Genomic DNA, 1,153,433 nt, shown 5'->3' on the forward strand with positions numbered 1-1,153,433 from the left:
GAAGGTTGTGGAGAATGGCCACAGAGGGGAAGGGAGAATGTTCTAGTTTGCTGATATCAGATGGTTAATATGACTAGTTTCATATATTTTTGTATTTAAGAAAACAGCAGCAATTCTTTGCAGTGTTGAAGAGCTGTACAGGGTATGCCCCTCAGCACTTCTGGGTTGGTAATTTCCAGGAAGACATTATGGATTTCTCTTGACCTGTTTGGGACCTTACTGATGGGTTTGAAAAGGCAGACATTATTGCTCTTCTATGAACTTCAGAGTAATCACTTAAGAATCTTCTCTACATAACCATGATAGACTTAGATGGCAGTTTACACCATTCCACTCTGTTTTCTTAGATTCAGCATTTCATTTATATTGCTGCCATCTCACTACAGAACCCTTTATTGTTGTCCTGGGTCGCCTCCATAAGTTTCTTCATTTTGCAGAGGGCCATCCTGAGAAATGTGAATGTGAATTTCTGACAGATGCCTCCTAATATGTCTGTTAGATTGCAACTTGTTAGATACAATTTCACTTGTATGTTGTCAATTTGTATCAAAGGTTTCATGTTGTAACTGGCATGAGCTTAATTCTGCCATGGTATAGTAATTTGACAGATGAAGTGTGATGACATGGACTGACCATTTCTCACTCTGCACCGGACGTTAGATTATGCAGTGCATAAGCTATGAAATGCAAATTCATTCTGCTAAATGTATTGAACCATTTTTGCAAACCACAGTACATTCTGCATTTAAACCAGGTCTGCTGCAGGTTTTTCTACTTTCATGTTGAGCTTACCTGTTTCTACGATTTTTGCTGATAAGACTCCCAGCGGCAGAGCAAGCCCTAGAATTTCATTGAGAAATTTGGAGTTCTTTTGGTTTGTCAAACACCTTAGGACCAAGTAGTTGTGGTAAGTATAAGCTAGGATTTTCTATTCAGTGCAGATCAAGAATTTTCTGCACAGAGTAATGTAACCCCAACCACTCTTCTGACATGTCTATTTTTGTGCATATGAATTTGAAGCATCAAGGAGTCTGGACATTAATGACAGTTGTCAAATTATCTTCAAAAGAGGTTTCTCTCTGGCCAGGTGCATTGCATGCTGGGATAGGGTTGGAGTAGTCATGACATAAGTGGAGGCAGCATGAAGGTTTAGGAGGAAAAACTACTTTTTCAATGCAAGAATTTTTTGAGAGCCCGAAAAAGATGAGGAATCATTTGAACATACCATTTACTGCCAGACTGAGAAGAAACAAAGAAGCTGAGAGAACTAAAAAACTCAATAGAATCATCATCTCCAAAGGAAGTACAAAAGGGCTCTGCATATATGATGTGCAAATCTGAATGGGTGAGAAAACACTTTTTCCCATTGTCTTTTTGGTATCCACCGATCTAATCAGATCAGCAAACTCAAAAGATCTAATTGTTAGGGCATGTTTGAAAAATGTTATAGGTGCCACTATTACAAGATGAGAATGATTGAGAGCTATTCAAAAATCTCTCTTCACAGAAATAAAATTGGAGGAGTCATGGGGGAGAGGAGGATTGCCTGAACCTAGGGTCAATTCAGGGGGATAAATGGCCGTGCACAGTGGGTTCTAAGCAAAGTTGATTGGGTGCAAAGCTTGCCAGAATGCTGTGCTTAGTATGGTCTGTGAGCAGAGAGGCTAGCTGCTCGATGCTGCAGAGGTCCACATCACGTGTCCTGATTTACTGTGTGATGCTGACGGTCGCACACAATGCTTTGCCAAATGTACGTTATAAATCCTTAATAAAACATGGTCTTGTGGACAGAGCAAGATGGCCCACGAATGAGACGCTGGGTTACTTGCCGCTCCCCCTACCTTCCATCAATCCGTAAGTGCACCCGCAGCCATCTGGAGTATGCACCTAGGCTCCGGCACTGGAGGTCATTCCCTGTTGAGCGGACGTGGAAGATATACTTGCGGCAACCGAAGCCTGTTTTTTTGCTTTGTGATTACCGTTGTCGCAAAGCCAATCCGCCGCCTTGCAAGGTCTTTCTCTCCTGTTTCGGCAGCCCCGAATGCCAAGGACTGAAGAGACCAACACCGGTGAATATATATGACAGCTGCTCCTACCCTCTCGACCGCATGCTGTGAACCCGGGAAGCAGGTGAGGGGAGGAGGAAAGGAGTGCATAGGCAAGGCTAAAGAAAAGCCAGACAAATGTGAAGTTGGGCTGAAAGGGGCAAAATGGCCGGTAAAGAGTGGAGTTCACAGGGACTCTGGGTTATCGCAACCCTTGATTACAAGTCTGCTCCCCCAAATTGGTAACAAGGTGCTATTGTCCGAGTTGGGAGGGACAAGTACTATCAGTCCCGAAGCAGGCACTGGGGAAGGAGCATTGGGTAGGAACCCTCTGAGTGGGGAGAAAACTCCTCCAATGGCTCCCCTCTCAACCTTGACTAAGATGGAAGAAGGGTGGAGGGATATAACCAAAACCCCAGAATAGCAGCAGCAGTTGAATCAGGCAAGCACTTGTTACAAATCCATAGAGAATGTACCGACAGCGGTACTAGAACATCAGGATACAACTCGCTGTAGTGAAGGTCTGGCAGGTGATTTGGCACATGAACCAATCAAGGAATGTCAATGGTTGGTGCACAAAGCTGGAATTCAGATAGGGGTGATTTACAAGCTGCTGCCAGGTTCCCCGATGCAGGGGAGAAGTTTTTTTTCCTTGACCGATTCTTTGTAATATTTGTAATACCTCATCATCTTCGACTGATGACCCAGCACCTGACTCCTTCTCTAATAGTACCCCGATAACTCTGAGTTTTTAACCCAGCACAAAATGTTGAAGCAAAAGAAGAAAAGAGAGAAGAGTTTCCAAGAGGATAGAGGCAAGAGTAATGGGGGGACGTCAATGGTTAATCTGCAATGGGATTATTCCGCAACCCACATGGTATATTCAGTGGAGAAAGAGAAGGAGGACTTGAATGAAAATACAAAACTCTCTGAGAGCATTGCAGACAGCTCCTCAATTGTAGAATCAACAGTGGTAGTAATAATTCAATCCATAAAACAACTGCAGGGAGAAATGTGGAGTGCAAGTCGCTGTGCGCGACTGTACACAAGAAAGTTACATGGAACAATCAAGAAAGTAAATAAAACCTATTCGGACATTGCAGAAAGAATTACTGTTGTGGAGGAGCGGACAGAGTGTTTATAAACTGAAATGAACACACTAAGATCCCAGACATCCTCTCAAGAAGCAGTTAAGATGGATGTCCTATGGAAACTTGAGGATCAAGAAAACAGAAAACAAAGGAACAATCTGAGATTTTGGGGATCCCAGAGGGGCAGGATACAAGAGCTTACATTGTCAATTTATTGAAAGAAGCATTCCCCGTAAAGACCAACTGGAGCTGGGACTTGGAAATTCAACTGGCTCATAGATTTCCGCCAATGCAGAAGATGCAACAATCTAATGAACTGGAGAGGACCTGGGATATGCTAGTTTACTTTGGGTACTTTCTGTTACACCAAGAAATATATGATTTGGCTTGCCCTAATGCAAAGAGAGAGTTTGAGGGGGTCTCTGTTTTTTGTCAGTCCCAACGTTGTGCATGCCACTGTAGAAAGGCGATGGCAGCTCTCTAGCCCATTCCAGAAAATAGGTGCCGAAGTATTCCTTCAAAATCCTGCCTGGTTAAAAGTTATTTTATAAGGGCTCTGCTCTTAGCTTCATCTCAGAGATTCAGGCCTAGGAATACTTGAAAGACCTTAGCGTAGGGTCGGGTTCTGCTTCTAACAAGTAGAAACATAAGCTTTCAGGGAGTGTATTTCATATACTAATGGATTTTCTTCCTTCTATGATAGAGGGTTTGGGGATAAAAGTGTACTTTATACAAAGGCTTTTTTTCTCTTCCCCTTGCTTTTTAAAAATTTTCTCCAGGCATCTTCTTTTTCTTGATGGGAGGGCGAGGCAGGGGGTGGCAGGAGGTATCAGCACTCTATGGTACGCTGCCTGATTGCTCATGTTGTGGTAGGGGCGGGAGGGGTGCCGTGGGTGGCTTGGGTTCAGGGGGTGGGTGGGTTTCGTGCTCGGAGAGAGAGGTGGGGGCACTACACAAGTAAACAGACTAATATTGCAGAAAATTGTCATTAAGGGGACAGGCATGTATCCGCTAGAGTTTAGGTGTCCTGAGGGGGCAAAAATCAACTGGATGGTAAAAATTAAGCTTAGAAAGGAGTAAACTGAGAATTGCGGCTATTAATATATGTGGCCTGAATGATAGGAAAAAGAGGTCCAGAATTTCTTTTGAATTACAAATGTTAAATGCCGATATTGTCTGTTTTCAGGAGACGCTTATTAAAGGGTCACAATTACAGCTGTTAGATACACTTGGGTTTAAGCTAATTAGAGGAACAACACAAGGGATGGAGTGGCAATTGTAGCTCGTAAGTCATCTGAGCTATTTAAGCAAGTTCACACAGATAAATAGAGGAGGCGGGTTATTGTGGAATATCAATTCTCTGGAAAAAAGCTAACCTTGTGCTCTACTTATGGGTGTATCTCAGATGACCATGTATTGTTTGATTGGCTTTCTAATGAACTCACACTTTGGCCTTTATCCATTATTTTGTGCGGAGATCTGAATATTAACCTGCCTGTGAATTGATCTAGTGAGGATCAATATAGATATACCGGGAGGTTATCTAAAGTATTCCAGTCTCTGAGAGTGCTCTACAAAGATCATGGGCGGACAGATGTATGGCAGTCAAAGAGACAAACGGAATGTGGATTTACTTTGTTTTCAGAACTACATCAAACGAATGCACGATTAGACTTCTTTCTTGTCTCCCACACAGCTGTGTAAGAGTGCGATATTGAAAGTTTCCCAAGGGTCATGTATGATCATAACCCCATTGTACTGGAAATAAAGAGCAGGGAATTTGTTAAGAAAGGAACTTATTGACGCTTCGAACATACTCTTTTAATTTATGAAGAACATCTGTTACATATGAGGAAATAGATTCAGATATTCCTTAAAGAGAACATAGGGAGTGCCCCGCCAATAGTAGTCTGGGACACCGTGAAAGCAGGGATACGGGGAAGACTTTGCAGTTTTTTATTAAATATTGGAAAGAAAGAGAAACAAAGAATGCAAGATCTCTTTACAGCACTGGCTGCAGAAGAAAGGAATTTAATTTAGGCCAGTAATCCCAGCAATCTATGGATTGCCTAAGATACACAAGGATGTGTCAAACCCACCCATGAGACCAATAGTGAGCAGTTTGGGGTCTTTGCTAGAACCACTCAGCAAATATGCTGATTTCTTCTTGCGCCCCTTAGTCCAGAAACAGAGATCTTATTTAAAAGATACGGCCCATACTATTTCCATCTTTGAAGGGCTGGGGTTCAATGGGGTGACCCAGATTTTGGTCACCCTTGACATTGAATCCCTTTATACAAATATCCCCCAGGATGATACTATCAATGTAGTGTCATCCATTCTTGCTCAAGAAGATCTACAGGGAGGCAATAGAGAATTTATCATGGAGTGTGTTAGATTGGTCTTAAAAAATAACATCTTCCTTTTCAAGGATGAACTGTTCAAACAGACAAAAGGCACCAGCATGGGAGCCACATGTGCCCCAAGTCTGGCTTGTCTTTATGTCAGCAACTTCGAAGATAAACATATCTATAACGAGTTGGCACCGTTTTATGAAAATATATCATGCTGGCATCGTTACATAGACGATATCATCTTCATATGGAACGGTGCCAGCAGTGATCTGGACTCGTTTTTAGAATGGCTTAACCTAGGGGATGACAATTTGAGGTTTACAGCCCACTACAGTACCTCAAGTGTGGATTTTTTAGACATTAAAATTAAAAATGTAGAAAATGTATTGAATGTTGAATTGTTTACCAAAACAACAGATAAAAATACGTTACTACAATACGGTAGTAATCATCCTAAATCCCAGAAGGACAATATTCCCTTTGGGGAATTTTTAAGATTGCGCCGAAATTGTACCACTCTCAAAGACTTTTATCACCATGCTGAAAATATGGAGAGTAAATTGAAAGCAAGAGGCTATCCCAAAAAATTAATTAAACATTCATTCAAAAGGGCACGATTTTATGATCGTGACCATTTAATAAACAATACGAGAGAAAAAAACAGTAAAATTAAGGATAAAATTGTATTTGTTAGCCAATTCTCCAGTCTCAGCAATAAAATAAAGAATATAGTCAACCGAAATTGGAAAATTTTGAATTTTGAAGAGGAAAACAAATTAGAAAAACCTTTGTTTTCATACAGACGCAACAAGACAATACGTAACTGTCTGGTCCATACCTATAAAACTGAGTCTGTAAGTCAAACTACACTCTATGGACAGAGGGCAATAGGCAATTACAGATGCGGAACATGCTCAATATGCCCGCATTGTATAGAAACCAAAAACATGACGTTTAATGGTAAAACATTAACGTCAAAAACTCTCAATAACTGTCGCAGCAAGAATATAATTTACCTACTTATCTGTCCTTGCGGATTAGGTTATGTAGGGGAGACCAGTAGAGAAATGCGCATACGTTTGTTAGAACACAAATCGGCAGTAAGAACTAAAAAAGAAAACGCACCATTGACCAGTCATTTCATTGAGTCCAATCATGATTGCAATGAGATCAAATGGTTTATTTTAGAAAAAATAAGTCTGAGTAGGAGAGGTGGTAATCTAGAAGCAATAAGGAAAAACCGAGAACAGTGGTTCATGTGTTACCTGAATACTGTAAACAAAGGTCTAAACTCAAGAGAAGACTGGATGAAGATTATCAGTTATAGTTAGACACTGATCAGTCTACATATGTAGCATTTCTATACTCGTACAAGCAGGTTCACGGCATGAATCCCCATACTAACAAAGACTATTGTATTACTTCTGGGCAAAGGTTTCTATAACAAGGAGAAACCATTGGGTATTTATCACCCAGTAGGAAATTTCGAAACACCCCAGGGGGATAGTCTATCAGCCCTAAATGCGTTTTCTAGATTCGCTATCATCTAGTTCTAAAATCAACTTAGATGGAGCTAAAACTCAAAATTTAGTTGAAGTGGTTAACGAGTGGAATGCCAGTTAGGTTATATTTCAATAACTGTAAGGACGATAGTAGCATTAATAATAATATAAAAAAACATTTTTTCCGATCATGTTATGTAAATCAATCCCCTTAGTAACAATATATGGCAGTAAATTGACAAATTTAATCTGAGCACATACTGCCATATATATTTGCAGACTTACGGAGTGTTCTGAATCATGTAAGTGGGGCTTAGTAGAGGCGCAATTAGGTACATTCGGCCTATTGGCGAATCATAATAATGTATGTAACTTCCTGGCCAAAAAGAGGAGTGCCAGTTACAATAGGGAATAGGACCAGAATGCACCCAACAAGGAGTGAAATGTGGCAGCGTCAGCGCGTAGTACGATCGCACGCAGTAGCGGGTATCTACTACTTCCGGGTCAACAATAGGAGAACGAGATAGACAATAACAATATTTGTCACACATACGGAATTTTGAACTATTATTTCTCCGTAGAGTGTAGATAATAAAATGCGCCCATACCGCGTGAAAAACGAGGGGCTGTAGCGTTTAATTTTAAATCAGTAAGCAGAGGTGCTTTTATAACTTCCGGGTCAACGTAAGGAGAGTTAGCACGGATAGGAAACGCTTAATTTACACAAGCCAAATAGGTAATTAACAATTACCCCTAGACCAATCACTTCGCCGACCAGGGTATTTAAAACAGGCTCCTGTCTGACTCTTTGTCATCGTACGGACGCGAGGAGACGTATGCAGCACTGCGCCGTTTTTCTTCATACTTGAAGGTGAGCAAAGAAGCAGTTAGAGGATTCTTATGACAGCGTAGGAATCTGTAATAACACCTCTTGCCAGTAGCAAGTTTTACTTAGATATATTTTTTCACTTCCTCTTTAATAGTTTATGAACTGAAGAGAACTAAGGGGAGGAGCTTCGTTTGATTTCATAGAAGCTGCAGAATCTTCATAAGAAAAAGAGATTTATTCCTTCTCCATTATATCCAAAACAAAAAGGTACGATAGAAGTCCTTCCATTACAAGAGTTTCCTTCATCTAAATAATGTGCGTAATAATCATGGACGCATTCATTTTATTCTTGCTGGCATACCTGCGCGTACAACTTGTACGTTTATTAAAAGGAAATTAAATAGATGGATTATTAAAACATCTCTCCACAACAAATGGAAATTTGAGGAGCATCACTGAAAGGTATAAATGACGTTTATTGCGCAAATTAAAGCCAGAAGGGTTAGGAACATCCTAATAGCAGTATTGTTTTCCATTGCTGTCTCTCTAGGTTACCCAAGAGGTGGGAAGCAAGTGTATACCAACATCAATTATCTTAAAGAAATAAAAGTTACAATCTATAATTACAGGTGAGATAGAATAACAAATGGTATGAAGATGATACTATAAGATATCATAATGAGAATTATGAAATGGGTTGTTAAGAAAAGAACAAGATATAGGATAACACATATGTATTAGATTAGTTAGACAAAATACAATGCGAATTGATAACATTACCCTTGTATTTTGTTTGTGTATAATGGTGATTTTTCTGTATCTGTTTATAATGCAGGGTAGCTGTAATAACCAATCAAGTGACTAACAGAGAGATTCAAATTGCTAGTCTTGATAAAGATGGAACAATAATTCAATACCATCGAAACGCGTCGACGCCCTTTTTTTCTGTGCGGCAGAATCTGTGGAACCACTCTGACCTGCAGTTGAAATTATAGAACTCATCCAGGTCGAGTGTATATACCTTTCCATGTGATCTGTCGAATTGATGACAAATTATAGTGTCTTTTCTCATAGGTTTTTCTCTGTGTTTAATTTGTGACTATCGAATAATATTGTAATGTTTTTATACTATTGATGTAGTGTTTTTAATGAAAAATTAATTTTTTGGTTTTAAAGAAAATTGTACCACATGTGTATGTGATTAGGTTTTTAATGAAAAAATGCAATAAAAATATTTTTTGATATAAATGTTGGCTGTGATAAAAAGAATGTTTTTAACCTAGCATAGTACAATATGTGCAGATAACATTGTTTCGCGCTCTAGCACACAAGGGATACCTTTACTCAAACTATGCAATTGAGGCCACAAACATTTGGTACATTCCTTCATGACTCACTCGCAAAGAGGAGGGGGACGCCTATTTCACACCCGTTCCTGTTTGTCATTCAGAAAGGGTCTAAAAAACCTGCTCTTTTCAGACTCATGAAATATGTTTTGTACACTGTGAAAAGGTATATTGTGATTGCAAAGCCTGGTACACATGGCCTATACTGGCACATGCATCAAGATATGCTTTAGCGAGTCCTTAATTGCGATTATTAAGGAATCGCTACTAAGGACTCCTATGCATGTAGGAATCGCTACTAAAATAGCAATTCCTAAACATTCCTTAATTGCGACTCGCACATTGCGAGTCGCAATTAAGGAATGGCTTCTCATTCATTCCTATGGGCCTACAAGCCCATAGGAATGAATGGGAAATTACATGCGCAGTTTACGAGTACCAATAGGTACTTGCAAATTGCGCATGCAATTTCAAGGGTGCAAGGGTGTCAAAAGGACACCCTGTTTCACCCCTGTAATTGTGATGTGCACCCATGCTGTACATACACATGCCTCAAGGGCATGTGTGTGTAACCTGAAACTTTGTAAAAAAGCACTTTAGTGCATTTTTCAAAGTTTTCGCTCAATACCATCAGGTTGAAATAATCAGTATTTAGGGGTCCATAATAGCGATATCGCTATTTTAAATGCAATCTTGTGATTTTTGCATTTAGGATGATGTACCCTAAATGCAAAAATTGCGGTCGCAAAGGGGCAGATTCTGTGAATATGCCCCTTTGCGACCGCAATTTCCAATGATGCATGTGCCCCCATAGTTTTTTATTTTAAATGTAGGCCATGAAAAGAATGGCTACCATCAAATTATGACAAGTGAAATGATTCAGATTACGAATATAAAATTATCTTGTGTTTAATACACAACTCAGAAACCAAATAATACATTCAATACACAAAATTTGTCATTATGGCATAACTTGTTACATTATGTAAACGATTAGCCAATATGTTTTTTACAAAGAATTTATGAAAACTTGACACACAATTTATTTTTTGCCAAACTATTGTCTGTATATTGAGAGCAATAGTGAGCAATAGTGAGCAAATGAAGTCCTGTTTTGATCTGAAGGTCTGCCAAATGCAAGTTGGAGTGCTGCCCAATCCGTACACGGTTTGCATGAGTAGTGTCTACTCAGAGAGACCATTGTACTCACACATCAAACTCAATATTTTATGTGACTTTTCCTTTTTTAATCCTTTTTTTCCAGTAATGTTTTACTTTATTTGGCCTTGAAAAAGCTTGAGGAAAGATTGCTCTTGAGGGTTAAAACACTTGCTGGTAGAGTGAAACATTATTTTATGTTAAAACCAACAAATGCTTGAAGTTATTTCAGAGTGTGTTAATTTAGCCTTATAGCCCACTACCGAGGGATATACCAGTTGTTAAAGGCCCTGACGCAGAGTTTTAGGCCCAAGCTGCAGACGAGGGCCTATAACACGGGAGTGGGCCCTTAACAAATGGTATAGCCAAAGGCACAAGAGCTTTAAGGCTATTAGCACTTTCCACCAACTAAGGGTAGAATGTTCTGAATTAAAAAAGGAAAAATATGAAGAGAAACATTGGAATGTTGGAGCTCCGGGCTTATACCAGCCATTAAAAGCTTGGAGTTACTCCATTGTCTTCAATGTAGCTCTCAACATTCCAATGTTCTAATGAGTACGTGCTTCAGATTACGTGGTTGAACCCCTTTGAAAGTGTTATGTTTATGAAGTTACTCATGACAGTGCTAACCGTTAGGATTAGCTGTTTCTTATTGACTTCAGGCAAGGTTCTGCAGGGGATGTATGATGGAACCACACATGCGAATACCTCGCATTCCTTTACCATGCGGTGGTTACAAAGCAGGTACCATTATCACAAGTTACCTTTACTACGCAGAATTCTACAATGTTTATGCCCTTACCATGCATGCCTTTACAACAAATTTTGTTGTAAAGGCATGAATGTTAAAAGCATATGGTAAAGGTTTTTCCTCAAAATCAAAAACCACCTCTCTAGATCCCAGCCCTGAGCCCTAAAACCGGCCCCTAGTGATACCCACCCGGCCCTTTCCATAAAGAAAACCACCCTGAGCCCTAAGTATGGACACACCACTGCACCAGCCCTAAAAACCCTCCCACTCCAGGCCTAAAAACCCTCCCACCCCAGCCTTAAAAACGACTTCTGATCCCAATCCCAGCCCTGTGCCCTAAAATGCCCTTGTGTGCAGGCCCCGAAACTCATGGCAGGAAATGGGGGGACGAGGCTGTAAAAGTTCTGCTTGGTCGGTTTATGTTTTTTTACACGGAAGGTTGACGTCTATCCCTTTGCCATTTTCGGTGCCTGCAGATGGTCTCTTCATCTTCTGAGGTAAAGACGCTGATTGCCTTTACCACAGATATGCCCTTCCCACCTATACCACACTTATGCCCATACAATTCATACCTTTACAATGTAATTCGTTGTAAAGGCGTGCTTGGCAAAGGCATACTAATAAAATAATGTATGGTAAAGGCTATGGGTGTTAACGGTAGTTGCGTTGTAAGTCCTGCATGGTAAAGGCTATGCGTGGTAACAGCTGGGTTGTAATGGCTGTTTCCCTTCTGCTGGCATATCTGATAATTTTCACTATGAGATGAGAATTGTACTCTCCTCCACTTCCATTCAGTTGAAGGTTGTGGAGAATGGCCACAGAGGGGAAGGGAGAATGTTCTAGTTTGCTGATATCAGATGGTTAATATGACTAGTTTCATATATTTTTGTATTTAAGAAAACAGCAGCAATTCTTTGCAGTGTTGAAGAGCTGTACAGGGTATGCCCCTCAGCACTTCTGGGTTGGTAATTTCCAGGAAGACATTATGGATTTCTCTTGACCTGTTTGGGACCTTACTGATGGGTTTGAAAAGGCAGACATTATTGCTCTTCTATGAACTTCAGAGTAATCACTTAAGAATCTTCTCTACATAACCATGATAGACTTAGATGGCAGTTTACACCATTCCACTCTGTTTTCTTAGATTCAGCATTTCATTTATATTGCTGCCATCTCACTACAGAACCCTTTATTGTTGTCCTGGGTCGCCTCCATAAGTTTCTTCATTTTGCAGAGGGCCATCCTGAGAAATGTGAATGTGAATTTCTGACAGATGCCTCCTAATATGTCTGTTAGATTGCAACTTGTTAGATACAATTTCACTTGTATGTTGTCAATTTGTATCAAAGGTTTCATGTTGTAACTGGCATGAGCTTAATTCTGCCATGGTATAGTAATTTGACAGATGAAGTGTGATGACATGGACTGACCATTTCTCACTCTGCACCGGACGTTAGATTATGCAGTGCATAAGCTATGAAATGCAAATTCATTCTGCTAAATGTATTGAACCATTTTTGCAAACCACAGTACATTCTGCATTTAAACCAGGTCTGCTGCAGGTTTTTCTACTTTCATGTTGAGCTTACCTGTTTCTACGATTTTTGCTGATAAGACTCCCAGCGGCAGAGCAAGCCCTAGAATTTCATTGAGAAATTTGGAGTTCTTTTGGTTTGTCAAACACCTTAGGACCAAGTAGTTGTGGTAAGTATAAGCTAGGATTTTCTATTCAGTGCAGATCAAGAATTTTCTGCACAGAGTAATGTAACCCCAACCACTCTTCTGACATGTCTATTTTTGTGCATATGAATTTGAAGCATCAAGGAGTCTGGACATTAATGACAGTTGTCAAATTATCTTCAAAAGAGGTTTCTCTCTGGCCAGGTGCATTGCATGCTGGGATAGGGTTGGAGTAGTCATGACATAAGTGGAGGCAGCATGAAGGTTTAGGAGGAAAAACTACTTTTTCAATGCAAGAATTTTTTGAGAGCCCGAAAAAGATGAGGAATCATTTGAACATACCATTTACTGCCAGACTGAGAAGAAACAAAGAAGCTGAGAGAACTAAAAAACTCAATAGAATCATCATCTCCAAAGGAAGTACAAAAGGGCTCTGCATATATGATGTGCAAATCTGAATGGGTGAGAAAACACTTTTTCCCATTGTCTTTTTGGTATCCACCGATCTAATCAGATCAGCAAACTCAAAAGATCTAATTGTTAGGGCATGTTTGAAAAATGTTATAGGTGCCACTATTACAAGATGAGAATGATTGAGAGCTATTCAAAAATCTCTCTTCACAGAAATAAAATTGGAGGAGTCATGGGGGAGAGGAGGATTGCCTGAACCTAGGGTCAATTCAGGGGGATAAATGGCCGTGCACAGTGGGTTCTAAGCAAAGTTGATTGGGTGCAAAGCTTGCCAGAATGCTGTGCTTAGTATGGTCTGTGAGCAGAGAGGCTAGCTGCTCGATGCTGCAGAGGTCCACATCACGTGTCCTGATTTACTGTGTGATGCTGACGGTCGCACACAATGCTTTGCCAAATGTACGTTATAAATCCTTAATAAAACATGGTCTTGTGGACAGAGCAAGATGGCCCACGAATGAGACGCTGGGTTACTTGCCGCTCCCCCTACCTTCCATCAATCCGTAAGTGCACCCGCAGCCATCTGGAGTATGCACCTAGGCTCCGGCACTGGAGGTCATTCCCTGTTGAGCGGACGTGGAAGATATACTTGCGGCAACCGAAGCCTGTTTTTTTGCTTTGTGATTACCGTGGTCGCAAAGCCAATCCGCCGCCTTGCAAGGTCTTTCTCTCCTGTTTCGGCAGCCCCGAATGCCAAGGACTGAAGAGACCAACACCGGTGAATATATATGACAGCTGCTCCTACCCTCTCGACCGCATGCTGTGAACCCGGGAAGCAGGTGAGGGGAGGAGGAAAGGAGTGCATAGGCAAGGCTAAAGAAAAGCCAGACAAATGTGAAGTTGGGCTGAAAGGGGCAAAATGGCCGGTAAAGAGTGGAGTTCACAGGGACTCTGGGTTATCGCAACCCTTGATTACAAGTCTGCTCCCCCAAATTGGTAACAAGGTGCTATTGTCCGAGTTGGGAGGGACAAGTACTATCAGTCCCGAAGCAGGCACTGGGGAAGGAGCATTGGGTAGGAACCCTCTGAGTGGGGAGAAAACTCCTCCAATGGCTCCCCTCTCAACCTTGACTAAGATGGAAGAAGGGTGGAGGGATATAACCAAAACCCCAGAATAGCAGCAGCAGTTGAATCAGGCAAGCACTTGTTACAAATCCATAGAGAATGTACCGACAGCGGTACTAGAACATCAGGATACAACTCGCTGTAGTGAAGGTCTGGCAGGTGATTTGGCACATGAACCAATCAAGGAATGTCAATGGTTGGTGCACAAAGCTGGAATTCAGATAGGGGTGATTTACAAGCTGCTGCCAGTTTTTTTTCCTTGACCGATTCTTTGTAATATTTGTAATACCTCATCATCTTCGACTGATGACCCAGCACCTGACTCCTTCTCTAATAGTACCCCGATAACTCTGAGTTTTTAACCCAGCACAAAATGTTGAAGCAAAAGAAGAAAAGAGAGAAGAGTTTCCAAGAGGATAGAGGCAAGAGTAATGGGGGGACGTCAATGGTTAATCTGCAATGGGATTATTCCGCAACCCACATGGTATATTCAGTGGAGAAAGAGAAGGAGGACTTGAATGAAAATACAAAACTCTCTGAGAGCATTGCAGACAGCTCCTCAATTGTAGAATCAACAGTGGTAGTAATAATTCAATCCATAAAACAACTGCAGGGAGAAATGTGGAGTGCAAGTCGCTGTGCGCGACTGTACACAAGAAAGTTACATGGAACAATCAAGAAAGTAAATAAAACCTATTCGGACATTGCAGAAAGAATTACTGTTGTGGAGGAGCGGACAGAGTGTTTATAAACTGAAATGAACACACTAAGATCCCAGACATCCTCTCAAGAAGCAGTTAAGATGGATGTCCTATGGAAACTTGAGGATCAAGAAAACAGAAAACAAAGGAACAATCTGAGATTTTGGGGATCCCAGAGGGGCAGGATACAAGAGCTTACATTGTCAATTTATTGAAAGAAGCATTCCCCGTAAAGACCAACTGGAGCTGGGACTTGGAAATTCAACTGGCTCATAGATTTCCGCCAATGCAGAAGATGCAACAATCTAATGAACTGGAGAGGACCTGGGATATGCTAGTTTACTTTGGGTACTTTCTGTTACACCAAGAAATATATGATTTGGCTTGCCCTAATGCAAAGAGAGAGTTTGAGGGGGTCTCTGTTTTTTGTCAGTCCCAACGTTGTGCATGCCACTGTAGAAAGGCGATGGCAGCTCTCTAGCCCATTCCAGAAAATAGGTGCCGAAGTATTCCTTCAAAATCCTGCCTGGTTAAAAGTTATTTTATAAGGGCTCTGCTCTTAGCTTCATCTCAGAGATTCAGGCCTAGGAATACTTGAAAGACCTTAGCGTAGGGTCGGGTTCTGCTTCTAACAAGTAGAAACATAAGCTTTCAGGGAGTGTATTTCATATACTAATGGATTTTCTTCCTTCTATGATAGAGGGTTTGGGGATAAAAGTGTACTTTATACAAAGGCTTTTTTTCTCTTCCCCTTGCTTTTTAAAAATTTTCTCCAGGCATCTTCTTTTTCTTGATGGGAGGGCGAGGCAGGGGGTGGCAGGAGGTATCAGCACTCTATGGTACGCTGCCTGATTGCTCATGTTGTGGTAGGGGCGGGAGGGGTGCCGTGGGTGGCTTGGGTTCAGGGGGTGGGTGGGTTTCGTGCTCGGAGAGAGAGGTGGGGGCACTACACAAGTAAACAGACTAATATTGCAGAAAATTGTCATTAAGGGGACAGGCATGTATCCGCTAGAGTTTAGGTGTCCTGAGGGGGCAAAAATCAACTGGATGGTAAAAATTAAGCTTAGAAAGGAGTAAACTGAGAATTGCGGCTATTAATATATGTGGCCTGAATGATAGGAAAAAGAGGTCCAGAATTTCTTTTGAATTACAAATGTTAAATGCCGATATTGTCTGTTTTCAGGAGACGCTTATTAAAGGGTCACAATTACAGCTGTTAGATACACTTGGGTTTAAGCTAATTAGAGGAACAACACAAGGGATGGAGTGGCAATTGTAGCTCGTAAGTCATCTGAGCTATTTAAGCAAGTTCACACAGATAAATAGAGGAGGCGGGTTATTGTGGAATATCAATTCTCTGGAAAAAAGCTAACCTTGTGCTCTACTTATGGGTGTATCTCAGATGACCATGTATTGTTTGATTGGCTTTCTAATGAACTCACACTTTGGCCTTTATCCATTATTTTGTGCGGAGATCTGAATATTAACCTGCCTGTGAATTGATCTAGTGAGGATCAATATAGATATACCGGGAGGTTATCTAAAGTATTCCAGTCTCTGAGAGTGCTCTACAAAGATCATGGGCGGACAGATGTATGGCAGTCAAAGAGACAAACGGAATGTGGATTTACTTTGTTTTCAGAGCTACATCAAACGAATGCACGATTAGACTTCTTTCTTGTCTCCCACACAGCTGTGTAAGAGTGCGATATTGAAAGTTTCCCAAGGGTCATGTATGATCATAACCCCATTGTACTGGAAATAAAGAGCAGGGAATTTGTTAAGAAAGGAACTTATTGACGCTTCGAACATACTCTTTTAATTTATGAAGAACATCTGTTACATATGAGGAAATAGATTCAGATATTCCTTAAAGAGAACATAGGGAGTGCCCCGCCAATAGTAGTCTGGGACACCGTGAAAGCAGGGATACGGGGAAGACTTTGCAGTTTTTTATTAAATATTGGAAAGAAAGAGAAACAAAGAATGCAAGATCTCTTTACAGCACTGGCTGCAGAAGAAAGGAATTTAATTTAGGCCACACAGCACAGCAGAGAGATAATGTACCCGAGGCTCAAATGGGGGCATATCTTGCCAAAGCAGCGATTAATGAAATTACAGCAATAAACACAGCTGATAATTTATCGTATGGAGGAAGAAAGTTTATAAATGTAGTGAGCAGATATGACGTCATCTGGTTGCTAGAGCTAGGGAGAAGGGTGGTCAATGTGAAGTGCGAGAAATAAGAGATCCTATCTGGGGTATGGTCTATGACCCAGCAGGTATTAGTACGGCATTTCAGACATATTATCAAAACCTATACACAGAAAGCATTAAAGGAGGGGAATCAAATGTATATTCCTATCTGGGCTCTATTTCATCTACCAAATTTAGTGAAGAACGAGAGGTATTGGAGGGGTCTCTGTCATGGGAAAAAATCTTGGGTAGCCTCCCCGACAGAAACGCCGTTGGTACAGCCTGCATAACCACTGAATTTTATAAAGTGTTTGCCCCAGAGCTTTAAGAGAGTTTAATTAATATGTTTTCACAACTATTTAATGGAATTAGTCCACCAAGTTCTTGATCACTTGTGAAGATAGTTGTTTTTCCAAAGAAAAATAAGCCTGTAACTGTGCTCGGATCTTACCAGCCAATTTATTTGATTAATACGGATTCTAAGGTTTACTCAAAAATCCTGGCCTCTTGTTTATCACAAATAATAAGCAAGGTGGTATCTGGATGACAGCACAGGTTTATACCCGGGAGAGGTACAGCAGATCATACCAGAAGGGTAATTACCATCTTTGAAGCTGCCCAGGTTGCAGAAGATCTGATGGCTTTCATTCTGCTTGATGCAGAAAAAGCCTTCGATAAGGTCTCCTGGCAATTTCTGTGGGCCGTAATGCAGAGTGCGGATTTTGGACCTAGGTTATAAACAAGCAGTTAAGGCTTTATATAACAGTCGAGAAACCAGAGTGTTTGTAGCCGGGGATCTGTATGAGCCGTTTAAGATCACTAGGGGGACAAGGCAAGGATGTACTTGTTCCGCACTTTTGTTTGCAATGTACATCGACCCCTTTATAGGCAGGCTTGAGCATAATATCTTAATTCCACCAATGCCATTTAGGGAATGGGACACTAAGACCTTAGCATGCGCGGATGATACAGCACTTGTAACACCGGGTCTAGCGACTGCACTTTTAGAGGTAGAGAGAGGGGGGTCAGCTGAAGGAATATTTCAGGATAATCTTTGAATAAGGAAAAAAACAGTAATTGCCATCAAAAAGGGAATTATGTTATCAGGCTAACGTGTAGTAAAGAGTGCAGTGTACTTAAGAGTAAATATCTCTTCAGATCATGACATAATAGTTAAAGAGAATCTTGACCCCTGTATAGAAAAGGCAAAGGGAGATTTGTGCAGATGAAATAATTTACACTTGTCCCTAGCAGGGAGGTGTAATATAATAAAATATTTTTCCCCTAAATTCTGTACTTTTTCCGTGCCATTCCTGTGGAATTCGAGAATATGTGATTCAAAAAATTGGATGTTCTAATCTCTCTATTTGTCTGGGTGCATGCCAAACACAGAAGGGCTTTTAAATACCTGGCACTGCCAAGGGATAGAAGGGGTGGGGTTTACCAAACCTTAAATTGTACTATTGGGCTACCATGCTTTGAAACTGTCTTGCCCTATTGCAAGAAACACTACAGGATCAGTTAGGGGATGACTTCCCCACTCCCTTTGAAATATTGAATGGTAAAGATACCTGGGGATGCCTTTGGAGACAACTTGAGTTCAATTGCTTTAAAAGAGTTTGTTTTAAAACTCTTCAGAGCTCCTTTAAAGTCTGGTTGGCCATACGCAGGATATTGGGGATTGAAAGATTGAATTATTATACTCCTTTAGGTAATAACGGGAATTTATCAGATATTTTTGCTGATTTACGTTGGGTGAGTACCGGGTTAAATGGGGTAGGGCATTTTTTTCTCTAACAGGGATCATTTTGTTTGAAGAGCTTAGAAATGATTTTAACATTGGTAAAAGGGATGTTTTTAAGTACTTCCAAATACGGGATTTTTGATATGCAATGGTGGAGGCCTTGTGGGGTTCCTAAGGTCTGACCTTGTGGATTTATTAATCAGCGGACAATAATGTCCCATTGGGGTTATTTGCAGCTTTTTGAAAAAGTTAATGAAAAATGACCTAGATAAACACTCTCGCAAATGGCAGGAGAAACTGGCTATACCAGAATCTAGCTTTCTGGAATCTTTTTTAATGGCAAGAACTATACTTTTGTCCTCAAAGCTGCACGTGCAATATTCTAAGACATGTTTTAATCTTTATTATACACCCATTAGGATTACTAAAGGGGGAATGGTAAGGGATCACGATTCCAGAGATGCCAGCTGTACGGAGCAGACATTGTACATATATTCGCTACCTGTGGACATTGCACATATATTCGCTATCTGTGGAGTGCTATCAGTTATAAAGGAAGACATTGTTACATTTCTTAATGATAAGTTGAGGAAAAAAAAGCTTTATCCCCAGCTGTAATCTTGCTGGGGGTACAAGAAAGGGAGAGGTGCGACAGAGGTAGAGCGCTTCTTTTTATTTCTATGACTATATTTCGAAGGTGTATTGGCTCGGCTTGGTTGGATGCAAACCTACCCGTGTTTCAGCAATGGTTAGGCCTGGTACTCGCAGTGTACAATCTAGAAAAAGCTATTTATTCAAAGAAAGGTGTACGAGGCAGGAAAAAATATTTGGGTAAGTGGGCTCCTTTGACAGATTGGACTGCGTTGGGCGGATGAGGTGGCAGGCCTGAGTGATCCCGTATTATGAAAAGAATGTATTACAATCATAAAAGTCTTACACTATGCACTTTAGATGATAAAGGTCTTTATATTTTATACTGATCTGGGGTCTCTCACTGCATTCTTAATGCTCCCCTTAATGAAATGTGTTCTTTTTTTAATTAAATGGCTGTAATGTGTAATAATGAAATTATTTGAGATTGCTGTTAATTGTATGGTGTGAGTGGGGGTGGGTGGTTCGGGGGCTGCTGTCTGGGTGTGTATTATCTTGTTTCTTGTAACAGGAATAAACTATAATAATATAAAAAATATATTTAAAAAAATATCCTTAATAATTCATTTACAATATGACAACCCTGATTGAGGTGCAAGGCCAGATGAGGGCCAAGCTGACATCCTTAGCACCCTACAATAAGCCAAAGTCATGACCAGTAAGCTCTCTGATATGTAGAAAGCGTTACTCCTGTTGTGCCGCCACCTAACATATATATTTAGCTTGTACCTCAAATATATTGATTGGGCAAGGCGCTGTGGAGCAAAGCATTTAATAAATCCGATATTGCATGGGCAACCATTGTCTGTTAAACAGAACAAGAGAGATATGGTTCAACATATATGAACAAGAAATAAAATTTGAGGTCGTTGAAGTATTAAATGAAAAGTGGAAGCTACATTACAAAGTCAGACACCAAGAAGAACATTCCTTCAATCTAGGGAAAGATAACAGGGGTCAATTATTGGAGAGCTTTGATGCATCACTGTTTGAATGGATAGGTATAATATTTATTGTACGCTAATGGGGTTCCTACTGAAATATGACATTGAGAAAGTTTTTATTTTTCTTAGTAAAGACAGTTTGTTGTGAGGCAGTCCCTTATGTGATGAACATTCTCTACAGAAGACACCCCGAGATAGAGCTGAGTACTGTTAGTGTACTGGTAGGCAGAGCTAACAAAGATGACTTACACATCATTCAGGCAGTCGGACCATGATGCTAAGCATCATGTCAACAAGGCCAAAGCTCTGGGGGTTTATGGAGCACCTTCTAAAGTGGTCAGACCCCCTAGACACCTTTGAGGACAAACTGGCAAGAAGCAAACCAATCGAGAACTCAGATACCCTCCACTGAATATGAAGAATAGAGTAAAAAATCACTGGAGAGCGATTGAGGATGAGAAACAAACAGTCATCCATGTCATCCAGCGCACTAATGACCCCATCCATGAACTGCAGGATAGCAGTTTGAGTGCGAAATCAAAGCTAAAAATAGGATTTATGAGAAAGGTGAGTAGTGGAATAGCAGTGGTATAGTCCAAGAGATGTTTTATATTGTAGATCATGGAGAGCATATAGCAGTACAATAGTAACATTTAATTTTTATCAACATATTTAAATGAAGCAGTAATGTTTCAAAGGATGTTCAAACTTGATGCTTCTTGATTGACTGCTATCCTATCCAGTAAGGAAGCAGCATGCTACCCAATGTCTGCTTTTCTCTAGCTTGAAGTCTGAGGCAAACTGTTAGTGGTAAGTGATGGAATGTGCACTGAACTTTATCTCCACTCTTTGTTTCAGATTTAGAGTCGAGAAAATGCTATGATTTGTGGTGGTAGATTCAAATCCTCAGCTAGATTATTCTAAGATGGTAGCATATTCTCATAATTATCAACACGCTACAGTCCATAAGCAGCAGGAGGTAATTTCACCCAATGTTTCTCCTCCCGAGTAGAATCCTTTGAGGAAGGATTTACCACTGCCTCCTAAAATCACAGGATTTCCTTCCAACCCAAAACAAAATGCTTACCTCAGTCTAACACACAGCAGACGTGTTGTTAAAGACAGAGATTGTTGAAGGCTATGGTATGCTTTAATAAATGAACCGTAAAACTCAACTCAGTGTTACTATTCATTAAATAATAAACTTGCTGCTGTATTATATTTTTGATGTAACTTTTCTATTGAACAATAAAGGAAGATTATTTTTGTTATTGATTGCACACAGATTAATTTTGTATGTTCAAAATGATGAATAAAAGCTCTTTGACAGTTGTGCTGAGGCAGCTGAAGGCAAGCATCTATGAGAAATTAGAGATAGTTCTGTGGAGTGCTAGACATTGTGGTTTGAAGCCATTGATGTTGAACAGCATGTCCATGAAGAAAATATCCTAGTGAAGTGGCTTAATCAGATAAATAAATAACATGTATGCACTCTTTCACTGTAGGCTTAGCTAGGCTTAGCTAAGAATACTTCTAGTTGATGATTTATTGAATTCTAGAATAAAATGTCTGTGGCCTCTCGTGCTTATTAGACCTGGGTAAATCAGATTTCTGGCTCATCATCTAAGTAAAGTATTTTACGTCAAAGTTCAACAAATGTTGCTGTCCGGGATTATGCAGCGCTAATCCTTTTCCGGAAATTGTACATTTGGAATGAGCCATTTGCCCCACACAAGTTAGAAAAACAGTTTCCAAACATGTACGTGTGCTGGATAGCTTTTAATCTGCTTCTCTAAAATAAAGGTCATCTGATTGGCTGGAATATTTTAAATCAGTCATATTAGGGTTTCATAAAAGTGAAACAGTAAAGTACCAATAAGTTCCACGAAAAAGTCATATTTTAAAGTCAGTTTGTGATAACCCTTGGCTGTCTGAGATTCATGTTGTGGTTCCCTGTTTCAATGCAAATTGGACTAAAATGATATCCAAACAATTTTGATTTATTGCTCCTGTGTCTATGAATGCACAAGGTGCCTATCACTAAAAATATTTGAAAGCAGAATCTTTGTTCACCCTTCAATTTTATCATGTATTTTATCGCCAGTTAAAGAAGGATCTAATCTAAGAAAAATCTTATTTATAGACTCACTGACTGTTGAAGCTTTAATAATATATGTAATGGCCCTGCAGCATTCTTCCCAAATTTCTAGGATCTATCTTCCTTGATCAAGTGCAACAGAGACAATTTACACAGACACAAGAAGCATCTCTTGAGTATGGTTTGCTGTTCCTACAATGCAATGATGTAGCCGTAAATCTAGGTGAAATTTACTCACCTTCATCAGTATATTAAACCAATCATTGTAATTCATATATTTAATAAATAGTTTTATAAATCGCTGCATGTCTTTTTAGTTAATTCACAGTGGTGTGTGGACTACACAGTATGATTGGAAGTTTGGATCTAGCTAGATGGGTGATTAAGCATATCAAAATTATTGAATGAGGTATTCTCATCTGTGTTGAATTCAACTTAATGTAAGGCCTGAACAGTTCAGTTTTCACACTTCCTGAACTCCATGTAGAATGATTTAGATCTTAAATTCATTCTAGAGAATTCTAGAGTCTTGGGGCCAGGTGTATGACCTGTTTTTGCATGCGCAAATGGGTTTGCGAACCCGTTTGTGCGTGCAAAACCATATTGGGCCATGTACATAGCCTACTTAGAGAGTCGCAATTTTTTTGTGACTTGCTAAATAGGTTTAGTGACTCGCTATTTGGTAGGGGCGTTCCCTTCCAAATTGCGAATCTCAAAACAAAGTACTAATGTTTTGCGACCATACTCGCAATCACCACCTACTTCAAGTAGGTGCTAATGCATTTGAAAATGGGAAGGGGTCACCAGGGGACCCCTTCCCCTCTGCAAATGCATGAAAAGTATTTTTTTAAGACCACTGCCAGCCCTTAAAAAATGAAACAAAACGTTTTTTTTTTTTTTAAATGCATCCCGTTTTCCTTTAAGGAAAATGGGCTGCATTTAAGAAAGAAAAGCTGCTTTATTAAAAAGCAGTCCCAGACATGGTGGTCAGCTGAGCCCAGCAGGCCACCATCCCTTGGCGGGCTGGCATTCACAATGGGCTCGCAAATTGTGAGAGGCTCATTAATGTTAATGAGCCTCGCAATTTGCAACCCCATTGGGAATCGCAAAACAATGTAAACACACTTGTACATTTCATTTAGCGCCTCGCAATTTGCGACTCGCAATGTGTCCCAAATTGCAAGGCGCTAAATAAAAGGGTCGGTCATCTGGCCCTTGATTCTTGCACACCAAGTGGTATTCCTCCAAGTTAAATGTTGTTAATTTTTTATTTATTGATTTTTGTGTTGTCATCACATACAACAACTTGACTGCATCAGTCCCCATCAGCAGGAACTCTCATTATAGATTGTTTATATTCCACAGCCTCTTTCCTAATCCATAGAGGTCACATTTTATAAGGCATCATTCCTCACCTCCTGAACCCTATTCTATATTGTCCTTCTCCCGTAGTCTTTCAAAGGATCCCAAATGGTTCTGGGCCCAGATGTTTGTGGAAGTTCTTTGGCATGCAGTTGCAGATTTGTTTTGCAGTACACCATATCTCTCAACCATTGCTCATATTTAGGTGACATTCTTTTCCTCCAGTGCATTGCTACTCAGCGCTTGGGTAGTAGTAGAACTTTGGCCACAAACTTACGTCTTTCGTGTTTCAATTGTTGAACCAGGCCCAACAGGCACATGTGTGGAGTGCAAAGAACCATTTTCGGGCACCATATTCTTCATAGCTAGCACCCCTTCCCCCGAAAACTCCTGCCCGTGCCAGATGCACATAATCTGCATCCCTCTCCCCACATCTTAAACAATGGTCACTATCCCTCAGCCCATATCTGTACAGTTTTGCAGGTGTATAATACATTTGCTACATAAATTTGAAATGCATTATGCGTAAGTTACAGTTCGATGTGAGCATCCCTGTTAATGTACAGCTGTACTCCCACTCATTCCTGTGTTAATTGTGGGTCTAGAGAAGCATTCCACCTTTCCATCAATTTATTAGATGCCTTATGCCTTTACTCAAGGGCTGATGTATATAGGTTTGTAACCAGGTGACATCTCATAGGGCTAGTAAGCAATGTCTGGGGGATATTGAATGTAGTGGGTTCATCTGGAAACGTTCTGTATAGGTCCTGTATTACCTTCTTGAGTTTACAGTATATAAATATAAAGAGTGGCATTTTGTTTTGTATAAATTGCAAATCTTCTAGTGTGAAGAATTCACCCGTTGGATATATGTCACCCATTTGCTCTAGCCCTTTCATGTGTGGCGCTGCTAGCGCTCCTGGTTCCTGCATGACAGATAGCACCGGATGATATCCTACGGGGAGTGCTGGAGTGTATAGTGGCGATTTGTTCACACTCGTGCCTAAGGCTTGCGATGCCGAGGCCGAGCAGAGTACAGTGCTAATCGCAGAACACGGTATAGTCGTACATCCATGTGGTAACATGTATCGGAGAGGGACAGGATGGGCCTCTCCTTCCTCAACCGCCAGATGGGTCATGTACATATGTGGTCTATACCAGTAATGCACAAAACTGCCCCTGTGCACATAAGTAGTATAGGTACAGGTCCGGTGCGCCATACCCTCCCTGTTTATAGGGCATCGTCATCACATCCCAGCAAATATGGGTCTGTTTTCCGACCAATGCATGCCTTATTATTAGCATGAGGAGGGCATGAAACAAGGTTTTAGGTAGCACAATAGGTATGCTAGTAAATAAGTAGAAGAGCCGCCGCAATATTATGATTTTCATGATAGCTATCCTATCTGGCAGTGAGAGCGGCATCTTTATCCATCTTGTCGCCTGTCCCTCCAGTTTCTCTATCGCTTTACCGGAGTTTTCCTTAATCACCGAATCTGGATCCCTGTGTATCCATACTCCCAGGTATTTCACTTGATCTATGGACCATTTCCGGGGGTATTACTAGTTATGTGGCACTGTGGAGTCTGTCAATGGGATTATCACAGATTCTGACCAGTTTATATTGAGTCCTGAGTAGCGTTCAAATCGGACATATTCGCAAAGCATGGGCTGCCTAACTATGCAGGCCAGTGACTCTAGTGCCATCCCTGCCACGTTCCTCTGTGTATAGAGATTGGCTCTGATGTATTTCCATTTACACGTATTCTAGCCCTTGTGTCCGTGTATAGTAGACTTATCACACAAAGTGTACAGGAAAGGCCATTCTGTTCAACATACTTAACATGTACCGCCACTCTATTGAATGAAATGCTTTGGCAACATCCAGTAGGACTGCTGCCGCTTTTAGGTCCGGGTTTAGATGATGAAATAACGCAAATATTGTGCGTAAATTATTCATAGTGGATCTAGTCGGTATAAATCCTGACTGATCTGGCAGTATCATGCCCGGCAACAGTGGCTGCAGCCTTGTGGCTATTACCCTCGCTATTATCTTAGCATCTGTGTTATTGAGGGATAGGGGACGATAGGACCTGCAGTATTGCAGTTGTTTCAATAATGCAATAATAAGGGCTTCACATACCATAGGGCAGTGTACCTTCGATATATGCATGTGCATGCATCTCTAGAAGATGTGGCGTTAGTATGTCTATACATTCTTTGTAAAACTCCCCTGTCAGTCCATCCTGCCCCAGCACTTTTCCATTTGGCAGAGCTTGTATGGCCTCCCGTATCTCTGCCTCCTCTATGGGCTGTGTCAGGTATTCCCTCCGAAAACCATGGTAGCACTATATTGGCAAGGTATGCGCTGATCTCTTGTTATGTTGCTAAGTTGCGGAATTCATATATTTCCGTATAGAAACGTTTGAAGGCTTTCAGTATCTCTAAAAGGGTCATAGTGGTCTGACCCGTCCTCTTCCATGATCTTCAGTACATAGGTTTGTTCTCTACCAGGGGTTAGTTTTGTGGCCAGTGCATGCTCCGGTCTTCCCCCTCACCATACGCCCTGGCAATGTACCTGTGGGACATGAAGTGTATTTCCCTCTGTGCCATATCATTTAATTACGTGACCTGCACCCTTATCTTTGCTAATGTGGACGTTCTCGACCTGGCCTCATAGTACTTCTCCAGGTTTTACAGTGTGCGTTCTATATTACCTAATTGTGTACATACGTCTTTCAGTATGCCTGCATTTGTGCTTATGCATATGCCCCGTATCGTGGCCTTAAAGGCTTCTCATAGGGTACCTGTCTCACTGACCATGCCCTCATTCAGCTTGAAGTAATCCAGTATGGCTTGCTTTATGGTATTCTCGTATACTGGATCCTGTAGGGTCTCAGCTCTAAAGCGCCATGTGAAATGCCTTGCTCTCTGTGTGGGTATCCTTATATCTGGTATTCCAGTCTTCTGGCCTGATAGTGTTCTCTCCATATGTGTCACCTCAACCGTCCAGGCGTGCACTCCTGTGGTAGTCTGCCAGTAGTCTAACCTACACCAGGGTGTATGTACCTTCATATTTATCTGGGTTTCTCATTCTCCATATGTCTATTATACCAAACTCCTCCATTACTTCCCATATGACAAGAGCTGATTGCCTACATTGGCTTCCTGCCTGCGTCGATCCGTCTTTTAACAGGTCAAGATACGTATCATACCAGAGTACGCAGTACATTCCAGATGTGTGTATAAAATTCTGGATCATCTATATTTGGCCCATAGGTGTTCATTATGGTGACTAAAGTGCTAGACAGCATGCAATGTAGGATAGCTTATCCTCCTTGTTCATCAAGTGTACGTATTGGTATATGGGGTACCCTTTTTGATTAAATTCAATACCCCCTAGAGTATGATGAGTAGGAGGAAGCTAATTGTACCCCTGCCCACCATCTCCCCACATTATCTTCTATTCGCTTCAATAAGTGTGTCTCTTGTAGGAGACCAATCTGTCCATGTAGGCCATAACCTGTTGTGTTTTGCGGGGATTGTTAAGTTCTCTAACATTGTCAAAAGACGGAGTTTAGTTGCACTCTGGCGTTCTGTCCTACTTGTCGTGGAGGCGTATGGAAACGCTGCTGTCTGGATGATACTGCTGTGTTTGTCATGTGCGCTCCTAAGGGACATGCTGAGGTTATAACTGCAGAACACAAATATATCTCTCCCACCTCCCACCTCAGCATCCCAAACATTCTAAAGACATAGTACCTCTTAAGCTTCCCCAACCCTTAGCTATCCAGAATTTCAACATTAACAACATTTGCAGTATTCTTATCGCCCTGCTGTCGGGTGCACCCTATCAGATGCCGCCAGAGGCCCGGTGTGCATCTGTTGTTACAGAGGTGGTCGGGTGGCAGCATAGTCCATTTGCAACCAATATTGGTGTCCAAATGTAACTCCAACCAGCTCCGGCTCTCAGCCTTTAGACATAGTGTGCGCTTCTGCGTACGATATTCTTCATTGTATCTGAGTAGATGTCATGCACCTTAGTCCATGTTCTCGTCTTCGCTGTTTATTGTCTGGGATGCTCTTCTCTCTTTTGTGAGTGTTTTCATATAGTCTGTAGCTGCTATCAGGGTTGTGAAGATCTTTTGTTGCCCTTTGTGGTCAATGCGTAGCCTGGGTAGAGGCAAGCATACGCTATACCAGCTTTTTGAAGTTGGCGCTTTATGGGTAGAAACTCCCTTCTTGCTGCTTGCACCGCAACAGTAAAGTCTGGGAAGAAGGATATCTGGTATCCCTGATCATTCAAGTCTTTCTTCTCCCATGCCAATCATAGCACTGTGTCTCTGTCTCGATATTAGGTAATTTGGAGATTGTAGGGAGCAGCGCCACTCCCGGTGGGAGTCTCGTCATCAGTGACCAGTGTGCCCTTTCCATCACCAGCAGACTAGACAGGTTCTCCAGGCCAAAGAGGGTGGTTATAGAGTTTCATTCACCCTGTGTTGGGTGATTCTGGTACGCCAGTGATGTGCAGGTTATTGCGCCTCGAGAGCACCTCCAGGTCCTCATTTTTGGCCTGTATCACCTCTAAGACTTTTTCCATGCCAGAGCATTTCTCAGTTACTGTGTGCAGCATGTCTTCAGTTGTAGAGATTCTTTGTTCAGTCTCTGTAATTCTCCACGTTTGTTTATCAAATTTATCAGCCATATACTGGCACATGCATCAAGCCAAAATCCCCTCGGTAAAATAGCGATTCGGTAAAACAGGCCGTTACCGACCGCAAAACATCATATCCCAATGCATCAACCCCAATAACTAAAAAATCCAATAATAGCAAAATAACCCACGCGGTAAATTACAGAATCGCAAAATAGCGATTTGATAATAGCGATATATTCAATTGCTCCCGGATATAGCGAGTCGCAAATAACTAATCGCAATGGAATGCATTAAAATCGCAAATACCGAAAATCAGCAAAATCGCTATTTAGCATGAGCAGATTAAGGGGAATCTTAACCAGGAGGTAAAGTTGATGAAAGTAAAAAAAAAAAAAAAAAAAGGAAAAACATTATTTGAAACAGGTCGAGACAATTAGAAACCCTTCTAAAATGGCACAGGAGACCCCGTATTTTCTCCAAAATGGCAGCCCTCTACGTGCTTGCAAGGAGGAGGAGAATAAATGCAGCAGCACAGCGCAGGAGGAGGATCCAGGAGAGGGTATTCAGGGTGCGCATCACATTGCTGGGCCAAAATGACGACGAAATCTATGACAAGTACCGACTGAATCGTGCCATGATTATGCGCCTAATTGCTGACCTGGAACCACTACTGCAGCACCAGACCCGTAGGACCAATGCCATTCCTGCGCACGTCCAGGTCCTATGCAGCCTGCATCTGCTGGTGTCTGGAAGTTTCCAGGGGGTCGTAGCGGTTGCTGGAGGCGTATCACAAAGCGCACTTTCACGCTTCTTCCATAACTTCATTGATGCCATGCTGACAATGATACACACCCACATCACCTTCCCCACAATCCCACAGCAGTTGAACCGGACCAAACAGGACTTCTACCAGGTGGCACAATTTCCCCACGTCATAGGATGCATTGACTGCACGCATGTCCCCATCTGTCCCCCCTCAGCCAATGAGTACTCATTCCGTAACAGGAAGTCCTATCACTCAATAAATGTGCAGGCCGTGTGCAATGCCAAGCACATCATTACGGACATTGTTGCACAATTTCCCGGCAGCACACACGACTCCTACATATTCAGACATAACGGCATCCACAGGCGTCTGCTCAACAGGAATTTGGAGAGGGACACCTACTTGGTACATACATATTCCTATTTGTTACATCTTCATCACATATGTAATTGTATTGCTGCCGCTAACCATTTGCTTCCCACCCTGTAGGTGACAGCGCATACGCCTTGCGTTAATATCTCCTCACTCTCTATCTCAACCCAGCAACACCTCTGGAGCAGCGCTACAACGCGGCACATATCAGTACCAGAAATGTGGTTGAGCGAACATTTGGTATCCTTAAAAGTAGCTTCAGGATCTTACATAAGACAGGAGGTGCATTGCAGTATAACCCTGAAACCTGCTGCAGGATAATAGCAGTGTGTGCAATGCTGCACAACATTGCGACAAGAAGGGGGATACAAATAGAGATGAACGGTGTTGACAACTTCTGGGATGACCAACCCCCCCCCCCCGCACACGTGCCAAACACAACTGAAGGTCAAAGGAGGCGGACATACATCACACAACATCACTTCCGAGCCAGGTAAGAATGAGCCATCACAACCTGTTGTGGAGTGCAAATGTTTACTTCACATGAGCACTTGTCAAAGTGAATATACATGATTAGAAAACATGACTGTGATTCTGCGCATTGTGGAAAATAAACAGATCCATTGGCAGCGGACGCGCTAGAGGACATTAGTCTGGCAATTACTAAGTGAACGGAGCGCCTGGCAAAGGGCTCCTAACTTTGTTATACGCACGTTTTTTGCTCAAACCTATGTGATGCTCATTGCCTGAAATTCTTTTTAAAATATCACCAACTGTTTTTTAAATTCGTCGTTGTTTAATCCTGCCTCACTTGGTTTTTAAAAAACTTACCCAGCAATCACCTTCACTTGCACACTAGCACCAGGTCAGCGTCTTCCCTGGTCTACCACGGATTGTTCCGGTTGAGTGGAGGGAAGGCTGACGCAGACCGGAAATGCTTCAACAGCATAAAACCCCATGCACGCCTCGACACGCAGCGGAGGCGCGCAGCGGGCGCGCTGCTGGCATGCCGAAGGCAAGCCCGTCTGCGCCCGTCCGTGCCAGACCTGGCCCAGGGCCCAGAACCCATGCCCCTACTCCCTCAGCCCCTCCCCGATACTCTAGGGAAAATGTACTCCATATAATGAAAACCCCAAAGCCATCATGCTCCCACTCCATCTCCATCGAGAAACTGCAAATCAAATGCGCCCACTGCCCATACAAACTTCCTTCAAGGACAAACCACCACTCAACAGGGAATCCATTCAAAATGGCTCTGCTGAACTGCAGATCCCTACCAAAACACACATCAGAAATCTCCATGCTTTTACAAGACACAGACCTAGATGTTCTGTTCCTCACGGAATCCTGGCTATCCCCAAGCTCAGACCCTGACGTCGTTCAGGCTCTACCGCCTGGATACCTGATTCAGAGCCTAGATAGAACAAGCGGCAAGGGCGGCGGGATAGCAATCATCTATAAAGATCACTTAATCTGCCGCATCCTGGATAGCCCCCTCCCAGACTGTGAAAACGCTCACTTCGTCATTGAATTCACCTCCTCACTTTCTTTTTCTGGCATCCTCATATACCATCCCCCAGGAGCACAGGGACAATTCCGTGCCTCTCTACTGCAATCTGTCTTCTCCCTGGCCAGTGTCTCACCTAATTTCAACCTTCTCGGAGATTTAAATTTCCATTTTGAGAACCTGCTAGCTATAGCGGCTGACGACCTTGCACAGGATCTCGCAGCCTACCAGCTACACCTTAAGATCCATCAAGTTGCACACATCAAAGGTCACCTCCTCGACCCAATTTTTTCCAATATAACAGAATTAGAAAGCAGGGAACCCATCCCCCTCCCTTGGTCAGACCATTTTTTAGTTCCGTTCCTCTGGCATCCACTCATTACAGGCCCCATACGCCAGCAACACGCATCCAAGCTCGCCCCTGGCCAAAACTGATCATAGAAGACTGGATGCACGTACTAGGATCAACCGAACCCACCTATGACTCCAACCCCTCAGTAGCAAACAAAAAGTTTTCCTCATGGATCGAGAATGCGCTGGACTTAGTACTACAAAAAAAAAACATACTAAATAAAGCAGACAGAATAAATCCCCCTGGTTCACCCCAGAACTTCGCAAATTAAAACAACAATGCAAAAAGCTAGTAAGAGCATGGAGGAAAGACTTTGCCAGTGAGAAAAAATCTGAATATAGGTCATCCATTGCCTCTTACAAAGCGGCACTAAAACCAACCCAAGCTGCATACTATGAGAAAAAAATAATATCCTCATCCAACTCTTCCAGAAAAACCTTCCGCATTGTAAAAAAACTCATGAAAGTTCCCGACCCTCCACCAGCCCCCGACTCATCTGTCCAGCGATGCGATGAATTAGCAGGTTTCTTCTCTACCAAAATTTAAAAAATCCTCAAACACCTCCCACTCAATAATAATGAACACCACCTTGAACCCCACACATCAGAGCCTCAGTATACTGCCCATCGCCTAGAATCATTTGATCCACTCACAGAGGAACTTCTCCTCCCTATCCTAGATTCAATCAAGAGTGGTTCCCCGCTCGACACCGCTCCACTTGACATCTCGAAGTTAGCAGCACCAACCATTATCCCTCCCATCACCAAGCTAATCAATGCCTCTCTAACATGAGGGCTAGTTCCACAGGAGTGGAAAAAAGCCATGGTAAAAGCACTACTAAAAAACCCCCACCTAGATCCCACAGAGATGGGCAACTACCGCCCCATATCCCTACTCCTTGGAAACAGTAAGGTTGCAGAGAAGTACGTCAATCGGCTACTCTCAGCACACCTCGAGTCTTCTGGACTGCTCCACCCCTCTCAGACTGGCTTCCGCCCCGGCCAGGGCTTGGAGACCGCGCTGATAGCGGTAGTGGAGGAGGCCAGAAAGATTCTAGACTCCGGAGGATCCACAGCCATTATCCTCTTGGACCTAAGCGCAGCATTTGACACGGAGAACCACTGCACTCTGGTACACCCTCTCAAAAAGGTAGGAGTGACAGACATGGCCCTAGCCTGGCTGAAATCGTTCCTGGAAGAAAGAACCTTCCAGGTGTTTGAAGGTAACACTCAATCCCAGCCAGTGCTGCTTCAATGTGGGGTTTCCCAGGGCTCGTCTCTGAGCCCCACACTTTTCAATGTGTACATGTCTCCTCTGGCAGAGATAGTAACCCCCTTCGGAGTCAAAATAGCTACTTACACGGATGACACCCAACTAATCGTGTCACTTAACCCGGCGGAACAGTCCTCGGTGGACCTGTGCACCTGCCTCAAAGAAGTAGCTAGCTGGAGGAGTGCATCACACCTTAAACTCAACAGCGAAAAGACGGAGCTCATGCTGCTGGGCAACCAAGCAACTTTCAACCCCAACACTCTGTGGCCGACCTGCATGGGACCCGCCCCTACGTCAAAAAAAGAAATAAAAAGCTTGGGCATCTGGCTCGACCATGACCTTACCTTCAAAACTCAAGCTAGGAAAACCGCCGCTACCTGCTATGGTCTGCTTCGAACCACACTTAAAATATTGTCTCCCCTACCCTACAACTCAAGAAAGCTCTTGATTCAGGTGCTTATCCTCTCCCGACTGGACTACGGCAATTAGGCCTGGGCAAAAATTTCGTTCCGTTCGCGGAAATTGCGATAATTTGACATTTTTGCGTTCCGCGGAGAGCGCGAAAATGTCAAAAATTCCGGTTTCCGCAGCTTGGCGATAATTTGTTTCTTGCTCGCGCTGTAAAATGATACATTCTCGCGCGCGCGCGATCGCCTTACCTGAATCCCTGCGTTCGCCGACAAGTTTTCTTGATCCGGTCGCGTTCTCCATGAGATGTTGTATTGTTTTTAGCCATTTGCGCTGTCTCGCGACAGTTCGCGCCCGCAGTGACGTCATGCGTCGCGCGATCACGTCTTTCTTCTCGCGATCATGCACCGCGAGAACAACTCAAAACAAGATGGCCGCGCCCCCAAGCAACCACATGGGTAAGTTGGCGACCCGCAACCATGCAGAAAATCTCGCGAACATGCCGGAAAAAAACTTCCGCATCTTCGCGATATTTCTGCTTGTTTGCGATAATTTTAAACATTCTCGCGATAATTTGCGAAGGTTAATTCCGCAAATTCCGCCCACCCCTAACGGCAATGCCCTATATCTGGACGCCCCCAAATCGGTCATGCTAAGTTCCAAGTGGTCCAAAACTCGGCGTCAAGACTCCTCACGAACACAAAAAAACGCTGCTCCGCCAAGCCCGCCCTAAAATCACTCCATTAGCTCCTGATACAGGAGAGAATACATTTTTAAGCCCTGTGCATTACACACAAAAACCTGCAGGGCAAGAGACCCCCGATCATTAAGAACCTGATCAAACCAAACAAAGCCACTAGAAATCTGCGCTCAGATGATCTCTATCTGACCGACACCCCCAGAATCAAGAAGGCGCGGACAGGCGGACACCTCTTCTCATATAACGCCTCGAAGCTCTGGAACTCCCTTCCTCTCTTTATCCGTAAGGAATCCAACCTCCTGACATTCCGTAAACACCTGAAGACATGGCTATTCCCGTAATTACATCCTGCCCTCTAGCCACCCTCCGCAGCGCTGGGATGCTTCCGGGTAGCCATGTGCTATATAAAAAACATTTTCATTTCATTTCGTCACGGGAATACAATCACGATATGCAAGTGGCCCATGGTTACACCACCATGGACAAATAGGCGGGACTGAATGTCTAGTGCCACTTACCACGTACCCCGAGCCTCCTGTCGCATGTCTCCTTAACATAACCATGATGTGTCTGTGGCTGTAGAGCTGCACTAACTTTGCCTCCTGTTACTGGTCTCCGGCACGGACACGCTACTCACGCTCGATGCCGCCTCACTGCCCTCCTCCCCTCCCAAGTTGCTGGCACTAAATGTGCCAGACTGTAGATGTTCAACTGCAGTGGTCACCTGGCCTAAGGCCTTCACTACATCCCCGCAGTAATGCCCTAGGTCTACCTGCAGTGACACAGAGCGGCGTGACAAAACTGCAGTGCTGTTGCAGAGCTTGGTGATGGCCCTGGTAGATGCAGTGGAACAGAGCAAGTTCTGCCAATGCCTCCTACGCTCGCTGTGTTTTCCTGCTAGGATGGCATGGGTGAGCTCCTGTAGGGTCTTGTTGATGTCACGATTCCCCTCTGCTACAACTGTGGTCATGTGACGCACAGCGTCTGTCAACGTGCACATGTATTTAGCCAGTTTTGAGAGGTTGAGGTTAATTGTTTCCATATGTCTCCCTTGCAGGCACTGAACACGCAGCATCTGGGACTCTACACCACCATAGACGTTTGTAGGCTGTTCGGATACCTCAGCAATACTGCGCATGGCCCTGCGCTGCTGTCTGACTCGGCCACGTGCTGGTGTTGGAGCTGGCGGAGTGACACGTGTCTGACTGGGGACACTTGTGGGCGCTGGGCTCGGCTCTGTATCCATTACCTGCAGGGAGGGGACATGTGCCCTGCATCTTGGTGGTGTTGTCGGTGGAGGTGGTGTTGTCGGTGGTGGTGGTGATGTCGGTGGTGGTGGTGGTGGTGCTGGTGTGGATTGACGTTCCTGCGGAGTTTCCCCATCGGTCTCTGCTGGTGTCTCGGAAATGATGAGGCGCTCGCTGTCATCAGAGTCCACCGGAGATGCATCTGTGTGTGAAACAGTGCATTGTTATTTTATTTTGTAACTATATCTGTTTAACATTTTGCATACTTTCAATACAATAAATTACATATATAGACACACTCTTGGGCCTGTACTGCTGGTCTCATTTCTTGTGCATTGGTGATCATACATGCACACTTGGCTAACATGACTACAACTCCCATGATGCAATACTAATGTGAGGGTATGTGTGTTATGCACTTCTCCCTGCACACTGTGATTAGCCTGGGGGGATGGGCATGGGTATACAATACGCAGCGTATCAGCACAGGCATGCATCTTACCTCGTTCTATAGTTGATGCGCCGGAAGTGTCCATTTGGGTGACTCCGACAACTGCCTCTGGCTCAATGGTCCCCTCAACGAGGTCGTCTAGGGCTGTGTTGGCAGGTACTCGGGCTGCCCCCCCCCCTCCTGTGCCAGCTGCTTCTTTCACCCTTTCGGCAATGTGCTCCTTTGCCCTTTTCCTGGGGTCATACCACCTCTTCTTCAGGTTGTCTATGCTGCGGTGCGTGACTCCAACAGCATTCACCCTCTCCCTAACGCACAGCCATATCTTGCGCTTCTCGGCTTCGAGCACCTTGAGTGACAGCTTTCCAAAAAGCTTATCATGCTTGCTGCTCACCCCCTCTATCAAATGTTTCAGTTCCCTGTCAGAGAACTTTCTCTTCCTCTTCCTGGGCGTGGCTGATGGATTAGATACATTCTTGTCCATCCTGGATAGCTGTAGTGTGGCTGGGTTGTGAGGGTGAAGTCTCTTAGCTCAGCTTCTATGCTCGGTCTCCTCCTCTGAGCTCCTCAGGGCACTGAATGAAGCATGGGCTGGATGACTTCCTGGTTGTGATGTCATCAGTCTGCCTCCAGTCCGACCCGTTTTTTGCGAATTCGCTATTTCCAAAATCGCTATTACTGAATTCGGTAATACCGAATTAGGTAATTGCTATTCTTTCTTTTAAGGAATCGCTATAGTTTTTTCGCTTTGTTTTAGCGATTTTTAAGGACTCTGTAAATTTTACCGAATCTGTACATGCATCCCGAAAAACGAATCCTTATTAGCGATTCCTTATTTATCGCTAAAAAGGACTTGCTTTTCCGAATTTTGATGCATGTGCACCATAGTCTTTTCTCAGGTTCGATCTTGCCAGCAATAGATTGCAGACTATGCTGCATCGCTAGCAGCGTGTTCTCGAGCACTTCTGTTCCAATCGATTCCGCATCTTGGTCAAGGTCTTTTTGTGTTTCTTGTAGTGCCCTGGCTGTTTTTATTGCCTCAAATGTGAGGGGTGGCTGATTTTTCTCTGCTTTCCCCATTTTGCCTCAGTTGTGTGCCACCTGCTTTCCCTTATTGCCCCTGTAGGTCTTCTCTGGAGGCCTCTTGCCACTCTGTGACCTTTACGGCATCTGTGTGCCTGGTCCCACACCACTGTGATGCTGCACCGTGTACCTTAACTCTACTTGTCTCTATATAGTGCAGCTTGTTCCTTACTGCAGGCTTATGTCTCTTTTGTCAAGTTCCTCGCTGTTATTAAACCATTTGCCTCTGCAGCTGATTTGAATGTATCAACTCCTCCCATGTGTTGCCTCATTAATGTATATTGCCTTGCACTGTTCCCGGTATCTTTGGTGGTGTCACTCCCTGTGCCTCAGATATTGTATTATCCTGCCCCACTTTATTTGCCTGAGGTCGGGCATGTTCTCCGGGCATCCAGCTATTGAGTAAGCAAGTTGCTCCCTTCCCACTGCCCTCTACTCAATTTCACTATGGGTCGTACGAGCTGGTCAAGGCTTGTTCCTGCTTTGTCTGTAGCCCCCTGCCTCATATATCGCAATGCCGGCCTTTATCTTTTACACTCTTCCATGGGCCAGTCTAATCCCTGGATGCCCTCCTTTGGCATCTCACCAGACCTCGGTGTGTCTTATTGGTCTTCTGCCCCCCCCAGCCTCTCTTCGCCAACTTCTCTGCGGTGTTGTGGTGGGCCACACATGGGGCCTTGTTTCTTCCACGCCCCTCTTATTCTTTGGGTCAGGAAATCTCACTACAATTCACTCTCCAGTTTCACTCAGGCCCTCTCGCAATCCCTCCCACACCTGGTGCTGCACGTGCGTACCATTACCGGCCCTCTACTGGTACCGTCACTCTTCAGTGCTATCATGTGTCTTCGAGCCAGCTCGGTCTGCATTTCCCACGTCACAGGGGCCTGACTGGAGCACAATGTGTGCCTCGGAGCCCCAGCGTCCACGAGCTGTGGCTCACCGTCAACTTCCTTGCTCCCCTGCAGGCCGAGTGTATCTTCTCCGGCATTGTCGGCGGCACTGGATCTGAAAGTCTGCCCTCAGTGTTGTGTGTGCCCCATGTACTGGCAGCACCAAGGCACCGTCTCCAACTTTAGACTTGGTAGGTTAGTCTCACAGCGTCTCGCTGCCACAGTTCGCAATTTTGGTGGCTCTTCTACCATTTCCAGCCTGTTTTTTCTTCAGCCCAGTCATCTTATATCTCATATCTCAGCTCATATCAGGCATGTGCAGTTTCAGTGGCAATTCATGGTCTTCTGTGAAAAATATGGGTGTCTGTGACTGTATTGTGTTTCCTCCAAGCCTCCGTCCCTTTTTTACTGACTTTATGGTTGCAAATGGGAGGGTTAATGTGAATTATTATGCCAGACTGGCAGAGCCTCACGCAAGTGGGGCCATCTTACCGTGGGATCTCTAGCACCCCCTCCCAAGTTAATTTTTCATTAATAATCTTTTGGTATTTGGATGGGTAGACATTGAGAGAATGGATCTGGATAGGACTTAGTGATGCACAGTTTTTGTTTTAGATATATATAGCTTTTTCTTCCATATGCTTTATGGACAGTGTACATAGCTTAACATTTCATCCAGGTATTTACTGGGAAGCTAGTGGAGTGCTTTGAGGACAAGTCTGATGTGGTCCCACTTACAAATGTTATGGTGAAATCTGCCTTCTTGCTTCTGGAGTCTTTTGAGTCTTACAATGAGACTTTTTGCGAAGCTGTAGTAGATAAAGTAAAGGTACACAAGAGGTGCCAGGACAAGTGCTTTTGACACCTTGTGGGCAAGAGGATTGCAAAGGAGAAAGAGGTGCATATTTGCATCCTTTGCCACATCATCGACCTAGGACTGAAAGAAAGGTTGGTATTAAAAACAATCCCATGGATCATTACTTTTGACGAGGTGGAGGGCAGGGTGCCACGTCTTGAAGGTCAGCTAATGGGTGTCAATAAAATTCAGTGACAGTGGTTATTAGTTTCTCACTTTTGGTACCATTCTTTCAGAGGTAGCGCGCCTTCATCTGGTGAAACTCATGGTTCAGGAATAAAGAAGTGTTATGCAATTTCTCTGATCTGGTATTCAACCATAAGTGGATTTGTGAATCATAAGCAGACTTTTGAAATATCACCTGATACTGCTCAAGAAGCTGATCCAGAATTCAAATGTGAATGCTGAAGAGAGGGGTGTGGCCTTCAGAAACACTTTAAGAGATAGGGTGATGATTGGATGACTCTGATGGTCCAATTCCGTCATCCATATGAATATCACGTTCTGCCCCTCTATATTGTTTATTCTTTCAAATTATAGGTGGAAATGTAATTAAAAGACCTTTATGAATTATAGATACTCTGTTACAGATTTTGGGGGCGGACAAAGGCATTCAGATAAGGCTCGGCTTGCTTTCGTGGACGTTCGGTGATGGGCAGAAGGAATAGGACTCGGGCAATGTCCTCTTCTTTTTTGTGCTGGCAGCTGTCCCCCCCTCTCTTCCTATTATTCCCTCTTTTTCTGTCTTGCTTCTCACTTACTGAAATCCGTAACTTGTAGAAACGGTTGACAACCTCTTTCCTTCTTTCATTTAGTTGCTTCCCTGTGAAATGGATCCAAAAAGGAAAAACACTCTTGCAGGAAATGCCCTTTTTCTGACATTTTTCTATTCCAAAGTGCAGCGGGATGGAGAGAAATGGAAGGTTTTAAATATGAAAAATAAATACATAACTAAATAAAGCAAGACAGAGTGGTTGCAAAGTGGCCAGATTGGTTTTATTGACATCCAAACACATCAGCTTCACTTTACAGACTTTGCAGTGAAGCGCTACTTTTGTTTTCTCGTCTTTCTTTGAACAGCATTGTTGTCCCCAGGTGGGGAAGTGCACCATTCCTGGAGGTACTGCAATACCTGGTTGATGGATGGATTGGAAAACAAAATGTGTACCATGGCTCTGTTTATGGATGTGGTCTTTTTAAACCATACTGCTTACGTTTATTAAGGATATAAGCAATGGACATTGAAACGGTTCCCTTCAAGGCCCTGTAGTCATGTCCTTAACTTTTCAGGTAAAACCACTCGCTGATTTCTGATTAGTGAGTGAGAGATCGTTAAGGTAACCATGTTGTTTCTGCTTATATTTCACATGCTTTACTTAATCTTGCATTCCCTATGAGTGTTTGCTTTTAATTTTTTTTTTTTAGGCAGCATATTACTCTTATCAAGTGCATAATTTGAATTGAGCCACATCCAAGTGTTTATAGCAGGCACAATTAGGTTGTAGCTGAAGGCAGTGAGAGTTTCTCTCAGTGGGGCAGTATGGTGTTCAGTGGGGGAGAGGATGTGGCACTATGGCCAGAGCTGTCGAATTTGGAACTGGGGAACTGGGTTCAGCCTTCATGACCAGTCCACCAGACCACACTACTGAGGGAGCATATTCCCATGCTAGACCTTACAAGGCCCCACTAGACCTTAGAAGGCTTGATGTCTTAGCACAAGCAGGTGTACCCTAGTGGTGTCAATTGTGAGTTAACCTTGAAGGCCTGTCCACCACAATCCATACTGAAGTTAATCTCCAGTCTTGCGGGCAGGCCTACAAAGCACCACACCCTAGAGCAACAGTGATCCAGTCACTCCTGGAAAGGTAGCAGAGTGGGTTAATGTGCCTGCTGCAAAGAACATGTACCATGCAGATCACAAAGTGCACTGCTTTAATGGGGGGACCGTGATGCATGGTCATTTAATGTCAGCTGTAGATGATGGATCCCTGAACAGTGTCATGTATGTGCATGTTTGCATTGTACTGAGGGGATTACCAGGTAATTGTTCACGCAGCTCTCTGATGGATGTCACATGCGGTTTTGCTGAGTCCCAAGATAGATCATGCAGTCTGTGTGTTCCCTTTTGTACTGCCAGTCACTGCCAGTCACCGGTGTATTCAACTGTGTAGCCTTGGACCGTGTCATGTATGTGCATGTAACTTGCATGATCGAGGTAACTATTAGCGGCGATACTACATGTCTCTCGGTCCTCTTTCAAGTGCTTGCCGTCCTTTTTCCCCAGCAACCCCCCGCCCCCCGGGGCGGCAATCTGAGGGATAGCCCCGGGCGCTACAAGCTCTAGCTACGCCTCTTATTTGCCCAACAGTATTTTCAATGTATTCTCCTCTCTTTGCAGACTATTTGGGAGCTATGCTGGTGAGATACCTAAATCTTTGTGCTCCTTCGTTTAGAGACACTCTTTTACTAATTGGTGAGTAACTAGATTTTTGTCATGTGACTATGTGATGTGTTCCACTTTATACATTAATTGTGCTGATGATATTGCAGGACTCTTGCCCATCAAATTATCAGAGCTAGAGAATCCATTAGACGTTTCCTGAAAAGAAGCTACTCCCCTTTCTCTGTGAGTACTACCGTTAATGTTTACCCGTTTTTGGCTCATTATCATATTATGGCACTGATAGCTCTATGTATTTTTTTGACTCATGCTTCAGGCAGATGCATTTCATCTTGAATAGACTTGTGGATTTCGTCCATCAAGAGCCAAAGCGTCCTCTGTAGTCACCGGACAAGACCACCTCTAAGAGACATTGTAGATTTTCTAGTGGGGTTGCAGTAATTTTGCACTTACAAATTGTTGTGCAGTGTGCACCACCACGTCAGAACAATATTTTAAATGTACATTGCATTTGTTCAATTAATTTTTTGTTGACAATTAGCTGAACTTGTCTCTTTATTGTATATTGGAGCCAGCTCACATGCGTCCAATGTCCATTGCTTATATCCTTAATAAACGTAAACAGTATGGTTTAAAAAGACCACATCCATAAACAGAGCCATGGTACACATTTTGTTTTCCAATCCATCCATCAACCAGGTATTGCAGTACCTCCAGGAATGGTGCACTTCCTCACCTGGGGACAACAATGCTGTTCAAAGAAAGTCGAGAAAACATAAGTAGCGCTTCACTGCAAAGTCTGTAAAGTGAGGCCGATGTGTTTGGATGTGAATAAAACCAATCTGGCCACTTTGCAACCACTCTGTCTTGCTTTATTTAGTTATGTATTTATATTTCATATTTAAAACCTTCTATTTCTCTCCATCCCGCTGCACTTTGGAATAGAAAAATGTCAGAAAAAGGGCATTTCCCGCAAGAGTGTTTTTCCTTTTTGGATCCATTTCACAGGGAAGCAACTAAATGAAAGAAGGAAAGAGGTTGTGAACCATTTCTACAAGTTACGGTTTTCAGTAAGTGAGAAGCAAGACAGAGAGAGAGGGAATAATAGGAAGAGAGGGGGGGGGGACAGCTGCCAGCACAAAAAAGAAGAGGACATTGCCCGAGTCCTATTCCTTCTGCCCGTCACCGAACGTCCACGAAAGCAAGCCGAGCCTTATCTGAATGCCTTTGTCCGCCCCCAAAATAGTGCCGCCTGGGGCGGACCGCCCCCACCGCCCCCTCCTAGCTACGCCACTGGGGCAAATCGATAAACCTCAAATCCCAACGTTATACACAGTTACCAAACTGTTAAATATGCATAGCAGTGTGAATAATTCTAAAGCCCGCAGAGGCAGCAGCAGGAAACTGTCATCAAATCAAATAGGCCACCAAATCAATGGGATTAAGCCACGGCCTATCAAAGGTTTGAAAAAAGGTATGCTTCTAAAAATATGGCCGCCAAAACGGGAGACTATGCAGCCATGTTTCCCAACAGGTGCCATTTTGGAAGGAGAGCACAGTGAAGCTCCACTATTGTTTAAGGGAACAATTAATTGTGAAAAAGGTCAATTAAGGGGTAGGAGAGAGTAACAATTGTACAAGTGGAATTGATGAAAGGTGGAGAATAAAATATATCCCCAGGAATGTTAGTATTCATCAATCAACGGCAAATAGGTAATTATAGAGTGTCACTGTTGTGAATAACTCATGAATGCAAAGGGATTATGGAGTGTGTCTCAAAACATTTTAAAATATTCACGGACAGTCAAAAGAGGTGACTACAGAGCATGAGCAATATTGCATCTCATGTATCAAAGAACATATGTAAAAACAAATATCAATAAATGTTATAAATCCATTAATCTACAGTAAAACACGTAATCAGTGTTAAAGCATAGCCCAATTGGTCCAACTGTATCAGGGGTAATCCTTTGCGGATTGTAATAGTGCCCTGGGGAGTTTGAATTGTGCTTATTAGTTTAATGGCATATCAGTGTGTTTTGCCCACTTGGGCTTTATTGTTCCAGTCTATAGTCAGTTCTTTAGTCCTTGTGATAAGTAGTAGTACTTTTTCCTTTGAACTAAATATGAGCTGCTTTTTTAGACCCCTGGATTGCACCTGACGTATGTTTGGCCCACTCGGGCTATTTATTTATGCTTTAACATTAGTTACATATTATATTTATTTGCGATCCCTTGACTTTCTTGTAAATGGTTTATCCAAATATGGCACCCAACCTGGATCTATCATAATGGGACCCGCACACTAAAATATGCCATTTTGAGCGTTATTCTTCCGTGCAATAGACAAAATAGGCCCTTGGAAAGTTTGATAACGCGTATTGGTATACATTTGATTTTTGTGAAGATTCCATTGTGAATTGGGATTTAATACACAGCCTATACTGTATTGTGTAACAATTACTAGGTTGTATTATGAGTTGTACAGTCAAATCTTGCCTGTTTCTCCACAAAATCTGCCGGAGAGTTCTCAGAGTCTTTTCTTAATTTCTGTGACACGTTGTATTTAGTCCAGTGATGTGTGTGTTGAGCCTCTTGAGATGGTGACAAGGCAATGCCAATTGAACCGCTCAAACACTTGTCTGCAGGCATAGAATAAAGCTAAAGGAAAGAAGAAACACAATTCATATTGAATGAACAAAAACGCATTATATGAACGAGAACAAGCTCTAATCAGTAAAAACTAACTACCAATATTGCAACATATTATAAAATTGAAAAGTAGAATTTACAAACCAAAACAGTGATACATAAATGATAGAAACAAATATCGACAAAGAACAACAAAGGCTCTAACAAACAGCAAGACATCAAAAATGAACAACAAAACATAAAACAAAAACTGTAAGACTGTAGGGACAACAAAATAGAAACAGGAAAAGAACATTGCCGTGAATGAACATGGACAAAAGTCTTATCAAACAGTCAAGGCCGACAAAGGCCCTAAAATGGGGGAGCTGGAGGGAAACTCCATGTATTATACCTGTGTATTATCTTATGAACACATATTAAAATTGAACTGTTCATCTAGCAGTGATTTATTTATGGGCTAAGACCTTATTTTTTCTAGTTATTTTAGAGGTGTAGAAAAAGTGCTGTTGTCTATTTACATAAAATGATATATAAATATGGGAGTATGGGATGATGATGTAGTTAGGAACTGACTTGTTAATGGAGCTAAGGGAGGAACTTGCAAACTAAGAGTGGACTACAGAAAACATTATTAAAAGGTATAAAAAGAGCATGATAACATCGTTTTATACCATTCAGAATGTCCTATACATGACTAAAACAGTCCGTTTATGACACAATCAGTACAAGGTATTAAACATGTTTGTAAGATCTGGAAATTAGCTCAAGAAATATTCTCGTTATATACTTGCAACTCATCTCCATTATTATTATGCATAAAAATGTTTGCATGTGCCCCCATATTTCAAATGTGACAGAACTCTAATTAATATGGATTTTGGTATTGGAAAGTAAATGTGTTCTTTTCTGTACATTACATGAAGATTTTGCTAAACAGATTTCTTAGTTGTCATGCAACCCCTATCTTTTTCAGTGGAAATGAAGTTAGCAAAAGGGCCAAGTAGAATTATGTATTACATAAGTCTCTCAAGATCCCAAAAATAAAATCTTACACCCAATCTTCATGTGGCTCTGCATGGCAAATAGAGAAACGGCTCACCTACCATTCCTACTCCAACAAAATCAAACGTCAAATCAAAGCTAAAATCAAGGTTTTGCAATGCCAACCTAAAAATACCTCTTTTCATGCCTTCTTGCTTAGAAATGCCCAATCCCATCATCAAGTGGGCAGAAAAACACAGTGTATTCATTGTATTATATAGTTCTCTTTGTTACCTAGCAGTTACTTTGAAGAACTTGAAGAACCAACAAGAAGCAGTTTATGTACAAGGCAAGAAACAAAGATGAAGTCCTATCAGATGGGCAGCACCTTAAACTGATTTTCATTGATTGAGTCCCATGCTCAATGAGACATGTAGAAAGCAAATCTTATGGGTCTTTTTAAGAGTTTTCCAAATAATATGCAATTTGGTTGAGATCTCAGGGAGGGGTTGAAAACATTTTACAATTATGGGCCCTGCAAGCCTATTGATTTACCTCCATATTTAGACCTTTTGAAGGATTATTAATAGATCAGGTAGCCAACCAGAGTTTCCTCCTGGGACACAGTGAGTGGTAACGTCTACTGGTATCCTGGGCTTTTGCCACAGGACACTTTGTTGACATTGAGAGAATCTTAAATGGTATCCTAGTTTTTACTGGAAGCCAGTGGAAAACCCTCAGCGCAAGCTTAATATGATGGCATTTATAGAAATTCATGCACAGCCTGGATGCATGCATCTGCATTATTTGCAGGCTTACAGTTGGGTTATTTGGTAAATTGTCAACTCCACCTAGTAATTTCTTTGGTACAATGGAAGGATTTTGTAGAGTATGGAGAGCTGGGGATAGTTACATTCTATTACTTTGTTGACTGGGGGAGCAAAGAAAAGTTTGGAATCAGAAAGTATGCCCATGTTCCTGGATTTCCCAATCAATGAAAGAGATGAAAGATATAGGGAAGATTTGTTTTGCCCTGACAAGGATTTCAGTTTGCTTCTGTTCGCACAAAATACTTGTTGATACAGTGGAGCACTTGATATAACTATGAGGTAATGTTGAAAGGAAGTGGCTTGAGGTGGATTTGTAAGTAATAAACATATGTTTGGAAGCTGACAAGTTGTTACTCTAGTAGCTGAGTTAGAAAGCAAATGCTCCTGTTGATTAGCACACAGGAGAGTAACAATCCTTGGGAAATTCTGCACTCTTCAATCCTGACATTTTGGCTGCTGTTATAAACAAAAGATCTAATCCATGATATGGCAGAATCAAGTATTCACATCCACCATTTCAGCCTGTGCAACTGTATTTAGTGATCAACGAGAACAGAGGAGGTCCACCCATATATACTGGCATTGGCTAATTTGGTGCCCTCATAGGGTTTAAATCTTGCCTGTTGATCATGGAGAAGCCAAGATGCCTCAAAGTGCTCTTGGAGTTGTACTGTTATCTCTCCTTGCATAATATTGCTGTGAAAATGGAGGTTGGAGATTCAGTTGTAGGAATATAGTGTCATTTGTTCTTAAAAGGGGATGATGATAGCAGAGCGGGCAGACATAAATTCACAGCTCAGGATAGCTTTTATCAAGGTACTCATATCTGTTGGGAGGGAGAGGAGAAATTGCTCGTCTCAGGCACTGAAGCAGAGGTCAATTGATTTTAATTCAGCATATTAGTTCTGTGGTCTATAAATAAATAAACAGAAAGCAGATAGGAGAATAGGTGAGGGAATAGTACGTTTTAGAGTGTCGGCCAGTGGCTCAGAACATTTTGCAGTTTTGGATTTTATGAGCTCAATTCCATTTTGCAGTTTGTTTTGATTAGGCCTGGGCTAAATTTCCGTTCCGCTCGCGGAAATTGCGATAATTTGACATTTTCGCGTTCCGCGGAGAGCGCGAAAATGTCAAAATTTCCGCATTCCGCAGCTTAGCGATAATTTGGTTCTTGCTCGCGCTGTAAAATAATACATTCTGGCACGCGCGCGATCGCCTTACCTGAATCCCCGCGTTCGCCGACAAGTTTTCCCGATCCGGTCGTGTTCTCCACGAGATGTTGGATTGTTGGTAGCCATTTGCGCTGTCTCGCGACAGTTCGCGCCCGCAGTAACGTCATGCGTCGCGCGATCACGTCTTTCTTCTCGCGATCATGCACCGCGAGAAGAGTGAAAACAAGATGGCCGCGCCCGCAAGCAACCGCATGGGTAAGTTGGCGAGCCGCGAACACGCAGAAAATACCGCAAACGGGCGGGAAAAAAACTTCCGCATCTTCGCGATATTTCTGCGTGTTTGCGGAGATTTTAAACATTTTCGCGATAATTTGCGAAAGTCGCTTTCGCAAATTCCGCCCACCCCTAGTTTTGATGCATATAGGTTCTCATTCAGGGTATTCCTGGCAAATGCGAAATATTTCCTGGTTTGAATGAATGCTTCATAGATCTATATGGTAAAATAATCATAACATAAGTGCTATGTCATAGCCTCTGCACTGTATCCAAAATTGAGGTTTATCTTTTTCAAACTTAGTTTATCAACACTGCCTCACTAGGTTTTAGTTATCGCATTTTAGTTAAGCTAGTTCACATGTAAATCACTTATTGGATGCTTTGATACCTTGCTTGGATTTCTGTGGTTTGATTGGAACTGGGATGTCAGGGACCTAATATACTGTGATAGAGATGGTTGAGAATGGACATAGGGCATTTTGGGTTGCATTGCTTGCGCTACACGTTGCTGCAGGTCGGTTATAGTATTCATTGATGATGTTCATGAAGCAGTTTTGAGGGATAGAAGGATTGGAGTGGTTGTTGTGTAAAATGTCATATGGAAAGTGAAGGAAAAGCCTTTCAAGATCATGGTATCACTGCAGCCCACCACCCTTCACCAGTCTCACCACCATTCATCAATGTGGGATTGTTTTTTCTTCCTTTAATTTGGTTACTGTGCTTTACTTGTATTCTGGATTTTGTATAGGAGTATCTTGACTTTCTTCAGCTCCAGCCTCATTTGATGTTATATTGCCAGAGTAATAGACCTATTAATGTGAATTGTGATGTACTAATCAAGATGCAAACATATATTTGTTCGCCTTTATGAATTGTCACGTCTCACAAAAAGATGACATAAATGACTATTTTTCACTATTTTTAGCCCTCATCAGCTTAGAAATGCTTCTTTAACAGGATCCTCTGCAGCTGACAACTGATATTACCTAAATATTATGACTGGAAATTAAGGTTTGAAATACAAAAAGAGCTGAGATTATTGAAACCTGACAACAATTGATAAATGTGTTAAAAGAAAATAATCAACAAAGCGACAAAAATATCCCTACAAGATTATAGATAGAATACCCCAAATAATTACCTTAAAATATCTTAAGCATATTATCTATCTTAACTCCTATCCAATTTAAAGACTAACCAACGTCATGAATGGAATTAATTCTTCGCACACAGTTCATTCCATGTGACTCATATATTTGTCAAACAATTAGAATAAGACAACAGACAAACAAAATATGTTTATTTATTTGAAATCTGATTAAATGCTTTGTTGTTGGGTCATAATACTGCTGAATTCTTGAAAAAGAAGCATACAATTTAGGGTGGTTTGTCCATTGATTTCAAGTCTGAAGGACTGGAAAATATGGAGCACCAGATCCACGGCCCTATAGAAAGCCTTTTTAAAGTATTTGCCACAGTGTCCCTAAAGTTCCTCTGTAAAGAATGCAGAAGCTGTTTGTTATAGACTGCACGCAATTTTTTAGCACGATCAAGCTCCAAGTACTACAGCCTGTTGGGGGTGGAGCTTCTTCGCGCATTCCATGGAATGTGCAATGCATGGGATTCTAAGAATGTCTTAGTTGACAGTTGGTTGGAGTGAGGTTGCTCGTGGTCGCCTACCTTGATGCTCTCCACGTGAATAAAGAGTTGTGCCTCTCTGTCCGGCTCCCACACTTCCTTTCACAACCATAATCAGTAAGGGTTGTTTTTTAAAAACAGGAGCAGAATTCATTCAATAGGGTGATTTTTGGAACAAACTAAAATCTAGGAATGATTGTAAGGTAGCTAACTTGAAGGAGAAAATCCAGTTGCAAAATCCACCAAGGTGCCTGAAAGAAGAAACGTGAACTGCATTTCAAGTTTTCAAAGTTGATTGTTTTCCATTTGATTTGGTTTTGGCTTTTTGTATGCAAATATAAAAATGCAACAATTCAGAATATTCCAGGCACTCAAAGCCTTAAGAATGGCTTGGGCAGCAGGTATTTGTCAGTTTAAATATAGTTTGAATTAACAAACAACAGTTGTTTTGCTCTAAATTAGACAAAAAGCGCCACCATGTGGAAGACTGTCAAAAGTATTTCTGTGTTGACAAATAATTGCTGGTGCTGAGCACTGGAAGCCACTGGGTCAAATTAAGCACTGCATAGAGTAGAAGTAAAGAAGCAAAATAATATACGGAAAGATCAAAAGAGGTTAAACCGCATTATAAGAATGACATTTGTAGCTGGTTTAAATGTAATATAGAAGTAGAGAATGGCATCCTGCCCATATAAAGCTCGTGAATTTCCCTTCCACCCTCTTAAACAATACTGTGTGAGAAGATGTAATACAGTAAAGGAAAAATGCAAATGGGCAGTAGGTATTTTCTTAGCAGTACAGCCTAATAACTACAAAGGACAACAAAGTCCAGCAGCTGAAGAGTGTATCTATTTTGACATGAATGTGGAAAATTTAAATCAAACAAATCTGCGAGATGGTCAGTGTAAGAAATTGGGTTATTGGTTGCAGAGCATGTGAGTGCTTCACAAGTAAAATAAAGTCAGCAATAGTCTTTTTAGTAGGAATGTATCAGGGTAGTAAAGCAGAGTATTGCAAGGACTTCTCAGGGAAAGTGGTGGGGGCTAGTAACCCCAGTTTGCAGGTATACAACAACAAACATCAATAAATTATTGTCCAATGAGGATCTTTTCTTTTTTTAAAGAAAACTACTTTGAATACACACACACTACTATTTTATATACCTTACATTACAAACATATACAATCAGGTAAATAGAAAAAACCTTTGGTGATGTTCCCATATCATGTTCCACCTCTTGTGGGTCCTGACCCTCTAATCACACTTCCTCATCTATACTAGATACTATAGTCTGGTAAAGATGGGGAATTGTGGTTACTTTATTTACTGAATAAATTGATAAGCTCTTCAGCCGCTGGATTTTGTTGCCTTTGTAATTATTAGGCTGTACTGCCCTTAAGAAAATGTACATTCTAGAACGGGGTATCATGATCAATAAAACCGACCAACTAGCTTTTTCATCATATCACCACATCAGTAAAAGTTATATTTGACAATAGTATCACCATTACAATCAATGGAGAGTACTGGTATGCGTTACCTTATAACTCACCATTGAAGTCAATAGGTGCAATATCAATATTCAGTAGCATTATTACACCATGGAACCTTCCTTTGTCAATCGCCAACATAGTCAAGAAAGCACTGTGGTTCAAAACTTATGTCTGTGAGCCTTTCTTCTACTTTTATTAAACTGCTACTGCTTTCATAGTACCACTCACAAGGAGTTCTCACACTCCAGGGCCCAAGAGTAAAAGCTCCAGGAGTATTTGCATCAATTGAGAGCCTATAACAAGGCCCCAGGATACTCAGGGTCGATTTTTGAATCATTTATGATATGGGGGTTGCTGCATTCCATATAGCCCCCAAAAATATGCTTTGCAGATATTGGTGCCGCCTTGGCCCCTCCCTTGGGCACCACAAGGCACAAATGTAAATTTGAGGATCAATACACACTCAGGCGCTTATAGGGCGTTCCTCCCCTAAGGCCTTGAATATTCAATGAGTGGCCAATCTCACTGTTCACAGGCTCATGTTGCTCCTAGTGCCCATTTCCAAAAACCAGGAGCATTTTTGTGAGGCCTCCTGGTCTCCAAGATGATGCTTTTTGGGGGAGTTGGATTTGAGTGCTCCCTGTGCCAGATCTCTCCTCTGCCTGCACTGCCGAGGCTATCTCTTGCTTGGGGGTGTTTCCCACAGCCCCCCCACAGCCAACAAACAGAACACCCTCTCTGCCATGCGTCCCAGGCCCCATGGCCCTGTGAGAGCCAAACCCAAATAATCATTTTAACCCCAATGTTTTAAACACCCCGATTCTTAGCCAATTAATTTGAGTATGAAATCTCCAATAGATCTAGCTGGTAGAGACTACACTCCTCATGGGAACACGTACATTTCAGCAGCATAAAACAGAATAAATGGAGAAACACTACTAACTGAGTTCTAGATAAAAAATATGTCAAAAATAGATTTTTTTACATAATATTTAGCAACTGCTACAAAGGAAAATGCCATGAAGGTTCAATTACAGAAATACAGAATCATAAAACATAACCCTAACTAAACAAGTTTGGGCAAAACTCCAAAGGCTCAAACTCATTAAGTGTGCTGGTAACATCCCCAAAAGAAAATCTAAGGCAAACTGACAGTCTCTGGACAAAAATATCACCCAATAGCAGCTGATGGAGAAATGAAAAATAGCGTCCCACGATACTAAAGCCCAAGAGATTTTAAGCACTAATCACGCATTCTATTAATAGAATCTGCAAATTCAGGATGACGTGATCATAGTTTGGGTCGCATTGGGAAATCAGAAACAGCAACGTAATATTTTAAATCTTTGACACTATCTTGGGGGCATATTATCAAGCACGGTGTTAAAATTATCGCCGCTTTAGCAGCAGAAAACTGCCGCTAAAGCGGCGATAATCGGCTTGATAATATGCCTCAGAGAATTCCAATAGAAGCCCATGTTCACACCAGAACATGGGCTTCTATAGGAATTCTCAAGGGCATATTATCAAGCCCATTATCGCCACTTTAGCGGCAGTTTTCTGCCGCTAAAGCGGCGATAATTTTAATGCCGTTTCTTGATAATATACCCCTTGATCTTTAACACTAACCCATTTCTTAAGGTCAGATAAATCTTCCACCTACTCTCCCAGCAACTGCACTCAGGAGATGATAAGCACAAACATTTCTCAAACAATGACTGATAGAATTAACATGCCTTAAGCGGAACTTCCGGGGGAAGTCTTTCAATATGATAATTTGAGTACATGATGAAAGCTTCATTCACAATACACACTTCCTAACACAATATTCTATTTTAAATCTTTAACATCATTGATTTGATGCTCCGTTGAAATGAGAGGAGAGATAGTTTGCAGCGGTACACTGATTGGGAGAGGAAATGAGCAGGAGTGAGATAAACAGAACACCCGAATCTGCATCTATATTGAAATATATGGCATCTCAGGTGAAAATGTGGCATAACTAGTTCACAGTATTAATTACATTTCAAAGTGACTCAGTATACTAACTTCAAGTGCAACATCATTAATTCATCGATTATGACTCTATGAATCATTAAAAAGTTAGAATTTTAGAAATAATTTTTACCCTACATTACACAATTTCACATTTTAAAAAGTTATTACCACCATCTTGCCAACTTACAGGCACCTGTGTATCAGCAGCATAGTCAAAGGCCAGTCAACAGATGTTTCAGGGGAATCATCCATGGTCCGCTAGAAAGATCATTCCAGCAATTGTCCTCAGGGGTCATGAGGAGGCCAGTGACACTGTCCTGGGATAGCCTCATCCTAGTCCTGGGGGTCAACTAGTATCTAGGTCCATCCTTGGTTGGTCATTCCAGCTGGTCTTTCTTTCACTGTCATCGCTCCCAGGTCCAGTGTCTTCTCATCTGTTTATTCCTTGTGTGGTAGTCAAAGTGGGGGTGGAAAATTCTAGAACCCAGCCACTCCTGGCCAATCCTATGGTGCCACGTCATCACTCAACTCTTGTCCCAACCCACCTGCAGAGCATTCAGGGACAATCCAATATGGTGACTTCAAGTTGTCTGTGGTAAGAGCTTCCCTGAGAGCTTCAGCTCAGCCACTGGCTGACTAAACTGTCTGATCCCTTCCTACCAAAACGTCAAAGATATTTCCCGCCTGTATTGGCTACACAGGTCACGGTCTCCTCCTTTATTTCTTTGGGCATGCAATCTCCCAGCCCAGGAGTAGTGCTGCAAGCTAATTAACAGACAACGTTTCCTCCCCATCCTTTCCTTTCCCATGAACTAAGTGAAGCACTGTTAATTGTGTAGTTAGGCTTTTAATTCTCCTAGTGGGGAGCAGAGTAAATAATGTGGCCCAGGAGAGAGGGGCGGGGGGCACAGGACAGGAATATGATTATGAGCTCTGCCAGGGAAATATGGCAATTCTTAAAGTGGCAAAAGGAGTGTAGAGATGATGTTAGGGACTGTAAATCTACATGCAGGGTGCATGCTTACCAATAGACTGGTACCTTGCTGGACTCTGTAGGCCTAAGTGGAGACAAACTGTTCCTTAGTACTGATTTTGTCTATAATGTGTAATACAGTGCAAGCACCACAGATCTTCAGTAAGTACTATAGACCTACACTGTGAATACCCGCTCACATTAAAGAGGCTAACCAGGGTCAGTACCAATCCTCGAAGAGTCCCTCCTGCAACAGGCTATCTGTGCGCAGATACCGAGCTGCACAAGACATAGTCACACATGTATGTGCTCATGTATTCACATATAACAAGCCCACAGCATCTTATCCTAGCTCTGTAACAGTTTCCTTATCTTTAAAAGTGAACCCTGCTGGTTAGCACTCTGTCCATTTACCATGGATTTATCGACTCAGGTAATGAGACCCACTGACAGTAACAGTCCAAAACCTGGGTAGTCAAATTTTAAATTTTCTGGGGGACTAAAGGGAGGGAAACCATTTGCTACACTCCGAAACTATCACCCAATTATATGTTTTTATGTTGGCATACACATTTGATGCCCCAATTGATCAGAAAGACAACATGAATTCATTTAAACCCCATGATCTCAATTTTTTTGTGGTTCTCTTTATCGCCCCCTAAATTAGAAAATACCTGAATGATATTAAAGACAGTAGCAATTGTCTCCCGATTAGCTTTTAAAAAAGATAGTGATGTCATCCACCTATATTTCTACTGGTGTAATATGAGCACCTGGTGGTTGACTCAAAACTTAAATCAATACCACCAGGGGCTTGATACATTATGCAAGGTTTGTCAACCTTGATGGGTAGCCCAGCCACTAAAATCTCTTACTGACTTGACCATTATTGATAATAATAATAATACTCAGATAAAGAGAGGCCAAAAAGGCAGTGAGCTGGGATGGGAAGTTGAATGCTTTTAATGTGGTAAAAAGAATAACCCAGCTCACAACATCTAAGTCCTTTACTGTATCAAGTAAAAGAATCACCGTTGGCAACTCATGGCCTATAAAAAACTAAATAACTCAATGGCATGGGTGGTATTGGAAGCAAGGCAATGCCCTGGTTTGAACCTAGTCTAATCAAATGAATGAGCTGCATGCAGTGGTACAATAATCAATTTGCAACAATTCTTGCTAATATATTCTAATTGGAATTTAATAGAGTTTTAGATATAGTAGGAAAGTTCATTTGAAGGGTTATTCAGTTAAAATAATAAAAACAAATTAATCTTTCCTCCAATAATATTCTTGGCTATAGAAATCAAACGTACAGCTAAATTGTGCAATTACAATGGTTCAACTGGTACAGGGAAGAACAATAGACTTGAGATACCTCATGTTGATGGGGTAATTTTCACATAACAAGTGGTTCCTCTCTTCAGAATATAGCGCTTTCTCAGATGAATAGTAAAACACATGAATCCTTCTCAGACTTTAATCCAGTGGGATATGAGCACAACTTCGTCCACTCTTCTAGAGACTTAGCAAATTCTGCCATCTCAATTGTTTCACTTTAGACTCTGCTGATTCAGGAAGACCTGAATGTATTTGCCCTATTGCCCAGAAGACTTAAACGTAACCCTATGCCTACAGTGTATTTTTCAAAGATTTCTCATAAATGTAAACATGCATTTTGCAAAGAAAACTTTGAGCCATTAAATAGATTGACAGCACCATATAACTTTGTATTTTTTGCTACGATTGTCACTTTATATAGTATTATCAGCTAGGAGATTTACTATTGATCACAAATATAAACCACAAAAGACAAGGAAATAATTCAGGGTCTTTGTCAAATCACACCACCTGTCACTTGCCTTGCTGCAGCTGATCTGGTGTGCCTTTCCTGCCCAGATAAAGTTGATGAACTTTTTATTTAATTTATTTTAAAACAGTTAATTTAAACTCATGACTTAAAACAAGAACAAACATTATATTGCCATATTTAGAGGAACCTTTTTGACAGAATACATGTGGCCTTACAGCCATATTTTTCTCAAATGCCCTTAAGATTCTAGTTCCGCTTATCCTGTTCTCTATTTCTCTTGATACATAAAGCCCCAAAAAACAATTTTCTTTTGATACATCTGCTAGTTGTTGGATACTTTATTGATCAACTTTACCCTCTGAATTTGATATATGTATCTATTAATCTGTAGTTGCAGCTGAATTTGCATACAAATCAATCATTTTGTCATGTTTCCCCTTTCTCATTTTGAAGAAATTGCAACATTATCTGCATTCAGATAGATTGTGGAGGCCTCTACAATATCAGGTCCATCCCATATCTGTATACCTTATTTTTTTACTTGAAAATTAAAAAATGGTAAAAAGTCCCAACTAGCGTGGATGCTGCTGAAGAAGGTTATAATATACTTGAGGATGGCTCAGTGAGTTGGATCCCTGTTGCTGAAACAAGGGGGGATCTGAGGGTCAAAAGTTGAATCCTTACAAAGATGACTCAGCGTCCCATCTTTTTTTTAAACGTTTTATTGATTTTCATGGTTAACAAAACAACACGGCAGTGAAACATTACTATAATCATATAGGTGCCTTATACTGTAATCACAGGGCGACCCTTATTATTTACATATACCCTACAACAAGGTGTATACACAGTAGGAGCAGTGGTAGTAGGGTTATAAATCACAATAACTGTAATTGAGTCTAAAATGTATCAAAAAATCCTATGCCAATTAAACAATACACTCCCACCTCCCTGAAACATATAATTTAGAATTCCTTCCTCCCTCCCTTTCCCAGATTCACTCCAGTAGTAACATAGGCCAATTAATCGATGGTAAATTCTCTGCTCTCGCATGTGTTCCTAAAAACATGGTTAACAGGTGTATTCACCTCTGCTTAGTTAGTACCTGGAGGGATCTGTTACTTATTACTTTGTCTAATCTGGTAGGTAAGTATCTATATTACAGAGTCTCAGTATAGTGAAGGTTCTGAGGATATAAAAAGTTCTAGCATTGCATCCCATTCTAGTGAAATTGGGGTCTTTCGCAAACACTCAGCGTCCCATCTTTCTAAGGTGCCTAAATTGAGTTCCATGAAATTGGAAATAGCAACACATGATATTAGAAACGGCGGAAATGTACAACAAATGCCAATATTTTTTTTTTAAATGCCTGTTTGTGGCCTGCAGTTTGTGAAGCTGGCTTTGATATAGATGTTGGAGAAGGCAAGTTGTTTGGTATTAATACCTGACTAGAAACTATCCCAAAATGACAAGGAATATCCAGCTGATGCCGGTCACAGCTCTCAGCAATATCTAGAATCATGACATATTGAACCTAAATAACTTACCACAGCTGTTGGATATTCTGTAAAAAGGACCACAGCCAAGACCCTACTACTTGCTCTATTTTAGTGATCATAATACCACCCAAGTATATGCCACATTTGGCAGTTTTCTTGGACCCAATTGTGTTTCCTCAAAATGAAGCTGTCCAATTAGTTAAGTTTACCCTCTCTATTATCACAATGTGATTCTTCTGGCCCAGATTGCAAAACCATTTTTTAGTGTAATTTTAACAAATGGCCTGATTTAATACTGCAAGATATTCAGAAAAGGTGACCTTGCTCCTGCATATGCATTTACTCTTGTGTGATATCACCATACAATGGGACAAGGTGTGGATGTTCCAGGGTAAGATGTCTGAAATGTTTGGGAATATCAAAGATTCTGAGTGCTTGTGAGCATTAATAAACATTTTCCTGACTCTTTTCTTAAATGGCAATGAGCAGAGATTTATTTCTGTCCCGTGCTGGAATTATTGCACTTTGTTGGGTGCAATGAGCTCAGAACACCCTGAAAACTAGTGAGGACTGAAGATCAAGGGTTTCTCCACTTAGAATTTTTTTTCTCATATGGAAAAAAAGAGTACAATAAAATAAAAGGTAAGAAAAGAAAAGAAAAGAAAAGAAAAAATAAATAAACAATGCCTTTGCACAAATTTGATCAAATTTCTCTCTGACCAATTTTGAACTATTCACAGGTGTACAAGTAGAAATGTTTCACATAGTCTCAATTAAGAATTCACAAATGCTTCCCATGAGTATGCTGGAAACCTGTGACTAGAAAAATCGTTGTGAATTCCCCAGATTTTGAAATAAGCACTAAAGCAAGGTCATAGCCCTGCAGGTTTAGATATCTGTATGTTTTTTGTGAGTAGGACTGATTGTGTTTATGGGCTTTTGTTTTCCTTAATCTGTACCTTCACTTCTTCTTTAAAACATGTGTTGCTCCTGTAGATGCTACTGAATTGTTTACCATTTTTTGCAAACTGGAAAAAATGTAGCCGGGATGAGTAGATTTGAAGTACTCCCTCAAGAATGTTTTTACTTTGTTTTTAAATATTGTGGTACATTCGTAAGCATTCAAGGCTGCAGTGGCAGCCCCTCAATGTAGGCACTGGGGCTCTGCCCGTCCCATTTTCCAGTGCATGATGAGTGTTTGACAAACTAAGCAAAGGTCATCCAAACAGACACTTGTCATCTTCAAGTCAGCAGCTAGGTGCTGTACTTGTATTAATGCACAGGTGCTATGCAGCAACGGTTTGCCAGCCAAAAGTACTCAGCGCCCTGAGGGCAGTGACATCATCAGCCTGGAAAAGGTCTTTGAGGGTCCTCCCTCTATGATGAGGGAGAGTATTTTTGATAGAGTCACTTTATATTTAAGGCTGGAAATGCCCAGGGCTGACCATTCATAAATGAAGCCTCACACTACCCTTTCACAACTCATCCCAGAGTGGGGAGGGTTCAGCAAGTTTCACTGACCCCACTCCACCATGCGATGAATTAGGGAAGGTCCTCCATTCACTGACAGACTCTTGTCAAGGTTAGAGGAAGCAGTGGGATCTTCTGGTTTTTTATTACACCTGAAGCCTCCATCTTCTGGGACCATTGTAATTATTCCTTCCGCTGTCCACTGATTAAGGTGCGTGTATGTATGAATGTATGTGTGTGTTTCTTAATAGGGGGTGTAAGTTTGCGTGTATGTGCTTGTGAATGGATGGGTGTTAGTATGTGTGCTTGTGTGTACTTGTGAATGGATGGGTGTGAGTATGTGCACTTGTGTGTGCTTGAGGATGAGTGGAAGTGGATATATGCATGCGTACCCCCATCATAACTCCTAAACAGCTAGGCTGATAACTTTGGCGAACATCAAATACAATTTATTGAATCTTTGCTTGGAGTTGGAGATTCTCAAGCAAGGGATCCTTTCGAAAAAGTTGTACTGAATGATGTATTGAATGTAGCACACATGGGGCCCTGTTCACAAAGAGCCTCCGCAGTTGTGGCAGAGGCTCTGCAGTCGTGGTGGAGTTCCACACTTATGAGGGAATCTCCGCAGTGAGAAAACGCAAAGCGGAGATTCCAACACGAGTTCAGAGACTCCGCCACAACTGCGGTGGCTCTTTGTGAATCGGGCCCATGACCAGTAACAGAAACCATACCTGGAAACAATTTAAAGTCAATTTTAGAAGGCATGTTGTTGGAACTTCCTTTAGAAGTTTCAGAAGAGTTTGTAGCAAACGGATGAATTTACGTTGTGGTTTCTTTAATTGGATATTATTTGAATAGTAGTGTATAGCAGAGATCCGTCTTCCACCAATTTTTTGGGTGAAACTTAGTACCAAATGAGAAATTTAGAAGTGCATATGCCCAAATCCCAGATAATAGGGATTGTTTCAAAATAATTTCTAAAATTGATCTCAGTCTGAAACTCAGACAATGTTTACAACTGTAACACATCATAGCTGACTCATTAGTGCTTTAATGGTCACTTGTACCTGTATGAGATTCAGATATTTGCAATAAATGTCCACAATGATATAGTAAAAGGTTAGCTAATTACTACAATGCAGTAGTAATATACACTTTCATAATGCAACTACCATGTTAATTTTTTCCCAGTTTCTACAGTCCAGCCTTTATCCATAATTCTGTTCAAACTTCACAATGACATACTGCTGCACATATTTATCCAATTGCTACTACTGCAGCAGTGCCCAATTTAACCAGTTTCAATAATTACATAGTTATACCCATTTTCTGCAGTCCTGCTGTAAGTCACATTTGAGGCACTTTTCTGCTCAATTTCAACAATGTTCCAGTGCAGTAATCCAATTTACAATTTTCCACAATGGAACAGTAATGCACACATTTATGCAGATTCTACAGTGCTGCAGAATTCCACTACTGACTATGAATACTTATTGCACAAATTCTGCAGTTTTGCAAATATGTCCTAGTTCCCAAAATGTCAGACTGAAAGACAGACCAGCTAGCAAACCAACACAGGCCATTGTGCAGATACACACATAGGGCCTTATTACAAGTACATAATTGTGGTGGCAGTCCGACCACTGCCACCACTGTGGGCCCACACACAGTATTCTGAGTGTGCTGGTCAGACCGCCACAAGACCGCAGTGTCTGCGTGGATCCAGGATGGTGGTGCAGTGGTCAGTAGCAATAATATGCTGGTGTGCCGCTGCGGCACCGCTGAGCATATTGAGTTGCCTGTCCACTGCCCATTTCATGGTTGTGAGCCTGCCATGAAAAGAGTGATGCAGAGGCAACAAAGGGATGCTCCTGGGGCACGGGTTTATGCAGGGGGGCACATGTTTTGCCCTCCTGGAATTGCACCTGAGTTCCTGCACATGATGGCATGCACAACATGGTGCTTATCAGACAGATGCTGTCACCGCAGCTGTCTGCTGTTACGGCTCTCCTATGAGCCTTAAACAGCTGCCACTGTGAGACCGCTGCAGTACTGGCCGCCCGCCTTGGATAACACTCATAATCCAGTGAGAGGGCGCACAACGTTTTTGGTGGTTCTCCTGTCAGCGCAGCAGTGGCGGGCCGACAGGAGGACTTCCAAACTCATAATAAGGCCCATAGACTAAGAAGGAGTCAGGTACATAAATGGAGGTGCTGCCAGACTAGATAACAGAAGTGCACGCAAGTCATATGCATTCAGAGCCTCACCAGAAAGGAAGGTAAAGAGCGAAATATGTAGCATTACATACACATAAATGCATGAAATAAAAGGCTGACAAATGATGACACAGTTAGGCAAATAGGTGGCCAGCCAAGGAAAACAGGCATACACAATACACTGACAAGCACCACGAAGACGCTCAAAAAGAGTGTGCATGCATTCTTAAATACACACCTCACAAAGAAGTTACAGTCACCAGCCATTCCCTTATCTCAGTCACCGAGTCACCAAGTTTATACCAACTCCCTACATCAGATGATCCCACAGCAAGTCAACCCAGCCCAGCTGCACATACATACACTTGTACACTCCCTACAGAGACCTTGGACCTGAGTTTTGACATGTATCCTCGCTTGCTCTGTGTGAGGTGTCAAGGATGGAGGCAAAATGCCAAAAGCCAGGGGTGGACTGACCTACCACTGAAACATAATCTGAACTCAGCTGCAACATGGCAATGATTTCCACTGGCAGCAGTTTTGGGTGCGTGTGAAGCCCTGAGAGGCACTTGAATAACACATACAGAGGTCTTGCCTGTGTAGTTACCGAGGCGGGCAGGTCCAGGCTGTGCATGTCTGGAGTACAGGCTCACATCATCTGCATCTGTGCATTCTGCCACCTGCACATCCCTCTTCAGTTTTAGGTACTTCAGGCAAATGAGACAGAACTGAGCCTGAAGAAGCAGCTAATTCTGAGCCATTGATAGACAGCACAGCCGATGCAGTGGCGACCCTCATAGCTCTAAAACACTGCACTGGCTGCACCATTGATGGCTTCGCCAGTGCAGCATACCAACCCTGAGCTACTCGTACCGGCTTCCGGATCTCTGCCCACCACCAAACATAGACTGCATGGCCAGGCTGCAAAGGAGGTCGCTCTCTTCTAGGGGACCCATACTCTGAATATTTGTTTTCCAAATTCTGAAGGCCAAATCATCATTTAATCCAGAAGGTATCTGTAAAATGGTCTTTGATGAAAATGTACAGCTTTTAATAACGTGTGTCAGCCTTTTTGGCCCACCTCCCTCACAGTTCTAACATTTCTCCTCCTGGTCTCTTCTCATCCCCACTTTCCTGTATGCGTTTACTCTTGGCTTCTCCATATTACTCAGCTCGTCTCCCTGGAAGTCAATTTGAATCCCTGGATGTCACGTTAAATCATGCCTAAACGCCTAATTTATTTTACTATACAGACATGCTAACATAATTCAATAAATAATCCGTGGAATGGGTCTGATCACCGTGTTTCCACGAATGCTACTCGGTCAGGGATGAACCTCCAGTGCGGTGCCTAAGGCGCAGCCTATTATTGGCTAACATCCTTCAGTGATCAAAACCAGCAGTACATAAAACTGAGCTGCACTGAGCTGTGTGCTCACGGGGACTCCAGCCCGCCCAGCCGATGTTAGGAGACAAAAGTCTTTTGTGCGAAATTAATAAGCTTTCGGCGCTCCTTTGCCAAGCTCCTTGTCGTCAAAATAAGCCATGTGCATCACAAGCCCCGATATGAGAACGTTTGTTTTCATGTATGCTTTACGAGCCTGGTGTTTCAGCTCTTTGTGGAGTGTAATGAAAGTGTCCGTTCTCTTTTTTCGTAACACCAGGCTGTGGCGCAGAAACACACAGCGCCTCCTACGAAGCCTTGCTTTAGACGCAGTGCTTGCATAGGGGCTTTCTTCTTTGCTCTTGTTCTCCGAGCTGCCGACTGGTTTTCTTGTTTTGTTTCTGTGAAAATGAGAGAGTGCTTTAAATGATGCGGCTCCGGCCTCTAAATAAGGGCAGTGAGACAGGCATACTGCCTGGAGCAGGCATTAGCCCAGATCGAGGCTGCTCTGATTGGCACAGTCCGTGCTCACGCGTGCATAACGCGCAGCGCGCGCCCGGGCATGAGCACAGGACTATTTATTTAGAAAGAGAAAGTCTCTCTCGGCGGACCCGTTATCAGGGGCTCCACCGTGGAATTCTTTTTAAATAAAAATGATAATAATAATCATAGTAGTTTTGTTATTCATAATAGTAGAAATCATATTAATAATCTACAAGTACCACTAGTAATATCAATACATATCAGTAGTGTCATTATTATTATCATATATATATATATATATATATATACACACATATATTTATACATATATAGATACATATATGTATATATACATATATGTGTATATATTACTACTGTAATAATAGTAATGATAATGAATATAGTTGTTTTGTTATTCATATTATCAATAGTAATAATATTAATAATAATCTACTAGTAATAATCATACATATCATATAATAAGAATAAGAATAGACTCATTGTGCTTATTTTCTCAATCATAATAAAATGTTGTCCTACTTCTATTACAACTACTACACTACTACTAAATAATAATAACAAATGTGGCAGAGTCAGAAAAGCAGAGCACAGTTAAATTGCATTGAGGTGCACACAATCCATCTGTATATGCAAATGAGAGATCGTGATTTATGGGTTCAGTTCTTTAAGTTTGCAGAGGTAACCTGCTGCTTCTATGGAAACTCCGCTGTAATGACAATTTTCCTGCAGTCACTAATTAGGAGTGGAAGTGGGGATGTGGATGTAATTTCCCTGGGAAGAGGAACTGGGTGATTATTCAGTTGTGGTGAACAACCACAAAGTTAAGACTTTGTGAATATTCACAGACATTTCCAATGGTTTTTCACATGTAATTTGCGCCCTTCACTTTAACATTATTATGACTGGAGTAAGCGTGCAAGTTGGGTGTAGAAAATCTTCAACGCTATAATTAAGGATAATGTAAAGATATTTTCCAAGTGGAGCAAGCACAATAAATAGCCTATGCGTGAAAATAAATATTTCTGCGATATTTACACCACATTTTCTCCTGTCAATTTTGTGAATGACAAGAAGTGCGGACATCTATGCAAATGACAGACTTTACAAATTTCGTGAATTGCATTCATCTATTTACTTATTTATTTTTACTTCAATTTTAATGATTTTTAAGACTCTCAGACTGTAAATGAACATCTGGAAGAGCTGTGAAGCGGGCTACATTGAAGAGCAGCAGATAGGCGCTTTACCAGAAGTGCCACGGAAAAGGGAGATATGGTATAGTATGTCAGAAGGATGTCTTAAAACTTCTCCGGTGGTGGAAAACCGTCAAGGACTAAGCATGAGTTTGCCAGTTTTAGGCATCCAATTGGTAAAGTACTATTCATTTCACCTGATAAATAACGTAGCCTGTGGTATTGTTATATATCAGGTGCGCGAAATAGCACCTACATTTATAGTCAGTGACTTAATCAGTGGTGGCTCGCAGAGGTAATGCTGTGGGGCGGTGAGGTGGGCGGGGCTGGGTATGGGGGTAGTGGAGTCGGACATACGACGGCAAAGGTGAAAGTAAATAAATAAATAAACATCTGCCGTCTTATGTCGGACTCCACTACCCCCCCACCCAGCCCCGCCCAGCATTACCTCTGCGAGCCGCCACTGGACTTAAACCTATCTGGGAAACCTTATTAGGTCTGGCATTAGCCAAGACTTTTTGATTTTACTAAAATTATATGCATAATATAATTGCTGTAATTCATCCTTTGTTCTGCTGTTGTGCCATTCACATTTTTCTTCTGCCTACTGGAGCGTTACAGCATGGGGGCAATGGGTCAGCCCACATCAGCTACTGGCTACTTTCACTGTGAGTGACAGCATTCTGCTCTTTCTCAAGGAGCACATCCAAACACATGGTGTTTCCTTCAGTGTCAAGGACTATTACGGAAATGTGAATTTATGAGACCAAAAAATAATGTTTCCTTTAGTCACTTTTTTTTAGATGAGATTGAAGAAGGCCCAGCAGCTTCCCCACTTCCCCAACAATAATGATTTGAAAAACCCATGACAAAACAAAACAAGCATTGGCAAACCCAACAGGTTGGCAGTTAACACAAGACTTTTTGGTGTTACCCATACTTGTTGTAGGTATCAATATGGAACTTACCAGTGCATATTTTGTGCATTCTTAGGTAAACGTGTACACATGCAACCAATACCTCAAATGTGTATTGTAGCTTTGTGAATTGCACCATTACATTTGTGTGATGTATGACAGGATGTAAATCAAAAATGTTGAAAAGCATTATGATTCAGTTTAATTGCAAGCTAGATATAATTAAAATAACATTGCCAGAACTCTTATGAATACTAATACAGGGACAAATGTATACGCTGTTGAGAAACAGTTTTGAGTGTAAGGCAGCTAGTCTACCTCAATATTTACTTCAACTAAGTATTGTCTGTGCATGTAAAGTTCTTGAATGAAGACAATAAAAAACTGGGGGGGAAAAATCAAGCACTTCAATTATGGGTTGCCAGAGTCTGCAAATCCACATTTGACTTTTCCTTTGCTATCACTGGCACCACCATGTGATCCATGGCTCAAAGGTCACAGAGGTACCACCAAAGACAAGATAATTTACATGGCAATCAGTGGTGACACCCAGCACACATGGTGACCATGATCAAGACACCCCAAGCGCTAGGAAAGACTCTCTTAGTATTGTGAGAATGGAATTTAGGAAAGGTAGGAAGGAACACAATCCACTCCATGCACGCTCATGATATATTGTAAGGGTATGAAAAATCCTCTTAGAAAAAAATAAGTCTGTGTAAAGTGAAAGGCGTGCATCTTCATGCAATGTAAAAAAATACTAGATCATTAAATGCAAAGCTGCAAACATATTTTCCAAAGGAAATAAAGCAAAAAAAGAGACCCTACACTATAGTCTGAATTTTTACTACTGCTGCGAAGGCCTGAGAGCAGCATATGCCAGCTATGTTTTAGTCATGAACCTTCTACCTTCTCCCTTCTCCCATCCTATAAGCCTTTTAGGAGACTTTCAAAGTCCCCTGGGGGACTTCTAGGTCCCACTGGGGGGAGATATGGGGGGAGAAGGTTATTGGGGTGGAGGGATTCAGATTTATGTATGGGCAGTGGAATTGTGAGTGATGCAACCTGGTGCCCCATCAGCGTTGAACAGGACATCAGGCTGTAGGGATTGGGTGAAATGTGACAACGCCTCATGGAACAAATTCAGGAAGTTTGTAGTTCTATGTAAAGGGCACACTTCGCATAATTCACCTACCTACGGAGGTGTCATTAAAACTGAAAAACTTTGGAAGACGCAACTCATTCTGCTGTGGGGATTGAAATTTTGACCTGCTTAGCTACATATTGTTGGCACATCAATGCAATGAGCTCATCTGTGAACACCTGAACTCTGCCATAAAACTGTGTATTATTAACTTTTGTATTTCTTGTTTACATCTCTCTGACAGCTGCATATGTTCACTTCTTTGCTGCACTATTGCTTTGCTTTGTCTTGTCTTCACTGAATTAAAAATTAACTCATTTAATTGCTATAAATTTCTTTGATAATTTTTCCTTTTATTGAAATGTATGAACATTTATTGTATTATTAGGAAACGTATTTCTGTTTAAGAAACTTTTTTTAATCCATTTACAAATATTTCCCAAGTGTAAATTATCGCTTAACTGACCTTACTGATGTGCAATCCTTAAACAGCTCACAGGTATTTGCTTAAGTTTTAGTTATAGGTATTCCTAAGGGTAGCGCCAGAAAAGTGGTCAGGAAAATATCTTGCAAATGAGCTCGGTGCCGTGGTGGGTATATAACACTATTTGCAAATTAATTTCACTCACATATTGGAATAGATATGTTACAATTGGCAGCCCAGAATTAAGTGCACTGGAAAGTTTTGGAGGGCGTACCACGTAGCCCAATTTTCACAGGAGACGTAAAGGACGAAATTACGTGATACGAATAAATCGAAGTGAGAAAGAAATGGGTTTCTGGAGATAATATAAACATGTGCCTCATTTCCTAACAGCAAACTAGCATATTTATTACTACGTGACACATATGCAAGCATTTGGCAAGGAAAACAGGAGTGATTCCGTACTTTAGAAGTTCTTTTACTTTCATGCAGAGCCTACTCTGGATGAAGAAAGCCAGACTATGATTGCAGTGGTTGAAGCTACTGGGTCTTACACTTTGCCCTTTAACAGACCCCTAATTTTTGCTCCCCCTTCCCGTGGTGTAAGAAGGGGGTTGCCGTGAATGCGGGCCGCCCCAGGTGTCATCACTGAGGCGGGTGACAAAATTGCAAAAATATGTGTTTTAAACACATACTTTTGCCATTTGGTCAAGCCGTGGGTGACACTTGTCATCACTGAGGGGGGTGACAAAATGGCAAAAATATGTGTTTTAAACACAGATTTTTGCCATTTCGTCAAGCCGGGGGTGACAAGAAATTTGCCGCACCGTGTACCACCTGACCTTGCTACGCCACTGCCCCCTTCCACCTTCAACCTCTCTGAAAATAAGGAGTCTGATGTTACTGTGACTTTAAGTCTCGTTTTCTCCACAGTTTAGCACAATCTCTAAGGCTATTAATCACTGGCTCTCTTTTCTCCGAAAAATGCTATTTCCTGTCCAAAACAACTTCCTTCTCCACTTTCAAAGAAAAGTACTATCTCTTCTCCAAAAGGACTACCGGGTAGAGCGAATAAGTGTTCGTCATGACTTTCCTTGACTACTACACCATTTATACTGATCTCCCAATGAAACTCATTGCCAGGGGCTGCCGCAAACTTAGTCGTTTGCAAAATGCTTTATTAAAAATAATGTGCAAAGTTTAAGTCCAAAAATAAAAGGTGCTAAATACAAAACCTGTAGTAGGCAACCATATTTATAAACCATAGGTCTCTGCATTGAAATGAAGCCTGAATTCTTAACTTGACAGAACCTATGATGTCATGAATGAATTAGAAATTATATGATCACTGAAAGGCTTGTTTTTCGCATTGAACAACCATTGTGCAAAATGTTTCTATCCTTTGCTGCAGACGTTGCAATTTCTGAAGCTACTCTTTATTAGGTAGTGAATAGATACTTGGTTTGCATAAGACGACTGATAGTAAGGTTCTCACTGCAAAAGATACAGCCGACAGGGAGTTTGATTCATAGGAAGTCGTTTTTGGAAAATAAGAAAGATTTGCCGCAACATTCAACGACAGATGTTTGAAAGATGATTGTACTTTGGTGAGAACATGGGGGCTAAACCTGTTCCCAGGAGCGAGCTGAAATCCTATTGATCAACATGGAAAAGAAAAAGTATTAATGTTGCAACATAGAAAATGTGCATGTATATTAGTTTGTGTTCTTAAAACTAGTGAGAGGAGTAGGTGTCCCTTATCCCAGACTCTCTGAGAATAGATTCTTTCTTAGTTTCTTAGACATCTCTTCATGGGCAGTTTTAGCTTCTTCCTTGATCTGCTGTTATTTTAGCTCAGAATACTTTCAAGCTTATTGTGTCAAAGCTTAATGCTTATGCATGACTTTTTCATCAGAACCCTTCATGAATATCTGAACTTACACCGCTTCCTTCTTACATTTAATCTTGAATTAATTAGAATAGGGAGTTTCTTTACGAAACATGTTTGTTGTATTATTATTGTATCATTTGCATTATAGATTAATACATTAATTTACCTTATTATCAAATATTGATGCATTGCTTCTATAAAGCTTTGATGATGAGACTTGGAAAATAATACTTTAATAAAGATAATAAACTTAAAGAGCTAAAATAAAACCCTTTAAACTCACACAAAATATTTTCATCAACTGAATTAAAAGAAATGCTAGATTGATAAAGTTTATATTGATTACAGCTCCTCACATCTTTTTGTCGATATCAAAGTTTCATCAACCTGTTATGTAGGGTTTAAATTTCTGATTATTATTAAGGTCAAGAGAAACCCATATGTTACAGAACCAGGCAGCCAGAATATGCTTACCCCACTGTGCGCTGGACCATTGCAGACAGGCACTTAAGGTTTTCCACTGGCTTGCCAGGTTCAAATTTAAGGTTCTCTTAATCATCCACAAGACATATAGAAAAAGACCCAGAATTCCTGCCGAGACTTGCACCAGAACAGGCTCCGAAAATGCTTATCCAAGGAGAACGAACCTCAAAGCAGATTCCTGGAAGTTTAAGGCTCAAGAATGTAGAATACCATTGACCCTATACTGAGATCGCAAGCCAGTCAACAAATAGTTCAGGAAACTTTTGAAAACTAAACAATTATAGCATGCTTTACACTAGAGATGGACGAGCCAACAAATTAACAGGGCAAGCCGAGCCAGGGTCTGGTTTGGCTCTTAGAACCTGTGTACCAGCCAAGACATGAAATTGTTTGCATATAAATCAGAAAACAAACATTGTGTAAAATATGATAGTGTCTCTTCAAAATACAAAAAAATTCAGTCATTTACTATGGTGCTTAGACATTAATATGTCATATTATAGCACTGCAAAGTCTCTTTAAAATAAAAAAAAGTGCATTCATTAACATGTGAAAGCTTTGACATTATTATGCTACACTATAGCTCTGCACTGAGAAGTTCTTATAAAGGTGATAGTTTTTAAACATGAAATTGGAACCATTCCTGCCCTGCCCCGCCCTGGCGACAGTGCCTTTAGTGTAGCAAAAGGCAAGACATTTGTCGTGGAAACCCTGTAAGTGGCCCTGATTCTTACAAATACAGCAAAATTATAGTCTGTAAAATCAAACACAATAGGTTTTTGCAGAGCTGGCATTCTCATACTTTAAGGTGGTTTCATGTGCGATGGTGAAGAAAAAGGAGGATCTGTAAGATACAATATTATCTTAAGATCTCGCAATTTGGTTAAACGGAAAAGCCAAGATTAATCCAGGTTTTCTGGCTTCACTTTGAACAAATCGGCCACTAAACGGGTATCTATTTGTCTATACTTTTTACCTCAAATGTTAATGCTTTATTTTTACATCTTTCTGCATGAGGGTAGATGGGGGGGTAGCAGGCAGAAGCCACATGAACCCTCAGCTTGTTAAGAGCTCGAGGTTGCAACAAGATATCGAGCTGAGCCACAGCCAGGGTTCAGGTTGGAGTCTGGCTCAAGCTTTCAGTGGCTCGCCCACCCTTATTTTGGACTGAACTCTGCTCAGGTCAGGAGTCGTGACTTAACATCAAACATAGTTACTGGCCCATCCAATTGGACTCTTAGCATTCCATTCGGTTCACCTGTATCTGTATGTCTGTTTCTGCTGTGCTACAAAGAAAGTGAAAGTCTACTTGAAGCGCTGTAGAAAATTTCTAAGCAAGTCTCATAAACATTAAAGTCCATGCACTTGCACATGTAACCAGGGCTTTAAGTGGGCCGGGTCCTGCACCAGAAGTTCTAAGAAGTAGATGCTGAGACGGGTCTCTATCAGGCTCTCAATTTTTGCCCTCAGGGTAAAAAAAAACGTATCTCCACAGCACCACCCTTTACTGCCTTTGAGGTAACTGCAAAGAGACTTGCTATAGTTCTTTCAGTCTGATCATTTCAGAACTGAACCATTTTCAATATTCTGTACAACTAAGCCGTAGTTGTTGCTTATTCATCTTACACAACTAACAACCATTGGCAAAGCCAATAGCCCTGACTTGCTTGTTGTAGGTGTAATGTTATTTGTTGTATTGTATATCTGTATGCAATGACCGAAGCAGCAAAATACCAGTCTGGCGGCACACTATTCTGAGCACATATTTTTAGCCTGCGTATTTTTAGGCCACACCCTTAATTACATTGGCCACACCCCTTTGAGAGACTCCCTACATTTTTCATTCTACTTAAAGCCCTGCATGTGAAATATGGTTACATTTCTGCAGCTAGTGAGGGTTAGTACGTGCTCAGGTGCAACTCGTAGACATAATTTACAAAAGCTGCGAGTTACACCTGCTTTAAATAATCAGAGGCGGAACCAAATATAAAAATAAAAGGCTTTGACTTCTCTCCAATACTGCAACACCAGCTTTCAAGAGTGCTGCTTGTGTTTGACGCACAAGCTATTTTCTTTGTTCTTGCTCGCTTCTACCACAAGTTCAACTCTGGAAATGACATGCCCTCGGGGTCGGACTGGGACAGAAAATAAACCTGGGGACAAAAATAAAAGTTAATTAAATATTGAAAAAAGTGAGTCCCCTTTGCACATCGGAGCAGTTTTGAACTAGTAAAGACACGTTGGATAGGTGTTTTTCAAGTTACGGGACACTGCATGCATTTGTGCTTGCTGCAGGCAATGTTTATGGTAATAGCAGAAAAAGCCGGTCTACAGACCATAATGCAGGGTCACAAGCAGCGTAAAAGCCCAGTCTACAAGCTTACCTGTTTGACACTCCCAGGTTGCCCTATCGGCCAGTTACCCTGAAAGCGCTTTATCAACACTTATTTATCCGATTTGAGTGCCTGACACAAGTTTTAGTTCGCGAGTTTTTTCGCCCTTTGTGAGCATTTCGAAGCTACATAAATAAAAAAAGTTAGAAAGCCCACGGGCTTGGGGTTGAATTAGTGCATGTCTATCCCTTATCTTCGCGTACCCCGCCGGACAAAGGCGGGGTCTGCTGCGCGCTGACCCCCATCTGACCTTTCGGTAACTCAAACTCACCGAAGGTGTGGAATTAAGAGGAAAACCAGCTTTCAGAATATACCGCTCTCTGGAGGCAGGCGATACCGAGGTCTTTTAGGGAGGACTGGAAGGGGATTTACTGTAATTTCCCTAAAACGCGAAGCATTCCCATTAATCAAAAGTCTTGTCCGCCAGCGCGGAAACAGTCTGCGGATCTTTTTTTGATAAAGGATACCTTGAGATTTCCAGGCAGGCTTTCACGCACACTCTGTCAACATCTGGCCAGAAAGAAGACTGTGCTTTATTAATTATTTCGGAGGCTGCAGGGGCTGCTTGACAGTTATATCGAACTTAAAGGTATTATATTGTGCTATATTGTGTTTGCTGGTAGACTAACCACATTTTTCTTTGGCCGTGTGCGCGTCCTTGAAGGTTTCAAGTGCTTTAAGCTTTAAGGCAGAACTAGGCACACACAACAAAGTACGTCTCAAACATAAGGCTGAAACACGGAGACACCGGGTAAAATATATCTCAAACATAATAAGATAGAAACCAAACAAACAGCTGTATGGTTGTTGGTGTGCGTCCCTTGAGCCATACGGTACTGACGTCATTTGAAGGGGCCCTTCAAAAGAAGAGGGAAGAAATACTTCTCTTCACCCGCCTCGTTAATAAAAGTCACCTGTAACAGATATTCTAGAATACACCATAGTTTGATGATGTCACTTGGGTTTTGGGGCATGGTGTGAAATCATTCACTTGGTGGTTCCTTGAAGGTCTTTCAGTTTGGAACCTAAGGCTGGCGAATCTTCACAAGGTTATATCTGACAAACAATGCGCAGTACCCGTAAATTGAACACTCGCTGCTGACACACGCAGTGATCTGCGGGTCACTAGTCCGAACGTTGGCAATGTTGGCTTTAGCCCTTAGCCCTCTCAAGTATGTTTAAACTGGAGAATAGTGGCACCTATTATTAACAGCGCTAGGAAATGTCCGAAGCGCTCTATAAAAAGACAAGGCGTTATTAATAATTAAAAAGATTACATTTGAAGGATCTTGACTTGAACATTGAGCATCCTTTTCCGTTACTTTAAAATTAAACTAGGGTGTTAAAAATGTGATTGAGCACTTGCATTAACTTGATGAAAAACGACAAACATTTTTATTTGTTAATGTTCTGCTGATTTAAAAGTGACACCTCGAAAACGACATTAACACACTGCAAACAATGTTTATTCATGGAAATATGTTACTTTCACATGTAATGCTTTGATGGACTTGCGATCGAGCGGTAGAAAATTGTTAAAATACTAAAATATACGCCCATGCAGAATCTCTTGTGGGTAATTAGTACCTGATGTGTGACACTTCCGCATCTTCAACATGCCTTCTTCATTGGCATAGATTAGACAGAAATTAGACTAGTTTAGCGGTTATTTTTACACCTTTGAGCAAACCTGGTGAACAAGCCTGTAGAGGGCAGTGTCAGCCCATTTTTGAAGTGCTCTACTGCATGGAAAGAGCTCCTGTTACCGTTTGCCACGTGAAAAGAGATTTACAGTTGACAATTTTAGAACACAGAATAGGGCAAGCTGCTCCACTGAACTGTCACCAGATACTCTCATTGCAGTTAACTGAACCTTTTTTTTCACAAGTTTTCCTTCTCAGTTCCAAAACAGCGGGAGGCACAATTGGCTGATATGCAGGTTGTAACACTGGAATTAGTCAGCAAGGAGAGCAAGCAAGTAGTTTAAATCCGTGTGTTGACAGCAAAGGTGATTGTGCTCGGCTATTCCTTCTGAAGGTTTGGAGTAAGTATAATATGAATTAGCAGGTATTTTTTTGTAACAAAGAGCTTCCCAGGGGATCGAGAAGGCAGTCTGCAAGCCAACTCCTCTCCAAGATAGACTGTGATATGTGAAAGCAACGTTGTGGAAAACGCTACTGATTAAAGGCAATGTTCTACTGATTCGAACATGTAAGGGTACATTTACTAACATTTGAGCTTAGGCTTGCGTGTTGCAACGGAATTTTGCTCGGCGCTTCCAGGCCTTAATACTGTATAGTAAATAGGCGCTGCCAGTGCTTAATTTGAGCCTGCGGTTTCCGGTGCTCAGCACCGGCACCAAATTGTGAACACCGGCACTTATTACAGTCGGCACATGTTTTTTAAGTTTAGAGATGAGGATCAGAACAGTTGTTTATTTCTACAATATACATTAGAAATGTCTAATACCCGCGGCCCAAACCAATCTTATAGCTTTGGGGGCCTGGAACAGTCTGAATGTCACACTTGTAGCAGTGCGATGGTTAGTAGTTGTGTTGTTACTGTCATTGGCAGTGCTGGCAGGGGTAATTGGTGGTTCAAGCTGCAGTACCCCCCTGACGAAGCCCCAGGCATTTTTTTTTTGCAAATTAAGAACTGGGCGCTGCTTTGTGTCAACTTGCGCCACATGAGTACCCGCACAAACCCCTAGTAAATTAATTTACCCTTTAGAATCTGAACAATGAATAGAGGCCTCACTGAACTGTTCATATATTACGATCAGGATCTAAATCACTCAATTCGTTTTTCGTTAGTAAATAGTTTCCTATACAAGCTAGTGTTCAAGTTCATGAAGATCTGTATCATGTCCCCCTGGTACAAGATACAAATCTAAAGAAAATCATGCAGCACTCTGGATTCAGGCAACACAGGGAGAGGATGCCTTTTGGGCGAAAGGGCACAGCAGAGACCACTGACAACTTGTAGTGTGAAAAAGGCCACTTTAATGAAGCAGGTGCACATCACAGGCACAAATGCCCTAAGCAAATTGCCTTCCAAAACTATCAGCCTCACTGTGCATTAATAACCACCTACTGGTTGGCCTACCTACAACCCCTAATCCACCTCCCCGCAATCCCCTCAACTCAACTGCTTTTCATCACTTTTTACTCTTCATCCAAACTAACTTTACTTCTTAAAAGTGTAACCTTTAACTTCCTGAATTCTGAAATTCAATTCTGCAAGAGCTTACCCATACCCTCCCCTTCAAACTACTCCACCCTCCAAAGTAGCAATAAAACTGATTCAAACCATGAAAACATCTCGACAAATCACCCCTAGAGCACCTGTAGCATCAGTGGTAACTCCCTTACAATAAACCCCCCAAGTTCACCTGGTCCATACAAGCGACCTTCATAATTAAACCCTCCCAACCCATATTAAAGAGAGTTGGGTGGGTGGGCCAAAACCTGACCTACTCTGGGCTACCAGTCACCATGTCTCCTTATAACAAAATGGTGTTTGGTAGCCCAAACCCCTCTAACATAGGGGCTGATTACGATGCCAGTAGGACCACCTACCGTGGTCCTGTCTGAGGCGGTCAGACCGTCGAAAGTCTCTTCGGAAGTGGTCGGTCCAACCGCCGGATTACGATGCATGCATTGTGTAGTCCAACCGACCGCTGAAAGACCGCTAACCGCTTTTCTCTGACTGCCGAGATGGCGGTTGGAGACAAACTGCATTCATAGAGCTGTACAGGGATCTCTGACCGCCGTCCAGATTACGATGTGGGTTTTTAACAACCCGACTGTGGCAGTCCGACCGGTTGCCTTAAGTCATTGGAAATGAAGGATTTGGGGTGCATACTCACCCCAATCCGCTTCTCTTCAGCAGTCTCTGCCGTGGATCCTTTACTCCAGGTCCCCCTACACCTCGCGAGCTGAACCCTGAAGACAACGATCCTGTGGGAACCGAAATCAAGGTAAGTCTTTCTGCTGTATGTATCCTCCATTGACTGGTCTGTGCACATTCTGCCACACTCCAGCAATGGGATACGGAGTGCACAAGAAATAACCCCACATGTCATGCATGTGTGTGCATATCACATGTTTTCTGTGAGTGTTGTATACATTTGCAGTGACATATTCAGGAATATGTGCTTTGCAGTAGCCGTGACTGCCGCAGTAGCAGCAGTTGCATCTTAATACGGGGGGGGGGTATCTTGACCTAGGTTATCAGAACAGTCTCATGGAGACGGCGGGTGGACAGTCAGTCTGACCGGCATCATAATGAGTTGAGTATCAATGGGGTTACCCGAAATCCTACCTGACCCGGGTCGGACCGGGGATCAATATAAAGGCGCCTTTATATTGCTCCCCAGTCCGACCCGGTCCTGCTTACAGTCCTGGACTGAAGAAGGAAGAATGAGGAGCTTTTTGGAGCCCACTCACCTTTGACTTCACATCCTCATTCCATCTCAGATCGGGTGCTCTTTCACACTGTCCTGACGAAGACCCAACACTAAGGACTGAATCACCTTGAACTTTTAAGGGGTCGAAACGTTGACTACTACATCTCATTATACAAGCTCTGACGACTGAAATTTATTATCAGTGTCTCTATAGTGCTATGTGTACCTGCTGAATTGTTTGGCTTGTGATAGGCCGGACAGGTTCCACTATGTAAATGTAATGTATATATGTCACATTACCTCTCCCTTTTCTACTACCCTCACTCACTCCCTTTGATCCATTACACCTCCACACTTGCCCCACACCTGAGCACCTTTGTTGCATATACAATAATGTTCCACATGTATGAACAACTGCGTTGTCTCTAAGAAGTGATTTATGCCTTGAAAATAAATCGCATCTACTGCAAATTTAGTGTTGTGGATGCTATTATATATTATATATTTTTTTTGTATTGTTGCTACTGTGACAAACTGTTTATTATATTGCGGCATCATAATGAGGCCTTTAATTTCTCTGCCCCCCGCTTACTAGAGTAGCACAAAACCTACATGAGAGTCCTCTGGACTGTACAACCACAGAAAAAACTCCCATGGAACACACCTCCCTATGTCGCCTCCCCCCAATCCCTCATTCTCCTCGATGGCCAAATCAAACCGGTAACAAAGGCAGTGGACCTGTTCATTCAAAGGTATGCTGGAGATATCCACAAAGCCGTCAAGACTCTGCACCAGTGGTTGTACGTCAGAGTATCATCAGCAAATATATAGTCTGATCGAAATATTTTGTATACAGTTTCCAAAGCTATTACCCCACTGGGTGTGGACTTCCTATTGTTAACTCCAATAGGATGATATTTTTTAACCAATATGTATGACACAAAGACCTTGCTTGATTATGATTTTACATCATGATTGTGCCACACACACAAGAAGAGTTGACAAATTCGTATCACCTAAGTAGTGTAAAATATAATTCATGCTGTTTTTTGACTAGTGAAGGGTGCTGAAATTGCATTATGCTGTGCTACATGAAAATATTTTGTAATGTATACAAAGTGGGTGTGTAAGGGCAGAACCATTGCAAAATCTGCTCACAGCCCACACAAACCCATCTACTATTTTGTAGCAGCAACACAATGTAGCACAAATGCTTTTTTGTATTGAAAATAATGTAAAGTCAGAGCAGAGGCAAAATGTCAGATAAAAAATCTAGCACATAAAAAGAAGCAGCACACAACACGCCTAACATGCATATAACCATGGAGATAGTTATCCTGATACACACTCAGTGCCAACATCAACATGCTAGGAGATGTCAGAGAAAGTAGAGGATCTTCTACCAGAGAGACAAACTCCTTGGCTAAAGAGATGAGAACATTACCAAGTTTTATAGACTAAATTAGGACTTCAAGCATTTGTTGGACAAAATAGGATTTACTTTGGTGGTGCACCATCCACTTGCTTCTGGGCCATTCCAGAGCACATGCGCCAAAGTGGCAGGCATATCATCATAGAGTGACCTCTCTGCATTCCTGCCATCTGTCGTAGGTGCCATTTTGAAATTCACATAGGAGCACCTGTACACCCTAAACTCTGGGCATGAACTGCTGCAGGTGAACAAAAGCTTCTATCACATAGTCCAGTGTTCACCTGTACTATGTGAAATGGACTGTGCCTATGTATCTGGCGTTTCACCACCAGACATTACTCCTCTCTATAGGAATGGCAAGCATACCTACTTTATCAATGTTAAGGCCATATTGAATGACCTGGATTCCTGCACCAATGTAGTCGCAAAATATCTGAGGAGGCTCCTACCCATGCATCAAGCACTCCACTCTTTATTGCTGCTTTGGGAGTGGTATTTATGGTGGCTCTCCCGTGCTGCTGCACCGCTCTGCTTCCTCCACATTTTCTGAGTGCTTTCTCCTGCTTTTGCCTAGTTTTTTACCGCTTTCCACTTCCTTTCCCCCATTCGTCTGAGTGCTTTTTTCTGCTTTTGCCTTGTTTTTTACTGCTTTCTCCTCCCTCCCCCATTTTTTCTTTTTTATAAACTTCCTTTTTATTAAAGGTAGGGCATAACAAAGTCTTACAAATCCCCCCCATTTTTGAGTGATTTCTCCTGCTTTTGCCTCTTTTTTTTCTGTTTTCGCCTTCCTATTCCCTGTTTTTCTGAGTGCTTTCTCCTGATTGTGTCTGTTTTTTTTTACTGCTTTCTTTGTCCTTTCCCCCGTTTTTCTGAGTGCTTTCTCCTTCTTTTGCTTCATGTTTTACTGCTTTCTCCTTCCTCTCCCCCGTTTTTCTGAGTTGCTTCTCTTGCTTTTGCCACATTTCTACTGTTTTTTTCTGTGAAGCAGCTAGCAGCTCCATTGCCTTGTGACCCTCACAGGTGGTTTGTTGCGCTATATGAATCCAGATTGATTGATGGAGATCATCTACTACTTGGTAAGTGAATTTTCCATGTTCACCTTACACACATAGTTCCTATTGTAGCTGTGTCATGCTAATTTGTGTTAGTCATGTTGGTGTCTGTAAATGAGTAGATATGCTTATGTTATCAGACATAAGAGGCTATAAAAATGTAGTATTGAGTTGTACTCTTTCTCAAATAACAATGATATTATTTATAAAGAATTGTGAAAAAGAACATCATGACAGAATACAAAATACAAATAAAATGGATTTATTCTAAAATCTGATCAAAATCTGACCAACCTAAAACATATTAATGTATGGGTAGTTTTATTTAAAATAAAAAAAAATCTCAAAATATAATTTGTCAAATTTATAAAATTTATGTCCATGGTAATGAGGCAAAAATAAAAGTTACAAACATGTTTTATATCTGTATGTCACCATTGGTGTTTACAGAATTTAACATATATTTTGTTTGCTCGCTAATGTAATGAAGTAATTAAAGTATGAAAACTTGGTAATGTAATTTTAGCATATGTAGTTGCATCATTGGCTCAGAAATTAACAAAATAATGCATGTTACACATATAATCCACCCATTTATGCATTGTAATAAAGAAAATTAATATTGAATTTCTTAATATAAATTAAATATATGTATATTTATTTTTAATAAAAATGTAAACTTTTATGTTGGACCTGCGATGGGCAAGCCCAGTACAAAGGGGGGTAGCTTGGCTCGAGTGACAAGGCGGTAGAAGGCTGTTGTGTTACGCCGGCTATGACCAAATAATAACTCCCTGCACACCACATAAAAAGAAGGACACCACACCACTGTTATAGAAAAATACGTTTCGTTTATGTAAAAGTTCTCTGGGTTGGAAGAAGTTCAATTAGTTAATCACATTCACCTTTCTTACATGGGTTTGATTAGCTGTGTACTGGTTGCGTAGGAATAAATGGTTGGACTCTAATAAATAAATATACTGGATAAATATCAGGATTCAATACATTTGGAATAAATATCAGCAATGACTGGAATAAATATCAGCAAAACATCACAGTTGCATAGCAAGTTAGATACCGATCGTTTCACATAAATATCTCCGGGTCATACTGGTATCGCTGCCACCAATTAATCACTTTCAGGGTAAACACATTTAGATTGCCATTTAATGCGGAATGCGCGCTCTTACAGTTTTTGAAGTGTTCACGGGTTCGGGCTCTCTGGGCACAAGATACTCGTGATAATCCTTTAGTTGCACTTAAGCATATTGCGCGTGTATCTGGAAGATAAAGACATACAATGACTACGGCAATTACACTCCGCGGCCAGCCGGTTTAATACTACTGCGGCCGGAGGAGTCTGTGCGCTTCTGTCAACGCAGGCGGGGTCTCCGAAGGCGGCTTCATTTCACGAGTCCTCAGACCGTTGAACGGGCTGCTGGAGGGGTCAAACTACCTGCGCGCACAGTTAAAAATTGGAGCCGCACCTCAGTCCCGGAACAATGCGGCAACTTCAGGGGAAGAGACGGTCCCACCTCACTTTAGCTGCGCCGGTAAGCGCTCCAGTCAGTATGGCCCTTCTCCCAAGGGCGAAGGGGGGTTCCAGGGGCTCCGCGATCCTCCCTCCGATCTCACTCACGGGGGGGCTCCCGCCCACAACAACAGTCCCCAAGTCACTCGGGCAGGGCAGAGACGGTACTCTCGCCCAAATGAAGGCCAGCCTTTCCCCGCCCCAGCGCAGCACCTCACCTTCTGTCCACGATCAGCGCTTCGACGGCGGTGGGTTCGGAGACGTCCGAACGCCCGCCAGGAGGCACTTAAGTTGAAGGGGCCCTGTCAAGGGTCGCAGTCGCGATCTCACCACTGGGGGAGGCGGGGAGGCTCTAACTATGGCCAAAGTCTCAGAGGGGCAATTGGGCACTCGCTGGCCAGGCGCTGAAGGCGAGAGGTCACTGCTCGCGCTTCTGACTGGAACGCCAGTCAGGGTCCACGCCAACAACCTCGGCTGTACTTCTGCCTGCGCTATCAGCTGCCTCAGGGGGGGGGAACAGGGCAGGTGTCAATCTGGTGTCAAGTCCTCTTCTATGTTTGTTCTCTTCTCCACTTTTTCTCATCATGGCCGCCAGGGACTGGGCCTTTTATAGCCAGTGCCCTGGGGTGCCAGCATGAGCCAGAAGGTTCTAGAACCTTCCCTGGCTGTGTCAATGACATGGCCCTTCCAAGGTGTCTTTTTGGTCATTAGGAGCCACCATACTGGGCTTCCTAAGGCAGCCATTTTGTGTACTTGTAACTTCTGAGGGGATTCCTGTCAGGTTTGCAGGTTACACAAAGTGCGCCAAAACCTCCAAAGGGTCAGAGGTCAGAAGGACTCCAATGGGAGTCACTCTCATAGGGGACAATGGTGTCCACCATTTTAGGGTTGACAACCTCAGTGTGTAATGCCACCGGTTCCGTCAGGCGCCTTGTACATAGGTGCCAGGAACTTGGTGAGCAACTGAGCGTCAAGGAGCATCTAACCCCATGGGACAACACACAAAAAGGTCCTGGTAGACAAATAAAAAGCGACAAATTTTAGGAGGCACGGGGGAACAAAATAAATCATGGTGTGAGGGGACTCTCAGAAGCAGACAGGTCTAACACGCGTCCCCCCCCAGCTGAAAGTGGGGAGAGCTACCCAACCCCTTGGGAGTCCTCAACACTAAGGCGGAAATACCTGGAGAGACCGTCTGCATTGGCGTGGTCAGCTCCAGGCCGATGTTCCACCCGAAAGTCCATTCCCTGTAGGGAGATAGACCACCTCAACAGTTTTGGGTTTTCCCCCTTCATCTGCATGAGCCAACGAAGGAGTCGGTGGTCTGTCTGAACCAGGAAGTGCGAACCAAACAGGTATGGTCGCAGCTTCTTCAGTGCCCAGACCACCGCAAAGGCTTCCCGCTCAATGGTACTCCATCTCTGTTCCCGGGGAAGTAGTCTCCGTGACAGGAAGATCACGGGCTGATCCAGACCCTCTTCATTGAGTTGCGATAGCACCGCCCCAATGCCAATGTCGGATGCGTCTGTCTGGACAATGAATTCCTTCGAGAAGTCTGGAGCCTTCAAAACTGGAGCGTTGCACAATGCCTGTTTCAGAGTGTCGAAGGCTCGTTGGCAAGCCTCGGTCCAGATGACTCTCCTGGGTTGCTTCTTGGCCGTGAGTTCAGTAAGGGGAGCCACGATAGTGCCATACCCCTTCACGAACCGTCTGTAGTAACCGGTGAGGCCCAGGAAGGCTCGGACCTCAGTCTGGGTCTTGGGGGGTTCCCAGGCCACGATTGCCTCAATCTTTGCCTGAAGGGGTTGCACCGTTCCCCGGCCCACCAAGTGACCTAAGTACACCACCGACCCTGCCCAATCTGACACTTGCTGGCCTTGATCGTCAGACCAGCTTGTTCCAGGGCCTGGAGAACGTCTTGCAGGTGCTGCTAGTGATCCTCCCAACTGCTACTGAAGACAGCAATGTCGTCAAGGTAAGCAGCAGAGAAGGATTCCTTCCCAGTGAGGATCATGTTCACCAGCCGCTGGAAGGTTGCAGGAGCGTTCTTGAGCCCAAAGGGCATCACACAGAACTGGTAGTGTCCATCAGGTGTGGAGAAGGCTGACCTTTCCCTCGCTCCACCAGTCATAGGAATCTGCCAGTACCCTGCTGTGAGGTCAATGGTACTCAGATATTGGGCAGCTCCCAACCGGTCAATTAGTTCATCCGCCCGAGGGATCGGATGAGCATCGGTCTTCGTGACCGAATTAAGTCCTCGATAGTCCACGCAGAATCGCAATTCTGGCGAGGTGCCAGGTGGTGCAGCTTTAGGAACTAAAACCACCGGGCTAGACCAAGGGCTATTTGAAGGTTCAATAACTGCGAGCTCCAGCATCTTAGCTACTTCACTTCGGATGCTGGCCTTCACCTTGTCCGACAGCCGGTAAGACTTAGACTTCACAGGTGGGCTGTTGCCGGTGTCCACGTCATGAACACACAGATGGGTCTTACCCGGGACAAGGTAGAACAGAGGAGAGAATGACCCCAGGACCTGGCGGCATTCCTCCTGCTGCTCCGGAGTTAGGGATGGTGAGAGTTTCACTCCCTCCAATGACCCATCCTTTTCTTGAGACGCCAACAGGTCGGGGAGAGGCTCAGTGTCCTCTTCCTCCGATCCATCAGTCACCAGGATCAACATGACTTCGGGCCTCTCATAGTGGGGCTTGAGGCGATTGGCATGCAGCACCCGACGTGGATGCCGTGGGGTCTTGACGTCCACCAGGTAGGTAGACTTGCCCATCTTTTCCAATACCTCATATGGGCCTGTCCAACGGTCCTGAAGAGCGCTTAGCTCTCCCGGTTCCATTACCCACACCTTCTGTCCAGGCTCCAGCTCCACTGGGTGAGCGTTGTGGTCATACCACGATTTCATCACTGCCTGGCTGGCTTCCAAGTTGTCAGAAGCTTGCTTCCACAACTTAGCCATTTGGCTCCGGAAGGCCAGCATATAGCTCACCACGTCCTGGGGAACTTTCCGGGGAGACTTTTCCCATGAGTCCCTCACCAGGCTGAGAGGTCCACGTACAGGGTGCCCATACAGAAGCTCGAAGGGGCTAAAGCCCACTCCCTTCTGTGGCACTTCCCTGTAGGAAAAAAGTAAGCAGGGTAGGAGGACGTCCCATTTCCTCCGCAGGCTTTCGGGTAGACTTCTGATCATACCCTTCAACGTCTTGTTGAACCTTTCCACAAGGCCATTGGCCTGTGGGTGATAAGGAGTGGTGAACCGGTAGGTCACTCCACACTCCTTCCACATTGCCCGCATGTATGCTGACATGAAGTTGGTCCCCCTATCAGACACAACTTCCTTGGGGAAACCCACTCGGGTAAAGATCCCCATCAGGGCCTTTGCCACCACCGGTGCAGTGATGGTTCTCAGAGGAATTGCCTCTGGATACCTTGTGGCATGATCCACCAGTACCAGGATAAACCTGTGACCGGATGTTGTCGGTGGATCTAAGGGCCCAGCAATGTCGATGCCCACCCTTTCAAAGGGGGTGCCAACGACGGGAAGTGGTTCCAGGGGAGCCTTCAGCTTCGTCCCTGTTTTCCCACTGGCTTGGCATGACACACACGACCGACAATATGCGTCGGACGCCACCCTCATTCGAGGCCAATAAAAGTGGGGGACAAGCCTGGCAAAGGTCTTGTCCTGACCCAAGTGTCCTGCCAAGGGAATCTCATGAGCCAACTCTAACAGGAAGGCTCGGTAACACTGTGGGACTACCAGGGCCCGTGACAATCCGTGCACTGGCGCCCTGGGTTCACTGTAGAGGAGGCCATCCTCCCAGTAAATACAATAGTTCCCAGACTCGTTACCCGCTGCTTGGGCTTCAGCCTGTTGCCTCAGACCCTTGAGGGTGGGACATTCCCTTTGTCCCCTGCTCAGTTCCTCCCTGGACGGACCTCCCTCCACTCGCCAATCAGCGGGGATAGGTAATTTCTCCAACGGAACCATGTCCTCCTCCGTGGACTCCGGGTCCACCTCCGTAGGTGGCCTATCCGTCTCACGGGGCACGGACGTCGAGGCAGGCTCCTCCTGTCCTCGGCATGCTCCCTCATCAGCAGCTACGGGGTGGGCCATTGTTCCAGACTCCGACCCCTGCGACTTCTCCTCCCGAGCAGTCGCCGACCTGGTACTCACACAGGCCCAATCAGGTGTACCCAGCATCTCCGAATGAGTACGGTATTCCACCTCCTTCCAAGCATTGTGCTCCATATCATTGCCCAGCAAACAATCGACTGGCACGGCGGGGCTTACGGCGACTCGAAGTGGACCTGCAACCCCTCCCCACTCAAAGGGAACCTCGGCCACAGGATAGTGGCCCATCCTGCCGTCAGCCAGTGCGGCTGGATGAAGTATGCCCGGAACCACCTGCTCCGAGGACACCAGATGACTCCTTACCATAGTCATACTGGCTCCTGTATCTCTCAGAGCTTCCCCTCTATGGCCATTGATGGTGACCCACTGCCCATACTTGGTAGTATTCGAGGGCACCTGGATCTTTGGAACCATCTCCCGATCACCCAGGGACACTAAGGTGACTCCCGCCCACTCCCTTTCCTCACTTAAGGGCATCTCCTCCCCGAGCGCTACACTAGCGACTCCCGGGGCCTTTCCTCCAGCGGGAGGGGGTGGTCTCTTTGGGCATTTCAGGTCTCCTTTGTAATGTCCAATACCACCGCACTCAAAGCAATGGACAACCCTTGGCTGCTGACTCTGGCCAGGGTTAGTGTTCTTCTGCGGGTTAGCCTTAGAGTTGGAATAGGTGTTTTTCCCCTTAAAGTTTTTTTGGGGGCCTTTGGAGAACTCCTGTTTCTTGTTATCTCCCCCCTCTTTCCTTAGGGGAGCGCCCTGTCCGGACTTCTGAGAATCTCCTCCAGTCCCCTTCGTGGACACTCGGGTACTTGCCCAAATGTCCGCCTCCTCAGCAAGCTTACGGGGGCAAGTAAGTTTGCTGTCTACCAGGTGTTGCCTCAGCTCGGGAAGGCATTTCTCGAGTAGATGCTCCTTGAGGATTAAGTCATACAACCCTTGATAGTCCTCCACCTCACTACCTTGGACCCACCCTTCCAGGGCTTTCTTGGCAAAATCCAGGAAGTCAACCCAATTTTGTGAGCTCAGCTTGTGGCTACCCCTAAACCTTTGCGGGTATTTCTCCGGGGTCAACCCAAACTTCCTAATGAGCGCCACCTTCATGGCGGGGTAGTCTACCTGTTCCTCCCGGTCTAGGGCCAATCGGGCATCCCTTCCTGTCGGAGGCATGTACCGGTATAATCCACCACCCCAGTGCTTCTCATGGATCCCATGGGCTCTTAAGGAGACCTCATAGGCTGCCAGCCACTTGGCTGTGTCGTCCCCAGCGGAATAACTGGCGACTACGTCCTTTGGTTAATGGGGCCTGGGCTCCCTGGCAATTTCCTTGGACTCGACACCCCCCGGAGTATTGTTAATGGTCTTGAGGTCGAGTTCTCGTAACTTGAACTCATGTTCCATCCTCCTCCCTTCCATCTCCAGCTTGGCCAACTCCCACCTTAACTGTCTTTCCTCTCTCCTGTCGGCTAACTCGGTTTCTGATAACCCTCTTGATGACACACTACTGCCCTCCCGTGAGGCTACCTTGGGGCTGATAGACATCGCACCCACCCCCAGGGGACATTCTGTAATCATCTCCATGACAGTTTCCCTGTCTGATTCCTCCTCCTCTACCGTTCCCTCCGTGTGTGCTTCCACCCAGGCTCGCAGACTAGTACGGAGCTCCTCTCTCTTGGCTCCTCGCCTAACGAACACTCCCCTTTCCTGACAGAACTCCCTGAGCTGTGCCACAGTATAGGTCTCCAGCTCTGACATTTTGAATTCCATTTTTGTCAGTTGAAAGTGTGGACCACCACCCCGAAGTAGGTTATGAAGATAGGAACTTTCTCTGAGGATCACCTCCACCCACCTCCAGGAAAGAATTTAAAAAAAACAAAATCACAGAATTAGAAGGCCGCTGGGAGAATACTCCGGGTGTGTACCTGTGATGCACACTGAATTATTATGAGGTTCACAATAGCACGGCTCGTAATCCCAACCGCTGCCACCAATTTTATGTTGGACCTGCGATGGGCAAGCCCAGCACAAAGGGGGGTAGCTTGGCTCGAGTGACAAGGCGGTAGAAGGCTGTTGTGTTAAGCCGGCTATGACCAAATAATAACTCCCTGCACACCACATAATAAGAAGGACACCACACCACTGTTATAGAAAAATACGTTTAGTTTATGTAAAAGTTCTCTGGGTTGGAAGAAGTTCAATTAGTTAATCACATTCACCTTTCTTACATGGGTTTGATTAGCTGTGTACTGGTTGCGTAGGAATAAATGGTTGGACTCAAATAAATATACTGGATAAATATCAGGATTCAATACATTTGGAATAAATATCAGCAATGACTGGAATAAATATCAGCAAAACATCACAGTTGCATAGCAAGTTAGATACCGATCGTTTCACATAAATATCTCCGGGTCATACTGGTATCGCTGCCACCAATTAATCACTTTCAGGGTAAACACATTTAGATTGCCATTTAATGCGGAATGCGCGCTCTTACAGTTTTTGAAGTGTTCACGGGTTCGGGCTCTCTGGGCACAAGATACTCGTGATAATCCTTTAGTTGCACTTAAGCATATTGCGCGTGTATCTGGAAGATAAAGACATACAATGACTACGGCAATTACACTCCGCGGCCAGCCGGTTTAATACTACTGCGGCCGGAGGAGTCTGTGCGCTTCTGTCAACGCAGGCGGGGTCTCCGAAGGCGGCTTCAGTTCACGAGTCCTCAGTCCGTTGAACGGGCTGCTGGAGGGGTCAAACTACCTGCGCGCACAGTTCAAAATTGGAGCCGCACCTCAGTCCCGGAACAATGCGGCAACTTCAGGGGAAGAGACGGTCCCACCTCACTTTAGCTGCGCCGGTAAGCGCTCCAGTCAGTATAGCCCTTCTCCCAAGGGCGAAGGGGGGTTCCAGGGGCTCCGCGATCCTCCCCCCGATCTCACTCACGGGGGGCTCCCGCCCACAACAACAGTCCCCAAGTCACTCGGGCAGGGCAGAGACGGTACTCTCGCCCAAATGAAGGCCAGCCTTTCCCCGCCCCAGCGCAGCACCTCACCTTCTGTCCACGATCAGCGCTTCGACGGCGGTGTGTTCGGAGACGTCCGAACGCCCGCCAGGAGGCACTTAAGTTGAAGGGGCCCTGTCAAGGGTCGCAGTCGCGATCTCACCACTGGGGGAGGCGGGGAGGCTCTAACTATGGCCAAAGTCTCTGAGGGGCAATTGGGCACTCGCTGGCCAGGCGCTGAAGGCGAGAGGTCACTGCTCGCGCTTCTGACTGGAACGCCAGTCAGGGTCCACGCCAACAACCTCGGCTGTACTTCTGCCTGCGCTATCAGCTGCCTCAGGGGGGGGAACAGGGCAGGTGTCAATCTGTTGTCAAGTCCTCTTCTATGTTTCTTCTCTTCTCCACTTTTTCTCATCATGGCCGCCAGGGACTGGGCCTTTTATAGCCAGTGCCCTGGGGTGCCAGCACGAGCCAGAAGGTTCTAGAACCTTCCCTGGCTGTGTCAATGACATGGCCCTTCCAAGGTGTCTTTTTGGTCATTAGGAGCCACCATACTGGGCTTCCTAAGGCACCCATTTTGTGTACTTGTAACTTCTGAGGGATTCCTGTCAGGTTTGCAGGTTACACAAAGTGCGCCAAAACCTCCAAAGGGTCAGAGGTCAGAAGGACTCCAATGGGAGTCACTCTCATAGGGGACAATGGTGTCCACCATTTTAGGGTTGACAACCTCAGTGTGTAAGGCCACCGGTTCCGTCAGGCGCCTTGTACATAGGTGCCAGGAACTTGGTGAGCAACTGAGCGTCAAGGAGCATCTAACCCCATGGGACAACACACAAAAAGGTCCTGGTAGACAAATAAAAAGCGACAAATTTTAGGAGGCACGGGGGAACAAAATAAATCATGGTGTGAGGGGACTCTCAGAAGCAGACAGGTCTAACACTGTCATTTTAATTTTGTTTAAGATTACCAGGGCTATACATTAAACAATGGCATAGGGTATCATTTGGAAATCCCAAGACTGCAGCAAAGGTCTTTCACAATTTAGCACAACAGAAAACTAGATCTAATATTGATAGAAAATTTGGCATACTCAGTTCTCATTTTGTTGTTTCGATCTCTCTGGTGGAAGCTGTTGTACCTTCCAAGGCCAATTTGTAAGATGATAGTTCTCCATGCAATTATACAAAATATTTTCATGAGAGGAAAACTGCTACTTGAGGAAGATACAGAAAATTACATTGAGGATAATTCTTTTCAGATGTAATTTCATGTGGAATCTGTCACAATGGAAGGCCAAAGTAGAAGAGAAGAAGTTGTTAATATTGTTTTTCTTTAAAAATGTGGTAATTTAATCAAGTTTATGCCTTGCAGTGAAATATAAAAATATGTAAGTTACATATTTTGTAAAATTATTATTCAAATACACCAAATAAATGTTTCATTTAATGGAGAATGTATATGGTGTTTATTTTATTTATTTTCAATTGAACATTTTAACATTAGATATAATGTTAATTGTTCTATTGAGTAAAGACACATTTCATAAAATATTTAATTTGAACTAATTTTTCAACTATGTTAATCTGTATGAAATATCATGATATTCATGTAATTTGCAAGGAAGACAAAGCATCCAATTTATTATGCACTTAGCAACATGTCTTGTCAAACTCAAACCATACTTTCATGTTAGCTACTTCTACGGGCTCCGTGTCACACAGAAAGTGTTAATCGAGTAGTGTATATGCATATTAAATGATGTATGTATTACAAATTAATATGCATGCATTATTTTTATGTTTATAACCTCTTAATCTTTATCTATTATACTATAGTGTGCATCATATTATGCCAAATGAAAGAATGTGATTAAGAATGCTAGTAAAGTGTTAATGTATATTTAAACATTCAGGACATCTGAATGTATATGCACGGTTTAATAATTTTATAAAGTAATTTGCATTTTTACTAAGATGTAAAACAAAGCAATTATAGTTTTGGTCTTCAGTCCAATTCCAGCTACTTCAACACATTTAGCATACAGTTGAATAATTATAAAGCAATTTGTATTTTTTCTAGGATGTAAAAAAAAAGTGATTGCAGTTTTGTTTTTCATTCCAATTCTAGCTATTTTAACATATTTAACATATATATGACACTGTGGCCAAATCAACGCTATGCACAGCTGGGGTGGCATTTCGTATGGTAATAAAATATTACTCATAATAAACTTATATTAGAAAAACTCTAGAAATTCACCAAAAATAAACAGAGTTTAAAGTGAGGTTATAGTTAAGTATGGTAATCTTACTTTGCACTAAACAAATCTTAGAAATTCATTGATAAAACCAAAGGTGAAAGAGATGTTATAGTTAGGTGAAAATGTCAGTTAAAACATACAGTTTTAAACAAAACTATTGATATTCACCAGTTATAGTTATCTCAAGTAACTATAACTCGTGCCTTAAGGTATCTATCACTCACATCCTCAACATGCACTGCTTATTACCCCACATATTCTCATCACTCATGGCACGATCTATGACATCATTGATAACATCACTGTAACATCTGAAGTTATATTATTGATGACAAGACTATGTATGGCGGGCGTACGAATTACAGTTACCTTGGACCATGAGTTATAGTTACTTGAGATAAATTTAACTGCTACTAACTTTGCACATTGATACAATTTCACTAATAATACTATATAGCACACAAAGGATAGTCTGTGGAGATCAGGTTTCTGGGAATATTTTTCATTTGTTTATCACCAAGTAAAGTGTCTTTATTTGTTTTGCTAGTATTAGTTCCCAGCACACCTTCAAAATTACAAAAGGATTGTGTTTCATTTTGCTTTCCTAACTGCTGAATGCATACAGTTCATTTACAGGTATTTGCATTTAGTTGTAATTTGCAAAAAAAATGAAAGACTTTCCTTTCATTTGCCCTGTACTTTTGCAAGATTGTCACATAATTCACTTTAAAAACTCTTCTCACTGTGCTGTCACAGAAAGAAAAGTGAACACCAATCTCGCAGCAATTTGTCAGAAGACAGCCTGACATTGGACCTCTGCCTTTCAAGCACCACCAAATGTGAAAAGTTAAACAAAAAATTTGAAGGAATCTTTAGTTATAGCTTGGACTTTCCCAACCACCAAAAATTTCCTCACGATGGTGCAACCAGGAGTTTGGGAATCTCTAGGTTCGACTATTTGCAAGCATCACCTTTTATGTTTATTTATTTATTGATTGATCGATTGATTGACTGACAATTATAGAAGGACTTAATAGTTTCTGCAGGGTTTAGAGCACATGGCCTGTTTGCTGCCCACACATTTCTGAAGTTGCTGTAGTAACCTAATAAGCTGTCTTAGTGGTATTTCAAATTGAGACCATCCGAATACGCTCACACACAAACACAGCTCTCTAGTGGGCATTCAACTCAGTGAGCCACAAGATAGGAGGTAGACCCTGTGACTCTCAAATTATAAACATATCTCCTCAAGCTACTGCCTTAATCCACTTAATTCTTTTGTAGAATGGACCTTTTTACCAGTGCTGGTCACATAATTCAAACCGTGAGTATCTATAAGGAAGAGCTTGAAGGATTGTAAAGATCAGTCCATGATCCTTCACCAGTTTTTCTAGAGAAGGCTAAAAATACAGGTTCGAGAGGGTAAGGGGCATCGGAGCTGGTACAAGAGGTAAAGGAATTCCTCTTGTTGCTTCTTCTCTGCTTGCCAGCTACATGAGTTGTGATAACCTCCTTCTGTGTGGTTATCTGTGCACAATAGAAATATGATAAGAAGTGAATCATGACCAGCACTTTAAAAACTCTTCTTTTGTCTCTACCTACCTAAGCATTCATTAGTATTCATTTAGTTAGAGTTTTTTTCCAGTAATTGTCTCTTTTGCTGAACACTAATTATTATTAATTCTATAATTTTTAATATATATTTCTTTTTTGTGTTATTTTGGATGTATTTTTTATGTATCTATTGAAAATTATTGTTGTTTAATGTTGATATGTTACTGCTTATAAATATATTAAAAAATAATATTTTGACGTATTGAAGTGTATAATGTTTTGGGGATGTTTCACATTTTTATTAGTGATATAAAATTGTTATGATGTTGTTAGAATATTTATATTTTTTAAAGTTTACTTTTATTTATGGCTAACGCGATATGCTGTTATTTTGAAGTTTAGTAACTAAATGTTTTTATTTTTGCCGATAATAATGTAGTCTGTTCAGCTCTTAAGGGCCTATTAGCATGATGGGCGGATCGCCACCGCCCAACCGACAGTGGCGATCCGCCCGATAAAGACACCCCACCGAACAGCCTTTTACCCCCGCCACATTAGCATGGCGGAGAGTACTGCGGAAGACAGAAACACTGTCCGCCGCTTTTCCACCGGTAGGCAATCGTCATGATTGCCTACCGGGCGGAAAAGGTCTATAATATGGTGGCAGTGCCTTGCAGGCACCGCCATCCATATTATGATGTGGGCGGTGTCATGCCTTTCCATGGTGAAGACTACGCCATGGAAAGGCATGTGGGAATCGCTTTGGGGGCCCGTTGTGGGCCACCAGTGGGGTGAGGGGCTGCACTTGGGGGGTACCCATGGTACCCCCTATATTGGCATACACAAGGTGGCAAGCACCTCGTGGTACCTGTCATGTTGTGCATGCCAATGCACAATATGCGTTTCTACATTGTGGCGGGTGCTGCTCACAGCACCGCCTGCCACAATGTTGAATATGTGGGAGGCGACCGCCACTGTGGCGGTCGCATCCTAATTGGTGGTGCGGGACCGTCGCACAACTGGCGGCAGGTCCCAGCACCGCTAGGGTGGCGGGTGGAAGTCCGCCCGCCATTCTAATGGACCCTTAGTCTTTATTCGATCTCTTGTAAAAACAGATCATTAAAGCAACAGTCCATCAGGTAAATCACACAACAATGTTATAAAAGGGTCTACATAAAACGATAGTTTTAAAACAGTTAAAATCAATTTGGAAAGCTTAATTTCACAAGTGAGCTCTATCAGTACAAAAATTACTAATAGTCATGTATGGGCCAAACGTACGCAATAGACAATTCTAACAGCTAGGGCCCCCACCCTTTGACTACAAACAGATTTTTAGTTGTTCCAACTTATTAATTGAGGGATTCCCAGATCTTCCGCCTTCTCATGCATGCCCACAAGAAACAGGCTACTGAGAAGCTCACAAAGGGGTCATAAAGTGCTTTTAAGAAATACAGTGCCACCCTACAAATACAGAGAACAAAAGTTTTCCTTTCATTGTAATACAACTTGCAAAAAAAAATATGTGTAGGCCCGATTGGGGGGAATGCTTGTCGCAAGGGCAGAGGGGCAGATCTGAGTGTTTAACCTTCCTCACTGGAAGGGCTTACATCAGAGGGATATAATTCAGACGGAAACGTAATAAAATTAATCTGTGGTGAGCAGGATTAATGCGCGAAAGATATGCAAAATCGTCACTTGATCTTGCGGGTATGAGATTATAAACAACTACCGCCCTTTGTTTGTAAGTTTTTTTCTCGCCTAAGAAAGTCGGCCCTTTGGGAGTATAGTTCAGTGATTTGCCTCTTCAAAGCCTTTGTGCATCCCCCCCATCTCTTCCAGCATAAGCCACAACCTTTGGTGGGAAACACAATTGAAAGCCGCAGAAAGGTCCTAAACGCCATATAGATTTTTCCCCCTTTCACTTTTGTGTACTTGTCAATACAGAGTTACAGAGTTTTTTTTTTATAACACTTTTTATTAAACAAGAAAGACTTGACATTGTAGATTACAAGACTTTGGCAGGATTGCCAAGGTGACAGGAAGTTGCATTGGTCGTGACAATTCCATACAGAGATTCGCATCAATGAGGTTCGGCTTTTGGAAGGACAACAAATGGATTACATATGCACCACAAAAGAGAATTGACATAGTAGATGACTAAACATTTGAGGGATAGCCTAATTGACAGGGAGTTACATTGGCAGTGACAATTCCCTACAGAGATCCGCATCAGAGAGGTACTGCATTACAATAAATCAGGTTCGGCATGTGGAGGGACAACAGGTGCATCACATATGTACCCTCGGTAGGCATTCCATTTATCCCATATAGAGGTCCATTTTTTGGGGCACCCACGTGCTGCGTACACCGTTTTTTTCCCTGGTCATGCACCAGTCCATGTCCGTTTTCAAGGCTGCAACCTTGGATGGCATCTCTACACCCCACAACTGGGCAATGTTCTGTTTTGCCACCATAAGGCCCAGTGTGACCCATATGACTCCTGTGCTAGACAAGTTGGTAGGTTCCCACACATTTAACAGGCATCTCTTTGCTTCAAGACCAACAACACTCTTCAGGACCTCCCCCACACATTTATGTATGTCTGCCCAGTATTTCTGAATGTGTATGCATTCCCGTAGTATATGCATGAAAGTACCCATTTGTCCACAGTTCCTTCTGCACTGTCCCTCTTCAGTGTCTCCCATGCGGACCAGTTGGGCCCCATACACATACACCCTGTGAAGGATCTTAAGCTAAACCAAGCGCAGTCTGGCAGAGATTGCCACCTCACTCGAGGAAGCAACCGCCTCCTGCCATTCCTCGTCGTCAAGTTCGAGTCCATCACTGGCCCAGCGTTCCCTGATCGATCGGAGAGGGTCCGGTGCGTTATTAATCACTTTTTTATACATCAGGGATATCCCCTTGTCGGGCAGATATCCGTCTAGCAGTCTGTCCTCCAGTGGCGAGGATTTGGGGGGAGAGGCACCCTTGGATATACAGGACCGGAGAGCGTGGCACACCTGCAAGTAACGGAAATATTCAGTGTCTGCTAGCTCAAATTCTTGCTTCAGGAAATCAAATGTGACAACGTCTCTATTTTTCCATAGATCTCCAGTATTTGATATTCCTATAAGGTCCCATTTATTGAATCCCTTTGAGGTCCACAATGTGCCTAGCAGTTCTGTGTCCCACAGGGGGGCAGCTAGCGTGAGATTTTGGTCCCACCCCAGGCTGCGGTTTTCAGCATGCCACACCTGCACCGAGTGCTTAGTTGGGCCTGTTAGGAGAGTCTTATGGGGCCTCGAATATAGGGCTGCATTATAGTTGCCCCCTGGCAGTAACCATCTGTCCATCCTGTAGCCTGGGTCGTCAGCTTGCCAATAGGTGCCGTGATTAATAGCTGCCATTTGGGTCGCCCAGTAATATCTCTTAATGTCAGGAAGGCCAATCCCTCCGTCGTACCAGCCCAACACTAGTTTCTGCAAGGCAATACGGGGTCTACCCTCCCAGAGCAATTCCCTTTGGAGGCCCTCTATCTCTTTAAAATACTGCTCTGGGACCAGGTCCGGGCAGTTCTGCAGTGCATACAGAAAATGCAGTAGTGCCATCATTTGAAAAGGGCCGCTTTTCCCAACATGGAGAGTGGGAGCGCCTTCCAGCTCGCCACGTTGCTCCTCGACCGCCGCAGTGGGGGTAGCAAGTTATGATCGTATCGGGTTTTTGGGTCCGTAGTGACAAAGATCCCCTAGTACCGAAAGCCCTCCCTCGCCACCTGGATTGGGCACCCTTTGGGTGGGGGAGGTGGCTCTCCACTGAGAACATACAGTGAGTATTTGCTCCAATTTATCTTGTACTCCGAGTAGTTCCCAAAGTTAGTGAATATATTGAGTACTCTAAGGAGTGATGACCTAGGGGAGGCCAGATAGAGAAGAACATCATCCGCGTATAGAGATATGCGGTCCTCCCAACCCTCAGTCCACTTCAGTCCGCGGATTATTGGATCTCTACAGATCCACGCTGCCAGGGGCTCCAGGGAGAGAGAGAAAAACAGGGGAGATTATGGACAGCCCTGGCGTGTCCCTCGGCTCAGCTCAAACACCTCCGATTCCTATTGTTAACCACCACCTGCGCCAGGGGAGCAGTTTAGAGGAGCCACACCCACTCAATGAAGTTGGGCCCAAACCCATTTTAGCCACGACTGCAAACAGGTATGGCCACTCAATGGAGTCAAACGCCATTGCGGCATCTAGCGACACCACCACTGCTGGTTCTTGGATTGTGTCTATGTGCCCCAAAATGCTGTGGCACTGTCTATTATGTCTTTTCCCTCTCCCAACAAAGTCGGGAGCTGGATGTATGAAAGTAAGGCCTGTGAGTCATCTTCTGTGAGGGTGGAGGAAGGGCGATATATTGATATGTAGTATGCAGCAAACTTGTCCGTGATCACATGTGGGTCTGTTCTTATCTCATCCAAGTCACCCAGCAACTCAGGGAACTAGTCTGTTGGCTAATTCTTTCTTATCCAACCAGGTGATTTAACTTCCCTGCTTTATCTCCCAGGTCATATAGCCGGCCGTCTTTGTCCCTGCCCAATGTTTTGGCCATATCGGTCGCTATTGGTTTATATTCGTTCCTCTTGAGCTTAAGGATATGCTGGTTTTCTTGTGTCATCTCCTCCCCCTCCCCTTCTTCCAGACGCTGGATTTCGTGTTCCAGTGGGCGCAGATCTTTCAATTTCTCTTTTTGCACTCCTGCAATAGCCGACAGTGCCTGCCCCCTTAGCACAGTCTTAAATGCTTCCCATATGGTTTGGGATGAGGAAACCGAGCCGGCATTTTCTGGGAAGTACGTATCGATGACCTTCGTGAGCGATTTCTTGACCATTGGGTTACAAAGATACCAGGAGTTGATTGGAGCAACTCTCCCCACTCTACCCTTACCCAAAGCCATCACTGCCCACAGAGGAGAGTGATCTGAGATCCCCCGTGCCATGTGTGTGATTTCTCGAACTTTGTCTATCTGTGTTGCCGGGACCAAAATGTAATCAATGCGGGAATAACTGTTGTGAGCTCCCGAGTGGAACGTGTGTTGGACACTGTCGGGGTGATATGTCCTCCATGTATCTAAGAGGCCAAGAGCCTCCAGAAAGTCTTGCAGCGACCTATGTGAGGAACCTATTTCTCTGGGGGGGTTGCGGTCAAGGGATACCGACACTACCGCATTGAAGTCCCCGCCCGCGACCAGATAGCCCTCTGGGAATGATAAGATAATGTTACCTAAGTCTTTGAATGTATGACCCTGGAGGCCCGGCGGGACATAGACTGTCATCAGTGTGAGAGTTTTCCCCTCCCACTGCCCTAAAATCACGGTGCAACGACCCAACTCATCCGTCCATGTGTTCTGCAGTGAGAACGGGAATTAGTTCTTTAGCATAATCCCCACCCCCCTGGAGCTCGTGGTAAAGCCTGCATGAGCCACCAGTTTGTAACCCCATCTGTTCAATGCCCTGCAAGAATTGCGGATCAGGTGTGACTCCTGCAGGAACACAAATGTCCGGGGCATGTTGCTTGATATACTGTAAGACAATGCTGCATTTGAGCTTATCCCCCAGCCCGTTGACATTCCAGCTAAGGAGTTTTAGGCTTTTGTCCCAATGCGTAGTCATTGCTATGTGTGCTGTCCATGTGTCCCTCTTCCTGTCTGCGGAGAAACAATGTCACTTTCTCAAAACAATAGAAAAACAACATTTCCCCCTCCCAACAACCCCCCACCCTGCTCCCCTGCACTCTGGGCTTTTAATTGCCCATCACACTTAAATGTTCCTGTCGCCCAAATTGAAACTAAAGGTAATTTACCCTGGGGGTGAAAAGCTCCGCTGCCCCTGTCCCCCCTTGGATTCCTTGACTAATGAGCACCCAATACAGGAGCTAAACACAGTATTAATTTACCAGATGGTACAAGAGTCCGCAGTCTGGGTGATGTGCTTCATATTAGGCCCCTGGATTCCCATGGGTCCCAGCGGTCGCTCAAACTTGGAATTGGAAGGAGTCCGGGGGTCACCTCTCTTTCGGCCCAAGGTGATACTCTCTTTTCCGGGTCACAGCTCACCGTGCATTATGTTCTTTCGCCCCTCTCCAACCCTCCAGCCAATCCGCGGCTGCTTCTGGATGATCAAAAAACCAGGCCTTGCCCTCCGCCTCCACACGCAGCCGGGCCGGAAACAACATAGCATACTTCACGCCCCTGTCCCATAGCTTCTTTTTCACCTCGAGGAAAGAATCGTTGCTATTTCTGGATCTGGAGGGTGAAGTCCAGGAAGAATGAGACTTCGGTGTTCTCATAACGCGAAGGCAGAGCCACCTTTGTGCTCTGCAGAATTACATCTCTGTCTCGGAAGTTCAACAGTTTCACCAGTATTGGACAAGTGGGTGCGCAGGTCTCAGTCACCCACCCGGGGCGCTATGTGCCCTCTCAATCACGAAGAATTTAGATAGTCATTTGGGTTGCAGATGGTTAAGTATTAGGTCCTCTACGAGTATGTCGACCGCAGGTCCCTCCGCTTTTTCCGGCATGCCTATAATCCGCACGTTATTGCGCCTGGCGCGTCCCTCATTGTCGTCGAGCTTCTGGAAAGCTTGCAAATCTTTAATGTCCTGTTGCAGCTGGGACGTGTCTCACACCAGGCCGGACGTGACGATCTCCATCTGTTTCACCTTTTCCCCGATTTTAGTGAGGTCCGCCCTGATGAGTGTTACTTCCGTCGTGATGGTGTCCATTCTTCGTTCAAGGGATGTACGCACCCCCATTATGGCATCCATGTCATCGTTTAAAGTGAGATTGGGCGTTCGCCTTCTGGACCAGGTGCCGGTTTAGTCTTGGTCTGATAATCTGAGTCAGATGATCTTGTATAGGCATATTTATTGAGCTTTAGCTGTGGGAGTGCTTTGGTGCCTTTCGCACCCGCCATTGCTTACCGTGTCCCAGAGACCACTATTTCATGCGAATCCGCAACCCCCAGTTCAGTGTAGGCTGAGAGGCAGGTGGTTGTGGATAGGCAGGTCTGGGGAGTCGCAATATCACACTGCCGCAGCAATGGGCTGTCGCCTTTGCCCCGATCACTTCGAGTAGCTGCACGACTGTTAGGATCTTCGTGTTTATTCTCTGGGCCCAGGCCTGACTGCCACTGTAGTATCCCTGGTAGTGTCCTCTAGTATCCGGGCTCTGGTCCCACCCGAGTGCCCTGGTGTTGTGCAAGATGTCTGAGCGCGTGGGATTATGTGCTGTGTTGGTGTCACTCTTCACCTCCCACCACAGTGCAAAGCAGTCCCCAGCCCCACACTCACTTTTCAGGGGGGGTCCACAGGTATCGCCGAGCCTCCACACGCTCTTGTATATCGGCTGAGCACGTCACCTTTACACGTGGAGGCACTGGCTGCGTCTATCGGCCCTCCGGAATTCTGGCCGCTCGCCAAAAGCCTTGTCCTAGCTTCCACTCGATGAGCGCTGCACACTGCAGCGCACCCGCAGAGCTGACTGCATGTGTCTCCCCGCTTCTCGACCACCGGTGATGGTGTCCGGCATCTTCTCCTTTACTATGGGCTGCCTTACTGCAATGCCGCCACCAGGGAACGTGCCAGGCTCCAACCACGGCTCTGTGCAGCTCCCAAGCCAGAGGCACGGCGACGTCACACCCAGCGCGAGACCACTGGAGCTCCCGGCATCTGCTGCCGCAACAGCCCTGCAGTGTTTCCTGATGTTTCAAGGGACCCTAGCGGCCCCCAGAGTCGGCACTGGTGTCGATCTCTCTCCCAGCTGCTTCGGCATCACACCCACTGCTCGGGAGCCGGATAGGTGTGTCAGATAGTGGGTAGGAAACAGGTTTATGCAGAGCTAATCTAGCTCACGGCCATCTCTGGTGATGGCAAAGCCACACCCCCAGAGTGACAGATTTAAACATTCCCTGTCCCCTCTGGAACCCATATTGCGCTTGAATCAGTATGTTATTTTCTTCGGCCCAGTTCTCCAGTCTGGCTAATAAAAGCCGGCCCATAAGCTTTGCAGTGGTATCCAGGAGGGAGATGGGGCGGTAGTTCTTAGGGGAGCCCCAATCCCACTTCTTGAATATAGGGACAATTACACTCTGGTTCCAAGATGGTGGAGGACCCTCTACTGTTATTCTAATAAACACATTTGTTAGTAGGGAGACCCACAAGTCATACTTCTGTTGAAAAAGATCGATTGGGATCCCATCAGGGCCCGGAGCTTTCCCTGGTGGACAAGACTCCAACCATCTTCTAACTTCTGGTATTGAGAATTTTAGGGAGCCTGATGGCTTTTCTTCAGGATCAGTCAGAGGTAGGGGTGAAGTGTTTTTGAGACCAAAAATACTTTGGAAATGGGTCACCCACTCTTCCTCGCCCACACGGGATGCCAATGAAGTGAGGGACGTTTATGACTCTCCAAAAGTCACTACTGCTCCCCGAGGTCGCAGCTTGCTCCAGGTCACTCCAGGCCTTTTTCCTTATCTCCTTTTTCCCTGACCTGTTTATAATTTATAGCAGTGATTTAAGCTCTGCAGGATCTCTGTGCTGGGCTTTAAGAGCCATCTTGAGCGCTGCCCTAGCTATTGAACTTTCGTGATCAAACCAACCTCTTTTTCGGTTCGGATTCAATTATTTAGTGCGAGTAAGTGCCATTTTTATTTTTGAGAAGAGTTCTATAAAGTGGGTGACTAAGTGTGGAGACATAGTACCCTCAACCAGACAATGCATGATGTCTTCCCTTACTTGCTCTATTATCTTATTGCCCAAGTTTAGCTTCTCTACCTGTGCCCATTTTGGCTGATATGCATTTTTCCTGGATAACAATAAGTTATCTGCTACCTGTTGGTGTTCTTTTGCCTTACAAGGAAGGTCTAAGGAGCTGAGGAGGATAGCATGGTCACTGTACAGTGTAAACAGATTGTCTAAGTGGACCACTTTATTACTTGGTATGGTATAAACTAAAATAAAGTTGATTGTTGATACCTATGAACCCCGCCTGAAAGTTGTCCCCATCTGGCCGGATTTGGTGTTGTTAATTATACCCAGGTCCCCTTAAACGTTGTGCAAAAAGTGAGTAAGGGGGTTATTCTGGGGGTTTGTAAACCCACACACATTAGAGTCAGGATATTTACATAAATGAGTGTTAAAATCCCCCACCCAGATAATATGTGGTATGCCTATTATTTTAGTTCAAATTATTTTCCCTAGCTACCTGATTAGATCTTCGGCTACATTAGTCCTATTTTCCCCGAATTTGTTTTTATAAAAATGTATTAGGATCCACGGTCCCTCCTTTTGGAATTCAAGTAAAAAGACCTGGAAGTGGATACTTGGGGGACCAGCCTGTCTAATTTGGACTGAGAAAGTATTAGAGATCACTGTTAATAGTCCCCCCCCCCCCTTTGCACTGCCTGATGAAGAGGGCACTGCAGGAGTATGAAAGGTGCGAAAACCAGGGAAGAAAACTGGCTCCTTGGCCCAGGTCTCCTGGAAACAAATGATCTTCAGGGAGTACCATATGTTGCCTGTGTTCCAATTGGTGGACCAGCTAGCATGGCTGTCCTACCAGGGAGCGGTGGTGGTCAATCACAGGATTCTAAGTCAGAGAGAGGAGCGAATCTGTTAAATAACCTTGCCCCTTGGGGGATGATGGGGCCATCCACGTATAATGGGGGAACGGCCTGGCCTTAACCCACCCTTGTTCCCTGCTCCTGGATTTACGACCTGTTTATAAAAATGGTGCATTGGTAAAGGTGTAATTTAAGTACTCCCCGACGAAGGCCTGTGGAGGTTGGCTCACACGAGGTGGGCCACCTGAGGGTTGTTGAAATTTATCACCACACAATCCCCCCCGATTGCCTTTGGGCAACTACCCACCCACCACACTCTTCTGGCCATGATGATTTTATTTTCCAGGTAGTGATTACTCATTTCTGAGTACCTCAAATTATATGAGAGCCAGTGGAGGCATTTGCCCATGAGTTGTGGCATTGATTCCAGCTGGTTTTCCCGGAGTGGTGGTAGATTTGCCAAAACCAATACCAGAGGGGAGGCCTTCGGAGCGAGGTGGAGTGCTGTTGGGGTACCAGCATCTGTACGGACTTCATCAAGGATGGGAAGACAGCTACATATTCCCAGAGAATAATGTAGTCAGCATTGTGCGTTCCAACAGCTTTGACAATTTATATGTTTATTTAAAGATAACTATATTTATGTTACTGATATTTTTGTTATTTATATAAGTAAAAATATCTATTTTACCTGCAATATTTTGGTTATTAATATTTGAGTTTTTATTGGGTAAGTATAGGAAGGTGATATTTTTGTGAACAATATTTATTTTCCAATATTTTTGTGAATCAATATATTTGCTATTGATATTATGACATTGATCTGATCGACCTACCACATTTTACACCCCCCCCCCCTTCAACCTGAATGGTCAGATTATGTTCTAGTCTCTTTCCAAATGTCTAACTCAATGTTTCCCTTGCATGCCACATCGGAAACCAGAAAGTTAAACCTTAGAGCCCTCAAACACATGGTCAAGAAGAAGACCCTGGGCTCTCTCATTTATTCTGCCAAACTACCAACAGAGCTCAATACTGACACCGCCAAACCAGTAGAGCGATATGACTGAGATTCGTGTAATCAAGGACAATTAAGATCTTGCCATCTAAAATATAAAAAGTACCTGCAAGCCTCAGACGGGTATAATGATGAAAGAAACAAGATTCAGAAATATTATAAGAGAGAATAAAAGGAGGTAGAAAAATATCCCACCTCCAGCCAACACCTCATGCTCAATTTGTCTAGGAAACATTATAAACTAACCATATACCATGCAACATCTGAATCAATGAGGTTGGAACATATACTTTCTTCAATCCATTTATACAGAAAATGTTTCCAGCTCATTCAGCAAAAGTACACAGAGGATATCTTCCCTCTTATTGCAAAATTCAAAACCAATGATCTATCCCCCACTTCACAAGTCAAACCATGAGGATCAGCAGTGATATTTCCAACAGTCACTTTCCTCTGACACAGCAAACCCAATGTTTCATCAACAACAATCATGTGGCCTCTTGGAATGTCTTGTCCCCCATGTCTCCAAATATTCTGAAAACAGCCATTGCAAACACAAAGCCATCAGAGAATGTCCCAGATCCCATGCCACCAACCCAAGCTAAAGATCCCTCTGATGCTGTGTATTCTCTCTGGTTCCAAATAATCAATTCCTCTGGAAGTCAGAGCTCCCTCCTGGTTTTCCTTAAGATAGGGCAAGTTTGTCATCTGCTTAAGAAGTCAAGCAGCCCAGGATGTTCTCAAAAACTACAAGCCCATCAAAGACCTGCCTTGAAAGATATGTAGCCAGCCAATTGGAAAAATGCACCAGTAGTGTACATCTCCTAGGTGATTTCCAGTCTGTTTTGTGTAGGTCACAGTACTGCAACCTCCATACTCAAAGTTGGGTATGATGCTCTTTGACTCTTTGATAAAGGAAATTCCAGCCTCCTAGCTCTGCTTGATGTATTATCAGGGTTAAAGTCCCATGTGGAGTACTTCAGAGCTCCAAGCTCATTCCCCTCCTCTTCAGTCTTTATGTGGTGTCACTGGGTGATGCACAAACAAAACATTTGATATCTTTTCCAAAATCTACTGATGATAATCACATTTGTATTAAAATTGAATGCTGCATTAGCCTGAAGAACCAGATCTTAAACATCAAACTATAGGTAAACCCTCAAAAGACTGAATTTATCCCTCTCTCCACAAAGTACAGGGACTGTCTACCAAACAGTCACAGCAACTGAAGAACACGAGCCTCATGCCAAAGACTATAACTTCAGTTAACTCACTTAGCATCAAGGTTCACGAAACTACTCCACCTTGACCAAAACATTAAAGAGATAGCTTGAGAAGTTATATTCTTCTAAAGCTTCTCCATAGTTTCAAGCCTTTCCTGCTAAAACAAGACCCCAGGTCAGTCATCTATGCCCTACCCACCTCACGAATAGACTACATTGAATTTCTGCTTACTGGGTTTTCTGAATGTTGCTTAGCTCACCTCAGAGCAGTCCTCGACTCAGCAGTTTAAATGGTTTTTAATACAAAAATATCACAGGCCACCACACCTGTACTTTCCTAACCAGGGTAGCTTTCCATGGGCCGTGGCTCTGCCTCTGAGCCTGCAACATTTGGTAAAAGGTAATTCATTTAAACAAATCTGGATACTTATCTCAGAAATGTCGGTTCTTTAGTGGAAACAGAACTTAGATTAAATAAATGTTCCATGCTAAAACAGTCATACTGTGAAAATGCTCCAAGGATTTGAAATGATATAGCAACAGATATTCAACAGGCCACTTTAATCTCTGCTCTTAAAAGGGACCTGAAACAATATTTCATAAAATGCTTTTTGTCATTTCTTACCATTTACTCTGATTGATCTTATGAAATTCTGTACTGAAAAAGGTAAGACCTTCTTTTAGAAGACCTGTTTTCTCTTTCTGTTGACAAGCACCTGAGATCTTCCGAAGCATGTGGAAGCTGGAAGATGAGACTGCATTGATTTGGCGGTTCATTGAGAGCAAGGAGTCGAGGATGATGCAGCGGTTACATGCATGGTCATTGGGTTAGGGGGTTCTGAGTGCTGCTGGCCACCTGGAGTCATCCCAGGCAAAGGGGGTGGTGCACAGGATAAGGACTTTGGTTTTGTCAGACTTGAGTTTGAGGCAGTTCTCTTTCATCCAGGTGGCTACTGCCTTCATTCTATAGTAAAAGTTGCTCTTAGCCGCTGTAGGTTCATCGGTGAGTGAGAGGATCAGCTGGGTGTTGTTGGCATAGGAGACAATGTCGAGTCCGTGGTTTCTGATGATGGCTGTAAGTGGCACCATGTAGATGTTGAAGAGGGTGGGCCTCAGTTAGGAGCCATGGGTAACTCCTCAGCTGATCTCTACAGGTTCCAAGGAGAACAGTGGGAACACGACAATCTGGATTGGGTTGGGCTGGCAAGGAAAGAGCGGATCCACTGGAAAGCTTTGCTGCGGATGCTGAATGTTGTCAGTTGTGGCAAGGAGTCCAGTCTCGGTGCTGTGGTTGCTTCTGAAGCTTGATTGAGAGAGGTTCAGGGTGTGGTTTGTTTCAATGAATTTGGTGAGTTGACTTTGGCAAGAAAGATTAAGGACAGTTCATCTCACTGACTGAAATGTTCCACGAGGAAAATCAGAAGAATCTATGTTCTGTTAAGCTCTTTATCACTGGAGCTCAAAAGGAGCCTGATGTGCAAAGCTTCAAATAATGATTTGCAATTTGCAATTCTGTTTTAGAAATCCACTAAAAATGATTTGGTAGTCGGGGCAATTTTCACACCGACTTCTACCGAATACATTGGTATTTTGTGAACAAATCTATGTATTAATAGGTTGGTTCATGATATTAGTGGGTCACAATTCAACTTGCTCCATTAATATTCATGCAGTAGGTCGCAAATTGAGACTCACTATGATTGGGTAGAGTCATAGTCATGGTGGCCTGTTGGGGTCAGCAGACCACCATGTCTATCATAGCTTTTAAATAAGCATTTTTTTTTCTTTTAAATGCAGTCCATTTCCCTAAAAGGAAAAATGGATGTGTTTAAAAATTAAAATGAAACTTTTACAAACTTTTTAGGAGCAGGCAGCGGTCCCTGGGACCACTGCTTGCTCCTAAAAAATGTTTTAGTCGACATTCAAGGAAGGGAGAGAGTGCCTTAGCAAATGGTTACTACCAATTTTGAATTGGTGCTCAAATATTAATGTTTTGCAGCTGGAATACAATTGGACCTGATATCCAAAAGCTGAAAGCCATTTAAGAAGTTAACCTACCCAACAAATATATATGAGAGTTGGCTGCTGTCTTACCTTCAAAATCTGTTCACCTCAATAGTAACATAAAGCAAAATCACTAATTTTAATTAAGAGAAAGCACCAATGCAAGAGGATAAGTTATTCCCAAATGTTTATTATGGTTATGGCTTATAACTGAAAGATATAATCAAAATAATAAATGTGTCAATAGTGACACACCTAGATTTAGAACCCTATCATTCCTAGCTTTTTGGTTAAAGGTGCATCACATAGACATCCCCATCTAAATATGCACCAATGCAAAGTTGAATCTACACACATTAACACTTATCATAAGGCTATTACCAAACAAGAAAACAAAAGACAACATAAGGGTTTTTCATATGCATGACCAAATGTAACACAATATAAAATACATTGTGAAATTAGAGGGGACAAAGAGCTAGGTGCTTACGACGATGAGTACATAGATAACACAATAGCAACTCACCAGAACAGAATTCACCAAATAGCGGGCCACACAATCTCATGTAAGTGTGATAATGTTGGTGCTGACTTGGAAGCCCAAAACTGTTACTCATTGTTCACGTATCAGAGAAAGCACTAGTTCTACATAATTGAAGGTCATTGTGAGCAGTGTCTAACCCCCAAAGGTAACATACCTACAGCCACTCACAAACTCAATGATAATGAAATATTTGTGGGAAATTTATCTTTTTTTAAATAGAACTCTCTAATTAGTTATTCATAAAAATAAGAAGTCACTCCAACCATTGGAGCAAAAATGTTTCGGTTTTTTAAACAGAAGTAATTCCAAAGTTGAACATAATGATCAAATCTTGAGATCCTGACCATCAAAGGTCAGTATCCAAAAGCACTGTGTGGGTTATGCGTGGCCCATTGAGAAGACCAAAGAATAAGATTCAAAGACTGAAAATAAAGCAGTTTCTATTGTTAGAAAAATATAACATAGGATAGAAAAATATCAGTCACTAGCACAGTTATTCAATCCCTATGCCCAAACATTTAAATGTGAGAGACCAGTGACCCCATTTGAGGGATACATAGCTCCACAGCTATAATGCTTTAGATTGAGATTCAAAGTGTTATTTAAATCAGCACATAATCTTCATTGATGTCACCATTACAGTGTATATGTGTGCCTGAAAAAGTAAGAATGCAAAAAAAAATATTGGAAGTTCTAATCCATGATCCGGGAAATGTAGGGCACACCATATCAACATCATGTATAGAAACCTGAAACCAACACCAGGGCAATTGAGAAAAATAAATCATGGGAGATATATATTTAGGGACTAATTACAAGTTTGGCGGTGTGGCAGTGGGCTGCCATGCCAGCGTCCCACTGCCACCCTTCCAAACTCAGCTGCACACAGCCCGCCAGATTGCAATTTAATTCGTGGTGTGGCGGACAGTGCTTTGGCGGTCCCACGGCGATGCCTTTCAAAGGTTCATATCTGAGCCTTAGAAAGGCATTGCAATGGGAGCGCCAATACATTTTTGTGCATGAAATGGACTGCACAGTCCACGCCATGCAGGAACAGGGGGTGCATACTGACTAGGCGGCAGAACATGTGACCCCCTGCATGGACCATCAGGCCCTGAGGCAACATGGGGCCCTGTAGAGCCCCCTTAATTTCCTCACTGTGCCACTTTTCATGGTGGATTCACTGCCATGAAAACTGTGGCAGTGAGGAAATTCGTAATATGCCTGGTGGTGCTGCTGGGGCACCGCCAGTATAGTGCAGCCTCCTACCACTGCACAACTGCCGCAAGATCACAGATCCACGGTGGTTACTGCGGTCCAACACCCAAGTCATAATAGGGCGGGTGGACCGCCAGTCTGGCAGTCCACGGACTGCCACCACAAAGACGGGGGTCCTGTGGACTGCCATAGCCGTAGTAAGTCCCTTAATTTAAAAATATAACGAACTCTTAGTTATGTGATTTGGGCTTCAATTGTCTGTTGGTCAGCGACGTAGGGCCTCAGCAACCGACAGACAAATTGACAATAAATGCTATGAGACAGTAATGTGAATTACAGGTTGTTCACTACCATGGTTTGACAACAGGTATCGGTAACGCCCATGGATGGTACTAACACAATATCTGCCACTTTGATTTGCATTCAGAGTAGTTCCAATTGACAGGATCTGACGAGACCAAGTTTGAGCACAATTGCTTGACTGTTATGCTTTGCCAATTTATTGGGAAGTACAGGTGCCAGGTCTGCTGTACTGAAACAATACATTTGTTATAGCATAGCACATCTACATATTTATTTGAATCACTGCTGTTGAGGCTTAGAGGCCACAGTAGTAACTGCATTTATATTCGGTGTGCTAGTGCATGCCTATTTAATGAAACATAGTTTTAAATTATTTACAACACAATTTAAAAAAAGTGTAACCATGTAAGTCTGTCCAACTCTGTACAATCTAAATAAACCAAGATATATAACTATGAAGAGTCCCTCTGGTACACCTTAGATTGACCACTTGTGTTGTCCATGCGATAAAGGTTTGATACAAGCCATCTAAAAATGTAAAAACTCTGAAAATAATATTTTTATCAGCATGAAAAAATCTCTACTGCATTGTTTGTAGACCAAGTATGAATTTAAATAAATGTAGATTGTAATGACGTCTTCCTCTAGGAATGATGTACTGGACAAAAGCAGTATGTATTTTATGGCTCATCCCAACGAAATTATCTAGGTGGTTCATGTTTTTTCATTGGGTATTTGTGCCCTTTACACCAGTATGGGAACATTTTTGAACAGCCAATTCAAATAAGAATTCAAGTAGGTTTATCTGGCCATTTCTTTAAAGGAGCTGATTGTATTCTTATTTATTTTATGAACTTTAGGTTTGTATAAATTGGGATTATATATGAGATACATTTTGTTTGTGTTTGCATCTCTCCTCAACGTTTTGGAAGACACTTGGAATCTGATTCTTCAAAGAAGCTGATATTAAGTACGTCTAGGGGACGATTTGAGGCAAATTTACATGTAAATATTTGTGTCTTATTCCAGCCGTTCCCTACTTGAAGGCTATAAATCCAAGTAAATTAATATTTATCACATTACAAGAGTCCACAGATTATGAGACAAACAAAACTACCTAGTTGCATGGATGGGTCTTCAAATTGCAGAGCTAATTTTCATAAATGAGTACGTTTCAAGACTGGGAAATGAAAATATCTGTACCCCCTACACAACACTATCCATGTGGCCCTCTCATAAGCTTTTGAGTACATTAAAACATTCAGATACAGGCTCAGTCTTAGGGTTCCCTAGTGGTGACCCATGGAAAATCTACTGGCCACCCAGTTGTTATAGTTGCCCTGTAGCCACCAAGGGGTCATTGTTATTTTTCACATGCAGAGTCTAAGCAAATATTTGCAAACTGAAGTTGGGGGGAGGTAGCTGATGCTCCTGAAGAGTGATCCTACCCCAAGCCATATAGTTGGGCAGCCGCGGTCCGTGCAGGTAATGGTGGTGGGGTGGTGGGGCCGTGTAAGGGGTGATTTCGAGGGACGATGCAGAGGGAAAACTTAATAAATAATTAATTTTCCTTCTACATCGTCCCTTGAAATCCCCCCTTACACGGCCCCACCCCCCACCACTGTTACCTGCACAGAGCGCAGATGGAGTGGCTTGAGGCATGTGAAAGAAGAAGTGACAATAGTCTAGCCGTCCTCTCAAGGAATGTGCCTAGCATCTAATTTAATCTTGGACCCTGACATTTTTGATTTCTAAATGCAACATAAAATAATTTCTCATCAGAAAACTAGGATTCGGGCCCTGCCCCAATACCAGGGTATATTCTGTTTTCAGTGGCAACACCAAAAAAAATTAAAATATGGAAGAGTGGCTGGAGCAAATGCCATTGCCATTGCAGTCAGGGTTAAAGCAGTGGTCACTTAGCTTGTGTGATTCCCAAGTCAAATAGTTAGTTGGAAGTAGGTGGTGATGGGGAAGTAAGGAAACCAATTTCTGCACCAACAAGTATCTTCTTGGCTCACCCAGGTACTGTGAAGGACGAACAGAAAGCATTTTTGCTTCTCAAAAGCCACTGCTCGAATTTGTCCAAGTGAAGCAAAAGCCTGCATCATTCATCAATTCATGCCGCCACATGAGGCAGGGCAAGAGTGACTCATTAAAACACCACCTGTGTGAGACAGTGGCATTTTGTGAAGAGGGTCAAGCCACCTCTGTACTGTTTACTTAAATGCTTTGGCAAAGTTACATTCTAGAGTTCTTTTGGGGTAGTATCTTATCCATGGATGCTTTTAATGTTAGAGAGTTTGAGGAATATGAAAATGAAATCCCATGGTTTAGGTATTAGTAACTTTGCAAGAAAGAAACTTTCCCATTATATATTCATGACACATGGGAAGGCCAGGCCAGTGCCCCACCTGTCTCTGCCACCATCTAACATGCAACAGAAACGTTTCCCATGTTACATTTATTAACACCAAATAGATCGGCAGTTATTTTTGGCACATATTAGGTGTATGCCCTGCCCTGCCTGTAGCTCAAAGAGTTTGGTTAAAGTTTAACTTTAATAAGGAGAAACGCCATAGCTGCGAGGAAGCACCACTGAGAATTTGTTAAGGGTGGACAAGATGCAGTTTTTGGTCTTTTGCTAGGTTTATGAGGAAGGTGGAGAACTCTCTACTGTGAAAGAGAAATTAGTCTAAAAATGTGCATGTATTTTTTAACTGGTAATACGTGATATAATATTGTGATCTGTGTATTCACTATTCGTTTAATGGTGGCTAGATCGTTTTTTTACTGTTTTGAAAAAAAATGCACATCAGTATAATTTATTAGTTGCCCTTTCATTGGCATCTGCAATGGCCTCTTTTTTTAGTGTTTATGCTCTAGGGACCAGAGGGTATTTGAAAGCACTTCATTTTTAAATGCATATTGAGATTGTTTTATGTAACTGTGAATACATTCGAAATTACTTTACATAAGCATTTAAGTTTATAACACAAGATTAGCAAAACAAGATGAACAGATTAAACCAAACTGCAAGAATGTCTAGCAGCGTACCTTTTCAATGTTTAAAGATTCCACGAACACAGTTAAAAATTATCAAGCTATGCATTTATATTTCTGGAAATAATTGTCAGGACTTACTTGGGTTTGCCGATAAGGGCTGTGTATATTTGGGATCTGTAACATTGAAAGTGGGATCATGGTGGAGTCCAGATATGGCAGGGCAGATGTGGTTGTGGTCTGGGTTTGGCTTGGTCGAGTACTTCATGTGGCAAATATCTGACCAGTATCATTCTGAATTGCCAGAGGAACAGGCAATATAATTGAATGCGAAATTGTACTGGGATATGAAAAAATCCCACTTAGCTTTTGGTAATTCCTGCCCATCAAAAATGTCTCTGTTTGTTAAAGCCCATGTTCATTGCTTAGGTCCTTATTATGACTTTGGCAGTCTTCCAGCAGTGCCGCCACCACAATGTCCTCTGGAGGACTGCCAAGGCTGTGATGGGCCCGCCCGCCAGATTACAATTGTAATCCATGGCTGGCGGTATGGTGCAGCAGCGGTTTGACGGCGGTTGTCTGTGAGGGCCTAATATGCAGACCGCCACCATGAGAGCACTGACTGCACGTTCCTGCACAGCGTAGCATGAATGACACACTGTGTAGGAACTGGGGGTGCAAATCCTGGTGGGCACAACAGATGCCCCCCTTCGTGCATCTCTAGGCCGAGGAGCAGCAGGGGGCACTGTTAGGGTTTTGTTAGTTGCCTCTCAGCCACCCTTTTGTTGGCAGACTCACTGCCATGAAAGGGGTGGTGGATAGGCAACTCATAATGTGTTTGGCGGTGCCGTAGTGGCACTGCCAGCATATTGTAGCTCCCTGATCACTGCGCAATCACAGTGGGATCCTGGATCCCCGGCGGATGCAGCGATTCTGTGGCGGTCTGACCGTCATACTCTTAATACTGCAGGCAGACCCACAGTGTGGTGGTGGTTGGACTGCCACCGTGAATACAGCTGTCCTATGGACCGTCATACTCGTAATAGGCCCCTTAATCTTATCTTTCTAGAAGTGAATAATTGCATTCAAAATCTGGAAAAACGTGATAGAAAGAATACAGAATATTCCACTCCATCTTTGCCTTGTCTTTGTAACAAAATTGACCCATCAGCTCTTTAAAAGGTGTCTGTCTCAACAATGTACTCCTTAGAAGTTCAAGGGTGACATATAATTGGTGTATGATCAATCATCCTCTTAAGAGTCTAAGGGCCACATGTTTCATTTTACGATTTCTTATTAGCAAAGTTTTGCGAATTGCTTTTGGGACATTGCAAACACCAATGTACAAATGTGTCTTTCACACATTTAGCGATTGCTAATGCGGTCGCAATTGACCTACCTCATTAATACTCATATGGTAGGTAGCAATTTGCAACCCATTGGGAATCGCTAAAAACACAGTGATGGTGGCCTGCTGGGGACAGCAAACCATCATGTCTGTATTTGCTTTTAAATAAGCAACTTTTTTTTTTTAATGCAGCCTGTTTTCCTTAAAGGAAAACAGGATGTGTTTCAAAAAGAAAAATGAAACGTTTCAGTTTAATTTTCTAAGAGTAAACAGTGGTCCGTGGGACCACTGCTTGCTATGAAAAAACGTTTATGCATGCATTTACAAAGTGGAAGGAGTCCCATGGGGACTCGTTCCCGTTTGCGAATGGATTACCACCTACTTGAAGTAGGCAGTATAATGTGAATGTTTTGCAACCGCATTTTGGTCGCAAAACATTTGTACAAAACACTGCAAGTCGCTATTAGTAAGGGACACCCTTAAAATGCCCCTTCCTAATACCTAATTGCTAACTCATTTTGCCATTAGGTAATAGGCTAATGATTCGCAAAATGGGTTTGGTACATAGGAAAATGCATTTTTCCCTCTCAAACGGCCCAATTCTGTGAATTGGGCCATTTGCACTTGGCAAAAAACCTACATACATGTGACCCTATATGGCTCTTTCAGCTTGTCATCCTAGGAAAAAAGTATTTTTAAAATTATCCAATTTTACAACACAAATTATGCCACTAGTTATCTCTGCAAAGTTCTTAAAAAGTTATGGATAAATGTTTGAAAATCCAAGGAATCTTTGAGTCTCCTTGGCATTAATATGTGAAGGCCATTTGGAAATTGCTGAAACCTTCTTAAGATCATCTGGAAGACAAGTAGCATTCTAACTGAATCCAAGATTCTCTATCTCATCTTCCTTGAATTCCCACTTCTCAGATTAACTTGTTCTTGTAGTTCCTCTAGAGTGTTAGAAAACACCAGGATAGCATCCAGGTAGAGCAATACAAAGTGATTCGGAACATCCCAAAAAATGAATCGATGAAATCTTAAAAAAATAGCTGGGAATTGCACAATCCAAATGTAATTTCAGAATATTTAAAATGCCCAAATGGAATGTGAGGAGCCGTCTTCCAGTATTTGCACTCCTTTATGTGAAGAAGGTAATAAGCACCTCGCAAATCAAGGTTACTAGAGACTTCTGCTCCTTGTACAGACTGCAATACATTCATTATTAGGGGTAAAGGATATTGATCCATAATCATAATTTAATTTAGAAATCTAATCAATGCAAGGATGGAGGTCTTGATCTTTCTTGGTTCCGAAAAGCTGGTGCAGAAGATAGCTCAACTAATACATTTGTAAATTCTCAATCAGTAAACCTTTAGCATCTACTTTTCTTTGTTTTCAGTTTAGGAATAAGTGCATCCAAATGGGATACAAAAAACTTTTGAGACAAAAGTGAGGTGAGCTTAGCCTGGAGAAAAAGTCTATTAATAAAGTGACACTAAAGAAAGGTTAGCCACAATCAAATTTGAGGTGAACTCACTTATCTCGTCATTGGGAGACCAATGACTTCCTGAAGTCTAACAAAAATATGATAACAAAGATATTGCTCTGGTACAAACATTTGCGTATAAGTTATGCCTCTTTTTATCAAGGAATACCAAAGAGAGCAGCCTTATTATGAGTGTAATAATGCCAAACAATTGCACTTCAGCATGCTCTCTAAAGGTGACTTGTAATGGCAATGAGGCTTCCTGAATCAGGCCTGAATTCAATAAAGAACCTTCAACTCTTTGAATAACTTCAGCATTCTTCTTACTTTTTTTGGGATGTTACAGTGGCCTAATAGAGTTCAATACACATTCCACAGGCACCACTTAAATAATGTAGAGGCTTTAATGACTTTCCCTTCTTCCATTCACAAAATATTAATTGAAAAGAAGGAGTGATAATCAGCATTATTTAAAAATGATCCAATGTAAGGAAACCAATGCACTTCTGTTTCTCAGGAGATGATAAGACACTTCCAAAATTCGTATGAGGTTTTTTTTGCACAACTGCAAGCATTACCTCAGTATAAACATAAGACTGCATTTCACTCTCAGTCAAATCACCCCTCAGTTACCCTATTTATAGGGGTTCATCTTGAGGCAAATATTCCACCAGAAGCTCTGACCCACCAATTTAGGTAAATAACCATAAGTTAGAAATGTTATTTTAAGACCTCTTTTATGTTATCTTTCTTGTAAGTTATGTTCATTTATCAAGTGCTTGACAAGTAAATTCAGAAAAAGAAATAAGATGTTGTGAATGAACCAATTCTTTCTTAATCTCCTCTTTCAACTCTCATTTTGTAATGTAAAAATATATATATATATATATGAGAACAAAAATACAGAAGAACACTAATCAACGAATTACCGCAAAGTAAACATAAACCGACTTTTCCTTGTCATGGCACCAATAAATTTGCAAAAGAAAAATGAAAATTTTAGACAGGGCAAAAACAGACAACTGCAAACACATATCATATACAAATAGAGGGTATCAAAGCACCGATAATTATTGTTAAATTCATCCTAAATTTGAGGCTAGCTCATCTAGGTTAATCCCTCCACCCAATCTGTGAGCAGGTTCCATATTTTTAGGCCTTTAGCTCTTCCTTTCCTTCCTTTTAGTTCGTAAAGTGCTTTTTCCAAGTTTAAAAAATGTAAAAGCCGAGCTTTCCATTGCCCAAAGGTTGGAGATAGAGGATCTAGCCAAGCTGAGGCGATACATAATCTCTGGGGTGGCAGAGTGGGCTAAAGAACAGTGATGGATTAAACCCAGATCTGTTGACTGGGTGCGAGTGTTTGATTGGTTCTGATGCTCCGTCCATCACCACCCCCTTTTGTACCGCTTTGTTCGCCATAAGTTGGCAGGGTATGCTCAGACGTTAAGTCCCTTGCTCACTTTGCCACTGGATTCAAGCAAGCCTGGCTGAAGATGGCTGAAATGCCAGAAACCGGTCCTAGAAAGCTTGTTTTCGGTCCAGGGAAGGCATGGCTTGGCAGTTCGGGCTGGACTGTTCCCATGAGGCACAGGGTCAGACTGATTTGCATATGGCCATGTCTGAACTGGGGTGGCAGAGTGGGCTAAAGAACGGTGATGGATTAAACCCAGATCTGTTGACTGGGTGTGAGTGTTTGATTGGTTCTGATGCTCCGTCCATCACCACCCCCCTTTTGTACCGCTTTGTTCGCCATAAGTTGGCAGGGTATGCTCAGACGTTGAGTCCCTTGCTCACTTTGCCACTGGATTCAAGCAAGCCTGGCTGAAGACGGCTGAAATGCCAGAAACTGGTCCTAGGAAGCTTGTTTCCGGTCCAGGGAAGGCATGGCTTGGCAGTTCGGGCTGGACTGTTCCCATGAGGCACAGGGTCAGACTGATTTGCATATGACCATGTCTGAACTGGGGGGGCAGAGTGGGCTAAAGAACGGTGATGGATTAAACCCAGATCTGTTGACTGGGTGTGAGTGTTTGATTGGTTCTGATGCTCCGTCCATCACCACCCCCTTTTGTACCACTTTGTTTGCCATAAGTTGGCAGGTTATGCTCAGACGTTGAGTCCCTTGCTCACTTTGCCACTGGATTCAAGCAAGCCTGGCTGAAGACGGCTGAAATGCCAGAAACCGGTCCTAGGAAGCTTGTTTCTGGTCCAGGGAAGGCATGGCTTGGCAGTTCGGGCTGGACTGTTCCCATGAGGCACAGGGTCAGACTGATTTGCATATGGCCATGTCTGAACTCGGGTGGCAGAGTGGGCTAAAGAACGGTGATCGATTAAACCCAGATCTGTTGACTGGGTGTGAGTGTTTGATTGGTTCTGATGCTCCGTCCATCACCACCCCCTTTTGTACCTCTTTGTTTGCCATAAGTTGGCAGGGTATGCTCAGACGTTGAGTCCCTTGCTTACTTTGCCACTGGATTCAAGCAAGCCTGGCTGAAGACGGCTGAAATGCCAGAAACCGGTCCTAGGAAGCTTGTTTCCGGTCCAGGGAAGGCATGGCTTGGCAGTTCTGGCTGGACTGTTCTCATGAGGCACAGGGTCAGACTGATTTGCATATGGCCATGTCTGAACTGGGGTGGAAGAGTGGCTAAAGAACGGTGATGGATTAAACCCAGATCTGTTGACTGGGTGTGAGTGTTTAATTGGTTCTGATGCTCCGTCCATCACCACCCCCTTTTGTACTGCGATACATAATCTAAGCACAGACATAGCTATAAATATAAATTCCCTGCTAGAGTCATCTTGAGCGATTACCCCTAATAACATTAGCTGAGGAGTCAGCTGAACTTCACTTTTTAAAACATATTGCAAAAAACCAGAGACCTTGCCTCTTAATATATCTAGTTTAGAACATGTGGAGAAAATGTAGGTCATATCCGCCGCATGCTTATTACACCTAAAGCAGTGGGCCCCTTCCGTACCACCCCATTTAACGATTTTTGCAGGGGTGATATATAAACCATAAAGAGTCTTAAAATGTTGAGCCCGTAGACTAGCCGTGCATAGCACAGCATTCGCCATTTCTATTGATTTATAAAGACACGGGTCTGCGACATCCACCCTGGCCTGCCATTTCACAGAGTGCTTTTCAATATCATCTGTTACCCCTCCAACAGTATGGTATACACCAATGAAATTGACGGACCAGATATACCAGTGAGGATATCCAGCAATGGAGTCACTGAAAACCCCAATGTCCCCCCCGCTTTCTTGAGAAGGAAATCCCTTATCTGTAAGAACTTAAAAAAGACCCGGCGGTTAATATTAAATCTAGCCATAAATATATCAAAAGAAGCAATATATTCCCCAGCCAATAAGTCGCCTAGCCTAAAAACCCCTGCTTTCCCCCACCTCTGTAAGTACTCGTCTGCCAATGTCGCCGGTATCTGATTATTGTCCAATAATGGGGTATATCTACTAAATCTACCAAGCCCTATTTTCTTTCTGATCCATGCCCAGCTTGGATATGCTGCTATAAGAGTCTTAAAACGAGTCTTTTTAAAATAATTGGGCTCATATATTTTCAACAAACAGCCATTAGCACGTGGACCAATCAAGTTTTCAAATATAGAGGGCATATAATTGGAGACGGTATCCCCATTTTCCGTAATTCCGAATAAAGGCCGATAGTATTTTAGAGATGCTGCTAAGTAATATAATTGAAAATTAGGTAAGCCAAGACCACCCCTTTCCTTTGGAAGAGATAGAAATATATTCAATCTGCGTGCGTGTCCGCTTGTAAGCCCATATAAATCTGGCTACCTCCCTTTCAATCTGCCTAAACCATGCATTATGTATTTCTAAAGGAATCATACGAAAGATATATAACAGTTTAGGCAGAATCATCATCTTGATCAGATTACATCTGCCGATTATAGATAGCTTTAGATTGTCCCAGCGGCACACATCGTTCTTCATTTTGCCGATTATGGGGGGTAAGATTTATCTCTATATTATCTTCGACCTTAGCTCTTACTCATATACCCAGATATGTAGCCTCTTCCACAATCCTACTATCTACTACAGAGATATGCCTATTAACTAAAATCTGGGTTTTTGCCCTGTTAAGTCGATAGCCAGAAAATGACCCAAACTGCTCAGCCAGTGTCCCAACTTCAAACATTGCGCCCCCCAGATCGGAGGTGATAATGGCCACGTCATCGGCATATGCCAATAATGTTGTATCTCTACCGTGTAGGCGAAGCGGGGAGATATTCATGAAAGCCTCAAGACGCCTAAGAAAGGTATCCATATATATCGCAAATAACAAGGTGGGAAGATGGACACCCCTGTCTTGTGCCCCTAGCAATCACAAAAGACTCTTACTCACCTCCCATAATCCTTAGCCGAGCTGTGGGTTTATTATATAAAACCTGCATAGCCTTGATGAACCCTAAGCCTATTGGCCTCCAGACACCTCCACAGATAACTTCATGACACGCGGTCGAACGCCTTTCCGGCATCTAAAAAGGCCGCCGCCAAGGGTTTCCTTAGAACCTCTGCTGTGTCGAATAGTGACATAAGCCGCCTAATGTGGTCGTCTGTCCCCTACCATGAATAAAGCCATGCTGCCATACTGAAACTAGCCAAACTGAAACCTTATTCAATCGTGATGCAAAAATCTTTGAATACAATTTTACGTCACTATTTAACAATGTTATTGGTCTATAAGACCCCCATATTCAAAGAATCCTTCCCTTTCTTTAAAAAAATAACAATATTTGCAGTCTCCCATGAGGCCGGAGGACTAGCCCCCACTCTTAACTTCTTTGAACAGATCCAAAATCTGGATGACCTCTTTCACAAAAACTTTATAAAATTCAAGCGGTATAGCGTCTGTGCCAGTGGCCTTACCAGAAGGAAGGTCTTACAGTGCCCCCTGAAGCTCTTCCTGAGAAATTTCGCTGCCCAAAAAAAGAGCCTCCTGCTGTGATAGCCTCGCCTTACGTGGAAAGTCAGATTCATGAGTGATGTCATCTTCAACAGGTGGATCTGCCGCAGTATAAAGTACCCCATAATATTCTTTGAAGGCTTCTCTAATCTCGGTAGCATCAGACAATATATCCCCCTGCATATTCCTAATTTGTTTTATATACCCCGCCGCTGTCTGTTGCCTGGTCCTGACTGCCAATAGTCGACCTACTGTCTCGCTATATTCATAACACTGTTGTTTTTTAGCGAGGCACTTGCCGGCTATTTTGTCTGCATAAAAATCATTTAAGGCAGCTTTAGTCACCATAATTGAGTCTGTGATTATAGAAAAGTCCCCACCATTATTCACAGCAAATATTAATTCAGTCTCCAAATGAGCTAGTTTCTGAAAGTAACATTTAATTTTTTCAGTACTTTTCTTTTGTTTATTAAGGCTAAATCTCAAGGTCTCCCCTCTGACTGATGCTTTGAAGGCATCCCATGCCATTCCTGGGGATGCGCTATCTTTGTTAAACGTGAAGAATTCGCAGATCCACCCTCTCATGTAGTTTAGGTACTCCTGATCAGAGAGGAGAGCTCTCTCAAAAGTCCATTTTTTCCGTGTCCTTGTTAGACTGGCTAGAGAAAATTCATACACTACCGGGTTGTGTTCCGACATTACCCTAGGAAATAATTATATTCAAGCATCCTTCGAAAGAGACGGTGAGATCAAGAAATAATCTAGCCTAGCAAATTTCTGGTGGGGGGCCGAATAATATGTATATCCCTGTTCATTGCCCCTCAGGTAAGACCATGCATCAATCAAACCTACATCTCTTAATAAATCTTTCAAAGCCCTGCAGACTTGAGGCTTGCGAGTTGTGCTTACTGCCCCGACTACCCCCCTGGATCCATTCACATTTAAATACCCACATACTAAATAGTGGGAGGGCCAGGAGGGGAGCTCAATGGATAGGTAGGTCAGTACTGAGGGATCATCTAAGACGGAAGCATATACTGAGCATAAAGTGAATGCCCCAACCCCACACTTAATTTCCAAAACTATCCACCTTCCATGCGTGTCAACAATCTTTCTCTCACAGATAATATTTTTATCTCTAGACAAGACTGCAACTCCCTTAGTCCTGGCATCCTGAGTCGTATGCGCAATCAGCTTAAACCCTAGAGTATCGAGTATTTTCAAATCTTTGCAAGCTACATGCGTCTCTTGTAAACACACCAGATCCGCTCGAAGAACTTTAAGATCTTCTTGTATCCTTCTTCTTTTGCTCCCATCGTTGAGGCCGCAGATATTTATAGTGGCAAAGCGAATATTAGCCATTATTCATTAAAAACATCCCTTCAAAAAATCCCCAACCAAATTAAACAAAGACTTCGGACACAACAGCACACCATGCCTATCAGATTTCCAAAAGAGCCCTGGATACTTATTCTGGCAGATTCGACATTTTTACCCATCAAATACAAAAAAATCTAATTAGACAATATAGCCTTATTCAACTGTAGTTTGTTCTCAACTCTAAGACCAAAAGAGCCACCACACCCCCCACAACCCCCCACCCCTCCCACCTCCACCCTCCCCGAAGCCCGAACCCTCCCCACCCTGTGAAAGCTAGCAGACCTCCCAGGTCTGAGTAATGGAGAAAGCAAACAGCGCCACGGCATCGCCTTCCGCCCCACACGGAACAACAACAAAGAAAAAAGCCATATCAAGACTAAGGAGAAAAAGCCTGGAGCAACACTGTATGAATGCAGAGCTATTCATAATCATTCTTATTCTTTTCGTTTCTCCCCGTGAACCTGATCAAGCTACTCCCTAGCTTGAATTTCAGAAGTAAAAAATCTGATGGCCCCTTTGACAATCGTTTTAAGCCTCGCTGGAGCCAGTAGGTATGCCTCAAACCCTGCATCCTGAAATGGTTTTATTAGTTGCCGCAAACGCCACCCCCTCTCCACAGTTATATGACAGAAGTCGGGGCGTACAAAAAAAGAAACATCTTTAAACTGCCTTCTGGCTTCAGGGCGCGCTTTTTCAAAAATGGACTACCTAAGTGCAAAGTTCCCAAAAAATACCAGAATTGCCCTAGGTTGACTGGTATCTCTATTTGACACCTTCTGGCGGGCAAAGGGGAATCTATGAACCCTCTGGATTTCTCACTCCCAGTCCCACCCGTTAAGCTCCGGAAAGGATTCCCTGAAAAGACTAAGCATAAAGCCCCAAATGTCATCTCCTTCTATGCCTTCCTTAACTCCCAAAACTCTGAGATTATTTCTACGTTGACGTTCTCTATGTCCTCCAATTTCCACATTACATCCGATAGTTGGGCTTCATGAGTCTTTGTCTGCTCCTTCACCACTTCCAAATCTTTCTCAACTGCCATGGTTCTAACTTCCATAGCGTCCAGCCTTTCACAAATTTCTCCACATGTGCGTCCTACTTTCCGGATAGCTACCTCCAATTTTTGGGTGCCTTGTCTAGTATTTTTCCCATCGGCTCTGGTTTATGCACGATGCTCCTTAATGGTCTCCAAGATAAGACTCGCCAATGACTTTTCCTTTGGGGCAGGACCGCCGAGATGTTCCGACAGAGAAGGATCTGCGAAAACTGAAGCTGATCCTAAAGGGGCCGCAATCCCAGTATCTGAGTAGTCCCATTTCAGGCCAGCGGCTCCACTATTCTTTTTCTTCCGAATTTCTTAAGGCCCCTTCGAGCCTTTAGAGGTCCTCCGAGATTTTTTATTTTGCCTTCGAGCTGTATCTGGGGCTTCCAATGTACTTGACCCCGAGGTAGTATCGATTTGGTTAGAGTCACTGTTTTCAATGTTCGAATCCTGAGTGGGAATCTTCTGTCAGAGAAAATAATTTGTCCGGCCCATCCGAGATAGCTTCTGAAATATTCTCTGTAGGAGGTGGCTTATTTATGTCCCTGTCAATTCCTTGACCTGAAAGTTTACATGATGCATCGGGTGGGGAGATAGACCGCTCATTAATTGAGGATAGGGCTCTTTCAACTCTCATTGAAATAAAGTTGTTTGAGTTATCTCAATAGATGTAGGTTTGCCTGTCAATTGATGAAAATAAGTCAAATAAGTTAAAACATGCATTGGACCTTGCTGAATTTTAATCAAGGCTTCCTCAAAAGAATACAGTCAGGACATTCAAACAAGCTAGTATGATGATAGCATAAGACTGCAAACAAGCATGTGATTTTTTTTATCCTGTGATCCTTCCAAGGCAAATAAAATCCAATAAGGTAACCCACTTGTATTTGATTATAATTAAGCCATGCAGTGTAAAAAGCAAAAATCTGAGATTCTCTTACCTTCACTATAACCCCAGGTAATGAGGGGCACTGGAAGGGAGTACTAGGATGTCAGTAGACCTAGAAACCAACCTCTGCTTTATCACAGAAATATTACAGGTTAATTGTTGTAATGCTTAGGGCCTAATTACGAGTTTAGTGGTGCATACGGCCGCCAAACTCACGGTGGAGGTGCAGTGGTGGTCAGGGACAGCTTCACCAGTGGTCGGACTGCATTAGGACCACCACAGCCACCAGGGATCCATAATCCTTGGCCCTGGTGTGACGGTCTTAGTCCGCAATATGATTCTGGTGACTCTGTGGCACCAGCAAGCATATTACGAGTTGGCTATCAGCACCTTTTCACTGCCATGAAAAGGGTGGCGGAGATTCAACGTAGAGCCCCCTGTTGTCTCAGAGCCTTTCGGATGCATGCACCCCCTGTTCCAGTACGGCATGAAATTTACAGTCCATGCCGTGCTGGAATGCGCTGTGGCTGACCCACTGTGCTGCTTTTCTAAGGCTCTCCTATGAGTCTTTTGAAAGGCAGTGCCTCACCACCAAAGTCAAATAATCTGTCCTTTAGTCTTTACAGGGATCCCTCAATTGAGTAAACTTAAATATTCATGTGGTTGAAAACTGTCATGGAATGTCTCACCAGTTTATTTTTTCCGGAAAGGTGACTCCACCTAGCAGCACAGTGTCACCCTACACAAAATATAACATTTGAAAGATGTCAAGTGTCTCCTTAAGAGTGTCCAAGTTAGGAGGAAAAAAGTAAAAGATCCTCCTTGGCAATCTGATAGTGCTTTAGTGGATATAAAGATTATGTTGTAGTAAAACAGCCAGACAGCAAACTCTCCCTGTTTTCCACACACGGAGAGTGAGAGAATGAAAACAACCCAGTTGCGTTCTCCCAATCAAAACTTTTTTATCACAATCAGCAACTGTTGTTAAAGAAATAGACACACACGGTCTTCAGCTATAATGGAGTGTTACTCCGATATCTACTCTGTCAGGTGGAATATCAAAGATATTGAAGTAAAAGCCTCCCTCACATAATCGTGACATGCTTCATCATAGGCAAATACTCCACACCCAGATTAGATGGTACTATCTGGGCGGACTCAACCACAGATATAATGGGAGTACTTAGATAAATGAGTAACTGCTTAAGCAGGGAACCAGATTAAAAATACCCACGAGTACACCCCTACTTGGTCCTTTATTCTGGGGTACTCTTGGTATCATTAAAAACTTTGTGTTGGGGTTATTTTGAACGCAATTTCCTTCAAATGTACCCTCATATAAGTGCCAACATGTTTCGGCCCATGTTGATAGCCCAATCGGGTCTGGGGGCCTTCGCCAGGGCGATATATTTCTGTTCCTTATCTTTAAGGTCCCTGCCGGGTATAAGCGCATGTGCTACATGCAACCCAAACGTGAGGCCTAATGCACTCACCTGTACGTATTTGTACTCCAAATCCAGTAGATTTTCTATGAAGAATTTTGAGAGACAAAAAGACAAATATACTTTTGTGTACCTTAGTGAGTCTCAATTGCTATAGTGCCTATATCGTGCTCATACTTGCTATAAGAGTGTTGGAGTATCAGTGCACCACCTGACTAAGTGCTCACTATTTAAGAGTTTGTACATTTGTCTACGTAGTACAACAAATATGCCAGTTCACTGAATTCTATTCACCACACTTAGTGATCTGTGAGGAAAGATTTCGTCTTTTTAATAATCATTTCATTGTACATCACATCATCCACAACAGTCTATAATATCCCAAAGAACATGCTGAACGTGAAGCTATGGGCTCATTCGTTCAATACTGCTCTTTTCTGTGATATATAGTGTTTCATGGACCACCTCAAGGCATTGTGTGTTTAACAACCCAATTACTCACGAAGAGAAAGAATTATTTATGACATTGTCGCTTTATATAGACGAATCATAGCGTTTCTCACCTACTGGTCGATGCCTACTGGCATCATGCAGCTCTCATGTGTTAGGGTGATGTCCTGTAGTCAAACACTGTATTGAATAAATGGTATTAGTTACATGGCACCTACTCAGTTGTGGAACTCATAGCGCCATTTTTATAACATATCTCTCACCTAAGGTTTTGTATGTCTGAGGTTCTGATCTGTATTATTCAGTCTTTGTTTTTGTTGGGGCCCCACGGATAATGGTAACATTATTCTCAACTATTTGTACTGTGCTCAAATGCTTTTACTCTCGTAAGTTCAAAATAGGGGGGACACCCTGGACTTCCTGTCCTAGCCCTGGGTCATAATGTAGTCACATTTTAATGCTCTCTTCTTGAACTCAACCGGCCCGTAATTTATGGTAGATTGTACACGGGGTTGTGTCCATATTTCTGTTAGTACTTATAGTTCTTTCTGTCATTACCGTATATCGGGTCTAGTTACAGTGCAGTAAAAGAATTTTTGTATATATTTTTTGACAAAACGAGTCTGAGGAGAAATTAATTATATGACTGCTCACCTCCGCCACGGAACCGTTACGACCTTTCTAGTTCCCACATCTCACTGCTTAAAGCGCACTGGAAGGGCTTTCATATTTTCCCACTAGCTCCGCAAGAGTACAGGACTCTGTAGTTTCTCCAGTATGTCTCGTGCGATTCTATCGATCGACCCGAGACACGCGAGCCCCTATTGACACTTTCTTCGTCAAGGAAGCAACACCGTTGATCCACCTATTGGGACACATCGTCTGCCGTCGAGGGAGTTGTACCATTCCTGGGTCTCTTAAGTAGTGGTTTTACCTTTCGCTGGTTGGTTTTTCTGTCCCATTTTGCGAGTTCTCTATGGTTGGAACAGGGGATGCTGGGTGTGTGATGACGTATGTGTTGTCACTCGACAGGGTTTCTGGGTAATGTAGTTCTGTGATAGTACGTGTTGGTTCTACGTTCCTATCTATTAACATTGGCTTTCTTTTTTATGTGCGTCCAACTTTATTAAACTTTACAGTCTATAAGTTTGCGTTCGGGGTTGAGCACCACCATGTTTTTTATGATGATAAATATAGAAGGACAGGATCATTGACGGGCTAAATTGCGATGTCATTTTTGGTGTATTAGTGACGATCTCGTCACTATCCCCAAGTTCGATTTGACACCGGTATGCTTGTAATTGTGCATCAAATATATGACGCCCCGAGTAGTCATGCCTTCTACACACATTGTGGGATATTCATTCATGTCGGATGGCTGTTTCCTTTTTTAATTTTTAATTTTTTGTCCTAGTTCCTTCTATATGCAAAGGTATTTGTTAATTGCAAGTAATGTGTGTTACCCCACATTCGTATGTATCATTGTTTCCATATGATTAGTTCGATATATTCAAGATTTTCAGTTTGTTTAAGCGCAGCGGGTGGTCATATTGTCATAGTGTCTCAAACACTAATTCCAAATATGTGCTATGACACTTGTAATTACTCATATTTGAAACCTAGAGCTTAGGGCTCTCTTTTGGTGGCTTATTCGGATCCTTATGCTACCTTTTTCCTGTTTATCTTGTAGCACTGACCTGAATTGACACAATATGCTCACTAGTATATTTTGGTTTGAATTATGTCAATGAAGTCCACGGGATTTCCTCATTCAACCCTAGTGTCGTACTTGACAAACGGTATATCCATCTTTGCTCTAATTTTAGTAGTTGTCCTTCATTACAACTATTGGGTAGTTTTTCAATTACAGTCCAAGAAAAATCATTCTCGTTATGTTTCTGGGTTTGAAAATGCCGCATCATCTTTGTAATTGTTTTACCACATCTGAATGTACTTCGATGTTCGTTGATTCTCACCTTCACTTTTCGTGTGGTCATGCCGATGTATATCTTGTTACATGTACATGTCATCAAGTAGACTACATTTTGGCTATTGCAATTGCTAAAGGTTCGTTGTTCCCAGGGGGTTCTTAAACCCACGTCAATCTTTTTGCTAGTTTTTGTTAGTCTACATACATTGCAAGACCCACATGGGAAGTGTCCGATCACCTCTGGTAGATTCCATAGAGTGTTTTGTTGTCCTGTTTTGATCTGTTTCTTTTTTGGACGTGTGTGGACAACGGAGTCCTTTATTGATTTTCCTCTCTTAAAGGCAAATAATGGTTTATCCAATCTTAAACCACCAGAGTTTAACGTTTTCCAATGTCGTAGGACAATTCCTTTTATTTTATTAGATTCTGTTCCAAAGGTGGTAACACACACCATTCTTTTATTCTCAGGTTTCTTTGAAGGTTCCAAAAGTCACTCTCGATTGTTGTTCTTTGCCCTTTTGTACGCTTGTTTGATTAATCTTTTCGGATATGATTTGGTCTTCAATTTTTGTGATAGCTTTTCAGCATGGATTTCATACTTCGCTTTGTCTGTACAATTTCTTCTCAACCTTAGAAATTGACCGACTGGCAAATTATCTCTTAGTGCCTTGGGGTGGAAGCTATCGTACCTCAGTAAGTTGTTTGCGTCTGTAGGTTTGTAAAACACTTGCGTTTTTAGTATCCCCTCTGTTGGCCAGATTCTTAGGTCCAGGAAAGTTATTGAATCTCTTGCTGAGGTCATTGTGAACTTCAGGTATTCTTCCCTAGAGTTCAACCATTCTAGAAAATCTTGTGCTCTGTTGGCATCTCCTTTCCAGATTATGAAAATGTCATCTATAAAGTGTTTCCAAACCCACAAGTTGGTGTGGTATGGGTTTGTCTCATTATAGATGAAAGTCATTTCAAAATCATGCACGTAGAGGCAAGCTACGCTGGGAGCGCAGGTCATGCCCATTGAAGTACCATGGGTTTGCAAAAAGTACTCTCCTTCAAATTCAAAGTAATTTCTAGTCAAGGCTAATCTTACACAGTCGACCACACATTTTATTGGTGTTATTGATGTCCAATTTTCAGACCTTAGCAGTTTCTCTATAACTGTTTGGGAAGCCTCTTGTGGAATGCTTGTATATAGCGCGTCCACATCCAAGGTCATTAGGTAATCGGTGGTTGGATCAAACTTCAATGGTTGAAGTTTCAACAGGATGTCTTGTGTGTCCTTCAAGTATGAGGGCATTTTTTGTACCATCGGTCTTAAAAAGTGGTCTGCAAATTTCGAGAGTGGTTCCAGTGCTGAACCAATGCCTGATACAATTGGTCGTCCAGGTGGCGAATGTATGTTCTTGTGTACTTTTGGGAGAATGTAAAAGTACGGTATCTTTGGATCCATTTCTTTTAAAAAATTCTCCTCTGCGGAGGTAACCCATCCTTCTTCCGCTGCCTTTGTTACCATCTCGTGTATTTCTCGTTTCAGGTTTTCAGTAGGATCTTGTTGTAATCGAGAGTAATTTCGAGGGTCATTTAATAGTTTAAGACATTCGTTCTTGTACATTTCGATGGGCAAGATCACGGTTGCTCCTCCCTTATCCGCTGGTTTGATTATGCATCTTATCAGATTCCGCCAAAGTGCGCCGCTCGATAGATGAAAAGTTATTGAACGTTCTGTTGTTACTGCCTTTTAGTTGGTCAACTTCCAATGTTACCGCCTTTTCAAACGCTAGTAACGCTGGTGGCATGGTGTGGTTTGGTGGGACAAATTTTGATTTCTTTTTTAAGCCAGTGTTTTTATCTGCATTATCAACAATTTCTTCCGGTCCCTCTATTTCTGAAAAGAACACTGATAATCGAAGTCTACGAAAAAATTCCGCTAGTTCGATTCTTATATTAAAGAGGTTGGACCTATTCATTGGGACAAAACCGAGTCCTTTCTGTAGCACTTCTTCTTGTGTTTTTGAGAGGACTCTGGTGCTCAGGTTTAATATTCCCGAGTGTTCTTGCTCGTGCTGGGTCTGGGTTCCTGTGCCGTTAGATCTTCTCTGTTCGTTTCCCACTGTACTCTGGGTCCTCTCCGATTGCCTCCTCCTCGTGGACGGCCTCTCCCTAAAAAAGGTTGTTGATAGGGTTGCCATTGGTATCCAAACTGTGGTGGTTGAAAGGGAGCTTGCATAAATGGATTCCATCCGAAGGGTGGTTGTTGGTATGAACCAACTTGTTGGTATGTTCCCCTGTTTCTTCTGGAGCGATTCCCCCTTCTACTGTAGTTACCTTTTTGGCCATCAAATGATGAGTCATTGGAGTTGTTCCCAGAGCCTGTGCTATCTGTATCAGTGACATCGGAGTTGTCCTTTTCTGTTGGAGTATAATCCTCTTTGGAATATGGAAATATGTTTTCAAACTTGAATTTTTTCAGGTCTTTTTGAAATTTTGTGATTTTAGCTTGGGTAAGATATTCTTTATATTCATTAATTATTTTATTGTTTTCTTCTAATATCTTCTTAAATTGTTCAAATGTGATTTGAGTTTTCAATCCATTTTCTAATGTTTTTATTTCAATGAGAAGGGCGTCTGAAAGTCTTTTTGCAGTTTTGATAATTAAGACGAGCCAATCTCTACTGCATTTCCATGCAATCAAGGACCAGCTGCGTCTAAATACAGGGTCAATATGCATGGGGAGTTTGCTACGATCAGACCGTTGGGCGCTATATTGCCTCTTAAATATTCGGTCATGATCGCTCCATGCAACAAGGTTTTTAATTGGGTCCATTTTAATTCAGTTAAAGAGTCCCAATCGCCGTTATTTTGGCTTATATACGTGAGTGTAGTATCAGAAATCAGTGATGGCAAAGCTAAAATAGATGATATTTCATCCTCGTCATAGGCAATCCTTCTGCCATTCTGAAGGATTTCTAAGAAAACAAAATGGGGGTGTACAAACCACCGTCAATTTGTTGTGGGTACTCCCAAGACAAAATCTGTCTGGTGTCCCTTTACCCCTCTTGGGGATTGTGTTTTGAAGCTCTCAGGGCTATGGAGGCCCCTCTAAACTTGTTTTCCACACACAGAGAGTGAGAGAATGAAAACAACCCAGTTGCGTTCTCCCAATCAAAACTTTTTTATCACAATCCGCAACTGTTGTTAAAGAAATAGACACACACGGTCTTCAGCTATAACGGAGTGTTACTCCGATATCTACTCTGTCAGGTGGAATATCAAAGATATTGAAGTAAAAGCCTCACTCACATAATCGTGACATGCTTCATCATAGGCAAATACTCCACACCCAGATTAGATGGTACTATCTGGGCGGACTCAACCACAGATATAATGGGAGTACTTAGATAAATGAGTAACTGGTCAAGCAGGGAAACAGATTTTAATTAAAAATACCTACGAGTATACCCCTACTTGGTCCTTTATTCTGGGGTACTCTTGGTATCATTAAGAACTTTGTGTTGGGGTTATTTTGAACGCAATTTCATTCAAATGTACCCTCATATAAGTGCCAACATGTTTCGGCCCATGTTGATAGCCCAATCGGGTCTGGGGGCCTTCGTCAGGGCGATATATTTCTGTTCCTTATCTTTAAGGTCCCTGCCGTGTATAAGCGCATGTGCTACATGCAACCCAAACGTGAGGCCTAATGCACTCACCTGTACGTATTTGTACTCCAAATCCAGTAGATTTTCTATGAAGAATTTTGAGAGACAATAAGACAAATATACTTTTGTGTACCTTAGTGAGTCTCAATTGCTATAGTGCCTATATCGTGCTCATACTTGCTATAAGAGTGTTGGAGTATCAGTGCACCACCTGACTAAGTGCTCACTATTTAAGAGTTTGTACATTTGTCAACAAATATGCCATGTATGTCCTTATGTCGATATAAGGCATTTTAATAGAGCAAAGCTAGCTAAAAGGCAGTAAACCGCTGTATATGGTCAAGGCAAGCATAAAGTCAACAAGTAATCGAGGAAGATGGGTTGTGGATGGTTAATGCATTGTGATCGAGTGTTTTTTTAGAAATTTGAGTCTTCAACTCTTTCCTAAATTGGAGCAGCGCTGGGGAAACCCTGATGGATATGGGGATGTTGTTTCAGATCCGGTGTGCGTAGATTGAAAAGGCCTGGGGTGTTGATTTTCCTTTATCTTTTACACTTCTTAGTTTGCAGTCTGAAAGTGTCCTGGCCGTGGGTGTGCTGAGAACCAACAGTAATGGGGAGCTTGTCTGCAAGATAGGTGGAGGTGCTGGTTGGGATGGCTTTGCAAATGATGCAGCTGGTTTTCATGATGGTGTGGGCTGACAAAGGGAGCAGATGGAGCTCCATCGGGATGGGCGTTATGTGATCATATTTCTTTAGGCTCTGAATGAGATGTGTTGTAGTACGTAGGAGTCCCCTAATCTAAATGGATTACAGCTGAAAGAAGCAACAATTTAGAACAAAAACAGATAAGTGGTGGATCAACTCAACAAAACATCAGCAAGTGATACATTGCAACACATCTTTTTCCCCTGATTGCCTCTTTTATATATGATTCACATAGGAATGACATCATAGGAAAGACTCATGCCTCATCTTGGACATGAAACTTCTAATACAGTTCTCTAGACAATCCTCACCTTAAGAAGGTTAGTTCATAGGCTTGACCATGCCTCTTCCTTCAGAATCATGGCAACGGCTAAACATGTGAAAAAGAAAACCAACCTTTCTGCTGCCGGATTCTGCAGCTCTACTGCTTCCTATGCCAAAAAAAGGCCATCCAGCAGATCATGTAACCCCCTTTCAAGTGACTATAATCACGGAATCATCATCAGCAAGGCCCATGGTACCATGACAACCAGCAAAATGATGTGCATTCAGAAACATACTGTCTCAGTGTGTGCGGTGAGCGTGCAATCTCCCTATGACTTCAGAAAGCCTCTGGAAAGTCATAGGCACAGATGCGAAGGACATTTGGCCTTGCAAGCAGTCTCTATTGAGGTTGTTGCATGGTCATCCTTTTCAGAACAAGATGGTGGCCAGGAGCTTCCAGGGCATAGAAGGCATCCCATGCTTACCACCAGCTCAAGAATTGTGGTTCTGCTCAAGGTGAGGAAAGACCGCATGAGGTAGGTTGTTCACTTCTTTCCTAACATCATGTTGATAGGCATATTTGCTCTCACACCACTTCGCAACTGGCTCGCCTCCATTTGCACTTTTCTTATGTTCTTGCATTCCTCTTTCTTTGTGTTCCCTCTTTATTGAACTAATTTCTGTGGAATCCTTTTTGTGCCTGGTTTGGAACTACTTGAATCTACTTCTCCTCCTCCTATGTTCTACGTGGCACAGAGATTCCTGTATTCCAGATCTGCATCTTCAGCAACCACCTTTACCATCAAGCAAAATGGTGGGGGATGGCATTATACTAGTTATTGTTACATTTTATAGATATTCCAGTATTATTGCCTTACTGCTTATCAATAAAGTTTTCTTAAAATACACCACAAACATTATTAGCGATTCTGGTGTAATGTCCTGTTTCTAAAGCCTTCCTCTTTTCCCTATAACGCTGTTTCGCCAGAAGGCTGTCTATGCACTATTAGAACATTGGAATGTTGTGAGCTACATTGAAAACAATGGAATGCTCTGGGCTTCTAATGACCAGTAGAAACCCGGAGCATCAACATTCCAATGTTTAACAAAGGCCTCACGGAGCCCAAGGGGATTTCAACCCCCTCGGTCCACATGGGGCCTTTGTTTTACAAATTAGAACATTCTACTCTCTAGGGGCAGCATGTTCTGATAGCCTTGAAACCCTCCGTAGCGGGCTCTGCCTGCCATGAAAGGCCCAATCCCCTAAGGAGGGCTCTAAGGCTATATTATAGCACACCATTGTTAATTGTCACTTCAGGGAAGCAGGGAGCTTGTTAACTTGTGTCCAGACTAGAGCCTTTAGTCACTGACATTCTATATACACTATACAGCCAATCAATTTAAATTTATTATTTCTGTTAATGCTGAATTATTGACATTGAGTTAAAGATTTTGACAGAGTAAGCTGAGTCTAGACCTTTTGTTAAGATATCTTCATGCTCGAAATTCAGCTCATGGTTCACTCCCGTTTATTTTACCCCAGAGTTATTGCAATGTATCATCACAGTACATTTTGTGTTTCCCTTTCATCAATGAAATGAAGTAAGACCCTTATAAACACCATTCATTTAGTTTAATTACGGTACACCTTCAGAAAGTTATTTCAATAGTAGGCTTTTAATCTGTTTGAAGTCTTTGGGACCAGTTATTGATCACGATAACTCACAGTAAACCTGTCCAAACACGTGGATAACTAATTGCCTTTTCCCATAATTATTTGTCTGTCATGAGCATTTAAGTGTTAAGGGTACCCTACCAAGATGCACCCTGGTCTAAACCAGCTAGTCCCTCATTTCACTGACTACAGTAATCCTGACCATTTGAGCCAAAAGCGGCATTAAAGCTTCTGTGAAAATACTACACTGTTTCCTAGAAGATATTTTGCCAGTTAAAACCAGACAGAATTTGCACTGGTAAACACAGCAACATTTGACATGTTAGCTTGAGGGCAATCATGAGGTATGATTGAGTTTCCCCTATTTCGAGGTACAGAACTCAGAATGTCACAAACATTCATTAGTTAATTTCCAGTCCAACACACTGTTCGCATTGCTGAGAGATGGGTGCAAGGGCTGTGGCAGAGACAAGTAGGAAGGACAAAGTTAAATGTTATTAATAGGGAATCAAAGAATTACTGTATTATCGTTCTTTTTCTCCAAAACTCTGGAAAAACTAACACGAGCAAAACTAAACTAGCACAAACAAATTCAGACCACACATGCAAACGTATAAATGTTTTTTAGTTATTTAAATGAACCTAATAGTCTAATACCAGTAGACCTTCTTCTGACAATGCCTGCCTTTCCATTATCAACCAAAAATGTGTGGTAAAGGCATGAGAAGAGGATCAGGTTTCAATGATTGTAAAAACAAAACATTCTACTGCTCTGCCCAAGATGCATCTATGACTCTTGTGGACCATCCATTTAGCCCCCTTAAAGGGTCTTGGAACACTAAATGACAACCTCTTGAAATCAATAGCACATTCCAACAAACCAGGATCACACTACAAGTTTTTGTGCCTTTTCTTGATGGTCAAAAAGAAAAACAAAATAAATCAAAAGAGACCAGGTCAGAATCATTTTATTCAGCACAGCATTATTATGACACCACAGATCTGGAGGTAACATTGGTAGAACAATATACTGGTTGACATGAATTAAAAAATTAAAATGAAAGAGTGACTTTGTCACATAATAACTGTAAAATTAAAGGAAGATTACCCCAATATAGCTGATATGTCTTTTGACATTTTTACTGTGGTAAAACTATTCACACAGCCCCCAACTCTACTGGAGTACTGGGGCACACAGAGGCATGAAAGAATACACCCAAAAAATACAGTACAGAGTCTGCGTTACTGCTCACCTCTGTGTCCATCCCCTAAATTGTTGATAGGGGCAGCAATGCAGCATTACTAATGTTGGACCTCAGTGCAGCCTTTGATACTGTATCTCAGAGCCTTCTACTTGAATGGCTGTGGAGATGACGTATCGATTACAAGGCCCTGCAGTGGTTTGCTGCTTTTTTGCAGCACTGCACCTTTCAGGTGGCACAAACGCATTTTACATCTCAGAATATTCCACTGCAGCAGGGGTGCCTCAGGGCTCCTCCTTAAGCCCTGCTTTATTCAATCTTTATATGCGCCCTCTTGCTGATATCGAATATCACGGTTTTAATATCGTATTGTATGCCGATGATAAGCAGCTGATATCACCTTGTCACATGATGAAGCCAGCACAGCGGTTCTGCTAAGGACCTGTTTGTCAGAGGTGGCTGTGTGGATGGATCTCAGTTACCTTAAGCTGAATGCCGGGAAAATTGAGGTCCTTATACTAGGCCAGCAGCCTTTGATGTGGTCCTCTGTTTGGTGGTCTGACTCGCTTGGACCCTTAGTTGTACCTTAGCCAAAAGTTAAGAACCTTGGCATCTGGTTCAATGTGAAGCTCTCATTTGACTGTCAGATTACGATTCTAGCAGAAAAGTGTTTTGGAATCTTAAAAACTTTAAAAAAGATCCACAGACTTCACCCGGATGCCGCTAGAAAGACAGTATTCCAGGCCCTGGTCACTTCCAGGCTGGACTACTGTAATGTCTTGTGTCTGGGAGTCTCATATTCTTGACTGATGAGACTCCAGCTTGTGCAGAATGTGACAGCTAGCTCGCTACTAAATCCTCAGAGGCAGTCTCCCACGGGCCCCACACTCGCTAAACTGCGCTTGCTACCTCTGAAGAAAATAATCTTCTTTAAAGCTGTGTGCTACTGCTATAGGGCCCTTAACAGTATCAATATCTAAATTCTTTTGTTGAGCTCCACTTTACTAGCAGGAATTTAAGATCAGCAGGAGCTCTACTGGCTTGTAGTCCTGCTGTAAAAAGAGCATGCATTAGAGGATACTCCTTTAGTTTTCTAGCACTTCTTGGCAAGTGATCCAGCAAAGTAATCTTGTCTTCAAAAATCCTAATTGAACTTTACATTTTCTGAGTTGTTGATGAATGTTTATCTTATCTATAATTTCCATGTTTACCATTAATGGGTACTTATTTTTCTAACTCACTTCTCGTTTATATTTTTGATTGTTCCCTATTTGACATAGTTTAGCACTCATGTGCCATAAATATGAAGAGGGATGGTAGTAAAAGGTGAGAGATGCTTTGTTAAAATGTCCTCAGCAATAACGGGGGAGATTGCAAAATGGAGTAGGATGTCGGTGAGGCAAAGCAGAAATAGCACCATAGCTGTGATGACAGAGTACAGGTAGAAGAGATACACACACTGATTTTCAGTTAGAGAAAAAGAAAGGTAAAAGGAGACAATTTAAAAACAAGAAGAGATAAGGTAGGAGAGAGAAACAGATAAAGAAGGGGAGACATGAATCAATTGGGAAAAAGCAGGAAAGGAAAAGATAATGTGAAAGATTGGGTACGATGGACGTTAAAAAAGAGAGAAAGTGATGGAGAATAAAGGAGAACGAAACATATAGACTGCATATGAGAGCATTGAAGACTCAAGTAGAACAAAAGATTGTGTTACAGAGTAAGGGAGGTGAATGCAGGAATAGAGAGGGTGATTGAGGGCAGTACACTGCGAAATACAGGAAATGTTTGAGAATGAGAGAAATTGGAAGCGTCAGACTAAATAAGAGTGAAGAAAACACAAAGCAGTAAGAAACTGATAGTTTCTGTGATGATGACAAAGATATACAGACAGAGGAGAAGGATAAGAGAGTGTGAGAGCTAGATATATAACAATATAAAGTGGTGGAGTCAAATGGATATCGTGTGCTAGGAAGCCAGTAGGAACCAGAGGTAGTGTTGGAAAGAGTTGGAAAGAGATTGGGATACTAAGAGAGAATCTTGGTTATGGTGAAAGAGGGCTATGACTAGGTTTGGAGAACTTTAATCTGTAAGGCTTTAAAATGATAGCAATTATCATGATGAATGCGTCATTAATATAACATTTTATGATACAACATTTAATTCTACATCCTTTATTTTGATTTCTAAAATTGTGTTAGGTAGCAATAATTCCTAGCACTAGACACTTTTAATACCATTATTGAACTTCACTTTACCATCTTTAGAGGATAGTATTTAATTTTGCTCTAAGAGCTAACATAAAACTGTGAGAGAATAATGTGTGTGGTGACCAGACGTGTGGCAAGATAGTAACATAAAGAGACCACAGGAAAAATAGATTTCCTTTTTTTAGATCACAATGATGTCACAATGTATCACTATAACACCGTGGTGAGTGCAATACCAGATGTTATGGGCCTTGAACCCAAGTGACAGCCCAACACAGAGACATGGGCCTATAATATGTGTGTGGTGACCAGACGTGTGGCAAGATAGTAACATAAAGAGACCACAGGAAAAATAGATTTCCTTTTTTTAGATCACAATGATGTCACAATGTATCACTATAACACCGTGGTGAGTGCAATACCAGATGTTACGGGCCTTGAACCCAAGTGACAGCCCAACACAGAGACATGGGCCTATAATATGGGTGAGGACCTATAACGACTGGTACAGCCAAAAGCCAGTTGCGATATTAAGCTCATACATTATTTCAGTCACTAAGAGTTAAAATATGTTAACTTTCAAAATGCAAGAAGCAGAAACATAATGACAAGCATTCGAAATTTTGATCTGAAGACCCATGCAAGTGATTTTGGGTTTGTGCAAAATATTAACATTAAGAATGAAAGAATCTGTATAATTAAGAAATGTACAGAGTAGAGGCAATGAGAGAAATAGAGAAAGAGTGAGGATGGAAGAGAGGGCCATCGTTGGGCAGGTAAGCTGGTGTGCTGCAGGGAATACGATGCAGCAGAAGAAACCAGTAAATGATAGAGACAGAGATACAGCATGAGCAGTAGATGTTGCAAGACATATGTGAAAGAAAGCCGACACCAGTAAGTTAACCAGTTTATTAGTACACCCAGCAACACCGAGCCTCAGGCAGCAACTGCCGGCCTAAGAATCCCCCCATACATTACACACTCCCTACATTGCAGTGTTGAAGACACACGCTGAAATGTACAATACAAACCCCACATATCTCCTTCTCTTACAATACAAAAATATAAAGTAATAACCAAATACAACTGACACTGTTAACATGCCTAGTAGAACTTCCATATTGAAGTGGGTAATTATTCGATTCATACCATATTCATGTGATAACTTAAGGACCTAATTCATTGATACACAGTAATTCATGGTAATTAAAATAAAAATAAATAAATTACAATTTCATATATACAGCTACGCAAAGCATAAATTAGTTTGCTTAATTTGTATCTGTTGTGAATTAAAGTTATTTTCCACTGAGATCAAATTCAAGTGAGCAAATCCTCTATTCTCTGTAGTACTTGAAATGTACAGCGGTGCGTCCATTAGGGCGCTGGGGCGTTGCCCCACAAGCCGCCCGCGACCGCAGCTCCGAGTCCCGACATTAAGATAATGAAATGCATGGATGTCAGTCAGGTGAATCAGCATGTTGCCGGACCGCCCACCCCCTTCAGAGTCTGAAGGGGGTGGGCGGTCTGGCATCATGCTGACTCACCTGACTGACAAGCGCACAGCAGGCACAGGCAGCAGCACAAGTGCGCATGTTGGGCTTAGGTCAGAGAATGTTTCTGACCAGCCCAGTCATGCGCACTAGTGTTGAGTCTGGCTGGTGGCTGCGCATTAAGAGAGCGAGGGTTGAGCAATTCCGCAACTCTCAGTCTCCTAATGGGCAGGCGGGCGGTGAGTACCCCTGCTAAGCCAATCCTGGTGCTGCTGGAGCAGCCTCAGTATTGGCTGAGAGGGGTTGACACTCCAGTCAGTGAGGCGAAAACCTTGAAGGCGCCAACGCGGGAGTCGGACGGTGGACCCCGTCCCAGGAACAGAGGCGTACGTTTTTTGCTTTATTTTAATCTTCCCCACGCGACCACCCCGAGTATTGCGAGCGTGAGCCGCGAGTGCGACTGATCATGTTTAAGAAAATCGGAATGAATCTTGGCAATATGAGATAAAAAAATAGCGATGTGTGCACAATTAGCTAAAGTGTAAGTCATCTGGTGGTTCTAACGTACATCTGGGGTGCCCGGAGAGTGTGTAAAAATCTTAAAACACCAAGGGCCAGATGTAGGTAAATCTGAAATACCGATTTCTTAATAGTGAATTTTACCGATTCACTATTAAGAAATCGGTATTTCCTATGTAGGTAAAGATTCGGTAAAAAATACCGAATCCTTAATATTCCTTATTACCGAATCGGTAATTGAGATTCGGTAATAAGGAATACCTACCCATTCATTTCTATTGGCCTGGAGGCCCATAGGAATGAATGTGAAGACATTCACTATTAGCGATTCGGTATTGCCAAATCGCTAATAGTGGGAGCACTTTCAAGGGTGCCAGGGTGTCAAAAGGACACCCTGTTGCACCCCTGAAATATGCATGTGTGCACATGTGGAACATATACATGCCCTACGGGCATGAATGTGTGCCACATGGCACTTAACAAAAAACTAAAAAGTGCTTTTTTGAAGGAAATCTGTAATTACCACCAACTTGAAGTTGGTGGTAATTACCGATTTCTTAAGGCTCAAAAGCGCTCTTTAATGTGCTTCCTACATTGCATTCAAGGAATCACTATTACCGATTCCTTAAATGCAAGAGCAATAAGGAATCAGTATTTACCGATTTCTTATTTACCGATTCCTTACCTACATTAGGAATGGCTAAATACCTGTTGGTAACGCTGAAATTTACCGAATTTCGGCATTACCGACCGGTATTTAGCCACCTACATTAGGCTCCAATAATGTGTTTAAACATAATACAAGCAATTATTGCATGTATACTGCTGCTCGTTTAAATTACCACATTTAATTTATAATGTCCATTACTGATTGCCTTTAACTTGTCCCGAGTGGTAGATTTCTCCGATTTGTCAAGACGAGGGTTACCATCACCATATTTCATGTACATGAACAGGAAAATAATTATTAATGGCCCATCTCCTCCAAGATGCGACCTCGTTTCTCGTGTCATCTTGTATAAACAAAAGAGATGGTTTAGAAAGGTGTTTTTAATGTGTCATGAAAAATACATATGCGGGTGTTTGAGTGCACATTTACCTTTTGTGAACTGGCCCCTGGGTAAGCAAGTGTTAACTAATCCCCTACTAGCTCATTTCGATGTCTGTTGATAGGCAGCCTCTTTTATGGCGTCATTTAGAAATCTTCATTTTCAGTGCATGGAGGGTGGATAGCAAGTAATAGTGTGCAATGTTAAGGATATTGGAGATGCAGCCCCTTCCTGCGAAGGGAATCTGGCTGCTTCTTTATGAAATTCAATTACCATAATTTTTTAAACGAGGTTTAGCGTGAGACTGATTTAATAATATACCCAGAGATCCTTTTTTGTGTGTTAAATTTGCATCAATGCTTTCACATCAGAAATAACCAGTTTGGCGGTGAGTGTACTTACCATTGGCGCAGCGGGTGCAGGTGCACGGGGCCAGAACACGGGGGAGAGGGCAGGGGCTTGAACCCCGCTAGTTGCTGTATTTTACTACCCTAACAGCAATCCCAGGGGCCATGTTTCTTGTTTGCGCTGCTCCCCAGTGCATTCTTGCTACGCTGCTGTGTGGCGAGTATTGGTATTATCAACTTACCTTTTCCAGAGTTTTCTTCTTTTTTGCTGGTTTCCCACCCTTAGATTTGGGGGGGCCTGGGGAGAATCGCTTCCAATTGTGTGTCGCTGTTACCTCCTGTTAGCCGACACATGCTGATTACAAGTAAATTTGGTTCTAATCTAACAGTTGGACTTGGGTCTAAAAATAAAAATTTGCTTCTGAGCCAGAAAGTAGTGCAATAATTTTGTTTGTGGTTGGAGGTGTTCTTTTTAGAACACAAGAATTCTTAATGTGCATAAATGTGTCACGAGATCCTTTATCAGAAATATTATGGATATATATGCCAGCCTCGTCGGATAAACGGCACCCACCTTCAAGCATGTATACTCCAGGCCTGGAGGTGTGCCCATGTAGAAGTCAGTGTGCCGGTTGCACCCTTTAAACTGCCTTTTCTTTGGTGCTTAACCTTGCAACAGACTCCAGGCCTGGAGGTGCGCCCACGTAGTAGTCAGCGTGCCAGGGGCATCCTTTAAACTGCCTTTTTTGGTGCTTAAACTTACCACGAACTCAAGGCCTGTATGTGTGCCCACGCTGTAGACAGCCTGCTAGGGGCACCCTTTAAACTACCTTTTCTTTGGTGCTTAAACTTGCCATAGGCCTGCAGCATCATGATATGAACCAGGGATAAGCCAGGCACCGGCTGCATAGATTTAAGTTGGGTTTAGGGTATGCAGCCTGCGAATTGAATATTTAAAAAAGGGCATGGTCCTCAAATCCCCCCTGTAAGACAGCTATATCTTGACTGCCGGGAGCTGAAAGCTTGATAGTGGAACCCCACCTCTTTCTGACCTGCTCTAAATGCATAATGACTGGCTTTACACCCTTCAAGCCTTGGAAAGCTCGGTGGTAAAGCCTTGTGGAAATGTCTGCCCCTGTAAAGCGTTACAATCAATACCCAGGATGAACAGGGAGAGAGATGCCGAATGTGGACACAGGAGAACTGGATCTATGTTAGATTTTCAGGATAGCCAAGTAAGATAAATTTACATACATTTATCTATTTTAAACGGAACTGGTTTACATAGTCAGTCATTGGTTCTCCTTCTAAATTGGTGTGGGCCCAGCCCCCCTGGACCTATTCTGGACATCCCTGAGAGAGTAATATTAGGCATGAGGAGCGAAGCAGTGGGGTTTGAGTCTGAAGCTCAGTGGCCTACAAGCGTTTTCTGGTAGGTGCCTCAGAAAGCCACTTGGGCTGGGTCATAGTCGGTAACTTGTGAGGCTTGATAGGCTCCCTTGCCGGCCCGCAATATTTCACAGAGTTACTAGCCACATGTCCCAGAAGGAGGTCTTTCTTCCTCAAACATGGCAGAGGGTTGAATAAACAGTCTTCCTTTTGGAGTGCATTTAAGTTTATTAATTAATTTAATTGTTACTTAAAACCATTGCAATAAATCAACAGTTTTTAAAATACATGGTACATTTTGTTCCTTAAAATTATACAAGAATAAATAATTTTGAAGTAAAGGTAAACAAATGGGCGCTGCAGGAAAAGAAAGCAATTTAAAGGATGCTTCCCAGCATGCCTGCCGATATCAGTGCTTAACAGGGGCAGGACTGTTGAATTCCAGCACCTCACTTTTAATAAAGTCAGGGAATGGCACCCCTTCCAAGAAGGGCTGCTATGTATTGTATGTTGTGTTAAAGGGTTGCTCAAAGCATCCTGTTGTTCTGAAGCCCCTGGTTTTGTTGTCCTAGCTAGTAGTAGGAGTCCCATAGATGGGTGATATTAGTTGGGCGAGCGCAAGCAGTTGCATTGTCACTCCACTTTTCTAGAGTTGTCAGAATGTCTGAGATGGTCCGAAATGCAATCAAAATGTGGTAACAAAATGTGGCTTTTAATTTGGCACTTAAGGCTTTGAAATAAAAAATGGACAGTTACATTGTAATTGTGTCCCATTAAAGATCGCGTGATACGTAATATAATAGTGTGTTCCCTTTTGCAGTGTATCTTTTAGAGACAGAGCATATAAGTTCAGGAAAAGTGTTTTTAAAGATTCACATGTCTAAACAGAGTTCCTGCTTCCTCAAATTTGCTTAAAAATGCACCGTTTGTCCACTCTTTTTTCAATTTTTTTTTGGGGGGAGAACCCCCACTAAACCCCCCCGTGGGTTGTTTGAGCTCACTCGCTACGCTCGCTCGCCACAATGCAATACGACAATAATGTTACGCCACACCACTTTCAATTGTCACCAGCCGCCACTAATACATACCACCTCCCAATCCCTTCAGATTCTTTTTCTCAAGCTATCCCCACTATGTCTTATGAAAGAATCTTACTACCCAAATATTCCCTCTTTCTACTGATGCTAAAATTAAGTGAAATTTCATAAAAGGCTGGTATCCACACAATGTAGCAGCGGAATTACATTATCCCAGACAAGTGTTTCATTCTTCGTCAACATTTAACCCGAAAGGTATTGCACTATCCATATCTACAATAAATTTAGTTTCAAGTCTACAAAGTTGCTTCTTTCTATCACCTCCTCTGATATTTCTAGGTACATGGGCTATACAGCTATATGTCAGAAGGCTTGAATAGCCACTATGGACTGCTTCAAAATGTCGAGCTACTGGGTATGTCCGATCTTTGTTCTTTATAACCCTCATATGTTGTAAAATAAGTTTTATGTGCTTGAAGTGTGGTGCTACCCAAACATGTCTAAGGGCATTGGCATCTCAGGACATACACAGTGTACTCGCTTCTGCATGTGATCATCCCCTTAATTTTGAGTTTTTGTTAAAGTGAGTAACCAGCTCACTTATGTTGACTCCCTTCTGACATGCCTTGCATTTAACCCATTTCTTAAATCCATTTCTTTGAGTGAGCCAATTTACCTTCTTCACTATACTCCTGACATCACTTTTGACTAGTTGGTCTCTCATAGAAACTGATCTTCTAAAACAAACTGAGGGTTGTTTGGGCAGCATAGATCCTATAACTAAATCTCTTTTAATCAGTGCCCAATGCTTAGTAAGTGCTGCTCGTACCAGTTGATCTGCTTTGCTGTAGGTGGTGATAAATCTATGAGCATCATCTTTCTTGCTTTTTGTATTAGGAAAGAAAAGCCGCTTATCCTTCTCCAACCTTCTAGCTTTCTTAGCTGAAGCATTTTGGATAGTTTGGGAGTACACTCATGATTGAAATCTTGTTTTCATTTCATTTTTTATTTTTCACATGCTCTTCTCTGGAGCTGCATATTCTTCTTGCCCTGGAGAATTCACCAAAAGGTATACTCCTTTGTTATGAGCCCCAATGTATCCCAATATAGGCCTAGATAGTTGCACAACCTTTTACCTACATTTGTCCTACCTTGCTCTGCATAACGGCTCTGGTGCTGACCTTTTACCTGGTTAGGTGCAGAATAAATATTTTGTGGTTTTCTTCAAAAACTAGCCTCATTTATAATGCATGAGGATTCTTGGTATCACAACAGGATGACCATCTTCTGCATAATAACTCTGTACAAGTCATCACTAGCGTCATCCTTGGCCGACAGACCCACAGTACCATGACACATCTAGGTAGAACCCCTGAGGGTACCTTTCGGGTATACAAGTCCCACATCTTTGCTGGGCAAACGAGAGGAGAAAATTTCACGCTGACACAAGAGACACTGAAGTCCCTGCCCGCAGACACTCCAGCATGCAGTGGTCTGACATCCTTCGTGGGGTGTCCAACTCGAGACCAAGACAGGGTCCTTCATTCTTTCCCATCAGGTAATGGGGTTGGCTCTTTCCTAGGGGGTTATTGGCTATACACCTACATACATGCTGGGTGCACATAGATACATTTAGTTGTGGGTTGCATTTTAGGATACTCATGATTACTGCCATGTATCTATATGCCTGCATATATTCACTGTTTTAGCACCATGGTAGAATTCTAACTTTTATTCACTCTATTGGTGCTTATAAATCGTATATCTGTTTCTGTCTAATGGTTGTTGCAGCACAGGTATTTTATACTAGAATGTAGGGGTGGGCGGAATTTGCGTAATTGCGTTACGCAAATCTCCGCGAAACGGTAAAAAATCTCCGCGAACACGCAGAAATTCCGCGAACACGCGGAATTGCTTGTTCGCGATGCTTTTTTCCTGTTCGCAATTGCTGTTTGCGTGCTCGAGGAGAAATATCTCGCGAACATGCATTCTGAGAACGCGAACAAGCAAAAATTTTGCGAAATCGCGGAAAGCAGACTTTTGAGCAATTTCGCGTTCTCCGCGGAGCGCGAAATTACGCAAATTCCGCAAATTCCGCGAGCGGAACGGAATTTGCCGCCCAGGCCTACTAGAATGACGCTCATTCAATAAATGCTTATTGAAAAATGTCCACATCATTTATTCTGTATATTCCTCTGAGAAGAAGTAAGCAAAAGTGACTGAGCGAAAAGTACTCTGCTGTTTCCACGATCCCTGAGGGGTCAGGGTTGTCATTTTCTATAGTTGCCAGAAACTATGCGCTCCTTGGTAAGGTTGTGGGGGCTTATAGTGGCACTATGAGCTAGCTGTTCTACAGACTAACATATCCTTTGGGGGTGTCTGGAATCAGTCTGGACACCAATCCCATAGTTTATGTTGTCTAAATGTGCAGATCCTTTATAGATTTGTAGGAACTACACAACACCTTATTAGCGGGGAGCGGTGGGCATTTTGGGCATGCAATAAACTATTCCCTGCCATGGGTTTTCGGAAGATAGTAGTTCCTAATTTGTTGCCCTTCACCTTGACTAGAACATCTACAAACTCTATCTCTTTCTTTCTTATTTATTTTACTTGTGAAAGTTGGATTGAGATCACTACAATTTAGTTAATCTGCAAAGTTTCTAGCTTCTTTATCAGTGCCATTCCACAGTATAAATTGATCATCTAAAAATCGTACCCAAAGCAAAACCTTACCCAGCCATTTTTCCATAGATCTTCCACCGACCACCTGCTCCTCTCACCAGCCCATATGCAAATTTCCTCAACTGGGGGCGAAGCAGGTGCCCATTGTTGTCCCTCTGATTTGCTGGAAAACCTCCCCATTAAACATACAAATGTGTTGCGTTAAGCACCACGAGACCATTTTCCAGTAGTATATCATTATGCTGTAGATATTTTATAGGTCGAGCTCTTAGAAAATGTTCAATGGCAAGTAGCCCGTCTCTGTGACGTATGCTCGTGTATAGTAAGTTAGCATCCATTGTCATCAAGAGCATACCCTCTTCCATGAGATATCAAAGATTCTGCTAAACATATCTGCTGTATCTTTTATATAAGAAGGTAAAGTTGCCACTAAATGGTTTAAGAAATAATCAATATATTTGGATACATTTTCTAATAAGCTTTCCTCCGCTGCTATTATAGGGCGCCCAGGTGAAGGGGGTTCTCATGCTCTTATGTACTTTGGGTATGAGATAAAATAGAGGAAGTTTGGGGTTGTGATGACTGAGATAACCAAATTCATCCCAACTTTATTTTTTTTTTATCTCTTCAACCTTTAAAAACTTCACCATATTTTGCCTTCACAGAAGCATATTCCAACATACTGATCTTTTTATAACATTCTCTGTCATTAAACTGTTGATAAGCTTCTTTATATAGTCATCCAAATTCCATAAAAAAACATTCCCACCTTTATCAGAATTTCTTACCACCACATTATCTAGAATTTCAATTTTTTTACAGTGTCAGTATACATGTTGTTTCTTTCACAGTTTTTTTGCCAGTATTGCTTAATTCAATAGATCTTAACTCTTCGATCATAACATCTGAAACTAAATCAATGTTATAATGTACTGTCTGGGAAGATACTTAAATTTGGGTCTGAATATAGTTTTTCCCCCTTCTGATGTACAAATGTTGGGATGTTTCTCTTGGATAGGTTCATGATAGTTTTGTTTACAGTATGCATATCATTATTCCGCTGATGTGGATTTTTTTGCCTGTTGTCCCATGTGCCCCCTTCCACTGCCTCTTTGTCCACCTCTGTTGGATTCGTTTTCATCTTTCTTTGCTGCGCCTCTTCCTCTTCCTTGTCCTCTTTGTGTTTTCGGCTTGGTTGTCAGTGGCCCTCTTGGGGTTTTGCGGCCCCTCCGTAGATTCCTGTATTCGATTAAAAAAGATTCTGGACGGTGTCCTACTCCTCGTTCTGGTGAAAACAATTTCCCAATTTCTCACTTTTGGTACCCCATTTGTAATCTACTGTTTGGTATGTCCGTGCAATCTAAAGTACATTGGCAGCACTGTCCATCCAGTAAAGAAATGGGTGTTAGAACATCTACGGGCCATCACCAATCAAGACCAACAGTACCCCGTAGCCCGCCACTTCCAACAACATCACTTTACCAACAGTGCCCTACTCAGCTATTTTGCAACAGAACACATCCCACGTTCACCTAGGGGAGGCAATAGAGCACCGAGACACAGACAGAGAGAATCTAGGTACATTATAGATCTCCAGACCAAATCCCCGGGAGGGCTTAATCTTGACGAAGAACTAAGAATACACTTATATGAAACGTAGTGGTTTTTAGCTCTTGCACTGGCTCTCATCCTAGGGCTTCTTTAGGGAGCATGTACTGTTGAATGAATGCATATGTATCATGTGCGTTATTGTTTTTAATTCAGGATATCTGCATGTAACGTTTATATTGTTGTGTTTCTATTTTCTTTCTCCCTTCACTGCAGGAGGAAAGGAAGGGACCCACTCTACTCCGGTAGTGCCACATTCACAGGTTCTCTAACCTTTTTTCCAAAGGCACTCGGTAGCACCGATCCACGTCAATCAACATTGATCACCTGGGTTTGATCTTTTTCACTTTTTTAATTGCACTTTATTATTGTTCTCCTGATCCCCAGCCTCAATACTGTATTTACTCATTGACTGCACAGCTTTGGCACCAGCCTATAACATCATTTGACCTTGGGAGGTATACCAAACGTACTCCCGGGCACATGCCCAAGATTGTAAACATGGACCGTATGACATTTTTATTGACAGTAGGAGTATGTAATTACACCCTACCACAGGCATCTCAGGTCAAGCACTTGTTATTTCCAATTGGGTTGGTAAACTGATTGGTTTCCAGGGCACTTGCTCATGATTGTGAACATGGAGTATATGTGAATTTGCACTATGTATTTACCTTATAATTAGGACTGTTGGGTTTATTACACATTTTCCAACCTTTACTTTAATCTGAATTGTGTCAACTGAGGCGTTTACATGAGGTACCTACCTATAAGAGTGTACAATGTCGTAATATATTGGTTGACACTGCCTTTCCATTAATACAGTCACTATCATGATAGAGGCTAAGAGGGGTTTCACTAGCACATAACGTTATTGACACATTTCTAAGCACATGTCATGTGACCGCCGCAACTTGATTTCAATGGCTTATTACAACAGAGACATGCAGACACTGCAATGTAGTAATCCGGCCTGATTTACAATAATGTATTGCATATTGTTAATTTATATTAGTATTATCGTATGATTTGCCCATATTATGAAGCTCTAATATTGAGCAGTAGAATTTATTATTTCTCTTTTGAACATAGCGTTATTAATTACATTGATTAGAAAATGATGCTTATACAACAGGGCAACGCAATGTAAGTTTTTCCACATGCCAAACACTTGGAACATGTCTCGTATTGGGTGATTTCTTTCCCTTTCTAATATGGCCGCTATACAACATGACTCTGTATTTTCCTGCAAGTCCTCTGTTTATTACAATGATGTACGTGGCGATCACTGTGTTTATTACATATGGGTGATTTCAATCACACTTCCATTATGCGAGCAAGGTGTAACTGCCAAAACGCGTAGCGTGGAAGCAAAATAGAATTCCTGTTCTACTTGTCGTTGTTTCCTGAGAGTGCTTTTACCTCGCTTTGCGATACGTATTTTTGGGAATATATATATATATATATATATTTTTTTTTTACATTGATTCCTTTTTAGCACCTCTAGTCAGGGATCTGGCTTCCTATGTCGAGGACACTCAGGACTTCTTGAGACAAATTGAGGGTATCACGTGGGACAAAGTTATGTTTCTTATAACTTTGGACATTACAAGTCTATCACGTGTATATAACATGAGGATGGTCTCAAGGCTGTGGATTGGTTTCTCAAGAAAAGAGAATTGAAATTTCGAAAACACAATGAGATGCTCCTTGACATGATCACTTTTTGTTTGAACAATAACATTTGCAGGCCAACTTTACCAGCAACAGCGCGGAACTGCGATGGGCACGTGCTTCGCACCCAGCTACACAAATGTATTCGTGGGCTGGTGGGAGAGGCATGTGGCCTGGGGGAGATCAATGATTTGTGGATGGACAAAATAACGTTGTGGGCTAGGTATATTCAATATCTTTTTGTTGTTTGGCGTGGCAGCCGCTCCTCGGCTGAGGATTATGTTGCCTCGCTTAACAACAACTAATTGAATCTTAAATTTACCAGCAATATTAGCGATAGATCAGTCACTTTCCTAGATTTGGAAGCATACATAGAAAATAGCACCATATTAACCCGACTATATAGGAAACGGACAGCGGGAAATGGGGTTTTGCATGCAGGTAGCCATCACCCGTTGAGCCTAATAAAAAATACACCTTTCGGAGAGCTATTGTGTTTAAAACGCAATTGCACCACGATACAGAGCTATAATAATGCTAAAGAGGAAGCTCTGCAAAGGTTCAAAGAGAGGAGTTAGACTAGGGTAGATCTAGCACAGGCAGAAAACAGGGTGGAGAAAATCAATAGAATAGACCTACTGGTAGCAAAAGGCCCAAAAAATCCATAGAAAATGGCCCGGTAAGAATGATAACTAGCTACAATGAAAGATCAAGCAGTATAGTACAGATTTTCAGAAATAATTGGCATATTCTACAAACGGATAACATCTTAAAAACAAAACTTCCCGAACGCCCGCTAATAACATACAAACGATGTCCCTCAGTAGGAGATCATCTCATCCACAGTCATTTAAATGTAACCCAGAGAATTCAAAATTGTTTGAATATTGCTGGATTTTTTCCGTGCAAACGTTGTAAAGCCTGTAAATTCAGCGGCAAAGTAACCGCATATCAGGGTAGACCAGGGGATCCTAGGCCTGTACATACGATTAAAAGATTCTTGAATTGCAATTCAGAATATACTGTGTATTGTCTGATATGCCCATGCCAAGAATGCTATATCGGTAGCACCATGCATCCGACAAAGAAGTGCATCCTTGAGCACATGCGTGCAATTGCAAACAAGGATGCGACTTACCCTGTTGCTCGTCATTTTGAAAAATTCCATCAGAGCAACTGGGATCTCCTCCAATTCTACTGCATAGACCAAATGGAAAAACAAGAGAGAGGAGGGGACAGGGTGGGCAAGCTTCGGGCTCTAGAGTCTAAATACATCATAGACCTTCAAACCACAGCTCCGATAGGATTGAACAATGACGAAGAGATGTGCGTGCATCGAGAGTAAATAAGATTAAAAAAGATAATCAACAATTTGCTTCCATCTAAACTTTGAACTCTAGAGATAGCTTAATACATCCCATCCTCAGTAAGACTTGACATTCTTTGAAAGCCCATTCAGAGCACAGTTGTGGTAACAACAAAATGACACAGACAACTTTGTGCACATTAGGAATTTTACTAATTGGGTTTTAGGATACATTCCTAAATTATGAAATACATTGATTTTTTAAGAACTGAAAATGACTTATAAATCTATAAAAATGAACTTATTTGCCAATTTTGCACATGGACTTAACCGTAGATATAAGGTGGTTTAGAATTGTTCTTACGCTAAACTTTGGTCTTCATGTGTAAATAGTAAAATAATGTGTCTTTGTTGTTACAAAAAACAAAAAAGTTTTTAAGCACAGCACTGAGCACTTTGTTTGATAGCACTTTATGTACCTAACACGTTTTAAGATGGCCGCCATGTATTTTAGTAAGTCCTATCTTTATGTCTAGAAAAAAATCAAGTGAGGTATGAGAATTTTAAATACTCGCGCGAAAACCAAAGAAACTGACATTGAGGAAGCCGAAAGGTAAAACGCGTCTGTCGGGGGGGGGGGGGGGGGGGGGCTGCACAATAAAACCTCAGCGCAGAATTTATCTGTGTGTGCTCTCAGTTTTTTGGTTGCGGAAAGGCTGCAGAGTTCTGGAATATATATATATATATGGTGGTGGTGTTTGGTAGCGATTATATGCTTAAATAAATAAGCTTCACTAAACTTGCTGTGTCCTGGAGTGTGACATATATATATATATATATAACGTGGATTCCGCTGCAGGTTTTCTTTCACCAAATGACGGACACGGACCCAAAACTGGTGCTAGCAAGTGTTTATTCCACCGTCGCCATAACGCGTTTCAGCTCCGTAGAGCCTTGATCACAAGATATATATATATATTCCAAAAGTCTCAAACTAAGGCCCCAATTCCGATCTCGTTCGGAAAGCATACCGAACAACTTGGGTCCGGAATGCTTTCTGGACGACTCGGATTGGGGGAATCTGACCGAACAAGTACGATCCATTTGAATGCATCCAGACACGATTCGATCGAGCTCCCATTGGCTTCAATGGGAGCCTGTGCTCTGAACGCGAAAACAGGCTTGCATTGACAAAAGGGGGGATTGGGGATAATCATGCACCCTGTGGCATGCATCTCATGGTGCCTGCCACATTATACATGGTCTGAAAGGGGGGACCCATGGGTACCTTCATGGGCACGATTCGGAGGGCTGCTGGTGAAGAGGGCCCGGCTACGGGTCTCCAAAGCCCTATTCTGGCAGCTTTTCCAATTTGGGCAAACTGAATCGGAAAGGCTGTCTGAATCGTTCATCGTACTTGCTAGCTCGAAAACCGAGTCCATAGAGCTGTACGAATCGGATCCGGAAAGGCTCTATCGGAACTGATTCGGTCAGCGCTAAGAGTTTCCAGGCATCATACTTGGTAGTTCGGAATTGGGAACAAGTCGGTCGGAAACAAGGGCTCCGGGTCGGTTTAGGTAAAGCCGAATCTGATTCGGAGCCCTTCCGACCAAGATCAGAATAGACCCCTTAATCCTCGAAAGAGCACAGCTCTCAGGGTGCTTTTTAAAATCCTGATTTATTTATGGCTGATGAGTTACATCAACATGTTTCGGTAGTCACAGCTACCATGGTCACGATGAGGAAAAATAACTCTGCATGGTGAGGAATCTAATCTAATATCTATCTAGCTATCCTATCTATCTATCTATCTATCTATCTATCTATCTATCTATCTATCTATCTATCTATCTATCTATCTATCTATCTATCTATCTATCTATCTATCTATCTATTCACTGAAAAAACCATTGGTTTCAGAGACGTTATAGTTAGAAATTAGCATTTAAAAAACCTTAGAAGTTCACAGAAAAAAACATAGGTTTCAGCGGTGTTATAGTTAGCTGGCCATTTCACTCGTACAAAAACATGGAAATTCCTCCGTTATAGTTAGTTCTGCTAACTATAACACGCGCACCCGCAATGCACTGCTGATGATGTCACATATTGCATCATTCATGACATGGTCAGTGACATCACTGATGACATCACTGATGACATCTCAAATGACATCACTGATGACATCATCCCGTGAATGTGGTTTAGTTTGAAATTTAAATATGTATTATATATATATACCAATCTGTATTGAAGATTGAGTGGATATATAACTGTCTTGATGGAGGATTTGGTAGCTGTCTGACTCTGTTTAAGTGAGTAATTAAAAGTGTCTCACTTAATACATTGATTAGTAACTAAACTATGTGAATGTGTGCATCACTGTCTCTGTTGTTGTATAACATGCTGCATCAGTTGATCACTAGCTACATGAGTGTGTATATTAGTTATTGATTGGTTGGGTGAGTATTTGTATGGGACACTGAGTTTGTGTGTTGTTGGATGGGGTGTGTGTAACTCTATGCATAGATGTGTGAATGGTTGATTGACTAGGTGTACAGGTTTAAGAGTGCATGTGGAAACAGTTGTTTGGGTGACTGAGTGTATTTATTTGTGTGTTGGTGAGCGAATATATGTTTTAGTTGTACATCTTCAACAAAGCAAAAAAATAAAAGGCACTGTATGTGAGAGTTGGTGTATATAAATAAGTATGTGTAAGAGTCAGTGATTGTGAGAGTAACTATATGAATGAGCGTATAATTGAAATGGTGATTTTTTAACATATTAACTATGAGTTACTATGTGAATGAATAAATGAGGTGTTGTTGGATAATTGTGTAAGTGAGTAAAAGTAAGTGTAATAAAAAAATTTCATGAGTGAGTAGGATGACTGCATAACCGACTAAGATGACTGCTGATGTGTCAATGTCTATATATGTGTATAAGCCCATTTGATAGTGTTCTATCAATTAGTGACTGCATGTATAAATGATTCTGTTGTTGAATGGGTAGTTGTGTGTGTAGACTTAGGAATCAGTGAGTGGGTATGTAGTAACTGGTATTGGTGTGTCAATGGTTTCAAATATGGTACTCTGTATTTTACAGTGAGTGATGAAAGGTTATTCTAGTGTATGATGAGGTGTATCAGATTGTCAAGTGGATGATGTCATCAGTGATGTCATCAGTGATGTCATTTGAGATGTCATCAGTGATGTCATCAGTGATGTCACTGACCATGTCATGAATGATGCAATATGTGACATCATCAGCAGTGCATTGCGGGCACGCGAGTTATAGTTAGCAGAACTAACTATAATGGAAGAATTTCTATGGTTTTATACGAGTGAAATGGCCAGCTAACTATAACACCCCTGAAACCTAAGGTTTTTTCTGTGAATTTCTAAGGTTTTTTAAATACTAATTTCTAACTATAGCATCTCTGAAACCTATGGTTTTGTTCAGTGAATTTCAAAGGTTTTTTAAATGCTAATTTTTAAGTGTGATAGTAGTTATACCTATTTTTTGTACTGATTTTCTACAGTTTTTTAACTGTTTATTCATAAATATTTTGTTCATTGAATAACATTATATATTTTTCTGAAAATTGCAACAACAAAAAATTCAAACTGAAATATTGATACATTTTTTTGTTTCCATTTTTTATTTTAATATATTTATATTATTTTCTTTTTTCGCGCACTCAAAGCGTACACATCACGGTAGGTGCGCGGATTCTAGCCGCTATTTTAGAAAAGTCGTGAAGGATCCGCGTACGGTGTGCGACAGCTGCGTGTTTTTCAGTTACATCATATACATTTAATATTACGTGATGTGCGCGATTGGTATGCGACCAGTCCGCGACTCCTGCTCCCGCACATTCATGACACATGCGGATTACGGTACGAGATGCTTGCACGGTGGCGGGTCCCGCGTGACGTCATATACGTGCTGGGGCGCGCTGGGTGGGCGACTCCCGCAAAAACAATTTGTGTTGCAAAATGATATGTATGTGTCTTTAATATACATATTAGTGCAGGAGATTATCTAAGATAGTCATAAAAATAGCATTTGTACTTATAATAAACTTATATTATTTTTAAATATATTTTCACGAAGTCGGGTGCCTGCATCGTGAGTGCAGAGAACCTGGTCAGCAGAGGTGCTGTAGAGCCAGAGAAACCAGGTCAGCAGAGCTGCTCTAGAGCCAGAGAACTAGGTCAGCAGAGCTGCTTTAGCCAGAGACCTAGGTTGGCAGAGTTGATCTAGAGGCCGAGAACCAGGTCAGCAGAGCTGCTGTAGAGCCAGAGAAACCAGGTCAGCAGAGCTGCTCTAGAACCATAGATCCAGGTCAACAGAGCTACTGTAGAGCCAGAGAAACCAGGTCAGTGGAGCTGCTTTAGAGGGAGAGAACCAGGTTAGCAGAGCTGCTTTAGAGCCAAGGGACCAGGTCAGCAGAGCTGCTCTAGAGCCAGAGAACCAGGTCAGCAGACTTGCTTTAGAGCCATAGAACCGGGTCAGCAGAGCTGCTTTAGAGCCAGAGGACCAGGTCAGTAGAGCTGTTGTAGAACCAGAGAACCAGGTCAGCAGAGCTGCTCTAGAGCCTAAGAACTAGGTCAGTAGAGCTGCTCTAGAGCCAGAGAACCAGGTCAGCAGAGCTGCTGTAGAGCCAGAAACCTAGGCCAGCAGAGCTGCTGTAGAGCCAGAGAAACCAGGTCAGTAGAGCTGATTTAGAGCAAGAGAACCAGGTCAGCAGAGCTGCTGTAGAGCCAGAGAAACCAGGTCAGCAGAGCTGCTCTAGAGCCAGAGAACCAGGTCAGCAGAGCTACTGTAGAGCCAGAGAACCAGGTCAGCAGACTTGCTTTAGAGACATAGAACCGGGTCAGCAGAGCTGCTTTAGAGCCAGAGAACCAGGTCAGCAGAGCTGCTTTAGAGCCAGGGAACCAGGTCGGCAGAGTTGATCTAGAGGCCGAGAACCAGGTCAGCAGAGCTGCTGTAGAGCCAGAGAAATCAGGTCAGCAGAGCTGCTCTAGTGCCAGAGAACCAGGTCAGCAGAGCTACTGTAGAGCCAGAGAAACCAGGTCAGTAGAGCTGCTTTAGAGCAAGAGAACCAGGTCAGCAGAGCTGCTTTAGAGGGAGAGAACCAGGTTAGCAGAGCTGCTTTAGAGCCAAGGGACCAGGTCAGCAGAGCTGCTCTAGAGCCAGAGAACCATGTCAGCAGACTTGCTTTAGAGCCATAGAACCGGGTCAGCAGAGCTGCTTTAGAGCCAGAGAACCAGGTCAGAAGAGCTGTTGTAGAGCCAGAGAACCAGGTCAGCAGAGCTGCTCTAGAGCCTAAGAACTAGGTCAGCACAACTGCTCTAGAGCCAGAGAACCAGGTCAGCAGAGCTGCTGTAGAGCCAGAGAACCAGGTCAGCAGAGCTGCTTTAGAGCCATAGAACCAGGTCAGCAGAGCTGCTCTAGAGCCATAGAACCTAGTCAGCAGAGCTGCTTTAGAGCCATAGAACCAGGTCAGCAGAGCTGCTTTAGAGCCAGAGAACCAGGTCAGCAGAGCTGCTCTAGAGCCTAAGAACCAGGTCAGCAGAGCTGCTCTAGAGCCAGAGAACAAGGTCAGCAGAGCTGCTGTAGTGCCAGAGAACCAGGTCAGCAGAGCTGCTTTAGAGCCAGAGAACCAGGTCAGCAGAGTTGCTCTAGAGGCCGAGAACCAGGTCAGCAGAGCTGCTGTAGAGCCAGAGAAACCAGGTCAGCAGAGCTGCTCTAGAGCCAGAGAACCAGGTCAGCAGAGCTACTGTAGAGCCAGAGAAACCAGGTCAGTAGAGCTGCTCTAGAGCCAGAGAACCAGGTCAGCAGAGCTGCTGTAGAGCCAGAGAAACCAGGTCAGTAGAGCTGCTTTAGAGCAAGAGAACCAGGTAAGCAGAGCTGCTTTAGAGGGAGAGAACCAGGTTAGCAGAGCTGCTTTAGAGCCAAGGGACCAGGTCGGCAGAGTTGATCTAGAGGCCGAGAACCAGGTCAGCAGAGCTACTGTAGAGCCAGAGAAACCAGGTCAGTAGAGCTGCTTTAGAGCAAGAGAACCAGGTAAGCAGAGCTGCTTTAGAGGGAGAGAACCAGGTTAGCAGAGCTGCTTTAGAGCCAAGGGACCAGGTCGGCAGAGTTGATCTAGAGGCCGAGAACCAGGTCAGCAGAGCTACTGTAGAGCCAGAGAAACCAGGTCAGCAGAGCTGCTCTAGAGCCAGAGAACCAGGTCAGCAGAGCTACTGTAGAGCCAGAGAAACCAGGTCAGTAGAGCTGCTATAGAGCAAGAGCTGCTTTAGAGGGAGAGAACCAGGTTAGCAGAGCTGTTTTAGACCCAAGGGACCAGGTCAGCAGACTTGCTTTAGAGCCATAGAACCGGGTCAGTAGAGCTGTTGTAGAGCCAGAGAACCAGGTAAGCAGAGCTGCTCTAGAGCCTAAGAGCTAGGTCAGCAGAGCGTCTCTAGAGCCAGAGAACCAGGTCAGCAGAGCTGCTGTAGAGCCAGAGAACCAGGCCAGCAGAGCTGCTTTAGAGCCAGAGAACTAGGTCAGCAGAGCTGCTGTAGAGCCATAGAACCAGGTCAGCAGAGCTGCTCTAGAGCCATAGAACCAAGTTAGCAGAGCTGCTTTAGAGCCATAGAACCAGGTCAGCAGAGCTGCTTTAGAGCCAGAGAACCAGGTCAGCAGAGCTGCTCTAGAGCCTAAGAACCAGGTCAGCAGAGCTGCTCTAGAGCCAGAGAACAAGGTCAGCAGAGCTGCTGTAGTGCCAGAGAAACCAGGTCAGTAGAGCTGCTTTAGAGGGAGAGAACCAGGTCAGCAGAGCTGCTCTAGAGCCAGAGAACCATGTCAGCATAACTGCTTTAGAGCCATAGAACCGAGTCAGCAGAGCTGCTTTAGAGCCAGAGAACCAGGTCAGCAGAGCTGTTGTAGAGCCAGAGAACCAGATCAGCAGAGCTGCTCTAGCTGACACTGACTGACTGACACTGACTGACACTGACTGGCTGACACTGACTGACTGACACTGACAGATTGACACTGACTGACACTGATTGACTGACACTGACTGACACTGACTGACACCGATTGACACTGACTGACTGACTGACATTGACTGACTGACACTGACTGACACTGACTGACTGACACTGACTGACACTGATTGACTGACACTGACTGACTGACTGACACTGACTGACACTGACTGACACGAACTGACTACTCTCTACTACTCTACTACTCACTCTCTACTACTCTCTCTCTACTACTCACTCTCTACTACTCACTCTACTACTCTCTACTACTCACTCTCTACTACTCTACTACTCACTCTCTACTACTCTACTACTCACTCTCTACTACTCACTCTCTATTACTCTCTACTACTCTCTCTACTACGCACTCTCTACTACTCACTCTCTACTACTCTCTACTATTCACTCTCTACTACTCACTCTCCACTACTCTCTACTACTCTCTCTCTACTACTCACTCTCTACTACTCACTCGCTACTCACTCTCTACTACTCACTCTCTACTACTCACTCTACTACTCTCTACTACTCACTACTACTCTCTACTACTAACTCTCTACTATTCTCTACAACTCACTCTCTACTACTCTCTTTACTACTCACTCTCTACTACTCTCCGCTACTCACTCTGTACTACTCTCTCTACTACTACTCTCTACTACTCTACTACTCACTCTCTACTACTCACTCTACTACTCTCTACTACTCACTCTCTACTATTCACTCTCTACTATTCACTCTCTACTACTCACTCTCTACTACTCACTCTACTACTCTCTACTACTACTCACTCTCTACTACTCACTCTACTACTCTCTACTACTCACTCTCTATTACTCTCTACTACTCACTCTCTACGATTCACTCTCTACTACTCACTCTCTACTACTCACTCTCTACTACTCACTCTCTACTACTCTCTACTACTCACTCTCCGCTACTCACTATCTACTACTCGCTCTCTACTACTCTCTACTACTCACTCTCTACTACTCACTCTCTACTACTCTACTACTCTCTCTACTACTCCCTCTCTACTACTCTACTACTCTCTACTACTCTCTCTACCACTCACTCTCTACTACTCTCTACTACTCACTCTCTAATACTCACTCTCTAATACTCACTCTCTACTACTCACTCTCTACTACTCTACTACTCTCTACTACTCACTCTCTACTACTCACTCTCTAATACTCACTCTCTAGTACTCACTCTCTACTACTCTACTACTCACTCTCTACTACTCACTCTACTACTCTCTACTACTCACTCTCTACAACTCTCTCTCTGCTTCTTACAACTACTCACTCTCTACTACTCACTCTCTACTACTCACTCTCTAATACTTGCTCTCTACTACTCGCTCTCTACTACTCTCTACTACTCACTCTACTATTCACTCTCTGCTACTCTCTACTACTCACTCTCTACTACTCCACTACTCTCTACTACTCACTTTCTACTACTCACTCTCTACTACTCTACTACTCTCTCTCTACTACTCACTCTCTACTACTTACTCTCTACTACTCTCTACTATTAACTCTCTACCACTCTCTACAACTCACTCTCTACTACTCACTCTCTTCTACTCACTCTCTACTACTCACTCTCTACTACTCACTCTCTACTACTCACTCTACTACTCACTCTCTGCTACTCTTTCTACTACTCTCTACTACTCTCTACTACTCACTCTCTACTCTCTATTACTCACTCTCTACTCTCTACCTCTCTACCTCACTCTACCTCTCTCTCTACTACTCTCTACCTCTCTACCTCTAACTCTCTACCTCTACACCTCTACATCTACACCTCTACCTCTCTACCTCTCTCTACACGCACACATGTGCACATATATATATGCATATATATGCATATGCATTTATATATATGTATGTGTATATATATACTTACATATATAAACATATATATAATCTGCATATCTATATAAATTCAAATATAAATGCATGCATACATATACATATACATATATGCATGTTATGTACATGAAAGTTTGAAAAACACTAATACAAGCAAATCTAAAAAGCCACCTAATTACAAACAGAATTGCTTTAACTTAAACGAGGGTGAGACCTATTGCATTTTCAATGTTTGTTTACTTTGGTTCCATCTCGAAGGCATTCAGATGTATCACACATTTGCCATACATTGTGAATGGTAGCACTCTAGTTGCTCATTAGATCACTGTAGTAAAGCTACTGCTCACCAGGGAAGTCTGCTGCTGGTATTCAAAGTGCATGTTTCAGTCTGCATGTCAGAATTTTTTAATGAAATAGAAGAGGATTTGAGAAGTCAAAATGTGCCCTAATTTTTCTTTCTGCAGCACTAATCATAATTTCTATGGCAAAATGAACCCCTTCATTTTGTTCCTTTGCAAATTAAATGTTTTAAATGTTACCACTTTATTCCACTCAAGATGGCTTCAGGTGTGCCATACTTTTGTAATAAGTAAGACTGTTAGCGCTCCTGTTGTTCTTTAGAACACTCTGGGACGTTCTGTCATTGGGCTATACTTGGGCTACATCTCGGTGATATTTGTGCTACATTTGGGCTCTTTTGTCTCTGGTGGAGACTTACTTGTTATGACGTTTCCTAATTTCCTCATTTACTACAGTCTCCTCAGTAGGAATACTTTCAGTTTTTTACTTTGATTCCATCAAGAAGGCATTCAGATGTATCACACATTTGCCATACATTGTGAATGGTAGCACTCTAGTTGCTCATTAGATCACTGTAGTAAAGCTACTGCTCAACAGGGAAGTCTGCTGCTGGTATTGAAAGTGCATGTTTCAGTCTGCATGTCAGAATTTTTTAATGAAATAGAAGAAGATTTGAGAAGTCACTCAAAATGTGACCTAATTTTTCTTTCTGCAGCACTAATCATACTTTCTATGGCAAAATGAACCCCCTCATTTTGTTCCTTTTTAAATTAAATGTTTTATGAGTTACCACTTTATTCCAATCAAGATGGCTTCAGGTGTGCCATGCTTTTTAGGACTGTTAGCGCTCTAGTTGTTCTTTAGAACACTCTGGGAAGCTGCAGTAGAACACAAAGGAATCAACTGACAGTCTCTGCCCTTGTTGGGTGTACATGTTTTACTAAGAATGTCAGACTTCATTCTGAAATGACTGAGAAAGATAATGTGAATTCACAGAAAACATGCTCTCAGTTTAGCTTATAGATCACCTTCCAAACCTCTGTGGGAAAAGCATGAGAAAATAGTTTTCTCTCAAACATGATTCATGATATCCCAGAAGAAGGCTTTTTCACATGGTAAAATCACCTTAGAACACACCACAATTCCTAAAATGAGTATGGTACCATCAACACATGATTTATAATGTAACTAAAGCCTTAAAACCTTCTATTAACTGCAATACTTTTTAATGAGGTGCTATCATGTATATTGGTCACAAGATGGCTGCCAACACTTCTTGGATGAAGTGCTGACAGCCAATCAGATCTCACGATGAGATGTGTGGTTAGGCTCCGCCCAGATATATATGTGATTTTGATTTTCTCAGGAACTACTGAACTGATTTACACCATTTAAGCAAAAGGCACGACTCTGAACCAAGGTCTACCTTTCTGCCAAATTTGGTGTAATTCCGTTCAGCAGTTCGGGCTGTAGCTGCAACTAAAGATCCCTATGGAAAATTGCATGGGGAAAACACGTTTTGGGACCCCCCTTTTTTCTCGGCCTCCGCTTGACGAATCACCCCGAGACTTTCAGGATAGGAGCGGACCTGAGCGGGCCATGAGTTTTGAACATTTGCGAAGATTCGTCAACCGGCGCCAAAGTTATTCCAAATAGAATGTTGTGGATTTCCCATGGATAATAGGTCCTAACTATAACTACCTACTGGCGACCGCCAGTAGGTAATATATGTATATATAGATATATGTATATATATATGTATCACGTGTATATATATATATATATATATATATATATATATATATATATATATATATATATATATTACCTACTGGCGGTCGCCAGTAGGTAGTTATAGTTAGGACCACGTTTCCATAGGAAATCCGCAACATTCTATTTTGAATAACTTTGGCGCCGGTCGACGAATCCTCGCGAATTTTTCAAAATAGGTGGGGCGCTACGCTCCGCTCCTACCCTGAAAGTCTCGGGGGGATTCGTCAAGCGGGGGATGAGATAAAAGGGGGGTCCCAAAACGCGTTTTTCCCATGCATTTTTCCATAGGACCTTTAGACAGGGCTACAGCCCGAACGGCTGAACAGAATTACTAGAAATTTGGCAGAGAGGTAGTCCTCAGGTCAAGGAAGTGCCTTTTGTAGGTTTGGTGTAAATCTGTTCAGTAGATTCTGAGAAAATAGCCTTTAAATCAATATATATATCTGAGCCAGCTTACGGTGCGCTTACGGTACGCTTACCGTACGCGTACGGTGGCGTGCGCGAGCGCGATTCTGATTGGCTCTTAGATCTTAGTAAACATTCGAATCGGCCGAAACCAGGAAGCGGCGGCCGCCATTTTCTCTCTCGCACTGAGAGTGATTTCTAAAATATAAAGCCCAAAAACATGTAAAGGGGCTGTTTAGACAGCTCCCACACACATAGCCATGTTGAGGGAGTCCCCAAAGATCCCCCAAGGCCAAAAACGGAATTTTTATTTTTTCGGTAATTTCGCCGATTATGCTTACCGTACGCGTACGGTAATAAATGTAAAAAAAAAAAAAATTATCCACACTCTCTCCACCCCTTGTGCAATTGGTGCCCGCAGTGCACCAATTGTGAATGGCTTATTTATCGATGAGATAAACTAAAATATTAAAAAAAAAAATAATTAAAAAAAAAATTATCCACACTCTCTCCACCCCGTGTGCAAATGGTGCCCGAAGGGCACCATTTGTGCATGGCTTATAAAATATACGAAAAATTAAAATATTACCTTTCAAAACGAAGTGCACGTAACGTGGGCACGCGGTGCGCGTAGCGCACCGCGTGCCCACCGTGCGTGCACGGCACTAACTGCGTATAGTGGGCGCGCGGTGCGCGAAGCGCACCGCGTGCTCACCGTGCGCGCACGGAACGAACTGCGTAAAGCTACTGCGTAAAGCTACTGCTCACCAGGGAAGTCTGCTGCTGGTATTCAAAGTGCATGTTTCAGTCTGCATGTCAGAATTTTTTAATGAAATAGAAGAGGATTTGAGAAGTCAAAATGTGCCCTAATTTTTCTTTCTGCAGCACTAATCATAATTTCTATGGCAAAATGAACCCCTTCATTTTGTTCCTTTCCAAATTAAATGTTTTAAATGTTACCACTTTATTCCACTCAAGATGGCTTCAGGTGTGCCATACTTTTGTAATAAGTAAGACTGTTAGCGCTCTAGTTGTTCTTTAGAACACTCTGGGACGTTCTGTCATTGGGCTATACTTGGGCTACATCTAGGTGATATTTGTGCTACATTTGGGCTCTTTTGTCTCTGGTGGAGACTTACTTGTTATGACGTTTCCTAATTTCCTCATTTACTACAGTCTCCTCAGTAGGAATACTTTCAGTTTTTTACTTTGATTCCATCAAGAAGGCATTCAGACGTATCACACATTTGCCATACATTGTGAATGGTAGCACTCTAGTTGCTCATTAGATCACTGTAGTAAAGCTACTGCTCAACAGGGAAGTCTGCTGCTGGTATTGAAAGTGCATGTTTCAGTCTGCATGTCAGAATTTTTTAATGAAATAGAAGAAGATTTGAGAAGTCACTCAAAATGTGACCTAATTTTTCTTTCTTCAGCACTAATCATACTTTCTATGGCAAAATGAACCCCCTCATTTTGTTCCTTTTTAAATTAAATGTTTTATGAGTTACCACTTTATTCCAATCAAGATGGCTTCAGGTGTGCCATGCTTTTTAGGACTGTTAGCGCTCTAGTTGTTCTTTAGAACACTCTGGGAAGCTGCAGTAGAACACAAAGGAATCAACTGACAGTCTCTGCCCTTGTTGGGTGTACATGTTTTACTGAGAATGTCAGACTTCATTCTGAAATGACTGAGAAAGATAATGTGAATTCACAGAAAACATGCTCTCAGTTTAGCTTATAGATCACCTTCCAAACCTCTGTGGGAAAAGCATGAGAAAATAGTTTTCTCTCAAACATGATTCATGATATCCCAGCAGAAGGCTTTTTCACATGGTAAAATCACCTTAGAACACACCACAATTCCTAAAATGAGTATGGTACCATCAACACATGATTTATAATGTAACTAAAGCCTTAAAACCTTCTATTAACTGCAATACTTTTTAATGAGGTGCTATCATGTATATTGGTCACAAGATGGCTGCCAACACTTCTTGGATGAAGTGCTGACAGCCAATCAGATCTCACGATGAGATGTGTGGTTAGGCTCCGCCCAGATATATATGTGATTTTGATTTTCTCAGGAACTACTGAACTGATTTACACCATTTAAGCAAAAGGCACGACTCTGAACCAAGGTCTACCTTTCTGCCAAATTTGGTGTAATTCCGTTCAGCAGTTCGGGCTGTAGCTGCAACTAAAGATCCCTATGGAAAATTGCATGGGGAAAACACGTTTTGGGACCCCCCTTTTTTCTCGGCCTCCGCTTGACGAATCACCCCGAGACTTTCAGGATAGGAGCGGACCTGAGCGGGCCATGAGTTTTGAACATTTGCGAAGATTCGTCAACCGGCGCCAAAGTTATTCCAAATAGAATGTTGTGGATTTCCCATGGATAATAGGTCCTAACTATAACTACCTACTGGCGACCGCCAGTAGGTAATATATGTATATATAGATATATGTATATATATATGTATATATACACACACACACGTGTATATATATATATATATATATATATATATAAATATATTACCTACTGGCGGTCGCCAGTAGGTAGTTATAGTTAGGACCACGTTTCCATTGGAAATCCGCAACATTCTATTTTGAATAACTTTGGCGCCGGTCGACGAATCCTCGCAAATTTTTCAAAATAGGTGGGGCGCTACGCTCCGCTCCTACCCTGAAAGTCTCGGGGGGATTCGTCAAGCGGGGGCTGAGATAAAAGGGGGGTCCCAAAACGCATTTTTCCCATGCATTTTTCCATAGGACCTTTAGACAGGGCTACAGCCCGAACGGCTGAACAGAATTACTAGAAATTTGGCAGAGAGGTAGTCCTCAGGTCAAGGAAGTGCCTTTTGTAGGTTTGGTGTAAATCTGTTCAGTAGATTCTGAGAAAATAGCCTTTAAATCAATATATATATCTGAGCCAGCTTACGGTGCGCTTACGGTACGCTTACCGTACGCGTACGGTGGCGTGCGCGAGCGCGATTCTGATTGGCTCTTAGATCTTAGTAAACATTCGAATCGGCCGAAACCAGGAAGCGGCGGCCGCCATTTTCTCTCTCGCACTGAGAGTGATTTCTAAAATATAAAGCCCAAAAACATGTAAAGGGGCTGTTTAGACAGCTCCCACACACATAGCCATGTTGAGGGAGTCCCCAAAGATCCCCCAAGGCCAAAAACGGAATTTTTATTTTTTCGGTAATTTCGCCGATTATGCTTACCGTACGCGTACGGTAAAAAATTAAAAAAAAAAAAAAATTATCCACACTCTCTCCACCCCTTGTGCAATTGGTGCCCGCAGTGCACCAATTGTGAATGGCTTATTTATCGATGAGATAAACTAAAATATTTAAAAAAAGAATAATAAAAAAAAAAATTATCCACACTCTCTCCACCCCGTGTGCAAATGGTGCCCGAAGGGCGCCATTTGTGCATGGCTTATAAAATATACGAAAAATTAAAATATTACCTTTCAAAACGAAGTGCATCATATGTCCTCCATGTGCGCATGGTGCGCGAAGCGCATCGTGCGTACATGGCCCATCTAGCGTAACGTGGGCACGCGGTGCGCGTAGCGCACCGCGTGCCCACCGTGCGTGCACGGCACTAACTGCGTAAAGTGGGCGCGCACGCCACGAATGGTGTAAAGTAACTTAGCATTTAAAAAACCGTACAAATTCACTGAAAAATCCATAGGTTTCACACACGTTATAGTTAGGAATTAGCATTTAAAAAACCTTGCAAATTCACTGAAAAAACCATAGGTTTCACACATGTTATAGTTAGCGGAAATTTTACTGATAAAAAACCAATGAAATTCCCCCGTTATAGTTAGTGCAGGCAACTATAACTCACGCGACCGCAATCTTCTGCTGATGACATATGTGTCTTTATGAAAAAAAAATATTTTAATATATGTATAGCTAAAAATGTATGGAAGAAGACATGGGCAAATAAGTGTCTAAATACAGTATTAGCATCAGCAGAGGATTGCGGTCGCGTGAGTTATAGTTGCCTGCACTAACTATAACGGGGGAATTTCATTGGTTTTTTATCAGTAAAATTTCCTCTAACTATAACATGTGTGAAACCTATGGTTTTTTCAGTGAATATATATATATATATATATAGGTGTATATGTATATATATATATTCACTGAAAAAACCATAGGTTTCATACACGTTATAGTTAGGAATTTGCATTTAAAAAAGCTTGCAAATTCAATTAAAAAACCATAGGTTTCACACATGTTATAGTTAGCTGGACATTTCACTCGTGAAAAACCATTGAAATTCCCCCGTTATAGTTAGTGCAGGCAACTATAACTCACGCGACCGCAATCCTCTGCTGATGACGTCAGATATTACATTGCGGATTGCGGTTGCGTGAGTTATAGTTGCCTGCACTAACTATAACGGGGGAATTTCAATGGTTTTTCACGAGTGAAATTTCCAGCTAACTATAACATGTGTGAAACCTATGGTTTTTTAAGTGAATTTGCAAGGTTTTTTAAATGCTAATTCCTAACTATAACGTGTGTGAAACCTATGGTTTTTTCAGTGAATTTGTACGGTTTTTTAAATGCTAAGTTATGTATTTTTTTTTTTAAGGTTTTTCACCGTGCGTGTACCATGCTGCTGTGGGCGCTGTGGGCGCACGGTGCGCTTCGCGCACCGCACGCCCACGTTACGCAGTTCGCAGAATTTTTCCGTTTCTACCGTATGCGCACGCTACGCATACTCCGCGATTTTTCGCAAAAAAATTAAAGGAAATTTTGGCCCTTGGGGGTCCTTCTGGGACCCCCTGACAAAGGCTAGGGGGTCAGGAACTGTCCACCCTGCCCCCTTTTCACGTTCTCCACCTTTGTTTTTCACCCCCTCAGACTGCGAGAGACAAAATGGCGGCCGACACTTCCTGGTTTCGACCGATTCGAATGTTTACTAAGATCTAACAACCAATTAGAATCGCGCTCGCGCGCGGCAGCGTGCGCGTACGGTAAGTTTTACCGTACGCGCACGGTGCGCGCTTATAGATATATATATGCTTTTAAATGCTATTTTCTCAGGAAATACTGAACAGATTTACACCAGACCTGCAAAAGGCACATCCCTGACCTGAGGACTACCTCTCTGCCAAATTTTAAGTAATTCTGTTCAGCCGTTCGGGCTGTAGCTTGGACTAAAGGTCCTATGGAAAAATGCATGGGGAAAATGCGTTTTGGGACCCCCCTTTTTCTCAGCCCCCGCTTGACGAATCCCCCCGAGACTTTCAGGGAAGGAGCGGAGCAGAGCGCCCCACCTATTTTGAAAGTTTTGCGAGGATTCGTCAATCGGCGCCAAAGTTATTCCAAATAGAATGTTGCGGATTTCCTATGGAAACACGATCCTAACTATAACTATCTACTGGCGACCGCCAGTAGATAATATATATATATATATATAAGAAAGAAGTGACTCAAACAGATAGATTCACCAAAGAACAAAAATATATTTCCACTACAACGTTTCAGCTTCCGCCTTCCTCAGGTAGTTTTGCCCTGGCTGGCTGTTGTTTTCTTGTGATCCTTCATCTTCAAGTATATATATATATATATATGTATATGGAGGGAAACTACCCTGAAGGCTTCTTTTTTTAACTCCTAACCTACCTTTACCTCTTTTTCCCCTGAACCCTAAATTCACCATTACTTTCCTTTACCTCTGACCACCCCTAAACCCTAAAATTACTCATACCTCCCATTACTTCCACTCACACCTAAACTCTAAATTTGCCCTTTCCTCCTTTTAACTCTACCCACCCATAAATACTACATTTACTTTTACCTCCCATTTCCTCTATGCTCTCCTTGACCATAAAGTTACCCTTACTTTCCTTTACCACTACTCACCCCTGAACCCTTAAATACCCATACCTCCCTTTACCTCTACACCCCCCAAAACTGCTACAATTGCCCTTACCTCCTCCTTTTACCTCCACCCACCCCTTAACTATAAAAGTACCCTTACCTCCTTACACCTCTACCAACCACTACAGCCTACAATTAACCTTACCTCCCTTTTTCAGTACCCACACCTCTATCCCCTTTAAAGAAACATACCATTATTATAAATGATGATATTTACCTGTGTGTTAAAGTACCACATGCTAACAATAAAAAACATTATACCCTGTACTTTCCTGTATGGTAAACACTGCACGGTAAAGGTCATGCACGATAATGACAGCATTTAAGGCTGTTTACTCAATGAAAGTAAACTTTGTTAACATGGTTGATGAGAGCTATGTCAAAAGGTCACCTCACAAGTTCACTGTTATCTAACTCTTGTTGGTTGAGCTTCATTGATTACCTTGCTATGCTCCAAGGCAGCAATGTTTTTTTTACCCACACCTTTTTTACTTTCTCCATGCAGTTAGTCAGCTAGTCTTTTTATTAAGACATCTTCCTGGCTGATCTTGCCTTTCTTTGCATCACTCCCTTTAAAATGTTTCCCTCCCCTTTCTAATGTCACTTACTTCTGGCTAGCTGCTTCTGAGTAACTCCTCTACTTGCCATGGTTTCTAAGAATACTTTTGTGAGGTTGTTTGGTTTGATCTAGTGACTTCAGGTTTTTACTGAAAGTAGTGGTATTGGTTCTTCTTTGGACTTTTCTAATGTGCACATTATTTAGATTTGTGTAAAATGGATGAAATGGTGTGATGATTTAGGAGAGATAGAAAACATGTCAGCCATCTGATGTTCTCCTGATTCACTGTGGTGGGAACCAGTTAGGTCTCTGCATTCTTCTGCCCAAATAGGTCCCCACTGCCAGCTCCCTCTTGCTGCCTGGGTGCTGTGATTCACTGGCTACCCGCTTGCCTGCTGTTTCCTTGTGTGGGTCATTGCCATTGTTCCTTCCTTTTTACTGTAACCTCATGCCTGTTACTTTTGTTGCCTTCTTTTAACTTTGCCTTCATGCCTGTTGCTTTTGCCTTTGCCTTTATTGGCTGTAATTCATGCCTGTTGTCCTGTACTGGTGCTTCCAGCTAGGTCCCCAATTGTGCCTGTTATTTTGTTGTTGTACAGCATCCAACTCTCACTTTACTGCCCCTCACACTCTTAGGACCTACTTAATGAAGGCAACAGCAGGTCCCCGTTACCATCTCCCCCTTGCTGTCTGGGGCAGTGTGATTCAGTGGCTGAACACTTGCCCCCTGTTTTCTTGTACAGTCATTGCCACTGTTCCTACCTTTTAACTGTAACTTGGTGCCTGTTATTTTTGTTGCCTTCGTGCCTGCTGCTTTTGCCGTTTATAAAATGTACTTTTGCTTCATGCCTGTTCTATTTTGCCTTTATTGGCAGTAAATTGTGCCTGTTGTGCTGCACTTGTGCTTCTGGCTAGTTTCCCCATTGTGCCAGTTATTTTGTTGTTGTGCTCAGCAACACCCGCCACTCGCTGCTCCAGAGCACCAAAGGCTAGCCCATCTGCGCCCGAACATGCCTGGACTGCACCCAGCACCAGGAACCCTAGTTTCCCAACCCACGCAGCTACACCGCCGCTGAGCTCCAAGCCCCAGGGCACATCGGCAAAACCAACTGCTGCCCCACATCTCCACGCACCACCTGAGGACCATTCTCCTGCCAGCACTGCCGCTGTACCTGTAACACTAAAGCAACCAACAACGCCCGAGACACCACAAACATGACCACGTCCAACACACCGACCGGTACTGCCACAGCACAAATCCAGTGCATTCTACTCAACGCAAGATCACTCAGCAAACAGGACATGGAGATCTGGAACACAACTTCATCCCTCACCAAAGACGTCTTCTTCCTTACAGAGATCTGGCTGAACCCCACCTCCGCACCAGACATCGCAATCACTACCCCCGAAGGTTACAAGATAGCACACAGGGACTGAACCAACAAGCCCAGAGGTGGAATTGCCATCATCTCAAGGACACCATCTGCTTCATGACCCTATCAGATGACTCGACTCCAATAATAGGGCATCTCAACTTCCAACTCAACACAGACGGAAAAAGCACCATCAGATGCACCCTCACCCACAGACGACCAGGACCATGCCCCAGTTTTTGCAATGCCATTCCTGACCTCATTGCACCGATCACCATCGACTCCTAGCACTACATCTTTCCAGGGGATCTTAACTTCCACCTCAACGACTACAGCGACATCAACCAAAACAACCTCCTGGAAAGAATGAGCAACATCGGCCTCAAGCAACTCATCACCAACCCTATCCACATCACAGGAACCCGCTCAACCCCATTTTCACATCCAGCAACATAATCAAGTACATCCACGTCTCACAGCTCACCTGGACTAACCACTACAGCATCCACTTCACCAGCTCCACACAGAAACTGGAAAAAAATATCAGAAGACCAGTGGAACAATGCTGTCACCTCCCACCTCTCAGACACATCATCCATCCCAGAACAGGCTGCGAAAAACTTCCCCCAGTGGATAACAGAATGCACCAACACAATTGTCCCCGCCAAACCAGCCAAGTCCAAAGTGGCACACCAGCAAAGAGACAGTGGACCACACCACCTTCAAGACAGCACTCAACCAGTATCACTGCCTCCTCAAAGAAACAAAGAAGAAGGACCTAGCAGACCGCATAGAAGCCAGCACAAACTGCAGCAAGGAGCTCTTCACCATTGTCAAGGAGTTCTCCAATACCGCAGCCGCCAGAACAAAAATCACCCCCTCCTAAGAACTGTGTAACCCTCTAGCAGACTTTTTACACAACAAGATCTCAGTCATCTACGAAAAATTTGAACCTCAACCCTCCGCCCCTCAAAGCATCAGCCTGCTCACACCCACAAACACAAAACACCTGCTCACCCATTGGGACCCTCTTACGACTCAAACCACAATCTCCATCATGAGCTTTGTGCACTCAGGAGCACCCATTCACCTTTTCCCTACCATATCTTCAAGACGATTGGCGACGAGTTAAAGAAAGTCCTGAACACATCCGTAAGTTTCTGCCTTATTCCCTGAGGACTGGAAATATGCTGGAGTGAGGCCCCTCCTGAAGAAACCATATGCCGACCTAACAGAATGGAAGAATTACTGGCTCTTCTCCCTGCTCTCCTTTCCAGCAAAGGTTCTAGAGAAGGGTATCAGCCAGCAACTCACCAATCAGTTTATCAGCAGGTCCTGTTCCTCCATAAAAGAGGCAACGGAGTTAAGCAGCGTTTGTAGCCCTCTTGCGGTCTAGGCCATGAGGACCGCATCGTCTGCGTACAGTGGTACGGGCAAACCACGCCGACCAACCTGGGGATAATCTGCCTTACAATCCACTAGTATCTTCTCCAGATTGTTAATGTATAAGTTCAACAAAAAGGGGGCTAGGATAAATCCCTAACAAACTCCTCTCTGTATTGAAAACTGGCGGGTTACCTTGAAATCTTGGGTGTATCAGACCTCCGCCTTTGTGTCTCTGTGCAGGTCCCGAAGTTAGACGACAATATCTCTATCCACACCCACGGACAACATGGTCTGCCAAAGTTTTGTTCTAGTAACGTGGTCAAACGTGGATGACACGCCAATAAAAGCCAGGTAAATAAAACCTGGGTGAGAAACCATGTACTTGTTGAGAATCATAAATAAATTTAAACATTGGTCCATGGTCGACCGTCCCGGATGAAAACTAAACTGGGCATCTACTAGTATGTTGTTATCTTCTGCCCAGCATGCCAGTCTATCCAGAAGAACGCGTCTGACCACCTTGACCACCGATTCCAACAAGGAGAGAGGCCTGTAACAATGGGTGCAGTCTCTATTTCCCTTTTTAAATACTAGAAGAATGATGGATATGGCCCAAGAACCAGGTAGGCCAGCCCTCACAGCTGCGTTAATGACAGCCGTAAGGGCCGGTACCCACGGGTTCAAGTTGGATTTATAAAAATCGGGGTGGTTCCCGCCTGGTTCTGGAGACTTATTTTTAGAAAACACAATGATACCCTTTCTGACTTCTTCAGTTGAAAATACCAGGTTAGATTTCACTTCACCCAATCCGATGTCTGTGATCTTCCTAGAAGGGGCACTGAAACATGTAATCGAAATGGTGCACCCTTTCATCCTCTGTTATGTGAGCCCCAAGGACATTACCAACATCCTCAGCTAAGAAGGGAATATTTACAATGCTCCAAAACTTGGAGCTTCTTTTTAGGGTACTTGCCTCAATGAGCTCACTTCATGCCTATTCCTTCAACCCAGCCGTACGTCTTGCTAGTTCAGCTTTATATGTCTTTCAACAGGACTTTATTAAAACGGGGTCCCTCGGTATGTGTCCTAGCACCTCCTTCAACTTCCTTGACGCATGAGAACAGGCAGAGTCAAACGATCTAATGGATCGAGGATAGAGGATTGCCGATCTGGGGCGTTAAGAAAATCAGTTTTTTTTTTCATTTGTCCTCATTTTGCCAGATATCTTGATGGGTTAATATTCTTGTCTTTCTATGTCTTGTAGTGGAAGACCTGACCAGAGACCATAGAACCAGGCCCTTGCATATTTACCCACAAGTATACAACTGTTTCCAATTACATATCCACACTCACTAGACCGACCCTGGAAGATAGGGAGATAATGTGGCCAATAGAGTGGATGGCATAATCATCGGACTCATGTTTCTTTTTCTCTCCACTTTATCAACGGAGCCCAAACTCTCTGTCTGCTTTTTTTGTCACTCGCCATATCGGATTCACAGACAAAAATAACACTCTTCAAGTATTCAGAAAAAATCGGAGAATTCCCAGATTTCCATAATTTACAAATTTCCCGTTGTGCGAGCAAAACAACATAAAAAAACAAGAAATTGGATTCTAAAGCAGACATTTTCATTTCTTGATCCAAACTAGATCCCCAAAAAATTAGACTAGTTCCAATGATTTTTTCTAAGAAAGCATTAATCTCATTCCAAAAGGAAACGACTTTTGAACATGACATAAACATATGTATATCGTCAGCCTCCATCTGCGCACACCTGGGACATGTGTATACCTTACCAGTAGCCTTCGAGAGCTTTTTAGGGGACCAATATGCCCGATAAGTACTAAACAGATGATTTTGTTTTAATGGTGCGGGCTTTACTACTTTACACAATGTAACATATGATTTACTCCACATTTGCATCAGGTCTCGAGTATCAAAATCTTTATCCCACAATTTGTGGACTTCAGTTTCAATATTTCCGTCTACCTCCACAAAAGCCCAGTACCAATATGATATTTCCTTAGGCCACTGTCCGGTTCTCATTACTTGATCAGAGTTATCATCTTCCGTCTCTGCTCAAGCTTGCCTTGCCCACCAGGCACTGAGTTGATAATATTTGAACCTAGTCAATGAGCCATTGGTACAATTACTCAAAGCTTCCCAGCTGCTCAGGTTATTGCCAACCTTAAGGTCTGCCCAGCGAAAAAAAACACCACTTATCAAAGGTTGACTCAGTTGATCCCTTAAGCACTCAGGCGTGCGGGGAGAGTCCCAAATTGGTGCCCATGGTGAAAAATATGAGATTCTTAACGCTTTTCGAACGTACATCCATGTTTTCAGGGCGGACGTTAAAATCTTAAACCGCACTTTTAAAAAAAAATGTGGGTCTCCGTACTTAAAAAGAAAACCAATTAAACAATCCGGTACGTCAGATAATAATGCCTCGGAGAGTGTGCCTATCAAAGAATTGTCCACTTTATTGGCCAACATGCGGGCATTCTTGAATTGGAAAGCGTAGCAATATACAAGAATATCTGGTAATGCCAACCCTCCATTGTCTAATCTCCTGCATAGTTTTTTCCAGGAAATCCTCAGACCTTTGGATGCCCAGATAAAGCTCCCTATTCTCCCCTGGAGTTTTGCTATGTCTTTCTTTTGAAACGTCAATGGGATGCAATTAAACAAAAATGTCACTTTTGGCAGGATAATCCTTTCTATATGGTTGACCCTACCATAGATGTTAAGGGGTAAGATCGCCCACTTAGAAAGTAAACCTATTACATCGTGGCTAACTTTCTTCCAGTTTACTTTTATAATATCTTCCATCTTATGGGTGTTTTGGACTCCTAGATATCTTATTTTATTCTTCGCCTCACAAGTTACAACCCCCTGGTTCTAATCTATAATCTCCTTTTTCCCCGGGTTAACTTTGTACCCTGAAATGTGACCAAAAACCTCCACCTTCCTCATCAGAGTGGGGATTTCCTCCTGTGGATTACTGGAATAGAGCAACAGGTCATCCGCATAGAGCCCTAACTTAACTTCATAAGTGTTGGATTTAAAAGGAGTAATAGCCATGTCAGACCTAATCAGATTTGCCAGAGGCTTAATATATATATTAAAAAGAAGTGGGGAAAGAGGACAACCCTGTTCTTGTGCCTCTGAAAATTTTGAACCATTCTGACAACCTCCCATTAATTAGGACTTTAGCTTTAGAGCCATGATATAAGGTCTGAAATGCCGATACCATATTTGTTGGGAAGCCAAAACTTCGCAAGGCCACCCATAAATAGGGCCAATGTACCTGGTCAAAGGCCTTGGCTGCGTCCACTGCCACTATAGTCAGAGGCAGTGTCCGAGCCTCAGCTAAGTCAATAGCTCCCAACAACTGAAATGTCAACTCATTCAATTGCCTCCCAGGAATAAAACCCCTTTGATTGGGGTGAATAACCTCATGTATTACTCTAATCAACCGAGCTGCAATAATCCCAGAGAAGATCTTATAGTCTGTGTTTAACAGCGAAATCGGCATGTACGAGTCTATCTTTCGTGGATCCTTATTAGGTTTCTGGATCATAGTAACTGTAGCTTCCAGCCAGGATTTAGGGACCCTCTTTCCAACCACATATACCTTGTTAAATAAAATCTGAAGGACAGGGACTATAATATCCATAATGCAAAGAAATACTTCTACAGGGAGGCCGTTCGGCCCTGCTGCCTTTCCCTTAGCCATTTTTTTGCACTGGGCCCTTATTGCCCCCTATTTATTCTCTCCTTCTAGAATCCTTATTTGCTCAGAAGATAGCCGAGGGAGGGTTGTTAACCTGAGCCACTCTTTTATTTCCTCTTGACTAGGTGCGATATCTTCTTTATACAGCTCCTGCATATCTCTACATGCCTCCTTACACATGTCTAAATTAGTATACAAAAGGTTTCCCGTTTCACCACTAATAAGCTCTCATATTGTATTCCTGGCCCTATCTGCTTTAGTTTTCCAGGCTAACAGTAAGCCGCACATTTCACCATACGCAAAGTGTTGGAGTTTGCTCGCCTTCCACCTATCCAAAGATTTTTTATCCATTTTTGCCCTGAATGCAGCTTGTAGCACTTCCAGCTCTTTATTTAAAGCCCCCACACTATTCAAATCCTCAATGGACGCCTTTTGTAGCTCACCCTCTTTATTCTTAATGTCTTGGATAGCCCTTTCCCTATCCTGCTTCTCTGAGCAATATTTCCCTATCATATTGGACGTTAGGAGCCCCCTCAAATGCGCTTTAAAAGCATCCCAGACTACATCCTCTTCTGCTGACCCATTATTGATACTAAAAAAACTCTCTGATTTTTCCCTTAAATCTTAAATAACCCTCTCGTCTAAAAGGATTACTCTATCAAAGGTCCACCTTCTAGACTCCGCGGGTAGGTGATACTTTAAAGATAGTACAACCTTAGAGTGATCTGATATTATTGCCGGAATATGAGTCACCTCCTTCACCTGTCCACACAACTCCTGATCAACAAAAAATAGTCTAAACAAGAGTGGTGTCTATATTTTTTACTATAAAAGGTAAATTCTCATTTTTCCTTCCTAATATCCGCCATATGTCCACTAAATTAAATTCCCTCATTATGCTTGTAAGCCTAGAAAAGGATTTCGGCTGACTATAATATTTGGCTTTTGACGTCCTGTCTAGTCACTTGTTTAGTACCAAGTTAAAATCTCTGCCTAGAACAATCAGAGCTGTTATCTCCAGTAGACAAGACTCCAATTTTTCCAGAAACTGTTTGGCCCATAATATACGGCACATACCAGGGGCCTACCATATACTAAAAGAGTAGGTACTAACCACCTACTTGATCAATCCAACACATATTTAAGAAGTCTTATATCGTGGTTAGTTTTCACAATTATAGCAACTCCCCTAGAACTACCAGTCTGATCAGAACATATCACCTCCTGTATCCATCTAAATTTTGTAAAACACTGCCTACACTCCGTCCTTTCTAGATGACTTTCTTGAAGTAGTATTATTTGGGCTACACTATCCCTACAAACTTCTGCTACTCGTGACACTTTTTTCCTAGATCTTAGGCCATTTATGTTCCACGTTAGTATATTGATTATCTTAGCTTTATCTATGCTCATTTTCCTGAACAGAGTCGGTCTTTACCGCTAGCGATGGCAACCCCATCATGTTCTTACAAAAAGGAAAATCGCAGCCTACATCAATGAGGAGAATTTTTTTTATTTTTTTCTCCCTCTGATTCCCACACCCAGTGCCCCACATCCCCCCTCCCCCACAGGAAACCCCCCTTCTACCTCTTGGGCGATACACTCCGCCCTTTGAGAGCCCCATTTCCAAGGACAAGGCCAAGAGGAGGCAGACAACAAAGAAAAAAGAAGCAAACAAACAGAAAATAGAAGCATGCGGGCCCCCCACAAACCCCTACTTCTTGACCTTTTAAGGTTATTTTTCATCAGACATTGTCAGATCAATGGAACGACTTCCCCAGGAGCAGATGACAGGTCCTCAACTCCCTCTCATCCAAGCCAGTGACAGATGGAATAAACAACTGCCTCTGGACTTAGCCAAGGGGGAAAGGGGAAGTGGATGACAAATAAAAGAGAGACTGCCTCCGGACACTGGAACTGCTAATGGTATCTTCTGTTCTTATGAAGACTCCTAAAAAACATAACACACAAATTAAGTCTTCCCTAACTCTATAGGTAGTTTTAAGCTTTCTTCACTGGAACTACTTTTACCTTTTGTGTCGGAGAACTAAGCCACTCTCTATGCTTGTTTGTCTATTGATTACTTGATCAGCTTTCTGAGGCTGTTGGTCTTTTAAGCCCACTAGTGGTATTACTCCGTGAACTTGTGTGCCCCACAGGTGAAAAAGCTGAAATCTCAATGTCTTTATTCTGGATAAAATTATTGTAGAAGAAATTGCTTCGCTGCTTGCCTTTGATATTTGTCTGAAGTCACTTCACAGTTCAAAACTCCCTCTTTGAGAGCTACTCTGAGTCAATAAGTTCTAATTTGTACTTCAGCAGATTATTTCTTCTCCTTGCTTGCATAAGCTTTTAGATGATAAAAACAACACTCTTACTTGACTGAGGAGAAGGTCTCTCTTCACAGAGACGCTTCTCCGAAATATTGCTGGTGACGTAGTATCTCCTTCTGAATTCACTACAAGGATTCTCTTGTCAATTCTGTCGACTTGCTGACTGAATTTTAACTGAAAAAATAATAAATACCAGAAAGCACGTGAGAAAATATTTCCCGTGCAACACAAACTGTTCTGTGAATACTTTCCTTTGAAAAAAAAGGAACCTGGAACCCACGAAGATAACTCTCTCAAAAGATTTTCTCTGAAGGAACGAGCCTCGAAAGATAAGGCAACCGTTATCTTGAAATTCTACAGTTGAAGTGCGCCGCGCGAACCTCGCGCATGCGCATTGAGACTTGTGAAGAGTCTCGCGCCTATAACAACTAGACCGAGTACTCTTCCAGGAAATGATCTACAGAATTTAACTGGAAGTGGAAGGGAATCGCAATCCAAGCAGAATGGATCTAAGCGATGTCTTCCAAGTGGGAGTCAATCTTCTCCAGAGCGGGTATTTCCAAGGACACTGTCTTTTAGAGTGCAAACGTACATTCGCAGAATCATCTTTCAGTCTGTTTCGCTGCATCGTGACAGTACCCCCCACCAAAAGACGTCCCTTCAACCTTGGCTTAGTAGGATGTTTCTGGTGAAAGTCTCGAATGAGCTTGGGAGCGTGAACATTAGAATGTGGCTCCCAAGATCTTTCTTCAGGACCAAAACCCTTCCAACTGATCAAGTAATACAATTTACCTTTTCTAAAGGTTGAGTCTAGAATCTTATGGACCTCAAACTCCTCCACTGAACCTACATTAATGGGTTTAGGGGTAGATCGGTACCTCAAATTTGGTGGACTTTTCTTTAACAAAGAAACGTGGAACACTGGGTGAATCTTTAGATAGGGTGGCAACTGGATCTTAACTGACACTGGATTTATCATCTTCTTTACCTTAAATGGGCCAATGAACCTGGGTTGGAATTTACGGTTTTCTTTTAGTTTTAGATTTTTGGTGGACAACCAAATCTTGTCTCCTGGTTTAAAAGCGGGACTCTCTCTTCTCTTTTTGTCAGCCTGAAATTTATAAGAGTCTTTAGCCTTTTTGATATTTTCACCTGCCTGACGCAATGAATCTTGAACCTTATTTACCAATTCTTCTACTGCAGGTACTGATCCCTCATCTTTTTCAAAAATTAAACTCGGGTGCCTACCATAGTTTAAATAGAAGGGGGAGTAACCAGTAGTGAAATGTTTGGCATTGTTATAGGCAAACTCAGCAGACCAAATTAATTCAGACCACCCAGCTTTCTGATCCATCAAATAGAGCCTGAGATACTGTTCTAAGTCTTGATTGACTCTTTCGGTTTGACCATCAGTTTCGGGATGGAAACTGGTGGAATAGCGTGCATCAATGCCTAGCCTCTTCGTGAAGGCCCTCCAAAAGTGGGAGACAAATTGAGAGCCTCGATCAGAGACTACAACCTTTGGAATCCCATGCAGTCTCACTATGTGTTGAGTAAACAATTGAGCTAATTGAGGAGCCCTGGGGATTTCCTTCAAAGGGACAAAATGTGCCATCTTAGTGAATGTGTCTACCATAACTAGAATGGTGTTAAAACCCTGACTTGGAGGGAGGTCTACAATCAAATCCATCGAAACAGTGTGCCAAGGGTGAGGTGGGGTAGGCATTGGCATCAACAACCCTTGAGGAGCCCTTCGATCTGATTTCCCCTGCAGGCATCTCTCGCAGGTGGAAACATACTGTCGTATTTGTGATTTCATCTTTGGCCACCAAAAATTTCTTTCAACCAACTCCAAGGTCTTTTGAACTCCTTTATGACCAGCTAGAGATTCGTCATGGCATAGTTTCAAGGCTCGATCTTGCAGTCTTTTAGTCGGAAGATACAAACAATTTCGGAAATAAGGCAGTCCATCTCTGATTTCTCTCTCTGATTCTTCATTTGCCCACTGAATCATTTCTTCAAATGGCATGGCCCTTTGGATTTCACTTGAAAAATCTGTGTTGAGAGAGGCTACAATGATCTTCTCTTCCGGAATTATAGCCTGTTTCCTTTGATCAGTTTCTAAATGATCAGTATTTATTCTGGAAAGAGCATCTGCTTTAACATTACTGGTCCCAGGTCTGAAGGTGATTACAAAATCGAAATCTGCAAAAAATAATGACCAACGTAACTGCCTGGCCGTCAATGTCCTGGCAGACTTAAGGAATTGAAGGTTACGATGATCGGTGTAAACAGTGACCTTATGCAAGGCCCCTAGCAAATAATGCCTCCATTCCAAAAAGGCACTCTTGACTGCTAACAATTCCTTGTCTGCAATTGAATAGTTGCATTCAGGAGGAGATAACTTCCTGGAGTAGTAGGCCACTGGGTGTAATTGACCTGTATCCTTATGACGTTGGGACAGTATTCCTCCTATGGCAACATCTGAGGCGTCCGCTTCGACATAGAATGGTTCATCAGTTCTTGGATGCAGCAGGATTGGGGCTTGAGTAAAAGATCTCTTTAGGAATTGAAAAGCCTCTTCTGCTTCCTCATCCCAAACAAACTTGACTCCTTTTCTTAACAAACGTGTGATTGGACTTACTTTGTGGGAAAAATTTGAAATGAACCTCCTGTAAAAATTTGAAAAACCGATTAAACTTTGGATTTCTTTTACACTTTTGGGAGATGGCCAATCTTGTACAGCTTTCACCTTAGTCTTATCCATGCTTACTCCTTCAGGGGATAGCACAAACCCAAGGAATTCCACCTTATTCACATGAAAGGCGCACTTCTCCAGTTTCACATAGAGATGATTTTCCAGCAATCTAGTTAAAATCAATCTGACATGGGTTACATGCTCTTCCAGACTGTCAGAGAAGATCAATATGTCGTCGATATAAACAACGGCAATTCTGTCCAAAAACTCCCTGAGAACGTCATTCACAAAATGCTGGAACGCCGCTGGAGCGTTACATAACCCGTATGGCATCACCAAATATTCAAATAAGCCATGACGGGTACGAAATGCTGTCTTCCACTCATCTCCGGGGGCAATACCAATCAAATGGTAAGCCCCACGTAAATCCAATTTTGTGTAGACCTTTGCATTTTTCACTTGATCCAACAAAACTGAAATTAGCGGGAGTGGATAACGATTTTTGATTGTCACTTGATTCAGGGCTCTGTAATCGATGCAAGTTCGAAGTTCTCCATCTTTCTTCGGAATGAAAAATAAGGGAGACGATACTGGAGATTTAGAGGGACGAATAAATCCATTTTCCAAGTGTTTGTCCAAATAACTTTTAAGATATTGATTTTCAGTTTCAGTCAATGCATAGATTCTACTGCAAGGCAACACGGCCCCTGGCTCAATGTCAATTTTGCAATCGTAGGGGCGATGGGGGGGTAGCCTTTCTGCCTCTTTTACATCGAACACTGAAGACAAATCCTTGTATTCTTCGGGAATTTCCTTGGTTTCCAAAGAGCAAATTAAAGCAGGACGACCAGCTAACTTCCCGGCAGGAGAATCTTCCGTTTGATGGGATTGCTCACAAAAACAGTTTTCCTTGCAAAAGGTTGAATCCATGGTAATGGTTCTCCTAGCCCAATCTATGCGTGGATTGTGTTCAGTTAACCAGGGAAGGCCCAAAATTAATTCAAATTGAGGAGCATCAATCAAGTTAAATGTCAACAATTCCGAATGTCCATTCAATCCAGTCAATTGGATTAATTCTGTTTCATGAGTGATAGGTCCCGAAGATAGGTTAGTTCCATCAACAGCTGTGACCACTTCCAAAACCTGCTTTTCAACAAATCTTATCCCCTTGCGACGGGCATACTTGATGTCACAAAAATTTCCAGTTGCCCCAGAATCTATCATCACTGAGACTCCGCTAATCTCCTGATTTCGAAATCTAGCCGTAAAGGAAACTACCACATGAGGTGAGGATGATTGTAAAGTATTTACCACTTGCTGCAAATTTGGAGTTGACTTTGAATCTGCTTCACCCTGGGCAACTCTCTTCACAGGTGAAGCTGACCTTTTCCCGGCAGAGAATTCTTTGGTTTTTTCGGACAATCCTTGACAAAGTGACCAGAGAGGCCACAATACAAACACAGGTGACTAGATCTTCGCCTTTCCTTTTCTTCTTTGGATAAGGGTCCTCGTATTGACCCTATCTGCATAGGTTCCTCGGTCTGGGAGTTTTCTACTGACTTGTGACCTTCCGTCTTCATTCGATCAAAACGTGGTGGAAGCGGGCGAACATCTCTTCTTTTTTCATTTCGACGCTCACTCAAACGATGGTCTATCTGCAACACCAAATCGATTAATTCAGATATTTCGGTGGGCCTCCTAGGAATCTGAGCCAAAGCATCTTTTAGGTCATCCTTTAACCCTCTATAAAAAATTGCAGCTCTTTTGTCTTCAGGCCACTTGGATTCCACCACTAATTTATTGAATTGGGCCAAGTAGGCAACTAAATCTCGATTCCCCTGCTTGAGCTCCAATAACTCGTTGTCTGTGGCTTGGGAGGCTGAACGTCGATCAAATATTCGTAAGAATTCTATCTTGAAATCGTTAAAGTTGTATAACATTGGATCATTCTGTGAGACTAACGACATGGACCAAGCTGCAGCATCACCATTCAAATACGACAGTATGAAAGCCACCTTTGATTGATCCTCTGCAAAGATGACTGGCCGACACAAAAAATGCAGGGAACACTGAGTTAAGAATATTTGTGCTCTTTGTGGATCCCCACCAAATCTTTCTGGGGGCGCCAGTGGAATAATTGGTGAAACTGCATGAATAACTTGAGTTGAAATATCTGAAGGAGATAGATTGCCTGATAATCCTTGAGATCCCTTAGATCCTGAACCTGATGCAACTAACTCGTCTAATCTTTGCCTAGTCTGAATTGATTCCTGACTCGACCTTCTAACTTCCTCTCTCAATGATTTATTATCTTCTAGGGCACAATTAAGTTGCTTCTGCATGCCTTCTAAAACTGAAGCTAGGGTCTTTAAATCTATCCCTTCCGCCATACTGCTCGGGGGGAAATCTAAACCCTCAAAAATGAGGTTTTTCGGGCACTTCAATCTGTCAGATCAATGGAACGACTTCCCCAGGAGCAGATGACAGGTCCTCAACTCCCTCTCATCCAAGCCAGTGACAGATGGAATAAACAACTGCCTCTGGACTTAGCCAAGGGGGAAAGGGGAAGTGGATGACAAACAAAAGAGAGACTGCCTCCGGACACTGGAACTGCTAATGGTATCTTCTGTTCTTATGAAGACTCCTAAAAAACATAACACACAAATTAAGTCTTCCCTAACTCTATAGGTAGTTTTAAGCTTTCTTCACTGGAACTACTTTTACCTTTTGTGTCGGAGAACTAAGCCACTCTCTATGCTTGTTTGTCTATTGATTACTTGATCAGCTTTCTGAGGCTGTTGGTCTTTTAAGCCCACTAGTGGTATTACTCCGTGAACTTGTGTGCCCCACAGGTGAAAAAGCTGAAATCTCAATGTCTTTATTCTGGATAAAATTATTGTAGAAGAAATTGCTTCGCTGCTTGCCTTTGATATTTGTCTGAAGTCACTTCACAGTTCAAAACTCCCTCTTTGAGAGCTACTCTGAGTCAATAAGTTCTAATTTGTACTTCAGCAGATTATTTCTTCTCCTTGCTTGCATAAGCTTTTAGATGATAAAAACAACACTCTTACTTGACTGAGGAGAAGGTCTCTCTTCACAGAGACGCTTCTCCGAAATATTGCTGGTGACGTAGTATCTCCTTCTGAATTCACTACAAGGATTCTCTTGTCAATTCTGTCGACTTGCTGACTGAATTTTAACTGAAAAAATAATAAATACCAGAAAGCACGTGAGAAAATATTTCCCGTGCAACACAAACTGTTCTGTGAATACTTTCCTTTGAAAAAAAAGGAACCTGGAACCCACGAAGATAACTCTCTCAAAAGATTTTCTCTGAAGGAACGAGCCTCGAAAGATAAGGCAACCGTTATCTTGAAATTCTACAGTTGAAGTGCGCCGCGCGAACCTCGCGCATGCGCATTGAGACCTGTGAAGAGTCTCGCGCCTATAACAACTAGACCGAGTACTCTTCCAGGAAATGATCTACAGAATTTAACTGGAAGTGGAAGGGAATCGCAATCCAAGCAGAATGGATCTAAGCGATGTCTTCCAAGTGGGAGTCAATCTTCTCCAGAGCGGGTATTTCCAAGGACACAGTCTTTTAGAGTGCAAACGTACATTCGCAGAATCATCTTTCAGTCTGTTTCGCTGCATCGTGACAGACATGCTACAACTCACATATATCTAATTTATCTTTTTATTTGTTCATCTGTTGTATGAATACATCTCCCTCCTCGGGGTCGCTAATTTTGTGCATCTTATTCTTCCACATAATTTTTAGCATAGCAGGGAATTTTAGTTGCACCTGTGCTCCCTTTTCTCGGAGCTGACTCATCCTAGTACCTAGTTCTCACTGCCGCTGGACGGTTCTCTTGCTAAGATCAGAAATCATCATGAGTAATGGAACCCTCTTCAGGAAATTATTCAAAATTTTTCTTGTGGTTTTCCTCCCTGGATTTAACGTGAAAGGGTCCCGATGTGCCCTCTGAATTTCTCTCTCCCAATCAATATCAGACCTATCAGGCATGATCTCTCTAAGTAGGGCACAGATAAAGATTTTGACATCCCCCTTTTCCGACCCCTCTGGGATTTGAAGAAATCTCAAATTATTGTGACGAGATTGGGTTTTCAATCTCTCTAGATCATCTTGTAGCCCTTTATTCTGTTTCCTTAGCCAGTCAATATCTTTTGAATTTTCCAGAACATTTCCTGCCAACGTTTTAACTTCCCCCTCCAAAGTACAAGTACATGCCATTATATCATCCAATTTTCTTCTAGTGCGTCACATTTATCCTGTATCCCACTTTGGTTGGACTCCGATATTTTAAATTTATCAAAAAGGTCTAGCCTTAAGTTCAAAAACAATTTATCTATGGAATTCTCATCACCTCCGCCTCTTTGGTCAGTTATACGCCCCTGGCCTTCCCCCTCCAGGTTTAAGTGGACAGATCCACTTCGGGAAGATTCTAGGCTTATATGCGCCAGGATGGGGGGACTAGAAATGGTTCCCAGATTGAGATTAGTAGAAAGACTGGGGCTAAAGATGGTACTGTTTGGGCCAGCAAGTACCACGAGCCCAGCGTCAGCCTTTGCGCTACCATTATTTATAACCCTTGCTTCCACAAGCTGTTGCCCTTCACCCGAAGAAGAAAGCCCAGTCAATGCAGAAAACCTATTCTCCACCGGAAGTGGAGCAGGGGTTGTTTGAGTCGTGTGATTTTCTTTCCCTTAATTTGCGTGGTTTGTGCTAATAGTGCACTTTCAGAGAAGGAGGTGGTTTTACTAAAACGCATACCTTCTTTTGACCACACCGCCGAGATTTTCCAGAGCCCTTTAAGACTTTCTTTTTAGGGGAGACTGGGGCGACGACAGTAGCTTCCTTGGGTGGCGGCTCCCAATTTGCCTCTCCCTTTCCCCCTCTGCCTTTCTTTCTTCCTTCAGGGAGGGATCTCAGCTGGTACCAGTTTCTCACCCGACCCTTCAGCGCTGGCTCACTTTCTGTTGGGTGCACCACCGGATCTTGCTCACTTAGAGGGGACAGTAATGTGGAATTGGCTACTACTCCTATACACTGCCCAATACCCACAGAAGCCCCCCCCCACAACTAAGGTTGTGACCAGCCTCTGGAGCCTCTGAATCGATAGGGGAAAGCTCTTCCATCATCCTCTGCACATCCAAACCCCCCTCCAGTAGTTATATAGTCTCCACCGCTTTACCCCCTCCAGCTTGCCACCATTGGGGAGTCAGTCTAAAACTCTGAAAATCAAAAGCGGACTTAACTTCTTTTCCGACACTGTCTCCAGAGTATCTTCTATGTCCGCTACATCTGCTGCCTCTAGTGAACGCAATTAATGCCTCAGCGTCCTTCTCCTCGCCTCTCAGGTTCGCCGTACTTCCACCGCTGACCCGCAAGTCAACTGCGAAAATCGCCGCTCCAGTCTTCCTCCATGCTGCGGCCACCCGACGCCAAGCGCCGTATCCTCTCACCCCGATGCACTCATATGCGTGGAAACACGGTACCGTAATTTTAGGTATTTAAGGTATTAATCAACAAAACTACCGCACGTCCTGCATTACACCATCCGTGCGGGTTTACCCGACTTTTTTTTGCAGTTTTCAGCATTTTCAGCGCTTGCATGACTCCTCTCCTCCCTGCCTTGTCTGGGAGCTCCCGCGACAGACGTCAGCCTGCCGCCATGTTTCCTCTCCAAGCGTAATGCCAAGAAAATCAGTTATGGTGCTAGAGATTACTTTAAAGGCCTCTAAGATATTATTTGGTTCTGTCTGTGGGGCTATGCAGTGGCTAGCTCCTTCTGACACTGGGCAGATGATGTGTAAAAAAGATCAGGGGTTATCCAAGTCCATTTTAGCCTTCTACCTCCACCTGTGGCTTTCAGTATCCCTCTCTTACCTGCTCCCTCCAAAGGCGCTAATAGGGGCCAGGCGATTGAGTCGCAAAGTGGATTATGGTCACTGTATCGATCGAGAAGTCCGAAATCAAATAAAAAAGAGGGGTTCATACAAGAATAAAAACAATAAATGAACCACAACTCCTCCCTGAAAAAGATGGGTTAATATCCTTCCTCCCGGGGTCTATTTTACACATGGTTGAGGTTAGGTCAAATTCATTCACTAGGGCATTAAGGGAATCTCCCTGGGGATTATCCTCGAAATGGATACCCTTCTGGTGAGGGCAGCCCAGGTCACTACGATCTGTTACTCTGGGGTCCCCACACAAATTAATGCTAAAATCTACAACAATCATTAGGTTGTTATAATCTAGGGAGATCCGGTTTCTTAAGAAGGAGCCCAGTAAAGATATATTATAGACATCTGAGGAAGACGAAATAGCATTTTAAAAGTTCAAAAGTACCAATTTACAGGAGCCACTACTAACTATCAAAGTTTACAAACAGGGATTATCCGTGAGCAACACGGTGACTCTACATACCAATGTCAAAGAGACATAAACAACTAAACCCCCTTGTTGGACTTGGCCCTTTTTGCAGGGTCATCCCTACACTTTTTGCCTTCCTCCTGCATTTTTTCTGACCTGTGGTTGGCTGTTTTATGACTCTGGGCACTTTATCACTGCTGTTCAGTGCTAAAGTGCATATGCTCTACCCATTGTAAATGTATATGTTGGTTGGATTCCATGATTGGCTTATTTGGTTTACTATCAGACCCCAGTAAAGTGCACCAGGAGTGCCAGGGCGTGTAAATACAAATACCGCTGGTGGGCTTGCAGCACTGGTTGTGCCACCCACAGAAGCGGCCTAGTAAAATGTGTCTAGGTCTGCCATTGCAGAACCTGCGTGCAGTCTGGTACTGACATGCTGACTGGCAAGTGCACCCACTTGCCAGTCCCTAAACCTTCCCTTAACTTCATGTTAGTCACCCCTATGGTAGGCCCAAGGGCAGGGTGCATTGTAGCATAAGGTAGGACAAGCCCTGATGTGTGTGGCATGTCCTAATAGTGAATTACAGCCATTTTCGTTTTTCACTATTGTAAGGCTACCCTGTTCTCATAGACCAGAATGGGCTGTTAGGATTGTTATATCCTATGATCCTAACAGACCCAGAGAACGTGGTAGAAAATCGAGTTTAGTATGCCTAAACTCAGAATATTAAGGTACATCTTTTAGTAAGGTTTATTTTAATATTCTGCGTTTGCAAATGCCACTTCTAGAAAGTTGGCCTTTGCTTGCCTAACCATTTCAGCCCGCCTCTGCGTGATGTGTATCTTCTGTCTGGCTTGTGTGAGTGACAGGGCTGGTAGTGCGGGGTAGTGGGGGGTAGGTCGACGGGCGACACGGACTCGGCGTGTCAAACGCAAGGAACTCCTTGCGCAGCCTACCAGGGACTGCAGTGGTTTATCCTATGGAGTATATAGGGTAGACCGAGCCGCAGGTAACAATACCAGCTGTATATATGAACGCTTATTGTCTATCATACAACCCATTCGGTATATACTTGTAGATAGAATTTTTTAGGTCCTGACGAATCACTTGAGCACACCTCAGTTATAGTGAGAAACATGTTGACCATGACGAGGCAGTGTAGACGACCCAGAACATAGACCTGAGTTACTAACACTTTACCTCATATTTTTAATTAGGTGAGGAGACATCATAATAAAATTGTTGAGATAGTACTTCCTCCCCTATTTTTTAATATTCATCTACATTATCATCGAGCCCCACATTTCCATTTGAACTATCGGCTGTCTTGGATATAAAAGATCTCCACAAGAGTGCTCTCTAAACAAGAGCCCGTCGGGTATTGCACCAGCCGACTCGACGTAGGAGCAGCCCGATGATGTTACATTACATCCTGAAGGGTATGTGATTCACAATATCCTGATGGCTGTGTGAGGGCTCCAATATCCATAACAGACTTCTCTTTACATGGTACGTCCTCTTCCCATATCCCCTAGGAACAGCTTTGTCACTTTCATATTGTATACTTTGGGCACACTTAGCTGGACCTTTCCAAAAGCCCATTTGCCCCCCCCCCCCCCCTTCTTTGTTGATTCATTTTTTTTTTTTTTTGGCTTGTGTGAGCGACAGGGCTGGGGAAACCCAGATGGGCAGGGCTAGGTAGCCTGGTGGAGAATAGAAAGATTGACCTGTAGATGGGTGGGAGGAGTACACCTGGACTCTGAATAGGGCTGTGCTCTGCCACCACAATGCTGGCTCCGCCCCTGTGGAGCGTCTGATAGCTCTGCCCTGCACCCTGAAAGAAGAAGCCTGCATCGCATCAACAAAGTGCTCCAGTACTGGACTGAACTAGGCAAGGGCCCCCCTGGCATGAGAGAGCAAAGGATTTGTGGTATAAATGTAGGAGCCCTGCTCCTAAGAAACTAGATCCTGTCCTGCCAAGAAGAAACCTCTGTCCGACCTGAAGGAACTTGAAAAGCTGCATGGAGGAGTACTGTCCCTGACCTGGGGGATTGGCCTGAAGTGGTTGCCTTGCTGCTGAAGAAGAGGAAGAAAAGACTCAAGAAACTTTTGTTTGACTTGTGCTGAGAGATCTCCAAGGGCTTGTGAGTGAGCTTGCCCCCTGAACGAAGTCCCAGGACCAGTGGACTTCACCGCCGTGAGATCGCCTTGGAAAACGGACCGTTTTCCCCGCATCTTCGACTCGAACTGCTGCGTACATCTCGCTGATCGCAGCGTACCCCCTGAAAGCTGGTATCCCGCTGTCCGGTCCAAACAACGTGACTAAGGCCCCTCTACGAGCCGTAGCTCGCACCGCAAAGGAAGGTATCTTCCGGCCTGAGCAAAGTGACTAACAGGCCCCTACGAGCCGTAGCTCGCACCGTAACGGAAGGATTGCGAACCGTACTTGCTACTATCCCCTACTATCCCGTACTGCCGGCGTGCGCTCCTTTCCCCTGCTTTGGAAAGGTTGCTGCGCGTACGGTAGTTGAGTACGTCTCTCCTGTGCGGAGCGTACTGTTCGCTTGTATCCAGCACTTCGAATCAAGATTGCTGATCTCATGGTACGGCACGAACGCTGTGACGGATTTTGAACGCACCGTACCTACGCATCGTCCCCTAAAGCCCTGCACGCCCATGGTCTAACGTACCGTAGTACGCATCGCACCAGGAGGACAACGCACCGTACATCGCGCTTGATGTCAGCGCAGCATCCGTGACAAACTCACCAAGTAAAGGTACTGTGCCTGTTCGCACCGTAAGGTGTACGCTTCATCCCGAAGCGCCTACAGTGCGTGTGAGACCCGTTCCAAGCAGTTTTTACCGCGCATGAAGCGTACGGACAGGAACGAAGTGCACAGAACTTTAAAACTACACTAAAACCAGGAACTCTTTGTCTAATAAGTATTGTGGGCCGTTTAAACGTTATGTGGTCTTGTGCTAAGCCTAAACTATATATATAAAGTATTATTTTCTATATCCCAGTGTGGAGTCCATTTGTGGGGTTGTCACTGAGTTACTGTGTGTGTGTTCACAAATGCTTAACCTGAACGCTCTGAGATAGGCCTTGTCTGCTTGCGCCAAGCTACCTAGAGGGTGAGCAAGGGTTATTGTTGGAGTGTACCCCCCTACCCTGACTAGAGGAAAGGTTCCCTGCTTGACACAAGTACCTACCTGTGCCAACCAGAGAACCCAGAATCTAACACCCCTTTAGATCTTTCTAACCTCGGAGAGATAGCTGGTATAAACAGGCATTGGCATATCCAATAGGTCACGCCTTTGGGACCTTAGAAGTGTTTAGCCATGCAACAGTTGATGTTGTTGCACCAAGGATATTGTGCTGGATAGCTAAACACTTATATAAGGTCCTAAGGCTCGACCTATTGGCTATGCCAAAGCTTTTTATTTTGGTAGGGTACATTAAGTGATTTGTCCAGAATCACAGGATGTAGAGTGGACTCCGAGGCTTGAACCTTGGTTTCCCAGCTCCAATGTCAGCAGTCTAGCGGTGAGACCACATACTCTCCCGTTGTCTCCTGTACACCCAGCAACTAGTGATTGGGCACAAGGGGAAGCCTAGACAAATGGTGCCAGGGCACAGGGCCCCAGCAGCCTCCTCTAAAGAGGCCACTGACTGGGGCCACGGATACAAACCTCATTGCAGTTCCCAGCCTCCGTGACTGTTTGGCGTACCATACAAGGTAGAAGGATGCTTGCCTTGGTAAAAGAATGGAACTCTGCTTGGGACTTCCCCCTGCCACCCAAAAGCACGGGTTCGTACTATGGTAACATCCCATCTCTGAAGTAACGAGTTCCTGCTAAGCCAGGAGGTTTCATTCTTAGCCTGCCAACGCGCTGCACCTCACCTAGTCCAACAAGACAAGTGCTGAAAGCCAAGCGCGGCCCTGCGGCCGCGAAAGTTAAAGAGTACTCGTGCAAGCAGAGTGTTTGCCTTGCGGGAGCGAGCAGCGGCAGGCGTGATAATTGCAAACAGATGGCGCCGCTGCTTGCTCTCGCAAGGCAAACGCTCTGCATGCACGAGTACACATTGGAAACAGTGCAAAACATGCAAGAGTTTCCAAGAAAGTACAGAGTGATTCCAAGAGGTCCCTCTTAAGCAGCCCTTGCAAAGGTGCGAAACTGTTGAAGAGGGGGGTATGAGAGGTGGCCATCTGCCCCCCTTGCTGGACCTACATGCGATGCTCCATGACGCTCCATCCGGAAGACGGAGGTCTATAGAAGAAACCCAGCGGGAGGGCCACAATGGACGAATAAGGACCAAGGGGGCAACTAGAGGTGGTAGAAAATAGAATCCTTTCCACCACATGAGGTCTATTAAAATTGATGATGACGCAATCTGCAGTACAAGTCTTTTTAGACTTCCCTACCCAGTTAACTCTGCGCACCATATTGATGAATTTTTACACCCTGAATCCCGATGGCATGTTACAAGTCAGCCAGTGCAATACTTTGTTCTTCAGCTGAGAATAATCTTCTGGGACACCTGGTGAAAGCACTGGTACGTTCCCCAAGACCACTGCATATGATGTTGACTCTGGTGAGAGATGCAAGGTAACTGGTTTCTGCTTGGGGCAACCCCAAACCCCCCCCGGCTTAAACTTTCCTCCCTCTTATTAGATGTTACTCCCTAATTGTGATTGCTTAAACTCCGCTGCTCAGATGAAGAAGCCCCTCCTTCTGACCCTGCTAATAGAGCCTCAGAGTTCCGTGGGGGTTGTGAAAGCCGTAAAGACTGTGGGGAATGGGTAGCACTTTCCATTTTAGGGTTGTGTATGGGTGGCACCTCCATTCTCCTTGTGCATTGATTACAAGGGCCAGGAGCCTCAATGCTGGCTCAACCAAAATGTCCCGCAGGTTAGGCGTGAGGCGCGAGGCGCTTTTTCCCTTGAAGACATGCGCTGATTGAGATTAGAAAGTTCCAATTCTATTGATGTTAAACTCTGCATGAGTGGGTCTAATTTCAAGTCCAGTACGGTCTGTAAGGAGCCCAAAAAAGATTCCAACATAGCCATCATGTTCGCCTTTCCAAAAACGTGCACGTTGTGTGCCTTTAGCTGCATGCCCTTAGCTCTAGACTGCTTGGGTTTACCCCTAGTTGAAGAACACTTTCTTTTTGCACCAGTACCCACCCCAGCCCTTCCTTTGTTCTCCCCGATCAGAGTTGCTGGGTGAGTGGACGAAGACTTAACAGGGCTACCATAATCTTGTGCTTGAGGAAAAGAAGATTCAGACATGGGGACACAGACAGGAGGTGTAGGTAAGCGGGTCAATACCGGAGACAAGCCTAAGATAGGCTCAGGATGCTTTAACGCTCTCGAAGGGATGGTGAAAAGGCGATTGATGGGGTTGCGCGAAAGACGCCGAGTCACTAACTCAATTTTTTTTATTGAGAGCCCCGGCTGCCCTTTGCGAAAAGGGATCCATGGTAATTACAGTGCCTGCGGGGACCTTGGGGGTCAGTGTGCCTGCGTTTTCCCATGTCTGACCAGAGCTGTTCTTATTCATACATACAAATGTGAGTCACTATTAGGAAGGGACGTCCTTGACACACCCCTTCTTAATAACGAGTTGCAAACCTCATTTTGCAAATCAGTAACATTTAAGGTCACAAACGGGCCAATTGCCCATTTGCAACCGCAATTTAGGGTTGTACGTCTGGCCCTAAATCTCATATTTGGAAATTTGAGGATAAGACCAGTTTCCCCTACCTTGAAATGAAATGTTGAAATACTGCCCTTAAATGCTATTGGCAGTTTTTAATTCAAGAGTTTTTATTGGTTGTTTTCAGAAAAATCAAAACACATAATAAACACATACAATAGGACATAAGCATATAACCAATCTGAAATCAAGAAAGACATAATACAATGACGATTGAGTGTGAGGTGGTAACATGACAATCTAGGTAATGCAGTCCGAGTTACAAGTCAAATACTTTGTTAGAGTAAATGTAGGGCTGTAGGAGTCACCTTAGATAAACCTCTGACATACAATAACATACAAAACAAATTCTGTGAAGGGGAGATAAAAAGAATACAATAATACAAAATATACAACTACCGGTATGCATCTATTGACCTAAAATATGATGGCAGTAACTGTCTACTATTGTGGTACAGCGACCTGGTGGAGGGCGTCTCATTTATGGAACTAGTTAGTCAAGCCTCCAAGATTCGTGTTTATGTGTATTGAAATATAGATCGAGGCTATCCCACGTGTGTCTGAGGGAGGGTTTCCAAGGCTAAACTACTGCCCTTACCCCCTTCCCTACCACAATCGATAGCTATTGGCAGTTTTAAGGGCTTTTCTTTACTAGGCAGCATGCTATGATCCTGACGTGATGAAGAAAAAGTCACATTCTATAGTGAACCCTATACGGAATAGCTTGCAGTGAATGACACATGCCATTTGTGCCCTTTTAAAAACATGAATTGACAATGCCAAAAGTCTTTTAATTGATCATGGTTTTTGCAAAACTCTATTGTCGGCAACGCTGCTAGACCCACATCAATCTTAAAAAAAGCAAACATTGGCTAAAAGCAAAAACATATAAGGGAACTACTTCGCATGTGGATGTGTGCCTTGTGAAAGAGCAGAATGCTGTCACTCACAGTGAAGTTAGCTAATGGCTGAGGTCAGCCGGCCCCCGGCCCATGCAGGATCCTGTGATGGGTGGAAGAAAAGTTTCAATGACACTAAAACAGACCAATGGATTGGGAGGATTAGCTGAAACCCCTTAGAGAGATATTATGTACATAATTTTAGTTAAACCAGTAGGTCTTGGCTAACGCCAGTACTAAAAATAGACAACTGTGACATAAAGGGGCAGATTTACAAGCCCATTGCGACACATTCACCCCGCCGTTGCGTCACTTCTGTAACGCACAGGCGGTGTAAACCATGCGCCATGTTGCGCCTTATTACAACGTGACGCATCTAGGGAGATGTGTCACGTTGTAAAGCCCTGCACTACATTAAACCTGCGTCAGGTTTAATGTATTCAGGGTGGGCGTCCCGTCGGAAAAAGCCTCGGAAAAGTGACGCAGTGAAATCTACAAGATTTCACTGAGTCACTTTTCCGACGCGGCTGCGTCAAAACCCTGCGCCTGCCTGAAGCAGGCGTAAGGCGTGACGCAGCATGTTAGGTATGGGCAGCCCCTGAGTATTGCTGGAGTTGCGTCACGCTTGCGACACGAATCCTGCAATGCGCCACCCTTACGCCATCAGATGCGTCACGCATCTGTGGTGGCGCGAGGGTAAACTTGCGTGACGCCTCTTACCTGGCGCATCCCTGCTGATATGCAGGGATGCGCCAGTCCTTGTAAATCTGCCCCAAAGTGTTTAGTGCATCTGCAACAGGCTGGAAAAGTAAATTCAAAACCATAAAAAATCAGCTCAGAAAACGAGTAATGATGGTGCACTTCCAGCATAGCAAAATAACCACTTCTAAAATTAAACTTTAAGTCTGTGTGAGAAAGCTTTTAGATTGATTAAGCAGTGACAACTACAAGCAAAAGATGTCACCTTGCTCCAGGTTTTTTCCTTTTTAACAAGATGGAGGCCACCATCTGGTGTACAGACGTGTTCTTTCCCAATGGCGCCTGGTAGGGAATGTCCAAAAGTAGCTTTTTCGAGCCGCCGAGATACAGACACATGTTCCCCTGACTTTTACACCTCACACTACATTATTTCACTGGCCCGGGGAGCCAGACCTTAGCATGGTTAAGAACCTTCTGCGACTGGAAGAATAATTCCATCATATCACGCCCTTGATGATTTGTTCTCCCTGCGACAAGGACAACAATTACAATTTGTTAGAAAGGAAGTCAAGATGATGTACTGCTGGGCCCGGCGCTTAGCCTCCTCTTCTCGCCGTCGTCTCGAGAGCACACACACATCTAATTTCACTTAGAATTAGCACTTGCACTTTGAGATGGAGCGGCGGTCCCTCTGCAGGAAGGAAAGGTCAGAGCAAGTGAGGTGCAGACATAATGACTAAAGGGAGAAAAGATCGGTAGTCAGCAGCACTTTTAATTTTGGTGATAACACTGACATTTTGTTCGATTAAAGAATACCAAATGGCAAATGCTAGGCTATAAAATACGGTTAAGGGTCGGTTACAAGCTGACAAATCCAAACAAGTTGACATTAATGCCCAGGTGAGGTCACTTCTCCACTGCTGAGATTCTGAAAGCAGAGGCACAGAACCTCATGGTAACAGCCTGGTGTTTCACAGCTGGCTAGTACTGTACTTCTTTATGTCTGTAATTTCATCACATCCTTTCTGACTAACACTTCATAGTTTTGCTTAATTTTTACATTTACTGCTTACCGCAGTGTAGCTGGATCTGTAACTAAACATATTCTGATAATGTACTTATGATTTCATTGTTTATTGCTTTAGGCTTTAGCATTTTCGAACACAAAATAACTTGAACATTAAAATGTACTGTTGCAAGCAAGCAAATAAATAAATATTATTTAGGTTATTTGTAAAACATCAGAGGAGCAGAACTGCAAATGCATATTTTGCCACTTGAAAATCTGCATGTTTTTTGTAAGATCAAATATTTTAACCCCAAGGAGGTCGGCAGTGGGTGAGAGGAAAAAGAAGCAAATAAGCAAGTGAGAGAGGCCACTGTACATGTTGTCTAATGGTTCCACTGGTATGATGTGGAAGTGTTGCCAAAGTCTTTAGTAAGGAGAATTCTGAAGACCAAGTTAAAGGGGGCAGACCAGACTTAGGTCCCTGGTCCGTGGGACTGGGTAAAGTCAGCCATCCACTACAACTCGAACAACTAGTCCAGACAAGTGCCATTCTAAAGAGATGTGTCTTCAATGATTACCTGAATTTAGTATAGTCCCTTTCAAGTCTCTGATTGGAGATCGTTTCATAGGGAAGGGCCTGGTGGCGCAGAGAACTGCCTCCAAATCTTTTGCATATGACTTGATGGGGAGGCAACAGACCATATCTGGGGTTCCAGGACAGATGATATGGCACCAAAAAGTTAGAGATGTATTTTGGAGTCAGATCATGTACTAAATTCGGAAGGAAATGCCTTCCTCCACACGGCGCTGAGGGCGAGGTAATAAGATCATGGTGTTTTAATCCCAAAACAATATGAGCACCCAGGTTCTGTACTTGTTGCAGCCTGGCAAGGGTTGGGTTGGGGAGGCCAATATAGACACTGTTACAGTAATCCAGTCAGGACTGAAGAACTGCCAGTACCATAGCGATTTTTGCGGGAAATTGAAATAATGGAAACATCCCTTTCAGTTGTGGCAAGTGTTAAAATGAAGATTTGCAAGTCAAATTTATATGCAATGAGAATGAGTGATCCCTGCGGAAGGTCTCACCAAGACTGCAAGAGTTAGGAGATGGCCTATGTCCTTGGCCACTTTAGGGAGAAGGAGGATAGGCTGACCATACCCAAAATCAGTATTTCCATTTATAGGCATTGAGGCAAATTCAGTTGTGCTGATACCAGCAATTGAGATGAAACAAGCATTGAGAAAACCTGGTTAGGAAGCCCTGATCATTGCTTTAGATGGAGCATGATGTTGTATGCACAACAGAGGTACACAATATCATAGGAATCCAAGATGAATGTCAATGGTGCCATATATAAGGTGAATAGTATTGGAGGCAAAGCCTAGAGTACACTAAGGTGGATATTGGAAATTGTAGAATAGAAAGGGGCCCATCTTCATTTTCTAGGTGTGGTTGTGAAGAAATCCAGTGAGCCATGCTAGTACCATGACATTAACACTCACTGTCATTGCTAACTTTTCGATAAACATTTCCTGGTCTATGGTGTTGAATGTAGCAGAGAGATCCGAAGTATGAGGGCATAGGGATGTTCTTGGTCATGGACCATGCAGAGTTCCTCTCATGTTTCGTAGCTGGTTTTGGTACTTCTTCTTGGCCTAAAGCCTTACTGGAGTTCAATGAAGAGGCCGTTGATCTCAAGATGATGGGAGAGTTGTCTGGAAACAAGTATATTGATACCCTTGGTATCGAAGGTTGGTCCACATTCACTCATTTGCTGGGATCTTCAGTTGGTTTCTTTAGAATGGGGATAATAATTGCATGTTTGAGGTCCAGGGAGCTATATACAAGTTTGGTGATGATCGGTATGAGTGCAAGTAGGCACAGGTTGATGACTTTGTCATTGGTTGCTTCTCACGATGGGGGTGACTTCTTGAAGGAGGACAAAAATATTTTAATTTGCAACTCAAACACTGGTGCAAGGTCAAATAGTATAATCTTATTCAGTTTAATGCATTTAGTTGGCTTGTGTTGTGTGGACAATAATTTCTAGGGTATTGAAGTCATTTGCTGAGGGTCTCACACTGGAGTCAGGTAAACATGCCCCAAGGGTGTCAATATATATGTGAAATATTACAGGAGTGTAGGAGAATAGGATCTGCCTCTTATGTTGCCCCCACTTTTTTTCTGATGTTTACACTGGTTTCTGGCTTTAGTCTGGCTGGGACCCTGCTAACCAGGGCCCCAGCCTCTCTGTTCTCTCTAAACGACATGGAGTGCATAGTAGGTGCACTAGTGATTGGATACTGTGGTGCCTTATGAGTCCCTAGTGTATGGTACCTTAGGTACCAAGGGCATAGGTACTTCACAGGCCTACCAGGGGCTGAAGCATGTATTATGCCACCCCTGGGAAGCAAACTAAATCTGACACCACAGGCCTGCTACTGCAGCCTGGGTGAGGTGGTGCTAGCACTCCTCACTGAGATATAGGTTCCCTATATCTCTCCTGCACACACATTTAAACCTATCAGTCACCCCTAAAGCAGGCCCTATCAATCCTGAGGGTAGGGTGCCTGATTTCCATGTGAGGGGGTGCCTCTGCCTGAGCGGGGCCCCTCTGCAGCTCTCAGAGTCCATTCACTGGGGCTGTTTGTGAATGCGGTCAAACAATATACTCTTAAGTGCATTATGACCTTGCGGTATATGCTAACTTTGGAATGGCTGCATCGAAACGTGTCGTGTTTGGTGTCAAACGCTTTGGAATTATACCCCCACACCAGTAACTGGTGTGGGAGTATGATTCCACCCTTCTAGAGGGATAGACATGTACCTACTGTGGAAACGTGGTAGAATCCTGAAGAGCCCTGGCATCACAAAATGGATGCCACCAGTCACAGACACTGGGCTGCCCTCCTGCTGATGACCGAAACTCGCAGTGGAGGAGCCCAACAATAGGTATCCTGTCACAAGGTGGTGTGACCACCTCCCAGACAGGGTTTAGTGTATTAGGGCTGGGTGGGTGCACTCTTAGAGTGCTTTGAAGTCCTGCACTGGGGGAGCAGTAGGCTCCTCTGTGCATACACCAGTTCAAACCGGCTCAGGGGCTACTTGCCCCTGCTCTGGCGTGAAACTGGACAAAGGGAAGTGGGTGTAGCCACCCACTCCCCTGACCCTCCCATAGGTGGGGTCATAGAGCTAGTCCCTCCCTTCCTGCTAGTATAAGTTAGGGAACCCTTGCCATTGCAAACTAGATATCCCTGGATGACGCTCTGAAGAATAATCCCGGACCTTAGACGTTCCACTACCTCTGGAAGACTGAAGAATCTCCCTTGGAGTCAAGAAGTGACTCCCCTGCTTGACAGGCACCAAAAACTGCAACAATGGTCGCAAACTCCACCGCTCCCACCGTAGCCCGAAGTCCCTGCAGCCCAGGAAGAGGATTTTCTGACTTCTCCAAGGCCATCGTGAGTCCCCAGTGAAGCTGAGGCAAGTGGGTCCCACGAGCGACGAAGAACCGCAATCCCTGGGTACCATGCACTATTGTCAAATGCAACCCCTTCAAGACATTCTATGAACCTGTGCTTTGGGCCACGTATGGTCCGAGCCTCTAGCAGAGATCCCTCTGAAGATCAGCGGCCTACACTGTCCCGAGTGACTGTGGGCCCCTGTTGAGTGGATCCTCCTGAGGCATCTTTGAGATCCCTTGCCGGCTGGCTTGTGGGTCCCCTGAAGACTTTTCTACAAAACCCAAGGGCTCCCATGGCTGCTCCAGGCCTGCCCTGACTTACCCTCTCTGAGTGAGTCACCCAGACCTTGCTGGTCTGCACTGCTGACTTTTGTCCCTTTCCACAAGACTTGCTGTTGCCAAGGCTTGTTGGCTCCAATCTGGTCGCTGACACCGCAGTAAGCTGCAGACTTTGTGGGACACGCCGAAACCAGCTCCTGGTTGTCGTCGACGCCTCCTGGACCTCGTGGCTGAAGAGTCAAGACACCTGTGATCTACCTGAAAACACCCGACGACGGTGGGCATTCATCTTCCTTGCCCCGGGTCACTGCCAAGTGACTTTGAACATTGTCCCCTCTGCTTTCAGGTCTTCCTTCTTCTGAATCCAGGCTTGGATTCCACCGGACACTTCTTCTTTCTTCACAAGCAGCAAGTCTTCGCTGGCTCCCTTTGAAAACGACGCCACGGCCCGACACCTAAAGACACCTATGCACCCGGCTTCCCTGGGTGAGGTAACTCCAGCAGTACGGTGCTCCTGTGGGTGTTGGCCCTAGAACTACTTACCCTGTAAGTGACTTGCTTGTAGACTCTCCCGAAGTGCCCTTAAACTCTTAATTTCTAACCACGACTTGCCCCATTGAAGTCTACAGAGATTCGTGCCTGTGTTCCCACAGTGCACGCGTCCCCCGTGGGTCCTTTACTTACCTGCCTTGGGTGGTTTCGTGAGGCCCTAACACTTCTAAAGGCCCAAGGCCTTGCCCCTTTGCAGGTCGTTGATCTTAAGTCTCATTTTTAGTATATGGTCTGGTACGCCCCTAGGGCCCCAGCCATATTTGTGCTTAATTTATTGTGAAACGTTGATTAGTGCATATGTTCCTGACTTCTAATCTCATAAAGAGATTAGTAGAGAGTTGTTTAGTAATAAATACATATATATTTGATATATATACCTGTGTGGAGCCCTTTCATTTGGTGATTCAGGAGATAATGTGGTAAAACAAGCTGCTTTACATTCCTCCAAGACTTAGCCTGAAGGCTGCTCTCCACAGCTACCACTAGGATAGCTTTCTTTAAAGGTTGTCTTAAACCTTTCTACCATAAGCGTCGAATTTTACTGGTGCAAGGTGTCCACTTTAACTAGTGAACAGCATATACCAGGCCAACTTCTCACAAGGAGGATACCACAGAGTTCAGGAGAAGGGGCAGTGGCAGGCCTGTGCCATGTGTAAATGGCTACTGAAGTGTGTGGCACAATCAGTGCTGTGGGCCCACTAGTAGCAATTGACAGGCCCTGGGGACATATAGTGCACTTTACTGAGGACTTATAAGTAAATTTAATATGCTAATTGTAGCTAAGCCAATGTTGCTATGTTTTAAGTACAGAGCATATGCACTTTAGCACTGGTTAGCAGTGGTAAAGGGCCCAGAATCCTAAAGCCAGCATAAATAAGGTTAGCAAAACAAGATGTCAGAAGGCAAAACTTCAGGGGAACCACACCAAGGATGCCAGGTCTAACACTAGCTTTATCTGTTTTTGGCTGTCCAGAATCAGTCCGTCTCTCACAAGGAGAAATGTCTTTTCACACTACCTTTCCTTGTAATCTTCCTCAAGTTCATTCTGTAAACAGGCCTGTAAATCTTGTTCTTATCTTGTCACATTTGCTGTTCATTCAAAGACAGAGGTCAAATGTTTTCTGGGATGCTTGGTGTTTGGTTTTCTTTCTCCAATTTAAAATTGAGAAGAAAAGGTTTGCTTTCTAGCACACAACAACATTTAAATGAATTGTGAAAGTATTTCAGAATATATCAGAATTAGCAAAGCACAAAGGAAGCACATTTTTTCATAATTCTGAAGTGTGTTGGAAATAAATATTTTAATATGATCAAAACAAATCAATACACTAGGTGATGCCATTGCCACATATTATCATTTGTGCACTGTATAGTTTTATTAGTAAATCTGCATGTCTGTGAAAATGTAATGGTCATTTCAATTGAAAATGTGTTGTCTGCATTGGCAGTGTGCTCCCTCACCATGTATACTCCACTCTACTCTGCATGACTCCACACCACTGCACTCTACTCTGCACCAATCCACTTTACACCATGCCACTGCACTCTGCACTACTGAACTCTATTCCACTCTGCACCACTCCACTCTGCACCACTGCACTCTATGCCACTTCACTTCACTCCACTTCTCTCTGCTCTACTCTGCACCACTCTACTCTATGCTGATGCACTCTACTCTGACCCACTCTACTCTACACCACTCCAGTTTAGGTCACACCACTCTTCTCTCCACAACTCCACTCTACGCCAATCAACTCTACACCACTCTGCTACACTGCACTCTACGCCCCTACACTCAATGCCAATACACTCTACTTTGTACCACTCCACTTTATGCTCATGCACTCTATGCCACTGCACTCTACAACACTTTATGCCATTATGCTACACCACTGCACTCTACCCTGTACCCCTCCACTCTACACCATTTCGCTCTGCCCTGCAGCACTCCACTCTATGCCACTTCATTCTAGTCTGAAACAATCTACTGTACACCACTGCACTCTATACCACTGAACTCTAGGCCACTCCGCTCTATGCCATTGCACTCTATGCCACTCTACTCTATGCCACTCTACTCTAAACCAATGCACTCTACGCCAATGCACTCTACACCAATGCACTTTATGCCAATACACTCTACTCTACACTGCTGTAGTCTATGCCACTGCTCTCTACACCACTCTGCTCTACTGCACTGTATGCCAATGCACCTTATGCTACTCTCCACCACTGCACTCTACAACACTCTCCTCTGCAACACTGTACTCTCCACCACTGAACTCTATGCCACTCTAGTCTGTACTGCTGCACTCTACGCTACTGCACTTTGCAGCACTCCACACCACTGCACTCTATGCCACTCTACTCTAAACCAATGCACTCTACGCCAATGCACTCTACACCAAATGCACTTTATGCCAATACACTCTACTCTACACTGCTGTAGTCTATGCCACTGCTCTCTACACCACTCTGCTCTACTGCACTGTATGCCAATGCACCTTATGCTACTCTCCACCACTGCACTCTACAACACTCTCCTCTGCAACACTGTACTCTCCACCACTGAACTCTATGCCACTCTAGTCTGTACTGCTGCACTCTACGCTACTGCACTTTGCAGCACTCCACACCACTGCACTCTATGCCACTCTACTCTGCACCACTGCACTCTATGGTACTGTAGTTTATGACACTGTACTGTATGCCGCTCTGCATCTACTCTGAACCACTTCATACCACTGCTCTCTATGCCACTGCACTCTACTATGCACCACTTTAATCTACGCCACTGCATTCTATAATTCTGTATTGTATGCTGCTGCACTTTACGTCACTATACTATGCAGCACTCTACGCCAATGCACTCTACACCAGTCCTCTCTACTCTACACCGCTCCACTGTACACCAGAGCACTCACTGCAGTCTACTCCATACCACTCTACTCTAAACCAGTGAATTTTATGCCACTGCACTCTGCACCACTCAGCTCTACGCCATTGCAACCTACACTGCACCACTGTACTCAAAGCCACTACACACTACGCTGGTCTGTGTGATGAAGCACAAAGGTTTGCGTGCTGCTCAAAACGATTGAAAAGGTGTTATAATCATATATGCTTACTATACCCAGAATCAGAGTGAAACAGAAAGAAAGTGTGCCCCTGATATTTCCGGTCATTGCACCACGCAGAGAGACGGACGCTCTTCTGCTTTACTCACCAGCGGGGATCCCAGTCTTCGGTATTATCGTATGACAACGTAAAACCAAATAGGTGCGCATTAAGAGGCGTAATCACATATTTTGGGTACCTTCACCAAATAAAGCCCTCCAACTTCCCTGCCAACAGAGCGTTATCCCACGCGCTTTGTTTCACTACATTACATCCATGAACGCAACGGAGACTCAACATTAGTTCCCTGATCTCACTACCTGACAACACCCTCATAAGGGCACCCGGACGGGTACCCTGTGAGTTCCCTTTCTTTCACTAGACTCACGGTGTCACTAATAATTTTTTCTACATCAGGTGGTGCATTCAACTATTCAGGTGTCCCTACATCTTAAGGCCCTGAAGAGACCCTACATCCAATATAGGGTTGAAACGCCGTCGACAATTGACCAGGGCGAATCACTATACAACACCTATGACTAAGAAGTGTTGTGAATTATATTGCTTTATTCCAGATGGTCGCTCTTATGTTTAAATTGAAACCTTGTATATATGTCACAGTAAATGTCACCTTCAGTTTAGATTCAATCACTTTTTCACTGGGACACCTTTTTATGATCTTTCTTATATGATGAATTGTTAAGCTTGTTAAGTGCAATTAATTGTGTATTTATACACTGTTTATCTGTTGCCTATTTAAAAAACATAAAATAATATTATCATGCATTGTCTTGTCTGATATGTATAGCAAAATTTCTTTCTGACATCAAGTTGAACCTTTTATATCACCATTGTGCCTTTGTGTATCAAATAAGTTGTCACAAGATTTTTTCCATAGGAGTCGTTGTTTTTTGTCTAGCCTGATATTTCCGTGACATGACTGTACTATTTTGTGGACTGCCCCTAAATATAGTGCCGCATACACATTCATTAACTTTGGCAACGCTTATAGCTTGTGGATTGACACAACCTGTTGGCTTTGCCAATGCTTGTCTTCACATGCTGCAAAGTTATCAGTCAACCCACATTGTGGAGCTCTCTGCACTACAAAAACATCCTGAAACAAAAGAAAAATAAGTTATTTATATAAATGTATTCACGTGTTATGGGTTGTGCTTTTAAACCGTGGTATGAATGTATCTGTGTAAATACCATAGAATACAGCAATCTCCCTCAAGTCTCCTAATACTAATATAAAAATACCACATACCTTTTTTGGTTGAGATTTTGAATATGTGAATATGTATCGAATAGATAATGTCGAGAGTAGACAAGTGTAGAAAAGTCATGAAACACTTATGCAAGTAAAGAGATGCAATGAAACATTAAAAAACACAACTAACAAAAGTAGCAGAACGTGGAAACACATCCAAATTAGACACCTGAGCAGAATGGAATCAGAGATTGCCATGTTATGGCATGTCTGCGCAGAATTATAAAACATGGTTTTGCCTTGACCTTCCCAACAAATGTTGAGTACATTAATAGATATAATAATTCACGGCTATGTGGCCTTCAATCTGATGCAAACTCAAACATATATTGATGTTTAATACTCAAACCCAAGGATGAGAGTAGTTTTTAAGTGGAGACTTCCTGTAGATTTATTTACATGAACATTTATCCCAGGGTCCTGCAAAGATTACAACTGTTACCAACACATGCCAAAGTTATGATCATGACAAATAATGTCTTAAACATGGGCTTGTGATAATTGTACCTTGAGTGAAAATTAGATTCTATAAATCCAGGCACAAATCCAAAACTACTCATGGAGATTTGGTTTGCTGAGATAAAAGTGTAGGAAAATGTCTCTTCAGCTCTTATTAAAGCACTTAAATCATGTTACTAGAAGTGAAATGTGCCAGTATACCTTCAATCTTTGAATATGGCTGAGCAACACATATGGGACTTACTAAAATATTTCGAAACTAGCTTCCTTTCTCGGAATCCTTTTCAAGTGTTTTTGCAAAGGCGTGGGGTGAAAAATGTGAAGTCATCTTACCACAGCTGTTCCCGGGATGTATCAAATTGTTTTATACGTTATGCTCCGTATTCTTCTAAAAACACTTTCAAAGGTCACTGAAATGAGAATTTCGCACAGTGCGGAGGACAGCTGGACGCTAATTGCACGGCCTCTCCGGCAGCAAACCACAGCTTAGATTTTAATAAGCGGAGTGTCCCCAAGTCATGGCATGTTCTGGACTCGGCCTCGGAAATGGCGGGCCGCGGGTTTCTTGCTGCCTTCCATGGCTTCCGTCCTGCAGACGCTCCAGGAAGTCAGTGGGAGTCGTTTTCCTAGTGTGCGAGCATATAAGAGCGGCAAAGATACTTTCCACCTAGAATGAGAAGTGTCACGCGCTCTATATGACAAGTTTCCCTTTGTGCAGCTATTCCTTTTATATCTGTGTTTCTATTTTCACCTCTGTCTTTGCAGATAACCGCTCCCCAACTTGTTGTTGATACATCGAGCTCAACGACGAGAGTGGATTGCTATTTTGCACACAGACAGGTATTGTAAATACGTATTAGTCCAATTTTTTTTTAACTGAGGTGTATTTCTAAGGATTGTTTTTTTATTTCTATACAATTAGTTTTTATTAAGGTGTTTTCAATTTTTTACAGTCATATGACAAATCTTTATGAGAAGCATTTCAAAGGAGAATCACACCGCGTCATAGAGACTTCATACAGTATTGAACTTTTAGTAGCTAGTGGATGAAGCGTCCGATTAACAGGTTATCAAGAAATAGATATTGAAATAAGGTCCTCTACTAACTTGGGGGCATATTATCAAGACAGGCGATAAAATAAACGGCGATAATGGGCTTGATAATATGCTCTATGGAATTCCAATTGAAGCCCATGTTAGATGTGAAGGACATCTAACATGGGCTTCAATTGGAATTCCATAGAGCATATTATCAAGCCCATTATCGCCGTTTTAGAGGCAGTTTTCTGCCGCTAAAGCGGCGATAATTTTATCACCTGTCTTGATAATATGCCCCATGGGGGCATATTATTAAGAAACGGCGTTAAAATTATCGTCGCTTTAGCGGCAGAAAACTGCCACTAAAGCGGCGATAATGGGCTTGATAATATGCTGCAGAGAATGCCAATAGAAGCCCATGTTCTGGTGTCAACATGGGCTTCTATTGGAATTCTCCAGGGCATATTATCAAGCCCATTATCACCGCTTTAGTGGCAGTTCTCTGCCACTAAAGCGGCGATAATTTTAACGCCGTGCTTGATAATATGCCCCTTGATACGGTAGTTTAAGGTTTGTTTTAATAGAAACAGACGTCTATCTCCTATCATGGGAATGAAGTGTAACTCATATTTCCACCGACTGCGATATGTTGATGATGGAGTTGGAGGAACCTAAGGGCAGCCCACCTTTCAAGGCAGACTATGGCTCAAATATTCAAATTTGGGGTAAACCAACGTATTGTAACTGAATTTTCTTTAGAAACGTAGGCCCAGATTTTCAAGAAAGTCACCAATGCAGCGCAGTAGCCAAAAATGCAGCGCGTCGTTGCGTGACAGGGAGGGTGCAGGACAGTACCATACAGAGATATTGCATCTCCTCTCCCTTGTACCGATGCAGCTTTTAGCTGCCGTGCGCCAGACACACACATTAGCAACATAATGCTTGGGTGTGTGCTTGAGTCTACCATAGGTTTTGTACTGGAAGGGTAGTCATCCAGTACAAAATACTATGCGTAGACACACTTTCAACGTTTCCTACTTTGCAAGTGCGCTGCACAGTGCCGCACGCATGCAAAGTCGGAAAAGAAAACAGAACTATAAACATTTCTCCTCTTAATGCCTGCTTTCTAATGACGTTAACCTTTGGCTCTAAACCCTGTCTACTATTGTTTGTAGGTAGGGTTTTGCTTCGAAAGGCATAGGTGATAGCATGGGAACACCAATGCACTACCCATGTAAAGCCCCCTTGGCACTAAGTAATGCATAGCAGTGTTTCATGCTGCTTTGCGTTCCTTTCAGGGTACAAGTTTTGCATTGGAAAGTAAGGCCCAGATTTTCAAGGAAAGTCACGGAATGCAGCGCAGCAGCCAAAAATGCTGCTCTGCATAGCTGGACAGCGAGGGAGCAGGAGAGGGCCATATCGACATAGATATGGCATCTCCTCTCCCAAGCGCAGGCGCAGATTTTAGCTGCCGTGCGCCAGACACACACACCTTAGTGCCATAGTGCTACGGTATGTGCCCGAGTCTACCATAGGTTTTGTTTTGGAAGCGTAGCCTTCCAGTACAAAATACTATACGTAGACACACTTTAAAACTTTTCCTAATTTGTATGTGTGCTGCACAGTGCAGCACGCATGCAAAATTGCAAAAGAAAGTAGAAATATAACATATCTTCTCTTAACGCCGTCTTTGAAATGGTGTTAACTTTTAGGGCTAAACCTTGTCTGCTATTGTTTGTAGATGGGTTTTGTGTCAAAAGGCATGGGTGGTAGCATGGAAACACCCATGCACCACCCGTGTAACCCCTCTTGGTACTAAATAACTCAAACCAGTGCTTTGTGCTGCTTACCTTCAGGGTATTTTGGAGTGCAAAATAAGTTATGCTCTGGAAAGTAAATTGGGAATAAACACTTTGTGCTGGTTAGTGTCACTTTTGTGATGCGAACCCCATGCAAAATGTTTGTAAATCTACTCCTAACTTAGGAAAAAAACACTTTGTGCTGGTTAGAGTCACTTTTGAGATGCGAACCCAGCGCAAAATGTTTGTAAATCTACCCCGTAGTATACTATAACTCTGTAATGCCATTGGCGCTTCGGGTTTAATTAGCTCAGAAACTGACCTTCTCTCGGCCAGAGATCCCCCTGCGCGACAAGGTTTTGATGAAAGCTAAAAGGGCGGGATAGCAAAACATCGACTTGTGCTATTTCATGTCTATGGTGGCAAATTAAGGAAGTGCTTGCTCCAAACCCTTTTTACCACTGTCTTATGGGAACGGGATTCTGGGGGTTGTAATTTGTGACAAGATTGTTTGTGCTCATTTGTTTTGAGGCATTTTGTTGTGATGGAGAAGTGCCTGTTGTTTTTTATGCTACTGTGCTTTTATGCTGCGTTATTGGAAAACAATTTTGTTGTGCTGCAGTTGTAGTTTTGCGTTCTGTTTTGACTTTTGTTGTGATATACTGTTATGTTTTTATTGTGTTTTTACATCACTTTAAGTATGTTATTTTGTTATGATCAGTTGTTTACTTTAGATATGTCAACAAATGTTATGTTTCCAGCCAAATACATCACCTCCCTTGAAAATTCCCGTGACAAGCAACCATTAACACTGCCTAAGTTGCTGAAAAAGCACTGCTGAAGCTCTTTAACTAGGTAAGACACTGGTCAGTCCAAAACTGTGACTTTTTGCATTCTTTGATCTCAGTCTTTAAAAAGAATTTTAATTGGCAAATCTTTAGATAACATTTCCAGCGCTCTGACGCCACATGGGTCTTAGCTCACACTAAGCAAAACTGCAACAGAAAAACCTACACACAGTGTTTTAATGCTGATTTAATGGTATAAAAGGCATTAATTGATTGTAAAAAACATTCTTTTATTTTAGATTTCTTCTTCTTCATGTTTGTACATCTTCTGAATACATTGGAAGAAAATGGGATAGGCGTTCTCCATGCCTGCTACATACAAAAATAATCATATTTTACGTGAGATAGGAATTACCAACCTCTAGTGAAGATGGAAACTCCGCATTCATTTTCACAGCCTGCTTTAAAGAATTGACCTCTGGATTTGACTTCATATTGATTGTGTGTGCACACAGTGTAAAGCACTGTCTTCCTGTTGCTCAGTAGAGGTGTGTAAAGCCTTTCCACTGAAAAATATGTGGAGTTGGTTTCATAACTTGGCACACTTTGCAACATTTGTTCAGGTTTAAATAGCAAAATACAAATTATGTAAAATTATTTTTGATAAAAAAAATAACAAAAAAACACTTGTTATAGACAAAGCGTTTGTTACAAGACCTTTCCCTGCTGGTTAAGTTTAGCAGCTTCTTCAAAACTTCGTAACATTCACAAGTTTATAAACTTTGCAGAACTCCACTTAAAAGTTTACATTTTACCCCCTTTTATCAATCGATCCCATTGTATACTTCTTTGCAAAAAATACTTTCCTAGGGATTATTTCCTTTTGACACTTTAAATGGCCTTGTAAGAATATTTCCCTAAACTCCAGGTTACTCTGGACAGCATAATAGGAACAAGAAAATATGAACATTGATGTTGTCAAAGCAGCAGTGGCTGGCAGGGAACAGGGGTGGCGGGGAGGCAAAATAGAAAAAATAGAAAATAGTTGCCTCTCTCCACAACATCGCTGTCGCCGTCTCTCCTTCGTTGCTTCGACCCGGAACCAGAAGGCAGCAGGAAGCACCCGGGCCCCCAGGCTCCCCTAAGCCAATCACAATGCTGCAATACAGAGTTGTGATTGGTCTGAGCGCCGTGATTTGGCACTCAGATGAGGACAGGGAGCCTGGGCATGTTCCCCACCAGGCTGTGTAATGCAGCCTAATGGGGAACATGCTAAGTGGGCATTACTGTTTCCCAGACGGCCGGCCAAGGAGTCATGTGCACTTAGTGTGCACAAACCACTCCTCCGCCGGTTCCACCAGCCCACCCCGCCCTGCCCTAACCCAGCCCCAAACCTACAAAAAATAAAATAATAATTGTATTATTATCACTTTATTTTTCCTGCTCTGAGAGCAGTGGGGCGAAGCTCCTCTGACTTAGGGGAGGAGCCGCCCTGGTGTGAAAGAGTTTCTGATTATCATGTGTTTGCCGTTGCTTGGATGGACTGTCCATCTGGGCCAAGGCATTTCATTGATGGTTAGGCTGTCACATTTGTGGTCCCATTAGATTGATGTTTACCTTTATGTCATGGTATTACGTTGGATTTCAAACAATTTTGATCACAAAGTGAAGATATACGGCACAAAGGCTTTCTTTTTTCTTGAAGCTATTCTGTATTGTTTATTGCAATAGAGAGGAATTCAAGGTAAAACATCTGGGTCATAAACAAATTTACATAACATAGTTTTACAATGTGAATCTGAAATGATTCCTGACAGTTGCAAGGCCTCCACATTGGCATAGATTCAGATAATGATCCACATCACGCTATGGTCCAAGCTATTAATGAGATTCTGAGTGATAAGGGATTTACTCGCCAAGAGAGAGCCCTCCTGTTAAATTGGATTAATCTCTTTTGCCAAATCTATTGATTCAGACTGCTGAAAATACTTTCTTGGAGGCAGGAGAAAATGTAGTAGGGATGTGTGAAATTCGCATGGTTTGCTGTTGCATAATTTTGAAGCAAGGATGCATTGCGCATGGAATAATTTAACAAAAAATAATGGCAGCAAACAACAGCCATCTGCATTCTTGTTGTTTGCTTTGTTCTCATGCTCTTGGTCAATAATTGTGCATGAACAGCAGCATGATTACTCAACGCAGAATACATTTTTGGAATTTCTGACTACAAACATTGTGAATTTCCTGAAATTAGTCAAATTACACCATAATAATTTAAATTTAACCTGAGCATATATAAATTACAGACAAGGCCTGCTTCCTCTAACACTCGTCATCACTTTGGACAAACAAGACAAACGTTCAGGAGGTATTCGAAAATTTCAATATTTTTTTGCCCAGTTCCTTTTTCTAGTCTGGGAGGTCTGGCACCATATCACAAAAGGAATGTTGTCCAGATTCAAATATTACCAGCTCTCCTATTGGTGTAGTTCCCAAAACTGGCTGTCTTGTGAGGAAAACTTCATGGAAAGTGACTTGCAAACTCAGACTCCGAGGAAGAAAGAAGTTGCTTTATGGTACAACTATTTTCTGGCTGCACTAGAATGGGGCTCGGTAAAGCCTTACCAGGTGTGGGAGAACTACTTGCCAAGCGAGGACTGGAAAGAGTTATGGCAAGTATCTATTGATCTGCTTTATTCCGTGGGTAAATCTGCTGCACTCAGAAGGAATCATTTCTTCACACTCCACAGGATATACTGGACCCCCTCTAAAATTTCTAAACTGAAGGGTGGAGGAGAAGCCAAATGCTGGAGGTGTGGATTTCAGAAGGCGGATGATGTCCACATATTTGTATCCTGCCCTAAGATCCTTGAATTCTGGTCAGATGTGGGTAAGACTATTTCCAGGGTCATGGGTGCGGAAGTGGAGGTAAGCCCAATTCTCATTCTTTTTGGTTCTGTGCCAGAGTTGGGTGAGTCTCGAGATCACCTTGGACCCCAACATAAATTGATATTCTATTTGACTTTACTGGCCAGGAGAGAGATCTGTTTGCTGTGGCGTCAGGAATCCCCCCCTAGATGGAATGCTTGGTGGAACTCTGTCAAGTATTACCGAGCTATAGATCAGAGGGTTAACGTTTTCAGGGCAAGGCCCGACAACGGCTCATTTTGGAACTGTCTGGATGACCTCTCCTGAGTGCTTCTGGGACAACCAAGGTCTGTAGTTTCTATAGATACTTCCAATGATTAACACCTCTGGGTCAGCTCATGTTGAGTATAAACGGGTATCCCCCTGTTTGGAATACTTCAGCTGAAGACTAAGTACCACTAAATAGTCATCTGTGGTGGTGGGACAGGTCGAGAGGCGACAGTTGCTATGGAGGTTATATGAGGGAAAAAAATATATATCTATATATATATTTTTTGCCCAGTGTAAATTGCATTTTTTAAATAAACCCCATCCATTTCAAACAGATCAACCAAAGGTTATGTTAATCCTTTCCCCAAATGATTCAAGATGCACTTGCCTTGACCACACTTTTAATAAAATGAGATTACTAAAACAATATTCATATTTTCTTCAACGGTTCACCACTATATTTTGGAGACAAGAGACACTGTGGGAACATTTATCAATTAAAGTCAGAGACTGGGTGGGCTGATAACGTCACCACATTTTACAATGCCTTATGGGAAGAATTGGAAGATGTTTTGTCATTTATGGTACATTAAGCCACCATGAATGAGGTTTGATTGAACTGGTGCTTCAGATTCAGGCCCAGCAGCAATACCATAAGAAAAGAAGAAGAGGGTAGCTGTTTTCACCAAATCCCAAGAAAATAGAAGTTACCCCCACATCAGAGGGTAAAACAGAGCAACCTATGCAGATTGGTAATTTGAGAAGTTCCTTGGCAAAGGAAGAGAATAATTACCAATGTAAAGGAGGGCTTTGCCTCGAGCATGGGAAACAGCCATTTTGTAAGAAGCTGTCCATGTTACGGTGCCTGTCCCTGACCAACAAACCTCAGACAGGCTTCTTTTAATCCAAAGAGTTTACACCTTCAAGAGTGCATTATTACTTACCAGTTAAAGATAAGACACCTAATGAAATGTGTGTACTTTTGGCTTTAATCAACTGTGGAGCTTCTCACTCTTTTATGGGCTTTACATTTCAAATGATAGATGAAATGACTGTGAAGAGAAAGAGCTAGTCAGAACCCATTCAAAGTGTTGATGGGAAATCTCTAATCTCTGGCTACATCTTGTAAATTCCCTTACCCATTTTAATGGTCACTTCAAGTGGGCATCTTTGACCTTTGATTTAATAGACACTCCTTCTTTTCCTTATGTGTTTCAAATATCATGTCTGTGACTTCATCATTCCATCATCAGATGCCAAGAAAGGTGTTTTCCAAGCGTAGGACTTCAGAAAGAAGCAGTACCCCATTTCTCTTGCGTTGTAGCAGCAAGAGCAATCATTGTCTCCAGTCCCTGAGGTCTATCAAGAATTTGCTTATCGCTTTGGTAAAGCTCATGCTGACTCCCTACCACTTCAAAGAGGGTATGAATATCCCATTGATCCTGCTCCTGCTGTTGTGATCCCCCTGGGAAAATGTATCCTTTGACTATAGAGGAATATCAGGTACAAAAGGAACATCTTGACAAAAACATAAAGAAAGGGTTCAATTAGTATTCAACATCTCTTATTGGGGCACCCATATTTTTCATTCCTGGACCAGATGGGAATTACAGGCCATGTAGTGACATCACTGTGTGCAACAGATATGATTTGCCCATGATTTCCATCTTAAAGCACCAAATAAAATCTGCCAAGGTCTTCAAAAAGCTAAATTTGCATGGAACATGCAATCTGACTTGGATCAGAGATGTTGATGCAGTCACGGCTGGCGTGACTCGCGGGTGGGGTGGCTGGGGGTTGTGCAGGGAGGGGGGTCGCATGGGGGGGTAATGTTAAATTTAAAAAAATAAAGTTAACTTACCCTCGTCTGCCTGGTCTGGTCCAGCGTTGTCCTGGTTGTCTCTGCTCCTCACAGGAAGCAGGCAGCCTCCCTCCCCTCCCCAATCCAATCACAGCCCTGCAATGGCAGCGTTGTGATTGGCTGGGACGCCGACCAGACAGTTGTCTATGGGGAGGCCATTTTCTCCATGTAGGCTGCATGCAGCCTACATGGAGAAAATGGAGAGTGCATATGACTGGTTTGGTCAGCCCCGGGGCCGACCAACCAGTCAGCGCCCTCAGAGTGGGCAAGCTACTCCTCCCCTGCCCTAGAGCAGGACCGCCCACCCGCCCACCCCCAATCAAACCCTTCTGCTTTCTCGCAGTGTGAGAAGCAGAAACCTAAAATGGTATTTATAATACCATTTTATGTTTCTGCTACTCGCACTGCGAGAAAGCAGTAGGATGCCGCTTCTCCGCCCACATGGAGGAGCCCCCCCCTGTGTTGATGAATGGAAGAATGGCTTTATCATCTGGTATAGCCATTTTCAGTATTTGGTCATGACTTTCGGTTTACCGCCATTCAAACACTTGGTAAGTAATATCTTTAGGGATAAACTGGACCAGTATATTGTGAATTACCTGGATGACACCTTAGTGTTCTCTACTTTAATAGAAGAACTCTGGGTACAGGTTAAAAAAGTTCTGTTTTAAATCAGGAAGCAATTGCTACATGTGAAATTTGAGAAATGTGAATTTGAGAAATCTCAAGCAAATGTTTTGGGTTTTGTTTTCTCTGAAAAAACCTTTCAAATGGATGCCTTCAAAATCAAAGCATGAAGAGGGTAAAAGGGATCCAAAAATTCTTGGACTTTGCTAATTTTTATAGACAATTGTGAGACATGACAGCCTAAGGGTGGTTTTCCCAAATGTTTTGCCAGCTTACCTCTAACATTTTACTGCATTATTTTTGTTGGCCTTAGGACACTGAGCACTTAAACATGGCTTCTTTGACTTATCCACAATTTGTATATTTAATGTATCTGTAAGTCCCTGGTAGAGTGCGCTACTGTTCCCTGGGCCTGTAAATTAAATGCTACTAGTGGGCCTGCAGCACTGGTTGTGCCACCCACACAAATAGCTTTCGAAAACCTGTCTCAGGCCTGCCACTACAGAGCTTGCATGTGCAGTTTACACTGCCATGTCAACTGGACATTTAAAACCCCTTGCCAAGAATAAAACTCCCCTTCTACTACATATAGGTCACCCCTAAGGTAGGCCATTGGTAGGCCATAGAGCAGAGTGCTGTATAAGTAAAATGTAGGACATGTACTTTTAAATTGTATATGTCCTGGTAGTGAAAAACACCTACATTCATTTTTTTCTACTGTGAGTTTTGAGTTGTATTTGTGAATCTATGTCCTTACTTTTGCGAATTGATCTATCCCTTGTCATCTCTCCCTGTACATGTCTCTCCCAGCTACCTATAATATCTGTGCCAAAGTGACCGACCCCTCATTCTCTTCCAGGTAAGTTATCAAAAAAGATCATCAGTGGTGTTTCTTATCTTTGGGTATTTTGTAATGTAATGTATTTACCCGCCCCAAGCATAGGCACTAGTAGACCAACGTCCATTGGCAACTAGATCATACAATGATCGGATACACTGTTCAGAATTGTGGCGTTTGAAATTCTTTTAAAAATTGATAGGAAAATATCTATATGGGAACGTGTCCTGTGGATGCATGAGGTGACTGTGTAATACCTTTTTACAGAATAGATAAGTCTCCTCAGAAGGATTAAAGTGCGTTCCGTCAAGTTATCACCCAAAATTATCTGTCTCTGACCCTTCTTATGACCGGATTACCATATCATCTAAACTGGGTCAGTTACCAGGTTCCAGTCACCCCCTATCAGCATCTTTGCTGTTCCCAAAGCAACCAATATCAAAGAAACATCAGAGAGGAGACTACTCTCATCATCCTTCGGGCATGAATTGAGCCTATCAGAAGTGTCTTATGTTGTTAGTTTGGCAAGTACAAAATGGCCATTAATTAGGATCTGAACATTTATTTGGGATTCACAAGTGTAGCCCTCTCCTAATCAAAATTACAATGCCACCTTTTTGATAAGATCTTCTAGAGGGCTGATCAAAGACTGAGAGTCAGTACTTTCTGGCATTGAACATCCTTGTTAGACTTGGCATCTTTTGGCGTGTTTCCCCTGAGTTTTTTGCTTTCTGACCTCCCGGTTCTGACTCTGTTTGTGCTGGTTTAGTGTTTCTGTGCACTTTTCTCACTGCTAATCAGCGGTGAAGTGCAAGTGCTCCTGTGGTAAAATGTCTTATGGATTGGTGTTTCCATGATTGGCCTGTTTTTTTTATGTGTCAGTCCCTAGTAAAGTGCACTGCTTGTGCCAGGGCCTGTGAATCAAATGCTGTTGGTGGGCTGTAGCACGAGATTGTGCCACCCACACGAACGGCCCGTAAAAAGTAACTCAGACCCGCCATTGCGGAGTCTGCGCGCAGTTGGTAACTGCCATGTCGACTTGGCCAGTGCACACACTTGCCACTCCCTCACCTTCCCTTTTCCTACATGTCAGGCACCCCTAAGGTAGGCCTAAGGTATCCCTGTGGGCCGGGTGCAGTGTATGTGAAAGGCAGGACATGCCCTGGTGTGTGTGGCATGTCCTGATAGTGAACTACGGCCAATTTCGTTTTTCTCTATTGCAAGACAACCTGTTCCCCATAGGACGGAATGGAGAGTTTGTTTATAATATCTTATAAACATAACTGACCCGGGGAATTAGGCACGAAAATAAAGTTTGGTATGCCTGAACTCAGAATCTAAAGATGCATATTTTAGTGAAGGTGATTTTTACATTCTGTCTTTGAAAATACCACTTTTAGAAAGTAGGTCTTTTCTTGCTCAGTCATCCCGTGTGCCTCTGCTGGAATGTGGATTGCCTGTCTGGGTTTTGAATGACAGAAGACTGGGGAGCAAGAGTGGCTCCAGATAGTCTAGGTGTGTCAGGAAAGGGCTGAATAGACCTGGGCTGCGCAATTGTGGACAGGGGAGGAGATTTCCTTGCACCTCAAAGGGCCTGGTCTGCCTCTGACCATGCTGTCTCCACCTCCTGCCAGGAAGTCACACCAGAGAAGGCAGAACTGGTTCTGGCTGGGCACAGACACTCTCTGCCTAAGAGATCAAAGGATTTGGGGATATAAATATTGGGGCCCAGACCCCTGACTTTTAGAACTCTTTTGGATCAAGAAGACTGCCAAGAAGAAGACCTGGAGAAGCTGTGAGGAGGAACTACCACTTTGCTGTATGCTTTGCTGTGTTAGCCTGCAGGGGCTGCTTCTGTCTTGGGCAGTGAAAGGACTTGACTGAACTTTCTGCAATCTACTTTTGTGAGTTTCTCCAAGGGCTTGAGGTAGAGCTTGCCCCCTGTTCAAGAAGTCTCAGGAACAGCAAAGACTTCAAGCTCTTCTGCCCTCAGCACTGAGGACTGTGTGTTTTGTGCTGCAACAGAGGAAAAAGCAACCCAACGCCGTCTATGACGCCACTGCTGACTCCGTGTCCTGAAGGTACCGCAGAGGGCACCGCTGCAATGCCAAGCCACAACCCTGTTCTCCCCGACGACGCCTGCTGACACTGCCACCGAGCCGCTGCTTGCACTGAGACCTGTGGGCACCGCACACCGCACTGCCTCGCTTCACTATGATACCTTGGTATCCCCAGCGACGCCGCTCCATGCCGAAATCTACGCCGCTGCTTGCACTGTGGTTCGAGGGCACTGCTTGTAAAGTTACACGATGCACCGGCCTCATCCCGCACCACAGCCTTGGCCTACCGATGCCAGCACCCTCCAGTTCGTCAGCCGACGACAGTGCTTCAGCCACGGCGACACCGCTGCTTGCACCGTGACCTGCCAGCACAGTGACGAGCACCGCCTTCACCTTGCACCGTGACCCTCGTCTCACCGACGACACCATCTGACGCCGCCACCGAGCCGCTGCTCGCACCGCGACCTGAGGGCACTGCACGCTGCACCGCTGCACTTCGCACCGTGGCATCCGATGCCTGCCGACACCAGCGCTCCTGACTTCAACAGAGAGGAGTTTGACCTGCAACGCGTGTGACTTCAAGGGCCCCGACGACTCCTGCACTGACCTCCGGAACCAACGCCTGCAGACACCGTGCTTTCAGAAGCTCAATGAGAGGTCGCCGACACCCTGCATTTCTAAAAGGTACTGTTTGCGGGTCTTCCCGACACGTAGCTGGCCTGCGACGCTGTGGTCAGCCAGAACTGTTTGGATTTGTTTGCTTATGATGCCGTGATAGCCCCAGACGGAGCTATGGACATCAAGGAACTATTTTTCAAGCATATTTTGATAGTTGAAGATTTTTAAGTACTGTATTGTGGATTTTTTATCGTTTTTGGTCTTGTCTTAAATATATAAAAATATTGGATATTTTTCTAGACGGGTGTGGTGTCCTTTTGTAGTGCTTACACTGGATTACTGTTGGTTATGTGCAAATGCTTTACACACTGCCTTTAAAATAAGCCTGACTGCTCGTGCCAAGCTACTAACGGGGTGGGCAGGAGTTATTTTAGGAGTGTAACTCCCTTATCCTGACTAGAGTGGTGGTTTCTGCCCGACTTTGGCACATGCCCTAGCCGACCAAAAATCCAATTTCTAACAATCCTACTTACCCAAACCTGCTGCAGTTTGTCACTTTCCTTGGGGAAAATATGCATTTCTTGAAGCAATGCTATATCCCGATGTTTGGGGCCAAGAAATTATAGTATCTTGTTTTGTTTTATAAAATGGGCAAGGCTATTTAAATTCGACTATAGGATTGAGAGGTGTTTAGGTTTGATCGTTGTCATAAATGGATCTTACCGAAGGTAGAAGGTATTACGAGTTTTCTCTTGTCGCATGTTCCAAGGTTCAGCCTAAGTGGAAGTGAATTCTGCTTTAGAAGGGTATGACTACAATAGCATTCCAGACAGTAGTAAGAGGGAGCTTCCACAATGAAAAATAACAGTAGAATCAGCTGTACAACCATTGCACTCACATGTTAATGCCCTGGAAGGTTTTTGTGAGGAGAGAGGAGGTGTGTACAAGTAATCACAACAATTCCAGTAATCACAGTGCATGCTGCTCCTCATCCTAACTATCCAATGTCAATTGAATGGGGGTGCAGCTATTTGGATGTGGGTAAAGAAATGGAGATCAAAAGAGAAATGAGCGAAACTATGTGAACCGTAGGCAGCATAAGCCTTGGCCGGATTAGCGATAGACAACCAAGGCCATGGACCTATGTACCACAAATCACTATCATTAACACTCATGTTATTAAAACATCAGGTGTGAAATCTGCCCCATGCAGCCTTTAGGGAAATAGCCCTTATGTGATGATTCCTCTGGTTAACAAAACACATGTTCATTCAGGTCTCCAGCTAAACGTTCAGTGACAAAACTGTTCTCTGCCAGTGCTTTAAAGAGAGAGAAGGGAACGTCCAACCCCTATCCAGGGGAAATACCTAAGGTGGTTAGAGAGGGTTCCCCGTATAATGTGATGACCTGCGATCAATGAAATGCACATGTCGACCATAGCAAGGTGACGCCTGTCCTAAGATGTCTAGAGAGTGGAGAATTGTGTGAAAGCATCCCATTCACAATTGCATAGAAATCATTTCAATATATGCAAAAAATTTAAAAGTATTGATAACATATTTCTTACAGTGCTCAAACTTGAAAAACAGAAGAGGAAGGAACCTTAATATTAATCGGGAAACTCATTTGCTAGCTTCTTCAGGAGTCTTTGAAGTGTAACTTCAATTTGTCTCTGGGTCCTATGTTTCTGAGACCTGTTCTGGTCACCCAGGGGCTTGTGAAAACTGTAGGAAGTTGGCTCTGTATATATACTATACCAAAGTAAGGTATACTGTGCACAGAGTCTAGTGAAACCCAGAGACTTTACAGAAGCTAAAGTAGATAATACCTTACTCTCTTTTGTGTTAGTGTGGTCAAGCAGTTAGGCTTATCAGGGGGTTGTATTAAGCATTTGTTTTACATTCACAGTCAAGAAATGAGGCACACACTCAATGACTAATGCTAAGTCCAAAGTTTGTGTAAAAAATATTACTTTGTTACTTTTATTTTAGAACCAAGAACAACTCAGTTACAGGTCAGTTTTAAAATAGAAATAGTTTCAGGTACAGTAAGAATGTGTTCCAAATAGCAATAGGAATACTTTACAGTAGTATTGGAAATACTTAATGGTGTCAATCAACAGTAGCAATAACTTAGCAATGTAGAAAATAGGCACTTAGTGTAAATAGCAAGAAATACGATGTAGTACTACGAAAATGAAAACAGTTATGCACAGGTAGTGTAGTGACAGGATCTGGGGATGTGCATTCACTGTAGACAGCCACAAGGGGGGTTGGGGTGTGCCCTGCCTTTCCTGGGTGACACATAGCTGAGCTGAATAGATCTTGTCTGTGTTTAGAGTGGTAGGAGGAGTTTCACTTGCACCTGTGTCTCCTTTGACAATGCTGTCTCCACCTCCTGTGGCCATCCTGCACCAGAGGACAGAACTGGTTTGGATTGGGCTCATACAAGCTTACCACAAAGAGAACAAAGGGAAACTGGGGCATAAGTATTGGTCATTAAACCCCAGGGAATTAGATCCCTTCTGGACTCAAGAGAAACCTCTACCAAGGAATAGAGCTGAAAAGCTGTAAGGAGCAGTACTGCCCCTTTGTGTGTGTGCTTTGCTGGGTTGGCCTGCAGTTGCTGCTTTTGCCAAGTAGAGAAGAAATACTGGAACTTTGCTGTGAACCTGCTTGAAGAAAAATCACCAAGGACTTGTGTGTGACTGCCTGCTGTTCTGAAGTCTCAGGGCCACAAAGACGCCACCTGCAATCTGCTGACCAGCACCTGGACTCTGCAGTGGACTCCTGCATTCAAAAGGGTGCCAATTCCAGTTCCTGGGCCTAGAGAATAGTGTGGTTGGTGCTGTAAAGCAAGAAAAACAACTCCAATGCCATCAGTGATGCCCTCAGTGGCGCTGCCAGTGATACTGCGACCTGCACGGAGGTTGGGGAAACTGCTTGTGAAGTGCATGGCGCACCGCCCGGCCTGCACCGCAGCTCTGACGCCAGCCAAAGCCTGAAGTTATCGGCCTTCCCAATGCCAGTGCTTACAAGAATGCAGTCAACACCAGCATCCTGTTATCATGGAGTCGATAACTGACGAGGGTGACTTCACAAACTCTTTGACGTTGCATCCCCTCACCGGAACCAATGCCTCACCCCTGACGCTGCTTAACTTTCCCTTTCCTGGGTTAGACGCCTCGCCTCCTCACAGACTCAACACCTCACCAGCCCCATGGCAACCAGGGAACCGGATTCGCCTAGGCACTGATGCCTCACCTCCACCATGCCGTGCATTGTCCATAGACTTAGTTTCCAAGGTACTGTTCTTTAGAGGTCCTTGCAACTCGGTGTCTGACCCCGCACGCCTTGTAGTCAGCGCTGTACTTTGGATTTATTCCTGTCATGATGTCGTAATAGCCCCAGGTGGAGCTTTTTTGTAACTGTTCTAAAAGCACCTTGCTTTTGGGATAAGCCTGTCTGCTCGTGCCAAGGTACCAAGGGGATGAGCAGGGGTTATCTAAAGTGTGTAACAAGTGTCCCTACTTGGACAAAGGTTCATACCTTTGCCAATTAGAGACCCTCATTTCTAACAAAACCATATCTCAACATTATTGACAACCACATTATAACTTAATCCAAGACCTCAAATAATGTAAGGTTGATGCAATGGTCGTCATATCCCTAATCTCCAAGAAGTAAAAAATTAAATCTACTGTCAACGGCTCATGTGGAAGGAACAACATGTTGGGAATCAAGAGTCATGATAAACTCTAGTAAACCCTAATAGGTCAGTGGATTTTATTGCAACAATCTATCCACTAAGTGGAATGAAGGAATCAAAAGCGCGTTCGAAAGTTACAGGTAAAGGCAGCAAATGACCTCTGTAGGAGCAATAAAGAAAAATGTAAAACCAAGTCGAGAAGGGAGAATCATGGTGTATATTTTCAGAAAAATAATATTCTCCAAACTTTAAACCCAAGCCTGATGCCAGAAGGGCAAAATCTGAGGCAATTACGGACATTACCCAAAATTCCATGTGCTCCGAGTTATCATTAGAGACACCAGTATACCCCATGTGTAGGCAAAAGGGGAAAAGAACTTAAGATAGTGATGTGCAAATGTAAGAACTTGGTAGAGTAGCTTTGCACAAATGTGAAAAATGGTCTTAATTGTGAGAAAAACATTAAGGAGGAGAGCTCATAGATATAATAAAAAGCTGCCACAAGCCACCATGAGAGAGAATACTGCCAAGGCACCAACCACAACATGGAGCCTCCAGATCTAACCCTGCTGAGCTACCTTTTTGTGAACAAATGAGACTGTCTCCTGCGGTAAAATCTGATATTCCTGTTAATCCTTTGGCAGCCTCCTACACTTCTGAGAATCCAGGTACTTCTCCAAAAGAGGCACCCCTGATTGTACCAATCACAGGCGTTCATCTAGATATGCTTTTCTTTGTTTTTATAGATCTACTTCCCAATGCGCATTCACTGAACTCCCTCACAGATCACAACTACTCAATATGGGGCATATTATCAAGACAGGCGATAAAAGTATTGCCGCTTTAGCGGCAGAAAACTGCTAGCTAAAATGGTGATAATGGGCTTGATAATATGCTCTATGGAATTCCAATTGAAGCCCATGTTAGATGTGAAGCGCAAAGCCTAGGTGAGATTTATTAAGCCACACAACTCCACCTTGCATGGCCCAACATTGCTCGATAAGTCTACAATAACGCAAGGCAGAGCTACGTTACTCTGCGGCAGGGAGGTGTTCCATGTGGGTGTTCCTGCGCATCCACACATGGATTTTGGTGCATTCTGAGAGTTACCAATAATGGTAGACCTGGAAATGTGTCGGAAAGCTGAGTCTCCCCAGGTTATGTTATGTTATAGAAATGTATTAAGCACTCGATTACCCATGAGGGTGTCTTGGCACTATTCTCTGTATGGCAGTGTTGTACAGGGTTGAGAACTCTTATAGTGGAGAGTTAAGGAGCCAAGCTTTATGGGATTCTCTGAAACCTAAGAGGTGGGAAGAAGCTTTAATGTGAAACTGAAGTTCATTCCAGGTACGAGCGGCAGCCCACAAAAAGCTGTGGCCACCTCAAGTAGCTCGTTTAAAACACATATAGAAAGAGGGACATGCCTCTCAGGATTGTTTTTGTGCAGGAGGGTGTGCCTTCCTGCACAAAAACAATCCTGATAACAAAGCAGGCACCCTTGCACCATGGTGCAAGGGTGTCTGCATTGACACTAGGCAACCAAAAGTGCACAAGTGCTAGGAAAGGACAGAAATGTGCAGTTTAATGGTAAATGCAGCACATTCCTGCAATTTACCTTTCACACGGTGCAGCAAGATGGCTTGCTTTGTTGTGTTACGAGAAAACTTGATAAATATGGGCCGTGGCTTCCAAGAAATCACTGTGAAATAGCACATGAGCTATTGCTCGAAGCTTCATGGGCATGGCTCCTGGCAACCTTGGACAGTATAACAAAGTTGAATGCAGTTGCAAAGTCTGAAGAACAGTCTTGACAGCCCCATCTCCTAAAATGCAACATGACTGTTGAGTAGGAGAGAACAGTATGGAACAAACTTCCAGCTATTTGCCATTCCTGTCTTGGAACACTGCAGATCTAAGTACCAAGATAGATGACCCTGATCTGCAATCCTTTGTAAAGTCAAACGATAATGTTGCTTTAGGAGACATGGGCACTATAAACGCTTGTACTAGATTACTCCCTAGAAAGTTTTATTTTAGCACATAAACAATCCTGATAACAAAGCAGGCACCCTTGCACCGCGGTGCAAGGGTGCCTGCATTGGCGCTAGTGAGTCATGGATAGGCGCCATATTGGGGGCTCGCAGTATTGATGGCTCACCGAATTACATTGTAAACAGCCCAGGGGCGTGGCTTCAGGGGAGTGTTAGGGGTGTTACAACCCCACCCCCCTAATAAATGTATTTTCAGAACAATATTGGGGTACAGGTGCCTTCAGTCGGGTATGGTGAGGTCTGTCAGATTTCACCTGTGAATTTTGCATACACACACTGACAACAACACACACACACTCGCTCATATCTGTTTTGAAATCCCTAAAAAATGAATATTTGACAAAATATTGTGTTTATCTCATTTAGTCCTCCTATTAATCCATTTTCCTCTCCATTCCCACTGCCTCTTAAGACCCTCCTATGTTGTCTGCTTGTCATAGAATGTATTTTAACATTATATGCCAGCATGATGGTCGGGAAATCTGGGTGCTCACACCTCCCCAAGCTTTCTGACCAAGCTACGCCCCTGCACCAGCGGCTCCCATTCCTAATGCGCCAATGAGTGTTCTGCGTGTAAGACTGATTGCAATACCGATGGAGACTGTCGACATTTTGAATTTCTACATCCCACCAGGGTGCCAGTCCAACAAGCCGTTGATTCTGGAAGCATTAGAAGGAGATGTACGGCAACTAAGAAATGTTGCAAGTGCTTCTGAACATCCCGGATAATTTGATCTGTGGTGTTTTTAAGACTCAAAGGGAATTTTTGGAAATGTGGTAAATGAAGAAGATGAGGGGTGGGATGTCCTAAAACCGTTTTTGCATGAGAGGAGAAACCCATAAGAGCAAAGGGGTTTCACTCCACTGCTACTGAATTGTGAACTATGTTAATAAAAAGTCAGCCCTTGCCTTTCGCGACCCTGCTCAACACGCTTATAGTACTGGGAAGAGGGTGAGTTTGATAGTCTACATCCTAATGCCGAGACTTTGAAGTGAGTCATGGAAACAGAGCATTCAAACAATTAGAGAGTGATAATGATCCATTGGTGGCTAGACTGACTGTGAAATACTCCACCATAAAAGCTATGCATGTGGATGTAAATAATAACCTTCTAAGAATAGTCCCATCTTGCAAGAAAAGGGTTATAAAAAGGAACTGGGAGAAGTATTGTAGCCAGTCTTCACTATTAATACGCATGCTGGCAGATACCTTAAATACAAGTTGAGGAAAGGATAGTCCTTGGACTATTTGATGAAGTGACTACAAAAAGTTGTAATACTATGATCCACCCTAAAGCCACCCAGGGGAAAAATGAATAGCAATTTTGAATGGTTTTCTGAGGAATGCTGGGAAATGAAATGTGAGATTTCACTTGCTCTGGCAACAGACCATTTATCTCCTAGTAGTGAGTTTTACTTTAGTGAAGTGAGGAAAATGCTAAGAAGTTACTAAGCAGCAAAAAACATGAAGCCCATCTGAGGTTATGGAACAAGCTGAGACAACAATGGCTGACAGTGCAGTATATTTACTTCTTCTGAGTTGGAGCTTTTGTCAAACGTAATGGTGCAGTGGGAATGGAATGGACTAGTTTCCATCTGATCGAGGTTATTTTTCAGTTTGAGTACTGTGTGTAGTCACCCATCTGGTTTCTGGTTCATCTGTGAACAGAGGAGCTGCTGAGGTGGGTGGCTCCAGGCATGACTCTCTTGTAGAGAGTTGTACTGAAAGTGCCCTCCAGCGAGAAGCCTTCTGGTGCACAGAGCTACCACCTGCAGCCTTCCAGGCACAGAGAGGATGATGCATTCTCAGCACTGCACATACAGTCCACAGCTCAGGTGGGACTCACAGCTTCTTGTGGAGCTGCACTAGGAACTAGTGTGACTTCTAACACAGCAAGATGATTGAATAGGTTCAAGGTTTTCCGGTAGTGGGTGGGGAGGGTTGACTGCCAGACTGGCAGTCTCTCCCTACACCTATATGTAGTGTTTGTGTCTGGATTTGCTAATGAAATTTTGAAGCCCTGCCAATACACAAAATGTCTCATATCAGCTACTGCTTTTTTATGCAGTCACTGAGGTCCACACTCATTGAATAGCCTGTTAAAATGATGATAGTGAAGACGGGCATGTGCATGCAAAAATAATCAACAATATGAAATTTAAGGTGGGGGTAAAGGGATGTGTTGTTGGAACTGGTCTTGCAATATTCAGATTTTTAACCAGAAAAATTTAAATCTATTATAGAAAAATGTGCGCCATCAATAGGACCCTCCCTTGAAGTACAAAAAAAATAATGAGTATGGATCGCTAGAGCAGAATACCCCTTACAAGTAGCTAATGTGCATCAGTATGCTTAAAACTGCTAAGTTTTAACCAGTTTGGATGGGCCTGTTCTGCCTTTCATCTTTCAAGGTCCGCATCATAAGTACAATTAAGTCCAATAATAGCATCAGTCATTTGCAGCACTGCAAATCAACCTGGTCATGATAGCAAGCACTACACAAAACACAAGCCAATTATTTTTTCAAGTATAATCTCAGAAAACAACCCAAGGCTATTATAAATAAAGGACTATAGCTCCCAAAGCTGTTGATGCATGCCTGTCAAGATATGAGCGGCTCAGTTCTTTTGAATAAAACATTTTTATTGCTGTTTCCAAAACATCAGAAATTGGAGATTTGGGTGCTGCCTCCAGAGATTGTGGAAGCTGCCACTTCTCCACCCTCATGTGCTGTGACTCCTGATGACTGTAGGTTGTGGCAGATAGTTTGGAATCTGCATGAACTATCAGGCTAAGGTGAAGGGCCTGACTCTTAGCTGTTGCCTGCGATGAAGAAAGATAAGCTGAGGGTATTTGTTAGAAAGGGGGTTTCTGGTTGGCTAGGGTATACACCTAAGCCAGGCAGAACCCACCACTCTAGTCAGGGTAAATCAGATATGCACATAAGATAACCTGTGCTCACCCTCTGGTAGCTTGGCACAGAGCAGGCAAGCATATCAAAGAGGCAATGTGTAAAGTATTTGTACGGTGCAAGCATTACAGCAACACAATTCAACCCTACAAAACACTCCACACCGGGTTAGAAAAATAGGCAAAATGCAAAGATGCATTCCTGTTAGGGTCTTTATGGCAATTCTAGTTCAGGAATAGTTATTTAGAATCTCGTATGCAGTCGACTGTATGTGGGAGTGCCGGTGCGCTTCTATTAGCGTACTTAGGATAATGTGGCACGTGATTTACCCTGACTGTGAGGAGCGCAGAATGGAAATGCTGGGACCACTCAGGTCCGATTCACGTACGTAAAACATGCAGTATGGTAAGCCAAGTTACGGGGCGATGCGTGTTGCCACAGAAGACGTCGTTTGCATGGAAACTGTGTACCCCATGCTAGCAACGTTAGCGAGTGTGCAGTTGAGTGAAAAAAAACAGGAAATCCCAATACTTCTGCATGGAGGGAGCCGGTCGCCAGTCAGCTGCTCTGCTTCCACAGAACCCCATACCTGGCTTGAAAGCAGCCACTCTGGAGGTTGGCGGGCCTCGCACGCAGGCCCGCGTAAGAAGCAGAGGAGTCAAACTGCTATGTGGCTCACAGGAGGAGGCAGGGATGGGGCACAGCTATGTCAGGTGATTTGTGCAGTCCTGCAGCCCTGGGGAGTCTGGCAAGTGCATGCCCAGCATGTTGCGGTCACTAAGCAACTGGGAGGCTCCCAGTGGGGTTGGCAGCAGGAAGCTGTGATCCTCAGCTCTTGGCTCTAAACAGCGGTGTTCCTCCCTGACACTCGGGACATGGGGCACTTCAGTAAGTAGGAAAGAACCACGGCAGGCTTATGGTCGGTAGGTCAGTGCAGGGGTTGTAGGGAAACAATGTACCTGATCCTTTAGCAATGAACCCGGCACACTCTTGAAACTGGGAGTACACTGGGTTCTGGAACACAAGGTCTTTGATGTCCCGAAGACCTCCTAGAGAACCTGAGGAAAGCCGACAAGCCATTGGAGCTTCTTGGGAGTTTGTAGGATGTAGAGGGCAGAGTCAGGTCTCCCTCACTGCAGTGGTAGTAGGCAGCAGACAAACACAACAGAGCACAGTGCAAAGTGGCAGTCCCTCTTGGCAGCACAGTAATCAGCAGGCCAACACAGCAAAGCAAGTGACAAAGTGGTAGTCCCTTCTGGCACCGTAGCACCTCTTGGTTGTTCAGTCTCCTCAGGACCCTCAAGTGAACTAGTTTTGGGGATGTCAGAGGTCCAGTAAGTATACCAAAATGTGTCTTTGAAGTGGGGAGACAACCAAAGAGGCCTTTGAAAATCACAAGGCTCCTGCCCTTCCTTCCCAGGCTCCCGACACACTACAGGGGTGTATGCAGCTCTTTGTGTGGGGACAAGCACAGCCCTATTCAGGTGCAGGTGTCAGCCCCTCCCTCCCAATCTACTACAGGGAGGCCCATGAGCCTGGTGATGGGCCATCAGGATAAAAACGTCACACCCCAGCACCCTTTGTGTGACTGTCACCCTAACCCAGACGTGTATTCAGAGAGAGGCAAAGGCACAGAATGGTTAAAGTAAGAAAATGCCAACTTTCTAAAAGTGGCATTTTCAGATCTGCTATTTAAAACCCAACTTTACTAAAATATGTATTTTTAAATTGTGAGTACAGATACACCAAGCTCCAATCTTCTATCTGCTCCCAATGAGAAGTTACACTTAAAAGATGTTTTAAGGCAATCCCCATGTTAACCTATGGGAGAGATATGCCTTGCAGTAGTGAAAACATGAATTTAGCAGTTTTTCACTACCAGGACATGTAAACCTCAAAGGTACATGCCCTACCTATTAAATGCACTGCACCCTGCCTCTGGGGCTGCCTAGGGCCTATCTTAGGGGTGACTTATATGTAATAAAGGGAAGGTTTGGGCCTGGCAAGTAAGTTAACTTGCCAGGTCAAAATGGCAGTTTGAAACTGTATACACAGTCTCTACAATGGAAGGCCTGGGCCATGGTTTAAAGGATTACTGAGTGGGTGGCACAACCTGTGCTGCAGGACCGCTATTAGCATTTAATTTACAGGCCCTGGGCACACATAGTGTACTTTACTAGGGACTTATACTTACATTAATTATGCCAATCATGGCTAAGCTAATGTTACCATGTTTAGAGTACAGAGCATTTGCACTTTAGCACTGGTTAGCAGTTGTAAAGTGCCCAGAATCCTAGAGACAACAAAAAAGAGGGCCATAGTACACATAGTGTACTTTACTAGGGACTTATACTTACATTAATTATGCCAATCATGGCTATGCCAATGTTACCATGTTTAGAGTACAGAGCATTTGCACTTTAGCACTGGTTATCAGTTGTAAAGTGCCCAGAATCCTAGAGACAACAAAAAAGAGGGCCAGAAAAATAGAGAGGAGGAAGGCAAAATGTTTGGGGACAACCTGCGGAAAGGGCCGGGTCCAACAGTATTATTGAGGAGGGTTTGGCGGATAGTTTGGTGAAGTGTGTAAAAGTGCATTGCCACGAGCTAGATTGTGTCTCTATCACTGGCATAACAATCATGTGCATTAACATGTCCCATTCACACAGCGTGCACTGATGTTGATGCAGCAATTGGCACAGCTTTACATTAAAGTTTGGAACACCCAGCACCAAGAAAATCGGCATTTCCAACTGAGCAATTAAAAATGTACATTTTGCATCAGCAAATCATCAGTCCATTTTTCAATTAAAAATTGCAGTGGTGCCAGTGCAATCTATTGAGCTGGGAATGTAAGCAATCTATGTAATTTGACTCCTTCATATCACAGCAATGTACAGCCACTGTTCTTTTGAACATGAAGCAACCCGATTGTCTACAGCCCCTTTGTACCCAGAAGGGAGCAGGCACAACAGCGGGTTTGTACAATACTTGTTTTCCACCACCTTTATAAATGTACCACAAATACCAAATGTGAAGAAGTCTTTTATAGAGACCCACCTGGTGTGTGCTGTTTTTTGCACAAGCTTGACATATCAGCTGTCTGCAAGGTCCATTGTTACCAATTCTTTAAAACTTACATAAAGTGAGCTTTGACTCCACCGGGAGGAATACTTTTTCTCTCTAACTTCATACTTATGTCTATTTAGTGTACTATTCTGTTATGGAGTATTTGCATTGCAATGATTGGGGGACTATTTTATGTCTCAAAAATACACTGAATAATCACACATTACATTCTTTATTTTGTAGATGCAGTGTGTACAGAAAGCCATCCTTTTTGTATTCTTTACTGCAGCAGTCTGTTTAAAAACATGTTAGTACGAATAGAAGCGAGACCTATTGGCTTGATTTGTTGTCTGTCCTGAGAAAAGTAAAAAATAAATGCAAGTAAATGAATAATAATCTTTTTTTGAAGAAATAGTTACAAGTTCTTCAGCGTGGTAGTTAAAATCTACTGAGTCATTCAAGCAAACACATCTTATTAAGGCGACTACCCTACTAAGAGGAAACAGGTTCTGATGACTTTTGCTTCTCTGCTATTTCTTTCTGTCTGGATAATCATGAGTCATCATCCCGAGTCAGTGAACAAATACTGCGTAATTGAACTCAGGCCCTGCTAATGGCACTTAACAAAGATATACTCTTTTGTCACTCCCAGACATGGAACAATCATTCAGCATATACTGTGTTTCCGTCTTTAATCATCGTATTCAGGTCATTCTAAATTAGATGTGGTGATTGTTAGCACACTACGTTAATGATAAACAACCCCAATGTTAGAGTGATTAAAATATCAAAATAACAGAGCTCTCCACTGTAAACATGTAGTGTACAAAGTTCTTGAGAAAGCAGAGAAGCAGACTGTTTGGTATCAAATTGATCAATAATGGAGCGTTTCTACTGAGTAATCCCAAAATACAAAGTGTTATTAGCGAAAACATCTGGACTTGCTGACTGTGACCCTCGTGATACAGAGGAGGTGGACACTGGCTGCTAAGGAAACACAACCACACAACTATTTCCTATTTCCTCATGTTTGTTTTCGCAAAACACTTTTCCCACTAAGGAAATTAACACAGACTGCAACAATTGGGAAAGGGCACAATGTATAATAGAGACAGCTGATAAGAAGCAAGTATTCTGAGGAGTCCTGCCACTGTAAGGGTGGAATATGTGAAAATATCAATAAAAAGAATCAAGGCAAAGCAATAATTAATATTTAATCATGATAGGTGATCATGAGCAATAATGGAGAAAATCAATTAAACACACCTAACATCCTAAAATTAGGATGGGTTTGAGATCAGCAAGCAAGACTTTGATTTTTCCTCATAAATACATAAGGAAGAGGTTGAGCAGCTGAGCCTTCCTGGCAGTGGCTTTCAGTTAGTTGAACTGTCTATGTAATCATTTAACACATGATGTCCCCTGTTATGATTGGCCGGTTAATGGGTAGAATTTTCCTCACCCCAGAGTTACAGGTACCTGGGATACCGACAAATCTGTTGCTGGGAAAAACCCAGCCCATTATGAATTGAACCCTGAGGGCGCTCTTAGAAATGAGGAATTACTGAAGGAATTAGTAATTTTACTTTCATTTCCCCCAGTTATTCCTGTAAAGCCACTGGCAATTCCTTGTTTCCAATGTAGAAATCACTATTAGGGAATAGCAAGTAAGAAATACCATTGCATTCCCGCCTATGGGCAAAATAGGAAATGGGTTGCATTTCCTAAATTGTGATTTCCTAATAGAAATGCAAAGCCAAGAGTGACTCTGGGCTTAATATCCCCCTGGAGGCATCCCGAATTTCACAGCGCACATGTAAGCACACATATGCCCCAGGGGCGTACGTGCACTTCATGGCACATTAAAAATTTGTTTTTTAATGCATTTTAAATTTTGCACATGGTTACCATGGACTTCAAGTCAATGGTAATAGGATTGTCTAAATGCCCGATTTGCATTTAGGAAATGCTACGTACATGTGCTTTAGGAATTGAAAATAGGTAATCCCTAATTGCGACTGGTTTTGGCCCTTTGCACTACTGTAAAGGCCTTTAGTATTTCTTAACAGGTCGATATAGCGATCCGACCCGTTAATAAATGCTAAATGGCTTCGTACATCTGGGCCCCCCTGTGCTCTCGTGATTCTCATATTTCGATGGGGCCAGGAAAACATAAGATGCTAGTGATAATGAGAGCCATAGACCAACTGTTGCCAATCAGGAACGCTTTGAAAGCCCATCTGCTACAAACAGTTAGGCATTGGGACTGCAGTGGCCGTTAGATGCCTCTGAGTTTTTAATGATTTTAAAATTGAATTGCATTATGTTGATGTGCATTATGTTGTAGTTACGCATTCAAGATTATCGGTAAGGGCTATGAGTTGAAATTGGTTAAAGTTAAAAAAAATTAATGGTTAGTTAAGGTAAATCTAATGCTTGGGTTTACAGTTTGATTGGGAGGTAAGATTAGTGTAATAATAATAATCCACATTTGTAAAGCACGAACAATCACCCGTAAGGGTCTCTAGGCGCTGGGGGCCATCAGAAAGATTAAGCAAGCTATTGCCCAGAGTCACATGGTGCTGGGCTAATCGGCCGCCGGCGATCGAACCGTGATCCCCAGATTCTGGAGTCAGTCGCCCTGGCCGCGGCACCACACCTCTTCCCTAAGGTGTAAGGTGCATGCTTAGTTTAACGTTTGGGCCATGGGGAAGGCGCTAGAGCTGTTACCTGGGATGAGGTTAGGATTCTGATTAGAGCTAAGCAACTATGTTAAGTGCTAGGGAAATGGTTAATTTTAGTGTTACGTTTACCATCAGAATTTGGTGGTATAAGGGATCTTCTTCACTATTTTAGTCACATGGGGTTATTCACAGTCATTTCAATGTATAATTTCTTTGTAATATTTTGGGTTCCTAATGATCACTTTTCTGTGAATATTTCCCTTTAATTTAATTCTTCATTATCACATAAATCCCATGATATTGTTTGCTTCTTGAAATCAACTATTTTTCTTAGCTAGATGCACCTACAATTTCAAGGACAAACTGTGGCAGGGTAGCAGTGTACACATTCATTTCAATGGTTGCATTCTAACACTTTCAAATGAGTGGAATAGTAGGTACATTTCCAAGTAATGATGCACTCATGCATTATTCTTATATCTCAGTCATTGCAAATATTGATCTGAACATGTGTGGTCTCAAAAGAAATGCACCACATGTTTAGTTCAATCGAGTGGGCATGGTATCCCTTTACACTTACGGGTGTGAACAGTGAACTGCACTTTTGATTCACAGAGAAGGGGGGCATGTTACCACTGCCAGCCAGACAAGGACAGTGTAGGACTGAAAGATTGGAAGGGATGTGGAGTGGACTGAACATTAAGTGAATCATACAACCAGGATTGTGTTCCGTTGTGAGACATGTGCATGCTTGGGATGATTTAAAGAATGTTAGCTACTAGCATAGTCTGATGTCAGGTGTGTTACTGTTGGCATACTCTGTGACTTTATGATGCTAAGACATTTTCCTTCTCTGTGAGGTGTAGTATGTGAATGGAGACTCCTCATCAATAGAAATATTTGTGAAGTAATTGGAGTAGCAATATCATTGTAGGAAGCAAATCATGTGTAGGAAAGCAAACTGATTGTATGGGAGTAGTTGGAAGGAAGGAATATGGTTGGTTAGTCAGACAGTACAATGCTTGAATAAGTCTTTGTAGGGATTACTACTCTCATTGTCCTCTTTATCTTTCCTCCATTCAGAAGAATCAAAGACAGCCAAATCGGGCATGAGGGGGAAGGCTGCCAGCATCAGCAGCATGCCCAGGGCCAAAGAAGTAGGCATTGGAGCTGGTGATGCCCCAACCACAGAAGGCCTTTCTACTGGTGCTATTAAGTAATGCTTATTATGTATTTCTTACTTTACCCATTCCCACAAAGTGTGTATTATGGCATTCTATATATTTAATTTTCTCAACTTCTCTTGGTCTTCTTTAAGCTTTATGTTTGTTATCCCCACAAATTTCATTGTGTTTTCTGTACGCCTTGTTTCTGCAGTTGACTTCCTACAGTCTGTAGCTTTTTTCCTCCCCCTCACTGTACAATGACAGAAACCTTTACCACACCCCCTTGTACATATATATGCTCCATCTCTGTGTGGTGCAGTACATGAAGGGAGACTGACTTTCTCCATTGCTTCCAGAGTGTCAAAACATTTTAATACTATATGAAGCAAGTGGGACGGGGGGAATTTACTGTTTTATTTTAGGGTCGAACTGAAGGGAAATAAAGGATTGGCTAGGCATTAGATTTGTTTGCCTCTAAAATAGTCTTCTTTTATTTTTAAAGTGCCGACTGATAAGAAATATTCGGTCTCCTATTCATTTTTCCACTTTTTATGATGGTCCAGCACCACCCCGACCCCACTTTCCCCGTAAGACTGAAGCAGTTTCCACCTCTGCCATTCATGCAGGTGCTGCTGTTAAGTCATGTTGAATATTTTCTGCCTTCAACCCAGTATGCATTAGGGCCTTCTGTATTTTATCCAACTTCCCCCTATTTACTTTAGTCCCTGCTTTAACCACACAAACCTGCCACCTTGTGTTATCTTTTATATTCTCTCTGTACACAATCCTGGGAAGGGGGGTCTGAGGAAAATTCTTAAGACCTGCAAAGTTTGGTTCCCCAAACAATTAACAAAACACACTGAAACAATCTTCGGGTCTAGACTAACAAACAGAGGAAGAATACACACATCCAGAGATTTTCTCTTAAACCCTTTGGGGGAGTCCCTTTGTTAGTCTAGACCCAAAGTTTTGTTCAGTGTGTTTTGTCTTTTATATTCCCCCGGTTTCTGCAGCTGACTTCCTCCTGTCTCTAGCTTTCCTCTCCTGCATTTTAGTAACCTTTCTCTTGTCCCTCTTTTACATGTCTTATGTTAACAGAACAGTGTGGTAATGTATAGGGGAACACAAGTTTCAGTATTCACACTATGTAGGTTGACAGAAGGCTTTCTTAAGCAAACAGTCCATAGAACACAGGTATAGAGATGGTTATCATGGCCCTTAATAGGATATCATGTTATACAAGGTTCCATTCCATGATGCCATCAAGACAACGCAACAGAGCAGGATATCATCATAAGCCCTTTCCACGCCTTCATTCCATCATTTGTTTTCTTGATCCTTTCTGAGCCATGGCCCTACGTTATGATAAAAAAAATATTATATAGAGTTGAATGGTTGTCTACTTACTTGGTCAATTAAACCTTCCAAAGTGAAACTTTCTATAATAGATAAGAATGGACATCTCAACATTAGTGATGTATTGCTTTTGTAATAATGTGATGGCTGCTTACAGCAGGTATCTAAATATGTGTGTTGTATTTTTGTCTAGGACTGCAAGTACTCCGGGTTCTTGCGGAGGAAAGCGGAGAACACCATCCAGGGGAAGGAGAAAGAGTGGCTGCTGGGAAAAGGTGTCAGTCACTTTCCTTTCTCAGTGACAACTACTGCATTTGTTAAGCTATTCCTGCCTTTATTGCAAGCCCACTGAGCCATCCTTTCCAGCCTCCTATGTTTGTCTCATCCTCCCTACCATTCAGTAGTTAGAAGAAAAGGTGCAGTAGCCAAGTGTCTACTCGCCTATGACTTACCCCATGCTTACTGTCCAACCGAGCCTATAAATTGCAATCCCATCACAGTATGTGCCACATTTCTCCCACAGTTCCTGCCTAAATTACTACTTTCATGGCTGCATTACCGTTCAACTTCTACTTCCCGTTAGCCATTCGACTAAGCCTGCTAGTATATGACACCCAGTCCGTCCATGGCCAAATATAAACTAAGCCCAAGGCCTGCTCTTTAACCTTACCTAACCTTACTCTGCACTGTCACTTACTTTCTTCTTCTAGCCAAGGGAAAAATTATTTGTAGAGCAATTTGGGGGTCGTGTGTAGTGTGAATTGGAATGCTCAGGGTGGGATTCAGGAGGGAGTAGGAAGAATAGGAGCAGGGCCATTGGAATTTGATGACATGCTGTCCCAAAAAAAAACACGTGGCCCCTCTAGGATGTCTCCATTAAACTTGCATGTTATAGTCAAGTAAATTGAGCAGCATCAATTAAATGTGACATACTTATCAATGACAAAATATATTTATTTTTGGCAGCTCATTAATTGTTCCATGTGTCACCCTCGCTACATGAGCTAGTTTTCAATTAATCGACTAAGTGATCATGGATTAATTCTTACAACGCAGAGTTATGGCATTGTGAAAAGTATGTGGGGGGAAATGTACCCTTTGACACTCACATCAACAAATTCCAATGGCTCTAGAAGAGCAGCAATGTTGTGGCTACTGTACAATGGGTTGAGTACTACAATTCATGTTTTTTTCTTTGGATCATCTAGCTACTCCTGCCATAGGGTCGACACTGTCCTGGAGATGAAGTCCCGGCAGGGCACAGCCATTTGACTGCGAATCCTGAAAATGAATGCAATTGCCGTAGAGTACCACTGCCTGGTGGTGATTGAGGAGGACGCAGCTGGAGGGACATTGGCAACTTCATAACCGCCACTGCAGGCAACCACCCATGCCACCCCCCAAACCACCACAGCCACCAAAGACTCTTCCATTCTCCAGATAATTGTGCAGGTCCTACAGAAGATTAGGTGTGACCAGCAGGAATGTTTGCAATAGGTGGAGGCTGTGGAGGTCTATTTATTATGAAGACTGGGCTTGTGGGAGGTAAAGGTGGGAAGGACAGTTGGGGTCAAGGTGCTTGGGGGTATGTTCGGTGATGGGTTGGGCCTGTTGTGGGAGGATAGGGTGGGACTTTTATACATTAAATTTTGTTCAATTAAAGATATTTTTGTTTATCATGAATATCTGTCTTTGCAGTTAGAGTAGCCTCGCACACAGTTAAAGAGGAAGCAGTACCAATGCAGTGACGACAGAGCCTGTTCTTCTCCGCACATGTTGCATCGCAAACCAATTGTTCCACTGTGTGCATCACACTTCCCCTTCCAAGTTTTTAATATTTCCCTACTGTTCTCTAGTTTCATGTGTTGCTAACTACTCTACTTACTTTACCTCACCAGTCCTGAAGCCCCTGCATACAGTGTTGTAAAACAGAATATGAGTGACCTGACCATACCCAACCTTCTCACCCTTGCTTGCTGAAGCCATGCACCAGCCACCCTCCTAGTGTCAGTGATATGTTTATGGTATAGCACTTAACTTGACCTGCCCTGCCCTCTGTATCTGGCGAGCACTAACAGGGTCAGTCAAGATACAGAAAATTAACAATCCCTGATTCCTGGGAGCTTCTTTTCTTATTTAAGTAGATACAGCAATGTCTGCTACCTCTCCGATAATCGGTCCACACCTTAGTGCAGGGTTTTGCAAAAATTCATCTTAATACTGGTGGCAGTAGACCACCGGCACTAACCGGTATGAAATCACAGGGATTGCAACAGGACATCGTAATTTAACCTGGTGAGGTGAACTAGTGTATCACAGCCACCAGGTAGACTGAAAGAAAACAGGATGAGTGGAGAATCTAAAACCGAGACTACCATGATAAAACAACAATTAGCATCATAAGGTTGAGTTAATACTACAAATTTAACAACAACTCTGTATTAATAGTGTTGTGAAGTTTAAACTTGGAAATGTAATTTTAAAACTAAAGCTGTTATACTAATTCTACGATTTGTCCAGAACCTAAGCTGCTCCTGCATGATTTGCACATTTCTCATGTGGAACTGCTGAATATAAGCATCAAATTGAATGCTACTCACAGAGCTTATTGTTAATTATTAGTGATATCATCGGTGCTTGGGGCATTTTGACGGGGACAATTTGACTTTCAGTCTCTCGCAATCCCAAAAATGGTCAGCATTTTGGTTGGCGATCTAGTCGCCCATCAAGGCCTCAGTATTTAATGAGGGCTAGAGCACGGATGCGCCACATGCCAAAGGCAAGCCCATCTGCACTGTCCACGTCTGTTCGGGGCCAGTGGCCAGGACCCCTGCCATTTCCGCCGCAGAAAGGACATACTATTTCCCGGCAGCTATGAAATTGAAATTGAATTTATTGTACAGTTAATTAAATCCTTTACAAACGTGCATCTCATCTTGTCATTTTATAGAAACAATTTGAACAAATAAAGCAATAAATCACTGTTAAAATACGATAAAATTGAGATAAAATATATCGCCCCGATACTCCCTAGGGAGTAACTTAAAAATCTTCAAGAGAGAAAGTACGAGTAATCTTTTTTTTTTTTTTAAATCATGAGCTTAGCAGCTTAACTGACAGAGCTATCCTCATTAGTCCAGTGCTTGACAACAAGATTGATTAAACAGCAGAAGACAAAGTGATATGGCATGAAGGTGAAAGTTCAATGTGCAAGACAACAATTTAACCTCTGCAGGGATTATAGTGTGTTTCATGCGTGATCCACGGCATTCATTGTAGACAGGAAATCAGTTCCCTGTGGGTATAATCTTAGCAGCAAAGCGAAAGTATCTGACCTCATAGGTCAAATACTTAGCAGCAAGTTAGGTGAGGTAACAGCAACCAAAGGAGCCTGAGTATGTGAGGAAAGTGTGAGGTGCAAAAGCAGCAGTTTTTACCTCTGCAATTTTCTATTAAAAAATCGTGATTGCCCGCCTAACTTACCGCTGAGAGTGTGCAAAGCAGCTATTTGCAAGAAATCTTGCTATAGAGTAAAACAATGAATACATTAAAAATCATTGGATACTTGGAAGAGAATGATTAGTCAGCATAAAAGTTATTTCTATGTAGCAATCTACCCAGAGCGGGTCTTTTCAAAGTGCATGGTATACCAGTGTTTAGCTGTGCTGAAGTTCTCATTAAATACTTAAGAAACAACGCAATGACCAATACTGATAATGAATAAATTGGTCTTTTCACCCAATCACCCGTGACACTCACAGTGACTGTAAAAAATAAATTTTGATTTTTGTTTCTCGATAATCTTTTTAAAGTTTGAATTTTTCTTTTGTTCATATTATTTCTTCAAAGAATGATTAGACATGAATTCACATGAACCACATGAGAATATTTCACACAATTATACAGGACGAATCAATGATCACGTAAATGACATAACTATAAATCTCACATATGAGAAAGAACAAAATAGAATGATGAACAAGCTCTAGTTCCACAAAAGATAATAACAACACAATTAGGAAAAAGGAAGAAAGGAAGAAAAAGAAGCCCAGACTGGGGAGAGGGGTTTGAAGAGATGTTTTTAACCGTTTTCAAAGTTTTTATACAAACAACATCACCCCACTCAGGGCACATGCCAAACTGTGTACAATTCAGGTAACCAAGATTCATCAAAAATAATTGTTTAGTGTGATTCATAAACAGAAGTTGACCTGATAATTAATTTTCGGATACATTTGTTTGGACAAGAAAAGGTCTACGTGTTTCAAACCCCATTGGGTGCTTTTTAGGTGGGGTTCTACTCAGGACCTGGAACAAGCTAAAAGCAACAAAGAAAACAAAATGGTGCTTGTGTTACCACTTATTCACTCATTTAACCACTCCAACAGTCTTCTTCTGTTTATAGTTGACATTGCGCGGCCTTTCTTTACACCACAAGGTGAATGCCACTTTCATTTTGGACCGGCAAAAGCCGAAAATACTGTAGGCAAAAAACAAGAGAAAAAAAAAAGAAAATAAAAGAGAAAGATGGTCCTTTTAAAGTGCATGGTATACCAGTGTTTAGCTGTACTGAAGTTCTCATTAAATACTTAAGAAACAACACAATGGCCAATACTGATAATTACTAAATTGGTCTTTTCACCCAATCACACGTGACACTCACAGTGACTGTAAAAAATCTATTTTTATTTTTGTTTCTCAATAATCTTTTTAAAGTTTGAATTTTTCTTTTGTTCATATTATTTCTTCAAAGAATGATTAGACATGAATTCACATGAACCACATGAGAATATTTCACACAATTATACAGGACGAATCAATGATCACGTAAATGACATAACAATAAATCTCACATATGAGAGAGAACAAAATAGAATGATGAACAAGCTCTAGTTCCACAAAAGATAATAACAACACAATTAGGAAAAAGGAAGAAAAAGAAGCCCAGACTGGGGAGAGGGGGATTGAAGAGATGTTTTTAACCGTTGTCAAAGTTTTTATACAAACAACATCACCCCACTCAGGGCACATGCCAAACTGTGTACAATTCAGGTAACCAAGATTCATCAAAAATAATTGTTTAGTGTGATTCATAAACAGAAGTTGACCTGATAATTAATTTTCGGATACATTTGTTTGGACAAGAAAAGGTCTACGTGTTTCGAACCCCATTGGGTACTTTTTAGATGCGGTTCTCCTCATGACCTGGAACAAGCTAAAAACAACAAAGGAAACAAAATGGTGCTTGTGTTACCACTTATTCACTCATTTAACCACTCCAACAGTCTTCTTCTGTTTATAGTTTATATTGCGCGACATTTCTTAACACCACAAGGTGTCTGCCACTTTCACTTTGGACCGGCGAAAGCCAATAATACTGTAGGCAAAAAACAAGAGAAAAAGAAAAGAAAAGAGAAAGCAGGGAGAGGACCATGTCAGTGTTTGTGGGGATTAAAATTCAAAATGTTACGGCACAAAGGAAAGGACCTGAGGCCCTTAGTTGGCCTTGATGAAAAATAGAAAAGTCGTGGTTCATGTAACACTTCTCCACTCATAGAGAGTTTCTGCAAGTGTGGGCGGGACTGTTGACATACGTTGCTGCAAAAAAAGGGGAATTGAATTGAAAGAGCGAGGTGAGAAAGGCTCCGTCGGTGTCCAAGATAAATGATAAAGCTTGGCGTTTTTCAAACTGGGGACGCTATATGTTATTACCTGTAGGTGTGGATTCCTTTAAATGGTTTGTGCCGTCCACAGGTATGGGTTCTATTTGGTGCTTTTAGCTGACTGCTTTCTGCCGATAAATTTTCTATTTGCGCTGACGCGTAGTGTGAAAGAAATACAACATAAGCATTTGGCCACAAGCGGTTCCCTACTCTTTAGATGAAGTTGTAAGTTCATTGCTTGAGTCAACATACCTGATTTCTTGTTGCACTGACATCTTCAATCTATTCCGCCCAACATGTCAAGAGCTGTTTAAGAGTATGTTTGACTGCCGCTTAAATATGACGGCAGCAACATACGCGTTTTGCACGGCACACGTGATCTGAGTTTTTCCAAATCCAGCTGAAGGCTTTATTGAGATTGTAATTTTACAAGTATGGGTACGCGCCTTTCTCGCAAATCCGTAACTTAAAAAACTTGTTAACCCAGTTTGCAACTAATTGGGCAGCAGATCTTAAAAAGTCATGTTGCTTTCAATTTAGCAGTTTGGCACTGCGTGCTCTTTTTTCAATGTGACGGCATCAACTTGCGCGTAATTGATGTCTTTTGGATTTCAGCTGTAAACTTTATTGAGATCGTATTTTTCAAATGCAAGTGAGCATCTTTATCGCAACTCAGTCATTTTTAAAAACCAATATTTTTAAAATTAAAAATAAATTGTTGACATCATTTGCAACTAATAGAGGAACAAATCTAGAACGGTCGTATTACTTTCCACTTGGTAGTTGGTCATTTGTGCTCATTTTTCTGGAAGCCAAGGCTGAGGCATACCACCATTTATTCAAAATTTATCCGCATGGAAAAAGACAATTATGTGGCATCTTCAAAAATTATAGATTTCAGATAATTCATTTAACCCATCCACAGCTGAGCTGAATTTGACAATCAACATTGCTTCTTTCTGTAGCAACTGTCTGTCCATATCTTCACCACACGGGTCCTTTTCAGTTCATTAACAGTGTGTTTGTTAAGTATACGATGGTTCACCAATAGTGCGTTTTTTGTTCTTTTACGGATCCTGGACATGTTTTGTAGAAGTCTTTGGCGAACTTCCTGATTGGTCTTACCAATATACAGCTTCTTGCATGGGCATAAAATGCCGTAAACTACATATTTTGTCCTGCAGTTGGAGAATGATCGTGTTTCCATTTTATGATTTTAAAGGAAAACAGCGATCCTTCAATGGTTTGGGAGCGGCACACACAGGTTCCACATTTATGGTGTCCAACTATGGATGGTAAACTGAGTTGTGCTCTTAACGTGCTCTTGGTCTTGCTGCGTGGATAATTACATTGCCCACGCTTTTCTCTTTTTTCAGAGCAAACATAGGCCTGCTGAAGGATTTATGTACATTCTGGACCAAATGCCAGTTTTGATTAATCACTTTCTTCAGGAAGATGGTTCGAGGGCTGAACGTGGTTACACAAATGAGGCGTCCCATGTTCTTCATTCCTCTCCTCTGTAAGAGAATTTCTCTGGGTATCCACCATGCCTGCTTCATTGCATGTTTTAATAGTTTCCTTGGATATCCTTGCGCTTTTAGTTTTTCCAGCAAATTGTTAGCATGGTACATATATTCATTTTTTAATGTACAGTTGTGCTTAATCCTAAGGAACTGTCCATAAGGAAGGTTATCACGCAAACTGCGTGGATGCTGACTCTTGTAATGCAAAGCTCAGTTTCTATCTGTTGGTTTCTTTTGTAAAGTTGTTATGAGTATACCCTCTGAGACATAAATCTCCACATCCAAAAACGTCATCCTGCTGGTACTGTAGTTTAGACTGAATTTGATGTCCGGTGTATGATCATTCAACCATGCGTGAAATACCCCAGGCATTGCGTTTAGGATGTTCTATTAACACTTTATCTGCTACGCCTGGTGTGGCCCAAACTGTTTTAGTTGCTTCTACAACCGGTTGATCTGGAGACTCCACGAATTCAATTGACTCCAGGTCATTAGGTTCTTCAAGCTACTGATGGAGTTTAGTAGACATAAAATGTTTCCCCTATTTAATATATCGACACGTCTCTTTGACTTGTACTCGGGGGGGAACATGATTACTGTAGAGTCCAGATGTGCTGTTTGATCTGTATGCGAATCCTGTTTAACTATTGGAGTATCAGCTGACTCAGGGGATTCACTTGTTATTGTTGTTTCCGTACCATAAGTGTGCCTTCCACAAGTTGGAACTGTCTTGGAGCGAAGGCCTGTTATAAGTGAGCCCCCTTGTGTGCATCCTCTGCCTTTCCAGGATTCGCTTTTGGGGTCATCACCACCGCTTGAGGTTGTGTTAGGGGAGATGCTTCCTTTTGCTTCTGTCCCCTCTTTCCAGGTTGGGCATTCTGATGGCTCTTGGTCAGGTTCTGTCGCATCACCCGCCTGCATTGAAGTGTCTCGGGATCTTCCTTTAGGTTTTTTCCAGAACCATGACTCTTGCCCCTGCAAGGTGAAATAGTCTATATTAGCTTTTGGTTGCGCCCCTTTCTTCTCTGTTTCCTCTGCTTTTTGGATGTTTGCAAGCTAGTTGTTGAAACAATCTTTCCACAAGGATTACTTTTGAATGCAGAATGTCGGCGATTTTTCATCTGTTCTTGTCAGGTCCAAGCCCGCCTTGGGCGATCTTGCTTCCAATGTCAAATCCGGCGTACACTGTGGCAGATCCTGAATTGTTAATTTTATTAGCTGTTTTTCGGCCTTTGCTGTGGTGGCTGTTTTTTTGGGTTGTTTCTGTGTCACAGCATTTCTTATGTCAGGGAGGAGATTGTCCATTACCGTTGAGAGGGTTGCCAGCATGTCTACGATTGTTAGGCAGGTGCAGCTGACCTGTACAATTCGAATCTCCGATTGTGCCCTTCTGATCAGATTGTTGGGATCTGCCAATTTGTCGTCGATGTTTGCGATGAAGTTCGAGAGGGAATTGAAGACTGACAGTTGAATGTCCATTTTGTCAGACTGGTTTTGCATGGTATTTACCGACATTTGCATTTGCATTGTATGCAGCAGTGTGGTCCATATATCTTCTTTTTTCTGCATTTTGACCTGTTTTGTGTTGAGCTTTGGAGAGCTGTTTCTTCCTTGAGGTGCAACTGGAGGCACGAGAGAGTATGAGGCAACCAGTTCCTCCCATTCCTCTGGTGTGAGGTAAGATGATTCTTGTTCAGTTTACCGAGTGGTTGGAATGTATGGCCCTTGTGTTTTTATTTCTTGTTCGACTTGCACAGCACCTGCTATCAGTCGGTCATGATGACCATGCTGTTGTTCCTGGGTTAGTTGGTCCGGCCTTTCCGTTGTCGTCTGGGAAACGTGTTGAATTTTTTCGGCCGCCATTTTGGTTGACATATGTGTGTGTTCTTTCCCGCCCGTCGTGGCCTTCATGGGTTCAAGCGCTGATGGGGACGAGAGGCTGAGTTGCTTTTCTTTATTGGAATCTTTTTCTGAATGTTCCTTTTGTTGTTGGGGGAGTTCGGGAGACCCTGATTCTTCCCTTGAGATGGTGTTATTGTTGGTGTTATTATTGGAAGGAGTTTCACATTCTTGTGACTTCGCCTATCTTTTCCCAGTTGGTGTGGTACCCATTTGACCGTAGTTTCTTCCTTGATGTAACTAGGGGTGATATGATTGTTGGTGCTTTCATCATCTACCTCTTCCATTGCCTCTGTATAAATTATGGCCTGGCCTGGTCCGTCTTTCTCCCTCTTGTTAGGTTTATTGTTGTTTTTTTGTGCGATCAGCTCTTGTTGGTTCCGTGTCACATTGCTTGTTTGTCTGGGTTCCTTGTTCCCTTGTTCCTTGTTACCTTTGATCTTCTCATTTCCATTTTCTACACTTGCATCCCAGAGTCTTGCTGTGCACAAGCTTTCCCCGATGGCTGCAGACTCTCCACAGGCTACCTTCGACTGGTGTTGCACAATCTGGTGCGTTTTAATGGGTTGGAGAGGAGTAACGAGATTGCTTTCTTTGTCGCTGATCATGCCCTCTAGACCAAACCAAATTTCAGGCTGTTAAAGTATTTCATTTTCAGTCAAACTCTCAGACACCTATGCATTCTCGGGGCTACTTGTCTATCTCCGGCCAGGGACTGTGTCAGAGGTCATGCAGTCCATGCTGGACATTCTAGCCACACATAGTCTTCAAACAGTAACATCTTGCTATTAGACAATCTCAATAATCATCTTGAAAACATAGCATGTACCCATGCTGTAAATATCCTTAAGGGCCTATCAGCAATTCAGCTCTCTAAACTGATTACATCCCCTATGTACAATAAGGGCATTTACTGGATCCAATCTATACTAACATTTCTAACATGACAACACACGTCCTCCTACCAGTTTGTTGGTTTGACCAGTTTATGATCCCTTTCTCCATCCCAAAAACAGGAGACAAAAAAGCTAAGATACCTCAATCAAGGATTACCCAGCAGTGGTCTAAATTGGACACCACTATCTGGGAAATGGCCTTGTGTAACTCTTCCCCAGTACCAGCTGGAGATGTCTCCACATCTTACGCATTGAAGGAATGGGTTAACGCCACTCTAAATGTGCTAATCTCTTTAAAATCCAGTAAACATTCCCATACTCAAGATTAACCCTGTGGTTTTCATCACAACTAAGAGACTAAAAATAAAGACTGCAAAAGATGTGAAAGAAAGTGGAGGGATAACTACAATGATACAGGTAAAGAGGTGCACTGTGTGTTACTTGAGAATCACTTATTGGGGAAGGTCAGATTTATCAACGATGCACGGTCAGGACCACTACAACATAATAATAGCCCCAGCAAAAAGTACATAGGCAATAAAACCAAGGACGAGTTCACTACGTTCCCTCAACCAGGTGAAAATGAAATCCTAGTCATTGTTAGCACAGTGAAATCTGACTCTCCGCTCAACCCTGCTCCCCTTGACATCCTTCTGATAGGAGCAGACAAAATTATTTCTGCATTGACAGACATGTAGAATTCCTTCCTCCCTGGACAGCGACACTGTCCCAGATGCATGGAAACATGCCATTATACAACCCTATTAAAGAAACCGTCACTGGAGGAAAACATCCTTTACCGCGCAGTCATTACCACAATTTGCCTTTACAACAAAGTCTCTAAACCGACTGCAACATTACCAGGAGTTCCTTTACCATGCAAGTTGTTACAATGACTTGCTTTAGAAGGCGCGTTGTTGGACATGGTGTTCCATTTAAATCCAATACCTTCCCTACTGTTGCGCAGACTGGAGTTAGAATAGTAAATGATACTATTCCAGAGTCAAGCACCCACCAAGGCAAGTCGTTGTAATGACTTTCATGGTAAAGGGTCACATGGTAATGTCGCAGTCGGGGTAGAGACTGTGTTATTAAGGTATGCATGGTAAATGCATGCGGGGGTTCTGTCATGTATCCATCACCGGATCCTGAGCTGATTTAAATTTATAGACGTATCTCCCTTCTTCCAGGTGTCAGTAAAATCCTAGAGAAGGTGATAAATAGCCTTCTCTGGGAGTTCTTGGATTCCAATAACATGGAATCAGTGCTCCTGATGGCTACAGTGGATCTTAAAAAAGTCTTTGACCAGGGTGAATCAGCTGCGCTCATCCTCCTTGACCTAAGTTTAGCCTTTGCTACAGTCTCCTATCTCACCATACTTTGCAGACTGGGAGAAGTGGGCATCACAGGAAGTGCCTTGAATTGGATATAATCAATCTTAAACAATAGGAGCTTCCAAGTTAGAGAATGGCTTTTTCTCTCTAAGAGTCATCAGCTAAAATGTAGAGTGCCGCAGGGCTCCTCCTTTAGCCCTATGCTTTTCATTTTGTACACTAGCTACCTATCTGACATTATTTGTTCTTTAGGTTTCACCATGGTATCGTATGTGAATGATGCACAGATTGTTGTCTTTCTCTCACCCAAAGCTCCATATCTCAAAAATTAAAACAATGTTTACATCAGATCACTAGCTGGATGGCCACCAGCTACATAAAGTTTAATGGGGACAAAACGGAGAGCTTGGCAGTTGCCAACAATCCATCCATATGGAATCAGCTCAGTTGACCCCAATCCCTAGGCAACTACACAAACCCCAAAACAGAAGTAAAAAGTCTGTATGTCACACAGGATAGATATCTTAGCATGGCCTCTCAAGCGAAGAAGGTTGCTGCCAGTTCCTTCAGCCTCCTTGGAGCCATGAGGAAGACTCTTCAATGGCTTCCCTTGGATTCCCGCAGAATAGTGGTCAAAGTCCTCATACTATGAAACCTTGTCTACAGCAACTCCCTTTATTTAGCAGCTCACTCTGTCACTAAAAAACTGCAGTTCATCCAAATTGCTGCTGCTCGAATACTACTATTCAAAGACAGGGGGTGCTCTCATTAACACTGCTACACTTGGGCTAATAAAATGACCATAACATAATGGGGACTGCAGGAACCAATATGTACCATTTGCTTATGTTTGCAAAACAACATGAATTTGTGTGCCAATCACAAGAATAAATTGTGTCAAACTAAATATATTAGAGTGACTCAACAATACCATATATCTTTGTACAAAACCCTGTGTGCATTTATTTTTGTTTTATGCATTCGGGGATGTATTAGTAATGGAACATTGCAAAAACACATATACACAAACAAAAATGAACAAATTAAATGTTTACAAACAAATTGACATCAAATCACAATTAGCATGGGGTGTGGCCAAGATGGCAGCAATGGCGGTCACGCTACACTGAGCTCCACTCCGGCCCGCCGGAAAAATCCTGCCAACACCTTACCCTGGCTGAGTGAACCCGGCGAAATAGGCAGTGAAAGTCTCCCTGCACTAATTCCTGCATCCGCCTGCACTGACAGGCGACCTGTGAGGCTGTGCGGGCTTCAGTCCTGAGAGGTGCAGCGCTGGGCCCGTGGGGCCTGGGACCTGGACCGGAGACGTTTTGTGGAGGCTGACGATCGCTCGGCCCGCCCATGCACCCAGGCCATTGTTGGTGCCCAAGGAATTGGGATGGCCCGCACCCCTACTTAAGATCTACTGAGGGCCTGGGCTGCACTGCCAATCATCCCGCTACCGCAGTACGCAGTCCCAGAGGTAGCATCGCAGAGCATCACGCATCCCCGGGCACGTTGACCTGTGCAGCCCGCGGCCACGACAGATCGCTCTAGGGCAGGTGAGCCCCTGGGGTGCTGTGGGATTGGAGAGGCCTGAGACCTAGATCGGAGACACAACGGCTCAGTGGAGGCTGGCAATCGCTCGGTCCGCCAATGCACCCAGGCCATTGTTGGTGCCCGAGGGACTGCGATGGCACCTGCCTCTACTCAGGCTCTATTGAAGACCCGGGATGAACCGCCTATGATCCCGCTGCCTCAGTAAGCGACACCAACGGTGAAATAACTACAGAGCGCCATGCATCCCCGAGTACGTTGACCTGTGCAGCCCGCAGCCGTGACAGATTGCCCCTGGGGCGGGTGAGGCCCCGGAGTGCTACAAGACTGAAGAGGCATCGAGAACCCCCATCTTTATAATGACAGCAGTGAACAGAAGGCAGTCCTGAGACCCCCCCCCCCTTTGCTGCATGGAGCAGCCTGGGCATAGACATCTAACAAACAGCAGCAATGTGTCTATGTTCACTTACATGCATTTCTTTGTGGGCAACAGCAGAGTTGACACAGCGCAGGACGGGGCGTATCTGGGGACACCTGCAGTGTGGGCGGGGGGCCCGCAGAGATTCGGGCCTCCTCATCGGCTGATATTTGGGACCCCTTCGCTTGAAGCTTATTGGGGGAGTGCCATCCTTGGCGACCCTAAAATGCTCTGAAAATTGGAGCAGCTCAAAACATGGGGCATCCCCAGAGAAGCTCATTGGACAGCTCAAGAGCACATTTATAACCCTGCTCACTGTGGCACCTGGATTTTATACTTCTATATCCTTGCACGAATAGGCGAAGGTGAGGTACTCTCAAGCAGGTTTGCTCTGCGACCCGAAGGCTCAAGCTGCGTCGATAAGAACCCACGATTTAGCCACATTCACACTCACTCCGAAACCCAGCGCCACTGCTAGACTCCTACACCTGGCCCCTTGTCCCCCTGCCAACACCGACATGGGTGATACCAAAGTAGAGAAACCCCAGGCGCAACCACCGAAGATGGAACCGATGCCTCAGAACGCAGAGTGTGGAACGCCCGGTGCCCTCCACCCTAGGTGACCGCAACGACCACTCGCACAGATTTGATGAGCTGATGGTGGCAATACTCTATATCAAAACCACCCTAGGCACAAAGATTGACTCATTGGATGTAGATATGGGATACCTCTGGGAGGACCTCAAGAAATTGAAAGGCAGTCCGAATCAACTCTGGCATCTCTAAGCCCTACAGTGACCGTAACAACCACCCAGCTACAGCCTCTCAAACAAGAGGTAGACTACGTAAAAGCACATGTGGAGGACCAAGATGGGCACTCATGCCAGAATAATGTCCGCATTGTGGGCCTCCCCAAACATGCAGAGGGCCCTAACATGGAACTCTACTTAGAGGAATGGTTCTTTAAAGACATTTTGCAGGGCAAGGCCTCGAAGTTCTTCTCGATAGAATGTGCTCAGAGGGTGCCAGGGGGCTCCCCACGCCCGGAAGCTCTCCCCAGGGAGGTGGTGCCAAGATTGTTTAACTACCGAGACAGAGACCACATATTGCAAGCTACTCACGCCCGGGGCCCCTGGCAAGTTGATAATACCACGGTCCACATATATCCGGATTCACACTTTAACTGTACAGTGCCACCGTTCCTCTTACCTGGATGTTAAGAAATGTCTGAGGGACCCCGACATCCAGTACTCACTACAATTTCCGGCGTGCCTCCGCATTCGCCACAAAGAAGACACAGTATTCTGTAATACACCTGAAGAGGAGTGGGCTTGGATAGATCATCAGGGCCTGGCACACGCGTCACCCGCATCACCGACAGACTCACACTGGGCCTGGAAGTTGGTGGAACCCCGCAGAGGCCATGACAGGGGAAGGCTACGTCGACCAACGAAAGCCCAGCTGGCTCAAGAGCATGCAAAGGCTATCAAGATAGCAGAGCATATAGGTAGCCCCACATCCTACCAAAGACTGGACTCTGACTCGGATATGGCAATAAATCAAACATCGCCTCTCACGGCCTCACAGCTTGAGGTATTAGCGGGGGATCGACCAGCCCTCACCCTGCAGACCACCGAAGCACTGGGCTGAACACTCCAGAGCACCTACCAGGGCTCCCATTGTAAGGAATGTATGCTATGAACAAACTAATGTTCGACCAGGCTGAACCATGAGAGGCGGCACACCGGAAATGACACTTTGCCCTGCTGTGCCCCCCTTCAGCAAGTGATAAGTAGCTGTTATAGTACCAATTTTGTTTATATTTGTTATGTGTTATTTTTCTGCACGTTTGAATTGCATTTCAATGCGAATGGCCAATTGCCCGTTGGCAAGCCGGTCTAAGGTGGGATGTTGGGGAATCTTTTCCTTCTTCTTTTTAATATGTCTATCTCTCCAATTGTCTATGCAAAGCAGGGAGTGTGGACTACTAATACACTGTTGGCATTATGTGCGGGGGTGGAGTGTGGGGGGTTTGGGGTCTGGGAGATGGGGGGCTGCTATGTGTCGGACATTCTCCTCACCACTAGATAAATGATAATGGAAGACTATACATTGTTGACCTGGAACCTGAGGGGTTTGGCAGGATGTGCTAAGTGACACAAAGTGAAACCAATATCTACGAAGCCACAAGATCATGTTCACACTGATGCAGGAAACACATCTCACCACACAAACACTTGCGTCACTCCGTAAGTATTGGAGGGGTACAGTCCTTAGGGTATGCCAGGGGTGCACTTATATGGGTGGCACCAAGGACCCCGCTGCAGGTCACACACTCCCGAGTGGATACTCCAGACCCAGTGTGAGCTGGGTCTGGTGGCTCAGTGGATTAATGCATCCACTGCAGGGGCCTGTGTTCGACCTCATGGTCACAGGTTCAAATACCGGCGGGTCCACTCAGCCTTTAATCCATCTGAGGTCGATTAAAATGAGTACCATTGAGTTGGGTAACAATAAACATCTGTTATTCAGTGCCAAGAGACCCAGTTGGGGTGAACATGCGCTTTACAAATACACATGTTATGGTATGTTATGTTATACACATGGCCATTATGTTATCATGGAGGGCCAACTGAACGGTTCTTCAATGGCTCTGGTATCTCTGTATGACCCTTATTTAGGTCAATCCTTATTCCTGCAAACACTCATGCCATCCCTGCTCGTGGATCCTATGGTCCCTGTGTACTGGGGTGGAGGTTTTAATGGGGTACACAACCTTGACTTGGACCGTTCCCGCCCCCCTTTCCGGGGCTGCAGTCTATCAAGCTGGCACAACACAAGAAAGAGTGGGTCTCCAACATGTTGCATGGTGCAGCAAGCATCCTCTGACACGCACATACTCGCAGGACATAATTTGTATACTAGAATAGACATTACATATTTTGGAGTTTAAGCACTACGCAGCAAATTACAGGCAGACTACTTGGCACGAGCACGTCTGACCCTAACCCGTTAAAATTAATCCTGTCCTGGGGTGTGAGACGACCTGAAATATCGACCTGGTGACTGCTGTGCGCCGCACTAGCTGACTCATCATACTGTGCTATTGTTTTGAGCTCTATCGATTCGTATTTCTCGACGAATGCTGGCACTGCTGTGTCTATGGGAATAGAATGGGACGCCTTTAAGGCGGTCCTCCGCGGGTATGCATTTAAAACCACATATGGTGTCCTTAAATCACTGACGGACCCACTCCAGACTCATGAATCTGAAGTATGGAGATCTGAGCAATTTATCCCCAACGACCTCCAGATTGGTCTCTCTCTGGCCCAAGCCCACCTGGCATACAAGGGTGCAATGGATAACCTTTGCGCACTGGTCTACAAAACATACTTGGCATGCAGACACAAGGAGGGAGCAAAAGCGGGCAAGCTGCTGGCGTGGCTACTGAAATCTGACGCTTCTCAACCCCCCATTACTGCCATATACAGGTCTGCAGGGACCCTTGATGAGTAGGCAGGAGGCTATTAATCAGTCCTTCTTTGAATACTACACAACGCTGTATGCGACCCCCGTTCTCCAAGACCCTGCCTCCACACAGAGCTTCCTTGCCGGGATTCAACTCCCACAAATTATACAAGCGCATTACGATTCCCTAGAAGACCCCATCATGGTAGATGAGATTGCGGAGGCAATAGGGCAATTAGCAACCACAAGACACCGGGAACAGATGGCTGGCCATCGGAATTTTATACCACCTATTCTAAACAGCTAATGCCACGGTTGGCCAGCATGTACGCTGAAGCCTTTGAGAAGGGTGAATTTCCGTTCACTCTGAGAGATGCAACGCTGGTGGTTCTACCAAAACCAGGCCAAGACCCTCTTCTAATGGCCTCATATCGCCCTTTGCCAATGTTTAACGTTACAAGATCCTCAGAAAGTTACTAGCGAATAGGTTAGTCGCAGCTGTTTCTTTACTTGTTCATGAAGACCAGAATGGTTTTATACCAGGGAGAAACACTGGTTTAAACTTGCGTTGGCTATTTGCAATGGCTTTGGCGGGATGCCAGGAGAATCCTAGCCAGTGAGAAGGACGGTCCATCTTGTTCTCTGTGTCACCACACATGTCCATAGTAGAATACAATTTACACGAGTTGCAAGTACAACGGGAAAATTCTTCCTTATGATACAGATCAATTCCATCATTGAATCACATGCGTGCAACAATGTAAAATAACATGAAAAAGAGAGAACTATAGGTTGATCTGGGTGTGTGGGTACACATCGAAGTGTACCTGTCGGTATAGCATGTTAGTGAGCATCACGTGTGTAATTAGATGTGTGCGGTGGATCACCCAGTGTGGATGAGCCGAGGAAGAGGGCGACGGGGGGAAGGGGAGTGAAAGGTGAGAGAGGGGGAGAAGGTGGGAAAGGGGGCACCTAGGAGGGTGGGCTTGTCTTGGCCAACCTGGTCTCAATTAGTGACAGGTAGTCCCACCATTGAGTAGGATTCTGTCACGGGGGTGCTAACGCCTGCGAAGCCTGCGCCAGCTGGTTCGTATGTTCTGATATCAGTGCCCTTTGTATATCCAACAGCCACGAGTGCATGCTGGGGCCCATCTGGGCTTTCCATGTCATGGCTATTTTGCATTTGGCTAGGCCCAGGGCTAGGTCTAGGATCTTATTCAGGCCTTTGCGCGAAGCGCAGCACTTCTTGACGCCCAGTAGGAAATGGGTGGGCTGCACTATTACCTGGCTGTCAGCCGCCTCTGTGAGTATAGTGGCTATATTGATCCAGCACATTTGAATGCTTGTGCATGTCCATACCATGTGTGTGAATGTGGCCCCGGGTCGCAGCATCCATCACAGTGCAATAAGCACATTGTAGCCTCCCAACATGTGCACGGCTTCAATGTGCTTATTGCACTGTGATGGACTGGCGGCGGCCATTTTAGGGGATGTGTATCTCATAAATAGACTTAAATATTGTATCTGGGGGCAATTTCCATGTTAAAGAGTAAATACAAAAGGCTCAATATCCTGTGAAAACCAGAAAAACACACCGGCTTGATAAAAGACCTGCCTTGGGAAGGGTAAACTCAGTTGCATCATGGAATCAAGTGGAATACACAGCAAGCATCTTTTATTGATCGAGTTTTTTTCATGTTATTACTGCAGAATGTGAAAAGTCTCGATGGGAAGTATTGTAAACAATGCCCATACACAATTGAGTGTCAATGTGTATCTAAAAGGTCATTGTATGTCTTACTGTCTTACTGTTGATGAGGGAGGCTCATGTAGAGAAATATATATATCTCAATTTTTCAAATGAAAAGGTATCTGTGACTGTTCATATATTTCATGAAAGAGGCCTGATGCATGAAAATCTGGTTCTTTCTAGGAACTCTTCTATTCACTGCAGGAGGGGCTTAAAATGGAAGATGGAGGAAAAATGTATAGGATATAGAAATGGATGGTGCATCTGCATTCTTCTGACATTGTCCGTCTAAGGTGGAGGGCTGCCCACAAAGCTGTAGTGTTATGGAGCAATCTTCTTACAGACAAGATGGCCTGTGAAGTGCAAACATAAAATGTCAATATTGAAGAATCAAGTTAAGCATGATGTCTACCGTTCAACAATTGTTCCACCTTTTTTAACTGCTCCTGTGGCAGATGCAACAATGGGATTGCTTGTACGGTGGCACTGTCTTCCTTGCTGACTTCCCCTGTCAAAGTCTCAAAAGGAAGTAGCATTTGTATCTGACACTCCAGTGCCCCCGTTTGCCCACCTCCATTGTCATGGCTTGGGCTGTTGCATCCTCTCTCCTTTGAATTACATTCATTGTTGATAGATTGACACTGCTCAAACAGACGATCTAGCATGTAGTAGGTTGAGTTGCAATGTGTCAGCACTTCCTGTATGAGGGCTTTTGCAGGTAGTTTATTAACACGCTGAAGGATCCTCAACTGCTTCCTCAACTGCTTCTGGGCTTTGAATAAATGACTGACATGAGTGTATATTTTTTGACAGGTTATCAGTATGTTGTCGACTAACTCTTCTTTTTTGAGAGAATTAGATAGATGTACTGAGCTAAACACAGGACTCTTAAATATCCACCATCAGCCATGGCTTTCACTATATTACTGCCATATAAACAAATCAAATTGTGAGACCTCTGGGTTTAAGCCATTCGGAGACCTTGGTATTAAACTATTCCTAGATGTTGGGAGCTGTATGTGATTTTTCCATGGTGAACATTGCAACTGCTGCATGCTGCTGAATGCCCTGAAAATTTGCAATAATACCAGCAGCTTGATTTTTCCTAGCTCCCTGGAAAAAGAGCCAGTGTGCAGTTATGCACATGTAATCTGTTGCTTGACAACTAGTCCACAAGTCCGTCGTGAGGTGGTTGTACTTCACGGTGGTCTGCATCATAGCATTGCCAACCAATTGCTGCTAATCATGATGTAGCGCTGGCACAGCCACTTTGGCAAAAGAGCTCCGGCTGGGAACCTTCCATTTCTGGAAGAGAGCCTCCACAACTTCTGGGAAGCCCATCCCTTCCACAAGAGAAAAATGGAGAATCTCAAGCGCTAACATTTTAGCAAGCTTCCCATTGTAGAAACAGGATCTTTTGTAGTTCCAGTGGAACAATGTCTCCTTGGTAAAAACAGTCTTAATAGTAGACTGGTTTTCTGGTGGTACTACTGCCACAAGTAGCCTACGGGTACCAGCAGTATGTAGGTTGCCTGGGTACTTGGGGTGGTGAGGATTGTATACTATGGGGGAGGCTTACAGGGCTTCTTTGCATGATGATGCTTCTGCCATCTTCTTTCCCTTCTCCTGACCACCTTCTTTTGGCATTTCAGCTGATGGCTCTTACTGACATCCAGTAGCTATGCTCTTCCCAAATGATTGTGTGTTGTTTTTTCAAATGAGCCGGTTGAACTGTCTATGTAATCATTTAACACATGATGTCCCCTGTTATGATTGGCCGGTTAATGGGTAGAATTTTCCTCACCCCAGAGTTACAGGTACCTGGGATACCGACAAATCTGTTGCTGGGAAAAACCCAGCCCATTATGAATTGAACCCTGAGGGCGCTCTTAGAAATGAGGAATTACTGAAGGAATTAGTAATTTTACTTTCATTTCCCCCAGTTATTCCTGTAAAGCCACTGGCAATTCCTTGTTTCCAATGTAGAAATCACTATTAGGGAATAGCAAGTAAGAAATACCATTGCATTCCCGCCTATGGGCAAAATAGGAAATGGGTTGCATTTCCTAAATTGTGATTTCCTAATAGAAATGCAAAGCCAAGAGTGACTCTGGGCTTAATATCCCCCTGGAGGCATCCCGAATTTCACAGCGCACATGTAAGCACACATATGCCCCAGGGGCGTACGTGCACTTCATGGCACATTAAAAATTTGTTTTTTAATGCATTTTAAATTTTGCACATGGTTACCATGGACTTCAAGTCAATGGTAATAGGATTGTCTAAATGCCCGATTTGCATTTAGGAAATGCTACGTACATGTGCTTTAGGAATTGAAAATAGGTAATCCCTAATTGCGACTGGTTTTGGCCCTTTGCACTACTGTAAAGGCCTTTAGTATTTCTTAACAGGTCGATATAGCGATCCGACCCGTTAATAAATGCTAAATGGCTTCGTACATCTGGGCCCCCCTGTGCTCTCGTGATTCTCATATTTCGATGGGGCCAGGAAAACATAAGATGCTAGTGATAATGAGAGCCATAGACCAACTGTTGCCAATCAGGAACGCTTTGAAAGCCCATCTGCTACAAACAGTTAGGCATTGGGACTGCAGTGGCCGTTAGATGCCTCTGAGTTTTTAATGATTTTAAAATTGAATTGCATTATGTTGATGTGCATTATGTTGTAGTTACGCATTCAAGATTATCGGTAAGGGCTATGAGTTGAAATTGGTTAAAGTTAAAAAAAATTAATGGTTAGAGTTAAGGTAAATCTAATGCTTGGGTTTACAGTTTGATTGGGAGGTAAGATTAGTGTAATAATAATAATCCACATTTGTAAAGCACGAACAATCACCCGTAAGGGTCTCTAGGCGCTGGGGGCCATCAGAAAGATTAAGCAAGCTATTGCCCAGAGTCACATGGTGCTGGGCTAATCGGCCGCCGGCGATCGAACCGTGATCCCCAGATTCTGGAGTCAGTCGCCCTGGCCGCGGCACCACACCTCTTCCCTAAGGTGTAAGGTGCATGCTTAGTTTAACGTTTGGGCCATGGGGAAGGCGCTAGAGCTGTTACCTGGGATGAGGTTAGGATTCTGATTAGAGCTAAGCAACTATGTTAAGTGCTAGGGAAATGGTTAATTTTAGTGTTACGTTTACCATCAGAATTTGGTGGTATAAGGGATCTTCTTCACTATTTTAGTCACATGGGGTTATTCACAGTCATTTCAATGTATAATTTCTTTGTAATATTTTGGGTTCCTAATGATCACTTTTCTGTGAATATTTCCCTTTAATTTAATTCTTCATTATCACATAAATCCCATGATATTGTTTGCTTCTTGAAATCAACTATTTTTCTCAGCTAGATGCACCTACAATTTCAAGGACAAACTGTGGCAGGGTAGCAGTGTACACATTCATTTCAATGGTTGCATTCTAACACTTTCAAATGAGTGGAATAGTAGGTACATTTCCAAGTAATGATGCACTCATGCATTATTCTTATATCTCAGTCATTGCAAATATTGATCTGAACATGTGTGGTCTCAAAAGAAATGCACCACATGTTTAGTTCAATCGAGTGGGCATGGTATCCCTTTACACTTACGGGTGTGAACAGTGAACTGCACTTTTGATTCACAGAGAAGGGGGGCATGTTACCACTGCCAGCCAGACAAGGACAGTGTAGGACTGAAAGATTGGAAGGGATGTGGAGTGGACTGAACATTAAGTGAATCATACAACCAGGATTGTGTTCCATTGTGAGACATGTGCATGCTTGGGATGATTTAAAGAATGTTAGCTACTAGCATAGTCTGATGTCAGGTGTGTTACTGTTGGCATACTCTATGACTTTATGATGCTAAGACATTTTCCTTCTCTGTGAGGTGTAGTATGTGAATGGAGACTCCTCATCAATAGAAATATTTGTGAAGTAATTGGAGTAGCAATATCATTGTAGGAAGCAAATCATGTGTAGGAAAGCAAACTGATTGTATGGGAGTAGTTGGAAGGAAGGAATATGGTTGGTTAGTCAGACAGTACAATGCTTGAATAAGTCTTTGTAGGGATTACTACTCTCATTGTCCTCTTTATCTTTCCTCCATTAAGAAGAATCAAAGACAGCCAAATCGGGCATGAGGGGGAAGGCTGCCAGCATCAGCAGCATGCCCAGGGCCAAAGAAGTAGGCATTGGAGCTGGTGATGCCCCAACCACAGAAGGCCTTTCTACTGGTGCTATTAAGTAATGCTTATTATGTATTTCTTACTTTACCCATTCCCACAAAGTGTGTATTATGGCATTCTATATATTTAATTTTCTCAACTTCTCTTGGTCTTCTTTAAGCTTTATGTTTGTTATCCCCACAAATTTCATTGTGTTTTCTGTACGCCTTGTTTCTGCAGTTGACTTCCTACAGTCTGTAGCTTTTTTCCTCCCCCTCACTGTACAATGACAGAAACCTTTACCACACCCCCTTGTACATATCTATGCTCCATCTCTGTGTGGTGCAGTACATGAAGGGAGACTGACTTTCTCCATTGCTTCCAGAGTGTCAAAACATTTTAATACTATATGAAGCAAGTGGGACGGGGGGAATTTACTGTTTTATTTTAGGGTCGAACTGAAGGGAAATAAAGGATTGGCTAGGCATTAGATTTGTTTGCCTCTAAAATAGTCTTCTTTTATTTTTAAAGTGCCGACTGATAAGAAATATTCGGTCTCCTATTCATTTTTCCACTTTTTATGATGGTCCAGCACCACCCCGACCCCACTTTCCCCGTAAGACTGAAGCAGTTTCCACCTCTGCCATTAATGCAGGTGCTGCTGTTAAGTCATGTTGAATATTTTCTGCCTTCAACCCAGTATGCATTAGGGCCTTCTGTATTTTATCCAACTTCCCCCTATTTACTTTAGTCCCTGCTTTAACCACACAAACCTGCCACCTTGTGTTATCTTTTATATTCTCTCTGTACACAATCCTGGGAAGGGGGGTCTGAGGAAAATTCTTAAGACCTGCAAAGTTTGGTTCCCCAAACAATTAACAAAACACACTGAAACAATCTTCGGGTCTAGACTAACAAACAGAGGAAGAATACACACATCCAGAGATTTTCTCTTAAACCCTTTGGGGGAGTCCCTTTGTTAGTCTAGACCCAAAGTTTTGTTCAGTGTGTTTTGTCTTTTATATTCCCCCGGTTTCTGCAGCTGACTTCCTCCTGTCTCTAGCTTTCCTCTCCTGCATTTTAGTAACCTTTCTCTTGTCCCTCTTTTACATGTCTTATGTTAACAGAACAGTGTGGTAATGTATTGGGGAACACAAGTTTCAGTATTCACACTATGTAGGTTGACAGAAGGCTTTCTTAAGCAAACAGTCCATAGAACACAGGTATAGAGATGGTTATCATGGCCCTTAATAGGATATCATGTTATACAAGGTTCCATTCCATGATGCCATCAAGACAACGCAACAGAGCAGGATATCATCATAAGCCCTTTCCACGCCTTCATTCCATCATTTGTTTTCTTGATCCAACATTAGTGATGTATTGCTTTTGTAATAATGTGATGGCTGCTTACAGCAGGTATCTAAATATGTGTGTTGTATTTTTGTCTAGGACTGCAAGTACTCCGGGTTCTTGCGGAGGAAAAGCGGAGAACACCATCCAGGGGAAGGAGAAAGAGTGGCTGCTGGGAAAAGGTGTCAGTCACTTTCCTTTCTCAGTGACAACTACTGCATTTGTTAAGCTATTCCTGCCTTTATTGCAAGCCCACTGAGCCATCCTTTCCAGCCTCCTATGTTTGTCTCATCCTCCCTACCATTCAGTAGTTAGAAGAAAAGGTGCAGTAGCCAAGTGTCTACTCGCCTATGACTTACCCCATGCTTACTGTCCAACCGAGCCTATAAATTGCAATCCCATCACAGTATGTGCCACATTTCTCCCACAGTTCCTGCCTAAATTACTACTTTCATGGCTGCATTACCGTTCAACTTCTACTTCCCGTTAGTCATTCGACTAAGCCTGCTAGTATATGACACCCAGTCCGTCCATGGCCAAATATAAACCAAGCCCAAGGCCTGCTCTTTAACCTTACCTAACCTTACTCTGCACTGTCACTTACTTTCTTCTTCTAGCCAAGGGAAAAATTATTTGTAGAGCAATTTGGGGGTCGTGTGTAGTGTGAATTGGAATGCTCAGGGTGGGATTCAGGAGGGAGTAGGAAGAATAGGAGCAGGGCCATTGGAATTTGATGACATGCTGTCCCAAAAAAAAACACGTGGCCCCTCTAGGATGTCTCCATTAAACTTGCATGTTATAGTCAAGTAAATTGAGCAGCATCAATTAAATGTGACATACTTATCAATGACAAAATATATTTATTTTTGGCAGCTCATTAATTGTTCCATGTGTCACCCTCGCCACATGAGCTAGTTTTCAATTAATCGACTAAGTGATCATGGATTAATTCTTACAACGCAGAGTTATGGCATTGTGAAAAGTATGTGGGGGGAAATGTACCCTTTGACACTCACATCAACAAATTCCAATGGCTCTAGAAGAGCAGCAATGTTGTGGCTACTGTACAATGGGTTGAGTACTACAATTCATGTTTTTTTCTTTGGATCATCTAGCTACTCCTGCCATAGGGTCGACACTGTCCTGGAGATGAAGTCCCGGCAGGGCACAGCCATTTGACTGCGAATCCTGAAAATGAATGCAATTGCCGTAGAGTACCACTGCCTGGTGGTGATTGAGGAGGACGCAGCTGGAGGGACATTGGCAACTTCATAACCGCCACTGCAGGCAACCACCCATGCCACCCCCCAAACCACCACAACCACCAAAGACTCTTCCATTCTCCAGATAATTGTGCAGGTCCTACAGAAGATTAGGTGTGACCAGCAGGAATGTTTGCAATAGGTGGAGGCTGTGGAGGTCTATTTATTATGAAGACTGGGCTTGTGGGAGGTAAAGGTGGGAAGGACAGTTGGGGTCAAGGTGCTTGGGGGTATGTTCGGTGATGGGTTGGGCCTGTTGTGGGAGGATAGGGTGGGACTTTTATACATTAAATTTTGTTCAATTAAAGATATTTTTGTTTATCATGAATATCTGTCTTTGCAGTTAGAGTAGCCTCGCACACAGTTAAAGAGGAAGCAGTACCAATGCAGTGACGACAGAGCCTGTTCTTCTCCGCACATGTTGCATCGCAAACCAATTGTTCCACTGTGTGCATCACACTTCCCCTTCCAAGTTTTTAATATTTCCCTACTGTTCTCTAGTTTCATGTGTTGCTAACTACTCTACTTACTTTACCTCACCAGTCCTGAAGCCCCTGCATACAGTGTTGTAAAACAGAATATGAGTGACCTGACCATACCCAACCTTCTCACCCTTGCTTGCTGAAGCCGTGCACCAGCCACCCTCCTAGTGTCAGTGATATGTTTATGGTATAGCACTTAACTTGACCTGCCCTGCCCTCTGTCTGGCGAGCACTAACAGGGTCAGTCAAGATACAGAAAATTAACAATCCCTGATTCCTGGGAGCTTCTTTTCTTATTTAAGTAGATACAGCAATGTCTGCTACCTCTCCTATAATCGGTCCACACCTTAGTGCAGGGTTTTGCAAAAATTCATCTTAATACTGGTGGCAGTAGACCACCGGCACTAACCGGGATGAAATCACAGGGATTGCAACAGGACATCGTAATTTAACCTGGTGAGGTGAACTAGTGTATCACAGCCACCAGGTAGACTGAAAGAAAACAGGATGAGTGGAGAATCTAAAACCGAGACTACCATGATAAAACAACAATTAGCATCATAAGGTTGAGTTAATACTACAAATTTAACAACAACTCTGTATTAATAGTGTTCTGAAGTTTAAACTTGGAAATGTAATTTTAAAACTAAAGCTGTTATACTAATTCTACGATTTGTCCAGAACCTAAGCTGCTCCTGCATGATTTGCACATTTCTCATGTGGAACTTCTGAATATAAGCATCAAATTGAATGCTGCTCACAGAGCTTATTGTTAATTATTAGTGATATCATCGGTGCTTGGGGCATTTTGACGGGGACAATTTGACTTTCAGTCTCTCGCAATCCCAAAAATGGTCAGCATTTTGGTTGGTGATCTAGTCGCCCATCAAGGCCTCAGTATTTAATGAGGGCTAGAGCACGGATGCGCCACATGCCAAAGGCAAGCCCATCTGCACTGTCCACGTCTGTTCGGGGCCAGTGGCCAGGACCCCTGCCATTTCCGCCGCAGAAAGGACATACTATTTCCCGGCAGCTATGAAATTGAAATTGAATTTATTGTACAGTTAATTAAATCCTTTACAAACGTGCATCTCATCTTGTCATTTTATAGAAACAATTTGAACAAATAAAGCAATAAATCACTGTTAAAATACGATAAAATTGAGATAAAATATATCGCCCCGATACTCCCTAGGGAGTAACTTAAAAATCTTCAAGAGAGAAAGTACGAGTAATCTTTTTTTTTTTTTTAAATCATGAGCTTAGCAGCTTAACTGACAGAGCCATCCTCATTAGTCCAGTGCTTGACAACAAGATCGATTAAACAGCAGAAGACAATGAGATATGGCATGAAGGTGAAAGTTCAATGTGCAAGACAACAATTTAACCTCTGCAGGGATTATAGTGTGTTTCATGCGTGATCCACGGCATTCATTGTAGACAGGAAATCAGTTCCCTGTGGGTATAATCTTAGCAGCAAAGCGAAAGTATCTGACCTCATAGGTCAAATACTTAGCAGCAAGTTAGGTGAGGTAACAGCAACCAAAGGAGCCTGAGTATGTGAGGAAAGTGTGAGGTGCAAAAGCAGCAGTTTTTACCTCTGCAATTTTCTATTAAAAAATCGTGATTGCCCGCCTAACTTACCGCTGAGAAAGTGCAAAGCAGCTATTTGCAAGAAATCTTGCTATAGAGTAAAACAATGAATACATTAAAAATCATTGGATACTTGGAAGAGAATGATTAGTCAGCATAAAAGTTATTTCTATGTAGCAATCTACCCAGAGCGGGTCTTTTCAAAGTGCATGGTATACCAGTGTTTAGCTGTGCTGAAGTTCTCATTAAATACTTAAGAAACAACGCAATGACCAATACTGATAATGAATAAATTGGTCTTTTCACCCAATCACACGTGACACTCACAGTGACTGTAAAAAATAAATTTTGATTTTTGTTTCTCGATAATCTTTTTAAAGTTTGAATTTTTCTTTTGTTCATATTATTTCTTCAAAGAATGATTAGACATGAATTCACATGAACCACATGAGAATATTTCACAAAAATATACAGGACGAATCAATGATCACGTAAATGACATAACTATAAATCTCACATATGAGAAAGAACAAAATAGAATGATGAACAAGCTCTAGTTCCACAAAAGATAATAACAACACAATTAGGAAAAAGGAAGAAAGGAAGAAAAAGAAGCCCAGACTGGGGAGAGGGGTTTGAAGAGATGTTTTTAACCGTTTTCAAAGTTTTTATACAAACAACATCACCCCACTCAGGGCAGATGCCAAACTGTGTACAATTCAGGTAACCAAGATTCATCAAAAATAATTGTTTAGTGTGATTCATAAACAGAAGTTGACCTGATAATTAATTTTCGGATACATTTGTTTGGACAAGAAAAGGTCTACGTGTTTCAAACCCCATTGGGTGCTTTTTAGGTGGGGTTCTACTCAGGACCTGGAACAAGCTAAAAGCAACAAAGAAAACAAAATGGTGCTTGTGTTACCACTTATTCACTCATTTAACCACTCCAACAGTCTTCTTCTGTTTATAGTTTACATTGCGCGGCCTTTCTTTACACCACAAGGTGAATGCCACTTTCATTTTGGACCGGCAAAAGCCGAAAATACTGTAGGCAAAAAACAAGAGAAAAAAAAAAGAAAATAAAAGAGAAAGATGGTCCTTTTAAAGTGCATGGTATACCAGTGTTTAGCTGTACTGAAGTTCTCATTAAATACTTAAGAAACAACACAATGGCCAATACTGATAATTACTAAATTGGTCTTTTCACCCAATCACACGTGACACTCACAGTGACTGTAAAAAATCTATTTTTATTTTTGTTTCTCAATAATCTTTTTAAAGTTTGAATTTTTCTTTTGTTCATATTATTTCTTCAAAGAATGATTAGACATGAATTCACATGAACCACATGAGAATATTTCACACAATTATACAGGACGAATCAATGATCACGTAAATGACATAACAATAAATCTCACATATGAGAGAGAACAAAATAGAATGATGAACAAGCTCTAGTTCCACAAAAGATAATAACAACACAATTAGGAAAAAGGAAGAAAAAGAAGCCCAGACTGGGGAGAGGGGGATTGAAGAGATGTTTTTAACCGTTTTCAAAGTTTTTATACAAACAACATCACCCCACTCAGGGCACATGCCAAACTGTGTACAATTCAGGTAACCAAGATTCATCAAAAATAATTGTTTAGTGTGATTCATAAACAGAAGTTGACCTGATAATTAATTTTCGGATACATTTGTTTGGACAAGAAAAGGTCTACGTGTTTCGAACCCCATTGGGTACTTTTTAGGTGCGGTTCTCCTCATGACCTGGAACAAGCTAAAAACAACAAAGGAAACAAAATGGTGCTTGTGTTACCACTTATTCACTCATTTAACCACTCCAACAGTCTTCTTCTGTTTATAGTTTACATTGCGCGACATTTCTTAACACCACAAGGTGTCTGCCACTTTCACTTTGGACCGGCGAAAGCCAATAATACTGTAGGCAAAAAACAAGAGACAAAGAAAAGAAAAGAGAAAGCAGGGAGAGGACCATGTCAGTGTTTGTGGGGATTAAAATTCAAAATGTTACGGCACAAAGGAAAGGACCTGAGGCCCTTAGTTGGCCTTGATGAAAAATAGAAAAGTCGTGGTTCATGTAACACTTCTCCACTCATAGAGAGTTTCTGCAAGTGTGGGCGGGACTGTTGACATACGTTGCTGCAAAAAAATGGGAATTGAATTGAAAGAGCGAGGTGAGAAAGGCTCCGTCGGTGTCCAAGATAAATGATAAAGCTTGGCGTTTTTCAAACTGGGGACGCTATATGTTATTACCTGTAGGTGTGGATTCCTTTAAATGGTTTGTGCCGTCCACAGGTATGGGTTCTATTTGGTGCTTTTAGCTGACTGCTTTCTGCCGATAAATTTTCTATTTGCGCTGACGCGTAGTGTGAAAGAAATACAACATAAGCATTTGGCCACAAGCGGTTCCCTACTCTTTAGATGAAGTTGTAAGTTCATTGCTTGAGTCAACATACCTGATTTCTTGTTGCACTGACATCTTCAATCTATTCCGCCCAACATGTCAAGAGCTGTTTAAGAGTATGTTTGACTGCCACTTAAATATGACGGCAGCAACATACGCGTTTTGCACGGCACACGTGATCTGAGTTTTTCCAAATCCAGCTGAAGGCTTTATTGAGATTGTAATTTTACAAGTATGGGTACGCGCCTTTCTCGCAAATCCGTAACTTAAAAAACTTGTTAACCTAGTTTGCAACTAATTGGGCAGCAGATCTTAAAAAGTCATGTTGCTTTCAATTTAGCAGTTTGGCACTGCGTGCTCTTTTTTCAATGTGACGGCATCAACTTGCGCGTAATTGATGTCTTTTGGATTTCAGCTGTAAACTTTATTGAGATCGTATTTTTCAAATGCAAGTGAGCATCTTTATCGCAACTCAGTCATTTTTAAAAAACAATATTTTTAAAATTAAAAATAAATTGTTGACATCATTTGCAACTAATAGAGGAACAAATCTAGAACGGTCGTATTACTTTCCACTTGGTAGTTGGTCATATGTGCTCATTTTTCTGGAAGCCAAGGCTGAGGCATACCACCATTTATTCAAAATTTATCCGCATGGAAAAAGACAATTATGTGGCATCTTCAAAAATTATAGATTTCAGATAATTCATTTAACCCATCCACAGCTGAGCTGAATTTGACAATCAACATTGCTTCTTTCTGTAGCAACTGTCTGTCCATATCTTCACCACACGGGTCCTTTTCAGTTCATTAACAGTGTGTTTGTTAAGTATACGATGGTTCACCAATAGTGCGTTTTTTGTTCTTTTACGGATCCTGGACATGTTTTGTAGAAGTCTTTGGCGAACTTCCTGATTGGTCTTACCAATATACAGCTTCTTGCATGGGCATAAAATGCCGTAAACTACATATTTTGTCCTGCAGTTGGAGAATGATCGTGTTTCCATTTTATGATTTTAAAGGAAAACAGCGATCCTTCAATGGTTTGGGAGCGGCACACACAGGTTCCACATTTATGGTGTCCAACTATGGATGGTAAACTGAGTTGTGCTCTTAACGTGCTCTTGGTCTTGCTGCGTGGATAATTACATTGCCCACGCTTTTCTCTTTTTTCAGAGCAAACATAGGTCTGCTGAAGGATTTATGTACATTCTGGACCAAATGCCAGTTTTGATTAATCACTTTCTTCAGGAAGATGGTTCGAGGGCTGAACGTGGTTACACAAATGAGGCGTCCCATGTTCTTCATTCCTCTCCTCTGTAAGAGAATTTCTCTGGGTATCCACCATGCCTGCTTCATTGCATGTTTTAATAGTTTCCTTGGATATCCTTGCGCTTTTAGTTTTTCCAGCAAATTGTTAGCATGGTACATATATTCATTTTTTAATGTACAGTTGTGCTTAATCCTAAGGAACTGTCCATAAGGAAGGTTATCACGCAAACTGCGTGGATGCTGACTCTTGTAATGCAAAGCTCAGTTTCTATCTGTTGGTTTCTTTTGTAAAGTTGTTATGAGTATACCCTCTGAGACATAAATCTCCACATCCAAAAACGTCATCCTGCTGGTACTGTAGTTTAGACTGAATTTGATGTCCGGTGTATGATCATTCAACCATGCGTGAAATACCCCAGGCATTGCGTTTAGGATGTTCTATTAACACTTTATCTGCTACGCCTGGTGTGGCCCAAACTGTTTTAGTTGCTTCTACAACCGGTTGATCTGGAGACTCCACGAATTCAATTGACTCCAGGTCATTAGGTTCTTCAAGCTACTGATGGAGTTTAGTAGACATAAAATGTTTCCCCTATTTAATATATCGACACGTCTCTTTGACTTGTACTCGGGGTGGAACATGATTACTGTAGAGTCCAGATGTGCTGTTTGATCTGTATGCGAATCCTGTTTAACTATTGGAGTATCAGCTGACTCAGGGGATTCACTTGTTATTGTTGTTTCCGTACCATAAGTGTGCCTTCCACAAGTTGGAACTGTCTTGGAGCGAAGGCCTGTTATAAGTGAGCCCCCTTGTGTGCATCCTCTGCCTTTCCAGGATTCGCTTTTGGGGTCATCACCACCGCTTGAGGTTGTGTTAGGGGAGATGCTTCCTTTTGCTTCTGTCCCCTCTTTCCAGGTTGGGCATTCTGATGGCTCTTGGTCAGGTTCTGTCGCATCACCCGCCTGCATTGAAGTGTCTCGGGATCTTCCTTTAGGTTTTTTCCAGAACCATGACTCTTGCCCCTGCAAGGTGAAATAGTCTATATTAGCTTTTGGTTTCGCCCCTTTCTTCTCTGTTTCCTCTGCTTTTTGGATGTTTGCAAGCTAGTTGTTGAAACAATCTTTCCACGAGGATTACTTTTGAATGCAGAATGTCGGCGATTTTTCATCTGTTCTTGTCAGGTCCAAGCCCGCCTTGGGCGATCTTGCTTCCAATGTCAAATCCGGCGTACACTGTGGCAGATCCTGAATTGTTAATTTTATTAGCTGTTTTTCGGCCTTTGCTGTGGTGGCTGTTTTTTTGGGTTGTTTCTGTGTCACAGCATTTCTTATGTCAGGGAGGAGATTGTCCATTACCGTTGAGAGGGTTGCCAGCATGTCTACGATTGTTAGGCAGGTGCAGCTGACCTGTACAATTCGAATCTCCGATTGTGCCCTTCTGATCAGATTGTTGAGATCTGCCAATTTGTCGTCGATGTTTGCGATGAAGTTCGAGAGGGAATTGAAGACTGACAGTTGAATGTCCATTTTGTCAGACTGGTTTTGCATGGTATTTACCGACATTTGCATTTGCATTGTATGCAGCAGTGTGGTCCATATATCTTCTTTTTTCTGCATTTTGACCTGTTTTGTGTTGAGCTTTGGAGAGCTGTTTCTTCCTTGAGGTGCAACTTGAGGCACGAGAGAGTATGAGGCAACCAGTTCCTCCCATTCCTCTGGTGTGAGGTAAGATGATTCTTGTTCAGTTTACCGAGTGGTTGGAATGTATGGCCCTTGTGTTTTTATTTCTTGTTCGACTTGCACAGCACCTGCTATCAGTCGGTCATGATGACCATGCTGTTGTTCCTGGGTTAGTTGGTCCGGCCTTTCCGTCGTCGTCTGGGAAACGTGTTGAATTTTTTCGGCCGCCATTTTGGTTGACATATGTGTGTGTTCTTTCCCGCCCGTCGTGGCCTTCATGGGTTCAAGCGCTGATGGGGACGAGAGGCTGAGTTGCTTTTCTTTATTGGAATCTTTTTCTGAATGTTCCTTTTGTTGTTGGGGGAGTTCGGGAGACCCTGATTCTTCCCTTGAGATGGTGTTATTGTTGGTGTTATTATTGGAAGGAGTTTCACATTCTTGTGACTTCGCCTATCTTTTCCCAGTTGGTGTGGTACCCATTTGACCGTAGTTTCTTCCTTGATGTAACTAGGGGTGATATGATTGTTGGTGCTTTCATCATCTACCTCTTCCATTGCCTCTGTATAAATTATGGCCTGGCCCGTCTTTCTCCCTCTTGTTAGGTTTATTGTTGTTTTTTTGTGCGATCAGCTCTTGTTGGTTCCGTGTCACATTGCTTGTTTGTCTGGGTTCCTTGTTCCCTTGTTCCTTGTTACCTTTGATCTTCTCATTTCCATTTTCTACACTTGCATCCCAGAGTCTTGCTGTGCACAAGCTTTCCCCGATGGCTGCAGACTCTCCACAGGCTACCTTCGACTGGTGTTGCACAATCTGGTGCGTTTTAATGGGTTGGAGAGGAGTAACGAGATTGCTTTCTTTGTCGCTGATCATGCCCTCTAGACCAAACCAAATTTCAGGCTGTTAAAGTATTTCATTTTCAGTCAAACTCTCAGACACCTATGCATTCTCGGGGCTACTTGTCTATCTCCGGCCAGGGACTGTGTCAGAGGTCATGCAGTCCATGCTGGACATTCTAGCCACACATAGTCTTCAAACAGTAACATCTTGCTATTAGACAATCTCAATAATCATCTTGAAAACATAGCATGTACCCATGCTGTAAATATCCTTAAGGGCCTATCAGCAATTCAGCTCTCTAAACTGATTACATCCCCTATGTACAATAAGGGCATTTACTGGATCCAATCTATACTAACATTTCTAACATGACAACACACGTCCTCCTACCAGTTTGTTGGTTTGACCAGTTTATGATCCCTTTCTCCATCCCAAAAACAGGAGACAAAAAAGCTAAGATACCTCAATCAAGGATTACCCAGCAGTGGTCTAAATTGGACACCACTATCTGGGAAATGGCCTTGTGTAACTCTTCCCCAGTACCAGCTGGAGATGTCTCCACATCTTACGCATTGAAGGAATGGGTTAACGCCACTCTAAATGTGCTAATCTCTTTAAAATCCAGTAAACATTCCCATACTCAAGATTAACCCTGTGGTTTTCATCACAACTAAGAGACTAAAAATAAAGACTGCAAAAGATGTGAAAGAAAGTGGAGGGATAACTACAATGACACAGGTAAAGAGGTGCACTGTGTGTTACTTGAGAATCACTTATTGGGGAAGGTCAGATTTATCAACGATGCACGGTCAGGACCACTACAACATAATAATAGCCCCAGCAAAAAGTACATAGGCAATAAAACCAAGGACGAGTTCACTACGTTCCCTCAACTAGGTGAAAATGAAATCCTAGTCATTGTTAGCACAGTGAAATCTGACTCTCCGCTCAACCCTGCTCCCCTTGACATCCTTCTGATAGGAGCAGACAAAATTATTTCTGCATTGACAGACATGTAGAATTCCTTCCTCCCTGGACAGCGACACTGTCCCAGATGCATGGAAACATGCCATTATACAACCCTATTAAAGAAACCGTCACTGGAGGAAAACATCCTTTACCGCGCAGTCATTACCACAATTTGCCTTTACAACAAAGTCTCTAAACTGACTGCAACATTACCAGGAGTTCCTTTACCATGCAAGTTGTTACAATGACTTGCTTTAGAAGGCGCGTTGTTGGACATGGTGTTCCATTTTAAATCCAATACCTTCCCTACTGTTGCGCAGACTGGAGTTAGAATAGTAAATGATACTATTCCAGAGTCAAGCACCCAACAAGGCAAGTCGTTGTAATGACTTTCATGGTAAAGGGTCACATGGTAATGTCGCAGTCGGGGTAGAGACTGTGTTATTAAGGTATGCATGGTAAATGCATGCGGGGGTTCTGTCATGTATCCATCACCGGATCCTGAGCTGATTTAAATTTATAGACGTATCTCCCTTCTTCCAGGTGTCAGTAAAATCCTAGAGAAGGTGATAAATAGCCTTCTCTGGGAGTTCTTGGATTCCAATAACATAGAATCAGTGCTCCTGATGGCTACAGTGGATCTTAAAAAAGTCTTTGACCAGGGTGAATCAGCTGCGCTCATCCTCCTTGACCTAAGTTCAGCCTTTGCTACAGTCTCCTATCTCACCATACTTTGCAGACTGGGAGAAGTGGGCATCACAGGAAGTGCCTTGAATTGGATATAATCAATCTTAAACAATAGGAGCTTCCAAGTTAGAGAATGGCTTTTTCTCTCTAAGAGTCATCAGCTAAAATGTAGAGTGCCGCAGGGCTCCTCCTTTAGCCCTATGCTTTTCATTTTGTACACTAGCTACCTATCTGACATTATTTGTTCTTTAGGTTTCACCATGGTATCGTATGTGAATGATGCACAGATTGTTGTCTTTCTCTCACCCAAAGCTCCATATCTCAAAAATTAAAACAATGTTTACATCAGATCACTAGCTGGATGGCCGCCAGCTGCATAAAGTTTAATGGGGACAAAACGGAGAGCTTGGCAGTTGCCAACAATCCATCCATATGGAATCAGCTCAGTTGACCCCAATCCCTAGGCAACTACACAAACCCCAAAACAGAAGTAAAAAGTCTGTATGTCACACAGGATAGATATCTTAGCATGGCCTCTCAAGCGAAGAAGGTTGCTGCCAGTTCCTTCAGCCTCCTTGGAGCCATGAGGAAGACTCTTCAATGGCTTCCCTTGGATTCCCGCAGAATAGTGGTCAAAGTCTTCATACTATGAAACCTTGTCTACAGCAACTCCCTTTATTTAGCAGCTCACTCTGTCACTAAAAAACTGCAGTTCATCCAAATTGCTGCTGCTCGAATACTACTATTCAAATACAGGGGGTGCTCTCATTAACACTGCTACACTTGGGCTAATAAAATGACCATAACATAATGGGGACTGCAGGAACCAATATGTACCATTTGCTTATGTTTGCAAAACAACATGAATTTGTGTGCCAATCACAAGAATAAATTGTGTCAAACTAAATATATTAGAGTGACTCAACAATACCATATATCTTTGTACAAAACCCTGTGTGCATTTATTTTTGTTTTATGCATTCGGGGATGTATTAGTAATGGAACATTGCAAAAACACATATACACAAACAAAAATGAACAAATTAAATGTTTACAAACAAATTGACATCAAATCACAATTAGCATGGGGTGTGGCCAAGATGGCAGCAATGGCGGTCACGCTACACTGAGCTCCACTCCGGCCCGCCGGAAAAATCCTGCCAACACCTTACCCTGGCTGAGTGAACCCGGCGAAATAGGCAGTGAAAGTCTCCCTGCACTAATTCCTGCATCCGCCTGCACTGACAGGCGACCTGTGAGGCTGTGCGGGCTTCAGTCCTGAGAGGTGCAGCGCTGGGCCCGTGGGGCCTGGGACCTGGACCGGAGACGTTTTGTGGAGGCTGACGATCGCTCGGCCCGCCCATGCACCCAGGCCATTGTTGGTGCCCAAGGAATTGGGATGGCCCGCACCCCTACTTAAGATCTACTGAGGGCCTGGGCTGCACTGCCAATCATCCCGCTACCGCAGTACGCAGTCCCAGAGGTGGCATTGCAGAGCATCACGCATCCCCGGGCACGTTGACCTGTGCAGCCCGCGGCCACGACAGATCGCTCTAGGGCAGGTGAGCCCCTGGGGTGCTGTGGGATTGGAGAGGCCTGAGACCTAGATCGGAGACACAACGGCTCAGTGGAGGCTGGCAATCGCTCGGTCCGCCAATGCACCCAGGCCATTGTTGGTGCCCGAGGGACTGCGATGGCACCTGCCTCTACTCAGGCTCTATTGAAGACCCGGGATGAACCGCCTATGATCCCGCTGCCTCAGTAAGCGACACCAACGGTGAAATAACTACAGAGCGCCATGCATCCCCGAGTACGTTGACCTGTGCAGCCCGCAGCCGTGACAGATTGCCCCTGGGGCGGGTGAGGCCCCGGAGTGCTACAAGACTGAAGAGGCATTGAGAACCCCCATCTTTATAATGACAGCAGTGAACAGAAGGCAGTCCTGAGACCCCCCCCCCCCTTTGCTGCATGGAGCAGCCTGGGCATAGACATCTAACAAACAGCAGCAATGTGTCTATGTTCACTTACATGCATTTCTTTGTGGGCAACAGCAGAGTTGACACAGCGCAGGACGGGGCGTATCTGGGGACACCTGCAGTGTGGGCGGGGGGCCCGCAGAGACTCGGGCCTCCTCATCGGCTGATATTTGGGACCCCTTCGCTTGAAGCTTATTGGGGGAGTGCCATCCTTGGCGACCCTAAAATGCTCTGAAAATTGGAGCAGCTCAAAACATGGGGCATCCCCAGAGAAGCTCATTGGACAGCTCAAGAGCAGATTTATAACCCTGCTCACTGTGGCACCTGGATTTTATACTTCTATATCCTTGCACGAATAGGCGAAGGTGAGGTACTCTCAAGCAGGTTTGCTCTGCGACCCGAAGGCTCAAGCTGCGTCGATAAGAACCCACGATTTAGCCACATTCACACTCACTCCGAAACCCAGCGCCACTGCTAGACTCCTACACCTGGCCCCTTGTCCCCCTGCCAACACCGACATGGGTGATACCAGAGTAGAGAAACCCCAGGCGCAACCACCGAAGATGGAACCGATGCCTCAGAACGCAGAGTGTGGAACGCCCGGTGCCCTCCACCCTAGGTGACCGCAACGACCACTCGCACAGATTTGATGAGCTGATGGTGGCAATACTCTATATCAAAACCACCCTAGGCACAAAGATTGACTCATTGGATGTAGATATGGGATACCTCTGGGAGGACCTCAAGAAATTGAAAGGCAGTCCGAATCAACTCTGGCATCTCTAAGCCCTACAGTGACCGTAACAACCACCCAGCTACAGCCTCTCAAACAAGAGGTAGACTACGTAAAAGCACATGTGGAGGACCAAGATGGGCACTCATGCCAGAATAATATCCGCATTGTGGGCCTCCCCAAACATGCAGAGGGCCCTAACATGGAACTCTACTTAGAGGAATGGTTCTTTAAAGACATTTTGCAGGGCAAGGCCTCGAAGTTCTTCTCGATAGAATGTGCTCAGAGGGTGCCAGGGGGCTCCCCACGCCCGGAAGCTCTCCCCAGGGAGGTGGTGCCAAGATTGTTTAACTACCGAGACAGAGACCACATATTGCAAGCTACTCACGCCCGGGGCCCCTGGCAAGTTGATAATACCACGGTCCACATATATCCGGATTCACACTTTAACTGTACAGTGCCACCGTTCCTCTTACCTGGATGTTAAGAAATGTCTGAGGGACCCCGACATCCAGTACTCACTACAATTTCCGGCGTGCCTCCGCATTCGCCACAAAGAAGACACAGTATTCTGTAATACACCTGAAGAGGAGTGGGCTTGGATAGATCATCAGGGCCTGGCACACGCGGCACCCGCATCACCGACAGACTCACACTGGGCCTGGAAGTTGGTGGAACCCCGCAGAGGCCATGACAGGGGAAGGCTACGTCGACCAACGAAAGCCCAGCTGGCTCAAGAGCATGCAAAGGCTATCAAGATAGCAGAGCATATAGGTAGCCCCACATCCTACCAAAGACTGGACTCTGACTCGGATATGGCAATAAATCAAACATCGCCTCTCACGGCCTCACAGCTTGAGGTATTAGCGGGGGATCGACCAGCCCTCACCCTGCAGACCACCGAAGCACTGGGCTGAACACTCCAGAGCACCTACCAGGGCTCCCATTGTAAGGAATGTATGCTATGAACAAACTAATGTTCGACCAGGCTGAACCATGAGAGGCGGCACACCGGAAATGACACTTTGCCCTGCTGTGCCCCCCTTCAGCAAGTGATAAGTAGCTGTTATAGTACCAATTTTGTTTATATTTGTTATGTGTTATTTTTCTGCACGTTTGAATTGCATTTCAATGCGAATGGCCAATTGCCCGTTGGCAAGCCGGTCTAAGGTGGGATGTTGGGGAATCTTTTCCTTCTTCTTTTTAATATGTCTATCTCTCCAATTGTCTATGCAAAGCAGGGAGTGTGGACTACTAATACACTGTTGGCATTATGTGCGGGGGTGGAGTGTGGGGGGTTTGGGGTCTGGGAGATGGGGGGCTGCTATGTGTCGGACATTCTCCTCACCACTAGATAAATGATAATGGAAGACTATACATTGTTGACCTGGAACGTGAGGGGTTTGGCAGGATGTGCTAAGTGACACAAAGTGAAACCAATATCTACGAAGCCACAAGATCATGTTCACACTGATGCAGGAAACACATCTCACCACACAAACACTTGCGTCACTCCGTAAGTATTGGAGGGGTACAGTCCTTAGGGTATGCCAGGGGTGCACTTATATGGGTGGCACCAAGGACCCCGCTGCAGGTCACACACTCCCGAGTGGATACTCCAGACCCAGTGTGAGCTGGGTCTGGTGGCTCAGTGGATTAATGCATCCACTGCAGGGGCCTGTGTTCGACCTCATGGTCACAGGTTCAAATACCGGCGGGTCCACTCAGCCTTTAATCCATCTGAGGTCGATTAAAATGAGTACCATTGAGTTGGGTAACAATAAACATCTGTTATTCAGTGCCAAGAGACCCAGTTGGGGTGAACATGCGCTTTACAAATACACATGTTATGGTATGTTATGTTATACACATGGCCATTATGTTATCATGGAGGGCCAACTGAACGGTTCTTCAATGGCTCTGGTATCTCTGTATGACCCTTATTTAGGTCAATCCTTATTCCTGCAAACACTCATGCCATCCCTGCTCGTGGATCCTATGGTCCCTGTGTACTGGGGTGGAGGTTTTAATGGGGTACACAACCTTGACTTGGATCGTTCCCGCCCCTCTTTCCGGGGCTGCAGTCTATCAAGCTGGCACAACACAAGAAAGAGTGGGTCTCCAACATGTTGCATGGTGCAGCAAGCATCCTCTGACACGCACATACTCGCAGGACATAATTTGTATACTAGAATAGACATTACATATTTTGGAGTTTAAGCACTACGCAGCAAATTACAGGCAGACTACTTGGCACGAGCACGTCTGACCCTAACCCGTTAAAATTAATCCTGTCCTGGGGTGTGAGACGACCTGAAATATCGACCTGGTGACTGCTGTGCGCCGCACTAGCTGACTCATCATACTGTGCTATTGTTTTGAGCTCTATCGATTCGTATTTCTCGACGAATGCTGGCACTGCTGTGTCTATGGGAATAGAATGGGACGCCTTTAAGGCGGTCCTCCGCGGGTATGCATTTAAAACCACATATGGTGTCCTTAAATCACTGACGGACCCACTCCAGACTCATGAATCTGAAGTATGGAGATCTGAGCAATTTATCCCCAACGACCTCCAGATTGGTCTCTCTCTGGCCCAAGCCCACCTGGCATACAAGGGTGCAATGGATAACCTTTGCGCACTGGTCTACAAAACATACTTGGCATGCAGACACAAGGAGGGAGCAAAAGCGGGCAAGCTGCTGGCGTGGCTACTGAAATCTGACGCTTCTCAACCCCCCATTACTGCCATATACAGGTCTGCAGGGACCCTTGATGAGTAGGCAGGAGGCTATTAATCAGTCCTTCTTTGAATACTACACAACGCTGTATGCGACCCCCGTTCTCCAAGACCCTGCCTCCACACAGAGCTTCCTTGCCGGGATTCAACTCCCACAAATTATACAAGCGCATTACGATTCCCTAGAAGACCCCATCATGGTAGATGAGATTGCGGAGGCAATAGGGCAATTAGCAACCACAAGACACCGGGAACAGATGGCTGGCCATCGGAATTTTATACCACCTATTCTAAACAGCTAATGCCACGGTTGGCCAGCATGTACGCTGAAGCCTTTGAGAAGGGTGAATTTCCGTTCACTCTGAGAGATGCAACGCTGGTGGTTCTACCAAAACCAGGCCAAGACCCTCTTCTAATGGCCTCATATCGCCCTTTGCCAATGTTTAACGTTACAAGATCCTCAGAAAGTTACTAGCGAATAGGTTAGTCGCAGCTGTTTCTTTACTTGTTCATGAAGACCAGAATGGTTTTATACCAGGGAGAAACACTGGTTTAAACTTGCGTTGGCTATTTGCAATGGCTTTGGCGGGATGCCAGGAGAATCCTAGCCAGTGAGAAGGACGGTCCATCTTGTTCTCTGTGTCACCACACATGTCCATAGTAGAATACAATTTACACGAGTTGCAAGTACAACGGGAAAATTCTTCCTTATGATACAGATCAATTCCATCATTGAATCACATGCGTGCAACAATGTAAAATAACATGAAAAAGAGAGAACTATAGGTTGATCTGGGTGTGTGGGTACACATCGAAGTGTACCTGTCGGTATAGCATGTTAGTGAGCATCACGTGTGTAATTAGATGTGTGCGGTGGATCACCCAGTGTGGATGAGCCGAGGGAGAGGGCGACGGGGGGAAGGGGAGTGAAAGGTGAGAGAGGGGGAGAAGGTGGGAAAGGGGGCACCTAGGAGGGTGGGCTTGTCTTGGCCAACCTGGTCTCAATTAGTGACAGGTAGTCCCACCATTGAGTAGGATTCTGTCACGGGGGTGCTAACGCCTGCGAAGCCTGCGCCAGCTGGTTCGTATGTTCTGATATCAGTGCCCTTTGTATATCCAACAGCCACGAGTGCATGCTGGGGCCCATCTGGGCTTTCCATGTCATGGCTATTTTGCATTTGGCTAGGCCCAGGGCTAGGTCTAGGATCTTATTCAGGCCTTTGCGCGAAGCGCAGCACTTCTTGACGCCCAGTAGGAAATGGGTGGGCTGCACTATTACCTGGCTGTCAGCCGCCTCTGTGAGTATAGTGGCTATATTGATCCAGCACATTTGAATGCTTGTGCATGTCCATACCATGTGTGTGAATGTGGCCCCGGGTCGCAGCATCCATCACAGTGCAATAAGCACATTGTAGCCTCCCAACATGTGCACGGCTTCAATGTGCTTATTGCACTGTGATGGACTGGCGGCGGCCATTTTAGGGGATGTGTATCTCATAAATAGACTTAAATATTGTATCTGGGGGCAATTTCCATGTTAAAGAGTAAATACAAAAGGCTCAATATCCTGTGAAAACCAGAAAAACACACCGGCTTGATAAAAGACCTGCCTTGGGAAGGGTAAACTCAGTTGCATCATGGAATCAAGTGGAATACACAGCAAGCATCTTTTATTGATCGAGTTTTTTTCATGTTATTACTGCAGAATGTGAAAAGTCTCGATGGGAAGTATTGTAAACAATGCCCATACACAATTGAGTGTCAATGTGTATCTAAAAGGTCATTGTATGTCTTACTGTCTTACTGTTGATGAGGGAGGCTCATGTAGAGAAATATATATCTCAATTTTTCAAATGAAAAGGTATCTGTGACTGTTCATATATTTCATGAAAGAGGCCTGATGCATGAAAATCTGGTTCTTTCTAGGAACTCTTCTATTCACTGCAGGAGGGGCTTAAAATGGAACATGGAGGAAAAATGTATAGGATATAGAAATGGATGGTGCATCTGCATTCTTCTGACATTGTCCGTCTAAGGTGGAGGGCTGCCCACAAAGCTGTAGTGTTATGGAGCAATCTTCTTACAGACAAGATGGCCTGTGAAGTGCAAACATAAAATGTCAATATTGAAGAATCAAGGTAAGCATGATGTCTACCGTTCAACAATTGTTCCACCTTTTTTAACTGCTCCTGTGGCAGATGCAACAATGGGATTGCTTGTACGGTGGCACTGTCTTCCTTGCTGACTTCCCCTGTCAAAGTCTCAAAAGGAAGTAGAATTTGTATCTGACACTCCAGTGCTCCCGTTTGCCCACCTCCATTGTCATGGCTTGGGCTGTTGCATCCTCTCTCCTTTGAATTACATTCATTGTTGATAGATTGACACTGCTCAAACAGACGATCTAGCATGTAGTAGGTTGAGTTGCAATGTGTCAGCACTTCCTGTATGAGGGCTTTTGCAGGTAGTTTATTAACACGCTGAAGGATCCTCAACTGCTTCCTCAACTGCTTCTGGGCTTTGAATAAATGACTGACATGAGTGTATATTTTTTGACAGGTTATCAGTATGTTGTCGACTAACTCTTCTTTTTGAGAGAATTAGATAGATGTAATGAGCTAAACACAGGACTCTTAAATATCCACCATCAGCCATGGCTTTCACTATATTACTGCCATATAAACAAATCAAATTGTGAGACCTCTGGGTTTAAGCCATTCGGAGACCTTGGTATCAAACTATTCCTAGATGTTGGGAGCTGTATGTGATTTTTCCATGGTGAACATTGCAACTGCTGCATGCTGCTGAATGCCCTGAAAATTTGCAATAATACCAGCAGCTTGATTTTTCCTAGCTCCCTGGAAAAAGAGCCAGTGTGCAGTTATGCACATGTAATCTGTTGCTTGACAACTAGTCCACAAGCCCGTCGTGAGGTGGTTGTACTTCACGGTGGTCTGCATCATAGTATTGCCAACCAATTGCTGCTAATCATGATGTAGCGCTGGCACAGCCACTTTGGCAAAAGAGCTCCGGCTGGGAACCTTCCATTTCTGGAAGAGAGCCTCCACAACTTCTGGGAAGCCCATCCCTTCCACAAGAGAAAAATGGAGAATCTCAAGCGCTAACATTTTAGCAAGCTTCCCATTGTAGAAACAGGATCTTTTGTAGTTCCAGTGGCACAATGTCTCCTTGGTAAAAACAGTCTTAATAGTAGACTGGTTTTCTGGTGGTACTACTGCCACAAGTAGCCTACGGGTACCAGCAGTATGTAGGTTGCCTGGGTACTTGGGGTGGTGAGGATTGTATACTATGGGGGAGGCTTACAGGGCTTCTTTGCATGATGATGCTTCTGCCATCTTCTTTCCCTTCTCCTGACCACCTTCTTTTGGCATTTCAGCTGATGGCTCTTACTGACATCCAGTAGCTATGCTCTTCCCAAATGATTGTGTGTTGTTTTTTCAAATGAGCCGGTTGAACTGTCTATGTAATCATTTAACACATGATGTCCCCTGTTATGATTGGCCGGTTAATGGGTAGAATTTTCCTCACCCCAGAGTTACAGGTACCTTGGATACCGACAAATCTGTTGCTGGGAAAAACCCAGCCCATTATGAATTGAACCCTGAGGGCGCTCTTAGAAATGAGGAATTACTGAAGGAATTAGTAATTTTACTTTCATTTCCCCCAGTTATTCCTGTAAAGCCACTGGCAATTCCTTGTTTCCAATGTAGAAATCACTATTAGGGAATAGCAAGTAAGAAATACCATTGCATTCCCGCCTATGGGCAAAATAGGAAATGGGTTGCATTTCCTAAATTGTGATTTCCTAATAGAAATACAAAGCCAAGAGTGACTCTGGGCTTAATATCCCCCTGGAGGCATCCCGAATTTCACAGCGCACATGTAAGCACACATATGCCCCAGGGGCGTACGTGCACTTCATGGCACATTAAAAATTTGTTTTTTAATGCATTTTAAATTTTGCACATGGTTACCATGGACTTCAAGTCAATGGTAATAGGATTGTCTAAATGCCCGATTTGCATTTAGGAAATGCTACGTACATGTGCTTTAGGAATTGAAAATAGGTAATCCCTAATTGCGACTGGTTTTGGCCCTTTGCACTACTGTAAAGGCCTTTAGTATTTCTTAACAGGTCGATATAGCGATCCGACCCGTTAATAAATGCTAAATGGCTTCGTACATCTGGGCCCCCCTGTGCTCTCGTGATTCTCATATTTCGATGGGGCCAGGAAAACATAAGATGCTAGTGATAATGAGAGCCATAGACCAACTGTTGCCAATCAGGAACGCTTTGAAAGCCCATCTGCTACAAACAGTTAGGCATTGGGACTGCAGTGGCCGTTAGATGCCTCTGAGTTTTTAATGATTTTAAAATTGAATTATATTATGTTGATGTGCATTATGTTGTAGTTACGCATTCAAGATTATCGGTAAGGGCTATGAGTTGAAATTGGTTAAAGTTAAAAAAAATTAATGGTTAGAGTTAAGGTAAATCTAATGCTTGGGTTTACAGTTTGATTGGGAGGTAAGATTAGTGTAATAATAATAATCCACATTTGTAAAGCACGAACAATCACCCGTAAGGGTCTCTAGGCGCTGGGGGCCATCAGAAAGATTAAGCAAGCTATTGCCCAGAGTCACATGGTGCTGGGCTAATCGGCCGCCGGCGATCGAACCGTGATCCCCAGATTCTGGAGTCAGTCGCCCTGGCCGCGGCACCACACCTCTTCCCTAAGGTGTAAGGTGCATGCTTAGTTTAACGTTTGGGCCATGGGGAAGGCGCTAGAGCTGTTACCTGGGATGAGGTTAGGATTCTGATTAGAGCTAAGCAACTATGTTAAGTGCTAGGGAAATGGTTAATTTTAGTGTTACGTTTACCATCAGAATTTGGTGGTATAAGGGATCTTCTTCACTATTTTAGTCACATGGGGTTATTCACAGTCATTTCAATGTATAATTTCTTTGTAATATTTTGGGTTCCTAATGATCACTTTTCTGTGAATATTTCCCTTTAATTTAATTCTTCATTATCACATAAATCCCATGATATTGTTTGCTTCTTGAAATCAACTATTTTTCTCAGCTAGATGCACCTACAATTTCAAGGACAAACTGTGGCAGGGTAGCAGTGTACACATTCATTTCAATGGTTGCATTCTAACACTTTCAAATGAGTGGAATAGTAGGTACATTTCCAAGTAATGATGCACTCATGCATTATTCTTATATCTCAGTCATTGCAAATATTGATCTGAACATGTGTGGTCTCAAAAGAAATGCACCACATGTTTAGTTCAATCGAGTGGGCATGGTATCCCTTTACACTTACGGGTGTGAACAGTGAACTGCACTTTTGATTCACAGAGAAGGGGGGCATGTTACCACTGCCAGCCAGACAAGGACAGTGTAGGACTGAAAGATTGGAAGGGATGTGGAGTGGACTGAACATTAAGTGAATCATACAACCAGGATTGTGTTCCATTGTGAGACATGTGCATGCTTGGGATGATTTAAAGAATGTTAGCTACTAGCATAGTCTGATGTCAGGTGTGTTACTGTTGGCATACTCTGTGACTTTATGATGCTAAGACATTTTCCTTCTCTGTGAGGTGTAGTATGTGAATGGAGACTCCTCATCAATAGAAATATTTGTGAAGTAATTGGAGTAGCAATATCATTGTAGGAAGCAAATCATGTGTAGGAAAGCAAACTGATTGTATGGGAGTAGTTGGAAGGAAGGAATATGGTTGGTTAGTCAGACAGTACAATGCTTGAATAAGTCTTTGTAGGGATTACTACTCTCATTGTCCTCTTTATCTTTCCTCCATTCAGAAGAATCAAAGACAGCCAAATCGGGCATGAGGGGGAAGGCTGCCAGCATCAGCAGCATGCCCAGGGCCAAAGAAGTAGGCATTGGAGCTGGTGATGCCCCAACCACAGAAGGCCTTTCTACTGGTGCTATTAAGTAATGCTTATTATGTATTTCTTACTTTACCCATTCCCACAAAGTGTGTATTATGGCATTCTATATATTTAATTTTCTCAACTTCTCTTGGTCTTCTTTAAGCTTTATGTTTGTTATCCCCACAAATTTCATTGTGTTTTCTGTACGCCTTGTTTCTGCAGTTGACTTCCTACAGTCTGTAGCTTTTTTCCTCCCCCTCACTGTACAATGACAGAAACCTTTACCACACCCCCTTGTACATATCTATGCTCCATCTCTGTGTGGTGCAGTACATGAAGGGAGACTGACTTTCTCCATTGCTTCCAGAGTGTCAAAACATTTTAATACTATATGAAGCAAGTGGGACGGGGGGAATTTACTGTTTTATTTTAGGGTCGAACTGAAGGGAAATAAAGGATTGGCTAGGCATTAGATTTGTTTGCCTCTAAAATAGTCTTCTTTTATTTTTAAAGTGCCGACTGATAAGAAATATTCGGTCTCCTATTCATTTTTCCACTTTTTATGATGGTCCAGCACCACCCCGACCCCACTTTCCCCGTAAGACTGAAGCAGTTTCCACCTCTGCCATTCATGCAGGTGCTGCTGTTAAGTCATGTTGAATATTTTCTGCCTTCAACCCAGTATGCATTAGGGCCTTCTGTATTTTATCCAACTTCCCCCTATTTACTTTAGTCCCTGCTTTAACCACACAAACCTGCCACCTTGTGTTATCTTTTATATTCTCTCTGTACACAATCCTGGGAAGGGGGGTCTGAGGAAAATTCTTAAGACCTGCAAAGTTTGGTTCCCCAAACAATTAACAAAACACACTGAAACAATCTTCGGGTCTAGACTAACAAACAGAGGAAGAATACACACATCCAGAGATTTTCTCTTAAACCCTTTGGGGGAGTCCCTTTGTTAGTCTAGACCCAAAGTTTTGTTCAGTGTGTTTTGTCTTTTATATTCCCCCGGTTTCTGCAGCTGACTTCCTCCTGTCTCTAGCTTTCCTCTCCTGCATTTTAGTAACCTTTCTCTTGTCCCTCTTTTACATGTCTTATGTTAACAGAACAGTGTGGTAATGTATAGGGGAACACAGGTTTCAGTATTCACACTATGTAGGTTGACAGAAGGCTTTCTTAAGCAAACAGTCCATAGAACACAGGTATAGAGATGGTTATCATGGCCCTTAATAGGATATCATGTTATACAAGGTTCCATTCCATGATGCCATCAAGACAACGCAACAGAGCAGGATATCATCATAAGCCCTTTCCACGCCTTCATTCCATCATTTGTTTTCTTGATCCTTTCTGAGCCATGGCCCTACGTTATGATAAAAAAAATATTATATAGAGTTGAATGGTTGTCTACTTACTTGGTCAATTAAACCTTCCAAAGTGAAACTTTCTATAATAGATAAGAATGGACATCTCAACATTAGTGATGTATTGCTTTTGTAATAATGTGATGGCTGCTTACAGCAGGTATCTAAATATGTGTGTTGTATTTTTGTCTAGGACTGCAAGTACTCCGGGTTCTTGCGGAGGAAAGCGGAGAACACCATCCAGGGGAAGGAGAAAGAGTGGCTGCTGGGAAAAGGTGTCAGTCACTTTCCTTTCTCAGTGACAACTACTGCATTTGTTAAGCTATTCCTGCCTTTATTGCAAGCCCACTGAGCCATCCTTTCCAGCCTCCTATGTTTGTCTCATCCTCCCTACCATTCAGTAGTTAGAAGAAAAGGTGCAGTAGCCAAGTGTCTACTCGCCTATGACTTACCCCATGCTTACTGTCCAACCGAGCCTATAAATTGCAATCCCATCACAGTATGTGCCACATTTCTCCCACAGTTCCTGCCTAAATTACTACTTTCATGGCTGCATTACCGTTCAACTTCTACTTCCCGTTAGCCATTCGACTAAGCCTGCTAGTATATGACACCCAGTCCGTCCATGGCCAAATATAAACCAAGCCCAAGGCCTGCTCTTTAACCTTACCTAACCTTACTCTGCACTGTCACTTACTTTCTTCTTCTAGCCAAGGGAAAAATTATTTGTAGAGCAATTTGGGGGTCGTGTGTAGTGTGAATTGGAATGCTCAGGGTGGGATTCAGGAGGGAGTAGGAAGAATAGGAGCAGGGCCATTGGAATTTGATGACATGCTGTCCCAAAAAAAAACACGTGGCCCCTCTAGGATGTCTCCATTAAACTTGCATGTTATAGTCAAGTAAATTGAGCAGCATCAATTAAATGTGACATACTTATCAATGACAAAATATATTTATTTTTGGCAGCTCATTAATTGTTCCATGTGTCACCCTCGCCACATGAGCTAGTTTTCAATTAATCGACTAAGTGATCATGGATTAATTCTTACAACGCAGAGTTATGGCATTGTGAAAAGTATGTGGGGGGAAATGTACCCTTTGACACTCACATCAACAAATTCCAATGGCTCTAGAAGAGCAGCAATGTTGTGGCTACTGTACAATGGGTTGAGTACTACAATTCATGTTTTTTTCTTTGGATCATCTAGCTACTCCTGCCATAGGGCCGACACTGTCCTGGAGATGAAGTCCCGGCAGGGCACAGCCATTTGACTGCGAATCCTGAAAATGAATGCAATTGCCGTAGAGTACCACTGCCTGGTGGTGATTGAGGAGGACGCAGCTGGAGGGACATTGGCAACTTCATAACCGCCACTGCAGGCAACCACCCATGCCACCCCCCAAACCACCACAACCACCAAAGACTCTTCCATTCTCCAGATAATTGTGCAGGTCCTACAGAAGATTAGGTGTGACCAGCAGGAATGTTTGCAATAGGTGGAGGCTGTGGAGGTCTATTTATTATGAAGACTGGGCTTGTGGGAGGTAAAGGTGGGAAGGACAGTTGGGGTCAAGGTGCTTGGGGGTATGTTCGGTGATGGGTTGGGCCTGTTGTGGGAGGATAGGGTGGGACTTTTATACATTAAATTTTGTTCAATTAAAGATATTTTTGTTTATCATGAATATCTGTCTTTGCAGTTAGAGTAGCCTCGCACACAGTTAAAGAGGAAGCAGTACCAATGCAGTGACGACAGAGCCTGTTCTTCTCCGCACATGTTGCATCGCAAACCAATTGTTCCACTGTGTGCATCACACTTCCCCTTCCAAGTTTTTAATATTTCCCTACTGTTCTCTAGTTTCATGTGTTGCTAACTACTCTACTTACTTTACCTCACCAGTCCTGAAGCCCCTGCATACAGTGTTGTAAAACAGAATATGAGTGACCTGACCATACCCAACCTTCTCACCCTTGCTTGCTGAAGCCGTGCACCAGCCACCCTCCTAGTGTCAGTGATATGTTTATGGTATAGCACTTAACTTGACCTGCCCTGCCCTCTGTATCTGGCGAGCACTAACAGGGTCAGTCAAGATACAGAAAATTAACAATCCCTGATTCCTGGGAGCTTCTTTTCTTATTTAAGTAGATACAGCAATGTCTGCTACCTCTCCTATAATCGGTCCACACCTTAGTGCAGGGTTTTGCAAAAATTCATCTTAATACTGGTGGCAGTAGACCACCGGCACTAACCGGGATGAAATCACAGGGATTGCAACAGGACATCGTAATTTAACCTGGTGAGGTGAACTAGTGTATCACAGCCACCAGGTAGACTGAAAGAAAACAGGATGAGTGGAGAATCTAAAACCGAGTCTACCATGATAAAACAACAATTAGCATCATAAGGTTGAGTTAATACTACAAATTTAACAACAACTCTGTATTAATAGTGTTCTGAAGTTTAAACTTGGAAATGTAATGTTAAAACTAAAGCTGTTATACTAATTCTACGATTTGTCCAGAACCTAAGCTGCTCCTGCATGATTTGCACATTTCTCATGTGGAACTGCTGAATATAAGCATCAAATTGAATGCTGCTCACAGAGCTTATTGTTAATTATTAGTGATATCATCGGTGCTTGGGGCATTTTGACGGGGACAATTTGACTTTCAGTCTCTCGCAATCCCAAAAATGGTCAGCATTTTGGTTGGCGATCTAGTCGCCCATCAAGGCCTCAGTATTTAATGAGGGCTAGAGCACGGATGCGCCACATGCCAAAGGCAAGCCCATCTGCACTGTCCACGTCTGTTCGGGGCCAGTGGCCAGGACCCCTGCCATTTCCGCCGCAGAAAGGACATACTATTTCCCGGCAGCTATGAAATTGAAATTGAATTTATTGTACAGTTAATTAAATCCTTTACAAACGTGCATCTCATCTTGTCATTTTATAGAAACAATTTGAACAAATAAAGCAATAAATCACTGTTAAAATACGATAAAATTGAGATAAAATATATCGCCCCGATACTCCCTAGGGAGTAACTTAAAAATCTTCAAGAGAGAAAGTACGAGTAATCTTTTTTTTTTTTAAATCATGAGCTTAGCAGCTTAACTGACAGAGCTATCCTCATTAGTCCAGTGCTTGACAACAAGATCGATTAAACAGCAGAAGACAAAGTGATATGGCATGAAGGTGAAAGTTCAATGTGCAAGACAACAATTTAACCTCTGCAGGGATTATAGTGTGTTTCATGCGTGATCCACGGCATTCATTGTAGACAGGAAATCAGTTCCCTGTGGGTATAATCTTAGCAGCAAAGCGAAAGTATCTGACCTCATAGGTCAAATACTTAGCAGCAAGTTAGGTGAGGTAACAGCAACCAAAGGAGCCTGAGTATGTGAGGAAAGTGTGAGGTGCAAAAGCAGCAGTTTTTACCTCTGCAATTTTCTATTAAAAAATCGTGATTGCCCGCCTAACTTACCGCTGAGAAAGTGCAAAGCAGCTATTTGCAAGAAATCTTGCTATAGAGTAAAACAATGAATACATTAAAAATCATTGGATACTTGGAAGAGAATGATTAGTCAGCATAAAAGTTATTTCTATGTAGCAATCTACCCAGAGCGGGTCTTTTCAAAGTGCATGGTATACCAGTGTTTAGCTGTGCTGAAGTTCTCATTAAATACTTAAGAAACAACGCAATGACCAATACTGATAATGAATAAATTGGTCTTTTCACCCAATCACACGTGACACTCACAGTGACTGTAAAAAATCTATTTTTATTTTTGTTTCTCAATAATCTTTTTAAAGTTTGAATTTTTCTTTTGTTCATATTATTTCTTCAAAGAAAGATTAGACATGAATTCACATGAACCACATGAGAATATTTCACACAATATACAGGACGAATCAATGATCACGTAAATGACATAACTATAAATCTCACATATGAGAAAGAACAAAATAGAATGATGAACAAGCTCTAGTTCCACAAAAGATAATAACAACACAATTAGGAAAAAGGAAGAAAGGAAGAAAAAGAAGCCCAGACTGGGGAGAGGGGGGGTTGAAGAGATGTTTTTAACCGTTTTCAAAGTTTTTATACAAACAACATCACCCCACTCAGGGCAGATGCCAAACTGTGTACAATTCAGGTAACCAAGATTCATCAAAAATAATTGTTTAGTGTGATTCATAAACAGAAGTTGACCTGATAATTAATTTTCGGATACATTTGTTTGGACAAGAAAAGGTCTACGTGTTTCAAACCCCATTGGGTGCTTTTTAGGTGGGGTTCTACTCAGGACCTGGAACAAGCTAAAAGCAACAAAGAAAACAAAATGGTGCTTGTGTTACCACTTATTCACTCATTTAACCACTCCAACAGTCTTCTTCTGTTTATAGTTTACATTGCGCGGCCTTTCTTTACACCACAAGGTGAATGCCACTTTCATTTTGGACCGGCAAAAGCCGAAAATACTGTAGGCAAAAAACAAGAGAAAAAAAAAAGAAAATAAAAGAGAAAGATGGTCCTTTTAAAGTGCATGGTATACCAGTGTTTAGCTGTACTGAAGTTCTCATTAAATACTTAAGAAACAACACAATGGCCAATACTGATAATTACTAAATTGGTCTTTTCACCCAATCACACGTGACACTCACAGTGACTGTAAAAAATCTATTTTTATTTTTGTTTCTCAATAATCTTTTTAAAGTTTGAATTTTTCTTTTGTTCATATTATTTCTTCAAAGAATGATTAGACATGAATTCACATGAACCACATGAGAATATTTCACACAATTATACAGGACGAATCAATGATCACGTAAATGACATAACAATAAATCTCACATATGAGAGAGAACAAAATAGAATGATGAACAAGCTCTAGTTCCACAAAAGATAATAACAACACAATTAGGAAAAAGGAAGAAAAAGAAGCCCAGACTGGGGAGAGGGGGATTGAAGAGATGTTTTTAACCGTTTTCAAAGTTTTTATACAAACAACATCACCCCACTCAGGGCACATGCCAAACTGTGTACAATTCAGGTAACCAAGATTCATCAAAAATAATTGTTTAGTGTGATTCATAAACAGAAGTTGACCTGATAATTAATTTTCGGATACATTTGTTTGGACAAGAAAAGGTCTACGTGTTTCGAACCCCATTGGGTACTTTTTAGGTGCGGTTCTCCTCATGACCTGGAACAAGCTAAAAACAACAAAGGAAACAAAATGGTGCTTGTGTTACCACTTATTCACTCATTTAACCACTCCAACAGTCTTCTTCTGTTTATAGTTTACATTGCGCGACATTTCTTAACACCACAAGGTGTCTGCCACTTTCACTTTGGACCGGCGAAAGCCAATAATACTGTAGGCAAAAAACAAGAGAAAAAGAAAAGAAAAGAGAAAGCAGGGAGAGGACCATGTCAGTGTTTGTGGGGATTAAAATTCAAAATGTTACGGCACAAAGGAAAGGACCTGAGGCCCTTAGTTGGCCTTGATGAAAAATAGAAAAGTCGTGGTTCATGTAACACTTCTCCACTCATAGAGAGTTTCTGCAAGTGTGGGCGGGACTGTTGACATACGTTGCTGCAAAAAAAGGGGAATTGAATTGAAAGAGCGAGGTGAGAAAGGCTCCGTCGGTGTCCAAGATAAATGATAAAGCTTGGCGTTTTTCAAACTGGGGACGCTATATGTTATTACCTGTAGGTGTGGATTCCTTTAAATGGTTTGTGCCGTCCACAGGTATGGGTTCTATTTGGTGCTTTTAGCTGACTGCTTTCTGCCGATAAATTTTCTATTTGCGCTGACGCGTAGTGTGAAAGAAATACAACATAAGCATTTGGCCACAAGCGGTTCCCTACTCTTTAGATGAAGTTGTAAGTTCATTGCTTGAGTCAACATACCTGATTTCTTGTTGCACTGACATCTTCAATCTATTCCGCCCAACATGTCAAGAGCTGTTTAAGAGTATGTTTGACTGCCGCTTAAATATGACGGCAGCAACATACGCGTTTTGCACGGCACACGTGATCTGAGTTTTTCCAAATCCAGCTGAAGGCTTTATTGAGATTGTAATTTTACAAGTATGGGTACGCGCCTTTCTCGCAAATCCGTAACTTAAAAAACTTGTTAACCTAGTTTGCAACTAATTGGGCAGCAGATCTTAAAAAGTCATGTTGCTTTCAATTTAGCAGTTTGGCACTGCGTGCTCTTTTTTCAATGTGACGGCATCAACTTGCGCGTAATTGATGTCTTTTGGATTTCAGCTGTAAACTTTATTGAGATCGTATTTTTCAAATGCAAGTGAGCATCTTTATCGCAACTCAGTCATTTTTAAAAACCAATATTTTTAAAATTAAAAATAAATTGTTGACATCATTTGCAACTAATAGAGGAACAAATCTAGAACGGTCGTATTACTTTCCACTTGGTAGTTGGTCATATGTGCTCATTTTTCTGGAAGCCAAGGCTGAGGCATACCACCATTTATTCAAAATTTATCCGCATGGAAAAAGACAATTATGTGGCATCTTCAAAAATTATAGATTTCAGATAATTCATTTAACCCATCCACAGCTGAGCTGAATTTGACAATCAACATTGCTTCTTTCTGTAGCAACTGTCTGTCCATATCTTCACCACACGGGTCCTTTTCAGTTCATTAACAGTGTGTTTGTTAAGTATACGATGGTTCACCAATAGTGCGTTTTTTGTTCTTTTACGGATCCTGGACATGTTTTGTAGAAGTCTTTGGCGAACTTCCTGATTGGTCTTACCAATATACAGCTTCTTGCATGGGCATAAAATGCCGTAAACTACATATTTTGTCCTGCAGTTGGAGAATGATCGTGTTTCCATTTTATGATTTTAAAGGAAAACAGCGATCCTTCAATGGTTTGGGAGCGGCACACACAGGTTCCACATTTATGGTGTCCAACTATGGATGGTAAACTGAGTTGTGCTCTTAACGTGCTCTTGGTCTTGCTGCGTGGATAATTACATTGCCCACGCTTTTCTCTTTTTTCAGAGCAAACATAGGTCTGCTGAAGGATTTATGTACATTCTGGACCAAATGCCAGTTTTGATTAATCACTTTCTTCAGGAAGATGGTTCGAGGGCTGAACGTGGTTACACAAATGAGGCGTCCCATGTTCTTCATTCCTCTCCTCTGTAAGAGAATTTCTCTGGGTATCCACCATGCCTGCTTCATTGCATGTTTTAATAGTTTCCTTGGATATCCTTGCGCTTTTAGTTTTTCCAGCAAATTGTTAGCATGGTACATATATTCATTTTTTAATGTACAGTTGTGCTTAATCCTAAGGAACTGTCCATAAGGAAGGTTATCACGCAAACTGCGTGGATGCTGACTCTTGTAATGCAAAGCTCAGTTTCTATCTGTTGGTTTCTTTTGTAAAGTTGTTATGAGTATACCCTCTGAGACATAAATCTCCACATCCAAAAACGTCATCCTGCTGGTACTGTAGTTTAGACTGAATTTGATGTCCGGTGTATGATCATTCAACCATGCGTGAAATACCCCAGGCATTGCGTTTAGGATGTTCTATTAACACTTTATCTGCTACGCCTGGTGTGGCCCAAACTGTTTTAGTTGCTTCTACAACCGGTTGATCTGGAGACTCCACGAATTCAATTGACTCCAGGTCATTAGGTTCTTCAAGCTACTGATGGAGTTTAGTAGACATAAAATGTTTCCCCTATTTAATATATCGACACGTCTCTTTGACTTGTACTCGGGGTGGAACATGATTACTGTAGAGTCCAGATGTGCTGTTTGATCTGTATGCGAATCCTGTTTAACTATTGGAGTATCAGCTGACTCAGGGGATTCACTTGTTATTGTTGTTTCCGTACCATAAGTGTGCCTTCCACAAGTTGGAACTGTCTTGGAGCGAAGGCCTGTTATAAGTGAGCCCCCTTGTGTGCATCCTCTGCCTTTCCAGGATTCGCTTTTGGGGTCATCACCACCGCTTGAGGTTGTGTTAGGGGAGATGCTTCCTTTTGCTTCTGTCCCCTCTTTCCAGGTTGGGCATTCTGATGGCTCTTGGTCAGGTTCTGTCGCATCACCCGCCTGCATTGAAGTGTCTCGGGATCTTCCTTTAGGTTTTTTCCAGAACCATGACTCTTGCCCCTGCAAGGTGAAATAGTCTATATTAGCTTTTGGTTTCGCCCCTTTCTTCTCTGTTTCCTCTGCTTTTTGGATGTTTGCAAGCTAGTTGTTGAAACAATCTTTCCACGAGGATTACTTTTGAATGCAGAATGTCGGCGATTTTTCATCTGTTCTTGTCAGGTCCAAGCCCGCCTTGGGCGATCTTGCTTCCAATGTCAAATCCGGCGTACACTGTGGCAGATCCTGAATTGTTAATTTTATTAGCTGTTTTTCGGCCTTTGCTGTGGTGGCTGTTTTTTTGGGTTGTTTCTGTGTCACAGCATTTCTTATGTCAGGGAGGAGATTGTCCATTACCGTTGAGAGGGTTGCCAGCATGTCTACAATTGTTAGGCAGGTGCAGCTGACCTGTACAATTCGAATCTCCGATTGTGCCCTTCTGATCAGATTGTTGAGATCTGCCAATTTGTCGTCGATGTTTGCGATGAAGTTCGAGAGGGAATTGAAGACTGACAGTTGAATGTCCATTTTGTCAGACTGGTTTTGCATGGTATTTACCGACATTTGCATTTGCATTGTATGCAGCAGTGTGGTCCATATATCTTCTTTTTTCTGCATTTTGACCTGTTTTGTGTTGAGCTTTGGAGAGCTGTTTCTTCCTTGAGGTGCAACTTGAGGCACGAGAGAGTATGAGGCAACCAGTTCCTCCCATTCCTCTGGTGTGAGGTAAGATGATTCTTGTTCAGTTTACCGAGTGGTTGGAATGTATGGCCCTTGTGTTTTTATTTCTTGTTCGACTTGCACAGCACCTGCTATCAGTCGGTCATGATGACCATGCTGTTGTTCCTGGGTTAGTTGGTCCGGCCTTTCCGTCGTCGTCTGGGAAACGTGCTGAATTTTTTCGGCCGCCATTTTGGTTGACATATGTGTGTGTTCTTTCCCGCCCGTCGTGGCCTTCATGGGTTCAAGCGCTGATGGGGACGAGAGGCTGAGTTGCTTTTCTTTATTGGAATCTTTTTCTGAATGTTCCTTTTGTTGTTGGGGGAGTTCGGGAGACCCTGATTCTTCCCTTGAGATGGTGTTATTGTTGGTGTTATTATTGGAAGGAGTTTCACATTCTTGTGACTTCGCCTATCTTTTCCCAGTTGGTGTGGTACCCATTTGACCGTAGTTTCTTCCTTGATGTAACTAGGGGTGATATGATTGTTGGTGCTTTCATCATCTACCTCTTCCATTGCCTCTGTATAAATTATGGCCTGGCCTGGTCCGTCTTTCTCCCTCTTGTTAGGTTTATTGTTGTTTTTTTGTGCGATCAGCTCTTGTTGGTTCCGTGTCACATTGCTTGTTTGTCTGGGTTCCTTGTTCCCTTGTTCCTTGTTACCTTTGATCTTCTCATTTCCATTTTCTACACTTGCATCCCAGAGTCTTGCTGTGCACAAGCTTTCCCCGATGGCTGCAGACTCTCCACAGGCTACCTTCGACTGGTGTTGCACAATCTGGTGCGTTTTAATGGGTTGGAGAGGAGTAACAAGATTGCTTTCTTTGTCGCTGATCATGCCCTCTAGACCAAACCAAATTTCAGGCTGTTAAAGTATTTCATTTTCAGTCAAACTCTCAGACACCTATGCATTCTCGGGGCTACTTGTCTATCTCCGGCCAGGGACTGTGTCAGAGGTCATGCAGTCCATGCTGGACATTCTAGCCACACATAGTCTTCAAACAGTAACATCTTGCTATTAGACAATCTCAATAATCATCTTGAAAACATAGCATGTACCCATGCTGTAAATATCCTTAAGGGCCTATCAGTAATTCAGCTCTCTAAACTGATTACATCCCCTATGTACAATAAGGGCATTTACTGGATCCAATCTATACTAACATTTCTAACAAGACAACACACGTCCTCCTACTAGTTTGTTGGTTTGACCAGTTTATGATCCCTTTCTCCATCCCAAAAACAGGAGACAAAAAAGCTAAGATACCTCAATCAAGGATTACCCAGCAGTGGTCTAAATTGGACACCACTATCTGGGAAATGGCCTTGTGTAACTCTTCCCCAGTACCAGCTGGAGATGTCTCCACATCTTACGCATTGAAGGAATGGGTTAACGCCACTCTAAATGTGCTAATCTCTTTAAAATCCAGTAAACATTCCCATACTCAAGATTAACCCTGTGGTTTTCATCACAACTAAGAGACTAAAAATAAAGACTGCAAAAGATGTGAAAGAAAGTGGAGGGATAACTACAATGACACAGGTAAAGAGGTGCACTGTGTGTTACTTGAGAATCACTTATTGGGGAAGGTCAGATTTATCAACGATGCACGGTCAGGACCACTACAACATAATAATAGCCCCAGCAAAAAGTACATAGGCAATAAAACCAAGGACGAGTTCACTACGTTCCCTCAACTAGGTGAAAATGAAATCCTAGTCATTGTTAGCACAGTGAAATCTGACTCTCCGCTCAACCCTGCCCCCCTTGACATCCTTCTGATAGGAGCAGACAAAATTATTTCTGCATTGACAGACATGTAGAATTCCTTCCTCCCTGGACAGCGACACTGTCCCAGATGCATGGAAACATGCCATTATACAACCCTATTAAAGAAACCGTCACTGGAGGAAAACATCCTTTACCGCGCAGTCATTACCACAATTTGCCTTTACAACAAAGTCTCTAAACCGACTGCAACATTACCAGGAGTTCCTTTACCATGCAAGTTGTTACAATGACTTGCTTTAGAAGGCGCGTTGTTGGACATGGTGTTCCATTTTAAATCCAATACCTTCCCTACTGTTGCGCAGACTGGAGTTAGAATAGTAAATGATACTATTCCAGAGTCAAGCACCCACCAAGGCAAGTCGTTGTAATGACTTTCATGGTAAAGGGTCACATGGTAATGTCGCAGTCGGGGTAGAGACTGTGTTATTAAGGTATGCATGGTAAATGCATGCGGGGGTTCTGTCATGTATCCATCACCGGATCCTGAGCTGATTTAAATTTATAGACGTATCTCCCTTCTTCCAGGTGTCAGTAAAATCCTAGAGAAGGTGATAAATAGCCTTCTCTGGGAGTTCTTGGATTCCAATAACATAGAATCAGTGCTCCTGATGGCTACAGTGGATCTTAAAAAAGTCTTTGACCAGGGTGAATCAGCTGCGCTCATCCTCCTTGACCTAAGTTCAGCCTTTGCTACAGTCTCCTATCTCACCATACTTTGCAGACTGGGAGAAGTGGGCATCACAGGAAGTGCCTTGAATTGGATATAATCAATCTTAAACAATAGGAGCTTCCAAGTTAGAGAATGGCTTTTTCTCTCTAAGAGTCATCAGCTAAAATGTAGAGTGCCGCAGGGCTCCTCCTTTAGCCCTATGCTTTTCATTTTGTACACTAGCTACCTATCTGACATTATTTGTTCTTTAGGTTTCACCATGGTATCGTATGTGAATGATGCACAGATTGTTGTCTGTCTCGCACCCAAAGCTCCATATCTCACAAATTAAAACAATGTTTACATCAGATCACTAGCTGGATGGCCGCCAGCTGCATAAAGTTTAATGGGGACAAAACGGAGAGCTTGGCAGTTGCCAACAATCCATCCATATGGAATCAGCTCAGTTGACCCCAATCCCTAGGCAACTACACAAACCCCAAAACAGAAGTAAAAAGTCTGTATGTCACACAGGATAGATATCTTAGCATGGCCTCTCAAGCGAAGAAGGTTGCTGCCAGTTCCTTCAGCCTCCTTGGAGCCATGAGGAAGACTCTTCAATGGCTTCCCTTGGATTCCCGCAGAATAGTGGTCAAAGTCTTCATACTATGAAACCTTGTCTACAGCAACTCCCTTTATTTAGCAGCTCACTCTGTCACTAAAAAACTGCAGTTCATCCAAATTGCTGCTGCTCGAATACTACTATTCAAATACAGGGGGTGCTCTCATTAACACTGCTACACTTGGGCTAATAAAATGACCATAACATAATGGGGACTGCAGGAACCAATATGTACCATTTGCTTATGTTTGCAAAACAACATGAATTTGTGTGCCAATCACAAGAATAAATTGTGTCAAACTAAATATATTAGAGTGACTCAACAATACCATATATCTTTGTACAAAACCCTGTGTGCATTTATTTTTGTTTTATGCATTCGGGGATGTATTAGTAATGGAACATTGCAAAAACACATATACACAAACAAAAATGAACAAATTAAATGTTTACAAACAAATTGACATCAAATCACAATTAGCATGGGGTGTGGCCAAGATGGCAGCAATGGCGGTCACGCTACACTGAGCTCCACTCCGGCCCGCCGGAAAAATCCTGCCAACACCTTACCCTGGCTGAGTGAACCCGGCGAAATAGGCAGTGAAAGTCTCCCTGCACTAATTCCTGCATCCGCCTGCACTGACAGGCGACCTGTGAGGCTGTGCGGGCTTCAGTCCTGAGAGGTGCAGCGCTGGGCCCGTGGGGCCTGGGACCTGGACCGGAGACGTTTTGTGGAGGCTGACGATCGCTCGGCCCGCCCATGCACCCAGGCCATTGTTGGTGCCCAAGGAATTGGGATGGCCCGCACCCCTACTTAAGATCTACTGAGGGCCTGGGCTGCACTGCCAATCATCCCGCTACCGCAGTACGCAGTCCCAGAGGTGGCATTGCAGAGCATCACGCATCCCCGGGCACGTTGACCTGTGCAGCCCGCGGCCACGACAGATCGCTCTAGGGCAGGTGAGCCCCTGGGGTGCTGTGGGATTGGAGAGGCCTGAGACCTAGATCGGAGACACAACGGCTCAGTGGAGGCTGGCAATCGCTCGGTCCGCCAATGCACCCAGGCCATTGTTGGTGCCCGAGGGACTGCGATGGCACCTGCCTCTACTCAGGCTCTATTGAAGACCCGGGATGAACCGCCTATGATCCCGCTGCCTCAGTAAGCGACACCAACGGTGAAATAACTACAGAGCGCCATGCATCCCCGAGTACGTTGACCTGTGCAGCCCGCAGCCGTGACAGATTGCCCCTGGGGCGGGTGAGGCCCCGGAGTGCTACAAGACTGAAGAGGCATCGAGAACCCCCATCTTTATAATGACAGAAGTGAACAGAAGGCAGTCCTGAGACCCCCCCCCTTTGCTGCATGGAGCAGCCTGGGCATAGACATCTAACAAACAGCAGCAATGTGTCTATGTTCACTTACATGCATTTCTTTGTGGGCAACAGCAGAGTTGACACAGCGCAGGACGGGGCGTATCTGGGGACACCTGCAGTGTGGGCGGGGGGCCCGCAGAGACTCGGGCCTCCTCATCGGCTGATATTTGGGACCCCTTCGCTTGAAGCTTATTGGGGGAGTGCCATCCTTGGCGACCCTAAAATGCTCTGAAAATTGGAGCAGCTCAAAACATGGGGCATCCCCAGAGAAGCTCATTGGACAGCTCAAGAGCAGATTTATAACCCTGCTCACTGTGGCACCTGGATTTTATACTTCTATATCCTTGCACGAATAGGCGAAGGTGAGGTACTCTCAAGCAGGTTTGCTCTGCGACCCGAAGGCTCAAGCTGCGTCGATAAGAACCCACGATTTAGCCACATTCACACTCACTCCGAAACCCAGCGCCACTGCTAGACTCCTACACCTGGCCCCTTGTCCCCCTGCCAACACCGACATGGGTGATACCAGAGTAGAGAAACCCCAGGCGCAACCACCGAAGATGGAACCGATGCCTCAGAACGCAGAGTGTGGAACGCCCGGTGCCCTCCACCCTAGGTGACCGCAACGACCACTCGCACAGATTTGATGAGCTGATGGTGGCAATACTCTATATCAAAACCACCCTAGGCACAAAGATTGACTCATTGGATGTAGATATGAGATACCTCTGGGAGGACCTCAAGAAATTGAAAGGCAGTCCGAATCAACTCTGGCATCTCTAAGCCCTACAGTGACCGTAACAACCACCCAGCTACAGCCTCTCAAACAAGAGGTAGACTACGTAAAAGCACATGTGGAGGACCAAGATGGGCACTCATGCCAGAATAATGTCCGCATTGTGGGCCTCCCCAAACATGCAGAGGGCCCTAACATGGAACTCTACTTAGAGGAATGGTTCTTTAAAGACATTTTGCAGGGCAAGGCCTCGAAGTTCTTCTCGATAGAATGTGCTCAGAGGGTGCCAGGGGGCTCCCCACGCCCGGAAGCTCTCCCCAGGGAGGTGGTGCCAAGATTGTTTAACTACCGAGACAGAGACCACATATTGCAAGCTACTCACGCCCGGGGCCCCTGGCAAGTTGATAATACCACGGTCCACATATATCCGGATTCACACTTTAACTGTACAGTGCCACCGTTCCTCTTACCTGGATGTTAAGAAATGTCTGAGGGACCCCGACATCCAGTACTCACTACAATTTCCGGCGTGCCTCCGCATTCGCCACAAAGAAGACACAGTATTCTGTAATACACCTGAAGAGGAGTGGGCTTGGATAGATCATCAGGGCCTGGCACACGCGGCACCCGCATCACCGACAGACTCACACTGGGCCTGGAAGTTGGTGGAACCCCGCAGAGGCCATGACAGGGGAAGGCTACGTCGACCAACGAAAGCCCAGCTGGCTCAAGAGCATGCAAAGGCTATCAAGATAGCAGAGCATATAGGTAGCCCCACATCCTACCAAAGACTGGACTCTGACTCGGATATGGCAATAAATCAAACATCGCCTCTCACGGCCTCACAGCTTGAGGTATTAGCGGGGGATCGACCAGCCCTCACCCTGCAGACCACCGAAGCACTGGGCTGAACACTCCAGAGCACCTACCAGGGCTCCCATTGTAAGGAATGTATGCTATGAACAAACTAATGTTCGACCAGGCTGAACCATGAGAGGCGGCACACCGGAAATGACACTTTGCCCTGCTGTGCCCCCCTTCAGCAAGTGATAAGTAGCTGTTATAGTACCAATTTTGTTTATATTTGTTATGTGTTATTTTTCTGCACGTTTGAATTGCATTTCAATGCGAATGGCCAATTGCCCGTTGGCAAGCCGGTCTAAGGTGGGATGTTGGGGAATCTTTTCCTTCTTCTTTTTAATATGTCTATCTCTCCAATTGTCTATGCAAAGCAGGGAGTGTGGACTACTAATACACTGTTGGCATTATGTGCGGGGGTGGAGTGTGGGGGGTTTGGGGTCTGGGAGATGGGGGGCTGCTATGTGTCGGACATTCTCCTCACCACTAGATAAATGATAATGGAAGACTATACATTGTTGACCTGGAACGTGAGGGGTTTGGCAGGATGTGCTAAGTGACACAAAGTGAAACCAATATCTACGAAGCCACAAGATCATGTTCACACTGATGCAGGAAACACATCTCACCACACAAACACTTGCGTCACTCCGTAAGTATTGGAGGGGTACAGTCCTTAGGGTATGCCAGGGGTGCACTTATATGGGTGGCACCAAGGACCCCGCTGCAGGTCACACACTCCCGAGTGGATACTCCAGACCCAGTGTGAGCTGGGTCTGGTGGCTCAGTGGATTAATGCATCCACTGCAGGGGCCTGTGTTCGACCTCATGGTCACAGGTTCAAATACCGGCGGGTCCACTCAGCCTTTAATCCATCTGAGGTCGATTAAAATGAGTACCATTGAGTTGGGTAACAATAAACATTTGTTATTCAGTGCCAAGAGACGCAGTTGGGGTGAACATGCGCTTTACAAATACACATGTTATGGTATGTTATGTTATACACATGGCCATTATGTTATCATGGAGGGCCAACTGAACGGTTCTTCAATGGCTCTGGTATCTCTGTATGACCCTTATTTAGGTCAATCCTTATTCCTGCAAACACTCATGCCATCCCTGCTCGTGGATCCTATGGTCCCTGTGTACTGGGGTGGAGGTTTTAATGGGGTACACAACCTTGACTTGGACCGTTCCCGCCCCCCTTTCCGGGGCTGCAGTCTATCAAGCTGGCACAACACAAGAAAGAGTGGGTCTCCAACATGTTGCATGGTGCAGCAAGCATCCTCTGACACGCACATACTCGCAGGACATAATTTGTATACTAGAATAGACATTACATATTTTGGAGTTTAAGCACTACGCAGCAAATTACAGGCAGACTACTTGGCACGAGCACGTCTGACCCTAACCTGTTAAAATTAATCCTGTCCTGGGGTGTGAGACGACCTGAAATATCGACCTGGTGACTGCTGTGCGCCGCACTAGCTGACTCATCATACTGTGCTATTGTTTTGAGCTCTATCGATTCGTATTTCTCGACGAATGCTGGCACTGCTGTGTCTATGGGAATAGAATGGGACGCCTTTAAGGCGATCCTCCGCGGGTATGCATTTAAAACCACATATGGTGTCCTTAAATCACTGACGGACCCACTCCAGACTCATGAATCTGAAGTATGGAGATCTGAGCAATTTATCCCCAACGACCTCCAGATTGGTCTCTCTCTGGCCCAAGCCCACCTGGCATACAAGGGTGCAATGGATAACCTTTGCGCACTGGTCTACAAAACATACTTGGCATGCAGACACAAGGAGGGAGCAAAAGCGGGCAAGCTGCTGGCGTGGCTACTGAAATCTGACGCTTCTCAACCCCCCATTACTGCCATATACAGGTCTGCAGGGACCCTTGATGAGTAGGCAGGAGGCTATTAATCAGTCCTTCTTTGAATACTACACAACGCTGTATGCGACCCCCGTTCTCCAAGACCCTGCCTCCACACAGAGCTTCCTTGCCGGGATTCAACTCCCACAAATTATACAAGCGCATTACGATTCCCTAGAAGACCCCATCATGGTAGATGAGATTGCGGAGGCAATAGGGCAATTAGCAACCACAAGACACCGGGAACAGATGGCTGGCCATCGGAATTTTATACCACCTATTCTAAACAGCTAATGCCACGGTTGGCCAGCATGTACGCTGAAGCCTTTGAGAAGGGTGAATTTCCGTTCACTCTAAGAGATGCAACGCTGGTGGTTCTACCAAAACCAGGCCAAGACCCTCTTCTAATGGCCTCATATCGCCCTTTGCCAATGTTTAACGTTACAAGATCCTCAGAAAGTTACTAGCGAATAGGTTAGTCGCAGCTGTTTCTTTACTTGTTCATGAAGACCAGAATGGTTTTATACCAGGGAGAAACACTGGTTTAAACTTGCGTTGGCTATTTGCAATGGCTTTGGCGGGATGCCAGGAGAATCCTAGCCAGTGAGAAGGACGGTCCATCTTGTTCTCTGTGTCACCACACATGTCCATAGTAGAATACAATTTACACGAGTTGCAAGTACAACGGGAAAATTCTTCCTTATGATACAGATCAATTCCATCATTGAATCACATGCGTGCAACAATGTAAAATAACATGAAAAAGAGAGAACTATAGGTTGATCTGGGTGTGTGGGTACACATCGAAGTGTACCTGTCGGTATAGCATGTTAGTGAGCATCACGTGTGTAATTAGATGTGTGCGGTGGATCACCCAGTGTGGATGAGCCGAGGGAGAGGGCGACGGGGGGAAGGGGAGTGAAAGGTGAGAGAGGGGGAGAAGGTGGGAAAGGGGGCACCTAGGAGGGTGGGCTTGTCTTGGCCAACCTGGTCTCAATTAGTGACAGGTAGTCCCACCATTGAGTAGGATTCTGTCACGGGGGTGCTAACGCCTGCGAAGCCTGCGCCAGCTGGTTCGTATGTTCTGATATCAGGGCCCTTTGTATATCCAACAGCCACGAGTGCATGCTGGGGCCCATCTGGGCTTTCCATGTCATGGCTATTTTGCATTTGGCTAGGCCCAGGGCTAGGTCTAGGATCTTATTCAGGCCTTTGCGCGAAGCGCAGCACTTCTTGACGCCCAGTAGGAAATGGGTGGGCTGCACTATTACCTGGCTGTCAGCCGCCTCTGTGAGTATAGTGGCTATATTGATCCAGCACATTTGAATGCTTGTGCATGTCCATACCATGTGTGTGAATGTGGCCCCGGGTCGCAGCATCCATCACAGTGCAATAAGCACATTGTAGCCTCCCAACATGTGCACGGCTTCAATGTGCTTATTGCACTGTGATGGACTGGCGGCGGCCATTTTAGGGGATGTGTATCTCATAAATAGACTTAAATATTGTATCTGGGGGCAATTTCCATGTTAAAGAGTAAATACAAAAGGCTCAATATCCTGTGAAAACCAGAAAAACACACCGGCTTGATAAAAGACCTGCCTTGGGAAGGGTAAACTCAGTTGCATCATGGAATCAAGTGGAATACACAGCAAGCATCTTTTATTGATCGAGTTTTTTTCATGTTATTACTGCAGAATGTGAAAAGTCTCGATGGGAAGTATTGTAAACAATGCCCATACACAATTGAGTGTCAATGTGTATCTAAAAGGTCATTGTATGTCTTACTGTTGATGAGGGAGGCTCATGTAGAGAAACATATATATCTCAATTTTTCAAATGAAAAGGTATCTGTGACTGTTCATATATTTCATGAAAGAGGCCTGATGCATGAAAATCTGGTTCTTTCTAGGAACTCTCCTATTCACTGCAGGAGGGGCTTAAAATGGAAGATGGAGGAAAAATGTATAGGATATAGAAATGGATGGTGCATCTGCATTCTTCTGACATTGTCCGTCTAAGGTGGAGGGCTGCCCACAAAGCTGTAGTGTTATGGAGCAATCTTCTTACAGACAAGATGGCCTGTGAAGTGCAAACATAAAATGTCAATATTGAAGAATCAAGGTAAGCATGATGTCTACCGTTCAACAATTGTTCCACCTTTTTTAACTGCTCCTGTGGCAGATGCAACAATGGGATTGCTTGTACGGTGGCACTGTCTTCCTTGCTGACTTCCCCTGTCAAAGTCTCAAAAGGAAGTAGCATTTGTATCTGACACTCCAGTGCCCCCGTTTGCCCACCTCCATTGTCATGGCTTGGGCTGTTGCATCCTCTCTCCTTTGAATTACATTCATTGTTGATAGATTGACACTGCTCAAACAGACGATCTAGCATGTAGTAGGTTGAGTTGCAATGTGTCAGCACTTCCTGTATGAGGGCTTTTGCAGGTAGTTTATTAACACGCTGAAGGATCCTCAACTGCTTCCTCAACTGCTTCTGGGCTTTGAATAAATGACTGACATGAGTGTATATTTTTTGACAGGTTATCAGTATGTTGTCGACTAACTCTTCTTTTTTGAGAGAATTAGATAGATGTAATGAGCTAAACACAGGACTCTTAAATATCCACCATCAGCCATGGCTTTCACTATATTACTGCCATATAAACAAATCAAATTGTGAGACCTCTGGGTTTAAGCCATTCGGAGACCTTGGTATTAAACTATTCCTAGATGTTGGGAGCTGTATGTGATTTTTCCATGGTGAACATTGCAACTGCTGCATGCTGCTGAATGCCCTGAAAATTTGCAATAATACCAGCAGCTTGATTTTTCCTAGCTCCCTGGAAAAAGAGCCGGTGTGCAGTTATGCACATGTAATCTGTTGCTTGACAACTAGTCCACAAGTCCGTCGTGAGGTGGTTGTACTTCACGGTGGTCTGCATCATAGCATTGCCAACCAATTGCTGCTAATCATGATGTAGCGCTGGCACAGCCACTTTGGCAAAAGAGCTCCGGCTGGGAACCTTCCATTTCTGGAAGAGAGCCTCCACAACTTCTGGGAAGCCCATCCCTTCCACAAGAGAAAAATGGAGAATCTCAAGCGCTAACATTTTAGCAAGCTTCCCATTGTAAAAACAGGATCTTTTGTAGTTCCAGTGGCACAATGTCTCCTTGGTAAAAACAGTCTTAATAGTAGACTGGTTTTCTGGTGGTACTACTGCCACAAGTAGCCTACGGGTACCAGCAGTATGTAGGTTGCCTGGGTACTTGGGGTGGTGAGGATTGTATACTATGGGGGAGGCTTACAGGGCTTCTTTGCATGATGATGCTTCTGCCATCTTCTTTTCCTTCTCCTGACCACCTTCTTTTGGCATTTCAGCTGATGGCTCTTACTGACATCCAGTAGCTATGCTCTTCCCAAATGATTGTGTGTTGTTTTTTCAAATGAGCCGGTTGGCTTCTGGTACCATGGTGCCCACCAGGCTTATCATGAAGAACTTTCATGTGTCAAACGAGCATAGTGCAATGTTGGTTTCATGACAGCTAAGCATAAAGAAGCCCTCAAAGGGGGAGTATAGCATTTTTATTGTGAAGAACTGTAGGTAAAGCTAGGTGGTGGTGTTTTTGTTCGTTGCCTTTCTGTAGGATGTGCTGTTACTGTGGTAGGTGTGTTGGTGGTGGAGGCTGCAGATTTCTGAGGTTTGCAAATATGGGAGTTGGTGGTGTTGCTGGAACCACAATTCTCTGACGGGTTGAATAAAGGTGATCTGTACCTCTTCTGTGCCACTCTCTACACTACTCTGATTATCATTGACTCATCATCACCACCTTCTTCACTTGCAAGGCTTTCAGGACGATTTCTTTTCCCTTGTATCTCGGACTTGGCTGGGGTCCAATCCATGTGCAAATCATCAGAAAGGGGACTTGGAGAAGATGGTGGTGTATTCTTTCTTTTTGTTGCTGGAGATCATGGTGGTGGAAGAACAGACTTCTCAATCATATTTTGTTCAGCTATTAACTCAACCTCTTATTCCGCTTCTATGTCCAGAATATCTGTTGCTGACTGCAAGTCCTGTTGTCCACTTTCCTAACATGATTCGGTTTGTTGCTTAGACGATTCCATTTCAGATTCACCGTTCTCCAAGACTGCAGTCATTGTCGAGTTGAGAGACATGGCCTTAGGTCTTTGTGGGGATGGGAATGGGGCTGTTTATACAGGAGTCTCAGATTTGTTCTTCCCAGAGTTGACTGCAGCAGATACGTCACGATTACTGAAAAAGTATGAAGACTTGTTGATAGTGGTGGCAACCTGCTTCTTCTCCTCTCCAATGGCCACTTTCTTGGCAGGAACCTCCTTCTTTGTGGCCATCTTCTTAGCACTAACAGTTAGCACCTAGAACTCAGAAAAGAAGCACTTAGCAGTGGAGGACTCAGGTGTTACTGCCAGCTAATTTCTTCAGGGTCTTCAATACCATGTGCGATGTCTCCTGCAGCACCTGCAAGCAAAGCGGCAAAAGAAAACATGTGAAACATGGGCAATCCAAAGAATCTGCAATACAGGTGAAGTCTTTTAAAAATATATATTTTTATTTGAGTAAGATAAGAAGCAGCTAATATAGAAAGTAGAATTTATACATCATTCATCAATCAAGTCTATGTCAAATACGACAATCTTGAGATCAATTATTCAAGGCTATCACACCATTCCAAGATATACGACCACATTAAATAAATTCATAGTTTTCTAAATAGCAGTATCAAAATCATTTAAAGTGTCAAAGTGCAATTATAAAAACATATACTGTAGTGTTGATCAAAAAGTATTCTATCCCAAAATATGAACTTGCTTTTTTACCTGTAATGGTATTAAAACTGTACAAGTACATTACTACAATTATACAGGAATATACATTACTTATCTTAGGTAAGCAGTCTACCTTAAATAAGATCTTAGTTTCCTCATAGCAGCAATAATTTTATGAAAGAGCATAGATCTAGTGGACATTGCCAATCGCAACTAGAAAGAAAAAAAGTGGCTCTATTGCAATGGACAGACCTAATCATTTATAAGGATGCCATCAATATTACACATGAAAAAAGATCTTACTACATAGTAGCATTTATACTATTAAAGTGCATGAAAATCCATAAGCTAAACATAGGATGCCAACCACTTCAATAATCGTACAACTAGATCATATACAGATCACTCAATATTTATCAACGATGGAGAAAAAAAATTGTAGGTTGCCTTAAACCTTTTGGAATATGCCTCCTCAAAGGCATCGGTCCAAGACATCTTATTCAACCACTGTCCTTTTGTCAGTACCGTTGTTGTTTTCTAAATCTGTGAAATCAATGACTTGGCCAACGCTGCTGATATTGAAATAAAGTAGTGTTGGAATTTCTTTAGCTGATACACCTCATGTGAGGAAGCAAATAAGACCAACATAGGTAATGGAAAAATCACAGTAGACATGCAACAACTAATAACCTCAAAAACATAATTCCAAAATGTATGTAAATTATTACACGCAAAAAAAGAATGAGCCCATCCACCCACAGCATTCACCTTACACTTAAAACATTGATCGGGGAGTGATGCGAACATCCTGTGTAGTCTATGTGGCATATAGTATGCCATCCGCCTAAATAAAAAGTATGAGAACAGTGGTCCCAGTGTATAGAATCATTCAATACAAAACATTTAGACAAACAATGTACCAAGAAACCTTTTTAAAGGGGTTCAAATGCCTATTTAATCACATTGAACACAAATAATTTGTTATTACTGAGCTCCATAATACAGACAATATTTGAATATCATAACAGTGCCCAGGAAAGAGGAATGGGGGTAGGGAGGTGAGTGATAAAGTGTAGGATTTGGAAGGAAGTGAATACAAAAATTAGATGCATTAAGAACAAAATCAAATTTGTCGGCAAAATTGACTCTCTGCCGTATTTACATTCCGATCAAATCATGAATCTAATATCGACAATTTTTGAAAAAGCCATATATATAAAGAGAATCACAGTACATCCTGAACTGGTGATAATATTGGCAAAGATGTTGTGTCGACGTTTCGACCCCTTAAGGCATGTAGGTACTCATTGCGACCTTACGGGATGGGGTCTTCATCAGGACTGGGGTGCATGTGGAAGGGGGGTGTGTGGGCACCCTATCTGTCAGAAGACAGGATTCTGAGATGTCAGAGGATCATCAAAGGTAGAGGGTAACAGACTCCTCGAGGGTAACGACAGAAGCGGGAAAGGCCGATGTATCCACTGCGTCGCAGAAGAGCTTTTCTGTCGAGTTACATCAGGAGGCTCCTATTAATCAGCACTCCCGGAAAGAAATCCATTGTGAGCAAGGCAAACGGGGATAAGTCACCACTAATTCACCATCAAGGAATTAATCCTGCTTCACGGGACCGGAGAAGCAGGATTAATTCCTTGATGGTGAATTAGTGGTGACTTATCCCCGTTTGCCTTGCTCACAATGGATTTCTTTCCGGGAGTGCTGATTAATAGGAGCCTCCTGATGTAACTCGACAGAAAAGCTCTTCTGCGACGCAGTGGATACATCGGCCTTTCCCGCTTCTGTCGTTACCCTCGAGGAGTCTGTTACCCTCTACCTTTGATGATCCTCTGACATCTCAGAATCCTGTCTTCTGACAGATAGGGTGCCCACACACCCCCCTTCCACATGCACCCCAGTCCTGATGAAGACCCCATCCCGTAAGGTCGCAATGAGTACCTACATGCCTTAAGGGGTCGAAACGTCGACACAACATCTTTGCCAATATTATCACCAGTTCAGGATGTACTGTGATTCTCTTTATATATATGGCTTTTTCAAAAATTGTCGATATTAGATTCATGATTTGATCGGAATGTAAATACGGCAGAGAGTCAATTTTGCCGACAAATTTGATTTTGTTCTTAATGCATCTAATTTTTGTATTCACTTCCTTCCAAATCCTACACTTTATCACTCACCTCCCTACCCCCATTCCTCTTTCCTGGGCACTGTTATGATATTCAAATATTGTCTGTATTATGGAGCTCAGTAATAACAAATTATTTGTGTTCAATGTGATTAAATAGGCATTTGAACCCCTTTAAAAAGGTTTCTTGGTACATTGTTTGTCTAAATGTTTTGTATTGAATGATTCTATACACTGGGACCACTGTTCTCATACTGTTCTATACCCAGGTCCCAGTGACTATATATGGGTTTACCCTTTATTTTGACTAAATAAAAAGGCCATCCTTTTGAAATGTGCTGCTTTTAATGCTCTATATTCTAACTGTCATTGTTTAATATTAAATCTGCATCATGTTTCTTCGAAAAAAAATTGAAGTAGTTTGTCTAATAATTTCTTGTTGACACTCAGGCGAAACAAGCAATACCAGTTCACTACTCCAACCATCTTATTTTCATTGATCCGCCCGATTATTCTCTGTGCAGACTCACTCATCATCACATAGTTGTTTTTAAGAAAGCTTGTCACCGGGTTAAAACTTAAACGTAAAGCTGCATTTTGACTGCCAACTTGCTGAACTATTGATTCCCATGCTATCAAATCTCGTATGATTATAAAAATCCCCCAGTTGTTCACAGTCAAGGTCTCTCCATGACTGCAGGCTCTCCAAGAAAGCTGTAGTCCCCAAATCTCACAGTCTTGCATTGGACTAAATGCATGAAACACTGGTATAGCTCGTGTTTTGAAGGTTAGCTGAATAAAAGATGCTAAAGTCAGTAGATCTTGTTTTCTTAGGAAGCTTCGCAGACCGCAGAAAAACTGGCAGCCTTATTGCACTTTCAGTTAACATACGATTTAACAAACAATTGTCATAGTTTGATGCTGCTGCTGTTAATTGTATCTCAAATTGACTAGTGAGGCTTGATAACATGTTGAAAAATGTGGTAATGCTAAACACTAACCCTGGGTGAGACACTACGCTTCGCCCACGTAGTGTACGTAGCACTGCCTGCTTCGCAGTTTTCGAAGTAGGCGAAGCAGGCAGCGCTACGCACACGCCAGGGCGAAGCGTAGCTGCCTGCCACCCACCACCCACCTCCCGCCCGCCCTCCTTTTTAAAACATACCCTAATTGTAAATTAAATAAAAGTAAAGACTCTTACCTGAAGCGCGGTGTCTCCGGGGCTCCCTCTTCCTGGTTTCCAACTTCTTCTGACAAATGCGCATGCTCCGACGCCCGCGCATGCGCATTTCTTGCGAGAAATGCGCATGCGCGGGCGTCCGCGCATGCGCATTTGTCAGAAGAAGTTGGAAACCAGGAAGAGGGAGCCCCGGAGACGCCGCGCTTCAGGTAAGTGTCTTTACTATTATTTAATTTACAATTAGGGTATGTTTTGAAAGGAGGGCGGGCGGTAGGTGGGTGGCGCATAGTGGGGCTACGCGGAGCACGTAGTGTGCGTAGATTTGGGCACACTACGCGCTGCTTCACGTAGCCCCACTACGCTCACTATGCCCACCCTTACTAAACACCCTATATTGTGTCTAATTGGATGGTAGACATTTTTACCCTTAGTTGTTTATTTGGACAGATAAACTTCCGGATAATCCAAACCAGCTCTTCAAAATATGAATTAGGTACTTTTAGATGAAGATTAAGAAATAAAAATAAAAGCAGAGGTAGGGTTGACATTTTAATTAATTAAAGTCGTCCCATCAATAACAAAGGCAGAAGAGTCCTCCTGTTGAGTAGCTTTGTTACTTTCACAAGGGTATTAACATAATTTAGCTGAAGCAATTGTGCATAATCAGTTGTTACAAAATTTCCCAAATATCTAATGTGCTGTTGCTGTGCGGGCTGTCAACCAGCCAGAAGCTGAGAAATCATTGATTTAAACAAAAGCATTTCTGTTTTGTTCTGATTTACTCTATACCTTCCTACACATGTAAAACCCTGAATTTCATCAAACACGTTCTGTATGTTAGAACCCTCAGCCTGCAAATACAAAATGATATCATCCGCATATAGTTTAGTTTCCCCCATCCCACTTTTAGGGGGTAAAATTAACAGATTGGAGCTGATTTTGACTGCAAGAGGCTCAATAAAAAGAGAAAACAAAAGTAGGAATAGCGGGTATCCCTGCTGAGTGCCCAACTTGATTTTAACTACGACCACCTCTCCATATTAATAATGGTTTTAGCTTCTGCCTCATTGTATAGCTCCTACAGCACCACAATAAATGGAGATGGAAATCCAAATTACACTAAAATAAAAAAACATAGCTTGCCAGTCAACAAGGTCAAAGGCCTTTTCCACATCCATCTTAAGTATTGAAGCATTGTCCTTGTTGACTGACAAGTAGTCAATGGCTTGAGTTAAAAAATAAGCCAAAGACCTTTTTGGCAAGAACCCATTTCGGTCAATATGAAGCACCTGTTAGGGACATGGAGCAATCATAGTCGCCCAAATTTTCATAAATAATTTATAATCCGTATTTAGCAAATTACTCTACCTAATTTTGTACAGTCTTTGTCCAGCTAAAGAGAAAATAGGCCTGAAACCGTGAAATGTGCTAATTGGGTATGTAACTTCAATAGCACATGTCGTAGCTTTCCCTGGTGTTCTACTTTTCCTCCTCCGCACTCCATGTTGCTCTTTTTTTCCCATGTGCTTCTCTTCAGCCCCCTCTGTGATACACTCACCCTTGTGTGCTTCTCCCCAGTGTTGCGTTCTCGCCTTTTTTCTGCTCCCCCAGCTCTACATTGCTCTTTCTCTTGCACGTTTGCTTTTCACTGCCCCAACCCGCATCCTCTGTGTATCTTCTCCGACCAGCACCCTTATGTTGCTTCTGCCGCCAACTCTGTGTTTTGCTTCTCCCTGACACTGTATTGCTTCCACTCGGGTTGCTTCACCCACCCGCTTTAAAAAAACAAAACACTTTCACGCCTGCATCATGTAATAGGCACACGCAAGCATATTGCACATGCCTAAAAAAATATGTTTTCAGCTATGTCATATGCAAAAACAACAGTTGATGGACAGAATGCAGAAGAATGTCATACATTCACCCCAGTACAGAGATCTGGGCCTAAATCCATCGTTTTTTTGCTCACCATGCCATTCCAGTTTGAACCCAGCCATATGCAAATCAGTCTTAACCCTGTGCCTCGTGGGAACAGTCCAGCCCGAACTGCCAAGCCAGGTCCTTCCTGGACTGGAAAAAAGCATCCTAGGACCGGTTTCGGGGTTTCACCCCTCTTCAGCCAGGATAGCTCGATTCTAGTGGCATGGAGAGCACAGGACGCACGTCTGGGCATACCCGTCCCACTCGGGATGACAAATGCAAAAACAACCGTTGATGGACAGAATGCAGAACAATGTCAAGCATTCACCCCAGTACAGAGATCTGGGTCTAAATCCATCGTTTTTTTGCTCACCATGCCATTCCAGTTTGAACCCAGCCATATGTCATAGGCATTTTTTTAGTTCTTCTTTAGACATGCTGCACAGCATTGGGGTTACTATTCAGTATTGCTAAAAATCATTAGCAATGCCAAGAGGTCCCATTGTGTTCCCTCTGGTAGCATGGGGAACAGCCTGGTTTATTTTGTATTATTGCTGGCAAGATAAGAAGCCTTTAGTATGGTTTAAAACTACGTGTTCAGTTAATTTTGAAAAGCACATTCCCGTTACATGAACCTGCTTTTATTTTGAATTGTACAAAGCTGTATCAGAGCAATTTCAATGGGTGCTCATTATTTTAAACCTTTTGCACTCTGACCTTTCTCACTCTCCTGCCTGCTTGATTAAATTAAGCGACGTGAGTCTGTTTTGGGAAAGAGCTGACCACAGGGAATTAAATAGAGCCCAAAGTGAACCAGGTTCTATTTGAAAGCGTTCTCCGAAGGCGTCTGAGCACAACAGGAAGCAGAACATTAAAACGGAAAATGGAGGGCGTGACCTTTGTTGCTTGGTCGATAAAGGGGAATACATACATCAAGGAAATTTCCATGTGCAAGTTCAGGTACAGGCCTTCTCTGTTGGGCTCTGCTATTACTCCAGAAAATGACGAGAGGAGACAAAAAAGCTCTGTTCACTCCCTCGGTTCTCACGTTTTTCGATTTTGGAAAATCATTTGCTTAAAAAAATAGAATACGTGTTTTAAAACGAAAAGCTTTTCTGTAGCTGTCGCATGCATTCGGTTCTGCATTTTCAAAAGCTAGAATAAAGTGGTTCAGGTTTCAAATTTTTTTATCAAGCCAATTTGGAAATTTGCTTGGCTTGCAAAGTACATGGTAAATATTTTCTTATAATGTTATGTGCCCTTATTCAGGGCAAATGCTGAATTTTTAGAACGTTGACACAGCATATGGTCACAGAGAGAAAAGCTTGAGACAAAGTTAAATAAAGTTAAAATTTCAAAATAATTACTACATTATATATCAATAACTAGCTAAAGATACTCGATGACCCTAGGTGGATGATATATAGCTCCTTAACTAGAAACGCTACGCTTGAGCTGCTTATGAAAGATGGTCCCTAATCCACGTTTCACTGTGTATGTAGCTATTTTAACTATTTGAGTCAGGAATTGGTTGGTAAATGCAATATATTTATGCTGCAGCTTCACTATTGGGTTTGCTAATTGTTACCTGAGTTAGTGCTTAAATTGGTCCACCAGGGCCCACCTGTGTAACAGGTTCTCCTTACTATCACTGGAACCTATTGGATGCATAGGTTTTAAGATTGAACCTTAACCCGGGAACGATTGGTTCTTTAGCTCACATGGCCAAGATAGCGAGCTTTAAGCACAATACAGGGCACGAGCACTTTATTACATATTTCAACATATCATTCATAGTTTTCTACCTACGTTGCAATATTAGTACATAGTTATTTTATTCATGTCATTGACTGCATTTGTTGCATTTTAAAGAACTAATGGACTCTGCAAACGTATTCCAGAGCCAGCGAGTCCCGAAAATAATCTATACTGTAGCATTCCATCGGCATCTTATTGTGCACTCCAAAAACCAAGTATTTGTCCTCATCGTATAGAACAAACTTTTAATGTTTAATGTGAAAAACTACGGTTTTTTTTAAATTAGGTATTTTAAATACATTTTTATGATGTCATTATATATTATGTGCTTTGATGATTAATTATTACATCGAATTAAGCTTGCTTGATGATGATGATGGTGCTTAAATTATTATAATTATTAACCTTCACGTGCTTGTGCTCTAGACTATCACCGTGGTTGATTTATGCTACTCCATCACAAAAAATGTAAATACGTTCATCTTTCTATGTCTGCGATATTTCAAAGTTTGTGCAAGTTTGTGTAACTGTAATGGGTTAATGGTTGAAGACCTTAATTAACTTCTTTAAAACCCCTCTGTTATGTAATCAGCCAAGGGAGATTTCCAGTACTCTGCCTTAGTGTATAGTCTGCACTCATAATGAAAAACTTAACCCCAAGATAGTAGTCCAGACCAGTGGCAGCTGGCGACGTTTGAAAGAGGTGAGGCATTTCATGCTCCATGCACAATCGCAACTTGCAACACAGACTGCACTAACCTTTAACCACAATGTTTTATTTAATTTACTTTACCGCCTGCGATCAGCTTAAATAAACTGTACCCTAGCTGTTCTGCTCCACAGCCCACGCTCCCTGCGCCATGCTCGGATGGCTTCACAATTCATGTGTGCATGCCACACTCATACGTAGCCCGTCATCTAAACCAATCACGATGCTGCTTTCATGCTGTTTGCATGAGTTAAAAGTACAACAATTGGTTAGAGCGCGCAGAGACAACGCTCACAGGGAGACCTGTAGGCTGTGTCTATGTTCCCCGAGCTCACTGACACAGCGCTAGTTGCAAGAACTGAAGTACGCATGTTGGGTTAGCCGTAGTTAAAGAACTGACCAAACTGACATGCACACTTCATCTCAGTGACAGGCAGGTTGGTCTGCCAATCAACATGCCTGGGGAGCAGCCCACTTCTCCACCCCAGGTAAAGTTACAGGCAAAGCAGAACAGACAGAGAACATTACCTGACCCGTATGTGATGGCTCACTGGCACATAGCGGGTCAATTTCCCTCGTGCTCCTCAGGCAAGCCACTCCTGGCACTGCTCTCATGCTATGAGAGCAGCATCCTGATTGGAGGGAGCGGCCTCACTCGGCCCTCTACAGCACCCTGGAGGCCTGCACTGACTCTAACCCAGCAGTCTTAAGACAGCTGTGTAAGACATGTTTGAAGTGTCCATGTATGGCTGGCGGTCTCAAGACGGCCAGGCAAAAAGTCATGCACACTTTAAACATAAGTGCATATGTAGCCTACGATCCTTCCTAATGCTGTCACTCAGCAGCAACCCCATCCCTGTCCTGATGCTTGGCCCGGGACAGGAATGAAAAATAAAATGGTACTAAATGACCATTTTATTTTTTAAGGGGTTTTGGGGAAGTTTAAGTAGGGCGACATTCCTCCACTCCAACGGAGGAGCTGCACCTGGTTACAAATGGTTCCTACTGTGCTAAGGACCTGAAATGTGGAGTCTTGGACATCTACTAAGTCAGAATAAATAACATCTCAACTGATTCCGTCAGCATCTTGGATCCATTTGTTAATGTCTTTGTTGTCTTTTGGTTAGAATTTGTTTTGTAATCATTTTGCTGCATGATAAAAAATAGTGCAATGCATATAAAACTATTGCTGGATCATAGACACCAATTGTTCCATGTCAATGTCTTTTTTCAGCATTAACGTAACCGTAAACAAATGGATGCACAGATATAAAGACATACATGTTTCATAAGAACAAACTGTGAAAAATATTTAGTCTAAAGTTGTTCACGAGAGAGAGAGAGCAAGAGAAAAAGAGAGCAAGAGAGAGAGAGAAATAGAGACTATGTCTTGTCTTAATTGCAGGGCAAGGCTGGGAATCAAAAGCAGCCCTGATAACAAGCATTGGCAAAGCCAATAGTTCTCGCCTATGCAAGAGCTAGTGATTTTGCCAATGTCTTATAGCCATGTTGTACAGCAGTGTGGCTGGTGTACAGCACTGCCAAAAGTTAGTGGCATGTCATAGAGTAGCAATGAGTAGAGTGGCATACAGTAGAGTGTAAAAAGAGAGAAATGTTATGTGGCATAGAGTGGAGTGGCATAGATTACCATATAGTGGAGTGCTGGTGGTGTAGAGTGCAGTGGGGTGGGATAAAGTAGATTGTCGTAGAGTATAGTGGAATGATGTGGAGTGGTGTGGAGTAGATTGCATAGAGTGGAGTGGTGTTAAGTAGATTGGCATGGCATAGAGTAGAGTGGCATAGAGTAGGGTTACATATAGTTGAGTGGCATTGAGTGGAGTAGAATGGAGTGGAGTGGAGTAGAGTGGCATAGAGTAGCGTGCATAGAGTGGGGTAGAGTACCATAGAGTGGAGTGGAGTGGTGTAGAATAGTATAGAGTAGAGTGACATAGAGTGGCGTGGCACACAGTGCAGTGGCCTGGAGTGCCATAGAGTATAGTGGCAGAGTAGAGTGGCATAGAGTGGAGCGGAGTGGCATTGAGTGGTGTGCAATGGAGTAGAGTAGAATGGCACAAAACAGAGTGGCATAGAGTGGCTTAGACTAGAGTGCAGTGGTGTAGAGTTACATGGAGTGGAGTGGCATAGAGTGGCATGGTGTAGAGTGCCATGGAGTGCCATAGAGTGGCATGGAGTGGCACAGATCAGAGAGGCGTACAGTGGAGTGGCATAGAGTGGAGTGGCAAGGTGTAGAGTGCCATGGCACAGAATTCTGAAAAGAGGAGTGCCATAGAGTAGAGTGGTATAGAGTGGAGTGGCCTTGGGTGGCATAGAGTGAAGTGGCATAGAGTGGAGTGGTGTAGAGTGGCACAGAATAGAGTGGATCTGCATAGAGTAGAGTGGCGTAGAGTGAAGTGGCACAGAGTAGAGTGGTATAGAGTAGAGGGGAACGGCATAGTGTAGAGTGGAGTGGCATAGGGCAGAAAAGAGTGGCATAGAGAATAGTGGAGTGCCATTGAGTGGTGTAGAGTGGCATTCAGTAAAGTGGCATAGAGAGGAGTGGCATACAGTGGAGTGGTGTAGAGTGGAGTGGATTAGTATGGAGTGGCATAGAATGAAGTGCAGTGGCATAAAGTTCCATACAGTGTTGTGAAGTAGCGTTGAGTGGCATAGAGAGATCTAGAGTGGTGAGGCATAAAGTAGAGTGGTCTGAAGTGTTTGTGGAGTGGAGTAGAGCGGCATAGAGTGGCACAGAATAGAGTGGCATAGACTGGTGGGGGGTGCCGTAGAGTGGTGTAGACTAGAGTGCTATAGAGTAGAGTGGAGTGGCATAGAGTCGAATGGCGTAGAGTAGAGTGACATGGAGTGGAATGGCATTGAGTGGTGTAGAGTGACGTAGAGTGGCATAGAATAGGGTGAAATAGAGGGGAGTACAGTGGAATGGAGTGGCATAGAGTAGAGTTCCAAAGAGTATTGTGCCATAGAGTAAAGTGGTGTTGAATGGAGTGGCATAGAGTAGGGTCGAGTGGCAAAGAGTTGAGTGGCTTAGATTATAGTGGTGTAGAGTGGCATAGAGTAGAGTGGAGTGGTGTAGAGTAGAGTGCATAGAGTGGAGTGGCATAGAATTAAGTGGTGTAGAGTGTCATGGAGTGGCGTAGAGTGGGGTGGAGAGGCATAGAGCAGAGTGGCGTACAGTGGAGTGGCTTGGAGTGGAGTGGCATGGAGTGGAGTGGCGTGGCATAGTGTGGATTGGTGTAGAGTGTTGTGGAGTGGAGTGATGTAGAGTGGCATGGAGTGGCATAGAGCAGAGTGGCATACAGTGAAGTGGCATAGAGTGAAGTGGAGTGGCATAGGTGGAGTGGTGTAGAGTGTCGGAGTGGATTGGTGTAGAGTGATGTGGATTTGCATAGAGCAGAGTGGGGTACAGTGGCGTGGCATAGGGTGGAGTGGCATGGAGGGGTGTGGCACACAGTGCTGAAAAGAGGAGTAGCAAAGAGCAGAGTGGCATTGTTTCGAATAGAGTGCTGTAGAATGGAATTGTGTGGAGTGGTGTAGAGGAGAGAGGTATAGAGTGGAGTGGCATAGAATGGAGTGGTGTAGAGTGGCATATAATAGAGTGGGGCCAGAAAGAGTAGAGTGGCATAGAGTAGAGTGGAACAGCATAGAGTAGAGTGGAATGGTGTAGAGTAGAGTGACATAGAGTAGAGTGGCATACAGTAGAGTGGAGTGGCATAGAATGGAGTGCCATGGAGTGGTGTAGAGTGGAGTGGCATTAACTGGCATAGAGTGGAGTGGTGTAGAGTGGAGTGGCATTAAATGGCTTAGAGTGGAGTGGTGTAGAGTGGTGTTGAGTGGAGTAGCATAAAGCAGAGTAGTATAGAGAACTCAAGATGTGGCTGTAAATAACTTAAACAAGGAACCAATCTTACAATTGATGCATAGGTATGAGCTATAAAGGGGATGTGGACTAAAAGACAACAAAAATAGGTGTGCAGCAGCAAGCAGCATGAAGCATTTCATGCGTTGTTAATGTGACATTTTTACATTATAATGACTTAAACCAACCCAGGTAAAATGTAATATTATTTTAGATGAATGAGTAAGCCAAAAGAAGCAGGCATGGCTAAACAATGTCTAAAAGGTGTTTGAAAACATAATGAATGGAGAAAGCAGCACAAGAACTGGAAACAGAGCAAGTGTCCTGAAACATGTATCACAATCACAAAGAGATTAGTAAATGGACACTAATCTGTGCTTGTTCCATGCTCCACAGTAAGAAAAGGAAGTGACACCCTGCATGCGCTGGCCAATAAGGAGACACCTAAGAAGAGTGACGATTAAGTCAACGGGTAAGCAATGGGTGAGCTTCAAGTCCTTTTTGGTAAATAATATCCTTCCCAAGCGAGAGAGTTTGCAGTGCATGCACTGTTTTAGGCAAAATGTAAACATATTCAAACTGGCCTAATCCCTTTCTCTCTCTATCTCCAATAATTATTTTTTTCTCTCTCTCTCTCTCTCTCTTCTCTTTCCTCCTGCCTCTAGTGTATCTCCTTCCATGAACCCCAGGGACCAGATGGCAGAGGCCAAATAAAGTTTAGGCTCACACTCAAGCCTTGCAAATACATTGCTGTTTTATGTGGTGCAGTAAAAGAAAAACATTTGTGTTCAGTATCTCTTACTGACATAGAGAAATTAATGTGACAAAATGTGTGATGCTGCACTACAGTTTTGAGATGTACAATAGTGCCACAGGTACTGCAAATGACGTAGTCCCTAGGAGTTGGAAAGTTTCAGGCCCAGCTAATCCCACGTGGTGAAAGGTGTTTGCTCCTCTTCAGACTATTATATCTATATTTTTAGACGAGTAATGAAAACATCTCTGGAAAAGCCTTAGCATCTAAGGGTTTAAGGCATGATCTCCTCTACAGGTTTGGGCTGACTCATGTTTTCATAACTTGATAAACTGTAGCAGTGGGATATTGCCACTTGGACTGTGGTACATTGACCTTTGCCACCAAAACGTTCAAAGAATGTGTGGCTCTTGGCTGGAAATGTGGCAGCATTTGTTATTGTTTTAAAAGTATAAATGTAGCATAAATACTCAACAGCAGATAAAACAACATAGCATATCACCACCACAATAAAATGCAACACAAATACAAAAAAGATCACCACCACAACAACCATGCAAGTCAACCTCAAAACACAAAAGAAAACCTCGGCATTGTAGCTCAATGGCAACATAATGGTCTAACACAAAATAACAAGGTAACACACTTTAACAACTGAATTCGGAAGCACAGAAAACAGTGGCACAACAAATACACCACCACAATACAAAATGATACCGGAAAAGAAATGGCACAAACACAACACAAAACACTGCACCACAACAACAGAACACAAGAGCATCACCATCCAACGCAACAGTATACCACTGTTGTATTGTTTTGTGTTGGTGTATTTTCATGTGTTGATATGTAGTGTTGTAGTGATGTATTGCTATGTTATATAGTTGCGGTTTTGTGCTGTCATTTTGTTTTGTTTCCTGTTTTGTGGTGTGCTGTATGCTGTTGTGCCGTATATATTTGTTGCATTATTGATGCATTTCTATGTGGTTATGCTGTGTAGTTGTGCTTTATTGCTGTAATAGTGGGTTATTGTAATACGTTGTTGTGTTAATGTTACGCTACTGTACCTCAATTACCACCTCCAAAAATCCCACACATCCACTTTCAAAAATGGTGGCAAAGAAGGACCCAAGAGATGTAATAACGCCAGTCAAAACATTTTTTGTAATCCAGTCTCCCGTGTTTGAAGTCTGGATCAGCCCTTTATCATCCTGCAGTCGATGAACTTACTGAAAGTGATGGTATAGGCTCATTTTATGTACAGCGCTATGATATGTACAGCGCTATGAATTGATAAGAACTTGCAAAAACAAGGTCAATCGAATTACATTTTAGTCAGTTGTCTTGAATGTTGCAGCAACCTTTTGCTTGCCCCTACAGGAGCTAGCCTCATCATTTGTTCTTTAGCCTAAACCATCCTTTTAATTTCGAACGTATGACGTTAACAGCTAATTACCTAATTGAAACGTTCACCTACCTTGATTGTATCCACCAATAGAAGCCTACATGCAGTACACGGAAGAGGCTAATTAGACCGCAATATACGCAGAAGCACGCGCTTTGCAAACTTCCTTATGCATGCAATGCAATCGAACTTACATCTCTCACATAGGGGAAGCTCACTGGCCTAAAACCCTTTTTTATATCACCTGGCTTCGCAATCTACCTCGGTTCATTTTAATTGACCTGAAGCAAAGGCAACATCATTTGGGATTAACACATCTGCCTGTGCTCATTCAGATTTCCCATTTAAATGTTGGCCGAATAATTGCACAAGGGTACCTCGTATAACGTGTCCTGTCAAGGCATATTTTCATGGGAGACTCATTTGCAAAATATTATGCGTGTTATTAAATAATGTTAGAAGAGTGTCGAGATTGTAAACAATTGAATTTGTCCTGCCCCATGGCATGATTGAGCGTAATCAAGCAAGCTGCCATGACTCCCTTCATAGAGACTTCACACATGGCAAATGTTTAACTTGAAGTGTCCTTCTGTGGTGACCAACTAAAACATTAGGAAAACAAATGTTTTATGGGGAAAATTTGGCAGAAGCCCTGCCACAAACAGGTGGTAGAGGGCCATTTCAATATACTGTAATGATGCAGCCAGGTTTCCATCTGGCCAGCATGTGCTTGAGTCTACTTAGAGATCATCAAGAGCACAATTATGCGCAGGGGACACTGGCAGTGCAAAGACGTGAAGCTCGATGGCTACCTCATAAAATAATAGACAGCATTTTTCGTCCTTTGAGTTAAGTTGTGCATCTGTCAAAATCTGCATTTCTCCATAGGATCTTAAAGAAGAAGCAAATTCTCTGACAAGCAATAGAGAGGGCAATCTTTGCAAGCCTGCTCCTCGAAGCCAATCGCTGTTCACATCCTGCTCCAGCAGGTGATTATTGGAAAGGAGGCCGCTGGGAGCCGGGGTTATGTTTCACATGCAGCCAAAGCACTGCAAGGTTTTTAGTAACATTTGATAGTCCGCAGACCATAGGGCACCATGGGTTTAAAGGCCTTGTCCAATAGGCATGCAATGAATTCAGTTGAGAAGATTTGGAATATCACTTGGATACGGACAGATTGAATGAGAGTATGCAAAATAAGCCTGTTATTCAATTGCCTCAGATATTGGACAATAAAATGCCTTTATTGTATTCACGGAGGATGCTCTTCTGGTGTTTTTACAAAGTGCTGCCTCGGAAATTTCAGGCCTTGTCTGCTTGTTTTTATGCATTAGATTTCGAGAGCATGGATTATATACAAACCTGAACTGCAGCTCGACCCGCAGTCTCCCCAAATGTGAATGGCCAGTAAAGTGCTGAATACTTTGCTGAGGCATCAGGCACTTGGGGAAAATATGAACAAGGCAAAGGGAAGCAAGGGAATCGGTTGGGTCCTTGGGAAGTCTCACAGATGACTCCAAATGATTACTCCAGTTGCTGGGAAGATTGAAACAAGGTGTGAGCTTTAGGGGAAGAGGATAAAACCCATTCCCAATGTTGCCAGCGGAAGAATGACTTTCCATGTGATCTTTTATACTGACTCTGCCTAGCATAACCTAAACGTGATCCCATCACATTCACAGCAAGTTAGGTTTGCACAAGATGCCATAAAGAACAGTGCTCCTCATGAAAGACATCCCAAAGCAATATGGTTGCGACCAACACATTACATCATTGTGCTCGTTCTGTGCAACCCTTTCTCTTACCACTATGGTGATCGCATTTGCAGAGTACAGTTTTTCACAGCATTTCTACTGCACTTGGCACATGCGACCAGGTAATGCCCAGTTCCCACAGCCTCCATTTCCACAACCCTTGCTTGAATTCCTATCTCAGGACCAGCTCTCTGTAAGTAACTGGCTACATGCGGCGAAGCATGATGCAGTGACTGACAATAAATCCCAACTTTAAGACTTTAAGTGTGGAACTCCTCTGTGGATGTGAGTAACTCCATTATGGGTCTGCAAAAAAAGACTACTTGAAGTTCTTATTAATAAAGCAATGTTTACAGTGGGGCATTAGTGACACTGCTCAGATTAAGGGAACAACAATAATGAGGCAGTAAGGTACCGCACTTCAATGAACTGCAGGCGCTTTTCATACATACATTTAAAATTAATCTAGCTCTGTCCGGGAGGCGATTAAAAAACACAACATATACATTCAAGGCACATGTTTAAACATATACTGATTTTGGATTGAGCAACAGTCACATACCTATAATTATTAGTGTAAGTCTGTGAAATTCACTTTGCTTGTGTTCCTAATTCTATTATGGTGATGTGTTTGGTTGGAATGGAACACGAGTCAGGGAAGTTCAGATGCAAAATACTCAAACAATGAAAGTATTTAGCAGTTCACTAAATTAGTTTCTCTGGGGCGTGACCAAGCTCCTGACCGGCCTGTCGCTAAAATCCTGTTTTATCCTTTGCCCGGACACCCACGGCTGCTCTGTGACTGCGGCTGGGGCCCTGCAAGCGGTGGGGGCCCCCTGTAAGGGGGAGAGCCCTATCCACGACCTGCTCCCGGACGCTGGGGCCGAGCTCCCTGGTGAGTGCGTGAAGGGGGCGGACTACGCGAGGCCGGGGATGCGGCCTACACCCGGCTGAGATGCGTCTGGCCTTCTGAGACGGTGGTCCCACCCACGGGTGCTCCGAGGACCCAGACGAGACATAGGAGGTCCCCGTTGCCATTGGGGGCCTCCCAGAGTGCGGTGGGTCTCCTGCATCATCGTTCTTGCGCCTGAGTGTGACTCGAGCCAGGGGGTGAGCCGCGAGACATTTAGGCAACGGAGTGCTGGAGGGGCCTGGATCTGCGGCGGTCATCCTCAGGAGCCAGGCGGATACGGCCTCCTCCCTGTTACTGAGGGGTATACTGTGAGGGCGGACCACGAGGATTGAACACGGCAACCCCTGCTGCAGGCGGCGCAAGGCCGTGGCCTGTGCGCGACTGAGGTGTGACGACGGTGAGCAGCTGGGGATCTCTCCCTATGGAGTTCCTGGGAAGCCTGGTGCCAGCGGTGGGTGGCCCCCTGGGCATTGGGAGCCTCCTGTGTGGTGAATCTGGAGCCATGCTGGGGGAGGGCTATTGTGACACTGATGATCTGGGCCACCCATACTGTTGGAGAAACTACGCCGGCCGCGACCAGCCCCTGGGACGCTCGTTGTAGCTGTCTGCATCACCTGCCTTTGCCCTATTGAATGCCCCGGAGGTACCTGACCTTTGCGGGGACCCTGGAGTTTACTTACTGGCGGCAAAGTTGGAGCGGGAGGCTGCGGCACCCGCGCGCCCGAGGACCACATCTGAGGCGGGCGCCATGCTGGAATGAGCTGTGGGTGCTACTGCCAGCAAGCAGAGTGAACGGATTATGCTCTGTGGTCAGCGGAGCAGAAGTCATATTGAGGTGAGCAGCCCCGGAACTCTCTGGGACCCTTACGTCTGCCTACGCTTTGGGGTGTGCCTGGGCTGGGGTCCCCAAATGCACTGGGCAGGGACAGCTGCTCTCCGGCTGCCGACTAAGCCTGCCACGCTATCTGGACACCTGCGGAGGAGCCGTGGTTCCGCTCCTCCAGTAACTCAGTACGCCATAGAGGGGGAATAAGTAGCGAAACGCCGGCACTCTGGGAGCTTCGGAGAGAGTCCTACAGTCTTGAATCATGGGTAAAGACAAACTGCCCCGCGCCTCCAACCCCAACACAATTACGCACCATACTACCCAGCACCACCCCACGCAATGAATCACCTGTCAAACAGGCCTGGAGGGGGATGGCGACGCCACTAATGAACTATCCCAAGCGGAGCTCCTGGAAGCAATACAGAGGTCCCGAACCGCCTTGGAAAAGCAGATTGAAACTGTTTCCATCGATGTAAATTTGCTGAGGGCGGACCTGAGGAAAGTGGCGGACAGGGTCTCAACGGCGGAGGGGGACATTGTGCAGCTTCAGGGAGAAGTGGAGTCTCTGAGGCAGCAAGTCTCCCAGTTGACTAACACCACCGGAGCGTTGGAGCGCCGAGCAGAGGAAGCAGAAGGAAGAGCCCGCCGCAGCAATATCAGGGTCCTGGGCATTCCGGAGCAGACAGAGCAGGGCAACGTAGAGCGTTTTCTGGAAAACTGGATACGCACCAAGCTTTGTCCCACGGGTCTCTTGGACGTCTTTGTGGTGGAGAGAGCCCATAGGGCGTTGGTCCCTCTGCTGCTGCCGGGGGCGCCCCCCCAGGGCCCTTATAGCCCAAATTCTGAACTATCAGGACAGGGACTGTGTTTTGTAAGCCGCGAGGGAAGCACCAGATCTCACCTATGACAATGCAGAAGTTTCAATATATCTGGACTATACCCACTAGGTACAGGAACACAGGAAATCTTTTCTCAGCATCAAGCAAAAGCTTTGTGAACTACACCTACAGTACATTTTACTATACCTCGCGAAACTACAGGTGACATCCTAGGGAAAAGCCCACTTCTTTGACTCCCCAGAAGAAGTGTGGGAGTGGTTAGAAATCAAAGGAGAGGCGCTCCCCGAGCAGGAGCGGAGGGGCTCCCGAAGCACATGGGTGACCAGGCCCCCGAGGCATCGGAGGGGCGGGCACAGGAACTGGTCTGCCAGCGGTGCCCAAGTGGAAAGACAGAGAATCACGTGGGGGATGATGGAGCCCTGCGAGTGGAATCTTGGGACTCCGGCGACTCTTCACCACAAATTCTGATAGACACTCCAGATGTGGGACTAGTGCCTGAGACTCTGAGTTCGACCAACCATGTGGTCCCGGAAACTGGTATGGACACTTCTACATCCACTCCAGACTTGCCATGAAGGCAATTTTTTTTTGAGGTATGGGAGTTCTAGATTGATAGCCAGGTGGCAATTGACTCTCTGGGACTCTGGTGCTGTGCTTTTTAGATATGTACCTCTGGGGGGGAATCTTGGAGGGAGGTTCGGAGTGGAACAAGTATTTACTCGGATACCCCATACATTCTGCTGGGTTTGGAAGAGGACTGGCTCTGTTGTATCCGAAACATAGAAATGGGTGGTCCAGGGCATTGATGCCTGCTTCGAGGCGACTTAGCTGAGTCGGGAGTTAGAGTTAGTGTTTTCTTTGAGGGTAGTTTTCAGCCTCTGTTGGGCTGATGGGGCAGCTGTGCACGTCCTGGCACCAGCATGGGAAGAGCATTTATGCATGTATAGTTCTAAGTACATTGCTCGTGGGAGGGGGGAGGGTTTTCATGGGGGTCTTTTTTTGGTTTATTTGTGTATTGTTTATGCAGCATGTAGGGTACAGGTTGTATGTCGCTATTCAGGAGGGGAAACACATAGAGGCCAGTTGTTATGCCACCAATGGGGTTTAAATTCTTAAGCTGGAATGTGAGAGGGCTGGGTACATGTACGAAAAGATATAGGGTGCGGTCCTCTCTCCGGAGACATCAGGTCTCAATAGCGTGCCTCTAGGAAACCCATCTCAATGAAGAAGGAGCTCAGAGGCTGGCGAAAAAATGGCGGGGGCAGGATTTCCACTCTTCACTCTCTACTTATGCCAGGGGAGTCCTTGTGTGGGTGGCCCCGGGGACCCCTTTTGCCCTTCAGTATATGGAAGCTGACGTTCATGGGAGATACATACTCTTCAGAGTTAAGTTAGATGGACAAGACATTGCTATATTGAATACTTATGCCCCCAACACGGACGACCCAGACTTTTTTCAGGCCCTGCAGGAGGTCCTGGTGTCGGAACTAGAAGTCCCATTGATCTGGGTGGGAGATTTTAATTGTGTGCTAGATCCTGATATCGACAGGTTCCCACCTTGCAAGGGCATGAAGCTGAGGAGGACAGTGAAGCTCTGGGAGGTTGTGGGGACTATAGGGGCCCAGGACATATGGCATCGGAGACACTCAACCCAGAAAGTGTACACTTCTTTCTCCCCCACTCACAACACTCACAGTCGGCTGGACAGGATTTTAGTGGCGAACCCAGACACTGTTGTGTCCTTAGAGATGACACATCAGGCGCGTTTCCTATCTGATCACTGCCCTGTTTCTTGCGTGGTTGATTGGGTGGCCCCAGCTCATCGCCCCCTGACTTGGAGGTTACCAGCAGAGGTACTTGAGGACCCTATAGGGAAGCAACACATAGAATCTGCAATAAATGATTATATCGACCTAAACTGGGAGGGACCCGATTTGTCGAGAGCCACAAATTGGGAGGCCTTGTAAGTGGTGGTAAGGGGTGCCTGCTTGAGTCTAACATGTGGGGTCCTTAAGCAGCTCCAACGGGAGCTGCGCACAGAGGAGTGAAACCTCCTGGAGGCACAGATTCGAGACGCTCCAGACTAGGAGGACGGGACTAGGGAGCGCGGCATTCAAGAGCGCATTCATGAAATTTGTGACAGGCTCGAAAACGCATCCACAGGGAAGGGGAAAAATCAAGTCGCTTGTTGGCCTGGATTCTCCGATGGGAACAAGTCCCTGCCGCAATCGTGTCTCTGCGGGAGCCCACTGGTGGCCTGATCCACTCTGAGGTGGGGCTACTGCGAGTCTTAAAATCCCATTTGCCGACAGTATATGCTGCGGACCCAGTGGCTAGCGCATCAGCCTATCTCCCTTACCTGCACGACCTGACCCTATGGTCTATCCCTGAATCGGTACTGAAAGAGCTCGAAGAGCCCCTAACACTAGAGGAGGTGCACTCCGCGCTGCAGCACTTACCAAGGGCTAAGTCTCCGGGGAGTGACGGGTGCCCCCCCGAGATTTATCAGGCCTTTACGGGCATACTGCCCCGCCTTCTATTACCGGTGTATCTGGAGGCCTTTTAACGCGGTGATCTTCCACCCAGAAGCAGTGGGAGATATGTATGATTCTGAAGCCGGGAGGGGATGCCCATGGGCTCTCGTCATACTGGCCAATTACTATGATAAATACGGATGCTAAAATTGTGTGTAAGCTCTTGGCCTCCTGTTTAGGGCCATACATGGCGCACTTGGTGCATGAGGACCAATGTGGTTTTATCCCGGGCCGGAACATGGCTATGAATCAATGCCGGCTCAATCATGTAATGCATGAAGTATGTGATCGAGAGGAACAAATGGTACTTGTTTCCATCGACCTTGCCAAGGCATTTGATACGGTAGACTGAGGGTACCTTTTGGAGGTGCTACGGGTCGCGGGGCTGGGACCCAAATTCTGTCGCTGGATTTGCATACTGTACACGGAGCCTCGTGCGAGGGTTAAGCTTGGGGGCACGCGTTCAGAAGAATGGCAGCTGGGTCTGGGCACTCGCCAGGGATGTCCACTTTCGCCCCTATTGTTCGCCCTGGCCATAGAACCATTTGTGGTTCGGGTCAGAGCGGAAATGGATCAGTGGAGAATTAGAGTAGGTGACACGAGCCACGTTATTTCCCTGTATGCCGATGATGCCCTTTTTTATTTGGCCTCCCCCCGGGACTCACTGCCTCAACTGCTGCGTCAATTGGATAGATTTGGAGAGGTATCTGGGTTGCGGCTCAATCGTAATAAGTCACTGATCTTTCCATTGGCGGGACTAGCTTCGGTGCCCCTAGAGGATCTCCCGGACCTGGGACTGCGATGGGAGCGAGCGGGTTTCCGATACTTGGAGATACAGGTTGCGCCAACAGACAAACAAGCGCTGGTCAGGAACATAGACCGGGTACTCACGTCCCTACAGCATTCGGTGACATTTTGGAACACCCTTCCACTGTCATTGATGGGCAGGCTGGCCATCTCCAAGATGATGACGCTTCCCAGGACCCTATATGTCCTCCAGAACTCGCTATGCCTGTTTCCGACGCGCGTCTTCAAGACCCTGAATACGATTCTCACGTCCCTGCTGTGGGCCGGATGGCGAAGTAGGGTAGCCCTAAACACGGTCATACGCAGCTATGAAGTGGGTGTCTTGGAGGCTCCACGCTTTGACCTATACTATTACGCTGCTCGATTGCAACCTGCGGCCCACTGGCTGACTGACGCGGACAATCGGGAAAAACACCTTCTGTCCGGAAGGGCGGATACCCTGACACTTCAGACGGCGCTAATGCAGGGTAGGGGAGTGAAGGCAACTCTCCCCTACGTGGTGGGGCACACGGCCGACATGTGGCAGCGGTTCATTGAGAAGGTCTTAGGGAAAGCACCATTTCATAGGGAGCTACAGATTTGGATACTGGCCCCCTTTACAGACATGGGAATGCATATGTCGTTCCAAACCTGGAGTGAGGGTGGCTGTGAAGTTCTTGCTGATCTTTTCCCCAATGGGACATTTATCACTTATGAACAGGCGGAGGAGAGCTTTGGCCTCGGGCAGGGGCAATTATTACACTACAGAGGTATCCAGGAGGTGGTAAAGGTCACCTGGCCACAATACCCAGACATCCCACATCCGACACAAACATTAGATATCCTGCTTACGTGTGGTGCTGGTTGCAAACTGATCTCTCTCTTCTATAAAGCCATGAAACAGGACTCCACGCCACCAGTACCACCATCCAGGGCTGCCTGGGAGAAGGATCTAGGCGCCCAGTTGGCAGTGAAACAGTGGGCATACATAGGCACCCTTACACGTACTGTCTCCTGCAATGCCAGATTTAAACTGACGCACTTCAATTTATTACATCGTACTTACTTAACCCTGGTAACATTAAAACGCATTTCAGGTGACAGGGATTATAGATGCCCGAGGTGCGCCGTAGAAAAGGCAGACTTTCTGCATCTGGCGTGGGAGTGCTCAGTAGTCAGGCAGTTCTGACGGGGTGGTCAGTAGTGAAGCCACGGGCCTTCAGTTGAGACTAGAGCCTTTGTGTTGTCTACTTGCATCAGTAAGGAAGCCCAAGAAAAGAAAAATTTCATATAAATTGCTACAATTAATGCTAATGCTAGCTAGACATAGGGTGGCCATAACATGGATGGGACAGAGAGGCCCGGAATTGCTGGCTGGCTTAAGGTTGTGCAAGAGTGGTCACTAGCCGAAGAAGCATATATGAAACGTACCCGTAGGGATGAAAAACTACAAGCAGACCGCATGGACTGGCGAGAAATGTGTACTTCAGGACTGACGGAGGGAGAGACCTCTGCCCACAATACTCTAGGGAGCGGGGACAGCAGGTCGGATGAGGAAAACCAGCCTGATAATAATGGGGGGCGAGAGAATTAATTCCAGCAGTGAACAGCCTGTGTGTGTTTGGTATATCCCATGCTTGTACCTCACTGTGTTATACTTACGGATGAATATGTACCCCTATTCTGCCTTTCTATCCCCAATGCTGCCACCTGTACCGAGTGTTACTAACCACATCAAAGGTATGCCCCTATATGCTGTATCTTTGACAATAAGTTTATTTTGTTACAAAATGAAAAATAAAGTTTAAAAAAAAAAGAAATTTGTTTCTTACTCTGAATTTAGTTTTTTTTTATTTCCAATTTTAAAGCGCTCTGACAGTACAAAACAGGGGAGGCAAGATCGAGGGAAGGTATCTTTAAAATAAATTGGTGGGCCTCATAAAAGGTAGGGGACAAGTAAACTCCAAGCTATTCTGATGTTCGTAAAGTGGGATCCTAAAAGAGGTTAGGGAAGTTAGTTTCCAGTTTTACCCATTCATGAGATTAAGGGCACCTAAAGTCCCACTGTAAAGTGGAGGTCATAGGTATTCATCTCTTGTCTATTGACATTAATCAATATACACCAGGATATCTAACAGCAGATCCCATTGAGATGCTGCAATGTACCAAAATAGTGGAGTGAAATTCATTGACATTCTAAAAATTTAAAGTTAACTTGCTCCTAAACTTCAAACCCCTGCCTAGCCAAACAGGACTGGGCACCCAATTTCCTGACAATAAGGGTGGTTCACTCCACCTGCATATCAATCAATCAATGTAAGCTTTATTTAGACAGCTCGTGTCATGAAAGCAAGCTACAGACAGGCGTATGCTGGGATTAAAAGGTATAATAAACAGAATGCACAATGCATAAAACATATGCAAAGGGGGTCCTCTCATATGGGAAAACATGAGCTTCAAAGCTTGAATGCTATTCAGTGTTCATTAGGCATCGGTCACTCATGCAGGTGTAAAAAAAAAAAAAAAAAACATTTATAAAGAGGAATACAAAGAACAGTTCATAGCATATTCCATAAGATTCGCACTGGTTCGCTCTTGAGGAGGAACTGGTCTGAAATGCATGCAGCATGGGGGCTCTTGAATGTTTGGCAGAAATCAGTCCCTCGTTCTGTGACCTCAGAAGTCACCCTGTACCGGTATTGGGAAGAACAGAAAATAAAATTGGCTCAAAATTTGTGCCTTAAAAGGGCCCGCCTGTCCAGATCATTGAAAAACGACAATTCATCGTACAAAGCAATATTACAATAAAAAGGATTGTATTCATAAGAGTTATAATTATTCCAATATACAAGATGGTTAAAAGACAACAATCAGGGTGTTACAATAGTTAAAAAGGGAAGTGTTCCTTGGGGCCCTTGTGATGTGATGCCCTTGGGATGAATGGCTGCATAAACGGTCGAGATCTGGTGTCTGATTTGAGGATATGCAAGGCATCCTGGTAATTCTGTGTACCCATTTGCTGACAAATTGGTTTAATCCATTTGGATCTTGGACGCATGTAAGATGGACATGCGAACAGCACATGGGCAACAGACTCCACTGGTGCCTTGCATCCTGGGTGGTTGCTGGAATTCGGTTAGTTGGTGTGCCACTTAGCTGATGCCTCGTTGACGGGCCTAAATTGCATATAGAGTTTCCTATCCAGCGGAACCTGGATTAGGTCAAGATAGGGTTCCAAAAGTCTGACATGTTTGTACATTTGGAATTCTATGGTGAGTTTCCCCTGGTCGGGCCTGATGGAATCTTGTTGTGCAACCCACTCCCAGTAATATTGTTTTACTGCATCTTTTTGTAGCAGGAGAGAAGCTGGTTGATCCCATCCTTCTCTGAGCCCTACATCAGACACGCTACCTGTGTCCAAACGGGCTACCTCTGTCAGGGCTTCGGCATAAGGCCGGAGCTCCGGGGTCCTCCGAATCCTGGCCCAGAACAACAAGGGGCAGAGCATGACAATATCACTTATGGGACTTTGTCCTATATCTAGCAGGAGAAGCGATAGTAGGGTACTTTGAGGCAGCTTTTCTAAACTCCTTAGGAAATTGTACTCTGATCTGCTGAGTTCAGAAGTGTTATTAAAACCCCATAGCTCAGCCACTTTTAAGGCTGAGCCAACTGTTTTTAGATTGTAAACCTACAGAGCAGCAGCAACAGGTCTGCCTTGGGAGGAGCAAAGTTCTTTCCCTAATGCCCCTGTGACGAGCTTATGAGTCAATACCATCTTTGTAAGGTGGGGATTCCAGGACATTTTGTCAGAGAGTCTAACTCCTAAGTAGTCAAAGATGCTAACTCGCTCCAGGGGGGCCCCTCCTAAAGTAGTTTTACCTTTGTAGGACGTATGGGGATTAAAAGCCATGTATTTGGTTTGTGCGGTGTTTATTTCCAAACCCCTGGTGTTGCAGAAGAGTTTGAATCTATTTAGTAGTAGCTGAAGCCCCGATGGGGTTTTAGACACCAGCAGCATGTCATCTGCAAACAGAAGGGTTACTACCTTTTCCCCACCTAACGATGGAGCGTCAGCAGGCTCCTGTGATAAGAAACTCACCACACCGTTCATGTACAGGGAGAAGAGTGTGGGGCCAGGACACAGCCTTGGCAGACTCCCCTGTTAACTGGGATGCAGTTTGTGAGTGACCCCTGTGAACCCCATCTTATCTGTGCAAAGTTGTCTTCATGCAAACTAATGACCAGGTTAAGAATAGGTGGTGGAATACCTATGTCTGCGAGCACATACCATAGCGTCTGGCTGGGAAATAAATCGAAGGCAGTCTTTAAATCAATAAAGGCTAGATACAGGCTGCCCTGGCTAATCACTATGACTTTCCAGTAGAGAAGCAGGAGGCGAAATACCTGGTCAATGGTCCCTGTCTTTACCTAAAGCCAGTTTGGTATTGTAACAGTTTAGTTTTCTGCCCACTCCTGGACCTTAGGGAGGAGAGCGCTGCAAAACACCTTTTGCAGCACGTCTATCAAACTGATAGGCCTATAACTGCAGGGCTCTTCTTTGTCCCCCTTTTTGAATATAGGAACCACCTTTGCGCCTTTCCAGGACCCGGGAACTGGGGCACTGCTCGCTATGGCATTGGAAAGAAGTAGGACATAACGAGCCCACTTGGCGGTGTCAGAAAGAAAGATATCCCCTGGGATGTCGTCAGGCCCTGAGGCTTTGGAATCTACTATTTGACAAATGGAACCCTCAATCTCGCTCAAGGTGAAGAAACTGCTACTCGAGAACTGAATGGAACATACAGCATTCTCCATCTGGAGCGGATTGGCGGCTTCTGAGTAGAGCTTGTGAAAGTGGTCATGCCAGACTTGAGCTGTAATATAGAGTGTGGATGATTGGGCCCCTGCTTCACAGCCCCAAGTAAGTAAGGACCAGAAGGATTTAAAATCTTTGTCGGCACAAGCTTCCTTGAGTAGCTGCCAATGGGACTCGTTCCACGGCCTTTTTGCATGGAGCAGGGTTATCTTGTACTGCATCTAGAGTCTCTAATTTGGTTACTGTCCTTTGATTTAATTGGCAATACTAGGTTAGAGCATTCGGTTCTGCATTCCCTTGTATACCAAGAAGCTGGCCCCTCTTTTGGTTTACTGATGCTTGAATTACTTCTGGGTATGGTAAAGTAGGAGCTTATTCGATCGAAAAGGCGGGAGTAGGCTGAGTCCACTTCTGCTAATCCTCCTACACTTTGGACAAGGGACTGTAATTTAAGCGTACCTGCTGCCAGGTCTTTCTGTATACCATTGATCTTATCTTCATTAAGCTACCTTTCGCCATTTCAGTCTATGGCAATCGTTAGATGGAAAAACTTCCTTGGGTTGGGTACCATTGGGGAGGCCACCCCACAGAGGCTTCATACTTAAGCAGAGTGGATTGTGGTTACTATCGGTTGTGGCCCCCATAGTCATATCGGCCACACTTCTCCAGCGCCTCAGATCTAGAAGAACGTAGTCGATACGAGATGGGCTACTTATCCTGTTAAAGGTGTTGGCGCCTTGGCTGTCTGTTTGTTCTCTCCCATTCACACCCCTTAGCCCGTACTCTAGGATGAGGGTGTTTACCTAGAGCGCCAACTGCATCCATTTCTTTATTGGTGAAAGAGCTAGGGGAGGAACTGGCCACTTCAGATCATCTTCACATGTCCCCATTATATCTTCTTTATCTAGTGGTTCGAATGTGGTGTTGAAATCGCCTGCTACTATTAATCTAGATTGCGGGGGACTTTTATCCAGTAGCTCCTCTAGTTGTGTAGGTATTGTGGAAGGTCTACCCCCTCTGGTCCCCCTCACATATATGTTGAATAACTTAATGGGATTCTCCAGGGGGGCCTCAATACGAATCCTCAGGATGTCTCGGCTACCAGTGGCAAGGGGGTGTTCGGCCTCCCAAAGCCATATTAACCATTATTATCAAACCCCGTGCCGAACGTCCTATCTCCCCGGTGGTTACTGGAAGCAATAACATGCATTACCCTGGTTTGTGTGGAGGAAGAGGGATTTTGCTACTCAGCCCTGCAACATTCCAGGATACTATATTTAGCTGGCAATTGGGTTCTGGGCATAGATGCTGTGCATTGCCCAAGGTGGCTGGAGGGCAGCTAGTATGAGCCTGGGATGTTGTGCTGGTGCTGGAGCCTGCCCCCCTGTTATTCACTACTCCACACCCTTTTGTATCTTGCTCCCTACCTATCCCCCTCTCATAACTTGGTAGTTGGGTGACCCTTAAGACCACTCTCACAGTGGATTGCATGGTATTGATAGGGGTGTCCTTAGCCTGTTAGTGGTCATTCCCCAAGAGTCAGTCAGTGCCTCCTAGATTTGAACTGCAAGAAATCCTATCTGTTGTGGGGGGGACATTTGTTCTTGGCTGAGCTAAGGGATATGACGTTTGAATTGAATGAGAGATGGATCTGGGGGGCAGCTTCAAAACTCTAAAGCTAGGAGGTTTTCAACTGGTTCTTCCCCTTTGAGGGTTAGTTCGATGCACTCTGTGGGCTGGTCAAGGGCTGAACACCTTTTTGCCCATTCAATATCATCACGGATCACAGAGCGGCATCCCCTGATGTGGCGGATCCAGTGGATCACTTTATTTGTCAGTGAGTCTTCTCCCTCAAACCTCCTCCTCCCCCCAAGTTTGGGGACGTTTACCATATAAATTTTCTGGACAGGCAGAGAAAAAGGGGGAACTAGTGAAGTTTTCTGCATCATGCCTTGACTAATGAGGACTCCTCCCGATGCGTTTTGTTGCTTGTTTCCCAAAAATAGTTGTGGTGAAACCTCCTTGCCAGGATGTTTGAGGGAGAATTGGTTTTGGGTTCCTTGTTTCCAGCCAACACGTAGGTGTTGGAATTAACAGTGGGCTGGAGTTGAGAGCACGTATGTATAGAGGGGACACTACTCTGCATACTGGTTGAACATAGAATTGGGGGGCGTGGCAGGGTTGGCTGGGTATTCTCGAGACGGATTCTGCGAAGGGAAGAGATTGTCGGCCGTTATCCAGCAATTGTTTCAGTAGCCCTGTGAGGTCATTGATCATAGACCTCATAGGCCCCACTTCTGCCCTTAGGTCACTAATGTGCTAAATTGTGCAGCGCCTGTGGTGGCTGGGGGGGTGATGTCATACTTCGGGTCATCTGTTAAATCTAATAGGGGAGTAAACCTATTACTGCAAGGAAGAGCTGGGCGGATTGGCTTGGAGCATAGATGTCTGTAGGGGGAGGATGAACTCTCACAGTATGTGTTGCAGCTCCCTGTTCGCTGGGTGTGCATTATTACTGTTAGGTCTTTTAAACATATCCGGGACAACCAGCGAGCATCTAGGACTGGTGTTACTGAGGGGGATTTGGCTAGCCACAATGCGTGCCACATGGCATGGGGAAGTAGTACAACGTCTAAGATGCCAACACATTCTTCTAGTAAGCAGTCAATATGATCAGAAATACAGCTGCTACCAGCATGTTTTCCCGATTTCTTAGATTTTTACCCCTTCTCTGCTGCCCTACCTCCTGTGCCCTCCACTGCACTCCACTGCTTTCCTTTTCCCCATCACTTAATGTGGTCCAGTCCTGCAATAAGCTGTGGGGGGATGAGGGTGTTTGCGAGCCCATGGCTTATCGCAAATATTGGAACACGATGTGAGTCAGCCACAGAATTCTTGGCTTACTGGATGGCCGTGGCCTGCCTCGACTGGGAAGCAATAGGATACAAGAGGAATTGAACCTCCAGTGGGCACGTGTGTTGGGCTCACAAGCTGAATGGCTTTGGCTAAGTGGCTGCCAGTAATCCCAATATTTGCAAATAGGGAGGTATTTGGAGACAGTAGACCAAGGAAGACTATGGAAGACAAAAGGTGACCAGCAGTCCTTACGCCACGCAGAATAGCAAGTTATGCAAGGGGGCAGGGGCAAAGGGCGTATAACTTCAGAATAATATAATAATTGGTCTGAGGGGATTTAGACCAAAGCCTACACAGGACAATAATGGAGTAACAGTACCTTGTGAAGCAGTGGCAGAGTCCACAGGGCCTCCAGAGGACCAGATGCGAGGGGCAGCAGCAATTGCTGTGCAGGACGCAGGTTGCACCCTGAGACTTGTGGTCCCACCAGAGTATGAGCAGGCTTGTCCGCAATCCAATGGAGGCAATAGTTGAACCCTGGGACAGGGGTCCCACCATGGTGAAGAAGGTCGAGATTGGAGCCCCCAGCAAGACCCCAACAATTCCAGCAGTTTAGCGCATCCCCTGTTGGAGTAAGAGACAGCAGTTCACAGGAGTAAAATGTCAGGGTGTGGCCCAGCCTGTTTTGGGCTATGATGGGCACGGATGGGTCTGCGCTTAGCCTGGGCTTTGCCCGGGCTAGCCCACGTGCATCCCACGCAGCAGGCCTCACGGTCTCCTTAAGCACCCCTGGGTACGAGAAGAATGATGAGGCAGCGCGCGGTGGAGCCTGGGGGCTGTGGTTCCTGCTCGGCTTGTTTGCTGTTGGGAAGGGCAAGGGCTGATCACTCCACCTGCATATGCGCCATGTGCCTCCTGCCACAACTAGCAGGAGCCAGGGCTCAGATCTGCATGTCAAGTCACCTGGTTAGGCGGCAGCCCTGAGCCAATCTGGCAGGTTGAGAATCCCCAACTAGAGGACACCATGCAGGAAAAGAGTTAGGTGTCCCCAACCGACAAACCAACTCACATGACAACCACTGGGGAATATGCATGGAAGCCCAAGCTGCTGGGGCAGCGCCCCTTGTGCCACCTCAAATTATGCAACTTGCAGTCAGTGGGGTTCACATCCCAGCAGAAGAGACAGGGTTTCTTCATAGTGCCTGCTTTTTCCTGTCTAGGTTGCTTTGTTGCCAAGGGTGGACCACTCATACCCTTCAAATCCTAGGGAGGCTTGGATCAAACATTCGGGGCCCAGTTGGTAGGACTTCTTGGGTCCCAGCTCAGGAAGCCACTGCAATTTGGTTACCGGGGACTGTGCTGGATGAGGATGAGCTCCTTTTTAGAAGGGCTTTCTTCTACATTGGACCCCTTCCAGACCTGGTCAGGCCTCCACCACAGACCTCTACTGGCAGACAGCTCTGCCAAGCTCATCTCCTCAACACCCAAAGGAGAATTCCAGCTCACATGTGCCCAGGCCTCCTGGGTGTAGCCTGTCCGCATATCCAGTTCTCACCCAAGCACCCAACAGGCATGGACTGCTCCACCAGCCAGCATGCCCTGTGCGTGTGTTCCATCTGGAAGACAGACAAGTTCAGGCTTGCACCATCTCCCAGGCCTCTTTACCATTAATAATCCTTGTGCAAGATCACCTATGGCAACCTTGTTACAACTTATTCTTCCTATGATCATCTTGCCAGCCTCAGAGGGGTCAACCCAAAAAACGCACTTAACTATTTAACCAGTAATAGCGACAGGCAGTATGTGCAAATGGCAGGGACTTTAAACAATCTTATAACCCACACACACTGATTCATGGGAAATTATTGCGATCCCCAATTACTATCACAAACAGAGTTCAGCAGATTAACCACACCTGTCAACAAAGTGTAGACACACTGACCTGTTCAGTGTAGCACACAGGCAGCAATGGAAAGCTAGGGGCATCACAGACCTGTTATTGCTCGCTTCACATGGGTAAACAAAACGTATCCCTGTAAGAAACTGAACAGTGACCGCTGTGTGCCGCATAACTAGTAAGCATGGAAGAGTCTTGTTTGTAATGGGAATTAACCAGACAAATCACTCCACCAACTTAGAACCACAATGCAAAACTACCCGTAGTATCGAGAAAAAGCTATCAGTCTGTCAGTCCTTTCCATGTCTGGGCCAGGTGAGTTTTCTCATGTTGAGGCAATTTAAGCCGTGGGCTCCACTCCTGCTGATGTACTTCCATTTATTCATTTATGTTTCAGCTTTACAACCCTACTGCCCCTTTCCCTGGAACCCAAATGCATTACTTCCCAGAAATAGCTCAGCACAACATGAAAATAACACCACTTGATCACTAGTCGGCATCACATATGTTAAAAGCTATGATGGTATCTGATCAACTCCGTACCTATTTCCTTCTTGATTAATGACATTCTTGGTAAATGTTTTCACTTTTTTTCATTTTGTACGGGTCAAAGAATTTTATGCCTAGTGGCACCATATGAATACTCATGACTGTCCATCTTAATAATGGTCCTAGTTTTGAAAAAGTACAAAACAGAACTGAAGTCCTATTCCATTATTCCTACCTGAGGCTTTCGGGCAACCAACCTGCTTTGAAAACTCTAATTATTTTTAAAGTAATTACTACAGACCCTCAGATCAATCAACCAACGGGCTACCGAGGATAGGGTGAGGAATAGGTGACAGCTCACCTTGCAGCAGACAGTTGAATCCTGATTCCCTATTACCTGTGGTCACTATGATAAGCACCAAAAGTATCATCAAAAAGTGATAGGGCAGGCAGATGAATGTACTGTCACCATCGCAGATATGTGCCCTCTGCCCAAGGTTATCTACAGATAGGAAAGCTGGCAGCAGAGTTTGTATTGGTCTTGGTCTGATAAATGCACACATCTCTGGAGGTCTTATCGCAGTTATTTAAGAAAAAGATGGAGCGATCATAATAATCAAAACTGATTTAATGAGTTATTCACAGTTTCACCGTACCAACCATGTGTATGGCTTAGTCTTCAAAACAATACATACTACTTGCAGGATCAACCAGGTATCCATGCCTACTGGAAGAGGGAGCCAGAAGCCCATCCTCGACTGACCTTCGCACCTCTGACTGTAGACTAAAGGAGCTGAGTTAATAGGTTGATTTTACAGACTCAGCAATGACAGATGGTAGTGGCAGGTTAACTCGCACGCTGAACAAGACACAGGAGTTTTTACTTCATCACCGACATGAGAGTACCCTACGGAAAGGTCATTATGGGCTGCGGGTGAAATGCACTGGGTGAAGGAGGACAACTGTATTTGCATGCAGGCCTGGACTGCCAGATGTCATCCAGGACTAGCAGTGGGAGAAATATGTAAATATCACATAATATGCTTTTGCGTTATCATGAAACATTTCAGCAAAATTATGGGAAATTACACATATTAGTGCAAAATGCAAATTCATCATTTTTAGCCCAAAATGTGTCCTTGTGGCAATCTTTGGCATAAGGATACATTTAAATCAAAGCATTGTGAACAACATTCACTTGTGTTCTATTATTCCTGTGTGTTTGTGGTAACTTTTTATCATGAATGACAGGTTCTTGGTACATTTTTACTTAGAATATTTTGTAACATACACCAAGGGCCTTGTGGCATAATTTCGGGAATTTTGTGTAACTAGCATAATAAAAACAATCCTAAAAGAATGCTAATTAATCCAGTGTATGGGGTAAATTTCACCCAGGCCTAGGTAACTTATCTTTACCCCATCTACTGTTGTCAATAGAAGCCAAGCTGTCAGGATCAGTGGCATTAGGCCTTGATGCTGATGCTGGACCTCCTATCCCTCCCGAGGACAATGCAAGTCAAGGAACTGAAACCTTAGAGCTCACACTGTCCCCCTGGGGGTAGGGGGTTTGGGTTAAAATAAGAAAAGAGAGACTTGCGGTACTGTATCTGCTCAGCAGCTGTGTAAAACTGCATTACATGATCATCCCTTCTGAAACCTTCAACGTTTGCAAGGTAGATGTGGACTGTACCAGAACCTCTGGCTTTGCAATGATGCAATAGACTAGCAATAACAAGAGGAGGCAGTTACCTTCTGTACAGTAACGGTCTCTAAATACTATGATTATGCATTAACTTCAGTGACATACAAAGCTTCATCAGCAGCCCGGCATGAGAGCAGAATAACCAACATCACAGATTGACGTGTGTCACTCCTAAGACTAAACTTGAAATACACATTGGAGTTATTGACACTCCCAAAGATAACCTCAAATCATAGGTTGGAGTTACTTGCATTCCTTGGGGGCACCCGCAGAGAGAAGGTTGGAGTTACTTGCACTCTTAGGGGCACCCGCAGAGAGAAGGTTGGAGTTACTTGCACTACCGGGTATACAGTCGAACATGGTGTATGCATATATCAAAGGCTCTCATGTGCTTTCTCTTGACACTACTGTTCATCAGAGAAACACAGAAGTAAAGTCTTTAATCCTTGATCGGTGACAGTTCTAGCATCAAGGTTGTGGGGAGGGTCCGGAGGAAAAACATACAAGAAGCGCTGTCTAAAATCACAGAAATGAAATGGAGAAAAAGTCTATGGTCTTTGAAGACAGAGATACTCAGTCATCAGTTAGTGCACACTAATCTGATATCAAATACTTAGCCTAGTTCTTCAACTTGTCTTGATGTTCGAAGATCTCAAAGCCTTGACTCAAGGAAATGCAAGGGTACGGAGTAGCTGTGCAGGAGGGAGTGAGGAGGAAGACGTCGAGAGAGCTGCTGCCACAGGAACCACTGTTTCGGTTGGACTTGAAGGAGACTAGAGCACTTCTTGGTTCTGGCAGGAGTCTTCGGGTGAGTGGGAAGGGTGAAGCTTGTACTGCAGGGAGCGAAGCCAAGCCACGATTCTAGTTTACCCTCTTGAATGCCAGATGGATGTAGCTAGATCCTGTGCAGTACGTGGGAAAAAACGTATTAGTACACTCTCCATGACCTTACAGAATGGGCAGGTGCAACTTGTTGATCGGAACTAAATAACAGGAAATGAATGTATTGTTTTTGCTTGAGTATGCATAGTGGGGAAAAAAACAAGGCCCCTGTAACAGCCAGAGTAAGGCTTGCCATTGGCTCACAAGATTCTGGGGTAAGCAGACAAGGATTTAATGGAATCCTACACCAAGGCCCTAGGAACAGCAAGAGTAGTTAATCTGTTGGTTCACACAATGTGGGGACTGCTTGCTGGGGCTCAAGCATAATGGAAATTATAGGTGTTGGGGAAGCATCTGTCATGAGTGTGCTGGGGAAGCATCAGTTATGAGGGCACCGGGGGAAAACTAGCCATGAGGGATGCTGGGGGTGCATCATTAATGAGGATGCTGGGGGAACACTAGCCATGAGGAATGCTGGGGGCTCATTAGTCATGAGGGTGCTGGGGTGTTACTCTTGGCTTTTTCAGCGGGTTTACCCCCAGACTTTTTTGACCCTGTTTTTTATTGGTTTTAGGACTCTGGGCTCTCTACCACTGCTATTCCGTGCGAAAATGAATATGCTCTCCAGGTAGATTATGTTTATGGATTGTGTTTTTATGTTTGGCTTATTTGATTTACTGCTACGTCCCTAGTATAGTGCACTATGTGTGTCCAGAGCCTGTAAATCAAATGCTGCTATTGGGCCTGCAGCACTGGTTGTGCCACTCATACAAGCAGCTTTTCAAAGGGTTCTCAGACCTGCCATTTTAGTGTCTGCGCGCAGTTGTGACTGCCATGTTGACCTGGCAAGTGCCCCCACTTGCCAGGACCCAAACCTTCCCATTTCTTAAGGCAGGCCCAAGGTACCCCTACGGGCATGGTGCAGTGTATGTGAAAGGTAGGACATGTACTGGTGGGTGTGACATGTCCTGATAGTGAAATACAGTGTATTTCGTTTTTCACTATTGAAAGGCTATCTGTCCCATAGATTGGAATGGCAGGTACTTTGCAACATCTTACAAGTATAACTTCCCATTGGGACAAGATAGACAAAATGGAGTTTAGTATGCCTGAACTCAGAATGTAAAACTGCATCTTTTAGTAAAGATGATTTTTATGTTGTGTGTTTGAAATGACCACTTTTCCTACTTATCCATCCTATTTGCCTCTGCTGGGTTGTGGATTGACTGTCTGGCTTTGGAATGACAGGGGCTGGGGATGTGCATTCTATTCAGAGAGCCACTGGGGGGTTTGAGGTCTGTCCTGCCTCTTCTGAGTGAGTCAGGGCTGGGTTGAATAGACCTGAGCTGAGTTTAGAGTGGTGGGAGGAGATTTCCCTGCACCTGAGTAGGCATGGTCTGCCTTACACAATGCTGTCTCCACCTCTTGCCAGGAAGCTGGGCCAAAGAGGACACAACTGGTTTGGTCTAAGCAGAGAGTCTCTTTGCCACAAGAGAACAAAGGGAAATGTGGTATAAATATTAGGGCCCACACCCCAGAACTTTAGAACTCTTTTGGACTCAGAAAACTGTCAACAAGAAGAGATGGAGAAGCTGTGAGGAGGAACTAACACTTTGCTGTGTGCTTTGCTGTGTTGTCCTGCAGTAGCTGCTTCTGTCTTGGGCGGAGAAAGGACTGGACTGAACTTTTTGCAACTTCTTTGTTTGACTTTCTCCAAAGGCTTGAAGTAGAGCTTGCCCCCTGTTCAAGAAGCCTCCGAAGCAACAAAGACTTCACCTTCCTATGGGTACTGCCTCGCCACCGAGCCGCTGCTTGCACCTCAACCTGTGGGCACCGCACTCAGCATTGCATCGCTTCATTCCACCGCCCGGGTCTCACTGATGGCGCCGTTGCCAGCTGACATTGCCGCCGTGGTCTGCACCATGGTCTGGGGGCACCGCTTCTAAGCTACACAAAGCACCGCCCCGTCCCTCATCGCAGCCCCGGCCCACCAACGCCAGCCTCATCGTCCACCGATCTTCGATGGCTGCTGCCGCTTGCACCGTGAGTGTCAACATCGCAACGAGCACCGCCCCACTGCACACCACAGCCCTGGTCTAAGCTACGCTGCTGGACGACCGTCACCAAGCCGCACCATTTCACCATTTGAATGCAAGTGGCAGTTCCTTTAAAGGGGTGGTAAACAAGCATTTCAGGTAGATGTTTTTAAAACACAAAACTTCAAATCTGAAAGCGAGCGGCAGTGTTGTGATCGTGAGGAAAGGAAAATCAATTTGAAATGACATTTTCGTGTTGAATCTTTACCCAAATAGAACATTTGAGGAATTTATTCAGTGTGCGATGTATTTTACGTGATTATACATAATTTCAGTTAAATGTTTGGTAATTTCACAGATTTACAATACCCCAAATAAAGTGAGTTACGCCCGACATTAGTTGAGGTACCTTTACACTCAGAAATTTAGCTTATCCCTCTTTTCAGGCGGTGAAGACATATAGGTCTACACTTTTGAGTAACTTTACACTCGTAAAAGATGAACAGCCAAAAGAAGTAAAGTTTTTCAAAAATGTAAGTGTGAATTTACATGTGCAGATTTACACACGTGCAAGTTTACCTTCGTGGCTAGGCATCTCTTTGCGCCCAAGCTGTCTTCTGCTTCAAACCTCTTTACCAGAGTATGGGACCCTAGTTAATGGTCGATATTTTTGTAAACGATACTTAAGACATGATATTTTGACAGATGGTAGTTCTGTACATACTGTTCTGAGATACAAAACCTCACCAGAGCTGTTCCAACGCATCTCTACCGTTATCTCTGCTTTAATCTAAGGATAGAGTGGTTCCCAAATCATGTTTTGTTACCTACTACACGTTTATGTTGCTTAAACTAAGAGCGAAGCAGAAAAAGGGAAAAATGAGATGAATCTGCGGTAGTTACGAGTAGTATGAGACAATTGGACAGCCCAGGGATAAGGTAGTAGGGAAGGTATTTAAGAGTCGTGTGCATGTCAAATAATCTCACAGAATAGTAGGGAAGGTGTTTAAGAGTCGCGTGCATGTCAAATAATCTCACAGCATAGTAGGGAAGGTGTTTAAGAGTCGTGTGCATGTCAAATAATCTCACAGAATAGTAGGGAAGGTGTTTAAGAGTCGTGTGCATGTCAAATAATCTCACAGAATAGTAGGGAAGGTGTTTAAGAGTCGTGTGCATGTCAAATAATCTCACAGAATAGTAGGGGAGGTATTTAAGAGTCGCGTGCATGTCAAATAATCTCACAGAATAGTAGGGAAGGTATTCACGAGTTTTATGAATGTCAAATAATCTCACAGAATAAGTGAATGCACCGGCATGCTGAACATTTTCTAGCATAAGAGGGCAGTGTCTTCATAACATGGTTTCCTTCTTGGTATCGAACTGTTTGTAATATCTAAACTATGGATTTTCTTACTATTGCAGCCTCCTTTTCCACGCTCAACGTATTGGCATAATGTGTCCCTCGTTTCCGTCTGCACAGATGAAGTCATTGCATCTGGTTCGATCCTGGATGCAGATATAATACAAATCAGACAAGAATCACCGATATACTGTTTTATGTTAGAAACACTAATTGCTTCAACTGGGTAGGCAGATGTTGGTCTATTTAAGTTAATTATGTGAAATCATCTTTCCATCTAAAGAGGTTAATGGCGCACACAATTCCCTGCTTTACAAGATCACATGATTTTAATTCTTGAAACAAACGCCAGTTCAGCCTTTTATAGAGTTGACTCTAACTAGAATTGGTAGTACTTTATACCAGCAATAAGTGCTCTATAGTTGGTAGTTACCACCCTTAGGCCCCAGTTGCAACTTTCACAGTACCATGAAATTATGAGTTAAACCCCTTGGAATGGGAAATAATTGTGCAGACACAGCATTATCGTGCTGTATTCTAAACAATATTTACTTTTCCAAGGGCTTTAATGCACACATTTACCAACTGCTCAGAACAGCAGGTTGTAAATGTGTGAAGGGACTTATGTATGCACAGGTAAAGGGAGTGGGGTAGAGAAGGTGTGGAAGAAAGGGGAAGATTAGTTCTGGTACTTACCGAAGAAAAAAGTCAGATTGAAGGGGGGCACAAGGTTTGGCGGCTTTTGCAGCCAAAGCCTCATGCATTTCCACCAGTATGTAAAATTGGGGCCTGCGTTTGGTCAGCGAGAGAAAACCAGGTGTGAGAAAACCAAACCACTCATGATCAGACAGTGTCGTATTTTACCAGGTACTACTGCTATGCCTGACTCGTAATTCAGCCCTTCGTGGCTACTATATTAAGGCTGTCTCCGAAGATTATGTTAATTTCATCTTGCTTTTGTATGGGCAGTAGATCACGGGAAACAGCCTTTACTACGTGGTTTGAGCCACACGTACCGTTTCCCCGCAAACTAAACCACGCTCGCCTTAACCACGTATATGCCTCAAACATGCATATGTGTGGTTACGGCAGTGGGTGGTCTAGCTGTCCGGAAGGGGGGGGGGGGGGAGATTGACTGGATGCATCTGAAGAGGACCCATCAGAACGGGAAGAAGACAGGAGCGTGAACAGGTAAATGGGGCTGGGGCCGGGTCAATTTTAAAGGGTTGTGCGTCAGTTTTAGGGCTCAGGTCAGGGTTAGGGTGGTCGGGGTGATTTTTTGAAGGGGGCAGAGTTTCCGATTTAAGGACTCAGGCGGGGGAAGGGGGTTGGGGTAGTTTTAAGGGCTGGATTTGGTGGGTTTAGGAGTGAGGGTAGGTTTTAGGGCTCAGGGTGTGGGGGATCGAGGTAGTTGTAAGGGCTGGGGGGGAAATTTTTAGTCCTCAGAGTGGGGGTAGGAGTAGTTTTGAAGGCAGTGCAGGGGTAGATTTTAGGCCTCAGAGTGGAGGGGGGTTGGGGTCTTTTAAAAAAAAAAAAGGGGGCAGGGTTTTAGGCCTCAGGGGCAGGTAGGGGTAGTTTTAAGGGCAGTAGGCCAAGTAGGTTTTAGGCCTCAGTGCAGGGGGTGGGGAGGCGAGGTAGGGGAGATAGAAGCTTACGGTGGGGGATGGGTCGGGTAGAGGCGAACCTAACAACACACATTCCCTTACCAAACATGCCTCTACAAAGATATAGTCGGATTCGTGGTTCAGGCTGCATTTTAAAGGCATGCGTGGTTTTACCATGCGTGCCTCCGTCATACAACCGAAGATCACAAAGAAACACACAGTACATTGGCACCATTATAAGTGTATGCAAATGTGATGTTTTAGCAGGAATCTGGAAAATATATTTTTTATTTACTCCTGTTCAGTCTCTTTAGTAGGACTTCAGCTTTATTGAGCATTCAAGAGATTCATTAAATTACTTTAGAATATCAGTGATTGACATCACTCTCCTAATGTCTTTTACACTTCTATATTGACAATTTAGTTCTATAGGTACAAAAAATGATTAATGGCATAGCTCTCACCATTAGGGACAGAGGGCCTGATGTATTAAACGGTTGCCAGCAGAAAGACCTACGATTTCCAGTTCACAGGTGTTGGACTTGGCCCTTCTGGCCGGTTCACCCCGAAACTTTTTGCTTAAAATGGTGACTTGGTTTAGTGATTTTAGTGACTTCTGCGCACTTTACCGCTGTGTCCCAGGGTAAAGTGCGTGCGTGTTGTGAGGTTGGCCTGCCCTCCCATAGGAATGCATGGGGGAATGTATGGGTCCCGGTAGTTCCTGATGCGTGGGGTGTGCAGGCCCGTGTTTGGTATGTGCGGACTCGTGGGAGTGAATGCTGCGCGTTGATGTGTGCGGCGTGCATGTACCTGGTGTGGAAGTGCCACTTCTAGAAGTGGGCACTTCAGTGTGCGGTCTGAAATGTGTGGCTTGTCTGGCGATTGGCTGGTGAGGTCAGGTGACGGACTAGGGAATTCCCCAGAGTCAGGAGGAGTCACCCAGTGGTGAATGGGGAGTTAGCATGTTGATGGCTGGGGAGGAGTGTACCTGGGTCCTGAATAGGACAGGGATTCCCCCACACAATGCTGGCACCGGCCCCTGTGGTGCGTCTAATGACCCTAGCCCTGCCAGTGAATAGGGAGAGGGGCTGAGCAAAACAAAGTGCTCAGGAACCTGTTGGAACTGGTTCGCCCCTTCCCTGCACCTTAGACAAAGGATTTGACTGTATAAAAATGGGGCTGTGTCCCCACAGAAGTTGTTCTCTTACAGGATCATCTGAGGGGGGGGCCTGCTGCTGCTGGGCGCCAGGAGAGACCGCCGCTGGGGACTGCCTCCCTGCTGGAGGACCCTGTGTGCTGGCTCTGGGCCCAGCCTTTGCCCCCCTGTTCTTTGAGGACTCTTTGCTGGACCTTTCTGGTGATCCATAGCGCCTGGGAGCGCTTCCTGAACTTTGTAAGCGCTGTGCGCGCTGTTGCCTGGACCTGCTATCTTTCTAGCGCTGGGAGCGCTGTGCGTGACGTTATAGCGCTGTGTGCGCTTTGATCCTGCTAGCGGGTGCCCACCCCGCTGATTTTCGTGCCTCTGGCCGTGAGGACGACCGCGGGTGCCTACCCCGCCTTGTATGATCGTTGGCGGGTGCCCACCCCGCTTATTGCCGATTTAGAGTTGCGGGAGCCTACCCCGGCGAAACAGGAAGTCAGGCGTCCCCTGGGGGGCGTGTCGCGGGACGGAAGCCTCGTCCTACAACCAGGAAGCGGGCGGGAGCCTACCCCGTGCTCCTGGGATCCTGACCGCGAGGGAGGAGAGAAGCGTACGGGAGCGGAGGGGGGCGCGAGGCACATTGTCGGTGCCTGCCCCCTCCACGCAGAGAAGCAGCCCCGGAGTCCGCCGGGACCAAGAGAAGCGGAGTCAGCGCGGGAGTCCCCTGAGAGCAGCCCGGTAAGTGAGGAGGGCTGGGGGACTCCGTGCGTGTGCCTGTAGGTGCCGGTCCCAGACCGGCCTATTCCTCGAGTGGCCCCCCTACCTGGCAGAGCCTCATGAGGCTCAAAGGGGGCAGGCGTGTTTAGAGCGCTAGACGCTCCCACGAATGGGGGCAAGTTGTTTAGAGTCCGGTGAGGCTCCAACGGTCGGCATTACTTGTGCTCGGAAGGCGCATTGGTCGCATAGAGCCCGAGGCTCTAGGGGGCATTTCTTAGTGAGTAGAGCGGCCCCGGAAGGCAGCGGGCCGCTCCTACGTGTCCCAGGGCACCTTGGTGGTGTCCATGCTCAGTTTCCCAGCTGCCCAGCACTTAGTGGGCAGCTGCAACGTTTAGGTTGGGAAGAATTACTTTTTAGCTTGCGCAGCTGGCGCAGCTTGACCGAAGACAGAGTGTCCTAGCTTGGACAAGGCCAGTTGGCCCAGGGACTGCCACAGAGGGTGGCATACGAGTTTTGCGCAATTGTGTTCCTACTTGCACCTCTGAATGTGTTTTGATGCATCATGTGCCATTGCTTTTACACCTCTGAATGTTGTTAGGCATCATGTGTTTTTCCTTCCATACACCTCTGAATGTGATGCATCATGTGTACGTTCTATTACCCCTACAGGTGTTGTGATACGTAGGTGGTTGTTTCTTTCTCCTAGTACAGGTGGTGCTAGTGAGGTTCTAGTTCCCTGCGTGACAGTCTCCTAAAGTAGTTAGGGTTACGTAGGTGGTACTTCCCCGATACCAGTAAGTACTGGTTGTGTGCTATACAGATTATTTTTGTGCTACAGTGATTTTATATATTTTATGTGCTAAATATCTAAAAGTGCTAATTCCTGACAGTGGTCCAGGTGGCCCTGTCTTGTACATAATCCCTTGTAAGTTCTGCCCGTGCCTGTTGGCACATTGTAAAGTGTGTATTTTTATCTAATGTGTTGTGTATAATACAAAGGTTATTTTTATAGAATACCTTGTGTGGAGTTTCCTTTGTGGTGGGCCTTGGGTGTTGTTGCTGGGTGCGCGCGCAAACGCTTTACACATCGCCTCAGAGATAAGCCTGACTGCTCGTGCCAAGCTACCAAGGGGGTGAGCAGGGGTTATCTTTGGCGTGTAACTTCCTTGCCCTGACTAGAGTGGTGGTTTCTGCCTGACTTTGGCGCAAGCCTTAGCCAACCCGAAACCGCCAGGTCTAACATTGGTGATCAGCGGTGGGATTTGGACTTGCGTTTGCGCTGTACCGCAGCAGCGACTGGCTACACCACAAAACTCTGCATTAGATAAATCACATTTTAGGGATTATTGTTTTTGAAGTTCCTTTATTTCTTCTCCTGAAGGTATCATTGTGTAATTGTGTCCAGTACATTTGTCCCCCGCCCTGCGCCCAGAGTTTGGTACCTGTGTCACGTGGTGGTCAGGTTGAGGGATCAGGGGTGGTAGAAACTGCCTTACCAGTCCGAGGGGAGGGTTGTGTGTGGATGGTGTGTGGGGCACTAGACAGTGAGTGTGAGTTCTCCAGGATAGAGAGCTCACTGAAACCTTTTGTGAATTGTGTACTCCTGTGTAGCTCCAGGTTCCTTGTGTTGAACTCTTCTCAGGAACGTCCGCCAAAATGGAGCCTGCTTTTAACTTCTGTAGTCTGTTTAGGTACAGTAGGTTGGAGCTGGTAAGGTTCTGTGAGGAGAGGGACATAGAGGTGGGTGAGTCAGATACCCAGTCCAAACTGAGGGACAACCTGATCCTTTGGCAAAAGGAGGAGTGGGAGCGGGAGCGCAGCGAGGAAGATAGGGCCCGGGCCGCACGCCGAGAGGGTGGTGGGTCTGAGGGGAGCCCTGAGGAATCTGAGGAGGAGGAAGGTTACCTGACAGGGACGTCAGTAGAGAGTGGAGACCCCATAGATAGGGAGTCCCTTGCTGGGTCCAGTGTCAGGAGCAGCACCCCATCCCTTTCCCTGTCCCCAGAGGAGTGGGTAGATAGGAGGGAAGAGAGGGAGCATCAGCTGGCCATGGAGAAGCTCAGGTTAGAGCATGCCTGGGGGATGGCGCAGCTGACTATGGCAGAGAAAAAGCTGGAGACCGAGAGGGTCTTAGTGCAGGAGAGGATGGCGGAGGCTGAGAGGGCCTTCGCCAGGGAGAAATCAGTGCTGGAGAGTAGATTATCGCCTGCGCGCAGTCGTAGTTTTCTGGGCTCCCCAGGGAGGGTTGAGTCCAGTGGTGGCAGCGAAATAGAGTCCCGTGTGACAAGTCCCACTCCCAGTTTCCCCAGTCTGGTACCTGTTTCCCAAGAGGAGGAGTATAGGTTGAAGTTCAGGGGCAGTAGAAAACCGTCTCACCAGTCGTGGGGGTTGTTTGTGGATGACTGTCATGCTGCACTATGGGACTGGCTGGAGGTCAACACGGAAGAGGATTTGGATATAGTGCTCAAAATGATTGTCAAAGAGCAGATGCTCAGTAGTTGTTCTCCAGGGTTGCGCCAGCACCTGGTGAGGTATGACTACTTTTGTCCTTGGGCGCTGGCAGAGGAAGCGGAGCGCTGGGAAAGCGCTAGAGGTTCTATGGAGTCATTAGGGAGTGACTCAAGTTGTGGTTCAGGTACCTTCCAGCCCAGCGTGGTGGAAGAGGCTCCGTGTAGCCCAGCTAGGTCCCAGTGTAGCGAGGAGGGTGTAGGGGCTTACGGCCTGGCTCAGTGGAGCAGGAGTAAGTGGGTGACTGAGGGTCCCCAGACGTACGAAACCCTGCCTCAGGACTTGGGTGGTTTCAGGAGGGAACACCAAGTTGGGGACCTAGGCTGTCCTGTTAGCCCATTTGAGGAGGATCACCTAGTGGGTAGAGGACCTGGAGCGCCTGTAAGCAGGGCTCCTGTGGTTCTAGAGGCTGGCAGTACCGCTCCGGTAGGGAGGGTACAGGAGTCCAGCGAGAGGAGTGGCATGGGGCTGTGTTCCCCGGTGGAGGAGCCAGTGGGTCAGGGACCAGCCGGGAGGGCTGAGTCTCCTAGAAGTGACCATGGCGACTACACGTCTGGCCTGGGGGATCTTCGCGCACTGTCAGGTGGACAGGGGACGGGAGATCTGCGCCAGGCAGACGGTCATGCAACATATGAGGCATATGTTACTCTCGGGGGGATGGTGTGCAAATCCCCAGAAGTCCTGGAGTGCCAGGCAATTATTCCACCGAAGGTTTTAGACCGGAGGTTGGAAGGCCAGGTTCAGGAGCAGCCTGACCTGAAGGGTCTGACTACTGTAACCAGTGTCCTGACCGGTTCTTCTTCCAGAGGGACCGCCCCAGTTGGTAGGGAGCAGGACTCTGGAAGGGGGTGCAGAGGGTGGGAGAGCCCACCTCTGACCCCGGTGCAACCTGAGGGGTTAAACCCTAGGTTGGTAGACCAGCTCTCAGGGAGGGGTCCTGAGCTGGTTGGTGAGGTATGTTACGAGGGTGCCTCTCAAAGGAGGAGAGGGCGGAACCCTAGGAGAAGAGGTAGGGGGAGGAGAGCCTCACCCGTGACTTCTGGTCAGCCTGAGGGTACGGGCCCTAGGCTGGAGGATCAGTGGCAGTTTAGAACTGCCCTGATGAGGGGTAGAGTGGAGAATGGCTGCTATGTGCCAGGGGTTACTACCCCCCACTCTGTGGTTAGGCAAGGACCAGTGGCACCTGGGTGGCCTAGGGCCTGGTCTTGGCCGCGGACAGCTTGGGAGTACCAGTGGGGTAGCCCAGTTGGTCCGGAGAGTGGTTTGAGAAGAAACCCCAGGGGTTCACCGTGGCGTAGAACAGGAGGGTGTCCCGGCAGTGGCGGGCCCGCGTCCGTGTTCTATCGCCCCAAGCAGGGAAGTCCATCACGGTGGTGATTGGTCTACCCTGCGTTTTGGCTGGAAGGGGGTTGTGTTGGACTTGGCCCTTCTGGCCGGTTCACCCCGAAACTTTTTGCTTAAAATGGTGACTTGGTTTAGTGATTTTAGTGACTTCTGCGCACTTTACCGCTGTGTCCCAGGGTAAAGTGCGTGCGTGTTGTGAGGTTGGCCTGCCCTCCCATAGGAATGCATGGGGGAATGTATGGGTCCCGGTAGTTCCTGATGCGTGGGGTGTGCAGGCCCGTGTTTGGTATGTGCGGACTCGTGGGAGTGAATGCTGCGCGTTGATGTGTGCGGCGTGCATGTACCTGGTGTGGAAGTGCCACTTCTAGAAGTGGGCACTTCAGTGTGCGGTCTGAAATGTGTGGCTTGTCTGGCGATTGGCTGGTGAGGTCAGGTGACGGACTAGGGAATTCCCCAGAGTCAGGAGGAGTCACCCAGTGGTGAATGGGGAGTTAGCATGTTGATGGCTGGGGAGGAGTGTACCTGGGTCCTGAATAGGACAGGGATTCCCCCACACAATGCTGGCACCGGCCCCTGTGGTGCGTCTAATGACCCTAGCCCTGCCAGTGAATAGGGAGACGGGCTGAGCAAAACAAAGTGCTCAGGAACCTGTTGGAACTGGTTCGCCCCTTCCCTGCACCTTAGACAAAGGATTTGACTGTATAAAAATGGGGCTGTGTCCCCACAGAAGTTGTTCTCTTACAGGATCATCTGAGGGGGGGGCCTGCTGCTGCTGGGCGCCAGGAGAGACCGCCGCTGGGGACTGCCTCCCTGCTGGAGGACCCTGTGTGCTGGCTCTGGGCCCAGCCTTTGCCCCCCTGTTCTTTGAGGACTCTTTGCTGGACCTTTCTGGTGATCCATAGCGCCTGGGAGCGCTTCCTGAACTTTGTAAGCGCTGTGCGCGCTGTTGCCTGGACCTGCTATCTTTCTAGCGCTGGGAGCGCTGTGCGTGACGTTATAGCGCTGTGTGCGCTTTGATCCTGCTAGCGGGTGCCCACCCCGCTGATTTTCGTGCCTCTGGCCGTGAGGACGACCGCGGGTGCCTACCCCGCCTTGTATGATCGTTGGCGGGTGCCCACCCCGCTTATTGCCGATTTAGAGTTGCGGGAGCCTACCCCGGCGAAACAGGAAGTCAGGCGTCCCCTGGGGGGCGTGTCGCGGGACGGAAGCCTCGTCCTACAACCAGGAAGCGGGCGGGAGCCTACCCCGTGCTCCTGGGATCCTGACCGCGAGGGAGGAGAGAAGCGTACGGGAGCGGAGGGGGGCGCGAGGCACATTGTCGGTGCCTGCCCCCTCCACGCAGAGAAGCAGCCCCGGAGTCCGCCGGGACCAAGAGAAGCGGAGTCAGCGCGGGAGTCCCCTGAGAGCAGCCCGGTAAGTGAGGAGGGCTGGGGGACTCCGTGCGTGTGCCTGTAGGTGCCGGTCCCAGACCGGCCTATTCCTCGAGTGGCCCCCCTACCTGGCAGAGCCCCGTGAGGCTCAAAGGGGGCAGGCGTGTTTAGAGCGCTAGACGCTCCCACGAACGGGGGCAAGTTGTTTAGAGTCCGGTGAGGCTCCAACGGTCGGCATTACTTGTGCTCGGAAGGCGCATTGGTCGCATAGAGCCCGAGGCTCTAGGGGGCATTTCTTAGTGAGTAGAGCGGCCCCGGAAGGCAGCGGGCCGCTCCTACGTGTCCCAGGGCACCTTGGTGGTGTCCATGCTCAGTTTCCCAGCTGCCCAGCACTTAGTGGGCAGCTGCAACGTTTAGGTTGGGAAGAATTACTTTTTAGCTTGCGCAGCTGGCGCAGCTTGACCGAAGACAGAGTGTCCTAGCTTGGACAAGGCCAGTTGGCCCAGGGACTGCCACAGAGGGTGGCATACGAGTTTTGCGCAATTGTGTTCCTACTTGCACCTCTGAATGTGTTTTGATGCATCATGTGCCATTGCTTTTACACCTCTGAATGTTGTTAGGCATCATGTGTTTTTCCTTCCATACACCTCTGAATGTGATGCATCATGTGTACGTTCTATTACCCCTACAGGTGTTGTGATACGTAGGTGGTTGTTTCTTTCTCCTAGTACAGGTGGTGCTAGTGAGGTTCTAGTTCCCTGCGTGACAGTCTCCTAAAGTAGTTAGGGTTACGTAGGTGGTACTTCCCCGATACCAGTAAGTACTGGTTGTGTGCTATACAGATTATTTTTGTGCTACAGTGATTTTATATATTTTATGTGCTAAATATCTAAAAGTGCTAATTCCTGACAGTGGTCCAGGTGGCCCTGTCTTGTACATAATCCCTTGTAAGTTCTGCCCGTGCCTGTTGGCACATTGTAAAGTGTGTATTTTTATCTAATGTGTTGTGTATAATACAAAGGTTATTTTTATAGAATACCTTGTGTGGAGTTTCCTTTGTGGTGGGCCTTGGGTGTTGTTGCTGGGTGCGCGCGCAAACGCTTTACACATCGCCTCAGAGATAAGCCTGACTGCTCGTGCCAAGCTACCAAGGGGGTGAGCAGGGGTTATCTTTGGCGTGTAACTTCCTTGCCCTGACTAGAGTGGTGGTTTCTGCCTGACTTTGGCGCAAGCCTTAGCCAACCCGAAACCGCCAGGTCTAACAACAGGCTTTCTGATTGCAAAACCACAATTTGTAGTGCACCAAAGGCCCACCTATCCTCTCCGCTCTGCAAATGGATTTCGAGCTATAGGGGTTTTCCCCTTTCAGGGCACTAGTTTTCAAAAGTGGTCAGTGTTCCTCGTGGCTCCGTGCTCCTGGCTTGGAAAGTCACGAAAAGAATCTGACGTCAGCACGCTGGAATGGCACCTATATAGGGATGTATGACTTTACAACGCATACTTTTACAACGCATGCACTTACAACGCAATTTTTACAACGCAACATCCACTACAACGCATTCCATTACATCGCATGACACTACAACGCATTTTTAAAAACTACCTTTACAACGCATTCCATTACATCGCATACTACCTTTACAACGCATACCATTACAACGCATAATATTACATTGCATTTAAGGTAAGTATTGAATAGTATAGGGGTAAAAATTACTATTCTAACTCCAGGGGTTGCAACAGTAGGGTAAGTGTTGGATAGTATAGGGGTAAAAATTACTATTCTAACTCCAGGGGGTGCAACAGTAGGGTAAGTGTTGGATAGTATAGGGGTAAAAATTACTATTCTAACTCCAGTATGTGCAACAGTAGGGTAAGTGTTGGATAGTATAGGGGTAAAAATTACTATTCTAACTCCAGGGGGTGCAACAGTAGGGAAAGTGTTGGACAGTATAGGGGTAAAAATTACTATTCTAACTCCAGGGGGTGCAACAGTAGGGTAAGTGTTGGATAGTATAGGGGTAAAAATTACTATTCTTACTCCAGGGGGTGCAACAGTAGAGTAAGTGTTGGATAGTATAGGGGTAAAAATTACTATTCTAACTCCAGGGGGTGCAACAGTAGGGTAAGTGTTGGATAGTATAGGGGTAAAAATTACTATTCTAACTCCAGGGGGTGCAACAGTAGGGTAAGTGTTGGATAGTATAGGGGTAAAAATTACTATTCTAACTCCAGGGGGTGCAATAGTAGGGTAAGTGTTGGATAGTATAGGGGTAAAAATTACTATTCTAACTCCAGGGGGTGCAACAGTAGGGAAAGTGTTGGATAGTATAGGGGTAAAAATTACTATTCTAACTCCAGGGGGTGCAACAGTAGGGTAAGTGTTGGATAGTGTAGTGTAATATTATGTGTTGTAATGGTATGCGTTGTAAAGGTAGTATGCGATGTAATGGAATGCGTTGTAAAGGTAGTTTTTAAAAATGCGTTGTAGTGTCATGCGATGTAATGGAATGCGTTGTAGTGGATGTTGCGTTGTAAAAATTGCGTTGTAAGTGTAGTGCGTTGTAAAAGTTGCGTTGTAAAGGTTGTTCCCCCCTATATAGGCACTACGCTCATCACTTCCAGCGCAGATGACGCCATCTACCGGTGTGCATGGGTACTTCTCACGAAACATTTCTGGATCTAGTCTGACGCCTGGGGATAATTCTAAGATAAAGATCTGCAGCTTCATAGTCTGTACCAGATAAGGAGCTATAGTCCTGTAGTCAGTCAGCTTGACTATTTTCCTGTGGACACAAGGAGTGATGGACGGAGCGCTGAAACTTTTCAAACACTCGCCCCCAGTCACAGATCTGGGTTGAATCCATCATCATTCTTTAGCTCACTTTGCCACCTCAGTTCAGACCCAGCTATATGTAAATCCCTCTTGACCCCGTGCCTCATGGGAACCGTCCAGCCCGAGCTGCCAAGCCAGGTCTTCCCTGAACCAGAAACAAGCATCCTGGGACCTGTTTTGGGGTAACAGCCCTCATCAACCAGGCTAGCTTGAATCCAGTGGCAATGTGAGGAAGGGACCCACATCTGGGCATACCCTGCCAACTTAGGGTGAACAAAGCAAACATAAGGAGATGATGGACTGAGCGCTGAACTTTTCAGACACTCACCCCCAGTCACAGATCTGGGTTGAATCCATCATCCTTTTGACACCTTCATATCTTGGGTCTGCCTAGTCAACTGGTATATTGTATTTATATTGCTCCTAGCTTATTCCTTATGACTTGACTATTATATTGTCTGCTAGGCTAATTGGTACATTGTATTTGTATTGCTCCTTGCTTCTTCATTATGTTATGTTATGTTATGTTATGGATTTCTTATAGAGCGCACAACTCACCCTGGGGCATCTAGGCGCTAACTGGGAGAAAGCAGGGCTGAGGGGAAGGAAGATACTAGCTCCGAATGAAAAAGTTAAAACAGGAAAGTTTTTAATTGCTTCCTAAAGGTAGTCAGTGACGGGATTTTACGAACCGCTATAGGAAGCTTGTTCCAATAGCTCGGGGCTAGATATGAGAAAGCTCTGCCTCCGGTGCGCGTGAGACGAATTCTGGGAACTTGAAGGAGGTCTAAAGTGCTGGATCTGAGTTTCCTGTCTGGAGAGTATTTGACTAATTTCTTTCGAAGGTAGAGAGGACCTCTTCCCCTCAAGGCATTATAGGTCAGGCAGCAGATCTTAAAAACGGATCTGTTTCTGATATTTAGCCAGTGCAGCTCCCTCAACAGGGGTGTTGAAGCTGAGCCTGGAGGACGGTTCATAACAAGCCGTGCTGCAGTGTTCTGAATAACCTGAAGTTTTGCCAGATGGATTTGACTCACTTCAGCCAGCAAGGCATTCCCATAGTCTAAACGGCTAACAACCATCGCCTGGACTAGGGTTCTGCGCTGAGACATGGGCAGGTAGGGAAATTTTTTCCTAAGCAACCTTAATCCATAGTAGCAGGAGCTGGTTGTTGCTGCTACCTGATCTTTCATGGACAGAACCTGATCTAATTGGACCCCGAGATTCTTTACAGACTGTTTGGGAATGGGGGGGGTGACCGAGTTGACTGGGCCACCAGTCGTCCGACCAGCTGTTTTTGGCTTTGCCTAAAAGCATAACCTCCGTTTTTCCTGGATTGAGCTGGAGGCAATTGCTTGACATCCAGTCAAAGATGGCAAGTATTCCAGAAGCAAAACTGAGTTTGTCGAGTTCTGGGTTAGGTCCGATGGTAAACATGAGCTGGGTGTCATCCGCATATGATATAATTTCAAAACCCAGATACTCGACTATTTGAGCCAAAGGAGCCATATATAGATTGAAAAGAGTGGGGCTCAGGCAAGAACCTTGCGGAACTCCCCTATCCAACAGCATTTTACGAGAGACATACGGTCCCAACATAACAGTTTGGGTTCTTCCCAATAAGTACTGTTCTAGCCATTTCAAGGCTAACCCTTTTATGCCACATTCCTGGAGTCTCTCCAACAGCTTCGAGTGTGAAATAGTATCGAAAGCTGCGGAGAGATCAAGGAGGATCAGAATAGCTGAGCCTCCTCTATCGACAGTTAATCTGAGTGAGTCTGTTACGGCCAACACAGCAGTTTCTGTGCTGAAGCCAGGACGGAAACCAGACTGTGAAGGATCTAAAAGGTGGTTTTCCTCTAGATACAAACTTAACTGTCAGTTGATGAAGCTTTCCAGGATTTTACCTAGCAGTGGTAGCAGGGAGATGGGACGATAGTTAACCAAGACCAGAGGGTCTGCCGATAATTTTTTCAATATGGGACGCACAACCGCCTCTTTCCAGGCGGTTGGAATGGTGCCCGAGATGATGGAGTAATTGAATATGTCTCGAATTACGGGGGCACAACTCGGGGCCAGTGCTGCCATGGTTTTGGGTGGACAAACATCCCATGGCGATCCAGATTTTGCCCCCGAAAGAGCTTTAACAACCTCCTTGACTGTAACTAATTTAAAACAATTTAGGGAACATACTTCCATGTTATTTTAATTCTGGAGTGATTGGGAAAAGGCCGCGGGGGTATTGGTAGGGGAGGGGAAATTGGCATAAATATTCAATATTTTTTCCCGAAAATAGGAAGCCAGAGAATCACATAGCTCCTGGGAATCTTGGGGCGTCTGTCTACAGGCTTTTGGGGAGACAAAATCCCAGACAATGCTAAATAGTGTTTTCTGGGAGTTACTCGCATTGTCAATTTGGCTAATAATGTATTGGTGTCTAGCTGCTTTTAAATTCAGGTGGTATTTAGACAATGCCTTCTTATACAGTGTTCTGTTTCCCTCTGACTTGACGGTGCACCATCTCCTTTCAAACGCCGACAGGTAGCCCTTTCTAACTTCAATTCACCTGAGAACCAGGGGTTCGAAACTCTCTGAGTAGCAGAATTCTTTAAGTTTTTTTAGGAATAACTGCGTCGAAAACTCCTTCCAACACAGTATTAAAAGTCTCCAATTGTTTGCTGATATCTATAGTATGGTCTGATTGGTCAAGAGAGAAAATCTCACTGAATGCCACAGGAGAGAGATTGTCCCACCTCCTACGTAGGGTTTGGGGTTGTTTGATGGGCTGCGTTACACAGGATTCGACCAGGCAGGCTATGTGGATCGTAATCATATAATGGTCGGTCCATTGGAGAGGGTCTGGAAGGTCACATTGAATCCAGTCAGAGTTGGAAAATACAAGGTCCAATAGATACCCCGCATTATGGGTAGGACCTATTATTCTTTGAGTGAGGCCTATGAGTTTGAGGGAGGCAAGTAATTTAATTACTTCTGGGTCCTCTACTTTTTCCCCGTGAAAGTTAAAATCTCCCAACAAGAGGAAGGTTTTTGCTGACAATACATGAAGTGCCAGGTATTCTACTAGCATGTCTACAAAATTTCCCTTTGCACCCGGTGGTTGATATACTACGGCTCCATATCAGGTGTCGGACGGGGAAGCCGCGACTTTAAAAATACCTAGTTCTAAGTGGTCATTATATACTGAGGAAACCCATTTTACCTCAAGGTCTTTTTTGAATGCAATGGCAATGCCTCCTCCTTTTTTATTTCACCAATCCAGATGAATAAATTTGTAATTCTCTGGGATCGCCAGAGTAATCATCGCCTGGTTTGAGGGGCCTAGCCATGTTTCAGTAAAGAAACACAAGGTGGGGTCATGAAGTGTCATCATGTCCCATATTTCAAAGGGGTGTTTTGCTAAAGACCTAACATTGCATAGAATGTTTCTATGGGACATGGTTCCTAATTTTCCTATATCCTCCGGGAGGGTGGAGGCTTCCTCAACTATACTCATTTGGAAATTACAGTTGTAGCAGGAAGCTGGGCCCTCCAACATGGAGAGATTGGACTGAGAGCAGTTGTTAAAAGGGCATTTATATACTTGGGCTTGCTTGTTTATTTGACGAAGAGCCTCCGCCGATTAGCTAACTACGGGGGCATAGGTCCTGGGTGAGGCAGCATTTCTGGCCACTGGTCGCGTTAGGGCGCGTTAGGGCGCGTTAGGGCGCAGACGGGCTTGCCTTTTGCGCGTCCGCGTCTGCATCCTCTGATATAGAGAGAGGAAACCAGCCACTAGTGCGCCACACCAAATCCCTCCAAGATGTCCCCCCGTTCCCGATAACACAGCAAAAGCGTGCCCTGTCCTGCTTCACTCTGCCCCCACGTGCGACAGCCTGAAACAGCAAACAGGTAAGTAGGGATCGCTTTCCAAAAATATTATTTTTGTTTTAAAATAGGAGCAAAAAAACACACAGTTTAAAAAGAATGAAACAAGTTACTTTCTAAACGCGCAGGCAGCTGAACTCCCGGCTTTCGCCTCAGGAGTGCACAAACCCAGTGACTTGACTGTTATATGTTGAGGTCTCTGATATCCTGATGGGTCATGTTTGTGCAATATAAAACTCCTCAAACAAATAAAAAATAAATAAAGGCACTTGGTCCATCTCACAATATGCACTTCTGCAATCAACTCATTGAGATTCAGAAGGGGGGAGGGGTCTGAAGGGAATGTCTCCTCCTCCTAATCGCAATGCAATGTATAAGTAGTTTCTGACTGCAAAGTATCTTCACAAACCATTGATTGTGACAAACACCCAACAAGCATTTACAATGCAACGATCTCGGCATTGTTAAAGTTAGAGCTATTGGCATTGCTCATGACAGTATTTTTGTTTATGTTTTTGTTTTTAAAACATTTAAAGAAACGGCATTGTTATTTACAATGTCAATAGCTTAATCACTCCCAAATTAGTATGGACACTCCCTTGAACTAAAAATGTGCAGAAAGAGCCCATTTTGGAACTGCCCAAGACCCGAATGTGTATTTGTCCGAAGACATATGGTTTGGATTTGGTAGCAAACATCTGAACCTATTTATATTTTAGATGATTCCCAGAAATCTGAGGCACACTTCAGAGCGCAAAATTCAGTTATTTTGAAAAAAGATTGGTATAACAGAATCTAGACACTCAGATGAGCCCGTCATATGGTTAATGATGTCTTCTGAAAAAATCTAAATTGCAATTTTTGAAAGAACAAAGCAATGCTCAGCAACATCCTAACCACCCACCAGAAAATTTATGCTACGTTTTTACAGAGCATCACCTTTCAAATAATAAGCACATCTGCTCACTCCCTGCAAAGACAGCAGATCACTAGCAATAAGAGGGTTCAGCATTTTTCTTTATTGCACAAAAGCTTGGAAAGCAGCCTTTACCCTCCGAAATTCAAATTTACTTCTGGTTTTACTGTATTCTTCTCGGCCAAACAGAAAGAGGGTAAACACCCTTCAAATGCTTGGTGTGCGAATTCCTAGTGTTACTGCAGTGGCTGCCCTTGTTCCCCCGGTCAGTCTCTCAGCATCTCCCAAACCAGATACGTCATATAGTGGCCTTGAAGGCATGCAGCGTATTTCATAATAAGCCATGCTCAGGTGCACGTTTTGGGCAACCGAGTTTCACATCAAGAAAACGTGTGCTTGAGAGTCACACCTAAAACAACTGAACCATAAGTGTTATTCCTGAAGCGAGAACCCTTATATTTCACTATGTGCGGGCGGGGGTGCATGAGATTCTGCCACATGGTAGTGTTGAACCTGTTTCTGTCAATAGGCGTGCTTATGTTAAAGGGGCGCGCGAGGTGAGGCAAAGAGTACGTCATGCTGTTCCTTTCAATCCTCTCGGCGTGGAGAATCGGGATAGCTCAGAGGTCTCCTGGAAGAATCCGCTGGGAGCCCTTGTTGCTATAAGGCAATTGTGGCGGTTTGGTGCGGTTTGTACATTGGATTAAGTAGGTCTATCTATATGCTGACGGACTTGTCAGTGGTGTTTTGGACAGTCCAAGATCATGTTAGAGTCTGCTGCTTGCTGGGCTATGTTTTATCTTACTTATTGAATGATGGCCAGGTGAGTTTGTATTTTCCTTGCGCGAATCGGTCGGACCTTCTAAAGTTTTCTTGCTTGGCCTCGAGAAGGAACAACCCCCGTGTGTGCATTGCTAAGGAGGCGCCTGCAGTCTGGCCACAGACTGCGCCATTCTTGCTGGTGGAACAAAGGTCCCATTCCTTGGAGAGCTCGGTGAGCTATTCACCGTGCATCCTGCACCTGCAAGCTAGCGCGTAAGGTAATGTGATCCAAGGGTTTAAAACGGAGGAAATGAGTACGATCTACAGATTACAAGGAAGGCTTCAGCCAAAAGTCTATCTCCGCCCCCACCTCCAAAATAAGGTCTGCTTATTGTGCTGTCCTGTTCTTAGCAGGCACACATTTCAACAGGTCGCCTCCGACGCGCTTTCCACACGGCATCCAGAGGCCGTGAGCAGCTATCAGCCGCCGCAGAATGAACAATGAAGCAACATTAACACCAACAGGTCGTGAACAGCGGAAGGCCCCATGTGATATTCAAACGTAATGCATCAGAACGTCACAGAAACCTTAACACCCGCTATACGTCCGCTTAAAGTACACATTAGAAACGCGCTGCTTCGTGGAGAGGGCATCTAACTAGCCACACATTTATTTTACAGCACTTCCATGAACGATCTGAAAGCACCAACGTTATGACAGAAAGACAAAACACCCACGGGATAAACGCAGAGTGAAAGCGCCGATACCTACTTTCGTAAGAGAAGAATGATGATCCTCTGTTCTAATATAATTATGCAACGACGGATAGAATACCGCGCAGCACCCCCACTCGGCGCTGAGGCTAGGATGCGCTATAGTACACCGAGAGCAGGAGCTTTTATCTAAGCACCTTCTTCCTGCGTGTCTGATGCCCTCTGCCTCCACATCCAAGCACAGCTACTCATTAGCAGCCTTTCGCCTCAAACATCATGGGACTTCCATGGCACTGACCTGACTGGAACCAAATGTTGTGCAACGCTAAGCATGCGTCAAGCACTCCTGACAAACCTTTCTAAGAAATGGGCGGGAGGAACAGGGACACACCCTGACTGTCCCTGCGAGCGGCTGACTTTCATTAACATCACGGGGGTTCACTCCAGCAATCCAGTTTGTGGTGTAGCAAGAACATACGGAGACACCACCGCCTTTCTCCGAGGTCAAGCAGAAATGCCTCGGAGAAACGCAGTGGCGTTTTCGGATTCGGGGGCATGTTTTTCTTTCTCTCCTCTTGCCATTGGCTGGAATGTTTACATTCCAGAGGAGAGAAAGAACTGAAAAAACACACCCCCGAATCCGAAAAAGACGGGGCTTGTTTGGAGAGACAATGCTCTTCTCCAATGGCTGACCAGTATTTCAGAGGCCAGCCAATGGAGATGAGGTAAAAAAAAGGGGCGGGTTAAAGCCCCACTCCTAAACATTAAATCTCGGAGCGAGACTGCGCAAGCGCAGCCTTCGAGCCGAGACCTAAAAAGGAGTGGTTTATATTTGTAAAGCACCAGCGGTACGTGAAGAATAGCTCCCATTCTTTGAATTTGGGCTGTGGACACTGAGGGGTGCACACAGCGGTTCAGCATACTGCTGCATACTCTCCCATTGCCAATGCAGAGTGCCTAGTTTGTTTTTAACTTACAGCCCCTACCCCTATATGGGGTAGGGCCTGCAATAAAAAAAGTAGACATTCTGCAAATGTGAAAGCAGGGATGAAGGTCTGTTGTCTCTCGCAGGCCCTTATCACTGCGTTTGAAGCCCTTTTGAAAATATGAAGCTTTTTGACCATGTGTAGTCAGCATAACATAGCACATATTTGAAGACAAGTGGTTTGTGGTAGAGAAAGAGGGTGTCCATTCACCATGGGGTCTGCATTTCAGCTTACCATTGCAAGAGGAGTGAGAGGGTCAGTTGTACATAAGTATTTTGCCATTTCGCTCCTAATTAATGTTCACTTGGACTCATCTACTATGTTCTGCTCCTCAGTGCCCAAAATGTCTCTCACTATCCTCGATTGAGGGTAAAAATGAGTGCATCGCAGCAGCTCATTTTCCCTTGTCAGCATAACCAGTATGGGAGTTTTCCAGCAGAACTTTTGGTGGACCCTCCTTAACAATTTATTTATCCTTTCAGTCTGAAGTGTCTCACTTTCCAGTTTCTTTTACAATATTTCTGCTCACTAAAGGTTAATTAGGGTAAACTCGATGAAAAAATGTAAATCCTCTGATTGACAGCTAACCATTTAAACAGTCATTCAGTCTGTTTCTAACTCCCCTTGAAAAATTGTGAGAAGTTAGACAAATTAAACATTTGTGAGAAAGGCCTGTAAAATGTTGAATATTTGGTTATTGTAGCTATTTTTGGACCGTCTATTCTGAGAGACCTTTGTCTCCGACATGCTACTTCAATCAACTCAAAAAATCTGTTTGATTCTCAGCGCTTTTGAAGCTTAAGAAATGTGTGCTCCTATCCAGGCGTGCCTTCAATTGGAGAGCAATGTACCTAAAACAGCTAGGAATAGTACATTGATATAGTCCAGGCGACCCCCCCCCCCCCCGCGCTTGACAAGATTTTGAATTCAGATTCATTACATTCATTACTTTATGGAATGTCTAACCTTGAACCCATTAATAGTGCTGTCCTACAGAAATGTTTTTCTAGAAAATTGACTCGAAAGACATGAATCATTAGATGTGTCATGATGTGGTGCCGGTTTCTCAAATGCAAATGTCTGTATTACTTTCTACCTTATCTTCTGGCGGTTGAGTGACAGCATGGTCACAACCAACATAATTGGCGCACTGGGATTACATAAAGTGGGGGGTGAGGCAATATCAGTTCTTGGGGCTTCAGGTAGGAAGATTTGCCCCCTTTTTCAGCTGAACCGTAAAAAAATCCCACATTGTTTCAACCTTCATTTCAAATTAGCTAGGACAAATTTTGCACCCCTCATATTTTTGAAGGATGATTTATTTGTCAAAATACGGATTTTGTTGCTCTTTGGCATACATGTTCTTTTTTGCGACTTTTTTTACAAATTGAACGTAGAAAGCCACTGCACTTTGGCGGTAAAAGGCTCTTCAAATGTGTGTGGTTAAAACATATGAAGCAATAATGAACCTTTTCAAACTCTGCACCAATCCTAATGCAGCGCATAAATTGCACTAAACACCACCTTACCAAACTTTTGTGCAGAAAATGCATTACCACAAAGTGACACACTATTTGCAATCTTATCCCAGCTATGTTAAACACTGAGAAAAAAAGCATATATGCCAATATATAAAATGTGTTTTAATTTATTTTTTATCATGTTTACCAATGCTTCGAATGTGTTTTCACCGCTATGTCAATCATGAACAAAGCACATTCCTGAAATAAACTTTGTATGCACTAAGGTTGAAAAGAGGTATGATTAATGGTCATTTTTCCATGACATTTATCAATAAAGCTGTCATTTTGCTTGCAATTAAGTGGTCTCCGGGGCATTTATGAGTGCTAATAGGAAATTGCATATTTGGTATTTGCAACAAGGAAGGGAATGCAAGGTGCAATAGGTAATCAGGTGTACCGGATTCAAGGGATATGCAAGTTGCACGTGACGGTGAATACTTTGCAGGCGAACACAAGGGAGAAATGTGAAGCACATAGGGGCTCATTACGATGCGGTAGGATACAGATCAGACCGTCGTTCGCAGCCATTCCTACCACATCGTTATCGCTGGTCGGATTCCTTTCCGAATGACCCATTAGGATAGTGTCAGTTGGAAATGAATCCTACCGATCCTTACGACTGGCTTCCGACGGGCTCGGAGAGCCCATTCGCCAGTCGGAATGACTTCAGTATTCCCAAGGGCGTCTCTCTCTGCCCAAGGGATTAGAATGTCGGATTCCTACAGCCCTTCTGTGCTGGCCTTTCCGACACAGAAAGGCTGTAGGAAGTCAACTTTGGGGGCCACCAGCAGGGCCCCCATGGGTGCACAGCATCCGGTTGGAGGCCGAGGTCCTGTTGATCCCTTCACCCACGGAGTGCAGGGATGAGCTGCACCTCGCTGTTTTACAAAGAGAGAATACATTCCAGTCGGAATGCATGCTCCCATTGTAAAGAATAGGAGTGCGACCAAACAGTGTTTGATCACATCCTAATTGGTCGGTCGGGACCACCGACAGGAATTCGGTCGGTCCTAGCACAGAAACGATGTCGGGCGGACTTCCGTAATTAGGCCCATAGTAGAAAGTGAAGTGTAAGATGAAATGGGGGAGCAGAGGGCGCGCTTGGAGTAAGAGGGAGAGCATGGTTTAAACAGAGAGCTCTGGAAGAGTACATAGGGACTGTGTGGTACAATGGAGGAGTGGAGGGTGCAAGAGAGGCACTGTAAACTCTAAGTTTAAATGAATGGTGGATGGAGGTAAACGGAGTACATGTGAGGAGCACAGAATATAAGTGGAAGTGCAGGATGCCAAAGGGGAAGTGAGGATGCACGGGACAGCACAGGGTGGACTTTGCCGTGCAGGAAATAAGTGGGTGAAAAAGAGGAAAGACAATGAGAGGCTAGTACCCGGGTGGGAGCTTTTGGTACTATAGAGAAGCTGCAGAGAGATCCAGAAGGGCTACAGAAGGTCACACACTAGCGAGTCATGTACAGGCTGGCAACCTGTCAGAGGTGATCTTGCCACAAAAGCTGATATGAGGCACATGTCAGTCAAATGAAGACCAACTGCCCTCATTCACACAAGGCACTGGAGTCTGCCCCAATCCCCGATGGACAAAGACAGTTAAACAGTAGGTCAGACATCTGAATCACGACTCTAAAATATAATTTGACCATAATAACATGGTTATAATATTCTGACTTAAAAAATATTGCAGAACATAATATCAAAGGAAAGTATGTTGTTTTTTATCTTGTACTAAATAATATTGATGTTAAACATCTAGAGTATTGTTGGACCTGGCCCTTTTTGCAGAATTGTCCGTAAACTTTTTGCCTTCTTCCTCCTATTTTTCGGACCTTCTTTTTATTGGTTTTAGAACTCTGGGCACTTTGCCACTGCTAACCAGTGCCACAGTGCGTATGCTCTCTCCTTAAAACATAAGTCGCTTGTAAAGTGGTATACCATATACCCAGGGTCTGTAAATTAAATGCTACTAGTGGGCCTGCTGAGCTGCTTGCGCCACCCACAGAAGTAGCCTTTCAAACCTGTCTCAGGCTTAACACTGCAGGGCCTGCGCACAGAGTTTACGGCCACATTGACTTGGCATTTAAAACCGCTTGCCAAGCCTTAAACTCTCCTTTTACTACATATAGGTCACCCCCCTTAAGGTAGGCCCCAGGTACTCCTATGGGTAGTGTTCTGTGTAGATAAAAGGTGTGCCTTTATTGTGTGGCATGAGAAATCCTGCTTACTGGTGTAGTTGGATTTTACATTACTATTTTAGAAATGCCACCTTTAGCAAGGAGGCAATTCTCTACGACTATGACTCTTTGCGCTTTGCAGCCTGACTTCAATCCAAGTCTAGGCCTGGGTGACAGCTACACTTTGTGCATACTTTCCAGACAGCCATCACACAGGAAGGGTTGGGTGTGACAGGGTTACATCTGCATTCATCTGCATACTGATGGCCTTCTTGGGTGGGAATTGAGGGAGGCGGGGCGTACTTACACTTGTATAGGTTGTGTCCTGCCCTCCCACAAAGAGCTGATTTACCCCATACTGATGTCTGGAGCGAGGGCTGAGGTTGAAAGGGAGTGTTGTGCACTGCTAAGGTTTCCTTTGACGTTCCCCCTTGAATGAAGATAGTTTAAGTACAGGGGTTCTAACCCCATGTTTTCAGAGCACTTTTGGATCTGGAACTGAACCTCTGTCAGAAGGACTGCTGCACTGCTTTAAGGACTCATCAGGACTGCTTTTCTGCTTGTTGCCCTGCTGTTAGCTAACTGCTGGACTGCTTAAAGGACTCAACTGGACTGCTTTTCTGCTTATTGCCCTGCTTCCTGCTGATTCTTGACTCTGGGCTAACCAGTCCCGGTGTAGGGAACTGTAACCAGACACTGCTGTTTGTACAACTGCACATCTCTAAAGGACTGCTGCTCTGCCAGGAGAAACTGCCATTTTGCAAATTACCTTATGTGCTGACCTCCTGCCAGTGATCGTCCCTTGTGCCCCGCATCAAGTGTTCTCCAAGGGCTTGCTGACTTGCCCCAGTTTTCTTTTGAAATCCCAGGGCCATGAAGGTTTTCAAGTCACCCTTGCCGTGGTTGCCAGACTCTGCATCCTATATAGTCCCCTAAAGCCAGTCCACAAAACACGGAGCTTCCCAGGGTCTTGACAATGGTCCTGGCTTCGCTTGAGACCTGCGGGCTCAACAATAATCACCCCTGTTTCCCATTCATTAGGAGTCATTCTTGCCAAAATTCACACGTGGCCGCACAAAACTTCAATCAATCAATCAATCAATCAATCATTTGTAATTCGCACTACATACCCGGAGGGTCTTAAGGCGCTGGGGGGGGGGGGCGCTCCTGATCGAACAGCCAGGTCTTGAGCATCCTCCTGAAGGTCAGCAGGTCTTGGGTCTGTCGTAGGCTCAGTGGGAGGATGTTCCATGTCTTGGCAGTGAGGTGGGAGAAGAATCTCCCGCCGGGGGTTGTTCTTCAGATGCGCGGGACGGTGGGTAGTGAGAGGTCGGCGGTGCATAACTGGCGGTTGGGGATATAAAAGGAGCGCCGTCTGTTGAGGTAGGCTGGGCCGGTCTAGTGTAGTACCTTGTGTGCATGGATGAGGAGCGTGAAGGATATCCTCTTGCTGACGGGGAGCCAGTGCAGGTCCCTCAGGTGGGGGGTGATGTGGCCGTGGCGTGGTACATTGAGGATCAGTCGTGCTGAGGCGTTTTGGATGCGTGGTAGCCGTTTGATGAGCTTGGTCGGGGCTCCCGCATAGAGAGCGTTTCCGTAGTCGAGTCTGCTGCTGACGAGGGCCTGGGTGACTGTCTTTCTTGTGTCTGTCGGGATCCATCTGTAGATCTTGCAGAGCATGCGGAGGGTGTTGAAGAAGGAGGAGGAGACGGCGTTGACCTGCTTGGTCATTGAGAGCATTGAGTCGAGGATGATTCCCAGGTTGCGTGCGTGGTCGGTGGGTGTCGGGGCTGCTCCCAGTGCCATCAGCCACCAGGAGTCGTTCCAGGCTGAAGGGTTGGTGCCGAGGATGAGGATCACTGTCTTGTCTGAGTTCAGCTTCAGACGGCTGGTCTTCATCCAGTCAGCGACGGCCTTCATTCCTTCGTGGAGGTTGGCTTTGGCGGTGATGGGGTCCTTGGTGAGGGAGAGGATCAGTTGAGTGTCGTCGGCGTAGGAGATTATGTTGAGGTCATGCTGTCTGGCGACATGTGCGTGCGGGGCCATGTAAATGTTGAACAGTGTCGGGCTGAGGGAGGATCCTTGGGGTACGCCACAGATTATCTCGGAGACTTTGGACCGGAATGGGGGGAGGTGGATGCTCTGGGTTCTGATGGAGAGGAAGGAGGTGCTCCATTCCAGAGCCTTGTCTCGGATCCCTGCGGCGTGGAGGCATGCGCATAGTGTGCGGTGGCAGACGGTGTCGAAGGCGGCGGAGAGGTCTAGGAGGATGAGTGCTGCGGTCTCGCCGTTGTCAAGCAAGGTCCTGATGTCGTCGGTGGCAGCGATGAGGGCAGTCTCGGTGCTGTGGTTGCTGCGGAACCCTGACTGGGAAAGGTCCAGGACTCTGTTTTCTTCGAGGTATCGGGTTAGCTGTCTGTTGACGATTTTCTCGATGACCTTGGCAGAGAAGGAGAGCAGAGAGATGGGCCGGAAGTTCTTGAGGTCTCTTGGGTCTAGCTTGTTTTTTTTTAGTAGGGCGTTGATCTCGGCGTGTTTCCAGCTCTCTGGGAAGGTCGCGGTCTCGAGGGAGAGATTGATGACATTGTGCAGGTGGGGTGCGATGGAGCTGCTTGCTTTGTTGAAGACGTGGTGCGGGAAGGGATCTGACAGGGAGCCGGAGTGGATTGTGCTCATGGTCTTGATGGTGTCATCGATGCTCAAGCTGGCCCAGGCTAGAAGGGGGTCGTGGTCGATGGTGTGCGGAGGGTCTGTTATGTTGCTGTCTGCTGGGGCTGTCTGGGTGTTGGAGCTGTCGTGGATGTCTGCTATCTTGTGGTGGAAGAAGGTGGCGAGGGAGTCGCACAGGGCTTGCGACGGCGGGGTGTCGTTGGTGTTGGAGCTCGGGTTGGAGAGTTCCTTCACGATGTTGAAGAGCTCCTTGCTATTGTGTGTGTTGTTGTCGAGGCGGTCTTTGAACGAGGTTCTCTTGGTAGCTCTGATGAGGTGGTGGTGGTTGCGGATGGCGTCCTTGTGTGCTGCGCGGTTGTCCAGAGTTTGTTCGCTGTGCCATTTCTTCTCTAGTTTCCAGCAGGCTTGCTTGGAGGCTAGGAGTTCTGGGGTGAGCCAGCTGGCCCTCTTGCTGGTGTCTCTGTGGGGGGGTGTCTTCAGTGGGGCGAGGGTGTTGGCGCAGTCCTGGATCCAGCGTTTGAGGCTGTGGGCAGCATCGTCGGTGTTGGAGGGTTCGGTGGGTGGGCTGAGAGCGAGGTTTGCATCTAGTTGGTCTTCGGTGATTTTGCTCCAGCAGCGGCGGGGGATTTGTTGGGTGCGGTGGTGTGTGGTGGGTTTCTGGAAGGTGAAATGGATGCAGCGGTGGTCGGTCCAGAGGAGTTCGGTGGTGTGGCTGACAGAGACATGCGGGCTTGAGGAGAAGACGAGGTCGAGCATGTGGCCGGCGGAGTGGGTGGGCGTTGTTACGAGTTGCTTCAGTCCGAGGTTGGCGAGGTTATCGATTAGGGTTGTGGAGTTGTTGGTGTCGTTGTTGTTGTTCTCAAGGTGGAAGTTCAGGTCTCCGATGAGGATTTAGTCAATGGAGGTCAGGGCGTGCATGCTGATGAAGTCGGCGATGGAGTCGCTGAACCGGGGGCGGGGTCTGGGGGGTCGGTAGACGAGGGTGCCTCTGAGGGTGGAGTTGGGGTCTGTGTGGATCTGGAAGTGCATGTGTTTGGCGGTGCTGAGCGCGTCGTCGGTGCTAGTCGCGACCCTGATGCTGTTCTTGTGGACGATGGCGATTCCTCCTCCGACTCCGTTGGTGCGGTCTCTGCAGGTGATCTTGTAGCCGTTTGGGATGGCTATGGCGATGTCGGGTGCGGAGGAGTCGTTCAACCAGGTCTCTGTCAGGAAGGCAACACCCGGGGATGTTGTGTCGAGCAAGTCCTAGAGCTCGACGGCATGTTTGCGTGCGGAGCGGGTGTTCAGTAGTATGCATCGCAGGTGGGTGTGGTCTTTCTTGGCGGGTGGTTCGTCGGCTCTGAGGCTGGTGTAGCTGCAGTTCCGGCAGGTGAAGGGACCGTGTGTGCGTTTTGGGGCGGCCTTGAAGCAGGTGAGGGTCCGTCCAGGGTTGAGAGCATGGAGTGTGCTGGCATCATAGTGGGGGCGGTCGTCGTGGCGGGAGCAGGGGCCAGAGGTTCTGGCGTTAGGTGCGGTCCAGGCACGGACGGGCACAGATGGGCTTGCCTTATGCACGCCTTCGGCGGGGCCGCGCAGCAGCCGGCATATATGGGAAGGTGGGAGGGAGGAGTAGCTGGGAGGCGGGGGCAGCGAATGGGCAGTCAGGGGGGCGGGGCCGCAGGGGACACCGTGGCGGGGGAGGAGAGGGATGACGAAGGGAACAGAGGGAAGGGCACAAGATCGAGTGGAAAAACGGGTGTTACAGAAGGCAAAGGGCACAGGAAACAAGGGAGAAGTGAGTGGCACAGAAGGCAAAAGGGCTCAAAAAACGGGTGTCACAGAAGGCAAAAGGGCACAGAAATACAGGGGGAACGAGTGGTACTGAAGGCAAAAGGGCTCAAAAAATGGGTGTTACAGAAGGCAAAAGGGCACAGAAGTACAGGGGGAACGAGTGGTACAGAAGGCAAAAGGGCTCAAAAAACAGGTGTTACAGAAGGCAAAAGGGCACAGAAATACAGGGGGAACAAGTGGTACAGAAGGCAAAAGGGCAAAAAAAACGAGGGGGACACGAGTGGAACAGAAGGCAAGAGGGCACAGAAATACAGGGGCAGCTAGGAGACAGAAGGCAAAAATAGGCATAGAGGCACAGGGCAGCGAGGGGAACAGAGGGAAAAACAGCACAGATCAAGTACAGGCTGCGGGGAAAGACGGGGAACAGCAGTCACAGGCACAGTAATGAAGACAACGGCAATACAGGAAATACAGTGGAAACAATAAAAACAAAAACACTACAATACAATAACTAGCGGAAAAAAGCGGAGATGAACAAACCTATGGCCTACCACTGGCCACCAGGGATGAGGCGCAGGTGGTAGCCTGCGGGTGAAGGAGGGCCTCGAACTTCCTCAGCAGCGGCAGCTGGGGCAGGGACACAGGCGGTGCTGTGTGTAGGGGGAGCGACCTACCTGGTAGGGTCAAGGGTTAGGAGTTACTTGAGACACCCTTATTCGCCCTCAGCTCCTGGGCTTCCCACCGCAGCACCGCATGTTTTCAGGCATCCCCGGGTTCCCCTTTTCCATTTATAGAAGTAGGAAACCCACAATGCCCCCCTGCTGTCTTTCACTGTGGGGGCCCCCCCAGAGACATACCTTGGGGCATCTAGGTGGTATTACAGGGTGCGTCTTCGACAGAGGCACCCTGAGCCAGAATTTGCCGCACTGGGTTAATTCACTGTGGATGGCCACATTAAAAGTAATAGGTGCACGGGTGCTCCTGTGCTTTACATTTTTGCATTCATAAGTGGTCTGATTGGGCCCATCGTGATTACCGTAACCCTTCTAATAGAAGTGCAGGTGTTCCTGGATCCATATTTCTGATTACTGATGTGCTTATGGTGATATTTGGTGATTCAGGTGTTTTGTCCCTATACAAAGTTATATTTATTGCACTAATGTGGCAATTTCTGTACTGTTTCATAAACTGATTATTATTTCACTCCTTGATGCTGATGTATAAGGTATGTCATTTCGATTCTTGCACTGCAAGGATAACGAGTACTATTTCAGTAATAGCATACTAACAGTTTTTATGATTCATGTTGTTTTGATCTATCTTTTGTGTACAATATATACTATAGTTTCATATAATCCAGTGTGGAATCTCTTTTGTGGTGTATTCATTATGTTACTGGTGTGAATGTGTTACACAAAGGCTTTACACATTGCCCCTGATGATAAGTTTGCCTGCACCAAGCTACCGGAGGGTAGTACAGGTTATCTTTGGTGTGTAACTTACTTGCCCTAACTAGAATGGTGGGTTCTGCCTGGCCTCAGTGCCTACCCTAGCCAATCAGAAACCCCATTTCTAACAAGTGCTATAATATTGTGGTATTTAATGTAGTTTTCATTTATTATCGATGTGAATGTTTATTGTCATATTTTTAGATAAAAAGTATTGTCATTTATAGCTATTCATGTCATTTCAAAATTGTATTACTTTTTTGTAGGTTGTGGATTAGTTTTAGGGTCCTGAACAGATAGTGGTTACATTGAAATATTTATATTTAAATTAATTTTAAGTTTACAATTTTAAATATATAAATATATATATATATATATATATATATATATATATATATATATATATATATATATATATATATATATATATATATATATATATATATATATATATTACCTACTGGCGGTCGCCAGTAGGTAGTTATAGTTAGGACCACGTTTCCATAGGAAAACCTCAACATTCTATTTTGAATAACTTTGGCGCCGGTCGACGAATCCTCGCGAATTTCTCAAAATAGATGGGGCGCTACGCTCCGCTCCTACCCTGAAAGTCTCGGGGGGATCCGTCAAGCGGGGGCTGAGATAAAAGGGGGGTCCCAAAACGCGTTTTTCCCATGCATTTTTCCATAGGACCTTTAGAACGAGCTACAGCCCGAACGGCTGAACAGAATTACTCAAAATTTGGCAGAGAGGTAGTCCCTAGGTCAAGGAAGTGCCTTTTGTAGGTTTGGTGTAAATCTGTTCAGTAGATTCTGAGAAAATAGCCTTTAAATCAATATATATATCTGAGCCCGCTTACGGTACGCTTACCGTACGCTTACGGTAAGCGTACGGCGGCGTGCGCGAGCGCGATTCTGATTGGCTGTTAGATCTTAGTAAACATTCGAATCGGCAGAAACCAGGAAGCGGCGGCCGCCATTTTGTGTATTTCACTCTGAAAAAAAAGAGTGAAAACAAGGAATGGGGGCAATGAGGAGAGTTACAGACCCCCTAACATTTGTAAGGGGGTCAAAGAAGGACAGAAAAGTACAAAAAAAACATTTATTGATTTTAAAAAAAATCACGGGGTACGCGTACGGTAAGCTTACGGTAAGCGTACGGTAAAAAAATAAAAATAGATAAATGAAAAGCAGATTTAAGAGTTTAGAAATTAGGGAGCTCTAAAAAGAGCTGTTGTGTTTATGAAGTCATTTTTTTAGTGGTACCTACAAGTAAGTACCGATGCAGAGTCTAAGGTTCAAGAGGAAGACTCTGTTCCCTTCATCATTGAAGTGCACACCATCTCCTCTATAAATGTCTTGCATGTCATAACGCAAGTTGTTGTGGTAAATGGCACCCATACCATAGTCACGGAGGAAAGCAGAAACAGATTTGTTGACGTGCTTTCTTGCTTTGTCAATCTGTGGACAGAAATGATTGGACCAGTTCCATTTTTGCCTTTGGCATATGTTGGAAAACACAAAGGCAGTTTTAGGGAAAAGTGTAAACAGTTGTGCAAAGGTGTCCTTCATAAGCATTTCCAGACCTACCCCAGTCAAAGTGCCTAGGTCATTGCAACCACAGTGCACTATTATGAGGTCAGGGTGTTGGATTTGAATGAAGGATTTCACCAATGGCATCAATTGGTGCCACTTTAACCCTCTCTGACCAATCCATTTAATGTCTACATTTGGCAAAGCAAGGTCTCTCACCATATCTGTTTTCTCTGCAAACTTTTCACTCCAGAAGACATAGCTGTGCCCTACAATCCACACTGTGAACATCTTCAAAGGAGAACTGGATGCACTCAGGAGGTGTCTTTCAGTAGAATGGCAATATGAAAAGAAAGACAGTTTGGAAATGGAGGCATACATATTTTTTTAAAACAAAAAGAACTGATTGGCTGTTTCATACCATTCTAGAATAAAAACTAGGCTGTATGTGAAAATTAATAGAAGCATGTTTTGTATTGGTACAAAAAAATGTGTAACCAAAGAACAGTACTATGGATTTGCTGTAAGGTTTGAAAAGTCAAGCACTCTTGCTCTGTGGAATTGAAACATTGTGTGTCGAACTTCTGACCTAACTGCACACAGCAGTGTTCCATGAGCTGTTGCTATGGTAGCAGGCAGAAGTCAAGTTGGGGGAAGGGTACTAGGCAGAAGTCAAGTTGGGGGCAGGGTACTTTTGGAAAAGGGTTGGTTTTCAACCAATAGAAATGTGTGATTACATTTGAAAAAAAGGGGGAAGCACTGAGATTTGAAACTTACATGTATATGTGTGGAAAAATAGAGGGAAAGTTTGCCATTATCTGGTTCTGCTGAGAGGAGAGAGGTGAACACAACAGAGATCCTGGCTCTGATAATCTGCTGTTTGAGTGTCACATTTCTTTCACAACTAACTAATTTTAAAGGTGAGTTTAGAGTTTGAGAGGGGATGTATGTGGTAACTTAAGAAATGAATAATAGAAATGGGAATTGTTTTTGTTGTAGTTACACATGGTGGTTTCATAATGTGACAGTGTGTAAAAGTGATTTACACTTGCCCCGAAAAAAAAAAGAGCAGTAAGTGTGCTTTCAAATTGGCAAAGAAATTTCGTTTTGGGACTAATGTGAAAACATGACTCTGTGTGCATAGAAGAATTATAGGCAGAGATTTATTGTGTCTTGCTCTGGTGATTTCACAGTTGCATTAGATGGAAAGGGGGAGCGAATTTTTTGGGGAAGAAGCAGAGGCTTAGCACACACCCATGTGCTTGCCATGTATAGTCATGCACAGTATTTAGAAGCCAGTGGGGTTTTCAGGTTTAAGTCTGTAATGCAAATACATTCAGCATCACTAAGGCTGGTTGCCCTTGGTGGAGTGTAGGCAGTCACAGAGAATGCACATGGTGGTGGTCTGAAAAAAAACCAGCTTGGACACGTGCAATTAAATAAATCAAAAATAGTGGTTTCATAATGTGTCAGTCTGTAAAAGTGATTTCAAATTGTAAAAAGAGATTTTCACTTGGCCCGAAAAAAAAAGAGCAGTAAGTGTGCTTTCAAATTGGCAAAGAAATTTCGTTTTGGGACTAATGTTTAAACATGACTCTGTGTGCATAGAAGAATTATAGGCAGAGATTTATTGCGTCTTGCTCTGGTGATTTCACAGTTGCATTAGATGGAAAGGGGGAGCGAATTTTTTGGGGAAGAAGCAGAGGCTTAGCACACACCCATGTGCTTGCCATGTATAGTCATGCACAGTATTTAGAAGCCACTGGGGTTTTCAGGTTTAAGTCTGTAATGCAAATACATTCAGCATCACTAAGGCTGGTTGCCCTTGCTGGAGTGTAGGCAGACACAGAGAATACACATGGTGTTGGTCTGAAAAAAAAACAGCTTGGACACGTGCAATTAAATAAATCAAAAATAGTGGTTTCATAATGTGTCAGTCTGTAAAAGTGATTTCAAATTGTAAAAAGAGATTTTCACTTGGCCCTAAAAAAAAAGAGCAGTAAGTGTGCTTTCAAATTGGCAAAGAAATTTCGTTTTGGGACTAATGTGAAAACATGACTCTGTGTGCAGAGAGGAATTATAGGCAGAGATTTATTGCGTATTGCTCTGGTGATTTCACAGTTGCATTAGATGGAAAGGGGGAGCGAATTTTTGGGGGAAGAAGCAGACTCTTAGCACACACCCATGTGCTTGCCATGTATAGTCATGCACAGTATTTAGAAGCGAGTTTGGTTTTCAGGTTTCAGTCTGTAAAATATTTTTTGGAAAAAAATGTAAATATGTGTACTGTATTATAAATTGTTTTTAAAATATTAATACTTTTTTCTTTTTTTTCAGATTGATATAGAAAATTTTCGCAAACTAGAACCATTTTTAAAACTATTTTTTTTTAAAACAAATGAATAAATATTTTTTTGAGTGAGTATGGTAAGTCAATAATAATAATTGTAGTCTCTCAAGGACCTTGTAATATGATAATTGATTTTTAGTGTTTTTTTTTAAAAATAAAAAAAAGGTACGCGCACCGTACGCGTACGGTAAAAAAAAAAAAAAAAGGTTTTAAAAAACATATGTAAAAAAAAGATGAAAGATAAGGTTGGCTCTTAAAAGAACCGTTGTGTTCATGCAGGGACAAAGGAAAGGAAGCATGGGAAAATCATTCAAAGCTACAAATGTGCTGATCTATTTTGTTGTTCACTAGGGAAACACTGGTCTCCCTATGACAAATTAGACCTTTACAAAATGTGCAATGAATATCAACCTTCCGAAATCGAAGGTTCATTTCCAGAGGGCCAGCAAAAGGAGATTCTCCCCCCACAGATGAAGGGCTCACCTGACCTGCAGAAGAAGGAGTCAGCCCTGCAGATGATGGTCCAGGCTGAGCTGCTGTGGATGTACTGGCTCGTCTTTCTGAAGAGTTACCTCCAAAAAGATGACCATGTGTCCTTCTGTGTACATCCTGGAGGTGTCTCTTCATGGTGTGATTCCCAAAGGAATACTTCCTGTTAGGATTACCTCTAGAAAGTACACGCTTACACAGCTTGCAAGTAACTAAGGGTGCATTCACCTTTTGCTGGCCTTCTGGAAAAGTAAAATAATCCCAAACATAAGAAGGCTTTTGTTTCCTCGATCTCTGCCTCAAGACAGTGCTGCTGGTGCTAGCCTCACTCTCAGAAGAGCTCTGCTGTTCTGCCATCGTATCCCAAAGACAAACCAGCTCCTTCTCCCAAGGGATCACAAGCAGAAATGAGGGGAATGGGTGTGGTGTAGGAGAGTTCTAGAACTGAAAGTAGTTTCAACCAATCAAAAGTTGTGTTTCAAGATCACATGACCTACCGTACGCTTACGGTACGCTTACGGTACGCTTACGGCAAAAAGTACGCGTGCGCGTAAAAAAGACACGCGCTTGCGCGCATGCGCATAACAGTCATTTCCCGGGACTTCCGCGTAACGTGCGCGTGTGGCGTAAGCGCGCACGCGTCCCACGCGCAGTACGTGCGGCTACGCAAAGTGCGTAACTATACGCAAGCAGCGTAGATAGATTACGGACGTTGCGTAAACCGTACGCTTACCGTGAGCTTACGGTACGCGTACTATAAAAAAAAAAAAAAAAAAAAAAAAAAAAATCTGGTAATAAATTTTACATGTTTATTTTAAAAAATATATTAAAAAAAAATATTTAAGGATTTTAAAAATTTAAGCATAGTCTTTATAAAATGAAAGAAAATTGAATTAAAAATATGTTTGAAAAAAATGAAGAATAAAAAAAAAAATTAGCATTTAAAAAACCTTGCAAATTCACTGAAAAAACCATGGGTTACACACACGTTATAGTTAGGAATTAGCATTTAAAAAACCTTGCAAATTCACTGAAAAAACCATGGGTTTCACACACGTTATAGTTAGGAATTAGCATTTAAAAAACCTTAGAAATTCACTGAAAAAACCATAGGTTTCACACACGTTATAGTTAGGAATTAGCATTTAAAAAACCTTAGAAATTCATTGAAAAAACCATAGGTTTCACACATGTTATAGTTAGCTGGACATTTTACTCGTAAAAAACCAATGAAATTGCCCCGTTATAGTTAGTTCAGCTAACTATAACTCACGCGCCCGCAATGCACTGCTGATGACGTCACATATTACATCACTCATGACATGGTCAGTGACATCACTCATGACATCACTGATGACATCTCAAATGACATCACTGATGACATCACTGATGACATCATCCTTGTGATAGAGTGGCAGACCTCCTCTCACCTTAATATAAGCTTTGATACACACATTCAAAAATAGAGACTAAAATTTTCAAAACAATGGACATACCAATACCAGTTACAACAACCTCTTCAGTAATTCTAAGATCCACATACACATCCACTCATTCACCAACAGTCCTATACAGTCACTCATACATGTACTCACTCATCATATGTACTCATACACCTATACATCCTGTTACATAATGCCACTCATCCATAGAGTTACTCACACACATAGTCACTCATGCTAATAAAGAATCAAACATACATTCACCTGCATATACAGTTATACACACACCACCACACTTACTTCTACGGAAACTTACACATACTTAGTCTTTTAAACAATCACTTATAGAAACACATACTTATTCATACAGGAACTCTTTCAATCTCTCCCTCTCACATATACTCACATATATACACCAATAGTCACATATACTAGTTTAAAACATATGTAGTTACTCCTGAAGACACTTTTGGGACAGTCATTCACTCACTAACACACCCATACACACACTCATCCACCCATACAGTCCTGCACACATGCTGTCTTCAACACATACAAACAGTGAGTCACTCATTCATGCACCTATGCACTACGTAATACCCCCCACCGAACCATACAGACACTCAGACTGATACTCAAAAAAACAACTACTAACCTATATAGACACCCATGTAGCTACTCACCAACCCATGCAGCCACTTATACACAAAGTGAGAGATACACTTAATCAGTCAGTTACACAATCAATTTTTTAAAAACGAATCATCCATTTAGACACTTATATACCCATTTATTCTTCCATCGACCTTGAGATATACATATATAAAACATATTTAATTTTCAGAAAAACACACATTCACTGGATGATGTCATCAGTGAGGTCATCAGTGATGTCATTTGAGATGTCATCAGTGATGTCATGAGTGATGTCACTGACCATGTCATGAGTGATGTAATATGTGACGTCATCAGCAGTGCATTGTGGGCGCGTGAGTTATAGTTAGCTGAACTAACTATAACGGGGCAATTTCATTGGTTTTTTACGAGTAAAATGTCCAGCTAACTATAACATGTGTGAAACCTATGGTTTTTTCAATGAATATATATAAAACATAGGTTTCAGGCATGTTATAGTTAGGAATTAGCATTTAAAAAACCTCAGAAATTCACTGAAAAAACCATAGGTTTGAGGGGTGTTATAGTTAGCTGGACTTTTCACTTGTACAAAACCATTGAAATTCCCCCGTTATAGTTAGTTCAGCTAACTATAACTCGCGCGCCCGCAATGCACTGCTGATGACGTCACATATTACATCACTCATGACATGGTCAGTGACATCACTCATGACATCACTGATGACATCTCAAATGACATCACTGATGACATCACTGATGACATCATCCTTGTGATAGAGTGGCAGACCTCCTCTCACCCTAATATAACCTTTGATACACACATTCAAAAACAGAGACTACAATTTTCAAAACAATGGACATACCAATACCAGTTACAACAACCTCTTCAGTGAAAAGTGAAAAGTGAAAAGTCCAGCTAACTATAACACCCCTCAAACCTATGGTTTTTTCAGTGAACTTCTGAGGTTTTTTAAATGCTGATTTCTAACTATGCCTACAGAGATAGGACATGTGAAGAAAGAAGAAAAAATGCACAGAAAGAAAAAAAAGAAGTGCAGAAAGAAGCAACAGAAGTCCTCAAAGATGAAGAAAAGTGCAGGAAGAAGGATAACGTGCAGAAAGAACAAAAAGAAGAGCAGAAAGAAGCCTTGTTGCAAAATCATCCTGTACCCTCAACTTTTTCAGACAGATACTGGTGGTAACTGAGTCTGACTAACCAGTCCTAGAGCCAGTGCTATGTTAAAAGACACTTAGAATACAGTGAAAACACCTACATACACTAGGGAACATTATGCGCTGGGGTCCCCCTGTGATTAGCATGACCTCCTCTGTAAGCCCCTAGTATATAATAGGGCAGGGGGATTAAAACTACCTCTTAAAACAGGCCACAGGGCGTTTTTGCACACGTTAACTCAGGCCCCGTCCCCTCCCTTCACCACTGTGTAAACACGCCCTGTGTCCGTTTTTAGTTGGGAGATTAAGTTCATTTGAATCCTGAGGGTCCCTAGGGTCCAACTAGCCCACTAGGTACCTCCAGTAAGTGCCACAGAGCTGCGTTGCAGAGAGGTGTAAAAAGTGGCACAGCCTGGACCACCTCTCTGCAATGCAGCTCAGTGGCGCTTACTGGAAGCACTTGGTGGGCTAGTTAGCCCCCAGGGGCCCTCAGTATTGAAGTGAAATTATATCCCCAATTTAAAACGTGCCATAGTGCGTGTTTGCATACGTCACCTCAGGCCCCGTCCCCTCCCTTCACCACTGTGTAAACGCGCCCTGTGGCTGTTCTAAGTTGAGAGATTAAGTCCCCTTGAATCCTAAGGGTCCCTAGGGTCAAACTAGACCACTAGGTACCTCCAGTAAGCGCCACAGAGCTGCGTTGCAGAGAGGTGTAAAAAGGGGCTTGGCCTCAGAACACCTGTCTGCAGCGCAGCTCCCTGGCGCATACTGGAGCTGCCTGTTGGGCTAGTTGGCCCTCAGGGACCCTCAGTATTGAAGAGGAATTAATTCCCCAACTTACAACTCGCCAGGGGGCGCGTTTGCAGAGTGCTGCAAGGAGGGGGCGTCGCCTCCGGCACAATGCCAGTCTTTTATTTATTTTAATTTTTTAAGAAGGGGAACTGTGTGGTTCCCCTTCTTATTCTAATTTATTGGCCCTGATGACCCCATCCCCCAGGGCCTGTCTCCTAATCATATTTTTGTGACCCCAATCCCCAGGGCCGGCCACTGTTTTTTATTATTTTTAAAAAATATATATTTATAGACACACCTAGGACATGCTGGACAAACCGTACGTACCTATCACCATGACAATTTGCGTGATATTCATTAAAAGGCGACTATGCATACAATGAATCCACGTGGAATGTATTTACACCACTAGTGAAGCTCTGACATGTCTGATGCCCTACCGTGCCTAATCCCAGTAGACACCCTTGTCGTTTATTTATACAAACATGGGTAGCTATTGACGGGCATATTTAATACACATGCACACCAAGCCATTCAAAGGGGATTCGACAAAAATTCTACCAAAACTATGCAAGAAACCCCCCTCACGATTAATAAAACACACATCCACTGCCGGATGTGTAATACTTTTTATTCTACTCTCTGGAAAGGGGACGAACATCACTTGAGAGTCACAGCGTGCCCCTGGCAGAGCCCAATGCTGTGTTACACCCACCATTGCCTGCTGAGTGCCACAAACCTCTGTGTTGTATTCCACTAGCTAGTGCATATGCTATGACACTCTCTAGCCCATGTGCACTGTAACACCACCCCGTGAATATGTCATGCCACACTTGTCTTCGCACGGGTTATATTGCCCCATCTAACGTGCCTTCCTCGATGCCTATGTTATAACGCACAGTGCTATGCCATACATATTACAATCTGGGATCCATATCTTTGTCACAGTGCATATGCAACGTTACACTCCCCAGCACATATTTTATATTACAACTTTAGAGAGTAGTTAGGTTACACAACACTGCCCTGTGCATATTACACTTCAAGGCGCATATCGCATAGCACGCGCTAGTGCCTGTGCTATCTCGTGCTCTCCAATAAATCTGTCATTGCGCACAATGTATTGCATATTATATTTCACGCCCGGTTCATCTTATATCACACTTTTTGGTGCATAGTTTATACCATACACTATATCTAGTTTTCATTTTCAATCGTGTTCTCAGGACTATGTTCTATATAACACTGTGTTCACCTACCCTTTTCACGGGCATTACATTTTGCGATAGGGGGTGGAGCGTCAGGGGGTGTTTCTGCCAAGTGAGCCCGGAGTCACAGTCACAAACGTCCTCTTCTTCCTGAATAAAAGTGAGATTATGCTGCATACTTGTTCATATTTTAAGTAGTTCGCATAGACACACGGTTTAAAAACAATAAAGTTCCTAATATCCGCCTTCTCTGAACAGTTAGCTTGGTGCCCCATCCCCCTCCTCCCTATCCTCTGTTGTGTGAATCCATGGACTAGCCTCCTCCCTCCTGCCATGCATGGTCTGATGTGCTGCCACTGCCCTCAATTTAGTATGATGTACCAGTCCACTCCTCCTGCCCTCCATTGCCCAATTATTTGTCCCATCATTGACCTCCTGCTTAAACTCTGTGCTTACCTTGCTGCCCCTATTCTCCTTCCCCCTGCCCTCCGATGTCTTTGTGCATGCCCCTGCTACATCCTTTTTGCCCACCATGTTCCATGGACCTGCCACTCCTATCTACTCTGAGTGTTCTGTTGAGCTGCCACTCCCCTCCCACCTGCCTAGCATTGTCAGATGACTGTAACCTGTCCCTGCCACCTCCACCCTGCCTGTTCACATGCCATGCCCCTATCCTCTTCCTCCTGTCCACATGGTCCATTGTACTGCCTGCCACACCCTTCTGCCCTCCCTGGTCTGTTGTGCTGCAACTGCTCCTCCTGCCTGCCCCGTGCGGTCTGTTGTGAGGCCCCTTCCACTGAACTTTCTTGTCTGTGCACAGGTCCTGACCCTCCCTTCTATCCTCCATCGTCCTTTGTGCATGCCCCTGCACCCTCCTTCTTGCCCATCATAGCCATTGTGCTGCCACTAACCCTCCCACTTGCCATGCATGGTCTTCTGTGCTGCCATGGCCCCTCCCACCTTCCCTGTGTGGTCGGTTAGCTGCCCCTGACCCCCTCCCACCTTCTCTCCATGGTCTGTGTGTATGCCATCACAGTCTCACTGTTGCTCTTCATGGTGTGTCTTGCTTCTAGTGCCCATTCTGCCTGACCTCCATGGCTATCTTGCTACTCCTGCCCTGCCCCCTTGCCCCCAGCCCTCTGTTTACATGTGCAGACCCCTACTCCCTCCCTCCTGGCTTGTCTGTTCCATTGTAATGCCCCTGATCCGTCCCTCCTGCCCTTTATGGTCTGTTATGCTGCAGCTTTCTCTCCTGTCTGTCCATTATGGTCAGCTAGCTACCATTGCCTCTTGCCCCTCTGTTCTCCATGTGCATGGTCCTGTCCCCTCCCTCTTGCTTTCTTTGGATTGTTGTGCTGCACTCCCGTCCCGCATGCCCTGTGTGGTGTATTGTGCTGCTGCAGACCCTGATGCCTGCCCTGCAGGGTCAGTTTGGTGCACCTCTCCATGTCCCTCCTGTCCTCTGTTATCCAAGTCCATGTCCCTACCCCATTTCCTTCCATGATCCAATGTACCATACTTGCGAACATTTTGAACTTGGTAAGAGGGAGATTTTGAAAAAAAACTGGGGTATTGATTTTCCCCTTTGAGTTACATTGAAAAAGAGGAGATTGTAGACAGGAGACAGATCAAATAAAGCCCATTTGAGCTCAAAAACATTGGACGTTTCCTGGCTGAATCGGGTCTGTTGGCATGTATGGTTGTACTACCATTGCCTCTTCCTTCTGCCCACAATGGTCTATTACATTGCCACAGCCTCTCTTGCAAGTCCTGTATTGTTGGTTTGTTGCCCCTGCCCCCCTTTCCACTGCCCTCCATAGTCTGTTGTGCTGCCACGGCCCTTCCTGCCTGCTCAGTGTGGTTAAATTGTTGCCTTTGCACCCTCCTACCTGCCTTCAATTTTCAGAGTCCGTGCCCCTGGCCTCTGCCTCTCAACAGTATCCTAATGAACAACTAGATTGCTAACATTCTATATTTATTACAAAAGTGTGGAACGCCTGACGTCATCTTGATGTAATCAAAACTGTAATACCTAGAGCATTTCCTTTAGAAATTACATATATGAGAGGGTCTTATTGGCATCAAAATTATGGTTAGTGCTCTAAAAGACTAAAATAAGGACATATTTTCTGAGTTTTCAAATAGCGACAAAGCACTTTTAAATTATTTGTTATCTTTGTTTTTTTATCAAGTTGACCACTTGATTAAATGTTGCACTTAGGGGAGAGGATGTGGTGTTACTTCCAGAACTGCAGACTTTGCAACTGGGGACCAGGTTGGAGTTTCTGCTTCAGCTCGACATTCTGTGATTCTGGTCAAATCACTTAGTCTCCCCATGTCTACAACCAAAATGAATTTGTTCTTGTGTGATGTAACCAATGCTCATGTAAAGCACTCCAATACCTGACAAGTCTGCACTATATAACACTGCAAAAACACAAAATATAAGTGTTTTGCACACTTCTGTCATTGGGCTCTATTTGGGCTACATCTGGGTGATTTTGGGCTACATTTGGGCTCTTTTGTCTCCGGTGGCCATTTTGGGAGATTTATTTGTTATGAAGTTTCCTAATTTCCTCATGTACTGCAGTCTCCTCAGTAGGAAATGCTTTCAGTGTTTTACTTTGATTCCATCATGAAGGTATTCAGATATGTCACACATTTGCCATAAATTCTGAATGTTAGCACTCTAGTTGCTCATTAGATCACTGTAGTAAAACTACTGTTCACCATGGAAGTCTGCTCCTGGTATTAAAAGTGCATGTTTCAGTCTGCATGTCAGAATGTTTTAATGAAATAGAAAAGGATTTGAGAAGTCACTCAAAAGGTGCCCTCATTTTCTTTCTTCAGCATTAATCATAATTTCTATGGCAAAATGAACCCCCTCATTGTGTTCCTTTTTAAATTAAATGTTTTAAGTGTTACCAGTTTATTCCAATCAAGATGGCTTCAGGTGTGCCATACTTTTGTCATAATGAAGACAGTAAGCGCTCTAGTTGTTTTTAAGAACACTCTGGGACATTCTGCCATTGGGCTATACTTGGGCTACATCTGGGTGATAGTTGGGCTACATTTGGGCTCTTTTGTCTCTGGTAGCCATCTTGGGAGACTTATTTGTTATGAAGTTTCCTAATTTCCTCATTTACTGCAGTCTCCTCAGTAGGAAATACTTTCAGTTTTTTACTTTGATTCCATCAAGAAGGCATTCAGATGTGTCACACATTTACCATAAATTCAGAATGTTAGCACTCTTTTTGCTCATTAGATCACTGTAGTAAAGCTACTGCTCACCAGGGAAAACTGCTGCTGGTATTGAAAGTGCATGTTTCAGTCTGCATGTTAGAATTTTTTAATGAAATAGAAGAGGATTTGAGAAGTCACTCAAAATGTGCCCTAATTTTTCTTTCTGCAGCACTAATCATACTTTTTATGGAAAAATGAACCCCCTCATTTTGTTCCTTTTTAAATTAAATGTTTTAAGAGTTACCACTTTAATCCAAGCAAGATGGCTTCAGGTGTGCCATACGTTTATCATAAGTAGGACTGTTAGCGCTCTAGTTGTTCTTTGGAACACTCTGGGAAGCTGCAGTAGAACACAAAGGAATCAACTGACAGTCTCTGCCCTTGTTGGATGTACATGTTTTACTGAGAATGTCAGATTTCATTCTCACATGACTGAGAAAGATAATGTGAATATACAGAAAATATGCTCTCAGTTTAGCTTATAGATCACCTTCCAAACCTCTTTGGGAAAAGCATGAGAAAATATTTTTCTCTCAATCATGATATCCCAGCAGAAGGCTTTTTCACATGGTGAAATCACCTTAGAACATACCACAATTCCTAAAATGAGTATGGTACCATCAACAAATGATTTATAATGTAACTAAAGTCTTAAAACCTTCTATTAACTGTAATGCTTTTTAATGAGGTGCTATCATGTATATTGGTCCCAAGATGGCTGCCAACACTTCTTGGATGAAGTGCTGACAGCCAATCAGATCTCAGGATGAGATGTGTGGTTAGGCTCCGCCCACATATATATATGATTTTACTTTTGATTTTCTCAGGAACTACTGAACAGATTGACACCAGACCTGCAAAAGGCACTTCCCTGACCTGAGGACTACCTCTCTGCCAAATTTCAAGTAATTCTGTTCAGCCGTTCGGGCTGTACCTTGGACTAAAGGTTCCTATGGAAAAATGCATGGGGAAAACGCGTTTTGGGACCCCCTTTTTTCTCGGCCCCTGCTTGACGAATCCCCCCGAGACTTTCAGGGTAGGAGCGGAGCGGAGCGCCCCACCTATTTTGAAAATTTTGCGAGGATTCGTCAACCGGCGCCAAAGTTATTCCAAATAGAATGTTGCGGATTTCCTATGGAAACACGGTCCTAACTATAACTATCTACTGGCGACCGCCAGTAGATAATATATATATATATATATATATCGCGCTCGCTTTCCGTCTTTCCTCCCCTTCACTCACGATCGGGTGCTTAATTCTGCGGTGACGGATACCACACGGATTAACAAATCCACAGCTCGTGGCACCAATTAAATGTACCAAGCACTCACAGGAACGTTTTCCCCAAGATTTTATTGGGTTCTCTTTACACGACCAGACGCGTTTCGGCTGCCGCCTTCTTCAAGACGTGTTTCGGCTGCCGCCTTCCTCAATAGTGGCCGGCGCCGACATGAGACAGATTTAAATACATGTGCACTGCTAGACACAAACAAAGGACACCCAACTTACTCCAGTTTAAGGTGTCGGCCATTACTAAACAGGTCATTTGGTACAGCATAACATGGGGTTATATATATAAATATATATACACATTCAGCATTCACTTTATATTCAGCCCTGGATGGGCTTTAATATAGGCATTCTAATTCCCAATGAACCGAATTCAACAATCATGCCCTGATATAAATATATATATTCACTGAAAAAAACATAGATTTCAGGGATGTTATAGTTAGAAATTAGCATTTAAAAAACCTTAGAAATTCACTGAAAAAAACATTGGATTTTATTAAGTTAGTTGAAGACAGACGGGTAGAAATAAAGAAAAAGGCTGAAAGTCATTCAAAGCTTCCACCATGGGCAAACAGGGAAACTGAGCTTAAAAGAGTTGACACATAAGCTGCAATGGCTCTAGATTGGCAACATAAAGGGAAGCTTTGTATATTGTGACACAAAACTGACTTTCATAATAAATTTGTTGGTTCTAGTGCACCTGACCACACTTTCCAAATTGTGTTAGGATTAAGGTTATACCTTGGATGTCTGGATTCGGTATTTCCTGGAATTTATTGTATCTGTGGGAAGAATGCCTATTATAGGTTACCAATACACTGATAAGGATGCTGCTATTTGGAAAGTATTTCCCAAAATTTATCTTGTGGAACAATCAGATGAAACCAATGAATTTAAACACACATGCTTAAAGAAAGGTGCTAATGCTGCTGAAGAAATTGGGGACATTTTTAGTGCAATAATTCCATCAAATTCTTGCAAAATTCAAAAACCTTCCACTGTGGTTAATAGATTGTCGACTTGGACTTGTTACTGCTGACGGTGTCCTGATGCAGACTGAAACTTCTTGGATGAAGAGTTCAAGTCACAACGCTGTGACTCTTGTGGTTACTGCTGCGAACTGAGACAGATCACTGTCTTGATAAACTGGATTGGCTACTTAGAACCTTGCTGAATTCTCTTGAGATTCTTTTATAAAGGATCCCTTGCTACCTATCTCTATGAATACATATGCTGTATGTGACCAGAATCTGCCCTGACAGGGATAGATTTCCCCATTCACTCATCTTATTCTCCCTGAACCTCAGACCCTTGGAATATTTCATTAAATCTTTTACCAATTTATTATTAGAGCTGTTTGCCACTTTATTGAATGCAAATGTTCTTTCCCCTTTTAGACTCAAGAACTAAAATTTAACATTTAATCTGATTCTGCTGTTCTGTCTCCTTGAGAGTTAACATTAAATTTAGAGTGGTCAATGATTTGGGAAAAAATTATCTATGAGTTGCTGTAATTGGGTTTAGTTTCAGTTATTCTATTCCTGATCCTCATTGGCTAACTGTTCATTCCCTAATTTCCAATCCCTTTCAGCACAGAGCAAGATCCACTGAAGGACCAACTGAATATATGAGAAGCGTAAGATGAAGTAAGAGACCAGTAAATGCTACAGCAGTTACAACAAAGCAGCTAATGCCCAGATGAAAAAATGAACTAAATACACCAAATTGCGTACTTAATGAGTTCACTGAGAGAGCATACCCTTAGCAGGAGCCATGTTTAGGTTGCCAATGACGTAACCATAGCATGGGAAGGAGATGCAAATGTGTACTGGCTGCCTCCGGTCATAGTGGACAAGGAGACACCGGCTCCAGAGCAGTAACTCAGCCTTTATCACTTCATTGCCATACCAAAAGAGGTAACATCAGCTGTGAAGTCAAGCTGGAAACCCTTTGGGCAAAGGGTAAATACAGGCATATGTACAGAAAGAGGACTTTACTATGAAAATCATAATCCAATTGAAAGTCAGGTGCCATGGACGAGTGTGCATCCATGATGGCCATCTTTGAATGTATTTTCTGTAATAATAGGAAATATCTTGAAGGATGACCATGGTGCTCAAGGTGCGGGAGATTATAAAAGTAGTTTACAAAAAAATTCATGACAATGGGAGAGGGGTGACATAGAGAAATAGAGACAACATAATCCCTTAGGATCACTGTAATGCACAGTCTGACATTAACTGTCAAATGTTACATGCTATCCAATTTTATGTCAAGACCGGAGGCTCCTATTATGCTTTCTTAACATGCTTGATTTTTAATAGCAGTCAAGATAAATGATAAACTACAAATCCCATGTGACCAAGCAACAGGCTGACCAATGGGAGGACAAAACGTAATGAACACAGTAACCAATAACATCATCGTACAATGTATAACACACTTTTTGACTGTGAACAGCCCTCTTTTCTTGTGCGAGGAGTTAGATCCAGAAAATTAAGGAAAAATGGCAAATACACTAGAACAAGCCACAGTAAACGTAAATAGCTCGTAGCAAAAGTCTATGAAAGCTAGTCTTTGTGAAGGATCCAAGTCCGATGAAAAACGTCCCTGTGGTGAAGTGTAAGTAAAAGGAACGGTTGAAGGATCTGAATGCTCCACACCTTTAAGAGGAAGAAGGTGGCAAAGCTGGAGCCGCTGTCACGGAGGAAGAAAAAACACGTTAATGGAAAATACTCGCCTCTGTGTCTTTAATAAAATTAAAACATTCCTTCACAATTTTCCAGGAAAATCTACAGTTTCCTAGGGTCGTGGCCCTGGGGGCACCTATGGTGCCCCCCTTCACATCCCTGCACCATGCTACAGGCACCGTGAGGTGCATGCCACAGGTGCAGGGATGCGCAAAAACTTAAATTTTTCAATGGAAGCTTGTGCTACAGGTAGTTTTAGCCCACTGCACCAGCTCCCACAAAAAATATGGACATTTGCGACTCCCCCCATGTGCGGTTGCATCCTAATTAGGTGTTCAAAACTGCTGACCTATGGTCGGGCGATTCCCCCACCGAAATGGCGTCGGGTGGACTTAAGTACGCACAACATTGTAATAAGAGACATAGGGCCTCATGTAGGTAAATAAATTTTACCGGTTCATAAATACCGAGCCGTACCGAATCGGTAAATTAGAACCGGTAAGTTATATGTAGGTAAAAATTCGGTAACAGTTACCGATTCGGTAACATTCGGTAAATACGAATCGGAATTCACCGAATCGGTAAATACCGAGGTGGTATCCACCGAATCGGTAAATACCGAGGTGGTATCCACCGAATCGGTAAATACCGAGGTGGTATTTAGCGAATCGGAAAATACCGAGGATACTACCACCTTCCCTTAACTAAGTAGCCAATATCACAATCATGTCATTATAGAAGGTCTCTCAGGCTTGAATAGGGGACCCCATACCACAAAGATCAGCTTAGTGAAATCACATCACAGGAGCAGCAGGAGTCTCCTCGCAGGAAGGCCCGTCTTCGGTCTGAATAATAAACATGATGTCTGAGATATGAAAAGCACCAACTGTCAGGTATGTGCAGCTGCGCGTGTGCCATGGCTAAATCGTGGGTCGAACAACCTAGAGTGGAAAACATGCATTGTGTAACATTCCAGACTGTGTGTCACAGCATGTACAGACCAAGGTCGCTGCGCAGAGCTTGGGATGGGAACAACAGAATGCACTCGTCTGAAGGAAGTCTCGAGTCAGCAGTTTATTCAAGAAAGAACATGTAAACGCAGTGTCGTGTGCAAAGACACAAATATGGCTACATAACATTCAACGTGGTTATGCCAACTGAACAATGCATGTACGTATTCAGGGAGAACTCACTACACGCCCCCTTGAGCGAAGCAATATGTAATAGGCAAGAAAAGAGAGAACGCAGAGTTCAGTTTCGTCAGAGCAGAACAGGGCGTAACCAATGCAGCGCCAAAGTCCTACAGTCCAATTAATTGCAGCATACAATTCCAAAAAACACAATGCAAGTATAGTAAAAAACTCAAGCAGACCATCAGGAAGAGAAAAACGAGAAATAAAAGAAATAAATGTTGCGCCAGGGTGCTGTCCAGTAGCACAGGCGCAATGGACGACAATCCAGTTAATCCATGAATGTATAGGCAGCATATGTGGCCACGGCTTCCAACAAGCAATCGTTTCCAGGGCCACTAAAAGTCTCAGCCATCCAATTGAGTAAAGAAAAGGAACATACGTGTTCTCCAACCAACGGAGCCTCTAGCACAATCAGAGGGCACCCGGAATGTTCCTCCAAATAGCTCATGGACAAGAAGTCGTAGGCTGCCGCTGAGATGTCCCAATTACCCAGGATACCATGCGCCGCTCCACACGCCATGATCCGGACACCAGAACAGGACAACTCGTGAGACACTAAGGGCCGCATCAGTCGATCGAAATCCGGCACCGGAGACACCATGTTGGTCAAGCACAAATCCAGAGGCCATTCAAAGGGACAATCCAGGCAGTGTAATACAGGTTGTACGCAGGTGAAGTAGGAATACCTGAAGGATAATCCATAAGCCAGGCTCAAAGTCGCCAATGGCAAAGTACCATAGAAGTCAAGCATCCTATCACGAAGAAGATGCAGACGGGACAGGTGCTCGTGTGGCACAGAAGGAGCAGCCATTCCGGAGTATGAAGAGTAAAAGCAGCACACCTGCCACCAGCGCCAGAAGCAGCGGAACACCTCCAAAGATGCTCGAGAACAGTGAATGAACAAATGCCGGAATTACACCAAAAATAGTTTGGAAAGAGGTCACGAGACCCGAGCCCCACATGTTAAAAAAAATTGAGCCAGGCCGGTCGTGGACGAGGCATTGATAATACTTTGGATCAAAGAGCCGAAATGCAGGGGGAGGTCAGTATTCAGAGGCGCCTGTTCCTCAGTGCGCGTAGTAGCAACGTGAAGGACAAATATTTCACGAGAGGAAGTCAAAGGCACCTCTTTGTGGGACAATGGCGCTCTATTCTGCTCAACTTGTTGGACTCTGCTTTCAAGGTTGGAATCGAAGGCCAGATGGAAACATCCCGCCGCCCATGCGGGGGTGGAAAAAGAACAGTATTGCAGCAGACAACTTCATGCGAGACAGTTATGTACGGGATTACCACTCACATCCCGCAGCAAACTTCATTAATCATAATTAAATGAATACCGTTTGCAAGCACAGTGAAAGAAGGTGTAATCACAGGCACTGGGATACCTCGTAGGACGCACGCCAAAATCGGGGCTTGTACATTGCATGCGCCGTGTACTTGCATGTGCCTATTGTCTCATGTATGAATCCTAGAAGTGAGAGTGCTAGAGCTAATATCTATAACGGCTTAGGCCTTCTCCATGTTTGCTTGGTCAATAGCTCTCAGTCTGGAAGCCGCCTCACTGTGCGACAACTTGCAGACCTCGTTGTAAATAGCATACGCGCACCTTTTGGTTCTGCCACCCACGGGACCATTCACAACATCATTCCATTCGGTATGCACATTGATGGAGTGGGTGGACTTCCTGATCCTGTAGATGTGCTCTGTGTCAGCTGGTGGACAGAGTGGGATGTGTGTCCCATCAATGCAGCCAATATAATGGTGGTAGAAATTCCTGAAGGAACGGGACAGGCAACTCTGGGATACACCACCCACCGCAGCTGTCACCACCTGAGAAATGCCGGATGCCAGCAGATGTGGGCTGCAGAGCACCTGCACATGTGGGGGTATGGCGTGCGCCCTTCTTATTGGCTGGTCCAGGAGTGGGTGCGGGTCCCTGATTGAGTCCATGATGGTTTCGGGGTGTAGCCTGTACCTCTCATGTATCTCTGCATCAGTCAGCTGGAATAGTGTGATGCGCTGTCTGTGGATGCGTTCCTTCCGTCGCCAAACCCTCAGTCCTGCTGCCTGTAGACGTAGGCGCCTTGCAATGACGTACATAGCTGCCAGAGTGTCCACGCTGTTGCATTTTGGGATTGCTTAGCTGCACTGTTGTTGGTTACCACCTGCTTTCAATCCGTGTTAATTACCGACTCTTATTTACCGATTTTCTTGGATTTCTTAATTACCGAGTGCTCCTACATGTCATTTTAATTTTTACCACTTCATATTTACCACTTCATATTTACCGATTCGTTAATTATGTATTCGGTAACTATGAATCGGTATTTACCGCCTCATATTTACCGAACAGTGGTTTTTGGACTCCTACATCTCACTTGTCTGAATACCGGTCGGTAACGGCATATTTACCGAAAATCGGCCGTTACCGACCGGTATTTCGCTACCTACATGAGGCCCACAGTGTCTCTATTTTGTCAGATAAATACTCACTTAGCTTAGCTGGATGTTTTGTTGTTTTATCTTTTTTTGACTGACCCCATGGACCACAATTATTCCACCGTGATCCCCATTATGTCAGTCCTGAGCAAACCTTAATTCCATTGTTTATAATAGCTAATACCATGATTACTTATATTCCTAAGCCTCTTTGCATGCATATATTTTCCACCCGCTTTTCATTCACTGAATATGTTATCATTCTTATTATTGTGATGAATAGAAGGGGCATTAGCAGATAAAAATCCCCTGCGCACCAAAAGCAGACATCAGTGGAATTGATCCTATCTACCTTTGTGATGTATATGTTCCAATACTTACATGCATATCTCTACTCTGTCTCCAACTCTTGTAATGGCCTCAGGCCAATATTTAACTGCCATATCCCTCTTAAAGTGTACCCATTCCTGTCCATAATTGGCTTGTTGAAGCCTCTGTCTTCCTACTAATCTCCTTATTTTTCTTACTCACAGTCTTGAAAGTTGCCATTCGATTCCTGACTAATTGACTTTCACACGCAACACACCATTACGAGCTGTATTGTTAATTGAAATTCTTTTTTTTGTTTTAGGGCCTAATTACGAGTATGGCAGTCTGAGGACCGCCAGACTCGTGGGGCCGTGGCGTTGGCTGTCCAGCCACCACCACACCATTGGTCCGACCATCCAATTACAACTTTGGCGGTTGGACCGCCATTGCACTGCCACAACTGCCGATTAACCACCTTCCCTGGCGGTGGCACGGCTGTCAGGGGTTCAATAATATGCGGGTGCTGGTGCTGCGGCACTGCCATGCATATTATGAGTCAGGACCGCCAGTGGTGTCATGGAGGTCTTTACTCCAAGACTGGCAGTCCTAAAAAATAAAGGGGCCCTACAGGGGCCCCCTGTTGCCCATATGCATGGGGATGCATGCAGAGGGACACAACATGTGCCCCCTGTGTGCATGCATCCCAGTTCCTGCTTGACATGGACTGCCATGCAGGAACAGTTTTTGGCATTCCCACTGCGGTGCCCATTTTCAGAGGCACTGCCATGGGACTGCCCCAAAAAGTCCACTAGATACGAGGAAACTTGTAATCTGACGAGTTTGGTGAGGCGGGAGCGGACCGCCGGAGTGGCGGCCCCCTCCTGCACAGTCAAACTTGTAATCAGGCCCTAAGGTTATACTGCCCAATTTACACTTTTTACTAAAGACTTTAGGCAGGAAAGGCGTTTTAAGTATGCAAAGTAGTATTCCAATAGTACTACTTCATGTACTGTAAAATGCAATTCAGAAATCTACGACTGGAGATCTCCACCTGCCCCCTCCTTTCTTTTCTAAATGGAGATCTCTTCCTTGTTGGTGGATATTCCTGCACATGCTCATATGGGATTTATTAGTAAATATGGGAGGGACAAGGAGGAGTGGTGAGAAAATGGGGACTAATTAATACAACATGGGTAAGGAAATTTAAAAAGATGTTTTGGGACAAAAAACGCACACCCCCATAAGACAATTGCAATTCACAAAACGCACTCGTAATTCTTCCACAGCCTGAATATCAACAAAACGGGCTTAAATGCACTCCAGCCCAGCCTTGCAGTAAGTCAAGCATGGCAAATGGCCAACAACAGCTACAGTAACACAATCCACAGAAAGTAAGGGAGACAGGATAAACAATATCACTTTTTCTACAAGCTTCTTTCCACTTTAATTGAGTGCAAATATGGCTCACTGATAGTCTTGAATGCAGATTGAAACTACCTTCCTTTGACTGGATACTTTCCTACTATGTTGACATCTTGAAATGGTGAGTTTCTTTAAATACTATTTCAGCAGTCATTCACATACAAAGAAAGTGGAATACTATAGCAGGTAAATTGTTAGACCATCTAGGTCTTATCTATTTGTATAACTAGTTATGTGTAACAACAATACATATAATATTGTTTCTCATGCAGTTTTATTTATTTAGTATTATGCTTCAGAATTCAATTATTTTTAAGAAATGTATCAAACAGCTGGAGAATAATTAGTCTTTGGGTGAAAATATCTACTTTAATAGTTGTCTTTGAGTCTGTAAATGCAATTAGCTGGGGTACAAAATGTATCAATTGGGTGGTGACAGTACATTAGTTGGAAAAAATATACATGCTTGCCAGATTTTGATTGATTGTCATGCTAGAGACAGAAAAACTGGCTCTTTACTAGTTGGTAGTCCCTAACAATAGCCCCAAAAATATTGTGATGCAAACGTATTCTCTTAAAAATATCTGTGACAGAAAAAAATCAACTTTTTATAATTTAAGTGACATAAATATTAAGTACAGTTATATTAGAGCAAAAAATCTGTAAATTCAAAATTATTGACTAACAAAACATATATCAAAAATACAGTATTTAAAAAAATTTATTAAAATGAATATTGATTTAAAAAAAATATAGGGCCCCATTACGATGGCGGGCAGACAAAGTCCGCCCACCACCGCCGCCACAATGCTGTGAATGCAGGTTGTGCGGTGCCTGCCACCTTGTCCATGTCAATTTAGGGGGTATGTTCACTCCCACCCCCCCCAACACCCTGGGGGCCCGCTAAGGGCCCCCAACAGCAAAGACCGCAAGCCTTTCCATGGCGGCAACGCCGCCAACATGGAAAGGCGAGTCACCGCCTGCATGATAATATGGGTGGCGGTGCCTTGCAGACACCACCACCATATTATGGCCTTTTTCTGCCCTGTCGACGAGTCGACTGGCGGAAAAGCGGTGGACGATCTTCCCGTCCGCCACAGACCCCCCAGCCATACTAATATGGCGTGGGGTCAATCATGCAAGGATGGCGGGCGGATTGCCCCCGCCAGGTCAACGGTGGCTTCCGCCGGCCCGGCGGGGGCGATCCGCCCATATCCTAATGGGTCCCATAGTATGTAAAAATTGCTGATTTCATTTAATAAAAATAAATGTAATACACAATAATGTTAAATAAATAGTTTATTTTTGCTTATAGTATTTTGTTCTATGAAAAAGTTTATATGCAACCCAAAAAATTATATTTAATTCTATGAATTTACAAATATTCTCTAAAACTGAAAATATACATATTATTCATGATTTGAAAAAATACATTTTCAAGATTCAAAACATTTTTAAGAACAAACTTCACTTTTAATACTAATATGTTTTAAATAATTTTTATCAGCTATGCACATTTATTAGAAATAAAACCAAAAAAAGGAAAAACATCAAATAAAATGTATTTCAAATAAGATTAATAATTACATTATTAGTATAACAAACTGAATTTAAAATGTATAGATCCAAAAATGTTTAGATTTATTCATTAAAACAACATAAATGACCATAACCTTTATTTTTGTAACATACCAACATTTTAAATTTTAATAAATGTAATAAACAGGGATAGTCAATGAATGTACTTGCTGTCCTCTATTACCTGATTGATAGAGTAGAACTACAGGTCCTATTGTTACTGGAACTGAAAGAGCATTAGGAGCATTCACTGTCATGGGATTGTTAGGCTCAGCTCCTCTGGGTGTCTCTACTCCTCTTAAAGGACTGTGTGCATTGGAACTTATGGGCATCATAGGTGCATCTGGTAAAATTACAGTAACAGGTATCTGGCATGTTTTGAGGGTAATACTCATTGTATAGTGGGGACGATTTAAAAATTCATAAATGTTTTCATTCTCACTCTCATCAGTCAATGCTAATGTCTGAGAGTCCCCATAATGTTCAGCATAGGACACATTGAACAGTACGACATTAAGAAAAAAAAACAGAAGGGTTAATAAGGGCTATTTCCCAAGCAGCTGTTTCAGAGTGTGACAAAATGTGTTGCAAGTTCACTGTCAAGTACGGGAGATGTCAAAGGAAACAGTTATCATTTCACTACAACTTGCAATATTGCAAGAAGTTCTCATACACTTTGGAAACTTATTCAGTCAATGGCTTCACTGAAAAAGGAAAATGAGGCCTACATGAAATTTAGGCTAATATACGACAAGATCATGTTAATTTGTGAATCATATTAATAGGAAGCTAGCATGTGAATTCAAAATATGACAATATACATTAATAAACATTTCATTCTGATCATAATTAATACGTCAGTATAGTGAACTCATAAAATCTTTTGTTGTCAACATTACCCATATAGGAAAATGCATATAAATCTTTGTCGTTTATGTGTTATCCAACTAAGACATATGTGAAATACATTCAAGAGAAGTTTCAAGAGTACATAGTTGTGTAGCACCTACTTATTTTTTGTCATTTCCGGTGCACACATTTATTACACATTATTACATAAAGTGATATTGTAGTACATTTTCACATGGACACCAAAGTAAATCATAATAATTTATTTTGGTCTTATTAATTTCATATTCATTACATGAAAATCAAATCAATTAGCACTGATAATTATTAACGTGAGATTTTTCTCCTACATTATTCTAACACATATGAACAAGTGAAAATGGTGTTTCATAATTATTAGTCACATCTATATTAATTGAATGATTAATATTTCTCAAATCTATATTTTCTTCTGCATGCTTTTATGATGCAGTAACAAAAATTCATATGTATGTCCATTTTCTGAACGTGAAACCTTGCACACATTTTCTATGATTTACACAGAAGTTATCAAAATATTTTCCTTTATCAATAATATCATTTGATGTAAATTCTGCTCTATCATCTCAAATCTCTTGATATATAAAAGCAGTTCTCCTAATCAAGGGCATTGTGACTCCCCCCGCACACACTCCCCCTGCATCCATAGTTTGAGTGGCGATGCTTTGGGTCCGGTTGAACCAATGACATGCACAGTGCAGCGAGAGGCAATGTCAGACTTGACACCACTGGCTCAGGGGCACTAAAAAATGACATGAGGCGTCATTGATTGCGCTATGGGTTGTAGCCCAGAGGCCTATTCTTCTTGCTGGTGCTATCCTGTTCAGTACTGCAGCCTGCCAAGGATCCTTCAATATATTGGTAACACCGGTGGCAGTGAAGTGTATATATTCAAACAATGGGTGTTCATCAAATGCAAAAGGGGGAACAAAGGGCAGAGGTAAGCGTGTTGGATGAGGGGCTTCTCATAAAATGACACTGTATAACTACACGGCTAGATGTTTTCTCTGTGTCTCTGGCTGACTTTACATTTCATAATGTAGCAAAATACACATGGCCTCAGGATTCATTGAAACATGTTGTGATGTGTTCCCCACTTGACAGACAAGCACCTGCAAGACTTATATAGAGTTATCAAGAAGTTAAAAGAAGGAGTAAAAGCAGGTCGGAGTCTGAGGGTAATTAAATCAGGTTTTGTGAACATCAGGTTCTGCTTTATGAGAGGCAGGCCAGAGGCATACGGTAACAAGGGATCATATTCATGGTTAAGGGGTGTCAACTGGGATTGCATCTGTGGGTCAATTGTACCACACACTGCATAATAAGCAATGGTAAAGGGGTGGATTTACCAGTGTAAGTGAGTTGATAGCGGGGGGCATGTGTAGAAGGCAGGAGTGCATGTGCTGAGACTTCATATTCCTCATCTGACATTTCGCGTGGCAGAATGCTGGACTCTTCTCCAAGTCCTAAACTGGGGAGATGCTATTTTGGAAGCATAAATTGGACTTCGGCACTCGCACCCATGTTTCAGACCATCTCGCTCATGTCAATGCCTAAATTGTTTTGTACAAAATGCCTAATTCTGGATGTACAAGATTCCTAAAGCCCAACAGCTAAAAGGCAGAACAGGAAACAATGGCTCAGGGAGATAAATTGATTTGATAAGACTCACACAATATGGCCAAGTCGGTAAACCGAGAATACAACTAGGATCAGCAACTAAAACTTCCGGCCTCTTTTCCTTCATATTTTTATGACCCTATTCATCACTGTAGCGCGCACTAGGGGGCATATTTACAAGCCCCTATCGCCACCACAACGTCACTTCCAGTGACGTTGTGATGGCGATAGGGGCCTCGACATGTTTACAAGGCAGAGTTAAGCCACTTAATGTGGCTTAACGCTACCTTGTAAATAAGGCACCCTTTCACGCTGTATTTAGCATGAAAGGGGGGGCAGTGGGTGTTGCAGTGGGCGTTCCACCGCAACACCCATTGATTTTGACGCTGCCTCCTGTTTACAAGGGCAGCGTAAATAGGAGGCAGGGCCAAAATTAACACCAGGGAAAACCTGGTCTTAAAAATGCAAAACGAGGAGAAATGCTTTATTTCTCCTCATTTTTGCTGTTTCCGTGTGTGCTGCCTTGCGCAGCACACATAGAAACAGCAAATTGCCTATGATTGTTTATGTGCAGGAAGGTGTCCCTTCCTGCACATAAACATTCATTTAAAAAAAATGCAGTTTTGCAACTTCTATGTGTGCTGCATTGAGAAGTTACAAAATGGCATTTAAGATTGTTTATAGTAAGGGAGACCTTGCTGCACATAAACAATCTTCCCCTCAACACAGGCACCCTTGCACTATGGTGCAAGGGTGCCTGAGTTGGCGCTAGGCAGCTGAAGTTAGCACCAGCGCAGGGGGAAACACAGGGCTGCACCATATTCTAGTAAATATGGTGCAGCCCTGCGTTTCTAAAATGAAAAAGCATGTTGTTTGCCTTCTTGGCTTAACAGCACGCTTCGCCTCTTTATTGTAAATATGCCACACGGTTCCTTAATGTAACTTCACTTTTCAGTATTCCGAGAACACCATTCCAAACAGTATTGGGGCTTCCATCTCAGGATGGTGTCTAATTTGTCATGTGACAATGTGTTATCAGTTGTGTGCATAGGGGTGACTTAATATGAGGGCATTTATAATTCAGAGGGAAAGATAGTTGAAACCTTGCGGAAGGGAGAGTGGCATGCTCTAAGAAATGCAAAGTAATAATAATAATCAATATTTGTAAAGCGTGAACATATCACCCCTTAAGGTTTCAAGGAAACGGTGGCCATCGGGGAGATAAAGTTAGCTGTTGCCCAGAATCACATGAAACTGAGCTGAGCTGACGCTGGCGATCGAACCATGAACCCCGTGCTCTGGAGATAGCCACTCTGGCTTCTGCGCCACACCTCTTCATCTTGAACATTTCAATTGGAAATAAAAAATTGGTAATTTAAGACATGTATATAAAAATCTGACAAACCACCTCAAAGCATACCACTTGCCCACTTGGCCGTTATGAAGGCCTTTCTGAAGTCTAATGATCTGCGCTCAAATCTTCAAGGACCACACCTCCCTTGAATGCAGCTTCTGAAACACCATATAGGTTCATCAATGTTCTTCATGAGCACCACAAGGTTTCACAGCACTCAAGTCCCTAGGTGCTTTGCAATAGCAATTTATTGTGGGCCTAAACACACAAAAGGTGATGGGAGCAACGCTTGCAATTCATCTAACCACTTTCAATAACTTGGGGTAGCATCCCAGCCCATTGTTCCTGTGCTCAGCATGCCACCTCAGTTTAGATCCAGCCACATGCAAATCAGCTTTGACCCTGCTCCTCATGGGGACATTTCAGCCTGAACTGCCAGGCGTGGTCCTCCCTGAACCAGAACACAAGCAACCTACGACCGGTTTCACCTTGATAAGGGCTCATCAGTCAGATATAGCTTGGTTTCAGTGGCACAGTGAGCACGGGACCCACGTCTGGGCATGCACTTGCCACATACGTCAAAGCAGAAAAAGGTGAGGGGAGGAATGCTTGCTATTCGTCTAACCGCTGGCAGTCGGGCCAATCAATGTTACTGCCTGCAGTCCATACCCTGCAGCAATTCTCCCCTGCCTTGTGTCTTTGAATACCTAATTATGGGGTCCCAAATATTCGGGCGCTATAATTCGGGGCCACAACACACTTGCATTATTTCACCTGTAGTATCGCTCCTGGTGAAACAGCACTACTCGTAATGAGGGCTGATGTAATCTATTTTAGGGAAATCTTTCTGCTTTTCTGGCAAAAAAGTTCTAAGTATCTTCAGAGGTGCTTTCTGTAGTACTCCAGCCACTCTTTTCCCAAAGTACAGTAAACAGAGTACATGGATTGGCAGAACCTTCTCGGTAGTGGCCTATGTGGCTTGAATCAGATCCCTAATCACCTCCATTTTTCCAAACACCTCAAAACTTAGCTCTTTAGCCAACCTATCCTAATCTCTTATTTTTGTCAACAACTCCTGCATTTCATGTGATGTCACAGCCTCAGCCTCAGACGAGAATCTTGAATCGGGTTACTGCATTCTGTAAGTAATATTAGAACATGAAATAATACTGCTCATATAATTTTTCTCCCCAGACTAGATGAGAGACTGGGGTGTAAAATCACAATATAAAATAGTTCTTCAAAGTATTTCTTTAGTATTTTCAAGCACAACCATGCATAAGAAATCAACAGCCCCACTCCAGTGCAAATGGTTACTTCGAATGGCTATTTGTTGCTTTATATTATTTGGATTAGATTTCCATGAGTTTTTTTCATTTTATGGTGTCTCTACTTAAGATTGTTGACCTTTTTTGGTCATTGTTCCAAAGGAAACAAACCATGATGCGAAAGAAACACAATAAAAACATTATTTGAAAAAATAAGCAACTCTATTGCTAATGTTTTATATTTTCTATCGTTTATTTCCGAATAATTGTTTTCTAAGACGAGGATCTAAGACGTGGAGAAAGCATGTGGTGCTAATCTAAAAAGCAACACGCTGCCAATTTTAAGCAGTATTATCAAATCCACATCTTTTGGTCAATGATATGAGTAATATTTTGATTTATTCTGGTATTTTTACGTGCTCAATTCTTTCTGAGTATGTGCCGTTCTGTGAAGTAAATTCCCTATGGTATGTCATTTAGAAGATCCCTCTTAACTGCTGTGGAAAATGCATTTAATAACCTTAGAAAAAGAGCATGTGCTTATGGTGGAAATGTGACCGCACGGTTCCCAAGTAAATAATGTAACATTTGAAAGGAAGTGGCACTGCTGATATTTATATGAATGGATCCATTATGCTCCACTTGACCTCGATCATTTGTCATAGTTCCGAAGGTTAGAGTCAGAAAAGTAAATTTTACAATTTCAGAACAGAGAGATCGTTTTTTAGAAAGTAGACCTATTACGTGTTAAAATTCCAAATGATCTGAAAGCCTAGTGTTGATCGTTGTATCCTTCACTCACTAGAAAAAAACCTATAGGTCCTGTGTTCGATTTGCCAATGCTTGATTTGTCATGGTTTTACATACTTTTATTGTTGGTGATGTTGCCAGGGCCTCCTCAAAACAACGTTAATAGCTAAATTATTTTTTTGATCTCAAAAAGTCCACATTTCCACAGTAGTCCCTGGACTTGAGGGAATTGCTTAGGGTCTGATTATGGGATTGGCGGGGAGGACCTGGTGGTGTGGCGCCGGTTCGTGCCGCCAATCCTGTGGTCAGGCCGCATGCCAGATTATGGGTATTTCTCGTGTGTGGCAGGCTTTTTTTTTTAAAATGGGCACCGCAATGGGAACACCAAAAACATATTCTGCATGGCATGGACTGTAAAGTCCATGCCCTGAAGGAAGTAGGGTGCATACATGTTGTGCCCCCCTGCATGTTCCCCAGGGCGCAGAGGCACAAGGGGGCCCCCTTTGTTTCCTCTCTGCCACTGATTCATGGAGGAGGAACTGCCATGAATTCCGTGGCAGAGAGGAAACTTCTAATATGCTTGGCAGGATCGTGGTGGTCCCGGCTAGCAAATCGCAGCCTCCTGACCACTGCAACACTGAAATATTCAAATATTGCTCAAGGGCTTTGGAGTGTATTTCAATTCAATATTTCTTTAATGCCAAAGTGCATGTGACATCAATACTATTGTTATTGGAAAGATACACACTGCATAAAGCAGTAGAACACATCCATTTACCATGGCAGTGTGCCTGTCATCAGCCTTATTGTTGATGCCCCTTGTTAAGGGATTTTAACCTAAAATTAAGGGACACAAATAAGCTGTAGAAAGGCACATTTATGATGTGAAACTTCCACATTCTGTTTTGAGTCTTGTGTGGGTTCATTTAAGCATGTTCAGAAGTCGCTTTACTTTAGCACAGACCATTCAATACAAATGTACCACAATATTGAAGAACAAATTGAGCCACTTGAAATCTTGGGTCACAATTCCAAGTTGATAAGTATTAGAAAATGGGCTTCTGGTTGTCATAGGTATGCACCCTGCCCATACAGGAACCACAATCCTAATCAGAGTAAGTAACAAACACACCATAAATTGACCTGTGCTCACCCCGTGGTAGCTTGGCACTGAGCAGTTAGGCTTAAATTAAGAGGCAATTTGTGAAGAATTTGTACAACACATGTAACAGTAAAACAATGAAAACACCACACAAAAAATTACACACAATATTAGAAAAATAGCTCCTACTTTAACAAATTAAACAAGAACAGAACAACAAAAATCCAATAAGTAGAAGTCAAGATTTGGATTTTAAAGATTAAGGGCCAGATGTGTTGTTGCAGGCACAAATGGATTTAAGACCCGTTTGCATCCGCAAAAAAAGTGTGGCCCATGTACTAATCCTATTTTGTGAGTCGCAAATCAATTTGCGACTCGCAACATAGGATTAGCGACTCGCTATTTGGAAGGGGCGTTCCAAGGGCGTCCCTTCCTAATAGCGACTCCTGAAGCTAAGTATGACAGTTTTGCAACCACAATTGCGGTCTCAAAACAGTCGCAGTATGCCACCCTTCACAGAAGGGTGGCAAACCACTCGCAAACGGGAAGGGGTCCCAGGGATTACTGCCTGCGTTAAAAAAATTCAACTGAAATGTTTAATTTTTAATTTTTAAATGCATCCCGTTAAAACGGGCTACATTTAAAAAAGGAAAAAACTGCTTTATTGAAAAGCAGTCCTAGACATGTTGGTCTACTGACCACAGCAGGAACACAATCCCTGGGAGTGCCAGCCATTCCCAATGGTGTCGCAAATTGTGACAGACTCATTAATATGCATAAGGCATGCAATTTGCGACCCCATTGGGAATCGCAAACAGTGTCTCAGACACTGTTGTGCATCCCAATTTACCAGTTGCAAATTGCGAGTCACAAATACGACGAAATTTGCGACTCGCAAATTGGTGGGTCTTACATCTGGACCTATATGTAAAAATAGCGCTTAGAACCAGTAAGCGTCCATTGGGCTATCTGGTCAAACTGGAACGGGACAGAGTCAAGAGTTCAGGCCGACTACGATGGAGCATGGGCTGTATACAGGGAACCTGCAAGGCCAGCAGGACAAAAGTTACTTGATCCTTGTCGCAACAGTGAAGATGCAGGTTGCAGCTTTGCGATGAGTTGGTGTAGATCCCGTAGTTGAGGTGATGCATCGGTTTTCTCCACGGAATGATCATGATGCGCCGGTCCGGTTCCCCCAACAGCAACAATGCATTAATCCTGCTCTTACAGCAGATGATGCGTCGGTTCCACTGGGGCAAGCACCTGGGTCCCCTTCCAATGCGCCAGACACAGGAGCAAGGTGTAAGACTGTTATGTCGCTGAGTAGTCAGATCAGGAGGTTAGTCATCTAGACCTTTGAGTCACTCTGGGTTCAGGTGATGGGGTCTATCTTTCCCCAGTGAGAGTGCAGCAGGGCAAAAAAGCAAGGCAGCAGTCTTCCAGAGCAGCAGTACAGTACAGTGGCAGTACTTGAACACAACATCTCTTCTTCCTTGGCAGATTGGTTTCAGGTCCAGAAGTGTACTCAGTTGGTAGGGTCAGACATCTAGTACTTATACCCAATTGTGTTATTAAAGTAGGGGTTGTTACCTAGAAGGGTAAACCCAAATTACGCCACTGGGACCCGGGTATAGAACAGTACATTGGAACAGTGGTCCCAGTAAACAGATTAATGCACATAAAAGAACAAACAAGTTACATACAATTAGAAAAAGAAATGAAAGAACCGCGGTATGCTTGATGTAAGGTGTTATTTAATCACACTGAACAAACAGTAGTTCATAACATTTGCTAACACAGTTTAAAGTAGTGCCCCAGGGGAAAGGGAAAATGGGTGAGGGTATAGTGATTGAAGTGAGGATGAGGGAGTGAGTGAAACAGCGTACGATTCACAAAAATCAGTTGTTAACAAAACAAGAGGGCTCATATTTAGAGCCAGGTTATTCACAATATATCCAAACGCTAGATAGCCATAGTTTAAAACAGAATCACAGTGATGAATCGCTATTGGTCAAACTGGCTAGTGTGGTGGATGTCGACGTTTCGACCTCTTGAGAATAGTAGGTAAGTGTGTCCCTTACGCAGGGGTCTTCCTCAGGACAGGAGTGTAGGAGGGGGATGGTGGGGGCTGATTACCTGGAGATAAAATATAGAGAAACCTTTAAACATTATGAGTTCCCATATAGGCAGTCGGTTAAGACTGAACAACGGGCCTATGCCCCAAAATTACCATGAATAGCCCATGAATTGTGACCTGGGGAGAAGATGGAGGGCGCGTAGGCTCCAGACTGGCGAGAGAGAGTGATCACCTGCAAAAGCAATGTGCAGGTTCAGAATCTTAAAAATGATCCACCCATGTAGTAAAGGAATAGGTTGAACCCGATCAATACACTTACTTGGGATGGTACTGATCCATGAAGGAGTGAAAAAAGGCCATTCCGGGTTAATCTGCAGGGCCTTGAAATAGGTTTAAATCTAATGTAGTCACTACGTTAGGCATAAATTGCTCCATATTCAATCGTTTCTATAATGGGATTGAAATGATAGATGTTCGGTATGTTAGACCGACTCCAAACAAATGCTAACAAAGGGAACCCAAGTGCCTGCTGTTTAAAACAACAATAAAAAATGCGTCTGTGTCTAGTTACCTTTGCGTTCGATAAATGTGAGAAGAGTTAAAACAGGAGCTGAGCGCAAATAACAGAAGTTAAACAGGCGTGTTGAAAGCTTACCGCTCGCTTAGAAAACGTCTCGGTCCGTGGAATGGAACCAGACGAGTGAATCCTGTTGTTAATATAAGCCGGTACAGACCGGTCAATTACTCGAGCATACGTGTCAACGTGCAGATGCTCATTGTCATGTTGGAATTGCAGAAGGAAGAGAAGACAGACTAGGAGAAGGTGCGCCCGTGAGGGGCTGCTAGTTCGTCGCTTATAGTGGGTGGAAAAAGTAAAGAGAATTCCATATCATTGTTGCCATTTGTTACAGTGCATATCCCAGGGATGTGATAAAAGAAAGGGGTGCCAAATGTAATACAAAAACAGCGGTCGTATATTTATGTATGTAGAATTGCGGGCCCAATCATAAAATTGTGGTTATCAGTCCCCATGTATTCTGAGGTTAGAGGCCTCAACACACTGTTGCATTGTTCATTTGTACAATTCATACATACATTGGCAGATAATTGAAGTAGTTGTGAATAATGACATAGTTTCCATGCATCAACATGGGGAAAACTCCCACCATATTACTCATTACACATATTAAAGCGTTTAGGTAATAAATGGGCACATGTCCAGATATACATGAATCAATGTATTTGCAAAATCTCGAACACAGGTGTTGTTGCTAGATCTGAGGAAACATGAGTACAGCTTCATACATCTGTTGTTAAATCAAGTGTCGGTATATGACCTAAAAACAGTACATCATTCTGTATTCTGAATTTCGCCCATTTAAACTGGTCAGATTCTTAGCATTGTTGAACTGGTGATATGGTTCACTTAACCGAACAATGGGAACTCACACCATGTAATTTATTCTTCATACTAAAGTGTTAAACAGGCACATGTTCATGATTAGGGGTTACAGCTTATTTCTAAAATAGGGCATACAAACGGGGAAGATAGGGGTTCAGGTTCATACCTTGAGCATGGGTTATCTGAAATAGGTTATATGTAAAAATTACGTCAGGACACATGTGTACTTAGATTAAAAAGAGACAGTGTTGCAGATGCGCATAATGCCTAGGTAATATTTTTCACTACTAGGACATGTAAAACTTGAAAGCACATATCCTACCTTTTGATTACATAGCACTTTGCCGTAGGGGTGACCTATATGTAATAAAGGGTGGTTTAATGTTTGGCAAGGTTTTTTTAAATGCCAAGTTGACATAGCAGTGTAAACTGCACACACAGGTTCTGCCATGGCAGGCCTGAGACATGTTTAAGGGCTACTTGAGTGGGTGGCACAAGCAGCGCTGCAGTCCCACTAGTAGCATTCAATTTACAGGCTCTGGGCACAGGTAATGCACTTTACTAGGGACCTATAAGTAAATTAAATGTGCCAGTTGTGGCTACATCAATCAAAGCATGTTTAGGGGACCAGCAACTTCTCTTTACATTAGTTAGCAGTGGTAAAGTGCTCATAGTCCTAAAGCCAACAAAAAGGAATCAGCAAAATATGAGGCAAGCAGGCAAAATGTTTGGGGAAGACCACCTTAAGGCTGCCAGATAACAATAATAAGGTTGTAAATGAAGGATAAAATGCATTATTGGAGTTTCTATGTCCAGTTAACAAATTTTTCTTTTTTCGAACCTCTTTTCCCCTATGGAAATTGCCAGGTTATGCTTGGTAAAATGTGCATGTGGAAACATGCTCAGAAATGTCACAATTCCATCAGTGCTTAGTTTGTAAACAAACACGGTGAAAGTGCCCAAGATTGTTTTTAGGAGTTTTTTTAGAAACTTGCACCACCTAATTATAGCCAACTGCTAGTACCAACATCACCTACCGATCATTGCACTACCAGAAATGTGATAGTTTGAGTTATACCATGTGACCCAAAGATATAAAAATAGTTTGGCCAGTTTTTATTTTTTAATTGTAGATTGAATTGGTGAGCACTCTCCTCCTACTGTCTTTTGAAAATAGATTGACAGCACCACCCTATCTTGGACTGTCATAAATATGTGCTGGTGTTAATAAATAAGTGCCAGTGCAGGGCGCTAGCAAACACCAGCGCAAATTTAGCAAGCACTAGATTCCAAGCTACTTGTAATCTCAATTTAGGCACAAACTCCAATATGCTCTACTATCTGAATTAACAGGGGACTCATGATGAGGACCTTTGTATTTGAATCACAAAAAATGCTCTGTATAGTTCACTTATCCATAATAAAATGTTGCAAATGCTACTTGAAAAACTCACAAATAAGCCACAAAGCAATTTTTCCATGCACAAAATGTGGAAATTCAAAACTAGCAAATTGTCTCCATATTTATAATTTAATATAATCATTGGTGTTAGTTGTTATGTCCAATCATTTGTTCTAGGTGTTTCACATAATTTATCCATGGTGACATGGTGCACTGGTTATACCCTTTAATCAGTCAGTGATTTCTAAAGCTTGGCAAATCACCTGTGAGGAGCTTAAAGTGCTGGAGTTGCTGCTTGCTTCGTGGTTATCTGTTCAATCGAACAGCCAGGTGTTGAGTCTTTTCCTCAACTGCTGAATTTATCGGGCGGTCCTGAGGTGCAGGGGAAGATAGCTTTTGCTTCGGCGGACCTGGCGGGTGTCTGTTAGGAAGAGGGAGGAAGATCGCAGGTGCCAGGTTGGTTGGTAGAGGGTTAAGCATTTGTTGATGTAACCTGGTCCTTTGTTGTGCAGGGCTTTGTATGCATGGATCAACATCTTGAACCGGTATCTCTTGAGGATCAGGAGCCAGTGTGGCTTCTTGAGGTGGGGTGTGATGTGGGATTGTCTGGGAAGGTCGAGGATGAGTCTGACCGCTTAGTTTTGTATTGTCTGTAGTCTCTTCAGGAGGCATGCAGTGTATCCTATGTAGAGTGTTCCTGTAGTCCAGCATGCTGGTGATAAAGGGCCTGCATAACTGTCCTTCTGGTGTTGACTCGGAGCCAATTAAAGATTTGAGGGAGCATGCACAGGGTGTGGAAACACACGGATGAGACTGCATTTTCCTGTTCCTTCATTGAAAGTTTGCTGTGCTAGATGATGCTGAGTTTGTGTGCGTGGTCTGTCAGAGCGGGGAATGGGCCGAGTTCAACATGCCACCGTGCGTCTTTCCATGGAGAGGTGTTGTTCCCAAAGATGAGGTTTTCCGTCTTGTCCATGTTAAACTTGAGACAGTTGTCCTTCATCCAGTCTATGATAGTCATCATACACCTGTGGAAGTTAGCTCTGGTGGTGGAGGGGTCTTCAGACAGCGAGATGAGCTGGGTGTCATCAGCATAGTAGATGATGTTGAGCCCATGCGATCGGATGGTGCTGGCAAGGGGGAGGTAATGTATTTGTTGCAGAGGGTGGAGCTGAGGGATGATCCTTGGGGGATGCCGCAGATGATCTTCTTGGGTCCTAAGGTGAATGATGAGAGGCTGATTCTCTGGGATCTTTCAATGAGATATGAGGTGATCCATTTGAGGGCGTCTCCCTGGATTTCAATGTGGTGTAGTCTGTTGATCAGAATGTTATGGAAGACTGTGTTGAAGGCAGCTGACAGATCCAGGAGAATGAGGGCTGTGATTTTACCACTGTTCAGGAGGGCCCTCTTGTCATCTGTGAATGTGAACAGGGCTGTCTCGGTGCTGCGGTTGGCTCAGAATCTGGATTGAGAGGAGTCCAGGAGGTTGTTGCATTCCAGGTGTTCGGCGAGTTCCTGGTTGTTTGCCTCCTCGAGAATCTTCACTGGAAAGGAAAAACAGGGAGATTGGTTGGTAGTTCTTCGGGTCTGTTGGATTGATGAATAGTTTCCTCAAGAGGGGTCTAACTTCAACGTGTTTCCAGTCCTTAGGGAAGGAGGCCATGGTGATGGAGTTATTCAGGACTCTCGTGAGCTTGTCACCAATCATCTAGCTTCTGAGGTTGAAGACGAGGTGGAGGCAGGGGCCCGTGGGTGCATAAAGCACACAGAGTTCATGAAGGAGATAGCGGCTTGAATTGGGAGAGGGCCCCAGTGGGTGATCGAGTGTTTGGAGTTAGTGTTCGTAGGTGTAAGCAGGCCGATGCTGTCAGTGGCAGTGGGTTGGGGTTTGAGGTTTTCATAGATAACAGAGATCTTGTTGTGGAAGAAGTCCGCCAGGTTGTCGCACATTTCTTGGAAAGAGCTGAAGCTTTTCTCGGCTGCTGCGAGTTTGGAGAACTCCTTCACGATGGCTCCCTGCTGCAGTTTGTGCTGGCACTCATATTTGTTTATTTTAGGAGGCAGTGGTACTGGTTGAGTGCTGTCTTGAAGCTGGTATGGTCTCCTGTCACTTTGATGGTGAACACTTCCTCTCCAGTTGCTGGCAGTGCTGTTTGTTGGATTTCAGCTCAGCAGTGAAGCAGCTAGCTCTTTTGGCAGGCCCTTTAGATTTGGCTGGCTTGGCAGAGACAATTGTGTAGGTGCCTTCAGTGATCCCCTGGGTGAAGTTCTTTGCAGCCTGCTTTGGGTTGGATGTAGTGTCTGGGAGGTGGGAGTTGAGAGCCTTGTTCCACTGGTCTTCTGATCTTTTTTTCCAGTTTCTGCATGTGGAATTGTGGGGTAGGGTGTCAGTACTGGTAGGTCCTGAGATGGTGAAGTGGACATTGCAATGGTTGGTCCAGGTGAGCTGAGGGATGTAGTTGTCCATGACTATGTAGCTGGACATGAAAATGGGGTTGAATATGTGATGTGGTTAGGGTCGGTGACAAGTTCCTTGAGACTGATATTGCTCATGCTTTCGAGGAGGTCAGTTGTGTTGGGGTTGCTTGGGTCATTCAGGTGGAAGTTAAGATCTCCTAGGAATATTTAGTGCTCGGAGTCGTTGGCAATTTGGCGTTGAGGTCAAGGATGGGGTTTCTCAAGCTGGGGCGTAGTCCTGGTGGTCTGTAGGCAAGGGTGCCTCTGATGGTGCTTTTTCCATCTGTGTGGAGTTGGAAACTGAGATGTTCCATTATCGGGGTCAATTCATCTGAGGAGGTCATGCAGGGGATGGTGTCCTTGTAGATGATGGCAATTCCACCCCCATGTTTGTTGCTTTGGTCCCAATGTGTTATCTTGTAGCCTTTCGGGTTGGCGTCAACGATGTGCAGCATGGATGCTGGATTCAGCCAGGTTTCTGTAAGGAAGATGACATCCAGGCTGAGGGGTGAGATCATGTCCCAGATCTCCGTGACATGTTTGCCCAGTGACCATGCTTTGAATAGGATGCTCTGGTCTTGGTCGGCGAGGTGGATGTAGTCTTGTTTGCGCTATCTCCAGTGTTTTTGGTTGCTCTGGTATTGCAGGAGAAGAGGCAGCGGCGACAGATGAAAGGTCCTACCTTTGATCTTAGAGATGTGATGCAGCAGTTGTTGTTGCGGAGTCTGGGGTCCAGTGCTAGGAGCTCTGTGGCGGCGTATCTGTGTGTGGCAGGAGGGCCAAAGCTCCAGACGGTCCAGGCACATGTGGCCCTTATTCAGTAGGTCGTGGGAGGTAGGAAGGTCGCTGGGAGGTGCTGGGTGGGGCTGGCAGTAGGTGGGAGGAAGAAATAAATGTCAGGAAGCAAACAGGCCACTGAATAGACAACAACCAGGGAAAGAAAAATACAAAGACAGCCACAACAGAGCACAATCTGACCAATCAAAATAGCAAACCGTTAGGGAAACCAATCACAGGCTAAGCAGACCAAGGCAGCCGGGGGAGCAGACATGGCGATCTGCTCAATGGGGCTACGCTGCAACCTCCGTCCAGGTCCTGGAAGGTGGGAGGGTTGCTAGGAGGCGATGGGCGGCGCCGGCAGGAGGTAGGGAGAAAAAAGGCGGGAAGCGAGCAGATGGCGGGGGAAAACAAATACTGAATAGACAACAATCAAGTAAAGAAGAACTCGAGGTCAGCCAAAACAGAGCACAATCTGGCCAATCTAAATAGTAAAACATCAGAGAAACCAATCGGTGGATACGACATCTCTCATAGCATGTGAATTGACAGCATTTATAACAACACTTATAACATCTCCAATAGCATCATTTTTTCACAACTCAGTGCATGGTAACGAGGTGAGTTATAACCAGTGTTGTTTGGTTAGCATTCTGAAAAGAGTGCATGGAGGTGAGTACTCGTGGATTCCAGTGTCATCGAGGTTGAGTGTCATGCAGTACAGAGGAGGAGAGTGTTGCAGTCTACTGTATTAGAGTGGAGTATTGTAGAGTGGATTATACTTCAAGTAGAGTGGAGTAGCATATTGTATAGTGTAGCAAAGTGTTGCATAGTGTATTGGCATGGTGTCTCATATAGTAGAGCCAAGTTTTGTAGAGTGGAATGGTGAGTTGTACAGTGGTCTAGCGTGTCATACAGTAAAGTAGGGTGTCAAGTGTTTTAGAGCGGAGTAGGGTGAAGTTTAGTGTCATAGAGTGGAGTATCGTTCAGTTGAGTATCGTAAAGTACAGCGGAGGGGAGTGTCATATAGTGGAGTGCTGTGTCATATAGTGGTGTGATGTGTCATAGAGAGGAGTGGAGTAGTGTGTCACTGAGTGTCATACTGTGTAGTCCAGTGGAGTAGTGTGCATGGGCATAGAGTGGAGTAGAGTGTCATAAAGTGGCATTGAGTGTACTACATTTTTGAAGAGTGGGGGTGCACACAGTGGAGAAGAGTGTTGGATAGCAGAGTGGTGTAGAGCAGAGTATGGTACTGTGGCATGGAGTAGGATAAAGTGTAGTGTCATAGAGTGGAGTGATGTCTTATAGACTATACTCCCTTGGCGTGCAGTAGAGTGGAGGGGTGTAGCATACAGCCAACAAAGTGTAATGAATTAGAGTACTGATTTGAACAAGACAGTATAGTGGCATGTCGTGCAGTACTGGAAAGTGTTGCAGACAACAGTAGAATGGAATACAGTTGAGTAGAGTTTTGTAGAGTGGAGTGGTGCACAGTGTAGTACAGTGTTGTAGAGTGGATTGGCATACAGTATATAGAGTACAATGGCATAAAGTAGCATAGAGTAGAGTGGCATGGAGTGGAGCAGTGGCATAGAGTGGAGTACTGTGTCATAGAGCAGAGTGGAGTAAAGTGGGGTGCAGTGGCATACAGAGAGTTGTGTACTCTGTCAAATAGTGGCCTAAATTATCGTAGAGTGGACTAGAGTGGAGTAGAGTGTTGTACTGTGGCATATAGTATAGTACAGTGTTGTACAGTGGAGTGTATGGGGTATAGACTGGAGTAAATTGTTGGATAGTGGTATACAATGTAGTAGCAGTTTCTGTTTATCAAAAAGGAGAACAGAGTGAAGTTGCATAGAGTATAGTGAAGCTGTGTAGAGTGGATTGTTATATAGTAGCGTAGAGTGAGGTAAGTCTAATACAGTGGAGTAGAGTCAAGTGGAGCAGCATAATGTAATGAGGAGCAAAGTATATTAGAGTGTATTTCTGTTTCATAGGGTTGGGTGGCATGGAATGTAGTGTAGTGGCATAACCTAGGTAGCAGACTGTTATAAATTGGGTCTCATACAGTACAGAGGAGTGCTGTGTTGTAGAGTTAGAAAAGTGTTGTATAGTGAAATAGAGTGTTGTACAATGGAGTGTACAGTCATAGAGATAGAGTGTCATAAAGTATAGTAGACTTTTATAGAGTAGAGTTATATAGACTGGAGGAAGGTGTTGCACAGTGGAGCGGAGTAGAGTGTAGTGGCGTACACTGTAGTGGGGTAGACTGGGTTACTGTAGAGTGAGCTAGCAGACAGTGGAATAACCTACAGTAGAATACTGTACAGTGGAGTGTAGGAGAGTGGAGCGGTGACCAGTCAAATGGCGTAGAGTGGTGTAGGGTATAATGGATTAGTGTAGTGTGGAGTGGCGTACATTGAACTGGGGTAGCGTAGAGTTAAGGAAACTGTTATAAACTGAAGTGGTGTCTCATACAATAGAGTGTAATGCTGTGTTGTACAGTGTTGTAAACTGTCATAAAGTGGAGTAGAGTATTGCACAACTAGAGTGTACACTGGAGTGGCGTATATTGACGTAGTATGCAGTAGAATAGCGTATACTGCAGTGTCGTAGAGTGGAGTGACAAATAGTAAAATAGCGTAGAGTGGAATACCATGTAGTGGAGTAGCTTTGCATGGAGTGGCGTACAGTGGGGTAACGTAGATTAGAGTGGTGTACAGTGGAGTGGTGTAGTATTGTACAGAGGAATGACGTAGAGTGTAACAGCGTACAGTGTAGTAACGTACAGTGGAGTGTAGTACAATGGAGTGGCATAGACTGGAGAGGCATGCATTGGAGTTGGGTAGATGAAATTGCTTACAGTGGATTGGCAAACAGTGGATTGACATCCAGTGGAATAGTGTGTAATGGGATGCTGTACAGTGCAGTGGGGTGAAGTGTAATACCATACAGTAGAGTGATGAAGATTGCAGTTGCATACAGTGTAATAGCATAGAGTGGAATTGGTGTACAGTGGAGTGGCATACAGTGGAATAGCATAGAATGCAGTCCACTGGAGTATCATAGAGTAGAACAGTATAAAGTAGAACAGCATACAGTACGTTGGTGTAAAGTGGAGTGTCTTAGACTGGAGTGGCGTGACATTGAATGGACTAACTTAGAATGAAGTGGTATACAGTGGAGTGGCATACACTGGTGTAGTGTACAGTGGAGTAGCATACAGTGGAGTGGCATACAGAGTGGTGTACAATGGAGTAGCATTGAGTGGAATAGCGTATAGCAAGTAGCCTACAGAGCAGTGGCGCATACTCGAGACATGTAGACTTGAAGGCCATTCATTGGAGTATGGTAGAGTGTAATAGAATACAGTGGAGTGGCGTCCAATGGAATAGTGTAGAAAGAAGTATGAAGAGTGGAGTGGCATACCCTGGAGTGGCGTACAGTGGAGTAGCGTACAGTGTAGTGGCATGTAGTGACATAACATACAGTGAAGTGCTGTACAGTGGAGTGGCATACAGTAGAATATCATAGAGTGGAGTGGCGTACAGTGGAATGGCATAGAGAGGAATAGCATATAGTGGAGTAGCATACAGTGGAATAGCATACACTGAAGTGGCGTAAAGTGGTGCGTGTAGAGTGTAATAGCGTAGATATATGAGTTTTGTACAGTGTAATAGCATAGAGTGGAGCGGAGTGTTGTACAGTGGAGTGGCATAGAGTGTAACAGCGTAGAGTAGAATAGTATACAGTGGGGTGGTGTAGTGGTGTAGGCTGGAGTGGCGTACAGTGAAGTTGTGTAGAGTGTAATAGCATACAGTGGAATTGCGTACATTGGAGTGATATCCAATGGAATTGCATAGAATGAAGTGGCATAGAGTGGAATAATACCATACACTGGAGTGATGTAGAGTGGAGTACCGTACAGTGGACTGGCATACAATGAAATAGCATAGAGTGGAGTGCTATAGAGTGAAGTGGCATACAGAGGAGTAGAGTAGAGTGGAGTGGCGTACAGTGGAATAGCGTAAAGTGGAATGGCATAGAGTGGAGCATTGTACAGTGGAGTAGCATAAAGTGTAATAGTGTACAGTGGAGTAGTGTCCAGTGGAGTGGTGTACAGTGGAGTGGCATAGACTGGGGTGGCATAAACTGAAGGTGTGTACAGTGTGGTGGTGTACAGATGATTTGCCTACAGTGTAATAGTGTTGAGTTGGATGGCGTAGAGTAGAGTCTTGAACAGTGGAGAGGCAGAGAGTAAAGTGGAAAAGAGTGGAATAGCATATAGTGGAGTCAGGTACAGTAAAATGGGTTGAGTGGAGTGATGCAGAGTGAAGTGGTGTACACTGGTGTGGCGTACACTAAATACTGTAGAGTGAAGAGGTGCCTGGTGAAGTGGCGCACAGTGGAGTGGTGTAGAGATGCATACAGAATTTTGCAGCAATGTAGATTATGGTGTGGAGAGTAACACAAAACAGCAAATTGCACTGCTGACATTTCTCAAGATTTACCAATCAATGCAGGGCCATGCAAGGTGCCCTTGAGTTGCTTTGTAAATCTGACATAAGTATTGCATTGCCCTTGCAACACCATGCATGACACAAGGTTACCACAATACAATAATACAGCTAGACCTTAGTTATTTTTTGGGCTACAGTATATCTAGGTAACTTTGCGGTATAACGTGGTGCATGACAGTGACAAGCCAGTATATAATTGGGTAATGGCTGTTTTTAGAAAATGAAAAGGCAGCCATATTATTTTTACTACACTTTGGCCTTGTTCTGTTGTAGTGTATTAAAGATAGGTAAGTAGTAAGTTCTGTTGTAGTTTCCAACCTATTGTCACTTAATTAAAATGGTGATAGGTAAAGAGATGTATTTATATATTTTTTTACATATTTTTCAATACGTTTATGTAGTACTGCACTTGTACCTAGTAAGTACCGCATTTTATAGGAAATGGGTTTTTTAATTTTTTTTTTTACTTGTGTTGCATTTGCGTTCCATTTCTTTGGGTATATCTGTGGTACTCTGTACATTTATTTTTATAGAATTGAATATGTTAAATATTGTAAAAACTCTGTACTACATGATATTTGTGAAGTGTAGTATATTACACTGTTTTCTCATTTTTTTAAGATGAAAAAATGTAAGTAACTGCAGCGCATCTTAGATATTGCTGTTATACTCTGTAACCGTTTTAAAAATATATAGAAATGTATAGTTATTTTCCCGACCTTTACTTTACTAAAGTGGTAATGGGTAGGGAAGAAATATAAACCCTAATACTTACCTATATCTAAGGCCCTAAGCCAAAACCATAGTAAAGGAGCTTAAAACAGCATGGCTGCCTTAAACGATTGTAAAAGTGGTCATTATCTAATCAGATAATGACTTGTTATTGCCATATACCATGGTAGTTTCATGAAATTTCACGAAATTCAGCACAAGTACCATGGTCACAGCTATCTAAGGGCCCGATTCACAAAAGTAATCTGAGACAAAATCCTAACTTTATGACTTTCGGTATTCACAAAAGGACATTTAGGAGTAGTAAATTAGAATTCATAACTTTACTACTCCTAAATGCCCTTTATAAATACCAAAAGTTGTAAAATTAGGATTTTGTCTCGGTTTAGGAATAGTAAAGTTAGGAATCCTAACTTTAACTTTACTACTCCTAAATGCCTATAGTGAATACCAAAAATCGTAAAGTTAGGATTTTGTCTCAGATTACTTTTGTGAAACAGGCCCACTAAGTTGAAATGCCTTATAAGTTAATAAATGCTTACCCTACTCACACGTAGTACCCAAGAATAATTATCTGCGCACCATAATGTATAATCCTGTCAAATTTAATTTAAATCTGTTCACGCTACATCAAATACAATAGTCTAAGGAAAGTGCATTGATGGAAAAACGTGTTTTGGGGCACCCTTTACATCTTTACACCCCCTTAACGATTCACAGCAAAAATGTACATCGTCTCAAAATGTAGAAAATGCTGTAGGTCTGGAAAGTTTTGTGGTGATCCGTCAATGGGTGAAAGGTTATTAGGAATCAAAAATCTGAGGAATTCTTATACTGGGAATACCCAACTATAACTACAGAGTGGCAATCAGATTTAATGTGACTTCTTTCTTTTTATCTATTGTATTTGTTATGTATTTTGTTGTTGGTTTACATAATCATGTGACCTTATTGTGTCTTTTAGTTGTTCATGTAGAAAATTCTGAAACTTTTCATATGCAGTCTAGTTTATTTTTTGGCTTCCTTGGTACTTTTAGTAGTGTTGGGCTACTTATGAAACACAAAAGGAATGAAAGTCAATCATTGTTGTTATAGAAAGGGAGATTATTAATTGTTTTCCTAGTGGGCAATTATCATGTCCTGCATATAGTAGTTTAAGTAGCTCACTGGTAGGTCCCTTTTCCATTCCGTTGCACCAGAGTGCATAAAGAAGATGTTTTGTTTGGCTTGTTGGGCACAGTTTTATTTTGTGTGAATATGTAAAGCAATATTATGTAGGTGAAGATGTATTCTATTCTTAATGTATTCGTTTATTGGTTTCCATTAGCATGTGACAATAAATGGGTCTCTCAGTTGTTCATGAAATAAATGTGAAGCTTTACATATACTGTCTACTTAATTTGTTTAGCTTCCTTGCTAATTTTAGTAGCATTGTGCTTCTTAGATATCACTAAGTTGTTTTGCCTTACAACTTAACAACCACTAAACCAATGCAGTAGCCATGTGAAAAAGGATTATCTACATAGTATACTGTAAATTCCTGTTGCAAAAAGTCTATGTAAAATGCATTGGTATCCAAATCTATTTTGGGACCCCCTTTTTTCTTTACACCCACTTCACAAAACAGCATGGAACTTTCTCACTGTTATCATTATTTTCTCTATTTTGTGCAGATGTATTAATACCATTTATTATTTAATGGTCTTTGATATCTGTTCTGAGAATTTGAATCATTAATGGAGTATTTAATATGCACAATATTAGGATTGTGCAGACTTTGTGAGGGAGTGGAGATTATCCATATGTTGGTTGAAGTAGGACAAGATGATAATTGGAGGATATTTGTGAAATTGGCGAGCCAGTATATGTTTACAGGATATATTTATGAAAATTTGCATTGCTATTTATAATGGAATTCTGTTTAAACAGTCAACATGAAATTAGTCTAGAGTAGCTTTGTTTTTTTGTGTGGTGGAAATCCATGGGATACTATTATATGTGTATGTTGTTATAGGTCTCTTTACACAATTTAAGTCTTGTGAAGTTTTCCTTGACAATTTTCTCTTCAATTTTCAATGGAGAGCAAGAGAAGTGGGCAAGGACATCAAGCTAAATGGAGGGTAGTGGAAGTGCATTGGACCATGTAGGGCAGAAGGAAGGGGGCTGGTACATGGACTCGGACAACAGACTGTAAGGAGGTGGTGGATGCGGCAACACGCTAACTGTTCATAGCAGGCGGGAAGGGCAGTGGCAGAACAACAGCCACACAGGGCTGTAAAGGGGGAGCAGGGGCATGGACTTGGAAAATGTATGGCAAGGAAGAGGTGTGGCAGGAAGAGTAAGCTTTGGTGGGGGAAGCACAATGCCAGGCCAGTTCGTGCATCCAACGCCCCCGCCACTGTGCATTGATATGGGCATCTTACTTAATGTTAAATAAACCCTAGAAATTGACTGAAAACCCAAAGGTTACTGGGAAATAAAATGTAATTAAACCTTAGAAATTCCCTAAAATAAACAAAGGTCAAAGGGACATCATAGTTAGGTTTAGATTTTACATGCACAAAACTATAAAAATCCAGCTGTTATAGTTAGAGTTATTTCGGTAACTATAAGTCATGCCCTAAGGTAACTAGAACTCATGCTCTCACCATGTACTGCATGTGTGCTCCCGTCTGGCAGGAGATTTATAAGTGCTTCCACCAGGTGTGGCGCAAACATATGTTTCCCTCTCTCCACTAGTGCGGGCAAAGAAGTTACTGTGTCCCAGGGTGGGCTCCTGGGGAAAAGGTCACAAAGCTGACCCCGGATCATGCGGCCCCCAGGGTCTTTTCTGAAAATAAAATCATAACTATATACCTATAACCAGGCCTAGGCGGAGTTTGCAGAATGTCACTCTGCGGAATTCCGTATAATGAACAAAAAACTCAGAAGACTCTGGTTGTTTCCACATGCCCACTGCATTACACTGTAAAATACCTCACACCCTATACTCTCTTCCCATGTGCACCCGTACTGCAGAGGTGGGGAGAGGTGTAAGGGGGTGCATGTGCTGCGAGGGCTATCATACTTAAAGATGAATAAACATGCTAACTTACAGTAAGGTATCTGGTGAGTGGTGATAGCTTTGAGGTTGTGGGGTAGTGCGGAGAGTCCAAGGTCGAGCAGCAGTCAACCATGTGCAGCACCCCGTCCCACTCCCAGTGGCAAGGAGCTGAGCAGCCTTGGGCAGGAGTGAGCAAACAGAGCAGTGTCACAACCGTGCAAAGCTCCATGGCTGGCATTGAGGACAGCATGTACTTCGGTGCAGCTGAGCTGAAGCAAGACGGTGTGCTGACCAACCTTTCAATGTGACGTTAGTGATGCTAGCAGCCAATGAGGCTGCAGCAGTCGATCTTGGAGTGCATTGGATAATCCTGTCCATAGGAAGCGAAGCACTAGTTAAACAAACAAAGAACTCCTGGAGGCTAGAGGACAGGGAGGTGGGTCTATTCTTTGCAGTTCCCTTTCATTTTCAAGAAGCCAGGAGCTGCAGCTTTTGCGGTTGCGCTTGTGCCCTCTCCCCTGCATGGTAGGTGGTGTGCCCTGTGAGTGGGGTATTACATCTGTGCGGTGTATCTGTGACGTACAGAGAGAATGGTGTTAATTATGGGTGCTGGTAACACTACTACGCAGCGATGGCCGGAGTTTTGCTTAACTCTGCACCCCAAGCAGAGCACGGAGTGGGCAAAGCTCTGCAAAGTCCCCTGGCGGAGCAGAGTCCGCTGCCCACCCCTACCTCTAACCAGGAGCAGGGAGCCAATAGAATGGTTGCCTGTGGTGCCCCAGGTGGGCAACTGTGTGGTCCTTTTGGGCTTCTTACAAGGAGCTGACAGTGCTGCTGTGTTCTGTAGCTCTCCCCGTGGCCGCTTATAAAAAATAAATCATTGGGTGTCCTGGGTGGGACCAGGACACCCAGAAAAACATTTTTTAAAATAAAAAAATAAATGAGCAGCCACAGCAGCACAGTTGTTATATTCCTTCAAGGAGCACCCCATAATGTTGTGTGAGGGCTACGTGCATATATTTTGTTTTAGGTAATGTCCCTAGAAAAGGCACCAATTTTGTTAATGTTGTGGTGGGTTACAGAACCCCCTAGAGAAAAAAGTAAGTCTCAAGGGTCGTTGAAACAATGACCCAAGGAGAACTTACCATATTTTTTCAAATCATTTCATATGCTGGAGCTTTTGCTCTACAGCTGGGACTGCAGTGCCAGCTATGGGCTTGTTTTTTGGTTGCATTTTATGTGGGCTGAAGAGTACGTAAGTAAGTAAGTAATCTTTATTGTATATAAAGTTAATTAAACCTATTGCAAAAATGCAAAATCAATAACACTGCTCAATTTCAGATCAGATAAATAAAACATAGTTGCCAGGTGATCTAATCTAGTGTCCTCTTGGGCTTTTGCCCAAGGCAGATTCTTAGCTGTTCCCAGGAGAAGCACCACTGTTTTCCAGTCCTAACATTTGACAAGTTTGCAGTTTAACTGCATGTCCTCTGGTTTGCAGTCTGTCTTCCACTTGCGGATCCCATGATGGGATGTGCTCATAGGTGAGTGAGATTTTCTGTGCAAATAGGCCAAGTGAGTAGCAGTTTTAAAAGAGAACAGCGGAATGATTACTATCCAGTGATGTTAATAGAGCATACATTGGCAAGCTGTTAGAGATGAAAATCCTCAGCACCAGTGGTTTTAGTTTGAGTCTTTTAATTCCCGTAGTCCTGTGTTACAAGCCAGAAGAGTAGTTGTTTTTTTAGAAGTTAAGTGTGGGCAGTCAGAGGCGTGCCCGATGCCGTGGCTGCACTTGAGTTTGTCTTTTACCAGCACCAAAAATGTAAGTAATATGCAGTTTATGTGCATGTAATCTGGTTCTGCACCAACTATCACAGCCTGTCTCTGTTTGCAGATCCCACGCTAGTTGAACTGCAGTTTAAGCAGGCGAGACCTCTACTCCTTCAGACTGATACACATGCAGATCAGGTGTTCCATGTCCTCATTTCCGTTGCCGCACAGGCGGCAGTGCTATGGTATTTGCTCCCTCAGCCATGGTGGATGATGCAAGATAGCTGGGAGTTTTCCTAGCCGATGTTTTAGGAATTTTACCTTGGTGTTCCTGGAATATCCCAGGCTAATATATGGCTGTGAACTAAGCGGTGTGTAGCCATTGATTGTCATCCAAGCATGACTTCTTGCTGAGAAGGTGGCTTTGTCTTCTTCTGTTCCTTATTGCCTTCCACACCACTTTTTTGAAAATTGCATGCATAGCTGGAATTTCCCAGAGCTGGGTGAGTCCAGCATTGCAGGGAATCCTGTAGGAATTGTTTTGCCGGTGATGTCATTCTGTGCTGGAGCTCTTGTCATAGTAGGTGATTTAGACTGTTTGGGGGACCTTCCTGATTTTGTACCAACAGGTTATGAAGGCCCCCTGTCTTGCTAGCTGTTGTTTAGTGAGGCCAAACTCCAGCCGAATCTGTGCTGCGGAGGCATAAGTCGGAATGTTGCACAAGATTCTATAGGCCCAGATGAAGGTGTCTGTCTAAGGTTTTGGAGTCTCTTAGGGCTTCACCTCCATATGTAAGGGTGGGCAGAATTTTGAATTGTGCAACCTGGAAGACAAGGGAAAGCATGGGGCCTGTCAGCTTGGATTTTAAGTGCCTCAGACTTATCACTAGGACCATCCCTTTCCTTCTTATCATCTCAAGCTGGCCAGTGAATTGACCTCCGTTATCAATAGTTACTCCTAGATATTTGTAACTGGTTGTATTCTGAATTTGGGTGAGTATTTAGAAGGCGTTGCATATCCACTTGTGTGTGGCTAACTAAGACCACGTCATTGGCATATAAGATATTGGCTAGAACCTTACCACCGAACCTTGGGGCATGTGCATTGAATGAGTTAAGGGTCTGTGTCAAGTCTGCCATGTAGCAGTTAAACAGGGTTGGGGCATCGGCCAGTTTTACCTGCACCCTGGTATCTGTGTGTAAACATATTAGTATGTCAAGCAGAGCTTGTGAGTTTTTCCAGAGTGCCAGCTTTCTCCAGAGACTTGTTTGATCTATGTTGTCGAATGCTGCCCTGAAGTCTATAAAGCAGAGATGAAGTGTCTGTTTTGATGACTTTGCCATGTTTATAAGCAGCAACAAATTTAAGATGTTGGTTGTTGTCCTTGCGGCTTTAGAGAAACCAATTTGATTAAATGGTTTGGTTTCGTGCTCTGCTACCCAATCCTAGAGTTCTTCTCATAGAGTGACAGTGAAGTACTTCACTTCATTATCAAGTAAGGCAACTAGGCAGTAATTCTTTGGTACAGATTTGTCTCCGCTCTTGTAGAGAGAAGCAAAGACAGAGCCCTTTCAGGAGGCTGGTAGTTGTCCCAGTTGTCTGATTTCCCTGAATAGGGAGTCTAAAGTCTCTGCCCAGAAGTCTGAGTCCTGCTTAAAGAGGGCTGATGGGATCCCATTTGGTCCCAGTGCTCCTTCTCTCCTGCCTTTAGCAATTTGACATTTGATTGTTGCTATGTGAGATGGTCGGTCCACTTCCTGATGGTTTGTGGTGATTTTGTAAGTGTACGTCTTCTGGAGGTCTTAGATTGTGTTTTAGCCAAATATTGCAGTTGCCAGCCCGCTCCCTGTTTGTTGTTTGAAATGAGTTGACAGGAAGTCTGACCATGTATCTTCGGGGATTTGTGATGTCACTCCTCCATGAGATGGGTGCATTACTTTGCTCACCGTGGCCCAGAAATGTGTGCCGTTTTTGGCTTTGGTATTGTACAAGGGTTTTGCTCAAAGCTCATCTTCCCTGGACATTTTGATATCCCATTTTGGATTTTTGAGCATGTTTCTCTGTTGTCGCAGTGATGGTCAGAGATTTGGATTTCTTGGTTTGTGCCTCAAGAGTCTCAGCATTTTGTTTATTGTTTTTTCCGTTGCTTTTCATTGATTCAGTTGAGTGCTGGGAAGCCATCCTGTTTCTATTAAATTGTGGGGCAGCCTGTATTTTACTGTCGTTGAAAAGGCACTTAATAGATTCGTAGTGAAAGTTTCCCATTTGCTTATGGGACCATCTATGAGGTAATTTTGGTTCTGTAATAACGTTTTCACAACTTGAATGAAGCACCTCCCCTGTGTTTGCTATTGAGGATTTGATTCTTTTAAGGTTGATTGTGTGGATGGAGTGAGGACCCCCTGGTAGATATTCAAAAGCTGGTGCAGTTGCCAGAAAGGTTACCTTCTGCGGCTGATGGTCATTTTCCCCCTTGTCTCCAAGTTGAAATGTGGCGACGCCGTGGAAGAATGGGAGGAAGATCAATATGTTGTCTAAAGTTGAGCTTACATTTTCAGAGTAGTAGGAGGCTGCTGGTGGGGAGTCTTCAGGAAATCTGCTGCTTAAAGCCCTGAAATTAATGTGCTCCTGGTCTTCCAGTAGGCACCTGTCTGTTTTGCTCACTCTGCATTGTGGGTTTTTGTTTTGTTCAGAAATGTTCCAGATCAAGGACTGGGCCCGCACCTCTTCGCCTGTCAAAGAGCCCAGGAGATGCAGGATTAGGTCATCTGAGAGGATGAGATTAGGGGTGTCTTGTTTGTTTACAGATTTAAAAAGATGGTCCACAAGATGCCTTGAGTCTTGGGTTTTTTATTTCGGGTTTATGTCGGTGTGAAAGATTAACATTGCCTCCTTCTTCTCTTCAAGAATGAGAGAGATCTTGATTGAGTTGCCAGCTGTTGGGGATGAAGAGATTTCTTTAATAGTGGTTGCACTAGTTATTGACACATAGGTTGCCAGCCCATCTGAAAGGTGGCTGTATTGTGATTTCTTGGCTGCTGGTGGGTGGAAAAAAATATGAAGCCCTGCACTTGGAGTGGCTCCGCCATCCACATTTCCTTTAGCAAATGATTTATTATATAAGATGAAATCTGGGTCCACTATTTTGCTTTTTAGTCATTAATATTCCATGAACAGAGGCGAACGAATGAATTGCTCTGTCGAGGCGGTCTTTCTATTTGCGGATTTTGTCAATGAATGATCACAAGCCAGTTAATGGTTCTTGTGATCCGCTGAGTGTCACTGTACCCCGGCGATTGCTGTGATGAGGGCTGGGGTTGGCTATAGAGGCCGCTGTTTGCCTGCTCCCTTTAAGACGATTGGTTCAGCGCTCCCCTGAGCACTGAGTTTGTGGTTTACCTGTTGCTGCTGATTTTGTTCCCTATGTTGATGAGTAGTGGAAAAGGGTATCCTGCACTGCTGTAGAGCGAGATGGTTATGCCCCATGACTTGAAAGTTTCATGTTCGTCTAGTACTTTGTTGGCCAGTAATGATCCATGTGGCCTTGATGGTTTCTCTTTCTGAGTGTGCCTCTGTCTAGATAAATTCTATTGAATGCAGGTTGGTTGTTTTTATGTCTCTTAGAGTTGGAATAGTTGATACTAACTGCAAAATGTTACCTCTGTTCAGGACATCGTAGTTCCATTTTGACTTGAAAATTATGTTTCATAAGCATGGTACATTGGTCTGGTTGCTGTTTGGTAGGGCCGCAAACTGTGTGATTTTGTCCAATTGATGCATTCTTGGTAGTTGCAGGTTCAGTGGCCTATCTCCATGGTTGGCTTGTGCCATTAATATGGAGTGATAGTTGACATGTGGTAGTCCAGTGTCTGTCGACCACTGACCAGATGGGCGTGTTGGCCGCTCTAGGCACTTGCCACCCTTTGTTGTCTGGTAAAATTGGGAGGCCAGGACTGGGTTTATAGGTATCTGTGGTCCTTGTGTCCCAGCTCTTCTGGTTTGTCTGTGCTTCTGCTAGGACTGTGCTTTCCCTCTCATTGTCAGTTGCATGATCTCCTGGCAACTGCTGAGTCTCTGCTAGGGCCTCCCTGTAGGAGATGAGCCTGCAAGTTTGGTGGCATGCTGGTTGTAGTGCCTAGAGGAGTGGTTGGTGCCTCCAAGGGGGGGGGGTTGGATCTCCTCTGTGAGTGTCACCTGTGGAGCTTTTGGCTTCTGAGTTTGAAGTGCCCTCCGATTGGCCTTCCTATGAGCTCTGTTTATGAGATCGGCCTCCTGTCTGGAGGCTACTACATTGCTTGATGTTTGAGAAGTTGCACTTAAATGGGTTCCCACCATGTTCCGTTGTTTTAAGCAAAACAGTGGGTATGCTGTAATTTGACTTATTTCTGGTCTTTTATTGCAGTATTTTCTCGTGAGTTATTGCCTTTCTTTGACACTTTGGGCGGGGAAAGCCTCAGGTTTAGGTGGTGTTCATCCGGTGATGGAGGCTTCCCTGGATGGGCTCCCGTATTCCCTGTGTGTGGGGTTTTGACAGCGGCTCACACCGGGCTTTGTGTTTTAGAAGCTAATGATTTTGAGTTTGGAACCTCCTTGCAGTCTGTTGTATCCTTTTTCAGGTCATCAAGGACATTGAACAGCATGGTTGGGAGGGAAGATAGTTTCTCAACAATCAGCCCACAGCTGCAGATCACATTTGCTTCCTGTTCGGCTTGAGTTATTAAGAGCTACAATTCCCTAGATTTTCATTGATTCCTCTGAAGTATAGTGCCAGGGGGTTGAGAAGCATCAGCTGTATGTCCATCTTGTCGGACTGGTACTGGAGGGCTTTCACAGTTCGTTGCATAGTACTTAGCAGGCTAGCGCATACATTGGTCTTTTGAGGTGGAACCGTGTTATTTGGAAGGGCTCTGCTTTTGGGGTCCATATATGATTTTTCTTCCCGACATTGAGCAGAACCGGTTGGAAGAGATCTGTGTGTGGAACCTTTTGGGGGATACAGCAAGTAAGATGCCACCATGTCAGCCCATTGCAGATAAGAAAGGACTTCCAGCTCATCCTCCTGGATCTTGTGGGCCCTCACCCCTCCTTCAATCTTGGTGTGATCCCCTTAGCCTGACGATGTCAGCAGCGGGTTGAGGGAGTTGAGAGGGGCCTGGGAGGGGTTTAAGGGCAGTGTGGTTATTTATTGCTCCATAGCTTCATCCTGTGCCTCATTTTTGCTAACATCCTGTTTTTGCATGCAGTGAGTTTCTGGGCTGTGAGGGAAGTACTTTGTTTGGTGGGGAGAGTTTGTCTGCTCCGGTTCCATCTCTTGGATGACTCCTGTATGCATGGCTGTTTGCAAGCCATTATCAGGCAGGTGCGGTGGTGGTGTGGTGGTGCCTAGGGCAGGTGTATCACTCCCTTCTGAGGTTTCTGAGGTTTCTTCCCACGATGTTAGAATTGTGGGGTACCTGTCAATCTTGTCTACCTGCTCTGCTGCTGCTTGAGGTTGCGGTGATTGCACAGCTTTCCTAGCATGAGGTAATGTGCGCTTCGGATGAATGGGTTCCTGTAGGCCTTGTATCCAGCTACTGGAAGAAAATATGGTGGAGCCTGCAATATTTAGAAAGAAGAATTGAAAGTAGATTTTTGGTTGGGAGAGGTTGGTGGAAAGGTTCTTCCCTAGGACCTCCTGATCCTTAATGCTTCCTGGTGGTGCGGCCTGTGTCACTGGGTTGAGGGAGATGAATGCTCTTAGTGGCTGAGTTTCCTCAGCTTTGATTTTTGGGACCTTCTTCTTGCATTTTACGCCTTCCCGTTTCGTAGGAGGTGGCTTCCTTGTCTACCCTGACCTCATTGCATTCCTAACTGAGCCTTGTGCTTTCTTGGCTCCCTTGATTTTCTTTGACTATGTTTGTTTGTTTGTCCCTTTTTTCCTAGTGCCTAAAGCTGGCAATAGGGCTACTGATGACAATTTCTGTTTGAATAGCTTGAGTTTAGCTGAAAGAATGATCAGGTGAGTTTGTGCTGGTTGGGTGGTGGCTACTTTGTGCCTTATGATGTTGGTTGCTGGTTATGGTGAAGGCTTGATACCAGGTGTCGACACCAGGCCGGGTTAGATCTGTGCTACCATAACCCTCCAGGGGGGCATGCCCTGGTCAAAACCCAACTGAGTTTAGAGCCAGGCCGATCACGATGACTGCCTGGGTCTATTGTTTGTCCTGTTTTGATTCTGTTCTGGCCGCAAAGAAGAGCCTGCAGTGTCAAGACGAATGGGGCTCCTGGACGCCTGCAATCTGCACCCAGCCTAGCTAGGATACCTTCTGCTGGTGCCCGGGGCACACACTCAGCGGCGGCTGGGTACAGCTGCCACACTCGCCTTTTGCTTGATGTCTTACCAAGTGGCTGTGGCGCTGAATGCTGAGAGCAGTCAGTGTAAGGCGGTGGCTGATAAAGCGCTTGGTGTAGTGAAGAGAGAAACCGTGGGGTAGAGGGTGTAGGTGGTGAAGTGTGGGGGACAGAGGGCAGGAAATCCAGTCTGGGCCCACTGAGCACGAGTACTCCATCACCAAGAGCACTTCCCTCACCGGTTCAAGAAGAGCTTTTGTCAGACTTCCACCACTCCTCTCTCTCCCCACTCTGTGCTCATCCTGCTGTCGGCTGCGCCCCCCCAATGCAAGTATCAGAGGGGGTTTGAGCCGGTCCTCTGAGCCGCACCCCACACTTCAGCTCACTTCTCACCTTAGCTGTGTCCTGATCGGCCACGTCCTTAGCTGTCACGGATGCTTAGTGAGTGGAGCTGCTGGGAGTCCTGCAGCAGGGAGCAGATGACCCCCCCTGTGTTTCCTAGGCTGCTATGGGCAGATTGCAGAGCCTTTTCCGCGCTGGGACCGAGGGAGTCAGATCAGGGGGGATTAAGACAGGTCCCTATGAGTGCTTCTAATCTAAGTCTCTGGAGCCCCTAGGGTCTCTAGGTGCCAGTCCTTCTCAGTTTCGGACACAAGGGCCCTCTGCCATTTCTGCCTCTGCAGACTGCAGTCCGCTGTTGCAAGACGTGACTTCCTCCTCACGATACGTCACTCCTCGAGCACTAGAACTGGATCAATCAGTGTCAGTGGCTGTAGGCGGAGTGAAGAAGTATCACATAAAATAAAAGGCCTTTATGTAGCTTTTTTGAATGATACCCTTTTGTGGGAGATATGTTTGCTTTATTTTCTTTTTTTTAAGAAAAAATATCACAACTCTGACTATTTATTTTCACAATTTTCACTCCCAAAATATAGAAATAAAAACTATGTAATAAGAAAGAGTCACAGACTTGTAGTGTAATAAAACTTTATTAAATATTTTTTAAGTAATCAACAATAAAATCATTTTATTATGTGCATTATTGAAATATATTTTGATTAAACTTGTTGGTAATGGTTTGGCTGCTAGTGGGTTGTCAGGGCTGCTAGAAATTCATTGAAAAACCAAAGGTTAAAGTAACGTTATAGTTAGCTGAAATGTTCAGTAACAACAAAATGTTTTAAACTCTAAAAAACATAGAAATTCACCAGTTATAGTTATTGTTATCTCAAGTAACTATAACTCGGGCCCTAAAGTAACTATAACTGGCACCGTCGCCAAGCGCTGCTAATTACTCCACATATTATATCACTCATGACATTTTATGTGACATCATTGATAATATCACTGCAACATTTGCACTGAAGTTATTGATGAGAAAACTGTGCATGGCGGGGATGTGTGTTCCCAATGGATGTCATGGATTTTTGTTAGATAATCTTGTTATCCAGCCAAAGTATCCAATGCATGACAGACTCATTTAATGAGCCCATTTGGGCAGGATTGTACTCTATATTTCATATTACTGTATTTTAACTTCCCTTACCTTGATATGCCTGCATATATTGTGGCATTATACTATAATACAGTATTATAATATTCACTCTGCCCACGTGGGCGTGATTGTTTTGTCGGCATCTGTTAATTCTTGGCTTGATGTATTGCCATATTTGCCCTATATCTGCATTTAACATTTACCAAAAGACAAGTGACCTGCCCTTCTGCGCATATGCGAAGAGCTGTTTTCTAACAGGGCGTCTTTTATCACACATTGGGGAATATTCACAAGGATCTATCGCTGAGTTACCGGCACTTTACTGCAGCCAAAGTTGCGATAAACTTATCGCCCCAATCACAAGCTGGTGTTAGCAGCCCACGGCACCAGTATACCCGCGATAGCAACTGCAAAAAACATCGCCACAGATGACCCCCGCAATTATCTCTAATGAGATGCAGAGTAGGCGTTCCCGTGCGAAAAGCCGCGAGAGCACCACACCTCAACATTCACAATGACCAGCCACATCGGCGATAAGAACACGAAACAGGCGGAAACTAACACCCGCTCTGACCTGGTGCAAAGTCAGACAACAGCCTGCACCACAAAAGGGAGCCCAGTCCACAGCCACATCGGAAGGGCAACAGATGCCATGGAGCCACTGGTCATGCCGCCTGGACACCCAAGAGGGCCACAACACCCACCGCCACCTCCCCAGGACCCAAACCGCCATCCGGAAACGCCCCCGGACCACCACAGAGGCAGCACAGACAAAGACAGCGGACCCCCAGGAAACGCACCAGCCTCACAGACCCAACACCTGACATTGTCATTGCTCACTACAGGCTCAAAAGGACAACCATTGTATGCATCCTGACCAACATCGCCCAACAGGCCGACCGCACCAACACAGCGGACAACCAACATCCCAACATGGGGTGGGGTGTTGCTGCTTCCACCCCACCCCACCAACACCCGCCAGAGTTGGAGGAGTCACTCAGCCAGCCACATCCAAGTCCCTCACACCTGTCCTGGCCATCACCATCAGCCTGGTACCCCAGTCCCCATACATCCAACACAATGCACAGGATCCGCTGGAGACCAAGCAAGGACCATACGCCATAGCTGGATGAACGCACGTGTTGGGGCAATCCACAACACATATGTCCTACCTGTGCCCCCTGGTGACACAGCACACAATCACAGCAACAGAAAGCACACGTCTCACATCAATGTGCAGGCAACATCCGAAGACCGTGGAACGTCCACCAATGTCGCCTCCAAATACCCAGCCAGTGTGCATGATTCCTCCATCCTCCGACAGTCCATCATCAACCAGTGTCCCCAGGATGGCACCAAGGGAAAAGCACAGGCCTTTGGCAAGTTCCAAATGAACACCCCACTCAACTCAACTCCACAACCATGCAACTCACAACTCTGGCAATGCACACGTCACAAAATCACAACCAACATGCAAAACAACATGCCCAGACACGACAGAACTCACAATGGTAACCTGGGCAAGCTGTGAACATGAGCCATCAACGGCATAGCACCCCAGCCACAAAATAGCCGAATGTTGGGAGAGGTGGCAACCAGGCATGTGTGAAGGATGCAGGAGAACCATGATTGGGAAAGTACACAATGCCAAGAGTGGTGGAGATGTGCTGGACAGACCGCGGTATGCAGAACACACCCATATCCATGCTGACATACACCTCTGGTGTATGGAGTGTAGTGGACAGTGGACGCAACCATGTCACCCCAGCCAGTGGGGGAGTTCGCAGAAATGTTGCCTGTTACGTCCCCCCTGTAAGCGTGAGCAGAATGGGATGGCCCGGCGTACGCCAGGCCAGCGTAGGGGTGTGAATAAAAAGCACATAGCCCTGGGCGTGGACCTCTTCAGGAAAGCCAAACATCTCTGCCAGGGCGGCACCTCTTACCACGCCACGAGGCTGACACCGTCCTCGTGAGCAGAGTTGCCTGTGATCCTGTGCGCCTGCCGTACCCCGGCCCGCTGGTCCCCGAACCCGTCAGGCCCGCCCCTGCGCAGCAAGGCCACAAAGATCACCTTACGACACCGGCGTGTGTCAAGGAGGGCCCACCATGTGCCTGCGCATGCTCCAAGCCCAAGGCCCGCCACCTTGGCAGCCTCCTCAGACCACCACGGCATCCACAACACAGGCCCGCTTTAGTCCTTTCTCATTGACATACTCTACTGCCGCCTCCGGCCTACACCACGGTCAAGTAGGTCACACATTTGGAACTGAGTCTTGATTACAAGATGGCAGAGTACCTATGTTCATTGCAGATTTTATATCAGTGTACTCCCTTCGAAGTGGTGCCACCAATTCTGTGCATGGCATTCTTATGACACATGTCTGTTGTCCCCTGCTGACTACTGCCTTCGGCCCACACTACGGACAAGTAGGTCACACATTTAGGACTGAGTCTTGATCAAACATTGTCCGTGTGCGCACAATAAGGAAGATTCTACTTCACTGTACTCCCTTCGGTCAGGTGGCAGCAACCATGTGCATAGCATCCCAACGACACGTGACTGTGGGCCCTTGCTGACCGCTGCCCCCGGCCTACACTGCAGATGAATAGGTCACACACAATTTCGAATTCAGCCTTGATTTATTTATGACTGACTTGATGTCCTTGTACGTGCTTCATCGCAGACTGCATCCCCTTTCAGCCCCGGTGCCACTATGTTTATTCCCCAAGTCCCATGGACACTTTCTGGTTGGACTTTGGTGGCGACTGAGTCCATGGACTTGGGGTTGTCGTTGCCATCATGGCGGTGGTACTGACTTTGTGGTGAAAACGAGGCCGTGGCATTCCCCCCCTCCATTTGCTGCTTCCGGAAGGCTTCCACCATCTGCATCATGCACTGGAGCACACCTTCCACTGTCCCCCGCAATCCTTCGCAACATACACCTCGGATATTGATGAGGACCCGCTCAGGTCTCATGGCCCATCTGACTGCACCGCAAGTCACCGTCCCGCGGCTGGGTGCCTGTGCCAGCCGCAGTGCATCCGGGGTCACTAACTCTGTGCTGGTCATGCCCGGGACACAATATAACAAAGGAGAGAGAAAGGGATTTCACAACTAAGTTGTAAGGGGTGCTCCCAGTCCCCTGAGGTATACAAAATAAACAAAGAAGGGGTATCCTTAAATGAGAGAAGGTAAAGACCTTCTGTCTGTTAGAGAGTTCTCAGAGAAGTAAAAAGAGAAATTATTTCTTTTTTATGAAACCCCTCACTCACCAACCTAGTTGGTGACATGCTTCATCATCGGGGTCCACCCGAGCAGTCGAATACCACGCGGTGTGCTTCAATGCCTGATTACAGCGGAGCAGGTTTGTTATTATATCAGTACGTGTAAGTGACGCGTGTGAGCGAGTGAAATAAAGTTAAAAGTAATCCTACTGTACTCCCTAACAAATTTAATATGGAGCAGCAGGGTCACGGTTAAAAAAGTGGTGAAGTGTAATACTAATGTAGGTTTAATTTGACCTAAAGTATTATCCAAATATTGACGGTCTACATGTTTCAACCTTTCAGTGTAATCACAGGTTTTCGTCAGGACCTATCGACACACCGGGCGGTCTACACGCACTAAGGTGCATCCAACCCTGGAGCGTCTGTGTGCCACCTACATATACTTGCGAAGGTGGTAAAAAGGGTTCAGGGAGTCCTCTGTGTACAGATGAACCTGAAAAAAGCACATACAGTTCTGGGCAATCAGAAAATGATCTATTTAGAATTAGAATGAACAGTGCCCATTTCCGTGTGAACTCTCATTTTTGCGCATATAATCACCTCATTCTGAGTTATGCGCCCCATGTAATTACCATTGGTTGTTGGAACCGAGCATTCGTTCCATATTATGCGAAATTAGCATCAACCCACTAAATCATTGTGGAAATCGTGGGTGTCTTACGGCTACAAAGCAATTGTGAGTATACTGGAGCACACCTTCCACTGTCCCCCGCAATCCTTCGCAACATACACCTCGTACATTGATGAGGACCCGCTCAGGTTGCATGGCCCATCTGACTGCACTGCAAGTCACCGTCCCGTGGCTGGGTGCCTGTGCCAGCCGCAGTGCATCCGGGGTCACTAACTCTGTGCTGGTCATGCCCGGGACCCCTTCTTCTGAGATATTGGATGGCTTCTGAAGTGATGGCCTTGGGGTCATGAACGCCATGTCTGTGGCCCTGAGCTGTCCGCAGCCTCCGGCCTCAACTGCAGCCCACCAGAGCTCACACATCAAATCGAGTCCTGACCGGCCTGGACGTCGCATCACCGCAGGAGGCACACGCCACCACCCCCAGGACCACCTCCAACCACCATTTGCCAGAGTCGAAATGGTGGTCCTGAGAGACTTACGGAGTTGTTCACACCTGTCGAGGATGCCATCATCAGACTGATACCCTGCTCGGCACTCCAGGTGCCACTGAATCAGTGCACCGCAAGCCATTGTCCGTTACTGATTGAGTTTTGTGCTGTGGAGAGGTTGAGTAGGAATGTCACCTCAAGCAGTGTGGGAGACCTGGGACGTTGATAAGGAAGATGATGAAGGTCTAACACACCCCAGTGCATCTGCATCAGGAATATCTCAAAGGGACACAATACGAGACTTTTTCTTCACATGGGCGGGCTCAGCTGTAGTGCCCTTACCTCAGTGCACTGCAACTCACGGACACTTCTGTTTGCTCATTGTGTGCCCTCTAGACTTGCTCAGGCTACTTCCATGATGCTCCGCAGTTGTCCCTGTAATGCTGGTGTTGTCTCTTTCTGTATTCATTGTGTTAACTGTTGTATTTGTTGCCAGCACCAACGACTCCCTGAGGGCTGGTTTGCACCCACCCCACACACATCCAGCACAGGCGTCACTGTACACATGGCCCTGCCAATAAAGGGGCCGGGTGCACGTGCCCGTAGCCAGTTCAACATATTATCTGCATGTGTCCCTGTGGTCTGGTTGTATGCATGAGGGCCCAGGGCCATACGACATTACATTGTGCTGTGTACGGCGGATGCAGATATGTCACCGCAGGCAGCGGTTTAGAGCTTAGACATGTAGCTTTGTCGTCACCCACTCAATTCGTAAGGGGAGTGGCCTGGGCCCTCGTACGCAGAGCCAATGTGGGTGTGTGACTGATATGTTCGGGCCCCTGGGCGTGGTTCTGTACTGAGAATGTGCATCTGCATGTGTTTCTATGGCAGTGTGGGTCTCCTTTGTGGGGTGTAGGTGGTCCCTGAAGGGTAATAGACACCAACGTGTGTGATCTAGTTTGCCTTCCATGGGTTCGGACCCCACTCACACCTGTTCGGCCACCTCTTTTTGGTGTGCTGACACAGTTCAGCCACCTCCTTTTGGTGTGCTGACACATGGCATTGGGGTGACATGTGTGGGTGGGTGAAGTGTCGTGAGCCAGCTGTGCGTGCGGGTGCTTCCAGCTGTGTGGTCTGTTGCAGGCTCTGTGTTCTCTAAGTAGCTTGGCTTCCCGGGTCTTGGTGGTGGGTTGCGTGGGATGTCCATGGGCTGTTGTAGGGCATCGTTGTTGAAGGTGTGGTGGTCCTCTCTGGCATCACAGATGTGTTGTCTTCTGTGCTCTGCTGGAGGTGTTGTGTACCCCTCTGCAATGTGAAGGGGAGATGCATGTTGACATTGTGTTGACATATATGTTGGTGCATTGTTCTGGTTACATGCAGACTGTATGACAATGTACATTGTGACTGTTTGGGAGGTGCTGAATACTGCTGCGGGACAGTGTACAGTTGGACTACATGACGGATGTGAGGTCGTACGCGTACATTTCCATTTCACAGTTTCCTGCTCTATCAGATGTAGTAGGCATGTTTCTGTGCATGTGCGGAGCCAGTTGTGTCCTCTGTTCTGCAGTGTCGGGTTTGCGCATGGTACCACGTTGTCGTCAATGTGGGTGTGCTGTTCTTGCTATGTGTGTGTGCTGCAGTGTACCAAGGGGATCAGGGACATGATCCTGGGTAATTGTGGGTGTGCAGTGTGCTACACCTCGTTTTGCATTTGTGCCATTATGCCCATCTCCCCCCATCCCCCCAGTCGTTACTCACCCTATTGATGTTGTGTCAGGTCCTCTCGCGCATTGTCCGTACTCCCTACTCCTTGCATCGTCTCCACACTGATGACTGTGGCCTCGGTTTCCTCCAGCTCCTCCTGTGGCGCAGGACTGCCACCTCCTGTTGCTGTTGCAGCCTTCCTGTTGCCAGCGGGTTTGTGCCTGGTTTAGGTTGTCACATCATACCAGCGCTTCTTGGCCTCCTCGATTGGCCTCCTCAGCACACCAACTGTATTCCAGGTGGTCTACTTGTGGGTCAGTTGATGGTAGTGGTCTGTCACCTCCGTGACACTGAACTGGTTTTGCTCTGACTGCACCCCGTCTTCCTCTCCATCTTCTCCTCGGCCATCCCCGTTGTTCCTTGCCGTGGTCTGTGGGGGTTGTGGGGTTCGCGTTGGCCTCTGCGCTCGGTCAGGGTGCATCCATGTTGCTACGTGCTTTGGCTTGTTTCTGGTGTGTTGTTTCTGTGGTTTTTATGGTGCATTTTCCCACCAGACGCATGGGATTTGCAGGCCTGTGGCTGTTTTTCGCTACTTTTTGTACCACAATTGGCCTCATCGCATGATTTTTTGCATTCGCGTTTCGCATTTTTGCGGTGTGGCGTTGATTTTTGCGCGGCCATTTGACGCGTTATCTGGTGACTATCACATGTTACCGCTGCGTTGTGAATACTTGATTGTCACGGCGATGTTGAGAGTTGCGTTAAGCTACTCTTGCGGTAGTTATCACACGTTCTTGTGAATATACCCCATCGTGTATTGGAAATATTCACTATTATGCTGGATGATTTGCTGCGACTATTCACAACTAATATGCTTTCCTTGGATTAGAGACAAAATTATTTCCTATTCTCCTCTTCTGCTTGGACTTGGACCTCCTCCACTGCACTCAGGGTTAGAGAGCAAGACCAGACACCCTCTCATGAGATAAAGACATTGGGGTAGGTTTGGAGACAAAGAGGGAAGACATGCTAGGGTAAACAACAACATTAGAAGGGGAGAGTTGAGACAGAAAATAAATGCATATGGCTAGAGTCCTGAAAAAGGCATAATCAAAGGTTTTAGATGTGTAGCAGCATTTTTTACTACTGGCAGCCTTTGCAGAATGTACTTACGGAGTCCCCCGTCTTGTGTGTTGCAATAGCCCAGCAAGGAATACACCAGAGCTAAAATTGCTGATATGCATCTTGTGCTAATAAAATGTGGCAATATATTCCTTAAGGATGTCAGGTGAAAGAAATATGCTGAGAACATTTCCGAAATCAGAGAGGCCAGTGTCAATTCTGGTCTCAGCTTAACCTCCTAAACTAATAACCATCTGCAACAGAGAAGGACAGACTGCAAGGTCTAGGGACCAAAATTCTTGAACGTGTCAGTCCTCAGTCTCATTGATACTAAAGATCTTAATTTTGTTTCCATTCAGTTTGAACAGTAATCCTGTCTAAGCCTGGTCCTCTTATTATACATAGCTGGAACAAGGCCACCATGACACCATACCCTCAATCCAGCTACAGAAGGACCTAGATGTTGTGTAGAAATGGACGGCATGAGAGAATATGTATTGAGTAAGTGAGTCAATAACCACATTAAATAGACTGGGAGAGAATGAGGAGCAGAGTGGGACACCACAGGTTGCTTTTTAGAAATCTGAAGAGAAAGGTAATAAGGTAATGAAATAACATGAAAGCACTTTGCCAAAAGAAGATAAATATTATGAAAATCTTTTTTCTTTAAAAACTTAAAAGTAGTTGTGTTGATATTTTTGTAATGTGTGTGGGAGGATGTGTCTAAATGCATCTGACTGAGTTATTATAAGGGTTATTGGTAAATGTTCAACACCATATTACATTACATCAGTATAATACACTCCTATCCATGGCCTGGCAATCAAGAGATAACACAACCATGAAAGGTAAGTGCAAATGATATGTACTGAAATGGTTGTAGAACAAAAGTGAGAGTAGTAGTTAATGTTCCCCACGGAGGTGTTGTCAACATGTCCATCTATGCAATACTGAGACCACTGGAGATTGAGGTTGTGGACTGGGAGATTTTGAATTTGTGTGCGATGCAGCTGGACTGTTTATAAAGGGTTTAGGGAACGGTAGGCCTTACATATTGAGTGGGTGATATGGCCTGTATCATCAGTTTGATGATAGCATGTTGCCTTGCATCCTCATCCCTTGACAAATGAAGATGTTCTCTGTACAACTTTGCTATGTCTTGATGAGACGTTTAAACCCCTTCCAAGATACTGTTCTGTCTCTCATCAACCTAGGTACCTCTTCCTGGTGACTTAGTATGGTTGTCAATTATGTAAAGGGTTGACATCTGGCAGACTATGGGAGGAAGATTCTTATTTGAGGAAGGGTCCTCCTAACAAGGGGTTTCTTCTCCCTCTGAAGATCAAGTGAAGACTAGAGTTGCACCTGCCTTGGAAGGTGAGGCTTAGGAAACTACTAGGGTACTTCTAGGTTGAAGTGTGTGTTGAGGAGATTGCTGCCAGTATGATCATCTTTAGATTAGTAGCTGTTGTCTGGGCAACCTGTAGAAGTTTCTTTGGACGTTCACTGTGAGCTGTCTTTCAGGTCTTTTTTGAAAAGTAATCCTGAGAGAGACAAATGTTCTCCTCTTCCACCTCTTGAGTGGTGGAGGTCACCGACATGATAGCTTAGAGGAGGACAGGCTGTCTCCCGAGTCCCAGGATTGGAAGCTGTTCTCCACTTACAATTTAGAACAAAATTTCCTGAAATGAGAGATGCTGAATTGATTCTTGGAGGATGTCCCTTGATATCTGATGGTTGGGACATAGTGAGGACACCAGAGCCATTGCATCACAGAAGCAGTGAAGATAAAAACATGCAAGGAAATGTTAGTTTACAGAAATAGTATCATCATATATTCATATTTTTGTCATACATATGGCCTAACGTTGGACAAAATATCTTCTATATGAACTATCTTCTATATGAAAGCTAGAGGGAAATGTGGTTATTTGCAGGCATATATTGGCATGATGTAAGACATGTAAGGTAGTATGATTTAAAAATATATAATTCATCAAATATATGGCATGGGAACAAGGGTTGCTAAAGAAGGTGATAGAGAACATATACATTTACTTACCAATAAAACTGAACCATTGAAGGATGTATTTAGGGGCACAAAATTTCACGCATATTTACAATCACTATCGCTACCACAACGTCCCTTTCCACAATGTTTTGGAGGCGTTAGAGGCTTTACATTATATACAAGGCAGTGTTAAGCCACTTAAAGTGGCTTAACACTGCTTTGTAAATAAGGCACCCTTCCTCACTATACTTAAGAGTGAAAGGGGAGGGCAATGGGTGTTGTTGTGTGCGTTCCACCGCAACACCCATTGATTTTGACGCTGCCCCATATTTACAAGGGTGGTGTAAATATGGGGCAGCGCCAAAATTACGTCCAGGAAAAACCTGGGCCTAGCCTGGTGCAATGAGGAGAAATGTTTAATTTCTCCTCGTTTTTGCTGTTTCCATGTGTGCTGCATTGTGCCGCACACATGGAAACAGCAAAACGCCAATGATTGTTTATGTGCAAGAAGGTGTCCCTTCCTCAATATAAACAATCACTTTAAAAAAAAATAGTTTTGCAACATCTAGGTCATCACACGTAGAAGTTATAAAATACAATTTAAAGATTATTATGTGCAGAAAAGGACACCTTCCTGCACATAAACAATTACTATGGTATGGCCTGCGTTGGTGCCGGGCAGCTAAATTTAGTGGGGAAACACAGGGCTGCACTATATTCTTGTAAATATGGTGCAGCCCTGTGTTCTTAAAGTGACAGAGCGTGTTGTTAGCCTTATAGGCTTAACGATATGCTTCACCACTCTCCTTTTACATATGCCCCTACATTTCTTAGTTGAGAAGGAGTTTATTTTAATGTTACAAAACAATATAACGCGTTCAGACCCTTGTGAATAGAGAAAAATGATAATACAAATTAAAAAATGATGATACTGAAGACTTGCCAGTCTCTCGCAACCATCTGTTGTCCATGACCAGTCCACATGTCAGCACCCTGACAGTAACAGAAAAGGAGGTGGTGGAAGTTGGCAGAGTGGGAAATAAAACACAATCTCAAAGATTAATGACATGATACATATGAACACATATAGACAAATATGACATAGATGTATTCATAATTCATATCAGTATGGGGTGGGAAAAACCTAGACATAAAACCTCTAAAAGGTGGTAGTGTCATGGATATCAGTGTAGCACACCTAAGTATGTGGTTCAAATGCATTTAGATGAATGCCCTGGTTGTCATACTGTCACAGAAGAAGGTACTCCTTCTGTTGTGCTACCAATGAATTTGAAATAGAGATTGCTTAAAAATGAGTGCATTATGATACCTCTAATCATTATAATTTCTAAAAAGTGGGGTTCAACTATGTGTGAGTGAGACATGTGAGATGTGTGGCTATGTGTCACGAGTATGGAGTTGAAATGTGGTGGGAAAATAGAGGTATTCCATTTAATACATGGCCTGATATCGGGATTTCCCAGAATCAGCAGGCCATATACTACGTGAGAGTGCATGGCGGAAAGCATATATATTCTTTAAAGGGTCTTCCTCTACGAAGAACCTTTCCCCCTTGTATCATAGGAACCTTTTTCTTCATCTGCCTCTTTTCATCCTTCTACTTTTTTACCACCCCCACCTGTGCATACTTCCTCCTCCTTATAGATTTAATAGAGTCTGCAATCTCTAACAACATGGCGGCCTACTCTTCTCAACATAGAAAATATGGGAGCAGACCCATGTAATTCACTTTAAGGACAAAAAAAAAGATAAAAGTGTGGTCTGTCTGCTCCTCAGTGATGTTCCTTTTGCTCCTGAGTGGGATTGGTGCATTCTAGAGGCTGGAACTGCTGTATGACGTACTGAAAGGCACACTGTGAAAGACGGCAAGTCTAGTGTGTAAGCCTGTTTTTGCGCATGCTGGATTGATGTGAGTCAAGTGTGTATTACTCAGCTCAGGTGAATGCTGTTTTCCTATACTTTTTCGTAGTGAGTTTTCAATAGTGGAGGCAGAGATCTACACCTCTGTTGTGGGGACCATGGCATATAGGCATGGATCTTAAATCCTGCCAAAATGACAAGTACTAACTTGATGGTTGTGAATTTTGTCAGACGATTCTCCATCCCCTTGTGTGAGGGGATAGTGCCTTGTAAATCCTACTAGTGGGGACCATAGCATATAGGCATGGATCTTAAATCCTGCCAAAATGACTAGTACTAACTTAATGGTTTTTAATTTTGTCCTAAGATTCTCCAACCCCTTGTGTAAGGGGATAGAGCATTGTAAATCCTACTAGTGGGGATAGATTTCCACCCAGAATTGGTCAATAGCAAACAGGCGGAGATTTCTGCTCAGTCATAGGTGGAAATCTACATGTGCGGAGTGCTCCACACATAGTTTCCCCTTTGTGAATCAGCTGCTGAGCGACTGTACATATACAATTGAATGTGAATTAACTCATTAACTTTTAGCCCCACTAAAAGGTGCCATGCCGAAATGCATCGGTCGTCACTGTCTTTGTTATGGATTTAAGCAAAATTGAATATAAACATTGAAATTACCTTCTGGGGCCAACTGATTGTTTTCTGGGAGCTGGGAATTAGTGAAGCTGTATGCGCGGTCTCTGGGAGAGAGGGTGGAGGAGTGAATTAACTCCTGTAGCATCTTTTACCCAGCGGGGAAGCTATTTTTTCCCTTTCCCTACACGCTAATGACCTTATGGAATGCTTCCTCTCTATTTCCGTCCTTGTAACATACTTACTTCTACCTCTGACAGTAGCAGATTTACAGGTGTTCCCACCATGCAAAAATGTTACAAGAGGTATGTGAATATCCACAAACCTATAAGGGGCATATTATCAAGACAGGCAATAAAATTCTCGGCGCTTTAGCGGCAGAAAACTGCTGCTAAAACAGCGATAATGGGCTTGATAATATGCTCTATGGAATTCCAATTGAAGCCAAGGTTAGATGTGAAGGACATCTAACATGGGCTTCAATTGGAATTCCATAGAGCATATTATCAAGCCCATTATCGCCGTTTTAGCTGCCGTTTTCTGTCGCTAAAGCGCATTTTATCACCTGTCTTGATAATATGCCCCTAAGTGTTTGAGTGTTTACTTACTTTTACCGGGCTCCCCTCACAAAAAAACATCTACAAATCAGCCCATAACCTTACAACTGTGATGCAGCAGAATTGCCACACGTTTGTGAATCGGACCTCATAGTGTAAGATATAAACATTGATTAACTTCTGTACAGGTAAACACTAGTAATTGTATGGTTACATTCATGATGGAATGGAAAAAACATTTTAGCCTCTAAATCAATAGTTTGATTTACAACAGAAATGTCCCAAAATGTCATGCTTACTTACTCTACCTTGAGCATCTTTAGAAATGTTAAAGGCCACTATAATCAGATGTGAGAAAGGCAGACATGTTTGGATTTTCAAATGTTAATGAGATGTCATGTTGTGAAAGGAGGGCAAAGGTCACAGCATTTGCTCATACCAGACATTGACACATTGGCCAAGTGTGACACTGGATCTGAGAATCATTAATTGCTGAGGCAATAAGCAAGAGAAAACAGGAGGGCAGCAAACTGAGAACGTGATGGGCATTTTTAAAAATGATGGGCAGTAAAAGATGCATCATTGCTGATCTCAAGTTCTAGTTGCAGATACTCTTATAATATTAAAGTTTTTTTTTGCTTTCCAATCACTGAACAGTATCATATCTAAAACACATGTTTCTTTTGAAAAATGTTTGGCCTCATTTATGGCATTTTGGTGTAGGGCAGTGGAGCAAGGCACCTTGTCGTGGTGCCCTACGCCAAAGTGAAAGGGCACAAATGCACTGCATTTAAGCAATATGGAGCATTGCTGTCTTTTCTGCCTGCACTGGCGCTGTTTCAGTAGCCTAGCACCAACATAGGCACCCTTGCACCATGGTGCAAGGGTACCTCCTTGGCAGACAGGATTGTTTTTATGCAGCTTCATGCACAGAAACAGTCCTACGAGGCATTTTCCTCTTTCCATGTGCGCTGCAGAATGCAGGACACATGGAAAGAGGAAAAAACTAGGAGAAATACGCATATTTCTCCTCATTACGCCTCACCTTTTGAGGCGAACGGATTTGGCGCTTCCTCAGGTTTACATCACTTTGTAAATCTGGGTCAGCGTCAAATTCCATGGGTGTTGCATGGGAAACACTTCAACTCCCATGAAACGCCTCCTAGGTGCAGAGTGAGCCTTACTTATGATTTATGAGACCAGATTATGAGATTTTTGCGTGACTTTATAAATCTTTGAGATGCCTGTATCACGCATGTACCACTTTACGTGGTGCAAAAGTGATGCAGTGCTCTCATAAATAAGCCCCTTTTTGTATAATAGCTCAGATCCAGGGCATGCACAGATATGTTGCTACAGGTTTATGGGCATTGGATCTATGTAGTTCTAAAACATACCCCATATTTATTGGGAGTGTAGAGAAAGGGATTTTACTATTGGAAAATATTGTTTTGCCTACCAGAAGGGAAAAGAAAAAATCTATAGGAGTAATGCATGCTTATTCATATAAGAAAGTTAAGAGAATCAGGGGCCTAAGAAACTTAGAAACTGAAGAGTAGGTAACACCTAAGCCTGGAATATGATATAACTACTGACAGAAAATGCTTTTTCATGCAGGCCTGAAAATGTAGGAATAATTGATTGGTGGACTGGAATTAAAGGTATGAAAAAAATCACCATGTTATAGATCCATGGGTCAGGAGTAGAGGTCATATGTACTTACATTAGGAGTAGCTTTATCTAAATTGCGATTTTCTCTGAATCAGAATTAGGAAATCGCTATTCCTAGTGCATGAAACTTTTACTTTTAAATTACTGATACGTGAATGGTCAAAGAATGGCCTACCTCATGAATATTAATGAGGAAGGTCATAATTTGCGACCCATTAGGAATGATAGCCATTACAGGGATGGTGGCCTGCTGGGGGCAGCAAACCAGCATGTCTGTGATTACTTTTAAATAGATCAATCATTTTATTTTTAAATGCAGCCTGTTTTCCTTAAAGGAAAATGGGATATGCTAAAAAAAAAAGATACATTTGAATTAAATTTTTAAGAGTAGACAGTGATCCGTGGCCTTGCCCGCCCTAAGGTTGGGAGGTAGGGGGGCAGTGAAACCAATCCAAGTGCCTAAAACATTTTTCTAAAATTCTGCAGTAAATTCGAGTTGGCTCCACAAATGTGTTGCAACATTAAAAGAGGGCTGGATCCACCGCTACAAAAATTAAACCTTCCGAGGTGGGCCAGGGCAGGAGATAGCACACATGTTTTTCTCTGGCCGCGCTTTTGCCGGTAGGGAAACAAAGATTGCATGGCAGGAGCAGAGATAAAAATGGTCTCCCGCCAGTTGGAAGCACAGCTGATTCCCGCTACATTCAGGATTGGTGCATGTAGGGGAGCCATCAGGGCTGTCGGTCCTGGGACATCCCCATGGAACACAACATTGTGTGTTGTGGGTGCCCCATGTGGGCATCAGGGCACCCACATCAGTCTGCAGGGGATGGGGTCCCTGGGGCCTGTTAAGGCTATAATGGCTCAGAGATGGGGGCCACAAGCCCCCTCCCCTTAAAATGAATATGACCCCCAGGGTCTGTAAAGACTCAGGGAGGGGTGCTTTCATGCTCACCTTACCTTAACACTGCAAACACCCAGGGGAGTGTGGTTTCCGAGGCCTGTAAAGGCTTGGGAAGGGATATGGTGCTCTCAGGTCCATAAAAATGAATACAGCCCCAGGGGATGGGGGTCCCCTAGACCTGCAAAGACTCGGGTAGGGGGCACATGCCTCTCTCAGCAATAATTTTTAAAAACAATAAATAATTGCTGCCTCCTGCCAGCACCCAGGATGAGTGCTGGCAGGGGAGCCGGTGGGGCCGCAGGAGTCATGGGGCTTCCCTCACATCCCTAAAAACAAAATAGGGGTATGGGTGTCCTGGGAGGGCCCCATGACACCCAAAATGAAAACAATATGAGCAATAAATGAGTGGCAGGAGCTGCTCTTTTATTGTTCACTGCTCCTTGCAAGGACCACTCCATAATGCTCTGCCAGGCCTTTTTCACAATATTTTTTTGAGTCTGGTTGTGCCCCTAGAAGGAGAGAGGTAGTACCAAGCATTTATTATAATATTGTGGGGGGCTGCAGGGAGTGCAGCAGCCCCCACAACATTAAACAGTAAATCTCCTGGGTCATTAAATTTATGACCCCAGGAGAGCTTACCATATTTTTTCAAACTACTCCTAGCTGGAGCTCTATGCTCTTCAGCTGAAGTGAAAAGCCTCCTTCTGGTTGACTGTATCACTACCTACACTTTTTAGCTTAGAAAATATTTAAAAAGATGTGTTGATTTTTTTAAATAAAGCTTTATTATTTTTCATTTATTTATAGTTATTGAAATTTTCACAAAAAAACATACTACGATCATTGTGAAGTACATTGGCATAGCCAGTACAATCTTGTACTAACACAACATATTCAAGCAACAAGAAAAAAGCAGACCAACAACAAACACATACACCTCACACTTAGACAGTGCATTGCCATAGTCCTAGAGTCCCCCTGTGCCAATGCAGCATGCAAAGGAGGGTAAAGTGCCTCTCCCAATTAACCCTGTCACTTTAGCAGACCATGTGTAGCAACAAATCTAACAAGTGAGCAGAAAGGTTAGGGTGGGTTGGGGACTTTGCTCAGGGGAGCCATGGACCCAGAAAGAGAAAATACAGCATATTTGTATCACAAAATGCCACACCAGTCTCTAAAGGAATAGACCTTCACCATAAGTGCTTAAACAATGAGCATCAAAGAAAGTGTCCCCATATTTTACAGAATTATGGCAGTCCATCATTCACTTTATAGACTACCTTCTCGAAAGTTGCAACCTCATGCATATGTTATAGTCAGGAGTTAAGCGGTGGGACCTTATCAGTCCTCCAAAGACATAGAATGCCTATGTTAGCAAATACAGACTCAACGATTCATAGAGAGGAAGAAGGAGGTATCAAGCAAGAGCGCCATCTATGCGGTCAAACCTCTCTGTGTATTTACATTTTTTGTTATGTGGTCCTAAATGTGGCACCAGTATCTATGTACCCAGTCCCATTTGCATAGGATGTGCACTACATCACAATTTGGCATCTCACAACGCCATCAGTTTGAATCCCCAACTTGGCCCTGCCTAGTCTGTTTGGTGACCAATTCCAACGATGGATAACCTTGAAGCAGCTGTATTTTCTGCGAGCTTCCCTCAATCCTTTATTATAGTTTCCAAATATCAGTTGCCAGTCATAGTCCAAGAATTCTCGGCCATCCAGCTGTCATGGTCCAGCTAGCATGAAAGACCCGTCCCACCAAGTCTCAATGCAGTTTGTCACTCTCTTCCGGGGTCAATTAAGTCTCTTGGAGGAGCGCAATATCCAGCCATTGATAGCTGAGAAAGGTAAGCGATTTCTTACATTCAATGTAATGTGTGAGGCAGTTAACGTTAAGAGACACAATCATCAAAGATCTCCAAACTCCATGTAGAGGAGTGGCCTGTGCAGGAGATCAAGATATGTCACAGAGGCAGTGCCATAGCACACTGCGCTGCGGGAGATAAGATGGGTATTCACTGGGTCAGCTACTCATGTCCCCATAAAAGCCTGCGATACCCAAGCTAAGAGAGACAGAGGTGCTTGTGGATTGGACAGAGAAAGGAGAGGGTGTGGGAGTGTTTCATCAGTGCATGTGTGTGCCTCAGTATTTCAATGAATGCAGGGTTGTAAGTGGGTGTTTAGATGACTGCATAGGTTCTGCATGAATGTTATAATGATTGCACAGTTACAGCCTTGTTACTTGCATAAGTCAATAGATAATACCTAGGTTATTAGATGAATGTATATGTAGTGTCTGCATACTTCAATGACTACATAATTTCCGCCTGCCTTATTGCTAGAGTACATGTATAGTTTCTGGATAATTTATTAACACCATGTATAGTGAATCACTGATTTGATGACTGCCTGAGAAGTGGCTGGATGATTACATTAGTGCCTGAATACTGCCTGACTGACCGAGAAAAGAAAGTTAATTGCTGTTAGATACATAACAGTTGTCACTATATCTCTGAATCATTGGTTATCTCCTTCTGTCAGTATCAAGCTACCTGTTTTACTGTATACATGATTTTCTTCTCAACTATGTGTGAGTGAAATCTAGGTATCACACTTGATATATAATTACCTACATGGCCCTCTAGAAACATACATTGCTTTGTTACTGAACGTGCACATGCATCAGTAAGTTTCTTAAACGGAAAACAACATTTTGAACATTTCCAAAGCACAAAACCTATTGTAAATGGCATACCTAAATAATTTCTTAAATACTTCTGCTTCTAAAAAATAAATTCATCATATCTCAAACAAAAGTTACACTTGAAATAAAGCTAGCACAAGAACTCTTGACGCATTCTGAACTATTAACCCTTCTCAATTGTAAACAAACCATATTTAAAGAAAAACACTACCCCTACCATATACATGAAATTTTCATCAGTCTCACCGAACATAGATCATCATGTAAACATATATGCGATTTCTTAATAGATGTATACCTTCAAGCCATCTTTCCCAAAATATATACCTCTCTGCATCTTTAAGTAAATTGAAAAGTACCACCATATCTATAGCTATGTGCAAGCACAAAAACCATATCTCACCATCTAAGAATATGCAAAGTAGTCATATAAATTACAAAAACACATTGACAAACACTTACCAATACATACCGAACAAGTATTACTTCTTTCTAATTCATATACAGGCAGACAACATGTTCTCATCTTTTATTTCCCACTTCACTATTCCGGTTTAATAATGTTACTAAAAGTACTACAACTCCCAGAATGCAAATGACAGATGTATCTGGAGTTTGCATAGTAGAGATTTGTTAATTCCAGCACAGAGGGCATTTCCGTAGTCCAGTCTGCTTGTTATGAGTGCATGGGTGATGGTCTTTCTGGCTTTGAGGGATCCCTTTGAAGGTCTTGCGGAGAATGCGGAGGGTGTTGAAGCAGGTGGAGGTGATGGCGTTGATCTGTCGGGTCATGGTGAGGGAGGAGTTGAGTAATGATGCTGAGGTTCCAGGTGTGGTCCGTGGGGGTGGGGGAGGTGTAAAGGGTGGAGGGCCACCAGGAGTTGTCCCATGCAGAGGGGGTGGGTCAGAGGACTAGGACTTATGTCTTCTCCGAGTTGAGTTTCAGATAGCTGCTGCTCATCCAAGCTGCGACGCTGTTCATTCCTTCTTGGAAGCTGAGTCTGCTGGTTTCGGAATCCTTCGTGAGGGAGAGGATGAGCTGGGTGTCGCCGGCATAGGATACAATGCTGAGTCCATGCTATCTTACGTTGGCGGCGAGTGGGGCCATGTAGATGTTGAAGAGCGTGGGACTGATGATGATCCTTGTGGTACTCTGCAGTTGATCTCCGTTAATATATGAGTAAATAAATGTTAAAAGTGAATTCTTTAAATGGGTAGTTTGCTGAAACAGCAAATGGTGTATGACTTCTCAGAGATTCAGAACATTTTAACCCCTGAGCACAGAGAAAATCCATATTTTAATCAGGGATATGTATCCTTTGCAAACAAATCCAATATATTCAGCTTACTTCATTAATTGCTAGGGAATATGTGTGAACCCCTTTATCCTCAGGACTTATAAATCCTGATCTAATGACAGTGCAATTTGGGAAGCCTGTCAGATCTAAAGAGATCTGATACAAAGATGGTGACTTTGGCTGCACAAAATTGGTCCAGGATTGATGGCAGAACAGCCTCATCAAAACACAAGAGAGTTACCCTTCTACGGGAAAAAGGGACAGGGTATATATGGCGTAAACAGTAACAAACTCCCTTTTCACTTTAGCTTACCTTGCTGGGTGTAATGATGAATACTATCTTGCAGATCGGTAGTACAAGGATAGACCTATTGTTGTACCTCAGAGCAAATTCGAGTAGGACCAAACCTTCTCGGTAATGCTCAAAACCTCAAGAGCTCAAAATGAATGTATAAACAAGTGAACATAAGGTAATTCTATAATAAATATAAAGTATAACAACAAAAGCCACTAAATGTTATTTAGAAAAAAGAAATTATTTGTAGAAGAATATCTTCATATATTTTATTGTTTATCAGATCAGAATATTAGATTAACACATTGAATATCAAAGATTTAATAAACAAAATCACAATTCCAGTTTGTTGATACAAAATATAAAACTATTTTTGCAAATACAAGTGTTTACAATCTTGGACAAAGAAGAAAAAAGAAGAGAATAACCTCTTGCACAATAATAATAGTATGAATCATCATATCTGCTGTGTTATAACAATCATGAATATAGATTATCCATCACATTACATATAAAACAAAATGATGTAAAAAATGTTTTAAAGTATTATACAACAAGAGCGGGCCCCTTCGGAACAGGCTGAATCAAAAGTGTCAAAGCAGCATTTCGGTGAATCAAATACTCATCAACTTCTTCAGGACAATTGGTAAAGCTTTTGCTAAAGGCAAGAGAAAATGAAAAATCACTCATAAAAAACGTGGCTATTACAACTCAATCAGTGAATTGCATCCAACAGTACATTATGTTCACATGTTTTTCCGGGAAATTAATATAGAACCATAAACATGAGGATTATTATTCTGTAATACAAAAATACTACTCTGATTGAAAAGGTATAACCTAAGATCTTTCTCATTAATTTAAAACCTCCAATTGAATACAGAGCTAAAAATTAATAAAATAGGAAATACTAGTGTTGTAAAACTAATATGGGGGGGGGTTCCTTCTTGCTTATATAAAGTAACACCACTTTTCCTATAATGCTGAATCAATCTATATTCAGGAAATCCAGAAGATGCCTGATTTATATTCCAGTTAATAGAGCTTTTCAATGTGCATTAAAAACCTTGTTGGAACAACAGGAATCTGATTTTTCTGTGAAATACAACAGGAAAGGTACATAGTTTAGTTATGGTCTTATAAGTAAAGTGCCTAAAAGTACATACAAATGTATGCAATCCATCCCACTTACTTGCGAGGTCGTCTATGAAGCAATAGTCATCTGATGGGTTAACGAAAACGCCATAACCAGGTAACAATCAGACCAAGAACAGGATTGCCTATGTGTTGGTACCAAGCGAAAGAAAAAGAAGAAATGGAAAAGACAACAATAAGTCCCCTCAAACTGAATTCATAGATGTATATAATAAGAACCAAGTGTGTCTCTCACCTAAGCATGGAAGCTGTCTGGAACATCCTGATCACTTTCCAGAATCTTAAAATCCAGGTTATTAAAAATCACTGGATAACAGTAGGCTCAGTAGTGATCTCTACAATGAAAAAAAGCATCAAGCCTTTAAATAATATGAAACACTCCACTAAGTGATTCTACAACTATCTTTGGTGAGTTCTATATGTTTAAAGTCCCAATGGTAGTCTTGAATAAATAAATAAATAAATAAATAACCAGGCAGAGGGAAACTCAGGGTTAAAGTCTCCATGTCCTGTACTACACCGGTATCGTCCATCGGTGCTGTGATTAGCAGTGTCTAATGAACCAAACCCTTCTAGTACCCATCTATTCTGGGTAGAATTGTACATCTTCTTACCGAAAATACGCGACACCTCTGCATACAGTCCGGGAACGTCTAAACCGTATTGCTTCAAATAGCGTCTTATTTATGGTGCATCTATATGACATCATGACAGGCCGGTTAGGTCAAGTTTAATATATGGCAGCCATGTTGGCGTGTGCAATGATTCACTTCCTACTAGCCAATGTGTGCGCATTGTGGCTACTATTAACTAAGCATGAATATAAAGTAGCTGCTCAATAGTGAATACCGTACTTATATTATCTGCAAATACAAATTAAGAAATTAATACAAATTAAAAATGTGAAAAAATTGTAAAATATATTAAAAAGAATGGTAAAAAAATAGTAAAGAATATTTTTTTTAATTTTTTTTTACTATTCTTTTTTCTGAATCTTGTGCCGTTATTATTAGTCACACAAGCACCGTTAGTGAATCATCCCTTGAGACCTGTTTCTGCAATATAATTATTCCGTGCCAGCCACTTTATATTACGCTATAGAGGAACGTGATGTTGCAGTTCTATCAGGAATGCACGGATAATTTATCATGGCCCCTAACAAAACAAGTAGTTAGTTTATTATTTTTTCACATTTATATTTTTTTACATTTTTAATTTTGATTAATTTCTTAATTCAAAATTTAAATATGCCCCAAGTTCAAGTTTTCTGAAAAATCTCATCTTTGTAAGCAATAGCATGCTGACTGTCACAAAACCAGACATGGATCTGAAATGAAAATGAATTTTAGACTATTTTACAACAGGCTTGAAATCTGTATTTGGATATTGCTGAAGACAGGAAAGCCCTACAGACAGGCCCCCTAGTGATGAGTTTGAAAGTGAAGGGAGCGAATTGTGAAGTCACTGTGTGCTGATGACCATCCACTCCATGACACCTGGTCAACCCTCAGAGCATACTTGTGTTGATAAAATTCTTCCTTTCATGGTGCACATCTGCCCTGGCCCTACTCACCAGACTATGCCTCCTAGTTGTCATAGGATAGAAGTCGTTGTGAGCAGCTGGAGATGCCCTTACCTGTCATGAGGACTCCAGCTTGATCCATGTTGAACTGATCCATGGAGCTGGAACATAGTGATTGAGGAAAGCAGATGAAGCATATGCGGTCAAAGCAAGTTTGATGAAGTCAACAGGTAATTCCAGGATAGGTGGGATGAGTTCTTGTACTGAAGTTTCATTCACCAGTAGAGCAGCTATCCAGAATAAGGGCCCACATGTGCCCTAAAGACCATGGCTGATGGAAGAGAGCTGGGTGATGCATTTGCCTGGGAAAATTGGCAGAAGTATTTGTCATTCTGTATAGAAAATCTTTTACTGATGGTAACTTGCATGACCAGTGTATTGGATGAGGTGAATTAATCTGTGAACCTCTGCCACAGACATTGGCATTATGACCAATTCCAGTTGGGGAGCTGTGACGTCATGTGTAGTGTCAGTAGTAGGCAGGCATTGCAAGGCCGGTGCTTCAGGGTAAAACAGGGGTGAGGTAATGTTCCCTTGAACTTGGATGCATAGAACATGGCTATGCAACATGCACATGCTGAAGAGTGGAGAAAGGTTAGTAATGCACAGACGCCACAAAATGTGGATGTCATTAAGGGAGATGATGAGTGGAAGGAGGAGTATTAAACCAGGGGAACTGTATTTCAATACATTATTCAAGACACCTACCCAGCTGTGCTAAGGAGGTGGCCTGGCTGGCTTCTCTGTGTGATAACCGTGTACCTTCCCCACTGATAATGGGGGAAAGAAACAGAGAATTATGAAATACTGAATATACTAAATCAAACAGGTGAAGTTCTCAGTGCTATTCAAATGGTATGCAGCTGGGAAGGAAGTGTGAGCTACACATACTCAATAGAAATATTACAAATGAAGATTGAGGAATGATGGGGCATGCTGTCATTACTGAAGGGTATATAGTGTAAGGGGAAGCAACTTGGGAGACTTGTATGTGTTGCCCATGTTAACATGACTGAAGATACCTATTCGGCTTTGCTACAGGAGTACGTTGTATTGCTTGTCTCAGTAGCACAATAAAGGCGACTCCCCTGGTGGTGATTGCAGGATAAAGGAGATATTGCAAATCTGGAACTGTAATTGAGAAAGATATAAGTACATGTCCTGTTCACAATGTATGCAATTGAGTATGAAATGTGAACTATCGATAGTACATAGGGATGAACAATACACATGGACACAAAGAAGAGAAGAGTGGGAGAGGGTGAAGAGTATAACTATTATGGGAGAGAGGTCACTACCTGGTGCTGCCACAGTGGTGTATGGCTTGGCTGAATGGTACCATTTTGCCATCCCCTATTGTGGTGTGGGCAAGAAGCAAGAACTATTGCAAGACTGTGGCTGCAAAACAGGACAGACATGGATACATCTTGTTCCCATTAGAAACAGCTGAAAAGGAAGTGCTTACTATGTATACTCCACTGGCAGGCACATTGCGTTCAGCATTGGGAAGCAATGGTGGCCCATGCAAGCAACATGTTATTTGGTTGAGAAATGTCTACAGGAGAGACTGTATGGGTGATGTCATGAGTCCAGTGGCACAGAAGTGGGCAGTATGGTTGCTGAGTTTGAAACATTGTAACACCCTGCCTTTTGGTGTTACACTGGGTTGCAGTGGTAACAATCGGCCTTCAAAGATGAAGAACATATGTCTGTATTGATTGCTGTACTGGTGTTGACAACATGTGCAAGCAGGGTTTAGGACCTTAGGCTTGTTCTCAAGATGGTGTTTAAAAAACCCAGAATAGCCATCTTAGTCAGCCTATCCTTGTGAGGTTTTGAGATGGTTGAGGGCACACCTACACGGCTTAGTGATTGCATTTTGTAATGGTCCTTACCTACCCTAATGAATTTGATCTCTGGAACAAATGGGCTATACTGCATTTAGGTGTGCGTGACATGAATAACATGCTGCTCCATGGAGGTAAGTAAACATGTGATCCAGGTGTGCCACCAATCATTGCAGCTGGCTCCTGTCTCTAGGTGTACTTCTTCAATAGTTCTCATCCTTCTGATCTCCCCCATACAGCATGGTTTCACCCCCTCTGTATTCACAATCCCAGTCAGATGCTGTCACAAGGTTCATTGTCTGCTGTGCTAAGGGTACATGAAGGCAGAAAGGAAAGTTCCTCATCTCAGTAAGATGCTGTCACAAAATGCATTGCCTGCTGCACTAAGGGTTTATGAAGGCCGAAAGAAAAGTCCCCCATAGATACATAAAACGACATACAAAACAGGTATCAGTGCATTACAGTACATCAAGGAAGGACTAGGTTTTTAAAAAATTCAGGTAGTTAAAAATCAACATTGATAGCAGCAAGGATAGTTTTAACAACAAAAAAGAGAAAGTGCAAAGTGCAAAAGTGATACATTTCCATCCTGTCGCATACCTCATATGAGTGTGGCCTAAGAATGAGAAATAGCTTTCTTTAATCTTTCATATAATCCATCACGATACCCCATATTTCTAAGCCCCATTTTTTCTTCTGCACTCCTTTTAGAGCATATAAACTATGTTCCAATTAAAATATACTAAAAAATCTAGCTCTCCATTGTTCAAATGTCGGGGCCTCTTTTTGCAACCACATGGATGCAATACATAGTCTAGCAATCGCTGTTGTTAAAAAGATTAAATACCGTATTTTATATCTTGCCATTGCACTTGTAACTCCAGAATCCATCCCTAATAAAATGTCACTCAATGAGAGTTTAACATGAATCTTCGAAATTTCATAAAGAAACCTTTCAATATATAAGAAGAGGTTAGTTAATTCTTTACATGAATAAAAAATATGGACAATATCAGGATCTTTTGCTACAACATCGAAAGCATTTTCCATCGTTTCCAGCTCCCCATTTAGCCATTTTAGCCGGTGTGTGATATAAATTAAACCTTGTCTTATAATATTGTGCTTTCAGGTTAGCAGACAGAAACACTTTAGCGGCCACCTCAATGAAATCTTCCAGATTGATATCTATAGTCCCCAACCTATTATTCCATTTCTGATTATGTTTTTCTAGATCATTCGGCTGTGGGAGTTGTAATAAACTATAAATAGTCCCGATACGTCCATTCTTCCTAATTGCTTCTACCAAGGGGTTGGATTCGAATTCCCCCCTCTGTTTCAAGAGAAAGTCACGTAATTGTAAATATTAAAAAAATTCCTTACTAGCCAATCCATGTTTTTCCGCTAGTACCGAGAATGATGATATAACGCCACACACATATAAATCCCCAATAAATACTATTCCTTTCCTGCGCCAGCTATCTACCACCCTGTCCCAATATATCACTGGGAGTAGTGCAGTTGCTGCTGTTGGTGTATAACATGTAATTCTCCCAAGCCTATGAGATTTCCTTACTACTCTCCAGATCTTTATAAGCGGCATTTAATACCTTAAATTTGGTTCTTTTGTAATAATTAAGATCAAATGACAAAAAAAGGCGATTTTTAACCTCAAAACCAAGCAAAATTTGATCAATGGATGGAAATTCCGCTTTGTTCATAACCTCCTCTCCAGATAAAAAGTATTCTCATATTTTGCAGCATACAAGCATAATAATACAGGGTAAAATCTGGAACAGCCCATCCACCTTTCTCTCGTGGGAGCGTCATGTATCGCATGGCTCTACGAGGTTTCCCTTGTGCCCATATAAATCGTGCACATACTGACTGTAGCTTTTGTAGTTGTACCCTGGTTCAAAGTGTCTTCTTCTCAGTGAAGTCTCTCTTCCTCTTCATTGACATAGTCCCCATCTTCATTTGGTGTCTCAGGAATACAGTGCTGTTGGAGAGGAATGCAGCTATTTATGTGAGGGCAGATGGGAGGGAAGCACACTGCTTGGCATAACAGCACTAGCATTCCCAAATGTGTTGTGCATCTCTGAAAATAAGTGTTCTTGGATTCTTGTGCGCCATCAGCAGAGAGCAACAAGTTTGTTGGAGGTGCATGAAATGCTTCTGAAGGTTTTGCTGGTTCATCCCACAGACTCATCAGCCCAAAGGTTCCAGAAGGAATCCTACAAGCAAAGGGGGAGGGGAGCAAAATGTTTGGCATAACAGCACCAGTTCTCTCCGATGCATTCTGGTAGATGCAGTAAAATATTGGTCACTTTAAACTGCTCATAAATAGTAGAGTGTTCGCCACGTGCTGGCAAAGCTAATGCTTAAAACTCTGGACATGTCTGCTTGTGGATTCAGCTTTTAATGTGTTTGCTTGGGTAAAAAATTGCAAGTCATGCCAAGCTCAAATGCGATTTTTTAAATTTTATTTTCACCACTTGCAATGATGTACCAAGTACAGTTGCATAGCGCAAGACCATGTTAATGTGGCACATGCTATGCAACCTCATCTTTTGAATTTGCAATATTACATGTGAATAGACTTTTCCTCAAAAATATTTGCATTGTATCATTATAGACCTGATGTAAAAACAGCACGTTCTCAACCAGTTTGTATTTTCGCTCACTGGTTTTTTACCTTTATTTAATTTTGTGATGGGTAAAGTAGTAATCATTTACGTTACAAAATGCACATTCACAGGAGGTCGCAAAACCTCCTGCCTCATTAATATGCAGGAGTCAGGAGGCGTTTTGTCCCTATGCGAATACCTGCAAATGCAGGCATGTAGGCCTGCGAGAGACAGCAGACTTCTATCTCTGCAGAGGGCCAGCTTCCACTTTGTAAATAGGTAAGCACCCCTCGTAGGGAGTCGGTAGCCTGCCAAAGTAAGAGTCTTAGGGGCATATTATCAAGCATGGCGTTAAAATTATCACAGTTTTAGCGGCAGAAAACTGCTGCTAAAGCGGCGATAATGGGCTTGATAATATGCCGCAGAGAATTCCAATAGAAGCCCATGTTGACACCAGAACATGGGCTTCTATGGGAATTCTCAAGGGCATATTATCAAGCCCATTATCGCCGCTTTAGCGGCAGTTTTCTGCCGCTAAAGCGGCGATAATTTTAACGCCGTGTCTTGATAATATGCCCCTAAAATTGTTATGACAAAGCATTGATATGCATCACTACAACTTCCAATAAGAGAGAACTTCCCCTTTATATCACTTTCTCTTTGGTTGCTGATTGGGTCATAAAGGCACTTTTGAAAAACTTTGGCGACTTGCAAAGTGCCTTTAGTCTTTTCAGATTTGTTCTTTTGTGGTTGCAAAGCCACTGATTTCGGGCCTCACTGGGTTTGTGACTGTAAAATAACTTGGGGGCATACTATCAAGACAGGCGATAAAATTATTGCCGCTTTAGCGGCAGAAAACTGGGCTTGATAATATGCTCTATGGAATTCCAATTGAAGCCCATGTTAGATGTGAAGGACATCTAACCTGAGCTTCAATTTTAATTCCATAGAGCATATTTTCAAGCCTATTATCGCCGTTTTAGCGGCAGTTTTCTGTCGCTAAAGCGGCGATAAAAAGTCTGTTTTGATAATATGCTCCTTTGTTAATCGAACCCTACATTCAAAGATCAAGGCATACAAAATTCCAACTATCATTTGCATATGTAAATTTTGGGTAGCTCATTGTATGTCTCCACATGAGTAATATTTCATGTGTAAGATTTCTGAAACAAATTCGGAGTTTACACGTGTGTGAGGTCGGATTCCTCCAGGCGAGTAGATATCTCCATTTTTGTCAGTCAAGACCTGGAAACATTGGGGGGGCAACATGACTTATTTCTTTAAATATGCCACCATATAGCTCAATAATGTGAATAATTGCCTACCCAGCTACGACCTTTGAATTCTGGCAGTGCGTAATCAACCTTGAAGCCGTTTAAGGTTGAGGACATCAACACAGCTGCTTAATTGGTATGTGATATGTAAATAGTCATTATAATTATTCTCATTATTTTGATTGGTTTTTATTATTTCATCTCATCTTGACTATGATCGACTTTTTTACTAACAAGGCATATGTGTGCATCGGTGATCTTTGTATTCCTGTGTCTATTAAACATTTAAATGAAAAAGGATACCTGTTACCTTTGCATGACTTACTGAGTTACAATATCTGACTTAATATGTATCTAAGCACAGTAAAATAAATATATACATAGGGCCTGATGTACAAGGAACTGACGCATCTGCATAGATGCATCAGTTTCCTTGCACCAGCGCCAAATGTCCATGCACCACCATGGATGCGCTGTATTTACAATACAGTGCTCCATGGCGCAAGGATTAACAGATGCGTCAGAAATACTGATGCATCTGTTGACACAAAAGTGACGCATTGCTGGAGTTACTCATGAAAGTGACGCAACTCCAGCACTGCGCCACAACAGATAGGGGAGTCCCATTCAAAAAGCCCTACGTCATTCCTTATGCCTGATCTTAGCAGGCGTAGGGATTTTGACGAAGTGAAGGCGTAGAGTTACGCAGTGAAAAGTTGTACATTTCACTGGGTCAGTTCTACATGGCTTTTTGCGTGGGAACGCCCACCCCGCATACATTATAGCTGATACAGGTATAATGTGACGCAGAGCTTTACAACGTGACACACCTCACTAGATGCGTCACTTTATAAATGGGCCGCAATGTGGCGCATTGTTTACCCCCGCTGCGTCACAAAAGTGACGCAACGGCAGCGCAAAAGTGTTGCAAGGGGCTTGAAATCTGCCCCATAGTGTGCACATGCTTTTTGCCTGGTGTGGTAAAAACATGTTCGGCTGTAGTAATTCCGCAGTGTTCAGTAAAGTGCTTATTTCTGTGCCTCTCTGAGGCAATATTGAGACATTGCGTCTTCCTCTGAACTTTCCATTTATTTCCCTGTTAACCTTAGCAGAGATCCCGTGCTAACCCAGCAGAATGTCCTCCCTGTGAAGACTTCTTCGATGCCCTCAGCGTTTCTCAAATTTCTATTTTCTTTATTACAGAGGGTGTTTGCAATATACCACCGAGGAGCGTGTTTACTGCTTGCTGTCTAATTTTATTGTAGTGAATGTATAGTGACACCAGCTCTCCCGGCAGATAATATAGCTGTGAGCGCACATGGTGACCTTTCAGAACTCATGCCTGACTTCATTCTCAGATCTCATTAAACACCAGAAATTATCCACTAAAGGAGCAAAACCAGAACTGCATGCCTTCACTGCTGACGGTGCTGAGCAGAGTGGGATCTAAAGTGTATGACAGGACAAGGAGGAAAGGACTCTCGCTATGCAGAGAGGATGGAGGCGAGGATGAAACAAGCTCTGACAAAAACAACAGTTTTATTATTTGTAATGGAGATGATGCGGCCTTGTAGCTTGAACCCGCGACCTTGGAACGGAGGGACCAGGTTTGAATCATCACCTTGCGATTCTGGGCATGCCGCTTAACCCGAGCCTATACATGTTTAGCTTCTGGTTCTGTTCTAAAGAGGTTTCATGTCCTCCGGGCAAGTTTGCACTATGTAAAACTGCAAAAAAACCCAAAAAAAACAGCGGTGCAAGTGTACCTCAAACCCCTCCCAGGTGGGCAAGTCAATTGAGCACCCCGGTCTATGTATGCACGCATGCACCCCACTTTACCATGTGCTCACAGATAACGCAATTCAGTGATGGTGCAAAAGACTGCAGCTTTTATTTACATATCTATTTTCAAACCAGTCCTTCACGCCTCCTCGCTTAGAGTTCCCATCCAATCCTTATCCATATCATCACAGCCCTTTTGACAGCGCACTGAGCCAGTGCCCCTTCTCAGCAGGTCTAGCACTTCTCTTGCGGTCTCTAGGCTACACCTTGCTGTTAAGTACTGTGGGCGGCCCTCATGCCTTGCCCGGGCTGCAAGTGCTGTGTCCGCCCTCTGCTGACCCCATGCTGACCCCAAACCTGCTCCCTGTGTCATTGTCGTACGGCATCCCAAGAGCAGTTTTGAGAGGGTCCTTTTTGGCTTCTACGCTCTGTCTGCTGCCCCTCTGTGCTGTACCCCACCTTGCCTGAGCCCATCCACTGCTTGCGGCTGCGATGCCCGCATTGTAGGTGTGGGTGGGTGGGTTTCACGGTGAACGCACATGGCCTGGATGATGGGCCCCCCACGCCTTAAATTTTGGAGATGACCCATTGGACCCCCGGCCTATTGGGCCATTTAAACCATGCTGCCTAATCAGCACCTGGTGATTTCCTGGGCTTACCGGCTGCTCGCTCAATGTCCTGCCCCCCGATAGGGGTTTGTTGCGGCCCCTCACTGGTTCGGCTTCGCTTCCCCGGCCTGCATGCTTACACAACTCAAGCTTCCTTACATACAAGAGATACTGCACAATCGACAGGGATTGAAACATTTTTCACAACTGACAGTTGGTACAGGACTGTACAATACAGGAAGTCCTAAAAACATGAACAAGTGAACGAAGCTAGCTGCCGGGAATTTACACAGCAGCAAGAGCTGCCACTGTCGGTCTGTCTCCTTCACTGATGTAGTTACTATGCCAGTCCAAACACCATGTATAGCACTTCATTGGCAGACAACTAAATATATGCAGCACTACACTAATACCAGTGATGGAGCGGGGATTCGAAAAAGAAACCCGCTCTCCTTGAATATCCTCATAACATATACTAATGTTAAGTAGATAGAATACTAATGTGCACCCATACATTACATGAGGGTAAACACACTTCGCAAATTGCATGAAATTAGTCTTAACCAAACGTAAATAACCCAAGATGTAATAATATGGTGAGTAGAATGTTTCGCGAATTGCTTACACTGCAAATTGCGCGCATAGTATATTAGAAGGCATGTCGTGTGATGCTTAAATGACACTAATTTCCGTTGCTTTTACTTATGCTTTACTGAAATTACTGCTAACCTGGATCTGGGTAAAGGAGGGTGGTTAACAGTGAACGTTTCATTACCATATTATTAATAAATGTCTTTTTTTAGTTCTTTTAGTCAATGTTCAAGTCGCCAAGCTTTCTAAAGTTGACCAAACTGTGATGAGTGAAACTTGCGACGCGTACAAACCGCGTGACGTTGTGACTTGCTGAGCCTGCTGAAAGAGTGTGAGGCGGTGAAGGACACCACGTTTGACAAGCAGTCAACTTCTTTGCTTCCGTGTGAAAGTCTGTGAATTTATAAAATGTATTAACTTTGTCCTCATGCTGTTACAATCTCCTCATGAGAGAGTAGGGATGTATACTGTATAGGTGGGAAACGAAAATGAACAATGGGGTAGTTAAAGAAAGCATGATCTAATGTAGAATGATCACCCACCCCTCGTTTTTACCAATCCCGTAGCTAGAATGAGTGACATTATCAACTTAGGGGGATGGACATGTACGAAAAGGGTATAAAAAATAGGTGACTAAGGGGTGGGTTCAAGTCAGTCGTCGTCGTTATCCTTGATGCAGTCTGGTTGCGGTCAAGAGGCCTTTTGAGGGAGACTTGAGATTGAGCGTGCTATGCTGATTGTCAGGTTGCAGAGAGGTCTAGTTGATCCAGTCCTGTCCTTATCCTGATCTAAGACTTGATCCCTGACACTCTGATTGGGGGTCCCTTGCTGCTACCTAGGCCTGGGTGGAGGTTTTTCTCGTTCTTATTCCCTTGGGTTGGTATTATTGATAACTTGAAAATTCACTTGATCTGTGCTTTTGTCTCTTCTTCTATCTTTCTGAATGAGAATTTTAATTTGATGCTAATTGTCTGATGTCTCTTCTTCTATCCCCTCCATGCGTCAAATGTATTTGTTGAATTGATTATTTGCTAGATGATCGTTAGATTGTATTCTCTATCATGAGGTGTTTGTTTCCAAATGTGTGCATTAAGTTAGATAAAATTCATGACTGATAAAGAAGTTGTGGTTATTTGTGTCTGTCAATGAATTTAAAATGACTGTTGACCTTCAATTAATCAACTAATTGATCCATCAATCAAGTAGATGAATAATTGACTCAAAGTGATGAAATTAAACTTTGTTTAGATCTGATGATCATGTATTGTCTGTGAAGGAAAACGCTAACTTGACCACCAGCGCAACAGGGACATCTGGGTGTTTGTGTATGGGCCACAGTACATGAAATTATTGAAAGGGTCGTCCCTGTCTGAAATATTGGGTTTGCGCTGTAACACCAGTGAGCAATGCATTCGCATATTTATTTTAAATATGCAGTTTTACACATTTATGTAGATGTACGGGTCCTGTTGTAGGACCATGTTTGCTTTATTTTGCCCAGTATTGTTTTCCTCTGCCTTCTTGTATTTGTAGTTCACCCTTTAAAATGAAAAACAAACTTCAAGTATCGGAATTCAATCAAAATATACCTCTAGAGTTTACTTGAATGGCATGGACCCTATATATATATATATTTATGGCACGGGTTCTAAATCTAAATATGCATCTGTCCATGCCAATGCCATACTAGCCAGCTGCCCTCCGTAGCAAAGAATGGTGTGGTGGGAGGTGGGCAGGAAGACCTGTGCTTGCCTGGGCTAATTTGGCAAAAATCTTTCAAGGGTAGGTTGATCCATGGCTTTCCGTGGTTGCTGTTTGGAAGGGCATGAGATTGTGGTCATGTGCCACTGAGGCCACTTTTAATTTGCCATGGTAGCGACACTGTTTTCTAAATTCAAACGAGTGCATGCCTCTCACAATTAGTGATACTGCTCTGCTGCATTTCCTCTCTCTTGTAATGAACAAATATCTGGCCATTGCCCAATCAATGCTCTAAAATGAGCCCTGAGGCTGAGTCTTGGCAAAACCTGCTTTAATTAGGCACTGACAGGAGGTCACAGCAGTGCCAGTACCTTCACCTATAAAGAATTTGTAGTACAAGTTGCAGCAGTGCATGATTTCTGCAAGCACTTGAGGACTACAGCATGGCAGTTCCCCATTTCCATGCAACCCTGTAGTTTGGAAGTAGGAACGTTTTTTTTCTTCTTTTGCTGCTTAACTACAACAGTTTTTGCTCTGTAAATAACTTCTATAGGGAAATGTGGTTTCAGCATTAGGATGGTCACTAATTCCGTGTATTCTTATTTCCCAGACTCCATTATTGTCCATAGAATGTGCTGAGCTTTACCAGTCACCATACTAGATGAACTCAATATTCGCTCTCCAAACATGACTGCATCAGGATGGTGTATGCTTGTGAACCCTACATGCAGCTCATGCATTGACCCTACGCTTCTGCACTTGAATAAACGATGACAGGGAACGCAGTGGGCAAGATTCAACATGGACTAACTTCCCTCACACCACACTGCTAATTCTGGACGAGATACTTTAGTAGAGCACACGAGAACTGGATATAACACTACATCAGCTGTTATGGTAGGCCTGCAGAACCTAGCCAACAAGTGGCTAGTTACTCAGTTAGCAACTGAGGGAGTCACCCAGTCCAAGCCGCAGTGACTCCCTAACACTGACTTTAAAAAAAAAAATCATTTTAGGATTCTCTTTATGCTTCACTCAACGGTAATATGGTACATACCACAATGCATGCATCTCCATATTTTACTCTAGACTATCCATCTAAGTTTTGCTCCCCCCTTGTCTGACAGCTCAGATCAAAGACTGAGCCTTTGAATGCAAAGCTAAGTGCAAGGTCTTAATTCGTTGTAAGCTATATGTTACTCACTCATGTAAATATCGGTGTGCAGTGAATCACTTTTGCAAAGTTCGACCCACTGGGCACTGAGAAAAGAACTGGTTTGTACTTCAACACCTGTGTCACTTTGTTTTCCTAATTTATTTTTGTAACCTATTGCAACTATTTCTGCTCCTGTTTTTCTGTGCTGTAAACTCTAACAGCCTTGAGTAAGCACTAGCTATAAGCCTGGACAGGGTAAACCATGTGTTAATCTGTGTTCCAAACCCAAGAACTGCAAAGCTGAGAACCTATAATGGACCATGCCTGTGATGCAGGCATGAACACATAGTCACAGAAAAACTAAGAAGAATAAACTTACCTATTAACTGACCTTGTTTTTCGTGTTGTTCCCTAATGTTACTGTTGTATTAGAATGCATATAGATAAGCAATCCTGAATCATTGAGTCCAAGTGTTGAGTTGACTACGCACACACCCTCACTAGGATAGCTTCAGTGGCCTTCTTCTGTAGCGGGAAACATTTCAGCTGCTACCAGGTTCTGCATATGAAATGCTAAGTCTCTGCAGCAATGTCCCTCATAACCTGCACCTCCAGCATGCTTTGTGCCCCACCATCCATCCTTTGCATTAGTTTAACCTACCAGGCATTGTTGATCCCTTTGCTAGATAAATCTACATGGATCCGTCCTGACCCCTAGTTTACAGTACAATACCCCCTGTATGTTCTGATAGTGGAGAATTACTTTGGGCCTTATTACAAGTCAGCCGCGGTCGGTAGTAGGAGTTCCTGCAGGGCGGTGACGTGGGGAGGGGGAGGGGCAGTGTGGGGGGTAGTAAACTATGGATTACGGAGGTTTACAGGTAAGTAAACATATAAATTATTAAAACGAATTTCGTTGCGTGCACTGCATCGCATTTGGGGATGCAGTGCACACAACGAAATTCGTTTTATTAATTTATATGTTTACTTACCTGTAAACCTCCGTAATCCATAGTTTACTACCCCCCACCCTGCCCCTCCCCTCCCCACGTCACCGCCCTGCAGGAACTCCTACTACCGACCGCGGCTGTTACAAGTACCACTGCGGGTCCCCTCACAGTATTCTGAGTGTGGTGGTCGGACCGCCATGAGACCCCCGATCTGCCGGGATCAAGGATCCTGCTGTGCGGCAGTCTGTAACCGGCCTAAAAATGTTGGCGGTGCCGATGCCGGCACCGTCAAGCATATTATGACCTACATATCCACTGATATTTTCATGGCTGTGACCCCGCCATGAAAAGGATGGCGGTCATGCAGGAAAGGGGGTCCTAAGAGGGCCTCAAGCCAGATCGGGGCCTGGGGGTGCATGCGGGGGGCAAGCATGCCACACCATGTAGGAACGTGCTACAGGCGCTGTCACTGTCTGCTGTTAAGGCTCCCCTATGAGCCTTACACAGCCGCCACAGTGAGACCGCCGCAGCACCACCTGCCCACCCTGGGTTACACTCATAATCTGGAGGGCAGGCGCCTGACGGGCTTGGTGGTCCTCTTGTCGACACAGCGGTGTAAAATTCTAAAAGTGTGTTGAGTTTTTAGAGCACAATGTCAACAGCAATGGCTGGAGTATATGTTTGATCTCCCATCTCTCTCGTCTCTAATTTTAGACCCAGGTCATGGGCCTAATTTGCTTATATGCTCTTTGCTCTAAGAAGTCCCTGCTCCCTCAAATCAATAAAATCTTTTTACAACTTTGAAATTCATTCAAAAGCATGAAGGGGAAAACACTTGGACTCAAGGTCATTTTACTCAGTCAGCTGTATAAACCTAATAAACTGTGCTTTGTAATCGTGCTGCATTCAGCCAAAATTAATCCAGTTGCCAGGCATTAATACATTTATGATTTTTGAATAATTTGTGCATGAAAATACGTTTAAATAACATGCAGTGCTGCATATGCACTGAATCTGCATTAAACGCATATAGTAACAATCTATACCATTCCGTGAAGTATAAAACATACATCATAAATGACCTAACATGAGGTCAAAGATCAAAGCTCACTATAAAACTCCATCTCTTTTTGGTGGATAGTATGCACAGGATTAATCTCAGTAAGGAAAGGTTCAACTTCTGCAGAATGCAGGGCAGGTAGTGGTTTTGATTAGCCATGCCGTTAAACGTTTAAAGTTCAAGATGTGTGGATTAAAAGTGTTTTTCAGATGATTAGCAATTGGTGTAGGTTGCTGCAGAGGCAGGGATTTGTTCTCTTATTTTCAAGCCGGCAACCAGGTAAATAGCAGCATTATGGACTCTCTGCAGATGCAGAAACCCATATGAAAGCTGACGGGGCCAGCAATTAAGGTACACATTTTCCAGGTCCAAAAATGACATAATGGTTCGGAATTCTAGAGTTTAAAATACTATTTTTGACAACTGCAGTTATTTGCGTTGACTGGGTGATAGCAGAATCATACATCGGGCTCCCTGTTTTATGGTATTTATTTTTTTAACATTTCCGTCTGTATTTATCCATATTTATTTTTTGGGCATTTTATCTTTATTTATCCAAATTTATTTTGTGTTTTGTGTATAAATAAAGGTGTAAAACTGTACATCTCCATATTTATTTAACTCAGACGTGCACTCATACTTTGATGTCTGTCGTGTTTTAGCTATTTGAGCAGCCAAATATTACCTAACAATACATCTACTGGTAAATACTAGCATTATACCACAAATGTATATTGACACATGTCGTTATTTAAGGAAATTTCATCCTGGTTAATTTCCCATGCTGTCCATCTGTTCAGCTGTTGGGCTATAATTCATGAAAGACAGCACAGAGAGTCACTTATAAGCAGCACAGATTTCTGTGTTTTTCAACTTCTAAAAACAAATGCAGACAGAAAACTCATTGTTTTCTGTCTATATTTATCTGTAAAAATCCATAAAAACGGAATACAGGGAGCCTTAATCATAAAGGATGCTTTTCTAGAGGTTGTTAAAAAAATTAAGGTGGGCGACTGCTACGAAAAGCTGATAGATATTTCATACCAGAGAAAATAAGATGACGGGCCTGTTATAACGACTGTGGAGCACACATTGGGCAGAACTGACGTTGGCACAATTGGCATGCATAGGCGGAAGCTGGATGCCAAAGTGGCCATAAGATTCATGGACTTAGTGCTACTAAAAATTGGAGATTGCAAGATTCCCCTTCGGTGCAGGCTCGGAGAAAAGTGCTCCTCCACAAAATGCCCATCTTATACTCTTGGGAAGCATTAGCTCGCAAATTCCAAACAGCAAATAAGGTTGACTTTAGACCATCCTGATGACTCATTCTTTAAGGGCCTCGACACAGTGGGGCTTATTTCCAAGCCCCTTGTGCCGCCAGTGCGTCACTTTTAATATGGGAAAAAGTGATGTGTTGGTGGCGCAAGGGGCTTATAAATAAGTCCCAGTGTTTCTTGAACGACTCCACTTACTTAAATCCAGAACACTGATTAACATATTTACAAGTGTATACTACAAGGGTCACTCAAAGGTCCAGCAGGGATGCGCTAGACAACTTTTTTGGGCTACCTCTCCAACAACTTAAAAAATAAAAGTAATACCCACTACCGGCAGAGTAGGTCAGCAGAGTGGGTTTTAGGCATAGATACTTATTGGGTCGACGTCATGAGTGGCTAATCAGCCACACCGACATTGTTGTCACCCGCACAATGTATCTATGGAATGGTAATTTTTATTCTTAACGTGCTAAGCAGTATTTTAAGAGGGCAAGACTATGGGGCAGATTTACAAGGAACTGACGCATCTGCATAGATGCATAAGTTTCCGTGCGCCAGTTCCAAATGTCCTTGCGCCACCATGGATGCGCTATATTTACAATACAGCGCTCCATGGCGCAAGGATTAACAGATGCGTCAGAAATACTGAAGAATCTGTTGGCACAAAAGTGACACATTGCTGGAATTGCTCATGAAAGTGACACAACTCCTGCAATGTGCCACAACAGATAGGTGAGTCCCGTAAAAAAAGCCATGCATCATTCCTTATGCCTGGTGTGAGCAAGTGCAGGGATTTTGACGAAGTGAAGGCGTAGAGTGATGCAGTAAAATGTTGTAAATTTCACTGCATCAGTTCTACATGGCTTTTTGCGTGGGAACGCCTAGCCTGCATACATTATACCTGGCGCTGGTCTAATGTGACGCAGTGTTTTACCACATGACGCATCTCGCTAGATGCGTCACGTTGTATATTGGCTGCATTGTTTTTTCCACCATTGCGTCAAAAAAAGTGACACAGTGGCATCTCAATGAGGCGCAAGGGGCCTGTAAATCTGCTCCACAGTCTCTATCGAGCCCCCATTTCTGTCCTTGACAGTGCCTTCTCAGTTAAAGAAATCTGGAAGCCAAAAAAAAGAAAGAAACAAAAACAATCCGAGTGGCAAGCATGGAGGATGCACCAGACTAAACACTTTGTGCAGGGGTCTGGTGAAGGTAGCAGTAGGACCAGGATGATGACCAGTAGGAGAATAAGTGCCAGAGAGTGCTTCATCAGGAGGCCAGGATGACCAGAGCCACGAAGAAAAACCAGGTCCAGAGAAACCTAATCAATGAGGGCCAGCGTTGCCAAAGCCAGAGAGATCAGGAACAAATTGATGAAGAGAAACAGGACAAGGATAAACAGGACTATGGGTACAGGAACCAGAGAGAGAAGGATCAGACAGGCCAGGAAGATGTGCAACGGGGGATCTGGATTCAGTGGACATGGACCCAAAGGAAAAGAAGTACCAGTGTTAGGAGGTATATAAGGCCCTGGACCATAACAACAAGGAGGGCTAGGAGGGCCTGAGTGCGCCGACCAGGACCAGAGAGACAAGGACAGCCAAGGCCAGCAGTTTCAGATCTAAGAGGACAAGCACCAGGAGATTAATGGAAAGAAGGATCAGATACAAAGGGCCTAAACCACAGAGATCAGATCACGGAGGGCCAAGAGTCCAGAAGCTAATGGACCAGGATCTGCAATACTGTAACTGGAAAGGAATAGAGCTAGCAGGACAAGGAGACCTGAGATCAGACTGACCAGGATGGACATAGAGGCCCAGAAAGTCCAGACACAGTAGAAGTAGGATGAGAAAGTCTATGTGGGTCAGACTCACAAGGATCCTAACTCAGGGTGACAAGGACTACATGAACCAGGGTGACACTCAACATTGGAACTAGGAGGACCAGGCATGAGGGAGCCCAGAGCCAAGAGGACCGTTAGTGGGAAAACCATGATAGAGGGGACCATGCTAAAATGTAGAAGAACAAGGTAGAACAGGGAAACCAGGAGGACTAGCAGGACTAGAAAAGGGCAGGAGGAGGACTGGGGAAATCGGAGGGCTAGAGACACCAAGGCCAGTGGGACCATCACCAGAAGTTAATATTTTGTGCTATTTGCACAGACCCCAGCCAAACAGTGCAGAATTTCTATTATTTAGCCAGCAGCAGGGTAAATAGTGACGTTTTTCTGCTATTTGAACAGCCTCTGGCTCAACAGTGAAGAATCTCTATTATTTAACCAGCATCACACGGAGCTGTGTGTGAGCAGCTTGTCAGCACAGGTTGATTTGTCCTGTCACTTCAGATCTGCAGAAACACAAGTATACACTAGGGAAGGAGATTGATGCAGGCACAGCATCGCCACATTCTACTGCTTTGTCAGGTCTGTGGAGACCTGGAAGAGCTGAAAGAGGGTGAATAGCACCGCCAGCTAACAAGTCACTGCAGCACTCATGTCTCTGGAGATCAGGGCAAAGCAGTGGCTAAAAAGAGTAGTGAGCACTTCTCATTTTGATGTCACAACAGCCAGTTGATGTCACTGCACTGAATATCCAGATATCCATCTGGCTATCGACCGTTGAGGCTCTCTATGGAACTCATTTCCATGGAACCAAGCATGACAGTGAGCATCATCTCCTTGCAGCAATCAGTAAAATGTTGCTGAATCAACAATGTCTCACTAGGACACCTTTCTTTAATATACGCTTGAGCCATTTACAATGTAATTGCAATTTTGGTCTAAATTCTGGTCCTGTATTATCAGTACTGGTATATAGTGTGAATAACAATCGCTTGTGTCATGGATTTCCTAAGGTGGTTCATCACTATTGAGACAAGTGCATTCACCGACTATCACAGAATTTTAATGAAGTATGTCATGGTTGCGCTTAAGAGCGGCTAAAGTATGCTTTTGTGCAGGTAAACTAAGATACATATATGAGCCACTGAGTGACATTACTGGCACCTTCAGACCTGTTCTATTGCAAGTATCAATGCTACCCTGAAAGGCTCTGAGCACCAGTGTGAATGACTTCACAGAATGCGATCCCACTAAGCACTTTTTTAGGGTTGAGTCTGCAAGGACGTGCATATGCGTCTCGCTTGCGAGACACTATTGTTAACAAAAAACGGCTTGGAGCCTGCCTGTCTCTTACCATTTGTTTGCTTGTGCTACACTGTTCTTTACAGCCTTGTAATTCGTCAAGGCAGGCCTAACATAATTCCCGTTCTTCTCTGTGGAGCAGGGACCAAGCACTGCTTGATTTAGCTTAATCAGTGCCTGTTCGCTGGTCCCGACGTGATTGAGGTACTATTTTGTTCTGTTTAAATTTTAGTGCCCTGCAAACAGAAGGCATGTGATGGGCAAAAACATGATCAGCAGTACAAACAAAATTGCAAAGATTTATTGTCTATAGTTAACTTTTAAATGCATTGGGTTATAGAGTAATATCCACGCCACGTCATAAGGAAAGGTGGACTCCCCAGTTGTTGTACGGAAAGGCCTGGATAGGCATTCGTTGAATCTGGTTTAACAATAATGTAAATGATTAGACAAGTATGGAATACGAATTAAGATCAAGATTTAATAAATGGTTTAAAATAAAGAAGAAATCTATGGTATATATTCGTCTGCGAAATTCATTCACTGCAGTGCACCCTGAGTTGGGACCTGATGAGGCTCCACAATCTTGGTTGGACTACTCCAGTATACCCCACTCCAATCCAAAACATTCTGCTTCACTCCAATCTGCCCCAATTGACTCTGCCCTGCTCAAATCCAAAACAATCTGCCCACTCCAATCCACCCCACTCCAATCCAATCCAATCCACCTCACCGAAATCCATTCCAACTCACCCCAAACCAATCCACCCTACTCTAATCCACCACACCCTAATCCAATCCACCCCAATCCAGCTAAATCGAATTTACTCAACCCCAATCCACCCAACCCCATCCCACTTCAATCCCTCTCAGTCCAATCCACCCCAATCCAGTTCACTCAGCCCAATCCAATCCACTCCACTCCATCCAATCCCCCACTGCAATCCAATCTACTCCCTTCCAATCCACCCCACCCACGCTAATCCAATTCACCCCAATCAAATTCAACCCGCTCCGTTCCACTTCACTCCAGCCAACCCCACTCCAGTCCACCCCACTCCAGTCCACCCCAATCCAATCCAATCCACCCCCACCCCACTCCATTTCAATCCACCCCACTCCAATCTAATCTACCATATCCAGTCCACCCCACTCCAATCCACTTCATCCCACCCCTTTCCACTGCAGAACAATCCACCCTATTCTACTCCAATGTAATCCAACCCACCAGTTCAGTCCACCCCTCTCCAGGCCAATCTACCCCACTCCATTCCACTTCAGTCAAATCCAATCCAATCCAATCAACCCCACTTCAATCCAATACACCCCACTCCATTGCACCCCTCTCCAATCCACCCCTCCAGTCCAGTACAATCCACCCGCTCTAATTCACCCCACTCCAAACCACCCTACTCTAATCCAATCCACCCACTCCAATCCAATCCACCCCTCCCTAAACCAGTCTAATCCACCCCTCTCCAATCTACCCCAGTCCACTCCACCTCACCCCATTTCATTCTGCCCCACTCCTATCCAATCCACCTCATCCAGTTCACCCCCTCCAATCAACCCCACTCCACTCCATTCAATCCACTCTACCCCAATCCAATCCACCCAACGTACACTAATACCTAATCACCCCACTACCTCAATCCACTTCAACCCACTCCACCCTATTCTCCCCACGCCAGTCTATGCCACCCCAGTCTACGCAACTCCACCCTATGCCCCTCCAGTCTACGCCACTCCACTCTATGACACTGCACTCTATGATGCTCTCTGCAACTGAACCACTGAACTCTACTCCCCTCTTCTCAGCTCTGCAACACTCTGCTCCCCCTACTCCACTCTAGTACACTCCACTAACTTTTATCCATGCTGAACAGCAGCCACATTGGTGTACAACATGGCAAAAAAACATTGCCAAAGGCAATAGCTCTTGTATAGGTGAGACCTGTTGGCTTTGCCAGTGTTTGTCATTGTATGCCTCTTGTGCCGTCACATTGTCACAACCTCACATTGTCGCAACCCAGAGGAAAGGATGCTAGCCCTGTCTGTAATACCAGAAGACCAATTGGTTAGAGCCATTGGGTAGGATAGTCAGCCAAGGTTAAAAAATTGGACAAACAATAAGATATTGGGCGTCCAATGACTTTGTTTGGGGCCAAATATTTAGCCACGAGCACCCCTAACAGAGGGACTACGTGGATGTGAAAATCATGAATTATTTATGTGGTGTTCATTCCTTAGTCTGTATATTGTGCTTAACAGCTTCAAGTCAAATATTTGTATGGTTAGTTGTGTACGTGTTGATCTAAATGCAGCGAGACATTGGTGAATTCTCATGTTGGCATTAATATTCTAAGTAAAATAGAATAATCTTGCCAAATGCTGAACAGATTGGGGAAGGATGACATTTCAGCGATCTCTAGAGAGTCTGACTGCTGTTTATTAAGGCTACTGACGACACAAGAAGCATTACCCCTGATTCTGAAATCGTACCAGCTTGGGGATGTCTCAGTGAGTTGAACTTTTACTGCTGATGAATGTAGTGATTGGGACATCATGATTTTGTATCTTGCTTGGCATTGGATACTCTGCCTTCCATCCTTTTGAGGTAGGTAAACTAAGTTACCTAAATTGGGTAATAATGTTATGTTAGTGGGTTTTATAAAGTGCAGCAGCTGCCCCAGCAAAGGGGCGTCCCGGTGCTGAACAGCAATGAGGTGACCAGGATCGGAGAGGGCCCAGGGAGACCTACGGAGAGGGGAAGAGAAAGGTTTTTATGGCTTTCCTGAATTCAAGGTAATTATTAAGCCCTCGAATGTGGGCCGGCAACGAGTTCTAAAGGATGGCTGCTCTGTTCCGAAAGGAACGACCTTCCGCACGAACCCTCCTGACTCGTGGGAGTACCACCAGGTGTTGTCCCTTGGAGCGAAGCTGGCGGGGGGGAACATAGGGTAGAAGCAAGTAGGTCAAGATATTCGGAGATGGAAGTTTCAGGACTTTGAAGGCTATACAGAGGGCCTTAAACTCAATTCGCCTAGCCACAGTCAGCCAGTGGAAATGGCGACTGGCGCTAGTCACTTAGCAGGCTCTACACAGACCGGGGCGAGATCTTGCGGCCGCATTCTGGACTCTCTGTAGCCTCTGCATTTCTGACTTGTTCGCACCCAGATACACTGAGCTGGCGTAGTCAAGTCTTGACATAATAAGGGCCTGGATGATGAGCTGCCTGGTAGAGGCATCAAAGAAGCCCAAGATGGGTTTGAGTCCTCGCAACATTCCAAAGCAAGTTCCCGCCACCTTTTTAGTTTAAGTCTGGAAGTTGAGCGAAGCATCCATCCAGACCCCTAAGTTCTTCACTGCCTGCTTGGGGGCGGGGGCAGTGCCTAGGCTCTTGGGCCACCAGAGCTCAATCCATAGGCCATGGTCCTTTCCCACCAACAACACCTCAGACTTGTTGGCATTCAGTTGGAGACAGTTGGCGGTCATCCACTTGCCGACTGCCGCAAGATCACTTTGAAATTTAGTAGCACCCTGCTTGGAGTCGCTCGATAGAGCCACCACCAACTGTGTGTCGTCGGCATAGGAGACCATGGTCAGCCCTCTGCTCTTGGCTACTACGGCCATGGGTTGTACGTAAAGATTAAAAAGCAGAGGGCTCAGGGAAGAGCCCTGTGGTACCCTTTGCCTGATGGGAAGGATGCCAGAGGTAAAGGGGAGAGCTATCACCTGGAACATCCTATCCACAAGGAATATGGCCAGCCACTTCAAGGCTGAGCCAATGATTCCAGCCTCCTCCAGGCGACGCAGCAGGATAGCGTGGGACACAGTGTCAAACACGGCACTGAGATCCAGAAGAATCAGTGCCGACGTCTGCCCAGCGTCTAAAGCTGTCCAGAGATGTTCTGTGACAGCCAAGGGAGTTTACATAGGCCTCCAAGATCTTTGCGGCCCAAGGTAGCAGGGAGATTGTCCGAACGTTTTCAGGCTTTTTTGGGTCTAAGGAAGATTTTTTGAGCAGCGGTATCACCCTGGCCTGTTTCCAAGCTGTAGGCACGACCGCTGTGTTCTGTGACCTATTGATCATCTGTTCTCAAGGATGTAGAATAGTGGGTAGAATTTTCCGAAATTGGTTGGGCTTCAGTGGGTCGACTGGAGACCCCGACTTGATTTTGGAACAAAGGGTGATTAAAAGATCAGGAGGAATAGGGGGAAAAGCCTCTAGTGAACCATTGGTGTGATTATGGGATGCCTCAAGGGGGCAAAGTTGGGCCATAGGGAAACATTTATAAATGTCTTCTACCTTCCTGACAAAGTAGGAGGCAAGCTCTGCCCATTACTGATCAGAGGTGATCAGTGGACCTACAGCGTCTTTGTGAGTTTAAGGCCTGAGACTATCGAGAAGATACTCTTCGCCGGGTTAGTATTCTTGTTGATTTGCTCAGCATAAAATGCTGCACGCTCTACTTGGATGGCCCTGTGGTATCTCCTGACGGCGACCCGATAGTGATCCTTAGAGGCCGTATCATAATCCCTTCTCCAGATTCTCACCAGCTTTTTAGAGATTTTACGCAGAGTGGCTAATTTAGTGTTGTACTATGGATTGGATTTAGATTGACGATTCATGGACAGCTTAGCTGGAGTCAGGCTATCCAAGGGATGGCTAATCCAATTGGTGAAGACCGAGTTAGCCTCATTAGGGTCAGCCGGTAAAGCAGGGGAGTTAGCGGAGATGTGGGTTTGGAATTGGTCCCAATTCAGTTTATGCCAGAGGCGTTTGAGGGAGAGCGTTTTATCTGTTACATGCAGGAGTGATGCCCTGAATGGACATGGGGACCAGATAATGATCCGACCAACCCATCGGGACAGCGGGTCGGGCAGTAAGGGAAGGTATATTAGTAGAAACTGAGTCCAACAGGTGGCCAGCTGAATGCGTTGGACCTGAGACCCGTTGATCGAGCTGACAAGCTGCAAGATCAGCCAAAACATTTGCCACTTCGGAGTCAGAGTGGTTATCCAGATGCAGATTAAGATCACCTGTGACTGTAAAATTAGAGGCATTGACCGCCAAGGCACTGACTGTCTCGCTAAGAGCTTCCCTGAAGACTTTTGAGGGACCCAGAGGTTGGTAGATTAGAAAGCCTGTCATAGTTTAGTTGGGATTAAAGGTGATTTTAAAGCAGGCACCTTCACAAAAGGCAACGGATTGCTTTATAAAGGTGCATAAAGAATGATCACAATACCCCCACCTCTTGTTTCCCTGTTGAGGGTATGTATCTTACAGGCTCCCGGGAGTGCGAGCACTTGCTCCACGACCATGTCCTCTGAGAGCCAGGTCTCTGTGAGAAACAGGACGTCGGGGGACTCAGCTTCCAGGAGATCATAAACATTGGTGAAGTGTTTGGCTAGGGAGTGGCAGCTTACGTGGAAAATGGTTGTGTGATTGTTCAGAAGGGGGGGAGGGGGTGGCTGCTAAGCGTTGCCGGGATGACTTACACGAAGCCACAGCATTTGCAGCCAAAGGCACCCTCTAGACCAGGGGTCTTCAAACTGTGGGGCTGGCCCCCCTGGGGGGGCCTCAAGTGATCCCAGGGGGGGGCGCCAGGCTCTGGCTAAAAGAAGCATTATGCTGATAACAGTGCTTTCTTTTCAGCAGAAAAATATATATTTCATTGTATTTTTAAAACGGTGCAGAACTTAACTGCAATGCTTAAATATGTCTAGACATATTTAAACATTCCCAGTTGAATAGAAACTTGTGGATTTTTTTAGGGGGGGCCCCAATGATTTTTTTCCCCATGGTGGGGCTGATAGAGATCAGGGTGTATATAATATCCCTACTTCCACAGATAGAGTAATCTCACAGTTACACGCACATACATTCTTCATACACTAGGGCCCATTTCACTAACATACACTCAAATACTCTACCAGCAATAACCTGTGGAAAGAAAAACTCCTAAACACCCTGCATCTATATCGGGGTCGATAAGATCTGGTTATTGAGACTGCCCTTAAACATAATCTAAACAATCCATACAATAATAATCAAACTAGGACACTCAATAATTGACAAGAAATAATAACCAACACCATATTCAAAGTTATATTGCTTTATCTAAAATTAGTCAAAGAAAATCAATCAGAATAAATCATTTTTCTCATAGTTACCTATTCTAGCTAAATGTCAGAACGGGTCAGGACAAGTCTCTCGGTAAAGTCTCTCAAGACGAAGTCCTCTCAGCAACGATCCTCACCAACGCAGATTCTGAACGCGGCAAAAGGCAAATGGCAAGTGGCAAAGCCCTCTCTAGGCTAACAATTCTTATAGCAAGTCGAACAAAGAAAAACATAATTTGTATTAACTTCTTCCGTCAAACCTCTGAGCAAAGCGAGAAGGAAAGGATGTAGCATCGCTACATTTGAAAATCTCCGCTCAGGAAAAATCACAAAATAAACATAACGGAACAGGAACCAAAAAATACATTTGTATCTTATAACTTCCACGTCTCCTCGGCAATGAGATCACAGTTCAGAGTCTTTCTTTAAAGCTCCTTTGTTTCCCAAAGCTGCCAAGGACGCTTCATTTCATTTGGAGATCGCCCAAAACTGCTGCTGTCCTCACGGAAAATTTCCATCAGGCAAAGCAAGGACTGTGGTCAGCTGACTTCAAGACCATCTTCAGCAAGGCTCTCTCTCGTCACAAATTCTACTCGAGGCCAGGCTTTACGTATCGGCCATCTTTATTTAGGCCACAATAGGCCACAATAGACCATCTTAATTAAAAGAGACAAAAACAACGTTACCACAGCATAGTGATTGAACAGTGTTAACCCCACTAATACCCTTATGTGTATGCAATTATCTAGCTCTTGCAACATAGAAAAGCATTAATTCGGAAAGCGTTTTGTGCTTAAAAATAAACAGCACTCAGCAACGTTTAAACATGAAAACATGCACATTATTGTTAAATAGCACACTTATGCATTCCCACGTGTAATTCTCTCTTGTTAAAACAAACGAGTTGATTAGTAAGTATAAACACTTACACAAGACAAATAATTAATAATGAATAATTAGTAAATTAATATAACAAATAGACATACCAGAGCTTCAAAACCCAGTTATTTTCAAACTGAAAACTCTGCTCTAGCAATCCCCCCTTTGGTGATTTTATCACCAAATAAACCCCCAAAAAAAATTAGTGAAAATTTAGTCCCATTTTAGGAGAAATCGGAAATGTCTTTTTCTCATCACACAATCACACAACACTACACACCAGTCACTCTTTCATCATCCCTCTTTGTTTCCAAATAAACACTCTCCCTCAATTCTTCTAATTCAATTTCTTGTGGTTCTCTTTTCAACCTTTTGTTTTTCTTCTCTTTATCCAATTTCTTCCCTCCCCTGTTTTTACAACACACACTAATCTCAGTATCAATAAAGCAATAATTATGCAAGTTAAAGGAAGCAATATTCTACCTATAATAGTACTACCTATTTTTGCAATAAAATCTTTAACAGCTATCACTTTATTAGCTATTTTAGTCCATAAGCTCTCAGCTTCAAGTGGTACTAATTCTTCATGCAAATCAGTAATATTTTTGATATAGACCTTCAGATCTTTGCTTTCATCTGGAATGTAAGTGCAACAATGTTGAACTTTCAGCATTCCGCATCTCCACCCTCCTTGGCCAATAAAATATCAAGGGCAAGTCGATTTTGCATTGACATGGCACGTACGGCACTTAATGCCGTATTCACTAAAAGAAACCCCCCAGCGGTATTTGTCGATAAGCGATCCACCACTGTTGACAGTTTCCGAATTCCATAAGCATTTAAAGAAATTCCCACTGCTGGAATTAAAACCCCAAAAATATCACCCACAATTTCAGACCAGGTTTCTCTCTTGAAACGCATTAGTAAATTAATATGTACTACATCTGTTATTTTATCTATATGAAAAATCTTTGGAAAGACCAAACCCACATAACACGTGCCATACCAATGGTCAGGCAACTTGTAATAAGCCTTGTTCCCACAAACATAATACACTCCTGGGAAAACTGTATCTTCTCCACCTCTGAAACCCCAACCTGTTGCAATGAAGTATGTATCATGGCACTCACTAGTCCCAACAAAATATGTATCATATTGGGATTTCCTTCTTGTAATACATAGTTTACCCTTTTGTGGTACATCTAGAGCTAAAGTTGGACTAGCCCCATTTCTCAATTCTTTTCCCATCTCAATGTCCCAAATTGTTTCACTCACTTCATATTTCCCTGCTTTCTCATGCATGTTCAATCTCCTTTCCTCTACCATATCCAGGAAAGCTTTCTCCTCTTCTTTCAGACTGCCAGTTAAATTATTCTTAAAAATGTAATCTAATGTTAATCCTTTTTCTTCAATAAAAATTTCACCAAAAGTGTTAGCTTCTTTAGCTGGATTCAGCTCTTTGTTCATTGGCAAATGCCCAAAAATACTATCTCTGTTAGACATCTTATAATCTACTTTCCCTAACAAATAAAAAACACTACTTAATATACTACATGAAATACCATATGTAGCTGGCAAATGATGATAAGTAACACCCTCTGAAACGGATGCAGGTAATTGCATACAAACGTAGCAATCCCTTACTTCCATTGTTTTCACATATTCGTACAACAACTTCGAAAAAACATTACTAGAAAAATTATTTATTGACCTATCTTTGTGTATGTAAGTATTACTAATTCTATTCAAAACTACTTTTTGCGAATTCTTCTCTATATCTGTCATATTTTCTGTATGCATCTCAAATGTAACTTTAAAAGTAACTAATAAAACTAAAACTCCCCATAGTAGCATTAATAATCCAGTACAGCAGCAGCACATTCTACACCATCTTTTAAAGAAGGCACATCTACTTTGATTATCCTCTATGTTAGCCATTTTATTACTTTGACCTTGTCTTTTGACTTAGCCTCTACTACTCCACTACTATTATGCTTTGGATTACTTCAGACAACTGAATTTCAGACTTTCTCTTTTCACTTTTCCTCCAAGTGATTTTTTAGTTCACTCAATTTGGATATTCATCAGTTTTCACTCCTTCTTCTTCAGCAACATCAAATTGTATCAGATCATCAACAACATCTTGTGCATCTGACTCTTCTCCAATGTCAGTCAGAATAACTTTTAAGATTCCTTCTTTTTCCTCAACCACTTTTCTCAAGATCCCCTCCGGATTATCTCGAGTCACTGTTTCTTCTTCTCCTTCTTCAGACAGTGCCACATAAGACCATTCCGGTGATCTGTACTTTTGGTTGGGTCTTCTTATTCTTTTTATTTCCTCAGGTTCTCCTGATTCTTCTTGCTCCTTTCTTTTTACTTCATTTTGACTCGATACTTCATTCACATGTTCAGCATTTGATGAATTTGTTCTTATTACTCTGTATCTCAATCTCTTTACTCTGTTGTTAGGCCAACGATCTCCTTTTATCACCTTCTTCGGCCTAATTTCTTTATTGTTTCTTTCTCCAATCCAAGTTCTCTTTCTCAGAACTCGACCCTCTGTTTGTTCATTCTCACTCTCATCCAATTCTGTTTCAAGTGCCTTCTGTTTTCGTTTTCTAGCAGTTTTCTTTTCCTCCACAGTTTCTTTCACCACTATTTGAGACTTCCCTACTCCTGTCCCTCCTCGGGTCTCCGACACGCAATCTTCTTGCTGTCTACTTGTCCCTTCACCTAGCTTATTAGAAGAGTTCCCTACACCTCCACGGGGGTCTTCCGCAATCTGTCCCTCTCTATCTTCTTCTGACCCTGCTTCTTCAAGTATAATCTCAAGTGGTTCTTCAGTCTCCTCCTCTTCTGATTCAGGAGTAATCTCTGTGGAATTGCTCTTTTCTTTTTTTTTTTCTTCACTGCTTTTTGAAATTTCCGGCTCTCTTACAGAATCTGATCTCCTTTCTGAGACTCCCAATGGTTCTCTTGGAGTTTTTTCTGCTTCTTTTCTCACTGGTTCTGGGTCTTCATCATCACTGGAATCTGATTCTTCAAAATACTCTTTACCAGTTCCTTCTTTTGGGTTTGGAACTCTCAGAGTATGACTCGCATGCACCCAGTTTTTCACACCAGCACACTTCACTGCAGTTGTCGTTGTTAGAATGACTTGTCTCGGTCTTCCCCACCTTGGAACTAAGCAATTTCTTCTTCTGTGCACCTTAATCCTCACCCAGTCTCCTGGACTCAGATCATGAGCTTGCTTCTTCTCAAGTGTGGTAGCTTCTTCTCCAACCTGGTGAAACACAGAATGAACTGCGTCAGCCAGGCCTTTACAGTAATCCAAAATCATGTCATCAGTTATTGTCATCAACTTATTGACAGGTACAAATGCATGGCACATTGCACGTCCCATGATTATCTCGTGCGGACTTAAACCAGTAGTTCTATCTGGAGTAGATCTAATAGTCATTAGCACTAGAGGCAAGACGTCCGGCCATTTCATGCCAGTGGCTAAGCACATTTTACCAATCCTGTTCTTGATTGTGCCGTTTATCTGCTCAACCACACCAGAAGCCTCTGGTCTGTATGCACAATGTAGCTTCTGCTGTATGCTTAATGCTTCACAAATCAAACTCATGAGTTCATTATAGAAGTGTCCACCTCTATCAGACTCAATCGTCACTGGAAACCTGTACCTAGGAATCAACTCCCTTAACAGTAATTTTGCCACTGTCACTCCATCATTTCTCCTAGTCGGATAGGCCTCAACCCATCTTGAAAACATACAGACTACAACTAGTACATATCTCAGTCTGTTCACTTGGGGCATTTCAATGAAATCAATCTGCATTCTTGTAAAAGGACCTCCTTCTCTGCCTATTGTTCCCAGACTCACCACTGTCTTTTTCCCAGTGTTAAATTGCTGACAAATCAAACACCTTTGACAAATGCTCTCTGCAATTGTCCTGAACTTTGCATTGTACCAGGTCTGCTTGAACAACCTTATCATCGCATCCCTCCCCAAATGTCCCTGGCCATGATACATCCTTGCCATTGACGACAAAATGGAGTTGGGCATTACTGGTCTGCCATCCCTATAGACCCAAACATGGTCTTTTTCTCTTGGGGCACATCCTGCCTTAATCCAATCTTTTTTCTCTTCCTCTCCTGCCTCATCCTGCAACTGCTTCACTTCATCCCATGTCTCTAAGGCATTAGTAAACATCACAGAGCAAAAAGACATTTCCCCCTCTCGTTCCCTATTAATTGACTGATTCGATTTTGCACAGTATTGAGCAATGTCATTTGCATACCGGTTTCCAACCGTGATAAAATCCTCCCCTTGTCCATGGGCAGCACACTTTACAACTGCTAACTCCTTAGGCAGCTGTATCGCCTCAAGTAATTTCTCAATTGCTTCAGCATTCTTTATTGGAGTTCCACTCGATGTCAAGAAACCTCTTTGTAGCCAAAGCTGGCCAAAATCATGCACCACTCCAAATCCATACTGACTATCAGTCATCACAGTCGTCCTCAAATCTTTCCCAATTTCACAAGCTCTTGTCAATGCCACCAATTCAGCAACCTGTGCAGATTTCACTCCTTTCAATGGTAATGCTTCCATAACCTCTGAAACTTTGCACACCGCATATGCTGCACATAGCACACCATCATCATTTCTCAGGCATGAACCATCCACAAACAACACATGATCACTTTCATGTAAGGGAAGATCCCTTATGTCTGGTCTCGGTTTTGTACAGTACTCAAGCACATCCAAACAATCATGATCATCTTCTGTTTTCACACCCACATTTTCAATATCCGGCAAAAGTGTCGCTGGATTCACATTTACACATCTCTCAAGAGTCACATTTGATGCTCCTAGAATCACTTTCTCATATTTAGTCAACCGACTATGTGACATATACTGAGTTCTGCTTCTTGTCAAAAGAATTGCCACATTGTGAGGTACAAATACCCTTACAGGATATCCCATTATGATTCCCTCACTCTGTTCCAAACTCCTGCATGTTGCAGCCACAGATTTTAGACAACCTGGTAAACCCACAGCTACAGGGTCAAGTGTCGATGAGAAGTACGCAATAGGCCTTCTCAGTAATCCATGCTTCTGAATTAACACTGAAAGTGCACATCCATTTCTCTCACTGCAGTACAATTCAAACTCCTTTTCGTAATCAGGCATACCCAAAGCTGGAGCTTCACACATTTTATTTTTAAGCTCTTCAAATGCTGCCATTTGTTCCCCATCTAGTTCCAATGGGTCTGTCATCTCACTTTTTGTCAGTTTAATCAGTGGCTTTGCTATCAGCGAAAAATTAATTATCCACTGACGACAATAACCCACCATCCCCAGAAACATCCTCACTTCTCTCTGGGTCTTTGGAGCTTTCATTTCCCTGATGATTCTGATTCTGTCATCAGTCACTTTTCTCAGACCTTTTTCAATATTGTGTCCAAGATAATGCACCTCTTTCTTGCAAAATTGCAATTTGGCTGGAGATACCTTTAACCCTCCATCTGCCAAATGATTCAGTAAAGCTATGGTATCTACTTCACAAGCTTCTCGTGTCTTTGATGCCACAAGTAGGTCATCAATATATTGCACTAGTACTGAACTTTCAGGCATGATCAAACTCTCCAACGATTTTTTCAACAACTGATTAAATATTGAAGGACTCTCTGTATACCCCTGTGGGATTCGACACCATGCTAAAATACGCTGGCCAAACCTAAATGCAAAAATCGGCTGGCTGTCATGATGCAATGGAATTGAAAAGAACGCATGACACAAATCAATCACTGTATACCACTCAGCATCATGTGGAATCTGATACAGGATCACTGATGGATTTGGCACAATAGGACAACATGCCACCACAATTTGATTAACTTTCCTCAGATCCTGTACGATCCTAAATTTCCCATTAGGCTTCTTTAGCCCCATTATCGGTGAATTACACGGACTACTCAGTAGTTCTCTCAGGACTCCCTGCTGAATCATTTTCTCAATTATAGGAGTTATTCCCTCAATTATTTCTGGTGTCATTTTGTACTGAGGAATGTTAGGATATTTAATTCCCTCTTTCACTGCAATTTTCACTGGATCTACATTATTCATCAATCCCACATCCTCTCCAGTAAAATCCCAAACTGTCCTTTTCACTGTGTCCCTCAGCTCTCGAGGCAAATCCTCTGGATCAAACACAGCAAATGCACCAATTAACTCACTTTCCCTGTTTTCTAGAGTCACTCGGTACAAAACATCCTCATCTGGTGTTTCAAAAGCTATTCCATCCGGTGTACAGAAAATTGTGCAATTCATCTTGCATAACAGATCCCTACCTAACAGGTTCACTGGACTCGTGTCACAGACAATAAATCTGTGCATGTCTGAAAATTTCCCTATCTGTACTCTTACTGGTTCCGTAAGACGTGTTCTGATTTGTGTATTGGCTACACCAACTACTTGGATTGCTTCATCCGAGAGAGGAAGATTTCTAATATCTGTTGACCTGACAGTTGATCTTGTCGCACCTGTGTCTACTAAAAAAGTAACACCTTCTTCATTTATTTTCCCATCCACAAATGGTCCTGCCTGGTCTATTTCTAGAGTTGCACCAAGTATGCACTCTTCCTCCTCTCTTCGGCACCGTCAATAATCACCCTCAGATTCACTCCCTTCATTCTTTAACAAGTACTGTTGTACCTGATTAGAACGCCTTGGTTTGTTTACCTGCTCATCATTGTAGAATCCCGAATCCTGATTATACTTTTGGGCTCCTCTATTCTGCGGCAAGGGCGGTTTTGGCTCTTGACTCTGCTGTCTCACAACTTTCTGCTGTTGCTGCTGTTGATTATTCCCCTCGTTCTGCACCTGTTGATTTAAGGTTTTACCCTCATTATTCACTAATGGTGGATTCATACAATCATTCCTCCAATGTCCCAATTGGCCACAGTTGTGACAAGGAAACTTTTTTTTCGCTTCCTCAAGATTCCCCTTTCCTTTCCCTGCATATCTAGGTCTATTCCCTGCATTATTTCCTGGATTATTCGCCTGTTCCATCAACTGTGCTTCCTGTCTTTCTGCAACTTTCACTTGTGCCCACATTGCTTTCTCTTTCAGCTTTCTTTGTTTTGCTTCAATTTCATCACTGAAGTATTTAGCATGTCTCAGAATTTCATCTATTTTCTTACTCTGCCAATCCACTGTATGCTCACGAATTCTCTCACCAATTTCAGGTCTCAGGCCATATACAAATCTGTATACAAAATGACTCAAATCATTGTCACCCAGGTGTTCATCTCCACTGAATTGTTTAAACGCCAGTATCAGCCTCTCGTAAAAAGCATGAACTGATTCTTTTGCTTCCTGTTGTGTTCTATCTATTTTTACCCAATCTGTCTCTTTTGCAGGTACTTTACTCTTCAGGTATACCATCACCTGATCATACTTTCTCATTACCTCTGGATCTGGTGCTCCTGTTCTTGGATCTCTTGGATATTCCTCAGTAGGCCAACTCACAACTATTTTACACTCAGTCCACAAATCTGCTGGAACAATTATATCAAACAGACTATTCAGGTCAATCCACAGCACTTTTGACAATTTCACAAACCTATCTACCTGCCTATACCACTCGACGGGCTTTTCTCTCAATCGAGGGAAATCATTCGTAAATGATAAAATATCCTGTCTGGTCCATGGAACATGTACATATCCTCCTCCAGGTATTTCTCTCATAGGATAATTATCCACTGATTTCTCTTTCTCTCACTGGAAAAGCTGAATAAGTTGTTCTATCTTCAGATTCCTCTCTTTTCTTATACCACCTATCCTTCCATTTTTCTACATCTCCCCATCTTCGCAATAATGCAACCATTTCTTTAATCTGTCCTGTTCTACCAGTTGCATTCAAATTTTCAATGTCCTTTTCTGAAAAATCCATCCTGTAGGTTTTTTGCAAAGCTTTAACCTTATCAATGTCAACTCCCTGCTCATTCGCTATTGCTCTTAACCTGTCATGTGTATTTCTCGCTCTCCAGGTAATATTTTTACACATAAACATTAGTTCACCATCATGATGACTTTTAAGAATTTCTGTTGGAACTGTCCCTGTAACAAGCTCTTCTAATTCTACCCGTAACCTAGCCACATCAATTGCTTGCGAATCTTTATCCTTTTTCTGAAGAACTTTCATCCAATCATTCAAATCTTCAGCTGTTATTGCAGTAGTTTTCCTCACTGGAACGACTCTCTTTTGCGGTTCTAAAATTGGCATCCCTGAACAACTAGCTTCACTAGCATCTAATATTTCACTACATGTATCATGTCTGGACTGTCTCAGGTCACTACTTTCTGTCCTTTTTCCTGAATCTCCTGTAGGACCAACTGAACTTATCAAATTATTCCCAACATATGGAATCACTAAACCATTTTCACCTATTCTCTGCTTGTCAAACACAGGCATAACCGGACCTATTGTTACAGGCACCGTAACAGCTTCTAGATTTTTCGTTAACTCCCTAATCTTTTCAGTCAGCTCTGTTGTAGTTCTAGCTAACTCTCTTGCATTTTCGTCACCACTTCGATTTACTTTCTCCCTGAAAGAATTACCATTTCTTGATTCAGGTGTCACATTTTCTGTCTCAATGATACAAACTGTATCTCTTATTGGAGAAACAACTGGTGTACTCTCTTCTGGTTCTGGTCTATATGGAGGTGGTCTTTTGTAAATCATGTCATTCAAGACTTCATCCTCATATTCATTAACTCCATATCTTCTCATTTCTGACTCAGGAACCCTCTCTGCTCCTTCTTCAACTGTTCTCATTGGATATAATCCCTCTGACATACTAGCATCTCGCCACCTTTTCATTCGGTCATGATGAGTCTCACGATCATGTCTCCTCCCAAACATGTACCTGTACTGTCCTCCAGATCTCTGTTTTTCTCGCTCATGTACTTCCTCTTCCCATTCCACTAAAGCCTCAAACTGTGTAGGTCTTGGTTTCGGGTCAAGACATAACATCTTTTCCCGTAAATTTCTCAACACGGCCAAATTAAATGAACCATGTTCTGGAAATGCTAGAACACCATCCTCTTTAGTATACCTAACCCAATTCTCCAACCATATACAGGTATGATACCCATATCTTGCAGCCATGTAGGATGCAGGTGTTTTCGGTGGAGGTAACAATTCACCCTCTCTCGTCTTAACATCTTTATCCTTGTTAAACCACTTTTTAATTTTTCCAAAGAATGTTTTCTTCTTTTTCTCTTCTTGGTAATACATTTTAGTTTTTACCAAAGCTCTCTACTCTTTTCCGTATTATAAATATACAATACAGATTTTCAACCAATAATAGCGCGACTCACACTAACGCACCAATCCTGGAGCTTCTACGTCACTAGAATAGCTCTTCCAATCCTTGCGCGGCTCACACCAACGCACCAATCCCAGCGCGAACACTATTCTGATCTATTATCCAATCAGAGCGCGGTCTTCCTGACGTCAGCAGTCGCTGCAGTCGCTTGTCTCCTGTCTCCTGTCACTCGTCTACCCCTCCTTTACAAAATCTTTTCAATAGACTTCGTGTCAAAATTTCTACAAAATCTATTAGTTACGACATATAAACATCTCCATTGTCTGCTTCGCTAACCACAGAATAGTAAAAGAAATCTATTTCACAAGAACCTCTCGTTGACACAGTAGCACTTCCCTCTACTCTGCCATTCTAACATACATTCATTAACTGTTTCCTCTAGGACTTATCCAAAGAGTCTTACAATCAACTAAATGTATATGCATTCACGCACATTCATACAAGAAAATATAGTACATACACACAGAATCCTGCTTCCCGAGAACAGCAAACAATCTGCTCCACTACAGAATTATAACACACGTTAACCAAGCAGTTTACCCTGCCCAGTTCCTCAAACAAGCTCAGAGAATACCTATTACTCCTCCCGCGATAAGCTTTAACGGTAAACCTTACGGATCCCTGGGACTTAAGACCAGAGTTTCACAGATAACCTTCACTACCATACACACTCCTTATATACCAGAAATATATTCTAATAGTAACATACAATAATGTCACTGATTCCGAACCCAGACAATGTGAATTTTCCTGCATACATACAGGACCAACAATCCCGTCTTTCCCGAGAGCAGCATATACTTCCCTCTGCCCTACTACGGAACTGCTACCAGCTTCCAAATTCCAGAAGCACTACATATAACTCAACATGACAACTCCAACATATAGTATTAGTACATATACCAACATCAATAATCAATAATCAATATGTAATCTAATCAGATCAAGACAATCATCAATAACCATCCTCTGCTACCAGGAAATTGATAGAGATCAGGGTGTATATAATATCCCTACTTCCACGGATAGAGTAATCTCACAGTTACACGCACATACATTCTTCATACACTAGGGCCCATTTCACTAACATACACTCAAATACTCTACCAGCAATAACCTGTGGAAAGAAAAACTCCTAAACACCCTGCATCTATATCGGGGTCGATAAGATCTGGTTATTGAGACTGCCCTTAAACATAATCTAAACAATCCATACAATAATAATCAAAATAGGACACTCAATAATTGACAAGAAATAATAACCAACACCATATTCAAAGTTATATTGCTTTATCTAAAATTACTCAAAGAAAATCAATCAGAATAAATCATTTTTCTCATAGTTACCTATTCTAGCTAAATGTCAGAACGGGTCAGGACAAGTCTCTCGGTAAAGTCTCTCAAGACGAAGTCCTCTCAGCAACGATCCTCACCAACGCAGATTCAGAACGCGGCAAAAGGCAAATGGCAAGTGGCAAAGCCCTCTCTAGGCTAACAATTCTTATAGCAAGTCGAACAAAGAAAAACATAATTTGTATTAACTTCTTCCGTCAAACCTCTGAGCAAAGCGAGAAGGAAAGGATGTAGCATCGCTACATTTGAAAATCTCCGCTCAGGAAAAATCACAAAATAAACATAACGGAACTGGAACCAAAAAATACATTTGTATCTTATAACTTCCACGTCTCCTCGGCAATGAGATCACAGTTCAGAGTCTTTCTTTAAAGCTCCTTTGTTTCCCAAAGCTGCCAAGGACGCTTCATTTCATTTGGAGATCGCCCAAAACTGCTGCTGTCCTCACGGAAAATTTCAATCAGGCAAAGCAAGGACTGTGGTCAGCTGACTTCAGGACCATATTCAGCAAGGCTCTCTCTCGTCACAAATTCTACTCGAGGCCAGGCTTTACGTATCGGCCATCTTTATTTAGGCCACAATAGGCCACAATAGACCATCTTAATTAAAAGAGACAAAAACAACGTTACCACAGCATAGTGATTGAACAGTGTTAACCCCACTAATACCCTTATGTGTATGCAATTATCTAGCTCTTGCAACATAGAAAAGCATTAATTCGGAAAGCGTTTTGTGCTTAAAAATAAACAGCACTCAGCAACGTTTAAACATGAAAACATGCACATTATTGTTAAATAGCACACTTATGCATTTCCACGTGTAATTCTCTCTTGTTAAAACAAACGAGTTGATTAGTAAGTATAAACACTTACACAAGACAAATAATTAATAATTAATAATTAGTAAATTAATATAACAAATAGACATACCAGAGCTTCAAAACCCAGTTATTTTCAAACTGAAAACTCTGCTCTAGCAGGGCACGGCATTAAAAAGTTTGAAGACCACTGCTCTAGACCCTCTAGACCACCCAAACCAGATTGTTTGCACCTGCCCACCCGCATTCTGATTGCAAACAACTCATTCCGGGCGTAAGTGTACCCCATTTTATCAAAATTGGCAGCATGTCTGGCGTCTGGTGACGGACTGGCGCGGACGGGTGCAGACGGGCTTGCCTTTGGCGCGCCTTCATCCGGGCACCCATGTTGTTTATGTAGTGCCCCCGGTAGCGGAAATGAGGGGAGGAGGGCGGAGCCATGTCCCTCCACACAATCAGCTGAAGGCTGCGGTGGACTGGGGACGGTGGGAAATAACGGGCAAAAAGTGCTAGTAAGGCTAGCCAAATAGTCCTGCGCACTTTGCATGTTCCTCACCAGACTGCATTACACAGCCTGGTGGGAAACATGCCCACCCTCCCATTCCCCATCTGAGCGCCGAGCCACGGCACTCAGACCAATCACAACGCTGCATTGCAGTGTTGGGATTGGCTTAGGGGAGGGAGCCTGAGTGCTTCCTGATACCGGCTGAGGGATGACATAGGAGAGACGCAGTGAGGAGGTAAGTGTTTTTTATATTTTGTAATTTCTGCTTCCCCAACCACATGTGACCCCCACCTGCCTCTCCACTCCCATTTCCTGCCAGCCGCTACTAATACCAGAGATGCTTTACTTTGTCTCTGATGGCTTCTACCTTTGTGCATCGTTATACATTACAATCCTGATAGACAGAATCCCGCTGGCCCATAATTCGACCTCAGGGCGTAGAGAGAGACATATATTTTTCAAATGACTTTATATAAAAATATGGGGTGTGGATAAACAAGTATCACAGATAACTGGAGGGGAGGAAATGTATATGTATGTAGGGAACTAAGTTGCTCTGATGATCGGTATTATTAAATACTTTATGGCAATTTTAATTTATTAATTTTTCGTCTTTACTGAACATGTAGGAGGTGCTGTTTTCGTGTCTATTTTTCAATTACAGGGAGAACTCCCTGCAACATATACCCCAATTCGACCCCATACTTTTTTCTTTGGAAGCCAAATTCTCTCTTCCTTTACTGTTATTTCTTTTTATTATTTTGCAAGCTATATTCACAGCAAACCAACCAGGTGCTGCTCCTCCATTAGGGCGGAGGAGCGTTGCACCACTGCTTTCTCGCAGTGCGAGAAGCAGAAACATAAAATGGTATTTTAAATACTATTTTATGTTTCTGCTTCTCACGCTGTGAGAAAGCAGAAGGCAGGGTATGCCTGATTGGGGGTGGGTGGGAGGTTATGCCTGGTTGGAGGCGGGTTGGGGAGGAGTGGCTTGCACCACTCTGAGTACCCTGACTGTTTGGTTGGCCCTCTGGGGCCGACCAAATCAGTCATGCTCACTCTACATTTTCTCTATGTCTGCTGAATGCAGCCTACATAGAGAAAATGGCCACCCTACAGGCACCAGGCTGGGTACTGTCCGCACCAATCACAACGCTGCCATTGCAGTGTTGTGATTGGCTTAGGGGAGGGAGGCTGCCTTCTCCCTGTTTCCAGCCGCGAGACCCGGCCAGGAGCGGAGGCGGCGTGGGACCCGGTAAGGCAAGTTTTATTTTATTAAATTCGTTCCCCGGTCTCCCCCTTCGCAAATACCCACGCAACCCATCCACCCGCCCCCCCACCTGCGAGTCATGCGAGCCATAACTGAAACCAACTATCGGTCGTTAGTACCTCAATCCGGTTGAAAAAATGCGACTGCGCCCTCTACCTTTCAAACTTGCAGACAGGGCTTTAAGTGGGCTGTGTCCTGCCAGTGCTCATCAACAACAGTCCTAAAAAGCATATGCTGAAACAGGTCCCGATCGGGCTCCCCATTTTTGCCCTCAACCTCAGGATGAGAAAAAGAATCTGGACTCTGCAGCAGTGCCACCCGTCACTGCCTTTGATGTAACTTCAAAGAAACTTGTTAGAGTTCTTTCACAGTCTCATTTCAGAACTGAAGCATTTTCAATATTCTATTCAACAAAGCCATATTTGTTCCTTATTTGTTCCTTATTTATCTTATGCAACTAGCAACCATTGGCAAAGCCAATAGTCCTGACTTGTTGTAGGTGTGATGTTACTATTATATATTTGGATGCATGACAGAATCAGCAAATTACCAGTTGAGCAGCACGCTATGCTAAGCACAGATTTTTAGCTTACTTTTGAAGCCATGCCCTAATTATATCAGCCAGGACTCTTTAAGAGACTTCCCAGTTTTTTTCTTCCCACTTAAAGCCCTGCCTACAGCAGTTTCTCTCGAAAAAGGCTTTACGTTTTTTCTGAACATTTCTGCTTTCTGCCAGTCATTATAAACTAATCCCAGATTGAAAGAACGGAAACATCAGGGTAATATGGGCAGACTAAGAAGTTAAAAAATAAAGGAGAGTTTGCAGGTGAAGTGATGGGTACTCGATATCTCTGGGGTAAGGGTGTTGAGTGACAAAATTATGGCTGGACTTTGAAAAATTGCCTGGCTGCTTATCAGTAAAATTCCAGTCTGGGTGAAGTTAATCTGTGTTACTGAGAGTGAAACCCACTATTTCACAAGCTGCTTTGCAGTACTCTGATATATTCTCTAATAATTGCAATGCCTTTACACTGCTGTTTAAATCGGGATACTCCCTCACTGCTTTTGAAGCCCCACGCCTGCTGAGATACCCTACAAATAAGTTCACTGTGTGCTACCCATGGGGTCATAATGGTTTTTATGCTATTACATCATCCTCACTACTGGATCTTCATTATTTATTCATTTAATTATTTATTTATGCATATTTATGTAGGGCAGACATTACCCAAAGGTGCCAGAGTTCTTACAGGGGAAATATTTTGTTACATGGGCGTTTTATATGATTTAGACAACTATAAGTAATTACAAAGGTTAAACAAATAACAAGGTAAATCACCGCATTAAACAGAATGTACAAAAGCCTTAAAAAGGTTGAGGTAGTATACAGAGTGTACAAATGTGCATATGGCCGTAAAAAGGTTGAGGTAGTATACAGTCGTAAAAAGGTTGAGGTAGTTTAGGGGTCTGTGTCAAGAGCTGATTGAAGTGTTAGCTAAAGTACAGTTGGAAGAGAAGAGCTTTCAGGTTCATTTTGAAAGTCGCCAGTGAGGTAGTTGTGTGCAGATCTGAAGGTAGTGGATTCCAGATTCTGGCCACTCTTCCCAAGAAGGATTGTGCCATCAGTCATTCCTGTTTAAAGGATGGGGTTTCAAGGAGCATTACTTTGTTTTTGCAATGGTCTAGAACGGTGCTGCAGAGTGTAGAGTCGTTTTTAGGGGGATCAGATTGGTTTTGTGGAGACTGGCAAGAAGAGAGTCACAATTGACTATTCTGGAGAAAAGCAGAGTATGAGTAAGATATTTAAGATCTTGTCCTGGGATGTAACTGCTGATTCCCTAACGAAGACGTAGTTGATTGCAAGCACTTTTGGCCGTAGTGCGGATTTGAGAATGTCGGCTGAGTCTTTTGTCTAGGATGACACTGAGAGACTTGTCACTGTCAAAAATGGTGGGATTACTGTTGAGGGTGTTGTGTCTATCCAGGATAGTAGCGGAGGTATTGATTTAGAAGGGGAGATTAGGAGAAATTCAGTTAAACTGTAGGCTATGAGAGATCATCCATTCATGAACAAAGTTCAGGGTTGTGGGGAGCAGTGAGATATTGTTTTGTGAGGAGACCTTTAGATACAGCTGTATGTTGTCTGTGTATTGGTGATAGACGATCCCTTACTTAAGAAGGACTCCTAGGGGCTTGATGCAGTGGTTGAATAGGGTTGGGGCAAGGATGAATCCCTGGGGGACCCATTGACCCACCACAATCAATGAGAAGAGATACTCATCAATTCTTACTTGCTGTATCATGCCCATGAGGAATGAAGCAAACTATTTTAGGACCATACCAATAATGCACATTTGTTTCTTTTAGGGTCGGGTGGTTGATCCTGTCGAAGGCTGATCATAGGTTGAGAAGGATCAGGAGTCAAGGATTGTCTGTGTATAGAATTCAAAGAGCATCTTCAACCACCTGTAATAGAGCAGTTTCTTTGCTCAAGCTGTACTGAAACTAGATTGTAATTTGCCTAGGACTTTGCTGTTTTTGAAATTTGGATGAGTTGCTTCAAAAAGAAAAGCAGGTTGGAGATGTGCGTAAATCTAGAGTAAGACATTGAAACATGGCAAAGGGGCCATTTGGTATCTCGTTGCATTGCAGTGAATCTCTGTAGATGACAGGGATACCATCCTGACTCTGCTTTCTAGGTCCTTTCTGATGATGGAGTAGTTTGGAGGAAGAAGAAGGTCAAAGCTAGTGTTGGATGGGTTGTTGAACCAGGTCTCAGTCAAGATTAAGAGGTCAAGATTGTACTGAGAGATGGTGTTGGATATTTCCAGTTAGTGCTTCATAGCAGATTTCCAGTTGTGAAGCATGGCGCGTAGAGATGAGGCATTGGATTTGGTGTGAAGGGTTTCAGGGTTTTGGTTATAGAGCTATTGTTCCTGATAGCAGGCATCTGCTTTGGATGAGACATGTGTTTGAATCAGGTGAGAGAGATAGATGGATTCTCTGCTGGTTGGAGTTGTCAAGGGTTGAGGTGGTGGTTGGAGGAAAGGGATTGAAAGGTAGTGAGGGTAGCTGGGTGCTGTAGCTTGCAAAATCCATTGGGCAATGCCAGTTTGGGAGAGAATGGCTGTGAATCATGTGGGGGAAGGTGAACAACTACTCCTCGGTATTGAGCACCAAGGATGGTCTGTCTTTGGCTGGGGTAGGGAGATAGTGTAAGAGAGATGATAGTCTGGAATTTTGATGGAATACACTCTGGGGCAAATTTACAATGGCATTTCACCACAGGAAAGTTACTTTTAAGGATTTTACAGTGGCACAATGCCCTGCTTCATATTTACAATGTGGTGTTAAGCCTTTTAATGTGGCTTTATGCCATCTTTTAAATATGCACCTTACTGCAGCAGTATGCTGCGGAAAAGTGGCGGGCAATGGGAGTTGCTGTGGGTGTTCCATCGCAACACCCATTACTATTTTATGCTGCCCCCTATTTACAAGGGTGCTGTAAATATGGGTCAGTGTCATAAATAAGACCAGGGAAAACCTGGTCTTGAACGGGCGCAACAAGGAGAAATGATTACTTTCTCCTCATTTTTGCTGTTTCTTTGTGTGCTGCATTATGCAGCGCACATAGAAACAGCAAATCACCTTTAGTGATTGTTCATGTGCAGGAAGGTGTCCCTTGCTGCACATAAACATTCATTAAAAAATTATGTTTTGCTACTTCTATATGTGCTGCATTCTGCAGCACACATAGAAGTTACAAAAAACCATTAGTGAATGTTTATGTGCAGAAAGGGACACCTTCCTGCACATGAACAATCATTTCCTTCAACGCAGGCTATGGTGCAAGGGTGCCTGCACTGGCGCTGGGATAGTCAGCCAGGGCTAAAAAAAATGAACTGCCAAGAGGAAATTAAGTGTCAAATGACTTTGTTGTTTGGGGATAAATATTTAGCTACGAGGACCCCCACCGGTGGGACTAGGTGGATGTGAGAAACCTGAAATATTTCTGTGGTGTTCGAGCTAGGCAGCTAAATTTTGCACCTGCGCTAGGTAAAAAGCAGGGGTGTGCTGCATTTTTGTAAATCTGGCTCATCCCTCTGTTTTGAAACTGTCAGAGTGCAGTGTTAGCAATTTTAGCTTAATACTGTGCTCCGACAGTTTCTTGTAAATATCCCCCGCATATCGAGCTGAGAAAGTTTCAAGCTGAGCAGCTCTAATTTTTAGTCTAGGCTGTGGATTTCTTGAGACTTCGGAGAGAGGGGTTTGATGAGATGGAGGGAGAGGGTGTTGCATGTGGTGTTGAGAGAATACGTTGTGTGGTTGATTGAGGCTAAGAGGAGTGTATGGTGCATAGAGGAGGAGCACTGTGTTGTGAGGTATGTCGTGTGGTCTCAGCGGGTTCGTGAAAGGAGGTCTTATAGGTCATAATTAAGGGCTGCATTACGATGCTGATCAGACCGACCATCCAACTGCTGTGGTCTCGATCTGATTCTGATTGCCAAGGCCGGGAAAGTTTGCCCCGCTGTATTACAATGAAACCACAATTACCGTGACTTCTCATCTGGGTCGGTGCACATATGCCTAAATATATGGCTGCAAGTGCCTACAAGCACACAAAAAACATGTGGTATGAACACACATGCATGACGTATTTGGGGATATGCTTTGTGGTGCATGTACCCCATTGCTGGATTGTGGAGAGCTGTGCACAGTTCAGTCAATTGGGATACATACCACCTATGGACCTACCTGCATTCTTGTGCCCACAGTGTTGTAGTCTTCGAGGTTCAGCTGCTGCGGTGTAGGGGGACCTGGAGAAATGGATCCACACCAGAGACTGCAGGAAAAAGCGGATTTGGGGGAGTGTACACCTCAAATCCTTTGTTTCCGACGAGTCGAGGCAGCCGGTCAGACCACCATGGTCGGCTCGTTGAAACTCCCTGTACAGTGCTATGGCTGCTGCTTTCCCGACCACCATCTCAGCAGTCAGTCGGAGTTGGCCGTCTTGCATTGGTCGGTCGGACCTCATTCAACATGCATAGTAATTCGGCAGTTGGTCTGCCTGCTTCCGACAAGACCACGGCAGTCCAAATGAAGCTGATGAGACTGCGGATGTCAGTCCGATCGGCATCGTAATGAGGCCCTAAGTGAGGTGGAGCTAGTTGCCAGTTACTGTGTGCTGATGTCATGTAAGGGGAAGGAGTGAAGTGAGTGTTTGAGGGACATGTGTAGCCAGAGTGAGTAAAAGGAATGTATGCATAGTTATTCAACTGAGGAGCAAGGCCTGCTTGTGTTTTTTTAAAGGTCATACATTGATTGTGAGGCTTTACAGCTCTCACAGAAGACAGGGGAGGTTCCCATGCATGTATGCTTATCAAAGTCATCGGAGGTCACAAAGTAAGCTGCTGATGTCTCAGTCACTTCTGTGGACACTGAGCCTAGGTGTACCACCATCACATATGTATCTTCCTTTATCCCAATCTGCTTCAGCAATGTTTGGGTAATGCTGTGTTGTCCTCCCATGTGCAGAGTCCGGACAACTGACATCGCTTCTTGCAATAAAGACTGAACTGAAAGTGAGGGAAAGGGGACAATGGCTCCACTGTAGGACAACTCAGGAACAGGATAGCCAAAGGCATTCTATGTCAGATGTATAGGGGAGATGCATCCTAGAGGGACACATAATAGCACGTGGAGCAGCCAGGGTATCTGTCACAGTGTTACTTGTCTCAGCTCATAACATGCAACATAAATGCATCAAACAATACTATGTTATGTAGATATTTGCCAACACAACTGTGCTGTGAGCACATTCTTAAAACAACAACTTCACTGAATATTACTATGTGAATTTGCAACACCTCCCCCAGTAAATGTATTCACCCCTCCAGCTACACAAAGCATGTTCAGTGTAGATTGTTCAAAATGCTGCTGTGGCTACTAGTGCCTGAAATCCACCTAAATATGGCAGCATGAACAGTGATTAAGTCTAGTCTGAAACAGTGCATGTGCTGTTGCTTTCAAGACATTTTGTCATTTCCTTGATTCTTTTGGGTCACTGAGTGTTGGCTTCACTTCCTTTTCATGTGTTTGTCCTTCTCATGAAGCATAGTCCAAGGGTTGCATGACGTAAAAACGAATGCCTTAACCGTGCATGACGGAACAACGCAAGCACTACAACGACCATACCACTACAATGCAAGTCTTTACCATGCAAGTTTTAACAACTCATATACCTAGGGATACACTGCACACACATTTACCTTGCATACCTTTACCACGCATACCATTACGCATATACTCAAACATTGTAGAAAAGCACTAAATTAAATGGTTTATTTTTACAAACTATTTTAAGAAAATTAAGCAGTACATTAGTATTGGCAACACGATATTTCAAAATTCAACATTAACAGTAATTCCTGGCCGAATACACATGTTTTTTACATAAACGAGTTTCAAGGTATACTGTTTCCAGAGTTCTCCTTCCTTTATATTCACAACATATTACATGTACTCCACAGTAAAATGGCTGACGTTATATGTGAGGAACTTGAATAAACATAATTTTTAAACCAACCAAAATAAATACACGTTCTCTCACAATCAAACGCTAGCTGAAAAATGCTGCCAAAAACATATTTGCTTTTAAATTATGGAACACCACACATCAAAGATAAATAAATACCATTTTGAGGTCAGTGGTACACTGAGTTCCTTCGTAACCACACACACAGTTACGACGGAGAGCTGCCAGGCACAGACATTAGGAAATATTGCCATCTAGCTACCCAAGTTGGTATATAATTATGAAAAAACTTAAATATTAATGCAAAAAAATTGCCTGAACATGTATTTAGTTAGTTTAAAAAAAATACTTTGCAGACTTTGACATAATTACTAAAGTGGACTACACGACTTCTCTTATTTATTCCACAACTCCAGAGGTAAAAAACCACAAGATTATTACCATACTACTAAATGTTATGGGTTTTTTCGCAATTTTTAACAAAATGTGCCACGTTAAATTTGTATCTCATTACATTCTCATGACATTACTTTTCAATTTAAACTAACAATAGTAAGACACCCAGTAGAATACCTCAGGGATATTGTCGTACACTGCCTAGAAATAGAAAAATAGTGAAGTAACTGTACCAGAGGCTTTACCTCAGGGAAGATGCTGGACTGTGACTCGGGGTAAAATTACAATCAAATGCCACCAGGTACTTGCCTCAGGGAAGGTGCTAAACAGTGTGGGGGGCATAATTGCTATTCAAACTCCACCAGGTACTTACCTTGGGGAAGGTGCAGGGCAGTGGCTCAGGGTAAAATTACTATTCTTACTCCACCAGGAATTTACCTCAGGAAAGGTGCTGGTCAGTGTCTGGGTGTCAAAATTAGTATTGTAATTCCACCAGGTACTTACCTCAGGGATGGTGTTGGACACTGACTGGTGGCAAAATGACTATTCTAACTCTGCTGGGCACTTACCTCAGGGCAAGTGTTTGACAGTGACTGGGGTCAAATTACTATTCTAACTCCGCCGGGTAGTAATCTCAGGGAAAGTGCTGGTCAGTGGCTGGGGAATAAAATTACTATTCTAACCATTTGAATACTTACCTCAGGGCAGGTGCTGGACAGTGTCTGGGGGTAAAATTACTATTCTAACTCCATCAAGTACTTACCTCAGGCAAGGTGGTGGACAGTTGTTGGGGAGTAAAATTACTATTCTTACTCCACTGGATACTTACCCCAGGGCAGGTGTTAGACAGTGACAGGGGGCAAAATTACTATTCTAATTCTGCCGGGTACTTACCTCAGGGGAGGTGTTTGACAGTGACTGGGGGGCAAAATTACTATTGTAACAATGCTGGGTACTAGCCTCAGAGCAGGTATGGGACGGTGGCTGTGGGTGCAAAATAAAAACTTAAATAATACACAACATAAACATTATTTTTTTATTATTTAAACATATATACTGTCCAAAAAACACAGGAAAATCTTCACATAGAAGAACAGATTTTACAGGAAAATCACAAGTTACCACATAAGTTTAGAAAAAATCCTGAGAGACTAGAAAATAAATCACTGTATGTTTTCAAACATATTCAGTCAGTCATAAGCTTTTATTCGATATGCAAGATATCTTGTAAGCACATAAGAAATACAATTATTACAATAAGCACATAAAAACACAAGCTACAAGAAGCCAGTAGGAACTTCATAAAAAGATAAAAGGACATAAATTGCCCGTTAATAAATTAACTAAAAAAAGAATTAAACAGCTACTGACAATCTCTTACAACGAATAAGCCAAGACCACTTTAAAAATTTTGCAATTCCACACACTAAGGGGGGGGAAGTGTCCGTAGTTAGGATACGTAGGGCTTCAAGGTAGCTGCGTGTGCCCATATTGCGACAAAGGGGTTTCAACCAGACACTCCTAGGTCTTGCATAATCAGGGCAAACAAACAAGACATGTACAATGGTCTCGGCCTTGCTTCGGCAACACGCACAGTTGGGAGAAATACGGGCCACAGGTGACCAACTTGATACCAGTGCGCCTAGGGGGAGGCATCCAACTCTAAATTTGAAGTAAAGGGCTCGATCAAAAGAGAGAGTTATCAAGTCCAGGTAGGGTTCAAAAGCCACAGTGTCTTTAATTTGCAAAAAGGCGACAGTCGACTTGCAGTGATTAGAGTTAGTAATTAAACGCTCCGCACACCAGTTCCAATAAAGCGCCTTGACAACTTCTTTTGGAGGGGCTGAACGTGATGACCAACAGCTTCCTAGACCGATATTCTCCAAAAGCTTTTTAGTATCTCTTAGCCACTTTATCTTAGCCCAATCCCCCAAGCTCATTATTTCCCCCAGGGCATCAGCATAAGATTTTAGTTCTTCACCCCTCCAGATTCGTGTCCATAACAAAAGGGGGCGAAGCTGAGCCTGGTCTTTAATATTTTTGCAGCCCATGTCCAGCCGAACAGGTACGGATGGAGTGCTCAGGGGCACGGAGATAAGGGATTTCAATAGCTTGCTCTCCGCTGACTCTAGGGCGTTCAAGCAACAATGGCCCCATAATTCTGCCCCATACAAGGCTGATGACACAAACATATTAATAAAGTGTAAATTGCATTCATGTCATTTTAAATAGAAAAGAACAATCCTTGATATTACCAGTATCTCCAAATACACCAATACCAAGTCGAAAAACCACGTACCCCTCCTTTTCGTCAGCAAGGCACAAGAGAGATATCATCAGGTAATAAACTATACATGAAATATTTACAAACCTAACCTAAATATTGTTTTTTCAGCCAGAAGAGATAACAAACATTACAATTTCTGAATTCAACAGGGGATTTAAACTTTTCTATTAGTTAACTCACAACTCCGATTTTACCTAAGGACAGATACTGGACAGTGACCAGGGACAGAATTACTATTCTAACTCTACCAGGTGCTTGCTTCACATACAGTGCTGGACACTGTCTGGGGCAAAATTATTATTCTAACTTCACCAGGTGCTTTCCTCAGCGAAGGTGCTGGATACTGACAGGGAGGCAAAATTACTAGTCTAACTCCACCTGGTGCTTGCCTCATGGAATGTGCTGGACACTGACTGGAGGGCTAAATTACTATTTCAACTCCACCGGGTACTTCCTTCAGGGAAGGTGCTGGACACTGACTGGGAAGTAAAATTACTATTCTAACTCCATCTGGTGTTTGCCTCAGAGAGGGTGGTGGACACTGACTGGGAGGCAAAATTACTATTTTAACTCAACCGAGTGCTTGCCTCAGGGAAGGTGCTGAACACTGACTGGAGGGCAAAAGTTCTATTCTAACTCCACTGGGTATTTGCCCCAGGGAAGGTGCTGGACATTGACGGGGGGGGGGGCAAAACTACTATTCTAACTGCACTAGGGGCTTCCTTCAGGGAAGATGCTAGACACACCTGGTGCTTGCCTCAGAGAAGGTGGTGAATACAGACTGGGGGACAAAATTAACTCCACCGGGTGTTGGCCTCAGGATGGTTCTGGACAGTGTCTGGGGCATAAAATTACTAATAATACTAATAACTATTGTTTTGAGTCTAGAAAGAAAGTTACTATACATTTTCAAATATATCAATATATTGAATTTTTGTCATTCTAAACAGAAAAGAACAATACTTGAAATGTCCAGCATCTCCAAAAACACCACTTCCAAGTCAAAAACCCAAGTACCACTCCTTTCCTTCAGCAAGCCACAAGACAGAAATCCTCAGATAATAAACTACACATAAAATATCTATTAAAGTATCCCAAATATTTTTTTTCAGCAAGAAGAGATAACAAATATTACAATTTCTAAATTCAACAGGGCATTTATACTCTTTTCTTTCTTCACAGAGCACAGTAATTAACAATTATTTTGTCTTTCTCTTACCAGGTAAAACAACAAAAGTCAAAAATGCATTAACTCAATAACAGTAAATATTGATAGATTTATCTATTTCTCTTTTCATTGCAGATCTAATAGCAATGGCATCACCTTGCCAGGCTACTTGTGTTAAGTCCAGAGGAGGCAACAGATGATTAAAATATGGTGGCTACCTCTACCGTAAGGAGAGGTTCACTGAGCCGAGGAATCATTGGAGGTGCGGGTAATATTTCTCTTCTCATGGCACAGGCAGAGCGGTTACTCTGAAAGACATTGTTTTCGGGACAACTAAGCATAACCACTCTGCCTCTGCAATGTAAACTGAAGTACATGAAAATTTACAGCTTATTAAACAACTAGCAAGCACCTGAAATAAGCCCTGTAGTTCAGTTTTGAGGGAGGTATCCCAAAACCTTCCCATACATATTGCTAGTGGCATGCAAACTATATCCAACGTTAGGAGAATGGTCCAGAGGCAAAAACTGGCAAGTAATCCCCATCGTGTAACCCCTCAAACCTATGGAGATAATAACATTCCCCCCTCAGTAACTGTGACTTTCTCTGAACAACCTTTTCTCCTGCATGACAGTGAAAACCCTCAGAAAAAATCTTAATATTTAGCACAACCCCTAACCTGGTTACTCTGTAGAATAGTCAAATTAGGATGATGGATGGAACATTTAAGTCAGCCCCCCCATTCATTCACTCAAATCTACAATATTCATGCCAACATACATAACACAACTGTTCTGCTAGTGTATGCCTTACTCCCTGACAAGCAATCCTCAACTTATACTGAGTTTTTAACAGTGACCAAATACAAAACAACGATTAAAAGTCCTAGAAAAGTGATAATTGATTTTCAATTGACAATGATTAATACTGTTACAAAATTGTACAATGATACCCAAATTCAAGGATTTATTTTTTTCACTTTTCACAGGAATATTGGCGAAAAATTGAAAAAACATCCTTGGTTGAGGATTGCTCGAGAAACAGTAAACTACAGTATGAATTGTAAAAATTAACTGCGTTATGCTGTGTACCACCTGACAGTGTAGATGAGTTCTACACTTCAATTACTGAATTGGATTTTTTTTATACAAAAAAAAGACAAATTGGCTCCATTACTGAATTACTTTGAAGATATGTGGATTGGCCGTCTAAACAGTTCAGATCGCAGGAGGAAGCCAAAGTTTCCCATTGAATGGTGGAACTGCTACACGACCTATTCAGAGGGTGGTGCAAAAACTAACAATGCCATAGAGGGATGGTACAATTCCTTCAATAAATCAATTGGCAAACATCACATAAATCTTTATAATTTACTGGAAATTTTGAAGATGGAACAAAGCTTCCAAAAAATTAGACTTACCCAATCACTATCAGGTAACCTGAACCCATGAGAGTCTAAAAATAGTAAAGAGATGTCCAAAAGGCTTTTGGGTAAAATTCAACAATTTTCGTTTATGGTGGCTTCAGACTACCTAGACAATCTGACAAATATATTACAGGCCTCATGTACAAAAAAGTTGCCGGGGTCAGTGGGACCACATAAAGTTGAGCGTGGAATTTCGAATTACTAAATCTTCTGGATTACACACCAGTGCTCCCATTTTCTAAGCCCACACTGCCAGCCTTTTTTTGTCAACTTATTTACAACAAAACGACGCAGTGCGTTGCCGCAAGTATTTTGTTGCACTGAGCTGCATCATTTCAAAAGCACAGGGATGTGTCATATTTACAAAAATATAATGCATCCCTGTGCTTTCCCCTGCGCTGGCGCACAATTGGCTGCCATGCGCCAATGCAGGCGCCCTTGCATCATGGTGCAAGAGTGCCTGAGTTGAGGGGATGAGTGTTTTGCGCAAGAAGGGATACCTTCCTGAACAAAAACAATCATTGATGGTGTTTTCCTCTTTCTATGTGTGGTGCATTATGCAGCACGCACAGCAAGAGGGAAAAACTAGGAGTAATAAAAGTATTTCCCCTCGTTGCATCTCCTTATGCCACCCCTGGGGAGGCGTAGGATTCTGATACATTCCCAGGTTTACAAAATGTTGTAAATCTGGGAATGGGGCAGAATCCATATGTGTTGCATGGGAACACTCACAGCAACACCCGTGGCACACCCCTTTCAAGCAAAGTGATGTGTGAAAAGGGGCCATATTTGAAAGGCTATGAAAAGCCACTCAGGGTGGCTTTGTGTGACCTTGTAAATATTGGCCAGCACACTGCGCCGCCGGTGTCAAAAAAAGTGACGAACCGGCAGGGCATGGGGCTTGTAAATAAGCCCCTAAATTACTAACCCCTACTAAAAACTACCTACAGTATTTGCCAGTTTTAGAAACTCACTACAATTCAATTGATATTTTTGCAATTTTTTATCTAAATTAAAGGAATTTTGGGGTTCCTACCTGTAGCTGCCTTCTTTTTTTCAACCCTTGGTGACTTCTCAAATTCTCCTGTCGCCAGGAGTCTCCTTTAATCAGGGCCGGACTGGCTACCGGGCGTTTTGGTGTGCTGCCAAGCTGGGGGCTGATTTCACTATGGTTGGGGCTGATTTCTTTGATGGGGACCTGCGTGTGCTTTTAAATACACAAAGCAAAACAAATGGTTTTAAGCACATGGAAATCAGCCCACAGCTTGGCAGCACACCAAAATGCCCGGTAGCCTGTCCGACCCTGCCTTTAATCCAATACTCCATAAAGGGAAATTACCACCAACCAAAAAAACAATTCGCCAGAAAAATATGGCTAATCCACTAAAGCCATCTTCATAAACAAATGCAAATTCAATAAGCATAGATACTCAATAAATCCAACAGTTTTTGAAACCAGCCACCACTTATTTTTTAACAGTCCTCTTCTCTCCATCGAGAAGTCCACTTTTGCAATAAAAAGAATATGGATATCCATTTAAAAAAAGGTAAAAACACCATTTCTCATGCTGAAAAAAATATTAAAATATTTAATGCGGTGTTTCTCCCAAAAAACGTCCAGGAGAATACGCAATAGTATTTTCCGATCCTCCCAAGCAGCCACGTGGTCTTCCTTTTCTAAATAAAACTGTACACACTTCATTAAAAAACATGATGCAAAATGTTACTCATATTTGAAAATGGTTTTACAAAGTGATATACATTTCATGACCCACTTTTTGAAACCTGTTTTTGAAAAAAAAGCAACCGCCAGACGTGGGCATGCGAACGCAACCTGTATGGGAATTAAAATATGGTTAAAACAACAAAGACATTGGTTGGTATTCTAACTTACTATATTCTAACTATCTCCCCCCTCTATTCTTTCATTAGATATAGCCATCTATATAAGTTAAAACTTTCTTACCCATCTGCAGCTCCTCCCTGTTTCAGATCTTGACCGCGACGCTCCCCGACTGTGAAAATAGATGCACAACTGCGTACGTAAAGACAAGCTGTAAAAACAAAAAAAGGACACTTTTCACCATTGAAATCAATTCAAAATTGTGGGAAAAATCTTAATACAATTTTTAAACATATTTTATTTATTGTATAAAAATCTTGTTCTATTTTTAAAAATACTGTATTCTTAATATTATTGTTTAAAAATGTTTTACTCTTTTCAACAATATTTTAAAGTCTAAAAACTTTAGGATGGAGTTGAATAATTTTTATTAAATATATAATTTATGCCAAAGAAATCTTGGTCTATTTAAAAAAAATGTTTTTTTAAGGAATATCTTTTTTAAAAAAAATGTTTTTTATTTCATATTTGTAAATAAATAAAAGAAAATTGAAAACAGGGTGTTTTTATTTGTGTCATGCAACTTACACTAAAATAAAGTGTCCATCAATGTAATTTTTTATTTTAGTATTTTATTTTTAAAATGATATGTTTTCTTTCACATAACCTCACTGTTTTTGTGTTTATTTTTCTCTTAAAAAAAACTAAATAAACTTTAATAATTAATACCAAGGAATTCAAATTTATACCTGGGTGTTAACACACTCCCACACCCATTACCCCTGTATTCCTTGCATAACAGACCCAAAAGGTGAGTGTTACAATATTTTTAAAAAGTAACCAAGGTTAGTGTAAATTTGATTGTTTTTCAACACCTAGGGATATATTCACAAGAACGTGTGCTAAACATCACCAAAAGATGTTAACGCAACTTTACACATCGCAGTCTACCGCGGGAAAATAACCCTGTCTCAACGTGGAATTCACAACAAGGCGGTACCATGCAATAGTCTGCCGAAACCACGGACAATGTCCTTGATACAACCGCCTCGATGGAGATAAAAACACAAACCACAACACAAAAAAACCTGCGATGGGCCAAACCGCAATAAGAAAACAGTGACACCCAGCGCGAGGGCAGCAATACTCACGCGTAATTCGGGAAAATGAACAGCATACGGAAAATGCCACAAAAAAAAATACATCAACTGCGGAGTACCACGGATGCACCCTGACCGACTGCAGAGGACAACATGTACCCCACAACATCCAAGCACCGTAGAAGAACAGAACCGACAGGCACACCACATGAAAGAGACCAGTGGCAGACAAATCAGAGCCGCAGGAGCGACTCGCCCTCCGTACAGCATACGCACATAAGCATAAGTGCACCTCGACATTGACAACATCTCCACAACAGAACACAGGACACAACTGGTTCCGCAAATGTGCACACCATGGCAAATCACATCTGAAACCGCAGGAAAATGTAACATGACAATGTACAAGTACAACCTGTAACCTGCAAATATGTTTTAATCACACATGCAGTGCAATTGGACATCTTGTATTGTCCCATGATTGCCATGGACGGCCACAATGTGATGTGCTCATGAGAAGTAAGTGTCAATGATGGGGTTCCTACGGGCCATTCCTGCCGCAGCTGCAGTGGGATGTGGGCCATCTGCCCCATCGTCACCATCATCGTCCGGTACCTCTGGAAATGGGATCCATGGGGCATTGGTGCGAACACAGATGTTGTGTAACACACAACATGCAACGATCATCTTGCACACAATGTCCGGGCTGTACAGGAGTTTTCCACCTATGCCGTCCAGGCACCTGAAACGTGATTTCAACACGCCAAATGTGCATTCAATGCTGCCCCTGGTGCGTATGTGGGCCGCATTGTACTGCCTCTGGACTGGTGTCTCCGGGTCTCGGAGGGGTGTCATCATCCAAGGGCAGAATGCATGTCCTTGATCACCTGTGACAGTGCAGGGAGAAAAGAGTCAATATTTGGTTCGGCAGGATGTGATGGTGCTCCAGCGTGCAGTACAAAATCCCTCCCTCCGTCACAGACCAAAGATCTCACACACACTATCAATACATTCGCTGGTGGGGCCCATAACACCAACATTCACTCACCATCGATCTGTGTTTCTCGGGAGGCGATTATCTTCCAAACGCTGACATGAAAGGAGATACCTCTTTACCCTAATGAGCAACAAATCTACGTAACTGTCTGAAACTCATTAGGCCCTGAACTTCACCTTTAGTATTCCTCTCATACATTGGGATGAATCAGTTAGTTGCTGGTTTAGGTTAATTTCTAATTCTCTATTTACCTTTGAATCAATACATTCTCCATGAATAAACAACCCAATTCATTTTGTAATTAATCAATTCAATCTTTATCTAATTAATGCAAATTAAATAATTTGTTTATTCAAGCCGCCAATCATCATATTTACCTATTCTGGCTAATCGCCGTCCTCTAAGTCAAATCCAGTAGTCTTGCAAATCTATGCCCATCAAATTTAGTGATTTCATCTCATCAGGAGATTAAGCATTAATTTAGTCCGTCAAAGATTCAGGGAAACAGCTGTCCTGCAGTGTCACCGTCCTCTCCGTCAGCATAATGTCAGGAAAATGAGAAAAGCCATACAACCTCTCTATTCTACCATAATTTACAGTAAAATCATTGTCAAAAAGTAACAAATATTGGATTTCAGCTCCTCTGATTGGACAATCAGAGATCGTCCGACAGGGTTCACATGGAATAATGTCTCTTAGGTCATCAGTCTTGCTTGTTCCGGTTTTAAGAGGCGTCTTATTGTTCTTCTGAAAAGCTGGCTTGCTTCCCAGGGCGACCTTGGTGGGTACAGTCTGGTTAGGGTCACGACAAGGCCACTGTTGCTGGCGTTAGCGCAGGCGCACTTCACCCAAAACCTCATGTAGCGTCGTTAGTCAAGTCAGGTACCGGAGGCAGCCATTTTGTGGCAGGCCCAAATGGTCTGATAACTAACCAGAGATGCTCAGTCTAAAGAAACAGAACAGGTACCTACTGAGACTAGTGAGAGAGAAACTCAGATAGGAGATCTGGAGGATCAGATAGTTTGTTCATACATTGGTAAGATTATAGAGTCCATCAGCCCACCCTGAATGGCGGAGCCTCGTCATCTGGACCTATAGGAGAGCAGGATACCGGCCATCGTATTGAGCCAACAGGCCCATCTGGGAACCTGACCCTGATACTCCAGTTGGAACTCTTAACCAGATGTATATCCGAACTATGTGGACTCCAAAGAAATTTATGTAAATATGTGTGCAGTGCTCTAGTGTGTGTGCTAGTTTAAAAATGACTACTGGGGCAAAAAACTAGGTTTATTGTGAGTATGTCCAAGTGTCATATCTAAAATCACCTAATAGTCTTAAAATATATAGACTAATTCCTGACTAGATGCAATTGTGGTCGACATGTTTCAGCCGGAAGGGTCACTCGACCCGGCTCTCTTCAGGACCTAAACAAATGTAAGGAATAAACAAAGGAATGGCTACTGCAAAAATAAACGCAGAAAGTGCAGGTGCGTACATAAAATAACTCTTATGACAAATCATAGTGCATATACTGGTCCAACAAGACTAGTGGCAATCGCCACCCTACCAGATGACTGGACCAAGTAGTAGGAAGGTGAAAATCACCTCTTCTTTCCTAAAAGACAAAATCAAACTATCACAAACTTTCACCTCACAGAAAGTACCTGTTCATTAATGCCAATTTGTGCACTAATATATTACAAGAAGAACCCTCAAGGTGGTCACATTTATCCAAAAATTAAGTTGCCAACAGCTACTATTTCTGACTGCAAACTCCACCCAAGTATCAAACATTATTAAAACCCAAAAGGGGTCTTACACCCTCAAACCACAGCGCCCCCAATTTAGCATGGCCAGGCGGGACAAAAGCTTAGATGGGACCCAAAGGATGAAGGGAGTCCTCATAAAAGAGTCTGACATTGAGAATACTGAAACCACAAGAACTCCAGGGCCCTGAAGCAACCTGTAGTACCTCAACCCTCATGCCTGAATGTTAAGAGCCAGTCAATGTAAGCCAGGCATATTAATTCTACCCGCTTAAAAAACTGCCATAAACCGCCATCACGCTAAGAATTGGCATGAAGGTAGGAGCGAGACTCGGGAAAAAAACACAACAAAACGGCTAATAACTACAAAGTGGATGTGCTGGGCTTACTCACCTATCCGTCGGTACCTCAGACCAGGCTGCGAACAGTCTGGGAGGTGACGGTAGGCGGAAGGGAAGCTCTATTTAAACCCACCGTAATTGATGCCGGAAAGCTCGATTGAATACAGCTGCCGCTGAGAAGGATGTTAGTGGGCATGTGTCAGAGTGCTGGTAGTGCGCACACAGAAACACTATTGCAGACGCGTGCGCACTAAGTGCATTGATCTGTCCGCCAGCCCGTAATACCGATTCAGCCGGCGCGTTAAAAGAACACTAATCATGACGCGTGCGCGCCGAGGCGGACTTGTTCGTTTGAACCATACAGTTATTTACGCCTTAACCACAGAGAGTATGCCAATAGTGACAAGCCTCGAAATGTCAATGATAAAAAAGGGGGGCTTGTCAGGCTTACCACCCGGGCGTCAGTGTGGAGAAAACATGTGGAAAACATGTGAAAAAACACTCACGATGAGCATATGCAGCCGCAAATGTGGCGTAAGTGCTTACAGAACAAAATACTTAATAATACCCACATCATATTGAGGCCATGGGAAATTATTAGAACATGAAGGGTTGACTGTGTCAAGGATGTATCAGGGGGAAAAAACGAAGCACGATGTGCATCGTGCTTGTCCCAAAATGACACAAATGGCATAAGGCTGAGACAGTGAAACAGTCAATGCACAGAAAACCTCTATGCCATATTTGGCCCCTAATTGGAATATGCTGAAACAGCAAAACATACATGGTAGTACGGGTCTATCAAAGTATATGACTCCTGGGCATTGTCATTATATTATGGTCGAAAGAAATCCATATGAGGGTATATTACCACTAGGTAAGTGAATAACTCGTCTAAGCCTAGTTGAGACCCAAAACCGACAAAAAAATACATAAGAACAACTAATAAGTCATCTACTTATTATGTCAGTTCAGGATATCTTACTAATTATGTTGTCTCAAAAAAAGGCAAAGGGATCAAAACCTCAAATCAGAGACCAAGGAATACAGTCATTTAGACCCTGTGTGTCCGTTTTCATTTTGAAAATCCATTTCTGTTCTTTAAGGAACAAAAATCTGGAAACATCTGGCACGTGTTTCAGGATCACCGGACGTTCAAGTACCAACCAACGCAAGTCGTCCGCTTTGTGATTTTCTGCAAGAAAATGATCAGTAAGACAAGTAGATTGCTTCTTGCACCGGATGGTACTCTTGTGCTCGCTAATACGTAGCTTAATTTTGCGTGTAGTGTAACCAATGTATTTGAGAGCACACGGACATGTAATCATGTAGATCACGCCGTCGGAGTTGCAGTTGGTGTGACGCTGCAGAATCCACGGGCGACTGGTGCCTACATCTACTGATGTAGTTTTGGTTGTTTGGGGGCAGACACTACAAGTACCACAGGGAAAATGGCCTCGTACCGGGCTCAAAGCCCACAATGTATTGACTTCACACGTGGGTTGTGATAGGGGTCGTGTATGGACCAAACTGTTCCGTAGGCTAGGACCTCTTTTGAACGCAAACAGTGGGGGCAGGATGTTATCGGATGTGACATTAAGAATCCGCCAGTGTCTCCTCACTGTTTTCTGCAATTGGTTAGATAAGGTGCAGAAGGTGGTAACGAAAGTGAGCCTTTCATTCGCATTCTTGCCAAGATTGTGGTCCAATAAGGCATCCCGATCATTATTGGATGCTCTCTTAAGGGCTTGGCGTACCAGACGCTTCGGATAATCTCGCGCCCGTAATTGAAGAGCAAGTTCGCTGGCATGTTTGTCAAAAAGGGCTCGGGTAGAGCAGTTCCTTCGCACCCGGAGGAACTGGCCTACCGGAAGGTTCTCTCTGAGAGCCCTGGGGTGATGGCTATCGAAGGATAGCAAAGAGTTTCTGTCCATGGGTTTTTTAAAAAGTTCACAGTGTAAAGTCCCTTCAGTTGGAAAGATGGAAATGTCTAGGAAGGAGAGTCGTTGATGACTATACTCAATCGTAAACTTCAAGAAAGTATTTTGGAGATTGAGCCAGGAATGAAAAGCCAAGAAGTCAGGAGTGGTGCCTCGCCACACCACTAAGACATCGTCTATGTACCTCTTCCACAGCACCAGATGTTGTTGATAGGGGTTGCTGTGGTTCAGTACATAGTTCTGCTCAAAAAGATGAACATAGAGGTTGGCGAGGCTAGGTGCAAAAATGCTACCCATAGAGGTCCCGGAGACCTGGAGAAAAATTTGGTCCTCAAATCCAAAGAAGTTCTCCATCATTGCGATTCTAGCGCACTCCATAATGAAGTTAACAGGAGTTATGCTATCTAGATCGCGGGCCTCTAATAGTCCTTTAATGCACTCCAGAGTCTCTAGTTGGGGTATACAGGTGTACAGAGACTCTACGTCAAAGCTGGCCAGAATGTCAGTATCGATGTTGAACTCTATCTCAGGTAGAAGCCGTAACACATCCGAAGTATCTTTGAGATAGGTAGGCATTTCCATAACAATAGGTCTTAAAAAGAAGTCAACGAACTTGGACAAAGGCTCAAGTAATGAGCCTATCTCCGAAATGATGGGTCGTCCTGGTGGTGGTCGTTGACTTTTATGGATTTTCGGTATGCAATAAAAATAGGGCATTACCAGATTTGTATTGACCAAAAATCTGGCTTCATGTGGCGTGATCCACCCTTCTGCCTCTCCTTCCTCAACCAGATGTTGTATCTCCAAACTGATCCTTGGTGTAGGATCTGTGTGTAAGACTTGATATGATTTGGTATCATTAAGTTGTCTTAAGCACTCGGTCCGATAAGCCAGAGTGTCTTGAAGGACAGTGGCACCCCCTTTGTCCGCTGGCTTGATAACTACGGAGGCATCTCTTGTGAGCTGTTGGAGGGCCAGTTTGTCCTTGTTGGTAAAGTTACTGTAGTTAGTGAGACGTTTGTCACATTGTGCCATCACCTCATGAGTAACAGCTTTTTCAAAGGTGGATACCTGGGGCGGAACCTGATGTGCCAAGGGTGTAAAATTGGATTTAGGACGTAAACCAGTATTGGCATCACTCAGGGACAATGGGTCTTGTGTCTCTCTATCTTTAAAGAAGAAATGGAGTCGTATCTTTCTAAAGAACTTCTCCAGCTCACACCTCAAAGTGAAAGCATCACCCCCATACGTGGGTACAAAACCTAGACCCTTGTTCAGGACACTCAGTTCATCTGTTGTGAGTGTCCTGGAGCTAAGGTTAACCACCAGATCATTTAGTCCCCGGTCGGGTTCGGGGTCTGTTGCTGATTGCCCCTCCTGCTCCGAGTATTCGGGAAGGTTTGATCTTCCTGCCAGTGGACCGACGGAGTGCCCCTCCGTTTGCCCCTGGGACGTTCTTGGCCCTGACCTAAAAAAGACTGATTCAGGTAGGGTTGTTGTTGTGGTGGAAACATCTGTATATGGGGCGGGAAAGGGGGCGGTTGATACCCCCAGGGAGCTGGTGGCCACCATTGTCCTTGGTTCTGAAAGAAGCCTTGTGCGCCCCTCCTTTGATTGTATCTGCGAGATTGGCCTCTACCTCTGCCCAGAGGGGCTCTGGCAGTAAAAGAGTCAGAGTCACTTGATTCTTGGTCGGACCCAGATGTTGAGTAATTGGACCCATACCGCCTGCCCTTGCTGTTAAACACTGGGGCAACGTATGTATCACTGGTGTAGGGATAGATCTTTTCCCAGGTAAAGTGAGCCAAATCCTTTTTAAATGTATCTATTTTGTTTATCAGGATGTTGTCTCGATATTCCTTGTTGGTTTTGTTAGTCTCGTCAAGTTGTTTCTTGAAGGCAGTAGTTGAGAGGGTTGTTTTGATTTGACCCTCAAGAATTTGTATTTCAACAAGAATGGCATCAGCCTGGCGTTTCGCCGTGCTGATTATCAAAATAAGCCAGTCACGGGTACATCGCCAGGCGATAAGTGACCAATCTTTCATGAATTGTTTGTCCAAATGGTCAACTTAAGCAAAAGAAACACAAAACACAATTAATACATAAAAATAACTAATAAAATGTTATTCCCTCGCTAATACCCATATGTGTATGTATTTATCTAGCAGAAAGCAACACTCAAGCGGTTTATACTTACTGAATAAAGCACAAATCACAAATTCATCACAAAAGCAACATTTATTATGCAATATTATAATTGTCTACCATTAGTATGCGTACATAATTTAGTTTACGAATTAATTAAATCATGCGAATGCAAAACCCACGTGTATTTCAGTTATTAATAAGATTGATTAATAATTTTCACTTCATTCGATTAGTTCGATTATAATTAATTTATTAATCTAATTAGTATAAACATGCAAAATGGGGAGGGTATACAAAATTCTTTGCATTACCCGCTCCAGCAATCCCACCTTTGGTGATTTTATCACCATACCAACCAAAAATGTTGGTCTGTCTTTTACAGAATTTTAAATGTTTTCTTGCTCTTAATCATAATTCAGTTTCACCCACGTCTCCTCTTTTTGCTGATTCATACATACTCTCCTTCCACTCTTCCAGTTCTATCTCCTCAAATTCTCTTTCTTGTTTCTTATTTTTTTTTTCAGCTTTTCGCTTTTTAATCTCTTCTTGTTTTTATTATTTTTACAACAGATACAACCTAATCTTATCACTAATATTATGAAAATCACATATGTTAATGGAAACAATATTTTACCTATAAATGTACTACCTAGCTTTACTAAGAAATTTTTTATAGCAGCTATTTTCTTTCCGATCTTTTCCCAAACACCTTCAACCTCCAGTGGTGCAATTTCGTCATGCAATTCTGTAATATTCCTAATATAAATTTTCAGATCTTTACTTTCGTCAGGAATGTAAGTACAACAATGTTGAACCTTCAGCATTTCACAGACTCCACCCTCTTTTGCCAATAATATATCAAGGGCAAGTCGATTTTGCATTACCAGAGCACGCATGGCAACCATTTCAGTGTCTACCAATAAAAATCCTCCAGCGGTGCTTGTTGACAATCGATCCACTACTGTTGAAAGTCTTCTAATTTTGTTTGCATTCAGAGATATTCCCACTGCTGGTATCAATGCTCCAAAAATGTCACCTACAATTTCTGTCCAAGATTCTTTCTTACTACGTACTAAATGATTACTTAAACTATGTACACCATCTTCTCCTCTATCCATATGAAAGATTTTCGGAAAAACCAGGCCTACATAACATGTGCCATACCAATGGTCTGGCAAATGATAATATGCCCTGTTCCCACAAATAAAATATAATCCAGGAAAGACTGGATCTTTTCCGCCTTTAAATCCCCATCTACCCATGCTTCGGTATGTATCATGGCACTCACTATTACCTAGAAAATAATTATCATACACAGTTTGATTCCGTCGAATCCTTTTTTTCCCCTTTCTACATCCCAGACTGTTTTCTCCACTTTCCCTTCTGCTGCCTTTCTTTGCATTTTCAGTCTCCTTTCTTCAACCATGTCTAAGAATGTCCTTTCCTCTTTCTTCAAACTGCAAGTCAAATTGTTTCTAAAAATATATTCTAATGTTAGTTCTTTAGTTTCTAAGAAAAATTCACCTAATACCCTAGCAGGTTTTACCTTGTTTAGTTTGTTAATGGCAGGCACTTGCGCAAAAATGTTATCTGCATCTTAAAAATAATATTCTAATTTTCCTGTCTGATAAAATAAACTAGCTATTACACTACATGTTATTCCATACATTGCTGGAAGGTGATGATAAGTCACTCCTTCGGAAACCGAGGCAGGTAACTGCATGCAAACGTAGCAGTCCCTTACATCCATTGTCTTTACATATTCGTACAATAATTTTGAAAACACATTATTATAAAAATCAGTTATAGACCTGTCTTTATTTAAATAATTATTATCTATTCTAGTCGGAACTACCTTTTGAATCTTCCCTATATTAGTTTTATTCTCACTATGTCCTTCTAATGTATCTATAGTGACTTTAAAAGAGATAAGAAGAGCAAGTATGCTCCATAGAAGCATTAATAATCCTGTACAACAACAGCACATCTTACACCATCTTTTCATGAATGTACATCTACCTATGCTACTATCTATGTGAGCCATCTTTGTTAAAAATGGACCGTGTCTTTTGACTTAGCCTCTTTCACTTCATAACTAGTTTTCTAACCTAAGGCTCTAAACACCTATTTGGTTCTACCAGTATCTATCTTTTGACTCAATTTCTTATTTTCTTCATCAACAGCTTTCTTGATCTATTCAGTTTGGCATCTCATCGTTCTTCACTTTCCTCTCGTCATCCAAATACAGAATTTCCTGAACTTCCGTTTCTTCTTCTCCAATGTCGGACAAGAGAACTCTCAGGATTTCCGATTCTTCCTCTTCTTCAACCACTTTCAGTACAGCCTCCTCTGGATTTCCTTGACTATCTGCCTTTTCTCCCTTTTCAGGCAGAGCCACGTACGTCCATTCCGGTGACTTATACTTCTGGTTAGGTTTCCTTGTTCTTTTACTTTCTTTATTCTCAATTGTTTCTTCTTCTTTTGATTTTTCTTGACTTGTCACTTCATTCACCTGCACAGCTCTTGGCGAATTCACTCGGGTCAGTCGATATCTCAATTTCTTTATTTTATTGGGCCAAATGTCATCCTTTGCAACTCTTTTTACCTTACTTCCTTTGTCGTTCTTTTCATTCCTCCAAGCTCTCTTTCTTAGACCTCGACCTTCAGGTGTTTCATTTTCGCTCTCTTCAGACTCTGTCTCAACTTGCTTTTTCTTTTCAACAATTTCCTTTTCCACCACTTGTTTTGTTTTCCCTACTTCTGTCCGTCCTCGGGTCTCTGACACGCAATCTTCCTGCTGGCTACTTGTCCCTTCACCTAACTGGATGTTGCAGTTCCCTACAATTCCTCGGGGGTCTTCCGCAGAAATCTGTCCCTCTCTCTCTGTACCTGTCCCTTGTTCACTTAAATTTGTTATTTCAGGTGGAATTTCTCTCAGTCTCTCATCTGGTACTTCCTTTTCACAAATTTATTTTATTGTTTCTTCATTATCTTTTCCTCTTTTCTTTCTGTGTTCTTTTCTAGAACCTTGCGTTTCTTGTTCGTTTCCGGAATTGCTCGATTCAGAAATCTGCAATCTTCTTCTCAGAGAGCTACTTCTGGGGACTAAAGTTAGACTTGGTTCTGTTTCCCCCCTTTCAGAGTTTTCTCGTGTTTTTGACTCTTCGTCATCTGACTCAGTACTTGATTCTGATTCATCAAAATATTCTTTTTCTGTGCTGTCCACCGGATTTGGGATTCTCAATGTGTGACTTGCATGGATCCAGTTTTTCACACCAGCAAACTTCATAGCTGTTGTCGTGGTCAGAATGACTTGTCTTGGCTTTCCCCACCTTGGAACCAAACAATTTCTTCTTCTGTGGACCTTTATCCTTACCCAGTCTCCTGGGCTCAGATCATGGGCTGGCTTCTTTTCAAGGGCGGTGGCATCCGCTCCAACCTGACGAAACACAGAATGAACTGCGTCAGCCAGGCTTTTACAGTATTCCAACACCATGTCATCAGTTATAGTCATCAGCTTGTTGACTGGTATAAATACGTGTCTCATGGTGCGTCACATGATTATTTCATGAGGACTTAATCCTGTAGTTCTGTCTGGAATTGATCTAATAGTCATGAGTACTAGAGGCAAGACATCAGGCCATTTCATACCTGTGGCTAAACACATTTTCCCTATTCTATTTTTGATAGTACCATTCATCTGTTCAACCACACCAGAAGCCTCTAGTCGGTAGGCACAATGTAGTTTCTGTTGTACATTCAATGCTTCACAAATTAATCCTACGATCTCATTATGGAAATGTCCTCCTCGGTCTGATTCAATTGTCACTGGGAACCCAAACCTAGGGATAAACTCTCTCAACAGTAGCTTGGCTACTGTCATCCCATCATTTCTCCTTGTTGGGAATGCTTCCACGCACCTAGAGATTAGGCAGACCACAACCAAAACATACCTCAGTCTGTTACAGGGAGGCATCTCAATGAAATCTACTTGCATTCTGGTGAAAGGCCCTCCTTCTCGACCTATAGTTTCTAGACTCACTACTGTCTTTCTCCCAGGATTGTATTGCTGACATATTGGGCATCTTTGACAAAGACTTTCTGCTACAAGTCTGAATTTTGCATTGTACCAGGTCTGCTTAAATGACCTGATCATGGCGTCTCTCCCTATGTGTCCCTGGCCATGATACATCCGTGCCATGGTAGACATCATGCTATCAGGCATAACTGGCCTTCCATCTCGATAGACCCACACATGATCCTTCTCTCTTGGTGCACATCCTGCTTTTACCCACTGTTTCATTTCTTCATCTCCTGCCTCTTCTTGCAACTGTCTTACCTCTTCCCAAGTTCCCACAATGTTAGTAAACATCAATGAGCAAGAAGACATTTCTCTTTCCTTAGCCCGATTGACCGAATTCTGCTTACATGCACAATACTGTGCCATTTCATTGCATATCTGTTTCTGGTGGCGATATAATCACCACCTTCACTATGAGCAGCACATTGTCTAGGCAGCTGTATCGCCTCAAGCAACTTTCCAACCACTTCAGCATTCTTAATAGGAGTTCCACTCGAGGTTAGAAAACCTCTTTGTAGCCATAGTTGGCCAAAGTCGTGGACAACTCCAAAGCCATACTGGCTGTCAGTTATCACAGTCACTCTCACACTTTTCCCAATTTTGCACGCTCTAGTCAAAGCCACAAGCTCTGCTACTTGGGCCGAATTTACTCCTTTCAGATAGGATGCTTCTATTACTGCGGCGACTGTGTACACTGCATATGCTGCACTCAGCACTCCTTCATCTGTTCTCAAACATGACCCATCAACGAACATCACAAAATCACTTTCTGGCAAAGGTACATCTTTTATATCTGGTCGTGGTTTTGTACAAAAATCAAGCACATCCAAACAATCATGATCTGCTTCATCACTTACTTCCACATTCTCAGCATCAGGCAACAAGGTTGCGGGATTCACATTCACATTCAAACATCTTGCAAGACTCACATTAGTTGCACCTAATACGACCTTTTCATACTTAGTCAGCCGACTGTGTGTCATATACTGAGTACGACTCCTTGTTAACAGGATCGCTACATCATGAGGTACAAACACTTTCAATGGATATCCCATCACAATTCCTTCACTCTGCTCCAAACTTCAGCAAGTTGCAGCTACCGCTTTCAAACATCCAGGTAAAGATACAGCTACTGGATCAAGCATTGATGAAAAATAGGCAATTGGTCTACTCAGTTTTCCATGCTTCTGTAATAACACAGAAAGTACACATCCATTTCTCTCACTGCAATACAACTCAAATTCTTTCTCATAGTCAGGCATACCTAATGCAGGTGCTTCACACAAACCATCTCTCAATTTTCTAAATGCTGCCATTCCTCCTTGTTCAACTCAATGGGATCTTTCACATCACTTCTCGTCAGTCGTACCAAAGGTTTTGCAATCAAAGAGAAATTGCTGATCCACTGACGACATTATCCAACCATACCCAAGAACATTCTCACCTCTCTTTGAGTCATGGGAGCTCTCATTCCTTTTATAATTCTGATTCTGACTATTGTTATTTTTCTTAGTCCTTTCTCAATGTTATGTCCTAAATACTGTACTTCCTTTTTACAAAATTGTAACTTTGATGGTCCTCCATTTGCCAAATGATTCAGCAAGGCTATCGTGTCTACCTCACAGGCTTCACGTGTTTTGACGCCACCAAAAGGTCGTCAATGTATTGAACCAACACTGAATTCTCAGGCATTTCTAGACTCTCCAAGGACTTCTTCAATAACTGATTAAATATCGAAGGGCTTTCTGTATACACCTGTGGGATTCAGCACCATGCCAAAATTCGTTCGCCAAAACGAAACGCAAAAATTTGCTGACTGTCGTGGTGCAATGGGATGGAAAAGAAAGCATGGCCTAGATCAATTACTGTATACCATTCTGCATCATGGGGAATCCTTATATAAGATCACTGATGGATTTGGTACAATGGGGCAACATGATACCACAATTTTATTCACCTTTCTCAGATCTTGCACTATTCTGAATTTCCCATTAGGCTTTTTCAGTCCCATTATTGGTGAATTACATGGACTACTCATTATTTCTCTCAAGATTCCTTGCCTGATCATTTTCTCTATTACAGGAGTTACTCCTTCAATTATCTCAGGTGTCAATTTATATTGCGGGACATTTGGGAATGTTACTCCTTCCTTTACTGTTATTTTTATTGGATCTACATTTCTCATTAGTCCTACATCTTCTCCAGTGAAATCCCAAACTTCCGCTTTTACAGACTGTTTCAATTCTTTAGGTAATTCATCAGGGTTGAATACAGCATATGTTTCAGTAACCTCATTTTCTCTGTTAGCTATGGTCATCTTATACAGTACATCATCATCCGGTGTTTCAAAAGCTATTCCATCCGGAGTACAGAATATAGTGCAATTCATTTTGCACAACAGGTCCCTACCTAATAAATTCACAGTACTGGTGTCGCACACAACAAAGCGGTGCATTTCTGAAAATTTCCCTATGCTAACTTTCACTGGTTCTGTAAGGTATGTTTTGATCTGTCTATTGGATACACCAACTACTTGGATCGTTTCATCCGAGAGAGGAAGATTCTTAACATCAGCTGATCTAACAGTTGATCGAGTAACACCAGTATCCACCAGGAAAGTAATATTTTCATTATTAACTTTGCCATCTACAAATGGGCCTGTCTGGTCTACTTCTAGAGTTGCGCCAAGTACGCACTCTTCTTCCTCCCTTCGGCACCGTCAATAACCCTCTTCTGAATCGCTTTCATCACGTTGCAGCCAATACTGCGAAGCAGCGCTAGCATGTTGCGGCTTATTTACCTGTTCTTCGTTGTAGAATCCATTCTCCTTACTATTGGCAATTTTTGTTCTGTGGAAAAGGTGGTTTTGGCACCTGATTCTATTGTGTTACACCCTGCTGTTGTCGTTGCTGTTGACCACTCACCTCATTCTGCACCTGTGGATTTAATGATGGATTTTCATCGTTAGTACTTGGTGGAAATTTACACTCAGATTTCCAATGTCCTATCCTACCGCAGTTATGACATGGAAACTTTTTCTTAGCTTCCTCAATATTCCCTTTATTTTTCCCAGGATTAAATCTTTGTTTTGACCCTGCTTGTTCCACTAATTGTGCTTCCTGCCTCTCTGCTACTTTTACCTGTGCCCACATTGCCTTCTCTTTTAGTTTTCGCTGTTTTGCTTCAATTTCATCACTGAAATATTTAGCATGTCTCAATACTTCGTCTATTTTCTTGTTTTGCCAATCTACCGTATGCTGTTTTATTATTTCACTAATTTCTGGACGAAGACCATATACAAACCTGTATACGAAATGACTCAAATCCTTGTCACTAAAATTCTCATCTCCACTGAATTGTTTAAAGGCTAAAATTAACCTCTCATAATAGGCATGTACTGATTCTTTGCTTTCTTGATGTGTTCTGTCAATTTTCACCCAATCTGTCTCCTTAGGGGGTACTTTGTTCCTCAAAAATGCCATAACCTGTTCGTATTTCTTCATTACCTCAGGGTCTGGAGCTCCTCTCTTAGGATCCCTTGGGTATTCCTGTGTTGGCCAATCTATTACTATTTTGCATTCTGTCCATAAATCGGCTGGTACAATTATATCAAACAGGCTATTCAAATCAATCCACAATACTTTGGATAATTTCACAAATCTGTCTACCTGTCTATACCACTCGACGGGCTTTTCACGCAGTCGAGGGAAGTCATTCGTAAATGACAAAATATCCTGTCTAGTCCATGGGACATGCACATATCCTCCTCCTGGAATCTCTCTCATAGGGTATTCTGTCACAACCTTCTCTTTTTCACTCATAGGATAGGCTGAAAACGTTTTGTCTGAAACTTCGTCTCGCTTACGATACCATCTGCTCTTCCATTTGTCCACATCTCCCCATTTTCTCAACAAAATAATTATAGCCTTAATCTGACCTATTCGTCCTGTAGTATTCATGTTTTCAATGTCTTTTTCAGTGAAATCTACTCGATAGGGTTTCTGTAAGGCTTTTACCTTTTCAATATCAATGCCCATTTCATTTGCTCCTTCTCCTAATCTTTCATGAAGATTTTTCGCTCTCCATGTTACGCTTTTGCACAGAAATAACAATTCCTCATCTTGGTACGTTTTTAACTTCTCTGTCGGGATAGTTCCTACTATTAATTCTTCCAGTACCATTCGTAATTTAGCTACATCTATTGACTGAGATTCCTTGTCTTTCTTTTGCAAGCTTCTCAACAATTCACTCAACTCCTCTGTAGATGGTCCTACTGGCTTCTCTACATTTCCTTGTCCAAAATCTTTTTGTGTTTCTGACATGGTCTCTATCATTGTCAAATGTTTCTCTGCACAGTTCTGACCTACAAACGGGTTGTTTGAAAAATTCGGTTCAATCATACTCATAGTCTGTCTCCATGGATTCTCACTCTGACTCACTCTTGGTTGTTCAACCAATTTATTACTTTTATAAGGGACTGTCAAACAATGTTCACTGTCTTTTTGCTTGTCAAAAATAGGCATTACTGGACCTATTGTTACTGGAACAGTTACAGCTTCTAGGTTCTTAGTCAATTCTCTTATTTTCTCGGTTAATTCTAGGGTGGTTTTTGCTAATTCTGCAGAACTTTCTCCATCTATTTTCTCTTCAGACCTCTTTTCTACCTCTCTAATGGCATTGTTTTTTCCCAAACTTTGGAACTCTGGTTCCGATTTTATAATCCGTACTGTTTCTTTCATTGGGGCACTTGGGGTTAATATTTCTGGTTCTGGTCGATACGGTGGTGGATTCTTATAGAATATATCATCAAGAACATCATCCTCAGACTCATTCCCTCCGTATCCTCTCAACTCCACATTGTGCCTCTTTTCTACGCACTTTCGTCCTGCATTCTCTCCTGCAGTTCTTACAGGGAACAAACCCTCAGTCATATTTGCATCCCGCCATCTTCACATTCGATCATTATGCTTTTCATGTCCATATGATCTGCCAAACAGGTACCTATGTCCTCTACCATTTCTTTGTCTCTCTCGCTCATGCATTTCGTCTTCCCATTCCGTCAAAGCCTCAAACTGCGTTGGTCTAGGTCTTGGTTCTAAATTCATCATTTTCTCTCTCAAATTTCTCAAAACAGCCAAATTAAATGAACCATGTTCTGGAAAAGCTAATACTTCATCCTCCATCCTCCTTTGTGTATCTCACCCAATTGTCTAACCATATACAAGTATGATACCCATATTTTGCAATCATAAAGGATGTGGGGGTTGTCGGTGGAGGAAGTAACTGTCCTTCCCTAGTTTTGACCGGTTTGTCCTTCTTAAACCACTTCTTGATTCTTCCGAACCATGACTTTTTCTCTTTTTCTGGTGGATCGTAATACATTTTCTTGTCTTCCATGTATCACTTTACAACTGTACCGCTATTCTATCCAAACACAGCGCGACTCACACTAACGCACCAATTCAGAGCGTCTACGTCACTGTCACAATCCTCAAATCCCAGCGCGACTCACACTAACGCACCAATAAGGAGTGTCTACGTCACCCTGTATTTCTCCACTCCTAGCGCGGCGTACACTAACGCACCAATCCGGAGCGTTTTACAGTTCTGACCGACTGTCCAATCCCAGCGCGGTCGTTCTGACGTCAGCAGCCACTGCGGCAGCTCCTGCTCCTGTCTTCCCCTCCTTTACAAATCTGCTCAGTAAGTTTTTGTTTCAATTTCTACACTTCTGTTAGTAACAACATAGAAACATCTCCATTGTCCGCTTTGCTAACCAAAGAACAGCAAAACACCTTTCTCACGAGAATTCCGTCTTTCCCGAGAGCAGCGCTTACCTCTGCCCTACTACAGAATCGTTACTTCCGTTGATAAAGTAGCACATCCCTCTACTTCACCCTTCTAACAAGCACTAGCTAATTGGTTCTCTAGTATTTAAGACACATAGTTGGAGACCCAATGCTCCTGAGAAATAAAACTAGAGTTTCACAATTAACTCGAATGCCTTTACATTCACGCACTTTCACACATGAAAAAGTAGTACATTCACACAGAATCCTGTCTTTCCCGAGAACAGCGAACAGTCTGTCCTACTACAGAATTATGACATACGTTAACAAAGCAGCGCTTACCTCTCCTTTGTCCTTCTAACAAGCTCAAAGAGTACCTATTACCTTTCCAGTGATAAGCGTTATCGGAATGCCAGTTGGATCCCTGGTACCTAAGACCAGAATTTCACAGGTAACTTTCGCTATCATATACACTTCTCTCACACAGAAAATGTCTCTAATGGCAATACACGACGATGTCACCGAATCGAACCCAGACAATGCGTCATGCAACTTCAATCGTCACAAGTTTCCCCTGTGTACCTACAGGGAAACAACACTTCCGTCTTTCCCGAGAGCAGCGCTTACCTCTGCTCTACTACGTAACCGTTACAAACTTCCTACATCCCAGAAGCCGTGCTAACGACATAAAACTCGACGCGACTCAACATAGAGTGTTAGTACATAAATCAATATCAATCAATATCCAATAATCAATAAGCAATGTACAAGCAATAATCTCCAAACCAAAACAAGAACAACCATCATACTGCTACCAGAAAAACTGCTCCAGCGTGGAGTACAAAATCCCTCCCTCCGTCACAGACCAAAGATCTCACACATACTATCAATACATTCGCTGGTGGGGCCCATAACACCAACATTCACTCACCATCGATCTGTGTTTCTCGGGAGGCGATTATCTTCCAAACGCTGACATGAAAGGATATACCTCTTTACCCTAATGAGCAACAAATCTACGTAACCTTCTGAAACTCATTAGGCCCTGAACTTCACCTTTAGTATTCCTCTCATACTTTGGGATGAATCAGTTAGTTGCTGGTTTAGGTTAATTTCTAATTCTCTGTTTACCTTTGAATCAATACATTCTCCATGAATAAACAACCCAACTCATTTTGTAATTAATCAATTCAATCTTTATCTAATTAATGCAAATTAAATCATTCATTTATTCAAGCCACCAATCATCATATTTACCTATTCTGGCTAATCGCCGTCCTCTAAGTCAAATCCAGTAGTCTTGCAAATCTATGCCCATCAAATTTAGTGATTTCAACTCATCAGGAGATTGGGCATTAATTTAGTCCGTCAAAGATTCAGGGAAACAGCTGTCCTGCAGTGTCACCGTCCTCTCTGTCAGCATAACGTCAGGAAAACTAGAAAAGCCATACAACCTCTCTATTCTACCATAATTTATAGTAAAATCATTGTCAAAAAGTAACAAGTATTGGCTTTCAGCTCCTCTGATTGGACAATCAGAGATTGTCCGACAGGGTTCACATGGAATAATGTCTCTTAGGTCATCAGTCTTTCTTGTTTCGGTTTTAAGAGGCGTCTTATTGTTCTTCTGAAAAGCTGGCTTGCTTCCCAGGGCGACCTTGGTGGGTACAGTCTGGTTAGGGTCACGACGAGGCCACTGTTGCTGGCGTTAGCGCAGGCGCTCTTCACCCAAAACCTCATGTAGCGTCGTTAGTCAAGTCAGGTACCGGAGGCAGCCGTTTTGTGGCAGGCCCAAATGGTCAACTTAAGCAAAAGAAACACAAAACGCAATTAATACATAAAAATAACTAATAAAATGTTATTCCCTCGCTAATACCCACATGTGTATGTATTTATCTAGCAGAAAGCAACACTCAAGCGGTTTGTACTTACTGAATAAAGCACAAATCACAAATACATCACAAAAGCAACATATATCATGCAATATTCTAATTGTCTACCATTAGTATGCGTACATAATTTAGTTTAAGAATTAATTAGGTCATGCAAATGCAATCCCACGTGTATTTCAGTTATTAATAAGATTGGTTAATAATTTTCACTTCATTCCATTAGATCGATTATAATTAATTAATTAATCTAATTAGTATAAACATGCAAAATGGGGAGGGTATACAAAATGTTTTGCATTACCTGCTCCAGCAATGGCAGGCCCACTAATCGAGTGAGGCCAGTGCAGGCTGTGTGTGGGGTGTGTGCCAGCCCTCAGGGAGTAGCTGATGCTGGCAACAACTCCAACAGTCATCAGGCACTCAGAAATGCAATGTCAGAAAAACAAGGGGGAATGACTCGAGTCGCACAAGGCTAGTGGCCCTGGATACACACGGCCGACACGGGCCGACCGCCACGGGACACTGACCTTTGGGAGACTGGGGTAGGGTCATGAGGGCAGAGAAGGGCCTCGCATGTGTCATAGGTGCCTTCCGCAGAGTGTCACAGGGAAGAATGGGAGGTGTACCAACAGGGCATGATCCAGAGGGCACATGCCAGCTATGTCTGGCAACATGGTGGATATGAATGCCACAGACCCATATCAGACACCAAGTTCGTACCTGCCCGTTGCGGATGACAACCCCCAGGCCACAGGCTCAGGCACCAACGATGTTCTGCCGGAGGATGACGGTCACTCATGGCGCACAGGGTTAGTGGCACCAAGTGTTGCTGGCTTGCGTTGAACAGTGTTAGTGGCACCACATGTCGCCGGCTTGCGTTGAACAGGGTTAGTGGCACCACGTGTCACCGGCTTGCGTTGAACAGAGTTAGTGGCACCACATGTTGCAGCCTTGCGTTGAACAGGGTTAGTGGCATCACATGTCGCAGGCCTGCGATATGGAATTATGCCTCACTGATCGAAGGGAGTCTGGTGCTGTGGCCGCTGCCACGGACTTGGGGTCTCTGCCATTCGGGACTCAGGACACTCTTCCACATGTGGGACCTACTGGGCTGAAGAGGACGCCGGTGGAGCATGTTAATAAGCAAGGAGTCATGTGGGCCTGCATCGAGGGGGCCACCGATGGTCTGCGGAGGCTGCAGAGGTCGCGGGACTGGGGCTTGGAGCTTGCACCGGCATGTGTTAGGACCTGTTTGACACACAATGGTGTCAGCAGGTGAGCAGTGTGGCCCTGGTGCGCTGGGGCGGCAGGCCTGGTCTGTGCATCAGTGTCCTGGGGTGCAGCAGGTGCACAGGGTTGCAGGCCCCGCTTCTCACGGCATAGGCCTCATGTGACGTTGGCCTTCCCGGGAGTGAACTACACTCTGCCCAATGGGGTTTTTGACCACACCCCTGCGCAGCCCTGGTGTACTCAGGGCCAACCCACTATGCTCATGCACACAGGGGGGGACGCAGACTGCAACACTTCCGATATCTTACCCAGTGTCTGGGGTGACATTGTTGCATCCACTGCTCACTACTCTCCAGTCACCAGCAGTTGTGGTCTGCATGGACATGTCTGTGGTTTGCATACCCATGTCTGTCCTGCACATCCACGCCTCACTTCTCGTTGTGTACATTCCCATTCACGGATCACTTGCATCCTCGCACATGGCTGCATTCCGCATCTCCACAAGTTCAGCTGTTGTGTGGCTGTGGTGCCATGATATGTCTGTATTGGGTGCAGGGGTAGCCCAGGATGACCATGGAGTGGTGTTGTCGTGTCTGGTAGGTGGTCGTGTAGTTTGACATGTTGTATGTGGTTTGGTCATGTGTGCATTCCCACAGTTGTGCGTTGTGTGTTGGTGGCTTTGGGGTGTGTGATGTGTTCATTTGGCACTTACCAACGAGCAGTCCAGTTCCATATGTGCCATCCTGGAAGTACTGGTTGATGATGGACTGTCGGACGATGAAGGAATCATGCACACTGCCTGGGTAGTTGGCGACGACATTGGTGAAGAGTCCCTGGTGGTCCACTATTGCCTGCACATTGATGGAAGGCATGTACTTTCTGTTGTGGTAGTGGTGTGCAGTATCCGCAGGGGGCACAAGTGGGACATGTGTGCAGTTGATTGCTCCCAACATGGTCGGGAATCCGGCTATGATGTAGTAGCCTCGCTTTGTCTCCAGCTGTTCCTGCGCAGTATTGGGGAAGTGAACGTACTGGGGTATGAAGATGAGGATTGCATCCAGGATAGGTGTGATGAACTTTGATAGGGCTGGCTGTGAGACTCCTCCGACTCTGGCAGTTGCAGGTTGGAAGGAACCAGAGGCCAACAGGTGCAGCACAGCCAGCAGCTTTGTCTGTGGAGGGATGTTGGTTCTCCGCTGTGTTGGGACTATTAGCCTGTGGGCGATGTGGGTCATGATGCGGAGGATGGTTGTCCTTTTGAGCCAGTAGTGGGCAATGACTTCCTCTGGCGTTAGGTCTGTGAGAGTGGTGGATTTTCGGTAGGTCCGCTGTTTTACTCTGCGCTGCCTCTGTGGTGGTCCGGGGGGGGGTGGGTTTGCGTCCTTGAGCTGCATGATGAGTAGCTCCATGGCATAGTTTGTTCTTCAAGTGTGGCTGTGTGCAGGACTCCGTTGCCTACTGCAGGTAGTCGTCCATCTTTACACCTGCTTGAGGCAGGTGTTAAATACCTGCAGCTACCGCGGCTTATCGCCTGTTTTTGGTTTGCTTCGCAGATCTGGCAATTCGTTGTGAAAGTGGTGTTGTGGTTTTTTCGTGTGTTTTTGCACGGGAACACCTACTCTGCATCTCATTAGGCTTAGTTGGTGGTGTCCACAGTGGAGATACATTTTGGGGCAGTTATTGCGGGAATACTGGCGATGTCTGCAGTTTGCACCAGCTTGTGAATGGGGTGTTAGGTCTATCTCCAATTTTGATGTGTTAAGGTGGAGATAAATCGGCGATAAGTCCTTGTGAATATGCCCTCTAGTCATTAATACTCATGTATTAAAACGAATACCTGGGTATTAATACACTTCCCCACCCATTACACCATATCCCTTGTATCCCGTCCCTAAAGGTGAGTTTCGCTGAATTTTTCAGAAATATTTAAATGTAACTACAATGTTAATTTTAATTTTAGATATAATATTGCCACAGCTAGTAATTAATACATAAGGATTAAAATGAATATCTAGGTATAATACACTTCCTCACCCATTACCCCTATATCCCTTGCATCCCATCCCTATAGGCAAACATTGCAAAACATTTTTTTTAATAATTATGTTTAGTCCTTATCCTATATTAACATACATAAACTATATATTTAAAAAAACTAATTATTACTCAAAAGAATATACCTACCAACATACTCACCTAAATAATACTTTGAACCTAAAATGTGGGGTAAAGGCATTGCATGGTTAAGACCATTGCTCACGCATTCAGAGCTACTTTTTTTGTTATAGTTGGAACACTCCAAAAGTGTGCATGTGTTTGTAGGTTATCTCCACCCACGTCGCGCTTGACTATGTTGCTTTCCCCATTGTGGTTGCTTGACCTGTCCTTCCTGACAACAGCCTGTTGTTGTTTGCCCTGCCTCCACCCCTTCTAGTGTTGTTTTTTGCCCCATTGTTGCTTGCCGATTCCTTCTACACCCTCTTTGTCATTGCTTTACCTCATCCCCTCTGCCCTGTGTTGTTGCTTGCCCTGTCCCCCACCTCCCTCTCACGTTGTTGCTTACCCCGTCTCTGCACCAAAAAAAGTGCATTATAGTGCTTGTTTTCCTAACTTTTAGACATGCTGCACAGCAGCTGTGCTTCTGTACAACATGGCTAAAGTATATTTACAAAGATAGCAACTCACTCAAAGGCAAGACCTATTTGGCTTTGCCAATGCTTGTTTTTCTTTCACATCTATCATAGTTTGTTACTTTTGTTCCTTCGGACTGTGTGTCCCATAAATTCTTTGGGGCATATTATCAAGGACAGTATAGACGCTTTAGCGGCACTTTTTGCCACTAAAGCGGTGATATTCTTATCGCCTTAGTAACAAGGCGGCATTAGCGCATGTTAGCTGCCGTTTTTGTAATGCTTCTCATGTTAGCGATATACATCGCTAATGAGATGCAAAATAGGCGTTCCTACGAAAAACAACATGAAAAAAGTCGCAAACACGACATCGCTGTATCAACAACGCTGCCCCTGAACAGCAAAGCGATAAAAAAATGCGCGCTAAGCCCCCATTATCGCATGATTCTAACGTCTGAAAAAAACCTGACTTAGCACTATTGCCTAAGGCAGGTGAATTGTGTGGTTAGGTACACACTCTCCTATTAACAAGCATTTCATTAGCGCTGTAAAATCATTGCAGGATTTCACACACTAATGATGATTATCGCACTCTATCACTGGATTGTACATCGCCTGTTAGCAAAGCGTTGCTAATACACCGCTAACACGGCGTTGTAATTCAGCAATAGAGGGCGATAATGAAAAATGCTCTAAGCGCAATTTGCGATATTTATCACGTGTTCTTGATAATATGCCCCTTTGATTGAATTATGTTTGGTTAGAGAGCATCGCTTGAAATGTTAGCACTGCCACCATCAAATGCAGCCTCAGCTGCAATAGAATCGATGGAACCTCTAATATCACACCCTACATGTTGATGTCAAAAGATATCAAATGACGTGCGTGCCTCAACTACAACCTCGACTACATTTCACAATTCTCTGTGCTTTGTTATCAAGTGCATGTTAGGTAAACAATGGGGTGACCCTGTGTCCCTCAGAACCTGGGTATGAATTATAAAAAGTACAATGGTTCTGTTTGGTATGACCACAAAATTGCTTTGCATTACAATTAAATTTATACGAAAACAGGTTATATCAATCCACAGAGAAATGATCAAAAGAAAATTATTTGAACGGAACACAGGAAATAGCAAAGGTACACAAACCACAGTGAAATCAATTTCGTTGGGTGACACGGTATTTTTATATAAATTGCATCATTTATATTCTCACCCATATAATTCTTTATAGCAAACAAGGCTGCCAAAACTGTGAAAGTTTAAAGTGAATTGTGGATAAGTGACATAGTGAAATAAGTATGAGAAACAACAATGACACTGCTGCTAGAAATAATTCAAGTTTTTTTGCAAGCTTTGCAAGCGAGGTCTTGAACTGGGCCTAGATGCTGTCGACGTTTCAACCCTATGTATGCGATCTTAAATCGTCATGCGGGTCTTCATCAGGACTAGAGTATGGGATGGCAACCTGTGGAGGTAAGTAAGGCGTGTATCAAACTTATTGTTCATGAGAGAGTCGTGTTCCGAGTACCACTGGATTGTGGTGACATAGATAGGTGGTAACTACTCACCTAGCTATTAGTATGGGAAGGCCCGAGTCGGTACAATGTGATGCAAAACACCCATCCAGTGGAGTTCTGCGAGTAAAGATTAATTACAATAAACGGGGAGCCAATTGTTCATAAACTTGAAGTTGTACAGTCACATTGGGGTTTAAGGCTAGTTGATTGATAAAAGGCCACCAAGTGTGCAGTTAAGCGTGGGAAGGGCAGTGTGAGGATCTTCAGTATGCACATAGGCATTTTTGTGTCAAAAAAACCTCGAGGAGTGAGTTGGAACACTCTGAAAGTATGATGGTGTTAAAACTGTGCATGCATTAAAGGCATGTAGGCCAGGAGGTTGCGCATGAGCATGAGAAATTACATACTGCAATCCAAAGCTAGGAGGGTGCCGTGCTGGTTAATGGAGACATGCACTGTCATTTAAAAACGGGGAAAACAGTGAAGGAAGGTCCGTCACAATGAATTCAAAGATCGGCGGGCAAATATCCTTAACGCTCACCTAAAACCAAACAAAGTCAAACGCGTGCGTGAATGACTGTTTGGGGGGGAAGGCAGGGGGGAAAAAGGTTTTTTATCGGAAACGACTGCAGCCGATGGCCGATTGTAGCTGACGATGGTGTGATGGGAGTGCACGAAAGTAGTAACATTAGAGGGGTGCCATTAGCCCTCTCAATTGTCATGGGGGGACCGCTCCCTATTGTATTAAGGGTCGCAGCTATGACTAAAGAGTTAGATATGCCCTCTTGATCGTGACCTAAAGGGGGAGCTAACAATGCTCCGTGAGCTAGAGGCGTAGGGTGCTCGCACCTTCTTGGGGGTTTAACTCGGGTTCTGGCACAAGAAACCTGCCCCGTCCAGATGCCAGCTCGTAGGCAACCCTTAATACAATAGGGAGCGGTCCCCCCCTTGACAATTGAGAGGGATAATGGCACCCCTTTAATGTTACTACTTTCGTGCACTCACATCACACCATCTTCACCTCTGGTCCTGATGAAACGCCAGGGATCTTTTAGACCGACATAGGCGTGAAACGTCGACCTTACTATAGTTACTCGGGTACATTACGCCTCCGCAGGTAACTCCCAAGCTACGTGTTTTTTACCCTGCCAAGGGTACCTCGTCATTAAAACTCTTTTTTTGGTAACCCTTAGGCAGTTTTAACACGCACTGCATGCACAATATCACCCTTCACAGAGGACTTTTACCCACACACCCACATACACCCATAGGCAGTTCTCTAAAAGATCTATTCCAAAGAGACCTTTCGGGGGACCCGTAGGGCATTGCACTGCCGACCTGGCAAGGAGCAACTGCCCGATGATAAAGCATGACATCCATCGGGGTGTGTGAGGGCAACAAGAGACAATTTGTGTCTTTCCCCACCTCTCTCACAATGTCCTTGACCTAGTACTCTTCTCTCCAATCTCCTTTCCGTCTTCCTCTTCTCGTTCAGTGAGGCGTTTGACTTTCTACAACACTCACTCTGGAACAGTGCCCCCTTTTTGATTACTTCATGATCCATATTGAAGCACGGGCACTGGACCATTAACTAGCTCCTGGTCCCCCCCCTCTCTTTTTGATTTGGTGTCTTTAAAAGTAGCCTCCGTCTCAACAGCCTAGCAATTGGCAGTGCTAAATTTGTTAAAGAATAAGGGCCATATAATCAAGAATGGGCGATAACATTATTGCCGCTTTAGCGGCAGGAAGCTGCCTCTAAAGCGGCAATAAGGGGCTTGATAATATGCCCTATAGAATTCCAATAGAAGCGCAGGTTCTGGTGTGAAGGACATCAAACCTGGGCTTCTATTGGAATTCTATAGGGCATATTATCAAGCCCTTTATCGCCGCTTTAGCGGCAGTTTCCTGCCACTAAAGCGGCGATATGTTATCGCCCGTTCTTGATAATATGGCCCTAAGTTTGGGGGCCAAAAGTTATTCTTCGGATCCCACTGCCTGTGGTGCTAAATGATTAGATTGCAGGTCTTGATTTTTCTTTCATGCTTGCTTCTATCAACACCTCCTATCTCTTTACTTTACTCCTGTAGGATGTTTTGCATCCTTATTTTTTGAGTGTGTCACTGATTTCCTACTATCCCTTCTTCTTTGCCTTTCTCTGTCATGCTATTGGTCCTAGTCTGATGATAAAAAAAAGTCTAATAATAAAAAAAATTTATTCCAGTCATCAAACTGTAGTGTGTGCCCACCACTGGCAACCACTGTCTCAAATGAAGCATTGCACAGGCACCTCTTTATGCCCTGCTCCCCACTCTTTCCTCGGGGGATTAAAAGCTCCATTTGCCACTTTCTTTCAACCCGAAATGCTACATATTTTAATCAAACTACTACAACAGTTCGAAGTAAGAGAGAACCACAAATGTACTGACATTCTTTTTGCTTAAATTCACTAGAAGGTGTCTCGATCCCTGTTTTTAAAACGTTTTTCAGTACTTCCCTTTCTTTTACATTTGACGATTGTCAGAAATACATTTAAAAAGTCATTTTTTGTTTCTTTTATGTGTAAAATTGACTATGGCTCGAGACAATAAACGAAATGCAAACATGTATTCGTGCATTGTGTCGGTCTCCCGTTTACCTAGTGCATTAGAACAGCAGCTTTAAAGTAGGCTGCTCGAATGCACTGTTCTTTCCGCCTCGTGATCATTGTATTGACAGAAATGGTTTCAGATGAACGGTTTCATCAATGTGCTCAGGCCTGTTTGTAGGTGGCATCCCGAGGGCAGATTCCACTCTTATTCAAGACCCGACCTTATTCCATTACTGACTTACTGAAACATTTCCAGGTGCACGTGGATAACTTCTCCCCTCACTGGAAGAAAAAAATACAAGGCAGCTTGTAAATGCACAACTAAACCAGTGGTTTATTTTGGATAAGAAGTAGCAGCTAAAAAAGATTACCCTAAGTGATTCACCTGCCCTTGATATGGTAAATTATAAGAAAAATCATTGGATGGAAAACAGCTGCAAAGCTTAGTTGCACAACACAGCACTGACAGCTGCAGATTGCACCTATCGATTATGGTGCAGGGGAGTTTGTTATCAACCTTCAATAGAGCAAGTCCCTAAACAGAATATGGTCTGCTTCAAAGTGTCTCTGAGTCAATCTAACACACAGCTCCTGTGTTGAAATCCTCAAACATATCCCTCTCCGGAAAATATCTCAAAGATGGGGCGCAAACACTTTGGGTCCTATACACAAACAAATGTGAAAACTATGCATTATCGGTTTTGTTTTACGATTGGTGTATATTTCCCTTTTTATTGTTTTTGGGAGGGATTTACAAAATCCCAAAAAGTATGCCCCCTAATAAATAAAATAAAAGTCATAGATTTTCAGGTGTACTCTTACTGCTCTGCACTTACCTCTAAATATTATCAGCAGTGCAGACAATTTGCCGTTTGAATAAATTGACCCGAATGTTTTGGATCACTTTCCATGAGCGCTAGTTACATTAACTTACCCAAGGTTACATTCATTTTTTGGGGGGGTACAAGGAGATTAAGGACCTGATTAACAAAGGGCATCCGTACTTGTGGCGGAGGCCCCGCAGTCGTGGGGGAATCCCCGCACTCAGGGCGGAATCCCCGCAATGAAAACTCTCATTGTGGAGATTCCATCGCCGAGTGCAGAGACTCCCCCACTACTGTGAGGCAGCGACGGCCCGTATAGGGCGTGTTACCGGGGCGGTGACATGGGGCAGAGGAGGGGCAGGGGGGGGGGGGTTGCAAAATGCAGCATACGGTTGATTAAAATAAATAAAACGAATTTCGTTGCGCGCGCAGCATCGCCAATGCGATGCAGCGCGCGCTACGAAATTCATTTTATTTATTTATTTGTTTACTTACCAGCAATTATCCATATTCCGGCTTTTAGAACCCCCCACACTGCCCCTCCCCCGCCCCGCCTTACCGCCCCACGGAACTCCCTCCACGGGCCGCGGCTGTTTTTTACAGTCAGTTTTCACGCTTGCTCGAGCACTTTTCAGCACTAAGCCTAAGTGCAGGAGTTGGGTATGAAAAGAGATTGAGGATGTTTGTCAATCCCCACAAAGGTACTAGTTTTTGGATGTTCACTCACTAAGCACACCCCTGATCTACCCTTGAGAACACCACTGTTGTCACCTGACCTATACCTGTGGAAAATCTGCAATGTTATGGATATTAAACAATGGATTTGCCAGTTAGAATATGTGCAAATTCTTGTTCTGTCACTCAGGATGGATAGACTTTGACAGCAAATTTATTTTTTACTGTCAAACTCGCAAAAGCTTTTATGAAATGAGCACTTTCTATTCGAAATGACATTTAAGAGTAACCTAATAAAGCTTTGTTAATAACTTTCAGGTTTGCAAATGTCAGGTTTTATTCACTTCGTTTAAGCTAGTTTAAAAAATACAAAACTCAGAGAAAAGCATCACAACATCAAAAGCGAGAACACAAAATGAATCTACTATAAAGTGTGCGCGGTCTCTAGTGTTAATTGCGAAGAACTCAGGAGAATATTTACAAGAAAAGTGACGGAGTGTGGCATTAGCGTTCTTGACTTAACACTGCGCTCCACCACTTTTGAAACGCAGGGCGGCACTGTACGTGTGCTGCGCTGTGCAGCACTCATAGAAGTTGCAACTCGTCAATTTTAAAATGATTGTTTATGTACAGGAAGGAACACCTTCCTGCACATAAACAATCATGCATGGCGATTTGCTGTTTTTATGTGTGCTGCACAATGCAGCACACATAGAAACAGCAAAAACAAGGAGAAATAAAGCATTTCTACTTGTTGCGCCATGTTAAGACCAGGGTTTTTTTGGTCTTAATTTTGGCACTGCCCCATATTTACGCCACCCATGTAAATATGGGGCAGCGTCAAAATCAATAGGTGTTGCGGCGGAACACCCACCGCAACATCCATTGCCCACCCCTTTCACGCTAAGACAGTGTGAAAGGGTGACTTATTTACAAGGCAGCAGCATTAAGTGGGCTAACACTGCCTTGCATGTAAAGCAAACCCCGTATCACCACAGGAACGTCGAAAAAAGTGACGTTCCTGTGGCGATAGAGGCTTGTAAATATGGCCTTCGCTATTTTATATGAATTCTATGTACACTAAAACATCTGGGCGCATAGCTTTCCTCCTGAGTGCAGAATACAAAAATGTGTTGAATATGCAAACTTGCACGATCAAACATACTATTTACTTGCTGGATTTGAGAACTGCAATATAAACAAAAGCAGAAATAAATAATTAGTCTGTAAATCAAGCAAGTGTTAATGAAAAATGTAGAAGCGCATGGAAGAAAAAAAAGAAAACACCAGTACTCCCTTAGAGAAAACCCTTGACCTCTACCTCAGTTTAATGTGCCTTGTTACTTCCGTTTTTGTGTGCCGCTGGCCTAAGTGAATTTGACTGTAGCGTTGCTCTATAAACCTTTTGAAATGGATGCTTCTTCCATGTGTGGTATTTTGTATCCCCACCACTTGCTCCCAACGTCATCTGTGGTGTGCCACGCTTCCTGTGTCTGCAGTAAGGTCAGGCAAAACAGGAAGAGCGAAGTGGGTCAGGTCAGCTTTGAGGCCAGAGTGGTGAGTCAGTGGGGGATAGCTGCAAGGATGCAAAATGTCTAGACACAATAGTACTTCCAAGCGCATTAAGCAACCAGGCTAGAAAACCTGCATTAATGAGACCAACTAGTTCGAGAAAAAACACTTTTAAGTTTTCTACTGTGTTATGTTCTTGTGCTATTGTTTTAAAATGGCTTAGAATAGGGATGGCAGAGACTTCTATAACACAATAGTCCCCAACCTTTTGACTTCTGTATACCCCCACTGAATTACCACTGGAAGTCCAGGAACCCACTCTAAGCACTTTCTATAATGTTAACATCTAAAGACTACACAGAAATCCTGAAACAAGTATACATCAAACGAATAAACAAATCATAAAATATTTTGCTTCATTTACAAACTAAAAATATACAAATGTCAAAAATGTTATTTTATTCAGAAGGTTTGAGCTTTTCAAACTTTGGTCTTATTTCTAAAACACGAAGCAATAATCTAGACTCTGGCATGTCCCTTCATATTTTTTGCCCCTTTTTTGTGGCACACACCAGTGCTTCAATTGATGCCACCAATCGTCCAGATTAGATTATGTTTGCTGTACTTGTGCTGATCCCACGAATCAAGTTAATGATACCAACTTATTTTTTGTGTCCAATTTAAAATTCGATTACATTTACAGAGCAGTTTAATTTTTTTAATTGTACTTTTTTTTGTATGTATACTTTATTAATGTGCTATTACTATTTGATTTTCTAAACAGTGGTAGACCCCCTGAGTAGGCATTTTGGACCACAAAGTATCTCAGATGATTACCATCACTTCTTAGAACAATTTGTGTTTTGTCGTGTCTGTTGATTGCAATTCATATTTTAATTTAACCAGTAAAATATACATTGTTTATTTTCCACTGAACATAAGAGGTTTGTCTGGTTGAACAAGTCTGGGTAACAGTTGGCAAGACAACACAGAACATGCAAAGATATACTTCCAAAATGGTTCCATTGTTTGAAAAACATATCTGCAAAGTCCACACTTAGAAATGTTCAAGATCACAAAAAAAAAAATATTCAATATGAAGATGAGGGGTATATTGGTACAATGACATACCCACAAACAAACATGTAAGAAAATATTAGCCAACACCATGGCAGCACACCTTCAACTATATATGTCACAAACATAACTAGATCCAACATGAAATGATTTACAAGTCAACCTAGAAATCACAGTGCATGCACAAATACAACAACACAACGACGTCCAAATATAGTCCTGAGAAATCATACTTCTACATACACACACACAAGCATACACACACACACGTACACAGACACAAACATGTGATGCCAAGGATTCCAAGGACATCAAATCTTATCCCAACTAGAAGACACCAGCAGAGGTCCGTGTAGGGAGTTCCGTGGGGCGGAAAGGCGGGGCGGGGGAGGGGCAGGGTGGGGGGTACTAAACACCAGAATATGGATAATTGGAGGTAAGTAAACAATTAAATAAATAAAACGAATTTCGTAGCGCGCGCTGCACTGCATTTTGTGATGCAGGGCGCGCTACGAAATTTGTTTTATTTATTTAATTGTTTACTTACCTCCAATTATCCATGTTCCGGTGTTTAGTACCCCCCACCCTGCCCCTCCCCACCTTTCTGCCCCACGGAACTCCCTCCACGGACCGCTGCTGCAAGACACAGACCTCAGATGAGATAGTTCTGAAGGACATCATAACATGGAATCAGTTCAACACATTCATTTGGTAATAACAACAAATTCAAGGCAGAACTCATGTAAGAAACCATGGATACTACCAACAGTGCATGCCTTAACAGCGAAAGAACAAAGAAGGAACTATTGTAACCCAAACCTAAAACCATTTGGACATTGAACAAATATCATTGCATGATGTGCCCCAAAATGGAAACTAGGACCCTGCTGTCTGTATCCATTCCACAGGCACAGATAGGTTACTAGTTGCATCAATTACCGTACCAGCAACAGGACAGGAAAGTAGGGAAGGAAGGAGAAATGGCTCCAGAACAAGACACCACTGGGACACAATAGTGGAATTCAGACCCAGATTTACTAAGAAATCATGCAATGCAGAGCAGCAAGTAAAGTTGCTGTGCTGCATTTCAGAACTGGAGAGAGAAGTACAGAGCCATAACTAATAAGATGTGGTGCTGTTCTGCTCTCTTCACGTGCTGGCACACTTTATGTTGCTATGCGCCAATGCAGACACCCTTGAGGCATTGTGCGCTGTGGTAAACATAATGTTTAAACAAGAAGGGGTCCCTTCCTGTCCAAAAAGTATGCTTTAAGGATTTTCAATTTTTGTATCTCTGCTGTAGAATGCAGAGCACACGCAATGAGGGAAAAACGAGGAAAAATGAAAAGATTTCTCTTCGTTTCACCTGCATTAAGGAGGCACAGGATTTGGACACAAATCCCGGTCTACAATTGTTTGTAGATAGGGATTTGCATCATGACCCATGGGAACACCCAATCGGCACCCATGGAATGCCCCTTTGATGCAAATTAATACAAGACCGTGTATTGTGCAGCTTTGCATTGCTTTTGGTTATAATCCAATGCAAATCACGATTTGTGTTGGATTGTAAATACCAACACGTTACATCCGGTTCGCTTTACAAATAAGTAACAGAATCCAGATACAAATACTTTGTAAATCTGGGCCTCAATGTCCATATCTACAAATTACAACTAACTCTGACCTGATCATAAAAACAGACACTGAACCAGCAGATGACACCCATGCAAATAAGTCACAGCTGCAAGCGAAAAACAGATCACAGTGCAAAATGTACAAACAATTGGCATGGCAATGGACCCAGCCGAGCAACTGCCCCAGTGAAAATACAGTCATCAAACTAAGAGGGCTCTACCTATGTGCGGAGATCACACAAAGTTCAGATAAAGAAGAATCTGGAGCCAGGCAACACAGTGGAAGACACATCTGAATCACACCCTCACAAAAGAAAGTGCCAGGACCATCTACCCAAAGAGAACACAACAACCCATAGCAGCTTAACATTTTTCATGTTGCAAATCAACATTGACATGAAAGACACTTGTAACCATTGATAATGTAGCCATCACTTTAAAGGCCTGCTCTTGGGATCCATCAGCAGATAGTGGTTACTAGGCAGCTTCCTATGGGGGTACTGTCCTTTATTCTCGGTCTACGAGGGCCACCACTAGCATTGCAATCCAATGAGATAACTAAGTTAATACATTTGAGCACATCACTGTCTGTCGGTAGTGCGGTAGAGCAGTCAAGGATTACTATTGGAGGTTGTAGGGGTTAGAGCTCAGAAACAATATGATACAGTAATTAAAACTGTATAAAATCAATATGCAGCTAGTTCCAGAACATCAAAGAATAATGTGAATGTTATGTAAGTTTAGGAATGTAAATTGAAAAGTTAAAAACTAGAAAGAACATATACCTTCTTGCGGTAGGATCTGACTCCAAATGTGTTTATAGGTACTTAGCGCTAGATGCTAAGTTAAGCAGCAGTAATTTAGTATATTCAGGGATCTTTAGGAATCATCTGTCTCTGCCTAATGCAAGGGATTTTGAGATGCTTTTTGGCAATAGGGATAGAGGCGGTGGTGATAATTACCCAGTCATTCAAACACCTACTGAATTGTTAACCCTCACACAGTGACGGCCCGTATAGGCGAATTTTGTTGCGCGCGCTGCATCGCATTTTGAAAAAATTCGTTTTCTTTATTGTTTTCGTAACTTATCTGCAATCGGCCGTATGCCGCATTTTGCAGCCCCCTATCCTGCCCCTCCTCTGCCCCACGTCACCGCCCCGGTAACACGCCCTATACGGGCCGCCGCTGCCCTCACAAAGAATTCAGATGAAGGGTTGTATCAGAGTTTCAAATGACCCAAGTTGTGGAAATATGGATTTTTCTGGTCAGTTATGTCCCCTATCTTGGACCCCAACGGTTCTATGTGCATGTTACAAGTACATGTATGTTCCCTCCAGTTCCAGTTATGAAGACGCAAATACATGTGCGTCCACCGTTAACATGTCCTCTGTTGATCCGCCATGAATGGGCCGGATATTCCATTCCTAAGTACAAAAGGCCACTGCCTTTATATGGTTCACTTATGCCATTTTTACAGTCCAGGCAAGTAGGCCCTGATTCTGTCATCGAACTCTTCTTGCTTTCTGTCTTTGAAGCTCCAGTCCGAGCCTGCATCTGTGACCATGAACTTTGTCTCATTCTCTGCGCGGCTCACGAAGCCTGACATCAGCTTGCTGCCTGCCAAGAACTGTATTTCACCTTCGAAAATTATCTGCTCCGCTCCCTGCCCAATGCATTCCTGTCTAGTAGCTTAAGTAAACATTCTTCCAGCTACCAAGCAAAGGCCCGACTTCTCTGTCTTCATACAAGTAATTCATAGCCCTGTTACTATGGAAGATTCCGCCCTCGCATCTAGTGTAGACACTTAGACGCTTGTACACGCACTAACCGTCAGTATAGTCAGTATAGAATAAGATTCTACTCTAAGAGACCTCTCTTTTGGATAACATAGTTCTTTAAACATAGGATGTTAGATATGATTTGGGATTAGGTTGACTTGACCCTCCAGACTTCTGTCGCCACATGTAGAGCTAAATGTCAAGTCCCCTTCACCCCCTAGTTGCACGTCAATCACACGTCATACTGCTGCGCGCGCATATCTGCCAAGTATTTCTGCTGACATTGCGAAATTCTTTCATGTAACCACCCTCTTATGACATCACATCTGATGACGTTCTTTCATCACTCCCAGTTACGCCTATTTTTGCTACGTATGAATATATTATCACCACTATCAATTGTTACACCTCTTGTATTGGCCTCACTGTAATGCCTATTGTATAAAAGTAATTGATTGTCAATAACGTATGTACTTCACTTCCTGAACCTTCGTGGTGATGGAACCTGGAGCAACCGATTATAATCGACCATTGGAATAAAGCCCATTTAGAACCTCTAATACCACGGATCCTGCCTCTTATTTACTGAGCTATTTTTATTATGTTTCCGTATCAAATTAAGTCCCGGTAATTAAATTATTTACCACATGAATGGCGCCCGAACAGGGACACTTTCTCATCTCACGCGCCGGCGGTGCGTTGCAGGCCCGGTCTCCTGCCACAGCTGGACGGACAATAACGCGTACCAGCAGGATTTCCTGTATCTCCCTCCGGTCAAGCGGGGGCGACTGAGGCTGCGATCAACACCCAGACGAGGCGGTGAGAAGTGCGAAGTATCCCGACCAGAGCCTAGCTGAGAGAGCAAGATCCGAGGTATACAGAGGCCCACCAGTTTTCCGAAGTCGAGTCCAGTGTCCGAAGTGTTCGAGTCGAGTCCAGTCCGGTTCAAGTTCAGTTCAGTCTCCGAGGCCTTCCGTTCCGAGCTACCCGGTGAGTACCATTACTGGGGAGGCGTTCTGGCGTGCACATAAGTTGTGCCGGTCCAGACGGGTTTGGGTACACAAACTCGGTCTGCACTGTTTCAGCAGTGTATCTGTACTGTTTAGCAGTATATCTAGTATATCAAGTATATAAATTCAGAATAATTCAGTTCAAGTCGAGTATTATGTTTAGTGATTAAGTTTTCTTTAGATCGTCATCATTATTGTTGCTCAGTTAAATGTTAAATGTTAAATGTTTTTAGTACGTTCTGCATATTGTGGTATGAATGACTGTTCATTATTGTGATTACTGTATTAAGTTTGTTCAAGATCAAGTATCAGATCAGTTCTCAATATGCCGCTCTTTTCGAAATTAAGACAGATCACAACTAGAAAAGGGGTACTCGAAGAAGCTGTTCCTATTCCTCCTAGGGACACTCCAGGGTACTTCATGTATCATAAACACGGCTTAGACGCTATATTATTTCTTGATTTATGGGTAGACTACACTAAGGAATTACCAGAAAGTCAGAGGTGGCCCGTAGCGGGGACCTGGGATGCAGAGTGCATCGTGAAAGTAGAGGGAGAATTATGGAAAAAGAAAGCTAGACAATCACAGAAAGACGCCATTGAATTATGGCGTAAAGAATCATATAGACGTACAGAAAAAGCACGTAGACAGGAAGAGAAGAGTAAAGAGAATTCCAATGAAGTCCGAGAAAATCTATTAATTGAAGAAGGTGCACGAGTGAAATCAGAACAAGTAGACAGACAAAGAAATGCCCTTATGAATGGTATGTATCCCCTTCTGGCCGAAGGATTACCTAAGGCTACTCCAGGGATACCAAAAGACTTGCCAACCCCATTATTTCCAATAAAGGTACATTCTAAGGGGCATCCTAGAACCGCAGAAGATGTTTTTCTTTCCTCATATTCAGATGACGCAGCTCCCGAGTATGCTAATCCCGCCCCACATAGACCGCCTGCCAGGGAGGTTCAACGCCAAGATCCAGTACCCGTATCCCTACAGCAACAAGTTCTGACACAAGTTCCGGCAAGCACATCTGTTTCTGCATCTGTTCCGACAGCTACTTCTATAGCTGTATCCACGCCTATAGTTGCTGTATCACGTTCAACGAATCCTTTCACACCCGATACCCCAGACGGGGCTACCGGAGGTGCTACCAATATCTTTTCTACGCCACCTAGAATAAATAAACTTACTTTTCAAGAGTCAGCACATTCACGTACCCCCAAACTCATAAATGCCCGTACGCTTAAGGAACTTCTTATAGATTGTAGATATGACCCTGTGCCCGGAAAAGAGGACGAAATGACCCTAGCATCATTACGTATCAGACGAGCCGCAGTGTATTTAGGGAAATTACCAGGAATGACTGCACATCTAGATAATATATACCATTTTGTCCAAACCGGGCGAGATTCTGAATGTATTAACAGAGCTATGGAATACCAGAAAGTGGAAATACAGGGGGAACTGTTGCGTTTCCTCATAAATTGTGTGATCAGGAATCAAGACCGACCGGGGGTAGACCCGGAAGCAATGCAGATTCTTACCAGATGGAGCCAGAATATATCAGAAGGGAGACATGATAAGCAAAACTGTATAATAGCCATGTGCCGAAAGATCCGAAAAGAAATAGAACGCCTACACGAAGAAAGATTAGCGGTAGACCAGTTCGAACAAAGCGAGGAAGAAGCATCAGGACTGCCCACAGGACAGTCAGAAACTATAGCCTATGTAGGTAGAGGAAGATCTTGTAATAGTACTAGATGTCTTACTGATCCGATACGTCCGATATGTCTAGAAAATAACAGGAATTTTCAAACACCAATAATAAATATAAGGTCTAACGAGCATTCATTCCAAGCAGCAGATAAATTACTCCGAGAACGAAGGGGTTATCATTTTCTCGATTCTATGGATGAACAAGAATTAGCCAGGTCAGCTGTCCATTGGGTTGACAGTCCCGGGAAGTATAGTGATGACACAGTAGCACACACATTTTTGAATCTCACCCCAGATGAACAGCGTTTAGCTGGGATTTATATGATTCAACAACTTCTTATACTATATAAAAGCCAACATTCAGATCCTGGTCCCTTACCTGATATATTGACCGAATTACTCACGAATAGATGGAGAGGTTCAGGTACTAAGCTAATTAAAGAAATACTAGAATCAAGAAAGCAGTACATTCTTTTTATATGCCCAGAACATGTCTCACTGCCCATCAAGGAAAGAACCACGTATTACATGGACAGACAGAATCCCTTACGAGAAGTGCACCCAATAAAGGGCGAGGACAATGAGTTTAAACGTGTATATGTATATACGCCCATATCGAAAATAGAATTGTTGGAAATGAAGAAAGTGGTACCCAGTCATGACAAAGACCCAGCGGGTTTCCACCGAGAAATTAAAGACATGTTACTCATGGGAGAGTATACCTATCCCGACATTATGACAATATTAAAGGTATTGATGCCTGCTGGCATTTATGAAAAACTCAAGGAAAAAGAGTGGGAGGTAGGAGACCAAAAGATAGATTGGACAGCATTAGAAGCAGAAGAAAAGGCCCGAGGTCCAGGTTCGGGGCTTGGGGACAAAACTAAAGCACTACCAGGTCTACTAGTACAGGTACTGCCACGTTTATTAACCACGAAAAAGGAAGACTGGGGTGCAATTTCAGCCTGTAAACAAAAGCAAGATGAAGACACTAGTGATTTCTATGCACGATTTGAAAAATGTTTTGGTATAAATAGTGGTATAAAAGCAAGTAGCGAATCATACCCACATCTGTTTGTGACAAAATTAGTTGAAAATTCCTTGCCCCAAGTGAAGAACAGAGTATTAAAATTCGAGAGTACCTGGCAAGGTAACACTCCATCACAAATGTTACAAATGTTACAGTATCATCACAATAGAATTAGAGAGGAACAAGATCATGAACAAAGACGCATGAAAGACACGAAAATGAAAATGCTAGTCTCCCAGACAGTTCCAGTTGAAGGACATAAAAAGGGTACGAAACATTCTGGCGATTTAGCGGGACCTGTAAAAGGGACATGCAACTATTGTAAACAACTAGGTCATCATGTACACGATTGTCCAGTCCTGAAGCGTAATATCGCCACGGGCATTACAAAAGAAAGACCACGGCCACTTAGACAGGATCAGAATGAACAAGGAGCCTTGCAGCATGCACAGTCCATGCCAGCTCCACAACAGACTATACAGTTTGTGCCAGCTGCACCAGCGCTGCCTGTTGCTGCCACGCAAACCACGACACGACAACTGTACCAGACCGCACAGTATGACTATCCTGATTATCAACGATATGCATGAACCAGCCTAGAGAGGGAAGTTGACTTACCCCTTATCGAGATCCCTGTAGATCAAGAAGGACCTTATGTACATAGTGAATTATTAGGCCAAGACAGGAAATTTTTACTCGATACAGGGGCAAGTCGAACAACCATAAAACGTAGTGAAGTTCCAGGGGCACCCCTCTCAGGCTCACAGAATATTTCCCTTGGTTTTTCAGGAAAACCTATTGTTAATGAAGTGTCACAACCTCTTCCACTTACGATAGGACCTTTGACCCGAACTACAGATTTATTGCTTACTAAATCATGTCCAGAAAACCTGTTAGGAATAAAAACACTGAAGGCTCTAGGAGCTATAATATGTTGTTCTCCAGAAGGAGTAAGATTGTTTTTACGTGATTTTAAAGGTCATTATGTGTCTAGAGACATGGATCCCCGATTGCAGACTTTACCTACACATTTATGGGCACAAGGCCCTACTGATGTTGGTTGTATGAATATTACACCATATCGAGTCACAATAAAGGCAGGAGTGGTACTACCACGAATGCGACAATACAAGTTACCACCAGATGCTGTAGTGGCTTTACTGCAAATCATTGCCCAAGGAGTGGTTGTAGAAACCGACTCCAATATATGTAATTCACCGATAATTCCGATTCTCAAACGAACAGATCCGAAGGCCCCGCCAGTATATCGATTGGTTATTGATCTGCGCGAATTAAATAAGTGTATTGTGCCACAATTCCCTGTGGTCCCCGATATCTCATCATTACTGACAGCTATTGATTCCGAAGCAACATTCTTTACTGTAATTGATCTCAAAAATGCCTTTTTCAGCGTCCCAATAGATCCGGAAAACCAATATTTGTTCGGATTTAGTTTAAATGGACGTAGCTTCAAATTCTCACGCGCACCTCAAGGATTTACAGAAAGCCCCAGCATCTATAGCCAAGCACTGAAACGAGAACTCGACAGTATCCACATGCCAGCAAACACTGCCCTGCTTCAATATGTCGATGATCTGCTGATCACCGCCCGAAGCGAACCTGAATGTGAAAAAGCATCACTGACAGTTTTACAATTTCTAGCCGAAAAGGGGCACAAGGTGTCCCCTTCTAAGCTGCAATTCTGTGTCCAGCGAGTTATTTACCTTGGTCACTCGCTGTCCAAGGAGGGAAGGCAGCTTACACCAGACCGCATTCAGTTAATAGCTAACATGCCAATACCCAAGACACAAAAGGAGGTGCGGGCTTTTATAGGCCTCACTTCATATTGTAGACAGTGGATCCCTCAGTATGCATTTCTAGCAAAACCACTCATTCAGTTGACAACACAGGAGGCAGCCACATCGACTGTTCTCCCTTGGACTCAGGAACATACACAAGTTTTTGAAAGCTTAAAGAAAGCTCTATGCCAAGCACCTGTTTTAGCAACACCATGTTACAATAAACAGTTTACACTCTTCGTTACAGAACGCGAAGGTACTGCCTTGTCAGTACTCACACAGGAACAAGCAGGATCACACAAACCATGTGCTTATTTTTCTAGTACATTAGATCCCGTAGCTCAGGCTCTGCCTGCGTGCCTGAAATCAGTGGCAGCGACAGCTTTAGCAATCAGACAAAGCGATGCCATAGTGTTAGGACATCCATTGACAGTACAAGTACCACATGCCGTGGAGGTTCTTGTGAATCGAACGCAAACACAACATTTGACTATAGCAAGACTTACAGGGTATGAACTAACACTGTTTCAGCCACATATAGAAATCAGACGTTGTAACACATTGAATCCTGCCACGCTTTTACCTGTAAATGGAACAGACCCACTAGCCCATGACTGTATTGATGTTATTACAATCACAACGAAACCCAGACAAGACTTGACAGATGTCCCATTGTCAGACCCAGACCTGACGTTGTATGTAGATGGTTCATGTATGAGAACAAGTACAGGAGAGTTAGTGGCCGCTTACGCAGTCACAACAGATACTGAAATCATTGAAACAAATTGCATAAATACCTTGTCCGCTCAAGCAGCAGAGCTCGTCGCTCTGACACAAGCCTGTATTCGAGCCACAAATAAAAAAGTCAACATATACACTGATTCACGTTATGCATTCGGAGTCGTACATGACTTCGGCGTGCTGTGGCGAGAGAGAGGTTATTTAACTTCTCACGGTGCCCACATTCAGCACGGACCCCTCATTCATGCCTTATTAGATGCAATACATTTACCCATTGCAATATCGATTATGAAATGCAAAGCACATACGAAAGTTACTGATATCATTTCTCAAGGCAATGATCTAGCTGATAGAACAGCTAAACAGACTGCTCAAACTCAAACATCCGATATGACAAAGACAATAGTCCCGACGCCAACACATTGTATGACGGTTAAAGATCCTACTCTTGACGTAATTGATATACAGACACATGCTACACCAGAAGAAATAAAGAAATGGACGGAATTAGGAGGGATCCAAACGGATCAAGGATGGTTGATGAAGGAAAAGTCTGTGTGGTTCCTTCCTGATTCAATGGTCCAAGTCATTATTAACACTATCCATAGTCCAGCGCACCTAGGAGAGAAAGCTATGCTAGACAGCATTCAACATATTTGGTTCAACAAGCATTTACGAGCTGCAGCCAAACAAAAGGTTCGTACCTGTCTGATCTGTTGCCAGTTCAACCCAGGAAAAAGCGTTCCCGTAGAACAGGGTGGATTTCAGCCTCCTGATCACCCTTTTGAAGTTCTCCAGATGGATTATATCCAGATGGAACGATGTAGAGGATTCAAATATGTTCTCGTAGTTGTATGTGCTCTTTCCCGTTGGACGGAGGCATACCCGGTTTCAGATTACACTGCCCCGACTACTGCCAAACAGTTGGTTCGAGAATTCTTCCCACGATACGGTTTACCACGTGTTGTTCACTCAGATAACGGCCAGCCGTTCTCATCCGAATTAATGAAACACGTTTCACTTTTGTTAGGCTATCAGTGGAAATTCCACTGTGTCCGACACCCCGAAGCAGCAGGTCTCGTAGAAAGACATAATCAGACTCTGAAAATAAGATTATCCAAAATATGCAGAGAGAAAGGTGTCGACTGGGTAGTAGCATTACCAGTTGCACTCTTTTACACAAGAATGGTAGCACACTCTCGAACAGGGCTATCCCCGTATGAAGTGATCTTCGGCAGACCACCAAATATGTGGGGGACGCCTATACCACGCAAAATAACTGATATTGACTGTAACATGCTGACAGATTACTTGGCTTCCTTGATGTCTGCACTACAATCTTGTCGTTCACAGGTAGCTGCAGCTTTTCCTGACAACACTGAGGTGAAACCCCATGACGTGGTTCCGGGAGACTTAGTCCTCGTGAGGAACTTTGATCGAAAGACGCAGCTGGAACCTAGGTGGAGGTCACCTCAGCTGGTGTTGCTCACAACAAGAACAGCCGTGAAGATCGAAGGCAGAAAAGGATGGATTCATTCAAGTCATATCAAGAAATTTCATGGACTGAAATCAGATGTGAATAGCACACCTTGTGTGTCTTCACCCATTGACTCAAAACTTCCTTTTGTGGAAAAAGTGACTCCGAACTTTACAAATTAAAGCTCAGGCCCAATCAGTCGAGCAATTTGATTGTTTAAGTCCTCTCCAAGGTGAAGCGGTTGAATTGTCTCTGACATGTATCCCTTGGACCTGAATAGAGAAAGCACCCGAAAAATGTTGAAACGACAGGCGTACTGTAAATCACTGCGTAGTCATTGCATAGTGACGTTATTAATTTTGTTTTTCTCAAGTCTTTTAATAATTACTGCAAGTATATTGTTGCACATATATTATCCTATTTCTAGACATGTTTACAACGTTACTGCTGAACATTCTTTTAGTGAATTACCTCCGCTTGAATTGTCATACAGATTTGCGCTGCGCAATAACACTTTTATTAGTATGTTACATCATTCCCATCAGGTTAGCAATGCTACAAATTGTTGGATATGTGGCCGACTCCCTCCCTATCAGAACTATAAAGGAATTCTACCTCTTTTTCCATACCCGTTCACACACAACGGCTCCTGTGGAGCATGGTTTAGCCTAATTAATTCTCTGGATTCGAATTCTGCAGTTTATCAAGATAACTGGGTATGGGGACATTTGAATTTAGTTTTACTTAAGGTCTGCTATCCTAACAAGGAGGGACTTCCCAAAAGAACAGGAACTGATCTAGAAAATGAAGTATATGGATTAGGTAATTTTACGCTTAATCTTATGATCCTAAATGTCGAATCCGAAGCTACTCCAATTTTGCCCGCTATGTCAATATTTCCAGTAAAAGGTGAATTATGTGTAAGAAAAAATGGTTCCATACATATGGGCCATAGTAGATGCACCACTGTAGTAGAATTTAGTGATCAAGGCAAGTCTACATTTAGAGCTTCCCGCCATTCCTATTTTATATGTGGTCAGACGGCATATGTACGTTTGCCTCTAGATTGGGATGGTACCTGCTACATTGGATTCCTTTTGCCACCTGTTTTCCTAGCTCCTCCTGATTATCACAGAAATACTCATTTAGTACACAATAGAGAAAGGAGAGATCTCCCAATAGTCGATTACACTGAAACGGCATGGGAAAAATACACAGATGTCAATAAAGGTCTCTTTCCTTATATAGGTACCGTTACTAATAGTAAGCTGATACGTAGATTGACTAGAACCCTTGAAGCAGTAGTGAACGAAACTATTTCCGCCTTAGGCAATTTAACAGAAGAGCAGTCTGCTATGCGGATTGTTGTGCTTCAAAATCGTCTTGTCCTTGACGTCATCCTGGCCGATAGGGGCGGAGCTTGTAGGGTCATCGGATCAAGCTGTTGCATATTCATACCAGAAAATTCGCCATCTGTATATAAGGCCATAACCCGCCTTCATAAGATTGTAAGCCAGATACACCAGAATCCAGGCACCTGGACTTGGTCCGGTTGGTTTTGGAGCGTGATATCAGCCTGGGGATGGAGAGTTCTATCCTTCCTAGGTATTGGCCTTCTCATATTATTCAGTTGCTGCTTATGCCTGCAATGTGGACCAGCGATTTGTGGTCTGTGTGCCACATCGTGCATTCCACATCAAGATTTTCATTCAAGATTCTGGAAGAAGAAAGAAGAACAAATGATGCTATATGAACAGATCAATGGATTAATGAAGATTGATATCTCTTGACGGGCAAGTAGGGGACAAGGAGGGAATGTGGAAATATGGATTTTTCTGGTCAGTTATGTCCCCTATCTTGGACCCCAACGGTTCTATGTGCATGTTACAAGTACATGTATGTTCCCTCCAGTTCCAGTTATGAAGACGCAAATACATGTGCGTCCACCGTTAACATGTCCTCTGTTGATCCGCCATGAATGGGCCGGATATTCCATTCCTAAGTACAAAAGGCCACTGCCTTTATATGGTTCACTTATGCCATTTTTACAGTCCAGGCAAGTAGGCCCTGATTCTGTCATCGAACTCTTCTTGCTTTCTGTCTTTGAAGCTCCAGTCCGAGCCTGCATCTGTGACCATGAACTTTGTCTCATTCTCTGCGCGGCTCACGAAGCCTGACATCAGCTTGCTGCCTGCCAAGAACTGTATTTCACCTTCGAAAATTATCTGCTCCGCTCCCTGCCCAATGCATTCCTGTCTAGTAGCTTAAGTAAACATTCTTCCAGCTACCAAGCAAAGGCCCGACTTCTCTGTCTTCATACAAGTAATTCATAGCCCTGTTACTATGGAAGATTCCGCCCTCGCATCTAGTGTAGACACTTAGACGCTTGTACACGCACTAACCGTCAGTATAGTCAGTATAGAATAAGATTCTACTCTAAGAGACCTCTCTTTTGGATAACATAGTTCTTTAAACATAGGATGTTAGATATGATTTGGGATTAGGTTGACTTGACCCTCCAGACTTCTGTCGCCACATGTAGAGCTAAATGTCAAGTCCCCTTCACCCCCTAGTTGCACGTCAATCACACGTCATACTGCTGCGCGCGCATATCTGCCAAGTATTTCTGCTGACATTGCGAAATTCTTTCATGTAACCACCCTCTTATGACATCACATCTGATGACGTTCTTTCATCACTCCCAGTTACGCCTATTTTTGCTACGTATGAATATATTATCACCACTATCAATTGTTACGCCTCTTGTATTGGCCTCACTGTAATGCCTATTGTATAAAAGTAATTGATTGTCAATAACGTATGTACTTCACTTCCTGAACCTTCGTGGTGATGGAACCTGGAGCAACCGATTATAATCGACCATTGGAATAAAGCCCATTTAGAACCTCTAATACCACGGATCCTGCCTCTTATTTACTGAGCTATTTTTATTATGTTTCCGTATCAAATTAAGTCCCGGTAATTAAATTATTTACCACAAAGTGCCTATTGACTTCCAAAATCATCAACCGCTAAAATCTCGTACAGGGTGTCACTGAACAATATGGTAGTGTAGAGTGCTGTTTGCCATTGGGCACATTTTAAGTCTCTGGTCCAATCAACTGATTACTGGATATAGTAATTAGTTCTGAATGTGAACAGTCTCACACTTTAAGATCCAGTTGGGATCCTAAAGAACCTCCAAAAGTATTTAAACATTTGTTATGGGAGATAGCATTGAAGGCCTGCATCCACTACTAATCTGGTATCTTGTAGAGGCTATTGTGGATGCTTCCACCTCATGTGTGTAAGTCATCTTCTGTAAGCAGTCACTCTTCCTTTCTGTGTTGTGTGGCTATTCCTGCAGGTCAGTTCAAACACTTTCCAGCAGATAAATGGATGATTGCGGATAGGCTTGAGTAGAATTTTAATTAAGCTGGGCTAAATGAAGTACTTTCATATTAGTCTTTTTTTGTGAATTTATCATAAATTACACTATTATGCCCTTTCATGTAATTATGAGTAATTTGGCACATAAATCCGACCACAGGAGCACAAGAACAATGGATTTAGCAAGCGCAAGTGGCAGCTGGTTGCTGCTGTTCTTGTTCTGTTGCATTTCGCAGTGTTCTTTTAGAGTGGAATGCATCCTTGAGTTAATTGTGGACATGAGGGTTCATTTTGAGCTAAGAAAATAGTGCTATATGCTCAGTTACCCTTCTAGCATAATTCTGCATAATCCCACGTAATTTTGCATAATAAAGCTACAGCAAATTATGCAAGTTGCATCCACCACTAATTATGGGATGTCACGTGTGTTTCTTTTGACTGTTTGTGGTGCATGGTAATATAGTAATTTAGGGCCTTATTAATAGTTTAGCGGTCCCATGGACCGCCGTACCAGCAGTGGCAGTCCGAGTGTGGTGAGCTCAGTGCTCTGACCGCCGTATAACGAGTTGTGTGGATCTGCTTAGCAAAGACCACCACTAGACCGCCAAGACTGCCAGCAGACTGCCGGGTTCACGGTCGGTGAAAGGGCAGTACAGGGGAGCTGCACCACCATACGTATAACAAGATGCCTGTTCCGCGAGCAGACCATGTCGGTCTGACCGCCTGCTCGAAGATGGCAGTGGTGAAGGATTTGGGATGCATACTCACCCTTTCTTCTTCTTCCAGGAAGATTCTGACGTGGATCTCTGTCCCACCTTCACAGCAGGATATTCACCCTGAGGTTTATGAAACTGTTTGTGACAATCTTCAGGTGCGTCCATTTTGAATCATATACCCATTGCCAGGGCTGCCAACATATGGGCTGAACCCGGGTAATAGATATATGGTATGTTTCCACATGTATCATGCATATGTGTGCATCTGACACACATGTAGTCAAAATGCACACTCAAACGTCAACAGATTTGTGAAATATACCCACCACTGCTACAAGATCCCTGCCTCCACACTGCCGGCCCCATGGTCAATTTGTAATACGTCAGCCTTTGGACAGCCAGCACTGTGGGCTGCTGGCGGGGTGGACGCGGTCCTATAGTCGGACCGCTAAACTCGTAATAATGCTCTAAGTCTCCTAGGCACAAGGCATTTTTTTTCTTGCCACTGGTATGGGGCATGAAGTAACGTAGAAGGTTATGTCTGATGTTCTTGTTGTGTGCCTTAGTCTCTAAATGCATCCTCTGTTAGTGTACTCCCAAAGTGTGGTCTTTTGACAGATTATTTTTTCTTGCATGTATGCCTTCTCATTCTCAGGTTTTTCATCAGTGTGCCAGGCAGGAGAAGCTAAATTTTTATGAAGTTTTGATCTTAGAATCAGTTGTCTATAATGGAATCGTCCATACGTGGTAGGTGATGGTGAGAACTATGCTTCAGTAGTTATGGCTAGGTACAAGAGCTTTTTTGATGTTGTCGGTGTTTGCGTCAGTCTAATAATATACCATTTGATAGTTATAATTTTTTTTATACAGAATTTCAATTCCTCAATTGCAGTTTTCTTTTTTTTGTGGGTAGGTTTGGCCATGAACATGTGATGTTAAATGCTGAACTTTGCTACTATTTTGCCTTGGCTAGGCTCATATAATCAACATGTAATAAGCAGCTTCTCAGATTATTGTCCATTTTGCACTTTGCTATCTATTGGAAAAGATAAATAATTTGGCCCACATTCTATGGGTCACCTTAGTCTGGAGACAGTTGTTGCCCAAATCAGTATTACCACTGGTCCAACATACCACAATTTTATCCTCATACCAAAGTGTGGAACTTTGAAAGTTGATGTAACATCACTGGAATTTACTGGGTGCAGTGTTAACTCCTAAAATACGTGGACATTCATATTGAGGCCCTTTTTTATGTCTCACAAACTGACTCCTTCTTGACAATTTTGGAAGTTTAGCCTGCGTTTGAGTCAGCAAATATAGCCTGATGTCTAAAAACTCAAAAGTCACACCTGGATCCAGAAGAAACTGTTGGTAGCTGATCAATTTCTATCATGGGTATAAAACATTCAATTTTAGTGGAATGTAAAATTGATGGCATCCTATTTTTATAAAACAATAATTTAGGAAACAGAGAAAGCTGGCTTTATCATTGTTGTCCAAGTTTGGAATATTGAATTGTTTGAGTTATTTTGGCACCAAGTTATCTTATATAAATCATATCTTGCTTTTTGTATCATCCCTAATTTAGTTTAAAAAGAAGAAGCAACCAGTATTTTGAGGAGAAGCATCATGTTTGTGTATACTATTTCCAAGAGGATGCACTCCCAGCATTTGCACTCAAACACCATTTACTCAGGTTGCCAAGATAGTTCCTGGAGGACCAGATCCATGCCAGGTTTTAATGATAAGCACTAGCACTTAATATGTAAAAGTGTCCCCTTTAGATTAATTACAAATGGGATAGCCTCTGCCATACATTATAAGGATATTGCACGTTGACGAGAAGTTCTGTGAAGAAGGACGAGGCCGATATTTAATGCAGATATCTTCAGGTGCGGCCGGCACTGGTAGGAGCGGTGGGGCGGGGCCAGGCAGGGGCGGGGCCAGGCGGGGTGGAGGGAAGTCAACAGACGACAGGATGAGTACAATTATATAAAGAGATAAATAAACAGCCGCGGTCGGTAGTAGGAGTAACTGCAGGGCGGTGACGTGGGGAGGGGCAGGGTGGGGGGTAGTAAACTATGGATTACGGAGGTTTACAGGTAAGTTAACATATAAATTAATAAAACGAATTTCGTTGCGTGCACTGCATCCCCAAATGTGATGCAGTGCACGCAACGAAATTTGTTTTATTAATTTATATGTTAACTTACCTGTAAACCTCCGTAATCCATAGTTTACTAACCCCCACCCTGCCCCTCCCCCTCCCCACGTCACCGCCCTGCAGTTAGTCCTACTACCGACCGCGGCTGTAAATACAACCCCTTACCTTGTTCTTGCAGGGTCGGCGATGTGGTGAGCGCAAGGTAAGTGGTTTTATTTATCTTTTTATATTATTTTACCTATCCCGTCGTCTGTCGACTTCCCCCCACAACACCCCTCCCCTGCAACCGCCCCCGCCGCTCACCGATCTTACCTGTGCCAACCGTGCCTGGATATCTCGAACATTTGAGCTATTTCCGTCGCTCCTGGATCTATATTGAATGCTCCTGCAATAAAACAACCCTAAACGTGTGTGGTTTTTGATGATTCCTCAGCAACTTCCCACTGTTTGTGCTTCTGCATTCTGAGTTCACTGCAGACATTAACAACTGCAGAACCTGTAACACACTAGCAAAACATAAATGCGCCTCAGTGCAAACAGCAAGGGGTCTAGCTCAGATTTAGAAACAGAATATTCAAATTCGTCTTCATATTCTTTTTTACCTACTTTTCTTTTTAGTGGTGGGAATTACATGAGATAAAATTGGTTTGCTACAAAAGCATTTGTGAACTATTCAAGCAGCGCTGCCAGGGATTTTACATTTGTATACATTCTTTCTTTTTCGCCTGTGCTTTCTTGGACACCGTTCCTCATGGGCGCCCCTCGTGAGTGCATAGTAAAGCTGCATGCATTTTAACTGCATTCCTCGGGAGTTAACACTCGCCAGTGTGATCTGAACTTTGCTTGTTTTCCAGTGGGAGGTCAGTCAGATGTAATTCTCCTGCTGCTCGTATAAACAATTTAACAGCAGAAGCATACTTGCTTGAAATCACTCCACTACATTCAATTCTGCTTTCTTTGCTCCACTTGTAAAAAAAAAAAAGAGGGTTTGTGCAGCGTCCACCACAAACGGCAGCCAAAAGGCCCAGGACTCGCCGTGCAGTTGTAGAATAAATGTTAATCTAATACAGGTTACTGGGTCAAATGCAATCACAGTCTTGTGGGAAAAGCTTAATACTGTTCTGCTTCTTCTAACACAGTAAACCTGGATATTATATGATAGGTTAAACAGCAGTGAACCTTGGCAAGAATGTTCTCGAAAGTGGGATTTAGTACAAAGGAAACTACATTGGAATAGTGACCTAGGAGTGACTTTGTTCTCAAAGAGAACATTCTAAAATGCTGAGCTATGCTGAGGAAAATTGTCTCCTTTAAATATAGGAACTAAGAAAGAAATCAGGTCACTGGATTGTTGCCAGTTGGGGCATAGAAGTCATCTAATAAAGGATGTATTTTTATATAGATGCCTCTCTCCTCTCAGCGGGAAAATCTGTTCTAATTTGTTTCCTTATAATTCATTGCCTCAAGAGAGAGGGACATTTTGCCAATGACATTTATTTTTTTGCTTCATAGAGCCATATTTGACTCCATTCTGCATAGGATGACAGGTGACATTCATCTTCCAGTGCCACCGGGTAATGAACCCCCTTTGTCTGCTATTCAGCCAGCAGACCACCCATTGAGTTCATTCATAACTAAACCTGCCCTTAAATCTGCCCGTTCTTGGGCTTTGTTTGCTTCCATTAACATCTGTCCTTTCTAAAACTCAAATCCCTTGCTCGCAAGAGTGTGGAGAAATTGGCAACCAGAATGCACATTTGAAGGCTTCAATGTTTTGGAAAGAATGTTTGTGAATTTGCACATTTGAACATTTATTGCGCATATCTGAAATGTTGCACCATCTACATTTGCGAGGATTATGAAATTAGCTTTTTAAATCTCTCACAGAATATCTCACATCACATCACGTTACATTACTGTTTGACTGTGGCAAACTGCACAGTCTACCATAAGACAGGATATACAGATATGCATACGCAGTAGACATACATCATGGAGTGCACTGTCATAAACCCTAATGTGTCATGGATGAACAACTGTACACCAGTAGCGGCTCCTCGAGGAAGTGCTGCGGGGCGGTGGGGCGGTGGGGCGGTGGGGCGGGGTGGGGGAGGTCCAGGTTGGAGGGTAGTTAACTCCAGCATACGGCCGAACGGAGGTAAGTAAATAAATAAATAAATAAAATGAATTACATTGTGCACGCTGCAATGCCAAATGGCGATGCAGCGCATGTAAAGGAATTAGTTTTATTTATTTAATTATTTACTTACCTCCGTTCTACCATATGCCAGAGTTTACTACCCCCCACCCTGCCCCTCCCCTGCCCCGTCTCACCTCCCCGCAGCACTCCCTTGAGGAGCCGCCACTGCTGTACACAGATGATATTTTGGAATATACAGACAATCACTCTAAAGGTTCTGCAGAACAATAAATATGAGCATCTGTAGGAACAAGTCCGATACACTGGCCGAATCCGGTCAGTGCTTTCCGATCAGGGCCGGATTGAGTGCTGGTGGCTCCTGATGCAACAATCTATTCGCACCCCCCAACCCCCATGACCTGCTTCTGCACAGATTCCCTCACTACCCCCTTCAACAGTACCCTAATCTCTCCATGATGCAGAGACAGAATCAAAAATATCGAGTTGGTCAGAAATATCGACAGCAAGAATATAATGGTCAAGAATATCGACTTAAGGTAAGTAATACTGATTTTAAAAATATCAAAGTGTTTAATATCGTTTGCAAAAATATAGTTGTTAAAAATATTGTTTGTTTATTAATGTTATGTATTTTAGTATATATTTTATATTTATGTGTTGTATGTTTTTTGAATAACAATTGTTTGTAATTTTAATATATGTGTTTACATTTGTAATAGTTATTAATTTTTTTTAATTTTAATTTTGCGTTTTCAGTTCCATAGCTGGTTGTGGGATTATAGGGGAATAGGGTGGAAAGTAATTTAGTTATATTGAATTTATTGATTATTTTTCATTTATTAATTTTTTGTTTAATTGAGATGGTATGGTGTTAAATGTGTAAAGTCATTTATTATTAATTAATTATTAATTGGTTCTTAATTAATTTAAATTAATTAATCGGTAATTAAATATGGTAATTGTGTAATTACTTTTAGGTGTGTGTTGTGGTTTAGGTGTTAAGGGTGGAAAGTAATTTATTTTTAATTGATTAATTAATTCGATGTTAATTAATTTTAATTAATTAATTATAGTAATTGTGTAATTAATTTTAGGTGTGTGTTTTGGTGTTTAGAGGAGTAAAGGGTGGAAAGTAATTTTTATTTAATTAATTAATATACAGTAGTTGATTAATGTTAATTATTTGATATGTATTTTGGGTAATTGTTTAGTTTTTTTGTCTGTTGTACTTTGTACTTTTAAAGGGTTAAAGGGTGGGTATTAAATACATTTTAATTCCTTTTTTATTAGTTGTTAATAATAATAGTTTTTAATTTATAAATAAGTTTCAATTGTCTTTTATTATTTTAGAGTTTAATTTAGGTGTGTGTTGTGGATATCACAGTGCTAAAGTGTGTGTAGTAAATTAATGCTTGTTAGTTGTTTTATTAATAATATTTTTTAATTTGAATAATAATTATGTTAATTTTGGAGAAAAAAATGTAATAAAAAATGTTGTAGTGTTATGTTATTGGTGTGGTGTTATAGGGTAGGAAATAGAATAAATATATATATGTATTAATTAATTTACCTGTTTGTAAATATTTTCCTGTTTAACAGATTTTTTAAATTAATATTATATTTTTTCTTTTTATATATTTCATATATTTGATTTTTTATTTCTAAATGTTGTTTATTTATTTGTATTCTTTTTTATTTTAGTTTTAACTATTTGAGTGTGTATAGTAATTGTTGCCCCTGCGCTATCCAACACTTTCCCTAATGTTGCTCTCACTGGTGTGGGAATAGTAAATTTTACCTCTCCGCTATCCAGCACTTTCCCTACTGTTGTTCTCACTGGAGTGGGAAAAGTAATTTTTACCCCTCCACTATCCAACACTTTCCCCACTGTTGCACTCGTTGGAGTGGGAATAGTAATTTTTATCCTCCTCTATCCAACACTTTTCCTACTGTTGCATTCTTTGGAGTGGGAATAGTAAATTTTTCCTCTCCGCTATTCAACACTTTCCCTACTGTTGCTCTCACTGGAGAGGGAATAGTAATTTTTGCCCCTCCGCTATCCAACAATTTCCCTACTGTTGCACTCACAGGAGTTGGAAGAGTACTCACCTTTGGGGCTGACACGATCACCGTCGGTGCTGGGGACCAAACGCTGCCTGTTCTCCTCCGCTGCCTGCGTTTGCCGATCCACGCGGATGCCGCAGGGGGAGACTACAGCTCCCAGCTGTCCTGTGACTTCCTGCTTCCGCCCACTTCCTCCCTGAGCGCGCCCGGAGGCGCATAAAGACCGGCTGACCCCTCGGTGGAGCGGGGGTCTAAAGTACTCACCTTTGGGGCTGACACGATCACCGTCGGTGCTGGGGACCAAACGCTGCCTGTTCTCCTCCGCTGCCTGCATTTGCCGATCCACGCGGACGCCGCAGGGGGAGACTACAGCTCCCAGCTGTCCTGTGACTTCCTGCTTCCGCCCACTTCCTCCCTGAGCGCACCCGAAGGTGCATAAAGACCGGCTGACCCCTCGGTGGAGCGGGGGTCTAAAGTACTCACCTTTGGGGCTGACACGATCACCGTCGGTGCTGGGGACCAAACGCTGCCTGTTCTCCTCCGCTGCCTGCATTTGCCGATCGACGCGGACGCCGCAGGGGGAGACTACAGCTCCCAGCTGTCCTGTGACTTCCTGCTTCCGCCCACTTCCTCCCTGAGCGCGCCCGGAGGCGCATAAAGACCGGCTGACCTCTCCGCGTCGCGGATGCGCGCGGGCGAAGCCGGGCTAAGCCCAGGCAAAGGGCGGGCCCTCTGTGGCCCTCAGAGGCACGAGGAGGACGGGACGGGCCACGTTATTAAGGTGTCAGGTATTTGTTCCCATCACCCCTCTGTTGGACTCGGTGAGTTGCATTGCCCCATGAGTTTTGGTGACGAATCATAGGACAAGGAACTGATTGATTCTTTTATTGATTCATTTGGCTACCTCTTATTCGTATAGGCGTTATTACAGCCTGGTATTGTTTAATTAATTTTCAATATATCCCGAGGTATCTGTGAAAATGTTGAAATCCACATTAGGCAAAACACCTTCCACTGCCGCAACACTTGATAATTATATGGTGAAAGTCGTTACCAAAATAAATAGCGAAAGACGCAAATCACTAGGCCAGGGCTCTACTCCTACCTCCACTTCCCCCTTACTGATCAGTACGCCCACTACATTATCTTCGCCCTCTCATGGTGCTAGCTGCAGTATTGAAAAACACGACTTGGCAACCTTGGCAGAACTAGCTCCTCTTTCTTCTGAATTAGAGCTGATTCAAGCTAATATGGCTGACCTAAAAGACACCAATGAGGCCCCACTAGAGGAGCCCTTGGTTCCGGCAACCCAGAGAGTGTTGAGACCCCGTAAATACACACAACTTAAACGGGGAGGTGGTCGAAATAGCCACAAAAAAACAGGTCCTTTGCCCATAAATGGGGATACTTCAAGGGAGGTTCCCTTAAACAACTCCAAAACAAAAATAGACTCTGAACAATTAGATTGTCTGATTGGTATTATGGAGGCTAAAATTCTCAAGATAGTTGAACCCTTAGTGACCAAAATTGGTGAACTATCGACAGAAATTGAAAGTTTACGAAACCTTCTGGGTCCCCGCAGTGATTCATCTGTAAATGCTAGTATTACAGCTGGGGGCCAAGGGGAAAAATTGAGCTACATAAGCCTCCTAAAGAAGTATCAAACCCAGTTGAATCCCCAGATGTTGTACCCCTGACAGCAGTGAATAAAACCCCACCTCTAGATATTTGCCCAGTGAGTAAGAGGGAAACTAGGATCAAGCGCCTGGTGGGTGCACAACCAGACTTACCCCCTGAGTGTGCCCCACTTGTGGCAGTGCTGACTAATGTCCCACCTCTTTTAGAAGCTGACTTGCCTAACAAACCAGAATCCCACGAATCCCTAAAGAACAAATCTGTTTCGTGGTTAAACAAACAGTGTGGGTTCCCTGTAGAGTTATCACACCAGATATTAACTACCAGGAGAGTCTCATGGATAGGGCGCTCACGTAAGAATATTAAGGGGGACTGTGTCATCATAAACTTTAGTAATGCATTCCTAGTTAATAATGCCCTGTTAAGAGCTTCCTCGCTCCCATATACTGACCAGGGTATCACTCTTCGCCCACTGGGATACTTCTATAGATATCGGACAAAGCAGCCCATAAATGATCTATCCAGGGGCAGAGAAACTGGTTCTGAAGGGCGGATTGTCCATGGTGTCACTACATTCAATCGCTATCAACCTCTGAGTGACCTAGACTCAAACGATTGACTTGATTTTGATTGGGACCTTCTTACACCCACTATAGAAGCTCCTATTCTGACCATGGAGGAGGATCAGGGGACAAATGAAAAATTAATGTGCACTGGGGAGGAGTGTACCCTAAATGTCATGATTATAGAGGGGGATGCCCATGGTGGCACTACTGACGGCTTGGTGGGAGTGCCACCCCAGCATCCAGGTACGAGGGTCCTTAGTTGGAACATCGCTGGGCTTAATAGTAAAGCAAATGATCCACTGTGGAGGAATTGCTTATTAGGCTGTGAAATTATTGGGCTACAAGAGACCTGGGACACGGAAAATACTTTTTTGTTGGATGGGTATGCCGCTTTTTGGTCAGCTGCAGTGATTTCTTGTAGGGGGAGGGCAAAGGGCGGCCTCTTAACCCTTATTTCATTGAAACTTGAGGGAACCTATACTAAAGTGGAGACAGGTTCGCCTTATTGCCTTGCAGTGGAAATTCAAACTAACTCAAATGGGAACTGGCTTATTGTCAATTTTTATAATTCTTTTGCTAAGAGTACGCCAAATGAACATTTAGTCAGTCTATATGATTTCTTGGAAATGTATAATGTCAACAATAGGAATCCTTACTCGGTTATTGTGCTTGGTGATTTTAACGTTCATCGTTGTTTAGGTAATTGTTTTGTTTGGGACAGTTTAGGCCCACCAAACCAAGAAAATATTCATTTTGAACATACCCCGCAGGGTTTGTACCTAGAGGACCTCATCGCTGGAAATGATTTGATCTACCCCGTCAATTATACAGGAGATATCCCAACATATAAAGGAAGCAGCCTGGGGTCCACTATTGATTATATTTTTGTGAGTATAAATTTAGTTAACAGGGTGAGCCAGTATAAAGTCAGCTGGTCTACTTATGGTGATCATAACCCTGTTCAGGTGACTTTGTCTGAAGATTTAAGGAAAAAAGAATCTGACACCCTGACTGTTGGAATTTTGGACATAAGGCCCACTGATCAAATACGTCGTCTGAAATGGTACCGAGTGGTACCGAAGGACTTCAATGAAAACTTGATGGGAAAGGTTGGGGATGAAATGTCTACCTGTTTGAAAGAGGGTATTATAGGCGATGAGGTCTTGGTAGCCTATGGCAGAATTTGCTCCCAGGTTGATAGTGACCTTAAAAAAGTATGGAATGGGCAACCCAGAAACGGGGAGAAATGGTTTGATCATAATTGCTCAATAGCCCAACGGAAGTTGATGGTGGCGTTGAAAGCCATGCCACCTGACAAAGCGGAAATCGCTGCACTCAGGAAAGTTTACAAAAAGGCTCAAAGTAAGCGTAAAAATGAAATTAGGGAGGAAGCGTGGAATGAACTTTTATCTATAGATGTAATTAAAAATAGTGCCAAATTTTGGTCTGTGGTCAATAAGCCCTTTTTACAGGATAAAAGCAACAATGAGCTTGACTGTGGTATCCAAGAAAAAAAAATGGTTCAGTCATTTTAAACAGGTGTATGACGGAGATGGGATGTTGGAAGGCCCAACTTTAAATACGGAGAAATATACTCTGTCCTTTACAGAATTGGAAGTAACACATGCCATCATGCAAATGACAAGTAATAAGGCTCCGGGACCCGATGGAGTCCCGGCAGACCTTTTTAAATCAGATATAAAAACTTGGTCCAAGATTTTATTCAATGTCTTTGTTAACGCCTGCCATTTGGGTCTCCCCTCCACTTGGGCGAAATCGGTCATAATACCCATATACAAAAAAGGCGATAGAGGTGACCCGAGCTGCTTTCGCCCGATATCCCTAATAGATTGTTCTGTGAAAGTACTGGGTAGGGTGGTCCTTGCCCAATTGACTGGCTGGCTAGAGGAATCTGGAACACTCTCTATGAGCCAGTACGGCTTCAGAAAAGGGATGGGTACTATAGATCAATGCCTGAACTTGCAACTATTAATAGGCAAATATACGGTGGCCAAGAAGGGAGCATTTTTGGTAGCCTTTATGGACCTGTCCTCGGCCTTTGACCGCGTAAACAGGTCAAAATTGTGGTCCTTGCTCCTATCCTATGGAGTAGACAAAAACATCGTCTACTTCTTAGCTGATTTACATAGGGATCTATCGGCCACGGTCAGGTATGATCAACAGGGCAATTGTACGGAAGATATACCTATATCTAATGGAGTTAGACAGGGGTGCATTTTGGCACCCCTGCTCTTTACCCTATACATAAATAATCTAGACAATGCCCTAATCGCCTCATGTAATGATATTCCGCGTGCAGGGAAATGCCTGATTCCCGCACTTTTATACGCGGACGACGCCGCCTTACTTGCAAGAACGGCGGTGGGTCTTCAATTACTGTTAGACTCTTTTGCGGGTTTTATGAAGCCGCTGGATCTTAGTGTCAATGTAGGAGAGTAGGGTCTGCTATCCTATGGTCACCCCAAATTTTTGCTTTTTGCTTCACTGGTTTTTGACATATTGAGGCTGTGGGCCTGCCAATCAGACCCCCAGCCTGCTGTTCTCTCTACTAAATTAAAACTATGCACCCTAGGTGCATAACCAATTGGAAGTGGATCACCCTGTCAGCCCCTGTACCAGTGTACAGTAGGTACCCAGGGCATTGGTGTACCCAAGGCCTGCCAGGGGCTGAAGCATGTATTATGCCACCCCAGGCTTGGCCTAACAATTTGACACAACTGGCTGATCACTCAGCTGGGGTAAGTTGGTGTAATCACCTCTTACTTAGGTGTAGTATACCTATACCTAACCTTAAATGGGACACATGGTAACCTATAAGTCACTCCTATGGCAGGCCTTAACAATCCTGAAGGCAGAGTGCTTGGTTCCATTTGAGATGGTGCTCTGGCATGAGCTGAGCCTGTCTGCAGTGGTCGGGACAACTTCCTTCTACTGTTTCCAGATATCGTCATACCATATACTCTTAAGTGCATTATGAACCTCGCGGTTAAATGCTAACTTTGGTTTGGCTTTATCAAAACATGTTGAGTAAGCTGTCATACGAATTGGAATACTAACCCCTCTCCAATTCTGGCGACAGGGTTAGCATTCCACCCTTCTAGAGGGACACGACATGTACAGTACCTGAAACCCGGGTAAAATCAGACATAGCCTCAGCTCCACAAAATGGATGCTGCCACCACAGACACAAGTCTGCCCTCCTGCTGCTGGGAGTCCTTCCAGCTTGGGAGGTGTGGACAAAGGGTTTCCTGCCAGGGGAGGTGCATGCACCACCCCAGACAGGATTTTGTGTATTGGTCAGGTAGGGCTTGAAAGAAACCAGACATGCCTGTGGCTCACAAGGAGCCTCGGTGCATATGCCAGTTCAAACCGGTCCTGGGGCACACCAGTCCTGGGCCTGGGGCGAGCTGGACAAAGGATTGGGGGTGTAACCACCCCCCTTCCTGGTCCCACCCATAGGGAGGGACCTAGCAGGTAGTCCGGCCCCTAGAATCCGCTTAAAGGTAGGAGCTGTGTCCTAGGACTTCAGACATCCTGGAATCAACTTGAAACTAAGAAGAAGACGGGAACTTCGACGCTCTGCTGCACAGAGGACTGAAGCCAATCTCCCCTGTGGTCAGGGAGTGACCACCTTGCTAGCGCAAGCACCATCCAGCGAATCAACGTCTGCTTTGCCGCCGCCTCCCGCCGGAGCCCGAGCCCAGAGACTGACAAGACCTGGACCTCCAAACCTCTCACCGCCCGATCCACAGTCCCTGAAAAGAGGAGACCCGTGGAGGCACCGAGACACGTGGAGCCAGCCATCTTGAAACGACCACGACAAGCTGACAAGTGCAACAACCGAGGCTCCCTCCAAGTTGTGCTTTGGGATCTGAGAAGCCCAACCCTCGAGCAGCATCTGCACCAAAGGTGAGCCCTCCAGCATCTCCACGATCTGCGTGGGGCCCTTCTGCATTTTGCCACTCGACGCGCCTAACCGGTTGCTGGCCCGCTGGCTAGTAGCCATCTTGGCGACGAACTTTACAAAATACACCACTGGTCTGGTTGCTCCAGACTGGCCCTTGCTCCCCTCCAAAGGAGCAGTCCTTCTGACCTTGCTGGTCAGAACCATCAGCTTATTTCATCTCCTACAACAATTGCTTTTGCCAAGGCTTGTTTGCTTCGATCAAGTCGCTGACACAGCCGACAGCGAGAACCTGCGTGGGACAGCTCGTGAACTGACTCCTGGACGTCGTCAACCTCCAGGGACCACGTGGCTGCAGAGACAAGCTACACCTTTCTTCCTGTTTGCACCCGACATTGCCTGGTACCCACCTGGTGCCACGCTGGTCACTGGCTAGTGACTGTGAACACTGTCCCCTCTGCTTACAGGTCTTCAACATCTCCGATCCACTCTTGGATCCACTGCATCTCTCCCGGACCGACCGCCTGCAGCATCTTTGCCTTCAAGCTCCACGGAACAGATAGAAGAAACCCGACGCACTTCGAGGCCTATGCACCCACTTCCTGTGGGTGAGGTAAAGCTGGCACACCTGTGCCCAAGTGTAGTATTACATCTCTAGTGCCTGTGTTCCAAATCTTGAGTTCCTAGTCCATCCGGAAGATCCTCTTTGCAGTAACTTTGTACTTTTTACGCACCCATTGAAACCTATGGGAGCACGCGTGTGACTATTTGCTCTGCACACGCCACCCGTGGACCTCCTGGTCACTAACTGATGTTAGCTCCTTGTAGGCCCAGCGATTCTAGAGGCCCTAGGCCTTTTCCCTTTTCTGTTCGTGGTACTTATACCACTATTTTAGTATATGGTTTGAGCGGCCACCAGGGCCTATCCATATAAAGTGCAACTTCTGTGTATTCTACTGTAATCTTGTTTGACGATTTGTGCTCCTGTGCTCATAAAGAGACTAGGGGTTACTTTGAGAATTAAATACATATATATTTTGAATATATATCTGTGTGGTGTCCTTTCATTGGTATAAAAGGAGTTGCATTTGGTAAAACAGCTGGCTTAACACGCTTCACGAGTTTAGCCTCAAAGACTGCTTAGCCTACGCTACCACTAGGGCAGCTAGTCCGAAAAGGTTGACTTACAACCACACCATAAGGGTTGCTTGGCATGGTACAAGGTGATCACTTTAACTAGTGAGCATCATATACCAGGCCAACTTCTCACATTGGTGAGCAGCGGTTGGATTTGAGCTTGCTGTGTTTTACCATTGTAATCTCTTGGTTACCAATTGAAAGATCACATAGGTACCTGTAGGTACATATAAAACAAGATTAGATATACATAAGTTCTACTGAACTTAGTTGTTGTAGAGCAAAGGGAGTAGCACACCCTGACTACAACTACTAGATAGGTTTAGTAGGTAAATCCAAGTGTAGGTAGATTGCAACACATCCACCCACACTTAAGAGCAATGGCTGGGGCAGAGGGGTCCACTGTACCCATCTCTGTTGAGAGTGACCCCCAGAGGGCACCATCCAGCTTTGCTACCCTTAACCAGAATGAGCTCAGGCATTTGGCAACTCTTAGAGTCCTTAAACAGCCCAAGAACCCTACCTCTGCTGAGCTCAGAGAACTCTTGCAAAATGATGAAAATCAGAGAGAGCTCAAGAAAGCTTCCCAGTTAGCCCCCTTAGGGTCAGGAACAGGAGGCCCCCCTTCTGAAGATGCTACAGAGGTACCCAGTTCCAATAGCTATCCCTTAGATGAGAATCATACTACAGGGGAGGAAAGTGGTGAGGATACAGAAAGTAGTGAGGATGAAGGGAGAACTAGCCCAGTGCCAAGTGTTATACTTGGCCCAGCTAAACTAAGGCTATTGGGGACTGACAATGGGTTTACCCCATTGGATCTCCCCAGTGGACTTAACACAGGGCTTGGGAGGCAAAGGAATCGCTCAGGTGACAACAATGCTTCTCATGGCTCTAGAGGCTCTCAAGGTCACTCCAGGAAAAGGATGACCACCCCTCAGAGGAGGGAACATGAGGCCAGAATGCAGGAAGCCCAGCTGAGGATCAGGAAGCAGGAGCTAGAAGTAGCCCTGATGGAAGAAAAACTGAACAAGGCTAGGCAACCTAGAGAGAGTGGGTCTATACCCACTGGTGGCAGCATTGTCCCTAAGGACAAAGATAGGGTCTTTGATAATAGGAACCTGTCTAAGGTTGTGCCCCCCTACAAAAGTGGGGATGACATCCACAAATGGATAACTGCTCTTGAGAGAGCCTGCAAGGTACAGCAGGTTCCTGAAGACCAGTGGGCAGCAATCCTCTGGCTCTCCTTTGAAGGAAGAGGCAGAGACAGACTCCTCACTGTTAGAGAAGAGGATGTCAGAAACTACAGAGTCCTGAAGAGTGTTCTGGTTGATGGGTTAGGCTTAACCACTGAACAGTACAGGTTAATGTTCAGAGACACCCAAAAGACACAGACTCAGGACTGGTCTGAATATGTTGAATGTGCCACTAAGGCTTTGGAGGGTTGGTTGCTGGGAAGTAAGGTATCTGATTTTACAGGACTGTATAATTTGATGATGAGAGAACAGATTTTAAATAACTGTCAAAACCAGCAACTGCATCAACACTTGGTTGACTCTGATCTGACCTCTCCCCAAGAATTGGGAAAGAAGGCAGACAAATGGGTCAGAACCAGGGTTAAGCAAAAGAACCAGAACCAGGGCCAAGGGGGTGATCAGAAGAAAACAGACCAAAAGGGTGGAGATCAGAAACCTAAAGACCAGAAGTCTTCAACAGGGCCCCAAACTACTGCTAAGGAGGGTGGGTCCCAACAACAGTCCAAAAAGAAGAAAGAAGGTCAAAAGAAACCCTGGTGCAATCATTGCAAAAATACAACTCACTGGACTAGTGATTGCAAAAAGGGTGGAGCCCCCAACACTGTTGCCCCTAAGGCACCTGCTCCCAGTACTACTGTTAGCAGTGTTGGTCCCCAGACAAAGGGTGTAGTGGGAATCACTATGGGAACTGAAGGAGATTCTGACTTAGACAGAACCCTGACACAGGCAGTCTTGATCTGTGATGGGGACATTGATTTGTCCCTGACTGTGAGCCCCAGTAACCTGGGCAAGTACAGACAGACTCCTTTAATTAATGAAAAAGTGGCTGAAGCCTACAGGGACACATGTGCCAGTGTCACTATGGTGACACCAGGCTTTGTGGACCCTGGACAGTACATACCAGGTGAGAACTACCTGGTGACCAATGCCAGCAATGCCACTACTTCACATAGTGTGGCAGTTGTTAACTTCTCATGGGGAGGGGTAACTGGCCTCAAAAGGGTTGTGGTTAGTGCAGACCTCCCAGTAGAATGTTTGTTGGGCAATGACCTAGAGAGTTCTCTATGGTCAGAAGTGGAGTACAGGATTCATGCAGAGATGTTAGGTATATCATCACATGTCCTTGCTGTGACAAGGTCACAGGCCAAAAAGTGCCTCACTGAACCTCAGGTCTTGGATCCTGGAACAATGGGCCAAGCACCTACCAAGAAGAAGAACAGGAGGGTCAAGGCTGTGCCTTCCCCCCTGCCTCAGAGTGATGATCAGCCTTCCCAGGAAGCTGATCTAGAGGACCCTGAAGGAACTGTCCCTGAAGAGCTTGAACCTGATCAGGTTGAGTTTCTGGGGACAGGGGGACCTTCAAGGGCTGACTTGAGGCAGGCTCAGTTATCCTGTCCCTCTCTTGAACCCCTCAGACAGCTGGCTGCTGCTGAGGCTGCTGGGAATGCTCAAGGTACCCATAAAGTGTATTGGGATGAAGGGCTCCTTTATTCAGAGGCTATAGACCCCAAGCCTGGTGCTACCAGGAGGTTGGTTATACCTCTGCAATTTAGGGGCTTCCTTCTTACCTTGGCCCATGATATTCCTTTAGCAGGACACTTAGGCCAGAATAAGACTTGGGACAGGCTTGTCCCTCACTTTCACTGGCCTCATATGAATGAAGATACAAAGGAGTTTTGTCGCTCCTGTGTGACCTGCCAAGCCAGTGGCAAATCAGGTGGCACAACAAAGGTCCCCCTAATACCACTACCTGTGGTGGGGGTCCCCTTTGAAAGAGTGGGAATAGACATAGTGGGTCCCATGGATCCTCCCACTGCATCTGGGCACAGATTTATACTGGTGGTAGTGGATCATGCCACCAGGTATCCAGAGGCAATTCCCCTTAGGACCACTACAGCTCCTGTTGTGGCCAGGGCCCTGCTGGGAGTATTCTCCAGAGTGGGGTTTCCTAAGGAGGTAGTATCTGACAGAGGTACCAACTTTATGTCAGGATACTTGACAGCTATGTGGAAGGAATGTGGTGTCAACTACAAGTTCACCACCCCTTATCACCCACAATGCAATGGGCTTGTTGAGAGATTCAACAAGACCCTAAAGGGTATGATCAAAGGATTACCTGAAAAGCTCAGGCGAAGATGGGACATCCTTCTACCCTGCCTTCTGTTTGCTTACAGAGAGGTCCCACAAAAAGGAGTTGGCTACAGCCCCTTTGAATTGTTGTTTGGGCACCCTGTAAGAGGCCCACTGTGTTTAGTGAAGGAAGGATGGGAGTTACCTCTCAAAAAGCCTAAGCAAGACATAGTGGACTATGTACTTGGTCTCCGCTCCAGGATGGCTGAGTATATGGAGAAGGCATCCAAAAACCTTGAGGCAAGCCAGGCCTTACAGAAAGCTTGGCATGACCAAAAGGCTGTCTTGGTTGAGTTTCAGCCAGGACAGAAGGTATGGGTGTTGGAGCCAGTGGCCCCAGCAGCACTCCAAGACAAATGGTCTGGACCCCATACAATCCTGGAAAAGAAGGGAGAGGTCACCTACTTGGTGGACCTAGGAACTCCCAGGAGTCCCATGTTAACAGGCTTAAAGCATATGTTGACAGGGCAGACATGGGCTTGCTCATGGCTACAGATGAGGGACAGGAGGAAGAGAGTGACCCTCTCCCAGACCTGTTGTCTCAGAACCCTGAAGATGGCTCAGTTGAAGGAGTGACCCTTGGAGGCAACCTCACTGCCCATCAGCAGACTGAATGTAGACAGGTTCTACAATCATTTTCACATATGTTTTCCTTGATACCTAGTCAAACTGACTGGTGTACCCATGTGGTGGACACTGGTGACAGTCTGCCTGTAAAGAACATGCTTTACAGACAACCTGACCACGTCAGGGACTGTATAAAGGCTGAGGTACATAAAATGCTGGAATTAGGTGTCATTGAACCCTCAGAGAGCCCCTGGGCTAGCCCAGTGGTTCTGGTCCCCAAACCTCACACCAAAGATGGCAAGAGAGAGATGAGGTTCTGTGTGGATTACAGAGGACTCAATGCTGTCACCAGGACAGATGCACACCCCATTCCAAGGGCAGATGAGCTCATAGACAAACTAGCTTCTGCAAAGTTTTTGAGCACATTTGACTTAACAGCTGGCTATTGGCAAATCAGATTAGCTGAGGAGTCTAAGGCCAAAACAGCATTCTCAACCCCAGGTGGGCACTACCAGTTTGTGGTGATGCCCTTTGGTCTGAAGAATGCACCTGCCACCTTCCAAAGGCTGGTGAACCAAGTCCTTACTGGGTTGGATGACTTTTGCGCAGCATATCTTGATGACATTGCTGTCTTTAGCTCCACCTGGGAGGATCACCTGATCCACCTGAAGAAGGCTCTTGAGGCTCTGCAAAGGGCAGGCCTCACTATCAAGGCTACTAAGTGCCAGATAGGGCAGAGTAAGGTTGTATATTTGGGCCACCTTGTAGGTGGAGGCCAAGTTCAACCACTGGAGAGTAAGATACAATCCATCAAGGATTGGTCCCCTCCAACCACCCAGACTCAAGTTCGAGCTTTCTTGGGCTTGACTGGGTACTACAGGAAGTTTGTTAAGAACTATGGGTCCATTGTGACTCCTCTTAATGATCTGACATCCAAGAAGATGCCCAAAAAGGTTCAGTGGACAGTAAGCTGTCAAAAGGCATTTGATGACCTGAAGGAGGCCATGTGCTCTGCACCTATCCTGAAAAGTCCTGACTACTCCAAAGAGTTTATTGTCCAAACAGATGCTTCTGAATTGGGTGTGGGAGCTGTGCTGTCACAACTTAATGTAGATGGTCAAGACCAACCCATTGCTTTTATTAGCAGAAGGTTGACCCCCAGAGAGAAGAATTGGTCAGCTATTGAGAGGGAGGCCTTTGCTGTGGTGTGGGCCCTGAAGAAGCTGAGGCCATACTTGTTTGGCACTCACTTCAAGATTCAGAACGACCATAAGCCCCTCTTGTGGCTAAATCAGATGAAGGGTGAAAACCCCAAACTGCTTAGGTGGTCCATTTCCCTACAGGGGATGGACTTTACAGTGGAGCACCGGCCAGGTACTGACCATGGAAATGCAGATGGTCTCTCCAGGTACTTCCACTTAGGACATGAAGACGAGACTGGTCAAGGCTAGTTTAATGTCCCAGCATTTGGGGGGGGGGGGTTGTGTAGGAGAGTAGGGTCTGCTATCCTATGGTCACCCCAAATTTTTGCTTTTTGCTTCACTGGTTTTTGACATATTGAGGCTGTGGGCCTGCCAATCAGACCCCCAGCCTGCTGTTCTCTCTACTAAATTAAAACTATGCACCCTAGGTGCATAACCAATTGGAAGTGGATCACCCTGTCAGCCCCTGTACCAGTGTACACTAGGTACCCAGGGCATTGGTGTACCCAAGGCCTGCCAGGGGCTGAAGCATGTATTATGCCACCCCAGGCTTGGCCTAACAATTTGACACAACTGGCTGATCACTCAGCTGGGGTAAGTTGGTGTAATCACCTCTTACTTAGGTGTAGTATACCTATACCTAACCTTAAATGGGACACATGGTAACCTATAAGTCACTCCTATGGCAGGCCTTAACAATCCTGAAGGCAGAGTGCTTGGTTCCATGTGAGATGGTGCTCTGGCATGAGCTGAGCCTGTCTGCAGTGGTCGGGACAACTTCCTTCTACTGTTTCCAGATATCGTCATACCATATACTCTTAAGTGCATTATGAACCTCGCGGTTAAATGCTAACTTTGGTTTGGCTTTATCAAAACATGTCGAGTAAGGTGTCATACGAATTGGAATACTAACCCCTCGCCAATTCTGGCGACGGGGTTAGCATTCCACCCTTCTAGAGGCACACGACATGTACAGTACCTGAAACCCGGGTAAAATCAGACATAGCCTCAGCTCCACAAAATGGATGCTGCCACCACAGACACAAGTCTGCCCTCCTGCTGCTGGGAGTCCTTCCAGCTTGGGAGGTGTGGACAAAGGGTTTCCTGCCAGGGGAGGTGCATGCACCACCCCAGACAGGATTTTGTGTATTGGTCAGGTAGGGCTTGAAAGAAACCAGACATGCCTGTGGCTCACAAGGAGCCTCGGTGCATATGCCAGTTCAAACCGGTCCTGGGGCACACCAGTCCCGGGCCTGGGGCGAGCTGGACAAAGGATTGGGGGTGTAACCACCCCCCTTCCTGGTCCCACCCATAGGGAGGGACCTAGCAGGTAGTCCGGCCCCTAGAATCCGCTTAAAGGTAGGAGCTGTGTCCTAAGACTTCAGACATCCTAGAATCAACTTGAAACTAAGAAGAAGACGGGAACTTCGACGCTCTGCTGCACAGAGGACTGAAGCCAATCTCCCCTGTGGTCAGGGAGTGACCACCTTGCTAGCGCAAGCACCATCCAGCGAATCAACGTCTGCTTTGCCGCCGCCTCCCGCCGGAGCCCGAGCCCAGAGACTGACAAGACCTGGACCTCCAGACCTCTCACCGCCCGATCCACAGTCCCTGAAAAGAGGAGACCCGTGGAGGCACCGAGACACGTGGAGCCAGCCATCTTGAAACAACCACGACAAGCTGACAAGTGCAACAACCGAAGCTCCCTCCAAGTTGTGCTTTGGGATCTGAGAAGCCCAACCCTCGAGCAGCATCTGCACCAAAGGTGAGCCCTCCAGCATCTCCACGATCTGCGTGGGGCCCTTCTGCATTTTGCCACTTGACGCGCCTAACCGGTTGCTGGCCCGCTGGCTAGTAGCCATCTTGGCGACGAACTTTACAAAATACACCGCTGGTCTGGTTGCTCCAGACTGGCCCTTGCTCCCCTCCAAAGGAGCAGTCCTTCTGACCTTGCTGGTCAGAACCATCAGCTTATTTCATCTCCTACAACAATTGCTTTTGCCAAGGCTTGTTTGCTTCGATCAAGTCGCCGACACCGCCGACAGCGAGAGCCTGCGTGGGACAGCTCGTGAACCAACTCCTGGACGTCGTCGACCTCCAGGGACCACGTGGCTGCAGAGACAAGCTACACCTTTCTTCCTGTTTGCACCCAACATTGCCTGGTACCCACCTGGTGCCACGCTGGTCACTGGCTAGTGACTGTGAACACTGTCCCCTCTGCTTACAGGTCTTCAACATCTCCGATCCACTCTTGGATCCACTGCATCTCTCCCGGACCGACCGCCTGCAGCATCTTTGCCTTCAAGCTCCACGGAACAGATAGAAGAAACCCGACGCACTTCGAGGCCTATGCACCCGCTTCCTGTGGGTGAGGTAAAGCTGGCACACCTGTGCCCAAGTGTAGTATTACATCTCTAATGCCTGTGTTCCAAATCTTGAGTTCCTAGTCCATCCGGAAGATCCTCTTTGCAGTAACTTTGTACTTTTTACGCACCCATTGAAACCTGTGGGAGCACGCGTGTGACTATTTGCTCTGCACACGCCACCCGTGGACCTCCTGGTCACTAACTGACGTTAGCTCCTTGTAGGCCCAGCGATTCTAGAGGCCCTAGGCCTTTTCCCTTTTCTGTTCGTGGTACTTATACCACTATTTTAGTATATGGTTTGAGCGGCCACCAGGGCCTATCCATATAAAGTGCAACTTCTGTGTATTCTACTGTAATCTTGTTTGACGATTTGTGCTCCTGTGCTCATAAAGAGACTAGGGGTTACTTTGAGAATTAAATACATATATATTTTGAATATATATCTGTGTGGTGTCCTTTCATTGGAATAAAAGGGGGTTGCATTTGGTAAAACAGCTGGCTTAACACGCTTCACGAGTTTAGCCTCAAAGACTGCTTAGCCTACGCTTCCACTAGGGCAGCTAGTCCGAAAAGGTTGACTTACAACCACACCATAAGGGTTGCTTGGCATGGTACAAGGTGATCACTTTAACTAGTGAGCATCATATACCAGGCCAACTTCTCACAGTCAACTTTTCAAAATCGCATGTAATGGCCATTGGACAAAAATCTTCAAAGATCAGAACTTTTAAATGTGAGGGCCATATACTATCTAGGGTATCGTCATTCCCATACTTGGGTGTACTTTTCGACGATCAAGGATCCTGGGTAACCCAAATCACAGCAAAAAAGATTGTTTTAACTAGAGCGACCTTGGCTGTATTAGGTTTTGCCAGAAAGTTAGGTGCCAGGCCAATGAAGGCCCTTATTCAAATATATAGAACCAAATGCTTCTCTCTAGCAATGTATGGAGCCGAGGTATGGGGCATAAAAAATGTAAAAAGTATACAGATTGTTGAGGATAGGTTCCTAAAAAACCTCCTATCAGTCCCGAAAACAACTGCCAATTACAATACCCACCGGGAGCTTGGAATTGGTTTTGTAGAAGATTCTATCGCTGTGGCACCATTATTAAAAATGGATAAGCATTTGGTTAAACCCGGACCTACTGCTTAATCATACGATCATGAAAGATTGTATGTCACTAGACTATGGGTTATGTATACCCTGGCTGAAATACATTCAGAAACTGGCAACAAAGTTGGGCCGCCCAGAACTATACCAGTCACCAGAAGCTCTAGTGAAAGGAGACATTAATTGGTGTAAGGAAACTTTTGTGCGTATAGCCACCATGGATAGGGAAGGGAGTGAGCTGTTAAAGGTAACTGTAAGGGCTCACCAGCTATGCAAAACAACACCATTCATGGAACCATATCTAGGATACGTCACAAATACTAACCACCGTTTTTTATTGACTAGATTTAGACTAAATCAACTGCATCTACTTTTTGGAGTACAGAAAGGATGGAAAAGGGTAGAGGACCTCGGCCCTTGCTCTTGTGATAATTTTTCACCACAAGATATCACACACTTCCTTTTTTTCTGTGAGCACTTCATTGACATCAGGAAACGTTTCTTACTCCCTATTTTAAAAAACAAAGGCTTTGTGCAGGTGAGACCTGCTCTTCTCCACCATCAAATGCTAACTGATGTTTGGGAAACTTTTAACATTGCACATTTTTTATCTGTAGTCATTAGATTCTTGAGGAAATTAATGTATAATCATACTATGTATGTCCTCTTTTAAACGCTTTTAAAATGGAATTGTTTTTAACTGTTCTACGAGCTGTTTTATTAGGTTTTTAGGAGCTATTGATTATTCAAAATGATTCTTGTACCTTCAACTGTTTTTATCTATTGTTATGTAGTATGCTTTTATGGTTTGCACTTAAACCGAATAAAGACTTTTTGACTGACTGAGTAAATTTAATTATTTTGCTAACCAACACTTTCCCTACTGTTACACTGATTGTAGTGGGAAATTTAAGTTTAAATAATTTGCAATAGTTTAATGTTTTAATTTATTATAGAATGTTTTTTATATTTTAAATTATTTATATATATATATTATTTTTATATAAATAAAAGACAATAGTTTATTCATTATATTAAATTAAATATATATATGTATAAATTATTATGTTTGTGTGTATATCTTTTTATCATTAAGTTTATTTGTTATATGTTTTTAAAATGCATATTACAATTCATTAATTGTTTTAAAATTAATATTAATATTTAATATATTTAATATATATTATTTTATTTTATATATATATCTAAATCGATATTTTTTACATCTATATTTTTTACATCGATATTTTTGATTCAATATTTTTGTACTTACCTGTGTAGGTATGGGAGTCGATATTTTTGTAGTCTATATTTTTTCTCGATATTTTGAACATCGATGTTTTTGCCATCGATATTCTATCAGTGAACCCTTTCCATAGCCCCTCTCTCACATGTGCTTTGTGTGTTTTATGGTGCTACTCATACCAGCATGGGTGTCAGAGGAAAAGTCCTCTGACACCAAGTCCTCACACACGCATAGCGACAATCATACGTGTGTAAATCAGTCTATAAGAAGTGTTACATAAGACTCTGAGGATTACAATGTGTGGGAATTAAATGTCATCCATACTAGCAGGCAGTATATTTTAAGAGTGTTTGGTGTGGAGAAGCATAAACTTGCGATTTAAAACGTACCACAGTGTTTGAGGTTGGCTTTACTATTAAAAATGTAGTTCTGCCCAAACGAACCCATTTTTAGCAACATTAGTATTAAGAAAGACCTGGGAAAAACAGACCGGTTTCATCTATACTATGCAGTTTGCATGCAGCTCTTTGATGACAGTTCATAGGTTACTGTGCTATAAATTGTAATTTAGGAACTGCAACTAACAAAAGGATCTCTACGACAAAAACAGTAACCCATTGAGCTATCTACATAAATAAGTCCTGTGATCTGCATGGTACACTTTCTTTGCAGCAGGCATATTAACTCTCTGTGCTACTTTATGATGAGTAAAAAATATGCCTCTAAACAAAACTCTGATCTCTTTCCAGCAGGAACACGAATCACTAGAGTTATTTTACCAATGTTATTGGTGTCTGAAAACTGCTGGACACCCAAGGAACTCTGCAGCAAGTTCTTTTAAAGTGTTTTCTAAACACAGAACCCCCCACAAGCTCAGTGCCAAATGTAGCTGCACTGGTCGCACCACTCTAAACTTGGCCCTGTTTCCAATGCAGAGCGTAATACTGTACTCTCCAGTTTCTGCATAATCTGACTCTTATTAATCTATACCAATGCATCAATTGTATTACTTCATTTACAATTCTTTATGTTTTCAATCCATCATAAGTCCTTTTCCTCTGTGCATTTTGGTTGGGATGGGATCTTCGTCAGTGGACAGATGATGGGCTCTTTAACAAAATGCACACTTCTACTACTTAACACAGTTTTTTCGGATTGATAAAAGTCTTAATATTGTGAACACATAAACCTATACAATCCATGAAAATTTAAATAAAATACATAGTTAAAGTAATAGAGAAATAAAGAAAACGTAAAAACTTGTAAATCCTACATATGTCTGTTACTGTTTTAGAATTACATACAAAGTTCAAAGCTTGCATAACACCAGTTATATTATTCAAAATAAACATACTTTGCAAGAAACGCTGTCTCAAATTTTCAAGGGCTGAACAAAAAAATAAATATGATTAAGATTCTGTGGAGGTAATTTACTCAAAGAGCATCTTAAATTCGTACCATTGTTAGGATACAATTTAAATAAATTTGTATTCAAATATGAACAAATAGTTCTCAAATTAAAAAATGCATCTTTCTAATGTATGAGCACAAAGTAAAAGCAGATATTGCTGAGGGCGCCTGAGTGCCAGGATCCAGAACGGGCACACTTTAGTGCAGCTCTGATGGTCAGTGATGCTCAATCTGACATTATTTTTTATAATTGACCGTTGTAAATGGATTTCACTATTCGTGATTATCAAGCAAAGACGCTGGGCCTGAAATTTTGATCATGGTGGCCTTTGCTTGTGCATACTCCAGTGAACAGCCAGACTATCTGGTAGGCGTACACCATGACCTGTCGGCCTGCAGGAACTGTTTAAAAGTCAGTTTTTTTATTTGGTTAAAATTGTGGTTTTCATTGTAGATGGTTGGGATTGAAGAAGCCACTTGCAGCATTGGTTGGTGGTGTGGGAAGGAGTGATGCAAAAAAGTTAATGTACTGTTTTTGGGAAGTGCACATTCAAGAGAGCATACCAAAGGAGTAATGTAGGAAGGCAATATTCAGTAATTCAGTGGATCAGCACCATGTAGGTATTTAACACTGCCCAATGAGGGCTAGGTCGGTGCGGCCCCTTACATGGAACATACAAAAGCGGAACAATCCCTCTAATATTGGCTTACCCTAACAGACATGATGCTGAGTTAGCTTTAAATCAACAGTGTAGGCTGTTGCAAGGAAATGAGCTGTATATAGCTATGCTTTGGCAAATCCCTTTCACTGATTTCAGTCTGTAACAAATGACTATGGTTGATTTGTGGCTGTGCATGACATGCTATGTGGGGAAAAATATAACAATAGTAAGTGTATATCCGCCAGCACAAATATCCAGGGATTCTCTACCACTGTGTGTAATAAGATACCAGTAGTGCTCCCACAGACAATCCTATGGGGAGAAGATATTAACATGATCCTAAAACTCACTGGATGGGTCTCATCCTGAAAGGAGGTATGAAAATGCATCTGCAGCTGCATTTTGCAAGATACTTATAGCTCAAACATGGTGGATGTATGGGGGTTAAAGCACTCTACGGCAAGTAAGGACACATACACATCATCAGTGCATGCTTCTTAGTCATACTTACAGTTTTGGCTCACTACTAGACACATAAACATCCCAATACAGAAGGTTCATCACTTAGCTAAAACTCTCTTGGAACGCTCCCCTGTCCTTCTGAGTCTGGATTTTACAGGCACACCTCAACTCTTGTTTGTTTTGAGGCTGAATCCTGATCCACTAAGAGACGCAGCTCTCCATGAGGAATGCAGAGGTGAACCCTTGGAGTATCTTGGGAGAAACAGTAGATACTGAGAGTGCATTGTGGGAGGCGTTCAAGGTTATTGTTAGCGGCAACTGCATATCAAAGCAGGAAGGGATACTCACAATGTTGAGTTCACATTTAAGCCACCTAGAACAAGAGATATGAGAATTAAAAACCAAATACTTGCTCAATCCAACTTACAAGCTCCTGGCCAAAATGCAGCTCAAAGTAGCCAAATATAATGACTAATGCTGTGAGGGTGATTAAACAACTGGCAAAAACAGAAAGGCTAAGTCATATGGGGAGGGAGAGAAGCCAGGAAAGAATTTTGGCTGATACGCTCAGGAATACCCAGGCTGCAGCTGACATTGCTATGCTAAACTCAGATGATGGACATGATTAGCTCCAGGCCGTTGGCATTCTCTGCACTTTCACTAGCTTCTAAGCTAATCTATACATTTCAAAATCTCATATGGATGACAGGCAACTGAATGAAAACCTGGACAATAGAGCACTCACATTGCTGAGTTATGGGCCTCGAAAGGTTATTATTGTGGAAGTGGTTGTGACAGCTGTCAAGCGCATGCCTGGGGGCTTCGCCGCAGGCTCAGATGGCCTCCCCTCTGAAACTTTTAAAGGTTGCAGTGCAGTATTAGCCCTGCAACTATTGGCACTCTTTAATGAGACCTGTGTTAAGAAGGTCCTCCCTACTTCCCTAAGAGAAGCTATATTTGAGCCAGTTAAGCCACCACACTGGTGTGACTCATACAGGCCTTTATCGCTGATCAACATGGAAGCCAAGATATTGACTAAAATTCTCACTAACTGGTTGGGGCCAATGGTGGTCGACCAAGGGCTACCAGACCAGATGAGATTGGTGCTGACTGAGTCCACATCGCAGAACTTGTGCATGGTGTTCACTCTTATGCATTCATTATAGCCAGAACTGGAGGCAGTGGCTGTGTTGTTGGTAGGCGTTCAACTCCATGGAGCGAGACATTTTATTACCAATACTTCTTGGGATGGGTGTGCTGGCATGCTTTATTGAACTGGTAAAGCTGTTATACACTAATCCCTCTGCATGGATTTGTGTTAATAGACTAGTATCCATTGCTAAACCAAGAACCACACATAGGTGCCGATTACGATCCAGTAAAAAAAATTCCCGTACGACTCGTATCCGGTCTTTTTACCGTACGAATCGTACAAGTGCCGTACAAACTGGCAATCACGATTCGCATGGTAAAAAGCCCATACGAGTCGCATTGGGAATAATTCCCCACACGTCCTCGGGTCGGAAAAAGTGTCCAACACGTCCTCGGACGATTTACCGTACAAACGTGAAAAGCGAAGTCCGACCGTGCAAGTACGATCCGTCCCGGGCGTCCGATTTTACAACCGTATGGTTAAAAGACCGTCCGCACCGAACTCCTATAGCAAACAATGGAGACGTCCAAACAGGTGCCCGGTACGCGCCGAACCCCCCCCCAGCCCCCGTACGTTCGAGTCGACCTCCCCGGCCCCCGTACGTTCGAGTCGACCCCCCGGCCCCCGTATGTACGCGCTGAACCCCCTCCCCCCAGCCCCCGTACGTTCGCGTCGACCCCCGTGTATGTACACCCGGTTTTTACCGGATCGTAATTGGCACCATAGTATTGAGGCGAAGTATGGTGTTGCCATCATTACGCTTGACACTCAGATTAATCATTGTATAACCTTGTCTCTTTATTTGACTTGGTAATCTTGTTAATGAAGATGGCTATACTGCCTAAACTTTTCTACTTATGCATGTATCTATAGCACTGCTAATATTTCTTAAGGGACTCAGATATTTACTGATTAGGCTAGCCTTGGCTGGTAGACAGCCCTGACATTGGTGGGAGGTTCTTACTCTGCCCTAGAAGCAGTAAGCTATGCCGTCCCTGACCTGGAACATTATTGCTTGAGTGGCCAGACGAACTGGGCATAGTACTGGTACCGGCTGCCTCCGTGACCACCACGTAGCCACTGGAAAGGATCATATGTCCCTTGCACTCTATCTTGCTTCACACACCCAGCGGCAAGTGCATGGAGATAGATACAGTACAACAAACATTTCTAGCTTGAGGGAAAATCAGCCGTTCTCAGGGCCCTTCTCAGGAGGCCACTACAGCTTGCACCACACTTTGCCAATGCCACCACTGCCAATGACACTACCAACATAATTACTAACCATCACACTCCTACAACAGTGACAATTCTGACTATTCCAGGCCACCCACATCTATTAGAATGGTGTGGGATGCAGGCATTATTCATTTTTTATGTATATTGTAGTATTAAACACTGTTGTTGTGCTCATCTGAAAATCAGGTAGACAGCGCTACCATGTGATGGACTGTCATTAGTGCTCGTGTTGAGAATTAAATGCTGATGCCAAGCACTAGAAACCATTTGCTCAAATTAAGCACTGGGGAAAATGAGATTCAAAGGAATTTTTAAATATCTATACTCAACAGTTTCCACTCCTTCATCACCATGGGATCACTCAGATGTGGAAGTAGAAATCCATGTAGTTATTGCATAAACTGAATTTGGGTACATTTAGGGACTTATTCCTGAGAGAACACTTTGCTGCCCTGCAGGAGTTGAATGTGGGTGACGCATGCCCTCCATTGTACACTTTCATATAATTTAGACTGTGTGAGGCCTGTAGAGCAATGTTTGATACATTCCTGCAGAAACCTGTGCAATTCAAAAAAAGTTCTCTTCTCACTGCTGCCTCTACTAAGTGCATTATCATGTGATTGCATAATTTCATGAAGCTAGAATCCCAAGTTGACTAGTCTGATGCTAGAGTCGTATGGAATCTAGCATTGCATCATAAGCTCTCGGAAGCTGATTTGGCTTACTGTTGTGCACATACTTGTGCCTTAACATATAATAGCAATTTACGCAGAATGCATTTTTTTATATTTGCATAAGTACACTTTACTCCACTTACCATGCAAAATATTGGATTGAGGAACACCGTTGACTGGTGTAGATGGGGCATGTCTGATGCTGGATTTCTGCATTTGGCATGGCCATGCTCCTGATCCTAGCTAATTGGGATACTGTAGTCAAGGAGAAAACGGTGATGGCATCCCACTCTCTTGAGCTATGCCCTAAAATATGTATTTTGGGACACATAAAAGGTGTCTGCAGGTAAAGGAAGTTCACAGCCTTAGAACTGTGGTTTGCCAAATCCAGAGTAGCCATAATTCAGGGAGGGGCCCTGTTCCCATGCAAGAAAGGTGGGCTAGAGACTAAATATACTGCAATGAACAGCTGGAGCCATATGCAGAACCGCTGCCCCTCTAGTCGCGTCCTAGGGAAATGTGGGCTCCGCTGCATGGCTAACTACTCGACCTTCTTTACAATCTAATCACAGATCAGCAAGCTACTTCTTTGCACTTTGTCATTGTAGGAGGATATGTAGTTAAGATGTGACCATTCTGTCATTGACACTTAATTATCATGTTTCTTGATGTATTGCATGATTGGTAGATAAAGGTCTGAGACAGATCAGTGATCTACCTATTGCTCCTGTCCTATCATAGCATCAATTGTACTGTGTGCTAAATTCACTATAATTTCTGCACGGTCATGTGCATTGCCATCTATGTTGTTTTTAAACAAAAAAGTTAAAAAAGCAGATATGGCTGCATCACTTTAGGCTTTGAATTTATGCAGAAAGCGCCTTAGTGGTCTTCATAACTACACTAATGAATATATTCTTTCTAGCTTAACTTCCCTAGTAATGTTTTCATTAACTCTGAGAAAATATCAGTAATGAAGATAGGTAAGACCCAGGGTTTAGATCCATATTATACAGTGTAAAAGAAAAACAATAATTAAAATATACTCTCTATTCTCATTTAACCAAAGTCCATCTCTAATTAGCATTCAAATAGAGCTTGAGCTGCACTAATATTGCTCCATCATCTTTACAAGAAGCTGTAAGGCCCACCTCTAAACGAAGGGTTTGGTTAGTTCGGGAGACGAACATCCAATAGGGCTTTTCAATTATTTCCCTCAACTCTTTTATGAAGAGGAACATTCTTATAAGGTAACCATTCAATGCTATATAAGATTGATGAAAGGATCATGACATTATATATAGTTAATGCTTGTTCAAGGTGATTTTTACCATGTGTATGATACACCAATAGGAGACCTAAGTTGGTGGAAAAAGCTTGGGCTGAAAGATGCTAGATATGAAATAAAGGGTTAAAATTTTAGGATATCATAAATCCTAAATTTTTATAAGTGAACACTTGAACTAGTTTTCCTTATCCGAAAGCAGAAAAAAGTTAAATTGTCGCTTTTTCAATGTATACATTTTTTTCAAGAGGTGAGAATGGGTATAATTGCATAAAGTGGTAAAGACTCTTTGTAGGCCATCTTGTAACAAGGCTAAGATTACGGCATCATCTGCATAAAGCAGAGTGTACACATTTATTTTGCCTAATCGAGGGGGAAACTTAGTAACTATGTAAAGAACTACTGGTAATTCAACATCTAAAGGGAGAATAATAAAGCATGCATAAATCAACAAATGGAAGCTCACTAGACAGAGACAATAGTTTGTAACAGATTACATTACATTTAGTTGTTCTGTAATCATTTTATGGAACCACAATGTGGTTACAAGACTATATTTAAGGTCGATATCGACTTCAGCGTATTGTCTGCTACTATATAAAAATGAGCATACGTAGGTATGTATAGATTTACTGTTATTAATTCCCCGTATAGTTACCTGTCTGGTATGTTGATTGTCGACATTTTGTGGTCGATGTAAGTGCAGGTCGATATATATAGGCTTTTAGTAGAAGACACACAGTATATTGGAGTTTCAGGTCAAAAACCGCTTTAGCATGACAGCCTTGAAGCTTTGAGCAGACCAACTATAATGTATATCCTCAAAAAATAATGTGTTTCACAAGAAAAAGGATCACATCTGATCCTGTGTGCTTCCTTGACACACACTAATCAGCTATGACTGTAAACATTGACCCCTTCAAATTCGATCTCTTAACATTGAAAAGAACCTTCCAAATGCCTTTTGATTTGATGTTTTCCTACTCTTTCGGAAGAAAACAGTTTTACCGAGTTTGTCTTAAAGTGATACAACAACCTCTCATAGTTGTGCAAATCTACACTATTCTTGACTTACTTTTGTGTTTCATATGTGCCACTTTCTTAAGAAATAATGCGTGCACGCAATATCATTGCTAACGAAGCAGAGAGGCCTTTCCCCCTTTGATGTGATTGTTCCAGGAGACTGCACTTTCCCCAGCTCCTTCCTTCCTTCCTTCCTTCCTTCCCCCCCTTTACTTGGTCTCTCCCAACTTCCCCCTGTCTGCACCTTAATTGGTATGCTAGTCTCTGGAGCACTGACCCCCACAACGGACAGGAAAAGAAAGCACAGAAATGTAAATCCGCCATATATATGATCTTTCGAGTTCAAATTCTATGCATTCCCTTGGGGACAGCGTGATATTTAGACACATGAAACTTCCCTAATAGGTCATATTTGAAGTGAACCTTGTACTCTGTAGGGCCGAGCTCCTTAACGGAGACAGGTTTGCTGTTTATTCACAGGGGGCAGCGCTACACCGACCTACTACCGGCAGTGACTTCCTGTATGTGTTTTAAGCATTAGCCAACAAAACACACCCTCTGCCTCCCACTAGTACATAACATTCGCGTAAACCAGTGGATCGTCGGCGCCAAAAGGCAATGTCAATGGTAAACATGCTTCTGAAGCGCAACATGGAACATATCGACACAATCACTGCACCCGGGTTTCCAGGACATTTCCTTATTATATATATATATATATTGAAATAGTGCTGGGGTAATTCTGCAAGGGAGTTTTGATAACGAATCTGCTGCAAAATGGTATTTTTTCATTGGCCAGTATGTGCATATGCAAGCGTTGTGTAGTGCAGGTAGTGCAACACAATGGGCAGTATGCTGAAATGTTGGTTTTGTGCAGTTCTGGTACTGAGTGCAACAGAAAACAACGAACACTAGCCCCAATGCAGTCTTTATAATCGATTAATGTTATTCAGCATTTCACATCTGCAGTCTAAGTAATCTGATCATCAGCTGTCAAGCAGCCTAGTTTTAACAGGGCGCCTTCGGTCAGACGGGTGTTTTAGCTCACAGCACTAAGCAAGCTGGCATTTGCAGTTGCTTGTTCCCCATTGTAAACACAAGGCACAGCATGCTTAATATTTGTGAATGAAAAAGCAGGACATATCATGGCACTGACTGACAGATGATGGGTAATTGGGCATATCATAGCATTTAAAGGCACTTAGAACTGTTGGAGCATATTGTTTCACTGACTGGCTTACGTGGTGGATTATGTGGGCATTAGCAGCATATGACAGGTACCTCGGATATATGGTGCATTTGTTAACAATTGATATGAGTTATCTTGATAAATGTTCTACTGGCTGGCATGTGCATATATGGATTACCTGGCCAGGGCTTTTGCTGTAAAACCATGGTATATCCTAGCAAATGTGGCATTACAAGGCATATCATGTTGAAATCGTCACCACATTATGAAAAAGGCTAGCCTTTCATGAAGTGTACCAAGACACATGATGACTCTGAATTGCATCTGTTAGAGTTCACTTGGGCACATGATGATTGAATACCTAGGACTATAATGGTATTGACTGGCATATATTAATTTACTAAAATAAAAAAGAAAATGTATTTGTGGCCCAAACGAGCGTAGTTACTGAAAAGAACAAGCTTATCTTTATGAAGACAAAATTATAGTATTTTCAGGAAATGACAAGTTGATATTCTGGGACAAATAGAACTCTTTTATAAAAATGAAAATCAGACAGCTGAGGAGAAAATAAGGTTATTACAAGAAAACATTAAGCTGACAGCACTGGCTTTTGCACACTAGTGTCTGGCAACAAAATCATTGTCAATACAGAGGGAGTTCATTCCAGATGTTAGGACTGAATATCACCTGGCAATGCTGATGAAAGCGATCAAAGACTTAGGAGTATACCTATATTTAAATATCGTCAATATTAAAAAAAGACACACACACACACACACGCACACACACACACACACACACATTTAGAACATTACTAGACCTCTGCTCATAAAACTATGCCTGATTGGAGAGAGAATGTGTGTCTCTCAGTGAAATAATCTAACTTTTCAAAATAACTTCATCAGGGGTATCAGCTTGGGAAGACTGTGGTGTTAAGGAACGCTCCGAGCTAACTGATTTAGGTCTAATATTTTTAACTGACAACAAAGATTGGAAACACAAACAGAGAATTACTGCAATCTGTTTCCAGGCTCTCTTGCCCGCAAATGATTCACTAACTCAGTGATATTTCGAGTTAATATAAGTTCCTTAAGTTGCCACAAAGAAATGCACAGATCCTTTCTAGGCTGGCACAGCGCAAAAAAGCAGTCATAAAACGGCCCCAGGGGGGCATATTATAAATATTCTCAAAGGACTTGTGCACCTGCTTTGTGCCCCCCTGGGGCACAATCATATTACAGAAGTGGTCCAGACACTTGTGCATCTCATTATGTGATCATGATAGCGCTGGTGCACATGCACCACCATAGCTATCAGGACAGGGCATTCTCTCATTAGCATGGAGCATTTCCTGCACTGAGAAACACAGAGCGGCTTTCAAGCAGTAGTTCGGCATTTCACTGATTGCGCCGCCCTCAGGGCAGCTAGAGTGGCTGGCTGTCCTGGGGGCAGCGCTTTTATTGTACTAGGGTGAAATGTCTTCTTTTGTGCCCAGCGCACCTGTTGTTTAAAAGTGCCCTGTGGAGCAAACAGGGGCAGTGCTCCCTTCTCATAATATAAGTTTAAAAGAAGTTTATTTGATATAAACATAAGATAAAATACAGTAAACAAGACATTACAAATTTATATAATTCATCATTATAAAAATGGAGCGGGAAAAAGAAAGAAAAAAAGAAAAGGGGAAGGGAGGAACATCCATTTTATGCGTAATATGGGAAAAAGTAAAGTAACACTTATTCATAAAAAAATTCCTACACACATTGAAATAATGTAAGATCATAAGATAATTGTAGATAAAACAACAATAAGTATATACTTCTCATAATATGACCCCCAGTGTTCTTTGGTTTGTTAAATGTTCATTAATAATCTCTAAAAAAGTGAAGGTTGAACCACGCCACTGGAGTGTTTATTATCAAAGGGGAGGTAGAAGAGATTTAATCGAAAATGGGATCAGCTGCAGGAACCAGTTGATAGGCGTGAATAAAAACTCAGGACTACGACGATTCTGTACTTTGTATAATCTGGGTGTATAAATTATTTTGAGACAATGAATCATTTAATGAATAAGGTCTTTCCTCTTTTCTGCTGGATTTTTAAAAAAAAAATAAGTTCTGCTAGCGTCTTAAAAATGTATGATGTTTGAGCCAAAATTAGAATATTTGATTCATGTATTTAGGAGCTTCATACAGCACTATGTGTCTCCTAGCAATTGCCTCTCTGCCTTACCAGAAACAAAATCTGTAGTTGGGCGGACACTGAAATTGCAAATTGAAAATGAAATGCTGATATTTTTACAGAATTAATGTATTTCAAAACTATTTACAGCTGATATATGAGTCATAATTTAATGTTCCTTGTATGAGTTCACATCTGACATCGTGCCATGGCCACCTTGGTTGCAATGTGCACCATATATTGCTGTTACTGTTCTTTCAAGAATCAGGCTAATGCATTTTATGATCAATAGCAGAATTTATGATTTTGTTTTCAGTGTAAGTTAGTGCTGCCTATAGCCTGATCCCATAAGCAGTGGCGTAACCGAGAATGATGGAGCCCCCTGAAGAATGAGAAAGGGGCCCTGAGTCTTCCATATCTCACAAATATTCATTGGCATTGAGCTGAATTGGGACCCCTTGAATGCTTGGAGGCCCCGCTGCACCACAGGTGTTGTAGAGGCCTACGTTACGTGGCACACCTGCCCATAAGATCACTGTAACCTAGCCATGCTGCTTGAAGCTTCATGATCTCTCTAACTTGAGGAAGAACTCTGTTGTCTAAGACCCACACTTTTAGATCTGTGTAATATTTCATTTTATCAATTTCAAATACATTATCTCTTTGGTAGGAGACAGAATGAGAAAATGAAAGGAAATGTGAAGTAAAAGGGAAGGGAAATTCAAGATGCTTGTTGGCATGAAACATGTTGGTAGGAAGTGTCAAATTAGATACTTCGAATAAATAAACTAAACATAGTACCCAGAATGAAGGCAATTTAAATTGAGCTCCCTACTCTATTGGAAGCAACTGAAGGGAGAGTGAAATCGGAGTGATGTGATCGAATTTCTTGTGTCCTGTTACGGAGAGTGCTGCCGCATGCAGGAATACTCTGAGCAGTGTCAGGTGGCTTTGGGGATGCCTGATAGTCGACTCTGGAGAGGATGAGCGCAAGGACAACTGATTTTAGGTCTTACCCTGGGATGAGGTATCTGATTCCCCAAAGCATCCTTAAGTGGAATTGAGCGCTCTTGGCCTTGGATAATATATTGTTCTGGAGGTTGAGATGCCTACGCCTGTCAAGGGTGAATTCAGAGATTTGGCATTCTGATTGATGGATGAACGGCCCTCCATATGGAGGAGGAGTAACATCCATTCTTGAATCAATGGGTTGACTTTCTTCAGGGAGATAAGTAGGAATTCTGTTTTCACTGGATTTAGTTTGAGGTGGTTGCTTGTCATCCTAGTTTGAATTATTTTAAGGGTTTAAGAAAAAAAGGGTAAAGTCATCTGAGGTAGAGACTTCAAGGCATAATTGGGTGTCATCAGCATACAGATAGAAGAGTATTCCAGTGTTCCCGAGGATCATACAGAGGGGTTCCAGATAGAAGTTGAAGAGGATTGGAGAAAGATTCAAACCTTGTGGAACCCCTTGCTGTACCCTGTCTTCTAGATCACATTCAGAATTTTAATTTCTTGAGAGCAGTTCATCAGGTATGAAGTGAACCAGTCTAGGACGACACCTTCAAGACCCATTTGCCCCTCTTGAGTGTTTTATCAGGCCTGGTAATTGACTGTTTCAAATACAGCAGAGAGGTTGAGGAGCACAAGAAAACAGGAATTTCCAGTGTCGAGAAAGTGGAGGGTGTTGTCCAATTTATTTTATTTAGGTCACTTATATCGCGCACGAATCATCCCCAAGGGGATCTCTCGGCGCTGGAAAAAGAGGCCAGCGGTCAGAGGAGGGAGAGCTTTAAAAGAGCAATGTTTTGAGCAATTTTTTTAATTGAGCCAGATTCGAACATTGGCGGATTGGTTCAGGAAGGCTGGTGTCGTCCAAGATCTGTATAATTGTGTACTCTGTGCTGTGGCCCTGACATTAGCCAAATCGAAGAGGGTCCAGGCGGTTGTGTGCCTCGTTGTGAGAAGCAATTGGGCAGCTATGCAGTTTTCAATCACCTTACCTAGGAGAGGCAGGGTGGAGAGTGTACAGTAGTTGTCAAGGTTATCAGGAGGTTTTTTAGGATACAAGTGGCTTGCCCCATTTTTCTACGATCTGGGAATGTGCCCTGCTCAAGAAAGGAGTTGATCATAGTAGATCATAAGGAATATGTGTTTGGCTAGGGATTTTGCTGATGAAGACCGGAATGGCATCAAAAAGGTTGTTTGAGGGTTTAACCTTGGATAATGTTATCACTAGATCTGCCTCAGAGATTAGGGAGCAAGAGGACAATTGAGAGATCTGATATGGGCAACCTAGGCTTTAAAGATGTATTATTTATGTTTTTTCCTCGCAGAATGCAGCTTGGTCGGGTTGAACAGCAAGGGTTCTTGTCTCCATTCATTTACCAGCTTTCTGAAACCCTTCCTTTCTTTATTTACAGCTTTTGAGTACCAAGGGCGAGAAGTCTTGGGTCTGCTGTATTTGCTCTTGACTGGTGCAAATTTTTCAATCGGGGATTCCATGCAGGAGTTGGAATTGTCTGTAGCCTCATTTATGCCGAGTTGAGGAACTATTGGTTGGCCTGAGGTTAGTAAGTGGTCGGTTAAGCATGGTTTCAGTGTCAATGTTGCTAGTATTTCTGAACAAAATGTTTCCTTCTGTAATTGACCAAGATTGTTCTTGTTTTTGAAAGACACAGTAAAGGTGACCTGTAGGTGGTCAGACCAGTCTATCATGATTGGGTTATTGGCCATTAGGAGCAATGATCTGGAGATGATCAGGTCTAGTTCGCCCACATAGGAAGGAATGGTGTTCTGGAAGTATTAGTGGAGGTCATTGTTGCAGAGAAATGTCACAAAGTTGTCCCGAGTAGTATTTCCTTCTGAACCCCAGTGAAGGTGTAAGCCACCAATAAAGATGATGTTGTTGGAGCTGATTAATTGGTCTGTGAAGAATTTAATACATTCTTCATTGAAGGTGCTGGTTTTTCTATCTGGTTGGTAGATTACAATCATCCTGAGGTTATTGGTGACATGAGAGGAGAATCCAGTTATAAACATTCACAGGATTAAAAGTGGGATGTCAAAGTAGCCTTCAGTTTTTCTAAATGATTGCTAGACCTCCACCTTGTCTGTCTTCCTGGTCATATCTCAAAATGGACTAAAGAGGAGGTAGAAGGAGGGGTAGTACACTGTTTGAAGTTTCAGTGAGGACCATGATATTGATGTTGTGGTACCTCATTATGTCTGAGATCTTGAGGCAGTGTTTGGCTGCAGATTGAAAGTTTTTAACATGCAGATGAGGGAGGATCTGCACAGGTTGATCTAGAGGTAGAGTGGGAATTTGGATGCGGTTGAAGGGTGGGTTGCGCCTTTGGCTTGATATGTGATGTAGATCAAAGGGAATGCATTTCACAATGATGGTGAGAATAGTTGGGCCAGTTTGTGTTTGGCTGGTGGACTGAGAGAAACAGAAGAATTGGTGCTTTCGTGACTACCTACAAGGTTGTGAATATCATTAGCATTGAGTGAAAAGCATGTTTGTTTGGGCAATTGTCCCTGGGGATACTGTTTGGAGATGGGCTAAGGGTCTTTGTAGGCTGTTGTGTAAAGAAATTGTGGGGTGTGATCGAGTTTCTGAAGTGGGAGATAGCCTGAGTAAGAATGACAATTTTCTTCGAGGGGAGTGAGATAGCGAACAAGAGTTCAATGCATTGGCCCCAGGGCTGTACAGGGGAATGTAGAGGATTGTGCTGTTCTTTCTCAAATGTTCTTTTTGCATTTGTCACCCCGAGTGGAATGGGTATGCCCAGACGTTTGTCCCGTGCTCTCCATGCCACTGGGGTCAAGCTAGAGTTGTTGATGAGGGGCGATGCCCCAAAACTGGTCAGAGGATGCTTCTTTCTAGTCCAGGGAGGACCTGGCCTGGTAGTTCGGGCTGGACAGTTGCCATGAGGAACAGGGTAAAGACTGATTTGCATATGGCTGAATCTGAACTGGAATGGCATGGCATGGGGAGAAAACAAACAATGGATTTAGGCCCAGATATCTGTACTGGGGTGAATGTTTGACATTGTGCAGCATTCTGTCCATCAATTGTTCTTTTTGCATTCTTTCGTGACGTGCTTTGGGGTGTGCTTTTGATTTCAGGAAGCCTGGTTCCTGAAATCAGTAGCAAAATATGGTTCTTGTGGTCCTGAAGAAAGCCTAGGAATAAATTTCAGTATGGCTGAAACATGTCGACCTATTAATTACATCAATACAGTTATTATTTAAAACTGTTTGCGCTGTTTTTAGTGTGGGTAACAAGAGATACTCAGTAAACAAATTTTTCTCTTGTGATCCATTTTTAATCTCACTTTCACTTCTCATGCACTGCGCCCATCACTCTTTTAGAACTGTCCCTTCAAATCTGTGATATCGTAGACAGCTTTCTCTCTTGAATTTCTCCACTACACCTAAAAAAAATCCATGAGCTCCCTTCTCAGTGCTAGAAGGTTGTAGCCCTTGATTACACTAGCGTGTGGCCAGGAGGAGACCCAGATGATGAAGCATGTCACCTCGGTGGGTGATGGGAATCTGTCCTTTTTAAAGGATTTTCCTCAGTAAAGGCTTCCCTTTCTGAGTTACATCCTCTCTTTGTTGATATCACCATTTAGTTGCAGCCTCCTTATTTAATCCTGTTTTTCTCAGTAGACCCGCGGATTTGTTACTGTTGGTGTACCTAATCAACAAGCCAGTGTATATGAAAACCTTGTGACCTTAGGCTGTAATTCTGGAGGATATTGTGCAAGGGAGAGCATGGCTTGGCTACGGGTCCAAGAGGTGCCCTTTTGTGGAATAATACTAGGATAGTGGAGTTTGATAGAATCCTTATTTGACTGATTTTTTTTTTTTTTAAATTGAAATATACCAAATCTGTCTTTGAATGAAATATTTCAAATCAGTCCATATAGGGATTCCTTCCCTCTAAATAAAGACCTTTTGTTTTTCAACCGTAACTTTGTGTTCACTGACCTAAGCATTTGGTAATCTGCAATGAAGGCCTATTTGTTTTACAGTTCCTCTTGTCCTGTACACATTCCTTGTTCTGTTTTGTTGCCTTAAATTGAAAAGCTGCTTCCCTCTGAAAAATTGTTCTTTTTCTGTTTATATGCCACTAGTGCCTACTTTCCTTTAGTGCAGTCTTTTTTCATGCTTTTAAAAAGGTCTACTTCCCTCAGAAAGATAGACATTTTTGTGATATTGTGCCCCCAAATAGAAGATGTCTCCTTTCTTCAGGGTAAGTCCTTTTTGGTTTTTGTAGCCCTCCCCTCTCTCATTCTCGAGAAAAGAGAATGGGGGGGGCAGAACCGGAATCCAAAATCGGTCCAGAAAATGCAATGCCACTCATGGTGTCAGGTGAGCCTACTATGGTTTTGTTGCCTAGCAACAGACAAGAGCTCTCCAATACAACTAGTTCATCATATAGGAACGGGCTGGGGTATAGAGTCAGTGCTTGAGATAGCAACCTACAGCTTAACTGAGAACAATGAAAAACCCAAAGACTGACTTACCAAAAAGCTGCCTAGTGGGCCTGTTCTATGAGACACCTACAATCAGTCTTTATTGACTAACAGCACAGAGCTCCCACCTCCGGCAATTGGTAGAGTCATCGGGGCCTGTACTCAGGTTCCTCTGCATTGCATCAATGATGCACTGCCAGAAGTATTTGGAGTCATGCCACTGCAGTCCGGGTCAGCGATTCACCACAGTATCCCCTAGAGTTCCTCTCCAGTGGGAATCTGTTTCAAAGGAGCGGGCATAGACTGTGTTAGGGGTGGGCAGAATTTGCGTAGTCGCTACGAGAAGCTCTGCTCTCTAAAAAATCTCCGTGAACATGCAGAAATTCCGCAAACACGCGGAATTGCTTGTTCACAATGCTTTTTTCCTGTTCGCGATCGCTGTTTACGTGCTCAGGGGGAAAAATCTCACGAATACGCATTTTGAGAACGCAAACAAGCAAAAAATTCCGCGACGCCGCGGAATGCAGTATTTTGGGTAATTCTGCGTTCTCCGCGGAACACAAAATTACCCAAATTCCGAGAGCGGAACGGAATTTACCACCCAGGCCTAGACTGTGTACTGCTGTAGAGTACATGTCTTGTATCCCAGAGTAGCAACCCGTAGATCAAAGTTGGCCATGGGTACTGATGAGTAAATCAACAGTGTCCAAAAAGGTATCACTTAAGAACAGTTCAAGAATTAAGAGGTGAAATACTCACTATACCACAATACTCATAAATTGCAGCGCAATCTTATTCCATGTAAAGAAATAAATGTTTGGGAAATATAGTTTATATTTGTAAAAATATAAAGGATATAGACAAACATCGAATCAATTGACGTAACACCTATACATGCTCAACATGAAGAATGAACACAAGGTGATAGTGAATTGAGAAAAACAGCCTGAAGAAGTGATAAAACAAAAGAATGCCAACAGACTAAGTAATTGCAGAGAAAGGCTCAATTTGTAAAAGAACTTAGAATTCAATTTGTTAAGCTCTGCATTAGGTAACTTCCAAAAATATCTTTGTAGCTACCCAGGGGGCTGACTTAAAATGAGAAGGAGGTAGAAGAATTGCAACCGAGTTATCCAAAAATGCCTTACTTGATAAAAATTCAAAAGCATAAGGTTCTGGGGTGAGAGGCTCAAAAAAGAAGAAACCAAAACCCTGCAGGAGCAGCAATTCAGTGTTGTTTGAAAGGGCAGCCCCCAACCAGTGCACACAGATGAAGGGGACAAATGGACAAGTCAAGATTCAGACTACTAGAGAATAATCAATGAGAACATTTCAAGAGAGCACATCCTCAAGGGGACACTCATGGACACCCTGATAGAAAAGTGAGTGGAGCCCAAGCAGGCATAAGGACAGACACAGTGAGCAGGATAATCTGTCCCCAAGTGGATCAGGATCTTCCATCTTGAGAATTGAGTGGGCAGAAGTGGAAGCGGTTCATGTCCGTTGAATAGACTGCAGGTGACGCACCAAGCCCAGAAGCATGACCCACCCAGCTCTGATGGAATCTGCTGATGCCACCTAAAAGGTGCAAAGGTACAAAGAATATGAGTGGGACCCAGCATGAGTCCGGACCACAGAAATGAGGGAGCAACAGTGTGCAGTGCAGTGTGTATGTGTAGCCACAGGAGCTTTTTGCCGGTGAGTGGTCCTTTGGCATAGCAAGGCTGGAGTCATTGACAGCACTGCTTTATGGCCCTCCTACCCCTTATGCTTGTCTACAACCCCTATCAATATACTGGAGCAAAATATGAAAGAGTACTGCTTCTTACCCCTTCAAAATGCACATCAAATATCCAATGCCTCCTGAATGACCAAAGGTTTGAATTATGGCAGCAATAAAGCCATAAGCTGAAGGGACAGACTCACTTATCACTCTACGTATGCTAACTGTGGACCAAGCTAGAATTTGAGTGACACTCCACTAAAGCAATGGCTGAATGGGGCTGATTTAAAGCCCACTATACATATATGTAATCGAATATAATTTTGTGAAAAGAAAAGGTCTATTAGGGTTTTAGGGTCATTTAGGGTTGTGTGCCATTACAAATTTGCCAATGCAGTTTTACAGAGTTGACAATATTCACCCTTCTTGAAAAACTATGAAGTGGGTAAAAGTATCTGATTATATATATACATTTTCTTCAAAATAATACTCCACAGGTATCTTTTTAGAGAGATTTCCACCATTAGATATTATTAGAATTATTTCCAACAAAACATACATTTTTAGAATTTTTCATCGATCATTTTTTTTCTTTTTTCTTAATAACTTTCATCAATTTCTCAAATCTTATAAATTTTTCAAAATACATTAATTTGCAACCAGGTACAACCTTTGTTAAAATGTCTCCACTGTGAATTTTCTTAAATTTAATGAACAAAATCTCCTCTCAGACCAATTAGGACTGAATTGATGAAAACTAATGAAGATAACATCAAATTAAATCAGACTACTGTGCCAGCTGTGGAAAAGACTGACGAAGATAATATATACACAAAAATTTAAAATTAATAATTTGTCCAAAAGATATCTATGACCATACACACATATATCTCAATATCCAGAGGATTAAAAAAGAACACCGTACACAGCGGGTCCTCCACGAGAGCTGAGGAGCGTGGCCCCACCTGCTGCAGATGCAGCAGGCACACACAAATAAGTAAAATTGCACGCCAATGCCATTTTACTTACAAGAGTGGTGTCAGTGCAGGAGGTAGGGCGGAATCCTCCAATTGCTGGATTACAGCTGCCCCTGCAGTGCCCATGTCAGGCTGGCTGGCTGGTTTGCCACAGCCAGCCGGACATGAGCAGTGTGCACCCAGCAATCACAAATCTGTGAAACAACTGGGGGATTTCTGGCACAGGTCCCCAGCCTCAAAATGAGCACTGGGTTAGCCTGCTCCCACCAATCATGGAGCTGCTCTCATGCTGAGAGCAGCTCCAGAATTGGTTGCTGGTGTTACCCCGAGCAGGAAGGAAGTGGAAAGAGGTGTGGTGCAGCGGCCAAGGTGGCTGCCCCCGGAACACGGGGGCTCACTGTTCGATCGCCGGCGGCAGGTTAGCCCAGCACCTTGTGACTCTGGGCAATAGCTCGCTTAATCTTCCCAACGGCCCCCAGCGCCGGGACACCTCTCCGGAGGTAGCTGTGTGCTTTACAAATGCTGGTATTTCATTTCATTTCATGTCCTTCTTTTTCTGCTTAAGGACACCAATATGGGGAGAGAAGTGCAGCAAAGGGGGAGCAGTAATAAGGTGAGTTTGGCGCTGTCGCACCCCACCCTATTTTTTAAGGTTGTGGCCACCACTGACTGTACAGCTTATAGGTTTGTTAACCCTTTCTTAATTCTCATCATTAAAAAGTTGAATAGGTTAAAATTACTTATTTCAAACACACATTTGCTGTTGTTTTTCGGTGGTATATCTCGTTATTAACCACCTTCTTCAAGACAATTGTATAGACATCTTCCACATATAAATTCAATTTGGCTTGTCCACATATAAGCAAATTAAGAACATGCTCAAAAGCTAACATAAAAACAACATAAGAGCATGTAATATTATTTGCACAGATAGCAATATTTGTCCTGAAGAAGGTTATTTATAACAAAAAACAGATCCAGCCATGTTTAAGGAGATCTTACAAAATGAATGGTGAGCTAGTAAAGATCAATCAAGATAAGGAAAATATTATGAAAAATTATGTCCTTCAATGATATCCGAAGCAGTGGCATTAACAACGGCTTTTAAAGGAGGAAGCATGAAAGAAGGCAGATAAGTCTATCTGGAAAGCATCAAAAACCGGGTGATTGTATAAAAATCTAGGGGTAGGAGAAAGTTGGTGACATAATTCAGTGGATGATTCGGAGTGGAGTAGGTTCTTAATAAAATCTACAGCTTCACTCTGCTGGTATCCAGAAAGCCTCCCTGACAGCAAGAATTTGAATAGTTATGACACCCAAAGAGTTCTCCTGGATATATAGGATTCACTGGCACCTGCTCAGATTCTACGCACACAAACAGTCTAAGCATGGTCTCATTCAGCTTCTGATTTCTTTCTTCAAGATCATCATCCACACCTCCTTTTGTAAGAAATGTATGCACAATAAATCATTTTCCATGCACATACATCTTACAACCTAGCTGTGTTTGGTGAACATTATATTAGTTTGTTAGGATAAGATATCTTATGGTTATTGCTTTTATGCCACTTCCCGTGATTTAACTTTCAGTCTTTTGTCCCCCTATACTTCTAAATTATTTACCATATTACTATTATGAAGACTCTCTTTCCTGCTTTGACAACACCACCTCTCCCACAGTTTTTTACATACTTCAATGGCACCACCAACATCAGACACCTATGCCATCTTGAAATGGCTCATAAATACTGAACCTGTCCTCCTGTTAGGCTTCCTCTAAGGTCAAAGGGGATCAGCGTAATTGTGAAATCTGTACGTAAGGGCAAATTTATCAAAATATCATGCAGTGCAGCAAAGCACCTTGCTGCGTTCTGCTGCATTACAGGTAAAGGACAGGAATGCAGATTATTTTACATCCTATGTCACATTTCTGTCTTTTCCTTGCACTGACTCACAATGTGCTGCCTAGTGCCAGTGCAGGCACCCTTGCACCATGGTGCAAGGGTGTCCGCGTTGTAAGCAGGATTGTATTAGTGCAGGAAGGAGCACTTTCCTGCACAAAAACAATCATCTGTGGCATTTTCCTCTTTCTATGTGGGCTTCAGAATGCAGCACACATAGAAAGAGGAAAACACAAGGAGAATAAAAATATTTCTCCCCCTTACACTTCATCTGGGGAGGCATAGCATTTTGACTCATTCCCAGGTCTACCATTATTCGTGAATCTGGAAATCTAACTTCTTCAGAAGCCGACTACATAATGCAAGAAACAGACCTGAAAGCCTTTTGAATTAATCAAACTCCAATCCAATCATTTTCCCACTCTCCCGCCATCACAGTCCAGTACACAGCCAACTTTTGAAGTGTTTGCCTCCTTCTTCCTTGAAAAGACAATTAAGATTGAAACTGATCTCCGAACACTACAATGCAACCAACTGACTGCCCCATTCCCTACTAGCCCTACATCCCCTCTTCCACCTCAGCCTCTGCCTGCTACACATTTCCCACCCAAAACGAATGCCTTCTGGATTCAATTCACTCCCTTAGATGTATTCTCTATACTCAACCTGCTTTCAACTTTGAAACCTTGAAACCAGTTCAGTGACCCCTTACCCTCAAGTTTCTTCAATGAGCTGAAATAGTCCTTAGTCCCTCTCTGGACCAAAATAGTTAATGCCTCCTTACATCAAGGTATGATCCCTGATTGTCTAAAGCAGGGGTAGGTGGAGTTCACGGAGCTGCACTCCTTGGAATTCTGCGGAGTCACTGAAAAACTCTGCAGAATTCTGAGGAGTTCTGCCAGCAGTCAGAGTGTTGCTTGTTCACCTTTAGTTACTGCAAGCCCCCCTCGAGCGCTGAGCCCTGGTCCAACAGAAACCAGAACCAGGGCCGATGAGACTGGGTAATTCCTAATCCGGGTCTAAAAATAACAGCAGCAGGCGCAGCTGACTCCGGGCCAGCAGCCCGGCACCGCGGGTCCCGGGGCGCACATCAGCGCAAGCCTAGAAAGCGCGAGGAGCCCACCAGCGGTACCAGGCCCGGTCGGTCCATTGGGCACAGGGTCACAAGTGCAAAGTAAAGAGTGCAGGAAGGGCAGGTGTGGAAGCAGGCAGGGCATGAGCTCAAGCTTGCACTGTAGTTTTCAGGCTCATTAGTGCATCTACATCTAAGGGTCACACTGTACGTCCCCTCTGCGCCTCACATTGTAGTTTCCTGAGGCTCGCAGTGCACGCATTTCTCATCCCCCCAGTGCTGTGTCCTCATACTCATAGCACAAGTCTCCTCTCAGGCTCACAATGAAGGGCCCCCTTCACATTGTAGTCTGCAGAGGCTCGCCGTGCATGCATTCTCAAGGTGCACAGTGCTGTCTTCTCAGGCTGTGTTGCCACCTCCCTTGCACTGGACCCATCACTTATAACACTCAATTATGTAATGTAGGTTGTTTCTCCCATATGCCCCCTCCTCTCTTCCTTAAAGAAGCTAGCTGACAGTAAGCGTTCACCATGTTACTGCTTTGCTCTGCCCTGGGAGGCTTTCGTTTTTTGGCACTTGTACTAAAACGGCTCTTACTCACATAGTAGAATATGCTCTAAGAATGCTAGATTGGAAAGAAGCCTGCCTTCTACTCCTCCTTGACCTCTCTTCAGCTTTTGATACGGTCAAACATGACAACCTCCTGGACTTACTGGAAGAAGGATAGGTCTTTCAGGTTCAGTGTTAAACTGGTTTGCCTCCTTTTTTAATAGCAGAACACAAATATTTAAAGTCAATCAAACCCTCTCCAACTCTACGCCATCCACATTTGGGGTACCTCAGGGATCTGCATTCTCACCCATGCTCTTCATCTTGTTCATGGAGCCTCTAATGGAAATGCTCCATTCATCCAACATTCACTACCACATATATGCGGATGACACCCGAACGGTACCTGAAAGTCTCCTCCCTGGAAGACATCAGATGACTCAACTCAACCGTACTTAAAACACAACACTGTCTGACTTCCCAACATCTCAAACTAAATTCCTCCAAAATGGAATTCCGCCTTATCGCGCCATCCAAACAGGCTACCGTCATTGTTGAACACATGAAACACCTAACAGCTCTCAACTGTACTCTTCACATCATTGACTCCGCAAGGTCTCTTGGAATAATACTTGATAAGACCTTGAGTATGCAAGAGCACATTAGCTTAGCCACCAAAGGAGCTAACTTCAACATGAGTATCCTAAGAAAGATAAAACCCTTCCTCCCCCTGGACCACTTCAAGTCTGCTGTTCAAGCACTACTAGTAGTTTCCAGGTTGGATTACGGTAGCGCAACACTCTGTGGGCTACCCAGCTAAAAGTTGGCACTGCTCAGGGCATCCGTGAATTTGTCTGCAAGGCTCAACGTGGGATGCAGAAGAAATAACCACATCACACCGGACCTGAAATCCCTAAACTGCCTTTTAATGCTAGGATTCACCCTTAAATTGCTAGCATGACACACAAGGCTCTTCAGTATAACACCCCTCTGTACCTAGCTCAAAAATAGCAACTTTCTGGTGGTAGCAGATCTTCTAGGAGTTACCGCACCATGCTGCTAAAACTTCAAAAATTCCAAAGAAAGAAAACCCATAATCGAGCGTTATTGGGTATTGCCCCGAGAATCTGAAACTCCTTGCCTCCAGAAATCAGACTGATTTCCTCAACGTCATCTTTAAAAAAAGAAGTGATAGCTCTATTGAAGAACACCCTTTGATTTGAATGTACCTACACCCACTGGGTACCATTTGTTGTTGGTTCCGCTACATGCAGGTTTTTTACTCCTCCTCCACGGTCTGCCTCACCCTGAGTGGTGCAGCCACAATGTATTTTGCTCTTGATCCTATGACTTTGACTATATCTATGACCTATGACTGTTCTCAACATCAATATATGTTTGTTGTTCATGGATGCTCATCTATATCGTTTTGCTATGTCATGATCCTTTGTTCCTCTTTTTACTCCAGTACCTTGCTTATCACTGTTGTTGCTACTGACCTACTGGCCAACTCTGTATGTCCTTGATCATCTGTAAGGCGCTCTGATACCAGCCTGGGTCATGCCTGCGCTATATAAAATTTGATATAAATAAATAAATACACCAAAGTCCGTGGATCGATGCATGGGAAAACCCACACTATACCCATCGAACCCCTGCCTTTGGCAGAGAAAACGCAACACAATGATTTGTGCTGCGTTGCATTATTCTAGATTTATCAAGCCAGACAGGGCCATGCAAGCTGGCTCTGCATGGCATTATAAATCTTAGTTGGTAGTTGTGTCGCCCATGCACCCTATTGCGTGGTGCAAGAGCAACACAACTGCTTGATAAATCTGCCCCTTGGTGTATAATTATCAAATATACACTGTACGCCTTCCTCCCACTAACACTCATTGACAATTTCATTGTTCAATAATTCCTCTTTTATGTCTCTCAATCATGACATTGGTGTCTGAATGGTATAAAAAAAAATGTAATTCATCAAAACTTACTCTGTCATCTCTCTGGACATCAACTTTGTCTTTGATCAGGTCAATGGAAGCCCCTTTTTCATGAACAGCTTTTGTATTGCAATCACTGTCAGCAAATCCTTAGTTTCATACAGTAAGATAGTTTGAATAATGGTCATTTATTACCAAAACGCACCTTGTCACTAGCACAAGTAAATATAGCAGATTCAAAATTGTAATTTCTTTTGTTTCTATGGACCTCTTACCAGAACCACTGACACCAAGGGACCAAAAATACCTTTAGGTGTTTATCACACTGAGCACATTCTGCACAGCCTATATCCTTCCACTCTAACAGTGGGGCATGTGTACAAAGAACTCGGGGAGTCTGGGTTAGCTCCAAAATTTCGAATGATTCTCTCGTCAGTTAAAAAATGCAGGAATGGGCCATATTTACAAAAAAACGGTGCACCCCTGATTTTCCCCTAGAGGTAAATTAAGCTGCCTAGCGCGAATGTATGACTATACAACGCAAACATTTACAACGCATGCCCTTACAACCCAGTTTTTACATTGCAACATCCATTACAACGCATGATTTTACATTGCATGCCATCAAAACGCATTTTTTGAGAAACTACATTTACAACGCATTCCATTACAACGCATACCATTACAACGCATATTACTTTTTGGGCAACAGTAGGGTAAGTGTTGGATAGTGTAGGGGTAAAAATTACTATTCCCAATCCAGTCAGTGCAACAGTAGGGTAAGTGTTGGATAGTGTAGGGGTAAAAATTACTATTCCCACTCCAGTGAGTGCAACAGTAGGGTAAGTGTTGGATAGGGGAGAGGTAAAAATTACTATTCCCCATTACTTACCTTATATTGCGTTGTAATGGCATGCGTTGTAGTGACATGCATTGTAATGACATGCACAGTAGTGACATGCGATGTAATGGATGAATTGTAATGGCATGCAATGTAAAGAATGTTGTGTTGTAATGACTGCGTTGTAAAGGTAGTGCGATTTAAAGACTGCATTGTAAAGTTTGTTTCCTGCCTAGCGCCAATGCAGGCACTCTTGTATCACAGTGCAATGGTGCCTTTATTGGGGGGGAATTACTGTTTATGTGCAAGAAGGTGTCCCTTCCTGCACATAAACAATCCAGAATGGCGGTTTGCTGTTTCCATGTGCGCTGCATTGTGCAGCACACATAGAAGCAGCAAAAACGAGGAGAAGTTTCGCCATGTTAAGACCCAGTTTTTTTGTCTTAATTTCGGTGCTGCCCCATACTTACGCCACCCTTGTAAATAGGGGGCAGTGCCAAAATCAATGGGTGCTGAGGCGGAACGACCACCTCAACACCCATTGCTCGCCCCTTTCATGCTAAGTGTACATTTTACAAGGCAACGTTAAGCTATGTTAGGTGGTTGAACGCCGCCTTGTAAATAAGGTGATGGACTTAACGCCATCATTACTTCCAATTTTTCCACACAAACACACCAACACAACAACTCTCATTCAACCACCTCTCATCCATTGCACAATTGAGAGTCTTACAACATGACCTACATGCTCCACCACCACCCCTAACCCATGCACCTTCCATCTTAAACAGACGCAAACAATACAAGCAACATGCCACTCTTCACAACTTTGCATCTCCATGTCTATTGCACAACAAGGCTACTCAACAAAAACAACACAGCTCACCAACTCACTCTCAACCACCATCTCCACCACCTACACACACAGACCTATCAATATGCCTTCTAAGCCTGCTAGACGAGGAATACGATATAGAAAAACAAAACTATTGCTATCCTCATACAGCTAAATAGCAGCACTGATGACACACCTGCTACAAGTAAAAAAAAATACTGCTCACTCTTCTAAAAAGCACACCACCACCAAAACACAACCTCTACACTACTTACTGATAAATGCTCGGTCACTCTCTAAAAACAAGCACCACATCTACGACCTACTCACTGACACAAAACCTGACTTACTCTTCATAACTGAATCATGGTTGGGAGATGACATGGCTCCAGTGTTGCATGAAGCCATTTCTCTAGGCCATCAAACTATCACACAAAATCGTATAGGCAAAAAGGGAGGGGGACTGGCTGTGATATTCAAGCAAACAATAAATCTCACTAAAGCTGACAACGTTTCCATACAAGATTGTGAGGCCCTCTTCATGAGATGAAACTCTACACCAATTTCCTGATGTAACTTCCTTCTCCTTTACAGATTTCCACCGAGCAATGCAACATTCCCAGACACATTTCTAGACACAATTTCAAACCTGACACCACACTCCAACTTTTGCATTCTTGGCAACCTAAACATCTGGGGGCTCATTTATGAGTCCTTGCGTCACTTTTGCGTCGCCGGTGCGTCACTTTTTGTGACGCATCAGCGGCGTAAAAACTGGACCTTGTTGCACCATATTTACAAAGTGACGCATCTAGGTAGATGCGTCACTTTGTAAACCCCTGCGCTACATTATACCTGCGTCATGTATAATGTATGCAGGGTGGGCGTTCCCACGTAAGTAAGCATCGTAGAAGTAACGCAGTGAAATCTACGAGATTTCACTGCGCCACTTCTAGGGTGCAAATGCGTCAATATCTTGCGCCTGCCTCACAGCAGGCGTAAGACTGACGCAGGCCCTTTCACATGGGGCTTGCCCCATGTAAAAGGACACATTGCTGGAGTTGCGTCACTTTTGTGACACACTCCAGCAATGCGTCACTTTTGCACCTACAGATACGTCAGAAATACTGACGTATCTGTGACTCCTTGCGACATGATGCGTCATACTGTAAATATGACGCATCATTGGAGTCGCAGGGAGGGCGCAGTGAAAAGTGACGCATCACTGTTTTCACGCAGTGATGAGTCACTTTTCATAAATGAGGCCCTTGGTGTGCTAAACCCAATATGCCCCATCCCAAAACTATGATCACTGGCCTAGACACACTGAACCTACATCAGACCATTCACAAACCCATATACCTCGCTAGACACATCCTAGATGTCATTTTTGCAAACCCAGAACTAGTTACCTTTCAAATGATTACTCCAGTCACATGGTCAGACCAACATTTGCTAGCTTCCTAACATAAGGAACATGTAACACACCTAAAACTACCTTATATACATCCACCTATCGTCCATGGAACAAACTCAATTTTGAATACTTGGAAACACAACTAGCATCCAACACAGATCTAGCCACAATAAAAGCAGTTCAATAGCTATATGAGTGGCTACAGGAAGCTTTTGATATCTTAATACCACTCAGAACAACAAAACAGAACAAAAGAAAACAGGCACCTTGGAGAAATACAGAACTAAAAGAGATAAAACAGCAAATTAGAATGCTGCAACGCACATGGCTCAAAGCAAACTTCAAGCAAGATAAACGTCACCTATAGAAACCTAACAAATTATACAAGTCAACAATAAAAATGCTTTAAAAAAAGGTACTATTCAGACAGCATTCAAAATGCTAAATGTGTAAATAAAGAATTTTATCAAATTCTTACCAAACTCCGTAAACCTAAATGCACAGAGGGAATTTATCCCATTACTCAAGAATTCACGGACAAACTGGAAAATCATTATACAACCAAAGTAGACACATAAGACTCCTATTTAAAACAAAGGAAAACCACCAGCACCAACCCATTTCAAAAATTCCCTCCACGAGTAGGTTAGCCCAATCTCTGCATTCATTCAAACAAATATCACAGCGAGAATGTATAGATCTGGTAAAAGCAAGCAGGCCAACTTTCTGCCCTTCTGACCCTTACCCACCACAAATATTCAAGAACATTATTTCCTTTAACTATGTCGGCTACCATGCCTGTAGGAAGAATCATCAATAATTCTTTAACCGTATGAATTTTTGTTGACAACCTAAAAAAAGCATACAAATGTCCATTATTAAAGAAAACAAACCTGGACCTTCATGACCCTGGCAACTACAGACGGATTACTGGGCAAGCTGATAGAAAGAGCAGCATTCGACCAGATGTCACAGTTCATTGAAGATAACTCCATACTTTCAGACTACCAAACAAGATTCCGCCTAGGAAGAGGCACAGAATCTGCCCACATCGCCTTCTGGGATGACCTTAAATACACAGGAGATGACAATGGGATTGCTGCACTACTTCTCTTGGACCTCTAAGCTGCTTTTGGCACAGTTGGCCAAGACACTCTATTACAAAGGCACTACAAAGCCGGCATAGAGTGGACCGCTCTCGACTGGATCACAGCCTGCCTTCAAAACAGGACCAATGTCATCTATACTGTACCTTTCTGTACTTCACAAAAGGAGGGGTCCCCTGTGGCTCAATCATCTCTTCCATGCTTTTCAACAGCTATATGAAGTCAATACCGGCAATGATCAATGAACTTCAGCTCACATGCTATAACTATGCAGATGACACAAATAATCCGCAAACTCAAAAGCCCCAAAGACATAGGAAATTACAAACTTTCAGATGCCTCAAAGCCCTTGATCAGTGTATGACATGGAGCCATCTCAAACTGAATGCTTCCAAAACTAAAATACCAACATGTGGACATTGGAAAAATTATGACCCACTCGGCTCCTGGGCTGACAATCTGGGACCACTGCAAAAAGAACAATTGATGGACAGAATGCAGAACAATTTCGTACATTCACCCCAGTACAGAGATCTGGGCCTAAATCCATAGTTTTTTTTGCTCACCATGCCATTCCAGTTTAGACCCAGCCATATGCAAATCAGTCTTGACCCCGCGCCCAATGTGAACAGTCCAGCCAGAACTGTCAGGCTAGGTCCTCCCTGGACTGAAAACAAGCATCCTAGGACCGGTTTCGGGCTTTCAGCCCTCATCAGCCAGGATAGCTTGACTCCAGTGGCATGGAGAGCATGGGACCCACGTCTGGGCATACCCGTCGCACTCGGGGTGACAAATGCAAAAAGAACAAGTGATGGACAGAATGCAGAACAATGTCATACATTCACCCCAGTACAGAGATCTGGGCCTAAATCCATCGTTTTTTTGCTCACCATGCCATTCCAGTTTGGACCCAGTCATATGCAAATCAGTCTTGACCCTGTGCCCAATAGGAACAGTCCAGCTCCAACTACCAGGCTGGTTCCAAACTGGAATGGCATGGTGAGCCATGTCTAAACTTGATTACACCAATGGCCTCTACTACGGATCATCTTTATCAACCATGAAAAGACCACAACAGATTCAAAACTCTGCTGCCAGACTGCTTCTACATGTAAAGCCACAAGCCCACAGCTCCCCTGCCTTGAGGGTGCTAAATTGGTTAACAGTTGCCAGAAGAGCCACATTCAAGCTGCTTTGTATCACGACAAAGCAATACATGGAACAGGACTGCTTTTCATCGGGAATAAAATCAACAAAGACATTCCACAAAGGAACCCTCACTCCAGATTGGCCCCTCGCCTCAAAATCCCATAATGCAAGAAAAAAAACATAGGCAGCACATGCTTCTTTGTTCCAGGAGCTAAACTATGGAACTCATTACCCCCAAACATAAGATAAATGGATAACTATCTTACCTTAAGAAGACTACTCAAGGCTTGGTTTTTTCCTACATAACCACCATACTCAAACACAGAAGTACACTAATCGTTGTGTATTTAAACATGTAATTTGATTATAAGTATGTATCTAGATATGTGCATTTCTTTGTATACATATGTATAATAATAATGTTTTAAATATATGAATATTCTTTAGGTCTGCTTAACAAATGTACATATTACTTATGGTTATATATATATATATATATAGGATATTCTATGCTTAACATGTATATAGGTCATTGTATCGTTTCAATAAGTTACTTGATTAGATACTTATGGTTCTCCATTTATTTACCTATCCAGTATGTAAGTATTGTCACAACTATTTTATCTACAATTGCTTCACTATTGAAATAATGGAAAAATACACACATAAATTAGCTTAAAATACAGCGACACTTGAAAGTCTAAGTTTATTAAATACAACCTAAATCTCTATATATTACCTGCCATATACATGTATAACCTCTATGTACTAATGTATCTATACATTTATTACTTTGCTCCTACTGTGACAAAAAACAACTTTGAGTCTCCCCAATGCACTACCCTATGCTTTTCCGTATTCCTCTCTCAATATATCCTCTACCTCCACTCTCTGACTTATCCCAAACCTAATTCTGCTACTATGATCTCCAAAATAACCTATTCTAGATTCTTCCCTCCTCTATTCCTTCTTGGATGACCTCAAACCTCATTTTACTACTGTGATCTCCCAAACAACCCTTTGTAAATTGTTACTTGATGTATCCCTCATTAGACTCATCCCAAAACACATTTTACTACTATGATTTCTCTAATCCATTTCTAGAGACTTTTCCCTCCTCCATCCCTTCTTTACCCATCCCAAACCTCTTCTTACTACTATGAACTCCCAATAAACACTTTCTAGACTCTTCCCTCTTCTATCCCTCCATTATCTTTTTCAATCCAACTAAGAGACTCGCATGTCCACTGCTCAAAGTAACTCATATTTCCCTATACTAATTCACCACTAATCCTTTTTGGGTTCAGGAGTAGCGTGCTGCTCACCGAAAAGTGCTTCAACACTTTGTCAGGGGTAGTAATCGCTATATAAATACAATTACAACTATTTTAGAACAGATTATACAATTAAATTAAATACTGTGAACATATTTGAGCAGACTTGATTATTGCTCTGCAACGAAAAGTGACATTATCAAAACATGCACTCTACATTTGTCACCTGTATCAAAATAAATTCTGTGTGTAACCGAAAGAATGGGGGAAACCTGGAAGAGAAAAATCATGGTCATTATAAAACAGTTGATCTCTTAGTTTATGAATCATTTTTTTATGTTGGTTTTTAGCTGCTTCCAATGTGTGACTCAGTTTACTCCAAAGAAAGAGAAGCTTAGGGTCTCTAGAAATAGGTGGCCCAATAAGTGCTGCAGGCCCATTAGTAACATTTAATTTACAGACCCTGGGTATATGGTACTCCACTCTACAAGGGATTCATAAATACAGTAAATATACCAATCAGGTGTAAACCAATTTTATTATGCCCACAGGAGTGAGCAAAAGCACTTTATCACTAGTTAGTAGTGGAAAAGTGCACAGTGTCCTAAGGCCAAAAAGAACGGATTTCCGCAAAAATAGAGAGCATCAGGCCAAAAGGTTTGGAGGAAGACCACCCTCAGGCTGACAGGTCCAACGTCTAATATTTTGTTTATTTATGTAGAGCTATTCTTTACCTCTCATGTTAGTCAGGGATATGTGGCGGATCACCTCTTATACTAAAGCAGGATTATCATTGTTATAAAGGCAGGTTTATTTACATTAAGAAATGTGCTTCACTCGTGACTTTAACCCCTTCCCCGCTCATGACGGAACCGTTCCGTCATGAGCCACGGTTGCCGTGTGCTCATGACGGAACGGTTCCGTCAGGACAATCCTGTTGGCGGCCGCTCCGCCTGCGCGGCGCTGTTTCCCCGCCTGTGCGGGGCGACAACGCAAATGGGCGGAGTCATGACGGAACCGTTCCGTCATGAGCACAGCTCAACTGTGGCTCATGACGGAGCGGCTCCGTCATGAGCACAGGCCCACCGCGCTGCCCCCCTGCCCCCCCCAGCGCTGCAGCGGAATGTCCGCAGCAGCGAAGGGGTTAAGATATCATTACCAAGCTTCCTTCTTCTTGATTATCAGAGGTATGGCTTTCAGCTCAACGAACAAGATAGTACTCTGTGTCCATATTTAATCAAAGCTACACCAGCATGCATATACTTACGGAATACTTAACCGGTTGCCCAAATGGGAATGATGAAGTAGATAGCTGGGGGTTGAGATGTTCCATAAATATCGTTGATTAGGACTCTAAAAAGGCCCAGATGGTAGAAAGGCTATATCTAAAATATTAGCATTTGATAATCACAAATGCTAAAATGTAGCCAAAAAGTGTAAATGTATATTCACGAGTAATAATAAGAGTGTATGAATAGATGTATAAATTAAGGAAAGGCACGGAGGATTCTAATTAATCAAGGTTAGTAGATTGTAGGAGACCAGGCCTATGGCTGGTCTAGGATGAATTTGACAATATGCATACTGTGGTTTTTGTTCTGGATCTTTGGGAGGTGCCAGTACCAATCAAGGCTAACCAGTGGGTTTGACTACTTTGGGATCAATTCACAAGGGTGTTTACAACTATGTGCAGTATTATTCTTGGCAAACTGTTTCATATACACTTAAAAGCAAATCACAAAGTTTTGGGTGACATCTATACCTACACCTGACCTATCTCTTACGTGCTGAGTTCTCAACAAAAACTGTGTATAACTGCACATTTAGGCCCTAATTATGACGGTAGTAGTCCGAGGACTGCCAGACTTGCGGAGGCACGGTGGTGGTGGTCCAGCCACCACCCCATAACAAGTTGGGCGGTCGGACCGCTTTAGGACCACTGCTGCTGCCAGGGAACCGCCGTTCCCTGGCAGTGTCATGGCAGTCAGGAGGATGCAATTTGCTAGTTTACTCACCTCCGTGGTTGACATGGAGGTTCTTACTCCATTTAAACCATCGAGGAGAGGAAATAAAGGAGGTCCTACAGGGACCCCTGTGCCTCCTACACTTGTGGATACACACAAAGGGGCATAACATGTCCCCCCTGTGTTTATGCACAACAGTCCCTGCACAACATGGTCTTTCAAGTACATGTTGTGCAAGATCCTCATGAGGCATTCCATTTGCGGGGCCTTTTTTAGAGGCACCACCGCATTTGAATGAGGCACTGCCCTTAGACCGCCATGATGCCCACCCGCCAGACTATTTAAAAGTCGTGATCTGGTGGGCGGGTAGCAGCGACCTTCGGTGGAGCAGTGGTGAGGTGGTAATCAGGCTTTTTGTATTACATGTTAGTGGTGAATGTGGAAGTGACAAGGAAAAATGTCTGGGAAATGGAGACTATATCTGTGTGAGGAGGAATGGAAACATTAAAGAGGGGCAGAGGGAGGGTCATGCAAATACAAAAAACACACAACCAAAAGGGTAAATCAATTGCAATTCACCAAAGTCACAACCACAATGAATTCCAGTAGTATTGGAGCCCAAAAATGGTCAACAATGCTCCACAATACAGAAGGGGGAGGGAAAGGTCCAAAGGTTCTAGAGCTATGCTATCTAGCCTTCTGAATAGAATGTAACTAGAACAAAAGGTATTGCAGACCTTACTACTTCAAGAGTGAATGATATAGATCTGAATACAATTGCAATTAGGTGACCTCCAGGTAATTTTAATCCAGCAAACTGTCTGGATCTCATTTCAAAACCCTGTTCTATCATTTCAAAAGACTTCCATAAGAGCTTCTTCTTTGAGGAGCCTATAAATACAGGCAAGCTGTTTAATCTGAATGAGGAGCAGTCCCGATGATGAAGCATGACACCATTGATCGTGGAGGGTCTTGGGTCCTAAATAATACCGCTCAATCCTGCAGTGTCAAACTTTCAACATTCACTCTTCAAGTAGTAATGTTCATGATACCTTATTTTCTAGTTAAAATCTACTCCTAGGTTTGGCTAACATATGGAGAAAGTGAATGTGAAAGTGGTCCATAAATCTATGAAATTCAAACCCACAATTCATGGCATATTTTATTACACGCTCCCGTCTGTACACAAAACAGAACTATGACTGAATGGACTGAAAACCAAACTGCGAACTCCTGATGTGTTTCATATACAGGGGATCCTTGATGCTATAAAGAAGATAACATTACCTAGAGAGCATTTCAACGTAAGTTTAATCTTGATGCCTCTGATAAGATTAAAAAGAATTGTAGAGGGATACCCAGAAATGAAAATTATTCTAGCATTGAATATTGAGTCTATATATTTAAGTCGACACTCAAACTCGTCTGATGTAGTTGCCTTCCTCAGGACTCGATCTCTAATCTGAGACCACCCTACCTCTTATAGTATTTGTATGGTGGGTACTGTTTCACACCACATAAACTATACGCATGCGTATTTAGTGTTGATCCAATGAGGATAATACCTAGTAGATAAGGGGAATCAAAAGCCCCATAATTTGTCATTGTCTGAACAAAGTTTCATTATGTCAAGATAATATGAATATTTAAACTTTATTTAAAATATACATTTGTCCATACCTTCACTCAATCTCACATTGTGTAATGTCATATATGACATAAAATAGGAGAAAGAATGGCAACCCTATACATCAGATACTTTCTGGTCCCCTATGGGAGGGTAGAGGGCAACACCCTGTAGTCACACACTGTTTAAGGTAGACTTTATACAATTATCAGAGACCAAGAAAAGAGTGTTATTAATTCTCTCGTGCCCCCTGAGGTGCCTGAGCTGGATTTACTTCATAAAGGGAAATTGATGCCAGATTAGCGTAGATTTACCCTTCCCCACATATTGCTGGGGCGCCAGTAGTTTTGAAAGGGAAACAGATGTCAGGGAGCATGCCTCTATTTCTAGGTAGCTTGACAGGCATCTGAAGTTACAATGTCCACATAAAACTTGTGACATCAGAACATGATCTTGCGTTGGGAAATAACAGCATATCCTGTAGCCATCATCTTATTTATGTTTCAGAAGGAAGTGAATTTGGCAACTATATTCAAAACATCTACACAATACAATGTAACCAATGTAAGGGTAAAGGTAATCCACTGAAAAAAGGATGTTAAAAGTAAGTAAAATATTGATGTATTACCATAGCAAATGAGGCTGTGTTATAACCAAAAAAGCATTTGGGTATTCATGTAAACCATGGTCATGATTGGATACTTTTCATGAACAAGCATTGAGAATAAGCTCCATAGAATGATAGGAGGGCTCCCAGTTTGAACGCCTGGTAACACTCTTCGAATCAGGGAGGCTGACTCCCAGAGGGGAAGCCTTGAATGGAGCACAGACGGAAGGAAGCAGCCTCCTACGCTCTTAGTGTATCGTATGTTTGTGGGGCAATCAGTGCTAAATAATTCATAGATGCTGTGATTCGGGGTCAGGGTTTCGTGATTTAAGCCAAGCTTTTGTCTCTGTCTGTGGGTGCCTGCAGGACCCCCCATCAGACCTGGGGGTGGGTGACTCTGCCGCCAGGCCAGCGGGAGGGACGCAGAGGGGGGAAATGTGGGCATGTGATAGGCTGCCTCCACCACATTCTGACCAGCACTGGGCCTCCCCCTCCTATCCCTGCACTGCTGCTTGCAGGGATGGTGCATGTTTCTCTTGCAGGAACCCCCTGCTCAAGTTGCTGGGAGGCAAGCAGCTCCGGGAAGGAGCATCTCGAGCACTGACCTCAGAGTGCATGGCTCCTCCTGTCATCGCTGGACTGCCGTGTGACTGGCTCCTGCGCCTGGTCATCCTGGGCCATCTGATCACTAGATCGTCTTGGGCCATCTGATGGCCAGGCTGCACGACCAGATGGCTGGCCGGCCAGCTGGCCGGGCTAACTCCAATATTTGTCCTTTCTCCAGGGTTCTACAAACCCCCACTTTATGGGGGCATAATAGTTGAGGAAAATGGACTTTACAGTCAGGCCCATGGGGAGAGGATGTGGCCTGGTCTTAACCCTCCTCAAAGAATGTGGAAGGCACCCACCCAAGACAGCACCCTAAGCCCACGGTATGGCAGTGACAGTACCTAGGGCATGGTGGCTACTGGCCCAGGGATGATTTTCTTGCTCCTGTACTAGGTTTGGGGTAAAGCGCTGAGACCAGCCCTGCATAAAGGCTCAGCCTCCCTTGTGCCGCCGAGCTGGAATGCAAGTCCGAGGGAGCTCTGTGAAACCCTCAGCAGATGCAGTGGCCCAAATGTCCACGACTGTAGATGTCCTGCGCCATCCAGGCGGTACCATTGGCAGGGCCGGTGCAAGGCTTAGCCTTCTCCTAAGAATGCGGTCCGGGATGCCCTCTTTCCCCCTTCTCCGGCAGGGAGTGAGACTTCATCACGCCCTAGTTCAGTGCTCCAGAGCGGCCAAGACTCTATGCACTGGCCCTCCATGCCGCCAAGCACGTGGCAGGGGAAATGGGCTCCCCAGTCACAAACAGGGGGCCTGCTTGGGGAAGGTCTCGATCGGACTCTGGTCGATCAGGCATAGTATGGTCTATTTGGAGACTGCGGGGTGCTTGGTTGGAAACACCTGACTGTGGCCCCGGTGAGGGCTTCCAAGCCACAGGACGGGGCTCCACAGAGTCAGGGAGCCAGCAGGCCTGGGTCTGCAAGCTCATCCAGTTCCTGGGTTCCCTTGTCCGGCCTGCGGTATCTTAAAAGGGATGCTGGCCCATCATGGCCGTTTCAGAGGATCTGAATGTGACCCCAGGACCCCTGTTGGGCCATGGGGTGGGTGCCCTGGTCCGGCACTCCCTTCTCCAGCCTGCTGCGTCACAAAGGGCAATGGGCAGGGGTCCCACGGGCCAGGGGAGGCTTTCCTTGCTTGACTGGGCTCAGAAGCACAGAATGGCCGTGGGGCTCCAGCGGCTCCAGGGGTGGGAGCCCCTATCCTGCTAAGCACCCGGAAAAACCTTGAAGGATCTACACACATGACCCATTGCTGAATTCAGAACTTTGTCTACTTTTCAGAAATCTATTGCTTCTATATGAGATTCATCATGAGTTTCACACCCAATTCTGCCACTAACTGGAAAGAGGTTTAACACACACAAAAATTAGGAGAAATAGGCTATGTCCCAGTAAAATACCAAAACTGAAAGCTGGGAAGATGGTGATTTTAGCACCAAAAACCCTTTGTTGAAACCATTTGCAGGGAAAAACACTGAAGCTTACTTCTGCATCACATGTTTCACAAAAAAAAACAAATATAGCTGTATTTTGGCTCATTTCTTCACAAACCCTGGGTACCTTTAGAATCCACAGGATGTTGGAAAAAAAGGGTGCAAATTGGGCATGGATATCTTATGTGGACAAAAACGTTATGTGGGTCTATGAATGAACTACCCCAAATGGCTGAAAAAGGGCTTAGCACAGATCAGGAAAAAGACCTGGCTGTGAAGGGGTTATAGAAGTGTCATAAATCCTGAATTAATAAGTGAATCTTCAATGAAAAAATTAGCACACAGTAAATGAACTGAGCCAAAAATGATTTATTGTGTTTCTGTTCTGGAGGCGCTATGTCTGTCATTTAGTTTCTTTGAGAGCTCTAATTGGGCCAGAAAAGGAATATGGCACGTTAGTCCGCATGCGTTTACAACACTTGCCATTACAACGTGGTCTTTACAACGACCGCTTTGTTACATCACATACCATTACAACGCAAGTCGGAGCAACTACTTGCTGTAGGCTGCGCTGGATGTTGGAATAGTATAATTTACTATTCTAACTCCAGTCTGTGCAACAGTAAGGAAGGTGTTGGATTTTATATCCAACACCTTCTGCCCCCTAACGCAAGTCGTTATTCCGACTTGCGTTGTAAAGGTATGCGATGTAACAACGCGGTCATTGGAATTACCATGTTGTAATGGAATGCTTTGTCTCGCATGAGTGGTAAACGCTGTTTACCCAAGAAAAGTGGCTGAACCATTTTATTTAAAATGTTTACTTATGAAATTCACACCTAGTCACCTACCTTTGCAGCTGTTGCCACCAAACGGGGACCAGAAGAAGATCACACCACAGTCTGCCAACCCTGTGGCAGTGCTTGGGAGGCTTAGACTTGTGTACTCTTTTCTGAGCCTATTTTATCTCTGGGAAAAAAGAACAGTTGAAGTCATTAATGCAAGCATTTTAGTTTCATGATTAAATTAATTATTTTATTGTGTAAAATGTTATAAGAATGATGTGTTTTTTTCCTGAAGAACGATGTTCGGAAACAAATTCTTGGTTACCATTTTTGAGTCCTGCTAGAGGCTGCTACAACTGTGTGTCACAGGTTACTTTGTATGAAAAACTCCTCTGAATCAGTCCTTGCTCCTGATTGGATAGATTTCTTGTCAATCTCAGTTTTAATTGTAGCCTTCCTCTCTGTTCTGTTGGGTCCCCCACATGCCCCCCCGCTCCCCTCAGCGTGTCTTTTCTACATTGTTTTTGACTGTCTATGAGATAGCACTGCACTGCAGCACATGTGAAATAGTGCTGAAATAGTCCATTTGTGATGGGGCAGGAAATTGGAAATCTTACCTTTGATTGTTGAAAATAAGCACGTCCACAAAGCATAGAATGTTGGACATGCTTCAACTGTTAATGAACATTTAGCAGAGACAGAATATTGGCTTTTTAACACACTCACTTGGGAAAGGACATCCTTGATGCTTATAGTTCAAATAGCCAAGAAATAATTAAATGTGTTTCATTTGTGGCATGCAACATTGAGGGAAACGACCCTGGCCAGTGGAAATAGATACCACTGTTTCAACACCTACATGAGCTCAGACAGAAAGGTTGCTTTGTAGATTAGATTATCTAATTTTATGGTAAACTTCACTCTTTTATTTCCCCACAGATGCCTTTGTTCAGATATGTGTTTGAAAGCACACTCTTTGTCACTCTGCAGATGGGTGTATTACTCTTTACTTCAGCAGGTGCAATGCCATTGGACACCCAGGTGTAAGTGGACACCTCCACCACAATTTTGACTTTCTTTCACTAGACAAGCGACCCATTATCTTTGTTTGCATTGGAACCCATGGTACCTAACAGTTGAGAAATAAATATTTGTTTTTGATTTTTCTTTTAATTTAACCACCAGAGGTTTCTAAGAGAATGTGATTTAAACTCCTAGTGGAGATGTGTTGGAGGAGCATGTTAATGAAAGCGAAAGATAAATACCCAAATAGGTATAACTACACGCCAACGCCGACAAACCTTAGCTTGCCTTCTGGAATAACTGATGTTGGTTCCACTCAGCATCTACAAGATTAGGCAGTTAATCCATTCAACAGCATTACATCTTTTCAGGGGAGGTATGGCACATATAGTATATGGCACACTGTTTTTCTTTAAATATCTAGATATTTTTGCTTTGGAAAAGATTGAAGGTAGTGGCCAGATTGTGGATTCTTGGACATTTCTATTGGCAATATATCATTGACGATGTGCTCCCTGAATATTGAAAGTATCAATGGGATACAATATCATGAACAAAATAGAAACATTGACTGGTAAGTAAGTCTAGATTCTCTATGCCTAATTCTATGTACATGTACCTACGCATATATATATCTTCAAGGCATGTACATATGAAGTTAGGAATAGTAAATCTATACTTCTCTATATGCATGTTTTAATATTTTGTCCCCAAATATACCTAAGCACTGTACTCAATATTCTTGTCCCTCAATATACCTATACACTGTCCTTAATATTCTTGTACCACAATATTCTGGGGGCCGATATTCAGGAAAACAATCATCAGTGGCATATACTTTCAGAAAAACGCTGTGCTTTGAAGATATAGTTAAGAAATGAGACTCTAAGGCCAGTGATAGTCTTAAGAAATATTGGGAATTATTGTTTAAAAAATTCTTCTGTCCTAAAATTGTAATGCTTGCTTGTCAATGGTGTTCTATGTGTTAAATCTTGAAGCTACTTTTTTTTCCCCCAGAGTATTATATAGCGCAAACTTGACCCAAAGGTATCAGGTATCAGAGCGCTTTACATGAGCACTAGTTACGTTACACAAGGATACATTCATTTTTGTTAGGCACGGGGAGATTAAGGGGTATGTTCACAAGGACTTATCTCCAATTTATCTCCACATTAACGCATCAAAAGTGGAGATAGATTTAACACCCCATTCACAAGCCGGTGCAAGCTGCAGACATCACCAGTATACCACCAACTAACCCTAATGAGATGCAGAGTAGGCGTTCCCGTGCAAAAACACGAAAAAACCACAACACCACTTTCACAACGAACTATCAGATCTGCGATGCGAACCAAAAACAGGTGATAAGCCGCGGTAGCAGCAGGGAATTAACACCTGCCTTTTGCTGGTGTTAAGCAGGACGACTACCTGCAGCATAAAAGGGAGCCCAGCCAAGAGCCATACCGGAAGACCCACAGATGCCATGGAGACAATGATCATGCAACGTGGATACCCATGAGGGCCACAACACCCACCGCAACACCCCCGGCCTGCCACCAACTCCAGGAGCCGTCCCGACCCCACCCCCGGGAACACCACAGAGGCAGCATACACAAAGACAGTGGACCCACCTGAAACGCACCTGCCACCCAGACCCAACACCAGAGGAGGACATTGCCCACTACAGGCCCCAAAGGACAACCATCCCCCGCACCCTGACCCACATCCCCCACCTGCTGATGGGAACAACCCAGTGGACAACCAATATCCCTCCGCAGACAAAGCTGCCGGCTGGGCAGCACATGCCGGCCTCTGGTACCATCCAACCCACAACTGCCGGAGGAGTCACACAGCCAGCCCCATCCAAGGTCATCACACCTGTCCTGGATGTCAACATCAGCCTGGTACCCCAGCACCCCCACATCACCCACACTGTGCATGAGCAGCTGGAGACAGAGCAAGACCCCTACGCCATAGCTGGATTCCCTCACGTGTCAGGGACAGTCAACTGCACACATGTACCCCTCGTGCCCCCTGCCCACACTGCACACAACTACCACAACAGAAAGCACACGCATACCATGAATGTGCAGGCAATAGTGAACTGCCCGGGACTCCTCAACAATGTCATGACCAACTTCCCAGGCAGAGGGCATGAAACTCACATCTTCCGACAGTTCATCATCACCCAGCGCTCCCAGGATGGTACACATGGAAATGCAGTGCCCGTTGGTAAGTCCAAAATAAACACACCACACACCTCCAGCCCACAGTCATGCAACTTACGACACTGACAATGAGCACGCAGCACAACTACATTCAACATGACACACAATATGCCAACCGACCAGACACGACAACACTGGGAATCCGGCCTTGCCATGCCCACAACCCAGCCACGGCATGGCACCACAGACACACAATAGCAGGATGTGAGGAGAGGCATGGAGCAGGCATGTGCAAGAGCGGCAAGTGACTAAGGAATGTGAACCTACCCAATGCCAGGTGTGGCATGGAGGTGCCGGACAGACCACAGAGTGCAAACCACGGAAATGGCCATGTGGAGATCAACTGCTGGTGCATGGAGTGTAGTGGCCAGTGGTCTTTACCATGTCTCCACAGGCTGTGGGGCAGAACACGGAAATGTCGCACGTTACGTCTGCCCCTGCATGCGCATGTGTAGTGGGTTGGACCTGCGTAGGGGTGTGAACAAAAAGCCCATCGCACAGGCTGTGGTTCTCATTCGGAATGGACAACACGCCTGCCAGGGTGGCGCCTCCCAGCCCGCCATGAGTTCTGTGCCGAGAGCAGCGGGGCCTGCGTCCCTGTGCGCCTGCTGCACCCCGGGCCACTGGTTACCAGACCCCTCATGCCTGCCCCAGCGCACCACCTGCGTGTGTCAAAGAGGGCCCACCACGTGCCGGTGCAAGCTCCAAGCACCAGTCCCGCGACCTTCGCAGCCTCCGCAGACCATCACTGGCCCCCCAACGCTGGCCCACATTACTCCTTTCACATTGATATACTCCACCGGTGTCCTCTTCGGCCCAGTAGGTCCCACATGTGGAACTGTGTCCAGAGTCCTGAATGGCAGTGACCGCAAGTCCGTGGCAGCGGCCACAGCACTCCCTTCGATCAGTGAGGCATAATTCCATATCGCAGGCCGGCGATACGTGGTGCCATTTACCGTGTTCAACGCAAGCCGACGACACATGATGCCGCTAACCGTGTTCAATGCATGCCGGCGACATGCGGTGGCACTAACCCTGTGCAACGCAAGCCAGCGACACGTGGATGAGAGCTCAGGCCTACCCTGCGGACCAGTAGGTCCCACATCCAGCACATAATTGCGAATCATGAATGGCAGAGTCTACACCAGTAAACGCACGGAGAGGAGGAAGATGCGGCTCAGTCCGGACGAAAGCCAGATCAGGGTTACGGAGGTGATCTGACACTATGAACATCTGACCTGGTGCCATCAACCCTGTTCACCACAAGTCCGCATCCCGTTGTGCCACTGAACCTGAACTACGCAGGCCGGTGGGGCCATCCAACCGAAGCCAGTGACACTCGGTGAATGGCCCGTGCTGACCTCTGCCTCCGGCCTACACTGCTGTCCAGTAGGTTACACATGTGGAACTGTATCTTGGGTAAGATGTGGAGGAGTCCACACCATTGGCCACGCCTCATCGCAGGCGGAATCTCCTAACAGCACTGATGCCACTAACTCCGTGCGCAATGAGCCATGGGCACCATCTGGTTGGACCTTGGTGGCGTCTGAGTCCATGGCCTGGTGTTTTTCTGCATCTTCATCTGGCTGGCCCGGACTTGATGTCCGACATGTGTCTGTTCCATTCATCTCCACCATAGTGACTGTTGCAGCGTGGTCCTGCCCTCTGCATCATGCCCTGGGGGTACACCTTCCACTGTCCACCGAGACACTCCACGACAAGCCCCTTTGTCATCTACGGAAAGCTGCTCTGCACTCGTGACCCTGCCCCAGTGCCCCCCAAGTCAGCGGCCAGTAGCAGTAGGCCCGTGCGGACGCTGGGTATCCGGGGCCACTAACTCTGTGCAGCACAAATCATGGGGCCTTTATGGTTGAATGGTTGTGTCCTTTACGACGTATACTGTTGTCGATTTCTGATGGCACCAGGCAGCCCTTGCCAGCTGGTGTGCACACACCCCACACACATCCAACACAGGTGTCACTCAGTATGTGTGCCTGCTAATAAATGTGGCCGTGCGCAGGTGTCCGTAGCCATTCACATCATCTGAGCAAGTGTGTCCGTGTGGTCATTGTGTCAGCATGATGGGCACGGGCCCTGCAACATCACAGTGTGCTGTCTTCAGCAGACGTTACCATGTCACCTCAGCATTGGCAGTGACCCTGGACATGTAGCCCCGCACGCATCCCACTGCATGCACAAGCAGTGTTTGCTGGTCTGGCGTATGTCAGGTCAGCGCAGGGGTGTGCTGATTCAGCAGGAAGTGGCTCGGACCTGGCTTTGGGCAGGAAGTGTGGTAAGTGTGCCTCTGTGTTGGGGTGTTGTGGCCACCAGGGCCACAGTAGTCGATGTTGCAATGTAGCATGCACCAGGAGGGCGGGCCCGCACATACGGGGACATGTAGAAGCGCAAGACCACTCGGGTTCTTGGCACATGCATGCCAAGTGTCATGTGTATCAGTCCTGCCGATGCATGAGTCACTTGCCTGGCCTCATTTGCAGCGCGATCACAGCCAGCCATGGGCTGTACACCTGTGTCTGCTCTGTCCGGACCATTGGCCTACACTCACGTGACCACACAACTTCAAAGGCCAGCATCACGGGGTTGTTGGCAATGCACTGGACATGCGTGGACAGGCATTACAATGGTGTGCCGTAGGGGTGCACATGATGCAGCAGCGCACACAAGTGTCGAGGCTAGTGGGAAGGAGGAGCAGCTGTTTGGCAACGTGACACACAGTGAGGCCGCTCATGTGTCACATGCTGGGCATATCATCCATGATTCCCAGGGTCGCAGACATCCCACCACACCCACGACTGGCCTCTGTACATCTCCTGTATGCATGCAGATGGTGAAGTTACTGTAGGGATGAAAGGCCCTTTGTCTGAACTATCGGACGGTAACACATCTGCAGCGCTGAGTAGGAACTTGCTTGTGGCCAGCACCCTCTGACAGATACGATAGCATTTGCTTGCAACTCCCACACTACGCATTGCCTGACGTGAGGCCAACTTGTACAAATCCCACATGCAGAAGTCCTTGGTCATAGTTGGCGTGCGTGAATTGGCCTTCACACGTACTCCCACCCCACCCCAGGCCTGCACCCGTTGCACACAGACACTGCTCAGTGCACCGAGCTGTGTCATTTCGTCCACAGGACTGGCGCAGGGCAAGCCAGTGCCGCTTCAAGCAGAGCCACTGATGTTATTGCAGACCATCCCGGACACTTGCTCGACTCCAGTCACGTGGAGCTTGACCGTGCACGTCTGCTGCATGTACTGGGGGCACTGCAGTTGGCAGTGCTACGGATCAGTTACCGGCTGAGCTTCCGCCTTGCAGATGTCATCTGCGTTCAGCCTGTGTTGCATTGTCGCTCGTGCATATTCGAGTGGTCAATGGATGTCTGCCGCTCCAACGTAACGGTTGCTGACCTGGATTACGACGTGTGTGTGCGCCCCCTGTTGGCCCACGACCAGGAGTGTCACCGTGATGCCCGTTTATGGCATGCAGGCTGGATACTGGACCTGGGAGATTGCACGAGTCGTCGTGTGCAGTGAGCACATTGAGCCACTACCCGTTTGTGCTTTGTTGCACATTGGGTCCAGTGGTTGGAGTCGGCACATCTGTCCAGGTCAGCTGATGGATTACGTCGACGACATGTCGGATGTGGTGGACAACGATCGCTCATTGGAGATGTTGGCTTACGTTGCTGCACTCGCATTCATGGACGAGTGACAAGGTACCTGCAGCCACAACTGGATGTGACCCATTGCACGTGTCCCGACGCCTGGTTGCATGTTGGGAATCTGTTCACATGTCCCAAGACGACAGTGGACATGGCTGCATTGGCCTAGACTCATGATCCAGGTACGGGCAACCAATGCGGGTTGGCACTGACTTGTGTTGGTGATGGACTCCCCCGAGGTGGACATGGGCGTTTTCCTACATTCCTCATTCAGAAATGCTGCTGCATTGGTCTGCATATAGTGGCACTTCTCATGACTGTACTGACACGCACTTGTTGATAAAGTCTCTGCACTTTCACTTGTCTCCAACTGTGTTGTGTCTTGATTTGTATGCCAATGTATGTGTCACAGACTCTCTGGCTCCCTGCCATATTTGCATTGCTACCCCATCAGGACTGTGGGTTTGTACTTGTGCATTATTATGTACCTGTTTCGTGCTTTGCCAGATGCGTATGGCTGTTTACTGGCCACAGGCGGGTGCACTTGTGTCCTGTGTTTGGTTGTGCAAATGTTGGTGTTTGTACCACATTGTGTTCGATGTTGGGGTGCTCTGCTTCCTATATGTGTGTGCTGCATTGTGTGTGAGATGTCCCTTCGGCTCTGATTCGGCTCACCCTTCTCCCTTTCAGGCAGTGTGGTTTTCACTTCTGTGCTTGTTCAGTGGTGTGATATTGCTGGGTGTTGTGACTTGTGCTCTTGGTTGGTGTTGTTACTCTTGGGCATGGTTTGTCTGCAGTTGCGCTGTGCTCAATTGTGCATGTGTGCCAATGTGTCCATCGCCCCCGTCCCCCCAGTCTCTGCTGTTTCCTCTCCCTGTTTCTATTGTGTCTGTGGTTAAGGCAGTTTCCAGTCCCCGAGTCCTACCACCAACTCCAGACTGATGTGGTGAACAACATTTCCTCCATGTCATCCAGCTCCTGGTGTGGCGCTGGACTCCCACCTCCGGTGTGCATTGCTGCCTTCTTGTTGTTGGCGTGTTTCTGCTTGTTTGTGCATTTCGCTTCATTACGGATGTTTTGGTTTTCTTCCATTTTCCTCCTCCGCTCTCAGGATGCATTCACCTTGTCAAAGATGGCCTGCCATGTACAATGTTTTGTTGCCAATGGGGCTTGTGGGGTTGTATCCTGGCTCAGGTTGCCTCCATTTTGCTTGGCTGTTGTTTTATGTTTGGTTTGTCTTTCTTTTTCAGGCTTTTGTTGTGCTTATTCCCGCCTGCCGTGTGTGTCGCAGGCCTGGCGGTGCTAATCCCTGCTTTCCTCATCGTGAATGTTCTCAATGCACTTTTTTTGTGTTGTGGTTTGTGTTTTTATCTCCATCGAGGTGGTTGTATCGCGTACATTGGCCGCAGTTTCGGCAGACTATCGCATGGTACCGCCTTGTTGTGAATTCCACGTTGACACAGGGTTATTTTCGCATGATAGGCTGCAATGTGTAAAGTTGCGTTAGCATTTTTGGTGAATTTAACCCCTAAGTGATTTGCCGAGAATCACAGGATGTTGAGAATCATTGCCGAGACTCGAACCCCGTTCCTCAGATTTGTTGAGATCAACCACTCTAGCCCGTTCGGCCACATCATTTCCCCACTTTTGGTTTATCTACTCCTTAATCACATGATAGCAGTGTAGCCAATACCGGATGAATGGTGAGTCACCTTCAAGTGTTGAAACGAGGATGGAAAATGTATGTGTTTTTGATACACGTGGCTTCATAGGAATGATTTGGAGAATACGCTAGAAGAGTACTATCAGGTGTTTTGGGAATCTTTACAAACTTACACTGTTCTTCTTTCGCTAATAATATCTGAGCAGTTGAGGTGGTTCTTTGGAATATGGTGATCTTTTCTTAAACGGAGGAGACAGCTAAAAGTTGAGTAATATTTTATTACATAATGTGGCATTGTAAATTTTGAGATTCAAGCACACAAAGGGGCTTATTACGATGTCGGGCGGACTTGCATCTGCCCGACACCATCATGGATATAGCTCTGACCAACCTCCGGTCGGTGGTTCCAACCGCCTAATTACGATGCGATCGCACATGGTGCGGTCACATACTCATATTTCTCTATGGAAGCATGTGCTACAGCGGTAAACCGGCTGTCGCACAAAATGCCATAGGGAAATGGGAAGTTCTGTTCATCCCTGCACCGCATGGTGCAGGGATCAACAAGAGGCAACCAGAGGCCAAAACAGAATGGGGCCCTGCAAGGGGCCCTTAAACTCGCTTTCTGACAGGCTTTCCATGTCGGAAAGCCAAGCATGGAAAGCCTGCCAGAACCGTGCATCATAATCTGGGTGGCATAAAATGCCGTCCCTATGGATTACAGGCTGGGCTCCTTGTACCCATCAGAATCCAGCTGGAATGACCAGCCGGTTTCACTTCCGACAGTCTAAATTGTAATCAGGCAATCCAAAGTGAAAACGACGATCAGAGGCTTTCAGACTAAGATCGAAATTGGCCCCAAAAACTCACTGTTTAGACTTTGACGATGTGTCTTATTTGTGTAAGGAGGAGAGAGGTAGTGCCAGTCACCAAGAGTCTGAGTTCAGAATACTGAAAGGCCCATCTTTGATGTTACATACTTCCTGCTCTTACTGTAAGTGTTGCCCAGTCGTATTGGCAAGTATCCTAAAGAGATATCTGATCTTCTCAAATGAATAAGCGATTTTTATGACATTTCGTTGCAGGAGGAAGTTAAAAAAAGAGGCAAATATTTTTTTATGAAATCCACATTACTATAAATGCTGTACTATTTATTACTTAGCTGGTGTTTAAAACATCTCAATTCACTAGCTTTGTTCTACAGTAGGCAGGAGATCTGAGAAACCTGAAACCCATGTTCGCTGAGCTGTGATGAATTGCCAAGGGCATATTAATAACAGTTAAATGGTTGGGTTCTGAAGGCACATTTTTAATCTACAGTATTTAGATGGATTTGTGCTATGTCCACAAAATGTGATGTATCTATATGCCTGCATCTTTATGTAAACACACTGGTGAGCACTGAATGGTTTCCTGTTACAGCAGCCTAACGTGTTCGGTGATGCAGATTACACTGATTTACAGTTAAGTACTGGAACAGGAAATCCCACGACTGCCAGGCCAATCATTAAGTAGACATTTGATAAGTCTGAATGAACTTCACCCTGAACAGTGAGATTTTTGTTTTATATTTCCATCTAAGGAGATGCAATGGCACTTTAAATCTCGCAAAAGATAAAGTGGGCAATAAAAAACATCAACTGAAACTATGGAGCTCTTTGGGGAAAATGAATCACCTTATAATGCAATTTTTTTTAGCAAAATTCCACTGTACTGTGATAACTTTAAGTGTACCATTTGTTTTTCAATGGCTGTAGCCTAGAGATTAAAAGTGAAATGTGCAAATGTTGATTTAACAAGACCTTAAAATTCAGTCAGTAGGACTTTTACGTGTAGGTAAAGGGGCTACCATCACTAGAGAAGCTGGTCAAAGTCTGATCATTTTACCTTGGCAAACGTGGGAAACGTTTATCCATTTTACCTAGCTTTACCCAACTTTTCCCGTCTTCTTCCAATTTCACCAAGGTCAGGCTGTTTTTCATCCACAGGATGGGTAGCATGTCCTTTAACCGGAAAGAGTGATGTGGTGAAGGTACGGGGCAGTGAGTGGTGATTTAGGTGTGGGTGCTGGTGCTCGGAGTGCACAGGGAGCTGTTCCAGCCAGTAAAACTCTGCGCGCCAGATTACCATTGGTGATATGAATGATAGTGATAAATCCATTCTTGCGACCAATGAATATATAATCCACATTACTGAAAATAATACAGGGGAGTTTTGCCTTGCAACGGCTATTTCTCTGAAACTAAAATGGTTTTCTTGACCAGTAGTATTTTTCATTGCCTGGTGGCACATTTGGCCACAGTATTAGTTGTGTAGCTGCTATATAAATGTAAATATATATTTCTCTAGCCCTATGTTTTAATGTTGGTAGTAACAATCCCGATGGTGCTTACTCCACCTTGAAAAATGATGGTAAGGTATATCTGCAATACCAACTGACTGCAATTGCAATAGAGTGCTGGGCCCCTGTTCGGAATAGTTCTGAATGTATGATCCAATTACAGCTCTATGATGCCCACTGTGGCCAGGTCACTGTCACTTCACAGGCACACTCTACAAAAGTGGACATGTGTTGACATCTAATAATCACAGCTAGTGATGTCTGCATTAAATTGTGCAACACAACAGCACCTCCTCAACAATATCACAGCTATTATTCTCTGTGACACCCTCACAATGCTCTGATGCTAGTTTCTGTTGTGATATCAAAGATACATCTGTATGGATGTGTCATGAAACTGATACACACCTCCTCCGCTAAATCTGTGTTAATGGACTCTCACACATCACCCACATTAAAAGGTAATGCCAGGTTAATAGGATTCCAAATAATCAGTGTGAGAAGCATTCAAAGGTCATAATGTAAAGACTCTCTGCAGAATAGGTTTTCCTCTACCATGGGGGTCACAGCCCACTTTGCACGTGCCTCAAATCTTCTATGTGCAAAGGACGTGTGGCATGAAGTATATCAGGGACAACCAATAGCATAACCAAGTGCCATGCATATGTGGGAAATGTGTAAGCGCAAGTCATGAAAGCAAACACCGCACTAACAGCATTTCTCTCACATTTAAATTAAGTAGATGTAAGGTACACATATGAAAATGGACACGTCCATTAAACGTTCTAAAAAAGTATGACAATTCAACACCCTCTATATGTGGATAAATAAATAAATAACTTGTACACATCAATCACATATCCAACCTGCATCATAGGGAGCAGTGCAAGCTAAATTATGTTGACATTGGCCAAGCCAAGCTGAAAAACTTACCATATGAAATACCACCAAATTCAATGCCAGCCCCAATTGGAATTAATCCCACAAATGCATCCATTGAACATTTACCCTTATCCTGTGTAACTCCAGCACTGGTTCCAACTAGGTCAGATCATACTAACTAACCCTGGGCGTAGTTCGCAAAGTAGCTCTACGCGTAGCTACGCAAAGTGCACTTCGCACTACGCGAGCTACGCGTAGCACTTCGCGAACTGCGTAGTACCCTGTTCGCACTGTGCAAGATGTTGTTTTCAATGATTGCACAGTGCGGACAAGCACCCGGCACTGTGAAATCATTGAAAACGGCATCTTGCACAGTGCGCGCTGTAGTTTTCTGCTGCTCGAGTAGATTTTTACTCGAGCGGCAGCTTCTCAACGCGGACTGGTAGTTTCTCATCGCGAGCAGTCGCGAGCATACGCGACCACTCGCAATGAGAAACCTGACCTCCCCGCATTGAGAATCTCGCCGGGAGGTTTATTTTCCACGCTTGCGATCGCCAACTTGATGTTGCTGATCGCGAACGAGGAAAAAGTCTCGCCGGGATGTCATTTTGCTTGCTCGCGGTCGCTAACTTGACGTTGAGGACTGCAAAAAAGCAAAAAATGACCGCTGCACTACGCAACGCTACGCTACGCGTGTTTGCACTGTGCTACGTGCAATTCGCGTAGTGCGAAGTAGCGCAAACTTCGCAAACTACGCGAGCGTAGCGTAGTGCTTTGCCCAGGCTTAATACTAACCACTTCAAATGGATCATCAATCAGGGTGAAACCAACACATCTGTAGTCACACATCATAAAGTATCCAATAACATCAAATAGTTAGAAAAGTAATGGCAAGATGAATGTGTTCTAAACCAAGCAAAAATATTTATTTCTCCATTATAACCAGATGGAGTAAACTAAAGGCCAATTGCCATTCTATGTACACATTGTAGGGTTCAGCACACTGTTGTGCCACTAAACCTGCACTTCATGACACTCCCAGGGAACCTCCTAACAAAGAGGCATCCATTGGGCATGGCTGGCACCTCTATGATGTTACTTGGGAGGGAGACATTTGGTTTTGGGAGTGGGGACCTGGGGTGTGGAAGAGGAAGGGGTGTACTGACGTTTAGGAAAGGGGTTGGGAGTCAGAAGGGGTTGACCAACGTTTTGACGTGGGACCCTGGGAAGTGGAAGGGGTGAATGGGTGTAGACTAAGGGTGCATTTGGAGATAGAAGGGGCTGAGCTTCTTAGGTGAGTATAGTGTGAGTGGTGTGTCTGTGGATGTTGGTGCAGTGGAAGTACTGGGTGTATGTGTTGTGACTGCTGATGTGATGTGACAGTGGGTGTGGATGTCTGTGGTGTCTGTATGGATGTGATGAGGTTGTGGAGGTGCATGTGGGTGTGAATGTCTGTGCTGGGTGGGGATGTGGTGGTGGGGGTGTGGTGTGTGCTTGCCTGTGAGGTATCTCCTGTGCTGTGTGGAGATGTGATGGGGGAGTGGTGAGATTATGTGGGTGTGGTGTTGTCAGTAGTGGTTGTGGATGTGATGGGGTGGTGGTAGCTATGATTTGGTGGTGGGTGCAGTGTGTTTGGATGCATGCTTGTTTTTTGTGAGGTTTTTGCTTTTGTGTGGATGTGCTGATTGGGTCTGTATGAGTGGATGTGTGCAAATGTTTGCATGTGCTTTGGATTGGTTTGGGAATAGGGTATTGGTATGAGTAAGTGGTTGGGGGATGGGAGGCTGCGCTGAGGGAGGAGGCCAGAGGTTGAAAAGATCTCTGTAGGCCAGACATTGCACTGTAAATGCCTTCCAGGTAGGCCACCATTTGCTGCAGATGACTGCCTAGGCCCTGAATGGCATTCATTAGTGCAGGCTGACCCACAGAGATGTTCCTCAGGAGGTCAATAGCCTCCTCACTCTGCGCAGCGGGGAAAAGGGGCAGGGGCTTAAGTGCCTGGAGCAAAGGAGACGGCTCCCCTCTTAGAGGAGTGGGTCCGGCCAACTGGTTGGGGAACAACAGTGAGGGTGGAAATGGAACTGGGGTGGTGGACAAGGATGTAGGTGGAACAAATCCTATGGAGTCCACCACTACTCTGGTGTGTCCACTGGAGGATGATTCTGATGATGAAGAAGTTTGAGTTTCCGTCCTCCATGGCACTCCCCACACCCTCTTGGTCATTGGGTCCCTCCGTGTCTGTACTCTAATGCCCGGAACCACTGTGACCAGCTGTATCCCCAACAATGTTGGCCCCTTCTCCTTTGCTTACCCTGGTTGAATCTGAAATTAAATATGAAATTGGTTTATTGCAACTGTGTTACCACACCTGACCATCAGAGATCAACACACACATTTCTAAAGTGCACAGATCACACCAGCTGCATGGTTCCCAACATAGGCCTCCACATGAGCATGTGCTCATGCATGCATGCTACATTACCTTGAAACAGTTGGTCACAGTGATATCATAAACCCAGACAGCTCCAATGCCATTAATGCACTTGCCTACACTTCATCCAAATGTTCATACTAGAATAGTTGATCACCTTGCATACTTTGGCTCTTGTAGTATACCATAGTAACATGATGTCACCAAATAGGATGTCTACTAAATATATATTTTCACACTGTCAATAAGGCCCAGAATTCATTCACCAAATGTTCATTTAAATTAAACAGCATCTGATGTCATGAAAGTCAAGTTAAAGAGCAAGTAGTAGCAATATGTGCTATAGCAGAAGTCATGTCACATGCAAATGTTCATTGCTCACAGATGACAATTTTGACTTGAAACTATCATATATCCGCTTCTAGAAAAGTTTAAAGAAAGCTGTACTGAAGTTGTTTAGCTACATATCAGATGTAGCATAGAAACATATCTTGGAGACATTGAGAGTCAATGTTTTGGGAAATGGATACTCCAAATGCACACTGCATAAGAGTCCTTATAGCCCTTTGACCATCAGCAATCCTGCTTGGTACTGGTGACAACACCATTCTAGGATTGCATTCCTGCAAGCCCATACACCTTTGAAGGTTGTTGTGTGTTAGTGAATATCTATAACATGAACAGGTGGGATCACTATAGTCCTAATGCTATGGCACATCACAGCACCATTTGGTAGAGCAAACATAAATTGCCTTGTAAGACTGAGCGTACACACTCACATATGATCTCTAGATGTCTACATCTCACTCCCTGATGCATCTCACCAGTCAGTGAATGAATGTTGAAACTGTATTGCAGATGAAATAAAAACAGGCAAAGGTACACTGAGCAAACAGGTAGGCACTGATGCTGATGGAACCAGTGATGTTTGCACACTCATGTTACTGCAGCATTTCAACTTACCAATTAGAAGTGTTGTCTATTCACTGAGTAAAACGTGTACTGTATGCCATGCCACATATATTAGGGCTACCATCACATGTGACACAGTAAGGTGGGAGCATCAATCTTTACACAGTGAAGATAAATGACCTGTTTGGTACTATTATCACCCAGAACATCAAAGAACATGAGGTGATTAATCACTTTACACAGCCATGTGTCTGCTCAAGGCAGTAAGTTGGCAGTGGACTGGACTCTGCTGTGTTCCTGGTCATAAACACAATAGGCAAGCACATCAACATACACCCACTACCCGACCTGCACAAACAATAACTCTTCTTGTGCGTTGCACATGGGCCACCCCCCAATATTGATGGGGAAATGCCTGTCTGTAACACACAAAGTTGGCAATGCAATATGTATTACTCTGGCTAGGACTCACCCCTTGTAGCTGCTGTTGGCCCCTCAGCTTCCCATCAAGCTCCAGGTAGGCCACCGCCAATATGTGGGCCATTAGGGTGTCAGGGTCTGGAACACGCCCAATCCAAATAGGGAGCAGCTGGACCTCTGTGATATTCCAGGTCCAGCGACTCCCACCTTTTCGTGCAAAGAATGCTGCGCCAGCCATAGGCCCGCCAGAGTCTGCACCTTCCGGGCAATGGCTTTCCAAATGGCTTGCTTTTGATGGGCGCTGACCTGTGTGGATACAATAGATGAATGAACAGATTATAATTGCAAGTTTTTGGAAATCTGTTGACTCACATGTTGTACACATCTAGCACAAGCATAAATGAATTGTTAACACACTACATGAGTAGTTCTCACAAGCTGAGGATTACAAAGACATGAATACACACCTTTGCAATCATCTTCTGACTATCCTCACTCCTGATCATGTCCTACACTGACTAAGCCAGCCCAACATCATCACTTAGCCCAGGGCCATCCTACATGCACTGTGATGTGAGCTACTATGTAACACAACACACCATTGTGACCTTCCGAAGGGTAGACTACTTGTTCATGATTGTACAGACACCTTTATAGCCAGGCCCATTGACTTGATTCATATGGTCCATGCTGCCTGATACCATAGTACAGGCTTTTGGCCATATGTATGAAGCCAATTTGCGATCGCAAATGCTGAAATTCTCAGAATTTCAGTGTTTGCGATCGCAAATTAGCAGTGTGCAATGTACCACACAAAAACCCCCTCATAAAATAAGGAACCACAAATTTTGTGATTGCATTTAAGGAATCACAAATTGTGATTCCTTAAATGCAATGTAAGAAGCACAAAAGAAAGTGCGATTTGGCCTTAAGGAATCGTAAATTACCACCAACTACAAGTTGTGAAGAACCAGAACCTTTTTGGACCTGGCGGCGCAGGGTACGCCTTAATCTCCTGGGTTCTCCTGCTTCAGCTAACAGAGACATGGGGACACTCTGTCGGCGTAAAAGATCAGATTTTATTAGCTGCAGCTAGTACAGTTGTCCTAGAAGTACACACGGTATGTTCTCAGGAGACTGCCACTTCACTCCGTGGCGCACAATCTTTTATAGTACATAGATAACATATACATTAACAAAGAGCACACTTAAAACATACATAGAGGACCAATAAGAACAGTTCAAGAATAAGTCAGAGCCAGTAGAAAGAATTGGAAAACAAGGTATCGAGTAACTCGAAGAAGCCTCTCCCCCAATGGTGTTTGCCATCCCTCCCACAGGTTAAGGTATTAACATGTTTGTAACTGGTTTGCAGGTGGCGAGATACGTTCGTGTGTTTTGGAGGACAGTTGTGAAACAAGAGAATACAAGCGGAGGACAGCGAAGGCCAGAAGATAAGATAAAGTCAGGAGAGAATAGTGTGAACCAACAGATAGTCAAGACAGGGATTAGAGGAACCAGACAGGGATTAGTGTACTCGGCCAGTCTCTAACACCAGCTTTGTAAACAGAGGCACAAGGCTATTTCGACACAATATTGCAGGAAAAGCAGAAAAGACTTCGATCGTCGTGCTGCCTGAGTGAGGGCAACACAAAATGGCGGCGGAGCACAAAATGGCGGCTCAATGCGATCGTGATCGAAAATCGAATTTCCTCAGACCCTCCTTTTGCCAGAACTCAGGCAAGATACATAGACTCACGTTAATCTGAGTCGATGTCGATGCCCATGAGGTCATCAAGCTGTTGCTGTAACATTATTCTAATATTCTCTGTTCTTTGATGGCTTTGGAATGCACATAGTAGCACAAAGGTCGCAGATGGCGGGACCACAGTGCATACAAAGACAACAAGAGAATACGATGGCTAGAATCATACCAAGGAATGTTAGCATTTTCCAACCCCATTTGGACAGTAGTCCCCATAACCATCCCGATAACGACCAATCTCCTTCGTCCTGATGAATTGATTTAGAGATTATATGTAATTTAGAGATGGCCTGGTATACTGTCGGAGCGTCATCAGGTATATAAATACAGCAACTCGATTTGATCAATTTACAGACTCCACCACGATCTGCAAGAATGACATCTAGGGCAACTCGGTTCTGTAAAGTCATAAGACGATCCGCCTGTAGTTCCGCTGTAATATTACTCAAAGCCCCTACAGTGATGTCTAAGGTAGTCTCTACGACACGAACCAGTTGCCTCATATTCCTGCTGTTGGCCATAGGACCCCAAAAAGGAAGAAATCCCTATAGGAAGTCTCCTTCCTCTTGACCTGCTGTGTCTTTGGAATCAATAATTCCTCTGCCATATCTGTTTTTATGAAAATTTGAAGAAGCAGTGTATGTAGGGGGAAGAAGAAAAGCTATATAGCAAGTTCCAGAAAAACCAGTCGGCAAACACGTATAGGCTCTATCGTGACAGATGAAATACGTGCCCTGAGATGGTACTAATGGCGGCGAATTCTGAGAGGAGTGGATATAAGTTTGGGAACAAAAGCTTTTTTTCTGTTCGGGGTCAATAGTTTGGTCATTGATTTGCAAACAGAAATTGCCTTGATGAGGTACAGTCCAAATTGGTGGAGATTTTCCTTGTTTAACTTTATCACTAAGGCTTGTGATATAATGGGTGACATTCCAATTAGTATACGCTTTTCTTTCATCAATAGAAATTTTACTATTTTCCATGATTTTAGCCATAGCTACCATTCCCTTTATCAATGAACTATGACTGAAATCTGGTCCACCAATATAAGAACTGATAGGTCGTTTGAATCGGCTTTGATAGGCGTTCGAGAAAATTATAAAATAAGCCCAAGCGGAACCTTCATAAGAGAATGGAAGGACTAAATATGGCATCCCTTTTTCTGTGGTATGAGCATTAATCCACACACCCAACAATCGGTTGTATTAATTACTAATTGGTGTTGGTGTAATAATTGAATAAACGAATTATTGTAGTATTCGATTCTTCTTACGGGTTCATGTTGAGGAAGTGTATGAAAGAGATGCGGAGAGATAGTAGAATAAGAAGGCACAGCAACAGAAGAAGGGACAACCTTTCGCTGCATAGCATAAACAATCCAACCTATACACGCCAATAGAAAACACAATAGTATAAAAACACATAAAGTTATACTACAACGATTGACTATTATTTTACAATGATTATTCTTCATTTTGCTCTTTCTCTCTCTTTTGTCTAATGTAGTTTCCATCTTCTAAATGGATGCTCACGGCAATCTTCTTTAATCACTTGATCACGATTGTCTGCCGTCCTATGACACTGCAAGTCCTGCAGGCCTATTGCCACTACTCAGGTCACAACCAAGACTCCTACTGGGACCCTGCAACCGGGATAGAAACTACATAGAAGAGAGATTTTCAAATTTTCTTCTTCAGTCTGGGTCTCAAATCGTAATGGGTCTTATCAGGTACAGTCTGATCCTGAAACAGTGTTCGTGGGTTTGTGGTGTTCAAACGAAAATGTGATGGTACAGCTTCTTGGAGAATGTCGTTGTTTTCTTTCTCTGACAATGTTCCAGTCAAACGTGCATCACTAAAGGGTACAAATCGTGGAACCTTCTCGTTTTCAGAGTCACTAATACCCTTACGGACCCACTGATCAAGGGGCAAAGGCAAAGGAACCTTTTTGCAGTGAACGCCGTGAATCCAGTTTTTCTTTCCTTCAACCTTCACTGCTGTACGGGTTGTTAGGAGGACCCGACGGGGCTCTCTCCAGCGAGGCTCCAAATTCCTCGTCCTTTGAAAATTCTTTACACAAACCCAGTCACCTGGTCGAATGGAATGACCTATAAATCTGTGGAGGCCTCTGGCAGAGCGCTCTGAACCTGTTGATGAAGAACATGCAATTTAGTGGTGAGGTCATGCAAGTAATCAATCAACATTGGGTATGGCAAGTCTGAATACTTTTTAGGGTGAGGGACTCCCCATATATTAGCTGGGCGTCCAAAAACGATCTCATAAGGGCTAAGTCCCAAATGAGAATGCACAGCCGTTCTGGTAGATAAAAGAGCCAAAGGCAAGGCATCGGGCCAACTAAGGCCTGTACTAGCCTGCACTTTAGCAAGCTTGAGTTTTAGGGTGCCATTATAGCACTCCACTAGACCCGCTGATTGTGGATGGTTCGCCGCATGGAATTTCTGTCTTATACCAAGACCTGCACAAACCTTTTGCATGACTTGGCCTACAAATTCGCTCCCATTGTCACTCCAGACAATGCGCGGCAAACCGAATCTAGGGAAAAACTCTTTTAGAAGTACTTTGGCTGTAGATAAAGCAGTATTGTCTTTCAGGGGGTATGCCTCTATCCATCGGGAAAAGGCACATACCCCCACTAGAACATATTTGAGATTGTTGCATCGTTCCATGTGAATGTAATCGATCTGCAACACCTCAAATGGATAGGTCGGAGGAGCAAAGTGACCTGCTGGAGTTGCGGTTCCCTTTCCCGGATTATACATTAAGCAAACAATGCAATGTTTCACTACATTGTCTGCACACTTCAGTATTCCCTCATTTTGCCATACTGGAGCCAGAAGCTTGCATATTCCTTTCGCACTTAGGTGGGCTGGACCATGCGCCATAGTAACTACAGGTAGTACATAAGCATCTGGTAACAGCCAACGTTGGTGCTCGGACAATTCTACCCAACATCCCATCTCGTCTAACATTCCTGTACTTTCTTTCCACTTCCTCAATTCTTTCTCTGTAGCCTCTTCTTGAATTGATTTCACACTTTCTACTGTATCCTCATACATTCCTCTTTCTCTGACTCAATTTGCAGGGCCTGCAACATACATGGTACTTGTAGCATCTCTGGCTGTCTTTTTCGCTACTTCATCCGCAAATGCATTCCCGCAACCAACATCTTCAGTAATCTTCTTGTGCGCACTACACTTCACAATTGCTATCTTGGTAGGCAAAGCAAGTGACTCAAGAAGATCAGTCACCAATAGACCATGTTGTATCTTAGTCCCGTGGGAAGTAAGGAATCCCCTTTCTTTCCACAAACGTCCAAAATTGAACGCTACACCAAAAGCATACTGACTGTCGGTGTACACGTTCACTCTTTTTCCTTCGGATAACACACACGCTCTGGTTAGGGCTATCAGTTCAGCTGCCTGGGCTGAGTTATGTCTGATGCGTGCTGTTTCCACAACTGTGTGCAAGGTAGTAACAGCATAGGCTGAAGTTGTCTCTCCATTAGGAAGCTTAAAACAAGAACCATCTACCCATAGCGTTCCATCCGGATTCACTAATGGCGTATCGGTTAAGTCAATTCTACCTTTTGTCTTTTCCTCAGTACGAAAGAAACAATCATGTTGCTCCTGAACACCTTTCGCTTCTGGAAGAGGCAACAAAGTAGCTGGATTTAAAGTATTACATCATTTGATATCCAAGTGACTAGCCAAAAGCGTCAGCTCATATCCAGACAAACTAGCACTCGTAAGATGTTGTGTTTTTGTTCGGTTTAGCAAAGTATCCACTGCATGTGGCACCATGACAATGAGAGTATTATCTAGCACCACTCCAGCAGACTGTCGAATAGAAATTGCTGCTGCTGCTGTCGCTTTAAGACAACTAGGCAATGCTCTAGCTACTGGATTTAACATTGCTGAAAAATAGACATATGGCCGCTGTTTATCTCCAAATCGCTGTGTCAAGACTGACAATGCACAACCTTCTCTTTCGTGAACATAGAGCGTAAAAGGCTTACTGTAATCAGGAGTACCTAGTACAGGAGCAGAACACAGAGCAGCACGTAAGTCAGTAAAGCTCCTCTGACACTCGTCAGTCCATGGAAGGGGCTGAGGCGTATCTTTCAAAGTGAGTGCCAACAAAGGCTTGGCCAACAGAGAGAAGTTAGGGATCCACTGCCTACAATAGGAAGTAATGCCCAAAAAGGCACGTACCTCTCTTTGAGTGGATGGCACAGACATTCGTGCAATAGCTTGGATACGTTCTGGGGTTAATCGTCTTCCCTCCTTTGATAAGAGATGACCCAAGTAGGTAACTTCTCGGTGAACATATTGTAGCTTAGAAGGTGAAACCTTATGATTAAGATCGGATAAGTGTCGCAGCATTGCAACCGTCACATTCTTACATATATCCTCTGAATCAGCAGCGATTAGCAAATCATCCATGTACTGAATGAGAGCAGCACCAGACGGCAAAGAAAAAGCATCGAGATGACATTTCAAAGCTTGACTGTAAATAGAGGGACTTTCACAATAGCCTTGAGGTGCGCGCTTAAACCGGAAGCTTCGGCCTCCAAGAGAGAAGCCAAACATATCCCTACTTTCTTCGGCAATGGGAATACTAAAGAAAGCATTTTTCAGATCGATAACAGAAAACCAAACCGCTGTAGAAGGTATCATTGTCAATAGCGCAGTGATATCTGGGACAACAGGAAACTGTGGTACAACAATTTTGTTTACCTCCCGAAGATCAATTACAAAACGATAAACAGGAGGTTGAGAAGGATCAGTGCGTTTAAGAACAGGAAGAATTGGGCTATTACATATGTTACCTCTCGTTTCCTCAACCACATCTTTCTAAATCAAATCATGAATGATTTCCAAAAGTGCTTTTTCACCTTCAGTGGAAATTCTATATTGAGGAACGCGTGGCAATTCAGCATTGGGCTTAAGAGTGACAACATAAGGTGGAATTTCAAGGCAACCAACATCATTTGGACCCGTGGCCCAAAGCGTTGTAGGAAGATAGAGCAATTCAGGAGGAAATTGATCTTTAGACAAATACATTGGAGAAGTCAGTTTCTGTCCTAAAGTGAGATATACACCAGAAGGAGAACAATATATCGTTGCATGCAATCTTTTCAATAGATCCAAGCCCAATAGATTCTCACTGCAACCATTCGTTAAGAGAAGGGAACTTCTAAATCATAAGGGCCAATTGAAATGGGCAAAGGGCAAGAAACCGGATTACGAACTGGGGCGCCAGAAAAACCTACAGATACATTCGTTAAGCCAGACAAAGGTGCCCCAGGGAGTTTTGAATGAATGATAGAACTTCTCATCGCACCAGTATCTAAGAGAAATGGCTCTGAAACACCCATTGCAGTGACATTAACATAAGGTCCATTCTGATCTACTGGAATCGACACAACTCCCTTATTTTGTCCATGGCTGTCCTAGTTAGCATGAAGACTTTCATTTCCGTCTTCAATGTAATAATCCTCATTGTAATACTGTGTAGACCGAGCGTTTTGCCGATCAAAATAGTTCACAGAACTAGAGGGAGGAAGTGAACGCTGTTCTTGGGTCAATATACCTCGACCTCTACCTCTGTTTGCTGACTGGAGGCCAGCACGACCTCGTGGAGCAGATAGTGTCCCATTTCGCTGCAATAAAACCGGACAACTATTCTTGAAATGACCTTCCTCTCTACAATAGGCACATTGATTAGGACCTAGCAAAGGTCGCGGAATATATGGCTCAGGCTTTTGATACACCCTCTGAAACTGCAGAGGCTGTTGAAACTGGGGCTGAGCATATCGAGGTGGATAAGCCTGTTGCAAGAGAACCTTAGTTTTCAATTCTTTAGTCTTTTTCTCTTGCTTATCTTTTTCTTCTTTATCTCTATTTTCATAATATTTAGCAGTAGCCAATATCTGAGCTGAAGAAGAAACAGCCCATGAACTTTCGGAGTCTTTCAGCTTATGCGACAGCTCGGGAAGTAAATTAAATACAAACTTATCTACAAATAATCGCTGTCCACCCTCCGTAGTCATATCCTGACCACTGTGATCAATGAATGTCTCCTCAAAACGAGTGAAGAAATCGGAGACACTCTCATCTTTCTTCTGTTTACAAGCAGCTAGTTTATCCCAGTTAACTCTCAAGGCTGGCTTCATCGTTTTCATTAATGTAATAATCCTACCAGGGAGTTCTGAAATCAAAGCATCAGGCTTCGCACCACCCACTTGGTCTCTATCTGCGGCAATTATAGCATCCCAGTTTCCACCTAATTCTTGGGCATGATTCTCTTTACGAATTCTAGCCCATAATGCTTGTGGAACTACATTCCCCATCAACATATCGATATCTGCTAAAGTCATGATGCAGGCTTCAACAGTTTGTGACAATTCTTTATAATAACCTGCAGGGTTTTTACGAGGATCCGGTAGAGACTGTTTAAGGGCTAAAACTTCAGATCTTTTCCAGGGGACATGTACCCATATACGCTGGAAGTGAGCAGGAATAGGTGGATTACCACCTGCTGCTGGGACTTCTTCTCTCCATACCAGAGGAACCTCTCTCATTGGATAATTTTTCAGTGTCAACCTAACTGAAGGATCGGAATCAAGAAAAGTCTGTGAAGTAAATAAGGTTCTAAAGGTAACAAGTGTCTTTACAGCGTCCTCAACCATAGAACCCACAATGAGTCCCTTATCAAAATCAGCCTGAATATCTAACAGACCTTGAGGAACCGAACCCAAATCCATATCCTCCCAACCTTTAATAAGAGTATCACACATAGTATTGAAAACATATCTCTGCGTAGGCGCATTCCACTGTGAGAAGGTAGGCATAATGTCGAGTACACTATACCGAGGACCCTTCTCAATCTATTTGCGAGCGAGAGAGTCCAACCTTTCTCGTTCTTCGGAAGCTGGGAACTGACTACGAGACTGTCTTTGAGAAAAAGCCGGAGACACATTTAATGCCTCAAAGAAAGGTGATAATAGACCCGAGACCGTTTCTGTGAGTCGTTTACGCATAGACGAAGAATTGGACATAAGAATAGGGGATAAGGTATTAGGCGAACTAACGGAAGGGAGATCAGTAATTACCGGAGAAGCGGAAGGCGAAGAAAATGAAGGTAAAGGAGTCGAAGGCAAAACTGGCAAAGGCGGCAATACTTGAGGGGGCAAATGTGGAAGAGCCGGAGCAGGCAGAGGCACAACTGGCGGCTGAACAGGCTGTAACAACGGGGGTGCATTAGCACCTTGTACATAGGGCGGAGGAAATCTCAATAGGTGAGACATTAAGGAATCCTCTTCTAAATCCTTTCGTTTATCAGAGGGGGAAGCTGGCAACATCGGATAGCATTTATCTATCGCCATACGATGCTGTCTCTCTGAAATTTCCATCGCATTATCAACTTCATTATCTTTAAGTTGCTGAGCAGCCTGTATAATTGTCATACCCTGTGCTTTCTTATCTCGTTTTTCTTGTTTAATTTTTCTTTGTTTGGCTTCCTTTCGCCAAAGGCGGAAAGAGTCAAACATTGCCGGCCGGGCTTTTCTTTTAAATAAAATGGCTTCCAAATTATCTAGTATGTCAGGCTCAAAGCTACCATTTTCTGGCCATTTTAAAACACCATAATAAAAAGGAAAGTGGTCCCAGCATATAGTTCATTCAAAAACAAAACATTGGCATTATTGGAACATAATTTAGACGGATAACTTAAAAAAGTTCGAATGTTATTTAATCACATTGAACACGTAACATTCTTTCAAAATTGAATCAGAAGAATTTTTAAGCAACAATTTGAAAAACTAAAACACGTGCCCAAGGGAAGGGAGGGGGGTGAGTGAAATAGTGCAGAATTTGGGAGGAAGTGAATACAGTGGTAAAGGTTACTGAATTACACTTAAATTGGACGGCATTTAAGAATCACTGCCGTATTTTGAACATAGATTCAATCATAGTCACAATATTAACAATTCGGAATAGTGCCATATAGAAACAATCACAGTACACCATGTACTGTTGACGATGTTGGCAAAAGATGTTGAGTCGACGTTTCGACCCCTTGAGTGTTGTAGGTATTGAGTGGAACCTTACGGGGTGGGGTCTTCATCAGGACTAGGATAGACACAAAGGAAGGATGGGCACCTGAAGGAACAAAAGTTTAAATGAGTGGGGACTCATCAATCTGTCATTTGGCGGAAGCTACAATATATTGAAAAAAATTATATAAAAGTTACCGTGTCCGAAGGTGGACAAGCCTCTAAGACGTCCGCAGGTCGTCAAAGAGAGAGGGAAAAATCCTCGGCGGTAACGGACTGGCGTGGAGAGTGGTGGACACCTGAAATTAAGTAAGGTGAGTCAGACTGGTGAACCAGACTAGTTAGTTCAATAAATGGTCGCTCCCAAAGTTGGCGGGAAATAATTACCATCGACCACAAACCGTGGGGGTTAAGTCTTAGGAATCATAGAAAAGCAAAGCCTGGAGATTAATCCGGGTTTAGGGGATGGTTGAACTGCTGGAGAAAAATCACTGCTAGTTCACACAAAGGAACGAATCTACACAGAGAAAAAAAGGACAAATCAGATGTTGTGACAGGGGGAGAGAGCCTGCTAATAGATAAGTGCTGGAGAAATCACTATTGAGGTGGGATAAAATGATTTCAAGGAAATGGAAAGATCAGTAATAAAGAGAAGTAGATAGTAGGACTTCTCGTTATTATTCACGAGTCCCGTAGGATCACGTAGAATTGGTATAGGAGCATCGCTAGTACTCGAAAACACATAAATTACCGTGGGAGAGGGCAAAGTGTCGAGAGCCGACACGGCATGTCACATACTACATGCAGACACAAAATAGATCATTTTGGGCAGAACAGGATGTCTCGGACAAAATCAAAAGGTCAAGGAGCCAGCATGAAAGAGGGGTAGGAGCTTACCCTGAGTCTCAGCGTCCGCTGCATCAATGAATGGGAAGTGCTTGACCCGGGCGCATCATTTAAATAAGGAGACGCGCGGTAAACGCGTGGTCTCCGTTAACGTGCTGGCGCTAGATGCCGGTTGGCAACCGTCAAGGAGGAAAGACTATAATCGGTAGCGTCACGGAGTTGACAGCGTATTAGGAAGTTGTAGACATGGAAGAAACGTAACGCATGAGTCAAACAGAACAACTAGAAAGGTATTGATCGCCCAGTTTGAAACAATGTTAATAGTATAAATAATGTGTAGTACGGTTTAAACAATTTACATCGGTACAAAATCAGAGAAACCCAAACAGTACACGGTGATAATCCTGTTGGGAAGAAAGCATATATCCATATACATAATGTCCAAACAATCACTGTGTATAAATAATGTGTAGTATGGTTTAAACAATTTACATCAGTACAAAATCAGAGAAACCCAAACAGTACACGGTGATAATCCTGTTGGGAAGAAAGCATATATCCATATACATAATGTCCAAACAATCACTGTGTATAGCAACAATTAGGCATGGCAAAAGGTAAGCATGATAGCGTATAATACTGTGTCTGCTGAGTGATGGCCAGCCGCTCCCGGTAAAACCAGCCCTACTCATAGAACAAAATATGTTGTCATATGTGTGCTGGTGGATGGAAGGTGAGGTAACAAAATGGACTTCTCATATTAGTGGTAGACATAATGACTCCTTAAGAGGGGAGAGAAGGAACACATCAAAACCAGAACCAGAACTGGCTCAGATTAATCAAACCCGGAGGACTGCTAGTTGGGCGTTACTGCCATCAAGTTCATTAAGCCCATTAGCCACCGTGTCCATCATAGACATCCATTTAGATTCTCTCACATTGAGGATGGCTGTTAGGTTGCCGCCTCTGGGGCCCAGCTTAACTTTCTCGAGAACTAGCCATTTGAGATCATCTGGTTTATGATTTTTTGAGGTACAGTGTTCAACGAGGGGGGCTCCCGCCACGTTGCACCGGATTCTGCTATGGTGCTGTAGAATTCTAGCTTTCACCTTTTGTTGTGTCTGCCCAATGTAGAGTAAATCGCAAGGGCAACTGATACAATAAATCACATCAGAGGAGTTACAATTCGTAAACGAACTGAGAGTTATCGTGTGTCCTCTATAGGTGAAGATCTTTGTCGGGTCAGTGGAATCACAGGCCTTGCAGTGGCCACACTTAAAGTGTCCGATCACTGGTGGTAGATTCCAAAGTCCTTGGATGGTTGGTGTTGTCGCTGTTTCAAGAAACGAGTGGACTACATAGTCCTTTACATTTCTCGCTTTCTTGAAGGAGTGCATCGGCGGGTTTGGTTGGTCGATGTCATCAGCTACTAACTTCCAATGTTTATTAATCACTTTCTTAATTTCATTACTCCGTGTTGAAAAAGTAGTGACACAAATCAGTCTCTGCAATGCTGTATCTTGTTTAACTTTAGGTGTGAGGAGGGTTTCACGGGGATTGAACCATGCCCTCTTGCGAGCTTTCTTAACCAGTCTCCTGGGGTATCCCCTTGATAGTAGACGATTGCTCAGGTCCTCAGATTCCACAAAGTAATCCTCCTTTTTGGTACAATTTCTTCGTATCCTCAAAAACTGTCCAAAGGGTAGGTTATCCCTAAGGCCACGTGGGTGGTGGCTACTGTATCTAAGTAGGGAATTGCGTTCTGTGGGTTTTCGATACAACGTTGTGTGCAATTTGTTGTCTTCACAAAAGATTTTGATGTCCAGGAAGGCAAGTTCTTTGGCATGCGAATGTATCGTGAACTGGATATTATCGTTGCATAAATTTAGCCATTCATGGAAAACCGCCAATTCCGTGAGGTCACCATTCCAAATTAGGAGAATATCGTCGATGTAGCGTCTCCATAAATTGATCTTGCCAGAGAAAGGATTGTTAGCGAAGATAAAGTGACGCTCAAAGTGATCCATGAAGATTATTGCTAGATCAGGAGCAAAGGCAGCTCCCATGGCAACACCTTTAGTTTGGAAGTAGAATTCTCCTTGAAAGATAAAAAATTTTTTTTGCATAGCAATAGTCAAGAGTTGAATTATAAATTCAGTTGGAACTCTCATTGGTGCTGGTCTGGTGTTGAGGGCTTCGGTCATCACCTCCAGTGCCGGTATCTGGGGAATGCTAGTATACAAGGAAACGATGTCGCAGGTCACCAGTAGCTGGGTATTTGGATCGAAGGGTAGTTGGTCGACCAAGTTGATCGTCTGCATCGTATCCCTAAGGTAGGCCTCAGTTTCCTCTGCCAGTGGTTTCAGGAAGAAATCCACATATTTACATAATGGTTCCAGTAAGGAGCCGCATCCCGAAACAATCGGGCGTCCAGGTGGTTGCTGGAGATCTTTATGGATCTTGGGTAGGGTGTATATGGTCGGTAAACGAGGGTATTTCTGGTTGAGATACTCAAACTCAAGTTTGCTGAGTATACCTTGACCATAAGCCTCGGAGGTAATTTGTAAAATTTCTTCTGCCAGTTCTTTAGTTGGATCAGATCGTAATTTAGAATAGCTCACGCCATCTTGAAGTTGCCTCAGAATCTCATCCTTATATGCCGTTGTGTCTTGAATGACGATCGCACCACCCTTGTCCGCAGCCTTTATTACAATATCTCTATTGTTCTTCAATTTGGTTAATGCAGTTCGTTCCAATTTCCTGGTGTTGGGGATGGTATGTTTGTAGTTGCCCAATAGCTTATTTACGTCGGAAAGTACCATGTTTTCATAAGCCAAGATCTTGTTGGACATCGCACTCGTAGGTGGGACAAAAGTGGAGGGGGGCCTCAATCCAGTGGCCGACTGTAGCGCATCGGAAGTAGAATGTTTGAAGAAATACCTTAAACGTATCTTTCTGAAAAAGGCGTGTAATTCAACCTTAGTATCAAAGCTATTAGGGTGAGACGTTGGTATGAAGGAGAGCCCCTTGGAGAGAACGCGTTCTTCATCTTCAGTCAATGTGTATGATGAAATATTCACCAATGGGTTATCCTTCTCTACCATCTGTAGACCTTGCGTCTGGTTGATATCTCTCCATGGTTCTCCGTCTGGAAACGCACCTGCTTGCCTGCCGTCGCCCTGCCTCTGTCCCAGTTGGTTGTGTTGGATTGTCGACCTCTCTGGGGGCCCCGTTGCCAAGGACCCCGTCCTCTGGGCGGTCTCCATTGGCCCTCGTCTAAAAAAGAGGGAGGGTAATAGCCTTGTGGGGGATACCAATTTTCACGATAGTTTTGGTCAGAGCTGGTGGATGGTTGCTCGTTGTCACTTCCAGAGCTACCTGAAGATTCAGAAAAGTTGGTAAAATTCCTTCTGCCTCTGTAAGAACCTCTACCTCTGCCTGTGAATCTGCCTTGGTTGTCCTGCTTGTAATAATCCTCTGATAGGTAAGGATATGTGTTCTTTTTCTCATAAAAGCGAATGTCTTTCGCAAGTTTGTCCAATTTCTTGTTCTGAGTGGTGAGCTCGAAGTCTTTCAAAGATTTAGCCAAGTTTGCCAAGGCTTCCTTGGCGTTAGCTAAGGTAGAGTCACCGGCAATTTCCTGTTTAAGGGAGGAAAATTCTCTGGACAATGATTGTACTTGCTCCGCTGCCGTCTCGACTCCCAACACCATCCAGTGTCGTGAAGCGTTGTTGGCCACAGAGCTAAAGCCTTCCTTGAATTTTGGGATATCAACAAAAATCGCTGGTTCGTTCTTAATTTGTAGACCGACTGGTATTACATTTGCCTGTAAATATTTCGTGAGTAAGTGGCCATGAAGGCGAGTGCGTATTAACTTCTTCTCAAGGCGTTCTAGACGTGCAATCTTATCGTTCAGTGTAAAGTCAATATTGGGGGTATCAGATGATAGAAATTGATTAGCAGGGTCCTGTAACAATCGATTTATATAATCCTCTGTGTAAGAAAGAGTCTCACTCTCTGCCATCTTCTAGGGAGTGATTAATCACTTGAAAGACCTCGCAGGTATGCACCTGCTCTGAAGTAGAGAACATAAAGGGTCAACCCATATGAAGTCACTGGGACCTGGGTATGGAACAGTATAAAGGAAAGTGGTCCCAGCATATAGTTCATTCAAAAACAAAACATTGGCATTATTGGAACATAATTTAGACGGATAACTTAAAAAAGTTCGAATGTTATTTAATCACATTGAACACGTAACATTCTTTCAAAATTGAATCAGAAGAATTTTTAAGCAACAATTTGAAAAACTAAAACACGTGCCCAAGGGAAGGGAGGGGGGTGAGTGAAATAGTGCAGAATTTGGGAGGAAGTGAATACAGTGGTAAAGGTTACTGAATTACACTTAAATTGGACGGCATTTAAGAATCACTGCCGTATTTTGAACATAGATTCAATCATAGTCACAATATTAACAATTCGGAATAGTGCCATATAGAAACAATCACAGTACACCATGTACTGTTGACGATGTTGGCAAAAGATGTTGAGTCGACGTTTCGACCCCTTGAGTGTTGTAGGTATTGAGTGGAACCTTACGGGGTGGGGTCTTCATCAGGACTAGGATAGACACAAAGGAAGGATGGGCACCTGAAGGAACAAAAGTTTAAATGAGTGGGGACTCATCAATCTGTCATTTGGCGGAAGCTACAATATATTGAAAAAAATTATATAAAAGTTACCGTGTCCGAAGGTGGACAAGCCTCTAAGACGTCCGCAGGTCGTCAAAGAGAGAGGGAAAAATCCTCGGCGGTAACGGACTGGCGTGGAGAGTGGTGGACACCTGAAATTAAGTAAGGTGAGTCAGACTGGTGAACCAGACTAGTTGGTTCAATAAATGGTCGCTCCCAAAGTTGGCGGGAAATAATTACCATCGACCACAAACCGTGGGGGTTAAGTCTTAGGAATCATAGAAAAGCAAAGCCTGGAGATTAATCCGGGTTTAGGGGATGGTTGAACTGCTGGAGAAAAATCACTGCTAGTTCACACAAAGGAACGAATCTACACAGAGAAAAAAAGGACAAATCAGATGTTGTGACAGGGGGAGAGAGCCTGCTAATAGATAAGTGCTGGAGAAATCACTATTGAGGTGGGATAAAATGATTTCAAGGAAATGGAAAGATCAGTAATAAAGAGAAGTAGATAGTAGGACTTCTCGTTATTATTCACGAGTCCCGTAGGATCACGTAGAATTGGTATAGGAGCATCGCTAGTACTCGAAAACACATAAATTACCGTGGGAGAGGGCAAAGTGTCGAGAGCCGACACGGCATGTCACATACTACATGCAGACACAAAATAGATCATTTTGGGCAGAACAGGATGTCTCGGACAAAATCAAAAGGTCAAGGAGCCAGCATGAAAGAGGGGTAGGAGCTTACCCTGAGTCTCAGCGTCCGCTGCATCAATGAATGGGAAGTGCTTGACCCGGGCGCATCATTTAAATAAGGAGACGCGCGGTAAACGCGTGGTCTCCGTTAACGTGCTGGCGCTAGATGCCGGTTGGCAACCGTCAAGGAGGAAAGACTATAATCGGTAGCGTCACGGAGTTGACAGCGTATTAGGAAGTTGTAGACATGGAAGAAACGTAACGCATGAGTCAAACAGAACAACTAGAAAGGTATTGATCGCCCAGTTTGAAACAATGTTAATAGTATAAATAATGTGTAGTACGGTTTAAACAATTTACATCGGTACAAAATCAGAGAAACCCAAACAGTACACGGTGATAATCCTGTTGGGAAGAAAGCATATATCCATATACATAATGTCCAAACAATCACTGTGTATAAATAATGTGTAGTATGGTTTAAACAATTTACATCAGTACAAAATCAGAGAAACCCAAACAGTACACGGTGATAATCCTGTTGGGAAGAAAGCATATATCCATATACATAATGTCCAAACAATCACTGTGTATAGCAACAATTAGGCATGGCAAAAGGTAAGCATGATAGCGTATAATACTGTGTCTGCTGAGTGATGGCCAGCCGCTCCCGGTAAAACCAGCCCTACTCATAGAACAAAATATGTTGTCATATGTGTGCTGGTGGATGGAAGGTGAGGTAACAAAATGGACTTCTCATATTAGTGGTAGACATAATGACTCCTTAAGAGGGGAGAGAAGGAACACATCAAAACCAGAACCAGAACTGGCTCAGATTAATCAAACCCGGAGGACTGCTAGTTGGGCGTTACTGCCATCAAGTTCATTAAGCCCATTAGCCACCGTGTCCATCATAGACATCCATTTAGATTCTCTCACATTGAGGATGGCTGTTAGGTTGCCGCCTCTGGGGCCCAGCTTAACTTTCTCGAGAACTAGCCATTTGAGATCATCTGGTTTATGATTTTTTGAGGTACAGTGTTCAACGAGGGGGGCTCCCGCCACGTTGCACCGGATTCTGCTATGGTGCTGTAGAATTCTAGCTTTCACCTTTTGTTGTGTCTGCCCAATGTAGAGTAAATCGCAAGGGCAACTGATACAATAAATCACATCAGAGGAGTTACAATTCGTAAACGAACTGAGAGTTATCGTGTGTCCTCTATAGGTGAAGATCTTTGTCGGGTCAGTGGAATCACAGGCCTTGCAGTGGCCACACTTAAAGTGTCCGATCACTGGTGGTAGATTCCAAAGTCCTTGGATGGTTGGTGTTGTCGCTGTTTCAAGAAACGAGTGGACTACATAGTCCTTTACATTTCTCGCTTTCTTGAAGGAGTGCATCGGCGGGTTTGGTTGGTCGATGTCATCAGCTACTAACTTCCAATGTTTATTAATCACTTTCTTAATTTCATTACTCCGTGTTGAAAAAGTAGTGACACAAATCAGTCTCTGCAATGCTGTATCTTGTTTAACTTTAGGTGTGAGGAGGGTTTCACAGGGATTGAACCATGCCCTCTTGCGAGCTTTCTTAACCAGTCTCCTGGGGTATCCCCTTGATAGTAGACGATTGCTCAGGTCCTCAGATTCCACAAAGTAATCCTCCTTTTTGGTACAATTTCTTCGTATCCTCAAAAACTGTCCAAAGGGTAGGTTATCCCTAAGGCCACGTGGGTGGTGGCTACTGTATCTAAGTAGGGAATTGCGTTCTGTGGGTTTTCGATACAACGTTGTGTGCAATTTGTTGTCTTCACAAAAGATTTTGATGTCCAGGAAGGCAAGTTCTTTGGCATGCGAATGTATCGTGAACTGGATATTATCGTTGCATAAATTTAGCCATTCATGGAAAACCGCCAATTCCGTGAGGTCACCATTCCAAATTAGGAGAATATCGTCGATGTAGCGTCTCCATAAATTGATCTTGCCAGAGAAAGGATTGTTAGCGAAGATAAAGTGACGCTCAAAGTGATCCATGAAGATTATTGCTAGATCATGCCGTGTCGGCTCTCGACACTTTGCCCTCTCCCACGGTAATTTATGTGTTTTCGAGTACTAGCGATGCTCCTATACCAATTCTACGTGATCCTACGGGACTCGTGAATAATAACGAGAAGTCCTACTATCTACTTCTCTTTATTACTGATCTTTCCATTTCCTTGAAATCATTTTATCCCACCTCAATAGTGATTTCTCCAGCACTTATCTATTAGCAGGCTCTCTCCCCCTGTCACAACATCTGATTTGTCCTTTTTTTCTCTGTGTAGATTCGTTCCTTTGTGTGAACTAGCAGTGATTTTTCTCCAGCAGTTCAACCATCCCCTAAACCCGGATTAATCTCCAGGCTTTGCTTTTCTATGATTCCTAAGACTTAACCCCCACGGTTTGTGGTCGATGGTAATTATTTCCCGCCAACTTTGGGAGCGACCATTTATTGAACTAACTAGTCTGGTTCACCAGTCTGACTCACCTTACTTAATTTCAGGTGTCCACCACTCTCCACGCCAGTCCGTTACCGCCGAGGATTTTTCCCTCTCTCTTTGACGACCTGCGGACGTCTTAGAGGCTTGTCCACCTTCGGACACGGTAACTTTTATATAATTTTTTTCAATATATTGTAGCTTCCGCCAAATGACAGATTGATGAGTCCCCACTCATTTAAACTTTTGTTCCTTCAGGTGCCCATCCTTCCTTTGTGTCTATCCTAGTCCTGATGAAGACCCCACCCCGTAAGGTTCCACTCAATACCTACAACACTCAAGGGGTCGAAACGTCGACTCAACATCTTTTGCCAACATCGTCAACAGTACATGGTGTACTGTGATTGTTTCTATATGGCACTATTCCGAATTGTTAATATTGTGACTATGATTGAATCTATGTTCAAAATACGGCAGTGATTCTTAAATGCCGTCCAATTTAAGTGTAATTCAGTAACCTTTACCACTGTATTCACTTCCTCCCAAATTCTGCACTATTTCACTCACCCCCCTCCCTTCCCTTGGGCACGTGTTTTAGTTTTTCAAATTGTTGCTTAAAAATTCTTCTGATTCAATTTTGAAAGAATGTTACGTGTTCAATGTGATTAAATAACATTCGAACTTTTTTAAGTTATCCGTCTAAATTATGTTCCAATAATGCCAATGTTTTGTTTTTGAATGAACTATATGCTGGGACCACTTTCCTTTATACTGTTCCATACCCAGGTCCCAGTGACTTCATATGGGTTGACCCTTTATGTTCTCTACTTCAGAGCAGGTGCATACCTGCGAGGTCTTTCAAGTGATTAATCACTCCCTAGAAGATGGCAGAGAGTGAGACTCTTTCTTACACAGAGGATTATATAAATCGATTGTTACAGGACCCTGCTAATCAATTTCTATCATCTGATACCCCCAATATTGACTTTACACTGAACGATAAGATTGCACGTCTAGAACGCCTTGAGAAGAAGTTAATACGCACTCGCCTTCATGGCCACTTACTCACGAAATATTTACAGGCAAATGTAATACCAGTCGGTCTACAAATTAAGAACGAACCAGCGATTTTTGTTGATATCCCAAAATTCAAGGAAGGCTTTAGCTTTGTGGCCAACAACGCTTCACGACACTGGATGGTGTTGGGAGTCGAGACGGCAGCGGAGCAAGTACAATCATTGTCCAGAGAAATTTCCTCCCTTAAACAGGAAATTGCCGGTGACTCTACCTTAGCTAACGCCAAGGAAGCCTTGGCAAACTTGGCTAAATCTTTGAAAGACTTCGAGCTCACCACTCAGAACAAGAAATTGGACAAACTTGCGAAAGACATTCGCTTTTATGAGAAAAAGAACACATATCCTTACCTATCAGAGGATTATTACAAGCAGGACAACCAAGGCAGATTCACAGGCAGAGGTAGAGGTTCTTACAGAGGCAGAAGGAATTTTACCAACTTTTCTGAATCTTCAGGTAGCTCTGGAAGTGACAACGAGCAACCATCCACCAGCTCTGACCAAAACTATCGTGAAAATTGGTATCCCCCACAAGGCTATTACCCTCCCTCTTTTTTAGACGAGGGCCAATGGAGACCGCCCAGAGGACAGGGTCCTTGGCAACGGGGCCCCCAGAGAGGTCGACAATCCAACACAACCAACTGGGACAGAGGCAGGGCGACGGCAGGCAAGCAGGTGCGTTTCCAGACGGAGAACCATGGAGAGATATCAACCAGACGCAAGGTCTACAGATGGTAGAGAAGGATAACCCATTGGTGAATATTTCATCATACACATTGACTGAAGATGAAGAACGCGTTCTCTCCAAGGGGCTCTCCTTCATACCAACGTCTCACCCTAATAGCTTTGATACTAAGGTTGAATTACACGCCTTTTTCAGAAAGATACGTTTAAGGTATTTCTTCAAACATTCTACTTCCGATGCGCTACAGTCGGCCACTGGATTGAGGCCCCCCTCCACTTTTGTCCCACCTACGAGTGCGATGTCCAGCAAGATCTTGGCTTATGAAAACATGGTACTTTCCGACGTAAATAAGCTATTGGGCAACTACAAACATACCATCCCCAACACCAGGAAATTGGAACGAACTGCATTAACCAAATTGAAGAACAATAGAGATATTGTAATAAAGGCTGCGGACAAGGGTGGTGCGATCGTCATTCAAGACACAACGGCATATAAGGATGAGATTCTGAGGCAACTTCAAGATGGCGTGAGCTATTCTAAATTACGATCTGATCCAACTAAAGAACTGGCAGAAGAAATTTTACAAATTACCTCCGAGGCTTATGGTCAAGGTATACTCAGCAAACTTGAGTTTGAGTATCTCAACCAGAAATACCCTCGTTTACCGACCATATACACCCTACCCAAGATCCATAAAGATCTCCAGCAACCACCTGGACGCCCGATTGTTTCGGGATGCGGCTCCTTACTGGAACCATTATGTAAATATGTGGATTTCTTCCTGAAACCACTGGCAGAGGAAACTGAGGCCTACCTTAGGGATACGATGCAGACGATCAACTTGGTCGACCAACTACCCTTCGATCCAAATACCCAGCTACTGGTGACCTGCGACATCGTTTCCTTGTATACTAGCATTCCCCAGATACCGGCACTGGAGGTGATGACCGAAGCCCTCAACACCAGACCAGCACCAATGAGAGTTCCAACTGAATTTATAATTCAACTCTTGACTATTGCTATGCAAAAAATTTTTTTTATCTTTCAAGGAGAATTCTACTTCCAAACTAAAGGTGTTGCCATGGGAGCTGCCTTTGCTCCTGATCTAGCAATAATCTTCATGGATCACTTTGAGCGTCACTTTATCTTCGCTAACAATCCTTTCTCTGGCAAGATCAATTTATGGAGACGCTACATCGACGATATTCTCCTAATTTGGAATGGTGACCTCACGGAATTGGCGGTTTTCCATGAATGGCTAAATTTATGCAACGATAATATCCAGTTCACGATACATTCGCATGCCAAAGAACTTGCCTTCCTGGACATCAAAATCTTTTGTGAAGACAACAAATTGCACACAACGTTGTATCGAAAACCCACAGAACGCAATTCCCTACTTAGATACAGTAGCCACCACCCACGTGGCCTTAGGGATAACCTACCCATTGGACAGTTTTTGAGGATACGAAGAAATTGTACCAAAAAGGAGGATTACTTTGTGGAATCTGAGGACCTGAGCAATCGTCTACTATCAAGGGGATACCCCAGGAGACTGGTTAAGAAAGCTCGCAAGAGGGCATGGTTCAATCCCCGTGAAACCCTCCTCACACCTAAAGTTAAACAAGATACAGCATTGCAGAGACTGATTTGTGTCACTACTTTTTCAACACGGAGTAATGAAATTAAGAAAGTGATTAATAAACATTGGAAGTTAGTAGCTGATGACATCGACCAACCAAACCCGCCGATGCACTCCTTCAAGAAAGCGAGAAATGTAAAGGACTATGTAGTCCACTCGTTTCTTGAAACAGCGACAACACCAACCATCCAAGGACTTTGGAATCTACCACCAGTGATCGGACACTTTAAGTGTGGCCACTGCAAGGCCTGTGATTCCACTGACCCGACAAAGATCTTCACCTATAGAGGACACACGATAACTCTCAGTTCGTTTACGAATTGTAACTCCTCTGATGTGATTTATTGTATCAGTTGCCCTTGCGATTTACTCTACATTGGGCAGACACAACAAAAGGTGAAAGCTAGAATTCTACAGCACCATAGCAGAATCCGGTGCAACGTGGCGGGAGCCCCCCTCGTTGAACACTGTACCTCAAAAAATCATAAACCAGATGATCTCAAATGGCTAGTTCTCGAGAAAGTTAAGCTGGGCCCCAGAGGCGGCAACCTAACAGCCATCCTCAATGTGAGAGAATCTAAATGGATGTCTATGATGGACACGGTGGCTAATGGGCTTAATGAACTTGATGGCAGTAACGCCCAACTAGCAGTCCTCCGGGTTTGATTAATCTGAGCCAGTTCTGGTTCTGGTTTTGATGTGTTCCTTCTCTCCCCTCTTAAGGAGTCATTATGTCTACCACTAATATGAGAAGTCCATTTTGTTACCTCACCTTCCATCCACCAGCACACATATGACAACATATTTTGTTCTATGAGTAGGGCTGGTTTTACCGGGAGCGGCTGGCCATCACTCAGCAGACACAGTATTATACGCTATCATGCTTACCTTTTGCCATGCCTAATTGTTGCTATACACAGTGATTGTTTGGACATTATGTATATGGATATATGCTTTCTTCCCAACAGGATTATCACCGTGTACTGTTTGGGTTTCTCTGATTTTGTACTGATGTAAATTGTTTAAACCATACTACACATTATTTATACACAGTGATTGTTTGGACATTATGTATATGGATATATGCTTTCTTCCCAACAGGATTATCACCGTGTACTGTTTGGGTTTCTCTGATTTTGTACCGATGTAAATTGTTTAAACCGTACTACACATTATTTATACTATTAACATTGTTTCAAACTGGGCGATCAATACCTTTCTAGTTGTTCTGTTTGACTCATGCGTTACGTTTCTTCCATGTCTACAACTTCCTAATACGCTGTCAACTCCGTGACGCTACCGATTATAGTCTTTCCTCCTTGACGGTTGCCAACCGGCATCTAGCGCCAGCACGTTAACGGAGACCACGCGTTTACCGCGCGTCTCCTTATTTAAATGATGCGCCCGGGTCAAGCACTTCCCATTCATTGATGCAGCGGACGCTGAGACTCAGGGTAAGCTCCTACCCCTCTTTCATGCTGGCTCCTTGACCTTTTGATTTTGTCCGAGACATCCTGTTCTGCCCAAAATGATCTATTTTGTGTCTGCATGTAGTATTTGACATGCCGTGTCGGCTCTCGACACTTTGCCCTCTCCCACGGTAATTTATGTGTTTTCGAGTACTAGCGATGCTCCTATACCAATTCTACGTGATCCTACGGGACTCGTGAATAATAACGAGAAGTCCTACTATCTACTTCTCTTTATTACTGATCTTTCCATTTCCTTGAAATCATTTTATCCCACCTCAATAGTGATTTCTCCAGCACTTATCTATTAGCAGGCTCTCTCCCCCTGTCACAACATCTGATTTGTCCTTTTTTTCTCTGTGTAGATTCGTTCCTTTGTGTGAACTAGCAGTGATTTTTCTCCAGCAGTTCAACCATCCCCTAAACCCGGATTAATCTCCAGGCTTTGCTTTTCTATGATTCCTAAGACTTAACCCCCACGGTTTGTGGTCGATGGTAATTATTTCCCGCCAACTTTGGGAGCGACCATTTATTGAACTAACTAGTCTGGTTCACCAGTCTGACTCACCTTACTTAATTTCAGGTGTCCACCACTCTCCACGCCAGTCCGTTACCGCCGAGGATTTTTCCCTCTCTCTTTGACGACCTGCGGACGTCTTAGAGGCTTGTCCACCTTCGGACACGGTAACTTTTATATAATTTTTTTCAATATATTGTAGCTTCCGCCAAATGACAGATTGATGAGTCCCCACTCATTTAAACTTTTGTTCCTTCAGGTGCCCATCCTTCCTTTGTGTCTATCCTAGTCCTGATGAAGACCCCACCCCGTAAGGTTCCACTCAATACCTACAACACTCAAGGGGTCGAAACGTCGACTCAACATCTTTTGCCAACATCGTCAACAGTACATGGTGTACTGTGATTGTTTCTATATGGCACTATTCCGAATTGTTAATATTGTGACTATGATTGAATCTATGTTCAAAATACGGCAGTGATTCTTAAATGCCGTCCAATTTAAGTGTAATTCAGTAACCTTTACCACTGTATTCACTTCCTCCCAAATTCTGCACTATTTCACTCACCCCCCTCCCTTCCCTTGGGCACGTGTTTTAGTTTTTCAAATTGTTGCTTAAAAATTCTTCTGATTCAATTTTGAAAGAATGTTACGTGTTCAATGTGATTAAATAACATTCGAACTTTTTTAAGTTATCCGTCTAAATTATGTTCCAATAATGCCAATGTTTTGTTTTTGAATGAACTATATGCTGGGACCACTTTCCTTTATACTGTTCCATACCCAGGTCCCAGTGACTTCATATGGGTTGACCCTTTATGTTCTCTCCATTTTAAAACACCATCATTCTTCGTGTATCGGATCCATGTCTCGTTAAAGACAATGGGGCCAACACCATGTTTAGAATAGAGCTCATAAGTGGGAGTTCCAACCGAAGGAATCGGACAAGAGTCCTCAAGCCGGGAATACCTATTACAACCAAAACAACAAAGTTTCTCAAACTTAATCAGACCAGGCATCTCGTGATATCACTGGACTGTTCACAAACATCAAGGGGGTTAAATACTTAACACAGCACAAGTGTACTTACCCCTCGGCTTCGGTTATTGCAATACCCGAATCAAAGAACCTAAAAACCAAAGAACCAAAGAACCAAAGAACCAAAGAACCTAAGTACCAAAGAACCAAAGAACCAAATGTGGGAGCGACCCACCAATACTTAACTAAGATGTCTTCTTACACCAACAGAGGCCCCGTCTATCGTCTCGCTTTATCATACATCATCGAAAAGAGGGCCAAGGCAGGGCGGCAGTTAGGGCAGCAGTCGTCAGTAGCTGCCAGGAAGGAGTAACCACGCTGCAAAAGACCTTCGGACCACTTTCAACATACAGGGGTCGCTTGACGTGGCTCGCGATTCCTCCAGAATTTTCTTGCGTGGTTCCTCACGACCTTCAGGCAGAACCACTAACTCTGAAGCCGCCCTACGTTGGGCGCCAGTTGAAGAACCAGAACCTTTTTGGACCTGGCGGCGCAGGGTACGCCTTAATCTCCTGGGTTCTCCTGCTTCAGCTAACAGGGAGACGGGGACACTCTGTCGGCGTAAAAGTTCAGATTTTATTAGCTGCAGCTAGTACAGTTGTCCTAGAAGTACACACGGTATGTTCTCAGGAGACTGCCACTTCACTCCGTGGCGCACAATCTTTTATAGTACATAGATAACATATACATTAACAAAGAGCACACCTAAAACATACATAGAAGACCAATAAGAACAGTTCAAGAATAAGTCAGAGCCAATAGAAAGAATTGGAAAACAAGGTATCGAGTAACTCGAAGAAGCCTCTCCCCCAACGGTGTTTGCCATCCCTCCCACAGGTTAAGGTATTAACATGTTTGTAACTGGTTTGCAGGTGGCGAGATACGTTCGTGTGTATTGGAGGACAGTTGTGAAACAAGAGAATACAAGCAGAGGACAGCGAAGGCCAGAAGATAAGATAAAGTCAGGAGAGAATAGTGTGAACGAACAGATAGTCAAGACAGGGATTAGAGGAACCAGACAGGGATTAGTGTGCTCGGCCAGTCTCTAACACCAGCTTCGTAAACAGAGGCACAAGGCTATTTCGACACAATATTGCAGAAAAAGAAGAAAAGACTTCGATCGTCGTGCTGCCTGAGTGAGGGCAACACAAAATGGCGGCGGAGCACAAAATGGTGGCTCAATGCGATCGTGATCGAAAATCGAATTTCCTCAGTTGGTGGTAAATTGTGATTTCACTTAAAAATGCACTATTTTGCATTTTTTAAAGTGCCATGTGGCCCACATACATGGCCTTAGGACCTTAGGGCATGTATGTGTGCCACATGTGCACACATGCACGTTTCAGGGGTGCAACAGGGTGTCCTTTTGACACCGTGGAACCCTTGAATTTGGATTCTCAATTTGCGATTCTCTAATTGCTAATCGCAAATTGAGAATGCCTTCCCATTCATTCCGATGGGCCTCGTAGCCCATAGGAATGAATGGGAAGCTATTCCTTATTTGCAAATCTCAATTTGCGATTCGCAAATAAGGAATATGTGGGATTCACAAAATTATTAGCAAATCCCACATACATTGCATTTTGCGATTCTCAAATTGCGATTCGCTGAAAATCGCAATTTGAGAATCGCAAAACTCTATTTTGATACAAATGGCCCTAGATCCTAAGACTTAGGTCACAATGAAAGGGATGGCATGTGTGTCACTGAGAGCTTCCTCTCTGGGGATCTGTGGACCTGTGGACCTGTTGACTACATAATGGGATATCATACTGTGTCTGATTGGGGTTGTGTGGTATGCACTGCCATCACAGGACACAATGTTCGCCATATGTGGCATTGTTACAGGGATAAAGCAAAAACCAAAGGAAATGATGGATGGAGTGTTGAACATTGCAAGCACTCACCCCCAGTCAACTGATCTGGGTTTAATCCATCACCATTCTTTAGCCCACTCTGCCACCCCAGTTCAGACATGGCCATATGCAAATCAGTCTGACCCTTTTGCTTTGTTCGCCATAAGTTGGCAGGGTATGCTCAGACGTGAGTCCCTTGTTCACTTTGCCACTGGATTCAAGCAAGCCTGGCTGAAGACGGCTGAAATGCCAGAAACCGGTCCTAGGAAGCTTGTTTCCGGTCCAGGGAAGACATGGCTTGGCAGTTCGGGCTGGACTGTTCCCATGAGGCACAGGGTCAGACTGATTTGCATATGGCCATGTCTGAACTGGGGTGGCAAAGTGGGCTAAAGAACGGTGATGGATTAAACCCAGATCAGTTGACTGGGGGTGAGTGCTTGCAATGTTCAACACTCCGTCCATCATTTCCTTTGGTTTTTGCTTTGTTCGCCATAAGTTGGCAGGGTATGCTCAGACGTGAGTCCCTTGTTCACTTTGCCACTGGATTCAAGCAAGCCTGGCTGAAGACGGCTGAAATGCCAGAAACCGGTCCTAGGAAGCTTGTTTCCGGTCCAGGGAAGACATGGCTTGGCAGTTCGGGCTGGACTGTTCCCATGAGGCACAGGGTCAGACTGATTTGCATATGGCCATGTCTGAACTGGGGTGGCAGAGTGGGCTAAAGAACGGTGATGGATTAAACCCAGATCAGTTGACTGGGGGTGAGTGCTTGCAATGTTCAACACTCCGTCCATCATTTCCTTTGGTTTTTGCATTGTTACAGGGATGACATCAACATACCATTGTAATTCTTGTTTGATTGGTTGAATGTAACAAAGCTGGTGATTCACATATCAAAATCTATTCAGAAGTAACTAACTATCTGCACTATTAATGTGTCACATGTACAATAGGCCTGTACAGTGCAAGCATGATTTATGGAAAAGTGACAACAGACCCGTGGGAGTAAGGGGCCTGACATAAGTAAATGACACACATTGACAATGTGGGTCAATGGAAAGAAGTATCAGGTCAGGGGGTTACCTCAGTCATCAATCAAAATGTAGTCCATGTAAAAGATACCAAAGCTACTATTCATTCTGAAAACTCATTTTGGGAACATGCAAGAATCCGCAGGTCTGCAGGGTGATTACTCTGTGCATCAGTTGTATTGCCACAGTAACTCAGATCCAGCCTGGGCCATGGCCTAGACTGAGTACAACTCATTGTCAGGCCTTGCTCTCTGCAGGCTGAGCTTACTGATCCCACAGGAACATCACATTTCCACCACTTCAATACACAAAAGTGCATTGTGTAGCTTTCCAATACATGGCTTCAAGGTTGTGTGGCACTCTGAATGGGTCTATGAGGTATAACTATCTCCCAGACAAGTTTGGCAAGCCCTGATTTGGGCTGAGTGATATGTGGGACTGTACACATAGCTAACATCATCCTCAAATGATTCTTACAGTATACATACACAGCACCTGCAGTAAATCCTACACATTTCTTTGCATATTTACCATGATCTGATTAAGAAATATATCACAGGTACCATTAAATGTATACTTATCACACATCACACATCACAATGGTGATGCTAAGTACAGTGCTCCATAGTCCAATACATGATTTTTCTATTTAGGGACCACAAAATGTAACAACATTAATCAGAATGTACTCCGAGACTCAGAGGCACATTATAGCCTGTGGGAATGGAGAAGATGGAGTCAAACAGTGTCAAATATGTATATAAAATGGCTACCTGTTCTCTGGTGAGCCATAGAGCTGTCCATACAAGGGAAGGACCTCTTCAAACAGTTGTTCCAGCCTCCTCTGGAGAGGAGTGAGGGGTCCTCCCAAGTGCATAGCCTGGCATGATTGCTCCCAGAGGTGGCAAACAGCAGTTAAAGTGGAGGAGGTGTTGATAGCTGCAATGTCAGGAGACAAGTGAGTTATTTTTCAAACCATGGCGTACATATACGCCACATACGCCACTCACTTGGCTGGGAATACAGAGGTTGGCTAAGGTGCTAAAACTGGGCTGGGAGATGTTGGTGTGGGCACAGTGAGACTCACTATTGCCATCTGCCCAAGCGGACCAGATTGACCAGCACCGTCATCCACGTCCACATCTCCAGGAGTGCTGTCATCACTGATGGCTTCATCCAGGAGTGGAGTGGGAGTCTCTTCGCAGGCTAAGCTTTGCCCAGGTGCTGTGCCAGATCCACCTGTTATTTATTTATATATTTTAAAGATTTTATAGCGCTCGCTGGAGCCAAGGGTATCAGAGCGCTTTATAAGGTTTGGTAATGGAAAATTGCAATATAACATTTGTACAATGAGGTAGTAAACAAGACAATTAGAAGATTATAAACAGTACCATTATTAAATGAGGTAAATTAACTAGGAATACATTAGGCAACAACAGGTCATAGATAGCAAAACTAGTATAGTTGGTCAGTGATGAAGAGGTCGGAGGAGTGAAAGTGGAGGGCAACTGTGGAGAGTGAAGGGTAAGGGGAAAGCAGGTGGGAATAGGTGGGAAATACCAGAAAAATGAAAGGGGGAAAGGTAGTCATAAATGAAAGATTGAAAGGGGGGAAAGGGGGTGATACAATAAGTAGAGGGAACCTTAAACAGTCGGGCTAGGGTAAGAATAAGTGTCCAGTGACAAGGAATTAAAGACCCCAGTATTTGTTGAGAAGGTGCAGCTTGAGGTCTTTTTTGAAGCTGAGGTAGGAGGGGTTGCAACGTAGATCTTTAGGGAGGGAGTTCCAGATGGTAGGCGCGTTTCCGGAGAAAGAGCGTGATTGTGTAGATTTCTTGTTTAACAAGGGAGGGACTTAAACGAGAGCATTAGCGCTCCTCATTGCTCTAGCACGGCCTGCTTTGTGGAGTTTATCAGAGAGGTACCATGGGGTGTATGATGAAGGGCTTTGTGCGTGATGCAATCAGTCTTGTAGGTGGATCTGCCTTCAATAGGAAGCCATTTAAGGTCTTTGAGGACGGGGGAGATGTGATCGAACTGCTTACAACCAGTAATAAGCCTAGCAGTGAGGTTAAGAACAGATTTGATTGGGGCTAGGTGGACTTTCTGAGTTCCAGAGAGAATAGCATTGCCATAGTCTAGTCTAGACAGGAACAGTGATTACACCACTAATTTAAAGTCATCAGCAGGAATGAAGGGTTTAATTTTCTTGAGATGATGGGGTGTGAAGAGAGCACCTTTGGTCGAATTTTTTATGTGAGGAGTGAGACTGAGGCTCTGGTCGATGCTAATTCCGAGGGATTTAACTGAGTTAGAAATGGAAAGAGAACAGCTGAGAGCTTTGAGGTCAGAGATCCAGTGTTGAATGGGGAGCGAGTTGTTTTTAGGAGAGAATAGGATGATTTCCGTTTTTTTAGGGTTGGGTTTGAGGTGGTTGTGATGGAACCAGTATTGAATCTTAGTCAAGGCATCATTGAGGCAAAGAACATCAGCATGGGATTTAATCTTACAATAAAGTTGGGTGTCATCGGCATAAAGGTGGTAACTGATTCTGGCTTGCTTAAGAATGAGGGTGAGGGGTTCCATTAATAGAACCCTGGGGGACACCCAAGGAGACCGGCAAAGGTTCAGAAAGGCAATCGCTGATTTTAATTTGTTGGGTTCTGTGTTAGAAAAAGGAGGTGAACCGTTTGAGAACAGCACCATTGAAGCCAAAATGATCTTTGAGAGTATTGAGTAAGGCGGAGTGGTTAACAGTATCAAAAGCAGCAGAGAGGTCAAGGAGAGTGAGAAGGGAGCACTCCCCCTTGTCTAGGGAGTGGTGGATGTCATCAATAATGTTGAGCATGGCAGTTTCAGCCCTGCAGCCCTTTCTAAAGCCTGACTGTAATGCGTCCAGGAGGTTGAATGAGTCAATGTGTTGGTCCAACTGGAGCAGGGCGCATTTTTCAAGGGACTTAGATAGGAAAGGAAGGTTAAAAACAGGGCGCAGATTATTTAAGTCATTAGGGTCGGCTGTAGCATTTTTGATAGTGGGAGTGATTTGCCCAAGCTGGAGGGAGGCAGGGACACAACCAGTGGCCAAGGAGGAGTTGATGATAATGGTCCAATATGGGGCAATAATGTGTTTTAAGTCTTGGACAAGTTAAGCAGGGAGAGGATCTCTGGTATGCAAGGATTGTTTAAGCTTGGTGATGATGTTGAGGACTTCACGTTCAGAAACTGGGTAGAAGTTATTCCAGGATGCATTGTTTTTTAGCTGGGGGCTGGTGGGGTAGGGTTCAGAAGGGGTGGCAACGGGGGGAGTTGGGAAGAGTCCGTAGGAGGAGTAGGTGTGGATGGAGGCATGGGGGAATGTCAAGGTGGGGTGATAGGCTATGCGGGATGGGAATTAAGACGAAGGATTGATCAATCTTAGCGATTTTTTCCGAAAAGAAGCTAGCAATTTCTTCACATCTCTCGATTGTGGCCATCAATTTGGGAGGGGGCAGAAGCAGTTTGATTTTTGACAATGCTAAATAATTCCCTTGGTCGATTTTTAGCCTGGTCAAGTTGTGAACAGAAGAAGGAGACCTTTTCATTGATTATGTGTTTTTTGTAATTTGGCTGTGGCAATTTGGTCAAGGACTTCAGCAATGGATTTGTTGTAGTGTTCAGTAAGGTAATTTGCACTTTGGGAGAGAGGAGTAAGCCGTAGATGTGCTTTGATCTTAGTCTCCAGTTCACCTGAGAAATAAGGTGAAGATTTCTGGTCAATTTCCTATGTTTGATGGTTTTAGGGAAAGGGGGGCACAAAGCTGATGATCGTGAAAAGGGTAAGGTGATGATCAGACCAGTCAATGGGGACGATGTGTAAAAGGGAAGTCAGATCCTTGCTAGTGATGATAGCGTCTAGAGTGGCCCCTTTGGAATGCGTGGGAGAATGGCAGAGTTGTTTCAAGTCACTAATATCGAGTAGGTCATTGAGCAGACTACCCGAGGGATCATCCTTTTTGTTCCAGTGGAGGTTAAAGTCTCTGAGGAAGAGGTTTTTAGAATTGGAAATCGAGGATTGGGTAAGAAGATCAGACAATTCCACCACAAAGGAACGAGGTTCACCAGGGGGATGGTAGATGTTATGTAGACGAATAGGGGGGAACCCTGAACTCTAAGTTCAGCTCCAAGGTATTCAAAAGTAGTATTATCGGAGTATTGAACAGGTAAAAGTTGAAGTTCTACTCTATAGATTTTGGCAAGGCCCCCTCCAATTTTGTCAAGTCTGTCTTTTCTGAGGATGGAGTAACCAGGGGGAGAGAGCAGGTCAAGGATAGATGACGAGTGGACATTGAGCCAGGTTTCCATAAGAAAGGCGATGTCACTGGCTTCACTAAGGATAGTTTCTGCAATTTCTGTTGCATGACAGGCGGCCGATCGGCATTTGACCAGCATGCAGTTGAGGGGTTTAGGGTAGTTTTTAGTGGGGGAGCAAGAATGGATAGTGGTGATTGCTGTGGGGGTCTGGGCGAGACTGGGGAGGAAGGGATCCTTCTTGTCCCCAGGATCACAGGGATAGATGAGTGAGGTGAAAAGGGTATGTAGTCATGGTGATAGGGGGGTAGGATTTATTGAGGTCTAGGAGGACAGGGGAGGGGAGATGGCTCGGGGAGTGGAGTGGTCTGAGTAAACAATTACAGCAAGGTGGTCTAGGTGAAGAATTGCCACAAGGGGAAGTACTTCCTTGGTGAGGGGGTGTGGTGTTAGTTTGTACGGAACCCATGGGATAGGTATGATTGGAGAGATTCATTGAGGAGAGGGAGTTGAAAGTTCTAACACGAGGGTTGAGAGATGAAGTTCTATATTAAAAAGTGACTGGGTAAGAAGCAAGATAGGGAAGGGGGCTAGGAGGTCGGGGGAGATGGGTTTGTTCCATGTTGGTCGGGGAGAGAGGTCTAGGTTGTGGACAGGGTGGGAAAGCAGGTGGGGAAAGTGAGGGGTGTTTAGGTTGCTAGATAGAGGTGGAATTGAAGGGTGTGAGAGAACATTCACGGAGGTCGATTGGGTGTCATGAGAAGAAAAGGGTGCATGGGGGTGGAGAGGGCTGTCATCTTGGTTATGGGGAAGGACATTAAGAGCGAAAGAGATTGGAGTTATTAGTGGAGCAGTCGGGGATCAGGGTGAGGGTGTACAAGTGGAGGAGAGAGGATTTGGGTGGCTGAGAGGGTTGTAGGAATGTCAGGAGGAGGAGATGCTAACGAGGTGGGTGAAAATACACCTGGGATTGGGAGACTTATGAAATAGAGAACATTGATATTGATGGAAGTGTGGTATCCACATCTAAATGTTCAGTGACATAGTAAGTAGAAACCTAGGAAAAACAAAATAGGTAGAGATTAATATTGTGTTATATTTTAGTGGTATTGAACTTATCAACAAGACATTTGATGACATTCAACACATGCACTTGAATTAAGCAGCTCATTAGATGTCTTGAGATGTTGCATTTTGGATTGAGTGAAAATGATATCACCCAAACATTTAGGCCCACTGTTTTACAGTGGAGAGGTAATGTGTATTTGACTATACCAGGGCCTGGTTGTGTACAAAACAGGCGATCACACAACTTGGTTGTATATTTAGCATTAGTAATCATGTAAGCAGTGCTGAGTCAATGGGTCACCTGCCACTTCTAATCAGCTGAGTTACTTCATGCTTTATAAATATTTGAGCTACACACTTGGTATGTCACTCATGACATCCAGAGTTTCTGTTGAGGAGACCAGGACATCATAAAGCTATGTAGGCAATAATTTCTCTAAGTAGAGCATTGTATGTAGATTGCTCAGTCCATGAGGAACGAACATCAGTTGTAACATGTCAGACATGTGAGATTGGGCAAAATCACTTTAGCTTCTTGTTTTCTGCTACAGAAACATGACCTCATGGTAGTTGTAGTTATTTCAATCTCTACTTCACAAAACTTGACAAATGGTTAACTTCATGAGAAATGGACATCAGTTGTAATATGTCAGACAATTGAGAATGGGCAAAATTACTTTAGCATCTTGTTTTCTGTAACAGAAACAGGGCCCCATGGAAGTGACAGTCATTTCAATCTCAACTTCACAACACTTGCAAAATGGATAGTTTTACATACCTGTTGCTAAAATGCAGTGGGGAGGACCATATATTTACATATTGACACATAGCATGGGTCCTTGGATGACATTTTATAGTTATTCTCTTAAAGACACCATTCTAACATGTGGCATGCAATGGAGATTGATACATGAGATCTTATATGCAACAATACATATTGACACAGACAAACCAACATTTCTGATACTTTGAAGACTGCATGTTAGGAAACTAGGTACTCAGCACAATGACTAAAGCTATGTTTAGAGACAACAGGGCATTGAGGTATTGTGACAGTTAGTGAGGTGTAACTTACCAGACTCCACTCCTTCAGATATTCCTGTGAGGCCCTCGGAATGTAGGAAGGCCAAGACCTTATCCTCCCTGAAAAACAGGTGTATTGGAGGACCACTGCCAGTCTTCCATGCCTCCATGTGTTGCTTGAAGGCCAGGGAATGCACCTTTCCCCTCAGGTCATTTCACTTCTTCCTTATTTCCTTCTGTGTGCGCAGGGTGGTATCTACAGTATTCACTCTGTTGACTATCTGGACCACATTTCCCTTTCCCTACTGAGAGGAGTATGTTGGACTTGGGCTCTAAACAAATGTGGCTCTACTCTTATGATTTCATCCACCCTGACTGACAACTCAGCCTCTGAAAAATGTGGATTCTTTTGATGCAACATCACTAAATTAAAGTGAGTGACAGTGTAAAAGAAAAATCACCAAGGGATATGAGAAAAATGTGCAAGAAAAGAGATTGGAAAGTGCTAAAAGGAAAGTGGAAAAAATAGGACTGCTTTATCTCACCAAAAGCATTTGGTCTCTGTCTAGCTGTGTTGCAGTCGAGAGGCAAAGATCATGGTCTGGAATGGGGTGTGTTTTATAGTGTGATTTGCAGGTGTGTCCACTTGCCCAACAGACATCAGCTGCTTTTTTTGTTGCATCCATCCAATGGCCACTGTTCTGGTGCTTTACTGAGAGCATGCCGTGATGGCCTTCCACTGTTGGTTAACCACCGCAAAGTAACCACCAGTACAGCGGAAAGTAGCGGGTCTGACAGAGCCACCGGTAATAGATTACGCATCGCCAACATTGCAGTCTGCCACGCAGCAGACAGGAACCACTCCGTCGAAGCGGTTGGCGGTTCAGGCTGCATGCATCGTAATACGGCAGGAGGGAGACCACCGACCTGGCTGTCTTCTTGAGACCGCCAAACTCGTATTCGGGCCCTTAGTAGCTGCTTACCTTTCCGGGATGTTATATATTAGCCATTTGTCATTATCTGAAAGTAGTGTAATAGTATAAATGAATACATTTTAAAGTTTATGCATTTTTTATTTACAGATAAAATTATGCAACTTCTATTTTTTATACTTACATATATGTTATTTTTGCAGCTTTTCAATCTGGGATGTTGTAATGTGGAGCAAGTGCTTTCTTTTCTGTTGGAAGAAAGAAAAGCATCAGTTTCATTTTAAATGTTTATTTGTTGGTAGTTTGCAGAGGTTGAGGGTCTTAAATTTATTTTTGTTGGCTATTTGGGTGAGTTTATATTTTTTAATAATTTATGTAAACTTATATACAGTACATGTAAAGAGATAGATGTTGGAGAGTGTTTTGTTAATTATTTGCTAATTACATTTAAAATTTTATTTACAAGTATGTTTTAGTTGAAATATAAGTTTTACTTACTTGGTTAGGAAGTTGTTGCAATGAACGATGAATTTATATATATAGCGAATGACCTTTACAACGTGGTTGTTACACCGCAGTACGTTTACATCACGGTGAATACAACGCAAGTCGTTACAACGGCTTGCGTTGGATGGCTCTATACACTAAGGAATAGTATGATTTCCTATTTCAACACCTTCCCTACTGTTACGTAGGCTGGAGTTGGAATAGTAAATCATACTATTCCTAAGTTAAGTGGTCTCCAGCACAAGTCGTTGTAACGACTTGCGTTGTAAAAACTAACTGCGATGTAACGTACCCCGGTGTAACGACCGTGTTGTAACGTCACATATTCATATATATATATATATATATCACCTACTGGCGGTCGCCAGTTTGTAGTTATAGTTAGGACCTACTATCCATAGGAAAATCGTAACATTCTATTCTCAATAACGTTGGCGCCGGTTGATGAATCTTTGCAAAATTTTCAACACTAATGGCCCGTTCTGGGCAGCTCCTATCCTGAAAGTTTGGGGGTGATTCGTCAAGCGTGGGCCGAGAAAAAAGGGGGTCCTAAAACACGTTTTCCCCATGTTATTTCCCATAGGAAATTTTAGACATGGCTACAGCCCAAACTGCTGAACGGAATTACACCAAATTTTGCAAAAATGTAGCCCTTGGTTCAGAAAGCGCCCTTTTTTTAAATGGTGTAAATCCGTTCAGTAGTTCCAGAGAAATTAAAAAAATAGAGGTCAAAAGATCAACTTTAGACACAGTTATAGCAAAAACTGCTGAACGGAATTACACCAAATTTGGCAAAAAGGTACTGCTTGGCTCAGAAAGCGACCTTTTTTAAAAATGTTGTAAATGCTTTTCGTAGTTTTTGAGAAATTAAGAAATAAAGATAGTGATATCTAGAGGCGCGGAGGATCCATGCACCCTACCGATCACGAGCTTCATGCTAATTGGCTGTCAACAATTCAAACCAGGAAGTGCTGGCAGCCATCTTGTGCCTCGGTAGAACCGAGGCACAAGAAAAACAAAGAACAAACGCGCAAACACGAAAAGGGGGCAGGGTAGAAACACTCTAACCCCCTAGGCCTGCTCAGGGGGTCCCACAAGGACCCCCCGGGGCCAAAAAAAGCATTTTGTTTTTTAAAAAACCCACGGGATGCGCAGAGGATAAGCGGATCCGGCCGCGAAAATGAAAAAAAACGTAGCACGGTCTCCTGCGCTTCGTTGTTAATTAGCCCCGGGTGGGCAAAGTCCCGGGGCGATGGGGAGATACCTCCAGTATGCGCCAGGGAGCTGCGTTGCAGAGAGGTGTTCAGAGGCCACGTCCCTTTTTACACCTCTCAGCAACGCAGCTCTGTGGCACTGACTGGAGGTACCTAGTGGGCTAGTTGGACCCTAGGGACCCTCAGGATTCCAGGGGTCTTAATCTCCCAACTTAAAATGGCCACAGGGCGTGTTTACACAGTGGTGAAAGGAGGGGACGGGGCCTGAGGTGACGTGTGCACACACGTCCTGTGGCGCGTTTTCAGTTGGGGAAATAATTCCCCTTCAATCCTGAGGGCCCCTGGAGGCCAACTAGCCCACCAGGTGCTTCCAGTAAGCTCCAGTGCGTTGCAGAAAGGTGCCCCTTTTTAAACCTCTCTGCAGTGCAACTCAGTGGCGCTTACTGGAGGTACCTAGTGGGCTAGTTGGACCCCAGGGACCCTCAGGATTCAAGGGGACTTTATCCCCCAACTTAAAACGCCCACAGGGCGTGTTTGCACACATGTCACCTCAGGCTCTCCCCTCCCTTCACCGGTGTGCAAACGCACCCCGTGGCGCATTTTAAGAGGTAGTTTTTATCCCCCTGCCCTATTATGTACTAGGGGCTTATAGAGGAGGTCATGCTAATCACAGGGGTACCCCAACGCATAGTGTTCCCTAGTGTATGTAGGTGTTTTCACTGTATTCTAAGTATCTTTTAGCATACCACTGGCTCTAGGCCTGGTTAGTCAGAGTCAGTTAACACCAGTACCCGTCTGAAAAAGTTGTGGGCACAGGATGATTTTGTAACAAGGCCTCTTTCTGCTCCTCTGTTGGTTCTTTCTGCACATGTCTTGCTTTTTCCTGCGCTTTTCTTCGTTTTTGAGGACTTCTGTTGCCTCTTTCTGCATTTCTTTTGCTTCTTTCTGTGCGTTTTTTCTTCTTTCTTCACATGTCCTACCTCTGTAGGCATAGTTAGAAACTAGCATTTAAAAAACCTTTGAAATTCACTGAAAAAACATAGGTTTCAGTCACGTTATAGTTAGAAATTAGCATTTAAAAAACCTTAGAAATTCACTGAAAAACCATAGGTTTTAGGGAAAGTTATAGTTAGTTGGACATTTCACTCGTACAAAACCAGAGAAATTCCGCCGTTATAGTTAGTTCAACTAACTATAACTCGCGCCCCCGCAATGCACTGCTGATGATGTCACATATTACATCACTCATGACATGGTCAGTGACATCACTGATGACATCACTAATGACATCTCAAATGGCATCAATGATGACATCACTGATGACATCATCCATGTGATAAATTGATGCATCTTCTCACACCCTAATATAACCTTTGATACACCCACTCTAAATTACGGATGGCCATTCTCAAAACCATTGACATTCCAACACCAATAACTACAACCCACTCGCTGATTCTTAGGTCTACACACACATCCACTTATTCATCCGTACAGTCACTCATACTTATGGTCACTCAGTACAGGACTATCATATGCACTCATACACCTATATAGACACTCATACACCGCCACTCATCCATAGAGGTACTTACACATCTAGTCAGTTATGCAAATAAATAATCACACACCCATTTACTCACTTATATAGTTATACACACATCTGCTCACTTACTCATACAAATACTAGAACATTCTTACGCTCTTATACAATCACTTATACAACCACACACTCATCTATACAACCACTCTCACAATCACACACTCTCACTTATAGCCATTTAAATACTCTAACACATATATACTGCCTTTTAAATATGTAGTTACTCGCACATGTACCACTCAGATATACATTCACTCACTAACACACCCATACAGTCCATCACAGATGCACTCTTGAAACCATGCACCCAGTGAATCACCCACTCACACATCTATGCACAGAGTCACACACACCCCACCCACACAAACACTCAGCCACCCATACAGATACTCAGACAACCAATCAATAACTCATATAGACACTCATGTAGCTATTCACAAACCCATGCAGCTGCTTACACACCAACAGACAGATGGATACAGACATTCGCACAGTTTACTCACCAACCCATGCATTCAGTAAGATACATTTAATCACTCACTTATAGACTCAGTTACGCACCCACTAAATAAATCATCCATTCAGACACTTATACACCCACTCATTCTTCAATACGCCTTTCCCTATATATATTAAACGTAGTTAAGCTTTACAGAAACACACAGTCACTGAATGATGTCATCAGTGATGTAATCAGTGATATCATCAGTGATGTCATTTGAGATGTCATCAGTGATGTCATCAGTGATGTCACTGATCCTGTCATGAGTGATGTAATATGTGACGTCATCAGCAGTGGATTGCGGGAGTGCGAGTTATAGTAAGCTGAACTAACTATATGGGGGAATTTCTATGGTTTTGTACGAGTGAAATATCCAAGTAACTATAACTTTCCCTAAAACCTATGGTTTTTCAGTGAAAAAATCAATAAAATATATATATATATATATATATATTGGAACATGCAAAGAGGTCACCTGATGGCGCATCTCTCGTACCGGGTGCAACCCTCAGCGGTGGTGAACCGCAAACAACAACCAACTCAAACTGCCGCAGTTCCGCAGCCAGTAACGGGTGCACTCCACGGGAAATGTTGAAAAATGTATTTATTAGGCTAGATCCCATATCACTGACAGACACATTTCGGCACAACGCCTTCTTCAATGTCAGTTGCACACATAATACAAACGCCATTTAAACTTTGTAGAAATACGTCACAATTGGTATTACATGGAAAGCGATGATGTTCTAAGCATTCTGCCCAATATCACTTGAAAGTGGCGGCCATCTTAAAATATACTAAATCACTTTTCAACTCATTATGATGCAATACAAAAGGAACACCATCCGAATCCTCTTTCCAAATAAATAAATAATAACCAACATGATGTGTGCATTCTCATGTAAAGAATACATTAAAAAAGGAGAGGTACTTAAATCAGTATAGGCAGTCATTTAGAGCAATTAATTGTTTTAATAATACATTCATTATCCCATGGATTCTACAGAGTGGGAAGGACCAAAATAATATTATATGTGGTAAAAACACCCAAAGTTATTTCAGTCCGATCTTCTTGTCTTCACCTGAAGCGTACATCGCAACGTCACCCTCTCTGCAAGCCTCACTGTTTTACAATCTAGCCCTGAATGGGCCAATTGGAACAAAGCTATCCTATGGTAAAGTTATTAACTTCTTAACAGTCTTTATATCACGCTACGGTGAAAAAAGTCAAAGGGGGGAAGAATGTAGAATATTTATTAATATTTAGACTGTTGTGTAAATGTGGTAATGCAATTTTTTGCGGGGTTATTTCGCTATGAATTGAGTTCTATATTTTATTGAGGTGAGTTATAAATATTTTGATGTTGTAATATAGTTATTTTTAATTAAAACATGTGCATACAATGTTTTATGCTTATTTTAAATAATTATTTTATTTAAAAGTATTTCATTTATATTTATTAATGATAATGGAATTATTTCAGCAATATTATTGTAGTTGAAATTGTGTGAACCAATATTTTTCACATATTATATGTTTATTTAAGAATGACAATATTTTTGTTTACGATATTTGTGCTTTCGATATAAGTAAAAATAGATATTTTTAACAACAATATTTGTGTTCTCGATATTTGTAGCTTTATTAGTTATGTATAGGAAGGAAAAACAATATTCATTTTCTGATTTTTCTTGTTTCAATATTATATGCATCAATATTATGCCAGTGATACTCTCTTTCTTCTTACCTTGCATCTATTCCTTTCTATTTCCTATACTTTCTCTTTTTTCTTCTTGAAGATGCATATCTCATTTGCTAGAAGTGATATCAATGTAAAGTAGCCTACAGTTTTGTAATATTGATGATTTCTCTTTATCTCTCTCTCTATATATATATATATAGTTATACTGTTTAATTTATTGAACCTTATTTTGTATTTATTAAAACTTTAATAATGTGATTAAAATTGAAATATAAAGATTTGGCTGTCGGCATGTGAGTTCATGCAGTTGGATTAAACTCGCTGCAGAAACTAGACTAGGATTTTAATTTATGACATAGACCCAAATTCAGAGTGAAACTGTAATATTGATGTGGAAAGAAACACACGTTTTTAAATAACACAGTAATTTCACATGCAGTATTACTAGGTCTTGGCTACATTTAAATTACACTGCCATATTACGTGTAATTCTGGTATTTTTGTCCTACACTTGTCATGCGAAATTCCTGAAAGTACTCTATTACACCACTACCTTAACTATGCTAACATTTGCAGCAGAAACAACCAGAAACATTTTTTTGTGGTTTTTTTTTGTTTATCATAAAATGCGTCCTTGCTTTAAAAATTGATGTAAGGATGTGTTTCCTGCTACAATATAGTGATAAATGATGTATTTACATTATGAAAAAGTTTGTGAAATTTTCCAGAAATTGTGTGTAATTACACACAACTAGATTACACAAATGGCCCCCCTTTAACTCCGGTATTGCCACACCTAGGTTTCCTAAACAGACTTTGCTCAAGGTCAAGTATAGTGGCATCTGTCCCTGGAAAATGGCCCGGAATTCAATAATTACCTGCAGAAATCAATGTGGTAGCAATGCGTAGCCCACTAAATTCCCATTCTTAAAGGACAACTTGAAATATCGTGACCATTCTGCATCCTGGAATAATCGGTTCTCAGTGTATTTTGAGTTTCTACTAAATTACTGCATACAGAGTTTACCTAACTCATAATGAGAAGCTGAGCCTTCATTATGAAGCAAATAATGTGTCCTGAAATCTGTATCAAGTAATGCTTTCACAGATCCAGATAAGATGACGAGGAGATCTTGGTGAGACAGGAAAATGCAAAATCAAACATTTCAGCCGGGAGAAAGTGCTTTGTGGAATGAATATGGCACAATGGCTTTCCTGTTCTTGGCACTGCTTTTGTGAATTCCCTGAAGATTACAGCTGCTTGACGATGCTGTTGGAGACCTCTCTCCAGACACTTCTCATGACTAAAGATACCAACAGAGGAAGCTTGTACTAGACTATTTTTACTGAGAGTTTTGCTGGGTGGGCCCCAATCTGAGGAACGTTTGTGTTTCTCAATGGAAGCTGCAGTTTCTAAAGTCCTCCATCAGAAAAAACTAGGACTTCAGAAGAAATATCAGTAGTATATAGGTAGCACTTGCTAGAATGGGGCTAACAAATTCAGTCTACTTGGGTAACATGTATGCAGGACTAGAGAAATTGATCACACACAAAGTACTTCTAGTTATCTACTAGAGCAGGCAATATAAATTCTTTTCATATCCCTTTCAAACCTACTCTGTTTACAGGACCGTTCAGAGCTCAGGCACAACAGACAGACACAAATCCTAGGTTGCTGACACCGCTGAAAACTACACACAACACTGGGCATGAAAATCAGTTCTTTAGGCATTTATCTAACACCAGCACATCCATAGTCTGAAAATGAGTACAGCAGAAGTCAGTGAAGCTCTCCTAGCTCCATGTCAGTGGACAATGTAAAATAATCTCTTTTTCTTAACATTTACCCAAGAAAGAATGTATGTCATGGTATAATAAAAAGTCAAAGGAGGGTGCTATTGGATGGTTCTCCTAAACTAATCTCAAGCTGTCCCTTACGTGTCTCACTTCCAGTTTATCATAATGGTATATAAGCTAAAGCCAGTGAGATCTAAGTTCTGATCAAATAATTTGTACAGGCCATTTCCTACCCCTATAAACATGTAAGAGGTTTCACTTGAAATGTAAGACTTCTTACTGGGCCAACATTCTGACCTCAAATCTTCCAAGGTATACCATCCCTCTGACAAAAACAACAGACTGAAATCCTGCACAGCTAGTAAATTCAGAGTCCAGCAAGGAGCATAGCATTCAAAGGGGTGAAGATGTAACTGCAATTCACAAAAACTATCCCTATATTAACAGAAGTCAAAATAGTTCCTGTTCAAATAGTATCTTTGTGGTTAGAATCATATTGAATCCCAAAATGTAGATGGCAATAGTTGTAATGGGCCATTTCTAGGATTGATGTGGAATGGTAGTTGAAACATTCAAGGTAACCATATTACATACAATACATGCTAAATACCTAGAAAAAGGTGCTTTGTATTAGCATCTTCAGCCACATTTTTCTTTGGCACATGATACCGCAACCATTGGCTTGACTCATTGTTAATCACATCTTGACTCAGTCCACAGGAGTATTTAGGTTTTGCTGTCTTTCTCTTAGGTGTTGGAGTACTGAGTAGATATTGTTTCTTTTTAACTTTGCACTTTTGTGAATACTTAGAGACACCTAAGGGTGCTCCGTGTGTACCGTTTAATAAATTCATGTTAGCACCCACAGTGGAGCATTGTGTCACCGAATCACGAGACCAAGGAGTGAGCATGTGGAGGAGCATTTATATATATATATTTATATATATATATATTGGATTCAAGCATTCACAAATTTTTGCTGTGTGGTGGAAAATGAACGCACAAACTCCTCTTCGTCGGTAAATACAAATATTTTATTGTATTTGTAACTCCCTTCTGTCTGCCATGACGCGTTTCGGCCGGAAAACGGCCTTGATCACATGAGGCTGACTTTGCGAGTGACAGTTTTTAAAGTGATAACACCCATATCACATGATGGATAGGCAGTGAAGACATACTATGGTATACATTTTGTATATCCCTGCAAATAGGAAAAAAGATCACATTGAATGTACAATACTGATGCAACATTATAAATCATTTGTATGCAGATGAAAAATTTCTAAGATTTCCGCACCCATTCTGTAAAAGTCTCGAAGCTGAATGTAGTTAAAGCCTGAATGCTGGACAATTTAATAAGCTTAGAGAGCCCTGCATATTTCGGTAATCAGCGCGTAATAAAAGCGTGGGCCAGTGTAAAATTAGCTGCAAAAATGCAATATTGCTTAGTGCAAACAGGCCAATGATTGGAATGCGGAATGTGCAAATCCTGCTCGAGATATACCTAGAGGGCTGTCAATACATGTGTTGCACGGATGAAAACAAATTGCAGCGAAAAAGTATATCAATAAAGTTTCATGTCAATCCGTCTAAAGAGTGATGTACCTAGTGAATTTCTATCAATGTGTGTGTATTTATTTGTTTATTTATTTTGTATTAGGTGCGTACACGGTGCAGTGCAAAAATAGCTATAAAGTGCAAAGTGCAAATAATGTGCAAATGAGCAACTAATGTGCAAAATTAGTAGTGTGAGCATAATCCGCACGTATAAATAAATTAAATAAAAAAATCTCATGGTAAAATCTAATATCCATGAAGATGGATTATTTAAAATAGTCATAAGGGTGCTATTATAGGAAATTTGTAAGTAACAATGGTAGCAAGGTCAAATTACAAAAGAGTAAAAGAGACACAGAAAAAGACTAAGGGACAAAAAATGCATCCAGATTAATTGACATAATGTCAAGGAGAAAGAGGTCAAGGAACATAATGGAACGATACATGCAATTTGTGTAAAAGTGAGCGATAGTAAGGCCAGACATTGTAAAAAAGTTATAACAAAATCTTTTATAAAAAATTGTGCACGTCTTCCGTGGTGTTGAGCCCAAATGGTGCCTTACTATCGAGCTCTATTATAAGACGAGTCTCGAGTTGTCTCAACATACGTTCTCTATTCCCTCCTTGTTTTAGTTTGGGGATGGCATCAATCACGAAATACGAGAGGCAGCTAAGGTCGTTGTTGTGGACAGCCTTAAAATGGCGTGCCACTGGGTAGGTGGTATCATTATTGACGATAGCCCTTAGGTGCTGCAGTATTCGGGCATGTGCCTGGAGTTTGGTGCTGCCCACGTAATTGAGGCCGCAGGAGCAGGTTAAGATGTAGACTGCGTATTCAGTGCGGTATGTATAATGTCCCCCTATACGGACTGGTGTGGGACTAAAAGGAGTGTTATAGTGAGTTTTGTTAACTCCGAATTTGCATGCCCTGCATGATGCACATTTTAAAAAGCCTTTGATGGGGTGCAGCCATGACATTTTGGTTGTGCTTTCAGGATTTTTAATCACCAGTTGATTTCTCATTGACACTGCCCGTCTAAAGGTAATGGTAGGTGTGTATATATATATATTCACTGAAAAAACCATAGGTTTCACACATGTTATAGTTAGCGGAAATTTTACTGATAAAAAACCAATGAAATTCCCCCGTTATAGTTAGTGCAGGCAACTATAACTCACGCGACCGCAATCCTCTGCTGATGCTAATACTGTATTTAGACACTTATTTGCCCATGTCTTCTTCCATACATTTTTAGCTATACATATATTACAAATATGTTTTTTTCATAAAGCCACATATGTCATCAGCAGAAGATTGCGGTCGCGTGAGTTATAGTTGCCTGCACTAACTATAACGGGGGAATTTCATTGGTTTTTTATCAGTAAAATTTCCGCTAACTATAACATGTGTGAAACCTATGGTTTTTTCAGTGAATTTGCAAGGTTTTTTAAATGCTAATTCCTAACTATAACGTGTGTGAAACCTATGGTTTTTTCAGTGAATTTGTACAGTTTTTTAAATGCTAAGTTACTTTACGCCATTCGTGGCGTGCGCGCCCACTTAACGCAGTTCGTTCCGTGCGCGCACGGTGCGCTTCGCGCACCGTGCGCGCACAGTGAGCACGCGGTGCGCTTCGCGCACCGCGCGCCCACTTTACGCAGTTAGTGCCGTGCACGCACGGTGGGCACGCGGTGCGATGACAAAGCAAGAAAGCACGTCAACAAATCTGTTTCTGCTTTCCTCCGTGACTATGGTATGGGTGCCATTTACCACAACAACTTGCGTTATGACATGCAAGACATTTATAGAGGAGATGGTGTGCACTTCAATGATGAAGGGAACAGAGTCTTCCTCTTGAACCTTAGACTCTGCATCGGTACTTACTTGTAGGTACCACTAAAAAATCATTTCATCAACACAACGGCTCCTAATATCTAAACACTTAAATCTGATTTTCATTTTTTTTTTTTTTTTTTTTTTCTACCGTACGCTTACCGTGAGCTTACCGTACGCGTACCCCGTGATTTTTTTTAAAATCAATAAATGTTTTCTTTGTACTTTACAGTCCTTCTTTGACCCCCTCACAAATGTAAGGGGGTCTGTAACTCTCCTCATTGCCCCCTTTTCTTGTTTTCACTAATACACAAAATGGCGGCCGCCGCTTCCTGGTTTCGGCCGATTCGAATGTTTACTAAGATCTAAGAGCCAATCAGAATCGCGCTCGTGCACGCCACCGTACGCTTACGGTAAGCGTACGGTAAGCGTACCGTAAGCGGGCTCAGATATATATATTGATTTAAAGGCTATTTTCTCAGAATCTACTGAACAGATTTACACCAAACCTACAAAAGGCACTTCCTTGACCTAGGGACTACCTCTCTGCCAAATTTCGAGTAATTCTGTTCAGCCGTTCGGGCTGTAGCTCGTTCTAAAGGTCCTATGGAAAAATGCATGGGGAAAACGCGTTTTGGGACCCCCCTTTTATCTCAGCCCCCGCTTGACGGATCCCCCCGAGACTTTCAGGGTAGGAGCGGAGCGTAGCGCCCCACCTATTTTGAGAAATTCGCGAGGATTCATCGACCGGCGCCAAAGTTATTCAAAATAGAATGTTGAGGTTTTCCTATGGAAAAGGGGTCCTAACTATAACTACCTACTGGCGACCGCCAGTAGGTAATATATATATATATATATATATATATATATATATATATATATATATATATATATATATATATATATATATATATATTCCAAAAGAAGACACTCGTTCTGGGACCATCAGACTCGAGGGATTGAGGGAGGTGGCGCGTATCCCAGCGGAGCAGGCCAGTAATAAATCACAACATCAGATTGCAAGCTATTTTGCCCGAAAAACGCAGTGTGTGGCCCCCCTTCTTTTTCTAATTTATTGGCCCTGGGGACCCTATCCCCCAGGACCTGCACCCTATTTTTTTTTGTTGAAAAAATTAATTTGGCCCTCCCAAGGCCTTAATCGGTCCCGGGGACCCCAACCCCCGGGTCATTGCCTTTTAAAAAAAAAAATATTTAGGAGGGGGATGCGTTGCCCCCTCCTCAGGCCACTTATGGCCCCGGGGATCCCATCCCCCGGGGCAGGCCTTTGTATTATTTTAAAAATATATATATTTATAGAAACACCAAGGACATGCTGGACAAACCGTATGTACCTATCACCATGACGATTTGCGTTATATTCATTAAAAGGCGACTGCATACAATGAATCCACGTGGAATGTATTTACACCGCTAGTGAAGCTCTGATGTGTCTGACGCCCTACCGTGCCTAATCCCGGTTCCCCCGCCGGTGGGTACTCTCCAAGTAGACACCCTTGTCGTTTATTTATACAAACATGGGTAGCTATTGGCAGGCACATTTAATACACACGCACACGAAGCCATTCAAAGGGGATTCGACAAAAATTCGACCAAACTATGCAAGAAACCCCCCTCACAGTTAATAAAACACACATCCACCGCCGGCTGCGTAATATTTTTTATTTTACTCTCTGGAAAGGAGACGAACCTCACTTGAGAGTCACAGCGTGCTCCTTGCTGAGCCCAATGCTGTGTTACACCCACCAGTGCCTGCCGAGTGCCACACACCTCTGTGTTGTATTCCACCAGCTAGTGCGTATGCTATGACACTCTCTAGCCCATGTGCACTGTAACACCACCCAGTGTTCTATATAACACTGCGTCCATCTACCCTTTTCACAGGCACTACATTTTGCGATGGAGGGTGGAGGGTCAGGGGGTGTTTCTGCCAAGTGAGCCCGGAGTCACAGTCACAAACGTCCTCTTCTTCCTGAATAAAAGTGAGATTATGCTGCATACTTGTTCATATTTTAAGTAGTTCACACAGACACACATTTTAAAAACAATAAAGTTCCTAATACCCACCTTCTCTGAACAGTTAGCTTGCTGCCCCATCCACCTCCTCCCTATCCTCTGTTGTCTGAATCCATGGACTAGCCTCCTCCCTCCTGCCATGCATGGTCTGATGTGCTGCCACTGCCCTCCATTTAGCATGATGTACCAGTCCACTCCTCCTGCCCTCCATTGCCCAAATCTTTGGCCCATCATTGACCTCCTGCTTAGCCTCTGTGCTTAGCTTGCTGCCCCTATTCTCCTTCCCCCTGCCCTCCGATGCCTTTGTGCATGCCCTTGCTCCATCCTTTTTGCCCACCATGTTCCATGGACCTGCCACTCCTATCTACTCTGAGTGTTCTGTTGAGCTGCCACTTTCCTCCCACCTGCCTAGCATTGTCAGATGACTGTAACCTGTCCCTGCCACCTCCACCGTGCCTGTCCACATGCCATGCCCCTATCCCCTTCCTCCTGTCCTCCATGGTCCATTTTACTGCCACACAATTCTGCCCTCCCTGGTCTGTTGTGCTGCCATGGGCCCTCCCACCTTCCCTGTGTGGACAGCTAGCTGCCCCTGACCCCCTCCCACCTTCCCTCCATGGTCTGTGCGTATGCCATCATAGTCTCATTGTTGCTCTCCATGGTGTGTCTTGTTTCTAGTACCCATCCTGCCTGACATCCATGATCATCTTGCTGCTCCTGCCCTGCCCCCTGGCCCCCAGCCCTCTGTATCCATGTGCAGAACCCTATTCCCTCCCTCCTGGCTTGTCTGTTCCATTGTAATGCCCCTGATCCGTCCCTTCTGCCCTTTATGGTCTGTTATGCTGCAGCTTTCTCTCCTGTCTGTCCATTATGGTCAGCTAGCTACCATTGCCTATTTCCCCTCTGTTCTCTGTTGTCCATGTGCATGGTCCTATCCCCTCCCTATTGCCTTCTATGGATTGCTGTGCTGCACTCCTGTCCCGCATGCCCTGTGTGGTGTATTGTGCTGCTGCAAACCCTGATGCCTGCCCTGTAGGGTCAGTTTGGTGCACCTCTCCATGTCCCTCCTGTCCTCTGTTATCCGGGTCCATGTCCCTACCCCAATTCCTTCTGCCTACCATGATCCAATGTACCATACTTGCGAACATTTTGAACTTGGTAAGAGGGAGATTTTGAAAAAAAACTGGGGTATTGATTTTCACCTTTGAGTTACATTGAAAAAGAGGAGATTGTAGACAGGAGACAGATCAAATAAAGCCCATTTGAGCTTAAAACATTGGACGTTTCCTGGCTGAAACGGGTCTGTTGGCATGAATGGTTGTACTACCACTGCCTCTTCCTTCTGCCCACAATGGTCTATTATATTGCCACAGCCTCTCTTGCCAGTCCTGTATTGTTGGTTTGTTGCCCCTGCCCCCCTTTCCACTGCCCTCCATAGTCTGTTGTGCTGCCACTGCCCTTCCTGCCTGCCCAGTGTGGTCAAATTGTTGCCTCTGCACTCTCCTACCTGCCTTCAATTTTCAGACTCCGTGCCCCTGGCCTCTGCCTCTCAACAGTATCCCAATGAACAACTAGGTTGCTAACATTCTATATTTATTACAAAAGTGTGGAACACCTCACATCATCTTGATGTAAACAAAACTGTAATACCTAGAGCATTTCCTTTAGAAATGACATATATGAAAGGGTCTTATTTGCATCAAAATTATGGTTAGTGCTCTAAAAAACTAAAATGAGGACATATTTTTTGAGTTTTCAAATAGCGACAAAGAACTTTTAAATTATTTGTAATCTTTATGTTTTTTTATCCAATTGACCACTTGATTAAATGTTGCACCTAGGGGAGAGGATGTGGTGTTACTTCCAGAGCTGCAGACTTTGCAACTGGGGAACCAGGTTGGAGTTTCTGCTTCAGCTCAACATTCTGTGATTCTGGTCAAATCACTTAATCTCCCCATGTCTACAACCAAAATGAATTTGATCTTGTGTGATGTAACCAATGCTCATGTAAAGCACTCCAATACCTGACAAGTCTGCACTATATAAAACTGCAAATACACAGAAAATAAGTGTTTTGCACACTTCTGTCATTGGGCTACATGTGGGCTACATCTGGGTGATATTTGTGCTGCATTTGGGCTCTTTTGTCTCTGGTGGCCATCTTGGGAGATTTATTTGTTATGAAGTTTCCTAATTTCCTCATTTACTGCAGTCTCCTCAGTAGGAAATGCTTTCAGTTTTTTACTTTGATTCCATCAAGAAGGTATTCAGATATGTCACACATTTGCCATAAATTCTGAATGTTAGTACTCTAGTTGCTCATTAGATCACTGTAGTAAAGCTACTGCTCACCACGGAAGTCTGCTGCTGGTATTAAAAGTGCATGTTTCAGTCTGCATATCAGAACTTTTTAATGAAATAGAAGAGGATTTGAGAAGTCACTCAAAATGTGCCCTAATTTTTCTTTCTTCAGCACTAATCATAATTTCTATGGCAAAATGAACCCCCTCATTGTGTTCCTTTTTAAATTAAATGTTTGAATTGTTACCAGTTTATTCCAATCAAGATGGCTTCAAGTGTGCCATACTTTTGTCATAAGTAAGACAGTAAGCGCTCTAGTTGTTCTTAAGAACACTCTGGGACATTCTGTCATTGGGCTATATTTGGGCTACATCTGGGTGATATTTGGGCTACGTTTGGGCTCTTTTGTCTCTGGTGGCCATCTTGGGAGATTTATTTGTTATGAAGTTTCCTAATTTCCTCGTCTACTGCAGTCTCCTCAGTTGGAAATACTTTCAGTTGTTTATTTTGGTTCCATCAAGAAGGCATTCAGATGTGTCACACATTTGCCATAAATTCTGAATGTTAGCACTCTAGTTGCTCATTAGATCACTGTAGTAAAGCTACTGCTCACCAGGGAAGTCTGCTTCTGGTATTCAAAGTGCATGTTTCAGTCTGCATGTCAGAATTTTTTTATGAAATAGAAGAGGATTTGAGAAGTCAAAATGTGCCCTAATTTTTCTTTCTGCAGCACTAATCATAGTTTTTATGGCAAAATGAACCCCCACATTTTGTTCCTTTGTAAATTAAATGTTTTAAGAGTTACCACTTTATTCCAATCAAGATGTCTTCGGGTGTGCAATACGTTTGTCATAAGTAGGACTGTTAGCGCTCTAGTTGTTCTTTAGAACACTCTGGGAAGCTGCAGTAGAACACAAAGGAATCAACTGACAGTCTCTGCCCTTGTTGGATGTACATGTTTTACTGTGAATGTCAGACTTCATTCTCACATGACTGAGAACGATAATGTGAATTTACAGAAAATATGCTCTCATTTTAGCTTATAGATCACCTTCCAAACCTCTGTGGGAAAAGCATGAGAAAATAGTTTCCTCTCAAACATGATTCATGATATCACAGCAGAAGGCTTTTTCACATGGTAAAATCACCTTAGAACACACCACAATTCCTAAAATGAGTATGGTACCATCAACAAGTGATTTATAATGTAACTAAAGTATTAAACCTTCTATTAACTGCAATGCTTTTTAATGAGGTGCTATCATGTATATTGGTCCCAAGATGGCTGCCAACACTTCTTGGATGAAGTACTGACAGCCAATCAGATCTCACGATGAGATGTGTGGTTAGGTTCCGCCCAGATATATCTATCTTTTTAACTCTAATTTTCTCAGGAACTACTGAACAGATTTACACCATTTAAGTAAAAGTCACAAGTCTGAACTGAGGACTACCTCTTTGCCAAATTTGGTATAATTCCGTTCAGCAGTTCGAGCTGTAGCTGCGTCAACAGGTCCTATGGGAAAATGCATTGGGAAAACACGTTTTGGGACCCCCCTTTTTTCTCGGTCCCCGCTTGATGAATCACCGTGAGATTTTCAGGATAGGAGTAGACTGGAGCTGGCCAAAAGTTTTGAAAAATTTTCGACGATTTGTCAATCGGCGCCAACGTTATTCCAAATAGAATGTTGCGGATTTCCTATGGAAAATAGGTCCTAACTATAACTACCTACTGGCGACTGCCAGTAGGTAATATATATACATATATATATATATTTCCACCATGTTGCCCTCTGAACAAGGACGTGACTCCACAGCTGTTCGTTTTCACAAAACCTTTATTTGAGAAACCAGCATTCATACTGTCTGAAATTTTTTTCCCTGATGCGTTCTCTCTCCTTCTTCTTGGGGGTATTGGGCATGTTGCGAGTCTTCCCAAGGACCACCTTTTTGATGTTACTTTTCAGCTCCTCCCAGGTGAGTTCAATTTCACAGTGGCATGCTGGTCGGTGTAGTGCTTGGGCTTAATTTTTCCCTCCAGTGGGTCCCGCTTCATGTCCAATTATTTATTAATATTTAACAGCCCTCCAGTGGGCTACAGGCAGCAAAGGAGTTCTGCAAATTTCTAAAAGCAGCTTTGCCATTCACAGGAGTGTAGATTCCACTCCCGTGTGGACCTGTGCAGTTTTACTGGCGGTGCGATCCTCCGCGGTAGGACTAGCCGTGCCAACATTTCCACCATGTTGCCCTTCCAACAAGGACGCTACTCCACAGCTGTTCATTTTCACAAAACCTTTATTAGAGAAACCGGTATTCATGCTGTCTGACCAATGTTTCCCCGACGCGTTTCGGAGTTCTCTCTACTTCTTCTTGGGGGTATTTGGCATGTTGCGAGTCTTCCCAAGGACCACCTTTTTGATGTTACTTTTCAGCTCCTCCCAGGTGAGTTCAATTTCACAGTGGCATTCTGGTCGGTGTAGTGCTTGGGCTTAATTTTTCCCTCCAGTGGGTCCCGCTTCATGTCCAATTATTTATTAATATTTAACAGCCCTCCAGTGGGCTACAGGCAGCAAAGAAGTTCTGCAAATTTCTAAAAGTAGCTGTGCCATTCACAAGACCGATTTACACACATGCGATCTGTTGTCTCTGCATAATGTATGTATGATGTAAAGGGCCCTGACACCCTACACTGGTATGAGGAGCTCTATAAAAACAAATGAAACACATGAAAGAGAGAGGTTAGGGCACTTCCATTTCAGATGATTTGCTGCAGTTTCAAAATCTTATTACAGTCTCTCATTGTTCGTACGGGTGTAACTTCTGATATTTATCTTTCTCCGTGGACTTCATTACTTGATTTTACTCGCAAGTGTCACTCTTAAATGTCACACATTTGGTCGCTGAATGCCACTCATAAGTACACTGAAAGTATGAAAACGTCACACATAAGCAATCTCAAACCTTGGCAGCTATGCCCTGTAATAATAATATTATAATAATCCACATTTGTAAAGCACGAACAATCACCTGTAAGGGTCTCTAGACGCTGGGGGCCGTCGGGAAGATTAAGCAAGCTATTGCCCAGAGTCACATGGTGCTGGGCTAATCTGCCGCCGGCGATCGAACCGTGATCCCCAGATTCCGGAGTCAGTCGCCCTGGCCGCGGCGCCACACCTCTTCCCTGTATAGTATGCATTACTTTCCTTTGAGGCCAAGAAACATTTGAGTGTATTGCAGCACTTGCTAAACACTTTTTAGAAGCAACCCTATGTCACAGCTGCATTATAGCACATGCCTCATTTTCTGAAAAGATTAAAAGTGCTTTGTATACACTCATGTATAAGCAATTACACTGGGTATTTGAGTTGGAATTCATGTTCCCGTTTTTCCGCATAAAACTGGCCTATTGCTTTCTGCAATCTGTTTCTTAGAATCAAGGTATGATGACAAGTTGTCGGTGTGACATTGAAGGATTACAAAAGTGGTGGTAGCACTTAAGTCATCCCTGAGCCCCACTTAGAAAATATTCTTCTGGATAGTCTGAACTGCTGCAGAACATGCGCTTGCCTTGTAGGGTGGCAGCATGGTGTTTGCCAGGTGCCAGGCTGTTCGTGTCCCTATACTAGGAGCTCACCAGTGTGCTGATCTAATCAACAAAGTCTGGGCCCTCTCTGATGCAGCCTCTTCTTAACACACCATCGGGCGTTGGAGAGACCCCACGTGTGTGGTTCCGGCAATGCCCAGACACCAACAACTCTGACACCAAGATCTGTGTAGCAGCGGGATCAACGGCAAACAAGGCTGATCTGTGGATTGCTTACATACTTACTTAATCTAGAGGTTCAAGTCCTGTGGTCAGTGGTCAACGTAACATGCAACAGCATTATATCTGTGTTGACAACAGTTCCAGGGTGCTACGTCATTGTGGATAGGGCTAGAGCATTTGCATTATTTATTTACAAGATCCTGGAAAAGGTGCAATGAGCCAATCGGCCATTGTCAAATGTAGAAAAAAAAATCAAACTGCCCTGTGCAGCATGGAAAGAGATAACCTGCTCAGCTTCTCTTCTCTGCTGATTTGCCTGACAATCTCCGTCATTGTGATGATGTGGAGAGTGAACCTAAAAAATGTTAATATAACACAAGATGCATGGCACTTGGCAGGGCTGGGACCAGGGTAAGTCCTGAAAAAAGGCTGGAGTACTGGGGCAGTTTAGGGCTCCAGGGTATGCTCGACTGGCTGAGAGGCAAGATCCGCATGTTGGCTTGTCCAGCAGCTTGCTGCTCTTCAGCTGTTCCTGAGAGTCTGTGTGCCCAGTAATTTCCAGGAGACAAAAACAACGTTAAGACAGAGAGATCAATGTTTTCTCTAGTCACTGTTTTACCCGCCACAAAGTAGTTTAGAGGCTTAATGTGGCTGCAGCAAAACACAACTTGTAGGTTGACACTCTTCCCATGGAAACATTTCCACTTTTTAAGATTCTGCAGAGGCCCATGTGTGACAGTTATATAGAACTCTACCTAAAATTCCTTGTACTCATTTTCAACATGGTTTTTCTGTTCTTTTACATACTAATTATCAGTCACGGATCATTAAAGTAGTTTTACAACACGTTTTAAAGTGCTTCCTTGTAATATTTACTGTTTAAAGTATGTACAGATGAGGGGAATGTTTTCTGTCATATATGTGCACTCTGCAGAGAGGTCCAGGATTGCACGTGCATTTAGTCTGAACACCTTAAAGACTCACTGGCAGGCACAGTGAGAAACTCATACTGCTTTCAGCCTTAGGGCTCTCAATCATGCCCAACATAAATGCCCACCCACCCTCAGAACTCACCCAGACACCAAGAGGCGATTCAGTTCACAATATGTGCTGTACAAGTCACATGTTTCCTGAAAAAAATAATACAGAAACACAGCATCTTGAATAACCAAATATTCATACAGGTGAAGTAAAGCATGTGAAAGGTAAACAGGGGCTGCTTTGCTGACATGGATTATCTGAGGGTTTTTCCAGTCTTCCTTGAGAAGTCAATCAATGCTTTTGCCTTTAAAGTTAGGAACATGAATATGCGGGTCCATTTAAAAGGTATTATTTAGGACCTGTCACATTTGAAGTCCATAAAGGAGCTGCACAGACTCATGAGATTGCCCAGTCCAGTGATGATATGTTAGCGGGACAGTGCTAATGATGAAGTGGGTGGAACAAGAGAAGTGACAGCAGTTTCAGCAGAGTTGAGGGGGTGTCACAGTTGAAATGTTAGGGAGAGGGTTTTGCCATAAGTTCTGGTAAAATGTGTCTTTTTACTTTCTGCTCCACCATCCTTTCCTTCATTTAGAACAAAACAAACCCATCTGCTTCTTGCCAAGCCTGGAAACTTTAGTGTAGTTATTGCTGCAACTACACAGGTCCTGTATCTACATTATGTGCTCATATTGAAGGACTTTGGAGTGGAGGAAAGAAAGGGAAATTGATCACTTTCTTTTCTGGTCTCTTCAGTACCTTTTAACTTTTACATGTGACCATCATTCTGTGTGCTCTGCAGAGAGGGCCTGGATTGGATGTAATCTAAATCCCTTAATAGCACAATGGCAGGCACTGTGGGAAACTCACACTGCTTTGAGCTACATGATTCAGTCGTGCTCTGACATAAACACTGACCCACTATCTGAACTCACCTAGACACCTGGAGATGACTTAGTTCACATTGTACATTATACAAGAGTCATATGTTGCATGAAATTATAACTACAGATAGGCATCCCCTAAAAAAGCAAATACTCTTAGGAAATGAAGGATGGAATGAAAATTAAGTTAAAATGTAAACAGGGACTAATTTGCCGTCATGGATTTCCTTATGTTTTTTTATGTGTACTACTGAGAAATAAATCAATGTTTTTGCCTTAAAGTTTAAGAGCATTTATTTATTTATTTTGCACATTTATAGAGCGCTCTGATACCCGGAGGTGTCCTGGCGCTGGAAAGATAGACTGGTGTGTTGAAGCGTGCTTACTGAGTGAAGAGCCATGTTTTTAGACCTCTTCTAAAGGCCATCAGATTCTGGATTTGTCTAAGCGCAAGTGGAAGTTTATTCCAGGCCTCTGCGGCCCCAAGAGAAAAACTCCTGCCTCCCCAGCGAGCTCTTTTAATTCTGGGGACCGTGACCAGAGCCAGTTGTCCTGACCTCAGAGTTCTTGCTGGTTTATGCCAGCAGAAAAGAGATTTCAAGTGCCTAGGTCCCGAATCGTGGAGGGCCTTAAAGACCATGCAAACTGCCTTGAAAATGATTCTTTTACGGACCGGCAGCCAATGAAGCTTGACCAGCTCCTGAGATACCGAGGCAAATTTGGGTGTGTCAGTGATTAGGCGAGCAGCTGCGTTTTGCAGAAGCTGGAGTTTACTTAATACGCTCTGCTGGGCGTTTAACATCAGGCTGTTACAGTAGTCTAGGCGTGAGAGCACTAGACCCGTAACTATTGTTTTCCTGTGTTTCTTCTCAAGATAAGGTAATATTTTCCTGATGGTTTTGAGTATGAAATGGAGAGAGGAGGAAAGAGCACTCACCTGGGCTTTAAAGGTCAGGGAGGTATCCACCAGAATACCGAGATTTTTCACTTTGTCCACCGGATCTGGGAGAGGTCCCATTTCATCTGGCCACCATCTCGGGGACCAAAAGTTGTCTCTGTCACCAAAGAGCAGAACCTCGGTTTTTGAGGAGTTCAGCTTAAGGCAGCTTTGTGCCATCCAGCGGCCAACTTCAAGCATGCAGTTTCTGAATCTATCGGCGGTGTTTTCTGTGTTACCGGGAAGGAGGGACACCACAATCTGTGTGTCGTCGGCGTAAGCCGTGAGTTGAAAGCCGAACGATCGAATCACCGGGGCGAGGGTGGACACATATGCATTAAAAAGGGTTGGGCTTAACGAAGACCCCTGGGGAACTCCGCAAGGAAGCACAAAGGAGTGAGATTCGTGGCTGCCCAGCGCCACTGTCTGGGATCTGTCAGACAGGAAGGATTGTAAGATTTTTAAAGCCTTTCCCTGAATTCCACAGGCCCTCAACCGGTCCACCAGAAGCTTATGGTGGACCGTATCGAAGGCCGCAGAGAGGTCTAATAGGATCAGAGCTGCTCTGCCCCCTGTATCCATCACCTGCCTGATATCTTCCATAGATTTGATCAGGGCGGATTCCGTGCTGTGCCCCTCTCGAAAGCCGTGTTGGGAAGAATCCAGTACATCCGCAGATTTGAGGAAGGCGCTAAGTTGTGCGTTCAAGTAACCTTCTATTATTTTGGCCGGCAGTGGGAGTCTGGCAATCGGGCGATAATTGTTCATCTCCGTGATGTCAAGATTGGGTTTTTTGAGCAGGGGCAAGATGGAGGCTTTCTTCCAGCTAGAGGGATATTCCCCTTTCTCCAGCATCTGATTGAAGAGGGGAGTGAGACCCCTGGCAATTGCGTCTGGTGCAAGTTTAGTTATTGTTGTGGGGCAGGGGTCATGAGGGGAGCCTGATTTAATTTTTAGTAGGCGACTTCTCACTTCTTTTTCCGTGATGGGCGGGAAATATAGAAGCGTGGGTTCAGGTCTGGCGGGATCGGGGGCCTCCCTCGGTGAAGAAGTCGTCACTATACTATCTAAGGGGAGAAAGATGTTTTCCACCTTTTCACGAAAGAAGGTAGCCAAACTTTCGCAAAGTGAGAGGCTTGCTGGGATTTCAATGGGTTTGGGGTTTGCTAGAGAAGCGACCGTGAGGAAGAGTTCTTTAGGGGTATTGGTAGCATCTTCTATCTGTCTCGTAAGAAAGGCTTTTTTCGCTTGAAGGATGGATTCCTTGTAACGCCTTTGTTCCGAATTAAGCGTTTTTTTGTCAGCTTCTCTATAGTGCATGCGCCAGATTTTTTCGAGTTTTTTGCACCTTATTTTGTGTTCCCTTATTTGATCTGTGAGCCATGGGGCGGCAGGCTTGGCCCGAGTGGTGTGGATGGTTTTCGGGGGGGCTAAGAGTAAACAGGCCCGGTCCAGCCAGGTAGTATAGGTCTTAGCTGCTTCCTCCACATTGTTCGGAAGGGGGGGTAATGTGGTGTTTAATGTGTTATCTAGTGAGTCCCCAGTGATGTTTTTCCATTTTCTCGTTTGTTTCGGGGTGTTTCTCTTGTTGACTGGTTTTTCATAAGTGGTGAGAGGAATAGAGAAGTGGATTGCTGAATGGTCAGACCAGAAAACTGGTAGGACCGAGGAGACTTTCAAATTGAGCTGATTAGAGAAGATCCCGTCTAGGGTGTGTCCTGCTCTATGAGTAGGATCCATTACTAACTGTGGCATGTCGATCCCAGTCAAAAGGTCGATAAGATCCTGGGTATCGGGAGATGTTTTGCTTTCCAGATGGAAATTAAAATCACCCAGAAGAGTGAATCTTTGGGAGCAGGCTACAGCTTCTAGTAATTTACTCAAGGCTGCTAGAAATCTAGTTTTCTCGCCTGGGGGCCTATAAACAAGGCATCCTATGAAAGACTGGTGATTAGAGAGGGTAAAATTGAATAGCAGAGATTCATCTAGGTCAGAGGGACCGGGTTGAAAGGAGCCTCTGATGTCTTTATGATATATAATGGCTAGGCCGCCCCCTCTCCTTTTGTCCCTATTTTGGGTATAGCAGATAAAGTCCTGTGGAGTGGCTTTAACTATATCTGGACCTGATGCTGCATCAGTCCAGGCTTCCGTGATGAAAGCAATTTTTATGCCTGCATCCTGAATGTACTCGGCGACTTCTGAGCTATGCTTAACTAGAGACCTCGTATTCAGGAGGAGGCATTTAGCCAGGGGGTGGTTGGTTATTGGGCAGGTGGGCTGGTCTCTTAGTTGCGTAATTGGTAGCCAAAGAGGTTTGAGCAAACGTGACGAGCACTTGGGGCAGTGGGAAAGTGTGGGAGGGTGATTGGTCCCAGGTTCCCAGATGTTGCAGTCCTTGCCGGGAGATACGATGTTTAGTGCTAGAAGCGTGTCTGTATTGTAAACAAGCCTGGGTAAGGGGTAAGGTGCGGAAGCGACAGGGGGGCTGGCCCTGGGCGCGAGTCCGGCGCGGACGGGCGCAGACGGGCTTGCCTTTGGCGAGCCTTCGGCGCGCCGTCGGCGCGCCCGCTGCGCTCGTCCGCTGCGCTTCCTCGTGAGGGGGACCATATAAAGGAAGAAGGGCGGGAGGGGCGGAGCACTGCACTGCTCGGCCGGCTCCCAACCCAAAATGGCGGTACCCTCGGGAGCGGAACGCCTCCAGACGGGGGTTCGAGTGCCCAGAACACAAAGTGCAGGGTTTAAAAAGTCAAAAGCAAACACCAGTGATCTTTGCTAAAATAGCATGTGAGATTAAAACAAATATTTTACAAGAATGCAAATCAGTTCTAAATGTCCCGGCTTCCGCCTCAGGACGCTTACTTCACACACCGAGACTATCAAGTCAGTCTCAGGCAGGAAGCGCCTAGTTTTTAAAGGAGGAAGGGCGGGAGGGGCGGAGCACTGCACTGCTCGGCCGGCTCCCAACCCAAAATGGCGGTACCCTCGGGAGCGGAACGCCTCCAGACGGGGGTTCGAGTGCCCAGAACACAAAGTGCAGGGTTTAAAAAGTCAAAAGCAAACACCAGTGAGCTTTGCTAAAATAGCATGTGAGATTAAAACAAATATTTTACAAGAATGCAAATCAGTTCTAAATGTCCCGGCTTCCGCCTCAGGACGCTTACTTCACACACCGAGACTATCAAGTCAGTCTCAGGCAGGAAGCGCCTAGTTTTTAAAGGAGGAAGGGCGGGAGGGGCGGAGCACTGCACTGCTCGGCCGGCTCCCAACCCAAAATGGCGGTACCCTCGGGAGCGGAACGCCTCCAGACGGGGGTTCGAGTGCCCAGAACACAAAGTGCAGGGTTTAAAAAGTCAAAAGCAAACACCAGTGAGCTTTGCTAAAATAGCATGTGAGATTAAAACAAATATTTTACAAGAATGCAAATCAGTTCTAAATGTCCCGGCTTCCGCCTCAGGACGCTTACTTCACACACCGAGACTATCAAGTCAGTCTCAGGCAGGAAGCGCCTAGTTTTTAAAGGAGGAAGGGCGGGAGGGGCGGAGCACTGCACTGCTCGGCCGGCTCCCAACCCAAAATGGCGGTACCCTCGGGAGCGGAACGCCTCCAGACGGGGGTTCGAGTGCCCAGAACACAAAGTGCAGGGTTTAAAAAGACCCTTTGAACATAGGCCCCCTAGGAACCCATTTCAAAGCTAGCTTTAGGACCTCCCCCACTTAAATCCCATTATGGTTGATAGGTATAAATGAACTGCATAGCCTAATGAGACTGTACATGTCAGTGGAAAAAAGTGAGTGGAACAGTGCTAATGAGGAAGGGGCATGGAATGGGATGGGCCAAGTGGAGTGATGACGGTGTCAGCGGATTTGAGGGAGCATTACTGTTGAGATGTTGGGGGAGGGTATCACTAAAGATGTTGGTAAAGGTTTTTTTCCTTCCAGATTCAAAAGCCTTGCTTTCATTTGGCCCATAAACAAACCCATCTGCTACTTTACAACACTGGGAGCTTTAGTCTAGTCTGTGCTGCAACACAAAGGCACCGTCAAACATCCTGTATAACATTTAGTGCCAGTTTAAATGGTAATAGTGAAGGACTTTGGAGTGGAGAGCAGGCGACTCATCAGAGTAAGTTCCTATCTCCTTTCTGGACTTCTTACATTTTAACTGGAATGAATGGGCCTCCTGTCGTTTTGTGATGACCCTTCCAGTGTGCCAAACCAGTTGTGCTAGAATTGCTTTAACTCCAGGGTGGTTTCTTTACATGTGTCTCATTTGTGGTGTTAATCCTGTGAGATCCATTAAATATACTCCAGATCCAGGAAAGGAAGCTGACCCTGGAAGAGAAAAAAATGGCCCTAGAAGAAAGAAGAGTCAAGCTGGGGATGAAACCCCAAGATAATTGGTGGCAGCAGCAGAGAAGCAAAGGTAATCAGAGGTGTTGCCTAGCATCGAATGTTGCCCAAGGGTATTTTTCCTTAATACACTGAGGGGGATGACATTTACAAGTGGCTAGCATCCGATGAGAGAGCTCTTAGGATGAGGAGGGTGAGTGCACCACATTTGGGGTCCTTACTTTGGGAACTAATACCTACAGTAGTGAGAGATAGACTGCTTACACTTGAGGATGAGGTGACCGAGTCTTACACCCATATGAGAGAGGCACTCATTGAGCTTTTTGGTCTTACCACTGAGGAGTAAGACAAATGTTTAGGAACACACACAAGGGAGCAACACAGACATGGGTGCACTTGTGGTTGCCTCTGTAAAGTCACTGGAGGCCTAGAGAAAGGGTAACATGCTGTGTACCTGTGAGGGACTACACAATTCAGTGGTAAAAGAACACATACATACAAATTGTAACTCGGGAAGTTACACCAGCATCTAGTAGACTCTAGGTTATCTAGCCTATGCGAGCTGAGGAAGAATGCTGATGCATCGGTACCCCCTTAGGGTGCCCAAAAGCTCTAAGGTGATGAACACAAAAAGGTGGAACAGACTCCTCCAGGGGAAAGATGGGGCCAAGTTTAAAAAAAACGAGTAATCCAAAGAGACCCCAAAAGAAACCCAAGGTGGGAAGCACAGAGCCACATCCCAATTCAAGGGGAGAGTGTATCAGGGAAAGAACTTTGACCCAACATAAGCTGGGGTGTGCTAAGATTGTACACAGCCGGGACACAAGAAAGGGAATTCTGCATGTACAAAGAAATCACCCACTGGAGATAGTTCCAAGAGAATTGCCAGTGTAGGGATTAGGGTAGAAGTTGTCCCTGGGGATTGCAGGGGTTACACTGATGCCACTTTAGTTTCCAAGGGTGGTGAGGAAACTGAATAAGGGTGGGTGGAGTTTGCATGGTAGTATTCCGTGGAAATTTACTGAGTTACTAGAAAACTCGGTGAAATTCTGTAGAGTTTTGTAGCTGGCGGAGTCACTCATTGCCCCACCCCCGTCCCTCGCAACACCCCTGCTAAACCTCTGCCCCCTCCCGCTAAACCCCGATCCCCCTCCAGCTCTCCCTCCCGTGAAACCCCCACCCCTTCTCCCACATAGTAAGGCCTGCTGGCCGGGAGACTTACCTTCTTCCTGCAGCCAAATCGGTGTCCTGCCTGCTCCTTCTGCTGCCTGTGACTCCACTCGCCTTCCGCTGCGCTGCTCCGGTTCAATTAAAATTAACAGGAAGAATTGCAGTGCGCATTGTGTACTGCGTGAAGGCATGCCTGACCATATCATGGGATTTGATAAGGTCAGACATGCCTTCATGCAGTACGCCATGCGCACTGCAGGTCTTTCTGTTAACTTTAATTTAACCGGATCAGCGCAGCGGAAGGCGAGTGGAGCCACAGGCAGCAGCAGGAGCAGGCAGGACACCAATTTGGCTGGAGAGAGGTAAGGCTTACTCCACTCCGCTGCGATTGCAGAGTTTTGGAAAACTTCACACTCCAAACAGAGTGCGGAGTTTTAAAACTCCGCAAACTTCGCTGGTGGAGCGGGGTTATCCGCCCAGACTTAAAACTGAACTCTTGGCCCACTGACCTGCTAGTATGGTAAAATACAGTCAGTGGCCAAGAATCAATAGGGTGAAAGTTCAGGCCTTGAGGGAGACAGGCACCAGCATAACCATGGTTATGGCCAAATTGGTTTCCCTAAGCCAGATCTTACCTGGTGAAGTGCATGAGAGTATTACCTCTGACAATGTTACAAAGTCACATCCCATAGCTGTGGTTAGAGTATGAGTGGGGAGGGGTTACTGGCTCTAAGAAAGTAGCTGTGTCCCCTGCCATCCCAGTGGGGTGTCTATTGGGCAATGACCTTGAAACGTCTGCTTGGGCAGAGGTGTAGAGAGCTGTGCATGCAGCAATTCTGAGCCTCCCTGATTGGGTTATTGTCTCTACTAGAGCAGAAAAGGCCTTATGGGAAGTTCAAGAGACTGTGGATCCTGAAAGAGTGGACCAAGTCCCCAGTAGCAAGAGGAGGAGGAGAAAGCCTGGGAAGGCCTCTACCAAACGTCCCCGGAGCCAAAAGGAGCCAAACCCTCAGGGGGAAGTCCTGGTCTCTGAAGAGGAGAGTGCTGCCCAGTAGGACTGCCTGACCTGGCAGAACTTCAAATAGTAGGTTGTCCCTCCAGAGAGGACTTAATCCAAGGACAAAAGTCTTGTCCCACTCTTGTGGGCCTGAGACAGTTGGCTGACAAACAGGAGTAAGAAGATGTCCATGTACCCATAAGGTATACTGGGAGGAGGAAATCCTGTACAATGAGGTAAGAGACCCTAAAACAGGGGCAACCAGGAGAATGGTGGTCACTCAACAGTACAGAGGGTTTCTCCTTAACCTAGCCCATGATATCCCCATACCTGGGCATCTGGCGCAGACAAAAACCTGGGATAGTTCTATTGCTCCTGTGTTACCTGCCAAGCCAGTGGCAAAACAGTTAGCAAACCAAAGACTCCCCTCATACCACTTCCAGTGGTGGGGACTCCCTTTGAGAGTGTGGGGATTTATATACTTGGTCCCCTAGATTCACCTACTGCCTCTTGGAATAGGTTTGCCTAGTGGAAGTAGACCATAATACTAGCTATGCAGAAGTCATACCCGTTAGGATACTCACTGCTCCCACAGTAGCTAGAGCCATAGTTGGCATTTTTACCAGAGTGGGCTTCCCTAAGTAGGTAAGTTCAGATAGAGACACACACTTTATGTCTGCTTATCTAAAAGCAATGTGGGAGTAGTGTGGAGTGACTTACAAATTCACCACACCTTACCATCCCCAATGTAATGACCTTGTTGAAAGAGTTAACAAGACCATGATACTCATGATCGTGAGTTTACCTGATAAACTCAGGAGGAGATGGGATATTCTTCTCCTATGTCTGTTGTTTTCCTACAGGGAGGTTCAGCCACTTTGAACTGTTCTTTGGACACCCTGTCAGGGCCCTTTAAATTTGGTCAGGGAAGGTTGGGAGGGACCTCTCAAGGATCCCATACAGGAAATCCTAGATTATGTACTAGGTCTTCACTCATGGATGGCTGAACATGTGAAAAAGGCAAACAAAAACTTTGAGGCCAGCCAGGAACTTGTTTAGGACTGGTATGGCAAAACACTGTCTGGACTGTTCCCATGAGGCACAGGGTCAAGACTGATTTGCATATGGCCATGTCTGAACTGGGGTGGCGTGGTGAGCAAAATAACGATGGATTAAACCCAGATCTGTGACTGAGGGTGAATGTTTTGCCAATGTGCAGCATTCCGTCCATCATCTTGTGTGTTTTTATGGCAAAACACTTCCCTGGTCGAATACCTGGCTTGGCAGTTGGTTAGAGTGTTGGAATCTGTAGCACCCAAAGCACTCCAAGGCAAGTTAACTGGGCCCTGCGTATCATGGAAAAGTCTCATACCTGGTGGACTTAAGTATCCCAAGACACCCTCACAGGGTGATACACTTACATAGGCTCAACTTACATCATAACAGAGCAGACATTACAATGCTCATGGTGAAAAATGGTGGAGAAGTGGAAGAACGTGAACCTCTACCAGACCTGATGTCAACCAATGTCAAAGATGGGTCAATGGTTGGAGTAGTTCTCTCTAGCACTTAGACCAGTCAGCAACAAAAAGACTGTTACAGCTTGTTTGGACAGTTTGCGGACTTATTTTCCTTGTCCCCAAGTATGACATCATGATGCACCCATGATGTGGATACAGGTGACAGTTTACCTGTCAACAGTAAAATATATGCACTATCAGATCAGGTCAAGGCTTGCATTAAAGCAGAGGTTGCAAAAATGATAGAATTAGAGGTGATTTAGCCCTGTAGTAGTTCCTGGGCCAGCCCAGTAGATCTGGTGCCCAGACCCAATCTCAAAGGAGGAAAACAAGAGTTAATATAGTGTGTGGACTACAGAGGCCTAAATGCAGTCACTAAGACTGATGCTCACCCCTTACCAAGAGCTGATGAGCTCAATGATAAGTTGGGGATTGCAAGATATCTGATCACCTTTGACCTGACTTTAGGTTATTGGCATTAGCCCTCACACAATGAGCCAAGGAAAGGCCGTTTTTTCAACCCCAGAAGGCCACTTTCAATTCAAGATAATGCCCTTTGGGTTGCAAAATGCACCTGCCAACTGCCAGGGGTTAGTGAATAGAGTATTTTCAGGCTTGGAAAGCTTTAGTGCAGCATATCTGGATGATATTGCTGTCTTTAGATCCACCTGGCATACCAGCCTGGCTAACCGCTGAAAACGACTACCTATCAAGGTACCAAATTAATCATGCCATTAAATATGACCTCATGCCCAGGTCAGGTTTAAAGTCACTATTAAAGTTAGCAACTTTTAGAAAGTTGCCACTCTGCACTCCAGCTAGCCCAGGGGCCTCACAAAGGCCCTGACACACAGACAGATTTCTGACCACCTGGGGAGACATGTGAATAACTTCCAGGCCCATAAAAAAGGCAGTTGCCGCAGAGCGAAGTGAGGCCTCGTCTCCCAGGATGGCCACTCAGCGCGTTAGCTCAAAAGGTGAGCTTCAAAGGTAAAGTCACCTTTGAAGGGCCGACTGCGACAACACTCCTGAGCCAGGATGTCTTTTGTCCCTGAAGATAATTAGGAGACAGTGCCAGAGAGGGAAAACCTACCCCCAAACCAATTTGCCCATGGGTGTGTAGTCACTGGTAGCCACACCTCTAGGGTAGGCTACCATGACCGATAAAGGGTCATGCCATTTTGAAAGGGGCAAGAAAAGGGCATGCTGGGATAGCTAGATGCCACACATTGCAGGAAACATGCTATGTTATGTTACTTTTATTTATAGCGCGTACGGATACTCTGAGGAGTGTCCCAGCGCAAACCTTAGAGGAATGCAGAGATTACATTTAAACAAAGAATAATGTTTTAAGGCTTCTCTTAAACAGAGTGGGATCCTGAATGCTCCGTAGAGCAAATAGCAGCAAGTTCCAGGCCAGGGCCGCTTTCAAGGCAAGGGACATGTCACTAGGCAGGAGGGGACCCAGTAGCCTATTGGCTCTTTCCTGGGATAAATGTGGCACCACTGGCCCCCTGCACCTCAGATCAGGCTGCCATTGGAGAGAGGATCAGAAAAGGACTGCCCTGCTGCTCTTGAGACTGCACAAAGAGAGGTTGCACCATCAGATGGACTGCACCTGCTGCACTGTGGCTAGCGCAGTTTGGACTGTGCCTGCGGCTCTGGGAAAAGTTGATTCTCAACCCCAACCTACAACAGTGAGTCCACAGAACAGTCAGCTGATCCCCTGGAACCAGCTCCAGGGACACAAAAGCTGAAACAGACCAAACCAACCAGTTGGTAGCCACTGCAGAAGTTGTGACGCTACCAGTGTCCAGGTGCACAAACGTAGAAATCTGAGATAGCCACCCATGTCTGCCTGACCCGAGAGTGCTATCAAGGTCCGTGTTTGTCATACTCGTGGGTCACCAGCCACCACCTAAGGATTGTGCCCCAACTACGGTGCAAGGAGATCAGTAGCCCAGCATCAACTGGCCTGCAATTGCAATGTAGAGGACTTGGAGAGACCCTGATCTCAGTGGACAAATTTAATCTTATTACCCGTGGGCTGAAGGACAATCACAAAGGCACCCCCATTGACCGCACCTCTACTGGAGCATCTTTAGAGCATCGTTTGTCTGTATCATCAGCAACATGACCACTCAATTGATGTCTATGGTTGTTGTCCTCTAAAGTTTGGAACGTGTCTTAAAAACACTTTGGTGGCCAGGTAACTGTCCAAAGTGTCCTCTCTGGCCCCCTAGACCATTTCCCTGCCTGATTTAGTAGCCCAACCAGGGCCAGAGTACCCTCACTAACTGTTTCAAACTTTTTGTTGACCTATGCTTACTTGCAGTTACATTTAAAAAAGACAAAAATCTGTATCTCTGGAACCCTCAAGTGGATTTTGATGAACAAGGTCTCCAAGTATACATTAAAATGTGAACTTGTTTTATAATTGTTTGCTGTGTCTCTTTCTTCTGTTGTGACTTCTTATTTTGTTGTTTGCTGCAGTTAAATGCTTTACACTGAGTTCCTTTGCCAAGCCTTACTGCTTGCAGCCACAGCTACTCATGGTTGAGCTAAAGTTAATCAAATTATCCTGACTGGACCCAGGAAGGTATTTGCGAGTGTAATCTACAATAAAGCCCCACAGCCATATAAGATGGTATACTCAATGCTCATATATATCTAGTGCAGAAACCAAGAACTCAGCCATTTTGCCACTACGGGTGTCTCAAAAATCAATAGAAAATGCAAAACACTACACAACATGCCACTCCAATTCTCTCCACTCCACTGTATTACACGCCAATCTACTCTGCAACATGCCACTTTATTCTTCAACACGCCACTCAACTCTACGACAAGCCATTCCACTCCACTCTACTATATGCCACTCCACCCTAAGCTAGCTCACTCTATGAGACTCCACTCTAAGCAACTCCAATCTACTCCCCTCCACTCTAATACACTGTACGACACGCCACTCTATGACATGATATTTCACTCTACTTGACGGCATGCCACTCTACTTTATTCCGCTCAATCTACACTATTTCATTCTACGCTTGTCCACTCTAAGCCAATCCACTCTACGCCACTCCACTCTATGCCACTCCACTGTACCCCACTGACTGTATGCCCCTCCATTATAAGACACTGTTCAACATGCCACTCTATGACATGAGACTCTACTTTACGCCATGCCACTCCACTCTACCCTATTCCACTTTATGCCACTCCACTCTACACCACTCCACTCTTCACCACTCCACTGAATGACACTCCAATGTACAACACTCCACTGTATGACACTCCACTCAACAACATTCCAATCCACTCTGTAACACTCCACTGTACTCTACGACACACCACTTCAATCTACGCCACTCCCCTCTAGAGACCTCAACTCAATAGTATGCTTCTGCTCTCTATGCCACTGTCTTCCACTCTATGAGACTCTACGATACTCTACCACACTCCACTGTATGACACGCCTCTCTCTGACACTCCACTTTACAACGCTACACTGTATGACACTCTCCTCCACTGTATTGTACGACACTCCACTCTATGGCACTCTACTCCTCTGTATTCCACTGTATGCCACTCCACTCTACAACACTCAACTCCACTCTATGCCACTCTTCTCGATGACACTCCACGACATTCCACTCTATTTTTCACCACTCTACGACACTCCACTTCACTCTATGCCACTCCACTGTACTCTACGACATGTCACTCCACTCTAGAACAATCTACTCCACTGTATGCCCCTCCACTCTACGTCAATATACTCCACTCTACTTACTGTACAACATTCCACTGTACGACACACTACACTATGACACTCTACTGTACGGCTCTACACTCTCCTCCGCTCTACTCTATGACACTACACTCAACGACACTGCACTCTATAACACTCTACTCCACTGTACTCCACTCTTTGCCACTCCACTCTACAACACTATACTCCACTGTATGCCGCTCTTTGCCACTCCACTCTACAACACTATACTCCGCTGTATGCCACTCTACGACACTCTACCCGACGACACTCCGTTCAATGATATTCTACATGAAGACACTCCACTCTAACATTTCAAACACTTTAAAAAAAAAGATTTAAATTCGGTGACAAAAACTAAAGTTAAGGCTAAATTAGAGTTAGGAAAACATTAATAATTTTTTTAAAAATAAGCCAACTTAAACTACACAAAATTTCTAAATTAAAAAGTTGTAGTTATAACTTTAAGTTATAATTTGTGCCCCGCACAAAACTTAGTATAACTCGGTCACCTCCATACACAGTGTTGTGAACTTGCTAGCCACACTACAATAACTATAACTCCACACTCAACCATTCACAATGTACTCATGATTGATACCATTGATGTAATATGGAAGGGTATAATAAGTGCATGGGGAAGGCATGAGTTATAGTTAATATAGGGTGGCTTATGAGATGACAACACTGTGTACTGAGGTGCGTGAGTTAAACTAAGTTTTAGGCGGGGCTTAAACTATAACTTTAAGTTCACGCTAGGCTCTTTTGGGCTTATATTGCAAGGGAGTTGTGCTTGTTTCCCATTTCCCACCTGGTCAATATGCATCTAGCCTTCCATTAGTGGGTACGCTATAAGTAATTCCACAGCCTATCACAAAGCTCACAAGGGATTGATAACACCTCCCTCAGTCTTTGACAGTGCGAGCATTGGCTATCTACACCAGTCCTGGTTTTATATTTTAGCAGTCAGAGCAGCTCAATTACACCCAGGTAAGATTCCGTAGGAGAACAGTACATTTGAAATCTTACAGCACCTGCTTTTGGATAGAAATGCACAACCATGATAGTGTTATGTGTTTCTTGTATGGCGTATTGTTGTTTTCCATATGTTAGCCTAATTGTGCAAATTGTAGGCCGCTTTTATTTTGCACACGTTGCTAAACATCACGCTTGCTTTTGTGCCACATTGTATCTTCACACAGAATTAGCACATGTTTTTGCATTTGATCCTTTTTCTGGGATTTAGTCTGAACAGCCTAGGCAAGGTCAAACAACATTGTCCCTTGTTATTCTCTCAGGTCAGACACTAGCACCTAGACATAACAAAAGAAGGTGAGAGGATGTAGCCTAACAGCTACGGCGGTCAACCTCAAATCTGGGGAACCGGGTTGGAGTCTCGGCCATGATGCTCAACATCCTGTGATTCTGGGTAAATCACTTAATCTCCGCGTGCCTAACAAAAATGAATGTGTCCTCATGTAACTCAACTGGGACTCATGTAAAGCGCTATGATACCCGAATTCGGGTCAAGTTCGCACTATATAAAACCTCAGGGAAAAAAAGGCAGCTGCTGTTATGAATACACATATCTTGGCATATAACTGAGGACAGGGGTTCTAAATAAACACACTCACAGAGAGAAGGTCCTGGGACAAGAATGCTGCGCTAACTGAAATGTAGAACATCCACCTTGGTATGCTCAGGTACGGGTTCCTCCACTAAGCCCAGAGATCTATAATTTATAACCACTTAGCTTCAGTAGTATGGGGGTGTTTAGGCAGATCTGTCAGATAGCATGACAGGGCTCTTTATTGTATGTGGTTTATTAACCATACTGATGACATTATGGACATGTATTTGTTTTCTAATTGTGGCACAATTATTGTATCTTAGAGCACAATAGTTTAAACAAACATTGCAAACTTCCTTTGTGTCTCTTTTTGATCTTATTGTTAACAAGTACAAGTGAGAGAGCGAAAGGCTGTGTCCTGATACCAGAATCCATGAAAGGGTTGAGAGTGTTATGTTCTGGGGTGCCAAATCACTTGTCTCTCTGGAAAGGTTAGGAGGGCAAGTGTGGCACTATAGCTAGTCGGACTCGGACTCATAGATACTGACGTGGTATGGTGACTCAGTTCCCTACATACTGATGTTCTATTGTCACAAGCATGTTTCTGTTCCTAGGCAGAATCCCTGCAACAACAGTTTGGCGGTTAGTATAAATGCATACAAATGCCATTAGCATCAGATTAATAATTACTGTTCGAACAATGATTACCTTCACAGATTGCAGAGTTATACCATTACTGTTTTTGTAACCACTGCTCCAAAGGGACTACTTGGGTAATATGTTCCATAACAGAAACAACTCTGTCAGTGTGACTTGTGAATGGGAGTGTGGATAGTGTCAGTATGTTGCTAGATGTATCTGCTAGGGATGTGGTTGACTGAGATAATTCCTTGTTCCATTTTCTAAGCCCCGCTGTTTTCCTGGTTGGTCAAAAAAGGAGCAACCCATCTGACCAATAAGGTAACCCAGTACCAAATCCCACTGTACTTGCCAAATAGATAAAATACTTCCACTGCTGCTACTACCACTACTACTACTACTACTACTACTACTACTACTACTATAATAATAGTAATAATAATAATAGGTAAACTAAGCCCAGGGTTATTCTTAGACTCTCTTCTGTAATTCATGTGGCTGAAGGCCATGCTTTGAATATCCTACCTATCAGAAAAGAAAGGGTTCATGACACTCAACCTGCAAGTAGGAACTACTATTCAGTCAAATAATAGCTACTTATTTTGTCATAAGATGCCCATTTGCCTTTCGGGCTAGAAATCTAAAGTACCATTAATATCAATTGGGTAACCCGGTCATGCATAGACCCTGGGGATAATTACAGTAAGCGAACAGTGGTTCTGCTACAAAGTTAGTCAAAGAACCTATATATAAGTACGAACAATTATACACGTAAAGAACAATACAATTGGTTCAACAAAGTTTCACATATATAGCACAATCAATTACAACAACGTTGTTTTCGTATGTGACTACCCTAGCTTAAACATAAAGAATTTAATCGATCGATCTGAGGTTCAGTAAGGCTAGGACGTTTGATTTCAATATGCGTCGACATTTCGACTCCTTAAAGAAGTGTGAAATCCGTAACCATTGCTACGGGGTCTTCATCAGGACTAAAGACCAATTTGTGTGATGCCATATTCTTCAGATAGAGCGGCCTCGCCTTTAATGAGAAATATTGTTGATCTTCTTTATAAACAATCTGAAGTAAAGGGGCACCACGTGCTCCCTAGGAGTTCCACAGCGTCAGGAGTTGCGGAGTCAATGGAATTGAATACGTGACCTCCCGTATCAACAAACGGGGCCCTACGCCTCCGTTGCCAGGCAAATGGCGCCGGTATCTCACGCTCGAAGTCAAAGGTAGAGGATGTTTCTACCTTTGACTTAGAGCGTGAGATGCTGGAGCAGTCAAGGTAGCAATTCTTCTCCTGACTCGCTTGGGCGCATGTGAGCTGTCGGCGCCAGTAAGACTCGATTATTATCTGTCCGTACACAAATCAGGGATTTCTTTCTTTTATTCTCCCAGCACAGTTAGCCCGAGGAAGGCTTTTTGTAACTTCCATTTGCCTGGCAACGGAGGCATAGGGCCCTGTTTGTTGATACGGGAGGTCACGTATTCAATTCCATTCACTCCGCAATGCCTGATGCTGTAGAACTCCTAGCGAGCAAGCAGTGCCCCTTTACTTCAGATTGTTTATAAAGAAGACCAAGAATATCTCTCATTAAAGGCGAGGCTGCTCAATCTGAGGAATACGGCATCACACAAATTGGTCTTTAGTACTGATGAAGAACCCGCAGCGATGGTTACCAATTTCACACTTCTTTAAGGGGTCGAAACGTCGACGCTTATTGAACTCAAACTGACTTTTTCATTAAATCCACAGCAACAATCCTCACTGTAGTTCTGTTAGCACTGTGAAGCCCGTTGTCGGGTAGTGATGCACTTGATAAAACTGGTGAATAGACTAGACTAGAACTCCAAACCTTCAGTTTTGATCATTCAATGAGAAACTAAGATGATAACAACCATTTAAAATCTATCAGATCTACGAGAGTTTATCTTCAACTACTGATATGTTTGTAGCACAAAAAAATAATATTAATCGTAATAATAATAATCGCACTAAAATTCATAAATAATAATAATAATAGCAGACAATCAGTGACTAATGCACTATCTATCACTGCTATAATCTCGGACCACCAGCAGACTAGTTTTTTTAAATTGTAACCTGCCTCTCTCACTTAACTCACCCTATAATGAAATTAATGATCCCCTATGATTACTAAAATGTGTATTAAAACTGAGAAAACCAAGTTAGTGGCAGAATGGCTATTACCTACAAAGAACACAACACAATTATATAAATAACACATCTCTATTTTTTGTATGTTTCTCTATTTACTAACCGAAGGTTACTGTGCTTCATTGTATACTTTACATTTGATCTTTACATCTAATGAGACCAAGGGCAGTGATTTCAAGGCTGGCTTAATATGGCTTTATATGGTCATGCCTCTTCAGGTTTAGACAGCATGTCTGCCTGATTTTTAAGTCCCTGCATCCAGGCAATGAGAGCTTATGAAAGTACAGTGCATACGATGTTGCAGTAATTTATTCTTGCCATCACCTGGGTTTTATAAACTTCATCAGGAGGTCTTGCTCGAAGAGCATGATGATTCTTTGTACAAAATGATTCCTTTCAATGTACTCAATGTTTGGTGGAAGGCCATCTGTTTTGACGGTCATTGTATAAAAATGCGCTTTTTGCATGGTAATCCCCCACGTTTTGCCAGATTTTATAGCTGGTGTATGGACTCTGAACAAGTGGGCACTGCCATCCAGAGCCCAGTGTATGTACTCTGACTTCTAAAACATGTGCACAATTGGCCTGATTGGAATATTTTTCTTACCTGTAAGTCCTTAGTATGTGTCACTTTGTGTACCAGGGCCATTAATTAAATGAAACTAGCAGAATGCAGCACGTATTGTACCACTATTAAATTGACCATATAAAACCTGACTATTGGCCTGTCACAGCTGCCTAACATGGCAGTTTTCAAATTCCCATTTTGATCTGTTAAAATCACCCATTTAACAGGTGTAACCCTTACTTTTTAACACTGGTAAGTCACCTCCAACACAGGCCCTAAATGCCTGTAGGGCATCGTGCATGATATTCAAAAAGTAAGTTTCGATTTCCAGGCTGTGAGACAAATTTCCAAAGTATTTTTTCACTGTGCCAACAATGGCTTTCCCATAGAAATGCACTTGGTTACATTATAAATCCTAATAAAGCTTAACTTCAGTTTGGGAATAGCTAGAACCATGGTTCATGGACTGAAATTAATAGGAATAAAAAATCCAATTGATGGTCAAGTCGGATTTAAAATTATTATTTTGAACATTCCACTTTTAGAAAGTTGGCATTTTCCTGCCTAAAAACCACTAGTAGCCTTTCCAGCATTAATCATCAGCAGTCACCTATCAGCCACTGGGAGGTGTGAATGGCGCCCAGGAAAGGAAACAAAAGGGACTTGGCTGGGAGAAGGTGTGACCTCCTATTGACAGGGTGGCCTGGGGGATGTGCCCACTGACTGCAGGAGCCTCAAATATGCATCCCGTGTCACAGGCAGATGTAACTCACACCTAGGCCACCTCCTGTCATTGTCCAAGTAGCCAGAGTAGAACCAATCCCAGTAGGGAAAAACATGTTCCAGAACTGGTTTCCAGGGGGAGTTCCTAATTTGCTCAGGGGTGTAACCAGAATTATGAACAAGTGAAGAAAGAGTCGTCTGCCATAGTGGATGTTGGCAGAGCAGGGCATTGTAGGATTGTTTAGGGCCAAACCCCCAGGAAATGATGTCAAAGTGGGTACGGTTGCCATTGATAACATTTTCCCTATTAGGCAGGAAGTCTTTCCCACCCACAAGCTAGTGCCAGGCATAAACGTGGCACCCCTGGATACCTTCTTCAGAACAGATATTTCCTGGCAGTGACAGACAGGAATCAAAACACATTACACCATCCATCCTAAACAGGACAGGTAGTGTAATGCCCTTCCTCTGACTGCCCCTACTCTTTTGGACCATCGGATAAAGTATTTCATCAATAGAATCAATAGGGGCTCCGACAACACAATACTTAACATCTGCCAGTCTCTAAATAAAGCAGTCATACATATGTTTGGTGAGCAGGGTACTTCATTGTGTTTATGATGGAGTTCTCTGTCCGCCAAACTCTGAATTGGGCCCTTAGAGCCTTATTTAGGATCTGGTGGATGTTCTGTTAGCCCGACAAATCATCAGCAGGTCTCAGCTACCTTGGCAGATAAATGGCTGCCATATTTAAAGAACCCCATCTGGCAGGAATCTCTGTGCTTTCAATGGAGCTGCTGTGGTGGCTCCATTGAAAGCTCTGATCCTTTGTTGAGTGTGAAGCATATTTGGTATGCAGTTTCTGAATACAAACACCAAAGTTGGAGTTTGTTTAATTCAAAAATGGCCCTGATGTATATGGAATTTTCCATGTAAAGTTGTGGACCATTGTGCATATTCCCAACTAAAAATGACCAAGCTTCGTAGGACATTCTCGGCAGACGAAACAGGTATATTTCGCCTTGCCTGTCATAGGAAAGGGTGAGCATAACTGGGACTTAGCATCGCAGTGGCAAGAATTCATCCACTTCTCCAACCTCTAAATAAAGCAGGTGAACAGCAAGTTTGGCAGGGTGGGAATGCTGCTGATGTATGGCGGTGCCACCCTGCAATCCACCAACTTCTAATTGGTCTCCCTTTGTTTTGTTCCATGCTCAGAACAACCTAATTTAACTCACTCAAATAAAATAGGGAACTACTTTCAATTTCTTTATAGCAACCACATTCAAATTCAAGACTCATTTCAAGCTCACTAGTCTGATCACTTAAAATGTTATTTCTCTGTTATTATGATCAAAGAGATACCTATAAGACAACAAAGCATACATATGTTTAAGGCAGGGACACTATCAAAATCCCAACTGAATCCATGAGGGCTATCATTGCAGCTTTGCTTCCTATAAATATTGACTGTGATAGCAAAACTTATCTGGTTGATCACTTTGACAATTCCTTCTTCAGAAGTATGCATGTCCTACTATCCAAAACTAAGAAACTAATTAAAACATGCGCAGCAAAAGGAGAGATTTATCTCAGTTTAAACCGTGAGTGGCTCCTTGTGCATTCTATGGAAAGCAAATGGAGAAAAAGCCCTTCCAAAAAAGTAAATATTTGAAGAAATAACCAATCCTGCCTACCAACAGCCATTGCTCCACAGGAGAGGACTTTTGCCCTGTCCCATATTAAAGAAACAATGTCCTGCTCGTAGCCTTGACTTACATGAGCCTGGATACACTAAAAGCTAGCCTGTACACAAGAATATTCCTGACCGCAACAAATTTGAATTCTAGCATATCAGTAGGTTTGTGTCCTTAACTTAGCCTAACAGTTACTTCCTAACTTTACTTCAACACCAACTCCACTTTGTTTTCATTTACATTGTCCAAAAACCATTTGAGGTTAGTATGAGAATTACTAGGTTTGAAAGTAATAAGTAAATTACTTGTCAAGAGCTTGTAGCAAATGTCTTTTGCAAAACTTAGGGGTTCGGTTGGATGCACTGTTTTAATTTGAATACATTTGATTAAGGTTGAGTTTGAGAATTTGTGTTAGAATACTGTGACTTATTAGTTTAATCTCATTTGTTTTTGAACCACTTATTCAATTTAATTTTAAATAGTTCAGTAATAATTCATGAGATTTATAGTTACGTTTATGGTTAGAAATAAAATAATAAATTAAAATGTGTGGATTTAATCAAATATAGGGTTACAATAAGGTATGTAATTAATTTGATTTAATTTAATTTAGGGTAAGTGTAGAAATGTAATACAATATCAAGTAATTATTTCACATTATGTAAATTAACTTAATCATGGAGTTACATGAAGCATTACGTTTAGGGCTAGAGATAATACTAATGTGTTCTAATAAACATCATTTAAATAATTTTAATCCAATATAGTGTTGGAGGTTTGGTCAGTGTTAAAATGAGGAAACTATTATTTTAATTAATTAAAAAAATATTTTATTCAGTACATATTCATTGTAAGGGTTAATATTTATGAAATGTAATGTTATGAAATTAAAATGAAAACAAAACTAGGGAAGTTGTCAGCATTGTAGTTACATTTAAGGCTTAGAATAGCGAATAAAGTGAAAAGAACAAGATTATTGTGTAAGGTAAAAGTACATCAAATTAAAGATATAGAAACTATCAAATGTGCCCAAGACAGCTCCAGTAACTCCCACTACTGGGCTAATTAAAGTTAAGGCTTACTGTATTGATTACTAAGCTATCAACTCAAAACAGAGACTACCTTACAGAGAAGCTCAACTTTAGGCATGTGTGAAATTCGCATAATTTAATTTTGCGTAATTTCCGGAAAATTACTAATTAGTCATTTAGCACTATATTTTAGCATAACATGTGTCCCTAAGTCAATTTTTGATGTGAGGATGCATTTATTGCAAAACAAATAGTTCAAAAAATACAAGGGCTGTGAACAAGAGTTATTCCCATTCTTCCCTCAGCCCTATAACTTGCTGCTGTGATTGTTCTAGTCATGCTCTAATGGCATAATTGCAGGAATTTCATGCAACAAGTTCAACACAAAATTTAGGAAATTATGCTAATTATGCCAGCATAATTCAAATTTCACCAGGGCCTACTCATCGTCCTTCACAATGTTTGAAATACTTAAAGTAAAACATGCATACCATTTTTAAAAGAACAGAGGAAGTAAATTCAGATGGGATGAAGTAAGGAAGTAAGGAAGGAAGGAAAGAAAGAAGGAAGGAAGGAAGATGGAAGGAAAGATGGTAAGAAGAATGTGGAAGGTGGCAGAGATGGAATGGAAAAGAAGAAAGGGGGAAATGAGGGAAATGAGGGAAGGAAGCAATGCTTCCTTGGTCGGGAAAGCAATACCCCAGGAAAATCAGTGAATGTATTCTCACTCTTAGGGCCTGATTCCGATGTCGTTCGGAAGGCCTCCGAATCGGATTTGGATTTCCCGGTTACGATTCGTAGCCCTTGTTTCCGACCGAATCGTACACAGGTCCGAATGACCAAGTACGATCCAAAGATCATGTATGCGTCGACCGAATCGTTTCCGGGACCCGAACCTGTCCATATGACTTGTTCGTAGCCGAATCGTGCCGCGCAATGGAGCTGAATTCAGACAAAGCGAGTACGATGCACAATTCGGACAGCCGCTTCACCTCAATCTCAGTAAGATGTCGTAATCATACTTTGGGGGTCCTTAGCAGCCCCCCATTCACCCGGGGCCCTCCGAATCTGTCATGGGAGTGTGCCCATGGGTAACCCCGATCTAGGCATGCACAGTGTGGCGGGCACCACAGGGTGTACGCTTTCCCCCTCTACCCTTTTTTGCTATGGGAGCCTGTGTACGCGTCTGTACACAGGCTCCCATAGAGTTCAATGGGAGTCTGAGCGAACCAAGTCCGTAAGCATACGGCTGCATCGTACTCGCTCGTTCGGACTCCAGGAGCACATTTCACTCGGAAAGCCCTCCATGTCCGAGTTGGAGGGCTTTTCTAGCGAGATCGGAATTGGCCCTAAGTAGAGTGCAGACCTGTCACTGTTACCAACTTTCCTGCCAATCAAGAGTTTATAAAATGGGGTTCCTGCTAAGACTTTGCCATTTCACATGGGGCCACATTACATAAGGTGCCCCAGAAGCACAATGGGCATGTGTGCCTGCTTTCTGTGCCCCTGGGCACTGTCTTTAACATTACAGAAGGAGCTGCAGATGCATGCAATAGCACCTGTGCTTGTGCAACAGTGGTGTGATCCTATGGGGGTCTCCCGTCATTTATAGGGATGTGACCCCATGCAAATGAGAGAACACTTTGCCTCTGAACCCATTTTTTTTTTTATAGAAGTCCAAATTTCAAATACTTTAAAACCCATAAATACATCCATAAAGAATTTCTTTCAGAAAATAAATAAATAAGTACAAGATCGATAAATAGCACCAATATACAAAGAAGTCATGAACAATAAGGAAAGACAACATCAATTTAAGTCTTTTTGCAGCAAGCATAAAGCAGTATCCACTCCCAAGCGTTAGCTTAGCCTATACATCAATTCAGATTTCAAGACTTTTGTCCGCTCTAAAAAGCACACAAACATAATACAGAAGTCCTAATCAAAATAAGTTGTCCAGATTTTTTCAAACTTCTTGAGCCCCCTGTTGGAAGGCGGACCCCGAGGAGTCGGCGAGACCACCAAGGGGGGCCCTCACACTGTACGAAGTAGCCGAGCGCTGCCGAGAAGTCTCCTGAGAGATCCTTCTCCTATCACGTACTAGCACAGTAACACCACCACACAGGACTCAAGGAGGTTGTCTCAAGACAAGCAATTCTTTATCAGCAATAAAAAGGTTACGAGGTCAATATTTACACGAAGGGATCGAGGGATCCACCAAAAGTCTCAGTGTCTCTTTGGAAGGGTAGGGGTAGCGGGACAGTCCTCGGCAGGAGTGCGGTACGAGGGTACCTGGGGCCCAGTTCTTATCCTCAAGCTGGAGGACCTTCGGATCTCGGAGGGGTCGAGCCGCGACGGCGTCAGCAGGGCTCTGGCGGACAGTTCGTGGAGAGCCGCGATCAGGTCAGCAGGGCTCTCAAGATGGTTTCTGCTCAGCTCGAGCCGCGACGTCGTCAGCAGGGCTCCGAGGGAGGTTTCAGCGAGGTTGGGCCGCGACAGCGTCAGCAGGGCTCCGATGTTCCAGGTCGCTTCAAAGTGTTCACAAGAAGGAGCCGCGACGCAGTCAGCAGGGCTCGTGATGGTTCCGACAAGAGTTCTTCTCCGTAGGGTCAGCCGCGATTCAATCAGCAGGGCTCTCGACTCCGGGATACAACTGCCGATCTGTGGCGGGGTCGCCCCAGATATAGGTCTGGAGCCCTTTGATGTCCGGACCCAGGCGCCCGGTGGGGGCGGAGAGGCCGGGTGGAGGTGGCCAGACGCCCAGCAGGAGAGGCGCCAGGCCCAAGGGAGTTGCAGGGCGATCACACCTCGAGAGGGGAGGACAGTTGGGGGTCCCATCGATACTGTCCTCCGCCGGGGGCGATGAATGGTTCCTGCGGCACCCCCTGGCCAGTTCGTGGTGCCTCGATGTCGGGGCTTTGCTGGGGTCGAGGCCGGGTTGAGCGGGGTCGCGCTGGCTGGTGCACAGAGTCACGTGGGTGCCAACAAGATGGCGGAGCCACGAGGGGTATGCGACCTCGTGCCGCTCAGGAGGAAGGGCCTCGGTGCAGTTCAGAAGGGTGGCCCGTGAAGGCCGGGGCGGGGAACGGGCACAATCCACGGGGGTAAGGACCATGCCATGAGGCCGGGTCCAACACCCCCTACTCGTAAAGCATAAGTTTGTTCACTTTTTTTAACTGATTTCATCTTTTGAGCCCATTCATGGACAGAGGGTGTAAGATCTGTACGCCATCTTTGCAGCAACAGTGATCTAGCTACCACCATTGCAATGTATAAAAATTTAACAAGCCTATCCGGCGAGAGAAGATCTGGGTCAAAACCTAAAATTATTAACAAATTATTCAATCCTAATATAATACTACATTCAGATTCCAAATAACAGAAAATATCCTTCCAAAACCTCTGAATCATAGGACAATGCAAAATAATGTGTGACCAGTTGGCGGTAAGATGATTAATACAACGAAAACACCGCCCGATTGATTAGTGTAACTTTTAGAGAGGAAGAGAAGAGTTCGATAGAGTTGCCATTTGCTGAAGAACATCATCCTTCACCAATTTGCTCCTCTTAATGTACTAAAATTGAGCTTATTAATTACTGACCACATATTAGGTGACATTTCTAATCATTCATGTTTCATCCATTTAGCAGATGCCTTCTGCCCGAGATCAAGGCCCTTAACTAAGGCTAAACACTTTTTCCATTCCCCAGGTTTTTTAACAACCGTATCCTCTAAAAGTTCATGGACTACATGATGTTGATCACAAATTTGGGTTAAGTCTAATTCACAAAGAAATTTATTAAAAATACTATATGACCCCAAAAGAAGAAAATCATTAACAATCAGTTGTGACATTTCCGCCATACTCAACCGTCTATCATTCCTCAAAAAATCTGAGACTTTACGAAATCCAGCAGTGGCCCACTTTAGCATAAGTTCTGGGGATTCTCTTATCCCTGACAGTGACATAAGACCAGATAACAACGTTGAGGAATTAATCACAGAAATAGAATATCTTTTATAGAGAGCCTGACGTTTAAAAAAACACCCCATTGTAGGCACTTATATCGTACCAGTTTAGGAGATTTAAAAATTGATAAAGGGGAGTGGATCTGACTTTCTTTACACATTAAATTAATAAAGCTTTTAATAACAAGATTTGATTGTTGTCGAGGCATGGAGAGTCACCCATCTCCTTGGGGATTCTCCTCGTCAAGGCGGAAGAAGCGGGACAGGCCGTCGGCGTTGGCGTGGTCATTGCCGGGCCGGTGTTCAACATCAAAGTCCATCCCTTGTAGCGAGATGGACCACCGCAGCAGCTTGGGGTTCTCGCCCCGCATTTGCATTAACCACCGCAGGGGCCGGTGGTCGGTCTGGACCCGGAAGTGGGTACCGAAGAGGTAGGGCCGGAGTTTCTTAAGGGCCCACACCACAGCGAAGGCCTCGCGCTCGATGGTGCTCCATCGTTGCTCCAGTAGCCGTCGGCTGATGAAGGCCACTGGTCGGTCGAGCCCCTTTTCATCGGCCTGGGACAGGACGGCCCCGATCCCATACTCGGAGGCGTCCGTCTGCACCACGAACTCTTTATTGTAGTCAGGGGCCTGTAGCACCGGGGCAGTACACATTGCGGTCTTTAGGGTGTCGAAGGCTGCTTGGCAGCGGGGTGTCCAGTGCACCTTCTTGGGCTGCTTTTTGGACGTTAGCTCTGTGAGGGGGCCAACAATGCTCCCATAGTCCCGGATAAACCGCCGGTAGTATCCGGTGAGACCCAGGAAGGCCCGGACAGCGGTCTGGGTAGTGGGGGGTTTTCAGGCCTGGATGGCATCTATTTTCGGTTGGAGAGGGGCCACCTGCCCGCTCCCCACTTGATGGCCCAGATAGGTCACGGATCCGTGGCCGATCTGGCATTTGCTGGCCTTGATTGTGAGCCCGGCCCGCTGGAGGGCGGCCAGGACGGCTTTAATGTGAAGGAGGTGCTCTGCCCAGTGGTTGCTGTACACGGCAATGTCATCTAGGTAGGCCGCGCTGAAGGCCCCAAGCCCGGCCAAAACCTTGTTCACCAGTCTTTGAAAAGTGGCCGGGGCGTTCTTCATTCCGAAGGGCATCACCCGAAAGTGGTAATGCCCATCCGGGGTCGAAAAGGCGGATCTTTCTTGGGCGCCGGGGGTGAGCTGGATCTGCCAGTACCCGGCGGTGAGGTCCAGCGTGCTCAAGTAGCGAGCGGCCCCTAAGCGGTCAATGAGTTCGTCGGCCCTGGGTATAGGGTGGGCGTCCGTCTTGGTCACTGCATTCAGGGCTCGGTAGTCCACGCAGAATCGCAACTCCGGGGGGTGGCCGGGAGCTGCGGCCTTTGGCACCAGGACGACAGGACTGGCCCACGGGCTGTCGGAGGGTTCGATGACCCCCAGGGCCAGCATCTTCGTTACTTCGGCCTGGATGCATGCCCGCACTCGGTCGGGTACCCGGTAGGCTCTGTGTCGCACGGGGGGGCTCTCCCCGGTGTCGACGTCGTGGACGCACCAGTGGGTCACCCCCGGGGTGAGGGAGAAGAGGGCTGCGTAGTCCTGCAGCAGTTGCTGGCAGTCGTTGCGCTGTTCCGGAGTCAGGGAAGAGGCGAGTTGGACACCCTCGATTGTTCCATCATGGACGTTGGACTGCAAGAGGTCGGGCAGGGGCTCGGAGTCGTCCTCGCCCCCCTCATCGGTCGCCAGTAGCAGGCTCAGTTCGGTCCGGGCAAAGTGGGGTTTTAGCCTGTTAGCATGTAGGACCCGGAGGGGGTTCCGGGGGGACTCCAGGTCGACCAGGTAGGTGACGGGACTTTTCTTCTCCACTACCTTGAAGGGCCCGGTCCACTTGTCCTGGAGGGCGCCGGGTTCAACCGGGGCCATGACCCATACCTTCTGACCTGGTTCGAATTCTATGGTAGAGGAGTTCCGATCGTACCACCGCTTCATGTCCTCCTGGCTGGCCTCGAGGTTGGCTTCGGCCAGGGCTTGGAACTTGCGGGTCTGGTTTCGGAGGGTCAGGAGGTATCGGTAGACGTCAGGAGGGGTGCCTTGGGGCTTCGTCTCCCAGCTCTCTTTGACCAGGCTGAGCGGTCCGCAGACCGGGTGTCCGTACAATAGCTCAAACGGGCTGAACCCCAGGGACTTCTGCGGGACCTCCCGATAGGCAAACAGGAGGCACGGCAGCAGGACATCCCATCTCCGCCTGAGGGGCTCTTCTAGGCCCTGGATCATTCCCTTTAATGTTCTGTTGAACCGCTCAACCAGTCCGTTCCCCTGAGGGTGATAGGGGGTCGTGAACTTGTATGTGACCCCGCACTGCTGCCACAGGGACCGCATGTATCTGGAAATAAAGTTCGTGCCTCTGTCGCTCACCACTTCGCGGGGAAATCCCACTCGGGAGAAGATCCCCATTAGGGCCCGGCCTACCACGGGGGCCGTTACAGTTCTTAGCGGGACCGCCTCCGGGTACCTGGTGGCGTGGTCCACGAGGACCAGGATGAAGCGGTGGCCCAGGGCGGTCTGGGGGTCCAGGGGCCCCACGATATCGATTCCGACCCGTTCGAACGGGGTGCTGACGGCTGGAAAGGGTTGGAGGGGGGCCTTGACCCGACCCCCCGTCTTCCCGCTGGCTTGGCAGGTCTGGCAGGACCGGCAGTGGTTGTCCACGTCTCTCCGCATCCGAGGCCAGTAGAAGTGGGTCACCAAACGGCTGTACGTTTTGTCTTGCCCCAAGTGTCCGGCGAGGGGCACATCATGTGCCAGGTTGAGCAGGAACTCCCGGAAGCGGAGGAGGACCACCAACACTCGGCTGGCCCCGAGTTCTGCCACTTTCTGCTCACTGTATAGCAGGCTCTCGGCCCAGTAGACCCAGTGGGTGCCGGTCTGGTCCCCGTTGGTTTGGGCGGACGCTTGTTGGCGGACCCCTTCGAGAGTGGGGCAGGACTGCTGCTCTTGTTGGAACTGCTCCCGGGTGGGGCCCCCTTCGTGTCGCCATTGTGTCAGCTCTGGTAGGGCGCATGGGGAAGCCATCTCTTCGGGGGAGGATTCACTAGGTCCAGGGTCGGTGTCCGCCTCCCCCTCGCTGCTGGCGGGAGGTGGTGCGAGCCCCTCGGGCTGGGCGGCCCCGGAGGCCGAGGATGAGCGGGGGGCCCGGGCGGTCATGGACCGGGTGATGGCACAGGCCCAGTCAGATAGTCCCAGCATTCGGAGGTGCTCTCGTCGCTCTACTTGAGCCCAGGGGGAACTCTCCAAGTCGTTCCCCAGGAGGCAGTCGACGGGGGCGTCGTCGCGTACCGTCACCTTCAGCAGGCCCGTCACCCCTCCCCACTCGAAGGGGACCAGGGCCATCTGGCACAGGCTTTCGCTGTTGTCGGCCGTCCGGACGGGACACAGCACATTCGGTAGGATCTGTTCGGGGGTCACCAGGTGGCAGCGGACAGCGGTGACACTGGCGCCGGTGTCACGAAGGGCTTCGGCCCGTTGTCCATTGACCGTGACCTGCTGCCGGTACTTCTGGGTGTTGCTTGGGATGGGGGTGCAGGGTACCATTTCTCGGCTACCCAGGCAGACCAGGGACATGGCTGCCAGCTCCCATTCAGTGGACCCTCGGTCGAGGGTCTCCTCTTCCTCTTCTCCTTCTCCCAGGGCGGCAGCCGCCAGCTGTCGGGGCGGGGGCCCGCCGGCCCCGTTTCTTCGGTTCAGGGGGCAGACCGGATCGCTGGCATAGTGTCCGGTTTGTTGGCAGCCGTAGCACGTTACTGGGGGCCGTGGTCCGGATCTGACCGGGGGCGCCCCCCTTCGGGCTAGGCTCGGGGAGAGTTGTTGCTGCGGTGGCCCTCGAGGGGGACTCCTGGGGGCCCCGGCGGGAGGGTCTCGGTTCCTGTTCAGCCCTCCCCCTCCACCGCGTTGGCGGGGGGGTCCGGTGGGGTTCCTCTGGTACTCCCCCATTGAGTTCCGGGGGACCTGGGAGATGACCCATCGATCGGCCTCGACGGCGAGTTTTCGCGGGTCGGTCATTTTGCTGTCGAGGAGGTGCTGTCTCAGTTCCACGAAGCAATTGTTGGAGAGATGTTCCCACATGATGAGGTCGACCAGCTGCCCATAGGTGGTTACTTTGCTACCTCTGATCCACCCTTCTAGGGCCCGACTGAAAAAGTCCACATATTCCACCCAGGTGGTGCCCGGGATTTTCTTGCAGTCTCTGAACCGCTGGCGGTACATTTCTGCGGTTAGCCCGTAGCGGGTGAGCAGAGCCTCCTTCATGTGATCGTAGGAGGTCATCACCTCCTCCGGCAGCTGGAGCAGTGTGTCTCGACCCTCACTCAGGAACCGCCCCCACAGGTCCGCGCCCCAGTCTTTTCGGGGCACCCGATGAGAGGTCATGGCCACCTCGTAGGCCTTGAACCATTGTTGGATGTCGTCATTCTTGTAGTACTCCTTGACGACCTCTTTCGGGATATGTACCTTGGTCTCGGCAGGCGGTAGAGTGTCTCTAGTACTGGGGGCGTTGGTCCCTCCGTTCTTGGCCTTGATTTCGAGCTCCTTGAGACTGCGCTCGTGCTCAAGGGTCAGTTTCTTTTCCTCCAACTCCCGGTGTCGTCTCTTCTCCTCTATCTCCTCTTGAAGCCGTAGCTGTTCTAGGGCCAGTTTCTTTTCCGCCAGCTGGAGTTCGCCGTCCAGCCGCAGTCGTGCGAGCTCTAGCTCGTGGTTCCGGACCTTCTCCCGCTCTCGTATTTCTTCTTCGGAGAGGCCGGTTTCTAGGCTCTTTCTTCCTCCGGTTGCCGGAGTCCGTGCGGTTGATGAGGTCTCAGTCAGGGGTAAGGGACCTTCTTCCTGGGGGGGGCCTGCCCCGGCCTCCAGCCATGTCCTCAGAGCTTTCTGCATGTCCTCTTTGGTACTTAGGCCGGTGGTTGCAATGCCTTTGTCTTTGCAGAACTGTTTTAACTCATTGTGCGTATATTCTTCCAGCCGTTCGGGCTGGAACTCCATTGTCACGTTGTTTTCCTGGCTGCTCATGATTACTGTACGTTTTTGATGGGTAGCTAGTGGGTACTGGCTGGTACGTACTGCGTTCGGCTCGAATCCCGTCGCTGGCCACCAAATGTTGGAAGGCGGACCCCGAGGAGTCGGCGAGACCACCAAGGGGGGCCCTCACACTGTACGAAGTAGCCGAGTGCTGCCGAGAAGTCTCCTGAGAGATCCTTCTCCTATCACGTACTAGCACAGTAACACCACCACACAGGACTCAAGGAGGTTGTCTCAAGACAAGCAATTCTTTATCAGCAATAAAAAGGTTACGAGGTCAATATTTACACGAAGGGATCGAGGGATCCACCAAAAGTCTCAGTGTCTCTTTGGAAGGGTAGGGGTAGCGGGACAGTCCTCGGCAGGAGTGCGGTACGAGGGTACCTGGGGCCCAGTTCTTATCCTCAAGCTGGAGGACCTCCGGATCTCGGAGGGGTCGAGCCGCGACGGCGTCAGCAGGGCTCTGGCGGACAGTTCGTGGAGAGCCGCGATCAGGTCAGCAGGGCTCTCAAGATGGTTTCTGCTCAGCTCGAGCCGCGACGTCGTCAGCAGGGCTCCGAGGGAGGTTTCAGCGAGGTTGGGCCGCGACAGCGTCAGCAGGGCTCCGATGTTCCAGGTGGCTTCAAAGTGTTCACAAGAAGGAGCCGCGACGCAGTCAGCAGGGCTCGTGATGGTTCCGACAAGAGTTCTTCTCCGTAGGGTCAGCCGCGATTCAATCAGCAGGGCTCTCGACTCCGGGATACAACTGCCGATCTGTGGCGGGGTCGCCCCAGATATAGGTCTGGAGCCCTTTGATGTCCGGACCCAGGCGCCCGGTGGGGGCGGAGAGGCCGGGTGGAGGTGGCCAGACGCCCAGCAGGAGAGGCGCCAGGCCCAAGGGAGTTGCAGGGCGATCACACCTCGAGAGGGGAGGACAGTTGGGGGTCCCATCGATACTGTCCTCCGCCGGGGGCGATGAATGGTTCTTGCGGCACCCCCTGGCCAGTTCGTGGTGCCTCGATGTCGGGGCTTCGCTGGGGTCGAGGCCGGGTTGAGCGGGGTCGCGCTGGCTGGTGCACAGAGTCACGTGGGTGCCAACAAGATGGCGGAGCCACGAGGGGTATGCGACCTCGTGCCGCTCAGGAGGAAGGGCCTCGGTGCAGTTCAGAAGGGTGGCCCGTGAAGGCCGGGGCGGGGAACGGGCACAATCCACGGGGGTAAGGACCATGCCACGAGGCCGGGTCCAACACCCCCCTACTCGTAAAGCATAAGTTTGTTCACTTTTTTTAACTGATTTCATCTTTTGAGCCCATTCATGGACAGAGGGTGTAAGATCTGTACGCCATCTTTGCAGCAACAGTGATCTAGCTACCACCATTGCAATGTATAAAAATTTAACAAGCCTATCCGGCGAGAGAAGATCTGGGTCAAAACCTAAAATTATTAACAAATTATTCAATCCTAATATAATACTACATTCAGATTCCAAATAACAGAAAATATCCTTCCAAAACCTCTGAATCATAGGACAATGCAAAATAATGTGTGACCAGTTGGCGGTAAGATGATTAATACAACGAAAACACCGCCCGATTGATTAGTGTAACTTTTAGAGAGGAAGAGAAGAGTTCGATAGAGTTGCCATTTGCTGAAGAACATCATCCTTCACCAATTTGCTCCTCTTAATGTACTAAAATTGAGCTTATTAACTACTGACCACATATTAGGTGACATTTCTAATCATTCATGTTTCATCCATTTAGCAGATGCCTTCTGCCCGAGATCAAGGCCCTTAACTAAGGCTAAACACTTTTTCCATTCCCCAGGTTTTTTAACAACCGTATCCTCTAAAAGTTCATGGACTACATGATGTTGATCACAAATTTGGGTTAAGTCTAATTCACAAAGAAATTTATTAAAAATACTATATGACCCCAAAAGAAGAAAATCATTAACAATCAGTTGTGACATTTCCGCCATACTCAACCGTCTATCATTCCTCAAAAAATCTGAGACTTTACGAAATCCAGCAGTGGCCCACTTTAGCATAAGTTCTGGGGATTCTCTTATCCCTGACAGTGACATAAGACCAGATAACAACGTTGAGGAATTAATCACAGAAATAGAATATCTTTTATAGAGAGCCTGACGTTTAAAAAAACACCCCATTGTAGGCACTTATATCGTACCAGTTTAGGAGATTTAAAAATTGATAAAGGGGAGTGGATCTGACTTTCTTTACACATTAAATTAATAAAGCTTTTAATAACAAGATTTGATTGTTGTCGAGGCTTAAATCTAGAAATATATTGTGCAAAATATGCAAAATAATAATCCCTAAGATTTGGAAGAGCTAAACCTCCCTGTTCCAACTCTTCATATAAAGTGCTAAGTGCTATGCGCTGGTTTTTTTTTTGCCCAGAGGAAAGTTGAAAACATAGACTCTATTTGGGTAAAAAAAGAGCCTAATAAATTACATGGGTTGGCTGAAAAAAGAAAATGAAAAAGTGGAAGGACAGACATTTTAATCAGTGCAACCCTGCCCAAAATAGAAAGTGGAAGAGAGTTCCAACGTGAGAACAGATCCTGAATTTTTCGTAGAAGCGGAACAAAATTCAAATGATATAAATCAATTATACGATCTGAAAAATATACACCCAAATATCTCTTAGGTTTGGTGTTTATGCAAGAGAGAATATCGGGGTGCAAATCCAAGCCCACTCCACCACACTGTATCACTTCAGATTTCTTTTTATTGATTCTATACCCACCTAAAACCTCAAATTCCTCAAAAATCTTAAAGGTTTTTGCTTGGACCTCTATCTCGGGCTTAATAATAAGCATAATGTCGTCGGCATATAATTTCAGTTTCGCCATAGTTGGAATTGGGGGACGAATATCCGCGTTATTCGTAATTGTAATCGCCAATGGCTCAATAAAAAAAGCAAATAATACTGGTGATAAAGGGCACCCTTGTCTGGTTCCCCCGTTTTACCTTAACCTGGCCGGCCACCAAAGCTTCAGCATTAAAATATAAATTTTGGATCAGCCCCGTGATTTTAAACGATATACCAAAGTTTAGTAAAATAATGAACAGGGTCTCCCAAACAACAAGGTCAAATGCCTTCTCAGCATATAAGAGAAGGACTAATGCGGCTATCTTCTGGGTCTCAAAATAGTCCAATGCCTCAGTTAAATAATGAGTATTTGTCTCAACCTGCCTGCCAGCGATAAAACCATTTTGGTCCGGGTGAATCAAATGTGAAGCATATTGATTAAAACGATTAGCTAGAAGTTTAGTAACAATTTTATAATCCGAGTTTAATAGCGTTATTGAGCGATAGGAATTCGGACCTTCACTGTCTTTTCCCTTTTTCAAAAAACTAACTATATTCCCTTGTCTAAAAGACTCTGGTATCGCCCCACCTTCTAACATTGAGTTTACTAACCGTAAAAAAAAAACAGAGAAAGAGTTATAAAAAACTTTTACAAATTCTGCTGGAAGACTATCCGGGCCACAGACTTTACCACTTGATAGATTCTTAATAACCCGTCCAATTCATCTTTGGTAAAAGGTCTAGCCATAGTTGATTTCTCAATATCGGAAAGTGTTGGTGATCTGTTTTTCTGAAGAAAGCTTCTCAGAGATGCAATATCAACAGTCTGTTGTTGACCATATATAGACACAGAATGCTGTAGCATTATATCGCTAATTTTAATTGGATCATCCATACGAGAGGTGGTTAAGCGGCATTTTAAAGCATTAATCTGGTTAGAAGCAGCCTGCTCCCTTGCCTGCCAAGCCAAGAACTTACCAGTAAAATTGCTTTCTTCATATATTTTTTTTCTAATGAAGCTGAAAGAAAGATTCACTCTGAGTGTAATAGCTTGCACTAAGATCACGTTTGACGCTGGTTAAACATAGGAGGACTATTAAGAAATACAGAATAAGACCTTTGTACCTTCTGCTCCAGGACTTCCTTATCTTCCTTAACTTTCTTTAAATTTTCAGCGTCTTTTCCGATAGAGCCCCCGGATAAAGGCCTTAAGTGCATCCCATATCATATTTAAAGGAGCAGAATCATGATTTCGTAAAAGGAATTCCTTAATCTCTATCTCCATAAAACCCACCCAGTCATCCTCCAATAAATATTGCCTATTTAGCATCCATCTTTTAGGGTCCCTGTCCCGTTTCCCTAATTGTAAGTCAAGTACCAACATAGCATGGTCTGAGAATTCGTTTCAGCAGGAATCTCTGTTGGCTAAAGCTTAGTCTCCAAGAAACCAAAAAAAAATCAATACGTGATGAGGTGTGGAATCTACCTGACAAACAAGTATAAGCAATTTTGGATGGAAAGGCCGTACGCCATGGATCCTGTAGGTCAAAAACTACCCCATAGTGTTGTATAGTTCTCAATGTTTTAGGTTTCAATTTATTTTTAAGAAGTACGGAGGAGTCGATTTTAGGATTCATTAAAACATTAAAATCTCCCCCCAAAATCAATTCCCCAGGTATTTGAATTAGAGATTGAAAAAATTCCTCATAAATCTTTGGGTTATCTTCAACTGGGGCATATATACTGGCAAAAGTTATAGGTCTATGTCCAGCAATGCAGGTAACCCAACACCAGCGACCATACTGATCTTTATTGAAGTCTGAAATCTTTTAGTTAAAAATATTGCCGTCCCCGATGGGAGGCTGAAGATGAGGAAAATCCTCTATAGGCGGCCCAAGACCTAAACATGGCAAAGTCTAAGAACTTCGCTGCCGGTATATGGGTTTCCTGCAATAAAATCACTGCTGGATTTTCGGTTTTAATCCACATTTCAATTGCCCGCATTTTCTTACTATTATTGAGACCATTGACATTAAAAGAGACCACTTTCAGAATCTCCTTACTAGCCATAATAACTAAAAAACAAATGTAACCACCTAAACGGCACTCCACATAATAACTGACAAGTCATTGATCTAGAAAATGGATGTATAAAAATATAAGTTAGAAAAAATGGACTTTGCTTTCTGGCTATACAGCCTTTACCACCCTTGTGACCCACACCCTCCCCTTTGAGAAGGCGGCTAGTCCCGCTGCCTACCTTCTCCCTATCCCCCCAATTACTAATATTGGTGCCTTGGAATTGCACCTGGGGTGACCTACCCCCTCCTCCAAAGCACAAAGCAAAAAAGACAAAAAACCTCGAAAAGAGAAAAAAAAATAGAGAACAAAAAAGCAAGTAAATCTAGATACTGATCTTCTTTTTCAAAACTGGGAAGGAGATTACTAATGACAAACAGACCCAAATTATTTTCCAGCTGAAATGACTTTAAGAAGCTCCTGCGCCTCTTTGATGTGTGAAAATAAATGGAACTTCACCTGTACTAAGACTTTAAGCTTAGAATGTTGAGCAATAGAGGCCTGTGCCTCTTGGGCTTTAAAAAGATACAATAACTTTACAAACTCTTTACGTCTTTTTGCCACTTCCGCTGACATATCGGAAAAAATTCTGCATTTTACACCATTCTCTGTCTCAAACTGTTCTGGACAAAATTGCCTTAGACAAAATTTGTAATTTTATGCGAAAGTCTGCAAAATTAACAAGTATAGTACGGGGAAACTTCAAATTGGGGGGAAGATGAGCTGGAACTCAATGAGCTCTAGTTACAGTCAAATCACCCGAGAACTCTGGAATTACAACCTTCTTCAGAAAAGATTCGACCCAATTAAGTGTGTCCGTTCCTTCAATTCGCTCCGGGATGCCAACTATACAAAGATTTGAACGTCGTGAGAAATTTTCAAGTTCTTGGATCTTAATTTCCATTCTTATTTTCTCACGGGAGACTAAATCTACTTGCTTCAGATTGCCATCCAATTGGTCCTCAACCAATGAGATCCTAGCTTCAGCCTCTTGGACTCGAATTGGAAGACTGGCTACTGCTTCCTCTATCTTCCCCAAGCGCAGATGTATCATTGCGATTTCCGTTTGTTGTGTTTTTTTCATGTCCCGAATTTCTTCCAGAATCATATTTAACATATTTTTGACATCTAACTGATAAGACATAGCCTTCTCATTCTTATCCTCGAAAACCAAATCACATTGTTTAGTTCCAGATTGAATCTCGCAGTTCTATTCGACCATCGAAGGATCCATTAATTTCATCTTTCTTAAAGCTAAGGCCGAAGCTGCTAGCTGACCTTGTGGATCTTGCTGGCCTTGCTGCTCTTGTGGAACTATCATGATGTCATTGGATTGAAATTGAATGGTCTTTTCACGAGAAGAGAGAGGAGAAGGCAGGGGCTGAGGAGACGGAGTCGCAGCAGCCTTCGCCGGAGTTAATGCAGTCTTTTGGAGATGTTCCAAATCAGGTAATGCCCTCAGCTGATCTTCGGTTTGTGTTTGTACTCCTTGAATACCCGGAGAGCAGTCCCCTGGTGGAGAGGAAGATACTGGACCTGGAGCCACTACTGGCTCAAATAGTGCAACTGGTGTTATAATTTCTTCCCTTATGTCTTGAATGTTCTGCCCTGAGAGAGTTTGACTAAGATAGTCTGAGCATGGAGAAGTAATAGTAGTAGGAAGCGACAACTTTTTCGAAAAAAGAGGGAAGTCTCTGGAATTTTTTTGCTCTAAATTTTTATGAAGTGCGACACCTCCTGGTGAACTGGCCAAGTAATTATCCTTTGGCGGAATTTCTGAAGCCTCAACTATACTTATCTCCCTTAGAGATCCATTTCTGAACTTTGTGAACTAAAGGAGGATTCTGTAGGATGCATTTTACCTCCTACTTTAGTTGCGGTCAGATTCAGCTTCGCTTTAGCTGAGCGTGTTTTAGTTTTGGCTGCGGTTGCAGCATCCACTTTCGCTGCCGCCGCAGTGAGTCTCAGCTGTTTCTTCATTATATAATTCTTTGCCAAAACACCATATGACACCAATGCCAAACAGCCCAACCTCACGCCAGGTGATTTATAATAAAGTATAAGTAATTTGTGAGTAACTTATGTCAAGACTCACCCTCCTGCCATCCTCCTTCAGCCTCAGTCTTTTCTCTCCAGTTAAAATCTCTGGGGTCCAAAAAATCCCAGTCTCGTGTTTTATCTGCTCTTTGCTAAACGCTGGGTCCCCAACACCATACCAGACCTCCAAGCAGCCGCTGCCACAGGTTAAAACTTGGCCGGATCCTCCATTCTCAGCCGGGCCGTCAAAAACAAACTCTCTATGGTCCCATGCCCTCTGCAAATCAGTATCCAGCCAGCAGGAGTAGCAGGAGAAGTTCTCCGATCCCAGCCAAAACACCACGCCGAGAATGCAGCCAGCAATGCAGCCACCGCGTCCGGCAGCACCAACGCGGCCAAATTCCGGAGCCGCGGCAATCCCCGACGTCTGATCTCACCTCGCCAGAACTGTAGGGGCCGCGAAGCCGCTAAAAGCACAGCAGGGAATGCGCCTGCCGCGTCCGGAGTGCAGCAACCGGGACTACGCGCTAGCGGGAGGCGCCATAGTCCGTTTTGCTCACATCCTCAGCCTCTGAACCCATGATGTGCTACAGATGTGGGCTTGGAGGCAAAGGAACTGTTGAGAGTTGCACTGACTGTGTGCCACAAAGAGGTGATGCACCATCATGGTGCCCTCCGGCCCCCGAGGGAGCTCATTAAAAGTGGAGGGGGACTTTCTCCTGGAGACAGGTGCTGTCACTCACTGCACCTGACTGCAGGTGATCACTGTCCCCCTTTGTAAAACAGACTGAGTTCTTGCCTGCATTGTGAGAGATGGAGCAGCTGCTTCAAAAAGCTGGGTTACCTTTTACTAATGTGCTGTCCACATGGCAGGCACCAGATTCCTGACTGTCCCCAAAGCAGCAAATTATCTGTAATAGAGGCAGTGACCAGGTCTGAGTCTGGCACTCGAATTTCAAGGTGTACTGTGGAGAAATCTGGGACAGTGCCCTAAAAATAATAGTACCCCTGGTGGTTCACCCAACTCTAGAAGAGTTTGACAGGAAGAGAGAAGTGTGAAACTTAAATGACCTCCTTTGTATTTTTATTTGATTTTCCTGGGAAGATTAGTAATGGAGAGTTGGTAAATTAAAAGTCCGATAGGGTTTGGATCTAAAAATGATAACCTATTTTGTTTTTTAACAAAAAGTAAGGGAACTATTTTTGTAAAATTAAAAAATTATGGTTAAGTCAGTCTCCGTATGATTTTACTAATATTTACATTGATTCAGATGTTCTTTCAGTTAAGATGCGGGGGCAGCGGTAGACAGGAGACCAGCATGGATGCATTCAGATCAAAGTCCTTGATCATCTGGACCCCTGCAGCCTCAGAGTTGTGTGAGATCTACGGATAGTGTCAAAGACATGGCCCACAGGAGGAGGCACTATGAGTGGCTAATTTGTCATTTACAAATGGGCACATTCAGTTTCCTCAGAGGGATGCCTGTGGAAGATAGGGAAATATTGTGGCTAATCTTTTAAAGGGCCATCAATGCTTTTAGTGCAGTAGGTGCCGTGGCACGGGGAACTGGAGAATGGGGGGCCACTGCACCCAAATGATGTCTCTCTTATTAGCAAAAAGGGGGTGGCCAATCATTATTCTTGCTTCCATTAGGGTCCTGGTCACCCTCGCTATGCAGGGAACAAGGCCCAATAAACAGAGGGCAAAATGTGGGGATTTTGCACTGGAATGAGCAGAAGAGACAGCCTGCTTTGCAGGGCTGTAGTTATAATTGGCTCTGCAGCTGCAGTTGCAGTGCCACCAAGGCCAGGGCTGTGAGGGGCCAACCAAACCTCCATTATGGCTGTTTTATTAGTCTTCCTTGCTTGCAATAGGGCCTAGTGCACCATTGCTGTATCAGTGTTGCTTGGGGCCTTGGATCAATGGATCAATGGCCCAAGGGTGGGTAAAATTGAAGCTGAGGTGCATCTAACCTTGGCCTCAGAGAGATGACAGACAGGAGGATGAAGCAGGATGGAAGTCCTCATTTGTAAGAAAGGGCAGAGGAAAGTACCTGCTTTGCGAAGAAATAGCTATGATTAGTGAAGCAGGTGCAGTGGTACTGAGGCCCAGGGTTGTGAGAGGCGCACTCCGTCACAACAATGACAGTCGTACTTTACAAAATGGTCATGGGGTTTTATTTTTCGTGCTAGTGTTAGAGCAGAGAGCATCCTTGCTGCAAAGAGGGGACAAAACGTGGGAGATCATATTTTTCTGCAAGACACAGAGAGCTTGTTTCAAGACTGGAGGGATAGTCAGTAATGGTGGGGAAGGGGTGAAAAAGGCAGAGAAGATAGCCTACTGCTGAGGGCTACAGCTATCGTTAGTCCAGCAGGTGCAGTTGCATTGGAACCCAGGAGAGTGACGGGCTCCCAACATCCAAATTATAGGGAATAGGATTTTTGGTAAATTTCTGTTTTTGTTGGATATATTTTCTCTTTTATATGTTTCATATTCATTGCAGATTATGAGCTACAGAAAAAGTTCCATGTCTTGTGGTCAACTTTGATAGACTCTGGTTTAGAGGTTAGGTGAGAAATTTTAACCAGGTCTAGGAGTTAATGATGGGTTGGTTTTCAGCACAGGGGACTAGACAGACAAGTTCATTCAGGTGAATTTGATGGTTTTGGTCTGTAGATATACCGAGGGCCAGGTCACTGTGAAACTGAAATGTAAAATGTAGATGCCTCTCGTTGTGGCTCAGTGATGCGCTTTGATAAATACTAGAGAAAATTGTAAAATATTTTTAAGCTGAAAAACCTGGCTTGTTTGAAGTGCATTGAAATGGAGAGGTAGACCACTGAAGTGTTCAGATCTAAAAACAACAACTGTGCTCTCATTTCATTGTGTAGAAATTGGCAAATAGAATATACTACAACTGAGCTTAGCATATTAAAGATTCTTATGTGAGGGCCCCAGAGGAATATCTTGATGTTGTTACAGTGCTTTTCCAGCTGTCTCTGATCCATCTGTGTAATTAATTGGTCAGTGACTCTTGAGCTGCTACAATTCAACAATTCCAGTAACAAAGGAAAAAGGGGCAATTGTGAGGTAAAAGACAATGAGAATTAAATAGAGAGCATTATTTGGTGCTGTTAAGCATTTGAATGGCTGATGAGCTGCAGGGTGCTCAAAGACTGAAATTGTAAAATTGGAAGGGCTGTGGCTTCATCTTTGCAACCAAGCAGTGTCATGTTAAGGATTTTGGGGTCCTCGGGCAAAACATTTTTTTTTTTTGGGGGGGGGCGGTCTGTTTAGAACAACTTTGAATCCACATAGTGCCAAACAATGCTGAATATATGTTAAAATTGCAGAAACAGGATCCCAGAAAAACTGTTCAAATCTGTCTTGCCCGGTGCCCCAAAAATCTTTTAGATCACACTTGGTAAACAGAGACAGAGTATGAAGAGAGAGTGAGAGAGGTTGTGAATCAGAAATAGAAAGGATCGAGATCTATCATAGAGCAAGTTCACCTTCTCAGAGCTCCTCTTGGAAGGTCAGAGCCCTGTGCAATTGCCCAGGGTGTCCATGCCTTAAACGTCTCTGCAATAAAGGTGCCTTCTTACTCAGGACGGATATCATTTTCTAATTAATAAGGTTCTTTAAGTCATTAGATTTGCCACATCACATCATTTCCTGAAATACTGTAACGTGCATCACATTAGATTGAGTGGCAGTGATATATATACGTTGATCAACTGATTGTATGTAAGAAGGTGGATAATACGCATAGTGTAGCCATTACAAGTGTATGTATCTAGAATCAGTGGCAGTTTCACCTCAATTTATGGCTTATGGTCTATGTTCAGATATAAACGATCAGAAAATTTCATGTAAATATTTTGTAGCACATGTCGTTCGTTTTATCTAGGGGTTGTGTTAGTAGTGCTGTAATTCATTGAAGAATAATTTAAATACTTTTAATTAGGGCTTGTTTTAGATTAATGTTTCTTATTAGTTAAAGTGAATTTAATTTAAACGTGTGAATTTAATAAAATATAGGGCTACAATAACATCTTTATTGTGATTCAATTTGATGCAATTTAATTATATTTAATTTGATTTAGGGCTAGAATAAAAATGTAATTCATTCGTCATTGCTCCGTGTAAATCTCGTGCATAAAGTGGCAAATTTAGCAATGCCGGCTTTTACACTGCAACCAGTTACAGTTACAAATGTCTTTCTGTACAGTATCTACTTCCACACTGATCTGTGTACTTAATCTATTAAAATTATACTGCCACACGCAAACAGTGACCTTTTTGTTGACATCATCAAGGAAACACTAACTCAAAGTATCATACTACACTGAGCAATGCAGGTAAACCCTAGTATTAGTGTAACACTTCCGCTATGTATTGATTCTGTGTAATTGTATTATGTTATGAAATTTAAAAAGACTCGATAACATGAATATGTGCATACACAGATGTTACATGTTAGGTCTCGTGCACTTTATAAGTTGTTGTCCCTTTGTAGTTATTCCTCATAGTCAAGGCTATTGTAGGGATACCTTTGAATATAAGATATAATTCCACATTAAGGGGCCTATTCCGATCTCACTCGGATGGTCCTCCCAAAGCTATCCATAGCTGTACCTTCCTACAAACTCATTCCCGAGTCGGTCCGTCCAAACGAGGAAGTACGATACGCAAATGTGTGCATTTCCTGAGCGACACGCACGCTCCGAATCGTACAAAATTTCCTGTACGAGCCGGCTCCCTTTTACCCCGAATGGACTCGCCCGGAACCGTTACCATATCAGTTTCCGGCCAGGCAAGTACGATTCATACTTCCTCCGTGCCGAACATGTCGCCACCTCCAGCAGGTCACAGCATCTGGAAGAGCTGTACATCAGGTCCGATTCGCGCCACAACACAAACACCATCTACAGTACGAAGCTGCCATGTATCCGATCGCGCATGTCAACCCTATCCTGTACGCCTCTGACCGAATCAACAACCAGAACCGACGCATACGTCACGGACGGTAAGTCAGACACCTACCACCGACTAATACGTCACGATCCCAGGAAAGGGGGGTAGATGTCCATCCCCCAGCACAGTCCACCCCAGAGGGGGTGGTTAACCACCCCCCAGCACAGTCTACCCCAGAGGGGGTGGAAGCCCACCCCCCCAGCACAGACCACCCCAGAGGGGGTGGATGCCCACACCCCCAGCACAGGCCATCCCAGAGGGAGCTTATTGTCCATCCCCCCAGCATTGACCACCCCATTGGAGGTTTATTGGCCATCCCCCCAGCATTGTTCACCCTATAGGGGGTGTATGTCCATCCCCCCAGCACAATCCAGCCCAGAGGGGGTGGAAGCCCACCCCTCCCACAAAGTCCACCCCAGAGTGGGTGGATGTCCATACCCCCAGCACAGTCCACCCCAGAGGGGGTTTATTGTCAATCCCCCAGCATTGACAACCCCATTGGGGGTTCATTGGCCATCCTCCCCAGCATTGTCCACCCTATAGGGTGTGTATGTCCATCCCCCAGCACAGTCCACCCCAGAGGGGATGGATGCCCACACCCCCAGCACAGTCCACCCCAGAGAGGGAGGATGCCCACCCCCAGCACAGTCCACCCCAGAGGGGGTAGATGCCCACCTCCCCAGCACAGTCTACCCCAGAGGATGTGGATGCCCACACCCACAGCACAGTCTACCCCAGAGGGGGTGGATGCCCACACCTCCAGCATAGTCAACCCCAGAGGGGATTTATTGTCCATGCCCCAGCATTGACCACCCCAATGGGAGTTTATTGCCCATCCCCTCACCATTGTCCACCCTTTAGGGGGTGTATGTCCATCCCCCCAGCACAGTCCACCCCAGAGGAGGTGGATGGCAAACACTCCCGCTACTCCCATGCCAAACTTGTGTATTGTGCGCAAACTTCCAGAATCAGTGAGACATGAAGCAAACAAAAGCAGTTACATCCATCACTGTGGTGAACAAAAGCAGATTGTGGGGTACAAACTCCCAGCATTGACAAGCACATAGGGGAGAAGGGGTATAACCCCCACATCAGTGTGGTGCAAAAGATGAGCGCGGGGCTCAAACACCCAGCGTTGAAAAGCACATAGGGGAAATGGGGTATATCCCCCCCCCATCAGTGTGGTGCCCAAAAGATGAGTGTGGGTTTCAAACCCGAAGCGTTGCCAAGCACATAGGGGACATGGGGTATATAACCCCCATCAGTGTTGTCACCATAAGGTGATAGGGGGATCAAACCCCCAGCATTGTCAAGCACATAGGGGAGATGGAGTATAACCCCCATCAGTGTGGTGCCCAAAACATGAGTGTGGGTTTCAAACCCCCAGTGTTGCCAAGCACATAAGGCACATGGGGTGTACCACCCCCATCAGTGTAGTGACAAAAAGGTGAGTGTGGTGTCCTAAACCCCAGGGTTGACAAGAACATAGGGAACATGAGTCAGAACTCCCACATCAGTGGAGTGACCAAAAGGTGAGTGTGGGGTTCTGACCCCCAGCGTGTGCAGACAATCATCTATGACTCTCTGAGGCCTAAAACCACAAGCAATGTAATGACAAAGTAGTGGTTGTGTGCCAAACAAACACATATCTGTTGAGGCAAACATCGTTGGGCCTTCAATAAAAAACACCCTGCCATGTGGAGACAAGCATTGCCATTGTGGGCTAACACTGCCACCAATGTTCAATTTAACAATGGAAGAAGTGACCATCAAAATGCATAAACACACATTTGTTCACATACAGACACACATACAAAGGAAATTCACCTGAAACAACAGTGTAGACAAGATCCTGTTCCACACTGTGGCAGCAATAGCAAATTAAGAACATGATGAATGGCCAGATTGAAGATGTTGGAGTCCCAGGGACAGTAGATAAACTAAATAGAACAAACATCGAATCCCTGCTCACAAAGCCAGTAGAAATACGTGGTTCAAGATGCACTAAAATAACCAGCCAATCACACACTGCAGAACAAACACAACATGTGTGTGTGTAAGTGTCTCTAGGCTCCCCCCACACAGACGATGGTGGTCTAAACTTCACTGAGACATATGCGTCCTAAGTATAACCCAGATGCATCTCCATTATTGTGTTACAGAATGTTGGCAATCTGGAATTGTTTGATGTGCAGGTCAACAACAGTCACCTTTGGAACAATCTTGGTGGAACTCCAAACAATACATCAGGAGACTGACTCTCTATCCCTGGTATCCTCAAGGCCACTACACTGTGGTGACAGTACCCTGTATGATGACCCACTGTGATGCAAAATCATGATGTGGACCATACTTTGGAGCACACTCACTCTTATGCACTGTGTCATGTGTCTTGTCAGAACAACTTCCATTACACATGCCCAAACATTACTCACAGGGCCTGGCCTGTAATGTAAGGCCACAATGTAGGTAGGGGCCTTGCCAAGAGGCAAGTCACATTTGGCTAGTCTAAACACCACATACCTTGATAACACACAATGTGCAGCAGCTACGCCTGGTGACATTGCACATGCACTCATGACAATACCAGGGGTGGTGGTTGGATCTGTGTTTTACAAACACAAGACACATAGCTAGGCATTACACATGATGGAATTTGTCACTCCGCTTAGGGCAGATGACATGTGCATAAAGTAAAATGTCCCAGAGCAATGAAACACTCAAGGAGACCTACAAATAAGACATGCTGACATCAGGTGACAGGAAAGGGAAGACTCTGCTGAGTGTGAGCAGTCATACACACATACAAGTGCCAAACGCATGAAAACAGATAAAAGCTAAAAACAATGCTAATGTTGGTAGCACAGATGTGACTCATGGAATCCTAATTATGTCTGATGTGAGTTTACCCACAGTGCGGGCACTTATAGCAACCCAACCAGGGCTGACACCATATTGACTCTATTTGTCCCATGCACCCACATCACGGACACTCACAGTCAAATAGTCTGACAAATCACTGGACAATTTGGCAAGCTTCGCAGACAGGAACATCTGCAGGGACTACAGTCTTGGTAGAAAAAGGGCTGTCCACAACAAAAATACATGATTACAGAACACACACCATGGGCTTCGGAAAGGTCACAGATTAACACACTGCCAAGAGGGCATTTCACTATTGTCTTGGCATGGGTCTGCCTTGTTAGAATGAGACTCGGACATTGACTAAACTATTACAACACACAGAATTCTTTGGTCCCATCAGCCTGTGTACAGGTGTGTTTCCCAAGTTTGTAGCACGTAATCATAATCTATGTTTAACAAGTGGCACTGATGAGACAGATGACTTGTTCATCATCAATGCGTTAATATGCATGTCCATTGGAGTGGTGCACACCATTCAAAACATTGAAAATAAGTATAAATGTCAGCCCGACATATGTGTTAAAGTGTAAGCCAAAGATGGGAGGTTGTGAAAAGAATGTTACACTCCTTGTCCAAAACAATGTGGATCCTGACAACAAACTATTTCAGGCAACGACGACTCTGCTACGTACTCTAATAGGACACATATCCCATGGACCTCAGGCAGTCCATCACATAACTCTATCATGTTTTGTACTAAAACAATATTTCAACAGCAATTCCAGTATACTAATCAGCAACATTATGTACACCAAAATAAAATAGCAAAAAATAACAAAGCATAGCTTTATTCAGCATTTAAATGTGAAATCATGATTCTCGCAGAAAAACAAGGCCAATGGCCAGTCCATGTCAATGAGTCCTTCAGGGGGTAGACAGGATGAGTCTTCATCCATTGCTTGCCTTCACTGACGTTACCAGGGGGCAACTCCGTGAGAAGGGGCATCTTCTGGGGCAGGCCAGGCACCGCAGGGACAGGATTAGGGTGTACCAGTATGGGTAATGGGAGGATTGGGGGCTACTGGAGTGTCCGTAGCAACTGCAGTGGACAATTCTGGTTGAAGGGGTTGTGGCTCCACTGCAGTGGACATGTTGGACTGAGGGGGTTGTGACTCTACTGCAGGGGACATGGTGGACTGAGGGGGTTGTGGCTCCACTGTTGTAGGAGGGACACTGCTGCCATCAGTGAGGAGGCCATGGACTGATTTGTCCGCTGTGGGGCAGACATTTTTGATGATATGCCCTCCATGTATGACACCAATTGTGTCAATAGACGGATGTGTGCATGGAGGACACTCAGCACGGATGTCTGCCCACATGTAACTGTTTCAGCAAGTCCACAGACTCCACACTCAGGGCAGCAGGGGTGACAGATGCAGGGGGTGCGGTGCCTGGACCAAAGGAGACATGCTCCCTCACATGGGAGTGTCTACGGACCTTTTAAATGGGAGCAGCTTGGAATGTGGAGGTGGTGGTGGTGGCGGGGACAGACTCTGTGGGTGCTGCCTCTGCTCTGGTAACATCCACCACCACAAGGGAGTCATCACTGGAGCTGGAGGGTTCATCAGCTGATGTTGATGTTTCTGAGCGGCCCTCAGTGTGGCTCCCCTCACCCTCTGTGCCACTGGGTCCTTCATCCTCTTTCACAGTGGACCCCGTCTGGCTAGTCGCTTCCTCCTGGTCCGTGGAACTGTCTCCTCCAGTTGCCGTAGATGATGCTGTGAACAAGGAGGGGAAACGGATTCACATCAGTCACCTGCATATACTTGACACTAGATTTCTTTTTACAACACACACATCACAGAGCAAGGCCTTGCATAATGTCAAAGCCAATATTCCTTTACATCATACATATGTAAACATGTCACTTGTAAGTCTGCCAGTGAATCATGGTTACAAAACACATGATGGCAATGAAAACATCTGTTAGATGTATGTCAAATGAAACTAAATACATGGCCAACAGGGCACTGTCTTGCCTGTTGTCTGATTTGTAATGCTCCTGAGTGTCAGGGCTTATCACAAACATATCCCCTCTCATGCAAGGGAGTCTGGAAGTGGGCACGCAAATGGGATGGACACATTCCAAAGTTTACATGATGAACATACTTCCATCCCCAGTAACCATGATGGGCTTATGTCGTGAAGTCCAATGCTAAAATGGTCTGCATGCAGGACAACTGACAAGTACAAATACTGCACCTTAAACTTTTTCATGGGGCACACTATGCCACAGTCCTGTCTGCCTAAACAGTCTGTACTGACTCCTGTTACCGGTGCAGCGAATCAAAATTGACCAGTCAGCACCAGGTCACACTCATGTATACACTGTTCAAGTAACATCTGTAGTGCTCAAGTATACATGTCCACTAAGTGCTACATACAATTCGAACACTTTGACAATCTCATGTTGTTCTACTGAGACATTGAAGTATATGAAGTCTCAAATCTGTATACTTGAACATTTTGAAATCTCCCAAGAACAAAGTAATGCAGCATACACATATATGTTGAAGCTACCATTATGCACAGTCAAGGGATAACACACACATGATTAGTCCTGTGTATCTGAGCCAATTTCCAGACATGAGATGTCTGTCCATAGCCTATAAATTTGCCACATGTGTAATCAAAATAGCTCGTCCTGTACACACTGACACCGAGTCGGACACATGAATCTTCATTTGCAATGGTTACAGTGTTGCCTGACACCCAAAAATAGGATGTGACAGTACCTCTGATGACCTGACTTGGCATACCTGTCCTTGGTCCATGTGAAACATGGGATTAGTGGGAGCAGGAGGATGGTTACTAAGCATTTTTTAAGCTTATCCAGTTCATTTTTCTGAGGCATCAACATTGGTCTTACCTGCTGCACGTGTGTGTAGTGTCAATCTCATAAACCTGTGTTTACCCAGATCAGCTAATCGTACATTTAGGTATGTACCACACAGAGTGCAGGTCATATTTCTGTCAAGTTGCTGACACATGTCAGACAATCACATTACTCATGATAGTGAAATCAATGTACCTTTTTTATATGGTGCTGGACACAGTAACCTTGTACTACTGCAAATACACATGAGACTAGTGACACATGTCACAGACGGAAAGGGACACACCCGGGCATCAGATGAGATTGGGGCATCTTTACATTTTTGCACGTAAGTGTTGTTTCAGCAGACAGACGACCTGTGACAGTGTTACCAGGCGGAGGGAGTGCAACATGCATGTCAGACATAATCCAACTAAATGGCACAAACTCACCCCCTCCTTGCTGCTGTCTGGCATTCAACTGCCAATCCAGGTCAGGGAAGATCACAGTGAGTATCCAGAGCATGTGGGGGGGTCAGGGTCCATTGTCCATTGTCCACCCCTTTTGCAAGGAGGTCACAGCTTTAGTTGGACTCTTGCAATTCTCCGGGTCCAGCCACGAAGGTCCTGCCACCTCTTCTGGCAGTGGCGGATGCGGCGTTTGAAGACCGCCACAGTTCTCACAGCCCCGACGATGATCAGCCAAATTTCCTACTTCTGATGGGCGTCGACCTGTACGGATGAAATAGTGACACACCATTACTACACATGCTACATGTTTGTTCATCACACACGTGGACATATGGGTTATTGGTAGTACGGCAGATGATGTATTAAGGAAGTTCAAGTATCAGCAGGGGCAGTTGTCCTGTGTGCAAGCCTGCCTTCACGACATGAGTATAGTGCATGAAATGAAATTAACCAGGATATACTTTTACATCACTGTACCTGTCCAGTACATGAATCTACACACTGTGAGAATTATAATGACTATGTGTGCATGCATGTCCTCGGTGATCTGAATGCCAGTAGTGCCTGTTAGGAAACATGGTGTCATGAGAAGTCATTGCAATCAACACTCACCTGCTCCCCTGGTTTCCCATACAGCTTGCTGTACTGTGAAAGGAGGCTGTCCAGCAGGGCCTGGTTTTCCTCCTCTATGAAAGCTGGTGCCCTCTCCACAGTACGTGCCATTGCAGACCCCAGAGGATGCTGAGACAACAGCAGTGGTAGGTTGAGATGTAGGCAAGTAGCATGTAGTGCAGGCAAGTGAAGTCTCTTGAGAACAGACAGCGTTACATCTGTGCTGCAGAGGCAGATTCTGTCCCATGGGTCCAAAGAGATAGGTCGGAGGCGTTCGCATTATCCGAATTTGACCAATCCATCACATTGCACGCCTCGGACACGCCTACCGCGTCGTTTAAATATTCAGCATCATGACACTATTGAGTTTGATACATTGTTGTTGTTGTCCAACCAAATTAGTTTGCACGCGATTCGTACAGGCTGCAAAAGAGTGTCTGTCCCCATGATGATCAATAACCAATGTATGCGTCCAGCTTGGTCTTGAAGTGTACAGTGCGTCTTTTGAATACTAACCCACGTCTGTACCCCTGAAGACCAATAGCCAATGTATGCCTCTGGCTTGGTCTTGAACTGCACGCTGCATCTTTTGAATAGTCACCCGCATCTGTACCCCTGAAGACCAATAGCCAATGTATGCGTCTGGCTTGGTCTTTAAATGTATGCCGCATCTTTTTAATAGTCACCCGCATCTGTCCCCATTACAGTAAACAGCCAAAGGATGCAATCTACACTATTTTGGCTAAGCCTCAGGTGCCCTACACCAATCAATAAGCCTTTCACACAGTATAGAAAACCGCATTTCCTGCTTCATGACCTGTGAGGGTACATAGCTTCACGTGTTATATTGGACAGAGCTCTTTCTAGCTCACACTGCCATGATGAGCCATGTTCATGGGGCCAAATCCATTGTGTGTGATGCACATCACAACTGTGAGTGACAACTTTACAGATCACCCTCCGAGGCCTGGACACAGTTCCAGGGGCCCATTGTGTGATCACATGTTACATACACCCTTAATAACAGCTGTAATGGACTGTGTGTTACAAAGTGCTTTTGAGACAGTATTGGGGGGATGCACAGTATTTGCATATTGTGAAATACACACAATCCATTCTTTATTTTGTTGATGTAATTCACTTTAAACATCCATCTGTATTTGGCGTGTGAGTTGCTGTTGTGTCTGTGTGTCACAGACATACCTGTTTGCCATGCAAACAAATTTAAAAACACATCATGGGAGTTTCATGGGTGTGATGGTACGTCAGACGTTACGTGTGCATGTGGCATTACATGATCCCTGTATGTGGACCTTTCAAACACGTGTCATTTGGACCACACATCTATCTTTGCTAGTAACTGAGGTGTGTGTTTGGTATGAGATATTTCTTTAGATGTACTGTGACAGACCCCATTGATTGTTCACAGCACAGCATCGCACTTCTTGTACAACCATCCGGACATGAAATGTTCTGTGAGGGGCACATAGCTGGCATCTGTGTCAATGCTCAACAGTACACACCTGACTTCATTGAGTCTTGCTTTGATGTTGCATGTGATATTTAGCATGTTCATTGCCACATTTGAAAGGGAAATGATAATGTTAGTTTGTCACCTATGTACCGCAGGAGACCAGCTGTCCACAGACCCTTCCCAGACCTAGAAACCATGGCTGAACGTGACAGCATCCGACGTTACCGTGTCACCAGACCACTAATTGAGGATTTCGAAGAGCAGTTGGCCCACATTTGCAACCTGGATGCCCACATCAAATGCGCTGACCCCCAAGGTGACGGTGATGGCAGCCCTACAAGTTTAGCCACGTGCTTCGTGATTTTTTGGTTAGAATGTTGCATTTGCTGAACCGGTACATCAAATTTCCAACGCCACAAAAATTTGCTGACATCAAGAATGACTTTTATGCTTTGGGAAGAATGCCACATGTCATTGGCTCCATTGATGGTACACATGTGGCTTTGGTACCACCACAAGCAAATGACATACAGGAATCTGAAGCATTTTCACTCCATCAATGCCCTGGTGGTATGTCTGCCTGACATGACAATCTCACATGTCTGTGCACGTTTCCCACGATCCGCACACGACACGTACATCATGAGTAATAGAGGATCCCACAGATGATGTCACAGCTGACAAACCAGCGTGCCTGGCTTGTCAGTGTGTAATATCTGTTTATGTTGTGTGTTGTTTGTATGTTGGGTTTTCCCCTCTTTTCAGACCCATGATATTTTTTTTGTTTGAATGTAGGTGACTCCGGATACTCCAACATGCTGTGTTGCTGACACCACTTCGGAACCCTATCTCCCCTGCTGAGATACGTTTTAATGAGGCACATGGGTGGACCAGGAGAGTGAGAGAGCGGACATTTGGACTACTGAAAAGCAGATTTCGCTCCCTGGACCGGACAGGAGTTGCCCTCCAATTTGCACCAGAAAAGGTGTGTAAGATCATCATTGTGTGTTGCATGCTACACAACCTGGCAGTGAGGAATGAGCTACCTCTCATCCAAGATGACGATGACCAGCAGCCTCCAGCAGGGGAGGACCCACCTCTGGGTCATGTTGCCAGTGATGATGAGGGGGAGGAGGATGTTCGGAGACAGCTCATCAACAACGTTTTCTCATGATTATGAGTATACGGTGATGAGTTGACTAAGCTTTTTCTTTGCCTGATATGTGTATGTAGTGCAATGTCTATGCATATGTGTGGGTGCATGCTACTTGACATGATCCTTGTAGTTATGTGTCCATTGAGTTAGTATGTTTACCAGTACAGTATTGACATGAGTCCTAGGTTGTGTTCACAAATCATAAGACTTGTGTATGGAATGTCTATTTGAGATGTATGCAGAAATGTAACTACTTAAAGACAATTCTATGTCTCTCCTTCACAGGGTCCTTTGGCTGTTGTCTGGTGACATGTGACCTCCAAAACACACAATGCTGTTACAGAGTGCAACTTTTCTTAGAAACAGGAAGCGGTGCCACACACCCAATGACTAATATTTTGGACCGTCTTGGTTACTTTGTGCTCATTGTCACGGTGTGGTTAGCCAGCATCTGTTGTCGGGGCAACATGTTGTAACTGTGTAATAAACCTGTGCTCCACATTGAGGTGTGCCTTGTCTGTATGCACACATCCAACATTCATTTGCATACTGTAATTGTGGCCTGATTTCCACTTTCTCTGAATGAGTTTAGTGTATGTGCATGTAAGTGTCTTTTTAGTTCACATTAGTGGAGGCAATGAGTATGTATGCCATGTGAATTTTGTGTTTTTTTGACCTAGTGGTGTGTATCTCTCATATGTGTCAAATCCCAATTACTCAAAAGACTGTGTTTTAATTGCTGTAGTTGTTTTCCTGCAACAAATTTGTTTAGCAGGTCATCATCTTTATGTAACAAACAGTATTTAATTCACAACAGAGGCAAGTATTGTGTGATTATGATTTAATTAAGATGCATGTGGGAAAAGTACACATAATTGATAGTGCTGTTCAGAGTTATAGAAATCCAAAGTTCACAGAGGAGTTGTTAGTGTTAGTAGATTAAATTTTCAGACACAAGTCCACAGTCATTTGAGTCATTGTTCCAACTTAGACCCTCCATCCCATGTGGGAGAGTTCAGTGGCAGTCAACAAGGTGAACGATTTGCACACAATGGAGGATATCAGGAGCAGGTTTTCACTTCCTGGGGGGTATACATGGACATCTGTCTCTCATTTGTCCTTCTTCGGACGACCCCTCTTCTTCTTTTGAGGGGGACCCTCAGGTGCAGGCTGCTGCGGTGCAGGGGACTTTCCGCCAGAGTCCTCATCCCTCCCTGTGGCAGTTGCAGATGTAGTGGCAAAAGATCTGGTGGACACACAGGGAGGTGTGGTCATTTTGTCAGCAATGTGGTGGAGGCATGTGATATGCCCCTGTGCACCGCAGTGAGGTCATCCATTTTATTCATTTTGGACTCCATCCTGGACATGTGAGTCTCCATCCTGGACATGTGGGAGTCCATCCTGGACATGTGGGAGTCCATCCTGGACATGTGGGAGTCCATTTTGGCATATTGGGCAGCCTGCTGATGTTGCATGTCCTTGAGGTTCTAAACTACCTGGCCAAAGTCTCCAGTGCATTCTCGGTATGCATTTATGATGCGTCCTAACGGTGGGTCATCTTGCGCAGCAGCAGCATCATCCTCAGGATGTCACCTCACCCCGCGCACCCTCACACCACCCCATCTCACACGAGCAGGACCTGCTGTTGCAGACACAGACAACACTGAGCATCTTTCATTTTTCACACTGGTGTTGTTGTCCGCCAGCTCCAGAGTGGCCTGTGAAGCTGTGCCGTCGGTGTTTTCTTCCCTTGGTCTGTCCGTGTTGGTAGAGGTCATCTGGTGTTGGCAGATGTTGCGGGAGTAGTCGCAGGGGGTGCTGAAGTTACAGCTGCTGATGCTAAATGCTGATCCACACCGGAGGGGTCAGGTAGTTCATCGTCGTCCGAAGAGGACTGAGAGACATCCTCACTGGAGAGCTCAGGGTCAACCAGAGCCTGGAATTCTTGTTCTGTTCCTGCAGTGTCCCCAGCAGGCCCTGTGGGTAGCAGAAAACACAATGTATGTTGTGGTTTTGCACAGCTCAAGGGATCTGAAACATTTCATTTGCTATTGTACATCAAGATGACTGTATGTACATTGCATTGTCCTCAATTGTCACACACAGAGCCCTATATTGTTTAAGAACATTGTAATCTTAACTAGATGTGTATTGCTGAGCAGGTAGAGCTTTGTGCATGAACAGCTCATGTATTGAGTCCTTGACTGTACATAGCCATTGAATTCAAGTGGCACCCTGTGCCTGACACACGTGTGTTGTTCTTTAACACATTTGTGCTTTCAAAGTGACATACATGCACTTCCTCTTACGATGTGTTGCAAGATTTGTGTATGTGTGCTGGTATTTGTACATGTCTTTTTGAGTCACATTGGAGTGTCTAGCAACATAGTAACAGTCCTGCATGTGTGTGTACATTTGAGATATACTCTTGGTCATATGTGTTCCTAGTTGTCATCTGATTGCACATGTAATTGTGTTACTGTAGCAAATGTTGTTGCTGCTAAGCTTTGTGTAATTTATATTGTACTTGTCTTCCATGGACAGATAAATTAACCAAGGTTGCTTTCTTGCTTTTATATGGTGATAACTGTGAGGTTCAGAGGTTTGTGTGCTTGGGTTATGCTGATGTAAATTGTACCCCTCCTTCAACCCAGTCCAGATTACTCCTTGTGTTGAAAATGTCAATGACAGTGAGGGGAGTGTAGTGCCAAGGATGCTGGCAATTCTGCATTATGTAGGAGTTGAATGCAGCTCACAACAGCGCTTTATGTAAATGACACCATGCAAGTGTCAACTATCTTTCTGTGGCCAGTCCATCCACTGTCAGGTATCCCATGTCAATGAAGTATATGGTGGTTTGTGTGTGTATTGATGTGTGCTATGTCGGCATCTCACAACTTGTGCTTTACTCAACACACCTTCACAGCCAGCCAAGGGACACCCCTGGGACAATGCATCCCCAGACAGTGAGTGGAAATGTACAGTTAAGATGGCTTAGAGTGTGAACGTGTTTGAGGGGGCCTGAGCCTAGGTGTGACTTGTGGCCAATTCATACATCGGTCCCATGTGTCAGCCATCTTTCCAGTATATTTCCTTTCACTGTCATGGACTGACCAGTCCCAAGAGTGCTATTTGTTCTGGATGAGAAGGTGTGTGTAGGGCAGGCCTTGATTATAGTTTAAGTCATTGAGGAACCTCCTTCTCCCCCACAGCCCAGATAGGCCACCATGAACCATGCTTCCATTACAGTGAGTCAAATTTTATGTTCAAGATGTCTGACAGTGGGGCCTGGTGTTTGTTTGTGCACAACTCCCAACAGGGCCTTGTGCCCCCCACAGCAGAGCTTAGTGTCAGCCATCTTTTCAGTACTTTTCCACTCCCTGTGAGATGAGAAAAGTTCAAGGTAGGCTCGATGGGCCATGTGGGAAGAGAGTTTTTAGCTGTGACTATGACTCCCATCATACTTTTGGCTACACCTACCTCCCCAGCAATCCCAACCTCCCTTCCTGTGACTCAGCTTTCCTGGGAGTGAATGTGTTCAAACAAGATGGCTGCTGTATGTGGCTGGTGTTTGTATCCCATTGCCTTGCTGTGAGTTAGTGCACAGTGTGTAAATGTTTTTACATGGTGAGCTTCCCAATTATATTGTAGCTGTGTTGTTGGTTACAATTTACATTTGGTCACATATTCCATCATGCACTGGTGCAACCCACACCAGGGCTCAGTGTCAGGCATCTTGGGAGTAGATTTACCTTGACTCTCAGGTTGTGCATAGACTCAGATATGGTGTTTGGTGGGAGGAGTGTATGTGTGACTGGGTCTGCTGGTAGATGTAGTCAGTGCTAGCCCTCCTCCTCCCCCAATCAAATAGGCCACCATGAACCATGCTTCCATGACAGTGATTAAAAGTTCACCTTCAAGATGTCTGATAGTGGTGGCCTGGTGTTTGTTTGTGCACAACTCCCAACAGGGCCTTGTGCTTCCCACAGCAGAGCCCAGTGTCAGCAATCTTGTCAGTACTTTTCCACTCACTGTGAGATGAGCAAAGTTCAAGTTGGGCTTGATAGGCCATGTGAGAGGAGGCTTGTTAGCTGTGAATACGACTCCCATCATGCTTTTGGCCACACCCATCTTCCCAGCAAACCCCACCTTCCTTCCTGTGACTCAGCTTCCCTGTGAGGTAGTGTCACAGTGCTGGCAAGATGGCTGACAGTGGTGGTTGGTGTTTTGAGGCCAAAGCCATGCTGTGTTTGTTAGTAAGTTTGTACATGTTATGACATAGTTACATATTATTCTAAGATTGCAGGCATTTTGTTTGTCTAACTGGCATACACATCACAAACTAATTTGCTTTATGTTGATATGACTTTGCTAACAGTGATTGGTTTCACTGTCCCCTTGACAGTGATGTATGTGGGTGTGTATTGGCTCACAATATTGGCTAGTTGGTTATGTACTCACCAGGCTCTGGTATTCCTGATAATCCATGGATGCCCTCCAGTGGAAGGATGGCCCACACCTTCTCCTCCCAGGAAGTGAAGTGCGTAGGTTTTGCAGGAGGGCCACCGCCAGTCCGCTGGCTCAGGACATGGTCTCTGCCAATCAGCTTCTTGACCCTCCTTCGCACATCATTGTACGTGTTCCTGATATCGTTCATTGTGCGCAGGTAAGGTGCTTGTGCAATCACCTTGTTGACAATCTTTGTTTTCTGGGACATGGGGGGTCTGTTGGACCAATTTGCCAAATTACTGTGGCTCTACTCTGAGAATTTCATCTACCATGACTTCCAACTCACTGCCTGTGAACTTTGGATTCTTCTTTGGGGGCATGGTGATGGGTGTTGGTGGAGATGAATGTGTGGGTGAGTGTGAAAGTGAGGGTGAGTGAGTATGAGTAAAGCTGGGTGTTTTTGAGGGTGGTATTTGACAGGTGCTACTGGTGTACAGGTTGTGTGGTGGGTGGGTTGTGAGTGTATGTCTCAGTGCAGTGTAGTGGTGTTATCTGCTGACAGGTCTGTTGAATTTGCAAATTTGCAAATTTGGTAAGGATTTTGGCCCTTTATATAGGTGGAGTTGTGGGTGTGTCTTACATATTTGAATATTGTTTTTGCCTTTGACAATGTTTGTTTGGTCTTATTCTGTCTGTTTCTGTTGTGTTCAGTTGAGCATGACGGAGACGTTCAGTTGACCACAACGGATGCTTTCAACAGCATTTGCGGGGTATTCCGAGTCTGTCCCATTCGCGTACGAGTCGGTCGCGTCGGCCTCTTTTCCAGGTGAATCACTCAAAAGGCTTGATTTCCGTACGAGTCATTGTCCGTATTATGCTCCGTGCGAGTCGGTTTTATTTGACACGCATTGCATCGTATATCGCCACTCGTACAGCGCGCATACGTGTCGGTCGGAATACATTCCCGTTCCGTGTCGGTCGGATCCGTTTACGAGTGGGATCGGAATCGGCCCCTGAGAAGGTTAAATACGCTTGCCCATTCATATGAAGAAAGCAGGTGCATTGCATGAAGCAGGAGTGTTCTGTAGTTGCTGGTAAGTGAGCTGCTTGACACTCATTTTGGAAGCTCTGCAGAAAGGAATTAGAAATAAAGAAGTATTTTTGTGTTGGATAGTAAAATGAAGTTTTATGCGGTCGGTTGGTAAGGAATCCGTACCGGATTTCCGAATGGCCTCCGTAGGCCTCAGAGAGCCCGTCTGCCATTCAGAAAGCCTACAGTGATCCCTCAGTGGCTCTTTCCACCCGAGGGATTACGATGGCAGATTCCAACAACCTTTCTGTGCTGGCCTTTCCGACACAGAAAGGCTGTGGGAATCCGACTGTGAGGTAGGGTCCCCATGGATGCAAGGCCTCCAGATGGCGGCAGTGTCCCCCTGTTGATCCCTGCACATGGTGGAAGGCACCTTGAGGTGCCTGCCACGGGGGTGCAGGGATGAACTGCACCTCAGCTCTTTACAATGAGAGCACACATTATGGTTGGAATGCATTCTACCATTGCCAAGAATGGGAATGCGTCCGAACAGTGTTCAGTCGCATCCTAATTGCTGGGTTGGGACCAACGACAGGAGGTCGTTCGATCCCAGTTTCGCCTGACATTGTAATCGGGCCCTTACTGGTAAAGCTCAACTTCTGTACCTCTACATTTTAGTATTTTGCATAGACATTTATGTTAGCCACAACTATTTTTGTACTCTCTCGCATTGTAGTTTTTTTACACCAACTTTTTTGGCAAAGCATGTACGGAGACTGAGAAATAGATGGTAGCTGACAGGAGCTTTGACCAGATTCTTTGAGGAATGAAAATGGCAGATGTTCCCCAAGGCAAATCCCTGTAATTTCTGAGTTGTCATGCTATCCTCTCTCTGATGCTCAGAGGGAGACCACAAGGCGCCGTGCCTTTATCACATGATTGGTGCCAAGTTATTTGGATCCTGGAATGAACAGGGCCAAGACCTTGAGGGAAAATACAGGTCTGTAGTACAAGATTCCGCTAGGTTTAAAGGAGCCTTATTGGGAACAAATGCTGACGGAACTGTCAACAAGACAAGAAAGAATCCAACAAGAAAGCCAATGGGACACTTAATAGGAGCAAATGATAGTGTGAATGATTCCATTAAGACTTAAAAAATAATACAGTTAGAGTGTACTGAGGCAATTCTTCTGTTTCTTTGTCAATTAAATAGTTCAGTCTAAACATGTGTAAGGCCAACAAGTTCTGCTTATGAATGCATGTTTAGTGATGTAAGTGATTATGGCTAATCCTCTTTTACAGCGGATTAACAGAGGATTAAGATTTCTCCGAAATTGATGGATAATCACTTTGGAGAACTCTGACTAACTTTACAGGTTATCTCACAAATAATTAGAGGTAATTCACCTTGCATAAGCGTGAAGAAAACATTGCCATGGTATTCAGATTTCCCAACTGGTAGAGCAACCACCATTAAAGAGGCTGTTTCGAGAATAAAATGTATTTAATTTGTTTACAAAAGTAAGCAAACAAGAGTAGTCAGAACACATAGGATCCTGGGTAATTTCAAGGTTAAATACATGAGCTGCATGAAGAATGTATGGAGAGGCCTACGAGTTTGCTTTTAATTCCCTATAATCTCCCTAATTTAAAGAAATTTGCCTTCATAATTACATTTCAAGTTTAATTGTTTACATCCCTCTTAGCAAGTTGATAAACAGAGAACATTGGTAATGCATTATTTGTAGGCTAGGCTGTTACTTTAATCATATATTTAATGTTGCATTTTATTACAGGGCTTCTTTTGAGTCTCAATAATTAAACGACTTGCAGAGGAGCCATTGAATTATCATGAAATAACATGATACTTTCCAGCTAACGTTATGGCAAGGCCAGTGTTGGTGATGGATTCAGACCACCTACCTTTACTTCATATTTAGGGTTGTGAGAAGAACAAAACTCGTTTGTAAAGGCACACAAAGTCAGGAAAGGTTGAAGTATGTAAAGGTGGGTGAAGGTTCTTGACATCCTTGAAGATTAGGCACACATAGCCTAAATTTCCATCAGCTGGAAATCTCAAAAATGGCAATACGTCTGGCTGAAGGGAATTGATTGGCCAGCTAAGATTTGTTCCGGCTACCACTCACTACTCTGCTTGCCCCTGAATGGAATCTGGTAAAACACTGCAGTGAATATTGCTGGGCCGTCAGTCACACCTCATCCATTCTCCACTTATTTTATAAAAATTCCCATCAGGGTAATGGTATTTAGTTGCCACGCAGAGCCTCTTTTTGTCGCCCTTCTGAGTTCTCCCCTACTAGACAGAGCATGCGCAGTCTTTTGCGAGACAAAAATATTAGCTTATAATGGGCATATAGCTCGCCCATTGTGTACATTGGATTTATTATCGCTCTCGTTTGCTTGCTTCATATTTATTAGATCGCATGACTTTGTCTGTCTCCTGGAGCATGGATGCATTACTTTTGTGCTTCCACTGCTCGCTTTTCTAGCACTAGCTTTTTAGGTCTCGCCTGGCGAACGCAGCGCGAAGTGCTGTCGCCAGCGAGATCTATTGTTACTGACTTGCCTCGGAAGTGGGACAGGAGATGGGCACGCGCATGGTCTCGGCGGATTTGAGTTGGTGTACGCGCCTACAGCCACGCGGCGTGCACATCTCCTGTCCCCTTTCCCTCGCAAGCCAGCATGCAGTTTCACTTTCGTTAAGACACATGTCCTAGGCAGCCTCATGCTATTTCATTTCTTTTTAAAAAATGCGCACGCACGCTCCAAGCACTTACCGGCTCTTGTTGGGACTCTGCGCTGCTCCTCTGCTTTTCCTGCCGGTCACTGCAGCAACACGCGGGGCTCCGTTTTGCTCACAGGAGCCCCGCCTGAAATCCTGCTTTGTCCACACCATGCACCATTCACGAAGGCGGGGTGGGCTCCCGCCGGACTTCCTGTACTGTTTGGCGCCCCCCTCCCTGGTCCGCACGAGCCACGCAGCACTCATTAAAAGTCCGGCAGTGTTGAAGTCCGCACACGCCGCCACTGGGCACGAGCTGCAGAACACGCAAAAGTTACATGTACCGCGCATGCGCGGGCAGCCCTCGCAGGTCTTCTCTCCGGCCCGGATGTGGAGCTGCTTTCTCTTTTGCTTGTTCTTCCTGGTTCCAGCGCTCGCAGGTTCTTGTTATGTAGAAAGTTGGGTTTTTTTTAAAGCGTGAAAATGCAACAGGGATGGCTAAAAATATTACAAATCCCTGCAACTTTATCAAGGCAGTAACAAGAACAAGACGTTACCTTATTAGCACCAAGGCAACCTGTTGTATCCGTAACTTCACAAACAATACAGAAGGAATGTCCTTAATTTAATAACACAGCGCAATGAGTGAAGTGGTTGATTGTGAGATCCGCATGTAAAGTGCATGTCGTGGATACGAAACCCAATAATCCTACTCGACCCTTTATCTTTCCAACATAGGTGAATGAATACCGTTACGCGACGAAGCCGTGACACCAACCACTGCGGGAATAAAAACCCGAAAGTGCTGCCATGGTTGAGGGGCCTCATTCAAATATTCTTTTAAAAGAGAACAATAGATTACACGTTCACCGAGATGCGGTGTGTTGTGATATGGCCGATTGATTTCGTGTTTTTTTATTGCTTGGGATATTCACGGTGCTGTTTGCCAAATGAAACATTTGATAATATTTTTGGACTTGTTAAGATTTCGTTTTGTTAAAAACGGAATTCGGAGCAAATATTGTTCCTCTTTGACGTTTGTATTAAACGCGACATGCAACTTTGCTGTAATATATAGGAATGCGTGTTTTTTCATGCATTAATTGTATTTGTGAAGCGCACACTCGCCCATGGGTTTCTTGGTGCTGAGTAATAGACTTTTTTTGGGGGGTGGGGGTAATCTACCCCGATGGTACTCATCTGATCCACTTCGGGGATGAAGGGCCGATGGGACCCGTAGAGATAAAACCTGTGGTCATCGGGTCTCTGATGTCGATTCATTGGTCCATGGAGCCAGTGTCTTTGCCCTATAAAAGTCACTTTACCCGCTGCTGATGTGACAGTGTGCCCTGCAGACTCCACTCTACCTGTATAAGTGTCTGTGTGTACTAAGAGCAGTCCATCTTTCACTGCTGCTGGGGTAGTAAACTTCAGCACTTACCAGGGTTCAATGGGCCTATCAGCGTTCTTGATCCCGGTGCCACTGCTGCTGCACCGATGCTAGTTTCACCCCCGATTGAACCACTCATTAAAAAGTGTATTCTTGTTATTTCCTTCGTAGATCTCCAGTATCTAGGCTGTTGGCGTGGTCGCAACCCCTTTGCACTAGATTTCTTGCCAGCGTGATTTGTTCTGCTGAGGGCCCGTGCTCTGTTCAGCATCGTTTATGTGGGATTTGTGTGCAATTTGGAAACAGCGTCAGTCAATTAGACATTTCCTGGCCCTGTGAGGATTCTCTCACTTTATCCCGTTTCTTTCTGCCTCTACTTTCTCTTTGCTCCCTCACTGTCCCTCCTCACTGCCTCCTGTTATCTCTTTTTCTTCTGCCATCGCTCTTTTTCTTTCGCTCGTCTCCATGAGCCACTGGCGCTCTCTTGTCCTCCTCTCCCTTTATCTCCCCTCTCTCTTTCTTTTTCTTTTTCCTTCTGTATTTCTTGCTCTCGTTTTCTCGCTCCATCCCACAAACTTAAGTATCAGCCCCTTGCACCAAGTTCTTCCTTTCTCCCCTTCCCTCTGCGCCTCACCAGGTCACTATTTTACCACATTGCAAAATACCTTTACATCGCATTTTCGAAACTTTGACCTATTGGTGTTGTAAATGACAATGCCTTTTATTATTGCAGGTTTTTTTAAACATATAAATGAAAGGCATTGTCATTTACAATGCCAATAGCTCAAAATCTCGCAAATGCGAGACCTATTGCATTGCAAATGCTTGTTCTTTTTGTTTAAACATGCCTTGTTTACTCCCTTACCCTGCCACACCCTGTGTCTATCTCTCTCATCTGCGTGCTTCTCACCCACTACTCCACGCAGCGGCCTGGCAGGTAAGAGTGGTGGTGTGGTGTGGTTGGGGAGCGATCTGACAGAAGACCGCGAAGGAAAATTAAATAAATAATGAATTTTCCCTCATCGTTGTCTGTCGAACCCCCCCCCCCCAAACCGGCCTCACCGCTCTTACCTGCACGAGCCGCTGCTGACTACTCCACACATATCTTTCTTGCCCATGTGTTTCTCCATGCGAGCTTCAAATTGCTCTCTTTCACCTTTTGGCTTTGTCTCCCTGCCAGCTTCACATTGCTCTCTTTTGCCTTTTGTCTCCCCCATGCCTTCCCTGCAGTTTCCCCCACCTACACCCCCCTATTGCTCCCCCACCTGCATCCCCCATTCTCCTTCTGCCTCTCACACTCGCTCCTATGTTGCTTCCGCCCCATCACTTGTGTTACTTCTGCACCCCACCTGCGTCGCCTGTAATGCTCTCACCCCCATTTCTTTCACTCCTTGTGTTGCCTCCCCCAATTGCTTTAAAGAAAATGCCTTTGTGTTTGTTTTTCTCTTTTTATTTCCTGATCCAAAATTGATTGATAACCAAAAAGAGAAAAAAACTGTTGCGCCATACATGGTGCACATGGCTCAAAAATGATGCAGCTGAATGCTTAAAATGTGTTTGTTTTTTAAATTCTTTACCCATGTTGCACATCATGCTGTGCAGGATGGCTAGAGACCATCAATAAAGCCAATAGATCCCAACAGCGCTGCTTATTGGCTTTGCTAATGCTTATTGTTTTAAGGCAAGCTCACATCAGTCATCTTTATCACATATTACTAGGAGGGTGCCTTTTGAGGAACAATACATTTGCAGAAAGAGAAACACGGCATCAAAATAGAGACAGACTGTTATGCCAGAAAATGTATGCCATAAAGTTAACTCTGAAAAGTCATGAATTTTCTGATATTGCTCATAATTATTTGTGTTGCAAATTGCAATTTGCATGTCAAAAATGTTTTCTCCGTGGAGAAAGGCAGTACAGAAAATGGCTGTCACGCTGAGCTAAGTCATACATTTACTACTCTTCCCCTTAGGTATGTTAGCACTAGTCAGGAAACATGAAATAGTGTCTTCGGCTGATAGGAAGTTGTCAGTTATTAAAACCATATAAAAAAATGTGTACCCAAAAATGGCGGATTCTAGATGTCAAACGCCTCCATGAATTTCATTGGTAAAACTATCTAAAAGATTGTACCATGATTCATTGTGCATTGCAGAATAACATTTTTTATCTGGAGCTGTGTAGTGTTTGTTAGCTAAATTCAAGGCACAATTTATTATGCACAATAAACTTTACACAGAACTATGCCCAAAACACTGGCCTGCACTAACTGAAAGACCCACAGGCTTCAACTTCACTGTCAATGGGTGTTATTGAATAAATACATTGATGATTTCTGGAAAACTGTTATCTTTAATAAGAAAATATGATGCATGAAAATGTAATATTAGGGTTGTTTTTTCACATTGTATCATTGCTGCAGGTTGAAATGGCCTAAGCTCCAGATGTGAGAAGTACATTTTCATGAGTGAAGGTCTAAGTAATTCTGATAAGATAAACAGAGTGGAAGTTAAGTGACTGTGAGGACTGGTCTGAAATCTCTCTTGTTGGACATCTCAAAATGCAGTATTCTATGTGGCATACTTCTACCAATCGCTGGTGTGTAGACCTGCTGAAGGCCCTTGCTGTCCTTCAACGACTGCAAACCAAACTGGACAAGAGCAAAGGAAGCAAGCCAGAGAGTTACAAGATACCTGAAGGAATAAAAAACACAATACAACTACAAAGAACACAATACAACTACAACTACAAGGAGGTAGGTGAACTAGGGACATGAGGAAACCAAAAGTGGGAGAAAACAACAAAGGTGAGGGATGCACAAAGTAATGCTATTTGACACCATTGCTGAAAAATGACAGCATCATCTGATATGGGACTCACCTACTCAGGGATCTACAGCAGATCAGTGGAGTGAAAAGAAAAAATCCTCTAGTTGCTCTGAACAGAAGAGAGTAGCCTGAACCCCACCTCCTTTCTCAGTAAACATATCACTGATGTAACCAACGAGTAGTTTAGAGGATGAAAATAGTTGTCCCATTCCTTCAACAACTATTTAATGAAAGGTTCTTGTGAGAAGTTGGCCTGGTATATGCTGTCCACTAGCTAGAGGGCACCCTGTAGCAGTCCAAACAACCCTTATGGTGATTTTAGAGGTCAAAGATAACCTTAGAAAGCTATCCAAGTGGTAGCTGTGGAGAGCAGCCTTCAGGCCTAGTCTTGAAGGAATGTTGAGCAGCTTGTTTTACCAGAATGCAACCTTATAGTATTGGTTAAATGAAAGGAGAGCCACACAGTTTAAAAAAATATGTATTTAGTGATATAACACTCTTTAAGGATGACAAGGTACCCTCTACACGAGGATACTCACAAAGCACACAATACAGTAGCACATAAACAATAGTAAATAGCACTAATACACTGTGGGTTCCAGGGGGAGACCAAACCATGTACTTAAATAGTGGTATAAGAACCACGACTCAAGTCAAGGCAGTGTCCCGGGAGGATGTAGAATTGCTGGGACCCCAAGGAACCACCCAAGGTGAGTAGGTAGGGACCCCACAGAGGACCGGTGCAGTGTGGGAACACGACCGCGCAACGTACATTTCTATGGGAGAGTCACGGTTTAAGTTAATGTTTAAGGACCCTTCTAATTGGACTTCGAAGAAACCCCATGGAAATTATAAGATTGGAGAGCCACCCCACCCGTGGATTCTATAGTACCAGAGTTACCTATCCCAGGGAAGCCAGGTGCATAGGTCTGAAGTGGTCTCAGAAACCGCAGTCGATCTTTGTAGGGGACTTCAAAGAAGTGCCACTGCTGGAAAGAAAGAAGGTGTCCGTCGGAATCCAAAGGTGGATTCTTCATGAAGAGTACCCGAAAGCAGAGGGGATAGAGTCTGGGTCACTCAGGAGTGACATCAGTAGACGAATGCCCACCGATGTCGGGTGCTTCAGGTGTGTTGAGGGGGTTATTGACTCTGCAGCCACTGGGACCTGGAGATGTCGAGGACAACCAGGATCCGGATATGAGCTGTCCCACAAAGGATGTCGAGTACTGAGGGGTCGGTGTCCGGCTGGAGCACCAACAAGCCTTGGCAACAGTAACCCACGCAGAAGGTCAAAGAAGGTCACGGTTCGAACAAGCAAGGTCCAAGAGACTCACCAAACACAGGGGAGTCAGAGAAGGACTGGAGCAGCCAGGTAAGCCCAAGAAAGGGGACCTCGAGCAGTTTCACAAAGCAACGGCCCATGGAGCACTTGGTGCGAGGAGGCTGGAGTTCTTTGGTGGAAATGGTGCCAGAAGTTTGGGCTACTCGGAACACAGTGCACTTGGGAAATGCCAACAAGCATATGTACTTGCAAAAGTATGCGGTGCACAGGAGTGTGGGTATTGCAGCCCCCATCAGGGATTGTGGCTTCAAACTTGGTGAGAGGGCAGCTCGCAACCTTGAGGGACTTGGAAATCCACCTCCTGTGTTGCTGGAGCCTTCAGAATCAGTAGGGACTCAGGAGCAGTAGACCGGTCAGTTGAGATGTGGTGCCTACGGTTGCAGGGGAGTGACTCCTTCACTCCAAGGGAGATATCTTAAGTGTCCTTGATGCTCCAGAGGTCCTACACGGAGCCTGTATGGTTCACAGGCACAGACGATGCTTTGAACAGAGAGGGAGATGAAGTCGGGTCCAAACAAAGTCCAGTGAAGTCCAGAGTGCCCAGATGGTCGGAGGTCAGTGGTTTCTTGATCAGAATATTGTCCATGTCAAATCTAGGGTCCTACAGCCAGGTAAGCCCTTTTGTACCCATGGGAGAGGGTTGGACAGATTCAGGGGTATCTCCCAGGGGAGGGTCTGTACAGGTTACTCCCATGTCCTTTGTCCAGTTTCACACCAGAGCAGGAGCTAAAGGCTCCCAGGACTGGTTTGAACTGGACTATGCACAGGGACACCAAATGTGCCCCTCATGCAGACTTTCAGTTACTGGCAAGCACACCCACCCAGGCCTAATATACTAAATCCTGGGAGGTCGTCACAACTCCCTGTGACAGCATGCCTATTGTTCTGCCTTCCCCTGCTCGAGCCTGGCTCAGCAGCAGGAGGGCAGAAATGTGTCTCTGGTCGGCAGCAGCCATTTTGTGCTGCCTGGGACTAGAAGGCTGGTACCAGGGACCTCACAAAGGTCGTTTCTGAGGGGTGGAATCATACTTCCCACACCGGTTACAGGTGTGGGGGTATGATTCCACAATGTTTGACACCAAACACGATAGGGTTACTTTCAGCCGTTTTATAGTTGGTCATCACATGTTCGCATAATGCCACTGTGTAAGTCGAAAATGGCTGCAGCACTAACACCCCGGGAGAATGGACTCCATAGGCTGCAGGGGTGTCCTGTTCATGCAATGGCACCCTCTCACTTAGAACCAAGCACCCTGCCTTCAGGATTGTTAAGGCCTGCCATTGGGGTGACTTGTAGGTTTTAAGTGTAGTGACCCTTAGATATAGTAAACCTAAATCTTAAATAAGTGGTGCATGCACAAACTCACACAGGCTGCAATGGCAGTCCTGTAGTTCCATTTAGCATGGCCTCTCATGGGTGGCATAATACATGATTCAGCTCATGGGAGGCCTCTGGGGTACCAATGCTCGTGGCACGTAGGTACCATATACTAGGGACTGACAAGGGTACCCCAGTATCCAATCTGGAGTGTGACTAAGTATATGACATAACCGTTTAAGGAGAAAGCAGATAGATTGGGATCCTGATTAGCAGGATCCCAGTCACACTAGCCAAAAACTGTATCACATGAAGCAAAAAGTGAGGGTAACCATAAGAAGCAGATCCTACTTTCCTAAAGTTTGTTTTTATGTGATTTGAAACACTATCAGCCATTCTCATCTAAGAAGAGATCTTCAAAATGGATAAATAAAATCTACCATGTCCTAGGAAGTTCATAGAAAGTGCCCAAATTAATGAACTATAGAACTTTCTGAATTCCATAAACTTCCTAAACTTCTGCCAAGTCAAGATTAATGAGATTCACAGATAAGCCATAGATGGCAATGGTTGTTTAAATTTATGAAAGGTGCACCTGGAAAGGAGTCAGAGTCCTTTGAATAAGTTCTTAAATTTCTTTATTCTTCATCATAAAAAGATTAGGCATCAGCCAACGCGTTTCATTCCTTTCAAAGGAAGTTCATCAGGGCTGAAACAATTAACAATAGACAGCACATGAATAACCACAACACAAAAAAGAACAAACAATGCAAATAACAACATGTATATAGATAAGCTTAACCAATGTTACCAAAAGACTGTTTGACAAAAATTATATACACATAACTCAAAGACACCACTCATTATAAATCAACAAAACAGCCCACAGTGCATACGACTCACTAACATGTATACATTACACAAGGTTACTTTTGAAAAAAACAAGAATATTAAATATTCAAACTTATAAGAACAACAGATGAGAAAGACAAAAGAGAGAGGTCAAACAAAGACTTCAAAAATGAGAGGCACAGAAAAGAAGAAAATTTAGAAAGATTTTTTGAGCTTAAGACACACAATGGGGGAAGGGGTTAGAGGTCACAAAACCGAGTACATAATTTCACCTATACGTGATAGATGGAATTATCTAAGAGTTCTCTATTACCAACTCGAAATATCTCAAGAAAGGTATAGAAAGGAGCCCCACAATAAGGGTTCAATCAAGATGATCTGCGGAGATCAAATCACATTGTACAACCTTAATAATGTGATGCAACTTTATATATATCAACAACTAACACATGTCAGCAACTTATGCATGTCAGCAACTGTTGAAAATTTAGAAAATTCAGGGATTAAACTAAAATTACAGGGAGAAAGCGTAAAGACGCATAAGTCAAATACTCAGGGAAAATACTAGAGGTCACGAAGCCGAGTACAAAGTCTCACCTATGTGTAATAGATGGATTTATCAAAACGTTCTCTAGTGCAAAAACAATATATCTAAAGCCAAATACAAGAAGGAGCCCCAAAATAAGGGTTCAATCACGATCACGATAATTTGCGAAAACAACATCACATTGTCCAATATTAGTAATGTTATACATATATAGCACAGCACGTTGCATGTAAATCTCAGTAAAGTGCTTACCCAAATCATAGTTCACAGTAAACAACCCTCAAGATTAGCAAAGGCATCGGTGGGAGCCACGACAATGAGATCACTATTCATGTGATGAGTTCAAAGCCCCCATATTGATGAAAGGCACTGAGTCCCTGAACATAGTATAGTCTCATTAGCAAACAGAAACCATTGCAAAAAGGCTTTGCCCGACCCGACATTGTGGTAAAAATAGACCAACAACACGGGCAAACGAATATTAAGCATCGCTTCCCACATCTCACGATATGCGTTAATCATGCTAAAGATAAGCAGTACAAAAATATATATGCGTAAAGAAATGAGAAGCAACACGGTAATACTATGCCCCCAACTGCATCTAGTTATTCTTCTAGCATTACAAGAGGATATTTACCCTACGGACTCTGTTAGTGCACTGGGGTGCGAGTGCCCGATACAGAGGCAGGAAACGCTAAGCAACGCTGCCAGTATATCAAAATGCACATAAACTAAATTAAAGACTGATGCGATAACAGTCCCCCGGGACATTGAAATGGACTTGCCTGGAAAATCTCCTTCTGACAAATGGCAGGCACGCCCAGTAGTAGTATGAATCCGACGCCATTTCACCTCCTCTTTTTAAAATAACTACGGCCCTATAGTGTCCCAGCGTAATGACGTCAGGCCAGGGATCGTGACACCACTAATGGGTCGGTCTTGTAAGCGGCATGATTGAATACCACGGAATGCTATTCCATATAAAAAACATGCAGTCAGAACTGCCACGCACCACGCCGATAGAAGTGGAAACACAACAATAAAGGCGTACAGCAAAATGTTTTATTAAACAAAGAGAGTAGAATAAATTCCAAAATAATATGAACCTATAAAGGTTCGATTGTCGGACACCGAATATAAAAGACCTTGACCGCTATCTTTAAATATATGAGACTGTGGATTCCAAAGTTCTTGTGACCAAATGGGTGCCATAATCACCCCACGTATGTATTAATTAACCCTGGGCAAAGTTTGCGTAGCCGCGCTATGAGAGGCTACGCGAAGATGCTCAAAAATTCCGCAACGCTGCGTGAGCATGTGAAGTTTCTTGTTTTCGCATGCTGGCATGCACTCGCGTATGCTCGTGGGATGTTTTTGAGGTTTGGTAACGCGGATGATGTCTTCGGAGGAAATATCACACGAACTTCACCACGCAGTCCTCAATGGGCGAGGCCATCTTGTTTTCCTATCTTTTGCATGGTTCTGGGATCTGTTTTTTAATCCCTCTCCAATCTTTTCAATCCTTTGTTTTTTACACTGTTTTTCTGAACTTTTTTATTTATTATCTATCCCTCTCACTAAGTCTATTTTGTGTTTTATTTCTACTTTTACTGCGTTTTATTGACTTTTTTACTGTTTTATTGTACTTCCTTCTTTACTCCCCTACTTCTTCCCCTAACTTCATTTTTTCCTGCTAAATTTTCTTTTACGCCCCCGCCCACCCCAGAACCATGGCTAAGGGAAAGGCTACCGGCTCCAAGGGCAAGGCACCTGCTCCAAATAGCCGCCTGCCTTGCGGTAGACTGCACCCGCCAGGGTTGCAGGCCTGGTCCCTTTTCGGTGAGGCCGATGTGGCCGCACTTGTTTTTTTTGTGCAGCGCCACCTCCCCTTGACCTTGGCATCAGGCGGCAGGCCTGGCTCCGGGTGCTCTACCCAGGAGCATCACCGCCAGTGGGCAAGGGTGCGCGGGGCAGTGTTTCACTGCTCGGGGGTCCGGCGCACCCATAACCAGCTGACCCATTGGTGGTCAGACGTCTTGGACCGGGAGCAGGACCTGCTAGGTGTCGAGGTCGTGGGGCTTGATGAGTATCTAATACTAGTAATATTGTGTGTTCTCTAGACTGTGTTACTGTTATTGCGAATATCATTTTTTTCCTAATAGCGAGAATGCTGCTGCTTACATTGCAGGTAAATTAGGTTTACAAATCTTCTGTGATTGTCATTCTTCTAGACACAGGTGCTCGGCGCTACTAATCTTACTTGTTGTTTGCAACTTTGCGCTCGCTTGGGCTGATTATGTAAGAGTTTACTTTAGAGAACTTAAGTTAGGTAATGCTAGGAGAATCTTGTCCTTCTGTCACTAAGATAGTGGTGGCTAGGTAGTGTAGTTACTTACTATTAGTTAGTCATTTTTAAGAGGTCTGCGTGACGCATCCTCCGTCACATCACGTGCTGTTGAGTGCTGCTTACTCCAGTCCTTAGTAGAACCTTTTGTAGTTTGTTTAGTGGGGGAGTAATAGGCTTAACAGAAGATCAGCGGCAAGCAACCAAACAACAATTTGGTGTATGCATATATGTATGCATGTGTCCTCCATCTATGCATTTTTGATGACTAAAATAAATGGAAATGCAGACTTAGTCAACAATTGACCCGTCTGAATAGGTGGGCTAGGTCAGGTGGTACTTAGGCGTAGTATTCTGGAATCAGAATGGAACACTGGATTAGTGTTAACAAATATAATAACTAGACGGTCCGCGAATTCCGTGATACTATCAGTCGATCAGATTAGATAGGTCAATTTTATTGCAATTGTTGTTTCCAAAAATGTTTTTTTAAGCATTTTTTAAAACTTTTGATTCTTTTCACACCAATCATCAATGTTTGTCTCTTTCTTTATTATATCTTACATGATCAGCACCCAGGGGAAAGAAGACGGGGTCGGATTCGGCGGGAGCAGCTGGAGAACGCCAGGACCAGGACCGCTCCTCTACCGAGGTCTCTGCTGCTTGCTCCAGTAAGTCTTCCTGTTGTTAATATTAATAATTATATTTCCCTAAATTTTACTGCACCTTATTTTTTCCGAACTATCATTTCCATTTCCTAATTCTATTTGTTACCAAATCTTCTTCGATCTAGACTATCTGTTTCTAAATTCTTGTAATCCCTGCCTCTAACTGCCTCTGCTATGACTCTCTGTAAAACTACTATTGTTAGTCTGCCGGTAGCTAAGCTTGCTCAGTTGGCCACTCTTTATTTGAAAGGTTTTATTAAAACTCAGATTCACCAATAGCTCTAGCCACTGAGTCCAGTACCTTGGGTTGGCCTCTTCTAGTCTTCTTAATCTTGAGAGGCTTTTCGACAATTCCCACCAACAAAATGCCCAACCAGATATTTTACTATTTTTGATAGGATAGGACACTACTACTGGTAGTGTCTACTCTACTCTAGTACCCGATTTGCAGTGATCTATGTGGTATATGTATGTATTTTAACTTATTTTTCAATCTTGCTAGTGAAAAATAGGGGGAGGTATATATGGCATCTAAAAATGTGTAATGTTTTTTCTAGACGTTTCGACCACGACCACCAGTAGACATGTTTACTTTGAATGGATGAATGCCTGGGTGTTATTCATCATACATAGCATAGGTGAAGCCTGTCACTGGATGAAGATTCTTTGAAAAGAATGTAAAAGAAAAAGAAACCGCGCCAGAGTGGCAAAGCCAAGGAGAATAGAAGTTGTATTTTCAGAATACTCCCTTGACTCACAGTAGTTTGCAAGCACAGCATATATATTGTGTATGTATGTTGTTATCAAGTGCCTCCCTCCGCCTCCAAGGCCCACTCCCTACCTATGTTAATTTATTTTTGACTGTGTCAGCCTGCCATGCGTGGGCTATCGGCTGCATGGTTACACGATCAATCAAAGTACCTCATGTCGTCCCATATATAAGCAATGATCATTTGGATCAGATATCATCTGCCTTGTTGTAGTATAGTAGTCAGGGCAAAAGTGAAATTGAGCAGTTGCCCTTGATGTAACACCGTGTGGCCAGTGCCACCCATAATAGAAAAAAAAGATGATTGTGTAGTAGTCAGCTTCCCCACATGGAGAAAGTAGTAAATAAAACTAACGTGAGTCTGCGTCACGACGAGTATGTGTCTTAGGTACAAGCTGACTGAGCATGCTGGCTACAACAAGGTTACTTAATTTAGCTAAACAAGGAGAGGAAGAAAACTGGTGTACTACTCGAGTGAGTCCATAGTTCTAGTATAATGCCTGAAACGCCCACAAATGTTAGAGGCCGAGGAAGTGGGAGGATAGATACCACAAATGTTATGTACTGTGCTTACTAGTGCTACTATGCCACTATGTTTAGAATTATGGGGTCGATTCCGATCCTGGAGAAACCTGGTACGAACCGTCGGTCGGAGCGTTTTCTCCGTCCGACTCGTACCCGGTAAAAACACCATACAAACATGCAAGTACGACTTGCACAGAAACACCATGTACGGTGTGGAGCCCCACCCCACTCCCCGTATGTACGGTGCGGACCCCCACCCTACTCCCCGTATGTACGGTGCGGACCCCCACCCCACTCCCTGTATGTACGGTGGAGACCCCCACCCCACTCCCCGTATGTAGGGTGTGGACCCCCAGCGCTACGCACTGAGGGTCTGCACCGTACATACGGGGGGTGGGGTGGGGGTCCGCACCGTACATACGGGAAGTGGGGTGGGGGTCCGCACCGTACATACGGGGGTGGGGGTCCGCACCGTACATACGGGGGTGGGGTGGGGGTCTGCACCGGACATACGGGGGTGGGGGCCCAGACCGTACATATGGGTGGTGGGGTGGGGGTCCGCACCGTACATACGGGGGTGGGGGTCTGCACCGTACATATGGGGGGTGGGGTGGGGGTCCGCACCGTACATACGGGGGGTGGTGTGGGGGTCTGCACTGTACATACGGGGAGTGGTGTGGGGGTCCGCACCGTACATACGGGGAGTGGGGTGGGGGTCCGCACCGTACATACGGGGAGTGGGGTGGGAGTCCGCACCGTACATACGGGGAGTGGGGTGGGGGTCCGCACCGGACATACGGGGGGGCTGGGGGGACGTCGCGGACATATGGGGGGGTGTTCGGCGCGTATGCGGGCACATGTTTGGACTTCTCCGTGGTTGCTGTGGAGGTCCGCTCCGCACTGTGTTTTTACCATACGGTTGTGGATTCGGACGGACGGGACGGATCGTACTTGCGCGTTCGGACGTCGGTTTGCCGAGTCGTACGTAAAAACGTCCGGGGATGTGTCGGACACTTTTTCCGACCCGAGGACGTGTCGGGGTATATTCCCAATGCGATTCATATGGTGTTTTTTACATACGAAACGTACTTGCCAGTTTGTACGGGACTTGTACGATTCGTACGTAAAAAAATCCGGATACGATTCGTACGGGGAATATTTCTCCAGGATCGGAATCGACCCCTAATTTGTCTTACTGTTTTGCTAAGAGTATATTGTTTACAATATTCTTTTTTCTTCTCGATATAGCTACTCCTTCTGAACCAAAATCATCTAAACCGGACAGGCAGGAGTTGGCAGCCATGGCCCGGCGTCGGAAGCTGGAGGCCATCCGTACAGAATACTGGTGGCTGGTGGTTCTGGTGGAGGAGAAGGAGGAGGAGGAGGAAGAGGGGGCAGCAGCAGCTGCAGCCTCCTCCAATGCCCCGGGCCCCAGACAGGCCCCTCCAGTGGTGCGGCACCGCGGTCTGGCAGCCGCCCGCCACACTTCATCAAAAACTTCTGCCCCCCGTGGAAGCAATTGTCGAACTTTAAGAACGGCACCGTTCTGATTCATCCTAAAGAACAATTGTTTTTTATAACCACTTATAATAGGTAATACTCAAGACTAAATTATTCTATCACCAACCTCCACACATGGGCTCCTGTTACAAGCAGACTCTTCAGGCTTTTATCTATGGCTTCACCACCTCTTTTCCCCCTCTGACTATTTACATTGGGTTGTTCTGCTCTATAATCCTTTATAATCAACCTAATTCTTACAAATCTAATTTAGTTTCTTTATTTAAAAAAAAAAACCTTGCTGTATAGCGCTTTAGTAATTAATTACCTTATGCACTCCTTGTTTCTCCTTTTCCCCATTTCAATGCAAATGCTTTCTATTGATCATCAATACCTATTGTGTTTTCTATGTATTTTTGGCAAGAACCCCCTAATTTTTATAAGGCACTAATTTTTATTTGCAGAATCCTCATATGTTCCAACTCTGGCCTTCTTCCTGACGAAGGCACCTCTGTGTGCCGAAACGCGCGTAGAACACCACCAGTCATTTGATTTTGTGCCACTGTGTTTCAATTGAATTCATTCCTTATACATTGTGCCCATCTATCAATTCTGTGGAAAATGTTACTGTCTTAACAATGTTTTAAAACTGTTTTGAGTATGTATCAAAGTATGATTGATGGACATGATATTGAGTTTATGAATACTATAAAACATCCAATTGTCAAGAATTAAAATAAATGATTTTTTTGGACTTTTGATAAATAGTTATTGTTGCCTTGGTTCTTTCCATTCATTATTCTTGATACATTATTGTCAATTATCATTATATGAATGGTTGCTTTAATTCTTTACATTGATTGACTTTTCCCTACCTTAAGGAACCTCACCTAAATAGTAGGGGGCCTCTTCTTTTGCGATTAATGTCTTAGTGTTCAGTGCCGATTTGTACCGTGGATCCAGAATTGTGGCACAAATGTAATGTTTTCTGAAACAATTCAAGTTTGCACCCTTGTATTTTCAGCGAAGTGACGGGATAAGCTCTCCACCAACTCATATGCTGACTTCAGATGTGAAGAGCTTGAAAGGAAGAAGCATCTCTGTCAGGCATTTAACTAGGCCCCATTGGTCCATCTGTAGGGTTATGCCTTTCACAGTCACATCTCTTATTCTTTGCATGACATACTCATCGATTGGTCTGTACTGATCAAACAGACGATCAAGCATGTAATAAGTTGAGTTCCAACGTGTTGGCACCTCCTGGATGAATGCTTTGACTGGCATTCTATGCTCATGTTGAATGATCCTCAGCTGCTTCCGGACTTTAAAAGAATGGCTGAAATGTGTGCATATTCTTCTGCAGGTGGTCAGTATGTTGCTGACTCAGGCTTCTTTTTTCAGAAAGTCTTGAACAATAATGTTAATGCAGTGCGCCAAACACAGGACCCTGAAATAGCCACCATACTGCATGACCGTAACTATATTACTGCCATTATCCCTGGCAACAAAACCAATGTTAAGCTATTTTGGGTGCACCCATTCAAAGAACTTGCTGTTAAACTCTTCCAAAATGTTTGAGATTTCTCCATGGCGAACATGGCTACAGTTGCATGTTTCCGAGTAGCGTTAAAAATCTCAGCAGTGTCAACAACCCCTGATTCAGATATCTTTTCTCTAACCCCCACAAAAGAGATCCAGTGTGCAGTGATGCACAGGTAGTCAGTGACTTGGCAACTGGTCCACATGTCTGTTGTCAGGTGGATATTGTGAACAGCACTCTGCTGCAAAGCTTGTATGTGCAATTCCAGCACATCGTGATGTAGTGCTGGAACAGCAACTCTGGCGAAATAGGACCGGCTAGGAACCTTCCATTTTGGGCAGATGGCTGTCACAAATTCAAGGAAACCCACCCCTTCCACAAAAGAAAAAGGTAGAAGGTCCAGCCCTAACATTTTAGCCAGCTTCGCATTGTACAAACGTGCCGTTGGGTGGTTGCGTTCGAACTGCCCCTCCGACCTAAGCATGATGAGAACGGTAGGCTGGATTTTTTCCTTTCTGGTGCAGCTGATGCATGTGACTTCTTGAACCCAGATAGGCTATATGACGCACTTTTTTCATTGCAATACTCTGTTGCCTTGGTGTCTCAGTCTGACTCTTACTAAACCGAAGGGCTTTTTCACCTGTGGAACGTGCAACATTTGCCCTATGGATATTAATAAAATCAAGACTTTCTCCTATTAACAGTTCCAAAATACATACGATTGGCCATATAATAAACTGCAATACCACCTATGTAGTTTATGTTCTTGGGTGTGAATGCGGTACAATATATGTGGGCAGCACAACACGCTGCCTAAAATCCTACATACAAGAACATTGCAGGGCACTCATAAGTAGGGAAGGTAGATACCCCATAGCAGAACATTATAATAAGAACATGCTGGGGATGCCACATTCTGGTTTCATTGCATAGATCATGTCCCCACTAATAAAAGAGGCGGCAATAGGGAGCTATTGCTTAGACAAATTTAATCCAAGTGGATTTGTCGCTTGAAGTCTACGACACTTGGGTGCCGATTACGATCGGGTAAAAACCCGGTACGAACCGTCGGACGGAGCATATTCTCCGTCCGACGCGTACCCGGTCGTCAAAATATACAAACATGGAATTACGATTCGCACGGAAACACCATGTCCGTACGAATCGTACAAAAACCCGACCGACGAAAATAAACATACAAATGCGATCCGGGAAAGCGCCGACGTGACGTCGGGACGCACGCAGCCTGCCATTCACGAACCAGGAATCACGATTCGCACCGACGTCATCCCGCACGGTGAATATTTTCCGGCTGCCAAAAACTGCCGGGAAATCAGGACGACGCGAACAAGCAGTACCTGTACGCGACGGACAGACATGGACCCGAACCTACGTGTCATCCCGGCCCTCATAGCAGTCGACCTCCTCTACAGGTTCGGACGCAGATGCCGCAGAAGGTCAGAACAACAAAGGGAGGGGGGAAAGGGGGGGGGCAGGACCAGGGGCAGGCCACAAAACCCCCACCAAATTCACACAGCACACATGCCCTGGACATACCTGACCCCCAGGCCCTGGTCACTGCGAGGGGGTGGGGGCGTGTCCAGCAAAGCCAGCGTCCGCCACAACGGAAGTGCTTGACGACGCGAACCGGTAACACAGCAATACAGGTACGTCCCGTACCCACGCCTTAAGAGCGTGGGTACAAGTCGTACCACGCCCACACCTACGTCACCCCAACAATGGTGGGACGGCTGTACCCACGTGGCAAAGGCCTGGGTACGGCCCGCACAAGCATCACATAGCGTGTGGACGCATATGTACGGACCGTACCCCCGCCCCCGTATGCATGGAGCGTACCCCCAACCCCAACAGTGTAAGTACGACCAGTACCCTCACCCGCGTACGTATGGAGCGTACCCCCAACCCCAACAGTGTAAGTACGACCCGTACCCTCACCCGCGGACGTATGGAGCATACCCCCACCCCAACAGTGTAAGTACAACCGGTACCCTCACCCGCGTACGTATGGAGCGTACCTCCACCCCAACAGTGTAAGTACGACCCGTACCCTCACCCGCATACGTATGGAGCGTACCCCCACCCCAACAGTGTAAGTACGACCCGTACCCTCACCCGCATACGTATGGAGTGTACCCCCACCCCAACAGTGTAAGTACGACCCGTACCCTCACCCGCGAACGCATGGAGCGAAGCCCCACCCCAACAGTGTAAGTACGACCCGTACCCTCACCCACGTACGTATGGAGCATACCCCCACCCCAACCGTGTATGTACGACACGTACCCCCACCTCGTATGCATGGAGCGAACCCACACACGTGTAGATTCTAAGCGTACATATCGTGAAATAGGAGGGGTGGGTGCAGAGTCCTCCCAGCAGTGCCCAGAGACAGGAGGGGTGGGTGCAGAGTCCTCCCAGCAGTGCCCAGACACAGGAGGGGTGGGTGCAGAGTCCTCCCAGCAGTGCCCAGACACAGGAGGGGTGGGTGCCTATCACTCCCAGCAGTGCCCAGAGACAGGAGGGGTGGGTGCCTATCACTCCCAGCAGTGCCCAGAGACAGGAGGGGTGGGTGCAGAGTCCTCCCAGCAGTGCCCAGACACAGGAGGGGTGTGTGCCTATCACTCCCAGCAGTGCCCAGAGACAGGAGGGGTGTGTGCCTATCACTCCCAGCCGTGCCCAGAGACAGGAGGGGTGGGTGCAGAGTCCTCCCAGCAGTGCCCAGACACAGGAGGGGTGTGTGCCTATCACTCCCAGCAGTGCCCAGAGACAGGAGGGGTGTGTGCCTATCACTCCCAGCAGTGCCCAGAGCCAGGAGGGGTGGGTGCAGAGTCCTCCCAGCAGTGCCCAGACACAGGAGGGGTGGGTGCCTATCACTCCCAGCAGTGCCCAGAGACAGGAGGGGTGGGTGCCTATCACTCCCAGCAGTGCCCAGAGACAGGAGGGGTGGGTGCAGAGTCCTCCCAGCAGTGCCCAGACACAGGAGGGGTGTGTGCCTATCACTCCCAGCAGTGCCCAGAGACAGGAGGGGTGTGTGCCTATCACTCCCAGCAGTGCCCAGAGACAGGAGGGGTGGGTGCAGAGTCCTCCCAGCAGTGACCAGACACAGGAGGGGTGTGTGCCTATCACTCCCAGCAGTGCCCAGAGACAGGAGGGGTGTGTGCCTATCACTCCCAGCAGTGCCCAGAGACAGGAGGGGTGTGTGCCTATCACTCCCAGCAGTGCCCAGAGACAGGAGGGGTGGGTGCAGAGTCCTCTCAGCAGTGCCCAGACACAGGAGGGGTGGGTGCAGAGTCCTCCCAGCAGTGCCCAGAGACAGGAGGGGTGGGTGCAGAGTCCTCCCAGCAGTGCCCAGAGACAGGAGGGGTGTGTGCCTATCACTCCCAGCAGTGCCCAGAGACAGGAGGGGTGGGTGCAGAGTCCTCCCAGCAGTGCCCAGACACAGGAGGGGTGGGTGCAGAGTCCTCCCAGCAGTGCCCAGAGACAGGAGGGGTGGGTGCAGAGTCCTCCCAGCAGTGCCCAGAGACAGGAGGGGTGTGTGCCTATCACTCCCAGCAGTGCCCAGAGACAGGAGGGGTGTGTGCCTATCACTCCCAGCAGTGCCCAGAGACAGGAGGGGTGGGTGCAGAGTCCTCACAGCAGTGCCCAGACACAGGAGGGGTGGGTGCAGAGGCCCCCAGCATTGCCCATGGAAAAAAATAAGGGTGGAGTACCCACAGATCCAATTGCCACAATTGTCAGTCAGGTGCACAAAGACCCTGCAGTACATGTAACACATGTGTGCGAGGCTGGGAGTACACACATGCATACAGCCTAAAAGGGAACATGTCCACATGAAGTCATGTCAACAGACTACATACACAAGTACAGTGATCACCAAGGATGCTTCGAATGATGCAGGTGGAGACATCGCTCTGCATGCATAGCCAAAGTTGAAGGGCTCCGTCACACACCCAGCTAATGTACACACAGCTCAAAACAACATATTGGAAACACCCTGCAGGGAAGATGTCAGGGTACACAGAGGAAGGAATACACCTTGGGACAATTTCACCATGCAGTAACTGCTTACATGAACAGAGAAACCTAGCTAACACCTTGTGATGGCACACAGATACCAGGGTCCCCCCTATGACCAGCACACTACTACATTTCCCACACACCCAACACATGATCACCATCCAAAATCACGTAGCAGCCCCACCATCAGCAACACCACAAAAGCAGTAGTGTTCTAAGGAAAAAAAAGGCTTTATTCAGCATTTCCAAATAATGTGTGTGTGGATAAAGTTCAATATTTACAAAGCCCATAGGGCAGTCCATGAGTCACAGCTGGATGGGGGACACAGTGGGACGCGTGTCCCCTAGCTTGCCTGCACAGTCAGACTCCTTCGTCTTCCACAGCGGGGAGGGCATCATGTGGGGGAGAAGGACCAGGCACCGCAGGAACAGGAGGGCGAAGGGTAGGCGTCGTGGGTGCAGGGATGGAGGACTCCACCACAGGGGGTGGGGCAGGGCCAAAGGCGGAGGCCAGGATGTCGCTGCACACCTTAGCAAGGTCCTCCAGCGTCTCCCCTGCACCCGAAGGAACCACAGGCCCCAAGGAGGGGGGGCGGAGGGATGGGTCGCAGCGCCACTGGGGGAGGGTGTGGACAGGGGGGGACTCAACCACCCTGACCGGGGACTCCCTTGACCGCTTGCGGGGTGGTGTCACAGTGGGGCTCAGGGACAGAGCGGCCATGAAGGAGTCCTTGCCGGATATGTGGCCAGGAGAGCTGAGGGGAGGGGATTTGGAGGGAGTGGATTGGGCGGAATGCGGACTCCCACTCTGGCTGCATGACTTACGTTTGCCCCCCGACCCAGTGGGTGTGCCTACTCCACCCTGTGTGTGCGTGCCAGGAGGTGTGCATATGACCTTCCCTGCTGGTGTGGTGCCTGTGTCTGTTGTGGTGGGTGCATGCTGACGTCTGGGTGTACGTGGGACAGGCATGGGAGTGGGAAGTGTGGATGGGGCAGGGGTAGGGGGTGGGACGTAGCGCTGCAGGAGACCCACTGCTGCAGTCAGTGTCGAGTCGATGGACCTCAGCAACTGGCGTTGGTCAGCCTGCGAAGAAAAAATGCCCTCCAAGTATGCCTCCATGTTGTGCAGCACTTGGCTGTGGCCATGGAGGACATTAAGGATCGCAGCCTGACCAACCTGCAACTGGCGCTGGATGTTCACAGACTCGGCATTGGCGGCAGCAGTGGAGACAGGGGCAGGGGGTGCGGTGCCTGGCAGGAAGGAGACATGTGGTGACCGGGCACGCTGGGAAGGGACACGAGCAAGTGGGAGGCGGCTGATGGCAATGGAGGGGGCGGGGTGCGATGTTGTGCCGCTGTCAGCTGCTGGTGCAGCCTCCGCCCACTCGGAGAGATCATCCTCGGACCCGTCAGCTTCATATTCTGTCGTGCCAGTGGACAGGTCCTCGGCCTCACTCTCCTCCGCCTCAGTACCACTCAATGTGCCAGCCACGATGTCAACGCTGGCACTGGTGCTCGGTCCCTCCGCTCCGTCTGTGCTCATGTCTCCCTCCGTGTCCCCCGACGATGCTGTGGGCAAGGTGAAGAGACAGCAATTAATCACACACCTGTATACATATGTCACATGAGTCCAATCTACATAGGTTACAGTGCATAGCCTGCAAAGAAAGATCAGTAACATCTACAAAACAAGGTACAGATGTAGGGCATGCAACACACAGTTGGTTGATCCATGGAGAGCATGACACAATAGCAAATTACATGAAATGGAGTTTGACATAGGAGCCAGGCCCTGGGGACAATCCAGCACTGCATCTGCACCACACAGCGTTGCCGAAAATAGGGATGAGGAGGGACCATATCCATGAACTTGAGGCACATGCTGCATAGGTAATACTGAAAACATGCCCAACATGACTGGCTCACTGCACCTTGAGTGTATGTCCAGACAAACATCACACACTGGCCAGACCTAGCAAGGAGAATTCTGGTTTTGACATGTAGGCTTGGCCCACACCAACCACCCCCTACATGAGACAATTTGTTGAGACACAGGTGGCACTTACATCTCTTAGTCTGGGTGAAATACACAGGGGCTGCATAAATGCAAGATTGGACGCCAAATACCCAAGGTGCGCCTGTCCAAATAATCATGTACAAATGGCCATCATCAGATGATTGTAACAAGACACACAGGCACTGGCCACAGTGACTATGAACAAGGAAAATCAGGTCAGGCTGTACAGTGGACACTTGTACTACATTTCACGTCAATATACATGGTGCCAGGGGACAATGGCACAGAACACAACCTATGCTGTAGACACTGAGAGTGTCCACGTTTTGTGATGACACACATGACACCTATGAAAATATGCCCCAGGGGACAGTAGTGGCCACACAACTCCATGGTCCTGAATGGCAATGACTGCAACACACGCCACCATCCCTGCACTATGCGTATCACACACTCATGCACATCATGTCACAGGCCACAACATAGGACATGCGCGCTGTAAGGCATGACACTTGAGAGACTAACTCCCATGTCTGGACTCAGCATCAGTGCCAACTGACATGGAACCCACATGTACTGAACTGGACAGGGCACAGACAAGGTCCCCAAACCTGTTACACACCACCTCCACACATGAAGCTACAGGCATAGTTCACGTGGAGAAAGCGCGAGCCTACATTACCTTGTGAAGGAGTGACTACACACAGACCAGGGAACACATTGCAAGGAGGGGAAGGGAGGCAGGAGAGCACAGCTATACTGTGGGTAACAGGATCTGCACAGCACCTTTAAACCCTGGCAGTGTATCCATGCAACTGTGCACTTACAAATGCTGGTGAGACACAACACACACACATGTACCTACCCCCTTCCTGCTGCTGCTTCTCCTGTAAGCGCCTCTCCAAGTCTGGAAATACCACCGCCAGCACACACTTGTGGATGTGGGTCAGACGGCGGCGCCCCCGGTTCTTCTGGGTCTCAGGTGAGTCCCCCAGCAGGACCCGTGCGATCCTCCGCGTCCAGCACCGGATATCCTGCCAGCGTTTCCTCACCTGGGCCAGGCACCGCTTGCGACCATCCGCACTCCTCACGGCACTGACGGCGGTCAGCCATATCTGCTTCTTGGCAGAGGCGCCTACCTGGGAGGATGAACAAGTGACACTACATCAATTCACCAGGCACATGTCACAGAGAGACATATTAGAACAAATGTGCTGTTTACAACAAGGCATAGTATGCATCCAACGTATTGCACCTTTGTCATAGGGACATGATCCTCTGGGGAAGGGCAAAAGCAGTACGTGCCATTGAAAGTACACAGGTGGAATGAGGGCAACGACACAATCAATGATCCAGGCTCACACTGTGCATCACAAGCTACACCAGGATAATGTGCAGCACCTCTAAGCAGTCACATGCAACAGGCCACTGACGCTACCACAGCAGAGTACACAGACACACACAGGCACAGGACATTCACCTGCCATAGCCAAATGCTGTGACAAAACTCACTCTGCACATGTGCCACTAGACGGGAGGGGCTCACAGGTGTGGGGCTGGCTCTGCACGTCAGACACACAGCACTGCTCCCTGCTCACATCACATGGGCAGGGTATATCCACCCCTCATGCAGCCCGGGTTCAACACTCCACATATGCACCCAACCACATGACAGGGGACTTACACACACACCGATGTCCAGGGTACGAACACACCATGTGGACACTCTCAGCACAGGTACACAGAACTAACACACATCTGTGGGTACAGTCACCTGTCACACTGGGCTGACCACATAATCACATGAGGACTGTAGAGGCTACATTCCCAGGAGGACAAGACAGGCAGAATGTGGCATGCACCATGCAATGATTGTCACAGTAAACACAATGCAAGTGAGGACGGCAGACATGCACCACAGCATGCACTGGCTGGGAGACATCAGGCATTCCCCCCCGGGACCCCTCCTACAGTACATAGCATGTGTGCCACACCTGGACACAATTCCAGAAGTCACACTCACAAAAAAGGGACACAGTCTGTGCTGGTGGACTCTGCACTCACCTGATACCCTGGTCGCCCATACAGCATGGGGTACTGTGGGAGGATCACATCCAGCAAAGCCAGGTTCTCCTCCAGGGTGAAAGGCTGTGACCTCTCCACAGACCTTGACATGGTTCCAGGGAATCAGTAGCAGCAGCTGGGTCGTGGAATACAAAGATGTGCAGGCAAGTGCTCCCTCATGGGACCTGGCTGCCTTATATCTGCCTTGCTGGCCTGTTTCATGCACAGAAGTACAGAGTGATTGGTCACTCACATTTGCATCCTATGTTTCCTCCAATCCCTTCAAACCTAGCACAGTCAGTGGGTTCTTAATGTGTTTTTTTTCTTCAGCATGATGTCAACTCCAGAAGCACATTGCAACAAAGTAGATTCATTCAAACTGACTACTGCTGTGCACCTGCTTCAAAAAATTCAAACTTTAAACTTGGTCTCCATGACAACCAGCATGCATGTAGGCCTTTATACTTGTCCCTCATGTGTCCCCTATGTAATTTGGAGCTTCACACACAGGTACGGTGCGTTCCGGGGCCCTAGGGCACCCCAAATGCATAGCAACGGCCCGTACAGGCGTGTGTACGGTCCGTCTCACTATGGGTGTTCTCGCGTATGCGTACTCATAGTGGTACGGACCGTACACACGCCTGTACGCTCACTATCACTATGAGTACGCATACGCGAGAACACCCATAGTGATAGTGAGCGTACAGGCGTGTGTATGGTCCGTACCACTATGAGTACGCATACGCGAGAACACCCATAGTGAGACGGACCGTACACGCGTGCGTACGCTCACTATCACTATGGGTACACATACGGCAGCACTCCCATAGTGATAGGGAACGTACACAGGCCCTCTTAGCGAAAGTACGGTGCCTTTCACACATCACAGTGGTGACAGGCAGCACACAGGAAGGAATAGGGCTGACATATTTGTCCATGGATGGACATCAAGGCATTGTCTGGCCAGTACTACATGTGTGGGGCACAGGTGTGAAAGGCTGTGATGTGGCACATTACTCCTGAGTGGAGAAGGCACCAGATGTATGATGAGATGTGTACAGATGTTATGTGTGACGGTGCAATGTGTGCCAGGCATGCGCTTGACTCCTTAGACATGTGTGCATGTCGTACTGCACACTTGGGATGATGTTCACTGGCATGGCACGTTCAACAACACACGCAAGTGTCCCCTGATGCCAGCTACAGGGGTTACCACACCAGACAGGTCACTACCCACGGTGCACGATGTGACTATGTCATGTATGTGTGGGGGGTTCCCATTAGGTTGATGTTGGAGCTCCCTCAAAAGCATCAGCTGTTGCAGCAACCAACATGTGTCTGTGTGTAGATTGACATGGCACACGGTTCCGCACACCAGGCCACATGTGGTATCGGATGTGAGGTGCGTATGAATGCATGGGACACAGAGTAGCGTAACAAGGACATGTCTGCATCCTCTCTATGAATGTGTGGTGAGTCATCACATGTACACCTTCATGGCAAGGTGTGTGGTCTGTCCTAGTGTAATGTCATGTGATCTGTGGCTTTAGTGTTCCGCTACCAGTCTCTGCAATCGACATCCTACTTCTGCTGATGTGTGGATGTATGTCACTCCTGTGTTGCGTCTGGCTGTTCACTTACACTGGGACACAGCTAATCCCATGCCATGGCATGTGGAGGTTCACAATCTCCGTGTGTATCTGGGTCTTGGTAGGAGTGTCACCTGGCAGCCATACGTGTCCAGGGCATGTGGCACATACCTCACTCCGTATGTCGCATATGTGTATTGACAGATTAACATGTGCTCAGTACATATAAATTGTTGTTGTAGTGCACTCACTCTTCCTTGTCACTTCCAAATTACTGCAGAGCGCTGCCTCTTTCCCGACCAATTCCGGACTTGGCTGCCATGCGGTAGAATGACTGTATCCGGTGCTACCGCTTCCCCCAACGGTTGATTCTGGAGTTGACAGCGAGACTGGCACCACACCTGCAACCGCTGCACAGGTATCCTACGGCACTGACACCCAAGCTGAAGGTAATGGCATCCCTACATTTTCTTGCCACGGGTACCTTTCAAAATACCATAGCTCATGTTGGTGGCATGTCCCAGAGCATGTTCTGCCGTGTGCTGCATGATTTCTTAGAGGCCATGTTACTTCACCTGGATGAGTTCATCCATTTCCCAACCCCTGAAATGTTGACTGGGGTCAAGCGTGGATTCTATGCCCTGGGAGGGATGCCCCATGTCATTGGGTCCATAGATGGGACACATGTGGCTTTGGTACCACCACAGGCACAGGAGGTAGCGTACAGGAATCGCAAGCACTACCACTTCATCAATGCCCTTGTGGTGTGTCTGTCCAACATGGTGATTTCACATGTCTGTGCTCGTTTTCCAGGATCAGCACACGATGCCTACATCATGAGGCGTAGCAGGGTGTCTGAAATGATGACGCAGCTGCGCAACGAACGAGCATGTGTTGTTGGTGGGTACACTCTGTCTGTCCTGTATTTTGCGTAGACTTCCAGCACGACCGCTTCTCCTGTCCTACTTATGTCCATGTGCTTTCCATGTAGGGGTCGCTGGCTATCCCAACATGCCATGGCTGATCACACCTCTCCACAACCCCATCACGCCGGCCCAGCTCCGCTACAACACCGCCCATGGCCGGACAAGGCGAGTGATAGAGAGGACATTTGGCTTCCTGAAGAGCCGATTCCGGTGCCTCCACAGGACCGGCGGCGCCCTCCCATATGCCCCGGCGAAGGTCTGCAAAATCTTCATGGTCTGCTGCATGCTGCACAACATAGCAGTTGAGAAAGCTGTGCCACTCATCCTGGATCAAGATGATCAGGACCATCCACCCGTGGGGGACGAAGGTCTTGGCAATGGGGCTAGTGATGTGGAGGATGTGGAGCCGCAAGAGGACATCCGGAGTCGGCTCATACGCGACTTCTTTGCTTAGTGGTGAGTACCAGTGTCTGTGTGTGCACGCATTGGTCCCCGTGTGGCATGTGTTGAAGATGTGTGTGTCCATCTGCATGTATGGCACGTGAGTCAGAGGTGTGTGTGGATGTGTCACTGGAGTGATGGTGCCAGTGATGAGTGTATTTCCCCAGTCATAATTGTGACCTGGCATGTTGTCATCCTTACATGTGTCGAGTACATGCACATGCAAGTGGCTGTGCTTTTTGTGGCTGACTTCTTGTGTGTCTCTCATCCCCAGGTACTTGCGCATGCCGTCTGCTGGTTGCATTGTTGTGGCACTGCTATTCCTCATGGACACGTCATCGTGTGCTGACTCAGCGTAACAAGCACGGACAAGTTTGGAAGTCTCCTTAGGGTAAGGGATGCATCAGGGGTGTATTGGGTGTGGCAGTTGTTTATGATGTATGCACACTGCCCCTGTCGATGTTTGGTTCCTCTGCAGACATGTCGCATCACCATGGTACACATGACATGCAGCTGGGTACACCTGAATAGATGGTCAGACTTGTTGACAGTCATCAGTGATGGGATTGTGGAATGTGATGATGGCATCAATGTGTGTTACACTGCCCTCAGACACATACGGTTTGCATTGGCTTGACATGGTGTGGGACTTCCACATCAGCGGATCAATGGTGTACGGCAGGCTCTCCGTGAGCAGCAGGGGGTGTTTAGCTGTTAGCCGACACTTGTGTGCCAGTTCCATGGCTATCACGCATTTGTGCTGCAGAAGGGGGGTGCCAGTGTTGGACCCACATGTTACTCCACATGACCCGTTCATGTGTACTCCGAGTTGCCTCTGCAATCCTGAATACATGACTAATAAAGGTGTCCCTATGCCTCCAAGGTGCCTCTTCTCTGTCAATGCTGGTGTGTTGCCACGGTGCATCCGGCATGTCTGGCATGGTTTTCCGTGATAGTGGCTATGTGTCTATGTGTAGAGTAGCAAGATGTAAGCTGTTTGTGTGGGATTAGACTGTGTAGTGTGCATGATGTCCATGACTGTGTGGGTATTGTGACATGTGCCATCCCCATGCATCCAACGTTGGCCAGGTCACCATTCTCTGCATCCACCTGACTCAAGCTTGCAGGACATGGTTCTGCCACCTGTCCACACATACCTGGGTGCCCCCCAGGACACTCCACATGATCCCTGACCTCTGTGCATGGCTGTCGCTGTACTCAATATGTCTGTCGGCACGGTTGTGCGGCCACCCCCTCAGCTGGTTGGGCCCATCACGGGTGTGTATGGTGCTCCATGTCTGTCTTGCCTAATACATTGTGACCCATGTGTGTCCTGTGCCAGACTCAGGCCCCAGGGTGTGGATGGTTGAAGTCAAATGAGAACTCAGGCATGGTTAGACTTAACAAGACACATGTAAGGTAATAATGCAATCAGTAGGCATCTTCTCTTAATGGTGTGACTTTTTATTTTGGTTGGGGTGGGGGGGGGGTTTGACATGAGGGGCTTTCCGGGTGTGTGGAATCCAAAGTTCACTAGATGAATTGGTGTCCTTGCCATTTGAAATCCTCAGAGTCCATGCCACAGTCTTTGTCAACATTGGTCAGACAGTGACCAGCAAGTCCATGTGGCAGAGAATGTCTTTTGCTGCTGTGCTGCTGTTGCTCCAGTGGGCCAGGTGCCAGGCCAGGTGTCCTGGGAGATGGTGCTGTTGCGCCGACCCTCACGGTCTTTTCCGTGGACGACCCGCCCTCCTGCGGGGACCCTCAGCAGCAGGCCGTGACGATGTTTGGGATGCTCCATCGGATGTCTCCTCCTCCTCCTCCTGATCCCTCCCTGTGGGTGGTGATGTTCTACGCCTGATGGCACAGGGAGGGTTGCCCATGTTGTCGGCCATCCGACGGAGTGTACTGTGAATTCCCGTGAACACCGTCATGAGCTCAGCCTGTCCGTCCTCCATCCGCCATTGGTGTTGCAGTAGACATGCATGTTGCTGGGCCTGCTGGGTCTTGATCTCCTCGAGGATGGACACAACCTGGGCCATGCCCGTGGTGTCCTGCCGGTATGTGTCCAGGATGTTTCGGACATGGGAATATACCGGTTCCCCAGCCAACCGGTGAGGCTCGTGCCTCCGCCGTCCTCCACTCCCACCACCCCTGCCCACTTGCACCTGGCCTGCCCTTGTGGGCACATCGGGTCTCCGGGACCCCTGAGGGGTGGCATTGGCGTTGTCGCCTGCCTCCTCCTGGGTGCCCGGGACACCGTGTCCCTCCTGGCCAGCCTGGCTGCATTGTGGTGGTGGGGCAGGGATCCTGGGTGTCTCCTGGGATGTGGCAGGAGTGGGGGTGGTGGTTGGCCTTGTTGTACCTGACGCAGGTGCTGCAGGTCGTTGGACACCAGAGGGGCCAGATTGGTCGGGGTCGGGTTCGTCCACAGAGTGGTGAGAGTCGTCACTGCCGGTGGCTCCGTCATCCCGCCGAGCCGGGTCCTGTGAGTCTTCCCCCCCAGTGTTGCGGGGTGATCCTCGACGTTGACCTGTGTGTGAGAGAGACAATGTTAATTTTGTTCCATGCAACATCCATGTTTCATTGGTTTCTAAGTTGGCACATTTCCTCTGGGAATTTGGATATGTCTTGCATTCCACTCACAGTGCACTTGTGCATGGGTATGTCCCTTGGGCACAGCTTTTGCGACTTTACCTATGTGTGGCACAGTCTTACTTGCTGCGTCAATTGTGACTGCAGTCAGCAGTGGAGTGAGCAGGTGTGGCGAGCCATGCATTGGCGCCTTCCGTGTAGCACTGTACGTGGGCACATGGAGTTGTTCCACACACTTATATGATACAGGTAGCTGTCGTTGTGCTCGTGCACAGGTTGTGACATGGCCCTGTGTTTTGCCATGGAGAAGAGGGGGGGTTCTGGCACTGGCCACCCTTGTCTACATGCACGCAGTCCACCTGCTGACGAGCAGACATTCCCACACACCACAAGGCTGATTTGCTCTCCCTGTGTGTCCCTTTCTCGCTCCCTCTCTGTCCCCCTCTCCCTCTCTCTCTGTGTCAGCCTCCTCCCTCTGTCCGTCTCCCTGTGTCTCCCTCCCTCTCTGTCCCCCTCTCCCTCCCTCTGTGTGTCAGCCTCCTCCCTCTGTCCGTCTCCCTGTGTCTCCCTCCCTCTCTGTCCCCCTCTCCCTCCCTCTGTGTGTCAGCCTCCTCCCTCTGTCCGTCTCCCTGTGTCTCCCTCCCTCTCTGTTCCCCTCTCCCTCCCTCTGTGTGTCAGCCTCCTCCCTCTGTCCGTCTCCCTGTGTCTCCCTCCCTCTCTGTCCCCCTCTCCCTCCCTCTGTGTGTCAGCCTCCTCCCTCTGTCCGTCTCTCTGTGTCTCCCTCCCTCTCTGTCCCCCTCTCCCTCCCTCTGTGTATCAGCCTCCTCCCTCTGTCCATCTCCCTGTGTCTCCCTCCCTCTCTGTCCCCCTCTCCCTCCCTCTGTGTGTCACCCTCTGTCACCTCAGCCCAGCTTCCTGGGCACACACTGTTAGCAGATCTTTGAATGGCCCTTGGATTGTTGATGTGAGTTTGTTTCTGATCTCCAGGCACCCATTGGGCGTAGTGTCTGTGTCTGCACTGCTGCTGTGGTGGTGTGTGCTGCCACTCTTTCACAGTGTTGGCTGTTCATTAGCTGCTGTCATGTGCAAGAACGTGCCGTCACCCCAATGTGTTGATGCAAGGCGTCCACCATTTGCTGGCAAGTAATTCCTGTGTTGGGACACACTGTTTGTCTGGCTGTGACCTAGGCCATATGGGCAGGGGGCATTGTTGTCTGCTTCTGATTTGCACTATGTGAGTTTTTGGGCCCACCCTCCCGCCATCCGGCTTACCGTGTCATGTGTTGGTGTTTTCTGTGGCCTGTGACTTGACATTGTCCAGCTGGGTGCATGGGGCATGGTGGCGCCAGTGGCATGTGCGTGTTCATGGAGTGTGGTTGAGTCATGCGATAGCTTGGGGTGGTTGCGTGCCTGTTTGTGAGTTTGGTTGTGGATGACGTTCCCCCCATGTGAGGTGAGTTGTTTGTGTACTCACCCGGCTCTCGGAGTCCATCTACTCCGTCCACTGCCACCACCGGCAGTATGGCCATCACCCTCTCCTCCCAGGGATGGTAGTGTACGGTTCTGCGGGGCGGCCCTCCTCCAGTGACGTTGGCCTGGTTGTGGTCGTCGGTCATTTTGGCTCGGACCCTCCTCCGCAGATCGTACCACCTGGCTTGGCATTCCTGCTTGTTCCTTCTGGTGTCCGCAACAGCATTCACAGCATCGACGATCGTCTGCCACATGGCTGTTTTTGCTGAAATGCTGGTCTGTCTGACCAATGTTCCAAAGAGGTGTGGCTCGACTCTGAGGATTTCATCGACAAGGACCTCCAACTCTCGGCTAGTGAACTTTGGATTCTTGTTAGTGGGCATGGTGAGGGGTGTGGGTGTGGATGGTGGGGGGGGGGTGTGTGGATGGTTGTGGGTGTGGTTGTGCAGGTGTGTGTGTGAATGTGATGAGGGGGTGTTTGTGAAGGTGTGTGTGTGAAGGTGTGCAAGTGTAAGGTGTAGTAAAGGTTCTAGTATGGTGCTGTAGGTTGTCTGTGGGGTCTGGCAGCAGTGAGTCTGTTGCAAAGGCTCATGGTTTGTGTGTGTGGGCCCTTTTTATTGGTCCATTGGTGGGTGTGGCTGTGTTTGAAGTTTGGGTGGGTGTGTTATAAGGAGTGGTTGTGTTTTGGGCCTCTGTTTTGGTTTTTGTCAGTTGCAGGTCAGTGAATGTGTTGTTTTAGTGCTTGTTGGACATGTTTTGTGTAGGGGTGGGCGGAATTTGCGGAATTAACCTTCGCAAATTATCGCGAGAATGTTTAAAATTATCGCAAACAAGCAGAAATATCGCGAAGATGCGGAAGTTTTTTTCCGGCATGTTCGCGAGATTTTCTGCATGGTTGCGGGTCGCCAACTTACCCATGTGGTTGCTTGCGGGCGCGGCCATCTTGTTTTGAGTTGTTCTCGCGGTGCATGATCGCGAGAAGAAAGACGTGATCGCGCGACGCATGACGTCACTGCGGGCGCGAACTGTCGCGAGACAGCGCAAATGGCTAAAAACAATACAACATCTCATGGAGAACGCGACCGGATCAAGAAAACTTGTCGGCGAACGCAGGGATTCAGGTAAGGCGATCGCGCGCGCGCGAGAATGTATTATTTTACAGCGCGAGCAAGAAACAAATTATCGCCAAGCTGCGGAAACCGGAATTTTTGACATTTTCGCGCTCTCCGCGGAACGCAAAAATGTCAAATTATCGCAATTTCCGCGAACGGAACGAAATTTTTGCCCAGGCCTAGTTTTGTGGCTTTGTGCCATTCGAATGGTGTATTCTTGTGTTGTTTTGCTTTGTCCTGGTTGTGTACGTGCGTTTTTAGCGTGTGTACGGTGTGTACATGGGCCATTTTGTTGTACAGTGCTGTCCTTGTGTCTGGCTTGGTACGACTCGCACATGCGCGATGTTGTGTGAAGGTGGTGATGTTGGGGCCTGGGGTGCACTCCGTACTTAGAATGTTGGGGTGGGGGTACGCTCCATGCATACGCGGGTGGGGGTACGCATCGTACATACAAGGTTGGGGTGGGGGTACGGTCCGTACATACACTGTTGGGGTTGGGGGTACGCTCCATACGTACACGGGTGAGGGTACGGGTCATACATACACTGTTGGGGTGGGGGGTATGCTCCATACGTACGCGGGTGAGGGTACGGGTCATACTTACACTGTTGGGGTGGGGGGTACGCTCCATACGTATGCGGGTGAGGGTACGGGTCGTACATACACTGTTGGGGTGGGGGGTATGCTCCATACGTACGCGGGTGAGGGTACGGGTCGTACATACACGGGTGTACATACACGGGGGGTACGACACGTACACGGGTGTGCATACACGGGTGGGGGTACGACTCGAACGTACACGGGTGTACATACACGGGGGGTACGACACGTACACAGGTGTACATACACGGGTGGGGGTACGACTCGAACGTACACAGGTTTACATACACGGGGGTACGACACGTACACGGGTGTACATGCACGGGTGGGGGTACGACTCGGACGTACATGGGTGTACATGCACGGGGGTACGACACGTACACGGGTGTACATACACGGGTGGGGGTACGACTCGAACGTACACGGGTGTACATGCACGGGGGGTATGACTCGTACACGGGTGTACATGCACGGGTGGGGGTACGACTCAAACGTACACGGGTGTACATACACGGGGGGTACGACTCGAACGTACACGGTTGTACATACACGGGGGGTACGACACGTACACGGGTGTACATACACGGGTGGGGGTACGACTCGAACGTACACGGGTGTCCATGCACGGGGGTACGACACGTACATGGGTGTACATGCACGGGTGGGGGTACGACTCGGACGTACATGGGTGTACATGCACGGGGGTACGACACGTACACGGGTGTACATACACGGGTGGGGGTACGACTCGAACGTACACGGGTGTACATGCACGGGGGGGTACAACTCGTACACGGGTGTACATGCACAGGTGGGGGTACGACTCAAACGTACACGGGTGTACATACATGGGGGGTACGACTCGAATGTACACAGGTGTACATACACGGGGGGTACGACACGTACACGGGTGTACATACATGGGTGGGGGTACGACTCGAACGTATACGGGTGTACATACACGGGTGGGGGTGTACATACACGGGGGGTTCAACTCGTACGTACACGGGTGTACATACACGGGTGGGGGTGTACATACACGGGGGGTTCGACTCGTACGTACACGGGTGTACATACACGGGTGGGGGTGTACATACACGGGGGGTTCGACTCGTACGTACATGGGTGTACATACACGGGTGGGGGTGTACATACACGGGGGGGTTCGACTCATACGTACACGGGTGTACATACACGGGTGGGGGTGTACATACATGGGGGGTTCGACTCGTACATACACGGGTGTACATACACGGGTGGGGGTGTACATACACGGGGGGTATGACTCGAACGTACGGGGGCTGGGAGGGGTCGGCGCGTATGCGGGCACATGTCTCCATGGTTGCTATGGGTGTTCGGTGCGGACGGTGTTTTTTCCATACGGTTGTAACATCGGACGCACGGGATGGATCGTGATTCCGCAGTCGGACTTCACTTTTCACATTTGTACGGTAAATCGTCCGGGGACGTGTCGGACACATTTTCCGACCCGAGGACGTGTGGGGAATAATTCCCAATGCGATTCGTATGGTCTTTTTCCCATGAGAATCGTAATTGGCAGTTTGTACGGCACTTGTACGATTCGTACGGTAAAAAGACCGGATACGAGTCGTACGGGGAATTTTTTTACCGGATCGTAATCGGCACCCAGGTCTCCATACAGACGGGGAGATGCATTATTTCCTACAGGCTCTGATACTTTATGGATGTGACATTAGGAACGGATCACTGACAGAATATCGAGGAGAAGAATATCGACCTACAAAAATATCGAGGAAAAAATATAGAATGCCAAAATATCGAATCCCTATCTACAAACAGGTAAGTACAAAAATATTGATTCCAAAATATCGTTGTAAAAAATTATAGTTGGTCAAAATATCGAATTTTTTAAATGTCTTAAAAGTAATGTAAAATTAATTAAATAATAAATATAATTAACTAAAACATACTTAAAAATACTAAAATAACTTTAAAATTAATAAATAATTAATGTAAGTAAAGAAATGTTTTTTAATACATTTATATATTGACGTAATATTAATTAAAAATATTTAATATTTTTAGCGTAGGATAGCGGGTGGGTAAAATTGACTATTACCACTCTAGTAAGTGCAACAGTAGGGAAAGCGTTGGATAGCGGGAGGGTAAAAATTACTATTCCCACTCCAGAGAGTGCAACAGTAGGGAAAGCGTTGGATAGCGGGAGGGTAAAAATTACTATTCCCACTCCAGAGAGTGCAACAGTAGGGAAAGCATTGGATAGCGTACAGGTAAAAATTACTGTTCCCACTCCACAGAGTGCAACAGTAGGGAAAGCGTTGGATAGCGGGAGGGTAAAATTTACTATTCCCACTCCAGTAAGTGCAATAGTAGGGAAAGCGTTGGATAGCATAGGGGTAAAAATTACTATTCCCACTCCAAAGAGTGCAACAGTAGGGAAAGCGTTGGATAGCGTAAGAGTAAAAATTACTATTCCCACTCCAGTGAGTGCAATAGTAAGGAAACCGTTAGATAGCGTAGGGGTAAAAATTACTATTCCCACTCCAGTGAGTGCAACAGTAGGGAAAGCGTTGGATAGCGTGAAGGTAAAATGTACTATTCCCACTCCAGTGAGTGCAACAGTAGGGAAAGTGTTGGATAGCGAGAGGGTAACATGTACTATTCCCACTCCAGTGAGTGCAATAGTAGGGAAAGCGTTGGATAGCATAGGGGTAAAAATTACTATTCCCACTCCAAAGAGTGCAACAGTAGGGAAAGCGTTGGATAGCATAGGAGTAAAAATTACTATTCCCACTCCAGTGAGTGCAATAGTAAGGAAAGCGTTGGATAGCGTAGGGGTAAAAATTACTATTCCCACTCCAGAGAGTGCAACAGTAGGGAAAGCGTTGGATAGCGTGAGAGCAAAATGTACTATTCCCACTCCAGTAAATGCAACAGTAGGGAAAACGTCAGATGACATAGGGGTAAAAATTACTATTCCCACTCCAAAGAGTGCAACAGTAGGGAAAGCATTGGATAGCGTAGGGGTAAAAATTACTATTCCCACTCCAAAGAGTGCAACAGTAGGGAAAGCGTTGGATAGCGGGAGGGTAAAATTTACTATTCCCACTCCAGTGAGTGCAATAGTAGGGAACGCGTTGGATAGCATAGGGGTCAAAATTACTATTCCCACTCCAAAGAGTGCAACAGTAGCGAAAGCGTTGGATAGTGTAGGGGTAAAAATTACTATTCCCACTCCTGTGAGTGCAATAGTAGGGAAAACGTTGGATAGCGTAGGGGTAAAATTTACTATTCCCACTCCAGTGAGTGCAATAGTAGGGAAAATATTAATTTAATATTTTATTAAAAATAAATAAATTATTAATACCAATAAAAAAGTATTAAAATTAATTAACAATCACAAAATATTTAATAATTATTTATTTATAAATACCAATAAATATGTTTTTTAATTAACTACCTATTAATTATTAATTAACAGCCAATTAATTTTCAATACCAAAAATTAATAAATACAAATAATACCAATATGTAATTAATTAATGAGATATTAATTATCAATATACAAAAATATTTTCAATAATTAATTATTTACAATTAAATTACTTCACACCATATTCCCCTATAAACCCACAACCCGCTACAAATAATAAATTAATACAATTAACATAATTATCAAATTAAAAAATAATACAAATTATATACCAATTAATAATAATTAATTACCAATTAATAATTCATTAACAACCAATTAATTTTCAATAACAATTAATAAATAATTAAACAATAACAATTAATAATTAACAGTAAATTAATTATCAATACACAAAAATATTTTCAATAATGACTTCATTATAATTAAATTACCCAGCATATTACCCTATAGACCCGCAACCCGCTCCGAATAATAAATTCATACAATTAATATAATTATCAATTAACCAATTAATACAAATTAATAAAAAAGAATTACCAATTATTAAAATTAATACATTAATTATCAACACCAATTAATAATTACTTAATAACAATTAAATTACTTCCCACCCTATTCCCCTATAAACCCACAACCCACTACAGAAGTAAAACGCAAAATTTAATTTAAAATAATTAATAATTCCGAAAAATTATTATTTAATGTACAATAATTAAATTACTTCCCACCCTAATCCCCTATAAACCCACAACCCGCTACGGAATTAAATTACACAAAAATTTACATAACATAAAATTCATTACTTTAAAAATAATTAAACATACATTACAAAATCTAATATACACTTTTAACACATATACTAACATGCAAAACACTTAAAAAAATCGATAATAATGTCAATTCGATATTTTTTAGTGCCTATATTATATACTTTGATATTACTTACCTGCAATTCGATATTTTTAACAACTATATTATGTCCATTCGATATTATGTCCATTCTATATTTTAGACTCGATATTATGTCCATTCGATATTTTTTTTCAAATATTATATCTGTTTACCATTAGGAACATCTGCTTTGGGTCAGCTAATGGTTACATTTGGACAGTTTAGGACCATGCTGATGTGATGAAATGCTAACTAATTGCCATTCAAGTGCCCATATGTTGTATACCTTCAGTATGCTCTCCCTGTATGTATACATATCTAATTGAGTTACATCTGTCAATTCCTCTCCTTGCTCTTACCTTGATTATTCCTGATCACCTTTTGGTAGTGTTGATGAGTGGCTATCGGATTTCTAGCCTTTTATTAAAGGCCAGATCTTGCATATCCCTAATGTTTAGACTTTGTGCAGTTTGGTTCTGATTCCATTTAATTTTGTTTCATGTCTATTGAGGACTAGCTAATCTGCGGGACACTTTTTGAATGGACCCATTGGCTCCTCTTGGAAAGGTATTAGTGCTTGTCCTCTAAATGTGCAACCCAATGGTGCTACACAGTAGCCGGGTGCTCCTTGATATGTGATGACAAGGATGCATTGACACCTTGAGATGGAGTTGATGCATCCGCTAAGGTTTTGACTGCCACACTGGTGCTTTCTGACACATGATCAGGATATCCGTAAATGTGGATTATTCAAGCCATTTGTTTGGTTTTTTAGCTCCTTATATATATATATAGAGAGAGAGATTGATGTTGTCTCCTATATGGCTATGCCTATTTATACTCGGAGGAGCATTTTACTCTAAATGGTATGTGTCCAATGGTTGCACATATCGTTTGCGATCGGTATCACTGAATTGTGTATTGATTGTTGCATGGGAAGAACATAGCGCCCATCTGTTTGTCGGGACCTTAGAACTTACAGTTTCAGACAGCTGAAGATGGTGGCCGGTGTTTTTTTAGACTTTGTACTCAATAACTGATCCTTAATATGTCTATATTATATGGTGTGATTTCCACTCTATGCTATATTGCATAATGGAAAATGTCATGTGATTGCACATATTCGTTGTGATCAGCTTTGCATGATTGTGCAGTAATACTTACATGGGGTGATTATGGCACCCATTTGGTCATCAGAACTTTGGAATCCCCAGGCTCATATATTTAAAGATGGTGGTCATGCTCTTTTCCATTCCGTGTCCGACAATCGAACCTTTATAGGTTCATATTATTTTAGAATGTATTCTACTCTCTTTGTTTAATAAAACCTTTTGCTGTACGCCTTTATTGTTGTGTTTCCACTTCTATTGGCGTGGTGCGTGGCAGTTCTGACTGCACGTTTTTTATGTGGAATAGCATTCCGTGGTATTCAATCATGGTGCTTACAAGACTGACCCATTAGGGGTATCACGATTACTGGTGTGACGTCATTACGCTGGGACGCCATATCGCTGCGGTTATTTTAAAAAGAGGAGGTGATATGGCGCCGGATTCAAACTACTACTGGGTGTACCTGCCATTTGTCAGAAGGAGATTTGCCAGGCAAGTCCATTTCAATGTCCTGGGAGACTGTTATTGTATCTGTCTTTCATTTCGTTTATCTGCATTTTGATATACTGGCAGCATTGCTTAGCGTTTTCTGCCTCTGTATCGGGCACTTGCACCCCAGTGCACTAACAGAGTCTGTAGGGCAAATATCCTCTTGTAAAGCTAGAAGAATAACTAGATGCAGTTAGGGGCATAGTATTACTCTGTTGCTTCTCATTTTTGTACGCATATATATTTTTGTACCGCTCATCTTTAGCATGATTAACGCATATCATGAGATGTGGGAAGCGATGCTTAATATTCATTGTTGATCTATTTTTACCGCAATGTCGGGTCGGGCATAGCCTTTTTGCAATGGTTTCTATTTGCCAATGAGACTTAACTATGTTCAGGTACTCAGTGCCTTCCATCAATATGGGGGCTTTGAACATGACGCATGAATAGTGATCTCATTGTCGTGGCTTCACCGATGCCTTTGCTAATCTTGAGGATTGATGTGCTGAACCAGGGGTCAGTCGCTTTTTAGAGTATTTCTTGCATCATAGGTGGCAACGGTGTCTACAGCCTCGTCATTTTGGATTTATCTGTGAGACTTGTAGCCTTTACTGGTCTTTGGTCATATGTGTCACAACAGATAAAGCAAATGTTTGTTAAATCTAATAACAATAAGAAGGAAGTTCTGTTGCTTGCCAATAGGGAGTTTTTGACCATTGATTTTTGCCCAAAAGCACTATGGGGCATATTATCAAGCACGGCGTTAAAATGATCTTTGGTTTAGCGGCAGAAAACTGCCGCTAATGCGGCGATAATGGGCTTGATAATATGCCGCAGAGAATTCCAATAGAAGCCCATGATGACACCAGAACATGGGCTTCTTTTGGAATTCTTAAGGGCATATTATCAAGCCCATTATCGCCGCTTTAGCGGCAGTTTTCTGCCGCTAAAGCAGCGATAATTTTAACGGTGTTTATTGATAATATGCCCCTATGTTACTCAACCTGTTCTTGTTCCAATGCTTAGTTTCTAGGAGTCCAGCTGAGAAAGAACCCAATTGTGGTGAGGAAAATGGACAAGTGGACTATTCATGCCCCTAACAACTGCACTTTAAATGAAAGATTCTGTTTTATTGTGAAAGTTGCAATGACAATCATCTCCTTCTATTTAGGCTACCATAAGGGTTGACACAATGCATTCCATCGTAAACTCCAAAAAGCCATAGTCTGGTCACACAGATGGGCTTGCAAGGTCTACATCTATAAAAAAAGATAAAGTACTGGAATATATCAGCAGACTTAAATGAATAAATAACATGTGATAGATTCAAAATACACTACCAGAATTGCATAAAAAGCAAAGGGGAAAATAATTAGATCTGAGGCAAGAAAATGGGAGAAAGAAAAACTAAAGAATAAGAAAGTGGGAAATAAAAGACTTATGAAGGGTATTTAGACTGATTATAGAGAGAACAAGAGTGCTAAGGAACCCCAAACTGATGTATTAGATAAGGAAGAACCAACTTTAAATTAAAGGTATAGTAGAGATGCTATTCTGATGCTAAACGAGAAATAACAATGAAATTGATAACTACTAAAATAGAATGACAAATGATTTATTAGAGAGGTTTATTAACCTCAAAAAAATTAGAAGCTGGTTCTGCATGGTTAGATAAATATTTGTCAAATGACACCAAAGTTTATCACGCTTGTGGGCCTATTAGGGTATCGGGCGGACGTCTCAGAAACTGGACAGTGTTTCTATATCGGAAAGGCCGGCATGGAAACCCTTCCGGAAACTCCATCGTATTCCGGACGGTATAAACCACCGTCCATTTGGAATACGGGCCAGTTCTGACTGGTCAACAGGCTCCTTGAGCCCGTCGGAAGCCAGCCTGAATGACCGGCCAGTTTCAATTCTGACTGGCTGAATCAAAATTAGCCAGTCGGAGTTGAAACTGATGATGTCGGTTGTAAGGGCTCTGACCTGAGTTCGGAGGCCTTATGACCGACATCGTAATACCGTAATAGGTCCTGTTGAGGTCTTGTTTTCCCTTGTTTCCATAAAAGCAGATGCCACTTACAGATTGCAGCGGAATTTTAGGGAAATTCTGATGAGATACAAGTACTCTGAACTGGCATACACACCTGCTCTTTTCTTTTGCCTTTTCCTTTCTTGATCTGGAAATCACTAACTGAAAAATAAGAATAATCCTAGCAGCATAATGGGGACATGACGAAAAGGAAGTAGCCCTTAGAATGGGGAGCTCTTTTATAGTATAAAAAACAGCTGTTGATGCACACGCAATCAATTTAGATGTAAGTACACAAATTAGGTAACAAATGACATAGATTTGAACTCTTATTCTTCTTTATTCTTGAAAAAAGATCATCCACTCCCAACGCGTTTCGTCGCGAACGGGATTAACCCAAGCGACTTCCTCAGGGCTTAATGTATCCTTGGTTCATAAATTCCTCGTTAATCCTTAGATAATCTGTCATTCAACATCCATGATTCATTTGAATTCGTATTTCACAAATCGCTAAGTTCTCCCTTCAAATAAAGATGTCAAAATTCATGCCAATATACATCCACAAATCGTCAGACACTAACGATATTTAAATCCGAGAATGCTTCAATGACCAAACGCTGCCCGAATACAGGCTACACCCTGTAGCCTGTATTCGGGCAGCGTTTGGTCATATTGAAGGTCCCAGTACTCTAGGGTACCTCGAGACTTTGTGAATAATTGGATTATAATTACGATTGAAAAAATGAATTATACAAGGTCCTGAACTTGAAGCATTCTCGGATTTAAATATCGTTCGTGTCTGACGATTTGTGGATGTATATTGGCATGAATTTTGACATCTTTATTTGAAGGGAGAACTTAGCGATTTCTGAAATACGAATTCAAATGAATCATGGATGTTGAATGACAGATTATCTAAGGATTAACGAGGAATTTATGAACCAAGGATACGTTAAGCCCTGAGGAAGTCGCTTGGGTTAATCCCGTTCGCGACGAAACGCGTTGGGAGTGGAAGATCTTTTTTCAAGAATAAAGAAGAATAAGAGTTCAAATCTATGTCATTTGTTACCTAATTTGTGTACTTACATCTAAATTGATTGCGTGTGCATCAACAGCTGTTTTTTAGTCTTATCAATCCTTTGATTGAGTTATTTAGGGGATTGGGTGTTTTTCCCTATCTTGATAGCACCGCACATATTTGGCGCAATTTCTCAAATATTAATGTGAATTCCTGTTGGAGCGCTAGTTTCGCTTTTCCCTTACACCCATCAGGCATATAGCTCTTTTATAGTATACCTGTTGCTCAATGGATGGTATCCAGAACTGAATTTGCCTTTCAAAAGGCAGAAATAGTTTTTGGTACAGAACTAGACAAATGCTGTTACAGTGCTTCAAAGGTATAATAAGTCTAGGAGCTGGGGTTTTAACCTTTTAAGTCAAATAGACCAGATGTATGCGGAGACTTATGCTATGTTCTGTTGTGGGCATCTGTAAAGAGCCATATCACCCAGGAGGGTATCCTGGTTCTGGGAGGGTATCTTTCTGCTGTTGCAGGTGCTAGTCTAGCAAGACCAAGATTTTACTCAAAGAGTCGTGTCTTCACTTTTTGCAAAACTCAAGAATTTAAACAAAATGAGGCTCTATTGTGTAATGGCAGGTCATTCCAGGCTTCGGGAGTGATGTAGGAAATGGCTTGACAGCCAGTTCTGATTCTGTGCATGCATGGGATGTGTGCCAGTAGGATTCTGGCTGAGCGGAGGTGTCTGGGTGGTTTGTGAAATGAGATTTGGCTATTGAGGTAGGCTGGGCCTGTGTTGTGTACTGCCTTGAGGGTTTGTGTAAGGGTTGTGAATTTTGCTTGTTTGTGTATTGGAGGCCAGTGGAGGTTCCTAATGTGTGTTGTGCTATGCATGTTGTGTGGTACTTTGTGAGTGATTCTGTCCGACAAGTTCTTGATGGTTTGAAGTTGTCCGATAAGTTATGGTTTGAAGTTGTCCTATTAGTTATTTGTTGATCCTGGCATAGAGGATGTTCCTGAAGTCCAGCTTGCTTGTGATGTGAATGCAAGTGACAGTTTAGTGGGTGTTGGTCGGTATGCATTTGAAGATTTTTTGCAGTATCTTGAGGTTGTGGAAGCAGGAGGCTGTGGTAGAAGACAGTGTTAATGTGAGTGGTCATGTTGAGGGTCATGCTGAGTGAGGAGCCAGGTTAGTTTGCAGCCATCTGAAGAGTAAGGGTCCAGGCTGACTGACTGTGTCCTTTTAGCCTCAAAGGAGCAGATTCAGTGGAGAACAGGGCCTTGAATTTCAATCCTGTGTAGGTATTTGATGAGGATGGGGTGGGACACTTTGTCAAATGTCATGGACAGGTCCAGGAGGATGACGGCAGCCATGTCACCTCTGTCTAGGATCCACAGGATGTCGACGACAGCAGTGATAAGAGCTGTTTCCGTGCTGTGGTTTAGATACATGTATAGACTGTTGCCAACAACTGGCAACTGCCATTGTTGCCTGATTTCTTTGTGGAGTGACAGGAATAAGAACATTTGGGTTTCCCCCATTTGAGTAGGAGATCATAAAATTGGTAAGGACATGCAAGTTATCATTATGCACCACTTTCTTTAATGTGCATGACCAGAAGCATTGACAACATCAAGCAAAACCATGTAATTGGAATTACATCAAAAAGGCTTGTGCCCCCAAGATCTCCTCTTCTCCTATCCTGTGAAAAATCTAGGAAGTATGATCAATTGATGAGTGAATAGCACCATATATCGTCATATCGAGTTTGTAAAACAGTAAGATTAGTGTAATCATCCACACTGTTAGTGAAACAAGATGCAAATAAGGAGAGAGACAAGAGAAATACAATTAGAGTCTAGTTCACTAGGAGGGATATTATTAGCCTCTGTGTCTTTCTTTAAATAATGATATCCTACCCGAAAGTGGGAAACCTTTATTTTATTGCAAGCTAGACAAGCCAGCATTGTGCAAGCTCAAAACCTTGCAATCTCATTCAGAGCAATGCTTTCAGTATGTCTGAATGCAGAGGTCTTTACGATGAAAGTGAAACCAATCGGCTGCCTTATGCATATCTGTAAATGAAGGCTCTAAAGGTCACCATGACCCAGTCAGAATACGTGTCTTTCTTACTTATGTTCACCTTGAGCAAGACATGGATCCAGAGGACCAAGGTTGATGCTGAGACCACCTGAAAGAGTCAATTTTGAAAAAAGCATTCGCAAATTTAAGACTCATCAGTAGGTGACCTACTAAGAGAGACCAAAGCAGATTACTGTTCTGTAAGGAGCTACAGTGGATAGAGGAGGCTGTGGCTGCAAATGTTCACTTGGTTGTTGTCAGCTGGCATGTGACTTACTTAAGTAGCAAGACTAATAGTATCTCAAAGAGAAAGGTAAAACCCTAGCCACCAATGCTGGAGGAGCTGAAAGGGGTCCAAACCCCTGCCATACACCAGTGTACCCAGTGGGTCCAAGTTAATCCATAGTTCTTGAGAGTACCAGCTTCCCCAGGTAATGTGAAAAAGATACACAGCTGGAGTCAAAAGGACCTGTGTATGTCAGGATACCTGGAAATCTTTCAGGCCACTAATTCTAGATGGTCAGGGAAGACCAGACTGCAGGCTACCCAGACCTACTTGGACAGAAGCCATAGGAAGCAGGTAAGACGGATGGGACAATTGATGATAGGAAAATTGTGAACAACCAAGAGACCCTCAAAGTGGAAGTACCAAAACCACTGATTAATGAAAGGATTTCTCCTAGAGAGGGGGTGTGGAATCATTGGAAATGGTGAAAAGACATGAGACCAAAGGTTAGTCTATGATTGAAGGGAGGCATCTAAACCAGTTGCTCTCAAATTGGGATTTGAACTTAAGAAGAGCGAGAGATCTGTTGGTTCCATCTCGAAGTCATCAGATCTTTCCAAAAGGGCAGCCACCAAAGAATTTCCTTCCATCCATCCTGATCAAGTCTAAGCCGGTAGAATTCCCAGCGGAAATGTGAGCCCTTGGGGTATTACAGTCCACTGTAATGGAGTGGGCCTGGAGAAAGTGCCTTGATGGAGGAAGGTAACAGTCTCCAAATGGTAGCCAAGTGCCATAAAGATTTAAAGCAGGCCCTTAAAGCTAATGCCAAAACCGTATTTGTTTTAAGTAACTAGATTCTAGGAGCCTTAGCTGGCAGGTGACCCTAGTTATCAAGAAGCCCAGGTTTAGCAATTCCTAAAAACAAATAGTGGTCAACTTTCTAAAGTTTACCACAAACTTCAACCACTGGAGGAGAGAAATAATGACCTATGTTGAAAATGGGGTTCTTGTGGAACTTTAACATAATTAGAATATTGTCAGGATAGATGATGAGATGCATACTGTGGATTTGGAGCCAGGAAATGTGACAGTGTATTACTTTAGTGAAGCACAAAGGGCCGTAAGGGAGGCCGGAGAACTGCCATTGCTTTCTACTCCAAAGTAACTGAAGGAAGGAGTGATGTTGGTGGCAGATAGAAATGCTAATGTAGGCTTCCTTCAGATCAAGCCTGGTTAACCAGTTGTTTACCAGCAGAGAGTCCCAGAGGGGATCAATACTATCCATTTTGAAAATGGGTGCAAATGACCCACTGATTTAGAAAGTTCACTTCAACAACTGAAGGTGTAGCTGAGTTGCCGTTTCTCTCTGCAAGAAGGTGATACTAATAAAGTTTGCAAGAACTATTGATTCTTTCTACTGTGGTACATTTAGCCAACAGAAGTTGAACCTTTTAAAATACCAGAAGAGCCTTCTATAGTAGGAAAGGAAGAGATGAAGGAAGAATGCAATAGGAAGGAGAGCCAAGTAGATTTATTCAATACCCTCTGATAGTATCCAGAACTCATTTCAGGGTTCTGCTGTGATAAGGGCCAAACTGCATGCAAAGAGAGTGAGCATGTTTCAAATTTTTATACATAAGGTCTAAGGGAGGGCCTATTCGGAGCAGAGCTGCTAATAGTAGTACAAATGACGGATCCTTGAGAATCCCTTCCCACTTCAGGCCCCTGGGGGATGAAGTGGGCTCCGCCAAACCATACTTGGCTTTTGGAGCAGACATTAATGTTGTCAGCTGGGGATATGCCACCCTAGGTTTCAGTACTTCCAAATGCATGGTGAAGAAAATCATGCACATTCCATTCTGGCCCTTATGATTACAGGTACAATCACCAATGTATTTTCAAAACTCCTTCCAGAAGGCATCAACAAAAAAGCACTTACAGAGACTCAGAAACCAATATAGTCTTTCTGTGTTTGGCTGAAAGGGCCATGTTGACACTGCCCAAGTTTATATAAACATGTGCAGGTATTTCTGTACAGTACGGGCCTAGCTAGGAAGCAACCAGCAGGCAGATTGTGTGCATTATCCAGACCGTCAGTGCTTCCACATCATAGTTGGAGACATTCCAGGAGGAAAATGCAGGGCCTGATTCACAAAGTTAAATGTACACTTTTGTATAAATTTACTACTTTTTTGATGTTCACAAACTATTAGTTTAATTTTACAAATAATAATTTTATGACTGGGAAGACTTGAATTCATAGCGAGACTCCGCACATAAAAAGATAGGCCTAGGTGTTCTTGAACCCCAGTCGTACGTCTGTCAGCAGGGTCTACCCTAGCGCTGGCCCAAGCTTCAACATCTTCCCCGAAGGCCATGCCAGTTCCAACTGCTCCGATGCAGGTCTCGGACCCAGAGGCCCTGGTTCTGACCCCACAGGCAATCTGGCTCTAGAACTGTCTTAGGCTCAATCCCGACAGATGTCTTTGAATAAAATAACAAAAGCACAACCTCTGGTGTGAGAGGAAACCCAAGCCATACTTTTTTTATGCTAGTTCTGCTGAAGGTTCAAGGCCTTATTGGGATTGGATTCAGGAAATGTCCTGAGTTTTTTCACTATTCTGTTTGATGATGATAATGATGAGTAGGTGGATAATTTACTGTCTCTGCCTTACAGTGATGATAGTCTTACTGGCCATTCTGGAAGAATTCAGGCAATCCATGATGGTCAGGATGTGGCTAAGTACATGTTAAGAGCCAGTCTCGACACAACAGATTGCACAGGTAGTTCCATAGGCACTAGTGCAGTGATCAAATGTAAAAAATGGATGCGTGTCACAGGATATTCTGTGAACATCCATTATGGATATACCTTCTGGTGGTACCAAAAACTTTGGAGAAAATGTAGGCCCTGCCCTGGAATGCTTCAAGAAAAGTTGTGGAGATCAAACTACAGGTGTATACCCGTATATTCAATTGAGACCTGGGTAATGAGTGTGTGTAACAGAAACAATGTCTCAACAGGTAATACTTATTAGGCTAATAAGTAAACATGCATATATAGTTGCAAAAAGGAAGGAACAGGGAGACTCCAAGGTACAGGTATGAGCCAGGGGCACTATATATTCAAAACATGTATAGGGAAAAACAGAAGAAACAATAGTAGCAGCACTGTTTTAATTAAATGTGGGTGTCTCTAGCCCAGGACGTTTTTGCAGTGGGCACTATTAATGGTTATTTGTTGGCCCATTTATTATTTTCTTGTCTGCTTGATAATCCTTCAAAGCTCAAGTCTCTGGAAGTTATATGTTTTCTTTAGGGCTCATATGTATGTTTTCTCCATTGCCCTTTATTATGCAACAGTGGGACCTTAAGTGGTTCTCATATTTGTAATGTGGAAGTCTTTTGAACTTATGCACAGCTATCTTCTGAGGCTGTTGCTGATTAAGACTGTCTTACTGCTGTTACTTCTGTGCAATATGTCAGTGAACTGTGGGTGCTGTCAGTGCACTTTCCATATACCACCTTATTTCTTGACAAATTGGTGCTGTGGGACTTGGGCTTGCTTTCAGCCGAAAGTGGTGACACTTTCCACACGGGACTGTCCTTAGAGCTGCCTACTTTTTCTCTCCACCACATTTGTCTAAGAAGGAAGAAAGACTTCAGAACTAGATGCTAAGAAGGCCTTAGCTTTATCTTAGACTGGACTATTCTGCACTAGATGGATGACCAGGTTTATGTTTGCATTGCCGGTGCTAAGAAAGGAAACGTAGTTCAGAAGTGGACTTTATCTGGAAGCATCCTACTGTGCAAAACATGTTTCATGCCCTAACCAGAAAGAGCATCCAGAGTGGCTTTGGACTCATTGCACCAGTGCCAAGGGCACCACTTTAGCATTGGTGAGAGACTCTCCAGTGTTGTACATTTGCCATGCTGCTAAATGGCCATCGGTCCACACCATCATCAGGCATTCCTTTCTCAATTCTCATGTCCACAGAGAGGGCAATTTCACTTGCTCAGTTATGCAGTACTTCCTGATGTAAAGTCCATTCCTCAGATCGATCATCCACCTTTCGGCGGTACTGCTTTGGTATTTATTTAAAAGGAGAGGAATGTACTGTTAGAAGTATCCACCAGAAGAACAAGTTACTTACCTTCTGTAATGCTGATTCTAGTGGATATGTTATCTAACTGCAGGTTCATCCCCATCCACCTTCCTCCCCATTCTGTTTAAGACTCTAAATAGGTTCCGAAGTTAGGTTTGGCACACTGTCAGGTTTGCAATCTGATATAGTCGATCCTCATCTCGAGGTGTGGATAAATTGGATGAGAAAACTGATGTCAGCATGCAGGTATCTATGTCTGTCACTTCTGTAAGTGGTACATAGCCACCCTGGAGTCCAATAGCAACACCTATTGGCGCACTGGGCCAATAGTTGGAGAAGCTCTGTACCCACTCTGGCATCTTGGAGAACTAAAAAGGTGATGAATCTGTGGTTTGAGTATCTGCTAGAAAGAGCATTACTAAATATAAGTAACTTGTTCTAGTGGATGTGGAGTTCACAACATTCCTATTTCAGGACTGGAAATATCAATTTTTTTTCTGAGGATTGTTATATTGTAACCTCATGAAAGAAGCCGTCAAGTGGGGTAATCATCCCATCACTGGCATTTGAACCAACATCTTTCTGGGGCTCTTCCATATTGTTCAATGATTAATGTTTGCCAAGAAAATATCTTTTTCTGCTTGGATGTTTCATTGTTGATTGCTTGTGTGATGAGAGGCAAATAGTCAAGAAATATCCACTCCTTATTTTCCAGGTGGATCAAGATTTTATAGAAATGAGGTGAAGTGGCAAGTCTTCTTTGAACAGCAAGGCTTGAGTGAAGGGGTCTGCCTGAATGTTTAATTCATGTTTTTATAACCTATTTAGCGAGTCACTTGAGTTTGGGCTCCAGTTCAAAATCAGTGATGAAGTTGGCTCTAGATTAGTCCAAACAGGAAAACACTTTGTAGTTGGCAATCTGGTCTTTGGGGACTGAGGAGAACAACACATAAAAGCTATGACTTCTGGAGCGGAGATGTTAATCAACTACCTGAAAGGAGACAAAGGGCCATATTACCAAAGTGCCCCTGGGGCACAATGGGTGTTTGTGCTCGCTTTGCCCGCCCCTGGGGCACCTTGGTAATACAGACCGGGTCACAGATGCTTGTGCGTCCCCTTCTGTAATACCGATAGTGCTGGCCCCATAAAGCGCCAGTGCTATCATCAGGGGGCCTTCTCTCATTTGCATGGGGGCATGGCCCCATTCAAATGAGGGAATCCCTTTGCATCGCGCCAAATTATAGACATGGGCACAGAGGCAAAGAAGCCTTTGAGAAGGTGCACTGACGGTACACCACCTAGGAGGTGGCACACTGTCAATGTGCCCCATGATGGAAGCCCTCTAGACGGGATGAGGGGGTCCCAGGGACCCCCAGATATCCCCTTGCAGGTGAGTGTAATCACTCACTGCACCCGCCTGAAAGGGGATCTCCAATCCCCTTTCAAAGTGCAGATGGGTTGCTGCCTGCATTGTGAAACATGGGGGCAGTGCATTCATCCTAATTCAGCACACTTTCCTCGATTGCGTAAGGCACACCTTTTTAAAGGTGAGCCCGGCACAATCACGAAAAATACACTGTATGTATACTACTGCCCCAAGTTGTCTATGCCATTAGGATGCCTTAAGAGTACATATTGAATGTGATCTTTGTGCTAGTTTTGTTGTCACGTAGGGTTAAAGCTCTCTTTTAGAATGTTAGGTGTTGGATGGGGCTAGGAGTTCCATCTGGTATTGAAAGAATTAGGGAATGCTCTTCTTTGCAAGGTGGTGCACCGAAGCACAGACATTGTGTGCTAAAGCTGATGCCCCTTATCATTAGCGAGTATTCAAATGAATAATATGGCTACTCTGAATTTCCTTTCACAGAATAGAATCATGGTACATAGTGGGTACTCTTCTATTCATCCTCTTTCTCCTGTTTTTCTTGATGCAGTGGCAATTGGACATAACGAGGTCTACGAATCAGGCATAGTAGAGTCTGTGAACCAAGCCTCAATGAGAATAAGGGGGTAGGACATTGGATTTCATAGAACTAATTTAATGTGAGGCTGAATGTTGTATTACAGAATGGGCATTGATGAGTGTTCCCAAGAAGGAGTTGTCTGGCAGTATGATTTTCATTTTTCATGTAATACTTTCCAAAATCTAGGCAAATGGTAATGGAACATCCCTGAAATACTGTGGGGGTGTAGTCACCAGAAGCTAAGATGGGAAAGGTAATTTGTTGGTACCAATTGTACTGATTTGACCCATTTTGACGAGTAACATTTGTGCTAAAGTAAAATAAATCATCTTGATTAGAATATGGCTTAGCTGGGATGACTGAAAGGTGTTGCACCTTGCTTTCGGGCTCACACCTATTCTTCTATGTGCACTCACTCTTTTTTCTGGCACCATGGTAGATTACCACCATGGTAGTCGACATATGCCAGAATTCATTGCCTCAGAGGATCATGACCATGATCGCGTTCTGGACATTTCTTGACACGTTCTGAGATGAGCAACACTTTTCACAAGGCCATGGCTCGGGTGCCTACCATGATTCCTCTTTTGGGAACTGCACAGCACACACTAATGTGGGGGAAGCTTGGCTTTAAAATAACAGACAGTAGTTTCTGTTTTGTTCAATAAGAAGATGGCTCTTTAGTTTTTGGGAAATGGAGGTGGAGGAGTAGAAGGTATAATATATCTGTCTAACTTTTTATGAGGACATCTTGTAGCTGAAAGTCTGTACTGCAGGAACTTTGTAACAGGAAATAGTATTCCTTTTTTATGGCAAATTTGACTACTGATGCTGGTAATCTTCTTCCAAGGCCTACTTGGGGTTGTCAGCACTAGTCACTATATAAGGGTGTTGTAAATTATGCTCTGTGCATCACAGTGTTTTGAGTGTCCTATATTGACATTGCTAACCTCCCTCTGCACCTCAGTCTCTTCTTCTTCCAGACATTGAGCCTCAATGGTTTTCTGGTTCTTGTTTTGTTTTGAAATGTTTCTTTTGAACTTAGTATTTTTTCTGTGCTGTTTTTAGAGTTTCCTTTATGCTTGTGAGTTTTTCCTGTCTTTAGATACCTTCTTTTATTATCTCGTTTCCATCTTCTTCCACAAACCATTTACTGTTGCCTTTCATTGCCTAGCGTCCCTCCTATGTCTATCCAGTCGGTTTGAAAGACAGTGGTAAGGCAGCTGGGGAAGGTTGTCCCTATCATCCTTTGTCCAAAAGAATGTATAAACTAAGAGTAACTCAGCCTGCAATTAACAAACACATGTGAGAGGATTTTGGACAGAGTTGGGAATAACTTGTTTATTTCTTGGGGTTGTAGGAGTTTCTTTCTGGAGACTCAAATTTCAGACTAATGCAGTCAGGTTGTGAGGATGTGATGTGAAACAGCTTTTAAAAGAACTGCCACACTGTGCCATTTGCTCATATAAAACAGGGGGTCACTACTGGTCACACCTTCTAGTGTGAAATACAAGTTGTCAGCCATCACACGTTAGGAATTCATTGCTATTGTGTTGGACTTCTTTTTTATGCCACTGCAATTTGTTCGGAGATTTTCCAGCTGGCTGGGCCCACTGGGTGGAAAGTCATGTGAAAGCATTTGCTTTTGGAGATGAGTGAAGCTACCAGTTGTTTTGGACTAGGCATAAGGATGAGGGCTAAACTCCTGGACCTGGCTTTTATCCAAGTACTGGTCCATTCTTGATTGGAGGATGATCAGTGGGAATGGAGAGCTGAGAGGGTCAGGACAGTAGTTTTTCCTAAAGATTAATGTCAAAACAACTGCAGAGCAGATGCACACAGGTGTCACTGATGTTTGTATCAAAGTGTCATGGATTTCATTGCAAATAACTCTTCTTGTAATACAAATAAGTCTGTAGCTCATATGGTTTGTAAATGGACTGTCTGGCTCAACTGAAGTCTGCAATGGAACAGTGCAGGGTTGCACAGTTTATAGAAATATGTAAAGTTAGATCACTAGGAAAGGGCCAACTAAATGCCATTACAATAGGAATAGTTTACCTCTGATCTGTGGTTGAGCTTTGGCTTGTCACTCACAGGGAGAATTAAGTGTGTTTTTGGGGTTGTAGGATAGAGAGCACTTTGGTTGGATCTGACCATATCCTAGTAAACTAGAAGACCCTAAAAGATGGCCCCAGTTTGAGAAGAAAGTGGGGCTTGATGAAGGAGTAATTTAGTTATGGCATCTCTCCTTCCTGGACTTCTCCTGAAAAGATGATGTTTTACCCACATAATTCATCAAAGCCCTCTCTAGAGGCATTTTCCCAGCTCTTAATGCAGTTCTGATCCTCCCACTCCTAAAGAAACCCACACTAGACCCAGATGATCTCGCTAAGTACTGGCTTATCTCTCACCTACTTTTCCTTGTGAAAATCTTCAACAAGGCAGAATAATCTTAATTCCAAGATCACGTTGATGTACGCCATCTTCTGCATGAGTCTCAAACTGGCATCCCACCATACTGCAGCACAAGACAGAAACCTTACAAACTGTAGACAACTTCCCTCCCATCCACTGGTAAAAATGACCCCTACTTCTGACTATACCTGCACCTTTGATACTGTATACCATCCCACCCTCATCCACACAATGAAGTCTGAAACATAATTCACTGGAAATCTGCTTCAATGACACTCCTTCAACCTACCCAACCAACACCAGTTCCTTTGCAGGGCTCCCTGGAGACCTTAGAGGTTTCCTATCACTGGAAGAGTTTTCTATGTTCCATCCTGTGCCCATCATCTTCAACCTCTACTTGAAGCCCTCTGCGGCTCTATTCACTGGTAACAGCATCAAAATTCACCAAAACACCAATGATACAGAATTCTATTTTAAAGTTTCCTCCACTCCAGGTATCCATTGCATCAATACCTGCACCTTATCCAGACCTGGATGTCCAGCACCTACCTACCTGCTGTTCAACAGCATGAATCTGAATTGATGTGAACCAAAACTTTTTTGCAGCACCAAGTTGCTTTGATTCACCCTATAAGCGGATCTCACCCTCAATGAACACATCACAAGGAATATCATGATGGCCTGTTACCAGATATCTCTACTAAAGTAAGTGCAACTGTTCATCTGAGAAATAGACTTCAGAACTGCTGTTCACCCACTCATATCCTTGCATCTGGATGAGGACAATGACCTGCTCCGTGGTCTCCAAGACACCACCTTAAATGTATCCTGCATGTTGTAGCCTGCCTCATCACAGGCCTGAAGAAATATGACCATGTCAGCCAAACCCTGATGGAATTCCACTGGCTTCTGATCACAGCTGCATCTGTGTTCTTTCATCTATATAGGCATCAAGAGCAGCACATCTGCGTATTTGGCTAAAATGCTCATCAATTCTGATGGCTGTTGGCACACCCACATCCAGGACACAATCAGTCTGGAAATAAAGAAGGGGAAAAAGCAAATGAAGGCTTTATCTATGCACTTACTATCTGGAACAACATCCCTCTGTCTATTAGGCTGCCCCAAACCTGCTTCAATTTAGGAAAAAGATGAACACACACCTCTTCAAAGAGCACTACATCAGGGTGCAATAACCCAGGTACTCCTACAACCACACATTGAGTGTATTTTGCCTTTAACCATGTGGAGCGGTCTGTGACCCTTTGGCTAGGTTGGTGCAGTACAAAAACAATGTACAACGTACACGTATCATATTCCATATTCAATAATATGATGCACCTTACAACAAAATAAGATAACATGGCATTTTGCAATGAACTATAATCGGTATATTACAGCATTATTCCATGGTGAATAGATGGTGTATCAAATTATTATACATGAGTTGTTTAGCTTTCACATTAGTCAGTAAGGTTTGCCTCTTGCCTCTGTACAGGGTCATATTGCAACGCATATTACCCTCTCTTTAGTCCTTTAGTCACTAACATCTGACAATGATTCCTCTTGCGGGGCCTCACAAATATTACCTCGAAAAGCATTCCACCGGCCCCATATCTGAGTCCATTTGTTGGGGCATCCCCTATGGACATAGACTGATTTCTCTATTACCATTGCATTGTCCATGTCACAACACCATTGGCGATGGCTAGGAGTCTGTCTCGATCCCCAGTGCTGCTCTATATTCCGCTTTGCCAATGTCATACCTAGTGTCGCCCAGTCTTGAGTCGTATGATTGATGTCCGTAGGTTCCCAGATGTTAAGTAGACATCTTTTTGGTTCCGGCGTAACCATAAATCTAGTGACCTGGGAAATTGTATTCATAACTGCCTCTCATTAAGGTGTGATTTTCGGGCAGTCCCAGATCATGTGTAAGAATGTGCCTGATGCTCCTCATTGTCTCAGGCAGAGCGGTGTGTCCGCAGTGCCTAATTTATGCAAAAGTCTTCGTGTGTAGTAAGTGTGGTGCCAAATTTTCAATTGTATCAGTTTTAGTTTAGAAGGAATCGCTACCTCTTTTGGGGACGCAATTGCCTCCTGCCAGTCCATTTGGTCCAGTGTTCCCAACTCTGTCTCCCATTGCTCCTTAAGGGCTGCTGTGGGGTCCGGCTGATTGTTTATTATTTTCCGATAGGTTTGGGAAATGGCTTTTTTACTCAAGTGGTCTGTCAGAAGCCTATCCTCTAGCCGCGAAGCCTCTGGTAGTTGTGTGCTTGGTGGAATTACTCCCATCAGAACATGTCTGATCTGCATGTAGCAGAAGGTTTTCGTCTGTGCCAGCCCGTAAGTGGTCTCTAACTGGGCAAACGGGACAACCTCACCTTTCTTCCAGATATCTCCTACCTTTGCGATACCTATCAGATCCCACTGTCTGAATCCCTTGCTATTTCGCAGTTTACCTAGTTGTCGGGTTTCCCATAGTGGCGTGGCCTGCATTATGACCCCTTCCCATCCCATCGTTCGTTGTGCCTCAACCTAGACTTGGACGGTGCGTGCTGTTGGACCTGTGAGAGCCGTCCTCCTAGATTTATTGTATAGTGCCCCAATAATCCCTTCTGCTTCTAGGAGGTGTCTATCCATGCGGAACTCTGGTTCGTCTTGCGGTATGTGAAGCCATTGATTTATTACAGTGAGCTGTGATGCCCAGTAATATTTTTTTATATTGGGGCGGGCAATGCCACTGTCATACCATCCCCTCACTAGTTTATGCATGGCTATACGGGCAGACATCCCGTCCCACAGCAGATTGGGAACTTCGGCGTTTATCGCTGCAAAGTATGCGGGTGAAACTGGAAATGGCGTATTCTGTAGGACATACAGAAATCTGGGAAGCACCATCATCTTAAAGAGGGCTGCCTTTCCTAGTAGCATGAGTGGTAGTGACGTCACGGCGGAATCGCGCCAGAGGCTGCGTTAGGTTTTCTGCTATAAAGTGCGCGTTTTGATGCGTTATATATATATGCCTAGATATTTTAGTCCATTGGCTGCAATCTGTATTTCGCAGTGATGCGGGCGCCTCAGCAGGGGACCGTGAAGTACATACAGGAGCGATTTTGCCTAATTTAAGGTGTAGCCAGAGACCCGCCCATATGCCGCGCACACATCCAATAGGTTATTAGTAGACCGTGCAGGGGATGCCAGGTATAATAATACACCATCTGCATATAGCGCAATACGGTCTTCCCATCCCACACCCCATTTCAAACCACGGATGACCGGATCCGTGCCGCCAATGGTTCCAGCACCATAGCAATGAGGAGCGGTGACAGGGGACAACCCTGTCTCATCCCTCTGCCCAGAGGGAAGTCCGCCGGGATGCGACCATTTACTATAACCTGCGCCATGGGTTTTGTGTAGAGCAGCTGCACCCACGTGCAGAACTTTGGTCCGAATCCCAGATGGCAGAGGACCGCGAAGAGAAAGGGCCACTCGACAAAGTCGGACAGAATGATCGCGTCCTCCTCGATAGTATTCCTGCACACCATGACACTATGTAATCTCCTTAGATTAAGCGCTGTGTTTCGGTTCAGCATAAATCCGGATTGGTCCGGGTGGATCAGTGTTGTGAGATACGGTGGTAGCTTCATGGCCAGTGCTTTAGCAAGTATTTTGGCTTCCGCATTTATCAAGGAGATCGGCCTGTAAGACATGCATTCCTGCGGTGGTCTGCCCGGCTTATGTATTGCAACTAGCGTCACCAGGCGCTGATCCCTTGGCAACTCCCCCTTCTCCAAACTATCTTCGTACATATTAAGCAGTTGTAGTATGAGCTGGGTCGCTGCTTTCTTGTGGAGTTCTACAGGTATACCATTGGGTCCTAGGGCTTTTCCCGTATGCAATGCCCCTATTGCTAGTGTAAGCTCGTCCTGGGTCAGATCTGCTTCTAGAGCTTGAGCTGCATCATGTGTCAATGTGGCCATCTTTATCTCTTTTATGAAGGCTAGATTTTCTTCTACTGTGGCTTTGGCCAGAGGCGTATATACCTTTTTGTAATGAGCCTCTAATGTGTTGATTATTTGCTGCGGGTCTGTGGTTATAGTCCCAGTCTCCAGCCGAAGTTGCGCCACCCACCTGCTAGCTCTTTCCTTTCTGTTGAGCCAGGCTAGAAGCTTGCCTGCTTTGTCACCTAGTTCATAAATATTGTGCTGCGTACTGGTAAGCCTGGATTTCGCCTCCTCCCACGCATAGGCCCTGTATTCCTGTTGCGTTAAGTGCAACTTATGAGCCGAAATCTCATTGGTGTCTGTAGCGTGGTCAGTCTCTGCCTGGGATACCCCCTGCTCCAAAGTCTCAATCTGTTGTCGTTTGACCTGTTTATGCCCCGCAGCTAGGGAGATGGCCTGTCCCCATAGCACAGTTTTATATGCTTCCCACAGAGTCGTCGGAGAGGAAACTGAGTGTTAATTTTCCGCGAAATATTGCTCTGTTGCTTTAATTAGACCGTTCCCAATCTTCAGTTTTTTTTAAGATAACCTGGGTAAAGCGGAAATAGACGGCGTCGTCCCGGGGTGTATGATGTATACGTAATGAGCACCGGTGAATGGTCTGAGATGCCCCTTGGTAAGTGTGAGATCTCTGTTACCCTTTCTAACCATGTTGCCAATGTAAGTATGTAGTTGATCCTTGACAGACTGTTACGAACGCCCGAGTGGAAAGTGTATTGTTGCTCCTGTGGGTGTCTGGCGCACCAGACATCAATGAGACCAAGTGCATCAGAATATTCAATTAATTTGAGGTTTATACTACTGGGGTCCCTATGGGGCTTTATATCTATGGATGCGTCCATCGTGGTGTTGAAGTCGCCCCCCACAATGAGTTTGCCCTGCAGGAGTGATAATAGGAATTTTCCCAGGGCCGGGAAAGATGTCTGGTGCTGTGTCGGTCGAATATTGATAGATACCAGGTTATAAGACCGTCCCTTCCATTGACAGGCTATCGCCGCAAATCGTCCAAGGTCATCCGTCCAGGACCCCTTTAGTATCAGTGGGAAGCGTTTATTAATTAAAATCCCCACACCCCGAGAACCGGAGGTAAAATCAGAGTGAACTGCCATTTTGGAGCCCCATCTATCCAGGGCCTTACAAGCCGAGCCCACCAAGTGTGATTCTTGTATCCCTTACGTTTAATGTATTGAAGACCAGTCCCCTTTTTATTTTGTCACCCCGACCATTTACATGATATCACAGTGAAAGGAAGTTGTGACGTCCTAGGGGTCGATAACTGTGTGGCTGGGCCGTCCGTCGGTGCGTCTATTCGTGTCTCATGTGCCATCCCCTAGGTAGGAGTGAGGAGCTCCCTGTGATATGTGCGTCATGTTGTCACCCTGTATGCCATCAAGTGAAATTCACTATTTTATCTTTAAAATTGTTTTAATTAAATATTCAAAGCTAATATAACAAAGTTAGAATATAAGTGTGTAACCGAGAGGGATACATATATGCCTTTAACACTAGTATTGGAAAACGCATAGATAGGGTTATAGAGAGCAAGATGGCGTCTGAGTGAGTCCACCACTACTCACCTCCTCCCACACCCTGATCCTCGCTTGGCTCTCCCTCTGACTTTAGGCGGATTATGCAAATGGGAATTTGTCAACCGGGTGTCAGAGGCTGATCGATAACCGAGAGGCTAAGACTCAGTGATCTACAGAGCAAGAAGAAAGACAGAGGCTGCTGTGCGCGCTGGGAATCCCTGGCGCGGCTGTTGCTGACCACAGTTTCCGTGGTTGGGAAGCTGTGATGGCGCCCGGTGGCTCGGGTTTCCTAGCTACGGAGGCGCAGGTGGAGTTTGTGTCACGGCTGCAATGGCAGTGCGAGGAGAATGAGGCAGAATAGACTTGAATTTGCCACCGGCACCACCACGGCGGGAAGAAATTGATCAGAAGATGGATGCTAAGAAACAAGAGCCTCGCACCGGTAAGGGGAGTAAGCTGAACAGAGTAAAAACTGAGGGGCATAACAAAAGTGCCAACCAGAAGGGACCATGCGTGGGGGAGCAGGGTAAAAAGTAGTCCTCCATTGCAAGCATGTTTCTACCCCTAGAGGAGAAGGGGGAGCGGGAGAAACAAGGAGATTGTAACAGTATAATTAATAGCGAGGAAACAGGCGATTTAAAAATTTGACAAAGTAATCCACCACAGGATACAACAATGGAGGTGCGGGATGAGGGAGAGGATACCCCGGCACCCTCCTGACAATCGAACTGTCAAAATACTGTCTTAGAAACTTTGGAGGTGTCTGCAGGCACCCAGGCAAAAGATGGGGTTAAAAAAAATAATAATAAAGACAGAGCCATCAAGAAAATTACTAACAACTCGGAGGCAATTACAGAGATAGATATCAGAACACCGGAAGTGACCTGTAAAAGAAATTATAGTGCTGCCACAGGGGGGTATTCTCAGAGAAAGGTTAAGGAGGCAGGATACCTTTCTCCTGACTCCTTGGAAGAAAATTCTCCCTTACTGAGGAATCGGGTGAGTCAGACCTCAACCTGACAACCAGCAGTGATGACGATGGTGGGGGTTCCCAACAAGCAACAATAGCTCACAAAGGGAGAGGAGAAGGTCGCCAAGGAGGAGTAAGCAAACATCAGGGGGTAAAATGAAAAACCGTAAGAGAATCCCCGGAGGGGAAGAGGAGGAACTTGGTTGGGATTACTCAGCCACCCGGCTACTACCCCCTAATAATATAAACGAAACAGGGAGAACGCCTAGGGAATGGCAAGAGGGCAAGACCGTACAGAAAACTAATGAGCAGGCTACCGAGCCCTCTCTCTCCCTGATTTTACAATCTTTGAGATCATTTCAGGATGAGGTCAAAATTGAGAGTCGACAGGTACGGCTAGCCTCTACAAAATTACACGGCTCGGTCCGAAAAATCGGGAAAACATATACAGAGATAGCGGAAAGAATATGCATGGTGGAAACTCGTACAGAGGTACTGGAGAATAATGTGGACACATTGAAAACTCAGGCTACATCTCAATAGAGTGCACTGAGAGACGTGATGTGGAAACTGAAGGAGGCAGAAAATCGCCAACGACGTAATAATTTGAGGCTGCTAGGAATACCAGAGAACTGTGAATGCAGCGATATTAGGAAGTTTGCAATTAATATGCTGAAAAACGCTTTACCAGAACTTGCACAATGGGATTGGGACTAGGGGTGGGTGGAATTTGCGGAGTTGCCGTGCACAAAATTCCACGAAACGGCAAAAAATATCCACGAACACGTGGAATTTCGCGTGCTCGCAGAGATTTTGCTGCGCTCGTTGAGGTTTCATTTTTGTGACAGGAGCATCGTGCCAGAATGAATCCTTCCCTGATATTTACCAAGAACTTAGAAGATGCCTCCCTCTTTCGTGTAAGGTAAGAAGAACTCACTTTCTTCTACATCAATCTTAGACAGGAAGTCCCGCTTTTAAAATGGCTGCTTCCATGTGATACTACAAGAGGCATGCTCTTATATCATCTTAAACGTTAATGAGACTTGAAATATCTAGAACTGGGCATGCAGGGAGGTTTATGCTGTAAGTATATATTTGGAATTGGCGTGTCTATTTATTACAGTGTTGACATAAAAAATGGAGAGGTCTGTTGGGCAGTAAACCAATCTCTGTTTTCATACTGTTGTATAGACACAAGACTTGTAAAGTGTAGCTCGACTGCTGTGAATCCGCTTTAGCGGTGCATATTCAACTCAACCTGGACGTAAAATGAGGTGCCATTCATTTTGCGCCAGCATGTACCCCTCTGTTTTCAGGCTGACTTCTTTCCTCTGTTAAAAGAATGGGAACAAGCAGATGATTGAGTGGGTGAAGCAATGCTCCCTAACCCGTGCAGTTCAGTTATTCGGAAATAAATTGGTTAAATGCAGTCTATTTCCCGAGTGATAGGTCTTTAGAGGTGACATCTTATCCACCCTAACCACCCCCTTCAGCCGTCTGCTACAACTACGGGATTAGATGGCTTCCCGACCTTGCGCCAACTCCAGGGACAATGGCCAAGCGGTAGAAGAACATGGGGGGCTTGGGCGCTGACCCGCGGTGAACCCCCACCCTGTCATATGGCGGGCTCATCCCGGGGACTCGAGGCAGTCGCCTATTCAAGTCACCTCAGATGAACAGGAATCAAGCACCACAGTTATATCATAGCTCGCGGCGAGAACACGTCGCGTGCCTTTATCTCCACCTCGGAGCAAGCTGCTCGGACAGATGTTAAGTGCGGCCTCGTCACCATGTTCTGTACCGTGGCCTTTGTCTGGGTTAATTGAGCCCTCGACTCCATTTAATAGGCTGTTGAAGCCTCATTGACGGAGAGCTTGTGCCGCAGGTTAAATACATCGCAGCACCGCGGCTAATCCCCTCATTATGTGCACCAAGCAGCAGCCAGTTTGCATATATTACCGCCATTGCTTGGCGCCCGCGTCCCCTCCACCAAGAGACGATTCCCTTTTGCGTCTTGGAGCTGCCACGAGGCGACATAACTCAATAAAAAACAACTTTAAGCCGATTTCATAATGGGTGAAGCTCATATTGAATGACACTTGGAGACCGCAAAGCATGCCGGCTCGGCCACTTGACCTTCTATCCCCTTGACCTTTCACCATCCTCGTGTGTAGACGATGCCACGTTTTGTGCCATACCTCTACTCAACTGGAGTACTTTCTACTGCCCTCATGCCCCCGAATTCCGTTCCGCCGCGGATCACGGAAGTATTGACATTTTCGCGTTCCGTGCGGAAAGCAAAAATGCTGAAATTTTTCAAGTTCCGTGAGCGGAACGGAATTTGCTGCCCACCCCTAATAGGGACAAAGAAATCCAATGTGTACATAGGTTTCCCTTAACAATCTCCAAGTGCCCCTTGTCTGGTCAGTCATATCCGAGAGCTATACTGTTCTTTTTTGGAAACTTCCTGCTACATCAGGCCGTGTACGATCTGGCCAGGCCTAACACTAAAAGAAATTTTGAGAATTTCTCTTTTTTCGTGAAACCAGATTTCGCACACACCACAGTGGAAAGGAGATGGCGCCTAAGACAACTGATAACCCCCTTTCAAATGGCAGGAGCTAGAGCTTTTTTGCTAAATCCAGCCAAATTGAAAGTTATTTTTCAAGGACGCAACTATAATTTCATTTTAGAAATACAAGCGCAGAAGGTATTGGAGGAGATCATAGCCAGGACCGATGGGACTGCTGGGAGCAAGAAATGAGAAGCTGGACGTCAATATGGCAGGCAATATTATTGGCTGAGACTGGGACATTTCTTCTTTATTTGGCGGATCCCCCCCCCCCCAAAAAAAATAAAACCCCATCTATTTTTTCCCTCTTGTGATATTATGTTTTTTTATTTCCTTTTTCTTCCTCTCCTATAGACTTCCTTTTGTGCTTCTACCTTTTTACATGAGTTTTGGATACAAGGATTAAAATCATATTTGAGCGCTGGCAGGGGGGTGGGAGGCAGAGTGGGAGATGAGTGGTTCAGACACTATCACACAGGCTCAGGATTGAGCCTGATTGCTTAAGGTATGGTGGGGGAGGGAAGGGAGAGAGGGGGGTGGGGGTTGTGGAGGATATCTCAGACAGAAGGTAGGATTAAGGAGTGCAATACAGATTAGGGATTTAGGGAACAATAAGTGCAGAGAGTGGCAGAGACTGTTCAAGCGGATGATGGGCAAAGAGGAGAAAGATATGAATCAAGGTATTGACAAGAACCAATATGGCTAGGTTGAAAATTCTTTTTGTCAATATATGTGGTCTTAATGACATAAAGAAAAGACAAAGAGTGGCCGTAGTACTACAAATGTCAGGGGCTAATGTTATCTGTGCACAGGAGACGCATATTGAGGGGTCACAACTTCATCTGTTTAAAACACTAGGGTATAGATTGGTCACTGCTACAACACAGGGAGCTAGAGTTAAGGGGGTGGCCATCTTGTCCAAAGGGAGTGGGATACAGTTTTTAGGATCGTCATCTGATAAATACGGGCAGTGGGCAATCACAGAATGTCAAGTTAATAATGATCAGAAAATGACATTATGTAGTATATATGGATGCATAAGTGATGACCCCAATGTACTGGATTATATCTCCAATGAATTTGCCAACTGGCCCCTTCCACTGATAGTATGTGGGGATTATAATATTAACTTACCTTGTGATTGGTCACTTGAACCCGGGTACAAATACCCAGTAAGGAAACCAAAAGTGTTCCAGTCCCTAAAAAACCTATGCCAAATCCATGGTTTAATAGATTGCTGGCAAATGAAGCAACCAAACGATCCAGGTTACACTTTCTTCTCTAATCCACATTCAACACACATGAGATTGGATTATATGTTTGTTTCCAGCACTTTGAGGTCAAAGTGTTCAATTGAAAAGCTACCGCGGGTCTTATCCGATCACAATCCCTTAGCTTTAAATATGGAAATGGGAGCTGCAAACTCAACTGTAAAAACCTGGACCTTTGAGAGAGCATTGTTGCTTAATAAGGAATATTGTAGACATATGACTCCGTGGATACCAGGGTTTGCGGAGGATAATATGGGCAGCGCAGCAATTGAGGTTGTCTGGGATGCCCTGAAGGCAGGGATCAGAGGAGAAACATTACGATTCTCACTAAATTTTAACAAGGAAGCTAAACAAAAAATGGCAGCACTGCAGAGGAATTTGGGCGCAGCCGAGGAAGGACTGATAAGGGCTGTACATAAGGGACGGCAAACTGAAATTGAACAAAGGCATGTGGCGATTGCTAAAACCGCTATTATAGATATCTTAACGGAGAAAGCAATAGTTAAGGCTACAACACAGAGGGAAACAATCTATAAACTAAGCGAGCAGATCTGTACTCAATTGGCACTACGTACTAGACAACAAAATACACCTAAATTAATATGGGAAATTAATGATCCAGAATATGGGCACAAGACCGATCCTAAAGCAATAAGAGAGGCATTCCAATGGTATTATCAAAAATTATACGAGGCTAATATGGGTGAAGAACAGAATAGGATCGAGGAATATTTAGATCAAATTCCATCTTTAAGATTAGAGGAGGAAGATCAGGATGTTTTGGATTCCCTACCACAATGGGAGGAAAGTTTTACTCTCCATGAATAGCCTAGCTAAAGGGAAAGCGGCTAGTACAGAAGGTATACCAGCAGAATTCTACGCTAAATTTTCCCAGCAGCTAAAGGGAATAATCTGTGATTTATTGACACATATTTTTCAAGGGGGACGACCCCCGGGATCATAGTCCTTAGCGAAAATTGTGGTTTAAAAATAAAAAAACAAGACACCTACAGAACTTTGATCCTATTGCCTATCACCCTGATCAATGGCGATTCCAAGATTTATTCTAAACTATTAGCCAGCCGACTTGCGTTGGTTATTCATAAAGTAGTATCTGATCTGCAACATGGGTTTATCCTGGGGAGGCCTACCATCGATCATATTCAAAGAGTGATCACTTTGTTTGATATTACCGATGTTTCAGGAGACCCTATGGCACTTATTTTATTGGATGCTGAAAAAGCTTTTATAGGGTCTCCTGGAAATATCTATGGACAGCCATGTCAAGAAGCGGCATTAGAGAGAATTTTATTAAGGCAGTGCAAATGTTATACATAGAACCATCAGCCGTAGTAATGGTCAATGGGACATTATCTGAGAAAATATTCATTACTAGAGGGACTAGACAGGGGTCTCCGTGCTCCCCCCTTCTATTTGCGGTGTTTATTGACCCTTTCATCCATAGACTCGAGAGCAATGCATTAATACCGCCAATATGGTCATGGGATTGGCCTACAAAAACCTTGGCTTATGCAGACGACATAGCTCTGGTTACCTCCGATCCCAACACTGCTATAAAGATAATAGAAAAGGAGGCCAAAATCTTTGGAAATGTATCCGGCTATGCGTTAAACCAAGATAAAACACAGATGATACTTAATCAAAAAATTAGGATGGAAGATAATCGGGTTGCGGAAAGAGCCACATATCTGGGTGTGAGTATAACATCAAAACTGGATAACCTAGTTAACAATAATCTGGAACCACTAATGCAACAGACGAAAAAAGATCTCGCAAGGTTAAATAATCTACATCTAACCATTGGGGGTAGATGCAACGTGATAAAAATGCTTTTTTTACCAAAATGTTATACTTTTTTAGGGCAATTTATTTGGAGTTTACACCTCAATGGTTTAAAACAATAGAAAGTATGTTCTCGAGGTTTATATGGGGTTATATGAGACCACGAAGAGCATTGACCCTTTCATCCATAGACTCGAGAGCAATGCATAAATACTGCCAGTATGGTCACGGGATTGGCCTACGAAAACCTTGGCTTATGCAGACGGCGTAGCTCTGGTTACCTTTGATCCCAACACTGATATAAAGATAATAGGAAAGGAGGCCAAAATCTTTAGAAACGTATCCGGCTATGCGTTAAACCAAGATAAACACAGATAATACTTAATCAAAAAATTAGGATTGAAGATAATCAGGTTGTGGAAAGAGCCACATATCTGGGTGTGAGTATAACATCAAAACTGGATAACCTAGTTAACAATCATCTGGAACCACTAATGCAACAGACGAAAAAAGATCTTGCAAGGTTAAATAATCTACATCTAAGCATTGGGGGTAGATGCAACGTGATAAAAATGATTTTTTTACCAAAATGTTAATACTTTTTTAGGGCAATTTATTTGGAGTTTACACCTCAGTGGTTTAAAACAATAGAAAGTATGTTCTCGAGGTTTAAATGGGGATATATGAGACCACGCAGAGCATTGAGATTTATTACCCTACCAAAGGATAGAGGTGGGCTAGCCCTCCCCAATTTAAAACTTTATTATTGGGCTGCCACATTAAGGTATAGTCAGGAGTTATTACTGACAAATGTAGACAAATGATAGGATTCCATCACCACAGGAATTTATATTGAGTGAAGAAACAAGAGGGGGATTATGGCGGCAATTAAATGATAGCTATTTTAAGAAAGTGCGTTTTAAAACTCTGTTCAGTATCCATGAAGTATGGAATAAAGTACATAAAAGGTTGGGTATTGGCAGGTTATCCTTTTATACGCCGATAGTTAATAATCATAACCTCCCGGAGATCTTTGGAGATTTATGTATGGACAGATGGGTACGGTCGGGGATTTGTTTTTATTCAGCTTCAGGGTTCAAGTCTTTTGTTGAATTAAAAAATGATCATATATTAGACGATAGAGATTTTTTTAAATTCCTCCAGGTCAGGGATTTTCTGGGGAAAAAGGGAGGAGGAGGAGGATCTAAATTTCAAAGAGTAAAAACTATTGAAATCTTAACTAAAAACAGATTAGGATCTATTGGCGAAGTTTATGAATGGATGAATAACCATAATGCCAGATGATATGGATAAATGCTTTTTGAAATGGCAGGTTAAACTGGGGGTTTCAGCTGATACCTCTTATTGTTCTTATTAATTTTCGCAGTCCTTGGTGATGTCCACCAGACTACAAGCACAATATTAGAAAACGTATTTTTCCCTGTACTACACTCCATATAGGATAGCCAAGTGGGGGTCAGGCAAATGGACTGTATGTCCTTGATGTGCATTGTACGAAACAGACATAGGGCATATGTTTGCATCATGTAACATATTGAAAAGGTTAATTACTGATATATCTGACTTCCTATCGGAAATCCTAGGCACAAGAATAGAACTGTCTGTTGAAGAAATAATACTTGTTACGGCTGAAATAAACCGATCAGAGAATATGCAAGTATTGATTTTTCTGGCAATGGCTGTCCTAAAGATATGTATTGCATCAGCATGGATGGATCCAAACATTCCGGCCTTTCAACAATGGCGAGCCCAACTATTAGCGACATGCAGTTTAGAAATAGCTATATATAAAAGGAAAGGGCGTAGTAAAGGGGGTTGAAAATATGGGATCCCTTGTTAAAATGGATGCAAAGTTATAGCGGGACAGGATAGGAAGCTGCTTGTCTGTTTTATATACTCTTTTTAGACCCAAAAATTAAAATAACGGTGATATTACTATATAAGCTGCTATATGTTACTATCGCATCGCTCTGCTTTTTATAATCTTTTTATAGACCCAAAAATGAAAATAACAGTGATGTTATTGTAAATGCTGCTATTTTTAACTATTGTACCAGATGAATTTTGTATTTTCTTACTATTGCACTAATGAAGTTTGTATTGCTATTCCGTCTCGTTTAAATTGTCTGAGAAGGGTGGGAGGGGGGAAGTGGGGAAATATTATATGGCAAATAAAATAATAAAAAAAAATTTTTTTTAAAAGAAGTAAAACGCATTGATAAAAATAATACTTGTATGGTATGAAAGTTAAATAGTCCCCTACTGACGTTTTCTTTTAGCATTTTCATAGTGATGTTTCCCTTCTGAGTTTAGGAAAAAATTGGGCATAAACGAAATATATAGGGCCTGATTTACACCTTGGTGGAAGGGTAACTCCTTCACAAACGTGGCGAATATCACGTCCGTCTTCTTACAAGTGCCATAGGATATAATGCACTTGTAATAAGGTGGACGGGATATCCACCACGTTTTTGACGTGGTGACCTGGCTGTGCACTAAGCTCTATGTCACGCCCATAGAGTAATTTGTATTATATGGAGAGAATAGGAGGAAAACCAGAGGAAAGATAAAATGATATCGATAGCTGGGGATATTTTATTCTTTTATTGTAAATCTCGTGACGGCATCTGGTGAGCTTAACTGATGTGGACCTCAAGCCAAATAATAAAACTGCCGGCCTCAAAGTGACCATAGTTTTTTTCGGGATATTGAACAGTGGCGACCAGGGCCTGCACCAAAGGACTGAAGAACACTTTTCTGACTAAACACAGCAGAGATATTTTCGATAATGGTATAACATTAATGTATAAGAACACGACATACCACAATGTTATTAAGTAATGTTGTAATAACAATTTAATAACAAAAAATGTGTTTACGATACTATTTCATGTTTAAACGCATAAATCTGGATGCCTTCCATAAAAGCGCATTGATCGTCCATTTGCATCGCCAAAGAGACGATACACAACTGAAAGACATTGATGTTATCTCTTTAATATGAAGACAAATAATCCGATTAGGGAAAGAAACAAGGGACCCTCCTGTGCCCGAATGGCGGAATTTACAGAGCTCGATTGGTAGAGGCTGGATCACAAAGACCGATCTGTTTTGGTCTATCACTCCCTCCGTAGCTAGGTGAATGAGTAAGACTGCATGGGTTCTGCTCATCTCTCTTTGGAAACATTGTTCTGTGAAATTAGGCACACGTTTGACAAATTAGAGCTGCCCTTTTCGCCTCACTGCCCCGGTCCAGCAGTCTGTGAATTGTGCGCATTCCTGCAGTGTCCTGCAGTGTCAGAGCCATCAGTAGCAGGCCTTAAACAAGGCCGCGCTTTTTAATAAGAAAGTCTGTCATCGCCAGATTCCCAGACCTTGCGCCCTCGCCCTAATCCTAGAGCCTGCCTTTCCTTCAGACATTGCGCAAAGTAAAACCCCTTCTCTAAGAACAAGCATCTCTTTTGTTTACCTTTCACAGATGCAATATTCACCTTTTCGAGCTAAGGACAGCATGTGCTATATTGAAAGCAATAGTTCAAAAGCAATCAAAGGTCCAAAGGGTTTGGCTGTTTTTTGGACACTTTATTTTAAGCAAATATCTTCTAAATATTTTACAATTTAATTATCTAAGGATATTTAATGGTCATGTTGGTCATTGATTGGCATTAATATTGCAGGTAAATAACACTTTACAATTTAAAAGTTTTGCGTGGTTATTTCATCGACTGCTGGGGATGTTCACGTAGAAGCTGTCTTTTCATTGACAGTACATATTTCTTTCAGGAGCTCCAAAAATGACACCGTTATTTAAATATATAAATGCACGGCTTGTTTCACAGGCGTCGTTGTTTCAGGAAGTAGCAATCTACAAGAAGTCCAGACCGAGTATTCAATTCGCACAATTATCGCATGCTGAATAGATCATGTAAAAACGTAAAGAATGCTTTATATATTCTCAGATCACACAGTAACTACAAAACTCTGGGCCATATTCACAAGGAGCTATCGCCGAATCAACAGCACTTTATCTCAGCCAAAGTCATGATAAATTTACCTCCTCATTCACAAGCTTCTGCTAATAGCCCACAGTACCAGTTTACCCGCGATAGTAGCCGCAAAAAACATCGTCAACAAGGTCCCCCGCAACTATCGCTAATGAGATGCAGAGTGTGCGTTCCTGTGCCAAAAGCCGCGACCACACCACTCCTCAACATTCTCAACAACCAGACAGATCGGCGATAAAAACACAAAACAGGCGATATGGCGCGTTAGCACCAGGAAATCTACACCTGCTCTGACCTGGTGTTAAGTCAGACGGCAGCCAGCACCACAAAAGGGAGACCAGCCCAGGGCCATATTGAAAGGGCAACAGATGTCAAGGAGCCACCCATCATGCAGCCCGGACACCCAAGAGGGCCACAACATCCACCGACACCACCCAAGGACCCTACCCCACACCCGGAACCCCCCCCAGACAACCACAGAGGCTGCGCAGACAAAGACAGCGTAACCCCAGGAAGCGTGCCGGCCGCCCAAACCCAACCCCTGACAATGTCACCGTCCACCACAGGCTTAAAGGGAAAACCACCCCACGCATCCCGACCATCATCGCCCAACAGGCCTACGGCACCAACACATCAGACAACCAATATCCTACCCCACAACAAGCTGCGGGCTTGGCTGCACCTTTTGGCCCCTGGCACCCCCCAACCAACACCCGCCAGAGTCGGAGGAGTCTCACTGCCAGCCACATCCAAGTCCCTCACACCTGTCCTGGACATCACCATCACCCTGGTACCCCTGTCCCTATACGTCCAACACAATGCGCAGGTCACGCTGGAGACCAAGCAAGGATCATGCGCCATAGCACGATGCACGCACATGTTGGGGGCAATCCACAGTACACATGTCCCACCTGTGCCCCCTGGTGACAGCACACAATCACCGCAACAGAAAGCACATGTGCCACCCCAATGTACAGGCAACATCAGAACACCGTGGAAACTCCAACAATGTCGCCTTCAAATACACAGCCAGTGTGTATGATTCCTCCATCCTCCGACAGTCCATAAGCAACCAGCATCCCTAGGATGGCACAAAGGGAAATGCACAGCCCCTGGCAAGTTACAAATGAACACCCCACTCACCTCAACTGCACAACCATGCAAATCACAACTCTGGCAATGCACACGTTACAAAATCACAACCAACAGGCACAACAACATGCCCACCCACCAGACACGACAGAACAACCAACTCACAATGGTTACCTGGCCAAGCTGTGAACATGAGCCGTCAACGGCATGGCACCTCAGTCGCACAACAGCCGAATGGAGGGGGAGGTGGCAAACAGGCATGTGTGAAGGATGCAGTAGTACCATGATTGGGAAAGTACACAATGCCAAGAGTGGCGGAGATGTGCTGGACAGACTGCAGTATGCAGCACACACCCATATCCATGGCGATATACACCTCTGGTGTATGGAGTGTAGTGGACAGTGGACGCAACCATGTCACCACAGCCAGTGGGGGACCTCAAGGAAATCTTGCCTGTTACTCCCCCCTAAGCGCGACCGTAGTGGGATGGCCCAGCATACGCCATGCCAGCGTAGGGGTGTGAATAAGTAGCATGAAGCCCTGGGCGTGGTCCTGTTCCAGAAAGCCCTACGTCTCTGTCAGGGCAGCGACTCTCACCCCGCCACAAGTCCGACGCCATCCTCTAGAGTGGAGTTGCCTGCGAAGCTGTGCGCCTACCTGAACACGAACCCGTCAGGCCTGGCCCTGCGCAGCCAGTCCTCACTGATCACCTGCCAACACCGGCGTGTGTCAAGGAGGGCCCACCATGTTCCGGCTCAAGCTCCAGGTCCGAGTCCTGCAACCATGGCAGCCTCCTCAGACCATCATGGCCTCCACGACACGGGCCCGCTTGAGTCCTTTTTCGTTGACGTATTCTACTTCCGCCTCAGGCCTATTCCTCAGCCCAGTAGGTCCCATGTGTGAAACTGTGTCCTGAGTCATGAATGGCAGTGACCCCAAATCCAGGCCACCGTCAACAGCACCAGACTCCCTTCGATCAGTGAGGCATAGTTCCATATGTGCTTCTTGTGACACGTGGTGCCACTAACCCTGTTCAATGCCAGCCGTCGACACGTGGTGCCACTAACCCTGTTTAACGCCAGCCGGCGACACGTGGTGCCACTAACCCTGTTCCACGCCAGCCGGCGACACGTGGTGCCACTCACCCTGTTCAACGCCAGCCGGCGACACGTGGTGCCATTAACCCTGTTCAACACCAGCCGGCGACACGTGGTGCCACCGAACCTGAACTACGCAGGTCGGTGGGGCCATCCAACCTATGTCGGCGACACTCGGTGAATGGGCAATGCTGACCATTGCCTCAGGCCTACACCATGGTCAGGTAGGTCACACATTTGGAACTGAACATCGGTCATTCAAAAGGCAGAATACATGTCATCGCACGCACGGAGAGGCGTAAGAGGATGACGCATTGTAGTCCGGAGGGAACAAGATCATCGTTACGGAGGTGTTCGAACACTACCGACAACTGCCCTTGTGTCACTAACTCTGTGCCGCGCCAGCCAATGACACGTGGCTGTGGGCCACTGCTGACCGCTGCCTCTGGACTACACTGTAGTCCAGTAGGCAATACAGTCTTCATTTTGCAATGGCTGAGTTCGTATCAGCGTACCGGCATCATCGCAGACAGCATCCCCTCTCAGCCCCGGTGCCACTAAGTCTCTTCCCCGACACTCATGGACACTCTCTGGTCGAACTTTGGTGGCGTCTGAGCCTATGGAATAGGGGGCAGTTTTCATCCTCATGTAGCTGATACCTAATTGGTGGTGGCAACGAGGCTGTCGCATTCCACTCCTCCATTTGCTGCTTCCGGATAAAATCAAACCTTTCGGTGTCATGCCCTGGAAGACACCTTCCACTGTCCTCCGATACCCTCCGCAAAATACACCTCGGACATTGATGGTGACCCGCTCTGGTCGCATGGCCCATCTGACTGCACCATAAGTCACTGTCCCATGGCTGGGTGCCTGTGCCGGCCGCTGTGCATCCGGGGCCACTAACTCTGTGCTAGACATGTCCGGGACCCCTTCTACTGAGATATTGGATGGCCCCTGAAGCGTTGGCCTTGAGGTCATCAACGCCATTTCTCTGTGGCCCTGCGCTGTACGCAGCCTCCGGGCCCAACAGCATCCCACCAGGGCTCACACACCAAATCGAGTCCTGACCAACCCAGACGTGGCATCACTGCAGGCGGCACATGCCACCACCGCAAGGACCACCTCCAACAGCCATCTGCCAGAGCCGAAACAGTGGTCCTGACAGACTTGCAGAGTTGCTCAGACCTGTTGTGGATGCCATCATCGGCCTGATACCCTGCTCAGCACTCCAGGTGCCAGTGACTCAATGCACCGCAAGAAATTGTCCGTTACTGATTGAGTTATGAGCTGTGGAGAGGTTGTGCAGCTATTTCACCTCAAACAGTGAGGGGGCCCTGAGACGTTGATGGGGAAGATGATGCAGGTATGACACACCCCACTGCATCTGCATCAGGTGTCTGTCTGAGGGACACGATCCAAGACTTTTTCTTCACATGGGCGTGCTCATCTCTAGTGTCCCATCCCCAGTGCCCTGTAACTCACGGACACTTCTGTTTGCATGTTGGCTATCCTCTGGACTTTCCCCGGCTTCCTCCATGTTGCTCAGCAGTTGTCTCTTTTATGCATGTGTTTTCTGTTTCCGTTGCACTGGTGTCTAATGTTCAAGTGGTTGCCAGCACCAGGCATTCCGTGCGGAATGGCTTACACCCACCCCACACACATCAAGCACAGGCGTCACTGTACATGTGGCCCAGCCAATAAAGGGGCGGGCGCATGTGCCCATAGCCAATTCAGCATGGTATCTGTGTGTGTCCCTGTGGTCTTGTTGTATGCATGAGGCCCCTGGGCCCGACGCCATTACATCGTGCTGTGTACATCGGATGCTGACATGTCACCGCAGGCAGCGGGTTGAAGCTTGGACATGTAGCTTTGTCGTCACCCACTCAATTCGTAAGGGGAGTGGCCAGGGCCATCATACGCAGAGCCAAAATGGGTGTGTGACTGGAATTTGAGCGCCCCTGCCTGTGGTTCTGTACTGTGAATGTGCAACTGCATGTGTCTCTATGGCAGTATGGGTCTCCTTATTGGGGTGTTGGTGGCCCCCGAAGGTTGATGGACACCTACGTATGTGTCCTGGTTCGCATTACATGGGTTCAGCCCCCACCCACACCTGTTGGGACACCTCTTTTTGGCATGCAGGAACATGGAATTGGGGTGCGATGTGTGGGTGGGTGAAGTGTCATGAGCCAGCTGTCCTTGCGGGTGTTTCCTGCTGTGTGGGCTGTTGCAGGCTGGGTGTTCTCCTCTGAGTAGCTTGGCTGTCCGTGTCCTGGTGGGGGGTTGCGTGGGATATCCATGTGCTGTTGTAGGGCATCGGTGTCGACGGTGTGGTGGTCCTCTCCGGCATCACTGATGTCTTGCATCCCGTGCTCTACTGAAGGTGTTGTGTGCCCCTCTGCGATGTGAAGGGGAGGTGCGTATTGACTTTGCGTTGACATATATGTTGGCACATTGTGCAGGTTTGCATGCAGACTGTATGGCAATGTACATTGTGACTGTTTGGGGGGTGCTGGATTCTTCTGTGGGACAGTGTACATTTGGACTACATGACGGATGTGATGTCGTACGCGTACATTTCCATTTCACAGTTTACAGCTCTCTCAGATGTAATAGGCATGTTTCTGTGCATGTGCGGAGCCAGTTGTGTCCCCTGTTCTGCAGTGTCGGCTATGCATGTTGTTCCTCGTTGTCGTCAATGTGGGTGCGCTGTTTGTGCTATGTGTGTGTGCTGCAGTGTGCCAAGGGGATCGGGCACATGGACCTGGGTGATTGTGGGTGTGCAGTGTGCTACACCTTGTTATGCCTGTATGCCATTGTGCCCACTCCCCCGTCCCCCCATTCCCTGTTGATGTTGTGTCAGGTCCTCTCGAGCTGTGTCCATACTCCCTACTCCTTGCACCATCTCCACACTGATGACTGTGGCCTGGGTTTCCGTCAGCTCCTCCGGTGGTGCTGGACTGCCACCTCCTGTCGCCGTTGCTGCCTTCCTGTTGGCAGCTGGTTTGTGCCTGGTTTAGGTAGTCATGTCATGCCGGCGCCTATTGGCCTCCTGGATTGGCCTCCTGGGAACTCCGACTGCAATCCAGGTCTGCTAGTGGGTCAGTTGCTGGTAGTGTTCTGTCACCTCTGTGGCGCTGGTCTAGTTTTCATGCGGTCTGCACCCTGTCTTCCTCTCCCTCTTCTCCTTCTCCCCGTTGTTCCTTGCTGGTAGTTTGTGGGGGTTGTGTGGTTCGGGTTGGCCCCTGCGCTGTGTCAGGATGCATCCATGTTGCTACGCACTTTGGATTGTTTTTGGTGTTTTTTCTCTGTGATTTTTATAGGGCATAGTTCCGTCAGACACGTGGGATTTGCAGGCCCGTGGCTGGTTTTCGCTACTTTCTGTACCGCGGTTGGCCTCATCGCATGTTTTTTAGCGTTCGCGTATCACATTTATGCGGCGTGGCGTTGATTTTGACGCGGACATTTGGTGCATTATCTGGTGACTATCGCTTGCTACTGCCTTGTTGTGAATTCCACGTTGGCACGGGGTTATTTTCCCGCAATAGGCTGCGATATTGAAAGTTGCGTTACGCTACTCTTGGGGTAGTTATCACACGTTCTTGTGAATATGCCCCTCTTGTCAAAAACACAGAGAGCGGGCCACGTAAAGTGAGCTCTAGTAGTGCTAATTTTCGGCGTAATCTACACAAAAACAAAACTTTCACACAACATAGTAAAACCAAACAAAACACATAAGAACTTCACAATTTTATGGTTGCACTACTATGTTGTTGTTTTGGTTTATTATTGTATTTCATTGCACTGTTGTGGAACTATTGTATTGGTCTTGTCATTATGTTGGTGAGTTTTATTTTGGTAGGCTGAGAAGCTGTGTTTTTGTGTTTGTGTTATGATGTGTTGGTGTGCTGTATTTTGTAATTGCATTGTTGTATGTTGTTGTGTTGTGTATGTCTAGCTGTATTGTGTGTTTGTTTGGTTGTAGTGTGTTGGTATGTTGTATTGTTGTGGTGTTGCGCTATTGTACAGCTGGCGTACGAGTAGCTATTTAAAATAATTCTGCCCTTATAGTGAATTTTGCTTATACTTTTAATCTCCACCTGCTTAGCTGTTGACACTGAGAGCCACATAAAAAACATTTTTGAATTGCGCATTTTTTTGTCCTTGACATTCACAATGATGTTATCAATTATGTAATTTCAGATGTCATCAATGATGTTATTAATGATGTCATAGAACATGGGAACTCACAAACATTCCCCAGGGGCTAAAAAGTTTGGTCTGTGGTGTGACCGAGGGCCGCTTTGATTTCAGCAGGGTGGTGGTCAGGGGGTAAAGGTGGATGTAGGGGAAGCAAAGCATGTACATCTAGTGCCTCAATTGAAAAATGTGAAACCAGAAAATCGTAATCAATCCCGGCTTTCCCACTTGACCAAATAGTGTGATCCTGTCAATTGTTTCAGTTCACTTTCCCTCCTTTTACTTCACTATCATACATGAGGACCTTGAAATATGTGACTTCAAGATGTGCGCTGTACAAAACCTTCTCCTGTGTTTGAATAAACCATATTGTTGTCCATTTATAATATCAACCAAGGCCACCCGAAGGGTACACATAACAACTGACTTGCCTTTTAGTTCACTATTGGCATTTGTTGTCAGGGTGGGTGAAAGCATGAATGTTTCTAAATCCATGATTGAAAACTATCATATAAAAAAAATACTTCTCAATGCAGTAATATAATGTGCTGTACTAAAGTAAACAGTTCTGCGTGTTAATGAAATACACTTTTTGAATTTGAACAGAATTTATCTGTTCTTTTACTTTTTGTTGCAAGATGTCTTTAAACATGACAGTATTCCTAAAGTTAGGCCTGCAGGACACCCTAGTTGCTTCCTTTTTTTTCCAACTAAATTGTAAATAAATGCTTGAAAGTTTATTTTGCATCTTTTTAATGTTGGTGCCGCACCTAGTAAACAGCAGCCTGATGCTGCTGTTCACCTGGGGGCTCCATTTAAAGGTCAGGAGTGCTGCATGTTTCCCCCAGGCCGTACTTTGAGTATCACTAGCATAGAACATGCCATGAGTAATGTAATATTTGAGATCATAAGCAGTGCATGACAAAGGCACAAGTTATAATTACTTCAGTTAACTATAACTGGTGAATTTATGTTATTCTTAGTTAACAATATTATGTTTAAACTGACATTTTCACCTATGTGAAACTATTTTTTCTGTGAATTTCTAAAGATTTGTTTTTAATGTAAAGTAAGCTATTCTTATCAAACCTAACTATATCACCTCTCTAACCTTTCTTTTTATAACGTAAAGTAAGAAAGTAAGATCTTAGTACCGTATGTAACTATGGAAACGCCCAGTTGCTAGGCCCACCTAAGGCGGTTGGTCACATAAGGAGTGCATGGCGAATGTGAAAGTTATAGTTACCTTAGCTGTGAAGGGCTGAAGGCTGAGTAAGTAGAGTATTATGTTATTATGAAGGGGTGGGCACAGGGCCTGGGGGTCTAGAGAAAGGCCAACGCCCAACCCGTATTTTATGTTGGATGCAGGGTTTGGTGTGACACCAAGTCTTGCAGACATTCTTAACTGTGCATGTCCAAAGTCTGTGCAAAGGGTGGGTTGGCCGCTTGTGGAGGTGTAGGTGCAGACCCTGGCCAGAGGCTGAGCCCAGTGTGAAACTTGTCCAACATATGGCTGAAAGTTGTGTGCAGTGGTGGTTTGATACTTGTGGAGGGTTGGGTGCAAGGGCCTTTTTGCCTTTTCACAGCCTATGCACTGAGTCGAAGTCCTAAATTGCATAGGAGACAGGGTCTGGGCGTTGGCTATGACTGAGATGTTATGAGTGATATCATCAATGATATCATTTAGCATGTCATGTGTAATCTCATATGTGAGTTAATAAGCAGTGCATGATGGAGGCACAAGTTATAGTTAGCTCACTAAATTATAACCATCATATTTCACTGTTTTTTAAAGATAGCTTGTGTCTCATTTCAACAGCTAACAATGACGTCTCTTTAAAAGTTGGCTTTTCAGTGATTTTTTGGGTGTCAATCAATCAATCAATAAAATCTTTGTTCAATTGTAAAAATATAATCATAAAAGTCAAATGTACCACCAATGGATAACAAAAAAGATTAAAACAACATTGAGTTACGGACCTGCAAAGCAGATTTAAAACATAATACCGCAGCAAGTTGTATGTCCGGATCTGACAGCAATTATAAAAAACAAAACACAGGTCTACATCTTCTAAATTCATGCTTTCCAAGAACAGGAAATAAAAATTGTTTAGAGAGATGAACATTTTTACAAACAACATAGAATGCAATAAAGATTAAACAGACACTTTATCACATGGGCAAACACAAACTGTCTTGTTGCAGAATTGCACTAAAGTTAAACACAGAAGCTGGTGAATGGTGCCCTGCATAAATCTGGATAAGAGTGATCTTTCCCAGGAATAGCAGTTGGAAAAAAGATGTGGTGCAACTCCACTGCAGGTCCGGAGGATAGTATATTGCCTTAGCATTGGTTTGGCCAGTTCCGATGACTGTCCAAACGTCTGCGCTAAAGGGTGGAGTTTTCACCCAACTTTTATCTGATTTTCCTATTCAACCAGGGTTATTAAAAAAAGAGGACCTTCTCAATTTATTCCTTGTAGATTTAATTCATGCAGTCTAGAATAACCTTTCAATTAAGTGTAACATTAGGCTTATGTCAGATTACTCACATTTCCGTGGGAAAGTCATGTAAATGATGACAAGATCCGCAACTTCACCTGGTCATCTATTGTACCCAAACTTAGAGACAAAGTACTAACAGTAACCCGGGGAAGAAGGGAGAGAAAAAAAACAAAGGTCCCACATCGCATTCCAGCCTGTGACAGATCTGTTAGCTAAGAATTCTCTGTGGAAAAGAAAAAACAGGAAAAGAGGTGAGTATACACAGTGTAACTCCCCTCACTATACAACTATTATCCAGTTAAATCTATATCTACCTGAGAAACTCCCCTCTTTCGTATGGTTTAATAAGTAGTGTAGGTACTAGTGTGTAGATATCTGGATAAAGGGAAAATAAAGGTACGTATTTTAATAGATCATTTCTTTCTTAAATGATAGGCATAAAAGACATTCTGTCCTGAAACCCACTTTAAAAACATGTGACAACAGCACTAGGAATAAAATGCGCGTGCACAGGTGGAGAGCGCGCGCTCGCTACTTCTCCCTGCTAGCACATCTTGGACGCTAAGCGCCCGGCGCGCTCTTAGCCTGGCACCTGCTTGGTGTGATCTGCGTTATCCTCCTACCACGGATCCTCACCGCACATCTGGCTTCTGCTGCCGCGGAGAGGGAGGCGGACCCTGGCTACTCAGGCACAGCAGGAAGGATTTTGAACCGCTCTAATTGAGAAAGACTGGTCAAACGTATCCGTTGTTTCAAGGAAGATAACAAACGCCTTGTTTTAATTGAGAACTACAATTGTAAAAAAAAGTCCAAGAAGTAAAACAAAGGACCTTAGGCATTGCAAATTTTGAAATGTTTGAAGATCCTCTGCAATCATCCGTGTTTAATCGCCTGGAACCAAATGGTCAGAGTTCCAATAAGTTTGTGTGACGGGTGGCCAGCAGGACGACGCTACGCTGCTGTGGGGCTCCAGACTCGCCTGAACACATCGGGACTGCGAGGACCGGGGAGCATTGCGCTCCGCTAATCAGGCTCACCTGCTCCTCTTCCCGTTGACCATCTCGCCCACGCCACGCCTCGCGGCCCCCGCTGCGCGGGCGCCGCTCGAAGGCTCCTTCAACATTTAAAAACTCGGCTTGTGCTACGAAGGTTGGGTTTCCCTTCTGCTCCCTGTGCAAGGACGCTACGCTGCTGTGGGGCTCCAGACTCGCCTGAACACATCGGGACTGCGAGGACCGGGGAGCATTGCGCTCCGCTAATCAGGCTCACCTGCTCCTCTTCCCGTTGACCATCTCGCCCACGCCACGCCCCGCGGCCCCCGCTGCGCGGGAGCCGCTCGAAGGCTCCTTCAACATTTAAAAACTCGGCTTGTGCTACGAATGTTGGGTTTCCCTTCTGCTCCCTGTGCAAGGACGCTACGCTGCTGTGGGGCTCCAGACTCGCCTGAACACATCGGGACTGCGAGGACCGGGGAGCATTGCGCTCCGCTAATCAGGCTCACCTGCTCCTCTTCCCGTTGACCATCTCGCCCACGCCACGCCTCGCGGCCCCCGCTGCGCGGGTGCCGCTCGAAGGCTCCTTCAACAGTTAAAAACTCGGCTTGTGCTACGAAGGTTGGGTTTCCCTTCTGCTCCCTGTGCAAGGACGCTACGCTGCTGTGGGGCTCCAGACTCGCCTGAACACATCGGGACTGCGAGGACCGGGGAGCATTGCGCTCCGCTAATCAGGCTCACCTGCTCCTCTTCCTAACGACCCGCCCCTCTTTTATTATTTAACCATGTCCACGTGAATCCGCAGCGCGGATCGCAGCGCGGGCGAAGCCCGGGCCAAGGGTGGGCCCGTTGTAGCCCGTTCGAGACCGAGAGAGACCGGACCGGGCTACCCCTCTGTCACCTACGGCCCCAGCGTGTATGGGCTTATTACATGTCATTTTTATTGCATGTGGTTGTATCGTTTATATTGTTTTGTGGAGGACATATCGCTGCCAAATCAGAGTAATTGCGCACTGTGTTGCATCCTAACTAAGCATGGCAGCTAAAGAGGGTAAGAACCATGCGACCAAAAGCAATCTCACTGGTACATTAGATCAATTCATAGTTAGAGCCAACTCTGTGATTGACCAGGGCATTGTCCTTATGGAGCGCAGAGTGTCGCAGGATCTGGCCCTAGCAAGAAGATCTTCTTTGGGCCTCCTTGCATCTGCACGTACCCCAAATGGCACTGGTAGCAATGCCCTTCCTCTTACTCAATTCATTGATGAGACTTCAAGCAGTGAAACTTCTAGTGACAATGAACCCGGGGTCAACTCCAGAACTACATCCCCCCCAGTGACTAGGTCGGGACCGATCTTACGGGAAAAAAGGGCCACTAAGGTAGGGCTGTCCACAAACTCCAAGCCAAAATCCATCAGGCAAGTTCGCTCCAAACCAGGGGGAGCTAAATCTGCACATCATGGTGCAGTTTTGGTGGCCGACTCGTTGGCTAGAGATGGTCAGGGCAGCTGCTCCCTCCCTCCAGCTTCGTGTTCCTCGTTTAAGTCTCCTGGGGATCATTCAGCTCAGGCATCAGCTCCTCCTGCATTGGTGACACAGTCACAAGAGGATGTAGTAGTACCGCAACAACTAGATCTAATGCTGCGCGCGCTACTGGCACCCCTGGAATCCAGGTTGGAGGGAATAGCGTCCCTTATTACCAAGCTTGAACAAGGAATTAAGGAACACACTGAGGGTGCTAACAATAACAAAGTATTCCCCGCATGCTTTTGCAATTGCCACTGTCCCACCATAGCCGGGGCTCTACCAGCCCCGGCGGCCCACTGTGCAGCTCCACGGCTACCATCTGTCCCGAAAGCTACATCACTGGCAATTCCAGCCACACTTAACGCTCCCTCATTAGAACATCATGAAGTTAGGTCTCTCACTGACCACCACGCAGACAGTAACACCTTGGGAGAGGCCACTTTGGGTAATATTAGTGACAATATGAGGACAGTGAGAAAGCGAACCCAGGATAAGGCTAATAGGATGACTTCTAGAATAGACTTGCCCCCGGAAGCTAGCCCTTATATGGTTGTCCTAACAGGGGTTCCTGAAATAAATGATAATAGTATTGAGGAGTTCTCGAACCTAAAAACCAAGGCAATCCACTGGCTCTCAAACCACAGGCCCCTGCCACCGCAGGTTAGTTGTGAGGTCATTATGGTTAGAAGGGTGGGGTGGGTAGGGCACACTCCTAAAAACTTAACTGGCGATTGTGTCATAGTTAACTTCCGGGATGCCAGGATAGCAGACTACATCTGCAACTGGAAAAAACCACGCTTAGAGACCACTATTGCGGTTCGCCCCCTCTCCTACTTCTACCCAAATGATCGTATGAGAATAGAAGAGAGTGGTTGGACATATATTCCGCATTTACAAAGGGGAGGTGCTGGGAAATCAAGGCATCTGCCCTCTGATGCAGACTGGGCTTATCCTGTCTGTTCAAACAGGTTTAGCTGCCTCGACCAGGTCGATTGACTGGCCAAGCCAACCCAGGTAGCTCAGGATTCTATGGGGGATAGTATTCTAGGTTTAGAGCCCCTTGGGCTGCATGACGAAGGGAATTTGACTCTTGACACCATGGGGTGCACCACTAGTACAGGGGAGACCAGTCTCAGCAGTATTAATGGCAATCCCCAAGCGTACTCCCTGCAGTTTTCTGCTTCCCTTCCAATGCCAGCCACCTCCCATAGTGCTATTCTCACCCTTATAGGGGGAACTGATCCTCCCCAGAAGAGTAGCATTTCCTCTGTACTAGATTCCCCATCCCAGCACACACCTCGCCACCAACATATGAACTTACTGTCATGGAATGTGGCAGGCTTAGCAAATAAGATGGCATGTCCTGAATGGGGCTCTTTTGTGGATGCTGCTGATGTGGTTCTATTGCAGGAGACCTGGGCCAGGGAGGTGGTTCATAGAGCCGGGTTTGCTTCCTTTAACATCGCAGCTCGGTGGGGAGGCAAGGGCCGCCCCTCTGGTGGCCTGACAACATGGATAGGTGTACACCTGGGTTGTAGTGTGGATTTGATCCAGACCAATTCGGATGACATCCTTTGTGTCCAACTGTCCTGGCCCAACTCATATAAGCTGGCAGTTGTGAATGTATATTCACGCCCTACTGCTATGGCTAAAGAATCTAACACCGTAGGGGAACTATCATCTTTCCTGGAATCTTTGGACCATGATGTTAACTGTGTGATCGCAGGAGATTTTAATTGCCACTTTGAGCCCCTCCCAGGGCTGGGTGAGGGGGCATTGCAGGAAGAAGATGAGTTTTGGGGTATCCCACAGTGTAGGTCCACCTATGTAAAGGCATGGACCCCACTGGCTATCCAGGTTATGACTCTAACCTTGCAGTTTTCAGTTAGGGCGGTTAATGGCCGAATGCCTTCGAACATTCCATCCAAATGCACCTATAATAAAAAAGACCATGAATCCCATCTGGACTATTTTATGGTCCAGACTAGGTTATGGTCCAAAATTATAGATTTGGAGGTCATGAATAGATCAGACAGCGATCATAACGCCCTACTGATGAGAATGGAAATGCCAAACTCTGCTATAGCCCATACGGAACCAACCGCCGATCTAGGATTGGTCCTTACCAACAACAGGAGGAGGGTTAAGTGGGAAACCCTATGTGAAAGGCGAGATGCACTGCCAAGCTTATACTTATCTATTCTCCCCCTGCTCAAGATGGCAAGTGACATCTGGGACAAAGGGCAGTCTGAGGATAACTCTGCACGCTTCCTCACTGTGCACCGGGAATTAGTTGATACCCTTGCAGGCTTTTTAAACCCCATAGTTCCCGACAGGAAACCAAGGACTACCCAGCCCTCCTGGTATAATGCCGCATGCAGGAGTGCTAAAACTGCCTTGATTAATGCTATTAAAACTGGCAGTGATAAGCTAACGATCTGCTCACTTAGGGTTGCCCACAAACAAGTCTTAAAACAGGCAAGGATAGATTGGGATTGGGAGAGATGGGAAAGTTTATCATCAGCCCTTGCTAATAAGGAATTGAACAGATTCTGGGCCATTGTGAATTCTGGGTGCGCGGAACCCCGCAATGCAATCGAAGCTAATCTTGACCCGGGGGTGTGGGAATCCCATTTTAAAACCTTGTACGCTGCCACCTCTGATTTAGATCTCTTGCCTTTTCGGCTTCCGTCTGCGGGGGATGCCGAAGCTTTGGAATTCACTGTAGATGATGTTTCGATTGCCATAGGGAAACTGGCACTGGGTAAAGCACCGGGCATAGATAAGATACCCGGGGATTTGCTCAAAGATCAGCCTAAGATATGGGCACCGTACCTTTGTGCACTTTTTAACTCAATTTTGCACGGCACGGAGGTCCCTGATTCGTGGCTGGGAGCGGAAATTGTACCGATATATAAGAAGGGTTCTCCCTTGCTCCCCGTTAATTATAGGCCTATCAGCCTCATTGACGTCCCCCAAAAAATAATGGCAAGACTTATTTTAGATCGCTTGCAGGACTGGATCAATGAGAATGATATCCTTTCTCCCTATCAGGCTGGCTTCAGAAGCAAAACATCTACCATGGATCAGATCTTCCGCCTAGTAATGTTGTATTGGAAGACTGTGGCGTTGGAGGGTGGCAGTCTCCACATGGTATTTGTTGATTTACGCTCTGCGTTTGACACTGTTCCTAGGGGCAAACTTTGGGCTGTTCTACGCGATCTAGGTGTACCCATCTCCCTATTGGGTATATTGGTGAGGTTAACATACCGAGAATTTTGCCCAGGTCAGGTGTGCAAGAGGAGGTGTACTGTCTGACAGGTTTGCTGTAAACAAGGGAGTCAGGCAAGGGTGTGTCTTGGCCCCTACTCTCTTCTGTATTTACGTGAATGGACTGATTGCCAGCCTGGACGCAGTCCCTAACAACGATGCACCCTGGTTGGCAGGTAGGAAAGTAGCAGCCATAATGTTTGCGGATGACACCCTGCTCCTTTCCAAAACACCAATGGGCATTCAACGTATATTGGAGGGATTCAGCAACTTCTGTAGGGAGCACGGACTACAGATCAATAAGACCAAATACATGATTTTTAATCCCCCAACACACACTAGGCCACCACCTACCCTTGATTCAGTTGCACTTGAGAGAGTTCACACCTTTCAATATCTTGGTGTTACCCTAGGTGAAAAACTTTCCTGGGGCCCACATCTTGCAAAATCCCAACTTAAACTGACCCAAATATCTGGGGGAATATTAAAGATGACAAACGCCTCTACTTTTAAACCCATCAGCCCTAGTCTTGAAATCTACAAGATGAGGGCCAGAGCGGCTGCACTATACGGAGGGGAACTATGGGGGCACGTTACTAGACCAGGATTGTCTAAAGTTGAGAACAACTTCCTGAGACAACTGCTCGCGCTCCCCCAAAGTACACCCCTACTACCGCTGAGGCTTGACTTAGGTATTCTTCCCATCCAGGAGGAACTAGCTATCAAACCTCTCAGGTTTTGGAGGAGGATCTGGCTGACCCCTGAGTTGGAGCAGTATAAAACAGAGCTCCAAGAAATACTGAGATTAGGTAGGGCAGCACATATCCCCTGGCTTTCCTATATCAAAGATGAATTTATGAACATGGGTCTTGCAGATATGTGGGTGAACCCAGCAATAGCTTGCAGAGAGATCTCAGGGAAAACATTCACTGAGTTATATCGATTTCGATGCTCTAATGCGTGGCTCCATGATTCAAAGAATGGTACCATGGTGAAAGCATTCATTGAGATCAAATCTGTTTATTCATTTGAAGATTTCATGGATGTAATTTTCCCTGTTATGGCTAGGAAGCTATATATACAATGGAGGTTTGGTGCACTTCCCCTAGCGTGTTTAACAAGCAAATGGTACCCGACTAGGTCCTCACATTGTATTGGCTGTGGTATGAGTAAAGAGGATGAAAGCCACATCCTTTTTTTCTGTCCTCTCTATACTAGAGCGAGGCAGAATTGGATTGTACCTATCTGTAGGAACCTTGGATTTAGGAAATGTTCCGACGCACTAAGGGTTTTTAAGACTGAAACTGCAGGTCACATTGTATTTGCCTTAGCCAAGTATCTGCATGCTTTCTGGATTAAAAGGAGTTTTATACTATCTAATACCGCCTAGTAGCCGGGCATGTTTTCTGCTTGTGTAAACTCAGTTCCAGATACAATGCTGTGTCTTAACACTAATATTAACACTGACATTGATTTACATTTCTGATTTGCACTGTCTATGTCATTTTAGGTGCTCTTTTTTAATATTGTAATTTTAATGTGTATAATATGCTGTGTACTCTTTTATGGCTGAAATATTGCCGAAATAAAGATTTAAAGAAAGAAAATGCCCAAATACGATTCACTTTTGTTCGCTGGGGAACTAATATCCCTTTCTTATGTCAGGAAAATAAAAGAAAAATAATGCGGAAAACCAGTGAAGTGCAGGTGAGAGTGACCCAGAAGCAGACTAGCCTTCCCGAAGCAAGAACGCAAAGCGTCTCTGCTCGGGAGTGGCCAAGTCTTAAATGCTGTCTCGGGGTCCTGCGCATGTACAAAAGCGAGAGCCGGCCATTATGGTAGTTCGCTTGCCGCTCGCTTCGCTTGCACTCGGCAGACCTGACAGTACACCCCCCCAATAGACCCCCCTACTGGCTTGGGTTTGTCCGGGTGTCGTCTGTGGAATAAATGCAGCAGAAGAGAGGCGTGCACATGACTAGCAGGTTCCCAAGTGCGTTCCTCATCACCATAACTTTTCCAATGGATAAGATACTGGAGCTTACGCCTTACTCTTCTCGAATCAATATGGCCTCAATTTCATATTCAAGTTCATTGTCTACTATTATAGGGGCTGGACTATCAGGGATATGAGTGCCCAGTTCCAAAGGTTTCAGAAGAGAGACATGGAATACTGGGTGATTTTCAAGGCAGTTGGGAGCTCTAACTTCATGACTACAGGATTTATAATCTTCTTTATTTTGTAAGGACCAATGTACCGTGGTTGGAATTTACAAAACTCTTTCAGGGTAAGGTTCTTCGTGGATAACCATACCTCATCCCCTTGTGTGTACTTGGGCTCCATACGTCAATGAAGGTCTGCATTTTCCTTATAGCTTATTTTTGCTCTCTCTAAATTAACTGTTGTGGTCTTATGTAAGTCTTGTAAAGTATTTACAAAGTCCAGAGCTGCAGGACAGGTAGAAGAAAGCGGGGATATTATGGTGCATGGATGGAAACTGTAAGAACAAAATAAAGGAGAGTAAGCAGTAGATGAGTGACAACTATTGTTGTAGGTGAACTCAGCGACCCATCCTATCTTATGCCAGTCTGAGGGTGAGCGCAAAAAGTGACATTGTATGAACTGCTCAAAGCATTGATTCCCTCTCTCCGTCTGACTGTCTGTGTGAGGGTGATGGCTGGAGGACAATCTGACGTCTATTTGCAATAATGCTCCCGTCCCCTTCCAGAATTTGGAAACAAATTGGGACCCTCTATCGGAAACAAGAACAGATAGTAGGCCGTGTAAACGTACAACGTTTTGAATGAATAGAGATGCCAACATCTTTGATGTGGGGGGGGGCTTGTAATGGGATAAAGTGAGCCATCTTGGTAAACAGGTTGACTACAACAAGGAGAGTGGTGTTTCGCTGAGCTGTTTCAGGTAAATCCACTATAAAATCTAGGGACACAGTATACCAAGGTCAAGGTGGAGTGGGTAACAGCTTTAATAAACCCGCGGGGGCCTGATGAGATGCTTTTCCTTTTGCACATATATGGCATGTTTGAATGTAGGTTTTGGCATTCTTCCCCATGCCCGGCCACCAAAAGTGTCTTTTCAGGAGTTCCATGTTTTTTTCATATCCAGGGTGACCAGCAAGGAGATGAGAAAGACTCCACTCAAGGACGTGTTGCTGAAGGCCCTAGGTGGGAAGCACTAAAACCCCTTGATTGTAAAATAAACCCTGTACTGTACTAACCTCAGTGAATCTAGCTATTTCTTCTATATCTACTGTGCCTTGTGTCTCCTTCACCTTTTCCATAAAGATAGTTTCTGAACTAAGAAAGCCGTTTATGCGTTCTCCAGATATTATGGGAGGAGGCTTCTCTTGTGGTCTCTCCAGTTCATAAACTAAACGGAACAGAGCATCTGCTTTACTGTTTTTCTTTCCTGCCTGAAACTGGATACTGAAATCATAATCGCTAAAGAACTGTGTCCAACGTAATTGTCGCATGGACAGAGCCCTTGCAGATCTGAGAAATTGTAGATTAAGATGATCTGTAAAGACCGTAATTCTTTGGTTAGCCCCCAAAAGGTACTGCCTCCATTCCTCAAAGGCCTTTTTTATAGCTAGTAACTCCTTGTCTCCTATAGCATAATTCATTTCAGCAGGTGTTAATTTGTGTGGGTAGTCAGCTACGGGATTAAGGCTACCTGTCCTTGGATCTGTTTGAGAAAGAACCCCCCAACTGCCATCTGGTAGGCATCTCTCTCGACTACAAAAGGCTAAGAAGAATTGGGATGTCCTAGAAGAGGTGCTTGTGTGAAGGCTTCTTTCAGTTTACAAAAGGCTTCCTCAGCCTCAGAGGTCCACAAAAACTCAACCCCTTTTTTCAGTAAGAAAATGGAGTTGATGCACACGCTTTAAAATAAATGCATAGTTCAATAAGTCAGATGCAGCACACAGCTTCCATTCTTCTTAGTTGATTAGCGAAATTCTTCCACTCCCCAACGCCTTTCGTCGTTTAGAGGGGATTATCCCATACGACTTCCTCAGGGCTGGAAGTAACACAAATAACATATGTATAGAAAGATGGCGGCAAACAAAAACACAGAAAATTACAACACACAATAACTGTGACTCAAAGCAAAGAGACAAATGGTTCAAGAGACAGGCAAAATTATAAGACAATATCAGTAAGTAGTGTGAAAATAACGGTGTAAAGCATGAATCTAAAACATCATATCATTAAAGAGAAGCACAAAATAATAAGTAATGGCAGTGAGAAAATACCTCTCGAGAAACTACTCACCAACCCGTGTGAGTCTGATATTATGAATAGTTAAGAAAGAATAATCTGTACCTCAATTATTTGAAGAACTGCAAACCTAAAACAATATAAATGACTCACTTTTAGTCATTGCGTCACACATGAGGCACGATCAATCATGAGACCCAAAAAATCAAAAAATATACCTGTTGAAACTGGAAAATGATCCTACGTTCTAATACCACATATAAAAGCAGCCAAATCATAAGGTGGCCATCCGAGTAAAAAGGCCTGAGTTGAAAGTACCTAAAACAATGATAAATTGAATTCAATAACACTAGAAAAACATAACTATACCAAAACATGGGCTGCAAGACCATTCTATCTCACTTACCCAAAGTAGTATTCTCAGTATAGATTTCACAATTATCCAATCACCAAAGATTCTTATCAAGAGGCGTCCACGTAACGTAGTCAGTGCCCTAAAATTAGAGTATTTCGATTTAGCAATGCTCCTCGTTTTATTACAGTACACGCATACGGGAGGACGCTCGTGCCGTTTAAACTTAGCAAAACGTACAGCTTCTGCAGTCCCGAGTACAGGAAACAGGCAACGCCGCCGGCTACTTCCGTAGTCTAATAACATACACTGGTCATAGAAAAGGTGACTAACACCAAAGTAAAAAAGGGGCGCCATGTTGAAACTTCCAATTGTACTTGAAAGTGCATTGGAGGCGCCATACAAACCACAAAATACGATTCTTTGAAATGAAGATAAAGCCTCATTGATCATTTCGTTTACATGATCAAAGGCAAAGGTTTCATGCACAGCGATCGACATTACGACCTCAAAGATTTGTATAAGTGAAAAGATAAGTAAAATAGAATAAAATTAAGTAAACAAAATAGAAAAAGCGCCATGTTTAAACATGTGATTTGCCTTAAAGCCTACTATAAGTGCCTAACAAGCCAGTGAATAAGATTTATTTGTGCAACAATAGAACCATTATTATTCGGTTCATCAAAGCAAAAACGAGCAAAAAATTCACGCAAATTGATCGGCACCGCGACCAGAACTATTTGCATAAGAAAAATATAACGGTGTGTCTCAGGCTTCAATATTAGGGGACAAAATATATTTATCCTTCTGTACAATAACTATGAGTCTATTAGAGTGGGAAATTGAATAATAATGAAATTACGAAACCTAATGGCCAAGCAACATCTTATAATAGTCGCCTCATAACATAATTAGCATAACTAGCCCATGTGTGACTGAATAAATATAATACTAAGTACAGAGATTTCAGTGCCGAATTAACCAATCTTTACACGTGCCATGCAATTGCTATAGAATTATAATTACAGTAATCGTGAAACTCCAAAGCATACCCAGTCTTGGACCATATTATGGACAAATAATACCCAATTAAGATGTATACAGAAAACCATAATATCAAGATAAGAAGGGATGATAATGTTATTAGTCACCCAAAAAATACTGTAGTTCCTGGTCATAATTAAGACCAAACTCTACAGCCTTCATGCGCATGATCCATCGTGCCTCACATCCGCGCAATTTCAAATCTCTGTTGCCTCCACGTGGGTCAAGCTTCACATGCTCAATGCCATAAAATTTTAAAGATTTAATGAGATCTTGTGCCTTACAATCATATACATGTTGAGCTATGGGATATCTCATGTCACAATTTTTTATAGCTCTCATATGTTCACTCACACGTTCCTTTAGGTTTCTGATGGTGCTACCTATATAAATTTTGTCACATTTACAGGCAATAACATAAACCACATATTTGGTACTGCAAGTTATGTTAGACATAATTCTGTCCATCGTTATCCTGAAAGCGTAAGGTTTTATCTTGAGCATGTCTACACATGCCGCAATGTCCACATTTAAAAAAACCTTTATTCAATGTGTCTAGCCATGTCTCCTGTTTTCTCTCTAGGGGGTAGCTAGGACTCAAAATCGAACCAAGAGTTCTACCCCTGCAAAAAGTAATTGATGGTCTATCAGATATGTGCCCCTGTAGATTCCTATCAGCTTTCAAAACATGCCAATGTTTGTTTAGACTTTTACGCAAGCCTGTGCTCAATGATGTATAATCTGTCACCATACGTATTGGCATAGTTTGCGAGCCAGTCACCACGCTTGGTTTAAGTGTAGAATGACGTTTAGTACTGAAAATTCTACGTTTGGCGGAACCAATGTCATTATTTGAATAACCCAGTTGGGAAAATCTTTTACCCATGTCATCAATACATTTGAAAAACTCTGCATCTTCACTACAATTGCGACGAGCTCTCATCATTTCCCCAAATGGTATTGCCCTGATTTGATGCTGGGGGTGTGCACTGTTAGAATGCAGAATAGAGTTGCATGAGGTCGGTTTGCGATACATTTTGCTATGAATTTGACTGCCTTTGATATACAATTCCACATCAAGAAATACAATATGTGACAAACTTGAACAAGAGGTGAACTTAATATTCAAATCGTTACAATTTAAGTAATCAATAAATTCCTGTAACATCAATGCAGTACCGGTCCAAATCATAAGGCACAGCACAAATAAATCTTATTCACTGGCTTGTTAGGCACTTATAGTAGGCTTTAAGGCAAATCACATGTTTAAACATGGCGCTTTTTCTATTTTGTTTACTTAATTTTATTCTATTTTACTTATCTTTTCACTTATGCAAATCTTTGAGGTCGTAATGTCGATCGCTGTACATGAAACCTTTGCCTTTGATCATGTAAACGAAATGATCAATGAGGCTTTATCTTCATTTCAAAGAATCGTATTTTGTGGTTTGTATGGCGCCTCCAATGCACTTTCAAGTACAATTGGAAGTTTCAACATGGCGCCCCTTTTTTACTTTGGTGTTAGTCACCTTTTCTATGACCAGTGTATGTTATTAGACTACGGAAGTAGCCGGCGGCATTGCCTGTTTCCTGTACTCGGGATTGCTGAAGCCGTACGTTTTGGTAAGTTTAAATGGCGCGAGCGTCCTCCCGTATGCGTGTACTGTAATAAAACGAGGAGAATTGCTAAATCGAAATACTCTAATTTTAGGGCACTGACTACGTTACGTGGACGCCTCTTGATAAGAATCTTTGGTGATTGGATAATTGTGAAATCTATACTGAGAATACTACTTTGGGTAAGTGAGATAGAATGGTCTTGCAGCCCATGTTTTGGTATAGTTATGTTTTTCTAGTGTTATTGAATTCAATTCATCATTGTTTTAGGTACTTTCAACTCAGGCCTTTTTACTCGGATGGCCACCTTATGATTTGGCTGCTTTTATATGTGGTATTAGAACGTAGGATCATTTTCCAGTTTCAACAGGTATATTTTTTGATTTTCTGGGTCTCATGATTGATCGTGCCTCATGTGTGACGCAATGACTAAAAGTGAGTCATTTATATTGTTTTAGGTTTGCAGTTCTTCAAATAATTGAGGTACAGATTATTCTTTCTTAACTATTCATAATATCAGACTCACATGGGTTGGTGAGTAGTTTCTAGAGAGGTATTTTCTCACTGCCATTACTTATTATTTTGTGCTTCTCTTTAATGATATGATGTTTTAAATTCATGCTTTACACCGTTATTTTCACACTACTTACTGATATTGTCTTATAATTTTGCCTGTCTCTTGAACCGTTTGTCTCTTTGCTTTGAGTCACAGTTATTGTGTGTTGTAATTTTCTGTGTTTTTGTTTGCCGCCATCTTTCTATACATATGTTATTTGTGTTACTTCCAGCCCTGAGGAAGTCGTATGGGATAATCCCCTCTAAACGACGAAAGGCGTTGGGGAGTGGAAGAATTTCGCTAATAAACTAAGAAGAATGGAAGCTGTGTGCTACATCTGACTTATTGAACTATGCATTTATTTTAAAGCGTGTGCATCAACTCCATTTTCTTGCATCTATATCAATCTTGTATTGAGCTTTGTGGGATTTTGGGGGCTGTTCCCACTGTTGTTGGCACCGCTGTGAATTTGGTTTTCATATGCTTGATTCTGTGCAATTTTGTTGGTAGCGCCATTTGCCTTTCACACCCTTTTTTCAGTAGCCTTGTAATGGGGGAAGACAACTTAGAAAAATTGTTAATAAACCTTCTGTAGAAATTCGCGAAGCCAAGGAAGCTTTAAATGTCTCTCACAGTCTTGGGTACTTGCCAGCGTGTGATGGCTTCCACCTTTTATGGATCCATAAAGATTCCTTGGGGGCAAACAAGAACCCGAGGAAACACACCTGAGCGGTATGGAATTGACATTTCTCGAGCTTACAGTATAAGTGGGTTTCATGTTCTTGTATGGATGAAGAATAAATCAGTATGTCATCGATGTAAGCAATGACAAAGAGATCTAACATATATTTTAGAACTTCATTGATGACAAATTGAAAAGCGGAGGGGGCATTACAGAGTCCGAAGGGCATCACTAGATATTCGTATAGGCCGAACTTAGTACAAAAAGCCGTCTTCCACTCATCCCCTTCCTTGACTCTCACCAGATGGTAAGCACCCCGCAGATCTAATTTAGTGAATACTTTGGCGTCTTTTAACTTATCAAAGAGGGAGGAAATCAGTGGAAGAGGATACCGGTTCTTGATCGTAACATTGTTGAGTGCTCTGTAGTCTATACAACATAGGTATGAAGAAAAGAGATGATGAAGCTGGTGATCTAGAAAGACGAATGAACCCAATCCTGAGCATTTCATCCAAATACTCTTGGAGGTACACATTTTCTTTCTCTGTCAGAGCGTATATCCTGATACAGGGTATTCGAGCACCAGGTAACAGATCAATTCGGCAGTCATAAGGTCTGTGAGGCGGAAGATCAGGGGCTTTTTCCACATGGAAAACTTCTTTCAAATCATGGTAGTTAACAGGCAGGTCAAATGCTTCGGAGCTGGTGAGAACAACTGCTTTCTTAGGGGTATCAAAACTACAAAACTCATGTTTCACACAAACATCAGAATCAAAGGTTAATGTCATCTCCTTCCAATTAATAAAGGGGCGTTGTTGACGTAACCAAGGCTGCCCCAGTATTGCAGGAAACTGAGGAGACTGAATAAGATCGAAGGCAATTTTTCTTGGTGTTTCTCCTCAATGATAAATGTTAAAGCAGCAGTAACATGTGTGATCGGCCCAGACTTAAGGGTACTGCCATCGATGGTTGGGACTTCCTCGCAGGACGCTTTAGGTACCCGAGGAATGTTCTTACTATATGCCCAAATTAAGTCCATAAAGTTGCCAGTGGCAGCGGAATCCACCATTAGTTGGACATCCATAACCTACTGGCCCCATATCAAACGAGAGGATAGAAAGAAATGGTGTGGGGATGACAAAACTACTTCTGCCTGTGAGACTGTCAGCCCTGAACTACCCGGAGTCTTTGTCTCATAAGACTTCGGGCTCTCTAGTTTTCCGATGGTTTCCTCTGCTTTGGTTTCACAGGACATTCCCTGAGGAAATGGCCTTCTGCAATATAAACACTGTTTCTTGTTCCTTCTTCTCTGCCTCTCTTCTTCGCTAAGGGGCCCCCTAATGCTCCCAATTTGCATAGGTTCTGGGTCTTCTGTGGTTCTTTCTGGATCGGGTGTTTTCTCCTTACACACAAAGACACGGCCTACAGATTTACCCCTTTCTCTCTTCCTCTCACTGATTCTATTGTCTAGTTTGACCTCCAGATCTATTAGAGCAGTACAGGACTCAGGAGGGTCAACCCCTTGTGCTAAGAGATCCTTTAAATCATCTCTGTTAGAACCGGCGGTCTCTAGTTGGCAGAGGTATACACTTCTGACAAATAGGGACCAACCAACTCTAGTCAGGGAAAGGGGATTACACACTCAGATAACCCCTGCTACCCCCTTGGTAGCTTGGCAGAGCAGACAGGCTTATCTCAGAGGCAGTGTGTTAAGCATTTATGACCACATACAGTAATAAAGTGAATACACTACAGATGGACACGACACAGAAGTTATTATAAAAATAGTATTTTTATATAAGGCTTAGCACAAGACCAAATAACGACAAAAATATACCACAGTCTTAATAAATACTCTTTGGAAGGAAAAATAATAGTTCAAGTAAGGTTTCTTCTTGGCAAATAGTTCTTTAGCAAAGTATTCCTCTGAGCACAGTTCTTTGGCAACAAGGTAACCCCCACAGGAGTCACACGACGTCGAGTCTACAAGATTCCCAAGGTTCGGCGTCGACCGCGAGGAGCGCTACGTCGAGCCTGGAGTTGCAACAGACCCCACAAGTACAGTACCTTGAGAAACGAAGAAAACGATGATCCACGGCGTCGAGATGTCGGCGTCGAGGTCGGCGTCGATTGTGCCTCGGAGTCGGGTCGTTCTGCAGCGGCGTCGAGGGATGTCGGGCCGGAGCAGCGCTCACGGCGTCGAGAAGGGCGTCGAGTCGATGCGATCAGCAGCGGCGTCGGGACGGGGTCGCTTGGAGGTAGAGCCGATACTCACTCCTCACTGGCGTCGATACCGGCGTCGAGACGGGGTCACTTGGAGCCGGGGCCGATACCCACTGCTCACTGGCGTTGCTGCTGGCGTCGATCGGGCCCTGCGGCCGGCGTCGAAGGCTCGGGACACTGGAGCCGTTACTCACGATGTCGAGCTGGATTCGGCGGCGTCGGCGGCGTCGAGACTGCAGATTTTCCCTTGTGTACTGGAAACAACACTTTCCAGTAATTCAGCAAATGGTGAAGTCCTTTGGCCCTGTGACTTCAGCAGGAGACTGGCACTCTTCCAGCCCTTGGAGATTTCCTAGCAAGTTCAGAGAGTACACACCAAGTTCCTCTCTCCTTGTTCCTTGGCAAAAATAAAGAAGCAGCTTCCAGGTTCCTCCACAGCAAAACAGCACTCTGGCAGAAAGGGGAGGCAAGTCCTTAGATCAGCAGGCTTCTTGTCCTTGGTACAGGTTTCCTTGTCAGAAGTGATCTGAGTTCTTGGTTCAGGGGTCCTTCTCTTATACCCCTTTTTCCCTTTGTTCCCTTTGTCCAAGCAGGGCGATTCCCACCATCTCAGGTTTGTTGTGGGTGTTGCCAGGCAGAGGCACCTGGCCTATTCACTGAGCAGGGCAGAGTCCTCAGCCGCCCAGCAGGAGGCGGAGCCAGTATTGTCACTGGCAGGAGCAGGGCTATCAGTCGCCCAGCAGGAGGCGGAGCCAGTATTGTGTCAGGCAGGGCAGGCTACTCTTCCCTCACTCTACGTGTAAACGCCCCATTCACCCCACACTGACTCACTCAGACCTCTGGAGCCACCCAGCCCCTGACACACACACCAAACCAGCAGAGACCGGTAGATAGTTGGACAAGAAAATAGCCACTTTCTAAAAGTGCTATTTTCAAACATAGAATTTAAAAACCATCCATCCTAAAGGGTGTGTTATTAAATTCTGAGTTCAGGGATACTAAACTCGACTTGCTACCATGCTCCCTGAGTCAGATAGATTATAATGGAGTTAATAATCAGTCTGCCCAGTCTGGCCTATTGGAGGCAGGTAGCCCTTCAATAGTGAAAAACGAAAATGGCTGTAATTCACTATTAGGTCATGCCACACACATCAGGGCATGACCTACCTTTTACCAACAATGCACCCTGCCCTAGGGCCTACCATAGAGGTGTCTGAAATGTGGCAAAGGGAAGGTTTAGAGACTGGTAAGTAGGTTTCCTTACCAAGTCGACATGGCAGTCAGGGACTGCACGCAGGCGCTGCGGTGGCAGGCCTGAGACACATTTTACACGCTGCTTCTGTGGGTGGCACAACCAGTGCTGCAAGCCCACCAGCAGCAGTTAACTTACACGCCCTTGGCACACGCAGTGCACTAGACTAGGGTCTGAACAGTAAGTCAACCAAGCCAATCATGGTAACACCAATCAATGTAACAATTTAACATAGGGAGCACTTGCACTGTGGCACTGATCAGCAGTGGCACAGTGCCCAAAGCAATAAACCAGCAAAAACATCGTAAACAGAGGAGGCAAACAGAAAAAAATGGAGGAGAGACTCATGCCAATGATGCCAGGTCTAACACATGTCCCCTCCAGCTGAAATGTGGGGAGAACTACCCTTCACCCAGGGAGTCCTCATCACTAAGGCGGAAAAATCTGGACAGACCATCAGCATTGGCGTGATCTGTACCAGGGCGGTGTTCCACCGTAAAGTCCATCCCCTGTAGGGAAATGGACCACCTCAACAGCTTTGGGTTCTCACCCCTCATCTGCATTAACCATCTGAGGGGCCTGTGGTCTGTCTGAACCCGGAAGTGAGTCCCAAACAGGTAGGGTCTTAGCTTCTTCAGCGCCCAGACCACAGCAAATGCCTCACGCTCTATCGCACTCCACCTTTGTTCCCTGGGAAGTAACCTCCGGCTGATGAAGGCTACAGGTAAGTCTCGGCCCTCCTCATTCATCTGTGCTAGAACAGCCCCCACACCATGCTCTGAAGCGTCTGTCTGGACAATGAATTCTTTTGAAAAGTCGGGTGCCTGGAGGACCGGTGCTGTACACATTGCAGTTTTCAGGGTGTCAAAGGCGTTCTGACAGGCGTCAGTCCAGATCACAAGTCTCGGCTGCTTCCTGGAAGTCAGCGAGGTCAAGGGGTGCACAATGTTGCCATACCCCTTGACAAACCTCCTGTAGTAACCCGTGAGACCCAAGAAGGCTCTCACCTGAGTCTGGGTTTTGGGCGGTTCCCAAGCCAGGATGGTATCTATCTTGGGTTGCAGGGGGGCCACCTTGCCACTCCCTACTTGGTGCCCCAAGTACACCACTGAACCCTGCCCAATCTGGCACTTACTAGCCTTGATTGTGAGGCCTGCTCTGCGCAGGGCCAACAACACTTCCTGGAGGTGGCGCAAGTGTTCCTCCCAGCTGGCGCTGAACACTGCTATATCGTCCAGGTAGGCGGCGCTGAAATCTTCCAGCCCGGCCAATACCTGGTTAACCAACCTCTGGAATGTGGCAGGGGCATTCTTCATCCCAAAGGGCATCACACGGAACTGGTAGTGCCCATCTGGTGTGGAGAATGCAGACCTCTCTTTTGCCCCATCAGTCAAGGCGATCTGCCAGTACCCAGACGTTAGATCAAACGTACTAAGGTACCGGGCAGCCCCCAACCGATCGATGAGCTCATCAGCTCTGGGGATGGGGTGCGCGTCAGTCTTGGTGACCGAATTGAGTCCTCGGTAATCCACACAGAACCGAAGTTCTGGTGAAGCACCAGGCGCTGCAGCCTTTGGGACCAAGACCACTGGGCTGGCCCAAGGACTGCTAGAGGACTCAACCACCCCTAAGGCAAACATCTTGGAGACCTCCTCCTTGATATATGCTCTGACCTTTTCAGTCACCCTGTAGGCCTTGTGCCTCACAGGAGTGCTGTCCCCAGTGTCCACATCATGGACACACCACTGAGTGACACCAGGGATTAAGGAGAACAGATCAGGGAATTGTACCAACAGATGGCGACAATCTTGCTGCTGCTCAGGGGTCAGTGTGTCAGAGAGGACAACACCATCCACTGACCCATCTTTTTCTTTTGCACACAGGAGGTCAGGAAGAGGCTCACTCTCCTCCTCCATCCCAGCATCTGTGGCAAGGAGCATGCCCACTTCGGACCTTTCTAAATGGGGCTTTAACCGGTTGACATGCAGGACCCTTAAGGGGTTCCTGGGAGACTTCAAGTCCACCAAGTACGTGACATCGCTCTTTTTCTCCACAACCTCAAATGGTCCAGTCCACCTGTCCTTGAGCGCACAAGGTTCCACAGGGGCCATGACCCAAACTTTCTGACCAGGTTGAAGCTCAACCAGAGTGGCATTGTGATCGTACCACCGCTTCATCTCTTCCTGGCTGGCCTCCAGATTTGCCTGAGCAAGATCTCTGAAGCGCCGAGTCTGGTTCCTAAAGGCCAGCATGTAACTATATACATCCTGGGGAGGATTCCTGGGAGATTGCTCCCAGCCTTCTTTGACCAGACTCAAAGGTCCTCTTACCGGGTGACCATACAAAAGCTCAAATGGGCTGAACCCTAGAGACTTCTGTGGCACCTCACGGTAAGCAAACAGCAGGCATGGCAAGAGGACGTCCCATTTACGCCTCATTGGTTCTTCAAGACCCATGATCATGCCTTTGAGGGTCCGGTTGAATCTCTCAACCAGCCCATTACCTTGAGGGTGGTAAGGAGTGGTAAACTTGTAGGTTACCCCACACTCCTTCCACAGAGACTTCATATAATTAGAAATGAAGTTGGTGCCCCGGTCTGACACCACCTCTCTGGGGAACCCCATGCGGGAGAAAACACCCATCAGTGCCCGTCCCACCACGGGGGCCGTCACTGTGCAGAGAGGGATGGCTTCCGGGTACCGGGTGGCATGGTCCACCAAGACCAGGATAAACCTGTTGCCCATGGCTGTCTTGGGGTCCAGTGGCCCCACAATATCAATTCCCACTCGCTCAAAGGGGGTACTGACGACGGGAAAAGGTTGGAGGGGAGCCTTCTGCTTCCGCCCACTTTTCCCACTTGCCTGGCAAGTTTGACAGGTCCTACAATGGATATCTGAATCCCTTCTCATCTGGGGCCAATAAAAATGGGTGACAAGCCTGTCATAGGTCTTGTCCTGCCCCAGATGTCCAGCTAACGGAACGTCATGAGCCAACCCCAGTAGGAAGGCTCTGAAGCGCTGGGGTACCACCAGCACACGGGCTGACCCAGGTTCAGCAGCCTTAGGCTCGCTATACAGGAGGTCGTTCTCCCAGTAGACCCAATGTGATCCTGACTGATCACCTGTCGTTTGGGCTGAGGCCTGCTGCCTCATACCCACAAGAGAAGGGCACACTTTCTGTTCAGCACAAAATTCCTCCCTGGAGGGACCACCATTCTGCTGCCAATGGGTCAGCTCGGGCAGGTCTCCCAGTTCGGCCACTTGTTCTCCTGTCGGTTCCAGGGCATCCCCCTCAGGGTCTGCTCCCTCCTGGACCGCGGGAACGATGGGGGACGGTTTCCCGCGCCCCCTGCCTCTTCTCTTCACGGTTGGGACCTGGGCCATACTTTCAGGCTCCGGGCCCCCATCAACACCCTTACTGACTGACATGGACCGGGTGGTCGCACACACCCACTCAGGCAGACCCAACATTTCCAGATGCGCTTTTCCCTCCACCTTAGCCCAAGGGGAGTCCTCCAAATCATTGCCCAAGAGACAATCAACAGGCATGGCTGGCCTCACAGCAACCTGAAGAGTACCCGAGACCCCCCCCCACTCAAAGGGAACTTGAGCTACCTCACACTGACTCTGTGAGTTGTCAGCAGCTACAACGGGGTAGAATGCATGAGGGACCACCTGCTCTCTGGACACCAAGTGACACTTGACAGCTGTCACACTCGCTCCGGTGTCTCTGAGAGCTTCCACCCTATGGCCATTAATGGTCACCCACTGCCTATATTTCTTAGTGTTACTAGGCAGAGGGGTTGGAGGGACCATTTCCACGTCTCCTAAAGAGACCAGGGACATTTCTGCGGGACCCCACCCACCGGGGGCACCCATCTCCTCCCCTCCCAGGGCTACACTCGCTACCTGACGAGGGGGTGCACGCGGCGGTGCATTCGAATCCTTCATGGGACACTGGGGATCATAATAACGGTGTCCCACCTGCTTACAGGCATAGCAGGTCATGGGGCCCCTGTGAACAGGTTTACCTGTCGGGGCCTCTGGCTTCTTTACAGGGGGAGGCTGGGAACCCTTCCCTTGGTTCCCTTGGGGACTACTTTGGGGCCCTTTCTGAAACTCCCTCTGTTTACCCCTGTCCCCCCCACTCTTCTGCTGGGGACCCTGCCTACCCTTGGCTGAGTCTCCCACTGGACCCTTGTGGACCCTGGTACTGACCCAGCGGTCCGCCTCCTCAGCAAGTTTTCTAGGGTTAGATAGCTTGCTATCAACAAGGTGCTGGCGTAGCTCTGTAAAACAGTTATTAGACAAGTGCTCCCAAGCAAACAAATCATAAAGAGCATCATAACTATCAACCTTGCTACCCTTTATCCAACCATCCATGGTTCTGCAGAAAAAAGACACATATTCAACCCACGTAGTACCAGGCAACTTCTTACATTCTCTAAAGGTTTGTCGGTACTTTTCTGGAGTTAAGCCATATCTCAGCATTAAAGCATCTTTCATATGAGTATAAGACATCCTATCCTCCGCAGGAAGGCTCAACAAGGTATCTCTCCCTTCATTTGTAAAGCGGCTCCACAACCCCGTTCCCCAATCTTTCTCAGGGACCCGGTGGGCCAATAACGCTAACTCATATGCTTTAAACCATTGGCTAATATCTTCATTCTTACTGTAATCTTTGATCACATCTTTAGGAAAATAAAACCTACTTTCTGCAGGCACAGATGGAGTGCTGCCACCAGAGGGATTCAACTCTAAACTCTTAGTTTTAAGCTCCATCTCCCTCACCATCTTCTCACGTTCAAACGCTAATTTCTCTCTCTCAAAATCTAATCTTTTGCTCTCCATTTCAGCTTCTCTCTTGCTTCTTGCATTCTCTAATTCCAACTGCCCTCCTAATTTAAGTTTTGCCATCTCTAACTTGTATTCCCTCTCCTTCTCCCTGTCTTCCAACTCTTCAGGAGAAAGGCTCTTAGAGGAAACACTGCTGCCTGGAGATGACACTGGCCCACCTGTGGGCTCTTCCTCTTCCTCTTCTTCTTCCTCTTCCGGTACCACCACCGGGTCAGAGGGATCTCTGGCCTCTAACCAGGCCTTCAGCGCTTTGAGGAAGTCGCCTCTTAATTTGAGACCTGTGGTAGGAACTTTAAACTGCTTGCAAAATCCTCTTAGATCCTTTAGCTTGTAGGAATCTATCTTCTCCTTATCAAATTCCCCCACAACAATCTCCACAGGTGTAGCAGCTCTGGCATTCTCCATGGTCAAAACTGGCAGTGTTTAAAAAATAAGCTCCAGGAAAGCGGAGAACAAAAATAGAATATCCTACCAAACAGATTGTGGCTGCGTTATGGTCTGCTTTCACTATGTAGCGTACACTAATCACTGCACATGAGTCATAAATGCAAAGTTCAAATCCTCACCGCTGACCACCAATGTTAGAACCGGCGGTCTCTAGTTGGCAGAGGTATACACTTCTGACAAATAGGGACCAACCAACTCTAGTCAGGGAAAGGGGATTACACACTCAGATAACCCCTGCTACCCCCTTGGTAGCTTGGCAGAGCAGACAGGCTTATCTCAGAGGCAGTGTGTTAAGCATTTATGACCACATACAGTAATAAAGTGAATACACTACAGATGGACACGACACAGAAGTTATTATAAAAATAGTATTTTTATATAAGGCTTAGCACAAGACCAAATAACGACAAAAATATACCACAGTCTTAATAAATACTCTTTGGAAGGAAAAATAATAGTTCAAGTAAGGTTTCTTCTTGGCAAATAGTTCTTTAGCAAAGTATTCCTCTGAGCACAGTTCTTTGGCAACAAGGTAACCCCCACAGGAGTCACACGACGTCGAGTCTACAAGATTCCCAAGGTTCGGCGTCGACCGCGAGGAGCGCTACGTCGAGCCTGGAGTTGCAACAGACCCCACAAGTACAGTACCTTGAGAAACGAAGAAAACGATGATCCACGGCGTCGAGATGTCGGCGTCGAGGTCGGCGTCGATTGTGCCTCGGAGTCGGGTCGTTCTGCAGCGGCGTCGAGGGATGTCGGGCCGGAGCAGCGCTCACGGCGTCGAGAAGGGCGTCGAGTCGATGCGAACAGCAGCGGCGTCGGGACGGGGTCGCTTGGAGGTAGAGCCGATACTCACTCCTCACTGGCGTCGATACCGGCGTCGAGACGGGGTCACTTGGAGCCGGGGCCGATACCCACTGCTCACTGGCGTTGCTGCTGGCGTCGATCGGGCCCTGCGGCCGGCGTCGAAGGCTCGGGACACTGGAGCCGTTACTCACGATGTCGAGCTGGATTCGGCGGCGTCGGCGGCGTCGAGACTGCAGATTTTCCCTTGTGTACTGGAAACAACACTTTCCAGTAATTCAGCAAATGGTGAAGTCCTTTGGCCCTGTGACTTCAGCAGGAGACTGGCACTCTTCCAGCCCTTGGAGATTTCCTAGCAAGTTCAGAGAGTACACACCAAGTTCCTCTCTCCTTGTTCCTTGGCAAAAATAAAGAAGCAGCTTCCAGGTTCCTCCACAGCAAAACAGCACTCTGGCAGAAAGGGGAGGCAAGTCCTTAGATCAGCAGGCTTCTTGTCCTTGGTACAGGTTTCCTTGTCAGAAGTGATCTGAGTTCTTGGTTCAGGGGTCCTTCTCTTATACCCCTTTTTCCCTTTGTTCCCTTTGTCCAAGCAGGGCGATTCCCACCATCTCAGGTTTGTTGTGGGTGTTGCCAGGCAGAGGCACCTGGCCTATTCACTGAGCAGGGCAGAGTCCTCAGCCGCCCAGCAGGAGGCGGAGCCAGTATTGTCACTGGCAGGAGCAGGGCTATCAGTCGCCCAGCAGGAGGCGGAGCCAGTATTGTGTCAGGCAGGGCAGGCTACTCTTCCCTCACTCTACGTGTAAACGCCCCATTCACCCCACACTGACTCACTCAGACCTCTGGAGCCACCCAGCCCCTGACACACACACCAAACCAGCAGAGACCGGTAGATAGTTGGACAAGAAAATAGCCACTTTCTAAAAGTGCTATTTTCAAACATAGAATTTAAAAACCATCCATCCTAAAGGGTGTGTTATTAAATTCTGAGTTCAGGGATACTAAACTCGACTTGCTACCATGCTCCCTGAGTCAGATAGATTATAATGGAGTTAATAATCAGTCTGCCCAGTCTGGCCTATTGGAGGCAGGTAGCCCTTCAATAGTGAAAAACGAAAATGGCTGTAATTCACTATTAGGTCATGCCACACACATCAGGGCATGACCTACCTTTTACCAACAATGCACCCTGCCCTAGGGCCTACCATAGAGGTGTCTGAAATGTGGCAAAGGGAAGGTTTAGAGACTGGTAAGTAGGTTTCCTTACCAAGTCGACATGGCAGTCAGGGACTGCACGCAGGCGCTGCGGTGGCAGGCCTGAGACACATTTTACACGCTGCTTCTGTGGGTGGCACAACCAGTGCTGCAAGCCCACCAGCAGCAGTTAACTTACACGCCCTTGGCACACGCAGTGCACTAGACTAGGGTCTGAACAGTAAGTCAACCAAGCCAATCATGGTAACACCAATCAATGTAACAATTTAACATAGGGAGCACTTGCACTGTGGCACTGATCAGCAGTGGCACAGTGCCCAAAGCAATAAACCAGCAAAAACATCGTAAACAGAGGAGGCAAACAGAAAAAAATGGAGGAGAGACTCATGCCAATGATGCCAGGTCTAACAATCTCTCAGACCTCTGTAGAATAAGGCACTGCGTTTTTCTTCAGGCCATCCAGCTTCTTCTACCAGTCTATTAAAGGTGGATATATATGTTGTCAAGTCCTTTGTCTGTTGTTTTAGGTTTAATAACTCAGTATCTACCGAAGGCATAAAGGAATGCCTGTCAAAAAGCTTCTTAAGTTCACTCTTAAAAGCCTGATAATTCTGCAACAAAGGGTCATTACGTTCTATGAGGGGTATGGACCAATTGGCAGCGGACCCTCCCAAATATGAAATGACAAAAGCCACCATAGCTTGGTCTGTTGGTAAGCAAGCGGCTTTACACATGAGGTGTAGTTGGCATTGGCTAATAAAAGCCGCAAACTTGGTAGGATGCCCCATAAAGCTTTCGGAAGGGGCTAATGGAATGGACCGAGGTGTCGTAACTTGTATGACTGGAACATTAGCACTTGGAGAATGAGAGGTGGGCGGAAACTGAGCGCCTGGCATTGTACCCAAACTGGATTCTGCCCTCATGCCTCTTTGTAGCGTATCTACCCTTGCTGACAAGGCCTGAGTTTCCTTTTGTAAATACCCAACATAAGGGCTTAATCTGCAAGTGTTACTTGACTCATTTCCATGGCGTTCGGGCGGAATACAGGTTTTATTTTTTAGGTTTCACTTTCTGTCAGATTACTCACATTTTCGCGAGAACGTCATGTAAACGATGACAAGATCCGCAACTTTACCTGGTCATCTATTGTACCTAACCTTAGAGTGAAAGTACTAACAGTAACCCGGGGAAGAAGGGAGAGAAAACAAGGAAGAAAACACAAAGGTCCCCAGCCTGAGACAGAGCAGTCAACTAAGAATTCTCTGTGGAAAAGAAAGAACAGGAAAAGAGGTGAGTATACACAGTGTAACTCCCCCACTATACCACTAGTATACAGTTAAATCTGTATCTACCTGAGAAAATCCCTTCTTCCATATACTTTGCTAAATAGTGTAGGTACTAGTGTGTGGATATCTGGATAAAGGGAAAATAAAGGTACGTATTTTAATAGATCATTTCTTTCTTAAATGATAGGCATAAAAGACATGCTATCCTGAAACTCACCTTAAAAACATGTGACAATAGCACTAGGAATATAATGCCCAAATATGATTCACTTTTGTTCGCTAGGGAACTAATATCCCTTTCTTATGTCAGGAAAATAAAAGAAAAATAATGCTGAGAACCAGACCTCCATGAACCCGGAGTATTATGGGGTACAATTGTGAGGGCTAAATTATACATGAATTTGAACCAGCAAGCACACGCTGGATAGAAATAATTAGGCAAGCTTTGTCTTTTGCCTATACTGTTTTAGGGAATGAGAATAGCTCCCCCCCATCAGGGGGAATCAATAGCCTACCGTGTAGGTTGGGAGGACACCCTGAGGGTGTGGAGCCTACCGCCGTGGCTGAGGATCACAGGAGTGCGGGAGGAGTCAGACGCCGAAATGAAGAAGAAACGGGATGCCAAAAACACGACGTGCAGAAGTGCGGCGATGCGGCAACCCGGAAGTGCAGGTAAGAGTGACCAAGAAGCAGACTAGCCTTCCCGAGGCAAGAACGCGAAGCTTCTCTACTCAGGAGTGGCCAAGTCTTAAATGCTGTCATGGGGTCCTGTGCATGTGCAAAAGCAAGAGCCGGCCATTATGATAGTTCGCTGGCCGCTCGCTCCGCTTTCACTCGGCAGACCTGACAGTTTTGTCCAAATTGAAAAGCGGAGTAAAAGAACAGCCAGTTTGATGATATCATCTATATATATTACACCAAGCTCCTCAAAAAACAATAGGGAAGACTACTCAGGGCTAACAAAAGCAGGTGATGTCAAAATCTATTCTCTTCTAGCTATAATGCAACAGTTTTAATATATATCCAAACCACAGCTCCAAACGTGACAATATGGACACACTGGTCTCTATAAAGTTCTAGGATTGGGGCAATTGGTTTGCTGCCTACCTTAAAAGAAAGTTTAAATAAGACATCTACTGATTGGTAGAATGTGTTGTGCCTTACAGCAACAGAGGGTGGCCAGGTCGACCTATTATCAAATACTTCCCCTAAATTGAGGGATGCTGCAGAGAACAATATCATTAATGGACATAGAACACATCCTAGAGGTATTCAGAACCACAGGAAATGACATAAGATTTAGTTAATTTTGTGTTGCAGTCATCCATAAAGTTGGCAGAAACCTTTACCAGAATTTTTAAACTATTGGGAGTTTGTGCTAGGGTTAGGGCATTGTCCAGAGAAAGTAAAGCAGAAAGTGGTCTTGAGCCTATCATGGGCAACAACATACTAAAACATAACAAAAATTGTTAATATATAAAATAAACACAAGAGGGGTGAGAACTTACACTTGACGGACTCCCTGCTCCAAATTTATAGGACTAGTTATTTCTCCACAACTCCCATACCATATTTTTATTTTAAAGTAACAAGAGCGACCGATTTCAGATTTCGACAGAAAGAATTGAATGTAGTAAGGCCAAGAATTCTCAGGTTAACTAATCCACCCGCTTGAAAACGCTAGAGAGAGCCATGAAGGGCAGGTACAGTGGTCAGTCTTAAATCAAATTATTCTTTGAAAAAATATGGTGCAGATTCAGGTATTGCTTCACTATACCTAGACCTTCCCGGAAACTTTATTGTATGTCACATAAAATTCTATTTTCTGTGGCCCAGTTGAAAACTTCACAGTGCAACACTCTGCCCACTGCTTTAAACACGGAGTCAATTACTGAAATTAGCCTATAATATTTGGGGTCACATCTGTTGCCTTTTTGAAATATCAGGGCAATAGTGGATAAAGCCCAGGAAGTGGGAAAGCCGGACATGCAAGAGCAGTTTAGAACATAGGCAATTAACAGTCCAAAGGTCTATGCCGGCCTTATTCAGGTCCATTGGGGCTTTGTCGGGTCCCTGGGCTCTGCCAGAGGGACTAAGTGCTATGGCAAAAGCATTTTCCAGATGAAGGAATGTTAAATTGATGGGGGGCAAAGGAGTTGTGATGTTACAATAAGCCATGGCGGTAACCGCCATATATTTAATGCAAAAAACAGCTTCAGAATGGTATATCCAGCTACGAGCTGAAATGTGAGTCCACAAGAGGGATAAGGAAATACCACAGTTTTTATCTTATTAACAATGTTTTTGCTCATAAGGGGTCATCAATTGGAGGCTTTCTTGAGTGTGTAGTTGGTGATATTTCAAACAAAATTGAGTTGTCAGAGCAGCGTATGTCTGTTGATGGTTCCATCTCTCCTACCGGTGCCATTTCCTCATCCTGCTCAACTACTACTTGCACTGACACCGTTTCTTCTATGTCACTGCCTGAGAGCTCTAGGCAAGATGCTAATGTTGTGGATGTCAGCCTCTCTGTGCCACCTGAACCATAAGTAAAATGCTCCAAAAGAGGCACAGCACCACACAAGGCTCTGCAGAAGCAGGGAGATATTTCTACGGACACCTTTCTGGCAGTTTCAGTTGATAAATACCAATTTCAGTGATCTTTGTCTCTCAAACATGGTTCTTGTTAGACCCGGCCCTCGTAACATAGCTAGACCTGACCCCTGCACCTCACACCAGCCCCCAAACCCACGGCCTAGCCGATCCTTCCCACCAGAACTCGCACGCACCCAACCCGGACTTCCCCGTCCGTGGCCTTCTGCCCTTTGGCCACACCGGGCCCGCGTGCCCACTTCATGCAACAAGATGGCCGCCCAGCCCCAGCGCGACCCTGGCCTAGAGGCGCCACTCCGGCTGGAGGACATCACGCTCCCCTTGGGATGAGAGAGGGAGGAGCAGTTTCTATCACACCTCTGCGCTTCCCTGGGACGGTGGGTTTCGATTGACCTGCCGGCCTCCCCGAGGGCTGGCTCCACGCCTGCTGGGTGTCTGGGACTCCTCCCGACCCGGCCCTGAAAGGATCAAAAGACAATGGCAGGAAACCCCAACAAGCGACCCCCAGGTGACAAGACCCCTGCCTGCACAGACTCCGGACATCAAAGAGGAGTCGCCCTATAACAAGGGGTGCTCTGGGACGGCCCGGCAGATTCGCCTTGGAACACCTGAGCCCTGCTGAGTGACTCGCGGCTCCCTGAAGATCGTAAGACCTCCGAACTGGTACCTTAGCCCTGCTGAGTGACTTGCGGCTCCCTGAAGATCGTAAGACCTCCGAACTTGTGCTTGAGCCCTGCTGAGTGACTCGCGGCTCCCTGAAGATCGTAAGACCTCCGAACTTGTGCTTGAGCCCTGCTGAGTGACTCGCGGCTCCTCGAAGATCGTAAGACCACCGAACTTGTATCCGAGCCTTGCTGAGTGACTCGCGGCTCCTGCAGACTCTCTTGGTCCCGCCGGACCCCACGACGACAAGCGTATCCCCCAGCTCGAGGATTGTGAGCTGTGCGCCGGGTACGCTCTTGCATTTGATCCATATCCCCAAAGACTGTCCCGCTACCTCCTAACCCCCTCCAAGAATCTGAGAGCCCACGCTCTGCTTGTATATATTTGCCGTGCGGATCATAAAGATCCTACTACTCTAACTTGATAAAGATTTGCTCGTAAGAACTCCTCGTGTGGTGTCCCTCTGTCGTGTGGTGCCGAGTGTGCGATCCTAGATACGAGGTTCCTCCCGGAGGAATCTCCCGCCAGTGCCCGGCTACGATATTTCGAGGGTGGGTCTCAGGGCAGTCAGGGCCCCCTCCGGGCCCCTCTGAGGTCGCCTTCTAACATTGGTGGCAAGCGACGGGATTCGGGCCCATAATCTAGAGATCGTACCGTGAACGGCTGACGCACTACCGACAAAGATGGCAGAAGGAAACGCCGTGGTTCTCATAGAAGACGACGCCAGTACCGTGTTCCAGGTGGAACAGCTGGAAGAGTACACTCACAAAGAACTAAAACAATTCTGTAAGGAGCTCAGAATCGCTACCACTGGTCTCAACACTAAAGAAGATATGCAAAAGGCACTGAAAGCTTGGGTGGATTTTGGAGCCTCCCGGCCAGAAGGAGCGGGGTAGCCCCACGACGAAGCGGGACCCTCCCAAGGAGAACGCAGCAGCAACCAGGTGCGAGGCTTCGTACCAGACGGGGGCCTATCCCCGGAGGAACTCGCAGACAGAGAAAAAAGTCGCCATCACAAGCTCGAATTAGCAAAACTCAAAATTGAGCGCGAGCTGAAATTAGCCGAGAAAAAGCTAGCAGTAGAACAGTTGCGAGTACAAGGAGAGCTGGAAGAGAAGAAACTCCAACGAGAACACGAGGGGAAGAGACTTCAACTGGAACATGAACGCAGCCTGAAGGAAATAGAACTGAAAGCAAGAAGCGAAGAAACGCGGCCCCCGGGGAACCGGGAGGCGGCCACCCCGACGGAACAGAAGGTCCACATCCCCAAGGATGTGGTCAAAGAATATTACAAAAGTGATGACAATCAGCAGTGGTTCCGGGCCTACGAGGTCGCCATGACCTCCCATCGGGTCCCACAGAAGGATTGGGGGGCTGGGTTATGGGGACGATTCCTGAGCGAAGGGAGAGACACCCTGCTCGACCTACCCACCTCCATGCAAACGTCCTATGAACACATGAAAGCAGCCCTCCTCACAAGGTACGGCCTCACCCCGGAGATGTACCGCCAGCGGTTCTGGGACTGCCGGAAGATCCCGGGTACCACCTGGGTGGAATATGTGAATTTCTTCAGCCGCGCCTTCGATGGTTGGATCAAGGGCAGCAAGGTAACCACCCTGGAAGAACTAACAGACCTTATGTTGTGGGAACACCTGGCGGCCAACTGCTTTGTGGAACTCCGCCAGCATCTGCTCGACAGCAAGCTCACGGACCCAAGGAAGCTGGCTGTCGAGGCGGATCGCTGGACCAACACCCGGGTCTCCCGTTGCCCTGTAGGAGAGTACCCCTGAGCCAGTCAGGGACCACCCCGCCAGAGAGGGGGGGAAACCAGGGAGGGCAGAGAGAGTCCCAGGCTAGTCCCCCGAAGTCCCAATCTCCACCTTTCCCGGCACCCCCACCTGCTGTATCCGGCCCCCTCCTTAGACGGGGGCACCGGGTAACCATCACTTGTTTCCGTTGCCAGAAGCCCGGGCATTACGCCAACGACCCTGAATGCCCCATGGCCCCACGCACCACCCAGGCAGCACCCCCTGCTAGACAGATAGCCAATGTAGCCCTGGGGGAGGAGGTTGAGGAGGCCGAGGAGTGGGAACCCGCCGCTATGGCCCTAGTATCCTTAGGAGATAGAGATATGGTCCCTGGGAGCCTCCTGCCCTCTAACACAAAGAAATATAGGCAGCTCGTAACGATCAATGGCCACCAAGTAGAAGCCCTCCGTGACACCGGGGCCAGCATCACTGGTGTCCTCAGTCATTTAGTCCACGAAGACCAGGTCCTCCCCAACGTCTTTTGCCCTGTAATTTCAGCCGACAACACAGAAAGCCTATGTAAGGTAGCCCTGGTGCCCTTCGAGTGGGGAGGGGTGGTCGGTAAACTGAAGGTTGCAGTAAGAACCTCCCAGCCCGTCGACTGTCTCCTGGGGAACGACCTGGAAAGTTCCCCCTGGGGACAAGTTGAGCGCAAGACCCATCTAGGGATGATGGGCCTCCCTGAGTGGGTGTGCGCCACCACTCGATCCATGGCGGCCCGACTGACCCCCCTGAGGGAAGTCGACGACGCCCCGACCCCTGAAGATAGGATGGTCCCAGCCGAGGGTCCCCCCATTACCCCACCAGAAGAGTCGATCGCCAGTGACGAACCCCCGCCTTCCGACTCCACCCCAGTCACCGAGTTCGGCGATCTGCCCGAATTAGCCCAGTGGCGCCACGAGGGGGGCCCCTCCCGAGAAGAGTTCTGCCGAGAGCAGGCTACCTGTCCCTCCCTGGACGGGCCCCGGCAACAGGCAGAGGCCCAGGCCGCAGGCGACCAGACGGGGACGCACCGGGTGTATTGGGAGAATGACCTCCTGTACAGCGAACAGAAGTCGGTGGAGCTAGGGTCCGGCCGGGTGCTGGTGGTACCCCTACGCTTCCGAAACCTCCTCCTGGGCTTGGCCCACGATGTCCCCCTCGCAGGCCACTTGGGCCAGGACAAAATGTACAGTCGCCTCGTGACCCACTTCTACTGGCCCCGAATGAAAGCCGATGTAGGAGCCCACTGCAAGTCCTGTCCCACGTGCCAGGCCAGTGGGAAGAGCGGAGGGAAGAGCAAGGCTCCCCTCCAACCCTTCCCTGTCGTCAGTACCCCTTTTGAGCGGGTCGGGATCGACATTGTAGGGCCCCTGGACCCCCCAACTTCCCAAGGGCACCGGTTCATCCTCGTCCTGGTGGACCATGCCACCCGTTACCCTGAGACCATCCCCCTGCGCACCGTCACGGCCCCCGTGGTGGGCCGGGCGTTGATGGGAATCTTCTCCCTCATGGGTTTCCCCCGCGAGGTCGTGAGCGATCGCGGTACCAACTTTATCTCCCGATACATGAAGTCCTTATGGCAACAATGCGGGGTGTACTATAGGTTCACCACCCCGTACCACCCCCAGGGAAACGGCCTGGTAGAGCGGTTTAACCGGACTCTGAAGGGGATGATCGCGGGCCTGGAAGAGCCCCTCCGGCGTAAGTGGGACATCCTGCTCCCTTGCCTCCTATTCGCATACCGCGAAGTTCCCCAGAAATCCTTGGGGTTCAGCCCCTTTGAGTTACTCTACGGGCACCCCGTCAGGGGGCCCCTCAGCCTGGTCAAGGAAGGCTGGGAGGCGGCGCCTCGAGGCCCCCCCCCGAGATGTGTTCGGGCATGTCCTGACCCTCCGAAATCAGACTAGAAGGTTCCGAGAGATGGCCGAGGCCAACCTGGAGGCGAGTCAGGAGGAGATGAAGCGCTGGTACGACCAGAACGCCACTCTGGTCGAGTTTCAGCCGGGCCAGCAGGTGTGGGTCATGGCCCCCGTGAAACCCTGCGCCCTCCAGGATAAATGGACCGGGCCCTTCAAAGTGGTTGAGCGGAAGAGCAAGGTCACGTACTTAGTGGACGTCCAGTCCCCCCGGGACCCTCTCCGGGTCCTCCACGTGAACCGCCTCAAGCCCCACTTTGTGCGAACGGAGCTGAGCCTCCTACTGGCCACTGATGATGGGTCCGAGGAGGAGTCCGATCCTCTCCCCGATCTCCTGTGTACCAAAGAGAAGGACGGCTCCGTAGAGGGAGTGAACCTCTCCCCGTCTCTCACTCCCCAGCAACGGGAAGATTGCCGCCAGCTCCTAGGGCAGTTTTCGGACCTCTTCTCCCTGGTCCCTAGGGTCACCGACTGGTGTGTCCATGACGTGGATACCGGGGACAGTCCGCCAGTGAGACACCGGGCCTACCGAGTCCCTGATCGGGTCCGGTCCTGTATCCAAGCCGAAGTCTCGAAAATGTTGACCCTAGGCGTAATTGAACCCTCAGACAGCCCCTGGGCCAGCCCCGTGGTCCTGGTCCCAAAAGCAGCCGCCCCCGGGGTCGCACCAGAACTCCGCTTCTGCGTGGACTACCGGGGACTAAATGAAGTCACCCCAGCCGATGCCCACCCCATTCCCCGAGCCGACGAGCTCATTGACCGGCTCGGGGCTGCTCGGTTCCTCAGCACCTTCGATCTCACCTGCGGCTCCTGGCAAATTGCGCTCCCAGAAGGAGCCAAGGAGCGGTCCGCCTTCTCCACCCCGGATGGGCACTATCGCTTTTGAGTGATGCCTTTCGGGATGAAAAATGCCCCGGCCACCTTCCAGCGACTGGTAAATAGAGTCCTGGCCGGGCTGGAAAAATTCAGTGTCGCATATCTCGACGATATCGCAGTTTTTAGTTCTGAGTGGAGTGAGCACCTCCAGCACCTTCGGAGGGTGCTGACCGCCCTGCGCCAGGCAGGCCTCACCGTGAAAGCCAGCAAGTGCCAGATTGGGCAAGGTTCGGTAACCTACCTGGGGCACCAGGTCAGAAGCGGGCAGGTCGCCCCTCTACAGCCCAAAATCGACGCCATCCTAGCCTGGGAACCCCCCACTACCCAAACGGAGGTCCGAGCCTTTCTGGGCCTCACGGGCTACTACCGGAGATTCATCCGGAATTACGGCAGCCTGGTCGGTCCCCTCACGGGACTCACGTCCAAAAAGCAGCCCAAGAAGGTGCAATGGTCCCCTGCCTGCCAAGAGGCGTTCGGGGCCCTGAAAGCGGCCATGTGTACTGCCCCCGTCCTCCAGGCCCCCGACTACTCCAAAGAGTTTGTGGTACAGACTGATGCCTCCGAGCATGGCATCGGGGCAGTCCTCTCCCAGGTGAATGACCAAGGCCTAGACCAGCCCGTGGCCTTCCTCAGCCGAAGGCTATTGCCCAGGGAACAGAGATGGAGCACCATCGAGCGAGAGGCATTCGCCGTAGTCTGGGCCCTCAAGAAACTACGCCCTTACCTGTTCGGCACCCATTTCAAGGTCCAAACCGACCATCGCCCCTTGCGATGGCTCATGCAGATGCGAGGAGAAAACCCCAAGCTGCTGCGGTAGTCAATCTCCCTCCAGGGGATGGATTTCACCATGGAACATCGCCCTGGGACTGACCACGCCAACGCCGATGGCCTCTCCCGGTTCTTCCGCCTCAGCGAAGAGAACCCCCAAGAAGATGGGTAGTTCTCTCCGGCTTTCAGCTGGGGGGGACGCATGTTAGAGCCGGCCCTCGTAACATAGCTAGACCTGACCCCTGCACCTCACACCAGCCCCCAAACCCACGGCCTAGCCGATCCTTCCCACCAGAACTCGCACGTACCCAACCCGGACTTCCCCGTCCGTGGCCTTCTGCCCTTTGGCCACACCGGGCCCGCGTGCCCACTTCATGCAACAAGATGGCCGCCCGGCCCCAGCGCGACCCTGGCCTAGAGGCGCCACTCCGGCTGGAGGACATCATGCTCCCCTTGGGATGAGAGAGGGAGGAGCAGTTTCTATCACACCTCTGCGCTTCCCTGGGACGGTGGGTTTCGATCGACCTGCCGGCCTCCCCGAGGGCTGGCTCCACGCCTGCTGGGTGTCTGGGACTCCTCCCGACCCGGCCCTGAAAGGATCAAAAGACAATGGCAGGAAATCCCAACAAGCGACCCCCAGGTGACAAGACCCCTGCCTGCACAGACTCCGGACATCAAAGAGGAGTCGCCCTATAACAAGGGGTGCTCTGGGACGGCCCGGCAGATTCGCCTTGGAACACCTGAGCCCTGCTGAGTGACTCGCGGCTCCCTGAAGATCGTAAGACCTCCGAACTGGTACCTGAGCCCTGCTGAGTGACTCGCGGCTCCCTGAAGATCGTAAGACCTCCGAACTTGTGCTTGAGCCCTGCTGAGTGACTCGCGGCTCCCTGAAGATCGTAAGACCTCCGAACTTGTGCTTGAGCCCTGCTGAGTGACTCGCGGCTCCTCGAAGATCGTAAGACCACCGAACTTGTATCCGAGCCTTGCTGAGTGACTCGCGGCTCCTGCAGACTCTCTTGGTCCCGCCGGACCCCACGACGACAAGCGTATCCCCCAGCTCGAGGATTGTGAGCTGTGCGCCGGGTACGCTCCTGCATTTGATCCATATCTCCAAAGACTGTCCCGCTACCTCCTAACCCCCTCCAAGACTCTGAGAGCCCACGCTCTGCTTGTATATATTTGCCGTGCGGATCATAAAGACCCTACTACTCTAACTTGATAAAGATTTGCTCGTAAGAACTCCTCGTGTGGTGTCCCTCTGTCGTGTGGTGCCGAGTGTGCGATCCTAGATACGAGGTTCCTCCCGGAGGAATCTCCCGCCAGTGCCCGGCTACGATATTTCGAGGGTGGGTCTCAGGGCAGTCAGGGCCCCCTCCGGGCCCCTCTGAGGTCGCCTTCTAACAGTTCTATTCTTAAGGAACTGCTCCACCCATTCTTGGAATGCATTTAGTCCCTGTAGGCAAAGATTGGCAAAGCACTGTGCAGAGGCATGCCATTTCTTTCCCCTTTAAACTCTTCACCAGCCTCTCCACTGCTAACTTAACACATGCTATAATCTCACAGCTGAGCCCCCTACCGCACCACTCATCACACGTCCTATGTCAGGAGAGGAGTAACGTTGCTCGGGCACTAAGCATTCTAGCAACATTGTCCATGTGGCTGCCCCTGATGCGCCCTGTCCAATTTACACTGTAAGCTGTCTGAATATCACTCCGCAAAATCTTTTGCTTCTCGGAATTTGTCTCTCAGGACCCATGATGAATTGCCGACCATGGGTCTACCACCAGCTGCGTGTCCCTATGTACTTATTCTTGTGAAAATGCCCAATGCACCTAACAGTGAGATGACCTCTCAGCTGAAAAAGAAAGTCCAATTGCTCTCCAATCATCTGCATTATAATGTTGCTAACTGTGATCAGATATTATTGGTCCGAAGGGTGGACTGGATGGGATGCCCTAAAAATGTTATTAGGGTGATTGCATAAGTGTTAATTCAATTACTTGACATTTGTTAGCAATCTCCTTTTGCAGGTTAGTCATTTACATCCAACGACCTGCCCAATTAAGAATTTACCTTTGGATTTTTTTTATTGGTCGCCCCAGCCCATACACCTTCTTTTAACTCTGCCTGCTGTTTTGTCTGCCCCTCTGAGTTTGTGGTCTGAATTTTTGTTTTGCATCAGATTCCATGCTTTGGACTGCCTTGAGCATGTCAATTGACATACTATTCAACCTCTCAGCCAACCTTTGCTATTTGGCGCAATCGGCTGGCAGAGTTGACCACACTGCAGTTCATCATGACACTCTGAATCTATCTTGATGGAATACTTCACAAATTAACTCTAAGATTAATTTGGTATATTTCTCCTCATTTGTGAAGTGTTTTGATATTATTTTGTTTCAAGAGACATGGGCCATGACTGAGTTGGTCTTTGATGTTATTCTAAGTGGCACTACATTGTTGGTTTGGTGGCGCAAATGGGGTGCTCTCCTTATAGATTAAGCTGTCTTTAGGTGCTCAAACAACTGAATTCCCCATAACTCATAGGGGATACAAATGTTTTTGTTAATTGCAGAAATGTTGTTTTCTGCTTAGTACCTTTTTATAGCATTTTTTTCATACTGCCTATAGTTATTACAGAGATTTTTAAAATGTTGATGACAGTACCAGCTCTGAACCTAAGTGCTACCAGTCTTATTTGACAGTTTGCAGTGATTTCAATGACAAAATACCTGGAAATACTGTAACATTTATTACTGGCGATGTGCAGGCAGATTACAATATTCCAGCCACCGGAACCAATGCCCAGGGTGCTCAACTCTATAGCCTTATTATGGAGTGGAACCTTATCAACCCCCTCAAAACTGAGACATCTGATGCCAATCCTATTCCAACTCTCTTCGGACGGGGTTGCTGCTTGACAATAGATCAGCGATAGATTAATCATTTTATCCAGGAGTATGCTTATTTGTGCTCTAAGTGGGAAAGCTTTGGACAAAAACTATGGAGATTACAACCCCCTTGCTGTAACCTTTGTGTTACTTGTTGATACTAAACACCTCATTCCTAAAGACAATTTGGCCCTAATTAGGATGTCGGTCGGACATCCATGCGGTTTCGAGACCAACTGACCTCTGGTCGGCGGTCCGAAACCGCAATTACAATGCGGCCGCACATAGTGCACTATTGCGATGCGGACAGAGCCTTTCCGACCGCATCATAATATGCAGGTTGGATTCCTTTCTGACCACCTCATTACGATAGAGGCGGTTGGAAAGGAATCTGAACGGTCATTCTGACTGGCTTCTGAAGGGCTCAGAGAGCCCGTCCTCCAGTCGGAATAGGGAAACAACCTATACAACATGGTCATTACACCACGATACCTTTTAACACGCGGTTGCTACAACGGCCGTGTTGTTACAATGCAGTACCATTACAATGCAAGTCATGACAACGACTTGCTCTAGATGGCGCTCTAAACTAAGAAAAAGTATAATTTACCATTCCAACACCTTCCCTACTGTTGCACACAGTTGAGTTGGAATAGTAAATTCTACTATTCCTAAATCCAGTGCGCCATCTAGAGCAAGTCATTGCAACGACTGGCGTTATAATAGTACTGAGTTATAACAACGCGGTCATTGTAAAAGCACGCAATGTAATGACTCGCGTTGTAAAGAGACATATTTGTTGGAATGCGCCCAGTAATCCCAAGGTCTGCTCTTTCTGCCATTGGGATTACGATGTCGGGTTTCGGCAGCCTTTCCATGCAGGCCTTTCCATCACAGAAAGGCTGTTGGAACTCGAATTTGGGGGCCCCCAGCAGGACTCCCTTGGGTGCACGGCCAGTTGGAGACAGAGGGGGCACCTTGAGGTGCCTGCCACGGGGTGCAGGAATGAACTGCACCTCCTATTTTACACTGGGAGCATGCATTCCGGCCGGAATACATGCTCCCATTGTAAAATATAGGAATGAGGCCGAACAGTGTTTGGCCGCATCCTAATTAGTCAGTCGGGACCGCCAACTGGGTGTCTGTCGGTCCCATGACCGAGACGATCTCGGGCATAGGAAACTCTGCCCGGCATTGAAATAGGGCCCATGGTGCGGTCGCAAACTCCCATTTCCCTTTGGGAGCTTGTGAGGCAGTTGTAAACTGGCCGCAGCACAAGCTCCCATAGGGAAATGGGAGTCACTGTAAATCCCTGCACCGTATAACAGGCCCCATGGGCAGGGATTTACAGGGCGGCACCATAGGTGAACTCTTGGCCTCCAACCGGAGGCCACTGATGTCGCTTTCTTACAGGCTTTCGATGTCAGAAAGCCTGACATTAAAAACCTGTCAGAAACCGACATCATAATCTCAACGTCGGAAACCCTGTCTGTAGGGGTTATGGTGGCAGTTCCGACTGGCCGCTGGGCTCATTGAGCTCGTTGGACGCCAGCCAAAATGACCGGCCTGTTTGAAATCCGACCTCTATAATGGTAATATGGAGGTTGGAATTCAAATCAAGGATGTCGGTCTGAAAACCTCGACCTGCAGTCGGAGGCTTTCCAACCGACATCCTAATTAAGTCCTTTATGTTTAGCTGCCAAAGATAATGGCCTTCACTTAATGTAGAAGCTTCCAGACCTTAATACCTTTTTAAACAGCCTTGTGAAAAACCATCTTAAACTCTCTTATACTTGTCTCTTCTGTGAGGCATAGAGTGAGGAGGGAGTGAAGAGCTTCACTGAGCTAAACTGTTTGGTTCGATGTTCTCTATTAAATCAGGTCATGACACCACTGAATGCACCCCAAGGTGGTTTGATTCTTCATGCTCCCATGCAAGCCTCAATTAGAAATAAGCACTGGGTACATTTGATGGCAGCATATAGTTGTAAAGACCAAAATGTCTTTTGAAACACTGTGAATGGGATTTCGGGGGCTTTATTGACATAAGCTAAGGTCTTAGCATCGAACCTAATTATAATGTATGTTCAACCCTTGCTTTTTTTAATGAATATATAAATATGCCACAATGTTACAGGGGAGCTGCTTGGCATTTATTATTCAATTCTCCTAAGCTGGAGCTTAATAGACCATATTTTAATGTTTGTGGCACCCCTTAAAGAAGCAGGGGCACCACAAAGCATTTATTTTTAATGTTTCGAGGATTTCAGGGGATGCAGCAGCCCCCCAACAACATAAAAAACAGTAATTCTCCTGGGTCATTAAATTCATGACCTAAGGAGAACTTACCATATTCTTTCAAAGCACTCCAAGCTGGTGCTCTATGCTCTTTCTCTGGAATGCAAGGTTGTCTTGTGGATGTGTTTAAGATGGCATGTTTTGGGGTGAAATATGTTCAAAGAAAGACTCAGAGACATGTTGGCTTTATGTAAAAAAAAACAAAATAAAAACATGCCTCTGCATCTTTGTTTTAACATTTTTCGCTCACAATATGCAATAATAACAAGAATGTTAAATGAAAGATTCACAGATATGTTTAATTTTTTTCAAACAATCACATTTATTAAACATTGAAGTGTGTGAATTACTGAAATATACATTTGATTGAATATATTGGTGATCTTTGGAGAAATAGGATATATTTGCTTTATATATGTTGATATGCTCAATCTTTGATAAAGGCAATAGGTCACCTTTTTATATTTTGGTGTTGTGACTCTTTGACAAAATCTGTAAGTCTGACTGAGTGCAGCCAGGACCTGTGAGACCAACTGCATGCTGTGCATGCCAGAAGGCTGTGCGCAGCAGGGGGTTTGCTACCCATTGGGGGAGGATGGCATGCAGGGCCTGGCCTGCAGCGAAAACCACGCCATGCGCGGCCATAGGCTGTGCGCAGCTTGTGCCTGGCTTTACATATGGTATTCAAATATTACTTGCAATCAAAAAATCCTAGAAATTCACTGAAAAAAACCAAAAGTTAAAGTGACGTTATAGTTCAAAATTGTAATTATATCTTACTTTACATTAAAAAAAGTTGAAATTCTGTAAAAAATTTAAAGTTAAAGTAACTTTATAGCTAGGTCAAAATTTCAGTGACAAGTAATGATTTAAACAAAAAAAACCACTGAAATTCACCATTGTTATCTCTAGTAACTATAACTCATGCCATAAAGTAATTATAAGTTACGCCCTTGCCATGCAGTACCACACATATTAAATCACTCATGACATGATCCATGATAAGATTGATGCCTTGATGCCATCACTGCAACATCTGAAATTACATAATTGCTGACAATAGTGTGCATGGTGGGTGGAGTTATAGTTACTTTAGGGCACGAGTTATAGCTTATGGAGATAACTATAACTGGCGAATATAGTGCCCCCCCCCCCAATTTATATCAGTTCACAGCATATGCAAGGGCTATTTTATTTCAACAGGGTTATATATTCAAATTTGGGCAAGGCAGACTCTTTTTTTTAAGGTCATTTAATAGAACTATTAATTTGGATGATAGCAATATCTGTTATTTACAGCACTTAGAAACAGCAGAAGTGTGATATTAAGCTGTCATTAAACACAAGCTGTTATTATTGTCATTCCAAGGTGTCTCACTTCAGATTTCAGTGTGCGATGGAAACCTCAGAACCATTTGGAATGTCATTCCCGGACTGCTGAAATCACCACCATTCCATTCTAATGGCAGATTGTGCTCTATACAAATATCAAGTAGCAATAACAACTAAGTAAACAACTTCTTAGAAACTGATGAATCTTTAAAAATAGTTTGATACTATTACTAGGAAATGTGTAATGGTGACAAGTAGGCATAATGGGCTCATGCTCCCAAACACCATATGCAAACGTTTCACTAAAAGAGAAGTTGACCTACAATCATAATTAAGGTGGGGCTTCCAAAGCTGCCAAATTAATTTGTCTCATGAGGTGTTGGACCTGGTCCGCTCTGCAAGGTCACGCTCAAACCTTTACCCTCCACTTTTTTCTGAATTAATTTTTATTGGCCTTAGGACTGTGCACTTGACTATTGCTAACCAGTGCTAAAGTGCTTGTGCTTGCTCGCCTCTAAAGATAGTAGAATTAGCTTACACACAATTGGCATATTTAATTTACATCTAATTTCCTAGTAAAGTGGAACTACTTGTGCCCAGGGCCACTAAGATTAACTGCTACTAGTGTGTCTACAGCACTGATCGTGCCACCCACTTAAGTAGCCCTTTAAACATTTCTCAGGCCGGCCATTGCAGCCTGTGTGTGCAACTTTATACTGTCATTTCGACTTGGCAAAATAAATCTTTTGGCAGGCCTAAATCTTCCTTAATAATACCAATAAGTCACCCCAAGGTTAAGCCCTGGACAGCCCAGGGTGCAGTGTATTTCAAAAGTTGGACATGTACTTTTAACTTAAGTTTTAAATGCCCTGGTACTGAATAACTCTTAAATTCATTTTTCACTATTGCAAGGCCTACCTCTCCCATAGGATACCGTTTGATCTTTGCACAAGACCAAGTGAAACCTTGCGAGATTTCGGAGTGATTTGGGCTGGTCACGTGGCACAGTGACTATTTTGGATGGCACATCATAGAAACGTCACACCGTGCACATGTGCAGTTGCTTGCCTTTCTTCGACCTTGAGGGAAGCCGCTCCTCACTGAAGCACTTATCTGCATCCTTGATCTGGCCTTGAGAAATCCTCATGCTCTCCTGAGCCTACTCTCCTGCGACTCTTCACATAATTTTCACCGACTCTGGTCCTGCGAGAGAGAAAGATAAAAGAATAGAGGTTAGTCTGGTTTATCCCATCAACTAACAATTGAGAATCTATAGCACTCTAGCCTCAAGCACTGAAGTATAACTAATTAATACTGTCTTGGAATTTAGAAGACTTAAAAATACAGACATTGTTGCAGCTAAAGAACTAATTTGGTCAAAGCAAATTAGGTTGTAGAGCTCCACCCTACCTAAAAGGAGTTGCAAGTTGGATACAAATCCTAGGCTTCAAGTAACCAAAGAAGTATTCGGTTGCTTGCTTAATTTGATACCTACCTGGGAGTAGACATTAAAAGGCATTGAAAAGACATTTGCCTGGGATTAGAGACTGAATGTAAGTAAGAGTTGATTAGTGAACATTAGTAAAGGGCCCAGAATATATGTACTATTGATGGCAAAGTCTTGCACTGTGTTAATTGTGTTTTGTACTTTATGAAGCACTGAGAGAACTTCTGAAGAAACAGTCAGGTACACTGAAGTAGGAATAACTCCAGGGAACATAGGAAGAGCAGAGAAAACTCATTCCACCACACTCCATCTTGAAACCACATCCCAGGTAACATCCCCAATCCTCTTTCCCCTGATTGGATACACGCTCCAGTGTTGATGTGTGTGTCCTGCGGGTAATTGGTCAGATTCACGTAGCTTCTACAACAGCTGGTGTTCGTGGCCAGAAACTCAGGATAGTACTTCACAGACCTTGACAGCTGGATTTTGAAATACAACTTTGAAAATGCAATTTTTAGAAACTTTACATTTTACTGCCTTAGCCATTTTGTACTTGCAGCCTGTCTCTGGGTGTCACGACTGAGTGCAGTTGGCCTTTGTGTATTCCTCCTAGACAGCCACACGCAATAGGGAGATTAAGTATGCCTGGAGGGGGCATCAACAGCAGCACGGGAGAGCGGAGTTAGGCACAGCCCCACTTACACCTGAATAGGCTGTCTCCTGCCTTCACACAAAGGATTGCACACCCCCTGTATTTAGTATGGAGCAGCTCAAGGAAGGTCGCTCAGTCAAGCACTCTTAAACATCTAAATGATGCCTCTCACGGACATCATCAGAGCCCATGGCATCAACATAGTTGGATCCCTAGCAGCTGGACGGCTCCGGTCGTGGGTTCAGGTTTTTGGAATAATACTTCAGGAAATCCATGCCTTATCGAATACAACAAACGTCGCCGGCAGAGAGGAGTTTGCCGCCCACCCCTAGCTGTTTCATTCAACTCCATAGAAATTAGATCTCTGCCACTCAGATAACACATAACATATCACAGGACATATGCAGCAGCACAGCACTATTTTTTCTACCCAAGTGCTCTAATTCATCCATGATATTGATACATTAGCGGTTATGTTTGCTTGTTAGATCAGGCCTTTTTTGCAGGTTTATCCCCAAACTTTTTGCCTTTTCCCTCCTATTTTTCTGACCCTGTTTTCATTGGCTATAGGATTCTGGGCACTTTACCACTCTATTTAAATTGTGATTATGATTGGTCATCCATGATTGGCATATTTAATTTACTGCTAAGTCCCTAATAAAACAGTGGTAAGAGAGGGTATGCAGGAACTCTTCCCACTGCTTGATAGGGCATGTATGCTGGACCGCTATAAAAAGCCCCATTGTCCCTTTTATAGATTAAGTCCCTATTAAAGCTCACTGATGGGGCCAGGGCCTGTAACTCAAATGGTACTAATGGGCCTGCAGCACTGGTTGTGCCACCCACATAATTAGCCCTGCAAATGTGTCTCAGATCTACCACTGTAGTGTCTGCCTGCGCAGTTTAAAACTGCCATGTTGACGTGGCAAGTGATCCCAATTGCCAGGCCAAAATCTTCCCTTTTCTTACATGTAAGGCACCCCTCAGGTGGGCCCAAGGTGCCCCCATGGGTAGGGGGCAGTGTATATGAAAGGTAGGGCATGTACTGGTGTGTGTGACATGTCCTGATAGTGAAATACTGTATATTTCATTTTTCACTAATGAAAGGCTGTCTGTCCTGTAGGTTAACATTGGATCTGCACTGTGACATTGTATATGTGTAACTTTCAATTGGGACAAGATAGAGAAATGGAGTTTAGGCTCTCTGAACTCAGAATGTAATAATGTAGAATGTAAAGGTGTTTTTTAAATTGCGCGTTTGAAAATGCCACTTTTAGAAAGTGGCCATTTTCTTGCTTTACCATTCTGTGTGACTCTGCCTATTGTGTATTCACTGTCTAGTATTTGATTAACAGGATCTGGGGTTGGACATTCACTCTAGATATTCATAGGGGGGTTGAGGTGTGTCCTGCCTTGCCTGAGTGACTCATCGCTAGCCAGAATTGACCTGATCTGCATTTAGAGTGGTGGGAGGAGTTTTGCTAACACCTGAATAGACTGTGTCTCCTTTGCACAATGCTGTTTTCACCCCCTGTGGTCATGTTGGACCAAGGAGTCCAGAATTGGTTTTGATTGTGCTCAGAGATTCTGCCACAAAGTGAACAATGAGAAAATGGGATATAAGTATTGAACCTTAGACCCCTAGATTTTAGATTACTTCAAGAAACAATAAGACCCTGCCATGAATAAGAGCTGTGTGAGGAGCGCCACCTTTTCTGTGTGAGGGGTGGGTCGGCCAGCAGTTAATGCTTCTGTCTGTGGTGGAGGAAAAGGTCTACCTCTTTTTGCCCTGCTGCGGTATCCTGCTTGTGAAAAATCTCCAAGGGCTTCTGTGTGCTGGCTTCCTGTTTTGGAAGACTCAGGGATATCACAGTATTCCATTGTGCTTTTCCTTTGCTAAAGAATCACCAGGGGCTTGGTTTTCTGAAAAGCCTCCCCACACTCGATTGCTAGAGAAGCTTCTGTGCGCTTCCCTGAGTGGAAGTTCCATTGTGATTTTACTTTGCCAAAAAGAATTACCCAGGGCTTTGTTGCTGAAAGTCCCCATTTGGTTTGCTCACCCAACGAAGCTCCGCTGGGCACTAAGCATCCATGCCGTCTCTGGGCTGAGCCCCCCACCAGCTGGATGCCAAGCTGTGATCAGGAGTGATCTCCAGTTGCCAACATGGTCGCTCGTAAGCAGAACTGGTGCGATGAAGACCCTGGGCATTGCCAGGAAACCAATGCGGCTGCTCCGGCACCACCAAGATACGCCCCCAGAAGCCGCAGAGGTCCCACAGACCCATCCACACCAGATCGATGTACATCCATCACCCTCAGCTAAGGAGAGGAGTCTCGTGAGGGAGTGCTGGGTTAATCGCCCAAGAAGGATGCAGAGTGAGATCCTCTGCCCCATTGGTAGCACCTTTGGGGGGGTATTGTGCTCCTTTTGATCATCACACCACTCAGCATGAAAGGATCCACATTGGAGGACCCGGCCAGCCTCCTTCCCCCATTCACAGCTGCCCTCACTACGGCACACAGGCAGGCGGCCCGATAGCCAGAGCGCAAGGGTGTTGTGCTCAGGGCATGTCTTCAAGTAAAGGGACAGAAGTCTGTGGCACTCTCAATATCATCCCGCAAACGTGCCCGATTGCTCATAGATTGGGGAATCGTTGCTCTGCTCCCTCCTGGAGGATCAGAGTAACCCATTGTATTTCTTGCCTCATAAGACCTGTGAGTTATGTGTAGCTGTATAGTTCCATGACCTATGCAAGAATATTTACTGAAACGTATTAGCTGTCTTGCACCAAATGTGATGTTATGACAATTGCCTAAATGGCAAGGTGAATTATGTGATTGTGGTCTACGTGTTTTATATACAATATATGGAATATTTTTATATAACTTGTTGTGGAGTTTCTTTTTGTGGTGTATGTTGCGTGTCACTGGTGTGTGTGTTTGTGTTTTGTACAAACGCTTTACACATTGCCTCTGGGATAAGCCTGACTGCTCTGCCAAGCTACCAAGGGGGTGAACAGGGGTTACCTTGTCCCTCACCCTGACTAGAGTGGTGGGTTCTGCCTGGCTTAGGTGCATACCCTAGCCAACCAGAAACCCAATTTCTAACCATGCTAATGGCAGGAACACTGTAATATCTGGTTATTTTACTTTTTCATGAGTATGCAGTATTTGTGCTACACAAGTGACATAATGCCCTTTTCCAGTGTTGCACATTTCTGAATGAATCCTATACCAGAACTAACAATTCCACATTCAACAGTCAAATGAACACCATCAACATGTTATTAGTAGGGAAGATCCACATAATCAGATTGCACATTGAATGTGCTGAATTCCCCAGCACAATATTCCACCACTTAACAATTCTGAATGGATAGCCTTTAAAACACTTCTATTGCCGACCTCATTACTATAATGGTAGACCTGTCATCCTTAGGGTGGTCATCCCCCAACATTTTGCCTTTTGCCTCCCACTTTTTGCTGAATCTTTACGTTGGCCTTAGGACTTTGAGCACTTTAACACTGCTAACCAGTGCTAACGTGCATGTGCTCCTCCCCTAAACATGGTGACATTGGTGTATACCTGATTGGCACCTTTAGTTTACCTGTAAGAGCCTTATGAGATGGTACCCCACGTACCCAGGGCCTGTACACTAAATGCTCCTTGTGAAACTGCAGCACTAGTTGCGCCACCCACATAAGTAGCCCTTCAAACTTGTCTCAGGTCTGCCATTGCAGGGCCTGATGGGGCAGTTTACTGCTACTCAGACTTGTCATTTAAAACCTTGTCAATCCCTATCCCCCCTTTATTATACTTAAGTCCTCCATAAGGCAGGCCATAAGTGACCCAAAGGGTGGGGTGCTGTGTAACTAAAAGGCAGGACATGTACTTATAAGTTTTACATATACTGCCAGTGACAAACAGCTATATTCGTTTTTCACCGCTGTGAGGATTGCTCCTTCCATAAGCTAGCATTGGGTATTCCTTAAAATACCTTTTACCATGTATTCCTAATTGGAGAGGGGTAGCTACTTCATGTTTAATATCTTTAGAACGGTGATGATAAATCCTCTTTAGTGGTAAAGTTGGTATTGACATTACTATTTTAGAAATGGCACTTTTAGAAAGTGGACATTTCTCTGCTCTTAACTTTGTTCTGTGTTCCTGCTGCCTGCCTGCAATACACGTCTGGGTGACTGCTACGCGTTGTGCATACTCTCTATACAGCCACAACACAGGAAGGGCTGGGTATTACAGGGGATACATCTATATTCATCTGCATACTGATAATCTTTATGGACAGGGAGAGGTGGTTCACACTTACATCTGAATAGGTTATGTCCTGCTCTCACACAAAGAGCTGCTTTAACACCTACTGGGAGTCTGGAGCCAGGGCTGCACTGCAAGGGGTCCTTGTGCACTTCAGAAGGTTCTTTTAAAGTCACCCCTACATCTAAGGCACTTTGGAGTAAATGTATTAGAGCTCTGCCCCATCAAATCAGTACACTACTGGACCTGGAAGAAACTCTGCTGGACTAAAGGCTGCTGTGCTGAAGGATTACCACTTTGCTGTGCCTGACTGTTCTAAGGAACTGCTTCCCTGCTTTGTTGAGGGCCCTGCTTCCTGTTGACTTCCACTCTGCTAGAGGACCAAGAATTAAGCCCCAGAGTGACTCCAAGGGCTTGATTGGCCTGCCCCCTGTTCTCCCCGAGGCCTCAGTGACATCAAAGACCTCGCCATACCAACATATGCATTTTTGAGGCTGCAGTGCTTCCTGATTGCTGCTGGTTCAACACGCCATGATTTGTTCAGCAAATCCTTGTGGTTTTCTTTTAACTGTGGAGGTCTTTCTGCGCTGAATTGTCCCGAGAACATAATCGGTGCCTGCACCCGATTGCAGCAACCCCACACCCGTTACTGGGGCAATGAGGCCGGCGAAGACCTCGACAACATCATCGCCACCCCAGTCGAGCTGAGCAACTCACAATAGCCATTCACTGCTGTGCGAGCGCCATGACGGAAATTGGCACTGTTGGAGACTTCTCCCACCAAAGTACGCTTGCCGATATCCGGACTGAGTGGTCCCTGTATTGTTGTGCTGCGCTCCACGCAGCCGCTATTTGGATTCCATTAACTCACTACGAACCGGTCGCTCTATGATGGGGAGAGTAATTAGACCCCCAGCTGGACCTTAAGTATTCTAATAGAGAAGTGTACCAGCTGCTAAGACTGCAGTACAACGCGTAGTGCAAGTGCTCAAAAATCTTAAAGCCCTGCTTTTGCCTTGCATCATTTAAAAGTGAATATCTCATGATCTATTGATTGTATTTTCGTCATTTTGGTCTTAATTTATGCAGATAAATATGCCCTATTTTCTAAACATAATTTATGCAGATAAATATTCCCTAATTTTCTAAACATGTGTGGAGTCTTTTTGTGGTATATTCATTGTGTTACTGTGTGTTTGTGTTGCACAAATACTTTACACATTGCCTTGTTTGATAAGCCTGCCTGCTCTGTGCCTTGCTACCGAGGGTGAGAACAGGTTATCCTAGATGTGTATCTAGCTTACCCTGACAAGGGTGGTGAGTTCTGCCTGGCTTAGGTGCATTCCTAAGTCAACCAGGAGTCCCATTTCTAACATATGTTTTCAAGTAAGTTCCCTGTCAAGTCAACATTCGCACCACAATCATACTAATGTCACTCTCTGATAAACATACGTACGCTACACCTCAGAATATTAAAGTCCTTTCATGTGGAAAGAAATTACTTAGTTTTGCCCACTACTAGTGTGTACTCATACTTTAATTTTGCTTTCCATTGCTCAAAGCCTTGTCTAAAGTCCAGTGAGTACTTTAAGTTTCTTTTGTATGAGACTTTGGATCTTGATCTATTATGGCATAGGTAGTTGTGGGTTATCACAGAAGTCTTTCTGGGGAGGTGTGTATGTGTGTGTCTGTGCGCACACATTATTTACAAGTGCTTTCAGTCATGCTGTGTGATATGGAGTGTGAATGTCCTCCCTCTTGGTCAGGAGCTGAGAGGTCTCCCTTGTGGTCCCCAAACACTGTCCTAGTGGTTTGGCTCCCACTAATTGCTCAGTTACAGGCATCAAGAAGGTCTATATACTTTATGAGAGCCTTCCCAACATCCCTTCCCCAACAATTAGATGACATTGGCGGAATGTTTAGGCATTTTTACAACACGTGGTTTGAAGTAATAAGACATCCCTCATACTTAGATCTATGAGTTACACATCAGTTGTCGTAAAGTAACTGTATATTCTCAGCTGCGTTCCCTGAACTTTAAGTCTCCTTCTGTTCTCGTTGGTACTTTGGTGGTGGTGATGGTGGTGGGGGTGGGTGGGTGATCCGTGAGTGTTTGACCTATTGCAGCTTTATTTCATGGGTCAGTGTGTTCCTATAAACATAATCCATATATAACATGCTGCTTTTAACCCATAACACTGTAGTTCAAAAGTAGACATACAAAATCAAAAAAATTTAGAATCACAAATCGAAACGATTCCTTTCAGTTTTAGCACTTTCTGTTCCTTTGGGCAACATCAACTTTTCCGAAAATCCCTAAACCTGAATTCTATACAGCAGAGAAAACTATTCACATTTGAAAACCACATTAAAAACCAAATCAGTTTTACTAGATCAGTTTGTGACCAGATGAACAGTGGTGACTTTGCTCTCTTTTCCTTTAATTGCTAATCTTCGCTGGGCTTCTATGCGCACACACACTTAATAACATCCTTCCGGAAAGGACTTGCTTTCTATTCTTCAGCAAATTGTAATAGATTCAGACAAATTCGTTTGGCTAATCAGTAGCAATGCATTTAGAAATTATGCATGCCAGACTTAGACTGTATAATAAAGTGGCTCGTGGTTCTTTATTTCGAAAGGACCGGCCACGCGCTGGATGTTGAGGGCTTTAAATACAGACAGGGTCCATTCCGACGCCATTCGTCTCACTCAGATTGCCTACTTTTGATACTACTCAAATGGCACTGTTTTCAGGTGAGTGTTTGGAACCCTCTGAATGCTAATCTGCAGAAAGGACATATTTTAGAATGGGAAAGAGGCCATCCGTAAAGCAAACAGAAAACATATGCTTTAAAGGTATTCGTTTCGACGGCACGTGGGCTGTGCCTGTGAGGGGAAAAGTTAGTATAGGAAAATGTTTGCAGTCGTACAATTCATACCCTGTGGGCCTGCACCGTGAAAGTAGAAAATAGAGAAAATCTGTTCTGTGGGTGCAGACTGTTTTAAATTTAGAGAACTAATTGTTTTTTAAACTCACCATTGTTCTTAGTTTCTTGCTGCAGGGAGAGTTTATTGTTTTGCTGGAAATAATAAATGGTAGGATGCAGCCTCGTGACTTGTCGGGTGTGCGTTGCAGTTCTCTGTTGTAGGACAGCTTGCGGAGTATCAGCCATTTTTGTTTTACAAACTCACTGTTGTTTTCGTGAGTGCCATGACTTCTACCTATAACCAGCAAAGATTTTCGAAAGTTGGGGTTTCACGTTTGAGTCAAGATTTTTGCATGAATTTTACGTAGTGGAAGAAAAAAGGTTTGTGAACACCCATCTGAAAAAATGTCATTTTCAGTGCCAGCAAGCACACACAAGGAAATTTCGCCAATTTGATTGAAAAATAAATACAGGGTGTAAACGTAGCATAGGCAGGAAATTCCATGATTATCTAAAGATAATCCAGTCATCAGGAGATATGCGAGACTACTCGTACAAAAATGCACATGTTTATGCAAAAGGAACATGTTTATGCAAAAGTTACGCAACGCAGCAAGTCACCTTGCTGCGCTGAGCTGCATGACAGGTAAAGGGCATGAATGCGCTGTATTTATTACAATACGGAGCATTCTTGTCCTTTCCCCAGCGCTGGCGCACAATGAGCTGCCTAGTGCCAATGCAGACACTCTTGCACCATATTGCAAGGGTGCCTGCTTTGCTTGCAGGATTGTTTTTGTGCAGGAAGGTGCACCTTCCGGCATAAAAACAATCCCCTGAGGCATATTCCTCTATCTATACATGCTGCAGAATGTAGCAAACAAAGAAAGAGGAAGTAACGTGGAGAAAAGAAGATATTTCTCCTCATTACACCTCACCTGGGAAGGCATAGCATTTTGCCGCATTCCCAAGTCTACCAGCAATGGTAAATGTGGGAATGCATCAAAATCCATGGAAGTTGCATGGGAACACCCACACAATGCTAATGGAACGCCTTCCCAGGGTAGAGTCACGCAATGCATCGATTTGCACCGCGTTGTGTTACTCCTGGTTTATCAAGCCACTCAGGGCCATGCAAACTGTCCTTGCTCAGCTTGATGAATCGCATTTGGGGGTTGTGTTGTGCATTCACTCCATTAAATGGTCCAGAAGCGACACAACCCCCTACAAAAATATGGCCCCTATTTTATTGTTGCAACTGACTTTTTGTGCATGACGCACTGCTTGGACATCAACCAATAGTTTATTTTTGCAGTGTATCCTAAATTAAATCTTATTAATTTAATTAATATCTTACAGACTTAAATCTGGCAGCTTCTTCTGCTAGGTGCTCGGACAGGAGGTTCACAGGGTGAGCTCCTGCCGGAGTCCCCTTTCCGATGCCATCCTACAGGTGATAAGGGCCCGAGGAACACAGGTGAGCTCCGATGGAACCTCTTTGGACCCCCCCAGTGCTAAGTGCCGTGTCCAGAGCTACAAACAGCACTGATTTTGGCAGTCAGTGGTCGATGGCCACGGAGACTCATGCAGCCCTCAAGAGGGCTGTTACTATTGGCCGAGCAAGACCCATCGGCACCGGAGGCCTGATTCTGAGAGAGTCCCAGAGCCTGAGACTACCGGCACAGGAGCGATGGAGTAGCAAGATGGCCCCCCCAGGGGTGCCTCGATGACAGACCCTGCGGCGTGGGGGTCAGACCCAGTGGCGTTGTGGGTGCTTGAGCCTGGCGGTAGACCTTACTTCATGGCACAGACCCACCTGCCTAGAGCATCATCCCCTTCCCACAGCTGGAGCCCAGCACAAGCTCAAAATCAGCCCCGGGATCCTGCATGCTGCCTTCTACCCCTATGGCCATCACCAGCTCGGGGATCACTCCGGGCACAAGATCACAGCCCGTGAGTGCAACAGCACCCTGAAAGCCTGGATGAACAATGGCAAGAAGATCATGCTCTGTAAATATATATTTGTCCAACCCTAATTGCTTCTTAAAATGTAACCTTGAGTGAATTTGCAACTTGTATATATTTCATTCTAACCAATAGTATCTGTAGTAGATGTTTGTACTTACTACCATTCTTATGTGAGTTTAGAGTTTATCTGTTGGCATCTTTTATGTTAGTCATGTACTCTGAAGTCCTTATGTAAAGTAATTAGTTCTATTGTAAAGCACTCTGACACCTTCGGGTAAAGTTTGCGCCATACAAAAATGCTTAAATAAACACATAAATAAATAAATAACTTAAATCATTCCTCTGAACAGGAGCAAGCGAAAACAGATCAAAGAATGGTTCAACTCCAAGCATCTCTGTCTGTGCCCACTCTCTAGCCACCAGGTCCAAGATATAAGGATTCCACATCTACTTGTTCTTTCTCTCCTTTAAGGAACACAGATGACTTGGAACCAATTCAGCCTCCTATGTATAATCAAACCTTCCCTCCAAAATCAAACGTTTGGCTCAGTCATCCAACTCCTCTCTTATTGTAGATTTATAGGGGCTTCCCGGCTCTCATCCACCACTTCTAGAATCTCTATTCAATGCCATACCCTGCCTGATCTTCAATGTAAGACTGATCACAGGACCCCATACTAAAGGAATGCCACTGTCTCTCTGAGCATAATTCAAATTTAAGTCAGCTTGAATCATTTAAAATGCCATTCACATCTTCAAGCTTGGCTTCCTGACTAAACAATTGTTTTAACACACCACACACAGCAAGGGGGTAGTATTGGAGGTCCCCCAGGTAAGGGAAGAAAAGACAAGGGCACAAGAGTTTCTCTCCTCAGTTTTCCCCTTTGGAACAAATCTCACCCTCACTAAGATACTGGAGGCCTCCTGCCTTGGATCATACAGAGCAATCCCATGCTGCAACTCCTTACAAAAATAGAAACCTACTCAGTTGTTTGATAATCTGCATTTGCACCTGTTTTTTGTATTGTTGCTGTGAGATGGGGCACATTTGAAAACCGGTGAGTGTCTAAAAAAATTCTATGTGAGCTTGCAACCACACTTCCTAAAAATAAACGAAGCTGCTGATATGACAAACGGAAAATCTGCATTTGCACTTTTTATACTTGTTTACTTGTTTCTGATAGATACTTTGGATGGCAGATTTATTACCTTAGTCTCTCCCCCGTGCATCAGACTAACTCTGGAGAACTTTTGAGTGATGCTCGTTAGCATCAACAGGTGGTGTCATGCGTCTCCGCGCTGACGCTGAACCCCCCCAGAAGTGACAGAGTGGAACTGCATATCAGTGACACCCCTGTGTGCGGACATCAATTCCTTTCCTTCAGCACCTTTTGAAATGGATCTGCAGCTGTGCTCTTGCCTTGTCTGTCATCTGACAACTACTAAAAATGAGTCTTGAACAGTGTGCTAAGGAATGTGTCCCCACTGAAACCGATAGGATTTAAGCCATACCGTGACTGCAGGGTGTAGATATTGGTCATGGATCTGCACCAGGTGTATCTTTGTGTCCTAGGCACCAGACACAGCTTGAGATTTAGTGAGAAATGTGTCTTAATGCATCCAAAGGCGTTTTGAGACCAGAAGGAGAACATGTATGTAGCCAAACGCAAGAAGTGGTTTTTACTCAGGTTCCACTCCACATTATAGGCATGGCCATGCTGCTGTTTCTGTGACTGCGCCACTTTCTGTTCAAGATCTATAATATGAATTTGAAGTCTAAGTTCAAATACCAGCATAAGAAAGTGGAGTGGAACTCGAGCCTCTCCTGTCGCTCTTACTCCAAAGTGAATGTGTAAGGGCATTAAGATTTAAGTTGCACTCCTTCGGAACTGACTCCTCAGTTGGTTCGCATGTGCCCCAAATTCGCCAGGCTTTCATAGACCCACAGCAAATCAAGGCCTTCAGGTAGGTAAAGTTGCACATTTTCAGTGTGCTTCTGATTCCCTTTGGTGTGTCTTTGTGGCCCATGGAGCACACAAAAGTTGACAGAAGGAATGCTTGCAATAGGTCTAACCATTGACAATCACTCAGGGTAGCATTCCAACCTATCTTTCTTTTGCCGATCATGCCACCTCTGTTTAAACCCAGCAGTATGCAAATCAATCTTGAGCCTACTCCAGTAGGAACAGCCCAGTCCGAACCACTATGCCAGGTCCTCTCTGAACTGGAACACAAGCAACCGAAGACCGGTTTTGCCCTGACTGAGGCTCATCAGTCAGGTGTAGTTTGGTTCCAGTGGTACAGTGAGCACGGGGCCAACATCTGGGCATACCCTTGCCATTAACAGTGATACATCAAACACAAACGAAGATAGGAGGACTTCTTGCAAAATGTCTAGTCACTGGCAATCACTCATGGTAGCATTCCAATAATTTTTTCTTTTGCCCCCTCTATTTGGACCCAGATATATGCAAATCGCTCTTGACCTTGCAGTAGGAACAGTCCAACCCAAACTGCCAGGACGCGTCCTTACTGACCCCAAACACAAGCAACCCAAGACTGCTTTTGGTAAGGTGTAACGGATTTCCAGTGACACAGTGAGCATGGGACCCATGTTTGCGTATAGCCTTTCCTTTAGGGCAGTACATCAAACACACAAAAGGTGATGAGAAGCATGCTTGTGAAAAGTTGAACCATGGGCCGTCAAACAGGGTAGCATTCCAATCCACTTTTCTTTTGTCCACCATTCCACTTCAGTTTGGACTCAGCCAATATGAAAATTAGTCTTGACCCTTCCGATAGGACTAGTTCAGTCTGAACTGTGAGGCCAGGTCTCTGTAAACCAGAATACAAGTAACCCAATACCGATAGCTGGTTCCAGTGGCACAGTGAGCACAGGACCCACGTCTAGGAATACCCTTTCCACTTAGGCGGTACATCAAGCCCACAAAAGATTATGAGACGAATTCATGCACTAAGTCTTACCACTTGCAATCACCCAGGGCAGCATTCCAACCCATCGTGTTTTTGCCCACCATGCCATCACCATTTGGACACAGCCTTATGCAAATCAGATTTGACCATTCTCTATTAAAAACAGAACAAACTGCCAGGGCAAATTCTCCCTGAACCAGAACACAGGCAACCCAAGACCAGTCGTGCCCTGATTGGGCTCATCAGTTGGTTGTAGCTTGAGTTTCATTGATGGGTCTTTCACTCTGGCCCTAAAATCCATGCTGGTCCCAGCCACTCTGATGCCATTCACAATGCCTCAGGAGCTGGTTGGTGATATGATGCCAATGCCCATGTCAGGCCCCAAACAAATTATGGCTTGAGCTCGACCGATGTCAAGCAACAAAGGCACAACCAGTTGTCAGGCAACCTGAATCTAATCCAATGCCTTTACCACATTACAAATATCAGCAAAGGCTCCATTTTATTTATGGTTCTGACTCAGACCCTGTGCCAGAGAATGGTGCACCTCAAATACAGATGAGGATGATAAGTTTGATGGCTTTCACCTTCTTATTATACTGATGGTGCCTTGTACCTCGATTTTACAAAATGCCAGTGAGTTTGATACCTCCCCTGACTTGCCATATGGGTCACTAATCGAAGAAAGTGCCTCATTTAAGTGGTGGTTCAAAGGGTAGCCAAAGTGCTATAATTACAGCTGCCTTCTACTGAGACTAAACAAATATTTTCACAGAATGTTCAAGCCCGGGTCAGAAACATCTGACACCCTCACATGTACTCCGATGGCTACCTGGTCGAAAGTCATGTTCTTGCCCACTTGATAGTCGCAGGTGGCAAGGCAACATAGGCTGGCTCTCGTTGACCCATATTTTTTCACTGAGTTCCCTACTGTGGACTATCTGACTGTACAGGCCTTGACCAATAAGGTGAGTCCTAATTTGTTGCCATCCAGCTGCTCAGAGAGAGAATCCAAAATTATCAACTTGTTATGGAAATCAAGATCTCCTCTGTCAGCTTGGTATGGAGATCATAAATGCAGTCAGTCTGGAGGGCCAATATACACATGCCCTTTGAGACATGGCCAGTGAAAGCTTGCAGGTGACTTCAGAGGATTTTAGGGCCTGTTTGACTCAGACTATCCATGATGGGTAGGATGTTGTCAAGTACATCATCCGCACAGGCTTGGATACTACAGACTGCATTTAGCAGGGCAGTCGATAGCAGAATTGTCCTGTGTGGACACATCTAGAAGAGATTAATCATTTTTTTGGCAATATACAGGCACCACTTAAAGATATGCAATTTGATGTGTATTGCTTCCTGGGAGAGAAAGCAGAATCTGCTTTGGAATGCTTTAAAGATACCAGAGCTACAGTGCGTTCCCTGGACTGTTGACTCCAGAAAATCAATTTCCCCACTTGTTCCAAAAATTGAGGAACTATTTCAGAGTGTGGGTACATAGGTACATCCAAGTGTATGAGGGCCATCGACCTGGCATACAGTGTGCAGGCCAGTAGGCGCATATTTCCTCCAACTCCTCTTCCCCTGCTACAATGGCCAACAATGTGCCTTAGTTTGTTCTCAGTGATTCATGCCCAACCAGTGGGGGCAGGATTCAACACTTCATCCCAGGTTGATGATCTATCTTGTCTTAAAGATGGGATAGGCAAATTGTATTTAAACGGTCTACCCATCCAATAATCCTCTCACTTCAGAGCAAATTTTGGAAGAGCATCTGTCCATCTTGCCACAGGAGGTATGCCTGTTTCTCTCTAAGGGTGCCATAGAAAGGGAACTGGACTTAGAGAAAAGTGGCAGTGGTTAGTCCTACTATCTCCTTGTCCTGAAAAAGAATGAAGGTCTCTGGCCAATCTTGATCTAAATGCCTTACTGCACAACAACCAATTCAAAATGCTCACATTGGCTAATATATTTTCCGCCCTAGACACAAACTTTATCGTATACCCACCATGCAGTCCCACAGTCATTACCTGTGGTTCAAGTGAGCCAGGAGCAGTTATCATATTCTGCATATCTTCACCAGCGCTCCTTAGCTGTTCATAAAAAAGGTGATGGTGATGACTCCTGGACATCTTCGGAACTCAGAAGTTCCTGTATTCCCATACCTCAACGACTGGCTGCTTGCTGCTGAAGACAAGCTCCAATATTTCAGGCTTGATCCTGGTGAGGGTGTTTCTGAGACTTCTTGTTCTATTATGCTTGTACATTCTCTATGTTAGCTATACCAGGTAGCATATTTGAGCCCTGCAATGGAACTTAAAGTGCCATTGGGCCCAGCATCAAGACCAACTTTCGGCCACTACCCAAGTCTTAGAGGGGATAGTCCTTGAGCTGCAGTGATGGCCGACTAATCACATTCTGTCCTGCAGCAAGCCACTTTGCATATCCCACCCAGAGGTGACAGCGGTGATGAATAGTGTTATGTTTTAACCATTACAAGACTGGTTCATGTATTATTGTGAGTGGAGTCAGTGTTCTGTAAATGAATGTGGAATGCAGTACACTGGCAATGTTGTGTTTTAAGGAAGAAGTGGAGTTGGAACTGAGCTGGGAGGTCGTGGAATAAAGCTTACATTTAATAACACACAAACAGGCTCCAAGTTATGTGTTTAAGCTCCACATGTAGTCTACTGGGTGTGGGGAGAGATAAGAGGTCCTCTGCCTAGTGGAACTACAGACCATCCATTTGGTCCTGAATGCTTTGCTGACATCCATGAGGAGGTTTGTGTGGGTTTTCACAGACTCCACCACTGCTCTGTGGTACTGCAGCTAGCAGGAAGGTGTGGGGTCCTGGGTGCTATGCACCGGGTTTTCCTGCTCTGTCATCTCACCAATACTGCCTGTCGAATAGAAATAATGCCAAACAAAAGGCATGTGCATATGTCCTCTAATTCCTGTACTTACTTAATGTTTTACAGTATTCCACACATTCTACAGCATTCTACACTAAGAGTAATATTGGCAAGTACACCACTCACCTTTGGCCTGTAATGTTATTCTGTACACATTCCACATTTAACAATGGCTGTCTTTGATAACGTAATGGGGAGCTGAACCACATATTATTTCACCCTTAGTCATTATCTTTTGCCTATGATCGACGTGACAAAAATGCCACCATTGCATTCATTTTACGATGGCAAACAGGAACTTAGATATGAATCGATGGTCAGAAAATGATGACTGATGTGTGGCTACTCTCTGGACATGAAATGGTGAACAATTACTGTATACACAAGTAAGGTACGTTTTTTGTATGTAACTATGTCCACATGGCGGGGAAGTGTATTGTAACTTATCTCAAATCTGCTTCTGACATAAAAATAAAAATTAATTAGGGTTATGTACACCTCACAATATGAAGTCACTTTGTAAAAGTAAGGCTTTTAAACAACGATGCACTTCATAATTCTTTTTTAAAAAATACAAAAAATCAACCTTATCCTTTACAAAGATTCTGTGGGTTAACATATTTTTACAAATAGCTTTTAAGATATAAAATAAACATACAATGATATAAAAACACAGACACATTTATTCCACAATAGATTTTACAAGACAAACATATGGTACAAGAAACATGGACATATTTAAAACGCATAAAATGAGAAATGACTGGTCAACACTTTCAAAATGTATTGCATTTATGTTTTCATACTAAAATCGAAATTACTGCTTTTCTACTTCTCATGTATCGCCAGATAAACTGGAGGGAGAGACAGATTGCTTTCAGGATTTTCCTATGAAGTGGTGCAAGCATGGGTTCGCTCAAATGTGGTTTGAAGGATATCTATATCCTTTGTTTCTGAGCTTGCTCAGCGCTGGAAATCTTCACAGCACTTGTAGCACCCCTTGCTTTCCAGATGTGTACAACATGTCACAATGCCTTTCCACATTCGACTCCATTTTACTTTGCTCAGGTGGTTGTGCTCCTCCCCACCCATAAAACTGAGAAAAGTATTGACCTCTTCATGGGTGATGTTCAATTCTTCATCTAAAAAACCTGGGGCCATCTCTTCATGCACTTCAGCTGGGATGGAGCATAAATCTTCTCATGCATCCATCTTCACCAATTCCTACCTGTAGAATCAATTTACGACATCTTTTTAATGGATGAGACAAAATAAAGAGATGTTTGCTTAAGAAAAGAAATTTCATTTGCACACTCACGCTTAGATACTGTATCGTAAAAGCATGCAGAATGTTGTTATATGATGTATGTAGCAATGAGAAACTATGCTAAGAGAACAATACATTTATGCTGAAGCATTTACGTGTTTTAGAAGAGAAAATGAGAACCAAATTGTAGCCTCTAGAAAACTTCCATAGACAATAAAAATGTGCATTGAATAATGTTTTTCCTTTAACTGCACTAAGAAAACTTGTGGATTTACACTAATTGAATGTAAAGAATGCATTTAACAAAGAGAAACTGATATAGAATGCTATAAGATTTCTGTAATGTAACGTATATAATTACACACTTATAAAAGTGAAACGTTGAAATGTAAACTTATATGGGAACGTACGAATAATGACTTGAAGAAGAGAAAAGTTTCTAGTAGTGCTTAATACTGACTTATATTTCATGAAAAAATCGTATTTGAATTAGTAAGAAAAGAGTAAATGCCTTTAGAAATGTGTGCTAATAATAATATTAGTATTTAGAGATTTAGCAGAATTCTGTTTAAGCCTCAAAAGGTTTTCTTTCCTTAGTTAACGTTAAGTCATGTCAAAACTGTCACCCCAGCTCTAAGAGAAATTTCTGTAAAGATTCCATTTGTATTCTCATTTACTATGGACTCAATTCTCACATGTAGAGAATAGTAATACATTTGTTGCATCCCAGATGAAAAGTGTCTGGAAATGAACAGATGATCCATGACAAAATGTAGTGCCCACTATGATCCTGGAGAAAACGTTAGGAAAGGATTACTTAATTCTTCCGGATTTTTATATTTTACCAATCACCACATAACCGCCCATCGTGAGTGACCAATGGAAGCCCCATGGACTGATGGAATCGATACTTTAAGGGGTGTAAACATGGATAGATTGGAGTATAATTGCCAAACCAAGGAGGGGTTAAGGCTGTCTGTCTGACCCTTCCCTGCTCGTCTTGTTGTTTGGTTTTGCTTTGATCCGCGCATGTTGCCTATCCTGAACTTTATTCTTTCCCCTTGCCTCAAATCACTCATTCTGAGTGACAGAGACACTAACAAACTGAACCTTAAGTGAACTGAGACCTTTTCCTGTGCTATTGCTGGCTGGCAATTGGGCGCAGGGAGATAACCTCTCAGCTGAGGGGTTATTCTGACTTCTAATGTGGCAATCGGAGCTGCATAACGGCCACAGACTGATATCCTGAGGACTGAACCTGAAACGACTTTGAGTGGTTGGTATGAGCATCACTGAACCTGTAATTTCTCATGTGCTGTGTGATTTTCCTGTGCAGGTCAGTGTGTTATTAAAAATCTAATCTTTAAAGTGTTTCTGTTTATTTCCGCATTCTCGAAGCATTAGATAAATGTTTACACTAAATTACCTTTATCGATTCTGTCTCATTCTTTTGGTGTTATTCTTTGTTTATTTTTTTTTAAAATTATTTTGAAGTTTTATATAGCGCTGGCCAGACCCAAGGGTATCGGAGCGCTTTACAACAGTCGCATTGCAAAAGACCACAAATACAAATAACAAAACACAATGAAAGTATCAAGCATGGACAATGAGTTTCAGCAGGTTAAATAATCAAGGGGCAATGATCACTCGAGGTGCCTTCGCCGGGTGACATAGTCTAGGATCACGCTCCCTCCAGGGAGTAGCCATCAGCGCTTCTGCGGCTCAAGTCCCTTCACTAGGGAACGTTCTAGGAAAATATTTTTGAACTGTCCTTTGAATTTTGTGAAGGTTGGGATAGTTCTGATGTGGGGGGGAATAGCGTTCCAGATTTAGGGCGCGTTGCCCGCGAAGGACCGGGTCGCGCTTTTTTGTTTGCGTGCTTTCAGTGGTATGAGTAGTAGAGTGTTCGAACTCTGGAGGTTTCTGGTCTGACCGGCTGTTTTGAGTTTGGAGGCCAGGTATTCAGGTTTGCCTGTGTGAAGGGCTTTGTGGGTAAGGCACGCTGTTCTGAAACTGACCCGCAGTTCAACTGGGAGCCATTTTAGTTCTCTGAGTGCTGGTGACATATGGTCGATTTTCTTCACTCCTGTGACCATTCTAGCTGCTGCATTTAGCGTTGTTTTGAGGGGAGCAAGGTGTGCCTTTGATGTGCCTGAGAGGACTGCGATCCCGTAGTCTAATCTAGATAAAATCAGTAATTGGATGGCTTGTTTAAGGTCCTTGGGGGGGATGAAAGGTTTTATTTTGTTTAGTAGCTTCAGGTTGAGGAAGGCGCTCTTGGCGGAGTTCTTAATGTGTTTGGTCATGTTCAGTTTTGGGTCTAGAGTGAAGCCAAGTGATTTTAAAGAGTCTGCCACGGTGATGTTTCCGTTGAGTGCATCGATCGCATTTATCCATTCCGCAATTTGGGGATTCTCTTCTTTGTTTGAGATGAGGAGTATTTCAGTCTTGTCATGATTACATTTTAGGTGGTTACTTGACAGCCAGTTTTGGACTTCTCTAAGCGTGTTACTAAGTCTCTGAATGTCATCACTGGAGGTGGTTTCCAGGTAGATCTGTGTGTCGTCCGCATACAGGTGGAAGGGGATATGCTACACCAGAAAGGATAAGTTGCAAGTAAAGTTTTTGCTACTCAGACCACCCACTCACCCCTGCTTTCGCTGGTTTGGTGGATTAAAGGAGAAAAGGAGCAGCAATTTGGAGGCGGATTGTGTTGATATGACCAGATGTATAATGAAAGGGCTACTTTGTGCCTTGCATGTAATTTCTTACTTATCATAGTAGGATCTCAACCACCACTACAGCAGAAATCTCCACCCACATAGCAGAGATCTTCACCACAACTGTGGGGTTCTCTGCCTACATGGGAAGGCAGTGGAATCCAGTTAGGAATAAAATAATAATAAATAGAACTATTTTTGATGAAAATGTGCATATGCCACATATTTCGATAACTTTTACAAGAATGGATTTATGAAGCATGTACGTAAACACATTACATCTGATTTAACATATACGTATTATATATAAAGAGCATTATAATGTAAGTAGCAAATGACAATGTTAATGTATGTGTGTGTAGTCATAACATGCCATATGAATGTATGAATAAATCATGTATCAGTGCTTGCATATTACAATAATAGGGTATTGTGACACCATGATATGGAATCAGAATAGTATCAAGGTTGAGTATGTGGATTAGTACAAAATTCATAATTGACTCAACACTATCCAACCAAAGTAGCAGCCCAGGTGAAAGTGAAGCCACTAGGTGGTCACACACCTACAGACTCTGATCTCTGGTCTGTGTCCCACCCCAGGAATCAGGATGGTGTCATAGTTCAAGTGTAAGGACTACACATAAGCCATGTCTCATTACGATGTTGTGCAACATGGATCAGGCTACAATATTCTTGCATAAAATTTAAGGTGAGTACTATTGCATTTCTGTATGGTTAAGAGATCTGAAGTGTGACTTGAGGATGCCAAATATGTTCCCTACGATTGATCAGGTACATGTCGGTGCCATTTTGTACCTCTGTTGAGACTGTGTGGTTGAATGTTTGGAAGGGAGCGTGGAGGTTGAGAGAGAGGGCATGCCAAGCATCAGTTGTAACAGTGACATAGGGTATATTTATCAAAATAGGTACATTGTACAAGATGTAGACATGCTACACATGTATGCTTGCAATGTTGAAGTCAGTGGTGTCTATTGTGGTGAGTGATGTTATGACATTATCTGCGATGCCATTTTTCAGGTACCCGTACAAGTGCCATTGTGAGTTATATTAATTTACCTTGAAGCCACATGTCACCAAAATACCCCAAAAACAACAGACATGCAAGAGATTACTATCAGGAGATGTAGCTTTCATGGGTGCACCACCCAGGATAGGCAGTGTACACATCACTAGCATGTACGTTGATGGTGTGCTAGCAGTATTTTTTTGGGAAATGGTGTTCCCTTTGTTAAGGTGCTAAACAATCATTGTGGAATTGATTGTACCTAATATTAAAGAAAGTGGACAATGGCATAAAATCCCCCTGCCATCCATAGCCTTTCAACCAGTGACTGTGGTATGGCAATAGACAAGTGCACTCACCTAGCGATACAGCTGAGAACCTGTCAAAAGTTGAATGATTGGTGTGGTATATGTTGATTGAATGGGGTGCAAAGAAACATTTTGCTGTGGTCAGTCTTTCCACTGATCTTCCATTTTCTTTTAGAGTTGATAGCATGTGGCGTTGATGACTTTTATGAACATTTTTATGTATTAAACTCTCATGAGTGCAGGCACTACAAAGTGATTTAACAAGTCCATACTGCTTGTGATGGGGGCATCAACAAAGCTATACTATAGCAGCTTGTGCGGGGGTCAGTTCCATTGGGCTGTTCAAAATACATGAAACATATAAATTGGTGTTTCTGGCTCCAGTGAGTTAGATTGGAGGTCTATAAATAACATCACATGCAGTGGAAGGAAGCATTGGATGGAGGAAGGGTGGAATGGAAAGAAAGATGAATAGATGGAAAGAGGGGGGGTCGAGAGGGTGATGGAGCATGGATGGAGGCAGACAGATGGATGGAGAAAAGAAATGTAGAGATGGCTAGATGAAGAGAAAAATGAATGAAGGATTGATGGATAGGATGGAATGAACGAACGAAGGGAAGTGGGAAGGATGGACGGGAGGGATAAACAGATAGGGAAGTAACCATGCATGGAAGGATGGATAAATAACAATGAAGGATGGTGAAAAATATGAATGGATGACTAGAATGACACAGAAAAAGAATGGCTGAATGGATGGAAACAATGCAGAAAGAAGAATGGAGATAAAAAAGGAATGATAAAGGATAGCAAGGTTTATTGAGAGAAAGAGGAAACAAAATTTCAAACTTTCAGAAATTTCTTGGAGACTGAGACAGTGCCCAGAATAACTACTGGGTTTGCCTGCATCATGTGTTCTCTCCGTGCCACTTGGGATACGGTTCAAAGTAGGGGTTATTTATTTGCAAAACCATTCAAACCATTGCTAATTTCAGTTCACAAAGCATACACCTTAGTACCTAGGGTATCCATGACTAGGGGTTGTATGATAGAGGCACACATGACTAAACCATGTGTGCCTTTACAATGCTGCCCTAACCACGAATGCGTCTGAACAATGCATTCTTTTACCACACATGCCATTCCCACGCATGCCTTTACTATGCAATTGTGTGGTAAAGGCAAGTCTGCTTCAGGGATATGTGTGGTAAAGTTAACACCTTGAGCCCTAAAATACACTATCCCCCAAAACCTAAAAACTAACCTGACCCCCTGAGCCCTAAAACCTACCCTGACCCCCCCAGTCAACTAAAAAGCACCCGGACCCCCCAAGCCCTAAAAACTATCTTGCCCCCTGAGCCTTAAAAACGTCCCTAATCCCCCTGAGGCCTAAAAACTACCCCGACCCCCATGAGCCATAAAAACGACATGCCCTGTGACCTAAAAGCTAACCAACACTCCGAGCTCTAAAAAGTACCTCGACTCCCCCAAGTCCTTAAAACTACCCCGAACCTTCCCTTAGCCCTAAAAGCTACCCTGACCCCTCCCCCAAGCCCTAAAAATGTCCCTGACCCCCCAAGGACCTTGAAAACAACCCCGACCCCAGCACTAAAAATCTACTCCCCAAACCCCCAAAACCTGTCCTCAGCTCACTTACCTCACCGTGTCCTCTCCTTCCTGTTTCTGGGCCCGCTCACTCCACCATCTAGACCGCGCATATGCCTTAAACACGCATAAGACAAGCATAGTTGCGTTTGCAGGGAAACGGCATGCGTGGGTTAGCCCACGTTGTAAAGGCAGTTTCCAATGGCTAGGAGATGTTTTCGCTGGACTAACATTGTTATCTTTAAAGAGCAAAATTGTTCTCTAGTAGGGATCCCAAAACCTGTCTCTTGATGGTCACAAGCCTTGCTTCAAAGCAGAATTCTGCCACGCTGTAATTCTCCTTGTAGCTGCCCGTGTTTGACTGTTAAGACGTGTGGCGGCGGATGGATTGCCAGATGCATTGGAGGAAATGTGTTGCTCCTTACATTTCCTTGAAAACAAAGCTGGTGGTAGGTGTTTCTTTACTTTCAGTCGCACTGTACCCATTTTTACTTATAGTTCCACATACAAAATAAAGTTGAAATTGAGTAATTGCAATACATCAAAATTTGAAAATTATGAATCACTAATTTGCTTGTTCGTTCATCTGACTCTTAGGGCGGAGATCACAAATATGTTTTAAGGCAATGCAAGGTTTTTAGTATATACATTAATTTGATACATTTACAAACATCCCAATACAAACACATCTATAGTTATTACCGTATGTGAATATGACAAAAACCAGCAGATTTGTTTTACTACCCCCGCATAGAAACAGCATTTTTGGGGAAAAACTCCTTCCTCTACAGCTCGTGGAAATATGGATGCATGCTGATTTTCACACTGCATACATTCACTTAAATGAATCACTTTCATGTAAGGTTTCGTGTGTAAATTTGAAAACACAATGCATTTCTTGCATTTGTCGGCGATCAAAAAATTGGGAAGCAGGATTCCAAAACCATAAATGATCCATTAGTTTGCTTTGAGACACCACTTCCTCTCCCTTTACCTTTCTGTTCAAAGTGTACAAGCTCATGTTCTTGTGGGTAAAGTATTATTCAGATGCTATAGGCTATCACCCAGTTAACTTTAATAAAACAAAAATATTCATGTATGCCCATGCCTGTTTTACACACAAGCCTAATATTATTATGTTATACTTTTTTTTATAGCGCTAGCTAGACCCTAAAGTATAGGAGCACTTTAGATGAAATGAGAATAACGTAGCTTTGCATATGATGCAGAAAATGAGAAATGGGAAAATGTAGCTTTGCATATGATTTTAGAGACTTGGGTTCAAGAGCAAGGATAAATAGAGACAAAGAGAATCATTAGGCAACAAAAGGGTGGTTAAAGTATGTGGAACTGTTGCAGCGCGGAAGGCAAAATCCCTCCCTTCGTCACAGATCATAGATTACACACACACAATCAACTACATTGGCTGGTGGGGCCCATAACACCAACATACATACTACTAATAACCTGTTTCAAGGAGGTAATTGTTCCACTCGCTGTAATGGAAGAGAGTACTTACATATCCCTATTCATAAAGATCTAAACTTCACCTTTAGTACTCCTCCCATGATTAGGCCATGGATCTACTAGTTGCAGGTTGCAGTGATAACGAATCTATAACATTATTTACATAAATACATTTCCTCAAATAATAATGACCCAACACAGTTCTTGTAAAGAATATTAAATCTTATCTAAGTAATTCAAATTCGAGTCTCTGGGTTTTAATCAAGCAAATAGATTACCATAGTTACCTATTCTGGCTAAAAGTCGTCCTCTAAGTCAAAATCTTGGTCATCGGTTCATACCGTCAGAGTCTTTTGGGAAACAGCTGTCCTGCAGTTTCACCAACCTCTCTGTCAGCATAACGTCAGGAAATCCCAAATCTTCTGAAGGGTCTCGACCGCTTGTATGCCTCCGGAAAATGATCTTTTTAAGCCTCTTTATTCTACCATTTTTATAGTAAATTTACATTCCAAAGTGTAACATTTAATATTTTGAACAAGCTTGATTGGTCCATTGGGGAAAGTTCGACTTCTTTCCCATACATATAATGTGTCTTTAGATATAGTTCCAATTCACGCAATAGTATCTTTTCATTGTTTCTTTCAGAGCAGCTTGGCCGAAAGCCCGGTGTAACCTTGGTTGGTACAGTTGAGTCAGGGTCGTACAGAGGCCGCGGCAGCTGATGGCGACGCATGCGCACTTCACCCAGAGATGCTCATAATGGAGTCGTTCTCGTCTAACAGGGACGTCAGCCATTTTGTGGCCACCAAATGGTCAACTTAAGCAAAGAAACACAAAAATTGAATTAATACATAGAAATTACTAATAATCTGTTATCCCCTTACTAATACCCATATGTGTATGTATTCATCAAGCAGAAGCAACACTTAATGCGGGTTATATTCACATTAATAAAGCACAAATCACAAATACAACACGAAAGCAACATATAATCATGTATTTCTTAATATCTATTATTAATATGCGTACAAATTTAGTTTACGTCATTAATTAGGCCATGCAAATGCAATTCCAACGTGTATTTCTTATATTAGTAATGTTGGTCAATTCACACAGCAAACGATTAGTACAATTACTATTAATTAATTATTCTTATTAATGAAAACATGCAAAATGGAGAGGGTATACAATTTTTAAAGAAAACCTCACTCCAGCAGAACAATTAGAACAGCATAAATCAAAGGGGTAAATGACATAATAGACAGCTGAAACAATCAAAGAACCAACTATCACAAATGGTCGAGTCATGGAGAGAGTGAGCTATTGGAGCCTAGTTTAATTGGCATGTGTGGTAAAGTATTTCTTGAGGAGAAGGAGTTTCAGGCTCCTTTTGAAGCAGAAGAAGACAAGGTTGCATCGGGGAACTCTAGGGAGTGACTTCCATATCCTGGGTGCGTTTCCAGAAAAATAGCCAGTCTGGGTGGATTTCTTTTTCAGTTTCAGAGGCATGAGAAGAAGTGAGTTGGAGCTTCTCGGATTTCGGTTCTTCCTGCTTTCATAAGTTTGTAGTCTAGATAGTTGGGTGTATGCCTGTGAAAGGCTTTGTGGGTGATGCAAGCAGTCTTGTAAATACATCTTCCTTCAATGGGAAGCCAGTTGAGGATCTTGAGTGCTGGTGTGATGTGTTCAAACCATTTGTGATGTGTTCAAACCATTTGACACCTGTTATGAGTCGTGCCGCCATGTTTAGAACTGACCTTAACGGGCGATGTGAGTTTTCGACATCCCTGAGAAGATGGCATTCCCATAGTCCAGCTTAGAGAGGACTAGAGATTGTACTACCGTCTTGAAATTATTAGAACAAACAAATGGTTTAATTGTCTTGAGGTGCTTTAGTATGTAAAGCTCTCTTTTGGCTGAGTTTTTGATGTGATCCTTCATTGACAATTTATTGTCCAGGGTGATGCCTAGGGACATTATGGAGTTGGATAGGTTGAGAGAGCAACTTAGGGCATCCATGTTCTTGAGGCAGTCTTGGATTGGTAGGTGATTATTTTTAGGGGAGAACCGTATTAATTCAGGTTTGTTAGGGTTCAACTTTAAGTGGTTTGAATTAAACCAAGTTTGTATCTTAGTCAGTGTGGCATGATTTGATTTTGTAGTATAGTTGATTGTCATCAGCATATAGGTGATATTTGAACCCTGCTTGCTTCTGGATGATTGTCAGGGGTTCCATGAAGAGACTGAAAATGGAAGAGGAGAGAATTGAGCCTTGAGGTACACCAAGAGTAATTTGTGTGGGTTTGGAGAGACAGGAGTTGATTTTAATTTTTTGTGATAGGTTTTGAAGGTAAGATGTGAACCACGTTAGTACTGTGACATTAATACCAGAATGGATCTTAAGTGTCTCAAGTAATGCTGAGATATTTACGGTGTCAAAAGCCGCTGATAGGTCAAGATGGATGAGTGAGCATGTTTCACCTTCATCTAAGGCTCTGTGGATACCATCAAAGATATTGAGCATGGCAGTTTCAGTGCTGTAGTCTTGACTGAATCCTGATTGGAAGGTGTCATGGAGGTTGAATTCACCTATATGTTGGTTAAGTTGATGAGGAACGCACTTCTCCAAAGTTTTGACTAGGAATGAGAGGTTGTAGAAAGGTCTGAGGTTGTTGAGATCATTAGGGTCTGTTTTTTTTGAGTATGGGAGTGATTTCTCCTAGTTGGAGGGAGTCAGGTACACAGCCTGAGGTGAGAGATGTGTTGTTGATTTTTATTCAGAACGGGGTAATGATGTCGTTGAGATTTTGTACTATTGTGTGTGGATGGAGACCCATATTGTGGGAAGTAGGCTTTACGTTTTCAATTATATTGAAGACTTTGTTTTCTGTCATGATTTGAAGTCAGACCAATTGGCATAGTTTTTCAGTTGGGTGAGGTCATGGCTGCCATTAGTATTAATTAGGTCAATTTGGTCATTAGTAAGCACAGTGGGGAAGGTTAGGAGTGGTGGTGGGATTGTGACTTGGATTAAAAATTGATCATTTTTTGCGACTTTATCAGTGAAGAAGCTGGCAATTTCTTTGCAGTGTTCTTAAGTGGGTGTTATTTCGTGGAGGGATAAAAGAGTGGTTTGTTGATTAACAATGTTAAAGAGCTCCCTGGGTCTGTTCTGAGCATGGTCAAGTTTTTTGTGTGAAAAAAAGGCTTTTTCTCTAAAAATGTGCTTCATATATGAAAGCTGTGCGGTTCTGAGTAGTGATAGGGGTATTGTCAAGGGGTTCTGTATCCATGTCCTGTCCGCATGTCTGAGTTGTCTCCTCTCATTGTTAATATCTGCTTTAAACCAAGATATCATTTGGATAGATCTCAATTGTTTTAGTTTGAGTGGAGCCACTTGGTCGAGAACCTCTGTCATTGCTTTATTATAGTGTGTAGTGAGGTCATCAACAGTGTGAGTGAGAGGGTGATACTGTTGTTGGGCATTTATCCTGGATTCCAGTTCAGTTATTGGGACTTGTTTGATGTTCCTGGTCCAGTGCTTAGATTTATCATTTAAGGCTGGGTGGGATCTGACGTGTTTATCGATATTGAACAATATGAGATGGTGGTCAGACCAGTCGATTGGTGAGAGTGATCTAAGAGAGACCAGCTCATTTTTGGTGATAATCGCATCTAGAGTGGATCCCTTAATGTGTTTTGGTTCATTGAAGAGTTGTTTAAAGTCATTTATTTCAAGAAGTTTAGTGAGGTTATGGACTGTAGTTGCTCCAGTGAATATTGAAGCTGCCCAAGAGCCCGTCCTCTATGTCAGTTAGTGAGAACCATGTTACTAGGTTAGTTAACTCTTCTGAGAGTGGATAATTCTTGAGATTTTATTTGTGCCCACTATTACTGGGATTGTGGAGGGAGGCTTATGACCCATATTCTGGTTCTTTGTGAGGAAAGAATCGCTATCATCAGCTTTCAGTGCTGATATGGGCAGGAGAGCTCAGTGGGGGCTGTGGGATTGATGACAGAAGGGAGTAGAGGGTCAGAGTGTGTGTTGGGGGAATCTATGTGGGGAGATGTTTTATAACTACTCAGAGTGTGTGAGCAGGCTAACTTGGCCTGGCTTGAGAGGTCCTGTCTTAGATTTATGATGTCATTAGCTAGAGAGTCAAGTTTTTGCTCCATTGGGTTCAGGAGCTGGGTAAGTTAGACATTGATGCTTCCAGCCTTGAGAGTGGACAGCTCTGAACAGCTGTGAATAGCTCATTCACATTTTAAAACAACATGTTAACATTTAAAAAAATCAGAACATTTAGGCTTTAGAAGTACACATTAAAAATATCAATTGTTTTATATGGTTAATACTTGTTGGTAATATTGAATGTGTCAGAGTTAGCATCTTTGGTGGGGTTTCCTCAGACTTTTTGCCTCTACCTCCTGTATTTTTTATGCTTTGCTGGATGTCGTTTTTGATGGCTTAGATGCTTTGGGCACTTTGCCACTGCTGATCAGTGTCAAAATGCAAGTGCTCCCTTGTAAATTGTTATTATGATTGGTTATCCATGACTGGCATAGTTGATTTACTGGTAAGCCCCTAGTAAAGTGTACTGAGTGTGTGCAGGGCTTGTAAATTAAGTGCTCCTAGTGGGCCTGCAGCACTGATAGTGCTGCCTACAAAAGAAGCCTTCCAAATGTAACTCAGACCTACCACTGCAGTGTCTGCACATGCAGTTTTCAACTGCCATGTCGACATGGCAAGTGCACCTACTTGCCAGGTCCTAACATTCCCTTCTTTGACATGTAAGACACCCCTCCGGAAGGCCCAAGGTTCCCCCATGGGCAAGGTGCAGTGTGTGTATAGGAGGTAGGGCATGCACTGGTGTGCGTGACATGTCCTGAAAGTGAAATACTGTGTGTTTAGTTTTTCACTACTGATAGGCTATCTGTCCCATAGGCTAACATGGGAGTTACTGTGTAACATCTTACAAGTATAACTTTCCATTAGGACAGGGTGGATAAATTGAGTTTAGACTCTCTGATCTCAGAATTTAATAACACATATTTTAAGGGAGATGTTTTTTAAATTGTGTGTTTGAAAATGTCACTTTTAGAAAGTAGGCATGTTCTTATTTAACCATTCTGTGTGCCTCTGCTGGTTTGTGTATCGATTGTCTAGTTTTGGAGTGGCAGGTTCTGGGGTGTGCATTTATTGTAGACAGCCCCCAGGGGGATTGAGGTGTGCCATGCATTTCCTGGGTGATTCAGAGCTGAGCTGAATAGACCTTGGCTGCACCTCCTGTTGTGATGCTGCACTAGAAAGGACAGAACTGATTTGGACTGGGCTCAGAGTCCCTTGCCACAAAAGAGAACAAAGTCAAAATGGGGTATAAGTAGTGGACCTTAAACCCCAGAAAACTAGACCACTTCTGGACTCAAGAGGAACCTTTGCCAAGGAGAAGAGCTGGAGAGCTGTGAGGAGGAGTACTGCCCTTTTCCTGTGCGATTTGCATGGTTAGCCTGCAGTTGCTGCTTCTGCCAAGGAAAGGAAAAGGACTGGAACTACACTGAGAACATGCTTGAAGAAGTATCTCCAAGGGACTTGTGTGTACTGCCTCCTGTTCTGAAGACTTCACCACCCGCTCCCCTGAACTCCACTGCTGGGAGTTTTGACCTGCCAGGAGGTTCTTATTCAAGTTTTTTGGCCTCTGGAGGGTGTTCCTGGTGTTGGGAGCTGGAAGAAACATAAGAAAGCAAGAAAAACAACTCAGACGCCACCAGTGACTCTGCGACCTGCGCCAAGGCCAGGAGTACCACTCGTGAAGTGCACTGTGCACCGCCCCGCCTGCACCGCAGCTCCGACAGCCTTCGATTGCCTGTCAACACCCGCAGTTATCGATTTTCCTGACATCAACACTTGAACCCATGCCGTCACAGCCATCGCTTGCATCCAGTTATCACGGCGCCGATAGCAGACAAGGGTGAATTTTTTGACTTCGTATTGCCTCACTGGAACCAGTGCCTCAACGCCGCTGCCGTCTTCCCCTGTCCTGGAATCAACACATCGTCTCCTCGCATACACGACGCCTCACCTTGCCTCCCCTGTGGTAACCAGGGAAGCGGCCTCGGCCTCTGCACCGAGGCCTCACCTTCACAACGTCATGCATCATCCATAGACTTCATTTTCCAAGTTACTGTTGTTTGGGGTCCATGTAACTCCGTGCCCGATGTCGCACACCTCGCGGTCGATGCCGTACTTTGGATTTATGCCTGTCACGATGTCGCAATAGCTCCAGGTGGGGCTATATGTTTCTACAAGTGGTATTTTTGCAAGTAACTGTTTTAAAGTAATGTTTTGATATATGTATGTTGGATTTTTGTTGTTTTGGTCTTGTTTGGTTTAGATAAAGATACTTTATTTTTCAAAACTGCTGTGGTGTCCATTTGTGGTGTTTTCACTGTGTTACTGTGTGTCTTGAGTTCAAATACTTTACACATTGACTTTGAGATAAGCCTTTCTGCTCGCACTAAGCTACCAAGGGCGTGAGCAGGGGTTATCTAAAGTGTGTATTCCCCTTACCCTGAGTAGAAGTAAGGGTCCTTACTTGGACAAACATACCTACCTCTGCCAATTAGACACCCCGATTTCTAACAGAAGGGACCTATGTCTCTCAGTAATTTTAAACGTGAAGACGCACATCTCCTTCAACGCCAATTAACTCCATCATGCTTTTTGTTGCCTTTGCATGGGTAATAGTATTTGCTCCATGTCTATAATTTGTACCCAACTGAGGGGGTGTCAGTGAGAGGGCACCTGCAACACAAGGTGTATCTCAGAATGCTTGGCCGAGCCCTCAGTGCGTGGGTGCAGTTACAGACTGATATGACTGAACGGAGTAGTACAGAACTACCTTATTACTTAGCATATGCAAGTAGGAACAGCACAGATGTCTTGATACTTCCACCTTACTCTGGCGCCCATCTCTTTTCATAGAGTAAGGTAATGTGGAGTTGAACTCCAATGGTATGGTATAAAGCAGGTTGGTAATAAACCCTTGGATGCTTGGCTGAGAAAACATGAAAGAATACCTGCAATTAGTTTTAACTCTCATCCCTTCTGAACTCATGTCAAGAAGCTCCAGAATGCCATATTGGTTGATTTGGATGATATAACATTGACACTGTAATATACAAGACCACATCATTGAAATAAATGTATAAATTATCAATGCACCATTTCTGACACAAGAGGGAAAGCACGCGGCCCTTTTTAGATATATGAACAATAATCCCTGAATGATTAAAGATGTTCAGTCTTGCATACTTAATGAGTTTTAGCATACACTTACTAGAGTGAGTGGAATATATGACGCTACTTAGCATGCCATTAGTACGCATGCTTTAAGTGCGATGTTTTTACATCGCAACTACCATTACTTCGCATATTTTTACTGTGCATACCAGTAGTTCGCAAATGCATTTAGAAGATAAGAATCTGCTTTTACTGCGCTGATCGTTACTTCGCATACCACTACTTCGCATACATGGACCATATTTAATATTTTTAAATAAAGTAGCCTACCCCCTGGGACGGGATGCCAGGGAAATAGGGGTTTTTTTTGTTGGGGGAGTAATTTAAAAATCAGGTAAAAAATTAATGCTGGGTATGAAATTTAATACTCGAGTATTTATTAAAATATATATATATATATATATATATATATATATATATATATATCGCACCAAAAAATTTGAAAGAACATATTAAAAAATGAAGTACTAAAAGAAAACAGACATTAAACGTACATACAAATGACAATTAAACTAAAAATCAAACATAATGTAATCAAAACATATATGAAATGAACAGGAAGTAAATAACGTTTATACAAAGGAAAAAACAATGTCTTTTCACTATTTCTACAGTTTAAGTACTACCAATCACATCACAAAATGGCTGACATTCGAAACGATAATGTTAACAAAGTCCAAAATTAATTAACAAAATTTAAATTATAAGATTAGGCAGTTATAAAATCGCAGTAAAAAGCAGATAACAAAACATATTTTAATGTAAATTATCAATAATTCACCAAAAACGTATATAAGCAGCCGACCACCATTTTGAGTTCACTTGACTGCTGTCATTCACAGTGTCAGGACGCGTTCTTCATGAGAGTGCGAGCAGCATTGACTAAATTGTTAAACAGTGCCATCTTCTGACAAAAGTAAGTAGCTCTAAAATAAATAAAACAAACAGCATTCGATTAACACATGAGAAAGAATATTCTTAAAGAAAGAGTTTAGATAGATAATATTTTACTGTTGATTGTCTGTAAACGTGTATAAACGTTTTTATTTAAAAAATTGATAATTATAGAATAGTGTATTAAGCAGTTTGTGAAAAAGGAGGACAATCATATTAGTCTCTTTAAAAATAGATAGACTGTATTTTATCATAAAAATGTATTACTGGTCAATTAATTAGAAAGTGAAAAAAAGAAAAAGATTTTTAACATTCTGAAAATATGCGTTAACGAGAGAGTACTATAAGAAAAAATAAATACTCAAAAAAGTACTCGGGTATTTTTTAGAAATACCCTGGAATTTTTTTCAAAAAGAAATATAGTGTGTATTGAGCATCTCTAAATGCAAGTCCGGAGAGTCTGACTGAGGAGAAATGACATTCCAGAGTTGACAGGAGTATTAGAATGGAGGTGTTGAGTAACTAGCACATTGCCCGGGATCTTTCAGTATCATATGGTTTAGTCTGAGCACATGCCAAGGATCTAAAACATACATAATATGGTTTGTTGCAGGAGCAACTTGAGGAACCTGATAGCTAGCTAACTGCCTCTGATCGAGTGTTGACAGTCTCTGAAGGAAGATTAGAGGTAAGTGAGAGACAATTGTAGGTTTGTTATTCTCAATATTGGAAGTCTGACAGTGATTAAGGACCAGCTGGAGGAATCTTAAACAGTGCTAGTACAAGAAAAGAGGCAATTTTTCAGCATGAAAAGTGCCTCTGATGACCACATAACTGTAATTAAATGCTATAGTCATAAGGGCAGCAGGACTATATAGACCAGGTTATGTGCAGCGGATTGTAGGTCACATGAAGCTTTTCAAGGATTGGATGATGAGCAAGGTTGTAGCAATATCTTTCAAGCATGGTGTAGGATAGTAGAAGTGATAGCGGAGGGAGGGGATGAGTGTAGGAAAGAAGGAGGGCTGTGCTGGTGATTGCTAAAAAAAAAGAAATTAACATATAGAACATTTGTAAAGGAAAAATTAATTGAATGTTCGAATATTCTAAAAAATCTATTAATTTACTCTATTTTTTGGCATTTCAACAGATTATCAAAAAAAGCGGCTAATAGAATAGCGACTGTGACAAACCAGAGAGTAGTAAACAAGCAAGCCCAAAAAAGAACACACAAGGTATTCTGATATTATCACAATAAATAAAACAGACTTAGGTGTAACAGACATAGAAAGTGTTAAAGAGTATTGATTGTAATGCACGGAAAAGATAGGGAATGTGTTTGGAGTGGGAGGAGGGCAGGGATGTTGTTTTAAGAAAAACCTATGACAGTTACTTTGGTAAAAGTCAAAAACCTTATTTAAAAAACATTAATTATCAGATTTGATGTTAAAAAAATAACTAATAAAGAAATGTTTTTACACCTCAACAGAATTGCATAAATAACTGCGATACAAAGTTCAAGTGTGTAAAACGAGACAAAAGAATCAATCACCAAAAACAATAAACAAATAAGGTATGTTGACTCTCTCGTTAAAATAAACATCCTCAGGTGTTACAAACAGAAAAATGGAGGAGGGTATTGTAAATGAATGCGGAGGAGTTGGATATGTCCGGGATGAAAGGAGGACTGGGCTGTTGTTTGCAGATATAACATTGTAAATAAATTCCAATATAATTTAAAACGTAAAAATAAATATAAATTTCATATTTGGAATTCCAAATAAACAGCAAGAATTTTTTTATACATTTTGCCTCCTGGTCAGCATTTCCCCAACACAGGAAAAACTAATTGCTGCAGTGCAAGATCCAAAAGAAGAAGAATTCTACAAAACAAATCAACATACACGGTATTGTAACTGTTTCTTGAAATCAAAATGAATTACATGTTAAAGACAAATAAAGTGATGGAGAATAGTGTCAATAAAGGCAGAATGAGTGGATGTTTGTGTGACAAGGGTGGCATAAAAGTATTCTTAGTCCAAACTACTTGGAAAATATTTATAATGCTAGATGAAGTAAGTTTGATTACTAAAAAATTACTGTTTATCATTAAAGGTGCAAATAGTCTAGATAGTATGTTGACTAGTAAAAAATACATGTTTTTTGACAAATTGATGAACATATTATTATACCCTAAGGAATGTAAATGTTTTCAATTCACTCTACAGACATGCTGAGGAGAAACAAAATCACTTATTGCAACAACAAAAGCGGGAATACAATTTGAGCAAAAGAAAACTTCAATAACAAAAGGTAATTTCAAGTCAAGAATTAAAAATCATATTTACGGTTCATATTGGATAACGGGAGAGTACAGATGACTATTCAAACTCCAGAAAGAGCAACAGTAGGGAAAGTGTTGTATGGCAGGAGTGTTCAAATTACTATTCCAAATCCAGCAGGTGCAGCAGTAGGGAAAGTGTTGGATAGCGGGAGGGTTAAATGTACCATTCCAAATCCAGCAGGTGCAACAGGAGGGAAAGTGTTGGATAGCAGGAGGGATAAATAGACTTATCCAACTCCTGAAGGATTACAATTACTATTCCAACTCCAGCAGGTACAACAGTAGGGAAAGTGTTGGATAGTGGGAGGAATCAAATAACTAATCCGACACCAGCAGGTGCAACATTGGTGAAAGTGTTGGATAGCGAGAGGGTTTCATATACTATTCCAACTCCAGCATGCGCAACAGTAGGGAAAGTGTTGGATAGCGAGAGGGTTTAATTTACTATTACAGCTCCAGCATGTTTAACAGTTGGGAAAGTGTTGGATAGCGGGAGGGTTTAACTTACTATTCCAACTCTATCAGGTGCAACAGTAGGGAAAGTGTTGGATAGCTGAAGGGTTTAATTTACTATTCAAACTCCTGCAGGTGCGACAGCAGGGAAAGTGTTGGATAACGAGAGGGTTTAATTTAATATTCCAACTCCATCAGGTGCAACAGTAGGGAAAGTGTTGGATAGCGGGAGGGTTTAATTTACTATTCCAACTCCTGCAAGTGCAACAGTAGGGAAAGTGTTGGATAGCGAGAGGGTTTAATTTACTATTCCAACTCCAGCAGGTGCAACAGTAAGGAAAGTGTTGGATAGCGGGAGGGTTTAATTTACTATTCCAATTCCAGCAGGTGCAACAGTAGGGAAAGTGTTGGATAGCGGGAGGGTTTAATTTACTATTCCAGCTCCAGCATGTGCAACACTAGGGAAAGTGTTGGATAGCGGGAGGGATTCATTTGCTATTCCAACACTAGCAGGTGCAACAGTAGGGAGAGTGTTGCATAGCGGGAGGGTTTAATTTACTATTTCAACTCCAGCATGTTCAACAGTTGGGAAAGTGTAGGATTGCGGGAACGTTTAATTTACTATTCCTACTCCAGCAGGTGCAACAGTACGTAAAGTGTTGGATCGCGGGAGGGTTTAATTTACTATGCCTACTCCAGCAGGTGCAACAGTACGAAAAGTGTTGGATAGCGGAGGGGTAAAAATTACTATTCCCACTCCAGCAAATGCAACAGTAGGGACAGTGATAGTAGGATTGTTAAACTTACTATTACAAATCAAGCGGAACTAAAATTAGGGAAGGTGTTTGATAGCGTGATAAAAGAAATACTGTAAATCTCAAAACACTTGTGACGTACAATTTTATACTCATAATGTTCTTTTTTCTTATTTTGTAATCTTTTTGAGATTATGGCAGAAAGAAACATTGCAAAATACATCAAGTCACGAAGAGGCAACAGACTACTCCAACACCATGGATATGTTTACTGTAAGGAGAGACTTACTGAGCCCAGGTGTCATTGGAGGTGTGTTCAATTTCAATCATCCCTTTGCAGAGGCAGAGCAGTTGCTTTTGGTGATAAGGTATTACGAACCAATGAGCATAACCACTCTGCCTCTGCAACGGAGATTGAAGTTAGACAAAATATAAATGACGTGAAAGAAATGACAAGCACCTCCAATGAAACCTGTGGCTCAGTATTAAGAGAGGTTTCCCAACACATTCCTGCTCATGTAGCAAGTGCAATGCCTTCAATTCCCAATTTACATATAATAATTCAGAGTAAAAAACAGGAAAGTAACCCCCAACGTGTTACACCCCAAACTTTTTCTGACATCTCCATTCCTCGTGAACTTTCAATTACAGTCACTAATGAACCTTTTCTCTTAAATGATAACAAAAACCCTCTTAAAAGGATCCTTATCTTTAGCGCACCATGTAATCTTACTAAATTAGAGAATAGTGATATTTGGATGATGGATGGGACTTTTGAAGCAACACCCCATCCATTCACTCAAATATACACTATTCATGCATACATTCATAATACTGTAGAACCCTTAGTGTACAGTTTACTGCCAGATAAACAAACTTCAACGTACACTAAATTGTTGTCAGTGGTTAAATCCAAATTTTTGAACATAAGTCCTAGAAAAGTACTAATTGATTTTGAATTACTGATGATTAATACAATAACAAAATTGTACATGGATACCCAAATTTAAGAATGTTTTTTTCCACTTTTCACAGGCGTTTTGGCGTAAAATCCCAAAAACATCCTTACTTGAAGAATTTTTTTCTGACATTAAACTGCAATTTGAACTTAAGAAACTAACAGCACTTTGTTTTGTTCCTCCTGACAGTGTAGATGAGTACTACACATCTATTACTGATTCGTACTATTATTCAGAAAATGAAGAAAAATTGGCACCACTTTTAAATTATTTTGAAGACACATGGATTGGCTATCTAAGCAGGTCTGGTCGCAGGAGGAAGCCACGTTTCCATGTGGAGTGGTGGAACTGCTACACTACGTGCCTAGAGGGAGGAGCAAAAACTAATAATGCCATTGACTGTTGGCATAACTCCTTCAACAAATCAATGAGAAGACCACATACTAACTTTTATCATTTTTTGGTAATTTTGAGGAAGGAGCAAAGTTTCCAAGAGATGAGAATTTCACAAGCATTAACAGGTAGCCTGAAACCACGAGTTTCAAAAAGAACAAAGGAAATGTCTGAGACTATTGGGTATTCTTCAACAGTTTTCGTTGATGGTGGCTTCAGACTACCTTGATAATCTTGCTCATATCCTCCATTATTAATACGTACTTCCTAAATTAATATGTTGCTTCCCTGTTTTTTTCTACAAAACTAACTTTTTGGATTGGCTTTTTTCAACATTTATTTTTTAATTTATTTAACTTTTGAAGTCTTCTTTTTTATTTTTTATTTTCTTTCTTCAAACTTGAGAATCCACTTTTTGACCCATTCCATTTTCTGTTAAACCTGTTTTTCTATTCCCGTTCTAATTTGTAATCTAAAAGGACATATTTTATCAGATAATTTTTTTTGCATAACCGAAACAAATTGGCTGCAAGCCATTAATCTGGAAAGTTCCATTAAAAAACGCAACCACCCCAAAAAAACCGAAAAATTATTTTTTGCAAGAAAAGCAACAAATAATCCAGCGTTGCAATCCAATCTTGAAGCAAATGTCAAAGATATTCCTTCCAAATAATCCAGCATTGCAATCCAGTTTTAAAGCGAATGTCAAAGAAATTCCTTACATATTTTTAAAAGATTTGATTTTAATACCATCTCCAAAATCGAAAAAAAGGAATGTTTTCTTGACCATCCAAATCCAATTTTGTTTTTAATTAAAAAAAAATGTGTTCCTTGCTTTAATAAAAATTATCCAATCAATTCACCTTTAACATGATAATCCATTGAGAAATGCATATTCAAAAATGATTTGAATGACATACTATTTTATAAAATACATTTAAAATTAAATATTTCAATTAAAAATACACCCGACCTCAGCATTTTTCTTGCTACATGTGTAGGAATCTTTATTGAAAATACCTTTCTGAAAACATTTTTGGATTCACTCCTTACAGTAAACATTCCTTCAACTGAGTCTTCCAATTTTGCCTTCATCCAGTCGCAGATCCAGAATGTGTACCAAAAAAATACCATTCCACTTCGTATTTGTATACCCTTTGTAAAAGCTAAATGTAAATTATTTTTATTTATTAAAGTTGTTTCTTTTTTTAAATCTTTCTTTTTGTACAACATATTGATTATTCATTTTACTTAAATATATTTAATTCACTGCATGCTTGAGTCTGGCAAAAAAACACAGCTTGTTCAGCATTTTTAAATGTTTCTAAAAAATCATTTATTCATTTTATATACTTTTTTTTCCAGAACGTGAATCCACTAACTATGATGGATACCATGTCAAACTTTAAAACTCAATACCATATATTCATTCCTCCATATCTTTTTCTCTTTTACTCACTATAATTGCATTGCTGGCCATTCAGTGTCTTTTCAGGAGAAGCACGCAGAGTTACATTTTTACTATACCTTCTTCAAAACAAGCCAAATGAAGACTGGATCTCTTAAACTCACTTACGCTACATGATGTGACACATATGACGGATTATTATTTATCTATTTTTCTAATTTACGCAAAGAGATGCATTTTCATTTTCTTGCAGATATAATTCAGAGTGTCACTCAACCATCAAATTCGCATCCAGAGTAAAATATGACAAGACAGTAGCAGCTACAAATAAAGCAAATAAAATATGTTGTTAACAAGTCTTGTAAATTGATCTTTTTTGCATTTTAATTGTAAACATAAAATGAATGCAAACATGTGCCTCTTCTTTAAATCTTTAAAATGAGTTATTTTAAAATACTCAAAAGATGGCGCTGCATTCATTGTCTACAGTACGTTGAAAAGAATGGTCGAGGTAGTTCTATTTCTCATAAGAATTACAACACAATAGAAAACCATTCACCACTATAGATTCAAAAGCAAATTCAAAAACAGAAATTTAATTTCCATAGGTAACACCAGCATTAAATGCGATTGTCAATCAAAGCATTAATGGGTCGCAATGTATTAGTTCCAAAACATTGGTAGTACATAAAGTATTCACAGTGCTCTCAGTCTGAGAAGAAAGGAAGATGGGGCAATGGTAGTGGATTGGCGAGTGAGGGACAGGGTAAAGGTGTTGTGACAAAGACACAATTCAAATTATATACAAAATGACCTTTCCAGCCTATTAAAGGTCTGTTAGTTCCTATACACATATTGCTCATAGGTACGTTTTGAATTGATTTATTCCATTCTATGAGCTCGTGGGTGTTTGGGTAAAACAGTCTACATTTTTAACCCAGCAAGATGGAGGGTGAGTGGTGTCCTCAAATCGGGGTCTTCGTCAGGACAAAAATTCTTGGGGTGAGCATCTAAGAATAATTAACATTGGTTCAGTGCAATGATATAGTGGAAGTGGTGAAAAGTCAGGTAGGTGAGACATATTACACCTACTTGTGTAAGGAAGGACGGGCAAAGTACGATCCTTAATGGGCTCTCAAGAGGCTCCTGAAAATCTAAAGGGGGACATGTTGTTTTAATTGAAGTACATGTTGGGGCGGAAGATTTCCACATACATACATAGGAGAGACAGAAGGGTAGCACACTCACTTCTGTCGCTTATCTTGCAAATGGGGTAGTCACACATTTGCAGTGAAGTGAATCACTGAATTTTCTCACAAATTGTTATGTTGATTGTATGCACATATTTTGTCACATCTGGAATGCATATGTCCAGAGAGGGCTTTACAGTGCATTTATGCAAGTTAGTGTGTTGAGTTGTGTAATGGCACTAATGAATGAGATATGTCTGTTTTGTCAGGCAATACCATCATCATATCCCCTTGTCTTGTTTTTTCTATCCTGTTGACCTGTTGTTTTCTCCCATTACAGGAACAATAACTCATATGAAAGGAATTAAGCAAGCAGTCCATATTTATGTTATGTTTGTATGACTTATTACTGGACTGAATAGGGTAAGGACTTTATCAAATTGACACGTCTTCCAGGGCATTCCCTTTTGTCCTGGTGAAAGCCTGGGACTCTAAGAGACCACATAAATAAATCTGAAACATGTTGACGCAAATTAGGGTGTAAGGACTTTATATCCTTTACACACTCAACATATTTTGTTATCTATACCGGAGGCACCTGCGATTAGAGAGATACCTGGGTGCCCGCTAGGTATTTTTAACTTAGATCAAGACTCTGGTAGAAAAAATATCACAAGTGCCCATCCTATTCTTTAGGAACCAGAATGAAGCCAGATAACGAAGCATGCACTAATAGAAAGGGTGAGGGTCTTCCAGAACCACTAGGAGAATTGTTTAGGGGTTGGTTTCCACTGGTACTCACAGGTTGTAGGATACCCTTTTGTGTTATACATGATTTTGGCGAGGTAGACCATATCATAAATCCCGGAAAATTCTCTCGCTCCTTCTCCTCTACTGATGCATCAGTGGCAATAGTACCTCATATTTTGTTGGTTCTAAAGACTCAATCCACACATGAATTTGATGAAGGAAGTGTTGCTGGTTCTGGAAACTGTCAAGCAATGTGCGTAATTAACATTGTACTTGTATTTGCAGATACAAGTTGTAGGTGGAACAATAGTAACGTTGTAGATATTCAATGGACATTGTGCAGGGAGTTAAGTGAGTATCTTGTTCCATTGCAACCATTCCAGCACCAATCATTTAGTATGATATACTAAGGGTGAGTCTGTGGGACACAGTCATGGTTCCGGTGTATTTAATTTTTACTGGCTTGTGCTCAAGTGTCTTGCATGAGTTGATGGTAGCCACTGGGTGTGAAGGGTACTGTGAATGACAGGTTGATGAAAAGTAGATGAAGTTCAACGCATGATGGACAGGGGTGAGGCTTGAGCCAACACTGGATGTCTTCTATGTCAGTATTCTTTTCTATTGGGAGTCTGTAGAAGCTTGTGAGGGTTTTACAATTATAGGAGAAAGCAGCTAGGTTATACGTGAGTGCACAGCCTGGACCTGTCACTATACAGTAGTGAGAGTATTGCCACCTCAAATGGCCAGCTGCTTAAACGACCATCAACGTTTTATAAACCGTGGTAAGCGACTGATTTTATCTCAAATCTCCTACCTTAAGTCTCTTAACTTTCTCACTTTTTTTAGACTAGTTCAAATTTTTTGGACATGGTGGTATTTGTTTCTTTCCAGTTCCTTTCTTAACACACTTGGTTATCTTTGCATAGTCTTGCGTCCACCTTATGGATACTCACTTGGGGTTTCCCTTTGGGTTACTTCTTCTTCCCCTCATTTGCCTTCTCTCTTCACTTATTGTTAGGTCACATGGTTAATTTAGACATTTGTTCACAGTGCACTATGTTTGTCTTTTTCTCGCTCTCTTCTTCGCTGGTCTCGCTAACATTCTGCTGATTCTTCTTCCTTCGCCGTTTCTTGGTCTTCCCCCTTCTTTCTACTTTTTTCTACTTTTTTGTTTTACTTTTCTTCTTCTTTTCTCTTTTTCCACTATCCTTGTTAGTTAAGTTTTATATGTACAAATCAATGATACAACCAATATCTTTGTATGATTTCTAACAGCCTTGAAGAAGCCCATGTTTGGGCGAAACGCGTTGGCTATGAATATGGTTGTACCGCATCTTGGAATAAAGAACACTTGAATCTTTCAATCTTTGTGTGGACTCAACAATCAGTTCTCAAACTGTATTAACACAGTGTATTTAGTTTTGTGTTGCCTCTCATATATTTGTGAACATAAGCTTGTGAGGGTGTACAATGCAGATATGTCACTATGATTGTGGCGTGATCTAACTTCGTATTAGCAGCTTTGAATCCTACTTTGCCCCAGCTAGGTGTAGTTTACTGCATGGATGTGGAAAGATTTCCAGCTTGGTGGCTGTGGTATAAAAGGGTTGTTTCTTACCATGTACTACACAAAGTAAATACTATTGCTTTTCTAGCCAACATATCTGAATTCATTATGCATCTATTTTCTGTTGGACAGTAATTTCCTGAAATACCATAGGCATTTGCATTTTTTTGCAAAGCAGAGTATTGGGGACTTGGATGACATTGAACTTCAGAATAGATCAGAAGAGTCACCTGACCTACTTTTTCTGAGTTTTATTGTTAAGAAAAATGAGATTGCAACAAGAAGATATTCTGTGGAAATTGCAAGCATGGATTGGATGAATGAAACTATTTTTGGGAAAGCAGTCAAATAAAGGCTATTATACACTTCAAATAAATCATATTTCAGCCTTGTTGTCACTATGTTTAGCTGACACAACTGCAGGTAAGGGTGTTTTATATGTGTCTCTTTCCCTGGCTGAGGCAGTTCTAAACTGTAAGAAACTGATGGTGGAAACATGATTACTTATGAATAATATACACAAATCTATTTGAAAAGTCTTTCTTTAAGTATATATGGTTGTGATTTGCAGAATAAAATAGAGATAGGTTTCTCTGAGTCTGAGGCCTTGCACTTGACATCTAGGCCCATATTAACAAAACCTTCACACAATGCAGCACAGCGCCCAGATTAGCAAAGATGTGGCACTAATCTGCTCTCTCCCTAGCGCTGTGCTCAATTTTGTTGCTGAGCGCCACACACACACATCTTTGCACCATAGTGCCAAGGGTGCCCTTCCACCCCCAAAAACTCTTTCTATACAAACTTTAAAACTTTTCCCACTTCAGATGTGTGCTGTACAGTGCAGCACACATGCAAAGTGGGAAAGGTTAGGAAAAATTAATGGATTTCTCTTTTTTAACGCCTGCTTCGAAGTGGCATTATTTTTTGTTGTGAAACCCTGTCTGCTTTTGTTATCATTGTTAGTAGAATGGTTTTGCATAAAAAAACATGGGTGGTTGCATTGGAAATCTCATATATCACCCAAGGAACGCCCCCTGGATGCAGAGTACCTCAAAGCAGCACTAACCGCTGCTTTGCGTTACTTTCAGACAACTTTCCACCGCAAAACAACTTTGGTGCTGGAAAGTAAATAAATTTAAAAAAAACACATTTTGCGCAGGCTTGAGTCACTTTTGTGATGCAAACCCAGCACAAAATGGGCCATATTATCAAGGACGGCGTTAAAATTATCACCGCTTTAGCGGCAGGAAACTGCCCCTAAAGCGGCGATAATGGGCTTGATAATATGCAGCAGAGAATTCCCATAGAAGCCCAGGTTCACACCGGAACATGAGCTTCTATTGGAATTCTCTGCGGCATATTATCATGCCCATTATCGCAGCTTTAGCGGCAGTTTTCTGCCGCTAAAACGGCGATAATTTTAACGCAGTTTCTTGATAATATGCCCCAATGTTTGTTAATCTGGGCCCTCCTGTTTCAATACATTGTGCATTCTCCCGTATTCCAGCGAGTATACTATTTTCACAACAGAGCAAAATATATGCAACTGAGCCGAAATAGTTTTAATGTCTGAGTATGTGAAACAGAACCTCACTTTGTGAACCGTGTACTACATACTAATTAAGTTACTGCAAAAGGAAAACATACAGCTCGTAAAATGGCGCCTATCCAAAAAATACTGTAAAGTGACATTGGAAAATTGCTCCTTTGGTCCCCACGCTACTCTTGCGTCGTCCCTCTAGGACGGTTCTGACTCATGTACAGCCTTTCCACTTCACTAACTATTATAATGTATCTCTAAGTGAATTAAATAACTCATTTTCTACATTTTCAATATCCTTGTGTATATGCACTCCCCCCAGGTGGGTTTTAATGATTGTTATGGCATATATTACCGAGAATTATTTTACTGCACAATCAATAGACCCATTTCCATAATAAATACTGTATTGATGTTATGTTAATATTTTGCACTAAAATGGTCAAGGACGTTCTTCAAGAAAACCAACAGGACAAAAACGTCTTCGTGTTGTACAAAAAAGGAAAATGCTTGTTAAAACAACTAGACAGATAATGTAAATACCAGCAGTGTGTACGTCTTTAAACTTTTTTACCTACAGCACCACTTGGAAGGTTACTCAAAATAAAGCATTCGAGCAATAGATCAAAATAATAGACCTGTCTTCGAGTGGATTGGTATACGGGGCAGGAATAGCGACTGGGCAACTACCAATATGCAGGAAAGCGGTATTTCCCCGTTCAAGTCGCCTGCATAATTCTGACCTCATTAGGCCAGAATGATGGGGTTGTGTATCTAAATAACCTGGCAATAATTACATAAGGAAAAAACTTGGAGTTACTGCAGTTTTGCAGATGTAGTACTGAATTGCCCTGCTTGCATAAGAGTTATTATAACCAGTGAACACATACAATTGTTCAGAAAGTAAGAGTGCTATTGAATGATCTTTCACACCATCTATTAAAAGAGGTCCCTCCAAGGAAAGAGCTGGGCCCACAGGAAGAGACAAGAGAAAGTGACAGATCCGAACAAGCATACCGGTACAAACAAAAAGAAGCTGAGAGCAAGTCTCTGATAGATTGGACTGCCCTTCCTCTTGTACATGCTTGCATGTGCTTTCGGTGCGCTTAATTTATGGGCAGTAGTAGTTCACACATCATTGTAGTGCTTCTAATCTATGAAAGTGGTGATTCTGTTGCTAATTTGAATAAACATTTGAAACATTTACCTGCCAAACGCTTCTTGACATGTGGAGTAATATTTCAAGGCGGGCTCAATTTAGGAACTTCCTGAGACCTTTATAGTGGGCCATGTCACTTTAAGAATATTTGTCCAATTTTACAAAAATGTAGAGATTCATACAGGTTTTCTCTCTACCTCTAAAGGAAGCCCTTGTCGAGGAAGTTCAGGTTTCATGAAACATCTAGGATGCGAATCAATAGCTTCCTCAAGTATGTGTTAAATATTTGTGGATGCAGTTGCCTGTCCCCGGAGATGGGATGCCTAAGAGATGCTGGGGAAAGTATGAAATACGAGTTGAATTGTTTCTTGTAGCTTGTGCCGGTTCTACCTTTTTTCTAACATCTTAACCAGAACCCGTGCTTCCATAAGCCGAGATAAGGTTACTGGCTTCGGGCATCACTGCCCAGTGGGGCCAAAACACAATAAATAAACATTTTGCCAGGTGACAGGATGACACTAGGAGGGCAAGCTGTTATATTTCCTGCAGTACTGAAAACTCTTGCACTATTCCTGCTGCTGGCAATCTTCCAATTTTGAAAGTGTGGGGAGCAGAGGACATATCATTTGTTTAAATTCAGTCCATTGCTATGTCATTTCCTCGAGGGCATTTCCCTGTGTACTACAATTTCATTGTCATTTTATTTTAATTGATTACATGAAAAGAAAACGTTAGTTTTTGAGTAATATGATTAATATGTTTTTAGGATATGGTTAGGGCAGAGTTCGTGGAGTTGTACTTCTCAGAATTCCGCGGAGTTGCATGAAAACTCAGTGGAATTCCACGGAGTTCTGCTCTGCCCTACAAATCACTAGAACCCTGCTTTGACTACAATTCCCAGAGTGCACTGCGATGCACAAGGAGTCCAGGAACGGAGTAACTGACTTTACGCTATTGTTTCCCACACCCCGCATCCCCCACAGCCTGGGAAAGTCACGGAACCCTTGGGCTTCTTCCATAGGTTACCCCCCATGCCACCCTCATCCGGCAGAGTATCACCTTCACCTTGAAGTGCAGCAGAGCCAGCCTCAGGCAGTGCTGCAGGCAGTTCAGGGGCAGGAACCAGGCCCGGGGTGGAGGGGTGCCCTTGTGCCCCACGTGGCCCACAATGACCTAGGCGGTCTGGTTCTCTGCCTGAGCCTGGCGGACCCACTCGGAAAGGTGAGGTTTTCCCACGGCACCGGGCAGAGCCAGGGCGAGCTCCAGGCCAGTGGCGCACGCCAGCACCCACAGGTAGCCCAGCAAGGCGCCCACTGGCCCCACACACCCAATTAATCTGATAGCACTGTAGAGCCGTTGCATGGCTGAGCCTGCGTCCACCAGCACCCAAGCCTGGGGTGGCGAGGCACCAGTGGTCGCCATGGGAATCCCACCATACTGTGTGTGCCAACTTCAACCAGTCCACACCCAGGCAGCACTTCTCCACAAACTAACGATGACGGTGGAGACTGGCTGAGCACAAATCGCAATACAGTACACAAAAGTGGTCACAGTAGCAACTGTTCAAAGAAAATGAAGTCAGTGCATTCACTATTTCTCATAGATATTACTGCAACATATGCAGTTTATTAAGCAGCGTATCAGATGATTATTGCAAACATCACCAATTATAATGACAACACATCATATAGTTTTTGCTGACATCATAATCCTTTCAGTATTTGAGATAAAGGTGCTCACAAATAAAAGGAGAATAAAGTGTTTGGGGAAAAGGTGAGATGTGAGGGTAATGAAGTAAAGAAGAGGAAATGTGCCATATACACATTATATTTACATGTTGTAACCTATCCTGCCTATCACAGGCATAATATTACATATAAGTAAGCCTGGGCGAAGCACTACGCTACGCTCGCGTAGTTTGCGAAGTTCGCGCTACTTCGCACTACGCGAACTGCACGTAGCACAGTGCGAACACGCGTAGCGTAGTGTTGCGTAGTGCTGCGGTAATTTTTTGCTTGCTCGCGGTCCTCAACGTCAAGTTGGCGACCGCGAGCAAGCAAAATGACATCCCGGCGAGACTTTTTCCTTGTTCGCGATCAGCAACATCAAGTTGGCGATCGCGAGCATGGAAAATAAACCTCCCGGCGAGATTCCCAACGCGAGGAGGTCAGGTTTCTCGCACTGTGCAAGATGCCATTTTCAATGATTGCACAGTGCCGGTTGCTTGTCCGCACTGTGCACTCATTGAAAACAACATCTTGCACAGTGCAAACATGTTACTACGCAGTTCGCGAAGTGCTACGCGTAGCTCGCGTAGTGCGAACTTCACTTTGCGTAGCTTCGCGAAGTGCTACTTCGCGAACTACGCCCACCCTTACATATAAGTACATGGCATTATTGTAGACCCTGGTAAGAAATCTTAGTGATCACAGCTTGTTGTAGAAAAAACAGTCAATGTTTCGACCCCTTCAAGTATTCTAGGTCAGTACATCCTTAGGATGGGGTCTTTATCAGGACAGTTTGGGGTAGAGCACCTATGGATAATGTAATGCTCCGTGTTACTAATTAAAATGAAAGTAGGTGAATGCAGAGAAAAATAAATGGAAATGGTAAAGTAAATTACCCAATAGGGGTTCAGCATTACAAATCAGGCTGAACGGATTCCAGACATTGGGCTCATTGAAACTCCTGAGGCGAGATAAGAGAACGAACAACTAACTGACGACTGGTGCCTCTAAAAGTCATTCTAGGCTGTGCCTAGACAATGAAACACCCACCAGCGCAATCATGTGTTTTTGGTACAGGGAGGGGTAGGGTGGCCATTTTTGCGGGGGGCAACAAGCAGGCTGGATAAGATGCCCAAGTCGTGTTCAGTGTAGTAGTGGGCGGCGGAGTCTTTTGCCGAACCTTCTGCTCTCAGCAGAGCGTGGAGTTGGGAAAACTCTGCAAAATTCACTGGCAGAGCAGAGTTCACTGCTAATCCTTGCTAAAAGGTTATGGGCAAGATGTTTGGTTTAGATTAATGAATGAAATGTAACATGATATAGTGCATATAAGACCTCTGGGGAGGTGTCCAAGTGCTGAGACACTGAATAAGAAGAAACCCAGAAGAAAGAGGAGTGGTGGAGTGGGAGATGAAAGGGACCCATGACAGTAATATAGGTGAAGGTTGAACAGGCAGGTTTTTAATTTTTTTTTTTTAAATAGTGACGCCCAATTGAGATCTTAGATATAAAGGCATCTTGTTCCATGTTTTTTGAGTATTAACCAATAACATCCATCCACAAATCTTGTTTTTGTAAATGTGGGTAACTGTAATAGATGTTGAAAGGAAGATCTCAGTATCCTTGATGATGAATATCTTGAGAACTTTGAAGATATATAGTTGTTTTTGCTTTTACTAAGTAAAGCCCTCTGGCAAAGACATAAAGCCTTAAGTCGACTTCGAATGTGAATTGGAAGCCAGTTTAGTTTACAGAGGTGATTAGCAATGGGAGTCTTGCAGCGGAGACCCACAACCAGTCTAGCTCCTGTTAAAAGGGTTTAATATAAGAAAAAGGGGAAATGGATAAGGCTGGTGGTTAGGTGTAATGGTAAGGAGTTATGAGAATGGTATAGTAGGGTAAGAACCATAAGGAAGAATGGGGTTAATTGTGTGAAAGTAAGAGGACAAGGGGTAAGGAATTAAGCATAAGGGTAAGGAATAAGAGGGTAAATGTAAGAAGGTAATAGATTAGGGTTGTACATGTCAGGACCAATAGATTAAGGGTGCCAACATAAGGGATTTAAGATAAGGGTTAAGGGGCAAAAAGGAATAAAGGTTAATTGTGTTAAAAGGTAATGGAGTGAGTGAAAGGGATTCAGAGTAAATGGCTAAGGACAATAGGTTACATTTAATAATACATGGGTTAGAGGCCTCCGGGAAATAAGGTTAAGGCAATAAGGAGGCAGTGGGTAAGTGTAAGGAGGTAATAAAGGTACAGGATTAAGAATAAGTATTTAGGGGTAGGGGCGAAGGTTAAAGATAAAGGGATGGGGAAATAGGTTAAGGGACAATGGCTTAAGGATAACATGCTAAGGCTGTAAAGATAAAGGGTTAAGACTTAGGTATTGGGTTAATGATACAGGTAAGGTGGTATAGAAAAGAGGTTTAGAGTAAGGGCTTCAATAAAAGGGGCACTAAGATAAGAGCGTAAGGGTATACAAAAAGGGGGCAAGTGTAAAAGGTGATGGGCAAAGATAAGAGATAAAGGAGACAAGGTTAAATAGAAGGCAGGGGTGCAGGAAACAGCAATCTACGTGGAAAGTGTAATGGAGTAAGTGTAAAGGGGTGAGAGATTAAGGGTTCAAGGGCACGGGGTTAGGTGTAAAGATTGGCTGTAAGGTTAAGGGTTGAATGCTAGAGGTAAGGGGTTAAAGGTAGAGGGTTAATGGATAAAAGTTATGGAGAAGAGGAAAGGTGACAAGAGGTGCAGGGTGAAAAAGTAATGGGGTAAGTGTAAAGCATTAGGATTAAGAGATTATAAGAAAAGTTAAGGGGTTAGGGGATTTTAGTGGTATATAACAATAATTTCATGTGTAGTTGTAAAGGCTACATCATTAAAAATAAAGGAATTAATTATTTATCATAAGGGGGTGGTAAGGTATGAATCACAAGGTAAATGCTGCAACAAAGAGATGGCGATGATGAGAAAAAAATTGCAAGGAGATAGTATAAATAGTAGTCAAACAAATAGCAGGGGAGGGAATGATACGTATCTGGGAAGAAGGATGAAGGTTATGACAAATACTTCTGAGAGAATAATTCAGATAAGTCTTGCCTGGATAAGAAATCATTTGTAGCCTTTTTGGCAACAGTGAATAGTGTGAGACCTAGCTGATTATGGGTTTTTGCATTTTGAAGTTTTTGGAAGGTTATCTAGTATCCATTTTTCTTGAGTTCTGAAAGATCTTGAGCCGCTTCTGGTCCCAACAATCCTCTGAATTTCAGGAGGCAGAGAATAAATGATAGTTATGAAAAATCTCCGTTCTTAGAATCCACTTCTGAACAATTTTGCTTGGAAAAGGTTTCATCATTGCCCTTTGTGGCAACAATGAATATTGTGAGCCATAATTGAGTTTAGAATTTCTGTCTTTTAACTTTTGGGATGATTATACTAGTTAGGGATTTGCTTATGATGCTTCTCGATTCTCCTGCTATGGTTAGCTTGCTTGCAAAGGATCCGGAGTTGTTAAGATGAATTGTTGAGTCTGAAATCTGATGTTGGTGATCAACAAAAGTCAGTGTAAGGGTTAATTTTCTGATAGGTGTGATATAGTCAGAATTCTTCGTAGCATACACTGATGTTCTCTAAAGCCATTACCCTTGGATTAAATAGCTGTAGGGGTTCTAGTCATGAGCTTAATTCCATATATTCATATACTTAGTAACTACATGCATTTGGCTCAAAAAAAGGCAGAAAATTGCCAGTACTCATTGCCCACAGTACCCAAAAGATAAGATCCAAAGCTCATTGTAAACTCTAACAACATCCTGTACCCAGTGTTGGCGCCTTAAGCCATGCCCCGCAAATACTACTTAAAGTTGCAGGGCTTGCATAAAAAGGCCTTTCATCATGTGTCCTGCGGGTACGGAATACAGCATATGGCCTGAATAAATGCCTTCTGCATACTATCTGTACTTCAGTAAGCATGGGGTATGGTTTACTGTGTGGATTTTGGGCTTTTTGGAATGCCCCGTTCCCTGAACCCAGGATGTAGCCCTTGCATAATAATCATGTGTGTAGTACCAATAGAGATTGGCTTTTGAGCTGTCCTATTTTTACTGGGCACATAGCATGGGTCAACTCAGGTGGGATTTTAAAACATGCAAAATCCAGGTCACTGCCCAGGCCCTACTCAGGGGAACTCCACCAAAAGGCTTCCAAGAATTGTGTTTTGATGAACATCAAATTTAACCAAGCATGGTCTCTCAAAGCCTCAATGGTACTGCTTCTTAAAATTGCAGTTTAGTCATGTCAGAAACAGTCCCAATGGGAGAAGCAAACATTGAAAACGTGCAGGGCCACAGGCAGATCCTCCACACAAATAATTATTCATGTGAAAATGGCATAAGAATGCAGTAGCCCCATGGATGAGTGGCATTTAGGATGAGTGGTATTTAGGGAAAGAGCAACATGGCTGACACGTCCTGCAAAACCAGGCCAACATGATTGCAGAACCATTAGGTAAACGATGCAATACTGTACATGATGGACCTTCTGGACATGATATAGAGTTACTGATTAACAGATGCTGGAGGTTTGAAGTATGATCCAGATTAGGCATTTTAATTCTCACAACAAGCCAAACCTTTATTGTAAAATAAGTTATGCTAATTCTTAAAAAAGATAGGGATCGCACTCACCTGCTGAGGCCTTCTCAGTTTTAGTGTGATCCCGATTTTAGGGGGTGTATCAAAAGGTATGTGGCTGTTACACTCCCCCAAGGAACATTTTTATTTTTTTAATCAGCAAACCAACTTTATTTGGAACTGGGGTGTGCTAGAATGAGGTGGATAGTGTAACCTCCCCTGGTGGATATGTTTTGGTCCTGCTTCTAAATAAAGGAGGGAAAAAGAAGATGGGTTGGGTGAATACATTATCCATGAGGGTCTTTAATTTTTTATAATGGGGTGACTTTTTTGTAGTGGTTCGTGGGGAGGTAAAAGATGAGATCCATCCAGCAATGCCTGTTTGCTTATATCATTGGGATAGTAGGAGTATAATAGTGGATGAATCACCTACCATGCTGGGACTTTCAGTGTAGCGCAATAGAGATTGGTGATGTGGCAATGGATGCTGAATTGGCCAAGGATCTCTGACTCTTTCAAGACAAACTAATAATAGTATGCAAATTTAATTTCCTAAATGCAGTGGTTCTCTTATTCTGGGCCTTTTATTTTATAATAGGTGCATTTTAGGCAGTCTATTTTCAAAGCATTAATGTGTACATTTGCATTGGGCTGATATTTTCAAATAAATTTTACATGATGCTCCTACCATTTATTTGGATAAGGTGATGTACACCTCAGATGACCCCTTTTTATATTTTTTTTATCTTGTGATTTACAAAGGGACATCTTAGTACTCCACAGCCATTTTTCCATTGTTCCTTTCTGTTTTTTCTCCACACCCTCTAATTTTCTCTTCACTGGGAGGGGGGTAGGGGGGTCATGCCCTTTGACACCCCTCATTATTTTATCCTATTATTCATTTTATAGTTTGTCCTATATCCATTTGCACTATATTTCTACACTCCTCTTACTATTACGCTTTCATGTAATACCTTTTAATTATCTGTTCCCTTCCCTTTTTTCTTGCATTACTTTTGGTATCTTGATTTGAGCACAGCAAGTTTTTGTGTCCCAGGAAACTAAACTGAGAAAACTCATTACCAATGAGCATTGGGTTTATGGGGACATAGTGGTACAGGCCTTATCACTCATGCCATTATATAATGATGGCTGATAGTCACCCATAGTACTTGTCTTAAAATGACTTTTCTACGCTTTCCTTATTTGATGTTGTAATGTTTTAATATTTATAGGGTTTACTGTTTTATTGCTGAAATCAACAATATTTTATTATATTTTAAAATGTTTGAATCTCTCTTTAACTGGTACAAGAATATGATAGAATTACAAGAAAAATATAGTCTAACATTATGGTTTTGATACGATATAATTTGGTTCGACTGAGTACATTATTATGATTGAAGGATGTTTGGTTAACATTGAGTATACAGACTATTTTGATGCTAGTAGATTGGTAGCAACATGTAAAAAGTGGCCTTAAGATTTAGCCTACTTGATTTATTGACAGCACACAGGGTTCATTCATAGAACTGTTGATATTGGGTTACCAGTTGTTTATCTTACTGAAAAATATAACATGTTGAATAAGACAACATAACAATTCACTTATATGTGAAGTAAATGACATACATGGAATTGATAACCACCATTATGAGAATGCCAATATATATGTGATGGGTAGGTGACTGGATTAGAATACAGGGCCTCTAAACCTGATAATATGCCACTAGGAACCTGATACTGATGCAAGTACCATTATTGGATGGAAACGTATATAATATACACATTTATTTTTTGCTTGTTTTCTTTGTGCCACATCTTAGAAACGTCTAAAAGTGGAAAAAAGACTGCTTTGCAATGCCTTTTTATCTTGAGAATGGAGTGTAGAAGGCTGGAACGTGTAGACATGTGTCTAAATAAATAGACATTTTTACTTTGACATCTAAAGGAATTTCTGTGCTTTCTTTTTGTGCCAAATGGAGTTCTGTGCATAGACATACACAGCTGTTGCCGGTCCGCTACCTGCCATCTACACCTGGCTTAATGAGATGAAGGGACTTGTAAGATACAAAACAACTGTTATTTCAATGTGTATATTAATTAGTCGATTAGTTACTCGTTTAATATGTTATATTTTTCATTTTTTTATATTGTACAAGTGTTATTAATTTATAATTTTTGGGGATGTAGGGTATATTTCGGAAGTGTGTGGGTGGTGTTTTTTTAAAAATAGTTAATATATAATTTAATTAACAATACTTTTTATCATTACAGATTTTGATGAGGGATGAGTATTTATTTAACCATTTAAAAAAATGTGAATTCTGATATATATATATATGTATATTTGCCAAACAGCTCCACCAACGCGTTTCAGCCAACAAGGCCTTGGTCACGGTCAGTGAGTCCTTTCTCTATTGCACCTTATATACATCCACTAGATCGTAATGTTGCATTGTGGGTGATGTAGTGCATTGAAAAACAAAAAGTGTGTATAAATCCAAAAGGGTACTCAAATTCGACTGTTAAATAACAGGAAAAGAGACTTTCAACTGAGTTACGGTCTAGTACCTGACATTTCAATTAGGTGTGAATTATAGTGCTAATAAAGAAACGATAAGTGACAGTACTATCATGATATCTGACAGTGTAGATTACATGCTCAAGTAACTGTATAGTACAATTATTATACAAGCGGCATGATTAATGTAGAGTGCAAAGGTTTCAAAGTCCTATGTTTTCTAGGGCGGAAGTAAAGAGAGGAGAAACACAAGCAAGAAGAGAAAACAAGTTAGTTGAGAGAGTAGAGGGCCCAATCAGGTTCATCGGAGATCAACAACTTCATCATGTGACGGGACATTATTCCAGGTGTACATAAAGTTCTTCGTCATTATTCATGCCTCGCGGGTTCTTCGTTTTGAGTTTAATTATGTAGCGTGATTCAAGTTGGCGAAGTTTCCTAATTCTGTTGCCGCCTCGCTCATTCACTGGGATGGTGTCAATCCCATAGTAACACATTGATCTCCAGTTCCCCTTCTGGCAGAGTATCATGTGTTTAGCAGTTGCATAGGCAATGTCTTTATTTTTCACTGCTCGAATGTGTTCAAGAATACGCTTTTTTAGTGGGCAGATGGTGCTCCCCACATATTGCTGTCCACAGGTGCATTCAATGACGTAGATCACGAATTCCCTATCGTTACAATATTTCCGTTAGGCTCTGTAATAGTTCTTGTGTTTTTGCCAATCTTGCATGCCTTGCACGAATTACATTTGGTAAACCCATTTTGTTTTTCTGTTAGCCAAGTTGTTTCTTCTTTTTGCACGAAATGGCTTTTGACAAGCATATCCCTGAGAGATTGTCAAAAGCCATTTCGTGCAAAAAGAAGAAACAACTTGGCTAACAGAAAAACAAAATGGGTTTACCAAATGTAATTCGTGCAAGGCATGCAAGATTGGCAAAAACACAAGAACTATTACAGAGCCTAACGGAAATATTGTAACGATAGGGACAAGAATAACTTGTAACACCAAATTCGTGATCTACGTCATTGAATGCACCTGTGGACAGCAATATGTGGGGAGCACCATCTGCCCACTAAAAAAGCGTATTCTTGAACACATTCGAGCAGTGAAAAGTAAAGACATTGCCAATGCAACTGCTAAACACATGATACTCTGCCAGAAGGGGAACTGGAGATCAATGTGTTACTATGGGATTGACACCATCCCAGTGAATGAGCGAGGCGGCAACAGAATTAGGAAACTTCGCCAACTTGAATCACGCTACATAATTAAACTCAAAACGAAGAACCCGCGAGGCATGAATAATGACGAAGAACTTTATGTACACCTGGAATAATGTCCCGTCACATGATGAAGTTGTTGATCTCCGATGAACCTGATTGGGCCCTCTACTCTCTCAACTAACTTGTTTTCTCTTCTTGCTTGTGTTTCTCCTCTCTTTACTTCCGCCCTAGAAAACATAGGACTTTGAAACCTTTGCACTCTACATTAATCATGCCGCTTGTATAATAATTGTACTATACAGTTACTTGAGCATGTAATCTACACTGTCAGATATCATGATAGTACTGTCACTTATCGTTTCTTTATTAGCACTATAATTCACACCTAATTGAAATGTCAGGTACTAGACCGTAACTCAGTTGAAAGTCTCTTTTCCTGTTATTTAACAGTCGAATTTGAGTACCCTTTTGGATTTATACACACTTTTTGTTTTTCAATGCACTACATCACCCACAATGCAACATTACGATCTAGTGGATGTATATAAGGTGCAATAGAGAAAGGACTCACTGACCGTGACCAAGGCCTTGTTGGCTGAAACGCGTTGGTGGAGCTGTTTGGCAAATAAATTTACTTTTGAAAAATCTCTCTCCTGAGTGCCGCATCTTTGGATTTACAATTAAATTTTGGGGCCTGGATCCGGCCCGTATGCAGAGCACCCGCTGCCAGTGTGCCCCGGAATTTTGGGTCCCTTTGTCTGGCGATATATATATGTATATATTAATTTTAAAGAATAATCTGAATATTTTTAGTTTGAATGTTAATATATTTTGGATTTTTAAATTTAAATTTACATTTATGAAATCATTTTTAATATTTATTGATAGTTAGATGTGTTTTATGTGAACTCCAAATATATGCACTTTCCCCAATGTTTATTGAACTGGACAGGGGCAGTAAGTTCGAGCCTCCAATTCATTTACTTTCACCAGTATTTGCTAGACGGGTGTTCGACCACTAAATATGAACTCATCCCCCCCAACCAATGTATGCACTTTCCCCAATGTTTGTAAGATCAGCGTTAGAATAGTACTTTTGGCCACTATCCCCTCGTGTATGCTCTTTTCCTATTTTTGTTAGACTGGAGTTAGAATAATAAATCACCCCCATGCATGCACTTTCCCAAATGTTTTAGACTGCAGTTAGAATAGTAAATCTGACCCTTCACAATACATGCAATTTCTCCAATGTTTGTTGGGCTAGAGTAGGAATAGTAAATGTGACCCAGGCACCTATCCATTTCATAATACGAACATAGAACCTATTCCAAACATGGGTACTTTCTCTGTTAGAGGATAACCTTTCTAACTATCCAAGTTGATAATTAAAAAGGATGTGAATCTGTATTCACCATGCTAGGTAGCATCCTTCATCATTAGGCTGCTCTTTATCTGACACATATTGCTGGTAATATGGATGGGTTCTGCAGTCCTGGAGCTCTTGGTGGATATTTTTTCTATTCTGTACACACATAGAGATAGTGGGACCCACAATATGGTTTAAATTACCTACCATTTGGTAATATTAAAGCAACAACATTGGGAGTCATAGAGAAAGGTCAATGTTTCTTTATCCCTTTAATGAAACAGAGAGGTAACCTGAGCTTCCTTTATTTTAGCTACCTTTGATAATATTAAAACAACAATATCTGGACTCATAGACAATGGTTAATGACCCTCAATTTATTTTGGTCATGATGCTGGTATTTAGCATTTATATAATTGTTAAGTTTGTTTCACAGCACTACTAACTCCTTTTTCTTTATAAAGTGAATTTAGATAGCACCTTATAATTTTATTTTTGATGTTTTGAGCATGACATTTTTGTACCACAATATTTTTGTGGTTGATACTTTTTCATACAGTGGTAACCATAGCAGAGACCACAAAAGCACCCACAGCATCCACTATGATAGAAAAAACAGCAACACCAACATTTACCAGCAAGATCATCCCAACAGCAATACCCACAGTTGTAATCTCAGCAGGGACAACAGCAATTTCAACAGATGTCACAACAGCAGGAAACATAGCAGTGATAACTGCCATAACAGACACCAAAAAAGCAACAACTGATACAAAAGCAGCAACAACAGCTGGAAACTCAGCCAGGACCAAGGCAAAGGACACAGCTGTAATGACAACAGGGGCCATAGGAGTTACCCAATCTACGTCCATAGCAACAACAAAAGGGGTCACAAAAAAGTTAACTTAATTCACAGTATCAGCCACAGCAGCAAAACACTTGCCACAACAGTTGTGACCACAGTCATGACCACAGTGGCAACAACATCTGAAACAATAGTTGCAAGCACTGTAAAGAACACAGCAGTGATCAAAGCTTTAACCACGGCTGTAACCACAACACAGACCACAATAATAATCACAGCTGCCTCTACAACTGGTACAACAGCAGACATCTCAGTAAAGACCAAAGCAGTCACCACAGCAGGGACAACATCTACAACAAAACATACCAGAGCAACAACCCTATCTCTAACCTCAATTGGAATTGCATTAACAACGTCTAGCACATATGAAACCACAGATGTCATGACAACATTGACAGCTGATTCCATGGCAGAGAAAACAACAGCTGTAAGCACAGCTGGGTGCACAACAGAAAATACTGTCATAACCGCAGCAGAGTCCACAGCAGCAAACAATGATTTCACCCATGGGAGCATCAACAGTAGCAATAACAAATGTTAGCAAGACAGGCACAATAACAGGGACCACATCTGTAACCACAATTGGGACAGTAGCAGGTGTCACCACAGTAGCAACATCTACCACCACATAGGTCACAATTGCCACAGCAGTCACTATGATAGCAGCAAGAACAGCTGCCACTGAAGAAACTACATCTGTAAGCATAGAAGGGACTTCAGCAGCAACCACAATTATAATAACAATAATGACTGCAGCTGGCAACATGCTGGGACCCATGCAGAAGGTACAGCTGTAACCAAAGTCAGAACTACAATGTCAACCACAGCTTCCACCGTAGAGACATCAATACCAGCAAAAATAGCTTCTTCCACATAAGGGATCACACCAGCAACATCAGTTGGGATCAGAGTCATTACCACAGTAGTAGCAACAACTGTAACAATAGTTGCACACACAGTAGTGACCGTAACAGTGACAACTGCTTCAACAACAGTTATGACCACAGTTGTGACTAGAAGTGCCACCTCAATAGTGACAACAAAAGTGATAATAGCTACCAGCCCAAGACGGACCACAGCCCTGACACAGGTGCCACATAAGTATTGACCTCAATAGCATGCATTGCTGTAATATAGTCACAGACAAAAGCAGAAACCACATTTGATACAGCAGAAGTGAAAGCAACCGCAAAAGCAGCTGTCACAAAAGCATCAACCAAGGCTGCTACAACTGCTGTGTATACCATAGAGACTCAGCAATGGCCACATCTGTCACCATTACAAGGACACCAACATCAATAACAGCTGCCATCAAGGCAAGAACAAAAGCACTGGCTATAATTGTATCCCCAACAGGGAAAACAGCAGCAACAACTGCCACAATAACATCAATAAAAGTTGAGATGGGTGCGTCCACTGCATGGTAGTGCAGGCTAGTACCACTGTCCTGAGCGACCATAGGTTATCTGGTATCCTGATATTCTTTGGCTTACATATATCATAATGCTGTGTGAATGGTGAGGCCCTTGTAACTGACCACAAAACCTAGGCCTGACTCTGACCTTTCTAGTGGAAGTGGGACTACTCTTCAAGTACTGGATTATGTTAACTAAGCAGTAGGGGCAGCATAGCATTTTTCAGATTTAAAAGAAATCTGTTTTTATTAGATTCTTCATTTGCTTTAAGAGCAGTGCATGGATCAAAACACAAGTGTATCATTACAAGCTGGTCATCATTGGCAATATAGCAGTACTGTCCAAGTATTGGTCCATTAGATCTAGCCCCAAAATTGTTCACCACGACTCATGTAGGATAAGTGTTAGTTCTGATAATGTGCAAAATATTATTAAAAAAGTGAAGAACAATGAAATAAAGAGAATACCAACTTACATTAACAATAAAGGACCATGTTCCCCCCTATTGCAAGTGTTATTTTGGTAAAGGCAGTGATTGAAATGGGGTGGGGTAAGACTCATCTCCCAGGCCCCACATAGAGGTGTCCAGCACCCACGCTGGGGCTTGCAGCCTCAGGTGCAATCACAGCCGAGGTCCTACAGGATCTAATCCTTCATAGAAGAGGCCAACTCCATTCAATAAGGCCTCCCAGGGAAGCTGCCTGAAATCTGCACTTTTAGCTGATGGCAGGTGCTCCATGTGATGTGCCCTGTGAGCCTGTAGTGACTGTGGGGTCTAATGACACATTGAATGATGTTAGTGACCTGTTTTGATACAATTGTCATGCTTACAGATAAACTTGAGTAAAGTTCCACTTGAATGTAGTGCTCAGATCCTGCAAACACATCCCTGAATGTTTGTGCTGTATATATGGTGATTGGTAGCAGGACATGGTTATTATGAGTGTATTGTTCCAGAGACCAAGAGGATCTATTTTGGATGCCCTGGTTAAACATAGAACAAGATTGAGGTTGTGAGACAGTCTCCACATACATTGAATATGTATAGCTAACATTCCAGCATAGGAAATTCAAGTGTAAGAGGTTGGAGACAGGGCTGAATAAGAAATTCAACAGTGACCTTTGTTAGCAAGGGCCTGTTGATTACACATTCCTGAGCACTGTTATTTCGTTAATGTTAGGATGTGGGTAGGTCAGACGTGATCTCTCTTTGGCAGTATGGATGGAATCTTTTTGGTAGGGCCTGCCCCTTTTTCGATGCCCAAAAGCTACTCCAGATTACTAATGACAGCTAAGTGCAGAGTATTCCCACTTCATTTTGTTAATTTTTGGGTGTTCCACTTGGAGAAGCATCAGGACTACCTGCTGTGAGAATCGTCACCTACAAACATGATTGCGTGTGCCCTGAATAAACAGAGGGTGGTTTTTGAAAGGGACCTGCATCAAACTGGTTCCAGAACACTGGCAGTGGGATCAACCTCTCCTGTCTGAAAGCTGTGCATGAAAGTGCATCTGCCTTTCTTTCAGGTCTAATATTTTCATGACCAAGAGAGAGAGTGCTGCGCACAATAGTTGAAGAGCTGCTGAGATCAAGGACTGGTGTCCTTGACAGCCAGTGTCACCGAGGTGATGAACATCACTAGAGGTTTGCAACATCTTGCTGGAAGAGCTGTTGGTCTGCTTGGAAGTCCACATGGCCTGGTAATAGAGAGGAAGGAATGCCTTAACCCTGCAGGGTGTCAGCTGCCGGAGAAGAAGAAGCTTAAACACTGTGCCAGAAGCATTGGACAGCACGTAAAGTGGACTGAATCAAGAAATTGTATAGGAATGTCAATCCTGGGTGTGGGTGCCTTAGACTTTCTGTAACTTTAATGACCAAGTTCCATATTCCTGCACAGCTGACACTCTGTGAGTAACTCAGAGTGACTGCAATGCTGCAACTTACTAGCAGGAGCAGACTGACATGTGCTAACTCTCCTGTGAGCTTACAACACTGTCAGAGGGCCTGTGACAGCTAACAGTGAAGGGGGTCTAATCGTTGTTTAGGTTGTAGGACCACATGGGGTTGTGTTGCTGCTTTGCTGGAGCCATCATATTCCTCAATCAATACCAAAAAAAGGAGATTGCTCTCCTCTTGCATGCCGCTTCTATGAACCACAAGCAGGACTACTTGTGCTGTTGTAGTCTGTGGGCCTCATACTCAAGAAGTCATATTGCCTTGTACTTCAGGTAAACAAATAAAGTGTACTTGAACAGTGATTGTGCCTCCATGGACAAACTGAGAGGAATAGGCTCTGATGTGAATTCCGAGGTTGTTCCAAGCTTTAGGAGCGATGTAAGAGAACAACTGTTCTCCTGATCTGGTTCTGTGTATGAGTAGGCTGTGTGTGAGTAGTGGTGTCTGGGTGAATGGTGGAAGGAGATACAGCTGTTCAGGTATGAGGAGGCTGAGCTGTGTAGTGTCTTGAATGTGTTTGTGAGGAGTTTGAATTGAGTGTGATCATGTATCGGGAGTAGTTCCCTAAGGAGTGGTGTGATGTGAGTCCTGTGTGGGAGGTTGAGGATGGGTCCGGCTGTCTTGTTCTGGATGGTTTGTAGTCCTCCACTGAGTTGCTTGGTGATCCTGACGAGATCGTGTGCTCATAGCACAGTTTGCTGGTGAATAGGATGAGTGACAGTTTGTCTATATATGCTTGGGAATCATTTGAAGATCCTCTTCAGAATCGTCAGGGTGTGGACGCAGGATATAGTGACTGCGTTGACTTGTGCAATCATGTCCAGTTTGCTGTCAATGGTTATTCTCAGGTTCTTTATATTGGTTCTGGGTATTGGTGTGCGGCAGCGTTAGTCCGGCCACCAGTTGGAGTCCCATGGTGAGGTGTTCTTGCAAAAGATCGCTACTCCCTTAGCACCTACATTAGAACTGTGTGCTTCATTGCCCTTGCATTGAGTTGTATTACGTTTTGCTATGTAATAAAAGTAATTCTATCGGGAAATGCACTGAGGTAAGCAGGTTTTATTGTCTCTGTTGTTAACTGTCTGAGTTCTGAGTCACTACCTCTCACAGTACCTCCCTGGCAAGCCTTTGACTGCTCTCTCTCTCTACCCTAAAAGCCAGGTGTAGAAAGAGTGTACTTGACACCGAGTTTGCAGTGCCATAGTAGGCCAGGCCCTGGGGCGCATGGTCCCTGAGCACGTTCTGACAAGCAATGACTGCAGTTGTAAGAACTGAAATAAAGTGATGAGTGGAATGCTTGAACTAATCACTTGTAATTACTCTGGGCGGTATTCCAGTCCACACTTTTTTGCTCACTATGCCGCTGGAGACAAGAAACAATCATATGCATGCAATTCAACCTTGATTCTGCTCCAAACTGATAAACTGTGTCCCTTCTGAAGAGGAAAACAAGCCGCCTGAAGCCGTTTCCTCCTCATTAATAAAGTACAGCTTGAGCCCTACAGCATATTGCGCACAGGACACGTGCTTTGGTATGGCTTTTGCAGCTCGAGTGTCTCACTGGAAAATATAAAGAAATATTGGCAAAGCCAATACATCTACCCTTAATTTACTAATGTATGTAAATACAGGCACGCACAAATATTGAAATATTCCAACTATTTGTGTGTCATTTTGGTACAACCTTTCTCTTTCTGTGCCACATATATATTTGCCCAGACGTTCTGTTCTACAAGCTTCTGGTGCCATGCAGCAGGTTATACACTGACACTGCACAGAGTTTGTGCAGATTTATTCTTGTCTGCGTTTGCATAAATTAGTATGTTAAAGCAAGACTTATTGGCTTTGCCAGCGCTCATTTGCTAACAATTTGAAAAATAAGCAGAACTGAATTGTTTTGATTCTGGCTTTTGTCCCTCAACGTACTTAAACCTCATGTATATCATTTTGTTTATTCTCTCCATTGAGGTAAGATATATTAAGGTTTTTTGACCTTTATCAATGAGAGAGTGAAATTGGATTAAGAGTAATGAAATTGAAGACTGCAATAAATGCAGGGCACTTACCTTACACTTTAAATCCTGTGTCAAAAGCCGTGCCAATCTCGGTTTTTATTTTTTATGTTCAGTGTTCCACGTTTCTCTGCAATTGTTTGTATATCAGACCATCATGAATTATTTACAGCAGATATTCACATATAGCCTTCCCATTTAATAAACACCATAGAATTCCGGAGCACTACAGTTAATACATTACAGACCTCTCGGCTCTCTGCTAAAGCCCCGTGGCACCCCATGTTCATATCCCAACTATACACTGTTTCTGTATACAAGAAAACAGCAGATTCAACATGTCTGACAAGGAACTCCCAGCCTCACCCATTCAACCCCACGCATCACATTGTAATTGCCAAAAAAAAAAACAAATCTGAATGCAGGTCCAGTGATGCAGCAATCTTCGAAAACAGGAAAACACTTGAGACCAATAATAGAAGAAGCATGTCCTCATGAATTACCTACAGACAATGCTAACTACATAAGAACAGCAATACATTATGCAGCTCTGATACCTTCGAGTCGAGTTCGCGCCATATAAACCTGCAAAAAAAAAAAGTATATGAAACATCTGCATATGGACTGCTACTCTGGATGTGCCATCATGCAATCTTCACAAACAATTATTGTACTCAATGAAATAATTTTCAAAGTCAATAACACTTATGCAGTACAGCCATGCCACGGTTTTGCTATGGGGACAGTGTTTCACGTCTCGATAAGAAGGCAAAACATAATTGTGTGTGTGTTGGTTCCATATGTCCTCTATCTGAAGTGTTGAATGTCGTGCAAGAGGGAAAATGTGTGCCTCTAGATGAAGGATGCTATGTTAAGGAGGTGTTGAGATAGAGTAGTTTACAAAAAGATGCAAAATACTAAAGAATGAAAAAAAGTTAAAGGATAGAAAAAAGTGACGTGTAGAATATTTTAATTAATCTCAGTCTCTGGCAATTACTGGGTCCATATTCCAGTCCATCCTTATTTTCCACGCCGTGCCACGTCAGTTTCGGTAAAGCCATCTGCAAATTAGTCTTCACCCTGCTCCAATGGGATCAGACCAGCCCGTACTGCCTGGCCAGGTCCTACCTGAACAGGAACACAAGCAACTCGACTCGACTGCTTTGGCCCTGATTGGGGCTCGTCAGTTAGGTGAACATGGTTCTAATGGTGCAGTGAGCTGGACCGCTTCTACTGGAACAGTGTCACGGCTGATTTGCATATAGCTGGGCCCAAACTAATGTGGCATGGTGAGCAAATGAATGATGAGTTGAAATGCTACCCAGAGTGATTGCCAGTGGTTATACGTATTGCGAGCATTCTTACCATCAGCTTAAATGTATTTGATCTAATGCCCTCGGTGGCCAAGAGTGTGCCCAGACATGAGTTCCTTGCTCATTCTGCCACAGGAACCAAGTTAAAGAGTCCTAATCAGGGGCCGAGCAGTCAATGAAAAATACACAGAGGATACCTAAGAGCTCATTGGTTTTCCAGTAGTTTGAAGGCAACACCCATATTTTAATAGCCATTAGATGTGTTTTTGCAGTTTGTACTGTTACCTGTATTACGTGTTGCCATCTGTTGTACAATGATACTTCTTACCCCGCCCCTCGGGGGCATTTATGACCTGGCTTAAACATTGTGGAGTAGAGAAAATGTCTGGCAACGCAGTTCAAAGAGATTTTTTTCTGTGCTTTTACATTACATTGATTGCGCAATCACCGGAAAATGTGATAGAAATTCTGCTCATCTGCTGACAGTGACTGCAGATATTTCTAGAAGCTGAAAACTGCTGAAGTGAAGATACACAAATGACCAGTGGTAACAACACAGCATTGCCACCAGTTATTCCACCAACTTAACAGCCATCCTCTAAATAAAGTGCAAACATCTACTGGCAATGTTATTACCATGGTAGTCATTATCTTCGCCTTCACTGGTGGTTTGATAGTCAATCCTTTTGTGGATTGGTTTATTAAACAGTTCAGGTGCTGAATTCTACAAAATGTATGGGTGGTGCTAATTTGGTCTGATGTGCAATTTGAAAATAAATCAGAGCACCAACCCTTAGTCCGTGGATTTCTATTGTCAAATATTCTTAAATTAATTCATTCCATCACTCCACACCAATCCAACTATCATTCATTCACTGAGCCACGCAGCTATGTCTCTAATTTCCTTCCATCCATTCAATGGTTGGACCCGGTTCTATGATGAAAAATGTGTGGTAAAATGCACCAAGTTTCTATTTCTGTTTTCAAAGATATCTTGGGGGAGAACCCCACAAAACCACCTTCAAATGGTCAGGCTTACTTACTGCTCTCGGTTGCTACATGTAGTATGGGGGTGTGATAGGAAAAAACTCTCATGGAATGCAGATGTGCCCAAGACCTGCACCAATGTTTCTAATAGAGAATGGGAGCAAACATATCTAGAATCTTTGGAAAGGAACAAGAAAGAGTATTCGAGAATTGTGCAGGGCTTTGAGGCCTTAATGTCCATATTGACTAACAACCAGGTTAGTGGAGAACTAGGGGGCCAAACATCTCAAATATCTGAAGCAGCCCAAGAGTGTTTCAATAAAGAACGTTGGCTATAAAAAAAAGCACCTGTCACATGTATTAGGAGCAAGGCACATCACTCCTAGCGGCGAAGAACTTTAAAAAGAATACCTGGATAAACTTTAAGAAGGTAATCAGGATAAAAAAGAACAGGACATAGCTAATGTTTCAAACGGTGAACACACAAAATGATCCCAAACAATTCTAGGATTTGATTGGACTGGGCTGTGAAAACCCAAAGAAGAACATGGAAAATAGGATTTATTGTTTAGTGTGGGAAAACCACTTCTACCTATGCAGTCAAATGTCTAATATTACCTTTGACCTGGGATTGGTAGATGAAGAATAAAACGTCCAAGAAGTTACAGAATCTGTCCTCATGCCTGAACAACCAGTACATCATCTAAAGGTGAATCCCTTAACAATAGCCAAGTCAGCCCCAATGAAGAGCTACTGAAATTTGTAGAGGATGAAATATGTTTTGCCATCATGAGTGAAAAATCTCATAAAGCGCAAGGGCCAGACCAAGATCCCTTGGATGTTATTCAAGCCAATTTGTCGGTATGGGCTCCAGTGTTGACAATAGTCTACACCATCATCTAGACCCCCAGTGAAATGCCTAAATCCTGGAAATCTGTAATCATATTACCAATTCATAGAAAGGGCTCTCGCAGTAATCCTGAAAATAATAGACCCATCTCAGTGCTTGATGCAGTAGTGAAAATCCATGAGGTCTGGGACTGGGTTGAGGAAAATAAACAAACAGGGTTTAAAAAAAGGAGTGGGTGCTGTAGACCAGGCCATGCGGCTTCATCTACCTTATTTACAGTATACCGTGATCAAGAAATTCCCACTATACATGGGCTTCATCAAGTGAAAGACAGCATTTGACTCCGTGGATAGGACAGTACTATGGTCCTCCCTATCTGCCGTAGGTGTCCCAGAAAGGCTCCTTGTATCCCTCCAGCATCTATAAGACAGGAATACTGTCATGGTCCATTTTGGAACAAAAGGCGACTGTACACCACAGTTCAAAATCAAACAAGGAGTACATCAGTGATGCGTTACACTCCTAAAATAACCCATGCTCACCCCCTTGGTAGCTTGGCACAAGCAGTCAGGCTTATCTTAGAGGCAATGTGTAAAACATTTGCACATAACCAACAGTAATACAGTGTAAGCACTACAAAAGGACACCACACCAGTTTAGAAAAATATCCAATATTGTTATATACTCAAGGCAAGACAAAAACGATAAAAATCCACAATACAGTACTTGAAAATCTTCAGTTATCAAAACATGCTTGAAAAACTGTTCCTTGATGTCGATAGCTCTGTCTGGGGCTATCACGGCGTTGTGAGAAAACAAATCCAAACAGTTCTGGCTGGCCGCCGTGTTGCGAACCAGCTACGGTGTCGGAAAGACCCGCAAACTGTACCTCGTAAAAATGCAGGGCGTCGCGACCTCTCGTTGAGCTTCCGAAAGCACGGCGCCCGCAGGTGTTGGTTCCAGATGACGGTGCAGGAGTCGTCGGGCCCTCGAAGTTACACTCGTTGCAGATCGATCTCCTCTCTGTTGGAGTCAGGCGCACTGGTGTCGGCAGGCGTCGTGTGTCCTCAGGTCGAGGTGCGAGCAGCGGATCGGTTGCGGCGTCAGATGGCGTCGTCGCGAGACCAGGGTCGCGGTGCGAAGTGAATGCGGTGCTCGCCGCGGTGCTGGCAGGTCACGGTGCAAGCAGCGGCGTCATCGTTGCTGAAGCGCTGTCGTCGGCTGATGAACTGGAGTCGATGGCACCGGTGTCGGTAGGCCAAGGCTGCGGTGTGGGATGAGGGCGGTGTGTCATGTAACTTTACAAGCGGTGCCCTCGGACCCTGGTGCAAGCAGCAGCGTCGATTACGGCGTGGAGCGTCATTGTATGGGAAGCAAAGACATCGTCGTGGAGCGAGGCGGTGCAGAGTGCGGTGCCCACAGGTTGCGGTGCGAGCAGCAGCCTGGTGGCAGCGTCAGCAGGTGGCGTCGGTGAGACCAGGGTCACGGTGCAGCGTTGCGGTGGTGCCTTCAGTACACGGTGTCGGCAGTGGCGTCGTAGACGGCGTCGGGTTACTTTTTCTTCTGTTGCAGCACAACACACACATTCCCCAGTGCTGAGGGCAGAAGAGCTTGAAGTCTTTGCTGTTCCTGAGACTTCTTGAACAGGGGGCAAGCTCCACCTCAAGCCCTTGGAGAAACTCACAAAATTAGATTGCAGAAAGTGCAGTCCAGTCCTTTCAGTGCCCAAGACAGAAGCAGCCACTGCAGGCCAACACAGCAAAGCACACAGCAATGTGGTAGTTCCTCCTCACAGCTTCTCCAGCTCTTCTTCTTGGCAGTCTTCTTGGTCCAAAAGAGTTCTAAAGAACAGGGGTCTGGGCCCCAATATTTATATCCCAAAATCCTTTGAACTCTGAGGCAGAGAGTGTCTGTGCCCAGCAAGAACCAGTTTGGCCTTCTCTGGTGTGACTTCCTGGCAGGTGGTGGAGACGGCATTGTCAGAGGCAGACCAGGCCCTTTGAAGTGCAAGGAAATCTTCTCCCCCTTCCCCCATTGCAGCCCAGGTCTATTCAGCCCTGTCCAGACCCACCTAGACTATCTGGAGCCACTCCTGCTCCCCAGCCTTCTGTCATCCAAAACCCAGACAGGCAATCCACATTCCAGCAGGGGCACACAGGATGACTGAACAAGAAAATACCTACTTTCTAAAAGTGGTATTTTCAAACACAGAATGTAAAAATCACCTTCACTAAAAGATGCATCTTTAGATTCTGAGTTCAGGCATACTAAACTTTATATTCTTACCTAATTCCCGGGCCAGTTATGTTTATAAGATGTTATAAACTAATCCTCTATGGGTCCCGGAGTAGCATGCTACTCGCCAAAAAAGCGCTTTGACGCCTCGTCAGGGGTAGTAAGCAGTATATAAATGCAAATACGATACAATACAATACAATACAATAAACAAACTTCCCATTCTGTCCTATGGGGAACAGGTAGCCTTGCAGTAGCGAAAAACGAAATGGGCCATAATTCGCTACCAGGACATGCCACACACACCAGGGCATGTCCTACCTTTCACGTACATTGCACCCTGCCCACAGGGGTACCTTGGGCCAACCTTAGGGGTGGCTGACATGTAAGAAAAGGGAAGGTTAGAGACTGGCAAGTGTGTGCACTGGCCAAGTCGACATGGCAGTTACAAACTGCTTGCAGACTCTGCATTGGCAGGTCTGAGTTACCTTTTCAGGGCCACGCACATGGGTGGCACAATCAGTGCTGCAGGCCCACTTGTAGCATTTGGTTTACAGGCCCTGGCACACTCAGTGCACTTTACTAGGGACTAACAAGTAAATCAAACATTCAATCATGGAAGCACCAATGCATAACACAATTTACCACAGGAGCACTTGCACTTTATGTGGTCATAGATGTGCCAAAAAACTCCAAGTCATTGAAGACAAGGTTCGGCAACACATCCTACATTTAGGCCCTGGCACACCAATGAAGGCCGTAAGGACTGAACTGGGCTCCAATGGGAAAGTAACCCATATTTCCATATATGGTCAAACAATCACTTGTCAAATTATCACAAAGCATTTTTGGACATCATAGAAATTAAAAGTAACAAAAAATCGTGTTGACTGGACTATACAGTTGCTACATTAAATACATAGGCTGTTCTGATCTGTGGGACAACCCTGAATTAATATCTGTTCACAACAAGAAGATCATATAAAGGTGCTATCTAAACTACATAATTACTGAGAGGGCCCTGAAAGGAGGCCGTCTAGCAAAAAATTACTTTGTCATCAAAGCTTCCATTGTCTATGAGCCATATTTATCCTCTTTACATCCTGAGGAAAGCCGGTCTCGTTATGTTAAGCTTCAACTTGGGATTCTACCAGTGGATTCTACTCCACAAAAGCAGGGAAACACTTTACCCCCTATTTTAGAGTATACTATGAGAACATGTTCTGAGGCTATGCCACTATGCCCAATGACGGACTCTGTTCCAGAAGGTGGCCCTGTATATCTTTTGTGCCTGGAAAATGGCTAGATCTGGACTTATCTCATAATCTTTAGTCAGTTGGCAACTTAAATGTCCAAAGGGGTCCTATGTATTCCTTTTTTCCTATTGTAAATATTGTATTTTTATATTTTTTTAATGCTCAATGCCTTTTACAGCATGTAACTTTTAAGGCTCTTTTGTATGGCCTTCAGGCTGAGACAAATAAAACATTGGATTTACTAAGGAGGCTGGCTGACAAAATTTGAAGGGCTGCTTTTGGTTCCCTGCCCTGCCCCAAACACTCATTTTAAGGACCATCACTTATTTGTCCTTGTCTGACTTTGACACAGAGTAAGAGAAAGAAAAGTGGCAAAGAAAGAAATCAGGGGTGAAAAAGATCCTGCAAGTGTGAGGTAAAGAGGCACGGAGTCTCTTGTGGTGGATGAAAGAAGCATGAGGTGGAATCAAAACTATGCAACCTTGGACTTCGGCACTATTAATATCCAATTATGTCTGCCGAGGGCTTCCAAGCAACACTTTGGGCCCTGGCACTTATTCTTTAACAAATTAAGCAATGTATGCACCTTTGCATTGAGTAATATCGGGCGAAAGATGGCTACAATAAAAAATGTGTACCAACTAGAGAGTGTGGGTTGCTCACTTTGAAAACTACTAAACACTTAAATAAAAAATTGCACAGCGTCACTGTGTGAAATGTCGAACTCCGAATATGCACATAGAGTTTTGTGGATTTCAGAGCTGGAATTTAAAGTGTGTTGGTATCGTAAAACATACGTTTTTTCAAAATACTCCCTCAGTCAGTTTTGCCACACAGTAGGTAACATCTGTTAAGGGCAGAAGGGCCCCCTCCATTTTTTCCAGTGCACGCAGAGTGCCAGTCAGACGGAGTCAAGGCCAGCCTGACAGACACTCTTCATGTTTGGGGCAGGCAGCCAGAAGCTCGAGTAGCGGCCTGTCCCCTGCCAAAATGGCGAGGTGGACCAGACCGGAGGAGGAAGGAGGGAGGTGGGGAAAGGGAAGGGTTCGGGGGTCAAAACAAAAGAAATGCAAAATAAAGTTTTTTTTAAATGTACATTCACGCCGCCGCTGTCTACTCTGCATCGCGCTCAACCTGCTTCTTGGCACAGGCTTCCAGACTGCAGTGCGGCCAATCCTGACAATGCATGAAAGCAGCGTTGGTATAGGCCTCAGCACCTGCAGCTTGCGCTCTCAGACAGACTGGGAGCCTGTGCCTGCTCTCTCCAGCCCCAGCAATGCAGCTGGGGCTGGAGAGAGCTTCACTGTGCATGAGGATTTGACCGGCTTGAGACGGCTGGCCGAACCCTTATGCGCAGTGAAGGAAGTGCCCACCACTCCCCCACCAGCAATGTTATCCCCTGGACCCGTCCCTAAGACTCGTCAGGGGATTAAAATAAAACAATGATGAAACGAGTTTAAAACCCATTTTATTATCGTTTATTATTTGCTGGTAGTGGTGTGGGTGGTGCTCCTCGGCCCTAATAGAGTGGTCGCCACTGAGAAGCCCTACATGCACTAAATGCACAGGTTCTGGGCTGCCTTGGCTGAAAATTGCCAGGTTGAAGATTTCACAGACCACAAAGTGTGACCTCCTCTGCCCGGCAAAGTCTGTAAGTTTCCCTCTCAAGATGAGGGGGAGCATCATTTACAGAATCGGACCTGGGTGCTTCAAATTTCAAGCCCTGAGGTGCCCAGTGATGCTAGTCACAGAATTGGGTCAGCAACTCTCACTGACCCCATTCCACTCTGTGACGAGATAAGGAAGGCCCTACTCTCATTGGCTGACCCATGACAAGGTCAGCCAATGAGAGGAGGCGACAGGATCTTACTACCGTTGATTCTTAATATGAAGCCTCCAGGTAACAACAAGGATTCTCTTGGTCACAGCCGTGGCAGGTAATTCCTTAATGAATGTTGAATGCATGGATGTATGTGTAAATGTATCTGTATGTGATTGTGAGTGCTGTCACTGGGTGTGTGCATGTGTATGTTCTTGTGTTTGATTGGTGTATGTGTGCACGTGAGAGTAGGTGTGAATGAGGGGGCATGTGGATGGGTGTGGGCATGTGTATGTGCATGTGAAAGAGAATGTGTGTGTGTGTGCCCACGCCACCATTGCTGCATATAACGGGCCATCAATGGTAGGGAAAATGGTTTACTAAAGGTAAGAAACTAGTGCAACAACACCAATGTGAGAAAGGAGGAGAACATGGAGCAGAACTGCAAGTGCAGAGTTGCAGAACAGATACTTTGTTCATTGCAGAGAATGGAAACGTTGTCAGGGAGATAAGAAAACGAGGAGCGAGAGACGAGAAACAAAAGAATAAAAAGTGTTCTGCTCCTTGCAGAAATATACTACAATAGAGTTATGAGGTTAATTGTGCAGAAAATGGTTATAAAAGACTTATCATGAATACTGTATCAAATATCAAAATATCTCTATTCAATAGATGCACATATTTGCAATAAACAAAAAAAGCGGAGAACCACTGATTAAACGACGCATTTAGAGTGAAACGGATATTTTCTTCACAGCGTAGCGTTATATTTTCTTTAAGAACTTCATTTAAGACTTAATCCTTTTAGAACTATGAATGAATTAGACAATGCAGATTCTTGCTTCGTCTTCTATTTCTAAAGGCACAGTTTGGAAGTAATTAGCACAGTGCTTGATGAACGATGGAATTATTTCACATTCATACAGAATAATTGTTAGCTGATGAACCTTCAATGCCTCTGTTGCTAGTCAGCATTTCCCAGCTGAGTAATACTTCACTCATTATCACAATGAACACTAATATAGTGGGGAATGAGGAGAAATTGCACTCCTCCCATGCCCCCAGCTAACCTCCTTTAGTGTAATAGCACAGTAATAACCTTAATTATAGCTCTTTCCTTTTCCAAATACTACTTTGTGTAAACCCCATTTTTACCAATCTGATCCTTCCCCACCCACTTAAATTGTGAACTCATGTGAAAAGGGAACGTGTGATGAAAGAAAAACAAAGTATTAGCCTTGAAAATGTTTTAGTCTTGTGATCTTAATGATAGGCGCCACACCTTTACCCTGTTCCAAAAAATAAGTTCAATTCTCGGTTACTTTGTAGAGAAATCGTAATGAACAAATGTTTGTGTCCTAATTTATCTGTTCACATTTCGTTTGTTCAAGTGAAAAAATTAGGTTCTTAATATTTCCTTATTTCAAATCTTAGTTTATCAAAACCGAAGGGCAATGTAAAAAATAGGTATTAATTCATACAGCATTGTAGCCCATTACAACGAGCTGAACTGGCCATTAAAGGCCTGTGACTGTGACTGTGTTAATGGCTCTAGGCGAAGTTGAAAGCCAAAGTCATAGGAGCTCGGCTTTATCTACTACTATAGTTTGCTGTGTCTAGCAATTAGGCTAGCAAAACATTGGGCCAGATGTACGAAGCATTTTACTGGTCGCGACAAGTAAATGCATTTAATCAGGTACAAAAGGCTAAATGCAACTATGTAACTTGTTAACAAATCACATATTGCTTTTGCTTTTGCGATTCAGTATTAGGAAGGGGTGTGTTTAGGGCTTCCCTTCCTAATACCGAATAGCATTAGTATGTATGAATGTTTTGCGACCAGTATGAGATCGCAAAACATTCATAATTTACCAACTCCGTAGAGGAGGCGGTAGCCCATTCACAAATGGGAATTGATCCCCATCGAGAGGGGAGCCTGACTTGATCTCTGTCATCAACTTTAAGACCTGCACTTCCGTAACGTATTCAAAGGCTCCCAGATGTACAATGGCATCTGGAGGAGGGCCCATAGCAAGCCAGGGAAGTTCCTCTGGAAGAGGTTGAGCCTCAAAAGAAAATATTTGTTGGCTATTTTATCTGTTAAGTAATTACCCAATTCTTCACAGAGAGCCTCAGTCAGAGGAAGCAATTGAGATAGACAGGTTGGCTTTGCAAGCTCCTTCACAATTTTAGCATCACACAATGAGGTCCCTAAAGAGACCGTGGGGGATTTAAAGCAGCCCCTCCTTCTTTGCAGCTGAGCTAAGAATGGATTCGGTTTTAGGGGAGTATACTGACCAATGAGGTTGAAAGCCCCTTGTTACTGAGAACCAGGCTGGAGGAGAGGAGGATGAGCGGGAATGGTACTAGAAATAAGATCGATGGCGGGGACATCACATCTTAATCCCCATCCCCCCTACCTTGGTTGGAAAAGACAAGGCCCGGTCAGGAAAGCATGGAGGGGGGCACTAGGGTTAGGGTCAAATAAGTCAGATGACACCCCAGATGAATTAAGGATGGCCAAGAGCAACTGAGTTGCAGCCAGAGAATCTCCCAGTTTACTCATAATCTGTTCCACCTTGGAGATATGGAGCACCATCTTTTCAAAGGACGTTGAAATAAGCAGCTGTAATTTCTGAAAAGGAGCAAGGTGAGAGCAGGGCGCATCATCTCAGGCTGGCCTATGAGATGGGATCCCTTTTTATTCCCCCTTTGCGGTTTGATGTCTGCTTTTGGTTTGTTAGGTGCCTTCAAGCTTTTATTTTTGGGCCTGACCCCATCCCTTGGTACTGTCGCTAATTGAGTATGTGTGGCAGGGGCCAGATTTTGTGAAAGGGTAAGTAAGGCATCCCTAGATAAAACCTTATCAGGTGGTTTTTATAAGGGAGCAGAAATGTATAGGGGTATTATCGGAGGGTCCTACAGGAGATGGCGAGGAAACCCTTTGCCCCTGAGCAGAATTATGCTCTCTCTGAATGGTGGCTAACTGATCTTGCACACATGAAATCTCCTCTGTAAGGGCCCCTACTGCATTATTGAGGAAAGATAAAATAGTTTTCTTGTCCTTGGACATTTGTAAATCGTGTTCTGAGAGACCACCTTCCTCTTCCCCTTGCTGTCACAACAGTATCCGTCCACTCCCCTAGCCCAGCCAAGAATTGAGTCACAAAATGTCACGAGTCCTAGCTAAAACAAAATCAGGAACGAGTCAATCCAGGACAGACCAGGCGCCCATGCTCGTCATACAGTCCTGGCACTAACCTTGCCCCAAGCCCCAATCCAGGTCCCAAAGAGCTGGGGGACAAGGTACCACTCCTATGGAGAACCTGCAAAGGAGGTAAGCAAGATCGAAAAGTAGATCGCGTACCTGGATGTTAAAATGTTTTTTTTATGACGGTGTAACCAACAGCCCTGAGGCACAGAACCAAGAGGGATGGCCCTGCCCTGACTCTTCCAGGGTTCTGATGGGTGCAGGATGGGCATGCCCTTGCCCCGGGCTTCGCCCGGGGATGGCCTGCATGCGTTCTGTGCCGCAGGAGTGTTGGTGGTGCTATATGGGGCTTGGAGTCACCAAACAATGAAGGTGCTGGCTCCAGTCATCCAGCACCATGGGAGTGTTGGCGGAACTATGAGGCACAATGGGCTCCTCCACCTTTTTCTTGTAGCTGGTGCCTCCTGGCGCGGAAGAATTATGGGGCTTGGAGTCCCCAAATAATGAAGGGGCTGGCCCCGGGTGTCCCACATTGCACATGACGATTGTAGAAAAGACTGCTTTTGTTGTGATAATAGAGATCTGTTCTCTGTTTTCACTTGTCAAGAATTTATAATGGCAAAGGAGAGTGGACCTTGACAATCATAATTATTTATTTTAGTATTATGTGTCGGGGACTCCCCTGTGGAGGGAGAGGGTTACGGAAGACCTGGGCATAGGAGACAAAATAATAATTAAAAAAATATTAGCTTCACAGATGTGAAAGATGTTAAGGCATTGCTCAGATGGAATTTGTTCTTAGATTTTGGAGAAACATGGCACATAGTTTGCAGCAGAATATGAAAGACAAAATAGAAGGTTCCATGGGACGATTAGGTGAAACATGAATGACTTGGTTATTAAAAGGAACTATTACAATTTTTTACAGTATCCCAGGGTCTGATTATGAAGAGTTTTCCTAACTGAAGACAACTTTCACCTTAAAAAAGAAACATAAATGCTTGCATAAATTGAATGTATAATTATGAGAAACACAGCTGCATAAGTTACTCAAACTGGAATTGATTATACTCTTATACAAGCGTAATTCAGAAGTGTCCTGAGGAGGGGGGCATGGCTTGACGCCTGCGGAAGATGACTGGGCCTGAGTGAAGCTCCTCAGTGCGGTCGGACCACTTTAAAATGCTGTTTTTACATCGAGGGCTAGGCGTTTCAAGCTCCGGATTGTGTGCCGATGCTGGAAACGTCCTTTGAAGCAACTTTCACAGCCCTGGGACTTGCTTCTTAACTATGGAAATTTCTGCCTCACAGTGTCACTGATGCGGGCGCCATTTGAAACACAGAATTTCTTTATCTCTTCATCGCACTGCACCACTAAAACTGAGGTATTCGTTATTATTATAAAGTCAGTGCAAAAGACTGTCGATGAGGCTATTTTCTTGGTCCCATAATCTATCTTTCAAGGACAATACTTTTTTTTTTGAGGTGAGATTGCTAGCAGCCGCCATTTTAGTTAAGGCAATTCATTTTGCATTTGCAGCTTTGTGAGAGAATTAGTGGCAGCTGCATCTACAGACTGACACTTTTTCAATGTGTGTCATTCCCTATCATTGCACCATGCTAGGTATGGTGATTACGTTTATGATTCAATGAGGTATTTTTCTCCTCAAGTCTTTTTTCCCCTCTGAAGGAAAAGGGCATATTTCCGTAGCATATAACTGATCTCACTTACATTGCAGTCTGTTTTTTCCTGGTTTCTTCACATAAGTTAGGCGCTTACCTTTCATGCTCTAATAGCTCTTATGGGAAGATTGAAAAAGTTGGGTCCACCTGCATCACGTTCTACGCAGTCTTTCATTAAAAATTCCTAGATTTTTACAGAATTCGCCAAAATGGAGAACTTTTTGTTATCTTTGTCTAAAGTCTCCTCATCTTCGAGTTCTCTCCCTCTGGCTTCAGGGAAAGGGATTACAAAGCTCTTGAAGAAAGATCGTCCTTCACCACCAAAATCCTCCTCTCCTGCCTCCTTAGACATGTTGTTGGAGGAGATACGTGCTCTTCGTCCATGCGTTGGAGGAAACAAATACCAAACTGCAGCTTCTTACAGATAACTGGTCTCAGATAGACGAACGCCTCACAGCAGTTGAGCATAATGTCTCTTCATTTGGCTGCACGGATGCTAAAGTCGGAGTACTTCACTCACAGGTTTCCTCACTTCAAAGACAGGTTGAAGACCTTGGAAACCGAAACAGAAGGAACAACCTTCACATTTATGGTCTGTCAGAAGGAACGAAGACTCTGAACCCCTCGCTTTCTTCAAATCCTTCCTTCCTAAGCTACTACATCTACCTGAGGGAACTGTGCTCAATATTCAACGTGCTCACAGGTTAGGCCGTCATCCGTCTGGTGCATCAAGTTCACAAAGACCAAGAGGAGTTATCCTATACTTTCTTGAGTATACAGATCTGATGAAAGTTTTCACAGCAGTCAAATCAATTCAACTTGTCTTGTGGTCAGATACAACTTTATTCTTCTCTCAAGACTACGCCAAAGCGACAGCAAACAGGCGCAAGGAATTCCTTAATCTGAGGCCGGATTTATATTCTTTAGGGTCCTGTTATGGACTTTTTCACCCTTGTCTCTTCAAGGTCACCTATAAGAAAAAGACAACAACATATGAACGCCTCACAGCAGTTGAGCATAATGTCTCTTCATTTGGCTGCACGGATGCTAAAGTCGGAGTACTTCAATCACAGGTTTCCTCACTTCAAAGACAGGTTGAAGACCTTGGAAAACGAAACAGAAGGAACAACCTTCACATTTATGGTCTGCCAGAAGGAACAAAGACTCTGAACCCCTCGCTTTCTTCAAATCCTTCCTTCCTAAGCTACTACATCTACCTGAGGGAACTGTGCTCAATATTCAACGTGCTCACAGGTTAGGCCGTCATCCGTCTGGTGCATCAAGTTCACAAAGACCGAGAGGAGTTATCCTATATTTTCTTGAGTATACAGATCTGATGAAAGTTCTCACAGCAGTCAAATTAATTCAACTTGTCTTGTGGTCAGATACAACTTTATTCTTCTCTCAAGACTACGCCAAAGCGACAGCAAACAGGCGCAAGGAATTTCTTAATCTGAGGCCGGATTTACATTCATTAGGGGCCTGTTATAGACTTTTTCACCCTTGTCTCTTCAAGGTCACCTATAAGAAAAAGACAACAACATATGAGCATCCAGTCAAGTTGCAGAGCTTTATCAATTCATGTAAAACAGAATCCATGGCGACTAGACTCACGCCATACCTGTCAGATATTGTACATCCAGACCAGTCTGGTTTCATGCCCGGCAGGAGTACGTCCCATAACCTGAGGCGGTTACACAGTGTGCTGGCACGGGCGGATCGAGTGGAGGAACCAGCGGTGCTTTTATCGCTGGACGCTCACATGGCGTTCAACAGGGTCGAATGGCCCTTTCTCTTCGCAGTACTACAGCACTTGGGATTTGGGCCCAAGTTCTGTGCCTGGATCTGGCTTCTGTACACTAAGCCGGTGGCTCATGTCGCTGCTAACGGGCATATGTCAGAGGACTTCCCCCTGACGCGGGGTACTCGCCAGGGTTGCCCCCTTTCGCCGCTGTTATTTGCCCTGGTGCTTGAGCCGCTGGCGGCGTGGATACGTTGGGCACCCACGACACGGGGACTCAAATGGGCGATCGATTGGGAAGACCGAGTTTCTCTTTACGCGGACGATGTATTGCTGTATCTGGCCTCCCCGCGCCGCTCCATATTAACGCTGCTTAACATCTGTGACGTCTTCGGTAGAGCCTCCGGTTATACTATAAATTGGACCAAGTCGGTCATGTATGTGCTGCGCGGCCCTCCACCACTGCTGCCGGCAGATTGCCCGCTTAGATTGGCGGAGGGGTCATTCAAATACTTGGGTATCCATGTCACAGTAGATCCGGCGGCCTTTCTCCAAAAAAATCTTCAGTCCCCATTGGACCGTCTCAAGCGAGACGCCCGCCATTGGGGAGCGCTACCGCTGACCCTACTAGGGAGGGCGGCGCTCTTTAAGATGATGGCCTTGCCCCGTTTCGTATATGTGCTGGAAAACACGCCGTACCCAATACCACCGGCGTACTTTCGCTCAGTTGCGGCACAGGTGACTGGTCTCCTGTGGAATAACGGGCCTGCACGTATTGCGCAGTCCAAACTGACCCGCGGTTGGTATGACGGAGGGATAGCACTTCCCGATATCCAGCTTTATTACTGGGCAGCGCAGTTGAAGGTTGTCAACCAATGGCTCCATGTCTCACACTCCGACCCCGCCTTTAAAGCGGACACGGATATCCTAGGAACCCGGGGTATGTTAGCGCCCCTGTATGATGGGAGGCTGACCCCAGAATTGATCGGCCCCCTGAGGCAAACTGTGGCCATATGGCACGCGGCCCAGGCTAGGCTGGGGTTTAGAAGAGTCTTGACTCGGCTCACGCCCCTGCTGGACACGAAGCGGCTTGGGAGGCTTAGGGGCTGCAAGGGCTTCGACAAATGGGATGACATCGGAATATCCACGGTGGGCGACATGTGGCAAGGGGGTGCGGTGGTTCCCTTCTCGCGCCTGCAACAACAGTACCAGTTGGCGCCCTCGGAATGGTTCCGTTACATGCAACTTAAACATGCCTTACTGTCAACAATCAAACCCGGCGCTGCGGTTCCGGAAGCGTCGCCCATGGAGGACAGGTTGCTAACAGATTACATGTATAAAAAGGCCACATCCCTTACGTACCGTAAGCTCATTAATAATCTGCCGGACCCTATGGGACCCCTGCGTGAGAAATGGTCCAGCGATGTAGGTGAATTCGATGATCCGGACTGGCGGGATGCATTGGCGTCACCACGGGAGGCGGGGATCCCCTCCAGGCTTAGGCTGGTGCAGCTACGGATTCTCCACCGCTCATATTACACCAGACACACCCTGCACAGAATAGGTAGGGCACCACATCCATTCTGCCTATGTGGCTGCGGGGAGGAGGGTACCTTCTTTCACACCATATGGGAGTGCCCCAAGATCCAAGAATACTGGAGGCGGGTGATGAGGACACTGTCCCAGTCGGGGGGAGTCTCATTGGTACCTGAGCCTAGGCGATGCCTGCTAAATGTGTGGGAACCTAATGACCTTGGCCGCCAGGCTCAGAGTTGGGCTACGCTGGGGATCGTGCTAGCCAAACGGAACATAGCCCAAAAATGGGGTGCGGGGGAGGTGCCCTCGCTGTCTGTATGGAGAGGGGACATGGATAGAGCTATGCTGGCTGAGCGATCAGTGTTCATCAGGCGGGGGTGCCCCCGAAAATGGGACAAAGTGTGGGGGCCCTGGAATAAATACAGAGGGGGCATTTGCGAACCACCGCCACTGCAAGAAGACGAGGCCTCTGACTCGGACTGAAGTGAGAGACTTTGTGGCATACTCTTGGGGTGTGGCTGCCGGAACAAGAACAATGTGCAACAGTATTGCCGATAGGTGGGATATAGCGCCAAGTGCGCGAGGGTTTTCTGCTGTGGCATTAATGTGTAATTTTTTTTATTAAATCATTGTAAGGCTGTTTAGTTTAAAGCTGTTTGTTATGCTATATCCTAGCTTTTTATTGCAAACCCTTTTATAATAACTGCTCTTTTTCTCCTTTTTTCCCCTATTCACAGGTTTTAGATGTTTGTGCCTGCTTTGTTCCCTCTTCCTATATGATGCAGTCCTTCCTCGCCCTCCGTTCCGTTGAGTTTGGACGTCATCTGTTCCATGTGGTTTCATCCCCTCATCCTTGTATGGTATTTTTAGGTACGTTTTTTCTTCCTTACTCTTGTATCTCTTTCTCATTCTCTCTTTCTTTTTCTTTTCATTTCCTTCCTTCTCTATTTCTCTATTTCTGTCCTGCTTCTCTCAAACGTTACTTAATTTCTATTCCTTTTCTTTACCCAATGTTTCACATATTTATTTACATTCACTTTTCCCATTTCCCATGTACTGTTTGGTTAATTATCGGTATGGTTGGGTTGTTAGATGGCTTGTATTTTATCGCTCCATGGTTTGTCTAGATCACTGTCTTTTACTTCTTGTTGTGTTATTTCCATGTCTTTAAAAATTGTTTCCTGGAATGGCAGTTGTTTGAATCCTCCTATAAAAAGACAGCGCGTTTTATCACATTTGGCTAAGTTAGAGAGGACATAGCCCTTATACAGGAATATCATCTTCCGACAAATTAATCTTTAAAATTGAAGAAAGTTTTGGGTAGGGGAGGTTTTTTTCTCACCAATAGACGGCAAACGAAATAGGGGTTTAACTCTGTTGCAAAACACTTTCTGTGAAATTACTCTCCCAGAACTCTGATGATGATCGTAGATGGTTGTACACCAAACTGTTGGTTGGGAATGCTCCGGTTTCTTTACCTATTATTTACACTCCCACTGCTGGGGACTCCTCTTTTGAACATCACTAGCTCAGCAAATTTCGCAATACATGGATGATAATTTTATCCTTACAGGTGACTGTTACCAAGTCGTTGACCCTTTCATAAATTGCAGTTCAATGATCTCCTTTGCCTCACATAAGGCACATAAACATTTTGTTCAAACTATTCAACAGCACAAACTTATTGACAGGAAACAGCCATCATATTGCATGGGTTACAACGCATGCGATTGCAACAACCGCGTTGTTACATCGCAGTACCATTACAACGCAAGTCGTTACATCGACTTGCTGTAGGGGGCGCGCTAACTTAAGGAATAGTATAATTTACTATTCCAACACCTTCCCTACTGTTACACACACTGGAGTTGGAATAGTAAATTATACTATTCCCAAGTCCAGCACGCCCCCTACAGCAAGGCGATGTAATGACTTGCATTGTAATGATACTGTGATGTAACAACGCGGTCGTTGTGACAACCGCGTTGTAATCGCATACGTTGTAAATGCATGCGATGTTAAGGGCTATATTCTTATTGACGATTGGAGGCTTTTTAATCCCTCTACGAGAGAATACACCTATTATTCTCCGGCCCATCAGACTCAATCACGTATAGATTATTTTTTATTTCGCATAATATCTCCCAATCCCTAAGATCTGGGGATATTGGCTCTATTCTAATATCTGATCATGCCCCCACATCTATTCAATTGGATATTTTACACAAACCTAATATACCTAGGAGATGGCTCTTTAGTAATGCTCTTCTCTTGGATCCAAAGTTCACCTCCTCTTTTGTTTCCTTTTTCAATTAATATTTTTCATTTAATCAAACGGATACCTAGCCTTTTTCTTTTATTTGGGATGCTTTTATAGCTGCTGCTTGTGACTTTATAATTGGCTTTGTTTACAAAAAACAAAACACTTCATCTAAAATGACCAATCCCCTCTTAAAAAGGATAAATAATTTTGGGCATTCCTACCACTCCTCTAAATCAAAAGAGTGTTTATCTGAATTTATAAAGGCTACGTTTCAATTTAATAAGGAATCAACAGATAATACCTCAACATATCTATTAAGATCCAGCGCAAAATACTATGGCTGCCAGAACAGAGCTGAGAAAGTACTAGCTAGTTATCTGAAAGTTAAACATAATAAGCTTAATATTGAATCTATTATGAATGAGCAACAAAATTGAAGTTTAAGGATGCTGACATTTTAAATGAATTTCTTATTTTTTACAAGGCACTGTATACTTCAGAGAACCCTCCCTCAGAGCTTCACCTCTCCCAATTTCTCTCTGACATTCAGCACTCCTCTGATGGTCAGTTAGACCTCACCTCCTTAAAATCTGATATATCACAAAAGGAACTCCTTACAGCTTTACAGACACTTAAAAAAGATAAGGCACCAGGTCCAGACAGCTTCACTGTTGAGTTTTTTATGCATTTTGCACAGTTGCATCTCTCCAAACTACACAGGCTCTTAGACTAACAATCAGGTAGTTCCTCTGGGTCTTTTTCAGATGGCCTAATTTGCCTCATATTAAAAGAAATGAAAGACGTAAGGTATTGCAAAAACTATAGCCCATTTTGCTAGTCAATATTGACTACAATATTTTCTCTAAAGCCTTAGCTATACGTTTGGAGTCCTACCTACCCCAATTATTAGGCGCGGAACAATCTGGTTTTGTCAAAGGCCGTCTCATCACGGATAATACTCATTTGTTTTTCGACATCCTATCTAAATCATCTCACCTACCTAATTTCTTGGCAGCAGTGGCCTTAGACGCGGAAAAAGTGTTCAATCGGGCTAAATGGCCTTAAGTGCTTTGGTTTTGGTCCAAAAATGATATCTCTGATTTCGGTTCTTTACTCTCATCCACGAGCAGCAGTGTGTGCAAATGGCAATACATCTTCATATTTTGATCTGGGGAGAGGTGTTCCCCAGGGTTGAAGAGAAGAACCACAGTTACACCCAGGGTCTGGCCCGGGGAGGGAACTAGAGGCGTTAGGGCACTAGAGAACGGTCAGCCTCCAACCAAAGCTATGAACCACAGAAAGGACCGTCCCTAGTTGTGTCTAAGAAATGCCCAATTTAGTGGGGGCAAATCACAAAAATTGACGGACTGGCATCACACACCACCAGGTGTCATGCTTCATCATCTGCCAGTCCTCGCCCTCTAAAAAACGCGTTTGATAGAGGGCGGGCATACACCTGAAGACAGGGATGCACTTCTAAACTAAGTGGGGGCCCAAACAAAAAAAGGAGTGAGTGAATTTAAAAACCATCATAGTATACCTGAACAATTTTTATTCTATGGGGTTACTATGTGGGATTAAAATATATAAGTGCGGTGAGTGAGGACCTTATCATCCCGTCGCCGCTGTGAATCAGTGATTGGTAATAGGGGGTCAACATGTTTCTGCCTGTATTGTCCACTTGGGTTCGTGGCATTCGTCAGGACCTTAAATATTGGGCTCCAATCTTACCACTGGGGGCGTAGGCCTATAGCCAGTTGCCACCTGTTTAGAGAAACCTGTAAGAGAGAGGGGGTGAGACAAACATATAATACTCAAAATGGTTGTCATTCGGTAGACCTTGATGTGTCACAGTCACGCTCCATACTTACTGCTCTCTCCTAAAGTGAAAAAGGTGAAAAATGTATATGAGTGTCAGGCATCTGTGTTCACTCTGACATTCATGTGAAACAAAAATAGAAGTCTTACCCTATTGGAAAAACCTATTTGCCCCATGGGAGGGGTAGGGGGGAAATCCTTGTGGCCACATTCTGGTGGGAGACGATAAAGGATGAAGACAAAAGGGTTAAAAACCAGACTGGTTGGGAAGGTATATCAAAGATACTGAATTAGTTAGCAGAAAAAACCGTCAGGGCGTGCTTGGTCTGCTATAGTTTCAACCTGTTGGAAGAAGAAATCAGAACAACGACTTACAGTTCAAGGCGTACTCCCCGCTAGAAAACCTAGTGCTGCATGCGTCCAGCCTCCTCCCCGGTGACATTAAGTGTAGTGCGCAGCAAGCTTTTATACTGTTGGGTGGGGTCGTGGCATGCGATATGGGTTTCAGGTGAGCGTGGCGCACAGTGATGATGCTGCATTTCCTGTGTCCTGAGCGAAGCATGCAGAAAGGACTGCACGTTGCCTGTTTGTTGCCTGACCCTCGTGGGGGTGTGTCAGCACATGGCGCTGCTCTATGACACGTCGCTTCCTGTGTCCCGTCATTACCTCAGATGATTGCCTGGGGTGGGGCGGGACCAGCTGTGGTCCAATGAAAGCGTCTGCCATAGTTTCTGGAGATACAAGGGAGTGATTTAACGTGTGTAGACACGTTATATAGAAATATGGGGAACATGTGCCCTGCACATGAGTATTATTTCATGACGGGAGCAGTTTTGAGTATTTACACAGAAGAAAGGAGGAGAAAACAAACCCCGATTGTTTTCAGTCAGGGTGACGGTGTGGTTAAACCTACAATTAGTGCACAAGTTGATTTTACAGCTACCGCATGATTGCTGATCAAGATGATTCTAGTTTTAGGGAGTAAGGGAAACTACGTATAGCTCTATTCACCCGTATTACTGTGTCTATTGTTTGTGTTTTTGTCTTTATAATGGGTACTGTTAAAGTGTATGTTTTAGAGAGCGCTAAGGGAGGTTACTTCATTTGTAGCCATGGGATATCATCGTTCAATCCGTTTTTCCATGTCCCAAGGCGAAACACCCAACGCTGTTCTCTAACATGTAAGACATGTGAGAGGCAGCCATTGCGCTTCTGTACTACTTCCAGTACCGTCCATCTTAGATCTTTATCAGAGTGTTCTTTCTCAAGGAAGTGTTTTGTTAATTTGGTGTTATCTTTCTTCCTTCTGATAGTGCTCCGGTGCTCACTAATTCTGATCTTTACACGCCTAGTAGTCATGCCAACATACATGAGTTGGCAAGGGCATTTGAGTAGGTACAATACATTTTCTGTGTTGCAGTTAGAGAAATTCTTCTGAGTCCATGGCCGCTCAGTACCTATGTCCACTTCTTTTGTGGTGGCCGTGAATTGGCATGATACGCAATCGCCACAGGGGTAATGTCCAGTTGGTCGTTGGTGGCCCCATAATGTCAGTTGGTTGTCATCTGTAGCGGCTGGTGGTTTTGTATGGACTAGTTCATACTTGATGTTCCTACTGCGTTTGTACGCAAATAGGGGTTGGGTCCAGACTTTGTCACTGGTGTTTAATATGCGTCATTTCTTTTGAATAATGTTCTGAATTTTGTTGGACGCTGGCGTAAAGGTGGTGACACACACCATCCGGTTGGCCGGCTCCTTTGGCGTATTTTCTAAAAGAGCTGCCCGGTTGTTGTTTCGAGCTCTTTTTTTGGCATTCTTGACCAATTTTTTGGGGTAATTTCTTGCTCTGAGTTTCATTTCCAGGGTGTCTGCTTGTTCATGAAAGTCTAAAATTTCTGAACAATTTCTGTGGATGCGCAGAAATTGCCCTACCGGGAGGTTTTGTCTTAGGCCTTTGGGATGGAAGCTTTCAAAAAGCAGAAGGCTGTTTTTGTCGGTTGCTTTGTTGTGAACTCTTGTGCGTAGGCCTTCTGAAGATAGGTTGATTTCAAGGTCCAGGAATATTGCTCTTTCTTTGTCGATGGTATGTGTGAATCTCAAATGTGGATCAATGCTGTTTACCCATTCCACGAATGATTGTGCCAGGGTTGCCCTCTTTCCCTGTTTCTCTTTAATTTAGCTTTAGTACCTTTTTTATCCAGAATCCATCAGAATCAGGATATACATGGATTTGATTTTAAAAAACAACACGTTAAATTTGCAGCTTATCTGGATGATATCTCATTATTTATCTCACAACCCCAGTCCTCTCTCCCTGCATTTTTACAGGAAGTTGATTCCTTTGCCTCCATTTCCGGCTACAAATTGAATGAGGATAAATGTGAAATATTGCCTTTAACTAAATACACTTTCAAGGATGATTTTGCTACTTCAAATTTTACATGGAGCCCACACCGCATAAAGTACCTAGGCTTACATTTTACTCCCTCCATCCCAACAACACTCTCACTATGTATGGATAAATGTATACAAAAAATTTCCACACTGACTACTAAATGACAACCCTTATACCTATCATGGTGGGGTCATTTAGATACCATTAAGATGATGCTAACCCCCATGATACTTTACACAATTTTTGACATTCCAGTACCCATTCCCCAAAAAACTTTTGAAAAAATAAATTCAGTGCTATCCTCATTTCTTTGGAGTAACAGGAAATCTCGCATGTCACTATTAAAATTGTCACCGCCAAAATCAGAAGGTGGTGTTAATTATCCCGATTTTCCTACCTACCAAAAATCTTCTTTACTTTGCCAGTCTTCGAGAGGGCTTTCTGACCCTTCTTTGGAGTGCCCTTTGTGGGTTGAACTGTAATGATCTTTTTTCTCCCCTTTTTCTTTTCAAGAGAATTTATCCTTCACCCGCAAACCACAATCTATATCTACTCCTATACTTAAACAAACATGCAAAATCCTTGAATCTAACCCGTCGACACTTCCTACAGATTTAGACTCTTTTCTTAGATCCACATTATGGTACAATAAGATGGTATTGATACGTGATACATCTCTATATTGGAAATCCTGGAGACACAAAGGTCCAATTTGGGTCCATCAGCTATGTGCACAAGATGAGGTTATTCCTTTTTCACAATCTAGTCGACTCTTTGGCCTCCCCTTTCCTTTCAGTCTAAATATAATCTCCTGAATAAAACTCTCCACACTACATACGCTCAATTTCTGCCTCCCAATACTCATACCACCTCTTCTATTACAAATGTACATACTCTCCTTCACAGTTGTCCTAAAGCTTCTATTATTTATAATCATCTACGCACTTCACATAAGGCTAGAGAAAAAAACTAAAATATAGTTATCCTGGGAACAGGATTTGGGGGTGAACTGGCCAATGTCTTCTTGGAAGAAAATATGGATTAAAATGAGGAAATCTTCCAGGGCAGCCAACAGCACGCAAACACTCTTTTTTTTATCTACTACGACTCCTGTTATGTCCAGTAACTTTAAATAAAAGATGTACTGGCCTTTCTGACACTTGTTGGACATGTTCCTCCCCACTTGCTGATTTAAAACATTTACCTTTTACTTGTCCACCTGTTTATAATTTTTGGACAAATGTTTGGTCTCAAATTAACTCGAATTTTGGTTCCAGAATCTCCCTCTCCACCATTAATTTATTTTTAGGAAGCTTATCTCATACTTGGAATCATTGCAAATCTAACACAGGGATTATTGACCGATTGTTAGCAGTTGCCTTTCAGCAAATAACTAAAAATTGTAAGGATTTCACCAAATTATCTTACCAAGACTGGTTGTACGCCGTTTGCCGTAATCAGATTGGATACAGCTTTTGTACATCCTATTCATATGGCTATGAAACAATTGAATTTATGGTCACCTGTTACAATGTTCACAGATGCTGGCGCTAGGCGCTCTTTTTCCCTAACCCCTATTCAACAAGAAGTTTCTGAACCTCCATGACTTTCCTTATGTTGGTAATGTATCAATTTGTTCATGTCATTATCTTTAATGTACTATTCATATGAAATGGAATCTCTCTTTGTCTACACTATATTAATTCTCCTTTGTTTCCTCTCAATCCTTCAAGCCATGTTAACTTGACATTTAAACCCAACTACTTTGCCTTTATGGTTCATTTTGATTTATGTGATCATTTATTATTCATTGTTTTACTGTATTATGTTTTACTATCCTAAAGGTTTTTTTTTTTTAATAAATTTACTTCTGAACTTCAAAAAGAAGTGTCCAAAGGAGTGTGACAAACGAGTAGTTAGGAAAACCCTATGTACTATGATGTGCACCTAATCTAGTACATAATAATACTGAACCTGTGACTATTAAGTCAATTAAGATATTTTATTAATGCTATGGCTAAATAGAAATAGGAAAGAACACAGGTTTGCATTGGAAAGATGTAATGGTTCAAACAAGGGTAATGATTGCTTAACCATCTCATAAAGAAAGAGATTTTAATGTGGTGTGGGAAGAATTTAAATTTAGACAAAAAAAAGCCATGCAATGGTCTCATCTTCTTGACTTAGTGATGTTGCGAAGTTAGTGTAGGTTCCTGTAAAGAAAGAAATATTTTTGAAAACAATATTTTGCTTCAGAACTTTTCATCTAAACTTATCCTTTTCAAGCATATTCTCTCACCAAAACTTACTTTGGAGGGCTACCATGCAGGCCATTTTTTTTAGGATAGTCCTCTTTATGATGTTGAAAAACTATCTTTGAGAAGGGAGCAGAAGAGAGATCTCCCCAAACCTTAATGTGCCTTCAAATAATAAGAGGAAAACCGAAAATTGATGTTTGGACTACTTTAATTGATATCAGCTGCTGGTATTAACTCTGGGCTGCATTTGCCTTTTTGCCCACCATAGCGCATCAGATAGGATCCAGCATATGCAAATTAGCCTTGACCCTGATCCAGTAAGATCAGCCAATCCTGAACAGACAAGCCAGGTCCCTTCTGAATTGAAATGCAAGCAACACCAGGCTCGTTTCAGCCTATTTGGGTCTCGTCAGTAGGGTGCAGTAGATTACCTCAGTATGATAGATATGCCAGACGTGGGACCCGTGCTCACTGTGCCACAGGAATAAAGCTATACCTCACATTCAAATTTCAGGAAAAATACAAGTCTTGTTTATTCCAAAGATTGACGTAATGAAAGGAAGGAACCTTTTGTATTTAAACAAAAGGAAACAACTGTTTATTTCCTCTTGAATAATACTTTTTTAATGTGACAAATATTAAGACTGGAATGCTGAAAATAAACCAACATTTTCTTTAAAAATACTTTTTAAAAAAGCAAAAAAGATTTTTTTGCTTTCCCATTTACAGATTTCTATGCAATATGCCTAACAATTATGAAATAAGATCTAGATGACAGCAAAAGAATGATTAGATATTGGCAGGAAGAGGAGCTGGTGGAGCCGTATACCCTTAAGTCTGGTTTGAGTGCATGGAAGTAGTACCATGAAGCCATCTGCACTGAGTGCCTTTAGTGGAGGAAAGGTTAGTGGTATTTGCAGAGCGCTGCTACTGAGTGGATTCAAGCTGCTTGGTAGGGCACTGGTAGTGACTTAAGTTTCCCAGCAGGCCACAAGGTCTTGCATGTCTAGAGAGTTGGCAGCCATCTTGGATCTTCAGGTATAACTTTCCTCATTGGGGATGGCACTCTTGCTAAGCAATCATACTACATTGTTCCTGCAACCGTAATATTACTACAGGAGTACTGAATTTACATGGATAATGAATTTCAAGTGTCAAGACCTCTGCTTTCTAAACGATTGTACTACATACATTTTGAATTACAAAGTAGTATCCTGAAGTTGTGTGGGAATGAAAACAAACTTTGAACCATTCCTTGCGCATTTATTTTGAACTTTAAAGACTGTTATAATTATCCACACTCTTAAGATGGTGCTGAATATTCTGCTATTACAAGTCTATATATATATATTGCTCAGTGTAGGGAACCACAGGGTGCCTCATTTTGCACTTCTACCAAAGTCAAGTCGAAAATATACTCATTTTCAACAAAAGAGCTTAAAGGGATAAACCTCGAGGCAATTATTCTAAACATAGGGAGATGTTTTAGTGTACAGGTATTTTGCAAGATGTTTATGTTTTCTTGTGTTTATCTTTCAGGAATTCCCAATTACCTATTAGAGCACAAATAATTGTTCTATACACCGTTGTTGCTAAGGCATATCTATTCACAATTGTATATGTTTAGTATTCTAATGACACTACTTAAGACATCTTTTATCTGGTATTGATCCTCAACCTGCAATCCTCCTTGACTCCAGTAGAGCTGAGTGTGGAGTCCCATGTTTCTCTTAAACCATTACTCTTTGCAAAAGAACATTGTTTCTATTGGAATCAGTGCACAAAATTAGAGCAACCATTTGTTCGCTCATGGAGAACTCTGCTAACAGAACCAAGTGAACATTTTGAGGGGATCACAGATTTCATTTGGTGCGTCCTGAGTGTGATTTTTTTTCTCCAGTTGTCCATCTAAGAAAGGTTTAAAATATTGGCTTTTCTGTTAATTCCTTTGTTGATATATGGTGAGTATGTGAGTTCTACAGTGCCTAGATGCAACTTGCTGCATGGAGTATGTGCTAAAATAGTACATAAGCAGCACTTCTCGCAAAATTAACAAGCATTGGCAAAGTCAATGAGTCTTACCTGCAACAAGCAACCATATTACTACTGGCGTTGCCAATACTTGTTTGCTTTGCAATCATTCAAAAGTCAAAAATGAAATGCTCTTTTGTTTATTTGATGACAAAAGCCGTTCCAAGATGGCTGCCTGTGATGGATGTCTATCTTGCAATACTTTTTGCCGTAAACAAAATGCCAAAAAGGCCGCTAGTGCATTAACATATGTATGCATGTGTGCTGATGAACTTAGGGCCATCCTGTTATCTTTTATTTTTAGTCTACTGTTCCAAAAAGGCCAACAGCATTTTTCAAATGTCAAATGAAAAATAAATGTAAATAAAAAATAAAGTATTTGTTGAGTGCCACGTAAATCGAGGTTGGGAGAGGATGTAGCCTAACGGCTAGGGTGGCTGATCTCTGGTGAACCAGGTTCGAGTCTCAGCAATGACACTCAACATCCTGTGATTCTGGGCAAATCACTTAATATCCCTGTGCCTAACAAAATACAATGAATGTGTCCTTGTGTAAGCAACTGGTGCTCAAGTAAAGCGCTCTTATACCCAATACCTTTGGGTCAAGTTTGCGCTATATAAAAAACTCCGGAAAAAAACCAACTCCGTAGCAGTGTCCAGCTTCTGTGCCCTCACAAAACGAAAAACAAAAATCCATTTTAAATATCAAAGAATGGAGGGCAGAAATCAAAGAGTGGAGGGCAGAAAGAGGAGGGTCGGGAGGTAATAGGATAACCTTAGGAGAGTTGGGGCAGTAGATGAAGTGAGAGGAGAGAGCAGGGGGAAAAAAATCTAATGAGTCACAGGGCGAAGGGGCTGAAACAGGGAGTGAGCGAGCCAGCAATGTGATCTCATCTCATGGACTACTAAAAGCTAAATAAAAATAGTTCCATTACATTAGCAGTGAACACAGCGGAAGGATACAATACATTCAATTGAAAATCATGGTAAAGAAGAAATACTCCAGAGGTGGGACTGACACAAGAATACAGAGTCACTGAATAAGGAGCAGAGAATTGAGGTTGACAAGAAGCCATCCAATCGTGAGCAAGGAGCTGACAGCGCGAAGTGTAGCCAAAGTGTATGTTGAGATACAATGTGGACTGTGACAGACAGTTAAGTCTGTTTGTTGTATGGATGCAAAAAGTGGGCTGACAAACACAAGAACTCAATTTAACCACATAATAGACTGAGTGAGTAATGAGCAGTAATATTGTACAATTATTAAGTCTTGAAAGAAAGGAAGAGTCAATGAAGGAAGTGAAGACAATAAGTAAAACGAGTTGAATGCATTCATCAATTCCAGCATGCATTACTATTTTACATGAACTCAAGACACGGTAAAATATTTCCAGTATAAGATTATAAAAATAAACCAAACTATAGTTTCAAAGAACCAGGACATACTTTGGGCTGTAATCACTAAGGTAAATGTGGGTGTAAACACATTTTACTACTGAAGTTACTTTTGTATGCCTGCCAAGAATTCACAAAGGGAGTCCTAGCAGCCATAGATTGTTTTACGCAAGCAGGTTTCTCCACCTCAAGGGCAGAGAAAGGCACAATTATAATTCCCATTCAAAGGATGCAAAAAAGGCATCCCAATGCATGGTTTGTGGATATTGAAAACTCCTCTTCCTCCCCTTTCTATTCTGGAAATGGCTGGAAACGTACCCCAGCACAAGATTGGTGTAACTCCCCTTCCGCAGTGGAATGAAAACTGGTTCTCCCCCATATTTGCTGTGGGTGTCACGGAAGAAGTTTCTCTACAGGGAAAATATTTCCTAGCAAAGTAAAAAAACATAAGGTGTGCATTTGCACAGAGGGCCCTCATTCCCCCCGTGCGGACTTCTCTGAAATGGAGAACTATGCACAGAGGGAATAAGAGGCTTCTAAAAAAATTCACGTGACATTGCCACAAGGAAGCCTATTTCCTGGCATAATTATGGGAATATTTTGGGAAGTCTAAAATGTAGAAAATCTGCACCTGCTTGTGGATAGAAATCTACGGGTGCAGGAATTTTTGCTTTTGTGTGAATCTGGCCCTTTCTGAGAAGAAATAGTCTCCTTCCAGTGGCAGATTTGTGTGAGAAGAGCAATAATTAACTTTTTACTTTTTAACTGTCTCCTAACCCTTTTTGGTCACCATAGAAAGTAGATGTTTTCAACATGTGCAATATGCACTCACCTAAAAAGTTGTAGCGTAATTGAATCAATCATTGTCTAAACGGCAACAAAAAAAGCGACTCATATCACAAAAAATGAATTTCATAACAAAAGGGAAAATATTGCCTCAGGAATTTACAAGTATCCCTATTGCAAGAGGTCTACTACAATAAGCGTATGCACTTGTAAATGTGTAAAACTACAAATTTCAAAAGATTGATAAATATGTTTTGTGCTCTCTGCTTCATCGCCAAAAACCAGCCACAATGGAATGCTCATGAGGCGCAGATGATTAATGGGCGTATGTGTGCACCATCTGCTCCAGTGTACCCTCTCTGAATCCCAGTGCCCCCTGGCTGGGTCAGCAGTTCCTCCTAATGCTGAGAAGTTGCTTTCTAAACTTTAGCTGTGCTGGCATTAGTTCCAGGAAGGAGGAAATGATGCATGAAGTTGGATTTATTTTCAAAAAGCAGTATCTTCTCTGTTGATGATTAGGGTTCGCCCTATGCACTAATATTATAGACAATGTCTAAAGACGTGCGGAAAAATTGACTGCAGACAAGGGCGTGAAGGAAGAAACTGGGCAACAAATGAGAGTTAGATCGTGTTTCCAAAACAGGATATCATAAAAGCCATGCACCCATGAAAAGGCAATGTTTCCATAGTTGAAAACCATGGCAGGAAAGCTTTACATGAACACGTGGGTGTTTCTATGGGAAAAATAAGACATAAAAACAAAAGCTGTTTATTAACAAGCACTGTTCAATGTTTTTTTCTCGTTTTTAACCTATTTGCAGTTTACAAGAACAAATGCAGGCACAGGCTGTATGAAATTTCCAACCAATAGCAGAGAGTGCACATGTGAATGGAAAATTGGTCGATTTCGGATATCGATCACTCACTAGTACCGTAGTCTGAAGCATGAATGATAGTATTTCACAAGTGCTGGACGCACGTTTTTAAAAGGCTTATTGTAAAAGAGATGTAAACTGCCTGTTTTCATGTTAGGTTCCATACTTTTTTTAATAGCGAATATTCTGTTCAACAGTATTCATTTTATATATATTGTTTGGGCACTCAACTTAATACCCCACTCTACCCCTAAAACAAAATAAAAATACATTCACACAGCAGAATTCAATGTTGCTATGCAGAAGAAGCTCAGAATACGTTTGCTGCAGAACATGGAGGTAGATGAGCACACATATGATGCTTAAGCAATGGCTTTCTACTAGGCGAATGTGCAAAAACCCTAATTTACCATCATAGACCATGTGACCTTACTCAACATTTGGCTGATGAAGAGAATTCCATGAATATGTACTCAAGCAGAGGTGATGCAGCATGAAAACACATGTACTAAAAAACAAGTAAACCCCCCACCCCTATAAATAGAATTGACATATAAATTGTATTCTCAGTAATTATGTCTACAAACTATCCGTTGTAATGGCCATCTACTGTTCGTCCTTAAGGAAAGAACAACGGGGTGTTCATCAAAGACCTATTCAACTTCTCTGGAGGGAACTGGTTGACAAATGAGAATCCCCTGGCGCTGGGGCTGCAGTTGACTCTGAGTAGGGGTAGACTGTGGGGTCGAGTCCTGGCAGTGAAACTGAGCTGAACCCCAATAGGATTGGCGGTGTACAGGTCCTGGGGCTGCTGTAAGTAGAATGCCCCCTGTGCCCCTCCTACTTGTGAAATTGAGCGGAACCCTGGCAGGATTGATTGTGTGCGGGCCCTGACGCTGCTGTAGGCAGAGTCGATTGCCCTTCCCATGCCACTTTGCTCCCCCTTGGCGTCTCTGCAACTGATATTGTTCTTACATTCCGCAATAAGACTTGTATACGCATGGACATGTGTTGGAAATGGCCCGTTTTGCAGGGTTATCCCCAAACGTTTTGCTTCTTCCTCCCATTTTTTTTCCTGACCTGTTGTTGTTGGCTAGAGGACTCTGGGCACTTTACCACTGCTGATCAGCGCTAAAGTGCATAAGCTCCCTGTGTTAATTGATATTGTGATTGGTTCTCACTGATTGGCATATTTGTTTTACCAGAGGTCCCTAGTAAAGTGCACTGAGTGTGCCAGGGCTGGTAAATCAAATGCTAATAGTGGGCTTGCAGCACTGATTGTGCCACCCACATGAGTAGCCCTGAAAAGATGTCTCTGGCCTGCCACTGCGGTGCCTGCGTGCTGTTTGCTAACTGCCATGTCGGCTTGGCAAGTGCACCCACTTGCCAGGCCCTAACCTTGCCTTTTCTTATATATAGGCCACCCCTATGGTAGGCCCAAGGTACCCCCCTGGGCAGGGTGCAGATTATGTGAAAGGTAGGACATGTACTGATGTGTGTAACATGTCCTGATAGTGAAATACTGCCAATTTAGTTTTTCACTGTTGAAAAGCTATCTTGCCCCATAGGGCAGAATGGGGAATGCTTTGTAACATTTTACAAGCATATCTTCCCATAGGGATAATATAGAAAAATGGAGTTTAGTATCCCTGAACGTAGGATTTAATGACACATCTTTTAGTAAAGATGGTTTTTAAATTGTGTGTATGAAAATACCACTTTTTAGAAAGTGGCTATTTTCTTGTTCAACCATCCTGCGTGCCTCTGCCTGGTTATGGACTGACTGTCTGGATTTGGAGTGACAGGGTCTGGGGTGGTGCAGTGGCTCCAGGAGTCTGGATGAGTCAGCACTAGGCTAAATAGGTCTGATCTGCAGTTGGAGCTGTACTTGAATAGGGCTGTGCCTGCCTTCCACAATGCTGGCTCCACCCCCTGTGGTGTGTCCGGAGCCAAGGCTCACACTGACAATGGATGTTGTTCTGCACTTGCGGAGTGCCCCCAGAACTGGTTAGAACTGGGCTCAGAGCCCCTTTAACAAAGAGAACAAATATATTTTGGGGTATAAGAATCAGAAACAAAACCGCAGACTTTGGATCATTTCAGGAATTCAAGAAGAATCTTTGCCAAGGAGAAGAGCTGGAGAGACTGAGGAGAAGTACTACCATTGCTGTGTGTCTGGGGTTGGCCTTCAGTTGCTGTTTCTGCCAAGGAAAGGAGAAGGACTTTGCTGGGTGCTGTGTCCTCTGCGTGAAGGAGATCGCCAAGGGCCTGAAGTGGGCTGGCCTCCTGTTCTGAAGTCTCAGGGACACAAAAGGCTTCCTACAAATCTGCTGGTGCTGCTGGACTCTGCCATCTGTGAGTCCTACCCTTGCCTGAGGTGCCTCCTTCTAGTTACAGGACCTCAGAGGTGGGTTTTGCAGATAATTTCTGCAAGAACCGGCGCGAAGCCACACAAAGTCTCTCGGAACCGGTGCCGGATGACTCTAAGCCGCAACAAGTCTCGCCGGGTGACGCAAAGTTTCACCGCGCAGCCCCCAGCACCCACACCAGACGGCGCAAAGCCTTGCAAGTGACGCATCACCTCCGGTGTGTCACGCATCGTACCTGTGCACCAAGTTTTCGACGCATCACCTGCAGACCAGAACTGCCTTGGATTTCAACGCCTCACTTCCACCTACAGTCAGGATTCGACGCATCACTTAGCCTGTGTGCAGCAGAACTGACGCATTGCTGTGCTTTCCAACGCTTCCTTTCTCTGCGGCTGTTTGGCCTTGTGAATTTTGACGCATCTTCAGGTACTTTGTGTAAAAGTCACCCATCCATAGTTTTCTATGGTACAAGTTCTTGAAACCTTTTGAAAGTCATACTTTTAACTGTGCATGTTGGATTTTTTGTTGTTTTGGTCTTGTTTAGTTTAGATAAAGATATTTTATTTTTCTAAGCTGGTGTTGTGTCCATTTGTGGGTTTCGTCACTGTGTTACTGTGAGTGTTGGTACAAATACTTTACACATGGCCTCTGGGATAAGCCTGTCTGCTCGTGCCAAGCTACTAAGGGGGTGAGCAGGGGTTATCCAAAGTGTTTATCCTCCTTACCCGGACTAGAAGCAAGGTTCCCTATTTGGACAAAGGTACCTACCTCTGCCAACTAGAGACCCCCATTTCTAACAACATGTTTAAAGTTTATATTTTAAATGTGTATCAACATTATCTTATGGCATCTAGTGCGCCTGATTTAGGGTTAATATTGTACTGTATGGTCATAATATTTGAAATGCCAATTAGCTAAAGTGTTAATAATAATGTACTGTTAGTCCTTAGTTGAATCTCTGTGATAACATATACCTTTCCTTTTCCTTTTGGACTTAGGGCCATTCCTGGATGCTGCTTAGAGGAAGGGCTGTGTGATAAGGTATGGTTTTCTCTCCATTAAAAAGCAATACACACTTTGTTTTTTTCAGCTATTACAGGTGTGTTCGCAAAGAGGTCTTTCAATTAGTAATTGCAGGGCTTCTCTCCAGAGGCAACAGAGCAGTTTATACGTTGGAGATTATGTGCATGTGGGCTAGGTTCTTCTTTTAGAGCTTGTGCACCGCTATTGAAGTAGGATAATTATTTTACTTATGTGCTCAAAGGTCTTGTGTGGGTATAGATACATTTTCAGAGAACTGGTGTTGTTGGTTTCAGTTGGTATATGCAATGTGATGTGCTGAGGAGTGATATACTTATTGTTGGATGGTATGGAGTGGCATATATGGTGAAGGGACCTAGCAGTAGTGAGTGATATGGTGGACAATTCCAGCATGTTAAGATGTGGCAAAGTTTGGTGTTGGTATTTTGTGGTGTGATGCTTGTGGTAAAGCGTCCTATGGTGAGTGGGGTGTATTGTATTGACCCTACAGTATTTGTGCCTTTGTCAGTGTTTTATTATGTCTGATGTATTATGTGTTTCCCATTAATCGCACATTTACTACGTTTGTGGGAGGGTTGCAGTTAGTTCAGGTACATGATGTGCACTCTTGTGTGGTGTTATTGCAATTTGGGAGATATTAGATTGCCTGGTGTGTTGGAAGTGATAGATGGCATTAGAGTATGCTATTGTGTGATACCTTTTGGATTTGGTGGTTCACCTTCTTGTTGGTTGTGCTAGAAAGGGTACTTTGGTGTATCATGTGTTTTATGCTAGTTGTTTAAAATGAGATGGTAGTGTTTCATGGGTTGGTGGTTTAACTTTGGGCTACCTTGTATTTTTTTCTGTTGGGTTGGGGTACAGTGGCTGATGTGGATTTATACAGTGTTATGTTGTGCTGAAATGTTTTGTGGGTTGGTCCATATACTACTTCCTCTGGTTGGGTAGATGAGTTTTTCTAGTCTGAAAGAATGCTGATGGTGCAGTTTGCGAGGTAATGTTTCCTCCAAGGTGCTCCATCAAGTGTGCATTTTGTGACCAGCCGGTCAACCTTTGTGGCAGAAATGTGAATAATTTGATGTCTCTTATGTGATGTGCTGTGATGCGATGTATTGGGCTGTATAATGTGCTTTGGTGATAGATGTGGTAGTTGGATGATATTGTATGATGAGGGGACATTTAATGCGCTTTGACTTGGTCTAGGGGCCATGGATCATTTTGCTTATTTTGCCATAGATGTTGCATGTTGAATGGCATTGTGAAGTAGTGAGGTGAGACATGTTAGGAAGGAACATTAAAATGTTATGAAGAATGGTGCAGTTGTTGTGGAAAGTTGAAGTGTCATGTGGTAAGCTGAGTTGTATCTTGGTATGTGGTGTAGTTTGGAGTAACCTTAAATGTTGTGCATTGTGGTGTTAGCAGGTTGTTTGTGTTGCTGTTTAGTTTGCATCTGTTGCACAACAACATAACATGACATGACATAAAAAGCAATATGTGTAGAATGCACATTTACCCCCAAAGGGATCGCTTGGTACTAATCTTAAAAAATAGCGTTTATTGTTACCCTACTCAAAATGGTACTCTTTTTGCCAGCCTCAAAGGTTAAAGGCTGAGACTTCCCTCTGGGATCCAAACATGTGATTATAAAGTCAAACAGAGATCCCAGCAGTGAATGCATGAGTCATGACATTAAATATTGTGAAATGTCATAAACATTGAGGTATGTAATTGGGTGGTGTGTTGCAGTGGTGTATGTGAGGGGGGAGGTCATATATATGGGCTAGTTATGGTATCCTTGAGATAAATAACAGATGCCTTCTTTATTTATGTGGTTGGATAATATGTTGTCAGTTTTAGGGATGGGCAGAATTAGCAGAGTTTCAGTCCATGGAAATCCGCTGAGTTACATGACACTCTGTGAGATTCCATGGAGCTCTGCAAATGGACGGAATGAGGCACGTCATTCTGCTCACACTGATGTTTAGCAGTGAGAGCTCATTTCACGCTGAAAAATCAGCGCCAACGACACCCCATGGTGCATCAGAGGGCTCTGCTTCTTGAGTTGATTTTGCTGTCCCTTGAGTAGATTTTCTTCTCGAATGGCAGCTTTCTGACTGTGAACGGTCTCAACCATTCGTGTTTGGAAAATCTCACCGGGTGACTTCCAAGTGACTGAAAATCACACTAGGGGTTGCCAAATCACACTTGCCAACTTACTGTTGGTGAGCTGCGCATAAGAGCTGGCAGAATTTGTTCGGAACTCCGTGTTACATGTGTAACACAGATTGGACAAAACTCTGCCAACTCTGCCAGCAGAGGGGAATTGTTCACCCACCCCTAGTCAGTTTCCATGGCACACATTTTAGTGTAGCTGTGTTAAGTTCACTGAAATGGCTATATGCTTAAGTTTCATGTGTTGAATGCCAATGTGGAGTAACTTGGTGTGTTGCAGAAGGGGGCAGTGTGGATTTGCTGTGATTCAATAGTTTACGATAGTGGCAGGTTGTGGTAGATGTTGATATTATATCCTATGCCACTACCTAGGGCTGTGCAGGAATGATAACCTCAGAGCCCAATTGTCAAGTCAACAAATGCATTTAAGTATCATGAATAATAGATCCAAAGAATTGACAAATCAATGTAACTATGGTCCTGCATTGGACATGTTGGAAACACAAGTAGAGAAATAGAAGAAACTGCCACGTTCAATGGCCAGTAGGATTTCACTGATAGAATGATTGTCTTTATCATGATTTTTGTATCTGTTTACAAATGTTAGTAGTCTTAAAAAAACATAAACTATCATGAGTGGACCAACTATTCTTAAATAGTCAATTTCTGATGTGTGAACAGTTTAGGGAACTTTGCCCAAGCACTGCGTTAGCTATTTGTATATACTTTAACTTGTGCAAGACTGCTAAAGTTAGGAACCCCTCTTTCCTAGTAGAACCAACCAAAATACTTCCACTCTTGAGAACCATTAGGCTTGAGGGAGACTGAGGCTGGGTGAGAAAACTGCACAGATGGTTTGTGGATCATAGGGCAGCTGTGCAATTTCCATCCATGAAAAGAAAATCTATGGAAAAATGGGCACTTGATGTGGGGAGCAATGGTCAGAAACCAAGTGGTCCCATTTAAGTTTCATCATGTATTTAGTCTGACAAACCCATGTCATTTCTGATTATTGAAGGGCTGTTATTATAAAACTTGGTAAAATGTTAACTTGTCTGTTTCCTTGCTCACCACTGGTCATATTGTTACCATACTTAATTCTTTTTACTTCCCCTTTTTTTCCCTCTTGTGTTCCTTCCCATTGTTTTTGTGATTTTAGTTATTACAGGCAATTGTACATAGGCATGCTATTTCTAAATAGCCTGATGATGATCTATCTATGTTCTGTATGGATCGAAACACCGTCGACACTCTATACACCTTATACACTGCTTTAATTTGCCATTTTTGGGTAAAGTTGTTTTCTTTGTGATTTGTTTGTCATATTGAAAAGTGTGTCTCTAACAAACATACAGTTCTGCCTGTGCCTTTTTCTGTTCCCCACTGTTTGTCTTTCCTGATTTAGTTGCAGGTTTGTGTCCCACTTGAATTGTTTCCTGTATTATCCTTGTTTGATCAAAATACTAAATATTAAATACTAAACCTCTGTCTGGCTGGACAGGTTTTGCAAATATAGCACTGACCAGGTCTAAATTCATTCTCCCCACCTCATTTTTGTTTGTCTAGGGACCACTGTTCTTGATAATAGTATATTCACTTTATATGCAAAAGAACCCAAATTAAAATAAAGTCAGCAAACACACCAGGCATTGATATACCACAAAAACTGCACACACAGAAAATGTGGAGAGATGGTCAAAGGATGATACACAATTCTAAACCTTAAGGCAATGCTTTCAGAGCCAGCCAGATCCCTTATTCTGCAACAGCCACAATAGGGCATGTGCTAGTGGTAATACTTCTGGGACAGAAGAAGCAGAGGAGATTGAACGACTTGCAATATGTAGCAGCATATTGTACAGCAACACAGGTTGTCACAGCTACTTTATTTCACTATAGTTCGCACCTGGCCACTCTATTCTCTCACCTTTATTACATTCTCCTTTTTGGTTTCCGTGGTCCCATATCCCTGTGATGTCTGCGATTTTTTAAATTCATCCGTATCTTAGTTTCACATCCCTTTACTAAGGCTCCCTCTTTTCCAGTGCTGCAATGGAGTTACTTTCTCCATGGGTCCTTAAGCAGAACTTCAGATATGCCTAGGAACTAGTGACAGGTTGCTCACAGGATGCACTTAGTAGTTCCAGATTTTATGTATGTGTTTGTTTGTATCCCAACTCATACTCTGTTCCTGTATTAATTTGTGTGTTCTTTTGCCATTAGGTCGAGAACGACCAACGCCTGAGAGTTTGACTAAACACACTGTGCCTAAGGCAATCCAGTCTGGTTTTCCCTACCACCAACTGTGGTGTCTGGCCTAGCCAGTTGCCATACAAATGTAGGGGGTTCTAGACTGTTGGCAGAACTGTTGGATGTCAGTTGGTAGGAGCACTGGAATTCAGCAAGATGTACCTCTTGCTCTCACAAATAAACTTCCTATTAACTTTTCGAGGAGTAGTGATCTATTCCTGCATTAGTCTGCAGGAGTGTGTCTCCTCTCCTCCCTCTTTTTTTCTCCTTTCCCCTTACACACAGGTCCTCTTCACAGACCTTGCAAGACTCATTGGGGGTGAGCGGATCAGTATGGGCAAGGAGGAGGGATTGGCCTTGTTAGAGCGCAATTTTGCTCTTTCATTTGTAGGGGTATATTATAATCATGGGTAGTCCGCACCTTCATATAATCCTTTATTAAATTAACTTAGGCTGTTAGAATGTAAACTTTAGTAACATGAAAGGTGATGTGTTAGGGATATTTTCTGTATAACTGTGAAGAAATTAATGTTGCAACTATGTTTATTTTAGCTAAAAACATTAACGTGCAGAATTCGTACATGCTGCTGACAAGTATTCACAAATTTGATGTGCTTATGTAACGTGTTAATTTTGAAATGCTCAGTTAATAGTGTTCATTTTATGTGTGATTTCACAAGGCCTTTTGCTTTTCTTATGTTGACCTATTTCGGTAGGCCTAAATCGTATTTTTCCCCTGGAAGATCTTGCATTAGACTTACTAATGAATTTCATGTGCATGTTGGATTTGTTTTTTCTCACATTTCTGTTGCAGGCGGAGAATTCATCCTTGTTAGCTAGAATAATCTCTTTGTTTTAGGAGTTAGGCTTAGGGAGGAGAGGATACATTGAACGGCGATACTGATAATAAAGATCTTTTGTACTTTCTCATGAAAGCAAGCCTGGGAATCAAGGTCATCTTGCCAAGGCCTGGGAGCCTCACTGCTGTGTGGAAAGTTACCTACAAAGAGGTAGCTTGACTGGATGGTGTGATGCCGAATTGCATCTTGGGATGCTACCGATAAAGTGAAGTATCTAAGTTAGGGACAGTGTCCAGGGACTTCGATTGAGAGAGTCGGCATCTTAGAACAAGCTCTGTAGCTTTATGCTACTTGACCCATCTGATTTGAAGAGACTTCTTAGGAATACTTCACACGCTGACACCTTTATGGATCTTGCATGGGAAAAAGCTAAGTAGGGATGTTACATTAGTGGTAGTGTAGGGACAGACTATTGCTTTATACTTACGAACCTCCAATGAAGGGGGATCTCAACTTTAGTGCTATTATTTTCTGTGTCCTTATTCTGGAACTGATTATTTTGTGCATGCTGCACCATCTTGATTTCATCCGTAGGTTCGGCTTTGTATTAATTCCAATGTACTTCTATACCCTCATTTTGAGGTGCTTGTATGTCCAACTGTTCTTGGCTTTGTAATAAACTAACAAAATCTATTTGGGAGACTGTGATTCTTAGGTGTCCTAATTCATTGGAACTGTAATAATTGATTGACCAATGACTTTCCTCACCTCCACTCTTCCATGCTGACAAAAAAGAGACATTCACCCGGGGGTTCCAGAGTAAATCTAGAACATGGAACCCGGCTCCTAAAGCTTTCACATTCACGATACGTTCATAACTGTGGTTGTGCTGCTTACTGCATGGTCATGGCTCTATGTCTGTTAATTAGAACTATCTGATCAGAATTACTCCAAATGATGCAATGCTAGTTATAGCAAAACTGTCATTCAAAAAATAAATATAATTCATCTGAATGGAAAGCTACCATCGTATTAAACTTAGCACTGCCAGCCACAGTATTTGAACATAGAAAACAATATGTCAAATGAATACAACACTCCCCATCGCTACACAGACAGTAGTCTACCAGAAAGTCCATCTGTCAATGAACCCATTCATTTATTCACCTGTAATTCACACAGCCCAAAACGTGTTCTAATTCTGATTCAATGGTTGAACCATTTGCTGATTTTTATGCCCGTCCAATAAATGTAACTCTGATAGGTTCTTATTTGGCAGCCATGAACAGTTTTTGTAAACAATGAGATATTTGTTATCTTAATCTTCATTAACAGGCGAGCAGCTTTTGACAATAAATACTTGAGCCTCTTTGCAGATGTTTACATTTTTCATTGGAACAATCCTGCCTGATGGTGATTATATATTATCCTACATAAATTAATTAGCACTCAAAGCATGTATTTTTTCTAGCCCTCTACTCTATACCTTGTGAAGAGGCACTTTTGAGGGATAGCTGAAAATGCTGGTTTCTTACAAATACACACGTTTGCCATTTAAAACTGGGGCCTATACTGATGGGCTTTCCTGCAACATTGCAGAGCGGATCGCCTATTTTATGCACTTGCAGCACGGAAGGTGAATTCATCAACCCACTATTTCTCTGAGTCGGTGTTTTATTTTCAGATATTACAGCTCGGAAACAGTGAGCAAGGTTTGCGTCTTTCTATTTCTAAGCTGTGCTGGCTGAAAAAAACACACAAGCTCTGTGAAATTTTGTGTTAAATAAATTCCCTTTCACCCTGCAGCCGCATAAAACAGGCGCTTGGCACTGCACTGCACCAGAAACGCCCATCAGGAGACAGCTCCCGTGCTTCTACTGAGAAAATGCACAGAAGCTTTCCTAGTGGATATAATACCGTTTCTTCCATTTCAAAGCATTTTTAATTTTTATTCGTATGCAAATGTTAACCCCAGACAAGATGTGATGAATTATATATTTGTGAAAAAAGTTGTGCACTTCGCTTAACTTTTCCGATAGATTTGAAATGTTGCATTATTTTATTTGCAAATCCAATGAAGTACTGCTGATGGCTTGCATTCTTCTTTGACTGTGGGGCAGGTCTGTCCTTTTACAGATGCCAAATGTTTGAAATCTGACTAGGGTGATACAAATACAAGGCTTAAATATTTTCTTCTGTTTGAAAAAAAGTAATCCGTAAAGCATGTTAGACTGCCCCTTTTCTACGTTTTGTATTTGGGGTTATTGTGAATATACCACAATGTATACCACATATAGTACCACATGGCAACTTTATAAAGTAATTCCATTTGAGCGTACACAGCATAGGTGGCCTATGGGCCTGCATCCTGCTACCTGTGCTCACCATACAGAAGAGTGATGGTGCGTAAGGTATGATTTAAACCGCATTGTGTATTTTGTTCACTTGCATATTTCTGTAGGCTATGACCGAGCACGTTATTACTTTCATAGGGGCATATTTACAAGGAGCTTGGGCTGCCAAATCGTCACTTTTTTTGACAGAGCGTTGGCGCAGAGTGAAGACCCATATCTACGTGTCACGCAAAGCCACTTTTCGTGACTTTTCATGGCCTCGTAGATGTTGAGTAAGGCAGCGCAAGTCGCTGCGTTGCCTTATTCTGCTTCAAGGTGGCATTCCATGGGCATTGCAGTGGGTGTTCCCATGTACACCCATGGATTTTGATGCATTCCCAGATTTACAAGGACTTGTAAACCTGGGAATGCATCAATGCCTTACGCCTCCCCAGAGCAGGCGTAACGAGGAGAAAGTGGAAAACACCTCCATTGATTGTTTTCGTGTAGGGAGGTATTCAGTCCTGCACAAAAACAATCATTCCTACAACGCAGACACCCTTGCACCATGGTGCAAGGGTGCCTGTGTTGACACTAGGCAGCCAATTTGCACCAGTGCAAAGAAAAGGACAGGGATATGTCATATTGCCGTAAATACAATGCATCTCTGAACGTTCCTCATGGCGCAGAGTGGGTCAGCAAGCTGGCTTGCCGTGCTGCCTGTTGTCTGTTTCATGTAAATATGCCCAATAAAGTTCAGCAACACTCAGCTTGATGAAGATGAATGACACCACTTAGAGAAAACAAAACTTCACCTAGGAACTATTTTATGTACCAAGTTACTCTGCTACAAAATTATTGTGCTGGTTTGTTCAATGTATGTATACTAATTTGGGGGTGAGTTAATTTACTTTCTTGTTGATTAGCATTTTTACATGCATATTTTGTCCATTTTAAATCCTCTGTGTGTTTTAATTGTCTCTCAATGATCATACCAAAGTTGCTATTATTATCTAACTTGTTATTACTTGTTGTAGCAATCCTGGAAGGGGGAATTATTTAGTCCAGTGGTTGATTACCTGTGGTCTGGGGACCCACAGGGGTCCGCAAAGCCTTCTCATGGGATCCACGAAGTCTTCTTAGAAAATTAAGTAACAGTAACAGATTAATAAAGTGTATATAAATAAAGAAGCAAAATGTAAAATAACACATTTTAAGACGTTCTTTATATGTGAAGGAATATGAAACTTGAGGCTAAAAATAAAGTTAGTCAAATCAGATTGATTTGGGAGAGCAGTGCAAATGCATCAAAAATAATATATCATGGACAATGGGTGGCATCAATTGAATTTAGAAAGACTTCACCCCTCCCATTAATATTAAAAAAATGTTTTTTTATATGTTTGTTCATTAACTAAAGTATTTCATCATTTGTATATTTGTTTGATGAATGTTTGTCACTGTATTTTTTTGTGTATTGTTTTGCAGTTCAAATTATCGAAAATGCTTAGCAAGGGGTCTCTGGCTTCCAATGAATGACTCAGTGGAGGGTCCCCGATCCCAATATTGATTCAGTGGGGGTCCTCAAGTTCCAGTAATGATTAAGTGGGGGTCTACAGAAGTCAAAAGGGAAAGAGAAGCTGCTGATTTAGTCACTGTAGGAAGTTACACTTGTGAAGTACAGGTGATTACCATATTCAGGCTTCCTGCTAGAGTATTTGCTGGTTTGTATTTTCTGTTTTAAAATTAGTATTGTAAAGTCTTGACACTTTGGAGAGTTTTAAGCAGGTTTTACAGGGGTATGAAACTCAGCGAATGATGAATGGCTATGTCATTTTCACAATTAATGAAAATCGTGCCCTGACAATTATTGTCAAGCACAATTCTTTATCAGCAGACCCATTGACCATTTAACTGACTGTGTCTTCCTCCCATAAGAAATTTGATCCAACACATCTTTGGGTGCAGTGAATCATAAGTTTAATTGTTGATAAATAGTATTATGTCAGGGTTAGCAAAATGTTAGCAAAAGCAGAAAGAAGACTTTCTTACCTTGAATGGTGATAATTTTGGAAAAACATGGAGCTATTTCCTATGTACTGGGTCATAGGAAAGGGTTGAGTGCCTTCAAAGTTGGTATTAGTTATACTTGCTAGCTATAACGCTTAGAAATTGAGTAAGTGCAATATTGAGTGCTACAAAAAAAAGTTTATATCATTCTTAGTCAGTGCTTAATTTGCAAAATATTAAGTGCCAAGGCTCTGACCAGGAGGCCACTGCAGCTTGCACCACCCATCGCCCTTGTCGTCACTGCCAAAACAACTGCTAACCATCTCTCGTGCATGTAAATGCGACAGCTCAGATTATTCCAGGTCCCCAAAGCTAAAGGAATGGCTGGGGAGGCAGGTATTAGCAATTTTGATGAATATTGTATTCCTAAACAACCGTTGTTCTGCTCATCTTTAAATTAGATGAGCAGCGCCATCATGTGGTAGACTGTTCTAAGTAGGGTGTTGACAATTATCTGCCAGTGCTGAGTTCCGGAAACCAATTAAGTGCCGGTGCTGAGCACCGGAAAGCACCGGCTCAAATTAAGCGCTGTTCTTAGTTCTCTGCAGTACCTAATAAGTAAGCCTGGACAAAATTAAGATTACAATGGCGTAATTCAAGTAATTTCTGACATTTTACATTCTGCTTGTTATACGAAATCCTTGAACTGACACCAACTGAGGTAATTGTGCTGCTGTTCGTGGCAATACTTCAGTGTGGGGATGACGTGCACAACCAGAAAGTGAGTGCCTACTGATCACGGCACCTATGATTTATGCTCTATTTTGGCATGAGAATGCATTACGCACTAAAATGTAATGCTAAATGGAGGATTTGCATTTTTCTTAAATACAGCTTATTTAGCATAATTAAGCCAAAATGATAAGCAAATTTCATACTACCCTACTAATAAGTCCAAACAATTACCTATTCATTCACTCATTCACTCACTCAATACCCATAGCAGCACAGTTTGTATGTACACAAGCCAATAAATAAAGGATCGAGTAAACCATACATCAAACATAGGCAAATGTTACACACAAACATTGCCGATCAAGGTTGCAAAATTTAAAATTTAAAAGTTTATTAATACATTGGTAAAGTTAAAATAGTAAAGTCCTTATAAAATCGTACACCTTTAAAAATATATATGGAAATATATATATGGATACACTGAATGCTGCAGCTAGGCTCATCACCGGTTCAAAAAAACTGTGGGGAATATTATCAAGAAACGGCGTTAAAATTATCTCCGCTTTAGCGGCAGAAAACTGCAGCTAAAGCGGCGATAATGGGCTTGATAATATGCCTTTGAGAATTCCAGTAGAAGCCCATGTTCTGATGTCAACATGGGCTTCTATTGGAATTCTCACGGGCATATTATCAAGCCCATTATCGCCGCTTTAGCTGCAGTTTTCTGCCACTAAAGTGGCGATAATTTTAACGCCATGCTTGATAATATGCCCCTCAATCATATCACCCCAGACCTTCAATCATTGAAATGGTTACCCTTCGTGGTCAGAATCCATCTCAAAATTGCCTGTATGACCCACAAAGCATTACACCACAACACCCCCTCCTACATGGCCCAGAAACAAACCCTGTCGGGGGTAAAAATACACTCCAGAAGCACTCGGTCCTTACTGCTTAAACCTCAAAAATAAAAACTATCTTCGATCCTTCTTTGAGCTGCCCCAAGAATTTGGAACTCTATCCCTGCTGAAATCAGATGCAAGCCATCCTCATTCGCCTTCAAGAAAGAAGTTAAACTCTTTCTATCCAATAAGCTCCTTTCATAAAGAGGACTGCCTCATCTCCCATAGATCGTTCCCTCCTTCCTATACACCCGCTACCTTTTACCTCACCTTAATATGTTCTAGACCCTGGATTTGTACCTCATTTTGTGCTCATATTTCCTATATGCCATTAGTCCATATGTATATATCTGCAGTTACTGTATTTTTATGTAACGTTATTTTCCCTTTGTCATATGCCCTTTTCTTTGCACACTTTTTGTAAAGCGCTCTGTCACCCAAATGGGTCTTGTTCCCGCTATATAAAACTCCAAATACATAAATAAATAAAACACAATCACAAACACAATCATCCATTCTTGTCCTGAAAATCATTGGGACTATGAACCGTTTGCTTATGAATCACTTACATAGGTCTGGAAGTTGTAATCTACAGAAGTCTGTATTTGATTTTACTTGCAATTAATTATGTAAACAATAAACCAGATTCCTCCAGACGCCGGGACATTAAAAGTAAAGAGAGCGCTGTAACAGAAAATACATTTATGTTTAAAAATATGGAAGACAAAAGAAATGGGGAAAAGTATAGTTCATAGCAAAAGACTTGCGTTGCCAATGTTTATTGAATGCTCTCCTCCTCTTTAGTTCTGGAATCCCTCAATATTGAATCTGGATGCCCAGACACGTTGGTTTGGGGCAAGGGGAGGAAAGGAGGTGGTTGGTTTGGGGTGTACAGAAGTTCGTAGCTCAGGAAAAAGAAGAAGAATTTAAAAGCTCTAGTAATAGTGAGGAAAGACAAGGGAGTGTCAGCTTCCTCAGAAACAACTCTATGTAAAGAGGTTCCCCAGAAAAAAAGTGGATATTGGAGAAGGAGAGGGAATAATGAACACATAAAAGAAATAGAAACCCACCTCCAAAAACAAGCTCTACATAACAAGTCGCAAATCAAATGTAACCAGTCAACGACTTAGTACATTGGAAAAATCTCACTATTATTTATTTAGTTAGATACATAGGCAAATTTAGAAAACAGTGATGTAATCATACATATATATATAGGGACTCCTCTCACCCCCCAGAACCAAATAAATAGCCTGTAGCACATTAAGACTCCACACATACCACACATACCTTAGCATCAAATCCTAACAAAAACAAATTTAAAACAAAGATATGATCAGCCATTACAGAACACCCCGGTCTTTAATTCTGGATGTCAACTTAAAATATTAGAGTAAGACTTTTTGTAGGAAAGTGCCCTGTTTGACATGGCCTCCCCCCCCCCACTTTTTTGCCTGGTATATGATGTGATTTCGACTTGAAGTATACTGAGTTCCTGCTAGCCAAGTCCCGAGTGCCTGAGCCCTTTCCCAAACATATGCAATTGTTAGCCCAATTGGAAATATCTTTAGTGCCCTCTGTAAGTCTCTAGTAAATGGTATCCCTGATATCTAGAGCCTGAGGTACTAAAGAGGGTCCCTACAGGCTGAAGCATGAATTGTACCATGCTAAGGGACCCCTCACCAAGCTCATGCAAACTGCTCTGCAGGCTGCATATCTTGGTGCGGACAAAGGTGAAAACACATAGTATAGGCAAGTCACCCCTACAGCAGGTCTTAACGCCGTAAGGCAGGGTGTACTATACACCATGTGAAGGCCTTTGCTCTCCGGAGACCATAAACCAACCCCTGTTTGGGCAGAGGGTGCTTTGCATCCCACCCACAGGATGACCTGTGGATTAGTGTTACAAGGCTGGGGAGCTACAAAGAGCCTTTGGTATGCGAGTCTGGCTTGTCTCACAAGAGAGGAAACCAACCCCCTTTGTCCAGAGCCCTTCAGCACCTGGACAGGAGCGACAATTAGCTAAGCAAGACAGTGTGTGTCCCCATCAGGCGAGTACCACCCTTGAACTGGGTTACCTGAAGCAGATGAGACTTTTCAGAAGTGACCATCTTGGTGATGGCAAATTTAGAATCTCTGGGACAGGCTTATGCCCATTTTCCCCAGGAAGTGGTTACAAGGGGCGTAGTGACCCCAGTGGTAAGTAGTCCATTGGCTACTACCCTACACTCCTCTAAAACCCCTAATTTCAGTATTTAGGGGAGCCCTGGCATCAGGAAATCAGTCTCTGCCAATCAAAAAAAGAAGAAGGGCTGAAGAGCCACAAAAGCAAGAACTGCAGAAGAAGCAACTGACTTGGCACCGGCACTACCGGCCTGTTTGCCTATTCTCGACAATTGCACCAAAGTGATCTCACCCTGCAAGCTGCTGATCCTCCAAAGTCTGGGAGGACTTCAAGAACTTCCCAAAAGACTCAGGAACTCCCATGGAACCGCAGAGATGTTCCCCAGAGTCTTGCAGGTACCAAAGACTGAGTTGGGAGGCTCCAAGATCATGAAAATCTGACACTGAAAAGCACCATAGCATCTGAGACACCTACCCCAAGCTGAAGTGGGCAAATGATGCCAACATGGTCCCTAGATTCCTACCAACCTGTGCAAAAGAAGGACACTGAAGAGTCTCAAAATCACAGACTGTGGAAGAAGCAACTGACCCAGTGACAGCCCCACTGACCTGTCTGCTGCTCCCAACAAAGTGTGCCAAAAGTCATCTTGTCCTACAGATGAGGTGGCTCTAAAGCCTGGGAGGCCTGCCTGTCTTCAACAAAGACCCAGGGACTCCCTTGGAGCAGCGAAGCTGCTTCCCTGCATCCTGCAGGCACCCCAAAGAAGACTGAGATTCCAGAATAGGGGTGGGCGGAATTTGCGAAATTCACTTTCGCAAATTATCGTGAAAATGTTAAAAATCTCCGCAAACACGCGGAAATATCGCGAAGATGCGGAAGTTTTTTTCCCGCCCGTTCGCGGCTCGCCAACTTACCCATGGGGTTGCTCGCGGGCGCGGCCATCTTGTTTTCACTTGTCTCGCGGTGCATGATCGCGAGAAGAAAGACGTGATCGCGCGACAAATGAAGTTACTGCAGGCGCGAACTGTCGCGAGACAGCGCAAATGGCTACCAACAATCCAACATCTCGTGGAGAACGCGACCGGATCGGGAAAACTTGTCGGCGAACGCGGAGATTCAGGTAAGGCGATCGCGCGCACGCGAGAATGTATTATTTTACAGCGCGAGCAAGCAAAAAAATTCCGGTAAAATGCGGATTGCGGAAATTTTGACATTTTCGCGCTCTCCACGGAACGCGAAAATGTCAAATTATCGCAATTTCCGCGAGCGGAACGGAATTTTAGCCCAGGCCTACTCCAGAACTGCATAATCCGGATGCCACAAAGCCCCCACACTTCCTAGCCTGATCTGAACTAGGCCAATGGTACCAGTGTTGTCCCCTAGCCCTCCAGACACAAAGCCCCCCTTGGACTTGCCCACTGTGGAATTCCCGGTGGTACCTCTACTGCGATTGCTTGTGGTGATGAAAACCTGATGCCTAAAACATCTGTGCACACGTCTACCCTGGCCCGTGGAGAAAAGGACCGAACATCCAAGCATAGTGAGACCTGTGCCTCCTTGTTGGTTTAGCCCAACTGGTCCCCCAATCCGAGCCTGCAGCCTCTTGTCAGACGGACCAATCTCCATAAACTTGAATGAGGCACCCAACGCTGTAAGGCACTTCTGCACCTGACCACCCCAGTCCTGTCCAAAGTGAACTGTTGGTGCTGCCTTGCCCCATACTCACCTTATGTCCAGAAGACTGGTCCCGAAAGTCACATGTTTTTCCTCTCATAGGTCAACATTACTGTGAAGTGCTTCAATCATGATTTCAAGAATCCCCAATGCTGAAACGCCCACATCTGCACCCTCATCCCCAGTGCTTCCCAAGATGACCTTTCGGAGCTGCCTTGGACCTTGCCCCATACTCACCTCAAAGCCTGAGGAAGGGTCCTGTAGGCTGTTGTTAAGTGACCGTATGCAGCGGATGTTACCTTCCTTGGTTAACATTGGCACAAAGTGCTTCATTTATGATTTAAAGTATCAAAAACCTTTCTTCCAACCTGCTATTTTAAAAAGTACTTACCTGATTTTGTTGTTCTTCGTCCCTAAAATTATATACAGATAAGTGTCCACACATAAGGGAATACCTTGACTCTTTACATGGTATACCTCTTTTTGGTATACCCGATAAAGAGCCAGCTTCCTACACTTTTGTTTTACTATATCTATGGGCCACATATGTACATTTACCATCCATTATAACATCCATTCCTATTTTTCAATATATTTTTTGAACATCCACAAAAAACATAAGTTATAAATCCCACTAATTCTTGGTCTCAAAATGGCTATGGTGCTGGTTCTGTTGCCCGTTTTCGTGAAAGGTGATCGGCAGACCACCCACCTTCTTCAGGGCACAGACTGATGTATCAATGAGGATAAAACCACAACCGAGGAGGAGAGACAACGGCAAAGCCTTAAGCTTATCTAAAATTACAGAAAACACAACAATGTGAACAATATGATCACTCTTCAATGTAGATATGTAGATGTGTCTACCTCAATAACAAACAGAAAATACCATACAACCATTGCTATCAGCCACTCATGAGACCATTAAAATGTTACTATAAAATAAATGACAAATATCTCATTGTGCAGTACTCAAAAATGTATATTAATCACCATAGTGTACAAGTGGTCTATATATGCATATATTAACAAGTGTGCATACAACACCATATCATCTATATCCAATAGTGCCAACACCATTGTTCAGCTGGTAATCAAATAATGCATCTGGAATAGAAAGATAAACTGTGAGATCAAAGGAATAAATAGCTTGGATTCCCTTGGCACGGATCGTTCCTGTGCAGTCTTGCATGTGGGAACCCGGAAAATGATCCTTAACTTTGAAGCTATAGCCAGAACAATTTAAAGAGGTTAGCTCAACCAATGAGCATGAGAAAGATGGCCTACTGCTCCAAACTATACTCGTGATACCTGAAGGAAAACAACACCCATTCTGCACAGGCTGGACAGCCTGTACAGGATGAATGTTCCCTAGGAACCATTCTGTTCACCTTCTGAAATAAATCCTGGAAAACACCCAATTCCACAGCACTAAGGTTTCTCAACTTTAATACCCATTCAAAAACATGGAATTGGGGTGCAGGTGTCTGCGAAATAGCAAACCTTAACCTGATGTCTCCTAGCTGGGGCCCAGCTCCTTCCAAAGGTTGCTTTAGAAATGGGTGTATTGGTGATGGTGTCAGCTCCAGAACTAAGCTAAGAACTAAGGGCCAGATGTACGATTTCCTAATAGCAAATGTTAGCAATTCTCTGGTAGGAAATCGCAAACTACGATGTACATCAATGTGTTTGACACTGTTACCAATTCGCAGTAGCTCATAAATGGCCCTGCCTCATTAATTTTCATGAGGCAGGTCACAATTTGCGACCCATTGTGAATAGCTACAATCACAGGGATTTAGGAACGGTGGCCTGCTGGGGTCAGCAGACCACCATGTCTGTGATTGCTTTGTAAATAAATCAATTATTTTTTTTGTAATGCAGCCCGTTTTCCTTAAAGGAAAACGGGATGCATTTCAAAAATTAAAATTGAAAAGCACCCATTTTCATTTTTTAAGAGTAGGCAGTGGTCCACTGCCTGCTCGTAAAAAATGTTGGCGCCCACATTTGCAAATGGGAAGCGGTCACTTGGCGACCCCTTTCCATTTTCAAATGGGTTACCACCAACTTGAAGTTGGTTGTAATTGCGATTGTTTTGCGCCCCTAAAACTCCCCTTCCTAATAGCGATTCGCAAACTCTATTTGGCAAGTCGGTAATCAGTTACGACTCACAAATAGGGTTGGTACCTTCCAAAATCATTTTACTGAGCGGTAAAATGCTTCCTAACCCTGGCCCCAAGTGCCACAGTCGCTGCTACCACCATAGGGTGCTGACTAGGGTCATGAGCGTAACCCTCCAACTTACTGACTCAGACCCTGAAGCTGAATTCATGCCAGCCCCCTAGCCCTCTGCACTACTGTGTCATTTTGTGCCACTGGCACACCCCTCCATCTCTAGTGGCCAGGTCACTCCAATGCTTCCCATATGCTGGTCCAGCTTTTCCATCAAACTGAGTGATGGATTCTAAATTAAAAGCAAAAATAATTAACAACTTTACTTTAAAATATAAGAAGTAAGAGAAATGTCATATTATCTATCATCTAACAAACACATACAAAATATCATATCATTCTCAAGGATTTAAGCAGGTTACTTTCTAGAATAGTCTAAAATAATTGTAAAAACATCATGTATACAACTGGTCAAACATATTAAAGTAAAATATAAACAGGAAAAAATTAAAAGTGTTTGATGTGTAAGATATAGACAGACACAAAAACTATGTATTCGTTCAGCTTGGTAGATATACAGTTTTTTTTAAAATGCAGCAACATATGCAGTGTAATATGGCACAGTCACTGTGACCCAGTAGTCCAGTGGCGACCGCACAGCGTGACTGTCTGTGGATCCATAGGAGACTCCAATGGTTCTAACCCAGCTTTTTCCCCAACTCCCTGTTTTACAGCATTCCTTACACTCTGTCAAGCCTTAAATAAGCAAGAATATATGACATTACAATGCAAACAATTACAACGCATGCCTTTACAACGCTGGTTTTACATCGCAGCTATCTTTACAATGCATGATTTTACAGCGCATGCCATTACAACGCATTTTTAGAAACTACCTTTACAACACATTCCAACACAACGCATACCATTACAATGCATACCATTACAATGCATAATACTTTTAGGGTAACAGAGGGGTAAGTGTTGTCTAGTGTATGGGTTAAAATTACTATTCCCACCCCAGTGAGTGCAACAGTAGGGTAAGTGCTGGATAGTGTAGGGGTAAAAATTACTATTCCCACTCCAGTGAGTGCAACAGTAGGGTAAGTGTTGGATAGTGTAGGGGTAAAAATTACTATTCCAATGTTCCCCCAAACCCATACCCACCCTAAAACTAAAAAAAACTCCACTACTTACCTTATAATGCGTTGTAATGGCATGCGTTGTAATGGTATGCGTTGTAATGGCATGCATTGTACTGACATATGTTGTAATGTCTGCGTTGTAATGACAGCGATGCAAATGCAGTTGCGTTGTAACAGCCTTGTTGTAAAGGTAGTGCGTTGTAATGACTGTGTTGTAATGGTTGTTTCCCAGAAGCACATATGAATTCTCCACCAATGGTAAAGAAAGTCGGACTAACAACAGATGACACCAGTTAAAATTGCCATTTGAAATTTAGTGTATCAAAGTTCAGAAAATTAATACATTTCTGTCTGTTGATTCCAGCAGAACGATCTAATTGTCAAGACCCACTTGTTTTAGGCCCAGTACTGTGGACTTCTAGGAAAGAAAGAATCCCATTGTTCTTTTCACACTTTCCATGCACACATAAAATGTAGACAATATCTATGTGATTATGTCACGTTTGACTCTAAATCCTTTACTGCAAGGCTTTGACCTGCAGCTGCTCCATCAAGTACGGGTAGGCAGCGGCTGTCTCCGGCATGCAACGCACTGTGGGGGTCATTGTGCGCTGCACATTGTTCTTCTGCTAGGTGGATGCCCCATCTGAGTAAAAATACTAAAGAAGACATAAAATATACAATAACCTTATTAGAGAAATTGCCTATGGTGCCGTTGTAGAACAGAGTCCAGTTTGGTAAGAAATAAAACGTTTTTTCTAAACTTTTCTGTAGTTCTGTGCTCAGGACATCATCCTCATTTTGAAACAAATTACGCAGTTGAAAATACACGTATGTAAGACCACCAATGTTTACCTACATTTTTTTTTACAATGCTCTGTGGCCGGCTCATAATTCTACATTGCAAGTAGGAAAATATGTAACAATATTTTTGTAAAGTTATTTTTGCTGTAAAGCAAAGTTATTTTAACATTTTTAACCAACGCAATCATACATCACGATTTTGGAGGAAAGCCCTATTTCGTTAACAAATGTATAGACTATGTTATGACAAATGGGGCTTTACACTGTATGAGTCCATCAACCACAATCTAAAAATACATAGTTTAAAGAAAATATAAATAACATTGGGGCATATTTATAAGCCCTGTGCGTCACTTTTGCTCCGCCGTTGCGTCACTTTTGTGATGCAGCGGCGGCGCAAAGCCAGCGCCATGCTGCGGCAGATTTACAACGTGACGCATCTGGAGAGATGCGTCACGTTGTAAAGCTTGCGCCACATGTGGGCGTACCTGCACAGGGAGGGGCGTTCCGGCGCAGGAACGCCTCCGAAAAGTGGCTGAGTGAAATCTACAAGATTTCACTCAGTCACTTTTCCGGCCATGCTGCGTCAAATCCCTGCGCCTGCTTGAAGCAGGCGTTAGGATTGACGCAGCATGTTAGGGATAGGGGCACCCCGAGCCTTGCTGGAGCTGCGTCGCGGTTGCGACGCAACTCCAGCAATGCGCCAACCTTCCGCCGGCAGATGCGTCACGCATCTGCTTGTCCTTGCGCCACGATGCACCGCATTGTAAATGCGGCGCATCTGCGGTGGCGCAAGGGCAAACTTGCGTGACGCCTCTTCCCTGGCGCATCCCTGCTGATTTGCAGGGATGCGCCAGGGAACATAAATCTGCCCCTTAATTCGGTCCAAGAACACCCAGATTGCATACGTTTCTGCTGCCTTTACTGACATGCTTTGCGAAGGTCCCCTAGCCAGGATCTCCAGTTTTTCTGGGGTTCAGCAGGGAGCCCTGTCACTGGATTCCTCAGACATGATGCCTTCCCACTAGAATAAATTGACAGCAGCAATGGAGGAGATGTTTTCAGGTCAAAGGTGAAAAGGTAAGTACAGTTTTAATCAAGCAGAGCCCAGTATTCCAGCTTGACAGATTTCCTAGGGAGGTTTTTTTTTTTTTTAAATAACGGACTGCGTAGTTCCGTCAATCAAACAGTAAGTTCATGCACGTCTGCCATATAAGGATTTACATTATTAATGGCAATGCCCTCTATCCACGGAGACAGGCATCTCGGGCGCCATGTTGCGTCCACTATCACCATCAGTCATTGCAACAAAAGTAAATGCCAGACAAGATTGCGTACAGGAAATTCATCATTAATGGACACTCAATTTGCACCCGTCATGTTTGACTGTCTCGTCTGAGATGATACCATGCATCTACTACATTGAGACTAACTAGAGATGATGGAGGATGCTCCATGGCAGCTGACGGAAAAGTGCACAATCGATGGCGGGTGACAACTTAAACGACGGACAAAGGTATTATTGCAACATGTCCTCGATAGCCTGTCATCTGCTCACTTTCTGTTATGATGTCTGCTTGATGCATTTGTCACAAAATGGCAGATTCGAGTTGAAAAGCATATCATGGTGCAGGCTAAGGTGTATCATTAAAGATGTAGAACAATGATTTATAATAAATTCGAATATATTTTGAGTTTTTTTTTTTTGCATATTTATGTAGCGTGAACTCCACCCGAAGGTATTGGAGCGCTTTACACGAGCACCGTATTTACATTACACATTCAGGCACGGGGAGATTAGGGGCATATTATCAAGAAACGGAGTTAAAATTATCGCCGCTTTAGCGGCAGAAAACTGCCGCTAAAGCGGCGATAATGGGCTTGATAATATGCCCTTGTGAATTCCCATAAAAGCCCATGTTCTGGTGTCAACATGGGCTTCTATTGAAATTCTCTGTGGCATATTATCAAGTCCATTATCACCGCTTTAGCAGCAGTTTTTTGCCGCTAAAGCAGCGATAATTTTAACGCCTGCTTGATAATATGCCCCTATGTAATTTGCCCAGAATCACAGGATGTGGACGCGAACCCGAGGCTCGAACTCTGGTTTCCAGCACCAAAGTTGGCAGTCTAGCCGACGGACCACATCCCCTCCCCGGTAATGAATAATGCAATGTATTAGAAATGTCGGTTTGAGGCATTTCATAATTTAAACGAAGACGTTTAGCACATTATATTTTTGGATGCCTTGCTGCTCATATACTAGAAACCATGCGTTGCTAACATGCAGTACATTAAATAAAAACATGATGCATTTGAATTTGTTTTTCTGTGTGTTATAGACAGCATCACTAAATAAAGTTGTGCGGTGTCTGTAATAGAAATATGCGGCATCCTCTTCAACAACAAAGAAGAAAACTGTGTCAGATAAGTAATGGCAGTGTCTACAGGCCAAGTTCTAATCTCCACAGCAAGACACATCAGTGGCAAATACAGCTTATTATTAGAATGTTTAGCACTCCATTGTAGACAATGGAGTGCTCCGGGTTTCTACGGGCCGGTAAAATCCCGCAGAGCAATATTCTAATGGGTTATTTTCCATTCACAGCTGCTGCTGTGAACAAAGGCCTCTCGGAGCCCAAGGGGATTTAAATCCCCTCGCGCTCCGAGAGGTCTTTATTTTATTTATTAAAACATTCTGCCCTCTAGTGGCAGAATGTTCTAATAGCCTTATAGCCCTCCGTAGCTGGGCTATACCAGCCATTAAAGTCCCGCTACCTTGTTAAAGGCCTGAGCCAAACGGCTCGGGCCTTTAACGCTGGCCAGTATAGCCCGCTATGGTGGGCTACAAGGCTATATTAATATATAGAGTACAATCTCTCTACATGTTAAGATCATGGTAGTGTTACACTTTTTTGCAACTGTTTCATATCATTGCTTAGTGTGTGGAATGTCACAAACACTCAATTGATTAGTATTTGTATAGGGTGGCTAATCATTCCGGGGGGTATCCAGGCGCTGTAATACAGGTCTCTGTCGAAGAGCCAGGTCTTGTGTCTCTTCCTGAAGTGGGCCAGCGAGGGTGCAGTGCAGAGGTGTGGGGTGTTCCAGGCTTGGGCGGCGAGTTTGGAGAAGGAGCGTCCTCCGGAGCGGCTGCTGTGGATACATGGTGTCTGAGCGAGGGTGATGTGTGCAGAGCAGAGGTTTCTGGTAGGGTAGTGGAAGACCAAGCGTTGGTTCATGTAGGCTTGTCCTTGGTTTGTGGATTGCTTTGGGGGCATGGGTCAGGAGCTTGAAATGGCAGCTCTTCTGGATGGGGAGCCAGGGGAGATCTTTTAGGTGCTAGGTGATGTGTGTCCTCTTGGGCAGGTTGAAGATCAGTCTGGCTGCTGAGTTCTGGATTGTCAGGAGTCTTTGCATGAGTTCTTGGGTGCTGCCGGCATAGAGGGCGTTGCCGTAGTCAAGCCGGCTGGTGATAACGACCTGTGTCACAGTGTTCCTTGTGCTGATGGGGAACCATCTGAATTATTTGCGGAGCATGCAGATTCTGTCGAAGCAGGCGTTGACCTGATGTTTCATGAAGAGTTTGCTGTCTAGAATGATGTCGAGGTTGCGGGCATGGTCTTTTGACATGGGGTAGGATCAATCACCGGTGGCCACCAGGAGTCATTCCTAAGGGCGATGTGTCTGCCCATTATCAGAACTTTTATTTTAGCAGTGTTGAGTTTTAGGCAGTTGTCTTTCACCCATGATGTGACGTTCTTCATACAGTTATGGAAGTTGGTCTTCGTCGAGGTGGGGTCCGCTGAGAGTAAGCGAAAGAGCTGTGTGTCATCAGCATAGGAGATGATGTTGATGTTGTGTGATCTGACGATGTCTGCGAGTGGTGTCATGTAGATGTTGAAGAGGGTTGGGCTGAGGAATGAGCCTTGGGCACTCCGCAGATGGTGTACTTGGGTTGCAAGGTGCAGGGAGGGAGGCAAACCTACTTGGTGCAGCCCATAAGGAAGGATGCCATCCATCTGAGCACATCATCCGTGATTCCAATTCGGCATAGTCGATCAATGAGTGTGTGATGTAAGATGGTGTCGAAAGCTGTGGAGAGGACCTGGAATGAGGGTGGCTGATTCTTCTCTGTCAAGTAGGGCTAGGATGTTGTCTGTTGTGGTGTTCAGAGCTATCGCTGTGCTGCATTTGGCACTAAAACCTGATTGGGACGGGTCCAGCAGTTTGTTTCATTCCAGATTACTGGTGAGTTGCAGGTTGATGGCCTTCTCCAGGACTTTGCCGGGGAACAAGACAAAAAAGATTAGATGGTTGTTCTGGAGCTCGCTGGGTTCTGCCGAAGGTTTCTTGAGGAGGGGTCTAACTTCTGTGTGTTTCCATGCGCCAGGAAAGATGACTGTAGTTATGGATGCATTGAGGATGGTGGTAAGCTAGTGGCTTATCTCGTTGCTTCTGTGGTTAAAGAGTTGATGGGGGCATGGGTCGGTGAATGCTCCTGAGTGGATGGAGCTCATCAGGGTGGTTGTTGTTGGTATGTTAAGTTCTTCCCATGCAGTGAGCGGGTGGTTGGTGGTTTGGTCGATGGGTTGCTGAAGAAGTTAGAGGGTTGGGGATCAAAGTTTCAGTAGATAGTTGCTATCTTGTTGTGGAAATGGCTGGCGAGGTCGTCACTGAGGTCCTGTGAGGAGGGGATTGAGTTTTCTGTGGCTGATGGGCAAGTGAACTTTGTGACGACCGTGAAGACTAGTCAAACCAAGTCGTCAGAGAGTTCACTTTGACTTGGTTTGGCTGGTCTTGATTTTGTATTTCAGTGCTTTCTTTTTTGCGGCTTTGAGCTGGCAGTGGTAATCATTGAGGGCTGATTTTTAGGCAGCTCAGTCAGAGTGATTCCTGCTGATTTGCCAACTTCTTTCCAGTTGTTTATATCTGTGTTTTGATGAGCTGAGTTCTGCCATGTACCAGCTGGCTCGTTTGGTGGTTTGGTGCGTTTTGGCTGGTTTGGTGGATTCTACTTGGTTGACAATGCTGACTATCCAGATATTGACATTCTCTACTGTCTGGTTCAGGTGTGTGTTGATGTTGTGCTGCACGGTGCTGAAGGCATCGGTCTATTGCTGCTGAGTTACCTTGCTCCCACTGCGGTAGAGAACGCTGTGTCGGTTGGGGGAGGTGCGCGGTGGACCGGTGAGGGTGAAGCGTACGATGGAGTGGTCCGTCCAGGTGAGTTCCGAGGTGTGGCTGTATCTGATCTGTTGCTGGACATGAAGATGAGGACTAGCATGTGTCTTGCTTTATGTGTGGGGACGGTGACTATCTGATTGAGGACGATGTTGTCTAATCATTCCAGGAGGTCAATGGAGTTGGGGTTGGTGGGGTCATCCAGGCGGAAGATGAGGTCTCCCAGGAACATGTGGTGCTCGGATTCGAAAGGTAGTGGGGTGATGAATTTGGAAATGGCATTGCTGCGGCCGGTTCATAGTCCTGGCAGTCTGTATGTGAGGGTGCCTATGATGGTGTTCTTGGTGATGGCGCAAAGCAGGAAATTTATGTGTTTTATGATCGGTGTGGTGTCGTCTTTGGTGATGGTGCAGGTGATGGATTCCTTATGTACGATGGTGATGCCTCCTCCTTGTCTGCTGGTGAGGTCACGATGTTTCATCATGTAGCTGCTGGGAGTTCCTGTGATGATTTCAGAGTTCTGATGTGGCGGTGAGCCAGGTCTCCATGATGAAGGTTACATCGGGGGCGATGGTGAAGATGGTGTCCCAGATTTAGATTGTGTGTTTGCAGAGTGATGCGGCTTTGATTAGGATGCAGTTGAGTTGATTCCAGTGGGTGTCGCATCCAGGGTTTGCGTGGCATTATTCGATGTGGTTGTGGTCAGTGTTTGGGTGGCGGTGAATTGGCAGTGGTTGCAGGTGAAAGGTCCCTCTGTGGTGTGAGGAGATGCGAGGCAGCTGTTGTTGTGTGCAGGATCCAGGGCATGGAGTTCTGCGATGGAGTACCTGTGGGGGTGAGGAGGGCCAGGATTCCTGGTGTTGGGCCCGATACAGGCGCGAAAGGATGCAGATGGGCTTGCCTTTGGCTCGCATTCGGCCTCCATTAAGTAGCCCTGGGATGTGGTCAGGGCTGTCGTGGAGGCAGGAGGGCAGGGGGCCTGGGCGTCAATAAAAAGATTGTGTGGGCTGAACCAGAGAGAACTGGATTAGAACAGACCAGAAAAGAGAAATCAATCCAGGGAAAAAGACAGGGAAATACAGAGTGTAAGTTGGGCAAACAGTGCACCGACACAATGAAAAACGATATAAATAACAGTACGGCAGCACAGACACAAATACAATTACAGCTTTAAGGGCAATACCAAGGGGTGGACCGGGCCTCAAACTGTAGTACTGGGTAGTTGAAGGGCCGGGACAGTGCCTCTGTGCTACAGGGACTGTAGCAGGAAGTGGTGGGCGTGACAAGCTGTTTGAAGGCTGGTCGCAAGACACATGTTCTGCTGTCCTCCCACAATTCCTGGAAGTACTGCCTTTTCATTTGCAAGAGTATACTCAACTTCCCAGTTGATGTGGCAGCACATAACAAATTTAAGGATGGGTTCTGTGCTTTGTGAGAAATTCCACATGTTGGCTGTGCTGTTGATTGTATCCATGTATCCTTGATTCCACCTCATGACCGAAGGTAGGCATGTCACAACTGTAGCACTATCACTCAGTCCATGTGCAGGTGGTTTGCTTCTCAGTTTTAAATTGTTTTGTTTTCATTATGCGGCCTGTTTTGTAGAGGAGGCAGCAGGTGTTTGAAATTGGTAGATGAACATCACATGTGTTTTAATGGATTGCCCACCTAATTTTGACAGGTGTCCACCATACGTTTTGCTGTCTCACTTTGCCATCCTCTCTCCTAATGGCTCATCTATTACACCATGGCGGCGGACAATTCAATACAAAATTAATCCTACATAATAGTGCCATACAGTTTAATCACCAATTTACCATCACTTGCAGGGTGTGGCCCCGTTTCCACGCCAGAACTTTCTCTCCTCCAGTGCTGAGTCTTTGAATATCGTATTATGAGTCAAAGAGCAAATCATACATCATAAGCTTAAATTTAATTAATAGTTTAAAGTTCAGTCAATGGTGAGAGTTTAGATACATTTTTAAAACCTTTATTCTCATTAAGAGATTAGTAAAGTTATTTTTGTTCATTTTCATTTCAATTAGTCCATAAATAAAATAAGTATACAGAAATCTCATCAAAAATTATTTTTAGATTCAAACATCAAATAATACATTTAAGTGCATTTCATAAAGGACTAATTGTCTGTACTTAAGATCGAGATCAGAGTTTAGAATTGTGGAACCCATGAAGAGCCTGAATTCAAAAGGAAAAGGGTGAGATCAGAGGAGCATAAAGCTCAAAGTCAAACTAAAACAACAGAACTTCCCACAAAGAGTAGTTCATTAAACTGAGCCTAGTCTCAGTAACTCCAAATAAATCAGCATACAGTTGCAGTAGCAACCTGTCAAAAGTCAAATGGCAATAGCAAGACAATTGGGAAACAGCAGCAGCAGTAGCTGCAACCGTCAAAGATCTGGCATGAGAAAAGGGAAAGCATAGCATTTACCTAGAAACACTCACTAACATAAAAGAGAAGAATAATTGTTGCAAACATTGTATCGAGCTCCTACATCCATGGACTAATCAGGTGGTATCTCTAGTCATTGAGCAGGTTCAGCTCCTCCGTTCTCATGAAAAATACATGCGGCTTGTGAGGTTATGACAAAGTTAACTACAAACTGTTGGACCTGGCCCTTTTTGCAGGTTTATCCCAAAACATTTTGCCTTCCTCCTCTATTTTTCTGACTCTCTCTTTGTTGGCTTTAGGACTTGGGCACTTTACCACTGCTAATCAGCGCTAAAGTGCATGTGCTCTCTCCTTGAAACATGGCATGATTGGTTTACACCTGTTTGGCATATTTCATTTACTTGTTAGTCCCTTGTACCATGGTGCACCACCCACAGAAGTAGCCTTTCAAACCTGTCTCAGGCCTGCCACTGCAGGGCCTCAGTGCGCAGTTTGCTGCCACATTGACTTGGCATTTAAAACTACTTGCCAATCCCTAAACTCCCATTTTACTACAAATAGGTCACCCCTAAGGTACCTCCTAGGTACCCCTATGGGCAAGTTGCTGTGTATGTAGAAGGTAGGACATGTACCTTTATTGCCTGGCATGTCCTGGTAGTGAAAAACACCCTATTTAGTTTCTCCCTAATGTGAGTGCCTACTCCTCTCATAGACTAGCATTGGGAATTCCCTTATATGTACTTAAGTGGTAATTCCTGATGCAAAAGTTGCCATGTTTGGTATGTTTAGAATGGTAGTGATAAATCATACTTACAGATTTAAGAGGATATTTTATCACTATTTTAGAAATGCAACTTTTAGTAGGTGAGCATGTCTCTGTTCTTATAATACTATGTGCTTCGCAGCCTGACTCCAATTGACGTCTGGGCCTGGTTCACAGCTACACTTTGTGCATACTTTCCAGGACGCCACAACACAGGAAAGGATGGGTGTGACAAGAGAGGAATCTACATCCATCTGCATACTGCTAGTCTTCCTGGGCTGGGAAGAGAGAGGTGGGGCACACTTTCATTTGTATAGGCTTGTTCACCCCCTACTTTATATCTAGAGCCAGAGCTGGGATTGAAAGGAAGTGTTGTGCATTTGTAAGGTTTCTTTTGAAGTCACCTCTGCATCAAAAACATTTTGGGGAATATTTACAAGCACCATCTTTTTTGATACGCTGGCAGCGCAGTGTGGTGCTCCATATTTAGAAGGGCATGTAAAGTCACCTTGCTTGGCTTTTCGTGGCCTTGTAAATATGGCCCCTTTTCATGCAGCACTTTGCGTGAAAGGGGCATGCCATGGTGTTGCTGTGGGCCACATGGCTTGCGGTACTGCGCTGCATCACTTTCTTGTAAATAAGGCCCTTTGAGTATGAGTACAGGGTACCTGACCCCATGTTTTTAGAGCACTTTTGGAACTGAGACCAAACCTCGGTCAGGATATCTGTGCTGCACAAATGACTCATTTGAATGCTCTTCTGTTGTTGCCCTGTGGCCTGCTACTTGCTGGGTGGCCTAAAGGACTCACTGGATTGTTTTTCTGCTTGTTGCCCTGCTGCCAGCTGCTCCCTGACTTTGGGTGCACTCAACTGATGGGTTGCCAGGAGGAATTGCCATTCCTAGTGCCTCCAAAGGAGCCAAGTGCGTGGTGAATCCTGTTACTTGCTCCTTGGCTTCCCCTGCAATCGAGCGCATGGTGAGGGCTTCATTTTTCATTGTAATTTTTTCCTCAAGATAGGAAGTGTTTATTTACCAGCACGTGCTTTGTTCTACTCATATCAGGAAGTTCCTTGTGGGTTTTAAATAGCTTGTGAGAAGCACTGTTTAAGGTAACTGGTTTTACAAATCTCAGGTAGGGAGGGCTATGGACTGCTCCACTTCGCACATGGTGAGCGCTCTGCATTCTCCCTTCACCAGTGCAGGGTAAGCACTGTGTCCTGAGTTGCAGTGAGTCAAGTGCCACTCTGCAAGGACTAAGGCTGCTGCAAGTTAAAGAGTCAATGTGGTCCGATTTCCAGTGGGGGATTAATGTTGTGAGTATCTCCACAACCAGTTCTTCTCTGTACCTGAAAAGTACTGTGGCGGGATGGCAGTGCACTGATTTTTACTCTCCTCAAGAAAACACTGAGGAGTCATGAGGGACGGCATTGCAGCGCCTTTAGCCTTCTCTCTTCCGGTTGGGAGATACGGTAACAGGAACTGCTGTTAAAGAATACGGGCACAAGGTACTTGAGTCGAGTGCTCCCAGCTGGTCCTGCCCTAACTCCGCTCTTGTTGGTGAACCACGCAGCAGCGCGACTAGCTGTTGCGCAACTCCCTGCATACACAAAGGTACAGTGGGGGCTGCAGGGGAGAGACTGCCGTCCCCCGCTCCTTCGCGGGTGGCATGGATGCCCCGTGTTTTTATTAGCGGGCCCTGACCATGCAGCAGCTCATCCCCGACCCCACACTGAGGCAGTTCATTACATGGGGAATTCTGTAGCAGCCCCATACACAACTGGTCTTGCTTCACAGCCCTGAAGTATGTGCCTTCCCTCTTCACATAACAGCACTCACAGTAGGGGCATTGTAGCTGTACTTATGTGTTTTGGGGCCCTTAAACATTTGACTGGCATTGTGGGGTGAAACCTCGACAGAGGCCCGCCCTTTGCCCCAAGGAACAGACCGCATTCAGAAGGCTGCCTAATTTCCCTGTATTCCCTGTAGTAGGCACGCCAATGCTTCTGTGCCCTATATTTTGTACTAGGTTATCGTATAAAGGTTACTAGAAGCACAGGTTTACTGTGCCCTGTATGTTCATGATGATATATGTTAATTCAAGTACCTTTTCATAAGCTGCCGCATTATTTATGCTTTACATCTGCACTGAGGTCCTCAGGGACGTAATTTTGACCCATGCCTGACCTGATGCTGTAATGTATGACTTTTTGCCTCACATTAATCAGAGTCATGAATCCTATATAATGTGATTGCATAATATGAACTAGATTATTGATTCATGTATTTCTTCATAACCTGCTGCATTTCTTGCCCTGATGTAGGATGTATGTCATTCTAATTCTTGCCTTGTCAGGTCTGAACAGTTTTTATGATTATGGCTTTTGGGTCTATGTATTATACACAATATATACAATATTGTTATGTAATCCTGTGTGGAATCTCTTTTGTGGTGTATTTATTGTGTTACTGGTGTGAGTCTGTTGCGCAAATGCTTTACACATTGCCTCTGAGGATAGGCCCGACTGCTCTGTGCCAATCTACCAGGGGGTGAGCACAGGTTATCTTTGGTGTGTAACTTACTTGCCCTGACTAGAGTGGTGGGTTCTGACTGGAGTAGATGCCTACCCTAGCAAACCAAAACCCCATTTCTAACACAAGCATTCTTGCCTCATTGGATTCTGGAAACATAAGTCTTGGGGGCTCATTATGATGGCAGGCGGACATCAGTCCACCCGCCATCATAATGGTGATGGGACCGCCTGCCAGACTTGCGACTGTCTCACCAGCCCAATTAGCATCCTGGGCTTTTCACATTACGGATGGTGCTGCTGGCTGCAGCACCGTCCGTAATGTGAAAATTTCACGATGTGCATTTCCATGCACAACTTGGCAGGCACCATGCGGTGCACCATGCGGTGCACCCCTTCCCCCACAGATCGGGCCCGCAACGGGCCCCCAAAGCCAGTCTTGGCCTGTCTTTTTGCTGCGGGATATCCTTTTAGTTAAAGAAAAACATGCTTTTTAGCTTTTCTATGGCCTATACTGGTAACTATGGGCCCAATTATGATGCCGGTCGGACGAGGATCCACCCTGCATCGTTGCGGTAAAGGGACCGGCCGACAGGTAGTTGGCGGTTCCGACTGCCAAATTAGGATCCAACCGCCATGGAGGTGGTTGGAAACATGCCTCTTTACATTGAGGCTTGTGCTGAGGCCTGGAAAAGGGCAGCAGCACAAATCTCAATGCCAAAAGGTATTTTTTTAAACATCCCTGCACCCTGTGGCAGGCACCATGCCTAGCCTGCCACATGATGCAGGGGTGTTTAGGGGGGTACCACAGGTGCCCCCCAGAGCCCATAGCAGAGGTCCACAGGTGACAAGGGTCCCTGGGGGGGGCCCAATACAGCCATTTCAACAGCCTTGTTATGTCAGAAGAATCAACATGAAATAGATGGTGTAACGGTGGATCGTAATCCCCATGGCGGTTCCTGCGAAGGCACGGCTTTCTTTGTGGGGAATGCGATCCGATTGTGGGGAATGCGACCCGACTGCCCGACATGCTCCCTGAGCCCGTCGGAAGTTGTTGGTCGGTCCTTGGAGTAATGCAGCTATCTGACCATGGATATAGATGTCGGTGGGGATGATACTGATGCACATTGGTGTCTGTCCTACCGACATCATAATTGGCCCCTATGACTGTCTATTGTAAATCAGCACATTTAAAAAATGTGTCATTTGAGCACTGAATTGTACATTTCTCATTGTACAATCAGCCACTAAGTTAACTATGTTTTGTATTAATTAGTGGACTCCATTAGTCCCCCATCTGAGGGTTATCTTAACCATCACTTTATCACGATTTTGCCTGTGAGTTCTACTCAAGGCACTTTCATCAACAGTTGAATACTGTCTCTTCTTTTATAAACTTTGAAATTTCAATGACAACCTGTAGCCGCCATTCGTTATGTAATTTAAAGTTAGATCCTTTTCATATCTTTTATTCATTTATCATTCCCTTCAATTGTATGAATAATGTCTACATTTTACTTGCAGAAAAAAGGCGGAGTCTGCAAGATGCTCAAATTAAAGCATTGCTGCACATACATACCTGATGAGAGTAAGTAAATAGTGCACTTTGCGAAGGACATTTCAGACTCAAAACCTGAATTAGAAGAGTTGAAACATATGTACCTATTATGGCCTCCGACCGACACCATCTCAGACTCGGGACCATACCGACTTCAGGTTGGAAGTTCCGACCGCTTGATTACGATGCGACCGAATACAGGCTCCTATAGAGAAATGGGTGTGTGTGTAAAACCCTGCACCCTGTGGCTACAAGTACCCCAATGACTACCAACCATAGACCGTGGAGGCAAGGGGGCCCCGCTAGGGGACCCCAAAGTCACTGTCTGGCAGCCTTTCTGTGTCAGAAAGTTGGTCTCAGAAAGGCACCGACATTGTAATCCTGATAGTGGAAGCACCATCCATAGGGGATTACGGTGCGGTTCCAACTGGATGGAAGACTCCGAGAGCCTGGTTAGAACTGAGTCAGAATGACCGGCCGGTTTACGTCCTGACCGGTTCACTGACAAAATATCTCTGTAAAAAATATAGAGGTGAAAAATATAGAATGCAAAAATATCGACTCCCTATACTTAAACAGGTAAGTATAAAAATATTGTGAAAAAATATTGATGTTAAAAATATAGTTGTACAAAATATAATGTTTATATATATATATATATATATATATATATATGTATATATATAAAATAAAATAATAAATATTAAATATATTAAATAATAACATTAATAAAAAATAAAGTACATATAGGTGCCGATTCCAATCCGGTAAAAAAAATTCCCGTACGACTCGTATCCGTATATTTTTACGTACGAATCGTACAAGTCCCGTCCCACCGGTGAAGTACGATTCGTACGTGAAAAATACATACGATTTGCATCGGGAAAAGGTCTACGAGACGTACCCGGACAGTTTTACATACAAATCGTAAAACTGAAGTCCGAGCGCACAAGTACGATCCGTACCGCCCTTCCGAATACACAAGCGTATGTAAAACGTCCCATACGTAGCGAACTCTGTACCACTCGTATCCCGGGTAAACTTGTGCCCAGGATATGAGTCGTACAGCCCCCCCACGTATGTCAGCACGTACCCCCATATGTCAGCACCGTACCCCCGTATGTCAGCACCGTACCCCCCCATGTCCGCACCGTACCCCAGCCCCGTACTTGGACGCACCGTACCCCAGCACCATACCCCAGCCCCGTACTTGGACGCACCATACCCCAGCCCCGTACTTTGACGCACCGTACCCAAGCACCGTACCCCAGCCCCGTACTTGGATGCACCGTACCCCAGCCCCGTACTTGGACGCACCGTACCCCAGCACCGTACCCCAGCCCCATACTTGGACGCACCGTACCCCAGCACCGTACTTGTACGCACCGTACCCCACCACCGTACCCCAGCCCCGTACTTGGACGCACCGTACCCCAGCCCCGTATTTGGATGCACCGTACCCCAGCCCCGTACTTGTTCGCACCGTACCCCAGCACCGTACCCCAGCGCCGTACTTGGACGCACCATACCCCAGCACCATACCCCAGCCCCGTACTTGGACGCACCGTACCCCAGCACCATACCCCAGCCCCGTACTTGGATGCACCGTACCCCAGCCCCGTACTTGTACACACAGTACCCCAGCACCGTACCCCAGCCCCGTACTTGGACGCACCGTACCCCAGCCCCATACTTGGATGCACCGTATCCCAGCCCCATACTTGTACGCACCGTACACCACCACCGTACCCCAGCCCCGTACTTGGACGCACCGTATCCCAGCACTGTACCCCAGCACTGTACTTGGACGCACCGTACCCCTGCACCGTACCCCAGCCCCGTACTTGGACGCACCTTACCCCAGCACCATACCCCAGCCCCATACTTGGACGCACCGTACCCCAGCACCGTACCCCAGCATCGCGTATGTACAGACCTTACAACAACATTGTGTATGCGAGCACGGTACAACAACATCGTGTATGTATGCACCTTACATACACGAAAACGACTCGTACTGAACCAGGACACTGTAAAACAGCACAAGGAGGGTCAATTCAACTCGCACAACACCACAAAACACGTCTACAGTAGAAAAAACATCAAAATGACTGACTTGGCACATCCAAACAGGCAAACAGAGGCCCAAACACACAACCACCTCTTATAACACACCCACCAAAATTTCAAACTCGGGCACACCCACAAATGGACCAATAAAAAGGGCCCACACACACAAACCATGAGCCTTTGCAACAGACTCACTGCAGCTACAGAGCACACCCCAACAACTGCACCCATACACCTTAACGTATACACCTTCACACAAACTCCTTCACACATACCCCCTCTTCACATTCTCACACACACCTTCATATTAACACCCATACACCCACAACCATCCACACCCTCACCCCACACCATGCCCACAGACAAGAATCCAAAGTTCACAAGGGAGGAGCTGGACATCCTTGTCAACGAAGTCATCAGAGTCGAGCCACAGCTCTTTGGAACATTGGTCAGACAGACCAGCAAAGCCGAAAAATCACGGCTGTGGCAGAGTATCATCGATAGGGTGAATGCTGTTGCACCCATCAGAAGGACCAGGAATGAATGCCAAGCCAGGTAGTACGATCTGCGGAGGGCAGTCAAGCGGAAAATAAACGAGGACTACGCCCAGAGCAACATCACTGGAGGTGTGCTGCCCCGCAGACTGGTACATTACCATCCCTGGGAGTAGAAGGTGATGGCCCTGCTTCCGCCGGTGGGAGTACACGGACTCGAAGGAGTTGCATGGGGGTAATGGCATCCACACCCCAACTACACCAAACAGTCTCATTAGAACAGTGCCTTCTTTTAAAATGTGCCAGCGTGTTCCCTGAAAGTGTAAAGGTGGTTTGCTGTCCACTTCCTTGGGAGACATCTGTCATTCAGGCACATTATTGTTCTTAACAACAAAACATCAAACTAAAGCCTTTAAAACATGAAGACCTGTTGACAAGTGTTGTGAGTGCCAAGGTAAATACCTTTTGACTAACAACTTGAATTATATCAGTTGTCACATGGCCATCTGTTACCTGATGACACAGTTGGCAACACATCTGACCCACTGCCTGTCATGTGGAGTGGCACACATGTCCAAACCCAGGACAATGCATAAGCTAATGGGCCTGCAATTGTGTCGTAAAAAGGCATACCTGCACTGAGGAGACACCCTCATGGCAAGCCAGAATGTCCACACAGATGTCAGCACACAAACACCAAACTACGTAGCATCTGGACCACACACTGGTGCAAAAAATGTATGAGCAGGAATCATGTATTTAAACAATTGACACATGCTGCAAAGCACAAACATTAAACCCTGCACAACATCACTGGGTCACTGCACGTTGAGTCTCTGTCCAGCCAATTATCACACACAGGTCAGACCTGGCAAGGAGACATAAGGTTTGGCCATGTAGGCCTCGCCCACAACAATCCCCCATACCTGAGACAATGTGATTGAGACAGATCAAGAAGTGACACCTCTTAATCAGGGTTTACAAAAATGTGCTGCAAGAATTCCCAAATGTACTCCACATTACCTCGTGAGGCTGCCAACACATATTTGTGACAAACAACCATCGACAGATAGTTGTGAATAGACACACAAGCACTGCCCAGTGTGAGTATGCACAAGCCAAATGGGGTCTCCTTGTCCAGTGGACACATGTAGCACACTTTGGATAAATACAAATGAGGCCAGGGTACAAGTCCACAGAGGCAAACATATGCTGAACACACTGAGAATGGACACAGTGTTGGATGACACACATGATTACGAGGCAAGGGTGTCTCAGGGGACTGTAGTGGGCACACTGCTCCTTGTTCCTGGAATGATCTGACTGTAACATGAGCAACCGTCCTGGCACTATGCATATCTCCCACTCATGCACATCATGTCTGAGGCCACAACATTGACATGCATGCTGCAAGTGTGTTCATTTGAAACCTCACACTCCCATGTTGAGACTCATCATCAGTGCCAACAAATATGGACCCCCAACAGAGTGAACAGGACAGTACCAACACATGTCACAGACCACCCTCCCACATGAAGCAGAAAGCAATGTGCACTTGGATTAACTGGCAGCCTAGATGACCATGTGCAATTGTGATTACACACAAACCAGGGGACACATGTCAAGGAGGGGAAGGGACGAATAAGAGCACCGGTTGACTTTGGGGAACAGAATATGCACTGCACATATAAACCCTGGCAGTGTATCCAGGCTACAGAGCACTTCCAAAAGCTGGGGACACACAACACAACAAACAGACATGTACCTACCCCCTCCTTGCTGCTGTCTCTCCTGTAACTGCCTATCCAGGTCAGAGAAGACCACCGCCAGGGCACGCATCATGTGGGTGGTCAGGCGTCGGCGCCCGTCGTGGGGGCGTGGCAAGGAGAGCCCCAGCTGGACCCGGGCGATCCGCCGGGTTCAGCACCGGATGTCCTGCCATCGTTTTCGGACTTGGGCTAGGCGCCGACTGTTACCCCCCGCCGATCTCACGGTCCTGACGATCTCCTTCTAGATCCCCCCTTCTTGTAGGCATTTACCTGGGGGGATGACAAAGTGAGACAACATCACTACACCTGCTCCATGTCACAGAGACACGCATTTGAACATCTTTGATATGTTGAACAGGGCATAGGATGCTGCCAAGGAATAGCATCTTTCTCATATAGACATTGGCCTCTGTGGAAGCCCCAATGCACTACATGGCATTGAAAGTACACAGGTGCCAGGAGGGGTGCGACACACTCCCTGATCATGGCGCACACTGTGCATCACATGCAACACCAGGCTGATGGAGAGCACCTCGAAGCAGTTACATGCCCCAGACCACTGACGCAACCTCAGCAGAGTACACAGACACACACAGGCACAGATCAATCACCTGCCATTGGCAACAGTGGATACAAACCTCACTCTGCACATGTGCAACATGCCTGTGGGGTGTCACAGGTCTTGGGCTAGCTCAGCAAGTCAGACACAGAGCACGGCTTACTTCTCACATCAGATGGGTAGAGCTGTTGCCTCCTCCATGCAGCTGTGGTGCAACACTTCACATAGACACTCACCCACATGTCAAGGAACCTTCACACACATCATTGTCCAGGAGGGCGTACACATCACTTGGACACTCTCACCACAGCTCCACTCAACTCATACACATCTGTGGGTACAGTCACCTGTCACACCGGGGGGAACACTGAATCACCTCAGGACAATAGCCAGAAAATGCCACCAAGGATTTGCCAGGCTGGATGTGTCATGCACTATGCAGTGAATGTCACAGTAAGCACAATGCAAGTGAGGAGTGCACACAGGAACTACATCATGCTCTGCATAAGAGACATAAGCATTTATCCCCCCTGGGACCCACTCTAAACCACATTGCATGTCTGTCACACCTGGACACAATGCCAGAAGTGACAGTCACAAAAAAGGTGCACAGTCAAAGGTAGTGGAGTCAGCACTCACCTGCACCCCTGGTCTCCCATACAGGCTGGGGTACTGTGGGAGGAGGACATCCAGAAATGCCTCATTCTCCTCAAGTGTGAAGGGCTGGGCCCTCTCCACAGTACGCGACATGGTGCCAGAGGAAGCACAGACAGCAGCAGTGTGGTCGACAGGAAAGTGGTGCAGGCAAGTGCCCTCTCATGGGTTCTGGCTGACTTATATCTGTCTTGCTGGGGGCTTTCATTTACAGGAGTACAGAGTGATTGGTCAGACTCATTTGCATCCTACGTTTCCTCCAATCCCTTTAAACATACTCCAATGACACGAATTTGCATGGTTCAAATTTTGAGCATCATAGCAAGACAAACACCACTTTGCAACATTGTAATTTTTGGGCCAACTGACTTTTCAAGCCCACATGATGGCCACATTGCAACTGAAATCTCTGTATCCATGACAACCAACATGCATTTTGGGCCTAATACTTGTCCCCTATGTAATTTTTGATTCCAAAAAACATGTACGGTGCGTTTCACACGTACCCGTGCACGTACGGCACCACTACAATAGTGATACGCACCGTACTCACACATCCGTAGCGTGGGTACGGTGCGTATCACTATAGTAGTGGTGCCGTAGGAGTACGCATGTGTGTACGGTCCGTACCACGCGTACTCCTACGGCACCACTACTATAGTGATACGGACCGTTCACACGACGTGTGTACGGTCTGTACCACGCGTACTTGTACGGCACCACTACTATAGTGATACGGACCGTTCACACGCTCTGAGAGCGTGTGTACGGTCCGTACCACGGATACTCCTACGGCACCACTGCTATAGTGATACGGACCATACACACAACGTGTGTACGGTCCGTACCACGCGTACTCCTATGACACCACTACTATAGTGATACGGACCATACACATGCTCTGAGATCGTGTGTACGGTCCGTACCTCGCGTACTCCTACGGCACCACTACTATAGTGATACGGACCGTACACATGACGTGTGTACGGTCCGTACCACGCGTACTCCTGCGGCACCACTACTATAGTGATACAGACCGTACACATGCTCTGAGAGCATGTGTACAGCCTGTACCATGCGTACTCGTACGGCACCACTACTATAGTGATAAGGACCGTACACACGATGTGTGTACGGCCCGTACCACGCGTACTCATACGGCACCACTACTATAGTGATACGGGCCGTACACACACTCTCAGAGCGTGTGTACGGTGCGTTTCACACGCTTACACTGGTGATAGGAGGCGCACACGAAAGGAATGGAGTTCTCCGACTCACACAAGGCTGTACATCAAGTCATTGTCATTGCAGACTTTCATGTGCAGGGCCTAGGTGTGTCAGGCTGTGATATTGCACATGTCTCCTCATGTAGTTGCACAATTGATGTGTGATGACCTGTGTACACATGTCATGTGTGATGGGGCACTATGTGGCACACTTCCCCTTCACACTTTGCACATGTGTGCCTGTAGTACAAACGTGTCAAGCACAGCATCACTGGTATGGCACAGTCACCACCACCCGCAACTGTCCCCTGATGGCAGGGACAGGGACTCTAACAACTGACATTTCACGATCAGCGTGCCCCGATGTGACTATGTCATGTGTGTGTCATGTGTTCCCATGAGCTTGCTGTTAGTGTTCCGTCAACTACATCTGATGTTGCTGCATCCAACTTGTGTCTGTGTGGAGATGGGCATGGCACACATCTACACACACCATGCCACATGTGGATTCCCACGTAAGTAGGGTCTGTATGCATCGGACATGATATTTTCACATGAGGACATATCTGCGTCGTCTCATTGTCTGTGTTTTCTGTTTTCACGTGTACCCCTTCATTGCAATGTGTTTGATCTGTACATTTGACATTCCATGTGACCTGTGCATCTAGCTTGCCATCAGCTGTCTGTATGAGATGACATCCTTTAAATGCAGCTATGTGGATGTATGTCACTCGTGTGTCGTCGCTGGCTGTTCACTCAGACTGACCACCAGCTCGTTTCAGGGCATGTCATGTAGACTTGCCAATCAACGGGTGTATCCGGCTTTTCGTAGGATATCACCAAGCTGGCATACGTGTCCTGGATGTATTGCACAGACCAGACTCTGTATTTAGCTGATGTGTAGTAGCAGTATAGCATGTGCTCTGTTCATTGACATTGATGTTGGTATGCTCTCAATGTTCGTTATTCAATACAATTTTCTGCAGGGCACTGCCTGTCCCCCGACCAATGCCAGACTTGGGTGCCATGAGGGAACGTGCCTGGATCCGACCTTACAGATTCACTCAACAGTTGATTGAGGACTTGACCGCCAAGCTGGCACCACACCTCCAACCGCGACACAGGTATCCTACTGCGCTGACCCCCAAGATGAAGGTGATGGCAGCCCTACATTTTTTTGCCACAGGTACGTTTCAATTCACCATAGCTGATGTTGGTGGCATGTCACAGACAATGTTCAGCCGTGTCCTGCGTGATGTTTTGGCAGCCATGTTGGAGCACCTTGATGAATTCATCCATTTTCCTACTCCTGAGGAGTTGACAGGTGTCAAGGGTTATTTCTATGCCCTGGGAGGAATGCCCCATGTCATTGGGTCCATTGATGGGACACATGTGGCTTTGGTACCACCACAGGCACAGGAGGTAGCCTATCGCAACCGTAAACATTACCACTGTATAAATGCCCTTGTGGTGTGTCTTGCTAACATGCTGATTTCCCATGTCTGTGCACGTTTTCCAGGGTCAGCACACGATTCCTACATCATGAGGCATAGCAGGGTGCCACAAATGATGCTGCAGCTGCACATCGAACGAGCATGTCTTGTTGGTGGGTATACTCTGTTTGTCCTGTGTGTTGCGGTATCTTTGGCTCTTACGGCATCTCCTGACCCACTTATTTACATGATGTTTCCATGTAGGGGACTCTGGTTATCACAACATGCCATGGCTGATGACGCCTCTCCGCAACCCAAGATCAGCTGCAGATCACCGGTACAACAATGCACACGGGCAGACCAGGCGATTGAGAGGACGTTTGGCCTCCTGAAGAGCCGATTCCGGTGCCTTCACAAGACAGGCGTGTCCCTTCCATATGCACCGGCGAAGGTCTGCAAAATCTTCCTTGTGTGCTGCATGCTGCACAACATGGCAGTGGAGAAGGCAGTGCCACTCATCCTGGAGCAGGATGAGCAGGAACATCCACCCATGGAGGATCAAGGGCTTGGTCACGAGGCAAGTGAGGAGGAGGAGGAGGAGGAGGAGGAGGAGGATATCCAGAGTCAGCTCATACACAACTTCTTCTCATAATGGTGAGTCACTGGGTCTGAGTGTGCACACTTGTAGCCTTGGGTGGCATGTGTTGCAATGTGTGTGTCTAGCTGACTGTATGCTAAGTGACTTAGATGTGTGTTCTGATGTGTCACTCGAGTGATGATATCATTCCACACATTTTAGCAGAGACACTTTCTTTTAAATTAGCAAGGGGACAACATTGTTCATGTTTAGTATATGACCATGTATGCGGAGAAAAATCTTTTAGCTGACTTCTTGTGTGTCTGTCATTCCCAGGTTCTTGTGCATGTTATCTGCTCATGACATCGTTGTCCTCCTGCTATTCCTCATGAGTATTGCAACGTCTGCTGAATCAGCGTTCCATGCACGAACATGGGGAAATGTCATTTTGGATAAGGATTGCAGCAAGGCATTTTGGGGGTGGTACGTGTTTGGAATGTGTGGGGACTGCTTCTGTGCATGTTGTGTTACCTTGCATACATGTCGACTCACCATGGGGCACATAACATGTAGCATGACTCCCATGAATTGATAGTCACCCTTCATGACAGTCATCTGTAATGGATTTTGGATTCTGATGACGGCATCAATGTGTGTAAAACTTCCCTCTGAAACATACGGGATGCTACGGGTGGACATAGTGTGGGACATCCCCATAGCAGGCTCAATGGGGAATTGCAGCCTCTCCATGTGCAGCAGGAGGTGTTTGGCTCATCCCCTTCACTTGTGTGCCAGTTCATTTGGGTTTACAACATCCGTGTTGTGAAGGGGGTGTCCAGCGTAGGTCCCACATGTTCAGTCAAATGACCTGTGAGTCTGTTCATATTGATGCATTTCCCTTAGTGTGAGCTTGAGTAATAAAGGTGTTCCTCACCATCCAAAGTGCCTCATCTCTGTCAATGCAGGTCTCTTGCCACTTTGCATGCGTCATGTCTGGCATAGTTGTCAAAGATTGTGCATATGAGTGTATGTGCAGTTCGGCAACATGCATGCAGTTCTTCATGGCTAATAATCTCTATTGTGCATGAAGTCCATGGTTGTGTATGTATTTGGGAAGTTTCAGGGTGTGTCTCCTGTGCGCAGCTCGGCCTTCTGTTTCCTGATCCTGTGTCAGTCATCTTTGGTGATTGTTTATCCATTTTCTCTGGGTGAGCCATGAGTAACCCGACACTCCTTCCTTTACATACGCCTGTTGCAGTTGTCCTTTCTGCCATCCTTGTCTTTGTGTGCTACTTTTGGCCTAGTTTCCAGTACATGCCGCCTGCTGCTGCGGCCCCTGCAGCAAGGGCCCACCAAGTTCCCGGATTCTGCAACCCACATGCCTCCAAGATGCTCCTCCCTTCCCCCCTGCACCCATTCATTAGGCTGTCATCAGTTTGTCTGTGCCACTGTTGCGGCCACGCGGTGCCAAAGGCCGGTCAGCGCATGCAACGTGCACATTGCACGACCCTCAAGTCCTTGCATGACCCACATCACTCAACAGTCTCATGTTTCAGCCACCCTCCAAGCAATGTCCAACCAAAATTCAACCCTAAGCGCACACACGACACCTTTGCATGCTGAGTGTGCAACTCCAACTGCCTACACAGCGCTGCCCCGCCTTCCAGGCCCTGTCACACCAACCAGGTCATTTCCCTCCTACTGCACACCGGCTCCGTCCAATAGCACGCCATTGGACTCTGTTACCTCCTCAACACAACAAGCGCACACATCACCTTCATGACAGTGACCTGGATAAAAGCATCCTCAGCACACATCTTCTTCATTGCCATCTCAGACGGATACAAGAGCACCCGCAGGGACGGCACTAACAATCCTGGAGGATGAATTGATATCTATTCCCAAGTACGCACTCAGGGTCACAAATCCGGTTTGGCACAAACCCCCTGCAAACCGTCAGAGTAACACTCATCTACAGATCTCCAGGCCTACATCCACAATTCCGCAAAGCCATCAACACGTCCATCGTCACGCACGCCCTCACATTCACAGGATACATGTGGCTGTGGGCCAGGAACTTCTGGCTGGATGAGAACCACACCAGCATCCATCATTGGTCCATCCACATTAGCATCCACGTCTCCGACGAGCAACACACTGCCACACACCCCGCTACCAATCCCCCAAAGATGCTTGATGTATGTCAACACAGACATGCTGTGTGGGACACTGAAACCAACACCACCGCCACACCCTACAACCTCACACACTGGATCAGCAACTGATCCAACAATCTAGCCACGTTGACGGACTTTCCTGTGACGCACATCAACAATTAAGCCAGCTGGGACAAGGCAGACCTACTGGACTCATACACATCTAGCTCGACTCTTGTGCACAGCTTGCAACACAAATAACCATCAGTGGCCTTACAACCCTGGAAAACGGCACACACAGCCATCACCATATCATCAGCAAGGACAATTGGAGATCCTTCAGATGGGGCCGAGGCCAAAAAAACGCACAACATCAAGGAGCTCATCAGCATTGTGAGTGCAGTGATGTTAGAATCCGGGGTCTCTGGTTGGCGCAGGTATGCACTTGCGACAAGCAGGGACCCTTTCCTCTAAGTCAGGGCAAAGGATTACTCTAAGAAAATAACCCCTGCTCACCCTCTAGGTAATGTGGCGCGAGCAGTCAAGCTAGATTCCAGAGGGCATTAGGTTAAGCGTTCAAGATGCCCCACACAATAATCACCACCCCACCACACAGAGACACAAGACTGTATTTATGCAAAAATAGAGTTCTTTATATAAAAGATTTCTTCAAGCAGGCTGGTTAAAATACAATTCTTTACTTAAATGAGGTTCCAGTTACTTTCAATGCTTTTAGGCAGTCCACAGTTCTTAAGATGGCACTTTTCTACCTAAAAGAGGCTTCTTTGGGGTGTTGTGCGCTTCGTAGCGCCTCCGGTACGCTTCGTACCGCTGTTTGGCCGTGTTGTGCCGTTCCTCACGCTTCTCGCGTGAGCACGCGTACGATGGACGTGAGCCGTACGGACCGTACCCTCGTAGGTACGTGTCGTACACGTCCGGTACGCCTCTTGCTGAATCTCACGCTTCCAGCGTGAGCAACGGCCTAAATATCCAATGGAGTACGGATCGTACCTTCACGGGTCGCCTCGCACAGCTGATACGAATGGTGCCAAAGCTCATGCTTCACGCGTGAACAGCGGAGCGGGACGACAGCGCCAGTACGGCCCGAACAATGCAACGTACGGGTCGTACCAAGGTGCGCGGCTCACAGTACCTTCGTTCTTTGGCGAAAAGGGTCGTAGCAGCCTCAGGGGTCCCCAGAGGAGTGGCCCACGTCGCGTTGTTGTCCCTCGTAGTCAGTGGGCGGCGATGCGTCGTGGGGCGCTTCAGGACGGTCCCAGGCACACAACGAGGTTGGCAGAAGGAGGGGCAGCTCGGGGGGGATTTCTAGCGCGTCGCAGCGCTGTCGGCTTCGCTCAGGTGATGAACAGTGCGTTACAGGTCCTTACAGTGGTCTCCACGGCCAGGGGGGTCGCAGAGGCTCGGCGCTTGGAACCTGGTTAGTCTCTTCCTTACTTTGCGAACTACGGCTCGGGGGGCAGTTGCTTGCTGTCCCTGGGCCAGGTAGGCAGGCCTTTGCGGTGCTCACAACAGCCCCGGTGGCAGAAGTCGCGGTGCTCAGACAGATGAGGGGCACACAGGTTCTCTGGGGTCAGCGTTGGCAGAATCACCTCCAGAAGCTTCTCTTCTTCCAGGGGAAAGGTAGCGCCCACTGTTCCTGGGGCGCAGTTCAGGGGGCAAGTTCACAAGCAAGCCCTTGGAGATTGTTTGATAAGCACAAGTTGAATCAAAGTTTCTTCTTCAGTCTTTTCCTCTCCTTTAGCAGCAAGGCACCCACCACAGGCCAGTCTCTCAGGCTTAGAGACAGTACTCCTCCATGCAGCTTTCCCAGGTCCTTCTCTTCAGGCAGAGTTTCTTCTTGGCACAAACAGGATCTGATTTCTTAGGAGCAGGGCTCCTTCTTTTATAGCAAGTTTCTTTTATTCTTTGTCGCCAGGGGGCCTGGGCCTGGCTCAGTCCAGTTTTGGAGCACTTTGTTGGGGTGACTCTGCTCTTTCCTTTCAGCAGCAGGGCAGAGACATCAGCCGCTCCACAGGGGGCGGAGCCGGCATTGTGGTGGCAGAGCACAGGTCTATTCAGAGTCAAGGTGTACTCCTCCCACCCATCCTGGTGTAATCTCTCTACCCACCACCTGGCAGCCAGCCTGTCTCCTGGAATTCCCCAGCCCTGCTCCTTACTGTTACTAGGCAGAACACACACACACAGCAGAGGCGGACTGAAATGGCCAGGTCAGTAAATACTAAGGGCCCGATTCACAGAACTAACTTAAGACAAAATCCTAAACTTACTACCATTTTGGTATTCACAGAATGCACTTACTGCTTTTGGTATTCACAGAATGCACTTACTACTTTTGGTATTCACAGAATGGATTTACGACTACTAACTTTACGTCCGCACTCGGGCCGGCAATTCCGGCCCGGAGGCGGAGCTTCCGGCCCGGAGGCGGAGCTTCCGGCCCAGAGGTGGAGATTTTGGCCATGGCTAAATCTCCGCCACTGGCCGGAATCCCCACCTCCGAGCCGGAAGCTCCGCCTCCGGGCCGGAATTTCCGGCCCGAGTGCGGACGTAAAATTAGTAGTCGTAAATCCATTCTGTGAATACCAAAAGTAGTAAGTGCATTCTGTGAATACCAAAAGTAGTAAGTGCATTCTGGGAATACCAAAAGTAGTAAGTTTAGGATTTTGTCTTAAGTTAATTCTGTGAATCGGGCCCTATCTTTCTAAAAGTAGTATTTACAAACACAGGATATTAAAATAAACTTTACTAAAAGAAGTATTTTATTATTCTGAGTTCAGGCATACTAAACTTGACTTTCTACCATGCTCTCTGAGTCCACTGGGATTACAGCGTGTAGTAATCCCAGCAGCCCATTCTAGCCTATGGAGAGCAGGTAGCCTTCAATAGTGAAAAACGAAAATGGCTGTAATTCACTATTAGGACATGCCACACACATCAGGGCATGTCCTACCTTATACCTACAAGGCACCCTGCCCTTGGGCCTACCAGAGGGGTGACTAATATGTAGTTAAGTGAAGGTTTGGGGACTGGCAAGTAGGTGCACTTGCTCAATCAGCGCAACAGTACCAGACCGCGCGCAGGTTCTGCAATGGCAGACCCTAGACACATTTTACCAGGCCGCTTCTGTGGGTGGCACAACCAGTGCTGCAGTCCCACCAGCAGCATTTGTATTTACAAGCCCTGGCACTCCTGGTGCACTTTACTAGGGACTGATAGTAAACCAAATAAGCCAAACATGGACACCAATCAATGTATACATTTTACAAAAGGGAGCACTTGCACTGTGGCACTGATTAGCAGTGGCACAGTGCCCTGAGCAGCTAACACCAACAAAACACCATGAGGCACATCAGCAAAAAGTGGAAGGGAAACTCACGCCAAGGTGCCAGGTCTAACAAGTGACATCAGCTCTCCATCCACAAGACACCCCACCCTTGCAAGGCTGAGCCAATCCCTTGCAACTTTCTACCACTGCAAGCTCATGGACATACACGCAAGCCTTGGCACACAGAGGCAGAACGCACTATTATACGCGGGACCAACCCCCCTCAGGTTTTGGACTTCCATCATCAGCAGATACAACACGCGGCTCATGTGCAACATCCCCTGGGGATCTCCATCAGGCCCCTTCCCACACAACATCTCAACCACATCATTCCCCATCCTTGTAGCCCCCGTCCAGCACGTCATGTATGTATCATTCGAGTTAGCCACATTCCATGGTAGATAGAGGCATGCAGTGACCCAGGCCCTTCTTAGACAATGGACAGCAGGAACGCAGGCTCTCAAGGAACATCACTGTGCTTCCCTAGCCAGCAAATGTCATCAGGAAGACAGTCAACGAGCAACTGACAAACTTCCTCCACGCAAAGATCTCCAGGCAACCTGCACAAGACCATCTTCCACAGTAATCACCCCACTGCAACCGTTATCATTGCCACCAACACCGACAACTTTGCCCTGCTCAACAATGGTGAGGCCACCCCCTTGACCTCTCCACAGCATTATACACAATGTGCTCACACACTGTCAGCTCACACATCTCCAACACTGGTATCCAGGGGATGGACCAGGATGAAATCACCAAGTAGCTCACCAGCAAGTCCATGGAAGTGGGACTCAAGCCTTCAGCATGTAGTACAGTGGCGTCATCTGGCACATGGCCCAGGGCTCATCTCTCAGCGTGTCAATCTTCAATGTGTCCATGACCCCCCTCACCACCATCACATGCGCTCACAACCTCATCATCATCTTGTATGCCATTGACTGCCAGCTGCTCCTCACCCTCACCAAAGACACAGCCATTGCCAGTTCCAACCTTCAAGAAGGCATGAGGTCCGTTGATGAATGGCTGAACATCAGCCACCTGAGGCTGGACTTGTACAGGACTGAGGTAATCATCTGAGGATTGTCCCCTGACAGCTGGGTCAACTCCTTGTGTCCCACCCGCCAGGGCACTGCACCAGCACCCAGTGGCCACGCACGCAAGATGGTGTTCATCATGGACTCGTTGCTCACAATTGCCATGCAACTCACCAGCATCTGTACCTCATGCTGCAACACCCTCCGCATGATGCACATGATCCACAGATAGATCCACTCCAAGGCAAGACAGACCGTCACCCAGGTCCACGACACCAGCCGTGCCAACTACAGCCCCGCCCTCTACGGAGCAAGTACAGCCAAACTCCCGGAAAACTTGTCCACATCCAGGGTGCATCTGCACACCTCAGCTTCAACATCCCGCGCCCCAGCCACATCACCGTCCACCTGAGATAGCTGCAATGGATCACTGTCTGCTGCAGGATGACCTTCACACTCCTCACCCACACTCAGGAGGCAGTCCACAACCCCAGACCCCAAACCAACCTTGGACGTTTGTCATCCAAGACCCCGTTGGGCCAACTCCGTGCATCCAACCTTGCCCTGGCCAACATTCTTCAAATCCACCGAACTACAGCATGCAGGAGATAGTTCTCCCACCTGGCCAAACATACCTGGGACTCCCTCCCTGGGAACCTCCACATGAGCCATGACCTCTCCGCCTTAATGATACTCTTCCAAATTGGTCTGTCCGCACAGTATTCCAAGCCCCCCCTCAGCAGCTTGAGGCCATCACGGGTGAGTATTGTGCTCCATGTCTATATTGGATGATACATTGTAACCCATGTGTGTCCTGTACCGAACTCAGATCCCAGGGTATGGATGGCTGGAGTTAGTTCAACACTCAGGCATAGTTTGACATTTCCCCACACGTATGTTGTGGACTCATGCAAAATGACTGCAACATCTAATTAAAGAAATGTAGTTTTATTCTCGGTGGGGGGCGTGTTTTGTGGGAAAAAATAGGTGCTATACAGTGTGCCTAGAATCCAAAGTTCACAGGGGGAGATGGGATCCTTGGCATTTGAAGTCATCAGAGTCCAGAACACAGTGTTTGTCATCATTGGTCAGACTGTGACCAGCAAGTCCATGTGGTAGAGAATGTCAGTGAATGAGGTGATGCTGTTGCGCATGAAGGCCAGGTGCCAGGCCAGGTGACCTGGGAGATGTGGATGGTCTGCTGCCTCTCACGGTCTTTTCCGTGGACGACCCACCTTCCTCGTGGGACCCTCAGATGCAGGCCTTGACGATGTTTGGGACGCTCCGTCGGATGAATCCTTCTCCTCCTCCATCCCTGTGGCTGGTGGTGGTCTTCGCCTGGTGGCACAGGGAGGGTTGCCCATGTTGTCGGCGATCTGACGGAGTGAACGGCTTGTGTCCGTTTGCACCGCCAGGAGCTCAGCCAGTCTTGCCTCCATCCGTCCTTGGTGTTCTTGTTGCTCGGCCTGCTGGTTCTTAATCTCTGTGAGGGTCTCCACTACCTGGCTGATGGCCCTGGTGTCACGCCGGTATGTGTCCATGATGTTGCGTATGTGTGACATACCAGTCCCTTCAGCTGGCTGGTCAGGTTCTCGCAGCCACACAGAGCAGTGGACAGACATGTGAGGGGTGGGTGTAAATGACTACCAGCAGTGGCCTGCAATATGAGGGGTGGGTGCAGACGACTCCCAGCAGTGGACAGAGACATGGGGGGTTGTACATCACTATCAGATGACCACAACTCCATGGGTGTATGTACGCATCCCTAACTTTGGACAATGATGATAGTGCCATAACAACACATCACTGACAGCTGTGTCCCACTCCCAGGAGGATGGATGTCTTTCCCCCACTGCATGACACACCACATGTGGGTGTGAGGACAAATAACACATGCATACCCACCCCTGGCGGATGCAGCACAATACACACACTGAGATCATGCCACAAGACTGTATAGTCATGTCACTGCCTACTAAACTAAGAGAGCCAAAGGGAACACACACTGTCACGCACATCCCAGGACTGATAGGAATGTACAGGTGCCAGGCCAGCCACCAAGACGTTGTCTCTCATGGAAGGAATAGGGTGGAGTTCCCACAGATACAATGCCCACAATTGTGAGTCAGGTGCCCAAATACCCTGCAGAACAAGTACCATATGTGTGCTAGGCCAGGAGTACACACATGCATAGTGCTGAAAAGGGAGAATTTCTCCATGAAGGCATTTCAACATATTCAATACACAAGTACAGTGACTAGCAAGGATGGCACAGACGATGCAGCCGGAGACATTGCTGAGCAGGCATGGCCATAGTTGAAGGGATCCGTCATCAACAAAGGAAATGTAGAAACAGGTCAGCACAACAATTGTGCAACTCTTTGCAGGGAAGATGTCAGGTGCCACAGAGGAAGGAACACTCCTTGGGACAATGTCTCTAAACCAAAATAACACACACTACCAATTATTATTTGCAGAGACCTTGTGATCGCACGCAGATACCATGATCCACCTCATGACCATCAGACTAGAACATTTCTCAGAACCATAACACATTACCCCCACACCAACTCCTGGAGCCTCAGCACCAACATCAATACCTGAATTGCAATAGTGTTCAAAGTAAAAATAAAATGCTTTATTCAGCATAAAAAAGAAAATATGAAATCACACTATATACAAAGGCCAATGGCCAGTCCATAATAGAAGTCCTTGGGGGGACACATGGGCACGCGTCTCCCCTAGCTTGCCTTCACAGTGGAACCCTCAGGTTCGTCGACGGGGGGGGCATGATGTGGGGAAGGACCAGGCACCGCAGGGACAGGAGGGGGAAGGGTAGGTGTGGTGGGTGCAGGGGTGGACGTCTCCACCACGGGGGTGGGGCAGCGCCAAAGGTGGAGGTGAGCTCGGCACTGCACACCGCTGCCAGGGCGTCCAGGGTAACTCCTGCACCGGAAGAAACCCCAGGGCCAACGGACGGGGGGGGTGGCCGAGGGATGGGGTGCAGCGATCTTGGGGGAGGGGGTGGACAGGGGGGGACTCAACTACCCTGCCCGGGGACTTCCTCGCCCACTTCCGGGGTGGTGTCACAGTGGGGGTGATGGGCAGCTCACCCATGTCGACCTCTTTGGGTGTCAGTTTGGCAGGGGAGCCAAGGGGAGTGCTTTTGGAGGGACTGGGTTGTGAGGCATGCGGACTCAGACTGTGGCTGCGTGTATGTCTTTTTGCCCCAGACCCAGTGGGTGTGCCTACATCCCCCTGAGTGTGCGTGCCAGGAGGTGTGCGCTTGCCCTTACTTGGTGGTGTGCTGCCTGTGTCTGGTAGGGTGCATGCTTGGGAATATCTGGGTGTACATGGGACAGGTATGGGAGAGGGAAGTGTGGATGGGGCTGGGTTGGGGGGACGAAGCGCTGCAGGAGAGTCACTGCTGCCGTCAGGGAAGAGTCCATGGACCGCAGAAACCTGCGTTGTTCAGACATCGTTGCTGACATGCGCTACATGAACGACACCATCTGTGTCAGCAGTGTGGTGTGGCCATAGAGGACAGTCAGCACCGATGCCTGCCCAACCTGCAACTGCCGCAGTATGTCCACAGACTCTGCACTGAGGGCAGCAGGGGTGACAGGGGCAGGGGGTGCAGTGCCTGTCCCGAAGGAGACATGGTGGGGCCCTGCACGGACAGAAGGGACCGTAGCAACTGGGAGGGTGGTGATGGGAATGGAGGAGGCGGGGACAGATGTTGGGCTGCTGCCAGGTGTTGTAGCAGCCTCCGCCCCCTCGATGAGGTCAGCCTTGGACCCGTCTGCGTCATAGTTGGAATGGCCACCAGACAGGTCCTCCGACTGACTCCCCTCGCCCTCCGTGCCACTTGCTCCCGCAGACTCGCCAGCACTGGTGGCACTGGTGCTGGGTCCCTAATCCAGGTCTGTGCAGGTGTCTCCCTCAGTTTCCAATGATGATGCTGTGGGCAAGGTGAAGATACAGAAAAACATCAGTCACCTGTATACATCTGACACATGAGTACAAAACCACACAGTGCATATCAGGCAATGCATCATGCGTAACAGCTAGATTACTCCGCACATATGTAAGCCCTGTACTCCCCAGTTGGTAGACCCACCATGTCACTTGAACACAAGGAAAAATAGGACACACCAGCCCAAAACTTGAATGAGAAATACACTGAGGAGCTAGTGTCTGGGAACAGGTGAGCACAGCAATACAATGAAGTCATGCCACCTCTTGTTTACCCTGAAACAAACAGTAGTGGTGCACCCAAGGCAAAGTAGCACACCTCAATACCAAAGGTGCCCCCACACTCCGATACCTGTAAGTACTCTGGAACACAAAACGAAAAAGTGTTGGTCCCTTGGGAATCACAATACTTTACACAATCGACATGGTCAGAATGTGGGAATGTGCCATTTTGTGAACAGAACACACATGTGCCTCCATAAAAGATGGGTACGGAACTCTTCAGATATACACAGGTCAGACATGCACTAACAACGATGATTCCGGCAGATGCGCAGCTGCCGGAGGCCTCCCCGCTAGAAGATAGGCTCCTAACACACCACCTCAGTATGAAAGCTATCATCCTGACATATAGAAAATTAATAAATAATCAGCCTGACCCCATGACAACCCTTAAGGAACGGTGGGAAACGGATTTGGGGGAATTGAATGAAGATGATTGGCAGTCAGCACTGACTTCCCCGAGGGAGGTTGCGGTACCATCCACATTGAAACTAGTGCAATTGAAAATCCTACATCGAATCTATTACACATGAACCCTGTTAACATAAACTAGGTAGGGTGGACGATCCACTCTGTCTCTGGCAATGTGGCGCTGTAGATACCTTCTGGCACACGATTTTGGAATGCCCGGTAATTACTCATTTCTGGGAAGCCATCCTACGTACGATTGATGCAGCGTGAAAATGTCGAATTCCCCCTTCGTCACAGACCAAATATCGCAATAACACATTCACTCAAATGTGAACAAATGTGGTTCCAGAATCCAGTGTATGGGGAGTCACCATGGGCTTTTGCCAACGAACTCACTTAGTCGTCAGACTGCTCGCTTCCACAGTCTGTATTAACTGTGTGTGTTTTGGTACTTTGTTATCTTGGTCATGTCTGTATACACATTATATTGAGGTAGGACATGTGATTCTTGGGCATCAAGTTACATGCTAGCCTTTACGCTTAGTTACACAACTGTGGTGGACATATTCTACCTTTCAAATGTTTATTGTCCCCAAATATTGTGGGTGAAGTCCAGCAATATGGTGGTTGTTCTTGTGTTTTTTTGGTTCTCCTATGTAGGGAAAGCTCTGATCTAGCACAACTCGGGTGAGAGGTCGCTCACCGGCGTGGGGCATAAGTCACTAGTGTTCTACAGTATATGGAATTGTATGGGTATTATCTAATGTTTCAAATTTTGTGATGCCACAGTTTTATGCTTTTTATTGGTTGGGACGTCCTAGTCTCCTGGTGGGTGGACATCACAGGTTATTCCTTACATGAGGGTGGTTCTGGTCTTGGTGGGTGGTTTCCCACTTCTTTGTGTTGTGTGTGCAAGTCGTTTTACGTTGCACCTTGGTCTGTTGTGTTTGTAGGTCGCCTTGCGCTGCACGTCTTGTCTGTGTGTGTGTGTATAAGTCGCCCTGCGCCTCACATGTTGTCCTGTGTAAGTCGCCCTGCGCTTCAGATGTTGTTGTGTGTAACTCACCCTGCACGTCACGTGTTGTCCTGTGTAAGTCGCCCCGCACTTCAGTTGTGGTCGCGTGTAAGTCGCCCTGCGCCTCACTGTGTGTACCCTCTATGTGGTCCATATTGTGGTACACGTGTACCTGTAGTGTTGGTTCACCCTTGTTGTCTGTTTCTGGCCTCGGGTGTTTGTCATGGGGTGTGTGCACCCTTCACTACTTTATTTTCAAAGGTTCATTGGGAAGGTTGGGGTTATTGCTAGTTTGCAGTTTAAATCGCTTGACAATTTTTGATCCTTCCCAAAAGTACGCATTGTTAGTTCTGATAATCTATTACACGCTGTGATATGACTTAATCTTCATGAGAGAGGATGGGGAATTTTTATGCATGTTTTTATATGTCATATTTTGCCCATTTTTTCTTTATTTGCATTGTTCTCTCTTTTGTGATGTTTTACTTTTAGTTGCATCCTTGAGTTATGAACATTACTGCTTCTCTTGTGTATAGTTCTCTTCTTTAGTATTGTAATCTTTGTTTTCATTTTAAAAGGAAAGGGATAATGTTATATCCTGAGTATTACATTTAATTGTAATCAGCCTAGGTCTTCCTAGCTGCTCAGCCAGAGTGAGAGATAGTAACGGAATGTTGGTGTGACTGTGATGAATGGAATGCCTGGGTGCCTGTGTGGATGAGTGGTGACAGTTGGAGATGGGCTGAGCAGCTAGGCAGGCTGCTCCTGGTGGGGCTGGTGTAGGAGCTGGTACATGGCTGAACTAAGACTGATATTGTCTGGAACTGGAACCAATAAAGAACACTTAGAAACTTACAACATGGCTACCAGTGTCTTCATGTACAGAGCACAACACATTGGTGGGGCCATAACACCAACACTCACACTTCATTGATCTGTTTCCCTAGAGAGATAAGTTTCCAAACGCTGACATGAAAGGAATATCTTTTCATCTAAACCCTAATGCGCATTGAATACTATACCTCATGATATTCCCCTCATTTGGCGATGAATCAGTTAGTTGTATTATAGTTTGGTAATTCAATTCATTTGTTTATACTCTTCTCTTATTCTAATTTCTGCAAATAATCGACACACCATGTTTGTCAATTAATCAAAACATCGTTTATCTAATTAAATTGCAAATTGTTAGAAAATCATCGTCCAAACCGCAGAACATCATATTTACCTAATCTGGCTATTAGTCGTCCTCTAAGGCAGTCAAGTCGTGGAAAAATCTTTAAATCCATCAAAGTCAGGCCGCAATTCAGTCTCTCAAAGATTCAGGATAACAGCTGTCCAGCAGTGTCACCGTCCTCCCCGTCAGCATAACGTCAGGAAATTTGCAGCAAGACAAATCGAACGACAGGACTTTTTAACTCACTATTCTACCGTCTTTTATAATGATTTTAATGTCAAAATGTATCAAGAATGAGTTTTAGTGTGGTGATGTTAAGCTCTGGGCGCGTAAGCCTCTCACCATTTGTGGCCGTTCTGCCATCTTTAAGATGGTGGCGCTGCCTCGACTTCTCTACCAGCTCCAAAACCACCCCTATGAGATTCCTCTCAATTGGTTTCGGAAGGTCAATGCGGTGCTGAGTCACTTTCTGTGGGAAGGGGGCCTGGCCAGGGTGTCGCTGAAGGTTTGCTTTTTGTCCGTGTACGATGGGGGACTGGCTACCTCCGATATCTTATCCTATTATTACGCCTCCCATTTATTGGTCCTCAACGAATGGTGGTATGGAGATAGGGGGGACCCGGCATGTGCGGTGGAGAGGCGCCTCATGGACCCACATACAGTGCATACCCTACTCTACGTGACTGCGTTGCGGGCAGCACTGCCACCGGTCACTCAAGTGGTGTTTCGGGTGTGGAGCCGGGCTCTGCGTCATATTGGCTGGTGGGGTAGGCTTACCCGGGAGACCCCGTTGTGGCAGAACGGGCTCCTCCCCCAATTGGCGACCCTCTCTGGATTCAGGGACTGGGACAGAATTGGTGTCTCTACGTTGGGATCGGTGGTTCAGGGCTGTGTGATGACCTCCAGCTGCGCCACGCCCTCGCCCCTAGACTGGAGGGTCTCCAATCCATTCCTGAATACAGTCCCCTTGAGGCTCAGGTGTTTATGGGGGATCTCCAGGAGAAGAAAGTTTCTAAAATATATCGGTCCTTGGTGATTCATGGGGCCCCGTCCCTGCAGGGTCTGCGGGAACGGTGGGAGACGGATGTCGGGCCGTTGGACGAGACGGACTGGAGGGAGGCGCTGGCCTCCCCCCGTGAGGCCTGTATAGCGATCCGCCTGCGTCTCGTCCAATTTCGGTATTTGCACAGGACCTATTACACGCGACAGCGGCTGTGGCGGGCGGGTCTTATTGCCTCCCCAGACTGCCTTAGGTGTGGACGAGAGGTGGGGTCTTTGGTGCACACGGTCTGGCACTGCCCCGCAGTGTATAGGTTTTGGGGGAGAGTGTTGGGGTGCTTATCCAAAGTGTTGGGCTGGGATCTCCCTGTAGACCCCTGATTGGCGTTGCTCCATGTTATGGCTGATATTGGGGGCAATATTTATAAGCGCCACTTGCTGCTTCTGGGCCTAACGACAGCCAAGCGGGATTTAGCTTGTGCGTGGAAGGCTTCGGTGGCTCCCTCTCTCAATGTTTGGAAACGGGGTCTGGATTTCAATATGGGTCTGGAGTTACCGATCTTTAGGGTGTGTGGGTGCCCTCGGAAACACTTCAAGATTTGGAAGCGGTGGGCTGATTATAGGGGCATTTTCCTTGCACCGGTCCCTGCGGAGGGAGATTTGGGGCCTACTTGATTGCCAAGCGTGGTACTGCATACTAACTGTATAGCGATGGATCTGGTGGTGTCTGGCGGTGGTGCGGTCGGGGGGAGGGGGTTGGGCGTTGGGAAGGGAGGGGGGGGTTTTCTTGATAGATGCTGTATGAATAGCTCTCCATTGTTCCTATATACGACAAAATGTCAAGTGTTGTTGCTATTTACTATGTGGCAGTTCCCCTGGTTTGTCAGGGGCCTGCAGCCCTTGCCTACTTGATTAATAAAAAGTGTTGTTAAAAAATAAAGAATGAGTTTTAGACAGTCCTGATTGGTGGACTTGGGGTCACTCGGTGAAGTTCTCACATAGTCCGTAAGATTAAGTCATCGCACTTGCTGGTTCCGGTTTTAAAGACAGTTCATTGTTGAGGTCCTGGCAACTCTCCCAGTATGACCTTGGTGGGTACATCTCTCCTGGGGTCAGGACAAGGCCATTGTTGCTGGGGGTGGCGCAGGCGCACTTCACTCAAAACCTCGCGGGACAGTAGCAGTCATGTTGTGTGTCTCAGTCAGCCATCTTTACGAAGGCCCAAATGGTCAACTTAAGCAAAACAAACACAAAACGTAATTAAAACATTGAAATGGCTAATAAAATGTTAAACCCTCACTAATTCCCTTATGTGTAAGTAATTATCTAGCATAAAAGCAACATTCAAAGCGTTTATATTCACCCAGTGATGTCATCTGTTGCAACTTACAATTACATCACAAAAGCAACATATATCAAATAATATTCTAATTTTCTACCATTAGTATGCGTACATATAGTAGTATACAATTAGTTTAGCCATGCAAAATGCAAATCCCACGTGTAATTCTCTTGTTAATATAATTGGTGAGTTTTCACTTCAAACGAATTAATAATATTACCATTAGTTGATTATTCAGATTAATATAAACATGCAGAATGGGGGGGTATACAAAATTTTGTACTACCCGCTCCAGCAATCCCCCCTTTGGTGATTATATCACCACACCAACAAAATTTTGTATCCCTTTTTACGGAATATCAAAGTGATTTCTTGTTTTTATTCATATTTCAGTTTCCCCTGTTTCTTCTCTTTTTGCTGATTTATACATGCTCTCCTTGATTTCCTCCAATTCTATTTCTTCAAATTCTCTTTCTTGTTTCTTATCTCTTCTCCTTAAATTTTCTCTTCTTAACTTTTTCTGATTTTTATCCTTTTTACGACAAATACATCCTAATCTAATTATTAATTCTATGAAAATCACACATGTTAATGGAAATAATATCTTACCTAAAAACGTACTACCTAGTTTTACTACAAAATCTTTAATAGCTGTTAATTTCTTTCCAATCTTTTCCCAAACACCTTCAACCTCCAGTGGTGCAATTTCGTCATGCAATTCTGTAATATTTTTAATATAAATTTTCAAATCTTAACTTTCGTCAGGAATGTAAGTACAACTGTTTTGAACTTTCAGCATTCCACAGACTCCACCCTCTTTTGCCAATAATATATCAAGGGCAAGTCGATTTTGCATTACCATAGCACGCATGGCAACCATTTCAGTATTTACCAATAAAAATCCTCCAGCAGTGCTTGTTGACAAGCGATCCACTACTGTTGAAAGTCTTCTAATTTTGTTTGCATTCAGAGATATTCCCACTGCTGGTATCAATGCTCCAAAAATGTCACCCACAATTTCTGTCCAAGATCCTCTCTTACTACATGCTAAATAACTACCTAAACTATGTACACCATCTTCTCCTCTATCCATATGAAAAATCTTTGGAAAAACCAGGCCTACATAACATGTGGCATACCAATGGTCTGGCAGACGATAATATGCCCTGTTCCCACAAATGAAATACAGTCCAGGAAAAACTGGATCTTTTACATCTTTAAATCCCCATCCACCCATGATTTGGTATGTATGATTTCTTCTAATACACAATTTCCCTTTCTGAGGCCAATCTAAAGCCATAGTTGGATTTGTTTCCCCTTTCAAGTGTTTTTCCATTTCTACATCCCAGACTGTCTTCTCCACTTTTCCTTCTGAAACCTTTCTTTGCATTTTCAATCTCCTTTCTTCAACCATATCTAAAAATGTATTTTCCTCTTTCTTTAAACTACAAGTCAAATTATTTCTAAATATGTATTCTAATGTAATGTAAATGTAAATGTTGTAGACTTGTAAAGCGCACAGCCGCCCCAGCAACGGGGCGTCCCGGCGCTGTAAAACTAGTTCTTTAGTCTCTAAGAAAAATTCACCTAATACCTTTGCAGGTTTTACCTTGTTTAGTTTATTAATTAACGGTACTTGTGAAAATATAGTATCTACATCTGAAAAATAATACTCTAATTGACCTGTTTGATAAAATAAACTAGCTATTACACTACATGTTATTCCATAAGTTACTGGAAGGTGATAATAAGTCACTCCCTCCGATACAGAGGCAGGTAACTGCATACACACGTAGCAGTCCCTTACGTCCATTGTCTTTACATATTCATTCAATAATTTTGAAAACACATTATTAGAAAAATCTGTTATAGACCTGTCTTTATGTAAATAATTGTTATCTATTCTAGTCGGAACTACCTGTGGAATCTTCCCTATATTAGTTATGTGTTCACTATGTCCTTCTAATGTATCTATAGTAACTTTAAATGAGATCAGTAGAGCAAGTATACTCCATAGAAGCATTAATAATCCTGTACAACAACAACACATTTTACACCATCTCCTCAAAAATGTACATCTACCTTTGCTACTATCTATGTTTGCCATCTTTGCTAAAATGGACCGTGTCTTTTGACTTAGCCTCTTCTACTTCACAACTAGTTTTTCTAACCCAAGGCTCTAAGCACCTACTTGGTTCTACCAGTTTTTGTCTTTTTCAATATTTTAATTGTCTTTCTCTCAGTTTGGTTCTTGTCTCATTTCAGTTTGCCATTTCATCATTTTTCACTTTTCCTTCGTTTTCGGTATACAGAATATCCTGAACATCCGCTTCTTCTCCAATATCGGACTAGATAACTCTCAAGATTTCCGATTCTTCGTCTTCCTCAACCACTTCCGGTACAACCACCTCTGGATTTCCTTGGCTGTCAGCCTCTTCTTTTACTTCAGGCAGGGCCACATACATCCATTCTGGGGATTTATACTTCTGGTTAAGTTTCCTTGTTCTTTTGCTTTCTTTAACAACAATTGTTTCTTCTCCTTTAGATTTTTCCTGACTCGTCACTTCATTCACCTGTTCAGCCCTTGGTGAATTTACTCGTGTCAGTCGATATCTCAATCTTTTTATTTTATTCGGCCAAACGTCGTCTTTTGCCGTTCTTTTCAATTTACTCGCTTTATCATTCTTTTCAGTTCTCCAAGCTCTCTTTCTTAGAACGGGACCTTCAGGTATCTCATCTTCGCTTTCCTCTGACTCTGTTTCAACTTGCTTTTTACTCTCAACTGTTTCTTTTTCCACCACTTCTTTTGTTTTCCCTACTTCTGTCCCTTCTCAAATCTCCGACACGCAATCTTCCTGCTGACTACTTGTCCCTGCTTCTAACTGGATGTTGGAGTTCCCTACACCTCCTCGGGGGTCTTTGGCAATAATCTTTCCCTCTCTCTCTGTATCTGGCACCTGTCCATCTAAATGTGTTGTTTCAGGTGGAATTTCTCTTAATCTTTCAACCTGGCACTTCCTTCTCATGAATCTCTTTTATTGTGTCGTCACTGTCTTTTTCTTTGTTCTTTCCTGGAAGATTGTGCTCCTTGTTCGGTTTCTGAGTCTGAACTGGTATCAGAAATCTGTAGCCTTCTCCTCAGGGAACTACTTCTGGGGACAAAAGTTAAACTTGGTTCTGTGTCCCCCCTTTCAGGGTTTTCTTTGTCTTTTGGCTCTCCGTCATCTGACTCAGTACTAGATTCTGATTCATTAAAATACTCCTTTTCTGTGCTGTCTACTGGATTTGGAATTCTCAAAGTATGACTTGCATGGATCCAGTTCTTCAATCCAGCACACTTCACAGCTGTTGTTGTGGTCAAGATGACTTGTCTTGGTTTTCCTCACCTGGGAACCAAACAGTTTCTTCTTCTGTGAACTTTTATACTTACCCAGTCCCCTGGGCTTAGATCATGGGCTGGCTTCTTTTCAAGGGTGGTGGCATCCGCTCCAACCTTATGAAACACAGAATGAACTGCGTCAGCCATGCTTTTACAGTATTCCAACACCATGTCATCAGTTATAGTCATCAGCTTGTTGACTGGTATAAACACGTGGCGCATGGCTCGTCCCATGATGATTTCATGAGGACTTAACCCTGTAGTTCTGTCTGGAATTGATCTAATAGTCATGAGTACTAGAGGCAAGACATTAGGCCATTTCATACCTGTGGCTAAACACATTTTCCCTATCCTGTTTTTGATAGTACCAATCATCTGTTCCACCACACCAGAAGCCTCTGGTCGGTAGGCACAATGTAGTTTTGTTGTACATTCAATGCTTCACAAATCAGTTTTATGATCTCATTATGAAAATGTCCTCCTCGGTCTGATTCAATTGTCACTGGGAACCCAAATCTAGGGATAAATTCCCTCAAGAGTAATTTTGCCACTGTCATCCCATCATTTCTTGGAAATGCCTCTACCCATCTGGAAAATAGACAGACCATAACCAAGACATACCTCAACCTGTTACAGGGAGGCATTTCAATTAAATCCACTTACATTCTGGTAAAAGGCCCTCCTTCTCGACCTATTGTTCCTAGACTCACTACTGTCTTGATTCCTGGATTGTATTGCTGACATATTAGGCATCTCTGACAAAGACTTTCTGCTACAAGTCTGAACTTTGCATTATACCAGGTTTGCTTAAAGGACCTGATCATAGCGTCTCTCCCTATGTGTCCCTGTCCATGATACATCCGTGCCATGGCAGACATCATGCTATCAGGCATGACTGGTCTTCCATCTCGATGGACCAACACATGATCTTTCTCTCTTGGTGCACATCCTGCATTTACCCACTGCTTTATTTCCTCCTCTCCTGCTTCTTCCTGCAATTGTCTTACTTCTTCCCATGTTCCCACTGTGTTAGTAAACATCAGAGAGCAAGAAATCACCTCTTTTTCCTTGGCCCGATTAATTGAATTCTGATTTCGTGCACAGTATTGCGCCATGTCATTTGCAAATTTATTTCCAGTGGCGATATAATCACCACTGCGACTGTGGGCAGCACAATTTACAACAGCTAATTGCCTAGGCAGCTGTATCGCCTCAAGCAACTTTCCAACCACTTCAGCATTCTTAATGGGAGTTCCACTTGAGTTTAAGAATCCTCTCTGAAGCCATATCTGGCCAAAGTCGTGGACAACTCCATAGCCATACTGGCTATTGGTTATCACAGTCACTCTCACACTTTTCCCAATCTTGCATGCTCTCGTCAAAGCAACAAGTTCAGCTACCTGGGCTGATTTTACTCCTTTCAAATAGGATGCTTCCATTACTGCTGCAACTGTGCATACTGCATATGCTGCACTTAACACTCCATCATCTGTCCTCAAACAAGACCCATCAACAAACATTACAAAATCACGTTCTGGTAAGGGTTCATCTTTTATGTCAGGTTGTGGTTTTGTACAAAAATCAAGTACATCCAGACAGTCCTGATCTGCTTCATCTCTTACTTCCACATTCTCTGCATCAGGCAACAATGTTGAAGGATTCCCATTCAAGCATCTTACAAGACTTACATTTGTTGCACCTAATATGACCTTTTCATACTTAGTCAGCCGACTATGTGTGATATACTGAGTACGACTTCTTGTTAAAAGGATCGCCACATCATGAGGTACAAACACTTTCACAGGATATCCCATCACAATTCCCTCACTCTGTTCCAAACTCCGACATGTAGCAGCTACTGCTTTCAAACACCCAGGTAGGGCTACAGCTACTGGGTTCAACATTGATGAAAAATATGCAATTGGTCTCCTCAGTTTTCCATGCTTCTGTACTAGAACAGAGAGTGCACATCCATTTCTCTCACTACAATACAACTCAAATTCTTTCTCATAATCAGGCATCCAATGCAGGTGCTTCACACAACCCATCTCTCAATCTTTTGAATGCTGCCAATTCCTCTTTGTTCAAATCAATGGGATCTTTCACATCCCTTCTTGTCAGTTGTACCAAAGGTTTTGCGATCAACGAAAAATTGCTGATCCATTGACGACAATATCCAACCATTCCCAGAAACATTCTCACTTCTCTTTGGGTCATAGGGGGACTCATTCTCTTTATGATCCTGATTCTGTCTGTTATTCTTCTCAGTCCTTTTTCAATGTTATGTCCTAAATATTGTACTTCCTTCTTGCAAAATTGTAATTTTGATGGTGACACTTCAAGTCCTCCATCTGCCAAATGATTCAGCAAGGCTATCGTGTCTACCTCACAAGCTTCACGGGTTTTCGATGCCACAAGTAGGTCATCGATGTATTGAACTAACACTGAATTTTCTGGCATTTCTAGATTTTCCAAGGACTTCTTCAATAGCTGATTAAATATTGAGGGGCTTTCTGTATACCCCTGTGTAATCCAGCACCAAGCCAAAATACGCTCACCGAAACGAAATGCAAAAATTTGCTGACTGTCATGGTGCAATGGGATGGAAAAGAAAGCATGGCATTGATCAATTACTGTATACCATTCTGCGTCATGGGGAATCTGATATAAAATCACAGATGGATTCGGTACAATGGGACAGCATGACACAACAATTTTGTTTATCTTTCTCAGATCTTGTACTATCCTGAACTTCCCACTAGGCTTTTTCAGTCCCATTATTGGTGAATTACATGGACTACTCATTATTTCTCTCAAAATACCTTGTTTTATCATTTTTTCAATCACAGGAGTAACTCTTTCGATTATTTCAGGTGTCAATTTATATGGAGGGACATTTGGATAATTTACTCCTTCTTTTACTGTTATTTTTACTGGATCTACATTTCTCATTAATCCTACGTCTTCTCCGGTGAAATCCCAAACTTCTGCTTTAACAGATTGTTTTAATTCTTTAGGTAATTCGTCAGGGTTAAATACAGCATAGGTTTCAGTAACCTCCTTCTCCCTATTTGCCATTGTCATTTTATACAGCACATCATCATCTGGTGTTTCAAATGCTATTCCATCTGGGGTACAAAATATAGTGCAGTTCATCTTGCACAACAAATCTCTACCTAACAAGTTCACAGGACTAGTGTCGCACACGACAAAGCGGTGCATTTCAGAAAATGTCCCTATGCTAACTTTCACTGGATCTGTAAGGTAAATTTTAATCTGCCTGTTGGATACACCAACTACTTGGATCGTTTCATCCAAGAGAGGAAGATTCCTAACATCAGCTGATCTAACAGTTGATCGAGTAGCCCCAGTATCAACTAGGAAAGTAATATTCTCAATATTAACTTTTCCATCTACAAATGGGCCTGTCTGGTCTACTTCTAGAGTTGTGCCAAGTACGCACTCTTCTTCCTCCCTTTGGCACCGTCAATAACCCTCCTCTGAATCACTTTCATCGCGTTGCATCCAATACTGCGAAGCAGCGCTAGCGCGCGGCGGTTTATTTACCTGTTCTCCGTTGTAGAATCCCGTTTCCTTACTATACTTCTGGGAATTTTTGCTCTGTGGAAAAGGTGGTTTTGGCACATGATTCTGTTGTGTTACAACCTGCCGCTGTCGCTGCGGTTGACCACTCACCTCATTCTACACTTGTGGATTCAATGATGCATTTTCATCGTTAGTACTCGGGGGAAATTTACACTCGGATTTCCAATGCCCTATCCTACCGCAATTATGACACAGAAATTTTTTCTTAGCTTCCTCTATATTTCCTTTACCTTTCCCAGGATTAAAATTTTGTCTTGATCCTGTAAGATTCGCTTGTTCTGCTAATTGAGCTTCCTGTCTCTCCGCTACCTTTACTTGTGCCCACATAGCCTTTTCTTTCAATTTTCGCTGTTTTGCTTCGATCTCATCACTGAAATATTTAGCAAGTCTTAGTACTTTGTCTATTTTCTTATTTTGCCAGTCTACGGTATGCTGTTTTATCATCTCACTAATTTCTGGACGAAGACCATATACAAACCTGTATACAAAATGACTTAAATCTTTTTCACTTAGATTTTTGTCCCCACTAAATTGTTTAAAGGCCAAAATTAACCTCTCATAATATGCGTGTACTGACTCTTTGCTTTCCTGATGTGTTCTGTCAATTTTTACCCAGTCTGTCTCTTTAGGAGGTACTTTGTTTTTCAGAATCGCAATAAACTGTTCGTATTTCTTCATTACCTCGGGGTCTGGAGCCCCTGTTTTTGGATCCCTTGGGTATTCTTGTGTTGGCCAATCTATCATGATTTTGCACTCTGTCCATAGATCTGCTGGTACTATTATGTCAAACAGGCTGTTTAGATCAATCCACAATACTTTGGACAATTTTACAAATCTGTCCACCTGTCTATACCACTCGACGGGTTTTTCACGAAGTCGAGGGAAGTCATTTGTAAATGACAAAATATCTTGCCTAGTCCATGGGACATGTACATATCCTCCTCCTGGAATTTCTCTCATAGGGCATTCTGTTACCACCTTCTCTTTTTCTCTAACAGGGAAAGCTGAAAAGGTTTTTATCTGAAACATCATCTGGTTTTCGATACCATCTACTTTTCCATTTGTCCACATCTCCCCATTTTCTCAACAAAATAATTATTTCCTTAATCTGACTCATTTGTCCTGTGGTATTCATATTTTCAATGTCCTCTTCAGTAAAATCTACCCTATATGGTTTCTGTAGGGCTTTTACCTTTTCAATATCTATACCCATTTCATTTGCCACTTCTTCTAATTTTTCATGGAGACTTTTTGCTCTCCAAGTTATACTTTTACACAGAAATAACAACTCTTCATCCTGGTAGGTTTTTAACTTCTCAGCAGGGATCGTTCCTACTATTAACTCTTCCAGTACCATTCGTAGTTTGGCCACATCTATTGACTGAGATTCTTTGTCTTTCTTCTGCAAGCTTCTGAACCATTCACTTAATTCCTCTGTAGATGGCCCTACTGACTTCTCTACATTTCCTTGTCCAAATCCTTTTGTGTTTCTAATATTGACTCTACTGTTGTTATACGCCTTTCTGCACAGTTCTGGCCTACAAACGGATTATTTGAAACATTTGGTTCAATCATACTTATTGTCTGTCTCCATGGATTATCATTTTGACTCATTTTTGGTTGTTCAACCTGTTTATTGCTTTTATAAGGGACCGTCAAAAAATGTTTGCTATCTTTCTGTTTATCAAAAATAGGAATTACTGGACCTATCGTTACTGGAACTGTTACAGCTTCCAGATTTTTGGTCAATTCTCTTATTTTCTCTGTTAATTCTAGGGTCGTCTTTACTAGTTCTGCTGAATTTTCATAGTTTATTTTACCTCTGATCTTCTTTTCTACCTCTCTAATGGAATTGTTTTTTCCCAAATCTTGGAACTCTGGTTCCGATTTTATGATTCGTACAGTTTCTTTCATTGGGGCACTTGGATTTAATATTTCTGGTTCTGGCCGATATGGGGGTGGATTTTTATAGAACATGTCATCAAGAACATCATCCTCTGATTCATTCATGCCATACCCTCTCGATTCCACATTATGGGGCCGATTCCAATCCTGGAAAAAGGCTGTATGAATCGTTGTACGGAGCGTTTTCTCCGTACGACTCGTACCCGGTAAACTTTCCTTACAACCTAGGAAGTACGATTCGTACAGAAAACCTCTTTCTGTACGAATCGTACAAAAAACCGTACGGGTAAAAAAAAACAATGATTCAGATCCGGAACAGCCTGTACGCAATGTCCGGACGTATTTAAGCAGCGGTTTCCGGCCCAGCAAGTAAGATTTGTCCTTACGGCACTCCGTACGGCTCTTTTCTTATGGGAGCCAAAAACAGCCGTAAAAGCAGAGTCCTACAAACGGAGCCCCGGTATGTGACGTACACGCCATGAACCCCATTGTACGTGTCATCCCGGTCCTCTTAGCCTACGACCTGGTGCACCGAAACCGAAGCACACGCCGCAGAAGGTGAGAACAACACACAGGGGCCAGGGTGGGGTGAGGAGCAGGAAACATACCCCATACCCAAAGCCAAACATATAATATGGAGCCCGTACATTACCACCAGGGTCTGGTCATTTGAGGGGGCGTGTCCAGCAACCCCTGCGTACCGCAACAACGGAAGTGGACACGTACGGTGTGTTGCACACGTACCCGTACTGCACCAGTACAATAGTGATACGAGGCATACACACGCAATGAATGCAGGGGTACAATGCGTTTCACCCGTACGGCACCAGTACAATAGTGATACGAGGCGTACACACGCAATGAATGAGGGGATACAGTGCATTTCACACGTACCCGTATGGCAGCAGTACATTAGTATTTCAAAAAAGGGGAAAAACGGACAATTGTTTAACCAGGTCCAGCATACAAGTCCGTGGATAGAGCTATAACAAAGATAGTATGCAGTTCCTAATATGCAAGCAGGCTATGTATATGCAGAGTGAGCCCTAGTGAATACTAGAGGATAAGAGGGGTGAAGGAACTTCTCCTTGTTGGAAAAAGACCCTCACACACCCAGCCAGCTAGGTGTCATGCTTCATCATCGGGTCTGCTCCTTATCGGGGCGGCGCTGCAATCCCCGATCGGCACCCGATATGGGGCCTTCCTGGCGGAGATCTTTTTTCCAGAAGCCGATTGGTGAAGTGCAAGTGAGGGCCCTAAATTGGTGTAGGTGATAATGGTGTGTGCGTGAAAAATCTAAAATAGGGGAGGTGGTCCACTCAGAATTTTTTTTAATGAACGTGGCCCCAACCCTAATTAAAAATAATAAGACAAACCACGTCGCCGGTCCGTGATTCCCGGACCGGCGACGTGGGGTAGGTCTACCGCCACCTCCGTTTTTGGAACCCGACACTACATCTTAGTGTCTCCACTAGCCGGATCTGAAACACCAATGCCATGACCCTAATGGGTTATGTTTTTTGAGTTACAGGTACCACACTTTCTTTGGGTGCTGTAAGGGTGGTCATTTGTATATTTTACCTTAGACCACCACCACTTAAGTGTAGGTAGTTTATTCTGGTCCTGATGAATTGCCGTCTAAATTGACTCAAGGGCAAGAAACATGTTGACCATTTGACAGACGCAACTAACCAGCATCCTTGTAGTTGGTTATAGCGTTGGTTTGTCTTATTATTTTTAATTAGGGTTGGGAGCACGTTCATTAAAAAATGAGGACGGAGCGCTGCAGGAGAGTATCTGCTGTCGTCAGGGAAGAGTCCATGGACCGCAGAATCTTGTGTTGGTCACACATCATTGCTGACATGCCCTCCATGAACGACACCATCTGTGTGAGCAGTTTAGTGTGGCCATGGAGGACAGTCAGCACCGATGCCTGCCCAACCTGCAACTGCCGCAGTATGTCCACAGACTCTTCACTGAGGGCAGCAGGGGTGACAGGGGAAGGGGGTGCGGTGCCTGGGCTGAAGGAGACATGGTGGGCCTCTGAACGGACAGAAGGGACGGGAGCAACTGGGAGGGCGGAGATGGTAACGGAGGAGGCGGGGACAGATGTGGGGCTGCTGCCAGGTGGTGTAGCAGACTCCGCCTCCTCGAGGAAGTCAGCGTCGGACCCATCGGTGTCATAGGTGGTATCGCCTCCAGACATGTCCTCAAACTGCCTCCCCTCGCCCTCCGTGCCACTGGCTCCCTCGGACTCGACAGCAATGGTGGCACTATCGCTGGGTCCCTCCTCCAGGTCTGTGCAGGTGTCTCCATCTGTTTCGGATGATGATGCTGTGGGCAAGGAGAAGAAACCGAAATGCATCAGTACCTGTATACATCTGACACATGAGCACAAAAACAATAGGTCACAGTGCATTTCAGGCAATGCATCATGAGTAACAGCTAGATTACTCCACACATATGTAAGCCCTGTACTGCCCAGTTGGTAGACCCACTATGCCACTTGGACACAAGCAAAAAAAGAACACACCAGGCCACAGCTTGAATGAGAAATACACTGAGAAGCTAGTGTTTGTGAACAGGTGAGCACAGCAATACAATGAAGTCATGCCACCTCTTGTTTACCCTGAAAGAAACAGTAGTGGTGCACCCAAGGTAAACTAACACACCTCAATACTCAAGGTGTCACCACACTCATAGACCTGTAAGTACTTTGGAACACAAAATGAAAAGATTTTGGTACCTTGGGACTCACAATACTTTAGACAATCGACATGTATTGAATGTGGCAATTCGCCATTTCGTGAAATGAACACTCATGTGCCTGCATGAAAGATGTCTCCCAAGGAAATGCACACAAAACTATATTTACACTGCCATTGAAGAAGCTGGCACCTTTTTCAAAGAAGCCACTGTTAGAAATAAATGGTGTTGCAGAAAGTACATATACATGGGCCCACGGAGGTCTTGATGTCTTGACACTCGTTAATTTGTATCACCAACAACAAAGGAGTTTCACAAATTCAAGACCACTGTGGGAACATGTATATGGAGAATCTGCAACACCATTTAATTCTCACAGTGGCTTCTTTGAAAAGGTGCCAGCGTGTTCCATGAAAGTGGAAATGTCGTTTGGTGTGCACTTCCTGCAGGCACATTAGTGTTCTTAACACGAATCATCAAATTACCACATTTAAAACAAGTGCTGTGAATGCCAAGGTACAATTTTTTTTGACTAACAACTTGAATTATGTCAGTTGTCACATGGTCATCCGTTACCTGATGACACAGTTGGCTACACATATAACCTACTGCCTGTTATGTGGAGTGGCACACATGTCCAAACCCAGGACAATGCATAAGCTAATGGGCCTGCAATTGGGTTGTAAAAAAGCATAGCTATACTGTGGAGACACCCTCATGGCAAGCCAGAATGTCCACACAGATGTCAGTACACAAAGACCAAACTGCATTGCATCTGAGCCACACACAGGTGCCAAAAATGTATGAGCAGGAATCATGTTTTTAAAAAACTGGCACAGGCTGCAAAGCACGAACATTAAGCACTGGCCACCATCACAGAGGCACTGCACGGTGATTCTTTGTACAGCCAATTCTCACACACAGGTCAGACCTGGCAAGGAAAAAGCAGGGGTGCCCATGTAGGCCTCTCATACCTGAGTCAATGTGATTGATACAGATCAAGAAGTGACACCTCTTAATCAGGGTTACAAAAACTGTGCAGCAACAATTGCTACATTGACACAACATCACATCGTGGGGCTGGCAACACATATTTGTGACAAACAACCATCAACAGATTGTTGTGAATAGCCACACAGGCACTGCCCAGTGTGAGTATGCACAAGCCAAATGGTGTATGCCTGTCCAGTGGACACATGTAGCACACATTGGAAAAATACAAACTAGGCCAGGGAACAATGCCACAGAGGCAGACCTATGCTGAACACACAGAGAATGTGCACAGTGTTGTATGACACACATGATGAGGAGGCCAGGGTGTCTCAGGGGACTGTAGTGGGCACACTGCTCCGTGTTCCTGGAATGAGCTAACTGTACCATGAGCAACCGTCATGGCACTATGCATATCTCCCAGTCATGCACATCATGTCTGAGACCACAACATTGGTCATGCATGGTGCAAGGGTGTTCAGTTGAAACCTCACACTCCTATGTTGAGACTCATCATCAGTGCCAACAAATATGGACCCCAAACATAGTGAACAGGTCATGGCACAAGCAAGGTACCAACACAAGTCACAGACCACCCACCCACATGATGCGGAAAGCAATGTGCACTTTGATTTTCTGGCACCCTAGATGACCATGTGCAAATGTGATTACACACAGACCAGGGGACACGTGTCAAGGAGGGGAAGGGATGAAAAAGAGCACCGGGTGACATTGGGGAACAGAAAATGCACTGCACATATAAACTCTGGGAGTGTATCCAGGCTACAGAGCACTTCCAAAAGCTGGCGACACATAACACAACAAACAGCCATGTACCTACCCCCTCCTTGCTGCAGTCTCTCCTGTAACTGCCTATCGAGGTCAGGGAAGACCACCGCCAGGACACAGGTCATGTGGGGGGTCAGGCGTCGGCGCCCGCCGTGGGGGTGAGGAGGGTCTATCCCCAGCTGGACCCGGGCGATCCGCCGGGTCCAGCACCGGATATCCTGCCACCTTTTTCTGACCTGTGGTAGGTGCCGACTATGATCCCCCGCCGATCTCACGGCCCTGACGATGTCCCGCCAGATCAACATCTTCTCGTAGGCAATTACCTGTCAGGATGACAAAGTGAGACAACATCACTACACCTGCTCCATGTCCCAGAGACACACATTTGAACATCTTTGATATGTTGAACAGGGCATAGGATGCTGACAGGAATTGCATCATTCTCAATGAGAAATTGTCCTGTGTGCAAGCCCCAATGCACTACATGGCATTGAAAGTCAACAGGTGGTATAAGGGGTGCGACACACTCACTGATCATGGCACACACTGTGCAGCACATGCAACAGCAGGCTGATGGACAGCACGTGCCAAGCAGTCACATGTCCCACTCCACTGACGCACCCTCAGCAGACTAGACAGACACACTCAGGCACTGATCACTCACCTGTCAGTGACAACAGCGGATACAACCCTCACTCTGCACATGTACATCTTGCCTGTGGGGTGTCGTGCTAGCTCTGCAAGTCAGACACACAGCACGGCTTACTTGTCACATCAGATGGGTAGAGCTGTTGCCTCCTCTATGCAGCTGTGGTGCAACACTTCACATAGACACTCAGCCACATGACAAGGAACATTCACACACATCAATGTCCATGAGGTCGTACACATCATTTGGACACTCTCACCACAGGTCCACTCAACTCATACACATCTGTGGGTACAGTCACCTGTCACACCGGGGGGACCACTGAATCACCTCAGGGCAATAGGAAAAAAAGCCACCAAGGATTTGCCAGGCTGAATGTGTCTTGCACTATGCAGTGAATGTCACAGTAAGCACAATGCAAGTGAGGAGTGCACACAGGAACTACATCATGCTCTGCATGAGAGACATACGCATGTCCCCACCCTGGGACCCACTCTAAACAACATTGCATGTCTGTCACACCTGGACACAATGCCAGAAGTGACAGTCACACAGCCGGAGCCAACACCATGGGTATGATGCGTACACACGCAATGAATGCAGGTGTACGCTTCAGTTCACATAGCATGTCTGTCCCACCTGGACACAATATTGACAGTCACACAACAGGTGCATAGGCAAAGGTAGTGGAGTCAGCACTCACCTGCTCCCCTGGTCTCCCAAACAGCTTGGGGTACTGTGGGAGAAGGCAGTCCAGCAACGCCTCATTCTCCTCTAGGGTGAATGGCTGGGCCCTCTCCACAGTACGCAACATGGTCCAGAGGAAGCAGAGACAGCAGCAGTGTGGTCGACTCGAAAGTTGTGCAGGCAAGTGCCCTCTCATGAGTTCTGGCTGCCTTATATCTGTCTTGCTGAGGGGCCTTCATTTAGAGGAGTACATAGTGATTGGTCAGACTCATTCGCATCGTACGTTTACTCCAATCCCTTTAAACATACACCAATGACACGCATTCGCATCGTTCAAATTTTGAGTATCATGTCAAGTCAACAACCACTTTGCAACATTGTATTTTTTTGCCAACTGACTGTTCCACGACACCTGATGGACACATTGCAACTGAAAACTCTGTATCCATGACAACCACCATGCATTTTGGGCCTAATACTTGTTCCCTATGTGTCCTCTATGTAATTTTTAAATCCACACACATGTACGGTGCGTTTCACATGTACCCGTACGGCACCAGCACAATAGTGATACGAGGTGTACACACGCAATGAATGCGGGGGTACGGTGCGTTTCACACGTACATGTACGGCACCAGTACAATAGTGATACCAGGTGTACACACGCAATGAATGCGGGGATACGGTGCGTTTCACACGTACCCGTACGGCACCAGTACAATAGTGATACGAGGCATACACACGCAATGAATGCGGGGGTACGGTGCGTTTCACACGTACCCGTACAGCACCAGTACAATAGTGATACGAGGCGTACACACGCAATGAATGCGGGGGTGCGGTGCGTTTCACCTGTACCCGTACGGCACCAGTACAATAGTGATACAAGGCGTACACACGCAATGAATGCGGGGGTACGGTGTGTTTCACACGCTTACAATGGTGATACGAGGCATACACACGCCAGGAATGGAGGGCTACGAGTCGCACAAGGATGTCCAACAAGTACTTGTCATTGCATACTTTCATGTGCAGGCCCTAGGTGTGGCAGCCAGTGATATTGCACAGGTCATCTCATCTAGTTGCACAATTGATGTGTGATGACCTGTGGACACATGTCATGTGTGATGGGGCACCATGTGGCACACATCACCTTGGCACTTGCCACATGTGTGTCTGTAGTCGAACTGTGTCATGCACAGCAGCAGTGGGATGGCACAGTCATCAACACCTGCACCTGTCTCCCGTTGCCAGGGACAGGGACACTCTATCAACTGACATGTCACGATCAGCGTGCCCCTATGTGACTATGTCAGGTGTGTGTCATGTGTTCCCATGAGCTTGCTGTTAGTGTTCCGTCAACTGCATCTGCTGTTGGTGCATCCAACATGGGTCTGTGTGGAGATGGGCATGGCACACATCTACGCACATCATGCCACATGTAGATTCCCACGGCTGTAGGGTGTGTGTGCATCGGACATCATATTTTCCGAGGCATACATGTCTGCGTCGTCTCAATGGCTGTGTTTTTTTGTTATCTCGTGTACCCCTTCATCGCAATGTGTTTGATATGTACATTTGACATTCCATGCGACCTGTGCGTGTGCCTTGCAGTCAGCTGTCTGGATGAGATGACATCCTTCCAATGCAGCTATGTGGATGTGTGTCACTCCAGTGATATCTCTGGCGGTTCACTCAGACTGGCCCCCAGCTCAGGGCATGTCATGTAGACTTGACAATCAACAGGTGTATCTGGCTTTTTGTAGGAGTGCCAGCAAGCTGGCATATGTGTCCTGGATGTATTGCACACACCAGACTCCATAGTTACCTGATGTTTAGTAGCAGTTTAGCATGTGCTATGTTCATTGACATTGATGTTGGCAGACTCTCAATCTTCATTATTCCAAACAATGTCCTGCAGGGTACCGCCTGTCCCAAGACCAATGCCAGGCTTGGCTGCCATGAGGGAACGTGCCTGCATCCGTTGTTACAGATTCACTCGACAGTTGATTGAGGACTTGACTAACAAGCTGGCACCACACCTCCAACCGCGACACAGGTATCCTACTGCGCTGACCCTCAAGATGAAGGTGATGGCAGCCCTACATTTTTTTGCCACAGGTACGTTTCAATTGACCATAGCTGATGTTGGTGGGATGTCACAGACAATGTTCAGCCGTGTCCTGCGTGATGTTTTGGCAGCCATGTTGGAGCACCTTGATGAATTCATCAAATATCCTACTCCTGAGGAGTTGACAGATGTCAAGAGTGATTTCTATGCCCTGGGAAGGATGCCCCATGTCATTGGGTCCATTGAAGGGACACATGTTGCTTTGGTGCCACCACAGGAGCAAGCCTATAGCAAACGAAAACATTACCAATCAATAAATGCCCTTGTGGTGTGTCTTGCTAACATGCTGATTTCCCATGTCTGTGCACGTTTTCCAGGATCAGCACACGATGCCTACATCATGAGGCGTAGCAGGGTGCCACAAATGATGCTGCGGCTGCACAACGAACGAGCATGTCTTGTTCGTGGGTGTACTCTGTTTGTCCTGTGTGTTGCGGTATCTATGGCTCTTACGGCATCTCCTGACCCACTTATTTAAATGATGTTTCCATGTAGGGGTCTCTGGATATCCCAACATGCCATGGCTACGGACACTTCTCCGCAACCCAAGAACAGCTGCAGATCACCAGTACAACAATGCACACGGGCAGACCAGGCGAGTGATTGAGAGGACGTTTGGTCTCCTGAAGAGCAGATTGCGGTGCCTTGACACGACAGGCGGGTCCCTCTCATATGCACCGGAGAAGGTCTGCAAAATCTTAATCGTGTGCTGCATGCTGCACAACATGGCAGTTGAGAACGCAGTGCCACTCATCCTGGATCCGGATGAGCAGGAACATCCACCCGTGGAGGATCAAGGGCTTGGTCACGAGGCAAGTGGTGAGGAGGAGGAGGAGGATGATATCCAGAGTCAGCTCATACGCAACTTCTTCTCATAATGGCGAGTCACTGGGTATGAGTGTGCAAGCTTGTAGCATTGAGTGGCATGTGTTGCAATGTGTGTGTCCAGCTGGGTGAATGCAAAGTGACTTTGATGTGTGTTCTGATGTGTCACTCGAGTGATGATGTCATGCCACACAGTTTTGCGGAGAGACTTTCTTTGAAGTTTGCATGTGTCCAACATTGTTCATGTTTCGTAACTGACCATGTGTGCGGCGAGAATTGTTTTAGGTGACTTCTTGTGTGTCTGTCATTCCCAGGTTTTTGCACCTGTTGTCTGCTCATGTCATCTTTGTCCTCCTGCTATTCCTCATGAGGATTGCAACGTGTGCTGAATCAGCATTCCATGCACGGACATGTGGAAATGTCAGTTTGGGTAAGGATTGCAGCAAGACTTTTTGGTGGTGGTACAGGTTGGGAATGTGTGGGGACTGCTTCTGTGCATGTTGTGGTACCATGCATACATGTCTTCTCACCATGGAGCATATAACATGTAGCATCACTCCCATGACATGATAGTCACCCTTCTTGACAGTCATCTGTAGTGGAGTGTGGAGTCTGATGAAGGCATCAATGTGTGTAAACCTTGCCTCTGAAACATTGCGGATGCTACGGGTAGACATAGTGTGGGACATCACAACAACAGGCTCTATGGGGAATTGCATCCTCTCCGTGTGCAGCAGGATGTGTTTGGCTCATCCCCTTAACTTGTGTGCCAGTTCATTGGGATTTACAACATCCGTGTTGTGAAGGGGGGGTCCAGCATATGTCCCACATGTTATGTCAACTGACCTGTGAGTCTGTTCATATGGATGCATTTCCCTTTGTGTGGGTTTAAGTAATAAAGGTGTTCACCACAATCCAAAGTGCCTCATCTCTGTCACTGCAGATCTCTTGCCAGTTTGCATGCGTCATCTATGGCATAATTGTCAAAGATTGAGCATATGAGTGTATCTGTACTTCAGCAATATGCATGCAGTTCTTCATGGTTAATAATCGCTATTGTGCATGAAGTACCTGGTTGTGTATGTATTTGTGCAGGTTGCTCCCCACAACGGGACGTCAACGCCTGCTGACGGTGTGTCTCCTGTGCGCAGCTCCACATTTTGTTGCCTGATCCTGTGGCCGTCATTTTTGGTGATTGTTCATACATTTTCTCGGAGTGACCCATGAATAACCTGACACTCCTTCCTTTACATACACCTGTTGCACTGTGCCTGTCTGACCTCCTTGTCTTTGTGTGCTACTTTTTGCCTAGTTTCTCACCCCTTCCGCCTGCTGCTGCCTCACCTGCGGCACAGCCCCACCGAGTGCCCTGATTCTGCAACCCACACGCCTCCAAAATGCTCCTCCCTTCCCCCCTCCACCCATTCTTAATGCAGTCAGCAGCTTGTCTGTGCCACTGTTGCGCCAACGCCGTGCCAAAGGCAGGACCGTCTGCGCCTGCAATGTGCACAGTGTACAACCCTCTGGTCCTTGCATGACCCACATCACACAACAGGCTCATGCTGCAGCCCCCCTCCAAGCAATGTCCACCAGACAATCAACCGCCTGCTATCAGGCAACCCCTAAGCGCACACACGACACCTTTGCATTCTGAGTGTGCAACTCCAACTGCCTACACAGCGCTGCCCCACCTACCAGACCCTGTCAGAACAACCAGGTCATGTGCCTCCGACTCCACACCCGCTCCGTCCACCAGCACGCCATTGGACTCTGTTACCTCCTCAATACAACAGCCCCACACATCACCTTCATGAGAGTAACCTGGATAAAAGCATCCTCAGCACACAACTTCTTCATTGCCATCTCAGACGGATACAAGATCACCCGCAGGGACGGCACCAACAATCCCGGAGGATGAATTGCAATTTATTCACAAGTACACCCTCAGAGTCACAAATCCGGTTTCGCACCAACCCCCTGGCAACCCTCAGAGTAACACTCATCTACAGATCTCCAGGCCTGCAGCCACAATTCCGCTAAGCCATCAACACGTACATCTGCACGCACGCCCTCTTCTCCACAGGCTACATGTGGCTGGGGGCCAGTAACTTCTTGCTGGAGGAGAACTACACCACCATCCATCATTGGTCCATCAACATTTGCATCCACGTCTCCGAGAAGCAACACACTGCCCCCACACCCCGCTACCAATCCCCCAAAGATGCTTGATGTAAGTCACCACAGACAAGCTGTCTGGGACACTCGAACCAACACCACCACCACACCCTGCAACCTCACACACTGGATCAGCAACTGATCCAACAATCTTGCCACATTGACGGACTTTCCTGTGAAGCACAACAACAGTTAAGCCACCTGGGACAAGGCAGACCTACTGGACTCATACAGATCTAGCCGGACTCTTGTGCAAACCTTGCAACACAAAGAACCATCAGTTACCTCACAGCCCTGGAAAACGCCACACACAGCCATCACCATATCATCAGCAAGGACAAGTGGAGATCCTTCAGATAGGGCCGAGGCACCAAAACACACGACATCAAGGAGCTCATCAGCATTGTGAGTGAACTGACAGCAGCTCTCCATCCAAAAGACACCCCACCCTTGCAAGGCAGATCAAATCCCTTGCAACTTTCTACCACTGCAAGCTCATGGACATACACAACAGCCTTGGCACACAGAGGCAGACAGCACTATTATCCGCGGGACAAACCCCCTCAGGTTCTGGACTCCCGTCAGCAGCAAATACACCACCTGGCTCATGTGCACCATCCACTCTGGCTCTCCATCAGGCCCCTTCCCACACAACATCTCAACCACGTCATTCCCAATCCTTGAAGCCCACATCCAGCACGTCATGAATGTCTCCTTTGAGTTTGCAACATTCCATGGGAGCTGGAGGCATGCAGAGACACAGGCCCTTCTTAAACAACGGACAGCAGTACCGCAGGATCTCCTGGAACATCACCCTGCTTCCCTACCCAGCAAATGTCATCAGGAAGACACTCAACGAGCAAATGACAAACTTCCTCCACGCAAACAGCTCCAGGCAACCGGCACCAGACCATCTTCCACAGTAATCACACCACTGCAACCGTCATCATTGCCACCACCAACGACAACTTTGCCCTGCTCAATAATGGTGAGACCACCCCCCTTGACCTCTCAACAGCATTCTACACCATGTGCTACCACACTGTCAGCTCACACATCTCCAACACTGGTATCCAGAGGAGGGCCCAGGATTAAATCAACAAGTAGCTCACCAGCAAGGCCCAGGGAGTCGGCCTCCACCCTTCAGCATGTAGAACACTCATCTGGCCCATACCCCAGGGCTCATCTCTCAGCGTGACGGTCTTCAATGTCTCCATGACCCCCTCTCCACCATCACATGCGCACACGACCTCATCATCATCTCGTATGCCATTGACACCCAGCTGCTCCTCACCCTCACCAAAGACCCAGCCATTGCCAGATCCAACCTTCAAGAAGGCATGAGATCCGTTGACGAATGGCTGAACATCAGCCACCTGAGGCTGGACTTGGACAGGACTGAGGTCATCATCTGAGGATTGTCCCCTTATGGCTGGGTCAACTCCTTGTGTCCCACCGGCCTGGGCACCGCACCAGCACCCAGTGGCCACACATGCAAGCTGGTGTTCATCATGGACTCATCGCTCACAATTACCATGCAACTCAACACCATCTGTACCTCATGCTACAACACCCTCCTCATGCTGCAAATGATCCACAGATAGATCCACTCCAAGGCAAGACAGACCGTCCCCCAGGTGCACAACACCAGCCGGGTCAACTACAGCACCGCCCTCTACGGAGGAACAACAGCAAAACTGCAGGAGAACTTGTCCACATCCAGGGTGCACCGCACACCTCATCTTCAACATCCCCCGCCCCAGCCACATCACCCTCCACCTGAGATAGCTACAATGGCTCACTGTCTGCTGCAGGATCACCTTCAGACTCCTCAACCACACTCAGGAGGCAGTCCACAAACCCAGACCCAAAACGACCTTGGACGTCTGTCATCCAACTCCGTGCAGCCAACCTTGACCTGGCCACCATTCATCACATCCACTGAACAACTGCATGCAGGAGATAGTTCTCCCACCTCGCCAAACAGACCTGAGACTCCCTCCCCGGGCACCTCCACATGACCCATGACCTCTACGCCTTCATGATACTCTTCCAAATTGGTCTGTCCGAGCAGTATTGCAAGCCCCCCCTCAGCAGCTTGAGGCCATCACGGGTGAGTATTGGGCTCCATGTCTGTATTTGATGATACATTGTGACCCATGTGTGTCCTCGACCGGACTCAGATCCCAGTGTATGGATGGCTGGAGTTAATTCCACACTCAGGCATACTTTGACATATCCCCACACGTATGTTGTGGACTCATGCTAAATGACTGCAACATAAAATGTCAATTATTCTTTTTTGTATTATAGGTCTGGGGGGTGATTTCTGCAAAGAAAAAGGTGCAATACAGGGATCATATAATCCAAAGTTCACAGGGGGAGATGGGATCCTTGGCATTTGAAGTCAGCAGAGTCCAGACCACAGTGTTTGGCATCATTGGTCAGACTGTGACCAGCAAGTCCATGTGGCAGATAATGTCAGTCAATGAGGTGATGCTGTCGCACATGAAGGCCAGGTGCCAGGCCAGATGACCTGGGAGATGTGGATGGGCCGCTGCCTCTCACCGTCTTTTCCGTGGACGGCCCACCTTCCTCGGGGGACCCTCAGATGCAGGCCTTGACGATGCTTGAGACGCTCTGTTGGACCAATCCTCCTCCTCCTCCCTCCCTGTGGCTGGTGGTGGTCTTCGCCTGGTGGCCCAGGGAGGGTTGCCCATGTTGTCGGCGATCCGACGGAGTGAATGGCTTATGTCCCTTTGCACTGCCAGGAGCTCAACCAGTCTTCCCTCCATCCGTCCTTTGTGTTCTTGTTGACTGGCGTGTTGCTCGGCCTGCTGGTTCTTCATCTCTGTGATGGTCCCCTTTATCTCTGTGAGGGTCCCCACTACCTGGCTGAACTCCCTGGTGTCACGCAGGTATGCGTCCATGATGTTGTATAAGTGTGACATACCGGTCCCTTCAGCTGGCTGGTCAGGTTCTCACCTCCGCCTGCCTACACTCCCACCACCCCTGCCCACACAAGCCTGGGCTGCCGTTGTGGGCACATCAGGTCTACGGGACCCCTGAGGGATGGCAGTGGCGGTGTTGTCTGCCTCCTCCTGGGTGCCCGGCGCACCTTGTCCCTCCTGGTCAGACTGGCTCAGTTGTTCACTGCGGGCACGGCTCCTCGGTGTCTCCTGGGATGTGGCAGGAATGGGGGTGGTGGTTGGCACAGATGCTGCAGGGGCTTGGACACCAGAGGGTCCAGGTCGGTTGGGGTCATCCGCGGAGTGTTGAGAGGCATCGCTGCCGGTGGGATCAGGTTCCTCCCGAGCCTGGGACTGTGATTCTTCACCTCCATTGTCGGGGGGAGATTCATCACGTTGCCCTGTGTGTGAGAGACAGACAATGTTAATGCTGTTTCATGCAACATCCATGTTTCATACACATTCAAGTTGGCACTGTTCCTCCAGGTAGTTGTTTGTGCCTAGCATTCTTCTCAATCTTCACTTGTGGATGGGTATGTTGTGGGGGACAGATTGATATGTTCTCCTGAGTCTTTGACATGTAGATTTTTGGCTTGGATGCTTCTTCGGCTATGTATTGGTCTTGTTGTGTTACATGTCCATTGTGACAGTGGGTAAATCCATTACCTGTCCCGGGGGTGTCTGCTTGTGTAAGGGGTGTGTGTGACAGGGCCTGCTGGTGGGTGTAGTGTGATTTGGCACTGGGGCTCCCAGGTGATGTAGCTGTGCCCCCATGGAGGATGCTGCCATGAGAGTGTGTGTGAGTTCCTGTCCTAGATATCTGACCTTGTTGTCTTGGTGTTTGTGATTGCACTGGTCACAGGAGGACCTTGTGCTGCCTACACCAGGGCCAAGTGTCAGCTATCTTGACAGTACTTTTCCAGTCCCTGTGCATTGTGCATGGTGCATGGGTATGTACCTGGGCCATATGGGATGAGGGCAATTGTGTTTGATTTGGAGTTCAACAATGCGTTTTGTGACACCCACCCTCCCAGCATACCGGACATCCATTCTTGGGTTAGTGCTTCGTGTAGCATAGGACATAGCATGGCCTTGCATTCTCAATGGGGCATACACATGTTAGTGGCATTAGCGTTGTGTATGACTGTGGTTCTGGCCGGTGAGGGCTTGGGGGTAGTTGCGTGCATTTGGTGTAGTTGGGGTGTGGATGCCATTACCCCCATGTTACATAAGCTGTTTGTGTACTCACCAGGCTCTGGAAGTCCTTGAAGTCCATGCACTCCCACCGGTGGAAGCAGGGCCATCACCTTCTCCTCCCAGGGATGGAAATGTACTGGTCTGCGGGGCCCACCACCTCCACTGATGTTGCTCTGGGCGTAGTCGTCATTCATTTTTCGCTTGACTGACCTCCGCAGATCGTACCACCTGGCATGGCATTCAATCCTGGTCCTTCTGATGGGTGCCACAGCATTCACCCTATCGACGATCCTCTGCCACAGGCGTGATTTTTCGCCTATGCTGGTCTGTCTGACCAATGTTCCAAACAGCTGTGGCTCGACTCTGTTGACTTTATTGACAAGGATCTCCAGCTCCTCCCTTGTGAACTTTGGATTCTTGTCTGTGGGCATGGTGTGGGGTGAGGGTGTGGATGGTTGTGGGTGTGTGGGTCTGAATGTGAAGGTGTGGGTCGGAATGTGAAGAGGGGTTATGTGTGAAGGAGGTTGTGTGAAGGTGTATATGTTAAGGTGGATGGGTGCAGTTGTTGGTGTGTGCTCTCTAGCTGCAGTGAGTCTGTTGCAAAGGCTCATGGTTTGTGTGTGTGGGTCCTTTTTATTGGTCCATTTGTGGGTGGGCCTCAGTTTGAATTTTTGGTGGGTGTGTTATAAGGGGTGGTTGTGAGTGTGCCCCTCTGTTTGCCTGTTTGGATGTGGCCAGGTCAGTCATTTCCATGTTTTGTGCACTGTAGACGTGTTTTGTGGTGTTGTGCGAGTCAAATAGACCCTCCTTGTGCTGTTTTACAGTGTCCATGGTTCAGTACGACTCATTTCGTTGTATTTGCTTTTTTTTTTTTGTGTGTCCGACTCGGTCATACGCGACGTTCTCCGCGGTACGAGTCGTACTCCGACACGTTCCCAGGGGTGCGAGTCATACAGGGGTACGAGTCGTACAGGCGTACACCCCCATGCGTTGTGTATGTACGGTACGTACCCCAACATTGCGTATGTACGGTGTGTACATACGCGATGTTGTTGTAAGGTGCGTACATATGCATGGGGGGCCTGTACGACTCATACCCCTGTACGACTCGCACCCCGGGAACAACTTTTCCCGGGATACGAGTTGTACAAAGTTCGCTTCGTAGCGGGTAAAGTCATTCCCCGTGTACGGGACGTTTTCCGTACGATTCGTAAATCGGAAAGCCGGTCCGGATCGTATTTGTACGGTCAGACTGTATTTTTACGATTCGTACCGAAAAGTGCCCGGGTCCGTCTCGTACAACTTTTCCTGATCCGATTCGTACGGATCGGGCCGATCCGTATGTATTTTTCCTGTACGAATCGTACTTCACGGGTCGGACGGGACTTGTACGATTCGTACGGAAATAATTACGGATACGAGTTGTACGGAAAAAAAAAATACAGGATCGGAATCGACCCCTATGTCTCTTTTCTACGCATTTTCTTCCTTCATTCTCTCCTGCAGCTCTTACGGGAAACAAACCCTCAGTCATACTCGCATTCCGCCACCTTCTCATTCGATCATCATGATTCTCATGTCCGTATGACCTACCAAACATGTACCTATACCTTCCGCCACTTCTCTGTCTTTCTCGGTCATGCATCTCATCTTCCCATTCTGTCAATGCTTCAAATTGTGTCGGTCTAGGTCTTGGTTCTAACTTCATAATTTTCTCTCTTAAATTTCTCAAAACTGCCAAATTAAATGAACCATGTTCTGGAAAAGCCAACACTCCGTCCTTTTCAGTATACTAGACCCAATTGTCTAACCAAATACAGGCGTGGTATCCATATTTGGCAACCATAAAGGATGCAGGGGTTTTCGTTGGAGGAATTAACTGTCCTTCCCTAGTTACAATTGGTTTGTCTTTCTTAAACCACTTTTTAATTCTACCAAACCAGGACTTTTTCTCCTTTTCTGGTGGATCGTAATACATTTTCCTGTCTTCCGTGTATCGCTAGTCTCTCCTTACAACTGTACTGCTATTCTGTCCAATCGTAGTGCGACTCACACTAACGCACCAATCCGGAGCGTTTATGTCACTTTTGCAATTCTCCAATCCCAGCGCGACTCACACTAATGCACCAATACGGAGCGTCTACGTCACCCTGTGCTTCTCCACTCCTAGCGCGGCGTACACTAACGCACCAATCCGGAGCGTTCTACGTTTCCGTTTCCGACTGACTGGCCAATCTCAGCGCGGTCGTTCTGACGTCAACAGCCACTGCCGCAGCTCCTGCTCCTGTCTCCCCCTCCTTTACAAAATCCACTCGGTAAGTTTTGTTTCAAATTTACAATTCCGTTAGTAACAACACAAAAACATCACCATTGTCCGCTTCGCTAACCAAGGAATAGCGATAGACCTTTCTCACGAGAATTCCGTCTTTCCTGAGAGCAGCGCTTACCTCTGCCCTACTACGGAACCGTTACAAACTTCCGACTTCCTACATCCCAGAAGCCGTGCAAACAACATAAAACTCAACGCGACTCAACATAGAGTGTTAATACATAAACCAACATCAATCAATAAACAATAATCGATAAGCAATGTACAAGCAATAATCACCAACCCAAAACAATAACAACCATCATTCTGCTACCAGCAAAACTGATGCAGCGTGGAAATGTCGAATTCCCCCATCGTCACAGACCAAATATCGCAATAACACATTCACTCAAATACAATCATTGGTGGGGCCCATAACACCAACACTCACACTTCATTGATCTGTTTCCCTAGAGGGAAAAGTTTCCAAACGCTGACATGAAAGGAATATCTTTTCATCTAAACCCTAATGCGCATTGAATACTAAACCTCATGATATTCCCCTCAATTGGCGATGAATCATTTAGTTGTATTATAGTTTGGTAATTCAATTCATTTGTTTATACTCTTCTCTTATTCTAATTTCTTCAAATAATCGACACAACACGTTTGTCAATTAATCATCGTCCAAACCGCAGAACATCATATTTACCTAATCTGGCTATTAGTCATCCTCTAAGTCAGTCAAGTCGTGGATAAATCTTTAAATCCATCAAAGTCAGGCCGCAATTCAGTCTCTCAAAGATTCAGGACAACAGCTGTCCAGCAGTGTCACTGTCCTCTCCGTCAGCATAACGTCAGGAAATTCGCAGCAAGACAAATCGAATGACAGGACTTTTTAACTCACTATTCTACCGTCTTTTATAATGATTTTAATGTCAAAATGTATCAAGAATGAGTTTTAGACAGTCCTGATTCGGTGAAGTTCTCACATAGTCCGTAAGATTAAGTCATCGCACTTGCTGGTTCCGGTTTTAAAAACAGTTCATTGTTGAGGTCCTGGCAATTCTCCCAGTATGACCTTGGTGGGTACATCTCTCCTGGGGTCAGGACAAGGCAATTGTTGCTGGCGGTGACGCAGGCGCACTTCACTCAAAACCTCGTGGGACAGTAACAGTCATGTCGTGCGTCTAAGTCAGCCATCTTTAGGAAGGCCCAAATGGTCAACTTACGCAAAACAAACACAAAACGTAATTAAAACATTGAAATGGCTAATAAAGTGTTAACCCCTCACTAATTCCCTTATGTATAAGTAATTATCTAGCATAAAAGTAACATTCAAAGCATTTATATTCACCCAGTGATGTCATCTGGTGCAACTTACAATTACATCACAAAAGCAACATATATCATGCAATATTCTAATTTTCTACCATTAGTATGCGTACATATATTAGTATACAATTAGTTTAGCCATGCAAAATGCAAATCCCACGTGTAATTCTCTTGTTAATATAATTGGTGAGTTTTCACTTCAAACAAATTAATAATATTACCATTAGTTGATTATTCAGATTAATATAAACATGCAGAATGGGGGGTATACAAAATTTTGTACTACCCGCTCCAGCACGATCATGCAAGTCACCACAGTAGAGATCACGCCAGAACCAAAAAGATGCGTACAGGATTGGGTAACACTGGGATTAGTAGTGAAACGCAACATAGCAAGGCACTGGGGAGTACAAATGACCCGACGTAGCTGTAGTGGTGCTGGGATACGTGTGGTAAATAATTTAATTACCGGGACTTAATTTGATACAGAAACATAATAAAATAGCTCAGTAAATAAGAGGCAGAATCCGTGGTATTAGAGGTTCGGAATGGGCTTTATTCCAATGGTCGATTATAATCGGTTGCTCCAGGTTCCATCACCACGAAGGTTCAGGAAGTGAAGTACATACGTTATTGACAATTAATTACTTTTATACAATAAGCATTACAGTGAAGCAAATACAAGAGGCGTAACAATTGATAGTGGAGATAATATATTCATACGTGGCAAAGATAGGCGTAACTGGGTGTGTTTAAAGAACGTCATCAGATGTGATGTCATAAGAGGGTGGTTACATGAAAGAATTTCGCAATGTCAGCAGAAATACTTGGCAGAAATGCGCGCGCAGCAGCATGACGTGTGATTGACGTGCAGCTAGGGGGTGAAGGGGACTTGACATTTAGCTCTACATGTGGCGACAAATGTCTGGAGGGTCAAGTCAACCTAATCCCAAATCATATCTAACATCCTATGTTTAAAGAACTATGTTATCCAAAAGAGAGGCCTTCTTGGAGTAGAATCTTATTCTATACTGACTATACTGACTGCTAGTGCGTGTACAAGCGTCTAAGTGTCTACGCTAGATGCGAGGGCAGGAATCTTCCATGGTAACAGTGCTATGAATTACTTGCATAAAGACAGAGAAGCCGGGCCTTTTGCTCGGTAGCTGGAAGAATGTTTACTTAAACTACTAGACAGGAATGCATTGGGCAGGGAGCGGAGCAGATAATTTCCGAAGGTGAAATACAGTTCTTGGCAGGCAGCAAGCTGATGTCAGGCATCGAGAGCCGCGCAGAGGATGAGACAAAGTTCATGGTCACAGATGCAGGCTCGGACTGGAGCTTCAGAGACAGAAAGCAAGAAAAGCTTGATGACAGAATCAGGGCCTACTTGCCTGGACTGTAAAATGGCATAAGTGAACCATATAAAGGCGGTGGCCTTTCGTACTTAGGAATGGAATATCCGGCCCATTCATGGCGGATCTGAAAGAGGAGATGTTAACGGTGGACGCACATGTATTTGCGTCTTCATAACTGGAACTGGAGGGATCATACATGTACTTGTAACATGCACATAGAACCGTTGGGGTCCAAGATAGGGGACATAACTGACCAGAAAAATCCATATTTCCACATTCCCTCCTTGTCCCCTACTTGCCCGTCAAGAGATATCAATCTTCATTAATCCATTGATCTGTTCATATAGCATCATTTGTTCTTCTTTCTTCTTCCGGGATCTTGAATGAAAATCTTGATGTGGAATGCATGATGTGGCACACAGACCACAAATCGCTGGTCCACATTGTAGGCATAAGCAGCAACTGAATAGTATGAAAAAGCCAATACCTAGGAAGGATAGAACTCTCCATCCCCAGGCTGATAACACGCTCCAAAACCAACCGGACCAAGTCCAGGTGCCTGGATTCTGGTGTATCTGGCTTACAATCTTATGAAGGCGCGTTATAGCTTTATATACAGATGGCGAATTTTCTGGTATGAAAATGCAACAGCTTGATCCGATGACCCTACAAGCTCCGCCCCTATCGGCCAGGATGACGTCAAGGACAAGACGATTTTGAAGCACAACAATCCGCATAGCAGACTGCTCTTCTGTTAAATTGCCTAAGGCGGAAATAGTTTCGTTCACTACTGCTTCAAGGGTTCTAGTCAATCTACGTATCAGCTTACTATTGGTAACGGTACCTATATAGGGAAAGAGACCTTTATTGAAATCTGTGTATTTTTCCCATGCTGTTTCAGTGTAGTCGACTATTGGGAGATCTCTCCTTTCTCTATTGTGTACTAAATGAGTATTTCTGTGATAATCAGGAGGAGCTAGAAAAACAGGTGGCAAAAGGAATCCAATGTAGCAAGTACCATCCCAATCTAGAGGCAAACGTACATATGCCGTCTGACCACATATAAAATAGGAATGGCGGGAAGCTCTAAATGTAGACTTGCCTTGATCACTGAATTCTATTACAGTGGTGCATCTACTATGGCCCATATGTATGGAACCATTCTTTCTTACACATAATTCACCTTTTACTGGAAATACTGACATGGCGGGCAAACTTGGATTAGCTTCGGATTCGACATTCAAGATCAGGAGATTAAGCGTAAAATTACCTAATCCATATACTTCATTTTCTAGATCAGTTCCTGTTCCTTTGGGAAGTCCCTCCTTGTTGGGGTGGCAGACTTTAAGTAAAACTAAGTTCAGATTTCCCCATACCCCATTGTCTTGATAAACTGCAGAGTTCGAATCTTGGGAATTAATTAAACTAAACCATGCTCCACAGGAGCCGTTGTGTGTGAACGGGTATGGAAAAAGAGGTAGAATTCCTTTATAGTTCTGATAGGGAGGGAGTCGGCCACATATCCAACAATTTGTAGCATTGCTAACCTGATGGGAATGATGTAACATACTAATAAAAGTGTTATTGCGCAGCGCAAATCTGTATGATAATTCATGCGGGGGTAGTTCACTAAAAGAATGTTCAGCAGTAATATTATAAGCATGTCTAGAAATAGGATAACATATGTGCAACAATATACTTGCAGTAATTATTAAAAGACTAAGGAAAAACAAAATCAATAACGTCACTGTACAATGACTACGCAGTGATTTACAGTACGCCTGTCGTTTCAGCATTTTTCGGGTGCATTCTCTATTCAGGTCCAAGGGATACATGTCAGAGACAATTCAACCGCTTCACCTCAGAGAGGACTTAAACAATCAAATTGCTTGACTGATTGGACCTGAGCTTTAGTTTATAATGTTCGGCATTACTTTTTTCAACAAAAGGAAGTTTTGAGTCAATGGGTGAAGACACACAAGGTGTAGTTTTCACGTCTGCTGGTAGTCCATGAAATTTCTTGATATGACTTGAATGAATCCAGCCTTTCCTGCCTTCGATCTTCACGGCTGTCCTCGTCGTTAATAACACGAGCTGAGGCGACCTCCACCTAGGATCCAGCTGAGTCTTTCGATCGAAGTTCCTCACGAAAACGAGATCCCCCGGAACTACGTCATGGGGTTTCACTTCAGTGTTGTTAGGAAAAGCTGCAGCTACCTGTGAACGACAAGATTGTAGTGCAGACATCAAGGAAGCCAAATAATCTGTCAGCATATTACAGTCAATATCAGTTATTTTACGTGGTACAGGCGTCCCCCACATATTTGGTGGTCTACCGAAGATCACCTCATACGGGGATAGCCCTGTTCGAGAGTGTGCTACCATTCTCATGTAAAAGAGTGCAACTGGTAATGCTACTACCCAGTCGACACCTTTCTCCCTGCATATTTTGGACAATCTGATTTTCAAAGTTTGATTATGTCGTTCCACGAGACCTGCTGCCTCGGGGTGTCGGACACAATGAAACTTCCACTGATATCCTAGCAAAAGTGAAACGTGTTTCATTAGTTCGGATGAGAACGGCTGGCCGTTATCTGAGTAGACAACACGTGGTAAACCGTATCGTGGGAAGAATTCTCGAACTAGCTGCTTGGCAGTAGTCGGGGCAGTGTAATCTGATACCGGGTACGCTTCGGTCCAACGGGAAAGAGCACAGACAACTACGAGAACATATTTGAATCCTCAACATCGTTCCATCTGGATATAATCCATCTGGAGGACTTCAAAAGGGTGATCAGGAGGCTGAAATCCACCCTGCTCTACGGGAATGCTTTTTCCTGGGTTGAACTGACAACAGATCATACAGGTACGAACTTTTTGTTTCGCTGCTGCTCGTAAATGCTTGTTGAACCAAATATGTTGAATGCTGTCTAGCATAGCTTTCTCTCCTAGATGCGCTGGACTATGGACAGTGTTAATAATGACTTGGACCATTGAATCAGGAAGGAACCACACAGATTTTTCCTTCGTCATCCATCCTTGATCCGTTTGGATCCCTCCTAATTCAGTCCATTTCCTTATTTCGTCTGGAGTAGCATGTGTCTGTATGTCAATTACATCAAGAGCGGGATCCTTAACCATCATGCAATGTGTTGGTGTCTGGACTATTGTCTTTGTCATGTCGGATGTTTGAGTTTGAGCAGTCTGTTTAGCTGTTCTGTCAGCTAGATCATTGCCTTGAGAAATGATATCAGTAATTTTCGTATGAGCTTCACATTTCATAATCGATATTGCAATGGGCAAATGTATTGCATCTAATAAGGCATGAATGAGGGGTCCGTGCTGAATGTGGGCACCGTGAGAAGTTAAATAACCTCTCTCTCGCCACAGCACGCCGAAGTCATGTACAACTCCGAATGCATAACGTGAATCAGTGTATATGTTGACTTTTTTATTTGTGGCTTGAATACAGGCTTGTGTCAGAGCGACGAGCTCTGCTGCTTGAGCGGACAAGGTATTTATACACTTGGTTTCAATAATTTCAGTGTCTGTTGTGACTGCGTAAGCAGCCACTAACTCTCCTGTACTTGTTCTCATACATGAACCATCTACATACAACGTCAGTTCTGGATCTGACAATGGAACATCTGTCAAGTCTTGTCTGGGTTTCGTCGTGATTGTAATAACATCAATACAATCATGGGCTAATGGGTCTGTTCCATTTACAGGTAAAAGTGTGGCAGGATTCAATGTGTTACAACGTCTGATTTCTATATGTGGCTGAAACAATGTTAGTTCATACCCTGTAAGTCGTGCTATAGTCAAGTGTTGTGTTTGCGTTCGATTCACAAGAACCTCTACTGCGTGTGGTACTTGTACTGTCAATGGATGTCCTAACACTATGGCATCGCTGTGTCTGATTGCTAAAGCTGTCGCTGCCACTGATTTCAGGCACGCAGGCAGAGCCTGAGCTACGGGATCTAATGTACTAGAAAAATAAGCACACGGTTTGTGTGATCCTGCTTGTTCCTGTGTGAGTACTGACAAGGCAGTACCTTCTCGTTCTGTAACAAAGAGTGTAAAATGTTTTCTGTAACATGGTGTTGCTAAAACAGGTGCTTGACATAAAGCTTTCTTTAGGCTTTCAAAAGCTAGTGTGTGTTCCTGAGTCCAAGGGAGAACAGTCGATGTGGCTGCCTCCTGTGTTGTTAATTGAATGAGTGGTTTTGCTAGAAATGCATACTGAGGGATCCACTGCCTACAATATGAAGTGAGGCCTATGAAAGCCCGCACCTCCTTTTGTGTCTTGGGTATAGGCATGTTAGCTATTAACTGAATGCGGTCGGGTGTAAGCTGCCTTCCCTCCTTGGACAGCGAGTGACCAAGGTAAATAACTCGCTGGACACAGAATTGCAGCTTAGAAGGGGACACCTTGTGCCCCTTTCCGGCTAGAAATTGTAAAACTATCAGTGATGCTTTTTCACATTCAGGTTCGCTTCGGGCGGTGATCAGCAGATCATCGACATATTGAAGCAAAGCAGTGTTAACTGGCATGTGGATACTGTCGAGTTCTCGTTTCAGTGCTTGGCTATAGATGCTGGGGCTTTCTGTAAATCCTTGAGGTGCGCGTGTGAATTTAAAGCTACGTCCATTCAAACTAAATCCGAACAAATATTGGCTTTCCGGATCTATTGGGACGCTGAAAAAGGCATTCTTGAGATCAATTACAGTAAAGAATGTTGCTTCGGAATCAATTGCTGTCAGTAATGAAGAGATGTCTGGAACTACGGGGTATTGTGGTACAATACATTTATTTAATTCGCGCAGGTCAATAACCAATCGATATACTGGGGGAGCCTTTGGATCAGTTCGTTTAAGAATCGGAATTATCGGTGAATTACATACATTGGAGTCGGTCTCCACAACCACTCCTTGGCCGATAAGTTCGTCAATGATTTGCAGTAAAGCCATTACAGCATCTGGGGGTAACTTGTATTGTCGCATTCGTGGTAGTACCACTCCTGCCTTTAGTGTGACTCGATAGGGTGTAATGTTCATGCAACCGACATCTGTAGGGCCTTGTGCCCATAAATGTGTGGGTAAAGTCTGCAGTCGGGAATCCATATCTCGAGACACATAATGACCTTTGAAATCACGTAAAAACAATCTTACTCCTTCCGGAGAACAACATATTATAGCTCCTAGAGCTTTCAGTGTTTTTATTCCTAACAAGTTTTCTGGACACGATTTAGTAAGCAATAAATCTGTAGTTCTGGTCAAGGGTCCTATCGTAAGTGGAAGAGGCTGTGATACTTCATTAACAATAGGTTTTCCTGAAAAACCAAGGGAAATATTCTGTGAGCCTGAGAGGGGTGCCCCTGGAACTTCACTACGTTTTATGGTTGTTCGACTTGCCCCTGTATCAAGTAAAAATTTTCTATCTTGGCCTAATAATTCACTATGTACATAAGGTCCTTCTTGGTCTACAGGGACCTCGATAAGGGGTAAGTCAACTTCCCTCTCTAGGCTGGTTCATGCATATCGTTGATAATCAGGATAGTCATACTGTGCGGTCTGGTACAGCTGTCGTGTCGTGGTTTGTGTGGCAGCAGCCGGCAACGCTGGTGCGGCTGGCACAAACTGTATAGACTGTTGTGGAGCTGGCATGGCCTGTGCATGCTGCGGTGCTCCTTGTTCATTCTGATCCTGTCTAAGTGGCCGTGGTCTTTCTTTTGTATTACCTATAGCGATATTATGTTTTAAAACTGGACAATCGTGTACGTAATGACCTGGCCTTTTACAGTAATTGCATGTCCCTTTTACAGGTCCTGTTGAATCACCGGAATGTGTCGTACCCTTTTTATGTCCTTCAGCTGGAACTGTCTGAGAGACTAGCATTTTCATCTTTGTGTCTTTCATGCGTCTTTGTTCATGTTCTTGTTCCTCTCTAATCCTATTGTAATGGTACTGTAACATTTGTAACATTTGTGATGGGGTATTACCTTGCCATGTACTCTCGAATTTTAATACTCTATTCTTCACTTGGGGCAAAGAATTTTCAACTAATTTTGTCACAAACAGATGTGGGTATGACTCGCTACTTGCTTTTATACCACTATTTATACCAAAACATTTTTCGAATCGGGCATAGAAATCACTAGTGTCTTCATCTTGCTTTTGTTTACAGGCTGAAATTGTACCCCAGTCTTCCTTTTTCGTAGTTAATAAACGTGGCAGTACCTGTACTAGTAAACCTGGCAGTGCTTTAGTTTTGTCCCCAAGCCCCGAACCTGGACCTCGGGCCTTTTCTTCATTTTCTAATGCTGTCCACTCTATCTTTTGGTCTCCTACCTCCCACTCTTTTTCCTTGAGTTTTTCATAAATGCCAGCAGGCATTAATACCTTTAATATTGTCATAATGTCGGGATAGGTATACTCTCCCATGAGTAACATATCTTTAATTTCTCGGTGGAAACCCGCTGGGTCTTTGTCATGACTGGGTACCACTTTCTTCATTTCTAACAATTCTATTTTCGATATGGGCGTATATACATATACACGTTTAAACTGATTATCCTCGCCCTTTATTGGGTGTACTTCTCGTAAGGGATTCTGTCTGTCCATGTAATACATCGGTCTTTCCTTGATGGGCAATGAAACATGTTCTGGACATACAAAAAGAATGTACTGTTTTCTAGATTCTAGTATTTCCTTAATCAACTTAGTACCTGAACCTTTCCATTTATTCGTGAGTAATTCAGTCAATATATCAGGTAAGGGACCAGGATCTGAATGTTGGCTTTTATATAGTATAAGAAGTTGTTGAATCATATACATCCCAGCTAAACGCTGTTCATCTGGGGTGAGGTTCAAAAATGTGTGTGCTACTGTATCATCACCATATTTTCCGGGACTGTCAATCCAATGAACGGCTGACCTGGCTAATTCTTGTTCATCCATAGAATCGAGAAATTGATAACCCCTTCGTTCTCGCAGTAATTTGTCAGCGGCTTGGAACGAATGCTCGGGGGATCTCATATTTATTATAGGTGTTCGGAAATTCCTGTTATTATCTGGACATATCGGACGTATCGGGTCAGTAAAATATCTAGTACTATTACAAGATCTTCCTCTACCTACATAGGCTATCGTTTCTGACTGTCCTGTGGACGGTCCTGATCCTTCTTCCTCCTCGTTTTGTTCAAACTGGTCTATCGTTAATCTCTCTTCGTGTAAGCGTTCTATTTCTTTACGGATCTTTCTGCACATGGCTATTATGCATTTTTGCCTATCATGTCTCCCTTCTGATATATTCTGGCTCCATCTGGTAAGAGTTTGCATTATTTCCGGATCTACCCCCGGTCGGTCTTGATTTCTGATCACGCAATTTATGAGGAAACGTAACAGTTCCCCCTGTATCTCCACTTTCTGGTATTCCATAGCTCTGTTAATACATTCAGAGTCTCGCCCTGTTTGGACATAATGATATATATTATCTAGATGCATAGTCATTCCTGGTAACTTCCCTAAATACACCGCGGCTCGTCTGATACGTAATGATGCCAGGATCATTTTGTCCTCTTTGCCGGGCACAGGGTCATATCTACAATCTATTAGAAGTTCCTTAAGCGTGCGGGCATTTATGAGTTTGGGGGTGCGTGGATGTGCTGACTCTTGAAAGGTAAGTTTATTTATTCTGGGTGGCGTAGAAAAAATATTGGTAGCACCTCTGGTAGCCCCGTCTGGAGTATCGGGCGTGAAAGGATTCGTAGAACGCGATACAGCAACTATAGGTGTGGACGACACAGCTATAGAAGTAGCTGTAGGAACAGATGTGGAAACGGACGTGCTTGCCGGAACTTGTGTCAGGATTTGATGCTGTAAGGATACAGGTACAGGATATTGGCGTTGAACCTCCCCGGCCAACGGTCTATGTGGGGCGGGGTTAGCATACTCGGGAGCTGCGTCATCTAAATATGAGGAAAGAAAAACATCTTCTGCGGTTCTAGGATGCCCCTTAGGATGTACTTTTATTGGAAATAATGGGGGTGGCAAGTCTTTTGGTATCCCCGGAGTAGCCTTAGGTAATCCTTCTGCCAGAAGGGGATACATACCCTTCATAAGGGCATGTCTTTGTCTGTCTACTTGTTCTGATTTCACTCGTGTACCTTCTTCAATTAATAGATTTTCTTGAACTTTATTTGAATTCTCTTTACTCTTCTCTTCCTGTCTACGTGCTTTTTCTGTTCGTCTATACGATTCTTTACGCCATAATTCAATGGCATCTTTCTGTGATTGTCTAGCTTTCTTTTTCCATAATTCTTCCTCTACTTTCACGATGCACTCTGCATCCCAGGTCCCAGTTGCGGGCCACCTCTGACTTTCTGGTAATTCCTTAGTGTAGTCTACCCATAAATCGAGAAATAATATAGCGTCTAGGCCGTGTTTATGATACATGAAGTACCCTGGAGTGTCCCTAGGAGGAATAGGAACAGCTTCTTCGAGTACCCCTTTTCTAGTTGTGATCTGTCTTAATTTCGAAAAGAGCGGCATATTGAGAACTGGTCTGCTACTTGATCTTGAACAAACTTAATACAATAAAACACAATAATGAACAGTCATTCATACCACAATATGCAGGACGTATCAATACATTTAACATTTAACATTTAAAATGAGCAACGGTGATGATGACGATGATCTAAGAAAAACTTAATCACTAAACATAATACTCGGCATTTAACTGAATTATTCTGAATTTTTATACTTGATATACTAGATATACTGCTAAACAGTACAGATACACTGCTGAAACAGTGCAGACCGGATTTGTGTACTCAAACCCGTCTTGACCGGCACAACCTATGTGCACGTCAGAACGCCTCCCCAGTAATGGTACTCACCGGGTAGCTCGGAACGGAAGGCCTCGGAACGGATCTGAACTGAACTTGAACCGGACTGGACTCGACTTGAACACTTCGGAAACCGGACTTGACTTGGGACCTCGGAAACTGGTGGGCCTCTGTGTACCTCGGATCTTGCTCTCTCAGCTAGGCTCTGGTCGGGATACTTCGCACTTCTCACCGCCTCGTCTGGGTGTTGATCGCAGCCTCAGTCGCCCCCGCTTGACCGGAGGGAGATACAGGAAATCCTGCTGGTACGCGTTGTTGTCCGTCCAGCTGTGGCAGGAGACCGGGCCTGCAACGCACCGCCGGCGCGTGAGATGAGAAAGTGTCCCTGTTCGGGCGCCATTCATGTGGTAAATAATTTAATTACCGGGACTTAATTTGATACAGAAACATAATAAAATAGCTCAGTAAATAAGAGGCAGAATCCGTGGTATTAGAGGTTCGGAATGGGCTTTATTCCAATGGTCGATTATAATCGGTTGCTCCAGGTTCCATCACCACGAAGGTTCAGGAAGTGAAGTACATACGTTATTGACAATTAATTACTTTTCTACAATAAGCATTACAGTGAAGCAAATACAAGAGGCGTAACAATTGATAGTGGAGATAATATATTCATACGTGGCAAAGATAGGCGTAACTGGGTGTGTTTAAAGAACGTCATCAGATGTGATGTCATAAGAGGGTGGTTACATGAAAGAATTTCGCAATGTCAGCAGAAATACTTGGCAGAAATGCGCGCGCAGCAGCATGACGTGTGATTGACGTGCAGCTAGGGGGTGAAGGGGACTTGACATTTAGCTCTACATGTGGCGACAAATGTCTGGAGGGTCAAGTCAACCTAATCCCAAATCATATCTAACATCCTATGTTTAAAGAACTATGTTATCCAAAAGAGAGGCCTTCTTGGAGTAGAATCTTATTCTATACTGACTATACTGACTGCTAGTGCGTGTACAAGCGTCTAAGTGTCTACGCTAGATGCGAGGGCAGGAATCTTCCATGGTAACAGTGCTATGAATTACTTGCATAAAGACAGAGAAGCCGGGTCTTTTGCTCGGTAGCTGGAAGAATGTTTACTTAAACTACTAGACAGGAATGCATTGGGCAGGGAGCGGAGCAGATAATTTCCGAAGGTGAAATACAGTTCTTGGCAGGCAGCAAGCTGATGTCAGGCATCGAGAGCCGCGCAGAGGATGAGACAAAGTTCATGGTCACAGATGCAGGCTCGGACTGGAGCTTCAGAGACAGAAAGCAAGAAAAGCTTGATGACAGAATCAGGGCCTACTTGCCTGGACTGTAAAATGGCATAAGTGAACCATATAAAGGCGGTGGCCTTTCGTACTTAGGAATGGAATATCCGGCCCATTCATGGCGGATCTGAAAGAGGACATGTTAACGGTGGACGCACATGTATTTGCGTCTTCATAACTGGAACTGGAGGGATCATACATGTACTTGTAACATGCACATAGAACCGTTGGGGTCCAAGATAGGGGACATAACTGACCAGAAAAATCCATATTTCCACATACGGATGGCATTATAGTTATGGAAAAATCAGTATACATTCACAGGGGGTGCCCCAAAAAATGGGCGAGAGTATGGGGGCAATGGAATCGATTCCACGGCAATATTTGCATACCACCACAAGCAGGTCTTCAGGAGGAGGATAGTGGGTGAACACACAGGGGTACCACGCAAAAGTAATACTGCACCACGCTGTAAATTGAGATCTATTGGAGGGTATGACCATGTGTTTATCAATGTAAGAAATATATCACCACTGTACATAAACCAGACGTTTCTGTCACGTAATGTAAACTGCTCTTGTTGATGTAATGACTGTTGATACAAAGATGAAAATGCCAATAAAATGTCTTTTTTGATTCCCAAAAAATTACAGAAGTGCATATTGTAGGATACAAACAATAAATGAAACACCCAAATTTGCAATGCATATGCTAGGTATATACGATTCATGAAAAAATCTGAAAATTCCCTGTGTCAACAGAATCAAGTACGGTTATAAAAAGCAGCCTAAACCGATCCCAAAAATTTCAAACATAACGCAAAAAGAAAGGCAGACATTGGAAAAAATTGCATCTGACCCCAAGACAACAATTTGCCAAGCAGATAAAGGAGGAGCCATGTTCATCATGGACACAGATTATTATCTTGAAAATGTTCAAGATCATGTACAGGATGACAACATCTATATGAAATTATCTTTCGATCTGACCAACGAATTTCAAAAAATTCTTTAAAAAATAATAGATGCCACAAAGGAACTATAACAAAAGAAGATAAGACTTACCTTATCAAAAACAAACCATCAATACTGTATATATACATGATTCCCAAAATACATAAACATCCCACCAAACCACCATTCAGACCTATCGTATCGACTGTCAATTCCATACATAAACCCATCGGCAAATATCTGAATAAATATTTTCAGCCACTAGTACAAAATATGTCCACTTACACACGGGACACTACAGACTTCATGAATATCCTGGAATCCATCAAGACAAGCTCAACTTCGGATACCATTCTATGCACCATTGATGTTAAATCATGATATACTTCTATCCCGCACAATCTTGGCATCTCTGCGGTGGAATCATTCTTAATCCATTCAGAAAAGGATGAACAACTAAAAGTGTTTTTGATGGAACTGCTACATTTTACTTTATTTCATAGTCATTTTAGGTGGCAGAATGATTTCTATATTCAATCCTCAGTGACATCAATGGTCATTTGTGCCGCGCCGGCATATGCTAATCTTTTTATGCTCACAATAGCTCAGGTTGAAAAGGTTTTCGTCTAATGATGAATTATACAAAGAAAGTATGGCCATCCCCATCAAGAAATTCGGAGAACGGGGTTACCCTGAACCCATATTACAAGAGGCCATCAAAAAAGTTGAAACTAAAACACGTGAGAGTTTATTGAAATGTGCCTATTTCAAACATAATGAGAATAGACCTGCGTTTGTGTATAAATTTTCCACCTGTAGCCACAAAATCAAAAAACACCATATTAAAGTATTGGCCAATGCTGAGTACAGAACCGAATTTCAAAGGCATTTTTTAACACAAACCAAGATTTGCATACCTACGAACAAGAAATCTCAAACAGATGTTAAGAAAAACCATGGATAACAAAGAACAAAATTTCGGTGGAACAGTACCCTGCATGAATTGTGGGAATTGCAATTCCATTATCAAATGCAATACCACACAACATCCCAATCAAGGAACTATTATAAAATGAAGAGTGACAGCCACATGTAACAGTCAGAATGTCATATACATGTTAAAATGCCCATGCGTGATGGCTTATGTGGGAAAGACAGCGCAAAATCTGTGTACGTTTAAATGAACACAAGAGCAATATACTAACCAGGAATCCCAAGTCTACGGTAGCTGCACACTTTAATTTACTCCATCATAATGTCAGCCAACTCAGGTTTCTGATCCTCAAACAAATTCCAATAAAACAAGGAAGAGACAACACACAGTTTCTTTTACAAAGAGAGATATATTAGATTAACTTTCTAGATACTGCGAATCCAAAAGGGTTAAATAAACGCATGGATTTAGGCTGCTTTTTATAACCGTAATTGATTCTGTTGATACATGAATTTTCTGATTTTTTCATGAACCGTATATACCTAGCATATGTATTGCAAATTTTGGTGTTTCATTTGCATGTTTAATTTATTGTTTATATCCTACAAAATCCACTTGTTTATTTTTTTTTTAATCACTCTGAACTTTTTTATTGAAAGTATCTAGACGGGGAATTTTCAGATTTTTTCATGATTTTTTCATGAATCGTATATACCAAGCAATTGTATTGCAAATGTTTGTGTTTAAATTGCATGTTTAATTTTATTTATTCTTTATATCCTTTAATAGTCACCTGTACATTTTTTTTAATCATTCGCAACTTTTTTATTGAAAGCATCTAAATTGTGTCATGGTCGAGATACCATTGTTCAAAATGCACCTGTATTATTTTTTTCAAATGGAATTACTTGTTTCATGGTCGAGATACAGATACTGACATCACTTTGCAATTCATGCAGAAATGTCTTTTCACCATTTAGCAACTTGATGGTCAACGCGACTTTGGCGTTGTTCACCGTTTTGTACCTCGACTAGCGTTGTAGTCATGTACACATATCACTCTGAAGTCAATTCCGGGCAGAATCTCGGAGAAAGCTATGGCATCACCGATGTTGATTACAGTGGTAGTTCTGCAGTCATATGGAAGAACTTTTACTTCCCGGTATAACACCCCTGTAAATCAGGCGTACTATCCAGCACGTTACTAACTGCACCGGGAAGAGCCGTTCACGCACCTTGAACAAAACACAGGTAAGCTGTGTTTTGAATGGTACCACAGTCTACCATAGTTGATTGTTTTTCGTGTGGTATTAACAATTCCTCTATGTCTTCAGCCACGTTTTTAGATACAAAATATATCGCGGATATAGTTTGTTGAACATGGGGTTTTTGAACACGTGGTTTTGAGTAAGTTTGCATGATCATACTCTTTGCTTGAACTCGTTATACACGGGTGACAATATACTTCTCGTTAAAATACGAATATGGTTGCACTGTTGAAAGTCTTAAAAAGTCTTAAATAAGCTAAAGGCTTTCAAACTGAATATTTACACATACCACTTTTATGAAAGGTAAAAGGCATAATTCGCTATTACCTTATGGTTTTTTCACCCCATTTTGTTCACCCCGTTTCTGATCAAAATCCTGCATGAGATGGAAGACAGTTGGACTCACTTTTTGCTCGTCAATCGAACTTTCACCAAGGGTAACGTCAACAGACTCGCATGTAGACTCCATTTTCACCATTCTACTACCATGCTTTTATGTTTTGCGATTTTTCATTCTTTTTTCACGCAATATACTGTATGTAGAGGAGATACACTCTATAACTCTCTCACTAAGTTTGACATGTTTGCCATTCATAGTACTGAAATCCCCTGATGAAGGGCAACAGCCCGAAATGCATTGGGCACATGAGTATATGTAAAATATTGACATGTGTAAGAAAAGTATTGTCATGAAGAAATAATGAACGTAACTAATGAAGAAAAAATGATGACTCAATAAAGAAATCTGAAAAGAATTTAATAAGAATGGAATAATTGATTTTACAGTCACTATCGAATGCAAGTTGGAGACGCCCCTCAAGTCTTGAGGTCACTCTAAGTGAATAGTAAAAGTTACCCCGCTGCAATCCAACACTTTCCCTACTGTTGCACTCTTTGGATTGGGAATAGCAAATTCTACCACTCCATAATTCAACATTTTCCCTACTGTTGTACTGACTAGAGTGGGAATAGTATATTTTAATCCTCCACAATCAAATATTTTTCCTACTGATGTACTGATTAGAGTGGGTTTAGTCAAGTTTACCCCTCCGCTCTCCAACAATTTCCCTGCTGTTGTACTGACTGGAGTGGGAATAGTAAAGTTTACCCTTCCGCTATCCAACACTTTCCATACTGGTTTACCGACTGGACTGGGAATGGTCAATTTTACCTCTCCACAATCCAGCACTTTCCCTACTGTTGTACTGACTGTAGTGGTAATAGTACATTTTACCCTTTCACAATCCAACATGTTCCCTACTTTTGCACTCATTGGAGTGGGAGTAGTAAATTGTACCCCTCCCCGATCCACAAGTTTCCCTACTGCTGTACTGACTGGAGTGGCAATAGTAAATGCTAAGAAAAAACAAGGAGATGATGGACAGAGTGTTGAAACTTTTCAAACACTCACCCCCAGTCACAGATCTGGGTTGAATCCATCATCATTCTTTAGCTCACTTTACAACCCCAGTTCAGACACAGCTATATGAAAATCAGTCTTGACCCTGTGCCTCATGGGAACAGTCCAGCCCGAAAATAGTGAATGCTACCCTACCGCCATCCAACACTTTCCCAACTGTTGTACTGACTGGAGCGGAAATAGTCAATTTTACCCCTCCGCAATCCAACACGTACCCTACAGTTTTACTGTCTGGAGTGGGAATAGAAAATGTTACCCCTCCACAATCCAACACTTTCCCTACTTTTGCACTCATTGGAGTGGGAATAGTAAAATTATTTAACCTGCAATCCAACTCTTTTCCTACTGTTGTACTGACTGGAGTGGGAATAGTACATTTCACCCCTCTGTAATCCAACACTTTTCCTACTGTTGGACTGACTGGAGTGGGAATTGTAAATTTTACCCCACCTCAATCCAACACTTTACCTACTGTTGCACTCATTGGAGTGGGAATAGTACATTTTACCCCTACGCAATCTAACACTTTCCCTACCCATTGTACTAATTGGAGTGTGAATGGTAAATTTTACCTCTCCGCTGTCTGACACTTTCCCTACTGTTGCACTAACTGGAGAGGGAATAGTAAATTCTGCCCCTCCACAAGCCAACACTCTCCCTACTGTCGCACTCATTGGATTGGGAATAGTACATTTTAACCCACTGCAATCCAACACTTTCTCTACTGTTGTACTGACTGGAGTGGGAATAATAAATGTTACCCCTCCGAAATCCAGCACTGTCCCTATTGTTGTACTCTTTGGAGTTGGAATAGTACAAATAATACCCTCCGCAAGCCAACACTTTCGCTACTGTTGTACTAATTGCAGTGGGAATAGTAAATTTTACCCTTCCACAATCCAACACCCAACAATTTCCCTACTTTTGTACTGACTAGAGTGAGAATTATATATTTTACTCCTCCGCAATCCAATATTTTCACTACTGGTGTACTGATGTGAGTGGGATTAGTAACTTTTACCCCTCCGCACTCCAACAGTTTCACTACTGGTTTACTGGCTGGAGTGGGAATAGTAAATTTCACCTTTCCACAAACCAACATTTTTCCTCCTGTTGCAGTTACTGGAGGGAGATTTGTAAATTTGACACAGTTTTATTATTTTTGCATTGTGTGAAGTGGGAGTATTACATTTTTTATATATATTTACTATAATAGTTTGTGTTGCTTTGAATAAATTGTAGTGGGAATAGTATATGCATTACATTTTATATTTTATAATTAATTTTATTTTGTTATAATTTATATTATTATGTTTGTGTTTATTAAAATGATAGCATTTATAATTATTAATGTTTTTGTTATATTTTTATATTAGTTAACAATTTTGAAATTATAATATAAACCAAAATTATTTGTTTAATAATTGCTGTTAAGTAGATATATGTAAATGTATATATTTTAATTATTATATATATATGTATAACTTTTTTAATGACGTTTATTTGTTTATATTTTTTTAAATATATTTTAAATCAATTTTTTAATTGCTGTTACTATTTAATATATTTAATATTTATTATTTTAATTTATATATATTTTAAAATGATATTTATTACAGCAATATTTATTACAAATATGGCTCATTACGATGTCGGTCGGAAAGCAATCCAACCGAATCCTTGTCGGAATCGGTTCCGACCAACTCGTGTGTGTCAAGTCCGACCGACCGATTACGATGGTTACGAACACCATTCGGAAATTTTCCCATTGACTTCAACAGGAACCTGTGTTCCGACCGGCAACACAGCCTCCCATTGAAAAAAGTGGCGCTTGTGGAATAGCTTGCACCCTGTCGCAGGCACCCCATGGTGTCTGCCACGCTGTGCAGGGTTCTAAAAGGGGCCCCTTTGGTAACCCCATGGGCCCCTACCGGTGGCCTCTGGGTGAAGGGGGGCCTGCTACGAGCCCCCAAAGTCAGTTTCCTACAGTTGTTCCATGTCGGATAGATCGATTCGGAAAGGCTGTCCGAATCCGACATCGAAATATGTTGATCGGAAACGTGGTCCGTAGAGGTGTGAGATTCGGCTTCGACTGACTCGGAATCTCAGAATGCCTTTCCATCTTAATTGGTAGGTTGGAAATGTTTCCGGGTCAGTCAGAAACATAGGTTCCGATACGGTTTAGGCGAATCTGACTGCCGCTCGGAGCCTTTCCGACCAACATCGAAATGAGCCCAAATATTGAAATACTTTCTGACAGTACTGCAGTTTACTTTATGTTCCTTATCAACCAGGTGATTCAATAATGTAATAGTATCTTGTTTATAGGCTTCTCGTGTCTCTGATGCCACAAGTAGGTCATCAATATACTGCATGAGTACTGATCTGTAGGATATCGGTAATGACTCTAGATTCTTTTTCATAATCTGATTAAAGATAGACTCTCTGTATAACCTTGTGGGGCTTGGCACCATGACAAAACTCTCTGCTGGAACACAAATGAAAAAAGAAACCGGCTATTCTCATACAATGGCACTGAAAAGAAAGCCTGGCAAAGATCAAAAACAGTAAGATATTATGTAGTACAAGGAATTTTGAATAATATTGTTGTTGGATTCTGTACCACAGGACAACATGGGACAACTATCTCATTAATCTTCCTAACATCCTAAAGAATCCTATATTTTCCGTTGGGTTTCTGCAAACCCATGATCAGAGAGTTACATCGACTTCCAATCAGTTGCCTCAGAATTCCCTTCTGTATCATGTTTTCCATTACAAGTGTAATTCTTGCAATTGTTTCTGGGGTCAGATGCTACGGTGGTGTTCTTGGAAACACTACATTTGCCTTTATGGTAATCTAAATGGGTTCTAATTCTCTAATCAGTTCAATGTCCTTTCCTGAGAGATCCTATTCTTCTGGGTTCACTGTTTCTCTCAAATCAGTGGGCAATTCCTCAATTGTCATTTAAGGTAACAAGCCTACAGCTGTCTTTTGTTGAACCATTTAAAATTCCACATCTTCGTCATGAGTTTGAAACTCGACAACCTCTTGGAGTACAGTAGATTGTACAATTTAGTTTGAATGGTAAATATATCCCTAATAAGCTTACAGGACTTGTGTCACAGACAAGAAAATGGTGATTTTCCTCAAATGAGCCTATTTTTACAGGGACCTTCTCTGAAACCTAATAAATAATCTGTTTGTTTGAAACTCCTACAACTTGGATCTTCTTTACCGGGAGGGGTAGGTCTGAGACTTTCACAGTTCTAACAGTAGACCTGGTAGCACCAGTATCTATAAGAAATAGTACGGGTTGGCCGTTTACCTCACCTTCCACAAATGGGCTACTCTGGTCTACCTATAAAACTGCGCCAAGCACACAGTCTTCCTCCCCTACTCAGTCACCTTCATTGAAAGGTATCTGAGCCTGAGCCATCATTATTTTGAAAACTGGAAATCGCTGTAAAACATCCTGATTTGCATTTGAGAACTTTTGGAATGCACATTGATTCATATTTTGGAAAGGATTCACATTTGCCTCTGGCATCTGGTTCAAGTTAAATCTCAGGTTCCCCATATTCTGAGGGGCCATTTGAGCCTGTGGGACCTGCATCATTGGGACTTGTTTTTGCATGGGCACCTGCATAAGTTGTACTAGCAGATTCTGCATCTGGACTCCCCTCTGCATTGTCACATTTCTGTTTGCATTTTGCATTATCAGGATTACATCTACACTCCCTCTTCCAAAGCTCAACCTTATGACAGATGTGACAAAAAAAAATGTTCTTTAATGCTACTACCTCCATTTCTGAACCTGGGTCAATAGGTACACCTCTACCTCGACCTTGTGAATCACAAACATCTTCTGGATTCTCCTGAAAACCAGTCTGTGAAGCGAAAACACATTTGCATACCTCCTTGATTCCATGTAAAGAAAGAATTCTGGAAACCTTTCTGAGTCAATTTTGTTTGATTCAACATAAATGTCTCTTTCATCTTTTCCTGGTTTATTTTAAGTCTGGGCGGTGAACTCCGCTCCGCTTGCGGAGATTTTCGCACTCCACATTACACGGAGCTTGCGGAGTTCTGAAAACAGAGTTTTTTTCCTCGCTCACATTCGTCACGTCAAGTTGCCGAGAGCGAGCGAGGAAAATCCACCTCCAGGCAAGATTTTTCCTTGTTCGCGATCGTCAACATTAAGTTGGTGAGTGTGGAAAATCAACCTCCTGGCGAGATCTCTCAATGCAGGTGGTCAGATTTCTCATTGCGAATGGTCGTATATGCTCGTGACTGCTCGCGTTGAGAAACTGTCTGTTTCCTTGAGAAAGCTGGCGCTCGAGTAAAAATCTACTCAAGTGGCAGAAAGAAAGCAGTGCCCGCTTGATCTGTGCCGTTCTTGATGATTGCACAGTGGAGGCAGGCACCTGGCACTTAAAATCACTACGAACAGCATTTATCTAACACACTCCTCAGCTTGCCGAGCTCCACGTATCGCGATGGAGTTTCTTTTGCACTTCATGGAGTTTTGCGTAGCAGAACTCCGTGTACTCTGCCCAGGCTTAGTTTATTTTTAATTTGTCGCTGCAATTTTTAGAATCTCTCAGGATCTCTTCAATTGATTTATTCTGCCAGAAAATAACACACTATGCACAATATGCAAACTGATATCTGTCCTCAATCCTAAAACAAACTGAGATATAACATTTCCCATGTCCTTCTCTTCAGGGTATTCTCTTCCACTGTACTTATAAACTGACTATTTTGCTTCTTGTGTCATTAGATTCATTTTCAACCAATCTTTGTGAGTCACTCTGTTTTTCAGGAAAGTAATCATCGCTTCATATTTCTCCATAACTGCAGGGGATGGTTCATCAGTGCGTGCATCTCTTGCTGGCTCTTCATGCGGCCATTGTAGAGCAGTCTTACACACAGCCCTCAAATCACTTGGCACCACGATATCATCCAAATCACAAATCAATCCACTTGTGTATACCACTGCACAGGCTTGTCTCTTAATTTTGAGAAATTGTTCATAAAAGCTCCAAGATCACCTCTGCTCCAAGTCACATGAATATACACTACTACTGCTATTTCCCTCAGTGGATAACCTGAAGCTTTTTCCTCATCTGGCTCTTTTCTTTCCTTTCCTAATTCTGTCTGCTTCCATTTCTTCTCATGTTTTCTTGCCCACTTGTTCTCTAATTTTTCAAAGTCACTCCATTTACTAATACATTTTATTAATTCAGTGATGTGTAACCACATTCCTGAAGAACACATTGTTTTAATTGCTGCATCATCAAATTGCACCCTGTAAGTTTTCTGATAAGGAGAATTATTTTAAATAGCAACTTCATATTTCTTTGCCAACTGAGTTAGGTTCTCTTGAGTTTTTGTTGCTGGTCTTGTAATTTCTTTACACAGGTAAACCAATTCTTCCTCTTGATATGTACTTAAGTATTCTACATTCAAACATCCCCATATAATTTCTTCCAGCTCAATTTTGCATGTCGGAATATCTAATGGTTTCTCTTTTTCAGGTTCTGAGGTAGCCGCTTGCACTTTTCTCTGTCTTTTTAAACCCTACAGCTGCCTCAACCATGGTGAAAAAAATCCATCTTTCAAGTTAGTTTCATCCTGAGTTATTGGTGTTGTATGACAATCCTTCGCCCATCTCTTGGTGCTTGAACTGTTTAAGGTGGTCTCCATACCACAATCTGCGAATTTTGTGAAATTGGGACAAATCCTGTCATAGGCATACCTCCTAAAGTTCCTTGTTTCTCTGGAGTCAGATTGACATTTGCTGGAGCATTTGTAACTGGTCTAGGCACTGTTGCAATAGTTGCTATTTGTGGCATTTGCACCAGACCAGGCATTACAGGTGGATTCTACGCAGGTGTAGGAAACATCTGTGGTTATGCAAATTGTGGTAGGGCAATCTGTAATATTAGAAGGGGTCTCTCAACTTGTACCACTCTAGTTTCTACAGAAGCAGTTGCTACTCATGGTGGCACTTTTCCCAGAACTATCAACTGAAGTCGCATAAGGCATGGGTTGTGCAGCCAACATTTCTTCTAATATCTCATCCCCTGAGTTACTATCTGCCTCATTTTCTTTTTCATCTTTGTCTTTGCCTTGGATATTCTTCTTCTTCCATTTCTCTGGCATTTCAGTAGAAATTGATGGATATAATTTAATGGCTTTAACTATGGCTTTTCTCCATCTATGTTGTTCTTCATCCCATTGAGCATCTGCATAATTATGCATTGCACGTTTAGCCCCTTTCTGGTATTTCTCTCTTTCCTTGTCTCATGCTGTCTATTCCCACATGCTTAAAGCCTCAAATTGTGTGGATCTAGGTGGCGGTTTTATCTCACATAACTTTTCTCTTAACTTGACAGTAATTCTCAATTCAAATGTACCATATTTTGGAAATCTCAATGGACCTTCTTTCTCAGTAATCTTGCACCATTTAAGAATTCATAAACATATATGTAATCCAAATTAATTAGTCATAAAATGTGCAGGCGTACCCTCAGGAGGTGCCTCTTCACTTTCTCGCATCGGAACTGAATCATCACCTTTCACAAAACTCATACATCCTTTAAAAAATGTATGTTTTCACAATCACACTTCAAAGTTCTGATTCTGTTCCATAAACATCAAACTTCCTACTCCAATCCTGTCGCAGTTATTATTCTTTCAAAATCAATTTGACAAATTAAAATTCAAAATACACATAAACACTGACCTATCACAGAACAGCACCCATATGCGACCAACCAATAACAACACAAAAGCACACCAACCAACCAATCACAATGTAAATCAATCAATATTTGATAACCACAATATATTATTATTGTGTCGGTGATGGTACCGCACACTCATTACCACTACAAATTTTCCAAACAATAAATACCATTCAACGCTGGTTTATTCAAGTGTCTTCTACACTTTTCTCAATATCTTTGTGCATCCTAGGATCTTTGAATATCACCAGTCTGAAACTCTTCAATCTCTTTACATAGAAACAAAAAGATCTTTATTCTTCAATCTATTCACTCTCAATGCAATATTACAACAGTAAACACAATTACAATAGACGTTGCATCACCTTATTAATACTCACACCTCCAAAACAGCAAAAGACTTCGAAAATCGCACCTTGCAGCTCCTCAAACTTTAGTCATTGGATGTTAGGATTCGGATCTTTTATTCTTAGTTTGGGTAATAATTTATAGCTCTTTGCTCATGATATTAAACCATGTTTTGCTACCAAAAAATGGATAGCATGGACTGGGCCCCAAAATGAATCTTAGATAATAGGGTCATATGGTTTAATCATCAATTTACCATCACTTGCAGGGTGAGGTCCCATTTCCATGCCAGAAATTTCTCTCCTCCAGTGATGAATCTTTGAATATCGTATTATGAGTCAAAGAGCAAATAAGACATCATAAGCTTAAATTTCATTAACAGTTTTATGTTCAGTCCATGATGAAAGATTAGATACGTTTTTTTAAACCTTTATTCTCGTTATGAGATTAGTAAAGTTATTTTTGGTTATTTTTATTCCAATTAGTCAATCAAATAAGTATACAGAAATCTCATGAAAAAGAATGTTTATATTCAAACATCAAATAATGCATATAAGCGTGTTCCATAAAGGACAATTTACGTGCACTAAAGATCAATATCAGAGTTTAGATTTGTGGAACCAATGAAGAGCTTGAATTCTAAAAGTAAAGAGTGAGATGAGAGGAGCATGATGCTCAAAGCCAAACAAAACAGTAGAACTTCCCATGATACTCAGTTGAGTCTTAGTAATGCCAAATAAATCAGCATACAGTTGCAGTAGCAATCTGTCAAAAATCAAATGGCAATAGCAAGGCAATTGAGAAACAGCAGCTGCAGTAACTGAAACTGTCAAAGGCCTAGCAAGGGAAACGCATTGTATCTATCTAGGAACACTCACTAATATAAAAGACACAAATACATATTGCAAACATTGTATTGGTCTCCTTCATCCACAGAACAATCAGGTGCCATCTCTCGTCATTGAGCAGGTTCAGCTCCTCCATTCTCACAAAAAATACATTCTGCTTTTAAGGTTATCACAAATGTATCTACATTCTTGCATAGTTAGATTCTGGAAACGTAAGCCTTAGTTCCCATGGGCATTTGAGCACAGGCCCGTCTTCTACAACACATTTGTTTCAATGCATGATTAAAGAACTATACTAACTGAGAGACAAAATCATTGTTAAGTAATACATTCTATTTAATATGAACAAGAATTATTGTATTATAATTCATAACTATCTCATTTAAGCATTTATGTGAAACATGAGCAAATAGGAAGTTCTTGACCTTTAAGAATCAAATGTTGCTTATAAAGTAATACATTTATCAAACCTGAACATTCTGCAGTTATGATGAACATTTCTAGGCATGTCATTTTAAGGTCAAGATTCTAATTCACATTGTGCACATTTCACCAATATTAGGTTTACTTTTAGTTAAAGAAAACTCGCTTCTTATCTTTTCTATGGCCTATACAGACAACAATGACTGCCTATTGGAAATCATCACATTTCAAAAGAGTGTCATTTAAGCATTGAATTTTACATTTATCATTGCATATTCAGCTACTGAGTTAACTCATTTCCATCTTAATTAGTGGACTCTATTATCAGCAGAACAGAGGCAAAGGAACAGGCAAGAAGGGATCTATAGGGTCAGAGGTACACTGTTTGATGAAACAGAGTAGGATAATTACACAAAGTACAGACCTACTATTCGTGTTATTTTAGATCTAATAAATGAAATGCACCTTTTATTGGAACGGGACACATGTAGAGGTCACGCTATTCCCTCACACATGCAAGTGCTGTGTTCTCTGCATAATTTAGCATCAGGGAGTTTCCAAGCCATACTGGCTAAGGTAGAAGGCAACTCACAGAGTGCAGTATCTCGGGTTTTCAGACATTTTCATGAAGCTGTGTTGCTAAAAATCAATACGTACATTGTGTTTCCTAATACACCAGGTGACCTAACAGACACCAAGGTATCATTTTTCAGAGCAGTACAATCCCCTCAAGTCACTGGCTGCATTAATCAAACACACATAACAATTTGTCCACCATGCAGGTAAGAATTTCTGTACCAAAATAAAAAAAGATTACCACTTATTAAATATACAGGTACTGTGTAATAGTGAGTATATAATAAATGACAATGTATTACATTATCCAGGCAGTACACATGGCTCTTATTGTTCCTCCAATATGGTCTTTATACCCGTCTGGCTATTGGACATCTTGGAGATGGTTTTTGTTGGGTATGCAGTGCAAGATAATTTTACAAATATGTATATACCTTAATACTTTATAACATTGACTGTGCATATGCTCTTCACCCTTGGATTCTGACACCCAATCACATCCTCATTCAGCCAGGCAGCAAAGATGTAATATAACACATCAACTGACCATGTCCATTATAGAAAGGACATTTGGACTCCTAAAAGGGCGCTTCTGATGCCTACAGTGGGAAAGCTTTGCAGTATGCCCAGATGTTTCTTGTAGAATCTTTACATGTTGTGCTATGTTGCATAATATAACAACACAAAGAGGCCTTCCTATAGAGATGTTAGAGGACAGTAGTGAGGATGAATAAATACTTCCACTTTGTGCACAACATCATAATGCAGATGACAACAAAGCCCAGATGGAACTAATCTAAGAACACAAATCACCCACAACTACTTTTAAAGTATGCTTTTTATCAGGATTTTTCTGCCTTCCACTAAGTATAATTTTTAAATTGTAAACAAAATTCATTTCTGTTTTCTTTTCCCAGCCCATTGAAGAACAAATGTATTTCTTCATTTCAAGTAACATTGTGCAAATTAAGAAGCAACTATAATCAAATCTTGTACAGATCGTTTTTTTCCATGGAACTTGTACAGACTAAATAAATAAACAGGTAATGCAGCAACAGTTATAACTTTCCAAAATGTTTTTGAGCATGTATTCATCCTTAATTTTATTTTAGTGGTCAAGAAGATATCCCGTTTCCTTTTCATGAAAAGCTATTTTTTTATTTCTTTTGTGTTCTTTTCTTGATTCAACATATAGGTTACATTCTTGCTTTTCCAGAATATTATTTAGGTTACATCATTAAAACTGCACCAGCCGACATGTGTTTCACCCTAAGTGGTCAATCGGACCATGGCGTTCTCCAGGCTTCTTAATGTATTGATAGATCTGGGGTATTTCCTTTGAACATGTTAAAAATTGTGTCAGTCTTCAAGCAAACATAATGATGTTGATGTTTCTATTTAGTTAAGGAGGTGGCAGTCCCGGGTCAATCCCGCATTCAAACGTCCACGACATCATAAACCAGAAATGGGATATCTTCTTGAATACTAAAATAAAATTAAGGGTGATTACATGCTTGAAAACGTTTTGTAGTGCTACAATAACGAGGCTGGAAAGGTCCAGTGTCTCAAGTTGATCTCCTCCAACCCATTCAAACTACATTGGGCGAAACCATCCGGGATCAGGATCCCTGGACCTTCGTGAAACTAGGAACAACAGTTATAACTTTTCTGCTGTGCTCTTTTTTTCCTTTCATTCCTGTAACTCTGGGCCTGATATACATGCTGGTGGTAAGAATGCTCTGTTGCACAAGTGACAGAGTATCCTTACTGCCAACATAATGGTTTGCGTGGTGCCCGAATTAAATGGGAGTGAACCATAGGTTTGGATACAACTGTGACTACTCCATCACCACAATAGCTAAAACTCTCTAACAGCCGGACAGAGGAAGGGCTTACAGAGAAATGGTTATATGTCTGCCCACCCAATTAGGATGGGTGGACATAAAGCCATTTTTTACTGTCAGTCACCGCCAGGCAAAGTCTGGTGGTGAGTGACAGTAAAATTATGAAAATGTTTCCCCTGCCATGTGAGATGATCATTTTGGGTTTTTATTTTGAGAACATTAAAATAAAAAATTGTTTGGTGCAGGGCTGCGTCATGCTGATGCTGCCCTGCACCTAAAAGCAAAATGCATTGCCAGGAACCCCCCTGACAGCAGTTCCAGCCAATGTATTATAAGAGTATTATAAATGACCGCCTGCTTGGCAGTCATTTATAAATTGACTATCCACCAAACAATAAATCAGGCCGACTGTCATCAGATATTGATGTACTACTGGCATGTAGATCTGGGGTTTCTCTTGAGCTGAGCCTTAGAGTTCCCTGTTCTTGCACAGATAAACTGCTGTGGCTTGATGCCTCTTCACATTATTCAAAAATACTTCCCTCAGTGCTTCTTGCATATCTGCTTTCCATTTTATCAAGCACATTACTATTTTTTCTAGGCTTATAGCAACTTCTCCACTAAAATGTCCTGGTTCTACTTATAAATTCAAGAACCTTCAAGAAAAAAGACTTTTAGTGGTAGCAAGGCGAACTACAGATCTGCCATAGCCTTGCAATCTATTAGTTCAATGTTTATGCTGATGTTGGCTATTACATCTATCAGCATTCATTATTCCACATAGTGTGAATACGGCCTCTGTTAAAGCACTGATTTTAGTACATATAGCCTCCTCTGACTCATGAATGTGTAGGAAACCAGATGTCAAGATTTGCTTAATTGCTTTAATATTCTCCCAAAGAACACATTTCTCTTAGTTGCTGTTTGTGTACTTGAAGCATAGATTTCTCAATGTTTTGAAATGCTCACACAGAAATTAATTCTGCTTGCAAATTATGAGATATTGATACCCTTGGTTCAACATTAGCTGTGTGTGTATGTGCCCTGATATATGCCGGTCTCACAGATTGCAGTCTTGGTGGACCAGGAGGGGTGCCCAAAGTGCTACCCTCGTGGTGGTGAAAGGCTACCACCTTCATCAGGAGTTAAGCAGTAGGAGAGCTATGGTGATGGCATACTCAATCAATCAGGATTTATAAAGAATGGCTGATCACCTGAAAGGGTAATCCAGGGCTTGCAGGTCCCAGAGGCTTATTCAAACAGTCAGGTTTTGAGGACCAATCGGACTTCTGAAAGTGAGGTGATGGTCCAGAGGTGTGTGGGAGGCTGTTTCAGATCTTTGCTGAGATGTGGGAGAAGGAGCGTCCTCCACTTCTGCTTCGGTAGATGCGGGGAGTATGGGCACATCAAGCCTTGTGTGTGTGGGTGAGCAGCTTGAATTGGCCTCTCTTCTGTGCTTGGAGCCAGTGGAGTTGCCTGAGGTGGAGTGCGATGTGGGTTCTTCGGGGAAGAATGAGGATGAGTCTGGCGGCGGTGTTTTATATGGTCTAAAGTCTCTGTAGAAGGTGTGCCGCGACTCCTATGAAAAGGGTGTTGCCGTAATTCAGTCAGCTGGCGATGAGGTCTTGTGTCATGATGCATCTTGTGTGTAGGGTTAGCCACTTGAAGATCTTAAGTAGCATGCGCAGAGTGAGGAATCAGGCAGAGGAGAAGGTGTTGATCTGTGATTTAATGGTGACCTTTTGTTAATGATGAATACAAGGTTTCTGGCAGGGTGCAGGACCTAGGTCTGATGGCCACCTGGAGTTGTTCTATGTGTTGCTGCTGTTGCCAAAGAACAGTACTTCTTTCTTGTTTGTGTTCAGCTGCAGGCAGTTAATCTTCATCCAGTCAGCAATGTTTGTCATGCATCTGTGGAAGTTGTTTCTGGTGGTGGTGAGGTTGTTGGTGAGTGAGAGGATGAGTTGAGTATCGTCTGCGTAGGAAATTATGTTGAGACTGTGGGATCTGATGATGTTGGCCAGTGAGGTCATATATGGGTCGAAGAGTGTGGGCTGAGGGATGAACCCTGGTGGACACTGCAGGTGATCTCCTTGGGTTCAGAGGTGAAAGGTGGGAGGTGGATCCTCTGAGTTCTTCCGGTGAGGAAGGAGGTGATCCATTTGAGCACATCACCTTGGATGTCTATGTGGCTGAGTCTTTTGACAGGTGTGGTGGTATACGGTGTCGAAGGCTGCCAAGAGATCGAGGAGGATCAAAGGGGCTGTTTCTCCTCGGTTGAGGAGGGTTCAGATGTCATCGGTGGCTGCAGTCAGGGGGGCTTTGGTGCTGTGATTGCTGCGGTAGCTGGATTGGGAGGCATCGAGTAGCTGGTTCTGCTCCAGGTGTGTCATGAGTTGATTGTTGATGATCATTTCCAGTATTTTCACTGGGAATGGGAGCAGTGAGATTGGCCAATAGAATTTGAATTCACTGGGGTTGGTGAAGGGTGAATTGAGTAGTGATCTGTGTAGTTAAGTGCCTTTTTATGCATGGTTAGCCCCAATTTTTGCCTGATGTGATTTTGAACTGTAAGTGCACTGTGTCCCTGCTAACCAGGTTCCCAGGGCCATGTCTCTTTCCCAATCTCTGTGCCATGATTGGTACAACTTCAGTTACCCCTGTAAGTCCTCAGTAAAGTGTACTTTCGGTACCTAGGGCATGGGTACTGAAGAGGGCCCTCTGGGGCTGCAGCACTGGTTGTGCCACGCCAGGGACCACTCACCAAGGCTCTGCACTCTACCATTGCAGGCTGCCTGTCTTGGTGCTGAGAAATTTGAAGAATCTACATGGTACAGAGCCCTGTGTGCCATGACTTCCATACTGCATAAGATATAGGCAAGTCACCCTACTTCAGGCGTTCAGCCCTAAGTCAGGGTGCACTATATCCTATGTGAGGACATATCAGCATGAGCAGAAATGCCCCTACAATATCCAGTCCATTTTGAGATATTGTAAATGCACAGGGAAGCCATAAAGATTACATGGGCTGGATGCTTGTCAACATGATAACTTCACTGATTTCTACGACGCTTGGTACCGAACATTGTGACTTAATAAATCCTCACTGACTATAGTGTTGAAATTATTAAAAAATTCACACTGCGAACCTTTTAGAGGGCCCCTGAAAGCCTACCAAGCTCTGATGTGCTCTCTGACTTGTTTTTACCAGTCAACCATTACCAGACATGTTTCTGACCTCATGAGATGAGAGCCAGTGCTCTCAAAGGACAGAGACAAAGCCTGCTCTGGGCGGAGGTGCTTCACACCTCCTCCATGACAGGAGGCCTCCTTGGGCCATGTTGCCTTAGAAATCCAAGCCAGGAACCCCCAGATAGTGGGGGAGTTCAAGCCCCCTTTTCTGCTCCACTTTTGGTGGGAGGAAATGTGGGGAAATTAGTTAGATTAGAAGGAGGGTCCCCACTAAGCCTACACCACCCCTAGGGTGGGGCAGGCAATGTGAACCCCTTTCCTGAAATTCCAGCATCTTGGGATGGTGGAAAAACAACCTATCATGGCTAGGGTAGTGCCTCTTCCCACAGGAAGTGGTCACTAGTGGGTGTAGACACCATAAAGTTAAGTAGCGCATTTGCTGCTACCTGTCTCCCCTTATAACACCCCTAAATTCAGTATTTAGATGGCACCCCGCGACCTGAACATCAGATTCGACAGACAAGAGAAGATCACGACAAAGCAGACCCGCTGCATGAGAACTGAAGCCCTGCTGCAGAAGAAAAAGGCACTGCTGCTACAAGGATTCAACAATTTCTCCCTGCCATGTCCTGAACCTGAAAGGACTCCAAGAACCCCAAAGCACCTCCAGCCTTCAAGAAATCACCAAGAAGCTCCCTTGGAGTGAAGGTATCCCGCCCCTGCACACCACAGACACCAATTCCATGAAGTCCGGTTTCTCAACTTGCTGCTCCCCGATGACCTTGATGCAGCACCGAAGCAAGAAAAGGTACAACAGCTCTGGAGGGTCAGATCTGTCTCCTTGCCAAGTTTAGAGACACCAGGACCTACTCGATCCATGGCATACCAATAACCGGGGTACTAGACCCCAAAGGCAAACACCAAGAAGAAGAGTCCACACCAGACTCCCAAAACACATGAAGCAAGCACCCACCAAGATATGTCGAGAAACCCAAGACCCACTTCCTGAACTGCACAACTGTCTCTAGATCGCCTCTATAAGTTGCCTGATCCTGACTGCGAGGACCTCAAGACGCACGATGTCTGACTGACCTGTTTGTTCTGCACCCGGCTCCACTCGGCCCCAGCACTGACCAACCAGCTATGCCCGCATGGTCCCCAAGCCCTTGCAACCTCCACCTTCAAAGGAGCTCCACCGGACTTACCTGTAAGTTATCCTGTAAAGTGTGTTTTCAAGTGGCCCGCTTCGTCTTTGTGCACCAGCTTCCGAGACCCTCAGCACTCTGCTCCCGGCCGATCCGGGACACTCCCAAACTTATCCTGCTGGAACTTTAGACCTGGTCTCGACATCAACCTAAAACGAGAAGGTGAACTCCGTGAAAGCATTGCCTGATTTTCTATGCATCTTTCTGCTTTTTCGCCATTGTTTCTGATGGTGCGTAATTGTGCACAAAAGGGTTATTATTTTGTATAAATTGGGCTCTGATTTATTCTTGAGTGTGTTGCCTATCTGAGTACAACAAATGCTTAGCACTACCCTCTGATAAGCCTAAGTGCTTGCCCACACTCACACAAACAGAGCATTAGAATGATCTGCTTTTACCTTTGTGTACCATTTGGGGATTATCTGGAATCTCTGCACAGTGTACTTCTTTTTAGTACACTATACAGAGAGCGAGCTTCCTACAGTCTGTCTTCGGTGTGTTTCCAGTCATTGTAAAATGTTGCGGTGGTAATAGAGGTATTGAGTAGGGTGGTGAGTTCCTTGCCGATCCTTTGGTTTCAAAGGTTGAAGATGTGGTGCGGGCATGGGTCTATGGGAGCTCCAGAGTGGATGTATTTCATGGTTGGGGTGGTGTCCTGGGTGAAGAGGATGTTCCAGGTGGTCAGTGTGTGGTTCGTGTCATTACAATGGTGACGTATCTGTCAAGGAAGTCTTTGGGTGTGGGTTGGGCTTTTAAGTTTCTGTATATGGTTGCGATCTTGTTGTGGAAGAAGTGTGTGAGATTGTTGCACAGCTCCTGTGAGGATGTGATGTTGTTTTTGCTGGCAGCCTGGTTGGAGACTTCCTTAAGGATGTTGAAAGGTTCATTGGTTTTGTTAGCACTGGTTTCAATGCGTGCGTCAAGGGCTTTCGTCTTTGTTGCTCTCAGTAGGCGGTGGTAGAGGTTAAGGGAGGTCTTGAAGGCAGACTCTGCAGTGATCAGTTGGACTGAACAGGTCTTTTTTAATCTGTGTGACTTGAGTGAGGCCTACAGGCTCACTTAGTGTAAACTTCAGCTGCATTGTGTTTACAAAGCGATACAAAAGGGGGTGGTGATGGACGGAGTATCAGAACCAATCAAACACTCACACCCAGTACACAGATCTGGGTTTGATCCATCACCGTTCTTTAGCCCACTCTGCCACCCCAGTTCAGACATGGCCATATGCACATCAGTCTAACCCTGTGCCTCATGGGAACAGTCCAGCCCGAACTGCCAAGCCATGCCTTCCCTGGACCGGAAACAAGCTTCCTAGGACCGGTTTCTGGCATTTCAGCCGTCTTCAGCCAGGCTTGCTTGAATCCAGTGGCAAAGTGAGCAAGGGGCTCACGTCTGAGCATACCCTGCCAACTTATGGCGAACAAAGCGATACAAAAGGGGGTGGTGATGGACGGAGTATCAGAACCAATCAAACACTCACACCCAGTACACAGATCTGGGTTTGATCCATCACCGTTCTTTAGCCCACTCTGCCACCCCAGTTCAGACATGGCCATATGCACATCAGTCTAACCCTGTGCCTCATGGGAACAGTCCAGCCCGAACTGCCAAGCCATGCCTTCCCTGGACCGGAAACAAGCTTCCTAGGACCGGTTTCTGGCATTTCAGCCGTCTTCAGCCAGGCTTGCTTGAATCCAGTGGCAAAGTGAGCAAGGGACTCACGTCTGAGCATACCCTGCCAACTTATGGCGAACAAAGCGATACAAAAGGGGGTGGTGATGGACGGAGTATCAGAACCAATCAAACACTCACACCCAGTACACAGATCTGGGTTTGATCCATCACCGTTCTTTAGCCCACTCTGCCACCCCAGTTCAGACATGGCCATATGCACATCAGTCTAACCCTGTGCCTCATGGGAACAGTCCAGCCCGAACTGCCAAGCCATGCCTTCCCTGGACCGGAAACAAGCTTCCTAGGACCGGTCCAATAATGTGCCCCTAAAGCAAGTCGTTGTAACAACTTCTGTGGTAAAGTAACGCATGGTAACGTCACAGTCTGGGTACTGACTGCACTGTAAAGGCAAGTCGTTGTTATGAGTGCAAAGTAAAGGATGATCCCCTAAATGTATGCACTGTCCGCTTATGAGTGTCATAATACATACAGGATAGAGTTCTACAAATGCCTGCATGGTAAATGTCTCTGCGGGGTGTATGTGTGCCTATGAGGGATACAGTGCATGGATAATACAGTCCTGTAGAGTGTGTGTATTCTGTATGCATACACTGGGAGTAAGTGTGTCTGTGAGCGGTGCATTGAATGGAGGACTCTGGGTTCCATTTTCGGAGACCTAGACCTGCATGCTGAAAACATGAGGAGTACAGTAATACCCCAGACAGATTTGTTCATTGTTGGATTCCTGTAAGCTGGGTGGGACACACTGGAGAAGGGAGACCCAGGCTCCTGCTGTACACTGCAAGGGTTATCCTTGATTTCATGAGAGGTCAGAAGGAAGGTGCCTGGACACATCTGTGTAGGAGATGGGTTTGATAAAATCATAAAGAAATCAAAAAGGGCTGGGGGCTCTGGGCTAACCTTTGGTTGTATGTATCACTGTGGATGACATCTAGGTGTGAACTCTAGTCACTCCCATGTGTTGTGAGACTAACAGCTTTGGAGTTGCTCCTGCTGTGACAGACGACTGCTCTTCAAGAGGAAGAGAGGGTGGAGCAGTGGACAGTTCAAAACATATAAAACTTCAAAGACTCAGATCCTAAATCACATTTAGTGCCTGGAAATGGACTATGAAAAAGGGAGATTGAGATCCCAAAAACTGCTATCTGCCAAGCAGCCAAATGGGCAGTGTGAGAAGGGGAGGCTCTGCAAGACTTCTGCCTTTGACCAGGTATGGGGACTAAGGCCTGTTAGTCTCCCTGCTGGGTGAGGGGATATCATTGAAGGAAACCAAGACCACCTGCCCTGGAATCTGGAGCACTTGCCTGCATGCCAAGAACAGTGTGCCCTGTAAAGAAGAGGAGAGCATTTGAGGGCTCAAGGTCCAGAGGGAGCCCTGTTGAGTGGACTCCCTTTGCAAGGTATAAGGAAATGGTTGCTACATCAATCGGGTAATTACCTGTGTGCGGGACAGAGTTGGCGACTCCCATATGCCAGGAGAGGGCTTCCATGAATTGAGTTGTGTGCCACATGGCTCAATTGCGAGAGCACATTGCAGAGCTGGAGCAGTGACAACGTATGCCAGGAGAGGCTGCCATGAACAAGTCGGTAAAGGCCATAGTCTTGCGCAGTGGCAGACATCTACCCTGTATGTCATGAGGGGCCACCATGAAAGATTTCACCGTGCCAATTGGGTAGGAGACTGTGAGATGCAGTGACCTCGCATACCAGAAGGGGTCACTGGGAGCACCAAGACTGACAACCAGATCTGCCATCCCCGCTGAAGAAGTGAGGATGTCATGGGAGCACCTTAGCAACATCATTCAGTCAAGGGACCCAAGGCAGGCTTGTCAGATCCATCCCCCCACTGGATAATGAAATTGACACTTACCCAGCAGAGGGAGCCTCGGAGAGCTCCAGTCACTTCGGGAATGCAGTCGCCTGGGCTGAGTGTGGCTGACTCACCTGAATTCATACAGGGCACACTTAGGAATTCCAGATGCTTCACACCTGCTCGTGTTGGTAAAACTGGTTTGGGGCATGTCAGCCCCTGGAGAACTTGCTGCTAAATTAGCACGGTAGTGCTGGAACACTAATGACATTAAATTAGAGTCAAGGTGGACTCTTGAGACTTGGACAACAAGTGGGGCATACCCTGGATGTTACCAATATTGAAAGGGGACTAACCACTATGGCTAGAGTGAGGAGGGAGTGAAACAGTGAATTGTCTAAAAAGCACTAGTGTCCCAACCTCAGAGGGGACTGTGCAATTGTTTATGAATGTAGTATTGTTTTCTAGATGTGAATAGAAGCAGAAATAAAATACTTCTCTTTTTTTTTTTTAAATGAGTATTTGTCTGGACAGCGATTTATTGCTGCTGCTGAGCCCATGTTGAGTTGGGAGCCCGTGTTCACTATTCTGTACCCACCTCCCCGTGAAGGAACTTTGGACTTCTCAGACCACGCTATCCTGAGAGTCAAGTGTGGAAGGGGTACTTGGCCCATTTGCTTGGGATCCATAGTAGGTAGGGTCCCGGCCATCAAAAGTACATGGCCTTAACCTTCACGTTTGGTCCAGTAACCCCTGCATGCCCTGTAGCCCTCTGGAAGGTGTTCTGACAGATTGACATGCAGCTTTTCTTTTTGATTGCCTCCAACACAGTCAAAGAGTTTTTCTATAAAGTTTGTTATTGTTGGAGGTACATTCTTCTACCAAAATCTCCAATTCCACATCAGAAAACCTCTCTTTCCATTTGTACTTTCCAATATGTTTGTCTTTATCCTGCTGGACATTGTAGCAACTCTCCGATACTCTCTTTCTCCATAGTGATCTGTGTCTTGAAAGTGCTAAACGAACAATGAGAGACAGGTGATTCACTTCCTGATTCCAGCTTATGAGGTCATCAAATGCAGTCTGTAAGACATTCTGAATTTGCGATTCTCTATTTGCCCCACGTCCAAATAGCAAATAGCAAATTGCTATTTGGAATTGCGATTCCAAAGAAATCGCTTTTTGAGAAAAATTACTTTTCCAACATATTGTTAATTGATTCTACATTTGAGATTCATTATTTATCAGAAATAATAAATCATTAAATCATATTTTAGAACATAAAGCCCTTAGTTAAATACTGAGGGGCTTTTTACAACATTGAGCAGACTTGCGACCACCCAACATTGTCGGGAAAATGGGACCTGGACGTCCCGACTGCCTAATTACGATGCGACCGCACATGGTGCAGTCGCATACTCACATTGCCCTATGGGAGCATGTGTTACGGCTTTAACCTGGCCGCAGCACAAGCTCCCATAGGGAAATGGGAGGCTGTGTTCATCCCTGCACTTCGTGGCAGGCACCTCAGGGTGCATGCACATGGTGCAGGGATCCACAAGGGGACACCTTGACCCCCAACCGGAGGCCGCAAATAGAAGGGGGCCCTGCTAGGAGCCCCCAAACATGCTTTCTGACAGGCTTTCCATGGCGGAAAGCCTAGAATGGAAATCCTGCCAAAAACTGTGCATCGTAATCCTGATGGTGTAAAATGCCATCCAGTTCTGAGCGGTGGACAGGCACCTTGTGCCCCTCGGAAGCCAGCCGGAATGACGGTCCAGTTTCATTTCCAACCACCTAAATTGTAATTAGGTGGTCAGAAGTGAAACTGACAATCTCGGTGGGAAAGCCTCTGACCTAAGGTCGGAGGCTTTCCGACCGAGATCGTAATCGGCCCCTGAGTTGCTCCACTTCAGGAAGTGAGTGATGGTGCCAGAGGCAGCTGGTGGAGCAGCTTCGTCCGTGGTGGTGCTCTGCTAAAAACATTTGAGCCCATGGATTTATTTTACAAATTAAGGGGCTCATTAGGATGGCGGGTGGATTTGATTCGCCCGCCACCGTAGCGGTGATTGGGTCCAACCGCCATGCATGTGGCAGTGCCGCCCATTCAATTATGATGGGACTGCCACCGCTGCGGTCAGATTCCACACCCTTAACATTGCGGCGGTGGCTGCTGACAGCAGCACCGCTGCGATGTTAAAAAGAGCATGTTGTGCATTTCACTGCACTACGTGGCAGGCACTACACTGCCTGCCACTTGGTGCAGTGAAATGTAGGGGGTTACCAGTGCATCCACACCTCCCCCGAACACAAGGGGGGCCCGCAATGGGCCCCGGAAGAAATTCTATGACAGCCTTTCAATGGCAGTTCAACCGCCACGGAAAAGCTGGCTTGCGCCGGCATCATAATTGTGCCGGAGGAGCCTGCTTGGCTCCGCCACCATTGTGAGCATGCTGACCGCTCTGCCGGGCAATCCTGACGATTGCTGCCATCGGAAAAGCGGTGGCTGGAATTTCCCTCCTCCGCGGTACCCACCGCCATCCTAATTGGGCGATGGGTAAATCCTGTGCGAATGCGGAAGGACCGCCACCGCCGGCCCCGGGGGTGGCAGTCCTTCCGCCATCCTAATCGACCCCTAAGTACTGACACATAAACATCCATAAATAAATTATTCTATTTGATATCAAAATTGACTTTCGGAAATAGCTTGGAGTTACTTCCTGCTGTCAGTAACTTGTTGATAATTTAAAGCATTTTCTGTGTAACGAGGGACTCGATCTTACATTTTTGCCTTTGTGTAACCTGTGTCATGTGATGTAACACAGTACTATTTCTTGCTTCCATGAAAATTGCAAATGATTATATTTTATGATCTAAACACATTTCGCTTTTACTTGACCAGACGCTTACAGACTGCAACAAGTGCAGAGTCCCATCAGGCAGGTGCGCGTGACTTTTATTGTTCATGTCCATGCCCTTGTATCTCCTGCTCCAAACATCTAGCTCCCTGTGTTCCAGTCAGACATTTACTCTGGTACAAAGTGGCCGTAGCTTTCAGCTGTCATACACTGCCACTTACAATTATAGTCAATAAGCTCCATACCAAAGGGGTTAAAAGAAGATGCTGTAAACTTGAACAACCTTGCTCTGGACTGGGAGGGTTAGATTTATTCTCTCGCCTCCCGTAGTTCTTCTCCCGAGAGTTCATTGTGTAAGGCGGGCTGACAGATTTATCCGCGCTCCTGCAGACGGTGGCTGTTTTCTCACCAGGCTGGGAGGCGGATAAAACAGTGCCAGACACTGCCGCCTCTGGGAGGCTGCTGCTGAACTCCTGCTGCACCCTGCAAAGAACATAAATAATACATCTTCGAAGAAGAGCAGTTTCTGTGTTTATTTCTGTCTCACCCTAAAAGTGTCTTTTATTTCTTTTATTATGAAAGTCATCACCATCTTCCAAAGCTCTGTCAAATGGGCTGCAGAGGCATTCTGACTCGGAAGGGCAGTTACTGGCTGTGGCCTGAGCAACACTGGCTATCACAGACGCTGGAAGTAGAGCGGCGGAGGGGTGCCGCAGCACCCCCAAAATAAGCATGCTGGATGGAGTTCAGAAGCTGAAGGAGCAGTAAGGATGCCTACATCTATCTTTTTGTATCTTTGCATATTTGCTGTGTGCACAAAGACAGACTTCATTTCTGAGTTATTCTTTTAAGATGGTAATTTGTGTTTGCTTTTCTTTTTCTGGCTGCAAAGTTGGAGGATTTTTTAAAGTGACGTATGTGACAATCTTCCTGGGTGGGATACAGCCCCACCCAGGAAAGGATGTAGGCTGTTAGTTTTTCTCTAACATAAAACATTCAAATACCTGTAAAATAACATCTTACATATTTCAAATGTTGACAGCAGTTAGGAAAGCACAAACAAGGCACATATTTTGTAATTCTGAAGTGTGATGGAAGCAAAGATTTTAACAGAATCAAAACAAATCAAGACACTACTTGGTGATGTGCAAATGATAACTATATGCTGAAAAATATTATCATTTGTATGCTACGTAGTTCAATAAGTAAAATGGTGCGCTACTACAAAGACCCCGATTACGAGTCTGGCGGTCCTCGGACCGACAGACTGGACTGCCGCCAGGAAACTGCTGTTCCCTGGAGGTGGTGCGGCAGTCCAGAGGCCGAAAAAAGCTTGGTGGGACCGCCGTGGCCCCGCCAAGCATATTACGACTTTCCTCTCTGCCAGGGTTTTCATTGCGGTTCCTGCTCCTTAAAAACCCTGGTGGAGAGGAAACAAAGGGGGCCCTTGTGCATCACGCCCTGTTTATGCATTCAGGGGGGCACAACATGTGCCCTCCTGTGTGCATGCACACCAGTTCCTGCACGGCATGGACTTTCGAGTCCATGCCGTGCAGGAACTGTTTTGGGAGTTCCCATTGCGGTGCCTATTTTTAAAGGCATCGCTCTGGGAATGCCCTAAAAATCCCGCCAGATACGAGTTTAACACGTAATCTGGCAGGCAGCCCGACCACGGGTTTGGCGGTGCGGCAGTGGGGTGGACGCACCGCTGTACAGTTAAACCCGTAATTGGTTTCAAAGTGTTATAGTAATATATTTGAGATAATGTGTACTCCAAAATTCACCACTGGCTATATACCACACCTTTACCACACTCCTGCTGAATGGGCGTAACAAATTTGCTATACTTGTCCTTTGTGTAACACTTGAATTTTATACAATTCCTATGAGTTTAGTGATGTAACATTGACGCCAGCACCCCCACTTCTGGAAATTGTTCCTGCAACACTGCTGGCTGGGCATGTCCAATGATAATAATGAACAACGCTGCTGGATTTTTAAAGGATATGCTTCTACACCTGTAGACTACTAAAGTGTCAAGGAGTAAAACTTACCAAGGTATATGAAATGATGCCGTTTAGTTGAACTCCCACTGCTGACAGGCTGCAGCAACTAAATGCACACTACTGTGGTCCAGTCTATTCTGATCACGCTACTCCTGTTTATTTTCCTCAGTTATCCTGCACTAATAAATGTGGCACTTTGAAGTTCATGAGTTCCAATCCCAGAAGGGTGGACTCAAGCATCTGTCACCACTACATTGTGCCCCATAAATTTGTTAAAAGTAAAGTGTGCTATTTACATCACTTAGAAAAGTCGGATTCACCAGCAACAAAATTGTTGGCATTATCGTGCTTACTGAAGGTTTTCAATTGCTCCTAAGTGGTCTTGAGAGGAAAAACTGGTACATTATTCAAGGCTACACTGAGCGCTTGGTTTGTGTTGGCACATTGTCAAGGACTGCATGTCCTAGACATGCAGGGGCATTTGTATTTTTCCATGAAAGGCACATTTTACAAGGGAGACATGATACAGGCGATGGTGTGCAATGGCCAGTACAATATAAGGCACCGACATTTTAGAGGGATGCTGGTTAGGTAGCGGGGCTGAGTAGAGGGTGATGTGGATTTTTCGTTTTGCTTTTACCATTGATGATATTATGTTTACAAAACGCACCCACACTTGTTCACCAATATTACACAATATGGATATACATCTTAGGTCCCGGAGGGTCTAAACCATGACATATTTTCAGGATATTCACCTGGATATAATTGTGCAGCAACCAATCAAAACAGAGATTCTTTACATAGTGAAAAACATGAAAAGCGGGTCCAGATCTGTGTTGGACCCTCTTGCTATACAAGGGAGGTACATGCAAGGAGGGTTGATGAGGCTGTAAAATAACAGGTTTGCTCGGGGTTTGATTTGTAAAATAAAGAGTGCCGGTGCCCAAAGCTCCGCTCAGAAGCCCTCGGCCGGCGCTATTACAGGTCAGCTCGTCGAATACCAAGGTTGTGAGTCTACCTCATGCCTCTCTAATCCATCACCTGACTCTCCCTGCCCCTTTCTCTCACTCTTGCAGGTTCCTGCTTTATCCCTTTGTGATGGGTTTTCCTTTTTTTCTCTTCCTCCTTCTTTCCTTTGTGTTTTTCCCTCTCTTGCTCTCGGGAAATGTCTGATGAGGAGAAATTAGTGCCATGAGTGCCGGTGGCCCCCACCAGCAACCACTGGTTCAAATTAAGCACTGAGTTTTCTCTATGAAAAAGACTAAAAATAATTAGATGAGATAGAAAACAAACATGCTCCCATCGTTCCAGTCAAAAAAGTCAAAGTTATCCTTGTGCTCTGCGAATCTACGAATGAACCTGCACTTGGAGGACTGAACAGTGATTAGTCAGCTTTTTCCTATACTATCTGCCAGGTATGTGGGTGATAATAATCAGCATTTTGAGAAGGCACGAATAACCTCAAGAACTAATTGTCACTTTTGAGACACCGTTATGTTTTTCTAAATATTACTTGTTTGGCTTATATTGGTTGGCTCACCACGCATGCCAGGGAAACCACTAAGCAAGACGTAAAACAACACAACAGTCACCCTACAGATATGTGCAGAGAAGCAACAAAGTGGGCCCTGGGAAGGTCTGATATTTATTTATGTTATGCATTTGCATGGCACTTGTTGGCAGCAGTATGCTACTCCCAGGGCACATAATACAGCGCGGAATGCTAATAAAAACAACCACATGTGCAGAGGGACCCGAAATGGAAAATAAACTCAGGAAAGGAGAAAAAGACCAAATTGGAATGTCAAACAGCAACTATACTAAATTAGATTTAATATTCAGGAAGGCACACAAAGAGAATTCTGCATGGGCAATGGGGCCACACTGAAAGAGCAAATGTGTTCCTAAAGTGAGCCAAATGAATCCTGGTCCTAAAGACTCAGAAATCAACCGTGGAAATGTGTGCCAGTAGGATCATGCTTGGTGGCAAGGTTAGTAATCTAAAATGAATTAAAATAAACCAGATTGTGCGGTAGGCGGCCTGGCTACAAGTAGGATGGCAACCCTCCGAGACTGCTAATGTCTTACAAAAATTAAATACTCTACCAAGTAAAGAGAGTCCAATGAAATGTAAAGGAGCCCTGGCAAAAATACTACAACCAGCTCCTATTCTCGTCCCTATTGCTCTATCTTTCTTCCCATCTATCCAGCCGCGGCCCGTGGAGGGAGTTCCGTGGGGCGGTAAGGCAGGGCGGGGTGGGGCAGGGTGGGGGGTTCTAAAAACCGGAATATGGATAATTGCAGGTAAGTAAACAATTAAATAAATAAAACGAATTTTGTAGTGTGCTCCTGCCCCTCCCCCGCCCCGCCTTACCGCCCCATGGAACTCCCTCCACGGGCCGCTGCTGCATCTATCCATTGCCTCTCTGTCCATCTGTCCTATGTCTTATCTATCTCTGATCTCTTTCTCCCCTCCCCCTCTCTCTCTTGATGGCTCCCTGTGCCTACTGCAATTACCGTTGGTGGAGGAGCGAATAGTGACAGAGGCGCCAGGAGTGGCCCAGCCCTTTCGCAAACAGCCCCCAATAGCACCAACCCACTGGGGAAATGCCCGATGGAATAAATGGCTAGTCCAGTCCTGATCACAGGCTTGAAACTATCGATGTACAAAGTCACATAGTTTTAATGATTCACTGTTCATATTTCTCACAAAACAAAGTATGAAAACCACAAAAGGAAGTCTGAAGATAGGGAGTTTCATAAGCATGAGTCATTAATGAGAAAACGCCAAGGAAAGTAAACACTCCCATACAAGGTGCTAATGAGTTACCAGTGCAGCAGTTTCTCAGAGTACTCAAGAGAAAAATTAAACAAGTTATGTACTTCTGTTAAAAATGCTCGCAAGTTATCGGCACCATATAACACATGGAAAAGAAAAATATGCATGTTCGTGAGCATGGGAAAAAGAGGAAACTCTGAGCTATATAAAAAGCCTGATAATAGGAATCTCTGTAAAACTACGTTTATATATATTTCATATCAGTGGACTAGCAAGGGTGCCCTGGGCCGTAATGGAAGCAGGAAAAATGGCCCTCCACCCACTTGTTTGGTAATGAAAAGCAACTACAAGTGTGAGGGGGCAGTGGCCACATCATGCACCTGGATCCAATGTTTAATGGCACAATAAAAACAGTGAGAACAGGGACATCATATAGACTTTTTCTTTGCTATTTTGTAACCGCTATCTGTATGTAGATGTTACACTTACTATTTGAAAAGTTTGTCCTGATGAATGCGCATGACTAGACTGGGTGGGCTAACTCGACACAGAAACTAGTTGACCTTACTCACTGGTTTTATTGTGCCTTTAGTACAGGTCAATACCACTTATACTTCTTTATGTCTCATTCTTTCTTTGATTGACAATCTGGGGAGATAAAACCTTTGACCAATAAGCCACCATACTACAATTCGTAGGCAAAATACTTGAGGGTTTCGAAACAACTTCCCACACAAGGAGCTCTGCGAGGACCATTATTATCACTACTGTAAATATCTCTGAGACTCACGCTTCTTTGCAAGAGTGGTTCATCCCTGGCAGGGCAAGAAAAGGGAATGGTTATAAAAAATGTGGGTGCAAATATTGTAAGTGGACAGTATTACAGGTTGTCTACCGCCACTATCTATCTATTAATAAGGAAATAACATTTGGAACCTTCTTTCATTGTTGTTTTTCAAAGTTTCATGTTTTGATGGTGGACTAAGTGGATATCTCTTCTGCCTGGTGGTGTAGTGCTAGTATGCAGCTTCCTGCATGCCTAATTACATTTATGTGGCATTTCTTATCACTTTTCACTGAGTTCTTGCACCATGAACAAAAGTGAAATTTAATTCAAATATTAAAGCCAAGTAAATGCTGATATTTGATGTGCAAGGAATGTCAGTTTCTTTGGTCAACTTCAACACCTTTAAGACCTACTGAGGGTCTCTTCTTCCCAGTGCTGAGAACTTGTGCTGACATATAGATCAGTTTCCACTTTTTCCTACAAAATCATCCATGACAGATTTACATAATTTTCCCCCCACATGTTGGAGATTTTAAAAATGCCCATGGTTGTTTTACCCTGAAGAGGCTAGTGAAAATAGCCATGATACGGAAACATTGTGATTTTTCTGAAAAATCAGAAAAAAGTGCTGTGCAAGAAAATCTGAGTGTGTTTTAAATTGGCTACAAGAATTCACCTAGTGATCATTTATGTTGGTCTCTCAATCTTTTTCTGTGAAAGCTATTGTTGAAATTAAAAATAATGATTCTAAGAGGTAAAAAGAGAACAGTACAAAATGAATGTATGAATGAAACAACATTTATAAAGCGCACGGCTACTCCATAGAGTGTCCCGGTGCTGACAGGTATCTCCCCACTATTACCTAGGGAACACTTAATTGCAGAATAGCCAGGTTTTTAGTTGCTTCCTGAAAGAGGACAATTCTGCTGAGGCTCTAAGAGCCAAAGAGAGTAGATTCCAGGTTTGGGCCCCAAGGAACATGAAGGATCTACCTCCGGTTCTAGCCAGGAAAACCCTGGGAATTATTTATTTTATTTATTTATGTATAAAGATTTATAAAGAGCACAGCTACCCAACAAGGTTTCCCGGCACTAAGCAGGACCAAATGCAAGCCACATGTTGCAGTAGGGAGCACAGGGAAGTTGAACTTGATTATAAAGGAAGTTCTTTAATTTTTTGCGAAAGGCTAAGAGCGAGTGACAGAGCCTAAGTTCCAAAGGGAGAGAATTCCACAGTCTGGGGCCAAGATTGGCAAATGATTGACCTCTCATACGGGTAGGACGCACTCTGGGAACAGAGAAAAGAGAGAGGCTCGTTGATCTCAGCTGTCACACATAAGGTTTGACCAGACTTTGTATATAGGGGGTACCAGGCCATGTTTGGCCCTAAACATGTAACATAAGGCCTTAAACTCAACATGTTTGTTCGCCCTAAGCCAGTGGAGTTGATGGAGCAAAGGTGAGTTTGAGGCATGACGAGGCAGCCGAAAAAGAAGGCACGCCGCTGTATTTTGTATAAGCTGTAAGCAATGGACGGAGGATTTATCAGCGCCTTGGTACAAAACATTGCCTTAATCGAGGCTGGATATTACCAACACCTGCCTTACCGTTCTCTGAGCAGCTGGAGAAATTAACCAGAGGATTCTTTTTAGCCACTTAAGGACTGCAAAGCAGGTTGCGGTGACCATAGACACCTGGTCTTTAAGGGAAAGATTGTTATCTATAGTGAAGCCCAGATTTTTGACTTTAGGGACTGGAGCAGGTAGAGGTCCCGGAGTCAGGCCAATGGGTAATTCCCCAGAGTTCTGGATTGTTTCCCAGAATGAGAACCTCAGTTTTTGAGCCTTTCAGCTTCAAGGTGTTGCTGGACATCCTACGCGAAATCTTACTCAGTCCAAGCTTAAGTAAGGAGGAATCCTGATGCTGCATGGCCGAAAGAAAAAAGATGACCTAAGTATCATCTGCGTAGGAAAAAATGGTCACTCCGCAATATTCGCCAAAGGACGAACATAATGATTGAAGAGCAAAGGGCTCAAAATTGAACCCAGCGGCACTCCAGAAGTTAAGGCTACTGGATTAGATTTTTTGGTGTGTGAAAAAACTTGGAATGAGCGATCCCTTAAAAAAGAGATCAGTCACTCCAAGGCCACACTCGCAATACCTGAGGCTTCAAGACGATCAGCCAGGATAGAATGTGAGACCGTGTCAAATGCCGCACTCAAGTCCAGTAAAATAACAGCTGCTGTGCCACCTCAATCAAGCTGCTGCCTGAGAAATTCAGTAACCCCAAGCAGAGCAGATTCGGTGCTGTAGCCAGATCGAAAGCTGGACTGTGAAGGATGAAATAAATTGCGAGTAGCCACGTGAAAGGAAAGTTGGGAGTTGATATGCCTGTCCAAGACTTTAGAGAAGGGGGAGATAAGGGATATAGGATGATAGTTTGACCAGCAGAGAGGATCAAGACCTGTCTTTTTTAGTAGAGGGAGTACCAAAGTGTGCTTCCAGTTTTGCGGAACCTGTCCAGAGCTTAAAGAGGTATTAAGAAGATTAAGAATCACACTAAGGATTGACTCATCCAGAAGTCTGAGCTTAGATGGAGGAAGAGGATCGAGTGGGGAGCCAGATTTAATAGTTCCCAATAAAAATTGAAAGGTAACCAAGTCAGGTGGGAGCCAGGCCCTAATTTTTTGAGTCTCATGAAATGAGGAGGCCTGGGAGAGTGAGTCGCCCTGCTTAGTATGACAAATGGCAGGAAAGGTAGAGTTATCTTGAAGGGAGAAGTCAGAATCTAACAGAAGGTGAATAGCCTCTACTTTATTAAAAAAAAACTACGCTAGCTTGTTACACTGTAGGAGCAAAAGTGAAGGAGAAGGCAAAAAAGTACTAGCAGCAGAGAGTTGTTTCACAACCTTAAACAAAGTTTTCTGACAGTGTTGGAAGTTCGTGATCCTCTCCGTAAAAAATGAAGCGCAAGCTGATCTACACAAAGCATGATAGTGCATAATGCTTCCTCCATAGTCTTTCTAAAACTTTACAATGTTTTTTCACCCCTGTTTGAGGGAGTCATTGAACCACGGGGCAGGGGAATGCACTCTGAATTGAGGTTGGGCTGATAGTGGATGAATTGAATCAATAGCCTCTGAGAGCCAATAATGCACAGAGATTTGATCAAGATCAGATTGAGATGTGAGGGTGGGAATAGTATTTGGGAGCTGCTCATTAAACGCTGGTATAACAGGTTTGGACCAGTTCCTAGTTTTTGGTATTAAAGTCGGGCGGGAGGGAGGGACCAAGAGAGACATGATAGTGAAAGGAACATTAAAGTGGTCCGACCAACTAAGCTGCATAGGAAATGCAGCAGACAAAGTAGACAGATTGGAAAAGATGGGGTCCAAAAGGTGCCCCGCTGAATGAGTAGGGGAGTAGTTAATGAGCCGAAGATTAAGAGTCTTCAGGTCATCTATGAAATTAGCTGCTGGTTTATTATTGGGATCCTCAAGATGAAAGTTGAAGTCACCAAGTACTGAAAAGTAAGCCACACAGAGAATAAGAGGGGCCAATGAATCAGTGAGGGCTGGGCTACAATTGTTGGAGGGTCCGGAGGGTGGTAGATAAGAGCACCAGAGAATGTGAATTTAGGGGAGAAGGGAATGGAAAAGAATAAAGCTTCACAATTAGGAATCAGAAGGTCCTCAATTTTACAATTGTAGAGCTTCTTAAAGAAGATGGCAATACCGCCACCTGTTTTAAGGGGTCTATTAATGCCTAACAGTGCAAAGTTGTCAGCGAGTGCAGCAATGACATCAGGCATGGACCCATCATGTAGCCAGGTTTCGTTTAAGAAGACCACATCAGGATCAACATCAACAAGAAAGTTAAAGAGGTGAAGCTGATCTTTGGGAAGGTAGCGGCAATCAAGACTGAAGCAGCGAAATTCGTTGGTTAAACATGCATCAGCCATAGCGTATATAGGGGATAAAGTGACTCCCTGACATTAGTACGGATAGAGCCCACCCACTGCTGGAAGTTAGAGGTGGTATGAAACTGGCAGCTAGTACAATACATAGGGCAGGTAATAGGATAAAAAACTTGGCAGCAGGCCTTAGGAATAGATCTGAGCGAAAACAGGGCCAAAGAGGGATACATTCTAGGAGTTTTCTGAAAAGAAGCAGGGTTTCTGGCCCCATGCCCTAGCCGGACCCAGACAGGCGCAGACTGGCTTGCCTTTTGCGCGCCACCGGTGCACCTGCTGTGCGCGTCCGCTTCAGCATTGGTTAAGTAGAGTGGAGGCGGTGAACACAAGACTGCAAAACCACTGGAAATGCCGATCGCTCAGCCGGAAGTCATAGAAAGGGGTCTGAGTGGCGTTGTAACGCCCTCCGCTCAAACGGCACACAGCCATGTCAGGCCAGAAAAGTCACCAGACAAGCGGGCAAAGCACATAAGAGCGGAGATTGGCTCAAGTGCAAAAAGCTAAGTAAGTTGCACAAAAACACACAGTGCACTGAGATAGCACAAACTAAAAGCTAAAAAATTAAAAGGTTGTTACGAGGGCAATTAAAATAAGCTAGTGCGGCATCAGCAACAGACTTACTAATGTCCGCCAGATGGCATCTATCCCTTTTTGCACTTAAGGCCTATCTATGAAAGTACAACACCGTGGCATTCATCAGAATCTTCTGGTTACAAAGATAAATATTGTCTGTAGTTTGTCGAAACACCTGCGATATCCAGAGCCAACATCTGGGTCGTGGTTCACAATCATTTTTCATTATGCACTGACAATGCATCAACTGATTATAACAAATATAATGAATAAAATCTGGATATGAATAAAAGCTATGTGTTAGACCAGTCAGTCTTAGGGTGGTCTTTCCCCTAACTTCTTGCCTTCCGTCTCCATTGTTTTTGAATTTTGCTGTCTTTAGGATTCAGATCACTTTACCACTGCTAAATCAGATCACTTTTACACTGCTAACCACTGGTAACCACTGCTAAAGTGCATGTGCTGTCTCCCCTAAGCATAGTAATATTAGCTTATACCCCAATCGACATATTTAATTTATAACCTAGTAAAGTGGTACTATAGGTCCACAGGGCCTGTAAATTAAGTGCAAGTAGTAGGGCTGCAGCACTGATTGTGCCACCCACTCAAGTAGCCCTTTAATTATGTGTATGCAGTTTTAACTGCTACCTCGCCCTGTCAAAATAAACCTCTTACAAGGCCCAAACCTACCTTTTTAATGCATATATGTTACCCCTGGTGTAGTCCCTGGACAACTCAGAGGACAGGGTACAATGTATTTAAAAAAGGAGGACATGTACTTTTAAGTTTAACATGTCCTGGTAGTGAAACACTCGTAATAAGGCATATCTCTCCCATAGGATAACATTGGAGTTAAATAAATACTTGAAAAAAAATGTAATTTCCAAATGGGAAGAGACAACCCGTCCAGGTTTGGTGTCTATGGAATCACAATTGAAAAATCCTACCTTATGGTGAAGTCGAATTTTAAATTGCCATTCTGAAAATACCACTTTTAGAAAGTTAACACAAGGAGATGATAGACTGAGCGCTAAAACTTTTCAGACACTCACCCCCAGGCACAGATCTGGGATAAATCCATCATCGTTCTTCAGCTCACTTCACAACCACAGTTTAGACCCAGCCATATGCAAGTCAGTCTTGAACCTGTTCCTCATGGGAACAGTCCAGCCTGAGCTGCCAAGCCAGGTCTGCCCTGGACCGGAATCAAGCATCCTGGGACCGGGTTTGGGGTAACACCTCTCATCAGCCAGGCTATCTTAAATCCAGTGGCAAAGTGAGCAAGGGACCCATGTATGGGCATACCCTGCCAACTTACGGTGAACAAAGCAAACACAAGGAGGTGATGGACGGAGCGCTGAAACTTTTCAGACATTCACCCCCAGTCACAGATCTGGGTTAAATCCCTCATCGTTTTTTAGCTAACTTCGCCATCCCAGTTCAGACCCAATCATATGCAAATCAGTCTTGACCATGGGAACAGTCCAGCCAGGCAAGCTTGAATCCAGTGGCATAGTGAGCAAGGGACCCCTGTCTGGGCATACCCATCCCACTTAGGGCGAAGTGAGCTAAAGAATGATGACGGATTCGACCCAGATCTGTGACTGGAGGTGAGTGTCTGAAAAGCTTCAGCACTCTGTTCATCATCTCCTTGTGTTTGCTTTTGTTTTCCCTAAGTTGGCAGGGTATGCCCAGACGTGGGTCCCTTGCTCACTGTGCCACTGGATTCAAGTTAGCCTGGCTGATGAGGGGTAATACCCCGAAACCTGTCCAAGGATGCTTGTTTACGGTCCAGGGAAGATATGGCTTGGCTGTTCAGGCTGGACTGTTATAAGTAAACAAAGAAAGAGTGTGTCCGTCACGGTTGAACGAGTGCAAAAGTGGTCAAGAAAAGTGAATCACTGTGTTTTAAAAGAACCCTCACTCACCAACCTAGTTGGTGACACGCTTCATTATTGGGTTCCCACCGGAGAGACCGAATGTCTCCCCGGTGTGCTGCGACGCCTGATTTACAGCGGAGCTGGTTTTTTGTGTGAAGGCAGTGCAATCCGTGATAGTGCTAGTTTAAAAAGGTGTCACAATTTTAACCAATGGACAATTTTAATGGTGGTAAACTGGTCACAGTTAAAAATAGCGAGGTGGACGTATGAACTCTGGTGGTAATTGGACCAGCTACGTCCTAGTCAAAGTGCAGTGTGATCAATGTGGTCAACATGTTTCTGCTTCTGACGATATTACATGAAGCATTCTTCAGGACCTAATGATAGACAGCCACGGCGGTATACACTCGCTAAGGTGTACCCTGACCTGTGGAGTCTTAAACCGCTAACACTTACGGTTATGGTAAACTAACCCTTCAGGATTTCTGAAAGCTTTCGGTTCTGTTGAAGCAAAAAAGATGTGAAGGGACAAAACAAAGACAAAAAAACAAACAGTGATTCACAACATACATGTATATTCACAGAAAACAAAGCATAGAGAAAAACCAGTTTGTGAATGGACTTCATGATCACAAAAGGTGGATTTTCATAATACCTGGACCAATGGGAATAAACACTTGTATCAGCCCATGCCGATATAGTGAATTTATCGTGGTGTAACTGCAGTGAAGCTTAGCAACACTAACGGATTGTGCCAAGAGTGCTGCACCCTAATAGGTAGTGATTACGACAGACATGACATTTCACGTGGCGTGCACTCTAAGCAGACAAATCAATGGCCATCAAACTATCAATCAGCGGCATACTCTGGCTGACTGTGGGAGGCATAATAAAACACTTGGATTTATAGGTGGAGGTGTGAGGCATTATCAGACTGATTCGTAAACACCCAAACGGAACAGAAAGTTTGGTAATAGGTGCTTACGTGATGTTGAATTCAACGTCACTGCATGGGTCCGGGTGGGGGGCGGGACTTATAGTCACACTCTAAACAGAAAATAGTAAAAGTAAATGACTTACGAGGTAGAGGTGAAACGGCTGGACTGTTCCCAAGACTACTTGACCTCACATTCTATGTCAAAGATAACCAATTGCATAGCAAACTCTATAGAAAGGACACATCAGTAAATGCCAGTCTACGGGCAGACAGCTGTAACCCCAAACACAATATTGTAAACATACCAAAGGATGAATTTTTAAGAATCAGAAGGAATTGCAGCGAAGAACCAACTTTTGAGCAAAAGGAAAATAACCAATAACATGGTTGGGAAAAAGAGGATACAAATCACACCATTTACTGTCCACGATGAAAACTATCTCAAAGATAGAATTTTGTTTTTTATTTATTTATTTGCAAAGTTTTAGATAGCGCTGGCTAGACCCGGAGGTATCAGAGCACTTTACATGAGGATCAGTAAGTTACAGGTTCCATAATTACATAGACAGGTATAGACTTAGGAGAAAAGAAAGAAACATGAGATTACACAATAATGTGAGATTACTAGCGAATACCCACATTTTATGGGAAGTGAAGGAATAGGGGGGATGGTAAACGGGGGTAGGGAATGCAGGTAGGAAAACACAACGGGGAGGCAAGGAAAACGATGTCCGTTGTCTGGCTGGGTAGGTGCCGGCCGAGGGGTGAACCAGAGCCAAACTCCTCTATAGCTGCATATGACAGCTCCACTGGGTATCAACCAAAGTTGCTCGGGCACCGTGGTATTATTTGAAAATATTTACATAGCGCTGACTAGACCCAGAGGTATCAGAGCGTTTTACATGGGGATGAGAGAGTTACAGGTTCCTTAATTACGTATACACGTATAGACATGGGGAAAAGAAAAAAAACATGAGATTACACAATAATCTGAGATTATTAGCGCGTACACACGTTTTATGGGGAGTGAAGAGAAAGAGGGGGAATGGTAAACAGGGGTAGGGAATGCAGGTAGGAAAACACAATGGGGAGGCGAGGAAAACGATGTCCGATGTCCGGCTGGATAGGTGCCGGCCGAGGGGTGAACCATAGCCAAACTCCTCTATAGCTGCATATGACAGCTCCACCGGGCATCAGCCAAAGTTGCTCGGGCAACGTGGTAAGTACGGACAGTTTTGGTTTCCGCCAAGGGGGCGGAAAGGTCCACAACTTTGGCCCATAAACAAATATCATCAAGTAAAAAGGAGAATAGGATCCGTTACATTACTGATTATCACAATGGCCACCAAAACATTAGGACAGTCTTAAAACGTCATTGGCACCTACTACAACATATTGCGGGAATCAGGAATCACCTTCAAGACTACCAGGAAGTGAGTTTCAGACATGCTTCAAACCTGAAAAGGAGGCTCTGTAAATCGGAATTTGTGGACAAAAAGAAATATATCAGCACCTTTTTCGACAGACCAGCAGGCTTCCACACATGCCATAATTGCAATATTTGCAAATTGGGAATCAAAATCACTCTACATATCCCCATGCCATCGAGCCCACATATAAAAATCAAAGAATGGATTGACTGCAATAGTAAATTTGTAATGTATGTGATTTTCTGCCCATGCAATCGCCCTTACATTGGAAGCACAGTTCAACCTTTGAGAACCAGAATTCAAGAACACTACAGGAACATAAATAAATATACAATAGGTCACCCTCTCAAGGATCATATACATGATACGCACCCACAGAGAAAAACTTTCACTCTCTATGGCATTGAAATAATATACAAGGACAGACGAGGTGGCAATCAAGAACTGAGGTTACGCAGAGGAGAAAGTGAACTAATTCTTCAATATAGCACCGTCAGAAACAGACTCAATAAAGATGCCGAAATGCAATATTGGCTGGGTGATGAAAGAGGACATTAGCACTAGTCTCAAGCTATGTGCTCCCCTGTCTTTCAGACTGTGTTGTTCTTATTAACAGACCCTCTGTTCTCTGTTTCTCTTTTTCAATATGTACATTGCACTGAAGAACTGAAGGTGAATGACAACATCTTTGAGTAACGAAAGGAACCTTTTTTTGACCAATTTTTCTAGATTTCCTTGTATTGTGCTGACCATAACTAGATTACACATCAATATGAACACTCACACATAGATGGTGAATTCTGCTCATGTTCATGTCTAGAAAAGAATTCCCCTCTATCATAAACCTGAAAATACTTCCTGGGTTGTGTCCCTGATGTATTCCTTGATTAGAGTATTTTTTATACAAATATTAATATTTCTGGTTGTTATTAACCTTAAGAGAGATACCCCTTCAGCTTTTGAAATTATACATGAGTTTGTTTTCAGGGTTTTCTTCTCCCTCCTTCCATGTCTGTCCCCCCGGTTAATAACTAATTTACCTTCTTACAGCAATGGCAATTAACTAATTTACCTTCTTACAATATAGGTGAAATCATGGCTAGGGTACAGAATAGTTTCCGCCACGATAACACCATTTTCTTTACCACATTATCAGTGGCTTTGGTGTTATCTATAAGTTATAACCCCAGCACCTTAGGCGTTGTTGATTGGTTAGAACATCTGCCCATAAATCAGTGCTTAATTTGAGCCGGAGCTTTCCGGTGCTGAGCACCGGCACTTAATTGGTTTCCGGTGCTCGGCACCGGCACCTAATTGTCAACTCCAAACTTAGGGCAGCCTGCCACAAGGTGGCACTGCTCATGTCATTTAGAGATGAGCAGTATACCAGTTGTTTAGGAAAACAATATACATTTACAAATGACTAATACCTGCCTCCCCAGGCATTCCTTTAGCTTTTGGGACCTGGAATAATCTGAACGGTCACAGTTACATGCGAGAAAGATGGTTAGTAGTTGTTTTGGCAGCGATTACAAGGGCGATGGGTGGTGCAAGCTGCATTGGCCTCCTTGTCAGAGCCCTGGCACTTAATATTATACAAATTAAGCACTGCCATAAATACAGCTCAATGGGTCACCAAACCATTGTTAGATGGTGATTTGTGACAAAGATCAGGTGAAACTTAATATCTTATATCGTGTAAAAAATGTCCTCCATCTTTGCGACAGTTAGTGATCCGGTCTAATTTTTCTACCCCGTATTTGAGAGCCCTGCTCCTACTATCACTATCTTATTGATAAAACATCCTTCCAAGATGGCGCATCCCATGAGACAGGACGCTCTGTGATCCGGAAGTTCCCATGAATATGGGAGAACAAACTTCCGTCCCCTAACTGAAATAAGGAGAGCAGTATCTTCATTTAGTCTGCCCGCGCTGACTGAAGAGTTTTCTAGACAGCCTCTGCAGGTAAGACCTCCCGAGAGCGGCTAACGTTCGTACCCGCAATGTCCCGTGCAAACGGGACATCTTTTAATATACACGTACCAAAAACGTTAAATCTTTTTTCCACTTTTGATTAGAACATGTTTTCCCTAGAAATACCTCATTACTAGAATACGAGTAGGACGATCCTTTCGGACTTCTCTGAACTACTTAAGGTATGGACCACACATGCCTGTTTAATGATATAAATTTACCCCAAAGTCTTTTATGCAACTGATTAAAATATGTTTTTTTCCTTTATACCCATTACGTATAGGAACTCCAACTTATGATTGCTCTGCGGTAAGCCAACTTACCCCGCTGACAGGGTGAAGGGCTACACCTAAAAGAACACAGCAATAAAATAATGTATAAAATGAAAATCCACCATGCATGTGTGGTTCCCCAAGAATCAGTATCACCAAGACCTACCCTCAATAATGATTTTTTGGGAATATACTTACATGGGCAGAATTTTTATTATGGTACACTCTTTCAAGACACGGAATAGGTATAATTAAATAAATAAATAACACTAATTCTGTTGTCTGTCGACTTCGGCCACTGCGCCACGCTCCGCCTCGCCCTACCGCGCTTACCAGTGCCGTCCGCCACTAGCATTCCGTCCATCATTTGTTTGCATATCACTTTGAAAGTGATGGGGCATAAATGTGAATACTATAAAATACTTATCTCGATGATCTTCTTATACTGCATGCATTTGTGAGTCCTGAGGCTGATCCTGTACTCTCGTGCTGCCTGCTTGTAAAGTTGTGTTTCCAATCCTGGCACTTGCAGTGGTGACATACAGCATGCGGAGCGAAGCGCTTCCTCATGTTGCGGAGCTGGATTGTGTAAGGTGCTATGTAGTAAGTGTGGGCAGCAGAGACAGCCCTACAAGCTATCCCTGTGGTGGAAGAGCTGCAGCCTTGGCACACACGGCTGACAAAGCTGGCACTGCTCATTTATTCAATCATTCACATTTTGCCTATAGTGCACACGCCAAAGCAAATCGTTTGTATATTCTATTTTTTGAAGAGAAGTGAAAACTAGCTCCTCATACTTACCAAATTGTAGCGAGCAGCGAGAGAGAATACAGCGGCCTCTTAGTTCCAAGTACGAATGACAAATTTTAAACTGTCCCTTTGTTGTAACCAGTAGTGGAAGTGAGTCAATCTGCCCTTAACTTGCACATATTAGTGAGCGGATCCAATACATGAGTCACAGTATCTGACTTATAAGGTATAAAAAGCAGGAACAAGACAACCCTCTCTCAGTTGTAAGTAATAGTGGGGTAGACTAAGATATCCATCTCTGTATTATAAGTAATAGTGAGAGGGAAAATACTTTTGCCTCTGAGTTTAAGCCTGAGCTACCCAGCCAATCCAAGCACTTCTCTCATGCTGCATATAATACTAAGTAGCATAAGAGCAGTGCTAGGATTGGCCTGGGCATGCAAGCACAATGCTCCATTGAAGACCGATAGGGCTGTGTCTTTGCTGACGCTGCTCCATGGAAGCCTTCAATGTGGAAACCTGAACAGCACATGTCAGATTGGCCACAGTAAAAATACCGGCCAATCTGACATGCGCAGCTCAGTTTCAGCCTCAGCTGCTCATTCCACCCACTGAGAGCTTCAAAGCCCTGCCCCATTAGGAAATACAATGAATGGAGGCAAGGCCCTACAGGGCTTATTTCATTTGCCAAAATAAGCCTAGGACATAGTGGCTCGCAGAAGTAGTGGGTCAACACCCCTTCTTCCATATGAAGAAACCGCCACTGTCTAGTAGTATTTACAAACCCTGGGGCTTATTGATGAGAGCCCTGTGTCACGTTTGCACCACTTAACGTGGTACATGCATGATGCAGGGTTCTCATAAAGGTATATGAAGCCACACAAAGCCATCCTAGGTAGCTTTGAGTGGCCTCATAATTCATGAGTAAGGTGATGTAGCTCAAATGACTGCATCGCCTCACTCTGCCCCCAGGAGGCATTCCATGGGCACTGCAGTGAGTTTTCCCATGCAACACCCATGGAATTTGACGCTGGGAGTATGCACAATTACTTATTAACTTGGACAAAGTGATGTAAACCTGGGGTATTGTTAAATCTGTACGCCTTCCAAGGTGAGGCATAACAAGAGAAATATGTTTATTTCTCCTCGTTTTTCCTCTTTCCATGTGTGCTGCATTCTGCAGTACACATAGAAAGAGGAAAACGCCTGGTAGGATTGCTTTTGTGCAGGAAGGTGCCTTTACTGCACAAAAATAATCCTGCATAGAACGGAGGCACCCTTCCACCATGGTACAAGTGTGCCTACGTTGGCTCTAGGCTGCCAAAATGGTCAGCGCAGACAGAAATGAGAGGCATGCATATTGGTTAAATACTAGGCCTGGGCTAAAATTCCGTTCTGCTAGCGGAAATTGCGATAATTTGACATTTTCGCGTTCCGCGGAGAGCGCGAAAATGTCAAAATTTCTGCAATCCTAATTTTACCGGAGATTTTTTGCTTGCTTGCGCTGTAAAATAATACATTCTAGCGTGCGCGCGATCGCCTTACCTGAATCCCTGCATTCGCCGACAAGTTTTCCCGATCCGGTCGCGTTCTCCACGAGATGTTGGATTGTTGGTAGCCTTTTGCGCTGTCTCGCGACAGTTCGCGCCCGCAGTAACGTCATTCGTCGCGCGATCACGTCTTTCTTCTCGCGATCATGCACCGCGAGACAAGTGAAAACAAGATGGCCGCGCCCGCGAGCAACCACATGGGTAAGTTGGCGAGCCGCGACCACGCAGAAAATACCGCGAACGGGCGGGAAAAAAACTTCCGCATCTTCGCGATATTTTCGCGTGTTAGCAGAGATTTTTAACATTTTCGCGATAATTTGCGAAAGTGAATTTCGCAAATTCTGCCCACCCCTATTAAATACAATGCATTCCTTCCCTTATACTATGCTGCGCTGTCCTAGGCCAAAATGCCAGAAACGATGCCCACAGAGAACACTGTGTATATATTCTGTGCCCATCTGATTTGCATCTACAATTGTGTTTTTTACTGCGCACGTGCTAATATTGACTGGCTACAGCTTATGATATTGTCGTAAATTTTCCCTGTTATTCATGACCGGAAAACTACAAGTCTTTTCTTGACAATAGCACCAACAGACTAGCAGTACCACTGATCTCACTCGCCTGCTTTTAACCATTTTTCCCTGCATGTTTTTCATCACATCTGGTTGGTACGAAGCCAGCAAGTTATGCTTTTTCAATCTCTTCATCCCACTTTCATCTGTTTTTGATTTTCGTCCTATTAGGACATGAAAGAAAAGGAAGTTTATTTTAGGCCCGAAGACCAATTTCAAGAAAAAATAAACAATGCTGCAACCTCTCCTGGTGGAAGAAGATTCGGTCTTTTCAGGTAGAACAATTAACTTCAAACTAAGTCTTATGAAAGTAATTAAGGATACAAAATGACCTCGGTCACAAAAACATCAGCACACAGTGAAATTCAATGACTGCAGTAATTTAAATTTAGTTGGAATATTGGGTCGCCACCGCTGTACATTCCTATACTATTGTCATCATGTGATATCAGACAAGATATTTATGGCTCCACTAAAAGCATTCTTACTGACTCGCCATAATAAATATTGCTTAACATATTAAAACATAAAACTGTACGCAGCTACTGTGATGGGCAAATGCCTACCAAGCACTTTATAGCTTATATCAGCAAACACCAGCCGTGATATTGAAAACAGAGGCAGTGGCAGCCATCTCATCAAGTCGCCACACTTAATTCTGCAATAAATAATGATTTCAGGGACACAACTGCTTCCATGCATGAGACGTTCTTGGCAAGATCCGGTTTCCTCTAAATCTCTGCTTTCTGCTTCAGAGTGTAAAAGTAATAGGCCAAAATAGAATTCCAGAATTATGTGCGCCTTTGGCAGGGTTGAAGTACTTTTGCAGGTCTTGTGAAAACAAACTGAGAGGAAGACCTTCATGGTAAGCAGTTTGTTCCGAGCTCTTATCTAGGCACAATCTGGTTGTAGGAGTGAATCCCTTACAAATCCTGCCCTGAACTTGCACTGCACCTCTTCCCAAGGACGCCTAAGCTTTTTGATGAAATGTCCTCAGCTCCCTAAATCTGCTGTTATTTCTGAAGTCAAGCAGGGTTTTTGGAAAGCATGTGTCAGATTGTAAAGACGTAGCTAGGAAAACAAAGGGTACTTCTGCAATTAATTACCAGTTTAACCTTCTTAGAAGGAGATTTAGAACATGAACTATGGCGTTAGGCTTTTGCAGCAATGTTGTGCCCGAGGTGGAGTGCACGTTTATGATTGTTTTTTTTGTTTGTTTCATGGCCTCCCGGGGCGAAGCACAAGACCTTGCAAAGAGCGTAGAGCCGGAGCCTTCCTCTCTTTCATTTGAGAACAATTTCCCGAATGTGATCTCGAACATTAAAATTGTATTTCAAATAGAAATGTTATGTGTTTCTTTTTACTGATTTTAATTTAAGTTTGCATTTTATAGAAATGTCTGAATCTGGGAATATAAAATAGAACATTTCCACATACAAAAATATGGAATGGATATCTGTGTGTAGACGTACTTCATGAGTACAGAGAGCACAAACAAAGATAAGACAATGTTGAGCTGGTGCCACTGCCACTTCAGCAAAGAGCAGGTGTCCGAGGATTTGGCCTGTCACTGACTATGCTATTGGTCCTTGTGCCTGGGTTTCGTCAGCCTTTTCAAGCATGAGCTGCTGTGTTGTGGGCAGTAGTGTAGCTAGGTTGCAATGGGCCCTAGTACAAGCAAAGAAAGTGCCCCCCCTCTCACTAGGGTGACATTTCACTCTATCTGTTGCTCCCGTCAGTCCTCAACCCTTTTCAATAGAGTTTGCATCTGCCATATCAAAACTCACTACTATTTTCACACAAACACCACTGTATTTCCACTCTCTGCTATTAGTTGCAGGCTGATATGCTTGTAGGGGTGTAGAGTGGGAGGGTGGGAAGTTAATTAAGTAAGAATTGATTATTTATTGTTAATTAAATATATAATTGACTTTTTATCATGTAATGTATGCAATACTTGTTTATTTTTCTTATATTTTAGTTGTGGGCTGCTTAGCATGCAGTGGTGTAGGGCGGGAAGTTAATTAAGTAATAACGAATTATCAATTTATTATTAATTGTTAATTAATAATTTAATGGATTTTTAATTGTGTAAAATATAGAATACTGATTTATTTTACTTATATTTTAGTTGTGGTGTGCTGGGCTTGTAGCGAAATAGAGTGAAAAGCTAATTAAGTAACAATGAATCAACTATTAATGTTTGTAAATTATTTCATTGAATTTTAAATATGTAAATTGCGGAATTTTTATTTTATTTTATTTTATTTTAGTTGTGGAATGCTAGGATTGTAGGGGTTTAGGCTGGGAAGTTAATTACATAATAATGAATTAACATGTAATTATAAGTTAATTATTTAAATCATTTTAAATATGTGAGTTATGGAATAGTTATTTTTATAGTGATATATCAGGTGAGGGCTACTAGATTTGTGGGGGTACAGGGTGTGAAGTTCATTAATTAGTATTGAATAACAAATATATATATTAATTGAAAATACATTTTTCTATTGATTAGTAAATATGTAAATTGATTAATTATTTTTAATTTTTTTTAATACATATATATGTATAAATATATTATGTCAAGTATTGTTGCTTTATTAAGAGTTTAATATTTTTTTTACATTCATGAAGTATTTTCCCTAGTTTTGCTTAGACGATAGTATGAATAGTACAATTAACCTCTTTGCTATTAAACAGTTTCCTGACTGTTGAGCTGTTTGGAGTTGGAGAAGTAAATTTCGTCCCTCCGAAATCCAACGCTTTCATTACTGTTGCAGAGACTGGAGTAGGAATAGTAAATTTTACTCTTAAAAAATCCAACACTTTGACTCCTGTTGCAGAGACTGGTGTTGGAATAGCACATTTTACCTCTCCGAAATCCAACGCTTTCCCTACTTTTGAGAGACTGGTGTGGGAATAGTACATTTTACTCCCCAAAATCCAATGTTTTTCCTATTTTTGCACATGCTAGAGGGGGAATAGTAAACTTTGACCCTAGGATTCCAACACTTTCCCTACTGTTGCATTGTTTGGAGTGGGAATAGTACATTTCACCCCTCCGAAATGTAATGCTTTCCCTACTGCTGCACAGACTGTGGTGGGAATAGTACATTTTACCCTCTGAAATCCAAAACGTTCCCTACTGTTGAATTGTTTAGAGTGCAAATATTAAAAATCACCCCTCCAAAGTCCAACACTTTCCTACTGTTGCACTGACTGGAGTAGCAATAGTAAATCTAACTCCTCTGAAGTCCAATACTTTCCCCGTTATTGTGGTGACTGGAGTAGGAATAGTTAATCTAATCCCACTTTCTCTACCATTGCATAAACTAGAGTAGGAATAGTATATTTAATATTCTATTCCAATATTTTTCATAATATAGTTTAAATAGATATGAAAGCCTTCATTGTTTTATTTTTTATAATATTTTTTATTTTTAAAAGTGTATCAATGTCTACATTTTTGTAAAGAGATTTTTGGGGATTTTTCAAATCTTAGGGGTCGATTCCGATCCGGGTCGTACAGCTCTCCGAGAGCTGTTCGTAGCCTTACCTTGCGACCGACCCGTACCCGGAGCCGGTTCATCCTGTTGAAGAAGTACGATGCGCATAACAGCCAAAACTCCGACTGACACGTAGGATGTGATTCAAGCTTCATTCTCCGTCAGAGCCGTAACTCCGAACGCCAAACCGAGTCGCCCGGAAGCAGTATCCATAGCAGTTTCCGGCCGGACAAGTACGATGCGTACTTCCTACGCGCCGGACGGGTCGCCACGTACAGCACGTCACAGCATCCGGAAAAGAAGCATATGAGCCACGATTCGCGCCAGAGCTCAATCCACGGCTACGAGACGGACCAGCTTGCAATGGGTATGAGACGGAGCAACAAGCAGCGTGTACGAGACGAACACATCATGAATCCCATCGCGCAGGTCGTACCAGTACTGTACATCTATGACCAGATCAGGAAACGACGCGGACGGCGCAGACGTTAAGTCAGACACCCACCACACAAACAAACGACACGTACCCGCAAAATGTCACACACACACGGGATCCATATCCTGGCCACTAGCAACAGGTCACCATAGGGTTGCTTGGCCAGCACCACTACCACCCCCACCCATAGGGCTTATGTTGCCCATCACTACTGCCACCCCCATCCATAGGGGACCTGTTGCCCATCACTACTGCCACCCCCACCCATAGGGGACCTGTTGCCCATCACTACTGCCACCCCCACTCATAGGACTTATGTTGCCCAGCACTCCTGCCACCCCCACCCATAGGGGACATGTTGCCCAGCACTCCTGCCATCCCCACCCATAGGGGACCTGTTGCCCATCACTACTGCCTCCCCCACCCATAGGGGACCTGTTGCCCATCACTACTGCCACCCCCACCCATAGGGCTTATGTTGCCCATCACTACTGCCACCCCCCCTCATATGGCTTATGTTGCCCAGCACTCCTGCCACCCCCAACCAGGGGACCTGTTGCCCAGCACTCCTGCCACCCCCACCCATAGGGGACCTGTTGCCCATCACTACTGCCACCCCCACCCATAGGGCTTATGTTGCCCATCACTCATGCCACCCCCACTCATAGAACTTATGTTGCCCATCACTACTGCCACCCCCACCCATAGGGGACCTGTTGCCCATCACTACTGCCACCCCCACCCATAGGGCTTATGTTGCCCGTCACTACTGCCACCCCCACTCATAGGACTTATGTTGCCCAGCACTCCTGCCACCCCCACCCATAGGGGACCTGTTGCCCATCACTACTGCCACCCCCAGCCATAGGGCATATGTTGCCCATCACTACTGCCACCTCAACTCATAGGACTTATGTTGCCCAGAACTCCTGCCACCACCACCCATAAGGGACCTGTTGCCCATCACTACTGCCACCCCCACCCATAGGGCTTATGTTGCTCATCACTACTGCCACCCCACCCATAGGGCTTATGTTGCACATCACTCCTGCCACCCCCACTCATAGGACTTATGTTGCCCATCACTACTGCCACCCCCACCCATAGGGGACCTGTTGCCCATCACAACTGCCACCCCACCCTGTGGTTCCGTGAATTCTGAACCCATTTAATGAAGGTTGTCGTATCGTGATGCTTTTGGTATCAGCGAACCGCGACTGACAGGTGCGGTACGCGTAAGCATTTTCGTCATGCTACACCGATGGATTCACTGTGTATTTAACGATCTAGTCTGCACCTGTGGGTTCCATTTTGTTTATAACCGCCATTTTGTGGTTGCCCTCACATAGGCTAACGACTACAGGATGACTGTGGCCAAGCGAGCCTCTAGGGACGCATACACCTTAGTTTGAGCTCGTGTTGACTTCAGTTTCACCTGAGTCAACTGCCCCTGTTGCCCGAGGCTAAACTTGTTGAGCCAGTACCTTGTTAAGCAGCTGGTCAGATAGAGATCAAAGAGCAGGACATTATTGATTCTATGGCACACGCACACACCCCTCTATCTTTCTCCTCATCTGTTTCTGCTCCTTACTTTTATTGCCTTATGGCCTAATTATTGATTTGGGTTGAGGTCTTTTATGATGGGCCCGTCCGGCCTGTTCGAGCAAGAATGCTGGATTTATGCCTTGTCATTGTCAGTGGGTTGGATAACTGAAAGTGGGTTTGTCGTTATGTGATGCCTCTGTAAATATCATCCTCTGATTGGTCAAGTTTGTGAGTAATTGATGCTAGCCAGGAATGTGGTTTTTGGCATAAAAGATGACGCTCCGCTCGATTATGTTGAGCAGTCTTCTGAGAACATACACCGTGTTGTACTTCTAGGATCTCTGTTACTGGCTGCAGCTAATAAATATGATCTTTGATGTCACCAGAAGAATCCCGTGTCTCTGTACTCTAAGACAGGTGAACCCGAAGACTGAGGGCGTGTCCCCTGCGCCGCTGGGATTAAAATCCTAGTTCCCTGGTTGGCGCCCAACTCGGGGCGACTTCAGCGGTACCGGTCTAAGCCTGAAGATCGTGAGGAGCTTCGTGTGAAAATTCTGGAGGGAGGCCTACCACTTCATCGACCCCTGTATGTCGTTGTGGTCCGAAAGTCTTTGCTGCGAAGTTCCCCGCATTCCGACGGCTACGAGGGACTGCTGCCCTGACTGTCGCCCTGTCTTGGAGCCCTTTGATGATTTGTAAAGCGAGATGATAGACGGGTCTTCTGGCGACGTCATCGATATTTCAGTTAAGTATGAGTGGAGCGTCTCCCAGTTTGTTTTGGTATCCTTCGGGATCGCTTTGATTTGGTATCCTTCGGGATCGCTTTGATTTGGTATCCTTCAGGATCGCTTTGATTTGGTACCTGCAGGCCCCAAAGCCGAGGGACTCGTGTATTCACGAGGCTATCGTTTCTGATATTCCCTTGAAGTTTGAAGCTAGACTAGTGAGTGAAGATGCCTGGTCTTAGCAGACTTGGAAAGATATTTTGTTATGGTTGTAAAAAGGATTCCCGATTGGAGGACTCGTGTCCGGTGCCTCCGATCGGAACTCCGAACTATGAGCTCTATTTGAAACACGGCGTGGGCCCCATCACGTATAATGAGGTATGGATTAGGTATACTAGGAAAGATGGTGTCCTAAAGTGGCCCCAATATGGTAGCTACGACACGGAAATTTTAGATAATTTAGAAGTCAGACTCTTCAAAAAGAAAGCCCGGCCGGCAATGTTCGACTCCTTCCGCATTTGGCGAAAGGAATCTAAACAAAAGGAAATTAAGTTAGCGAAACGAAATAAACGTGCACAAGGTATGTCAATGGTGCAGGCTGCGATACAGTTTAGGGATAATGAGGAAGAGCAGGAAAGCGAACAGATGCTTAGGCAACGTAAATTAGCGGTAGACAAATGTTATCCAGTTTTGCCACCTCAACAGCAAGAAGAAAAGGAAGATCTTGTGAAAGATCCTTTAATATCGCATCTATTAGGTTCGCCACCCCCTTATGCTCAGAGTGCTACCGCACCTCCGCAACTTGTAGTTGCGCAACCTCCGGTTGTTTTACCGCCAGCGGTTCCTCAACAGCCAGCTCTCCCTTTGCTGGCTACTACTATTGCTTCGGCGCAGCCTTCTCAAGGGCCGCCGTCTTTGCTACCTCCTTCGTCTACTACCTCTATACCTGTGTTGTCTGTCACTCATCCGACGTCGGTTCCTTCTCATTCCGCTTTGTCCTCTGTTCTTTTGTCACCTTCTCCTTCTGCCCGACGAAGAATGACTGATGCGGTTGCTAGTTTTTTCTCTCCTCTAATGGGTTCATTAGGTATGTCTCCTGTTGTAGAGCGTAAGCAATTGCGTAGTCAATTGCCTGGTCCTGATGAACGGACTGTGCTGGATCACTTGGCGCGTAAATGGGTTAACTATCCTTCACACTATAATCTGGAGAGTGTTACGAATGTTTTCCATCAATGGGAAGCACCGACCCAAAGATATGTATTTGATGTGATGTGTTCTTTCCTCCGTGAACAGTGGGAAGATAGTGAGGTAGGGCGGGCTCCGCCTGAGTTGTTCTGTGTGCAGTCCGAGTTCGCGAAAGGAACTATAGTGGGTCTCGATGTAGAAAGAGCAGTCGCGACATTGTTGTCATTTATGAGCGATTTTCCTTCTAAGTCATTATTTGAGCCTGATTCTTCAGTTCGGAGAAAGGCACGTCAATATCCGATGCGTGAGGTTCCTCCCGTTTGGAGACCTGGTGATGCGAATGCTAATCCACCTGTTCTGGCACATTTCCAGCGCGTTTGGGTACATGTTCCATGGAAGCGTGCCGAAGTACTAGCTCTAAAGCAGACCCTGCCTGATCCACGTAAAAATCCTGCGGGGTTTTATAAGGAGCTATCTCAAACAGCGAGTTCCTGTATTATGAATTTGGCTGATATAGATATGTTATTTGGGAATGTTGTTCCACAGCCTATATGGAGTAAGATCCGTCATACGGATCATGTGCAGGAATTAGGTGATACATGGAATAATCTTAGAACTACAGATGAAAGACAAATAGGTGGTGCTAAACCCGAAAATGTGATTGCTGATCTCCCTGGTAGAATTATTGATTATATGAAGACTTTGATGCCTGCTACACGTGTGAATTGGGACAAATTGTCTGCGTGCAAGCAGAAGAAAGACGAAACTGTGTCCGACTTTTTCACTAGATTTGAAGAGACATTTGTAGACCACAGTGGTCAAGACATGAGTACAGAAGGTAGTCAAAGGTTGTTCGTTGACAAGTTTGTGCATAATTTGCTTCCCGAGTTGTGCAATAGGTTGAAGGATTATGAAAGTGCTTGGGCTGTTTCTTCATCAGCGCAGATATTGGCTACTGCCCATTACTATGAGAATAGAAATAAAGATGAGATAGAGAAAGCGGACAAAAAGACTAAGGAGTTGAAGACTAAGGTTCTTCTGCAGCAAGCATACCCGCCCCGCAATACCCAGCGTGATTATCAGCAACCACACACTATCAGAGAAGCTCGCAAATGGTCGAGTCTTCTCAACCGCGTTTCCCTGTAGGCCCCAATCAGTGTGCTTATTGCAAAGAAGAAGGTCACTTCAAGAATAATTGCCCGAGATTAATACAGCGCACGAATGGTGTTTCTGTTATGAGAGGTCGAGGTGTTCAACAAGCTCCGCGAGGTCGAGGATGTGGTGTGTCTCAGATTGCGCGTTCCTTGCCTCCGCAGAATTCGATGAATTGTTTTGATCAACAGAATGGTGCATCTGGTAGGACGGCTCAGTATTATGTAGACGATTATTACGTTGAAGGAGAGAGTATGGAAGGTAATGATTGCTAGGACAGCCACAGACAAAGAAAGGGAGTTGTTTCAGTTCCAGTGGATCAGAGTGGACCTTATGTTGAAGTGATTGCATCAGGGGTGTCTGAACCTTTTCTGTTGGATACTGGTGCTGCGAAAAGTTCTATCATGCACACCAAACTCCCTGGCGCACCTTTGTCTGGCTTAACAAATGTTTCAGTAGGTTTTTCTGGCGCCCCGGTTAGCAATCCGATTTCTAGTCCTTTGTCTCTTTCTGTTGGACCTTGTGACTTCGAAGCACCCCTCATTCTGACGACAGGTTGTGGTGAGAACTTGTTGGGCTTGGACTTGTTGAAGAGATTGTATGCGACGCTTTATTGTTCTCCTTCAGGAGTACAGCTTACATTGGGAAAGAGAGTGATCTCTCTGATGTATTTGTCTAAAGACCGACTCCCAGCTGAATTGTCTTCTCTTCCTGATTCTCTTTGGGCTACTGGTCCTAATGATGTGGGTCTTTTGGAGATTCCACCATATGTTGTGACATTGAAGGCGAATGCTAGATTACCACGCATTCCACAGTATCGTATCTCAAGTGATGGTGAAAAAGCACTTTTGGCGATCATCTCTGATCTGATTGAGAAAGGTGTGATTGAGGAAACGAGAGGTAATGTGTGCAATAGTCCGGTTTTGCCGGTTCTGAAATGAACTGATTTTTCTCAGCCTCCTGTATATAGGTTTGTGATCGATCTTCGCGAGGTGAATAAGATCGTTGTTCCACAATTCCCTGTTGTGCCTGATATCACCGCTCTACTGACTTTGATTCCGGCTACAGCCACGTGGTTTTCGGTGATCGATTTGAAGAATGCTTTCTTCAGCATCCCGATTGCCGCAGAAAGTAGAGATATTTTTGGCTTCTCTTTAGGAGGCCGAAGCTTCAGGTTTAAACACGCTCCTCAAGGCTATTGTGAGAGTCCATCGATCTATAGTCAAGCATTAAAGACGCAACATGATTCGTTGGTTTTACCCAATGGCGCTGCCCTTATTCAGTATGTTGACGATCTTTTAGTCGCCGCTGAAAATGAAGAGACTTGTAGAGAGGCTACTATGTCGTTGTTACGTCACTTGTCTGAATTCCATCATAAAGTTTCTCTGTCGAAGTTGCAGTATTGCCGACAAGAAGTTACCTACTTAGGTCACCTCTTATCGAAGGAGGGAAGAAGATTGACCCCAGAGAGAATCCAAGCGATTGCGAAAATGAGTGTGCCTACGACACAGAGAGAAGTGCGTGCATTTCTAGGTATTACATCGTACTGTAGACAGTGGATTGCTAATTTTTCCTTGCTTGCAAAACCTTTGATAGCTCTTACTGTTAAGGATACCCCGAATCCTATTCCCTGGACTGACGAATGTCAGAAGAGTTTTTCAGAATTGCGTGACGCCCTGTGTTCAGCTCCTGTGTTGGGTACCCCCGATTACAGTAAACATTTCACATTGTATGTCCACGAGAGAGAGGGATGTGCATTGTCAGTTTTGACTCAACAGTTTGGCGATAGGCAACGTCCATGTGCTTATTTTTCGTCGACTTTAGATCCGGTAGCTAGAGCGTTGCCGAGTTGCCTGAGAGCTACAGCGGCAGCGGCTGTTTCAATCCGACAGTCCGCTGGTCTGGTGATGAACAATACACTGACTGTGATGGTTCCACATGCAGTGGATACCTTGTTGAACCGTACCAAGACACAGCACTTAACTAGTGCTCGGTTGTCAGGTTACGAATTGACCTTGTTAGCAAGTCATGTACATATAAAAAGATGCAACACGTTGAATCCAGCCACGTTGTTGCCGATTTCAACTGAGACAAATGATACAGAACAGCATGATTGTTTCCTCAGGACTGAGGAAGAAACGAAAGGGAGGATAGACCTTAGGGACACTCCCCTTGCAGAATGTGATGGTACATTATGGGTTGATGGTTCGTGTTTTAAACTTCCGAACGGTGATACGACTGTGGCATATGCGGTTACGACTTTGCATACGATTGTTGAAGCTGCTCGTATCCCACACAACTCCGCACAAGCGGCAGAATTGATTGCATTGACAAGAGCGTGTGTGTTGTCGAAAGGGAAAGGAGTGACTGTGTACACTGACAGCCAGTATGCGTTCAGTGTTGCTTTTAGCTTTGGACAATTGTGGAGAGAACGTGGGTTTCTGACTTCGCATGGGACCAAGATCCAACATGGTCGATTGGTGAATGAACTTCTTGAATCTCTTACTTTGCCGTTGCAAGTTGCGATCGTGAAATACAGTGCGCATAAGAAAGTCACGGACGATGTTGGTCGTGGTAATGCGTTTGCAGATGAAGTCGCGAAAGAGACTGCGAGAGATGTGATGAGTCGAATGTATGTTGCGGGTCCAGCGAGATGGATTCCAGATAGGAGTATGTGTGAAGATACAATTCTGAAGAGTCATAAGGCGATCCGACTGGAGCTCAGCAGTCAAGTTACTAAGGGCGCCGGCAGTTTCGACTATGGTGGACTCAACCACTCTCGTCAATTGCCGTATGTTCCTGCTGTTAACCATAGGTCTCCAAAATGGCAGAAAACCCTTCACGGAATCTCCCAATTCTTGTCCTGCGGTATCTTCCTTACTGAAGACACCTCCAACGACTCTCATTTTGTGGTAATCTGCCGCAGCGGTAAATGTAGGAGGCAACAAGAACAAGACAAAACATGTGCCCGAGAAATCAGGGGGCAACCATGTATATGCTCTGTCATGGCAAATGAAGTAGGTACCCTTAGCTGCTAAAAACGATGAGGAAGTCAGGGACGCAAAAACATATGTCTCACTGCAAACACTCTTCCCTAGCTGAGCTCTAGGATTCTTGCCATTTCCTTGCAGACAGTAATGACCCCGATGGGGTACTATCCAGATCGGGGAGGATCTCTTCGCTCGCTGGTTCCCACTCAGACTAACTCCATATCCAGTGACGTTCCATCCAATATACGCTAGTGTCTCATCTCTCGGGATAGCCTCATAAGAGCTCATTCCTCTAATCATGTCGACTATTCCCTTGACCTGAGCACTATTCTTTGGGCTATCTTTTAGAGAACGTAGGGGGTTAGCCTAAAGGTGATCCTTTAGCCTAAAGGTGATCCATCCAGTCTCCCGTCTCGGGAGACTGGATGGATCACCTTTAGGCTAACATGCCGGTCGATTTGTGGATCTGAATCCGATCTCATATATCGAGTGATCCCGTCTCCCTTGAGGTGCACAATCCCTGCTCTGTAAAATTTTTACTTTCAACGACTTGGAGAAAGTTTTCCTAAACCGTGAGTAACGGATTAGGTTCCTACAACTGACCGAGGATAGGGCACACCTTAGCGAGTGTGTACCTCCCGGGTCATGCTTTTTGGTCCTGACGAAAACCTTGTAATAACACAATTATGGTTGAAACATGTAGACCTTTTTTTCACAATCTTTATTAAGATACCCTAGGTCAATTTAACCTCTCGTGGCATCTGCACTCATTTTTAACCATTGTCCAAATTACCCTAGAATAAAGTAATTTTTGGGTTGAATCTGGCCAATTTTTATTTTTCCAAAAAGCTCACAATTCACTCAAAACCAGCTCCACTGTAGTCAGGTGTCGCAGCACACCCAGATGGCACTCGGCTCTCTGGGTGGGGCCCCGATGATGAAGCATGTCACCAACTAGGTTGGTGAGTGAGGGGCCTTCTAAAGAAAGATTATTTCTTTATCTACTCCTCTTGCCAATACCCTGAGACTGGTCTCTGACGTCCGGGCTGCACTCCCTCATTTTGTTTGATAGTTTATCATAAGGGGACTGGGAGTGACCCCCTTGTTAATGGTGTTCCATTAACATAATCCCTCTCTCTCTTTTTGTTTTGCAATATAATAATGAGTAGAAAACGTTTTTAACATTATGTCTGTTTATACTGTTGAGTTTAATAATGTTTTTAATTGGATATGTGACATTCTCTATTCAAGCGACATTCATGCCCACTACACAACCTATGCCTCCTCCTACTGTTTCTTCGCATTCTTTTCACCCCCTGCCTGAACATGAGTCCATTAGGAGAATGGAATTCGCTAATAATTCCTTTGTTCAGCTTCTGCACCAACACCAGCTAGTAGTGAACACAACTAATTGTTAGGTGTGTGGCCTTATGCCCCATACTGCCGAGAAAGGTATTCCTTACCTGGTCCTGCCATTTAGCTACAATGGTTCTGTGTGGGCATACAGAACAATGTTCATTTATGCCCGTGAAGTTAACCCCCTACGTTCTCTAAAAGATAGCCCAAAGAATAGTGCTCTGGTCAAGGGAATAGTCGACATGATTAGAGGAATGAGCTCTTATGAGGCTATCCCGAGAGATGAGACACTAGCGTATATTGGATGGAACGTCACTGGATATGGAGTTAGTCTGAGTGGGAACCAGCGAGCGAAGAGATCCTCCCCGATCTGGATAGTACCCCATCGGGGTCATTACTGTCTGCAAGGAAATGGCAAGAATCCTAGAGCTCAGCTAGGGAAGAGTGTTTGCACTGAGACATATGTTTTTGCGTCCCAGACTTCCCCATCGTTTTTAGCAGCTAAGGGTACCTACTTCATTTGCCATGACAGAGCATATACATGGTTGCCCCCTGATTTCTCGGGCACATGTTTTGTCTCGTTCTTGTTGCCGCCTACATTTACCGCTGCGGCAGATTACCACAAAATGAGAGTCGTTAGAGGTGTCTTCAGTAAGGAAGATACCGCAGGACAAGAATTGGGAGATTCCGTGAAGGGTTTTCTGCCATTTTGGAGACCTATGGTTAACAGCAGGAACATACGGCAATTGACGAGAGTGGTTGAGTCCACCATAGTCGAAACTGCCGGCGCCCTTAGTAACTTGACTGCTGAGCTCCAGTCGGATCGCCTTATGACTCTTCAGAACAGAGTTGCGTTGGATGTCATACTTGCAGATAGAGGGGGAGTTTGTAAATTGATCCAATCGAGCTGTTGTGTTTTCATCCCAGATAACGCTCCGACAGTTTTCCAAGCCATCTCCAAGTTACATAAGATCTCCGAGTCCATACATGTGGACGAAGGAGATTGGTCGTTTATGGAATGGTTCTGGGGATTGTTATCCACTTGGGGATGGAAGATCCTGATGGTCATTGGGATGGTATTAGCTACCCTCTTCCTGTTCTGTCTTTGTGTACAGTGTGCTCCCGTAATATGTGGCCTTTTTGCTACCTCGTGTTCGAGGAGACCTGTCCAGAGAGAGTTACTAAGTACCAGGATGATGCTACAGCAACATCTCAATGATCTGATGAACATAGACCTGGATTCAGATTGACGTGAGTTTAGGTTATTGCCTATGTAAGGGCAAAAGGAGGGTCTGTGGTTCCGTGAATTCTGAATCCATTTAATGAAGGTTGTCGTATCGTGATGATTTTGGTATCCGCGAACCGCGACTGACAGGTGTGGTACGCGTAAGCATTTTCGTCATGCTACACTGATGGATTCACTGTGTATTTAACGATCTAGTCTGCACCCGTGGGTTCCATTTTATTTATAACCGCCATTTTGTGGTTGCCCTCACATAGGCTAACGACTACAGGATGACTGTGGCCAAGCGAGCCTCTAGGGACGCATACACCTTAGTTTGAGCTTGTGTTGACTTCAGTTTGACCTGAGTCAACTGACCCTGTTGCCCGAGGCTAAACTTGTTGAGCCAGTACCTTGTTAAGCAGCTGGTCAGATAGAGATCAAAGAGCAGGACATTATTGATTCTATGGCACACGCACACACCCCTCTATCTTTCTCCTCATCTGTTTCTGCTCCTTACTTTTATGGCCTTATGGCCTAATTATTGATTTGGGTTGAGGTCTTTTATGATGGGCCCGTCCGGCCTGTTCGAGCAAGAATGCTGGATTTATGCCTTGTCATTGGCGGTGGGTGGGATAACTGAAAGTGGGTTTGTCGTTATGTGATGCCTCTGTAAATATCATCCTCTGATTGGTCAAGTTTGTGAGTAATTGATGCTAGCCAGGAATGTGGTTTTTGGCTTAAAAGACGACGCTCCGCTCTATTATGTTGAGCAGTCTCCTGAGAACATACACCGTGTTGTACTTCTAGGATCTCTGTTACTGGCTGCAGCTAATAAATATGATCTTTGATGTCACCAGAAGAATCCCGTGTCTCTGTACTCGAAGACAATTGAACCCGAAGACTGAGGGCGTGTCCCCTGCGCCGCTGGGATTAAAATCCTAGTTCTTCAACCCATAGGCCTCATGTTGCCCATCACTAATACCACCCCCACTCATAGGATGGGTGATGTGCCACACATCCATCATACACCAACATAAGGTATGTCAGCAAAATACATCCTCCCTAACATCATGAAAACAGTGTGTAGTCTGTGACAAATGCCCATAACAGTGATTATGACTGCGAACATACAATGTAACTACCATCACATGTGTGACCAAAACCTGAGTGTGGCCTACACAAGGCAAGCATCACTAGCACTGTGTCAATGTAAAAATAACATCCCCTCACTGTGTAGAACAAAAGTTAAGTGTGTGCTTCCAAACTGCAGCAAATGTTGAGCATTGTGGTGATGGGGTCCAAAACCCCCTCATCACAGTGACCAAAAGGTAAGTGTCATCATGGTCAAAGCTGCAAATGCCAAACAGCATGTATGATTTCTGGTCCTAACACATGAAACACTTTTGGGTCAAAGTAGTGGTTTGTCCCATACCCACAGAGATGTGGTGAGTCTAACAGTGCTGTGAAAACCTAACATACTCTCGGCCATGTGCAGACAAGCACCACCCATGGGGGCTGACAATGCATACAGTGTACAATGACAAAAAAAACAGAAGTGACCATCACAGAGCATACACACATCTTGAAAATAGACACACAAATCAAAACAACCTGTGTAGGCTGTAGGTGTCAGGTCACAAACTCCCATTCCATGCCAGCAATGGGACCTAACAACCAGGATGAATGTGCAGAATGATGTGATATGACTCACAGAGACAGCAGGGTAAATCACAAAAACAACATCCAGACAATGGCCCACAACAGCAATACCAATGCACTGGTGAAGATGCACAAACACAAACAGGCAACCTCACACTGCACATCTGACACACCATGTGTGTATGTGTGTCTCAGTATCCCCAGGCAACTACACAACACATGAGGGGGGCTGAACCACACTGACACAGATGTGGACACAGTGCCATACAAAAGTAAACCATCAATGGTTCCCCCTTAGTGGGCAATCAGGCATTGTGAGATGAGAGGGAGCACAACAGACACATGTGACACAAGCTGGAATGAACAGCAACTAACACAGCAAGAGACTGACACACAACAGCACTACCCCCAGGGACCAGACATTGGGGTGACACAAGCATGCATGACACGTCCACTGTGCTGACAAAGGTAGATGTCGTACAAACTGTGAAACCCAGACATGTGTCCTGTGTCACAAACGTACATCACACATACACAAACACAAATCACTCAGCATGGCCCATCATCCATGGCCAAACGTAAGCTAGGGACCCATCCATGCAAACATTTACATCAGTCCACCCTCAACACCACACACCCTGAACTGCAACAATGTGCATCTGTGAAGCCCACATGGACAGGTGACATTGCACATGCACCCATGACAAACACAGTAATGTTGGGAGGAACTAAGGTGCACAGACTCATCACACAAGGACAGTTTACAACCCTGGTGAATGACAGACATACTGCACAGTATGCAGTACATGGCCATAACGTCAAAGCTCACGTAACCTTCCGAATACCTGCCACAGTCCCAGGACAATGCAGAAGCCAAGGAGAACCACAAGGCACACATGCTGACACCTGCAAACATTGCAGCCCTGAACCGGACAAGTGGGAGCAGTCACACACACATACACATGTCTCAATCACTGAAAGGTACCACCTAGGGACAACTACATGATATTGCGAACAAACAAGTGCCTTGGGGACCCCTGACTGTGTCCCATCTGCATCTGACCACATCACCACCACTCAGAACAGACAAATCCCAATGATGAAACACCAATTAACAGTAGTGTGTCATGCACCCACACATCTGGTAGCCCATGGCAAAGTTGTGGGATGAACACAGTACCACTCAGCAAGCATCAACAACAGGAACATATCAAGGAACACTGCCTGTGTATGAAAAGGGATGTGGACACACACACACACATGCCCACACAACACACAACATGGGCCCAGGCAATGTCACGGAACAACACACTTACTTGAGGGGACTCAACTCCTGTGGAATCTCAGCTGTGCCAAACATAGCCCCAGCAGGTCTCAGTCATGTCAGCAGAACACTTGGTCAGTCAGCCATCAGTTACCACACAATGAAGGCTCTGGTCACAACAGCCTGGGTACGGCAGTGTCCCTTAAGTCATCTGCACATACTCAATACATATGTCCAGCAAGTTGCACAGAGGACCCAGTTGCTCCTACACCAATGATGCCCACACTTACATGTCCAGTGGAGATGCGCCCACAGTCAGGGAAATAGACAAATTGGACAATGGGAAGCACATCATATGTGCAAGCCACAGATGTGACCATGCAAATGAAATGCTTACAGAGATGTCCACAAATTGTTAATCATGACACACCCAGTTTGCTGCAAAGGATTATATGGATAACGACCAGAATAGGATACATATTTCATGGACCACATGGAGTACCTCACATCAACACCTCAGTATTCAACATTTGAAATCCAGCATTACAACTGCAAGGTCATGCTAAACATCATCAACATAATGTACAGCTAAATCAAATTCACATGGATAAAGAAACAAGCTTTATTCAGCAAATGAAAAATGCAAAGTCCTTTCAAAACAAAGGCCAATGGCCAGTCCATATCCAAATGACAAGAAGTTAATTGAGTGACAACTGTCACATGTTGCTTGCCTGCACTGGTAAGGACAGGGGACATCCCCTCGGAGGGGCATACATGGAGGCAGGCCAGGCACCGCAGGGACAGGATCAGGGCGCAGCAGAAGGAGGCAGTGAAGGGGTGGTGGATGCAGGAGAGTCACTGGCAACTGCAGTGGAGCTGACTGAAGTCGTGGGTGCAGTCACAACTGTGGGGCACAAGTCAAATGGGGTGGGTGCCGGGACAACTGCAGTGGGCAGGTCAGAAGGAGTGGACTGGGTTCCCACTGCAGTGCCCAAGTCAGACGGGGTGGTCGTGGATTCCACTGCAGTGCCTAACTCAATGGGAGCGGAATGGAGTTCAGGTGAGGTCGGCAGGACAGAGGGGGGGGACACGGTCCCCACATCAGTGGCACAAACTGTCTGACCCGGGGTGGAAGAGCAAGTGGAAGGGGGGAGGGACTCAGTATTTTGGGGATGGTGTATCTGTGGGTGGGGGAACCTGGGGCAGGGTGTGGTGGGGAACCAGCGGAGTGGTGGCCTGGGGGATGGAGGACAGAGACTTTGTCGTGGAGCTGCGTGCAGGGTTGGGGTCTTGCTCTTCCGGCTCTGGGGGGACTTGCGGGTGGGGGCCTCTGTCTGACTGCACCTGGGGGAGGGTGTCCAGGTGTGAGGGGCACTTTCCCTCTGTGTGTGGGGACTTCCTCTTCCCCTTCTAAGATGGATCTGCTGGGTCGGTGGGGAAGAGGCCAAGGTCACAGAGGAAGAGCTTCTGTGGAGATGGGGTTGCAGGTGAGGCAAGGGAAGGGGGCTGGGAGAGAGAGGTATTGGAGGACTGCGGAATGGTTGTGGATGACTGTGTGTGTGTCTGTAAATCATCCCCTGTGAGTGTGGTATCAGTCCCCTGCACTTGCATGTGTGCACATCTAGACCTTGGTTTGGGTGTCTGTGTGCTGCCCGTGTCTGTGGGTTTGTGAGAATGTGCAGGTGTGTGTGTGCTTGGGACAGGTAGGGTGCTATGAATCGTGGGTGGGGCAGGGGTAGGAGGGGTGCGGGACTGTTGGAGGAGGGACACTGCTGCCGTCAGGGAGGAGGCCACGGACTGATTGGTCCTCTATACGACAGACATGCCCGATGAAATGCCCTCCATGAACGACACCAGTTGTGTCAACAGACTGGTGTGTGCATGGAGGACACTCAGCATTGATGTCTGCCCTACATGAATCTGTCTAAGCAAGTCCACAGACTCCTCACTCAGGGCAGCAGGGGACACAGGGGCAGGGGGTGCGGTGCCTGGCACAAAGGAGACATGCTTCCGAACACAGGAGCCTCCACGGACCTCTGGGAAGGGAGCCGATGGGAAGGTGGTGATGGTGGTGGTGGGGGCAGTGGCGGTGACAGCCTCACTAGCTGGGGTTTGGTGGCTGCTGACACCCGCCTCCACAAAAGAGTCATCCTCAGAGCTGCTGTGGCCCTCAGCTGGGGTGGATGGTGCTGAGGACTCCTCGGTGTGGCTCCACTCGCCCTCCGTGCCACTGGGTCCCTCCGACTCCTCGCCTTCTGTCCCAGTCAGGCTCTGTGGCTCCTCCTGGTCCGTGGAGCTGTCCCCTCCTGTGGCCGTGGATGTATCTGGATAGAATTAGGAAAAAAGACAACAACATCAGTCAGCTGCACTGACTGCACACACCACAGTGAGTACATCACATCACAGGGCAAGCCCTGGCATCATCAGGTGAACACTGCTCAAAGTGCTCACACTGTTTAGAAAAAGCCAATTGTCAGTCTCACCATCAACCATGGCACTCATATCCATCCTGGACTTGCACTCATATGTCTGTTGCATGTTGGATGCTAATACCCAATGTGCTGACATGCACCACCCACACATTTGTTGGACATGCAATTGAACATGTAGGAGTATGTCATTATACACACATCACATCTCTTGCCACTTACTCAGTACAGGTGTCAGGATGAAGGGATGGGCAGAGTCTCATTTCACATGCTTGTGATGCATGCCAGCAACACACACTATGATGTTCTCATGTCCTGATAGTCAATGCCATAATGGGATGCATGGAGCACACTTGAACACAATGCAGGATCACTCATAGCAAGTTAAATGCCATGGCACGGGCATGCCTGGAAAGTCAGTCAACACTGTCTCCCGTCACAAGGGCAGGGCATCCAGACAACAACAGTATGCACTGTGTCACAATCATAGCTCAGGGGTCAAGCAAACTCTGCAGCTGACAAGTGCACTTGCCCATTCCCTGCAAACAACATATCCCGGACCCAGAAGACCCCACATCATACAAATCAGACATATGAGTCTCTGCGAACACAACTTCCTGTACATTAGCACATCACAGTCTGCTGTGCATGTAACACAGCTGCCTGAAGTGCACAGTTGCATACACCATTGTGCACTGTCAAGTGATCACACACCTATATGTCACACAGGTCTTGTCTCTCATAGTCACATCTCAGATGTCCTGCTGACCCTCAAACTCATGAACACTCCAGTTGTACGGAAAAGGAAGTCACACCACAATGACACAGAGGTAGACACCTGAAGGCACATGCCACTAAGCACAACCTGTAAGTTGATACACAGGAGTGGGATTACAGAGTGTTTCTAAATGCCCTTGAGGAGGCATGACTGCCCAGGTCTACGTGAAACAGTGTTTAGCCCTCGACAGTAGTCAGGTGGCTAAGCAAGTGTGACACACTTGATATACATACTCCTGAGGCACACAAATTGGAGTCCCCTGCTGCATGTGTTTATTTGAAATACCCCAGCCACATGTTGCGAGTCAGACCAGCAATTGTAACACATATCAAGGGCACTGTTAGAGTCGGGGATCTCTGGTTGGCGCAAGGTTGCCCTTGTGTCAAGCAGGAACCCTCTCCTCCACGTCAGGGCGCAGGATAACCCCTCGCGAATGACCCTTGCTCACCCTCTAGGTGCGTGGCGTGAGCAGCCAAGGCGATTCCTCAGGCGTTGTTGGTTAAGCACTTACAATTGTACACACAGTAAATACATTAATCCCCCCAGAAACGGACACCAGACTTGGATATATATAAAAATACGATTCTTTATGTAAAAATAAGGTATATATATCTCAACAGACTTATCACAAGACCAATAACGTTTTCGCTAGGCCACCAGGTTATACAGTAGGCAAATGTTCTGGGTTTGTAGGTTCCAAATGGATAGTTCGTAGTCTCTTTACTTGTAGTTCCAGTACTCACAGAGATCGGTTCCTGCGAACGGGGAAATAAGGCGTTGCGGGCCCCGAGCCCGATACTGGAACTTCTTTTGTGATGAGGAGAGTCGGCACAGGTCGGTGCGACTCTCGGCTTGGGAAGTGTTCTTGGGTCCTCAATCAGCAGGTGTGGGCAAGTAGGCAGGCGCGGCCCGCGACCCTTTAGCACGGCGGTGCAGGAGGGTCTCCACAGCGGGGGCGGCGCGGCCTGAGATGTCCGAGGATAGCGAAGCGGGGTCACAGGGCACAGTCAGTGCAGCTGGATGACCCGGCGGGGATCACAGTCGTCGGACGGCTTCCGGCAGGAGGGGTGATAGCGCGTTCAGCGCGCTCCAGTAGCAGGCGGTGACAGGGATGCAGGCGGCCTGGCCCGGGGACAGAGAGCGGCTCGGGACGGAGCGGGGCTCTCACGGGATTGAGGCAGGCGAGCTTCTGAGTGTCACGGCCCTAGGAGGGGCGATGAGGGGCGCAGTCTCTTTTCCAGCGGGATGCACACACGGCTCGAATTGGAGGACGAGCAAGAAGCACAGAGAACCCACTGTTCCTGGGGTTCAGTTCAGGGGGCAAGCTCAGATCAAGCCCTTGGAGAATGTTCAAGCACAAAGTAGCAAAGTCTTTTCAGTAAGTCTCTTCCTCTCCTCTCTCAGCAAGGCAAGCAGCAGGCCAGCTCCTCCGGCGTCTTCTTCTCCTTCTAGTCGGGCAGAGGTCCTTTGTGGTAAACAGGATTCTGATTTCTTAGGAGCCAGGCTCCTACTTTTATACCATGATTCTTTTGTTCTTTAGCGCCAGGGGGCCTAGGCCTGGCTCAGTCCAGTTCTGGAGCACTTTGTTATGGTGACTCTGCTCTTTCCTTTCAGCAGCAGGGCAGAGACATCAGCCGCCCCACAGGGGGTGGCGCCGGCTTTGTGGTGGCAGAGCACAGGTCTATTCAAGAGTCAAGGTGTACTCCTCCCACCCATCCAGGTGTAATCTCTCTACCCACCACCTGGCAGCCAACCTGTCTCTGGGGATTCCCCAACCCTGCTCCTTACTGTTGCCAGGCAGAACACATACACACAGCAGAGGCGGACTGAGATGGTCAGGTCAGTAAATACTAACTTTCTAAAAGTAGTATTTACAAACCCAGGATATTAAAATAAACTTGACTACAAGAAGTATTTTATCATCCTGAGTTCAGGCATACTAAACTTGACACTTCTACCATGCTCTCTGAGTCCACTGGGGTCACAGCGTTGGCGTGATCCCGGCAGCCCATTCTGGCCTATGGAGAGCAGGTAGCCTTCAATAGTGAAGAACGGAAAGGGCTGTAATTCACTACTAAGACATGCCACACACATCAGGGCATGTCCTACCTTATGCCTACAATGCACCCTGCCCTTGGGCCTACCAGAGGGGTGGCTAATATGTAGGTAAGGGAAGTTTTAGGGACTGGCAAGTGGGGGCACTTGCGCAGTCAGCGCGACGGTCCCGGACCGCGCACAGGGTCTGCGGTGGCAGACCCTAGACACACTTTACAAGGCCGCTTCCGTGGGTGGCGCAACCAGCGCTGCAAGCCCACCAGCAGCATTGGCATTCACAAGCCCTGGCACCCTTGGTGCACTTTACTGGGGACTGACAGTGAATCCAATAAACCAATCGGGAACATCAATTACAGGTACACTTTACTTAGGGAGCACTTGCACTGCGGCACGGATTAGCCGTGGCGCAGTGCCCTGAGCGGACAACACCAGCAAAACAGTCGAGGCACACCATCAAAAAGTGGAAGGGAAACTCACGCCAAGGTGCCAGGTCTAACAGGCACACACAGATCACATGTCAGATCTCAGGCATTGTGTAAACAATTGACCCACCCATGAAACACACAACAGAGTCACGGTAACAGATGCTGTCCGGAAGCTGAAGCATAGCTGAATGCAGGGACACAGTGCCCTAGTGACACAAGCAACAGACTGTAGGGTCCACACCTGTGGATCAGATGAGGAGGGTGCATCACACAATTGAGGGACACAAGTATTGGACTACAAGACCTACGTAATGTGGAAGTGTGACCAGGCCAAAAGACTGCAATTAGCATGTCAGAAATAGTACACAGATTAGGCATGGATTTACCCCCTCCTTGCTGCTGTCTGGCCTTCAGCTGCCCATCCAGGTCCGGGAAGACCACCGCCAGTATCCTGATCATGTGGGGGGTCAGAGTCCGGTGTCCGCCCCTCCTGCGAGGAGGTGACAGCTTCAGTTGGACCCTTGCGATCCTACGGGTCCAGCCCCGAAGGTCCTGCCACCTCTTCTGGCAGTTGCGGATCCGGCGCTTGTAGACCCCCACCGATCGAACAGCCCGGGCGATGGTCAGCCATATCTCCTGCTTCTGGTGGGCATCAACCTGTGAGGATGACAAAGTTAAAAGTCCATTAACACACATGCCACATATTTGTGTTGCACATAGTTGGATATACATGTCATCATCACAAAGGAAAATGAGTTACACAGGTAGTGCACCCATGGAAAAGGACAAATGCCCTGCATGTCTGACATGTTAACAATGCCTGGGAAGTTGAAGCTTGCACAAATGCACTTTAGCTGCAGAACACCTGTTCATTACATGTACCTACACACTTTAGAGGATGAAAGTGCTCAATGAGTATGCTTGCCACTGGTGTACACACTGCTAGTACTGCTAGTCAGACAACATGCACAATTAGGAAGGCAGTGGACTGCACACTCACCTGCTCCCCTGATTTCCCATACAGCTTGCTGTACTGTGGAAGGAGCCCATCCAGCAGGGCCTGGTTCTCCTCCTCAGTGAAGGCTGGGGCCCTCTCCAGAGTACGTGCCATAGCAGTAGCCAGAGGATGCAGAGACAGCAGCAGTGGTAGCAGGGATGTGGTCCAGTAGCATGCAGTGCAGGCAAGTGAGCTCCCTGGGGTCCACTCAACCTTATATCTGTGCTGCAGTGGCAGACTCTGTGCCATGTGTCCCAAGTGATAGGTCCAACACGGTTGCATTCTATGAATCTGGCCAATCCATGGAAATGTAGGACTCATACACGTCTTCCACATCATTCAAATCTTCACCTTCATAAAACCCTAGTAATTGCAACATTGTAGGCATCCAACTGAATTTCCAGCGCACAACTCGTACAAGTTTTGAATCTGCATCCATCTCCATGACAGTCCAGAGCCAATGGGTGCGCCTGGCTCAGTCAACTGACTGTACAACGCGTAGTTTGAAAATACACATGCACCCGCCTCCATACGATTCAATGGAAAAGGCGTACGCCGGTCTCGGACCATGCCTGCCCGATGCGTATGCATGATAGTCACCCACGTCGGGCCTCATTGCAGTCAATGGCAAAGCGTACGCACGCCTTGGTCATGAACTGTGCAATGCGTACGCATTTTCACCCGCGTCGGACCTCATTGCAGTCAATGGCAAAGCGTACGCATGGCTCGGTCATGAACTGTGCAATGCGTACGCATTGTCACCCGCGTCGGACCTCATTGCAGTCAATGGCAAAGCGTACGCATGGCTCGGTCATGAACTGTGCAATGCGTACGAATTGTCACCCGCTTCGAGCCTCATTGCAGTCAATGGCAAAGCGTACGCACGGCTCGGTCATGAACTGTGCAATGCATACGCATTGTCACCCGCGTCGGGCCTCATTGCAGTCAATGGCAAAGCGTACGCACGGCTCGGTCATGAACTGTGCAATGCGTACACATTGTCACCCGCGTCGGGCCTCATAGTGTGACTATTTGACGGCTTCAACACACAATTACTTGCCAGGGATTCAGGTGCACACCTACCACACTACAGCATTGGCCACACAGTGTCCCATGGCATGTAAGGCTGCCTTCCCTGTGTGTTGGGGGGGGCAACATTTGGTTTATTGTGTGGCACTTTTGTGCAGCCACTCCCAGGCTGTGCACGTGTTCATGGTGCCAGAATCCTTTGTGTGTTGTGCACATTACCACTGTGATGTGCAACTGTACAGTTATGGGCATGAGTCATGGACACACTTGCAGGTTGGATATGTTTAGGACATGTCACATACACCCTGAGTCCTGGGGGTGATGGCATGTTCGTAACAGTGAGACCTGTAGCCACAATTCTGATGTACACCCACAGTCTATGTGCATGTTGTGTCTCTGATGTGGCTGATCAAATGTGCCCAATGGGAGACAGTCTCCACATCCATGTGGTTTGTGCATCAAAATTGATGTTGTGTGTGTGTCTAAGAGACGTCCATGTAGGGCCTGCAGAGACAACAGTGGCCACTACCTGTGGGACTCACGGTTGCCTTGTGGCGTGTACATGATACGCCATGTCATGCCAGTGTCGATGTGGCAATACAGGGACCCTGAGTATCTGAATAGCAAAGATCTGTGATGCCTGGGAGACATCAGGCCTCACTTGTCACTGTGGTGATTGGTACAATTGAACTATTACTTCAGCCCCCTGCCAGGGCGCATGTCAGATTGGCTGGCTGCCTACAGCCGGCCTATCCGACCTGAGCACTTCAGAGCCTGCAATTCCAGGGCTGAGAAACAGCTGAGGGATTGCGGCCGCAGGCCCCCAGCCTCAAATGAATCCAGGGTTAGCCTGCTCCAACCAACCATGGAACTGCGCTGCAGCTCAAGGGATTTGTTGGTTTTGACTCGAGGTTGTACAAGGGAGGAAGACCTTCCCTTTCCGCCCCAGTCAGCATGGAGGAGAGAAGAGAGAGAGGGATACCGGACCTGCCTGCAAAGCAACATGTATATGGTGAGTTTTTAGGCATCGCGGCCACCAGATTTAAATGTTACCAGCTGCTACTGCAGTCGTTTCATAGCCAGGTCAAAGACCCTAACTTTGCTAATCACAACTAGAGCAGGAATGCTTTTAAGTTTCTACTGAAATTATCTAAACATGTATACTTCTTAACCCCTTCGGCGCTCATGACGGAACGGTTCCGTCATGAGCGTCGGTTGAGCTGTGCTCATGACGGAACCGTTCCGTCATGACCACGCCCGCGCAAGCAGCGCTCAGCACAGCGGGGGAATCCGCCCCGCATGGAAGGGGTTAAACTCCAATGGAAGGCCATTCTACCATCCCCAACTACCTGTATCACCTAATGTTGTCTTCTTGATCTTTGAAGGGACTAGCAAAGGCTCGTCAGAAAATCTCAAACTTCTAGCTGGAACATAACATTTCAGGCCCAAGGGCAAATTCCCAAACCCGTTTTATTGGCAGCTGCATGAATAGTAAGCAATAAAGTATTTCACCCGATCTGCTATTAGAAGCCAAAGTAATTTTTTAATTGCAGCACCAATGAGCTCCGAGTTTTCAGCCTCAGAAATGGCCCGGGCAGAAGTGTTTTAGATTTTCGAGACTACCCAAGGCCCGCTGTGGGTGACCATGAACAGTTAGGAGAAGTAATTCAATCGGGCCCTGAAAATAGTGCGCCCATTGTGATTAGGTCTTTTAGTGGAGGATTCTGCTACATATCAAGTACATATATCCAAGAAAGAGGTCACTCAAACGGATGGATTCACCAAAGACCAAAAATATATTTCCACTGCAAAAATCTTGTACTGCCTGAAGGGGAGTGGAAATCGAAACATTGAAGTGGAAATATATATATTTGATAGGCTTAGACTCTAATAAAGGAGTTGGCCATCCATGGTCATTTAATTGTCAAATACCAGCTCTAGAAAGGAAGTAACTCAGGGGCATATCAACAAGGGCTTTATCTCTGCTTTTTTGGCTTTAAAAGCCAAAAAAGGAGAGATAAAACTAGCGCCCTATCAACAACAGGGTGCTAACATGCAAATTTGCATGTTAGCACCCTTTTACTCTACGCTTCCCCTTGCATCTCTAATGAGGTGCAAAGGGGGCGTTCCAGAGTAAAATAATAGAAATGTCGCTAAGCGACATTTCTCCTATTATCAAGAATATCGCTAACCCTTTTAGAGACAAAAAAAGCAGTACAAACCGCGGTTAATGCTGCTTTTTTACGTCTGGTATTTTTCTGACTTAGCCATGATATCCTATGGAAGGAGGATATCATGGCTAAGTTTGCCTGTCCCTATCAACAAGGTAACGTGAGATTATCGCTGGGTTTCCAGCGATAATCTCACGTTAGCCTGTTAGCGTGAGGATTTTTATCGCGATTGAGATAAGCGTTGCTAATAGCACGCTATCTTAGCGATAAAAATTCACGCTAGCCGGCGATAATTATCCTAGCGCTAAGTGCGCTTAGAGATAATTATCGCCGGTTGTTGTTGATATGTCCCTCAGTTTTTCCTGTAGTTGTAATCTAACCAACTGAGCTTCATCCGTTTTACTATGTCCACATTCACACTGGTCAGAAATTCACATCCATCTCATGATTTCCACTGAGGGGTAGCACCAATTGGGTATCATCAGCATAAATGTGAATTACTATCCCACAGAAGGCCAATAAATCCTGCAAAAGCTTTTTATAGATTTTAAGAAGTGTTGGCGACAGAGATGACCCCTGCCGAACCCCACAGTAGCTTCGCATGGCATCCGCATTCTCCCCATTTCAGGAGACCTGGATGAACCTCAAACCACTTTAAGATGGGATCCCCGCAACCTGTTGAGCCAATGACCCCCTAATTACTTTTCTCTTACATCCAGCAAAGCCATCTCTGTGCTCATGCCAGGTCTAAAGCTTAACTGCAGCTCACCCAAAAAAGATGTACTGCTGGTGATCTTGAGAGAGATGCTGAGTCACCATTTTTAACATGATTTTTACCAGTTAAAGTGCGCCTTGACGCCCTTGGGCATTTGTTCACACTTTATAAGTTAGTCATTCATTCATTCAAGGCAATCAGCCTATAACTGATCGAGTCCTCCAGATCCAATTATGTGTTTTTTAACAGCAGGATATCTTAGATATAGTTTTTAGACGTTCGGGAATATAATTATTAACTATCTCAACAATGATAGTCACTAGGACAGGAGATAATTAATTCATCAAAGAGGATGTACAGTGCCACTTGTACGCTAAGTGGGATTTAAAGTACTAATTATAAGCTTTTTCCCAGCTGATGTTGCTTTAGCCAGTACAAAATTCAGAGATAGGTCAGATGCAAGCATGGCAAAGATTAAGGAGGCCTCCTTCTTGATTGCAAATCCCCTAACGGATCAGTCTGATTTTGTCAACAAATTAATTGTGAATGGTGGTAGTTGCGGTTGCTTCATGTGAGTGTATGTATTATCTGGGTGGATGTTTGAGAGTGAACCATATATATGATTCTGTGACTTTGTATGTGTTTGTGTGTAAATTAAGTTTATTTGAATCATGTTATTGTGAATAGTTTATGTATGGACTGTGAAAAGGATGAGTGTGGGAAAAAGTTAATGGAACATTGGTCTATTGTTGCTACAGTTAATAGTGCGAGGTATGCATTTTATAGACGTGTTTGTGTGTGTATGTGTATGTGCATATGTGTGTGGGTGGTGGTGTGTGTCCTGACCCGCTTGGAGCCAGCATATTTAACAGAACAATCTCCACCACCCCCTCAGACTAGAAGCTTGAGATGTCTCTTACACGAGGGACCTGCTAATGCAATGTATATTCCGCCCAGTTATCTTTCCCCTGCAGTGCCCTGTCAGGGCTACTGAACTCTAGCAGTGTGGGCTTTTTCCCAGTCCTGTCCTGGAAGAATAATACGACTACAGTGATGAACGTATTCTCACAGCAGTGCCCTGTCAGCACTGCTGTGAGACTACATGCAGCGTTCATTATTCTAAGGCGGTCACTGGAAATCCTCGATTTCTTCTCAAGTCAGGTTGTGTCTTTACTGTTTTGACAAATACGTGACAGTGTTTTGATTGAAAACCTCCCAGCAACGCAGGGTATCCCTCTCTACTGGCCTCCTTTCCACCTAACGCCATAATAAAAACACATTGAACAAGTTGAGCATGCACAGGGAGAGCCAAACAGCAGGTCCTTATCAGATGCAGGTTTCCAAATCGCGATTATGTACAATGTTAAGAACAAATTGCTTCAGCAGGAGCTGAATGCACGCAGTTAAAAAAAAAAAAACAACAGACTGTATTATTCGGAAATGACAAATTACAAGGTGTGAGCAATTTCTTTCTCCCTCTTCTCTCTCACTCTTTATATTCTTCTATCTCACTTTCTCATCTCGCTCCCTCTATCTTGCTCTCTCTCTGCCACCTTCTCATTTTCTCTTACATAGGTCCAGATTTACTAACATTTCCCGTCGGGGCTGCACCACTTTTTTGGTGTAGCAATGTTAGTAGAGGTTTACAAAGCCACGCATTCCCCACTTTGAGTTGCCTTGCGTTGCTTTGTCATTAAATAGTAATGCAACACAGCACATTAAGCTGCATTGCATCACACTGCGTTGGGTTGGCGTCATAAAGGTCGAACAAGAGAGTCCCATACAACCACCCATGTATTTTGATGCAAACCCACATTTACTAAAGGCAATAAAACTGGGTTTGCGCAATATGATGCACCTATCCAAAACAGGAGTAACAGGGAGAAATATATTCATTTCTCCTCGTAACTTACTCTAGAAACGTCAATATGCCTCTGCGGATTGTTTTTGTGCAGGAAGGTGAACAATCCTGCCATAACCCAGGCACCCTTGTGCTATAGTGGAAGGGAGCCTGCATTGGCAGCAGGCTGCCGGAAGTGCGCCAGTAGATACAGTGCATTTCTGTTCTTTCCTATTCATACATTGCAGCAAGTTGCCTTGCCTCATTGCTGTGTAGCAAAGATTAGCAAATCCGGGTCCATGAATTTCAGTTGCACTGATTTCTTCAACACGGTAAGAGGGCGGGACTTTAGTGATTTAGAATGAGTAGGGCATGAAAGTTCCCATTCCATTTAAGGGTGGGCGTAGTTCGCGAAGTAGCACTTCGCGAAGCTACGCAAAGTGAAGTTCGCACTACGCGAGCTACGCGTAGCACTTCGCGAACTGCGAAGTAACATGTTCGCACTGTGCAAGATGTTGTTTTCAATGATTGCACAGTGCGGACAAGCAACCGGCACTGTGCAATCATTGAAAATGGCATCTTGCACAGTGCGAGCTGTAGTTTTCTGCTGCTCGAGTAGATTTTTACTCGAGCTGCAGCTTTCTCAACGCGAACTGGTAGTTTCTCATCGCGAGCGGTCGCGAGCATACGCGGCCCCTCGCAATGAGAAACCTGACCTTCTCGCGTTGGGAATCTCGCCGGGAGGTTTATTTTCCATGCTCGCGATCGCGAACAAGGAAAAAGTCTCGCCAGGATGTCATTTTGCTTGCTCGCGGTCGCCAACTTGACGTTGAGGACCGCGAGCAAGCAAAAAATGACCGCAACACTACGCTACGCGTGTTCGCACTGTGCTACGTGCAGTTCGCATAGTGCGAAGTAGCGCGAACTTCGCAAACTACGCGAGCGTAGCGTAGTGCTTCGCCCAGGCCTAATTCCATTACCACAACCAGAGAGTAGGCACATGGATCACACAAAACTGAAACAGTTAATTATTTTCAGTGACACGATAGTGACAAGGGAATTAGTAAAAGATTCACAAACTGAGAATGTAATCCAGTAGACAGCTTAGTCTGCAGATTGAAAAGTATGGTAAATCTCAAATGTTCTTTTAAAACAAGCATTGGCAAAGCAAAAATATCTGACTCTTCTATATTCAAAATCAAAAACTAAATAGATGTATAGATAAAAAGCAATATGAAATGTATGTTGTTACAAATGAGGGTCTAGACAGTATATGAAGGTGAAAAAAACACCAAGTGAAGCCCTCAGACACTGTCAGAAGACCAGATGGCCACTGTTATTAGAATCAAGCTTTCAGAACAGATGGAACAAGTTGAAACTTCAGATAGTAACAGCATGACAGAAATATATTGTTGACCAATGGAGACTATCGTAGATACTTACAAAAGGCAAAGGGCATGATTTAAAGTTTGGTGGATGTGGGCAAGCCATCAAAAACTTTCTGTTTACCTAGCTGCTGCCATGTCCTTTGTATTTAGAGTATGGTGGCTTGATGGACAAAAGTCTGTCAACCGTCCATCGCTTTCCGCCACATTTTCCATACTCCATCAATGACAGTATAGCCAAAATAATTGGGAGGGAGCAATGGAAAGTCACTACAATATTTAGAGTATACTTTTTATCAACAGTGACATGGCGGATCATCCTCCGCATCCGTGTTGAAGGAAAAAGAGTATAAGTAGCCAAACTCTGTCCACAACAAATCCTACTCTATCTACATATTCCTGCTACTCCAATTACTGGGACTATATCTGGTTGTGGTGAATTAGCAACAGGACAATGCACAACAAAATAAAAGGCAAGTATGACTTTTTGAACTATTTAAATGCACTATGTTAATTACCAGTTGCACTAATTTAAAGTTTATGTGCACCGAACCATAGTTAACATCATTTTAACCTGTCTCCCTGTCTGACCACATGCCTCACACTACTTATATTAAATATTCTCCTAATACATTTTAATTACTCCCGAAATATAGTAAGTGAATACACATTTTTTTAAATAAATGTTTATGGTCAGACAAACATGGTCCTAACACTCTATAACTAAAATACTAATAATATGTCAAAATGAAGTGTTTTAAATAAATCACACAACTATTCTGGTCCCACTTTACCCACTTACCGCACACTCTACAATCCTATGATGATAGCATGTACCCCAAGTAGATATTTCCACTACCCAATTACTGCTATGTTATGAAATTAAATGTGATATTATATCACGGACAGGGCACTCACATGTCAGACATTACTTATATACTTAACCTAGTTGTATACATAAATCAGGTAAGGCTTTGACTGCATGTGAATCTCAATATCAAAAGTTATTTCTACATTTATCAGATAATTAATAAAGTTAAATGTATTCACACACACTTACTATGAATACCACTCACTCTAGGCCCACCCAACAACACTCATAGGTCCTTTAACACGCTTGGGAGAGGGAATTAACTAAACCTCCCACATTGCAACACCTTGGAAAAAACAAGATATGAGAATGGATGTTAATGGTTTTCATAAGCAACATACTGGAATACACAATCACATATGGCAAACATTATAACATTGAAAAAAAACAACTGTGAGAAATTGAGTTGTCAGTTGAGGGGGGGGGGTGAAACCCCACTCAAACAACAGCCACAATTATTGTCACGGTGTACCACAACCATGAATTAAATTAACCTGTGCTTGACCCTCAGCTGGCTTGGCACAAAAGCAGCACACACACAGTAATAAAGTGATAACACAAGGAAAAGCTTCACACCAATTTAGAAAAATAGAGTAAAATGTAATCAATTATATGACACAAAACTGACAACAAGCCAATGAGCAGAACCGGAGATTTCAGGTAAGTATAGCGCCTAAAAGCACAAAGCACCACTTGCAGTGGCGGACCTGGTGAAAGTCACAAGTCACAGTTCAGGCCGACTGCGATAGAGAGTGGGCCAGACACAGGGACACGGTTAGTCCCACTGATAAAGTTACCTTGTAAATCCCAGCTTGAAGAGCTCTGTTTGGAGGCCACGAGGAGCAGGCAGAATGTCATGGATGGTCTTTGCTGTCAGCCGCGGTCCGTGCAGGTAACAGCTGTGGGGCGGTGGGGCCGGGTAAAGGGGGATTTCGTGGGACGATACTGAGGTAAAATTAATTATTTATTTAATTTTCCCTCTGCATCGTCCCTCGAAATCCCCCAGTACTTGACCCCACCACCCTACTGCTGTTACCTGCATGGACCATGGCTGTTCGCTGTAGGGCGAAGAGTAGGGTGGCTGGCGTGGATGGCTGCCACTTTAGCATGAAGATTCTGTTGGGCTTCATGGACAATCGTTGCTGGAGATTCAATTTGGCGGTCACCGCAGGCTGTTGATGCAGTAGCGCAAAGTGCAGATTTCATGCGACCAGTGGTTGCTGGTCATCGCTGTAACACAAAGAGTCGGGTTGACCGGAGGTTTCTGTCGGCAGTTGGCTATGGGAGGCAAGATATTGGAGTGAACAGACCCGTTCGTGGTCACAAAGAGCCCAAAACCTCAGAATTTATCCTTTTTGATTCAGAGACCTGGGGAGGCACCTCACAGGGTTCAGGGACGTACTCTTGCGGAGGCCAGCAGGGTTTAGGCAGTTCCAGTTGCAGGTACAAGCAGCAGGTCAGCTGGGCAGATGCAGGGAGGCCTCTGGAGCTTGTTATATCACTGAAGCTCAGAACAGGAGGTCAGTCAGCTGGCCCTTAGAGTCACTACAGCCTGGGATGAAGGGTGCAGGTCCATTCTTTCTTCTCAGCAAGCAGAGCAAGCCTCAAGCAGCAGGGCAACAGGGCTTCCTTCTTCTTTAGTATCCACAGGTCGAGGACTGTACTGACAAGTGGGTCTGAGGGTTCCCATTTTATACCTGGTGCCCACTTTACAGTGGGAGAACCTTGTGAGGTTCCCCCTACAGAGTCGTCTGGAATTTGCTGCCTCCCTGCCCTGGTCACAGTCTGTCCAGGGGCACAAAAGGCTAGTGTGAAATCCTTTGTGCGTGAGCTGGGTCAGTGCCTTTGAAGTGCAACTGGGATAGGTGACAACTCTTCCCTTCCATTAAACCAGGATGCCCTTCCTGCCAATACACAGACCCTCTATTGTGTGGCTGACAGGGAGGAATATGCAAAGGTCAACTGCCAACTATTGCTAGTCATGTGACCCATGGTCAGGCTGGAGGCACCAACTGGTTAGGACAAGAAAATGCAATCTTTCTAAATGTGTCCATTTCAGAATTGTGACTTAAAATCCGAATTTACCATCAAAGAGTGTTTTTAATTACTGTTCCTCAGACACTAAACATGACATTCCTACCTGATCCCAATCAAATGTAATCACTTATTGAATGTAATACGGTAACTCAGTGTTGTCATATGGGAGAGGTAGACCTTGCTGCAGTGAAAAACACATTTTTGAGTTTTTCACTACCAGGACATGTAAAACTAAAACGTACATGTCCAACTTTTTAAATACAATGCACCCTGCCCTATGTTTATATGGAAAACCTTACCTAGGGATGACTTATATGTATTAAAAAGGAAACTTTTAGGCCTGGCAAAAAGTTTATTTCGCCAGGTTGAAATGGCAGTTTAAAACTGCACACACAGGCTGCACTGGCTGGCTTGGCACATGTTTTCAAGGGCTACCTTAGTGGGTGACACAATAAGTGCTGCAGGCCCACAAGTAGCATTTAATTTACAGGCCCTGGGTACCTATAGTACACCTTTACTAGTGAATTAAAAGTAAATTAAATCTGCCAATTGGGTGTAAGCCAATTTTGCCATGTTTAAAAAGAGAGAGCACCAGCCCTTTAGCACTGGTTAGCAGTGGTAAATTGTGCAGAGTCCTAAAGGCCAACAAAAATGAGTTCAGAAAACAGGAGTGTTAAGGCAAAAACTTTAAGATGACCCTGCAGAGGAGGTCAAATACAAATTGCAAACAATAGACACAAAACGTTTTATCAAATCAAAATAAGAAGGCACAACAAATATCTTCTTCTTCTGGGTTCATAAAAGTGTTTCAACAAAAGATGAATAGAAATTATAGTCAGGTTGGGGAAGAAAAAAGAGTTTCCAATCACAGTCTTATATGTAGGGTTCAGGTCTCCTGTTTGCATTCTCTTCATAGCAGTAGTGTCCTCCTCATCAGTCTCACCATCCTCTTGGACTAGGTGGAGGCCAAGGCTCCTACTTTTTGGGCCGGGGAGAGGTTTTGACTTTTTCTTTAGGCGGGAAGGTCTACACAAACCGGATGGGCCAGACTGGTTTGGAAGATCATTCTCATCAGCAGGACTGCTAATACCACTGAAGGCTTGTGATCTTCCTTTGTATGGCAGAGTGACCAATGCAGTTGAGGCTGAATACTGAGATCTTGCTGAGTCACCATGAATATTTTTTTCTCAATAAAATGATAGTTGATAATAAATTATTTTATTTTCTATGCTATAGAACATTTAATCTTTATTGATGCTCATATTGTCAAACTGCTGCTTAATTATTTTATTCAACCAACTGATGAAATTGAGGATCCAGATTAAAATTTTAAGAGACTTTACAAATAATTATTGTTAGAAAAATTGATACAGAGTCAAGTGAAGCTATTTGGGGTTTGAAGAACAGGGCTGGCCTAGAGTGTAGGTCAGCTGTGAAACCTAGGCCTGGCTGGCTCTCCCATGTTCATTGTGCTATGCCTCAGCAATACTATGCAAAGTAAAGTCCTTCAAACACTTAGCTGTCAGTATTAGTAATGGTGAACAATCCTAGACTTCTTATGGTGGTTAATGTGGATATAGATCACACTTTTATTGCAACCTACAAGCTCAACTATACATTATATGTTTCCTTTTGATTTGCTAATCAAAAAATTGTGCTCTATAGTAATCTTTAAGAATCAATAAACTGACCATACATATCTGATACACAGGTGTGATTCAAAGACATCTAGATTTGCTGATTCCCTGAACTCAACCTAACCCTTTTTGTAGAGTTGGGTCTACTAGATAGATTCACGGTTAAGTGGAGCACCACAGCTCCATTTTTGCATACTATTATTGAAAGTATTTTCCATATAGACTTAGGGTTTGATTACAAGTTTGACAGTGTTGCAGTGGGCCACCATGGCAGTGTATTCTGACTGGAATAAAGGCCAGACAGTCCTGCGGCGGCGGTCCCCCGGCAGTGCCTTTCAAAAGCTCACAGAAGAGCCTTAGAAAGGAACCGCTGTGGGAGCACCGCACCAATGTTGTGCATTTCGTTCTGTGCAGGAACAGGGGTGCATATAGACAGGGCAGACAGTGTGCCCCCTTGCATTCACTCCCATGCACAGAGGCAACAGGGGGCCCTGCCGAGCGCCCTTGGTGTCCTCACTGCCACACTTTTCATGGTTGGCACACAACCATAAAATGGGTCGCAGTGAGGAAACTCATAATATGCTTGTTGGGGCAATAGCAGCACTGCCAGCATATTACAGGCTCACACTTTGAACCACCGCCGCGGGATCAGGGATCTCCGGCGGTTGAAGCAGTCCTTTGCCGGTACCACCACCGTAGTTGTAATATGGCAAGTGGACCGCCAGTCTGGCCATCCAGGGACTGCCACCATGAGTTTGGCGATCCTATGGAAACTTGTAATATGCTTGGCAGCATATTACAGCCACACACCACTGAACCTCCGCTGTGCAATCAGGGATCCCTGGCGGTTGTGATGGCCCTGTGATTGGTCCCACCTTGTAGTTGTAATACAGTGGGTGGACCGCCAGTCTGACAGTCAAGGCACCGCCGCCATTGGTTCGACAGGTCGTTTGTTTACAAGCAGGGTTTCAGCTGTGCCCTGTGCAAGAGGCCTGCGTTAATGCTACAGCCCCAAAGCCATTTGCAATAAGTAAACACATGACAAGACATTTGATACTAATTGGACTTTTGATGTGGTTGGTAGAGGATCAGTTAAGCAATAGAAAACCCCAAAAAATCATCATTGATGAAGCCAATAGATTTGGCATTTGTATGACATATAACATACATTTATACATGCACACATTCACATAGGGTACACACCATTTTTCTCTTACAAACCACAAAACATACTTTTTTTTTTTAAAACTCTTTTTATTAACATTTTCATTTATAACCAATACTGCAATACCATAGCGTGTATTATCAAGTACATCATAGCTTGCTCACAAAACATACTTGACCCTTTTTTTTCTCCCAAGACTTGCTGCAGCCTTTCCCCTGGTTACAATCGTGGCTGCAATATGCAATGCCAATAGAATTAAACTTTGTCTAATGCTAAATAAAAGGAATGGTGCATGCTATTATCTATAATGTCTAGGAGAAAACAATTTAATGAAGCAGAAAGTTGAGTTCATGTGAGTTAGGAATCAATCCAAGTCAGTTTATTTATTTACCACTGACATTCACATTCTATCCCCCTCCTAATAATCCAGACACCTCCTCACCTTAATCTTTTGTATTACTGGTGATGGACCAGCTTGTTTTAAGTGAATGAGGTGTGTGCTCTTCATGGTTTAATCAGACACTAATTTCCCCCTTCGCAACACTTGTCTCCCTTCTATCTTGACACCTGACAATTTGGGAGACCTTGGTCAAGTGGTTCAGTTGTGATGCTCCCTTTCATTGAAAAATAAAACTCCAACCCAAATCAACACCACAATTGTACCATGTTCAGCCAGGACAGTCCAACATAGGCAAAATAAGTCCCAGAGTGCACCCTTGCTCTGATCTCCATCCACACAAGCATGGACCAAGATCGTACATACATACATACAGAGACTGTGACCCTCAAGAAATCTAGAAAGATTCTAGAATTTAGTGTGTGGCTTTGATTTAGTAGCAATCTGGTCTATGTTTCGGTAAAATAGGACTGAACAACCGGTTGATGGTGAGAGCCTCGTCAATTCTCTTATGAGCAATTGTGTACGTAAAAAAACATTATTAAAGACTTGTGTTAATTTGTTAGTGCCTGGACTACTTTATAAAGCCTGCCAGAACTATCTATTCAAATCTAAGTGACATTATGATCGAGTAGTGAGGTGAAATTGTAGGACTTATAGGCAGCCTCCTGTTTGTTCATCCTGCTAACAACGACAAGCAGAAGTACACAAGATAAACAGTGAGCAGGAGGATGCATCTGGATGTGAACCTGCTTTCTGGCAGAGGTAGATGGCTAGCATGCTCTGGGCTGTGCCAATGCTGATGCTTCAAATCACAGCATTAAGACGTCTCCTGGAAAACTCAGCCCACCATGCGAAAAGTGGAACTGGAACTTAGGACCACGGAGGCCATGAAGCAAAGAAAAACTGTACAATTAGCAACAGAGACGCACCTTGCACATATAATGGAAACAAGATTTTGGTTGTAGTGGATTCTTCCAAGAAAAGTTTCTTGCGTTCCAACACATCCTTAGGAGTAAAGAAATTAGATATGGACTACTAGATCTTGCACTTAAGCTGAAGCTTGTCAGAGACAAGAGGAGTGAAATTTATGAGCCTGAAGAACTTGACATATTTTTGGGAAGATCTAGTACAGGTCCCAATGGACACCAGATATTGTTGCCACTAGGAGCTAGGGTTGGCCTACCTTGAGGATCGAATTGCCATTGCCCCATTGCTTTTATGGGCCAAGATCTGGTCATCTGAGGATCTAATGTTCTCACGAGACGTTATCCAAGATTGTAACAACTTAGATAATGCACTGTCTATCCCCTGGCTTCGCTTTGAGAAGGAAAATCTATATGAGTTAGGTTTGGGACATTATTACTATAATCCTGAAAGTATTAACATAAATGCAAAAGATGTCATAAAAGAGGCATCTTATGCCAGAGCCCATCTGCGTTGTGCACAATTGGTAGCACTAGATCCCCTGTGTTTATCCCCTGGAGAACAGACATTTTACCTAACCTTTACCACTAACGTTCAAGCACGATTTTACCTGACTAGGTTTTGGTTAAACACATTACACTATTTAGTGGCATTTCCTAAACAATCAGGTTGGGGTCATAGTTTATCACCCTGTCCGTGTGACAATTTAACAGCACAGAGCACATTGCCCTTTATCTTGTTTTTCCCCTATAAAGAGGCGAGGGGCACATTTTTAACCACACTATTAAGGGAAATAAAGCTATGCAATTACATTGGCGGTTTTAATTTTCTACTGCCTTTGCCTACTTTAACTATCTGCACTGCTGTTTCGAATTTTATTAGAGTTGCAATGTCTATAAGAAAACATTATGAACTATTATAATTGAAGAAAGTTTGAGTAACCTTTTTTTCTTTTACAAATTAGTTACATGGTCTATATGGTACGGGTGATACTAGAAATGGATGTTTAGCATATTTGACGTTAAGGTTAATATCTCCTTTTAATATGTATGTATTTTTTTTTGATTCTTTTATTATCTGCTTTTATCTACGCCTCTGTAACCATGATACGTTAATTTTATTTTCGCAATGTATTTGTGTCAAACTTTTATGGTTCTTGTAACCGAATAAAGTTATTTTGATTGATTGACACCAGAATAACATTTCAGGAAAATGGACCCAAACCAAATAACACTGACTCTGCTTCAATTGGACCCACTGATAACATACTTCTGTCCTCACACTCACAACAGTTTGAACTCAGCCATATGGAAATCATTCTCGACAAGTCTGCCCAGAAATGGTTGTGCAAAGTAGCAATGGACTAGGAAACAGCCGGGTAGTTACCAGTGGCTTAGATTAATTCAGGCATTCCAATCATCACTTTTTTGTATACTTCAGTGCAAAGTCCTAAGTGCAACTGGTATGCTGACACGTGGGTCTCAGGCTCATTGTGCTACTGGAACCACAGTAATCTTGACTAACGAACCTCAATCACAGTGATACCAGTCGTGGTTTGCTTGTGTTCTGGTTCAGGAAGAGCCTGGCCTGACAGTTCAGGCTCAACTGTTTCTAGTGGAGAAGGGTCAAGACTTATTTGCACATGGCTGGATACAAAGTGAGTTTGGCATGGTGTACAAGATAATTATGGACTTAGATGTGTCCTGTGTATTTACTAATGTCTGAGATTAATTTGAGCTTAAAATCCATCTCTTTTTTTATATACTCCAGTGCAACTCCCTAACTACGATGGGTATGTCCAGATGTGGACCCAATGCTCACTGTGCCACTGAAACCAAGCTACACCCAACTGTCAAATCCCAATCAGGGCGACACCAGTCTTGGGGTGCTTATGTTCTGCTTCAGTGAGTGTCTGACCTGGCAATTTGAGCTTGATTGGTCCTATTGGAGCTGTGGCAAGACTGATTTACATATGGTTAGAACCAAACTGAGGTGGCATGGTATGCAATAACCATCGACTGGGATGCAACCCCGAGTAATTGATAGTGGCTAGGCTTAATTCACACATGCCATCCTTCATTTTTTCTTCTACTTCAGAAATAATTAAGGTAGCAGCAACTACCCAGTCACAAACCGAATTCAACCTGGAAATAAACTCACTGATCCAATTGTCACACAATAAACAGCCCTGCCTCAGTGCTTTCCAATGAACAATTGCTTCAGGGGTGAAGATCGACCTCCTAAAGCCACAATTTTGAGAGTAGGGTAATAAGAAATACCAAATGAGTTAATTTGATCTGAACTAATTAAACCAGTTGTGATAGGATCAGTCCATGTAGGCATCTCAGTGCTATTGGAAGACATCAAAGCCAAGGGCAACTCAGCAATATGGACCCAGTGCAAGATCGCCCAGATAACAAAATATTCAGTGATAACTAGACCACCTCAAATACTCCTTAGTGATGCAGTTCAATCATCTGAGATAATCCATCTCATCACATAGGTCCATTGAAGCCAATAAATATAATTGGCACACTGGAATGGTGGAAGCTCCATAAAAGTCAATGGAGTGGCTCAGGGGCAGTAATGACTCCAACATTCTAATGCTTGTCTTTCTGTTTCTCTTTTATATTTAGAAAATTCATTATCGGCATTTGTCTGTCGTTTTGGTCTATAACACAGGCTGAGGGCCTTTATTCATCATAATTGTCATCGGTAGTGGGTTATAATGCTGTAATTTAAATCAGTCACTGTCATTTATTATTCTCATGTGGCCTCAATCCATGGCCATGGCTGGCACAATTGCAGGCGACTTGTGTGGCTTATCGGCATAAGGTGGAATGCATACCTTTCACTCTGATCAGTGAGCAGCTCTTATTCACAGTGGAAGTACTTACAAACATTGATGTCTACCTCCAATTCTCTAACCCCATTAAGCCTAAATCAAATGGAGTAGTAGAATGTATTAATGTAGTAAATCATTGCATGTAGTACTAGCATGCGTAAGTAAGGGTGTATGTCTGAATGCCATATACAGAAACATCGTTTGACAAAAATATGGTGTCCTAAATATAATTTACAAATATATTGTTAAAGGATATTTAGTACACGATAATTTTATCAGACAATATTCCGACAATGAGTTTCTGGTACCATACTTTTAACAAGTCTTGAATGCAAGGGTACTGATGCAACATGGCTAAATAACCTATATAAAAAACATAGAGCTTTTAATGGTATGCTTAGACATATATTGCAATACCATTCTCAATATGCAATATTACTTGCCATGTGAATGCACAAATGGGATCTTCCGGGAGGTGAAAATGAAAATGAAACATCATGCTTTACTCTGTTACAGGATATACAGCAAACCATATAAGGTTTTGAGTGAAGTGCAAGCTGTTAATTTCATCAACTAGTGGGTGATAGGTTGAGAGAAAGAGGGGAGCTTGGACACGCCTACATAGCCATACCTGTAGTGACAATGAAAGGAACAAGAATGGTGGCATTATCAGTGTTGCACTGAAAGACAAAACATAGACTCTGTTGATCGACTCGGTGAAGCAAAACCACATGGGCAGTCCTCTTCAGACAACCAAAGCTTCCAACAAAAACAATGCAAACACCCCTCATGAAGAGCAACCAGGTGTGAGTGTAGATCAAGCAGCAGTAAGCACTGTGGTGGTTGAGAATGAACGCGAGCATGATACAAATATTGTGGCAGGTCTATCAGCACCACAAGATTTACTAGGTTTGGCGAATCAATGCACTAGAAGCCTATCAGATTCAGAATCATAGTTATCAGAGAGTGACCCATTTATTATAGTGCAACTGAGTGCAGAAGATAGAAGGTTGGTGTATTTACTGAATGTTTCTAGACATACATATTTGAGACATATGTGAGTTAAACTCAAAGATTAAATAGTTGAAGCAAATTGGTTATATGGAGGTATACAGATTACCCCCTTGGACTTAACCTAGATGATTTTGAGAGCTACAAATCATCAAAATTACAATCAGGTTGGCTATGACGATGTTTCTCATCCAAATGGTGCATGTTGAATACTTGCCAGAATTTGAAGAACTGAGTCCCATCACAGTATCGCTAGAGACGCAACAATTTTTTTATTTTTTTATTTCAGAGCAAGAGGTTCAAGAGTACATTACAGAATAAATGTAACATTTATATTGTTGATAATATGGCATTAAAATCAAATAGTATGAAGAAAATAGAGCACTAATCGAATGTGCAATGTGCCTTGTGCAAAACAGCAAAAATACAAATACTCAAAAACCACTAAAGTGCAGGTGCAAAGATTGAATAATTACAATGATGTTGCAGTAAAGGGAATTCATTAGCATATAAACAAAGATACATCGGAACAATTCCTCACTTCAGTATTTAGAATATAATATCTATAAAGTGCTGATGCATTCTTTACGAAAAACCGTCAAAAGGGATGTTCACTTCCACAATCTTATCATAGATAATATAACATCAAAGTGCGAAAGTGTAAAAAAAAGGCACTAATCGAAAGTGTAATGTGCCATGTACAAAACAGCATAAATACAAATCCTCGAAACCACTAAAGTGCAAGTGCAAGTGCAAGACATAAGTAATTGCAGTAATGTTACAATAAAGGGAATTCATTAGCAAAAAACATCAATAAAAGAGGCATACTTCGAAACCAATCACCACTTCCAGTATTTAAAATGTAATATCTATAAAGTGCTAATGCATTCTTAACAGAAAACAATCAAATAGGAGGTTTACTTCCATACAGAGACCACATTAGGAGAAGACTTCTGGGTATATCACTGCCAATAATTCATTTTCTATTAAGTCTTCTCCAGTATTTCAAAAAACTTCCAGTTTCGCTCAAACTTTTTTACAGCTCCTACCCTCCTAGCATAGGCCTCCTCAATTTTTTTTACTCTTTTCATTTTATTAATCCATTTCAAATGAGAGGGGGCATCTGTAGATCTCCAATTTTGCAAGATTAATGAGCGTGCTACCGCACTAGCAATAAAAATAAAAACTCTTTCTGGTTTAGACAATTGTAACCCTCCCTTGCAGTGGCCAAATAGCACAGCCTCAGCTTCGATCGGGATTCTATTTCCGATTGCACGCTCGATGTCTGAAAAAACGACTTCCCAAAAAGACCTTAGGCCGGGACATACAAAAAAAATATGGTGCCAACCACCTTCCCCAGGTTTAGAGCACCGAAAGCACTTATCTTCCACGTCTGGAAAGCTTTTATTTAGAGAAGAAGGTGTTAAATAGGCCAGCCACCTTGAAAAAAAAGCCATCCTCTTATAATTAGCAGCACGCAATGCTCTGCTTCCTGAGTAGCTGATCCACTCCCACTCCCTTTCGGATAATCTGCAGTCAGTCTCCCGATTTATTTTTTCCAAATGGTTCTGGATCACCAAAGGATATTTTGTTTTATGTAGCAACTTATACCAGTTGCCTATTCCTCGTAGTTTGGCCCCGTAAATGGCAACTGTCGAATGATTGGGGGGTTCAGATATACCACCGGTACTTCTCAACCAGGAGACTAACCGCAGATATTCAAAAAAGGCCGGTTTCCGATGAGTCCCTCTCCTGGCCAATATTTCCTGCCAGGAAATCAGCCTATTCTGAACTATGAAATGTCTCAATTCGATAAATCCAGAATTCTCCTAAACATTGATATGACTAACTTGTATCTGGAAACCGAGGCTGGCACATTCTCTTATATTGAGATATTGAAAGCCCATCATATTCATTTCCCTAGAAACAGCTTGAAGTCTGAAAAGGAAGTCTTTTAAAGTTTTATATCGAGTTTTCTTAGGAAGCTTAGCAGTTTTTAAAAACACTTAAGTGGATGAACCAATTTCTAGCAGCATTCTATTGATAAAAAACGTATCTCTACAAGAGCTGGATCCTAACAGCCCGGTTACTAAATCAAGAAGGGCAGTTTCATAATATGATCTTACATGTGGGAGCGCGAGCCCCCCCTGATCTATTGATAGTTGTAAAGTATTCAATTTAACTCTTGGGGCTTTCTTCTCCCAGATAAATTGTCTGAAAAGTGTATCCATTTCCCTGAAAAATACCTGATTAATTTTGATAGGAACATTGGAAAATAAAAAAATCAATAGGGGTAATATAGACATTTTAATCAATGATACTCGCCCTATTATTGATAATGGAAGCAATGACCATTGCTCCAATAATTTACTTATTTTTGTCTTCATCCTTAAATAATTTAACTCAAATAATTGAGAAAACTGTGAGGAGACATAAATCCCAAGGTATCTTATAGGGTCAGTTCTTAATGCCTGTGATTTTAAAGAACAGGTAAATGCGTCGATATCACCATTCATGGCGAGAACTTCTGTTTTATTTGCATTAATTTTATAGCCGACTATTCTCTCGAACTGCAAAAATTCTCCCAAGACCTCCTCGAAATTAATCCTATTTGGGGCCAGGTATAGAATAATATCGTCGGCAAATAATTTAAGTTTAGGCATATCGAAGATTGGGGGGTGAATAGCAGCATTGTTTCGAATTCTTAAAACCAAGGGTTCGATAAAAAAAGTAAAAAGTAGGGGAGAGAGTGGACAGCCTTGTCTCGTTCCACGCCTGATTTTTATTGTTCCTGCGGGGCTGGCATTTATTACAAGCTTTGCTGTAGCGTCCTGATAAATATTATTTAGCATCCCTACAACATTCAACGGAAAACCAAAATGAGCCAAAGTAATAAATAAAGTCTTCCAATTTACGAGGTCGAATGCCTTTTCTGCATCAACCATTACAATGCTTGCTGGGATATGATTTATATTATTATAGTCTAAAGCCTGTATTAAAGATTGAGTATTGGCAGCCATTGATCTACCCGCAATAAAACCAGTTTGATCCTTATGAATTACTTCCTGAGCAGCTGGTAACAAACGCTCGGCCCAGACCTTCATTAATAATTTATAATCAGAATTTAAAAGGCTTATGGGCCGATATGAATTCATATCCTCGGGATTCTTATCTTTTTTAACGAATGAAACAATAATTGCCTCTTTAAACTCGCTCGGGACCGGGCCCCCTTCTCTAAGAAAATTAAACAAATTTCTCAGAGGAACAAGTAATTCCTCTGAAAAAGCCTTGAAAAACTCAATTGGGAAGCCATCTTGCCCACAAGCTTTGGAACCCGCAGTTGATTTGATAGCTGCTAAAATTTCACCTACCTCAACTTGTTTTTCTAAGTTATGGACCCGCTCCAAGGATAGTTGAGCGAGATTCAAAGTTGAAAAATACTCTTTAATCGAGTTTTCTTGTATTTTATATTCGGTGGAGTATAACCGGGCATAATGATCCAGGAAGAGTTGGGAAATTCTGCAGCTATCAACTACATCTAAACCAGTGGAGGGATCCAATATTTTTATTATTGAGGCAGATTCCTGTTTCTTCCTTGTAGAGTTTGCCAGGAGTTTGCCAATTAATTGGCTCTCCTCGTAGACCCTCTGTTGAAATAGTTGAGAGTTACAGACCTCTTCCATGGTAAAGAAATCTTTCAATGCCATTTTTGCCTGGTCATATTTATTAGGTAGAAACTGAAGTTGAAGGGCATACTCCTGCTCCAGTTCTATCTGTAATTGGGCTATCTTATCCCTTCGAACCTTATGCTGAGCAGTTGTAAAAGCTATTATTAGACCCCGAGCTGTCGTTTTGAAGCCTCCCCAAACAGAAAAGGGGGTAGTGGTATTCTCGTTGATCCTAAAGTATTCCCCGATCCAGACCCTAAAATCCTTTAGCCATTCCTCATTCTGCAATAGGAGACGGTCGAGCTGCCACCTAGGCCGTTCAGAATCCTCGCCCTTGATTTTAATCTCCAGATTAACATAGGCGTGGTCTGAAAAGGGGTTACATCCTATACCTACTTCTAAAATCTGAAGGGACCTGGAGCTAAGGAAAAAATCAACTCTGGATGCGGTTTGAAAGCGATGTGAATAAAAAGTAAAAAATTCCTTCTCCGCATTCCTTTCCCTCCAGCCATCCACCAATTGAAATCCCTTCCAATCCCTTCCAATCCCTTCCAAAGCTTTTTTAGTATTCGGTTTTAATTGTCTCCTCTGTTTATTTGATGTATCTTTTCTTAAATCCAATATAAAATTAAAGTCTCCTCCAAGTATCATCTGCCCCGGGGCACCAGATAATAAAGTATACATTTGGATCAATGGAGCCTCATCATCAATTATCGGGCCATAGTAATTAATTAGATTAAGCCTTTTCCCATATAGCTTTACTGCTACCCATATCCATCTCCCCTGCAAATCCCTATGAACTTCTATGATCTCCCAAGGAAGCTTATTTGAAAGGTAAATTGCGACACCCCTCGTTGCTGAGCCTGAGGATGCAAAAAATACTTCCGAGAAAGTTCTGGGCATAAATAGCTTAGGGGAGTTAGACTTAAGATGAGTTTATTGAAGGAAAAGGATTTGAGGGTTTAATGAAGTTAGCCATCTAATTAAAGCGCCATACTTCTTTTTATTCAGTATACCATTTACGTTGGCTGATATAATCTTACATCTATTCAATTCCCTAACCATCTATCCATCTATTCATGATCAATTTTCTGCCTTGCCTTTTAATATAAATTCTAATAGTAACCTTATTCCGAAAACCTCTTGCTCTGTTTCCCCCCCCTTTGCCATATGTGAACCCTCAGCCCCCCCTAGCCCTCCAACCCCTAGAAAAAAAAAAACCCTCCCTAGAATGTGGAATATCCCCTTCCAGCCACGCTAACCACATTACTACCCACCCTACTACACCCTGGGGTGTCTTGACCTTACACCCTTCGTGACCCACGACCCCACCCCACCCCAGCTTTTGTGAATTAACTAAAAACCTTAAAAATCAAACTAGGCCACAACTTTTTTTTTTCTTTCTCTCCTTCTTTCCATGAAAAACTCCTGTTAAACTTAGTCCCCCTTTGAAATTTCTTTTAATAATGCCTGGGCTTCATCCGGATCTGAAAACAAGAAAAACTTGTCCTTGACAAGAACTTTTAGTTTGGATTGTTGTGCAATTGATGCTTGGGCGCCATGAGTTTTAAAGAGTTGTAAGAGTTTAACAAATTCTTTTCTTTTACGCGCAGCAGAGGCACTCATGTCAGAATAGATACGACATTTTGTGGTAGCATTTACAGAGAACTGCCTCTGCTGAATTGCTCTTGCAATTATTCTTTCTTTAATTCGGAAGTCCATAAGATTTACCAAAATTGTTCGTGGCATTGGAGAGTTCGGGAAAAGTTGTGCTGGTACACGATGTGCCCTTGCAATTGTGAGGTCTCCTTCGAACTCAGGAAGAACAGTCTGTTTAATAAAGGATTCCACCCATTGGAGTGGCTGGGACTTTTCAATTCCCTCAGGAACTCCAACTATCCGTAGATTGGATCTCCGTGAGTGATTCTCAAGATCCTCAATCTTGCTTTCAAGATGTCTCTCTAATTGTGGTTGCTTTCATGTCTTTAGTCACGGTAACTATCTGGTCCTCCAGGAGCGAGACTCTGGCTTCGGCCTCCTGGAGTCTAATAGGGAAGCCCTGCATCACCTCTTCAATTTTCCCCAGACGTTGATACACTATAGCAGTTTCGATTTTCTGGGCCCTCTTCATCTCACGAATTTCATCCAGAATAAGATTGAGAAGGTCCTTAAGGTCCAAATGCCTTGCGTCGCTTGTCTCCCCTTTCTCCAAGCTTATGATGGATTTAAGCTGAGACCCAATAGGCTCGGGAGACATAATTGCAGTTGTAATCTCCTCCTGTACTAATACTTCAAGTGGATTTACAGACCCTATACAATCATGAGACGATGAGGCTAATGAGATTAATGAACCTGTATCCAATGTCTCAACAGCTACTGGGATTAATATCTCGTGGCCCCCGCTCATATTCTGATTTAGATTTAGATCTTTGCCTTGTACTTGGGTGGACTCCAGATTTTTACCCCCTATTTCCTGTCCTGGGGGTATACTATCGAGTGGTCCAATTGTCTGGCTTCTACCCGCTATATTGCCTTCAGCTGTTGTAATCCTTATAGGTGGGCTAAAGCTGGAGCCCGGAGGTGGCAGAGTTGCTTTTTTAAAGAATAGCGGAAACTGTTTGGGAGAATTGATTTTATCATTAGGACCATCCACGTCCACTCTAACGGACTCACAAGCCTGCCCTAGTTCGTCTTCCACATGAGGCTCCTTGGCTTTTAAGGACGTAGACAAGGCCAGCTCCTCTTCAGAGCTCTCAAAGGTGCTGTCTAAGACTGGAGTGGACGCAAGCTCATCTCCTTTTCGGGCCAGGCTGGCAGCTTGTTTTGCTTCCTTAACCCGAGCTAGACGAGTTTTAGTTTTTTGACGGGCTACGTTGTCGATTTTAGCCATCCCGCTGATATTTTTTAGGGGTTTACCCATTCTCCTCTTCTTGCCTTCTTGTCTTTACTGGCCTCAGCTTTAATTGATACAACAAGAGCAATAGCTCTTACTCTTCCACCAACGCCAGCAACCAGTAACCAGTAACCAGCAATCAGAGGGCGGAGTCTTTCCCCCCAATACTTAGCATTGATATGGCAAAGAGGGGCTGATTTTGATAAAGTAGCAATAATCCTTTTCTAGCAGAGAAAGCAGCGAGTCCTGAGCATTTTTTTGTTGTTGCAAAAACGTCTCTCTTTTGCTAGGGACTCTGGTTACTCACTTGCTGCCGAGGCTAGACTATTACCGGCAATAACCAGGGGATAGAGAGGCACGAGGGGGACAGAGAGGCAGTAAAAAAAAAAAAAAATTGTCCAAGATCAATATAATCAATATAATATTGCTGTTGCTGCGAAAATACGCTTGCAAGCATAAATATGGACATCCACCACTGCCGGATGTATTACCTGCCTCTCCTTAACTCCAGATGGCCCTCATCCACACCTGGCAGCCTCCATCCGAGCAGAGTTCAGGTGAAAAAGAGTGTCTAAAAGGCTCAGTTGTAGTCCGTTGCTATCAGCAGCTCCGATATTAGATCAAAAAAAGCGGAGAAAGGCCATGACATCTCTCAGCTCCCGGATTGCCTGCTTCAATCCACTTTTGGCCCATTTCTCTCCAGATGGCCGTCATCAAGATAGGCGCACTGTACATTGGCTAGAGATGCAACAATGACTGCACAAATATACAAAGGGCACAACCACTGCTATATTTTATAATATAGCAACTCTAATTAACATATTTTAATAGCCACTCCGCTATAATGTGTATCTACAATGATTAGCCTGACTATCAAGTTGTATGACCAGCAGATAATTCACAATTGCCACACACTTGTGAACCCGACCGAGATGACAAAGCTTTCACCAGGACTCTTTCCCAATAACTGGTACAAAGGATACTGCGAGATGTCTGTTTTACACATCTGTAATCGTATTCTTCCTTATATGATTCAGATCCATTCTGTGCGCACAAACATACAAGTACTGTTCAAATAAGTATGCAGATTGACTCCTACATGTTTTTAATGCCATAAGAATGGGTGTTCCGTGCAGCAGTGGGAAGACAAGCCCATTCCTACTTATGATAGCACCCAGAATGTGTTAAAAACTCTGATATCTTAAAACTCCCACAAAACACAGATTTAATCTAGAACCCTATTTGTTCTATGATAATTACACAAACCTGACTCATATTTTCTTTCTAGATAAAATGATTTACTCTTTAAGGGTTTTGAGTGAATATGTAGAAGAAGGCTAGGTATGTTTAAATAAAACAATGCCTGTATGGGAGGGTCTGGGGAACAGAGGAAAAGTAGATACAAGAAGCAGACACTATATTCCCAACATGTTATTATTTTAAACTTTTCCTAATTGGAAGTGGGAAACAATGTACATTTATGAACTAAATGCTTTGGTCACAAATGGTGCCTGACAGATAATAACAAGGATTCTAAAGGAACATGCATGAATTTGCAAAGAACTTAATGTAATCAAAAATTTGCAAAATTAATTGCAGGGCCACTAGTCAATGTTAAGTATGGTATGCTTCATGTCACTACCTAAAGTACGAAGAAGCCATGTCAAACATGTCAATGATGGTCTGTCCATTTTTATTTAGCTACAGTATAAAATACATAGAATCATTTCATGATAATATGAATGATTTCCTCCAAGGCCAACAAAAAGGACTTTAAAAAAGTATTTTTTATTAGTTGCAGTTAGGCCACTGATGCAAAAATCATGATATTCTGTGAAAAAGGTAGCCAAAAGAATGAAAGAAATCGACAATGAAAATTCGAATAGTAGGTTAAGACTAAAAGCTGGTGACTGAAGAATGCTTAAATAAAAATACATTCCCTATTCGAACTAGCATCATCTGCCTCAAATATTGTAAAAGAAACATTAGAAAAATAGAAAAGGAACAGGACAGTGCAAAGTTATATTTGCATTGCAATCCCTCACGATGCAATTCTTTGGGTCTGTATACTTGTGGGGACAGCTGCATGGCTCCATCTCTGTACTGGGGTGAATGTTTGACATTGTGCAGCGTTCTGTCCATCAAATGTTCTTTTTGCATTTGTCACTCCAGGAATAGTACTTCTCAATCGACATTACTTCATTAACAGCAAAGATACTGTTTTGCTAATTTTATGTTTAAAAAAAAGTATGACCTTTCTTTAATTTTAATTTCATTTCCTAGTACGTAAAAGGAGCTTCCCGTGTGGTATTGAAGCAGCAAGAGTCTAGTTTGGCTTTACTTCACAGCTATTGCTTTTAGCAGCACGTCTCGGTGAGCAGGTTAGCTGATTCATAGCCATGCCCCCTGGCTAATGGGGCCCTATTTAAAGGAAGCTGCCTCTGTACGAAGAACTCACCATTCAGGTTAATTCTGGCCTTAGGGAACCACTTATCCCACAACTACTTTTTTGGCTCCTTGTACTTTTGGGTGGAGGTGCCTGGCTCCACGAACAGGGCTCCTCCATCTACAGCTCCTCGTTACAGCAACTATACTGTTTTACTAATATAATGTTTTTTAAAACAATGTCATTTTTTTCAGATTTGAATTTATTATTAAATATCACCAGGAAGTGAGCGAGTGGGCTCCAGTTTAGTTTTACTTTCCGCTTCTTGTTTTTTAGTAACAAGTTTCAGTCAGCTCTAATTCACTTGCGGCCTCACCCCCTGGCTAATAGCGCCTAATTTGAAGAATGCCGCTGCATGTCTTCGCTAAGAAAGACACCCTCTTCAGGTTGATTCTGACGTGTAGGAACTACATCCCTGCAGTGCTCTTATTTGTTTCCTAGTGCTTTTTTGTTTTTTGTTGTTGAAATTTTTTATTAAGTTTTACAATAAAATACATGTTAGAACAAAATAAATAGGAGCAATGCATTATTAATAAATACTTAATAAATATTATAGGAATAAGAATAAAGAGTAATAGTCAATACATAGCATTTATGGTAAAGTGATGGCGAATGGCTCCACGAACAGTGCTCGTCAATCGGCAGTGCTTCGTTAACTGCAAAGATCCTGGTTTGCTCATTTTATGTTTTTAAAAATCTTATCACCTTTCTTCTAATTTAAATTTCATTTTCTAGTAGACATCACAAGGAAGGGAGTTTCCTGCATAGTACTGGAGCACCAGGGGCCAAATTAATCAAGGTTTTGCGCCGCCCTTGCACCACGCAAGGGGGCTCTAGGGTGAAACAAATTCTAAGTAAGATCTATCAAGCCACGTAAAGTATTGCTTGATAATTCTATAGTGTTGCAATGCAGTGCAAATCAATGCCTTGCGTTACTCTGCCCCAGGAAGGTGTTTCATGGGTGGAGCGAGAGTGTTCCCACGCATTCATCCATCAATTTTGCACATTCCCAGATTTACCATTAGTGGTAGACCTGGTAATGTGTCAACATGATATGCCTCCGAAGTGAGGCGTAACAAAGACAAATTTATTTATTTATCCTCGTTTTTTCCTCTATCTGCATGTGCTGCATTCGGCTGCACACATAGAAAAAGGAAAATGCCTCTCAGGATTGTTTTTGTGCATGAAGGTTCCCCTTCATGCACTAAAACAATCCTGCCTACAATGGGGGCACCCTTGCACCATGATGTAAGGGTGCTTGTATTGGCGCTACGCAGCTAAAAAATCACCAGCACTAGGAAAGGTCAGGAATGCGCTGTATAATGTTAAATACGGCACATTTCTGCCCTTTCACCCATAACAGCAAATCAAGGAGACTTGCTACATTGCACTGCTTTAAAAAATGATAAATATGGGCCCTGGGATTAAGTATGGCTTTATTCCCACCTATTATTTGTTTTGTAATATGTCTCAGTCCATGCTCTAGCTCACTTGTCGCCATGCCTCCTGGGTAATGAGACCCTATTTGAAGGACACTGCTGCTGTGCATCTGCACAGTGTGCTTACCAGTGAACAGAAAGCCTTCTATGTCCATCCGCAATTGGCGCACAAATCTTAGTTCAACACCATCCATCCGCAGGCCATTATCTACTATTCTGAACAAACTATACATTCTTTAAGGCCACTTAGTAAGCCCTGCCTGTCAGGATCCTTTATTTTCCACAACTCTAAATGCACCTTTTCCTGCAGTCACTGAAATTTGTATTGGTTGTTGCTTGCGGCACTACCTAACACACTCAGTCTTCACCTATGAGATTGCTTCCTAAGATCTTCTTTCAGTGGCCATGTATGAAATGCATGTTTCTCTATACAAATATATGACGTTACAACGCAAACAATTACAACGCTTGCTTTTACAATGCGGTTTTTACATCACAACTACCAGTACAGCGCATGATTTTACAACGCATGCCATTACACCGCATTTTTAAAAACTATCATTACAATGCATCCCATTACAACGCATACCATTACAACGCATAATACTTTTAGGGCAACAGTAGGGTAAGTGTTGGATAGTGTAGGGGTAAAAAGTACTATTCCCACTCCAGTGTGTGCAACAGTAGGGGAAATGTTGGATAGTATATGGGTAAAAAATACTATTCCCACTCCAGAGAGTGCAACAGTAGGGAAAGTGTTGGATAGTGGTGGGGGTAAAAATTACTATTTCCATCTGCCCCAAACCCCATACCCACCCTAAAACTAAAAATTGTTAAAGCAGTGCGATGTAATGACTGCGTTGTAATGGATGTTTCCCCTCGATACTCACTCTCCTAAACCTTCTGGAAATCCCTGACCTTATAAAAGCACCTGGACATGGTTTTTCGTACGGAAACCTGGCTCTGCAATCTCCCTGCCTCTGAAAATGCTATTATGGTCTCATGTACATAAATGCAAAGTTGGAGACAGTCTGGCAACAATGGAATCTAACCGAGACCTCTGTCTGCTATGCTACGAGTGTCTGCTATTTTTCTTATCACCTAACCAGAACACCTTGCTTATGGGAGTGTTGTTTAACCGCCCTCATGGCTCAAAACCACAGTTCACCCCATCCCTTTACTGTATTTTTAGGCACTAGTATCATTACCTTTTAAATGTTATTATGATTAGTGATTTTAATTGTCATATGGACAACTTAATTATGCTGCCTCCACCACTTTCATCAATTATTTTGGCTCACTTAACATGGCCCAGATTTTCTCATCACCCCTTCCTTCCCGCCCAACCAGGTAGGACAGACTCTGAACCTGATTTTCACCAGCTCCTGTTAGGTGGATGAACCACTGGGCAGTTTCTTTTTAGGTCTTGCCTGTAACAGTGCATGCACTGCAGCTTGTGAGTGATATTGTATACAACAAGGGCTTCCAGCCCGCTCATTGCTTAAAATTTAGTGGCTTCATTGTAATTTTTACTTGCTGCCTTCTAATTGGCCAACATGGGCTGGTATCACTTTCTCTTTGTTTCGGCTGGAGCATCAACCAAGTGTTGACTGCTTCAGCTTGATTGGTGTACTTCTGCTGATTGAGGTACTACTTTTATTTTTTCTTCTTTTCTATCGTCCTTATTGAACCTCTTGCTATTTGTAGCTATGTTTTAATGTGTCACAAGCACTTCAAAGAAGCCCTTTTCTTGTTTGGATGTTTATTGTGACAATAGATGTTTTTTGCTTCCAATGTGAGAACAGACGCTATCTGAAAAGTGTATTTTCACTGAGATATGGACATGGTAACAATTGCTTTCTTAATGTGATGGGATCTTTTGCCTAATGTCATATGTCATATGTTGTCAAGCATAGAGAGATTAACTGATTTTCTCAGAATCACAGAGGTGTTGTGCCGTGACCTACAAAGCATTGGCAAAGCCAATGGCGTTCACCTTTGAGACTATTGGCTCTGCCATCACCATGCAAGCTCAGGTGAATGCGGTAGTTTCCTCCACCTCATACATTCTTAGGAACTTGAGGAAAGTGCTTCCGCTTTTACCTTTAAAGTGTAAATCTAACGTGGTCACAGCGTTGATTTTGTCTCGCCTTGACTACTGCAATAGTCTCTATTTGAATACGCAGGAAGGTAACCTTTATAAACTCCAGATGCTCCAGAACTCAGCAGCAAGGCTGCTTACGGGAACGTCTAGGTCTACCTCTATTTCGGACGCCATAAGGAAATTTCATTGGCTACCTGTAAAAAAGCGCATTTTATTCAAAGCTCTTTGTTTAGTTTTCCGCTCTTTGCAAGATTCAGGCTCTCTACATCTAAGACAACAATTTCGCTGGTATGTTCCAGCAAGATCATTGCGCTCTCAGGGAGCAAAGCTTATCATCCTTCCCATCATAAGGAAAGCTAGATGGCGTGGGAGAAGTTTTGTGGCAGGAGCGGTGTTAGGGTTTGTGCACAGCAAAGAGCATGTCCCCTCTCATTGCACTAGTGGTCTTAGTAATAGCTCTCTTTTAAACATACTATTGAAAGCCTTTCTTGTTATCTCAGCCCCCTCCCTAGGCTTCTGTGTATGTTGCTTAATGTATTCACAAATTTGGATTTTTCTGTTTGATTGCTCATTGGACCTTGCATTTACCAAGGCTTATTTAGAAAACCCCTCCCTAGGCCATGTGTTACTTCAACTCATTTGCTTAATAACTGAAGCTCTGCACCCCTTTCTATACCATGGGCAGCAGGTGTTAATTCTACTCATTAGCATAATAACAGAAGCTCTGCACACCGGCATGTGAGAACCACACCCAGTTCTTTGAACCACACCCAGCTCTCCGAACCACACCCAGTCCTGTCTATAAAAGACAGCCCCTGAGCCTCATCCAGTGCTTGTGCTCGTCTACCTCCTGCTTACCTGAGGACGTATCCTTCGGCGCTGGCATTCCTGCTCTCTCCTGACCTTCATTGGCTTCAACATGCGTGACTGCTGGCTTTTCCTTCTTTCGGTTTCCGGCTCCTTCCTGCCTCAGTCCCTCTTCTGCCCACTGCAATCAACCTGCAAAAGAGAAAGAGGACAAGGTTAGACTGATCAGTATCCCTTTCCAGCAACAGCAAGGACTTGAACTAATTACCTGCGTTATCTTGATGTAAAAGTACAGTACTTGTTTTATAAAAGTCTGGAAATGTGTGAAAAGTGAGTTTACAATTAAGAACTTCGGCTTTAGTTATATTAAGGTGAATGTTAGATGTTGATAACTCTGATAATGATATTTGTTTGCTTTTTATAGGAATATAGGAATTTTACAGTAATAGAAAACACATCCCAGAACAGTAACACATACCAAACCTGGAAGCTAAAGACCAGGATCCAAGAGGTACTTGTAGAAGGGAATTTCTAATAGATTAAGGGTTAGTCAGGAACACATGTAGGGATAGGTTGCACTTATCTGTTCTTTGTTTATATTCCAATAGGCACCCGTTTCTACAGAAATCAGAGAGGGCCGCAGCTTGTAACGGCACTTCAACAGTGGAAACGCAAGAACGGTGTTGTTTCTCTCTTTTTTTATTTTATCCACTTCCCCCCTTCCCTTGAGCTTCTGGTTCTTAGTGCACTGTTTACACTAGTGTGCTGGAACAAGCGGTTTCAGGGTGGGGTCGGACTGTCTTCAACCTCCATCAGAACTGAACAGAAACTCAGGTGAGCTGGGCTTTGACAAGCGGCCAGGGCCTGGAATCAGCTTCCTTTTGAGTTGAGGAATTCTAAGGATCTTCTTTCCTTTAGGAAAGCGCTCAAAACTTGGTTGTTTTGATTATTTTGTTGCAAGTGTTGGGAGAACTACAGCAAGCGCCGGGACACCCCAGGGTAGCTGTGCACTATATAAATTCTAATAACATTAACATTAACATCCAGTGCTTATGCATTTTTTTGAAAAAGGCGCATTAGCCATGGCTGAATCATAGCACTTTCTTAATTAGTTTTAGCCACAGAGTACAGCATCCTACCGCTGTACGGCATGGCTTCAATACATTGACAAAGCCAATAGCTATCATAGGTGATACCTATTGGCCTTGCCAATGCTTGCTCCTTCCAGTATCCAAAAATAAATAAATCAGTCTTTTGCTCTAAAGTGACTTTATGTAACATTTGGTCGAAAGTCAGTCCAGCTAATTATCCCATGCTCCTATAAACTGCTCAACATTGCCTTTTAGCAATCATATTATTTTGGCTTATTTTGCTAACCAAAACTCTAGACACAATTGCACTCTGTAAACTCCTCTGGTCACATCATACCAATCCTACTTCTCCCTGGTATACTGATGAATAGTGCAACATAAATAGAAGCTGTCATAGCTTAGAATATTTTTGGCTAAAATCATATAGCACAGAAGCCAAATCTGCTTATAATGCTGCTCTCAAAAATTACCATGAACACAACCAAGCAGCACGCAAGAGTTACTACTCATCTAAAATATCTGCCGCAGTCAACTCATCTTGCATAATCTATATTTAAAGTACTTCCAGAGGTGACTCCAAATGCTTGTTGGCTGGTCTCCTGACCACAGCTTCAGGGACAGAAAAGGCTCCAGCCACCTTGAACCCACACCCGGACCCTGCGTGAGTGAGTTCTGACCCTCTAAGTGGTGCCTCTCTAGTACTCCAAGAGGAGAGAGGGACCTTCCTGTTTCTCGATCCGCCAAAAGTGCATTGCTGATCGGCCTGATTTTGCGGCAGCTCTCGGTACGTTCTTCTCCACAGCATCAAATCCTGTTCAGCAACTGTTCACAGAAGGGGTATCCGGCCTCGTGGAGCCCTTCTCAGCTACAGCTTGCAGCTTCATCCCACTGGAGCTTAAGTTAGAATGAAGAAATCTTTACCGTGACTTTATCCAGGTGTTTCCTGACAACAGTGTCTCCACCTTGGACATGACAGCTGCCTTACCCTGCTAGATTGTACCTTCTCAGACATTTTTCCTCGAAATTTCATCTAAGTCCAAAGGTAAGCAGAGACCAGGCCCAATCCACTTTGTGTATCTGAACCACACCCTATCACAGACCGCCATAATGTTTGACTTTGGCCCGGTCTCACACAACTAGATGTCTGCAGTAAACACTTTGTTCTTTTAGCCACTAGTTTTTACTTTAAATTGACAAAATTCATAATGCTAGTACTACCGATTCGAATTTTGTCATTTTGGTGTCAAATTATTACGTTTTACTCTAGTTTTCTAAATTGGTGTGGAGTTTCCATACAATGATTAGTGTAACACTAAAATTCCAGATAAATAATTTGGCACCAGAGGTGACCTCTTTTTAAATTCTCCTTAGTTTTTCATTGGCTATTTTTCTCCCTTTTCATAGATTTAAATCCCCTACCTCCTTATTATTACTATGGTGATGGAGTTGATGACATAACTGGGACTGAGATGCAGAGGCTCTGCACAGAGAGGGAGCTGAATGCAGGCCACACCAGAGGATCAAGAGGATGACAACTCTGAGGAGGAGGGTCTAGTTGTGGATGAGGAGGAGAAAGGTATAGCTATGGGTACTGAACTGTAGCTTCCTGAGGAGGAGGAAAACTTGCCTCCAGGAGAGGAATTCCCTGCTGGAGCAAGGAGCAGTGTGTTGTCCCACAGTCTGTACCCTGAAGAATTGGCAGACAGAAAGGTTGAAATGGAGTTCAGGTTGCAGCAGGTCATGTTGCAAATGGAGGAGAAGCTGAGTCTAGAAGAAAAGAACCTGGCTATTGATGAATGGAGGCTGGCTCATAAGAGGAGCCTTGGGGATCTGGACATCAGTGGGCACAGGAGACAAGAGGGTCCACATTCAAAAGGATCTGGTGCTTAACTCTATGGTGGAGGATGAAATAGAGAAATGATTTGAAGCCTATGAGGTCACCCTAGAGAAATACAGGGTCCCTGAAGAGGATTGATGGGCCAGTCTCTAGAGGCACCTTCCCACTGAAGGGAGGAATACCCTATTACCCCTAGATAAAGGAGACAGGAAGAGGTATTCCCTCATGAAGGAAACTCTCATCAGGAAGTATGGGCTTACACCAGACAAGTACAGGCAGACTATAGGGACAGCCAGAGGTTGACCCAACAATCCTGGGTAGATTATGTGTACCACTTTGTCAAGGCAATGGATGGTTTGGGTGAGGGCAGTGATCTCAATGATGACAAAGGCCTGTACAAATTGTTTTCATGGGAGCACATGTTCAGCAACAGGTCGCCAGAACTGTGCAATTACCCAGTTTATAGCAGGCTCTCTGACTCCAAAAGGCTTGTGGGGTCCACAAAAAGGTATGTTGAGGTACCCCAAAGGGTGGTCATGTTGATACCAGAAGAAAGAGGGGGGATATAAAAATAAAAGGGAGTTTTTTCAAGGCCCCCAAAACAAAGGAAAAGGACCAGCCCCAATCTGTCCACACGAAAAATGGATTTGTAGATTAGAACACTGGAAAGCTTGTCCCTAAGTGCTACACCAAGGGATATTTCTAGTGCCCCAAGAGGGCACAGCCCCCCGCTGGAGGGCAGACCCAAGGGTTGGCCAGTGTAGTACTTGGGGAGGCGATGGCCCCGGTTAGTATGGAGTAGCAGCTGATATTACCCTAGTGCTTACATGCCTTCCAATATATCAAAGCATAGGTAGTGGGTCACCATCAATGGGCAGAGGGTAGAGTCTCTGAGAGAGCCATGAGCAAGCAGGACTACACTACAGCAAGGTGTCATTTGGTGTCCTCAGAGAAGGTGATACCGAATACATTCCTCCAGGTTGTAATTGCAGACACTATGAGAGCCACTAAACAGTGGCTCTGGTTCCCTTTGAATGGGGGTAGGGGTCTCAGGTTTTCCTAAGGTAGCTGTGAGCCCTGCTTTTACTGTGGATTGTTTGTTAAGAAATGAGTTACAGCACACTGCCTGGAAGGAAGTGGAGGTCAGGCCACACCATGAGATGTTGGGGTTACCTGAGGCAGTCAGCATGGCCACACGGTGTATGGCAGCAGAGCCTGAGAAAATGGCCCAGGCAGCTGCCAAGAAAGGGAAGAGCAGGAGGCTCTGGAAAAACAGAGAGGATCCCTTAACTAGATAGATTTGGAGAAGGGAGCAAGGAAATCACAGAGGCAAATACGAACAAGAACTTCTACAAACAATTTTATATATTAAAATGAAATATGTCCATGATATGCAAAAGGCCATGTACCCAACCAGTGGTATTTAGAGGTTATTTATCTAAGGTACAAAAATATATTCATACATTCTTCATTTTTTTTTTAAATATATGTGCACCATTATATTTGTTATCTATAAAAACATGAGAAATAATACATACAGTAGAATAATTATATGTATTTAATTGGTGAGCACCCACAACAATACAATATTACACATACATACAAAACACATTATATTTCACAGTGCAATAATAACAAAACCAACATAGATCCTAAGACTAAGCAAAACAATTATACAAGACAGGTGAACATATAACATACAGGGAAAAACATTAACAAAAAATTTGAATAATTGCTCATTGTATAAATGTATATAGTGTAATAAGTACTATACTTAA

The sequence above is a fragment of the Triturus cristatus genome, chromosome 6, assembly GCF_964204655.1.
Source record: "Triturus cristatus chromosome 6, aTriCri1.1, whole genome shotgun sequence".
NCBI lineage: Eukaryota > Metazoa > Chordata > Amphibia > Caudata > Salamandridae > Triturus > Triturus cristatus.